This window comes from Pongo pygmaeus, chromosome 15 (assembly GCF_028885625.2).
Source record: "Pongo pygmaeus isolate AG05252 chromosome 15, NHGRI_mPonPyg2-v2.0_pri, whole genome shotgun sequence".
Taxonomy (NCBI): domain Eukaryota; kingdom Metazoa; phylum Chordata; class Mammalia; order Primates; family Hominidae; genus Pongo; species Pongo pygmaeus.
The window spans coordinates 89,569,626-90,613,257 of NC_072388.2; the positions used below are offsets into that span (position 1 = coordinate 89,569,626).

Genomic DNA, 1,043,632 nt, shown 5'->3' on the forward strand with positions numbered 1-1,043,632 from the left:
TTACCCATTCCATTGTATGTGGCATGACAATGTGAAACCACTTAAATCATTGACAATAAAGAAAGGGTTAAACAGTCTGCAGTGCATCCATGTGAGGGGAGGTTATGCTGTCTCTAAGTTACCTAGAAAGAGTTTTAATGACAAGAGAATATTAAGTGAAAAGATCCATACGGTGTTATAGATAGTATTATTTCACTTCATTAAATACCTATACTTGGCTGGGCGCTGTGGCTCATGCCTGTAATCCCAGCACTTTGGGAGGCCGAGGTGGGCGGATCACGAGATCAGCAGATCAAGACCATCCTGGCCAACACGGTGAAACCCCATCTCTACTAAAAATGCAAAAAATTAACCGGGCATGGCGGCACGTGCCTGCAATCCTAGCTACTCGGGAGGCTGGGGCAGGAGAATCACTTGAACCCAGGAGGCGGAGGTTACAGTGAGCCGAGATCGCACCACTGCACTCCAGCCTGGGCAACAGAGCGAGACTCAGTCTCAAAAAAAAAAAAAAAAAAAAAATCTATACTCATGGAAAAATGCTGCAAGGCAACAGGCCAAAATGCTGAGAACGTGAGCACTAAACAGTGGAATTTAATGATCTTAGTCTTCGTATGTCTGAAATTGTCCCCATGGTGACTATGGTAAGTGAAATGATGGTTCCCCAAAGATGTCTGCATCCTACTCTCTGGAACCTGTGAAGATGATCACTTACCTGGCAAAAGGGGCTGTGCAGACACCGTTTGATGAAGGATCTTCAGATGGGAAGAGTGTCTTGGATTATCCAGGTAAGACCAATGTAATCAGGAGGCTCTTACAAGGGAAAGAGGGAGACAGAAGGGTCAGAGGCAGAGAAGGAGGAGTCACAGAGATTGCTCTGCAGCAGAGGTCAGAGTGATGCCACTGCTGGCTGTGAACATGGCCATGAACCAAGCGCACCCTTGAGAAACTGGAAAGGGCAAAGTTTGATGTCTTTCCTAGTACTTCCAGAAGGAACAGCCCTGCTGTCACCTTGCCTTTTGCCCCACAAGGCCCGTTTTAGACTTCTGACCCCCAGAACTACATGTAAGACAGGAAATGTGTGTTGTTTTATTGGGTGCAGTGTATACTGCTCGGGCGATGGGTGCACCAAAATCTCACAAATCACCACTAAAGAACTTACTCATGTAACCACTGTGTTCCCCAATAACCTATGAAAATAAAAAATTAAAATTCTATAGAATTTGAAGAACAAAATGTAAATCTGCATAAATCTCTGTTAATAGATACAGGATATAAAATGATATAATTTTAATATTAATAGCTGAAAATGTAAAGAGTTTTGTATTCAGTTGAAGTTGTTATGAGATTAAAATATATTGTTATAACTTAAAAAAGAAAGAAAAAATTGTATGCTGGTTTAAGCCACTATATTTGTGGCAATTTGTTATAGCAGCAACAGGCAGCCGATACAGTGGGTGTAGGTTTTATGATCACAAAAGAAAAGAAAAAGCTGCTTGCTTAAAAAAACAAACAAACAAACAAAAAAACAGCCGGGCACAGTGGCTCACGCCTGTAATCCCAGCACTTTGGGAGGCTGAGGCGGGCAGATCACCTGAAGCAGGAGTTCGAGACCAGCCTGACCAACATGGTGAAACTCTGTCTCTACTAAACACAAAAAATCAAAAATACAAAAAAAAAAAAAAAAAAAATCAGCTGGATGTGATGGCGCATGCCTGTAATCCCAGCCACTCGGGAGGCTGAGTCAGGAGAATAGCTTGAACCCCGGAGACGGAGGTTGCAGTGAGTCGAGATTGTGCCATTGCACTCCAGCCTGGACAACAAGAGTGAAACTCCTTCTCAAAAAAAAAAAAAAGCCATGGGTGAACTGGCTTCATTTCTACACAAGAGCTCTGTCCATCTGCCAGTGTAGACAGGCACAGTCCAGATCCAAAGGACAAGCTGGCTCAAGATTTTGAAAGCAATGAAGTGAAATTTGAAGTTGAAGTTTTTGAAGTGAAAGTATAAAGTTGAAAGCCAGAGAATCTGAAAACACTGGACTGAAAAGTCTCATTGTGTCTGAGCTCTGCCCCTTTCTTATTTAATTTTGTAGTTTTTGAAACTGCTGCATAGGCCAGGCGCAGTGACTCACACCTGTTATCCCAGACCATTAAGAGGCTGAGGGGACCAGATCACTTGAGCCCAGGAGTTGGAGATCAGTCTGGGCAACATGGCGAAACTCTGTCTCTACAAAAAATTAGTGGGGCTTGGCATCGGTAGTCCCAGCTACTCAGGAGGCTGAGCTGGGAGGATCACTTGAACCTGAGAGGTGGAGGCTGCAGTGAACTGAGATCGTGCCACTGTACTCCAGCCTCAGTGACAGAGCAAGACCCCGTCTCAAGTAGAACAAAAACAAACAAAAACCAAAACTACATAAAACTATTTGTAAAACTATATAAAACTACATAAAAATATTTGAAAAAATTAACATAGTTACCTTTGGACAACATATTAAAGAAAGAAACTCTGGAGATAATTTAAAGTTGATCCCCTATTTGCAGATTACAGGATGATCTTCCCTCGTCACATGGTCTGGTCCTTGCTGCCAATGTGAGGATGGGCCAGCCCTTTTGTAAACTGGCTGGGCCTAGTCATCTAGTACAAAGTGGCAGAACCTGACACTTTTGGGCTTCTGCTCACGATCCTTCTTAAAGGTGGAGAAGCCCAGAGTCCTCCAGGGTGGGCACCTTCTTGTCACTCAATGTCACTGTCTTACAGAGGTGTCCCCGACCATCTGATCTAAAGTGACCCTCCCCCTGTCACTTAAAATTTGCTTTAATCATCTCTGCCAAGCTGGTAATTATCTTATTTGTTTACCCCTCTGTTTGGAGTCTGTCTTCCCAGTCCCCAATAAGACCACCAGCTCCCCAGGCCAGGTACCTGTGTCTGGCCAGGGGTCCTTGATACACTGTGGCTGAACACAGGCAGGAAGGCCTCACTGCCACCTGGGTGGGTGGAGGTTTAGGCTGGGCTGGGTGCCCAGGAAGCCTCCGTGGGCTTGGGGAGGTCACCTTCCTGGTAGCTGTGCCTTCCTGGGTACTGCTGAATGGCAGGCTAAGCTCAGGCTGGAAACCCTGACCTCCTGCCATGCCCGGGGGAGGAGCCATGCAGGTGTAGGGCCGGGCTCTGCTCGGCCATGTGCTTGTGTTTTACACACTCTGAATCTTTACAACCACCTTGTTCTCCCCATTTCACAGATGAGGAAACTGAGGCTCAGAGAGGACTAGTGACTCACCTAAGGCTCCTAGGAGAGTGGGTGGCCAGGTCCCGATGCAGACTCCAGCCCAGCAGGCCCACAGCCCGAGCCCTTGGGCCACAGGCACCGCCTCAGGCAGCGGCGGATGGGAGCCTCCTGTGCTGTGACCAAGTGGGACAGGGATGCATGACCCTCCTCAGGCCTTGGCTGGACCCAGGGCCCGAGGATGACCCTGTGGGGTCAAGGAGGCAAAGACAAGAGTGGTGGCGGTCACAGAGGCCCCTCACCTCCTCCTCCATGCAGAGCGGGACTCGGACTCTGCCTCAGCTGCAGCTAGCTCTGCCCTTCCTGCCCTGCTTCAGGGACCCCTCAGCACGTCCCAGCAGCCACTCACCCCTCACCTGAGGGTGGAAGAAAGAAGGAAAGCCTTTACGGTGCACCCTGGGGGCTCCATGCCCTGTCCAGGTTGACCTCTGTTAATAGCCCCAAAAGCCCGTAAGGGAAGTTACTCCCCCACCGTAGAGACGAGGAGACAGAGTGCTTCCCCATCAGAGGTGACACGGCCAGGCAGAATTGGGATTCCGGCCAGATCTGTGTGACCCACAGCCCAGTGGTCACCAGGAAACCCTATTGTCCTCAGGGGGTCAAGGGTCAAACAGCAGAAGATGAGGGAGACGAGGAGGGTGGTGGGGGCCATGGGTGGCCCGGATGGTCAGCAGGAGCTGCTGGCTCCAGGCAGACCGGCAGAAGGTCCCCCACCACCTTCCTGCCACCTCTCCATAGTCAGCCCCACTCAGGGCCTGAGTGTCCAGGAGTCCTGCCTACTGGCCTGGCCCTGAGGCCCTGTGTGGTGATCCTGAGGGGCGGTGGCCCTCGTGTCCCCTGCCTGGCACACACCACCTCTGACAGTTGCCTGCAGACTCACATCTCAGCCCAGAAGGCAGGCTGGGCAGGGGTGACTGTCCCCATCTGATTCTGAGTCCAGGGAGGGACAGTGGCACAGTGAGGATCACCCCCAACAGGTGCAGAGCTGGAGTGGGTCCCCCACAGCGTGACCTTGAGGGAGGGCCCCAGCCTGGCCCCCAAAAGACCTTCAGGAGGAGCACATGCCTGTCCGAAATGGTGCAGGATGTCCTTTTTCTGTTCCTATCCGGCTGCAGCGTGGGCAGGGACAGCAGGAAATGCGTGACCACAAGTGTGGGAGGAAGGTTAGTGGTGGGAACGGCCGCAGCCCTAAGGCTCAGCCCTGGGGCTCGGCCCATTTTCCTGTGTGGGGTCCTCAGGCCCAGTGCGGCTGCTACTGCTCGCCTCCCCCGGAGGACTCCGGCCAGGCCTCAAAGGTTTATGGTAAAGTGTGTGGCTGCTTCTGGAGTAGGCAGGATGGACGGGGCAGGCAGAGGCTAGGGGAGGGATGGGAGCAGCCACCTGGCACAGTGCCCAAGACGCTGTTTACAGAACTTCAATATGAGTGGTGTCCCCTCACTGGGCAATGCCCACCCTGTCGGCCTTGAGAGGTGGTGGGGGAGGAGCAGGAATGAGAAGGTGGAGATATGGAGAGAGGGGGCTGAGTGGCAGGGGCCGAGCGCTGGGAGGGTACGGGGGCATTGGAGGGAGACAGTGGCCAGAGTGGCTGACCCTGCCCTGAAATTCCTTCAGTGGGGCCAGGTCACCCATTCCAGCCTGGAGCCGGCTGTGCTGCAGCGACCTGGTCTGGGGCTGGGGCAGCAGGTGACAGGCTGGTGACAGCCCCAGCATGGACAGGGCAGAGGTGGAGAACTCCACGGAGGATGGGGAGGGTGCCTGCAAAGGGGGGACTTCCTGCAGGCAGACAGTCCGGGCCCGCAATGATGACCGTGTGGCTGCCGGGGAGATGTGTGGGACCATCTGGTGGAGTCTGGGGTTGCTCCATGTGATCACAGACATGCCCACCTGTGCATGGATCCCAAATGGGGCTGGGGATGGGAAGTGGCCTGCCCTGGCCACACCTGCCCAGGCCCCCAGCCTGGCTCTGTCCTGAGATCCTCTTGGCTGAGTGGGGTGGCTCCTTCACAGAAGGGCCTCCTCCCTTCTCTGCCTCCTCCTTCCTTTCCTGGTCCATTCGCCACCCCACCCTGCCCGAAGTTGGCTCCCTGCTCACTGAGGAGTGGGTGCCCCTTCCGCAGGGCTCCCTGGCTTGGGGGTACCCAGGCCTCTGCCTCCCTGCTGCTGCTGCTCTGGGGAACCACCAGGCCCCCAGCCAAGGCAGCCCCCCTCAGCTTTCCTCTCTCCTTCCTCACACCTGCCCCGCTGCAAACACAAGGTGCTTAGCGAGGCCCGCCCTCAACACTCAACGCGGCCCCTTCCCCACCGGCCTCCTACCCTGTGCTCTCAGCTCCCCTCTGCAGCTATGCTCTTGAAAGAGACTTCACCTTTTCCTCCCCCTTGAGCCCACTCCAACCTGGCTTGACCCCACCTTAGTCAGCTTGGGCTGGCGTAAGAAAACCGCCAGACAGGTGGCTTCAACAATGAAGTTAATTTCTCACAGTCCTGGAGGCTCAAAGAACAAAGCAAAGGTTCCAGCCCATCCGGGTTCCTACGGGGCTGCCTCCTGGCTTGCGGGTGGCCGCCTTCTCCATGTGTCCTGGCGTGGCTGAGCGTGAGCTCACTTGCACTTTAGAGTCTCTTCTGGTGAGGACGCCAATCCTACTGGGCCAGGGCCCCTCCCAATGACCTCACTTCACCCGAATTACTTCCTTAAGGGGCCTTTCTCCAAATACGGTCACACTGGGGCGGGGGCTCCACCCTATGAATCTGGGGGAGCAAGACTGCATCTCCAGCATGGCTCTGGTCAAGGTCACTGCCAACCTGCACACGGCCAGGCCCACGGTCAGCTCTCAGGCCACCCTGCTGGGGTCTCCAGGCATTGAGAGCGCCCACCCGCCTCCTCCAGGAAGCTCACCCTGCCTGCTCTCCGCCTCCCTCGCAGCTGCTCCTGCGCCTTCTTTTCTGATCTCTTCATTTCCCAGCCTGTAAACCCCACCAGCCCCGGAGCTCAGCCCTGACCTCTTCCTCTTTGTCTATGCTTGTCCCGAGGTGGCCCCGTCAGGCCCATGGCTCCCAGCCTCCCATGTGACACCTCCCACATTCTCGCCTCATCTCGGGCTCTCGCCTGGGCTTCTGCCCAGCCAGCTGGCCTCCCACTCAGAGGCTCCACAGGCATTTTGTATTCAACCTGCCTGAAAGCAGACTCCCGTCTTCCCCTCTCCTCCCCAACCTATTCTTCCTGTCTCCTGGCCGTCAGCGCCATCCTTCCCGTAGCTCAGGACAAGACCCTCACCCTCATCCCTGGCGTCTCCCCTCCCTCACACCCAGCTCCATGTGTGAGCAACCCTCTTGGCTCTGTCTTCAGAATCTTCACAGTCTAGTGCCTCTCGCCACTTCCTCCACGCCCCTTGGTCTAAGCACCATGGTCGCTGTGTGACAGCAGGAGCCTGACAGCCTCCCAGCTCCCACGCTGCTGCCTGCAGAATAACGTGCTCCCCCCGCCCCTCAAAGACGTCCACATCCTGAGCCTTGGAACCTGTGACTATGTTGCCTTCCGTGACAGATGGGGCCATGCAGATGTGATTGAACGAAGGCTCTCGAGGTGGGGCAATGGCCCTGGACTATCCAGGGGGCCAAGTGCAACCAGCAGAGTCCTTAGAGGGAGGCAGAAGGTCAAAGGCAGAAGGGTGACGCAGTGACAGAGCAGAGGAAACAAAGGCGACATGAGGCAGCCACGAACCAAGGCCGCAGGAAGCCTCTAGCCGCTGGAGAAGACAGGGACACCCGTCCTCCTCTAGAGCCTGGGGAAGGAGCACAGCCCCACTGAAACCTTGATTTGAGACTTCTGACCTCCGAAACAAAGAGAATAAATCTGTGTTAAGACACTAAATTTGCGGTCATTTAAATTTTTAAATTTATTTTATTTGTAGAGACAGGGTCTTGCTCTGTCATGCAGGCTGGACTGCAGTGGCGTGATCACTCACTGCGGCCTCAACCTCCTGGGCTCAAGCAATCAGCCCATCTCAGCCTCCCAAGCAGCTGGGACTACAGGTGCACGCCACCAAACCTGGCTATTTTTTTTTTTTTTTTGTGGAGATAGGGGTCTCACCATGTTGCCCAGGCTGGTCTTGAACTCCTGGCCTCAGCTGATTCTCCTGCCTCAGCCTCCCAAAGTGCTGGGATTACAGGCAGGAGACACCATGCCCAGCCAGTTTATGGTAATTTGCTGCAACCACAGGCAATTAATATACACTGTTAGCATGGTCCACGAGGCCCCACCTGTGTGGCCCCTGTTAAACTTCTGACCTCTTCTCGTCCTTCACCACCTGACCATCCCCCTCTCCTATGGGCCTTTGCACCTGCTGTTCTACTTCCTGAGATGTCCTCCTCCCAGGTTACCTGCCTTTCTTCAGCCAGATGTCACCTTCTTAGCGAGGCTTCCTTAGTCACCTTCTAAAGGGCAGCCCTGCCACTCCCTACACCCCTTCCCTGGCTTCATCTTTCTCCATGCGTCACCCCACCTGCCATATTCCTCATCTATCTGTTTCCTTCTACCAGAAGGTAGGTCCTAAGTGGATGTGGCATCTGTGCCATGCATTGCTGTGCCCTCAGTGCCTGGAATAAGCATCTGGCATGTTGTGAGCATTCAACATTCATCCAATATTTGTTGAATGAATGAGTGAATGAATGAATGAAATTTTACAGATGGGGAGACTAAGACCAGGGAACAGGAACGCCTTGCCTAAGTTAGGGTCAGCACTAGTCCTGGAATCAAACGCGGCATCTCCCGCGTCTCACTGTCCAAAAAATGCCTCCACTGGGCAGACCTGGGCACTTTTGAAAGGTTTATCCCTCAGGCCTGTCTCAATCTTAGTCCTACCAGGTAATTTCACAATGACCCCAGGCAGGTGTCCTGCCCTCTTAGTGTCTAGCGTCTGCGTCCTCATCTGTTAATAGATGGATGGATGGATGCATGGATGGATGGATGCATGGATGGACGGATGGATGGATGGATGAATGTCCTTAGTTGGGAAAGGCTCAGCAGGTCAGAAGACTAGGAAGGCCAGAGCCACGAGAGGGCTTGGGGAAGGAGAGGCAGCCAGGCACACAGGGGGCTGGGACACAGAGTCTGGTTCCAGGCAAGGGCTTGAGAAGCCATCAGGGGTTTATAGAGAGAACCGACTCAATCCTCCCTTCTAAGAGGACTGTGCAGACATTGGACTGTGTGGGGCTGGGGCCAAGGTGCTGGGGATGAAGGTGAATGGGAGATATGAGATGCAATTTGGGTAGAAAAGACAAGATTTACTGGAAAACAGAATATGAGGTGGGTGAGTGGGATTAAGGTGGGGACTGAGGAGTCTGGAAGAGTGCCCAAGTGGGGAGTGCCAAGGACAGCAGGACTTTCCTGCATTTCTTAGGCACCTTTTAGGTAGAAGTGACAGAAACCCCTGTGCTTGCTAAGCAAGATGGGAAACCGTATGGACTCCTATGACGGAAAAATCTCGGGCCGCAGTGCTGCAGCCGTGACCCGGGGCCCGGCTCTCTTTCCACCTCCTCATTCTCGTTCTCTGCGTTGGCATCATTCTCAGGCAGGCCACCCCATACAATGTCAAATGGCACCCACAGCCCCCCACTGGCATCCTATTAGGACATCAAACCCAGCAGAAAGAGGCTTTTTTTCTAATATTTTCATAACAAAAGTCCCAGGGGTGCTTCTCATTGGCCCAAACCCAAACCAGTCACTGACACTGGGGAGCTGGAGGGCTCTGGTTGTTAAGGCTGGGCCCATGTGTCCATCCTTGAGCCATATGGGTGGAGAGTGGGGGTGGTTACCCGACGGAGATGAAGACAATGGAGAGATGCTGGGCAGACACACAGGAGCCAGCCCCCGCGCCCTGCGGGGCTGATATGCACAGGAGTCTCTGAGGTGAGGGCCTGGCGGAGGTCTGGTACAGTGCCTGCACCATCCGCCTTGGTGGCCCAGCCTCCTCCCTTCCTGCTCCTGATCCAGTGGGCCTTGCCCCACGCTCCCACATGGGATGGCAGAGCCCAGCCCTGTGCCTCCAATCAGGGCAAGCTGCTGCCACACTGAGGACCTGCCCCGGGTCCTACATTGCAAATTCCATGACTTACGACCACTCAAAGCCACAAGTGCTGCCTGGCAGGGTCAGTGCTGAGGCTGGGGCTCCCACCTACTGTCCCCCGCTCCTTGGCTGCCCCCTAGCCCGCCTGCCTCAGTGAGCCAGGGAGGTTATGCCCAGTCAGAATGCAGTCCTCTAGGCTTCAGGGCACCTAAGATCAGAGCTCAGCCCTTCATATTTCCCTGGGTCCTGGAAAGGTGGGGCCACCCTACAGCTGTCCCTGAGGGACTGCAGATACCTGCTCAGTTTCTCTCCGGTTCCGGGTCTTGCTGTCTACTCTGTGGGATTCGGACTTTGGCTCGAACACCTCTACACCTTCTTCTCATGGCGGCAAGAGGGCTGCTGCAGTTCCAGCCTCACTTCTCCGCTTGAAAGGCAGCAGGAAAGAGCGACAGCCTTCCCTGGGGCTCCCGCTCTGACTGGACCGCTTTAGGTAACATGCTCACTCCTGACCCTCTGTGGCACATGAGTGCAGGAGGCTACTTGGGCAGGCCTGAATTGCATGCTCCAATTCCAAAGCCCCATCGGGGGAGAGCTAAGGCGAATTCCCAAACCAAAACCAGGGCTGTTGCTGCAAAAAGGAGGCCTGGGTGCTGAGGACTCAGGAAACACATCCCTACCCAGGGATCATCTTCAAATTATAAGTGAGGAGATGGCCGGGCATGGTGGCTCACACCAGCACTTTCGGAGGCTGAGGCGGGAGGACTGCTTGAGTCCAGGAGTTCAGGACCAGCCTGGGTAACATAGTGAGACCCCGTCTCTACAAAAACAAACAAAAAAAATTAGCCGGGCATGGTAGTGTGCGCCTGTGATCCCAGCAACTCAGGAGGCTGAGGTGGGAGGATCACCTGAACCTGGGAAGTCGAGGCTGCAGTGATCTGTGATCGCACCACTAAACTCCAGCCTGGGAAACAGAGTGAGACCCTGTCTCCAAAAAATAAAAATAAAATAATGGGGAAAGAGAGGCCGGGCTTTCTAGTGTCAAGGGCTGACATGTCCAGGGTGGGCCCCCAGGTACAGACAGCGCCCCACCCCAGGAACTAAGCCTTTCTCAGGTCTTTGAGCTTTTACGAATGACACAGGATATGAGTCCATTTAAAAATCATTTTATTATTAACATCATCTTCCCATGTAGCCAAGTGTCTGTCATGTATAAGGAATGTCGGTAAATATTCCATTTGAAGCTTCTTTGTACATATTTCCCTCGATAAATAAACTCTGAATTCACATAAAAAAGTTAAACTTAAATAACTCATATTTCCTTCTCTTGTAACAGGCATATATTGGTAAAATATAAATATTCTCGGACTCAGGCTTTGTTCTAAGTGAGGACGGTAATTGATCACATGGTACAATTATTGACAGTAAAACCAAGAAATTGTCAGCTGGTGTCCTGGCATGGACTAGTGCTGAGGTGGGAAACAGGAAGTTCACATTTGGTTTCTGGGCCAAGGTGGGGCAGGAGGGGTGGTGGGGAGAAGAGGACAGTTGTTTTCTTTACAGCTCTGATAAAAATAATCTGTGCTGCCACTGAATTTTAACTTTGAATATATTCTTCTACATTTGCTGATTACTGAAAACTCAGATGTCAACTAACAAAATATGGCACATGATCCATTTTGAACAATGTCAATAGGTTCAGAAACTATCATTGGGCTGGCAAAAAAACAAGAGAAACGCACATGGCGAGAGTGATGATTCAGGGTTGGTTTGGTTGGTTCACTGTGGCCCACTGAACACTCGTCCCTGGCCTCAGTGTGGCAGATTCATCCCCTTGGGGCGATGGGATAAGCCCTGGTGCCCGGCAGGGCCTCTGAGGCCTGAGCGGCAGGTGAGGCTGGCAGGCGCCTGCTCAGAGCACGCGGGGGATGATGGTGAAGGGCACAGCGGGGCTGCTGGCCTCCAGCTCCAAGGCTGTCAGGAAGCACTCTGTGGCTGCCGCGTCGTTGCCCTGAGCTTGGAGGACCTCGCCCAGCCCGTTCCAGACCTCGTGGGCTGTCGAGTTCACCTGCACCGCGTCTCGGAGGATCTTCTCCGCCAGACTGTAGCGGCCCAGCTGGTGAAGGATCAGGGCCTGGAGAGGTCAGAGAGAGACAGTCAGCCATGGAGGCTTCAGGAGCTCTGCATCCTACTTATCCTTGAGTTTCCAGTCAGTTCCTCGAAGCCAGGAATATATCGCCATTGGGCTGGGCCCATAGTAAGTTCTCCAGTATTTCCTGCGTTCAGGAGGAACAGTCAAAATAGTCGCCAAGCTGACTAATATGAAGTTGCCAATATTCAGCCATGTTTTGAATATAAAAATGGCAACTTCATATGGTTCATCTGAAAACTTAAGAACCATGAATGAACTAATTCGAAGTCTGCAGTCTGCACTGACCCAGCACGGTGTCAGCATGGGATGGGACTATCATCCTTTTTTGTTTGTTTGTTTTTTGTTTTTGAGATGCAGTCTCGCTCTGTCGCCCAGGCTGGAGTGCAGTGGCGCGATCTCGGCTCACTGCAAGCTCCGCCTCCTGGGTTATGCCATTCTCCTGCCTCAGCCTCCTGAGTAGCTGGGACTACAGGTGCCCACCACCAAGCCCGGCTAATTTTTTGTATTTTTAGTAGAGACAGGGTTTCACCATGTTAGCCAGGATGGTCTTGATCTCCTGACCTCGTGATCTGCCCACCTTGGCCTCCCAAAGTGCTGGGATTACAGGTGTGAGCCACCGGGCCTGGCCTGTCATCTTTTTTTTTTTTAACCTAAAAAGAAACATCATTGGTGGAATTATACTATCAGAATGATGATGACAGTTTTTAAATTGCTCACAGCCCCTTCCCCGACCAAGGCCCTGACCTCACTGTCCCTGCTTGCCCGAGGCTGTGCCCAGCAGTCATCTTTGTTTTTCTTGGTTGGGGTGTACCCATGGGTCCCACCTATTTCATCATCATCGCGTTTCCAAGCTGCGTACCTCTATAAGCGATGCGTGTACTCTCTCATCCAATGGACACTCTCACTTTCTCAACCTCTCCCTCGGGGCAGAAACATTTAGGTCACATCCAATCTCTTTGCTGTTCTGAATCGCACAGACATGAACATCTTTCCAGAAAGCACCTCTTTGTTCTTTAGATCAGTGGATTTCCGATCTTTTTTGTATCCCTGAAAACCTTTGGTTAAATGAAATCTTACAGAGAACACCCACACAGTCTATGTATAAAGAGACAAAAAGGAACAGCTCGGGGGGGTGGGGAGGGGAGTCCAGTGTCCCCCATGAGCTCCTTTTAGGGGCCCTGGGGGAGGCTCAGTGGAATGGGCTTGACAACTATTTGGACATCCTCCCCTTAGGGCAAATCTCCCCAAAGTAGGGTCTCTGGGTAAGAGGATATGACTCTCTTTAGCATTCCCCAAACATTTTGCAAATTTTATCCCCAAAGGTTGCCTCACTTTTTCAGCCATCAGCAGTTTCTGTGGTTGGTCACCTGCCCGCTTCGATCATGACTCTATTTCTGCTAATGTCATACGTGCAGAATGTCCCTCCTTGTTGAAATCTATATTTCTTTAATAACCATTGAGGTTAAATATTTCCCATGCTTTTGTTTAGGAGCCTTTCATAAGATTGCTATTCATCTGCTACCGTAATTTCCCAGCCTATTCTTTGACTTTTGAGATTCTTTTCTTTGAAAAGTTTTAAGTTGAAAAATTAAATTTGTTGATCTTTGATGATTTTTTTGCCACTTCAAAACTTAGAAAGTTATCCTTTCAAAGAGCTGACACATGTTCAATTCCATTTATCTTAATTTTCCCTCTTTTAAGTAGTTGACTACTTTATCTTGGCAGAGTGATGGATTCCTCCTACTTTGCTAGACACAAACTAGCTCATCCTCCCTCCCCTCACTCTATAAAGCACTGCCTCCATCCTAGAGTGAATTATTACATGAATCAGGGGCCTTCCACTATTTTCCAACAAGCCACAATATCAAACTTCTGCATCAGCACCACAGTTTTCATTTCTGTTACTCCCAAAATCATGTTTTAATAGGTAGAGTCAGAGCTTTCCCTCACTGCTCCTTGCTTTTAGTATGTTTCCTGACAATCTTACCCTGTACTATTTTCGATGAATTTCAAAATCAGTTTCTTCATTCCCTTTAGAAGTCAAATTGCATTTGCGTTACCTCTCTTGGAGAGTGTGGAGAAGCCTGACATCTTTACAATGTCTAGTCTTCCCACTGAGCAATGAGTTATGGCCCTCTGCTCTTTCAAATCTCACCTTAAATCTCCCAATAAAGCCTTGCCCTCGCTTCAGGCAGTGTGAGCATGTCACTCGCGAGGCAGCCCAGCCTGCTCACAGGCCCTGGCTTCATCAGCAGGCAAGAGGGCAGCAGGGTGGCTGTCAGGAGCAGAACCAGCCAGCGTGACGGCAGGAATGTGCCTGCCTTGAAGTAGCATCCAAGGGCCTGAGAGACAACCTGGCTTCCATAAGCCCCCAACAGGAGAGCTGGGGTGTCCACCCAGGAGGAGCACGTGGTTGGGATGACAGCCAAGGAGACCCATGGCCGAGGGTAGTGTGTGGGCCCTGTGGAGGCTCAGAGTGGAAGGTGGAGGAAGGAGACCCCCAGCTCTGGGAGGAGGAGGCAGTTTAGGGAGCTCTCCTGGGTGAGGAGGAGGCGGAGGCCACGCTGCCTCAGGTAGAGAGGGCTGCCCTCCCCTGGCTGGGAACAGCAGGCTTCCGGGTCAGCCCTACCTTCTCAAGAACACAACAGAAACACCCGATGTTTCTTTTCTTATGAATATCCAAACATGTGTCCGTGCTGGAGTTCCTGCATATGACCAGGTCCTTGATGGCATCTGCCAGAGAAGGTTCTGGGGTGGCCAAACAGCCGAGGGTAGCTGGCCACTGCAGAGCCACACCTCCTGACTCCTGGTGCCTGTCTGAAGGGCTTCTGGGTGTGGAGTCCAGCTGGGGGTGGCAAATAATCACATCCATCTCCCAGGATGGTGCTCTGGACCACCTTGGACCTCCTTAAGAGGGAATCTGACAACTCCACATCCTCACTTCCCAACCTCAAAGGCCAGCAGAACAAATGGTAGGCCACCCACCCAGGTTGCACTCAGTAGGACATGAGGCCGAATGAGATCCTGCCCCCTTTCTTTGAGGGGAGGTTATCACCTGTGCTCACCCTAGAACATTCCAACGTAACCATGAGGGAAGGGAGGTTTCTGGGTAGCGGCCGTGAGCAGCAGCCTGGAGAGATTATGGCAGAAGCTTGTCACACGCCTTCCTGGCATGGCTTTCTTGGTGCATCAAGATACTGAATACACACAACAGGTTTCTGAGTGGCTCTCCTGGCAGGGAGACACGTGCTGCATGCTTCTGGCAAATAGGTGATGAGCGGTAAGCCACTGTGCTTACTTGGTTGCAGGTGGAGAATATAATTCAGGTCCCACTAGGCTCTGCCACTGTAGCATCAGCCCCGTGCTGTTTTCTTCCTCCAAGTGGAGGGTTTTTCCCCACTGGGCACCACGCTAGCCCTGTAGCTAGGCACTGTAGCTAGCCCATCTCCTATTACTACTGCTTTAGATACAAGAAGACACGGTTCAGAAAGGCCACGTTCTCGCCCCAGGTCCCAGGGCCAATCAACATCGAGCTGCAGCCTTGCCCAGGTCTGCTTGGTCCTGAAGCAGCCCATACTTCCCACCTGGTCCACACTACCTCTGTCGCTTTAAGAGGCAAGCCCTGGGCCAGCAGAGGAGAGCTCAGTGGAGCTCTCTCAATGCAGGCCCCAGGACACTCAGGCAATAACCCAGTTACATCCAAGCAACAGGAAAGGGGCATCTGCCACGCTGTGTCTTCCCTTTCATTTCTCTGACCACTAACTGCTGATTTTATTGCTCCTTCCCATGTTATGATTGGGAAATTGCTCCTCTCCAAGGCACAGCTTCCCTCTGGCTCAGACCTGCATCTTAGAGGCATCCTGTATATCTGCTCATGGAACGGAGGGCTCCTTGCCTCAGGACAGCTGTGATCTTGAGGCTTGGGAAGGCTGCCACAGCCAAAGGACTGGGCCATTCTGTCCACCAGAAAGTGGATGGGTGAGATGTGGAGGCCAGGAGGACCAGGGCCTTGGCCCAGTGGGATGCAGAGGGCTCTGGTCTCAGCACCCTGCTGGAGTGGGGAGAACCCACCAGTCCCTTCCTGCTGGGATTTTTGTTTAGAAAGTGGCAGGCCACTGCATCTGGCCAACTGTGGGGGCTGCAGGGTATGGGACAGGGGCATGTCTAACCGCCCTCAAAAGTCCTGCAGAGAACCAACCCCGAGGGGCTAATCTGAGCCAGCACCCTCCGTGTTGGCCACTAAGAGCCTCTGCAGTACTCTGGTATTCTAGGGTTCTTGCTGGCTTGGAAATTTCCAGCCCATATACCTGGACTTGTAGTCCTAACGTAGGAACTGCCATTTTCAGATGACCTTGAAGCTTCCTGAGCAATCTGTTCAGTGGAATTAATTCCTAAAGCTGGAGCTGCTTAGGGAGACATCGCAGACTTGCCAGGGGCTGCCAGCTCAGGCTTGGCACAGGAATGAAAAATAGGCCTCTCCCCAGTGAGCCAGGAGCAGCTCAGAAATCAGCCCATGACGGGATCAACCAGAACAAGCTCCAGCTGCAGTCAGAGCCGCTGCCTGGAGCCAGCACAGCTAGAGGACTGGCCAGAGGTGGGCAGGGACCTGGCTGTGTCTGGCTGTCAGGAGTGACACACCGCCCAAGCTCCACAGTGCTGACCAGGGACCTTCCTTCCTTTCCCTTCCCTGGGCTCCATGTGCTCTTCTGCACCGCAGCCCTCATGTCCTTTCCAATTCTAGGGGCCCGGCTTGCTCTCTCCTCCAGAGATCAAAGGCCTAACTCCTGAGGCTGGCATGGAGCTGTTGTCAGCACCAGCTGGGTCCAACCTTCCCTGGGTTCAGCCAGGCTTGTCTGTCAGCCAACGTGTTTCTGCAGGAGGCAGCCCCAGCCCCCTCCTGCCTCCCAGCTGCTGTTGGTCAGCCTGGGGCCTTCCTGCTAGAGCCCTTGTCCATCTGCCTGAGGCCATAATGCACCCCATCCCTGCAGAGCCAGGCGGCCACACTGCCCCCAACCAGCAGCGCTGCCCAGCAGCATGCAGCTCCTGCTCCCAGCCATCAGCCTGCAGGAGGCAGATTCCAATGATGACATATTACCATATATTACCATATAACCTGCCACTCCCTGCCCCCATATCAAACCCAACAAAACCCACCGAGTGATTGCTTGGTGCTGGATAGAGTGGGTAAGCGCAGGCCTGCTCTCAAAGAGCTCGGAGTCCAGTGCAAATCACCAACAGCGCTAAGCATTAAGGTCTTGTTCCATCCTCTCTCACCTCCAGGAGCCAGCGCTGCTGGGGCTTGAGTTTCACAGACCAGATGACCTGCCTACAACCCTTGTACAGGTAGCTGGCAGCAGAGCTGAGGCCTGCAGCTGTGCTGCGTGTGCCCTTGATACTGGGCCCTCTCCCCTCCCCTGTGTGTGGAGAGGATGCGCACACAGACTTCCACCTTCCCCAGCACTGGTGTTCCTGCAGCCACTATGGGTTGGGAGCCGGCTGGGGCTGAGCTTCAGAGAGCTGGGAAATCACTGAGGAAGTAACTTATTAGTCCCTTTCTTCAGACACAGATGAAGGCTGCCTCCCAAGCTGGTAATTATCATAATCAGGTGTTTTGTACAAATAGGATCTTGATGATGCACCAAATTGGCAATAAGAGATTAAATTAAACCTGTTATTTCAAATGAGATGAAATGGACTTGGCCAGTTTCAGAGCAATTAGCATCTTCCTCTCTTTTGCCTTTAATTGCTGCCCAGGGGCTAAACACCTTGCCAGACCCCGAGGGCGCCTGTGCCAGAGCCCCTGGAAGGCTCCTGTGCGCAAGGTTTCCTGCTGCAGCCTTGGTGTAGGAGGCCCTCAGCAGGGCAGGCCTGCACTATCCTCTGAGGCAGAAGCCTGCAGGACAGAAGCCACTTTGGAGGCTGGACACCATGGCTCACGCCTGTAATCCCAGCACTTTTGGAGGCTGAGGCAGGTGGAACGCTTGAGCCTGGGAGTTCGAGACCAACCTGGGCAACATGGTGAAACTCCGTCGCCACTAAAAAAATACAAAAATTAGCTGGGTGTGCTGGTGCACATTGTGATCCCAGCTACTTGGGAGGCTGAGGTGGGAGGATTGCTTGAGCCTTGGAGGTGGAGGTTGCAGTGAGCTATCATTGTGCCACTGCACTCCAGCCTGGGTGACAGAGACAAAAAAAAAAAAGCTCCTCTGGGAGATTTTGGACATCCCCATGGCACTTTGCACAAAAGCAAAGTCAGCCCTTTGCTGGGTTCAAGAGCACATCACAGACCACTGCTTGTCCCTCTAAGGGTACAGGTACAGGGAGATAACGTCCCTGAAAGCATCCTTCCCAAGGAGAAGCCATTGCTGAAAAGAAGTCCCGTGGCCCAGCTCTGGGTGGGGGTCAGTCGGTCTACCTGGTTATTGCTTTTCCCCAGGCATAATGTTTTGGAAATCAAACACTCAGCAGCAGGGATGGAGGCGAACCACTCTGAGTGCTTTCCACGCCAGGGCGTGGCTGATGGGCAGGCTCCCCTGCCAGCAGTGCTCTCAGCTTCTCTGAGCAGCAGTGCAGTGTTAGTGCAGAGAGCAGCGAGCTGTCCCTCACCACATCACAGCCGGCCTGGATTCTGCAGAGCCTGCTGGGCCACACCAGGGCCACTGATGGGTAGAAAGTCTAGTGTCAGGGATGGTACTGGAGCACTTAAAGATCTTTGTGTTCTGCTCCTGGGTCAGAAACTCCACCATTACCCTTTGCAGGGGGTAGAAGTGGGCATGGGTGGCTTAAGGCAGTGTTGTCAGGTGGCTTCTCCAAAAACACAAGTAAACCTGGGAGGACAGATGCGTGGGTCACCAGGCTCTATTAACTGTGCATGTGCAAGCCAGTATGATCAATGCAGTGCATGTTTTGCTGACTGCAAAGTGCTTTTGACACCGTCTCGTGTGACGGGTGCCACATTAATTGAGGTGGCTTATCTCTAGCTCTGTTCCCCCACTAGGCTTTGCTGTGAGTGCCTGGAGGGCAGGGACTGGGTGAACCCTGGTCATCTCTGCACCACCAGGCCTGACACTGGGCAGGTGGCCAGCAACTTGGGGCAGAATGAATAAATGAGCAGACCCAGAAACTCGATGAGAGCAGCATACTGTTGAAAGCTACCATGGACTGAGCATGGGTCTGTCTGCCTGGTCCAGGGCCTGTGCTCTGACCCCCCACAGCTTGCCATGGAGAGGGTGAAAGATTTTCTCAGCATCGGCTGGGCGCGGTGGCTCACGCCTGTAATCCCAGCACTTTGGGAGGCCGAGGTGGGCGGATCACAAGGTCAGGAGATCGAGACCATCCTGGCTAACACGGTGAAACCCTGTCTCTACTAAAAAATACAAAAAATTAGCCGGGCGTGGTGGCAGGTGCCTGTAGTCCCACCTACTTGGCAGGCTGAGGCAGGAGAATGATGTGAACCCGGGAGGCGGAGCTTGCAGTGAGCAGAAATCGCACCACCACACTCCAGCCCGGGCGACAGAGCAAGACTCCGTCTCAAAAAAAAAAAAAAAAAAAAAAAAGATTTTCTCAGCATCCTGCAAGTCAGCTGCTCATGCAGCTGGTGGAGGTCAAACCTCACTGGTGGAGTGGGGCCCCTTCTCCTCCAGAGGGAGTGAGGCCCAAAGGCAAGGGTGGTGGGGGCTGAGGACCAGGATCAGCGGCTTTTCCCATGGCTCAGCGCCCACCTGAGCTGCTGGGGCCACTTGAGCCGAACGGGCACCACCATGACTTTTGAACAAAGTCACACGGCCTCCTCATGGTGAGGTGTCAGGGACTGTGGTGGCAGCTTCTGGGGTGGAAAGCCCATCTTCCCAGCTTTGTCTCCCTTTGGGAAGATGACAGTGCTGCTGAGCTGGCTGTGGCCGGAGCTGCAGTTGTGCTGGCCACAGATGGCACACTGGGGGCTCAGGGTGTAGGTGAGGGGCCTGAAAGGTGCTACAGGCCCTGGCTGCTGCTGGTGGCTTCTGCATGGAGGGACCTGGCTGGCCACAGGGAAAAGGCACGGTGCTCTCTGGGACAGCGGAGCGTGGAGGTTGGGGGTGTGAGTCCTAGGCTCACCCCAGCAGACTGGGCTTGAATCCTAGCTCCACCGTTTACTTGGACAACTTACTCTGAGTGTCAGATGCTTTATCTGCATAATGGGGAGAAATACTAACCAACGGGGGAGTTAGTTGGACTAACTCGTTTAGTAAGGACTAAATGAGGTCACGAGTTTGCAAGGCACTTAGCAGATCGCCCAGCACATTTGTACGCCTTCAGTGGGTGGCAGCTCTCAGCAATATTAGGATTATGGCTGTTCTCATTACCGTTGTTAAACTAGAGACCATAAGACTGATGGAACAGACTCGCTGTGCAATAAGATACCAAATCATAAACCAGAACTAAGACCACGCCAGGCAAGGGTTAAGTCACATATCCCTGAAAGAATACACTGCCTTCTAACTGCCACAAGGTTTTTGTTTTTCTCTAGCAGCTAAACAAGCACTGGCCTCGAGATAAGCAATATTGAAACAATTGCAGCTCACCTACCACCAGACCCTAACTGAGCTCCCATTCCGCAAGTTGCAACTGCAGCTTTGACTGAACAAGAGACCACCAACCACAGGCTGGTTCTGACTGGTTTAGTAAGAGGCTGAACACTGTGTGTCTTCCTGCCCCTGCCTCATCTGTTGATGTATAGGACCGAACTGTAATGCATCTAAATGTTATGTCTCCACCCTAAAGTGAACATGCAATGTGTGTAATTTGCATATTTGCTTATCACACACATGCACACATCCCCCTTTTGTGAATATTCATAGCTCCTCCTATAACCTGTTGAATATGTATACTTGGCCAACCAGTTCCACATAAATCCCTGTTCCACCCTCCCCTCTCTCAAAGTGCTTTTGCTTTTGGTCTCTGCCTGAGGCTACATTTCCCAGCCAGTCAAGATGGCCACCCTGCAGACTGCAATCCATTATAAGAAATGAAGTCTCTTCTGCAAATGTATGAACCTCCTGATTCCTCAGGTGACACTATTAGTGACTCCAAGAGGAGGGGGGGCCCTTCCGTGATGCCAGTAGTTGGCTGACTCTTCACCTCCATCTGTCTCCCTCTTTAAGAGCAAGGACCACCATGATTTGTCTTTGCATGTACGGCACCTGGAGCGGGCCTGGTACAGAAGAGGCTCTTGGGGAATGCTTGTTGGATAGATGGAGGGATGGAGTGGGATGCTGTGGGGTGGTAGGGAAGGAGAAGTCCCAAAGAAAGCTCTGGCCTCAGGTCACCCTTGTCTATGCTCCCAAGTCAGGCCAGCATACTCAGAGCCTCCTCTCCTTACAGAATCATTAGCATGACGGTCTCTGGGGGATGAGAGCAACCCCTGGGAGAAGATGCGCTGCTCCCAGCTGAGCCCAGTGGGCTGTATGGCTTCCCCTCAGGCTATTTGCTCGCACACCACAGATCAGACACTGCTCTCTAAGAAAATCCCAGAACCCACCCACAGAGCCAACACTCTTACAGAGGAGAAAACAGAGGGCCAGAGAGGAGAACAGCTTTGCTCAAGGCCTTGACCCTGCTGGACACAGAGTGGGGCTAGACGGCAGGCTCCTGAAGGGCTGGGTCTGGAAAGCCTGGTGCAGGGCCTGGCCCAGGGCCAGCCTCCAAGTTTTAGACTCCGATTACAGTGCTCTAACTCTGCCCTTGACTCTAGCTGCTTTCTGCTTGTCCTGTCAGGGGCTATGTTCATGGCAGACTAGGCTTTCTGGAAGCCCACCAGGCCCCTAAGAGTGGGTTCCCTGACTTGAGGAAAACGAGGACCCCACAAGAGCTCCAGCCCCTTCCCATAAGCTGCAGCACAGTTGGTCTGGCTGTCTGCATTCGCTGAAATATAGGCATGAAATGAGAAACACCAGCACACGTGAGTCACCACTTCTCAGGAATTTGAATTTTCCTTCTAGAGGATGCCATTGATCAGAGGAAAGCAGGGTGGCAGCGGTAGTGTTTTCAAAAATATTTTTCTTTTAAATCAGAATATAAATAGACTGCAAACCAGTACCACTCTGAGAAGCCCACAGGAGACTGGCTTTGAAAGGGTTTCCTTGGAGCAGCTCAGGAACACAGAGCTGAGGGCTGCCCCTGCCTCCTTTCCTCCCGGGCAGCCCTTTCTTCTCTGGCAAGTGTCAGAGGCACTGTCAGTTCTGAGTACAAGCATTTTGTGGGTGCAGCTGAGGGGGCAGCCCTGAGCCCCACCCCGCTTTCCAACAATGCCTTGAAAAGGAACTGAAAACATGCGTGGGTGGGGTGGGGGCTGTGCCAGCTTTTCCACCTGGATTCTAGAAGCTCTGGGCGAGGCCTGGTCTCTATGGGGCTCTGTTTTGTGTTTCATTTCTGTTTGTTCTGAGTGCTTAGAAATGGCACCAGTTTGCCAGGGGGCCAAGTGTGTGTGTCTTGCCTAATGACACCAGCCAGAAGGCTGGCCTCCCCAGGCCAGAAGCTCCGCAGGGTCCAGGTCCCGGTGTTCTGGCTGAGGGGAGGCATCCCCAGTCCCACAGCCCCACACCTCCTGCACACCTCTGCCCGTCAGAGCTCCACCGTGGGGTGGGACTCACATGCTGCCACTCACTCAGCCCCTCACCGGGCCAGTCAACAGCAAGTTGAAGGACCTTCTGGGCACCAGGCAGGCCCACCTTCCTCTCGGCAGGTCACAAGTTCTGGGCAGGGGCAGGTGTGGGGCTGATTTACTCATCTGGCCTATTTTACTCAGCACTGACCCAGTTTCCCTGAAGGCCAACCCTAGGTCTTCCTGACAGCCTGTGCCCATCTAAGCCTCATACACAGCAGGTGGCCAGGGCCTGCATACGGCCCTCTCCCCAGCGACATGATGGCTGCCGCTGTCACCGGGTGGCCTCCAATCCTGTCCATCCCCAGGCTCTCAGGTGGGGACAGAACATTCGTGTGGCCACTTCACCTCCAGATCCACAAAGGCCGCTGACGTGCTGGTCCAGGAACCCACGCAGAAGGGCAGTGCAGGAGGAGGGAAGGCACCTGCAGTGCAGCTCCTGGAGACACGCTGCCTTAAGAAGGGCGTCCTTCTGACAGAGGCCAGCTCAGATGAAGGGGGAGAGCTCCAGAGGACATAAGCGGGAGCCTGGCCCCCAGGCCGGACACCTTTTCCCTTGGGCCTGGGGTCGAACACGGAAGGCAAATCTCCTCCAGTCCCCGTGGCTCCCACCTTCCTGCTCAAATGTCAGAACCGAAATGGGGTAGCTGCTTCCTCACTCCCTTCAAGTTAGCCAAACAAATGCCCCCAGTTACTGGCAGCCAGTCCCAGTCAGACATAGGGGTGTGGAGCCCCAGAGAAAAGACTGAGGCCCAAAGAACCTCAGGAAGGGAAGTGATGCTTTTGTCTGGGGCAGGGACAGGGGCTGTGGTCTAGGCGCAGGCCAGACGCCCCCAGGAGGCTCTTCCTCAGGGAGTGTGCCGAGTATTCCAGGAGGGAGCAGGGGAGACCCACAGCACGCCCTCTCAGAGCACTGGGGGCACCATGGGCTGCAGCACAGCCAGAGGCAGCCCCAGGTGCAGCACCTCTGCTCACCTGGAACAGCTGATGGCAGCAGGGGCTGCGCTATCACGGGGCCCCTTTTCCAGGTCAGACATTTTATCTGGAGAAATGCGCCTTCTGGGGTTTAGGCCTTTCCAGCATTGAACTCAACTCAGAAGGAAACAATAGTCATTTTTTCAAAAAAACCTCTTATTTTTCTAAGCCAACAGCCAGCCAGCTATGGAAGCAGAACTCCTCAGGGTTTGGGGGGTGCCTGGGCCTCAGCTCTCCGATGCACAGCCCCTGCTGCTGTCTCTGATGGGCAGCGCCCCCTCCAGGGACCAGGAGCTTGTGATTTCCCGGGGCAGCCCACACCATGAGTGGACAGTCTGAACTGTTGGTTAAATGTGGAGCCCTCAGTGTCCTTTTCATCAAATCCCCACACTGTGAAGTCCTCTGAGTCCTCTGGAACCACGTGGAAAAGCCCCTTCTCTTTCCACCCAATGGGTTTTCAGGATAGGAAGAAAGCTTCCAGAACAGCGCACGCTCCCTCTCTGGGGCCTTGGAGGAATGGCGGATTCAGACCTCCCGCCCACTCTCCCCACCTCCCTGAATTCTGCTGCTTAACATAGCTCCTCGAAGAAGACCTGGCTGTGGGTCCAGATGAAGGCTCCGTTAAGCCCCAGGAAAATATGAGCATGGCTTTGACTTCTGTCTTCTTTTTAAAGCATCTGACTGGCAGAATCTCTTAAAGCTGCTTTCTTCCGGGATGATTTGGAATATTCTGGAGGAGCTTATTCTGCAATTAGCAGTGCAGAGTAATGGGCTGTCAGGCAGTAAACGCCAGCAGCTAGGGTGCCAGCAGCCTGGCCAGAAGCCAAAGGGCTTGATCAGCCTTGCGTGAATCTCACAGACTTGGCCCCCAATTTCCCCTTGGCCTAATTTCTTTGAAACTGTGTGCTTCAGCATTGGTGCTGACATATCCACAGACTGTGGTGGCTTTTAGAGAACAGTTGCTGGCAATCGGTGGGACATCCGGAGAGGGACCCGCAGCCCATCTGCCAGCAGCTTCTGAGCCCCAAAGCCCCGCAGTCCCCCACCCACTCTGCGGCAGGTGTCCAGAGGGTGGTCGGGGTTGCAGTGAGCAGGGCATTAGAGCATTCCCCAAAGGACCGGCCGTCCTATTTGATAGGAGGGCAAACAGAAGCCCGGAGAGGGTAAGTGTCCTGCCAAGAGCACGGACGGAGTAAGGAACAGCATCCGGGTGTTCGGGTTCCGGGGGTGGGGCTCTGTTCGCTCTGCTCCAACCAAAATCGTTTCTGGTTCTTTCCTCCCCTCTACAAACGCTCGTTGAGCGCCTGTGGGTGTTCTGGCACCAATGTCCCGGTGCTGTGCCAGGTGCGGGGAACTCAGTGGCACAGGCTGTCACTCGGGCCACGCTCTTGCCCTCGCTCAAGGCTCAGGACTGGAGGGGCTGGTTTGCTGTGGGTCCTGCCCCAGAGCCTCAGTCATTCATGTGTGTAGTCCCAGCATCTGCCACAGAGCAAGGCCTATTGGAAGGAGGATGAGGGAGGACATTCCAAAAGAGACAATATGATGCTCTCCCCACTTTAAACAAAGAAGAAGGCGGAAGCTCAGGGTCAGGGTGCTGGTTCATGGCCACACAGCTGAAGAGGAGGAGCTGAAACTTCAAATAGGATCTGATGTTTCTGCTCCAAAAGCTTCCTGTGAACAGAGGTCTGATTCTTCCTGGAGTGGATCGACTCTTAGTGATCACACCTGCATGATCTGGGGCAGGCTCCTAGCTCTCGGCAGCCCTGCCTGGGAGGTCTTAGTGGTGACAGGGTACCTCACTCCAGGTCAGGAGAAGGAGGGCAAGTACCTGGTTCAGTTACCAAGCCAGGTAGACGTCAGGTGTCAGAACCCAGGTTTTGTGAAGACCCGCTCAGGTCTCTCTGCTCCATGGCAGACTACTGAGATCTCTAGAGAGGGTAGCAGGCATTCAGGGACCAGGAAACACACTCCAAGAGTCCTTCCCTGATGGTCAGCTGACTCTGGACCCCACGGCTCAGCACTCCCTACGCCAGCCTGGGGGAGAAGCTCCGAGGACATGAGAGTGACGCAGCCGACTTCCCTGCTGTTCTCTGTCAGTCTGCCTGGCACTGCAGGCCCTTCCTCCACCTGGTGGCTGCCAGATTCCCGGTGAGCCAGAACACGGGCTCTTGGGACCCAGGTGACATAAGAGGACCTAGGGAAGGGGGGGTGTTTGATGGGGATGTCTCCCTCTGGGTGACGTGAAGAATGGCTGCCCTATCGCGTGCACACTGAGGGGTCCAGGAGGGTAATCTAAAAAGCAGCCCCTTCACAGTCTGGATTCTGCTGGGAGGACAGGATGGTGTGGGGACAGCACGGCTCCCTTCCCTGCAACCTGCACCAGCGCCATTCTGCCGACTGTGTCTCCAGCCCAGCTGCCTAACCCAGAGTCCTTTTCCTTGCCCTTGGGATTAATGGTGTGGTGATTTTGTGAGTCAGGAAAGAGACGGAGAAATGGCTGTGAGAACAGAAGGATGACTTGACCTCAACATCAGTCATCTCTCAGCTCCTCTCTGACTTCAGCTCTGGAGAGACCAAGGGAGGCATCTGCCTTCTCCTTGGAAAAGAGCACGAAGGCAAGCTGAGAGCTGCCTCTGCCTAGCCCTGGGAGTGGAATAACTTGGTCACCCTTGTGTCCGTGCACCTGGGTGCTGCTGCGGGCAGGGTCGCCGGGGACCCGTCAGGGGAGGGTGATGGGGAATCCCGGTGCCCCGGGGTCCATGTGAGCTCCCTGCCGGCTGCAGCCTAAGGCATAGATAGCACTCACAAATTCAGTGAACACACTCACAGGAGCGCCAGCACAAGCACCTCCAGCGTGCTGCGTGGTGCACTGACCTAATTGAAAGTGTCAGGCCAGCAAGTCCCATGTAACATCAAAGGACAGTCAGTGAGAAAGGAAGGCCAGGTCCACTGGCGGCAGCGCAGGCTGGGTAGGGGCCCTGTGGGAGTGGAGAGGAGACAGGAGGAAGCCTTGGGGTCTCCAGCAATATGTGGGGACACCAGGCATCCCCCCTATCCTGAAGCCTGGGCAGTCCTTGGTAACATTCCAGAGTCTCCAGCCTCCCCTCCCCCATCTGCCGTTTAAATCACGTGCTTTGAGGCAGTGAGTTTTAGCTCAGAGGCTGGCCGGAAAGTGGCGGTAGCTGTCAGCTCATAGGAGGGAGGAAACTTGGGTCCTGCTGCTGGGGGGCCTACTGCACGCCAGCCAGGGTCTTCTGTGGGTGCTAACACAGCCCCCCTCTTGCTGGTACTTTTCCACTGGTAATGGGCAAGAGACTCCTGTTCACTTATTTCTACATTTCCCTGGTTGACTTCTTTATTTTTACCTATCTTCCCCAACAAGTCAGGCAGAGACCAACAGCACAGAGCAGCCTGGAAGGCGGCACTCCCCCATGGCCCGGCTGATGCTCATGGTGGAAAGTTTAGTGCTAATCACCCCCTAAAGACCCCTCCTGCCCTCTGGGGAAGCCAGTGCCCCTGCACATTGGGGAAGGTGGCGCTGTGCCCCAGGCCATGTGCACCAGGCCAGGGAGATGCAGGCGTCAGGGACACTCTGAGGGAACTTGGCCCTGCTGCAGGCACAGGCTTCCCCTGGGGTCCTGGGACCACTGCCTCCACAGGGGAGAATAGCAGGCCCAGGCAGAGGCTGAGCTCCCCCAGAAGCCAGGGAAGGTGGGGACATGGGCAGGGCTATGACCCCAGGGCTCTGGCGGGGGAAGCGTCAGGCATGGAAGTGTTGGAGGGTCTCCAAGGTCAGAAAGCCATTCCCATGCGGCCACTGCAGTGCTGCACGGGGATGCTTCCTGGGAGTCCCACGGCCTGAGACAGGGAGTCCTAGAAACTCTGACCCCACTCTTTCCCAAAGACCCTGACAGAGCCTCATCTGCCCTCTGCTTCCACCTGTCCTCAGGTGGGGCGGGGCGGGGCGGGGCTCATCCCTTTGCGAGGGCCTCACTGTACTCAGGGCTGACCTTTTATCACTGAACACTGGCAGCAAAGGCCTGTCTCCAGTTATCTCAGCGAGAGGGCTAAAGGCATGCTCCCCCTTCAGGAGAGCAGGGCTGGGAGAAGTCACGCGGGGCAGAGGGCCACGCTCCCACACCTGCTGTGTGACCTCCACCAACTGCCACTTAGGCAGAGGCTTCTCTCTCAGCCTCAGTGTTCTAATCAAGAAAATGAAGCAGCAAATTCTAGGGTTTGATCTCCAGCTGAAAATTCTAGGGTTTGATGAAATCTTCCACCCAAGGAATATTTGTTGGAGCACCTACTATATCCTTAGTGTGTATCTGTTCTTCTAGGACTTGAGTGGCAGCGGCCAACGCAGCAGGGAGGGCTTCCTGGACGAGGGTCCTTGGCAACTCAGCCTGCAAGAGCAGAGGCCTGGCTGGTGTCCCCACCTGTAGCAGCAACACTGAGCTCAAACAAGATGGCAGCCCTGGAACCCCATTCCCTGCCTATGCTCGGGGGGAGAGGGGGAAGCGCCCCTGCTCTGGTGCTGCCTGGTGTGTGGGGACCACGGGCTCACTGAGCAGCGCAGCCCAACTTTCTCCCTGACTCTGTAAAGGCAGGCAGCGGAGTGGAGTGGTGACAGACGATGGGCTAGTGGGGAGTTCTGAAGGCGATTGGATTTACAGGAAACTCTGGAAAGCTAAAAAATACCAATGGTGCAGAGGAGAAGAGCTGCCAGGCTTCTGAAGACAGGGGCTCATTGCTGCATGTCCTGACACCTGTGTGGTCCTGAGGACCCAGTAGACACTCAATAAGTGCTCCTTGGCTAAAAGTCACTGCAGTCCCCGGCACATTCTTGGTATACTGTTGGCACTCGATAGATGACTATGGAAGGGGTATTATCTCCCAGCTGTGCTGCAGCCGCACCTGCCGTCCAGCCCAGGGTCCACTTGGGAAGGCCAGCCTCCGTGCCAGGGTGCCCCTCTGGCCTGGCATGGCTGCCTGGGTGGGGGATGGCAGCTGGTCCTCAGCAAGGCTGCCAGACCCTGGCCGTGAGTCCACCTGGGGAGGTAAGCCCCGTCTAGATCTCCATGGAGAGTGCCGGCTACACAAACAGCTGCCAGGACGACCCCAGGCCAAAGTCCCAGCTTCAACACACAGGGGGCTGAGGGGATGGGCTCTGCTTTAGGGCTGCCCCCGCCAAGCCCACCCCAGGCGCTGCTCTGCAGCAGCTGGAGAGGAACTGTTTTTTCCACACCCCTGTGTGACACAAAGGCCGGATGAGTCACTACCTGCCACGGCGAGTCCGGTCATTTTGGCGAGTGGCTTCCCCCATCACTGCCAGGGTTTCGCATTCACTATTTTTCCATTTTTAAATAGGAACAAACAGAAATGATAAGACACCTTCTGATGAAGGGAGGCCTGGAACTGATAGGCCTTGGAAAATTTTTTTCCACAAATAACAAAAGAATTCACAACCCCAAAGGGCGGGGGGCCTCCCCCGGCGGCCAGCCCTCCTCTGCCCTGCCAGCCTCCGTTCACACCGCGGGGTGATTCTAGTGCATTAGCGCCGACGAACACTGGTTAGCGAGGAAAACAGAAATGGGCAGCTTGCCAGAAATGGGGACCTTCCCTCCTGGAGTTTTTTACAAACTTTCTCCCCAGGGCCCCCAGGGCTTGGCCCCAAACTCAGGCCCAGGGCTGGAGCAGAGGCGACAGTGGACAGGCAGGGAACACTGTAGGGGAGCAACTGCCGCCTGGGAAACTGCATGGGGGCGCGGAAATGATGCTTGGGTGACGGCAGAGACCCAGCCCGGCACCTTCTTTCCTCACACAACTGAGCTCTTATCAGTTACCACGTCAATATGGAATAATTCAGTATCAAGAATAGAGCCATTTCCTCAAAACCTCCAGTCAGCTGTGACAGGCAGGGCACAGTGATGTGACTGCGTACCCAGGCCGGGCAAATGTGGAGCTTGGAGGATCCACCCGGCCACCTGCCACATATGGGTCAGTTAACAAGGAGCATCTCCAGCCTCCTCAGAGGCCAGAAGCCCCTGCAGGGGTTCACAAAACGGGTCTGGGGCAGGGGCTAAACAATGACTTCGAGGGAGACCAGGAAATTGCAAGAGTAAAAGCAACAGCACGTATTGCTTCTGCAGTGCTCACAGGAGTCTTTGCGAATGTAGTGGCAGTTCTGCGCCCAGGGGGCCACAGAGGTGGCTGCTTAGAGCCAGAGGGGACTGGCGGGGCAGCTCTGGCTTTTCAGGAGCTGAGGAGATCAGCCTCCCTGCAACTCATCTGGGCACCCCCTGGCTCTCAGATTGGGACACTAGGTGGAAAAGTAGGCCCTTTCCTTCTCTAAAGAACAGAGAAGAGGCAGATCTGTTACGAGGCCCTAAAGCCCACCCTGCATGGACTCGCAGCGGGAGCCTCTGTGCTATACACATGATTCTCACAACACACAGGATTCTCACAGACACTCTGTTTTGGGAGAAGGGAAGGCACAGAAGACTAACAGCTGCCGGGTACATCCTATATGCTGGGCAGGTGCTAAGAACCGTGTAGAACCCGTATGACAGTGCTGCTAGGGTGGAATTCACTTCTGTATTACAGAGGTTAAATCACACGGCCACACGGCCAAGGTCCTACAAACTGCCAGTGTATGGCAGAGCTAGAATTCAAACAAGGGGCTCTTTTGCTCCACAATGCATGCTCCCCCACCATGCTACCCTTCCTGCCACCATCCTGGGCAATTCCAGGGCTCGTTCCTTCCCCCTTGGCCCCTGTCCCTCTGGAATGGCAGAGAACCTCCATCAGATCTGTGCTGTGAGCTCCAGGAGCCCCGGGTCAGGGCCATTTGGCACCGTTCTTCTCTGCCAATGTCCAGTGCTCTCCCGACTCTGCTCCCGTCTCCTGTGCCTGCCTTCCCCCCATCACAGTTCAAACCATCTGAGTCCAGTGGTGTCAGCAAACTGCCTCTCTGAAAGAGAAAAAGGCCTTGATTTGTGGCACTTGCCAATTTCCATGGTGTAAACATTTCCACCATGGCTGATTCCAAGCTACTGATGTGATGTCATTGTGGGTGGAGCCAAGGAGAGGTGAGAGGAACGGACATACTGGCATCAGCTGCACTGCATGCATGCGTGAACCAGCAGGACCTGCAAGAGGCACTGGCACTAGAGCAGAGACCACACAGAAGACACAGGTGACACTGGATGACACGAAACACACTGATCCCATCATCCAAAGCACTCTGTCGTCTTGATGGTTGAGGGGAGCAACACAAAAATACTATCCTCTTCAGTGCTGAGGATTCGGAAAGGGAAAAGAGATACATTTTCTTCTATCACAGAACAACAGAATGAGGAGAGGCTCAAAGCATCATTGAAACATCCTCAGAACACTTCCCACATCTAGAAAAATGAGAAGGCTCTGTCTCCTCCCATTCAGGCTCCAAACGGTGGCTCAGCAACACAGCCTTCTGAGCTTGATTTCCCTACAGCCAATTTCCTTGTAAACTGGGCTGTGTCCATGTCATACTTGCTGGTGGGTGTGTAGGCGTCTGAGTGGCAGTAGGGCTAGCTGGTGGGGGCTGCTGGCGGCAAGGAAGGTGAGATTCTAGCTGGCTTTCTTTGATCATTGCAAAGGCAGAAGCAGATTTGTCACCTTTGTGTAATATATCAGACAGCAGGTAAAGAATTTAACAGCTTGTGGGAGTTCTAATTAGAGAGCCAATTATAACTCAATTGACCTGCCTTGCTTTGAAAGGCCTGGAAAAATGCATGTTGTCCTCAGGAAGAGGCAGATTTTGCTTCTAGTTTGTTCTGGGAGATCCCCGCAGGGATCTCTCACTTGTGCTTTGGTTCTGGCCCCATGCATCTGTGTGGTGCGGGGTGCCCTGATGTAGAGAATGAGAGAGAACCTGCAGGGACACCGATCCCTGAGGGGAGGGGCCGTTTCCTGCAGTGGGCCTGCTCTGCTCCTCTGTTTATGAAGAAAGACGCAGCATCACATCTCACTGGCTCCCCCGAGGGGCTGGGCCGGCAGCTTCTGCTTCACTCGGAAGGTCACTGGCCAGCATTCAACTGGATCTAATCAAGACTGAACTGGCAAGGGTGGACCCCAGGCATACTGTACATGTGTGCACGTGTGTGTGCATGTCGAAGGTTCCCTTCAGGAGCAGTCACTGTTGTTATGGGCTTGGGGTCACCCACCGTCCCTTGAGGGATGGACACCTGGCAAGAGAATCAGGTTTCAAACAGGCGTAAAGAGGGGACGCTTCACATTTCTCCTGAGAACCAAGGTGCGGCATTTGTTGTTAGACACCACTGAAGTCCCTCTGGCTCACACATGTGATCACATCTAATTTTCCCACAGCCCGATGGGATGAACACCATCGTCCCCACACACAGAAAGAAAAACTGAGGCCCAGAGAATTGACATGACTTGCCCAAGGGCCCCAGCTCCTCCCTGTGGATGCCGTCTCTAATTCAAGCCACTTCTGCTCCTGACACTTATCCAAGAGTGATTTTGCTGAGACCCTTCCTGTGCACGGTGGCTTGGTGGACATCACATAAACCATGGCAGGGAACAGGGCTGGCTGCAGCCCTAAGCTGAGAGCAGAGTGGGGCTGTGGAAACAGGAGGGTTGGTGAGTCTGGCAAAGCCAGCCCCAAAAGCTTGCCATAGCTGGGATTAGCAAGGTGGACTGAAAAAACGTATGAATATCAGAACCTACCCGTCCTCAGGAGCCTCATTTCCCTCCTGCTTCCAAAACGTGGGTGCTCCTTGGGTTCTGTCCTAGGCCCTTTCTCTTTCCTACTCTCTGGAATTTATATCTCAGGCAGTCTTGTCTCCTCCTATAGCTTCGGGTACCATGTACCAGCTGCTGCTGCCCCCAAAACCATTGCCCCAGCCCGGCCATGCCCCAACCTCCAGACCTCCCCAGCCACATGGCTGGAAGAGGCAACCCTTCCAGGAAAAATCCCGGTCAGCCCACCTCCACACAGCCAACCAGACTTGCCATCACCCTTCGTTCCGTACCTACCCCTCCCTCTGTGTCCCCTCATGTTGGTGAAGGCATCTTACCCATCCAGGCTCCTGAACCATGTGCCTGAGTCAGCCTCAAACCCTCTGGTTCCCTCACCAACCCTTGTGAAGTCTCCCTTTTCAATACTCCCACCTTGGACTGTCAACGTGTTATGATAAACTGAGTCCAGACCTTAGTGTCTCTTACTTTTCACCTAACCTGTCCTCCACAGCTTCCAGAGCAATCTGTCTAAAATGCAGACCTAATTATGTTCACTCACTTGTTTAAACTGTATCTTGAAAAAGTTCCAACCTGCAGAAAAGCAGCTAACATAATGGCTATCTCTAGACCTACCATCTGCATTTAACAACCATTTATCTTTTCTGTATCTGCTTCATCTGTTGGGGGCAAAGGCTAGTATTTTAAAGTAAATTGCAGGCACTGTGATATTTTACCCCTAAATACTTCAGGATGAATCTCTAAAAAATAAGGACATTTCCTTATATAACCATGTAACCATATCCCACCTAACAAAATGAACAGTACCTCCATTCCATCATCCACTAGCCTTTCCACACTCAAACTTGCCCGAATGTCCCATGCATCCCTCCAAAAGCTGGCATATTGCCTATGTCAACTCCACCTGTCTTCCCACTTGTGGGAGAGTCTGCGCCTCTACTCGGCTGCCAGCACTTGGCCCACAAATCACGAGCACAGACCCACACCTCCCCCTCCAACTCCCGCCGCACCATACCCTGCACATCTGTCTATCACAGTCTCCTTGACAACCCTTATACTCACTTGTATATGTTAACGTCTCTCCCTATAGACTTTCAGTACCAGAGGGGAGGGACTAGGATAGAGTCATGTTTACATCCTCAGGTCCTAGTCCAGTATTGGACTCAAACTACATTATCTTACATGTATCATCCCATTTAATCCCTCCAACAATCCTAGGAGGCTGCTATGCTGAATCAATAACTGGTGACTGAGTAAACGTGATGCTTAAAGGTAAAGCTCGAAGGACACAGGCATGCCTCGAAGCTACCACAGGTGCAGCTCCAGGCCACCGCAATCAATCAAATGTCACAATCAAGCAAGTCCCAGGAACTTTTCGGTGTCCCAGTGCATCTAAAAGGTGTGTTTACACTACAGTGTGTCTATTAGTGTGTAATAGCATTATACCTAAAAAAAGTACATAACTTAATTAGAAAACATCTTGTTGCTAAAAAATGCTAACAATCCTGTGACCCTCAGCAAGTGATACGCTTTTTGCTGGTGGATGGTCTGGCCTCCATGTTGATGGCTGCTGACTGATCAGGGTGGTGGATGCTGGAAGGTGAGGCGCTGGGGCAGTTTCCTACAATAAGACAACAGTGGGTACAATAAGACTCACTGATGGACCCTTTCTTGGACAAAAGAGCTCTCTGTAGGAAGTGATTCTGCTTAATAGCATTTTACCCACAGCAGAACTTCTTTCAAAGTTGGAGTCCATCCTCTCTAACCCTGCTGCTGCATTATCAATCAAGCTGATATAATATTCTAAATTCAACAATGTTCACAATGTCTTCACCAGGAGTAGAATCCATCTCACAAAAACACTTTCTTGGCTCATCCATAAGAAGCAATGCCTTATCCATTCAAGTTTTATGAGACTGCAGTAATTCAGTCACATCTCCAGGCTCCATTCTTGCTCTCTTGCTATTCCCACCACGTCTGCAGTTGCTTCCTCCAACAAAGTCTTGACCCCCTCAAAGTCATCCATGAGGGTCAGAATCAATTTCTTCCAAACTCCTGTTAATGTTGATATTTAGACTTCCTCCCATGAATCATGGATGATCTTAATGGCATCTAGAATGCTGTATCCTTTCTAGAAGGTTTTCAGTTTACTTTGCCCAGATCCATCAGAGGAATCACTATCTATGTCTAAATTGCTCCTTGATCCATGGGCTGTAAAGTGGATGCTGTGTTAGCAGGCATGAAGATAACAGTCATCTCCTTGTACAGCTCCGTCAGAGCTCTTGGGTGACCAAGTACATTGTCACTGAGCAATAATATTTTGAGAGGAATCTTTTCTTCTGAATAAGTGTCAAGAGTGGGCATAAAATAGTCATTGAACCATGCTTTAAACAGGTATGCCATCATCCAGGCTTTGTTGTTCCACTTACAGAGCACAGGCAGAGTCAATTTCGCATAATTCTTAAGGGCCCTAGGATTTTCAAAACGGTGAATGAGCACTGGCTTCAACTCAAAGTCACCAATTGCATCAGACCCTAACAAAAGAACCAGCATATCCGTTGAAGCTTTGTAGCCAGGCACTGACTTCTCCTCTGTAGCTATGAAAGTCCTAGATGGCATCTTTTTCCAATAGGAGGCTGTTTCATCTACATTAAAAAACTGCTGGGCTGGGCACAGTGGCTCAGGCCTGTAATTTCAACACTTTTGAGAGGCAGAGTTGGGAGGATTGCTTGAGGCCAGGAATTTGAGACCAGCATGGGAAACATAGTGAGATCCCCATCTCCACAAAAAACTTAAAAAATTAGCGGGGTTGTGGTGATATGTGCCTATAGCCCTAGCTACTTGGGAGGCAGGAGAATCACTTGAGCCCAGGAGTTCAAGGCTGCAGTGAGCTATGACTGCGCCGCTGCACTCCAGCTTGGGAGGCAGAGTGAGACCTCAAAAAATAAATAAATAAAAATAAATAAAAATCTGTTGTTGAGTATAGCCACCTTCTTAGCTGGATCTTCTGGATAACTTGCTGCAGCTTCTCTATCTGCACTTGTTGCTTCACTTTGCACTTTTATGTTATGAGACAGCTTCTTAAACCTCATGAACTAACCTCTGCTAGCTTCCAACTTTTCTTCTGCAGATTGCTCACCTCTCTCAGCCTTCAGAGAACTGAAGAGAGCTGGGAACTTGCTCTGGATTAGGCTTTGGCTTAAGGGAATATTGTGGCTGGTCTGATCTTCTATCCAGACCACTCAAACTTTCTCCCTATCAGCAATAAGGCTGTTTCGCTTTCTTATCATTCGAGTATTCACCGGAATAGCACTTTTAATTTCCTTGAACAACTTTTCCTTTGTATTCGCAACTTGGCTAACTGGTGCAAGAGGCCTCACTTCTGGCCTGTCTCAGCTTTTGACATGCCTTCCTCACTAAGCTTAATCCTTTCTAGCTTTTTTTTTTTTTTTTTTGAGACGGGGTCTTGCTCTGTTGCCAGGCTAGAGTGCTGTGATGCGATCTCGGCTCACTGCAACCTCCAACTCCCTGGTTCGAGGGATTCTCCTGCCTCTGCCTCCCGAGTAGCTGGGATTACAGGCATGCGCCACCATTCCTGGCTAATTTTTGTATTTTTAGTAGAGATGGGGTTTCACTATGTTGGCCAGGATGGTCTCGATCTCCTGACCTCGTGATCTGCCTGCCTTGGCCTCTCAATGTGCTGGGATTACAGGCGTGAGCCACCGCGCCCGGCCAATCCTTTCTAGCTTTTGATTTAAAGTGAGAAACATGCCACTCTTCCTTTCACTTGAACACTCACAGGCCATTGTAAGGTTATTAATTGTCCTCATTTCAATATTACTGTGTCTCAGGGAATAGGGAGGTCCAAGGAGAGGGAAAAAGATGGGGGAACAGCTGGTCAGTGTAGCAGTCAGGACCACATTTATTAAGTTTGCTGTCTTATATGGGTGTGGTTCATGGTGCCCCCAAACAATTACAATAGTAATATCAAAGATCACAACAGATGTAATAATAATAAAAGAATTTTAAAATATTGTGAGAATTTCCAAAGTGTGACACAGAGACACACAGTGAGCATGTGCTGCTGGAAAAATGACACTGATAGACCAGGCACGGTGGCTCACGCCTGTAATCCCAGTGCTTTGGGAGGCTGAGGTGAGTGGATCACCTGAGGTCAGGAGTTTGAGACCAGCCTGGCCAACACGTGGAAACCCTATCTCTACTAAAAATACAAAAACTAGCTGGGCATGGTGGCAGGCGCCCAGCTACTTGGGAGGCTGAGGCAGGAGAATCGCTTGAACCCGGGAGGCGGAGGTTGCAGTAAGCCAAGATCGTACCACTGTACTCCAGCCGGGGGAACAAAAGTGAAACTCCGTCTCCAGAAAAAAAAAAAAAAAAAAAGGAAAAAAAAAGGCACTGATAGATTTGCTCGATGCAAGGTTGCCACAAATCTTCAATTAGTAAAAGATGAGTATCTGCAAAGTGCAATAAGGCGAAGGGCAACAAGACAAGGTGTATCTGTGCCTGTACCCTCCTCCTTCGCAAGCCCTTGGGGTGACTGACCAGTTGATGTTCTGAAAGACTCAAAAAAAAAGAATCAAAACACTAACACCTGGAAAGGTATTTTAAGAGACAGTTGTTATATAAACACCACGCAGATGAGAAAAGGGAGGAAGCCAAATGGAGGAGGGAAGAGAGAGGTCACGTGTCGTTCATCAGTGAACGTGGTGGGCAGTGAAAGAAGCAAGGCCCAGGGGGTGGGGAATTTCCTACTGGGGCAAAGTGGTCTAGAGCCCAGGAACTCTGGCAGAGGCTCCCTTTAGCTAAGGAGTTCTCTAAGGGTTTTTCCAAAGCTCTCAGCGACTTGGAGTGTTCTGGACATTGGGGCCCTCAGACCTTGGTTGGTTTGTTCCATTCTCTCCTTTCCCCAGGAGATTGCTGAGGCCTCCGGGAGCCAGGTAACAGGCAAGGCCACCTCCTGACCCCAGACTGGGCTTGCACCAAACGCTCTGGGTGGAGCCTCACACAACTGCACTCTCATTCCTTGGTCAGCTGCACTCATCAATTTGAAAGGGGAGGGCGGGAGCCGAGGCGGGGGTGGTCTCCAGGGCCAGGGCCCAGAGCAGGCATCCGTGGATCTGTGCAGGGGAGAGAGGCCTGCCTTGGCTCCAGGTCAGCACCCCCCAAGAGCCTGAGGGTTTGAGACTTGGCGATTCTTGGTAGATCTGTCTTCCTTCCTCCTAAGCAACCCCACCTTGGCAACATGAGTGCCAAAGGCTAACCTGGAAACTTCTCTGTATCCAAATGAGCTCGTCTATCGAAGCTGAGGCTGGCAACTCAGGCACGTCCTGGGCTCAGGGAAGCTGTGAGTGCAGGCATGCCACACAGCAGGGAGAGACACATCTAGGTGGGTAAGGGGCAAGAGGAGACACAAAGACTTCTTTCTAGTGGAGAGTGAAAGAGAAAGGCACCAAGCTCAGTGGATGCTGCATGACCACGAGACCTAGAGCTGGGGCTGTCTGAGCCTCAGAGAACAGTGAGAAATTCCCCCCATGCATTAGAGTGCAGACAAAGTTCTCTAGGGCAGTGTCAGCCCTGGAGGAGTTCAGAGAGCTGATCTCTTTTACCTCCATCTCCACCCCCATCTCAAGAAGGCAGGTGCTAGTCTCCCATTTTACAGATAGGAAAAGTGGACACGAAACCTTCAAAAGCGATGGAGTCAGGATTCCTGGTGGGTTGGCCACTCACTGCTCTGGGCCCTTGGAGGAGTCCTTTCCCCTGTCTGGCCTCCACTTCCCCATCTGTAAAAGGGGGTGATTAGATTAGGGCATTTCAATGGGATTCTCAGTCTGCAATGCCTCTAACTCTCTGGTGAGTGTCAAGTCCAAAGATTTCCATCTGCAACCGGTCCGTTTTAGGGCCTCAGCCTTGATGTTGGGAGAGACTTCTTACAGGATATTCTCCCTAGACCTTTCGGCTCAGTGATTCAAACTCGGTCTGAAGGTCCAGATCACACGTGGGGTTGACACGGCCCAAAGAGAGCCCCCGAGCCCTCAATGGGGAGTCTCTGGGACCAGCACCAAATGGTGGGAAAGCAATTCAGGCCCAAGACGGCTTGGAAGCAGCAGTTGGCACAGAATGCCACTTTCGGAGTGACAGCCATCCCCTCTGGCTGAGTTCAGAGGCAGGCGGTGTGGGGGAGGGGGGTGGCTGAGGAATGAAAGGCAGCAGCAGGGCTAAAGTCCAGGGAGGTGGGAAGTAAGGAGCAGGAATTCGGGACCAGTATCTGAGAACACAGAACAATCCACAGAAGTGAAAACGACAGGCCTGATCCAAGCTGGGGAGCAAAGCAGGAAGGCGATGGAACCTCAATGTCAAATCACACTGAAATAACGGGGCAGAATTTCCAAGAATAAATGGTTTGGCTAGAGTATGTCAGATTTTAAATGATTTTAGATCATAATTACTAATGACAGACTGAACTGTACTGCCCGTAATTAGTCATCTAAGACTCCAAGACAGAAAACAGAAATAAACACAGCATTCATTTTTTCCTTAAGCTGAAGCAAAGGAATGCCTAGTGACAAAAGGCACCGCATGCTTGCATTTCAGAGCCTGCCCTGGGCCCATGAAGCTTCTGGGTCTGTGGCTTTAGTCCTCGGTGAGGACAGGGTGGCCTGGTGCCATGCCTCCCTGGCCAGCACTGAGAAAAATGCTGCAGTGGTAGGAGAAATCCAAGCACCAAGCAGAAAATGTCTGCAGAGACTATCCCTGTGCCAAATGATGTTGTTTTGAGCGGGAGGGTTGCTGGGGAGAGGTGGGCAAGTCACCAAACAGGAGTCATGTGGATGGACGGCAGAGATTCTTATTCCCAGGGACATTCCTTTTACTCCAAGGAGGACACAGATGCTCAACAAGGAGAAAATATTATAAGCTAAAAAAGTGCAGTTTCAAAAGGATGTGAGAAAATAGCTTACATCATAAGAAAACTTTCAATTACCTGGTTCTCACCTCAAACCTGTTCCACCAGTACCTCCCCCAACTCAATCCTCTCCACTGGGTTTGCCCCTCTGATGGGATTCGACAGCCTCATCTTTAATTGGTTATTGCCACCGCTATCACCTGCAGCCTCAAAGACAAGGTGGCAGGCACTGCAAATCCAGTGAGACCCGCATGGTCTCCATATCTCCTCCCCAGAGGAGCCCGCCCTCCTTCAGGCAGTGGTGAAAGCCATGAAAAGGCCTCCGTGCTGTGGAAAGCAGAGGAGGCTGCTTTCATCTAGGTTTGGGGTAAGGGTGGAGGCAACAGAAGAAGCTCCCTCTCCCTGGATCAGGACGGGAGGAAGATCCTGCCTTGCACGGACACCGTGATCTCAATCTACAGAGGGAACTGCCATATGCAGGGCTGAGGATGTGTCCGAAGTCACCATTCAGGGATGAGAGTGTGTCCCAACAGATGACTGGGGAGTGACTAATAGAAACTCCACTAGCTGAGAATTCATCTGACCTGAGGGAGGAGGAGCCTGATGTCTAGCCTAGAGGGCAAGCTCCTCTGTGGAGGAGGGCGAGAGAGAGCACAGGGGGTCTGGCCCAGGAAAAGTGCAAATCCTTATAAATCATCATTTTGGTTTCTGCTTGGGAACTCAGTCTGTCAAGAGCGTGATTAGTGTAAGTCTGTTTCTCAGAGAGGGATCTTGTCTGAGTGAACTGAGAGAACAGAAGGACCAGGCCTTGGACTCCTGTGAAGCCAACAGACACCTGAGCCTAGACACGCCTGCGCCTGGACACGCCTGCGCCTGGACATGCCTACACCGGGACATAACAGCCCTCAGGCAGGTGCCTGCCCCCTGAGCCTCTCTCAGCTGTGATTGCCCATGTGGACAGAGAGCAAGCAGCCAGGGACACACATGTGGCCAGGGGAGACTGCAGGCTCCAGCAGGGTACTGTTCCACATTAGTCTCTGTCAAAGGATAGTGACACCCATGCCTCCCAAATGGGATACAGAGTCTGACAAGGAAGAGTGTGCTTGGGGACAACAGGGCTGAGTGTATGAACTCAGGGGTGGTGGTGACTGCCTCCACCAAGGGCCCTCAAGCACAGGCGCTCCTCCAGCCTTTTCCCATGTTCAGGCCCGGAGTCAACACTGCAGATCAGCCTGGGAACCTGGCTGTACCCAGCTCACTGAGTGAGAGCCCCACTTACAGCCTAACGGCCTCCTGAGGTCCAGCTTGTAATACACTGACATCCCACTGTGCTGGAGGGTTCCATTAATCAGCCTGACCAAGCCTCATGGTCTCAGGTCAAATCACATGGCTGCATCATCCAATCCTGCCTCGAAGTCATTTCCCGCACTCATGGTCAGCAAAGGCTGTGCCAAGGCCAAGCCAGCAAACACTCAAAGCCTCTGCACCAAGGCAGGAGCCCTGGCTGGAGAGAAACAGCTGGTTCTGATAACCTCTGCTCAAAATCCATGTAAGGGAAACCACCTGGTGCTCTGGGGGCCTTATCTGGAAGACGGGATCGGGACACCTGACCAGTCCGCTTACAGGTGTTGCTCTCCTCTCTCCTGCCCCCCTGCCCCGCCGATTGCCCCACACTTGGTCAGCGCAGGCCACTGAGCTGTCTCAGGCATGGGGCCTCCCCTCGAGGAGCTTCCAGTCAAGGCAGATCTGCAACCAGACTTCCCTGTTGGTTCACCCAGGGCTTCAAGAGAGGAAAGTCAAGGGCTGAGGGCCCCTCTGTGGGGTGGTGGTGGTCAAGAAAGGCTTCTCAGAGGAGGAGACACTTCAGCCAGGCTGCCCTCCAGGCTGGGGACCCGCTCCCACCCTGGCCATGGGAAGGGACCATCTCTCCCGAGCAGGGAGGCCCAGTTCAAGGCCCTCTGAGACCCACGCAGAGTCAGCACTGCAGATCAGCCTGGGGACCTGGCCGTACCCAGCTCACTGAGTGAGAGCCCCACTTACAGCCTAACAGGGCCTCCTGAGGTCTGGCTTGTAATACACTGACATCCCACTGTGCTGGAGGGTTCCATTAATCAGCCTGACCAAGCCTCGTGGTCTCATGTCAAATCACATGACTACATCATCCAATCCTGCCTCGAAGTCATTTCCCACACTCATGGTCAGCAAAGGCTGTGCCAAGGCCAAGCCAGCAAACACTCAAAGCCTCTGCACCAAGGCAGGAGCCCTGGCTGGAGAGAAACAGCTGGTTCTGATGACCTTTGCTCAAAATCCAACACTTTCTATCTCCGCCTGGGAACAAATCACCCCAGGGGCCTCCACCAATGCACTCTCCCACCCTTTTCCACCTCAAAACCAGGGCCCTGGCTCCGCAGAAACAGGCAGCAAGTTACACTCAAAAGTGAAGCATCGTGCTTGCGGCCGACCACGCGCCAAGATATATTCTCATTTCGGCTCCTCCAACCAGTGAAAGTCAGTCACGCTGGTGCAGAAAGGGAAGCTCCACGGGGCCAGGAGATGACTCACTCACTGTCAAACAGACGCAAAGGAGCTCCCGGCCCAGGCACGACCTGGATTACAGAGAATGACAGCGACACTCAGAGCTGATATCTGCGGAGTGCGAGGCACCCTGCTAACTCATTTAACCCGCGCAGCAACACCACCGGGCACTGTTATCACTCCCATTTCGCTGTGGAGAAAAATGGAAGCACAGAGAGATGAAGGGACTTATCTCAGGGTACGCAGTTAGTAAGTGACACAGCCGGGACTGGAACCCAGGCAGCTGGCTCCAGCACCGTGCTCCTGATCTTTGCACCGCCTGTCACTGAAGCTCTGGGTTCCTAAGGGACCACACCAACATACGATTTCACGACTTTCTTGTTCTGCTTCTGCTCCTAACTTACAAGTGACCTGCGGCAGGTCACCAAGAGCAGGGTCCCCATCAGTAAATAAGAAAGTCCCCTCTCACTGTGTACTAGGAGAGCACACGCAGCAGACACGGCATATCAGGCTTCAAAGTTCTTTGTAGAGAAAGGTTATCCTTATGCCAAGTATCAATAATTGTTGAAAGGGCTTCACACAGCTATGAAGAGGCTAAAACTATCAAGCAGCTATCGAAGAGTGTGTGTCACCAGACAGAAGACAGAGCAAAGATCGAAGACGAAGTGTCCAGTAGGAGGCATCCAGTAGGAGGCACTATTTTGTCCTCGGCACTGTGAGTTGGAACTGCAGTTACAGCGAGTAAAGGGAAGAGAGAAATGAGGGCCTGTGCACTTTTCAGGGTCCTCTCAACAAGCACACGGACGCATCGGAAGATTGGGCACTAAATACTTCATAAGCCTTGCTCTAGAGGAAAAAAAATCATTCTCCTCAATTTGGAAAGCATTTTTTAATTATGAAAGAAAACAAAATACAATTAACAGATGAAAGGGCCTTCTCACTGGACTATCATGAAGTTTTGTTTCCTGCCAGTCATTCTTTCTATGTATGGAAAGAAAACTGATACTTCAGATGAAAGAGATCCACGTCTAAAGATGGCCATTTGAAAGGGGAAGGGTATTCCAAGCCTATTTCATCAGCTTAATTGTGGCCAGGCCTTATCCAGAGGAACAGAAGGGATCAAAAGATGTCTCTTGAAGACGTGTCTCCAAGGGAAAACTGCAGATGTGCCGATGTGTGAGCCTGTCCTGCCTGTCTGGATCCTGGGTGGCCCTCACTAGGCTGATGGATAAACTGGACAGACACACGGACACCGAGTGCCAGTTTCTGGAGGAGCCCCCTGGGAAGTTCATCATCTTCATGCTGAATCTCTCATCCCACAGGGTCACAAACTGGAAAACATGGTGCCAACTAAGAAAATAGGAGACAGCAATTTTCCCCAAATCTCAATGAACAGATGGACAATTTAAGAGATGGGAGAGAGAGAAAAACACCAGCGTTTTATAATCTAGCAATGCCAGGCAAGCCGAAGCTCGCCTCTTTCCCTCGATTCCAGCCCTCTCTGCCATACTTCCAGCTCATCACGCATAAGGGGATGAGATGTTTTCACACAGTAAACAAGCATGTAAGCTGGAAGACAGTTTAAAGAAAGCTCCGACTTCAGATCCCTCTTTGAACTTCAGAAGAGCCGCCTTCTCAGAGTGGTGTCGTTAGTCAGCAGTGTCGTTAGTCAGCCTTTGGAGCTGTTAAAACAACTGAAAATGTAGTCATAATCCATAAGACATATCCACTGCACCTCACATCGTGGGGCCGTCTCCCAAACCTACCATCAATCTGCTTCACCTTCGGGTATTTCATAAGAAAATGCATTTTTCAAGCAGCTCGGCCAATCTCTGCAAGTCTTCTGCTACTAATGTAGTCCCTTGAAATAGAACGGCAGCGCCACTCCTCAAGTTTTTATATTTGATGTTATTCCAGATTTCTGATGTTTCAGAAAACAGAAGATCATAGAGGAACTCCTCAAAGACAGCCTGTGTATGAAACCTTTAGCCTGCAGCCATCTTGATTGAACTAAGAGGTTTTCTTGTCTCACAATCCATCCACAGAAGACAAACGATGACCTTTGGGCCCACCATGCCCGGAACAAAAAGCTTATTCTATTATTAGGTTGACCCCTTATGGTAACCTGAAAAATGTGTTTTTCCACCAAGCAGCGCTCCTGATCCAAGCTCCCTGCCAAATGCTTCCCACGCTCCACTCCACTCCAACCCACCACCCCTAGGACCCCTCCAGATGAGGCACACGGCCCCCAGTGTACCCTTTGGGCCAACTGCCTCAGCCCAACCCCTAGCCACTGCCTGTCTCTCCTCCCCATCACTTTCCCCTTCTCCTTGGTGAGCTTCCCCAGTAGTCTTTTGTCACTACTTCCTTGGGGCGGGGCGGCGGGGGTGCGTGAAACACAGCCCCTCTGCCATCTTCTCAAAGGGCTGATGGCTTTCTGTCCCTTTCCAGGCCCTCAGCCTTGTCTTGGAAACTTCATTTAAGGGGATGGCCCCTTCGTGCTTTTAATCTAGATGTCGTCACTTCTCAGCATCGGCTGTGAAATATCATGGCCTCCGTCCTAGCCTTGGGGAATGCTCATCCTGCAGGTGGATGCAGCAGTTCTCCTCCTTCCCCGCTGCGGGGTGGGGGCTCCATCTCACTGCTGTCCCCTGATGCTCTTCCCATGGTTCTCAGTGCACGGTCCCTCTCCGGCTCACGGTCCCTCTCCGGCTCATGGTCCCTCTCAGCTCACGGTCCCTCTCTGGCACACGGTCCCTCTCCGGCTCACGGTCCCTCTAGGCTCACGGTCCCTCTAGGCTCACGGTCCCTCTCCGGCTCACGGTCCCTCTAGGCTCACGGTCCCTCTAGGCTCACGGTCCCTCTCCGGCTCACGGTCCCTCTAGACTCACGGTCCCTCTAGGCTCACGGTCCCTCTAGGCTCACGGTCCCTCCGGCTCACGGTCCCTCTCCGGCTCACGGTCCCTCTCATCTCACGGTCCCTCTCTGGCACACGGTCCCTCTCGGCTCACGGTCCCTCTCTGGCTCACGGTCCCTCTAGGCTCACGGTCCCTCTAGGCTCACGGTCCCTCTCTGGCTCACGGTCCCTCTAGGCTCACGGTCCCTCTCGGCTCACGGTCCCTCTCGGCTCACGGTCCCTCTCCGGCTCACGGTCCCTCTCGGCTCACGGTCCCTCTCGGCTCACGGTCCCTCTGGCTCACGGTCCCTCTAGGCTCACGGTCCCTCTGGCTCACGGTCCCTCTAGGCTCACGGTCCCTCTCCGGCTCACGGTCCCTCTGGCTCACGGTCCCTCTGGCTCACGGTCCCTCTAGGCTCACGGTCCCTCTCTGGCTCACGGTCCCTCTAGGCTCACGGTCCCTCTCCGGCTCACGGTCCCTCTCCGGCTCACGGTCCCTCTCCGGCTCACGGACCCTCTGGCTCACGGTCCCTCTAGGCTCACGGTCCCTCTCTGGCTCACGGTCCCTCTAGGCTCACGGTCCCTCTGGCTCACGGTCCCTCTGGCTCACGGTCCCTCTAGGCTCACGGTCCCTCTGGCTCACGGTCCCTCTAGGCTCACGGTCCCTCTAGGCTCACGGTCCCTCTGGCTCACGGTCCCTCTCCGGCTCACGGTCCCTCTAGGCTCACGGTCCCTCTAGGCTCACGGTCCCTCTGGCTCACGGTCCCTCTAGGCTCACGGTCCCTCTAGGCTCACGGTCCCTCTGGCTTACGGTCCCTCTAGGCTCACGGTCCCTCTAGGCTCACGGTCCCTCTCAGCTCACGGTCCCTCTGGCTCACGGTCCCTCTCGGCTCACGGTCCCTCTCGGCTCACGGTCCCTCTCGGCTCACGGTCCCTCTGGCTCACGGTCCCTCTAGGCTCACGGACCCTCTGGCTCACGGTCCCTCTAGGCTCACGGTCCCTCTCTGGCTCACGGTCCCTCTGGCTCACGGTCCCTCTGGCTCACGGTCCCTCTAGGCTCACGGTCCCTCTGGCTCACGGTCCCTCTAGGCTCACGGTCCCTCTAGGCTCACGGTCCCTCTGGCTCACGGTCCCTCTCCGGCTCACGGTCCCTCTAGGCTCACGGTCCCTCTAGGCTCACGGTCCCTCTGGCTCACGGTCCCTCTAGGCTCACGGTCCCTCTAGGCTCACGGTCCCTCTCAGCTCACGGTCCCTCTGGCTCACGGTCCCTCTCGGCTCACGGTCCCTCTCGGCTCACGGTCCCTCTAGGCTCACGGTCCCTCTGGCTCACGGTCCCTCTAGGCTCACGGTCCCTCTGGCTCACGGTCCCTCTAGGCTCACGGTCCCTCTGGCTCACGGTCCCTCTGGCTCACGGTCCCTCTCGGCTCACGGTCCCTCTGGCTCACGGTCCCTCTCGGCTCACGGTCCCTCTAGGCTCACGGTCCCTCTAGGCTCACGGTCCCTCTCCGGCTCACGGTCCCTCTCGGCTCACGGTCCCTCTCGGCTCACGGTCCCTCTGGCTCACGGTCCCTCTCTGGCTCACGGTCCCTCTCGGCTCACGGTCCCTCTGGCTCACGGTCCCTCTCAGCTCACGGTCCCTCTAGGCTCACGGTCCCTCTCGGCTCACGGTCCCTCTCGGCTCACGGTCCCTCTAGGCTCACGGTCCCTCTAGGCTCACGGTCCCTCTCAGCTCACGGTCCCTCTGGCTCACGGTCCCTCTCAGCTCACGGTCCCTCTAGGCTCACGGTCCCTCTCAGCTCACGGTCCCTCTAGGCTCACGGTCCCTCTAGGCTCACGGTCCCTCTGGCTCACGGTCCCTCTAGGCTCACGGTCCCTCTCGGCTCACGGTCCCTCTCGGCTCACGGTCCCTCTGGCTCACGGTCCCTCTCAGCTCACGGTCCCTCTAGGCTCACGGTCCCTCTGGCTCACGGTCCCTCTAGGCTCACGGTCCCTCTAGGCTCACGGTCCCTCTAGGCTCACGGTCCCTCTCCAGCTCACGGTCCCTCTCCGGCTCACGGTCCCTCTCTGGCTCACGGTCCCTCTGGCTCACGGTCCCTCTCAGCTCACGGTCCCTCTCTGGCTCACGGTCCCTCTCGGCTCACGGTCCCTCTCAGCTCACGGTCCCTCTCAGCTCACGGTCCCTCTAGGCTCACGGTCCCTCTGGCTCACGGTCCCTCTAGGCTCACGGTCCCTCTCGGCTCACAGGCCTCTTCAAAGTGGCCTCACCCCACTTCACTCCACTTGCTGTCCACTCCGCCAAGCCCTGGCTGACCCCCACCATCTGCTTCTGCTTCACACCTTTTCTCAACCTGTCAAAGGGACTGGAGGCGGACCCGAGCCTCCTGCTAATATTCTCCAGCACACATTTGTTCCCTAGCAATACTTCCCATCCCGGCCTTATCAGCTCCCCTCCACGCAACCTCCTTGGCTCCCTTCCATGTTCTTCTCTCTCCTGAAAGCCCTTGTTCCCTTCTTACTTTCCAATCTCACACTTGCCCTCAAAAGCCCAGGCTGACGTTATCAGAGGGCAACCAGATGTCCCTGTTTGCACAGCCTGTCCCTGTCCTGGTGATTTTGTCCTTGGCCTGGGAATGACTGTCCAGGGATGCTGGTTCTCTGCTCCTGCGTCCACCATGAGCCACGCTTCTCTCCTCTCCCCACCCCAGAACATGGAATAACTGCTTTGGAAAAAGTTGCTCTATGTTTCTTTAATTCATTTTGCATACTGAGAGCTAAAGGGTTTTTAACATAGCACACGAATAAATGTAAATTTATACACTTATGCAAAAATAATATAAAAATATGCCTTTAGATTTTCTGAAAAAGTCTGGTCAGTCTATGAATTCCTCCCCTTGTCAACAATATTACTTGGCAACTCCTTATCCCTCTAGCATGCTGCTCCCTTAATACCCGCCCATCCTCAGCAATCTCTGCCTCCCTTGTCTTGTGCTAACTCATTATCGCTAATAAACACATGATTTCTCTGCTCCCTTCTCACTACACATGAATTTAAACACATACATGAAGGCTAAAGCTATTAGAAGATCGTCCGTTTCCTCTGGGGGTGAATTTACATTTCTCTTGTCAAGTCTGACCTCTGATTTACTGTTCATGAATACTAAAGTCACTCTTGCTTTTTAACAATACTAAAAGGTTTGCATTTCCGCTTAAGCCGTAGCCCTCCTGCAAGCTGGTGATCTGGCACCTGCTCCCACTTACAACTCCTGGCATAACTGTTCTCTGCCGTCACATCAGCCACCTGACCACCACCTGTGACACAGACAACGAGGCTTCCTTCTCCCCAACAGCCCCCATTGACTGCTTGTCCCCGGGCTCCTTGCCTTCCTCTCCGAGCATCAGGGCTGCTGCAAGCACACTTTCCACCTCTCCCATCACCCACGACCTGTCTCCCAGTTGGCTCCTTCCCTTGGAGCCTCCGTAGTTGGCTCCTTCCCTTGGAGCCTCCGTAGTTGGCTCCTTCCCTTGGAGCCTCCGTAGTTGGCTCTTTGATGCTCCCTAGGGCTCTGTTCTTTAAACTCCTTCTAGTCTTGACCTTCTGACCCTGGCCTCCCTGGCCGCCCCCTCGCCGCTCTCCCTGCGTGCCAGGCAACTGTCAATGCTCAGCTCTGTTTCCGCCGCCCTCTGTCACACAGGTCAGGGGCCCTGCCTCCTCGCTGGGGCTTGACCTGGTAAGACAGCCTCTCATCTCCCTGCTGACACCTTCCTCTTAACTCAGGGGCTTGCAAACCAATCCACCTTCCGTGAGGGTAGAGACAGAACCTTTTGGGACTTAGCAAGAGATGTCAGTTCTTGGGTTTAATCTGTTTCTATGATGTATTGCTGTGGTTATCCCCATTTATATAGCTGAGGAAAATGAGGCACCAAGAGGGTGAATAACCTGTCCAAGGCCCCACAGCGAATGGGGCCAGAGCTGTGATTCTAACCCAGGCCAGCCTGGCTCCAGGGCCTCCTCCTGGGCCTCTAGGGTAACGTGAAGGCCCCTTCCTCCCTTCCTCCATCCAAGGCCACAGAAACACAGCTTCCCTGTGTAGCTTGTAGGGAAGAGGACAGAGAGGGAGTGTGATGTCTCACGGCTGAAAAGCCTGTGGGGTCCATGGGCTGCCCCTCCACAGGCACCAGAGTGTCCTGCAGCACCAGTGGGAGGGGGACCTGCCCTTGGCTGCATGGGGCTCCCCCTGGCTGTGGGCTGGGCTCTTGGGGACAGGCTGGGGGAGAACACAGGCCAGGTGCATCATTTAGAAAATCACCAAGAAGGCGTGCTCAAGCTACCTTCGGGAGCCACACTGATCATTCACTGGGCAAAGTTTCTGACTGCGAGACTCTAAACTCCTCAAATCTGTAGTCTGGCTCTTCTCAACCTGCCTCCAATCTGGATGGTTTGTCAATATCTCAGGATCCACAGAGAGAGGTTTTAATAGTTTATTATGATGACCCCTCTCTACTGGCAAGATCTCCAAAGCAGCTCATGTCTCTGAGCCTAGTAAGGCTCAGTCGTTGCCGATGGACCCGGCAGGCGGGGCTCACCATGGCCCCAGTCTCGCTCATCAGCTCCCTCGTGCTGGGTCAGCTGCTTGCTCCTTTCAGAAAGGAAAGCACCTGGCATGTGTCAGGCATCTCAGGTGTCTTGAAAAGCTCCAAAGGTGAAACAGAAAACTCTCCCGGTGCGATTTTCCTATTTGATCTTTTGTCTCATGTGTTCCCTTTGGGGATGAACAAGAAATACTTCCCTGAATAATTCATAGGCCCCGAGATGGAAACATGCAGCCTCTTTTTAATAAAAAGGCTGGGACATGGCAGGGATTGTATCTCTTCTAGATGCTCTCAGCAAAAGCACAGAGATCTGACAAGCTCTTCACAAATTCCTCTTCTAATCGTGAGACAAAAATTAAAAGCCATGTAGTATTTTTAATCAAACAGATTAACATTTGGATAATATGTAAAATTATTTATGAAACTGTATGGGGCTACAAAAAACTCACAAAGGGAAGTTGAAAAAAATTAAGTAGCTGTAATTATGGTAAGGTTTGATTTCTTTTTAAAACTGAAAATGACTGTCTTCAGTTTCCTATTTCATGAGCACCTACTAGGTGCCAGGAACTCTGCTAAGATTATTATGTAAATCATTTCATTCTTTCTCGCTACATCCCACTGGGGTAGGAGCCCAATTCACCGAAACACAACAAGGCACCTAAAGGTTAAGTGACAAGTCCGAGCTTCCCCAGGAGTCAGGACCAGGGCTTAGTTCGAGTGCAGATGTAACTCGTAAGCAGACACTCTTTCCACGGGGCCTAATTCCCGTGCGTCAGCATTCTTCTGCTGGAAACCAGCAGTTAGTGCCCAGCCCCTTCTACATTTTGCAACATTACTATGAGAAATGGCAAGATAATGAAGGCTTTGGGATGCTTCGGGGAACATTTTACTTATTAGTTACAAAACCACATCCTATTAGTCTTGGACAGACACAGCCTGTCTAGTCAAATGCCTTCAGTTTGCAGAAAGGACACGGAGGTGCTGAGAGCTTAGGGGCCTTTCCTGAGGTTAAGGAGCAAGCAGCTGATGTCGCTGGGACCAGAACTGTGTCCTCAGACTCCCTGTCCAGTGCTCACTCTTCCATATCACACACCACCACCTGGTTATGGGTGCTAAGCCTCCACGGATGCGGACACGAAGGGCCCTGAGCTTTATAATAAAAGGCTCTTCTTTCCTGCGGTTCATGACATCAGCGATGTCTACTGCTAAAAATGAAACAACAATTCAGAACCAAAGCCCAGCATGCAGGCCCAGAGAACGTGGCACGGCTTTTCACAAGCTCCTCAGACCCTGGTAACTTGTGAGTTTCAATTCAGACCCTCGCAGGAAGATGACAGAGGACTGGTGAGGCAGCTGCACTAACATACGTTCATAACGGACAGAACCCTCCTGAGCGAGCAGTGTCCCCACCTAACTGAAACCGACACGGCCAGTTGGCCGGCTCCAGGGTCTCTCAAGAATGATCCATGGCAAGGGGTGGGTGCAGCAGGGCAACCTCAGGCTTCTGGCCCAGGCTGTAGATGAAGGATGTGCAGTCGTGGAGCGCCGCCACACCCCTGCGCAGCGCGGACACTGGGGCGGCTCATCTGCCTCCCACCTCTCAGGGCAACATGGCCAGACACCCCCGCTGGTAGGATGCTCCCTCCCAGCCAATGGCCTCAGAGACATGCTGGAGTCTCAGGCTCCCTTAAGGGAAGAGAGCCTCCCAGTTTGTAAAGTGTTCTGATTCTCATCCTGAAGTCTCCCCGGGATGTGGAAACCCCCAAAGGTGGCTACTGTAAGCAGCGCAGAGGCTGAGATGACAGTGACAATGCCCCACGGCCACAAGAATGTCTTTATCAAACCCAGAGCCACAGGGTGGCGCTGGCCAGGAGACCACAGCACCTAACAGGATGTTGGATAGGGCTGCTGAGGCTATGCACAGCCAACTCTGGGGCGCCATTTGCATAAACTATGGTAGAAACGGTGCCCTCTGGCTTCAGGCCATGTGACAGCCTGGCAAGTTAACTGCATGGGGCCTTTGGAAGCAGAAGAGGGTGTGAGGGTCATGTGCTACCTGCCGCTTCCAAGAGCTGTCCCCATGCCAGAGTGGGGGCCGCCACCGGGCTCGCGGACTCACCAGTCGCTGCATGCTCTTCACGTGGGTGGGGCTGATGGCTAAGGCCTCTTCATACCACCGCCGTGCCTCGTCCATGCTTCCCCGGAGCTCGGCAATCTGGCCGCGCATGTAGAGGACGTTGTGGGACATTGGGAAGAGATTGGCAGCTTCTTGGGTACAGGCTGTGGCTTCTGCAGGCTTCCCGATGCCGATGTAGACTTCAGCTGTGAGGAGAGAGCAACGGCACATGCTTTCCTGGTGCCCCTCTGAGGCCCTGCGAGCAGCCACCACTCTGATGTTCATGTTCCCCGCACGGGAGTCTGGCGGGGCCCGGAGCCAGCTGATCCCTGCTCCGAGTAGAAAGGGCTGCCGCCGACAGTCCCTCCTGCCCACTCCTACACAGGGACTGGAGTCTCTCGTGTTGTGGGCCTTGCAGGGCAGGCATAGGTCACCACCAGGCAGGGGGCAGTGAGGCCTGCCTGGTCCCTGCCCCAACCTCTGAGGACACCCACCCTCAGGGCCCACCTGGGGCTCCTCAGTGTCTGGACAGAGGCTGGCCCGGTCCAACCCTCGGCTCTGACCCCCATAGAAAAAGGGCCAGAATGAACAAGGGGACAAGCAGACCAGAGGCACACAGACCCTCAGAGGGCAATGGCTCCACCCTCTGACCCACTCTCCTGACGCCAAGAAGTATGATGGGGCTGCAGGCTCCGGCTATCACGTTCACAGGCATGATGCAAGATGGCTGCCCCACCAGACCCGGCCCCTGAGCTCACCTCTGACCAGGGGAAGTTGATGCACCCTGTAAACTCTTATCTGTGTCACAATGACAAAGCCCTTTGACGAGCCAAGCTATCGCTTTTAAAACAAACAGGAAAATGACCCTCCTACCGATCCCAGGCCTCAACTCTCTCACCTCTACATGGAGCCAAACCCCTCTGCAGCCCTGGCCTCCCTGAAGAGCCCTTTTGAGTGTTTCCAAGGGTGGCCTCCCTGCCTCCCAGGTGCACACTTGTCGAATATCCAGGGGGAACGTGTCACCTGGCCCCGAGGGCCTCTTCTCCTGAGGCCTTGCCAACTGAGGCACCACCATCTTTCTAGTCAGCTGGGCCTGAGGCTTCAGGGACATCTGAATCACCCCCTATCCCTCTCCAGGGCCAGCAGGGCCACATGGTCAAGTCTGCAGCCCAGAGCCTCACGCAGGGGCCGCCTGCTGTGTCGGGGCTCAAAGACCCCTTCTCCCACCTGCAGGCCAGACCCTTCCTCAGCACTCTTGCCTTGACCACTGGCGTATCCTGCAGTAAAAGAGGTTTGCACCCCCATCTCCCAGTTATGTGTATGTTTGTATGAATTAATATCTTACATGTCATATGATCCACAACAGCACACAAAATAGAAATGTTAAAAGAACAAAAATAAAAAAAGAAAGTTTAGGCAGGGTGCGGTGGCTTGTGCCTGTAATCCTAGTACTTTGGGAGGCCAAGGCGGGCGGATAGCTTGAGGTCAGGAGTTCGAAACCAGCCTGGCCAACATGGGGAAACCCCGTCTCTACCAAAAACACAAAAAATTAGCCGGGCGTGGTGTTGCGCACCTGTAATACCAACTACTAGGGAGGCTGAGGCAAGAGAATCACTTGAACCTGGGAGGTGGAGGTTGCAGTGAGCCAAGATCATGCCAGCCTGGGTGACAGAGTAAGACTCCGTCTCAAAAACAAAACAAAACAAAACAAAAAACACCAAACAACAACAACAACCAAAAAAAAACAAGAAAGTTTTACTATTTTCTTTGTGCCCCTTACCGTGTCATCTCCTGGAGCCCACTTTGGAAACTGCCTCAATTATGCAGAGACTCCCCTCCCTGCCTCCTGCCCTGGCCATGAGCCTGTCCTCCACAGCTGCTGCCAGGTTAACCCTGAGACCAACCTCTGGGGCAGCAGCCACCTGCTCCGAAGCCCTCCTTCCCTGGGGCCTGTGGCTTCTGCGTCTGCCCAACAGGCAGCCAGGCCGAGGCCCTGTGCTCTGATTTTCTGGACCCACCGGAATATGGGCTGTAAGCGACAAGAGGGCAGGGATGGTGTCTGTGCTGCCCACTGCTGCGTCCCCAGGGACTAGAACAGTGCCTGGCACATAGTCAGAGCTCACTGAATCGCTGAATGGGTGAATGGTAACTAACAACAGCAGTAGCTAACACTTATTAAACATGTGCTTTGTACCTAGAGGCCTTCTCAGTTCTCATTTTATCTGCATGGTGATCCAGTAGGTACTACTATTTTATCCCCATTGTTCAGAGGAGGAAACTGAGGTACAGAAAGCGTGAACACCCTGCCCGAGTTCTCAGGGCAAACTGGAGGCAGAGCTGGAATTAGAACCCCGGCCACCTGGCTGGGAGCCTGTGCTTGCAGCCTCCACAGACAACAGCATCTCCTCTGGCCCAGGGTGACATCTGACTCCTCTGCAGGCCTTGGGAGCCGGGCGCACTGCCCTTATCTGCTTCCTACTGCTTCCCCGAGCCCCCGGGCTCTGGCCTTGCTAGTGCTGCTTCTGCACACACAGTGGGTGTCCCTGTCTCCACACTTGTGTTGATTCTGTGGCTTGTGCCTGTAAAGCCGTCACTCCAGCCTCCTTCAGGGCCCAGATTGATCCCGCCGTCCCAGGGAGCTCTCTGACCACCTGCCTCAGCTGAAAGGAAAGCCCAGCCTCTGCAGCTCCTGATAGCCGGGTCCCCGTAAGTATTTTTGTGAGGTCTCGGGTATGCCTGGGATAGTACGCTTCCAGGGCAGGCGCTGGGGCAGATCCACCTTTCTGGCTCCCAGCTTCAGGCCCGGGGGCGGGGAAATGGCTGGTGTGTATCTCATGGTTGTGGTTAGTGGCAGATGCTGCTGACCTTTGACCTCAGTCAGCCTGGCTGGCTGGTCCCTCCCTCGAGCACCTCACTTTCCTGGTGATGATATTTGTACCAACGACTGATTCCCCAGGCCTTCTCTCCCCAAGAGAAGGCTCTGGAAAAAGCGGGCCTCACCTGGCCCCGATGCACCCAGTACCTTCTATCTGTCCTTGTGCCTGCCAGTCCCTCCTCACCAGAGATGACGGGGCCCAGGGGCTTGTGGAGGGGCATACTGGGTGACTCCTGCAGACACAGAAACTCAGGCCATTCCAGCACCATGCATTGAGCCCTGAAGGTGACCGCCCAGCCACGCCTGCCTCCCAATCTCAGGAGACTCAACTCAGAAGGTACCTCCTGAACTTCTGTACACACAGGGGACTCTATAGGGACAAAGAAGACATTTCTCTGTCCTTTAGTTTGGACCAGGCAAAACCTCTCCCTTCTGGGAGAGAAACACCTCCTAATGACACCATCGGGCTGTCTGATGCCTTTCAGTAACACAATTCCCTCGACGCCCTCACCAAAGAGTCAAATGTGTGCCCACTGAGGTTTTGGTTCTCGAGTGCGGCAGCAACACAGGGGAGCGGGACAGAGCATCCCTCTCATTGCATGCCTGCCTCCTGCCTCACTGCCAAGCTGTGAGTGAGTTCACTTCCAAGATCCCAATCCTGGAGATGCTGTGGGCTGGTGAGGCCGCCCAGCCTCTCCCACTTAGAGCATTATGAACAAAGGCTGACATGGGAGAGCAGGGATGTACATGTCCAGAATAAGAATCAACGTGGGGAAAGCTGTAAATGCCAGTAAGACTGTGTGCATGTCATTCCTGCTCTCCAGGGGTCCTCCGTGAGACCGAATGTGATTCCAAGTATCTCACTGGTCGCCGAGCCTGCCTAAGCCTCAGGCCTGATGCTCTCGCTCCCTTCACGTGATGGGGAAACGGGAGACACAGATAGAACCAAGTCAGGATCATGATGGTGAGGGAAAGAATCCAGCCCCCTATGGCACTTTTCAGTGCTGTGGAAGTTGCTGGAGGAAACCTATGGCTCTGATAAGGCCTGTGACACTGACAGATGTGGCAGGAAAATGCACAGCCTAGGGTTGCTCCCAAATCCCTCCGTTTCCAGCTCAAAAGGAAGGACTGAAGGCACAACGTCCTGCAGCGATTTTCAAACCATTTTCACCAGTGAAGGCTGTTTCTTCCAAAGGGATCCTACCCCAGGATATAAAAGACTCCTAAGAGTGGGCAGTGTGGCTACCTCTTGTTTGCCCCCCTCCTCTGCCTCCGAGGCACCACTGGGAACACTAGGGTTTCCAATTTGCAAGCCACAGTGTCATGAGAACATGGAGGACTTGGTTCTTGGCCCTGGGCCTCGTGTGTGGCCTTGGGCAAGTCGATCACTTTCTCTGGGCCTGTCCACCTGTCAGGTGGGGGGCCTGCGCCTGGCCCACAGCTCTCCCAGGGCAGTGGCGGGCATCAGACATCACAGGAGTGGCAGGGATCAAGACAAGGCCGTGCCAAGGGATCAACCCTAGGCTGAGCATTTTCCTGCCACATCTGTCCAGGAGCACAGGCCTTATACCAGTGCCGTGGGTTTCCTCCAGCAACTTCCATTCACCAGGAAGTCTGAAGCCCAAAGCGAGTCACAAATGGTGAGGGTAACTCTTAGTCAAGCCTAAGCTCTCTTGGAGACCGCAGGGTGAGGAAGCTGAGGTGCAAAGAGATAACTGGACTCATTTGAGCCTCGCAGCTCTATTTCACCGGGTCAGAGTATTTGGTGGATCCAGGTCTAGCCTTTCCATTTCACCATGGCCCCTTAAGACAATGACTCCGAATAGGCATTCCCTCTCTAAGAGGAAATTACACTTGCATGAGGCACAATGTCTTAGGCTCCAGGAATGACGCTTTAGTGGTGGGGTTTCAGACACCAATCAGGTAGTTTGAGATGGAGTTGGAGAAGAAAAGGAAAGGATTTCTAAGGTTTCCCACCACCTCTGAGATCACCCCAGGATGTAGCTTTTGCCTAGGCATGTGGCTGGGCCTCTAGGACAGAACGAGGCCACAAGTATTGACTATGAACCTGCACTACTTGAAAAGCCTTCTTTCCTGGGAGTCCGCCGCCAAACAAGGACCACATATTTCCACCCAGCTTCCCCAGTAGCAGAGCTGTGGATTTGATCTCCATCTGCCTCCTTCATCTTCATTGGTTTGGAACTCAGGAAGAAAAGAATATCGTTTATACTTTCCCAAAGCCCCTCACGTAGAAACAGTATGGCTTTCTCACTAAACTATAGACAACTCCTAGTCACAGTCACCTCTGTATCCCTCAGCAGAGGATCTAGAGGCTGGTCCCCTTGGACACAACTTAGCAGGTGCTCAAGAAAAGTCTGCAGATTAATGAATGCTGGGTGTAGGTCAGAGCAGGGCAGCCATTTCTGTGGCACAGGTCAACAAAGACAGGTGAATGCCAGGGAAGCAACAGCAAATGAAATCTCCCTGTTCCTTTCACCAAGGAGTGAATTCAATTTAAAGAAAATAAAGGGCCTTGTGAGCTTATTAAGAGATACAAGAACTGGTACCAAAGGAACAGAATCACAGCGAAACAGGCTCTGGGAACTCAACGCCATCAGCTGCCAACAAGAACACACTTCAGCACAAGGTCAGTGCTCCAGCTGCAGGGTCTGGAAGGTCACTCTCTGAAGAGGTTCCAGGGACAGATATTCTGTCCTGGCTGCTGGTGGCTGACTGCCTCTCACCAAAGGTAAGGGGTGTGGATACTTCCTACCTTATTTTGGGAGCTCCATAAGTTCTGAATGTTCTCTTAGGAACCCTTGGTTTGTCCCTGCTATTGGGTTACTATGAAAAATGTTGTGGATAAAATCTCCCCACCGTGTACAAAGCTTATTTGGCATGAACATAACCCGTATGCTTTTGCTTGGCATTTAAAATTCAAAATTAGGGCCTGCCGCCTTTCCAACCTCCTTTTTTGCCCCAAATGCCTTTCAGCTTCCCTCTGCCCAGGACCTCCCAGAAACCCAGGGCAAGCACTTTTCACCCTCCCATTCTTCCTCTACCCTGTGTGTGCTCTGGGACACCCCTCGACCTCATCTGCCCTGTCACAGTGAGCCACAAGTGTGCCAACCCTCCCGCAGGGCTGGGTCAAGCCTGTTCCTTCCTCGCACCCTAACTCTGCCTTGCACACAGAGGGCTTCCTGGAACGGTTTGCTGAACCAGACTGGAGATGTGATCCCAAAAGGGCTGAGCTACCATGTGAAGGTTTCTCTCTCAAGGTGAAGTGGTGTTCCTGGCTGGGGGACCTGGTGCTAGATGCACCCAGAACCTCACGCGGGTCTAGTTTCCTCATTCATTCATTCATTTATTCATCAAATGCTTGTCAAGCCCCTGCTTCATGTCAGCTGCAAGGGGCTTGCCCTGGGCTTGGCTGTGCAGGGAGTGCACAGGCACTGGGCTGAGGGGGCTGACAACCAGCCTGGGCCCCACTGCAGGCTGTATGCCTGGACAGGGCTGCACCAGCCCGGAGGAATGCAAAGAAGCCCTTTGCTTCTCACAAAGGTGTCCTCCACTAGCCAAGGCTGCTCCCTCTGGAGGCTTAGTCTATTCAGAAGGGACATCTTTCGGAAACGCACACAAAGGAGCAGTCTAAGCTGGAGGCAGCCCTCAGAACGGCCCCGAGATCTTCTACCTCACCTGCACCTGGCAGAGAAACGTGATGGAAAGGATGCACAGCAGTAGGTACCTCCCGACCTTGAAGCTCAAGCCGGCAGGCTCCCTGACCCCTCCAAACCATGTCCTTTACCCCTGACCCTGCCTCCCTAAAGAGAGATGCTGTGGAGGGCAGAGGGGTCCCACCTGATTGCAGGGTGTCTGCTAGCACAGAGGGTGCTCCTGGAGCCCACCTTCTTTTTCACATAAAAATCAGCACAAGGGCCAAGCAGAAAGGGATCCTGTGTCCTGATGGGTCTCCTGTCACCCTTCCAAGCCCTCAAGGCCTAGAGAGGCCTTCAGCTCTGTCGGCTCTCACTGGACTTAGCCTTAATTCTTTTTTTGTCTGAGGAGGGTTAGCAAGTGGAAGGAGGCAGTGATTTTGTCTTCAGGTGCAGACCTACCCTGAGCTTCTCTGGGCCAGGCGCCGTGCTGGGACCTGAAGTTCCCAAATTGAGCACAGCCCAGGCTCTGGCCTCACTGAAGGCCCAGCCAAATGTCTTTGCCAGGGTCGGGACTAATGCAACTGCCATTAGTCTCTGAGTCTGCGTCTGGCTGTGTCAGTTTGTCAAGAGGGATCCCTTCTCCAGGGGCTCCGTGGCACAGCAAGACAAGCTCCTCCTCCCCTAGCTGCAGCAGTGACAGGCGCTAGCCCTTCCTGGCCTCAGCCCCACTGTTCTGACTCCTGACCCAACCCCTCGGCTGCCTTGACAAATCACTCAGAGAGAAGTCAGAAGCCAGACAAGTGGACCCCGAGCCTCTTCTGGCCACCAAACTGACAACTCATCTGTGTCCTCTGTTCCGTCCACTCTGTGTCTCTTCTGCCTTTGCTGCTGAGAGCCAACCCCTCTGCCTGTGCCCTGGACCCCACCACGCTCTTGCTGGAGGAATTCATTTCACCTCCACACATCCCCCCTCTCTTCTGGATGCCGAGGGCCTCATTTTTACCTGATCATCCCTGTTGGCAATCAACGTGCTCCAATGGGCTTCAGCCTCCTCGGTCCCCACGCAGCTCTGCACACCCAATCAACATGCTCCAACGGGTTTCAGCCCCCTTCAAGCCCCAGGCTCCCCGTCACATCCCTCATTTCTGCTCCAGAGGGATTCTTCTTGCAAGAACTGTGCACCTTCTGTGCCTCAACTTCCTCACTTGCCATTTGCTCTGCAACCCACACCAGATGGCATCCATCTCCACCATGCCACTAAATCCAGTCTCGTCACCATCACCAACACTCCCATACACCAGGTCCAGCAAATGCTTTTGTCTCTACATTCCCAACCTCTCAGCGGCACTGCCCACTGGCCACATCCTCCTTAAAAATCGTTATTTTAGTAGTTGTTATGTGTTTGCTATGTTATGTGGTTGTCCTAACTCTCTTCATTTAACAGAGGACACAGAGGCTCAGTGGGAGTGGGAATAGCTTGCCCAGGTATTACTGCTAGTGTGTGGTGGGGCCAGGGTCGTAACTGATGAGTCAGACCCAGGTTCTCGCCTTCACTGCATGGGTTCCTTCCTGCCCCCACGGCTGCCGCGATGCTGTCTGCGCTGCTTTCCTCCCGCCTTGCCGACCACTCCCCTTCAGTTGCTGTGGCTCTTCCTCTGCTCCTCAAGCTTTTTTTCTTTTTTCAAGATGGAGTTTCGCTCTTGTTGCTCAGGCTGGAGTGCAGTGGTGCGATCTTGGCTCACTGTGGCCTCCGCCTCCCAGGTTCAAGCGATTCTCCTGCCTCAGCCTCCCGAGTAGCTGGGATTACAGGTGCCTGCCACCACACCTGGCTACTTTTGTATTTTTAGTAGAGATGGGGTTTCACCATGTTGGCCAGGATGGTCTTGAACTCCTGACCTCAGGTGACTGACCCGCCTCAGCCTTCCAAACTGCTGGGATTACAGGCATGAGCCACTGCAGCCGGCTGCTCCCCAAGCGTTAAATGTGGAGGGGATCAGTCTCAGTCTGGCCCTTTTACTTCTCCACCTACATTCTCTTCTTAGGCCGTCTTAGCACCTATCTTAGGCCTTTAAAGGGGATTTTAAATCCCAACTCTTAAAGGTATGTTTCCAGCCCAGATCTGAAATGTAGACTGGAACATCCAGCCGCCTGCCTGGCATCCTGACTTCCTTGTCCTCAGGCACCTGATGCTTCCAAGCTCAAGTGGGACTCTGAAGTCTCTGCCTCCCTGACCCCGACTCATCAGTTCTTCCCCAGGCTTCCTCATTGCAGCAAATGGTGTCACCAGTCACCCACAGATTCAAGCCCCACACTCAGGTTTCCTTCCGTATTCCTCCTTTTCCTTCACCCCTCAACATCCAACCTACAACAAGTCCCATCAGTTCTGCCTCAGAAGGCATCTCAGGGTCCCCTCCTCTTCATCTCCATTGAGATCGCAGACCAAGCTGCTCTCCTCCACCACCTGACCAGTGCTCCCAGTTTCCTGCTCTGCTGGTGTCCACTTTGACTGCCTTCCATCCCATTCTCCACATTTAGCTGGAGTGATTTTTTTTTTCCAGAGAGGGGTCTTGCTATGTTGCCCAGGCCAGACTCAGGCAATCCTCCCACCTCAGCCTCTTAAGTAGTGCCCAGCTTGGAGTGATCTTTTGAAAGTGGTCCTTTCATGCTCCTGCTTCAAGTCCTTCAGTAGCTTTCCAATGATTTTAGGATTAAGTAAAAGATCTTAACATGGCTACCAGGGGTGCTGGCATGACTTGAGCCTGGGCCCTTCTCCTGGCTCCCCTTGGCTGCTTTACTGCTTACTCCTCAGGGTTCATGCCCCAGGGGCCAGCATTCCTCTAACACTCAGAGCTCAGGCTGCCCCCAGGACTTCCCACGTGCTGTTCTATGCCTCCATCGTCCCTGACCTGGTGCTAGTCACTGTTGAGGTCACTGCCCAAGTGTGTGCAGGCCCCCTCTGGCTCCCCTGGTTGGGGAAGGCCTTGTGTTATGAGGGGTCGCAGGGGCCTACAGTGCTTCCCCCAGCACTCGGCACAGGGAGTTAAGTGCTTCTGTCATTGTTCTGTTTCACATCTACAAACGCCATGAAGGCCAGGAGCTGTGTCTGCCTTCATAACCATAGGACTCCAGTGCCTCGCTCCACTGTGGCATGTGGAGATGCTGGACGATACTGTGTTGACAACTGAGTGCCTACTGTGGGTTGGAGCTAGGGTTCTGGGGCCACACTGGTTGGGTTTACATTCTGACTTTCTAACTCATTAGCCATGTAACCTTAGGCAAGTGATCTGATAGCTGTGTCTCAGTTTCTTCACCTATAGAATGGGGTGAATACGGGTATTTATACCTCATAAGGTTATTATGAGGACTGAACAAATTAAGACATATTAAAGTCCTTGGAATAGCATCTGACACATCCACAGTGTGTGGTAAACGTTAGCTGGACAGGCTTGACCCTCAGGGACGTCGTGTTCCCTCTCACAGGTGCTCCCTGTACAGTGACTGCACACACCACCTGTCTGGGAGCTGTCTTCATCTCATCACGAACGGGGCAAGGCTACGGGATTACCCCTTGACCCTGCTGATGCAACCTCTGGTGCCTGGGAGGAGTCTGGGCAAAGGGGCCAGGCCAGGCCAGGGCCAAGGAATTTGTGAGAGTATTACAGCCTTAAATTTCCAGCAGAAATCAGAAAGTCTGATCTTGCACATCTAAGAATAGCCACTGGTTTCAACCATGAGAGGTGCCAAAGTGAAAGCTATAATTATTAGTAAGTAACAAGCAGAAATTAACCACCTACCGCAAAGTCATTTTTAGCTGCCGTCCCAAGGTGGAAATTGAAAAATGGGCACCAAGAAGCTGTTTGGTTTGGAAAAGACCCTGGCTCACTGCTGAAGAGCTGTGGACATGCGAATTTCCAATGCCAGCAGTAAGGTGTGCACTCAAGGAAGATGAGGAATGGCTCCTAAGGAACCATGTCTTGAGGTGCCACATCCCATGCTTTAATGGCACTCTCCTGACTTCTGCACATCGAGACTGCAAAGGCGCTCACTTCTATCCAGCCTGGGCTCCCACATTACAAAAATGGAGAAAATAACCTTTCTCTGACTTTCTTTACAGAATAGTATATAGACAAATGGCACTGGAAGATACCCGGAACTTTTAGGAAAAGAAACCATAAACATGAGTTGTTGCTTTCCAAATATCATGGGAGGCACAGATGCCATTAGAAAAAATTGATAAACTTATTTTAAAAAATGGCAAAAAAGACAAACAAAAACTAAAAAAAAAAACAAAAAAAAAAACAACCCTTGGAAGAAGATGTTTACAGCACCTCTTTCAGAGACAAGGCAGATTTCTTTGACACACAATAAATGCTTGAAATAAAAAGGAAAAGCTCAGTATCTAAGGAGATAAATCGTCAAAAGCTATGGACAGAAAACTGAAATACCATTTTCTACTTGTCAGACTGGCAAAGATCAAGGATTTTGAGAATTCATTGTGTTGGCAAGGGTGTGAGAAAGTGGACATTAGCACATTGTTGACTGGAATGTAAACTGGTACAATTCTGTGGAAGGCAATGGACAAAACTTATCAAAATTAAAGAGTACACACCCTTTCATCCATCAGTTCCACTGTTTAGAGTTTATCTTACAGATAAAAAAAAAAGTACACAGTCGGCCCTCAGTATCCATGGGGAATTGGTTCTGGGACCTCCCTCGAATACCAAAATCCATGGATGTTCTAGTCCCTGATATGAAATGGTGCAGGATTTGCACATCCTCCTGTGTATTTTAAATTATCCTATGCACATCCTCCTGTGTATTTTAAGTCATCTCTAGATTACTTAAAATACCTAATACAATGTAAATGCTATTTAAATAGTTCTTATACTGTATTGTTTAGGGAATAATGACAAGAAGACAAAGTTTGTACTTGTTCAGTACAGACAGATTTTTTTCAGATATTTTTAATTCAAGGTTGGTTAAATCCATGGATGCAGAACCCGAGAATGTGAAGGGTAGACTGTGTATAGGGATACTTATTGAAGCATTATCTGTAATAGCAAAATACTAGAGCGGGGGAGCTCAAACCACATAAGGTAAAACCCGACAGTGCAGTGAAAGCTGTTTTCTTCTAAATTTACCTCTTAAAAGGCTATGTGAATGTATGATATGATTCTACATCTTGACTCAAGCAAAATCATTGCTTTGAGAGAGTCAATATGGCACAAATTGCCATAATAATCTAAATGTTATCAGCTGAATTTAAGATTCAAATCTAAATGTTAATCAGTAGAGTATCGGTTAAATGATGGTCTAACCATACAGTAGACATACTCTGTAGCCGTGACAAAGTATAAGTCACCTTACAGGTGCTGATGTGCACTGACCTACCAGGTAGCACATTCAGAGGGTGGTGGGGGACAAAGTACAGCGTGTGAGATTTCTGGAAGATGCACAGAACCGGTTGACAGTGGTTGCCTGTGGCGGGGGTGACTGAGGCTCAGGGATAAGAGGGAGCCTTTTCACTTTGTGGCTTTTCAATTGTGTGCCATGGACCTATGGAAGGGAGCACCTATCACACAGAAAGTGGGGACCTGCTGTGGGCAAGCATCCCTCATCTCCTGGGCCTGTCCCCTTACAAAGCAGCTGGTGGCACAGGTATCCTATTCACTATCTCCTTGCCATACACATGCACAGACAAGTGGCCTAGGGACTCTCTGCTACGATAGATTTCTCTGCTGGAAATCCAAGGTCATCTCCGAGTGACCTTTCCTGCAAGCCTCAAATCTGGGTCCACCTCCACTGTGGGCTCCCATCACGAGCTCCCACTGTACTCAGTTCACCAGAAAAAACCACCAGGAGAGAACAGGCCCACAAATGCCACCCAGACACCATGGCTTTGGGTGTCAGGCCTTGATCTAACTAATTTCTTCTAAAGCTTACAAAACTTATGGGCTCTGGCAGTATTGTGGGAGCTGATGATAGACACAGGAAACAGAGGTTACCTGGTTTCCAAGAACTGCCAAAAAATTGAGTCACATTTATTTTGCCTCTCAGAGCAGCAGAACTCAAATCACATAAGGTTAAAACCCGGCAGTGCAGTAGAAACTGTCTTCTAAATTTTCCTCTTGAAGGACTATGTGAATATATGATACGATTCTAAATCTTGACTCAAGCAAAGTCATTGCTTTGAAACAGTCAATATGGCACAAATTCCACAAAGATCCTAACTGACTCCATTCATTCGTCCTACACGTAATGCTCACCGTATGCATACAGCACAGTTTGCTCAGGGTCTACAGGGTTGACAGTCACTTTCCATAGCTCAATTCCACCACCTTCTAGAATAGTAAAGCCACACCCATTAGCTAGGAAGGAGAACTTGACTCTGTCCTACGGACCATGCAATGAGAAATGGATCTTGTGTGATTATATTAAAATTCAAGGACAGCTCCAAGAAGGCTGGGCATGGTGCCTCACACCTGTAATCCCAGCACCTTAGGAGGCTGAGGCAGGCAGATCACCTGAGGTCAGGAGTTCGAGACCAAGCCTGGCCAACATGGTGAAACCCTGTCTCTTCTAAAAATACAAAAATCAGTGGAGCATGGTGGCAGGCACCTGTAATCCCAGCTATTTGGGAGGCTGAGGCAAGAGAATTGCTTGAACCCAGCAGCAGACGTTGCAGTAAGCCGAGATCACACCATTGCACTCCAGCCTGGGCGAAAGAGTGAGACTCCAACCCCCCGAAAAAATAAAATGAAAGGATAGCTCCAAGCTGAATCTTAGCCATCAAGTTCTTCAATATTCTAATCATCAGCTACAAAATTTCCTCCCCAACAGTCACGGCAGGCCATGCAAAGTGGGGCAAAGTCTCTGGATAACTGAGTTGGGGGCAGCAAGACACCAGGTGGAGGTCTCCTGGAATATGTTGACTTTCAGATCATTACGTTTTCCGAGAAACAAGCAAGAGAAGCACCACCTTTGAGGTCAGTGGGCTAGTTCCGCCCTGGAGGGATGGCCTTCAGCCCTTCTGGTGTTTTAGACTTCAGCACTTCAGAAACCCAACTTTGAGACCAATTTGAAAGGCAACTCTGCCCCTACACCAGCCCCACAAGTTCAGGTTTACCTGGCCTGGACACTAAACCATACTCCTTCCCTTTCTGTTCTCTGTAGTCGTTGTTCATGGGGGTGACTGACTAGGACAGGCATCAGAGTTCTCAGCCAGGGACTGGACTTTTGCATAAGGGAGCTGTGGAGGAGGCATTACTGCTACTCCTTGGCCCTCAGAGCCAGAATGTCTGGGACCTCTCTAAGCAAGAGGCCAAATGCTGCAGGCGTCTGCAGCAGAGAAGAACAATTGCGAATTCATGAATCACCCCTCTTTTGTACTTCTGCTTAGAAGAATATAATTTGTTAATTTACGGTAGTCGTTATGGTGCAATTGAAGATGCCAACACAGAAAAGGCTGACTGAGCTGGGCTCTGTGGCACACCAAGGCCAGGTAAATCCAAACATGTTTTCCATGTGAAGGCCTGCCAGTGGTGTCAAACGGGGTGGAATATCACACGATTAGCCTTGGCAAAAAAGGAGTCAACAGAAGGACAATTGGTGGATAATAAGCACCCTTCTCAGCCAAATGTGGGCTTTCACCACGCACTGTAAGAGTCAAGCCTGAGAAGGCCCAGGTAGGGCTATACAGACCAAGTGATGAAACCTGAGGAGGGGAATTACCTTTTATGTCAAAATATAAATATGTAAGTAAATCCACAGCCATTATTTCTTGGAAGCGCAGCGTAGTGGGATTCTCGTTATTAAAATGCCTGCACAGGCCAGGCGCGGTGGCTCACGCCCGTAATCCCAGCACTTTGGGAGGCCAAGGTGGGCGGATAACCTGAGGTCAGGAGTTCGAGACCAGCCTGGCCAAGATGGTGAAACCTCATCTCTACTAAAAACACAAAAATTAGCCGGGCATGGTGGTGGGTGCCTGTAATTCCAGCTACTTGGGAGGCTGAGGCAGAAGAATCGCTTGAACCTGGGAGACAGAGGTTGCAGTGAGCCGAGATAGCAGTACTGCACTCCAGCCTGGGTGACAGAGCAAGACTCCGTCTCAAAAAAAAAAAAAAAAAAAGCCTGGACACTGCGTTTATTTTTGGGCTTTTTAGTGGTGCAGAAGCATCGCTAAGCCAGCAGAGTGCTCTGGGAACTGGGGAAGGGGCACACATGCCCCCATTCTGGACCAGTCTCCAGGTCAGAGGCTGCTGCTGTCTCTCTAGGAAATTACAGAGAGAGCCATCAGAGGGGCAGAGAAGCATAGGAACATAGGGGCACCAAACACACAGCCCCTTCCCTGGCTTTATAAAGACATCCACGTCTTTAACACTTCCTGGCCCTCTCTCAGGGGCTCTAAGAATTCACTGTCAAGATGTGCCAGGCATTGCATTCATCAACCCTGGGAGATGGGTGCTATTCCTAAGCCCATCAAACAGAATTGGAAACTGAGGCTGAGTTAAATACTTTAACTCAAATCTACCCAGTTGGTACAGCTATGACTCCAAGTCACTCACAAAGACAGTCTCTATAGCACAAACCCTGCACCCCACATGGCAAACTCCCCAAGAATCCTTAGAGTCAAATCCAGAAAACTTTCCTAGATGTCTGCTCTGTGCCAGGGCACCGAGGCAGGGGAGAGGGATCGGGGGATACAGAGTCACTCGTGGTTCCTGCAAAGAAGTAGTAACATTTTGGTGCATGACTGCGAAGCTTTGATCTCTCCTAATGAGGGGCGTGGGCTAAACAGGCAAGTGCCCAGGCTCTGGCACAGCAGTGGGTTGTAGGTATGGGCGGAGTGGTACCTGCATGGAGCCAGATCTGTGCCAGCGTCATCCAGGGGTGTAGCGGGCCCTGCTTAGGGGCACTGCTCTGCAGAGACGAAGCCACTTCTGACAGTGCCTGCTCCACTCTTGAGGCTGCTACTGATGTGGCATGGATGGAGCCTGTGAGAGGTTTTTGAGAAGACTCTATCAGGAGCGAAAGAACAGACCCAACCAATCAACCCTTTCCCACACAGACAAGTGCGGAACACACACACCCCTTCCCCCATGATGTTTCTAAGATTTACTGTCCACAAAGAAATGTGAGCAATCATGGCCTGGGGCCTTAGTTTCCATCCTTGGGCTTTAGCTAATCTTTCTGTCAACAAACAGAGCACATGCCCCCTCCAGGAGCTCAGCCTAGCAGTGTGAGTGCTGGGAGATGGGGGGCCAGATACACAGCTGTGATGATACTAGCATTTAAAAATCACATAAATGAAGTGCTGTAAGGGGACATTACAAAGCGCCCCTGTAAGGGGACATTACAAAGCGCCCCTGTAAGGGCCTAAACCTAGAAACTTAATCAGGGTGGGGGGAGGAATATACTTGCCTCCTGGGGTAGCATTTGGAGTAGAGGTACTGGCCATTCTCAAGACAAACCCAGCAACTTCCCGTTTCATTAGTACAAGCCTGGCCTTGGAGAGGTGGGCTACACCCTCGGTTTAGAACCATATTCTAAGGCATGACTTAAAAACTGCAGAAAAAAGCACACTTTTGCCCTGTGTATAAGTAGATGTCTATCCTTAAGGCTAGACTAGCAGGGGATGGGATGGAATGGGTTTGTAGCACAGACTCCTGGGGCTCAGAATATGCACCTGCCTAATTATTCTGTAAAACCTGCTGTCCTGAAAGGCTGAGAGGGGTCGACCGAGCATGTTCACTAGTCAAGGGTTGGGGGAGTGCACAAATCAAAATGCAAAACTCATTTCTCTTCACGTTGACCTCTTGGAGGATCGGAGACCACCTCCTTAAACAGAGGCTTGTTTCCCACCTCTTTCCAACATTCACTCTTGGAGATGTGGTTTTAGAATCGAGAGCAGGATTCTCAGTTGTTTCAAATTTGAAACTGTTAATATTTCTATTCACCTGCATCATTCTTAATTTGTACTTCATCAAAAAGTTTAGTATGGAGATAAACATCCCAACATTGAGAGTGGTAACTACCAACTCATCATAAAGTTTAAAATAGTAATAATCTATAAAGATAAATGCTGACTACAAAATAAATGGAGTTATATTCTTGAAAATACAAAATTGTGAGCATAAAAATAATTTCAGTTGTGCTTTGGAATGCACCCATCATCCATAAATTTAAAGAGTATTCACAGCAATAGATGCGCCATCCATATTGTTTTGATTGCTCCAATATAATGGTAACATGGATGCCTCTAAATGCACCTGAATCCTTTGGTGAGGCCTTGGTGGATGGAAATCAGAGTGGGCCAACAGTGCCCACAAGGATGACCAAGAGGAGAGCAGCCTCTGGAAAGGTCTAACAAGTCCTGCTGCACAATACAAAACTCAGAGGCTGAGTTAAAAGAGTCTAGTGGCTGGGCGCGGTGACTCACGCCTGTAATCCCAGCACTTTGGGAGGCCGAGGCGGGTGGATCATGAGGTCAGGAGATCGAGACCATCTTGGCTAACACGGTGAAACCCTGTCTCTACTAAAAACACAAAAAATTAGCCAGGTGCGGTGGCGGGTGCCTGTAATCCCAGCTACTCGGGAAGCTGAGGCAGGAGAATGGCGTGAACCCGGGAGGCGGAGCTTGCAGTGAGCAGAGATAGCGCCACTGCAGTCTGGCCTGGGTGAAAGAGCGAGACTCCGTCTCAAAATAAATAAATAAATAAATAAAATAAGTAATCCCAGCTACTCGGGGGGCTGAGGCAGGAGAATTGCTTGGAGGCAGGAGAATTGCTTGAACCCAGGAGGCAGAACTTGCAGTGAACTGAGATCGCTCCATTGCACTCCAGCCTGGATGACAGAGTGAGACTCTGTCTCAAAAAAAAAAAATAAATAAATAATAAAATAAATAAAAAATAAATAAATAATAAAAAAAGAGTCTAATTGATGGTATATGAAGGGGGAACCTAAGAAGTGTGCTAAGAATCTATCCTTGTTTAGACAAAGTATGTCTAACTACTATTTTTTAAAAATCTACATAGCAAAGTGATTAAACTGCTGTCAAAATTTCTTATTTGTCACCTTTTTATGGAAAGTAATATTTTTAACTTTGATAACAAGGACTTGATGTAGTTTCCCTGAGATTTTTAGTAGCAATGATAGTTAAATAAATGAGTAATCTAGAGGCTGTTGTTGCCCTATTCCGCCATTACCAAGTTGGCTACCTTCTCATTGGCTTGAACAGTGGTTCTCAACCTTAACTTCACATCAAAATCATTTGGGATTTAAAAAATCATGATGTTATAGCTACATCCCAGACCAACCACATCACTCAGTCTAGGGGTGAGGACTGGCATCTTTGTTAATCACCCCAACTGATTCCAATGTATAGCTAAGACTGAGAACCACTCGCTTGGAGAGACAGGAAGCAAATGTTACGAATATTTGGTCAAAAAAAGCCTGTACACGAGCCAGGCAGCCTGAGCTCTCCTGCTTCCCTGCAGCACAAGGGTCACCTGGGGAACAGAGTTCCAGGAAGATCTTGTTCTCTAGAACAGGGGTTCTTAGACTTTTTGGTCTCAGAATCTCTTCAGACTCTAAAAAATCATTGAAGACCCTAAAGAGATTGTTTATATGAGTTATGTCTATTGATATTCACATTAGAAGTAAAAACATGTTTTTTTTAACATGTTTTAACAGACATGTTTAAAATATTCACTTACTAATTCATTAAAAAATAACAACAATAAATTATTGCTCTGGAAACATTCCATACACTTTCTACCAGGTTCTGTGAATCTTTTGCTACAAGAGTTTGTGACTTTTGGAAGGGCTAATTTTGGTTTTTGGATTAACTGTTTTGTTTGGTCCACAAATAAATAATCAGAACTACTGCCAAAGTTTTTTCTCTTTGTGATATTTATACACAACTAAATCAATTAATTCCTAGCACAATATATTTTACTATGAATAAAGTCTGGCAGATGATGATGATGATGGCAACGATGATGACAGCAGTGGTGGTTGTCAGTTTTAGAGAACACACCATGTTTCAGGCACTGCAATTGGCACTTTATATGTACTAATCTTTAACCAGAACACAAACACTAGTCTGATTCCAAATCTGTCCTCTAAGTCCAGCTCTGACACCACCTCTTATAGGAAGGCTGCTGTGAGCCTTCCACTTCTCCCTACAATAAGTGAGACTCTCTGGTCCTTGGTGCTTCTATGTGGTTGTCACTAACAATGCACAGACCACATGTTTTAAAGTTAATATAACTGTCTCCCTTATTAGACCGTGTGGGTCTAGAAGATGGGAACTACGTCCTCAGTACAGGGATTTTCAGGGACTAACAATACCAGGCCCATACTAGGTATTAGGTAAATGAGTGTGCAGGGAATGAACGAGTGCTGGTAATAGACACGTCACTGTCTGAAATTCAGAAGAGGGTGGCCCCCTCTCTGGATGCACGTGTGCTCTACTCTTCACCCCTAACAGTGGCTCAGAGGCCAGAACCTTCACCCACTCAAAGGGCACTTCAGTGCAGTCCTCATCACTTCCAACAATCCACACTAAAAATGACAGTGGTGAATAGTTCCAATTAAATACGGACGTTTCCCCTAACATAAAATTAAAATATAGAGAAGCATAACAGGTTTATTAGAAATAATGTTTTTCTTCCTAGTCAATTTCTTGGTACACACATTTCATCAGGGCAGAGAGCCTTCATATTCTGAACCAGGGATAAATATTAGGGCAGTCACATAATAACAGCACATAACTAACAATAGTGAAATTATATAAGTTGGTATCTACTATTCTGAAAATAACACAACAAATAAAATTCTTCCATTGAATTAGCATTGGAAGGAGGGGGAAGGAAAAACATCACTTTAATCACAATGGATACAGCTGGTTAAAAAACAAACCAAGCAGGCAAGGTGCGGTGGCTCATGCCTGTAACCCCAGCACCACGGGAGGCCGAGGCAGGCGGATCACCTGAGGTCAGGAGTTCGAGACCAGCCTGGTCAACATAGTGAAACCCTGTCTCTATTAAAAATACAAAAAGTAGCGGGGTGTGGTGGTGCACACCTGTAATCCCAGCTACTCAGGAGGCTGAGGCAGGAGAACTGCTTGAACCCCAGAGGTGGAGGTTGCAGTGGGCTGAGACTGCGCCATTGCACTCCAGCCTGGGCAACAAGAGTGAGATTCCATCTAATAAAAAAACAAACAAAAAAAACCCTGTACTGTATTTTATTGTTTCATAGAACTGAAATGGTAAGTGACTATATAGACACTGGATTCTGACTTATACAGGTAAACAGCTGGAAACACTGGCTCTAACCAGCACATTTTTAAAGAACCCCTTTCTTTCTCACCACGGCAAACATGTTCCCACATCATACATCAGAATGAGAGCACTATTAACTTAAGGTGGAGATGGGCAAACTGAGGCTTGAAAAAGGAATCAGAAGTTAGAATATAGGACATATTTCCAATTTGAAATCCAAGGCTCTGCAGAAATAAGTTTCCAAATAATCAGGTTCAACAGGTAAGCCAGGGAGAGCACCTGGGCCACGGTGCATCTCTTATCTGCCACCCGGCTTCAAGAGGTCCCGCCACTGCCAGAGCCCACAGGACTGTGTGCTGCACAGCGGCTGCCATGTTCCATTAGGAGACAATGCGCCTCTCCCCTGCAGTCACAGGACACAGGGGCTCTGAAAAGCCACTGCAAGACCCACTGTACCAAGGGCTGACGTAGGCAGGTGAGAGCTCGCTCTGAAATCTAGCACAGGTCTGTCGTCAAATGGCCCGAATTGTGCAGGGGCATGTGACGTCCAGGAGCGGAGGCCATCTGCATTTCCACAAGCCAATGGCTTTCCTTGCCCTCCCACCTAGATCCTCAACCGAAAATGTTATCTTGGACACCTGATACAGAGGCAAAGTGCCACCTGAAGAACGTTCAGAGCCAGGGTTTCCTTCTAGGCTCCTCTCTCCATCACCGTGTGTGGGGGTAAGAAGAGGGGAAGGCAGCCGAGGACCTAGGAACTGTGATGGGAAGGCATTTCCTCATGGGCCAAGAGGACCAGGAACCAAGGTCACTGAACTCAGGGCACCATGAGTCCAAGCTCTGAACCCCTCCTGAGGTTTTCTGACCCACGCTCCTATCGTACACTGAGGGCTGTTGAGAAACCCTGCCTGCCATAAGTAGGACACTGGGACGGCTAGTTCAAATTGCCTTTGCAGGTGAAGCTTTTCCAAAAATCCTTTTTCCGATGCACATGACACCTGTGGTGAATTTCACATAGACCTCAGCTGTGGCAATCACATGTGAGCCCTATTCCACCAAAGTTCATCATCCAAAGGGATCCCAGCACCAATAATCCTGTGAAGAAAGGGCACAGGCTGGGAGTGGTGGCTCACACCTGTAATCCCAGCACTTTGGGAGGCTGAGGTGGGTGGATCACTTGAGGTTAGGAGTCTGAGACCACCCTGGCCAATATGGCCAAATCCTGTCTCTACTAAAAATACAAAAAAAATTAGCCGGGCCTGGTGGCGGGTGCCTGTAATCCCAGCTACTCAGGAGGCTGAGGCAGGAGAATCACTTGAACCCGGGAGGCAGAGGTTGCAGTGAGCTGAGATGGCACCACTGCTCTCCAGCCTGGGTGACAGAGCTAGATTCTGTCTCAAACAAAAAAAAAAAAAAGAAAGAAAAAGGAAAAAGCATAACTGATAAATTAAGTGGCTTAGTTATGCTTCATATCCCTATATTTGTCACACGCAAGTGTTGCCGAATAAATAGGATATATTATATTCCAGCTCTCCTTCTAACTATCTGGTGGCCTCAGTTAAGTGGCTGCAGTCTGAAGGACCCCTCGCCTTCCCTCTCCCCTCACAGCACGTAGAAGATGAGCTGGATCTCAGATGGAATCCTGCCCACCCGGTGACTTGGCGAGCATTCCAGTGCCAGGAACAATGGACAGCCACATTACATGATGTGTGAAAAACATCCTCTACCAAAAGATGTCAGCCGACCACCTCACATGAGGCTGGCGGGATTTGGGGCAGCTCCTTGCTTCCCAGCCCTGGAGAACTCACTCCATGCCTCATGAGTGTGAACGTGGGAGAACGACGGCACGTGGCCGCACCCCAAGCCCCATCTCTGTTTGGCACCCACATTCTTTCTGCCTAATGCTGCAGCGGCAGACACCTGCCCTCCCCACATTTTTCTGACAAGTAGCTGAGCCACTGCAGTCGTGGGCATGCAGAAATCACCTGCTGCTAATGAATTTCTGCTGTACCTGTTTTCCCTTGACCCTGAAATGATTCCAAATTCTCTGTCAACTTATTCACAATTAAAATAATAGGAAAAAGCAGCAGTTCCATCTCTTAAAGAACCTGAATATTAAGCAGCAATCTGAATGACTCAGCATTTTGTGAGCTAGCTTTGCTTTAGAATTTTCATTTCTCAACAGGAAAAAAAAAATTCTGTTTCTCAAGATAGGGCTTGGAAATAAATCAGTCCAACACTGCAGACTGCTGGCAGCTCTATGCCCTTCTGTCTCTGTGTGTCACCTGTGCTTGAAGAACCAGAATGTCCTGGGGGCTGAGGACGGGAGGAGGCGGAGGAGCTAGTGATGGCTGTCTCTTATTTCTTGAAGGGAGAGGAAGGGGCGTGAGTGTCCACTCTCACTGCGGCCCTCAAAGCAGGCATATTTCTCCATACCTTTTAAAAAACATAACTGCTGTCCCCTCATCTCCCTGGTGCACGGGAGTTAGGACAATTCCCATCTTTGCTGTAGGGTAGTCCTGCTTTCTGAGGAGGCGACTCCAGGTGGTGGCTCCTTGCACCGCGCTGTCACAGCTCTCCTCTCCATCTGCTGCTTCCCTGGGAGCTGCCCTCACGCCTTGTGTCCCCCAGTGTGACAGCAGGGGTGGGGCCGCTGCCCACCCAGTCCCACCAACCATGAGGGCTCCTGCTGTGGGTTCCTCTGATAAATAAATCACCTTAGTCACCATTCTAGTAGACACTTCCGTTTTTCACCAAGTGAAAAAAGGATTAAGACTCATAGCCCCAAGACGGGATCAGTTTCCCACTGTCTTTAACAGAATATCAAGCACCGTTTAAACCTGACAGCACGTGTTTTTTCCTGAGAGGGGGAAGCTCTTTCCAGGGAAGGACCCCAGTAAGGCAGGGAGGGCCGGGGACATGTCGTCACCGGTGGGCATGCGGGGCTAGCGCAGCATGCTGCTGGCGGGTGCTAGCAGGACCAGGTGGTCACACAGAAAGCATGGAGGGAAGCCGTTCACATGCATGCAGGAAGGCGCCAGCTGTCAGAGCGAGCCGCTGCCGGTGGCTCTGCGCTAGAGACAGTACCTTCTGGAGGACTACATTGGGCAGATGCTTCCATCTCCACCTGAATCCTCCCCGATGCATATTCATAAGGCTGTGTCTCGGGGTGGAAGTGCCTTCTGCCTGGGGAAGGCTCTCTGAGCCTCCAAGTGCCTGACTGCCGGCATCCTGGGGAAAGCCTCCTAGGTTGGGATGATATTCTAATGCTGGACACACTCCCCAACTTCTACCTGAGTGCCACTTACTGTTGGCTTGTCAGTTTCCTATCATTCCACTCAATCTTGTTTAAAGAAAGATACTACAGAACTAATTAAGGAGGATTATATTAAATTAATTTTAGTTTAATTAAAATAGCAAAAGAGGTTCTATATCAGAGCTGAATTTTAAAAATCACCACCCCTCAAAAATGGTACAGTCATCACAGAGTGATGTTCCCATATATACATAGATTTCTTTTAAAGCTACTTTATTCTATGAAGCAGGAACAGAGACTAAAACTGCCTAATTGACTAGTCACTTCCTGATCATGATATACATTCTTGAGTGTTAGAAAATGCAACTCAATAAAATGCTTGTCATGATGGAAAGAGAAAAACATCACTACTCTCTTGAATTCCTTTCTCACTCTTATTTTATTTTAGAGGTATGTTCTTCATTAACGTGTTTACTCTCTTCTTCTGGTGAATTACTGCTAAAAAGAGCAGCAACTTCACTAGAATCAGTGATAGGAAAAATGGAGCCAAGAACTCAAGTCGGTAATCTTGATTTTAGCACGTTCTTGGAGAGGGGAATAAAACATCAGCACAGATTTTTCTCCAAAAAAACAACTGCTAGGGCACCTGCAGGGGAGCACCCAGGGTCCTCTAAGAAGTGATGAGCAGCATGCAGAGAGCCCTGCTGGTTCGCTCCAGTCCTGCTCAGTCACCTCCACTCTTCTGGTCCTAGCTGCCCAGGGTGTAACTCAGGGGGAAGGCACCTGACTCGCCCTTAACCCAGGATCCATGGCTGCCAAATCATAAGGGCGGTGTACATAGAATAACTATGGAATTTACATTTTTACTGATGAGGAAATGAGGCCCAGGGCGATGCGGTGAGTTGCCGGGTGACTCCAGAGCTGGCCCTTGATGGTGAAAGGAACCTGGCAGGGCTTCTTTTATGAAGCACCTAATGTGTGATGACAACACCAACACACACCTCTTTTCTACTATGGACTGTTTTTAGTCCAGAAATAAAGGCACATCTAGGCTGAGCTGGATTTCAGAGGGTGGAATCAACTCTTAAGGGTGAGGGGCAGTATTTGCCATAAGCTAAAGGCTCAGGTCATTCACATGCACTGGATCCCCATATCCACCAGCATTTCCCCAAATGCAATCCATGAACACTGATTTCCTAGGGTGGAAAAAACGATTACATTAGTTTGGGAACACTGGGTCAAACTGCGGGACTTCTCAGAACGTTTAATGTGGTTAAGGTGAACTATGAAGCACTAGGCAGGAGATGGACTATCGTCCAAATATATTTGACCAAAGAGAATCAGTGGTCTAAGAAACATCCTTTGGCGGATTTGACAATTCACTAATGACTTAAACACCGCCAAAAGCACTGTTAGGCTGGGCGTGATGGCTCACGCCTGTAATCCCAGCATTCTGGGAGGCAAGGTGGGAGGATTGCTTGAGCCCAGGAGTTGGAAACCAGCCTGGGCAACACAGTGAGGCCTCCTCTCTGCTAAAAATTAAAAAATTAACTGGGTGTGATGGCGTGTGCCTGGTGTCCCAGCTGCTCAAGAGGCCAAGGTGGGAGGCTCGCTTGAGCCCTGGGGTTCCAGGCTTTAGTGAGCTGTAATCGTGTCATTGCACTCCAGCCTGATCTACTGAGTGAGACCTTGTCTCAAAGAGAAAAAAAAAAAAAAGCACTGATCCTACATCCAGGGAATTAAGCAATTCTTTTAAATTTTGGTAGATACAGTTTTAAGTTTTATGATGTCAGCTTATTTTTAGAAAAATTAACAGTTAGAATTGCTCTCCTATGCAACAATAATGGTTGGATTAATTACAGAAATTTCAAGATCCAACTGGCTCCCTCTACCTAAAACTTACTGGCCACCCGCCTTGGGAAGGCAGGGCATCTCATGCTTCCAATCAGTGCCAGGAGTGCTTCTCATCCACCCACTGCACACCCAGAGTTGGCCTTTTTCCCTGCAATGCCTTCTTTTGTAGTCCTTCTCAGATCAATACTGCCTCCTCATATATAAACCCAAGCTGCGTTGAATGCATTAGGATCTCAGGAGGGATGGGCTCCAGGTGGCAGAGTGGGCAGGCAGGTGGCAGAGGGATGTCCACGTCATCTCAGCATTCTCAGCACTCAACAACCACAATGCACATTCCATGGTGGGGGAGTGCGGTTCTGGAGGCCCTCGGAAGGATTAATAGATTGGTGAACTACTTACTAACTGAAAAAAGGGAAGGAAAACCATGAAAGTATGCTTCTGGAGAGTTGCCTTGGAACAACAGATCAAACCAAAAATTAAAACCAAGAAACAAAACATTTGAAAAATCAAAATTAAGGCTAAAAAAGCGAACAGAGTTCTAATAACCTTCCAACTGTAAGTCTGGCTGTCTAGAATCATATTTCCATTCAAGAGTGGCACACATTTTTCCACTAACAATTTTTTTTTTTTTTAAACCAAAGAAAGGCCAACTGGGCATTCCCCTATCCATTTAAATGTTCACCCAGCACATGAAAGCTGACCAATTCATGCAATGTATTTTGTTTCCAGAGCAGGAAATTCCAAAGCGAAGGGAAAAATAATCAAACAAGCAGGTTTTGGGTCTTTCCACACATTAACCCTAATCATGACTCCAATGGTTTATTGGGTTGGGCTAATTTTCTCTTCTATGAAGTCAAAGGGTTGGAGGGAGAAATTCATACAACTTCAGGTCTTGACTATCTGCTTGTCCTAATGGAAAAGTTGGGACTTAAAATCATTACAATTTTAATTAAGAAATTCTACATTTGTCAGTATGTTTTCCCCCTCTCTAACTAAATGCTGACTCTATGGGAGGGTGTAGATTCTCGAGAGCTTCAGTCTTAGTTGAAACACCTAGTTACTGGCTAGACAGTCCTTGAGGATGGAAAGATGACTTCAGCTTATTAAGAATAAACAACTGAGCACTGCCCAGGACATACTCCATTCAGCAGAAAGCCCAGTGGGTGCTCATCACCCCAGAAAGTCACTCATTAATCAGACATAAAGTGCCTCCCCTGAAGAGTCGGGACTGCAATCTTCAAAGCCTTTCAGGATCACAGGGCTCCCAAGATGCAACACGAAAAATACGGGCAGGTTGGTCTGTTGTGCAGAAAAGAGTGGACAGGGCAGTGGGAATATACCATGTTATTCTAGAATGGGAAGATCCCATTTTCAGACAATAAACTCATCAAAAGTCAATGTAAAGAATTTTTCTAGAAATATCAAAGTTGCCAATTGCCAGTAGGCATTGTATTAAGAGAAAATGTCTATTTTAAGAAATGCATTAAAAACAACATACACGGTGTTTAAACAGTATCTTCATCTTCCATTTCATAAAACTGGGATTGCCATGAAAGCAAAGTTCAGAACACTCAATATGCAGATAAGTACGGTCAGCGAGTTTTTTGGCGTGGATCGTTTATTTTGAATGGTAATCTAATTTCTGCCCTGGCTTTGTGTGTGTGAGAGCTGAACACAGCGGGTGAGCCATCAAAAGATGTGCACATTAGAGAAAGTGGTTCTTTCTGGCAGCAGTTCCCCTTAAGAGCTTTTGTTCAGCATATAACTGGGCATTTGGAACAAAGAGGAGCCCTTATAAATCACAGATATAGAGATTAAATTCTCTGGCAGTGCTGGCAGTGAACATTAAATAAATGAGCAAAAGAAAACAAGGATGGGCTCCCTGGGTCAGACTCATATTTAGGTCCTATTTAAGGGTTTTAGCAACCAGTGTTCATTTTCACACAGGGATATTTCTTGTTGCTGTTCATGGACAGGTTCTGGAACTCCCTAAAGCTGACTTTCAAAATTTCTGTGTTATTTAAAAGCAAGATTAGACTAAATAAAATACTATTCAATTTCTCTGCATAGTTTCATGACACAAACCCTACATTTTCCTTCACTGCCAATGGAAAACAGTTTACAGCACTGTTTCTCAAAATGTGGTCTAAAACCCACTGGCATTGGAATCGTAGGGGAGCAATTTATAAATCCAGATTCCCAGGCCCCACCTCAGGCCTAGTGAATATAAAGTTGGGGGGTGGGGACCAGGGGATCCGCTGCTTTAAAGGCTTTCTGTGTGGTTTTAATGCATGGTGAAGTTTGAGAACCACATGCTGAAAGGGCTGTGGCCCTGATCTGTAGAATACGGCCTTGATGATTATACACTGGTTGAATTCATTTCTAAATTGAAAACAGGAGTTTTTGCGCAAAATGTCATAATTTGCCTTTTAATAGGATTAATTTTTATGCATTTATATCAACTCCAGGAAAGCACGGAAGGACCCAAGGATTAGAGGCAATATTCTAGAAAAACTTCTATCCGTCCTGCCCAGAAGGTTTCCTTTACTTTGCAAAGAGGAGGCTGGAGCATGGGCTCTGATGCCTGCAATCTCAGGTTTCCTTCTGCCCCAAACAGCTTTTGGATTTTCAAATGAGCAAGATTTCTCTCTGACAAGTCTGATGAAGTTTCCACTCCAGCTTATCAGTTAGGAAGATTATCAGAAGGTAAAACACGCAAATGAAGTAGGTCTCACAAGAAAGGAAAAACCATGTTTACAGAGAGAGGGTTCCCGGCAGGGACCTGCGTCACTGAATGAATGAGCTGCAGGGGGCCACACAAAGGTATCGGGTTTGGGAGAATGAAGATGAGAAGACACAAACAGGTGGAGAGGAGATTCGGTTCTTGAAAGAGGAGAGGAGGAGGAGGAGGAATCTGACACTAAAAAAGTGAAAGAGAAAAAAAGGGTGAAGGCAAAAAAAAAAAACTTTAGAAACACAAAGAAAAAAATAAACTCGCTTTTAATATACTCACATAAGCTGCAAAGAAAATGAGGTCATGTAATACACAATCATTCCTCTACTTGACAATAGAATACAAGTGCTTTTCGAAGAAAACAAATTTGTTTTTCCACTGGTTATTTAGTTGGTCCACAACACCACCATGGAATAAAAATAACTCAAGATTTACCTGGGCACAGATTCAGCAGTGTGATCTGCTGAAAATAATACATCTTTAGCCTACAATATCCAGAACATTCTAGAGGAAACAATATGCTTTTCAACTGGAAAGGGTTAGGACTTGACTTTACATGGATTTGTTTTTTATGAGAAGCACTTATATACAGTTTACTTGAAAATAAGGTTTTCCAAGGTGCAGAGTACTGAAGTGCAGCACTATGTCATGGTCCCAGCATTATGACAAGGGGGTGCTAAGCTTTCTGGGGTGGTCTATGGTTTGGTGTGCAGGTTGGGCACTTTGGGAAAAAAGCCAGTATGGCTGCCTTCATGTCTTACAGCTGGAGGAACACGTGGCAATGGGGAGATCACCGCAGCTGCAATTAGAAATTTACCCAAACAAAGTGGATCAAACTTTCAAGTTAAAAGACTTATTTTGCGTTGTATAGGTATTTGTTGATATCTACCAATTATTAAAGATAAATTCGCTTACCCCACATCCTGTTTTAAAGGCAAAGGAATAAAATATTTTTTTTTCATTCTCTATTTAAGGAACTACCAACTTATTCCAAAGAAAAGACAATGACTCAGAGCTTCAAAGTAAAGACTGTCACTCTATTTGAGTCCTCTTTCACTGGCTGGGACCTATGAGATGGCAGAAGCGGAAGGAAGGGACGCCCAAGGTGATACCTAAGGGGAAGTCATGCTCTATAAGGGGGGCTATTTTAGTTTGACAAGTCTGTTTAATGAAACAAAATTCCACTCTATTAGCTACAGTGGACTTGGCCAGTTCAAAGCTTATAGACGTGGGTGACTCCTCATGTTATTCCACAGCTCTGCATATGGACAATTTCAGAGGTAGGAAACCGTATTCCAGTTAAACAACCACTTCCAAAATCATGAACACTGAGGCTGCACTGTATAAGGACCCAGGGTATATAATAATAGTATTGTAGTTATATATTTTTAAGCTCTTATCAGTTACACATATATCCTGAAATTTTAACAGGCAAAATAGGATATTAGGGACTTGCCTTAAAATACTCTAGGAAAAGCAAGTGTGGGATAGGAGACAGAGAGCAAATGAGAATGCTGACTGCTAAAACTCACTGGTGGGTAATGGGAATATTAGTATCTCTGTTCTGGCATATTAGAAATTTTTCCATAATAGAAATTAAAAAACAGAAAAAGAAAATAAATTTAGTTCTGGGGGAAAACAAAACAAAACAAAACAGATCGAAGAGGACTTGCGGCCTCACAAAGGAATCTGCCCGCACAGCGGGTGATCCTGGGCGTGTGCCCCAGGGTTGGCAGGATCTTGACAGTGGAAGTTCACTGTGGCTGTGGCTGTGCACCCTCATGGATGCTAACACTGCAGGGCTCTGCTTGTGTCGGACGCCTGTGCCCTTTAAAGGGGATTTAGAAAAGCAGTTAAGTGTCAGGCATGACGCTGATAAGCTGCCACCGGCCAGGGCTGGGTTCTCCCAGGCCACATTTGATCTCAGGGTCACTTCTGTTTCACTGGGAACCATTCTGACCTCGGATAAGTTCCTTTTCTCTTTGCCTCTATAGCCCAGTTGCTTTTCTAGATGAGCAGTGCCGCAGTGGCTATTCAAAATTAGCCAGGCTCTTTTAGCACATGAACTGAAAACTGTTCAAAGGCAAAGGGAGGAAAAATGACTGTGGTCATGCTGGATGGATAAGAATCCAGAATGTAAAATCCATGTGTCATGGAATACTATATGGCTGTAAAAAAGAATAAGGAAATTCTCCACAGATGGATATGGAGGCATCTTCAGATACGCTGTGAAGTGCAAAATGGCAGATGCTCAAAAGCATATATAGTGTGTGGTCGTCTATGTAAAGGGGCAGAAGAAATGATATATATGCTTGTTTGCATGAAAAAATACTGGAAGGGTAAACAAAAAGCTAATAAATACAGTTATTTTTAGGAACAAATAAGATGGATGGGCAGGGATGGAAGCCAAACTTCTCTACAGCACCTTGTGAATTAGTTTTTAGCTTTCGAATTATGTAAATGTATTTCCTCTTCAAATCAAATCAAGGTGAGGGAAATAATCTGTGGGTGGTTCGCAAGGCGGGCTCTCCACACAGGTGTGTGAATGACAGCGTCTGCCCCTTCTGTGACTGTACCACGAGCTGAACCATATGCAACTGGGCTTTATTAATCAAGGTGGAGGCATTTTTCTCCATTTTTAGGCAAGCCTTCCCAATGTGTAAGTTTCTTTGATTTACACTGTCATTTCAGAATGTTTTACCCTCGTTTACAAATATGACAAGGCCTCCTAAAATGGCCTTCCATTTTTCTGATTCCCTGGTCTCTTGGTTAAATTGTTGGCGTGCAAATCAGTATTTTGCAGCTGCCTGGTTGGGTCGGGGGTGGTGTAGGGCTGGTGGCAGGAGTCTCAGAGGGACTCTCGTGGATGACTCAACAATGAAACAGTCTGTGGCAGTGCCTGGGAGGCTGTGGCTTCCCCCCTGTTGTTGAGGAAGGGCACAGGAGCCGGCGGTCCTGACTCCAAACACCTAGGCTCTCCGGAAGTGAATGGTGGCCCACCCGAGAGACCGGCTGCATCAGTACCACTAAGCAGAGGGGGAGGAGGAAGACCTGGGGCCAGGCCCAACCCAGGGCAGTGACACCCCAGACTGTGTCACACAGGCACATCTTCCCTAAACACCATGGCATCTGAGAAAGCTGCATCTGAAGAGGGAGACTCTCGAGCACTCTAGGGAAAATGTCCCAACGGGCAACGGGAAGAATGAATAACAAGGACCTCATTTATTTTCTGACACTATCTGTTCTCAATGTGATGTGGCATTAAAGTCTTGGGACCTCCAGGGAAATTAAGGTCCAGGCCAGCTGGAAGGAAAGGGGGTCTGAATTTAGTGTGGCTGTTCTCACAGGATACTTAGGAGGGAGAAAAGCGGGGAGACGGTGCTGGGTAGCCACAGCAGCTGTTTTGAATCAGCCGAAATTGCTGCTGGTGCTATAGTGAGTTTCACTTCCTCCTCTTCCCAATGTCCGAGCCTCACCTTGCAGTGGCTAGTCCTGACAGCCTGACCTCTTTCCTACAATGACGGGGCCTAAACAAGTCCCTCGGCAGGAGCTGGGATGATGCAGAACTCTGCTGTGCTATTCCAGCCAGGGTCTCTGCCTGGTGTGCAGTCTAAGCCCACCAATGACTGCTGACCTGTCCGGAGAGTGGTCAGGCCACTCCAGGGGGTGAGTTTCTCCATGGCTCAGTCCACATCTTAAGCAGCAGCTGCAAGCCAGATTAAACTGCACCAATTTACGATTTGTGCCGCTTCCAGTGCCCAAAAATCTTTTGACCCAGGAGCCGCAGGACCTTTGGATCTGATTTCTCAAGCTGACTTTAAATTTGGTACAAGGGAGCCTAGGGCAGAAATGCAGTCTGCAAGGCAGCTGTTGGGGTGGGCCTGGCTTGAACATCACATCTGGCTCCCAAAGGCCCTATCCCTCTTAGCCCACCTGGATAGGTTTTTCCAGGGGACAAGCCCTGGCAGTGCAAGACTCAGAGCTGCTCTCGGGCTTTCTTTGGAAAGGTTCTGGCAGAGCTGGGATGTGGCACAAGGACAAGAAAATAACCTCGTGGTCCCTCTCATGCAGCCAGCCCATAAAAGACCAGGCATACCCAGATAGAGATTAAGCGGTACACGGTCCCCTGTGGGTGGGGGAGAAGGAACAGGAGCAGGTTCCAAATGATGCTCTAGAATGATGTTTGAGGCTCAAGGAAGAGCAAATTTATATGTTTTGTGGGTCTGTCGAGTCACCCAGATTACCACTGAATCGTTGGTACGGGTTGAGCATCCCTAATCTGAAAACCCAAAATCTGAAATGCTCTAAAATCGAGAAATTTCTGAGTGTTGATACAACACAAGTGGAAAATTCCACACCTGACTTCATGTGATGGGCCGCAGTCAAAATGCAGTCAAAACTTTTGTCTCATGAACAAAATTATTTAAAATATTGTATAAAATTGCCTAAATTTAGGCTCTGTGTATAGGTGTATATGAAACAGAAATGGACTTTATGTTTAGACTTGGGTCCAATCCCAGGATATCTCATTATGTTTATGCAAATATTCCCAAATCCAACATACTTCTGGTCCCGGGCATTTTGGGTAAGGGACACTTCACCTGTGTCACCGCTGTGGGGTCTACGCAGGTGGACTCACTCCCCTGTACTTAGGCAAATGTGGAACACACACACAATGAGGTGTGCAGATTTGCTTATAGGCAGAAAGTGCCTCGGGCCCCCGCATGGGGACAGTGGAACCCACCTGCCACCCTATGGGGCCTTGTGCTGGGTGTATGTGTGTTTATATGTGCAACTGATTAGAAAGTGAACTTTGCTTTCAGCAAGGTCTGAAACCCAAAGAGAGAGGGAGACACAGGGAAGCAGAGGGGAAACCTGATGGGGACAGAAACCACCTCATTTTAGTTTCAAATTTTAAGTTCCAAGAGCAAAGGGGGAAATAGATTTGTCCCCCCTGTGAAGAAACACTTGAGAAAGACATTGGAGCAATGCACCTCGGTTGAGTGTTTAAGCTATTTGTGCGAGAAATTTTTCCAACCCAAACCCGATCAGTCTCATCCCATGTCACTTGGTCCCAGGCCCCCACATTCTCCATGACACCATTTCGTCCCCTCTGGCTTTTTATTCTCACCTGTCTCGGGATCGCTGAAGTCTGGCAAAGTAATTGTATTAAGCTGTCGTCTGTCAGCAATGGTTCTATCTAAGAGGCTGCTCCCACGTCCAGAATCACTGCAAAACACAGCTACAAATGTCAGTCACCTGCAAGGTGGGAGGAGGGAAGGAAAGAGAGGCAACCAATACTGACTCCTGAAGGCCAATGAATACCTTCTGTGCATTTTTTACGTTCTTCAGCATCTTTCTTATGAAGGAGGCATCCTGCTTCCTGGCTCGGCCTGGGCTGGGATTCCTTTCAGTGTTCACTATCACAAACAGGGCATAAACCACACCCACAGACCCTGGCTAATTTTGGCCTCTTTTATGTCATTAGAAGACACAAAAATGAAAACTTCAAGCTTCGTTTTCCATCCACCTTACAAGGGGAAACTGATTGGCATTAGCAACCTTAGAAAGTGAAGTCTTAGCAAGTAAGTCCATGAATACGCCATCCATGAAGAATTGTCTTCATGAACCAATGCTCCACACCTGTGCTTCTAAAACCCAGGCTGCATGGGAAAATCACCCAGGACATCTCTAAACAACAGACGCCTAGGTCCCACTGTGGACCGAACAAATCAAAACTCCTGGGCTGATCGACATTTTTCACAGCTCCTCAGATGGTTCTAAGGTGCAGCTGCTGGATTCAAGAACCCCTGACCCCCTTTTCCGAGTGTGATTACAGTCATGCACTCATTCTGGGGTCCCCAGAATGTAGGGGGTCCCCAGAATGTAGGACTTTGTGCTACATCGTGTGGTTAACTTTCCTGCCGGTGTACGAGCCCTGTCTAGTGTTCCTAAGCTGGAGAAAGCTGGCTGATAGGGACACGCAGGGACTGGGAGAGAACATGGCAGGGTTTTGGTGGCAGCCTCCATACCACCACTCCTACAAGCTTCCTGCACTGCCAAGCCCATCTCTACTGAGTCCCCTCTCTAGCTTGTGCCTATAAAACAGGCTTGGCACTGTTCACCCGGTAATGCCACACGGGAAACCACAGTGGGCCTAACTGGGAGAGAAACAGTTAAGGGATCTCATCTAACATGGATTTCTTTTTTAAATTCTAGGAAGCTTGTAGGTAAACACTATTGCTTTTTTTCCTGTATCATGATATCCTATCAAAGCAGCTCCAAAAAGAATCACATCTGTCTCTTGAGGTTTGAATCTTCAATGGTTTTCTTTGAATCTATTTTCTTTTCCAATCTGGGGGCTTTAAGAGTGATGTTTTGTTGTGAAGAAGTTCAGATTCTACAATAAAGGGACACAATTTCCTTCCTTTATGCAGCTGTTGCTAAAGCAGTACAAACAAGATTTGGCATGAAACTTAATACAGTTTACAGGCTGCAATTTCCACGTCCAGCGATTTCTCTAACTACATTACAGAAATCCACAGGAAGCAGAAGAAAACTTCCTTCAGGACAGACTATTTGTCAGCCTATACTTATTACATCATCCCAGACATGTTTTTTGGAAACTGCTCTTTTAATTGTTTCCATAACTGAGACACAATACATGTCTGTGAACAGAAGACAACATAAAAGTACATGCAAATTTTCACTCATCACAACACTGACTGAATATTTCTGGCACGGGTCTGTCCAGGTAGCATTTTTCACATAAATACTACTAAGTACAAATTATCTGAATATTGCAATGGCTCTCCACTTAGGAGCTTTTCCAGAAGATTTATCTCAAAATACGGTGAAACAATGGCATATTATTCACCACCTTGGGGATTCCAAGACACATGATGAGGTATCAGCATTGCAAAGGAAGGATTTGCCTGGGTTTCTGGTGGTCCAAATCTGAGGTTTGTTTCAGACATTCTCATCTTCCAGGCTTCCCATCTCACCACGTTTTGATGATGTCACTAACGAGCCTCCCATCTCACCACGTTTTGGTGCTGTCACTAACGAGGAGGTCACTTTGGGCAAGGCAGCTTTCCCTGTGCCTCACTGACTTCCCTGATCAGGTGAAGATAAGGATTGTTGTCCTACACAGAACTGTGTGAGGATGACATAAGGTCACATAGATGGAGCATTCTGAAGACTTACAACTTCTAGGTACACGCCAGGTGTAATTAAAACCACATGCCTACAACACACATCTGAGGCTAATATGGCCAGCCAATCCCTGCAGCCACCTTATCCCTAGGCTTCCGGTGCAATTGCAGGAGGTATGGGGAAGCTGAGTTAAAATGTTAGAAACCCCAAACAAACCATCATCTGAATTTTGAACCTCACCCCCTGACAATGGCACAGGATCCACGTTCCCTCCACCAGCTGGGAAACAGTGTTCAGTTACATCCTTAGTGTGTCTGCCTTAGCTCCTTTTGAAAACAGTGTGTACGCAACAATCAACTATTCAACATAGAGATGCTTCTGTTTCCACATTCAATGTTTTCTCTCTAAAAATAATTAGGGCTGGGCACAATGGTTCATGCCTGTCATCTCAGCCCTTTGGGAGGCTGAGGCAGGAGGATAGCTTGATCTCAGGAGTTCAAGATCAGCCTGGGCAACATAGCAAGACTTCATCTTTATTAAAAATAAAAAAATAAGCCAGGCTTGGTGGCATGTACCTGTGACCCCAGCTATCTGAGAGGCAAGAGGATGGCTTGAGCCTGGGAGACAGACTGCAGTGAGCTATGATTATGCCACGGCACTCCAGCCTGGGCGACAGAGTGAGACTGTCTCAAAAAAAAAAAAAATTAAAAATAATTAGGTATTTGTGACCGATTGAGAATTTTACTGGATGCTTGAAGCAATTTTTAGTTCTTCATTTACATGGTATAGAGTCTTTACCAATCAAGGTTTACATTTGACTCCTAGAATACAGGACAAGGGGCAAGGAGAGGCCTTGAGCAACCCTGAGTCTCCCTAACTTGCTCACTCTGGCCAGTCTCTCAGGCAAGCTGGAAAGTCACCTTCCTCTCTCCCTCTCGGACACATCTGCTCAGGTTCTGTGAACCACCCATTTCCTCCTCATAGCCCAGTCACCTCACCTCTTCTCTGCCGGGCCCTTAGGCTGCCAGGAGCACTTCCCAAGGAGGGAGGCAGGAAGGGAGAGAAAACCATCCCTTGTGAGTGTTGTAGTAGAGGGATAGGAAACTGGAAGGACCCCAAATCCATGGTATGTAAGCGGGAGATGCCCACATGGGTAGATGCGCACATGCAGGGACTTCTATTCCCTATTATCACTGAATTGTCATGAGAGTTAAAGTTATACTGGCTATTAGAAGCCTCTCTTGGAAATCCTCTGTCTTCCACGGAGGTTAAACACAAGAGGCTTGGTGGCGGTGGGGTGGGCTTGGAGTCAGAACCCTGGAGCTCTTGTCTCAGCTGAGCCTCTTCCCAGCTCCTGGAATAGTGCCTGGCGCACAGTAAATATTGCACCTAAAAGAAGGGCCTCGGCTAGGAAACCAGAGCAGGGGCAGATGGGAGAGGAACTTCTGTTTTTCTTCAGGTCTCTTAGGCCTGGATGATAAGAGTCAAGGTAAGTTCCCAATATCCCGAAGCCTCAATTGTCTCATCAGTAAAATGGGTATGAGATCACATGACCTTGGCCCATTTTATGGAGCTGCTTCAAAGATGGAATGAGGACAAGCTTTATAAAAAGAAAAGCTCCACCCAAATGCTGGTGACTGTAAGGATGAAATGGGATCTCTGACTCCTAACTGAGGTTACAGCAAAAAAATGTGAATGTGGGTATGTGTGTGTTTAAATGCTGTTTGTTAGCAAGTAACTGAAACAGGACTTTGAATCACCTGGAGATGTCACCTCTTGGGTACATGATGGAGATGGGTCTAGTAGCAGTGACAAGAGGGGGAAAGAAGTGGTTAACAATAAAAAATGAAAAGAAACTGGTTGTCAGCTCAAGAGAAGCAGCATGCCTGTGTGGAGAGAGCTTTGATGTTAGGCCTGGGGCTGAATCACTGTTCTGCTACATATTCAATGGGAAAAACTCGGGCAAGTTATTTAGCCACTTTTAGCTTCAATTTTATTTTCTGTAAAATGGAAGTAATGGTAGCTATCTTGCAAGGCTAACGTAGGGATTGAAGATAACACATCAGTGGCTAGTACAGTGCTGGCATGGAGAAGTTTCAATAAACGTGGTTATTACCATCCCTGGCTGAAATGCTGTGAGATTCAGTTCAGGGAGCCTGCTGGGACCTTCTGGTGAGATTCTGGTCAGAATTCACACTGTCTTGAGTGGCTGGGTCAATATGCACAAGGACTGAGGGAGCCTTACACTTCACCCAGAGAGACGAGGCGAAGCATGAGACAGATTTCTATCCTAAATGCAAGCAAAACTGCAGACCGAGAGAAATAGAATCCAGGCTTCTGAAATGACAAACACCTCGCCAAATGTAAGAGAATGCCACCCACCATTTTGCTCACAGCAAGAGACGCATCTCCAACTGCAGGTGGAACACTATTTGCAAGTTTTCCAACGCTCAGTTTAGTGACTAGCTCAGTATAATTTTTTCCCCCTTTAAGCAAAAATCGAGAAGAGGGAACGGGTTGCTGAGAATATGAAGCTAGGGTCTATTCTCAATTTGGCCACTCACTCCCTGCTACTGCCCACGTCTTCCTCATCTCACTGCCCTGGAGGCCTGTGCAGAGCCTGGGGTGGATCTGGAAGGGGGTGGGAAGACTGGGAAACTGGCAGATAGAGCAGGGGGCCCATTACAACCCAGCATGCTCAGAAGCAAGGAAGCCGGGAAGTCAGCACAGACCAGCTCCGGGGAGAAGCCAAATGCTGCCTGCCAAAATGCTTTCTGTTCAGTTTTCATTTTATTTTAAAGAAGGCGTGATTCTTAGGCGCTTATTCATGTGGTTCCACCCTCCTCTAAAACACTGTATGCCCTGATCGCAGCCTCTAGGCTGCTGGAGCCGCTGCGGCCCCACTCCGGAGTGTTGCAAGGTGTGCTGTCCTCTGAAAGACACAGCCCTTCCTTCAGGCTTTATGCTGTTGCCAGGGTCACCTCTTACCGAGCAGGCTGGCCGGGATGACTACATTTACATAATGATAAGGGCTACAGGAGAAACATTTATTTCTATCCCAGAGAAAATCAAGTTAAAAAACCAGACAGGACACTCCTTAATAAGGGCTGCTCAATTCACCACCCCTCCCTCAAGGCTTTGCGGGGAGCTGGAGGGGGAATTCTGAGTGACCAGTGGGGCCTCTACCGCCCACCCCATCCGCCAGTCCCCACCAGACACTGCCTGGAGCCAGGGTCCTCCCCACTCTGGCCCTGAAGGAACCTTCAGGAAACAGAGGAAGTATGGACACAGCCCAGGCATTTGGTTAAGTATTTTTAAAAAGCTTTCCAATTCTGCTATTTTTTTCTCCTCACATTCAATATTCTTGGTTGCTAAGTGGGAGGGAATGTGGGGAGGTGGGAGAGGTGTGGGGAACTGAGGGGAAATTGGCAACACGAAGCTGATGGGTTTATTTTTTCATTTCTAAAGGGGGTACAGGCAAAGGAACGCGCTCCAGCGCCGAGGCAACCTGCCTGGGCAGCATCTCCTGCTAGCTGGTTCGGAGGCAGACTCCCCCAAATCCTGAAGATTTCATAGGCCAGGAGTGGGGGCTTTCGGGGGAGATAAATATGGACAGTTTCTATTTTTGCTTCCAGACTTAGAAATGTAGAATTTTAAAAAAATTAAAATGATCTTTATTTTGAGAACATATCCACAAAAGGGAAGAGGCCAGTCTCATGATTACCTTTCACCAAGTGAAGGGCGGGTGCGCCCAGCAGCACAGCGCCACGCCGCCGTTCCTGTGCTTGGGAAGGGGACTTCCAGCTGGGGGGGAGGTGGGGGCTGGGGCTGCCTGGGGGTGGGCGGGGCAGGAGCTGGACAGCACATGGCTTTCCAGGCAGAGCTCTCTTCCTTCCAGGTGCACTGCCCACAGGGCCTGGGGTCACAGGTCTGTCTATCAGTTTCCAGGGGGTCCATCCCCTTAACAGGGCCCTGACTTTGAACATTTTTTTTTTAAACTGCAGAAACATTTGTAAAACAAAATCTCACAGAGAACCCCATCTCTGTTCTGCTGCCTCCGTAGCCCTCCCTCCCTGCTGGTCTCTGCAGACCACGGCCACCAGCTCACTGCCCGCCTCACCCTTAGTACTCATTTACATTTTAGGTGACATATTTTTAGGCCCCGGACTCTTAAAAGCATGATATCAGCCGCCCAGACACCTTGCTAGGAAGGTAAAAAATACTCTGAGTATAGGAGCAGTTGTGTGAATTCACTTGAATCATTACATCCCTTCTCATCAAATGACTTCCTCCACTTAGTAATCTAGACACATGCAAGGGAAAACTGTGCAAGACTTGGAAATGGGCAAATAGGTGGGTGTCTGTCTGTGGAATGCTGGGGGTTGACCAGCAGACCTTCCCTGGGTTATCTGACTCTAAAGGGCAGGCACCGTTGACTCACTTCCCATTGACTAAGCTACTTTATAGCTCTGTAGGGGTAGAAATTAACCCGCAGAAAACTGATAATAAAGCAAGTGAATTTTGTTTGGGGGAGAGACAACTGATGTCACCCTGTAGTAAAGAACCCCAAACGATATCTTTCATCATCTTATAGGATGTTGTTTTTGTATCTACTTGCAAATCATTTCAGCATTCCTGCCTATGAGTATCTGTTCTTCAAACTCTTCTGTGAATAGGTCTTAACATTTTCCTGGTTCCTGCATTAGTTAATAAGATAAATAAAATCTTTGACATGTGTTTGATAGTTGTATGCATCATGATTTTAACTTTTTCACAGTGATATTTTATGCCAATAGCCACTTCTCTTCTTCGTAGCATGCGGCCTGTTGTCTGTGCAGGTCTTTTAAATATTACTGCAGAAACCCCATCTGGAACACATACGTGACTGGTCTATACATAAATTACCAGAAAGATAAGACTTGTCAAAGGAGTTAGGTAAACGGGTGTTAGAGAGAAACCGGATAGAGATCCATTGTGAACTGAGTCCAGTGGGTCACTACGAAAGCAAAAGAAACCCAGGATCTGGAGGCTTCATCAGCCACCGGGAAAACAGCCCCTTAAACATGGAGTGTGAAGCTCCACTGCTATCATCTGCCACTTGTGGGGGCCTGGAGGTGCACAGGGGTGACAGAGTTAATGCCTGCCTGCTAAATGCCAATCAGAGAAGGCACTAATAGGCAGGGGCCCATGCAAAAGCCACGCAAAACAGGCCCTGCTGGCCTCTTACCTGGGGTTGGTGAGGTTGTAGCAGGATTTCCATATCTGCAGCATGTGCTTACAAGTCAGCAGTGCCTCGTCCGGGCCTCGGCAGAGTGACTGCAACTTCACTTTGGAAAACAGTAGTCTGCAGTGGGGAGACAAAGGGAGAAAACACCACGGCTCAAGCCACAGAGTCCCCATCCCAACAAGACAAGTGGTGGGCTTAGACCCAGAAGCAACTGTACTCATTTCAGAAAGGGAACATCCACATGTGTGGTCCAAGGAAAGCGGGATTCCAGAACTCCTGGCTCAAGATGTTGCTTTGCATAAGTCTCACCACTAACGCAAATGCAAGCACAATGTGACTATTTGTGGTCAGGCTGAAAGCATTAGAGTGGCCAATTTTATTCAGAACACAGGTAATTTATTAAAAGCATGCTTTTTAGAACCAAACCAATTTATTTGTGAAACCTCAAAAACTCATTAAAAGCGAATCTTGGTTTATTTACAGAATTACACAGGAGATATGACTCAGTTGATATAAATATCTACAGATAACCCTCCACAATGATGCTCACCATCCTGTGAGCTTTGAAAGCCTGAACGGAAGTCCCATGAAGAAGGGCAGCCTCTGGCATAGGCCCTCAGCTCCTGTGTCTTCCTATTCCTGCTACTGAGGGCCTAGGGGTTGTTCCGCAATCACCTAGGTCTCTCTTCCGTATTTTTGTTACAATCAACTGCTCCACCCTCCATCTAGACCTTCTGGGCACTAAGCTCAGAATGTTCTCTCTTTCGTGGCCCCTCAGGGTAATGCCATTTCCAGATTCTACTTATGTTTCTCTGCCGACATCAGCCTAGGTGCCTGTAGACATCAGTTCTCCTGGCCCCTGGACTTGTCACCACTATCCTAGTAAAAGTCCCAGTATGAGCCTGGTGTTCTTCCTGTCCCCTGACTTACCCGCTCTCACACATCTTATTATAAAGATCTCCAAAAATCATTCTTTTCCCCAAGACGGAGTCTTGCTCTGTCACCCAGGCTAGAGTGCAGTGGCACGGTCTTGGCTCACTGCAACCTCTGCCTCCTAGGTTCAAGTGATTCTCCTGCCTCAGCCTCCTGAGTAGCTGGGATTACAGGCATCTGCCACCACATCCGGCTAATTTTTGTATTTTTAGTAGAGGTGGGGTTTCACCATGTTGGCCAGGCTGGTCTTGAGCTCCTGACCTCGTGATCCTCCCAAAGTGCTGGGATTATAGGCGTGAGCCACCGCTCCCAGCCCCCAAAAATCATTTTTGTTCCCACCTCAAGAAACTACAATTATCCCTTACTTATACTGTCTGTAATAATAAGTCAAAATTGTGTATCTCATCGTTTAAGGCACTCCACTAACTAGCCACTCTTCTTTCACCATCTCATCCAATTGGACCCTCTACTTCTGCCAATGTAATTCATAGGCCAAATGCTACCTTTCTGGCACAACTCTATGGCTATACAAGCCACGTCCCCAATTTTAGCTTCTACTCATGCACATCTTTCTTTAATTCTTCCCAAACCCAGCCAAAACCCCACTTAAATAAGTAAGTCTTCAAGTTTTACCCCCTTATCTTCTCTACTCAGTATGTGCCATATTAGCTGGCATTTGTTGTTAATAATAAAAAGAAGAAAAAGAGAGGGAGGAGCTCCTGCTGACTGAAGGCATCCTACATGCCAGGCCTTGTGTTTGGCACTTCACACGCTGTCAATGTCCTTAGAAGAAGCTGTCAAGGCAGGTGGTGTCTAACACTCTTCAACAGATATGGAAACTGAAGCTCAAACAACCTTTGGTTGTTTTCTGGATGTGATTTCCTTCCTGAGGACAAGAGCCCTGACATCTCTCTCTGCCTCTCTGTAGCCTCACCTCCAGTTCCAAGAATTGTGCTCTGAGTTTCATGGGCCTTAAATCAGCATTTACTCACCGACTACTTTTTCTATAAAGCAAGGCGTTTTAGAGATTTCAGTTAGAAATCCAGGAGAATTCCTTCACTCTGCATGATGTGATGTCCTCATTCAAAGGTACCTTAGAGGAGGAAAGTCTCTTTTTCATGTGTGAGAGGTGGAATGAAAGTGGTCCTAACCCATCACTGCCCAAGCTCAGGATGGGTTCACACCAAGCGCCCCCAGCAACTCCTCCAAATGGAACACAGGAAGTCCAGGGCGGTGTGGTGCTCCCAGTGGGGCCACGGCTGCGGCCTCCCCATGTCTGAGCTTGCAGAAGCCTGGAATGATGGCCAGGGCTGCGGCCTCCCCATGCCTGGGTTTGCAGAAGCCTGGAATGATGGGACGAGGGCCAGGTAAAGGGAGGGATGTAGTCCCTGATCTACAAGCAGGTGGGCATAAAGAGTGAGGCTAGATGTGAGAATAGGGCTCAGCTTCTGCTCAAAAACATCCCAAGAGGCGGAAATGCTTTGGAAGCCTTACCAAGACTGCCTAAATGGAATGGCAGCCGCTCAGGGTGCCTCTGTGGGGATTTAAAGACACCAGAAGCTGGCTCCTGCTGAAGCCTGCCTGAGTCCAGAACATGATGGGAGTACTTTTCCACCAGAATCTCCCACCAAACTGGGGTCAACTGGGAGAGTAGATTAAGGAAGGAGAAGCTGCCAAACAGGTCACCATTGGGTGGAGACGGTGGTAAGGCATGGTTGCCAAGCAACTGCAGCAAGGGGAGGCCCCATGGAGGACTATGGGGGGTCCAGGAAGCCATGCACGTGCTGCACAGGCTGGAGCTCTCTGGGGGCCACGCCAAGAACTCCCCTCCAATGGCGCCTGCCCCCCAGAGGAGGTGCCTGCCCCACAGCAGGCAGTGGGGTGCCTCTAACAGCAATGAACTGTGTGGTTCCTTTAACTGTACCCAAAGGACAGAATGCCAGAGTGCATCTCTAAGCCTCAGCTTAGGGGAACAGTTTTGAGCAAGCCTTCTTGGCTGGAAAAAGAACTTCTAATTAACATAAAATAACAGCTTTCAAACACTTGACTCAGGATATGGAGTTGAAAAGGTGTGGGCTTGGATTTCAGAGAACCAGACAGGAAGAACAATGGTAGAGTGGCTGAGCACAAACGATGGAAAAAAGCACTTGGAAGACCTCTCAAGAGGAACAGCATGAGAGAGGCTGGCAGAGAAAAGGAGCCAGGGACACAGCAGGGACAAAGAGGAAAGCCTGGCAGCTGCTGCCTAGGTACGGCCGGGATGATGAGGCAGAGGCCACATGGGTTTGGCCGGGATGATGGGCAGAGGCCACATGGGTTTGGCCGGGATGATGGGCAAAGGCCACGCGGATTCGGCTGGGACGATAGGCAGAGGCCACGTGGGTATGGTTTGGATGATGGGCAGAAGCCACGCAGGTAGGCCATGTGGGTACAGCTGGAATGTTGGAGAGAGGCCACGCGGGTACAGCCGAAATGATGGGCAGAGGCCATGCGGGTACAGCCGGAATGGTGGGCAGAGGCCACGCGGGTACAGCCGGGACAATGGGCAGAAGTCACGCAGGTTCGGCCGGGACAATGGGCAGAAGTCACGCAGGTACAGCCAGGACAATGGGCAGAAGCCACGTGGGTATGGCCGGGATGATGGGCAGAAGCCACGTGGGTACAGCCAGGACAATGGGCAGAAGCCACGTGGGTATGGCCAGGATGATGGGCAGAAGCCACGTGGGTGTGGCTGGGATGATGGGCAGAAGCCACGTGGGTACGGCCGGGACAAGTGGCAGAAGCCATGCGGGTATGGCTGGAATGATAGGCAGAAGCCACGCAGGTTCAGCTGGGACAATGGGCAGAAGCCACACAATTGTAGGCAGTACAATGGGCAGAAACACCTGCCCCGCCCGTTGCCAACACTCCCTGGGATGCCCAAGGGAAAGAAGGAACAGAGTGTGCCGCCTTTCCATCATTTCCCCAAACCTCAGCTTGTTTACAAGATACAAAACAATACTGAAAACAAGCAGTGATGCTCGTCATCCTATTTGCTGAACCTGCTTACACACTACAAGACTGTTCAAAAACATCTGGCTGGGTGTATGTTACGTTAGCACAGAAAGGAAGAGTACGCAAACAATGATCAGCATTCGTTTGCTACAGCTGATACCCAAAGATATAGATTCAATGTGCTGAGGAAACCCTGAGGCAAAAAGAAAGTTACAGAAAAACTTGGGAAAAGTTAACATTTAATCCATTTCAATATGTCTAACTGTCAACATGATGAAGAGGGCAGGGGAGACGCAGGTGAGACTGTGAGCTAGCCACACAAAGTTCACGATTCTAATTTTTTTTTTTTTTTTTTTTTTGAGACAGAGTCCCACTCTGTTGCCCAGGCTGGAGTGCAGTGGTGTGATCTTGGCCCACTGTTAACCTCTGCCTCCCGGGTTCAAGCAATTCTCCTGCCTCAGCCTCCCAAATAGCTGGGACCACAGGCACATGCCACCACACTTGGCCAATTTTTGTATTTTTAGTAAAGACAGGGTTTCACCATCTTGGGCAGGCTGGCCTTGAACTCCTGACCTCAAGTGATCCATCTGCCTCGGCCTCCCGAAGTGCTGGAATTACAGGCGTGAGCCACCGTGCCCAGCCATGAATCTAATTTAAAAAATTTATATATTAGCCGGGCATGGTGGCTTAAGCCTGTAATCCCAGCACTTTGGTTGCTGAGGCGGGTGGATCGCTCAAGCTCACAAGTTCAAGACCAGCCTGGGCAACATGGTGAAACCCTGTCTCTACAAAAAAATATAAAAATTAACCAGTCGTAGTAGCATGCACCTGTAATCCCAGCTACTCGGGAGGCTGAGGTGGAAGGATTGCTTGAGTCCTAGAGGTCAAGGCTGCAGTGAGCTGAGATCATGCCACTACACCACTCTAGCCTGGGTGAAAGAGTGAGACCCTGCCCCTACTTCCCCCCAAAAGAATTATTTTGTTCACAGACTCATTAAAAACTTACAGAAAATTAATGAAGAAAAGAAGAACCTTGCTAAAATACCAATCTGACTCCATTACTGATGACCCAAATCTAGCATTTCATACAATGCCTTTGTGGTCGGGCTCCTGTCCACCCACATGCTTAGCTACCAAAAGATTTGTCCATTGCCCATCACCTACGCCCCCACTCGAGCCGTGGTCAGCTTCCCCCACGTGTCACTCTCCTCCATGACCCTGGGTGTTTGCACATGCTGTTCCCTCTGTTTGGAATACTCTTTCCATCCATTTCTGCCTTTTAAGCATCTACTCCTCCTTCAAGATTCAGGTCAAATAGCAACCCCTCACTGAAGCCAGCCTTAAGTAATAGGAGTTAAACCTTCCAAATGGAAACATAATTATAAAAAACACGAGAGCTCACAACTGTGAAATCATAAGCTACAAGCCAGGAAACTTCTGCTTTGAAGACAAGCAAAATAATAACAATAATAACAGCAGCTGCCAGACACTTTAAATATTTAATTCCAGATTCTTAACGACAACCCTGCAAATGAGGCTGAGTTAAGTAATTTGCCCAAATTAACACCACTAGTGATTGGTAGGATGGAAATTTAAACCCAAATCCATGTGAATAAGAAACAGAGAAGGATGACTGAAAATCCCACCATACTACTGGCACTAATGAAGGTACAGGACATTTTCTCATCCATTGCCAAATATTTAAAACTCCAAAATGTGCAAAGCTCTGTGCTGGCTATGTTGAATACAAAGTGGTATAAAATATAGTCCCTTGCTTACAAAAAATTTACAATCCAATTGGAGAAAAAGATTTGACCACTACTATTGGGCAGGATTTCTAGTTTTGGGCCAGATGATGGCCCTGAAACTGGAGTAGGGCTACAGGTGAGCAGGCGTTTGGGTTACCAGGGTGTTGCTCCTGGGATCTTTCATACATAGTTCTTTAAAGAACAATCACATTTGCCTGGGCGCAGTGGCTCACGCCTGTCGTCCCAGCACCTTGGGAGGCCAAGGCAGGCAGATCACTTGAGGTCAGGCGTTTGAGACCATCCTGACCAACGTGGTGAAACCCCGTTTCTACTAAGAATACAAAAATTAGCCAGATGTAGTGGCACACATCTGTACTACCAGCTACTCAGGAGGCTGAGACAGGAGAATTGTTTGGAGCCAGGAGGTGGAGGTTGCAGTGAGCCAAGATGGCACCACTGCACTCCAGCCTGAGCGACAGAGACAGACTCTGTCTCAAACAACAAAACAAAAACAAAACAAAACAAAACCCATGAGTGTGCCTGTGTGCATGTGCGTGTGTGTGCGTGTGCATATGTGTGTGTGTGCGCGCGTGCGTGTGTGCGCGTGTGTGTGTTTTGTGACTTGTCTTTCATCTAAAAGTCTGGTGCATATAAAATCTAGTTTTTTGAAGGACCTCGTTAATCAAAGTTTTACTTTTCATTAAAACAAATAGAAATACTATTTTACTGTACTTCCGGAATATTTTAAGAATCTCAAGATAACTCTTGAAATAACAACTATGTTTGCCTAGAGCAGGGCTTAGAAAGAAGACACTCTGGGGCACGCGGCATCGTGACTTTCCATTGTTCACCTCAGGAAATGAGTCAAAGCGGCACTTGTCAGGGCCAGGCTCAGTGTCTCATGCCATTCCCCGGGAAGACCTCGCTGACTCCCTGGAAACTGCCCCCAACCACTGGACACGCACCTCTAGTAGCTCACACCCTAGTTTAGTTTTAGCCTTGGTCCCACCCCAATGAGTCCCAGACTTGGGCAGGGGCCAAAGATAAAGTGAAAAGGGCAGATATTTCTGAATTCTGAGCCATCCGAAGAACTCTCGATGAAAATCAATTAGAGAAGTTCAGAGAAATACTAAAGTAATAATTCCCTCCCATCTTCTGTGCCAGTATAAAAAATGCGCTGATTATATCAAGGAAGAAACACACATATTAGTACACAAAACCTTCACTAATTAGGTGATCCGTGAATGCTGCAGTCTCAGGAACTGCTTTAGAGGTAACATCACGGGAACCTTGAACATTTCGTTATCTTGTGCTGATCTGCGTTTGTGAGCTCCTGGGCTCTGCGTGCCAGGGACCTGCTCTTTCTTTGTTTATCTACTGAATGTAGGCAGGAATGCAAAATGGCTGTGCAGAAAAGCATGCGGGATCTGCCCAAGCAGGGCAGTGGCTGAGGGGGCCCTGGATACCTTCCCCATCTCTTGCTGCCTCCTGTCCAGATCGGGGGAGCTGGAGTGCGGCTGGCTGTCAAACATCCGAAGGAAAGTGAGCATCTGTCACCAGGTAAGAGAAATAATGGATCAGGCTGAAGGGGGCAGGGGGCAAGTATGTTGAAATTTTAACTTGAGAAGGCTGTTTGGCAACTGGCCAATCAGAATGGTAAGAGAAGTCAAAGGAGATGTGCCAGTAGCACATGGTGACCGGGAGAAGGCAGATGGGAATGTGAAACCAGAGAACTCGGCTGGGAACAGAGAGTCTGAGATCAGCCCAGTGCTGCCCAGGGAGAGGGATGTCATCGAATCCATTGACCCAGGCCCTCGGCAGGGAGGAGAGATTCCTTTCAGGTTCCCATGTGGCTGGAAGGAAACTGATCGCAATTCATTTTCACCACCATTTCTGAGGGCCCACCATATGCTGCTCTTGGAGCCACTGCTCTCCTGGCTGGGTTTCCAAAGCACCCCAATCTCAGAAGGTGTTATATTCCTGCAAACGGCAGCCTCTGGTTCCAGGCTGAGTCACTGTCACTGAAAATCAATACCGTCACTGGCCCGACCTCCGCCAGGTGAGCCTATGATGCTGGGATGACAGCTGTGCATGTCCTGGAGCTGGGAGGCCTCAAACCACCCCGAGGTTCCTCTGGCAACAGCTGGAAGGGATGAAAAAGGATGGAACAGTTCATGTGACCGTTCCCACTAGATACCAAATACTGCATGGGGCCTCCCAAAATGCACATCCTCAATAATGTCACGTGAATAATCGAATTCCTCAACGGTTACACAGGAAATAAACAATTCTTAGATCATCTGGCTTAACCAATTGCTGCATTGATGTGCTATTCATTGGGGTTCATTAGAAAACATATAGACGTTTCCAATTAACCCAAAGCGGGAAAAGGCCTTGAGGTCCGATAATACTTTGCTACTCAGAGCGTGTCCAGGGCAGGCAGCCTCAGAATCCCCTGGGAGCTTGCAAGAAATAGAAGAATCTCCAGGTTCTCCACTCACCTTAGACTCACTGAGTCAGAATCTGCATGTAACCAGATCACAAGGGGATTCATGCGCAAATTTAACGTCAAGAAGCACCGCTCTCATTCATAACTCTCCGTCCTAACCTGCCGTGGTCTGATTTTAAAAAGAAAAAAGACTTCCCAGGGAAGAGTTCTCACAGTCCCTGCACTTAGGAAATTCTGTGCTCATTTCATTCCAATAAGAACTGGGGGAGCATGTCTTGGAAGACATTTTTCAGGATGTATTTTGTTCTTAAATTCAGTGAGAATTCTGAACAACCATTTACATTAAGCCCCCAAAGGAAGGCCACGCCTGCCCATGTCTTGAACAGAATGCTTCCTTCCTTCTGGAGGGATCCCCTGGATCACATTCTGAAGGCGCTATAGCCCTGCCCAGGTCCTCCACATGTCTCTAGTGAAGGAGCTGGGGAGTCCACAATGTACCCACTGAGGGGGTACCATTCATACTGTCACCCCCATAAAGGGCACCTGCTTGAGTCTGCAGAGCACTGAGTAACTATCCCTCTCCCATTGTGGGTTCCCCAGGGGCTGAAAACTCAAATGTCTTCCAAAACAGGCAAGTGTGATGACCAGAAGTTCAGCAAATTCAAACTTTTTTGAAATGTGCACTGGCCTAACACAACGCTGCTAGCAGATGCCAGCTTATGGGCTGCCAGCTGGAAATTGTGTCTATATGCTTTTCATACATCAAACCTGAGTACCTGGTTTCTGTTACAAAACCCCAACCACATGCCAGCCCCAGTCAGTCCAGTCTGCCAACAGAACCAGTAACAGGGGGTTTAAAGAGCATGGATGACTCCTCTTCCTAAGTGCATCTTCTCTAGGAATGAAGCCCTGGCAAATCACTGGCCTGGGGAGCTTTTTGGCAAACTTCTGTCTGGGAGTTATTTAACCACCAAGGAAGTTCTAGAAACTTAACCACTTTTATTTATCTTGTTTTGTTTTGCTCGAGACAGGGTCTTGCTCTGTTGCCCAGGCTGAAGTGCAGTGGCTTGAGGGTCAAGACCCTCGACCTTCTGGGGCTTAAGAGATCCTCCCACCTCAGCCTCCTGAGTAGCAGGGACTACAGGCACGTGTCACCATGCCTGGCTAATTTAAAAAAATTTTTTAGTAGAGATGGGGGTCTCACTATGTTGCCCAGGCTATTCTTGAACTCCCGGGCTCAAGAGGTCCTCCTACCTCTGCCTCCCAAAGTGCTGGGATTACAGGTGTGAGCCACTGCACCTGGACCGTGTGACCACATTTAATGTCTCCAGCTGCTGGAGAAGGGGTCGCAGCCCACGAGGCTGGCACATCCGGGACACTCACACTGCGTTCCTACCACTCCAGTCTCACCCATCAGTGTGAGCACCGGGCTGCACCATCCTAACCTAGACTCCCAGATCCACTGTCCTGGAAAACTCCAGGCCACATCTATTTAGCAAAACAAAGTTTCTCAGGGCCAAAGTATAAGGAGGAGACACCTCGTTCTTCAGAACTTAGCAGCCCTTATCTTAGCTGGGAGGCTGTGGTGAGTGGCAGCACTGGGGCCGGGGCTGTGGCCGTCCCGGGTGGTTTGGCTGCTCCTCTTGGTGTCCTAATCCTCCCTCTTCTTTATGACAGGCAGGAGCTCCTGTTAGAGCTCATATCAGTTACATTTTGCTTCTCATTTCAGTCAAAGTGTCAACAATCTGGAATACTCCCCCATCCTTCTAGTGGTATTTTTAGCATGAACAAACAACTGACATAGTTAGCTGGAATAAATCACCTCAAGAAACCCCAGTTTGGCTCATTTTCTGCTCCCACGTCAGCTATTAATCTCCACTCAGATTGGCATCTAGGAGCCGGCACCTAAGCTGGAGATGACCTGGTCAGGTGCAACTGAAAACACCTCTTGCACCTTACTGCCTGTGTTCCAAAGACCTCTCCAGTCCCTGTGAGTGACATTTTCATGAAGGGAGCCATTTCATATAGTGCCATCCGTGAAGCCAGAGAATCTACACAGCCAGGGCTATTCCTGAGGGCTACCTGAGCGCATGGTGTTAGGGCTGGGGGCCTGCAAAGCAAGTGAGGGGCCCAAAACCCGACCCCAGATTTGGAAAATGAATTGAACAAGTGCCTTTGGAACAGGAAGTGTCAAATAGCCATCTGCTAAGTACATACGTGAACAGGGCATGTTTGAAAGCAAGTCTTCCTGTCAGACTACTCTGGCTCCTAAAAGAAATACACTGTTCTCTCTGAACCGTAAAGCTTTTTGGTAATTTCTGACATTTGGGAAGCAAGTCCCGGGCCTCTTCTGCTCTGCCACCCTTCCTCTCCTAGAGGACCTTCTCTCTGGAGGATTTCTCGGTCTTTATTTCTGGCTGAGCCCCCAAGGCCCTGATTTCCCCACATGCCCCAGTTTGAGGAGGGGAGCACAGTGAAGAAATGAGACATTGGGACCCAGTTCAGCAGACAATGGCAGATGCCAGAAGAATGGGAATCCCAGCACCTAGACCTAGAAGGGGAAGGGCCTGGGCCACGATGTGATATGGACTTGATCCATGAAGCTCTGTGATACAGAAATGGTGCCTTCTGCACAGTCAGGAGGGAACTAGGAAGGAAGGGGCCTGGCAGGGCACCAGGAAGCCCAAGTGGCTCTCCAGGACCAGAGGTGGATGATGTGTCTCTCTGGGCTCCGGGGCCACATGGGACCGCGCATCCTTGCATTATTAGCTGCTCCTGTGAATCCTGGCCTGTTTTACATTTCCTGCCTTCTCTGCCTTCATTTCCTGTGTGTTTCCATGAGGGGCTGTTTGGTTTTGCATGGCTTGATTCCACTGTGCCAAGGGACACTGAAGGCAGCACTTTTGTCCATGCCTGGCCTAGAGCTCGGAAACAGACAGCCCTCCTCCCAGAAGGTGAGCGATTCTTCGGAGGCATAGCACGCTCCAGTATGATTCTGCCTCCACATCTCACTGCGTGCTGTGTGAAGACTGGGATGGTGCCATCTCCCGCCTTGGCCCTCCTGAGCCTGGCACCATGCCTGGCTGAAAGCAGGCGCTCTCTACCCATGAACTGGGGGAGCTGTTCAAAGGACAGTGAATCTGATCATCTGAAGGTGGCTTATCAATACTCCCCAGTTGTTTTCAGCTCAGGATCCCCACAAGAATACTTATAGGATAAATTGGGAGATTCTCTTATTTCTCTTCCCTGTTCTCAGGTTCCTTTTTTTTTTTTCTTTTTTTTTTTTCTTTTTTTTTAAATAGTAAACTTTCCTTACTTTAAAATGCGACCATTACAAATGAACTAGAATTCAACTGTGTTTGGAATATCTGATGTTTTTTCACAGCTGGCTGGGTAACCAGCAGGCACCTTATACCGCCCATTTGCAGAAAGTATGGCCATCATTTTATCAGACAGTGAAACTCAGCAGAGTAGAAATCAAAATGCATAATAGATGAAACACAGGCAGACACAAGCTTAGCTATGAACGAAGAGCTACCAGGCTACTCTGCACGGACAAAGTTTCAAGCATGCATTGCACAGACAGGTATTAATGTTTGTAGCAGGCAGCCCGGGGCCAGGTGCTGGGGAGCCAGAGGTTTCCAGGAAACACCTGCAAGAAGTCGGAAGAGGACACTCCCATACTCTGAATTGTTGAATGAGATATGGGGAGAACCTGGAGATCTTGGAAAGAAAAGCACGAAAATAAATAAACCTTCTGGATGTTATGACCGGCGGGGAGTGGCTTTGGTGTGGGCCCCACCATGGTGCCCCTCCTGGCCCAGCCTCGCCTCTCCCAGCTGCTCGGCTTTCTGAGCCCCCGGCAGTCAGCCAGTGCTCTCTCCTGTGGCTGACAGGGAGGCTGGGATGCCCTGAAGGCTTGTTCTCCAGCATCTTCGGAAAAAAAACTAGAAAAGAGAACTTCTCTGGAAAGGAAGCAGAATATCCAGGATTTAAACTGGGGGACACCAGTCATATGCAAGCCTAGTACTGGTTGTGAAAATGGGGGGAGGGGTTTGGGCCAGCACCACTCCTAATCTCAGGACATGGCTATCTCCAACCCCGGAGAAAGGAGGATCCTCTCATAAACAAACGTGGCTTCAAATACATTTTCCTGCCATTTCCCCTCTTCCAGTTCTTCTACTTTTGCCTCTTAAACCAAATCTTCAGTTTCCAAACAATTTTTCATTGCATTTGGGGGATTTTGTCCCTCTTGACAAGCATCTATGTTTAGTAAAGGCAACAGCACAGAGCCAAAGCCTCACAGAAAGAGGACTTCCATGCGCCTGGAGTGCTGGGAGGCTGCTTCCGTGGCTCAGCAAGTCCATCCCAGAAGAACATTGGCTCCGTGATGCAGAGCCAGAGAATCTCAAGAGCAGAAGGGTCCCACGTCATCTACGAATGCTGGAAACCCTCCTGCAGCCACACATGTCAACAGAGGGAGCTCAGAAAGTTTCGTTTCTTTAAAATGTAGTAAAATATATGTAACATAAAATTTGCTAATGAGCCATTTTTAAGCGTACAGTTTAGTGGCATTGTGTACATTCACACTGTTGTGCAACCATCACCAGCCTCCATTTCAAGTACTCTGTTAGCGTTGCAAAACTGAAACCACACCCACTGAACAATAGCTTCCCATTCCCCCTCCCAGCCCTGGCAACCACCATTCTACTTTCTGTCTCTATGGGTTTGACTACGCCAGGTACCTCATATGAGTAGAGTCACACATTATTTGTCCTTTTGTGACTGGCTTATTGCATTTAGCATAATGTCCTCAATTTTCATCTATGTTGGTACATCCATCAGAATGTCCTTCCTTCTTGTTTTTTTTTTTTTTTTGAGACGGAGTCTCACTCTGTTGCCCATGCTGGAGTGCAGTGGCACGATCTCGGCTCACTGCAAGCTCTGCCTCCTGGCTTCACGCCATTCTCCTGCCTCAGCCTCCCGAGTAGCTGGAATTACAGGCGCCCGCCACCACGCCCAGCTAATTTTTTGTATTTTTAGTAGAGACGGGGTTTCACTGTGTTAACTAGGATGGTCTTGATCTCCTGACCTCGTGATCTGCCTGCCTTGGCCTCCCAAAGTGTTGGGATTACAGGCGTGAGCCACTGCGCCCAGCCATGTCCTTCCTTCTTAAGGCTGAATAAAATATTCCATTATATGTGTAAACTGCATTTTGTTTATCCATTCATTCATTGATAGGCACTTGGCTTGTTCCCATCTTTTGGCTATTGAGAATTATGCTGCTGTGAATGCGGGTGTATAGATCTGTTCAAGTCCCTGTTTTCAATTCTTTTGGGCGTCTTAGACACCCAGAAGTGGGACTGCTGGATCACATGATAATTCTATTTTTAATGTTTTGAGGAACTACCATACTGTTTTCCACAGAGTCTGCATCAATTTTTTTTTTTTTTTTGAGACAGAGTCTCGCTCTGTCACCCAGGCTGGAGTGCAATGGCATGGTCTCAGCTCACTGAAACCTCCGCCTCCCAGGTTCAAGTGATTCTTCTGCCTTAGCCACCCAAGAAGCTAAGACTACAGGTATGTGCTACCACACCCGGCTAATTTTTTATTTTTAGTAGAGATGGGGTTTCACTATGTTGGCCAAGCTGGTCTCAAACTCCTGACTTCGTGATCTGCCCACCTCAGCCTCCCAAAGTGCTGGGATTACAGGCATGAGCCACCCTGCCTGGCCTGAGTGCACCATTTTACATTCCCACTAGCAATGCACAAGGGTTCCTATTTCTCTACATCCTTGCCAACACTTGTGACTTTGTTTTTTTGATAAAATCCATCCTACTGAGTATGAAGTGGTATCTCATTGTGGTTTTGATTTGCATTTCCCTAATGGTTAGTGATGTAGAGACTCTTTTCATGTGCTTATTGGCTATTTGTATATCTTCTTTGGAGAAACATCTATGCAACTCCTTTCCTTTGCCCATTTCCTAAAGGGGATGGGGTTTTGTTTCGTTTTGTTTGGGTCGTGGAAAGTTGATTTTAAATAAGCTACTGCACCACTAAGTCCCACTCCATAGTGAGCCCTGTTGTCTTCCAGGCTGCCACCAACTCGCCTGTGTCCAAAGACCTCCCTCCCTACTGGTATCCCTGGGGTGGTTACTGTGTGCTCACTCCTTCCAGACATCCTTCAGGTATCAGTGGATCATTTCTCTAGTTTAATGAGATGAACAGCCTCTTTCCTTGTGGTCTAACTTCTTATCAAATGCTAATTTAGTGGGCATGTTCATTGCTTCATCACTCAGCTCAGGCAAAAAAATTGCCCACAACCCCTGCTCAATTTTAATCACTAAAATTGTTTTAATCACTAAATCAAAACATTATTCAATATGATGTTTCAACTTAAACTGAACTTCTCTGAGAGTATGTGTGTGTGTGCCCGAGTGAAAAAGAAACATTAGTCTCACTTGCCAAGTAATGATTTAAAAAAAAATTATATGTATACTCCACTCAAGTAAAGAATGATTATAACTATGTTTCCTAGTTTTTTCATTCCAGATTAACAGGGGAGATAGCATAAAACTCCTGCTCATCTGGGTTATAAGCTCTAATGGAGCAGAAACTGACTCGTTCACAGCAGTAATCCCCAACATCTAGCATGGCCCCTGCCATGTGGTAGAAACTCAATGCTTCAAAGTCAGTTCGTGGTTACAAGCACAGATGGCGAGGCCAGATTGCCTGTGTTGAAATCATGGCTCTGCCGTTTTCCAGGTGTATAATCTTGGACAAATTACTTAACTTCTCTGTGCCTCAGTTTCCTTATCTACAAAATGAAAATAATAACAAAACTACCCATTGTAGATAGTTCTTGCGAGGATTAGTTAAAAATGTGTAAAGTGCTATTAAGAGTGCCTGTCACAATGCAGGGTATAAACATTAGTGGTTACTAACGCTGAAAGAATGACTGATTAAATGAATGAATGTTATATATGTTCACTTCTTCCCATACAGTTAGTTTCCACTGATGTAAAAAGAAATGTGACTGTCTGATGAAATCTGTGTTGACATGTATAAGAGCTGAGGCCACGGACAGAAGTGTTCTAGAAGACCTCTGTGCCTCCAACTGAGGGTGTGTCTCAATATCATCTGATGTCTTATAGTTATGTGTCAGAGAAAACACTTCAAACACTTGTGCGTACAGCATCATGATCTCATATTTATATTAGTAATCTTGAGAGGTTTGCTTTGTGGTGACATCTGATGTTTTCTTAAGTGTGCTATTGATTTGATGACCTCTCTGGGAGCACATGAATAGGAGTGAGTATATGTTCTATTTAAATAGGAAACAATAAAAATTCAAATCAATTAAAAATCTATTGAAGAATTACATAACCCCAATTGTCTCAGGGCAAGAAAGTTAAATTCTGGCAGTGGCTTTCCTTAGCAGCCATTGTAAGGCTTGCTGAATGAGAACGCAACCTTTCAGTAACACTGAAGTTCTTAAATGCCACCATAAAAGTATGATACTATCTGATATATATTCCAAAGACAAAAAATAACAAACTATCAGTTCTTAACCTGATATTTTTTTCTAAAAATGAATTTCAATGGCAGAAACACAGTCTGAGGGCCTGATCAAAGCCCTCAACCAACAGTGCCCCATTGCCGTTGGGAGAGACAATTATGTACTCCAAATATCACCTGTTACCTTCTACCTTTTTAGGCCAATGAGGAAAATTACTAAGTAAAATGTATTAATGAAGGGAAGTTTTTACAAACTGTACTGCAAAAGATGAAAAATCAGGGCTCTTATGGCAAATATAATAGATAGTGAAACCATTGAATCCATTGGAATTCATGAACACCTTTCAGTATAAAAATGTGTACTTTGTTAATTTTTTTTTTTTTGGGGAGGGGGACGGAGTCTTGCTCTGTGACCCAGGCTGGAGTGCAGTGGTGCGGTCTCAGCTCATTGCAACCTCCGCCTCCCGGGTTCAAGTGATTCTCCTGCTTCAGCTACTCCCGAGTAGCTGGGATTACAGGCATACACCAACATGCCCGGATAATTTATGTATTTTTAGCAGACAAGGGGTTTTGCCATGTTGTTCAGGCTGGTCTTAAACTCCTGACCTCAGGTGACCCACCTGCCTCGGCCTCCCAAGGTGCTGGGACTATAGGCATGAGCCACCGCGCCCGGCCCATTGTTAATTTTTCCCAAACTTACAATGTGTCTGAGATAATTATTACATAATCAGTTAATATTAACTTTTCATCCTTTTGTTTAGATATTTAATAGTTCAGGGGTTTAAAAAATAATTTTTCAACAAAAAGAAGGCAGATTAAGAGGAGCAACAAAAAGACAAGACACATGAAAATGGCAGATGTGAATCCAGCCATAGCATTAATTATATTAAATGTAAATGGACCAAACACTTGAGACAGAAGGCAGAGGTTATCAGACTAAGTAAAAAAGAAAGGCCTATCTGCTATTTATTATATAAGAAGACAGGGAGGCCGGGTGGGGTGGGTCAGGCCTGTAACTCCAGTATTGTGGGAGGCCGTGGTGGGTGAATCACCTGAGGTCAGGAGTTCAGACCAGCCCGGCCAACATGGCAAAACCCCGTCTATACTAAAAATACAAAAATTAGCCAGGTGTGGTGGCATGTGCCTGTAGTCCCAGCTACTCGGGCGGTCAAGGCACGAGAATCGCTTGAACCCGAGAGGCAAATGTTGCAGTGAGCTGAGGTCATGCCACTGCACACCAGCCTGGGAGACAGAACAAGACTGTCTCAAAAAAACAAAACAAAACAAAAAAGAAGAGAAGTAATGTATGAAGAAAGAATGGCTGGGAACTTCTTGGAAACGATAAATAATACAAACAATACCAATACAGTTTTAAACAGCCCAATGAATACTGAACAGGATTCACCCTTAGATGTGTCATAGCGAAAGTGTACAATAGCAGTAACAACAGCAATTACAAGCAGCCAGAGAGAAAAGACAGATGACGTTAAAATGAACTACAAGTAAACAAATAGTTGACTTCTTAACAACTACAAAAGGAGCAAGATCACTTGTGCTCCTTTTGTCGTTGTGAGGAGTCAACTATTTGTGAGAAAATGTTTGAGCCTAGAATTGTACATCCAGTTTGAAAAACTTCTTTGGAGAGTAATGCCAAGTACACTTTTAGATACAGTCTAAGAAAGTCTGCCAGCAATAGACCCTCACTAAAATTTCTTGGGTAATCACTAAAGAAGAAGAACTAAAAGAGAATGTTTCTTTTCCATATTAGCAGAGAAAAAATGTATCATAAAAATATAATCGATCTAAAAGAAAGCAGAAAAGGAGAGGATATGATATGGAACAAAAGGCAAGTCAAATAGAAAGCATAACTAGCATGGTAGACACAAATATAAATATGTCAGTATTTACAATAAATAGAAATGAACTAAATATTCCAGATACCATAAGTCTGGGGTTTAAAAAATTATCAGTATATGTAGGCCAGGCGCAGTGGCTCACGCCTGTAATCCCAGTACTTTGGGAGGCCAAGGCAGGAGGATCACGATCAGGAGATCGAGACCATCCTGGGCTAACACAGTGAAACCCCATCTCTACTAAAAATACAAAAAATTAGCCAGGCATGGTGGCGGACGCCTGTAGTCCCAGCTACTTGGGAGGCTGAGGGAGGAGAATGGCATGAATCCAGGAGGCAGAGCTTGCAGTGAGCCGAGATTGCACCACTGCACTCCAGCCTGGGCGACAGAGTCAGACTCTGTCTCAAAAAAAAAAAAAAAAAATTATCTATATATAATAAGCAGAAGAGTACATCCAAAACATATTTTAAAAATTCAAAAAGAGGGCGAGTGCGGTGGCTCACGTCTGTAATCCCAGCACTTTGGGAGGCCAAGGCAGGCAGATCACTTGAGGTCAGAAGTTCGAGATCAGCCTGGCCAACATGGTGAAACCCCATCTCTACTAAAAAATACAAAAATTAGCTGGGTGTGGTGGTGCGCACCTGTAATCCCAAGTACTCAGGAGGCTGAGGCAGGAGAATCACTTGAACCCAGGAGGCAGAGGTTGCAGTGAGCTGAGATTGTGCCTCTGCACGACAGCCTGGGCAACAGAGTGAGACTCCATCTCAAAAAAAAAAAAAAAAAAAAGTTTAAAAAGAATGGAAAATGATAGTCCAAGTCTGTATATGTGTATATGTATACATGTGTGTATACTCACACATATGCACACACATATTTGTACAGATGTATAGCTACACATATATATGTATGTGGCTATATGTATATCATACAAAATAGACTTTGAAGCAAAATGCCTTATATCTTACAACATAATCATAAAAGGCTGAATGTACCATAATACATAGCAACTCTAAATTTATATGCAACTAATAGCACAGCTTTAAAAGATAGAAAGGAAAAACTGCTATAACAATGTGGTAAAAAAAAAAAAGCCAATCCGCCATCCCAGTGGTAGATTTCAACATACCTCCTCTCAACAAATGATAAAGTAGACAAAAAACATCTATAAAAACAAAAAAGCTCTGAGTAGCATAATTAACAACTTAAACTAATAAAATATATTAAAATTTCCTCAACAAATGCAGAAAACATTATTTTCAGGCACACATGGAATATTTACAAGAAGTAACCACTGGGCCACAAAATAAGTTCGACCAATTTCAAATGTGTATATAGTCTTTAAACATAATTTAATGAAGTTAAAAGCTCATAACAAAAGATAAGTTGAAAAAACTCATATTTGACAATTGTAAAACACAGTTCAAAGACAACTAATGGATCAAAAAGAAAATAACAGAAATTTCAAAATATTTAGAATTATACAATAATAAAAATTTCAAATATTGAAACTTGTAGTTTACAGCTGCAGCAGCATTTAGAGGAAAATTTTTAGTCTTAAATGCTTATGTCAGAAAATAAGGCAAAAAATGAATGAACACCCAACTAAGAGATTAAGAAAAAAAAAAAAAAACCCAAAATACAACAAGACAGAACTTAAAGAAAACAGAAGATAGAAAATAATGAAAATGAGAACAGAAATTCATGAAAGAGAAAGTAAACCTACAAGTGAGTTGACAAAAAAGTTACTGGTTGTTTGAAAGGATCAATGTAACAGACAAGTATCTGGCAAGACTATTCAAGAAAAGAAATAAGGTGCATTAAACAATATTAGAATTGAAAAAAACTTAACCAACAAATGCTATACGAAAAATAAACATTATGAATTATCTTATGCCAATAAAATTTAAAATTTAGATGAAATGGACAAATCCTTACATATAATATATAACAGCTTATATATTATACATAACTTAATAAAAAAAAGAAATAGAAGGACTGAATAGACTATAATCATTTTTAAAAAGCATCAGAAATCTTCCCACAGAGAAAAACCCAGCCCCACATGGTTTTACAGATGCATTCTACCAAAACTTATTATTCTCAGAACAAATAATTCCAAAACATGCAAAAAGAAAAAGTACTACTCCAACTCACTTTATGAGGCTGGGCTGACCTTGATGCCAAAATCTGGCAAGAACAGAAGGAGAAAGGAAAAGAATAGGCCTATTTTGCAAATGTACACAAACGCGAAGTTCTCTAAAAAATAAGTGAATCCATAAAAAAGCTAATGTATCACAATCATGTTGGGCTTATTCCAAGTATACAAGGTGAGGTTAACATTTAAAAATATAAATTAATATATAACATTCATAGATGAAAGGAATAAAGTCATATAATCATTTCAATAGATATAGAAAAGGCATTTGATAAAATCTGCTATCGATTCATCATTAACAAAACAACTCTTAACAAACCAGGAAGAAGGAAACTTCTTTAATCTCTTAAATAGTATCTACAAACAAACCTCTAATAAGCATAATTCTTTTTTTCTGAGGCAGGGCCTTGCTCTGTTGCCCAGGCTGGAGTGTAGTGGTGCAGCCTTGACTTCCTGGGCTCAACTGATCCTCCCACTTCAGCCTTCTGAGTGGCTGGGACCACAGGTACACACCATCACATCTGGCTACCCTTTTTTTTTTTTGTCTTAGAGATGGAGGTCTCACAATGTTGCCCAGGCTGGTCTTGAACTCCTGAGCTCAAGCGATCCTCCTGCCTTAGCCTCTCAAAGTGCTGGCATTACAGGCGTGGACCACTGCACCCAGCTAAATGTAATTCTTAATGGTAAAACATTGAAAGAATTTTCTCATTTAACTACTAGGCCCTAACTAGTACAGTAAGACAAGTTAAAAAAATGGAAAGATTAGAGAAAAAGAAACAATTTTAATCACCTCAGAAAAAAAGTCATTATCTATGTAGAAATTCCAAACTGAGTTATATATGTCATTAGACTTATTAAGAATTTAGCTGAGTCAAGAAGAATGTGCAAAAACCAGTTACCTTTCTATACCTTTGCAACAAGTACATAGTACATTTGATTACAAAAATATTCTGTATACATATAGTGCATATAAAAGCTTGAAAAACTTTTTCAGGTAACTAGAAATAAGTCTAGTAAAAAATGGGCAAAATATTTATTAAAAAATTATAAAAACATCCAAAAATACTTGTAAAGGCCTAAATAATTAGGGAGCTATAATGGCTATGGATTAGAAAACCTACTGTCATAAATATACAATTCTCCCCAAACTGAGCTATTAAATTAAACTAATTCCAAAATCTCCAGAAGTTTTCTGTGGAACTTGACAAGCTGATTTGAAAATTTATGTGAAAGTTTAAAGGCCCAAGACAAGCCATGGCAACCTAAAGAGCAGGATACAGAGAGGGACCCACCTTACATATAATGAAGCTATGACAATGACAAGACAGTGGCAATCACATGGGACTGGCACGATGGCCAATGGAACAAAACAGGAAACTTAGAAACAACTGCGGACATTTGGTTGATGACAAAAGTGGCACTGTGGAGCAACAGGGCAAAGAATCTTTTCAGCGTTTGATGCTAGGACAATTGAATATCCTATGGGGAAAATCACATTGGCTCCCTCATACCATACACACATAAAACAGTCCATTCTAGATGGGCCCTTAGGTTTCGGTGTGAAAGACAGCACAAGAGAGCTTTTAGAAGATGATTTAGGAGACTACCTTCATGATCTTGGAGAAGGAAAAAGTTTCTTAAACTAGACATAGGAAGTACTGTCCATAAAGGAAACGACTTCTACTTTCTATTACTTTAAAATTAAGAACTTCTGTTTATCAAAAGACATCATGAAGAGAAAGCAAAACAAAATCACAGCTTGGGAGAAGATTTCTGCAACACCTATAACCAAGAAAAAGACTTGTAACCAAAATACATAAAGAAATATTATTAAGAAAAAGACCATCCAATAAAAAAGAAGGAATTTCACATACACTTCACAAAAGAGAAAAGCTGAATGACCAATAGACAAATAAAAAGATGTCCAAACTCATTAGTAATGAGGGACACGCAACTTAAACTCACAAGGTGACATCATTAACCAGCAACCATTCTGCCAAAAATACGAAGTTGGGCAGCACTAAGTATTGGTGTACGGAACCACAGGGCTCTTCGGCGCTGCTGATGGGAGTGTAAACTAATACAACCCCTTTGAAAAACAGTTTGGAATTATTTGGTAAAGTTGAAGATACGCTCATCCTACGACCTAACTATTTCACTCATAGAGAAATCCTTGAACGTGTGCACCAGGAGCCCTGTAAAGAAGATTTACAAGCACTGTTCATAATAGCCAAAACCTGAAAACAACCCACGTATCTATTCACAGTACACTAAGTAAGGAAATCTTAGTGCATTTACACAATAAATACTATTCATTCATGCAAACCAACGAGTCACTGCTGTGTGCAACAAGGAGGAGCCTCAGGAACGGGATGTTAAGCAATGAATGCAAGCAGCATAAGGACATATTCAGTCTGATTCCATTTTCTACCAAAAGTTTAAAACAGGCAAAACACAATTTTTATTATTTAGGAGTACACGCTGGGTGCAGTGGCTCAGGCCTGTAATCCCAGCACTTTGGGAGGCCGAGGCGCATGGATCGCTTGAGCTCAGAAGTTTGAGCCCAACCTGGCCGACATGGTGAAACCCCATCACTACGAAAAATACAAAAATGAGCTGGGTATGGTGGCACACGCCTGTGCTCCCAGCTACTCGGGAGGCTGAGGTGGAAGGATCCATTGAACTGGGAGGTTGAGAATGCAGTGAGCTGTGATTGTACCACTGCACTTCAGCCTGGGTGACAGAGTGAGGCCCTGTCTCAAAAAAAAAAAAAAAAAAAAAAAGAGAGAGAGAAAGAAAAAGCATAATATCATAATATACATAGTATAGAAACATGAGAGAATGATTAACATAGAATTTAGAATGGTCATTAACCTGTCAGGTGACAGGCAAAAGGACAGGATACAGAGAAAAGTCATTGGCAATATTACACGGAAAATCCATATACCTAGGAAATACATATACATGTTTAAGATACGTGTAAGTATATATGTATCAATAAATCTACACAGGAAATTCACAGATAATATTAATGTTCTTGTTTGTAAACTACGAATAGGCAAACACATATGTTCATTGTATGATTTTAGATATATTTAATAAATATTCATTTGATTTTATTCAATATTTAAGAACAATTCCAAAGGATTCTAAAATACCATATTTGAACACACTTTAGTAGTATTGGTAGTAATAGTCATAGTAATATGAGTTTCTACCAATTATTATGTGATTACCAGGTACAATGCCTCAAATACACTAGCTAAATCAATTCTGACCACAACTGTCTGAGATGGATATTTTATTATTCACATTTTGTAGATGAGGAAATGAGATTCAGAGAGATTTAGTGACTTGCTCAAGGTCACACAACTTAAAAGTGAAGGATGTGGAGTCCTAAACTCGACTTGTCCGATTGTAAGACTGTGCTCTCAACCATTACAAAAAAAGCCTTCCTCGTTCCTTTCCTTCCATACTGGACTAACCCTATAACACTTCCAAAAATGCCTGCTTCTCCAGCGTAGTGAGCTTATTTTGCGGGTTCCCTGAAGAAAGAATTCCTGATTCTCACAAATCCGTACAGTTAGAAACATCTTCTCAATTGTTGATTCCACCGTTGTCTCAGCCCTGCTTGGAGTGACAAAGTGGCTGAGATGGTACCTCTCAGCTTAGAACTTTTTGGACCCTGTTAAGCTTATTCAAAGTACTTAAACAGCAAGTTTTATCATTTCATGGTGAGAAGAACGTAACGCTGGAGGGACCAGCTGCTCCTCCAAGGGCCTTCAGCTGTCTCCTCTACTAACTGCCCAACAGGTGGACGGAGCTGACCCTCACAGAGGGAAGGTTTCACCTCCATCGAGGCCTGACTACCCATCAGCTATGTCCTCCACTCCCAGGCTTCAGGGAGTCTACAGTTCTGCTGCAGACAAGCTTGTCACAAACAAACAGATAATACTGTGTGGCAGTTGCAACAAGTGCCCACTTAATCTTGTTTAGGTTGGTGTTGAAATGTTTTAGCCAGGTTGGGAAGAAACCATGGGATCCACTGATTACATCTGGCCCCAACTTTTAATAAAGTATTCTTGGCAAGAAGTTTCCCATCGCAAAGAAATACAAATATTTAAAAAGCAAACAAGTCACGGACTGCTCTCAGACCTGCTGCCATATGCTTTGCTTTTTTGAGCTTACGGCTTAACATTAAAATAACAGCCTTGCATTCCTCAAATATCTCTACTGCTGTTCCTTACTTCCACTACTTGAAAAGGCTGTCAGCTGCTGTCACTTGGAGGCATTACCATATTAGCCACCACTGTTTACTGCTTACCATGTGGTATGGCTATTAGTTTAATAAGCCTCCTCTTGGATGACACCCTAGGCTATGGAAGAAGGAACCATACCCTGGAGTCCAATGCCTAATGAAAGAGCGTGTGTGTGTGTGTGTGTGTGTGTGTGTGTGTGTGTGTGTTGGAGGGTGAGACACGGAATGACGCTTTATAAATATTGATGAGAGACACTGAATTCAATTGCATCAGGTTGTACTTTACCGATGGTTAAAGGATCGAATATTTTTTAAAGTGCTTTAACCATTTTAAGGTTCCATGGGATAAACAGCTTGGGGTAAAATCCAGAAATATAGTTGGTGTACAAAAGAGCAAGTTTGAGATCTGCAAGAAGTAAAACACTGCAGCAAAGCTCTTTAATTCACTCTGCATAAATAGCTGAGCCTACAAAAGAAATCTCTAGTCAGAGGTTTCCTGGATTATAACAAGAATTCTCTCGATGGGAAGAAGTGCCCTTTTCACTTGAAGACAAAGAAATGTTTGTAATGGAAATGTGTGAACCAATTTTCCAAGGAGAGCTGCTGAAAAGCACTGATTAAAAACACAGTGAGGTGATGAGGCAGTGAAATAAAGCCAGAGCTGACCCACTTAAAGTTTGTGGCTGCACTTCCTTCTGAAAGTGAAGAGAGCAACCCTGGGCCACCTTCTACATTCTTTCCCTTCTCCCCAACCCCAAGCAGTCCCTGCCCCATTACTGACCCTGCAACTCTGTAGACAATCAGAACCTTCCAGTGTGCAGGAACGTTTACTATTTCTGGCCATTGTGTACTGGTTACTAAGCTACTGCTGCTGAGGATGAAATGGTAACCCAGTAGCCCAAAAGACAAAGTCCTTCTCAACAAAGCCTAACCAGCAGGAAATGGATTACAGTGATTCAGAGGAAAGATAAGAAGGTAGGTAGATGATTCTAGCATATGACAGTTTACAGTGATAGTTCTTAGGTTATGTATAATATTGATTGTTTAAGAACTTCCATTTCCTAGAGAATAAAACTAAGACACAGAGAGGGAAGGTATCTTAATCAAAGTCGCCTAAAATAGGAGAATCACCGAGAGCTAGTGGAAGCCCTCAGTAACTCAGGACAAACAAGCTATAAAGCCCTGTTTCCCAGCTTTCACCCATTGGAGTTTAACATCACTTCTGCCATATCCAAGTATATCTGGCAGAAGTTACTTAATATTTTTCTTTAAATTGACTTGGAAAATTCTTAATAGTCCCCTGAGCAATAATTTTCATCAAATCACTACATTCTAATGTACATTTAAGAATGTGTAACTAGGCCAGGCACAGTGGCTCATGCCTGTAATCCCAGCACTTTGGGAGACCGAGGAGGGCAGATCGTAAGGTCAGGAGTTCAAGGCCAGCCTGACCAACATGGTGAAACCCCATCTCTACTAAAAATACAAAAATTTAGCTGGGTGTGGTGGCAGGCGCCTGTAGTCCCAGCTACTAGGGAAGCTGAGACAGGAGAATTGTTTAAACCCGGGAAGTGGGGGTTGCAGTGAGCCGAGACCATGCCACTGCACTACAGACTAGACAACAGAGTGATATTCCGTCTCAAAAAAAAAAGGAACGTATAACTATTAAAAATGTTCATCCACAGTCCATCTAAAATTGTCTCATGTGCTCCAATGGTACACATTGGGAAAGAGTGGATAAAGTATTTTAAATAAATAAGGATGACCTAACAGCCTAAGTTTTTGTTTGTTTGTTTGTTTTTTGAGACGGAATCTCGCTCTGTCGCCCAGGCTGGAATGCAGTGCAGGGGTACAATCTCAGCTGACTACAACCTCTGCCTCCCAGGTTCAAGCAATTCTCCTGCCTCAGCCTCCCAAGGAGCTAGGATTACAGGCGCCCGCCACCACACCCAGCTAAATTTTATATTTTCAGTAGAAACAGGGCTGCACCATATGGTCCAGGCTGGTCTCAAACTCCTGATCTCAGGTGATCCACCCACCTCGGCCTCCCAGAGTGCTGGGATTACAGATGTGAGCCACGGCGCCCAGCCCTAAGTTTGTTTTTAATATCAGGAAAAAATAACAGTAAAGGGGATTTTATATTATTGACTGCCAGGGTGCCCGTGAGGGACTTAGACAGATTGGAGAGAAGGCAGGGGAAGAAGTAAATTTAATAACTTCTGAGTAAGGGAAAAGCGAAGCCCAGGATCACTTACATGAAATTTTCTGGGTATTCGCTCAGGGCCATGTCGATGATGTTCAGAGCGTCATGGTAATGCTTCTGTGCTGACAGCAGGAGGGCAAGGAGGTGCAGGGAGTTGGCATCGTCACCTTGAAGCTGAAGAGCTTGGCGGACATACCCCAGAGCCTCTGGGATCTGGTTTAAAACAAAACCAAAAAAGGTTTTACACACACACACGCGCGCACACACACACACACACGCGAAAGAAGCCATCTTTTCAATGTCTGATTCTCTTCAAATATCGAGTTGTTTCACATTGTGCCTCATTCACATTTTAAGCCAAATCTTTATGGCAGCCCCAGGATATTAACCACAAACATGAAAGCAGAAGCCACCTTTAAGAGACATTCTGACTGATAGAGTGATACAGGAGACCCTGTTTCTCTACATAGCTGCCAATACTGCTCCAGGTCTTTCCCTTCTCCCTGAGTAAACACTTTCTCATTCTTTCCACAAAACTGATCTACTTTTGATTATGCCCAAGATGATTTTGCTCTAAGTGGAGACACATACAAAGTGTCAGTTTTTAGTGGAATTAAACTGCCTTAGCTGAACCGTTCTCATTTTTTTCAAGTATTACTGAAATTAAAGTGCTTAATAAGTTATAAAACCTTTAACAGAGCTTTCCGAGTGATCAGAGGCTTGTGATTCTTTTCAGGTTCCTTTGTCTTGGACCTCCATTAGACATCAAGGAAAAACACCAAAAAAGTAAACAACAAAGGCCCCACACCTTTCCAAACTACAACCCAAAATAAGTTGATCTGAGAAACAAATTGCAATGCCACATGCAAAGCAGATGTGTCCAAATTCATGTAGGACCAGACACATCCTGAACCTTTAAATGCAACAGCTGTTCAAGACTTTCTTCAAAATCATCCAAGCACAAGGGTTGATAAAATGCACACAAAATGGGTATTTGACACCCTGGATTCCATGCAGGTTTGGCAGTAACCAGGGAGAATTAGAACCCGAAGCTAGATTTCGAAATAGAGCTCTGGACTGAAGCATTCTTGCACAACCATCCCACAGACGCCTTCCGGTCTTGCTCCAACTCCAGTCCTCTGTGGGGCCTCTTCTCAGCTCTCCTGCTTTTTCCCAAACCCTCAATAACCTCCCTCCTTAGTAGAAGGCTATGACTTCTCTTTCCCAAACCAATTACTTTTCCTCAATGAACTTCTTTTCTTGATGGATTTAGGTTGTAACTGCTGGCTGTGGAGGCTTTCTGCTTTGGAACCATAGAATCACGGCTCTCACAGTTGGAAGGGAGACCATTCACCCCAATCCTCAGTTACAGGGAGGAAGCTGAAGTCCCGGGAGGTGAAAGGGCTTGGGCAAGGTCACCCTGCTATTGAGTGTCTGACAATAGAGTGATTCCTGTCCATCCTCTCCTCCTGGTCAAACCCCCTCCCCTGGGGAAGCAGGGAAACACTCCCTCAGAGCTCTGGTGTTCTGACACTACATGCCCACAAAGGCTGCTGCCACACCCACAAGGCTCCATTTACTCATCCTTCCCCAGGTGACAACCTACTATGTGAACAGCATTCAACCTGGTATTGGTGGGTGGGTCGAAAGGCACAGCACTGGCATGATGTTGATTTGCAGGGATGACCAGAGCAACCAGGGACAAACTGATACAGGGATCAAAATGATGTCTTTAAGGGATAGCTGCCTTGAAGGAATTCAAAGCTGGTTCCTTCATTTAGCGAGTATTCCTGAGTGCTGAACACATGTCAGGTGGCATTCCAAGTGCCAGGGTAAAGCAATGACAATGACGGGCACGGGTTCCTGGAACCTACAGTCCAGTGAGAAAGACACATACTGAACAAGAAAGCTGGGCAAAAGGAAGAAGTGCAGGCTGCTACAGGAGCAAGGCTTCACGGAGGAGGTGAGAGAAGCTGTCGGCATAGGGGAGAGATCAGATGGTCAATCAATGCCCACACCTGCTGCAGAAGCCCAGCTGTGAGCCACAGCCAGGTGACAGGACCTTTACAGGGGAGGTATCTTGGTTTCCTCAGTCCCTAGGTTGCCAACGGAAGCCACTTCTCAATGCCATTCCCAAGCAACCAGGAAGACAGGTGCATACCTCAGCCCAGGCCTGCCAGGGAAATGGCATGTCTGGAGAGCTGACCTTTGAATCACCCTCCCAGTCAGCACTCAGGAATGTGCTGGGGTTACCACCAGTGTCTTGCACCTGGTGGGTGGGCAGGCATGTGGCCAACATCCCCAGAACAGCTGGGAGGGGATAGGAGGGTTTTGGGAATGGCAGAGGCAGCATCTAAAAGCTGCCTTTGGGAAGATGAAGGCCGACAAAACTTGCCCCTCCCGCAAGGAGATAGTGTTAAGTCCCCTTTTTCGAGTAGCCACGGTGTGTAACTGTTCATGTTTTCCACATATTGTAAAGGACCTGGTTCTTTTGTCTCTGCCTGCTGGCATCTTCCTGCCAATCAATGACACCCTTATGACAACCAGACCCCAATCAGTGGCTAAATCTCCACCATGCAGCTCAGCACTGGGTTCTGCTACCTGGTTCCTGTTGGCAAGGGACAGAGGCTCTTTGATGACTCCTGGGATCAGGGTATATGCCATGTGCTGCTCCCCAGGTTGCCATCTGACCCTAGCTTGGGCCCTCCAGCTGTGTGGATTTAATGTCCAATAGCAGAGCCTGGAACTCCTGTGTCTTCACAGCTGATGCTCAAACCAACCAAAACACCAGGCTCTTTGCTGAAACCTCTGAAGGGTTCCTGGCTCCAGGTCAGCCTCAGTGGAATAAAGGAAGATCACCTACCACTTCAAACTGAAGAGCTGAAGGAGTTGTATCAAGATACAGAGTGCAGCAAGTATAGGAAACATTAGAGAAACTGACCTGTCTGGAGATGGCAAGCTGCAGAGCCAGGTAGAAAGCTGCTTGGTGATCTGTGGGTGACAGGCTGTGGGCCCTGAAAAAGTATTTATGGCTATTAGTACATGGGAGAGGAGGCCATTTTTACTTTCCCTATCAAACAAGTCTTCTCCACATTTGCATTCTTATACTAAGGCCCCATATTTATTTAACTATGTAATGCTTCATTTAAACTCTTCTTCTTTGTCCACCTACATATGTAAACAGTTTCCCTCTTACCACTTATAAAGGTACAGAACAGGAGTGCGTTTCTGTGTTTTGTCTACCATCTAAAATGGCAGCCGAAGCTTGGCGGCTTTGCGGAGGGCCTCGAGGTGAAGAATCCATAGGCCCTGAGGTCTGATCTCCCCAGCAGATGGGTCTCTGTGTCATGCTGGGACACAGCGAAGCCATGTGTGCACTTGGCAAGGCGATGGCTGCTTTGGTTAAGTTTGGCTTGGCCTTCCTTCATGCTACTTTATCCAAATTTCTAGATTTCAGAGAAACCATATGAAAATCAAAGACCCAGCTTTGCTTATAAAATGAGGTTTTGGTTTTTGGTGAAAAAAGGGAAGAGAAAGACACTCATTCAGTCTTTTGAAGCTTCTACAAAATTCCATGCCGTTCACTGATTTATTCCAGATAACTGTGATGTGTAAGAGTGTGGTGAGACACTAGGCTCAGTTTTAAGAACTGGCCTTTGACGTCAGATGGGAAGGGACCATACTGGCCTCCTAGCTGATTGCAAACGTGGTCTTCTCTGCTTCTATGTGGAAGTCATTTGTATTTCAGCATAAGCAACTCAAAATGTGACTACGTACAAGACATAATTCTGTGTTTAACAGTCTGCTGAGAAGAGAAAAACAAACTTCTACTTTCTTTAAAAGGCACCATGGAGCAGACTAATTAGGTGGGACCCAGATAGTAAACAAAACTTCATGCTGTTCTGTCAACATTCTGTGATTAAAGGAGGATCTTCTACCAGCAGAAAACAAATTCGAGATAAAAAAGAAAACCAAATCATTATGGATTCAACTGTGGCAAACAGGCCAAAGATGGCTTTCTACAATAATAAGGCCTTTTAATTGGATTGTCTGCTGCAGGGAAGGGAGCTAACAAGCCTCCCAGGTGTTTGCCATCCAGAAAATATGCTAAGTCCACTAATTTAGGGCATTGTTTATGCAAATGTAGTAGCTCCTGTGCAGGTCCAGGCTGAGGCAAAGCTAATCTCTGTCCTTATATTAATCTTAGGAGCAAAGCACCTAGACTTCCATTCCAGGGGACTCTTCACTTGGCCTCAAGACATAGCCTTAGGACTTAGCTTAGTTGAAGAGGCTGAAGCTGATATTGCCTGTGTTATCCTTTTACATGTCTTATTTCTTTTTTTCTTTTTTTTGAGACAGGATCTTACTCTATCACCTAGGCTGAAGTGCAGTGGCATGATCACTGCTCATTGCAGCCTCAATCTCCCAGGGCCCAAGCGATCCTCCCATCTCAGCCTCCCAAGGCGCTGGGACCACAGGCGTGCTCCCTATGCCCAGCTAATTTATAGAATTTTTTGTAGACCCGGGGTTTCAACTTGCTATCCAGGCTAGTCTGGAACTAGTAGGCTCAAGTGATCCTCCCACTTTGGCCTCCCAAAACGCTGGGATTACAGGCATAAGCCACCACGCCCAGCTACTAAATGTCTTATTTCTAAGGTCCACTTAGTATATAGCAGCTTTTATAATTTTACAAATATTGGCTTTCTATGAATTTGTACATCAAAGAATATTTTTCTTTGGTGTTTATAAAAGTGAGATTGAAAAATCATGGTTTCTCTCATAATTATTCAGGAAAAAGAATACACACTTATGAAGAAACTTTTAAGATTTATCTTCTTTCACAAATAATAAAGTTTACACAAACCTCAAAAAGAACTTCTTAGAGTTATAATTTTCTCAGTTCAAATCATATTCTTCACGAATAAATCAAGTCATGGTTGCCTCTATGCAATACCAACCAACTGAAGAGCTGGCAGTGATCTGTTGAGTTGAGGGTACGCATAAAGATAGTTCTGGCTAAAGGCCCCATGCTGGCCTCATCAAATGATTTTTCTCTGTTAACCACAGCACCGTGAAAGGAACAAACCAGAAGTGCTAGAGATCTTGGTATTTCTGGAGTACATTAGGGCAACATCTGAAGGATTTCCAACTTGGCTAATGATGCATATTCAACTGCCAAATTTCCAATGAGGCACAACTGAAACATACACATTTTAAAAACCTTATTTCTACAATTTGGCTAATGAATTCAACTGACCACTTTACCCTCTGAAGGAAAAAAGGAAATAAGGAAAATGCCAAACAAAACAAGAAAAAGCTCCCTGTGTTGATCTCAAGTAGATGCTAAAATACTTGCTTCCTGTGGAGCAACTTCAGCAGCTAAGCTTCCTGTGGGAAAGCCCCTTTGGTATGCCACAGGCAACCCGCTGGACAGAAATCCTCAGGCAAGGTAGATGAGAGAGAGGACATTAGCGATCAGAAAAACTGCAAGCCTTCTGAACTCTGTAAATGAATCTAAAGCAGCCTCATAAACTCCGTGCCCGTATACTGAACACCTGGCTAGACTGCTCAGAAATACCTAAAAGACCTAAAAATGTCACCACAGGGACGCTCACAAAATGCTTCCCTTATCAAAGCACCTCCACATAATTAATTCAGTTTCTCTCCCATGAAGAAGAGCCCACTCATCCTTTTATCCACTTACCCACGCATCCACACACCCACCCATCCACCTACCCATCCATCTATCCATCCATCCATCCACTTACCCACCCATCCACCCATCCAACCACCCACCCATCCATCTATCCATCCATCCACCATCCACCTACCCATCCATCCACCATCCATCCATCCATCCATCCACATTATGCAATATCTATAATGTGATGCCAGGCCCTATGCTAACTTCTGGGGAGCATGGAGATGAATCATGCTAGTGCCTTTCCTTGATGAGTTCCCACCCCTGCCCCAGAGGGAGAGACCCAGAATGACCATCATCACAGTGCAGTGGGAGCAGTGCCCAGAGATAGGCATGCTGGGCTGCTACTGGAAAGCATCGCATGGGCTTCCCAGATCACCTGGCTAGAACCCAAGGATGTTGTGACATCTACCCCAGGGCTCTCCTAGATTCCATTTCCAATATTCTCTAGAGCTGAACCAAGAATATAGAGAAGGCTAATCAATGTTGACCCTAGTCCATAAGGCACATATCTTGCAACAATAATAACTACAATTTGTGAAGTTATCAACTATTAAGCTTCTTGTCCAAGAACAGCCAGCAAATGAGAGAAAGCCAGAACCTTGCTGCCTTGTTTAGCCAATTCTCCTTGAATTTCCCTTCAGTCCTGATTACAGGGGCCATGGGATTCGTGCATTAAGTTTTTTAAAAAGTGCAAACCCTGGTTAAATCTATTGCTCAGGAATCTCTTGTTAGTTACACACACAGGGTGACCAACTTGTCCTGGTTTGTCCAGGATGTTCCTGATTTTAGCACTGAAAGTTCCATATTCTGGGAAACCACTCAGTCCTCAAGAGATTGGGATGGCTGATCACCCTATATGCAGACATCATACCACACTTAAACTCAAGCTAGGACAGAAAGGGGAAAACGAAGCAAGATTGTGTACCCTATGCCACAGTGAGTGATACACACAAACACTACCATGCCACCCCTGCCTCCTGGAGCACCAGGCTTTATGCATACTGTGGGCCATGCAATGAAAGGTGCTCTCAACTGTTTTCAGGATGGCTTTTCTCAGTAGGATGTGAGAGCTTGCAGAAGAAGCAACTCAGATCAATTCAGCATCTTCAGAAGCTTTGCAAACAATATTATGTTCTTCTTCACTATACTTTTGTACAGGGCAAATGAATTGGTTCAGCTGCTTGGGTTGAGCTTACGAGTGTAGGAACAGCTGAGGGTCTCACATTCAGATGCAGCCACCCAACCTGGATGTCCTCAAAAATCACCTCTTTGGATCCACTAGAGAACAAATATGTCTGAATTCTGGTTGCAGTCATAATTAAGAGTTAACTTTCTTGTGCTATATCTGCAACCCATCCCTTCTTGAATTGTGTTTTCTTTTTAAACAAAAAATGCAAAACATTAGTATAAACAGAATTGTGGGGAGAATATTTAAAATACGTAGTAGAGAAAGTACTTCTCATCAAAGTAGTTTTAAATTATCCATTTACATTTAAGGAGTAATACAAATCATTTTCACTTACTTAAAATCTTTCCCTTAAAGATTTTTGTTAGGATTGCAATTTACTAGAATAGTCCTAGTTAATGTGTACTTGAAATAAAATGAAAAACATTCTATATTTCACACAAATTCTAATTTAGGTTAGCCTTCTGCAATATCATCAGTTAGGTTAGTGGGATTTTATTACTCTTTATTCCCATATGAACTAATATTTTAAAAATCTCTTTGAATTTAAACTTAAGCAAAAGATGAACAAAAAAGAATTCAGGCCAATGGAGCAGCTGTTATATAACATGAAGTTATACTGGCAGCTCAAGGCAGACCACCACTGTGGCTGTTTTTAGAGAGCCAGTAAGATGTGCTGATTTAAGAAAAGTGAAACAGATGTAATGACCACTTTCTTAAGCATCCATGTGTGGGTTTTACAAACTAGGACTGGAGAATTTAAAACTCCAAATCATTTGAAATGGAAATGCTTTCCACACTCCGTGCTGAAGAACATCAACAAAAGCTTAGCACAGAGACAGGAGATCTGTTTGCAGATGTCAGTTGGTACTTTTTGTCAATACCCAGACTGGGGCTGGCAACCTGAAGTAGCTACCGGCAAGCCTGCTAGGAAACAGAAATGAGACGGAAGAGTTTCAGACTCACTGAAACCACTGATCATGATTTCATGAAAAAAGGCATACGGACACCATGATAAATCAGTAGGCAGCCCCAGTTCTAAGGAAAGAGTCTAACGAAGCTTGTCAGGTATTGGAAGGCCTCATGAAATATTCGTAACTAAGTTTCTAATACAGTTCCAAGAAATCAATGTAACTCAGATATATTTAAAGTGACAGGATCAATACCAATGCTAGATTTCACATCTTGGGGCTATACTTCCAGACGATTTCATTTTTGTGATTATACCTGTAATAAGAATCAAATGAGGGCAGTGTAGTATGGTGGGGCAGGAGAAACTGGGTTAGAGTCAGGAGACCCTGACCGCACAGACTTCAACAGCTGCGGGACTGGCAGCTCCTGTAACTCCTGCGCCTCAGTCCCTGACCTGCAAGGGACATACTGCCTGTCCGTCTTCCTCACTTGTGTGTGGTAAGCAACAAATCAAATAAGGGATGTGAAGGCACGCTGTGACGCTCGAGCATTTTATAATTGCAAGGCCTTCTCCTAATTTCCTGAGAGGCACAATGACAGAGAGAAGCACAAGGTGTTATGGAACAAGGTGGGGGCGGGGAGTTTGCGGCTGACTGTCTTCACTCAGTATTTCAGAGACTTCCTGAAATCGGCCTTCTCATTCCTTAATACAAAAACCTGCAGTTTGACATGTTTTTTTTTTTTTAAAAAAAAAAGCTAGAAAAGAATAATCTCTTCTCTAGATGATGACAAATGTCTTTAATAAAAGACTCATCTCCCTTGGCATACAAAGTATCTATCTTTTTCAAGCTGAAATCACTTTATTAGGAATGAATAAAATGTGCCCAAATGGATAAACAGATTAAGAGTGCAGATTGACACAGCAACAAGTGATGTAGCAGGGTTTGCATGCTGTGTGTTCGGTGCTCAGGACGAAAGACTCTCAGGGGTAAAACACTGTTTACATAATCTTTATAAATATCTCTTCTTTTTATACTCATCATACTTTGGTGTCATTATGTACAGCCGAGTGAAAAGATGAACTCCCACTCACCTCTGAAATGCAAGAAGCGCCTTTCTCTGTAGGACCTCCTGCATCCCTCGCAAAGAAGCTAAGAAAAGGGTTCAATTAGTCAGTGGCATGGGAGATCAGGGAGTTTTGACAAATACAAAACCCATCACAAAACCTGTACATTCAACTGGATTAAAAGCAGCAATGTCTGAGTGCCTATGTGCCCAGTCCTGCACCAGGCCCTGGAGAGGATAGGAAACAGAGCCCAGCCCTACCCCTGAGGTGCCTGCACTCATTGGGTGTGACTGTGGAACAATGCCAAGGGGACAGTGTGAGTTGGGTGGTCACTCTTGGTACTCCCAGGCATATGGGGGCCATTTGCAAAAGACCAGTTGGGAACTCCAGAAGAAGCATGACTGCCCTCTCAAGTGTAGGCATATAACTCAGGGGAACGACAAGCTCTATGAGGATGGGGTGGGAGGGATGCAAGCACCAGCAGTGTTGATTTTGACAGCCTTGCCTTCAGAGTTCCTTCTGCCACTGAGAAGCTGCAGTCCTGGGCCACCGACAGTAGCTTGCTGCCTTGAAAGGCCAGCTTGGTTCACACTGGGAAATGGCCAGGACCTTTAACACCTTCATGTGAACACAAGGGATGGAGTAGGCAAACCCAACACTGATCATGGAAAATTAGCTCAAAAGCGTGAGGCCACCTTGCTGTGAATCAACACTTCCCCTGTGCAGAGCATGTGAGAAATGGCCCCTTAAACCTGGCTAGGAATGAAAAAGGTACTTTTTACTAGGGCAAGAGAAAAAGTCCTGGAGGAAACTGTTTATGGCTGGAGCTGCAAGAGGCCGTTACCTAACGCCTCCAACATGGCACCTCCCAGCCTGGCATGAGACTGAGAGCAGTGAAAGGCTGCCAGGGGGTCAATGTGTCTGGAGACCATGGCTAACTTAGAACAGCAGTGACACAGCTAGAGAGAACCTCAGAAAGGACCCAACTGACCCAAGAATGAAAGAGGAAGCCCCACAGGGTCAAGCAACTCTCCCAAAGTTGCAGGAGTAATGAGGGGTAGAGTCTGAAGAATTTACATGGGTTAACATGTGGCGTTAAATTTGCCCCTCACTCAAAGTCTACTATATCAAAAGCTACGTGCTGGGTATTGCCAATGTATCATGTGTATATGGAAAATTAGCAAGTAATCCATATTGAACAGTAATTAATATGCACAACTTCCCCAGGACCTTTGATATTTTAGGGCAGAGAAAAGAATTTGGAGTAATTTGTAAAATAAGTTACAACAAAACCATAAAGAAAAAAAAGAAGTATTATAAAAGCCAGGATAGTATTTCCTCGTAAGGGAGAGAAGGGAGTTTGTGATTGGGAGGGGCACACGGAGGGCTCCCCAGGGGGCTGGCAAGGTTCTAGCTCCTCAGCAGGGTAATGGCTACAGGATATTTTGCCTTATACTAATTCAAATTCATTAAATTATCCATTTGTTTCTGAGATTTTTGTTTTGCATTTGTGTTATATTTAACAACATGATAAAAGAATAGTAACAGTTCAGGAAAAGTTTGTTAAACTTTCTGCAAATATCACTGAAAACTTAAGTATACAAGATTTTTTCTTAGCTAGAATCCCATCCATCAGAACTCTAAGCATGTCCAAAATCACTGTGCCCAAGACCCCTAGGTGTCTTGTGAGCTGCTGCACTGCACATGTACGTATCTACAAAATTAAAATGTGCAAATGGAGAAGGGGCATTTCCTGACCAGTCAAGGGAAGCTTCCTGGAAGTGTCTGGCCCTGACTCTTCCACATTCCTGTACCTAAGATCCAGCATCCCTTCACACAGGACAGCCCAGACCAAGTGGTGGGACAGGGGCAGGTGCAAGGCTAGGTGGATGAATCATCCCTCAAAGCCCAGTGAGGTACCCAGTGCGCTACCAGCATAATGTACCTGAAAATGAGGCCTGGGAGCCCTGGCACAGGGCCTTCCTCTCTGCCCTCCCATTCTCCCATCAGACCAAGCAAAGAGGACAGCAGCACCAGGGGCCCCACCGGACGGCACACCAGAATGCCCCAGCTTCTGTACCCTCCTGAGACAGAAGGGGACTGTGGGAATCCTGCAGTGTAGACTTAGGCAGTCCAGCCCTGCAGCTCAGCAGCTGTGGGGGTGGGACGTCTCTCACCGTCAGTGGCCTGCAGACTGTACGTGAGCCCCAGAGCTAAGTAGCCTTTGGCCTTGAACTCTGACGTTTTCTCTCCCACATCAACGACAGTTTTGGCAAACTTTTCAGCCTCTTCCAACTGAAAAATGAGACAAGTTAAAAACAACAACAACCTGCAGAATTTCTAACATGAGTTCCCATAAGCATCTGCTGCCAAAATTGGATTTCTGATGAGTCACTTTGAAAATGACTCTCAAATCTCCCAATCCCACTCTGGTGATTCTGTTTTCTTTCTTGAGCCTCTCTAACAGTTCGCAGGATTCCTGCCTTGCTTTTTCTCCTTAAAGTTTTCCTTACTGCTTATTTGCCTTCTTTTCCAAAGTTGCTTTCATATTTGGTGAGGGTCTATCTTTTTCATCTTTATTTTTTACTGACTGGTTCTATAATGAAGTTGTGTTAGGTATTCAGAAGTTGAACTGAATATATTTGTAAAGAATAAAGTTCTTGAAATGTTTTATGTTTGAGCCTTTCTTTTTTTTCCCCCCCAGGATATAAAGAATCCATTTAGGCTTGGATTCTCTTTGCCATGAGCTGTTATAAATTTCAAAACTCCATCCACTTATTTTACAAACCACAACACATGTACCTTGTGCCAGCAGATTCCAATGAGAAAATGTGCACCTGTAAACTACACCCACAATAAGACCTGGTGCACAATTCATTAGAGGCAAAAATAGTAAGATTTGTTCCATTGAAGTATGGCAAATGTTGATGATATTGAAGTTGGGTGATAAGACACTGGAGTTCATATACTCTTGAGTTTTGTGGTATTTGGAAATTTTAATAATAAAAATGCAGGAAAAAATATACAGAAAAGATTTGTTACTCCTATATATTTTTTTTTAAAAAAAGAGGTCTATTTAAGGCATTTCAAGATGTATATGTTACAGTAATAAATAAAGCCAGAGCTGGGAGGAGGGCAGTAGTCACTGCTGGGAACTGGCATGTTCCAAATGCAAAGGTTGTGTCCACTCCTCCGCCTGCCCACTCCTGGAGCCGCCTGCGCCATCCCCTTGCCTGCTCACAGCCCCAAACTGTCAAAACCCACATGACCACACTACACCTTCACAGCTGTGCGTTTCAGGTGAGAGCCTGTGCTTTCAAAACATCTTTTCTACATTTTCCCAAGCAAAATGGAACTAAAGTGGAACACTCTTCACTAGGCTTACTTTTCTCCTGCTGGGTGAGAATACGTGGAAAAAAACCAAAGAGCAAGGATATAAGGGTGAACAACCTGAGTTTGTAAGACGCTTCGGTCTTTTTTGAGAAAATCCTTTTTATTGCTAATGTTGACATGAAGTTAAAGAAAAGAAATTAGAACTCTATCGTATGTGGCAATTATCTATACCACCATCTCGGCAATTAGACTGAGTTTTCTATTTCTTACTCAAATGATGTATTTTTTGAGGTACTAGAATTGTTACAAATCAGGCTATTGCCAAATTCAAATTTGAACAAGAATATTTGAAGAAAAATGCGTATGTGAAGGAAGAGAAATGAAGACAGTTGAACATATGAGCTGAAATATAGGGTGACTCCTTGCTCTACAGAAAGTGCCAGGCTCCCAGCCTAGGCAACAGAGTGAGACCCTGTCTCTACAAAAAAATTAAAAAATTAGCCGGGTGCAGTGGAGCACACCTGTAGTCCCAGCTACTCAGAAGGCTGAGGTGAAAGGATGACTCGAGCCCAAAAGGTTGAGGCTGCAGTGAGCTATGATTGTGCACTCCAGCCTGGGTGACAGAGCAAGACCCTGTCTCAAAAACAAAAACAAAAGCAAAAACAAACCAGGCTCAGCCAGGGATGCTAATTCAGTGACGTGTCTCTTCTCAGTCCCACATTGCTTGAATAAAGCAAGATGTATGGGAGTATGAATTATAATTCTATCTTATTATCATTATTCCTGAAGCACAATCCCATAGGAAAAAACCCCTGGAGTACCCCAGAGTACTCCTCAGTCCTTGGGGGGAGTGGATGAGGCCTGAGGAGGCCAGGGGCCCAGGCCCAGGGTCCGTGGCTCTACACAGTCTTGTCTTTGTACAGCTGATGAATCACCCTCGCTTTCTCTCTGTGCCTCGACATGAAAAAAATGGGCAGTCCTGGCCCAGAGTCCTCTGCAGGAGCAGGGAGGGGGGCGCCGCTACTCACCCAGTGCAGGGAGCCCATGCAGAGCTTGGCAGCGAGGAGAGGGATGGTGGCGTCGTCCGGCTTCAGGCGGATACACTCTTTCAGCACCTTCACGGCACGGGCAGACTTGGCAAAAGAAGATTATTTCCGTGAAACTCAAAGTGTTTGACAGAACCGAATACTACAGCCTTCTCAGAGGGGTTTTTGGCCAGGGTGGCCTCCTCGTGGGCTTGTCCAACTTTAAGCCCAAGCAAGCAGGGTTCTGGGGTGCATGAAAACCAGAGCCTACGGCTTCTGAGTGACTGGGGAGTACACTGGGTTAAAAGCCAGCAGGAATGCTTCCCTGGCACTACCTGAATTTCATTCCATACTTGTGTAGCTATTGGAAAATTAAGAAAAACATAAAGATGGTGGAAGTTTGTTCTTATAAAAGGTAAATATCCAATTTAAGGCACAGAATACTGTATTTCTGAATTCACTTAGCTCAAATAATCTTCTATCTCAGGCTTCATTCGCTAAATGGCCCAAATTAGCAAGAAAAACAATAGCTACGACCTCTGTTGAGTGTATACACAGCAAGGAGCGTGCCTCTAAACACCTCTGGTGTAGCATCTCATTCTCCTGATAACACATCTATGGAGTGGGTGCTGTTCTTACTCCATTTTACCGAGGAAACTGAGCTACTCAGTAACTTGCCTGGGTCACTCAGCTGGGAGGGCAGCACCAAGCTTCCATCCTGCCATTGGACTCCCTCAGCCCACATTTTCATCCAGTATCATGCACTGCCTAATATAATACATTGCTCAAGATAACCAACAGGTTTCCCCTCCAGGAATCAGCTTAACTCTCAGATGAGTGGAGGTATCTGTGTAAAACATTAGCTGTAGTTTAAGCCATGTCCATGACACCTGATGAAGTCACAATGACTGGAAAAAGACAAATATTTCAGAATTTTTCTTCTCAGTGATAAGTCCATCTTGGCTCCCCAAACAATTAAATCTGATTGTTCACTGAGAACGGACCACGTTAGTTTCCCAGAGTGACTCGAAAGACTTCCACAAAGTCTATCATTCCGTGCAATTCCATGACATTCAACTCTTTGGCCTTAATAGGATAGGCATAAAAAACTGCCCATCACAAAGGGGACTCACTTTTCCAGCAGCCATCAGGGACAGAGCAAACTGGTACCACAGGTGGAACTCCTCAAAGGCAAACTTCATGGCTCTTTCTAGGCACTGGTTGGGAAAGAAAAACAAATGCAGACATCTGAGAATCACTGGTGCCACAACTGCACAAGTGTGAGCTTGTACCTATGCACACTAAGGTAAGTCCCATAAAATCTGCTTCCCTTGAATGCTTAAAACATAATCCGCCACCAAACGGCTCCTATGGAGTCCCCACACAGGACGATGCACCATGCCGGTGGCCAGGACAACCCACAATTGACCAAAGCTGTGACAATCCCTGCCCTCGAGTAGCTTTGTATCTGGCACAGGAAAAGAAGCAAATACACCAACAACACAAAGACAAAGACAAACTCAGGGGTGCCCCCAGGGTGAGAAACAGGACTGTGATGAAGTGATCCCAGGAATCAGGAATGGCATCAGGGAGAATGGAAACTGAGCTGGGCCTTCCCCAACCCAGCATCACTATGAGACACCATCAAAGGCAGAAACCACAACTTCTTTATCTTCTCAGTACCGGTGCATTGCCTGCCGTGGTGAGTAATCTACAAACGGACTTCCCTCTCAGTCAGTGAGGAGCCTCTGGTCCCTGCACAGAGTGACACGATGACGTTAGAGATTTAGGAAGACCGTGTGGGACTGGGGTGAGCGGGGTGAGGTGGAAGACCTTGATGGAGGCAGGCCAGGAACAAAGTGGATAGAATGGTCCAGGGGTTTCAGAATCGAGAAATATGTCCGAGGTCAAATCAGCAAGGATGGGTCACCTGTGGAAACATGCAGGGACTGGGGAGGCACAGGAGGTTCCCAAAGTTTCTGGTTTGCATACCTGGGGGAAAATCCATGCCACAGAAGGCCCTTGTGTATCCACGAGTGCGTGCGTGTGTGTGTGTGTGTGTGTGTGTGTGTGTGTGTGTTTGAGAGAGAGGGAGAGAAGGGGAGGTGTTTTTTTTTTTTTAAGGAGAAAGGAAGAATGGGGAAGGAAGCTGTCATGAACGAGTTTGACATGGGAAATACTGAGTTCGAGGCATCATGAGGTAATTTACCAAAGACATTCTGGGACCTCAAGAAAAAGATCTAACAGAAGACAAACATTTGAGAAAAGAGCTGAAGTTACTGGAAGAGATCAGATCAGTCCAGAAGAGTATTCAGAGAGAAGGCAGTGGGGCCAGACCGTGGAAAGGGAGAGAAAAGGGATCTGGAAAGGAGGGCAAAGAAGGGAACTGGGTGGGAGGGCATGCAGCAGTGTCACGACATGGAGAGGGACCCGGGAAGGGGCCAATGGGGCCAGCGGCAATGGAGGCCAAGAAGCCACCGCAATCGATCGGGTGACGAGCTCTGCAAGTATGGCTTTAGGGGACATGGGAGGAGAACACAGGCCATGGGGACCGATAAGCAAAGAAAAGATGGAGATGAGGCATGAAGGAAGGATGTGTGGGGTGAAGAAAGGCTTTTTATCTATGTGCTTAATTTTTCATAGGGGCAACTCAAGCCTCTCGCTAACATGAGCAGAACGAGCATGCAGAGTGAAGACTCTGGGGAGATAAATTAGGTCCCAGAAGACTAGAGAGAGCCAGGTTCCCGGAACAAATGTATCCCTGCTGAGAGGCCTTCTCTTACAGAGGTAAGATCCTCCAGATAAGGAGGAGAGAATGGCAGGTGCTGTCGGGCCCAGCCAGTTTTCTCTGTAAAGATGGAATGAGGTGGGTGCTGGGAGGAAAGGAAAAGAATAATGGCAGGAGGTTTTAAAAACAACAGAGGCGGCTGGGCGCAGTGGCTCACACCTGTAATCCCAGCACTAGGGAGGCTGAGGCAGGAGGATCACTTGAGGCCACGAGTTCGAGACCAGCTAAGGCAACATAGCGAGACCCCCCCGTCTCCACAAAAAAATTAGTAAAAATTAGCTGGGTATGGTAGTGCACACCTGTAGTCCCAGTTACTCAGGAGGCTGAGGAGGGAGAATAGCTTGAGCCCAGGAGGCCGAGGCTGCAGTGAGCTGTGATCGTACCACTACATTTCAGCCTGGGCAACAGAGCAAGACCACCCTGTCTCAAAAAAAAAAAAAAAAAAAGAAAAGAAAGAAAGAAAGAAAAGAAAGAAAAACAATGCAAAAAATAGAAAAGGTTTAAACAACAACAAAATCCCCCTCCAACAAAGGGGACAGAAGGTTCACAGCAGGGTCAGCTCAGAGACTGTTGCAACCACGCAGTGGAGCCTGCACCACTATGTTGCCACCTTCTCTCATGCTGCTAGGTGGCCAGTGCAGGAGCAGAGGAAAATGATGGGATGCTCAGGATTCACGGACAGTCAAGGAAGGAGGGCAAGGAGCTGGGGACCTGGAGACAAGGAGCTGCAGTGAAGGTGACAAATGGGTAAAGGTAAAGTGAGGTGGTGGGAGAGGAGAGAGAAGAATTCTAGAATTTTAAATGATATATACAGAGGTCACACAGTAAATATCATGCTAGTTGGTTTACTGTGAAAAGCTGTTCTGACAAAAACATATTCTATTTAAAAGCAAAGTAATAAGCATTAATAAGCACCTAGTGCTTGGCGACGGCACAGGGTGGGCATCCGAAGACCTTGAGCAAGGTGAACATGGGCAATGTGTTCAGCTCAGGGCTGGCTGAGGGCCTCATCCTACGCCATGGGACATCGGCAGGAGTGGCTGGGCAAGGCCTCCAGGAGAGTCCTTTAAAAGCAGGGCATTCTCTGCCAGCACACACTTTGCCCTCAGCCCTGCCCCTTCAAAGCCGCAAGTAGAGTGGCCAGGAACACTGAGCAGAAAGAGAAAGCGCATGGCCCTGATGCCATGAGGCGCTGTAGCTGCTGCACCAGCCTCTCACAGGCTTCTTGTAGGGGGAACCAAATAAATTCCTCTTTGGCTAAGCCACTGCATGCTGGTTTTGTTAATTATATCTGAATATACTCCTCACTAGTGCAGACACCAAGCAGCAGACCTGGAATCTGAACCTGAACCCAGGGCCCTCTTAGCTGCTTTGCTGTACTGAGGAAGGAGTCACTGTGCCTTTAAGGAGCACAGCGGGGAGGGAGAAATGAAAGCAGCGTGCTGAGATCAAGTAGGTAAGACAGGGTGGCGGGAGAGACCTGACCCAGGTCTGGAAGGCATGGGCTGGGACTAAGTTGGGGAGGACAAGTGTGATGGAGGATGCTAAGCAGTGAAAAGCCAGCAATGCCTAGAAACTGACTTGGGGATGGGGATGAGGGACGATGGAGGAGGAGGAGGAGATGAGAATGATCACTGTGGCTGAAATGAGACACGGGAGCCGATATGTGGAGAGATGGTAGATAATCAAAAATAAGGATTGTTCTAACAGCCCTACTCAACCAATACATTGCAATAACACCACCAAGTACTTCAGTATACTTAGTAAGTACTTAAACACTAAGTACTTAAACATTTATATGTTTAAATGGTTTTTTTGTCCTCCTTTTGCTAAGAGGAATGATAAATATCAACTGTTTTCCTGATCAACAAAAGGAGCTCTGCAGCTGAAACAGTCTGTTCTGAATCAAAAAGCTAGATGCTATAAATAAGTATGCACCCTTCTTTTCTTGCATGCCAAAGGCTAACAGCCTCATTAAACTCTGTGAAGCACATTCACTGGAGGTCTAATTGATATAGAGCTGCGTTCCAGGTGCTACAGGAAAGAAAAACAGCCCCAGTCCTCATCAGGAGTAGAATCACGGGATCCTGTGGCTGGCAGATCACTTGGGGAGCATCTAGTTGAAGCCCTCAAAGGAGAGGGCCCTTGTCATTCTGGCTGCCTGTTACCTCAAAACTCTTCTGATTTTGGCAGGGGGGACGAGCAGGCACTCCCAAGAAGAGAAGCGATAGGAATGTGGCACACGCGTGGCACACAGACAACCAATCACAGGCTCCTGCCAGCCTCTGAATCTGCAGGTAGGGAGGCAGGGAAGGGGCCTCTGGACCTCGTTCCAAGCAACCTGAGTGAGCTGGGACCTCCCAAATTGGGGCAGGGCCCTTGTCTCCCTGAATCTGTTCCAGTCTCTTCAGCCTCTGTTGGAACTGGTGAGCCTAGCAGTGCAGATGGATAAGTTCCTTTTCTGCTTAACAAGTCCAGTTCCGTCACCTACAGCCAAGCCCTGAAGGTACGCCCAATCAAACGCTTCAGGCTCCTCCTGTGACAACCCCTACCTTCCAGCCCCCAACAAGTTGTAGAGTTTCTGCCTGAGAACCCTTCAGAATAGGGAATACACAACCTGAATGGCAGCTAGAAATACAGTATCAAGGTGCACAACAGATTGGGTGTGTGAATTCAGGCAAGCAATTAACCACTGTGTGCCTAGATTCCTCACTGTAAAATGGGAACTATGACAGTAATTAATACAGAGAGTTACTAAGATTAAATTAGTTACTACATACAATGCCACAGGAAATAGCTCCTCAGAAACAGGCCAGTGAGTACTAAACAAAGGTTAGCTATTATTCCTTTTTAAAAATTTTAACATACTTATATTAGGAATGGAAACACAACAAATTGTATCATACCTATCACTACCCAGATTCAATGTACGAAAACTCAAATTTACAATGCATTATATCAGAAATAAATATCTTTACAAAATATTTACAAAACTTTATGAAATGTTTCCTCATTTTAGAAAAGGATTCAATCTGAGACCCTTGAGAATAGGGCACAACTTTACAGAACTGGACCAGAATGTATGCTTATTTCTTTATTACTTTAACAAGTGTGGTAACACTTACTCTGTAGCCAGGCACTATTTTAATTACTTTACAAGCATTGCCTTATTGGGTGACCCTAAGGACCCTGCAAAGTACAAGGCAGGTAGGTCCCTTTATCATCATCCATTTGCAGGTGAGGAAACTGAGACGCAGAGTTGTTAAGGGGGTACACGGGCCTCAGAGTTGGTGGTGGAGCCAGATGGGAGTGAAGCGGTCTGGTTCCAGAGATTGAGCTCTTCACCACAACACTACTGCCTTTGAAACTTTAATTATATCGTGCCACTCACACTTCATTTAGCAGGCCCACTCATGCTGCAGAAAGCAAAGGACAACTAAATAAAAGGCCCCTAAAAAGGCCACATGCTTCTTGAACTGTTTCAGAGACTCAGCAATATTTTTTTTGCTGCTAATGGGGACCCTTGCTTGAGGCTACTAAGGACTGAGACCTTTCCAGCTAGTAGAAGTGTCAATCAACTTTACTGATGCCATGATATCCACCAGCACCACGGCAGCCAGTGGTGCCACGTCTCCAGCCCATCGCAAAGTTCTCAATTGACAAAGATTACATGAGTCTTGTGTTTCCTCTACAGGCAGCATCTCTCCCAGTTCCCTCCTAGTTTGGACCTCTTTCTCATAATGATAACAACTCACCTCCCATAACAAGCCATGAGGGTGTCCTAAAAAGAGTTAGGAAATCTGGGTCAATTACAAATTAGCCCTCCACCCCAATTCAGAGGTGTGTGAGCTCTGGCATCACAGCCAATGTCGCTGCCTGCCAGTGGGCTCTTGGCATCTTATGAGATACAGTGACGGCACCCCGGCTTTGGAAAAGTGCCCAGACAGCTTCAGATGCTCCTGAAATGCTGATGCCAAGCATGCTGCCTGGATATATAACATGTCCTCCCCTATGTCCGTAAACATGAAGATTACATAAACCCCTAAGCAGCTCAGGTCAACCATACCTCAACTACAAAAGGAGACTCCCTGCCAAAAAAATGCACCCACAGTAAAAAGGAACGTGGGTTGTCACTACGGGCATTCGCTATCCACAACCCTCGCCCCTTAGGCTGTTTGCTCATCCCAGTTCTGTTTGCCTATCCCTTTTTAAGAACCCAATTGTATGTGTATGTGACAGAGTAAAAAACTGCAGTTTTAATGTTGTGGGGAGACGGAGAACATAAAATAAAAGCATTCACATTTTTAATTTTTTTAATATTTATTTATTTTGAGACAGGGTCTTGCTCTGTCACCGAGGCAGAGTGTAGTAGCACAATCTCAGCTCAGTGCAACCTCCGCCTCCTGGGTTCAAGCGATTCTCCTTCCTTAGCCACCCGAGTAGCTGGGATTACAGGCGCCCGCCACAATGCCCGGCTAATTTTTTGTATTTTTAGTAGAGACGGGGTTTCATCATGTTGGTCAGGCTGGTCTTGAACTCCTGACCTCAGGCAATCTGCCCGCCTCAGCCTCCCAAAGTGCTGGGATTACAGGCTTGAGCCACCATACCCAGCTGCATTCACATTTTAATAATGGTTCCAGTGAAAAAGACGCATTGATGAAAATGGACTTTTCAAAAGATGGCAGGTGTTCTGTGCATGGGGGACATATAAGAGAGTGCTTTAATCACTCAAGCCCAGCTCGCAGGGCGTGAGGACAAAAAGAGCAGTCACATGGTAAAGGCACTGGTTCGGGGGCCAGGCTGCCTAGGCTTAATCCAAGCTCCTCACTCCCAGCCACGGGGTTGTAATGGGGGTTAAATGCAGAAATACATGTGAAATGCTCAAAAGAGTGGCCCACAATGAAGGCTATCGATGGGTTGGCTTTTATGAAACAAAGCAAGAGTAGATCTTCAGGGTTCTGAAGGGCAGATGAAGGGGAGAATGAGAACCCCTGGGAATGAGGGTGGGCATGCCAGTGGATGGCAAAGGCAGTGTGAATAGGAGTCTTTGAGTGGCATGAGCTAGATTCTGGCCCCTTTTCCACTTCTGGAGTCCAGCGAAGGGATGGCAGTGTGGGCCTAGGAAGGGAAGTGGGGCCAGTCCAGAGCTGCAGATCCCTGAGTCACCCACACAAAACAGCAGGTGACATCTCCAAATCACCTCCCTCACAAGGAAAGAAGATGGATTTGGCAGTGGTATTATTTCTACCAGGAAAGATAGGTCCATTCGCTGTAATCACATGACTGCCACCTCTCTAATCCCAGATAACATTCATTTAATACCATGAATATTTGGTAGAACAATAATTAGACTCTAAATGGCATCCTAATCATTTAAGTGCGAGTCAAAATGTCACTTGCAAAAACGTTTCCTTTTGGTAGCAAGAGCTTATGCCTTTCCAGTCTCTTTTTCCGGCTTTTCATAAATCAGCCATCTTTGAGGGGGCTCCAGGAATGAGAAGCTTTTCTGGCATCAGAAAGGGATTTAGCAATTACCTCCCTAGTACACGAAGCCCAATTACACAAACTGGGTGCACGGCAGCGACAGCTGTACAGTACCACAAGCACAGCAAAGCCAAAGTCTATTTTTGGAATTCAAGAGTAAGATTCTGCATCCAAATCCTATTGGGGAGGGGGCAGAAATAAAATAATCAGACACCCCTCAAATTTAGCCTGAAGTCTACGTCCAAAATTCATCACTATTAAAAGACAACAAATAGCATAGTGAACTGTCATCATTATTTACCTCATAGACAGGTCAGCCATATCCTAAAAGTTCTTATGACATAGATCCTTCAGTTCATCAGGGAGCCTTTCTCTTCCATATCGTGTATACTTCACGAGTCAGTTAACCAAATTCCTTGCAGTTGTGTAACTGATTGTTTTTAAACATGATATACACAAAATATTTCACTTCCTTAACTGTTAGCAATAAAAAACTCTGTAAGCTATTCAAACATTTTGGGCCATCATCTTAGACCCACAGACTGACAGAATCACAGAGCAATTTGAGGCCTTTGAGATTATCTGATCCCATTCTTACTTCACGGATATTGAAACTAAGACCCAGAGAGGAGACAGGACCTCCCCCAGGGCTGCACACAGTGGCAGACCTGGAGTGAGAGCCAACATCTCATGATCCTCAGTTCAGAGCTCTTACTCCTAAATTTTTTATCGTTGTTGTTAGATAGAGTTTTGCTCTTGTTGCCTAGGCTGGAGTGCAATGGCGTGATCTTGACTCATTGCAACCTCCACCTCCTGGGTTCAAGTGATTCTCCTGCCTCAGCCTCCCAAATAGCTGGGATTACAGGCGTGCGCCACCATGCCTGGCTAATTTTGTATTTTTAGTAGGGACAGAATTTCGCTATGTTGACTGGGCTGGTCTCAACCTCCTGACCTCAGGTGATATGCCTGCCTTGGCCTCCCAAAGTGCTGGGATTACAGGTGTGAGCCACCATGCTCGGCACTCCTAAATTAATTAAAAATGAAAGTACAAATTAAAATGGAGTTTGAGAGGTCTATCCACAGGAGCTTGGGTCCAGGAAAAGCTTCTAAGAGGCATACTTATGGGACTCTCGGCTACAAATAAAAGTCCCCCTCCTCGCCCCAAGTTTGGAGAAAACATAGACATCAAAGCTTGCTCAAGTTTTCTCTCCTTATACTGGAAACAAAGCAAATGTATCCATGCCCTACCTCTTCCCATTTCTCTTTTTGCTTTAAAACAGCAATACTGCTCCAAGCAGGGATGTCTCAGAGTTTTATTGCTTTGGCAAACACTTAAAGGATATCATTGCCTCTGGCCACGGTGAGAGGAGTAGAGTGGGTTGTTTTCAAAGGTCACAGACTTTATTATAGAATTTGAATGCTGGATGCGGTTTTCTGGCATGCTCTCCTCTCAACTCTACAAATCAAGTAGACCAAGCTTGCACATTGAGTAAGGGGTCTCAGGGGTCCTACTCAAATACTACTCCATCCGCTGCTTTGCCAGTGTAGCTGTTCCTTGCAAAATGCAGTGAATTCAAAAAATGGGCATTCCATTCCTCCTGTCTCCTCAATTGCCTCTCACCTTTTGGTCTTTTCAGTCTCTCTTCCCTGGCTTGGAGCACTGGGTTTTAACCCTTCAACCATGGCTGCAACTTAGCCCATGCCAAGACTAAGGCAGGAAGTAAGGAGTTGAGAGTGCGGCAGCCTGGGACATACCATGTACAAAATAGTTGCACAGTAAATGCTTGAATGAAGGCTGGACAGAGAATTGGGATCCATTCTTTCGGAGATCCTTTAAGGAGGGCCACAGCAAACATGGAGGCAGGGAGGAGTACTGGAGTTGCCAAGACTGGAGATGATGACATACCAGAAAGGACTGAAGCAGGGTCGCTGAGCTATGGCCTGAGGGCCCAATGTGACCTACTGCTTGTTTTTAGAGCCCAAAAGTTAAGAATTGCATTTATAGCTGAACATTCACCATCAATTTGGTGAGGGGGGTATTAACTTTAAACCCAAATAAAGCAAAATGTTATCCCCTACCCCTGCAAACAACTCCATTCTTCTCATTCATGGATCTATGGTACAAAGGTTGTACTCATTATATTTTGAGTTTCATTGATTAAAATGTTGCGGAAATTTGTTTTATCTCTTGTTATACCTACATGCTATTCTTGGTTTTGTCTCTTAGCCTTTGAAGCCTAAAGTATTTAGCATCTGGCCCTTTAATTTGCTGACGCTTGTTCTAAAGGAACCGGGAGCACTTTAGGCTGAAGGAAAAAAGACAATATGACAACTGTCTTCAAAATTTGGTGGACTCAATAGGGAGAAGGAGCCATCCATTACCAGGGCATCTTTACTATGGAACATTCTCCCATCTGTGAAGAAAGAGGCTGATCTAGACACATGAATCTGGTACAATCTTCAGGACAGATCACCAGCTGGATAAAACATAGATTTTATGTCCTGTGGCATGCTAGTTTTGCATTGAAGGGGAACACACACATATGCATAGTGGCCTATGGATTCATAGTCAGTCTTTAGAAGAATACACAAGTAACTTCCTCTTCATGTTTCCCCTTGGCTCTGTTGTAATACTTCCCTTGTGCATATATTACCTGCTCAAAATAGATAATAAGACCAACCAAAAAAAAAAAAATTGGCAGACTGTCAGTGAGGTGAGGCTGGACTTGCCCTACTGCTCCAAAAAGACAGAATAGGTAGAAATTACAAGGAAACTCATTTTAGATCAATCCTTTCTAATAACCAAAGAGGAATTGAATGATATATATTACCCATCAATTGCTGTGCTAGCTACATTATAGCCATTATCTTATTGAGCTTCCTAACAGTCTCTGAGGTAGGAGCTCAGAGTAGCCACGTATCTTTCTCAAAGTCTCACAGCTAGGAGAGGGCGGAGCCAGAATTTGAACACAGATCTCCCTGACTCCAGGGCTGAATTTTTTTTACTATACAATGTGTACTTCCCTATATAAGGGTCAAGGATCATCTGCCAGAGTTATTATTTCATACAAAGGAGATTTTTACATTAGAAAGCAGATTATTAATACCACCAATAATAATAGTAACATGCACTTCTTGCAGTAACATACATTATCTCCTTAATCATCACAATAACATTCCAAGGTAGATCTTATTATTATCTATGTTTTCCATGTAAGGGGACAGGTTCAGAGAGGTAATGGAATCTGTTCAAGTTCATATTCAGCATGTAAAGTAGCAGAGCTGAGATTATAACACAGGTCTGATGTTAAACTATGAGGCATTGTTGAGACGGCAATGTCATCCAAAGTGATCTATAAATTCAATGCATCCGTATCAAAATTTCAACTTTTTTTTTTTTGCAGTAATGGAAAAGCCAATTCTCAAACTTATATGGAATTGTAAGGGATCCAGAAACAAACTGGAAAAAGAACAAAGTTAAAGGACTCATACTTTCCGATTTCAAAGCTTACTACTAAGCTACAGAAATTAAAATAGTACGGTATTACATAAAGATACATATACAGAGCAAAGGAACAGAATTAAGATTCCAGGAAAAAATTCATACATTTATGGCCAATTGATTTTTGATAAGGGTGCCAAGTCCATTGAATAGGGCAAAGAATAGTTTTTTCAACAAATGATGCTAGGACAACTGGATTTCCGCATGCAAAAGAATGGAGTTGGACTCCTACCTCACACCATATACCAAAAAAAACTATAAATGGACAAACAGCTCAAATATAAGAGCAAAACTGTAAAATCCTTAGAGGAAAACAAAGGAGTAAACCTTCATGACCTTGGATTTGGCAATGGATTCTTAGTTATGACACCAACGGCATAAGCAACAAAATAAAAAATAGATACACTGGACTTAAGATTTAAAACTTTTGCACGGCAAAAGACATTTCAAGAAAGTGAAGCGGGGCATGGTAGCTCATGCCTGTAATCCTAGCACTTTAGGAAACCAAGACAGGAGGATCACTTGAGGCCAAGAGTCTGAGACCAGCCCAAGCTGATTTCTACAGTCTCATCTCTACAACAAAAAAAAAAAGCAGGTGTGGTATCTCTAAAAATATAGCTGACCAGAGTTTATTATTTAGACTTTAAAATAGGCAAAAGACTTGAATAGTAGTTTCACCAAAGAAGATATACAAATGGCCAAAAAGCACATAAAAAGATGCTCAACATCATTAGTTATTAGGGAAAAGAAAATCAATCCCACAATGAGATATCACATCACACCTACCAGAATGTCTATATTAATAATAATTTTAAAATAACAAGTGCTGGTGAAGAAGTGGAGAAATTAGAACCCTGTGTATTGCTGGTAGGAATGTAAAATGGTACAGTCACTGTGAAAGACAGTCTGGCAGTTCCTTAAAAAGTTAAACATAGAATTATCATATGACCAAGCAATTCCACTCCTAGGTGCAAACCCAAAAGAACTGAAAAAAGGAACTCGGAAAACATGCTGTGTCCTTATGTGCAAGTGTTGATGTTGGCTGGGGACAGGAGAAGGAAGGAAAGTCCAACGACAGTATTCACTGCAGCATTATTCACAATAGCCAAAAGGTGGACACAACCCAGGTGTCCATTGACAGATGAAGGGATAAACAAAATGTAACATATACATACAATGGAATATTATTCAGTCATGAAAAGGAACGAAGTTCTGATTAATGCTATCAGATATATTGTTATAACATGGCTGAATCTTGAAAACATTAGGCTAAGTGAAGCAAGCCAGACATAAAAGGGCAAGTATTGCCTGATTCCTTTTATATGAGGTACCTAAAATAAGCAAATTCATAAAGACAAAAATTAGATTAGAGGTTACTAGGGTATCAGGAAGGAGAGAGTGAAAAGTTATTGCTTGATGGGTACAGAATTTCTATTTGGGATGATGGAAAAATGTGGAAATAGTGATGATGGTTGCACAACATCATGAATGTAATTAAATGCAACTGAATTTTACACTTTAAAAAGGTTAATATGGCATATTAAAAAAAAATTTTTAAACAAAGAACTAAAACAAAACCATGAGGTATATACCTAGATTCCTTGTTTCTCTGAACTATGCTACCCTAAGAGTTTAAACCCCTTCCATTCCTCCCAAGCGTACTGGCATTTTCATTGAGGACCACATTAAGAAAGCAATGCTTAATTCGAAAGAACATTTCCATAATGGTGAGAATGGAGATCCCAGGGGCCATGTCAGAGGCTGACATTCTTTGGGGCAAGGTGTCATGCAAAAATGGTGAAGATGGTTCCTATTGAGCCGACTCACAAAGCTGGACCAGAGCTGGGAACTGTCCAGGTGCTCTGCCCCAAGCCGGGCCCATCCCTTACTCTGCTGCCCATTTTCCACTCAATGACCTTTAACCTTTGGGCCTGCCTGGGGAAGATACACTCCTTGCACATCTAGGGACCTCTAAAACCAAAGAAAAGGGGGCAGGATGAGGGTGCATCCTGCATTTGAAGCACTGGTGCATTCAGCAAGTTATTATGGACCACCTAGCATTAGCCAAACACCCTGCCTTGATTTCTCAGAAGTCTATGGCTCCATTTGTGTCATGCCCACTGATACCTTCTAGAAAGCTTGGCACCTAGCTCAAGGCTGGGTTTCTGCAGTACAAGCGGGACTGCATGCAATGCTGAACTTTAAACAAATGGTGGGCCTGGCAAGCAGACGTTGTTAGATGTGCAATGCTTTTCACTGTGCTCCCTGATTAAATAAGCATTTAGGTTAGGGAGGTGTAAATGTCCTTTTGGTACAATCACTAGTCAGACAGTTCTACCCACAGAACTATGGTGTTGTTGAGATTTACCACAAACACATGAATATGAGTTCAACAGGAAAGATAAAAATACCATTTCTGTCTTTAAAGCTGCCTTGCCTATGGAGGGGGGACACATAAAACCTTCTAAAAGGACCCCATAATATCCTGTCGAAATGGAGCCATTAATAGTCAAATTCAAGAAACAAACCTCCTTAGCAGCTTGGGTTCATTCTGAAAAACAGAGGAAGCAGTGATTGCTGCTTTACTTTTAATAGCGCAGGTTGTCATGCCAACTAGTGCTGCTGTTTAAAATGAAGAGAAAAAAAAGAAGTGTTCCTTCCTACACAAACCTTTCAGCAGGGCTCACAATTAGTCTTTAAAAACACAAAAACTCACAGCACTGGAGATATGGTAAACATTGTGCTTCTATTTAAACCTGTCAGAATGAGGATGTGATAAACCTTTGGTCTGTGTCTCCTTTGTACAATGCTCTTTGGCCAGCATCTGGCTGAAAAGTCCATAAGGAAAGAAAGGCACGATGATGTGGTGCACACAGAGGCGGCCGGTCTTGAGATGGGAGAGCAGCCTTCCATCTTGAATAAGCACAAGAGAAAGGCCAGCTTCCTTGAGAAAGAGAGGCTCTGCTCCCACTTACCCCTGTGAGCACAGTTATTAAAAGGCTGGGTCTGCACAGTGCTGCACAACACACCCACTGCACAAGGGTGCCAAGGACAGGAGAGAGGAACACGTGCTGGCAGGGGCAGCAGAGGCACCCCCACCCTCTGTGATGCCCGTGGGCCCAGGTCAGCCAAGGAGAGGAGCCAAGAAGCAGGAAGACATGCTGTGCCCTGATGTGTAAGTGTTAATACTGGTTGGGGACAAGAGAAGGAAGGAAAGCACAAGGACAGGGTGAGAAGGAGGTAAGACCTCTTCTCTCTCTCACAACTGACTGATGGTTTTATGAACTTTTCTGTCCACAAAAGCTTCCACCCATGTAAAAGAAGATCTAGCAACGTTTCTGAGGCAAAGAGGACTTGCTCACACACGAGCCACAGGGTGATATGTCTAGATCGCATCTTCAAGGGGCACACGTAAAGTCTGCCAACAGGTTGTGGTGCTGACAATCAGGCCCCACACTTTCTTTCCAAGCTCCTCTCCTCCCACTTCTCCATGAGAGCAAGCCCTGGGTTCCTGTTCCCTCGGGTCCAGTGCCTTCACAGCTCCGCAAGCTTAAGGATGAAGAGGGTCTCTCTCCTCCTAGACCACTTAATGCCTATCAGGCCTTGAAGAGCCAATTCATATATCCATTGTTCATAATCTCTTACTGGCACTCCTAACCTATAAACTCTGCTGCAATTGGCCTATTCCATTCACCTGCCAATTAACATGCTTTGCACTATTATGTATTCTCTAATTTGATTATCTTTTTGTTTGTTTCTATGTGGTCTCCCTAACTAGAATGGACATTTCTTGAAGGCAAAAGATCTTTTTGTATCCTTTGTTGCTTCCCCTGTGCCTAGTAACTCCTGTGTATACAGTGGTAGTAACTGCAGCAGCATACAGTTGCCTCTTAATGAGCTCTAAGTGCTGGGCTCTGTTCTGAGTACTTTACATGGATTAATGAATATGCATCTCCCAACTGTCTGAGATATACAGACACACAATTATTACCCCTATTTAACAGGAAAAGAAACTGACGCATAGGAGGTTAATGATGTGCCTAGGCTCACACGACTGGTACATAGCAGACCCAGAGCTCAAACCAAAGCTCTCTGACTCTAGAGCCTGTGACACACTATATTGATGACCTGAGTTTGGGGTTGAGGAGGCAGAGGTGGGTGAGGTGCCAATGGAGGAGAGAAGAGAGATAGGGGATATCCACAATAAAATGTGCAAGATACTGTCCCATTCAACAAAACTTACATAATGCACACATTTATTCATAAAGACAGATGTAAAGATTGCCTCTAAAATGTCAGTCAACTATCTCAGGCGAGCTGGATTCTAAGGCACTTTTCTTTCCTTTTCTATATTTTGCATGTATCGTTTGATTCTCCAAGGAGCATGCAGGACTATTGCATATGGCGAAAAGATAAACAATGAAGTCAATTTCATTATGGGCGGAAAGGAAAACAAAACAAAAAGAGAAAAAAGAAGGAGCGAGGGTCTGTCGAATATTTCTGAACAGAAGGGTGGCATGTCTGTTCCTGCATCTCAGAAAGATCGCCCTGCTGACAGTGGAGGAAATGAAGACAGGGAAATATAACGTATCTGTAAGACAAATGATAATAACAATAATTGCTAACATTTATGGAGCTCAGAGAAAGGTAATATAGGAAGTTTAAAATCCAGTTATCCTCACAGCAACACTGTTCATAGTAGCCAAAAGGTAGAAACAGCCCACATTTCCATCAGCTAATGAATGGAAAAACAAATTGTGGTAGATCTGTACAATGGAATACTATTCAGCCATAAAAAGAAATATTGATCCATGTTATAATGTGGATAACCTTGAAAACATTATGCTATGTGAAAGAAGCCAGACACCAAAGCCCAAATATTGGCTATTAATATTTACATGAAATACCCCAAATCAGTATCCATAGGAAAAAAAAGCAGATTAGTAGTTGACAGGAACTTGGTGGGAGTGAGGAATGGGGAGTGGCTGCTTAATGGGTATAGGGTTTCTTAAAGGGTGAGGAAAAGGTTTTGCACTTAGAGGTGATGGTTGCACAGTGGTATGAACGTACTAAATGCCACTGAATTCTACACTTTAAAATGGTTAGGTTTGTTACGTGAATTGTACTTCGATTAAAAAAATTTTTTAAAAAATCCAGTTACCCTTTTAACTTAAAGTCCTGAAAAAATGGAAAGGCAGATGAGGAAGGAAAAAAAATGGATTCAGAAAAACCCCAGTAAATGAGGAAATAAGACAAGTGGAACACCCAGAGTAGGATGTGGCCTCGGACAGAGGGAGAGAGGGTCCACACTCAGCAAAGGGTGGACCTAACCCCTATCTTCAGTAACTAAGCTATCCAACCACGGGCCAGGCAGCCTTGAGATGCTGTGAGCTTTCATCTTTCTCCTACGACATCTACCGTTTTAGTCGGATGATCTGAGACAACACAGTTGGTGAATGCTCGCTCCAATTGCCTAAGTGGTAGGCACAGGCAAGGCTGAAGCCAAGTATCTGACCCCTAGATAAGGCATGCAGAGCTTGTGCTGGGCCCGCCCCCATCAGCACATGGGCCGCAGCTGCTTGTCACACCTGGCAGCTCCAGGCTGGGGGCAGCTTGTGAGCAGGGGCCACACCTTGCTCCTGGCTGTATCCCTGGCCTTAATCAGAGCCCCTGGCACAGAAGAGGTGACAGTACATACATGTGTGGAAGAAATAAACATCTTCCATTTCATATATTTTATCAGTTGGTTGAGATTTTTAGTAGAGAAAACACAGATAGGGTACAAAATTCAAAAGGCTCCGGGGGATATACAGTAATAAATTTGCCTTTCTTCTACCCTCCTATTCCAGCTTCTCCGAGGCAACCTTTGGCACCACACCACCTTTTGCAATGTGACTAGGGGAGTGAAGTTCTGACTTGCAAAGGTTCCCACAACCACACTACTCAGTCATCTGGGAGGCAGGTCACCACCACGAGATGGGGGCTACATATGGTATCAAGACAGAAGTCATCTGGGTGAAAACAAGGTCCTAGTATTCTGTGCCAGGAGCAGGCACAGGACCCGGAGCCGCAGCTTGCAGAGGAAACCACCAGGGTGATGACCACCCCCTAGAATGTTCATGGAACAATGGGAAGCCCGGGGGCAGAGACCACCCAGCCAGTCAACAGGGCCAGACACCTCAAGCTCCTCACTCCTGTTTTGGACCTAGGAGATTTCGAGCTGGGGAAAGGCAACATTGCTACCCAATAGGATGGAAGCAGATGTGTGAGTACCACTGTCATCCTTGGACCTAGAAAGGTGTTATGTGTTTTGTCTGGAGGAACAAATTCACCTTAAAGGAATTCAACTGTGAGCTGGGTGGCATGGTCCCCAGTGACAGGCTTTGTCGTGGACACAGCTGACAGGAACTTAGGTGGTGGGGAGAAGGGGGGTCCAGGAAATCAAGGTACTGGGAGAGGTTCGATCCATTTAGTGATGAGCAACCTAGGCCAATCCTAAGCCTGGACTGAGTCCCAGGGCTGAGCCGCGTGTGGTGGGGGCATCTGCACACACTGCTTTGTCAGGCCGGATTGTGAGGCTAAGTAACCACTGCCCTGTAGAGTCACCAAACCATGGACTAAAAAAAGATTCAAGCCACAGAGGCTCATCTGTTTCCCCAAGGTTCCTGCCTAATGTGGCGATGCACTGGCAGGCTAGAGGGTGAGTCGGACACTTATCTGATTTCAGCCAATCTGTTACTGTATTTCATTCCCTGTCCTCGTGCCCAGAGGCTGTTGCAATGGGTATAAATTTAGAAAGAGAAAGATAAATAACATGGAAAAGTTCCTTTTAAAAAATAGGGATTTTTTTCTCTCTATTTTGCTAAAGAAAAGATAAAATGATCTTCTTGTTATTTATTTGGCCTTACCATGGTAGAATTTGATATTTTGGGCAGGAACCTAATAATGCATAACCATAGCCCAAGATGAACCAGCTTCTCCTGAAACTGTGAAAGAGTCAAGCCTCCATCCTAAGCGTTTCTTAGAAACTGAGGGAGTGAGAAGATGACAGTACCTTGCACAAGATCTGAAATCCACGAGGGTCCCTGCTGAACAAGCAAAAGACTCTAAAAGAAGACTGTCTCCTTTATATGAAACGGTCTATACCAGCTAACATAACACGCTGTGCCTGAAATTGTCAGGCCACTGGCAACTTCACTGTACACATTGATACTTTAAATGAAACCTGTTCTATGAGGAAATTAATATCACAGATGGGAGATTTTCAGTTGGTGGAAACTAACTGAAAGAGAAACTGCTTGAGAAATGTTTGCCTTCCCTCACACACAAACTCACAGCCCGGTGGGTTATGGAACCCTCATGGTAAAAGACTAGATCAATTCCACCACCTAATCATTTAGCCCAAGGCCCATTCTACAGGGGAGAAAACCAAAGTTTAGTGACTGGCCCAAGATCACAGGGCTGCCACTAATAGATGGGGGCCCAGGACCAGGTCTCACAGCGCTTCCCTGGGGTCACCGTGCAACTGCCACCCACCACCTGGATGTCAACCAGACTCAGCAGCTGTACCTCTGACAGCATCTCATACTGGCCTCTTCTTCCAAGAGCAATGGTGAGTAAGTCATAGACCACAGACGCGCTCTGCAGACTGATGAGGCGGTCACTCTTGTGTTCAGGTATCCTGCTCAGCACAGCATCCCGGTTGGCCTGAAAAAACATGGAAGAGAGAAGCAGATGGAGAGTGAGCCTAGTGCTGCATGGTGGGGAGTCCACCCAGGCCCTCCTGCCCCTACCAGTTTGCCAAGGGAATAGAGACAAGGGTAGGAATGAGCAGAGGCCTCTCATCTTGGGTTATTTATTCAAAATCCCCTGGGCACCGCAGAACATGATATACGGGATGATCCAAACACTGAAGTCCTGGAAGTGTGAACCTAGAGGGCACCTGTACCTGTCGACAGGCATTTGGAGGAAGCCTTGGCAGCCGATACAGAGTTTTCCCTGGGCTCGGGTTCATAGCCAGCCTCATGGAAGACGCAGCTGCGCTCTAGAGCAGCCGAATCATCCATCAAGTGAGGCCCTGCTGCGCCTCACTCATGAATCCTGCTTCTGCTCTACATTAAAGAGTGGGAGAAAATTCCCAGCCCTGCATTTCCCAACACCCAGTTGTGTCATCAAGTTCCATGAGTCCTACAGAGATATATCTTACTTTTCCTCTATCACCAAGCAACATTCAAATCCCTATATGACATCCTCACTGCAACACAACACAAAGACGAATTCAATCTTGTTTAGGGAAGCACAATACAGATATATAAGAGAAAACAAGAAGAAAGCAGATTTTTACTTTAAAAGATATTAACACAGACGACTCAAGAGAACACCGTCAATTTCCTATGCTTAGCACAGAAACACATCAGACACATTCAAACTTATTAATCTCATCTATCCAGAAATCAAATGCTCTTTACAGCAACTTGTTTCCATTACTTCTAAAATTTAATTTCTCTACAGATTCCTCCAAATATATCACATGTCTGAGACTCAACAGCTAGCTCATTTTCCTTTTTTCCCTAATAGGAAGTTCAGAATCAGCAAAGTTAGATTTCGCCTGCTTTCTTCCCCCTGCTAATTAACAGAAGTCTGCAGATCCATCTGTCCGTAGGAGCAGAGAAAGGCCCCCCCAGTCTTTCCTGTGAAAGTGGTACATGAGGTTCCGGGGTCACTTGTCCCAGCAGGCTGACGTTGATCTTCCCCCTGACATTCAGAAAGGCCACACACACACCTTCCCTCTCACTAATGAGACAAAATGCATTTTCTTTGTGTGTGAGTCCAAGGCATTTACTTTTAGCCACCCATCAGTACTTACTCACTTTAAAACTCCTTGCTGTTAAATGTCAAAGACAAATAAGAATATATAAGGCAGGCCACTTCCTACAAAGTGAGTCATCTCTTACGGAAACAAGCCTGCTTTTGAAGATTTCATTCTAAGTTTTTCTGGTTAGGAGTCCCTCTTGAGCCCAAAAAAAGCAGCTCTGAAGGAAACAGGGCCTGTTGCAAATGGTCTCATTTTATTTATTTGCTATATATGTTCCATACTGAGACCAATGCCTGGAAGAGAACAAAACAAACATACTATTTATGAGAGATTTTCAAGTTATACCAAATGCACTTTTCATTTTTAGAGAAAGTATCAGTATCTTTTGATTAAAAAGGTACAATATAGAATCTCAAACAGACCCACAAATAATAAATATCCCAGAATATTGCCTCAGTGGTAGTTCTGCAAATCAAGTTCTTATAATCCCATTCTCCTAGGGGAAACTAATTTGATTTGTAGTTAGAAAATAGCACAATTCTAAATGATACCTTGTAGGTGGAGAAGCTATGGACAAATTCATGCTTCTGAATTAAAGTCAGAAGCAACAAAGAACACAATTTTCTGACATCCAAAACACACAGCAATTTTCATTTTGGTTTTGAAATTGAGCACATTCATTTTCTGTCTAAAAACTAAAAAATAGAGAAGTCAAAGGATATGGAAAAAAGGCTTCCAAAGGCAACTTCATTTAGATTTCTACCTACATTTTCTGAAATGATTTACAGGGAGAACATAATCATTTTGGTTAGAAACCTCGTCCTTCATATCCACTGATGACAGCACTGGATTCAACATCCCCTGAAGAGGTTTTTCTGGAAATTACGTACCACAGAGCCAAATCTGACTGTCTCAAAGGGATCTCAATGTTTGAGTATTATTAGTTTCTATCACTTCAATTAAGAAGCAGGAGAGTTGGAGACATCATTCCAAAGACATCTCCACTTAGTGCAAGCATTCTAGAGAGGTGGCCATGTTTTCCAAATTGCAGACTGGAACACATCACCTGACAATGGAACATAATGTTTTCAATTGGAATTGTCCAGGTAATCTAAAATGTACAGTCACCATGCTTTCAGAACTTTTACACCATAACCAAACAAGTTTGCCCAAAGGGAACTACCTGCCAAGGACCCAGCTTGGGATGAGGGAATGCTGAGCAGGAGGCCAAGATGAGCTGGCTCCACGGATGACCCAGTGGGGAAGCCTGGGGAGACTTGTTCACTTGAATGCCACTAAGTGCCAGCCTGCTCACCTATGTGCTTCCCTGACTGCACCAAGGCAAGTAGAGAATGTAAATGACACCATCCTAAGTTACCAGCTGACTATCGGGCAACCTGCTTCCTTGGGAGGAAGTAAGCCCAGTGACACCAAAGAGCCTCCAGATCAAAAGAGGTGGTAACTCAAGCAGACTTGCTCTTGTAAACATCCGTGGGCCATTCAAAGTTTTAATCAAAGGCAAGAGAGCTGCCCTCTCATGAGTTCTGGCCTCTTCTGAACCCTCCTTCTCTCCGCGCATGTACATTATTATGCTCAGACCCCATGTCTATACTCACCTGAGTCCATTTTATACCTCCCATTAAACAGTATGTGTGGGGAGGGCAAGAAGGGAAATGCCTTCTCTTGCTTTAGTTATGATTCCCTTTTCTCCCCTGGGCTGCCCCGGGGGTTGGAGGTAAGCGGTGACAACTATGGGGAGGGGGCAGTACAATCTCCTAGCAGGAGACCACTGCATGATGCACGCATTCTGCCTGCTCTGGGCCTCGGGTTCCTCATGTATAAAATAAGGGAAGGGGACGTGAGCCCTCAAGATCTTTTGATTCCAGGAGCCCACCCATTCTGCTCAGGTGCTCAGTACACATCACTTTTCTGCTGAGGAATTCACTATTACAACACACATGATCCTGAAGGTTTCAAGCCAGGGCCACAGAGCCTAGTGATAGATACACAGGGCAGAAACCCAATAAATGATGAGTGGTGAAAGAGACCTAAAATTCGATATTCTGGCCAAATACTAAGAAAATGTTTCAAAGGAATAAGAGGGTCTGACAAAAACTCCCTCACAATAGCAGTGACAGGGAATAGAAGTGAGCTCTCACGGCCTGGGACTTTACAGTGTCTGGCAAAGCCAGGAGCTGGAAGAGACAACAAGGGCAGGAGGATGAGAGTTTCATCAAGCTCCTGCTGTGAAGACCAGAGCTTTATAGATCCAACAAATGACTTATCCCAAAATTCTTGCCCACTCCAGGGCAAATTGAGAGGCTTATAAAGGTCACCCTTTGGGGGCCTCTTTCTCCTTTTAAGGTTCCTCCGGTGGTCATTTTAGCTGTGGTTTACCTAGATACAATTGCAATAATGTTCAGCCAATACTGGATGGATGAATGAATGAACTAAGAAACCTGCTTCAAGATAGAAGATAGAGAAGCTCTAAGCTCCAGGCTAACCAACGGACATTGCTAGCTGGTCCAGGAATTAAGAAACAACCCTCTTTTTAAACCTCTACTGGTTTTTCCTATCCAGGTATACCCTCTAGAAAGTATTTTCTCTTAAGAAAAAGAGTCATGATACTGGCAGAATGGCTATATCAAAAAAGGGTCTACAGGGCCAGGGGAAAGAACAATGTAAAAACACATTCCACTTACCATTGATTCACTAATCAGCAATAACAACAGGGCTTCTTCCGTATTTTCTTGAGGACAAAAAATGCTGCAGTAGAAAGAAAACCGACTTTGATATATGGCAGTTTCAAAATAACACAAAATATACAAATACAAGCAGAACTGAACACTAAAAGCTTCCAGAATTTTATATAATACCCATGAAAAATACTGTATAATTTGGACACTTGAATTAATTTGCCTATTTCTATGGTAATCTATGGAATTCATACATTTTAGCAATGCATTTTAGTGGTAGGCAGAAGGGTAAAGTAAAGCTGTAAAAACCAAGTTAAAAGCCCAAATAACATATGTACATATTACAGAGGCAGAATTTTAGATTTCAATAAATTGACATTATCTAAATAATACCAGCTTTCTCCTAAACCTATTACAGAGGTATAAATTGCAGGCATTTCACTAAACAGTACATCTTACCTGCTAAATGGCATATCTTATACTGTCGTTTAGATGAAATAAGAGATTAGAAGCAATTTTAGAGTTTGAATAATTTCTCTAATACTGTAAGAATTTAGTGAGCTATCTTATTTAGACACATAAGTTTTATTATGGGGTAGCATGCAAGAGCTCTTATTAATCTATTTTATGGAATTTGGCTGAACTCCTAAATCTTGGATTAAAAGAAACAGCTTTTTAAGCTCTATGTTGCTCAGGATTAGAGAATAATAAAAACTCAGCAGAACCCCAATCTGTATTCTCTACAGCCTATTTTCTGTGTTGTGAGCAATTGCAGCATTTTTTCTCCTCTTCTAAAGCTCTAGAATCCTTTGAGCAGAATTGTGAATGTTATCACCAATTGGGTCAAACTCAATATTTTTTCATGAAATGGACGAAGAGAGTGCAATACATAAAAATGAACTTGGTTTAAAAAAACTCCTAGATATCTTGAAGATGACTAAAAACAACTAAGTTTATGTCTTCCCAGGGATAATATTACAATCATGTAATTGAAGGGATTTCCCCCCACCCCCAATAAAAGGCAAAAAAAAAAAAAAGGATTTCCACATAATTATAAACATTTGTTTTCTTTGAAGTGCTGGCAATTTTTGTACTGCATCTTAGGATGATAAAGAGCAAGACAGAAGGAATACAGCGCCTGGTATTCTCGTTACAATGCTGACACTGCCGGAGGTAAGGAAGCCACCTGCAGGATGGTTTCTATCGTTCTTCTGAGGCTAAAATTTTATGAAAAGGCTGGCCTGAGAATGAGGAGCAAGATTCGGGGATGTGCAGTGACTTGCTTCAGAAGTCAGCTTGAGATGATCTGGGTTTTTCAGATGGGACACTTCTTTCCCCTTAGATTCTGGAATAGAGCCTAAAGGCTCTGAATTCAGTGTCTCCCAAACAACCACCTCAGTATGTTGTTGTTGTTGTTGTTGTGTGTGTGTGTGTGTGCGTGTGCATGTACATGCACACTTGTGCCCCACAATCATTTCCTGATATCCTGGCTTGTGGTTACATGCAATTGGGACCTTGCAAATAAAGCAGTAACATGAACCATTGTGTGTGTGTGCACGCGTACACCCATATGCGCACACCCATGCCCAGCAATCATTTCCTGATATCCTGGCTTGTAGTTACATGCAATTGGGACCTTGCAAATAAAGCAGTAACATGAACCATTGTGTGTGCGTGTGTGCGCACGCACACACCCATATGCGCACACCCATGCCCAGCAATCATTTCCTGATATCCTGGCTTGTGGTTACATGCAACTGGGTCCTTACAAATAAAGCAGTAACATGAATGATTTTTTTTTCATGGCTAGCCAGTTCTGCATTGTCCAGACCAATTGAAAAGAGAGACAGCCTATGCTAATTGTGACTTAACAGCAGTCAATTCAGTCCACGGCTAATCTCCAAATTCTGTTTGAGCCATCCAGCCTGCTTAAATGCTAGTTTGTGTTATTTTTACCATAGTTGCTAACAAGTGGCACATTAACCGAATCCAGCTCCGCTTCCTCTATCCTCCCTATTTGTGGCAGGCAAGGTGGGTACTCAGGAGCACTGCAAAGCTCCCAAGGCCAGCAGGAGTGGGGGGAGAAAAGGTAGTTTTAAGAGACCTACCTAAACAACTACACATTGGAAGGCTCCCTCTCAATCATTATGAATTCTCTAGACCCATTTCCAGCCAATTCCTTCCCTCTTGTTTGCTCAGGGAAGCATGGATGGAGCTCAGGGTGAATGGTCAAAACTGCTGGGGCCTTCCTTTTGTGGCCTTCTCTTTGGGGCCCATGAGCCTCAGGGGGAGATACTGGGGTACTCAGGCCTCAGCCTTGAAGGGTGGGAAAACTGGGGCCCTAGATCCAGAGGAAGTTGCGTGAAGGAGAAGGTGGGGGACAAAAGGGGACAAGAAGAAAACAGGGCTCAGCAGGCATGAGGACAAGCTCCCAAGAGCTGGCGGGCTGGCGAAGGAGGCAGCAGTGCGGGCAGCTGCTGCACTGAGAATGGGAGGGTGCGTTCTCGTCCCAGCTATGCCACCAACTCACTGGGTGACCTTTAGGCAAACTGCCCATTTTCTTACTTTGGATGAATTTACCAACTCGTTTTCTGATTCTACAGAAGACATAGGGAACAAGGGCGAGAATTCTCAGGTATAAGTAGTAATCATCATCTTGCCAGGGCTCCCACATAATAGCTTTTTCTTAAAAATTTCCTCCAAAAGGTAGAAACTTTACCTTAACGGTAGACACAATCATACAAAAGAAATTAATCCAACTTTACCCAACTGCATTTCATCTCTTCTGTCATCGTTAGCCATTATATAACTAATGACAAGTTGAGGTCTAAAGGTCACTGGCACCCCTAAAACTCTATATTTAGGTGCAGGGAGGGCCTTGAACACTGCCAACCCACGAGAAAGTTGATTTGTAAATAATGACATCAACTCTAAGGTCTAGTAATGGTTCCTTTATAATTTTAATATGTCTGGCTGAGATACTACTAGGAAATTCCTGGAGAAACACAGCCACTGAACCACAGCCAGCCAGATAAGAGCTGAGGCATGGAGGCCAAGAATGGCTGAAGTCCCACCCCGACCCCAAGTCACACTGTCTGCAAACATGCCAAGGCAGAATCTACTATCAATCCCAGGTTTATGTGGATAAATGGGTACCAAAAAAGGAATAGGACTTAAACTGAAAATTAAGAGTGCATCTTGATTATTAGGGATCAGCTAGTCTGATGTAAGGACTATCGAGGCCTCACCACGCTTCCATTTTGTGTCAATTCATATAGGTCAAAAATCTCCCCATGACAAAGAAAGAAGCGTTCCTCATGCAGCCCAGTGCAGGTCCACTGGGCTACACTCTGCTGAGTGGGTCAGGTGAATCCCACATAGAACATCACCTTGCACAAGTGCTTCCATGTTCCTGCTGAGAGGACAGGCCTCTCCACAACTCCAAGGTGGGCTGTGTACACCAGAGGCAAGGAGACGACAGGCAGCCAGCGGTGTAGCTGGTCGTTTACACAGCTTTGGTTTGGCCATCAAGAAGTCATCCTGACCCTTCAACATCCCTCTGCTTTCCATTTTATTTTATTTATTTATTTTTGCAAGCTCTTGAGGATTTATTGTGTCCAAGGAAGGGCCCAGCCAGTGCCTGGCTCGGGCTGTCCTGCCCTCCCCGGCCAAGACCCCTCCATTTTCCATTTTAAGCAGCATCCCCATCCTTACCAAAAACTCCTGGCAACCAGGAGGTTCAGATCTACACTCAGTATTCCATGATAATTACCTTTTCCGCCGAGACCTACAAAGGAGTTTAGACAATGCCTGGCACTCACTAGCATTCAGTGAATCTTTTCATCATCTGCTTCTTGGCAATATTATCCAATATTAACCAGTATCCACAATAGCTGTTTTTAATCTTCTGCTTTACTTTGTGTTAACTATCTAGTCTAATGTGCATTTAATTGTTGAAGCTACCTCAAATGCTTCTTACAAGAAGAAATACAATGAAAAAAAGTATACCTGACTGACTGAAACACACACACACACACACACATATATATATATACATTAAGAAACATGTAGATGCAGGGGGAAAAAAGAAACATGTACAAGACTCTTCTGTTCCTATTAGCCCCAAATGGGAAACAACTCAAACTCACAACACAAGCAGAATGGGTCAATATATTGGAGGACAGTCATAAAATGAAATACCTCGCAGCAATGAAAAACACTGCTATATGAAAAAATATGGGTGAATAGTTCAAATATAAAGTTAGATAAAAGAAGTTAAACATTAGAGAGTGCATATCATATGATTCCATGTATCATACGATAGGGGCTAGACTAATTATTGCAACAGAAGTCGGGAGAGTGCTGCCCTGGATGGGGGTGGTGACTGGGAGAGGCCATGGGAGGGCGTGTAGGGCTCCAGTAGTGTCCTTTCCTGACCAAATGCTACTTACATGGATATGTTGATGAACTTGATGGAAGTTCATCAAGTTTCATACTTTTGATTTATTTTTCTCTATGTATGGCGTGTATCCAAAAAAGCTTACTCTAAAAAATAATTAAACAAAAGCTGATACAATTCTTCACAGAAACCACCCAGAAGAAAAGAAAGCAAGGAAGCCTATGACAAGTGATCCCTCTTCTCATTCCATCCAGGATTTTCTATATTATATTTCCTTTCAAATTCAAGATGGGCAGAGTGAACACCCTGTATGCATTTCACGTTCAGGTCTCTTTGACCCGGGGTGCAGCTTCCTGGCAGGGCATGTTTTTCAGTTATGTTCCATTACGACCAACTCTTCTGAATGGTCCTTGTGGTTTTCTGGAGGTAAAAGGATCTCTGCCATCTAAATTTTGCTTGACACTTATTATACTTCTCATAAGAGACTGTGGGGAAGGAGACCGTTAGCCAAAACGAGGTTTGCGCATTATCTACGGATTCCCTTTCCCACCTCCAAACCGGCATAACTGAACGGTGAGAATGTGCCTTCTGCCAATGTGGATGGGTCAGAGTCCAGCCTTGGTAAGAAGGGAACGTCCAAACAAGAATAACTCCCACAGCTGTTCCTCTTTACTAATATTCTAAGAAGTAGAGCTCTGAACCCACAAAATTACAAAGCTAAAAACTGATGGTGATAAATGAAGGCATAGGATTCATGTGGAAATCAATGAAACAGAGAACAGAATCGCAATAGAAAAAAGTCAAAACCCAAAGTTGGTTCCTTAAAAAGATCAACAAAATTGACAAAACTTTTAGTTAGACTGACTCTAAAAAAGAGAAAAACGACTTAAATTACTAAAATGAGAAACGAGAGAACATGACAACCAACCCTGTAGAAATACAAAAAAATTATAAAGGAACGCTATGAACAACTGTACGGAAGCAACTTAGGTAATTTAGATGAAGCAGACACATATCTAGAAAGATGCAAACTATTCAAACTGATTCAAGAAGAAATAGAAAATACAAATAGACCTATAATAAGTAAAGAGATTGAATCAGTATATATTTAAAAAAAAAAAAAAAAAAAAAAACAACTTCCTACAAAGAAAGCAAGCCTAGGTCTAGGTGGCTTCACTGGTGAAGTCTACCAAATATTTAAAGGATTAATACCAATTGTCCACAAACTCTTTCAAAAAGAAGAGGAGGGAATAGTCTCCAACTCATTTTATGAGGCCAATTTACTCTAATACCAAAACCAGACAAAGATATCATAAGAAAACTGCAGAATAGTATCTTTTATAAATATAGATGTAAAAATCTTTAACAAAATATCAGCAAATAGAACCCAGCAATAATAAAAAGGAGTATACACCATGACTTGGACAGGGATGCAGGTTGGCTTAATGTGTGAAAATCAATTAATGTGATACACCACAGCATTAGAATAAAGGACAAAACCCACATTATCATTTCAATTGATGCAGAAAAAGCAGTTGACAAAATTCAACACCCATTAATAATAAAAATAACAAACTAGAAATAGGAAGCCCTTTTCTTAACCTGATGAAGGGCATCTATAAAAGCCCACAGCGAACACCATACTCTGTGAAAGACTAGATAATTTCCCCCGCCTGAGATCAGGAATGAGACAAGGATGTCCATGCTTGCCACTTCTGTTCAACATTGTACTGGAAGTTCTAGCCAGGACAATTAAGGAAGAAAATAAAATAAAATGCATCTAGGTTAGAAAGGAAAAAGTAAAACCATCTATATTAGTATTAATAGATGACACAATCTTGATATAGAAAATCCTGAAGAATCCAAAAAAACTATTAGGCCCAATAAACAAATTCAGCAAGGTTACAGTATACAAGATCAATTTACAAAATCTGTTGTATTTCCATATACTTGCAATAAGCAATCCAAAAATGAAATTAAGAAAACAACTCTATTTATAATAGCATCAAAAAGAATAATGCACATTTGCATGCATGCATGTGCACACACATGTGCACACACATTTAGGAATAAGCGTAACAAAAGAAATAGAAGCTTTATATCCTGAAAAATACAAACCATTGTTGAAATAAATTAAAGACAACCTAAATAGATGCAAAGATATCTCATGTTCATGGATCAGAAGACTTAATATTTTTAATATGGAAATATTCCTCAAATTGATCAACAAATTCAATGCAATTCCTATTAAAATCCCAGCTGCCTATTTTTTTTTTTTTTTTCAAAAATGGACAAGCTAAAATTCATATGGAAATTCAGGGGCTTGGGAGACAGGAAGGTGACAGCTAAGAGGTGCTGGGTTCATTTTGGGGGTAATAAAAATGTTCCAATCATGGCGATGGATGCACAACTATGCAAGTATACTAAAAGCCACTGAATTGCACACTTTCAATGGATGAATTGTATAATATGTGAATTATGTTTCAATAAAACAGTTTTTTTAAAAGCTGATCACGTGTATCCATGTGAACTGAAACTTGTGACTCAGTAGCCAGTGCTACTATGGGAATGCTCCCTTTAATAACTGCATTTTCTGGAGCTGCATTTTGCTTCTATAATTCTCCTTGTACACATGGGAAAGTTGACATTAGAAAAGTGACAAAATCTGAGTGGTTCAGGAAATGGAGAAATGGCCAGCACTGCCAGCACTGTGAGCTTCTCTGCCTTCAAGGGGTGAGGCCATACTGGATGGCACCCAAAGAGACACAGAGCTCTGGCCATTGTCAAAGTGGACTGGGGGAAGAGGGGGAGAGTGGAGTTCCTTAATGCACCTGGCACCTTGGTTATTAAGAAGCATCTAAAGCAGGGGAAAACTCTAGAGTCTATTTTTATGATACAAATATCACTTAAAAATGAACCCCAAACCTGCTTCATAATGAGGGGTCAGCATTTTAAAAATAAGAGCATTGAAAATTGCTAGAACAGATGTTCTATGAATCTAGATAAGGACTAAAGAGTAAACACAGATTGTGAATTAAACAAACTCATGGTTCAACAAGGCTGTAGAAAAGGGGGATAAAACTAAATTAAGATAAGCCGAGGGAAAAAGCTAAGAATATGCTAACTCATCTGAATCCATGTAAGAAACACAAACTTGAACAAGAAGGTGACAAGAGAGAGAAATGCAAGGGTCAACTTCAGAGGACTATTAAGAGGTGGCAACCTTGAAGAAATGTCGACTCCTCTGGAAGTACAACAATCATTTTCAGATGTTTGAAATCTTGATCTTCAGATGGAGAAAGCGTGTAGTCACGCCATCTCTATTAGTGCTTTCTCTGGGACTTCAGAAGCAGCCACCTCATCCTCTAAGCTGTTTTTCTAATTTGAAAACATGGAAAAGGTCTTCAATATTTATTCATGTGTGTTCCCCTTTCCTTCATACAGAGAGTCTGAAAAGCCATCATGTCTTGTCCTTATAAGAACAGGCAAAGGCCAGAGCGGTGGCTCATGCCTGTAATCCCAACACTTTGGGAGGCCAAAGTGGGCAGATCACCTGAGGTCAGGAGTTCAAGACCAGCCTGGCCAACATAGTGAAACCCTGTCTCTACTAAAAATACAAAAATTGTCCCAGAATGGTGGCTCACACCTGTAATCCCAGCACTTTGGGAGGACAAGGCAGGTGGATCACGAGGTCAGGAGATCGAAACCATACTGGCCAACATGGTAAAACCTCGTCTCTACTAAAATACAAAAAATTAGCCAGGCATGGTGGCACGCGCCTGTAGTCCCAGCTACTTGGGAGGCTGAGGCAGGGGAATCACTTGAACCCAGGAGGTGGAGTTGCAGTGAGCCGAGATCACGCCACTGCACTCCAGCCTGGTGACAGGGAGATGCTCTGTCTTAAAAAAAAAAAAAAAAAAAAAAATTAGCTAGGTGTGGTGGTATGTGTCTGTAATCTCAGCTACTTGGGAGGCTGAGGCAGGAGAATCACTTGAACCTGGAAGGCAGAGGTTGCAGATTGCGCCACTGCACTCCAGCATGGACAAAAGAGCCTGACTCCATCTCAAAAAAATAAAAAATAAAAAAAATTTTAAAATTTAAAAGAGCAGGCAAAGATGGGAATTCAAGACTTGAATGGGAGGCATTGAGAATGAGTCAACAACCATTCCAGCCTCGCAGCCCTTCTCCTTGTCTCTCCCTCCTGTGTCTGGCTTCCCCTGGCCTGAGGAAGGCTCATGCTAAGACTCTAGTGACTCTCTGACCCGTTATCCTCCAAGGTGATCAAGTCTCAAATTTAAAACTTAAAAAAGATAAAGAAATTCTAAAGAGACATCACTTTCCAATCACTTGCAAATATTAGATTCTCCTTCTTATATCTAGTTCCATTTAGAACAAGATTTTAAACAAAAGGATCAAGGAATTGCTGAAGAAAAGAAATGTTAGATGGGTGAGATCGATGTGAGATGTTAGATGGCTTACAGATAGCTTTATTTCTGATTGCTGTCTGATGCTGAGGTCTTATAATAAATGGAAAGAAAATTCCAAAAACCAATAGTGATGGCTGCAAATGGCACCCAAGCACTGAGATGAGAGCATTCTCCTACTTAAAATGTCCCTGCTAGTGCACAGATATTTGCTGAAGTTACAAAAAGTAATGAGGAATCTCTACTAAACTGGAAAATTAGACTTGTTCATTTGATTTTCTTTTAAGGAAAAAATCTACTCTTGTACTTCTCATCATCCTTGAATTTTCCCAAGTTTTCCTCCCATCCCATAACCTACAAGTGAGGACATCAATTTTCATACTTCTCTCCTGAGTAGACACGGGCTCTCCGAGTGAGAGTGTAGGTTTTTGTGTTTGCTCCTTTGCGGAGAGGATCGTCCAGAGGTGACTGGCATGGTGGATCCTCCAGAGGGTTCCAGTAGCTCTGCTCACACATACCCCGCAACAAGATCTCTGCCAGCTGCCTGGCTATTGTCTGGGAACATAAACGAGGAAAAGCATAGCCATGAATCTATTTTGTATTAGTCATTCAGTCAGTCAATAAATGTTTATATCATCGCATTGTGCTAAGCACTACTGCAAGGCTCATAATTAAAAATTTTTCTTTTACGATGGTAATTATACCAGTTTATGACAAGAAAGAAAAGAAAATATGATTCACCAAGATGTTTGAACACTTAAAAGGTTCATGTACTTCAAATGCCACCCCATCTGTCACACTCTGGAATACTAAATATGTTTTATACCTGAAACAACTGAAACTTTTGGCTAAGCCCTTTCCCAAGAGCTCTTATAAATAACAGGTGAGCTGCAGATATCAGCATCACTAATGATGTGTGCTAAACCTCAAGCCTGGCAAAATGCTCGTACTCAGCTTAGATAATGCTATCCCAGAAAAAATTATCCTCACTGACAATCCGATGTCCACTGTAGACATCTTCTTTCTTAAATGTACCAATGGCAGGGCCTATACATCCCACCCCCGAGGACTCAGCACCTGAGTGTCTATTCTCAGTGCATCCTGGGCTCCTGGCCCAGAGGTTCTCACTGGCCTTGTGCAATAGGGAAGGCAAAGTGGGAACATGATTCCCGATCAAGAAAGACCTTTCTTCAAAGCTGGATGGGTATCCCCTTCTTCACAGTGAAAACCCAGAAACAACTGGATCCTGTCCTCCAAGTTAGATGCAGATTAATATGCTTCCTGTCCTCCTCCTGGATCCTGTCCTCCAAGTTAGATGCAGATTAATATGCTTCCCAAACTTCTGTAACTCCATTGCCTAAAACAGTACGATGTATAATATAATGTATGGGGGGAAAGAATGTGTGGTATGTACTAAGAAGTGTTTTGTTGACTGATGCATGTCAGTTCACTTAGCTTGTAATCTTCCAGTAACAAACAAAAGGATAAGTAATTTAAAAAAAAATCCCTCTGAAAAGAGAAGCACTGCATCCCAGGGTAGTTCACTCTACCCATGATCAGCCAGAGGTGGCATCATAAACCAGCATGGTCTTCTACCAGGTTTTAGCATTCTTTGAAGATGCAGACAAAGACTGCTGATCTTCTGAGAAGGAGCCTTTTTAAAAAAAAATAAGTAAATGTTTCAGAAGAGGGCTTTGCTAAGCTTTCATCCATATGAAATCTCTTAAAACACCACAAGGAAAGTTAAATCCAACCAAATCACTAACAGAGTGGTTTCTGATAACCACTGGGTAAAGGCAAATTTTCTTGATTATTCCCAAGTAAGACCCATTGCCATTAAATGTCTATAAAAATGGGAAATTAAATGCACTCTGATCATCCCCAACTGAGCAATCTGTAAAGATCTCATAAGAACACAATTTTCAGGACCTAAACAGCTCCTGAACTGTTTTCTTAAACCTTCCATTATAGTTTCATTTTGATCTCATTGCAGTCATATAAGCTAATGACTTTTGCTGGAAACTTCAACTGGCAAAAATAACTTCCACTCACTATAGCTGAGAAATAAGCATTAAAGGGGAAAAAAATGAACAAGGAATTTCATTTTCTGAATATATTTGCCATGGAGGGATTTTAAAGTTGTAAAAATTTCTGCCCTAAACAGTTTGCTTGTTCACTACTAGATAGCTCATGCTAGGTCTCATTTTCCCTCAGCATATTAACCTTCCCGAGAGATTTTTAAAAAATGGGGTTTTGATGTGATTGCATATTTTAAAGACATCACTTCACCAGTGCTCTACCTATTAAGAAGGCCATTTGGTTATGTCCACTGAAAGCTCAAATGAAGTTCAGAAAAAAACAATAAATACGAAATTACCAGCAAGATCACCAATATCTAGCATACTTTTTACTTTTTACACTCAACCTACATTTAGCCTGTAGTTTAAATGCATCAAATTGTTGGTAACTATAAAATAAATTCAGAATCAAAGGAGACAAAGGTGGGAAGTGGGCCTGAAATAAGACCTGGATATTTACGTACAAATTTGGTCATTAAATGCCCTTTTTGTGTGTGTATGTGTTTTAAAGCTTGTGATGAAATTCACATAACATAAAAGCCACCATTTTAATTATTTAAAGTGTACAATCCAACAGCATTCAGGACACTCACAATGTTGTGCAACCATTAGCACTATCTAGTTCCAGAACATTTTCATCACCCCAGAAGAAAACCCTATATCCTTTAGGCAATCACTCCCCACTTCCCCTCCCTCTCAGACTCTGGGAACAATCAACATGCTTTCTGGCTCCATGGATTTGCCTATTTTGGACATTTTATATAAATTAAAGTATGTGATATGGGTCTTTTTGTGACCAGCTTCCGTTACTTAGCATAAAGTTTTCAAGGTTCATCCATATCGTTGTATATGTATCAGTACTTCATTCTTCTTTATGGCTGAATGATATTCCATTGCACGGATATACCACATGTTGCTTATCCATTCATCAGTTCTAGACATGTGTATTGCTTCCAGCTTTTGGCTATCATAAATAGTGCTGCTACAAACATCCATGTACAAGTTTTTGTTTGAACATCTGCGGGTTTTTTTGTTTGTTTTGAAACAGGGTCTCACTCTGTCACCCAGGCTGGAGTGCAGTGGTGCAATCACACATAGCTCACTGCAGAACACCTGTTTTTAATTATTTGGAGTATATACCTAAGAGTGGAACTGTTGAAAATATACTTTTAAATCCTTCTCTGCTACGATCTCACACCAGATAGAGTTTACAAAGCAACTTTTCCATCTCATAAGAATATTATAAAATTGTAATAATCAGCTAATCTAAAACAATCATAGTTATTAAGGCTGATGGAAACACTGCTTATGAATGTCATTAGATGGAGAAACTTTCCAACGTCCAATGTAAATCAAGATACCAGTGAGAGTCAACAATATGAACAAATGCTCCATATTTAAGCAATTTTGAAAGACTGACTTTTTAAAATGCGCTTTTAAAACAATTATGAAAACACTTGCCAATTCAGTCAGTTACTTTAATTGTGCTTCCAAATCTTGGAAGAAGCTGTTCATATTGACCAGTTGGGACGTTTTATGAAATACTGAGAAGAGGTAAATTTGAGAGAAAAAGACAGCTGGCAACAACTTTTATCCATATTCTTGTAGGTTCTTCTGCCTTGAAGAACGCTAAAAATGGAAATATTTTGTTTGAACTTCTTAAGGCACCTATAAATCACATCGATATATAAGTAAATTTTGAAGGCCAACTGAGCTCTTGGTGGTGGTGATGGCAGGGTGTGTATGAGTGTGTGTGTGTGTGTGTGTGTGTGAAGTTGTCCATCCGGTCTCACCCCCATAATTCTAGGAAAGCCCAGCTTGGCCATCTGGCCCCATGAGTTGTACATCCACCTCTTAAAACTCTGGAGACACCACAATGAAGTCATTTCCTATGACAAGAATCTCTTAGTCTTGCCCAACTGAATAATCTCCTATAGCATTTAAAGGATTCATGATAAAGAAAGGACAAAAGTATGGGCAACAAAAGATAAATTGCAATCTTACATGAGGTTGTTACATCAACTGTGACATGTGGCATTTGCTTAGCTTTTAATAAGCACCAGTCCTCCACTCAAGCACCCACTGGCTATGGCTGTGTAGGGCAAGTTATAGAGGTCTATCTAATGAACGTCCCTAGATAGGAAAGTGAAAGGATTAAAAAGGAATAGAAAGAATTCAAGTCAACAGGAGAGCCAAATTGCTAACCAACCAGTTAATTTAACTATGTTGTATATTTCTCTTCCAAGTTTTATAGTCAATATAATTAGCCAAACAACTAGCAGCCCTCGGGATCCAATCTGCCTTATTCTGTCTGAGTTTGGTATGAATCATAAGCATACACCAACCCCTCAACACCCTGGCAGCCATTAGGGCCTACATTCTACCTGCCTTAACAGGTGCAATTCTCAGGTTTCAGCAGAGAACGCTGCCAACAACACAGGAAAGGATGCTCAAAATCATTAGCCATCAGGGAAGTGCCAATCAAACCACAATGGAATATCACTGCACTCCCACCAGGATGGTTACACCTAAAAAGATAATAACAACTGTTGTTGAGGGTGTGGAGAAATTGGAACCCTCATAGCTGCTGATGGGAATGTAATATGGTACAGCTGCTTTGGAAAACAGTCTGGCAGCACCTCAAATTGTTAAACACAGTTACCATATGACCCAGAAATTCCACTTCTAAGTATACAGCCAAGAGAAAGAACACATATGTCCACATAAAAACTTGTACATGAATGTTTGTAGCAGCATTACTTGTAATTGCCCAAAAGTAGAAACAACCCAATGTCCATCAGCTGATGAACGGACAAATAAAATGTGATATATCCATACAATGGAATATTATCTGGCAATAAAAAGGAAAGAAATACTGATCATGCTGTGACCCAGAGGAACCTTGAAAGCATTATGCTAAGTGAAGAAAGTCAATCACAAAAAGACCACAAATTAGTCAGGTGTGGTGATGCGCGCCTGTAGTCCCAGCTACTCGGAGGCTGGGGCAGGATGCAATGAGCCAGGATTGTGCCATTGCACTCCAGCCTGGGCAACAGAGCGAGACTCTATCTCAAAACAAAAAAACAAAACCACAAATTGTATCATTCCAGTTACAGCAAATGCCCCAAATAGGCAAATCCACAGAAACAGAAAGTAAATTAGTGGTTGCCAGGGACTAGGGGAAGGGGAAAATGGGGATTGACTACTAACGAGTAAAGAGTTTCTTTTGGGGGTGATTAAGATGTCCTGAAATTAAATATTAGTGATAGCCGGACAATTCTGTGAATATGCTAAAAACTTTAAATGAGTAAACTGCTATTTATATATTATAAATATATGTCACATAAATATCCATCATGACACAGAAGTGAAAGGGCTTGCTCAAGTTCACAAGCCCAGTGACATATATATTTATATTTATAATAAATATATGTCACATATATTTATAATACATAAATGTAGAAACATATGAATGTAAATACCTTTGAGACAAGTGCCCTGCTGGCCTCAATCAAGTCACTGGTCACACTTACCATTCGCAGGTTTTGAGTCGTTCTCGTTTCAACTGCTCTGAGAAGCTCTCTAAATCTTCCGACTCCTCTTGTCAAGTTCCTGTGTGGACACAGAATTTGACGGTTTTCATCTGGCATGTATTAATATTAAATATTTTATATGCACGTTTCAATGCATTTTGTCTGCATAAAAGCTGTTGGCTAGATTTTAAGCAAACGATTACTCTGCACGTGTCTAGCCATCTTTGGTTAAATGAAACATTTGACCTAAGATTGATGGCCTTTTGTGTTTTCTAACCCCTAGCACATTTTCTCTAAAAAATAAAAATTTGAAAATCAGTTGAAGCCAACAAATTAAAAAGCAAGATACCTTAGAAGAGTCTGTGTTCAAACTCTCAATGGCTCTATAGAGTGGGACTGAAATCTACATTTTCATTTAAAAGGTGGGAGACAACACTGGGCAACAGGGCACAGGAATATGAGCAAGCACCGTATGCAACATGGGTAAGGATAAAATATGAAGATGGAAGGCACAAAAAAACAGGAACTCCACCAAGCAACCACTCTGCATTTTTGAGAACATAAACTTATCAAACCCAGTAAATTCATCAAACCAACCCCCCTCCAAACCCCACACTGAAAAAAAGAAGCAAAGGGTCAGAGGCCCCTTCTGAGAGTGAGCGTGTGAGCTCCCTGAGTGTGAGCAGAGCACACCTCATCTCGCTGCCACTCACACCCCACAGGGACACATTTGGTGACATGTTTCATTAAGAGACAAATAATTATTTTGTAACATCCTTGTCAATATTTTCAAGCCCCACTTCTCCTCTCTGAAAGCTGCATCCAGCCTGTTGAGCTGGGAACGCTCCCCAGCCGATCCCTTTACATTAAGCACTGCCACCACCTATGACATAACTTGGCGATATATATAACCTGCTCATTAGAACATATCTCATCTTTCCAAAAAGCCACAGCGTGGGTCAGCCAGTGCAAACGTGTCAGCCAGCCTCTGCAGGCCGTGGCAGATGCTCTAGGTATTTGGCTCTCTTCTTGGATGACATTTTGAATCGCGCAAAGGTACTAAACTGAATGTGGTTCTGTAAGTTACAAGCACTCATGAGGGTTATTAATTCGCATCTTATACCTACATGACATCCCAGGGCTCTCATGCACTAGAATGGCCCCAGAACTTTAAGATAATGATTTATTGGCATAGGTACATAAATACTCCCATAGTCCTCTCACCCACACATATCAGATGATATCAGATCAGAAGCTTGACGGTGGCATAAAAAGAGAAGCTGTGCTCAGGATGCCAAGCAGCACTAAAGGAAACCTAACAGAGACGTGAATAAAGATTAGGTAACAGGCCCTGGGACATGCAATCTACTCTGCTTTCTCCTTCATTTGTTTTTATGGGACCCATGTTCACAGGCAACAAAGTACATTTGCTTTGGACTGAAGCTCAGTTCTCTTAAGTAACATGGCAGGAAGGAAATAGCTACAGCTAAACAAAGGATGGGAATGGATATGGTAGTCTAACTTTGTTCCAGAATCACGGATTAAACTCCTACTGGGTACAGAAGGGATGGTACTTTGAATTGTATGAAATAAGCTGTGACTGAGGCAACATAAGTGGAGACCCTGGTTGAAGGGGCTGATTTACCAGGTAGAAATCAAGCCTGGAATAAGCAGTATCAAACCTAAATATTGTAACCCAGGGAAGCCTACAAATAGGAACTGGTCATTCAGAATGTTTCCAGTGTCCTAGGAAACAGAATGAGCTACTTAGACAGTTACAGAAGCACAGAATTTTCCAGCTATAAATGATCCAACAGAATCTGGTCCATTATGACACAGAAGTGAAGGGCTTGCTCAAGCTCACAGACCCAGTGAGAGAGTGAGCTGGGAGCTTTCTACCATACTCTGTTACCTTCCTGGGTACACATAAGCTCTAAAACAGAAGTGTAACTCTAGAGGAAGAAACAAAATATGAATCCAAGAGTTCAGGTCTATGTTTTGCATCATTAATATGCAAATTACTTCATATATTTATAACATAAATTCTGTGTGTCCCAGTGATGACAACTAATGAGATACTCATTACTGGTCCAAAGCTGGAAAGAAAATCCGTTGGCCCAGGTGAAGAAGTCCAGTGAATGCGGGTAATGCCCTGGGCTGCCGAAAGAGATCAATGATGGGTAGAGAAATTCAATTCCCCCGTTAAGGTGCAAGACGGTTTCTCCCGTGCAGGACCGAGGCCCTCTGGTGGAGGAACAGAGGAAGTCTCCGCCCCGAAGGAGGCCAAGCAGGATGAGGCAACACCAGTCACTGGGTGCGTATTCCCGATTAAGCCTTTGAAGCAAATACAAGTTTTTCTCAAACTGTTTCCAGTTTATTCCTGGAGAGAGTTTAAGATTCAGAAGCAAATTCTTCCTCAAGCTGGGAAGCATCTGCCTGTAAACAAAGAAGCCACAGTAACCACAGAGCTGAGAAGACCTGAAGCTACAGCCCACTGCAATGAATGCGGCACCCAGAAGGGTCCCTGCCCCACCACAGATCAATCGGACAGCAAGAAGAGGTGAAACAGGCACATCTCAAAGTGCCCAAATATAAAAGCACGATTCCCAGGAAATCCTGTCTTCCAAACATGTTTAAATCACATAATTTTATTCAACTAATCACTTCCACTATTGCCATGAGAGCAGAAAAAGAAAAATGTTCAAGTACACGGATAATCAGAACAAAAAAAAGAGGAAGTTAACTTGCAAGAATTCTATTCCAAATGCTATGAGATAACCCAATTTGAGAGAGGCAAACAAAACCCACACGATTGCCTTCATATCTCCAAACTGTTAGTTAATTCTTAAAATGTTGAGATCAATTAAGTATCTAAGAAGGAACTGTTGCTTAAAACTCCGCTCAAAATGAAGATAAGAGAGCCAAGGAATCTCCCAATCTCCCTGTTTTGAGGGTTTCCACAAATCCCTGACATTAGGTCATTTATTCCATTTCAGCACCCTTGCCTGAGAGAGTGCAATGATGTCAGAATTCATTATGGTAAACTATTCTCAAAACAAATGTTCCTGCCAGCATTCACGCAGCGGGCACTCTGGCAAGCTGTCAGAACTTGGGGTTCATCTCCTGCACTTTACTTCACAAGCTTCCTGAGCTGGGTGCATTTCCTTCCACTTGGAATGGTTCCCAACAGCTCGGCTGGGACCAAGGAGGAAAGGGCCTGCAGGTCCCCGGAGCGCCAGCTGCTCATTCCGCCTGACAGGCTCACCAACATCACTGTCCTCAGCCCATTATGGAGAGCTCAGGCCAGAGTCCCACAGCCTTGCTCTCATTCAAATCCTTGTTTTCCCAATGGCAGGAAAGCCTACCACTTTTCATGGGGACATAGTCTACTCTTCCCTTGACCTACTTCCATCTTTTCTTCTCTCCTATCTTTTCCATCTGGTTTTATCCTCCTCCTGCTGAACCTCCTTCCAGGGCTTGTCTGCTGACTCGCCAGCATTCGACCCTCCCTCTTGACCCTCTATCCTGGCGATAGGTTCCAGTTCCCCCTTGGGCCCCATGGCAGCACCTTTCCAGGCTCTGAAATGTACATTCTAATGTACAAGCTTACCGCACCTGGTTTCGTCCTGTTCTATGACTCTGAACCACATTCTCGGCTCTTTAATATTGCCATCTGTCCCTCTGTAATCAAACCAAGGAGGAAATGTAAATGGGAAGAAAGCCAGAGCTCCAAAATCAAAATGGAAAACCAAGGCTAGAGAAATTTGGGGACATGAGAATCATTTCAGCTTGTGATGAGTGCCTACTTCAATAACAAGCTCAATACATTTTTGTTGTGTTGTTATTTCTCCTTTTATTTCTTGGGAGTAGGGTGGGAAAAGACAATTCTTCCCTTTAACTTGTCCTTCCAAGTTATCTTCAGACCTCAAAATCTGACCCAGCCACCAATACACTTAAATTCAATATCACCTGTCATTGTCGTGGAAACTCAAAGTAGTAGTGTGAATAAAAGACTGGGTCAATTTCCTGGGTAATGAGGAAAAGGTGGCCTGCTAGAGTCTATTCAATATTTTTTTCTCTTATGTAGCTGAGAATTTTATAACGAAAGATCAAACACAATAAATCAACCCAGTAGATCTCTAAGAGCAAAGAAACCGTCTGTCTTTCTCCATGTTTTCTTCTCACCAACCAGCACTCCCGAAATGCTGAAGCAGTAGGTTACTTCCACAATGACTGAGCAATGTTTCTCAGCAGAGGCCAGGTTGGTCCCTGAGGACACACTGTTGAGCAGGGGACACCATCCCTGCCTCAGGGAGCTTAGATGGCTTCACATCCCCACAAAAATGTAAGTGCCTCCAAGACAGAGGCCTTGGCTTTATTCACTGATATAACCCAAGCCTCTGAAACAGAGCCTGGCATACAGGAAGCACCCAATTAATATTTGTTGAATGAAAAAGAACCATCATGAGCCGAATGAACCAAGACCACGAGGGGATACATTTCCTATCCGTTTCTTGTCTCCTTCTTTCTCACTGAACACAGTCCAGCAGGCAGCAAAGCACTGCACTCTCTTAACTAGAATAGCCTAGTATGCCCTCGGGGGCTTTCCTTGTAGCGTGGAGACCTGGGGGAGCAGTACTCCTACACCAGTGACATGCCCAGCCTAACAGTTTCTAGAGAGCTACGTGGATAATGGAGATTTTGAGGTTTTTAAAGAAAAGTTCCAGGCATTTCAGGGAAACCTTCCTGCCCTTGTGCCTTCACACATGCTCCTCTGTCTGCAGGGTCAAGACCCAGGGCTGAGGCCAGCCTAGATAGCACTTTCTACCTTTCCATACTGATTTTCATTTGAGTTTATATCTATTCACCAAACAAACTGCAATCATTGTGAAAGCAAAGGCCCCCTGTGTACCCACCACTCCTCGTCTCAACTGCCTCACAGGGCCAGCCAGTACCCGTGATGTTTAACAAGCTGGGCACCCCCAAAAGAAAGAAAAGAGTGAGCACCATCTTATATTCCCAGACCCCTTTCCCCATCTCCTTGCTGAAAAGAGTTATCTTAGTTACAAAGGGAACAACTAAAGCAGGTACTTGGTATACCATGAGATACATCCCATCATCATATACGTATACCCTTATGGTATGTGTCTGCTTTTCTGGAGTTATAAGTGTTGACAAAGACAATGTCATTCTGGATATTGTCAACACAACTCTGGAAAAGCAGATACATACCATGTATCTTCTAGATCCATCACTTTTAGTTCTCAGGCTTGAGAATTTATGTAACCCTTAGCATCATCTATCTTGAAAAAGTCTGAAATCAAAACCAGATACCCAGATCTGGAAAGTGGGAGAAGAACAGATACCCTTCACAGTCCAAAAGGACACCGTGGCCGGCTGTCAGGGAGCTGTTTTTCCCAGAATGGAGTCCAGCTTCCCCCTCTGTACACACTGTCCTCCTCATATCCAATGACACGCATTTGTGAAGACAGATGGCTTGCTGCAGTCAGGGGCCAGGGATCAAACCCACAACCTTGGCCTCGTTAGCGAAGGGCTCTCTCTTACCCACGGAGCAAGCCAGCTGCAGCCTGGATATAGCGACGGAGGGTGTGACAGCCATCCACGCCGGGATGAGAACAAGCAGGCGAGGCTTCCGGATGTCTCACCTCAAACCTAACGAGAGCTGTACTGGGCTTAACAACATTTTTTGGACTACTTCAGCAATTGAGGCTTCCTCGTGACAAAAGCAGTCAATTATACATTTGGTCAGCCGGCCAGGCGGCACACAGTACAGGGAGTAGGGATTACGGCCCAGGCAGTGTAGGTGGCACCAGACACATAGAGTCAAAGAAGTCACAGAGAGTGGCTTCTTGGAGTTCATACTTCATGGGCCAGGACAGGAACACATAAACAAGTCCTTCCAACAGGCGTGCACAAGGCCTATGAATGAAAGGTGGCCAGACTGCTCTGACAGCCCAGCCAGAAGAGCAACTCGCCTGCCCTTCACCTGTTCCCTCCACTCCCCTAAGCTCTGAGTCTCTGAGAAACACGAAGTGTTGAAAGGCTTGCCCCATCTCACATCCTTCCTTTCAACCTCTGGGAATGAGTCAAAGAATATCAGTACTCATTCCAAAAGAAAAATATATATATACACACACAAATATATATTTCTCTCTCCATATATATCTGTGTGTGTATATATATATATGTGTGTGTATATATGTATATGTATGTGTGTGTATATATATATATATATATATATATATATATGGAAAGACAGAGAGAGAACACCCATACCTGCTATGCACTAAAAAGTGAGGCACAGTGAACGCAATGGTAAGCCAGTCAGCAGACGTGAGTCCTCATGAACTTGTATTTTAATGATGTTCAGTTTAACTCTAACGGTATCCAAACACACTTGGACTCCTCAACCTAACAATACTTAAAACAAACCAATCAGAACTTATCTATCATATAAGGATTATCTTTCAAAGTGTTATCCTTCAATACTTGAAACAAACCAATCCGAACTTATCTATCATATACGGATTGTCCTTCACCCAGGAATCCATATGCTTATCTATATACCTGAACATAAAGAGACAAAATAGAGTCGTGGTTACAGACCCTGGAGCCAGACAGCATGAGTTCAAGTCCAAGCTTTGCCATTTATTAATTGTTGACCTTGGGCAAGCGCCTGTGCCACAGTTTCATTATAAAATGGAAATAACAACTGTACCCACCTCATTGAACCATACCTACCTCACTGTTGTAAGAATTAAACTAGTCAGTAACAACTGTACCCACCTCATTGGGTAACTGTACCCACCTCACTGTTGTAAGAATTAAACTAGTCAGTAACAACTGTACCCACCTCATTGAGTAACTGTACCCACCTCACTGTCGTAAGAATTAAATTAGTCAGTAAGAACTGTACCCACCTCATTGATTTGTTGTAAGAATTAAACTAGTCAATACATGTAGGAAGTGCTTTGTAAGTATTTGCCATTATTACTTCTGTTAGCCTCAAAACCCTACCATTGTTTAAAAAAAAAAACTTTTGGAATTCTGGAATCTATTTTCCAGTCAATTTATAGCATATGAAAACCTGCTTTACTTCTTTGAAGTCATTTAATTTTGAAGGAAAAAAAGGTATTCTCCAGTTTGATTCATTGATCCTCTTTACCATTTACTGAAAGTCTACCACGTCCCAGGAACTCCCTACGTAATTCCCAGGTCTGGCTCACAATGACAAAAGACAACAACCCATGTCAGGTAAGAACAGTAAAAAACTTTCTCTGGGGCCCTGTGGTCACCCTCCTGGGAAATGATGTGACATCTCCTAAGAGTGCTGGTGCCCCTGACGGGGGGAGGGGAACAGTCTCCAGCCATGGCTTTGGGGCGGGGCACGGACAGATGACTGCGTGTCTGGCAGGCGTGAATCCTGATTGCTCCATCACACTTTGCACAGTGAGCATGTGGAGACTGTTCTGAATTCATCAAGAAGGGCCAGATCACACTAAAAAATGTGAACTCAAAAGTGAACCACCAAAGCTTTATGAGCCCATAACACAAAGCTGGAGAGGAAAGCTTGCCACTTCCACTGGGGAAGTGTCTGCTCCAGACCTGGCCAGAGCTGGAAGACAAGTATGAGGGCGGGGTCCCCGTCAGCCTGCTTTATAAAACGGGGCTCAATTAGCTGCACAGAACACTGATGGGCACAGGCCAACAATATTCATTTTTAACAGTCCAGAAAGGTGCAGAAAAAAAAAATCTGGAAGGTAGAAATGTCCTGCTAACAAAATGACTTCATTCATCAATTCTGAGTGGCAAAGTCACATAGGAAAAGAACTTCTGGCCACCCTGTCCATCCACTCAACTGGGCTGTGGAGAGGAAAAAAAGGCAGAAAGGATGTCAAGGGGAGGAAAGTCCCTCCAAACGCACCACAAGCACTTGAGCTGGAAGTTTGAGTGTGAGGATAAGAGTGCAACGTTCACTTCCATTCAATTGACAGGAGAATTGCGTTTCCAACACAACTCTGGGGACCACATTTCAAAGCTAGGACAGTGAGAAAAAATCCAAGGGGATCATTTGAAAGAAAGGAAAAAAAAAAAAAAAAAACATTAAATGTGCAGGGGTCAGTAGTCCAAATGGCTCCAGAAGCCAAGCAGGTGGCAGAGGTGGGTGAAGACAGACTGTGGGACGACAGGCCTCGCAAGCCTACAGGCCTCCAATTCAAAACCATAACATAGAAACTCAACAGGGAAGGGAGGCTCTTTGCCATTAAATTGGTAAATAAAAGCCTCTAATATTTTTCTTGGGGAAACAAAGCAGTGCTGCTCGGTTTGAGACAGCACGGTGCCAATGGGATTGTCACACATTCTCAGGAGTGGGACCAGATAACCCGCTTGGGCCTGGGAAAGGCAAATCTGCTAGGGAGAGAAGACAAAAAGGGCAAAGGTTGAGGAGGCTCATGAGAAGAAGGACCGGAAGTGAGCATGGAATGTGAGCCATCTGGGAACATGGCAAGGGGAACAAGTACCAGATGCCAGGCATGCACTGAGATGGGGAAGGACTGGCCAATGGGCTTCATCTTGTCTCTTCCTCATCTGCAAAACAGGAGTAACACCTACTTGCCATACTGAATGAGATGGCACCTGGAAAGCTTCTGATTCCATGCTCAAAAACACGTGAATCCCCCGCCTTTCCCCAACCAGCTGCTACTTCCCACCATCTGGCCCTTCATTCCACATACAAACATTTACTGGCTAAAAGCCAAAAGCAACCACTGGTGTGATTGTGAACCTTTGGTTTAATAGAAAACAGTGCAGAATCAGAACTGGTTTCCATGATGTACTACACTAAACTCTTCTTCTCAATTGTAGCTTTATACATGAGGAAACACAGGTTTAGAAATAATAGGGAACATGCCCATAATCACACAGCCCACAGCAGAAGAGCTGGGATTTGAACTCAGGCCTTATCTGGTGCCAGTGCTAAGGAAAGGTGAAGATGATCCCTGTCATGTAGAAGCCTGCAGTCAAACTGGAAAATGTGACTACCTCCTATGACGCAAAACAAAGGCATCCCAGGGACAGGAGAGCAGCCCGGGAAGGCTCCCAGTGGCACAGGCCAGCTGAAGTCTCTGTACCTAGACACATCTGGCTGCAAAGAAGGGGATGGGATCCCACTGGGAGTGGGTGACAAAAGGGATAGCAGAGAATTTATGCTGAGGCGTTTGAGCTTCACAGCAGAAACAGGACTCAAAAGAAAGATGGTGTCGGGGAAAAAGACTAACATTGATAAGATGGTGACAACACAGAAGATGCTCTGACCACAAGTCAACCTTCTGAAGTCAATTCTTTCATCGCACAGCACCTCATTTATTTGGCTTTCCCAGTCAGAGTTCACACTCACTCACTCCGACGGGAAGCTCAGGTTTACCTTGGCTCTATCTACAGAAAAGAAAAAGCTTTGCTAAGCACATCAGCAGAGCAAACATGATCTGTGAGGAGAATATTTAATTTGCTCAGGGGAATAAGCTATTTTCAAGCCCCTCTAAGCCATCCAGAGGAGCTGCCATTTACTAATAAACCACTGACACGGTAATTAAAATTATTCCACTCTTTCATCAAGAAAGTCCCCACAAGAGACTGGGCTTCTTCAGGACAGAGACTGGGTCCCTCCCACTAGAATGGAGTATGATCCAGCTGCACACCTACTCATGTAGCTGTTGTGAGGATGAAAGGGCACAGTCACTGACCAGGAAAGGTCAGCCATCATCTTCTTCTGAGATACCACTAACTGGTTCCATGCCATTCCCCAACTCATTATTCCAGATGATCTGCCAACCAACCTAGTGACACAGGCAGGAATTTGTTACTCGCAACTGATAATGAGGGAAACTGAGTCCCAGAGAGAGAAGAAAAGAGTCTGGCCCAACAGTTCTAGGAGGGGCTGAGCCAGGACCTGACTCCTGGCCTCTGGGTTCCCAGGGCAAGGATTCCCTTCCCTGCCCTCTGCTGGGTAACTCTTCTAGCCCATATTTCATTGACCTCCTCAATTCTTTCTTAATATTTTATTCGATAAAATATAGATACAGAAAGCCATATAAAATAATTGTATGCATAGGGGACTATTAGAAGGCACACACCATGTAACCACCACCAAAAAAAAATAAAGACACTGCCATTCACCATATCCCAATGAACAGCCCCCTCCAACTAAAAGTAACAACTACCCTGACTTTTCTGGTTAATTGCTTTGTTACTCATGTAGGCATCCCTACACTATAGCCTTGTCCACTTTTTTCCACCTGATGATTCTTTAAAATCACTCTTACTTTACACCTTCCCCCCTACCTCTTTTTTTACAACTTATCTGCTAGAGAAAACCTGAACTGTTCAGCCTATAGAGTTTCCCACTGGCTAGAAAACTGCACATTCATGCTACAGTTCAATACGTGCCTCTGTTCTCTGTATTTCCTGCAATTTGGCAGCTGGATCCGGAGGCTTGATCAATTCAGGGTCGATCCCTTTGGCAAGACTTCAGCAGTGTTGTGCTCTTGTTCTGACATTAGCAGCCCTTGGTACTCAACACTTACAGCATCAATCTCCTGGGAGTTACTAAGTGGTGACATTCTAATTCTCCCACTGCATTTTCATTTATTAGCTGGAATAATTTTTTTTTTTTTTGAGATGGAGTCTCGCTCTGTCGCCCAGGCTGGAGTGCAGTGGCGCAATCTCGGCTCACTGCAAGCTCCACCTCCCGGGTTCACGCCACCTCCCGGGTTCACACCATTCTCCTGCCTTAGCCTCCTGAGTAGCTGGGACTACAGGCACCTGCCACCACGCCTGGCTAATTTTTTTGTATTTTTAGTAGAGATGGGGTTTCACTGTGTTAACCAGGATGGTCTCGATCTCCTGACCTCATGATCCACCCGCCTCGCCTCCCAAAGTGTTGGGATTACAGGGGTGAGCCACCGCACCCAGCCCTGGAATAATTTTTATAAGATGTTTCATCTAATATTTGGCTTTCCAGTGGCTTAGTACACATAGTAAAATGTTTTATGTTTTCCATTTATTTGCTTAGTTTTCAAAATACTGAATTAGAACTCATGAACTTAAGCTTATTTGATTAGTCTATTGCAATTTTTACCCTTCTTGAAATTCAAACTATCCTATATTTGACCCGAGTCCTTTTAAAATGACCTAGGAATCTTTGATACCTTCTTCGCTATATGGATGTAGGTAAAGGTGTTTCAGGCTCATCTTATTCATTTCCTGCCCCAGAACTGGCATGAGGTTTCTTTTATTGAAATCTGATACTTCAAGATCAAAATCTAGGAGCTAGGGATGTTCACTGCTAATAGTTCAGTCACCTTAGCGAGAACTTCTCTCTCTCTCACATATAAACACATACACACAAACATGCATATATGTGTGTACATGCACATGCATATACACACACACACATATATAGACACAAATACCTCAGATTTCATACTGATATTTCCAATTTGATTATTCAAATTCAGGACTACAGTTTTTCCTAGACTACTTCTATCTTAAATCTGCTTTTTCCTTTCTTCCATAGCAAGAATATTCATTCTCAAGGACACAGGGGATGATGGAATTAGAACATTCCATAACTATTCAGTTGCCTTATTCCGTGTTATATGAGAAGTTTCAGAATAATACTAATAATACCACCATCAATTATTTTCATCATCTGTTATCAGTGATCTTTGATAATACCATAATTGTTTGGGGGTGCCACGAACCATGCCCGCCTAAGATGGCAAACTTGATCAATAAATGTTGTATATGTGCCCCACTGAGCAGCCATTTCCCCATCTCTCTCCCTTTCCTTGGTTTTCCCTATTCCCTGAGACATAATATTGAAATGAGGCCAATTAATAACCCTACAATGGCCTTTAAAGTTCAAATGAAAGGAAGAGTTGCACATCTCTTACTTTAAATCAAAAGCTGGAAATAATTAAGATTAGTGAGGAAGGTCTGCCAAAAGCCAAGATGGGCTGAAAGTGGGGTCTTTTGTACCAAACACTTAGTCAAGTTGAAAATGCAAAGGAAGACTGCTTGAAGAAAATTAAAAGTGCCTACTCCAGTCAACACACAAATGATAAAAATAATTTTTTAAAAAAAGCAAAAGAGCCTTATTGCTGATAGGGAAAAAGTTTGCATGGTCTGGATAGAAGATTAAACCAGCCTCAACATTCCCTTAAACCAAAGCCCAATCTAGAGCAAGGCCCTAATTCTCTTCAATTCTTTGAAGGCTGAGAGAGGTGAAGAAGATGCAGAGGAAAAGTTTGAACCTGGCAGAGGCTGGTTTATGAGGTTTAAGGAAAGAAGCTGTTTCTAGAATACAAAAGTGCAAGGTGGCCAGGTGTGGTGGCTCACGCCTATAATCCCAGCACTTTGGGAGGCTGAGGCGGGCGGACCACGAGGTTAGGAGCTCGAGACCAGCCTGTCCAACATAGTGAAACCCCGTATCTACTAAAAATACAAAAAATTAGTCAGGCATGGTGGTGGGTGCCTGTAATCCCAGCTACTCCAGAGGTTGAGGCAGGAGAATAGCTAGAACCCGGGAGGTGGAGGTTGCAGTGAGCCAAGGTCACACTACTGCACTCCAGCCCAGGTGACAGTGCAAGACTCCGTCTCAAAAAAAAAAAAAAAAGTGCAAGGTGAAGCAGCAAGTGCTGATATAGAAGCTACAGAAAGTTATCCAGAAGTTCTAGCTGAGATCATTAATGAAGGCGCCTATAGTAAACAACAGATTTTCAATGTAGATGAAACAGCCTTCTATTGGAAGAAAATGTTATCTACGACTTTCATAGCTACCGAGAAGTCAACGCCTGGCTACAAAGCTTCAAAGGACAGGCTGACTCTCTTGTAGGAGCCAATGCAACTGGTGATTTTGAGTTGAAACCAATGCTCATTTACCATTTTGAAAATCCTAGGGCCATTAAGAATTATGCTAAATTGACTCTGCCTGTGCTCTGTAAATGGAACAATAAAGCCTGAATGAAAGCACATCTGTTTACAGCATGGTTCACTGAATATTTTAAGCCCACTGTTCAGATCCACTCAGAAGAAAGGATTCCTTTCCAGATATTACTGCTCACTGACAATGTACCTGGTCACCCAAGAGCTCTGATGGAGATGTATAAGGAGATAAAAGTTGTTTTCATGCCTGCTAACACAACATCCATTCTGTAGCCCAAGGGTCAAGGAGTAATTCTGACTTACTGTTTACCATAGATAGTGATTCCTCTGATGTATCTGGGTAAAGCAAATTGAAAACCTCTGGAAAGGAATCTACAATGAACTCAAACAAATTTACAAGAAAAAAACAAACAACCCCATCAAAAAGTGGGCGAAGGATATGAACAGACACTTCTCAAAAGAAGACATTTATGCAGCCAAAAAACATGAAAAAATGCTCATCATCACTGGCCATCAAAGAAATGCAAATCAAAACCACAATGAGATACCATCTCACACCAGTTAGAATGGCGATCATTAAAAAGTCAGGAAACAACAGGTGCTGGAGAGGATGTGGAGAAATAGGAACAATTTTACACTGTTGGTGGGACTGTAAACTAGTTCAACCATTGTGGAAGTCAGTGTGGCGATTCCTCAGGGATCTACAACTAGAAATACCATTTGACCTAGCCATCCCATTACTGGGTATATACCCAAAGGATTATAAATCATGCTGCTATAAAGACACATGCACACGTATGTTTATTGTGGCACTATTCACAATAGCAAAGACTTGGAACCAACCCAAATGTCCATCAATGATAGACTGGATTAAGAAAATGTGGCACATACACACCATGGAATACTATGCAGCCATAAAAAATGATGAGTTCATGTCCTTTGTAGGGACATGGATAAAGCCGGAAACCATCATTCTCAGCAAACTATCACAAGGACAAAAAACCAAACACCATACGTTCTCACTCATAGGTGGGAATTGAACAATGAGAACACATGGACACAGGAAGGGGAACATCACACACCGGGGACTGTTGTGGGGTGGGGGGAGGGGGGAGAGATAGCATTAGGAGATATACCTAATGCTAAATGACGAGTTAATGGGTGCAGCACACCAACATGGCACAAGTATACATATGTAACAAACCTGCACGTTGTGCACATGTACCCTAAAACATAAAATATAATAATAATAACAATAATAATAATTTCTCAACCTGAAAAAAAAAGAATGTTTATGAGCAATTACATAATTTATATCTTAAAGAGTGGTATTATTTAATAATGCTTTTGTCATGGCATAAGTCTAGCATAATATTAATTGACATCAACCCTTATTTATATACAGTTTATGTTTGAGGGCTCAAATCTAACCAGTGGCAAATCCAAGTTTATGTAAAAATTAAATCTCTTCTAATGAGTGTAATTTCATGTGCATTCTTATAGTTTCTCTTTTATTAAAAAAAACCTTATGCGCCAGAAAAAAAAGAAAAGAAAAGAAATTGTATTTTCAGGCTGCTAACTGTCAATATTTTGGATAAACTTTTCTACTTGAAAAAAAAAAAAAAAAAAGAAAACCTCTGGAAAGGATTCACCATTCTAGATACCACTAAGAACACTTGTGATTCATGGGAGGACGTCCAAATATCAAGAACCGGAGCTTGGAATAAATTGATTCTAGCTCTCATGAATGACTTTGAGGGGTTCAAATCTTCAGTGGAGGAAGTAACTGCAGGCATGGTGATAATAGCAAGAGAACTAGAATTAGAAGTAGGGCCTGAAGATGTGACTGAACTGTGGCGATCTCATGATGAAACTTGAATGGATGAGGAATTGCTCTTACAGATATACAAGGAAATAAGTTTCTTGAAATGGAATCTACTCCTGGTGAAGATTCTGTGAACACTGTTGAAATAACAACAAAGGATTCAGAATAGTATATCAACTTAGTTGATAAGACAGCAGTAGGGTTTGAGAGGATTGATTCCAATTTTGAAAAAGTTCTACTGTGGGTAAAATGCTATGAAACAGCATTGCATGCTACAGAGAAATCTTTTATGAAAGGAAGAGTCCATCAATGTGGTACACTTCACTGTTGTCTTATTTTAAGAAAATGCCACAGCCACCCCAAACTTCAGCAATCACCACCCCATCAGTCAGCAGCTATTAACATCAAGGCAAAACCCTCTACCAGCAAAAAGATATGACTTGCTGAATGCTCAGATGACTGTTAGCATTTTTTAGCAATAAAGTATTTTTTAACTAAGGTATGTACCCTTTTCTGGACAAAATGTTATTGCATACTTAACAGAATACAGTATAGTGTAAATATAACTTTTATATGTGCTGGGAAACCAAAAAATTCATGTGACTTGCTTTATTGACATTATTGTGTGGTCTGAAACCAAACCTACAATATCTCTGAGGTATGGCTGTATTCAAACTTCTGAAGAAAAAACAAAAACAACAACACCTTGTCAATCAAGAATTCTATATCCAGTAAAACTATCCTTCAAAAATGAGGAAAAAATAAAAACATTCCCACCTAAGCAAAAAGTGAGAGAATTCATTGTTAGTAGACCTGCCCAGTACAAAATTTTAGGGAAGCCTTCAGATGACAAGCAAATGATACCAGAGGGTCATAGGAATATATAGGAATAAACTAATAAAAGCACCAGAGATGTAAATATGTGGGTAAATATAAAAGACTGTATAAATATTGTTTTATCTTTTCTTCTTTTAATTTCTGTAAAAAATAACATTGTGTAAAGGGAAAATTAATATATTACATGGTTTTTATAACACAAAGAAGACGGGGGAAATGAAGCTATATTGGAACAAAGTTGCTAGTACTGAAATTAAGTCAATACTAACTTGAAGTTGACTGTGATAGTTTAAAGATATATATTATAATCCATAGAGAAAACAGAATTATTTTTTTTCCCGATGGAGTCTCGCTCTGTTGCCCAGGCTGGAGTGCAGTGGTGCGATATCAGCTCACTGCAACCTCTGCCTCTCTGGTTCAAGCAATTCTCATGCCTTAGCCCCCCAAGCAGCTGGGATTACAGATGCCCACCATCATGCCCAGCTAATTTTTGTATTCTTAGTGAAGACAGGGTTTTGCCATGTTGGCCAGGCTGGTCTCAAACTTCTGGCCTTAGGTGATCCACCCGCCTTTGCCCCCCAAAGTGCTGGGATTACAGGCGTGAGCCACTGTGCCCAGCGGAAAACAGAAAATTTTCTTCCAAAAAAATGCAGTTCAAAATCAACAGAGGAATTTAAATGGTATACTAAAAAAGTATTTTTTAACAACCATTAAAAAGGGTAGAAAGGAGGGATGAAGAATCAAAAAAGGCATGAGACATACAGAAACAAAGGGCAAAAATAGTAGGTGTAAATCCAATCATATCAATAGTTACATTAAATGTGTATGACTACACATTCCATTCAAAAGGCAAAAAGGTTTATACTAGATTAAAAAAACCAAGATCCACCCATATGCTATGTATAAGAGATAGAGACACTTTAATTCAAAGACACAAATAGGTTGAAAATAAAAGGACAAAAAAAATATTATGTAAACAGTAACCATAAGAGAAGTAGTGTGGCTATATTAATATCAGGTAAGACAGACTTTAAATCAAGGAATATTACTAGAGACAAGAGGCATCTATCAAAAACCTACAGCTAACATCATACTTAATGGTGAAAGACTGAATGCTTTCTAAGATCAGGAATACAATAAGGATGTCTGCTCTTGCCACTTTTATTTAACATTGTACTGGAGATTCTCGACAGTGCAATAAGGCAATAAATAGAAATAAAAGGGATCAAGACTGAACAGAAAGAAGTAAAATTGTTTATGATCCTATATGTAAAAATCCTAAGCAATCTATTACAAAATTATAAAAATTAATTCAAGAGATTAGTCAGTTTTCAGGATACAACATCCATATATAAAAATCAAAAGTTTTCAATAACAAAAAATAATTTGAAAATGAAATTAAGAAAGCAATTCACAATCACATGAAGTGAATGAAATACTTAGGAATGAATTTAACAGAAAATACAAAAGCTGAAAACTACAAAACATTTTTAAGAGAAATCAAAGAAGATCTAAATAAATGGAGAGGGGTTGGATTAGAAGATTTGCTGCTGTGAATCTGGCAATTCTACCCAAATTGATCTAAAGATTCAGTACCACCTTTATCAAAATCCTGGCAGGCTTTTTTTTTTTTTTTTTGACAGAAATTGGCAAGCTGATTCTAAATTTTATGGGGGAATGTAAAAGCCTGAAAATAGCCAAAATAATTTTTAAAAAGAACAAAGTTGGAGGACTTATACTACCTAATTTCAAAACTTACTATAAAGCTACTATATTCAAGACAGTATGGTATTGGCTTAAAGACAGACATACAGATCAATGAAACAAAATAGAGACTCCAGAAACAAACCTTTATGTTTATGTTAAATTAATTTATTTTTTTACTAACGTGTCAATGCAATCCAATGTGAAAAGAACAGACTTTTCAACAACTAAATAAGAAGACAACAATCCAATTGAAAACAGGGCAAAACTTTTGAACAGACATTTCACCACAGACGAATACTAAGAATACTTTTTTTTGAGATGGAGACTCATTCTGTCACCCAGGCTGGAGTACAGTAGAGCAATCTCGGCTCACTGCATCCTCCACCTCCCAGGTTCAAGCAATTCTTGTGCCTCAGCCTCCCGAGTAGCTGAGACTACAAGTGCACACCACCATGCCCCGCTAATTTTTGTATTTTTAGTAGAGACGGGGTTTCACCATTCTGGCCAGGCTGGTCTTGAACTCCTGACCTCAGGTGATCCGCTCACCTCAGCTTCCCAAAGTTCAGGGATTACAGGCATGAGCCACTGCACCCAGCAAGAATGCTCAGAAGCACGTGAAAATTTGCTGAACTCCGTTAATCATTAGAAAAATGTAAATTAATTAAAATCACAATGGGATACTACTGATACTACTACAAACTTACTAGAATGGCTCTAATTCAAAAAACTGACAATGCCAAGAGTTAAAGAGAAAAAAAGCTGGAGCTCTCATACGTTGCTGGCGGGAACGTAAAATGGTACCATTGGATGGTTTCCTAAAAAGTGAAACACAAACTTACCATATGACCCATTAATCCCACTCCTATGAATATACTCAAGGGAAAACACATGTTTACAAAAAGATCAGCCCATGAATGTTCACAGCAGCTTCATTCATAATAGTCAAAAAGCAAGAACAATCCAAATGTCCATCAGTTGGTAAATAAATAAACAAAAATGTAGTATATCCATACAATGTAATAATAATGACGACTCCACAATAAAAAGGAATGACCTGCTGATATATGCTATGATGGGAGTGAACCTCAACAACAGTATGCCAAGTGAAAGAAGTGAGACACAGGCCGGGCGCGGTGGCTCACGCCTGTAATCGCAGCATTTTGGGAGGTGGAGGCAGGCAGATCACCTGAGGTCGGGAGTTCAAGACCAGCCTGACTAACATGGAGAAACCTTGTCTCTACTAAAAACACAAAAAAATTAGCTGAGCATGGTGGCACTTGCCTATAATCCCAGCTACTTGGGAGGCTGAAGCAGGAGAATCGCTTGAATCCAGGAGGCGGAGTTTGCAGTGAGCCGAGATCATGCCATCACACTCCAGCCTGGTCAACAAGAGCGAAACTCTGTCTCAAAAAAAAAAAAAAAGTGAGACGCAATCGACTACGTATTCTATGATTACATTTATGCAAAATTTCTAGAAAAGGCAAATCTATAGACACAGAGCCACAGAGCAGATAAGTGGTTGCCTGGGGCAGGGGGTGGCAAAAGGAATTGACTAGAACAGGCACAAGGAACTTTTCGAGCTAAAGGGAATGTTCTGAAATTGAATTGTGAAGATGATTGCACAGCTGTATAAATTTTTTTTTTTAGAGACAGTCTCACTCTTGTCGCTCAGGCTGGAGTGCAATGGCGCAATCTTGGCTCACTGCAACCTCTACCTCCAGGGTTCAAGAGATTCTCCTGCCTCAGCCTCTCGAGTACTTGGGATTACAGGCGCCTGCCACCAAGCCTGGCTAATTTTTGTATTTTTAGTAGAGATGGGGTTTCACCATGCTGGCCAGGCTGGTCTTGAACTCCTGACATCAGGTGATTCACCCACCTCAGCCTCCCAAAGTGCTGAGATTATAGGCATGAGCCACCATGCCCTGCCTATATACATTTATTAAAAACAACCAAATTGTATAATTATTATAGGGTTTTTAAATATGTAAATTATACACAAAGCTGCTTTAAAAAATATAGCAGCTTCCTCTATGACAATTCCTGGCTATCTCCCCCTCCCCAATTTTCATCTCTATTTTCTCATTCTTTCATCTCTTACATCACTTCTTGATCAATTTTCACTCTGCTCTCAGCAGTTTCTCTTGTAGCAGGGCCCAGTCCCAGAACAGAGCCCTAGTGAGTCAGTTTCAAGTCATCAGAAGGGCCTGACTGCTCTGGCCCCTTAGACCTTGCTGGGCAAAAATCCTCTCATTTTCAGCTGCTAATCTCAAACTGGCCAGACAAGCTTCCCAGTAAATACTTCATGGCTATTTTAGGGTCTCCTGTTCCCAGACCCATCAGATGCCCTGTTGCACACAAATGCAAATAATATGCCAGCTGTGAAGCTGTTGGTAGTGTGTCCCCATCAGCTGGTACGTTGGGGCTCATGAGCATACTCTGCCACCTAGTCTAGCTCTAAATGTTGTTCCTGAGCTTTTGGGTCTGCTCTCTAATCGCTGTGTCTTTTTTTACGTGGATATAGGAGAAGACCCAAAACTACGCTGCCACTGGTGCTGCCACCTTCCCAGATTTCTTAGCTGCGAATTCTTGCCTTTCTCTCTATGGGAGCTGGAAACCCTCTACTCTGTAGGGTTTGATTTATTTATTTATCAAACCCTTATATAGTACTTGCTATGAGTAATGATAATGTGTTCAAAGCACATTAAAATTACTAACTCTCTAAATCAGCCTAATAATCCTATGAAGCAGGTCCTATTATTATCCCCAGTTACAGATGAAGAAACTGAAACAGAGAGAAAGTGAAGGGACTTGCCAAGGTCACACTGCTGGTCGACAGAAGACCAAGCATGTAAACCCAGGAGCAGGATCCAGAGTCAGTGCTGCACAACTCTGTCTCTCACGAGCACATAAAGTGTATCTGGTCTTGTAGATTCGGTATTCAACCATGGCCACCACCCCACCCACTTCTCCCAAGACCCCTGTCAGACGGTATGTTTCGTCCCTCCTTCAAAGAGCAAGTCCACATGTTAATTCTTCTAAGAAACCTAATGAATTCACCCAAGTAGTTAACTATAATACTTCCGCCTTCCTCCTCTCCTTTCTCCTTCTCCCCCAGTACGACCTTCATTATACTGCCTTTCACAGGGTGATATAATTATTTGCTGTGTTAAAGAAAAAATTATTCAATGACACTTGTTAAGGCAGAGTAAGGAGGACTTTGTTCAGGACCATCACGATAGGCAGAGGGACCACTGCAACTGGGTCTTGCAGTGGGAGGGAGGGAGTGGCTAGACTCCAAGTACAGCCTAAACAGGTAAAGATTTACAGCCAAGAAGGAGGGTGCGGGTCAGTGGGTGGAAAATCACTAAGAGGAAACATGAGGAGTAGGAAAGATTCTGGCTAAACCGATCTAACAGGATTCTTGCTGAAGACGGGCCAGGGTGATCAGATAGCACCTGGGGGATGGTAGTGGCTGAGGAACCCAATCAGACACTGAGGATGATCAGGTATTAGAGAATGGGGGATTCTGGCTAAAATGACTTCACAGGTTCTTTTGCTAAAACTGGATTTTACATGGAAGTGTACAGATGGGCCTAGCAGAAGATTTCGAAGCGTGACTAAAGTTTGGCCAAGCAAGGAATCTTTGTCCATTGACATCCTTCTCTTTCCCATAGCTCAGAGAATGCTTCTGTTCATCTTATATCCCCAGAGCTTACCCAGCAGGCTCTCAATAAACATTCATGGAATTGAGTAGGCAAGAGTTTTTTGTTTGTTTGTTTTTTTGTGTGTGTATGTGTGTTTAATTTACTAGCTCAAAATGTACTTGAAAGCAGTATAATTGCATCTTTTAAAAAGATCTGTAATTCAGGTTTTACTAAGCCTGGCTAATGAGTTTTTCTGGGTAGTCTTCAGAAAAAATATAGCTTTAGATTCTTCCTGGTATTTTAACTGCTTATTTCCAGGATGCAGGGATCACTGCTTCTGTTGCTAATTTGCCAGGGAGATTCAGAGGAGAACCAGCTACCGCAACCATCAGTCAGCCAGAACAGAGAGACAGAAGATGCAAATTATGCCAGGGGGACGCAGAAGGAGGAAGAGCTAGAAGAAAAAAAGATACAGCGTGTCCATGCCAAACCTGGAGAACCATCACCAGAAGGCATTCATAAATAAAAAGCAAAAATTCAAACCCAAAATACAGAGGAAGGTGGAAAAAACGAATGTCAATTAAGAAATAATCCAGCCGTGCGCGGTGACTCACGCCTGTAATCCAAGCACTTTGGGAGGCCGAGGCAAGCAGATCACGAGATCAGGAGATCGAGACCATCCTGGCTAACATGGTGAAACCCTGTCTCTACTAAAAATACAAAAAATTAGCCGGGCGTGGTGGCGGGCGCCTGTAGTTCCAGCTACTCAGGAGGCTGAGGCAGGAGAATGGCGTGAACCCGGGAGGCGGAGCTTGCAGTGAGCTGAGATCGTGCCACTGCACCCCAGCCTGGGCGACAGAGAGAGAGACTCCATCTCAAAAAAAAGAAAAGAAATAATCCGTGACTTTTCTAAACCCTGTAATTTAATGCAGGAATTTGCTATGAGAACATACAATCATATTATAGATTTCCTTATTGGTGGGCAGGTCTATGGCAGACATTGCCATACAAATATAAAGGTGGGTGCTTGTAGAAAAATTTATATCCCCTCTCATTTTCAATAGAAGGCTCTAGTGTATCCTAAGAAAAGTCATAAATTATCCCAAGATGTCTCAGTCATTTTCTGGGCTTTAGCTCAATCTCTCTGCAATTTTCTCTAACAGTTGACTAAAAATATCGCTGCAAAAAAAGAATGGAGAGGAAAAGGATGATTTTTTAAAAACAGGTAGGAAATATCCCTTGAAAAGAGCTGGGTCCCCACCCCCAGCCCACCTTTGTGTAAAATACTAATGCATTTGACACCTAAACCCGGGAAGGGAAAAGGCATTTGACACCTAAACCCGGGAAGGGTGATTGAGCTTTTGCTCTGGGCCAGAGCCAGAACAGGGATGCGTGCTTCCCCCTCCTCTCCTTCCCATCCACCCTGCTTCCCCAACAGATACATCTAGACCCCCTCTGTGATGCAGATGTCACTAAATTACCAAGACAGCTCCCCACAGTCTGACAGGCTCAGAGAGGGTGAAACTTGGCTTCCTTCTTGACCAGACAGGATATGAATTCCTTTTTCCCCACACTCATGTGTTATTTCAATGGTCTGCCCTTGAGGGGTGGCCTGCAGAGGCCACACTTAAACTCTCTTGTGGGCTTCTCTGTCCAGCTGCACCCCATGAGGTTTCAACTTGAAGAGCTACATATTTGAAGTCTTAAAAAAGTTCAAGTCTGGGAGGCTGTGGGAGCAAATGTTCTCAACAACTAAACCAGGGAAGATGATAGCTCCCTTTCCTGCTGCGGGAACTCTGGAATCCCATCCAGATGTGTGGGTTAGGCACCCTCCTCGGAAGGAGGCCTACAAGACTAAATTTCCACTGGGCTAGGATCTTCCCAGAAAAGACTCTTTCAGAGCCAGCTTGAGGAACTTAATAAAGCCACCATTATTGTATTTCCCTCCAACCACAAAGACAGGGTAGAAAGCAGAGGTCTCTGTGATCTTTCCAGAAAATGTGTTATTTCTTGCTAAGGTGAAGGAAATTGTTTGATGCCTGGCACTCACCATTTTCCTTTAACAGAATGAGATCATATCCAGGAAGACCTAGGTGGTCGTAGTGTATCTCCCGCTTTACCACAAAGAAACAAGAATAGGAGCTGTAAGTTCCATGAAGCTGGTCTGGGCTGTCCTATTTGGCCTTAGATCCCCAGCACCTAGCACAACGTGCACAGGTGTTACATCAACTACTTTTACAGACAATATGCAACTCTCAGATAGACATCTATGAGCCACAGCAGTCTCAGCTGAAAATAAAAAGTGCATCCATTTATTCATTCATTCATGGATGCACAACTATACACCAGACACTGGGGCTTACAGGTACAGATCTGTTCCCAAGCAAAATTGACCAAAATTCCTGCCCAAGTGGAACTTAGGTTCTACTGATGCTCGGAGACAAGTGTAAACAAATTAAATAAGACAAAATACAAATGGGGGAAAAGGGTTAAATTCCTTCTCTCTTCTTTTGAGAATTTAACCTCAGGTGTGCTGGACACAGTGGCTTGCACCTGTAATCCCAGCACTTTGGGAGGTGCAGGTGGGCAGATCACTTGAGCCCAGGAGTTCGAGACCAGCCTGGGCAACATGGTGAAACCCCGTCTCTAAAAAAATATATATATATACAAAAATTAGCTGGGCCTGGTGGCACGCACCTGTAGTCCCAGCTATTTGAGGCTGACATGGGAGGATTGCTTGGCCCTGGGAGGTCAAGGCTGCAGTGAGCTGTGACGGCACCACTGCACTCCAGCCTGGGTGACAAAGCAAGACCCCGCCTCAAAAAACAAACAAACAAAAACAACAAAAATAACCTTAGGTTAACTTTCTAGTTTTGTTTCCCTAGAAAGCTTAAAAAGATAAAATGTCAATTATGTTACTAGGCAACACTTTCTATGATAAAAATGGCCCCTGACTGATAACTTGCAGCCAAACTGGGAGGAACTGTAAATACCTGATAGGAACATTGTGTCTGTGGGCTTCCCTGAGTGTGCTGATTCTTACAACTGAGTGTATCCCTTGGAAGACCCTGAAGACATGGGGCCTGAGATGTTAAGCCAGGGCAGATGGCAAACCTACCCAATGTGAGTCTCATTCCCTAGCACCTGAGCTGTCACTTGAGGTGAAAAGGAACAAACAGAGCAGCTCCTGGGTGGCTGTAGGGACTGCTGGGAGAACTCACGTGGAAAGAAACCCCTGACCTTTCCCTGCTGGCAATTTTTGGTTCTGTTCTATATCTATCTAAGTAGATGGGTGTCAAGGGCAGCCTATGAAATTCTTGTGAGTTGGAATCTTTCACTAAACCTAAGAAGATCCCTGGTTTATAGTGTATTTTGATGCCAGTTAAATGCTAAGGAGTAAAATGAAGTAGAGAATAAAGGATGAGTTGGCTGGACAAGATGCCTTTGAGGATTCTTTTGGGTCTAAACCAAGCTGGTTCAACCTGCGGCCCACATGCGACCCAGGATGACTTTGAATGCTGCCCAACACAAATTCATAAACTTTCTTGAAACATTATGAGATTTATGCACAGACCTTTTTTTTTTTTTTTTTTAAGCTCATCAGCTTACATTCATGTTAGTGTATTTTATGTGTGGCCCAAGACAATTCTTCTTCCAATGTGGCCCAGAGAAGCCAAAAGATTGGACACCCCTGACTAAACAATAAGATCACCACTCCCTTTACCCTACCTCACCTTTGCCAGTTAGCTCCTACTTTCCAATTCATCTTCAGGTTTCTGCTCAGTCACTTCCTCAGGAAAACCCCCCATAACCACCAATTGTAGGTTAATTTCATTTTAAAATGGACTCTCAGAAATGGGTTCCTTTCCTCTTCAATGCTATAACTATCTTAGGCTATAGTTATACATCCAAGAGTATAACGATCTGATTTCTCTCTGACAGCAAAAGCCTGTCTGGCTGCTCACCATTTTATCCCCAGCACCCAAAGAATGCCTGGCTCAGAGTGGAAGCTGACAAACACTAGTAGAACAAGTGAATGCCGTAACACATCATCTGAAACCAACAGCGGAGGGCAGTATCCCTCAGACCACACGGCGTGTTCCTGCAGTGTGTTCATTCACGATACTCACATCCAGAACATGAGCAAGAGCTGCTCTGAAAATACTGCCGTCTGATAAGGTCTTATATCAGCAATTCCCAGGGAGTGAATCTCCAGTTATGTCAAGAGGTACTGGGAGATGCTACAAAAATTAACTCTGAATTTTAGACACAAAATTATATAACCATCTTTCTAAAAGAAAAGCCGCAGGTGAAAAGCTAAGGTAAGAAAAGAAAATAGTATTATCTTCCCCTTTCCTAAAGGCATAGCCCACTGGTAATTTACTTGTTTTTTCTTTTCCTGCTGGACTAGAAATTCCACAGGGACCATTTGCTGTCTCGACCCTAGCTCCTAACATGTAAATATTTGACAGATGAATAAATATGTGAATGGATAAACAAACAAGCAAGGAATCTATTCCTCCACTCCTGCTCCCATTAAAACTGAAAACCACTACCCAAGACAAATGCTAACCAGTTCATCTGTCAAGGAATTCCAGTTTCTTGGTGGTGATTAAAGGAACTGTAGCCTGCCTTCCAAGAGGCAGCATATCACCGGTAAACCATGCAGGGAGGGGCCTTTGGGAGATACAATTAAATGCCAATCACTAACCTCCTCCCCGACTTTGGAAGCTTAGAATGACCCACCCCATTCTTCTGCTGAAACCAAGGAGAGATCAACACAAATGCACCCATCTTGCTGAATGCTGAGGAGGCTTTCTGACGGCATCAGATCTCTAACCCTCACTAAGTGCTAGCACTCGTGAAGTACACTGAAAGTAACTACCTGTCTCCATAATTCATCACTGAAAAGAGGGGTTTCGGAATTTCATAATTAAAATCGTTAGAGATTCTTTTGTTTCCACACTAAGGTTTTGATGGCATTAAGGGATGAGCAAGACCTAGCCCACATTTAAACAGAACAGATAAGATCTGGCTGATGCTTTTTATTCATACATAATTACGTCTAGACTTGCTTTATTTTTATTTTTTAATTACATGAGACCAATTAGAAGATGATAGACTAGCTTTTTAAGGTCCTTAATTTTCAAGTGTAATATATTGCTATGCTGCTCATGACTCCATTTTCAAGAAGGTACTGACAGGGCATGGTCAGTATGGCCCAACTGATGAGAGGACTGAACTGGAAGCCAGGAGCAGGAGGACAGGTCCCAGCTCTGCCCTAGTCAGTTGTGTGACCCTGAAGAAAATCATATTACCTTGCTAATCGATGTTTCCCCATTGATACGTAAACTCCATAAAGCCAGCGACTGGGTCTGACTCATTCACTTAGAACAGTATTTGGCACTAGTAAGTAACCTAGTAAGGGTCTCCGTCAATGTTTGTTGAATAATTAGTGAACAGGATTTCTCTGAATCTCATGTATCAAGAGAAGTGATGGAAACAAATGCTCTCTAACAGCTGTCGGAGCTTCCAGATTTTCCGGATAGAAACTGCACCATCAGTTCAACTATTACGAAGATCTCCCTTCAAAGTGAAATGACTCATATGAAGAACGCGGAACAGCGATCTAAGTGAGTCAAGTCTTCCAGACATGTGAGTGCCCAGGCGACATGTGGCATCCCCAAGATGGCCTTAGCTGCCCAGGCTGCAGGAAGGCGCCCTATACCTCACACTACTCCATCAACTTCCATTCTGAAGCTGTTAAAGCAGCTCTCACACAGACTCCCTCTTGGCTCTGTCCCTCCCGGCTCTGTCCCTCCCTCCATCACCCCCACCTTCCTAGTATGGTTCCTGCTGAGGCTAAAATGTAGCCTGTGGCCAAAAACCAAGTAAAATGAACCTGATCCTACTGAAATGGGGGACGTGGCTCTGGTGGCACTAGATTCCTGGTGGCCAAATCAACTACCCTGTTCTTGGCCCTTCCCAAAACCCCACCTTCCAGATCCAATGGCTTCTCCACACCTAGAGAATGAATTCCCTATTCCTTAGCCTGCTGTTTAATCTTCCACCAACATTCTGCCATCCGTCCTTCCAGCATGAACTCCACCTTAGAAAAGAAAATGGAAGGGGAAGAACATTTCTGGGAAGTGGCCTGTATACAGAGCTGCAATTCATCCTGTAACATCTGCTCCTCAACTTCCCCTGTCCAGTTTCTGCTCTTACCACTCCACCAAGTCTGTTCAGGGTCACAGATGTCTTCCATGGTATCTGATCCAGGGGTCACAATTTGGTCTTCTTTATTAACATCTAAGCAGCATTCAGCACAGGTGACCACTTCCTCTTTCCTAGCACAGGTTCCGTTTTGGCTTCCACAAGGACACACCCTCACGATTTCCCTTCCACCTCTGGCAGTTCCTTCACAGGATCCTCCTCCTTTACTCAACTTCCAACTCTTGCAGGTCTTCAGGCCGAGTCCTGGGCTGTCTTCTCTCTTTACTCTCTGCCCCTTCACTGATCTCATCCAATCCTGTGGCCTTAAATATAATCAATATGCTGAAATTCCCCATTTATAACTCAAGTCAAACCCATCTTCTGGTCATGTTGACACTTCCACTTAGACATCTCACAGGCATCTTAAACCTAACAGGCCCAGAGGCAAATTCTTGATTTCTCCTTTTCCAGATCTGATCCTCTCCTTGTCTCCACCCATCTAACCAACTGTTCAAGGCTGAAACTGGGGAGTCATCTCTGGTTCCTCCATTTCCCTTACCCTCTGTCCCCCAAATCCAATCCACCAGCAGTCCTAACTCTAGTAGTTCTAACAGACATCTCAAATGCATCCAGTTCTCTTGGTCTCTATACCCTTTGTTATCTCTAAGATACACATCTAATGTCTTCACCACCTAGTATCACCTACCCTTTGTCCTGGTGACTTGGGGACTTTTCTTTGGACAACCATCACTCTCCCACTATATGCTGCACAGTGGACCTTCCTTCTTCTGGGTAAGCCAGACCGAGAGAGTCTGTGACCCTCCTCCTTCCAATGCTTCTACTACACTGGACTCCTTTCTGATTCTTGAACACACCAAGCTCTTTCCCGGGTCAAGACCTCTGTACATTCTGCACCCTCTCCTTGGAGCTCTCTTTCCCCTGTGCTTGACCTGGTTAGTTCCTTCTCACCCTTCAAGTCTTGGTCTCATCTCAATGTCACCTCCCCCGGAGACCTGGCCAGGCCACCCTATCTAAGCAGGGGCCTTCTGTTATTTGCTTTCACTGCACCCATTCACTTCCTAGCACCTATTCCAGTTTGTAATTATATACAACCAGTACTTACGTATTATCTGTCTCTCTCACTAGACTGTCTCCTCCCTGAGAGCCTGGACTATGTCTCTTATATTGGCCAACATATACTAGTACTGAGCACAGTACTTGGTACTTAGCAGAACTCAACAAATACTCGTTGAATAACTGACCAAACCCACTGCATGCCAGGTCCCATGCTGAAAGCTTTATAGGAACATCCCCAGATGTCTACAGAAACCATCACTCCGGCCAGACTGGTCTCATATCCTGTAGAATACACACAATACCGAGTGCAGTTCTAACTCCATACTCTACCAACCTGGAACGTCCCTCTGGCGCTTCCCCATCTGTAGGCATCTACACCATCTCAAGCCCACTTTTCCAAATCTTCACTCCCCTTTCCAAATCACATGGCCCTCCCAGCAGAGCAGCACTCCTGTTTGCTTCTATGGCAACCTGGACTTCCCCAGTGATAACACATACGACTATCCTGAAATGGCTTATTTTAATTCCTAATTCTCCATGAGATCTCAGTCCTCCATGAATTCTAGGAGGGCAGGGACTTTCACCACTCGTCCCCACAACCTAATGTAGGCCCTGTGATATAGTTTGGATGTGTGTCTCTACCCAAATCTCATCTTGAAATGTAATCCCCAATGTTGGAAATGGGGCCTAGTAGGGGATGACCGGACCGCAGGGGTGAATTTCTCATGAATGGTTTAGCACCATCACCCTTGGTACTCCTCATGATAACGAGTGAGTTCTCGTGAGCTCTGTTCGTTTAAAAGTATGTGGCGCCCTGCTTCGCCCTCGCTCTCTTGCTCCTGCTCTGGCCATGTGATGGCCCTGCTCCCCCTTTGCTTTCTATCATGATTGCAAATTTCTTGGGGCCTCCCCATAAGCCAAGCAGATGTCAGCATCATGCTTCCTGTAGAGCCTGTGGAACTGTAAGCCAATTAAACCTCTTTTCTTTATAAAATACCCAGTCTCAGGTATTTCTTTATAGCAATGAGAGAACGGGCTAACACAGCCCTGGCACGAATGGTACACAATGAATCCTCATTAACTGAATGAACGAATGATCCTACTTGAATGCATGAATAAACGGGCCTGGAAGCTTCAGCTCATTTAAAGTGATCAGGTGTTCTTTCATTGTTTATGCTTTTATAGAACCATGTCATAACCTTTAAAGTTACTAATGTTTATGTCTTCACCTTTTTTCTTTTCTCTACCATCTCCCAGATGACAAGGCCCATTTCCTTTTCATCTCTGTATCTCTTGAAGAGGGTTGCATACAAAAAAGTGGTGGTTATTAAATGCTTACAGGAAACGTGTGTGAATTCTCTTATGTTCACTGCAGTGGACTCGTACTGTCAAAAGTAGTGTGCAGTTTTAAAAGTGAACACTTGCTACCACTGCAAGAGGGAAGATGACCTCCAGAAGGCCAGAATGCAAAGGCTAAGTTGCTCAAGCACCAAGAGAGACAACTGCATCCAGCAAAGCACGCTTACGTCCTGGCGGGCGCCCTCGCCATGATCACCTCCCCACAATCACATGGGATGTGGGAGCCTGTCTGCTGCTGCTGCTGTTGTATCTGAGACATAAGCCCAGAAAGCACCCTCCTCAGCAGCCCATAGGATACAGAAGGGCCTCTTGGACTCCTTTTCCTGCCTTCTAAGTCTAGGTTACACTGAGCAGGGCTAAACAATTGCAAAGAGATCATATGGGAAGATTGAAAGCTTTTTAAAGTCGATGCATAGTGGTGATGAGTGATCTATTTCTTTGATTATAAAAACAGATGTCCAAAAGCCCTTCCATACCACTTTATTCCCTGGCTTGGCTGCAAGTACCTGAGGGGGATCCCAAGGTCTGAACCAGCCTTGCCTGACTTCCTGCTTTCTGAGTCAAGGCCTCCCATGCAGCACTCCGTGATGTAACCTAGAAAATGGTACAACCCCATGGGTGCATCTCCCAGCTGACAGTCATTTGCCTTTTGCATCAATTTATCTCCACTCCACCTGAATTAAAATCAATTCAAAGCCAGTGAAAACACACTACAATCTGTTTTGCTTACCCAGGACACCTGACACAGCTAACAAGAAGCAAGGTTACTTTAAATGTGCTTTGCTACCCTTTGTTTACAAAAGATGGGTAAATATTCCTAAAGCAACCTGCAGTAACTAATTGGCATCCCAGCTGGGCACGGCGGCACATGCCTATAATCCCAACACTTTGGGAGGCCAAGGCAGGAGGATCACTTGAGCCCAGGAGTTCGAGGCTGCAGTGAGCTAGGATCGTACCACTGCATTGCAGCCTGGGCTACAGAATAAGACCTTGACTCTATAAAGAAGTAAAAATCCAAAATTGATTGACATGCCCAAATCAAGCTTCTCTGGCAATTCTGGCGGCAATGACTCAAGTAGGGAGTAACATTATCTTCTCAGAAGGCTGAGGGGAACCCGAGGGTGAGGCCGTTTCTCTGCTGCTAGCTGGGCTGCGAAATGAATACCCAGTGCTACCGCAGTCAGACCAGTCAGTCCCACCTATTTTCTCTGAAAGTATTAGAATGTTATCTAAGCTCATGGTTATGCATTTTGAGCAGCACTACCTTAAGCCAGTGCCACTGTAAAGAAATGCCCTGCCTCCAAGCCCTGGTGATGTCCGGCTCAGTCATCTACTTCTCCACAAACTCCCACTTCAACCAGGATGTGACCTTAATCTGGTGCCACTTTCAGCTGGTAAGTCAGCCAGGCATCGTCACTATTGGAAGTCACAATTTACCTCCTGCTGTTTGCCTGCCACCCCACGAGGTGCTTCTATGTGCATATTTTTATTTGCTCCTCACTACTGCTCTACGAGGTGACTGATATTCACCTTATTACACAGATAAAGAACCTGAGACTCAGAGGAAGAAAGGGCTGGTTCCAAACCCAGCACCTGAGCTGCCCTCGCACAAGCGCTTGCTTTGGCGAGGCGACTTAGAGCCCTCAGAGGTGGCAATCCCAGCCCTCTGAGGCTACTGTTCTGCTTTCACCCTCTGCAGAGCCTCAACAAGATGTTTTTTCAGCCTTAACAGGCTTGTTGCTGCCACCCAGAGGGATAAGAGAAATAGATGTGAAATGGATCTGGGTACATGCCAAGTCGGACCACGCCCAGAGACTCGGGACTGGGAGGCGGAGGAAGTTACCGGCCTGGATGACAACTAGCTGTTCTCTCCTGCCTCATAAGGAAAGAGGGAGCCCAGGAAGAGAGGAACTAGGAAGGAGGGGAAGGAAAAGACATGAAGGAGAAGAAAAAGAGGGGTGGAAGAGGGAAGAGGAGGAGCCAGAAAAGGAGGCCGGGAGAGAAGGGAGAGGAGAAAGAGATCCTTTGTGACACGCTGTAGGTGCTTTGAGACACGAGGGAAAGCCTTAGGAGAAATCACCAAACCAACAGAGGCTGGGAACTGTCTGTGGGCGATGTCCTGTCCTGGGGGTCAAGGGCTCCCTCACAGAGGGAGGGTGATGGACAGTCAATCCCTCCCATCAACTCCCTCCACACCGAGCCGCAGCACTTCCCACATAGTGGCACAGTGGTGAAAGGACTGGAGCCCAAGGAACTGTGTGACCTGCAGCAAGGCACATCCCCTGTGAGTCTAAATTTTTCTAAGCAATAGGGGCAATACTGCTCACATTGTCCACGGCAGGGGCAATACTGCTCACACTGCCCACTGCACACGGTGGAGGGGCAACGCTGTGAGGACCAGTGACCATGAAGGACAAGTGTTTAAGCCAAACTTAAAAGCAGCCCTTGGATCTAACGCATCAGAAGGGGCCTAGGAACTGGTGCTGGCATCAGGTTTTCTGAAAGAGATGCCCAAGTCCACCAGTTCAGCAGTGACTTCTGGAAAAGATGGGAGAGTTCTAGAAGAATCAGATTCAAGACTATAATTCAGTGAGTCCTCAGGAACGACAACTAAAAAGCTAAGTATACATTTAAGTATATTTCCAAAGAAAAACATTGTGTTTCATCAATTCCATCTCTTATTGCCAAAATCTAGTGTATTTTCCTCCTACTGAAAATCAGTCAATCCTGTCCATTATATCCTTCCAGATACACAGAAGAAAACTGCAGAAGAGCCAAAGGAGTGAGACAGCTGGGATCAAGTACATCACAAGGAAGTGTGAGAAGCTGCTGGTGCTTAGGGACAGCAGTTACCTCCATTCTGTCCCCGCTTGCTGTAGGCATCCACTGACAAATGAGCCCTGGCTGTGGCCCTCGGGTCCTGCGTAGCCCACTGGTATGGGTCAAGCAGCCCTGACAGCACTTGGCATGTTCAAAACCTCCCATTGCTTTTTCTCCTTGGTCCACATTCTGCGGCCCCCAAACCAGCCCTCACCTCCACCTCCTAAAAGTAATTCCTCACTACTAGCCTTGAGCTAGTTGCACCAGCAGGGACTGCACCTAGCAGGGACCTTTGAGAGTACCTGGCCCAGGGCTGGGCGTGGTGGCTCACACCTGTAATCCCAACACTTTGGGAGGCCGAGGCAGGCAGATCCCTTGAGCTCAGGAGTTTAAGATCAGCCTGGGCAACATCGCAAGACCCCGTCTCAAAAAAAAAAAAAAAAAAAAGAGTGAGAGTACCTGGCCCAATCCCATCACTGGTCTTTAGAGCCCAGAGAGAAGAGCAAGAGGACAAGAAAAGAGAAAAAGCTTCAAAGTTAAGCAGTCCCTTAAGGCTACATCAATAGGCATTTCCTTGAACTCGAGAAAAGTAAAATAAAATGAGAAATGAGTCAGTAAGCAATCCATGGCATGTAATCCATCACCTAGTGCAAACCTCTACATTATTATTTTTTAGTTGGATTCCAGTGGGCAGCCAGTGTCTCAGGGCCCAGTAGTCTTCCTTTCTCCCCAAGGAACAGGCTTCAAAGATGAAAATAAACTATCCAACCCACTCTTATTAATCTCACACAAAACATTTTCAACTGAATGTATGGATATGGCACCCCTGGGACCCCCAGGGGGATTAATTCCCGGGTCTGGACCTCCATATTAACACATACAGACACAGGTTAGAGAGAAGGAGGGCAAGGGCCGGAAGCTCCTCTGTAATGACCACCATTTATCGTGAAAAGGGAAAAGAAACATCACTAGAAAAATATTCCATGTTCCCTCCCTTCTCCTTCTATTTATAACAGCAAAGAAAACAGAACTTCATCTTAGCTTAGGGGATGTGCGCCATTGCTCAAATGATCTCCATCAGTGGCAGATGAGATCGAATGCAAGAGCATCTTTGTGCCAAGGCCACTGAGCTGCTGCAAACCTTGGGGTGTGTGTCATGGCCTTTTGTGGGCCATGTGGAGCTCAGCCAGAGGCCTCTGGACCAAAGCAGGCCTTCTCTCACAAGCAGTTTAATAGGACTTGAAAAATAGGCATTTATTTTCAACTAATGGGAAATGGATGCATGCGGCTCTGGGCCACAGGCAGATGAAATCCCAATTTCATGAGCTACACCCCAAGGTTTGAAGCTCTTAAAAATGAAGAGGGAGCAACTCCATTGTTCATTTTTCCAGAGGCTGGGGCTTGGGTCCCCTCTGCCATTCAAAGCACTACTGGACTACTCTAGAGGAGGGGAACAGGCCTCTAGGGGCCTCCCATGCAAAGCCTACGGGGGTGCTACAGAGGAACCAGATACCTACGGTTGGTCTTCATGCACATCTGTCCTGCAGCACAATGTCAAAACAAGGGATAACTGAAGAGATTTGGAACAGAGTCGGCACATTTCTCACAAGAGCAACACAAAAAGGAAAACAAACATCAAATGCATTCGAGAGCTGTCCCTCCCATTCATGTCCTTCAACCTTTCTTAAAAGCCTTTTCAAAGCCACACTCACTTTCATAAAAACTGGCTGAGATTTGGCAAATCCAATTCCCTGAATGATCAGCCACTGAAAGGGTGATGCTCCTGTGTGCCAGGATTTCCAATTCATTAACTTTTTCCTTAACAAATGGGGAGGCTGGTGCAGAGCCATTCATGGAGGGAGGGCATGGGAAGGCGTGGCTCCCATCAGGCCCACCCCACTGGTCTTGAGGCTGTGTACTTGTGACTCGGGTTCCCTCCCTCCCTTCTCCCACCTTCACATCTCATGGGAAAGCAAGGGAGCCAGGTAGAGAAGAGACAAAAACAGCCAACGTTCATTCTTTAAAAAAAAAAAAAAAAAAAAAGTTCCAATGGTAGTTCATATTTAAAATTCCTTTATTATAACAACTAAACTGGAGACAGCATTGTTAAGGCTTTCTGCTTTCCTTCTTTAGGAAGTGGATTTAAAAAAATGAAGAAGGCTTACCCATTTTTGAAATAGAGGACATGGGCTCTCTGAAGTCCTGTTTCTAGGAAAAAACCTAGTTCTTGATCGTGGGGAGCAGGGCCAGGCTTAGGGCTTCTGTTTTGAATATTAGAAAGTATTACCTAGAAGGGGAGAAAATTGGAAAACTAATCAGATGCACATCCAAGCCTACTTCCTTCAAACCCTATCTCTAAATGTACTGCTCAACCTAAAAAACCAACTTCCTCAGGCAAATATCAGTGCAGAGGCACAGGTGTAGAAGTGCAAGCATTAGAAAAGCAGAGAGAATGGTTCTACTAGACAGGAAGCAACAAGCAATCCAGGGGCACACAGGGCCCTCCTGGTACTGAGAGCTGAGGAGTCGGGGGTGCTGATGAGCAGGTGGTGCCGTAAGAAGCACTAGAGGCGGAGAGGGCCTGCTGAATGCCAGGATACTGACAGGAAGGCTGAGGGACACAGAAGTGGGTCCTAGCAAAGGGCGGAAATACTTGTGATCCGCCAATGGCCGAGGTCACTCACAGGCAGACTGCAGCTGCAGCCCTGCATGTGCTTGATGAGCTCCAAGATGAGCTGATGAGTGCTGTGATCCGCACTAGCCCTGGAATCAACCAGAAAAAGGCAGACTCACCAGGCTCCAGAGCTGAGGGACATTGCAGCTTTGCAACCTGGTGAGGTTGGGCTGCGTGGCAGTCCTCTATTCTCAAGGGGAGAGCTGAGCAAAACACCCTCTCTCCCCAAACTTGACTTCTTAGCTTATCAACAGATAATGGGGTTTTTAAAGGTTTAATTTTTTAGCCCTGCACGAAAGACTGCCAACTAATCAGGAGGAAGACTTGCAAGTTGGGTTGGGTATACTAAAGCATAAACATGTAACTGCTACTCTTTTTTTTTTTTTTTTGAGACGGAGTCTTGCTCTGTCGCCCAGGCTGGAGTGCAGTGGCACAATCTCAGCTCACTGCAAGATCCGCCTCCCGGGTTCACGCCATTCTCCTGCCTCAGCCTCCCAAGTAGCTGGGACTACAGGTGCCCGCCACCACGCCCGGCTAATTTTTTTTTTTTGTATTTTTAGTACAGATGGGGTTTCACCTTGTTAGCCAGGATGGTCTCGATCTCCTCACCTCGTGATCTGCCTGCCTTGGCTTCCCAAAGTGCTGGGATTACAGGCATGAGCCACTGCACCCGGCCTGCTACTACTCTCTTTAAATTCACAAGTCAAAGCATTTCTCAGAGGAAAGCCTACTTGTGGCTCACATAAAAACCAATGTTCTCCAAACATGCTGTCCACATTTGCTGAAAGTCAGCAGCAATTCAAAAGACCCAGTTGTTTGCCAAACCCCAAACATCCTAGAGGTCTTGAAACCTTAGTCTCCAAACAGAGTGGAAGTAATTACTAGCTCCCTAACCTGCAAGCTTTGGGGAAAAGAAAGGTAGAAGGTACATGATAAACAAGACATTGAGGAATGAAACCCAGGTGGGCAACCCTTGCCTGTGAACTGGATCCCAGCATCTTATAGAAATTGCCCAGCTCCGTCCTGACTTAGCCCTCAGCTCTGCACCCCTGACTCTCCGGGAGTTCCTCCTCTCTGGGAACCTCATTTCCACCCACTACAGGCTCCTCCCCACTCATCCATCAGGTGCCAGAGATGCATGCGGCGCCATTGGAGCCACATTCCTTTCTCTCTTAGGTCTCTTGAGATGACCGCATCCATCCCCAAGAGCTTCAAAATCATCAGTATGCTGCCAACGCCCAGATTTATAGCTGTAGTCAAGATTTTCTCTGTGAATTTCCAACTCACATATCCAACTGCTGCACTTGAAGGTCCAGCATGGAAACTTTTAAAAATCATCCTTCATTTGCTTTTCAGCATAGTTTTAATTTTGACATGCCATGATTATTTTAAAGCAAAAAATTCAGTATAGCACAAAAAAGAAAATAAAAAAAAATCACCTCACAATTCCATCACACAAAAATAACCACAGTTAACATTTATTGAACGACAATCCAGATATCTTTGTGGACACATGTATCAAGCAGAGAAAGATAAAAATCATTTTACAAAAAAAAATGAGATCATGTTATATATGCTAGTTTTAAATTTAAATCATTATATTTAATTTAGTTAAATTTAACAGAAGGAACTAAAGTGTAACCAAAGTTACACTTTAGAAAGTTTGTCCCTCCTAATTATTTCTCAACTATGTCTGTGACTATCCATTTCTACTACCATTACCTCATCCGAGCTGCCAGGACTTCCTGTTAGATTTCTATAACAGCCTCCTGAATGGAGTCTCCATGTCCTCTCTTGCTTCCCTATTTACCTCACTCTCTATAAGCAGCCTGAATAATTTCTGTCACCCAAGCTGGAGGGCAGTGGCATGATCATGGCTCCCTGCAGCCTCAACCTCGCAGGTTCAAACGATCCTCCCACCTCAGCCTCCCAAGTAGTTGGGACTGCAGATGTGTGCCACCATACTCGGCTAATTTTTGTATTTTTTGTAGAGATGAGGTTTCACCATGCTGCCCAGGCTGGTCTTGAACTCCTGAGCTCAAGCAATCCAACTGCCTCGGCCTGCCAAACTGCTGGGATTACAGGCATCAGCCACTGCGCCTGGCTCCTGAAAAATTTTTTATAATCCCATCTGGATAATGTTGCTCTTAGGCTCTTTTTCCTCTTTCTCATCTCTCAGATATCAGCTTGCTTCTGCTTCTTGCTTCCTCCAAAGGGCCTTTTCTAACAACCAGCATAAAGGAAGTCTGCCCTATTCACCTGCCCACAGCATCCTTTCCTATTCCTTCATTGCATTTGCCATTGTTATTTCTTCACTTGATTTCTGGCTGTCTCTCTCCACTGTGCTACAAATTCCACAAAGCCAGAGGCCACGCCTATTTTACTTACCCAGTGTCTAGTGCAGGATAAGCATTCAATATACATAGTAAATGAATAAACTTTCAAGGCCAATCATAAATGCAGAGAAAAGGCAACAGCAAAGTAACCCACTGTGTCTTAGGCACCATGTGGGTACATGGCTATCTCATGTAATCCTCCACAAAAACCCACCGAGATACACACCATTATCCTCTCTTTACCAGAGGGGAAGCGGAGACTGCTCCACCGAGTGAGGTGCCCGAATCATGTGGCTTGAGAGCGGTGGAGCTGGTGCAGAAACCCAGGTCCCCCTGACTCCACAGCCCGGCTCCTTCCCCTTCATCCGTGTCTGCTTGCAGAGCAAAGTCCAAAACACAAGGGCAGCCAGGAGGTGGCTTAAGGTTATAAATGGGAGAATGGGAAAGACGCAAGAGAAGCCTCGGAGGGACTAGCATAGCTCAGGGCTTACCCTGAAGTCTAAGCATCTTGAACTTAATCCCTTCCTCACAAAGAGCCTCCAACACATGGGCCTGGGCAGAAGCATTGTTTGGCAGTGCTGAAGCCACCACTTGTTCTGTGGATAAACACTTCCAGTGAGGAGACTGCCAACAAGCGTCCTTAACAAGCGCAGCTGGCTCTGGCAGAAGCAAGTACCCAATGACCGAGGAAGCACGGGGGAAGGGGCCGAAGATTTTAGTCAAAAGACTGAGGCGCAAGGTCTGGTTCTGACACTGCTCACCCACCATTCGCAGACTTAGGACAACACCTCTGACCTCACAGACCTTCACTGCCCTCATCTATATAATGGGGATAATAATACCTACCTCACAAGGTTGGTTTGAATTGCAAATGAGAAACTTCATGAGCAAATATTATACATTATTATACAAATATTATAATCCTTAATGGAGCTACATTAACTGCAGGAACAAATATTATACATTATTGTACAAATAGTATAATCCTTAATGGAGCTATATTAAAGAGTTACCTTTAAGTAGAAACAAAATAAAAATCTTTATTTCTTAACATCGTTTTATAAATTATGGCAATAAGGCATGAGAGATATAAGATGGAAAATATTAGAAAGGAGGAAACAGGCCAGGCGTGGTGGCTCATGCTTGTAATCCCAGCACTATGGGAGGCTGAGGTGGGTGGATTGCTCGAGCTCAGGAGTTCAAGACCAGCCTGGCCAACATGGCAAAACCCCGTCTCTACTAAAAATACGAAAACTTAGCCAGGTGTGGTGGCATGTGCCTGTAGACCCAGCTACACAGTAGGCTGAGGCATGAGAATTGCTTGAACCTGGGAGGCAGAGAGTGCAGTGAGCCAAGATTGCGCCACTGCACACCAGCCTGAGTGACAGAGCGAGACTCTGTCTTCCCCCCCAAAAAAAAAGAAAGGAGGAAATGACAAAAATCATTCCACCGCATAGATCCATAGGCTGCAATGAGCTATGATCACTATCATTCTTTGAAAAACATCAACTCTGTTTCTACAGAACACTTCAATATTATGGACAATAACCACCATCCTTGCCATCCTTGACACTGCTATCCTTGTCAGCCTTCAAGATGCTGCTCAGGCGTCATCTCTTCCAGGAGACATCCCTGAACTCCCACACTGGCCCAAGGTCTTTTCTGGAGCTCTCAGAGTTCTCTAAGAATTCCCACCACAGCACTCCTCCTGGCTAAGGACCTGTGTCCTCATGAGCTTCTTTCTAAATCTTTATTTTATTATTTATTTATTTATTTATTTATTTATTTATTTATTTATTTTGGAGATGGAGTTTCTGTCGCCCAGGCTAGAGTACAGTGGCGCGATCTCGGCTCACTGCCAACTCTGCCTCCCAGGTTCAAGTGATTCTCCTGCCTCAGCCTCCCGAGTAGCGGGGATTACAGGCATGCGCCACCATGCCCAGCTAATTTTTATATTTTTAGTATAGACGAGATTTCACCATGTTGGCCAGGCTAGTCTTGAACTCCTGACCTCAGGTGATCCACCTGCCTCGGCCTCCCAAAGTGCTAGGATTACAGGCGTGAACCACTTAAGGGCAGGCTCTGTGACATACCCATTCTAGTGCCCCTGCAGTCAAACAGTATCCAGAACATGGAAGGCACTCAATACATGACTGTGCAAGTGAATTCAAACATCACAGGCATATTTATATGTTAAAATATAATTTCAAAAATGATCTAGGCCAGGCACAGTGGCTCACGCCTGTAATCCCAACACTTTGAGAGGCCAAGAAAGGTGGATTCCTTGAGACCAGGAGTTTGAGACCAGTCTGGGCAACATGGTGAGACCCTGGTCTCTACAAAAATGTTAAAAATTAGCCAGGTGTGGTGGTGTGTAGCTGTAGTCCATACTACTGGGGAGGCTGAGGCGGGAGGATTGCTTAAGTCCAAGAGCTTGAGGTTGCAGTGAGCTATGATCACACCACTGCACTCCAGCCTGGGTGACAGAGTGAGACCTTTTCTCAAAAAAAAAAAAAAAAAAAAAAAAAAAAAAAGATCCTATTCATAAAGCAATAAAAATAGAAAAGATCTGAGAATAAAACCACCTACTGGCCAGGTGCAGTGGCTCACGCCTGTAATCTCAGCACTTTGGAAGGCCAAGGTGGGTGGATCACTTGAGGTCAAGAGTTCGAGACCAGCCTGGGCAACACAGCGAAACCTCATCACTTTTTTAAAATATCTTTTTTTAAAAAACCTACTAAAGTCTATAGAACAAAAAATCTTGACAAAATAGGAAGACGGTCAGAGATGACAGGAGACTAAATATAATTCTCCAAATTAATGTATGGAATTAAAAATTCAACCAAATCCCAAAAGGATTTTTCTTGAACTCAACAAAATTATTCTAAAATTTATCTGAAAGTATTAGAATGAGATAAGAACAAAGGATAATCTGAAAAATAAAAGTAATGAGTAGTTACTAATCAGTTAAATGTTAAAACCTATCATAAAGAAGTGCCTATTAAACAGTGTCATGTTGGTACAACACAGATTAGTGCAACAAAATTAAAAAGCCAGAATTTTATTGAATGACTAAAAATATATGACAGAAAATATGAAAAGGAAAGATCATCTTAAAGTAGCACTGAAATTTGGGAATTTGGGAAATTTTAATTGGGAAAAATTAATTTACAGCTATATACCACAACGAACCCCAACTACATTTGGAAATTAAAAGTTTTTTGTATGTTTGTTTTTGTTTGTTTTTAAAGGTTTCTCTGTACATAGTGAAAAAATTTTTGTTTTCTGTTTTTTAAAAAAGGGGGAGGAGGCTGGGTGCAGTGCCTGTAATCACAGCACTTTGGGAGGCCAAGGCGGGTGAATCACGTGGTCAGGAGTTCGAGAGCAGCCTGGCCAACATGGTGAAACGCTGTCTCTACTAAAAATACAAAAAATTAACTGGGCGTAGTGGTGGGCACCTGTAATCCCAGCTACTTAGGAGGCTGAGGCAGGAGAATCACTTGAACCCAGGAGGCGGAGGTTGCCGTGAGCCGAGATCACTCCACTGCCCTCTAGCCCTGGCAACAGAGTGAGACTCCATCTCAGAAAAAAAAGGGGGCGTGGGTAGAAAATGGGGCCAGGCTTGGTGGCTCATGCATGTAATCACAGTACTTTAGGAGACTAAGGCAGGAGGATCACTTGAAGCCAGGAGTTCAAGACTAGCCTGGGCAACAAAGTGAGAACCTGTCTCTACAAAAAATTTAAAAATAGGCCGGGCACAGTGGCATGCAGCTGTAGTCCCAGCTAACTGGGAGGCTGGGGCAGGAGGGACAGGAGGAACTCTTGAGTCCAGGAGTTTGAGGGTGCAGCGAGCTATGATCACGCCACTACGCTCCGGCCTGAGCTGAGCAACAGAGCAAGACCGTGTCTCAAAGTATATATATATATACTTTGTTATATACATACACATACATATATATGGAAAATGGTTGAAAGTTATCAAATCCTAGGGAAGTTTATTCCAACATTCAAGCTTTAAAAACAGTAAAATAAAATATAATTAAAAAGATAATCAGATTCAACTATATACAGATTCAAAATTTACGAGCAACTTAAACATGGAAAATTACTGGTTAGGAAAATATTCAGAGCAAATACGATAAAGAGTTAACACACTTATGACATAGTTTATTCAAACTGTAAGAAAACAACACTTCCAAAAATTAGACAAAAAGGATAAGCAGACAAAAAAGGGTTAAACATAAAGTTACCACATGACCCAGAAATTCCACTGGTAAATATACTCAAGAAAACTGAAAACATGTCTACACAGGAACCTGCACACAAATATTTATAGCAGCATCATTCACAATAGCCAAAAAGTAAAAGCAACCCAAATGCATATCAATTGGTGAATGGATAAATACCATGTAGCACATATCCACACAATGGCACAATTATTTAACAATGTAAAGAAACAAAGTACTGATATATGCTACTACATGAATGAATTTTCAGAACATGATGTTATGCCAAAGAAGCCAGCCATAAAAGATCATATATTGTATGATTCTATTTCTTTTTTTCTTTTTTTTTTTTGAGATGGAGTCTCGCTCTGTCGCCCAGGCTGGAGTGCAGTGGCACAATCTCAGCTCACTGCAACCTCCACCTCCCGGTTCAAGCAATTTTCCTGCCTCAGCCTCAGCCTCCCAAGTAGCTGGGACTACAGGCGCACACCACCACGCCCGACTAATTTTTGTATTTTTAGTAGAGACGGGGTTTCACCATATTGGCCAGGCTGGTCTCGAACTCCTGACTTTGTGATCCACCCCCCTCGGCCTCCCAAAGTGCTGGGATTACAGGCGTGAGCCACTGCACCTGATGTATGATTCTATTTCTATGAAATGTCCAGAATATGCAAATCTACAGAGACAGACAGCAGATTAATAGTTGCCTAGGGCTGGGGAGGCTGGATGTAAAATGGGGATTGACTGCTGAGTGCAAGGTTTCTTTCTGAGATGATGAAAATCTAGAATTAAATATTGGTGATGGTTACTGAACTCTGGAAATATGTTAAAAAGCACTGTACAATTTAAATGGGTGAATTGTATGGTAACAGTAATGCTATTTTTGAGAAAAGAAAATAGAAATCTAACTAGTAATATAACTAGTATTAAAAAAATTTCAATCTCACTGGTAATCCAAAAAATGTGAACTAAACTTGCAAGGTACCATTTTCATCTAGCAATTTCGGCAAAATAACTTTTAAACAATAGCAGCCTGTCAAGGTTGCAGAGAAACCACTACTCTCCCATACAGCCATAGGTAGAAGAAGTTAGTAGAGGCCGGGCACGGTGGCTCATGCCTATAATTCCAGCACTTTCGGAGGCCAAGCTCTCGAATCACCTGAGGTCAGGAGTTCAAGACCAGCCTAGCCAACATGATGAAACCCTGTCTCTACTAAAAATACAAAAATTAGCCAGGCATGGTAGCAGGCACCTGTAATCCCAGCTACTCAGGAGGCTTAGGCAGGAGAATCGCTTGAACCCGGGAGGCGGAGGTTGCAGTGTGCCAAGACTGAGCCATTGCACTCAAGTCTGGGAGACAAGAGTGAAACTCTGGCTCAAAAAAAAAAGAGGTTAGTATAACTTGTAGAAAGCAACTGGACACAATACATAGTAACAAGAATAGTAAAAATATCCTCACTTCTGAGAATTTGTCCTTAGGAAATAATGTAAAGCAAGAGAAAAAGCAACCCAAAGGAAGTTGGTGTGGAAGCATTATTTACAACAGCTTATACACAACAATACATTCATCATATTGCAGAGGTCACACACGTGAGACCAGCCTGGGCAACACAGAGAGACCTTGTCTCTACAAAAATAAAAAAATTAGTTGGGCATGGTGGTGCGTGCCTGTGGTCCCAGCTACTTGGGAGGCTGAGGTAAGAGGATTGCTTCGGCCTGGGAGGTTGAAGCTGCAGTGAGCCAAGATTGCACCACTGCACTCCAGCCTGGGCGACAGAGCGAAACCCTGCCTCAAAACACAACAAAAAAACACAAACAAGAAATATACAAAAATTAAAATAAGCAACTGCTCTTGCCTGGTATCCAGACTCTCCCAACTCAGTTTTCACTATGTTGTAGCCTCCTACTCCAGGCTCCCAGATAAAGGGCTCAAAGTCAGAAGTGCCTAGAGCAGAAGCACCTGCCTAGCCAGTCAGTTTCTGGACATCTCTTTAAGGAAATATTACATCAAGCTATGAACTGTCCCCTTCTGGCTTTGGCCTGAGTGAAAAGGTAGGCCTGAAATGGGAAGGAAAGGAGGAATTGGCCTTTTCTTTATTGTCTCACATTTTAAAGTCAGAAGCACAATCACCTGGCCCTCTAGAGCCACAGCCCCACCTTTCTCAGCAGCAGCACTGAGTACTTTTCCTAGGACACCTGGTTCCAATTCAAGACCCGCAGTAACCTGCATCTAACCCAGTTCGGAATCCAACACCTCAGCGACATCACTGCAAATCCCTCCTGCCGGGAGAACATAATCCACTCAAGGCATGGCCAGGATGCCAGTGAACAGCACCTTCATGAACACGGGAAGTCTAGGTGGGGCACTGTAATATTTGGGGACCTGGTGTTTCTTCTAGAAACTTTAGCATTAAAACAGCTAATAAAATATCATGGGTACCCCATAACTTAGCATTAACTTCTTTTCTAAAATAGGGTGTAGAGAAATGAACTGTCAGCAGAAGGTCAAGTTCCACCCTGGCTCTACTCCTGCTCAAGAGAGCCATAACCAGCTGGTTGGCTGATGCATGCAAAGGACAGAGACAGGATTATTTCATCTGCCAACAGCAGGGCTCATATTATGATATCCAAGGGTGAAGTCATCTTTATTCCCATCACTGCACCACTAGAAGCTCCTTGCAGGGCAGATAACTTTATTTACTGTTGGCACAATGCCATCATCTGAAGATAAACTAATCAAGGCCATCCTATGCCATTTCTAATTCTATCTGCTCTAATGTAATTTATTTGGTTAAATTATTTTATATGCTCAATTTTAGGGGTAGTTTATCTGTAATTCCCCTTCAGGAAACAAACTATCAAAGACTATTTGTAGGTGTCTCTGTGACTCTGATATAACAAGGACAACATTAAACAAATATTTGATGCACATAGCTTTCATTTATTCCCATTTTCTTGGCCCCGCCTCTGCGTCTGGAACTAGAGGGCAGAGGAACACCTGGAAAGCTCCTAGGTACTGCCTGGCACATGCTGCTGCTCTCAGCAAGGGCCACTTCTCTCACCCCAGAAAACCAGGCAAGTCAGGCAGAATGAGCCCCACCCTGGAAGCACACAGAAACAAACCAAGGTCAAATGACCAGGAGTGAACAGAGAAGTCCAGACACGGGGATACCAGGCAAAACGTTGTTCCACTGGCTTCAGCACAAGAAAGGGAAAAGCAAATTCTCCTGAAAAAGTTACTGCATAAACATTCCCCTGAAATTCTTTGACCTTTTTTTTTTTTTTTTTTTTTTTTTTGAGATGGAGTCTCACTCTGTTGCCCAGGCTAGAGTGCAGTGGTGCAATCTCGGCTCTCTGCAACATCCACCTCCCGGGTTCATGTGATTCTCCTGCCTCAGTCTCCCGAGTAGCTGGTATTACAGGCTTCTGCCACCACACCTGGCTAATTTTTGTATTTTCAGTGGAGACAGGATTTCACCATGTTGGCCAGGCTGGTCTCGAACTCCTGACCTCAGGTGATCCGCCCACCTCATTCTCCCAAAGTGCTGGGATTACAGGTGTGAGCCACCACACCCAGCCTCTTTAACATTTTTAATGAAACGGTATGTTTATAATATTCCAGATTTTAACATAAATATCTGAAATTGTCCAAGGTTAGGAAAGATTCCACAGCCAGGTGACACAGGAACAGATAAGGGCAAGAGAGCTGACATTTACTGCACGCTGACAATGTGCTGGGAGGCACATGAGTTAACCCACCTCACCTCACAGCAGCCTCATGGCAACTACGACTGCGGTTTTACAGACGAGGATCCTGAGATACAGAGAGGCTGAGCAACCTGCCCAAAGTCCCACAGCTAAAGGCGGCAAGGCCAGGGTCCCAACACTGGTAGTCACTCCCCCGCAGTGCTCTGCAGCCTCCCACAGCTTCTGTCAGCTGCCTGGAGGGGAAGCCAGGTCAGTCCTCGTTCTGAAGTGTCACTGCCCTTCAGGAAACCAAGAACTCAGAACATCACTGAACATCCCGACTACTAGAGAAACTCAGAGAACGGCACTCCCTCAGAAGCACAATTATGAAAAGTCACTGGTCATGACACTCCCAACTGTCTCCAAAAATCCTCCCCAAATTTTACTCTTGCTAGTGAATAAAGTTAAATGCCAGCACTAATAAATAAAATGTCCACAGACACAACGAGCAGAAGTTTCTTCACTACAGAATGGCAGGGAAGTGACAGGGCACCATGGAGAGGCCGCCTCTGCCCAGCGGAGCAAACAGGAACAACGTGTGTGGTTTCCTACCTGGCAGGGCTGATCCCAAAACAAAGCCCTATTTGCCTTGGCTTGCTCAAGGCTTTGATCAGATTCCATCCCCTTTTCTGTTTTCAATTCAACATAATTCTTATTGAGTTCAAAATTAAGTCAGTTAAGTTCAACATTTAAAAAAGAAAAAGGCCAATCAAGTATCTCTTGCATGGCACACAACTATCTTGCCACATAAAAACCTGCAAACTTCCACCAAGCCCATTGGTCACCTAAGGAAGGTTATTCTCCCCGCTAGCCTTCTGCTTAATCAACAGTTAATTTCTCGAGTACTTACTACAGTCAAAACAGATGTTGGGTTCATTCAATCTCTCTCATTGCTAATGTCTCAGCTTGCTGAAATCTGGGGAGGTCCAAACTGGTTTTCCAAAAAAGAAAACGCATGCTGAAAAATCAGAGCCAGAAATTTGAAAATCGTGTACCTACACTGAGATTTAACCTTAGGCTAAAGAAGCTGCTTCCCAAATGCTACCAAAAGCTAAAGCTTACTTGGTCAAATAAAACATATTTATTGAGTTTTTTTTTTTAAGTGCAGTAGTACAATCATAGCTCTCTGCAACCTCAAACTTCTGGGCTCAAGCAATCCTCCCACCTCAGCCTCCCAAGTAGCTGGGACTACAGGCATGTGCCACCATGCCTAGCTGGTTTCATTTCATTTAGTTTCATTCGTTTCTTTCTTTCTTCCTTTCTTTCTTTCTTTTTTTCTTTTGTTTCTCTCTCTCTCCTTCCCTCCCTGCCTCCCTCCCTCCTTTCTCTTTCTCTTTCTCTCTTCCTTTCTTTCTTTTTTTGTAGAGACAAGGTCTCACTATGTTGACCAGGCTGATCTTAAACTTCTGGCCTCAGGTGATCCTCCTGTCTCGGCCTCTCAAAGTGCTGGGATTACAGGCATGAGCCATCACACCCAGCCTTATTGAGCACTTTCTCTAAGTAAGAGTGTGGAGAAATGTCATGCTTTTTCTTTGTTTGCAGCAGCCTGGGAGAATGAAGTGAGCCAGCACTAAGCTAGGTGTCATGTGAGTTGAGTTCTAAAACTAGTTTTGGCCTAACTTTCTGTGTGCCTGGGCTCTCCCTTTCTAGACCTCAAGTTTCTTCTCAAAATCCAACATCCTATGATCACCATTTCCCCAAAATCAAAGAAAAGGATTTCTTTTAAATCCTACGACTATACAAGCCTCCTTGATGGTCCTGCTGAAGAACCCAGCACTGAATGGGGTGTTGTGAGTGAACATAACAGAAGTGTATTCAGATCTACCAATTTCTACATCACTACAGACACATGTAACAGATGAGCCTCCTTTCTCCCAGCCGGGAGAAGACGGCTCCAAAGTGACAGGGCTGGACAACAGTGGAGAGTAAGCAGCAAGATAGGGCCCTAAGTGGCCAGGGCTGTGTAGTCAGCGGGAACAACTCAGATGGGATAAGCAGACTTCTCCACTGCCAAGCACGGTCCATCAATGAGGCAGACAGTGGAAATAATGGGGGTTTTTAAAGGAGCTGGATGATCATTCCTTTAAAGATCATATCGTAAATTCTGAATAACAACAACAAATTCTCTTCTCATAGCAACCTTCTGATAGAACATAATTCTGGCAAGACAGACATGTATCTTCCTGAATTCCCAGATATCTTAAACCATGGCTTATAATCCATTCTGGTTGAGGCTAGGTCAAATGTTATTCCCATCACTCTCTCCACCTCTCCTGCTGTGATTCTCACTCTAATCTCCCTGCCTCCTAAAAAGGCAATTCTGATGCACATCATATGCACCAACACACGACAACATGATTTATGAAAAAAAGTTACTTCCTATCTGTTCATTTATAAAGTAACAAAAGCTAGGGAGACTTTGGCAGTCTGTCTCTATTCTAATCCTTATAAAAACAAGGAGCCCAGAAAATTGCTGGAAAACAAGACCTCCGATCATTTTCAAAGTCTCACAGGATTTCTAATCATTTCAAACACTCATGTAGGGTACCATCTCTGGGTCTGAAGGGGTCAATAGCAATGTCCTTGGTGAGAACTCCAGGAAACACTGCCAGCAACAGCAACTGCTAGGAGCTATTGTTATTAATAAAAATAAGTGACATTTACCAAGAATCCAATATGTTCACGAATCTGGGCTAAGTGCCTTTATTCACAAGACCTTATGTAATACTCACAAAAGCTTCATGAAGTAGGAACTATGATTATGTTCTTTTTGTGGACGGAAAAATCGAGGCTGAGAGGTGAAAAAACTTAGTAAAGAGCAGAATCCAAAGATGAGAATCTGAAACAGGCATGTTGCCTCCACCTCCCTGGCCCCATCCAGCCTCCAGCCTCCAGCCTCCAACCTCCTCTGTCTGAGGCTGTGAGCTCAGAACCCCGAACTCACTCGTTCTCTGCTCAGAGGCCCTCTTGTCAGCTGCTCGTTTCCATCACCCACACCACAGGCAAAGCACTGACGGCTGAGAGCAGACCATCCCTGATGGTCTCCGGGGATACCGGATGTACTCAACTCGGTCCACTTCGGTCCACGTCCCCAGCAGACCTTTGCCATATCCGTCAAGGTAAGGCCTCCCAAACCCCAGATGAACAGGTCTTGGCACAGCATCAAGTACTTGAGTACAAATGAAGCTCAACCCATTTTATTAGGAAAACTGGGGTGGCTGGCCAGCTTCAGGGTGCTGAAGGTATGAACAGATGCACACTGTCATTTCTGCTCAGAGGATGCTAAAATGCTTCACAAACACTGAACCATCTATTTTTCTTTCTTCCTTGCTTGCTTTTTATTGTGAGACGGAGTTTTGCTCAATGGCCCAGGCTAGAGCGAAGTGGTGCAATCTTGGCTCACTGCAACCTCCATCTCCTGGGTTCAAGCAATTCTCCTGCCTCAACCTCCCAAGTAGCTGAGATTATAGATGCCCGCCACCACGCCCAGCTAATTTTTGTATTTTAAGTAGAGATGGGGTTTCACCATGTTGGCCAGGCTGGTCTCAAACTCCTGACCTCAGAAGATCCACCTGCCTCATCCTCCCAAAGTGCTAGGATTACAGGTGTGAGCCACCACGCTGGCCCAACCATCTATTTTTCATAAGGTACAGCAATCACTACCACCGTCTCCTTAGCTTTAAGGAGCACAAGTAAAGCTTTGCACACACAGACAGACAAGTTGAAAGCTTCCTAGAGATTAATCACAGTTGTCCGCTACCTGATTTGAGGGAAAAAGTTATCAGGAACAAACACGTGGTCCTCACTTACCCTTTCTATCTCTTGGAGATACAGGAGTGCGATGTCCCCTGCTTTCTCATAACAGGTGATGACATCCTGTTCCCGGTCCACATGGAGATTACTGGTAGAAGAAGAAATAGGCAGCTTCTCCAAACAAAGTCCTTAAAAAAAAAATCAGACACAAAAACTGAGTGAATTTTTTTTCAAAAGGCTTCATTTTTAAATATTGCTCTAGAGGGCCAGAAGATGGCTGTAGAATATCATGTTGTTTGCAAATAGACAGTTTACTTCTTCCTTTTCAATCTGGATGTTTTTTATTTCTATTCATTGCCTTATTGCACTGGCAGGAATCTCCAGTACTATGCTGAATAGAAGGGGTGACAGCCTTCTGTGGTGGCACCTACCTGTGATCCCAGCTACTTGGGAGGCTGAGGTGGGAGGATCACTTGAGCCCAGGAGTTTGAGACTGCAGTGAGAAATGACTGCACCACTGCACTCCAGCCTGGGCAACAGATGGAGACCCTGTCTCCCAAAAAAAAAAAAAAAAAAAAAAAAAAGTAGAAGAAGTGGTGAGAATAAATATCCCTATCTTATTCCTGATCTTAGGGAGAAAGCATTCAGTCAGAAAGCATTAAGTTTGAGATTAAAAGTTTTTCTTAGACGCCCTTTACCAGGTTGAAGAAGGTGCCTTCTACACCAGTTTTGCTGAGAGTTTCTATTAAGAATCAGTGTTGGATTTGCTCAAATCCTTTCTCCATGTTCATTGAGATAATCATATAGCTTTTTCACTTTTAGTTTTTAAACGTGGTAAGTTACATCGACTGATCGTCAAATGTTAAACCAACCTTCCTTTCCTGGCAAAAATACCACTTGGCCAGATGAATTATCCTTTTTTATATTTTTGGATTCGATTTGTTAAAATTTGCCTTCAATTTTTGTTTTTCTTTTTGGAGATGTAGTCTCGCTCTGTCACCCAGGCTGGAGTGCAGCAGCGCGACCTGGGCTCACTGCAACGTCCACCTCCTGAGTTCAAGCAATTCTCATGTCTCAGCCTCCCAAGTAGCTGGGACTACGGGCGCATTCCACCACACCTGGCCGATTTTTTTTTTTTTTTTTTTTTCAGTAGAGACGGGGTTTCACCATGTTGGCCAGTCTGGTCTCGAACTCCTGACCTCAGGTGATCTGCCCGACTCAGCCTCCCAAAGTGCTGGGATTACAGGTGTGAGCCACCGTGCCTGGCCTCAAATTTTGTCATTTATGTTTCTGAGGAATATTTGCTTAAAGTTTCCTTGAAATGCCTCCATATCTGGTTTTGATATTAGGTAAATACTAATCTCATAAAATGAGAAATATTCCCTCTCCTTCGATTTTCTGAGAGTGTTTGTGTAGAACTGATATTATTTTGTCCTTAAATGTTTGATAGAATTCACCATTAAAGCCATCTGGACCTGGAGTTTTCTTTATGAGCAGCTTTTCAATTACAAATTCTACTTCTTTGATACAGGGTCATTCAGATTATCTCTTTCTTCTTGAGTGAGCTTTAGTAGTTTATATATTCCAAATAGTTTGTCCATTTCTTTTGAGTTGTCAAATTTATTGGTATAGAGCTGTCCATGATATTCTATAATCCTTTAGTACCTGTAGAATCTTTAGTAGATGGCACCTCTCTCATTCCTGATAATTGGCAATTTCTATCTTTTCTTCCTGATATCAGAGGTTTATCAATTTTACTGAAATTCTCAGTAAAGATTTCTTGATTTCATTGATTTTGGTTTCATTGATTTTTCTCTATCCTTCTGTTTTCAATTTCATTTATTTCCGCTCTGATCTTTATTATGTCCTTTCTTCTGAATACATTGGGCTTTATTTGCACTTCCTATTCTAGTTTCTTGAGGTGGAAATTATTAATTTTGGACCTTTTTTATTTCCTAATATAGGTATTTAGTGTCAGCAATTTCTCCATAAGGACTGCTTTGGCAGCATCCTACAAATTTTGATATTCAGTTCACAATATTTTCTAATTTAACTTTTGCTTTCTTCTTTAGAAGTGTGTTATTTAGTTTCCAAATATTTGGGAGTTTTCCAAAGATCCTTCTTTTACTGATTTCCAAGTTAATTCCATCATGATCTGTGCAGTAAAGGGCTGACTTAGAGCCTTGGGATGTTCAAACCCTGTACATTCCAAAGGAAGGACTGGCCCTTACCAGTTCCTGGGAGAAAAACTCTTAAGCCCTCAGAATATCCTACCTGACAAGTGTCTTTGTTTATTTGGGGCCTTGAGCCATACCAGATAGTTTATGCTAACAATGTTATTTATGGCAGAGGACTAGGGCCATGCTATATCAGTCTGATCTCTGCAGGGGCTGGAGAATGACTAAGGCCAGTAACATGGGTGCTCCATGCCTATGTGACTGACCCCTAATAAAATCCCTAGGCACCAAGGTAGCTCAGGTGATCTTCCTTGATTGGCAATATTTCAAAAGTACTGTCACACTCTGTTGCAGGGAGAATTAAGCAATGTCCATAGGACTCGACTGGGAGAAGAAAACTGGAAGCTTGAGCCTGGTCTCTCCTGAATTCTGCCCTATGTGCCTTTTTGCTTTTACTGATTGTAATCTGTATCCATTTGCTGTAATAAACTGTAACCATGAGTATAACAGCTCTTCTAAGCTATGGGAGTCTTTCCAGTATATCAATGCCTGATGGTAGTCTTGAGGACCTCTGACACAGTCCAGAGAACACACTCAAAGTCTCCTAATTTTGTTAAAACTTGTTTCTGACCCTGTATATGGTCAATCTTGGTAAATGTTACATTTGAAAAGAATGTGACTCTGTTGTTGTTGGGTGGAATGTCATATAAATATCGATTAAGTCAAGTTGGTATACTGTGTTGTCCCAAGGCATCTATATCCTTACCAATCTTCTGTCCACTTGCTTTATCATTTATTGAAACATGGATATTGCAATCCCCAAGCATAACTGTGCATTTGCCTATTTCTCCTTGAAGTTCTATCAGTTTTTGTTTCATGTATTTTAGAACTCTGTTATTAAGATCATAAACCTTTGGAATTGTTATATTCTTTTGATGGATTGACATCTTTGCTCTAAAACCTGCTTTGTCTGATATTAATATAGATATTACAGCCTTCATTTGATTAGTGTTAGCATGGTAAATTTTTTCATCCCTTTACTTTTAATCTATTGTGTCTTGGTATTTAAAGTGTATTTCTTGTAGCCAACAGAGTTGAGTTTTGCTTATTTTCCAATCTGACAATCTCTACCTTTTAAATAGGATATTTAAATCATTTATACTTAATGTAATTTTTTAAACAGATAGGTTTAAATCTACCACTTTGCTATTTGTTTTTTATTTGTTCCATCTGTTCTATTTTTCCTTTTTCTCCTTTTTTTCTGTTGTCTATTTGAGTATTTTTACATTTTATTTTACTTATTGGCTTATTCACTAAAATTGATATTTTCCATGTCAGTGATTGCTTCAGGGTTTAATTTGGCATAGTCTACTTTGTTTTGTTTTGTTTGGGATGGAGTCTCACTCTGTCACCCAGGCTCAAGTACAGCGGCGTGATCTCGGCTCACTGCAACCTCCACCTCCTGGGTTCAAGCGATTCTCATGCCTCAGCCTCCCAGTAGCTGGGACTACAGGCGTGCACCACCACACCTGGCTAATTTTTTTTTTTTTTTTAGTAGAGACAGGGTTTCACAATGTTGGCCAGTCTGGTCTCGAACTCCTGACCTCAAGTGATCCGCCCGTGTCAGCCTCCCAAAGTGCTGGGGTTACAGGCTTGAGCCATCATGCCCAGCCCCTACTTTAAATGATATTATACTACTTCACATATAATATAAGACCTTTACAATTGCATACTTCCATTTCTCCCTCCCAGCCTTTATTATCTTATGTACATTTTACTTTTACACAGGTTAAAAACCTTACCCTATGTGGTTATTATTTTTGTTTAGTCAATTTTTTTAAACCTTTAGATCATAAGGAAAAATTCTTGTATATTCACCAAATTATAATTTCCAGTTCTCTTTGTTCTTTTGTGTGTAAATTCATATTTCCTCCTGGTATCAACATTTCTTGTGGGGTAGTTCTGCTCCTGCTGATTTCTTTCAGCTACTATCTGCCTTGAAAAAGCTTAATTTAGCTCTAATTTTAGACAGAGATTTCATGGAGTATGGAATTCAGGGTTGACAGTTTGCTTTTTTCCCCTTCCATTACTCTCAAAAGTGCTGCTCCACTGTATTCTCACTTGCATGGTTTCCGACAATAATTTTGCTGTCACCCTTATGTTTGTTCATTTGTATATAATATGTCTTTTTTTCTGGCTGATTTTAAGATTTTATCTTTATCACTGGTTGTCAGCAATTTAGATTATGAAGTGTTTGGGCTTTGTCGAGCTTCCTGGAACTGATGGTTTGTAGTTTCCATAAAATTTGAAAAATATCCAGCCATTTTTTCTTCAAAAATGTTTATGTCACCCTCCTCCTTCCTTAGGGGACTTTACGCACATATTAGGCCAAGTGGAGTTGTCCTACAAATCACTTAAGGTCTTTCCACTTAAAAAATAATAATAATTTTTCTTTCTTTTTTTTTTTTTTGAGATGGAGTCTCGCTCTTGTTGCCCAGGCTGGAGTGCAATGGTGCAATCTCGGCTCACTGCAACCTCCGCCTCCCGGGTTCAAGCAATTCTCCTGCTTCAGCCTCCCGAGTAGCTGGGATTGCAGGCATGCACCACCACGCCCAGCTAAGTTTGTATTTTTAGTAGAGATGGGGTTTCTCCATGTTGGTCGAACTCCTGACCTCAGGTGATCCGCCCGCCTTGGCCTCCCAAAGTGCTGGGATTAAAGACATGAGCCACCACACCTGGCCAATAATAATAATTTTTCTTTCTTTCATTTTGGATAATTTCTATTGCTATGTCTTCAAGTTCACTAATCTTTTCTTTTGCAATGTCTAATCTGCCACTAATCACATCCAGTGTAATTTTCATATCAGACATGGTAGTTTTCATCTCTAGAAATTTGATGTAGGTCTATTTTTATCCACATCTCTACTGAACTTTCTGAAATAAGGAATACGATTCTAATAACTTTCAATGGCCCTCCAGCCTAGGTGCTCAATATTCATTCTCTTTCCAGTTAGCACCAATGTCGTTTATGCAATTGAAAATAATCAATAAGTAGCCTCTCTCTAGTGTGAACTGTTATAACCTCTTGACATTTTCATTGGAAGAGAATATCAATAAAATGAACAAATCCACCATTTGCCAGAATAGTTCCGAAGCTACTCAAAACCAAATCGCAGATTTGGAAGCATTACCTTCCCAAATATGCTTTAAGTGCTCACTTGTGCAAAATTAAAACCACCAAAAATAACAAAAAGAGATAGATTGTTTCATAGTCTGCCTTCTGCTTATATGAAAAGCAAGAATATTGTGCAAGTTGATATCAGGGATTTAATATTTAAAAAACTAATTCCCCAGAGTACATCAAAAGGTCAGGAAAAACTGAGTGTACTTTTAGGCATTTTGTACTGCTTCAGGCTGGACTCTGACCACTAATGCTCATGAAAATGACCAAGGCTCTCAGAGACCTGCCAAGCCCAGTGAATCAAAGAAAGGCCAAATCCAGTTCAACATAATTTTACTATCATCTATATTTTATCGTGTTCTAAAATACTTGAAAACCAATCATCTATGGCAGCAATCCACAGTCATGTGTGGTCAGTAAGAAGATTCAAACCAGCTACACAACTTAATCCTCCACAGTGAGGAGAAACTAGTGTTTCCTGTGGGTTCATGTTCTAATTAGGCAGGTATGTGGACACCCAAAGTCTGAGCTGGCAAATTGATTCCTAGCAACAAGTCCATTCTTGAGCAGGAGGCCCTTTAAGGTATTACATTAATTAAGTATTGTTCCTTTCCCTCTTCCAAATGCTATGGCATTTATTCCATGTACCACTGGACACATCTCAGAGCAATGGCAGAGTCTTGATTTATCACAGTGAGTTTGTGCCTATGCAGGTCAGTTCCAGAAAATTTAGTTCTCTGTCAGAAGCTATTTACAGGCCCTCTGGACTGGTCTATAAATTTTCGAGTGTCCAGGATCATATCAACACTGTCTGAGAAGCAGAGTCCTGAGGTCATGGACAAAATTGGTCCCCATTAAAATGTCAGATGATGTACTGTCAATTTGGGAAGCTATCATCAATAATGTTTTTACTTATTTTCTTTTTTCCAGAGACATGAATGACAAAAATAAGTGAAAAGCAGACTTGAAAAATAGTGGTATGACAGCAATGCCTAGTAAACATCTCAATAAGATCTACATCTCCAAAGTAAAGCTATGTACAAAAAGGGTGGAAATTCCGTGTTTTCTCACCAACCATGATCAGCTCTAAAGCATGAGCGCTAAAAGTGGCTGACTGTGTGATTTAAAGAACAACGAATCGCCACACAACCCAAAATTTATCTCCCTGCCACACAAGAGCGTTCCCACAGATAAACTCACTTCTGAAATGCCCTTTCTAAGAAGCGTAACACATTTTACTTTATTTTTAAGAGATAGGGTTTTACTCTGTCTACCAGGCTGGAGTACCGTGGCATAATCACAGCTCACTGCAGCCTTGAACTCCTGGGCTCAAAGCAATCCTCCCGCCTCAGCCTCCTGAGTAGCTGGGACTACAGGTGCGTGCCACCACACCTTGCTAATTTCTTTTATTTATTTATTTTTTATTTTTTATTTTTTTTGTAGAGACAGTGTCTCACTATGTTGTCCAAGCTGGTCTCAAACTCCTGACCTCAAGAGATCCTCCTGCCTTGGCCTCCCGAAGTGTTGGGATTATAGACATGAGCCACTGGCCCCAGCCTAGGTAACACATTTTAAATAAATTAATGATGATAAAATTTTAATTACACTTGTTTTCAAACCCTTCCATGTGCCTGTTTGGTCCTGTTCAATAGGTACTATTCTCCTTTCTATCTCGTGGAAAAAGAATGAGAGTCTCAGAAAAGTTAAGTGACTTGCCCAAGGTCTATGCAGGAGTCAGAAGTGGAAGCCCCTTATAAGGGAGCCCATTAGCTGGGGCCAATGCATCCTGCTCTGGGTAATGTCCTAGAGGGGCAACAAGGACTGCTGAGTGCACAGGGTGGAGTGTGGAAAGCAAAGGTGCCAGACAGAAGCCAGTAGACCAATGGGACATCACACGGGGAGGGGTGCTGGGTAGCTAGCTGATAAGCAGGCTGAGGACCCTCTATAGGTTTAAAAGCTCAAACATGCCCAGCCTCTGAACTGTTCTATTTAGGTGTAACTAACAGAATATAGTATAACAAACCAGACTCTCCACCTTGCTTCCTTCCACATCAAGATTAAGGGCCAGGTGCAGTGGCTCATGCCTGTAATCTTAGCACTTTGGGAGGCCAAGGTGGGAGCACTGCTTGAGCCCAGGAGTTCGAGACCAGCCTGCATAACACAGTGAGACCCCATCTCTAAAAAAATTTAATTTAAAAAAAGAAAGATTCAGGCTCAATACCTCTGACAGGGAGCTATTTTCTCTCCCCAAGGCCTGTAGATTCTCTGGAAGTTTGGCTGAGGATGTGGAGAAAGCTACACATCTCATTGCCTGAAAATCCAGTGATCACTGAGGGGTTAGCACCCCAAATTCTTTCAGGTCTGTCTAAATTTGAGATGCCTCAGCTAGGAGCCTTATCTGGGTATGTAAGACTTCAGTTTCAATAATAATAAAGGTTGATTTATCAAAGCCCTACTCAGCACCCAGCACTATGCCTGGGATACGACAGGCACTATTTCTAATTCTCACAGCCACCCTGAGAGAAAGGTGTTAACACCACCTTATAGATAAGACTGAATTAAGGGCTCCACAGCTAGTAAATGATAAAGCCAGGTTCCGACCCCTGGTCTATCTGACTACAAAGTGCTGCTCACAATCTCCTGTCTCACTGAGCTGTTGACAGCAGCCTATTCAGTGTTCAATAACAGCAATGACAACAAAAATGAATTTCAAATTGAAAAGGCAAGAAATCAAAGTCTAGAACTTTAGGGTGCTGATTTTCTTTCCTACCAAGAGCTGCATCACCCTAGGCAATTCCCCATATCTCTGGGCCTCCTATTCCTTGTCTGTGTCACGAAGGGTTGAACTACTGAGATACTGCCTTGAGCTGTACAACTCTAAGAGACTAACAGCCAAAACAAATTTTTGATTTTTTTGAACTGCATTGAAATGGACAGGAAATTAATTCCTTATAAAGTTAAGTAATGCAAGAAAAGACTATAAAATATAATGACATGAACTATATACTACAACTCTAGGGACTGCTTCCTCATTTATCTTAACCACATCTCTGGAAGTCAGGCCTGGGACAGGTACACCCTGATGCTTTGCCGTAACATGACCCACAGGGGTGTTTATAACTGAAAGTACCAGAAAGCCTTTATATAATAGTAAGTTTCTGATAACCCAGCCCCATGGTATAGCCTTCAAAGGTGATAAGACAACGTCCAAGGGTCTCAATTTCCAAGGCTGAAAAGAGACTCAGGAAAAGAGGTTCAAGAGACACAAAGCAAAGCCTTGGCAAGGGCAGCCCCGATGGCTGGTCTTGTATTCTTGCCTCTATAAAGGCTGGGCTCTCACAGGTGTCAGATAGACTTAGCTCAATAGGAGGACAAGGCCCTGTGCAGGGGTGTAGAGGGGAGGAGAATATGCCAATGGAAACCACCAAATGCTGGGGGGAAGCAGAGGGACAGGGACGCCGGCCTGGATCCCCTGTGAGGTCCCTGTCAATCCAGAGCATCTATGATTTTTGGAAGTCTCTTGGCTGGGAGCCATAGTTGGTCCCTTCTGGGTGCTTTCCTGAATTGCTGTTTTCCTGCCACAGACAGCATATCCTTCTTAGGAGGTGTGCACACAGGTACACACACAAACACACACACATCCCTCATAAAAGAAGAGGATGCCAGCCTTGGATTAGACATTCCCCTGCTAGAGCAGATGGTCTTTCAGTGTCCCTTCCGGCTCCACAATTCTGTGAGCAAATGAGATGCTAGGTCAACCTGAATGCTCACTAACTGAGAGTCTGCAACTTGAATTTATGCTCTTTCAGTCTCTATTTAGTAACCCTATGATAGTAATAAAGATAACATGTATTGGGTGCTAGTTACATGCCAGATACTGTTCTCAGAGTTTGCGATAATTCATCTATAAACGCTATGAGGGAACCCTATGTGAAAACCCTACGAGGGGGGATTTACTATCATCTCCACATTGGAGATAAGGAAACTAGGGCTCTAGTCTGTCAAGTAACTCACCCAAGAGTGTACAACTGGTAAGTAAGTGGCAGAGCTAGGATTCCAACCCAGACAGCCTAACCCCTGAGTTCTCATTCTCAGCCTCTACCTCACACTGTCATCCCTATGATGTATCTGTCTTTATATGTAAAGCAGTACAGCGGAGTGGCTAAGACTGTGGGATCTGATGCCAGACTCCTTGCTTTCTAATCCACAGCTGATTTTATATGCAAAAATGCTAAGCGTTTAGAACAGTGCCTGGCATATAGCAGACACACAGAAAACAGTAACTCTGATTATTATTATTTATTACCTCACTATTAGATTTAGGCAACAGTAGGCTGGAAAGTCTCCAAGTAGAAGAATTGTATTTGTTTATTATTATTTTTGTATATATTAAATAACAGCTTGATTGAGATATTATTCACATACCATAAAATTCACCCATTAAAAGTGTACAGTTCGGTGGTTTTAGTATATTCACATAGTCGCCACTAGCTAATTCCAGAACATTTTCATCACCCCCTGAAAAGCCCCATCTCTATCAGCAGTTCCTCCCTATTCTACACTTCTCCCAGCCCCCGGGAACCGCCAATCTGCTCTCTGTCTCTATGTATTTGCCTCTTCTGGATGGTTCATATAAATGAAATCATACAGTATGGGATCTTTAGTATGTGGCTTCTTTGACTTAGCACAATGTTTTCAAGATTCATAGCTGTTATAACAAATATCAGAACTTCATTCTTTTTTTTCAATTGAGGTGAAATTCACATAACGTAAAATTAATCATTTTAAAATGATTACTTCAGTAGCATTTAGCACATTCACAATATTACACAGCCATGACCTCTATCTAATTCAAAAACTTCATTCCTTTTTATTGCCAAATAATATTCCATTATACAGATATACCACTTTTTATTTACGCATTCATCAGCTGATGAACAATTGGGTTGTCTCCACTTTGGGGATGTATGAAGAATGCTGCTATGAGCATTGAGGTATTGGCTCTTGTTTGGGCACACATTTCCAATTCTCTTAGATATATACCTAGGGATGGAATTAGACACACACCTAGGGTGGACCACGTGGTAACCTGTCTTGTTATATTATTTTTCATCTTTCTTCTAAAAATCACCTCTACTATGTAACTGCTGAACTGCGGGGTCAAATATTAAGAGTGAAAATCCAGAGCTGGGCACAGTGGCTCATGCCTGTAACCCTAGTGCTTTGGGAGGTCAAGGCAAGAGGATTACTTGGGGCCAGGAGTTTGAGACCAGCCTGGAAAACATAGTGAGACCTCATCTTTAAAAGAAATAATAATTTTTTTTTTTGTATTAGCTGTGTGTGGTAGTGCACACATGTAGTCCCAGCTACTTAAGAGGCTGAGATGGGAGGATCACTTGAGCCCAGGAGTTCAAGATTACAGTGAGCCATGATCATGCCACTGCACTCCAGCCTGGGCAAAAGAGCAAGACCCTGTCACTTAAAAAAAAAAAAACAAGAAAATGTCTGGCTTCTGACAGACCTGGATTCAAACCCTTGCTTCTCCATTTACCAGCTCTGTGATTTGCAGCAAGCTACTTAACATCACAGAGCCTCTGTTCCTCATCAAGCAAATGAGCAAAATAGCACTTGTTTCAACTGACTGTTAGAAGGCTCGGCCCAGTGCCTGGCATACAGTAAATACTCGATAAGTACTCTTATCAATATATGCCTTTCCTGGGACAATGATAATCCTCCTCAATTTGTTTTGAGGGGTAGCTGAAAAATGCAGAAAAGCATCAAGAAGACAATAACAACCACCCATATTCCCACCGTTCAAAATCAAACACAGTTCACATTTTGGCACAGACCCACAACCTTCCTAACACATGATGCCTTATAATTTTGGTCTTGGTTCTAGTTTCCTTCCTAAGAAGAGGGGACTCATCACACCAGTGATGAGTAAGTGTAGCCTCTGGGGTCCCCAACTATAGCAAGGAGTGAGAGCAGCCAGTGAACAGGAGTCCTGAGCTTGCTCCATTCCACAAATTCTCACTAGGCACCAACTGCGGGCAGCACTCTGGGCTAGGGGTGGGCTTCACAGAACAGGACTCTGCCCTTAAGAAATCTCTTTGTCCTTGAGAAATTTCACCTCTAGTAGAAGAGAAAGATGTTTTATTTTATTTTCTTCTTTTTTGTTTTTTTGTTTTTTTGAGACGGAGTTTCGGTCTTGTCACCTAGGCTGGAGTGCAACGGCGCGATCTCGGCTCACTGCAACCTCTGCCTTCTGGGTTCAAGTGATTCTCCTGCCTCAGCCTCCCAAGTAGCTGGGATTACAGGCGCGTGCCACCACGCCCAACTAATTTTTTGTATTTTTTAGTAGAAACAGGGTTTCACCATGTTAGTCAGGCTGGTCTCAAACTCCTCACCTCAGGTGATCTGCCTGCCTCGGCCTCCCAAAGTGCTGGGATTACAGGCATGAGCCACTGCTCCTGGCCGAGAAAGATGTTTTCAAAACCATGTTAAAAATGCAGTGACTGAGACAGACATGGTGTCACAGAAGAATTAAGAACAAGCACCTCAGCCAACCTGAACTAAAGCTCCAGCTCTCTGAGCTTCCTCTGGACTCTCTAAGTCCCTGCTTGCTTCCAAAAAGAGAACCAATGAGAATCTGACTAACACAAGCAACATTAAATATGAATATGGGTCAGTGGCAATAAAAGGGTTCTTACTCTTCTTACACTGTCTAAATATAAACAGGAAGCTTTGACCAGCAACCTGAGATGAGCGGCCACATGCAATACACCCATCTAGCCGCCCACCATGAGCAGAATCCAGAATGGGAAGAGGCTGAAGAGATCATGGAGTCAGAGATAAACAGTTAGCAGAAGGCTTAACGTGGTGGATCTCCACCAGGCATGGCCCCACAGCGCCCCCTCACAACCCCTACTCCCACATCTCTGGGTTTCCTACATAGGCAAAAGAAAGCACGCCAGAAAGCTCCCCTGAACCACGTCGTTCCCTCCACTCATGGACTTTTCTATAAAACTACTTGTTTCACTGCACCCTAAGTCATCTCAATGATTCCAAAAATGAAAAGCAGTCCTGGCGCGGTGGCTCACATCTGTATTCCCAGCACTTTGGGAGGACAAGGTGGGAGTATCATTTGAGCCCAGGAGTTTGGGGCTGCAGGGAGCTATGATCGCACTACTGCACTCCAGCCAGGGTGACAGGGCAGGACCCTGTCTCTAAAAAAAGAAAGAAAGAAAAGAAAAGCAGATTGTCAAGGAAAAAAGATCGAGCTCTATCTTCTCTCCTGTCCTCTCTTTGCAAATGAAGAGATTCAAGCTCAGAGATGATTTGCCCAAGGTCACATGGGCAAATCCTGATCCAATGAGCTTACTACCACAGCAGGTCCACAGCAGTTGCCACACAGCTCCCAATAGACTGGAGACTTTTTCTGCCGGGGAAAAGGCAATGTCAGTGGTCACTTGTCTGTCCTATGGCTCTAGGATGACACCTAGAAGATCATGGTCATTAGCAAATATCCAATTCAAAAAGGCTGGGATTAGATCTCACTTGAAGACATGAATCTCTCAAGGAACACTCCAGGAAAATCCTCTTTGGGCTTTTATAGTCCTTATGACCAGGAATTTTCGGTCCACGAAAAATATGACGTACTCCAATTCCTGCTAAAGCAGGAAACACACCTTTACATCCTTTCTCTTTGTAAATACCCACGCATTGAATGTTTAACGTATTAAATGCTGTCAGCTTCTAAGAGAGTCTCTATAGATATGGTCTCAGAAAACAATAAAGGGGCACATCGGTGAAGGCTCAGCTGCTGCCTGGGAACAGCCAGGGCCTGTGAGTGTGAACGCCTCCCAGAGAGCTCGGCTTGGTGAGTCCCTAAGGAGGCTCACTAACGCGAGGTTAATCAAGAGAGTTGGCAAGTTTGCCTTTCTTCTCCATCCCTGAACTCGAGTTGAATCGCGGAATCAACCCAAGTTCAGGGGCTTCAAATGGTCAGCCGGCCTTGGGGGACCACTGTCCCGGTGGCCGCAGCAGGAACCAGTCCTGCAGTCCTGCGGCGGCACCTGCGCGGGAGGCAGGGCAGGTGCTCCAGGACGGCGGGGCGGGGCGGGGCGGGGCGAGAGAGCGAGGAGGGGCGGGGCGAGACGGGGCAAGAGCGTGGGGCGGGGCGGGGCGGGGTCGGGGAGAGCAGTGGGCGGGGCGGGGCGAAACGCGAGGCGAGGGGAGGTGGGCGGGGCGGGGCGGGGCGGGCACGGTCCCAAGGCCGACCCGTCCGAGGAACCCCGGAGCAGTTCTGCGCATGCGCGACTGTGGCGCGCGACTGTGGCGCGCGACTGCGCTACAACGCGGCTCCCGCGACCCCTGGCGGCGGCTGCCGAGGGGCTGCGGGACGACCTTGGGCGGCAGCTAGCAGCGAGTCCTAGCTGATGTGGCCCTGAGTCAGCTTTTAGAGGTCCCAAGACTCGTTCACAGACCGCTAAACGCAAACTAAGGCACCTCCCAGCACACCAGGATCGACGTGTCCTCCTTCAGTCCGGACTTGGCGGAATCTGCACCTGGGAGCCCCTCCCGAAACGACCTGCCAGCCGCAGTCCAGAAAGCAGGCACCCCTCACTCCCCCTCTCAAATGGGGGCTCTATTCCTGTCTCTAGCCCTAGAGTTGTTGTGAGGATAAAGGAAGCTAAGGGACAAGTGCTTAGAACAGTGTCTAGAAGGAATTATTTTAATGCTGTAGTCATTATTAATAATGTATTATATTTTTACAATTCCAGAACCTGGCACACAGTAGGCACTCAACAAACCGTTCCTCTGTCTGTCTTGAGAGACTGCGGTGGGCCCTGCAGGGCAGCTGCCTGCCTCTGCCTGGTTCAGGGAAGGCCCAGCCAGGCCGGCCCCAGCTTCCTTCCTGCTCTTCTGCCCCACTCCGGCCCACTCCGGAGAGCCACGCTCTGAGCCGCACATGACTCTCTCCTTCTCCACAGAACAATCTGTGTTCTGCTCCCGCCCCCGAGAGAGTTCTGAGCTTTCCAAATATGGATGCTTTTTGCATTCCCAAAGCATCACGAACATTTGGGAGAAGAAAATGAACACCAGACATGGTTTGGAAACGATGGAAGCCAAGGGATGGGTGGTGACGGAACAAGCACCGTACTAGGAGTTTTAAAATATAAAACACGAGTCTGGCCTAGGTGATGTCTTACAACCTCACTAGCTTTGTAGCAGTCTAGGCCCCAAGGAGATCCTATAAGTAAGCACCCAAACCCTAAGAATAAAAACTACAGCGGCCACCACCACACATTGCAGAGGCGAAAACTGCATTAAGGAGGCCCAGAGAGTCACCTGCCGTCAGAGGAAATGAGCAGTGGGAGGCAGTCCCTTGAGAGCCAAACGGCTTGAAAGTTGACAAATTGAGATGAACCAGCTCGTCGGTGAGTGTAGGCAGAAGAGGCATTAGACACAAGAGTATTTGTTTTTATATCAGACCCAAACCAAAACCTATTTTCACCTGAAATGGAGTGGATCTCAGAATATACTGAGAAGGTTGCCCTTTTGCTTAGGCACCTTGTGTGTTATTCAGCTAGAGTTTATCTTCAATAGTGTGCCCCCGGATGCCAGGGCAAAATGTTAAAGAATGGCCCCGTCACAGGCACCCCTGTGCAGCAGGCACTGTTGTCCCTGGCACAAATGCAGGGAGATAAAGCAGGCAGCTTAGATATGACACAGCCTCAACACCCAACCCAGAATAAGCACTCACATATTTGCTGATTTAATGAATTAATTAATTATACAGTCTGGTTTGAGAGAGGCAAATGGCAGATGTGAAATAATTAAAATCTGAATGCCAAATTAGATGGTACTAGCTATAAATAGAGGTGGAATCAGAGGATGGAGAGACTGGTGTGGACAAACGGGGCTGGAGAGGTCTGTATGCAACAACGGGTGTCACCAAGGGCGGACTCAGCACAGGGAAGAGATGACTCCCAGATGGATGGAGAAGATAAACAGAGGTGGGGGGTTGGCCTGGCAGGGGTGATGGCAGGTGGGCAAGGAGGCAGGCAGCCTGCAGCAGAGGATGGGTGGGACACAGCAGGACATGCAGCCAGCCTGCCAAGACTAAGACATATCCTCCACAGTCTGCAGAAGTGCATGCCATACCTAGACCTGCCAGGGTTAGCAGGAGGACTTGAACTCGAGATTCAAGCAATAAGGGAGAGGATGACTCTTTTTTCCAGATAATTAGCTCCTGATTATCTCAACGTGGTACATTTAAACCTCACACTGGCTTGTCCTGACACTCAGGCTGCTGTTTACACTCTTCACCACATTTTAACATCACCTTAACTGAGAATGTAAATCCGGCACAAATGTCCAAATGCTCATGTATTTCAGGCATTGTAAACCCCAGGGGAAAGCTCTGTGTCATCGGCATCCCTCCACCCCTTCACTAGCCCAGAGCCCTGGGGGGTATTCTGCTTATAGGTGGAGCTGTCCTGTTACTTGCTGGGGCCTTGCAGGGCCCAGCTTCTAGCCATGCCCTCCAAATGAGCTTCAGCCACTCCTGGGTTTTAACCAAGTCCTGCACCTATATGCAGACCTATTCCTGAATCCTGACCAACAAGCCAATAGTCTGGAAACCTTTATGCTGAGCACTAGCCAAGAATTCCAATGTTTCCCCAGGATAGCACCCTCTTGTGGACAAAGGGATTTCACCATGTTCAACCAATCCAGTATCTTCCCTCTACCCTCCAAGGAAAATGGGCTCCTTCTCCTGAAATCGCCTTTGCAAAAATTGTAACAGTGAGAAAATTATGACAGTTAAAGAAATCTGATCTAACCAACCCCTATCTTGCCATTAACCCCCAAACTATGGTATTCCTGGGCTTAGGTCAAGCTAACTTTAGGAGATATTTAGTTTATAGTTTAAATGATAATAGCACTTCCCCAAAACTCAACTGCCTCTGTCAAGCTAATGAAAGACCACTAGGTTAGGAGGATGAGAGAAGCCTGAATTCTGCTAAGGCATAAGTGATTACCAGCCATTGTTCCAAAGGTCACAAGATTTGCAACTTCCCCAATTACTCCTGCAGATAACATCACTACTGTAGAACCTAAGACTGGCCTTTTGAGGTATCTCTTCAGGTTTTCGCATTTCTGACAACCAACAGCCCCACCAGATCCACCACAGGGCCATGCCTTGTGGCCCCACCCAGAAGCGGGCTCAGCACATGAAGACCATTTTCCACACCCCTATGATTGCATCCCCAACAAATCAGCAGCACCCATTCCCTTGCCTGCCAAACTATCCCTGAAAAACTCTAGCCTCCGAATTTTCAGAGATTGATTTGATTAATAACTCCATCACCCATGTGGCACAGCCAGCCTCATGTCAATTAAACTCTTGATTGGACTGCCGTGGGTCTCAGTGAGTTGGTTTTGTCTGTGCAGTGGGCAGGAAGAATGCAATGGGCGATTACACTCCTGCAGTCTTCACTTGGTTTGACAACATCATTACCTGCCCAGTGAGCTAAGCTAAAAATTTCACTGTCATCTGGATTCCTCCCTCAACCACCTTCCCATACCAACTCCCAACACACACAGCCTATCTCTCTGGCCTACTGCTTCTCTTTCAAATGACTCTGGATTCTGACTTGCCTGCCCCTGCCTTGCTTCTGCCCTTTGTACTTGGAATCCGGGCTTTTGCAATACCTCTGATATCTGTCAGGACCCAGTTAGGATAATGAAAACACTATAGTTCTTTCAAATAAAGGGAATTGAATGTATGGAATTGTCTGCATAGGAGATGAAAGAGATAAGAGGCCAAACAGGATGGTTTTGTACCCCCGAATTCTGAAATTGCAGGAAGCACTAACATCCCTAGGACTGGAAAGAACATGGGGAGGAGGTAGAGTCTTAAGAGCCCAGAAGCTGGGGCCGTAGAGAGCCAAAACCCAGAGGAAGCTCCCTAACAGGCACTAAAACTACAGAGAAAGGTTTCATCCAACAGGAGCTAGGACAACTGAAGAAACACCATTGCTGGCAAAGGTGCTGCCTGAAGCAGAGAGAAATACCCTGGCTTATCTCTCTCTTCCAATTTCCTCCCAATGCCTCTGCTTGACCAAACCCAGGCAGAAACCACTGACTTGGGCACCTGGGAAACAGCCTGCAGAATTCAGCCCACTGAAACACAGAACAGCGAAAGGGCCCAAAGCCAACTAACCCCCTTAACCAGTCTCCTTCGCTAGAATCTTTAATTCCTTCTCATCTATTCTCCACTCTGTGCCAGAAAGATCTTTCTTGCTTAAAAGCTTAATTAAGTCATTCCTCCTGCTTAAAACTTGGCAGGGGCTGGCAGTTTCCTGGCAGAAAAAATAGGACTTATCCATCAGGCTGATTTTGTCAATCAATTGCAAATATAGGAAGTGTTGCTTCCCTTCACTATGACATGTATCGGGTTTGCTCTATAACATGAGATGGGCTCCTATTCAAAGTATTGCTGTAGAACAGAATGGAGACTACTCCTCAAAGCCATCACCCCTGAAACTGGGAAATAACTAAAGATAACTACTTTTGGATCAGTGTTGTTTGCCATGATCAAGAGGCTAAGGGCTCCAATGAAAACATACCATACAAAAGAACAGGGAGAGCAAGTAAAGGCTATTAAAATCTATTAAAACAACAGAGTAACTAGAGATTGAATTGGCAATCAAACAACTTCTACAAAGAAAAGCCCAGGCTCAGATGGCTTCCTTGGTGAACTGTACCAAATACTTAAAGAACTACCACCAATTCTTCACAAACTCCTCCAAAAAGCAGAAAAGGAGGGAACACTTCACAACTCATCCTATGACACCAGTGTAACATTGACACCAAAACCAAAGGCATCACAAGAATACCACCAATATCTATTATGAATATAGGTATTAAAATCCCCCTACAAAATATTAGCACATGGAACCTAGCAATGTATTAAAAAATCATAGACCATGACCAAATGGGATTTAATTCAGGAATGCAAGATTGGTTTAATATATGAAAATCATTCAGTGTAAAACACCATATTTAAAAAATAAAGCATAAAAATTACATGAACAATGCAATAAAAAAATTAGACAGTGTCTAACACCCTATAATGATAAAAACACTCAACAAACTAAAAACAGACAAGAGCTTCTTCAAGTTGATAAAGGCTATCAATGAAAATGCCACTGCTAACATCTTAATGGTGAAAAACTGAAAGCTTTCCCCCTAAAATAAGGATGTCCACTCTGGTCATTTCTAATCAACATTCTACTGGAGATACTAGCCAGCACAATTAGGCAATACAAAGCAACAAAGTCATCCAGATTGGAAAGGAAAATGTAAAATTATCTTTATTTGCAAATGCCATGATCTTATATATTTTAAAGCCCTAAAGAATCCACAAAAACAACATAACAGCTAATAAATGAGTTCAGCAGGGTTAAAGGATACAAGATTAATAAACAAAAATGAGCTGTATTTCTATACCTTAGTAATGAGCAATCTGAAAGTGAAATTTAAAAAATAGTTTCACTTATAATAACATAAAAAAGAACACTTAGAATAAATTTAACAAAAGGAATGTAAGACTTGAATGCCAAAAAAATCTACAAAACATTTTTTAAAGAAATTAAAGAAGACATCCCATGTTCATGGATTGGAAGACCTGATATTGTTAAGACAGCAATACTTCCCAAATCGATCTACAGATTCAACACAATCCCTATCAAGTATTATTTCTTATGCTAATTTACAACCTGACCCCAAAATTTATATGAAATGTAAGCCAAAAAAATCTTGAAAAAGAAGAGCAAAGTTAGAAAACACACTTCCCAGACTCAAAACTTACTACAAAGCTACAGTAATAAAGACAGTGTGGTACTGGCATAAGGACAGACATACAGACCAGTGGAAAAGAACAGAGAGTCCAGAAATAAACACTTACATATATGCTCAACTAATTTTCAACAAGGATGCCAAGACAATTCAATGGAGAAAGAACAGTATTTTCAACAAATTGTGCTGCAACAACTGAAGATCCACATACAAAAAGAATGAAGTTGGATGCTGACCTCACAAAAATATACAAAAATTAACTCAAAATGGATCAGACACCTAAATTTAAGAGTAAAAACTATAAAACTCATAGAAGAAATCACAAGAGTAAATCTTCGTAAACTTGATTAGGCAATGGTTTCTTAGATACAAAACCAAAACGACAAAAATAATAAAAGAAAAAAATGAACTGGACTTAATCAAAATGAAAAATGTTTGCATTTCAAAGGACATCACTTAGAAAGTGAAAGACAGTCCACAAAATTGTAGAAAATATTTACAAACCATATATCTGTAAAAAAAATTATATTTAGGATGTATAAAGAACTACTACAACTCAATAATGGAAAGACAAATAACCGAATTAAAAATGGGCAAAGAATCTGAACAGATATTTCTCCAAAGAAGATATACAAATGGCCAATAAGCACATGAAAAATTGCTTAATACCACTTATCATTAGGGAAATGCAAATAAAAACCACAATGAGATACCATTTCATACACTCTAGGATGGCTATAATCAAAAAGACAGATAACAACAAGTGTTGATGAGGATGTGAAGAAATTAGAACCTTCACGCAGGTGAGCTGCTTTGGAAAACAGCTTGCAGTTCCTCAAAAACTTACACTCAGAGTTACCATGTAATCCAATAATCCCACCCCTAAGTATATATCCAAGATAAATGAAAACCCAAAATGTTTTGGATGGGATTATGTTCACTAAAAAACCTGTACACAAATGTTCATAGCAGCATTATTAATAATAGTCAAATAATAGAAACAACCTGCTGTCCACCAACTGCTGAATGGATTAACAAAATACGCAAAATGGTATATCCATACAATGTAATATTCAGCCACAAAAAGAAATGACACATGCAGCAACATATAAGGACCTTTAAAACATTATGCTAAATGAAAGAAGCCAGATACAAAAAGTGCATGATTTCATTTATACAAAATGTCTAGACTAGGCAAATCTATAGAAACGAGGTATAGATTAGTGGTTGACTAGGGCTATAGAGTTGGGGTGGGGGTTCAGGAAATGGGAAGTGACGGCTAATGGGTAAAGGTTTCTTTTTTGGAGTAATAAACATTTTCTGAAATTGATTGTGGTGATGGTTGCACAACTCTGAATATACTAAAAACCACCGAATTGTACACTTTAAAGGGTTGAATTGTATGGTATATGAGTTATATATCAATAAGTCTGTTATTTAAAAAGCTATAAACAGAATTCCGGGAAGATGGTGGACTATGAAGCACCAGGAATCTATCTTCCCACACAGACAACTATTGTACTGGCACAATCTGTTCAATATCACTATTTTGGAACTCCAGGGTCTCTTAAAAGCTTACAATTTCCAGGAGAAAGCTTGATGGTAAATTGCAGTTAATTTCAGCTCTTAGCATAGTAGAAGCTGTGAACACATTCCTAGAGAAGCAAATATGAAGCTTGCAGGAGCTAGGGTGGGCAAAGAGCACCCTGTCCTCCAAATATTGGGTATCTGTGTTCTGATCACTGACTGCTGCTTCTGATCACAGGGGTGCAGACAAGAGGCAGTAGCCATTGTTGCTGCACCTCCCTTCATTATTGCAAGCCACCCCACATACACCAACAGAGGTGACATCCAGAGGATTTAAAGGGCCAGTGCCCTTCCCCCCAGCCTCATTTTTCTCTTTCTCCCTTTTGAGAGCCAGACATTTGAGACTACAGCATTCAAAGGCAACTACATACATGGGGAAAATTAGATGGTTGACCATGCATGCCCATGGAAAGGCAAAGAGTCAGAGAAGACCTAAGAAGACCTCAAATATATACCCCAGGCTGATCCTTGGCACAAAGACAGCCTACAACATTTTTTTTTTAAATAAACAAAAACAGCAAACCCTGAGAATGGGGAGAATCCTATTTCCAGAGTTACCACATTATTAGATTCAAATGTCTATTTTTCAACAACATCAAAAAAAAAAAAAAATCAGAAGGCGCACACACACAAAAATGGAAAAAAGCAGCCCATTCAGAGGAAAAGTATATATCAACTGAAACTGTCCTTGAAAAAGACCTGATGGCAGATCTACCAGACAAAGAAACAACCATTTTAAAGATGCTCCAGGGACTAAAGGAAGATGTGGTGAAAGTCAAGAAAATATATATGAACAAAATTGAAATGTCAAAAAGGACATAGAAAACCTAAAAAGAAACCAATAAGAAATTCTGGACAGGAGGCCTACGCACCGCCTCTTGTGCTGCCGCCATGTCTCTAGTGATCCCTGAAAAGCTCCAGCATATTTTGCGAGTACTCAACACCAACATCGATGGGTGGTAGAAAACAGCCTTTCCCATCACTGCCATTAAGGGTGTGGGCCAAAGATATGTTCATGTGGTGTTGAGGAAAGCAGACATTGACTGCACCAAGAGGGAGGGAGAACTCACTGAGGATGAGGTGGAACGTGTGATCACCATTATGCAGAATCCACGCCAGTACAAGATCCCAGACTGGCTCTTGAACACACAGAAGGACGTAAAGGATGGAAAATATAGCCAGGTCCTAGCCAATGGTCTGGACAACAAGCTCCATGAAGACCTGCAGCGACTGAAGAAGATTCGGGCCCATAGACGGCTGCACCACTCCTGGGGCCTTCATGTCCAAATTCAGCACACCAAGACCACTGGCCACCGTGGCCACACTGTGGGTATGTCCAAAAAGAAATACGTCTGTAGGCCTTGTCTGTTAATAAATAGTTTATATACCAAAAAAAAAAAAAAAAAAAAAGAAAGAAAAGAAATTCTGGGCTGGGTGCAGTTAGCTCACACCTGTAATTGCAGCACTTTAGGAGGCTGAGGCAGGAGCATTGCTTGAGCCCAGGAGCTCAAGGTTACAGTGAGCTATGATAGTGCCACAGCGTTCAAGCCTGGGCGACAGAGCAAGACCGTGTCTCGATAAAAAACAGAAGTGAAATTCTAGAGCTGAAAAAGTACAATAAGTGAAATGAAAAATTCACTAGAGGGCTTCAAAGGCAAACTTGAGCAGGCAGTAAACTTTAAGACAGGACAATAGAAATTATTGAGAGTAAGTGCTATGGTTTGAATGTGTCCCATTAAAAGGATGTATTCAAGACTTAATCCCCATTGCAACAGTGTTGGGAGGTAGGGCCTAATGAGAGGTGACCATACCATGAAGACAGAGTGAGTGATTAATGCCATTATCTTGGGAGCGGATTCATTATAAGAGAGGAAGTCCAGCCCCCTTTTCCTTCTTTCTCTCACCCTCTCACCTTCCACCATGGGAAGCTAAGGCAAGAAGACCCTTGCCAGATGCTAGAACCTTCATATTGGACTTCCTAGCCTCCAGGAATGTGAGAAATAAATTCTTTTCTTTATAAGCTACCCAGTTTCTTGTGTTATGTGACAGCAGCACAAAAATAACTAAGACACTGAAGAACAAACAGAAAAAAGATTGAAGAAAAGTGAACAGAGCCTAAGAAACATGTGGAACACCATCAAGAGAACTAATATATGCACTGTGGGAATTATAGAAGGAAAAGGGGGAGAGAAAGGAGCAGAGAGGATAGTCAAAGAAATAATGACTGAAAACTTTTGAAATTTGGTGAAAGATATTAAGTGAAAAGTACAATTATCATTTATTGTACTTTTTCAGCTCCAGAATATAAACATTGAAGAAGCTCAACAAACTCCAAATAAAATGAACTGAGAAAGACCCATACAAAGGCACATTATAATAAAACTTTTGAAGGACAAAGGGAGAATCTTAAAAGCAACAAGAAGCAACTTGTCACATACAAGGGATCCTCAATAAAACTGTCAGCAGATTTCTCATCAGAAACATAGGAGGCCAGATTGCAACAGGCTGATATATTCAAAGTGCTGAAAGAAACAGACTCTTAACCAATGTATAAGTCCATTTTCACACTGCTATAAAGAACTTCCTTGAGCCTGTGTAATTTATAAAGGAAAGAGGATTAACTGACTCACAGTTCCACATAGCTGGGGAGGCCTCAGGAGACTTACAATCATGGTGGAAGGGGATGCAGCCACCTTCTTTACAAGGCAGTGGGAGAGAAAGAGTGAAGGAGAAACTTCCAAACACTTACAAAACCATCAGATCACATGATAACTCACTCACTTTCAGGAGAACAGCATGGGGAAAATGCACCCATGAACAAATCACCTTCCTCCCTTGATACGTGGGGAATACAGATCCCTCCCTCAACACATGGGTATTACAATTTAAAATGAGATCTGGATGGGGACACAGAGCAAACCATATCAACCAAGAATCCCATATCTGCCAAAGCTATCCTTCAAAAGTGAGAGATAAATTAAGAAATTCCCAAGTAAACACAAAAGCTGAGGAGTTTTTTTTTACCACTAGAACTGCCCTGCAAGAAATGCTCACAGAAGCCGTGCAAGGTGAAATGAAAGGACACTAAGCAATAACTCTAAGCTATATAAAGAACTAAGGATCTCAATAAAAGTGAATACATTAGCAATTATAAAACTAGTATTATTGTAACAATAGTTTGTAACTCCACTTTTTATTATCTGCATGACTTAAGAGACTAATATGTTTTTTAAATTATTACTCAAAAACTAGTATTATTATAACTTTGGCTTGTAATTCCATGTTTTGTTTCCTATATAATTTAAGAGACAATGCACGTAAAAGAATTATTAGCTTATGTTTTGGGGCACACAATGTATAAAGATATAATTTTGTGACATTGGTAACAGAAAGGGGTGGGGATAGAGCTTTACAGGAATGGAATCTTTGTATGTTAGTCAAGCTGGTATACATTTAAGTTAGAGTGTTAAACTTTAGGATATCAAATGGAATCTTCATGGTAACCACAAAGAAAATAGCTAGCAAATATACACAAAAGGAAATGAGAAAGAAATTTAAATAGTTCACTACAAAAAAACTAACAAAAAAAGACAACAATGCAGAAAGCAAGGGACGAAAAAGCTATAAGCCATGTAGAAAATATAGCAAATTACACAAGTAAGTCCCTCATCGGTACCTACTTTAAATGGAAATGGATTAAACTCTCCAACCAAAAGATGGAGATTGACAGAATGGATTAAAAAAACATGATCCAACTATATGCTTGTCTACCAGAGACTCTAGATCCACAGACACAAATACACTGAAAGTGAAAGAATGGAAAAAGATATTCCAACGGGACAAAGTGGCTCACATTTCTGATCCTAGCACTCAGGGAGGCTGAGGTGGGAGGATTGCTTAAGCCCAGGAATTCAAGACCAGCCTGAGCAACACAGTAAGACTTCATCTCTACAAAATAAAATTTAAAAATTAGCCAGACATGGTGGCATGAGCTTTTAGTCCCAGCTACTCGGGAGGCTGAGGCAAGAGGAACACTTGAACTCAGGAGGTTGAGGCTGCAGTGAGCTGTAATTACACCACTGTGCTGCAGCCTCAATGACAGAGCGAGACTCTGTCTACAAACAAACAAACAAAAAGATGTTCATGCAAATAGTAACCAAGAGAGCAGGGACAGCTATACTAATATCCAACAAAATAGACTTTAAATAAAAAAGGTGTTGAGTGTGGTGGCATGCTCCTGTAATCTCAGCTATCCAGGAGGCTGAGGCAGAAGAGTCATTTGATACAAGGAGTTTGAGACCATCCTGGGCAACACAGTGAGACCCTGTCTCTACAAAAAATAAAAAAATTAGCAGGGGTATGATGGTACACATCTGTAGTTCCAGCTACTCGGGAGGCTGAAGCAGGAGATCTCTTGAGCCCAGGAGTTCAAAGTTACAGTGAGCTATGATAGCACCACTGCACTCCAGCCTGGGCGACAGAATGAGACTCCATCTCTAAAAATAAATAAACAAATAAGAGACAAAGAAGGATGTTATATATTAATAAAGAATCAATACAGTAAGCAGATACAACAATTATAAATATTTGCACATGTAATTACAGACCGTCAAAATATATGAAGCAAAAACTTCACACATTGAATTGAAGGGAGAAAAGAGAATGCTATAATAGTAGTTGGAAACTTCAATAACCCTCTCTTAAGAATGAATAGAACAACCAGGCCAGGCACGGTGGCTCATGCCTGTAATCCCAGCACTTTAGGAAGCTGAGGCGGGCAGATCACCTGAGGTCGGGAGTTCAAGACCAGCCTGATCAACATGGAAAAACCCCGTCTCTACCAAAAATACAAAATTAGCTGGGTGTGGTGGCGCATGCCTGTAATCCCAGCTACTCGGGAGGCTGAGGCAGGGAATCGCTTGAACCCAGGAAGCAGAGGTTGCGGTAAGCCGAGATCATGCCATTGCACTCCAGCCTGGACAACAAGAGTGAAACTCCGTCTCAAAAAAAAAAAACAAAAAGAACAACCAGACAGAAGTAAGGACATAGAGGACTTAAATCACAATAAACTGACTAGACCTAAGAGACAAAAACAGTCACTCTACCCAATTTTCTTCTCAAGTATGCATGGGACATTTTCCAGGACAGACCATGTATTAGGTCACAAATTGAGTCAAAACGTGGTACGTGCACACAATAGAGTATTGTTTTGCATGCAGACGAAAGAAAATTCTGTCACATGTTACAACATGGATGAACATTGAGGACATTATGTTAAGTGAAATGTAAGCCAATCACAAAAAGGCAAATACCACATGACTCCACTTATATGAGCTACCTAGAGTAGGCAAAATCAGACAGACAGAAAGTAGAATGGTGTCTGCCAGTGGCTGGGGGTGGGAGGGGAATGAGGGGTTATTGTTTCATGAGTTTTTAAAAGGGAAAGAGTTCTGGAGACGGATGGTGGTGACAGTTGCACAGCAATGTGAAGAATACATTTAATCCCACTGAACTGTGCACTTAAAAATGATGAAGATGGGAAATTTTGTTATACGTGTTTTACCAAAATAAAATAAACTGGAGAAAAAAGCTGTAGAGTATATTTATAATATGAAAACTGAAATGACCTAGATGTGTTTCATGGGCAGCTATTTCAAAAATATTCATAGGCCCGGCACCGTGGCTCACGTCTGTAATCTCAGCACTTTGAGAGGTCAAGGCGGGAGGCTTGCTTAAGCCCAGGAGTTCGAGACCAGCCTGGGCAATGTGTCGAAACCCCATCTCTACAAAAAATACAAAAATTAGCCAGGTGTGGTGGCACATGCCTGTAGTCTCAGCTACTTGTGGGGGCTGAGGCAGGAGGATCTCTTGAGCCTGGTGCAGGGAATGGAGGTTGCAGTGAGCTGAGATTGCGCCACTGCACTCCAACCTGGGCGACAAAGCAAGACCCCGTCTCAAAAAAAGAAAAAATCCATAAGGCACACCATCATGCAGCCTTTACAAACTATGTTTTCAAAAATATTTAATGACGTGGAAAAATAATTGTACACACATACACACACAGAGTGAAAAAATAATATAAAATAGTATATAAAGCATAATGTCAATTGTATATAAAAATAGTAAATATATACAATGTGTGTGTGCGTGCGCGTGTGTAACAGTGGTTAACCAACTCAAGTAACAGCATGGTACCTGATTTTATTTATAAATATTTAAAAATAAATATTAAGTGTATATATATATTTTTTTCTTTATTTTCCAAACAGTCTACACTCAATACACAGCTAAAGAATAAATGCTCATTTTTAAATCAAAGGGAATGCATTCAGTGTTGGCTGGAATGGGAGGAGGCTGGTTCCTCACACTGCAGGAAGGAAAAGCATACAGGTACCGCCGTTCCGCAAGGCAATCTGGAAATACCTCTCTTCAACCCAGAAACTCCACTTCTGGAAACCTCTCCTAGGGAAATCATTAAGAACAGGCACAAAGACCAGGCTGACAGGGTACTCATCACAGCTTCGTGTATAACAGTGAAAAGCTGAAAACAACTTACATGTCCAAAAATAGAGGCTTTAGTTAAATAGATTATACTTCATCCATACTATGAAATGTTATACAGCTGCTTAAATGTTGCAGAAAGTTATCTACTGTCATGGAAAGTGTTTACGATCTATAGTGAAGTAGAAGAAGCAGGTCACAAAGCAGTATATGTGGTATAATCCCACTTTCATATAAAAAAATTCACACATATAGGAGGTGTAGAGAAGATCTGGAAGGAAATGAACTATAGTGTTAACAGCAACTGCCTTGAATAGATGGGTAATGGATATCTTTATGTTCTTTTGATTAGTCATCATTTCTGAATTTTATATAAAACACATGTATTTTGTCTATATTAAGAACAATAAGGCCAGGTGCAGTGGCTCATGCCTGTAATCCCAGCACTTTGGGAGGCCAAGGCAGGAGGATCGCTTGAGTTCAGGAGTTCGTGACCAGCCTGGGCAACATGGCAAAACCTCATCTCTAGAAAAAATACCAAAAATTAGCTAGACAGGATGGTGCATGCCTGTAGTCCCAGCTGAGGTGGGAGGATCGCTTGAGCCTGGGAGGCAGAGGTTGCAGTGAGCCGAGATCACACCAGCCTGGCAACGGAGCGAGACCCTGTTTCAAAAAAGTAAATAAATAATAAATTTTTAAAAAGAACAATAAAATAAAATTGTGGGGGATGAAACAAGAGATCAATACCAGGGACAGCTAGAAGTATTGCTGGCCAGCTCAGCTAAGGAGCGTGGCAGGCAGGGCCTTCACGGACAGGAGGGGCAAGGCCATCACAGCCACCTGCTGCTCCCAGCCTCAGCTGTCCATGAGATCTGACTATTCAAATCCCCCTCCACTGACCTTGGATTTATAAATTCAAAGCATCTTCCCATTTTGTCTTATTTAGTCTTCTCAGTACTCTTGTGAGAGTATTATTAGCTCTGTTTTGCAGATAAGAAAAGTCAGACTTAAATCACTCACAAATCACAGAACACAATCAAGGCTAAGCAGGTCATCTCACACCAGAATCACATCAACCATATCCTCACTCACAATGAGTGATTACGCTCCCACTGACAGGCAGCTCAGTAAAGTGGAAAGAGTATGGATGCTGGAGTCCACAGGCCTTGCTTTGAATCCCATCTCAACCATCTCAACTCTGAAAAGCAGCCTCTTAACCCCTCTGCAGGGAATGATAATACTAGGGTCCAGGATTGTTCTCAGGATAAGCACAATCACGCAGGTAAATCACCACGCACCATGCCAGACTCTCCATCAGCGCTCAATAAATGCTCAGGCACAGGGAACCCCTGCCTCTCAGTGCAGCTGAGCTCTCCGGCAGCTGTGAGGTTAGAAATCGGCTTCTGTAAATGGGACTAACACTGAACTTCACGCAGTTTCCAGTGCCCGGCTCTGGCCCTGTCCCTGAGGCCAAAACAGACTGAGTCTTTCTTCCTCCAAGAGCCCTCCACACAGGTAAGGCCTGCTCCTCCACCCATGGAGGCTGCTCTTCCCCCAAAAGCTCCATTCCTTCAGTGTTGATCGGCCTCATGCGGTCTGGTCCCAAGGTCATCTCTAGTCCACAGTGACCCTCTCACAGAGCAGTCACCTGGCTGCTCCCCGATTTTCCCTTCTCTTCTTCCCTGCAGGGGCCACCTCAAAGAAAAAAATAAAGAGCCCTGGGCCTATTTGATGAAAGGCTTCTATTCAGAGGAGCCACTGCTGTGGACATCTGTCATGGACACTGGACACTGCCCTTCCTCTGATCCCCCTAATGGGACCAGCCCCTCTTCACCATGGTAACTGGATCAAGGATGAGAATGTGATCCAGTTGGGGCCAATAAGACACAACAAGAACCCGGCCGAGATGTCTGAGGATCACACCCAGGAAAATGAGAGTCTGGAGCCGCTCTGCTCACCCTGGGGCCTGAGATGGAAAGCAACAAGAGGGGAGGGGAAACAGAGAGGAAGAATCCATGTCTTTGAGCCCTAAAGCCAGCTGCCACTGAAGTCAGTTTAAACTGGGTTTTCTTTCACCTACAGCTGAAAAGGCCCTAATGCACAGATTTTGGCAGAAACTAGAAAATGGATCTGCAGCATGGCTTGGGTGGTCAGCACTGCATACACCGTTTACCCCTCTGCATATGCCTAAGGCAGGAGCTTAGGCCCTGCCCTCAGAAAGCCCTGTGGGATGGAGTTGTCGAGGCTGACTTGGATTTGCACTGCCCCCTCCACGCCCTCTGAACAGAGCACACCTGCTCACTCCATCTGCCTGCCAAGCATCTGGCTGGGGCTGGGCAGAAGGGATGATGTGGGTAGCTTCTCCAGCTGTCCCTGACTTCTAGGTACTCCCCATCCTCCAACATCAGCAACAACTTTCCCTTCCCTAAGCTGCACTCCAGGCCTCTGATCTTCATATGAGCTTCCCCTAAAGATTCCCCCATTAGGCTGGGCGTGGTGGCCCACGCCTGTAATCCCAGCACTTTGGGAGGCTGAGGCAGGTGGATTATCTGAGGTCAGAAGTTTGAGACCAGCCTAGCCAAAATGGTGAAACCCTGTTTCTACTAAGAATATAAAAAAACTAGCCAGGCGTGGTTGCATGCACCTGTAATCCCAGCTGCTCGGGAGGCTGAGGCAGGAGAATCACTTGAACGCGGGAGGCAGAAGTTACAGTGAGTCGAGATTGCGCCACTGCACTCCAGCCTGGGCAACAAGAGTGAAACTCTGTCTCAAAAAAAAAAAAAAATTCTCCCCGTAAATGTAGGGATCCCAGGTCCCACTTCCTGATGGCCAAACCCTCTGCCTGACAAAGCAGATCCTCTAAGGCACCAATGTATTCATGGAAGAAAGCCGGCCTCTCCCCTCTCCCCATAACCAGATGTTGTTACCTGGGGCATCTGAAGAGGCCAATCATTTGTGGTCAAACCCAAGGGATTTGGGTTATCTCACACCAGAATCGCATCAACCATATCCTCACTCACAATGAGTGATTACGCTCACTCACAACCTGCTTAGCCTTGATTGTGTTCTGTGATTTGTGAGTGATTTAAGTCTGACTTTTCTTATCTGCAAAACAGAGCTAATAATACTCTCACAAGAGTACTGAGAAGACTAAATAAGACAAAATAAGAATAAAAATATCACATTTGTTGATCTGCCGGGCATTGTGCTAACTGCTTTACATGTATTCACCCATTCCCTGCACAACCCTGTAAGGCAGATATTATTATTATCTCCATTTACAGATGAGAAAACAGACCCAGTGGGGTGAAAATAATTTGCCCAAGACCCTTTAGCTAGTAAGTGACGAAGCCAGAGGTCAAATCTGGACAGCCTGACCCCAAAGCTTCATGCCCTTAACCACTGCATGGAAGAGCAATTTCCACCCCAGGAGCAGGGAGGAATGGAGAAGGTAAAGGAGCTCTGTAAAGCGCCCGACGTGGTGCGACCTCCTCCACCTGGGCACAGAGGTCACTCAGCTTGACAGAAAAATTTCCTACCAAGAAACATCCCCACATCTTGGTCCTGCCCTGGATTGTGTGACATAGGGCAAGTCCCTTCTCTCGGGCACAGTCTCCCCTACTGGGAAATAAAATGTCTGCATGGGAGATGACTGTGCTGGCCCCATCTACTCTTCGGAGCCAGTCCTCTGTTTCGGTGCCATGCAATCTGGAAAGGAAATTAATTCCCCTGCTGTTTCCAGGCCCCATTTTTAAAATTTTTAATTTAAAAATTTTAAATTTTAAAATTTCCAGTTTTAAAATTTTATTTTACTAAAAAGGGAACTGTTCTTTTTGTCTCTTTTATTAATTATGTTTCTGTTTATAAAGCAGAGAGAGGCGCTTACTTTCCTCTGTGTATGCAGAAAACAAGGCCACAGAAAATGCTGAGGAAGCCAAGTAGCCCTGTTGTAGTAGGCAGCTAGTCAGGCATGAGCAGGGCAGGAGAGGGTCCCCCGCGACATGCACACACACGCCAGGAATGTCAGGTGACCATCAGGTGATTGTCAGGCAGCTGTTAACTGTTTCTCTAAAATAATAATTGGTAGCTGCCTGCATCAGGAAAAAGCAGCCTCCCAGTAGATAGAAGAAACTCGAAATTGGTGATCAGCAGCTTCCCAACAAGTTCTCAGGAGTTGGGCGAGGGGCTCAAGCATGTGCACTAAGGGGCAAAATGGCGGAGTGTAACTGGTAGATGATCATCTTCTAGGAATGCTAGGTTGGCAAGGGAAGAACGCCTTAAGTGAGCATGCGTACAACTCCAGTCGTTTCTTACATAATTCTAATATACTGTGCTACGACAGCATCAAATATGATTGACTCTTCCCAGGGGGCTTCACAGAAGACAGCAATATGAGCTCGAAGGACAGAACTTACAGGAGGAAACCTGGCAAGGGTGAGGCATTAAGGTAGAGGAACCAAGGGCAGGAGTACAAATCTAGGGTATTCTCAAGTGACCTGAATGTTTTCTCCCTGAAGAAACCTTACCCGGCCCAAGTGAGTTCCAGTCCATGTGCCAATAGAGGAGAGCAATTAGGAACATGGGCGTCAGACTGAGACCCCATTCTGCCACTCAGAGGAGAACAAGGGCCCTAGAGCCAGTCTCTGAGGTCAAGTCCTGGCTCAACCACTTCCTAGCTGTAGGACCCTGGGCAGGTTTACCTAACCTCCCTGTGCCCAAGGTTTTTCTGTAAAATGGAAAGAATAATGGTGTTTACGTCATAGGTGGTGGCAAAGACTGAATGAAGGCTGGGCGTGGTGGCTCACGCCTTTAATCCCAACACTTTGGGAAGCCGAGGTGGGTGGATCACCTGAGATCAGGAGTTCAAGACCAGCCTGGCCAACATGGTGAAACATTGTCTCTACTAAAAAAAATACAAAAATTAGCCAGGTGTGACAGTGCATGCCTATAATCCCAACTACTTGTGAGGCTGAGGCAGGAGAATACTTGAACCCGGGAAGCGGAGGTTGCAGTGGGCCGAGATTGTGCCATTGCACTCCAGCCTGGGCGACAGAGTGAGACTCCATTTTTTTTTTTTTAAAAAAAAAGAGTGAATGAGATACTGGGATAAACGGCATCACACCTGGCGTGCAGGAATCTCTCAGTACACCATGGCCACTGCTACGCTTCTGCATAACCTCACCTCCTCTCATTTCTCTCTTCTGTAAATTTGCGGTTTGGAGAGTTAAAGAGACAGGAAATTCCCTAACATAGTGCTGGCCCATAGGAGGTTCTGGAGCTGAACGTGCAGACTTCCGATTCCCAATCAGCAAAGGCTAACGTTGGCTGACCAGGGGAAGGGACTCTATCTGAAAACCCTGGCCAACTCAGACCTCAGGTCACCAGGGAAAAGTTGAGGTGACAAAGAAAATGTGCAGGTCAATCGCGCTTCCTAGAGCAGCGTGCACATAGCATAGGGGAGGGACCAACATTCAGAGAACCCCCTGACAGCAGCCTCCCCTTAAAAGTCCTCAGGGACCTTGGTGAAGAAAGAAGAGCCAAGAATATTCCTACACAGAGCTAGGACCGAGGGCCTCTTGAACTCCTCAGGAAGCAGGCCTGTCTCTGGGCATCTCCATGAATTGGGCCCGCAATTGCCCTGTTAGTACAAGTCACTTCTAGTCCCTCAGGGCCCACCCAGCAGTCAGCTTCAGCTGACATTTACATTGCGCTCACTATGTGCCGGCACTGTAGAAGCATTTTATGTGTGCTATCTCATGCAGTCCCCGTGACAAGCCAATGAGAGCTTGATGGGCGGGGAAACGGGCAGAGAGAGGCTAAGGAACTTGCACAAGGCCCCAGAGCCAGCATGTGACACACAGAGTAGGACCCAGGCAGATGGTCAGGGCCGGTGCTCATAACCGTCCCTCTACACTGCCTCTCACCTGGCCCACCAGGCTCTCCAGGGCCTGGAGCCCCCAGGCTGCCGGCCACTTCCTCTAGGCAGAAGTGACCCTTCCCTCTCCCGGTACATATGTGATTCTACCTGCACTCACAGAAGTCAGAAACTAGCCAGAGCCAGGTCTCCCATGTGCCAGCAGTGTCCCAAGAGCCAATGCCACAACCTCATGGGTAGGGTGACCACATATCACCCAGGGACAGGCTCAGGGCCCAAGTCACCTGTCCTCCTTGCCCACCTTTCATGGCAGCCAAAAGACTGAGCTGGCAGTGCCACCTGTAGATAGCCTGCCTCCATTAAACTATCTCAGAACCAATCCTAGGACGTGGGCTTTGGGTACTGGGCAGGCCCCAAAGCCACCTCCCTCCCCCAAATAGGAAGCCAACTCCTGGTACAACCCACCAGCCCCAGGGCAGTTGGGCAGGTGGAAATTGCCAGATGATGCTTTGCTGTCCTTCCAGAATGCTATTGCTGGCCACACACACACACAGCTGCTGAGGCACGTGAGGTAGCTGGGTGAACACCAGGGAGAGAAGAGCGTGGCTGTGTGGCACAGACCCCAGCACTCCCCATAGCTCAGACAGATGCAAACAAAGCCAAATGCTGTCAGGACCCCAGAGGCAGCCTCAAAGGGGCGTGCCCATTAAACTGCCGGAGTGCCCTGTAGAGAGCAAGGGCATTTTTTCCTAGCCCATGGGGATGTTTAGAAGATTAATTAGAGGAGCCTGGCAGTACTCAAGGGTCCCCAGGGAACTGGGTGAATACATCATCCCCATCACAAAGCTCTTAACAAGTGTGCCCCGGGCTGGGTCTTTGTTCAACACTGCATAAGACAACTAAGTCAGACAGGCTGGACCACCTGTAGCCCCATCTCAGTCAGAAAGTGCTGGCAGCACTCAATGGCCAGCTCATGACTGTGCTGGAGGGACAAGCCACCCAGGGCCCTGGCCTCTCCAGCCACAGTCAGTCACAGTACATGGTTTGAACAGCAGATGGCCAGAAGGACAGGAGCCACTCCAGATAGTCCACTTCTTGCCACAGCCTTAAGAAGTCCCATTCAAAGTGTCCCTCTTCCTCTAGGAAGCCTTCGTGGCCCCGCTGGCCGGAAGTGACCTCTCCGTATTACCCATCCCTAGCTTTTACTATTTGCTGCCATGTTTGGGGTTGAGGTTTTATTTTTTATTTTTTATTTTTTTTATTTTTTCGAGATGGAGTCTCGCTCTTGTTGCCCAGGCTGGAGTGCAATGGCGTGATCTCAGCTCACCGCAACCTCTGCCTCCCGGGTTCAAGCAATTCTCCTGCCTCAGCCTCCTGAGTAGCTGGGATTACAGGCGCCTGCCACCACACCTGACTAATTTTTGTACTTTTAGTAGAGACAGGGTTTCGCCATGTTGGCCAGGCTGGTCTCGAACTCCTGACCTCAGGTGATTCACCCGCCTTGGCCTCCCAAAGTGCTGGGATTACGGGAGTGAGCTACCATGCCTGGTCGAGATTTTAAAATATCATTTATGCAGCATTTAGAATGTGCCAGGTACTACATTAACTGCTTTACATACATCATTTGACTTAATCCTCCTAATAGCCCCATGAAGTGGGTGTGATTATGCCCATTACAGATTGAGGAAGAGGCAGCTTGGAATGGTCCAATCGTCTGTGTGTCCTGTGCTTCCATACTTTTTCTTCCCATGAGATTGCATTATCGCACACTAGAGTGCAAACTGCTTCATGGCAGTGAGATATTTACATGTTCTTCTTGTCCCTGAATAGGTACACAGTTAACTAAGAGAGGACTGATTGCTAGTGATTGCTGTGTGTCAACTGATTAGCCTTAATTAACCCAGAGGTGGCATTAATGAATAAAAACATCATCAGCCATGTGGCCAACTGACTATATGATATGAATCCCTACATGCTGTGCAGGATTTTAATTACCAAGAAAGGCCCCCGCTGAAGTTGCATATTACTTATCAAGAAACCTTGCTGAAGCTGGGCGCGGTGGCTCACGCCTATAATCCCAGCACTTTGGGAGGCTGAGGTGGGCGGATCACCTGACGTCAGGAGTTCGAGACCAGCCTGACCAATATGGAGAAACCCCCTCTCTACTAAAAATACAAAATTAGCCAGGTGTGGTGGTGCATGCCTGTAATCCCAGCTACTCGGGAGGTTGAGGCAGGAGAATCGCTTAAACCTGGGAGGCGGAGGTTGCGGTAAGGCAAGATCACACCATTGCACTCCAGCCTGGGCAACAAGAGCAAAACTCCATCTCAAAAAAAAAAAAAAAGAAAGAAAGAAACTTCGCTGAAATGTTTTTCATTCATCCCCTTCAGTGACAGCTGATGGCCACTGGCTTGGAGGAACAAACCCCTGCTGGGCTTAGCATGACCCAGCACATGCTGCAGGGCAGCCCCAGCAGCCTTGCTGGGAACTGCCAGGTTCATCACCAGCCAAGGGCCAGGGGTCAAATAGGTGGCTCCCAAGAGGCGCTGCTGGCTCCAGGCCACGGGACCCTGTGTTAGAAGGCACGGGCCTCACCTTTGGTAGCGTAGGCTTCTGCGATCACCCGCAGCCTGTAGGGCGGGGCAGCTGTCAGCGGCAGGTCGTCCAGGCCCACCCGGGCATAAATGTTCAGAGCTTCTTTATAATCACCTTCCACATAATTCAACTTGGCCATGATCAGATTGGATTCTTGTAGGAATTCTGACTAGAAGGAAAAGGAGAGAAAGAAAAGCATTTTCCTACAATATCAGGCATGATGCTCCCTCGGAGCCTGGCCAGCTGCTGCCATAAAACCCCACAGCTCCCTGCATAAGAGCTTGGACGTGAATGTTCTGAGCAGTGTTATCCACAATAGCCAAATAGCGGAAATAACCCAAGTGTCCATCAAAATGTGGGCTAGCCATAAAATGGAATATTGCTCAGCTGTAGTAAAGAATGAAGTACTGTTATGCTACAACATAGACGAACCCTAAAAACATGATGCCAAGTGAAAAATCCAGTCACAAAAGGCCACATATTGTATGCTTCCATGTGTATGAAATGTCCAGGGTAGTCAAGTCTAGAGTTAGAAAACAGATTAGTCTTGGCTAGGAATGGGAGGTGGCTGCTGATGATGATGGGGTTTCTTTGGGAGGTGATGAAAATGTTCTAGAATTGATTGTGGTCATGGTTGCACAACTTCATGAATATACTAAAAATCACTGAAGTGGACACTCTGAATGGGTAAGTTGTATGATATGTGAATTACACTTCAATAAAGCTGTTGCAAAAACCAAACCAAAACAAAACCCTGCGGCTCCCCCTCATCAGGCCCGTGGCTGGGCTGGGCCGGCTGGGCCAAGGAAGGAGGGAATGCTTCATAAGTTAAACATACAAGCACCTGTCTCAGAAAAGGAAGCGGCCCAGACATCCTGGTGGGTCTGGCCATGGCACTGGAGATGTACCACAACCCTGTAACCCAAATAACCAAGGAGAGCCTTCCCAAATGGATGCAAAGATCAGGACTTGTTTGCTTTCCAGGGCGAAGTTTCTCACTGAGCCACTGAAGTTTCTAAACTGAGGTGACCTGGTACCCTCCCCAGAGGCTGAGGGCCAGAAGTTCTCTGTGGGCCCCCCTTCCTCCCAGTCAGCAAGGCTGGCCTGGCCAGTCCCCTTCTCCCCAAAGCCTCGTCATTGCCCTCCTCCCTGACCCGTCCCCCGGCACCTAGGGAGAGAACAGGCCACCCTGCCACCTATATAAGGAAACAGATTTATCTTCTGTGGCCAGACCTTCTCCTCAGAGCCCAAGCGGTTCAAAGCTGAGGTTTTTGCTTACAGAAGCACACCATGAAACCGCACTATTTATACTGTAACCTAGCGCTTTGATGAGTGGACAACACGGCCAGGTAGCCAGGTACAGCGTGTTACAGCAGCTATCTCAGCCAGCGTGGTCGGCTTCCAGGCATTTCTTGGAAGAGGGAGGGACATCAGGCAGCATTGGAAAGGATGGTGCAGTGGGCAAGGGGGACTGATGGGAGTAAAAATGTTTATGGGTGGCCCAAGGGAGAGGCACCAGAGGAATTAGAATTACATCTGGAGACAGAGAAATCAAAGCAGACTTAGAAAAGAGAAAAAAAGCACCCAGGCCGAGTGCTGTGGCTCACACCTATAATCCCAGCACTTTGGGAGGCCGAAGCAGGCAGATCACTTGACGCCAGAAGTTCGTGACCAGCCTGGCCAACATGGTGAAACCCCATCTCTACCAAAAATACAAAAATTAGTGGGGCATGGTGGTGCACACCTGTAATCCCAGCTACTCAGGAAGCTGAGGCACAAGAATCGCTTGAACCTGGGAGGCAGAGGTTGCAGTGAGCCGAGATCACGCTATTGCACTCCAGCCTGGATGACAGAGCGAGACTCTGTCTCAAAAAAAAGCATCCACCACAGGGGTTCTCCACCCAGGTGGAGGACAGGCCAGGCTTGGGTATTTTGAAAACATTTCCTAGGACATTCTGGGAAGTCTACCCTCCTTCCCCAAGCTTCTAGCCTCTGAGAACCGTTGGATTAAAGGCAAATTGAAAGAGGAGGGGGAAAGAGGAGTTAGCATTAATGGACACATCACAAGAGGTTCGGTCTGGGAAGATGCAAAGAGTCCTGGAGATGGAGGGTGGTGATGGCTGAGTGACAATGGTAATATACTTAATGCCACTACACTGTATACTTACAAAGAGCTATAACGTTAGGTTGTATGTTATGTATATTTTATCAAAAGGGAAAAAAAAAGGTTAACGAAAGCAAACTGGAGAGCCAGGTGGAGAAAAAGCTTGAAGAAAATTGCAAGCCTAGAGGCACAGCTTGGACACACTGGGAGAGCCTCCCTGGGCGAGTCCAGTCTCCGCCCAAGTACAGGAAACAGCTTGGCCAGGGCGCCTCGGCTGCCTGGGCAGTGGGAGAACAACCCCAACACGGTGTCAGGGGCCCCCTTCTCACAATAAGGACCATTTTCTTGCCTTGAATCAGAAGTCAGATGTCCTGACTCCTAGTCCAGGACTCTTTCCATCCCACTACATGCCTGGCTGGCTCTGGTCTTCCCAGCCTCAGTTCACTTAAGACAAGCTGGACTTAAGCTCTGGTCTTCCCAGCCTCGGTTCACTTAAGACAAGCTGGACTTAAGCTCTGGTCTTCCCAGCCTCGGTTCACTTAAGACAAGCTGGACTTAAGCTCTGGTCTTCCCAGCCTCGGTTCACTTAAGACAAGCTGGACTTAAGCTCTGGTCTTCCCAGCCTCGGTTCACTTAAGACAAGCTGGACTTAAGCTCTGGTCTTCCCAGCCTCGGTTCACTTAAGACAAGCTGGACTTAAGCTCTGGTCTTCCCAGCCTCGGTTCACTTAAGACAAGCTGGACTTAAGCTCTGGTCTTCCCAGCCTCGGTTCACTTAAGACAAGCTGGACTTAAGCTCTGGTCTTCCCAGCCTCGGTTCACTTAAGACAAGCTGGACTTAAGCTCTGGTCTTCCCAGCCTCGGTTCACTTAAGACAAGCTGGACTTAAGCTCTGGTCTTCCCAGCCTCGGTTCACTTAAGACAAGCTGGACTTAAGCTCTGGTCTTCCCAGCCTCGGTTCACTTAAGACAAGCTGGACTTAAGCTCTGGTCTTCCCAGCCTCGGTTCACTTAAGACAAGCTGGACTTAAGCTCTGGTCTTCCCAGCCTCGGTTCACTTAAGACAAGCTGGACTTAAGCTCTGGTCTTCCCAGCCTCGGTTCACTTAAGACAAGCTGGACTTAAGCTCAAGGAAAGAGAAAGTTTCACATTAGTCAGTGTGAGTAAGACAGCACATCCATGCAAAAGATGTACAGCTTTGGAACATTCTTCATAAGATGGAGGAAGGCGAAAAACAGCAATGGGAGAAAAAAACTCTCTAGGTAGAACTAATAACATAGCAAGAAATGATGTCTATCTAGTGCTATACAGCTTTGAAAGAATTTCTCCATTTGAGCCTCAAAACAATTCTGGGTTAAGCAGGCCTGCAGCTGAGAAACATGAAGCTCAGAGAGGTTAAGTAACTCCCAAGATCACACGGCTTATAAATCCAGAACTAGACTCAGACTCAAGCATTTTAACTTGAATTAAATTCAACAGCTGGGTGCAGTGGCTCAGACCTGTAATCCCAGCACTTTCGGAGGCTGACGCAGGCAGATCACCTGAGGTCAGCAGTTTGAGACCAGCCTGGCCAACATGGTAAAACCACATCTCTATTAAAAATACAAAAATTAGCCAGGTGTGGTGGCACACGGCTGTAGTCACAGCTACTCAGGAGACTGAGGCAGGAGAATTGCTTGAACCTGGGAGGTGGAGGTTGCAGTGAGCTGAGATGGTGTCTGGCCAACAGAACAACACTCTGTCTCAAAAAATAAAATAAAATAAATAATAAAATAAATTCAGTGTGCTTACTACCACACTGCATTGTAGAGGATGGAAAGCAAAACCTATCAGCACCTGGTGAAATGAAAAGTGAATTTTTCAAGATGAAGTTGGGGGTCCGGTAGACGGGGGAAAGAAACGAGCCAGATCTCTCCCCTCACACCTCCCAGCAGGACACTTGAGTCTGGCTGGCCATCACTGTGAGCTGTGGCCCATGTGCCTGCTGTCCCTTCACCCCCTCCTGCTGATCAAGACCTACCACCTGTGTCCCCAGATCAAGACCTACCCCTGTGTCCACCTGTGTCATCATGTCATCGGTTAAGAACATATGAGATGAGGCGGGGCGCGGTGGCCCACGCCTGTAATCCCAGCACTTTGGGAGGCTGAGGAGGGCGGATCACGAGGTCAGGAGATCAAGACCATCCTGGCTAACACGGTGAAACCCTGTCTCTACTAAAAACACAAAAAATTAGCCGGGCGTGGCAGCAGGCGCCTGTAGTCCCAACTACTCGGGAGGCTGAGGCAGGAGAATGGCATGAGCCCGGGAGGCAGAGCTTGCAGTGAGCCGAGATCACGCCACTGCACTCCAGCCTGGGCGACAGAGCAAGACTCCATCTCAAAAAAAAAAAAAGAACATATGAGATGGATGAGATGGAGATGGGGTTTCGCCATGTTGGCCAGGCTGGTATTGAACTCCTGGCCTCAAGTGATCTGCCACATACCAAACTGTGGCATGGCCCTTACAGAGAAACTGAACGGGGAAAGAGAAGACCTGGTTTTTGAAGCCCAAATGCAGCAGGGAGTCCTTAAGTACCTGGGATCCCTATGCTGAAGTGACCTCTCTGGCCACCCTCTAGGGGCCTGGGGCAGGATCCCTATGTTGAGATGACGCTCTCCAGCCACCTCCTAGCGGCCTGGAGCTGTGTCCCATGCAGACAAACATACACAAAGACAATTTTGAAAGCAGCTCTCTATCAGGGTTTCCAGAAGCCTGTTGCTACACAACTGACCAACACCAATACTAACTTACTCAAAGGTTGCCCAGGCCCTCCATTGCAGCAGGGCCAAGGAGGTGGCCAGATGACCAAGAGGAGGAACAGCTCAAATTGAAAGCTCACAGGCTTAGAACATGCAGGAGCCGGGAAGGTCCAAGCTCACCCCTTTAAGAGCCCACCCCATTCAAACCTAAAGAAACTGAGCTGCAGAGAGGCAAGTAACCTCCCCGGGGTCACGCAGCAAGTCGAGAGCAGGCTGGAGTTTGCAGTACAGATATGAAAGGTAAAGCCAAAGAAAGCATGGCTTCCCGGGGGGAAGTGTGCACATGCAAACAAGAATAAAGACCAAAAATGGAGCCTCAGAGGATTCCAAGACAGGAAGAGAAGAAGAATGAGAAAGAAGTCATCAAAGTTAAAAGGAAATGGAAGTCAGAGCTCCAGAAGTTCACCAAAGACTGTGCTCAGTGGGAAATACATCCTGGGGAAGACAGGCAGGATGGAGCGGGCCACAGACAGCCATCTGAACTAGGGGAAGTATCTAGAGCCAGGGGAGTGTGAGCCACCCGTGGGGGCAGAAGGGCAGGGCGGGAAGAGGAGATGACCCCCATGGAAAGCAAAAGGAACTGAATGAGGAGTCCAAGAAGAAAGGAAGGAAAGCCACGTGAGAGGGAATGGAAACCTGGGTGTAATGAGACCAGAAAACAGAATGGACAGATGGGGGCCGCACCTAAGATTCCCTGTGCGCGAGGGTGAGGGTCCTTGCTGAGACACGGGGAAGTTCCTGGCCCCCTCCCAACCGTGACGCCAGGCCTGCTGGCACCAGTATGGAACCTCCCACAGCTCTGGGCCACAGTGGCTTGTTACATTGATGAGCAGGAAGCTGTGCATTGAGCACCCTTCTGATTAACTTCTCTCTTTTCTAGAACTGCTTAACACGTCAGGTTAAGCTCTGGGTTATATCGGATAGCTTTAGTTCAAGCATCTGAGAGATAAGTGGCATTGTGCAGATGACGTGTCATTGAAGACTCTCATCAGAGACCCTATTGGCCCAGAAGCCCCTACAGTGGTCAGCCAGCCTACAGATTGGCACATCCACCCAACTGGGAGCTGGCCCGCTTCTAAGAAGACAAGCCATGGCGGTATGCAGGTGAGCTTCAAACGTCACCCAGCTCAACCCTGGGCACCCTTCTCAACCCCACACTGTCCAAAGGAAGTGTCGCCTCAGCCCAGAGGCCCATGGTACCTTAAGGTTCCCTCGGTCCAGGGCGGCGGTCAGATGCTTGCGGACCTCAGTCAGCTGTGGCTTGGGGCCTCGGGGACTGGCCCCCTGCCTCAGGGGGTGTTCCTTCAGGTACTGCTCCAGCTTTGACTCCCCGAGGAGAAGTTCTGCCATGTCATCTACAAAAACAAAGTGAGAAGCCAAACAAAGTGAGAACAAAGTGGGAGCAAGGAATGGCCTGCATGTAGGACCCCCCTCACTCAAGGGACCCCAGAACCACCACACTGCGAGGCTCCAGGCCCCCAGCAAGGCCCTTCTGGAACTTCATAGCCTTCATAGGGTCTAAGTGGGCACCACCTCATAGTGAATTCAGTTCATTTAAAGAATGTTCCAGTAGCATGTACTGAAATAGGTGTTGGCTCAAATACTCAGTCATTTCTTTGCCAGTAGATACTTTTTTTTTTTTGAGATGGAGTTTCGCTCTTGTTGCTCAGGAGTGCAATGGCATGATCTCGGCTCACCGCAACCTCCACCTCCCGGGTTCAAGTGATTCTCCTGCCTCAGCTTCCCAAGTAGCTGGGATTACAGGCATATGCAATCACGCCCGACTAATTTTTTGTGTTTTTAGTAGAAACAGGGTTTCACCATGTTAGCCAGGCTGGTCTCAAACTCCTGACCTCAGGTGATCCACCCACCTCAACCTCCAAAAGTGCTGGGATTACAGGCATGAGCCACTGCGCCTGGCTGCCGGTAGATACACATTAACATGGAGACAGTTCAAGTTCAGTAGGAAAAAAACAAAGGTGGCTTATGATGTATTCATTATGATCTTTATAAAACACACACAAACCCCAGTGTTATGTATTTTCAAGAGTGGCGCGATGAAATCCCCAGCTCTGGTGCAGTATTCTATGGAGCTGGTGGAATGTCTGTACAGCCAGATCTTAAAATGAGTCTGTGTCAAAATGACCTGAATGCAAGTCTGTATTCTTGCAGAGTAACAGAGTATTCATCTGTTTCTGTCTAAAAGTCATAACTACACAGATATCTGGGAATGCTTGCATGAAGCTTTTACTCCTGAGAGCATACTACTTACGGTTATAACTTGTTGATGTCTATATTGGCTTAATTCGAATGAAAAGTTCACTCCAGGAGCAGCTCTTTGGAATCCACACCGCCCCCCAGACTGTTCTGAATAAACCCAGAACAACTCGTATACCAGCCTAAGCATGGTCTATTTTTCTGGGATGGGACAGAACATAATTGTATTAAAATATAAAATCAGTTTTAAAAGGTCTGGAAGGACATATCTTAAGGTCATGATAGTAGTTACAGCTGGGGTGCTGGGGAGGGGACCTCAACTGGGGTTGGTGGCAAAAATGGACTTTAGCTTTGTCTTTAACATCCTGGTCCTAAAAAGAAGACTAGATTAACCTATTATATATGCAATCTAAAATTAATTCAAAAAGTCATCAGCGAGGACCCCCTAAGATTCTGGGTGGTAAGTCCACCAAAGGTCAAGAGCTAAAACAAAAGCCTTTTCCACATGTTCTGAGAAGTCGGCCCAAAACTGCTGAATCTATAGGTCTTAGCATGCTCTATCTATGTACTGGGAAGCCTAAAATAACCTTTTAGAGATGAGACCTAGAGTCCTGGGAGGAGCCAATTAACACAAAAACAGGGCTGAGTTCAGTTACTGAACTCAAGAACTCATTAGACATCCAAGAAGAAAAAGCAAATCTGGCCAGGCACGGTGGCTTATGCCTGTAATCCCAGCACTTTGGGAGGCTGAGGCAGGGGAATCACCTGAGGTCAGGAGTTTGAGACCAGCCTGGCCAATGTGGTGAAACCCTGTATCTACTAAAAATACAGAAAAACTAGCCAGGCATGGTGGTGTGCACCTGTAATCCCAGCTACTAGGGAGGCTGAGGCAAGAGAATCACTTGAACCCGGGAGTGGAAGTTGCAGTGAGCCAATATTGTGTCACTGCACCCCAGCCTGGGCGACAGAGTGGGACTCTGACTCAAAAAAAAAAGGAAATCAGGCAAGGCCACAGCAGCTTCCAATGCCAGAAGACAATGAAGTGGCGCATACAGAGTACACTGGGGTACCAAGTGTGACCCCAGTGCATGGGGCCGGTCCAGACACCAGCCAGGCACAAAGGCAACAAGCAGCCTCCTCCCAGACACACAAGCCCTTCTCAAGAAATGAAACCCAGTTCATAAAGAAACCCAGGACTCAGGAACAAAGGACATGTAGGCAAAGTCCTGAGTGTTTCTTACAGAATACTAAATGCCCACAAGAATTAGAGCCACAGAACAAATATGAATGTCAGAAAGCAATGCGTTGCAAAAACAATCATATATCTGAAATTGGGAGGAGCTTCAGAGTGTAATGCCTTTATCTTTCAAAACACTGTACCATGTGCTCTTAAAAAAAAAGTCAATCTAATCTTTCACTATTTTTCAAAAATTTGTTTAAATTTTAGTGAACTCTCAGGAAATAATGAAGAACCATTTATTTAGAGCTCAAAAATTCCTTTAAGCAGGGCGCGGTGGCTCACACCTGTAATCCCAGCACTTTGGGAGGCCAAGGTGGGCGGATCACGAGGTCAAGAGATTCAGATCATCCTGGCAAACATGGTGAAACTCTGTCTCTACTAAAAATACAAAAATTAGCTGTGCATGGTGGTGCGCACCTGTAATCCCAGCTACTTGGGAAGCTGAGGCAGGAGAATCGCTTGAACCCGGGAGGCAGAGGTTGCAATGAGCCAAGATCATGCCGCTGCACTCCAGCTTGGTGACAGAGCGAGACTCCATCTCAAAAAAAAAAAAAAAAAAAATCCTCTAAATTCATTTTCATTTTTTCCTTTTAATATTTATGAATAAACTTATTAATACTATAATAATAGACCAGTGCTGTTCAATAGAAATATATGCAAGCCACATATATAATTTAAAAATTTTGTTTTGTTTTGTTTTTCTTGAGACAGAGTTTCGCTCTTGTTGCCCAGGCTAGAGTGCAATGGCACGATCTCGGCTCACTGCAACCTTCGCCTGGGTTCAAGCAATTCTCCTGCCTCAGCCTCCAGAGTAGCTGGGATTACAGGCACCCACCACCATGCCCAGCTTATTTTGTATTTTTAGTAGAGACGGAGTTTCGCCATGTTGGCCAGGCTGGTCTTGAACTCCTGACCTCAGGTGATCCGCCCGCCTTGGCCTCCCCAAGTGCTGGGATTACAGGCATGAGCCACTATACCCAGCCTTAATTTATAAATTTTAATAGCCATATTAAAAAAGGAAAAGAAGGCAGGGCTCGGTGGCTCATGCCTATAATCTCAACACTTTAGGAGGCCTAGACAGGTGGATCACTTGAGCCCAAGAGTTTGAGACCAGCCTGGACAACATCGCAAGAAAAAAAAAAAAGTGGAATTAATTTAAATAACACATTTTATTTAACTAAATATAACCAAAATACTATCAGGTCAGCCGGGCGCAGTGGCTCACGGCTGTAATCCCAGCACTTTGGGAGGCCGGGGCAGGTGGATCATGAGGTCAGGAGATCGAGACCATCCTGGCTAACACGGTGAAACCCCATCTCTACTAAAAATACACAAAATTAGCCGGGCGTGGTGGCGGGTATGTATAGTCCCAGCTACTCGGGAGGCTGAGGCAGGAGAATGGCGTGAACCCGGGGGGTGGAGCTTGCAGTGAGCGGAGATCACGCCACTGCACTCCAGGCTGGGCGACAGAGCGAGACTCTGTCTCAAAAAAAAAAAAAAAAAAAAAAAAATACTATCAGGTCAATATGCAATCAATATTTTTAAAATATTAATGATATCTTACATTCTTTTTTCATATTAAGTTTTCCAAATCTTGTGTGTATTTTACACTCACAGCACATGTCAGCTCTAACCTGTACATTTCAAGTGGTCAATAGCTACATGTAGCTAGTGGCTATCATATTGGACAGCAATATGATCACTGTTTATAGAAGTATGTCTAAATATCTACCTTTATATCTGTCTATGTCCCTACAAAGATGTCTAAAATGATGATCACTTAGTGTAAACAATAGGAATTTCTGAATGATAGGATTTGGGATAATTTTTAAATTCTCATCTTTGTGGTTTAAATTATTTACATTGAGCAAAATCCTTTTATATCACTTTTAGAAAAAAAAAAAAAGCAACTCTTCTTTAAAAACTGGAAGTATACATGCCAGGATATTAGTAGTGGTTATTTCTGAGTGGTAAGACTATCCATCTATGTAGACCTTCTTTTCTGTATATTTTAAAATTCCAAAAAATAAAATAAAATAGAACTTGGGATTCAGAGTCCTAGATTTAAACCCAAATTTGTCACTTGGTGACTTTGGCCCAATGATTTAACTTCATTGATTCTGGGAAGCAATTCCAAGAAAGCACCTCTTTCGGCCTCAGCGGAGGATCCCTCTCTCCCCGCCCCTCCTCACGACCCCACCCCTCCTCGCCTCCCTGCCACAGGGACCCTGCATCTGAAAATGGCTCCTCTGGGCAGAATCTCCAAGCCAGGGAGCAGAAACAACGAGAGATCAGGACCCCTGCTACCTATTCTAGCCGTGGGGGCACATGACTTACCCTCTCAGAGCCGCAATTCCTTTACAGACTGTGGGCTAGAGCTACTGAGTTCTCAGAGGGAAAACTCTATGGCCCAGAGTGAACACACCTCTGAGGCCACAGCTGGGCCTCAGAGGATGAGTAGGACCTGGGCTAGCAAAGAGCAGAGGGAAGGGCAAACCAGGCTGAAGGAACAGCACAACCAAAGCCACAGCACAGAGCCCAGGAAAGCAGAGAGAACCAAGTGGCAGGGGAATAGGATGTGGGTAGAAAGCTGGAGAATCAAGCTGGGATCAGAATGCCCAGACGTCAATGCTTCCCCCTCCTGACCTCCCGACTCAGCACCCCCACCACAGGAAGACATCCAAAGCCCTCAGCAATGGAAAACAGGTCCTGGCTGAGTGTCACATATGCCACCCCTTTGGAATGCTCTGGCATCCTGAGGACACCATTCACCGCTACTTAGTGAACACCTACTAATATTCCAAGCACTGCGGACCTCTCCTCCAGGTGCCCCATCCCAAACCACCTCTAGCAGCCCCAGGAACCCTGAGCACCCTGGGTGTTTATCAACCTGTCTGCCCCTTCTAGACTGTAAGGAGGAGGCCTAAAGGAAGAACCTGTGTGTTGTGCACAATATCTGGCACAGAGTCCATGCTCAATAAATAGTGAATTAATTAGATGATGGGGAAGGCATCTGCATCCTCCCCAGGGTTAGGGTGGTCATTGCCTGTGGCAGAGTCTGCTTGTTGTCCCAGAATATTCACTCTCCCTTTCTTCCTTTAGTATTAAAATTCCCATGTTTTATCAGAGCACACGGCTGCCCAGTTAAAGACTACACTTCCCAGGCTCCCTGATGGCGACATGCTGCCCCGTGACAACGTTATGACGATGGGATGGGAGCAGAGGTGTTGCACGCAGCTTCTGGGCTTGGCCTTTAGAGGGAATGGGCTTGCCCGCCAGTCCCTATTCACCCTCCCCCACAGGCTGGACCTTAACAGTGCTGATGGAAAATGGCACGCCCATCTAAGACCACAAGCTGGAAGCCACCTATTGAGGATGAGCAGAGCAGAGCAGCACCACACAAGGAGGCTTGTTAGGTCCCCAACACCAGGAGCTGCCACCGAGCCCCCGACTGCTTACGTGAGGGTGAAACATGAACTTCTATCCTGTTCTACTTTCTCAGTCACTGTGATTCTGACCTTTGTTACAGGGGACAAACCGGAATCTTAACCAGATCTCCCAAACAAGAAACCAGCTTCAGGCTGAGAACTCCTATCTGGAAACACCCCACCAACCTCAAGTCCTCAAGTTTACTGGTCTCCAAACGGAATTCCTAGAACCCAACTGAGGGCCTTTGCAGAATCCGCAGACCCTGCACTTCTCCTGCTGCTTTGGTTTTACATCCCAGGCTTGCCAAATTTTTATTTAAACAATGGGTTTCATAGTTGCAGAGAGGTGTAAAAACTGCTACCCAAGTGCAATGCAGGATTCAGGGCCTTTGTGTTTCTCTGATCTCCTGATGCTGGGGGAATGTGTCAGAGTTGTGATGCCAAGATGTGGAGAGCGCTCAGTTCCATCAGCAGCAACTGGGGGCAGGGTGTGGTGGCTCATGCCTGTAATCTCAGCACTTTGGGAGGCCGAGGCAGGCGGATCGCTTGAGGTCAAGAATTCAAGACCAGCCTGGCCAATATGGAGAAACCCTGTCCCTTCTAAAAATAAAAAATTAGCTGGGCATGGTGGTGCACGCCTGTAATCCCAGCTACTCGGGAGGCTGAGGCAGGAGAATCATTTGAAACTGGGACGCAGAGGTTGCAGTGAGCCGAGATTGTGCCACTGCACTCCAGCCTGGGCGGCAGAGCAAGACTGTCTCAACAACAACAACAAAAGCAGCAACTGGGAGAGCACGGTGCAGGAAAATGATCGATGGAGAAAATAAGTTTTTCCTCAGAATTAGGAGACACAGTCCCTTCCCTCACGATGCCCCAGTCTCTCAAGACCGTTCAACACAATACAGGCTCTAATGAAGATGTGTACAGTATTGGATGGGGGTGGGAGAGGAGACAAAGCTTGCACCAAGAATGTAATGCTACACATTTGCAAGATGGAAAATGTGGGGAAAAGCATTGCAGACAGAAGGAATAGAATATGCAAAGGTATGGCATGCCCTACTCGTTTGGGGAATTACAAGTCGTTTGTTAGAACCAACCCATGAAGTGCTGGGAGAGTGATATGGTTTGGCTCTGTGTCCCCACCTAAATCTCATCTCAAATTGTAATCCCCACCTATCAAGGGATGGACCTGGTAGGAGGTGATTGGATCATGAGGCAGTTCCCCCATGCTGTTCTCATGAGACTGTGTTCTCATGAGACCTGATGGTTTTATAAGTGGCGATTTCCCCTGTGCTTTTTCTCTCTCTCTTGCTTGCCGCCTTCTGAAGAAAGTCCTTGCTTCCCATTTACCTTCCACCATGATTGTGAGTTTCCTGAGACCTCCCCAGCCATGTGGAACTGTGAGTCAATTAAACCTCTTTCCTGGCCAGGCACAGTGCCTCATGCCTGTAATCCCAGCATTTCGGGAGGCCAAGTTGGGCGGATCACCTGAGGTCAGGAGTTCGAGACCAGCTTGGCCAACTTGGCAAAACCCCGTCTTTACTAAAAATACAAAAATTAGCTGGGCGTGGTGGCGGGTCTCAAAAAAAAAAAAAAAAAACTCCTTCCTGTATAAATTACCCAGTCTCAGGTATTTCTTTTGTTTGTTTGTTTGTTTGTTTGTCTGGAAACAGTCTCATTCTATCACCCAGGCTGGAGTGCGGTGGCACCACCTCAGCTCACTACAACCTCCGCCTCCAAGGTTCAAGCAAGTCTCATGTCTCAGCCTCCTGAGTAGCTGGGATTACAGGCACGCGCCACCATACCTGGCTAGTTTTTGTATTTTTAGTAGAAACAGGGTTTCACCATGTTGGCCAGGCTGGTCTCAAACTCCTGGCCTCAAGTGATCCATCCACTTTGGCCTCCCAAAGTGCTGGGATTACAAGTGTGAGCCACTGCCCCTGGCTGGGTATTTCTTTTTTTTCTTTTTTTTTTTTTTTTTTTTGAGACGGAGTCTCACTCTGTCACCAGGCTGGAGTGCTGGAGTGCAGTGGCGCAATCTCGGCTCACTGCAACCTCCACCTCCCGGGTTCAAGTGATTCTCCTGCCTCAGCCTCCCGAGTAGCTGGGACTACAGGCACCTGCCACCAGGCCCGGCTAATTTTTTGTATTTTTAGTAGAGATGGGGTTTCACCATGTTGGCCAGAATGGTCTCGATCTCTTCACCTCGTGATCCACCCATCTCAGCCTCCCAAAGTGCTGGGATTATAGGCGTGAGCCACTGCACCCAGCCCTGGCTAGGTATTTCTTTATAGCAGTGTGAGAATGGACTAATACAGAGAGAAAGGGGGAACCGTCAGGGGAGTTTCCTGCTAGGCAGGTAGGTATCGGCTCCTCAGTTTCAAAAGGAGCTGCCTGCTCCAAGCAGAGAGGTTACAATCTCATTCGAAATTGCGCATGGTGGCTGCAAAACAATTTCTGAAATTTTTCAAATGTCCAGGCCCTAAGTTAATCTCCCAAACAAATTATGTTTTCTTTGCTCCCCTCAAAAAAGGTGAATTCCCTGCCACTCACTCTCCCAATCAGGAGGGCAGAGATATTAAAAACATCAAGAGTCAGGCCAAAGAAATCATCCAGAGGCTGCATAGTTCAGTCCTAAATGATAGAGGGGCACTGGGTGGTGTGACCAACACTCCATGAGCACTGCCTGCCCTTGTCAGGGACCTCGCAGGCTCCCAATTCAGAACCCACTAGCAAGAAAAGACGTCACCTAACCAGCATTTATTACCTAATAATGTGTCCAGCTGCAAGGTAGGACAGTGTGACAAGAGGGAAAAAAGGCACTCCAGGGCATACGAGAAAATTAATTCCAGATAGATTAAAGAATTAAATATAAAACAAGATCGCTCTCCCTCTCCCTCTCCCTCTCCCTCTCCCTCTCCCTCTCCCTCTCCCTCTCCCTCTCCCTCCTTTCTTCCGTCTCCCTCTCCTTCTTTTCTCGGTCTCCCGCTGTTGTCGAAGCTGGACTGTACTGCCGTGATCTCGGCTCGCTGCAACCTCCCTGCCTCGGGCTCCTGTGACTCTCCTGCCTAGGCCGGCCGAGTGCCTGGGATTGCAGGCGTGCGCCGCCACGCCTGAATGGTTTTTGTATTTTTGGTGGAGACGGGGTTTCGCCGTGTTGACCAGGCTGGTCTCCAGCTCCTGGCCTCGAGTGATCTGCCTGCCTCGGCCTCCCGAGGTGCTGGGATTGCAGACGGAGTATCGCTAACTCAATGCTCAATGGTGCTCCGGCTGGAGTGCAGTGGTGTGATCTCGGCTCGCTGCAACCTCCACCTACCAGCCTCCTGCCTTGGCCTCTTAAAGTGCTAAGATTACAGCCTCTGCCCCGCCGCCACCCCGTCTAGGAAGTGAGGAGCATCTCTGCCTGGCCGCCCATCGTCTGGGATGTGAGGAGCCCCTCTGCCCGGCCGCCCTATCTGGGAAGTGAGGAGCGCCTCTGCCCGGCTGCCCATCGTCTGGGATGTGAGGAGCGCCTCTGCCCGGCTGCCACCCCATCTGGGAAGAAGTGAGGAGCACCTCTGCCCGGCTGCCCCGTCTGGGAGATGAGGAGCACCTCTGCCCGGCCGCCCCGTCTGGGAGGTGAGGAGTGCCTCTGCCTGGCCGCCACCCCGTCTGGGAGGAAGTGAGGAGTGCCTCTGCCCGGCTGCCCCATCTGGGAAGTGAGGAGCGCCTCTGCCTGGCCGCCACCCCGTCTGGGAAGTGAGGAGCGCCTCTGCCCGGCCGCCCCGTCTGGGAAGTGAGGAGCGCCTCTGCCCGGCCGCCACCCCATATGGGAAGTGAGGAGCGCCTCTGCCCAGCCACCCCTTCTGGGAGGTGAGGAGCACCTCTGCCCAGCCACCCCGTCTGGGAGGTGAGGAGTGCCTCTGCCCGGCCGCCCCGTCTGGGAGGTGAGGAGCGCCTCTGTCCGGCCGCCACCCCGTCTGGGAGGAAGTGAGGAGCACCTCTGCCCAGCCGCCCCGTCTGGGAAGTGAGGAGCGCCTCTGCCTGGCCGCCACCCCATCTGGGAGGAAGTGAGGAGCGCCTCTGCCCGGCTGCCCCATCTGGGAAGTGAGGAGCGCCTCTGCCGGGCCGCCACCCCGTATGGGAAGTGAGGAGCGCCTCTGCTCGGCCGCCCCGTCTGGGAGGTGAGGAGTGCCTCTGCCTGGCCACCCCGTCTGGGAAGTGAGGAGCGCCTCTGCCCGGCCACCCCGTCTGGGAAGTGAGGAGCGCCTCTGCCTGGCCGCCACCCCGTCTGGGAGGAAGTGAGGAGCACCTCTGCCCGGCCGCCACCCCGTCTGGGAAGTGAGGAGCGCCTCTGCCCGGCCGCCCCGTCTGGGAGGTGAGGAGTGCCTCTGCCCGGCTGCCACCCCGTCTGGGAGGAAGTGAGGAGCACCTATGCCCGGCTGCCCCGTCTGGGAGATGAGGAGCACCTCTGCCTGGCCGCCCCGTCTGGGAGGTGAGGAGTGCCTCTGCCTGGCCGCCACCCTGTCTGGGAGGAAGTGAGGAGCGCCTCTGCCCGGCTGCCCCATCTGGGAAGTGAGGAGCGCCTCTGCCCGGCCGCCACCCCATATGGGAAGTGAGGAGCGCCTCTGCCCGACCACTCCGTCTGGGAGGTGAGGAGCGCCTCTGCCCGGCCGCCCCGTCTGGGAGGTGAGGAGTACCTCTGCCCGGCCGTCACCCCGTCTGGGAGGAAGTGAGGAGCACCTCTGCCCGGCTGCCCCGTCTGGGAGATGAGGAGCACCTCTGCCCGGCCGCCCCGTCTGGGAGATGAGGAGCACCTCTGCCCGGCCGCCCCGTCTGGGAGGTGAGGAGCGCCTCTGCCTGGCCGCCACCCCGTCTGGGAGGAAGTGAGGAGCGCCTCTGCCCGGCTGCCCCATCTGGGAAGTGAGGAGCGCCTCTGCCCGGCCGCCACCCCGTCTGGGAAGTGAGGAGCGCCTCTGCCTGGCCACTCCGTCTGGGAGGTGAGGAGCGCCTCTGCCCGGCCGCCCCGTCTGGGAGGTGAGGAGTGCCTCTGCCCGGCCGTCACCCCATCTGGGAGGAAGTGAGGAGCACCTCTGCCCGGCTGCCCCGTCTGGGAGATGAGGAGCACTTCTGCCCGGCCGCCCCGTCTGGGAGGTGAGGAGTGCCTCTGCCTGGCCGCCACCCCGTCTGGGAGGAAGTGAGGAGCACCTCTGCCCGGCTGCCCCATCTGGGAAGTGAGGAGCGCCTCTGCCCGGCTGCCACCCCATATGGGAAGTGAGGAGCGCCTCTGCCTGGCCACTCCGTCTGGGAAGGGAGGAGTGCCTCTGCCCAGCTGCCCCGTCTGGGAGGTGAGGAGCGCCTCTGCCCGGCCGCCCTATCTGGGAGGTGAGGAGCGCCTCTGCCCGGCCGCCCCGTCTGGGAGGAAGTGAGGAGCACCTCTGCCCGGCCGCCCCCTCTGGGAAGTGAGGGGCGCCTCTGCCTGGCTGCCACCCCGTCTGGGAGGAAGTGAGGAGCGCCTCTGCCTGGCTGCCCCATCTGGGAAGTGAGGAGCGCCTCTGCCCAGCCGCCACACCGTCTGGGAAGTGAGGAGCGCCTCTGCCTGGCCACCCCATCTAGGAGGTGAGGAGCGCCTCTGCCCGGCCGCCCAGTCTGGAAAGTGAGGAGCGCCTCTGCCCGGCCGGCCCGTCTGGGAGGTGAGGAGCGCCTCTGCCTGGCCGCCACCCCGTCTGGGAGGAAGTGAGGAGCGTCTCTGCCCAGCCGCCCCGTCTGGGAAGTGAGGAGCGCCTCTGCCCGGCCGCCCCCTCTGGGAAGTGAGGAGTGCCTCTGCCTGGCTGCCACCCGGTCTGGGAGGAAGTGAGGAGCACCTCTGCCCGGGCGGCCCCGTCTGGGAGGTGAGGAGTGCCTCTGCCCGGGCGGCCCCATCTGGGAGGTGAGGAGCGCCTCTGCCCGGGCGGCCCCGTCTGGGAAGTGAGGAGCGCCTCTGCCCGGCCGCCCTGTCTGGGAGGTGAGGAGCGCCTCTGCCCGGCTGCCCTGTCTGGGAGGTGAGGAGCGCCTCTGCCCGGCCACCCATCATCTGGGAGGTGAGGAGCGCCTCTGCCTGGCCACCCTGTCTAGGAGGTGTACCCAACAGCTCCGAAGAGACAGCGACCATCGGGAGCGGGCCATGAGGACGATGGCGGTTTTGTTGAAGAGAAGCGGGGGAAGTGTGGGGAAAGGAAGGAGAAATCAGATTGTTGCTGTGTCTGTGTAGAAAGAGGTGGGCATAGGAGACTCCAGTTTGTTCTGACTAGGAGAAATTCTTCTGCCTTGGGATGCTGTTGATCTATGGCCTTTCCCCCAGCCCCGTGCTCTCTGAAACATGTGCTGCGTCAACTCAGGGTTAAATGGATTAAGGGCGGTGCAAGATGTGCTTTGTTAAACAGATGCTTGAAGGCAGCATGCTCTTTAAGAGTCATCACCACTCCGTAATCCCAAGTACCCAGGGACACAAACACTGCAGAAGGCCGCAGGGACCTCTGCCTAGGAAAACCAGAGACCTTTGTTCATGTGTTTATCTCCTGACCTTCTCTCCACTATTATCCTATGACCCTGCCATATCCCCCTCTCCGAGAAACACCCAAGAATCATCAATAAATACTTCATAAAAAAAAAAAAAAAAAAAACAAGATCAAAACATTAAAGACAGACTTTTACTTCCAGCCAAGAAAATGTAATAGGGACCAAGTTTACTCTCCCATCTGAGACAACCACAAAAACAAGACAAAAAAAATGTTTTCAAGACATCGGGCATCAGGCAACAAAGAACAGTGACCCCTGAGAGCTGGGTAACAAATAAGGTGAGCCTACTACGGCCTTCAGAGCTTCCAGGTGCAACACAGAAGTGGGGACCTTACATCAGAATTGTGCGCAGGAAAGGCTTAAATCTCCCATGTGCCTACGCACTCACCAGGCAGAGCGTGGCACACAGCTGGTCGTGGAGCAGCCAGACTGCAAAGTGGGGCCAGAAGTGCAGTTTACAGAAAGGAGAGGCCACAGGTAGTGCAATGCAGGGGAAAGAGCTTTGACCTCCAGCAGCCCTGGGCTTCAATCCCACCTCCCTTTCTCGCTAGCTGTGCGGCACTGGGCAAGACAATTAACCTCTCTGAGCCTTAGTTTTCTCACTTGGGTGTCGTGAGGATTAGAGATAATATGTAATGCATATAGTCTGAAGTAAGTGGTGAATAAACATTAGCTACTGTTATTACCATCCACTTAGGATTGACTATTTCCCAGAATAGTTATGTTGGATCTTGTGGGGCCAGAAAGCTCTAGGAGACACAAGCTCTGTGTTCAACAGGCCTGCAACGTAGCAGGAGGATATGAATGCTGTGTGAGTCATTAATAGCCCAGCCACACTGAGCTCATACTAAGTGCCATGCAGTGTGATGAGCAGTTTACCCGATCCTGATAGTCCTGGAAACAATACTAGGATGCTATTATCATCTCCATCTCACAAACAGGGAACCAGGCAGGAGAGGGGAACAGCATCCCTAAGGCCACAGAGCTGGTTCATCCTGGAGCTGCGTTTGAACCCAGGCAGTCTCCCTACACTCTCTCCAGCACGCCATGCACAAACTACACCATCAGCCTCCGGAAGGGGCCCAGCTTCCCTCCCAACAAGCTGGGTGACCCCGGCCCACTTAACCTCTCTGAGGCAGAGGCTGGATGGACGGTTTTGAAGTCCCTCTCCTTCACTTGCTAGGATTCTCAGGGGACAGGGGTAAAGAGGGACTCAAGGGTACCCAGGGCTGGCTTCGCTTTTCTCTTGGGCATTATTTGGGGGTTAAGTGAGGGTGCAGTAACTAGCTCCCCAGTGGCTTATATAGGGATAAAGCCTGAAGCCGAAGACAGACCACTAGTGAGACCCTCATCAAGGAGATATGGGGAATGAGCCGCCCTGCAGGGCGTCCGCGCCCTGGCTCAGCACAACAGAGCCAGTCCCCTGAGCCCTGTGGCTGGCACAGTTCAATGCCCAGGGGCACTTGGCCTCCTTGATCCCCCCCACCGCCCCGGGGAAGGTGGGGCTGTGGCCTTTGCCTCTGGAAGGGACTGCCCTTCCTCCTAGTTCCTCCTTTGCAGGATAAGCAGCTGACATGCAGAGATTTGATCAGATGAGGAAGAAAAAAAGACTCTTCTCTATTCCTGGGAGTACTGACACCAACACAAAAAATTCTCAACAACTCGGTTTCTATGTCGATAGAGAAGCATTTAGATCTATTCAAACCATTCCTGCTGCAGCTGGGATCCAGGAGGAAGAAATACACCACTATTCAGGGAGGAGCTGGCTCCTCAGTGTCCCCTTTGTTGCCCCAAAACACAGCCAGGTTCTCCATTTCTTTTTCTTTTTTTTTTTTTTTTTTTGTTGAGACAGAGTCTCGCTCTGTCACCCAGGCTGGAATGCAGTGGCATAATCTCAGCCCATTGCAAACTCTGACTCCCAGGCTCAAGCAATTCTCCTGCCTCAGCCCCCCGAGTAGCTGGGATTACAGGCACGCACCACCACACCAGGCCAACTTTTGTATTTTAGTAGAGACAATGTTTTCCCATGTTGTCCAAGCTGGTCTGGAACTCCTGGTGTCAAGTGATCTGCCCGCCTTGGTCTCCCAAAGTGCTGGGATTACAGGAACAAGCCAACTTGCCTGGCCCAGGTTCTCCATTTCTTAAGCCTCAGAAGGCCAGGTGCAGTCGTTCACGCCTGTAATCCCAGCACTTTGGGGGGCCAAGGTGGGTGGATCATGAGGTCAGGAGTTTGAGACCAGCCTGGCCAATATGGTGAAACCCCATCTCTACTAAAAAAAAAAAATACAAAAATTATCTGGGCATGGTGGCACATGCCTGTTAATCCCAGCTACTCAGGAGGCTAAGGCAGGAGAATCACTTGAACCTGGGAGGTGGAGGTTGCAGTGAGCCATGATCGCTCCATTGTACTCCAGCCTGGGCAACAGAGTGAGACTTAGTCTAAAGAAAAAAAAAGCCTCAGAATGACCAGAGTGAACTCCAGCCCCTCATTTACTGGGCTTCCTGTAATCCCGGGTAACTCAGCATTTGCAGTACTTGTGATCCCCCTGCCTCCAGAGTGCTAACAGGAAAACAGACTCTGCTGTGTCATGCTGGTGGGGGTATAAATTAGCATGAGCATCTCCGGGGGGCAATGTAGCAATTTCCACAAAGCAACTAACACACTCCCATACCAGCTGACCCAGAAATTCCAGTTTTAGGTAGTTATCCCATAGATATATGCACTCTTCAGCACAAAGATGTACAGATAGGGATGTTTACTACATACAGCCCTACTGGTAATAGCAAAAGATACGAAACAACCTATAACGTCCTTGACAGGAGACCTGTTAACTGAGTTATGGTGCACCCCATGCAGCAGGACAGTGCCCCCATAAACACATTGAGCAGATCTCCATACGACTCCGTGGTGGCCTGGCTGTACAAAACGCCGTGTCTTCATGCTTCCTGAATCCCATGCTCTGTGGCCTCTTGCACTGACCCTGGGCTTGACCCCAGGGCTTGCTCTGACTGATGGAACAGTGGAAATGTTAATGCACGTAGAGGCTTAGAAAAGGGCTTACTCACTTTTTCCCTCTTGCTTCTCTGTGACTACCACGAGAACATGCCTAGGCCAGCCCGTACCTAGCCCAGGCCAACCTGCTGAACGATAAAAGGCCACGTGGCGTAGAGCTGAGCTGTCTAGGCAAGGCTCCGTAAAGCATAAGAGACCAGCCAACAGCAAAGTCACCGGGCTGACCCATAGCTGACCATATGCATGAGCGAGCCCTGGCAAGCCCAGAATCATGAGAAATAATAAAAGGTGATTGCTTTAAGGCACTAAGCTTTGGGATGGTTTGTTATGCAGCAATAGCTAACAATCACAAAGATAGAGAGTCGAAAAAAGCAAGATACAAAAGAGGGTGTATAGTCACTATTGTGTGTAAAAAACAACAATAGGCCCGAGGAGCTGGCTCACGCCTGTAATCCCAACACTCACCTGAGGTCAGGAGTTCGAGACCAGCCTGGCCAACATGGCAAAACCCCGTTTCTACTAAAAATACAAAAGTTAACTGGTATGGTCGCAGGCGCCTGTAATCCCAGCTACTGAGGAGGCTGAGGCAGGAGAATTGCTTGAACCTGGGAGGCAGAGGTTGCAGTGAGCCGAGATCGCGCCACTACACTCCAGTCTGGGTGACAGAGTGAGACTCCACCTCAAAAAAAAAAAAAAAAAAAAACCCAATAACATGTTTTCTTATAAATGTGCAGATATTCAGAATACTTCCTAAAGGACCCCCTGGGAAGTCTAAAGAGTGGCTGTTCCTATGGAAGGGAGCAAGAGGACATGGACACGATGTAGGAAGCTGTTTTTCACCATATACTCTATAATTAGATTTTTACTACCATGTACATTCATTACCTACAAAAAACATGAACCAGATAATTTAAAAAAAAGAAAGATGACCCATGTCACTGCGTGCTCTTGGTCTACAGTGGCTATTCTGGCTGCCCCAGAGGGGTTCTCCTGGCTCAGTCCATCATCTCAGAGCCAAGGAAGGAGTTCTACATCTGCGATCACTACCGAGAGCCCATCTCCCACTCTCCCTGGGCCTCCAGCCTCACGTACCTGTGCTCCAGGTCCTCAGCATCTTTCCAAGGCCATGGCCATCTGACTCACCCAAGGGTGCTTGGACATGTCATGCCTCCGTCCCTTCTCCTGCCAAAACCCCAGGCATCCTTTAAGACACATTTCAGGTCACCTTGGAGCAGCTTCCCTTGCTCCCTCGGCCTGGGCTATCAGGGTCCTGGTGGCACTTTGCACATCACCCCCATTCATTCAGCACCTGCCAGCACCAAGGACTTACAGCTATGAACAGGACCTAGTGGGTCTCTACCATCAAGGACCTTACACTCTAGACAGGGAAGACAAAGAGATAAACCAGAAAAGGGCCAGACAGTGGTAAGAGCTGTGCAGAGAATTAAAAGAGGGTGACTGGGGCTACTGTGGACTGGGTGGTCAGATCACGGAAAGACTCAAGGGCAGGGCATCCAAGACTTCAATGAGGAGATGGAGTCAGTCATGCCCAGATCTGAGGGAAGAGCATTCCAGGAGAGGGAGCAGCTCCTGGAAAGGCCCTGAGGTGGGAACAGAGCTGGTGTGTTCCAGGAACAGCAGGAAGGCCCCTGTGGCTGGGTGGAGGGAAGGGCGTTGGGATGGAGATAGGCAGAGGGGCAGGTAAGCGCAGACTGTGGCGAGGGGTCTGGCATTCATGTGAAGTGCAACTGGGAGTCTGAAGGGTTTTTTTGTTTTTTGTTTCTTTTTTTGAGACGGAGTCTTGCTCTGTCGCCCAGGCTGGAGTGCAGTGGCGCGATCTCGGCTCACTGCAAGCTCCGCCTCCCGGGTTCACGCCATTCTCCTGCCTCAGCCTCCCCAGTAGCTGGGACTACAGGCACCCACCACCGCTCCCAGCTAATTTTTTGTATTTTTAGTAGAGACGGGGTTTCGCCGTGGTCTCGATCTCCTGACCTCGTGATCCATCCGCCTTGGCCTCCCAAAGTGCTGGGATTACAGGCATGAGCCATCACGCCCAGCCAGGAGTCTGAAGGTTTTTAAGCAGGGAGATGAAATGCTCTGACTTAAGTTTTTAAAAGATGCCTCTGTCAGCCCTATGGAGAATGGACCCAGGGTGTAGGCAAGGCTATAAATGATTAGGAGGTTACTGTAGAAGTCAGGTGAGAGGTGATGGTGACTTGGGCAGGACGCGGTGAGAAATATGCAGAAAGAGAGAAATAGACTGAGTGGGGACATCATTTGAAGGTGAAAGTAAACAAGACTTACTAATGGATTAAACTGGAGGTGTGGCAGACAGAATAATGGCCCCCAGACATGTCCACATCCTCATCTCTGAAACCTGTGGATATGTTGTTTTACATGGCAGATGTAATTAAGGATCTTGAGATAGGAGAATTATCCTGGATTATTTGGGTGGGCTCACTGGGTCCTTAGAAGAGGGAAGTCAGAAGGTCAGAGTCCAAGGAGATGTTAGGACAGAAGTAGGGAGAAAAACTAGAGGACACTAAACCTCTGGCTTTAAAGAAGGAGGAAGGTGGCTGGGCACGATGGCTCATACCTATAATCCCAGAACTTTGGGAGGCTGAGGCAGGAGGATTGCTTGTGCCCAGGAGTTTGAGACCAGGCTATACGGTCCTTGACAGGAGACCTGTTAAATGAGTTATGATGCGCATATAGTGAGACCTTGTCTCTATAAAAATTTTTAAAATTAGCTAGGCTTCGTGGTGCATGCCTGTAGTCCAAGCTACAGGGGAGGCTGAGGCAGGAGGATTGCTTGAGCCTGGGAGGTCGAGGCTGCAGTAAGCCATGATCACACCACTGCACTCCAGCTTGGGAGACAGAGCAAGACTCTTATCAAAAAAAAAAAAAAAAAAAAAAAAGATGGCACTATGCAGTGCCAGCAGCCTCTAGAAGCTAGAAAAGGCACAAACACAGGTCCTCCCCAAGAGTCCCTGGAAGGAACACGAAACCACTGACACTTGAACTTAGCCCAGTGAGACCCATTTCTGACTCTGACCTTCAGAATGCTAAGAGAAGACATCTGCATTGTCTGAAGCCAGCAAATGAGCGATAATTTGTTACAGCAGCCACAGGAAATGAGCGCACAGGATGAGGAAAGGAGAGGGGTTGAAGATAAATCCTCAATTTGAGATAGCACAATGGAGCGGAGAGTGGAGCCATTTTACCATTTACTGAGATGAGGAGGAATAAAACCAAGAGCTCTGTTTGGGCCAAGTGAAGTGTGAGACAGCATTCAATATCCAAGTAGAGAAATTAAGTCCAGATCAAAGCTGGAGGACTGAGCGGGAAGGACCCAGGAAGAGAAACCACGACCATGTCTGCTACCGAAACCAAGATTAGGAAGGGTTTCTGGAAAGAGGGGTTTTCGAGTGCATTGAAAGCTGCTGGAGCGCCAGGTGTGGTGGCTCACGCCTGTAATCCCAGCACTTAGGGAGGCCGAGGCGGGTGGATCACCTGAGGTCAGGAGTTCGAGACCAGCCTGGCCAACATGGTGAAACCCCATCTCTACTAAAAATACAAAAATTAGCCAGGCATGGTGGCGGGCGCCTGTAATCCCAGCTACTCAGGAGGCTGAGGCAGGAGAATCGCTTGAACCCTGGAGGTGGAGGTTACAGTGAGCCAAGATCACGCCATTGCACTCTAGCCTGGACAACAAGAGCGAAAACTCCATCTCAGGAAGGAAAAAAAAAAAAAAAAAGAAAGCAGCTGGAACAAAAAAAAAAAGAAAGCTGGAACATCAGGTGTAAGATCACAGACTAGCCATTAGACCTGGCAGTACGCGGGCCACATCAGAGGGCAGCCTCGACGTGAGGCATCTCAGGGGACTGCGGGGTACGAGCCTAACTCACTGGACTGAGGGTCTGCTAGGGAAGGGTTGGCGGGGGGCTGGGCCAGTCCTTAGATAGCGATGGGGGTTCAGGGAGCCTTTAGCAGGGAACTCCAGGGTGCCTGTGCCTGCCAAAGGCAAGGGTCAGGAGAGAAGTGAAGGCTGTGGCAGCCCGGTCCTGAGATGGTGAGAACGGAAGGGATTCTGAGCACAGGTGAAGGAGCCGCTGGCCTCTGAAGGGAGTGAGGACTCCAAGCAGTGACAGAGGGGAAAGCTGGTCGAGTTAGTGGCATGAAACAAGGGAGTTTCCTAATTGCTTTTATTTCCTCAGTAAAGTATGAGGCAAGATCATGAGCTAGGCGTGAGAGGGTGGCTTTCAAAGGAAGGGAGGGAGGAGCGCATGGAAAAGACACTTTGGAGCATGGGAATCCGACGTACTGAAGAGCAGCGGTGCTCCTCCCGGTCTTTGGTCACCATTTGCAAGTGGTCAATAGGGTTGACGGGTACTCCCCAGGGACGCTGCTGTGCAGGTGCAGGCGTGGAGAGGCAGAGAGCTGGGTGTAACAGGGCAGGGACGCTGTCAAGCAGTGGGGTTAGAAGAGAAGGGCACACACCTCTCCTAGAAAACATGGATGAGGCCGGGTGTGGTGGCTCACACCTGTAATCCCAGGACTTTGGGAGGCCGAGGCGGGTGGATCACCTAAGGTCAGGAGTTCAAGACCAGCCTGGCCAACATGGTCAAACCCCGTCTCTGCTAAAAAAAAAAAATACAAAAAATTAGCTGGATGTGGTGGCACACACCTGTAATCCCAGCTACTGGGGAGGCTGAGGCAGGAGAATTGCTTGAAACCGGGAGGCAGAGGTTGCAGTGAGCTGAGATCATACCACTGTACTCCAGCCTGGGTGACAGAGTGAGACTGACTCAAAAAAAAGAAAATATGAATGAGTTGACCCCATGTAAGCCATACCAGGTCCCCCCTCCCCTCTAAACCCTCCAGTGGTTCCATTCTCCCCCAAAGTGAAGGCCAAAATCCTTGTAACTTACCACCTAGCCCCGACCTCCATCTATCCCCTCATACTTATGTTCTAGCAGCAGTGCTTGGGCCACAGCAGGGGCTCCGTAAATATTTCTGGAATCAACCAATCAATATATCTCCCCTTCACAGATGGAGCCCAACCAAGCGGGCTGGCCTCAGGCCCCTGGGGTGCCTGGGACACAGTCTGACCGTGACTGTGGGCCAGAATCCAGACCTTCCCATTCCCACTGTAGGACTCCCGCTGGTTCCTCCCGACTCCCATAACTCTCCTGGTTTAAACTGTGGCCCGGTTCAGAGGGCCTGGCTATTTGGAACTCTTGACTGAAAAGCAAAGATGGCAAAAGGCAAAGATGAAGGGGCCCAGAAGAAGTTGGCAGAAACAATATTCTGGGAAAATCTTGGTAGTCAGAGACCAGGCTTCATGCCAAGCCTCCCCCAACATCTACACACACAGCACAGAGGCTAGAAGAACAGGATGGGAGAGTAAAGTGTGGGAAGAGAAGACAATCCTTCCGCTACAGTGGCAGAAGAGATGAGTACGCTGGTCACACACACACACACACACACACACACAATTCCTAGAGAAGCCTGGTACAAGAAAAGGTAACCTGAAAGTCATTAGCGTAGAGCTGGTTTGGCTTGTCCCTGGAGCCCAGCAGCGCAGGAAGTGACTCTACCAGGCAGGGGGATGTTATCAGGCCGGCCCAGAGGACTTGGAAATGGCTTCTCAGGAAGCCAGCTCCACACAGGCGAGTTCAACACACTCGCAGAAAGCCAAAAGAAAGAGCTGTGGCCGGGCGTTGTGGCTCACGCCTGTAATCCCAGCACTTTGGAAGGCCGAAGCGGGCAGATCATGAGGTCAGGAGATTGAGACCATCCTGGCTAACACGGTGAAACCCCATCTCTACTAAAAGTACAAAAAATTAGCCGGGCGTGGTGGCAGGTATGTATAGTCCCAGCTACTCGGGAGGCTGAGGCAGGAGAATGGTGTGAACCCAGGAGGCGGAGCTAGCAGCGAGCCAAGATCACCACCACATTCCAGCCTGGGTGACAGAGGGAGACTCTGTCTCAAAAAAAAAAAAAAAAAAGAAAAGAAAAGAAAGAGCTGAAGCCTCAAGGCTGCAGGTCTGTGGGCGGACAAGTGGCACCGAGTCCTGGCCTGGTGGTGTGGAGAGGCCCCCGGCACGCTGAGAGGAGTGTCCAGGGCAAGTGAGATCTGGGCCGGGCCTGAGGGACTTCTCCAAGCGTGGCAGGAGTTTCCCAAGTGTGACTCCAGGCGGAAAGGAGGTTCAGCACGGTTGTGAGTGCGGTGGAGCAGAGGCTAGGAAGGGATGCCCCAGGCTGCAAGCCAGCTGCAAAGGGTCTCGGAGACCACCTCCCCAGGCCTCAGGGCCTGAGACTCAGTGGCGAGTCACCCCCCTTGGCCTGGTAGGCAGCATTTACTGCGGGTCCCAGGGCTTGGCACCTGGTCGACCGGACACTCGCTGGGGCTAGCTCACTTCAGAGAAAACACTGCTTCCTGTTAGGCTTCGGGCCTGCAAGGGCCAGGGGGGTAGCTCCTCAAGGGAACCAGGCCTCACAGCAAAAGGGCTGAGCCCATCTGCATTTGCAGAGAGATGAGGACCACAGAGGGGTGGTGGAGGGGACCTGAACCCCTCCCTGGGGAAGGCTGCTCAGCAAGTGTCCACCATGCAGGTCCACAAAAGCCACAGGAAGGGAAGGTCATGGGCATTCCCTCAGCCCCGCCAGCAAGCCAGGACTCATCCAGAGCCCCAGGCAGGCAGGGCCACACAGCCACCTGGAGATGATGACACCAACAGTCTTCGGTGTGGGACCAGGTCTCAGGTGGATGCCCACAGCCACTCCCAGTCCTGAGCACGTGCCCGGATCTGCTAAGAGTTACAGGTGCATCTTAGACTTGAGTTCAGGGCCTCAGGCCAGTGGCTGGCACACAGTAGGCGTTCAGTAAGAGTTCGATGAGTAATGAATCTAAACTCCTCAAGGGCAGAGGCCAAGGGGTTCATTTAATAATAATTTTCTTTGTGTTTTTTTTTTTTTTTTTTGGAGACAAAATCTTGTTCTGTCACCCAGGGTAGTGTGCAGTGGCGCGATCTCGGCTCACTGCAACCTCCACCTCCCGGGTTCAGGCAATTCTCCTGTTCTCCTGCCTCAGCCTCCCACGTAGCTGCGATTACAGGTGTGTACCACAACGCCCGGCTAATTTCTTTGTTTTTAGTAGAGACAGGGTTTCACCATGTTGGCCGGGCTGGTCTCGAAATCCTCACCTCAGGGGATCCACCCACCTTGGCCTCCCAAACTGCTGGCATGAGCCACCACACCCGGCCTAAGCCTCACCTCTATCTGCAAGGTTGGAACAGGGGTAAGGAGGGACTCAAGGGTGCCCAGAGCTGGCTTCACTTTTCCCTCGGGCATTATTTGGGGTTTAAGTGAGGCTGCAGTAACCAGCTCCCAACGACTTGTATAGAGATAAAGCCTGAAGCCGAATAGAGACCACCAGTGAGACTCTCATCAAAGAGATATGGGGAATTAGCCGCCCTGCAGGGCATCCAGGAGTGCGAGAATTCTACACACCCACCCAGAACACAACTCCAGTGAGTAGGCTGGAGCAAGTGCTGATGGGGAAGGCCTTGGGCCCCGACAGGGCTGCAGGAGGCAGCAGCCACGGCCGTAGCACCCAGCTGGATGTCCAGTGACAGGAGACCTCAGCACTGTCTAACCTGAGGCCCATACACGGGCATGTTATCTCATCAGGCTCACCCTCAGAAGCATCAGTTTCCTTCTCCTGCCCCGCAGTCACAGAACAGTGCTTTTGTTGCCCATGATCCACAACCCTCATCAGAGCCACTCCTGTGAGCCCTGCGGGGCCGCACAGCTCAATGCTCCAGGGCACTTGGCCTCCTTGATCCCCCCCCAACACCTGGAAGGTAGGGCTGTGGCCTTTGCCTCTGGAAGGGACTGCCCTTCCTCCTAGTTCCTCCTGCCCGCCCCCCGCCGCCCCCCGGGGAAGGTGGGGCTGTGGCCTTTGCCTCTGGAAGGGACTGCCCTTCCTCCTAGCTCCTCCCTTGCAGGATAAGCAGCTGACATGCAAAGATTTGATCAGATGAGAAAGAAAAAACTTAAGAGTTTCTTCTCTGTTCCTGGAAGTACTTGACAAGAACACAAAAAAAAGTCAACAATTCCATTTCATTGAATAATTAATTGAGCACCAACTGTATGCCAGACACTGTTACTGGTGGTTGGGATACAGCAATGAACAAAACCAGCAAAAAGCCCCACCCTCCCGGGGCTGAGAGTCTAGTGGTCACATTCCTGTCTGCATCCCCACTACACACACAGCACCCCCACATTCTGTGCTGGGCTCGCCAAAGCACTGAATGAACGGCTGGAGGAGGAGGACTGTGGAGTCTGGCAGCCGTGGGCTGAAGCCCGTGTTCTGCACTGCCTCGTTCTGTGACCCAGCCAATACCACGCTGCTTCAGCTTTGGGCCTGAGTCACAATCAGTACAACCAGAACCCCACCTCCCCGCTGCAGGGCTTGCTACATCCACTATCACTGCTGCTGTTAGCCCACCTGCCCCCTGCACCCTTTGCAAAGAAACTGAGCATCTGAACCTTTCCATCCTACTTGCACACACAAGACTCCTGACTCAGTTAGGCTGCTTTCAAATAATGCTGGTGCCGGAAACTGCACTGTCTCATTTACTCCACAAAACAACCTTGCAGATAAAGGTGAGGCTTAGGCCGGGCACAGTGACTCACACCTGTAATCCCAGCACTTTGGGAGGTCAAAGCGGGCAGATCACTTGAGCCCAGGAGTTCGAGACCAGCCTGGGTAACATGGTGAAACCTCATCTCTACAAAAAATACAAAAATCAGCTGGGCATAGTGGTGCATGCCTGTAATCCCAGCTACTCGGGAGGCTGGGGTGGGAGGATTGCTTGAGCCTGGGAGGTTGAGGCTGCACTGAGCCGTGATCACACCACTGCACTCCAGCCTGAGCGACAGTGACACCCTATCTCAAAAACAAAAAGAGTGAGGCTCGGAGAAGTTAAAAAGTTAAGTCACTCACTCACTCGAGGCCAGACAAACAGGAAGTGACAGAACCGAGATCTGAACCCAGGTCTAGCAGGGCAAAGCCCACTGCTTTCTCCTGCCCGGGGTTCCTTTCCCCTTTGCTAAAATACCTCTATCTACCTGAAAGGGTGAACTGCTGTTCCACTTGCCCAGGACTGAGGGAGTTTCTGGGACTCAGGACTTTGGATGCTAAAACCAGAAAAGTCTCAGGCCAACCAGGACGAGTTGGTCACCCTCACGCCACCACCCTGCCCAAGATCCTCCTCCTGGTGCCCTGCCAGGCCCTGCTTACCCACTCACTGCCACTGAGTCTGACCTCTCCAGGCTCCCAGCTGCACCCTCTGTGCCTTGTAAGCAATGCTGTCATTGCTGTCCTCAGGCTACAGGGTCACATTCTGTCTCCCACTCAGACAACCATGTCTAAAGTCTGGTTCTAGAACTCCAGGCACCATAATCACCTGGGGCCCTGGGATCCCGCTTCCTGAGTCCCCAAACCACTAAGACCTCCTGAAGGAGAAGCTGGGGCCCGGCCCGCCCATCCGAGTTGCTAACTAGCCCCCAGGGGACCCTGCTGCCCAGAGGTTGAGTGACAATCCTGAACTGTAAGTTTCCCTGCCTGGTGACCTGCTCACTCTATTTCTTCTGATGCCCCTCGGATAGCTGGTGCTGAGGTGCTCATTAAATGCTAACCATTGTGGTTCAGAGCAAAGGCTCCCACACTTGCCTACTCAAACTACCTGAGGCTGTTTAAAAATGTAGATTTCCAGCTTCTACCTTGGGCCGAGAGAATCACCACCCTTAGCCAAGATGTCTGGTAATCTATAAACTACACTTAGTTTAGTATTACTCAAAGCATGTCGCATACCTGCAGCACTGAGAGATTAAGAATGCAGAACCCCAGCTCCACCCCAGACCTACTATATCAGTATCTCTGGGAGTGGGGCTTTGCAATCTGGATTCTAACAAGCTGTCTAAGTGATTCTTTGGTCCAACCAGTTTAGAAAAACATTAGTGTAATAGAAGAACAGTGAAACTAGTTGGAAGTGGGCTAGAATCCAGTTCAATTAACAGCTCTAGCCTCAGTCTACTCAATCCCTGAATGAGAATTACCCCTGACCTCATTCGCTTGTTGTGATGATTAACTGAGATCTATGTAAAAGTTCATAGCCAGAATATGGCACACAAGAGAGACCCAAGAGGCTGGGCACAGTGGCTCACGCCTGTAATCCCAGCACTTTGGGAGGCCGAGGGAAGAAGATCACTTGAGCCCAGGAGTTCTACAAAAAAATGGAGAGAGAGAGAGAGAAAGACAGAGAGAGACCCAAGAAATGCAGTTCATTCTTCTTCCCTGCTAGCACTATTTTAACACTCATCAAGTCAGGACAGCTACAGTTTCAGATGATCAAGTGATGTGTACAAGGTGGCTTGGAGGGCAAATGCAGAAGATTCTGACTCCAGGCCTGGTGGCCTCTAAAAGGACCAGACCAGATCTGCTGTACATGGTTCTGGTGCTGCCACCACTAGCCACACTTGATGAGCAGGGACAGACAAATCCCATGGATGGAAGGGCTGCAGCCACTCCATTAGCTTTCCTGTGGCTGTGGCCGTCTTTCATATTTTACATGGCACCCATTTGACTTATCTCTGGGTCAGACATCTGCTCATCCTTGTCTTGGTGGCTGACGGGAATGCTTTTGAGGTCTCAGAAAACCTCATCCCTCTTCCTGGGCTTCCCGGGTGGGAGACACGGGCTTTCACGCATGTCAAAGGCCTGCAACCCGCCACCATCTACCAAGCATGAGATCACTCAGAGGGGCAGGAATCCACCCACGTGTGGCCGATGTGAATAAGGACCAAAGGCCATTCCTGCATGCCCAGGGCACAGCTGGCGGGGCAGCTGGGGTGCAGGGGTGCTCTGGGTAAGTAAGAGGTGTACCAGTTAGAACGCCTTCAGCAGCCAGTAATGACCAAACGCCTGACTCATGTGGCTTCAACAAGAAGGAATTTATTCTCTCACATAACAGGAAGTCCAGAGAAGGGCTGCTCCAGGCACAACTGCCATCAGCAGCCTGGTGATATAATCGAGTGAGATTCTTCTTGTCTCTCTGCACTGCCACCCTCCTTGGGTCTGCCTTATTCCTGGGTCAGGTGCCCTAATGGCCCTAAGATGGCCACAGCTCCAGGCCTCAAAGATATGAACGATTTCCAAGGGAAAAAGAGAGACTACTTCTTCCCTTTTAAGCATGGATGTCACCCTTAAGCACAAAGAAGTCTTTCCCAGAAGCCCCTCCACTGAGCAAATGTTCCCTGATGTCTCATTGGTCAGAACTAATTCATATGCTTGCACTTCAGCCAATCACAGGCAAGGAAATGTATCTACTGGGGCCAGGGACCCTACAGTGAAGCACACAGCACCACTGCTGAACAAAACTGGGCCCAATCAAGGAGGAAAATGGGTGGGAGTCCAGGCTGGGGGACAGCGGTGGAGAATGCTGGATTAACAACCAGGGAGCCTCTGGCTGGCCCTGACTCACAAGACCCCACCAACCCCAAGGGCGAACACTTGTCCTTGCAGGACGCCATTTCTCAGGGCCAGAGTCATCACGTAATATTCATGTAACTTGGCCCTCGCTTCCATTTTGGAAAACCCTCGGCCTGACTTTCTTACTTACGCCTGTTCCAACTGCTCATGAAAGCCGAGCCAATTCAACACGGCATGTGCTATGAGCCCAACTCCACGTTATGGGGCCGGAAAGGTAGAATTGGCCCTCTAGAAGCTGACCATTTGGTAAGAAGACAAGGCACATGCCAAAATCGGTGGAGTAGGGGGGGGAAACAGCCCTGAGCTGGGAGATGGGAGTGGATAACACCCACCACCACCAGCAACAGACAACAGCTGGTAGCTAGTGAAGGTTCACTCTATGCAGGCACTAAGAAGTACTTTTAGGTATTTTGGTTTCTTCTTCATTTGATCCTTACAACCTCCCTATAAGTTTGGCACTATTATTACAGGTTCATAATACCTTACCTACAGTTTCTGAAATCCAGGACTCTCTAAAAACCAAAAGTTGTTTTTTGTTGTTAATCATTTATGGGATGGCAGAAACCTCAACTGAACCCATGTGAGGCTATTTATAGTCTATTTCTCCCTTTTGCAGTGACTGCTCATATGCTTTGATGCAGAAATACTGACCCGTTTTATTACAAAATGCTGCCCCAGACCCCATTGGGAATGTCACATAATGTCCAGTATACATAACATGTTCCAAAAAATTCTGCATTCTGAAATACATCTGGCCCCAAGGGCTTCCGAAAAAGGGTTTTGGATGTTGTGTCACCAAAGGGGGCTTTGCAAGTTGAAGGTTACTCCCCATAGGAAGCAGGTGAGCCACGCTTTGAAATCAAGCAACCCAACTCCAAGCCAGGGCTCTTACCCACTCTGCTTGCTTCTGCCACTTGCTGGTTGGTGTCTTTAAGGAAGACATCTCCCTCTCTGGCACTGTTTTGTTATCTATAAGAGGTTGGACTACATCAATGGGTTTCAAAGTTCTTCGTTTTAAAAGTGTATTAGCCCTTCCTTCAAAGGAAACCTTAAGGAAAAGTGTAACTGCTCCAGCGAGTGAGGCCTGCTCACCCAACCACCAGAGCCCTAAAGCATGTTCCCAGAGGGGTTCCTTGACAGCACAGTTTGAAAACTGCTACACAGCATAATCTGTAAGGTCTTCTCTGATTCTAACATTGTATGATTGTCTTCTGTAAGGCAAACAGCCTTTTCTGTGATGAAAGGACAGCTGGGAGGAACTTGAACCAGACCTTGACAGATGGGTAGGCTTTTGATCTGCAGAGAGGATTCCAGAGTCAAGTAGTGTGAGCAAAGGTGCACAGACAATAAGCAAGGTGTGTGGGAGGGTCCAGGAGGCCAAAGTAGCCGAGGGAAGTCAGGGGAATGAAGGCAGTGCAGCAGGTGACATGAGGACATGCTGGAAAGGTTGGCCAGACCAAGCAGATGGATGAGGCTGAGGACGAGCTGCACAGCCCCAGCCCCACTGTGCACAGCCACAAGAAATCCAAGTCCTTCTGCCCTGACTACCGTGGCCACGAGCCCCAATCCTAGCTCAGTGCCATCAATCGGTCACTGTCAAATAAATGAGTCTTCTGAATCCAAAAATCAGGACATATGGTCTGCCACAAAGGTGTGGTCTTCTGAGGACAAGAGGACAGAGTGTTTGAAAGCAGGAAGACTGGCCCAGAAAGGCCAAAATAGTGGGTCATCGGAGGTCTCACTGGTGTCCTTCCCCACCTTCTGGGAGCAGTTGGGCTCCCAGGAGTCTGTGATGCCCCAGGTATGTCCTGGGTCATACCTGGTCTCACTGGTCCACCTCTAAACAACAGGGGCCGCCTCACCCCACAGCAGACACTCTCAGTTAAACCTCAGTCCTGTTTCCAGAGAAGACCCTCAGGCCAGCCAGGGAGAACCACAGTCCACCCCGACTCCTCTCCTTCACAGGAGGGTGTGCATGACCAGGTGGCGTCTAGGAGCCCAGCACCCTGCACCCTCCACCAAGGGGAAGCCACGTCGCTGTAGATGCCCACGCTTAAAACAACACAGATCTCCACATCCTCTTCATGGTCTGAATACATTTGCTTACCAAACTATGCCCCAGAAATACTCTTTGTTTCAGGCACCATTTCCCTACCTACCCGTCACCACGAGGTAATTAAAATGTCTCAAAATCTTACAGGATCCCACAGGCAATGATCTCCTAAGGGAGAAGCTACCATTTGGGGCCTAATCTTTCTAAGTGAACTCAGTCGCTGAGCTTGCCTAAGAAGATTAACAGGCTGGGGAAGAAGGGAAGCCACACTGCCTCAGAAAAGGGAGCGGCCGTCCGTCAGGACGGTCACAGACCTCCAATGTACCTGTTTGTGTCATTGCAATAGGCGGGAGTCTTGACCGGGCACTAGCTCAACTGTGTCATTTCTTGGTCCCCCGCTCTCTTTTTTCCCTGCCAGGCTGACAGCTGGGACCTGGCCTACCTTGCCCAGGGTCACATGGGGTCAGCTGCAGGGAACCAACCCCATTATGACCATGTGCCCTGGCTGACAGGTACCATCCCACTGAATCCTCACAGGGGCCCTGAGAGTGGGCACTCTCAGCTGGCTGAGCAGGGAGGAAAGGCAGGCTCCGAGAGGCTAAGAACCTGGCTGGAGATCACCTAGCCACTACAGGTAAGGTCCAAATTTTAGCCCCGGTGCCAGGTCACTGCACTTTCACACACAGTGGTGACCTCATCATTGGGAGGCTGGAGGGTGACATTCTGGAGGGAGAGGACAGCTGGGCCTGTCCTCCCAGAGACCAGGACTGACCTGTGAGCCCACATGAAGCCGGTGTGCAGCTCTGTCTTTATCCCTGAGCGCTCAGGCTGCTGCCTCAGCTCCAAGCCCGGGCACCTCAGGCTTCTCTGAGTCCCCCAAACCCCTGGACGCCTTGCTGAGATGTGGATTCTAACCCCACACATCTGAAGCCGGTCCAAGAATCCGCATTTCTCACAGGTTCCCGGTGGTGCCCCTGCCGCTCATCCCCGGACAACACTTCAGCCCACGAGGGCCTAAGCTTCCGGGGGACTGTCTCCTACCCCCACCCTTAACTTAGGTGACCATTCTCTCGCTGGGACTCACCCGGGCCTGGCGCACAGCTAGCTACCACCACATTTGGGTTTTTTGAGATGGTGCAATGAAAATGGTGACTACAGTAGGGTACGAGGAAGAAGACAGACTTCTGGGTTCACTTTTCAACTTGGCATTTGTCCTTTTCTTCCTTATCCACCTCTTGGCAAAATGTCTAAACCAATTCATCTCAAAGGAGCCAGGCTGGGGCAGTACAGTCTGAAAGTGTCCACTATTTAGAGTCCTTAACAGGGAGGGGCTGCCATGCTTCCTTCCCGTAAGGAGCTAATGCTGCTGGGTGGGGAAGCCCACTACAAGTGGGAGCTTCGGGAAGGAGGGATTCCTCTGCTCAGAACTCTCCCATGGCCCTGTCTGACAGGAAAGCCAAAGCCTTACCCTCGGCCTACCAGGCCCCACCACTTTCTACCCATGAAGTTCCCTCCCTAGAACATGCTTCTCCACCTCCTTAGGTCTCATCTCGGATGCTGCCTTCTTGGGGACACCTTTCAGGGCCACCCTATTTAAACTAGTAGTTCCTGCATCCCCCACTCCCAGCCCACTCCAAAGCACCTATTCCCCTTCCCCTTTTTCTCTTTGATAGCACTGACCACCATCTGACACCCTGTAAACTTTACCTAATGATTATATTGATTATCTGTCTCCCTGCCCCTTCCCTACTGGGATGTGAGTTTCATAAGGGCTGAGATTTTTGCCATTTTTGTCTGTTTTGTTTACTGGTGTATTTCCAGTGCCTAAAACAGTAGCTAGCACAGAGCAGGTACTCAATCTTTGTGGAAGGAAGGAAGGAATGAGTGGCTGGCCCTGAGAGACATTAGCTACTTTAACCCTCATAACAACCCCTGCAAGGTAAGTCATTTAAATCCCATTCTAAAATGAGAAAACTGAGGATCAGGGTGGTTAAGTGATTTGACCAATGTCACCAAGTCAAGAAGTGGCCAAGGTCACAAGAATCAGGCCCCTGTCTGGCTGGCTCCAAACACTGTACTCTTTTTTTCTTTTTTTTTTTTTCTTGCCTGTGGTTGTTTTCAAGGTAACTGTCTTAGTGTGACAAACGTGACATTCACTTGCTTTCCTTATTCTAAGCAGAAGATGCTTTAACTTCAGGATTTTGCAAAATCTGCCCAGAACTTGTGTTCATGCACCCGAGAATCTATGGGGGAGCCAGTGCCCCAAAAGCCAGGAAGAAGTCCCTCTACCAGCCCGAGAGTGGGAAAGCCTCACCAGTCAAAGGGAGGGAAGGCCCCTCTTGCAAACACCAAAGGAGAGCCACAATCATTCTACTTTGGTTTCATCTTTTTCTTGGCTTCATCGTTTTATTTTCCTGAGCACTCGTTCTGTCTGATCTTTTCAAGTCTGGGTAACTTTTTGCCATCAATGGCTACCACTCACCATGTGAGTCTCTAGGACAAAAATCTGTCTCCCGTGAGTTTCCCCAAACTAAACTTGCACACAGACCCATGGACCACAGTGCCCCCGCAAACCCCACTCCCCAAGCCCCACTCATGACTGCATCTTAGGCCATCAGGAGCAGCCGCTGGGAAGAGAGCTAAGCCTTTCGGGGGCCATGAAGGTGAATATGAAGGGCCCAGGCCACCAAACACTCATCTACCCTCTCATTCCAGGGACCACCATAGCTTGAGTCCCCCTTCACCTGCCTGTCATTCTCAATCGCATTAACTCATCTGTTTTGTTTCAATCACTTCTCACTATCTGAAGCTGTGCTGTTTATTTATTTCCATATTTGCTTATCACCTGCCTCCTGAGAGCAGGGTGAGGGCATGAGGGCAGGGGCTTGGTCAGTGCTGTTCACCACTGTTCTGTGACTGGCACAGGTGGGCACGCAAATATTGGGTGAATGAATAAGCAAAGACAGCAGGAAACAAGTGGATTCAGAAGAAAAAAGACCAGGAGGCTCACAAATAAACCCATTTAATCCTAACATCAACCTGCACAGAAGTTGTCATTATGCCTACACAGCTGGGAAGCCACAAAGTAGACCCAGGACTGTGCAACTCCGAGAGGAAAAGAGAAAATGCTGCAGGTAAGCGGAGAAGCAGGTGAGCCCGACACGAAGGGCAAGGGCAAGCTGCCTCTGGGGCCCAGGGCACTGAACACCATCTCCTCAAAGGCTAACATAACTGAGAAGAGTCCATATTTTCCACCAAGCAGAGCCCGGGTAGGGTCGGTGCTATCTCCATGCCCCTGACACACCATGGCACCTGCGTTCACCCAGAAGGTACCTGCCCACAGCATGCACCCATCATTGAGAGTGCTCCAAACCAAGTTCTAATTTCCAGGCACTAATACCATAGGACACAAACATAAACTACCCTCCAGGAGTACACGTGACATCCCTCTCCTTTCTGGGTAGTCTGAAGTGAGAAGGTTGAAAATAGTGCAGATGTCCTTTCTTAGAGCAGCGCGGCCATCCATTCATTCACTCTTTCATTCATTTGTTCAGCAAACGTGCTCACTCGGCCTGGGGAAGCCCAGGATGAAATGAGACAAACCCTCTACCCTCTGGCCACCGTGTGCTGGTGCGTGCGCTTTAGGCGGGTACTAAAAGACAAGCAAATATTAAAGATACTCGCTTCCAAAACAAATAAGGCCACGTGGAGCTGTGCACTGGAATGGGATTCTGGATGCAATTTTATTTGATTGGGTACAAGAACCAATCCAGTTAAAGGGGTCATGAACCAACTCCAGGCACCAGGCTCCTACTCAGAGGCTGCCTCAAACCCCCTTCTGGCCCAGGCACCAACCCCTCACCCACCCAACTCCATCTCCCGACATTCTTCAACCACATTCCCATCTCGCTCCACAATATTCTCCCTCCAGGTCCCCCTGACTCTATTTCTCCTCTGTTCCCAGCCCTGACCTCTCTAGGTCGGCAGCCTTGATGCTACTTCTCCAAACGCCAGGACGCACATCCCAGCCTGCTTTCTACCACCGCCCCACACACACACCTCGAGTCTGCGCTTCCACCCAGAACCCCTTAAACACCATATGTTTACAAACCAGATTCCCCAGGGGTCTATGTACAACACCCCATTCTCAAGACCCCATAAACACATCCTGATTCCCTGAGCACACCATACACACACTGTGGACTTCACCCATGTCCTGAGGGACCCCCCCTCACCCCATCACCTCCAACTTCTTAGAAGCCCCAGGCCGGCCCCCGACCTCCTGTGGTCCCGGTGGAGCAGCGGGCTCGCTGAGACCCCCGGACACCCCAGACTCCGCAGAAGCCCGCCCTGCACGCTTGAACCCCAGACGCCGGGACAGCCCCTGGCGCCCCCCGGGCCCCCACACCGCGTGACTCCGGGGCACCCGGGCTCCCCCAGGCCCCGGCCCCGCGCACATCCCCTGGGCCGCAGCTCCCTCGCGGCCCGGCCGCGCCCCTGCCCGCGCCCCGCGCCCGGCCGCGCCTCGGGGGCCGGTTCCCGCGGAGGCCTCGGCGCCCCCCGCAGCCCAGGCCGGCGCGCCCGGCGCGTACCGTTGGCGATGAGCTTGGCCGACAGCTGCTTGACGAGCTCAGGGATCCGCTCCCACTGGCATTCGGAGCGGCAGCGCTCGATCTCCGTTTCCAGCCGCGAGCCTGCCTTCTTGGTCGCCATCGCGGCCTGGCCGGGCCAGGCCGCCCGCCCCGCAGGCCCCACCGCCGCCGCCGCGGCGCCCCCTCGCCGCCTCCCGCCGCCGCCGCGGGCTCGGGCTCCGGCTCCCGGCTCCGCGGCGTAACGGGAGCGCCGGCTGGGGAAGGGGCGGGGAGGCGGGCGGCGGCGGCGGCGGGCGCGGCGGGGCCCCGGGCGCCGCGATGAGCGGCCCCTGCCGGCCAGGGCCGGAGCCGCAGCACTGGCCGGGGCCGGAGCCGGGACTGGGGCAGGGGCGGGGACTAGGGCGGGGGGCAGGGGCGGGGGCTAGGGCGGGAGACAGGGGCCCCAGGGAGGAAAGGCGGGGTGGGCATGGAGGACAGGGGGAGGGACTGGGGGTGTCTGGGGCGGGGTGGAGACCGAGGGGAAGTGGGGATGGGGGTGGGGGAGCGGGGTAGGAGAGAGATCTGACCAAGGGCGGGTGAGGGGTCTGGTGGGGTAGGGGTCTGGGAATGATGAAGGGGAGGAAGAGGATCGGGAGGGAGCCAGCGACAGCCTGGGAGCGGGTTGGACCCCCAGGAGTAGGGCCAAGAAAGGGCAGTGACCCTGGGGAAGGTCACCGCCTGGCGGGACCAGTGAGCCGGGTGTGAGGAGCCGGGGGAGGCCTGCCCGAGTTTGTCCTGCCATCTCACGTGGCCAGCGGTTCCCTGGGGCCCGGTTGGCCTGTGCCCCTTAGCAGGTGCCCCTCTGCCCCGCAGCCTTAGCTCCTACCCAGCCAGAGGTGGACAGACTCCTCCATCCCAGGCAAGGCACAGCACCTGCCAGGGGTGCCCTAGATGGCTGAGCGGAGCCAGGCAGGGGCTGCCACTCTCACACACCAGCTCTTGGACCCCGTGAGGGGAAGGCACAGTCACTGGTGGTGCCTCCTGTCTTGGCCACGTAGACTGAGAGCTAGGGAGGTGTCCCTCTGTGTTCTTTCAGTGAATCAACTGTCTAGTGATCACCTACTATGTGCTGGGTGCTGTTTTAGGTGCCAGAGATAGAATTGTGAACTAAAAAGACAAAATTCCTACCTTGAGAGAGCTTACATTCCAGTTTGGGGGAAAAATAAGCAAAATAAAGTAGTAAACTAGACTGTAAAAATCGCTATTTGAAGAAACAGAGAAGGGTCCAGTGAGGAACATAAAGAGTTGGGACAGGCAGGTGGCTCATGCCTATAATCCCAGCTACTCAGGAGGCTGAGGCAGGATGATTGCTTGAGCCCAGAAGGTGGAGGCTGCAGTGAGCAGTGAACGCACTTCAGCCTGAGCAAGTGTTGCCATTTAAAATGGGGCAGTCAGGGATGGCCTCACGGAGGTGGCACTGGACTTGAAGAAAGTAAGAGGAAGCCATGAGGATATCTCTGGGGGAGGGGTATCCCAGGCAGAGAACACCACAAGTGCGAAGTTTCTGGGGTTAGAGCACATTGGGTGGGATGGAGAAATGGCAGAGGCCAGAGGGGCTGGGTGGAGTGAGGGAGAGGGGCCGAGGCAGGAGATGAGCTCTGAGAGGTTGGGGGGAGTTCTGTGTAGTGCCTGGTGGGCCATTATAAGACTTTGGCTTTTGGCCAGGCGCGGTGGCTCACACCTGTAATCCCAGCACTTAGGGAAGCCAAGGCGAGTGGATCACGAGGTCAGGATATTGAGACCATCCTGGCTAACATGGTGAAACCCCATCTCTACTAAAAATATTTTTAAAAATTAGCCGGGCGTGGTGGCGGGTGCCTGTAGTCCCAGCTACTCGGGAGGCTGAGGCAGGAGAATGGCGTGAACCCGGGAGGCGGAGCTTACAGTGAGCTGAGATCGCGCCACTGCACTACAGCCTGGACAACAGAGCGAGACTCCGTCTCAAAAAAAAAAAGAAAGAAAGAAAAAGAAAAAAAAAGACTTTAGCTTTTACTCTGGTGACATGGAGCAGCCATGCAGGGCTTTTCACAGAAGAGTGGCATGATCAGACCTACACTTTGGACTATCACTGTGACTGCAGTGTTGAGAATACTGCCAGGGAAATAGCTGTGATGGTGGCGGTGTTGGATTCTGGGTCCTGCATTTGAGAGTGAAGCTGTCAGTCTGGAAGGGTCCATAGCCCACCCGCAGTCACAAGGAGGCACTGAGGAGTCATCGTCGTTCCTTCTGGGTGCCCTTACTCCAACTTTCCAAGAGTAGTCACACGCAGGTTCTCATCTCCACCACAGCCCGGAGTTGATGAAGAACACACATTGTGGACCTCAGTTTACCAATGAGGAGGCTGAATCACAGATATTTAAGAGAGGTGAGGAGGGAAGATCAGGAGGTGTTTTCTGATGTGACCAGTATCCCTTTCAAGCGCCTCAGGGACTGCCGAGGTGATGGAAGTTGAGCTGACAGGCCCTGGACACTGTGAACAGCCCAGGGAAAGGGGAACTAGAACGTTAGAGTTTCAACAGGGGACCCTTTAGTGCCCTGGCCCTTAGCTTCCGCCAAGAGGGAGCAGGAAGGGAAGGAGAAGAAATCTCCACAGGAGATGTTTCCTCTCTCCTGACACCCTCCTGTTCTCCCAACTCCAGTCTGTCTCTCCAGATTTGCTGGGAATGTTCTCCATCTGGTCCGGGAGAAAGATTCCTGTGCCTTCTTTCAGACACAGGCCAAAGGTCACTGGGCAGCCTTGATCAACATCGGACAGACCTTGTGTGACAGCACTTGCCACCTCCCTCTGGGAAGGGGCAGGGTCTCAATCATGACTAATGAGTACACTGCCTCAGTTGCCACACTGGAGGGTAAATGACGAGGGCCATCCGTCCGCCTCCCTACCTGATAAGGTGGCTTCATGAGGACGGGTGCTGCCCGAGCCATGGCATTTAACATCCCCAGGCCTCCATTCCTTGGCTGTGATACCTCCCCCTGGAGCTGGTTGAGGAGGAAATGAGGAAATACAGGTAGGGCACAGAGAACAGTGCCAGCGTGCCAGGCTCTGTGGCTCATGCCTGTAATCCCAGCACTTTGGGTGGATCACGAGGTCAGAAGATCGAGACCGTTCTGGCTAACATGGTGAAACCCTGTCTCTACTAAAAATACAAAAAAATTAGCCAGACATGGTGGTGGGCACCTGTAGTCCCAGCTACTCAGGAGGCTGAGGCAGGAGAATCGCTTGAACCCATGAGGTGGAGGTTGCACCTCCATCATGCCACCGCACTCCAGTCTGGGTGACAGAGCAAGACTCCATCTCAAAAAAAAAAAAAAAGAACAGTGCCAGTGTGCCAATGGAGTGCCATGTCGGCTGTCATTCTGCGTCTCTCTGCCCCTTGCAACCCACATAGGGCCTGGCACAGTGTGGGAGCTTAAATGAACGAGGCTGGAGTCCCCAAGGTCTAGAGCCGCCTGCGAGTGCATTTCCTTAGGATGAACATCCCAATAATGAATCCATGTCACTACGTTCTAGGCTTCCACCTTCATGGCAGGCCACCTACAGGGGCCCAACGCCAGAATATTCTTCAGAACACGTGCTTGGGTGCAGAGGTTGCTGGGTATAGGGTTTGGGAGCAGAGGCTGACAAACATTGTCAGCCTGAAGCAGGAGAGAGAAGGAACCCTCTGGGCTTCACCAGGCTTCACTGGGAGCCTGAGAGCTGGGCCCTGTGGCCTCTGGGCTCATTTCCGCATCTGCCGTCCATATCCTGGCCCTCATCCATGGCCTGGGCCACTCTGGCAGCTGCCACAGCAACCCTAGAGAGGTACAAGTGATCCTATGAGGACAAAGTCCCTGGATGGTTCTCCAGGTGACTTTACCTGCAGGCAGCACTCAGCTAAATTCAGGAGTAAGAAGGCATTCATGCTCATAATTGTAATTAAGGCAGTATCTTTTCCTCTAGGCATTCAGGTAGTACAGGTTTGACAAGGATGTGGAAAATCACAGCCTATAGGCCCAATCCCACCATGGGGCCTGGGGTGCCTGGCAGGAAAGAAGTGGAGGACGGCTGGGAAGGGAGTCTGACTTCTGGCCAATTCCTTGAGAACAGCTGGGGTGCCAGGAGCAATGGAGGCAGGCTGTAGGCTCATTCCAAAGGCCAGTGCAAATAGGGAGCTTGTGTGGTCTGGAGACCTCCCAGTCCTCATCTCCGAAAGCCTGGATTCCCTGTGCAATCAGAATAAGGGAAGAGGTGAGCAGCAAGGGAGCGGGCGTGAGAGAGAAAACAGAGAGAGAGAATGAGAGAGGGATTGTGGCCAGGTTAGGATGGAGAGAGCTTAGGGGAAGGAGACACTGGTGGGAGGAGGGGTCAGAACTTTGCCCTTTCTCCTCCCTCACGTGGCCTGGAAGCCTCTTCCCCAGAAACCCATGTGGTCTCTCCCTACCTTCCTTCTGAAGGCAGTGAGGGAGGTCACATCCTCACAGAGACCTTCCCCGACCACTCTGTCCAGCTTTGCTCCCCCTCATTCCCTTCACCCTTACCCCCTTATCCTGCTGTAGTTTTCTTCTTGTCCCACCTGATCTATGGTTATTAACTGAGTGTGTATTATCTGCCTCCCCTCACTAGAGCAAAAGCCCCAGGAGGGCAGGGATTTGTGTGTGGTTCTGTTCATAACGGCATTCCCGGCACTGAGAATGGTGCCTGATGCACGGTGAGTACTCAGTCAATACAGGTTGAATGAATGAATTAGTCGAAGGAAGGTGGAGGGGCTGGGATTGGGCAGGTGAGCATCTCGGTGAACAGCCCCACAGGGAAGTGGGGATCCACTGTCTGAAGCCAATGGGCAGGTTGAAGGGGGAGACAGAAACCCAGAAACGGGGATCCACAAGGGGCCTCAGTGTGCCAGCAGAAAGAATGATCACCTCTCACCTCTAACCTTTGGCCTCACCCTGCTGGGGCAACAGCCCTGTCATCTCGCTGCCAGAGCCAGGGACAGGCCTTGGAGCCCCGGGAGGTGTGAGCCATCAGCAGCTGGTGCTGTGGGCGGTCGCTGCGGCGATGCTCACGGGGAACCTGGAAACCACACCACAGCTTGCAGGCCCGGGGCGTGAGTAATGAGAGTGCAGTCATGATAGCTGGCTTCGGCTGGCTTTTAATTATGTAATATTTGATACATACAAAAATACCCAGAATCAAGGGGCACCTACATAATAAAATAATAAGATGAACACCAGGGAAACTATTGGCTATCCCAGAGTTAACTACATTGTGATTTTTGTGTTTGTTATACCCTTGCTTTGTTTTTTAGCTAGTTTTATCACTAAACTTGCTTTCTGCCACTTCTTATAATGTGAGTACAACATGTAACCCTATACACCAGAGGTCTCCAAGCTTTTTGGCACCAAGGACCAGTTTCATGGAAGACAATTTTTCCATGGGTAGGGGGAGATGGGGGGATGGTTTTGGGCTGATTCAAGCATATTACATTTATTGTGCACTTTATTTCTATTCTTATTGCCTTATAATATATAACGAAATAATTATAAAACTCACCATCATGTAGAATCAGTGGGAGCCCTGAGCTTGTTTTCCTGCAACTAGATGGCCCCATCTGGGGGTGATGAGAGACAGGCATTAGATTCTCATAAGGAGTATGCAACCTAGATCCCTCACATGCACAGTTCACAGTAGGGTTTGTGCTCCTATGAGACTGTAATGCTGCCGCTGATCTGACAGGAGGCAGAGCTCAGGCAGTAATGTGAGCCATAGGGAGCAGTTGTAAATACAGGTGAAGTTTCGCTTGCTCACCCACCACTCACCTCCTGCTGTGTGGCCTGGTTCCTAATGGGCCACTAGCCAGTACCAGTCTGTGGTCCAGGGGTTGGGGACCCCTGCTATACACGATATCGTTTGGTTTCACTTGTTTTGAGCTTTCTAAAAATGGCGTTGTGTCCTCTTTTCTCTGGTGTGTAATATTCCATGGCATGACTGTGCTACACTTGAATTATCCAACCTCCAGGTTTATCAGACCTCGAGCCTTCAGGTTTGCTTTAATGGACAAGGTTATTATTTATAAAATCTGCATTAGGCCACGCACAGTGGCTCACACCTGTAATTCCAGCACTTTGGGAGGTGAAGGAATTTGAGACCAGCCTGACCAACATGGAGAAACCCAGTCTACTAAAAATACAAAATTAGCCGGGCAAGGTGGCGCATGCCTGAAATCCCAGCTACTTGGGAAGCTGAGGCAGGAGAATCACTTGAACCCAGGAGGTGGAAGTTATGGTGAGCCAAGATTGCGCCATTGCATCCCAGCCTGGGCAACAAGAGCAAGACTCTGTCTTTAAAAAAAAAAAAAAAAAGCTGCATCAGTGCCATTGTCTTGAGCAGGGTTTCTGAGGATGGATTCAGGATGGCTCTGTGCCCTTCCTCCTTGGAGTTCCCTGAGGGCCCCCTAACTTTCTTCCAAAGGGCCACTTCCAACTGCCTGGAACCATGATTCCCATTGTAGGGACAAAGCAGTGGGAAACTTGCTGGGCAACTCCACTATAGGCACCAAAGCTGGTGCTTCTAATTTACCATTTGTTGCCATCTGAGAGGGACAGCCAGATGGAGGAGGCTGGTTGGCTGCTCAGGGAGGGCCCTGGGTAGCATGAGTCAGGTGTAGAAACCATGGTCTGAAGTTTCAGCTTTGCAAGTCTAGAAATATGTCAGTGTTCCAGGGTGCTCTGCCTAGTCCCACTAATGAAGCCCACCAGAGACCACTGTTTCAATCCCAGGCCAACTCTCATTTGCAGTAGAAGCCAACCCCCAGTATCTCATAATCAGGAGACCCCACTCCTAGTGTCAGGAAGCATGCAAAGCCGAAATCATCCTTAACTTACCTGGTGGGCACAAACTCAGAATCAGAGAGGGGAAGGTATCAAGAAGGTGGTCATCAGCCCTGGAAAAGCTCAGAAGGCCATCTCGGTCTGTTGTGGGAAGTTAGGGACCCCTAATGGAGGGACCGGCTGGAGCTGTGGCAGAGGAACATAAATTGTGATGATTTCATGGACATTTATCAGTTCCCAAAATTAATACTTTTATAATTTCTTATGCCTGTCTTTACTGCAATCTCTGACCATAAATTGTGAAGATTTCATGGACATTTATCAGTTCCCAAATAATACTCTTATAATTTCTTATGCCTGTCTTTAATCTCTTAATCCTGTTATCTTCGTAAGCTGAGAATGTACTTCACCTCAGGACCACTATTGTATAAATTGATTGTAAAACATGTGTGTTTGGACAATATGAAATCAGTGCACCTTGAAAAAGAACAGAATAACAGCGATTTTCAGGGAACAAGGGAAGATAACCATAAGGTCTGACTGCCTGCGGGGTCGGGCAGAATACAGCCATATTTTTCTTCTTGCAGAGAGCCTATAAACAGACGTACACATAGGCGAGATATCGCTGAATTCTTTTCCCAGCAAGGAATATTAATAATTAATACCCTTTGGAAGGAATGCATTCCTGGGGGGAGGTCTATAAATGGCCGCTCTGGGAGTGTCTGTTTTATGCAGTTGAGATAAGAACTGAAATACGCCCTGGTCTCCTGCAGTACCCTCAGGCTTATTAGGTTGAGGAAAAGATCCCGCCCTGGTAAATTTGAGGTCAGACCAGTTCTCTGCTCTCGAACACTGTTTTCTGTTGTTTAAGATGTTTATCAAGACAATATGTGCACAGCTGAACATAGACCCTCATCAGTAATTCTAATTTTGCCCTTTGCCTTGTGATCTTTGCTTTGCCCTTTGCCTTGTGATCTTTATTGCCCTTTAAAGCATGTGATCTTTGTGACCTACTCCCTGTTCATACACCCCCTTCCCTTTTAAAGTCCTTAATAAAAACCTGCTGGTTTTGAGGCTCAGGTGGACATCACAGACCTACTGATATGTGATGTCACCCCCGGAGGCCCAGCTGTAAAACTCCTCTCTTTGTACTCTTTATTTCTCAGACCGGCCGACACTTAGGGAAAATAGAAAGAACCTACGTTGAAATATTGGGGGCTGGTTCCCCTGATATCAGTCCCGCTGTTGAACCCACTTCTCCAGGGTTCAGAATATCCACATGTCCAAAGCCTATCTCCCCCTGCCCAGAATGAGGCTGGACCAGCTTTGTGAATTTTAACTTCTCATCTCCGTACATGCCAACCTTGCACAGGCTTTAGACACCATAACAATTAAGCTGATTTTGGTTTGAGCCTGTAAAATAGGAACCTTTGTGTAATAGGAAGGGGTTTTTTGTTGTTGTTGTTGTTATGTTTTTTACTTTAGAGACAGGGTCTCACTATGTTGGCCAGGGTGGTCTCAAACTCCTGACCTCAAGCGACCTCCCACCTCAGCCTTCCAGAGTGCTGGGATTACAGGCATGAGCCACCATGCCTAGCATTTTTTTTTTTTTTTTGACGGAGTCTTGCTCTGTTGCCAGGCTGGAGCGCAGTGACACAATCTCGGCTCACTGCAACAACCTCTGCCTCTGCAGTTCAAGCGATTCTCCTGCCTCAGCCTCCCAAGTAGCTGGGATTACAGGCACATGCCACCGCGCCTGGCTCATTTTTTGTTTTTTTGTTTTTGAGACGGAGTCTTGTTCTGTCACCCAGGCTGGCGTGCAGTGGCCCGATCTCGGCTCACTGCAAGCTCCGCCTCCCAGGTTCACACCATTCTCCCGCCTCAGCCTCCCGGGTAGCTGGGACTACAGGCGCCCGCCACCACGCCCAGCCAATTTTTTCTATTTTTAATACAGACGGGCTTTCACCGTGTTAGCCAGGATGATCTCAATCTCCTGACCTTGTGATCTGCCTGCCTCGGCCTCCCAAAGTGCTGGGATTACAGGCGTGAGCCACCACGCCTGGCCATTTTTTGTATTTTTAGTAGAGACAGGGCTTCACCATGTTGGCCAGGATGATCTTGAACTCCAGACCTCATGATCTGCCCGCCTCAGCCTCCCAAAGTGCTGGGATTATAGGCGTGAGCCACCGTGCCTGCCCGTTTTTTTTCTTTCTTTCTTTGTTTTTTTTAGAGACAGGGTCTTGCTTTGTGTCTCTTGGGCTGGCATGCAGTGGCACCATCATAGCTCACTGCAGCCTTGAACTCCTGGGCTCAACCAATGCTCCTGCTTAAACCTCCCAAGTAGCGCCACCATGTCCAGCTAACTTTTTTTAATTTTGTAGAGATGGGGGTCCCGCTTTGTTGCCTAGGCTGGTCTCAAGCTCCTAGGCTTGAGTGATCCACCCACTTTGGCCTCCCAAAGTGCTGGCAGTACAGGCATGAGCTGTCTTGCCCTGCCTTTAATAGGAATCTTCATGAGTGTTTTCCTCAAACTCAGAGTTCTGGGGACACTTCCCTGTTACCCTGTACCCCGCCTCTCCTATATTCTCCAAAAAAGGCATAGAGTGGGTTTGTGATAAAATGCCCACCTATATCTGTAAATGAACATCAAAGTAAAGATGGGAAACTATTCAGATACGGGGGAGAAAGGTGTATCTGCCAACAGGGAGGAGACTGACTGTTCCTCAGCATGAGGTTACACTGATTTCTGAGTTTCCTAGCAGACCAGGCACAGAAGAAAACACGTGGAATGGTTTTATTTATTTAATTTTTTTTTAGATGGAGTCTTGCTCTGTCACCCAGGTTGGAGTGCAGCGGCTTGATCTCAGCTCACTGCAACCTCCGCCTCTTGGGTTCCAGCAATTCTCTCTGCCTGCCTCAGCCTCCCAAGTAGCTGGGATTACAGGAATCTGCTACCATTCCCAGCTAATGTTTGTAGCTAATGCCCTGGCTAATGTTGGCCAGGCTGGTCTTGAACTCCTGACCTCAGGTGATCTGCCCACCTTGGCCTCCCAAAGTGCCGGGATTACAGGTGTGAGCCACCACGCCTGGCAAAATGGTTTGATTTAAATGATGTTGTTGATTCACATATCAGGAGTTAGTTTGTTTTGTTTTTTTGTGCTTTTTTTTTTTTTTTTTTTGAGATAAAGTCTTGCTCTGTCGCCCAGGCTGGAATGCAGTGGCACAATCTTGGCTCATTGCAACTTCTGCCTCCTGGGTTCAAGTGATCCTCCTGCCTCACCTTCCCAAGTAGCTGAGATTACTAGCATATGCCACCATGCCTGCCTAATTTTTGTATTTTTAGTAGAGATAGGATTTCACCATGTTGGCCAGTCTGGTCTCGAACTCCCGACCTCAAGTGATCTGCCCACCTCAGCCTCCCAAAGTGCTGGGATTACAGGTGTGAGCCACCACGCCCAGCTGACATCAGGAGTTTTAAAGAGAAATCACGAACTAGATGGCCACAAGGAACCTGGTTGTTCCTGGGGAGTTGTATCAGCAAACAGGTTTGAAGTTTGCACTTCAGACACGTTACTATGAAAAAAAGAAACTAATTCTCATTTTGTGTGAAGGAGCCTGATAGACACAGGATCTGCTTCAGTGAGGAATTGTGAGTGATCTTCCCCTGCACAAGGCCGATAGGGTGCAAGGTTTCCATAGTTCAATTCAACAAATGTTTATTGAGTACCTACTATATGCCAGACACAGTGTTAGGCCTTAGTGATACAATATTGTGTAGGGTATGGTCCCATCCCTCAAGGAACTCACAGTCTAGTGGGGGAAAGAAGTGAACAACAGCTCTGCAGCTGGACCCAGAGGAATGCCAGGAATTAACTGTGGTGGGTGCTCCAGTAAGTCTTCCTGGAGGATGTTACCCCCAAGCCAAGCCTTGAAAAAAGATCTCAGGTCCAGTCTGCTTGCCAACCCTCACCGTCTAACAAAGTGGTCCTGGGTTTTCAAAACTCTTGCACTCAAAATAGGGTCACAGTGTTCAGACATATGCAGTCCCAGATCACCCCCGACCATCAGATGAGAAAAACCCAACAATCTGGTCTGCTTTCCTGCAGCAAAGCACTTGGTGGTCAGAAGGGTTGGAGGTGAAGGCTTATGGGATCTGCTGGAAAGCTGGTGAGGCATACAGACACTTCTGATTGTTTCCTTTCTCCCAAATCCAATGCTAAAGGTACTAAAACCATGCTGACGGCATTAACTGTTCCTTGGGGACTGGTAGGGCATTCCATTCCTCCCCACATTTGGGAGTCCAAACTGGGGTGGAGGGGTAAGAAGTAAAAGGTCTGGGTCAAGTGCTGCCCATCAACTTGTTCATGATCAGGTACCCTTCAGTTTCCTTATTTGTAAGAGGAGAGTGCTAGTCGAGGAGGTCCTGGGCTCTGGTCGGTGATTCTGTCCTGTCAAAGTGAGAGTGGCTGGAATGGGATTGGTATATGGGTGCTCCCATCCAGCTGAGGTTCCTTTCTGAGCTCTCAGGCAGCAAATTAAAAAATAATAATAATAATTACCAGGTGAGATGGCTCACACCTGTAGTCCCAAGCACTTTGGGAGGCCGAGGCGGGCGGATCACCTGAGGTCAGGAGTTCGAGACCAGCCTGGCCAACATGATGAAACCCGTCTCTATTAAAAATACAAAAATTAGCCGGGCATGGTGGTGGGCACTTGTAATCCCAGCTACTCAGGAGGCTGAGGCAGAAGAATCGCTTAAACCCGGGAAGCAGAGATTGCAGTGAACCAAGATCACTCCACTGCACTCCACCCTGGGTGACAGAGTGAGACTCCGTCTCAAAAAAATAAAAAATGAAAAATAAAAATAAAACGAATAATAATAATAAGGCATCTGAAAAAACTCTTGAAGTTAGGAAACCTGGATTTGATTTTCATCTCTGTAACTGACCTGCCGTGTGACCTTGTGAAAGGTGCGTCCCCTCTCTGGGGGTGTCAGTGGACTAATTCCCGGGTTAGCGTGGGGGGAGATGATCACTGGCATTTAACAGTAAGGTGGGGCTTCAGAAGTCCATCTACTGCGAAGCAAGAGAAAACTCCACAGAATACATGACTGAAACGAGTGGGAAGCCAGATGTGTCAGGGACGTAGGGAGGGGAAGATGAAGGTCCCAGCAAAATCCCGGGAACATACCTGTCAAAGGGTCAGCGAGAAAACCAGTCCCTTGGCTTGTTGAAAGGAACACTTGATTCTTTGTCAGAAAGCAGCCTTGCGCTTCTAAGGGGTCTGCTGTCTGAGAGAAGCCTTCGAGGCTCGCAGACCTGGGGAAGAACTCAACCTGCCTTCAGCCCACGGGGACTGGGGCCGGCGCGGCTTTCTGGAGTCGAAAGGAACGAGCCGACCACGCGCGGCGGCAGCAGCCAATGAGGGAGCCTCCTGATGAGGTCATGCAGTTCCTGGGCGCTTCATTGGCGGATCCTTCGCGGGGCCGCGGCGGGGGCCGCAGGGCGGAGCGAGGCGGGGCGAGGCGGGGCGGAGGCGGTGCCTGCCAGAGCCCGGACCTAAGACCGCGGTTCGATTCCCCTTCCTTCCTCCCAGCGCTTATTTCCCCTGAGCGCGATGGGTCAGGCCCTTCTTAAGAGAGCAGTGAAAATACCCAGAAAAAAGAGCTCGTACTCACTCCAGAGACTGGGTTTACTTATTTTGGGGGAGCCCTCATTTTCTTTGGTAAAAGTGGAGGGTTTAGTTTTGTTTCAATCCAGGCCAAATGCACTATTAACTCTAACCATTTAGCAACACTGAGAGAATGTCCATTGGTAGCCTTTTATTTGCCCATTGTGGTCCTCTAAGCCACTGTGTGGGGAGTACCGAACACCAGCTTTGTCCACAGATGCGGAAACAGATCCAGGCGACTTACCCAGGGTTATGTGGCCATTCAGTGGGACAGTGGGGGAACAGAGAACTAAGCTCTTGGTCCCTGGCTGCATGCCCAGGGGACCCACTCTCATGACCCTGGGTCACAGCCCAAGGCTCCCCACAAGGAAAGGCAGTCAAGTCAACCTTGCTGCTTCCTGTTGCAAGCTTTTGATACATCAGTTTCATTTTCAAAATACTGCCCAGAGTAGTCTATGGTCAGCAGAAAGATGCTGACAGCACTGTCTATTCTAGGAAGTTATTTTCGAATGAACTACAGTGTGAGGGACAGTTGGAATGTCCCTGATGCTGAAGGAGCCTGGCAGCTATTACGCTCGTCCTCAGCCCACAGGACTTCCTTTTTAAGAGGTATCTAGGAACTTGTGTAACGCCTCTGTTTTGTTGCAGTCTAAGGGTGCTGATCCTTTGCTCAGAGGGAAACAGAGTTTTAAGTGATGTGTACAGAACACTCTTCTAAGGATGAGACCCTGGCACTTGGCCTGGGCCCTCAAATATGCATTGAATGACTGATACAGCCTGGATGCCTGTTATCAGACTCAGAGATTGTGTGGGCCAGGGAAGGCAGGCAGCAGAGAGAGTGCGGTGAGGCCAGGCACGGTGGCTCACACCTGTAATCCCAGTACTCTGGGAGGCCGAGGTGGGCAGATCACTTGAGCTCAGGAGTTCAAGACTAGCCTGGGCAACATGACAAAACCCTGTCTCTATTTTTATTTAGAAAGAAAGAAAGAGCGAGAGAAAGAGAGAAAGAAAGAGAGAGAGAGAGAAAGAAAGAAAAAGAAAGAAAGAAAGAAAGAGAGAGAGAAAGAAAGAAAGAGAAAGAAAGAAAGAAAAGAGCAGAGTTAGATGGCCTCACTCGTGGGAGGATGCCATCTGTCATCTGGGATCTTTATCTCCTTTCCTGTATTTGAGGAATCCCCCACCAGAGACACTGAAAATGCCAGGCACTCACTGTGCCAGACTCCCTTGTGGCTACAGTGAGGGATGGGGAACCTCAACCCTGCCAGGCAGATGCCACTCAGAAAGCAGGTGCAGGAGCGTGGGCAGCCTCAGCCTGATTCGGAGGCATCCCAGGTGGCAGCTGCTCTGGCAGGCCATGTGAGTGGGGCTGGGGTGCACTTGGGAATCTGTGCCAAGCAGTGGTGGCAACGCTTTTCCTCCCTGCCAGACCAGTCCTGAGGAGGATGTCCAGCCTCCCAGCCTGGGTCCCTTCCTCCCAGAATGTGTGCACCTGATGTGATGAATTCCACTTCTACCTAAATCAGCCAGAGCTGGTTTTTGTGGTTTGTAGCAGAGAACTGGACTGCTGGAGGAGGCTTCCTGTAGGAGGGACAGGCACTGGCTAGGCAAGAAAGGTTGGGTGCCCAGGTAGAGAAAATGGCACCAGGCTAAGGGTGGGGAGGAGATGGAGGATGGAGAGACATCGTGGTACCATTTTCCTTCAGACCAAGTCACAAGTTTCAGAGTTGTGTGGAAGGAAGCAAGTCACATTGCTGGGCCGGGTATCCTCCAGCCTCTCACAGGAGTTATAAAGGGTCCCAGGAGTCGTGATCGGGCTGGAGGGGTTTCCTGCAGGTCTGCTTTTTCCCCTTTGCTTCTTCCTTCCTTCCTTCTTTTTTTTCTTCAGACAGAGTCTTGCTCTTATCACCCAGGCTAGAGTGCAATGCCGGGATCTCAGCTCACTGCAACCTCAGCCTCCTAGGTTCAAGCGATTCTCCTGCCTCAGCTTCCTGAGTAGCTGGGATTACAGGTGCCTGCCACCACAACTGACTAATTTTTATATTTTTAGAAACAGAGTTTCACCATGTTGGGCAGGCTGGTCTCAAACTTGTGACCTCAGACAATCCACCCGCCTCGGCCTCCCAAAGTGCTGGGATCTGAGCCTTTTACTCAAGAAACTGGGGCTTTTCTTCTGCGGTGGGAAGAGAGGTTAGGTTTAAGAGAGGCGATCAGGCTCCTGGTAGCCTTTTACTAGGCGGGCTTCTCTGATTTTATTAGGAATCCTCAGGGTGCTCCCCAAAAGGTAAGTCCTTCACCTAAAGTACGATTTTAACTAGGGGTGAAGACTTTCTTTTTAGAATGAAAGATGAGGTTTAAAATGCCCCTTTCCCCAGCCCCAACGCAGCCCTTGCATTTCCTCCTTTGATGGGCGAACTCACTCCAGCGGGGCTGGCCCTTTGCCGCTCTGTGTTCGTTGACATGGGTGTTGGGAGGACGCCATTCCCTGAGCCACCCTTTCCCACGTGGGGAAACTCTGGTGGTGCTGGGGGCCTGGGGATGAGCTGCCTTCTTTGGAGCAGAGTTTGAGAGAGCAAGGAGGGCTCAAGAGCCTGGGGATGGAGGTAAGGTAGGGAAAGCCTCCAGAAGGCGGGCAGGGGCTGGCATCCCGGACCGGCGCTTCCCACCCCTCTTCTCAGGCCTCCTCCCCAGCAAAGGCTGTCGCCTTTCCCCCATGGGCAGTAGGAGCTCTCTAAACCTCAGACCTCCACAGACCTGCCTCAGATGGACCCCGAAGAAAGGAGGAAGCCAGCTCTCAGGGACTTAGCTGCGGGTCCACCGTCTCCTCCCTACCCCAGGCTCAAACCATGAATGCCGCACAGCGCTGTGTGCCTGTCCATGAGGACGCGCCCAGCAGGCATCTGCCGGCACAGCGGGCTTTCAGAGCACAGTCAGGACAGAAACTGGGGAGGACATAGCTCTCCGACAGCACTTGCCATTCTGGGTGAACAACCCAGCGCCCCGCCCCTGCTGCCTTTGCGGACCATTCACTCTGGGCGTCAGCTTCTCCCTGATCCCTTCCTGGTGGACTTAGAGTCCCAGGTGCCACGGTTTGTGCCTCGGCGCTCCTTGCATTCCCCCAGGACGCCCATCACCCGTGGGCTGAGCCTCAGCAGGCCCTCAACAGGCACCCGTCAGTTCACTCGTCCATTCAGTGACCCCCCAAAGGAGGGAGAAGGAACATCCCTGCCGAACGCCACCACCCTCTGCCCCAGGCTCACCTCCTCCGCAGGAGGAAGGACTGGTTGGGGTTTCCAGCTTTTCCTTTCATCATTTTGTCTTACACTTTGTGCCATTCCTGTCATGAGCACCCACAGTTCCTCTTCTGGCAGAGGTATTTGGGTATTCATTTGCTTCTCCAAACAGACTACGAGTCTCAGAAAGGCCAGGCCTGGGTCCTGGTCATGTCACCATCTCCCACATCATCCGGCGCGTCGTTGGCAGGTCACATGGTTTTTGAATGAAGGCGCAGTCATAGAGTGGAGCTGTCACGCTGAGAGGCCGCCCACCCTTACGACACTCGGGAAGTGTGTTGGAATGTGTGATTTTAAAAAAAGTTGTCTGAGAGATAGATCCCATAGAATGCGGTTCCCAATTTAAAGCATAGAATTCGGAAGTTAGTAGTATATTTACAGACATGTGCAACCATCACTACAATCCACTTAGGAGCACTTTTTTCTAAATGCTCCCCAAAAAGAGACTCCATGCCCATTAACAATCACTCCCTATTTCCCCTCATGATAATATATATATATATACACACACATTATACATATATATATATTCATCCACAGTTCCTGATTCATAACTCCCAAAGCCCTCCCCTGGTAAAGTAAACGGAATATCTCTTTGACCTTCTCCTACCCTCCTTTTACCTGCCACAGAGGGTCCTGCCTCACACCCTGGAGAAAAGAATGCTACACAGAGAGGGAAAAAAGAATCGGAACAGGTGGCCGGGCGCAGTGGCTCACACCTGCAATCCCAGCCACTTTGGGAGGCTAAGGCAGGCGGATCACGAGGTCAGGAGATCAAAACCAGCCTGGCTAACACGGTGAAACCCCGTCTCTACTAAAACATACAAAAAAAATTAGCCCGGCGTGGTGGTGGGCGCCTGTAGTCCCAGCTACTCGGGAGGCTGAGGCAGGAGAATGGCATGAACCCTGGAGGCAGAGCTTGCAGTGAGCCGAGATCGCACCACTGCACTCCAGCCTGGGCGACAGAGTGAGACTCCGTCTCAGAAGAAAAAAAAAAAAAAAAAAAACCCAAGAGGATTGGGCTGGAGCGCTCTAGACAGCTGACCACAAGGAGGTTTCCGGAGGCAGGTGCACCTGCGGGGGGCATGAAAGCTCCATACCCCTTCCCACGTGCCTCACCCTATGCATCTCTTCATCTGTATCTTTGCAATATCTTTTATAATAAACTGGTAAACCTAAGTTTTCCCTCGAGTTCGGTGAGCAGCTCTGGCAAATTAATTCAACCCAAAGAGGGGGTTGTGAGACCCCCCAGCTTAAAGCTGGTTGGTCAGAATTTCCAGAGGCCTGGACTTGTGACTGGTGTCTGCAGGAAGATGCAGTCTTAGGGACTGAGCCCTCTACCTGTGGGAACTGACCCTAGCTCCACACAGGTAGTATCAGACCCAGCTGGTGCCTATTGCTTGTTGGTAGGGAAACCGCCCCCCTTGGTCAGAGAAGTCTGTGTTGATTGTTGTGGCATGAAAACAAAACAAATACAGGTTTGAGTTTTTCCAAAACATCCCCTACCCGCCAGCCCTAGGATTTTCTGTCTCCATGGATTTACCTGTTCCCGCCATTTCACATACATGGAATCATACAACATGAGGTCTTTTATAACTGACTTCTTTGACTTAACACAATGTTTTCAAGGTTCCTCCATGTGGTAGCCTGTACCAGCACTTCATCCAACTTTATGGCCAATAATATTCCATTGCGTGGGTGCCACATCCACTCATCCACTCATCAGTAGATGGGCATCGGCCTGATTCCACTCTTTGGCTATTGGGAGTGATGCTGCTATGTGCATTTTTGTAGGAGTTTTTGTGTAGACGTACATTTCCATTTCACTTAGGTGTAGAAGTAGGAGCAGAATTACTAGGTCATACTGGTAACTCTATGTTTAACCTTTTGAAGAACTAGCAAACCGTTTTCTAAAACAGCTGCATCATTTTACATCTCACCACCAATGTATGAGGTTTCCATTTCTCCCCATCCTCCACATCTCCCTTTTGTTTCTTTTTCATATCTGTCATTTCGAGGTTAGCCATCCCAGTGTATGCGAAGCGGCATTTCACTGTGGTTTTGATTTGCATTTCTTTGATGACTAATGACGTTGAGCAACTTTTCAGGTGCTTATTGGCCATTTGTCCATCTTTGAAGAATTCTGATTCTTTGCTTATTTTTAAATTGGGTTACTTGGTTTTTTTTTTTTTTTCTTCTATTATTGAGTTGTAAGAATTATTTATGGCTGGGTGTGGTGGCTCACACCTGTAATCCCAGCACTTTGGGAGGCTGAGGTGGGCGGATCATCTGAGGTCAGGAGTTCAAGACCAGCCTGGCCAACATGGTGAAAACCCGTCTCTACTAAAAATACAAAAAATTAGCCAGGCGTGATGGCAGGCACCTGTAATCCCAGCTACATGGGAGGCTGAGGCAGGAGAATTGCTTGAACCCAGGAGGCAGAGGTTGCAGTGAGCCGAGATTGCACCACTGCACTCCAGCCTGGGTGTGACAGAGCAAGACTCCATCTCAAAAAAAAAAAAAAAGTTATTTATATATTCTAGATACATATATATTATCAGATATATAATTTGCAAGTATTTCTTCCATTCTATGCATTATCTTTTCACTGTATTGACAGTGTTCCTTGAGGGACAAATTTTTTTTCTTTTTTTTTTTTTTGAGATGGAATCTCGCCCTGTTGCCCAGGCTAAAGTGCCATGGCACGATTTTGACTCACTGCAGCCACCGCCTTCCTGGTTCAAGCAATTCTCCTGCCTCAGCCTCCTGAGTAGCTGGGATTACAGGCATCTGCCACCATGTCCAGCTAATTTTTGTATTATGAGTAGAGATGGGGTTTCACCATTTTGGCCAGGCTAGTCTTGAACTCCTGACCTCAAATGATCTGCCCGCTTCAGCCTCCCAAAGTGCTGGGATTACAGGCATGAGCTACTGTGCCTGGCTGCAAATGTTTTTGATGAAGTTCAATTTATCTAATTTGTTCTTTTGTCACCTGTGTTTTGGGTGGTGTACTTAAGAAACCATTGCCTAATCTGAGGTCGTGAAGATTTATAGCTATGTATTATTCTAATAATTTTGCAGCTCTAGCTCTTCGGATGAGGTCTGTGATCCATTTTGAATTAATTTTTTGTATATGGTATGAGGTGGGGGTTCAAATTTACTCTTTTTTTTGAGATGGCGTCTTGCTCTGTTGCCCAGGCTGGAGTGCAGTGGCACAGTCTCAGCTGACTGCAAGCTCCGCCTCCCAGGTTCATGCCATTCTCCTGCCTCAGCCTCCCCAGTAGCTGGGACTACAGGCACCCACCACCACACCCGGCTAATTTTTTAAATTTTTTTTAGTAGAGACAGGGATTCACCGTGTTAGCCAGGATGGTCTTGATCTCCTGACCTCGTGATCCACCCACCTCAGCCTCCCAAAGTGCTGGGATTACAGGCGTGAGCCACTGCACCTGGCCCAAATTTACTCTTTTACATGTGGATATCTGGTTGTTCCAGCACCATTTATTGAAAAGACGATTCTTTCCCTTATTGAATAATGTTGGCGCTCTTGTCAAAAACCAATTGACCATAACTGTATGAGTTTATTTCTGAACCTGAATTTTATTCTATTGACTTATATGACTACCCTTATGTCAGTATCACACTGTCTTGATTGTTGTAGTTTTGCAGTAACTTTTGGAATTGGAAAATGTGAGGTCTTAGTTTTGTTCTTCTTTTATAAGATTGTTTTGATTTGGGGGGCTCCCTTTTATTTCCATATTAAAATTCAGATCTGTCAATGTCTGCGAAAAGAGCAGGGATTTTGATTGGGCTTGTGTTTGAATCTGTAGATCCATTTGAGGACTACTGCCATTTTAAGACTATGAAGTCTTGGCCGGGTGCAGCGGCTCACACCTGTAATCCCAGCACTTTGGGAGGCCGAGGCAGGCGGATCATGAGGTCAGGAGATCAAGACCATCCTGGCTAACACGGTGAAACCCCGTCTCTACTAAGAAAAATACAAAAAAATTAGCCGGATGTGGTGGCGGGTGCCTGTAGTCCCAACTACTCAGGAGGCTGAGGCAGGAGAATGGGGTGAACCCAGGAGGCGGAGCTTGCAGTGAGCTGAGATTGCACCACTGCACTCCAGCCTGGGCGACAGAGCGAGACTCCTTCCTGAGGTGGAAAGTGGGGAGGGACGGGAAAGGCCCTGAGGCTTTATCCTCCCAGCACTGGGGCACCACACAGGGGGTTGCAGTGGGAATGATCAGATTGGAATTTTTATTTATTTTTCAGATTTAAATTTTTAGAGGGTCATTGAGGTGATCCAACCTCTAAAATCCCTGATCACGGTCTAACACAGAAGCCCCGGCCCCCACTCTGGGAATCCAGGCCCAGGAACGCCTTTGGGGTGGCTTGTTGTTCTCCTCTGCAGTCAGATCAGGGGCCCCAGTATAGAAACCACAGGCCAAGCTACTTCCATTTACTTAGCAGCAGGGGAGTTTCCTTGGCTCCCAGAGGCACCCTGGGCTGGCCCTTGGGCCTTCTCTGAGATGGAGACCCTGGATGCCAGGGCACACGGGGGCATTTCTGGGCTGACGGGCTCTGAACTTGTGCCTGGGAAGGGGAAGTTTTCCCACAAGCCTTCTCTCTTCCTCTCCAAAATCTCAGAAAGCTACAGAGCCACCTTCTGACAAGGAAGGAGAGCTTGGTCAGCAGGGCCCAGCTGCTAGGGCGAAGGCGTGCCCAGCTGTGAGGGCGGAGGGGTGCCCTGTGAGGGCGGAGGGGTGCCCAGCTATGAGGGTGGAGGGGTGCCCTGTGAGGGTGGAGGAGTGCCCAGCTGTGAGGGCAGAGGGGTGCCCAGCTGTGAGGGCGGAGGGGTGCCCACCTGTGAGGGCGGAGGGGTGCCCAGCTGTGAGGGCAGAGGGGTGCCCAGCGCAGGCAAGTTCACCTTCATGACTAGCATTTGCACAGTGTGAGGGGTGCTGCTGAGCAGACAGAATCAGCTGAGACACCTACCCCTCCGTCAAGAAGCTGGGTTCTAGATCACCATACTCCTCCTGTGGGGCCTGTTTATTTGGGGTGTCTGTGTGCAAGGCTAGGAATGACGTCTCTGTCTTTCTCTAAGAAAGATTTCTAAATTAAAAAAGAAAGCCAAATACCACAATATGTCCAGGGTTGAGCCATCTCTGAGGGTCTTTTCTGCAGAATACAAGTAAGTCACTCTACAGTTATGAGGCTCAGTTTTCTTGCTTGCAAAATATTTTTCAACCAGAAAGTATCTGTGTAAGAGTGCCTGGACACCCCATGTTCCCTGGCGGCACCCCATCTCCGGCAGCAGCCAACTGTGCAATGTCCCCAGGAAACATCCACCTTCTAAAGGGCAGTCATCAGGGAACAGAGTTTTGTGTGGTTGAAGTTGTTCTTCAAGTACCTTTGGAATGAAAACTATAAAATGGTATCACGATGCATGAGTTGGCCAGTTATTCTTCCCGACTCCTGAAAGTAGTTCAAGTGTGGTCTTTAGTTATTCAACACAGAAGCAGCATGATATGTTTATCTGTTCGAACAGAGGTTTTGATTTCACAGATGAAAGAGAAAGGCTTGTTACTTCACATGCGGACTGCGAGATGTAGACTGGCTTGCCCCGATGGAAGACTTCTCAGAGAACATATATGGCCCCTAATCATAGTGGGCACATCATCGCTTGAAAGTAAAGTGCGCTGGGCCGGTGGTAACCCCAGCACTTTGTGAGGCCGAGGTGGGCGGATCACCTGAGGTCAGCAGCTCGAGACCAGCCTGGCCAACATGGCAAAACCCCATCTCTACTAAAAATACAATAGCCAGGTGTCGTGGCGCATGCCTGTAATCCCAGCTACTCAGGAGGCTGAGGCAGGAGAACTGCTTCAACCCGGGAGGAAGAGGCTGCAGTGAGCTGAGATCGCACCACTGCACTCCAGCCTGGGTGCTGGGCGACAGAGCGAGACTCCGTCTCAAATAAATACATAAATAAATAAATAAATAGAAGGTAAGGTGCGCCATTGATTGGGAGACAATATGCAGGCTTTGACTGAGGCAGGGACTTGTGTTCTTTCTAGCTGTGAAGGGGACAGGCCGTGTGCTCCAGCATCAACAGACTAATGAAGTCAACACAAACTTACTGCAGTTTCCATGCCTTTCTTCCTCCAGGACGGAAATTAATACCCGGCCTCTACTGAGCCCCTTTTCAAACTTTATCTCAGAAGAAAACCTTCACTTTTAGATGTCACGCCTTAACAGAATATGGCCAATTATTCCTTTACCATGCATCACCACAGAGCAACACCCAGCCCAGCGCGGGTGAAGGAGGGGTCAGAAACACAAAGCCAGTCTGAAATATTTAACTCTTTCCACTTTACCCTAGGGCACCAAGATGTTCTGAATGCTTTCAGTATTTTGGAAAGCTCTGCGCTTCCATTTTTCTTCTCTTGGATTTGATCGAACTCAATTCCATAAGCCTTTATTATGCAGCTACCAAGTGTTTGGGATGGCGCTGACCTCCCCTGTCCGCCACCAAAGGAAACAAAAGTGGAGGAAAATGTCCCTGTCCTGGAGTTTGGGATCTGCTGGAAGACAAATGTCTTGTTAAAAAGCCAGACAAGGGGCCGGGCGCGGTGGCTCACACCTGTAATCCCAACACTTTGGGAGGCCGAGACGGGTGGATCACCTGAGGTCAGGAGTTTGAGATCAATTTGGCCAACATGGTGAAACCCCGTCTCTACTAAAAATAAAAATAAAATAAAAATAAAAATAAAAATTAGCCAGTCGTGGTGGCGGGTGCCTGTAATCCCAGCTACTTGGGAGCCTGAGGCACGAGAATCTCTTGAACCCGGGAGGCAGAGGTTGCAGTGAACCGAGAATATGCCATTGCACTCCAGCCTGGGTGACAAGAGTGAAACTCATCTCGAAAAAAAAAAAAAAAAAATGAGGCAGACAAGGAACAGGCTCTGGGGGAGCAGCCACTGATTTTGCTTCTGCCCAGCGTCCAGTCTCCTAGCCTCGGTTTCTGCTCCCACTTTGCTTTGGAGAAATGACCTCAAACTAGCACATGATAAGTACCCGTCAAGGAGGAGGATGCGCTGCCTTCCTCTAGCCAAGGCTGAGCATGTGACCCAGCCAGGCAGTTAGAACCCTTCCTCCCTGATATTTCAGTCTAGCCTGGAGAGACCTAGGGATGAAGGAAAAAGAAACTCAAACTTACACACACTCACTCACACGCTTCCCTGCCCACTCACGCTGGATTAGATGTATTCAGCACTGAGGACCAGATGAAACATCCATTTACTTTCCTTTCCCAGGCCCCAAGGGCAACCCAGGCCCTGCCCCTTCCGAGCCTGGGCTTTGTGCCTTCGGTCATTTTCCTCTCCCACTTCCTGTTGTCCATTCCCTTTTTGCTTAAGTTACTCAGTTAACTTTTTGCTTAAGTTACTTAAGTTAGTCTTTGTTGCTTTTGAACAAAGAACCTGAGGGAGACATCTGGTAAATGATTTTTATACCAATTGGACTTGGAAAAGATTTGGGAGACTAAGAGAACTGTCCAGAGCCCAGACCCAGGCGGAGAAATGCTGGCCCTGGGGCGGAGAGCACAGAGAACAGAAGCAGTACTGCTCCCAGTGTGTAGAGCACAGAAACCTATCTTTGTTGTCTTGGTTGGTTGAACAGAGATCTTAACATCTCCTTTTTTTTTTCTTTCCAGGGTCTTGCTTTCTTACTTAGGCAGGAGTGTGCAGTGGTGTGATCATGGCTCACTGCAGCCTCAACCTCCTGGGCTCAAGTTATCCTCCCACTTTAGCCTCCCAAGAAGCTGAGCCTGTAAGTGTGTGCCACCACACCTGGCTAATTTTTGTGTTTTTTGTAGAGACGGAGTTTCGCCGTGTCGCTCAGGCTTTAATATCTCTTTGAAATGGTTTGGGTGTTTGTCCCCTCCAAACCTCATGTTGAAATGTAATCCCCAGTGTGGGAGGTGGGGGACTAGAGGGAGATGTGTAGGTCATAGGGAGGATCCCTCATGAATAGCTTGGTGCCACCCCTTGGTGATGAGCGACTCTCACTGTTAGTTCATGTGACAGCTGGTTGTTTAAAAGAGCCTGGCGCCTCCTCTCCCTCTTTCTCCTCTGCCTCCCTCTCCATGTGACACACCTACTCCCCCTTCGTCTTCTGCTGCGAGTTTTTTTTTTTTTTGAGACAGAGTCTCACTGTGTCGCCCGGGCTGAAGAGCAATGGTGTGATCTCGGCTCACTGCAACCTCCACCTCCCGGGTTCAAGTGATTCTCGTGCCTCAGCCTCCCGAGTAGCTGGGATTACAGTCACCCACCACCATGCCGGGCTAATTTTTGTAATTTTAGTACAGTTGGAGTTTCACCATATTGCCCAGGCTGGTCTCAAACTCCTGACCTCAGGTTATCCACCCACCTCGGCCTCCCAAAGTGCTGGCATTACAGGCATGAGCCACAGCGCCCAGTGTCTGCTGTGATTATAAGTTTCCTGAGATCCTCATCAGAAGCTGAGCAGACTTCATGTACAGCTTGCACAACTATGAGCCAAATAAACCTCTTTTCTATATAAATTACCCAGCTTCAGTATTCCTTTACAGCAACACAAAATGGACTAACATACCCTTCCTTGCTCTTCACTGATGTTTAATAACTCACTGCTCAGGGTGGGCCTGTGGAAAAATTCAGTTTCACAGATCACTCATTCTGCCAGGCCCACGCGCCCCAAAGGCCTGATGGATGGCAGGAGTGAGCACACACAGCCCTTCAAACTGAACTTTGTACAACCTGCCCTCTCACCCTGCAGATCACCTGGGTTAAATTTTTTTTTTTTTTTTGAGACAGAGTCTTGCTCTGTCACCCAGGCTGGAGTGCAGTGGCTCGATCTCGGCTCACTGCAACCTCCACCTCCTGGGTTCAAGCAATTCTCTGCCTCTCTCTGTAATCCCTGAGTAACTGGGATTACAAGCACCTGCCACCATAGCTGGCTAATTTTTTTTGTATTTTTAGTAGAGACAGGATTTCACCATCTTGGCCAGGCTGGTCTTGAACTCCTGACCTCGTGATCCACTTGCCTCAGCCTCCCAAAGTGCTGGGATTACAGGTGTGAGCCACCGTGCCCGGCCATCTGGGTTAAAATTTTAATCCTTGGGCAGCCTCCTCTCACCCTTCAGTGTGCTTAGAGTGCACTGTCTCCTTTATGAGTTGTTTAGGGAATGTTTCCAGCCTGAGTGGAATCATGGCAGGCGAATCTGCGGCGTGAGGCTCTGACTGTGGCTCTGCTCCTCTCCTCCAGGTTATGCAACCAAGGATGGGCTGCTATTTGCTGGTGGGACTAGGCTTGTACTTAGGTTGTACTTTTTTTGAGAGACAGGGTCTCGCTCTGTCACCCAGGCTGGAGTGCTGTGGCGCGAACTTGGCTCACTGCAACCTCTGCCTCCCAGGTTCAAGCGATTCCCCTGCCTCAGCCTCCCGAGGATCTGGGATTGTAGCTGCGTGCCACCGTGCCAGGCTGATTTTTGTATTTTTAGTAGAGACGGGGTTTCACCATGTTGGCCAAGCTGCTCTCAAACTCCTGAGCTCAAGTGATCCACCCGCCTTGGCCTCCCAAAGTGCTGGGATTACAGGCATGAGCCACCACACCCAGCCTATGCTGTCCTTTAAAAAATCATTATGAAATATTTCATACATGCAAAAGGGCATAAGGATACTATCATGAACACCTGCATGCTACCTCTATGCTGAAGAAATCAAGCATTAGAAATGCAGTCGGCGGGCCGGGCGCGGGGGCTCACGCCTGTAATCCCAGCACTTTGGGAGGCCGAGGCGGGCGGATCACAAGGTCAGGAGTTCGAGACAAGCGTGGCCAACATGGTGAAACCCCATCTCTACTAAAAATAGAAAAATTAGCTGGGCGTGGTGGTGCACATCTGTAATCCCAGCTGCTCGGGAGGCTGAGGCAGGAGAATCGCTTCAACCCAGGAGGCGGAGGTTGCAGTCAGCTGAGATTGCGCCACTGCACTCCAGCCTGAGCGACAAAGTGAGACTGTTTCTCAAAAAAAAAAAAAAAGAAAGAAAAGAAAAGAAAAGAAATGCAGATGGCGCTCCTGTGTGAATCCCTGTTTAAAGAGCCTCACACTATTAACTGGAGCTTTGCAGAACTTGCTCATATGCTTAGGGTCAACAGCAATTCAAGGTGGGCCAAGATTAAACATGGCTTCCATGTCTGATCAGATAAGACACCGGAGAGTTGCTAGGTTTTTAAAATTGCTAGCAATTACTATCCCTATCACCATGCTTTTTTTTTTAATTAAATTAAATTAATTTATTTATTTTTTGAGACAGAGTCTTGCTCTGTCGCCCAGGCTGGAGAGCAGTGGCTCGATCTCGGCTCACTGCAAGCTCTGCCTCCTGGGTTCACACCATTCTCCTGCCTCAGCCTCCCGAGTAGCTGGGACTACAGGCGCCCGCCACCTATGCCCGGCTAATTTTTTTTGTATTTTTAGTAGAGACGGGGTTTCACCATGTTAGCCAGGATAGTCTCGATCTCCTGACCTCGTGATCCACCCATCTCAGCCCCGCAAAGTGCTGGGATTACAGGCGTGAGCCACCGCGCCCAGCATCACCATGCTTTTCTGCATCCAAAATAGGTCACCTGCAGCAACGTGGGAAGCCTTGTACATTGAGCTGAGGATTTTTTCAGTCTACTGCGCCTCCTTCTCATCCTAATAATAACCACACTGTAGAGGTTGGGGGAGCTCTTGAGGCCCAAATTGTGAAGTACTGCCCAGGCCTTCGCCTTCCCCTCTGCCCACATCTCATGCAGGGCCACCATGCCTGACGTCTGCAACTCATGCTGGTGCTTCCTGTTCTAGGCTGCCTTTCAAAGCTTTGTTGCGTACAACCGGCTTTACACCCTCCCTCAGTCTTGGCAGCCTATTAATAACTACTATGATTTTGGAGCATCCCAACTGTATAGACACTTTCTATAGACTCTACAGTATAAAGAATTACCCCAGAGAATGTTCCAGTCTTCTGCAGCCTTAGGAACTGTTATAGAGAAAAACTGACTGAAGGATAACATTAACCCTGTTTTACAGATAAGGACACTGAGGACCAGAGAGGTTTGATGCTCTAATGATTGGCACTCAGGGAGCACTGAGAGGTGGGAGCAGACCTGCTGAGCAGGTGGGACTTTGAGGCAGAGGCTTCCCCTGGGTCTTCCTTCCACCACAGGCTGCTTCTGGCTTCTGGCCAGGCTGGTCTATCTACTATTTTGGTTGTTTTTTAGCCAGTTGTGCTTGAACCAATGGAGGGACCCAGGGTGACCTTAATCTGTGTTTCCTGTGAGTTTTTAAATTTTATTTATTTATTTATTTTTTTAGATGGAGTCTTGATCTGTTACCCAGGTTGGAGTGCAGTGGCATGATCTCGGCTCACTGCAACCTCTGCCTCCCAGGTTCAAGTGAGTCTCCTGCCTCAGCCTTCCGAATAGCTGGGATTACAGGTGTCCACCACCACGCCCGGCTAATTTTTGTATTTTTAATAGAGACGGGGTTTCACCATGTTGGCCAGGCTGGTCTCGAACTCCTGACCTCAGGCGATCCGCTCGCCTCAGCCTCCTAAAGTGCTGGGATTACAGGTGTGAGCCACGGCGCCCGACCTTAATTTTTTTTTCTGAGACAGGGTCTCACTTTGTCGCCCAGGCTGGAGTGCAGTCACGTGATCTCGGCTCATTGCAATCTCCGCCTCCCGGGTTCAAGCGATTCTCCTGCCTTAGTCTCCTGAGCAGCTGGGATTACGGGTGCCCGCCACAACACCCAGCTAATTTTTGTATTTTTAGTACAGACAAGGTTTCACCATGTTGGTCAGGCTGGTCTCGAGCTCCTGACCTCAAGTGATCTGCCCATCTTGGCCTCCCAAAGTGCTGGGATTACAGGTGTGTGCCACCATACCCAGCCACTTGTGAGCTCTTGATGCACACCTCAGCACCAGTTAGAGCCTCAAACAGCCACAAAGACACAAACTGGGAAGGACTGACTGGTGGTTTGGCTCAGCTGTACCATCTGGGATGATAATACAAGTCTGATAGAATCAACACTGATATTTACTAAAACACCCAGGGGTGCTTTATATATATTATTTTTACAAAAATGAGATTCTTGACTCAATCTGACTATGTGGCTCACCATCCTTTGCCACACCCTGCAGAGAAAGTCCACACGCAGATGGGGCAGCAGCCAGCCAGAGCTATCCCTGTGGTGATCAGTGGTCCAAGGCTAGCCCCTTCCCTCACACCTCTACACGGCAGCTTAGTCCACTGCCTTTGATGGCCTCTGTTTACCCTGGGGATTACTTCTCTGTCTTATAAATAGCCAAACATTTGCCCTGGTTAGCTGGTAATCCGTGGGGCCAACTCTGAGATGTCAGCATTACACCCACCTGAGTTTAAGCTCAGCATAGGACACACACAGCATAGGTGACCAAAGTTAAAGAAACACAAAATGGGCCGGACGAAGTGGCTCACCTGTATTACCAGCAATTTGGGAGGCTGAGGCAGAAGGATCACTTGAGCCCAGGAGTTCGAGATCAGCCTGGAAAACATGATGAGACTTTGTCTCTACAAAAAAATAAAATATGAAAAATTAGCCAGGTGTGTTGGCACACACCTATGGTCCCAGTTACTCAGGAAGCTAAGGCAAGAGATCGCTTGAGCCCAGGAGTTCGAGGCTGCAGTGAGGTATGATTGTGCCACTGTACTCCAGCTTGGGTGACAAAATGAGACCCATGATCTCGGCTCATGGCAACCTCCGACTCTTGGGTTCAAGTGATTCTCCTGTCTCAGCCTCCCGAGTAGCTGGGATTACAGGCGTGCACCACCACGCCCAGCTAATTTTTGTATTTTTAGTAGAGATGGGGTTTCATCGTGTTGGCCAGGCTGGTCTCGAACTCCTGAGCTCAAGTTATCCACCTGCCTCAGCCTTCCAAAGTGCCAGGATTACAGGTGTGCGCCACCACGCCCGGCCTACTGTGTCATTTTATGTCAGGGACTTGAGCATCCTCGGATTTTGGTGTCCTCAGATCTTGGTGTGCTGGAGCCCATGGATCCTGAGAGACAACTGTATTTTCATCAGCTCCGGAAGAAACCCTGTGTCCTTTAGCTATCCTCCCATAGTCTCCCAAACTCCCCAGTCCTAGACAACCATGAATCTAGTTTCTGTCTTGGCCTGGGAACAACAGCATGTTTCCCTGAGTGACGCCCCAGCTTTAGGACTGAGTGCTTGGTGCAAGGGTCCACAGTAGCCTCTGGTCTCCCTGCTTTGCCTCTCCCAGCATGGAAACTCTGCCTCCGGAGCCAGGACAGGCCATCAGGGTGCCAGTATTCACATCCCAGATGGGGCCTGGGTAGAGCCTCTATCCCATGAGGGGGCAGGAGGATGAAGGGAGCCTCCAACTCTCACCTGTCCCTGCCCAGAACTTAGCCTCAGCAACAGGAACTGGGGGCAGGAGGAGAAACGCTGGCATGCTGCTTCTCTTGGGAAGGCAACCCTCCCACTGGGTGCTGGGGAAGACAGAGCCCTGTGCCCTTGGCTGCTCCGTTCTGGAGTGGAGTTTCTGTCTTGCTGTGCTGGAGGTCAGAAGTTCAAAAATCAGTCTCATTGGTCAAAGTCAAGGCGTCAGCAGGGCTGGCTCTTCTTGGAAGGGCTTGGGTAGAATCCATTTCCTTGTCCTTTCCAGCTTCCACAGACCAGCTATGTCCTAGATTCATGGCCCCTTCCTGCACCCTCATGGCCAGTGGTGTGCCATCTCCTCTCCTCTCTGAGCTCCTGCTTCCCTCTTAGAAAGACCTTTGTGATGACATTGGGGCCATCCAGATTGGCCAGGGTTGTCTCCCCATCTCCAGATCCTTACCTTAATCCCATCTGCAAGGTTCCTTTTGCCACGTAAGCTAACATAGCCACAGGTTCTGGGGATTAGGACATGGATGTCTTTGAGGGGGACCATTATTCTGGTGGAAAGTAGGAGAGAGACAAAGTGGTAGCCTCCAGCTGAGAGGCAGACGAGTCTAATTCCCATCTTGGCTCATCTGTGGACCCAGCCAGGAGCAGCACAGGATGTTTCCTGTCCTGTGGGACTGCCTCTCCCCAAACCCCCCTCACCATCCTGTTGGAGTTCCATCTTCACCCATGCTGTCAGCAGAGACTCTTGCTTTGGGTCTCCCCGAGCCTGGATAACAATAACTCCTATTTATGAACACCTGCTATGTGCCAGATATGGTTGGGCTAGAAGGTTTCCAACACTGTCTTGAAGCCACGTAAGTACTCTTAAAGAAGACAGTATTGTTCTCATTTTAGAGAAGAATCCAAGGCTTAGGGTGTGACTCGCCTACCTCATGTGGTCAGAAAAAATGGATGAGTAAGGATCTGTGCCGGTTTAAAAATATGTCCACAGATTTTTTGGTACTCCACCCTTCCACAGACCAAGCCTCATTCTCTTCCTCCCAAGGGTGGCTGTAACTGGTCGTTGGCTTCTAGAGAATGTAGAGATGAGTGCAGAATCTAGTAGAGATGACGGCCTGTGACGTCTGAGAGTAAGACATCAAAGAAACTGTAGCTCCCTCCTTGACTTCTCTCTCAGATCATCAGCATGGGGGAGCCAAGTGCCCTATTGCAAGGGCACTCACGCAGCCCAGTGGAGAAGCCCACCTTGCAAGCTTCCTGCCATGTGAGCCAAGTTGGAAGTGGATCTGCCAGCCCCAGTCAAGCCTTCCAATGATGGCAACCCTGGCCAACATCCTCACCTTGACTGCAACCCATGAGAGCCTCTGAGCCAGAACCATCCAGCTAGGCTGCTTCCGAGTTCATGACCTACCAGAACTGTGAAATACTGAATGGTTATTGTTTTAAGCCACTATTTTGGGGGTTATCTGTTGTGCAGCAATCAGTAGGTAATATAGCACCTGAGTCTGTGCTTATTCTGCCAACAGATGCCACCTCCAAAACGATCAAGTTAGGTCATGATGTCTTCGGAAGGCTGGGAGAAGCTGACGTGGAGGGATAGAAGGTGGGAGAGTTTCTGAGGATAAAAAGTGAAGGACAAGTGGCTCAGGGAGTGGGGGCAGGAGGGTGGGCTGAGGAATGACTGGGCCCCAGAAGACTAGGTGGGTGGCAGCCAAGGGGACTGAGGAATCAGCTACCAAGAACCGTGGGAATGGAGACCCAGGCGTGCCCTCCCTCAATCATCTGCTCCGGGGCTCATTTTCTGGAACCCTCGAAGGATGGGGGCTTGATGAAGGGAGGCATGAACGGGTCCTAGGGGAAAAGACCTTTCAGAACACTAAACGGGCGAGTGGCTTCCTTCTCCTTTTAAGCCGTCCTTCAGGGCAGTTCAGAAAACGCTGCATTCAGTTATCCACACACGGTTTTCATTCAAGCATAAGTTAATGTGAGTCTTCTAAGATGTAAATTCACTGATATAGATTGTTGTGCTTCTTTAACACTCTTATTTCCAAGATCCAACATACCTACCCCCACGCCCCAAAAAGCAAACAAACAAACAAACAAACAAACCACAAGTCCAAGTCAGATATCAGGCATTTGTACATTGACAGGTTTATTCTTAAAGCTTGAACAAATACATCTTTACACACACACAAGTTGGTAAAAAGTAAGCCCTTACTGCTTTGTTAAAAATAAAACCCATACATAAAGCTTTCCAGTCAAATTCCCGAAACATGAAAACATCACATTCTACAATACATCTGCTTTTTTGATTCATGTGTGTTTTCAACACAACTCAACAACTCATTCAGATCTACCCAAACAAAGAGAAAACTAACTTCAAGACCATGAAGGGAAAAAAAATACATGCCTCTTATAACTGTTAAAGACAAGTAGCTATAGAATTCTGAAAATTCTCAATAAATAGTTACTAGTATAAAAATGCTTAACTCCATATAGCTCACCTTTAATCAAAGGCAGTACCAGTTATCACTATAATAAAGCACTCAAAGAACATCGAAATAACTGCATATCTATAGCAACGAAGGGAACATGGAACATTTAGCCCTCCTAAACAATTCCAGAAGAGGTAAGTTCATTATAAATTAATACTTGGAAGATTCTAGCCCAGCTAGAATAGATTTTAAAAAACTACAATAAAGTATATAAATATGAAATTCAGAAAAGCAGATAAAGAAAAGCTGTCACTTAATAACAGGTGGCAGCAAGCAAAAATATCATTCCCTCTGGGGGGAATTAATGCTAGATTAACATGAATAAAATAATGGAAAATGACATAAAATGAAGATACAAAATAAAATTGATCCTTGATGTGAGAATAACTATATTCCTTGCATGTTCAGAATGTTCTTATGTTCTTCTAGAGAGACTTAGAAAAAAAAAGCCATGCAAATAAAATTCTCATTACATGCCAGTTGAGTGACTTGCAAAGGTTTGCCCCAGAAGGGCTTTTTAAAGAGGCTAAAGACATTCTAATTGCCATCCAAATTGATGTTTACACCAGAATAAGAAGAAATCATCTACTCCCAAAGCAAATCCTATCTATGGACTTCATAGAATCCCTTATACTTTGTAACATTTTCTGCTTCCTTCTTAAAAATCTAGGGGGAAGGTGAGCTCCTGGGACATAAGTACGCAGGGAAAGAACCTCATTAAGCCAGGCAGAGGATGGCAAAGATCAACAAAAGAAAAGAGTCCACTGCAGTCCAGCCTGGGCAACAGAGCAAGGCCCCATCTCTAAAAAAGTAATAATAAATAAAAGGAAAAAGATGCAAGCAAATTTCTGCAAATAGAAGCGTTCTCCCCACAGATGAGAAAAGAGGACTCAGTCGTAACCAGGACAGCCTGAGCAAGCACCTTGGTGGTCTGAATCTAATAGATGCCACTCTCAAATTCTGAGGAGGATGAATTAGCTACTGCTTATCAGGCAACTAACAGAGCCAGCAACAGAAAGGTTACAAGGCCACCTTCACAACCAGTCCTTTGAAACTGGAAACAGAGTTTTGGCCAGAGATGAACACGCACCCATATGTCTGAAGACAAAAATTTTTTAAGAGGACACGGACTCCAGATCTTTTATCTTATGAATAGATCCACTTTGGTTGGTAATTATTCTGCCTAACAGGCTGCCTTGGGCTACTACACAGCTGATGTGACTGGACAGCAAAAAGCTGTGTAAACCTGTCTAAAATAGTGCACTTGGTGGCTACATACAGCTAATCGCTGCTAGTGTTTAGAGTCTATGGCTGACTCATCTCAGTACAGTGACCTGGACTGCAGCAAGATCGGGCACAGCTTCCCTTAGGTGGGAGAAAGAAGGAATACCATGGAGGTGTGTGTGGATGTGTGCGCACACAGGAGAGAGTCGGGGGAGGGGCTGGTAGGGAGGCAGAGTGAGAGAGAAAGGAAAGGCCAAAAGGAAAGTTAAAGGGATTTATTTTATTGATGCTAATTTAGGGGTCAGCTAACAAGAACAAGCTACTACTATTATTTCCCAAAGATGGAACAAAGGGTGATGTTACCCGTTGATGCTAGATGATGTCCCCAAACCTGATGTACTAAAGGAAAATCAACACATTGTGTCACAGCTTTCTTACCTGGCAGCTGGCACCACATTAGAATCTCCATGGCCATGCATGGTGGCTCATGCCTGTAATCCCAGCACTTTGGGAGGCCCAGGTGGCAGGATCGCTTGAGCCCAGCCTGGGCAACACTGTGAGACCCCACCTATATTTAAAAAAAAGGAATCCCCAGTCTCTTTGAAGTATGTGCCCTAGAAGGAAAGTTTCAGGACACTCTGGCACTTTTTTTCTACTCTGGGAAGGGATCTGTGGGCTTTCTACAAGGGAGCGAACAACCTCAATTCTTTCCTCTGGGATCCCATCAGCTTCCCCTTCCCCAGAGGTCCTGACATTGCTTACCAGCCATTGACCTGAAATGAACTGCTTCAACGTGTTCTGAAGGACCTTTAAATAAGAGATGGTAATAAATCCAGTTGCTACAGAATGACAAGAAGAACAGTCATGATTGTAGTCAATTTTAAAAATAGACATCCTTTCCCTTCTTGCTCCCTTCCATAAATACTAAATGGAAGAAGACACAAATAGAAAGAGAAGAAAGTATTTTTAAACTATTAAGAAAACAAAGAAAACAACCTAATCAATGTGGGAAACGATACAAAAAAAAAAAAAAAACCCAGAAAATATTACATAACCAGGCCTTTTAAATAACGATGGAATTCAATAAAAAACTTAAAATGCTTACATCTTCTGAAATAACCCATGACTAGCTCCAAGTTTTAGAAAGTTCTTGAACAAAAGGTACACAAAGTAGTGAGGTAGGAGCCCCCACTTTCCCAAGAAGTTTTCAGGAAAAGGCTGCACAAGCACCTGTTGGTGAGGTCACCAGGAAGGAATCTGCTTCCGGCAGGAAATTGCACTGGGTGAGCTCTAAGGCTCCTAAACTCTAAGATTCTCTCGTATGTGCTGAAAACACTGCTATGACGACAGTTTGATCTGATCATCTATGCATTCCTCTGAAATAAATGAAGTCAATTCAAATAAGACATTCTACAAATTAGCCAGGCACAATGATATATTTTAAATCCACACTCAGACCGACAGTGTACACCATAAATTTTTACTAGAACAATAGCCATAAATATAAAAAATCTACTTAATTTTATATTTTGTTAGTTCCTACTTCAAAATGCTAGTCAATATTCACTACAGAGAAGTGGGTAAAGATACTTTTATTTTATTTTATTTTTTTTTGAGACAGAGTCTCACTCTGTCCCCCAGGCTGGAGTGCAGTGGCACGATCTCGACTCACTGCAAGCTCCGCCTCCCGGGTTCACGCCATTCTCCTGCCTCAGCCTCCTGAGTAGCTGGGACTACAGGCGCCAGCCACCATGCCCAGCTAATTTTTTTGTATTTTTTAGTAGAGATGGGGTTTCACCGTTTTAGCCAGGATGGTCTTGATTTCCTGACCTCGTGATCCACCCGCCTCGGCCTCCCAAAGTGCTGGGATTACAGGAGTGAGCCACCGCACCTGGCCCGGTAAAGATACTTTTAAAATTAAATTGCTATATAACAGAAAGTCTTCATTATTAAATATCATTCTACCCATCTTTGGAATCAATGCACCTTATGGATTCTTTTATCCTCTTTAATCGATCCCTCAGTATGCTGGTGAGACGGGGGCACAGGTTATCCCCATTTTACAGATGAAGAAATGGAGGCAAAGGGAGGCTGAGTGATTTGCTCAGGGTCACCAAGTCTGCAGCCAAGCTGGAAATAAAGTACCAAACTGCCTTTTCCACAAAATCTTCAGTAATACTCATAGAGAGTGTCATATCTAATACATTTTACTCTTCACTTAAAACCAAGGGTTCAGGGAAAAAGGAAGGAATTAAGTGAGCTCTTTGGGTAACCTTGTTTTCTTTTAGAGCATGAAGGTATTTCTCTTTAGATGCTGGTAGATATCATTAGTAAAAACTGAATGGTGAGAAATAAAGCTGGGCACAGGCCAAGGCAGACATGAATGACAGGCTTTATCTTTCATGGCTCGGTTCTCACAAGAAGCTCGCTGTACAAGGTCCAACTTTGCATCTAACTTCAACACACAGCCTTCCCAATCATCTAACAGCGTTTATTTGAACAAAAAAGACAGAATTTAATATATTTGTTGATCTAAAGAAATAAACAGTATTATTCAGTAATAGTCCTAGTATATAAAAACGTGGCATTCATCTACAGCAAAGACAAATTATCAGTATCTTTTCTTTAAGAAATCACTTCTTTTTTTTTTTTTTTTTAAGACGGAGTCTCGCTCTGTCGCCCAGGCTGGAGTGCAGTGGTGCGGTGCGATCTCGGCTCACTGCAAGTTCTGCCTCCCGGGTTCACACCATTCTCCTGCCTCAGCCTCCCAAGTACCTGGGACTACAGGTGCCCGCCACCATGCCCAGCTAATTTTTTGTATTTTTAGTAGAGACAGGGTTTCACCATGTTAGCCAGGATGGTCTTGACCTCGTGATCTGCCTGCCTCAGCCTCCCAACACTTCTTTTTTAAAAAAATTGAAATTTCTTCTAAAATGGTTTTTCAAAGCTATGGCTCATGAGGAAATAACTAATTTTCAATGTCTAAATACCTTAAAAAGAAGCATATATGTAAGTATTAGTCCAATCATGTGAAACCCAATAAAACAAGATCTGCTTTGAAAACATTTTCAATGAAAGGTGCAAAGGTTAAGGGAAAAACAGCATCTGCTACATGCATCCTATTGTAAATAATTGGTATTTAATGCTGCAATGGAGTACTAACCACTAATTTAGAGTTTGCCACATGAAAGGCATACTTACAACTTTTATTTTATCCACATTAAATATATTTGTCTTTAAACAAAAATAAATTCCAGTTAGCCTTTGCTGGGAGAAACATTTTTAAGTGTGCAAAGCAGTCACAATGAAAAAAAGCCCCGGATGTTAGCAAAAAGAGTGAATGTGTTTGCCATTCGATAAATAAAATGAGTTCACTATGAAAAAAAAAATTGTTATGATGCTTTACTTAATTTGCCCATTTCTCAACATAGGCTTTGAAAAATTCCTCTAAATGAAACAACTTTATAAGGGATGAAGATGTCATAATGATATTTTCCACTGTAGAAACTTCTTAGGTTATCACTCAAAAAACAAAACAAAAGCCAAAACCTAGCAGAAACAAATGACTAATCAAACTAAAATTTCAAAGAGTAGATTCACCAAACTAAGATCTCCCATTAAGACATCAACAATGAAGTGGCTAATAAAAAAGTAAGCATCACATTTATGATGTCTAGATAAAAGTCAACCAAATAAATAAGATGCATCCCTTAAGTAACAGCAATAAAAAAAAACAAAACCAAAAACAAAACAAAGCATCAATGGATGTTTTAAATATCTAAAATTTAGGTTGGGCGCAGTGGCTCACACCTGTAATCCCAGCACTTTGGGAGGCCGAGGCGGGCGGATCATCAGGTCAGGAGTTCAAGACCAGCCTGACCAACATGGTGAAACCCCGTCTCTACTAAAAATACAAAAAACAAAACAAAAAAACCCTAAAATTTAACACTCTGAAGTCTCTATATTAAATCAAAATCATAACCATCTTGAAAGCTAAATTAAAATAATCCTGGAGCTCTGGAATGTTATTCCCTCTTAAAGCTGTATTAGGTCTTTAGGAAATCAATGTCGTGTTACTAGTTTATGTGTATCCCATTATTCATTTAAAAATAAACTAACACAAATATTTCGCGCCCTTTTTCTTGAGTAATCATTTATACCAGAGAGAACTCTGTATATACCAGTACAGGTGGGGGATTACTGGCAGGACAGATAGTCGATTTAAGGGGAGGGGGGTGGTCTTATTAATTTGGTATCATAAGCCCCCAATACATGTGTGTATACACATGCATAAACACACACCTATGTAATTTTCACAAGACCAAACTATTAAAGTACCTAGAAAATAGAATATTTTTTCCTCTAAACTAAGATATCTGTTTATATAGACTATTGATGCAAACTGATTTTAAGTAATTATAATGCAAGGAGCCAGATGTATCAAGATTTGACATTATAATTTATAATTCCTAAATAATTATTAAATGAGTAATGTTTAATCATTAATCATTTAATAATAAATGGCTACCAGATTTAGAACAAAACTTACTGTAGCCATTATAATCTGCTAACATTTGAAAAACAACACGAAATCAGCACAGAAACTAAGTTTTTAGAAATAGCCTACATAATGAAGATTATGTATTATATAGTCACAAATTTTTATTTTAGATTTGACAATGTACACTTGTCTCAAGTAAGTCTATTTAGTTAGAATTTTTAAAGACTTGAGATTTTGCTAAATGTATCATCATTAGAAAAAGTTTTCTGGATGTGTATATGAGCAGGGTTTGATTATTCTGACATCAGAAAGCCAACACTAGACTCCACAGCAAGGATACTGAAATTTAAAAATCTGGAATACTTTAACAGTAGACTTAGTCAAATATCTAAAAGATATATCAGACTCACTCAGTAAAAAATATACTGTACTTACTACAAATACGTTATCTTCCAAGCCCATTCTTATTTTTAAAAATATGTACAACTAGACTAATGATGCCACATACTTACACAAGTTCATGCATTTTAGGTGTGCTTTATTCAAAATATATTATGAAAAAAATGTCAACACCTAGTTACTTCAAAAAATACCTTCAAAATGTTTACCATTCAAAACATATAAAAAGCACTGATTTTATTGTACTGCAATATAAATTCTTCACATAAAGATTTTATGTAAAACACTCTGCAGTTAGAAACAATCTTATTTACATTTGCTATAAAAGTATTTTGAAGTTTTAAAAGTCTCATCAATTTTTTTCAAGACATTTCATCTTTGCTTTGCCAGGAAGAAAGTTTCAAGTGATATCTCCATCAGCGAATAAAAAGATGTATAAGTTCACTCATATTGATAAAACTTTTGCATTCAAATGAATACAGATTATCTAGGATAAAGATATTTCAAATGTATATGATGGGGCTAAGGGAGACAATATAGCTTCTGACTACTTAGTAAAATGGCAAAATCATGAATGGCATTAATTTTCTGCTATTTTAAAGGTATTAGGTTTGATGAAAAGACAATTGCTATAAATGACTTTATGAATAAATATTTCAGCTAACTGCACAAATGAGCTTGCTTCTGAGACAAAGTTAACATAGGTAAGATAAGAGAGATTTTAGAAAAGCACTCACCAAAGAAAAACTGAACTCAAACAAAGGCCTGGTGCTTCCATTATTTTTTATTTTTTATTTTTTTGAGACGGAGTCTCACTCTGTCACTTAGGCTGGAGTGCAATGGCTTGATCTCGGCTCACTGCAACCTCCGCCTCCTGGGTTCAAGAGTCTCCTGCCTCAGCCTCCCAAGTAGCTGGGCCCACAGGCACCTGCCACCACGCCCAGCTAATTTTTGTATTTTGTTTTGTTTTGTTTTGTTTTTTTTTTTTTGAGACAGAGTCTTGCTCTGTCGCCCAGGCTGGAGTGCAGTGGCGCGATCTCGGCTCACTGCAAGCTCTGCCTCCTAGGTTCACGCCATTCTTCTGCCTCAGCCTCCCTAGCAGCTGGGACTACAGTCATCCGCCACCATGCCTGGCTAATTTTTTGTATTTTTAGTAGAGACGGGGTTTCACCGTGTTAGCCAAGATGGTCTTGATCTCCTGACCTCGTGATACGCCCGCCTCAGCCTCCCAAAGTGCTGGGATTACAGGCGTGAGTAGAGACAGCGTTTCACCATGTTGGCCAAGCTGCTCTCAAACTCCTGACCTCAGGTGATCCACCCGCCTTGGCCTCACAAAGGGCTGGTGCTCCCATTATTACAATGAGTCCCAAAGTAAGAAATTAAACTTTAGGGCAAAGATACAAGTAATGATAAGCTGGATATGATCACCATGGAAACATACAGCACTTTGACATCTGTCCGAGCACTACCCAATACTGGGAAAAGTATGATTTCCAAGGAGGTTCCCTTTCTCTGTTAAGCTGGAACTTTGGTGTTTCCTGTAAGAGACAAGTTTACTTTGTCCCCAAGAGCTTAATCTCTGGTTAGAAAAGATTTTCCAACCATAAAATAACTATGCTTCAGAGTTGATGCCAAAGAAAGGGGGGCAGGATGGCATTCTCTGAATAGCCAGGTGTTAGTACTGACTTCCTCAAACTGGCTACAGCCTTTCTAGCTATGCGTGATTTTTTTTTTTTTTTTTTTTTTTTTTTTTGAGACAGAGTTTCACTCTTGTTGCCCAGGCTGGAGTGCAATGGTGCGATCTAGGCTCACTGCAACCTCCACCTCCCGGGTTCAAGTGATTCTCCTGCCTCAGCCTGTCGAGTAGCTGGGATTACAGGCATGAGCTACCACGCCCGGCTAATTTTTGTATTTTATTAGAGATGGAGTTTCTCCATGTTGATCAGGCTGGTCTCCAACTCCTGACCTCAGGTGATCTACCCGTGTCGGCCTCCCAAAGTGCTGGGATCACAGGCGTGAGCCACTGTGCACGGCCTGTGTGTGATTTTTTAAAATATAAGATAAAATTCATTTTAAGTGTACCATTCATTGTTTTTTACTATATTTACAATGTCTTGCAACCATTACCACTACCTAATTCCAGAACATTTTCATCACCCCAAAACCCCGTCACCTGTATACATTGTCACTCCCTACTTCCCCCTCCCACCAGCCCCTGAAAAACACTAATCTTTCTGTCTCGATGGATTTGCCTATTCTGGACGTTTCATGTAAGTGGAATCACACACTACGTGGCCTTGTGTGTCTGGTTTCTTTACCTTTAACTGGTAGTTCTTCAGCCATTCCAAAGGGGTTACAATTTCGAGAACACCAAGCCACAGGTGCTCAAGATGGCGAATCTGTCCTCCCAGTGCAGCCTAGTTTCTATGGAGCTACCATATATGACAGTGTCCTATTATTGCTGCCTTTTGATCACATGAACATGGATCATAATCAGAAGTACAAACTGTTATCTCTGAATACGTCTTTGTAATAAAAAAAAATCCACTGGATAAAGTTTCACAAGTGGGAAAGAATAACAAAGACAGGAATAGAATTCTTGATCTGACTATAATATTTTAACAGTGACATGTGCCCAGATTATATTTTCATCTTGGTAACACTGAAATTTATGCTATTCTGGAAGACAAAGACCACCAAGCCATTTTTTGGTATTGCAAAGCATTTAATAAGTGCTTAGTTGCATCTGAAATGTTTTTCAAAAACAGAAGTTAAAATGGGAAACCACAGTAGGATGATTCTTCATCAGATTTCATGTCGATATTCATAAAGAGACATAATTTCAGAGCTAAGTTTGTTCTTCATAAATCAGTTCCTGGAGTTTCAACTCAAATTGTCAAATAATTGTGCTCCAGGTGAGATTTTTATGTAACACAGAAACTCATAGTTAGGGAATTGGGCTTGCAAAAGGTAGGCCAAATATTGATGTAGTGTGGGTGAACTGTGAACTGCATTAAGCTCTACAGAGTTTTTTCAAAAGGCTAAAAATATTTACATAAAGAAGATGTAATCATCCAAAAGATTCCAGTCTCTCTTTTTCTCACTCCCAACCCCCACACAAGAAAAATCTATTTTAATTACCACAAGTCCGACTCAGCAACCATTTAGTAGCCTTTCTATAAAAACAACAGGCTGCAAGTCCCAAAGTGACACAGATCTTATCTTAAATATTGTTATATTGCTTGTGTCTAGAGTAATACCTGTCCTGAAAGAGGTGCTCAAAAACTATTTAATGGACAAAGGAACAAATGAATAAACCGGGTGCCTTCATATATGACCATGTGACAACCAAGTTATCAATGCCAGAAGCCACTGCGGAGAAATCAACAATGGCGATCAAAAATGATTACCACCAGATTTTTGCTTTTGGCCACAATAGAGTAGCTTGTGATTGGACTAGCCCTCCTACTGAAAACAATGATGAAAGCTAAACTAACCCTTTTCCAGTTTAGAAAAAAAAGTACAGCTCGCTGCTAGCACTCATTTAATTTTATGTAAACACATTCTTTGAGGCTAAAGCAAATCTGACTGATTTTCGATATGAAAATAAAATATAAAAACGGTTCTTGATGTTATTTCTAAACAGAACTAGTATCAGAATCATCTGAATCATCAAAATCATCTATTTCAGAAAAATAGAATTCATTAAATAAATCTCTGGCCAAGAACTGTTCGAGAACGATGTTAACATCACGTGTAGGAATGCTACATTTTCTAGGATTCGACATTTTCAGCAATCAAGAATTATTATACTTTGTAAATGGAAATACCACTACTAAGAACAGAATGCTATAAAGAGAACGATGTCTTTTTTTTCTGAAGTCAATATACTAGAGCTATGCAAAAGTAATAATAAAAGCGAGAGCTCGTGGCAAAGTTATCTTGGGGTAAATACTGCAGCAGCAAGTGCTGCTGGCAAGTATTCTTGGGGCATACAGGAAAAGGGTTAAATAGAACATCTTTTATAGGCATCAGGGAGCAAACCAATGCAGGGAGAACTTGACGAGCTACAATAAAATAGCTGAAAGGAGGGAAAGAAGGGAAGCACACTTTGGTGAGCTCTGTGTTCATTTTGATTACTTCTTTAAGGCACTGCAAATTCACAACACAGGGAAATAAATATCTAGCAGCAAGCAGTAATCCCACTTGGTTGAAGAGACAAAAGTTGGAGCTTGGGAAAGTAGCTAGGACTTAAGGGGCAAAATCCCAGAGTGAAGAAACCTCAGGGAAGCGAGCCTGAAGTACTGGTACAGTATCTCCTTGAGGTGTCTGCCAATTCCAGACTCCTGTGCACAAGGTGAGACTTCAAGAAATCCAGCAAAAAGCAGCAGATGGGAGGCTAATGAGCTGGGCAGCTCTTAGTACTGAGGAGGGAAAGGTTGGAATTCAAGGTCACCGAGGTGAAGTGGCCCTGATAAACACCCTAGATTTTCAGATGAGAGCCCAAAGAGGCCATATGCTAGGAATAAGAGCAAAACTGAAATATACAAGCCCAACAAAGTCTAAAACCAACCTTCAATAGGATTACAGTGATCCGCCTGTATTTTATCAGACTGCAAGAAAACATAACCATCTTAGAGGAAGATAACATCATTCAAAGCCCTTACAGTATTTAACACACAATGTATGACATTTCACCAAACTTATAAAGCATGCTAAAAAACAGCACCAAATGACTGACAACAGACAATGGAAACAAACAATCAGCAGTAGTAATTCAGACATTGGATTTCTCAGACAAGAGTTTTAAAATTACTTTGATTAATATGTTCAAGAATATAGAGGAAAAGACAGAAGATCTGATCAGAGACCTGGCATCTACAAAAAAGTGTCAATGGATATTTTAGAACCCAAAATATAAGATATACAACTAAATTTAAAATTGATTAGGCTCAGCAGAACAGGATAAGTTAATTAGGTCAGTAAGAACTATACAGATTGAAGTACAGGGAGAAATTAAGATGGAAAACAAAGGACTGTAACAGACATATGGAACATAGTATAACACACAATCCTAGAAAAAGGGAGAGAGAAAACGGATTGGAAAAAACTATTTGAAGAATGACTGGTTAAGAATTCTAATAAGGAAGGACATCAACCAACAGATTCAGGAAGTTTACCAACCTTAGGATGGATGAAGCTGGAAACCATCATTCTCAGCAAACTATCAAAAGATCAGAAAACCAAACACGGCATGTTCTCACTCATAAGTGGGAGTTGAACAATGAGAACACATGGACACAGGGAGGGGAACATCACACACTGGGGCCTGTCGGGGGTTGGGGGGCTAGGGGAGGGATAACATTAGGAGAAATACCTAATTTGGTGATGGGTTGATGGGTGCAACAAACCACCAGGGCACGTGTATACCTATGTAACAAAACTGCACGTTCTGCACATGTAACCCAGAACTTAAAAGTATAATAAAAAATAAAAACAAAGACGAAGAGAAAATCTTAAAAGTGACCACAGAAAAAAGACACATTACCTTCAAAGGAAATATAACTAATGGCTTTTTCCACAAAACTTAAGGATTGGAATGATATCTTGAAAATGGTGAACCTAGGCTGGGCGCAGTAGCTCACATCTGTAATCCCAGCACTTTGGGAGGCTGAGGTGGGCAGATCACTTGAGGTCAGGAGTTTGAGACCAGCCTGCTAATGTGGTGAAACTCTGTCTCTACTAAAAATACAAAAATTAGCCGGGCGTGGCGGCGTGGTGGTGCATGCCTGTAATTACAGCTACCTGGGAGGCTGAGACACAAGAATCACTTGAACCTAGGAGGTGGAGGTTGCAGTGAGCCAGATTGTGCCACTGCACTCCAGCCTGGGCAACAGAGTGAGACTTGGTCTCAAAAAAAAAAAAAAAAAAAGAAAAAAAGAAAAGAAAAGAAGATGATGAACCTAGTATTTCATACAAGGCAAAAATATCCTTCAAAAATAAAGGTAACATTGAATTGTATCTTAATGTAATGGTTAGATGGGTATATTACATGATCCATGAATTTTATCTTAAGAAAATAAAAATACAGAAAAATAAAGGCAAAAGAAAGAAGGTTTCAAAAAACAAAAGCTGAGAGAATTCATTGTCAGAAGACTGGCACTAAAATAAATACTAAAGAGAATTCTCCAGATGAAGAAAAATAATCCCAGATGGAAGTAAAAAAGGCAGGATGGAAAGAAAAACACCAGAAAACATAAATATGTGAGCAAACAAACAATATTCTATTTTTTTTTTTTTTTTTTGAGATGGAGTTTCGCTCTTGTTACCCAAGCTGGAGTGCAATGGTGCTATCTTGGCTCACTGCAACCTCCCTCTTCCGGGTTCAAGTGATTCTCCTGCCTCAGCCTCCCAAGTAGCTAGGATTACAGGTACGCACCACCACGCCTGGCTCATTTTTTGTATTTTTAGTAGAAAAGGGGTTTCACCATGTTAGCCAGGCTGGTCTCAAACTCCTGACCTCAGGTGATCCACCCGCCTTGGCCTCGCAAAGTGCTAGGATTACAGGCGTGAGCCACCATGCCCAGCGAGAATCTTTAAAATATATAGTAGTAGTACTACTAATAAAAATAATGTCTTATGAAGTCTCAAACATATATAGAATATAGAGATAAAACATACATAGAATGTAGAAGTAAAATACATGACAACAATAACACAAAAGGAAGAAGGGGGAATGCCTGTAATCCCAGCACTTTAGGAGGCTGAGGTGGGCAGATCACGAGGTCGGGAGATCTGACCATCCTGGCCAACATGGGGAAACCCTGTCTCTACTAAAAATACAAAAATTAGCTGGGCGTGGTGGCATGTGTCTGTAATCTTAGCTACTTGGGAGGCTGAGGCAGGAGAATCGCTTGAACTGGGAGGCTGAAGCAGGAGAATCGCTTGAACCAGGGAGTCAGAGGTTGCAGTGAGCCAAGATCGTGCCACTGCACTGCAGCCTGGCGACAAAGACTCCATCTCAAAAAAAAAAAAAAAAAAAAAGAAAGGGGAAAACAGATTTAAACTGTCATAAAAACAGATTTAAACTGTCATAAAATTCCTGCATTGTTGGGAAGTGGTAATGTACCAATTTAAGGCAGTAAGTCAAAGATACACACTGTAATCTTTAAGGTACTAAATGAATTTCTAAAAATTACTAACAAACTAACATAGGAGGAAAAATGGACAAAATAAAAGATTTGGTTTATCAAAAGAAGACACAATACAGGAACCAAGAGGATATAGGACAAAAATGTAAAAGAAATTTTAAGATGGTAGACTTAAAACCAATAATAATTACATTAACTGTAAGTAGACAAGATGTATTCCAATTAATGACAATTTTCCCACAAAGAAAACTTCTCATTCAAGTGGCTTCAATGGTGAATTATTTTAAACAGGAGGAATAATATCAGGTGCAAACTCTTCCAGAGTGTAGAAAAAAAGGGAACACATCTCCAACATTTTTTTATGAGGCCAGAATAATCTTGATACCAAAACTTGACAAAAATATTAAAGACAGAAAAATTACAGGTCTGTCCTTCTTCTTCTCTCTCTCTCTTTTTTTTTTTTTTTTTCTTTTTTAAAGCTAGGCTCCTGCTCTGTTGCCCAGGTGTGAGTACAGTGGTACAATCTTGGTTCACTGCAACTTTTGCTTCCTGGACTCAACTGATTCTCCCACCTCAGCCTCCCAAGTATTTGGGACTACAGGTGTGCACCACCACCCTTGGCTAATTTTTTAATTTTTTGTAGAGATGAGGTCTCGCTATGTTGCCCAGGCTGGTCTCCAACTCCTGGGCTAAAGCAATCCTTCCTCCTTGGCCTCCCAAAGTGTTGGGATTACAGGTGTGAGATACTACACCCAGTCTAGGTCTATCCTTCTTATGACCCAAAAATCTTAGGCAAAATATTAGCAAACTATATCCATTGATATATGAAAAGAGCAATACATCATGAAAATGGAAATTATTCTATTTTCAGCATTTGAAAATTAGTGTAACTTATCATTGTAAGAGGATAAAGAAGAAAAAATACATGATTATCTCAACAGAGGCAGAAAAAGCGTTTAGTAAAAACTCTCTGAAAATTAGAAATAAAAAGAAACAATCTGCTATATGATATCCATAAAAAAATTAAATAAAACATAATATTGGGCTGGTGAGGTGGCTCATGCCTGTAATCTCAGCACTTTGGGAGGCTGAGGCAGGTGGATCACGAGGTCAGGAATTCGAGGACAGACTGGCCAACATGGTGAAACCCCATCTCTACTAATAATACAAAAACTAGCTGAGGGTGGTGATGCATGCCTGTGGTCCCAGCTACCTGGGAGACTGAGGCTGAAGAATCACTTGAACCTGGGAGGTGGAGGTTGCAGTGAGCTGAGATCGCACCACTGCACTCCAGCCTGGGTGGCAGAGCGCGACTCCGTCTCAAAAAAAAAAAAAAATAAATAAATAAATAAATAAAATAAAATAAAATAAAATACATATATGTAGAATAGAAAATATTGAATTCTTATTTTGAGTTGAAGAAGTTAAAGAAGTCCATTGTCATTACTTCATTTAGCATTTTATTGGAGGTCCTGGTCAGCTCAATAAGGCAAGAAAAATAAAAATTGAAAAGACAGAAATGAAACTGTCATTATTTACAGATGATATATCTGTAGACTTAAAGAAATCTAAAATAATATACAGAATTATTGAATTAAAAATTGAATTTAGCAAGATTTCTAAGTGAAAGGGTAATACACCAAAAAAACTGTATTTCTATAAACTAATTAAAAACAATTTGATATTAAAGTAAAACTGTCAAAAACCTAGATATAAATCTAACCTCTACATGTAAATCTATAAAACATTGGTGAGACAAATTAAATACCTAAGTAAACAGAGGGATATACCATGTCCATGGATTGGAAAACTCAAAATTGGTAAGATATAATTTCTCCTGAAATTGATGTATATATTCAATGCAATACCAATTAAATCCTAACATCCTCTGCCCCCAAAACTAACAAGGTGATTCTAAAATGTATATGGAAATGCAAAGGATTAAGAATAGCCAAAACTATTAGAACTATTAGCTAAAAGTTAGAGGTCTTACACTACCAGATATGAAGACTTCATAAAAATTACAACTCAGCTTTTCAATACATTGTGCTGGGTCAAGGTAATACTCATATGGAAATACATAAACTTTGGCTACTATTCCACATCATATACAAATATCAGCGTAGATGGACTGTAAACCTAATGTGGATGGTAAAACAGTAAAGCTTTTAGTTTTATTTTTTGAGACAGAGTCTCGCTCTGTTGCCTAGGCTGGAGTGTAGTGGCATGACCTTGGCTCACTGCAACCTCTGCCTCCTGGGTTCAAGCGATTCTCCTGCCTCAGCCTCCCATGTAGCTGGGATTACAGGCATGCACCACCATGCCGGGCTAATTGTTGTATTTTTAGTAGAGACAGGGTTTCACCATGTTGGCCAGGCTGGTCTCCCAACTCCTGACCTCCAGTGATCCACCCGGCTCGGCCTCCCAAAGCACTAGGATTACAGGCATGAGCCACCTCACCCGGCCAATAAAGCTTTTAGAAGAATATTAAGAATATCTTCATAACCTTGCTGTGAACATTTATTAAATACGATGCAAAATTATTAGCAATTAAATAAAAGATTGGTATACTGGACTTCATAAAATTTTTGGTCATCAAAGGAAAGCACTTAGAAAGTAGAAAAGCAAACTAAAGAGAAGACATTTATGATAATACACCAGACAAAAGCCCTCATATCCATAAAATATAAAAGACTCCTGCAAGTCAGTAAGAAAAAAGACAACCCAATAAATATGAATAAATGACTTGAACAGGCACTTAACAACTGAGGATAGCCAAATGACTAATAAAAATGTAAAAAGGTGTTCCACACATCACTACTTATCAGGAAAATACACCTTAAAACCTCAGTGAAATACAAAATCACCAGAATGGCTAAAACCACAATCAAATATACACATTTGTCAGAATGGCTAAACTACTAGGGCTGATGGTACCAAGTACTGATGAGGATGTGGAACAACTAGAACACTTATACATTATTGGTGGTATGTAAATTGGTACAACCATTGTTGAAAACTATTTGGTAATATCTTCCACAGCTAAATATATATTCATCTTATGACTCAGTAGTTTCACTCCTTTTTTTTGTCTGTTTTTTGAGACAGGGTCTCACTCTGTCACCCAGGATGGAATGCAGCGGTGCGATCACGGCTCACTGCAGCCAGCTGTTTCACTTTTAAGTGGACACACGAGAGAAATGAGTGTACATGTCCATTAAAAGATATGTACAAGAATGCTTATGGCTGCTTTAAACATAAAAGCTAAAAATTACAAACAACCAAAATGTCTATCAGTGGGAGAATGGATAAATCGTGATGTATTTATCTGATGGAATACTACAGAGCAATGAAAAAGAACAAGTTATTGTTATTGCTACATACAACAACATAGATGCATTTCACAGACATAATGCTGATCAAATTAACCAGACACAAAAACCTATAGACTGTATAATTCCATGTATAGGAATGTGAACAACAGTGACAGAGGTCAGAGTGGTGGTTATGTCTGAGGATTGACTGGGAGCCTCATCTTGATCTGAATGATGGTTATATGGGTGCATACATATGTAAACATTTATTGAGCTGTATTCTTAAGACCTGTGCACTTTACATACCATGTTGCAATAACATTGTTAACAATATGATCACTATCTACATGTAGTCTTAATGCTCCATTTGGACTGGACTCTGGCCACTGGATGTCAGTGTTTGGAGCAGTGGGCAGCAGGAAAAGCTGGGGAAGGAGTGGGAAAACAGAGAACAGAGCTATCACATGGGTTTCCTAGAGAAAAATAAGCACTTTATGAAGCTTATAAGTTCCTTTATGTATACAGTAGACAAAGCCTTTTAAAGAGATTTGTCCATATGGGCACTGAAATAACATTTTTGTAAAGTAGCCTTCTCTATGTTGATCGCAGATGTTTCTATCTCAGAATTGTAAGTCTACTTGCTTTCTCACACAGCATCATTATTTTCTTATTCCTAATAATTTTCACCACAAACATTTCCCAGCTCTGTCCCAATTAAATTCTTATTTCTCTGAATGGAATTACAATTTATAAATGTAGGTCCACATGCAGGCATCTTAATAAGTAGTGAGTGAAATACCAGTGTAGAAATACACAAATGAGTGTGGACACACCATAGAAAAACAAAAAAACAATACGAGAAAAAGTGCATGTACGGAGTATGGGATGAATTGATGCAGTTAAGGAAGACAACTCAAAAAGCAACTCATGGCTGGGCAAAGCTGGGAGGCTGAGGCGGGAGGATTGCTTGAGGCCAGGAGTTTGAGACTAGCCTGGGCACCATACTGAGACCTTGCAGCTATTAAAAAAAATTAGCTGGGCATGGTGGCTCATGCCTGTAGTCTACTTAGCCAGCTACTTAGGAGGCTGAGGTACAAGGATTGCTTGAGCCCAGGAGGTGGAGGTTGCAGTGAGCTGTGATTGTGCCACTGCACTCCAGCCCAGGTGACAGAGTGAGACCCTGTCTCACACAAAGGCAACTCATTTGAGCTGAGGCTTGGCTATACTTTTAATTGTCCACATAGAATAGAGGAAAAACAATGTTTTTCATCTTTTTAAATCTTCCATTTACCTTTTAGTAAGACAAATTATCTTTATGTAAAACTGTGGAAGAACAGTTACATAGATTGTTGCAGCTTAGATGATTTTCAAGAAGTTTAAATTCTACACATAAGGATACATACCATTTTTACCAGCTATACTTTAAAATGCCAGTCTTTAAAAATTCCTCTATGTGTATATGTGGTTTCTTCTTTTCAAAAATTCATGCCTGTGAAGTTTTTAGGAATATTTTTCAAAACTTTAGTACTGAGGCATTAACTTTTTATGTGATACACCACCTTTAAATTTCTGTTTTTATTCACCCAAAGAATGAGAATTATTGTACATTGCTAGTATTTATAATTTCAGCAAACAGGATAGCAGTATAGTAACTAAAATAAACTATTAGGAAGAAATGAATGCCTACCACAGCAACAGAGCTTTAATGAGGTTAATTGTCACATACATATCCATTCCAACATAGCAGTGCACATTTCACATGACCAGCCTCTTATGTAGTTAAAAATAAAATTGCAGTTTTAAAATGTCAAGCTCTTCAACCTTACTGGATTTTAAAACAAAGCAAACAAAAGAGACAAGCATTTTCTAATCTATCTACAAGCAGAAATGCCAGAAAATAATGCTACAGTATTCCATACAACTTAAATTTCCTTTTCTAAGTCAAGACATTTCTCTTTTCTTCTGTTTTATTTTTCTTCTAATATTAAGAAAATTTAAAACGTAAATGAAAAAACTGCTTAATGTGGCAAGGAACAAGAATGAAACTAGATTTTTTTTTAGTAAAGGGGCAAATTGTATACCACCATACAAATTAAAAATGTTATGCAATGAGAAACAATAATGGAAACAGCATAATGCCACATACTATCCCAGTTTCCTGTGCTCTGAAGAACAGCTGCTATACTAAATACTAACTTGACTTATCTGAAGTATTCAATACTTTCTGATAACCCAAGCAGCATTATATTAATAGTTAGAATAATACTACAAAATGTCCTTTTACCTGTCCCACAAGAAATACACCAGGAAACTTAAGCCTGATGAATAACTACTAAGAATCTTGTCTTTTAATACAAGTCTCCTTCTAGACACAAAATCCTAGCTTTTTGTAATGTGGTTAAAAGGAGTAATGGAAAGGAAATGACTGCCAATAAACATTTCTTATTTTGCACTAGGGTGAAGAAGCCAAGACACAAATATTTGGAAGCCACTTTAGTTTCTTACCCCTTTTCAGCCAAATAGTAGGAAAACATTAGGCACCTACTTAATTCAGAAATTCATGAAACAGGGTGGACAACAGCCTTGAGTAGGGGAAGCATTTGGAATGGTAATCAATTACTTAATTACATAATGGGGAGCTGGGCATACAAAGAAAAGGGCTCAGAAGAAATATCTTGAAAAGTAAGCAATATGGAAACTGAGGACAGAAGTGAGGCTAATCAAATGTTCTTAGGAAGATGTTGCCCCCCTGAAAATATGCTCCCCCAATAAAACACGTAAATAACTACTCTTAAGGAAAATATTTTCTCTAAAGAATGTCACAATTTGGAGTGAAGTTACTTAACAAAACAGGGAATAAAACCTTTATGTTGGCTGTAGCAGTTATTTTCTTTGGGTAGATTATACTTAAAATATTTCCTTCATACATACTTCTGTTAAAAATGTTTTTTTCCCATTCTTGAGTTTTACAATGTCTCCTATCCAAACTTCAAATTTCATTAGAGCCGGCTACATTTGTTTTAGTGCCAAATACAGGTATCAAGTGATGACAGACACTTATGTGAGGTACACAATCAATTAAAGGCTGGAAATTGGGGTATTATCATGTAAGACATTTGAGAGGCCAAAAGTCATATAATTTTAAGATACTTCATGATGTTACAGTAATAATTCATCTATGTAACAATTACTTTGACATAAGTGGCATATCAGAATTTAACTTATTTACTTAGATCTTAAGGAATATTAGATGTATTTTCACATGAACACTCAAATCATGCTATTATTATCAGTCACTGGGAGAACAGCCAAAGTAATCAGGCAGTCTAAGGCACATATAGACCCAATAATTTATAAATTTTCACCATTATGAGGTACCCTGTTTTTAATAAATATGACAATAACAGGCGCTTGAAATGGGGGCAAGGTGAATAAGTACCCAGTAAATTGTATACTTTTATAAAGTAGTGTATTTGAGAACATAAACTGAGATACAAAAGGAATTTCCTTACTTTAAAAAAAGTGATTTCTATGTTAGTAGATTTCTTTAAAATAACTTACCTTATATTTAAAAGTTAGTCATTTACATACTTAAGAAATCAGCAGCAATCTAAAAAAATTAAAAGGCAGTTTTCTTGGGTAATGAACCTGTGACTCCAAGACAGACAACAATGTGGAAATTAACTTAGGAGACTGACTTTCTATTCTAGTAATTCAGTGGTTTTTTACTTTATAAAGGTTTGGAAGAATTAATGAATTTCTTTTTTTCTTAAGACAGGGTCTCACTCTGTTGCCCAGGCTGGAGTGCAGTGGTGTGATCACAGCTCACTGCAGCCTCGAACTCCTGGGCGGAAGCAATCCTCCACATGTTGGCCTCCTGAGTAACTAGGGCTACAGGCATGAGCCACCATGCTTAGCTAATTTTTATTTTTATTTTTGGAGAGACAGTGTCTCACTATGTTGCCCAGGTTGGTCTCTAACTCCTGGTTTCAAGTGATTCTCCAGTCCTGTACTCCCAAAGCACAAGGATTACAGGCCCGAGCCACCACACTCAGCCAATCAATTTCAAAGTGCTAATTAACCTCTTTCAGACACAGGATGTGGCAGAGTAATTAGAAGAAACTGGCCTTTCTTAACATCTTTCCTCTATTATCTTCCTTTTCTTATTCTTGCCTCTTAATTTGTCATACACAGTTACAAAATATATGAATCAGGATTTATGTTGGCATGAAAATTATATGCAATACAATCAATAAGTGAAGAAGGGAGGGGGTGGTGTGGCTCTAGTCCCAAAGTTAATGTCATAAAGAGAAATAATGTAAGTATTTGTATTTCTTAGATCTTCTTCTATTTTACTCTTAATACCCAAAAAGAGTCCTATCACTTAACATTTTTATATATTTTGTAGTGTTTATTTTTGATGTGACCAAATGAAAGGTTTCTGAATTTTAAAGTGCAATTCACTGTATGTTAATACACAGCCTGCATATGACCTAACTGCTTCAAACTTGGCATCAAATGCTGTCTTTTTGGCACTTATAAGTAGGGTGTAGATAAAGATATTTGACAAGAGCACAACAGTGTTTGTTAAGGTCTTTTCAAAAGCCCATTTGAGATTATTCAGGCAGGCTCATCAGTTGACGGCTAGCCTATCTTTCCTTCTTCCTGTTAGTCTGACTGCCTTTTTACCCATTTCATTGCCTGTCAAATCCTCCTCAAGAAGAAGAGGCAAGGGAAATAAATGAAAATGAAACCCATTAATTTCCAATATTCACAATGAAATCAATCGTGTCATCAATCTGTATACTGTCTGACCATTTTTCTGGATCATTTTCTATTAGCAACGTAGTCCCTTTAGTTTGTACTTTACAACTAGTATTTTCTACCAGGATGCACAGTTTAAAAAATGGCTTGAAGAGCCAAGTATGTTCCAAATACGTCCAATATAATTATAAATATGGTCATTTTCTTGATTACTAGAGATCTGTGCCTGATGGAATCACATTTTGTGAATTAGCAATAGTTTGGTAATAATTCACACAAAATTCCCCATAATTACTAGGAATAACTGAAAGCTGGGAGTATAAAACTTTCATTAACTCAATATTATGTAGCCATTTGGGCCAGCAAAAAGTGTAAAATATTATTCCCAATAACCACTGTGGATAAAAATGTGAACAGAATAATATAATATTTTGAAAATATTTTAATATTTGCCATTTTTTGCCTGTGCTATTAATATATACATTGATTTAGTAATAAATATACTACTATTACAGAGTGCAATATTTTTAGTATTCATAACTGGTTGAAATTAATGCTGCTATAACCTCAAGAAAGGAATAAATAAATACCATGTCCAAATTCCAAACTAATGCTCAAAAGGTTAGCATTAACAAAAACTATAAAATAAACATGTTGGGCATTATCTCTTTAAGCATGATTCCTGTAAACAAAGCAAAAAAATCACTTTTCTCAGCCCTGACATTTCACATGATGGCTTTAAAAGAAAATATAACATACAAACCCTATCACTTCTTTTTTTTTTGCATAGGGAACGAATTAATTGTATTTTTAAATGCAGCAATCTTTTAATGAAATGTTTTCATCACATAGTACTTGTTTTCTGTATGAATTCAGAACTTTTGAGCAATAAAAGTGCTCTGCATAAGTTTATAAAATATGCTTTCTGGATTTAAAATTCAACAGAAAAATTTCCAAACCAGTCATAGGTATGATTCTAAAATATTATGTACATAATATATGACTACAGGAGGAAATTCCTCACTGTAGTACAACACAGTGTACAAATATGAAGCACAGTGTTTAGTTTAATTTCCCTTTAGGTTTTCCTCACATTGGTGCATAAGTGGCTGACTACATGACACAACATGCCCCATTCTACTTGTTGCATACAAAGTAGAAGAGGGATGTGAGGACAAATTTAAAGTAGAAAATGAAAATAAATGGCAAAAATACAGTGCAAATGCTTTAAACAGTGCACTTTATAAAATAGTTTGCTTTATTCATACTTTTTTATAAAGTGCAATATTACTTAAAACAGAGAGACATGTACCTTAATATTCTGCAATAACCATTAAAACAAATTGCCAGGAAAGAGCAGTGCAAAATTAAAAACATACACATAGCTTAGCATGCATCTCAGATGGATCCCGAATACAGAGTATGGGACCTTGAGTTCTTATATCTTTTTTTTTTTTCACTTTTTAGAAAAAGTTTAATAATAGCAGGTTATCATCATATGTAACAATAAAATAAAAACAATAAGTTAAAATCTTCTCTCAAGAAGTAAGTATATGCCACACATAAAATTCATTACAGAATCTTTTTTGAAAACAGACCCCTTTCTCTGATAAATCATAGTTTGAAGGGTGCAAATTTCAAAAACCCACATTGTCCACAAGGCAAAGCAAAAGGTATCATCACAGTATGAGTCATTTCTTGTTGGCAGACATCTGGAAAACCTGTGACTTACAAGCAGCTCAAATCTAGCCCTAATTAAATTTACAGGAATCTTTGCTCTTTCAAGAATAGTCTTGTTGGCATCATGCTAGGTTGCTAAAAAGAGTAATATGTGCTCTATTCACAGTAACATTCTCTGTCCAGTGCTTTTGGATGAGGATAACCAAACAGGTTTTCCTGAAAAAAATCATTAGGAGGCAGATTCCAATGAGACCAACGGGAAACATTTTTAAAAGCGTAAAAGATCGCCTCAGGCATATGCTGAGGGAATAAAGGTGCAATGGATCACTGATACACTCCTACCATGCCTAAGCTACTGAGTCCGAGAACTGGAAGAGGGTCTCCGGGTTATTGCTGTCGGCAGGATTGCTGGGCTGCAGTGTCTTGGTGGGTGTAGTTTTACCGTGAGAATGAGAGGAAGAAGAATGGGAACTCTCACTGGAACTGCTGCGCGTCTCGGTACTGGTGCTAGTCTTTTTCATTTTTCTTCTCTTAGCCAAAGGGGCCTTATCGACATTCTGAAGGCAAAACCCCTCTCTCTTGTATTTGTTAAAGGCCTAGGGGGGAAAAAAGGGAACCCCTGTGAAGGTAAAAGTACTGAAGCTTTCCTAGCAGTTATGACTTAACGGCAGAAGACAACTTTCCATTGGCAACTGCAGCCCCAAGTTGTTTTAAGGGAACAAAGCTCTTAAAACCTTTATATCTAAGCCTATTGGCAGGGTGGAGAAGTTCATGGGAAAAAAATTCTGAGGGCTCTGTTTAAATGAAACTAGCTAGGCGGTCTGAGAGTCACAATTCTAATAAATCTTTTGAAGACGTTAGTACTACATCCTAATATGAAACAATTGACTGGAAATTCCTGAAGACCATCAGTAATCTAAACTATCCCCATTGCTTTTACTGGTTCTGTGTCTAAGATTTAAAATTCTGAACACAAAGTCCCAATGCAAGCAGACTCGACACATTCTGAGTCTTTGCTCTTCACTCCCATTCAATGTCATTGGATATATACTGGACATTTACATGCACAGAGAAGCACAGCTCTACAGCCTTGCCCTGGCTTCCTCCTCCTGCAGCCTGTCTTCACTCTCCTTAGCCTAGGCTTGGACAACGCTGCAGTTACACCTTGTAGTTGTCACCTTGCAATCTATGTCACTGAGAAGATTTGGATCATCTGATAGAAATTCTTGCAGTTAATCTCTTTACCATCTCGACATTTCCTAGTTTATTACTTTTTAAATCCATTTCTGCTGCTGAAGAAGCACTATCCCTATACCTTCTCCTTTCTCGAAATAATCCCTTTGAAGGTGACTTTCTGTTTCCCTAACTCATCTTATACTATACTTCACATGAATTATCTTAATGTATTTGCATCTGCTTGGCACAAATGTGCATAATCCACAGTTTCTACCGGATAGTCTCAGTCTTTCAAACATACAATCTATACTTAATACCAATGAACTTACTTCATATCCCTCCCAGTTTTAAGAATGTGTGATGTACTAAATGGTTGTAAAATGAATGGACTTTCAAATGTGCCTTAGTTCCTAATGTTTATTATGGTTTTTAAAGAAAATTATTTAGTCTATTTGAGAGGAAAAAGTTCTATTATCTCATCTCATAAGGTCATTCTAAAAATTAAATATGTATTTTGTGGGTTAGCAGTGACTCCGGTCCCCTGTGCACTTTTTGTTATAAAGTGTTTATAACCATGAAGCAATTTATAAAAACATACCTAAAAGTAAAAGGACACATATTATTTTAAATGTGAAACAAAGAAAACGTATCTGAGGCTACAGAGTAAGAACATTTGATTATGATTCCTACTCAAACCGCCCAACATGTACAGAGCACAGGGCCTTACGTGGAAGGTTGCTTTCACACAGGTATGCACGGCAGCTCCGGAAGATCCTAGAATATCCGGAGTCATCAGAGGATTGGAGGACAGCTGACTGCCATCTTGAAGCCATTCATTGTACCTCAAGCCAGACATTTTAAGCCTTTTGTTTGGATCTACTGTGAGAAGTCCTGTGGGAATAGATATTTTTATTTTATGACTTGTCATTTTAAACATGGTTTAAAAACAAACTCGGAAATAAATCTCAGCTATGTTCACATGACATAATGGTTTCTATATAGTTTTAACCTCCTACAAAGATAATTAGATTTTCCTATTCATTTAAATTCTTTTGTGAATGCTGGATTCTAATGATAAAGTCACAGTAGCCTATTTCTAGGAAGCTCCAGGCGAAGTGGCTTTTCAATCAGGAGAAAATAAACATCCAAAACAAAGATTCCTACTGGTGACTTGGTAAGCTCCAAATGAGCAAAAAGCACACAGATCTACTTCATCCATGTACCAAACATTTACTGGCCGTCTTCTATAGGTCAGGGAGTGCAGTAAGGCACTAGAGATATGGAGATGGAGATGCAGAGAGGAGCTATTAATATTAGACGACACACAGGCAAAACCCCAGCTATTACAACAGCAGGGACAAGTGCGATAGCAAGATACACAGGCACAGTGTGTTAGCAGGCCCAAGGGAGAGTGTAGCCTAGGGAGTGAGGGCGTCCTGGAAGGCTTCTAGGAGATGAATCCTGTAGGATAAGGAGAAGTGGCTAGGGAAGAGGATTAAGAAGAGCGTGTAAAGACACGGAGGGATCTGAAAGCTCAGCATACCTGAGGAATTCAAATATCCTGCAACGGCAGAGCTGGGGTGAGGAGGAAGCAAAGGCAGACAGGACCAGGTCATGAGGGGCTTTGAATGTTAAATGCTAGGTTAAGGAGTCTGACCTGAAGCAAACAGAGAGTCTCCAAAGGATTTTTGGCAGAAAAGAGGCATAATCACATTTGGATTCTAGAAAAGTCCCTCTATTGACAGATGATGAACAGCTTAAGTCAGAGGAAGTGAGGCAAGGTGAAAGGATGTTGCAGGATTTCGGGAGAGAAATGGTGATGAGAACAAACGCAATGGCATGTGAATGGGAAGGAAGGGACCGGACTGCTAGAAGCGCTGCTGAATCTGTAGAACTCTGTGACTGGCTGTAGAAGGCAAGGCAGGTGCAGGTATCCAGGAGGACGCCTAGGTTTCTGTTTTGGTGATCTGGCTTCTTAGCAATGCCACTGTTGACAGGAGGAAAGACAGGAGGAGGAGTGTGTCTGAGGGAAAGGACAGTCAAAAAGTATTGGTTTGTTTTAGATGTGTTTGACTGAGATGCCAGTGGAAGTCAAGTGCTAGCTCATGTTAGAAATGTGGATACCATTACTAAAGAGAATGTTCTGATAAGAAGACAAGGCTGAAGAGAGTAGCCTGGAAGCCTTTTAGAATACACATGGATTCCTTGAGTAATTAACATGCAAATGTATGTGTAATGGGCATGATTCTACTTCAATCACTACACATCATATAAAATGTAAAATTTCATTAGATTCTTACCTTGGATCAAATCTTTAGCCTCTTGGGATACATTCTTCCAGGCTTCTCCTTCAAAGGAGAAATCTCCCTTTTTAATTTTCTTCATGATTTCCACTGCGCTGGTACACGTCAAACTTCGGTCATGAGATTGGAAGGGAACCTGTCCTGACAACATTGTGTACTATCAGGGGAAAAGTAACAAAACAGAATGACTACCCAGATCTGTTAAAGCCACTCTAATAATCCTAATAGTAACATAATTGGTGTAATTTACCAATTGCTACAACTAGCATGATTGAGTTTAAAAGATTACATGATTCCTCAGGGATCTAGAACTAGAAATACCATTTGACCCAGCCATCCCATCACTGGGTATATATCCAAAGGATTATAAATCATGCTGCTATAAAGACACATGCACATGTATGTTTATTGCGGCACTATTCACAATAGCAAAGACTTGGAACCAACCCAAATGTCCAACAACGACAGACTGGATTAAGAAAATGTGGCACATATACACCATGGAATACTATGCAGCCATAAAAAATGATGAGTTCATGTCCTTTGTAGAGACATGGATGAAGCTGGAAACCATCATTCTCAGCAAACTATCGCAAGGACAAAAAACCAAATACCACATGTTCTCACTCATAGGTGGGAATTGAGCAATGAGAACACATGGACACAGGAAGGGGAACATCACACACCGGGGACTGTTGTGGGGTAGGGGGAGTGGGGAGGGATAGCATTAGGAGATATACCTAATGCTAAATGACGAGTTAATGGGTGCAGCACACCAACATGGCACATGTATACACATGTAACAAACCTGCACGTTGTGCACATGTACCCTAAAACTTAAAGTATAAAAAAAAAAAAAGATTACGTGACTTCTATCACTGAGGCAGTGAATACATCTCAAAGACTTGTAAACCAGTGGCATGGCTTGTTATAATATAGATTTAAAATCACATTTATGACTATACTCAGAGCAATAAGAACAGAAAAGGATAATCCAACTGCTTCAGAAAAGATGGTACTGATGTTAACAGAAAATAGAGAGATAGCAGAACTCCTGAATAACTATGTTTTTCTATTCCATTTCCACCATCCTTTCCCCAGGACATGTAACTATGGTTAAGGACTTGAAAAACTTTATATAGGCCTTCCTATTTGATCTGTAATTACCCCTGTTTTTATTTTATTTTTCTCACTGTTGTCTTAAATACAGTGAATTATCTACAGCCACCTGTTTTCATTGTAGCCATATGTTTGAAATCTATGTTTAAGATTTTCCCCTTTATAAAGTTAACAGAATAACAAACAAGCCAAGGCTTATCTTTGTAGCAGAGATTGCATTTTAGAAAAGTGATCCTTTAAAATTCTTGGGAGGGTTTTTCTCTGCTCACTGATTTTCGGTCTTGCAGAGATGGCGGGTTGGTCATCAATGGTGGTGGCTTGGCTGGTGTTAAGTAGCTGTGTCTGGGTATGGACCAGAGAGGACCAAAAGGCGGCCCTACCGGATGGTGTGAGAAGGGAGCAGTGGTGTCGGCAGGAGCCTGGGCTGAGGGAAGCGTGCTCATCCTGGCACTTAGAAAGGGACACAGAGGGGAGGCTCAGTGTCAACCCCAGCCCTAATTAGGAGACATGGAAGCCACAGGATGCTCTGGTGATCTAGAAACAATATGCCATCTTTCTTTTCTGGTCACGTTTCTGACAAGTGGGCTCACCCTCACTATGGCAAGATGGTGAAACAGCTCTTACACACTGGCTCTTCAGAAAAGATGGAAACTCCTAGACAGGCTAATAAAAATAACATAAAAAGGACAACCAGGAGATCCAATAAGGTAAGGTAATAAACAAAACATGAGTAAGAAGGATGGAGAAGACAGGAATAAGACCCAGATGCAGCAGGAAGAGAAACTTGACACCTCCGAGGTTACAAGAGACTATAAGGCTTTGGACAAGTTTGGATTTTCTGTAATAGAAAATTGTGCCTGAGAAGAATAAAAACTATATGCATCAGAATGCGCAGAGTTTGAAAATTGAAGACATGGAGAAGGAACCTCAGTTTCTAATTTGGAGCAACCTAACGAGGAAGATTAATTGCTCTAAGAAGGGCAATGTCAGAACGTCTGTAGAAGGCAGACAAAACTCCCTAAATCCTTGATGTAGCTTGAAGGCAGGCTACGACTAGGTCTGAGTGAGCCAGTCCACAGGCTGGCAGTAACTGTCCAAGATTAACTGGAGTCTCACAACTGATACCGTGCCTCCACCTGCCCCTCACCTGACTTCTTCCCTCCTGTATCCTTCATGCAGACACCAGAGTAACAGTCATGCAACTTAAATCTTACAACATTCCCCTATCCAAATCCCTTCACTGGCTTCCTTCAGTCTCTGACTCTTGCCTCTCTTTTTCAGCCTCAGCTTCTGCAGTTCCCCATATTCCAATCCTGTGCTCCCAACAACAGTTCTCAGGGCTCTGGGACTTTCCACATGCTGTTTGGTCTCCTTAGAATGCCATTTTTTTTCTTCAGCTGGCAAAGTCCCATGCATCCTAGTGTAACCCAGTTACCCAGTTTGGGTAACTGGGAACTCTGCAGTCCTCTACTCCAGAGAGAAGACATGTGGCACAGAAGCAGAGGAAATGAGTATTAGGGTCACACCTGGCTGCAAACAACTGCTTTGTCAATAACTAGCTTCGGGATGGGCAAATACGTTAACTTCTCTTAGACCATTTCTTCATGGGTAAAAGTAACAAGTGATATTATAAGGTTATATGAAATCATACATTTAACATACCTAGTATTGTGCCTGGCACACAGTAGGTGCTCAGCAAATGGTTAATAAGTCTCTTAATGCTTCCCCTCTATGGAAAGAATTCTTTCTTCATGATCTTATCCTCCACTACCGTATCCACAGTGCTATCTACACAGCCGCTGAACTGGTGTGCACACCTGTAGATGCCCTATCACTTTGTGGGGTAACTCAATACAACTGTCCACATTGCTAAACTATGAGCTCTCTAGAAGCAGAACTATGTCTTATGTATCACTGTATCCCCTGAACCTTGCATAGTGCCAGAATTTGCTATCCCATGCTTATTTCCTGAATGAGTAAGAACCCTTTAAGAACACTTAAGACAGTGATATGATAGAGACTGTACTGTGGTCTTGATTAAACAGAGGGATGCCACCAAATGACAGCTCTGATGAGTCTGTGGAACTTGTGTCACATGTGTTCCAGATCCCCCCTCCCCTTCCTCGGATGCCAGGAATTCCGCTCCTTTTCCCTAAGTTTCTAGAATCCTATTTCCCTGACTCTTGCTATTGAATAGAATATAGTTTCCCCAGGTCTTGCCTTTCTAGCTGCAAGTTTACCTCCCCAAACATGGAACAAAAGCTCTTCTAATATCTACAGTGAAGGAAAGAAAGGAAAGCAGAGCAAAGTTAGTCCTGTTAATGTGATTAGGCACCATTATAGGGTATTTTCCTCATTCCCCAGAAGTGGAATGATATAATTCTCATTCTGCAGAGCAGAAAACTGGGGCTCCAGTGGTCAGGGGCATAATGAAACCTCCTCCTCTAAAAGACAACCTACTGTACCTTGTACCACTAAGAAACAGGAATAGAACTTAGTGGGCTTCTTTGCATTTTGGAGGTAGCATACATTGCACTTGAGAATACTGCTCTAAGAAATTTATCAAGTGACTCGGAAGGCTACCTGTTTCAAGTGGGGCCTAGCATAGGCTTTTGTTATAGGTCCAATCCTGCCAATTAGCAGGAAGCTACTTGGGCCATAGGATTCAGTTGCTCTGATTGTACTATAGGTATCTGTGAAAGATGAGACTCTCTCGCAGCCACAACAGGAGACTCTCAGAGCAGACCTGAAGTATTCTGGTGCAAGGTGGGGCCTTCTGTGGCAGATAACTATTTTCCAAATAACAGCTCCTGAGATGTTACCAGACCCTGGCAGGCTCTGAGTGCCTCAACATGCAATCCCAAGAGCAGTGCATCATCTGCTAAGATCAGCAGATGCCTTGATTCACCAAGTCAGGCAGGTACAGCAACAAACCAATGCACTATGGAAATGGCACACTCAGAATCTGCCCTGGGCAGTCCAGAAGGCACGAGTAAATGACGTGCTTACATGCATGTCACCTGTCTTGGATGCACTAACACTTCTTCCTTAACTCACACTATGGCCTCACTGGAGGAGGTTCCCTATGATCAACTGATGAGCCTGGTTGACAGATGGTTCACTTAAGTGCAGCTGGCCTGTAGAACATGACAGACTCAGCAAAGATACCAGCTGGCTCAGGATAATACCTTGTGGGGTCGGGGTGCTGTCTCTGAGAGCTGTGCTGAACCAACGGCTGATGGGTCCAGGTCCTCCGCATCTAGATTCTATGGGTGCATGACCCACTTACAGAACTCATGCTTCCTGGCTCTGCTCAGAGATCTGTTCCATGAGCTCAAGTGATCAGCTGCACTTGGTGATGGCACGCGGCCAGCCCAGTAGCACATGCTCTGCTCTCTTTTCCTCAGTCCTGCACTCTTGGGATTACGCTCTTTAATAACATAATATGACATAAGTATTAGCTTCAGGTTTCGCTTTCCGGGGAACACAGAATAGAATATCTTTCTCTCCACTCCTAATTTTTTTTTTTTTTTTTTGAGTTGGAGTCTCACTCTGTCGCCCAGGCTAGAGTGCAGTGGCACGATCTTCGGCTCACTGCAACCTCTGCCTCCCGAGTTCAAGCAATTCTCCTGCCTCACCCTCTCAAGTAGCTGGGATTACAGGCGCCTGCCACCATGCGCAGCTAACTTTTGTGTTTTTAGTAGAGATGGGGTTTCACCATATTGGTCAGGCTTGTCTCTTGGCCAGGCTGGTCTCGAACTCCCGACCTTGTGATCTGCCCGCCTCGGCCTCCCAAAGGGCTGGGATTACAAGCATGAGCCACTGCACCTGGCCACCACTCCTAATTTTTTATTGTGTTAAAATACATTTAACAAAATGTACTATGTTAACCATTTTTAAGTGTATAGTTCGATGGTATTAAATATCTTCATGGTATGCAACCATCATCACCATCCATCTCTAGAACTCTTTTCATCTTGTAAAACTAAAACTCTATACCCATTAAATAATAACTCCCCATTCTCCTTTCCCCCACAACCCCGGCAACCACCATTTTACTTTCTGTCTCTATGATTTTGAATACCCTAAGTATCTTTTTTGAACATACACTATTTGTCTGTTTGTAACTGGCTTCTTTAGCATAATATCCTCAATAATCATCTATGTTGTTGTACATGTGAGAATTTCCTCCATTTTCAAGGCTGAATAATATTCCAGTGTATGTATACAGCACATTTTGCTTGTCTATCATCTATCCATGGAAACTCAGATTGCATCCACATTTTAACTCTGTATGTGTCCATTAGATCTAGTTGGTTAATTCCTCTATTTCCTTCTTATCTTCTGGCCGGTTGTTTTATCCATTATTGAGAGTTGGGTATTGAAGTCTCCAATAATTATTACAGGACTATCTACTTCTCCCTTCAGTTCTGTCAGTTTTTGCTTCATTTACTTCACTGGTCTACATTAGGTGTACAAGTGTTTGTAATTATTATGTCTTCCTGTTGAATTGGATATTTTATTAATATATGAGGAACCTCTGACCTTCTTTGTCTTTTGTAAACTTTTTTTTTTTTTTGAGACAAGGTGTCGCTCTGTTGCCAAGGTCAGAGTGCAGTGGCATAATCACGACTCACTGCAGCCTTGACCTCCCCAGGCTCATGAGATCCTTCCACCTCAGCCTTCTGAGTATCTGAGGCTATAGGCACATGCTACTACATCTGGTTAATTTCTAAATTTTTTGTAGAAATGAGGTCTCACTATGTTGTCCAGGCTAGTCTCAAACTCCTGGGCTCAAGTGATCCTCCTGCCTCAGCCTCCAAAGTGCTGGGATTACAGCTGTGAGCCACCATGCCCAGCCTCTTATAAACTTTTTTGATTTAAAGTCTATTTTGTGGCCAGGAGTGGTGGCTCATGCCTGTAATCCCAGCACTTTGGGAGGCTGAGGCAGTCAGATTGCTTGAGTCCAGGAGTTTGAGACCAGTGTGGCCAATATGGCGAAACCCCATCTCTACTAAAAATACAAACATTAGCTGGGTGTCATGGTATGTGCCTGTAATCCCAGCTACTTGGGAGGCTGAGGCATGAGAATTGCCTGAACTCAGGAGGCAGAGGTTGCAGTGAGCTGAGATTGTGCCACTGCACTCCAGCCTGGGCAACACAGCAAGACTCTGTCTCAAAAAAAAAAAAAAAGTCTATTTTAGTGTAGCCACTCCTGATCTCTTTTTTGTTTGTTTGTTTCTGAGACAGAGTTTTGCTCTTGCCACCTAGGCCAGAGTGCAATGGCACAATGTTGGCTCACTGCAACCTCTGCCTCCTGGGTTCAAGTGAGTCTCCTGCCTTAGCCTCCTGAGTAGCTGGGATTACAGGCACACACCACCACGCCTGGATAACTTTTGTATTTTTAGTAGAGATGGGGTTTCACCATGTTGGCCAGGCTGGTCTTGAACTTCTGACCTCAAGCGACCTGCCCGCTTCGGCCTCCCAAAGTGCTGGGATTACAGGCATGAGCCACTGCACTCAGCCCTGATCTCTTTTGATTACTATTTGCATGGAATATCTTTTCCCATAGTTTCACTTTCAATCTATTTGTGTCTTTGGATTTAAAGTGATTCTTTTGCAGACAGCACATAGTTAATCATGTTTTTAAATCCATTATGCCAATCTCTGTCCTTTGATTAGAGTTTAATCCATTTGCATTTAAAGTAATTACTGATAAAAAGGAACTAACTTCTGTCATTTTGCTATTCGTTTTCTATATGCTTGATAGCTTTTTTGTCTTTCATATTCTGCATTACTGCCTTCTTTTAGGTTTAGTTTATTTTTTTGTAATAAAACATTTAAATTCCTTTCTTCTTTCTTTTTGTATATATTCTATAGCTATTTTCTTTGTGGTTCCCAAGGGATTACATTTACTATCCTAAAGTTATAACACTCTAACTTGAATTTATATCAGTTTAACTTTAATAATGTAGAAAAACCTTTGCTCCTCTAACAGTTCTACCCAACTTCTTTTGGTTGTTTATGTTACAAAACTACATCTTTATACATCGTGTGGCCCAAAACAAACTGATAATTCTTTTAAATGCATTCGTCTCTTATGTCACGCAGAAAACAAAAAGTGAAGTTATAAACTGTTGTCACAATAATGCTAGTTTTTTACAACTGGCCATGTATTTACCTTTACTGACATCTTTATTTCTTCATAAGGCTTTGAATTAACTGTCTAGTGTCCTTTCTTGTCAGCCTGCAGGACTCCCTTGAGCATTTCTTACGGAGCGGCGTTAGTGGTAATGAAGTAATGAACTCCCTCAGCTTCTTACGGATCTAGAAATATGTTAACTTCTCCCTCACCTTTGAAGGACAGCTTTGCCAGAGATAGGATTCTTGGTTGACAGTTTTTTTTTTTCCTTTTAGTGCTTTGAATGTATCACTCCACTGCCTTCTGAGCCACTTTCTGATGAGAAATCTGCTGATCTAACTGAAGATCACTTGTATGTGTGGAATCGCTCTTCTCTTGTTGCTTTCAAGATTCTATTTTTTTTTTTTTTTGAGACTGAGTCTCACTCTGTCACCATCTCAGCTCACTGCAACCTCCGCCCCCCAGGTTCAAACAATTCTCCTGCCTCAGCCTCCCGAGTAGCTGGGATTACAGGTGTGCGCCACCACGCCCGGCTAATTTGTGTATTTTTAGTAGAGATGGGGTTTCGCCATGTTGGCCAGGGTGGTCTTGAACTCCTCACCTCAAGTGATCAGCCCGCCTAGGCCTCCCAAAGTGCTGGGATTACAGGTGTTTCATTATAATGTGTTTCAGTGTGGGTCTCTTTCAGTTAGTCTTACTTGAATTTTGTTGAATTTCTTAGTTGTTTATATTGTCTTTCATCAAAATTGGAAAGTTTTCCACCAATCCAATAGAATATTTCTTCCAATATTCTCTCTGTCCCTTTCTCTTTCTTCTCCTTCTGAAACTCCGACAATGCATATGTTGGTCCTCTTGATGGCATCCTATGGTCCCTTAGGCTCTGTTTGCTTTTTTCATTTTTCTGTCTGTTCCTCACTCTCAATAATTTTAATTGTCCTAACTTCAATTTCACTGATTCCTTCTTCTGCCTGCCAAATCTGCCTCTGAAACCCTCTACTGAATTTTTCATTTTAGTTATTGTACTTTTCAGCTCCAGAATTCCTTTTCATTTTCTTTTCAGATTTTCTATCTCTTTACTGTTATTTCCATTTTGTTAATACATTTTGTCTTGATGTTCCCCACATACTCCTTTAGGTCTTTCAATGTCTTTAATATAGTTGTTTTAAGTCTTTGTCTAGGCAAATTTATCATGAGGCCTTTTTCAGAAACAGTTTCTGTTGATTTATTTTTTTCTTTGAGTGGGCCATACTTTCTTGTTTCTTTACATACCTTGTGATTCTTGTTGAAAATGGGAACTTGAACTTAATGATGTGATACCTCTGGGAATCCAAATTCTCCTCCTTCCCTAGGGTTTGCTTTTTTTGTTTTTGTTTATTGCTTTTTGTTTTTTGATTGTTATAGGCTGTCTCTGTGCTGAGGATCAGCATGGAGTACAAACTTAAGGTCTTCTCAGGTTTTTGATGAGCCTGTGGCTTTGCCTGGGCATGCTTGGTAGCTTTCTAATTTTCCCTGTATAAGCAGTTGCTTTGGAATGTATGAGAACTGAATGTCTGGCTCCCAAAGGGAAAAAGGGCGACTGGTCCTTTAAGTACTCCTGGAAATCACTTCATCCAGAGGAGGAGGAGGGGCTTGCAGTAATGGTGGCAGGCACAACAACGACCACTGCCCTCTTTGCACCTCTATAATGAGAAGCAGCAATTACAGCAATTCAGATCACAGATGCTCTATATTTGGAGGGCAAGGTCCTTTTTGCCCATCCTGGCTCCCACAAGCTGTGTGTAGGTTGTTTTAGGAATACGTGCATGGCTGTCTGCTACAGGGTTGAGGGTGAGGAATGGGTGGCTGCTGTAAGTTGAGCATCCCTAACTTGTAAATCCAAAATCCAAAATGCTCCCAAAACAAACTTTTTGAGTGCCAACATGCTCAATGGAAATGCTCACTGGAGCACTTTGCATTTTGAATTTTCAGATTAGGGATGCTCAACCAGTATGTATTCTACAAATATGCCGAAATCCAAAGAAATCCGAAATCCAAAATACTTCTGGTCCCAAGCATTTTGAATAAGGGATACTCGACCTATACTGTGCTAAGAGCTAAAATTGACCAAAATTAACTGCACTTTACTGTCCAAGCCTTTCCCTGGAAGTTGAAAACTTTCAGTGGACTTCAGAGTTCCAAAATAGTTACGTCAGAGAGATTCTGCCACTGCAGTTGGTGGTGAGATAGATTCCTGGTGCTTCCTGCTGCACTGTCTTCCCAGCATCCTCTCTTTAAAATATCCTTCTATTGTTGATGAATATTGGGTTGTTTCCAGTGTAGGGAATTTTGAATCATGCTGTTATATATCTTCTTATACATGTCTTTGTTACAGAAATATACATATTTCTGTTGGATATATTCCTGAATTGGAATTGCTGGGTTATTTGGTCTGCATATGTTCAGTAGATACTGCCAAACAGTTTTCTAAAGTCTGCTCTACTTCTTTGTCCTGCCCCACTTCTTAACAGGTATATTTGTGGCTAAATATAAGAAAGCAGGGCAGGGAACGGTGGCTCACACCTGCAATCCCAGAACTTTGGGAGGCTGAGATGGGTGGACTGCTTCAGCCCAGGAGTTTGAGACTAGCCTGGGCAACATACCAAAACCCCACCTCTACAAAAAATACAAAAATTAGCTGGGCATGGTGGTGTGTGCCTGTAATCCCAGCTACTTGGAAGACTGAAGCAAGAGGATCACCTCAGCCTGGGAGGTCGAGGCTGCAGTGAGCCACGAACATGCAACTGCACTTCAGCCTGGGCAACAGAGCAGGATCTTGTCTCAAAAAAAAAAAAAAAAAAAAAAAAAGGGCTGGGCACGGTGGCTCACGCCTGTAATCCCAGCACTTTGGGAGGCCGAGGTGGGCAGATCATGAGGTCAGGAGATCGAGACCATCCTGGCCAACATGGTGAAATCTCGTCTCTACTAGAAATACAAAAAAAAAAATTAGATGGGCGAGGTGGCGGGCGCCTGTAGTCCCAGCTACTCCGGAGACTGAGGCAGGAGAATGGCATGAACCTAGGAGGTGGAGCTTGCAGTGAGCGGAGATTGCGCCACTGCACTCCAGCCTGGGTGACAGAGCAAGACTCCATCTCAAAAAAAAAAAAAAAGAAAAAAGAAAAAAAAAGAAACCAATCTTTATAAATAAAGTTTTCTTGTTTTCTGGCATGTAATAATGCAATAGGTTGTTGGGTGAAAAAACTAACTTTCCAACTTTGGAAGTATTGGAGAGGATACTGGTGATAATATAAAAGATCCCTTTTCTGGAAGAGGTAGAATTAAACAAACTTTAGGATCCTCTCAGTTTCAAGCTCTTAAAATTTTAGTTGATTATCTAGAAATATCTGTTAAGGATAACTTTGTGTCTGCAAATTGTTTGCAAATACTGTAGCAAGGTATAGCTCTATCTCTACATAAAGATATATATGTATGTCTGTATATACGTATTATATATACTGACATATATACATATACTCATACATATAGAGAGAGCATGCACACTAGAAATAATTAGAAAGAAAAAGGAAATGCAGCAAAATGTCAGATGTTCATAGTAATATTCTCTCATATTTTCTTTAGCATTAAAATTTTCAAAATAAAATTGTGGGAAAAAAATTTAAAAATAAGGTCTTGAGAATAAAACACTTCAAACAAAATTTTATAACACTTCACAGGTATGTTATATATCTTATCCTACTTTCTCTAAATACTGTGTACTGTGGACTGAATGTCTGTATTCTCCTTGCGCCCCCTGGGGATTCACACATTGAAGCCCCAGCTCTCCATGTGACTGTATTTGGAGACAGTGCCTTTAGGGAGGTAACTAAGGTTAAATGACGTTATATGGGTAGGCCTCTGATCCAAGAGAATCAGTGTCCTTAAAGGGACAGACACTTTCTCTTTGTGAGTGTGCAGACCAAGGAAAGGCTATGTGCGGACACAGCAAGCAGGTGGCCATCTGTAACCCAAAGAGAGGGCCCTCACCAGACACCAATACTGCTGGCATCTGGTTCGTAAGACTACCCAGCATCAAGAACTGTGAGAAAATAAACTTCTGTTGTTTAAGCTGCCTAATTTGTGGTATTCTGTTAACAGCAGCCTAAGCAGATTAATATATTGTGTAAGCTCTATTTTTATTAAAGTCCTATACATTTCAGATAGGGATTGTATATCCATCAGGTATAATGGGTTGTAATCAAAACCTCATAATACTACACGATGTATCTTCCTGGAGTATTTATTTTATTCAATGAGGACAATATAACTTGTTTTCATATTAAAATATCCACATACATGTTTATTAGATGTAAAATACAAAACTTCCATTTATTTCTAAAACAAATCAGGAGACTTCAAATAAATTTTGTGCTTGTTATGGGATAATTCAGCCTTTGTATCTAGATATGCACTCATTTATATAGAAAAGTTAGCAAAGCGCTCTTTTTTTTGGATAGTTTAATGAAGGTATTATTTTTGTTCATTTTCATCTGTATTTTATCATGTACCTCTAAAAAGAAAGGACTTTTGTTTTTTGGAGACAGGGTCTTGCTCTGTCACCCACTGTGGAGTGTGGTAGTGTGATCACAGCTCACTGCAGTCTCAACCTCTGGGCTCAAGTGAGCCTCTCACCTCAGCCTCCCAAGTAGCTGGGACTACTGGCATGAGCCACCATGCCCAGCTAATTAAAATTTTTTTTTTTTCTTTTAGAGACTGGGTCCCACTGTGTTGCCCTGGCTGGTCTTGAGCTCCTGGGCTTAAACAATCTTCCTACCTTGGCCTCCCAAAGTGCTGGGATTACAGACTGTGTCTCTCCATAAAAGGCAAGCACCTTTAAAACCACAACCACAGTATCAGTATCACATCTAAAAAAAATTAGTAGTAATTCCTTTGTATCATTCAACATCTAATCAATATTCAAATTTCCCTAGCTGTGGTATATACATAGTATATAAATTAGATCTATATGAATTACATTTAATTTGAATTTAATAAATAGAATTTAAATTAAGCTGGGCACTGTGGCTCATGCCTGTAATCCCAGCATTTTGAGAAGCCAAGGCAGGAGGATCACTTGAAGCTAGGAATTTGAGACCAGCCTGGGCAACAAGCAAGACTTCGTTTCTATTTAAAAAAAAAAAAAAAAATTAGCTGGGGTATGGTGGCATGTGCCTGTGGTCCCAGCTACTCAGGAGGCTGAGGTAGGAGGATCACTTGAGGCTGCAGTGAGCTATGATGGTGCCACTGCACTCAAGCCTGGGCGACACAGGGAGGCTATCGCAGAAAAAAAAAAAAAAAGAATCTAAATTAGAAAGTGCTTGAATCAGGATTTCAGTAAGATGCAAATATTGTTTCTTATGTGTCTTTTCATCTGTAAGTTCTCAGTTTACCTTTTTTTTTTTTTTTTTTTTTTTTTTTACCATTTATTTGTTGAAGAAACTGGGTTGTTTGTTCAGTAGAACTTCCCACAGACTGGATATTGTGATTATCCTGTGATAACATTTAATCTGTTTTTTTGTCCTATTTCTCTTAAAAATTTGACAATTAGATTTAGAGAGAAGCATGGCTTCCATCCATGTCATTACACAAAGTTATTTCTATAGTTAAGGAATTCAGAGGCTCCAAAATACCCTGCTGCATGTTTAAGACTGCCTTTTAAAACCTTAAAGAGCTTGATGGACATAATTGGCCTTTAGCAAGAGAAAAGAAATTACTAAAAATGAAAGTCTCTTTTTTATTTAGATTAATCTTTAAGACATGCTACTAATAAAAATGCCTTCAATTTAAGTCCTTCAACGAAACTCAGATCTACAAGTCAGTTTATTTTTGTTTAAAATGTTATTCACAAATATGTAAGTTTAGTTTGAAAATTATAAATGATGACTGAAAACCGACGAGATAAAAACTATATAAAACTTAAGAACCATCCTGCAGGGACAACTGACTAGTCATTGGAGGATAACAACTGACACTAAAATAAATTCCAGACTGAAGTATAAGAATAAAATAATTCTAGAGAAAAATTTAGGACAATATTTTCATAAACTTGCGTCGGGCATAGGAATGGAGTGACAATCTGACATAAAAGTCAGATATCATAAAGAAAAAGACTGACATATCTTACTACATAGACATTTAAGAATCTTCTGTTTAAATCCTTCTAAAAACAAAATCAAAATCCCGTATTACCATAAACAAAGTTTTAAAACAAGTGACACACCAGAAAAAACATTTCCAATATTAATGTCAAAGAATGAAAGTCTTTAATAGAGCTTTAAAATGCAGTAAGAAAAATCTCCCCATAGGAAAATGGGCAAAGCTCATAAAGAGCAATTCATAAAAGAGGCTGGGCACAGTGGCTCTCGCCTGTAATCCCAGGCGGATCACCTGAGGTCAGGAGTTTGAGACCAGCCTGACCAACATGGTAAAACCTCGTCTCTACTAAAAATACAAAAATTAGCCAGGCATGTTGGTGTGCACTTGTAATCCCAGCTACTCAGGAGGCTGAGGCAGGAGAATCGCTTGAATCCGGGAGGCAGAGGTTGCAGTGAGCCAAGATTGTGCCATTGCACTCCAGCCTGGGAGACAGAGCAAGACTTTGTCTCCAAAAAAAAAAAAGAGAAAGAGAGTAATTCATAAAAGAGAAAATACTAATGTTCAAATGCATGAAAAGATGCTCAAACTAAATATTCATCAAAGAAACACATGCAAATTATCACAACGGGATATCATTTCAGATGAAAATTGATAGCCAATGTACTCCCATACAGTTGATGAGAACATAATCTGATAAATCTTTTAGAAGGAAATCCAGGCACACATGTTACAGGAAAGTTGTGCATACCCTTCTTCTGGGAATCTATCCTAAGGAAATGGTGAGACAAACACAAACACATATATATAAAAAAATTCATTTGTGTAGCTTATAATTAGTGAAAAAGTGAAAAAAAGCTAACTGCTTATTAGTAAATAAATGGTTAAATAAGTTTCAGAGACTCAAAATACAGGTATAATATAATCTTATTTGTTAAAAAATTCAAACATGTATACATGTATAGAAAACTTGTGGAAAGATGTAAAGCCTACGTATCTACAGGGGAGGAGGGGCTGAAGGGAGAGAGAGAGCTTGAGGTATATCACCTCTCAATGAGAAGATTATGAGTAATTTTCACCTTGTTCCTTCTTTCTGTACTGTCTGAAAATTTCCCAAGATCATGCGTTACAAATTATATGCAGAAAAAGTAATGATATTTGGAGAAAAAAAACACAAGATTTTTCTAGCTTAATGTTCTGTTTCTAATCACAGCAGCCAAGGACATTTTGTGAAAAACATGCTCACGTTACTTTAAGTTACGTAGTAGAAATACTTCTAATTTTATCTATTTATTTGTTAATTTAGCTTAAATGGTATTCTGTAATTACATTTTAGTCTGAAACTTCACAGAATAGCTTTTTAAAAATGTTTTTCTATTGATGAATCACTTTGCTATTTTCACATTACGTCCAATATAATATGTGTCTTTAAAAATATATACTATAGTTCCTTTAACTCTCACTGATATAAAACACAGCTAACTTAAATATTTCAAAATAAACCAAAATAGAAATTCCTACATTTTCTTTAATATGCATTTTAAGACAGGGAAATACTATTCGGTCAGGCCTCTAACTGGCTGTACAGAAAAGAAACCACTTTGCCGATTTTTTCATGAATGTAAGGAAACAGTGAAGAGCGAGATAAGGAGAGAAAACACCAAAGAAATAAGCAGGTTTAATGACTGTATTGAAAAGAACTTACCAAAATGACGCCCAAGCTCCACAGGTCACAGGACTCATCGTAGCCATTCTGATTCAAGAGCTCTGGGGCCGCATAATGAAGGGTGAAGCATGGAGTCTTCAGGGGCTGATTATCCGGTGGCTTTAGCCGTGCAAATCCAAAATCAATTATTTTAATTTCCAAATTGTCATTTTCATCGGTGAATAATAAATTCTGCAAGATATCAACGCTTACATTAGTTTCTCATTAGGCATGTCTCGGGAATTGCTGGTACTATTTATGTAACATTTTGTATATTGATAGTTGATTCATGTGCAGAGAGGTCTCATGGGGAGGCTTGAGGGCAGGACATCAATGCACTGCTGCTCTCTGCTTGATACTTTTTGGTATTATTTCAATTTTACCATGTCATGTGAAACATTTTTCAACTGCACCATGCCTCTTCTGATGTCAGACCCTTTTTCTAAGCTTTTGCCTCTGCTTGTGTTTGTCTTCTGCTTCCTCCACCAACCTACCTCCCCCCATCTACTCCTCATTTAGAGATACCATCCTAACTGTCCTACCACACTGAAGTTAAAACGTTTAATATTTTTTCCTAACACTATTTACCTTTCCTTTCTGGCACTTACCACCTCTGTATTGCTAGCTTAATGTCTTCATCCCCATTATGTCATAATTCCATAAGGACGGGGACTATGTGTCTACCTTATTTTTGACCCTACCCCAGGGCCTGGCACAGACATAGAGTAGGTGCTTTGGTAAACATGTGTTCATTGAACAAAGTCATAAATAAAATAGCTATATAATATCTAGTATTGCCTATTGAAGAAGACATGGTGGAGATATCCATTACATTTCAGAAATATTTTCTCCAACAGCTAATACTTAAACATATTTTGATACTTAGGGATATTATCCCTCAAATATTCAGAAAACATTATTATTTTGAATCATTCATCCACCAAGGCTTCTTGATCACTAAGACTCTGTAGTACTACTTTTTGTATTTATCACATGCTTAATACTTACTGATGCACAAATTATTTTAATAAGTACATTAAGCTAGTACTGAAAGTAAGTGAAATCTGATTATATCGTCTTTAGGCATCCTAACAAAATCCATTATGCCTTTATAATCATTAAATTATTCCCCGCTCTGGAATATCATTAGCTTTGTTAATACTATTCTAGCTGAAATAAAACACATTATAGAAGGTATCACTGATGCAAAGAAGAAAAATCTCCTAAGTCTTCCATCTGAAAGTCAATAAAGTGGGTGGAAAGAAAAACAAAAAAATTAACTAAAAATTGTCTTAAATTTTCTAGCATACAGTGTTTAATCTTGAATTTGTGACACTGAAGCCACAGCTGGGGTTGATGGATGTGTGCTTGGGAGAAGTCTTTCAGCAAGTAACACCTGAGCTCCTTTGCAGTGCAAGGCACTGTCCACACAGAACAGCTGAATGAACCACAGCTGGCCTCGTCTTCATTGAGCCTGCTAAGTCTTTGGAAATGACTATGTTTATTCTATACTAAGATTGGAAAAGGGCTTCCTTGATTTTAGTTCTTTTTTTTTTTTTGAGACAGACAGTCTTGCTCTGTGGCCCAGGCTGGCATACAGTGGTGCGATCTCGGCTCACTGCAACCTCCACCTCCTGGATTCAAGTTATTCTGGTGCCTCAGCCTCCCAAGTACCTGGGATTACAGGTGCCCGCCACCATGCCTGGCTAACTTTTTTTGTATTTTTAATAGAGATGGGGTTTTGCCATGTTGGCCAGACTGGTCTCAAACTCCTGTCCTCAAGTGATCAGCTTGCCTCAGCCTCCCAAAGTGCTGGGATTACAGGTGTGAGCCACTGCGCTCGGCCAATTTCAGTTCTTAAAGCAGAAGAAATGAGAGGATGTGGCAATCACTTTAATTTGGTGACTTTAATTCATTCCTCCTATTCCTGAATATGTAAAATTGAGAAACACTGCTCACTTGCCTACCTCTTCTCTCAAAGCTCAAAGTTAGAGACAGTTCTACATGGAGGAGGGTGTGCCTAGTCAGGAATGGTGGGAAGTAACCATTCAATCCCCTTTTATCCTCATCTCAAGTTCTGCCTGAAACAAATTGGATGTATGCAACTTTTCTTAATCTCAGAAGAGTATGGGACAAGTTTGAAAAATACAAGGCAGCTTACTAAGAATGTCAGCCAGCTTCTAAATTTATCTGACTCTTACCTAGACTTAGGATTCTGCCTATGCAGAAAATGAATCCACATAGCTACCTACCAAAAGATAGATAATCAGACCTTAAAGTGCCACATGGGAAAAATATTAAACTTTTAGTTTAGAAATAATATACACTGCCATTTAAAAGTCAAAGTGAAAGACATTTTATTATGAAAATGTTAGTTCAAAGGTCCATTTTCATTTCTCCAAAATCTAGTTTGATTTAGGACTATGATTGCAGTAGAATGTTCTAAATAATCTGATAGTTCTGCCCCATTTCAAGTGAGTATTTGAAAGAAAAGCCTTATAACAAATAAGAAGAATTAAGCTACATAAGTATCTTTTTATCAGGAAAGGAGGAATGCAAATCTAAATTCTGCAAGAGAGGACAGTTGCCTCATTTGAGACTCATGAGGTGACAGATGGCCAGTTATCAAAGAATAAAACATGTGAAAATGAATTCTATACAGTCATGGAACAGATCTTTTCAATTAAAAAAAACTACATGCTTGTTCCTTGTCTATCAAGAAAACATTTAAGTGGTGTGCTTTCACATTTAAAAATAGACAGCTAATCTCCCATGTACAGAGCACCATATTTTCAGTGGGCGTTATGTAGGAGAGTGAGAACTCTGATGAAGGAAGCAGGGGGAACTATCATAGTTGCAAGTTGGTAAAACAGATTTTACTTTTGATTAATTACTAGTAGTGAATAATGGTAATAGAAAATACATAGAAGTTTAAATACACGAAACGAACAAACCAAATATATTTTAATGCACAGAATTTCATTTTAAAAATTTTCTTTTCCATGTGAAGTAGAGAAGAAAAGAATTCCATTTTTAAAACATCCTCTTCTAATAATTCAAGATACTTAAGTAAAAGGCAAAAATAGTGCTTTTAGAGAAATAGTCTTTTGTGGCTTAATCACAAAAGGAACATCAAATAAGTTAGTATTTTATACATACTCGAGAACGTATTATAATCACATGATAATTAAACAAAGTTCTATTTTGGAGAGAATATGTATAATCTTGTATATGGTAAAGGATGAGTCATCATTATCTTTTTATATAGTATTGATTTTCGTTTTTCAATTTTCATTATTTTGTTGATTTTCTAAAAGGAGGGAATTTTCATATTTTTGATACTAAAAAGGGATCATTCTAAGAGTTAGAATGTTCTTTATTAAACTTGCATAAGAGGAGATACACAAATAGCTGTTACTTTTGCATTGCTACATATAGTTCTATAAATATTATAGCACGATCATAGAAAAGCACATAGAAAGATGGCATAACTAATTAAACCAAGACAATTCTTTAAGTATTCAGAATAGAATTATATACATTTTTATTCATGAGCTAACCAATTTGATTACAAATGTAAAAAATAAGTTTTCAAAATACATCATTTGGAAAAAAACCCCTCTAAAATTATATGTAAGAGCTATTATTTTCTGCTATAAAAATTTCCATTGCTATTTTTAGTCCACAACTGTTGCATAAAGTATTTTTTCCATAAAAGGTTCTCACACTTACAAATATAACCTCAAGATGATCAGCTGGCAAAAAATAAACAAAGACAAATTTATTTTAGACTGAAATATAAAAGAAAAAAAATCAAAGACACCTATTTTCAATTATCTATTTAACAGCCTTGAAAAGTAAAAGAATAAGGAAACCTCCCCAGAAACTTCCCCCATGTTTGCGAGATCTTTAGTATTTTATACATACATAATGGTGCTAGACTGAATTACGTAAGAGATCCAGTGATTTTATACCTCAGGTTTCAGATCCCTGTGCACCACTCCAACATCATGCATGTGGCTTACAGCTGAAACAAGCTTCCTCATGATGTAGCTGGCTTCCGTCTCACTGAAGTGCTTCTTTTTCTTAATGCGTTCAAACAGTTCTCCTCCATTCAGAAGTTCCATCACTAGAAATGTGTGAAGCTAGAAAAGAAAAAGAATAATGTGGAGGGCCTTCCTGAAGCACAGAAGTCTATTAACATATAAAACATTTATTGACTATCTACCACCAATACGTTTAAATAATCCCTTGTTAAAATAATCAGTGGCAATCCTCATATCTTAGAGAAAAGGGCTGAAAGATAATGCAGCTGTTTTATAATTCTATTTTGGTAATGGAAAATTTCAAGTACTGCAGTGAAATCTTTATACTGTATATCCTTTTTCCCTTCTGTGATGAATTCTTTCATTTGCAGTGTTTTGTTGTAAGAGATGAAGTCTCTAAAAAGAAATCTGCCCTTGAACTCTTGGGCTCAAGGGATTCTCTCATCTCAGGCCTCCCGATGAGCTGGGGCTATAGGTGTGCAATTGCATCCAGCTAATTCTTTCATTTGAATTCCACTCCAACCCTCTCCATCAAGTTTACACATCTTTCTTTTTAAACTGCTGACAATAATGTGACAATAATGTGAAGTCACTTGCTTTAAATAATACAGAATCTGAATACTGACAGAGTAGAATGGGCAACTGCCCACGTGAGGCCTGGCACACCCATCCAATGGCAAATTAATCTTTTTAAAAGGGTAATGAGGCTGGGCTCAGTGGCTCACACCTGTAATCCCAGCACTTTGGGAGGCTGAGGTGGGAGGACTGCTTGGAGTTCAAGACCAGCTTGGTCAACACAGTAAGACTCCGTCTCTACAAAAAAAATTAAAACACAAAAGTTTAAAAAGGTATTGTTTGATATTGTCATTTTGAACCTCCTGTTAGGACTCAACAGATTAGTTTCAGGGTTCCCATTGATATTCATTACAGATACCCATAACTCATTATGGGTTTTTGCTTTAATCCCAACAGTATTATCTTAATAGTTACTTTGTAAGTTATATTTTACCATCCTTTCTCTTCTTCTCCACCCCTGGCCCTTTTCTGCAGAATGCATAATTTCCAAAAAATAATATAGGAATTATCAAAAAGCAAAGGGCTATAAATCCCAGCACTTTTAGAGGCCAGGGTGAGAGGACTGCTTGAGCCCAGGAGCTCAAGACCAGCCTAGGCAACACAGTGAGACCTCATCTCTACAAAAAATAATAACAAAAATTAGCCAGACATGGTGGCGCACGCCTATAGTCCCAGCTACTCAGGAGGCTGAGGTGGGAGAATCACTTGAGCTCGGGAGGTCAAGGCTGCAGGGAGCCATCATTGTGTCACTGCACTCTAGCCTGGGTGACAGAGACCCTATCTCAAAAAAGAAAAAAAGCAAAGGACTTAATCAGCTCTCAAATGAACACAAATGGTTTAGAAAAAGATATCATGGCAATATACTGAATTCAGGTGCTATGCATTATATGGCCAACATCACTTCACAAACAAAATGTTTCTTTCTGTATTAGCAAAACTCAGAATAAACTGCTTCATAAAAAAGATAATTATAAGTACATTATCCTGAACACATTAGACAAATTGCAGAGTGAACAACCCTTCTAACAAGATAATTGCTCCCAGCCTACTAGACATCAAGCTAACTTGAGTTTCTACATCAGATAAAGTCGAGCTTGCAGGTCTGCTACAACTGTAGGCTGGTGAGCTTTAAAAAAGATGTAAGGCAATACTTGTAGTGGTGTACTAATAGATTTAGAGTTCAACCTGGATTTGAAGGTCAGTTCTGTTATTTATTTATGATCTTGGGATGCTACTTTATCTTATTAATTCTAGGATCCTTATCAATAATATGCAGATAGCAATGAGAAAATGTATGCACGGTAGAGCTTGAATGATGGCCCTCCAAAGATGTTCATGTCCTAATGCCCAGAACCTGTGGTCGTTACCTTAGAAGGATGGCAAAAGGGCCTTTTGAGATGTGATTACTAAATTAAGGAGCTTGAGATGTGAGATTATCCTGAATTATTCATCAGAGTTAGCAGTATGAGATGAGACCCTGGAGGCAAGATCTTAGAGTGATGCATGGAAGGCTCACAGCCAAGGAAATGTTGGGGGGTGTCTAGAAGCTACAAAAGGTAAGTAAATGGGTTGTCCCTTAGAGCCTCCAGAGCAGTGGTCCCCAACATTTTTTTTCTTTTTTCCTTTCTTATGTTTTTGAGACAGGGTCTCACTCTATCACCCACGCTGGAGGGCAGTGGTGCAGTCTTGGCTCACTGCAACCTCCGCCTCCCAGGTTCAACGGATTATCCCACCTCAGTTTCCAGAGCAGCTAGGACTACAGGCACACAACACCACGCCTGACTAATTTTTTGTATTTTTTCGTAGAGATAGGGTCTCACCATGTTGGCCAGACTGGTCTCAAACTCCTGACCTCAAGTGATCCACCTGCCTCGCCTTCCCAAAGTGCTGGAATTACAGGCATGAGCCAGGTCCGCAACTTTTTTGGCACCAGGAAATGGTTTCATGGAAGGCAATTTTTCCATGGACGAGGGGAGGCAGTAGCGGGGTGGGACAGGCATTAGATTCTCATAAGGAGTGCTGCAACTCTGATCCCTCGCCATGCGCAGTTCACAATAGGGTTCGTACTCCAGTGAGAATCTAAGGCTGTTGCTGATCTGCCAAGAGGTGGAGCTCAGGCGGTAATGCTGGCTCACCTGCCACTCACCTCCTGCTGTGCACCTGGTTCTGCTCAAGAGGGAACCAGCTCTGGTGACAGCTTGACTTTAAGCCAATGGGCCTGATTTTGGACTTCTGACCTCCAGACTGCAGGATAATATATTTGTATTGTTTTAAGTTTGTGGTGATTTGTTGCAGCAGCAATAGCAAACTCATGGAGTATGTGAAACGCATATCATGGCACACAAAATGAACTACGCTATTGCACAAAGGCTGAAGACCCACCATAACCAATTTCACCCATTAGTTGAAGAAACGACTGGATACAGGGATGATCTAGGCAACTGTGCCACCATTATGAGAAAACCCAAGATACAACTGCATATTAGATTGATAATGTATTTATACTAGTTTGTATAGGATTATATCGTGTGAGAATTTATATTTAGTAACTCCTGAATATATAAATAGCGAAACATCTACTTAATTTGTGACACAAATAAAAAATTAGAAATGTTGTTCGTGGGACCTGACATTAGTCTGAAGGTCAGAGATCAAATATCTTGTCTGGGATGTAGTTAGGGGCACAGCTGCAAACCCAGAGGAGAGCATCTAAGATCACCCGCTGATTCCTTGAATGATGTGAATTTCCTCTATGTCATCTTCAACAGGAGACTGTCTAGTGAGCCTCTTCTTAAGCACCTTCGTGGCCAGGGGACTCATTACCTCCTCTCGTGTCAAGTGGCTTGATGAGGCAAGAGGAGGGAGAGGATCAGGGAGAGCGGTTCCCCCTGAGTCCTTGCTTCAGTGGCATTTCTTTTCTGACTACAAGAACCAAAGAGTGAGTAGAGGATGATGCCATTTTGGGATGCTTACTGCCAGGTGTGATTCTGCCTTCCCTAAGGCAGTAGTTTAAAGTAAATAAAAGCTTGTTGGGCTCTGAAGTTGGACTGTGTAGATTCAGATCCCAGCCTTACCACACTTACCAACTGTTAAGACCTGTTACTTAACTTCTATGAGTGTCCATTTTCTCACCTCATGGACCTATGGTAAGGACTGAATAAGATAATACATGCAGAGTGCCTGGTACAGGACCTAGACCACACAAGATATGTGATAATAAATGGCAGCAGCTATTATGGTTATGGTGCTATTGCTGCTGCTGCCTGGTCTCACCATGATATATCATTCCTGGCAATAGCACTCGAGGATATTTCAATGTGGTAGAGAACTGGGCCCCATCGATCCTAGGTCACAGATATTACAACAGCACAACAAAGAGAGCCCAGAACTGGAGTACAGGTTCTCCTTATTAGATTCACATTGACACGCTATGTGACCTTGGACAAGTTTTATGACCATTCAAAATCTGTTTCTTTATTGGTAAAATTAGGGCAAAGCACATTCAGGATTGGTTCGTGCTCTTGTGCCTCCAAGTTGTCTTAAGTAGGACTGCATCACCTCACCTGGTCTCAGGGGCAGAGAAGTGTAATGGAGCAATTTCTGTCATGTGTGAGGTGAGCAGACATGAACTGGACACACTGGCATCCTCCCATAATTCCTGCTGCAAAGCAGGACTGAGAGCAGAAGAGGGGGCAGCATGATCTGGCCAGGGTTCTGAGCAGAATTTACCACCTGGACCTAGAAGATAAAAGGAGTATCTTTGCTTTCTGCTTCCTATTTGTCCTTTAGCTTGCATTAATTAGGCTCCAGGCTCTCTCAGTTTTACTCTAGAAGTGAAAGGGAAGTTGGAGGCTCAAAATTCCTGAGTCCTGAGAGGTATTCCAGGATTAAATGATGGTGGGTAGAAGCAGCATTGGCAACAAGCACACTGTAGCTAGTGACTGCACCACTGAGCTCCTGCCCCTCTGTCTTCCTGTCATAGGTGGTAACTGCTGAGTGAGAAAAGCATGAGAAGTGAAGGGATAACCTGATTTGGGGTTGGGAAACAGTGTGTGGTTGGGGAGGGGTTTGAGAGGGTTGTTTCTCTGCCCTTTCTGGTGGCTGGGTGATGTTCCACATCCCTAACTCTGACTCAGCAGCACCAACAAAACAGGTGAAAAGTACAACCCTGTAAGTGAATTAGTACACACGGAAAAAAAAAAAAGTAGGATACCTGATCATGAAAAACTTCATGCAACTTCACAATATTGGGGTGTCCTTCACAGAGTTTTAGAGCTGTTATTTCCTTCTGAGTATTGGCTTCCATCCTGCAAGATGAGACACTTAGCGTCCACATGTCTCTTCAAAAAAGTTTTTATATCAGTACTGCCCCAAGACTAATTTTGTTTTATTTACAGTGCATTCAGAATATACATGTTACAGTATACCGTAATGAGGTTTCCATGAAAGTAATGAATTATACCACACACTAGAAAAAGTAATATTCTGGAGAAAATTATTATTTCTGAGTCAGAAAAGTACAAATCATATGAGGAAATGAATGCTCTACTTTCCTGACAATTTAGTAATAAGAATACGCAATCTTAACAATAATCATCAGTTATCAAAACAACTAGATGGCTCTCAAAGCTATCAGTAGCTTGCTAAATAATTTTAGAGACAAATATTTCAAATACACAACTAGTAGAAATGGCAACGGCAGCCAAAATCACTAAGTGAGCCTGATTAAATATGTCACTGTCACGAAGACGTTTTCTCTAGATAAACTCAAAAGCAAATAAGACTATGATTTATGTCTAAAATGGATTACTTTATCAGAAAATATCACTTAGAGCTAAAAGTATAATGGACCAACTGATGAGCCAAGTGGTTAAACCTTTGGGTAAAAAAGCCTTACAATATAATACTGGTTTCATTTTAAATAAATATCTCTTAATTTACAGAATTCATGATTACCTAAGAAAGAATATTATATTAAAAATGGTCATACCTTTTGCTGATTATTTTGACTGCAAAAGCTTGGTTACTTTTTTTATGCACGCACTTTCGACAAATGGAAAAACTACCTTCTCCCAGGGGTTTGTCCTTCAGATCTAGGTCATAGTGTTGATAGAACGGAGAGTCCTGCCAAGAAATCAACATCATTTAACTTCAGAAAATGTCAGCAATACACCAAGGATCAATAAAATTGTAGAGTAAAATAAAATTATTAATATTAATAAACAGGAATAGAATACAATTATAATCTAAAATTCATCTTTATAGGTAATTTCTATTTTCATCTAAATAATTATTTAAGATACATAATTCTCTATAATTGTAAAAAGAAGTTCATTCAACTTGACGTTAATTCTCTAAGGAAAATATTGCTATATCCCACTTTTAAAATTGCACTTTAGTTGAATTACTAGACTTAAGAACATTAATTAGAGTGGGTATTTAAACACTCACAAAACCTACAAATATGTCATGTAAGTTACCACATCTATATACCTTCATCATTGCACTCCTGGCAACATTTGTCACTCCAGGACGTTCAACTTCCATGTGAAACTGAAGAGGGTCTATGACAGCTGCATTACGCTTGAACAGGATGGAAGGAGCAACAAAGGAATAGCCCTAAAAACAAGACAAAGAAAGATAAAGAAAAACAACTTGCAGTTTTCCAGTTTAACACAGATTAGATTGTAATGACTTTTTTTTTTCTTAGAAAAACACTCAAATATTTGTTGAGATGAGTCTAATTTTATTTTATTTGCAATCTAAAATGCAAGGTTATTTCAAATCATTTGAAAAATGCTGTTCAGAAGGATATAATGCCATCTTCTGGTAGAACTAAACCAATTCAAAAATAAAGGTAGAAAAAGACTTCTCTATTCCACCCCCAAAATCAGACTCATAGATGAAATACTCCTGGTTTGCTGATAAAAATTTGTTTATAAACATAAGTAACTTCTCAAAAAAGGATATAGTCAAGGTATTAAACAAAGTGGTCTTTTTTTTTGAGACTGGGTCTGGCTCTGTTGCCCAGGCTGGAGTGCAGTGGTGCCATCTTGGCTCACTGCAACTTCTGCCCCTTGCGTTCAAGCCATTCTCCTGACTCAGTCTCCCAAGTAGCTGGGATTATAGGCGCATGCCACCATGCCTGACGGGGTTTCACCATGTCTCGAACTGGTCTCGAATCCCTGACCTCAAGTGATCAACCCGCCTCGGCCTCCAAAAGTGCTGGGATTAAAGGCCTGAGCCACCAGACCCAGCCACAAAGTGGTCTTTAAATGCTATTGTTTTTCAAACTGGAAAAATGGCAAGTCTCATTAAAGTTAGTTTGTAATTTAGCAATTATTTGATTCTTATTAATATCTTCAGAATAATTAAATTTAAAATTGAGTTTTGGAAAGGAACAAAGTCTAATGGCAGAATGATGCTCTGAGCTAAGTGGTGCAAAGATGGATGATTAATCTGCTCAAGCTAGAACATTCACTAATCAACAAACATTTAAAAAAATGTTCAATAAGTGCCCAGTCACATACTAGACAGTGATAAGCAAAGAAGAAAACACATTGTCTGGATGGCCAGATTAAGCCATACTAAAGGTATACTTATAGAAGTCAAAGAAGCAAAGCTCTGATGCCATTTAATAGTTAGAATATTTTATCTTGTGTGACAAATGCCCTTTTCTAAATATAAAATCTAAATCGTTTTTAAGAGTTAGCAGTTAAGATTAGTTACTGAAGGTAAAGAATAAGGTAACATTGTAAACTAAAGAATGTTTTTATACGGGGGTTGGGGGGCACGGTGGCTCATGCCTAGAATCCCAGCACTTTGGGAGGCCAAGGCAGGAGGATCGCTTGAGGCCAGGGTTCAAGACCAGCTTAGGCAACAAAGTAAGACGATGTTTCTACAAATTTTGTTTTTAATTAGGTGGGTGTGGTGGCATGCACCTGTGGTCCCAGCTATTCAGGAGGCTGAGGCAAGAGGATCCCCTGAGCCAAGCAGTTAAAGGCTGCAGTGAACTATGATCGTGCCACTGCACTCCAGCCTGGGTGACAGAGTGAGACCTTCTTTCTTAAAAAAAAAATTTTTTTTGGCTGGACGTGGTGGCTCATGCCTGTAATCCCAGCACTTTGGGAGGCCAAGGCAGGAGGATCACTTGAGGCCAGGAGTTCAAGACCAGCTTAGGCAACATAGCAAGACCTATCTCTGCAAAAAATAGAAAAACTAGCTGGGTGTGCTGGTTTGCACCTGTGTTCTCAGCTATCCCAGAGGCTAAGGTGAGAGGATCACTTGAGCCCAGGAGTCTGAGGCTGCAGTGAGCTAGGACAGCACTGCTGCACTCCAGTCTGGGCATCAGAGTGAGACCCTATCTATATAAAGAAAAATTTTTAAATATGAATAGAGGTAAAATAAAAGATTATTGTATTTTCCATAAAAGAATCTGAACAAAAATAAAATTTCAGGTATAAAATTAAAACTTCCCTTATATAAAAAATAAACACATAAACAATATCTGCTATTGAGCAAACTATAAGCTTCGGTTAACAATCTGCAATATTTCTGCATTTAATAATTTAGAAGATATTAGAGAATCCCATTTTTATGATGCCAACAAAACTACTTTAATATGGGAAATTTAATCTTTTCTTTCAAAGGACATATGGCCAACGCACATGTGCACAGGATGGGAAATTACCTGAAACAGCTTCTCAGAGCTCTGGGGCAGGGCTGCGGGAGAATAAGTGGGATCCATTTCTGTGAACTCTTCTGCAAAGTTACTCACATCTAATTCATCTCGAATGACTGGCTTAAATGGTGCAGGCACTTTTTTGGCGGCTAAATCATCCCAATTTATTTTCTAAAACAAAGAAAGTCGGTACAAAGTAGAAATCAATAGTCAAGATGTATTTTCTAAGAATAACAAAGATAAATTAGGAGTCTGACTGGTAGGGAGAGAGGATAAAAATAAGGGAACATATTTCACATCAATAATAAAAAACATATTTTCTCCAAGCAAGATCGCAGCAGTTTATAGCTCCAACCAATGCTGTGCCTCAAAGATGAGACTATCGCTGTTGAATCTCAGAGTGTCCTCTGGGGGGCACCAAGACACCCTAGTTTACCTTTAAAGATAACAGAAAAATACTTTTGTCCTGAGCCTCTTCAGAAAGGTGTTAAGCCACAAAGAAAACAAACAAAAAACTCAAAACAAAATAAAAAACTGAAATAAAGGGTTTCCAAATGCTCTACGGATGTGGATATTAGCTCTGAAGGAATATTCCTATTTTCTAGAGGCAGTGTTACTTAGCTCTCTGCCTGCACTTGTTTTTCCTCCTGGGCATCCAGACATACTGGAAAATAAATCCACTGTAAATCACGCATGTGCTTATGTCTAGAAGTTCAAATGATACCATCATATGGATGTGATCACTCTTCTTATTCAACTGTGTTCAAGCATTTTAAACACTGCCTCTTATGTCCCCCATAGAATAATGCAAGCCCCTTTTCCCTCTAGGTCACTTACTGAGTTATATTACTGAAATTCAACCCTTTGCTCTGTTTCTTTGTGCTCCTTCTATCATTTAAAACAATCTCAGATAACACTTACTGAATTAAATCCTACAGGTCTCCTACTACCATATTTCTTCAAATCTAAGATGCCATTACTGATAGTAAGATACACAATTATTTTATGTATCATTAAGAAGAAAAAAGTATTAATCATAAGAATATAAGATGATGGCCACTGTAACATGCATACTGATTTCAGTGACAGTAAAATATGAAAATGTGAACTTCTTTGTTGATAAAATTTAGTAAGTTTAATCAACTACCATAAAATGTTTTTTTTTTTTTTTTGAGACGGAGTCTCGCTCTGTTGCCCAGGCTGGAGTGCAGTGGCGCGATCTCGGCTCACTGCAAGCTCCACCTCCCGGGTTCACGCCATTCTCCTGCCTCAGCCTCCCGAGTAGCTGGGACTACAGGTGCCCGCCACCACACCTGGCTAATTTTTTGTATTTTTAGTAGAGACGGGGTTTCACTGTGTTAGCCAGGATGGTCTCGATCTCCTGACCTAGTGATCCGCCCACCTCAGCCTCCCGAAGTGCTGGGATTACAGGCGTGAGCCACTGCACCCAGCCCATAAAATGTTTTTATTATGCTGTCTTGTAGATGCAATAGAAACAAAATAATTAAATCACAGATCTTCAAATTTCTCAGCTAAAATGGAATTGAGATCATTTAGTTCATCTCTTTTATTTGATCCAGTGAAACTGAGGCCAAGAAATAAGAAATAACCTTTTCACTCAAACACCAGTTGGTGGAAGAGTCAGGATTTGAACACAGTCTCTTGACTTTTTAGTGTTTTTTTCTCTCTGCAGCTGTAATGTTTTCCATTATAAGCACATAACTTGGGCTTGGCCATTGTACATATATTAAAATAAACTTCTAGAGGAAAGGGGTAATTTAAAGAAACATGTTGTTGGCAGGAGAATGTTTAATATGTAGAAAATGGAATGCTATTATGATCCTTTCCACCTCTGTTCCATTTACAGAGAAAAAGGCCATTTAGGCCTTTACAAGTAGAATTCTGGTCTTTCCAAGTGTCCCTATCATTTAAAAAGTCAAGGCAATTAAGTAATCTAAAATTACTACTCCAAGCTACTGAAAAGAGAAATTTCTCTAATATGAAAGACATACTGCAATATTCCCAAATAGAGGGAGCAATGGAGAAAAAGATCCTAGGAAAATATGATTGGGGGTACTTTGCTCGACTTCTTTCTTAAATTTTACTGTTAACTTTTGAGATAAACTTCTGAAGAAGATATTTGAAAGTCTGTTCAAAGAGTAATCCTTCCAAGCCATGTGAATCTATGAAATGCATGTAATGAGAAGTTTCTTTTATTCTAAATGTATTTATCATTATGTTACTGAACTTCTGTAAGATGTGCAGTAGTATTTTAAAAAATAATTATATTGAGAGAGTAAGAGAAATATGCCTTTTTTTGAGCACAGAAGTGCAGAGATAACTCTCACTTCTAATCAATATTTGTTTTTATATATTTAAAAAATAAATAACAACATGAAGCTTAATAGAAGAGTTTTTCTTCATTTTGCTATATTATTTTCATTTGTTTTGGTGATAATAATGTAAAAGCTTAATTTACAGAATAAAAAATAAAACATAGATGGTCCCTTTAGACCATAAATATTTAGGTCAGGCTTACTGATATGATGAAGTTATGTAAAAGTCATATCTCCAGAGTTTTAGAAATCAAAGCTGTGGCATCCCCAGTTTGACGACTGAGGCTGGAAATAACTAGCCAACTCAGTTAATTTAAATGTTTTTTTTTCAGTTGTTTAATATTTTGGTGTTTTTTTTGTACTAAACTGAGCAGATATGTTGGTCCTCGGTAGAATGGTCTCATTAGGCTTTTTCAGAATAAGAGAAGCACTGTCACAGGACAAAGGAAATAAATGAATAACTCTCTATGTGTCATGAATACGTAACTGAGAAATAGGTAAATTTAAAATTTTTAAAGATTACTTCTGGGAAAAGAGGAAGTGATGAAATTACTATCTAAAAGGTGAAACATAGTGGCAGTAACAGCTCATGAACTGAGACAGAAGTGAAAAGTACAGTAAAAGTCTCAGTCCATATGGCTAGATCTCAAGATCATAAATGGAAACCACCACCTAGAAACTCTAATGAATCAGTATGTAGAAAATTGAATGCTATTATGATCCTCCCCACTCCCACTCCATTGAGGGAGAAAAAGACCATTTATGTTTATACAAGTAGAATTTTGGCCCTACCTAAAGGGTCCCTATCATTAAAAACAAAACAAAAAAAAAGGTGCAATGTATGTGAAAATGCCAGTGGAAAATGATCCCAAAGGGGACTGTGTTCACTAATTTCACCAAGAACGCCAAGGACCCTGAAAACGCCAAGGAGTATGAAACCATTTATCTATTCAATAATTTCACCTGAAAGAAGAGATGTTCTTTGATTTCATCTGCATCACGTGGACCACATCCCAATCTCTTCTTGGGATCTTTCATCAAAAGATGCTGAATTAGGTCTTTAGCTAAAGCACTCATTTCTTGGGGATATGGAGGCTCACTTTTTAATATTCTCCTGTAGGCAGACAAAACTTGCTGTTAAAACAAACAGAGGATGACAAAAAAAAAAAAAGCATGGTGAAATACACTTTGAAACTGAATCACATGTGAAAGAGAGATATAAATACTTAACATGAATCAATAATACCTCAACACTGTTCAAAAAATATTTAGAATGAGATACCATAAAGTCAAATTTCTGAAACTCAAATGAGCAGTAACAAAAAATGTTGGCTCATTTTTCAGTATAAGTCAATCCTGGTGGGAGGCTAACATCCCAAATATTTCACTAGGGGGAAAAAAGGAAAAGCCTGGGGCTAGATTAGACCTCCCATATATAGACTAGACTCTATGATTAAAGACTTCACAACATAAAACACTCTTAACAAATTCAGGTAAGGGAATTGAGCACTCAGATTTAAAAGGACAAAAGAGAACAACCATCTTTACCTCACTCCTCTTCCCCCAAGTGCCAGCAAACCTAAGGGGCCCATAAGAATGCAGAGGGAAGTCCACCGAGACAAGTGGGGTCAGACCCACTTGGAGATGGTTCAACTCTTGATATCTGGAAATGGGCACTACAGCTGGGGATTTCCATGGGGTAAAAGTGCCTGCTTCAATGTTTGCTGCTATAAAACAGCCAGACAAGCCCTATGAGGCAGGTAGAGCTCAGAGATGGAGTAAAATCCACAATTTATAATGGAAAATAAAAACATAAGATGGTAATAAAGTTTCTTGATGAGAAAATTATTCTAAGGTTACAGAAGAAATCAATCCAATCCAAGTGTACCTTTCTCCCTCTTAACATCCAGATCAATAATTTAGTAAGAAATACTGAAAGGACTGACTGAAATTAAGAACCTTAACACAATATATATGAAGACAGTTACTCCATTAATTGGGTTTGCAAAAAGATTCCCTATTGTGCATTAAAATATTAATAACCATTATGGAACAAAAATAGATAATTAATATATAAGAGACAGTATAGTGTGGTGAGTTAGAATATAGACTTTGGAGCCAGAATGAGCCCAACGTTGGCTCTGCCTGGACCTTGTGTGACCTTGAGATAACTAACCTCTGTACCTCAGTTTTCTCACCTGTAAAATGGGCATAACATCAGTACCTACCTAAAAGAGGTATTATGATGCTTAAATAAGACCTGTAGAGTGCTTAACATAGTACCTAGCGCATAGCAAATGCTCAATCAATGTGAGCTACTGTTATACTCCCTCATTCCAAGGCAACCATATAGAAAATAGGCCTAGACGCTCTATCAAATAGCCACTGAGAATTAGTGAAATGATAATGAAACCGTAATTTTTTACAAAAGATTCCAGCAGCGTTGTTAATCTCAAAGTTAATTCTACCTCTAGCACTTAATTCTGGGAATCCAAGAAAATGTTGGTAAAACAAGGAAAGAAAGGAAACAAGCAACAACCTCTCTGCTTTTTGATTCTTTAATACGCTCCCATTGCTCACTGTTTGTCTGGATTTTCGGCATTAATAGACAATCCTCTTCTCAGATCAGACACAGGCATGTCTGAGAGAGAAACTGGGAATCCTGTTTCTTGGGGAAAAATAAGCATAGCTTTTCCCATTTTCTCCACCTCTACTGTACTTTTTGCAGGAAAAAAACTTTGCATAAAGGATGAGGGTCAAGATAAGCAAATTGTGACATTTACTTTTGTTGAATCAGGGTAGAAATATATGCACTTTAGCTGACAACATCTTAGCATACTGACTCTGCACCATCTTATTACTTCTTAAACCTTAAGAACATTTCAACTTGTATTGGAAATCTACTCAATATCAGGTACTGGGGAAAGAACAGTCAGTCCTGTGAAGGCAGAAAGGAGAAATGTCCACCATGGTGAGTTCATCCTCAAAAGGAGGAGTACCCAAAAACAGAAATGGCTCTGCTGAGATGCCAAGTCTGGAAAGAAGAACACAAGGAGACCACATGCAGGGAGCTAGAATTTTAAATTCAGATGAGGCAGGGACCACATTGGGAGAAATTGAGTACAAATCTGAAAGCATGTCGGTGGAAAACAGTGCTGATGTGGGAGCTTGGAGAACCACCAGTGATAGCCTAAACCCCTCCCATTCCTGAGTGAAAATCCTATGGCCAGAAGCAGCAGCAGGAGACCCTAGCAGATGATGAGGAATATCTTGCCCCACCCTGTGAAAACAGAAGATATGTGGAAGGAATATCACTTAGGCTCCCTGTTGTCTTGGTAAACAGAGTGCCACGGGCTTTCCTCAGTGATGTGAGGAGGTTCTAAAGCCTATTCCTGCTAGAAAACTGCAGTGACAGGAAGAGAACCAGACACTGGGAGTGGCGTGGTGAGGAGAAACGGCCTATAGTAGGTTACATCCTTTCTCCATAAGAAGGTGATCCCAGATGTAACTATTTCTTATACCATACCCTTGAAATGTACTGGGTTAAGATAACTGGCATGGCAGCTGGGTCAGGTGCTGTGAAAGCTCCTCCTGGAAGTGAGCTGCATCTGGACTGAGAGGTGTGAGCAGGCATGCAGGCCCCTGGAAGCCATGCTCACAGGCTGTTACAAGGGACAGTTGCTGCTCTGAGCTTCCCATGCTGGGGTGGTCCACAAGCTCCCCCTTATTCTCATCACCAATGGTTAAGTGTGTCTTCTGTGGGCTGGGAAGCCACGCATAGGTGGTGGGAAGGTCCCCGATGAAGATGTGTTTGATGCTGTAATGTCGATACACTGTTTCCTGTCCTGCATCCTTATATAAAGCTACATAAAACTGGTGCCAGATTCCAGTCTATTGTGACATGTGAGTGTGAACGTCGACCTGAACCCCAGCCCACTGCTGGCTATGCAGAATGGGCACTGCAGAAGTGGGGCTGAGGGCAGACGATTCTGTGGGACATTTAGTCATGACAATACTAGAAGATCCTGCAGGGAGACATTTCTTGGGTGTTGCTGTCACTTCTCCTCCTCCAATGTGCTTGATTTCTGAATTGGTAATATCCCAAAGTTATCTTTTTCTTGCTTAAAAATGGATCTGGGAAACTCCAGAAATGAATTACAATTAGGTAGAGCCCAAATAAATCTTAGAGCCTTCTGTAAAGTCAGAAAAAGCTCTGAGTTGATAAGCCATATTAAACACTTCACGTGTATGTTATTTAATCCATATAATAATCCTATCAAAAGACTGCTATTTTTATCCTTCTTTTACAGATACGGAAAGACTCCTTTCAAAAAAGCAAGAAATATGAATATTAATTAAACTTGCAACAAGGCCTCAGAACATGGGTGACTTTAATATTCATTTGCAAAATATACAGCACAAGTAAGAAAATTCTAAGAAAGAAAATTGGGTTGATTGCCTAGCCACATATTACAGTGTATCATGAAATGAAATTGTTACAGTGAGGTGCTAGCAAAATAAATTAATAGCCAAATCAAGTGAACGTGGATGACACATTGTGAAAAATAACCAAGCTTATATAAAAACTTGAATTATTATTATTATTTTTTTTTTGAGACAGATTCTCGCTCTGTCGCCAGGTTGCAGTGCAGTGGCACAATTCTCCTGCCTCAGGTTCAAGCAATTATCTTGCCTCAGCCTCCCGGGTAGCTGGGATTACAGGCACCCACCACCATGCCTGGCTAATTTTCGTATTTTCAGTAGAGATGGGGTTTTGCCATATTGGCCAGACTGGTCTTGAACTCCTGACCTCAGGTGATCTGCCTGCCTCGGCCTCCCAAAGTGTTGGGATTACAGGCGTAAGCCACCGTGCCCGGCCAAAAACTTGCATTATTTAAAAAAAAAATGACCAGATCACATAGCAAAAGGCACAAATGTTGGGGAAACCAGCTGTATAGGAAATAAACAAACAAAAGCAAGACCCTTGCCTTATATTACAACCCAAATGAATTCCAAATGGATTGAGGAACTGCATGTAAAAAACCAAATGAAATAAAATTAAAATACACACCAGTAATATAAAAATGAATATAAAATTTCTTCCTACTCATGAATTAAGTTTCTGGAAACCTCTGTGGCGAAAGGAAATCACAAGTGATTAGCTTCACAATGTACAGAATAAAGGGTAGACACCAAAATTAAAATTAAACCTATGATGGGAGAGGTACAGATACACAGGCAGACAGGAAATAAGCAAGGATGATAAAATATTCATGGTAGAATTTAGGTAGAGAGTGTGTGTGAGTGTCCACTGTAACAAATGTTTGAAAACTTTTATAATATGTTTTAGAAAAAGTAAACCTATGAAGCTTTGTACATGTGTTTTTGTGTGTTCACTAAAATATAACAAAGACCTGTCTCAAAAAAAAAAATAACTGACCTTTAAGCACAACAGTCTTAATAACAATGGGCAATGCTCACTTCTTTTATTATTATTATTATTATTATTATTATTATTTTTTTTTTTTTTTTTTTTTGAGACGGCGTCTCGCCCTGTCGACCAGGCTGGAGTGCAATGGCGCGATCTCAACTCACTGCAAGCTCCGCCTCCCAGGTTCACACCATTCTCCTGCCTCAGCCTCCCAAGTAGCTGGGACTACAGGCGCCCGCCACCTCACCTGGCTAATTTTTTGTATTTTTAGTAGAGACGGGGTTTCACCGTGTTAGCCAGGATGGTCTCGATCTCCTGACCTCGTGATCCACCCACCTTGGCCTCCCAAAGTGCTGGGATTACAGGCGTGAGCCACCGTGCCTGGGGATGCTCACTTCTTAAACCCACCGAAGTCTTTGTTCAAGTGTCAACTTTTCAGAGAAGCTTGCTCTAACCATCCTATCAAGAATAGCCGTTACCCCCATACTCCTTATCCCTTGAATCTGTTTTATTTTTCTTCATGCATACCATATGTTTATTTGTCTATTATTTATCTCTCTCAACTAAAACACAAGCTCTAATGGAGTAAGAATTCTCTTTGTTTTGTTCACTGCTTTATTCCCAGGGCCTAGAACATTGCTTAGCACATAGCAACTCCTCAACAAATATTTAGTGAATAAATAAATGTCAAATTGTTTTCTACTTACTGTATCTTGCCCACTCAGGACCTTTCTTCCTCACAGTTTCAATGAGATGCCTGCAATAACTCTTTTGCTTTTCTGCAGATGGCATGCATTCTCATGGGTTGTTTATTTATTTCTATTTGTCCTCCATTTAAAAGTTCACAATCTTTTCCATTTCATGACTTAACGTTCTTGACTTTTACTTCCTGGTTCCCATGTGGTCCCAGAATTATAAAATTATTTATGTGCCTGCCTGAGTTAGAAACAGCTCTCAGTAAACTTCACTTACTCTACATTTCTGTCCAACACTAGGGGAAAAGTTAAAACATTATGGTGTATCCACTCAATAGTACATTATGCAACCATTACAAAATTATGTTTACAGAGAGTTTGTAATTAGAGAACAAAATGTTTATGACATAAATTTCAGCAAAAACTGAAAAATATAAAATTTTATTTCTAGTATGAGTACAACATTATACAAATAAAAAAGAATAAAATAAAATATATCAAAACATTAATAGTATATGTCTCTGGGTGTTATTATTGACTCTTTACCCCACATGCATATCTTAAACTATAATGAACATGACATTTAGAGTGGGAACAATAAAATGAGTTTCACTTACAAGATCATGAACCCACTGGCAGGAGTACACAGAGTGGCAAGGAGGCAATAGAGTCCTGAACCTCCCGTGTGCCACTGTGGGTACTTCCCCATCATCTTTTCTCTTCTACCCCACCCAGTCCGCATCTCCATCATGAATGCTTCCCTGACAGCCCAGCCCCAGGGAACCAAACCTCCTTTGTCCTCCCCCAGCATTCTTCTTACCTAAAAGCACTCAGACATTTGTCAAAACTCCCTGATACTATGAATTTTCATGTATTTATTCCATATCCTCCCAAATGCTATATAAATGTTCTTAGGACAAGGACTTTTCCCTCTATTTCTCTTTCTCCTTAGGAGTAAAGAATTATTCAACAAATACTCCACTGATTAATGAAATCAATTCCCCGCAGTCCGTGGGCCAGTACTTCCCAGTCTTTTACCTGAAATAAGCACCTGCCAGACTCGGAAAGAAAACAGCAGCATGGAAACAAGTGTTACCCGTGAAGACAGCGTGGAGTAACTTTCCAGCAACTCTGTATTTGATCCCAGTCCAACCTCACAGTAGCATTGAGTCCCAAGCAAGTTACATCCTAGTTTCTTCATCTGTAAAACTGCATATGCTACCACTTATTTTTCAGGGTTCTGAGGATTCCAGAATACAATGTGGGTGACTTCTCAGCACAGAGGCTGGCACACAGCAGTCCCCAGGTGAACGGTGCTGTTGATGTCACTCTATAGTAGTCTGTCTTCCTTTAGCTATGAGACAGGCTGTCACTTCACTTTTGGTGTTACTGAATTCTTCCTTGATCCACTTAACCTGTGTTTCCCTAGGCCACATCAGCCAGGTCATTAATAATAATAAATTGAGATTATTTGGCTGGTATCCTTATCTGCTTCTGTGCAATCTGTGACTGCACTCAAAAGTCTCACCCACCCAGTAACTCTTGGAGTTGTCCCCAGGGCATGTCTTACGTAAGCTATAAATACTCTTCTTCACTGTCACATAAAGCATCTTTTTTTTTTTTTTTTTTTTTTTTTTTGGTGGAGTCTCCCTCTGTTGCCCAGGCTGTAGTACACTGGTGCAATCTTGGCTCACTGCAATCTCCGCCTCCTGATTTCAAGTGAGTCTCTTGCCTCAGCCTCCCAAGTAGCTGGGATTACAGGCACTCGCCACCACACCCAGCTAATTTTTGTATTTTTAGTAGAGACAAGGTTTCACCATGTTGGCCAGGCTGGTCTCGAACTCCTGACCTCAAGTGATCCACCCTCCTTAGTCTCCCAAAGTGCCAGGATTATAGGCGTGAGCCACTGCGGCTGGCCACATAAAGCATCTTATTTCCCTCTTCTGCCCAGTACACTAACCAGGTCTCCTACCACACTGCCTGGGAAGCCATCTGAGAGGTGCACACTCCGGCCATTGCTTCTGGGACTGAAGGAAAAAACTTGTTTCTTACAAAGTTAGGGGAACCAAAGATGAATGCATGATACTGCAAAGATTTTGCTGAAAAGAGCTTTCTTTTTAATTTATAGCATCTTCTATCTAAAAGTGATAGATATTACACCAAAAATTGCCCTTCCTCTCAATGGTTAAGGCTTCCTTAGTGAACCAAGCTGGTCTGCTGGGGGTCCTCACCACTCTTTTACAGTTAGATTGCTGGTGGGGCTACTAGACTGGCTTGTTAGACGTGCCTGGAAGTGTCTTAAATAAGATTTAGAAGTTACTTAGTATGACTTTTATTGCCAGACCTTTTCCTGTCTCTCTTCCTTTGTACACTTTTTTTTCTGTAGCCCACACAATGCTGTTAAACCTTTACTTCTCCATCATTCCATGATGGCCCTTAGACTACCTTTCCCTAACAGGGGGAGGATGATAGTGATGGAAGAAAGGGGTAAACTCAGACCTTGGGGGTTCCTTGGAGCCAGGTGGCTGCACGTGACAATAAAACTAAGACACTCAGAAGCAGACTTCAATGCAAGGAATTCCAAAGAGAAAGCTAAACTGAAAAGAGCTAGAGGCAGAGAGCAACAGCCAGACTATAGAGCCAAGATTATCACCCAAAATGATGAGACCTTCTTTGGGAGGCCATGGAGAACCATGAGTACATGAGAAACAGCAGGTGATCCAGAGATCAAAATGTGTGACAGTCGTGAATATAGAAAGATACCTTCTTCCTTTCACGGCCCTTTCCAGTATGTATGAGGCTGGCCTTTTAGACTCTGGGTTGACTGTAGCAGTAGAGAACTGGCTGGGGTGGTGCACAGAGGTGGCGGCAAAGAATCTACACTGCAGCATCATCAGGGAAACGACAGAGGGCCAGGTCTCCGAGGGTGAGAGACTAAGAAGGCCTGGGAAACAATAGGCAGACTGATGATGTTTCTGATGGACCCTTTCCACAGTTGGAAGAATGATCCCTAGGGTTTTTTTTTTTTTTTTTGAGATTTCACTCTTTCACCCAGGTTGGAGTGCAGTAGTGCAATCTCAGCTCACTGCAACCTCCGCCCCCAGGGTTCCAACGATTCTCCTGCCTCAGCCTCCCAAATAGCTGGAATTACAGGCACCCATCACCATGCCTAGCTAATTTTTTTATCTTTAGTAGAGATGGGGTTTTGCCATGTTGGCCAGGCTGGTCTCAAACTCTTGACTTCAGGTGATCCACCTGCCTCGGCCTCCCCAAGTGCTAGGATTACAAGAGTGAGCCACTGCACCCGTTCTATCCCTAGGTTTTATTCAGGATTCCAAATGCTCCACCCCACTAGAGAGTGCCTCAGAGCAATTAATAACGAAGTATGATTCACCCCAACAGGTTGTAGAGTGAAGCAGTGCAAAACAAATGAAGAAAGGAAAGAAGATGTAAAGCTGAGGAGTATGAGTGCCAAGGGAAGGGCCATTTGACCCTGTCCTCTCCTTGCCATCCCCTCCTGCTGCTGGACTCTAGTCCGGAGCTGCTGCAATTGCCTCATGTAGATGAATGTGTAGATGAGTAGCTACTGTGAGAAACTTTAAAAAGTTTTTGGTTAACTAGTCAAAATACCCTGGGAAACATAGATGCTCATATTGGGTACAGAAATACCTAAAATGAGGAAGAAAAGAATAAACCCTCAGCAAATTGAGAATCAAGGAGGCTTTATAAAATATGCCAATAAAGGATTTTATCATAAAGACCTAAGAAAGCCAAGAAAAATAATACATTTGATTTCTTCTTAAAACAGGGTAAAAAAAATGATACTTGTAGTTATTCTATACATGAGTCCAAAAGCAACATATCTCAAAATTAATTACCTAGACCAAGGGTTGGCAATCTTTTGTGTAAAGGGCTCATGGTAGGCAGACTTTGAAGATGGCCCCAGTGATCACTGTATATTTGCATTCACAGCCTCTTACCTGTGGGTTGGACCTAGTGCCTTCCTTATAACCAATACTGGGTACAGAAAGATGACAGGATGTCAACTGCATGATTAGGTTACAAGGCATCCCATCTTCCTAGTGGACTCTACTGCCTTTCCAGCTCACAGGCTCTGACAAAGAGAGTTGTCAGGTTAGAGTGGCCCACATTGCAAGGAACTGAGAGTGGCCACTGGCCTAAAAGATGTTCTATACAGAAAGGCAATAAGAGCTAATGGAAGCCAGGCACAGTGGCTCATCCTGTAATCCCAGCACTTTGGGAGGCTGAGGCAGGCGGATCACTTGAGGTCAGGAGTTTGAGACCAGCCTGGCCAACATGGTGAAACCCCATCTCTACTAAAAATACAAAAATTAGGTGGGCGTGGTGGCATGTGCCTGCAATCGAGCAACTGGGGAGGATGAGGCAGGAAAATCACTTTAACTTGGGAGGCGGAGGTTGCAGTTGGAGGTTGCACTTTAACTTGGGAGAACTCGGCTCTTGGGAACCGAGATCATGCCACTATATCCAGCTGTGGTGACAGAGTGAGACTCTGTCTCAACATTAAAAAAATAAAAAAATAAAATAAATTTATAAAATAAAAGCTAGTGTAAGAGACGTAAGAAAAGCACATGTACATATATTTAAAAAAATAAGAAACAGACTCACAGAAAAGCTAAAAACCAATCATTCCAATCAATAATACTGATAATTTAATATTTGTCCAAAATAGTATCAGGATATGAGAAATCTAGAAATGATTTCTAATGAATAGCTAAAAGATTTATCCTAGATAAAACTATCCTTAAAGAAATGTCTGGAAAGAAATAATAGAATTATTCCATGTTCTTGGGCAGGCAGGACCAAAATTAACATTCAGAAATGAGAAAATAATAATTTCAGTTTAAGGGGGGGAAAACTCTATACAACTAAGGTTGTCCATTAATGAACATGGCTTCCTTAAAAACACCTTACAGAAGCTCCATCCTTTCCATGACGGCACAACTATCAGGGATTCTTACAGACAAAGGGATTCTTATGTCAGGGGAAAAGCTGGACTCTTAAGTTTCTTCTCATTCTAAGTTCTTAGCATATCTTGAAATTTGATATACTAGAAAAACATTTTTATTCTAGGCTACCTGTAGACAAAAATGGCAAACAGATAACTTAGATAATACATTACTTTGAATAATTTCAAATAAAAAATACGGAAAGTATGCAGAGTTCAGGGAAGATCATAATAATTAATGAATGGAAAAATTCAATGACGATAAAAAGCCTGAGCTAATTAAGACACTGGGGACAGATAATGACACATTTATCTAAATGATACATGCAAGATTTACGCCAGGAAAGATACTCAGAATGATTATTTTGAAAGGAAAATTTAGTGTAGGATAATTTAGTTATCACATTGTTTGTAAATTTCTGTCACACACACACACACACACAAACCATGAAATTACAGGTTAACACCATGACAAAGTAGATAATTAATTGATTAAAGGGAAGGAATCCTATTTAAATTCTTGAAAAGTCTATTTGCTTTAGTTGTAAGGTTTTAGACAATCTGATTCAGGCTCTCTTTCTCTTTCTAAAACAAGAATGCCAATTGATTGATATAAAGGGAATAAAAGCAACTTAAATGTGAACATTACTTTGTTCAGAGTATTCTTGCCATCATAAGCAATATACCTCTCTCCACACTCAGACCTACAGTGGAAAGGAAAATTATTTTATAAAGATTGCCTGTATATGTGGAATCAGAAAGAGGGGAATTAGAGAAGCCACCACTTAATGTTGTCAGGTTAAGGCCACCCTTAGTACCTGTCACCATGACAGGTATGATCTTGCAACTGGACCCAAATTCTCAGGACGGTGGCCACGGTTTCCTGTAGTCTGAGGTATTTGCAAACTGCCAAAAAATCAATTTAAAATAAATAAAGTCATATTTATAATTTTTCATAAGAGGTGAGATTTTAACTCACCCTGATTTTAAAAAGAAGTACTGCTCACTTAACTTTGGCATTAAATAAATTGAAACAGTGAGAAATCATTTACTTCCTAGCCTGTCCTGGAAAAGGTACGCTTTAAATTTTTAACAGTTTTATTGAAGTACAATTGATGTACAATAAAATTCCCATATACAAAGTGCACAATTTTATGTTTTTTTAATTTCATGGAAGAAAATGTTCTAAGTTTGATAAGTTTTGACACATGTATACACCTGTGAAACCACTGCCACAATCGAGATAACAAACATACTCATCACCTTCCAAAGTTTTCCTACGTAATCTCTCCTGACTTCCCCCAATCCTAGTCCCCAGGCAACTGCTATTCTGCTTTTTGTCACAGTAGATTAGTTTGCATTTTCCAGAAATGGAATCATATGGTATATATTCTATATTTTCTCGCTTCTTTCACTCGGTGTAATTATTTTGAGATTCATCCATTTGCAAGTGTATAAACAAATCATTCCTTTTTTTAAAAGAGACAGGGTCTTGCTACATTGCCCAGGCTGACCTCAAACTCCTGGGCTTAAGCAATGCCCCCACCTCTCCCCCTTCAGCAACTGCGACTACAGGTGCACTACCACACGTCTTAGATAAATTCCTTTTCATTGCTAAGAAGTATTCCATTTGTATGAATAAACCACAATTTGTTTAACCACTTACTTGTTGACAGATACCTGGGTTATTTCCAGTTTTCAGTTATTACAAATGAAGTTGTCATTAACATTCATGTACAAGTTTTTATACAGACATATGTTTTCATTTCCCTTGGTAATTACCCAGGAGTGGAATGGACAGATTAGACAGTGAGTAACGTTTAACTTTTTAAGAAATTGCCTATTTTCCAAAGTTTTTGTACCACTTTACATTTCCCCTTGCAGTGTATGAAAGTTCCAGTTCCTCTAAGTCTTTATCAGCACTTGGTATTATCAGTCTCTTTATTTTTAGCCATACTAGTTGAGTATATAGTGGTATTTCATTGATGTTTTAATTCGCATTTCCCTAAAGACTAAAGGTGTTGATAGTCTTTTCATGTGCTAATTTGCCACCTACACATCTTCTCTGATGAACTGTCTGTTCAAATTTTTTGCCCATTTTTAAATGCAGTTGTTTGTTTTCTTGAGTTTTAAGAATTCTTTATACATCCTGGATACCAGTCCTTCAGCAGACATATGATTTAAGATTTTATCCTAGTCTGTGGCTTGGCTTTTCATTCTCTTAACAGTTTTGAAGAGCAGAAATACTTAATTTTGATGAAGTCCAATTTATTAATGTTTTATGGATTGCACTTTTTGTGTCATATCTAAGAAATCTTTACCTAAACCAAGCTCACAACGGTTTTCCTGTATGTTTCCTTCCAGAAGTTTTATAATTTTAGGTTTTACATTTAGGTCTATAATCCATTTTGAGTTAATTTTTCTATATGGTATGAAGTATTTCTTGAAGTTCACTTTTTTCCATCTGGATAGCCAGTGGTTCCAGCACCATTTGTTCAAACTATCTTTACAGAAGTGACTTTGCATCTTTGTCAAAAATCATTTGCCACTGATCATTTGTCTATCTTGACACCAATACCACAATGTCTTACTTACTTAAGTAAGTACAATATCTTACTTAAGTAAGACTTACAATGTCTTACTGTAACTTAGAACAAAGTTTATTTCAAGACTTATATTTCTTCAAAGATAATTTGGCTATTCTAGGTCCTCTGCATTTTCATAATGAATTTTAGACCCAGGTTGTCAATTTCAAGAAAAAAAATGCCTGCTGGAAATGTGACTGCATTGAATCTACAGTTCAATTTGGCAAGAAATAACATCTTCACTATATAGAATAGTTCCCTCACTGTGTGCTTACCAATACTCAACTGAATACCTCTGCAAACCTCTGGACTTCCCTCTGGGTGCCACTCTCCTCTCCCACACTCTGGCCTGCAAACTCTACCTGTCTTGATCTTCTTGGGACCCACCTCCTCAACTGCGTCTGGGTTTTGCGGCCTGGAAATGCTCTCAAGGCAGTAAGCTGGGGCAATCATAGGGCTCACCTCATTTATTTTTCCGCCTCTCAAAGATCACTGTCCTTCACTTCCAGATGTCCAATGTCTTCAAATATGTTGTTTCATATATTTTGCCCATTGTTAAAATTGTTTCAGGCAGGAAAGTAAATCTGGTCCCTGTTATTCCATCTTCTTTGGAAGTGGAATCTCAATTTTTAATTTTTAATGTCAAATCTGTTCTCAAAGTTATAAAATTCAAGTAAAAACAGGACAAAAACATAACTAGTAATTAGTATAATGTTGGTCACTATTCACTTATTTGTTCATTAACCCATTTTATCCCTCAAATATTTACGGAGTTCTATATAGCAAGTACTGAGAATCAAAGCCAGACATGTCTCTTACTCTCACAGAGCTTACAATCTAGTGTGACAGATAGACATTAATCAAATAATTATAAACAAAAATGTAACACTGCAACTGTGATAGCTGCTATGAAAGAAAAGAAGAGAATAATGCTCTGAGACCTACAAGAGGATAATTTTACGATATTTGTTTCTATTGAGCCTACATTCATGAGTTCAAAAATATCATTACTGTTTCTCCATGTTAAAGTCACAAAGAAATAAATTACATATACAGTGGAGGGAAAAGTATCCATTAAATAAACTTCTCAATATATGACGTATCTACTAAGCGTAAGACAATATGCTAAGTGCTCTGGGGCACACCAAAATCATGACACTATAGATCATAAGTTAAACTTCAGATTCAACTGGGCACATAAAATCAGTATAAAGAAATATAAAGGTAACATATCTATATGCTATATGATAGAAATGAAAATTTACCACATAGACATCACTTTGTCTATCCTCATTTAAAAAAATTATTGTTTACATCAGCCTAACCGCAGAAATGTGATCAGTTCCTTTGAGAAAACAATGCATTTATTTTATTTTGTCAAATCTTACCTAGATATCTCAGCTTGGGAATTTTTTTCTCCATCAACAGTGAAAGGAGATGCTCCAGTTAGTAATTCATACATTAGAACACCTAAACTCCACCAGTCAACTGCCTATAAAACAACAATAATTTCATTTTATAGAATTAGCAACTAAAATATTTTATAAGAAAGAAAAAAATGAATAAAAGAAAGCTATCTATTAGGAAAATGTTTTTAAAAATGATTTTGTACACCTCCTTCTATGTAAGGAGTATTAAATTAACACATGCAAGAAAGACATTTAGAGAACAAATATCCAAGTATCCTCAGCACAGAAAGCATGTTATTTCTTAAACTAGTAACCGTTTACCTTGGTAATTTAAAAAATTTAAACTTTATATAAATTTTTAAAATTTTAAGTAGGTGATATTTCTTTGGGTTTATGATCGGGAACTAAAGTATTCAGCTCCAGTGAGCCTTATGAAATGTCTAAAAATCAAAGAACAAAAAATGAAAAAAAAATACCACATCTAAGAGTATGTTATTTTTTCCTAACTGCCTAAATCAATTTTTCTTATAGAACTTATCACACATAAACCTCAGAGTCTTCACTGATGGGAAGATCTAAAATAATATAAAATAAAATGTGTTCTAATTTGGAAACCAATTTATACATGCAGTTACCTGAACTGAGAACATAGAAAATTATATATAATTTAAAGAATCTTTTATTTTATTTTGTTTGAGATGGGGTCTCACTATGTTGCTCAGGCTGGTCTCGAACTCTTGTGGTCAAGCAATCTGCCCACCTCAGCCTCCCAAATTGCTGGGCTTATAGGCGTGAGCCACCAAGCCTGGCCTAAAGAATCTTGATGTATTGAAAATTACTTCTTTTGTAATTAGGCAAATCAGAATTTTAATAACTGCTGAACAAATGAGTGTACACCAATGAGAAATATTAACCAGATGTTAAAATTTCAAACTATTTGCTTCCAATTTCCAGGGCCTAAGTTTCAGAGAGGTGACAAAATTTATGAGCCTAGAGCTATTAAGAAAATACAGAGTGCTGACATACAAAACACATCAGGCAGACTAAAATCGTGAGAGCAAAGGTATTTACTGAATATTTTCCTCATGCCAGGCTATGATGAGCATTTTGCATACATTATCTCATTTAATAATTGTCAGGTTGTTCCAGGTGTGGGAAAAAATATTTATTGACTAGGTATATTCTGCACCTTAGGTATGTAGAAATTCTAGGAGTAATATAAGATTTTCTTATGTGAAAACTGGTTCCATTAGGTCTCTGAAGATAATTTTCAAATTAACAGGTATAAATTCCTACCAAATTCCCCAACAGCTTCAAAGAATATCAAGAAGCAAACTAAGCCAGCAATTAAACTCTTCTATTTATACAAGCAGTTTGACTGCCATTTGAGTCAGAACCCTCAGAATGTTTTGCTGTTGGATTTGAAACCACGTTCTTCAACTGATGGAGATCAGTAATCAGATTTTTAGCCCTGGGTTCCAAAACCAGCAACACACAAACTTGAAGAACATGCTTCTAAATATATGATTAGTCATCAGGAAGGAGACCAAAGATTCTCCACAGCCAGATATCTGAACTGCATATGTGGGACTCTGAAAGGGAATGAAGAAGAAGGAAAGATGGGGAACAAAAAATAGAATACCTTATTTGGATAAAGCTATTAATAAAACAGAAGTGTTAAAAAATGAATAAATTTTGTACCCTTTAATACAGAAAAAAAACCATGACCTAGATTTTATAACATAATTACTTAGAAAGTTTCTTCTAGAATTTTCATTTTGCACATACAAAGGCAGGAGAGGAGGCCAAAAAAATTGAGCTTTTTAGAGGGCTTAGGAAAACAAACTTAAACTATCTAGAACTCAGGATTTTTTCTTTCTCCAAGGGTTGTTAAAATATTTATTTCTGTTGGGAAGATAATCAACAGTCTCCAGTGTCTCTGGAAAGTTAAAAGGCAGAAACTGGGAATAAGAAAATATCAGTGATTCCCTTTTCATTGACTTCTTAGTGACAGCTTCAAAAGCCAATATTAACTAAAGGTGATACACATGACTATATGTTTCCGAATGTTTTTCTAGCAGAAATTAAAAATGCCAAGAAATACTGTCCAAAACCATTCATCACGGCTCAAACAGGAACAATGTGCAGTTTTACACGCCGTGACACTTCTGTATTGCATTGTGGTTCACTTGTATCCTAAAAGGCCAGGGTCTCATGCAAAAATAAGTAAGTAATTTTTTTTCGAGTCGCTGTCTCACTCTTGTTGCCCAGGCTGGAGTGCAATGGTGCGATTTCTGCTCACTGCAACCTCTGCCTCCCGGGTTGAAACATTCTCCTGCCTCAGCCTTCCGAGTAGCTGAAATTACAGGTGCTTGCCACCACGCCCAGCTAATTTTTTGTATTTTTAGTAGAGATGGGGTTTCGCCATGTTGGCCAGGTTGGTCTCGAACTCCTGACCTCAGGTGATCCACCCACCTTGGCCTCTCAAAGTGCTGGGATTACAGGCCCTTAATTTTTTAAAAAAATGGAGTCATAGTTTGTACTCTAAGAAATAGGCTCTCTCAACAGAAATAAAATAAAAATTATTTGACTAGTTTTGAGGTCTCAACTTTAACAAGAGTGTTACTCTATAAAATAAAACACAATTCTCACCAATAAAACCTTTACAAAGGGAAATCTAGAATGTCCTAACCTTTGTATTATCTTTTTCCTCCAAAATACTAGATATCATAATGTGTTCAGGAATACAAAGCAAAAGAGAAAAAAAGGAAGGTAAGACAATCAACACCAGAAAGACGGCTCTGTTGAAGAGATGACCTAAGTTGTTAACTAGGATTCTTATAGTACATTTTATAGAAATACATAAAGAAGCATCAAAACTAGAACATACCTTGTCATGTCCTGAATCTCCCCCTCTGACAATATCTGGTGCCATGTATTCAATAGTTCCACAAAAGGAATATGCTCTTTCAGTCTTGAACAAACAAACAAAAAAGGGATTTGATTTCAAGCTAGTATGACAAGTGACAAAAGAAGAAAGTAATACATGTTAGTGGTTGAGATACACTATAGTGGCAAAGTAGTGGTAGAATCTACTTGACAGACCTACTCTTCACTGGAACAGACCACCGTCTACATAATATGAGTCCTGGGTATATGTCATCCCATCAGAAAGACTTCTCATGCATGAAATGGTACCATACCATCCATCCATCCATCCATCCATCCATCCATCCACCCACCCTTTCCATGAATCCATTTATTTATTCTTGTTCACTTTTTGTATGCATGTATATTTCAGTTGTTGATTTAACCCTTTTTTTTTTTTAAGAATGAAAATAGTCCTAGTAAGGCAACATGAACTGTCTAACACATTAGTATGAATGACTTTATTAGGCAAGATTGAGAAAACACTGGGTAACTTGAAGGGGGAGGAAAGACCAAATTCTAAGCGGGGGACTAATAAACCCAAAGATAAAAAAGAATAAAAATTTTTTTTTTCTGCCTTACCATCTTGTTAGGTTTGACAACGCTAATGTTATGTTTAACAATGGTAAACAAAACTGTCTTTAAAAAAGATTATTTCTTAAAGATAGATGTTTCCTTTTTATAGAATTTTAAAAATTCAAAAGGGCTAATATATCATGCCTGAAAGTTAACCTAAAAAATTATTTTTTAGATGATCAATTATGTAGCTCATTTATTATCTCAACTTAGAGGAAGCTCACAACCACCCCAAGTTAAGTGCTTAAAAGATTTTTCTTCTACCTTTTCCATGTAATTTTTGGCCTCTCTTATAATTCATTTTAGCTTATCTGGTGCTTTGGGGGAGAAGTTGATAGGGTATACATTAATAAATAATTATTTGATAGAAATTCCAGAATATAGAAAAATTAAAGCCTAAGCGTTGAGAAGTTCTAATCACTGAGAAGAGTAGTAAATAAAGACAAACATCTCTTAATTCTCTCAATTATTTTAAACCCTTGCCATCTTACCCAGTTCTAAATCTACATTTGCTTCCTCCTGTGTTATTCCCTCTGGGTTCTAACTTTTAGGTCTCTGCCTAAACTTCCTAAGAGTTTATCTTCTATTTGTAAAAATATCACCAATTGTAACTTTTGAATTTGTATTTATTTGCCTATGAAGATGCATAATGCCTTAAAATAATTCTACCAAGAAGACAAACTGATGAGATTTGACAGGGGAAGGATGCACCATAAAATATATTCCAGAGTCTCTGATAGGTGCAGGAAAGACTTCAAGGTAACAGTTCTACTATGATTATGGTTTATTTGTTCAAAATACAATAATTTTCTCAAGTAACAATTTTCTCAAGGAGACAACCTATTTGACATTTACGCCCATACTATAAGCAACATTAGTTATCACAGTTAAAAAAAATGTGAATGAAAATTTACTTGATTATGAACAAAAATAGCAGGAGTGGGATGTGTGCAACATACTAGCAGATAATATGGAATACTCATGTGTTTTAAGTGATTAGCCAATCAAGGAGGCTTCATTGCTCCTTAGAGAAAAGGATCAGATAACACTGGATAAAAAGCTGGTTTCCTTCTAGGGAGGAATCCCAATAGCAACTCAAATGCCAGACTTAAGTATTTCTCAATAAAGACTTTGATGAAATAATTCCTAGCTTTTATTTGCCAATGTTTTGTCCTAATCATATCTGCCTGTAACAGATAAATTCTGGTGTAAAATCATCAATGAAAACAGGTTTTTTTCTCATCCCATATTTAGAAAGACTCTTAATGTTAGCAAATCTCCACACAAATATCTAGAAATGTTTGATTCATTTTCAAAAAGGATTACATATTCCATTGGTAATTGCCAAAGACCGGGCTCACAAGAAAGAAAGGGGAATTCCTGGGTGCCAGCCAGGATGTGGGTACAGAAAACCAGAGAGGTAGGCATATGACCTAGTGCTGTGGCTGCACAAAGGAGGAAAGGTGAGTTGTTACAGGTCTCAGCAATCCAGAAACTTGAGTTTTAATACCCTGTGAGGATAAACGATGAGGCTGTCAGCTCAGATGAGATGGGCTAGAGTTACCACTCTTATATAAACCTTAAAACCAAAGAAAGCTAAACCTCAGTGAAAACAAACTACAGAAAAATAAATTCACCTGCTAGCACTCATTTGTTTCTGTCTAGGCCCTAGCTGAACAAAGTTCCTCCTGTGATCTTAAATGCCTAGGCTTATGCTTCTTAGATTTGAGATCTGAATTTACTCTTCTGCATGGTATGGAGAAGTAGGAAAATCTGGCTAAACATGGTGACACCCTGGGACACATGATAGAACCAGAGATATTCTCACAACTTAGCCTGCCCAGAATTCCTATAAAGCCCTGATGTCTTGATATTACTAAATAAGTGAACTAGACTCCACAGACACAACAAACCGAAGGATTACTTGAAACAGTAGAAAAATAATCTGTAAATGACCAGTATGTTGTAAAAGATAAAAGACATAAAATAAGACAGCTTGGGCAAGATGGTGAAACCCTGTCTCTACAAAAAAAAAAAAAAAAAAAAACCTAGCAGGGCATAGTGGCGCATGCCTGTAGTCCCAGCTACTTGGGAGACTGAGGCAAGAGGATCACCTGAGAGCAAGAGATCGAGGCTGCAGTGAGCCATGATCGCACCACTGCACTCCAGCCTGGGCAATAGAGTGAGACCCTGATACAAAAAAAAAAGGAAAAAGAAGAAAAAGAATCAAATAGAGCTGTGCAAATAAAGAAACGAGGCAATAAAAAAGGCAGACTAAACGTATTAGATACAGCTAAAGAAAGACAGTAAATTAGAGGATACTTTCGCAACATTCTGGATAATTTTCTCAAGACTTAGTAAAATTGCTGAGCATGGTGGCTCACACCTGTAATCCCAGCACTCTGGGAGGCTAAGGTGAGCAGATCACTTGAGGTCAGGAGTTCGAGAACAGCCTGGCCAACATAGCTCAAACCCTGTCTCTACTAAAAATGCATGGTGGCACATGCCTGTAGTCCCAGCTACTCCGGAGGCTGAGGCAGGAGAACTGCTTGAACCTGGGAGGTGGAGGTTGCAGTGAGCAGAGATCACACCATTAAACTCCAACGTGGGCCACAGAGTGAGACTCTGTCTCAAAAAAAAAAAAAAAGAAAAAAAAAGAAAAGCCTTAGTAAATTTGAGAAAATTATCCAGAATGTTGCAAAAGTCCTAAGCAGATTAAATAAAAATATATTCCTGAGTGGCCACATTCTATTTCTTCACTTGAGAGGTGGTTACAAGGGTGCTGTCTTATAATAATTCACTGCGCCATACATTTATTTTGTTTTTGAATCTGTTTTACTTTACAATAAAAAGAGAGACATATATATGTATGTGTATATATATATGTAAGTGTGTGTATGTGTGTGTGTATATATATACCTATATATCTATATATGTATATCTCACAGGTCCATTCCTAGATCTATTTATACCCAGCAGCTATCAGTTAATACGCAGGGCAAAATAAAGCATTTTAAGACAAAGACAGAATTTATTAATCATTGATCCTTGCTAAAAAGATATCTAAAGTATGTATTTCAGAAATTAATAAATTGAACTTGAAAGAAAAAACTCAGATGCAAGAAGCAAGAATAAGCAGAGAAAACAAATGTGTAAGTAAATATAAACAAGCATTGAATTTATAAAATAAAAGTAGTAACTGCACAGTAATGATTAATTTCTGGAAATTTAGCAGGTAGGACTAAAATACTAAATAATAATAACTGAAGTTGAAGATTCTAATGCTCTTGTAGTGGTCATGATCGTCTGAGAGATAATGGATAATTTCAGACTCTGTTAAGTCAGAGCACAAGTTTAAAATCAGGGTAATATTACAGAAATGCCTTGTGTATAAAAATAAATAAGTAAATAAAATCAGGGTAATAACTACTAAAAGAACAGAAATAGCATATATATAACTTCTAGACCATTAGGCGGACATGAAATAAAAAGATCTTAATCATTTAAATAGAAGACAGGAAAAAGGGAAAACAGAAGCAAAGAAAAACACAAGGCAAGATAAGAGAAATAAATAAAAGTATATCAGTAATCATAATATACAGGTATCATAACTCACCAGTTAAAAGACAGAAACTCTCGATCAAAAAATAAAATCCAGTTATATGTTATTTATAAAAGGCACACCTAAAACATAATGACAAAGAAAGATTGAAAGTAAAGAGATGAAAAAAGTTGTATCAGATAGCACTAACCAACAGAAAGCTGGAGTATCTTTATTAATAGGAGGAGAAATGAACTTTAAGGCAAAAGAATTATTAAAATTATGTACATTACAAAATAATAAAAGGAACATTTCACTAGGGAAATAACTCTATCCCAAGCTTGAATATCCTCAAAAATTTGTGAAAAGCCTTAAAAATATATAAAATAAAAATTGAGAGATCTTCAAGGAGAAATGGACAAATCCACAATCATCATGGGTATTTTAACATATGTTTCTTATAACTGACAGATCAAGAAGGAAAAATATTAGTAAAGATATTCAAGATTTGAATGATATTCATGAAAATATACAAAATCCTGTATCCATCAATTAGAGAATACACACATAGTCTTTCAGGCATATGTCTTTTTTTTTTCCTTTCTTTTTTTTTGGAGACAAGGTCTCATTCTGTCATCCAGGCTGGAGTGCAGTGGTATGATCACAGCTCACTGCAGTTTTGATCTCCCAGGCTCAAGTGATCCTCTTGCCTCAGCCTCCCAAGTAGCTGGGCTCTTGCTACCACACCTGGCTAATTTTTGTACCTGGCTAATTTTGTACATAGAGAGATGCAGTTTTGCTATGTTGTCCAGGCTGGTCTCAAGCTCCTGAGCTCAAGTGATCCACCCGCCTCAGACTCTTAAAGTGCTTGGATACAGGTATGAGCCACCACTCAAAGAAAAAGTGACAATAAATATTACAGTAATAATAAAAATACTATATATAAGAACTTGTGGGATGCAGCTAGAGCTATTTTTAAAAATTCACAGTTTTATTTTAAAAAGATTAAATATTAGTGAGCTAGATGTCCAAATTAAAAGCTTAGAAAAAGAATATGAAAGAAGCTTATAGAAAGTAAAATGCACAAAATAATAAACCTCATCAAAGACAGAGAAAAAAAAATGGAAGGCTTGACAAAAGCTCTTTCTTACAAAAGACTAATAAAATGGACACTTCTAACAAAGGATCAAGAAAAGTAACAAATGAATAATATCAGTAATTTAAAATAAAACATTATTATAGTTACAGAGATTTTTAAAAGTAAGGAAATTCTGAAGAAACTGATGTCAAAGAATTTAAAAAGATAATACCATTTTCTATAAAAATGTAACATTCAAAAAGAAATAAAAACTCTAAATATACTTGTAAATATTTTAAAAATTAAAACAGTATTTGAAAAGCTACTTGTACTCATTTAAAATGAAAAAAAAAAAAAGGAAAAAAACACACTCTGGCAGATTTTAAAGTGAATCCACACAAACCTTTAGAGGAAATGTATCTTTATCTTACATAAACCATTCTAAATCCATTTCATGGTGCTAGGACAACCTTGACACTAAAATGTGACAAATGCAATTTTATACAGGAAAATTATAGGTCAACTTAGAAAATAAAATCCTAAGTAAAATATTAGCAAATAAAATCTAGCAATGTATAAAAAATATATATCATGGAAAGTTAAGTTTGTCCCAGGAATTGAAAGATGGTCTAACACTGAAAAAGAAAACAAAAATCTATTCATATAATTCACATCATTATGTGGTTAAAGAGAAAAACCATAAGAATTTCCTTACAACAATAGAGATACTAAAAATATAATTTACCTACCAAAAACCTACAGCAAATACCATACTAAATGACTAAAATACATGTTCTTTAATGTAAAAAATACATATACAGATAAAATTTGGTAGACAAAGCAATAAAACCAAGCCAAACCCAAACAAAATAACCATCCCCAAACACACAGAAACTAAAAGGTATGAGAAATGAAAAGAAACAAAGCCATTATTACTTACAAATAATGGTTCTGACTTTTTTCTTTTTAATGTAGTCATCTATACAAAAATCCAAGTCAATCTATAAATTTGTGCACCTAGTAAGAATTCAATGTTTTATGTATAAGGTCAACAGCATTCCTATGCTCTGGCAAGAAAAACACAAATATTCCAGTTTTTAAAGGTAATTCTTACAATTGAAACAAAAAGTGTAAATAGAAATAAGTCTAATAATATATGTATAAAATATTACAGATAATAGTACAAAATATTTTTGAAAGACATAAAAAACTAAATAAATGGGAAGATCTGAACATTCACTGATGCAAATTCATTGATTGGAAGGGTCAATATCCAAAAATCGCAGTTCCCTCCAAATTAATTTATATATTCGATTCCACAATTCATGTGGAGGAACACAAAAAGCCAAGAATAGAGAAGACAGTGAAGAGGGAGGACGAAGGTCAGGGGAAAGGAGAGGGAGGTAGGGTGAGGGTGAAGAGGAAAAAGACCTCACCTTTTCAGAATCAAGACTTACTATAAAGTGATAGGCTTTTTTTTTTCTTTTCTTTTTTGAGATAAAGTCTTGCTCTGTTGTCTAGGCTGGAGTGCAGCGGCATGATCGCAGCTCACTGCAACCTCAAATTCCTGGGTTCAAGTGAACCTCCTGCCTCAGCTTCCCAAGTAGCTGGGACTAAAGGGATGCACCAACACACTCAACTAATTTTTTTAATGTTTTGTAGAGATGAATTCTTGCTATACTGCCCAGGCTGGTCTTGAACTCCTGGCCTCAAGCGATCTTCCTGCCTCAGCTTCCCACAGTGCTGAGATTACAGGCGTGAGCCACCACACCTGGCCAGCCAGATGCTTTAAGATATTTTGGTTCTGATACAGAACGAGGCAAACAGACAAATGGAATTCAATGAAGAGCCTAAAAACAGACTCGTAAGTATGCTTGGGAACTTAGTTATATGACAGAAGTTGCATTTCAAATAAGCAGAGAAAAGATTAACTGACTAGTCAACAAATACTTAAAAGGTAATTGGGTTATCTGTATTAAAAATATAAAATATTTCCACCTGATTTTATACCCTAAATGTAAGACCTAAAACTGTAAAACTCCTAGAAGAAAATACATGGGAAAAGCTTCATGACATTGGATCTGGCAATGATTTCTTAGATATGACACCAAAAGCACAGGCAACAAAAGCAAAAATAGACAAATGGGACTATATCAAATTTAAAAACTTCTGAAAATCAAAGGAAACAAACAGAATGAAAGGCAACCTACAGAATGGGAGAAAATATTTGCAAATCATATATCTGATAAGGAGTTAATATCTAGAATATATAAAGACACCTAAAAACAACAAAACCCACAAATAACCTGATTTTAAAATGAGCAAAGGACTCTAACAGACATTTCTCCAAAGATAACATACAAATGGTTAACAGCATATGAAAAGATGCTCAACATCACTAATGATTAGAGATAAACGCGAATCAGAATTACAATGAGATTTCACCTTACACTCATTAGGATAGCCACTATAATAACAAAAACACCAACATAACAAGCGTGGCAAAGACACGGAGAACCTGGAACTTTTTAGCGCTGCTGGTGAGAATGTAAAATGGTGCAGCTGCTATGGAAAATGGTATAAATGCTCCTCAAAAAATTAAAAGTAGAATTACCATATGATCCAGCAATCCCCCTTGTGGGTATATATCCAAAAGAATTGAAGGCAGGCCTCTTGAAGAAATATTTGCACAACCACATTCACTGTATTATTCACAATAGCCAAGAGGTGGGAGCAACCCAAATGTCCATCAACAGATAAATGAATAAACAAAATGTGGCATATAAATACCATGGAATATTATTCAGCCTTAATAAAGAAGGAAATCTTGTCACATGCTACAGCATGAATGAACATTGAGAACTATGCTAAGTGAAATAGTCACAAAAATAAAATAAATACTGTACAACTCCACTGACATGGGATATCATAAGTAGTCAAACTCACAGAAATAGAAAGTAGAACGGTGGCTGCCGGGGATTAGGGGACGGGGGAAAAGGTATAGAGTTTCAATTTTACAAGGTGAAAAAGTGCTAGAGATCTGTTACACAACAAAATGAGTATTATTAAAGCTGCTGAACCATATATTTACAAACAGTTAAGATGGAAATTTTTGTTTTGTGTTTTTTAAACCACAATTAAAATATTTTTTAATTAAAAAAAAAAAGCCTTAAAAGAAAAGATTAGTACATTGGATATTAAAATGTTAAATGGCAAAAAAGATCATTAAACAAAATTAAAAACAAGTTAAAATTTTAGAAAAGAAATTTACAAAACATATAGTTATAAAGGGTTGGTATCTATAATACTTAACGAACTCCAACAAATCAATAACATCAGGGGAAAAAATGCAACACTGTGATAGAGAAAACATAGAAACAACCTAAATGTACCTCAGTAGGAGAAAATGTAGACTGGATAACTAACATAAAGGATTATTATATAACAGTTAAAATAAATGAAACATCCCATTTATCAACTTGGATAAATTTCAAGAATAGGTCAAATAAAAAACAATCTGCAATAGAATATATCATATATGTACATTTAAAAAACATGGTAATAGTATATATTGTTTATGGATATACACACATGAAGTAAGGGTACTAAAACACAATTAAATTTAATCCACCACATACTCTTTACCTGCACCAGTGCAGCTACACGTTGTTGGAGAAAACCATATAATCAGGTTGGCCAATTTTATTCATTCAATCATTCATTCATTCATTCATTCATTCGAGACAGGGTCTCATTCTGTCATCCAGGCTGGAGTGCAGTGGCATGATCTTGGCTCACTGCACCCTCCACCTCCCAGATTCAAGCAATCCTCCCAGCTCAGCCTCCCAAGTAGCTAGGAATACAGGCGTGTGCCACCATGCTCGGCTCATTTTTTAATTTTTTTATAGGAATGAGGTCTCACTGTTGCCCAGACTAGTCTCAAACTCCTGGGCTCAAGTGATCCTCCTACCTCGGCCTCCCAAAGTGCTGGGATTACAGGCATGAGCCCAGCCAATTTCACTTTAAATTCATGATCAGGAATCTCACATGGGTCTTAACAGTGCCCAGCAAACACATTCATTTCCCTAATCCATTCATTCTCCCACATTGTTAGTTGGTTATTTTATATCATCTCCTTTCTCCTAAAACCTCGATGTGTCCACTCCCTTCCTCATACTCAGTGAGAAAACAAGACCTTCTATAAGCTGCCAGTACACACCACTTAACCTCCACCCACATGTGTGCCTAGTAACTCAACTTTCAGTTTCTAAGCATGAACTGACCATGCTACTCGTTAAGCACTAGTAGCACGCTCATGCACAAACTCACTTGTGTGTCTGACGTTATCCTTCTCAAGGACAGTGTTCCAGCAATTTCCCACCTTATCTGCTGTATTATTATAGGAGATAGATATCTGGGTTTGGGTAGTAAATATCAGTGTATCTACCCCACTTCCTTTTGAGGACTATTCTAACTAGTGTATGACATCTGTAATTTCTCCCATCTTAGGGAAAAAAACCCTCTTTTCATCCTCACTTCATCCTCTGCTGTGCTCTTCACAGAATTTCACTATTCCTTTTAACAGAAAACCCCAAGTTGTCTACATATGTCGATGACAATAAGGCTACTGCTATTCTCTTTCCTAAGGTTAAAACTGAGCCAATCAATGCTCAATCTTCAGTCCCCATCTTATTTAACCTAGCAATAGCATTTGACACAGTTAATCATTTTCATCCTTGAAATATTTTTTCGCTTGTCTTCTGAGACAATCCATCTTGTTTTCCAAATTCCAAATTCATAGATCCAGACCAGACTTCTCTCCCAAATTCCAGACTCATATAGCCCACTGCTTAACATCTCTGCTGTGTGTCTAATAAATGTCTCAAACTTAACCTGTCCAGCTGAACTTCTCCTCTCGTAACCCCAGATAGCTCCCCATCAGCAGCCTACCCCATATTAGTTGATGGAAATTTCATCCCTCCAGCTGTTCTGGCCAAAAACCTTGGGGCCACACTAGATTTCTTCTGAATTCTCATACCCCACATCTAACTTATCAAAAAATTCCATTAGATCTAATGTCAAAATAGTCCTAAAATCTGCTACTCCATAGTCTAGGCCAGTTCCATCTCTTGCTGGGATTACTTCAACAGTTTTCTATCTTGTCCCACTACAGGGACAAGATGCCACACTTGTCCCACTACAGGGACAAGTTTCCACACTTGTCCCACTACAGGATTATCACAGTTATCAACCAGAATTATTCTTCCAAAATAGGAGATCGCTACTCTTCTACTCAAAACTCCCCAATGGCTCCCCATTTTGTGCAGGGAAGAAGCCATAGTCCTTACAATGATCTTCAATGCCCTGAGTGATCTGTACAATCCTTCTTCCATATGATCACCTCCACGTCCTTCTTTCCTACTACTGTAACTCTCACTCATTCTGTATGCCCACAATGGCCTCTAACCCTCATTCATTCCATAACCCCACCTTAAAGGGCCTTAATATTGGCTGATCCCTCTACCTAGAAATCTCCTTCCTGAGATATCTACATGGCTCACTCTCTCACTTCCTTCATGTCTCTACTGCACTATCACCTTGGTGAGGCCTTTCCTGACCACCTGATTTCAAAGTGTAGCCACTTCTCACCCTATTCCCTATTCCTGTTCCCTACTATACTTGTCTTCTTGCAACTTATTGCTATCTAACATACTACAGAAATACTTATTTGTTATTGTCTGCCTCCCCGTGTAAAGGAAGAATTTGTGTCCATTTTGCTCATTCATTGCAAGATCTCAACACTGAGATAGAACAGTGCCTGGATCACAGGAGACATTCAATGAATATTCACTGAATTAATAGAAAAAATTATATAATTTTCATAACTGAAAACGTGAAAAGTGGGCACATAAACTCAGTTATATTATTTTCTATTTTTATTGTGTTTTACAGCATAAAAATTTAAAGAGAAATTTGGAAAATATAAACATTTATTATTCACATTTATGCATTCTTATTATTCTAGGATATCTTTTGCCCTTATGGGCTTTAAAGTCCCTGATACTCAGCATAGTTCTGAATCATCTTTCTTTCTTTCTTAGAAAATAGATAAAAATAAACTGTGACTGCTAAATATAGTTATCAAGTAAATTTAAAAATACATATTTAACATTATTTGAACAAATGAAATATATACTTGGAACTTTCTATGAAAATAATCTCATTTCAAAAGTTGTCCTGGCTTGTTCTTTGTTGTTACTCACATTGAATCTACCTTAAAAAAAAATCGTATTATGAATAAACTTTACTAGAGCCAAACATTTCTGCCATAAGAATAATTATAAAGGGATCTGTGAAGCAGACAGCTGGCAGGCAATCCCTGTTTACCCCCCATCCTTTGGAGGGGAATCAAAGGTCTGCTCAGATATCTGGGGGAAAAAAATCTCACTAATGAATGGCTCAAGCTAATGTGTTAGCATCTGAATATTGTGTAATAGTGTTTTAGGAAAGGAAGAACTGGGGCAACAGGGTAACACTTTGGTTTCTAGGTCTCCTATTTTCCCAACACCTCCAACTCAATGTTTACCTTAAAATAACTAAGTTATCCTAGAGTCACTGATTTTGGCAAATGACTGATAGAGCTTATTATCAGAGACCTAATAGATTTTCAGGACACATGCAAATAAAAAAAAAATCATGACTACATGTCAGTACAAATCAATTAGGAAGGGAGACAGAGGTAACTAAAAAGCTGCTTTAGGGTTAGGTTATCTGATTCTCAATGCAAACACGCTCTTTATGGAACCCGACCCTTACCTACACATCTTGAGATACGTACATTATAACAGCAGAAACTTGAAAGTGGCACTATTAGCTAGACATTTATTAGAGAAAGATGTAATTTAAAACTACAAATAAGAAAATAAAGAGAATAATTTTAAATTCTCAATGGTGTATTTTAATTTTGCTCACAGTAATCTGAAATGTAAACAGTACTTCTCAGAAATAGAACGGATATAGTGCTTTATACTTTAAAAAGTACTTTCACAAGCATTAATTCATTGCGACTGTATGACAATTCTATAAATTCAGTATGATAAATATTATTCTACAGATGACGAAATTAAGACTCAGAGAGGTTAATGACTAAGTGACTTGCCTCATGTCCCAAAGCTAGGAAATAGAGAACCAGAAAAAGATCCCCCTAACTGAAATGCCTCTTACATTGTTCAAAGAATTAATCAATAAATAACATCATCTGAATTGAGCAAGGTTAGATTTTTCTACTTCTGGAAAGACAAAAACAGTCATAAATCCATAGGCTTTTCTCTTTAAGTACAGAAACTCTGTACTGTTCAGTCAACATATTATTTTTCTTGACTGAACCTTAAAGTTGTATTTATCTACCTGGGGATTCGTGTTAATGATCTGTTTTGAAAATTTTCAAACACTCACTGTTAAATTATAAAAACAGAATGTATATACCATATTTAAGCATAAACATGAATGTGTCCTTTTTGACATTTGCTTATAAATATGAACAGACACAATTTTGAAGCTATCATCACTTTACCAACACTTTTTTTAAAACTGTCTTTAAAGTTGTCAACATTAAAATCAAATATCCAATAACTACCAGATTCTCTGACTTGAAGTAAGAACTCAACAAATTTTGTAAAACTGTACTACCAAAAAAATTCTATGGAAGATATATATTAGCCTGAAAATTAGAAATGTTTTGTTATTTTCAGAATCTCAAGAGCTTGATCGAATTTTCTGGTTGAGTACAGAACAGTAAAAGTAGCAAATATTTATTATCATAAAATATTTTTAAAGTTTCTAAAATAAATTTACTTTAACCTGTATGTAATCTAGGCTGCAAACCATCATCTAGAAATAATTACATGGGCTGGGCATGGTGGCTCATGCCTATAATCCCAGCACTTTGGGAAAGCAAGGCAGGCGGATTATTTGAGATCAGTCCAAGACCAACCTGGGCAACATGGTGAAACCTAGTCTCTGCAAAAAATACAAAAATTAGCTGGGCATAGTGGCATGCGCCTGGAGTCCCAGCTACTTGGGAGTCTGAGGTGGGAGGATGGCTTGACCCCAGGAGGCAGAAGTTGCAGTGAGCCGAGATCTTGCTACCCTGGGCGACAGAACAAGACCCCATCTTAAAAAAGAACAATACAAAAACAAAAAACCCAGAAATAATTATATGAATATTTGACAAATATCTCTAGAATACAGGCTCAGGAGGGTAAGGAATTTGTTATGTTCATCATTATATTTCTACGGTTTAGTGCAATACCTGGCAATGGTAAGTACGCCAAGATTTTTTGAAATACTAAATTAATATATATACAGAGATAAGTATAATATCATGAGCAGAAACATCAAACATACATAAAAAGTAAATTCCTGAAGATTAAATATATTTCCCAGACCAAATGAGGCCAGAATTTATAATATAAAATTGTGATATACTGATAAAGAAGCAGATTTTGGTGGAAGATTACTTACGTTTTGAAAATTTTCAGTTTGAGGAATCTGTGAAAGAGTCAAGTGGAGATACAACATTCACATATTTGGGTCTTGAGCCCAGAAAAGAAGGTTAGCCAAGAGAAGGCTGGGAATGAGCAGCATGTAAGACGAGTACAGCATAAAAAAAGAAGAGTACCTAGGACTGAGCTGAGGGGAACCCTCAGGTAGAAGAGGAAGAGCCTACAAAAGGCAGTGAGAGAGAGAAGGAAAGTCAGGTGGGTGTTGTGTCACAGAGCCAAGCTGAGAGGTGATTTCTAGTTCAATACTATCAGGCAGTCAAATAAGGTAACTAAAAAGTATTAATATGCACATCAATGGTATCACTGGCAAGAACAGCCTCAGTAGATGGTGGCGGGGTAGGGGGGCAAAGAGGTACAAGCAGAACTGGAATTGATAAGGGAGTAAGGGACATGTGAGTAAGTAGAGACAAATACTGACAAAGAGAACAATGAGACAATAGCTAGGTAGGAATATGGTATTCTGAGATTTTTTTTGCTTTTTATTTATCAGTCCATTCATCTCCCCATTTTTAAAATTTTAAGACGGAAAGACTATGTCTGCTTAAACAGTGACAGAAATGGTCAAAGAGGAAGAGGTTAAAGAGAAGAGAAGGCAGGCAGAGTGTATCAGTCCATTCTCACACTGCTGATAAATACATATCCGAGACTGGGAAATTCACAAAACAAAGAGGTTTAATGGGCTCACAGTTCCACGTGGCTGGGGAGGTCTTGCAATCATTGTGGAAGGAAAGGAGGAGCAAGTCACATCTTACATGGATGGAAGGAGATAAAGAGAGAGAGAACTTGTGCAGGAAAACTCCCGTTTTTTTAAACTGTCAGATCACTTAAGACTTATTCATTATCATGGGAACAGCATGGGAAAAACTTGCCCCCATGATTCAATTACCTCCCACCAGGTCCCTCCCACAACATGTGGGAATTCAAGATGAGATTTGGGTGGGGACACAGCCAAACCATATCATTCCACCTCTGGCATGTACTCACATTTCAAAGCCAATCATGCCTTCCCATCAGTCCCCCAAAGTCTTAACTCATTTCAGCATTAACTCTAAAGTCCATAGTCCAAAGTCTCATCTGAGACAATGCAAGTCCCTTCCACCTACGAGCCTCTAAAATCAAAAGCAAGTTAGTTACTTCTTAAATACAACAGGAGTACAGGCATTGGTTAAATACAGCCACTCCAAACGGGAGAAATTGGCCAAAACAAAGGGGCTACAGGCCCCATGCAAGTCCAAAATCCAGCAGGGCAGTCAAACCTTAAAGCTCCAAAATGATCTCCTTTGACTCCATGTCTCACACCCAGGTCACGCTGATGCAAGAGGTAGGCTCCCATGGCCTTGGGCAGCTCCACCCCTGTGGCTTTGCAGGGTACAGTCCCCCTCCTGGCTGCTTTCACAGGCTGGCGTTGAGTGTCTGTGGCTTTTCCAGGTGCACAGTGCAAGCTGTTGGTGGATCTACCATTTTGAGGTTTAAAGGACAGTGGCCCTCTTCTCATAGCTCCACCAGGCAGTGCCCCAGTAGGAACTCTGTGTAGGGGATCCGACTTCACATTTCCCTTCTGCACTGCCCTAGCAGAGGTTCTCCATGAGGGCCCCATTCCTGCAGCAAACTTCTGCCTGGGCATCCAGGTGTTTCCACACATCCTTTGAAATCTAGCTGGAGGTTCCCAAACCTTACTTCTTGACTTCTGTGCACCCACAGGCTCACTATCAAATGGAAGCTGCCAAGGCTTGAGGCTTCCATCCTCTGAAGCAACAGCCTGAGCTGTACCTTGGCTCCTTTTAGTCATGGCTGTAGCAGCTGGGAAGCAGGGCACCAAGTCCCTAGACTGCACACAGCAGAGGGGCCCTGTGCCTGGCCCACAAAACCATTTTTTCCTCCTAAACCTCCAGGCCTATGATGGGAGGGGCTGCCACAAAGGTCTCTGGCATGCCCTGGAGCCATTTTCCCCCCTTGTTATAGTGATTAACATCCAGCTCCTTCTTACTTATGCAAATTTCTGCAGCTGGCTTGAATTTCTCCTCAGAAAACAGGATTTTCTTTTCTATTGCATTGTCAGGCTGCAAATTTTCCAAACTTTTATGCTGTTTCCCTCTTAAAACTGAAAACCTTTAATAGCACCCAAGTCATCTCTTAAATGCTTTGCTGCTTAGTAATTTCTTCTGCCAGATACCCTAAATCACCTCTCTCAAGTTCAAAGTTCCACAAATCTCTAGGGCAGGGGCAAAATGCCACCAGTCTCTTTGCTAAAACATTACAAGAGTTACCTTTGTTCCACTTCCCAACAAGTTCCTCATCTCCATCTGATATCACCTCAGGCTGGATTTCATTGTCCATATCATTATCAGCATTTTAGTCAAAGCCATTCAACAAGTCTCTAGGAAGGTCCAAACCTTCCCACATTTTCCTGTCTTCTTCTGAGCCCTCCAAACTGTTCCAACCTCTGCCTGTTACCCAGTTCCAAAGTTGCTTTCACATTTTCAGCAGCACCCCAATCGTGGTAACAATTTACTGTATTAGTCCGTTTTCATACTGCTGATAAAGATATATCCAAGACTAGGCAATTTACAAAAGAAAGAGGTTTAATGGACTTACAGTTCCATGTGGATGGGGGAGGTCTCACAATCATGGTGGAAGGCAAGAAGGAGCAAGTCATGTCTTACATGGATAGCAGGAGACAAAGAGAGAGAGAACTTGTTGCAGGGAAACTCCTGTTTTTAAAACCATTAGATCTCGTGAGACTTATTCACTATCACAAGAATAGCATGGGAAAAACCTGCCCCCATGATTCAGTTACCTCCCACCAGGTTCTTCCCACAACATGTGGGAATTCAAGATGAGATCTGGGTGGGGACACAGCCAAACCATACCATAAAGATACACATTTGACCTGGAAACCAAGGAGGCAGATTAGCGATGGAGCAGAAAGAAGCTTGTTCCAAAAAATATGGTATTTTGATATGAGTTGGGGATGACATGTGAAACCAAAACTGGGGCTGACATGTGAAACCAAAAAGGAATGCAAGCTAATCAAAATAGAAATGGTTTCATGGGAATATTTTTAAGGTAAGAAAGGGTCTAGATAGAGAAATTTCCTAAATAGGTGCTGGGTGGAATCAGAGGAGCAAAGAACCATTAGATCAAGTTTCAGAGGACTCAGCAAAGGAAAATTCCTACCTGAGCCCTGAGAGTTAAACCTGAAGCCAAGCATAATAGTGTGTCCTCTAGGGCTAAGAGGAAGAATGAGCAGACAATCTAAGGATCAAAGAGATATGCAACCCTTAAAGCTTAATAGTAATGTTAAACTATTAACATAACCTAGAGTGAGGCTGTATTCAGTAAATAAGGGCGCCTACTAATTACTCCTCTACTTCAGCTTCAACTCTCCTATTTCATTTTTGCACCCAGACCACTAAATGCTCAAAGATGATGGTATTTGACTGGATCTCCATCATCCCCTTGAAGGGTGGCTGTTGACACGACTAGCAGAAAACTCTCCTCTTGTGAAGAGTGACCTGGCTGATTCAGTCACACAGCATTTCTGACTAATGCTTATTACTGTATTAAGACCTAGCAACTCTGGTCAACCTTGATTTTTATTTGTTTTAGTTTTGAGTCCTAACATTTTGCTGTTCCCCAGGGCCAAAGTCTGTTTCTATCTATTGCCAAATGATCTGCCACACATACCTATAAACAGAGGAATTATTAAGTGATTCTTTTCATGAGTGTACTACCAGAACCTAGCCTACCATCTAGCACATGGGCCCCTAACCCCCAGGCCATGGACAAGTACTGGTCCGTGGCCTGTTAGGAACCGGGGCACACAGCAGGAGGTGAGCAGGAGACAAGCATTGCCACCTGAGCTCTGCCTTCTGTCAGATCAGTGGTGGCATCAGATTCTTCTAGGAGTGCCAACCCTATTGTGAAGTGTGCATGCAAGGGATCTAGGTTGCACATTCCTTATAAGAATCTATGATAAATGTAATGTGCTTGAATCATCCCAAAACCATACCCCCACCCTGGTCTTTGGGAAAACTGTCTCTCAGGAAACCAGTCCCTGGTGCCAAGAAAGTTGGGGACTGCTGATCTAGCACATAGAAGGCCCTCAACAAATATCAATGGAATGAGCAAATAAAAGTGATCATCAAATCTCTCTATGCAGGGGGAGCTTTACACATTTACAAACCAAGGACCCCTTTGGCAGTCTGTTGAAGCCTGTGGACCCCTTCTCAAAATAATATTTTAAAATAGATAGCATTATAGAGGAAATTAATTATAGTGAAATACAGTTACGAAACTATTTTTTTTAAATGTGACATCATCACAAACATGCTTCTGTGGCACCAGGTGGGCTTGCCAAGCCCCAGGCTTCTCTGTAGAGAGATTTGGCTGGGCCAGTTCAGTGGCAAAATTACTGACAACATCTATAGAGATTTTGTTCTCGGTTTCTCAGAGAAAACTCCTCCAAACTCCTGCCTGGGAAGCCACTGTGCTCAGTGAAATGGTAGAAAGCCGCCGAAGGAGTCTGCACAGTTCTGTGTGTCCATTTTCACCATACCTGCCATTTTCTGTATGGTATCCTCATCCTTAGCTGTGCCCATTGTCCCTGAATGCACAGACTTTTCAGTCTTCCTTTAGGGTGAGGAAGGCACAGCTGCCTATGTGAACAGGGGCAGAGATAGGATCTGGGGGTTACCCGTTTCTTACACAGACTTTCAATCAATCCTCCTGGGTCCTGCATCAACTGCATTCCTACTTCGAGGGATACCTGCTGCCTCCAGTTATTGAAACTTTTTAGGGGATCAGAAGTACAGAGAGCCTGCTTTTAGGCTTCCCATGTTACTGTCATCCATCTTCTAAAATGTAGTTGCTATTTTCTCTTTTCCCTTTTGAGTGCATGTCTATCTTATCCCTTTCCTTTTATCCTTGTGGGATTTATTAAGGAGGCAATGGTAAACAGATTTAATCTGCTACAATTTGCTGAAGTCACCACTAAAATTTTTACAAAGGCATAAAAAGTTTTAAAAATCAAATTTAGAAGTAAACTCAAAATTCATCTATTTTATAACTATATTTGTATCAAAGATGATCAATTTACTGTAATAACTTCAGCTTCATGAAGGCAGAGATCATTTCCACTTTATTATTGTATTGTCCAGTACCCAGCATAGTAGAGGTGATCAATAAATATTTATTTTATAAGTAAACTGAACGAATATAGATGTGATTAAAAATTTAGGATCTTTAATTTTTATAATTTCAGCACTTATCTCACTCACCTAGGATTGCTTTAGCAATATTCCAAAAAGCAATCAGAAATAGATTTACCTAATTTGGAATCCAAGAATGATGTATTTTATAACAACAAAGTCTTTCACTACAAAAATTTTACTATGATTTCATATTCTATACCAACAATTTCCTAGATAGAAATGAAACTGACATTCAAATTTACTTAGTTATCTTGAATAACTAGTAGTGCAGAAATAAATGTAACTTCTATTACAACCATTACATAAACAGTATTTAATTACAACTAATAGATGTACAATTTTAAGTGTCATTAAATGCATTTGTAATATTAAACAAATTCTAATTAATACTGAAAATTAAAGTCCTCCAAATGTAAAATCTGCACATTAGCCACCATATTTTAATTCATGTTGAGCAAAAACAAGCAATATTATTTAAAAATTGGGTCTAGTAGATCTCTGTCATTTTTGTCAAGCGAATTCAAAGGGCCTTCATAGCATGTCCTACTTTGTTATCACAATGTAAACTGTATGTACTTTGCTTTATGATTCTTTATTGGCCACTATCAAAGCCAAAATTCTCCTGAACGGCCAAAAGAGTTATTTAATTTTTCAGTTATATTTTATATATTTTATGGGGAAAGTTAAATGCATAGTGTCTTTTTTCTTTTTTAAATAAATAGGAATTCTGATATACCCATCAAGGTTTACCGCAATTTTAACAGGACAGCTCCATACTAATTTTAAACTAAAAATCTCTACATTTCCCATGGACAAACCTGCACAAAAGTTCAGAATTCATAGGGCAGTTTTCTGCTAAATGTTTATTCTACAGCTAAGTTTTCACCCTTGTTTACATTCTGTTATTACTAACTTCAAATTAAAATATCATACTCACTTCATCAGCCACAAACTCCTTACTCAGACCAAAATCTGTCAGCATCACATGGCCATTAGAATCAAGTAGAATATTCTCAAGCTTAATATCACGATATATAATCCCCAACTGCAAAAACAAAGAAATATAAATTTTAAAATAATTTACAAAAAAATGAATTAGGGCAGTCTTTCTTGTCTACATTTTTTTTTTTTTTTTAAGGCATTCCCCTCCTCAGGATCCTGTAATGGCTCTTGGTGATTGGTCAGGGCACATGGAAATTCTTTTATCTGCTGCGTTCCCTGGACCTCTCCAACCATGTCTTTGTTCTCCTTGTGCACAGGGTCTACCTTGTTGGGTCAGCTTCTTTAAGGCCTCCCTCTTGACTCGTGCTTCTTCATGTCTCTATTCTTCCTAGTTCACTCTCACTCTAGATGACTTTCAGGTGCCTTTGTAGCCAGTTCTTGTCCATCACTTCCTAATGGCTTCAGAAGACTTTCCTGACTAACCAGATCCCCTGTCATTTCCTTGTTTTTCATCCTACAACACCTATGTTTACATTGTACGTATCTATACATGACTGATATTTTCTAGCTATTTCCTATTTGTCTTTATATACCTATACTCTAACTCTGTTTTTCACTTTTTATGTATTTATAGGTATTTGTGCAGCACACCATGTATAAAATAGGAAATTCATAAAGAATTGTTGATTAACAGGCTCTTGAACATAAAGATTGAAGATCACAGGTTAATTTTACTCAAACTTTAGTTGTTTTCTGTTGTTGTTGTTTTTGTTTTTTTGAGATAGGGTCTCACTCTGTCACTCAGGCTGGAGTGCAGTGGCGTCGTCCTAGCTCACTGCAACTTCAAACTTCTGGGCTAAAGCCATCCTCCCACTTCAGCCTCCAGAGTAGCTGGGATTACAGGTGTGAGCCACTGCACTAGGCTCAAACTTTAATTCTAAATAAGCAAAGAAAATCAATTAAGTAACATTTATAGATCCCAATGTTTTACTTTGCATTTATAAAACTTACTTTTTTGTAAGTTCTACAGCAAAACACTTCAGCTATATAACAAATAAATCTATCCAACTCATATAAGAGGTGCTTGATCTGCTGAATTCTGTTTCATGTTTTCAGTTATGTCAGCCTGAATTAAATGTTTCTAAACTTAGAAATATTGTTTTCCTCAATGCTAAGAATATGAGAAAGTTCTTAATAATCTCTTAAAATGGAAATCAAAATTGCATACAGAAAAACACTAGGGGCCAGGCACAGTGGCTCATGCCTGTAACCCTGGTACTTTGGAAGGCTGAGGCAGGAGGGTCACTTGAATCCAGGAGTTTAAGACCAGTCTGGGCAACACAGTGAGACCCATCTCTACAAAAAATTTTAAAAATTAGCTGGGCCAGGAATGGTGGCTTACGCCTGTAATCCCAACATTTTGGGAGGCCGAGGTGGGCAGATCACCTGAGGTCGAGAGTTCAAGACCAGCCTGACCAACATGGAGAAACCCCAACTCTACTAAAAATACAAAGTTAGCCAGGCGTGGTGGCGCATGCCTGTAATCCCAGCTACTTGTGAGGCTGAGGCAGGAGAATCACTTGAACCCGGGAGGTGGAGGTTATGGTGAGGTGAGATCGTGCCACTGCACTTCAGCCTGGGCAAAAAGAGCAAAACTCCATCTCAAAAAAAAAAAAAATTAGCTGGGTGTGGTGGCACACATGTAGTCCTAGAGCTACTTGGGAAGCTGAGGCAGGAGGATCACTTGAGCTCAGGGTGTTTGAGGCCACAGCGACCTATGATAGCATTCCAGCCTGGGCAACAGAGCGAGACCCTATGTCTATTTTTAGACCCTATGTCTCTATTTTTTTTTTTTTAAAGAACAGAACAAAAAAGGGACAAGTGTGGGTGGCCCATGCCTGTAATTCCAGCAGTTTGGGAAGCCAAGATGGGAGGATCACTTGAGCTCAGGAGTTTGAAACTAGCCTGGGCAACATGGCAAAACCCTGTCTCTACAAAAAATACAAAAATTAGCCAGGTGTGGTGGCGCATGCCTGTTGTTCCAGCTACTCAGGAGGCTGAGGTAGGAGGATCACCTCAGCCAAGCAGGTTGAGGCTGCAGTGAGCTGTGATCGTGCCACTGCACTCCAGCCTGGGCAACAGAGTAAGACCCTGTATCAACACAACACAACACAACAAAACACAAAAGTACTAGGCAATTTTCCTTTAAGAGCCCCAGTGTTCTACAAGACAGACAGGAAGGAAAATGTCTAGAGCTTATACTGAACAGACATTGACTTGGAGAATTATATGCATCTAACAACCAGGAGATGCTTTTTCCTAAAAAACAACCTCTTTGGAAAAGATTTTAGAAACAAATAATTTACTATCTGTGTCACCTCATCACTTGCAAGTAAACATCCATTTCTGCCTCTTCCTGTGAAACCCAATGTTAGTAGCTTTATCAAGATTAACATTGCTGGCTTTGCGTTATATTTATCTGTATCTTTTTAGGGTAGTAAGATTAAGAGAAGGTTAACCGAGATTTCATTTGCTATATTATTCTCATTCCATATCAATTACAGTTATATCCAATATTCATTGTTTTATTTACTTCTGTGTTTGACAATGAGCAAGTTTTACATAAATTAAAAACTGGATTTTTGGACAAGCACAGTGGCTCATGCCTGTAATTTGGGAGGCTGAGGCGGGCAGATTGCTTGAGTCTAGTTCAACACCAACCGAGGCAATATGGCAAAACCTCATCTCTATAAAAAATACAAAAATTAGCCGGGTGTGGTGGCACATGCCTGTGGTCCCAGCTACTCGGGAGGTTGACATGAGAGGATCACCTGAGCCTGGGACGGTGGAGGCTGCAGTGAGCCGAGATTGTACCACTACATTGGACTTTCTAGCTTACTCACTAGAGCTATTCATTTTGTTTCTTATTCATATTTATAATGATTTCTACCATCATTTTTATATTATAAACTAATTGCCCTAAATCATAAATTTCAAAGGTCTTTCTTTGCAGCATATTCCTGGGTCCAATAGTTTCTTGTATGAAAATGTCTTAACTATCTTACATCCCACAAAAATCATCTTAAAGCTTGTTACCATATCAGTAATTCTATCAAAAGAAGTCCAAGTGTCTGTTCTGCTACCTCAGTTTGAGTGCCTACTTGACTGCACCTCGTTCTCCTTCCTCTCCATTGTGCTGCAGCCCTGCTCCTCAACCCCCCATTGCCAAAGGTTTCTTTCCCTCCTTGTTCCCACACATTTTTCATTCAGTCTCCCTAAGATTCCTACCCTTGAACCAACTCCCTTCACCTGGCAGGTCTTGTTTCTGCTCTGGGCTGGATCTGCCCTTTTCCTGATCTCTTTTTTTCTTACATCTTACCATAACTTATTCTCACAGCCTCACCCATCTGTTACCTCCACCTTGCTGCCTGCCCCTTTAGAAATGTCATCCTTCGTCCTTCCTTTTCCCTTCAATTGTCTCCTTTCTTTTCTATGTTCCATAATCAGCACTTCAGTCTCTATCTTAAACTAGTATAGGACCTGAATACAACATGACAAGGAAGGGTGGCTTCATGATGTACCTGAATTGTCCTAATTTAAAAATTACTTGAGTACTTTCTGTCTCTGAGGAAAAACACAAGCCCAGTCTACATAATGACTGCTTCTATAATGTTTCCTCATTAAGTAAAACAAAAAACTGAGTCAAAATTTCTTGGCTCAAGATTAATGGTTATCTGCAATAACATTTCTTAAAGTTTAAACTGATTGTTACAGTTTGCATAGGGTCACAGACATGAATTCCATTTAAAGTTTTTTAGTAAGAGTTCATCCTACCTGGGGACAATGGAGGAGAGAGGGGGTGGGAGCAAGAGACGGTGTCAGGGACAAAACAAATGGAAAAGAAAGCCAGAGTGCGAGAGTGGGAAATAACTCTTATTCTCCAACCTCATCGGGACACACCCTGAAGAGGTACAGGCAGAGTCTGCAATGCAGTAAATTACAACGAAGGTAATACATATTATGACTGATGGTTTCATTTTATTGGTTATTTTAATAATTAAAAGCTTTTATTATAATGACAGTTTGTAACAAATAAGCATTAAGATTTTTCATGATAAAACCCAAAACCTGCTTAGGTTCTTTTTAATCTCTATCATAGCAAGTACAATTGGAAAGTATTGAAATTGAGAAAATTGGTAATGTTCTGTAAGTGTGCTTTCATAATCTCCACTAAGACAATAACATGTAAAAACATTAGCTCTTCTAGCTCCATTATTACCTTAGTTAACAGACTTCAGAAAAGAAACTTGAAAAATGAAGTGTCTTACCTTGTGGAGATGTTCAAGGGCAAGCACAATCTCTCCAACATAAATCTGCACCTCGTGCTCTGTGAAACGCTCTCTTTGAGAAAGATGAGTAAAAAGTTCACCACCGTTTATATAATCTAAAAATGAAATACATTTTTCTTTCTTAAACATGTATTCATAAATGAAAAGCAGTGTTTCCTTTTAATCACTTTGGATTCACCATAAGGCACTGATTTTAATATACTGCTATATACAATTTAGCATACAGTATCATGTAGACAGATTTCTAGATTCAGATAGCAATACAGTTTCACAAAATAATGATTACCTTAAATATAATCAAATGAGTTTGCAAAGAGTATAGCCATTAAAACTATTACTAAAATCTGCATATATTTAAATATGTTTTCTCAAATACAGCATATCAGAAACCTCTGCCATCACCATATAATGCATACTTAACCTACTCTGGAGTACCAAAACATCAGCCACCGCAATAACCAAAACCAAAACAAAACACAAAGTCCCATCCTTTCATTTGTAATAATTGCCAGTCACCTGTAAACAGATTCCCTATTTTCCAGAATTGTCTACATGCACTTCCAAAAATCTATATTAGGTAATAGATACCCTTTTATTTAGCCCAATAGTATAAGTATTACAACTTGGTCAAATCAAAGATTCTAAAAGTAGAAGATTCCCATTTCCCTTTCAATTTTCTCTATTTATCCCAAGGGGGATAATGAAATAGGTGACCAAAAGGCTACATTAAGACATAAATAGAGGAGCTGGTTAATTTTTTAAAAAACCAAAATAGTTATGTTGATACATGGCTCTAATAAGATATTTCTTCATAAACGAAGAACTTATTTATCATTCATTATTTTAGGTAACTATACAAATTAATATTAGAAACTGCTCAAAATCCTATAGAATAAACTTTTTACCAAATAAGTGTTGCAAAAAAGCTTTAAATTATAGTTTCATCAGAAACCACTGAGCTGGGCGCAGTGGCTCATGCCTGTAATCCCAGCACTTTGGGAGGCCGAGGCGGCCGATCACGAGGTCAGGAGATCGAGACCATCCTGGCTAACATGGTGAAACCCCATCTCTACTAAAAATACAAAAATTAATCGGGCGTGGTGGCGGTTGCCTGTAGTCCCAGCTACTCGGGAGGCTGAGGCAGGAGAATGGCGTGAACCTGGGAGGCGGAAGTTGCAGTGAGCCGAGATCATGCCACTGCACTCCAGCCTGGGCGAAAGAGTGAGACTCCGTCTCAAAAAAAAACAACAAAAAACACAACAACAAAAGAAACCACTGATACATTAACACACAGTATTTGTGCATGAGAAACCACTGACAACTAGAAAAGTCACAAATGCAATTTAAAGCTTTTTCTCCTGAAAAATTTGAAAAGCATATATCCCAAGTATATTCACTTGTTGAGTTTACCACAATTTGATAAAAGAATGAAATTCTTCATAAACTCACAAATTTTTCTTTTACTTTGTCCATTTAACTTTAAATTCCAAAAAGCAGATACAACAGAATTAAAGAACTCTAATAGCTAGTTGTTTTGCAATGCATTTACAAACCACATGACAGCAAAAAGCATTTCCCTTCTCAGGCTTCTGTATTTTGCGAAGGAGTTTTAATTATACCTGAACACAAAGCTAATTATTAAAAAGGTGTAAAGGAACACAGCATTCCTGCAAACTAATAATGAACTTTTTTCCTACCTTAGTTATTTACTTAAAAACTCAATACTCATGTTTATACATAAACACTTTCCATAGTTAGTCATGACACAGAAAGAAGCACGCACCTATCAATTGACAAACTCCTACATAGCCTTGAATGTCCAATTCAATCATCTCATTTTCTATGGCCGCTCCAGCAGAGCTGATTACTTTCTTCTATGTTACCATTGTACTTACTTAAGACTTCCAGCACTGCAGTTATCTTGCTATACTGCAATTGTTTATTTGCATACTTTCTCTGCTAAAGTAAGGATTAATATATTCATCACTATTTAGTCATCATAGTGCCTGCATGCAGTAAGCACAAAATAGATATTTATGGTATTAACATTTGCACACAAATTCTTAATACTGGAATATATTATAAACAGGGTCTCTGAACAAAACCACTCTGAAACTTAAGAGACCAGTCTACTATTTAAAAAATCTAATGTACTCCTGTTTCAAATGCAACATGGCATAGTCAAAAGAAACAGGGCTTTGTAACTGATGGACCTGAACTAGACAATGGCTCCACAGCTGTCTTTCCTTAAGCAAATTAAGCCTCTCTGAGTTTCAGTTCTTTATCTATAAAACAGGAATAATAACTACTTATGAATTATTGTTACTTGGGACAAAGTGCTTTATTTTCCATTTACTGGGAGATTGTGAAAAACTAACTATAAATCTAAGGAGACCTAAAATATCAAATGACCTAATTCCTACTTTTGGGATGGATTGACTTGACAGCCCAAGGTAAAGACTTGGCATCATAAAATAAGTTATTTAATTTTGAGGGGGCAGTTATGGGTTGTATACTTTGTAAGTTGAACAGCAAACTCTATGAACTTGGGAATACATGGGTGATGCAGTGGTGAGCATAGCTGCCTTGAATCCACGAACATGGGGGATATCTTTCCATTTATTTAGGTCTTCTTTCATTCTTTCAACAATGTTTTGTAGTTTTCAGAGTGTATGTTTTTGTACTTCTTTTGTTAAATTTATTCTCAAATATTTTATTCCTGTTGATCCTAAAGTAAATGGTTTTAACTTCATTTTCAGATTGTTTATTCCAAATGTATAGAAATATAATTGATTTTTGTATGTTGATCTTACATACTGCAATTCTGCTGAACTTATATATTAGTTCGAGTAGTTTCTGAGTAGATTCCTTAGGACTTTCTATTTATAAGATGTCATCTTTAGATAAGAATTTTTCTTCTTCCTTTCCAATCTGAAGGCCTTTTGTTCCTTTTCTTGCGTACAATGTTGAATAAAGTGGGAAAGTGGATATTCTGTCCATGTTCCTGATATTCGGGGGAAAGCATTCAGTCTTTAACCATTAAGCATTATGTTGGCTCTTGGTTTTTCCACAGATGCCTTTATCAGGTTAAGAAGTTCACATCCATTCCTATTTTGTTGAGCGTTATCATGAAGGAGTTGAATTTCAGCAAATACTGTTTTTCTACATCTATTGGGAGGATCATATGCTTTGTGTTCTTTATTCTGCTGATATGATATATTAAATTGATTGACTTTTGGTTGGTAAACCAATCTTGCACTACTGGGACAGATTCCACCTGGCCATGGCATATAATTATCTTTGTTACTGGATTTGGTTTGATAGAATGTCATTGAGAATTTTGCATTTATATTCATAAGAGATAATGATCTGGGCCTGCCATGGTGTCTCATGCCTGTAATCCCAGCACTTTGGGAGGCTGAGGCAGGCAGATCACTTGAGGGCAGGAGTTTGAGACTAGCCTGGCCAACATGGTGAAACCCTGTCTCTACTAAAAATACAAAATTAGCCAGGCGTGGTGGTGCACACTTGTAATCCCAGCTACTCAGGAGGCTGAGGCAGGAGAATTGCTTGAACCGGGAGGCAGAGGTTGCAGTTGGCCGAGATCACTCCACTGAACTCCAGGCTGGGCCACAGAGAGAGTCAGTCTCAAAAAAAAAAAAAAAAAAAAAAAGAAGGAGAGAGAATGGTCTGTAGTCGATACCCCATACTTTCAATATAAACTTGTAGGAAGGCTGGGCGCTGTGGCTCACACCTGTAATCCCAGCACTTTGCGAGGCCAAGGCAGGCGGGTCACGAGGTCAGGAGATCAAGACCATCCTGGCTAACATGGTGAAACCCCTTCTCTACTAAAAATACAAAACAAAATTAGCCAGGCATGGTGGCAAGCGCCTGTAGTCTCAGCCACTCGGGAGGCTGAGGCAGGAGAATGGTGTGAACCTGGGAGGCGGAGCTTGCAGTGAGCCAAGACTGTGCCACTGCACTCCAGCCTGGGCGACAGTGAGACTCCATATCTCAACAATAAAAAAAACAAAAAACAAAAAATCTGTAGGAAAACCATGTCCTAAAAATTTTGAGGGCCCATCTAAAACTTTAATTTGGGAAGACTGTGTTAACTCACATGCACTACTATTAAAAAATGACTCATATGGTTTAATGATAGACTGGGCACCAGAGGGCTATTTAAAAAACAACTGCTCCTCTGGCAGAAGGGAATGTCTGGAGGCTACTTATTTTATTTCTTACTGGGAGGAAGAGGATCATCATCCTATTTTGCACAGAAGGTTCCACTCATTCTTTCCCTTAAAATGGGAAGATAAGGGCATTACCCCCAGAGGCCTTCTATGATATTCCCCATTCTGAGCCCAGAACACCCAGACCTTTGGAAATTGGCTATTGCCATGTCTGGACTGTGAGTATGGGAAGAGGAAACTTTTCTGTCTGTTGTCCCCACTACTGCCCCTTGCATCCATGATTCTGACCACCAGGATAAATCCCCTTTGAAACCTTTTCCTCTTTTTGATGCTGATCCCCCATTACGGGACTTCAAATGGCATTATGATAATTCTTCTCAACCCAGGTATGCCCCTCTACCTCTTTGGCATTCCTGGGCACCTTGGATTGCTTCTTTACAGCGGAGAACATCGGGCATTGCCACCGCCGCTCGTCTCCTTCAGTATCAATGTACATTCAAACATTATGCTTTGTTTACCTCCAACCTGACTCTTCCTATACAGAGTTGTGTTAAGCCTCCTTACATGCTATTAGTGGGAAATATCAAAATTTGGACAAACAATCAAACTGTCCAATGCATTACCTGTCATTTATACACTTGTGTTAACTCCCATTTTGACTCCAGGAAAAGTAAAATGTTGGTTCGAGTTCAAGAAGGAATCTGGATGTCGGTAACTTTACCCAGACCTTGGGAATCTTCCCCCTCAGTACATTTAATTAATGAAGTGTTACAATGAATTCTCAAAAGATCTAAGAGATTTGTTTTCACTTTAATCACTGTGATCATGGGCCTAACTACAGTCATTGCACTGGCCACCACTGCTGGAATGGCATTACATCAATCTATTCAAATGGCTCATTTTGTTAATGATTGGCAAGCCAATTCCACCAAAATGTGGAATTCTCAACAAGGCATTGATCAAAAATTAGCTAATCAAATTAATGATTTAAGACAGTCTATTATTTGGCTTGGGGATCGGCTAATGAGTCTCAAACATCGCATGCAAATGCAGTGCGATTGGAATACTTCTGATTTCTGTATCACACCATATTCCTACAACAAGACTGATCATTCATGGGAAATGGTCAAAGGACACCTTGTGGGTAGGGAAGATAATTTATCCTTGGACATAACTAAATTAAAGAAACAAATTTTTGAAGCCTCTCAAGCTCATTTATCCATTGTGCCTGGAGCTGAGGCATTAGATCAGGTGGCACAAAGTCTTTCTGGAATAAACCCCACGACTTGGATTAAGTCTATCGGGAGCTCCACTGTAGTAAATTTTGGAATTATGTTTCTCTGTTTAATCAGCTTGTTTTTAGTGTGCCCGACCAGTCAAAGAATCCTGCGTCAAAACCAAGAAAACGAACAAGCCTTCAGCACCATGGCACATTTATATAAAAAGAAAGGGAGAGACGTCGTGAGAAGTCAGGGACCCCGAATGGAGGGACCAGCTGGAGCCGCGGCAGAGGAACATAAATTGTGAAGATTTCATTTTAATATGGACATATATCAGTTCCCAAATAATACTTTTATAATTTCTTATGCCTGTCTTTACTTCAATCTCTGAACATAAATTGTGAAGATTTCATGGACATTTACCAGTTCCCAAATAATACTCTTATAATTTCTTATGCCTGTCTTACTTTAATCTCTTAATCCTGTTATCTTTGTAAGCTGAGGATGTACATCACCTCAGGACTACTATGATATTTGTGTTAACTGCACAAATTGATTGTAAAACATGTGTGTTTGAACAATATGAAATCAGTGCACCTTGAAAAAGAACAGAATAACAGCGATTTTCAAGGAACAAGGGAAGACAACTATAAGGTCTGACTGCCTGCAGGGTCGGGCAAAATAGAGCCATATTTTCTTCTTGCAAAGAGCCTATAAACGGACGTGCAAGTAGGGAAGATATCGCTAAATTCTTTTCCTAGCAAGGAATATTAGTAATTAATACCCTGGGGAAGGAATGCATTCCTGGGATGAGGTCTATAAATGGCCACTCTGGGAGTGTCTGTCTTATGCGGTTGAGATAAGGACTGAAATACGCCCTGGTCTCCTGCAGTACCCTCAGGCATACTAGGATTGGGAAACTCCACCCTGGTAAATTTGTGGTCAGACCGGTTCTCTGCTCTCAAACCCTGTTTTCTTTTGTTTAAAATGTTTATCAAGACAATACGTGCACAGCTGAACATAGACCCTTATCAGTAGTTCTGATTTTGCCCTTGTCCTGTTTCCTCAAAAGCATGTGATCTTTGTTCTCCTTTTTGCCCTTTGAAGCATGTGATCTTTGTGACCTACTCTCTTTTCTTACACCCCCTCCCCTTTTGAAATCCTTAATAAAACTTGCTGGCTTTAAGGCTCAGGTGGGCATCACGGTCCTACCGATATGTGATGTCACCCCCGGAGGCCCAGCTGTAAAATTCCTCTCTTTGCACTCTTTCTCTTTATTTCTCAGCCAGTCAACACTTATGGAAAATAGAAAGAACCTACGTTGAAATATTGGGGACAGGTTCCCCTGATATTCTTGTGATGTTTTTATCTGGAGTTGGTATTGGCATAATACTGGCCTCATAAGATAAGTTAGTGTTTCTTTCTCTTCTATGTTTTGGAAGAGTTTGTGAAGAACTGGTAATTCTTCTTTAAATGTTTGGTAACATTTACTAGTGAAGCCATCTGGGGCTGGGCTTTTCTTTATGTGTAGTTTTGTTTGTTTTTTGTTTCATTTTGTTTTGTTTGAGAGAAAGTCTCCCTCTGTCACCCAGACTGGAGTGCAGTGGCATGATCTCGGCTCCCTGAAACCTCTGCCTCCCGGGTTCAAGTGATTCTCCTGCCTCAGCATCCCAAGTAGCTGGGCTTACAGGCACCCATCACCACGCCCAGTTAATTTTTGTATTTTTAGTAGAGAGGAGGTTTCACCATGTTAGCCAGGCTGGTCTTGAACTCCTGACCTCAAGTGATCCAGAGCCTCAGCCTCCCCAAGTGCTGGGATTGCAGGCATGAGCCACTGCACCTGGCCTGTGGGTAGTGGTGGTGGTGGTAACAGTAGCAATAGTTCAATTTCTTTACTTGTCTATTCAGAAGTTGTATTTCTTGAGTAAGTTCTAGTAGTTTGTGTCTTTCTTGGAATGTCTTTATTTCATATAAGTTATCCAACATGAAATAACATAAATAACAAAACTGTATGTTGGTATACAGTTGTTCATGATGATCCTTTCTAATTCTGTAAGGTCAATAGTAATGTCCTTTCTTTCATTCTTGATTTTACCAATTTGAGTCTTCTTTTTTCCTGGTCAGTCTACCCAAGGTTTGTCAATTTGTTGATCGTCTCAAAAGAATAATCTTTTGGTTTCATTGATTTTCTCTTGTTTTCATATTCCATATTTGACTAATTTCTAATCTTTGTATGTCCCTCCTTTCTGGTTGCTTTCGGTTTAGTTTGCTCTTCTTTTTATGTATCTTAAGGTGGAAGACTGGGTTACTGATTTCAAATGTTTCTTGCTGTTTTGATTTCAGCGATTACAGCTATAAATTTCCCACCAAGCACTGCTTTAGCTTCATTCTGTAAGTTTTAGTATGTAGTGTCTTGTCTCTTATGAAAAAAAAATTTTTTTTTAAACCTCAAGACAAGGTCTCACTCTGACACTCAGGCTGCAGTGCAGTGGTGTGATCATAGCTTACTGCAGCTTCTAACTTCTGAGCTCAAGAGATTTTCCTGAGTAGCTAGGATTACAGGTGTGTGCCACCATGCCTGGTTAAAATTATTTTTTTGTGGAGACGGGGGTCTCACTTTGTTGCCCAGGCTGTCAAAAAGTATTTTTTGATTCCTCCTATTTCATCTTTGACACATTGGATATTTAGGAGTACATTGTTTCATATGGTTGTGAATACCCCAAATTTCTTTTTGTTATTGATTTCTTTTCTCATTCCATTGTGGAGAGGAAACATAATTTTTATGATTTTAATGTTTTAAAATTAATCAAGTTCTTTAAAAATGGGCTGGCATGTGATCTACCCTAGAGAATGTTCCATCTGTATATGTATCCTGCAATTACTATTTAGAGTTCCATAGATGTCTATTATGTCTAGGTGGTTTATTGTGTTGTTTGGGTCTTCTATTTTCTTGCTAAATCTTTTTGCATTATTGAGAATGGGATATTATTGCTGAATTGTCTATTTCTTCCTCCATTTCTTTCAGTTTTTGCTTTATGTATTTTGGATCTATGTTGTTAGGTACATCCACGTTAGGCTCTATGTTGTTAGGCCCTTGATCTCTGTGGGTTCTGCATCCACAAATTCAACGAACCATGGGTCAAAAATATTCAGAAATACAACAATACAACAATAGAAAATAATGCAAAGAAGAAAACCGTTTAACAACTATTTATATTACCATTTACATTGTATTAAGTATCAGAAGTAATACAGAGATGACAAAGTATACAGGGGGATGTATATAAGTTATATGCAAATATTATCCCGTTTAATATAACAAACTTGAACATCCGAAGTTTTTTTTTATTCGTAGGGTGTCCTGGAACCAATTCCCTGCAGATAATGAGGGATAATGATATATATTTACAATTGTTATATCTTCATGGATTGGCCTTTTTTTTTATCATTATGAAGTGTCCTTTTAAATCTCTACTAGCATTTAAAAATATCTGTTTTGTCTGATATCAGCATAATCACTCCAGCTTTCTTGTGGTTGCTGTTTCCATAGTTTATCTTTTTAATCATTTTTCCCTTTAATCTATTTGTATCTTTGATAGTATATCTTTTGTAAACAGCACATAGTGAGATCTCCCCCAGTCTGACAATCTCTGCCTTTTGATTAAAATGTTTAATCCATTCACATTTATTGTTATTAACATAATATCTGCAATTTTACTTTTTTGTTTTCTATATATCTCATATCTTTTTTGTTCCTCTAGTCTAGTCTTTCTTTACTCCTTTTTTGTTAACTGAATATTTTCTAGTGTAACATTTTAATTCCTTTAATACTTTCTCACCTTACTTTTTTTTTTTTTTTACTTAATTTCTTAGTGGTTGCTCTGCAACTTGCCATACAATATTAACTTATCATAACAGCTTTGGATTTATACCAACTTCTGGTTATATATACAAACATTAATTCTATGTATCTATATTCTCTTCCTGTTTTGTGCTATTATTGTAATATACAGTACAAATACATACGTTGAAAACCTAATAATACATTTCTATAACTTTACATAATTTTGTCTTTCAAAGAAGCTGAGACAAGATAGAAGGGCAAATACATACTTGTAGTTTGTTATATTAGCCTTCCTACTTACCGTTTTTCTGTTTTCTTTTTTCCCATTGAATTCGAGTTATAATCTGATTCCAACCCCCTACTTCTGTCCCCATCCCTGGTGTTTTGTTTCAGTGTTTTTTTGTTTTGTTTTGTTTTTTTGAGACAGAGTCTCACTCTGTCACCCACACTGAAGTACAGTGGTACAAACTCGGCTCACTGCAACTTCCACCTCCTGGGTTCAAGCGATTCTTGTGCCTCAGCCTTCTCAGTAGCTGGAATTACAGGTGCGCACCACCACGCCTGGTTAACTTTTGTATTTTTAGTAGAGACAGGGTTTTGCCATGTTGGCCAGGCTGCTCTCAAACTGCTGGCCTCTAGTGATCTGCCTCCCACGGCCTCCCAAAGTGCTGGGATTACCAACATGAGCCACTGCACCCAGACTGTTTTTCTAGTTATTTTTTCTTTATTTAATAAATTGGCTTGACTATTTTAGTAAAGTATTTTATCTGCAGTGTGAAGCCTCCAATGTTGCTCCTCAGAGAGCAGAGCCTTGGGCATTCGAACAATGGTTCTAGCAGGGCTCTCTTTGTACTTTCTTTCCCCGATCTGTTAGGCTGTCTGCCTCTTGCTGGTATTACACCCAGCTGTTAGGACCCACTAATTGCTGGCTGGTCGCTCTATTGTTTTCAATAATGCTCTGGAGCATAAATTACTCCATGGTCTAGTCCAATAAATTCAGGCCCATTTGCAGGAGTAGCTTTTGAGGACAGTGTTTAAAGTTTGTTCTGACCTCAGGAGGGACCCTTCTTAGTTGTCCGCATAGGACAGAGCTAAGCTTGTTGCTCTAATGGAGCTACTGGCTTCCTCTTCAATTGCTTACCACCATAATTTCCTTTGTTTTTGTTTTCCTTTTTCCAAAAGCACCCTTAGTTTTAGGTCAGGTGTGGTGACTCATGCATGAAATCTCAGCACTTGGAAAGGCCGAGGTAGGAGGATAGCTTGAGGCCAGGAGTTCGAGACAAACCCAGGCAACATAGCTAGACCTCATCTCTAGAAAAAAAATACAAATAAAAAATAAAAATAGCCAGGCATGTAGTTCCAGTTACTCAGGAGGCTGAGCCAGGAGGATCGCTTGAGCCCAGGAGGTCAAGGCTGCAGTGAACCATGACTGTGCTACTGCACTCCAGCCTGGGCAACAGAGCAAAACCCTGTCTCAAGATAATAATAATAATAATGAATAAAGAACTAGATGGGGCTATTTGAGTTCCTTTATATTTGCATAGGAATTTTACAGTCAGTTTGCCAATCTCTACAAAAAAGTCTGCTTGGATTTTTATTTGGACAATTTTGCATCCATAGTTCAACTTAGGAGAACTGACATTTTTTAAATATTGCGTTTTCCAACCCATAAATATGGTGTATCTCCAATAATCACTTTTCTTTCATTTCTCTTAGCAACGCATTATAATCTACAGAATAAGACTCCTACTTCTGGACTACATTTTGATCTCTGATTTTGCATATCCTTAGAAATGAATATTTTTATCTTTAGAAAGGAAGACTGATGCAGTAGTTAAGCACATCTTTGGTGTCAGAAAGTCCAAAAATCTTAGCTATACCTTTTATCAACTATGTGACTTTGAGCAAGATGTTTAATCTCTCTGAATCTAAATCTGTGTTTTAGAAGAATATATCTTCCTAAGGTTTGTTCATTTTATTCAACAGATATCTGAGCTCTTATTATGTATCAGCCACTCTTCTAGGCACTGCACACACAGCACTGAACAAAACAGACAAAAATCTCCAACCTAGTGAAGCTTGCATTCCAGTGAGGATCCTAGTGAAGCTTGCATTCCATTCAGGAAAAAAAATAAGTAAATTAGATATTATTAATAAGTTGGAAGGTCATGATTACTATGGAAAAAGTAGCATAGATACAAAGGTCTAGGGCAGAGATGAGGATTGTGTTTAAATAAGGATGGCTAGTACAGGCCTCAGCGAGGTGACTTTTGAGCAATGACTTTAAAAGGGCAAGAACATGAGCTGAGCACATATTTGAGGAAAGACTGTTCCAAGCAGAAGTAACATCCAGTACAAAGATCCTGAGGCAGAGCAGGCCTGGTGTATTTGAAGGTCATAAAGCAGATCAAGTGGCTAGAACAGAGTGAATGAGGGAAAAGCAGTAGGAGAGTCAAGGTCACAGAAGTAACTGAATTAGGGGGGTGGGACAGACTGTACAGGGCTTATGGACCTTTACTGGAGCTGTTGTGTACATCATCTACTGCACAACATATTGTCATCTATGTGAACAGTTGCCCTTGCAGCTGTGCAGCGCAGAGGCCCTGGCCATCATCTTTTACTGTGAATGAAATGGGAAGACTCTGCAGAGTTCTGAGTAGGATAGTAGTGTGATATGACTTTCATTTTAATAGAAGCAATGACTCTGGCTACTGTATTGAGAATAGAAAGGGTAGAAGTAGGGAGATCACTTGCAATAATAAATAAGGTAATAAGGCAAGAGATGACTGGCTAGGAGGAAGGTGACAACAGTAGTAGTGATAAGGACTCAGCATAACTGAGCAACTAAAGAGATGGAGTGGGTGTTACCTGAGATGAGTAAGGATGGGGGAAGAACAGTTTGGAAGGGGCTATCCAGAGTTCATTTTGGATATGAAGAATGAAGAGTGCCTGACTAATAGTACAAGCTAAATAAATGGTAGTCATCACCACCACCATCTTGTGGCCAGTTGTAGAGCATTAAGAGTAGCTTCCATGAACCATCGTGAAAGTGCTTCATGCTAATTCCTTGAAATTATGTCAACTGTTTGGGTATATGTAGGCCTACACACATTCTTCTGAGAAGAGAGAATCCACAGCTTTTGTGAGATTTGCCAAGGAGTTGTTAGCCAAAAATTTAAGGAACATCACCTTAAAGACAGCATTATAAATCTGAATGGAAAGGTTCCTATCAAGTTTATTTACAAACAAACCAGCAAGTACTGACAGCACATGGGAAACCTCTGAGAACAGGTGCCATAGCTCTGCCCTGAGAGCCCACACCACCAACTTGATCACGCCCAGCATGCCCACCAGTGCCACACTCCCTCTCAGCGTTTGGATTAGTTCTCCCTGAATTTTACCCCTGCTTGGCATAACTATCCTAGAGATTCTTTGTATTCACATTTGGACCAGTGGGGTTCAGAGCTTAAGAAAAGTGAGACGGAGCAAGGGATTTTCATTTCAACAAGAGCTCTGACTACCGAGAATGTGCTAAAACTGCATTTCTGATGTCTTTACGCCTCTTTGTTTATCAAGAGATCTATCAACTCTGTTAGGATAGGGCTCAGGCTTGTCCCTGAAAGTAAAAACAACTTAGCCAGGCAGCGAAACGACAAAATATGTAAGACTATCAGGGATATCATTAAATTTGAGTTGAATTTTCAAATTGTTATTCTCTCAAAAGGAATGTGGCGGATTCTGGGCTAGAGTTAGCAGTGGCATCAAAGTGGTCAGTGATATCATGACCACCCAGATCCTCACTGACATCTGAAAGGAGGAGTCTTCTCAGCTTTATAGCCTAAGGAAAACCTCCAGACCTTTTAGATCCCCAGCCCCTTTTCAACTGGGCATAAATTACATTTCCTCATATAAAATACATATTAAACAGCTCGGGTAGAATAAAGCACTTGAAAACTGTCTACTGCTAGAATTTACGGTCCAATCTACCTGGTGGACTCTTGATCCATGCCAGCTTATCTACCCTGAATAACTTTTCTGCCAAAATTATGATCCATTAGATTTCTGAAAATTCCTTCTCAAGTCTCTGCCATTTCTTCCACAAAAAATTGTAAGCTTGAGCATTCTTGAATTTTTAAAGCCAATATTGTTTTTCTTCCCTTTATTATAAGAAAACTATCAGAAGATAAATTGAGATTGCTCAATTTTTATTGATACTCCTTCAGCTTTTTGCCTCTGTGGACAAACAATGAAAATGGGCTAAGTGGTACTATTCATATACACTCCTGGCTACTGACGTTTGCACGGAAGTAGCGTAATAACCACATAGGCAGGGGAAGTGGGAAAGGGCTCCCGACAGACAAGAATCCAGATGTAAAACAATGACTTGGGTGGCCCTTCTTAAAAATTTGTATCTGAACACAGCCCACTGCTTCTGAGACCAGACAAAGAATAACAATAGCAACTATAGATTTTAGGCCCTTCTTTCATGCCTGTTCTAGTTAGATATGATGAATCTGATCCCAATAAATAATGCCATGAAGTAGGTACTATTAAAATAATCATATAATCCCCAGAGAAAATAGGAATCTCCAGAGAAAAGTAAAACTGAGAGTGGTTAAGTAAATTTTCCAGAGTTGTACATCTTATGAAGGGGGAGAGTAAGGGTGATGAACGTGTCTGACTCTGAAGACAGTGGGTTTAGACGTTGTCTTAGAGCTGCTCTTTTCCCCTCTTCAACTTGGTTTTCCCACTGGTTATGAAGAGCAGCCTCATCAGGCAGTCGGACTTGATAATTTTTCTCAGAAATATTGCCTTAAGATCAACTATTCTTTGGAAGACAGCTTCCAAGTATTTAAATGACTTAGAACCAATAATTCTATATATCTTACCATATAATTTTGCTGTCTTACATGCTTTTTCCGGTTAAATTTTGGAGGGCTTGTCTGAATGTCACAATAATCAAAAGTAGACATTCTATGTCTACTGAGATTTTTTTTTAATGGCTACAGTAAACAATCAGTTTAAATCTTTTTTTAGACTGCCAAGCTAAAATTATCGCTCATAGATTTTATGGCACAGAACTTAAGTACAGCAATTTACATCTTGTAGTAGTGAACCCTGGGCTGTTTTCTCGAAAAAAGTACTGTACCTTGAATGGAGGAATATCTACAACCTTGCAAAAAGTTCCTTAATTTTTCCTAAGAGGTTATCACTTAACCCACCTGGCTGTTAAGGCAGAGGATCTGAATTTGGCAACATAGAAGAGCTACATTCATGGTTCTTGCCAGAGATTAGAACCTCAAAGTATCTGCAGACCAAATATCATTAAATGTTCAGTTGTTAGAAATAATACATACAAAGGACAATGCATATGATCAATACATCTCTCTTGATATGCTATATTATGACTTTGGACCAAGAGCAGCAGAAAGCTATAAACACAAATTACACTGTTTTGGAAAAATTATACTCTCCCCTTGTGTTCCACAGGCTTACATTATGAAGCCTGAAGAGTGGCATGAAACTTCTTATTATCGTTAGTCTAGGAAGAACATAGTGGTTCCTAAATGAAGCCCTATTAAAGAATTTTTTCCTAAGGGTTTTTTTTACAAAAAACTTATTTTGGCACAATTTTTTTTTGGAGACAGGGTCTCACTCTCTTGCCCAGGCTGGAGTGCAGTGGCACTATCACGGCTCACTGCAGCCTTGACTTCCTGGGCTCAAATGATCCTCCTGCCTCAGCCTCCCAAGTAGCTGGGACTATAGGTGCAAAATTTTGTACTTTTAGTAGAGACGGGTTTCACCATGTTAGCCTGGCTGGTCTCGAACTCCTGACCTCAGGTGATCTGCCCTCCTTGGCCTCCCAAAGTGCTGGGATTACAGGAGTGAGCCACCATGCCCGGCCTAGATTTTTTTTTGAGATAGGGTCTCGCTCTGTTGCCCAGGCTGGAGTGCAGTATGAACCCTGGGCGGTTTTCTCGAAAAAAGTACTATACCTTTAATGTAGTATAAATTTTTGGCACGATTCCAAAATTGTAAGAACAATACAAAGAATCCCTATATGCTCACTATGAAAATTCACTAATTGTTTACATTTTGTTTCATTTGCTTTAGCATTCTTTCTGTTTTCATATATGTGCATTTTTCCTGAACCAGTTGAGAATACATTGGAGATATCATGCTCCTCTATTCCTAAACATTTCAGTGTACATTTCCTAAGAACAAGGACATTCCTGCATATAACCACAGTATAATTGTAAATATCAGAGCCACTAACCACGATAAAAATACCATTTCCTAGTCTGAACTCCCTATTCAAATTTTGCCATTTACCCCAATAATGCTCTTTGTGGCTACTTTTTTCCGGTCCAGTTTCTAGTTCAAGTTCACACAATGCATTAGAAATCACATCTCTTTAGTCTGGAATCCATGGTCTGTCTTTCTTGATATCTTTGAAGAGGACAGACCTGATATTTTGTGGACTAACTGTGAATCTGGGTTTTATCTTTTGTTTTCTCATGATGCAGGTTATGCATTCTTGGAAGGAATAGCAATAAAATGATGTTACCCTCACTACGACATCTCAGGAAGCATGGATGTTAGTTTACCCAACATTGGTGTTAACTTTGATCACATCATTAATGTGGAGTCACTAAAGTGCAGTTTGCTACGTTTCTCCACTATGAAGTTACTATGTTTCCCTTTATAATTAACTGGTAAATTGTAGGGAGAGGAATTGAGACTATGTAAAAATCTCCTCCTCTTCATGTCACCCACTCATTTTAGCATCAAGTGATGATTTTCCAACTCCATCATTCCTCTATGTTAGTTGGCATTCTCCCATAAGGAAGAGCTTTCCCTTCGCCCCCAATGTATTGCACTTTCTTACTTTCTAGCATAACAAGATGTTCTAGTTTCATCTTGTACTTTTCAAGGCTTTATTTTAATATCACCACCACTCATGGATCACTATCTGCCAGGGGCGATATGACACACTTTACATAGATCATTCCATTTAAGCCAATCAACTCCAGGTAAATGGGATAGCAGAGTATCAGAGAGATTAGGCGACTTGCCTAGGATCCTGCAGCTAGGATATATTGAAATCCAGAAACCCAGAGTTGAGCCAAGTTAGTACTTAAGTAAAATAGAGAAAAATACATGTTCACCGAGGGGTAGGTTATTTGGCTTGGCTGGTGCACAGGTATCAGAGCACAGTAGTGGGAGACTGGGAGGGAAAGACAAGCTGAGGCTGGGGTCAGATTGTTCTGAGAGCCTTACAAGGGACTTTAGAATATATCCTCTTCAAGTAAATGGAAGTCACTGAGAGATGTCAAGCAGTGGAATGACCCAATCATGGCTATGTTGTAAGAAGACTAATTAAATATTAATGCAAAAAATGGACTGGAAAGGATTGAAAGGGGTCAAAAAATAGACATTAGCACTATTTCTAATTTTCTGATAACAAAAATAATGCTGCTTCTCCTGATAAAACAAAGAAGGCAACACATGTGGCTAAGCTGTGTACAGCAATCAAGTCGCATGGCTCCTCCACATACCGGCTATGAAGCCTTGGGCGCCTTTTTTTATTCCCTGGGCCTCAGATACCTCATCTATAAAACAAAGATGATAATCTATTTCTCCAAGGGTTGCTTTCAAAGACCGAAAAAAATAACATATAAAAAAATGCCAAGAGTAGTGTCTGATAACAAATAAGTACTACAAAACATAAATATTACAATAAAAATATTTGCCACCTTTATCTAAAATGCTTTTTGACTGTGAGCACAGAAGTGTAGGATTTTCTGGCCTACAGACAACCTTAGCTTGTACTGACATTCTCATTCTAATAATAGTGCCACAAGAAACAACCTTGTACATATTTTTTATCTACTTAGGCAGGCGTAAATTGGTAGGATGGATTCCTAAAATCTGATTGCTGAGGCTGCACGTGGTGGCTCACACCTGTAATCACAGCACTTTGGGAGACTGAGATGGGAGGATCACTTGAGCCCAGGAGTTCGCAACCAGCCTGGGCAACATAGTGAGGCTCTGACTCTGCAAAATACAAAAAAAACTAGCCAGGAGTGGTGGTGTGCACCTATAGTCCCAGCTACTTGGGAGGCTGAGGCAGGAAGATCATTTGAGCCCAGGAAGTCAAGGCTGCAGTGGGTCATGATAGTGCCACTGCACTCCAGCCTGGGCAAGAAAGTGAGACCCTGTCTCAAAAAAAAAAGACCCCCAAAAAACCACAACAAACAAACAAACAAACTTGGATTGGCAAGTCACAACAAACACACATATTAAATTTTGATAACTGTTGCCAATTTTTGGTAAGTACCTCCACAAAAAGGCTGAAGCCATTTATATCACCCACCAACAGTGAGTAAATACCTCTTAAAAAGTTCTCGTATCGGCCGGGCACTGTGGCTCACGCCTGTAATCCCAGCACTTTGTAAGGCGGGCAGATCACGAGGTCAGGTCGAGACCAGCCTGGCCAACATGGTGAAACCCAGTCTCTACTACAAACACAAAAATTAGCTGGGTGTGGTGACGGGCACCTGTAATCCCAGGTACTCGGGGGGCTGAGGCTTGAACCCGGGAGGCGGAGATTGCAGTGAGCCGAGATCACACCATGGCACTACAGCCTGAGCGACAGAGCGAGACTCTGTCTCAAAAAAAAAAAAAGAGTTCTCATATCAAATACCTTAAATTTTTGCCAATCTGATATGCATTTCCAAGATACAGAGGATTTTAAGGTGCAGAAGAAAGGAGAAAGGAAGAAAACTTGAGAGCTTGCAGCAACTGGACCTGATCATCTCAGACAGAGAGGAAGACAGTAATGGGACTGTGGGTTTGAGAAGTAATAAGAGGCTGGGAAAGTTCACATGCAGTTCACGAGAGAGGGGTAAAATGCTTGCTAACCTGTGAAGCTCTGCTGAGACTGACAGCATGAGTTTCATGCCAGACCCAGGTGACACATTTTGTTGACACACGAGGAAAGCTTAGCAATCTAGTATTGGGAAGACAAGTTCAGAGAGTAATCAAAGTGACTGCAATGTCAGGCAAGGAGGAAGGTGAAGAGGGCAAGCAATGCCAGTGTGCCAGCCAAGGCAGATTCCAGGTTAGTAAGGGCACAGATGGAACCCAAAGGAAGTAGGAGAATAGGAAAGGCTCAAAAGAAGGCAGGGCACAGAGGGGATTTAAAAAATGCTCAGGGAGTATGAGAAAGGAAAATGATGGAAGATTTGGTTAAAGACTTTGAGGTCTTAGAGGTGCAACTGGTTTGACTGATAAGGCCTAATGTGCAGCTATACTTGTAAATGAAGCAAAAGAAGTGAAAGAGGTTTGGCATGGTATTGAACTGGTTATCAATACTGGTACTAAATTTGTAGAAAGTGATGGGACGAAACTGGAGGAAAGGGAAACTAAGTCTGATGAATGTCACTGGAAACGCAGATATGTGTCCTGGGAGTCAATCAGCTACAGAACTGAGGGAAGTGGCTTAGAAAAGCTCTTTGAAAAACAAGACTCTGTTGAGAAATGATTTTTTAAAATGATGTTTAACTATCATCATGTTGTTGAGTACAGGAAGGTGGTCTTCTGTGACAGGGGCTGCTAGAGAAGCAACATCCTCCAAAAACAGAAGGTTTTACTTTAGGGGAAAGGATAAATAAAGCATTTCAGGAGTTTATGCACACAGTTACTCATAGAATACTAACCCTTTCTGTTAGTAGAGGAAGATGAAGAGATGTTTGAGTAGGGGGAAGAACACAAAATTCCTAAGACATAAAAAATATCTCCAAAGCTTCTAAAATAGTAGGCACATACAAAATTAAGCTTTAGAGAGTACAGTGTACCAACGGAGTCATACCTCTTTATTTACATATTGTACATTTTATTCTAAAAGCTAATTTACATGTATTCTGCCAGAAAGTCAAGTTGGGATCTGGCACCAAAGAGGTAGACTAAAGTCCAAGGACAATTTTCTCTCTGCCAGGCACAGGGTCTAGCCCTATCAAATACAAGGCACTAATACTAGTTGCAAGGAATAAATAAACATGAAATATTGCAGTAACTAACTGCCGTAGCCACATGAATATTAAGGTAGATTCTTCACCTCAAGTTTCAGCATTGATAAAGAGTAGAAAGAAACAGAAAAGGAGAGAAAGCAAAAGGGAACTGGTAATAATAGTAAGAACATCTTTCTTGATGGCCATGTCTCAAGTTCTGAGCTCTTCCAAGAGATAAATTCAGGATAAGTCTTCAGACTTATTCTGTTTACAACTGAAGAACAAAAGAAAACTATCAATAGTCCGTCTTTATGACAATAATTAAAAATAAATAGGTAGAGCTAACTTTAATAGATGTTCTCAGAAGCTGTCAGGCAAATTTCATTAATGTGACTCTTCCAAAAAACATTTATCATCCCATTGAAATTGACTTACAGTCCATACAATGGAATACCTTATATGATCCTTGTGCCAATGATTTGTTTCTTGATTAAAAGAAATTTGTCATGTAAATGATTATATCTTAATTCCTTTGTATTTCTTAAATGGTCTTCTTTATATGTAGGATGACTAATATTCTTTAACTGCAAAATATTATTATAAATAATTCTAACTTCCACATAAGATTGTCATGAGTATTAAATGAGCTACTGAGGATTATGAGCCACGCATACAGTAGGCATTTGTTAAATAATAACTAATAGCTCCTATTATTATTTACAGGCATCAATTACAATTTATAGACTTGAAAAATACTGTCAAGCTTAATTATAATGACTTAAATATAAAAATCAAATTTATTGTGTCCTGACTTACAAACTCAATGTGGTCATAATTTTAAGACTTATGAATGTTTAACATGTATTTCCATAAAGTACTACCAGGGTCTAATCACTTAGTATTAAGCTAAAGAGAGATTTTCTTATATAACTGATATTTCAGTGCAATCCTAAGTTTTAAAATTGCAGAGATATCTGGTTTTTATTCAAGTGCAATTAACTTGCTTTTAAAGATTTTTATGTTCTGGTATTTGGAATGCCAGATGAAGCACTCTGATACTGTGTCTCTAAGAAGCATAAAAATAACACAGAAATCACACAAATAATGTGAAAATTCAAAAACATAAAATTTCTCCCATTTTAAAACACACTACCATCCTCCCTAAATCCCACGTGTCCCATCTTGTCTTTCTTCTTTATTTTACTGCCAAACTTCTTTAAAGCGTGGTCTACATGGCTGATGCTCCTTACCCACTGTTCCCTTCACATTGCTGCTATAGGAAGTTACCACAGACTTAGTGGCATAAACACCATGAATTTATTATTTTATAATTTTGTACATTTGAAGTCTGACATGGACATCACTGGACTAAAATCAAGGTGTCAGCAGGACTGCGTTTCTTCTGGGGCTCCAGGGAAAAATCTGTTTCCTGGCCTTTTCTAGCTTCTAGATACAGGCCACCCACATTCCTTGGCTTCTGGCCCCTTCCCTCATCCTAAAAGGCAGCTATGGCAGCTGAGTCACTTCTCACATCACATCACCTGACCTTCTCTGTAGACACATCTCCCTCTCACCCTCCTCTCTCCTCCCTCCCTCCCTCCCTCTTCCTATTGTGTAAGGACCCTTGTGGTTACATTGGCCCCACCCAGATAATTCAGAATCCACCCAGATAATTCAGAATAATCTCTCGATTTTAGGGTCAGCTGATTAGTGGTCTTAATTTCATCTGTAATCTTAATTCTTCTTTACCATGTAGCTCAACAAACTGACAGGTCCTGGGGGATTAGAATGTGGGCATCTCTGGGAGGCCATTATTCTGTCTACTACAGCCTCTATTCATTCCTTAACATACTACAGTACAACTTCCACCTCCATGATAACACCATAACCTAAAGCTAAAAATAACCTCTTGTTACTAGAGTCAATGAATACTTTTCAGTCCTCATATTACTTAACTTTATGCCCTTTGCAAAGGGCAAAAAGGAAAAGAGTGTTTCAAAGGCAGCAAAGTAGCACAAAAACTGCCTCTATGGATCAGCCCAAATTGAGCCCCTCAAAAATGGTTATGTTAACCCACTGAATTTTGGGTTAGTTATGCAGAAAAAGACAACTGATATATTAGCAACTTGTAGATCATGCTTATAACTTAGTGTCTTGTTCAAGATCACACAGTTAATAACCAAAACAATCTTTTTATTTTAGCAGAATAATAGCCCTTTAATTTAGGTCACACATCTTTCATATTAGGAAAACAATTTATATTTCATTTCAATGACACATAATTTATGCAGATATTTAACAGTAGCAAGTAGATTTCACTTTGTTATTACGAAATAATATTTCCTTCTTGGATTCAGAATAGCAAGCCGTGTGTGTGTTATGTGTGTTTGTATGTATATGGAAAGGCAGGTAGAGAATGGAGGAGAGAAAAATAGCCTTTAAACCAGTAAATTTGTTTCTTAAAACAGTAAATTAATTCTGAGAATTTGAACTGAAGATCTCTACAAAATTTCCAACATTCTTAAGCAACTCATATCATTCTGACAATTAATACCTTATGGGATTAACGTTAGGGTAAAACAGCACGTGCTCTCAATCAAAATTCTGACTTTCTAAGTACATACTGTTGCACAGTTTCAGGCTGCTCGTCTTTGCACATCTGATTTGACTTAATGTTGAACCCAGAAATCTCTCCATTGTTCTGCAGTTCATACACTTTTATTAGCAGATGGAGAAAGTGAAATTCACAGAGACATTGGGTTACATAAGCTTTAAAGTATTACTAAAAACTACAGCCTAAATAGCCCATTTTCCATTTAAGATGCAAAAGGATAACCACAGAAAGGGCTAGCAGGCTTATTTTAAGGCTATGCCTTGCTCGTGCAATTGCATGGAAGTCAGCTTGTAGGAGGGGAAGTCGCAGAGTTAACAGAAATCCTACATCTCCTGCTTTCAAGGAAAGATTCTGTTCTGCTTTCACTCTCCAAACACCCAAACACCTACTTATTTCCAGTAATACTCTGGCTGACCTCTAGACATCTAAGCTTTCTATTTCAAATTCTCCTACTTAGAATTTCTCTCTCTCATATTTCTTCTTAAATGGTGGCACCTTCCATAGAGCTGTTATTAATTCCCACATGCCCCCTATGATTCAGACCACTTCTCTCTTTTTCTCTCTCTCTCTCTGCACTGTTACTTGGTCTTCTTTTTATTTTTTTCCTACAAATTTTCCTCTTCCTTCAGATATGCTTCACTTCCATGAACTCTCATACCTCCTGTTCTCATTTCTACCTACTCTTTCTCCTCTGGACCACCTAAATCTCTCTTGATAGTTCCCTTTTCTTATCTTCTATCTAAAAAATAGTCTTAACGTGACATGCCACACAAACCTGAAAGTCATTTCTTTTTAATGTCATGCCAAAACCATCTCAGTTTATTTTTGTTTGGTTTTAGCTCAACATTCTAATAGTACACTCTATAAATGCATTTCAGCTTATCAAAATCATTACAAAGTTCTGACTAAGAACATCTATCAATCTTGTGAATTAGTCATATTTACTTCAAAGCAAGGAAGTGTTTTCAGTTAGTCTATTTTGTCATACTGTAATATATCTGTAATATATCATGACTGATATATAATCAGTGACTGTAATTACAGTGACTGTAATATATCATGAACCATTTTGTTACCATCTCAGCAAGCATCCTCACCCTTACAATTATTGAGATGAAACCAATACTCAAAAGTGAAACTTTAATTTTTAAATACTTCTTAACTCCATTGAAAGAATGACTAATGATCACAGAACTGTCTACAAGGCTGGGATGGCATTCATTATTGGGAATGATCCTTGGCATTACCTTTACAAACACTTTAGTGATTTGCTTATTTAACATCTTGTGAATTCTACTGATTAATGTAACAATTTATTACAGTCATAGATCAGCTGGTGTTTTAACAAAATCACCACTAACAGAAACCAGAAAACATCAAAAGAAAAATTATTTTTACAGATTATTTTCCACATAGAATTCCCTCCCAGTGTTAGTTGAAATAAATAGGAGTTTTAAGAGAGAGAAAAGATAAAAATATTTTTATATCTCTTGTTGTAACCATGCACAGGTAGAGAAAAAGTTATAAAAGGAGACGTGATCTCCACGTTTCAAGATTTGGAAAAAGTAAAAGAAATATAAAGGGAAAAATCCATCAAATCCAATATCATTAGATATAAATCAGAGGCTTAAAAGATATTAATGTTGTAGAATTAAAAAAAAAAACAGAAATGTGACTTAACAATAGATGACTTTAAAGCAGGGGTCAACAAATTACAGACCAGAGGCCAAATCTAGTCCACCACCATTTTTATAAATAAAATTTTATTCGAAGTTGGCCAGACGTGGTGGCTCATGCCTGTAATCTCACCACTTTGGGAGGCCAGGGCGAGCAGATTACTGACGCCAGGAGTTCAAGACCAGCCTGGCCAGCATGGTGAAACCCTGTCCCTACTAAAAATACAGAAATTAGCCAGGTGAGGTGGCACATGCCTGTAAACCCAGCTACTCGGGAGGCTGAGGCAGGAGAATCGCTTGAACCTGGAAGGCAGAGGTTGCAATGAGCTGAGATCACACCACTGCACTCCAGCCTAGGCGACAGTGAACTGCATCTCAAAAAAAAAAAAAAAAAAAAAATTATTGGAACCCTGCCATGCCTATTTATTCACTACTGCCTATGGTCAAAGAGACCTTAAGGCTTGCAAAGCCTAAAATATTTACCATCTAGCCCTTCACTGGTCAAAGTCCTGATGCCTGATTTACAAGATGACAGATACAATATAAATAAACAGAAGGCAATTACCAGCAAATACAGCATATTGTAGGAAACAATCACACATACTCAGTTCAAGTAGAAATGCTAGTCTATTCCGTATCTGGTTACTAAAAGCAAAATGTCACAGGTAAGCAAATGGCAAGATAATACTAACATTGTAATAATCTTATCATTTGAAGAAGCCTGTGCAAACAAGGCAAATTTAATCCCAATGGAACAAGCCCCATCAAGTAGTCTACAGTGAGCCATAAATACTAGTAGGCACATGATGGCAGCCTAGACATGAATCTCCACATCTGCTCCTAAAACATCTTTAAAAACAGCAAGAAAAGCTGTAAACCTCCATGACCTACTCCTTCAGCAAAACTGAGAGAAACAAAACCCATATACACCGAACAACATGCTTCAGGGCAGGCTAAGAAGGAACTGGGCAAGACATGAGCAATGTGGGAAGGTAGGAAAATGTAGTAAGATAGCAGGATATAAAACTAATACATAAAAGTAATAGCTTTCAGCTAGAAGGTATGGTGGAAGAGAAGACCCCATTTACAAAAGCAACAGATGACAGAATATCTAAGATTCAGTTAAGAAACATGGCTAGGAGGAGTAAATGCTAAAACACATCTGAAGGTCTTAGAAGGATTTCAACATGAGCAAACATACCATGTTCTTGAATAGGAATAACCAATATCATAAAAATGTCAAGCTCCCTAAATTAATTTTTTAATTTACAGCAATTCCAATGAAAATACCTTAAGTTTTTATCCCCCAAAACCAGACAATGTGATTCTAAAGTTCATGCTGAAAAATAAACCAACAGGAAGAGTCCTCCAAAAAGCTCTGAAAAATAAAGGCAATGAAAGATCAGGGGCAGAGGGCAACTAACCTTACCAAGAATTAAAATACATTGTAAAACCTTGATAAATTAAAACAGTATAGTACTGGCACATGACTTAACAAACCAAACAGAAAAAAATCAGATAGACCCAAACATATATGAGAATTTCATAGAGGAAAAAGGAAGCACCTCAAGTCAATGTAAATGTGGACTTTTAACTAAACAGTGTTGGGAAAATTAGCTATTTGAAAAAGATAAGTTGGATCCTTATTTCATGTCATACACCATCCACATGGATCCAAGTTCTCTATGCAAAAAATAAAACCATGCAAGTACTGGAAGAAGACATCAGTTAATTCCTTTATAAACTCAGTAGAGGAGTAGAGGAGGTCTTCTGACTATGACTCAAAATCACAAGCCATAAAAATAATTTTAAAAATAAATTTTACTATACATAAATTTTTGCATGGTAAATGCATCATAACCAAACTCAAAAAAATACGTGGGAAACGGGAAAGTATTTACAATGCATACCAGAAATGATTAATTACTTTATGAGCTCCTATAAATTGAGGGGAAAAAAGAGGCAAAGGGTACAAATAGATAATTCTCGGAAAAAATACATATGGCTTTTTAAGCATGTGAACAGATGTTCGGCCTCATTCAGTAAAAAAAAAAAAAAGAAAAGTAACTCTACAATGAGACACTACTACTCACCTATGAGACAGGCAAATGCCCAGAAGTTTGAGAATACGTTCTGTGGAGAAACAGGCACTCTCAAACAATGCTGATGGGAATGTAAAATGGTACAACTTCTATGGAAGTGTATTTGGCAAAATTAGAGATGGCAAAAAAGGATGGGTGCGGTGGCCCACGCCTGTCATCCCAGCACTTTTGGAGGCCGAGGTGGGCAGATCACTTGAGGTCAGGAGTTGGAGACCAGCCTAGCCAACATGGTGAAACCCTGTCTCTACTGAAAAAATACAAAAATTAGCCAGGTGTGGTGGCATGCACCTGTAGTCCCAGCTACTCAGGAGGCTGAGTCAGGAGAATCACTTGAACCCAGGAGGTGGAGGTTGCGGTGAGCCGAGATCAATATCACTGCGCTCCAGCCTGGGCAACAGAGCGAGACGGTGAAAACACAGACCCAGCAATCTCCCTTCATCAAGCCTACAGGTATTTTCCCCCAAACAATTAAAAATGACATATGTGCAAGTTATCCCTGAAGCATCCTCGTAAGAAAAGAAAAGAAATAATAACCCAAGGATCCCTTCACAGGGAACCAGTTAGGTACACAATGGAATGGAACGAAGGATTGTGCAGGAATAAAAAAAAGAACAAGGAAGATCTTTATGAATTATATGATGTTCATATGTTACGTTACATTATAACCACATGTTATATTATGTTAAAACCAGTATCAGGGCGGGCGTGGTGGTTCACGCCTGTAATCCCAGCACTTTGGGAGGCCAAGGCGTGCGGATCACCTGAGGGTCAGGAGTTCAAGACCAGCCTGGCCAACACGGTGAAACCCTGTCTCTACTAAAAATACAAAAATTAGCCAGGCATGGTGGCAGGTGCCTATAATCCCAGCTACTCGGGAGGCTGAGGCATGAGAATCACTTGAACCCAGGAGGTGGAGGCTGCAGTTGGCCAAGATTGCACCACTGCACTACAGTCAAGGTGACAGAGTGAGACTCCATCTCAAAAAAAAAAAAAACCAAACAAACACAGGGTCCAAACACCAAACACCACACAGAATATTTTCACTTCTAGGAGAAAAAATATAACCTTATGATGAAGGGATCAGGCTGTCACTATGTAATCTAATCTTAGAATCACTAATTGGGAAAAATCGGATAATAGGTTTCTCCTAACGTGATATAACATGAAATATATAACAACATTTATCGTATATTCCAGCTCAAAACGTTTAAGTTTAACCTACTGAGCCTTTAGATCTAGCTTCCCAATTACTACTATAATTCAGCAGAGGCAGGAATAAGTTAAAAGATACTACAAGGACACAACCAAGTGAGCGTTCCTGGATTGGACAAACAGCTGTAAAGCATAATTATGTTACAATTAGTAAAATATGAAAATGGACTTGTGTGACAAATGGCCATGAATTCTTTCCAGTTCCCCTCTTCAAGAGGTGAAGTCTATTTCCGCATCCCGTGAATCCAGGCTGGTCTTGTGTTGAGAGTGAGGCTATGTGAGTTCCAGTGTCCAGGCTCAGGAGGCCCTGCAGCCTCCACTTTTGCCCTCTTGGCAGTAGTTGCTAGCTGCCCTGATACTACCATGCTATGAAAAAGCTGATGTACTGTACTGGAGGATGAGAGGCCATATGGAGGAGAAAAGAGGTGGCCCAGCCAACAGCTAGCACCAATTACCAGACATGAGAATGAAACCATCTTGGACCTCACAGCCCAGCCAACTCTCCATCTGAACACCAGGTGAGTGAGCCCAGGCTAACCATTAGAGAACTGCTCAGCCAACCCATCGGATCATGAGAAAATAAATCATTGTTTAAGCTATAAAATTTTAGGTGGTTTGTTATACAGCAATAAATAACTTGTACAACTGGGTTTTAAATGAAAATTTATTAGCTGGGAAAGGTAGATATCATTAATGGAAAGATCTGCTTACAAATCATATACGGGACAAACTCATTTTGATAAAACACACACATAGACATACAGACAAAAATACCCAGAAGAATATATACTGATAACAGAGGGGTATATAATAAGGTTCACGCTGGGTAGTGAAAATAAGTTTTTATTTTCTTATTTTTGCTGTCCTGTATCTTCTGTATGCATATATACTGCTTTTGCAGTAATAAAACTTTAAGAAAACATATATTTTTTTTAAAAAAAGGTTTATAGTATTTACTTAGTCATCACACAAACTGTTAGCAAGGTCCCTGAAGAGCTAGACATGTAAGTTCTTGCTAATACCTCACAAAAAGCTGGATAAAGTCAGTCAATCAATAAACCTTTTGGGACTGTTATAGGCTGAACTGTATCTTCCCAAAACTCATTATGTTGAAGTCCTAGCCTCCAATACCTTAGAATGTGACTGTAAATGGAGTTAAAATGAGGCCCCTAGGGTGGACCCCAAAGCAATCTGACTGGTGTCCTTACAGGAGGAAGAAATTTGAGCACAAAAAGAGATACCAGGGGCACACATGCATAGGGGGACAACATGTGAAAAGGTGATAAGACAGTGGCCACCTGCCAGCCAAGGAAAGAGGCCGTGGGAGAAACCAATCCTAGTGGCACACTGATCTTGGACTTCCAGCCTCCAGTACTGTGAGAAAATAAATGTCTATTGTTTAAGCCACCCAGCCCTAGCAAACTAATACAGGGACCAAGTGTATAGCACGATATTTGGGAAACTGACCTAGTGTGCATTAGGGCACTGCAAACAAATAACTGAACCATAAAAACAGTTTATGCTCCTCTTCTAAATTCCTGAAAAGTTTTCATCTTTAAAAGTCAACTGCTGAAACAGGCACAAAGAATAACTGTGTTAAATAAATTAATGTGAACAGAAGATAGAAGGGCATGATTTCTAAATGCAATGCCTCACTCACTGTGGAATGAATATGTTGTCTAGTTCACGTTCCATTCTTGACTTAGCATAAAAAAAAAGGGTTTTCTTGTTTTGTTTTGGATTTGTTTATTTAGGGCCAATGACAAAGACCAAAAGTAATGGAGAGCCAACAACGAAAAAGCAACATGATTAAGGACTACTGTTTTCTAGTCAAATACAAAATATTTCACTCATATCTATCTACTTCTAAATTTAAAATGTTTTATAAAAATTACAATTTTAAATAATTTTAAAAAGCATATTGAGCATAGTTAAGAGAACAGAAAAAAAAAAAAGAAGAAGAGAGGAGACAGAAAGGGCGGGGGCAGGCTAGAGCATAATGATGCAGAGTCCAGAAACCTGTTTTCTTACCAGCTTCTGACTCGGACAACCTTAGACACATGATTTAACTTTTATGAGTTTATTGTCAGGGAGAAACTTGAAAAGACAATCATTTATCAAACAGTCCTCATGGACTTCCTAAAGCTTTCCTGGAAATTCTTCTAGGGTAAAGAATAGAAATAAACTGGTAGGGCTTGGTACCCTTAGGCCCAGATACAAGCAGAGCTACTCCTTTCCATTTGTTTTCCATTTGAATTTCTGTGTGTTCATTTGAGGGAAGGGTCCTGCACTAAAAATGTTTGAAACCGCTGTATTAGAATGCTCTGTCACCTACAACAGTCTTATGTTCATGTGGGTAGACACTGAAGACATATATATCAAAAAAATCAATAACATAGCAGATACACACAGGAGGCAGAACGAAGGGCCAGATGATATTGACTCACTGGAACAATAGGCAAATGATAACATTAATGGGGACTGTAAGAGGAAAGAAGAAAGTGTGGCCTACATGAATAAAGATTTAGAATTGTTAATTGATGGTAAGCATTGCAAAATGAGCATGAAGTGTAACATCATGGCTCAAAAGGTGAATGCAATCTTAGGTATCATTAATAAAAATATAATTCCTAATATAAAAGCATTCAATAAAATGGCCAAATATATATTAAAAAACCACTTTGTATTACCAATAATCAAAGAATACAGGCAGCAATTTAGGGAAACAGAAGACAGACATTGGAACGAGTCAGACTTGAGCTCCAATCTTCAAGTATACACAAGATATGTAACTTCAGGACATACAGCTTCCAGAATGCTGACATCACTAATGAGGAGATCCTGCAGTGCCTTTGTGTGGGTCAGTGATATTATGGAATACACCTAGTATAATGGCTGGCATACTGTAGGCACTCAAGAAATAGCTAATGCTTGCAAAGCACTATGTGAAATTCTAGCTCATTTAATCCTTACCATAATTCTAGGAGAGAGTTATATCACATACATGCAAATTAAAACAAGCATGGGACCAAAATGGTAACAGATAAAATCTTCAACGACGGTAGAATACTAGAAGCACTGCCATTTCTCTAGTGGGAACAGAAGATGGTGGAACTTTTCTGCAAAGCAGTCTGGGAATGTGTGCTGAGGACTTTCCCAAAGATCATATATAAAGGTCCAGCTCTATTTGATAAAGGAATGGATTCAGAAAGTGCCTAGGGTGGAAATGGGAGTGTAAAGCGCTGACTGATTAGTAGCTAATCAAGTTTTTCACTAGGAATGCAAAGCATCTCTAAGAACAGAAGTCTTTTCTTTCTTTTTTGTTTTTCTCCATTACTGGTTTCCATGAACGTCCATCCCCTTGTCAGCCTAAACCTGTTCATTCTGAGAACTCCTAAAGCAGAAACTGGCCCACTTCACCAATCAGTTCCTCACATTTGAATGGAAGCATACTGCCCAGGGAGGTAGATACTGCTAACAATTCAAATGTTTCTTAACATTAATAAAGGAAGGGCTGGAAGTGACAGTTCACAGCTGTAATCCCAGCACTTTGGGAGGCCAAGGCGGGCAGATCACTTGAGGTCCGGAGTTCGAGAGCAGGCTGGCCAATATGGCAAAACCCCATCTCTACTTAAAATACAAAAATTAGCTGGGCATGGTGGTGCATGCTTGTAGTCCCAGCTACTCAGGAGGCTGAGGCAGGAGAATCACCTGAACCTGGGAGACGGCGGTTGCAATGAGCTGAGATTGCGCCACTGCACTCCAGCCTGGGTGACAGAGCCAGACTCTGTCTCAAAAAAAAAAGAAAAAGAAAAAAAGACTAAGAAAAGAGTGTGGAATAGAAGCAGGTAAATTCTTCCATAATGGGATGCCTCAAATCCAGAGCAATGCATGATATTCCAGGAGATGCCACCAGAAAGAATGAGAATCAAAATATTTCACTTCTTCTAAGTCCATAGTATCTTGCCCTTTAAGTACATTATAACTTAAGACCCAAAGAAAAGTGTTTCCATAAAAAGTCTGATAACAACTGACACTTACCTAAAATGAGATGAAGTTTGGTTTCTGTCTGGAAAGCATAATGTAATGTCACCAAAAATGGCGACTGCCTAATGTGCTCCAGGACTTGTCGTTCTGTCCTTGTATGCTCTGTGGTTTTGGCCTTTTGAACTATTGTTGCCTTTTTCAAAACTTTCATGGCATACAGCTTTCCAGTATCATGGCCACTTATTTTACGAACTAGAAATACTTTTCCATAAGCTGAAAATGAAAAGAAAAAATAAAAAGAATTAAAATGCTACACAGGCAAAATCGTAATTTAGTGGAACTAAATTTATTTAATGCACAAAAAATACACTCTTTAAAGGAAAAAGTACCCTTGGTACCAGTTCAAATAGTTCTTTGATAGATTTCTTCAATTTTATACCAAATATATTTCTAGGTCTAACCCTCAATGTTTACATATCTAGCCACTGCTGACAAAATTATGCTTTTACTCTTTTACTGTTATTCTCTCCTCAATATTTTTAGCTGTAGGAAACTAGCTGTTATTATGGTCAACTAACCACAATCTAATTCTGGAACAACCAGGACATTTTAGACATCAGATAAAACTTCTAGGTATATATATATTTGTTACTGATGTAGACAAATGAAGGCAGTTCTTAATAAGAATTTCATATATATATAAATCAAATGCCTCAATTATTCCTCTATACTTATTAAAAAAAAAAGCCTAAAGCAACATAAGCTGACATTATATTAACAAAAGAGATCTTCAGACTTAAAACATGAAAAGATCCTAAATTGCATACAATACGACAGAAGCCCTTTTGTATCTCTGGGCAATAATTTACAGCTTACTAGGTCAACCTTGCCACACTTTTCATAATAAGGACTCTGTTGGGCATGATCCTATGTGTGGTGCCCCTCCTCCAGGTGGAGGAATTGGGGCCATGTGGGCACTGTGCCTGTGGGCAGAGCAGGTTCTCTGCATTTATTTTCTTAGAGAAGTGGGCTAGGGCAGGAAGAGTGGAAGGAAGAGGGAGGAAGAAGGGAAGACAAAAAAACAAAAACACTTTGGGAATGAAAAGGTGAGTCCCCTACTTCATCCCTACAAGGTATCAATTCTCTACAGTTAATCTGTTTAAAAAGGCAAATGCTTTCTGGGATGTTTAAGTCCAGTCTCTCTGTTAAATGCTTTAATCAGACCATTATTGAGTTAGTTTGAATTCTGGCCGAGATCAATATTCACACTCTATGGCATTTACCACCTAATTCTATTGTAATCCACCCACTAGAAGAAGGGAGCTTTAAGGGAAGGGCTCTTGTACTCCGTATGTTATTCAGTTCAGTACTCTGGGAACTGGATTAATACCAACACACAATGTGCAAGAGATCAGTGAAAGACTAATAATCCTGAGAAAGAGCACCAACATTTATTAAGGACTTGCCGATGCCCGGTGCTGCACTAAACATATCGATTCACTTAATCCTCAAAAACAGCCAGTGAGGCTGGTGCTTTTAGCAATTCTATTTCACCCATGAGGAAATGTGTTCAGAATAGTTACAGAACTGGCCCAAAGACTGAGGCAAGAGGCAGTAGAACTGATTCAAATGCAAGGAGTGTGACTCCAGGGACCACACTCTGAACCATAAATGAACAAAAAAGTGATTCCTCACAAGTGCTAGTAATCAGACATTCTGGATCTTAATATAACCAGTACTGTAAACATACTGAACACATTCCAGGGCACAGAAAAAGTTCACAAAGGTTTGCGTATTAGCTCATCGGAAATCCAATAATTATAGGTTGAGAGCTTAGTAAGGCAGAAGTGAATCAACAAGATGAAATGACAACTTTTGGAACCTAACAAATTAGTGTATACAAATAAAAAAAGTTTATCTATTCAGAAGCAACAAAATGAAGCTAGAAAATACTATGCACTACACCTTCCAACAGGGTAAGCCACTATATAAACTCAGGAGAAGGTAAAGTCTTCCACAAGCAGCCCTGAAACTTCTGTGTTCCTTACATACACATGGCACTTACCCTAAATTCTTGTTATCCTAGGTTCCTAACTCCAGAGCATCATGGTTTTTAGAAATTAGGGAATCCATCTATGCTCTCAAAACCAGGAATTCTTTCCACAAGATCACCGAAACATGGCTGTTCAGCTTCTTCCTAGCACATCTGTCCGCAACGTAGGGGTTGACCATGTGACACACAGGCTGCTGGGTGTTCGAACCTAACATCTGAGTACTTGTCAGGCACTTATGATATATATAAACTCATTCGATTCTTACAACATTCCTATAAGTAGGTGAGAGCTATTATCTCCATTTTATAAATGAAGAAACTGAAGTATAGAAGAGTTGAGTCACTTGTCCAAGGTCACACTTGCCATTTAGTCTGACTCCTGGGCCCACAGTCTTACCTGTGGTCTACCTGCTTCACTTAAGTGAATGACCTCATAGGCAAATAAATAGGGAATCAGAGATTAAATAGAAGTCACAATGCAAGTTAGGTGTTTTAACAGTGAATGGACCCAGTGCTCCTTCTTCCAAGAGGAGGAAGTTTTGCAAAACGGCCCATTTTATTGATGGGAGGCTCTGTTTGAAAATCTTCCTTATGTTGCCAGGCGTGGTGGCTCACGCCTGTAATCTCAGCACTTTGGGAGGCTGAGGCGAGTGGATCACCTGAGGTTGGGAGTTTGAGAACAGCTTGATCAACATGGAGAAACCCTGTCTCTACTAAAAACACAAAATTAGCCGGGCATGGTGGCCCATGCCTGTAATCCCAGCTACTTGAGAGGCTGAGGCAGGAGAATCGCTTGAACCTGGGAGGTGGAGGTTGCAGTGAGCCGAGAGCGTGCCATTGCACTGCAGCCTGGGCAACAAGAGTGAAACTTAGTCTGAAAGAAAATCTTCTTTATATTGACTGGAAGCAGGCCATTTTATAATTTTCATTTGTCCTTCTATATCCTCTGGACTTAAAAAAGAGTATCACTCTTCTTCTATAAGATAATCTTTTAAATATTTAAAAGCACTATCATGTAATCTCCATACTCTTTCCTTCTTAAATCAATTTCAAAGTAAGATGACTCCGAGACCTCTCACCACTAGGAGGTTCCACTGATATGTTCTGTGGGGTTGTAAATATTTTTTTCTTTGATTTCTTTCCGTTACTTTAAAAACTATTGTATTTCACTCAAAATATGCATGAAGTAGCATAGGATGTCAATATATATGATCAAATAATATAAAATCATCCTGATTGCTATGTTACAATCTATATGGTCAAATAATACGAAATCATCCTTGCCATGTGATAACATCAAGAAGTTTCTCAATAATATGAATTAAAGACCACGTACTCTGCCAACGCAATTGTGTTCGTCTATCAGACAATGTCAGGGAAAAACTATAATGAAGCTCACAAATATTTTGTTTTTACTTTTATAATTGCCATGATTAACATTTAAGCTACAATGCTTCATCACATGGTAAGTGCCAGTGGGTGCTTATTATCAACAACATTCAAGGAGTGCCTTACAACATTCCAAACAATAAGTATTTCAGATAACGATCTTACTTCTAAGAAGGCTGTGTAACTAAAACATAGTTGCCTCCAAACAGTTTTGTTTTTGAAGCACCCATAAAGCTGTTTATCACATTGCCAAATGGGAAGAAAACACATTCCATACTGGAGAGATCTTGAAGCCACCTGACCTGGTTAAGCTGGTTTATAGCTCAGAGCAGAGAAAGAAAGTAAAGTAGTCCTTCTGTTGAATAATGCTATCTATTCCAGAACCACCTTTTTGTTCTCCAATATTTCAAGAGTGGCCATTGAAACTGGAATTGGTGGCAATATTCTTTTCTTTTAGTTTGGAACTGGATGAATGACTGCCTGCAAGTGCAGCCAACTCCGGCCTTTCATTCACTATGTGTGCCCTGACATTATTAGAGTAATCTTATTTTTAAAGTAATTTTAAGAAACTGCAAAGACTACCATAATGAAAATTCCTTTGGCAAAAAAAAAAAAAAAAAGATAAACAAAATAGGGACTGGGTTCAGTGGCTCATGCCTGTAATGCCAATACTTTGGGGATCTGAGATAGAAGGATCACTTGAGGCTAGAAGTTTGAGACAGCAGTGAGCCATGATTGCACCACTGCACTACAGCCTGTGTGACAGAGCATGATCCTGTCTCCAAAGGAAGAAAAAAAAGATAAAACAATAGTACTTCCTGCTTGGATGGAGCTGCTTAAAGAAACTACATTCATGCCTTAATAGGTATGACTCTCTTAATTTCTGCATCAACATGCTATGGCATCAAATGCTCAATTAGCAATCCTCACAGAAGTCGTGTCTACCGCTGTTAATCTTATCAACTACATCAGAGCTAAGGTCTTTTCGAGATATTCTGTTAAGAAATATAAGCAAGGGGACCAGGCACAGTGGCTCACGCCTGTAATCCCGGCACTTTAGGAGACTGGGGCGGGTGGATCACATGAGGTCAGGAGTTGGAGATCAGCCTCACCAACATGGTGAAACCCCGTCTCTATTAAAAATACAAAAGTTGGCCAGGCGCAGTGGCTTATGCCTGTAATCCCAGCACTTTGGGAGGCCGAGGCGGGCAGATCATGAGGTCAGGAGATGGAGACCATCCTGGCTAACACAGTGAAACCCCATCTCTACTAAAAATGCAAAAAATTAGCCAGGGGTCATGGTGGGCACCTGTGGTCCCAGCTGCTCGGGAGGCTGACACAGGAGGATGGTGTGAACCCAGGAGGTGGAGCTTGCAGTGAGCCGAGATCGTGCCACTGCACTCCAGCCTGGGCAACAGAGTGAGACTCCATCTCAAAAAAAAAAAAAAAAGAAAAAAAAAATTAGCCAGGCCTGGTGGCGGGTGCCTGTAATCCCAGCTACACGGGAGGCTAAGGCAGGAGAATCGCTTTAACCCAGGAGGCAAAGGTTGCAGTGAGCCAAGGTTGCGCCATTGCACTCCAGCCTGGGGGACAGAGCAAGACTCCGACTCAAAAAAAAAAAAAAAGAAAGAAATATGAGCAAAGTACTGGCACAGTGGCTCATGTGATAATCTCAGAACTTTGAGAAGCAGAGGCAGGCAAATCACTTGAGCCCAGGAGTTTAAGACGAACCTGGGCAACACAGGGAGAACCCGACTCTACAGAGAACACAAAAATTATGTGGGTGTGGTGGGGCATGCCTGTGGTCCCAGCTACTTAGAAGGCTTAAGTGGGAGAATTGCTGGAACCCACGAGGCAGAAGTTGCAGAGAGCTGAGATCGTGCCACTGCACTCCAGCCTGGGCAACAGGGCAAAACTCTGTCTCAGGAAAAAAAAAAAAAAAAAAAAGAAAAGAAGAAGAAAGAAGAGAGAGAGAAAGAAAGGGAGAAAGAAAAAGAAAAAGGAAGAAGGAAAGAAAAGGGAAGGGGAGGGGAGGGAAAAGGGGCATCGGGAAAGAGGAATGGGGAAATGAAGAGCAAAAGAGAACATGAAATTCTAAACACAATTTATTTATTTATTTATGACCAAGTCTTGCTCTGTTGCCCAGGTCGGAGTGCAGCGGCGTGATCTTGGCTCACTGCAACCTCTTCCTTCTGGGTTCAAGCGATTCTCCCGTCCCAGCCTCCCGATTAGCTGGGACTACAGGTGCCCACGACCACGCCCAGCTAATTTTTGTATTTTTAGTAGAGATGGGGTTTCACCATGTTGGCCAGGCTGGTCTCAAACTCCTGACCTCCGGTGATCCACCCGCCTTGGCTTCCCAAAGTGCTGGGATTACAGGCGTGAGCCACTGCACTCAGCCTGAGATCATGAAGTTCACTGGTATTCCAAAGGACTAGTCCTGCAGCGTTTGACTGAACTTGAGGTAGAGGTTCTACTTTTTGAGATTGAGGGAAAGTACATTCTAAGAACAAATGACAGGAAGGATTACTTACTGATTTAGCTTGGCTGATATTTGAGACCACATGAATGAGGTAAATCTTTCAATTCATGGCCCTACAGACACCATTTTGAATGCTGCTGAAAACCTACGTGCTCTTTTAGCTAAACAGCCATTTCAGAAGAGAGAACTGGATCAACTATGTAAATTTTTCCAAAGCTGGACACAGATTTCTATAGGTTGGAAGAACACTGCAGATATCTTATGAAGGTCACTTCTGTTCAAACTGAAATGTGGATTTATAATTCTATTCTACCTGATGTAGACAGCAAAACGTTGACAATCTTTGTTGATAATGATTTCAGTGGCTTGATGAGAAGAAATAATATATACTGAACCAATGGAGGTGTCATAGAAAAATTTCTGGTTCCTTGGAGTAGGTTTCTTTTCAGCTTGCTTTTCTAAATGTGTGGCTCTTATTCCATTTGCCACAATTATTGTGAACCAGGTTTTAAGCACTTATTGCTATAATAAAGAAAAGTTAAAAATGACTGACAGTTTTAAAACAAGAAGACATCCATGCTGCCATGTCAGAAACCACTGCACAGTTCCAACTTATTTTTTAAGCCAAGCCAAAGTAGTCTTCTTGAGCATAAACTTATCTTTTCACTTTATTTGCAAAATTTGAATTTATTAAATATGTTCATAAGTAGCCTTTAATCTTTTTCTTTTTTGAGACGGAGTTTTGCTCCTGTTGCCCAGGCTGGAGTGCAATGGCACGATCTTGGCTCACCACAACCTCCACCTTCTGGGTTCAAGCAATTCTCCTGCCTCAGCCTCCCAAGTAGCTGGGATTACAACGCATGCGCCACCACACCCAGCTAATTTTGTATTTTTAGTAGAAATGAGGTTTTTCCATGTTGGTCAGGCTGGTCTCGAACTACCTACCTCAGGTGATCTGCCCACCTCCGCCTCCCAAAGTGCTGGGATTACAGGTGTGAGCCACTGTGTCCGGCCACCTTTAATTTTTACATTAAAATGGTATGAGGTTAATTGGTTAAAAAATATTTTTTATTTGTAAAAACAATCAATTTAAAATGTAACAAATGCATGCAAAATTTTGTGTGTGTACACGTTTACATGCATTATTCTGAAGGAAGCAACCACGAGCCAGGAAGAAGAGCCATTGTTCAGGGGCCCCTGCTTTATGTCCTTCCTTATGGTGCTGAACTTGGACATGCTGTTCTCACTAGGACCTGAAAGGCTCAACCAAGGTGAGAGCAATGTTTTCTTTCACTCAAACTTTTGTTAATGCAGCTTAAAATTATACCTTGAATAGAATGTTTACTAGCCATGCTGTACTTTGGGTTCATAACAAACTTATTAACTATTGAACTTGAACTACCACTTAAAAAATACAGTAGAAATGCTCTTAAGTGACTCACACTTAGCCAGCTCCTAAGACCAACTTAGTCTTATACTCCCCTTTCCCTCTGAAAACACCCACTGCACACTGACAATCTACGACTAGTTTACATGTGCATTTCTGCACCCATGCAGTTCCATGCCAGTCACTGATACTTGTTGCTTTGCCTATTTCTACTTGTTGTATCTCTTATTCTTATTATGTAAATTCATTAAATATTACATGAACCACTGAAATGTGCATGCAAAAGAGAACAATGAGGATGAATGCTTTGAAAGGACTAGATAAAAGCAAAACACTTTAAAGAAAGGAACTGCTGAAAAATTAGGTGTGAGTGAAACAACTATAAAAGGCTAGGGGGAAACTGTGAAAATCTAAAAGGATTTTGTACTCAGACTACTTAAAATCTGTCTAGTTCTCACTCTAAAGAATCTGAAACTGTTATTTTTAGATGATGGATTCAACCGTGGTTTATGCAAAATAAACTGTTTATTAACCTATACTCAGAGTCCTGTGCTTACATCCAAAGATTCACAAGTGAAGTACTCTTATACATTTTAAGTAAAAAATGTTCAAAAAATATATAATGATTTTTAAATGATTCCCACTTGAACCAACTTTTTAAAATTACCTACACATACCAACTGTGTCATACGAGAGAATTTCTACTAACTGAAGAATCATATTAATCACTCCTAAAATTAATCTTTCCAGATTATTGCAATCTTGTGAAATGGTGACTTGGTCATCCACCACACTAGCTATGCCTCCTGGCATGCTTATTTCAATCTGGTAAACATGATTACCAGTGCATCTTACTAAAAAAAAAAATACGTTAAAATAAGTATCAAAAGAAGACTAAGAAGCATATTCATAAATGATTCTCTATTTATATCTCAAAAGACAAGTTGTTTGCCTAACTAAATAGTGATGTCTTAACTGCTGGAGTTAATGACCATCTGTAGTGGGTGCTGATGGTGTTCTGCCAGGTCCCCTTTACAGGCCGGTGCATCTGTTCTCCAGCTACTGTGAGTGTTGGCTGCTGGAGAAAGGCCTCAGGTAGACAGGGGCCGCCACACCCGGAAGGTTACATGCCATCATTCTCTACTCCACTGACTAACACAGGTATAAAAGGCCTGCCTCTTTGCTCTTGCTCCAAAACTTCCCATAAGTCCAGGCTGAATCCAGACCACTGCTTAGACCACATGCCTGTTTAGGCTCCTCCCCTGACCACCCTCGTTCGCTCGCTCTTGTTCTCCTGAGAGTGCTCCTGCAGTAAATCACATAAATCCAAGTCCATGTCCCGGGATCTGCTTCTAGCTAACATGACCTAACATAGTACCAATAATAAATAAAATTGTATTTACACTAGAGAGACAATGTCATGTGACACCTTCATATGGAGTCATCTTTTTATTATGGCATAAAACATCACAAACATTTAACCTCCAAAACTTACATAAACATTGTAGGCTTACACTGAAGCATAAGGTATAGTGGGTATACACATACACAAATGCAAAATTATAAATTTTTTGAATGACAATTTTGACAATTTAATGAATACATGCTTTTAAAGGTATTATTTTAATACGGATACTTTCCAAACACTTAAAAGAATAAAATGACAAATGATGACTAAGTCATCGTACTTTTTAAAACTGTCTTTTAAATGACTCAACCGAAGTATTTTTCCCTCTATCATGTCATCAAAAAGTAGCAATGTCTTTAAGTTGCCTAGTGCAATTTACAGCATCCTCTAGTAACAAATTACCCATGAGAAACAAGCATGTCTCATTTAATAAATGAAATGTGTTACTGTAAATCTGAAGTAAAAAAAGATTGGAGGGAAAAAAAGCTATCTTATCAGGAATATTCATAGAGTCTGGGACCAATGAGTAAAGAAATATCACAAATTACATTTCAAGATGGCACTGAAGGCTAGGGAAAGCAGCCCAAAGACCGCCTCAACTGGAAAAACAGTATTTCCACAGAGCAAACTTACAAGATCTACTGTTGATTAGATGACAGCAGCAGCAGCAACAACAACAACAAAGGATATCCACATAAGGAAAAAGTGAACTTCTTAAGAGGACACCAGGGACCAAGGTAGGCACAAATGGTTATTGCTCATTAGACGCTATCATAAGCAAGGCCCTCTGAACTCCATACTTTGCCAGCACTCACTCCAAGGTTTCATAAACTCACAAATAACTCTGCATTACATGAAGATCAGCTCCATACTATTCTATTTACAAGGTTTTATGTTGTATGGTGTGTGTGTGTGTGTATAATATATACATATTTAATACTCACTACTCTTATCTCCAGCACCCAGAACAGTGTCTGCCTCTTGGTAAATACAAATGAGTGAATGAATCCCAAGACCAACGGGAATGAACTGAGTTTTAAATTGAAAAGTGACATAATCAAATTTGCCCATCAGAAAAATCATTCTGGCTCTAGAATGGAAATAAATGCATCAGCAAGGCCTGAAACCAGGAAGACCTTTGGTGGTTGTTATTTCTCTATTTACTGCAGGACACATTTTAGGCTTTACAAAAACACTCATTAAGAAATGACATTCACTTATGTATAAAGCTAAGCTGAAAGCTTGGTAATGTATTACATTAGCTCTTTTAGAAGCTGAACTACATTCCCGTTCAGCTTCCCCAATAATAGCTAAAACTGAAAAACAAAACAGCTAAAACTTACATAGCATTTATTATGTGTCAGGCAATCAAAACATTTTATTACTCATATCATGTATATCTTAGGAGAGGAATGTTAACCTATACTACGCTAAGATGGTTCAGAATCCAAGATGTTTGAATACGTTTGTTTGATACAAATAAGAGGCTGGGCATGGTGGCTCACACCTGTAATCCCAGCACTTTGGGAGGCCGAGGCGGGTGCATCACCTGAGGTCAGATGTTTGAGACCAGCCTGGCCAACTTGGTGAAACGCCGTCTCTAATAAAAATACAAAAATTAGCCAGGCATGGTGGCAGGTGCCTGTAATCCTAGCTACTTAGGAGGCTGAGGCAGGAGAATTGCTTCAATCCAGAAGGCGGAGGTTGCAGTGAGCTGAGATCGTGCCACTGCACTCCAGTCTGGGCAACAGAGCAATACTCTGTCTCAAAAAAAAAAAAGAAAATAAATAACAAAGAAATATAATCTTTCCATTTGACATGTTATGCTTAAGGTAACATACAAATCAACTTCTTATAAATGCTAACAAAATTGCAATTAACAACATCTCATTTATGAGGTATTTTCTCACTTGTTAAATTTTTATTATTAAAAATATCACTTTAGTTGAAATTACTCCCAGAGATGCTAATAAAGTGACTATATAAAATAATAAATAAATAATCTCTTCTTATGAGTAAGTCCTAAATAATTTTGCTTTTTCAATTTAGGTTACAGCTTTACAATGGAGTTCCCTGTTCAATAAATAACCACAACCCATGGTTATCTAGTAATTGGCAATTCATATCCATCATTTCATTAATCTTATAACAACATTGTGAGATAGGTATTATTATAATAACTTATGCCAAAGGGACTTGGGCTCACAGAGTTCATATGATTAACTCAAGAAACTCAAGTAAGCAACAACAGTGTCAAGATGCAAACCTGAGTCTTCTACGTCATCCTTGATACTCAAGTACTCTACAACCGTGTGAAAGCACCAAAACCAGAAGAGTGAATCAACTCAGCTGCATCCTTTACTCTTACATGGCAAAATTTTTCTTTTTTCCTTTTTGTCATGGTAAGACAAGACTTCAGCTCTTCAGGCCAGGCGCAGTGGCTCACGCCTGTAATCCCGGCACTTTGGGAGGCCGAGGCGGGTGGATCACGAGGTCAGGAGATCAAGACCATCCTGGCTAACACGGTGAAACCCCGTCTCTACTAAAAATACAAAAAATTAGCCGGGCGTGGTGGCGGGTGCCTGTAGTCCCAGCTACTCGGGAGGCTGAGGCAGGAGAATGGCGTGAACCCGGGAGGCGGAGCTTGCAGTGAGCCCAGATCGCGCCACTGCACTCCAGCCTGGGTGACAGAGCAAGACTCCATCTCAAAAAAAAAAAAAAAAAAAAAAAAAAGACTTCAGCTCTTCAAAGTACATGACCATATATGATAAAAAAAAAAAATTCAGAGAATACTAAAGTCTTTAGCTGAGACCTTCATGCTGCACTTCATTATTAGAATTACTGATAATGCACACCCACAGGTACATTTAAACACTTGCTTCTCCCACACTTGGACAGATATCTCAAAAAAGGCAAAATGGTCAAAAGGAAGGCAGCAGAAGAGATTAAAAAAGAAATAAAAATATAATCATTATTCCCCAAAATAACCCAAAATTTCATCATCAAACAAATTCTAAAAGATGAGCCAAAGATATTTCCTAGGCTTTTGGGTATCAATCTGAAGAATAATGCTAGAGACAACAGCATAAATGACATACTTGATAGACTATTATTATACTTCACACAATGCTGGATTATGGGCAGGTAGGGGGACAGGGCAACAGGGTTGGAAAAATATACAGGGATGATCTTAAGAGCTTACAATCTAGAGGAAAGATTGCAGATGTGAAGGAAAATTCAGAGAACAAGTCAGCGCTATGCTCTCTATGGAGGGCTCTCAGTGCAACAATTCAGAGAATAAAGCAATTTGGGCAGGATTTGGACAGGTGGAAAAAAAGATGAGCACTACCAATGGGGGAACAAGATAAGGCAGGGCATCAGAGGGTGGAAAAGTACACATAATTGTAGGCAAGTGAAGGAAAATAAACTGGACTAGAAAGTAGGTGGACAAATCAACAAGCAAAAAACAAACGATGCCATTAAAAAATGGGCAAAGGATATGAATAGATCCTTCTCAAAAGAAAACATACACACGGCCAACAAGCATATGAAAAAATGTTCAACATCACTAATCATCAGAGAAACGCAAATAAAAACCACAATGAGATACCATCTCACACCAGTCAGAAGGGCTATTATTCAAAAGTCAAAAAATAACAGATACTGGTGAGGTTGTGGAGAAAACAGAACGTTTATACATTGCAAGTGGGAATGTAAATTACATCAGCCACTGTGGAAAGCAGTTGAAATTTCTCAAATAACTTAAAAAAGAAATACCACTCAACCCAGAAATCCCATTACTGGGTATATACACAAAGGAATATAAATCATTCTACCAAAAAGACACATGTACTCATATGTTCATTGCATGTTCACTGTGGCACTATTCAAAATAGCAAAGACATGGAATCAACCTAGATGCCCATCAATGGTGGACTGGATAAAGAAAATATGGTACATATACACCACAGAATACTATGCAGCCATTTTAAAAAATGAAATCATGTCCTTTGCAGCAACATGGATACAGCTGGAGGCCATTTTCCTAAGCAAACTGATGTAGGAAAAGAAAATGATCTCACTTATAAGTGGGAGCTAAATATTGAGTACACATGGAAATAAAAATGGAAAGAACAGGGCCTACTTGAGGGGAGAGGGTAGGAGGAGGGTGATGGTTGAAAAACTACATATAGGGTACTATGCTCACTACTTAGGTGACAAAATCATTTTTACACCAAACACCAGCAACAGGCAATTTACTCAGGTAACAAACCTGAACATGTACCCCCAAACCTAAAATAAATGTTGGGGAAAAAATAGAAAGTAGGCAGAATATCAGGGTAAGCTGGGCAAAAAAAGACAGGGGAAACTGAAAGCAAGGCAAGAATTTGGGCTTGAATAGTTAACTGGGAAAAAATGCAGTATATGTTCTTAAACAGGAAAACTGCACGAAAATGTTGTATTTTAGTAAGACTGTATATTACGTATAACAGCATATGATATTAAACTGCATAAATGGAAGAGAGAGCCTACAGAAAGGCAGACAGGTTAAGATACCCCTTGAAAGAATTCATACATAAGGTAAAATGAGTGATGGCACTTTCCCTTCTTAGGCCCAGAAAAGGTAAATCCAAGGATCACTTTAAAGGGAAAATTATAGCACTTTGTGAGAAAATAGAAGAGGCCGGGCTGGGCACAGCGGCTGATACCTGTAATCCTAGCACTTTGGAAGGCCAAGGCAGATGGGTCACTTGAGGTCAGGAGTTTGAGACCAGCCTGGCTAACATGGTGAAACCCCGTCTCTACTAAAAATACAAAAATTATCCGGGCACAGTGGTGCACATTTGTAATCCCAGCTACTCAGGAGGCTGAGGCAGGAGAACAGCTTGAACCTGGGAGGCAGAGGTTGCAGTAAGCTGAGATCACACCACTGTACTCCAGCCTGGGTGACAGAGTGAGACTCCATCTCAAAAAAAAAAAAAAAAAAAAAAAAAGAGAGAGAAAGAGGTCGAAATAGAGAAGAATCCAAAAAGAATCCAAAATTATTTAAAACTTTCTAGCTCAGAAAACTGATCAAGAAGATTAGTGATAGGCCAAAGGAAACTAGACAGTTCAAGAGAAGCAAGTCAATCTGAGTAAAAAAGAGTTTTATGCATATTACATGTATTTAAGTGTCAAAAAGTAAATCTTTGATATTCAAATATTCCACAAAGTCTTCAAGACATTTGATGAATAGCATTTTTTCTAGTTTAAATATATAGAAATTAATTCATCAGAAGAGTTTTCAGTTTCATTTCCAAAGAAAACCTTACATGACACATGAAGACATCTGATGAGGCTTTCCTATTATTCTAAGTAGTGCTGAAAAAAAATTATCTTAAAAAGGTAATGAAACTGAAAGATTAGTGGTAAAATTTTTGAATAAAAATTGAGATTTTATTATATTCACAATAAAAGCTTCCACCTACTCCATTTAGTCATCAAAACTGTGATTTTTTAAAGACAGATATACTTATAATGATATTTCTTAGTTATCCCATCTTCTCATAAGAGACTACACTGTCAGCTGGCAAAAAGGAAAAGTGTCTCCATGGCTGACAACTAATCCATTGTAAAACAGTGCAGATGCACGAAATGGAAATACAAAGGCAAAACATTACAGGTAAACTGTTTCCTTACCTTTGTAGAATTGTCTTCAAGGCCTGTAACCAAACTACTCAGTGCAGAGGTATAATAGATAATGAGTCAAAGTATTCAATGTGTTGAAAGAAAATACACACAAGGTTTGACTATACAAATTTGATATTAAAAATTTCACATATACAAAATGGGCTGATAATCTGCCTTCTTTATACTGTCCTAGTGTATTTTTTGGAATCAAGGTTATACTGGACTCATACAATGAGTTGGAGGAAATAATCCCCCTTTTCCTGTTCTCTGAAAGAGTTTGTGGAAGATCAGAATTATCTATGCCTTGAATATGTGGCAGAACTCATTCTTAAAACTGTACTGAGTGTCTTCCCAGTAGGAGGATTTTTGCTTACTGACCAATCTCTTTAACAGTTATAGGACTATGCAGGTTTCTCACACCTTTTTCAATCAGTTTGGTAATTTACACATTTCAAGATTACTGTGCATGTTAAACTTTGAGGAACATTACTTCAGGAAACTAACTCCTGTCACCTCCCAAATTAAATGCTATTTTGTCCAATTTTTCAGTTTTCTTTTTTCAACTCCACAAATGAGACATCGTGACCAGAGCTTTACACAGTCAGTATGCTTTAGACTGTTTGTTCAGTAATTCTTTTTGCGTCTCGGAAAATTCTCCAGGGATTATTTTCCTTCTTCCTAAAACTACTTCTTTTAAAATTCTCATAGGGGACCTATTGGTAGAAAACTCACTCAGCTTTTGTATGTTTGAAAATGTTGGCTGGGCGTGGTGGCTCATACCTGTAATCCCAGCACTTTGGGAGGCCGAGGCGGGCAGATCATGAGGTCAGGAGTTCGAGATCAGCCTGGCTAATATGGTGAAACCCCATCTTTACTAAAAATACAAAAATTAGCCAGCCGTGGTGGCATGAGCCTGTAGTCCCAGCTACTCAGGGAGCTGAGGCAGGAGAATCACTTGAACCCAGGAGGCGGAGGTTACAGTGAGCTAAGATTGTGCCACTGCACTCCAGCCTGGGTGACAGAGCAAGACTCCGTCTGAAAAAAAACAAGACAGAGCAAGACTCCATCTCAAAAACGACAACAACAGCAACAAAAAAACAAGTGTCTTTTTGCCCACACTTAGGGAAAACAGTTTTGCTGAGTATACAAGTGTAGATTAACAGTTATTTTCTCTGGGCATTTTGAAGATATTATTCCACTTTACACGGCTTCCAGGGTTGCTGTTGTAAAGTCCACTGTTAAACTAATTGTTGTTCCTTTATAAATAAGTCTTTTCTCTTTCACTGCTTTTCAGGTATTTCTCTGTCTCTTACGTTCATCAGTTTCTCTCTGACGTATCTACATAAGAATTTCTTAATACTTGTATGCAAGTACTTGTATTTGCTCTCTGCAAATTCACATTTAATCCTGTAAACTTCCAGCTATTACTTCTTTGAACAGTGCCTCTACTCATTCTATAAGCTCCTTCTGAAAGTCTGATTAGAAAAATGTATCTTCTCTATCTATTCTCTAATTTTTTTTCTTTTTGAGACAACCCAGGCTGGAGTGTAGTGATGTGATCATAACTCCCTGTGGCCTTGACCTCCCAGGCTCAGACAACCCTCTCACCTCAGCCTCCTGAATGGCTAGGACTACCGTCATGCATGCACCACCATGCCCAGCTAAGTTAGTTTGTTTTTCTAGAGGTAAGGTCTCACTATGTTGCCCAGACAGAAGGGGATCCTCCCACCTCAGCTTCCCAAAGTGCTGGGATTATAGTTGTGAGCCACCACACCTGGCCTATCCTCTATATCTTAATAGTCCTCTCATATGCTATCTCTTTTTTCTCCATTCTATATTCTGCATATTTTCTTCAAATCTATGTTCCAATCCACAATAATTTTCTCTTTAGCTATATCTCATCTACTAGTAAAGCATCCATTAAGTTTATACTTTGAATTGTTTTTTTCACTCCTAGAAGGACTACTGGTTCTTTCTCCGATCTGTCTGGTGATTTTTTAGCATGTATTATTCCGTAATATTATAATCAAATCTCTTTTTAATTAAAAAAATACACATTTATATTTTATATCTAATAATTCCAACAATCTCTTTAGGTCTAATTCTATTTGTTGTTTCCACTTCTTTCACTCATAGTGCTTTGCTTCTTGAATGTTTGTGATTTTTTTATTTTTATTTTTTTTGAGACTGAGTCTCGCTCTGTCACCCAGGCTGGAGTGCAGTGGTGTGATCTCGGCTCACTGCAAGCTCCACCTGCTGGGTTCATGCCATTCTCCTGTCTCAGCCTCCCAACTAGCTGGGACTACAGGTGCCTGCCACCACGCCCGGCTAATTTTTTTTAATTTTTAGTAGAGATGCGGTTTAACCGTGTTAGCCAAGATGGTCTCGATCTCCTGACCTCATGATCCGCCTGCCTCGGCCTCCCAAAGTGCTGGGATTACAGGCGTGAGCCACCGCGCCCAGCTGGTGTTTGTAATTTTTGACAGTAAAATCAAGTCTGTAAAACTTTCTTTGGTATTTCCTTAAGATCTAAGTAAATCCTCCAGAGAAGATTTACATTTGCTTTGCTAGTGCTGTTGGGAACACTACCAACTCATAAGTAGAATAAACTAAATTCATGCTTGTGTGTGGTTTTTTGTTTTGTTTTGTTTTTAATATAAGACGGAGTCTTGCTCTGTGCAGTGGCTCACTGCAACCTCCACCTCCCGGATTCAAGCAATTCTCCCTGCCTCGGCCTCCACAGTAGCTGGGATTACAGGCGCCCGCCACCATGCCTGGCTAATTTTTGTATTTTTAGTAGAGATGGGGTGTTCCCATGCTGGCCTCAGCCTCCCAAAGTGCTGTGATTACAGGCATGAGCCACCATGCCTGGCCAGGATTTTTTTTTTAAATCACATAAGTGGATAACAAACTGAAGTTGCAAACCTGTATGATGTTTGGTTTAAGGTTGTGACTCAGGGAAGGCTTTTACTGCTTATTTGTTTCCTTCACCCGAAGCCAATGCTAAGCCAGAAAAGTTTCCCCTCTATCTCCCTTTGCAGGCTAAATTTTTATTTTCTCATTTACTGTATTACTGAGCAGTAGCCTTCTCTACCTCTTGAGTGCCTTAGAGGCTGTCTCCTATATATGAAGCATGAAAATGGTAAACCCAAAGAACTAGCTCAGAATTCACTGGTGGATTTCTCCAGCGTAACTTCTGCCCTCAGGCAGCTTATTTGCTTCTCTAAATTCCTGCTCCCATTTTATTTTTTCAAGCTTAAGAATTTTCCTTACTCTTGCCAGGTAATCTAAGCAGTTGATAGAAAGACTACTCAACTGCTTAGATTACCTGGCAAGAGTAAGGAAAATTCCTTATCTAGCACTTTAGAGGTTTAATAATGATTGTGGCCACATGCAGTGACTCATGCCTGTAATCCCAGCACTTTGGGAAGCCAAGGCAGGAGGATTACTTGGGCCCAGGAGTTTGAAGCCAGCCTGGGCAACATAACAAGACCCTGTCTCTACTAAATAAATAAGCAAGCAAGCTGGGTGTGGTGGCACATTCTTGCAGTCCCAGCTACTCATGAGGTGGAAGTGAAAGGATTGCTTGAGCCCAGAAGTTCAAAACATAGTGAGACAGGGTGTCGCTCTATCTCCCAGGCTGGAGAGCAATGGCACAATCATGGCTCACTGTAGCCTCAACCTTCCAGACTCAAGAGATACTCCTGCCTCAGCATCCCTAGTAGCTGGGACTATAAGTGAATGTCACAACACCCCAGGCTAATTTTTTTTTTATTTTATTTTCAGTAGAGATGAAGTCTCACTATGTTGCCCAGGCTGGTCTTGAACTCCTGGGCTCAAGTGATCCTCCCACCTCAGCCTCTCAAAGTGCTGAGATTACAGGCATGAGCCACTGCACCAGGCCCTAAGATTGCCTTTTTCTTTCTGCTTCTGTATTTGAAATATACTGCATGCATTAAATTAACAGACCAATGAATAGGATTAGTCTCATGGTTCTTGTTATGTACTATAAAATTCAATGGTGAAATTAATCATTAATATTACATTTTAATAGTGTCCTTGAGAAGGTTCTGTAGATGCTATGTCTATTTTGCTATAGAGAAGTTATCTGTTATTACAGATTAAAGTTGTTTAGCTTTGACCATATCTAGAATAAAACATCATCTCAGTCTGAGATAACGTTTTCTTTTAAAAACTGCTATAAATCTATTTTTAAAATAAAATAAATAATTGGGTTAATCAAAAGTATATAAACAGTAGTTTCATTTGATCAATTATATTAATATTTTTACTAAGTTTTGCTTTTGATAAAAAACATAAAAACTGACATTTCTAAAACTTTAATATGAAAAAAGAATCTCTAAAACATGGAAAGTCAGGTAAACATTGCAAATAAGAATAGCAATTTGTTTTCAAATTTTCAAGGATCTTTACAGAGATCCCTTATTATATGGAATAAGTATACTCATCCATTCATTCAAAAATATTTGAGAAACTTCTATGCATAAGTTACCCACTAAGAAAATTTGTTTACCCAAATCCTATTTTTCTGGCAATTTTACATTACTGAATTATAGAGGAGTTAGATGGAATTCTGCCATCTAAATAAATGGCAGATGGCAGGAAACATGCCAAGACACTATGAACTCTTCAGGCAATATAGATTATGATTAAAGTATAAGCATATAATATTTTTCTATCACAGACTTCTGCCTGTTTTAAAATTGTTTAACCTAACCTGTAGTAAAAAAGGAAGAAGACCATTCACAGATTTCTTCCTGTTTTAAAATTATTTAACCTAACCTGTAGTAAAAAAGGAAGAAGATCATTCTCACATCAAGGATTACTTTAAACAGAACTTGAGAGAATTTACAGAACCTTGTATTCGAAATATTTAAAAGTGTGCATGACTTTTTATAAAGTACCTGAAAATGAAAAACAAAAACATATGTTCATACAAAAACTTATACATGAATGTTCATAGCAGCATTATATTCATGTATTTGTTTATTTTTCAGAGAGAGGGTCTTGCTCTGTTGCCTAGGGTGGAGTACAGTGGCACAATCATGGCCCACTGCAGCCTCAAACTCCTGTTCAAGCAATCCTCCCACCTCAGCCTCCCAAGTAGCTAGGAATACAGGCACATATCACACCATGTCCAACCAATTTTTTAATTTTGTCAAGATGGGGGGGTCTCACTATTTTGCTCAGGCTAGTCTCCAAAGCAGCATTATTTATAACAGCCAAAAGATGGAAACAACCCAAATGTCCATCCCCTGATGAACAGAGAAACAAAATGTGGTATATCTGTACAATGAAATAGTAAGTCATAAAAAGTATGAAGTACTGGCCGGGCAGGGTGGCTCACACCTGTTAATTCCAGCCCTTTGGGAGGCCAAGGCGGGCAGACTGCCTGAGGTTAGGAGTTTGAGACCAATCTGGCCAACATAGTGAAACTCCGTCTCTATTAAAAATACAAAAAAATTAGCCGAGCGTGGTGGTGTGTGCCTGTAATCTCAGCTACTCCGGAGGCTGAGGCAGGAGAATTACTTGAACCAGGGAGGTGGAGGCTGCAGTGAGATTGCGCCACTGCACTCCAACCTGGGCGGCACAGCGAGACTCCATCTCAAAGAAAAAAAAAAAAGTATGAAGTACTGATGTGTACTTCAACATGAATGAACGTAGAAAACATTATGTTAAGTGAAAGAAGCTGGTCACCAGGGACTATACACTTGTATGTTTACCTTTATATGAAATGCCCAGAAGAGGCAAATATATAGATACAAAAAGTCAGTTAGTGGTTGTTTAGGACTGGGGAGGATGGTGAGCTTGCTTGGGCATTAATAGCTAAATGGTTCAGGGTTTCTTTCCGAGGTAAGGAAAATGTTATAAAATTGACTGTTATAAAATTGCTGCACAACTTTGTAAATATACTAAAACCACTGAATTGCACACTTTAAATGATGGAACAATATGGTACGTGAGTTATATCTCAATAAAGTCGTTACCAAGAAAAAAAGCCACATACAAATAAAACAGATAAAAACATGAAGATAAAACAGATATTATAAAAACAATCTATAATATATATCAACCTTAAGAACTTTTGACCAGATGTCACAAAGCACTATTTTTAAGGGAACTGAGTCACCACAGAACTGTGACCCTCTTTCCCCTTTGAGTAGATATTGCCTTTGAAACAGGAAACAAAGGTAGGAATAAAGGGTATTATTTTGATATTTTGAAAGCATGATTTCTTAGGAATACGGTGGGGTAGAGCTTGGATTTTTAAAAAATACATCTGAACAAATTATCTGAAGGTGGAATGTACAATAACATCTCCAAGTTGACAGTTACACTAAATTTCCGACAACATGCTTAGTTGATGGGAATAAACTATTCATTTTGCTTATTCACTGGTAGCTGTGAAGATTGGGCCTATATGGCATGCTAAACTACTCAGGGAGGTTATAAAGACCTCATACAGCAGGGCCGTAGACATGAAGGCTCATTACTAAATGACCTAAAGACAGCTTACATGAGTGAACTTAAACAGACATGAGGCAGGCCGGGCGTGGTGGCTCACGTCTGTAATCCCAGCACTTCTGGGAGGCTGAGGCTGGCAGATCACGAGGTCAGGAGTTCGAGACCAGCCTAGTCAAAATGGTGAAACCCGAATTAGCTGGGCATGGTGGTGCATGCCTGTAATTCCAGCTACTCAGGAGGCTGAGGCAGAAGAATCGCTTGAACCCAGGAGGCAGAAGTTGCAGTGAGCCAAGATCGAGTCACTGCACTCCAGCCTGGGCGACACAGCTAGACTTCGTCTCAAAAAAAACCAAAAAAAAACAAAACAAAACAAAACAAAAAACAGACATGAGGCTAGAGAAGTGGCTGGTATTGATTACAGAGGCCCCAAGAGAAAGGCTTTTTTTCTTGCTATAATGTTTGACATTTTGGAAGGGATGGGCAGATACCCTTATATGGACAGGTGTAATCCATCCTGTCAGGGGCTAGAACACTGAGGTCCCTGAGAGTGTGAAGCTAAACTGCAGCGGGGAAGAAAAATGGTCTGTCCTCTGATGCTCTCCCTGGTCTTCCAGGAAAAGAGATCTAGGCCTGCTGAGAATGGGGAGAGGGAGGGGAAGAGTTAAAGGCCTCCTTTGTATCTTGACCTGATGGGAGAAAAATGACAGAAGCCAGTTCTCACAGCAGCGGTGGCTGCAGAGCAACACAATCCAGGACAGGGAGAGAACTAAATAGGAAACATACACATGACGAGAAGCTGCATAACTGGCAAGGCCTAGTGTAAAATGAAAATGCGGGTGCCTTGTTCATGAATTACTAATAATTTCAGAACAGTGACAGCAGAGCATTACACCAAACATGGGGCTCTTCTACATGCAGGGATCTCTACAACTGCACAGGTCACATCCCCCTTAAGTCAGCCCTGATTTCTAAGCAGCAAAAGCAGTGGTAGCAAAAATTCAGAAAGCAAAGGAAAGTTACAAAGCAGAAAACCAAGATCATGTAAAATCCCGCTACCACTAAGATTTTAGTCTATATAACCATGTACTTCCCAGAGAATTTTCTTTATTTTTTGTTGAGATGAGGTCTCATTATGTTTCCCAAGCTGGTCTTGAACTCCTGGCCTCAAGGGATTCTCCCATCTTGAGAATCCAAAGTACCTCCCAAAGTGCTGTGGTGGCATAAGCCACCACGCCCGGGCACCTAGAGATTTTTCTGCATACATATATACATGCAGATATTTTCCATATCCATATATACATGTAGATATTTATTCATAAAATGTTTTGTATATTGTACTTTCTCTTCTGTAGCTTTTTTAAAACTTATTTTGGAAAGCTTTCCAAAATATTAAATAAAAGTAGATCATTTTAATCTGTTATATACATTATAGAACATAGAGATCCATGTTCCATTTAACCAAAGCCCTATTGTTGGGTTTCTAAACAGTCTTAGGTTTTTCATTATTACAAATTACGTTCATTGAGTATCAACTGAGTTGAACGAAGATTGAATAAGTCAATCAATACAAAGCCCTCCACAGAGTACTTGGCATCTAACAAGCACTCTATCAATGTTAGTGATTTTTTAAAATATTGTGTCCTGGCCGGGCGCGGTGGCTCACGCCTATAATCCCAGCACTCTGGGAGGCCGAAGAGGGCAGATTTCTTGAGGTCAGGAGTTCGAGACCAGCCTGGCCAACATGGTGAAACCCCGTCTCTACTAAAAATGCAAAATTAGCCAGGCATGGTAGAAGGCGCCTGTAATCCCAGCTACTCAGGAGGCTGAGGCAGGAGAATCACTTGAACCCAGGAAGCAGAGGTTGCAGTGAGCCGAGATCACGCCACCACACCCCAGCCTGGGTGACAGAGCTAGACTCCGTCTCAAAAAAATAAAAATAAAATAAAATATTGTGTCCTGTGTAAAGGATGAACTAATTTACATTCCCAAGAGCAGGGTAAAAGGGATTGGTTTCCCTAAATCCTTGCCAATTCTTTTTATTTTTGCCTTTTGTGCTTCTATGAATGGTCCGTTCATGTTCTTTGACAGTTCTCCTAATGGATTCCTCATGCTTTTTAAATTTTAATTTCTGTATTGGGGATATCAATCCTTCATCATAGGAATAATAAGTACTTTTTTTTTCCTTAAATATAATTAAGACTTACCTCCAGTTCCTAGGACCTTCAGGAGCTCAAAATTTTCTATTCCCACCTTCTCAGCATGTCCTGTCAAATTAGCTAAAAGAAAAAAAGAGGGAAAAAAAAAAAAACAATTAAGAGGGTCAGCAATAGAAGGAGGCTCCTGGGGGCTTCTGGTGTGTACCAGCGGTGCTCTATTTCTTGACTTGAGTGATTAACCAGGGTTTGCTTTATAATTATTTGTTAAACGGTATAGCATATTTTGCATAAATTTCTGTATGTTATGCATTACAATAAAACTTTTTTTGGAATTTAGGAACTATATATATCATTTGTACCAAAGATTAACATAAATTAAAGTGTATATTAGACTCTCTACTGACCAATATACTCCAAAAATAAACAAAAATTCTAATATGTAGATAGATACATAGTGGGAAAAAACTGGATGGACTGAGAAGATGTATTAATGATTCAACAAACATTGATTGAGTATCTATTAAATGCCATCCCCAGGTTCTAGGGAAAGTTCTACTTCCATTTCTGCCGCTAAATACCTAGACACAATATAGTATGCATTCGTCACTTCAATACTCTATGTCTCCATTACTACATCTCTGAAATGAAAGTGTTGGTCTCAATGAACTCTAGGATCCCTGTCAGCTCTAAAATTCTAGGAATATGTTTAAAAATATAAACTCTTCAAAAATGTATTCTGTCTTGAATAAATAAAATTAGGATATCTTATAAATTAGCATTTTCCATAACATATTCCATTGAATTCTAGTCCTATCCTATAATAGGTGTTCTGTTTGGGGGAGATGTGGGGAGCAGAGTGCTTTGGTAGAATAAATGTGGAAACGGTTGGCTTAAACAAAGTTAAACGATTTCTTTACTGCTGAACCTTACAGATCCTGTATTATGAAAATATGCAGGTAGATCAAGACTAAGATACTACATTTGTGGATTTAACCACAAAATTACTTTTTAAGGTAGTATCTATTAATATTATGTGAACTAGTACTCTGTAGAAGTGGTTAAGAAAGGCTTGATCCAAATCCTAATTATGCCACTTAAAAGCTGTGTGACCTTGACAAATCACCTGTCTGTGTCTCAGTTCCCAATAATGTAAAATGGGCATAAAAACACCCATCCTCAAAGCACACTGATATCTGTGATTTACTTTGAAATGCATTTTTTAAAATAAGATAAATTTATAAATAAATATAGCTATGAACACATACGTCAAAAGCAAATACAGCAAAATATTAATTGTAGAATTTAGGTAGTGAGTATAAGGGTATTCAACATACAATTCTTTCAAATTCTCTGTAATTACAAAATGGCCATTATAAAATGACAGACAACAAAGTAATACCCACCACATAGAATTTAATGAGGATTAAATGAATTAAATTTATACGGTGCTTGCTGTGTGCCAATAAGCAGTATAAGTGTTTGTAAATAAATTAATACTTTGGGACTACAACTTTAAGAAAATAAAACTCAACTAAGAACTTTTAGAATTAAAAGCTTCGGGGCATAAATAATTTCAATGTCTTTCCAAAGTTTAACTAAACTCATAATTTAAAATTTTTAAAAATTGTGGTCAAAAATACATAACATAAAATTTACCATCTTAACCATTTTTAAATACACAGTATTGTTAACCATATGTACGTTGTTATGCAACGGATCTTTAGAATCTTTTCATCCTGCAAAATAAACTATATCCATTCAACAACAATTGCCCTCTTCCCTCTTCTCTGGTAGCCCTGGGAACTACCATTCTATTTTCTATTTTTAAGAGTTTTACTATCAATGTATAATTTTATCGTTAAGAACAAGTCAATGTACATGGCCCAGCCTAGAGTTCACATTGACATCAGTATAGATCTAAAATGAATATCAAAAACATAGGTAGTATTCTAAAATAAACAATGGCTTATCTTTAATATGTCAAGTAGATTTTATAAAAAGCCAAACTCATAAGAGACAACCACTTTTGAAATAATGATTTGGCTCTCTTCTAATGTTAAATTCTATTATTTTATTATGTAAAAAAGCTTAAGACATTATTAAAGAGTCATGTGTCAAAAATAATTACTCCTGGTTCTTACTATTAGGAATCCTTTTTTATTTACTGAGATATGTACAAGCCCAGCTTTCCAAAAGCATTGTTCATATACTAGATTATATCTATATTTATATTTGCTTTATATTTATATATTACTTATCTATATTTGCTGCTACACTAAGAAGATAAGGAATTATTTCTTGATACACAGAATTAACTTTCATAGGAAATTAAAAGAGGTTATAAATTAATTACACTTTCTTTTACAAAGTATAGTACCCAGGAAACCCTAGTCATTCACAAAGGTTGTTCAGATGATCTGTGAAGGGCTGTTTTTGTTCATAATCTATTACCTCTATTATTTTGTTTCTGACATAAATTAACACTTTGGCTGCTACAGGAGCTCAAGTCTTCTCCAACCTCCTACCCCCAAGGGCTCCAGATGAAGGGCGTCAGTGCCTTCTGTACTCAGGGTTGAAAGTTTCCAGGTGATGAGAAGCAGCTCAAGGTATGTTCTCTCTGGCTCCTCCTCTCATTAATTTAGCAGCTGAGAATTTCATTTACTCTTTGTACTGCTTTTCCACCAATACTGTTCCCAGGTGGCTGGCAGGTAAGGCAGAGCTCTTCTTTCTCCCATACCTGAAGTCCTAGGTCTTAGGAAAACTCAAGAATGCTGGTCCTGAAAAGAGCTTAGCCCTGGGCTTATGAAGAAAAACCACTCTCTTCCACCTCAAGTTGCTGCTAGAGTTTAGATTTCTTGGAATTTTCTTAAGAATGGCAAGATTCCAGTAAACAATCTTAAAGGGTATCTGCATAGGGCAAAGGGACAAGTCAGTCCTTAAGCAGGTCCATGTGATCCAGCCCAGCCCATCAAGGTCAAGGTTTCAGTTTGGGGTACAGAACCAAAGATCAAGCTTGCTATCATGTACTCCTTTATTTTGTCTTCATTTTCTTGTTCTTTGTTTTGTTTTTTGATTTTTTTGAGACGGAGTCTCGCTCTGTCGCCCAGGCTGGAGTGCAGTGGCGCGATCTCGGCTCACTGCAAGCTCCGCCTCCCGGGTTCACGCCATTCTCCTGCCTCAGCCTCCTGAGTAGCTGAGACTACAGGCGACCCGCCACCACGCCCGGCTAATTTTTTGTATTTTTAGTAGAGACAGGGTTTCACCGTGTTAGCCAGGATGGTCTCGATCTCCTGACCTCGTGATCCACCCGCCTCAGCCTCCCAAAGTGCTGGGATTACAGGCGTGAGCCACCGCGCCTTCACTTTCTTAATCTCACCTGGGAACCACGCAGTTGAAACTATGATAGGGTAAGATACAGAAATCTTAATCCTTACAATAGTCCTCAAAGCTATTGTCTGAGACTGTCAGATAACATTCCTTTGGTTCTTGTCTTTGCTCAAAGGAAAAATTAAAGACATTTGAGCACCAAAAATCTATAGTTAACATATTTTTAAGTTTTACTAAGGTACAACTTACATACAATAAAATTCACTTACTTAAATGAACAGTTTGATGAATTTTGGTAATTGTACATAGTCATGGAGCCACCACCACAAGCATGATATAAAACAGTTCCAGGCCGGGCGCGGTGGCTCACGCCTGTAATCCCAGCACTTTGGGAGGCCGAGGCAGGCGGATCACGAGGTCAGGAGATCCAGACCACCCTGGATAACACAGTGAAACCCCGTCTCTACTAAAAATACAAAAAAAATTAGCTGGGCGTGGTGGCGGTTGCCTGTAGTCCCAGCTCCTCGGGAGGCTGAGGCAAGAGAATGGCGTGAACCCGGGAGGCGGAGCTTGCAGTAAGCCGAGATCGTGCGCCACTGCACTCCAGCCTGGGCGACAGAGCAAGAATCCGTCTCAAAAAACAAAACAAAACAAAACAAAAAACAGTTCCATCACCCTGAAAAGTTTCTGGATGTCCTTTTGAAGGCAATCACTTCCCGGGTAACTAATAATCTAATTCCAGTCATTACAGTTTTAGCTTTCCTAGAATTTCATATAAATGAAATCATGCAACACATACTTTCTTGGCTTTCAACTTCATTTACTTAGCCTACAGTCTTTGAGTTTCATCCAGGTTTTTGACAGTCTACTATTTTTCCACCAGAATCTTCACAGTGTGGGCTGTACTTAGCCTTTACTTTACTTCAACTACTGCCATCATAAATTAAAAGAGTAAAATAAAAATTTAAAAGGTGATATGATATAGGCCCATCTCAGAGCTCTTGAACTTAGTAACCACATGTTTTTTGTTGTTGTTGTTGTTTTTTGCTCGTCTTCCTGACTCTGAGTCTTTTCCACTACATCTACTGGCAAAGTAAGTAAACACACGTATGAGAGCAAACAGTAGTAAGTAGCATCATATTTAGGCATGGGGGAGTATTTGTCCATTATAAAGACTTTTTTCACTGTGTTAATGACAAAACACATAAGAAGAAATGGTAAATATCATATTATATAGAATCCTAAGCAATAAAAAACACATATTTGAGCATGTGAGTCTAGGTGTCTAAATAGTTTTCATTCCTATGCTATTATTTTGTCATTGTGATTAAAGCTTTTGTGCATGAAAGTCTAAAAATAAATCACATTTCTCTTAATTGTTAACCTAAGAACAAGAGCTCAAACTTCTCTACAATAATATTAACAGTATTAGAACAAGACATAATATTTACACATTTATTTCACCCTACAGGTGAAATAAAACATCAACCAATTGCTGAAATCTGTATGTGTGAGTCATTCACATGCTTTAGTAAAGTCCAAAATATGCTGCTCAGATGATGTGGAGCTACCTGCATGTCTAGGACCAGACTGTACCAGAAACAGACCTGTTAGAATTGTACACTGTCTTTCTTCACACTCAGAAGGAGATGGTACTTTAGTCTAGTTGTAAGAAAAAAGGACTTTTGCTCCTTCTCCCATGCCAGGCATGCCTTTGCCCAACCCCCTTTCTAGTTCTCCCCAAAGGTAAGAAACGTGACTAATTCATTTATTCAAGAGTCCAAAACTCCAGATGGGCACAATTAATAGGTAGACTCACTGTGTTAAAAGATCAGCCTCCCCACAAGGTCTCTTTGGTTTTTTGCCTCAAATTTCTTCCATGGCCTGACAGATTGGCCATTCTCTTGCACTTCTCCCTTCAACATACACAGCAGTTAGCTAAGCAGATTCAGGGGTTCTCCTGGGACCTGGTTTTATGACCTGAATGTTTGTATTCTCCAAAATTCATATGTTAAAATCCTAATCTCCAATGTGATGATATTTAGAGATGGGGCCTTTGGGAGGTAATCAGGTCATTAGGGTGAAACTCTCATGATGGATTTAGTGCCCTACAAGAAGAGACAGGAGAGACTATGCTTCCTCTCTCTCTGCTTTCCCCATGCAAAGACACAAGAAGACTGCCATCTGCAAAACAGGAAATGGGCCCTCACCAGACACTGGAGCTGCCAGCACCTTAATCTTGGAATTCCCAGCCTCCAGAACTGTGAAAAATAAATGTTTGTTGTTTAAACCAGCTAGTATATGGTATCTTTGTTAAAGAAACCTGAAACTAAGACACCTGGTGTTTCTTCTCCATTCTAACCTTTTTTTTTTTTTTTTTTTTTAAGTAGAAACAGGGTTTCACCATGTTGGCCAGGCTGGTCTCGAACTCCTGACCTCAGGCAGTCCGCTTGCCTCAGCCTCCCAAAGTGCTGGGATTATGGGCATGAGCCATCGCATCCGGCCCATTCTAACCTTCTAAGTCACACACCTGAACATGCTGGTCTCAGATTATAATTAGATGTAGTTGTAAGGGAAGTAGGACGCCTCACTTAGGCCTTAAACCTAAACTATTGCACCAATGCAGCTTCTACAGAAGAGTTTTACATTGGTGTGTTGGATGTTTGCACAACTCTTATTAAATTTGTTACTCTGATTCCCACCAGCTACTTGTGCCTTGCAGATGGATCACTCATGACTCCTGAGAGAAAAGACGGGCCTGGGAGAGCAGAGTTTGGGCATTTGTGGATGTCTGACTATAACAGCATAGTGGCACCAAAACCTTACCTTCAGCCTCTAAATCCTAACTTAGAAAAATAGTAACTCCTTCCCATAGAAAGAATGCCTTATGAAAACTTTTGACAAATATACAAAACAACAAAGAGTATCAACAAACTAAAAACTTAGAATAGAGCTAATCAACTGGTACACAGGAGTACAACCATATCAGTTATTTGTTTCTGGTGTCAATTCTGATGACCACATGAGTTGTTAAATATTAGTAAATTTGGACTAAATCAATAAATATTTTAAATCTTTTCAAGGTCTACTTCAGGCTTATCTCTGTTGTGAATCAGCTTAAATCATGCTCCTCTCAAAAGCTCTTATAATTTTTTTATATTAATGGTTAAGTTTAATCATTTAGGGAAAAAGAGGTGTAAACAGTTTTAATGCTCTCACAAAACAATTTTAACCAATTTTTCCATGAATTTTGTGAAATCCCCTCACATGTACCTTTTCACATTCCCATCAACAGTGCAAGAGGGTTCTAATTTCTCCACATTCTGTCCAATACTTACTATTTTCTGTTTTTTTTTTTTTTTGATAGTAGCCATCCTAGTAGATATGAGGTGGTGATTGATGTAATTTTAAAAACAGTAAACTTAAGGATAAAAGGAAAATTGTCTTTTCCTTCAGATTTAAATAACTTTGTTGTTGTTTTCTTCATAAAATTATCCAGGTTCACTGTTTTTTGAAAAAATAGGCCTAAAGCAGACCTTAAAAATCTCCCATAATCCCAGCACTCAAAGGTAACTATTGTTAACCCTTGGCATAGTCTTCCAGGATTTCAGCCACAAACCTATGATTGATAAATGGCTTCTTAACTTTCTAAGCAATTCTATTGTAAGTATAATTTGTATAATAATTTTTTAAAGTTGTGAGATGTTTAACTTGGAACTTCCCACTCCTATGGAGGAAAATGATCAGTAAAAACGCATTTTTCACTCTGTTGCCATAGTTTCAGCTAAGCTGCACAAATGTAATTGCACAGAGCATGTGCTGAAATCATTTGATTAGATCCAATGATTCACTTATGTTAAAGGCTTAATTTAAAAGCACTTTTACAATTAAGGTAGAAATAAAGAGAACAATAATGCTTTTGAAACCATTTCAAATACATTTCACAGTATATGACTAAGGCACTCATATGCCAGATTTTATTCAATGAATTTATCATTTATTAAACTTGAAGTAAGATATGAGAAATGTAAGTTAATAAACAGGCCTGTGGAGTATGTGGACATGAAGGAGAATATCATGTGAAGCTGGTTAGAAAAGCTCATTGAGAATACAGGTCCCCATTTACTCAACAGTCAAGAGTGCCTACTAAAGGCCAATGTTCTGGGCTACCTGTTAGGTCTTTAGCTAAGAAGTACAGGATTTGTACTGGCAAAAAAATGAGAGGATGGCTGGGAAATTCTGGACTGGAAGAACAGCTGGGGCAAAGGTATAAGTAGAAATAACTATGTTCCTACGAGAGAATAATAAAAAGACTGTTCTAACTAGCTATAATGAATTTATGTGAGAAAAACATAACATAAAATAGGTACATGGAACTAGCTGGCTCAAAACCTGGAATGCCAGACTAACTAGTTTTAATTGAATCCATAAGCAATAATGGCTCTTCACTAGATAAAAGTAATGTTTTAGAAAAATTCTCCTAGCAGTAATGTACAATGTGCATAGAAGCAAGGAAAAATGATTGCTAAAAAACGATGAGGTATTGCAGTACAAAAGATGTGTACTAATGAGGGTCTGGTCTGAGTAAAAACTAGAGGAAAGAGTGAACCCAAGAATCACTGTAATGCTCAGTTTAAGAAACATCCATTGAATACCTGTTCTTGGGTGCTTAAACTACAAAAGGCACAGGACAGGGTCCTCACTTTCAAAGATAACTTAACTCAATTTCTGTTCCATTTTTTTCCCTATTGGCCCCTGCCATGGTCTGAATGTTTCTCTTCAAAATTGTATGTTGAAATCTAATCCCCAGTGTGTTGACATTAAGAGGTGGGGCCACTGGAAAGTGATTAGGTCACTAGGGCAGAGCCCTCATGGATGGGATTAGTGCTCTTATAAAAGAGGCTAGAGCGAGCCTGCTGGCCCCTTCCACCATGTGAGGACACAGCTAGAAAGCATCATCTATGAAGCAGAGAGCCCTCACCAGACACTGAACCTCCTGGTGCCTAGAACTGTGAAAAACAAATTTCTGTTGTTTATAAATTACCTAAGCCAGGGTTGCTGGGCTTTTTCTTTTAATAGAGACAGAGTCTCACTATGTTGCCCAAGCTGGTCTCAAACTCCTGGCTCATGCAACCCTCCCTCCTTGGCTTCCCAAAGTGCTGGAATTACAGGCATGATGCCTGGCCTTGTCTAAGGTATTTTAATTATTGTAGCCTGAACAGACTAAGACAGCCCTATATCTAAAGCATAAGAAATGCAAGTCTGGTGAATGATAGTGTTGCCAACAGAATAAGGAAGTCAAAAGGGGAAGTTTTTTGGTTTCAACACTAATTTTGAAGTAATGGCAGAAAAATCCCAAAAGAGCTTTCATGTAGGCAGCTCTAGACAAGGAACTAAAGTTCTGCAGAGACATCATGCACAGAGTTACTAGGAGAAAGGCAACGGCTAAAGCTTTAAGACGAATGCCCTTCAAGAGACCACACGAAAGGAAAGGCAAGTCTTGATGATTACCTAGAGTTATGAAGCAAGAAGAAAAAGAGCCAGAGAAGTGGTTCAACTAACCATGCATGAAATTCAAAGAAAGAACATCAAAAAAGAAGGATCAATGCAGCAAGAAGGTGGAAGTGCATGAAGACTGAAACACTCTAATCTGGTTAGGTCAACAGCGATTTTTTTTTTAAGAACCATTAATAGAGGAAGAATGAGAAAAAAAGCCAGATTTCAAAAAGCATAATGAAGGAAGTGAATTTTTACTACATTTTTTACTAAATCTTTGAAAGTTTACTAAACTTTACTAAATTTTTTAAAGTTTAAAAGGAGGTATTATTTTTAAAAATAAAACAGTCAAAGCAGAATGCAGATTATGACCTACCTTGACATACCATGACAGGACTGTTAAATAGGATAGTGACCACAGAAATGACCCCCTTTGAACTATAAAGTCAAACAGCACTGGCTGGACTCTAACCATTCAGGCCATAAGCTGAGGAGCTAGAAAATTCTTCCCAGAATAAAAACAAGCTAGCTCCAAGAACCATGGGTTTTACAAGGAGATTTCATAGAGCCATAATATCCTGGATCATCAAATTGTTCAATAACATTGCAAGTCACATCTAACCTTTTAAGGATGGTTTGAAACCCCTAATGTCAATGTCAAAATGGGCATCTAACAGCCCACAATAAAAATCCAAGCCTCAGCATAAAAGTATGTGAATAGAAAAGCTTGAGCCTAAAATTTACACAGGAAGTTTGTATTATAGGGGTGTGGATGGAAAAACAAAACAATAACAATTCTGTTCAAGGAATGAGGGTATAATGAAAAGGAATACAGAGGAAATGGGAAAGAATCATATGAAACTTTTTTCCAACTTAAGACAGATGACAGAGAAAACCCATGGAAAAACGGAATGTAGGAAAGGCTAGAAAAAGTAGAGATGGGAGGAGTGGTTCCTAAGGGAGCAGGTTCTTCAGGCAGTGATAAATAATGGGATCCGGGACAGAAGGGACTCAAGAATTCAAGAACAGACAGAAGGATATGTTAAGGTGTGAAGGGCAGGAAAAAAACAAAACATAGGCTTTCTCACCAACACAAACTGTCTCTGAAGGAAGTACCAGAGAAGCAGTATCCTGGAGCAACAATAGAATGCCTCAGCAGTCAGCTTGGCTAAAAACACACCTCAGAAGATGAAATGAGATCTATGCAAAGTCACCTTACAAAACACAAATCACTGTATGCAGATTAGAAGAACTTGAACTTTCCTAATCAAAAGAAAAAAAATGTATAAAAGAATGGACAACAAAAGATAGACTGGACAAAATGGAAACTAAAAAACAGGCCAGGTGGAGTGGCTCACGCCTGTAATCCAAGCACTTTGGGAGGCTGAGGCGGGTGGATCACGAGGTCAAGAGATCGAGACCATCCTGGCCAACATGGTGAAACCCCGTCTCTACTAAAAACACAAAAATTAGTCAGGTGTGGTGGCAGGCGCCTGTAGTCCCAGCTACTTAGGGGGCTGAGGCAGGAGAATCGCTTGAACCTGGGAGGCAGAGGTTGCACTGAGCTGAGATCGCGCCACTGCACTCCAGCTTGACGACAGAGTAAGACTCTGTCCCCCCCCCAAAAAAAAAAGAAAAAAAGAAAAGAAAACTAAAAAACAGAATTCCAAATTGAGCAATGTGTTTCTAGCACTATCCATGGGACAATCTAACCTGTCCATTCAAACATCAGGTTCCCGATCATGGAAATGGCTGCATCATGCTCTCAAGCCTTACTGTCTTATTAGACCACTTGACCAATTCCTTTTTTCTAATTCCATTCTCACCATGGAAAGGTATCATTTGAGTCCTTCCGTCCTTTGCTTATAACTATAGCTGTAAGCATGAAATCAAAATATGAAAAGACGAATAGCATAATGATTCAGTGTTGAATGAATCCTATTTGCCACTATCAAGGCACATTTAATTAGCAGCAATATATACATAATACTGCAGTAAGTAAACCATGACCTACTCAATTATTTTCTAATTTTTTTATTTCAGAAAAAAAGGAGAACAATTATAAAAAGTAACATTGTAAGATTTAGTAGTGAATGCAACAGAAAGGATAGAAACGTATAGTTTGTTGCAGCTAAACTTAAATAAGCCACAATTTATTATAAATGATCTACAGAACATCAATTTCTAAAACTTAAATTTTGTTCAAAACCTTATCCAATTTTCAGTTACTTGACAGATTTTTTTTTTCTTTGAGACATCAGTTCATCAATTAAAACAAAAAAAGAGGGAAACAAAGCCTAATATATTAATAAGAAAGTTCCTACTTTTGGCAAAGAAAGGAGTTTCAGTCCTAGCCCTTATTCCCTATTCTTCAATAAACAGTTTCACTTTTTCCGTTCCAACACTTTCGGTATTAATGAAATCTCAATCCTAACCTCTAATTTTCAAGTTCTGGTATGAATAAGATTATGACACTGTATTCCACATATTTTTGTCTTTTTAAAACTGTTTCTATGTTATGAACTATAACAAAGAAAGTCTCCAGGGGAAAAAAAACAACTATATATGGTAATCCTATCTTCCGAACACTAGCTACTCTCATTTTCATATGTTCAATTCCAGTCTTTTCTTGTTGTATGTGTACTCTAGTTGTTACATTGGGCTTACCAGCCCCTTATAATCTAGACTCAATACTCAAATCTGCAGTGCCAAGGCCTGTGCAAGTCCAAAGCCTCCCCTGTCTGCCAACGTTTCCCTCAATTACTGGGAGAGCTGACCTTCTCAGAACTCTTAGAGCTACTTGGTCACCAACGCTTTTATGCACTGCAATAATCCAGTGAGGACACAGCTCACCAACTTCTACACAAGATAAACGAAAACCAAACATGTTCAAAAAGCATTCCTTAGCATACCAGACTTCAGTGAAGATTTCTGAAGCTAGGCAAAAGAGTGGTACACCAGGCAACAGTTAAAACAACCCCCTCAAAAGGAGCTGGAGGAAGGAACCTTCTCAATCTGTCTTTCCATCATCCAACCGTGGGGAAGGGGATCTTTATCTCCCCTATCCCTGACCTTACATCACTTTTCTGACTTGTTTTCTCTCTCCTCTTCCCTATTAGGAATAAGACCAGCAATCCCATCCCCTTGTTTGCTCTACTTCTGACCTCTCAGACTCTGTGAACATCCATCCTCACAGGATTCCCTATCCTTAAGTGAGTTTGATGTCAAGGCAATGCCCCCAGTGTACCTTCCTTCATATAAGGAATTCTGGTGTCCACTGATGCCATAAGACATTTTTCTTCTCTTTCCCTATTTCATAGGTTTCATGTAGTCACCAGACTCTACATGTAAGCTATAGTATATTAATTGAACAAACATCTTGAATGCTTACTTATATCCAACATTGTGCAAAGCACTGACAAGACTGGAACAGACATACTCCCTGACCCCAAGCAGCTCAGGGTCCAGAGGGGACACTTAGGCAGGTGACCAAGTCCAAGGAACAAGCACTATTAAAGAGAAATGAGGTAAACAGTACCAGAAGAGCATAAGAGAGCATCTCAGCCCATCTGAAGGTTTGGAGAAGTTAGGCAGCTAAGGAACAGCAGGGTAGAAAAAAAAAGCTGCGAGTAGGAAGGAAAAGCATACAGAAAACCACCAAAACAACAGAGAACATGGCATATCTGAGAATCTGCAATTAGTACAGACAGGCAGATGCATGGGAAGGAAAGGGAAAAAAGGCACTGCAAGACACCAGGCAGGAGCCAGCTCACAAAAGAATCTGTGTTTGATAAGAAAAAGTAGTATTTTATTTCTTCCCATCTGAAGAAGACAAAGGAGAGGCAATAAAATATTTTAAGGAGAAGATTATCAGTTCTGCATCTTAGAAAGACCAGCAGCAGCAGCAGTGTGGAAAACAAACTAGAAAGGAATTGAGATGGAAAACAGCGAAGCCAATGCACAGGTTGAAACAACAGTCAAGGCCAAAATTCATAAAGGCTACACTAAGCCACTGAAGGTAGGGAAAGGGAGGAAAAAGTAAATTCCTTAATATGTATTCACTAATTCTACTCAGCACAAAGAGAAAACATTGGAAAGTACTAAAATTAATCTATTCTGAATAGTTGCAGTGCAATCATTAAAGTTCACAATGATAATCCTGGTGACCACGATGTCATAAAGTACTAGGGATAAAAAATAAGATCAACTTTCCAAATGCTGTGCATGAACTGTTAGCATCTGTTAAAACTCACAGAACCATATGCCAAAAAGAGTGAACTTTATTGCATGCAAATTATAACTCAAAAGAAAAAATTAGGGCTTTAAAGTAAAAAACATGAACATATTTTTAAAACATGAGTATTGTAAGGCCAGGGTGCGGTGGCTCATGCCTGTAATCCCAGCACTTTGGGAGGCCAAGGCGGGCGGATCACGAGGTCAAGAGGTCGAGACCACCCTAGCCAACACGGTGAAACCCTGGTCTCTATTTAAAATACAAAAATTAGCTGGGCATGGTGGCATGCGCCTGTAGTCCCAGCTACTCGGGAGGCTGAGGCAGGAGAGTCACTTGAACCTGGAAGGTAGAGGTTGCAGTGAGCCGAGATCATGCCACTGCACTCCAGCCTGGGGAACTGAGATAGACTCCATCTCAAAAAAAAAAAAACAAAAAACAAAAAAAATGAGTATTATAAAGAAATTTTCAGACTCAATCAGGATTTTCTTAATGTTTATTTGGTTATAATTTTGCAAGCATATTATTTACTTATCAAAGTTAATCCTTACTTATTAGAAAAACTGCTTATTTCTAAATAGCGATATAAAGTTCCTAAGGCTTATTTTTCTAAACGCACATATTTTTGATACATCTTATACTACATCCTCTAAAAAAATTCCTCATTTTTATAAAAAACATGTATTAATGCACTATTGTTAAATATTTCAAGTTTTTACATCTTTGCTTTAATAATGTGATTTAATAGCACATTACTTTTTCATGTGCAGCTTTATAGTTTATATTTGATGACCATAAACTTTATAAAATGTTTTAAAAGTATATGAAATATCTATGGGATTTCCAAATGAAGATGGCCAAGGAACACTAATTTATTGTAGTCAAATTATTTGAAAATTTACTATTATTATAAAACAAATAGTTTTAATTAAAAGAATGGTTAATTCAAATACTTCATTTCCTGACCATGTCATATGTCTGAAATTAATGTACACAAAAATGTGAAGAAAAAGATTTAGGGAGCAATAGAGTAAATCAAAAGGATTGCACAGAGGTTTTTAAGATTTACTTTCAAAAGCTAGTTCCCTCAGTGTTAGTTTATAAATCATTAACTATTTGACAGGTTGGAGACAATCACGCCTGGAACACGAATCTAGACATGTAAAGAACAGATACATTCTATCTACACTCAGCACAGCATTCCTTATCCTCAAATTAAGGTATACCTTCATCTACAATAGAAGTCTTGCTTCAGTATTTTTGCAAGCAAAAATTAGATAACTTGTGAATGATAAAAAAAAAAATTAAACCATTACAGCAAGGCAAACATTCCAGCTTCCAAAGTGCTACCAAATTTATTTTGTTTATTATGTTTTGAATTACACTTTTCATACAAGATATAGTTTCTTATAGTCCAAAGTACTATTTCCAAGGATAAGATTTCAATTTGATGTAAGAAAATATAGCAGCACTTTGTTCCTCCTAAGTCATAACCTCATTTTTCCACTGCAGTTCTATTGTCACTTCTACACTTAATTCTATTGTGAGAAAGTACTTTATCAACACCTTTTCCTTTTTCTGTTTTCCAGGCTACATGCTGCTAACAGTGCCAATTTGGTTTCTATTAGCACATAAATGTGGCAGCCTTACATCAAATAACAGTTTGTAATAACTTGTTCTTACAGCAGTAAACTTTCATAGTACTACAGCCAACTCATTTTTCAAGAATAATCCTACTTTTTAAAAAAATGTTAACTCAGTGAGCTATATAATCTAATGCTATGAAAACTGGTGACCAAAGAAACTAGATTCACCTTGTCTTGTCCCAGCCTTCAGCTTTCCTTTCTTACCTCATTCTAACTGTTTAATCAACCACAACTGTCCTCCAACCCCAATTCTGAATGTAGAAGAAAAAAGTCCAGGGGTGCTGTGGTGGGACTTAGAGGCACTAGAGAGCTAGAGCAGTGTGCAGCCCTGGTGTCCCCTCCTGCTCTCATTTCAAACATGAAGTGCATAACTCACTCCCCTGAAACCAAGTTAAGCAATTAATGCTTCTAATTTTATGGCAAGGGTATCAGCACAATTATGTTGTCATATAAAAGTCAGATATTTAGTGCCTATAAACACAATTACAGTGCTCACTGGTAAACTAATTTTTTTTTCTTTTCTTTAGAGACGGGGTCTTACTACATTGCCCACGCTGGCCTTGAACTCCTGGGCTCAAGAGATCCTCCTGCCTCAGCCTCCCAAGCGGTCAATTAATTTTTTAAATTTCATTTTTAAATGATTTAAAATCCAAAGTTGCCAAAATAAGACAACTGTCATATTCATAATCTTTTTGCTTATTCAAAATAACCCTTTGTTCATAATCACCAATTTTTAACATTCTGTCATATTTTTCTATCTTATTAATACACTCACACATACTACATACTACTTATTTTTTTGGTTCTAGGGTACCCAGATATTTAGTTATGTGTGTGTTGTGTGTTTCTGTGAGGCTTTTTGGATGAGATCAATATTGAAATCACTGGGCTTTAAGCAGACTCCCTCGATAAAGTGATGGAGACACAGCAGCATTCCACCATCAAATGAAAGTAGTATACACTCAGTTCTTTACTTTGCTTGAAGGAAAAATGACCAGACATCGGACTACACATAAACTTATGAACTATCACCAATAGTTTGGTTGGATGGTCAGGGACTTAGAAGGAACATGATTGGAAAATCGATGACAAGAAAGTGTAAGGAAGAGGTATTTGGCTAGAGCTCTCTAAACAGGCAAAAAAAAAAAAACAAAAAAACAAAAAAACAAAAACTGAAGGTATTTGTATTCTCCTATGTCAATGCCCACCAAAGGATGACCTCAGCAGAGAAGGATATTAATAATCAAGTAGATACGATGACCTGTTCTATGGATACCAGCCAGTCTCTTTCCCACCTGTCATCCTATCTACTGTCATCACCCAGTGGGCTCATGAACATAGTGGCCATGGTAGCAGAGATGGTGGTTATGCATAGGCTCAGCAACATGGGCTTCTACTCACCAAGGCTGATCTGGCTACAGCTGATGCTCAGTGCCAATCTGCCAGCAGCAGAGACCAATACTAGGTCTCGATATATGGCATCATTGCTGAGAATAGTAAGCCAAGCTACCAGGCCAGGTTGATAACGCTGAACTGCTTTTATCATGGAAGGGGCAGTGTTTTGTTCTTGCTGTAACAGACACTTACTCTGGATACAGATTTGCCTTCCCTGCACACAATATTTCTGCCACAACTACCATCCATGGTATTACAAAAAGCCTTATTCACAGTCATGGTATTCCACACAGCATTGCCTGTGATCAAGGAGCTAACTTCACAGCAAATGAAGTGTGGCAGTAGGCCCACATTCATGGAATTCACTGGTCTTACCATGTTCTCCACCATCCTAAAGCAGGTGGCTTGATGGAATGACCTCTGGAAGACTCAGGTACAGCACCAGGTGGATGCCAATTCCTTGCAGGGCTGGGGCAAGGTTCTCCAAGAAGCTGTACATGCTCTGAATCAGCATCCAATAAATAGTGCCACTTCTCCCATAGCCAGAGTTAATGGATTCAGGAAAAAAGGGGTGGAAATGTGAGTGGCACCACTCACTATTAACCCTAGTAGCCCACTAGCAAAATGTATGCTTCCTGTTCCCACAACTTTATACTCCGCTGGCTTAGGAGTCTTAGTTCCAAGGGCAAGATGTTTCCACCAGGAGACACAACAATGATTCCACTGAACTGGAAGTTAAGACTACCACATGGCCACTTTGGGCTCCTTATGCCTTTGAATCACCAGGCAAAGAAGGGAGTTACAGTGTTGGCTCAGGTGACTGATCCTGGACTGCTACTCCGAAATAAAGGTAAGGAAGAGTATGCTTAAAATACAGGCAATCTCTTTTGGATGTCTCTTGGTATTACCATGCCTTGTGATTAAAGTCAACGGAAAACTACAACAACCCAATTCAGGCAGCACTACTAATGGCCCAGAACCTTCAGAAATAAAGGTTTGGGTCACCTCCCAGGTAAAAAACCACAAACATCTCAGGTGCTGGCTGAAGGCAAAGGCATACAGAATGAGTAATGGAAGGAGATAGTTATAAATACCAGCTAGGACACAGAAATGGAGACTATGGTTGTTATGAGTATTTCCTTATTTTGTTTAAAAAATGTTTGTGTCTATATATTAATATATGTACTAATCAAGTCTTTGTTCTCTACTGTGACGGCTAATAGCAGGTGTCAACTTGATTGGATTGAAGGCTGCCTAGATAGCCGGTAACGTATTGTTTCTGGGTATGTCTGTGAGGGTGCTTCCTGAGAAGACCGACATTTGAGTCAGTGGACTGGGAGAGGAAGACCTACCCTCAATGTAGGTGGGCACCACCATCCAATTGGCTGCCAGCATGGCTAGAACAAAAGCAGGCTGAATTAGGTGGCATAAGCTGACTTGCTGAATCTTCTGGCTTTCACCTTTCTCCTGTGCTGGATTCTTCCTTCTGTTCCTCCTGCCTTTGGACATCAAGGCTCCAGGTTCTTTGGTCTTTGGACTCTTGGACTTACACCAGTGGTTTGCTGGGGGCTCTCAGGCCTTCAGCCACAGACTGAAGGCTGCACAGTCAGCTTCCCTGCTTTTGAGGCTTTTGGACTTGGACTGAACTACTACTGGCTTCTTTCTTCCCCAGCTTGCAAGATGGCCTATCGTGGGATTTCACCTTGTGATTGTGTGTGCCAATTCTCCCTAATGAACTCCCTATCATGTATACATATAGCCTATTAGTTCTGTTCCTCTGGAGAACCCTGACTTATAACACATCTACCCTCTCTTTTCCCCTTAACATGTAACATAAGATGTATTAACTGGATATCATAGCATACAAATTACAAGATATCAAGCAGAAGAATAAACATTATCCAAAGGTTTTGCACCCTCTTCTAGGGAAAATGTCAGTGCATTTTTGTACACAGGATAGCTGTATCGTGTTAGGCAGATTTATGTCTGTGTTGTCACTTTATTTGGAAATTAAGCAAGGCCTAAGGAGATGTGTAAGGGTACCGAGTTGAAAAGGGGTAGACTTGTGATAGTTAATTTTATGTGTCAATTTGACTAAGCCATGAGGTACCCAGATATTTGGTCAAACAAACGCTATCCTGGGTGTTTCTGTGGGGACATTGCTGGATGAGATTAACATTTAAATCAGTGGACTTTGAGTAAAGCAGATTGCCCTCTATAATGTGGGTGTCATCCAATCAGTTGAAGGCCTTAATAGAACAAAAAGACTGTCCTCTCCTGAGCAAGAAAGAGTTCTTCAGCACAGTCTTCAGACTTTATATGCAACACTGGCTCTTCCTGATTCTATGGTAGAAGGTCTCCAGACTCAAATGGGAACACTAACTTTCCTGGGTCTCCACCCTGCCTGGCCACCATGCAGAGTTTGGACCTGCCAGTCTCCATAATCACGGGAGCCAATTCCTTATAATAAATCTTTTTATATTTATACACACACACATAGTCCTTGACTTACAATGATTCTATTTACAGTTTTTTTACTTCATAACACTGCAAAAGTAATACACATACAGTAGAAACGGTACTTCTCTCACAATGCTTGGCAGTAGCGCTAAGCCACAGCTCCCACTCAGCCAGACATTTTCATCTTAGGATATTTTCAAATTATAATGGTGTTATTGGAACACAACCTCATTGTAAGTCAAGTAGCATCTGTACATACAGTCATGCATCACTTAACAATGGAGATATGGTCTAAGAAATGCGTCATTAAGCAACTTCGTCATTGTATGAACATCACAGAGTGTGCTTACACAAACCTAGATGGTACAGCCTACTATACACCTAGGCTAGATGATCTAGCCTATTGCTCCTGGGCTACAACCCTGTACAGCATATGACTGTAAGGAATACTGTAGGCAACTGGAGCACAATGGCAAGTATTTGTCTAATTAAATACATCTAAACATAGAAAAGGTACAATACCACCACCATATTATAATCTAATGGGACCACTGTTGTATAGCAGTCCATCACTGACTGAAATGTCATTGTGGCACATGACCGTTTGTGTTTATGTGGGGGTGTGTGTGTGTGTGCGCATGTACACGTGTGTGTGTATGGCCCTCCATGTCCATGGGTTTCAAATCTGTGGATTCAACCAATTGTGGATTTAAAATATTCAAAAAAAGTGATGAAACATAATGATACAACAATAAGAAATAATACAGTATAACAATAATTTACATACAATTTACATTGTATTAGGTATTTGAAGTAATGTAGAGATGATTTAAGGTATGTAGGAGGATGTGTAGATTATATGCAAATACTATGCCAATTTATATAAGGGACTTGAGCATCTGCAGATTTTGGTATCTATAGGGGGTCCTGAAACCAATCTCCTATGGATGCTAAGGAATGACTCTGTGTGTGTGTGTGTGTGTGTGTGTGTGTGTGTGTGTGTGTGTGTGTTTATATCTGTATGTGTATGTATATATCCTATTGGTTCTGGTCTCTGGAGAAGCCTAATACATTATTACAGCACTTTTTCCTTGAGTATAAAATCCAGTATATAATCAAATATTGCCTTTATTTTGTCATGTCTCTTAGGTCTCATTTCATCTGGAAGTGTCTCAATTTCTGTCTTTTAGGACTGACTTTGTTGAAGAATATTGTTTTTTATTTAAATATATTTTTTTGTTTCACTGGCACTTCTTCATCATTCAGGTTATGCATGTTCAATACTTAAGTGATGTGTGCTTTGCAGGTATCCAAACCCGAAGCATACGACATCAGTCTGTCCCTCATTAATATTAGATTTATCATCCAGTTAAGGTGATGTCCAGTTTATCCACTGTATAGGTACTAATTCTCCCTTTGCAATAAGCAATCCATAGGGACACATTTTAGGGCCATGAAAAATACCCTGTTCTTCATCAAAATGTCCTATTTAGGTTGAGCATTCACTGACAATTCTTGTCTGAACTAATCCTTACTATAATGGTTACAATGGAGTAACTTTCTGACTCTTCCACTTCTTCCGAGTTTATAAGTCAGCACTGCACCATAGAGAAGAGACCTCCCTTATTCCTGCTTAGATATCTACCTATTAGGCTACTCATAAATCACCATTTTTTTCAATGCTTTAATACTCATTCTTGGTCAGGCACAATGACTCACACCTGAAATCCCAGCACTTTGGGAGGCTGAAGCAGGAGGATTGCTTGAGCCCAGGAGTTCAAGACCAGGCTGGGCAACATAGTAAGATCCATCTCTATTTCAATTTAAAAAAATAAGCCAGGCATGGTGGCTCACGCAATTCTCCTGCCTCAGCCTCCTGAGTAGCTGGGATTACAGACACATGCCACCATGCCCGGTTAATTTTTGTATTTTTAGTACAGACAGGGTTTCATCATACTGGTCAGGCTGGTCTCGAACTCCCGACCTCAGGTGATCCGCCCACCTCAGCCTCCCAAAGTGCTGGGATTACAGGCATGAGCCACCACACCCGGACTTTCCCTAATCATTTTAATGCACAAGTTGTCCCAGATTTGGTCACTGGAAGCACTTTCAAAAGCCGGCTCTGTGTCCTGACATGCCCCCTTTCTTTTCTTTTTCTTTCTCTCTTTCTGTTTTTGAGAACTTCATTTATTCTCTTACAAGTAGCCTTGATTCCTTTTAATGAGAAATAATATTAGAAACCAAGATCTGGGCATCAGGTATGCTGCTTGCTACTGAGGTACCTTGCCTTCTAGGCTCTTTCATGAACAGAGCTAGGACATATATATTTAGATCATATATTTATGCATATTTAGGTCACTTTATACACATTTAAATCTGCTGCACACATATTTATGCTGTACATGAACTTGTATACATATGTGGTATGCGTGTTTCATAATATTGTAAGGAATGCCTTATTCAGTTGACTTGTAACCATTTGCTTTTAATTTCCTCATGTAGGAAACTATTTGAATGTGAAACTGACTTTAAACTTGTTTACTGATTGAAGTCATCCCAAATGAACCAATAAGCATATAGCCAACTTACTCAGAACAAGAATATGATGTACAAGAATAATGATCAAATTGAATGGTGAAACCCAAATATTATAATGGGGATCCAATGGAATGTAAAGTATATCAATAATGTCCATGTCTCTACCTAGTATAAAAGCCTGGCCTGCTACCCATCACTAAACTACTTATCAAACAACCTGTCTGCTCACTTCTCTGTGTCTTTCCAATAAATATCAGAGTGGCAGCAACTAGAGGATGGTTGGTGGCAGTTAAAGCAGAAAAAAAAGGTTGAGCATCTAAGAATTCAGGTCCTATATCAGCTTCCTACCACATTTTTAGACTGGAAATAAATGCCTGAATTTGAAAATGTTTACATGGTTTGCACGGTTTCTGATTCTGTTTCTGTGTGTTACATTTCAAGGAACTAGATGTTTGCTATGACTTCAAGTGAAATTGAAATTGAAACTAAAATCGGGAACAAGTATGCACATGTACTTATGCTCTTTGCATACTTATGTAATTACAAATATATATTCAATATAATTTAAGATTTGTGTACTACTGTCCGGGCGTGGTTGCTCACACATGTAATCCCAGCACTTTGGGAGGCTGAGGCAGGCAGATCACCAGTTCAGGAGTTCAAGACCAGCTTAGCCAGCATGGTGAAACCCCGTCTCTACTAAAAATGTAAAAATTAGCTGGGCATGGTGGCGCACGCCTGTAATCCCAGCTACTCAGGAGGCTGGGGCAGGAGAATCACCTGAACCCAGGAGGTGGAGGTTGCAGTGAGCTGAGATCATGCCACTGCACTCCAGCCTGGCAACAGAGTAAAACTCTATCTAAAAAAAAAAAAAAGATTTGTGTACTGCTCTTCTATCTATGGGCCCATCCTTGTTCGTTAGTCTCAGCTCTACAAATAAGTATATTAAGTGCTCACCATCAGATCGTTTCCTCAATCTGTTTGGATGAAATTCATTGTCTAGTAGATCCTCAGGGAGACTACCTGTGCAGGGTATTCTCTGAGCTCTTGAGTGCTCAAATTTTTTCTTTTTTTTTTTTGGAGACAGAGTCTCACTCTGTTGCCCAGGCTGGACTGCAATGGTGCGATCTCCTCACTGCAACCTCTGCCTCCTGGGTTCAAGCGATTCTCCTGCCTCAGCCTCCCAAGTGGCTAGGACTACAGGCGTGCACCACCACGCCTGGCTAATTTTTGTGTTTTTAGTAGAGACGGGGTTTCACCACATTGGTCAGGCTGGTCTTGAACTTCTGGCCTCATGATCCACCTGCCTCAGCCTCCCAAAGTGCTGGGATTACAGGCGTGAGCCACCGTGCCCAACCTCAAACTTTTTTTATAGCCTTAATCTTGAAGGCAGTTAGTTGGATATAACTCTTGCTTTGTACTTTCTTTCCCTAAGTTTCTTTAAAAAAAAAAACACCGCCACAAAGTTGCTCCAGTGCTGCCTTGCTTTGTATGTCACTTTTGAGAAGCTGGATGCCAACCTAACTATCCTTCCATTTATAATTTATTTTATCTTTTTGCCTGAAGCCCTGAGGATTTTTAAAAATATTAAAATCTAATAATATCACTCAATATTGAAGTCTAATAGTATTAATAGGATATATCTCAGAGCTGTTCATTATGAGAACTGATAATTGTATCATTATCAATTTTCCCCAGTACCTAGTAAGCCATTTCAATGTGTATACTCAAGTCTTCTTTTAATCTCAGAATTACATTTGCTGAATAATTTTTCTTCTTTAAGGACTCCAGTTCTACATATGTTACATCTTCTTTGCCTGTTCTCCATTTCTGCCACTTTTTCTCTGAAATTTTTTCTTTCCGTATTTAATTTTTTTAAGTGTTCCCCTGCTTTTCTTCAATGCCCTTATTAAATTTGTATTTAAATCTATTCTTCCTTGGAGAACTTGTAAATATATTCATCATTTCTGATACAATTCTGTCTTTTCCTTCTTTTTTTCCAGAATCAATTGTCATTGTCATTTTTTTTCCAGAATCCATTTCCTCCCTTTTCTTGTCGATTTCTTTCTTCATTTTTAATACCTGATTCCAGGTGTTATGTTTCTCTTTTTATATCATCTAATGCTTGTCTCAGGACATTTATTCAGTTTGCAGTACTATATTCCTGTTTTTTTTCTACATAATGGTTGGATTTGGAGGAATATTTTTATTTGCATTTTCTGTTTTCCTTTTACAGTAGTTTTGTAGTAATTTTTTTCTATTTCTAGGCATTTATTACACAGCATTCTAAGTATAGAAGGTCACTAACAGTTTAGTGAGGTTCACTTTGTTTAATGAATGATAGAGAAAAACCAGTAATTTTTCCTGTTTCTGCAAAAATATATAATTTTCTCTTTCTCTTCACTGGTCACATCTCCAAGGTGCCAACCCCTTTTCTATTTATCTGATTCCCCTCTAAATGCAAGGCTTCTCAGAGGCTGCCCCTTCTGGTTCTGCTCACTTTAACACCTTTTTCCTTAGCCACAGGTGTAAACTAACAAGTCCCAGACCAGGGTTCTGTATTTTGGCACATATTGTTGACATTTTCTCTTTCTGAGAATGATTTCTGCATGTGTTTTGTCTAAGGTTTGGGGGACTCTCTCTTTTTTTTCATAGAGCCAATTTTTAAAAAAAAAATTTTTGAGAACAAGTCTCGCTCTGTCACCCAGGCTGGAGTACAGTGGTGTTATCTCAGCTCACTGCAACCTCTGCCTCCTGGGTTCAAGTGATTCTCCTGCCTCGGCTTCCCAAGTAGCTGGGACTACAGATGCGCATCACCATGCCAGTCTAACTTTTTTTTTTTTTGAGATGGAGTCTCGTTCAGTCGCCCAGGCTGGAGTGCAGTGGTACGATCTCGGCTCACTGCAACCTCAGCCTCCAGGGTTCAAGCAATTCTCCTGTCTCAGCCTCCCAAGTAGCTGGGACTACAGGCGCCTGCCACCACGCTCGGCTAATTTTTGTACTTTTAGTAGAGACAGGGTTTTACCTTGTTGGTCAGGCTGGTCTTGAACTCCTGACCTCAGGTGATCTGCCCGCCTCAGCCTCCCAAAGTGCTGGGATTATAGGCGTGAGCCACCACGCCCAGTCTCCTTTTTTTCATTGAGTCTCTTAAGTTTCCCTTTCTCCACTATTCCATACCCAACAAGACTACTGCAGCAAGCGCCCTATGAAATTTGTTTTCCTTTCCTTAATTACATGTAATCTGAAGATTATCATACTCCCTATCTCTGAGCAATGCTGAAAACATGGGTCATGTGTGGTTTTCAGCTTGTTAATATTATTTTGTGGAGGAGGCAGGAAAGATGTACATGAAAATTTGGAATCAGGTGACTGACATTATCCTCCAGACCTACAATATCTGTCCTTGCTCACTGTTAAAGTATCATTTCTGAAGTTCTAAAAAAAAAAAAAAAAAGCAAAAAAATCGTCAAGGCAAACGGGAAGTTTCCAGGTTGGTCTGAGAGTCTCTCAGAGGTGTTCTAAAGATTTAAAACCTCCCAACTCCATCTCCATCTGCCCTCAGTGGAAAGCTAAATGCTAATATCCTTTTTCTCTTAAAAAAAAAAAAAAAGATGAATTTATATAATTTGAACTTTTATTTTAGATTCAGGGGGTACCTGTGTGGGTTCGTTATATGAGTTATACAGTGTAATGCTGAGATTTGGCGTACAAATGATTCCATCACCCAGGCAGTGACCATAGTACCCAATAGGTAGTTTTTCAGCCTTTTCCCTCTTCTTTCTCTCCACTATCTAGTAGTCCTCAGTATCTACTGTTCCCACCTTATGTCCCTGTGTACCAATGTTTAGCTCCCACTTACAAGTAAGAACTTCATATAGGTTTAGATGTTAATTCTGTTCCGGAATTAAATTCTCTTCTAGTATAATGGCATCCAGCTGCATCCATGTTGCTGCAAAGGACGTGACTTTGTTATTTTTTATAGTTGCATAATATTCCATGGTGTATACGTACCACATTTTTATTTTGTTCTCTGTTGCCCAGGATTGTTTGTTCTCACTCTGTGCCCATGTTGGAGTGCAGTGGCATGACCACAGCTCACTGCAGCCTCCATCTCCTGGGCTCAAGTGATCCTCTCACCTCAGCTACCCTAGCAGCTGAGACAATGCGTGTATACCACCATACCTAGCTAATTTTTTTTTTTCCAGTAGAGATGAGGTCTCACAACATTGCTTAGGCTAGAATCCAACTCCTGAGCTCAAACAATCTTTCCTCTTTAGCCTCCCAAATGCTGGGATTACAGGCATGAGCCACCATGCCCAACATACGTACCACATTTTCTTTATCTAATCCACCAATGATGGGCACCCACACTAATTCCATGTCTCTGCTATTGTGAATAGTACTGTGATGAACATACAAGTGCATGTGTCTATTGTGATATTCATTTAGGCATATACTCAGTAATGGGATTGCTGGATCAAATGGTAGTTCTAAGTTTTTTCAGCTTTCCACAGTGGCTGAACTAATTTACATTCTCATCAACTGTGTGTAAGTGTTCCCTTTTCTGTGCAGCCTCACCAGCATCTGCTATTTTTTTACTTTCTAATAAAAGCCATTCTGACTGGTGTGAGATGGTATCTGTGGTTTTGATTTGCCTTTCTCTGATGATTAGCGATGTTGAGCATTTTTTCATGTTTGTTGGCCACTTGTATGTCTTCCTTTGAGAAGCGTCTGTTCATGTCTTTTGCCCACTTTTTAATGGGGTTATTTGTTGTTTGCTTGTTGAATTGTTTAAGTTCTTTATAGATTCTGGATATTAGGCCTTTGTCAGATACATAGTTGCAAATATTTTCTCCCATTGAGTATGCTGTTTACTCTGCTGGTAGTTTCTTCTGCTGTGCAGAAATTCTGCAGTTTAATTAGATCCCATTTGTCAATTTTTGTTTTTCTTGCAATTGCTTTTTCAGGACTTAGGAATTCTTTCCAAAGGCCGAGGTATTTCCTGGGTTTTCTTCTAGGATTTTTATAGTTTGAGGTCTTACATTTAAATCTTTAATCCATCTTGAGTTAACTTTTATATATGGTGAAAGGTAGGGGTCCAGTTTCATGCTTCTGCATATGGCTAGCCAGTTATCCCAGCACCATTTCTTGAATAGGAAGACCTTTCCCCACTGCTTGGTTTTTTTTCCACTTTGCCAAAGATCAGATGGCTGTAGGTGAGAGGCTGTATTTCTGGGTTCTCCATGCTGTTCTATTGGTCTATGTGTCTGTTTTTGTAAAAATGGTAGATTATTTGCAGCTCCACAGTCTTAAAAAAAATTCTGAGAGGCTTCATACCAGACTTTGTACACAGGAGGTTTTATCACTCATAATTATCTGCATTATATTACAGTAACATATTACCCCAAAATTTCTGTGGCTTAATACAATAGTTCACTTCTCTCTCATTCTGCATGGCCAGTGTGGCTTGTCTAGGGTTCTGTTACATGTCTTCTTCACTACAGAACCTATGTTTAAAGAGAAGCTGACATCTAGAGTACCGCCAGTTGATGAAGTAGTGGAAATAAAGCTTTGAAAGGAGTTACACTGACAGTTAAATACACCAGCCCTGAAGTCTTACATGTAACCTCTGCTCAATTTCATTGGCAAGAACTGATCACCTAACCACAAATGGGCCTATCCTGTGTCAGATGGAGAGCCAGAATTTCCACCATAGAAGCTATATCTTAAACCTAAAATGTTCCTAAACATTTCTGTTAGCTGCAGTAATGTACTTAGCATATAAAAGCATATAAAAACTACAATGACTCAACATTAAAATCAAACATATCAAGTTCTAATGAAATTCAAATGACACGCAGTAAGACCTGTCAAATAAATGTAATATTTTATTTGGCCAAATGATGAAGACTAAAATGCTTTAATTAGAGTTCCCAGAAAACAAAGTTAGCTATTGCCAAAATGAGCTATTGCCAACTTTAAATTTTGAAAGATGACTGTATCCATAACACCCTTACAAAGAAAATTTGTGTGTTTTTTTTTTTTAGACAAGAGTCTTGCACTGGAGTGTAATGGCATAATCAGGGTTCACTGCCACCTCGACCTCCCAGGCTCAAGCAACCCTTTCACCTCAGCCTCCAGAGTAGCGGGGACTACAGGCTTGCGCCACCACACCTGGATAATTTTTTACTATTTGTAGAGGCAAGGTCTTCCTACATTGCCCAGGCTGGTCTCAAATCCTGGGCTCAAGCACTCCTCCCAAAGTGTTGGGATTACAGGCATGAGCCACCATGCCCAGCCTTAAATGATTTTTTCTTTTTTTTTTTTTGAGACAGAGTCTCACTCTGTCGCCCAGGCTGGAGTGCAGAGGTGTGATCTCAGCTCACTGCAAGCTCCGACTCCCGGGTTCACGCCATTCTCCTGTCTCAGCCTCCCGAGCAACTGGGACTACAGGTGCCCGCCACCGCGCCCTGCTAATTTTTTGTATTTTTAGTAGAGTCGGGGTTTCACCATGTTAACCAGCATGGTCTCAATCTCCTGACCTCATGATCTGCCCGCCTCTGCCTCCCAAAGTGCTGGGATTACAGATGCGAGCCACCACATCCGGCCTATTTTTAATAAAGAGAATCGCTAATATACACGCACATGGGTTTACTTTATATACATAGAGGTATTTATCTTCATATAGCCCTAGATGTCATTAATTACCTGTTTACTTAGCACAAATACATCTGAAGTAATATATCTGAAGCAGTAGTAAACACAAAGAAAAATATCTATTTAATTTTTTATTTATAGTAGTTATTACTTTGGGTCACATCTCTGGAAGTAAAAAGGCAAGTTTTAAAGTATCTATAATATCTGGATGATAGCATATTGATAAATATAAACATTAAAAAATTCAAGGACATCCATAGAGAAAGACAACGAACCACAAAAAATGACTTATTCTTTCTTTGTTGTGTGCCCATAAAAGGGAATTTTAAACTCACTAAAAATGACATAAAAATTCAATGTTACTTTCCCACTATTTGCTTTATTATTGTCTTCCATTTTCTAAAACTTTTTAAAAATGTGAGTGAAAACATACTACCTTTTAAAAAGCTTACACTTTACTAAACTGTCCCTATTTATGATATTAAAATTGACTGAAAATAATGAAAGAATAAAAAGCAAATAAGCAATAGCTAACCAAAGGACATATCTACAAAGATACCTTAATTAAAAAAATAAAACCCAGAGTATACTTTAAAATTTTCATTCTACAAATATTTAACAAGTTCACATTGCATGTAGGCACTGTGCAGAGAGCTATCTAAAACGGTAGTGGCTTAGAGTCTCATTGCATAGGACCCATTTACTAGCTACAACGTATACATTCTCAAGCAAGTTACTTAACCTCTGTGCCTCTCTGCACCCTCATCTGTAAAATAAGACTACTGATGGTACTGGCCTTATAGGATTTGTTGTGGAGATAAGAAGACTTAAAATACAATTTAAAAATCTTAGGAAAGTAAATGCCTGACACAAACCAGACATTGTAAGGATTAAATAAGATAATAAATGTACACCATTTAGAATGGTGCCAAGTATATAATAATTATACAACATATGTACATTATATTGCTATAATTCACTAAAAGGAAGTCACTTATTGACTTCCAATTTTAAAATGGTAAAAACATTTCCATACCCCCAAACATAAAGGTAAACAAGAAACAGAAACACATTCAATAACCCACAAAGACATTTATAACCCTAAGCTAAAATGCATGAGGATAGAAAACATTTGAAAGAAACGTAAATGACTCAGCAGAATGGGAAAAGGTCAAGTTAAAATGCCTGCAGAGGAAACTGTTCATGTGAGCAAGCTAAATCACCCCCAGAGAACCCCAAAAGGCTCCAAATTATAGAAGCACCGGTAACCACCAAAGGCTGAGGGCTGGGGAGGGCAAGATAAAGAATGCAAACAGGGGAAATGTCTGAAATGGATTTAAGGAGTTTTATTCCCCAAGTCCTCACACTCGTAACACTTAGGATTAATAATTTCCCGGGAGAAGAACCAGATTTGTGGTCACTGGGTATAGAGAGAAGCAAGGATGAGGTAAGAACGGAAAATGCAGAATAATATATAAGTCTACAAATGTGCCGTTGGTTTCAGAAAGCAGAGAGCCAGGCTAATGTTCCCCAAGAAGTCCAGAGGATCCTTTTATGGAAAAATGAACAAACTTGGGTAGAAGTTGTTGATATTGACATATGGAGCTCCCAGTGAAAAACTATATCATGTAAGCCTCCAACCAGCAAGACAGAGTTTCTAGCCAGCATTTTGGTGTCTTATTCACATTAACAGTCAAAGATCACCAGACAATTGAGAGAAATCCCTAACATGCAAGACACCAAAATAAACAGGAAAAAAGAAAAGGAAGTTCAGAAGAAAGAGAGGCAACCCAGGGTACTAGGAAAATAACTTCATAAAAAGTATAATTATCCTTAAGGAGGTATATAGTTCAACCATAAAATAGAAAAAGAGAGCAATTAAGAAGAAATAAAACAAAAAATCAAGCTCTTAGAAAATTTTTAAATCTGTACAGGGGGAGCCTATTAAAGGTCTAGATAATAAAGTTAAAGAAAGAGACCAAATGTAAAGTAAAGATGCAAGGAGATAAACAACAGGAGATTAAAAAAATTTAAAAACACAGAATAATCTTGGAAATCCAGTATCTAAGAGAATTTTAGAAAAAGGGGACAGAAGAACCCAGAGGAGGACTAATTCAAAAGATATTCCCAGAACTAAAGGAGTTTTAATGGGCACACTCAGTGCTTAGCAAATAAATTTTAAAATATAAATGTAAAATTCCAAAATTCCAAACCAGGGATAAAGAGAGGATCCTAAAATCTTCCAGAGATTTCAAAAAATAGGTCACATATAAACCACTGGAAATGAGAATGGCATCAAACTTCTCATCAGCATCATTAGAAGCTAGAAGACAATGGGATAATGCCTTCAAAATCCCAAGTAACAATTCAATCTGCAACTTTACACCAAGCAAACCTGTCACAAATATAAGAACATAATGAAGACATTTTAATATCTGAAAAAGCTTTTCCAAAAAAAATCTCCTATGCAAGCTTTCTCAGTAATCTACTGGAAGATGCGCCACAGATATAATACTAAAAAAGAGGACAGCCATTGGATCCAGGAAACAGGATTAAGCACATAATTCCCAGGATGATAGTGAAGGAAAATCCCATTATGACAGTTACGCAAAGTTGAGAAAGAAACCAATCCAGAATGGAAGAGACGGAACACAGTTCCAGAAAGGACTGTCTTTAAGAAAAAAAGAACTCATGGGTTATCTAACCTACAGAAAATCATAATGAAAAGTATTTTACAAAGCTGTTAAAACATGTAGAAACACTTAAGAGACTCAAAGAAAGCTAAGTGAATGAAAAGACTGGGGTAATTTAACTCTGGGAAAAACAACCAAAAAAAACTTCTTTAAGGAAGGAAAAAAAAACATAAAACACTTGGCCCTGCAATGAATATTTATATAGCCATTAAAAACTGAATGTAGATTCAACCAAAATTATAATATAACTTCATTAAGTAGACAGGCAGGGAAATAAAAGAGGTCTAAAATTGATGACTCAAGAGTTTTAAAATGCCACTTGAAATTGGTAGAAAATATTAGAAAAAAGTAGAAACTGGGAATAAAATCCCTCTTGTACTATTTGACTAAGTATTTATATGGATTGTTTTAATAAAAATTTTAAAATTAAACAAAGAATATTTATTGAGTACTCTTTGTGGGCGACATTATAGGCAGGTCCACTTAAACACCATTCTCACCTACCTTCTCCCCTTGGGAAGCTCATATCTGATTTCATAGCCTCCCTTGCAGAATGATGGCCATGTGATACCACATGACCAAAAATTCAACATACAGAAAAGTCTAGTGAAGAGGATTTCAAAACCGACATATAAAGAAAATGCTTCACAAATTGAAACTGTTTTCCTCTTCTCCAATATTCTTTTGTGAATGTGAATAATTAGCTTTTGAGGACAAAACCTAAAACACACTTAAGCCTGCCAGAGCAGAAAGAGTCTAGGTTCTTAGGGGCTTGGGCTTCCTGGCTCCAGACTCCCTGTTACGCAAGGTTTTTAAAAATCCTATCTAGTTAAGCCACCGTAGTTGAGTTTTCTCTTACTTGCAGCTAAATGCACACAGTTACTATGATAGACACTGGGAAACAAAGATGATGAAACAGTTCCTCCCCACAAAGCACACTATCTGCTAGAGTAAACAGAATCAATTAAAAAAAAAACTATAAAACCTAACTATGCACTACAGCCAAAATGTGGTGCTGCATGAATTCCAAAGAGGCAGGGGCAGCACATCTAGTTGAAACATCAGAGATAGCTTCATGCTTGATGGCTATGGGTCCTGAAGAACTGAGTGAGTTTTAACAGGAATACATATTCCACATCAAAGAAACAACATAAGCAAACATGCAGGGAAAAGACAGAACACTTTCAAGAAAAGCAAGTCTTCTGAGTCGACAAAGAACTGCTACACAGAATTCATAGAAAAAAAAAGAAAAATCATACAACAGAAAAATAGGAAAAAGACATAAGCACTTCACAAAAGAAATCTAAACAGCCAATAAACATATGAAAAATGTTCAACCTTGGCCGGGCGCGGTGGCTCACACCTGTAATGCCAGCACTTTGGGAGGCTGAGGTGGGCAGATCGAGGTCAGGAGATAGAGACCAGGAGATCGAGACCATCCTAGCTAACATGGTGAAACTCCGTCTCTACTAAAAATACAAAAACAATTAGCTGGACGTGGTGGTAGGCACCTGTAGACCCAGCTACTCGGGAGGCTGAGGCAGGAGAATGGTGTGAACCTGGGAGGTGGAGCTTGCAGTTAGCCGACATTGGGGCGCCACTGCACTCCAGCCTGGCAGACAGAGCGAGACTCTGTCTCAAAAAAAAAAAAAAAGAAAAAAAAGAAAAATGTTCAACCTCACTAATAATAAGGAAAATGTAAATTTAAAATCACAATAAGATGACAGTAAGATTCATCCCTACCAGATTGGCAAAGATTTTTTTTCAATGTGACAATAAGAACTATCGGGCCGGGCACTGTGGCTCACAGCTGGCTCAGGCCGAGGCGGGCAGATCACTTGAGGTCATGAGTTCAAGACCAGCCTGGCCAACATGGCAAAACCCTGTCTCTACTAAAAATACAAAAAGTTAGCTGGGTGTGGTGGTGCATGGCTTTAATCCCAGCTACTCGGGAGGCTGAGGCAGGAGAATCACTTGAAACCGGGAGGCAGAGTTTGCAATGAGCCGAGATCACGCCACTGCACTCCAGCCTGGGCAACAAAGCAAGACTGTCTCAAAAATAAAATAAAAATAAAAACTGTTGGAGAGAATGAAGAACAACCAGATTACTTACACAGTACTGTTAAGAGTATAAATTAATAAAACTATTTTGAGATAAAATCAGAATTATCTAGTACAGGTGAAGATGTGTATACCTCCATGACCACTAGAGTATTTGACTTGTAGGCATGTATCTGAAAGAAACTCTTATACATTTGTACCAGGAGAGATGAAACAAAAAATGTTTACAGCAATATTGTTTTTAATAGGGAAAAAGAAAAACAACTCAAATGTTCATTGACAGTAAAGTAGATCAATTATAGTCTTCATACACATAAGTTTAAATCTATGATAGTGAATACAATACACCTAACACACAACAATGTAGATAAATCCAAGAACATAAGGCTATGCTGTATGCAGCATAAAGAATTCTTTTTAGGCCAGGCGTAGTGGTTCATGCCTGTATTCTCAACACTTTGAGAGGCTGAGGCAGGCAGATCACCTGAGCCGAGGCGTTCGAGACCAGCCTGGGCAACATAGCAAAACCCTTACATAAAAATACAAAAAAATTTGCTGGGCACAGTGATATACATCTGTAGTCCCAGCTACTTGGGAGGCTGAGGCAAGAGAATAGCTTGAACCTGGGAGGCAGAGGTTGCAGTGAGCCAAGATCACACCATTGCACTCCAGCCCGGGAGACAGGAGTAAAAACCCTGTCTCAAAAAAAAAAAAAAAAAAAAAAAAGATAAATTTGATCCCAAAATATTCATATTATTCATAGCTGTCTGAGGTGATGAGAGGTGAAGCCAGCTGGACTTCCTGGGTCGAGTGGGGTCTAGCTAGAGGATTGTAAACGCACCAATCAGCGCTCTGTGTCTAGCTAAAGGATTGTAAACGCACCAATCAGCACTCTGTAAAATGGACCAATCAGTACTCTGTAAAATGGACCAATCAGTATGACATGGGCAGCGACAAATAAGGGAACAAAAGCCAGCCACCCCAGCCAGCAGTGGCAACCTGCTCGGGTCCCCTTTCATGCTGTGGAAGCTTTGTTCTTTCACTCTTCACAATAAATCTTGCTGCTGCGCACTCTTTGGGTACGCACCACCTTTAAGAGGTGTAACACTCACCACGAGGTCCGTGGCTTCATTTTTGAAGTCAGCGAGACCAAGAACCCACCAGCAGGAATAAATTTCGGACACAGTGACATTCATTAACTGTTCCTCTATTCTGCTTTAAGTCAATCCATTTAATGGGCACATAGTATGTACCACAAAAATGAAAAAAAAAAACAGTTTGCTGGTTTAGAGGTGTTCACAATTTGATGGGGGGAGGGGAGACAAATATATAATTACAATGCAATATAACAAATGTAATTAGGGAGAGGTAAGGTAGTTAGAACACAAGGAAACAACATCTGAGCGTGGAAACTGGAAAGCTATATGGAAAGACCTCAAAGGAAAGATGATAATTTGAGCTAAGCCTTTAAAAGTACACAGAAACTTCTGGATGTGGGCATCAATGAAGTCTGCCTTATTTCAAATCTCCCCACTCACCCTTAAAAAAAAAAAAAGACCATAAAACCAACAAATAAGACTGCATATGAACCACGCTATACTAGTACCAGGAGACAGAATATTACAATCTTCAAATTACCTGTCATAGAAAAATAGACCAAATTCCAACAGAGCTGCTGCTACGGCAAGTCTAAAGGTTTGGAGACAGGAAGGGAGGCTTATGGGACACTAAAAATGAGTAGAGGGGGCATGGACTTAGACAAAGCAAGACAAAATCATCCCCCAGAAAGAGTCCAGCCGCAAAAGCCAAAATATTATACATAGGTCAGGACGTGGGTGCTTTAAAGCACCAGCCAGGAAACAGGTGTGATAGTTAGCCTTGGAGAAGCACAGCTTGTGAGGGCAAACCAGATAGAGAAGGATAGGTACATTTGGAAACACTGCAGTAAAGGGAAAGAAAGAAACAGAGGAAAAACAGAAAGGATCCAACAGAAACGAAGGAGAAACAAGATATACCAAACCCATCTCCTCCCCCAACATCATCTATAAAAGCTACTGCACAGGAGGGGGCTATGGAATGTTTTAAGTAGAGAATGAAGAGATACACCCAAAAAAGCCAAACAGAGACATAGAAAACTGTTTAAAAAGAAAATCAGAAAATGCTAATCAAAGCATTTCAGCTGATGAAACCCTCACCCTCCAAAAAACAAAACAAAACAAAACCCCAAAGCTGAAGAATATGGTAATACAACACTCCAAATTGAATTAGGTATCTTCAAGCAAGCACTTAGGGTATGAAAAAAAAAAAAAAAAATCCTGAAGCAGAAATACAAAAACTAAGAACAGAAATGAGCAAACAAACAAAAAAGAAAGAAACGAAATAAGTTGACAGGACTCAAAAAAGAAACAGAAAAAAGTACACAGACATTTTCAAAATAGACTGTGCGGGGTGCAACTCCCCACAGTGAAGCACAGGAAAAGGAAAAGAATTTATTGACAAATGGATGGGCATGTGCATGGCCCAGTTTGTATACTGGTGAACTATAACCAACCTGTATGGACAGTTAAGAAGCTCCAGACCACTGAGGACTTGGAAAGACAAGCTAACTAAGGCCTACTGATTTCATCTTCAAAGGTCGGAAGACAGTATAATGAAGGAAGAAGAGAGTATGTTTTGGTTCAGTTGAACTCAGTTTAGAACTAAACTCTACCATTTACTAAAGCTGTGCTGATCAAGTATTTTTTACCACTCTAAGTCCTTTATTTGTACTCTGTAATGGGATGGATGGGTGGGTGGGTGGGTGGATGAATAGGAAGGCAGGTAGACAAACAGATCCATGCACACAAATAACAAATGTACTTGTATGAGCCTGGGTTCTTCCCCAAAGCAGCACATCAGAAAACGACATTTACATGCAGATAATTTAGCTGGAAGGTGAAGTAAAGGACCAAGGAACGTGAAACTGGAAAGGAGCACATGCCAATAAAAAGCTACCTTTATCGAGGTCACTGCTGTGGGTAACGGGAGCTCAATTTTGCCAGGATTCCCTAAGGAACCATTAGAGTGCTCTCAGAATTGTCAATTGTCTGTGCAAGGACAAGGAAAAGCATTTCCCTACTGGCTCCTGCCCCCTCTAGTTCAGGGTTGCTCAAGGGGAGCATTAACTTCCTAGCACTTCCAGGCTGCACATGCCTGTATGCTCTCTCACCTGTACCTTCTGCTGGGTGGACAATGGAGACGCCTTGGAGTAGAAAGGAAAAGATGCACAGTGAGCATGCTCAAGACAAAACACTGTTGGGATAACATGAGTCAAAGCTTGCATAAGGGAGTTTGAAGATGATGTCAAATGGTGCTTAAGAGAGAGCTAACAGAATACAGCTTGAATCCCCTCCTGCCTTTGGTCACTGAGTCTTCAAGGAGAAGCTACTACCTAATGGGGACAGGAAAGAACTTATCTTGAACTCAAGGGATATAGTGGAATCTTTTTTATTGCTTCCATGCCTGGTAAATAATTCTAAACAGGCACTGGAAACAACCACAGCCCAACAACAGCAAGGCAAGAGAAGATCCCCCAGAGATGAAGGTCTGAATCATACAAGTCAACTAACATCCTAGTTGGCTGTCATCTTTCTTGCACCATGACCTATCCTAGTCACTGCCCCAAATCTCTGTGGATAAAGACACCCTGAATGCCACTGTGGCCCATTATGGTAATTACATCCACCCTAGCCCTAATGGTATCACCATCTGGCCTCTGCCATTCCAAAATCCTATCATTGCTATGGATACTAGGGAACACAGCTCCATGGAAGCATCTCCTATCAACTCCAGCCTGTGTCCCCTCACCAGTGCATTCTTAATTACCTTGGTGAATGAAGTGTTTTCTTTGGACCTTCCTAAGAAGCATGGTCAGATAGTGTGTTCTCCAGTCTCATATAGTAAATCCATTCTAAAACTCTCTCTTCTCTGTGAGTTCTGATCTCAATATACTCTGCCAAAGCAGTTCTTGCATATTTATCTAATGTACTGTAGGTCATATTCATGTCCAAGCTTCAAGAAACCATCCCACCAGTGTATCCTAGGACCAAGTTATTAGGATGTCAAATCCTGAGTTACGAATAGCGTTCCCATGTTAATAAATTCTCCCTTATTCATCCTTATTATTCCGCCAGCCCACTCCAGGCAAGACCTGCAAGATCCACCTCCCTAAATGTTCCTTCTGTTCCTACTGGTACATATTAGCCAGGTCCTGGGATTAGTTGCTTGAGTATTTTCTCCCAGAATAAGAACAACATCCCTGATTAGGCTATACTGAGATTGTGTCTAGCTATTGTTCTGGAGGAAATAGGGGTGAGAGATGGGACAGAGCTTAAGGAGAACAAGTATCACCTTGTAAGAAATCCATCTCTATGTGATCTCTGCCTAGTTTCCAAACAAGGAAAAGTTATTCTCTCTAACAAGATGTTGATCCTGCCTATCCAGAGGACTCAGGAAAATTCAGGAGTTCAAGATTCTCAGGTCATCCACTTAGAAGTCTCCTTGTGAGATTTCATCAGGGTCCTACTCTTCCCATGTTAGGGTTGGACTTTGGCCCTGAACACCTGTCAAGGGTGTATGAGAGGTAGGACCACTATGAATTATATACAGTAAGAGACTTATATAGGAGTTTGGCCTCACACAGGTGTGGGAGTTGGTTAAAGAGTCTGTATAAGACTGCTTCCACATCTGGAATTGGAAAGGAAAGACTAATACAAAATAGGAAAGAGCAAGAATAGACTGGAATCCCAAAGAAAATCTGGAACCCATGAGGACAAACAAGAGTCCATGTCTGTCTCTCTCCACCTTCAGGCTTCCAACCTCAACGATTCAGATAATCTGCAGAAAAGCTGTACACACTGGCCCAGAATTGCCAGAAGCTGATGGCAGTGATGCAACAAGAGCTGAAGGAGCCGCAGACCTGGCTACTGCTCCAAACCAACAATATGACACAGCAGATTAGCAATCACGTGTGGGAGCTACAACAGTGCCTAGTACCAGCACCAATCTTTAGCCATAAAATATATCCAGCTGCTGCTGCTTCACTTCTGTCTTCCAAATCTCACTCAAAATGTCTCATGGCCAGTGCTAATCCAGAGCCTAGAAGGGAGTTCTGGGAAACATAATTCCAGTTTAGCCCAGTTGACACAGTACAAACCCACCACAGAAGGTATACAGCTCTTTCACCCTTATGATTAAATCTTCAGCCTGATTTTTAGCATAATCTGTCCTATAGTCACAAGCAATGGGGATCTTTCCAAATGCTGCCATAGGCCCTCTTTTCACAGTGTACCCTGCATTGATAACTGGCTGATCTCTTGTCCTCAAGGTTTCAAAAGCTAAAAGAGGTCCATTAACTCAAAGTCCTTATTAATTTCCACCATCCCCATACCATTCAAGTCCTAGAGCTATCAATTAACCCAACTCTTCGCCTTCCATTCAATTCTAGTCCCAATCCCCTGAAGGTAAGAGTCTTATTAACTGTGCTGCGATGCATGCAGGGGGCTATTAGTATCCACTACCACCAGCAATGGGGTCCTTGTTGCAGTCTCACCAGTGAGTCATCCACTCTGAGATCCCAGTGGATATCGTCAATTTCTGGAACCACGGTAGATACTAAATGTCTTAGCCTGGATTCATGAAAGCGATTTGGAAGGTAATCCCAATTAGAAGTGAGGAGGAATTGAGAGTGAAATCGAGAATAAAGAAAAACCAATACAAAAATGCATTACCAACTCAATCTGATCCAGATCCTTTGAGGAACATATAGAATGCCCCTCAGAATTTTCTACTCTCGGATCAATACAAATAAGCATTTATTTTCAGCTCTCATACTCCATTAGTTGAAGGTTGCCCCAGTGGGACATTAAGGTCCTTACGTTTCTGAGATGCACATTTATGCTTCCTGAGCCAGTTCCCACCAGAGAACTAAGCCTTGGAGGAGTCAAAAGCCTGGGATGGAAAGTAAACAATGTGCAGCAATATGTGCTTGAAACCAGGTGCCATCACCTTGCAGTGAGCTGAAGCCCAAACAGAACTGTTTGTCACAGCCCATAGCCACAGCTTGACTCCAGAGTAAGGCAGATAGAAGGATGAGGTTGTGCACCACAGGTGTCAAATACAATACCCATCACATAGGTGTGCTGTGAAAATTAAGTAAGATAGGCAAAATCTTGGAAGAGGCCTGACACATAAAGCTAAATAAATGATAGCTATTATCATTAGATTAGACACTGAACTTAGCCTATGGTAATGGCAATGATGAGCAAGAAACAAATAAAGGAGGTATTAATATTTCAGAGTTATAACTGACACAATTAGGAGAGTAAGTTGGTGGGTGGGGAGAATGTGAGAGAGAGGAAGAAGTCTGGATGTTTCTAACTAGAGTCTTGGCAGAATAGTGAATGGCATGCCACTAAATAAAACATGGGGCCGGGTGCGGTGGTGCACGCCTGTAATCCCAACACTTTGGGAGGCTGAGGCGGGCAGATCACTTGAGGTCAAGAGTTTGAGACCAGCCTGGAACCAATATGGAGAAACCCCATTTCTACTAAAAATGCAAAAATTAGTGGGTGTGGTGACGCATGCCTGTAATCCCAGCTACTTGGGAGGCTGAGGCCGGAGAATCGCTTGAACCCGAGAGGTGGAGGTTCCAGTGAGCCGACATCATGCCACTGCACTCCGGCCTGGGCAAGAAGAGCGAAAGTCCACCTCTAAAATTAAATTAAATTAAATTAAATTAAAAAATAAAACATGGAAAGCTGGAAGAAAAAGTATTATTAACCTCAGAGTCTAAGATGCCTGTGGACTATCCAAATGTTTTGTGTTTAGTGGGCTGCTAGAAGTGATAAGAAACTCAAGAAAGGGTCTTGAAAACCTGAAAGAGATGTAGGCTGAAAATAGGGCCTGGATACTAGTTCAAGCAATGATAACATTTGCTCTCCCAGGAAGAATGCATACAGTTACAAAAAAAACAGGGCTGACAATGGAGTACCAATATTTAAGGCGCAAGCAGAGATAGCAGCCAATGAAAGGAGATGAGGCAGTCACTGATTGAGAAGAACCAGGTAGAAGAGCGCAGTTTGTCACTGGGCAAGGGGAGGAAAGTACCAATATCCAAGCACTGAGTGCTCTACAGAAATTAGGTTAGATTCAAAATGAGACATTTCCACCAGATTAGGAACAGGGAGACATTAGTAACTTTAGTGAAAGCAGTGTCAGTGGAGTGCTTGAGATGGAAGCCTGATCTTCCAGCACATCCAGTGAATGGGGCATAAAGAAGTAGAAACAGCTGGTATCAACTGCTCTTGCAAAAACTAGTGGAAGGAGGGATAATAGAAATAACTAGAGGCGACAGAGAATTTTTTTTTCTTTTTTCTTTTTACAAAAAGACTCAAATGTGTTTGTGGGAAGGAGAACTTGAGGATCAGGAAAAGGGGAGAACAACATGGAGTAAAGTCTCTGAGGAAGCAGAAGATTTCAAAAACAGGTGCAAAGCACAATCTGACTCAATCATCCTTATTTAATAGGCTTGGATTTGCTTTTAATATGCCAACTAGGAAATACGTATTTAGTCTCTCGTTTACTGGGACAACCTCATAAAGTTGTGAAATAACTTTTTTTCATTTCCCTTGTCTTTTTTACTCAACATCACAAAACATAAGCTTCTTAGACTAATTTAGCTTCAGTCAAAAGGTGACAATTGTATGCAGAGAGAAAAAAATCTTTTTCTGCTATTTGAGATTTTTTTTTCTTTTTGTCAGGCGGAAACAAATTATTTATAAAGCAATTTACCAGATAAGCTCTAATTTAGGGGTTGCCCAGTATAGTATTGACAGCACATACATAACTCTGAAATCTAAAATCTTTAACTCCTGTCTACAGGGTCCAATTAGCCCAAGTCTAGGGCATACATAAGAACTTAAAAATAAGCTAAATAGCTAGCACATTCAAGTCCTTTTAACTGCCAGGTGCTAAACTATTCTGAAGCTGTTTAGATTTGTGGTTGGGCCTCAAACCATGTCTCTGGACAGCATTCTGCTGGAGGCAGAACAAAGTTATATTTAATATCTGTGTACTTTAAAACAATGCTGCCCACTTTTCTCTTATTGTCGGGTCACTTACCTTGAAGACTCACTGTACTTCTGGTGTATAAAACGGCAGTGTTTACATATCCAACTGATTTTGGAATTACATGATTGAGCCAGTATGAAAGCTGAGTCAATAAGAAAACAAATGCTTATAAAGCAGTAACAAACAGGCTTTTTTTTTCCCAATATGTGTACCAAATAAATTTAACTTAGAAGAACTAAACTAAATATAAAACACTTCAAAAAGGAGAAAGAGAACATTAAGCTTACTAAGAATTCTGGCATGATCCAGAGAACACATTCAGGGAAATGACCTCTGTGGAAAGCACAGAAGCATTTCAATGGTTATGCCTGAAAACCTCTTTCAGTAAGTTGTTCTATAACATTCTATAAACTTTCATCTTATAGCATATACATTTTGTGTCAACTTTCTGTGTTTTTCCATATCTAAGAATTTTTTTGGCTGGGCACAGTGGCTCACGCCTGTAATCCCAGCACTTTGGGAGGCCGAGGTGGGTGGATCACGAGGTCAGGAGTTCAAGACCAGCCTGGCCAAGATGCTGAAACCTGTTTTCTACTAAAAATACAAAAAAAAAATTAGCTGGGCGTGGTGGCACGCGCCTGTAATCCCAGCTATTCCGGAGGCTGAGGCAGAGAATTTCTTAAACCTGGGAGGCAGAGGTTGCAGTGAGCTGAGATTGCACCACCGCGCTCCAGCCTGGGCACACAGTGAGACTCCATCTAAAAAAAAAAAAAACAAAAGAATTGTTTTGAAGACCAGAATCACAATTTTTAAAAAACAATGATGCTATTTTTCTCTTTTTGGATAAAGAATTGCCTTTTCTTCATAATTTGAGAAGAAAAAGAATCATGCTCGAAACTCAAAACTCCCATATCTTCCTGCCACCAAATCTACAAATGCACCTGTATCCTCTCCCTCTTCCTTCCCATTAAATAATAAAAGCAAGTCTTTCATCGGACCTCCTAACCCCCCAGGTGCACAACATCCCATCCCCCTTCTCAGGGACCATGACACCATTGTCTATCCCATCTTGTATAGTTTTAATAGCTATGAAACTGTAGTACTAGGCTAGGTCCGACCTAGTAATACTTAAGCATGCTCTACCATCACTCATCTTAAAACAAGGACACAACAAACACTTCCTGAACCCCATATAGCTCTCTGGCTAAGTCCCTCTCTTTAATATCCTCCAGAACCAAGTCTCTCAAAAGTTATCTTTACTTGCATTCACTCCTCAATCCATTCCAATCTGGCTTCTCCCACCAAATCTCCACCAAAATTTTCTTGATGAGGTCATTAGGTGGTCAGTCAAACTGATCCCCTGCCACCCCCTAAAGCATCTTTTCTCCTTAGCTTCCAAACACCACAACTTTCCTAGGTTTTCTCCTAGTTTTTCTTCTGGCTGTTCCTCCTTTGTATCATTTCTTAGCAACTCTTTTTCTATCAATTCCTTAAATTTTGGGAGTTTTTCAGGACTCAATTCTGAGTCTTCTTCCTCTCCACTCTAAAACCTCTCCTAAGATGACCTAACCTACTACCTTGGCTTTAAATGTCATCTAATGGTCAATGATGCTAGGATTTTTATCTGCAACCCAGACCTCTTTACAAGCTCCTGACCCATATCCTAGTGATCCCACTAAGCACAAAGCTTTAGATGGGCCTTGTGGCCAAACTGCTTCAGTTTCACAACTGATTCTTCTACTTCCTTCTTGAGTAACCCTGAACAAGCTGGTGAGCACACTAAGACTCAGTTTTCCTATATGTAGATTGGAAGAATAATAATAATACTTCTCACTTCATTGGGTTGCTGTTTAGGTTAAATGAGTTGATGAAAGCACCTACTATCTAGCACATTATCTATGATTACTATTACCATAGATGTCCATCAGAATATGTCAAAGGCATCTCAAACTTACTTTCATAGGTACAAAACTGGATCCTATCTTTTCTGCCCACCCCGATATGCATTTCCCCTGGTTCACTATCTTCTGTGAATTCTAAGGAGGAATTCTTAGATGGCCCCAATGACCCTAGCCTTTGTATAATCTCCTCCCCTTGAGTAAGTGAATATTACGAAATCTCACACTTATGATAAAGGGATTTTGCAGATGTAATTATGGTCCTAAATCAACTGACCTTACGATAAGAAAATTACCCAAGTAGGCTGGGCGCAGTGGCTCACGCCTGTAATACCAGCACTTTCGGCGGCCAAAGAGGGTGGATCACCTGAGGTCAGAAGTTCAAGATCAGCCTGGCCAATATGGTGAAACCCTATCTCTACTAAAAATACAAAAATTAGCTGGGCATGGTGGTGGGCACTTGTAATCCCAGCTACTTGGGAAGCTCAGGCAGGAGAATCGCTTGAACCCGGGAGGTGGAGTCTGCAGTGACTCGAGATCGCGCCATTGCACTCTGGCCTGGGCGACAAGAGTAAAACGAAAGAGAGAAAGAGATGGTGGGAGAGAGGGGGAGAGACGGGGAGAGGGGGGAGAGAGGGGGAGAGAGGGGGAGAGAGGGGGAGAGAGAGGGAGAGGGAGGGAAGGAGGGGGAGGAAGAGGGAGGGAGGGAGGGGGAGGAAGAGGGACGGAGGGGGGGGAGGGAGAGGGAGGGAAGGAGGGGGAGAGAGGGAGAGGGAGGGAGGGAGGGGGAGAGAGGGAGAGGGAGGGAGGGAGGGGGAGAGAGGGAGAGAGAGAGGGAGAGAGAGAGAGGGAGAGAGAGGGGGAGAGAGGGAGAGAGAGAGGGAGAGAGAGAGAGAGGGAGAGAGAGGGAGAGAGAGAGAAAGAGAGACAGAGAGAAAGAAAAAAGAAAGAAAGAAAGAAAGAAAAGAAAGAAAGAATAAATTACCCAAGTAGGCCTAACCTAATTACATGAGTCCCTTTAAATCTGGACCCAGAGGTCAGACAGAAGGCAGTTTAGAAGTCAGAGAGTTAAAGTATGGAAGGATTTGACACACTTTTACTGGATTAAAGATGGAAGAGCCAGGCTGGGTGCAGTGGCTCACGCCTGTAATTCCAGCACTTCTGGAGGCCAAGGCGGGCGAATCATGAGGTCAGCAGTTCGAGACCAGCCTGGCCAAAATGGTGAAACCCCGTCTGTAGTAAAACTATATAAAAATTAGCCAGGTGTGGTGGCAGGCGCCTGTAATCCCAGCTACTCGGGAAGCTGAGGCAGGAGAATCGCTTGAACTCAGGAGGCAGAGGTTGCAGTGAGCCGAGACCGCACCATTGCACTCCAGCCTGGGCAACAGAGCGAGACTTCGTCTCAAAAAAAAAAAAAAAAATAGAAGAGCCAAATGAGAAGAATGAAGATAACCCCCGGCTAACAGCCAGCAAGGAAACTGGAACCTTGGGGAACAAATACAGGAACTGAATTCCACCAACAAAAATGAGTTTCGAAGTAGATTTTTACCCACAGCCTCCAGACAAGAACTCAGTCTGGCTAACACAATAATTTAGGCCTCATAAGGATTTATAATCCACTAAACTGATAGCTAATAAATGGATACTATTACAAGCCACTACATTTGTGGTAATTTGTTATGCAGCAATAGAAAATAATTACACCATCTCAATAAACAGCATCTTCAAACACACATTTGTTCCAGCCACAAAACCCCATGTCAATACAATACCAAGTTCTGCTGATTCTTTTTTTTTTTTTTTTTGAGATGGGGTCTTGCTCAGTCACCCAGGCTGCAGTGCAATCAATGGCGTGATCTTGGCTCACTGCAACCTCTGCGTCCCAGGTTCAAGCGATTCTCCCACTCAGCTTCCTGAGTAACTGGGATTACAGGCACCTGCCATCATGCCCGGCTAATTTTTGTATTTTTAGTAGAGATGGGGTTTCGCCATGTTGGCCAGGCTGGTCTCAAATCTCTGACCTCAGGTGATCTGCCTGCCTTGGCCTCCCAAAGTGCTGGGATTGCAGGCGTGAGCCACCGCACCTGGCCTTTGCTGATTCTTATTTCCTAAGTGAATCTCAAACACATTCACAATTGTTAATCTCAATTGTTACCTATTCTAAACCTTTATATTCCATTTGAACTTCCACAGTCGTTTCCTACCTGGTTTCCCTTCATATAATCTCTATACCCACTCTCCTCACAGAAATAGGAGTCATCTTGTTACAAAGCAAAACTAATCTCATCATTCTTCAACTGGAAATCTTTCAATGGCTTCACATCGCACTCAATGTCTAAACTCTAGAAACCCCTGCATGAAATGGCCCTGGCTCCCTTCTCAGCCCCATTTCCTGTGACTCTCCTGCTTGAATGTCACACTCAAGCCAGACACCTTCCTTCCAGTAACTCCAGTGTGCCAAGCCATTTCCCACTATGTTGGAAGACCATCTGTGTTGCTTCCTTTGACAGAAAGGCTTTGTCCCCCCGCTCTTCACCCCACAATAGCCAGGGCCTCAGCTTTAACACGACTGCTTCCCAGAAGCTTGTCATCATCCCTTTTGGGTTCTCTCACAGAACTCTGTACTTCTTAACTGAGTTCATCATAATCGCAATCATAGGGTTAGTTATTTAGTGATTATGTATTTAAGGTCTCTCTCTTAGGTATTATACAATAAGCGTGGCAGCCAGGTCTAATATGCTCCCTACTAAAACCCAGCATCTAGTGCAGTGCCAGACACACAGTAGGAATTCAATAAACCCTTATGGGTGAATAAAACTGACTGTTTTGCCCAACTTATACGAGACAAAATTGGGTCAAAGTTATGAGTTTGATATGCATATGGCCCCATTATGTTTGTTCTATTTTAGCCTTAATTATGATGCTTCAATACACACAAGTAACATTAGTATAAAGGTAAAAAACACAGGTAAAATCATGGGAGTGGGCTAGTGCAAACCTACCGCTAAGACTCTGTTCATGCTGTGTTCATGCAGCATCATATTTAGATAGAAAGTGTGACACTATCCTTATTACACATCTTAAATATTTCCTTTAGAAAAAACACATAATCTCACTTCAGATTATTATGATGTGATTAGAAGAGAGAGTGCTTCAGTTGACTGATTTTCCAGGTAATGATGGAGAATTCTACTTATATAGAAAACCGCATGGTACAAAGACAGACCTGTGTATGATTCTCCACCCTTTTACCGCTAGCATTCTTTTAAGTATGCCCCATTTTATTGTTTATCATTACGTATTTTTTAAAATTAGAAGTGCTTCTAATTAATCAGAGACCTTACTACTACTCTTTTTCAAAGAAATATAAAAATAGCATGAACACCATATGACAAAGATTTTATTTAAGAAGCAAAACAGGCCCGGCATGGTGGTTTATGCCTGTAATCACAGTACTTCTCTGGGAGGCCGAGGCAGGTGGATCACTTGAGCTCAGGAGGTTGAGGCTGTAGTGAGCTGTGATCACGTCACTGCACTACACTACAGCCTGGGCAACAGAACAAGACCCTGTCTCCAAAAAAAAAAAAAGAAGAAGCAAAACACTGGACATATGGACATAAAGTCAAATATCTTCCCATATTTTCCCTACTACTTATGTTTATATATAAATGTACTTATTTAATTATATATTTACCTAATCCTTGCCTTGGTCCAGAAAAGACGTAAGGCAAATTACCAGCATTAATTAAACCATAAGAAAATAAGAAGAAAGAACAAGGGCACAAAACACTGCCAGGATAAGATTCAATATGCATGCCAAACCATACTTCTAAGTGGTGTAGGCCTGAGATTTGACGCTTTCTAACCACCAACTTGGGAAGAGGTCTGCTCAGCCACCCACTTCAGAGCATGCCTATGAAAAACAGAACAGCTGGTCAAAAGCAGCACAGCTAGCTAGCCTTGGTGCTGAGATCAGAAAGGAATGTCTTCGTGGAGATTCATTAGAGAAGACACCATTCTACTTCTACAAAGAATGACACTTGTTACCATTTTCCGGCAAAATAGTTGTTTAAATAACTGGCTGCTTCACATTCTGTTATCATCCTTAGTCACCCATATCTTGGGGCAAAATTATCTCCTGGTTAATCCAATCTTAGTAAGTTGTATTCGTTTCCTGTAACTGCAGTAGAAAATTAACGTAAACCTGACGGCTAACTAACACCACAAATTCGTTTTCTTATAGTTCTGGAGATCAAAAGTCTGAAACTGGATCTCATGGAGCTAAAATCAAGGTGACAGCAGAGATGTGTTCCTTTTGGATATTCTAGGTGAAAATCTGTTCCCCTGCTTCTAGAGGCTGTCTGCATTCCTTAGCTCATGGCCTCCCTTCCAGCAATGGCATCACTCTGATCTGTTTCCTCATCATATCTCCTCCTCTTTTTCTCTGCTTCATCTTCACATCACCTTCTCTGACTCTGGTCCTCCTGTCTCCCTCTTATAAGGACTCTTGTGATTTCATTGAGCCCACATGGATTACCCAAAATAATCTCCCCATCTCAGGATACTTAATCACATCTGCAAGGTCTCTTTTGCCATGTAAGACAACATATTTGTGGGTTCCAGGGATTAGGATGTGGGTATCTTGGGGGAGTGGTCATTATTCAGCCTACCACACAAGACTTCATCACTTATTTGCTTGAAGCTACCTAAATTGTAAGAATAGTACTAGGAAAATCTGCATAACAGTAAGAGCCACAAGTGGAAAATTTAAAAAGTTTTTAAAATACAAGAATTAATGATATAATTATTTTAAGCACCAAATTCACTTTCTATATTCCAGAAAATAGGATATACAAAAATATTATTTACGCAGTTTTTGCCAAAAACACACTGACTATATAAAAAGAAGCACACTTACACAAAAACTTGAGTGTGAAATAAAATAACTGCAATACCCCAAGCACTATACTAAAAATCAGGAACTTTACTTCCTCATTCTCCCTGCAGTCACAGGGGAGGATGCCTACTGAATCCTTTTTTAAAAAAGAAAGAAAAAAGTGAGACAGCCAGCTCACTCACAACTTTAGGAGTATATAAAATAGAACTTGTGTGATTTTTGGAGGAATAGCTAGCTACACTTGAACTGAGAGGGACACTGCTAGAAACAAACATAATGAGGCCAAGGTTCTATTTTAGACCCTATTCATCTTCCCTGAAAAACAAGATGAATGTAGGAGTGATCATACCTTTGAGGTGCACAGAGAGATCTGTAAATCATGATGGGAGCTCAAAGGAGATAACTGTGACAACCCCTCCCTCCCACAGCACTTTAGGATTGACATCTCTCAACAGTGTATTTAATTGTGAAGCTTCAACTAACACATGATGTTATTATGTTAGATTTTCCCTAGAGCAGTTTTCACCAAGAATCAGCTTCTTTTTCACAGGGAAGAATTCAATCCTGTCCATCAAACCACTTGTGTCTCCCGGAAGCTGAGGCTTCAGAATATTTCCTTGCTTTGGAGCAGAGGTTAATGTTGGGTCTGATACAGTATTAGACTTAACATCTGAGGCTTTTCCCCGCTACAGACTACAAATACAAACTATACCTGAATCCCCTTTGACAGAAGGGATAAGATGTCACCTTCTTTGCCCCATTAGATCATTTTCTTAATCTCTAAAATTCATGGTAGAAAGTTAAGAAGGGATTTTCTTCTAAGGTCTAGGCACTAGGGAACCAAATTAGAGTACTGTTAATAATCTATTCATATTTTAACCATCCCAATGTATCCTATAAACAAAAGATAGAGCACAAGTTCTTCCTACTCTTCTCAAAGTGAGGAAAATGTGAAAAAAGAGACAAGTACTACAAAAAAAGTACAAACACACACACATATTCAGTTATGTGTTGCTTAACAATGAGAACATGTTCTGAGAAACATCATTAGGAGATTTCATGGTTGCACAAACACCATAGAGTTTACTTACACAAACCTAGACGGTATAGGTTACTACACACCTGCTATATGGTATATAGCCTGTTGTTCCAAGGCTATAAGCCTGTACAGCATGTTACTGTACTGAATACCATAGGCAACTGTAAAACAATTTTAAGTATTTGTGTATCCAACCAGAGAAAAAGTAGTAAAAATACAGTAACGCAATTTCATTGACCACAATCTATATGCAGTCTGCCAGTGACCAAAATGTCATTATGCAGCTCATGAATATATATATTTACACATGTATATTATAAAAAGGAGAGCTGCACTGTACTCATACATAACTACAACTGTCACTGAAATCTTTCAAAGTTTCTTACTGGGCTGCCTATAATCTCAGCACTTTGGGAGGCTGAGGCAGGAGGATCGCTTGAGGCCAGAAGTTCAAGGCCAGCCTGGGCAACATAGCAAGACCCTATCTCTACAAAAAAGAAAAAGAAAATTAGCCAGGCGTGGTGGTATGTGCCTACAGTCCTAGCTACTTGGGAGGCTGAGGCAGAAGGTTCACTTGAGCCCAAGAGTTTGAAGCTGTGGTGAACTATTATCACCACTGTATTCTAGCCTGGGCAACAGAGGAAGACCTTATCTTCAAAAATAACAAAAACAAAACAAAAAAACAAAAACAAAGCATCTTATTGGCTTGTTTTTTGTTTGTTTGTTTTTGGCGCAGTCTGACTCTGTCCCTCAGGCTGGAGTGTAGTGGCGCAATCTCGGCTCACTGCAACTTCCGCCTCCCAGGTTCAAGCAATCCTCTTGCCTGAGCCTCCCAAGTAGCTGGGATTATAGGCATCTGCCACCATGGCTGGCTAATTTTTGTATTTTTAGTAGAGACGGGGTTTCACCATGTTGGCCAGGCTGGTCTCGAACTCCTGACCCCAGGTGATACACCCGCCTCAGCCTCCCAAAGTGCTGGGATTACAGGCGTGAGCCACTGCACCCAGCCGGCTTGCTTTTGTAAGCTATGTTTGTTTAAAAAAATAAAAATTAAAAAAAAAGCAAGTATCTTATTGGAACTAATAGTTATGTTTCTTAAAAGCTAATTACAAATCAAATCATTATTAATGGAACCACATTCAAAAAACAGCAGGGAACTGTTGTTTTTCAACGGATCCAACATGAATCCTTTGGTAAAACAGGATGATCTTTTAAAGTAAATCATAGGGTCAGGTGGCTCATGTCTGTAATTCCAGCCATTTGGGAGGTCGAGGCAGGTGGAGCACGTGAGGTCAGGAGTTTGAGACCAGCCTGGCCAACATGGCGAAACCCCACCTCTACCAAAAAATACAAAAATAAGCTAAGCGTGGTGGTGTGTGGTGGCACGCACTTGCAGTCCCAGCTACTTGGGAGGCTGAGGTGGGAGGATCACTTGAACCCAGGAGGCAGCGGTTGCAGTGAGCTGAGATCACGCCATTGCACTCCAGCCTGAGCGACAGAGTGGGACCCTGTCTAAATAAATAAAAATAAATAAATAAATAAATAAAGTAAATCACTAGCCGGGCATGGTGGCTCATACCTGTAATCTCCACATGTTGGGAGGCAGAGATGGGAAGACTGCTTGAGCCCAAGACTTCAAGACCAGCCTGGGCAACATAGTGAGATCCTGTCTCAATAAAATGAAATTTTAAAATACAACAACAATAAAGTAAATCACCACTCTGGACTTTTTATCATGAAACATCCTTTTATTTTATTTTTTATTTTTTTGAGACAGAGTTTTGCTGTTGTTGCCCAGGCTGGAATGCAATGGTGCGATCGCAGCTCACTGCAACCTCCGCCTCCCGAGTTCAAGCAATTCTCCTGCCTCAGCTTCCAAGTAGCTGGGATTACAGGTGCCCGCCACTGTGCCCAGCCTAAGTTTTTGTATTTTTACTAAAGATGGGGTTTCACCATGTTGGCTAGGCTGGTCTCGAACTCCTGACCTCTGGTCTCGAACTCCTGACCTCAGGTGATCCACCTGCCTCGGCCTCCCAAAGTGCTGGGATTACAGGCGTGAGCCACCGTGTCTGGCCGAAACATCCTTTTATGATTTTTTTTAAAAAAAGCTCACCCAAACCAACTAGGAATAGAAGAGAACTTTGTCAACCTGAGAAAGAACATCTATGAAAAACTCACAGCTAACTTCATACTCAGTCGTAGAAGACTAAAGCCTTCCCCCTAGGATCAGGAAAAGACAAGGAACTAACTTTGTCTATACCAGAATTTCCAAGGAAATGCCACAGAAGAGCCTTAATGCTGGTAAATACTTTGATTATAACTCAGTCCACCACCTTTACTTTCACCTTTACTTTATGAATCAAAAAACTTGGGCTCAGAAAGGCAAAATGACTTATCCCAGGTCATATAGCAAATCAGGGGCTGACTTAGAACTACAGTCCACTCCCTACCTCTGTTAAATCTTTACTTAAGGCCAGATGCAGTGGCTCATGCCTATAATCCCAGCACTTTGGGAGGCCCAGGCAGGTGGATCATCTGAGGTAAGGAGTTCAAGACCAGCCTGGCCAACATGGCAAAACCCCATCTCTACAAAAAAAAAAAAAAAAAAAAAAAAAAAAAATTAGCTGGGTGTGGTAGTGGGTGCCTGTAATCCCAGCTACTTGGGAGACTGAGGCAGGAGAATCACTTGAACCCGGGAGGCGGAGGTTACAGTGAGCCGAGATCAGTACCACACTCCAGCCTGGGCAACAGAGGAGACTGTCTCTTAAAAAAAAAAAAAAAAAAAGATTTACTTAAAAGACTGTAAATATGGATACCAGTAACCAAATAGATAAGATCTTTAGGCCGGGTGCGGTGGCTCAAGCCTGTAATCCCAGCACTTTGGGAGGCCGAGGTGGATGGATCACGAGGTCAGGAGATTGAGACCATCCTCGCTAACATGATGAAACCCCGTCTCTACTAAAAGTACAAAAAAAAAATTAGCTGGGCGTGGTGGCAGGTGCCTGTAGTCCCAGCTACTCAGGAGGCTGAGGCAGGAGAATGGTGTGAACCCGGGAGGCGTAGCTGGCAGTGAGCAGAGTTCACGGCAGTGAGCTGAGTTCACGTCACTGTACTCCAGCCTGGGCGACAGAGCGAGACTCTGTCTCAAAAAAAAAAAAAAAAAGATCTTTAGTTCTTTAGTTGGTGGCAGAACTCAATCAAGAATATTTTGGGGAGACTAGACAGAGGTATCACCAAAAAAGAAAACTATAGACAAAGATTTCTTATGAATATAGACACAAATCCTTAATAAAATACAAGCAAACTGAATCCAGCAACAAAGAAAAAGGATTATATACCATGACAAACAAGATTTATCCCAGGAATACAAGGTTGGCTTAACATCCAAAAATTAATGTAATACACCATGTGAACAGAACAAAAAAAATGGTCACCTTAATAGATGCAGAAAAAAGCATCTGACAAAATCCAGCACTCTTTCATGATTTAAAAAAACACCCAAACTAGGAGCAGAAGTGAAATTCTTCAATTTGATAAAATACATCTATGAAAAACCCATAGCTAACCCCATCCTCAGTGGTAGAAGACTAAAGCTTTCACCCTAGGATCAGGAATAAGACAAGGATGTCTGCTCTTGCCAATTCTATTGAACCATAGTGAAGGTTCTGGCTAAGGCAATTAAGCAGGAAATTGAAACAAAAGACATCTGGATTGGAAAGAAAGAAGTAAAACTATCTCTATCCATGGCTAACACAATCTTATAAATAGAAAATCCTAAGGTGTCCACTAAACTATTAGAACCAGTAAACTAGTTCACCAAGGTTGCAGGACACAAGATAAAAACTGTACCTCTATACTCTTGGAATGAACAATCCAAAAATAAAAGTAAGAAATTAGTTCCTTTTACTATAGCATCAAAAAAAAAATTATAAAATACTTAGAAATAAATTTAACAAAAGTGCAAATTTATACTCTGAAAACGGAAAAACATTGTTGAAAGAAATTGAAGACAACCTAAATAAATGGAAAGACATCTCATGTTCACAGATCAGAGGACTTAACATTGCTAAGATGGCAACAGTCCCAAAGTTTAACTAAAAATTCAATGAGATCCCTATCAGAATGCCACTGAGTTGGCTTCTTTGCAGACACTAACAAGCTGATCCTAGAATCCATATGGAAATACAAGGAATCCAGAATAACCAAAACAATAAGAATAAGACTCACACTTCTCAATTTCAAAACTTACTAAAAAACTGTAGTAGTCAAGACAGCACGGTACTGCTATAAGGAGAGACATATAGATCAGTGGAAGAGAACTGAGAGCATAAAATAAATAAACCCATACATCTAACTGATTTTCAATAAGGGTGCCAAGACATTAAAATGGAGAAAGAATAGTCTTTTCAGCTAATGGTGCTGGAACAATTGGATATTTACATGCAGAAGAATGAGTCTGAATCACTACCTCACATGATATCCAGCAATTACCTTAAAATGGATCAATGATCTAAATGTAACAGCTAAAGCCATAAACTCTTAGAAGAAAACAGAGACATCAATCTTCATAGTCTTGAATTAGTCAATGATTTCTTAGACACAAGAATAAAATGAAAAAAAAAAAAAAAGGTTTCATCAACATTAACGACTTTTAGGGCCAGGAGCGGTGGCTCACGCCTGTAATCCCAACACTTTGGGAGGCCGAGGCAGGTGGATCTCTTGAGGACAGGAGTTCAAGATCAGCCTGGCCAACATGGTGAAACCCCGTCTCTATTGAAAATACAAAAATTAGCCAGGCATGGTGGCACTAGCCTGTAATCCTAGCTACTCAGGTGGCTGAAGCATGAGAATTGCTTGAACCCAGGAGGCAGAGGTTGCAGTGAGGCAAGATCATGCCACTGCATTCCGCCTGGGCAACAGAGCAAGATTCTGTCTCAAAAAAAAAAAAAAAATTAAAGACTTTTAGGCCAGGCACAGTGGCTCACACCTATAATCCCAACACTTTGGGAGGCCGAGGAGGGAGAATCACTTAAGCCCAGGAGTTCGAGACCAGCCTGGGCAACATAGCAGGAACCCATCTCTATTATTTAAAAAAAAAAAAAAAATTTTTAATTAAAGACTTTTGTGCTCCTAAGGAAACCATCAAAAAAGTAAAAGACAACTCATTTATGGAAGAAAATACATGCAAATCCATATTCCTGATAAGAGACATGTACCTAAAATACATAAAGAACTCTCATATCTCAATAATAAAAAAAGACAAACTAGCCCATTTTAAACTGGGCAAAAGATCTGAATCAAATTTCTCCAAAGGTATACAAATGGCCAATAAGCACATGAAAAGATGCTTGTCATTAGGCATTAGGGAAATGGAAAATCACTTCACACTCCCTATGATAAGCAAAAAGACAGACAATGTTGGCTAGGCTGTGAAGGAATTGGAGGCCTCATACATTGCTGATGGGAATATAAAATGGTACAGCCACTCTGGACAACAGTTTGGCAGTTTCTTACAAAGGTAAACCCAGACTTTGTTTAGCTTTGTTTTGACAAGTGATCCAGCAGTTTTACTGCTGTTATATACCCAAGAGAAATAAACATAGGTCCACACAAAAACTTGTCCACAAATGTGCAAAGCAGCATTATTTACAATAGCCAAAAGGTGGAAACAACCCAAATTTCAAACAACTGGTGAATGGATAAACAAAACTTGGTATATCTACACAACGGAACACACTTTATCAACAACAACAACAAAATGAAGTACTGATGCATGCTACAAATGGATTAATTTTGCCAGGCAGGTTGGCTCACGCCTGTAATCTCAGTACTTTGGGAGGCCCAGGTGGGATGATCTCTTGAGTCCAGGAGTTGGAGACCAGTGTGAGCATAATGAGATGCTGTCTCTACAAAAAAATAATAAATTAGCCAGGTGTGGTGGTGCATGCCTGTAGTCCCAGAGTTACTCAGGAGGCTGAGGCGGGAGGATCTCTTGAGCCTAGGAGTTTGAGATTATAGTGAGCCATGATCGCACCACTGCACTCCAGCCTGGATAGATTCCATCTCTAAAAAACAAAACAACAACAAAAGACATGGCATGGTAGGTTCCACCTTGCTCTCTCTCAGATCACTTGTTCTTGGGGAAACCAGCTGCCTGCCATGCGAACGCTCAAGCCACGCTATGGAGAGGTCCACATGGCAAGGAACCTGCCAACATGTGAGTGGGCCATCTCGGAAGGGGAATCACTAGACTCAGACAAGTCTTCAGGTGACTGCAGTCCTGGCCAACACCTTGACTTCAACTTCATGAGAGTCCCTGAGTTAGAATCAAGAAGCTTCCTGTGTTAATTCACTTAGGATTAAAAAAAAGAACCAACAAGCTAAGCCACTCCTAAATTCCTGACCCACACAAATCATGTTGTTTAAGCCACTAAGGTTTGGAGTAATTTGTTACACCACAATACATAAACTTCCTCGACCTTCTCCTCAATGTTAGGCTCTCTCTCCTAATAACAGGCATCTAAGTAAATGTCTTCCCAGCAACTCCTTCTCTTCTTAGATTTTAGTTTTATCCCTATCCATGTTACAGAAATTGCTGCCATGTTACAAAAACATGATCCCATCCCCTGGCCTTAGGTGAATGATCCAAAAGTGGATACCTCACCAAAGGCAGGCCAAAAAAGTCCTTCCCTGAGATCTTTATAACTGAAGCTGAGAAGAAGGCGGTGTCTTTTCAGTAGTGGAAGCGGTAGGATGTAAAACTTGCAGTCTATCAACAGCATGATCTTTCCCATGTGGGAAAAGTGGCACAGTAGTGGGGAAGAATGAAGCCATCACATACGGACAAGCAGAGATTCAAGGTGGACAAAATACAGACAATGCTAAGTTTCTGGTTCCAATGGTTCCTGATGCAACCCTGTTCTTCCAGTGGACAGACCATACATGTCCTGTCATCCAAGCATCTAAAATCGCACCCAGTATGTAAGAGCAAATGAAATACTTACTAAATAAGTGGGTAAGATAACCCAATCTCCTTCCAATAATATCCTTTTTGTTACTGTTGTTGAAGATTTGATTATTTGAAAGCTAAAAGTCCTAACCCATTCTTTGCTAACTTTATACTTGTATATCCCTTTACTATTATACTTAAGGCAGTATTATCTTTTTTTTTTTTTTTTTTGGAGAAGGAGTCTCGCTCTGTTGCCAGGCTGGAGTGCAATGGCGTGATCTCAGCTCACTGCAACCTCCGCCTCCTGGGTTCAAGAGAACCTTCTGCCTCAGCCTCCCGAGTAGCTGGGACTATAGGTACGTGCCACCAAGCCCAGCTAATTTTTTGTATTTTTAGTAGAGATGGGGTTTCACCACGTTGTCCAGGATGGTCTCCATCTCTTGACCTCGTGATCCACTCGCCTCAGCCTCCCAAGGCAGTATTATCTTAATTACTGGTTTATATGGCCTCCTCCCCTACTACTAGAGGGCAGGACATTTTCTTAGACATACATTCAAGAAATGTATGTTTAAGTGATCTGTTGAATCCTATACTCCGCATTCTTCAGCTTTTACAGTCACTGTCATCCACTTATCAACCACCTAACATCTGCAAGGCACTGGTAATACAATAAACTTACTAGACTTGCTCCTGGATTCTCATGCGTTCAATGAATCCATTCAACAAATATTAAGTACCTACTATATGCCAGGGGCTGCAAATAAACAAAGGACATGGTGCCTGCCTGCCTGCCCTCAGGGACCTTACAGTCTAATACAGACAAGTAAATGGACTATTATAGTACCACGTGTTAAATGTTACTGAAGAGATACACACAGGCTGCTAAGCAGCCGCAAAGATTATGGCGAATTTACACTCTACATGAGAAGACTGGACATATACAGAAAAAGATAACAGCCAGGCAATGTGACATAGGCTAAGCACTAAATGAGTGATTTGTTTCCCAAATTACACTGGATTAACTCACACACTTCCAGATAAGATACTATTATGGAATGATTTTTACATATACATTCAACTAACATTTCCTAAGGGCCTACTATATGCCAAGCAACCCGCTTAGCACTTTTCCAACAGTGTTTCATTCAATTCTCACATTTTGTAGATTAAAGATGTGAATCTGAAAGGGTGAAGTGACTTGCCCATGTCTGCATATTAAGCTGCAGAGATGGGATTTAGAATCATGTCTTCCAACTCCATGTCCTTTCATGGGACATTTTTTGCTTTTTCATTCATCCTACGGAATACAATAAAGTGTTCTGCACAAATGAGCAACCACCAACTGCCAGCCTGATATAACTAGATGCTTGTCCACATTCTGAGACGGGACCATATCAGATCAAATTACTCTGGTGCCTATTATAGCATCGTGCTGAAAGAAGTGCAGTTGGCTGAAGACGAGCAACTCTTTCAAGTTATATTTTAACAGTGTTTTTGACCACTATATCCGGTCAGTTGTTCCACTGTTCAGTAATAAATCAAAATGATTGTTCATTTCCTTTGACAGTTAACAGTACTAATGAATTCAGTATAATCCCACCATCAATCAGAAAAATTTCTAAAATGCGAACTTGAAGCTGATGATTCACACAGAAGAGAGGGGGAAATAAAGCAGTACTCATGGTTTTCTACAAAACTAGCACTGTTTGCAAAATTCAGAAACCGAGCAGTTGGTTAACTACTAATAACAAGCAGGTTGCTCCTTGGTCATTTTGCAAAAAGCTGCTTGTTGCACCACAGTCGATGGCTGAGAAGCATATGACTTCAAGTAGCTTTTGCTATACAGTAGGATTCCATACATATAAATCAGTGGATCGTTATGTAAGACAAGAAAAAAATTCAAAATCTTCACACCAGAAAGCACCTGACACTGAGCGTGGCACAAATCCGAATAAATGTATACTGAGTAAACCATATCAGAGTCTTTTGAAAATATCAGTTGTCTATGAAATTGAGAGAAGAAAAACCAAATCACCTGAATCCATACAGGTTATGTTAGGAACTCAAAAATATGGAACAGCTGGCTCAAGTGGTATAACAGATTTACAATGACCAAAAAAACAATGTTTACAAATGTTGAATTAAGAAGCATGAATTTGACATCTCTCTTGAATTAAGTCACCACACTGGCACCCAATGGAATGCTTATAGGCAATCTCAGTAGAAATAACAAAAACTGAAAGAACTGACAGACAGAGCTAACTTTCCAATCTGTTCAAAACAGAAACAACATGTACTAGTGAACACCTGAATCCTGCCGTTTAAGCTTTGTGCCTTCACAATTAAATAATATCCCGGCTGGGCGCGGTGGCTCACGCCTGTAATCCCAGCACTTTGGGAGGCCGAGGCGGGTGGATCACTTGAGGTCGGGAGTTCGCGACCAGCCTGACCAACATGGAGAGGACCGCCCTCCCCACCCCCACAAAAAATACAAAATTAGCCGGGCGTGGTGGCGCATGCCTGTAATCTCAGCTACTCGGGAGGCCTCAGCAGGAGAATCGCTTGAACCCGGGAGGCGGAGGCTGCGGTGAGCCGAGATCATGCCACTGCACTCCAGCCTGAGCAACAAGAGCGAAATTCCGTCTGAAGAAAAAAAATCCCAATATGCCAAAGCAGCTCTGTCAAAAACCTTCAATGCTCACAAACATATCTAGTAATAACGAACTACTCATTAAAATGTACTATCTGTTCAGAGAAAAAAAGTATTAATATATCTACAATATGAGACTGGGCTCCAAGAATATAAATCCAAATTGTACTGATTGGTCTGAATAAGCATTTTCCAAAATGAACAACCTGAACCTACACAACGAATACATTTAATTAGTTATAAAGCTTAGGACAACGCTAGTGATCTCAAACATTAGAACGTAAGCGCTAAAGCCTGCTCGTTAGTTCCTTTTACCTGGAGCTTTAAATTTCTAGAGCCATCATCTCCAGAGACCTCTGAAGGAAATTCAAGGCCAAGTATAGTATTTCATGATAAGTGAGAATAAAGGCACTCAATCCCTGGAGCCGGCGATTCCTGTTCCTGTCTCTAGACTGGACTCAGTAAAAGCTCGAGGCGAAACCTCCCGTTTATATCCTACGGGACCCCAGCACCTTAGGGGATGGCTCCACAGAGCCCCACCGGGACCCCCATCGCGGGGAGCAGAGGGGCGGAGCAGGGAGTTACTCTCCAAAACAAAGCGCCGCTCGCCCCACGCTGAGGCAGGCGCACCTTTCGCCCCGACAGGACGCAGAGACACATGTGTCACCTGTGCGGGAAGGGGGAGCAGCGACATCCTCGGAGGTGCGTGCCACGGGCAGCGGTCGGCGGCTGCGCTGGCCCCGATGCCTGGTGCCCGCCGCTCATTCCCGGGCTGGGGAAAACTTTCGGCCGCCTCCCCCCAGGCGCGCCCCCACCTCCCGGGACCCCCGGGGCACGCGCCCCGACCGCGACGCCCCGCCCCAGGCCCGCCCCTCCGCGCCCACGGCTGCGGCCCCGCGCCCCCAGCCCCGCGCGGGCACCCGCGTGCCCTCAGGCGCGCCCCCGCGCCGGGCCCGGCCGGCAGAGGGCGGGGTCGCTCACCAGTCCGCAGCTCGTGCTTGACAGTGAGGAGCTGCTCTCCTCCGTCGCCGCCGTCCGCGCTGGTCCCCGCGGCGCCACCGCTGCTGCCACCCTCCTCCTCCATCTTCTCCTTTTTTCCGATCCCGCGGGTCGCTACGAGGGGAACCCAGGAGACAGCGAACGCCCGTCCCCTCGCAGCCGCTGCCGCGGCCCCAGGAGCCGGGGTGCGGCGGCTCCAGAACTCGGACGCAAAGACGAGTCTCTTTCCCGCTCTGGCCGCACGGCTCGCTCCTCGCCTCCTCCCCCTTCGGCGGGCACCGCTAGTACCGCGCAACCAAACCGCCCCCTGCTCCACCGCCGCCTCCTCAGGCCGCTCCGCCCACAGCCAGCAAGGTAAGGGAGCCATTCGAGCCGCCTTCGCTGATTGGACACAGGGCGCGCGCGTCTGCCAGCGCCGGTTCCCGTTGGGCAGTACGCTGTGACGTTTCACGAGCCTCCCCGCCCCGCTCCTCGAACTGTTGTTGCTTGGCGGGGAGGCAGGAGAGGGAGGAGCGCCGCCACTCCGATTGGTGAGACCCAAAGCTCTGCCCCGCCCGTTTCCTCTGGTGCGCACTCGCAGTCAAGACCTTCCCTTCCCTGACCTCCCCAGAACGGTCACACCCCTTATTCCCCAGCTTCGATCTGTTAGTAAACAGTGTCTAGTAGTCAGGAGGCGCTCGGGGTCTCTGATTGGCTACTGCGGAAAGAGGCGGGGAGGGATGATTGGAACGTTTGGTCCGCCAATCACCGTGGACAGAGGAGGGGCCTGGAGGGTACTGCTTATCACCCACGTGTTTGCAGACAAACCTGAGGGTCCCGGCAGCGATCGATAGGTGTGTGATAACCTGCGAGACGGCGTGCCCTAAAAAGGTCTTACTCGCTCTAGTGAACCCTAAACAAGTTAAGCAGAGTGTTTGTTCTTAAATAACAGATAGTTCTTAAACGTTACAAAAATTCACAGTCCCAGCTCCCGATGAGGAATTTTGCGAAGGAGAGACATTTCTGTTTCGTACAAGACTCTTACTAGGCGCCGAAAGGATGCAGAGATTAACAAAATAGAGTACAATTCCTCCCCTAAGCAGCTTTCAATAGAACGTGAGAAACAATCTGTGTGTATACACAAAAGAACTATAAAGCAGAATTTGAAATAAAGCAGTCGTACAAAGCGTTAGAGAATCTCGCACGGATGGCAGTAATTATTCCCAGACGAGGAACTGGGATAAGCTTTTGGGCAAGGAGGCATTTGAGATAACCAACGTAAAGGATGGATAAGAGAGAAATACCAGCAATAGATATTTCACACAGAGACAGTAACTGTGAGCATTGGCCTACAGCAGAGAAGGCAAGGGTGGGTTAAGTGATTGATAAGGTTAGATGAAAGTATGATGTAAGAGATACAGCTGACAAGGTGAGGTGTGGTAAGATAATGGGGAACTAGGGATGCTGTGCTGAAGCGTGCAGATTTTTTTTAGTACACAGTGATGAACTGAAAAGAGGAGAGAGATAGCAGGGCAGGAATCCTGCTGCAAGGATAGAACTAAAGGGAAGCTGATTTCTAGTAGCAGACACGAGAATGGGAAAAAACAGAAACTTAAAGATGTACAGTTGGACGTAATTCAGATAGATGTGATCTTTTAAACTAAGCATGGATTGGATCAGTAGTCAGCACACTTTTTTCTATTAAGGGCCAGATAGTAAATATTTTAGGATTTGCAAGCTGTATGACCTTTTTCACAACTACTCAGCTCTGCCATTGTAGCGCAAAAGCAGTCATAGACAATAAATAAAAGACGTAGCTATGTTCCAATAGAATATTTTTTATGGACATTGAAATTTGAATTTCACATAGTTTTCATGTATCATAATATATTGTTCTTTTAATTATTTTTGAATCACTTAAAAATATAAAAACAGGCCGGGCGTGGTGGTTCGCACCTGTAAGTCCAGCACTGTGGGAGGCTGAGACAGATGGATCACCTGAGGTCAGGAGTTCAAGACCAGCCTGGCCAACATGGCAAAACCCTGAATCTACTAAAAATACAAAAAATTAGCCAGGCATGGTGGTGGGCGCCTGTAATCCCAGCTACTCAGGAAGCTGAGGCAGGAGAATTGCTTGAATCTGGCAGGCGGAGGTTGCAGTGAGCCGAGATCACACCATTGCACTTCAGCCTGGGCAACAGAGCGAGACTCTGTCTAAAAAATACATATATATATAAAACAATTCTTAGCTCGAGGGCCGTTAAAAAACAGGCAATGAGCCAGATTTGGCCTACAGGCCATAGTTTGCAGACTACTGGATTTGATTGCTGTGAAAGACAAAACACAGAAGCCTTGCAAGTTCCTTCAGGTTGCTTTCACAGCTCCCTGGGCTTACCTGCCTGGAACATTTATCATCACACTAAACCATGACTGCCTACTTACTTGTCTTTCTCCTGCAAAAGTCATGTGCTATTTGGAGCCAGGCAATGACTGTGTGCAAGTCTTCATTTGTTCACTCGAAAACTTTTATACCAGTTATATACCAAGTACTGTAATAGGTGCTAGAGACACAGTGGGAGCAAAACAGATGCAGTCCTTGCTCCTATAGAGCCTACAGTCTAGCAACAGATATAAATATTAATCACATAAAGAAATATAAACTTTCCATTGTGATCATGCTATAAAGGAAAATTACAGGGTGCTACAATAGAATGTATCAGGGATACCTAATTTAAGTTGGAGGAGCTGGAAGACCTTTGTAAGTAAGTATTATTTAAGCTGAGACTTTAAAAATGAGTAGGTTTTAACCAGGATGTGGCAAAAAGTAGCCTGATGTTCACCAATCTCATTTCCTCTTCCTGGACACACAAGAAGACTTTTTTTTTTTTTTCTCACCTCCTTTGCAGTTCGGTTAGGGTCATATGACTATGATCTGGCCAGTGGAGTATGGGCAGATCTTATTGGTATGATATATAACATTTTCAGGCCTGACCAGAAAACTCCTTGCATAATCACTCACATTCTCTTCTCTTTCAACTGATGTAACAAAGGCCACATTTTTAATATGGGTTTGCCACAGACTGGGAGGACTCTGAACCCCTGAGTTTCCACTTAATTCTTTAAGGAGCCACCTGACCTATATCAGACTGTGATGTGAGCAATACATACACCGTTTTAGACATAAGCTAGTTAGATGGGATTATTTGCTACCAAAGCATAATCTAGCCTTATACTATTTCATATGTGGAATATGGAGGGATCAAAATTTTTGGAAGATGTCCTGAGGCAGGCAAAGATCCTATTCTGTTGAGAGACTGAGAAAGTCAATGGAGCCTTAATGCAGTAAGCAAGGGATGAGGTTAGAGAGGTAGACAGAGGCCCAGTCATGAAGTATGTGGTTGCTGTTATTAATATTTTTGGACTTTATCCTGTGTGAAGTGGGAAGCAATAGAAGGAATTTAAACACAGGAATGATATAATCGTGGTAGTATTTTCAGAAGGTCACTGAAGTTAGTGTTTGGAGACTGCACTAGAGAAGGCAAAATGGGATACAAGGAGACCAGTTAGGAGACTATCACTGTAATCTGGGCAAAAGATGAGAGTGGGTGCAGTAGAGATGGAGAGAAATGGAACATTTCTATGTTTATATTTTGAACTTGAAGGATTAGATTTGGTTAGTGAGAAAAATGGAAATATCTGAAATGACATCAGCGTTTCTAGCATGAGCAGCTAGTGGATGGAAGAGGATGGCAGTACCATTTCATAATGAAAGGGGCAAATTAAAGGAAGAGCACATATGAGAGAGAACATCAAGAATTTAATTTTGAGACATCCAGGGCCAAAATTAAGTAGCTATGTGGATATATGAGTCTAGAGCTCTGAAGAGAGGTCTAGCATAGGGATGTAAGCTTAGGAATCACTGGCACATAGATGACATTTCAGGCCAGAGATATGAATAAGATTACCTAGGGAGAAGCCTGGGTATGGTGGTTCACGCCTGTAATCTCAGCACTTTGGGACGCCGAGATGGGCAGATCGCTTGAATTCAAGACCAGCCTGGTCAACAAGGTGAAACCCTATGTCTACTAAAAATACAAAAATTAGCCGGGCATGGTGGTGCATTCCTATAATCCAAGCTACTCGGGAGGCTGAGGCAGGAAAATCACTGGAACCCAGGAGGCAGAGGTTTCAGTGAGCTGAGATCCCATCACTGCACTCCAGCCTGGGTGACACAGTCAGACTCTGTCTCAAAAAAAAAAAAAAAAAAAAGAAAAGTTGGAATAAGAAGGTGGAGCTAGACGTAGAAGAGGAAAACCTGGAGAGTTTTGTATCTTGGAAGCCAAAGTATTTCCAGAAGAAGGGAATGGTCAGCTGTATCAGATACCCTAAGATGTCATATAACATGAGGTCGAGAAAGATCCAATGAATTTGTCAACTTGGGTGCCACTGATGACAATATCCAGAGCAGTTTTGGCAAGGCAAATGGAAAGTGAGGAAGTAGTAACCATGTGTGGGGACATATTTTTCTCCAAAGGAAAATAGAGAACAAAGGTCCTAGCTGGAGGGATCCAGGGAGTTTTTTGGTTTTTTGTTTTTTAATCTTATTCTCAAATAATTTTAAAATTGCAGAAGAGTTGTAAAACTTAGTAAACTTAGTAAAGCAGAAGCACGCCATATGATCACTTAGATGTGCACACATGTAGGAAGAGTTTCTTCCAGAGACTTAAGCACTGTGCTCAGTGATAGGAGGGAGGGGAGGGCATGGGTTAGGGATCTGAGGAGAGTGGAAACAGGTTGGAACAGCCACTATGAGAAATAGATCTATCCAGGCAGCTTGTATAAACGCTGACTAGCACAGGGCTCCAGTGGAGTTAGAAAGCCTGAATCAGGATAGTGAAGTGTCTTTCTTTAGCAACTTACATATCCCCTCTGGGTGGGAGATGAGCGGTTGGGCAACAACCTTGTTAAAATGAATGACCCTGGGGCCCAAGCTGGGGGAGAAGGCAATGAAGCCAGGATAAACTGCTAGCCTGGAAGAATAGGATGGAGTCCAAGGAGTTGGCGCTAGTATGGATGAGTTCTCAACCTTGGCTGAACATCGGGATCACCTGGGATACTTAAAAATAACAACAAAACAGAAAAAAAATCTCCACCACTCCTACCCCAAAAGAATGTGACTTAAATTGGTCTGGGGTTGGGCCTGGACTTTGGGATTTTTTTTAAAGCTCCCAACATCGTTAACCTAATGTTGTACAACCAAGTTTGTAATGCACAACTCTTGCACAACTATTAGAGCAGAGAGTGGTAAATAAGAGCAAATTGGAGTTTTGAAAAGAACAGCAACTTTTCAGAGGTAGTGATGACACTAGAGAGAATAGGAGGGAAAATTATAAATGAGTAGCTGAAAACACCAAATTAAATGGGTGGGGGGTTTGAGTGATTAGTGATGTGACCGGACAGCTTGGGGTCATTTGAGGAAAAGCTGTTGAACTGGGGTGAGATAATGGACTATGGCCTGGAGGATGCAGCAGCTGGAAGTGAGGAAAACGTCATTGCTCCCTCCTGCCCTGAGAGATGGAGAATTAGAGAGGGTGGGGTCCGTGAAAAGGCTGAGACAGAGAGATTGTCCAGCAAAAGGTCAGATTTCTGCTATGGCCAGAAGAGCATTCAAGAAAAGACCTTGAAAATATGTTTCTTCCTCTCAGAAACTGACTTTATCCATTGGGCACGGTGGCTCACGCCTGTAATCCCAGCACTTTGGGAGGCCAAGGCAGGAGGATCACCTGAGGTCAGGAGTTCGAGACCAGCCTGGCTAACATGGTGAAACCCTATTTCTACTAAAAATAGAAAAATTAGCCGGGCGTGGTGGCACGTGTCTGTAATCCCAGCCACCAGGGAGGCTGAAGCAGGAGAATCGCTTGAACCCTGGAGGCGGAGGTCGCAGTCAGCTGAGATTGCGCCATTGCACTCCAGGCTAGGTACCAGAGTGAAACCCCGTCTCAAAAAAAAAAAAAAAAAAAAAAAGGAAAGAAAAGAAACTGATCTTATCCAGGCTGGCTTGGTACCTGCTGCCAGAACGGGGTCCACGCTCACCCGCTTTTGTTGTAAGCCTGTGTCTGTGGCACCATTCTATGTGGTCTCACCTATCCTTAGCTTTATGTCTCTTCACTGAGAAGCGGAGAGGATCACTTGAGCCCAGGAGTTCTTGAATCCAGCCCGGGCACATAGCATGACCCCATCTCTAAACCAAAGGAAAAAAAAAAACCACTATCACTTGCCATAAATAGGAAGCAGGAAGTAAATATTAAAATAAATACAATGAAAACAAAATGATAGTAAGTTCTAGCTAGATACAGTTGTCTGCTGGTAGCTGAGTCTGAAGTCTATACTTTCCTTGTTAGAAAGAGTTATTTCGGCCCAGCGTGGTGGCTCACGCCTGTAATCCCAGCACTTTGGGAGGCCGAGGCGGGCGAATCACGAGGTCAGGAGATCGAGACTATCCTGGCTAACACGGTGAAACCCCGTCTCTACTAAAAAAATACAAAAAATCAGCCGGGCATGGTGGCGGGTGCCAGTAGTCCCAGCTACTTGGGAGGCTGAGACAGCAGAATGGTGTGAACCTGGGAGGTGGAGCTTGCAGTGAGCCGAGATTGCACCACTGCACTTCAGCCTCAGTGACAGAGCGAGACTCCATCTCAAAAAAAAAAAAAAGAAAGAAAGAAAGACTTATTTCATGTTGAGTAGATTGAGGAAGAACAAAAAAAAGAAGAGTGATTGGTAAAAATTAGAGAAAAGCTAAAGACTACTGGCACCAAACTTGCTTCTTGTTATAATCACAAATGAAAGGGAACCAAAAAAAAAAAAAAACACTTTTTCATTAGGAGAGATGAGAAGTTTAGGTGGTACATGGACAGTCATTTAGTTATATAAGTAAGCAAGGGGGGAGAGGGCCTCACTTGGCGTAAGCCACTAGGACTTGATTAATCTTATCATTTAGGCAATGTGAGCAGGAAGTTCCTCACCTTTGCATTTATAGGAAGTGGGAAACACCCAAGGCCCACCACATCATACTTTCCTTTAACTGGCTCTATCAAAACACTTCAATGTATACATAGATAAGAAAGAAAATCTTTCAAAAAGTCAAAAACTACATTACCAATATCTTTTTTGTGTGTGTGTTTTTTTTGAGACAAGTGTAATGGCACGATCTCGGCTCACTGCAACTTCTGCCTCCTGGGCTCAAACAATCCTCCTACCTCAGTCTCCCAAGTAGTTGGGACTACAGGCACATGCCACCAGGCCCGACTAATTTTTGTATTTTTTTGTAGAGATGGGGTTTCACCTTGTTGCCCAGGCTGGTCTCGAACTCCTGGGCCCAAGCAATCCACCCACCTCGGCCTCCCAAAGTGCTGGGATTACAGGCCTGAGCCACTGCACCTGGCCCATTATCAATATCTTAATACTATTTTTGACCCTGTCAGTACCTTTGCCATGTGATATAGAGCCAGTAAGTTGAAGAGACTCACTGCAAGATACAGAGACCAACAGAGTTAGGGGGTGGTGTGAAGTTCACACTTACTGAAGACACCCACCACTGCTGAAGTTGACATGTCACCACAGTTACAAAGTGAGAAGGTTGCGAATGTACTGGCACACACACACGCACGCACACACAAACACCTCTTGCATTCACAAACAGAGAGACAGTCTTGCGAAGGGGGCAGCAGCAAGTAAGCAATGTCCTTGCCTTACCTTTTGATGCACCAGATACTACCTTTCTAGCTTAGCAACTTTCCTAGCATTGCAGATGAGGAGCACTAGGACGAAAGGGAAGATTCAAGTTTAAGATGTGGCTCCATCCACCTCCGTTTGAACCTGTGCCAACCAGCACACAGCTGTGAGAGACTTCAGAGGGATGCACATCACATATATATCCAATTAAAAGATATAAAGGTATTTGGGGCCGGGCACGGTGGCTCATACCTATAATCCCAACACTTTGGGAGGCCGAGGAGGGTGGATCACCTGAGGTTGGGAGTTCGAGATCAGCCTGACCAACATGGAGAAACCCCGTCTGTACTAAAAGTACAAAATTAGCCAGGCGTGGTGGTGCATGCCTTGTGATCCCAGCTACTCAGGAGGCTGAGGCAGGAGAATCGCTTGAACCTGGGAGGTGGAGGTTACAGTGAGCCGAGATCGTGCCATTGCACTCCAGCCTGGGCAACAACAGCGAAACTCCGTCTCAAAAAAAAAAAATAAAACAAAATAAAGATATTTTGACTCCCTCTCTCCTCCCTTGGAATCTTCTGGAAGGAATACAAAAAGAAAGCAAAGCAAAAACAGAAAAGGACCCATTTTTAATGAAACAAGGAAACTCTCAGAACTTCAAACCACAAACCATGAGGTATGCCTGCCAAATACTCCAAAGTCTGTACTAAAACTGATGAAATGCTAAGAGTTGATGTACACTGCCTACATCCTTGAGCAGGAAATAAAGTTCCTTAGAGGCACCAAATCATTGATCCTTGGATTGGTGGGGTGTTTCCCAAAGGGGAAAGGAGACTTGTGCTATTAGGGAAGAATGAAATTAAGTTTAGGTGGTACATGAAGAGTCATTGAGTTATATTAAATAACCTAATGAAAAAGTGTTTCTTTTTTTTAGTTCCCTTTCATTTGTGATTATATCAAGAAGAAAGCTTTGGTTTGGTGCCAGTAGTCTTTAACTTTTCTCTAATTTGTCCTAATCACTCTTTCTAACAAGGAAAATGCAGACCTCAGACTCAGCTCCCAGCAGACAACTGTATCTAGCTAGAACTTACTAAAGTTTTGTTTTCGTTGCACTTATTTATTGTTTATTTTCCATTTTTGAGACAGAGTCTTGCTCTGTCACCCAGGCTGGAGTGCAGTGGCGTGATCTCAGCTCACTGCAACCTCCACCTTCCGGGTTCAAGTGATTCCCCTGCCTCAGCCTCCCAAGTAGCTGGGATTACAGGCGCCCACCACCATGCCCAGCTAATTTTTTTTTTGTATTTTTAGTAGAGACAGGTTTCACCATGTCGGCCAGGCTGGTCTTGAACTCCTGACCTCAGGTGATCCGCCCACCTCAGCCTCCCAAAGTGCTGGGATTACAGGCGTGAGCAACTGCACCCAGCCTCATTGCATTTATTTTAATATTTATTTTCTATTTATGGCAAGTGATACTTTCTTTACTTTTCCTTCTTTTTTTTTAAGAAATGTGCCCAGGCCGGATTACAGAACACATGGGCTGAAGCCATCCTCCCACCTCAGCCTTCCAAGTAGCTGGAACTACAGCTATTATGTAGTTCCATTGTGCCCAGCTTGATATCTTTCACTTATGATAATGATATGCCTCTTTTTTTTTTTGTTTTGTTTTTGTTTTTGTCTTTGTCACCCAGGCTGGAGTGCAGTGGTGCAATCTTGGCTCACTGCAACCTCCCCCTCCTGGGTTCAAGTGATTCTCCTGCCTCAGCCTCCCAAGTAGCTGGGATTACAGGCACCTGCCACCATGCCCAGCTAATTTTTGAATATACCTCCTTTCTAAATAAGAAGGCATTTAGTTGAAAAAACTGGGAATTAATTTAAAGAAAAAAATTGATTTTAGTATAGGTGATCTTTAATGCAAAAATTGTGGAAGTGGTACTCAAATGACTGAAATTTATATTTGAGTTACAAGACCCAGGAAAAACTGGTAGTGTTCCTTTGAAGAACCAGTGTAATAGTAGGGAGGGTCGAAATTAGGGAGAAGCTGGAGGATGGTTATTTATTTCTATTTTTTGTGACCTGGCCTCCAAGCCAAAAGAGTCTCTTGGAGATGAGAGGGTGAAGGGGGTAGAGAAATAATTTCTAGATTAGAACCCAGAGAGCCTAGAGTGACAGGGCTTTGCTGGGGGCCTTGGCACCTCCTGAGAGCCAAAACCTGAGAATCTCAGAAACATTCTCTCATGGAGAGGAAATACTGTCAACGGATTTGGAAACACACTAAAGGGAAGCAGCTGATTGCCTCAAAGTCCTTCTTCTTCCTCTACCCATGCTATTTAACAAATAATTCTCCATCACATCAGAGAAATTACAAAGTTCTCTCTTTTTAAAATAAAAAAAAAATACTCAAAGGTGAGGTTCAGAAGTAAAAGTAAGGAATTATAGAACAACAGAAGAGGAAAAAACTGAGTGGCAGATCTCAAGAAAAGAAAGACAGGAAAGCCACTTTGGAATCAACCAAAAGAGAATGAACAAAAGGGAAAACAACGGAACAATATGGAAAAGAACAAAGAAATAAACATAATCACAAACATTTGATAGTTATGGAAAATAAGCAATAGAGATCCAATAGATGCATAATTGGCGTTCCTGAAGACCAAGTCAGAACAAATGAAACAATAGAATAATGGAGGAAACTTAACCGAAATGAAGACTTGAGTCAGCAGGTAGAAAGCACACACTGTGTCAAGGTAAAATGGGTACAGAGTGATCAATAACAAAATACATCAGATTTTTAAAAATCAAGAGCAACACAATGTTAAAGGACAATGAAGCAAGGTTTATAAAACTTAAGGGCATGAAGATGTGACTCATGAATTTTATATTTTGCCAAATTGTCCCTTAAGAAGTCTAAAGGCTGACCGGGTGTGGTGGCTCATGCCTGTAATCCCAGTACTTTGGGAGGCTGAGGCTGGCAGATCACGAGGTCAGGAGATAAAGACCATCCTGGTGAACACGGTGAAACCCCGTCTCTACTAAAAATACAAAAAAAAAAAATCAGCGAGGTGTGGTGGCACGCGCCTGTATTCCCGGCTACTCAAGAGGCTGAGGCAGGAGAATGGTGTGAACTGAGGAGGCAGAGGTTGCAGTAAGCCAAGATTGCACCACTGCACTCCATCCTGGGCAACAGAGCGAGATTCCACCAAAAAAATAAAATAAAATAAAGAAATCTAAAGGCTGTTGGCAGTCATTCTTGAGCATGAATTAACTCAAGAGTTTCCACATTCTTGAAAAAAAAGTTTTTTACATTGAAATTATTCAACCAAGAGATGAATCAAAATAAAGGAATCAAGGAAAGAATTGAGGATTTAAAAAAATACTGAAGATGAGTTTTGAATTGTTTTAAATACAGAACCAGGAATAAATAGCTGTGGAATTTATGGTTAAAGAACAAAATGTAGGCTGGGCGTGGTGGCTCACGCCTGTAATCCCAGCACTTTGGGAGGCCAAGGCGGGTGGATCACGAGGTCAGGAGTTCGTAACCAGCCTGGCCAATATGGTGAAACCCTGTCTCTACTGAAAACACAAAAATTAGTTGGGCGTAGTGGTGGGTGCCTGTAGTCCCAGCTACTCAGGAGGCTGAGGCAGAACCCAGGAGGCAGAGGTTGCAGTCAGCCAAGATCGTGCCACTGCACTCCAGCCTGGTAACAGAGGGAGACTCCATCTCAAAAAAAAAAAAAAAAAAAAGAACAAAATGTAAACATTCCAAACTCTTATACTGTAAACATAATTATATACCTAACAAAAACGGGGAAGTGAGGGGAAAGGGCAGTTGGAAGATTTCTAAGCATGTAAATTTACTCATCTTTAATGGCTGGAAAATAATCCAGTCTAAAAAATGAACTCCAGCCAGGCGTGCAGGCTCATGCCTACAATCCCAGCACTTTAGGAGGCCCAGGCAGGAGGATCGCGTGAGCCCACGAGTTCAAAATCAGCCTGGGCAACCTGGGGAAACCCCTTATCTACTAAAAATACAAAAAACTAACCAGGCATAGTGGCATGCACCTGTAATCCCAGCTACTCGGGAGGCTGAGGCACGAGAATCTCTTGAATGTGGGAGTTGGAGGTTGCAGTGAGCTGAGATCACACCACTGCACTCCAGCGTGAGTGACAGAATGAGATTCTGTCTCAAAAAAAAAAAAAAAGAAGAAGAAGAACTCCATGAACTGCAGCTTTTTTAAACAAACACGATTCTAATTTCTTGATTTTTGTGTTCGTTTTTCTTATCTTTAAGGGGATTATTTTAGGAATTTTTGTGGTTTACAAACATTTAGCTGAAGTTCAGCAATTATTTCTATTTTACTTTGTTTTCTGTAAAATTAAACTTAATTTTACTTAAAAATAATTTGCAGAATAAAATTCCATTGTTATCTATTGATCTTTTATTGATCTTTTTGCTCTGCATGCCCAAATTCAGATGACATATACCAAATATCGATGGCTGTTTCCAGAAAGTGAGATTTGAGACACCAAAAAAAAACAACAACAACAAAAAACTTCCTCATGGTGCTTTTTAATGCTTTTTAGAAAAGCTCATTCTATATAAAACTAACAGTCATTGCTGGGTGCGGTGGCTCATGCTTGTAATCCCAGCACTTTGGGAGGCCGAGGCGGGCAGATCACAAGGTCAGGAGATCGAGACCATGGTGAAACCCTGTCTCTACTAAAAATACAAAAAATTAGCTGGGCACGGTGGCGGGCACCTGTAGTCCCAGCTACTCGGGAGGCTGAGGCATGAGAATGGCATGAACCCGGCAGGCGGAGCTTGCAGTGAGCCAAGATCACGCCACTGCACTCCAGCCTGGGTGACAGAGCAAAAAAAATAAAATAAATAAAAATAACAGTCATTTTTCTTGAGTAGTGTGGAATAGAAGGATAAGATGGCTCCCATGCCTTTTGTCACCAGGTGTTATACCCATGATTATGTGATTTATGTGGTGAAAAGGATTTTGCAGATGTCATAAAAGTCAATTACAGGCCAGGTGCAGTGGTTCATGCCTAGCACTTTGAGAGGCTGAGGCGGATGGATTGCCTGAGTTCAGGAGTTCGAGACCAGCCTGGGCAACATGGAGAAACCCCATCTCTACTAAAAGTTCAAAAATTAGCCAGGTGTGGTGGCACATGCCTGTAGTCCCAGCTACTCAGGAGGATGAGGCACGAGAATTGCTTAAACCTGGGAGGCACAGGTTGGAGTGAGCGAAGATCGTGCCACTGCACTCCAGCCTGGGCGACAGAGTGAGATTCCATCTCAAAAAAATTTTTAAAAAATTAACTCTGTCATCCAGGCTAATGTTTGTGTTTTTAGTAGAGATTTTTGTATTTTTAGTAGAGACAGGGTTTTGCCATATTGGCCAGGCTGGCCTCAAACTCCTGACCTCAAGTGATCCATCCCCGTCGGGATTACAGGTGTGAGCCACCGCTCCTGGCCGCATGAAAAATCTTTAATGCAAAAGGGTTATCTGGTTGCTGGCTTTGAAGATGGAGGGGACCAAGTGGAAAGGCCCTGAGGAGCAGCCTCTAGGAGTTAAGAGCCACTCCCTTGCCAACAACCAACAAGGAAACAAGGACCTCAGCCCTATACCGTCAAGAACCTGCAAGGCAGAAGGATCACTTGAACCCAGGAGTTCGAGGCTGCAGTGAGCTATGACCGTCTTACTGCACAAGATAAATTGAAGATAAATGAAGTTAGCAAGGCCAAGGTGGGAGAATCGTGTGAGGCCAGGAGTTTAAGACCAGCCCGGGCAATATAGCAAACCCCCATCTCTACAAAAAAATTTAAAAATTGCCTGGCACGGTGGCTCACACCTGTAATCCCAGCACCTTGGGAGGTTGAGGTGGGCAGATTGCTTGATCCCAGGAGTTTGAGACCAGGCTGGGCAACGTAGTGAGACCTCATCTCTACCAAAAAAAAAAAATATATATATATATATATATATAGTCAGCTACTTGGGAGGCTGAGGTGGGAAGATCACATGAGCCTAGGAGGCCAAGTCTGCAGTGAGCTGTGATTGTGCCATCCACTCCAGCCTGGGCAACAGAGTGACACCCTGTCTCAAAAAAAAAAAATATATATATATATATTATATATATATAAACCGAGTGTGATGGCATGCACCTGTAGTCCTAGCTACTTAGAAGGCTGAGGTGGGAGGATCACTTGAACCCAGGAGTTCGAGGCTGCAGTGAGCTATGATGGTCTCATTGGACTCTAGCCTGGGTGACAGATTGAGAACCTGACTCAAAAAAAAAAAAAAAAAGAATGAAGGTAACAGCATCTTTGTTCTTCAGACAGATTCTCTCTGACATCTACCTCCCAATTTCTGCCCCATATAATTTTATGGATAAAAAACATTTACCTTCTATTCTTAACCATAATTAAGTATTCCGCAGACTGACCCTAAAACATGAAAATCACTTAAACAGCATTTATTAGGTTGGTGCAAAAGTATTGTCGTTTTTGCCATTGAAAGTAATGGCAAAAACCATATTACAGTATTCTCTAATATTTTTCTCTGAAGACGCAAAATGTTTGTAAGAATTGCTCTTCTTGGCTGGGCATGGTGGCTCGTGCCTGTAATCCCAGCACTTTGGGAGGCTGAGGCTGGCGGATCACCTGAGTTCAGGAGTTCAAGACCAGCCCTGACCAACATGGAGAAACCCCATCTCTACTAAAAATACAAAATGAGCCAGTTGTGTTGGCGCATGCCTGTAATCCCAGCTATTCGGGAGGCTGAGGCAGGAGAATTACTTGAACCCAGGAGGCGGAAGTTGCAGTGAGCCAAGATCGTGCCATTGCACTCCAGTGCGGGCAATAAGAGAGAAACTCTGTCTCAAAAAAAAAAAAGAATTACTTTTCTTTTTATTGTACAAACTTCTTTCCCCTTGGATCTTCTATTTGCCTTTCTTGCATTTTTTCTTTATCATGGTTCATTTTACCCTAGTTTCTTTATCCAGTTAGGTATTTTGCTGAGTTTTTAAGGCCTCCTCTCTGAGGCTCATCATCCTCCTCCTACAGGGTTGTCACAGTAGCATTTACTTTCATGGCTTTCCAGGGCCAATTGTCTTTTGTATTTAGAGTAGAGACAAGGTTTCACCATGTTGGCCAGGCTGGTTTCGAACCCCTGACCTCAAGTGATCTGCCCACCTCAGCCTCCCAAAGTGCTGGGATGGCAGGCATGAGCCACCGCACCCTACCTAGGGTCATGTTTTTAATTAATAAGAGCCCTTGTTTGTCCTTTGTTGGGCATCCTATCTTTCTGAATATATTATATTGAAGGTTTTTAGTTTAGTTTGCTTTGATTTGGGTTCTTTTCCTCAAAATAAGTGCGCCCTCCAGGGTTGTTGTTTTATTTTCCTGCTTGCTTTAGTCTTTCTAACTGGCTGACTGTGAGAAAGGACAAGAGGAAATGGAGTAAGGGCTGCTCCTTCCTCTTGACCAAATGCGTCTTATAATACCTGAAGTCAATGTTTGCTGCCACCAAAGAAGCAATCAGCATTAGCCCAGGTGGTTCATTTCCTTATTTATTCAGCATCTTTACTGGACCCTTTCTGTGTGCCAGTGCTACAGAGGTTATAAAGATGGATAACAGGCCGGGCGCGATGGCTCACGCCTGTAATCCCAACACTTTGGAAGGCCCAGGTGGGCAGATCACCTGAGGTTGGGAGTTCAAGACCAGCCAGGCCAACATGGTGAAACCCCATCTCTACTACAAATACAAAAATTAGCTGGGCGTGGTGGTGGGTGCCTGTAATCCTAGCTACTTGGGAGACTGAGGCAAGAGAATTGCTTGAACCTGGGAGGTGGAGGCTGCAGTGAGCCAAGATTGTGCCACTGCACTCCAGCCTGGGTGACAGAGTGAGACTCTGTCTCAAAAAAAAAAAAAAATGGAAAACAGTGCCTGCCCTTAAGAAGCTCATAGCTGGGTAAGAGAAGACAGACATAGAAACAAATACAGTCTCCCTCTGTATCTGTGGGGGATTAATTCCAGGATCCCCAAGGATACTAATATCCATGGATACTCAAGTTTGTAGCATCTGTAGATGCTCATTTTACACTATGTATAAAATGTAGTATTTGCATGTAACCTGTGCACATCCTCTCATGTACTTTATAATCTCTAGGCTACTTATAATACCTAATACAGTGTAAATGCTAGGTAAGCAGTTGTTATACTGTATGGGTTTTTTATTTGTATTTTTTGTTGTTTTTTTCTTCCTGAATCTTTTCCATCCAAGGTTGGTTGAGTCTGCAGATGTAGAAGCCATAGACAGGAAGGGCCACTGTGTGTGCAGTAGTGTCTTGAGTGTTCCAATAGGAACCTGTTTAGGATCCGGTGGAGGTGGAAAAGCACAAGTGCTCAAAGCTACTGGGAAGGATCTGGGAAACTCCACAGGGATGGTGATACTTGGGTCAGGATTGAAAGAAGAGTGGACATGGGTGAGGGATGGAGTAGGAATCCAGGATTCCAGGCAGAGGGGGCAGTGAGAGCAAAAACAAAAAAGCAAGACACCATCCCAGGAGTGCTGGGGATTGCAAATTCCCAGAACCCCAGAGCAATGAGGCTGCATGAGGGAGGGAGTCATGGGCCAGACCATGGTGTCCTATGTTCCGGGTCACGGTGCCAGCATGACTCCTCAGGAATGGGAAGTACTAATAGCCTGGACACAGGGCAGTGCCATGATCAGGTTTTTGTTTCAGAAAGTTCCAATAGGCTAGCACAGTTGCTCATGCTTGTAATCCCAGGCCTCTGGGAGGCCAAGGTGGAAGGATCACCTGAGCCCAGGAGTAAGATCAACCTGAGCAACATCGTGAGAGCCTGTCTCTAAAAAAAGGAATAAAATTAGCCGGGAGTGGTGGTGTGTGTGCCTCTGGTCCCAGCTATTCAGGAGGCTGAGGTGTGAGGATCACTTGAGCCAAGGAGGTGGAGGTTGCAGTGAGCCATGATCGTGCCACTGCAGCCTGGGTGTCAGAGCAAGACAAGCAAGCAAGCAAGCAAAGAGTGGGGGAGAGAGAGAGAGAGAGAGAGAAACAGAGGAAGGAAGAAAGCGAGGGAGGAAGGAAGGAAGGAGAGAGACAGGCAGAGGAAAAAAAAAGGAGAAGGAAGGGAGGGAGGAAGGAAGGAAGAAAGGAAGGAAGGAAGGAAAGAAGGAAGGAGAGAAAGAAAAGAAAGAAAGAGAGGGAGGGAGGAAGGAAGGAAGAGAGAGAAAAAAAAGAAAAAGCAAAAAGAGGCTGGGCACGGTGGCTCACACCTGTAATCCCAGCACTTTGGGAGGTTGAGGTGGGAGGATCACAAAGTCAATAGATCGGGACCATCCTGGCCAACATGGTGAAACCCCGTCTCTATTAAAAATACAAAAATTAGCTGAGTGTAGTGGCATGCGCCTGTAGTCCCAGCTACTCAGTAGGCTGAGGCAGGCAAATCGCTTGAACCTGGGAGGTGGAGGTTGCAGCGAGCCAAGATCTTGCCACTGTACTCCAGCCTGGTGACAGAGCGAGACTCGGTCTCAAAAAAAAAAAAGAGAGAGAGAGAGAAAGAGAGAAAGAAAGAAAAAGAGAGAAAGAAAGAGAGGAAGGGAAGGAGGAAGGAAAGAAGAAAGGAGAGAGAGAAAAAAGAGGAAGGAAGGAAGAAAGAGAGGAATGAAGGAAGAAAGGAAGGAAGGGAAGGAAGGAAGGAAAGGAAGGAAGTTCCAATCATATTAACTAACTAAAATAACTTTCTTTTCATAGCAAACTGTCCCCACAAACAGACTCTGCTTGTAGTGTCTTTCTGGTGCAGTAAACATCAACAGGCCTTAAAATACTAAGCTATTTTGTTTTTATTATTATTATTATTTTTGAGACAGCTGCTCTGTCGCCCAGGCTGGAGTGCAGGGACTCAGTCTCAGCTCACTGCAACCTCCACCTCCAGGGTTCAAGTGATTCTCCTGCCTCAGCCTCCCGAGTAACTGGAATTACAGATGCCCACCACCACGCCTGGCTAATTTTTGTATGTTTAGTAGAGACGGGGTTTCGCCATGTTGGCCAGGCTGATCTTGAACTGTTTCCATTATTTTTAAAAGGCAGTATGAATCAGTGTTAATAAAAGCTACTTTGAATGGTACGCTAATGAGCAATTAGATTGAGTTTCCCTCAAAAACTGGATTTAATAACCTTGGCCTACATTTACTTTCAAGGAACTTGGTTGTCTGCCTTTATCCTGAAAATGAAAACTTGTGGTTTTAGAAGCTACTATTTGATGGGGAGGTTGCAGTGAGGAAGAATTTTCCCCCGCAGCGGGTCTCCTTTGAGTTCTTTCCTCCCTCCATCCCCCCACGCCTTCATTCACTGTCTTTCTGTGAACCAGCATGTGCCTCATTTTGAAAACACTAGCGTGACCTCAACAACTAAGATTAAAGTAGCAGTTGTTAGAAAACAGCGTAGTCTTGTACCCTAGAGGATGTGGTAGCCCTAAATAAGCAAGAACTGTGCCACATTGAAGTTTTGGGGTTTTGGTTTTTGGTCTTCAAAGTAATTCATTTTCTCTGAAGAAAGCTGGAGAGTCAGGAAACTAAGAAAGAAATGGAGCAAAATGATCTTTAACTGTCCAGGGACAACCTCTGGTAATACTTTGGAATATTTTCTTCCAATATTTCTATTTTGTGTCTATTTATTTATTTTTAATATTTATTTATTTATTTATTTATTTTTGAGACAGAATCTCACTCGGTCACCCAGGCAGGAGTGCAGTGGCACGATCTCAGCTCACTGCAACCTCCGCCTCCAGGATTCAAGCGATTCTCCTGCCTCAGCCTCCCAAGTAGCTGGAACTACAGGCACCCGCCACCGCGCCTGGCTAATTTTTGTATTTTTAGTGGAGACGGTGTTTCACCATATTGGCCAGGCTGGTCTCAAACTCCTGACCTCAAGTGATCTGCCTGCCTTGGCCTCCCAAAGCGCAGGGATTACAGGTGTGAGCCACCACGCCCAGCCTTATTTTGTGTTTTTTCAAAAATTTTTAACACTTGGGAATCATTCCAAGCACAGTATTATACCCTGCCCTTTTTGGCTTCACATGATATTATCAGCATTTCCCTACATCAGTAAAATATCTTCATAAACATGATTTCTTTCTTTTCTTTTTCTTTTCTTTTTTTTTTTTTAAGGCAGAGTCTCGCTCTGTTGCCAGGCTGGAGTGCAGTGGTGCAGTCTCTCTCACTGCAACCTCCACCTCCCAGGTTCAAGCAATTCTCCTGCCTCAGCCTCCCAAGTAGCTGGGACTACAGGCGCCTGCCACCACGCCCGGCTAGTTTTTGTATTTTTAGTAGAGACGGGGTTTCACCATATGGGCCGGGCTGGTCACGAACATAAACATGATTTCTAATGACTGCCTGATAGTCCATAATTTGGATTACACTAATTTCCTAACAAATCACCTACTAACAAACTTTTAAGTTCTGTAGAATATTTTATGATTATAAACAACACTGTGAGGAAGAGCTTTATGCAGAAAAAATATAGCTCTCCTGTCAGATTGTTGTACTAGAAAAGATTCAGAAAAAAAAGGTTCGAATGCTTTTATGGCTGTTAAAAAATTATGGTAAATATATATAACATGATATATATCATTTTAGCCATTTGCAAATGTACTATTCAGTAGCATTAAATACATTTGCAGTGTTATGTCACCATCACCCTATCTACACCCAAAACGTTCCGTCATCCTCCGGACCCATTAAACAATAACATCCCCATTTTTCCTTTCCCCGAGGTAACCTATATTCCACTTTCTGTCCCTATGAATTTGCCTATTATAGGGACTTCGTAGAAGTGGAATCATACAATATTCTTTCTTCTGTGTCTGGCTTATTTCCCTTGTCATCATGTTTTCAAGGTTCATCTGTGTTGTAGCATATATCAAATTTTCATTCTTTTTTATGGCTTGTGTATATATACCATACATTCTGCTTGTCTATTCATCTGTGGATGGACATTGTGATTGTTTCTACCTTTTGACTGTTGTAAATAATGTTGTGATGAACACTGGTGTACAAGTATCTGTTTGAGTCTCTGCTTTCAATTCTCGTGGATATACACCTAGAAGTAGGATTGCCGAATCATACAGTAAGTCTATGTTTAACTTTTTGCAGAAACTCACACCTTTTTTCTTTTTTTGTTTGAGACGGAGTCTCACTCTGTTGCCAGGCTAGAGTGCAATGGCGCAATCTCAGCGCACTGCAACCTCCACCTCCCAGGTTCAAGCGATTCTCCTACCTCAGCCTCTTGAGTAGCTGGGATTATAGGCACCTGCCACCACTCCCAGCCAATTTTTGTATTTTTAGAAGAGATGGGGTTTCACCATGTTGGTCAGGCTGTTCTCGAACTCCTGATCTTGCGATCCGCCCACCTTGGCTTCCCAAAGTGCTGGAATTACAGGCATGAGCCACCACACCCAGCCCCAGAACATATAATTTTTAATGGTTTCCCATTTTAACCAACCATCCCAAACTCATCATGTAAGAGAGCTTCAACTGTCCATGTGAAACCAGGGCAAAAGTGGAGTCCTAGTAAGAGTGCTTTAGACTTTAGGAAAATCTTCAACAAATATGAGTGCCTTCTGTGTGCATTGTGCAACATCCAGTCCTTTGAGAAAAAGCAAGGAAGTCTAGAAAAAGAGCTCCTTTTCATTCATTTATTCAAAAGCATGTATTGGCCAGGCACGGTGGCTCACACCTGTAATCCCAGCACTTTGGGAGGCCGAGGCCGGTGGTCACCTGAGGTCAGGAGTTCGAGACCACCTGGCCAACGTGACAAAACCCTGTCTCTACTAAAAATACAAAAAATTAGCCGGGCATGGCGGCATGCGCCTGTAGTCCCAGCTGCTGGGGAGGCTGAGGCAGGAGAATGGTGTGAACCCGGGAGGCGGAGCTTGCAGCGAGCCGAGATCGTGCCACTGCACTCCAGCCTGGGCGACAGAGCGAGACTCCGTCTCAAAAAAAAAAAAAAAAAAAAAAAAGCATGTATTAAGAGAATAATAATGAGTAAGCCCTATTCTGTGTTCTACAAGTACAAGTGCCATGTTAACTAAGCTGAGAGAAATGTTCAAGAAAAAACAGGAGGCACATCCCACAGCAATACGGTACTAAATTTCAAATGACTTCATCATAAGTAATAGGGATTCATAGACGGGAACAAACCTTGAGGGCCATAGGCCAGGGCCAGCATGACCTTTCCAAAGGGTGATATTTTAGCAGCTATATTAGTTTCCTACTGCTGTTGCAAATAAATTACTACAAGTGGCTTAAGACATCTTATAGTTCTGGAAGTCAGAAGTCCAAAATGGGTCTTATGGGCTAAGATCGAGGCATCAGTAGGGCTGTGTTCCTATTTGGAGGCTCTAGGGGAGACTGCTTCCTTGCCCTTTTCATATTCCAAAGGCTGTCTGCACTCCTTGCCTTGTGGCTCCTTCCTCTATCTTCAAAGGCCATCTCTCCAGCCTCTGTTTCTTTATTTTTATTTTATTTTATTTATTTATTATTATTTTTTTGAGACAGAGTCTCACTACATCACCCAGGCTGGAGAGCAGTGGCACCATCTCAGCCCATGCAACCTCCACCTCCCATGTTCAGGCGATTCTCCTGCCTTGGCCTCCCGAGTAGCTGGGATCACAGGTGCGTGCCACCACGCCTGGCCTCTCCAGCCTCTGTTTCTGTCGTCACATCTCCTCTCTCCTCTTTGACCCTCCTGTCATCCCACTCATAAGGACCTTCATGATTACATTGGGCCCACCCAGAAAATCGAAGATAATAAAGCCACCTCAAGGTCCTCAATTTCATCACGTAAAGTAACATATTCACAGGCTCTGGGGATTAGGATGTGGACATCTTTTGGAGTTGGAGGTGGGGGCATATTATTCAGCCCACTGTAGCTGGGTAACATTTGGAAAAGCAAAGAAGGAGGAAATTGTGATAGAGCATGTAGAGGGTATTTGTCAGTTTGACTGCATGCAACACCCTTTCTTATTTGGGAGGAATTCCAAGATAAAAAGTGAGCCACACCCCCCCCTTCCCATGAAAGAGGTACCTGACCCAAGTGTAGCCAGTATGATGTTCTGATCACCATTTTGACCAAATGTCTTCGCTTTTACTCTGTTGCTCTTGGGCTTGTGTTTGGAGGCCTTATCAGAAACAGCCACGTGAAGCTTATTATTGTGATTACTTCAGGAACATTGTTGAGAACAAAGTCCACCTCATCTCAATACCAGGAATACCAGCAATTCTTGAGTACATGGCTTGCTCTCGGCTTACAGAGGTGGTGATTCTTATAATTGGACATTTCCCAATCCTTACCATGTTCTGTAAGGTTGAAGCCAGCTGTTAGAAGTTTGAAGATGACAATTAATTGCAAGCCTCTTCCTTTCAGTGTTGGAAAATGATTAAAGGCAGGCTGAAGGATCTTCATGAAGTTCCTGTTGGTATCAGCTTCATTATCACAGGCCTTTGGTGAATGTGTTAGATATGTAGGTTGCACATCTTTTTTTTGTTTTGTTTTGTTTTTTGAGACAAGGTCTTGCTCTGTCACCCAGGTTGGAGTACAGTGGTGTGATCACAACTCACTGCAGCCTCGACCTCCTGGGCTCAAGAAATCCCCCTGCCTCAGCCTCCTGAGTAGCTGGGATTACAGTCATGCGCGACTATGCTTGGTTGATTTATAAATTTTTTTGGTAGAGATGGGGGTCTCACTATGTTGCCCAGGCAGGTCTCAAACTCCTGAGCTCAAGTGATCTTCCTGCCTTGGCCTCCAAAAAGGCTGAGGTTACCGGTATAAGCCATCATGCCCATCAGAGTTTACATCTGAGAAAGATCTACAGGCATTGCATGCCCTGCCCCAACTTGCAACAGTATGCCTACATGTTGGGAACAGTGCAGGGAAAAGAGCCACATTTGTGGCCTGCCCTAAGCACACTTATATCTCTATCACATCGGAGGTAGTGGTCTGCCTCCCACTTAAAGAACAAAGAGAGAAGGCCGGGCGCAGTGGCTCACGTCTGTAATCCCAGCACTTTGGGAGGCCAAGGCAAGTGGATCACCTGAGGTCAGGAGTTCGAGACCAGCCTGGCCAACATGGTGAAACACTATTTATACTAAAAATGCAAAAATTGGCTGAGCATGATGGTGCATGCCTGTAATCCCAGCTACTTGGGAGGCTGAGGTGGGAGAATTGCTGGAACCTGGGAGGCAGGGTTTGCAGTGAGCTGAGAACGTGCCACTCCACTCCAAGCCTGGGCGACAGAGAGAGATTCCTTCTCAAAAAAAAAAAAGAGAACGATCCGTAAAAGAGCGAGTCTCCACGCCTGACCCAGATGTCCTACTGTCAGCAAGCAAGAGAAGAAGCAGCAAGAGAATACATTCCTTGAGGTTCCTTCCTAGGGGATGCAGGCATTTGTTGCTTTTGTGTCAACTTGAGAGCAGAGATGCCAGCAATGTTTTTCTGTTTTTTTTAAATAATGTGTCAGAAATATGTGTTTCCACCTTGGGGCCTCTAGATCGTCCATGGCTCGTTGCTAAAGCACCATTCAGGGTTCAGCTTGGCTGTCACTTCTTGGAGTCACTTTCATGGCCACCAATCTAATGTAGCTTCCCTCTGTCCACCCCACCCCTATTACTCTTCGTCTCATCTCCCTTCTCTGCTTTAATGGCTTCGTAGCATAGACCACTATCCAAAATGATCTTGTTCATCTGTGTGTTCTCTTCTTTGCTGCTGGTGGTCTTCCTCCTTTGGGAAATAGGGAGTTTTTCTGTCCTGTTCTTGCTGTGTCCTCAGTGCTTAGCATAGTCTCTGGCACACAGTAGGGCTGGCAGTACATGTTGTTGAATGAATGAGGGGTGCTGCCTGGCCAAGGCCTGAGCTCCTGGATGCCCCCCATCTATTCGATTCCAAGCATTAGTAGTTCTCTCCACCATCATCTGTCTCTTTTTTTTTTTTTTTTTGAGATGGAGTCTTGCTCTGTCACCCGGGCTGGAGTACAGTGGCCCGATCTCGGCTCTCTGCAACCTCCACCTCCTGGGTTCAAGAGATTTTCGTGCCTCAGCCTCTCGAGTAGCTGGAACTACAGGCACCCACCACCATGCTCGGCTAATTTTTTATATTTTTGGTAGAGATGGGGTTTCACCATGTTGGTCAAGCTCGTCTTGAACTCCTGACCTCAAGTGACCCACCCGTCTTGGCCTCCCAAAGTGCTGGGATTACAGGGATGAGCCATCATGCCCAGCCCATCTGTCTCTTATGCATCTCTTCTTCTCCATCCCTCCCACCCCCTAGCACTAACGTTCAAGCCCTGAAGCAATTACAGTGGTGGTAACTGCTCAGTCTGTACCAATCTCTAGCCCATTCTGTCACCAAATGTTCCTCCTGAATCTCACCAGGGTGCTTTCCTCTCTGTAATTCTTAGCTTTGGTCTGCTCCACTCTAACCAGTGGACTGACTTCCAGCATGGAGAAGGAGAGAGGCACCTCTGGGGAGATACATTGGACTTGAAGTGGGTGTAAGGATGTGCAGATTGGAAGCAAAGCAATGCCTTCTCCTGCCTGCACTTTTGTTTTGTACTCACAATGTTTATTTTTGTGTGTCAAAATTGTTAAAGGAGAGCCTGAGATTTTGTGTTTATCAAGGGAGGGTGGTGGTGGTGTGATTTTTCAAAGTTAAGAGGGGCTTGGCATGGTGGCTCATGCCTGTAATCCCAGCACTTTGGAAGAGCAAAACAGTAGTATAGCCTGAGTCCAGGAGTTCAAGACCAGCCTGGGCAACAAGCAAGACCCCATCTCTACAAAAATGTTTAAAATTAGCTTAGCATGGTGGTGTGCACCTGTGGTTCCTGCTACTCCAGAGGCTGAGGTGGGAGGATTGCTTGAACCCAGGAGGTTGAGGCTTCAGTGAGCCATGTTCATACCACTGCATTCTGGCCTGGGTGACAGAGCAAAACCCTGTCTCAAAAAAAAAAAAAAAAAAAGTTAAGAGAGCTGTTAATTGCTCTCTCCACTAAACAAGTAAACCTCACCCCTTAGTGCCTTTGCCCATGTGGGTCCTCCCTCCTGATCTCTGCCTGGGAAACTCCTGCTCTCTTCAAGGGCCAACTCAAAGGCCGCTCCTGGGCTCTGCCACATTCTCCATACCCCCCACATCTTTTTCCCCTCCCCTAGGTCCCATAGCACTGTGTCAATAGCTCTCATGAGTCAGTACAGTTGTCCCTCAGTATCCATGGAAGATTGGTGCCAGGACCCCTTGCAGATACCAAAATCCATGAACGCTCAAGTTCCTTTGGTTTTTTTTTTTTAGTATGTGTGTGACGGTGTCTCACTCTATTCCCCAGGCTGGAGTGCAGTGGCACGATCTCGGCTCACTGCAACCTTCACCTCCCGGGTTGGGTTCAAGCGATTCTCCTGCCTCAGCCTCCCGAGTAGCTGGGATCACAGGCGTGCACCACCATACCTGGTTAATTTTGTATTTTTAGTAGAGATGGGGTTTCACCATGTTGCCCAGGCTGGTCTCGAACTCCTGACCTCAGGTGATCCACCTGCCTTGGCCTCCCAAAGTGCTGGGATTACAGGCATGAGCCACCGTGCCTGGCCCTGCTCAAGTCCCTTATAACAGGGGTTCCCAACCCCCAGGCCATGTACCGGTACTGGTACCAGTTTGTGGCCTGTTAGGAACGGGGCTGCACAACAGGAGGTGAGCAGCAAGCAATCTGTGTTTACAGTCACTCCCCATCGCCTGAGCTCTGCCTCCTGTCAGCCCCAGTAGTGGCATTAGATTCTCAGGGGAGCATGAACCCTATTATGAGCTGCGCATGTGAGGGATCTAGGTTTTGTGCTCCTTATGAGAATCTAATGCCTGATGATCTGTCACTTTCTTCCATCACCCCCAGATGGAACTGTCTAGTTGCAGGAAAACAAGGTCAGGGCTCCCACTGATTCTACATTATGGTGAGTATAATTATTTCATTATATATTACAATGTAATAATAATAGAAATAAAGTGCACAATAAATATAATGCACTTCAATTATCCCTAAACCATCCCCAACCCCCTGCCTGGTCCATGGAAAAATTGTCTTCCATGAAACTAGTCCCTGGTGCCAAAAAAATTGGGGACTGCTGCCTTACAAGATATGGTGTAGTATTTGTATGTGACCTATGCATATCCCCCTGTATACTTTAAGTCATTTCTAGATTACTTATAATATCGAATACAATGTAAATGCTATATAGACCGTTGTTACACTGTATTGTTTAGGGAATAATGACAAGAAAAAAAAAGCCTGTACATGTTCAGTACAGACACAACCTTTCATTTTTTTTTCCGAATAATTTTGCTCCATAGTTGGTTGAATCCACAGAGGTGGAACCCACAGATATAGAGGGCTGACTGTATTTTTTACCTGTTCAGATCCTCTATCAGATCAGGTGAGCTTTGAGGGCTAGACACTCAATAAACACTTTTTATGTTTCATTTTTTAACTTAATTAATTAATTAATTTTGAGACAGGGTTTCACTCTGTCATCCAGGCTAGAGTGCAGTGGCTCGATCTCAGCTCACTGCAGCCTCCACCTCCAAGGCTCAAGCCATTCTCCTGCCTCAACCTCCCAAGTTTGAAACCACAGGTGTGCACCACCACACCTGGCTAATTTTTTGTATTTTTGATAGAGATGGGGTTTCACCATGTTGCCCAGGCTGTAGACTTCCCTAAATTCCCCCAGGACAAGGACAGGACTGACCCCAGGGTCCAAATCAGGGCTGCATCTGCAGATGGCTGCAGTTCATGGGACCCACCTTTGAAAGCCAAAGGTGAGCGGAGTCTAAAAGTTTGCCACAAGATTGATGTCAGCTGGTCTTGTTCCCTGGTCTCCACAGACTAACAAATTCGAGCCCCCCAGAAGTTCAAAGGACTCAACCAATGTCTTATTCATCTTCTCTGTGCCTAGAATTAAATCAGACACTGCTTACAAAATCATCTTTGTCCATTCAAAAAATATTTATTGATCACCTATTGCGTGCCAGGAATTGTGTTGCCCTACAGAAGCCCCCTGTCTGATGGGTATATAAAGTAGAGTTTCCTCTTCAAAGACTTTCCTCCCCATCTAATTAGAAATAAATAGTAACTTCTCTTAGAAGCAAAATTTATTCAAAGACCTGTGCTAACATTCTTAAGTATCTGCTAGCCGTAATAAAGAAATCAATGTACTTTATGTTCTTAGCTCCCACAATTTAGCTTAAATATTTGCCCTGGCATGCTTATACTGGTCCAAGCAAGCATTAGGTCATAGCCTGTTCGTCTTCCTTATTTGAAGGTGTTTTTACCTTTCTCAACATTCCACAGGTTACTTCCTCCTTCCTTTGTTCTCCTCTGCCTTTGCCTCTTTTTTTTTTTGAGACGGAGTCTCGCTCTGTCGCCCAGGCTGGAGTGCAGTGGCGCGATCTCGGCTCACTGCAAGCTCCGCCTCCCGGGTTCACACCATTCTCCTGCCTCAGCCTTCTGAGTAACTGGGACTACAGGCACTCACCACCACGCCTGGCTAATTTTTTGTATTTTTAGTAGAGACGGGGTTTCACCGTGTTAGCCAGGATGGTCTCGATCTCCTGACCTCGTGGTCCACCCGCCTCGGCCTCCCAAAGTGCTGGGATTACAGGCGTGAGCCACCACGCCCAGCCCTTTGCCTCTTTTAAAAAGTTCTAAGTTGCCAGCCAATCGGGACAGATACAGAATGTGAGGTCTCATTCCAGCCAATGGAAACTGGGCACAGCAGTAGGGTGGACGAGTCAGGTTATAAATGACCCTGTCTCCTTTGTTCAGTGTACTCTCGTGACAAAACTACTGGCAAGTGTACCCTTTCTGCAGAAAGTAAAAATGGTCTTGCTAAGGAAATTAAATTTATGTTCAAGTGCTATTTCTTTACGGCACCGGGGAACAAGAAATGCTTTTCTAACATGGGGAAGACAGACCTATAGCCAGCTACAATGAGACAGCCCAGGGATGGAGCCTCTAACCCAGCAGTAGGTCAGAGGAGGCATCTTGGGGAGGTGAAAGCTGAGGGGAGTCTCCAAGGAGGAGGAGGAGCTGGGCAGACAAAGGGTCAGAGGAAGATGTTCCAGGCAGAGAAGGTGAGCTGGGAGCCAGGGAGAAGAGGACCCCATTGGAAATTGCAAGTAAATGTAGAGAAGTCAGTATAAGTGCAAAGTGCTTTGTCCAGTTTTGGAGCTCCAAGGAATTAGAAAACAGTGACCCTGACGTCAAGGAATTTACAGTAAAAGATATGTGAAAAGGGAAATAAATAATGATATAAAGCATCATGTTTTGCTTCACCTCCCTGGGGGTTACAGTTTGAATGTGATTTGGAGCTTCCACCCCACTATTATAAGAATACTTTTCTTTCCTTCTTGGAAAGAAGTCTTCCATGATAAGTTCCACAACCACAGGGTTGTACTCAGTCACTAGGACAGTCCTAGAGCTTCTACCTGTTAGAGAGAAAAAAATCAGAGAAGCCGATGAGTCCCCGTTAGTGTCTTGTTCTCTGCTGTTATTATTGCTGTTGCTGTCAGCAGTGCCTCTGGTGAGACCTCAGAGCCTGGGGCAGAGCTTGTCCAAGGAAGAAAGTGCTTTCAGGACAGAGATAGGGCTTGTGGTCAGGGAGAGAGGGGAGAAGAGGATCCTTTTCCATAGGGTCCCCCTAAGCAGGGGTTGCTGCAGGCCACGGTCACCTCAACTCCCAGTGCCTTGGCCTACTGGCCCCGAGCCATTTCAGATCCTGTGAACACAGACATGTGTACACACCCAGAGTCGCCCCCAGGGATGGGAGGCTGCCAACCTGAAGCCACTTGTATTCTGGGAAGCAGCATCTATCTTTCCTTGGGGACCCCACCCTCCCAAGCAAGGAAGTTCCTTTCTTCTGTTCCAAGGCCAGCTCTGTCCCCAGGATGAATGGCATCTCTCTGTGGAGACTAAAGGGGAATATGACTTCGCTCTGGTACACATTTAACAAGCAAATGGTTAGATCAATGCCACAGGGCCCGCTCAGTAAATACTTGATGCTGATTGTACCAGACACTGAAGGAATTGTCCATTCCGCAGCGGTTGCCCCTTCTAAAAACTGCCTCTTCCTCCATTCTCGTCATGCTTCCCTAGACAGCTGCAAGGTTCTAGAACCATCTTGCCCTCCTGCCCACCATGGGACAGTAAGTTTCTTCCTGGGTATTTTTGGGGGATTGCAACTGAGAAAGTCAGGGCTCTTTTGATGATGGAAACTGCCAAATGCCCAACTCAGGAGCCAGTGGCAGCTCTGTCAGGAAGAAAAGGGTGACTGTGCAGAGAGAAAAGGCAACTAGAGTCACAGGGCAGAAAGAAGCAGGAGAGATGGTGAGGGACCCCTCGGGGGAGTCTCTGGTTCTCATCGTGTCCGACTTTCCTGTAGTTCTGGCAATAAAACCCTCTCTTGGCTTAAGCAGCTTTGCATGCTTTATGTAAGTCTGTCGCCTTATAAACTAGGGTGACCAAGCAATTCATTGTCGAAACTAAGACATTTTAAGAATGAAAGGGGTGGCGGGGCACAGTAGCTCGCACCTGTAATCCCAGCACTTTGGGAGGCCGAGGCGAGCGGATCACCTGAGATCAGGAGTTCAAGACCAGCCTGGCCAACATGTGAAATCCCGTCTCTACTAAAAATACAAAAATTAACCAGGCATGGCGGCACACGCCTATAATCCCAGCTACTTGGGAGGCTGATGCAGGAGAATCACTTGAACCCTGGAGGCAGAGCTTGCAGTGAGCCGAGATCACGCCACTATACTCCAGCCTGGGCGACAGAGTGAGACTCTGTCTCAAAAAAGAAAAAAAAAAAAAAGCATGAAAAGGGTCATCTACTATGTACCCACAAAAATTAAAAATAAAATTTTTAAAAAGAAAAGAATGAAAAGGGACATTATTAGTAATTACTCTGTGACAACAGGTGTAACCTGGAATGATCTCATACAAGCCAAAACCTCTATGCACCCTACATACAACCCACTGATCCAATCATGGGACAGTCTGTCCACCTCTACTGAGGTGCACAAGTGGGGCCCTGACGAAGGAGGAAACATCTGACTGTGCGGGTATCTGGCTGGCGGCTGCAGAAACACGTGCCCTAAAACCCATTCCTCTCTCCTTGCTGGCTGAGCACGCTTTCATTGCACTGCCATAGGGAGGAAAACACCTTGTTCCAGACAGGTTCCAAAATTACATCAGGTTCTTATGGGGGAAAGCCCACAGATGAGGAAGTAAACTGGCTTCCATCCCAGTCATGGATCTCGGTGAGGACCACTTACTCTCCCTGGACCTCAGCCAAAAAAAGGAGTGGTGAGGGTACCTGTTGAATGACAGTGAATTTGCCTCCATATGCTCTGTTTTTTTTGTTTTAGATGCCACTGCCCCACAAGCTACATCCTCTGTGAGTTTTTTAAAACCTTCTCCCAGCCTCCTGCATGACTTTGGCCATAAGCATCCTTCCTCACCTGGGCTGAAAACAACAGGGAGTTCCTGAGGGTCGGGCAGCGTTTGGTCATGAAGGGCAGGGATGCTGTACCTCCTGCCATGGCTCTAGGGGAGCTCTGTCCTGGTTAGCAAACTAAGAGCCACTGGCAGGAGCTTGCTGATGTCAGGAAAGTCCACTGGTAGCCTTGGGGTACATGATCCAGCTCCCCTCTGACCCTATTTGGTCACAGGTAGGTTCTCCAAGACTGATGGGAAGGAGGAGACACTGAGGAAGATGCCTAAGACATCTGGTGGAGCCTTGGCTGTTCCGTCTCCACTGTCTCTGTCAGACTCCCAGCAAATGTGCACAGGGAGGGTGGGGATGGCTCCATCTTCCAGGGTGACTGGGGGTGAGCAGTCCTACAGCTCAGAGGCTGCATTCTGCAGGGCGAATCCACCCATTTCCCTGGCTTCTCCAAACACCTCAGCCTCTTGGTCTTCTACCCTTTGCTCTCTGCAAGAGAGGGAGGAAGGTGTGGTCAGCGTGGACTTTACCCCTGAAGGGCTATTGCTTTAAGGAGTGTTGAGGGTGGGAAGACATCTATTAAGCCAGCTTGGCAAATTCCCCGTCCAGTGTTACAACTCTTTTAGAATTTGTCTAGCAGGTTTTCTGGTCTTTACTGAAAAGCCCCAAATAAAAATACAATACAATACAATACCATACCACATATAATAAAATACATTCCTCTCCATAAATTCCTCTTCCAGAAAGCCCCCCCAAAAAAAAAAATTCCGGCCGGACGCAGTGGCTCACACCTGTAATCTCAGCACTTTGGGAGGCCGAGGTGGGCGGGTCAGTTGAGCTCCGGAGTTCAAGACAAGCCTGGGCAACATGGTAAAACCCCGTCTTTACTAAAAACTACAAAACTTAGCCAGGCGCGGGTGGCAGGTGCCTGTAATCCCAGCTACTTGGGAGGCTGAGGCAGGAGAATCACTTGAACCTGGGCGGCAGAGGTTGCAATGAGCCTAGGCCACGCCACTGCACTCCAGCCTGGGCGACAAAAATAAATAAATAAATAAAATAAAAATAAAATTAAAATTAAAAACTTCTGTCCATTTGTCTATTCTCAGAGGACATATGCCTTTTCCTGAACCTGGAAATAATGCAAAAAGTTCTGACAACTGGACAAAGGTCCATAGCCTGTCTGGACGATTCCCATGTGCATGTCTGGGGCGGAAGATAGTTGGTATAGAGGGCAAAGACACCCAGGTGCTGTCGTAAGAGATCAGTCTGAGCACAGAGACCCCTGTTCCATCCCTTATGGAGTCCCTTTAATGACTGTATCCGGGAATGAACGTACCCAAGTCCCCTGAACACAGACTCTCCTGCCACAGCCAGGCTGAGCATTTTGGGACACGGCCTTCCTTCAACCCTCCTCTGCTCTAAAATGTCAGTGGCTTTTGACTGCCCCTCAATCATCCTTGCATCTCTAGGGCTCTGTCCTCTGATGTCCTACTCATGGAAATTGACCATGTCTTCCAAATCAAACCCTTGACTCCAGGCAGGCCAATATCTATACTCTAAGATTCCTTGCTCATTCCTGTCTCCACCTACCTGGAGCTCCCTGCCCCTTTAAAAACATGCCTATGCTTCAAGCCAGACTCTTCCTTGGAGCCTTTCCTGATGACTTCAGCCCATGTTAATTTCATGTATTAACCATAGTACTAATTTAACGCTTGATCTTATGCTGACACATTCTTGACTACTGTACTGGCCTACGGCTGCTCTTCCCAATTACAGAGTGTGCAGGACAGAAACTATCTTCTGCATATTCATATCCACACTCACCCACCATGGTGCTTAGAATAGTACCAAACTTGTAGTAGGTGTTCAATAAACTCTTGTTAATCATTTGATTTCCATACTGAGTTGAATTGTTTCGGTTTCTTTTAGTGTTGCTGTATGCTAGTGGGTTCTAATCTTCTCAAATATGAAGATCTCCCTATGAGAAAAGTGGTATCTTGAGTATTGGTTAGATTGAGAAGACACTTGATGATAAAAGGCTTTTATATGACTTATCTTTTATTCATTCTCAACAGAGACTGCACACATTTGAGAAACAGTAGTGCCTGTATGTGTGGGAGAGAAAGGGTAGCCACTGAGTGCTAGAAAATGGTTGCTGGAGATGTGGTTCATGAACTCCTTGCTGTAACGGTATCATAGAGATCTCGTGGCTTCATGGCCCCAGATAGGGAACCAAAGGAGTATGCAATTCAACATAATCCTTGCAAGTACCTAATCCAGACATCTCTCTGCGGCTATCCAACCATGATTGCATTTAAGATATTTTCTGGGCCAAGTGCAGTGCTTCACGCCTGTAATCTCACCATTTTGGGAGGCTGAGGCAGGTGGATCACCTGAGGTCAGGAGTTCAAGACCAGCCTGGCCAACATGGTGAAACCCTGTCTCTACTAAAAATACAAAAATTAGCCGAGCACAGTGGCGGGCGCCTATGGTCCCAGCTACTCGGGAGGCTGAGGCAGGAGACTCGCTTGAATCCGGGAGACAAAGGTTGCAGTGAGCCAAGATCGCGCCACTGCACTCCAGCCTGGGCCACACAGTGAAACTCAGTCTCAAAAAAAAAAAAAAAGATAATTTGTGAAACAAATGAATAGATACAACAGAAAATAAGAGGTTGGAAGAATTTATATGATCATAATGATTGCATAATGACTATAATAATGATATAATTAATAATATATTATTGAGCACTAGTTGCTAGGTGCTTTTGGTTGCTTTACTTCTTGTGTATTATTTAACCCTTACAGGATGCGATAAAGTATGATTATCCCCATTAGGAAACTGTGAGCAGGGGTCGTTGTGGAAATGGAAATGCAAGTTTTGTATTTGGGTAGATGAGGTACAAAACAGCACCAGCAGAGAAACGAAATGTGGTAGATCCATGAAATGGAATATTATCTAGCTATAAAAAGGAATTGAAGACTGATGTATGCAACAATATGAATGAACCTCAAAACATTATGCTAGCTGGGCATGGTGATTCATGCCTGTAATCCCAGCGCTTTAGGAAGCCAAAGTGGGTAGATTGCTTGAGGCCAAGGTGGGTGGATTGCTTGAGACCAGGAGTTTGAGACCAGCCTGGCCAACATGGCAAAACCCTATCTCTACTAAAAATACAAAAATGAGCCAGTTGTGTTGGTGCATGCCTGTAATCCCAGCTTCTTGGGAGGCTGAGGCATGAGAATTGCTTGAACCCAGGAGATGGAGGTTACAGTGAGCTGAGACTGAGCCACTGCACTCCAGCCTGGGTGACAGAGCAACAAAACAAACAAACAAACAGAAAACCATTATGCTAAGTGAAAGAAGCCAGTCACAAAAAGTCACATCTTGTATCGTTCCATTTACATGAAATGTTCCAAGGAGGAGGCAGATCAGTGGTTGCAGGGACTGGATCTGGGGAATGAGATGTGACTGCTTAACAGGTATACGGTTTCCATGTGGGGTGATGAAAAGTTCTGGAACTAGATAGTGCTGATAGTTGCCCAACACTATGCAGATACTTAATACCACTAAATTGTACCCTTGAAAATGAGTGCATCTTATGTTATGTGCATTTTACCACAATTTACAATGAAAGTCAAAAAGAGCAACTACAGGCTGGGCATGGTGGCTCATGCCTGTAATCCCAGCACTTTGGGAGGCTGAGGTGGGTGAATCATGAGGTCAGGAGTTTGAGACCAGCCTGGCCAATATAGTGAAACCCTGTCTCTACTAAAAATACAAAAAATTAGTGGGCACGGTGGCAGGTGCCTGTAATCCCAGCTACTCAGGAGGCTGAGGCAGGAGAATCACTTGAACCTGGGAGGTGGAGGTTGCAGTGAGCCAAGATCACACCACTGCACTCTAGCCTGGGCGACCGAGTGAGACTCTCTCCCAAAAAAAGAAAAAAAAAAGCAACTACAGCCCATGTGGAAACAGGATCCCAGAGGCAGAGGTGACCATGCAGACAGAAGCTGGGAGCCTGTAGACACAGGTGGGAGTGCTTCAGAATGCCTTCAGGCCTGGGCCTGGTGTGATAGCTCACTCCTGTAATCCCAGCACTTTGGGAGGCTGAGGTCAGGAGTTCGAGACCACTCTGGCCAACATGGTGAAACCCCATCTCTACTAAAAATACAGAAATTAGCTGGGTATGGTGATGGGCGCCTGTAATCCCAGCTACTCGGGAGGCTGAGGCAGGAGAATCACTTGAACCCAGGAAGCAGAGGTTGCAGTGAGCCAAGATCTCGCCATTGCACCCTAGCCTGGGCGACAAGAGCAAAACTCTGTCTCAAAAAAAAAAAAAAAAGTCTTCAGGCCTGGAGTGAGAAATCAAGCCATGATCTCATGAGACAGGGCTGTCATCAGCCTGTGGACATCTATATTAAGGATATACCACTTTGTAAAAGGATCCAACACAAGCTGTGATGAATGGAACCTGCTCACTCTGGGTCCAGGCATGGGTGATCTAAAGCAGCAGCTGCCCTCCAGCAGCCGGTCACCTCTCCTAGCCACACAAAACTCTAGCCATCTCCTCTGGTCATGAGACAGCACCCATGAGAAAATCCCCCCCCCCCACCCGGCAGTTCATTTGCCCCTGAAAGCAGACCATGTGCCCACTTGCTTTTCTTCTCAGCGGCAACAAAGCAGGTGTCCTTTCTCGGCGGTCCTGCCTTCTAGAACTGCTTTCCTTCATATCACAAAAACAATGACTATTGCTGAGAAATTAGTCCACTGCTGAAGAACTTCCAGGAGTCATGGTTGGGATATGCTGATTCCTAGGGGCACCAGGAGGGAGGAGGAGGCTGGTTCTCAGGGTCGGCAGAGGCTGCCTATGCCCTGTCCTTGCCTGGCTCGCTTCCTGCCACAAGGCCAGTGGCTAAGAATAAGGGTGCTTGTCACCGCATCTTTACACGTGAAGGCAAGTGGCTATGACATGCACTCCATGTTCTTTCTTTGGTAAGGGAGCTTTTTTTCCTGGTAGAGTCAAGCCTCTTAAAAAGAATACACCATAGTTCAATCTGTTTCTTTTGTGGATTTCAAAAGAGATGCTTTATTCGGTTCAGAAATGTGGCAACAGCTGGAGAAGCTATTCCCAAGGCAAAGAACAAAGACTTGCAATTATTTATAGTGTGGGATGGGAAGAGAGAAAGATGGAGTGGAAGAAGACTCTGCAAATAGGGGGGAGAAAAATGGCAGCTCTCCTTTATACACCTCTTCAGTGGTACTCTCCGTTGGCCCACCCCTCCCTCCCCAGCTTTCCGTCTGGGCCCACCTTTCCCCAAAACACATCTTCTATATCTTTGTCATCTAGAACCATCACTGCCTCAATCCAAAGCTCACATCTTCAGTGTCCCACCGCACACAGAGTCCAGCCCCTGCTTTCCAAGGTAAAGTCTTGCTGACCTGAGCCAGGTGCTAGTGCCCTTCCACCCCCTTCCAATCCCCTATAACAAGAATTTCACTCATGGCCTCTGGGGATAATGGTATAACTCAAAGGAATGACAAGGATTTCAGATGCTAGCATTTGGTAGTGGGAATGTTTTGAGGTAGGTGGGGGTCTTTGTCATCTCCTCACTTTGTATTGCACAAGTGGCCAATTGAACCAGTAGGGAAGCTGGGCGTGGTGGCACTTTGGGAGGCTGAGGCGGGCAGATCACCTGAGGTCAGGAGTTCGAGACCAACCTGGCCAACATGGCAAAACCCCATTTCTACTAAAAATACAAAAATTAGCCAGGTGTGGTGATGCGCACCTGTAATCCCAGCTACTTGGGAGGCTGAGGCAGGAGAATCGCTTGGTTGCTTGAAGCTGGGAGGCGGAGGTTGCAGTGAGCCAAGATTGTGCCACTGCACTCCAGCCTGGGTGACAGAGCGAGACTCCATCTCAGGGCCAGGGGTGGGAAGGAAAAACCCGTAGGGAGATGCATTATTGAAAATTGGGGAGTGAGACCCTCTCACTGGTGACTCCTCCTGGGGCCAAGTCAGTGACGGATGGAGGAGTTTGTACAGCCATACAGGTTGTGACTTTTCTTGAAATTGCCTGGGGACTGACCACAGCACAGTTATCCAGAGAGGCTTGTCTGCCCTTAGAGTGTCGGGGTCCACACTTGCACTTAGGCCCATGTTCCGCTGAGCGCCTTCCCCAGCCCACCCCCCGGCTTGTTCCTCCGACTTCTGCACCTCCCAAGGTTTCAGTGTGTACATTCAGCCTGAGGCTGACCACTCAGCTCACCTGTAGGAACTTTTCTCCCTTGATCCTTCCCAGGGGAGGGAACAAGTTGTCCCACTGAGAGGGAGTGGGTCAGCTGTGGTCAAGAGGCAATTTTACTGAGCTGGCACTGGGAAAATTGGAGAAATTGCTGGGTTGGCACAGGGCATGCTGCCCATGAAACACTCTCCAAGATTAACTCATACAATTTCAGATTTCTGTGTCAGCTTAAAAAGCCTTAAATCTATAGAAGCAGAAAATAGATTGGTGGCGGTTGCCTTGGGCTGGAGAAAAGAGATTGGCGTAAATGGGGAGTGACTGCTAACAGGTCTGGGAGTTTCTTTTGGGGTGATGAAAAGTTTTAGGCTGGGGGCAGTGGCTCACGCCTGTAATCCCAGCACTTTAGGGGTTCAAAGCAGGAGGACTGCTTGAGTCCAAGAGTTCAAGACCAGCCTGGGCAATATGGTGAAACCCTGTCTCTACCGAAAAAATACAAAAATTAGCTGGGTGTGGCACGTGCCTGTGGTCCCAGCTACTTGGGAGGCTGAGGTGAGAGGGTTGCTTGAGGCCAGGAGGTGGAGGTTGCAGTGAACTGTGATTGCCTCACTGGACTCCAGCTTGGGTGACAGAGCGAGACACTGTCTCAAAAAAAAAACAAAAAAAAAGCAAAGAAAATGTTTTAAAATTGTGGTGAGGTTGCAAAGTTCCATGAATATGCGAAAAATTATTGAGTTATACACTTTAAATAGGTGAATATGTATGTTTGAGAATTAAATCTCAATAAAGCTATTTGTTAAGCCTCATGTTTCCCTCCAAAAACAATTCAACATAGACAGTCCCCACAAGGCAGGCTTGTAGACAGCTTGCCCACCCTCACCTTGACCCTGTCTCTCTCTACTTGGCGTTCAACGACCCCCTCCCCTCCCTTTTTTTTTTTTTTTTTTTTTTGAGACGGAGTTTCGCTCTTGTTGCCCAGGCTGGAGTGCAATGGCGTGATCTTGGCTCACTGCAACCTCCACCTCCTGGGTTCAAGCAATTCTCCTGCGTCAACCTCCCTGGTAGCTGAGATTACAGGCGTGTGCCACCACGCCCAGCTAATTTTGCCTCCTCCTCCGAATGTTAATTACTCATTTGACTCTTCCTACCTTGTATGATGTCACTTGTATCCAGTGGTGTTTTAGTAAATGTATAACAACCAGCTTTCTGGAAGAAAAAGAAAAAAAAATCCTAGTTTGTAGCATTTGCCAATGTTCGTAATATAAATATTCCCCACTACAGCCAATGTCAAGCTGTTAACCTGATGGCACTGAATGCAGAGCTAGGAAATGCCCCACAGGCCACCATTATGTAGCATTTCTACCATATAGGTGTGAAGGACCCCAAGAGCAGAGATGATAGTAAAACATCAGAAAATAATTAGGAAGTGGCTGGGCACCATAGTTCATGGCTCATACCTATAATCCCAGCACTTCAGCAGGCTGAGGCAGGAGGATCACTTGAGCCCAGGAGTTCGAGACCAGCCTGGGCAACATGGTGGGACCTCATCTCTAAAACAAAACCAAAAATTAGCCAGGCCTGGTGGTGCGCATCTGTAAGTCCCAGCTATTCAGGAGGCTGAGGCAGGATGATTGCTTGAGCTTGAGGTCAAGGCTGTAGTGAGCTGTGATGGCACCACTGCACTCCAGCCTAGGTGACAGAGTGAGACTCTGTCTCAAAAATAAAAAATAAAATAATTAGGAGGTGATGAGCTTTGAGTGTGTATTACCTTTGTTTTTTAATATAACTTATTAAATTATGTTTATATGATTTAACTTCTAATAATGGCTGTATTTAACAACTGGCTCACAAACTTCCCAAAAATTTAACACTCTGCTCCTACAAGCTTGTGTGAGCCACCTCCAGCCTCAGGATGAGTACCTGCCTCAACCTGACCACTGCTGCAGGTCTGTCCTCTTGCCAAAAAGATGTCATTTCTTAGAAGGCAGACTGCATACTCTATGAGGACAGGGATTGTGTTACCTTGTTGATCACTGAATAACCCATGTGGCCTATGGCACATCCTGGGTACACTCAGTACATATTTATGGAATGAGAGTAAGGGACTTTCTTTGTAAGCACAGCAACAGTTAATGAATGCTTAGCAAGTAACAAGCTCCTATAAATATTGTCTGATTGAATAGTGGAAAATAATGGAATAAAAGAAAATTTAATGCATGTAGGTCTTTAGCTTATTTATCTTTATGAGTTAAGTCAAGGTAAAAGATGTCTGTTCTGCTCTGGGCACAGAGCAAGCTCTCTCTGCATTTGGGGTACAGTGTAAGGAGAATGAGAGAAGATGAAGAGCAGAAGAAAGGAGGCTGCTTGATGCAGGAGGTAGCTTTAGAAGAATTAAAGCCAACAAATGGGACTACCTCCTAACCTACTGAAGAGAACAACAGTTTAAGAAAGGAGGTCACAGGGTTTAGGGTCAGAGTTTCCGAACACTTTTAAACAAGTACCCTTCACTGGCCAGGCACAGTGACTCAGGCCTGTAATCCCAGTACTTTGGGAGGCCGAGGCAGGCAGATCACTTGAGGTCAGGAGCTCGAGACCAGCCTGGCCAACATGGTGAAACCCCATCTCTAATAAAAATACAAAAATTAGCCGGGCTTGGGAGCATGCATGTGTAGTCCCAGCTACTGGAGAGGCCGAAGTGGGAGGACTGTTTGAGCCCAGGAGGTTGAGGCTGCAGTGAGCTGCGATCGCACCACTGTACTCCAGCCTAGGCAACAGAGACCCAATCTCAAAAAAAAAAAAAAAAAAAAAAAAAATGCCCTTTGCTGATAAGCATAAAAATCTCCCTTCTTTTCTTAGAGATTCTGATCTGTTCCCTTAGGCGAATATCACCATAGAATGAGAATTATTCCTACTCAGTTCTGGGTATCCCCACCAACCCAGGGGATCTGCAGTTTTATTTAGGAAAGCGTAGCATTTTGGGTCAGTTGGGCTGAGAATCAGGCTGTGAAAGTCTGAGCCAGGGCCAGCAGGCAGCACACATGGTTTCCAGGTCTGCCCTTGCCCTTGCACTTGCTGTGCCACCTTGGGCAAGTTGCTACCCCTCCCTAGGTCTCAGTTTCCTCACCTTCGACATCCTCACCTTTAACTAGAAAATTAGATGGTTTCTACAAAATTAGCTGAGCATGGTGGCACATGCCTGTAATCCCAGCTACTCAGGAAGCTGAGGCGGGAGAATCGCTTGAACCCGAGAGGCAGTAGGTTGCAGTGAGCCAAGATCGCGCCGTTATACTCCAGCCTGGGCAACAAGAGCAAAACTCCATCTCAAAAAAAAAAAAAAAAAAAAAAAGAAAAGAAAAGAAAATTAGATGGTTTCGAAGTTTCCTCTCAGCTCTAACATTTGATGAGCCCGAGTTCAATATTCATCCTGACCCAGATTTCAAAGATAATGTACTTAAAATATTACAAAATTTGAAAGTGATCAGTTATCTCCTCCGCTTAGAAATGTCATTGCTGGCAGTGCATTGGTGGGTGTTAGGGGCTATTTTGGTGCCTGGGTGTTCAGAAGAGGAGGAAGAGAGGGTGGAGAGATTACCAATTCAGTAACCTCCTCACGACTTTTGAGGCTAAGTCAATGCTTGTCTTGAATGCCTAATCCAAACAGCTGTGAGTTGTGGAGGTGTGTTAAAATGGTGACAAAAATAGCAACTGCTTTCTTTTACTGGGTGCATACTTAGGACATTGGACTTAACGTGACTTCTCTCTGATTTCCAAAACAACTTCTCAAGGTGAACCATACTCTGATTCCCATTTTACAGGTGAGCATTGACATCACTTGCTCAAGCTTGCAAAGCTGGATGAGGCTGGAATTCAAACTCCAACCTGACAGCATCCCATCTTCTTCCACTGTGGTAATAAGGTGTGGTCCCCAGACCAGCAGCACCAGCCTCCTGGGGAGCTGAGAAATGCTAATTTTGGGGCCTTACCCCCAGTATCTAGGAATCTGTGTTTTAACAAGCTCTCCAGTGAATGCTTTTTTTTACAAATTTCATTTTGGTCAGGCACAGTGGGTCACGCCTGTAATCCCAGCACTTTGGGAAGCCGAGGCAGGTGGATCACTTGAGCCCAGGAGTTCAAGACCAGCCTGGCCAACATGGTGAAACCCTGTCTCTACTAAAAATACAAAAATTAGCTGGGCATGGTGGTGCACACCTATAGTCCCAGCTGCTCAGGAGGCTGAAGCAGGATACTGTCTTGAACTCGTGAGGCAGAGGTTGCAGTGAGCCGAGATCATGCTGCTCCACCCAAGCCTGGGCAACAGAGCGAGACTCCATCTCCAAAAAAAAAAAAAAAAATTATTATATTGTGGTAAGAACATTTAACATGAGATCTATCCTCTTAACAAAGTTTTATGGGTGTCAATAAAGATATTTGATAGATCAGTGGGGTAACTATGTTAACATCATTGTTGGCTATAGGTACAACGCTGGGCAGAAGATTCTATAGCTTATTCATCTTGCTTAACTGAAACTTCATGCTCCTTGGTTAGGAGCCCACTCTTCACCCTTAGCCCCCTCCCCGACCCCTAGCAACCATCAATCTACTACTGAATTATCTAAATTTGACTCTTTTAGAAACCTTATGTAAGTGGAATCATGTGGTATTTGTCTTTTTCACTTCATTTGAGAGCCCCTGTGTGAGGTTAGGCCGCCTCTTGGCAATAGCCTGGCCAGCCGCCACACTGTGGAGATGCTCAGAAAGCAGGCATCCCTGATGCCCTTACAATGATATGACATTTCCACCAGGACATTGGAAGTCGTGCACTCCTTTGCTGCTGGGTCACACCCTAACACTTCAGGGATGTTCCAAATGCCACACAAATCATAAAATTGGCTTATGGATGCATTCTTGAGTCGAGTCAAAGTAAATCATCAGATATTTGATAGATCAATGGGGTAACTATATTAACATCAATCTATTGTACATTTCTTTCTGGGGAGGACAGGATCTTGCTCTGTTACCCAGGCTGGAATGCAGTGGCACGATCACAGTTCACTGCAGCTTCAAGCGATCCTCCCATTTCAGCCTCTCAAGTGTCTGGAACCACAGATGTGTGCCACCATGTCCAGCTAATTTTTTATTTTTTTAGAGATGGGGTCTTACTATGTTGCTCAGGCTGGTCTCAAACTCCTGGGCTCAAGCAGTCCTCCCACCTTGGCCTCCCAAAGTGTTGGAATTAGAGGTGTGAACCACTATGCCTGGCCTTATTGTATATCTCAAAAGAGCCAGAAGAGAATAATTCAAATGTTCCTAGCATAAAGAAGAGATAAATATTTAAGGTGATAGATATCCCAGTTACCTTGATCTGGTTATATGAATGTATCAAATTATCACATGTGCCTCGAAAATATGTATATCTATTATGTATCAATAAAGTAAAAACTATAAAAATATTAAATAAGTGAATATAGTTTTAAAAAATAAATCACCAGACGTTTTCTAATTTGACTTTCAGGCTCCAATGAAGTGATCAGTGTTCAAGGCTTCTGGAATGTCTTACTCTTAAGTTCTCTGTGAGGCGATGGATGAAGTCCAGTATTAGGGTGAATTTAAATCCTTCTCGAGAAAGTGTCCTTTTGTCTCATGTCCAATAGTGAACTTCCCTCGTTTTAAGACAAGCAGATCATAATGTCTAGAATTTTCCACGTTGATTTCCACCTGGTCTCATTGCTCATACCTGCTGTGCCCCCACCCTGCCCCGTCCCAGGACTGTCGATGGGAGCCAAAAGGAAAGTGTCATTGGGGATAGAGGCAGGTGTGAATGGCAGAGGAGCAGTGGTGTCCACGGAGAGACTGTGGAATGTCAGCAGACTTTGGTTTTCTTGTTGGTAGGGTAAAATAGGGGCTCCCAGGCTCTACAGGGCATGGATATGGGGAATTGCATGTGGCCTAGCAGATTTGTGCATCTGCTTCTGGGGATGGGAGGATGCTGCTGGGACCCCTTCCAGCGTGTGTGTGTGTGTGTGTGTGTGTGTGTGTGTGTGTGTGTGTTTTGAGACTGAGTCTCACTCTATCACCCAGCGGTGGCATGATCTCAGCTCACTGCAACCTCGGCCTCCCAGGTTCAAGCAATTCTCCTGCCTCAGCCTCCCAAGTAGCTGAGATTGCAGGTACCCCTCATCATGACTGGCTAATTTTTGTATTTTTAGTAGAGATGGGATTTCACCGTGTTGGCAAGGCTGATCTCGAACTCCTGACCTCAAATGATCCACCTGTCTCAGCCTCCCAACGTGCTGGGATTACAGGTGTGAGCCACCGTGCCTGGCACCCCCTCTGTTCTTGATCTTGAAAGTGCAAAGGTACCCCCATGTTTCTCTCAGGCCCAAAGGAGAGCAACTTAATGATTGGTCCTTAATGAGGACCCTGCTCCCGTAGGCTGCCTGGGGAGCTGCTGCCAGTCACCGAGGCTTCATCCACGCACTCCATGCTGCTCCCAGAGCAGATGAAGTTGCCAGAGAAAATTCTCACACCACATGGGCTGGCCTCATTTCAAATTCCTGGCCTCAGACTGCAAATGGGCTATCAACACGGCCTAGCAATCCTTCCCCCTTCTCCTTTTAGCCTGCTTTGCTGCACTCCAAGATAAGAATTCTGTGCCTTTTCCTCCCTCCTCCTCCGTCTCCATCCCAGCTCTGCCGATGACCCTGTCGCAGGCTTGGCTGGGAAAATAGAAGCCAACAGATGGGAGCTCCCTCCTCTCCCCATCACCAAATACACACGCCTTCCTACATCTACTTCTGCATAGGGCCTCTCTTCCTTCTCTTATACCAGAGCAAATGTCTCTACTCCTGCAAAGGCAAATCCCGCAACTTGTAGTCTGGATCCCATTTCTTGTTGCCTACCCCAGAAATTCACACCTGCTGTTTCTGTCTTTCTCTCTTTATATATCTCTCTCCTTCATCAGCAAATCAGCAAACGTTCACTCTCTCCTGTGTCATTGCCATCAACCTACAGTCCTTTTCTGCTATCTCTTATCATGTATATAAACACGCACACAAACACATATATGAAACACACACACACACATATATATACACACACATACATGAAAGTTTTAGAACAACATTCCCTTGTCCCCGCCCCCACCTCCAGCTCCCACTTCTGCGCATGTCTGTGGAAGCTTTCTCCTCTCCCTTGCCTCCCTTGCCTCCTCTGCCTACTCCAATTTGGCTTCCGCCCACCACTCTACAGAGCAGTAGTGCTCAACCTAGGATGATTTTGTACCTGGGGACATCTGGCAGTGTTTGAGAACCTGGGGACATTTGGCAGTGTTTGAGAACCTGGGGACATTTGGCAGTGTTTGAGAACATAATTTTTTTTTTTTTTTTTTCTTGGGACGGAGTCTCTCTCTGTCACCCAGGCTGGAGTGCAGTGGCGGGATCTCGGCTCACGGCAACCTCTGCCTCCCGGGTTCACGGCATTCTCCTGCCTCAGCCTCCCGAGTAGCTGGGACTACAGGCGCCCACCACCACGCCCGGCTAATTTTTTTGTATTTTTAGTACAGACAGTGTTTCACCGTGTTAGCCAGGATGGTCTTGATCTCCTGACCTCGTGATCCGCACGTCTCCGCCTCCCGAAGTGCTGGGATTACAGGCGTGAGCCACCGCGCCCGGCCGAGAACATTCTTTATTGTTGCGACTGGGGAAGGGTGTTGCTACCAGCATCAAGTGAGCAGAGGCCAGGGATACTGCTGAACATCTACAATGCATAGGACAGCCCCCCACAACATGGAATTATCTGGCCCCAAATGTCACTAGTGTTGCACTTGAGAAACCTGGATGTAGGGGCTGCTCTTGTCAAGGTTACCAAGAGCGTCCTTGACGCCAAGTCCGAGAAACGACTTTCCACACTCATCACACCTAGCTCATCTCTCTTGGTTTCCATGACACACTTCTCTCTTCTGGTTTTCCTCCTGTCCAGTGGCCATTCCTTTGCAGGTTCCTCCTCTGCCTGACTCTGTCCTGGGCTCTCAGATTTCTCTTTCCTTTGTCTTCCAAATTGGCCTGTCCAGTGGCTTCAGATCATTTCTAAGCTGGCTCTGGAGTCCGACTGCCTGGTTGGAGTCCCAGCTCTCAGCTTCCCCGCTGTTGTCTATAGCCACAATTTCTCTTCTGTGATCTGGCAGCCTCAGTTTTTTCTTTGGTGAAATGGAGGTATAACAGCACTTACTGCATAGAGTTGTGATAATTGAATGAGGAAATCCAAGTGCATCTTATGACACAGAGTTTAATTCATATTAGCTGTTATTTTTATTTATAACTTCTATTACATAAAAATTGCATTACTGGCTGGGCATGGTAGCTCACGCCTATAATCCCAGCACTTTAGGAAGCTGAGGTGGGAGGATCACTCGAGGTCAAGAGTTTGAGACCAGCCTGGCCAACATGTTGAAACCCTGTCTCTCCTAAAAATACAAAAATTAGCTGGACATGGTGGTGCATGCCTGTAATCCCCACTACTTAGGAGGCTGAGACAGGAGAATTGCTTGAACCTGGGAGGCGAAGGTTGCAGTGAGCCAAAATCGCACCACTGCACTCCAGCCTGAGCGACAGAGTGAGACTCCATCTCACACAAAAAAAGAAAAAAAACCGCATTATCATTTTACTTTTCACCAGACAACTCAAGAACAGGTGCTGAGGAGTCACCAGATCACATCGAGACAGGTGTTTAATTCTATTTCATTGAAATGACAGCAAGAACAAACCAGTGGCTGACCATGAGCCCTGTGCCAGGCCTGGTACTAAGTTTTTTTCCCAACATGCAAAGCAGGATTTCTGCTCCAGAGAGCTTGCCTATGGTGAATAAACAGGAGAGCAACATAGAGGAATACGTGGAAAAGTCAGGCAGCTATAATAGGTGCCCAATTATTAAGAGACCAGTAGTTGCCAAATAGCATTCTATGAAACTCATTCTTCAGAGACACTTCAAGGGGCGTTCTCAAACTCTTGAATTCCAATTTCTGTTTTAAAGTATGTTTTAAACTACAGTCAGACTCCTGACTTAACAATAGGGATAAGTTCTGAGAAAGGCATCATTAGGAAATTTCGTCATTGTGCAAACGTCATAGACTGTGCTTACACAAACCTGGGTGGCATAGGCTACTACACATCTAGGCTATATGATATGGTCTATTACTCCTGGGCCACAAACCTGTACAGCATGTGACTGTGTTACAGTTGCTACTGTAAGCAACTGTAACACAGTGATAAGCATTTGTGTACCTAAACATATCTAAACCTAGAAAAGTAAAAATACGGCATTATAACCTTATGGGGCCGGGTGCAATGGCTCATGCCTGTAATCCCAGCACTTTAGGAGGCTGAGGTGGATGGATCACCTGAGGTCAGGAGTTTGAGACCAGCCTGGCCAACATGGTGAAAGCCCGTTTCTACTAAAAATATAAAAATTAGCCTGGCGTGGTGACGTGCGCCTGTAATCCCAGCCGCTGGGGAGGCTGAGGCAGGAGAATCGCTTGAACCCGGGAGGTGGAGGTTGCAGTGAGCCGAGATCTGCCATTGCACTGCAGCCTGGGCAACAAGAGAGAAACTCCATTCCCTACCCCCAAAAAAACTTATGGACCACTGTTGTATATACAGTCTGTCATTAACTGAATTGTCATTATATGGCACATGACCGTATTTTAAAACTGTAGTTTAAAAAACTAACTTTGGCCAGGCACAGTAGCTCATGCCTATAATCTCAGCCTTTTGGGAGGCCGAGGTGGGCAGATCATCTGAGGTCAGAAGTTTGAGATCAGCCTGGCCAACATAATGAAACCCCATCTCTACTGAAAATACAAAAATTAGCCAGGCATGGTGATGTGCACCTGTAATCCCAGCTACGCGGGAGGCTGAGGCATGAGAATCCCTTGAACCCAGAAAGTGGAGGTTGCAGTGAGCCCAGATTGTGCCACTGCACTCCAGCCTGGGCAATAAAGCGAGACTCTGTCTCAAAAAAAAAACCTCACTTATGAATGTATTGAAGGCGAAATTTCAAAACAATGGAGATCATCAACACATTAAGTTCTGTTTCAGGTTAATAGATTTTTGTCCAGGCTGTAATGAAGCATCTGCTTCCCTCTCTGTTTAATAAAGGAAAATCTTGATTTACACAGATAAAAGTTGCAAGAGAAACTATTTTTTACAGCTTTATTGAGATATAATCCACATGCCATACAATTTACCCATTTAAAGTTTTGGTTTTTAAACACTTACAATTTGCAGTTGCTTATCTGAGTGAATCAAGATTCTCTTGAGTTTGTGCAAAGAAAAATGCAAATTTAGAGTGAAATGAGGATGCTAGGAGATGGTACCTGATGTCCACAAGTGTCCATAACATCAATTTTCAAATTTTTATGTACAAGCGAGCTAAAGCATTTCATTTGGCTGCCTTTCTAAGTAATCATATACATTTGAACATATAATGTTCTTATATGTTCTCATGTCTTATTTCATACTAACTAAAAACCCTTCATTTGGCTAGGTGTGGTGGCTCACACCTGTAATCCCGGCACTCTGGCAAGCTGAGGTGGGTGGATCATCTGAGGGCAGGAGTTCAAGACTAGCCTGGCCAACATGGTGAAACCCCGTCTCTACTAAAAATACAAAAATTAGCCGGGGTGGTGGCTCACACCTGTAATCCCAGCTACTTGGGAGGCTGAGGCAGGAGAATCGCTTGAACCCAGGAGGCAGAGGTTGCAGTGAGCTGAGATCGCGCCACTGCACTCCAGCCAGGGCAACAGAGCGAGGCTCCATCTCAAAAACAATAAAATAAAATAAAAACCCTTCATTTATCTGCTTGATATATTGAGATTGCAGCTAAGAGTGAGCGTGAAGAGATTCTGTTTGACACGTGTTTACTGACTCTATGCCATGTGTCAGGCTCTGTTGGAAGCTCTGGAACTCAGCCATGAACAGGCAGACATGAAGACCTGCTCTTGTGAAGCTTAGATTCCAGCGCAGGGAGACGGAGAATAGCTAGAGAGAAAACAATGGAATGGTATATCAGATGGCGATAAGTGCTGCGAAAACTAAAGCGGGTCCAGAGAGATGAGGAGCTGGCGGGGGTGGGAGACACGAGACAGGGAGCTACTTTATGGAGGGTGCCAGGCCAGGCCTCACTGAGGATGTGGACTTGGAGCAAAGAAGTGAAGGAGATCAGGGAGTGAGCTTTGTGCTTGCCGGGTGCTGCTGCCAAGGAAGCCTGAAGCCCTTGAAAGGCAATAAGAATGAGAGGAGCTCAGAGAAGCGAGAGCAAAGGGAAGGGTTTGTGACGCAGATGAGAGCAGGAAGAGAAAAAGGCTCTGGTGAGCAGAGGAGCGGGGTTGGTCTTCTGTGGGGTGCCGGGGGAGAAGGCAGTAGGAGCAAATGTGTGCAGGTCTTCTGTGGGGTGCCAGGGGAGAAGGCAGTAGGAGCAAATGTGTGCAGGTCTTCTGTGGGGTGCCAGGGGAGAAGGCAGTAGGAGCAAATGTGTGCAGGTGGAGTGTCTTCGTGGTTCTGGAACAAGGAGTCGATTGGCTGATTAGCTCAGTGAGGAAGCAATAGGGCCAGGTGGGAGTCGAGTGTACAAGTGTAGGGTCAGTCCCTGTCCTCGTTTAAAATTTTGGTATTGGGTTCATCGTGGAATTTTTGTGTTAACTTTGATTAAAAAAAAAATAGCACTCATATTGGTTACTGAGTTGTTTGGTGCTCCCTTAAACTTTGCACTAATTTCACCCTAGTTTCAGCCCTTGGAGCAGAGTCTGTGTCGATAAGTTCACAGTCCCTAGAGGAGGGCCGTCTAAGTCTTTAGACTTGACTCTGTGGTCACTGGAAAGGCCCTTGAAGAATTTTGTGTGTGTGTGTGTGTGTATGTGTGTGTGTGTGTGTGTGTGTGTGTGTATGTGACAGAGTTTTGCTCTGTCACCCAGGCTGGAGTACAATGGCATTATCTTGGCTCACTGCAACTTCACCTCTCAGGTTCAATGGATCCTCCTGCCTCAGCCTCCCTAGCAGTTGGGAATACAGGCGTGTGCCACCATGCCTGGCTAACTTTTGTATTTTCAGTAGAGATGAGGTTTCACCATGTTGGCCAGGCTGGTCTTGAACTCCTGACCTCAGGGGATCTACCCATCTGGGCTTCCCAAAGTGCTGGGATTACAGGCATGAGCCACCGTTCCCAGCCCCTTGAAGAATCTTGAGCAAATAAATGATGTAACCAAAATATTGGGGACAATTGGTCTAGAAGCAGTGTGGAGGATGAGGAAAGGGACCAGAGAGCAAGGACCTGTCAGGAAATGGATTGTGATGCCCCAGGCCCATGGTATAGGAACAGAGGTGTGGGAAGGAAAGCTGGCTGCTCCTTGACTTTCATGGGTCTTCGCCTGCCTCTAAACCACCCCCAGAATTCATCATTTCCCAAACAACTGAAAAGACACAATGAATGCGGGCCTCGTGCCTCTTTCTGTTTTTATTATGACTGATTTGTGCAAAACAGGAAGTGCTGCCGTGACAATGGTATTATTTGTGGCTGAGAAATATACTTTTGAAAACGCTGCAAACCCTGGAACCCCTGCATTGAAGCCTAGTTGGGCTTCTGGAGTCTCCCTGTTGGGTGGGCTTCATTCCAACAGGGGCCATGACTTTCCTCTGCTCCAACAGCAGCATGGACTCAGGAACCGCTGTGTTCCTAGGACTGGGGACAAGTTGCTTCACCTTTCAAGGAAGGTAGTGAGGGCCTGGCACTGTCGAGGAGAGTGGCTGGCTGGGTGCCACCAGGCACCGTGAAGGCAGCATGATTTATGAGGAGGTCACAGGAAACCCTCCTGCCCCAGGCTTTGAGATCAACATTTTCATCAGCGGTAGTTAGTGGCTACAGGCTGCAGGGAACACAGCTGTAATTCCCTAAGGCAGAAGTGGGTCAGAACATATATGGTGGTTGGGTTCTGATGAGGTTCCTCTTCCTGGCTCCCAGATGGCCACCTTATCACTGTGTGCTCACAGGGCAGAGAAAGAGAGAAAGGAAGCTCTCCGGGGTCTCTAAAGGTACTGATCCCATCAGACCAGGGCCTCACACTCATGAGCTCATGTAACCCTACCTCCCTCCCCAAAACCCATCTCTAGAACCCATCACATTGTGGGTTAGAGCTTCAACACAGGAATTTGGAGGGGATATAAACATTCAGTCCATAATATTCCCCATTGTCAGAGCCGACCATGTCTGGAGGCTTCATATCTAATTCAGGTTGAGGAACCTCTTTGGGAAAAACATCTTGAGTTCCTGTTTCTATCGGCTCACTGAATCCCTTCAATTGCCTTCTCTTTTTGAACTTTTAAATAGCTACGATTACTTGGCATACAATAGTTACCTAGGTTTAATTTCTTTTCCTTTTTTCCCCTGGAGGGGGCCTCATTTCAGCTAAGCAATTGCAAACAATAGCTTGATTATACTTCTACATTCTTTTGACACAAGCAATTGCTTCTCTTCCCAAGCACGCTGTGATACCAGCTGAATATTGTAATATTTCTCTTCCTGAGCAATTTTGCCTGGATCTCACCCACTGAAGAAACCAACTGTAAATATTAATATTTGGCATTCCTTGCACCTCTGGCCATACACACAGTTTAACCTTCTGAGGCTCTGCATCTCATCTTTAAGCCTTAAGAAAAAATGGGAAAGGAAAAGCTAGGGCATGTTGCAAGCCCTGCTTGGTTTCAAGGAATCCTCCAAGCTCTGCTTGGTTTCTTTTTCTTTCTTTCTTTTTTTTTTTTTTTTTTTTTTTTTTGGAGACAGTCTCGCTCTGTCACCCAGGCTTGAGTGCAGTGGTGCAATCTCAGTTCACTGCAACCTCCACCTCCAGGGTTCAAGAGATTCTCATGCCTCAGCCTCCCTGGTAGCTGGGACTACAGGCGCCTGCCACCATGCCCGGATAATTTTTGTATTTTTAGTAGAGACGAGTGTACTCCATGTTGGCCAGGCTGGTCTCGAACTCCTGATCTGACCTCAAGCGATCCGCCTGCCTCAACCTCCCAAAGTTTTGAGATTACAGGTGTGAGCCATTGTGCCCAGCCAATAGTTTGGGTTTCTAATCAAGTTTTTTCATTGCAGTAAAATATGCATAACATAAAATTGAATCATTTTTAAGTGTAAAATTTGGTGGCATTAAGTACATTCACAATGGTATGCCACCATCATCACTAACCATCTCTAGAATTTCTTCATTTCAGTAACTCCTCGTTCTCCTTCTGCCAGCCCTTGGTAACTTTTGTCTACTTTTTTTTGTTCTACTTTTGTCTCTATGAATTTGCCTAACTCCAGGTACTTCATATAAGTGAGATCGTACAATATTTTTTTGTGTGTCTGGCTGATTTCACTTGGCTTAACGTTTTTGTCTCAGTCTGTTAAGGCTGCTAGAACAAAATACCATTAATAGGGTGGCTTATAAACAACAGAAATTTATTTCTTACTGTTCTGGAGATTGAGAAGTCCAGGATCAAGGTGCCAGTAGATAATATGTTTGGCGAGGGCCCCTTTTCTTTTTATTTATATATATATATATGTGTGTGTGTGTGTGTATAAATATATATATATATATATATTTTTTTTTTTTTTTTTTTTTTTTTTTTTTGAGATGGAGTCTCACTCCGTGGCCAGGCTGGAGTGCAGTGGTACCATCTCGGCTCACTGCAACCTCTGCCTTACAGATTCAAGCGATTTTCCTGCCTCATCCTCCCAAGTAGCTGGGATTACAAGCGCACACTACCACACCCAGGTAATTTTTGTATTTTTAGTAGAGACGGGGTTTCACCATGTTGGCCAGGATGGTCTCAATCTCCTGACCTTGTGATCCACCCACCTTGGCCTCCCAAAGTGCTGGGATTACAGGCATGAGTCACTGTGCCCAGCCTTTATTTATATTTTTAAAAACTTACTAGGCTATCACTCTCAGATCTTAGCGAGGGCCTACTTTCTGATTCATAGATGGTGCCTTCTGGCTGTGTCCTCACAAGATGGAAGAAACAAGGCAGTTCTTTGGGGCCTCAATGCCATCATTAGGGCTCAACATATAAATGTCAATGTATGAATTTTGGAGGAATACAAACATTCAGACCATACAGCCTTCAAGTTTCATCCATGTTGTAGCATGTATAGGAATTTCATTCCTTTTTGTGGCTGAATTGTATTCCACTGTATGTATGTATCACTTGTTGTTTACCTACTCATCTGTTGATAGATACAAGTTGTTTCCACCTTTTGGCTCTTGTCTAATAAAGCTTAACATGGCCTGGCACGGTGGCTCACGCCTGTAATCCCAGCACTTTGGGAGGCTGAGGCAGGCGGATCACCTGAGGTCGGGAGTTCGAGACCAGCCTGACCAACATGGAGAAACCCCATCTCTACTAAAAAAAAAAAAAAAAAAAAAAAAATACAAAATTAGCTGAGTGTGGTGGCACATGCCTGTAATCTCAGCTACTCGGGAAGCTGAGGCAGGAGAATCAGTTGAACCCAGGAGGCAAAGGTTGCGGTGAGCCGACATCGCACCATTGCACTCCAGCCTGGGCAACAAGAGCGAAACTCTGTCTCAAAAAAAAAAAAAATAGTTTAACATAACAGATGGGATCTCTCTCCTTTGCGAGCCTGGCCTCAATTTAACAACTACCTTTTGATTAATTCTATTTCATTCTCTGGAAACATGACACCAAACAGAGCAACTTAGACAGCAGGGCTCTGCAGGAAAGCTGGGGCTGGAGAACACACATGATGGGTAGCTGTGGTCATTATGGACCTTCGCAGAGCGATGCCTGAGGGTCCAGCAGGTCAGAGATGGCACCCTGGGTGGGTGAGGCTGCATGACATGGGGTTTTTGATTCTATAATAAAAGAGATCTTTCACTTTTCACTTTAACCCGTTCATTTATTCATTCATTCACTCATTCATTCCAACATTATTGAACACTTCCAAAAAAAAAGAATAAGATGCATGATAAAAAGAGAAAAAGAAGCAAAAGCAAAAAACCAAAACCAAAATGAACAAATTTTAAAAAAATAGGCCGGGTGCGGTGACTCACGCCTATAATCCCAGCACTTTGGGAGGCCAAGGCGGGCAGATCACGAGGTCAGGAAATCGAGACCATCCTGGCTAACACGGTGAAACCCATTTCTACTAAAAATACAAAAAATTAGTCGGGCATGGTGGCACTCAGGAGGCTGAGGCAGGAGAATGGCGTGAACCCAGGAGGCGGAGATTGCAGTGAGCCAAGATCGCACCACTGCTCCCAGCCTGGGCAACAGAGTGAGACTCCATCTAAAAAAAAAAAAAAATAGGCCGGGTGCGATGGCTCATGCCTGTAATCCCAGCACTTTGGGAGGCTGAGGCAGGCGGATCACAAGGGCAGGGGTTCGAGATCAGCCCAGCCAGCATGGTGAAACCCCGTGTCTACTAAAAATACAAAAATTAGCTGGGCGTGGTGGCGCACACCTGTAGTCTCAGCTACTGGGGAGGCTGAGGCAGAAGAATCGCTTGAACCCAGGAGGCGGAGGTTGCAGTGAGCGGAGATCACGCCACTGCACTCCAGCCTGGGTGACAGAGCAAGACTCTGTCTCAAAATAACAACAGCAGAAGTTATACATGAATTTTCGGCTGCACGAGGTTCAGTGCTCCACCTTGTCCAAGGGTAAGTCCTGATGGCTTTGAAGCAGGAGAAAAACAGATCAGGAGAAAATCATGGTCATAGTCACTATCTTTTGAGCACTTTCTGAGTGCTGCTACTGTTCTAGTGCATAATGCTTATTATCTCAGTCAGTCGTCAGAGCAGCCAAGCAAGATAAGTGAGGAGGAAACAGGCCTAGAAACTTACCAAGACCTCTAAATGTGGGTGGCAGAATGCAGATCCAAGCTCAAAACATCACCCTTGCTATTCACAGTGTGGCCCACGGACCAGCAGCTGCATCTTGTGGGAGCTTTTTAGAAATGCAGAATCTCTGCCTGACCCCAGATTTTCTGGATCAAGCCTGCACTTTCACAGGATCCCCTAGTGATCCCAGTGCACACTGAAGTTTGAACAGCACAGGTGGCGATTCGCCAGATCGGCTGCACATTGGAATCACTTGAGGATTTCAAAAATCCTTAGTGCCCAGGCCATACACCGCTAGATCAATTACATCTGCATTTATGGGTCTGTCACCTAGGCATCAGGATTTTTCAAAATTACCCCTCTGTTGAGCCAGGGAGAGCAGGTTAACTCTTGCAGGGAGAACTAGGCTTGTAGGGTCCAGCCAGCTGCCAGCAGCTCTGCAGCTTTAAGAACTGGGGCGGGCTGGCTGCAGAGGAGACCACGCTGCTGCATGGGCCACGTGAGCTCAGGCTGTGGGAGCGGATGGAGCTGCCACAGTCAGCGCTTGGGGCTGGCCCCAGCTTGTAGACCCGAGCCCTGCAGAACAACCCCTCATGGCGCGGGCGAGCAGAAGAAAGGGGGCCTTTATGCCCTTTTGAGGGAAGCACACATTCTGCAAGGCCGTGGAAACAAAGGGAGGAACTGTTTGTAGCCCTCGTCCAGACGCCCCAAACAAACAGTAAGTCAGAAGGGAACAGAGCACAGCATAGTCCCTCCCTCTGCCCCAGGCAACATCCACCTTGCCCCGCCCCACCTAAGGAGCCCAAGGGTATTCTGGGAGCCCACCCCAGGACAATGGCAGGGCAAAACCAGTGAGCAAGGCAGAAAATTCCCTGAAATTCTCCACTGAGGCCCAACTGTTCCTCTCCTTGAAAAGTCAAGGCTTGGCTCAAGCCAGATAGCACCTGAGGACGGACATAACACATCAGGTATTGGTAGTGTTTCTCCTCTGTTCTCTCTCCTGCAAGTCCCTTTCAGTCCTTGTCACTGCCCTTGAGAACTCCCAGGTCACGTGAAAGCAAAGAAAGTAAAACTGAAACTGCCTTTGAGCCACAGGCTTGCTGGGGATGAGGTGACAAAGCTAATCGAGGTGGCAGTTGGGGGAAGGGGTTCTGGGCTGCCGCAAGCACACAGGCCAGAGCTTGGTGGATACCTGCAGGGCCCAAAGGTCCCTCCCTGTTTTGAGGAGTGAATGATGGCTGTGAGGTAGCGGCCAGGCTGATCACCCCCACGTTGGCTGGAGGCAGAATTCCGTAAATCCTCACAAAGTCTTTCTGCAGGCCACTGGTTAGCTCATCTCAGCCTCCTCTGGGAGCATCAACACCAACATGGCACAGGGGACTGCAGTGGTGTGCTTTGGACCTGTATACCCACCCAAGGCTAAACGCAGAGCCAGGTGACTTTGTGGGGGTCTCTTTTCTAGGATTATCTGTACTTCCCCTCTGTCCTCTTTTACTACGGGAGATCGAGCTAGCTATAACCCACCTTCCTTCATGAGAACCACTCTAAATTGCAAAAATTATCCCAGTGCTGGAGGAGGGCAGCAGGTTGAGATTATGTTGGCAGGAAGAATGTTGGCATTGATTGGCACGCAGGGGAGGAGAGCTGCTTTGTGCTTTAAAGGTAACTGAGTATGAGCTAAAAAGAAGGAAAGGAGAGGCCGAGAGTAGGAAGAAGAAGGAAAGCTGGCTTCGCTGGAGGGGTGGAGTGAAGCTGAGGAAGCAGGAAGGGGAAGGAGGGGATGGGTGGGAAGGGCAGGGCAGGGTGGAGTTAACTGAAAGAAGGCTAAACTGTGGCTTGTACATAATTATGAGGAAGCACCTTTTTTTTTCCCCCTTCATTTTGAGACGGCGTCTTGCTGTGTCGCCCAGGCTGGAGTGCAGTGGTGTGATCTCAGCTCACTGCAACCTCCATCTCCTGGGTTCAAGCTATTCTCCTGCCTCAGCCTCCCAAGTAGCAGGGACTACAGGCACGTGCCACCAGGTCTGGCTAATTTTTGTAGTTTTAGCAGAGACAGGGTTTTGCCATGTTAGCCAGGCTGAGCTCAAGCCATCCATCCAGCGTGGCCTACCAAAGTGCTGGGATTATAGGCGTGAGCCACCACACCTGGCCAGGAAGCATCTTAAAAGAGTCAGATGTCACTTCCAGCTGAGAGCTAGATCCCAGGAGGCCAATTGGTGGCCCCTGACATGTTTTATTTGTAGGAGTGAGGACTCTTGGAAATTTGGGAAATTTCACGCGTTGTGAAAGAAAGGGCTCACGTTTCTGCAGGGCGGCTGGCGCTGGAGCTGCTGGTTTGCCAAAGTCCCCACCTCTCCTGCACTATAAGCTTTGCATTCTTTGACCCACCCCAAAACTTCTGTACCTGCCTGGTTCCTGTGGGCAGTGCAGATTGCTGCTCCTCCTGGTTTGATAATAATGATTCTCGTCCAAGTGCACAGGTATATGCTCTTTCAATTAATTTCAATTAATATCTCCCTTTTTCAGTGGAGCATGATAGATACACAAAACCAACCCTCTCCTTGACAGATTTCTCAGCCTTTCCAGGCAATCTGCCAAGTTGCTAGAGGGTATTTGCATTAAAAAAAAAAAAAAAGTTTATTTTCTTATTTTTTGGGTTTAAGGATTTTCCAACCTGCCTTAAGGCAATATTTCATTTACGCCACATGTTACAGCTTTCAAAGCATTTCTTAAACAGACTTGAATTTGTTTTATACTTCCAGAAGCTCCATGAAGTCTGTAATTTGGATCTCCTCATGCTGTCTTGGAGGAAACAGAATTGTAGAGAAACTAAATGACTGCCCTTGGTCCTTCAGTAATGTTGAGGTTCACATTCAGGCACAGCTCTCCGGAAGACCAAGCTGTGTCTTTTTGACTGTGTGAAATTGTAAAAAGTTATGCTTTGAAAAGCATAGTGACTGAAAGTATGATCTCAATCCAGAATACTTGTGTTATCAGAAAGGGGCCCCAAACCAGACCCAGAGAGGGTTCTTGGACCTTGTGCAAGAAGAAACTGGGGGCAAGTTCATAGTAAAGTGGAAGTGAAAGCAAGTTTATTAAGAAAGTAAAGGAATAGGCCGGGCGTGGTGGCTCATGCCTGTAATCCCAGCACTTTGAGAGGCCAAGGCAGACAGATCACAAGGTTAGGAGATCAAGACCATCCTGGCCAACATAGTGAAACCCCGTCTCTACTAAAAATACAAAAATTAGCTGGGTGTGGTGGTATGTGCCTGTAATCCCAGCTACTTGGGAGGCTGAGGCAGGAGAATCGCTTGAACCTGGGAGGCGGAGGTCGCAGTGCGCCGAAATCGCCCCACTGCACTCCAGCCTGGCGACAGAGCGAGACTCTGTCTCAAAAAAAAAAGAACGGCTACTCCATAGGTAGAGCAGTGGCATGGGCTGCTCGACTGAGTATACTTACGGTTATTTATTGATTATATGCTAAACAAGGGATGGATTAATCATGAGTGTTCCAGGAAACGGTGGGCAATTCCTGGAACTGAGGGTTTCTCCCCTCTTTACTATAGGGTAATTTCCAGACGTTGCCATGGCATTTGTAAACTGTCATGGTGCTGGTGGGAGTGTCTTTTGCCTGCTAATGCATTATGGTTAGTGTATAATAAGCAGTGAGGACAACCAGAGGTCACTTTCATTGCTATCTTGGTTTTGGCTGGTTTCTTTACCCTAAAGTGTTTTATCAGCAAGGTCTTTGTGACCCGTATCTTGTGCCTACCTCCTATCTCATCCTGTGACTAGGAATGCCTAAGTTCCTGGGAATGCAGCCCAGTAAGTCTCAGCCTTATTTTACCCAACCCCCATTCAAGATGGAGTGGCTCTGGTTCAAAACCCTCTGACACTTGGGCTTGACTGCTGGTTTGGCCACTCAATACCTATGAGTCTTTAGGCAAAGTACTGAATCTTCCTGTGCTTCCTTTTCTGTAAAATAGGGATAACAGCCCTCATCTAGGGAGTGTTGTATGGATTAAATGACATAGTCCATGAAAAGTGTTTAGAACATTGCCTGGCACAGAATAAGCTTTTGTTGACACACACACACACACACACACACGCGCCAAACTCTGTAAAATATTTGAAGAGACTTATTCTGAGGCAAACATGAGGACCCGGAGGTCCTGAGAACATATGCCTAAGATGGTTGGGATACAGCTTGGTTTTATGCAGTTTAGGAAGACATAGACATCAATCAGTACATGTGAGGTACCTATTGGTTTGATTGATTCAGTCCAGAATTGAGGTGTTCAGGTCATATGTAGATTCAAAGATTTCCCAATTGGTAATTAGTTAAATGAGTTAAGCTTTGCCTAAAGTTGAAGTTAGCAGGAAGAAATGCTGGGATTCAAGATAAAAGGGGTTTTGGAAGCCAAGAGCCAAAGTTCTTGTTATGTAGATGAAGCTTCCAGGTAGCAGGCTTCAGAGAGAATGGATGGTAAATTCTCCGCACCACCTCCCCCGCCCCGCCTTTTTTTTTTTTTTTTTTAGATGGAGTCTCACTCCGTTGCCCAGGCTAGAGTACAGTGGGATGATATCGGCTCACTGCACCCTCCACCTCCTGGGTTCAAGCGATTCACCTCCTTCAGCCTCCTGAGTAGCTGGGATTACAGGCACTACCCTCCCTACCATGCTTGGCTAATTTTTGTATTTTTAGATTTTTAGTAGAAACAAGGTTTCACCATGTTGGCCACGCTGGTCTTGAACTCCTGACCTCAAGTGATCCATCTGCCTCGGCCTCCTGAAGTGCTGGGATTACAAGTAAATCTCTCTTATCAGGCCTTAAAAGGTGCCAGACTCTTCATTACTCTCTTCAGGGTGGGAGGACTTGGAAGGGGAAAGAGCTAGTTAATAGATTCTTTACAGATGCAAAAAGCAGTTTCAAAATATGGTGAAGAAACATATTTGGGGGTAAGATATTTTGATTTCCTTCTTTATCTGTGATTTGATAGAGTCAGGTTGGAATTTGGTATCTTGTGGCTACAAAGAGTCTCTTTTGTCTGTCCTAAGATCTCTGTTTTAATGTTAATGCTGGTCAGTTGTATCTAAACTCCCAAGTGGAGGGGGTATAATGAGGCATGTTCAGCCATTCCCCTCCCATCATGGCTTGGACTAGTTTTTCAGGTTTCTTTGGAATGCCCTTGGCTGAAAGGGGGTCCACTCAATTGGTTGAAGGGCTTAGAATTTTACCTTTGGTTTATACTTTCAAGAAATATTCCTATCAGTGGGGCCAGGCACGGTGGCTCATGCCTGTAATCCCAGCACTTTGTGAGGCCAAGGCAGGAGGATTGCTTGAGCTCAGGAGTTCGAAACCAGCCTGGGCAACATAGTGAGACCCTAAAAAGTCTACCTAAAAAGTTAAATTTTTTTAAAATTATACTACTACTACTAAAATTATTATTATCTGTACCTTTGGGAGATACTCTGTATTAGTTAGGGTACAGGCTAAATTGTAAAAAAGATCCCAAAATACATTTGCTCAAAAAAGGGTAGAAGATTTTTCCTTTTTCACATAATAGCTAAGAGGTAAATGGTCAGTCCAGGACAGGCAAACAACTCTGCTCCACAGGGTCATTCAGGAACCCAGCTTCCTCCATCTTGTTGCTCCCTTTTCTGCATAGTCAAAACTGACTCAACATCACCTTCACCTTCTGTTCCTGCCTGTAGTGGGAAGAGGGGAGGAATTAGAGGGCAAACAGCTCCCTTCTGAATGATATACCTCAGAGTTGTACATATCCTTTCACTCATATTCCCTGACCCACTCTGTTTCCCTGACCAAACTTCCCAGGCTTTTCTACCTTGATCTGACCTTGTCTTTCTGGACCTTTGGTACCGCTGTGCTCCCATACCTGAAGACTCTTTCTCACTGCAGTGCTACTCTTTCTAAGTTCCCACCCTACTTTGTTGGACATTTTTTTCCATTTCCTTCAAAGAGACCTCCTGTTCCACTCACTCCCTAAATATCCCCTGGGTCTCTGTGTTCCACCCATGGCCCTTCTTGCCTTCTGCCCTCTCTCTCGGTGTGATGGCTTAATGTTGAGTGTCAACTGGATTGGATTGAAGGATGTAAAGTCTTGTTCCTGTAAGGGTGTTGCCAAAAGGAGATTAACATTTGAGTCAGTGAACTGGGAGAGGCAGACCCGCCCTCAATCTGGGTGGGCACCACCTAATCAGCTGCCAGCTCATCTAGGATAAAAGCAGGCAGAGGAACATGGAAGGACTAGACTGGCCGAGTCTTTCAGTCTTCATCTTTCTCCCATGCTGGATGCTTCCTGCCCTCAAACATCCGACTCCAAGTTCTTCAGCTTTGGACTCTTGGACTTACACCAGTGGTTTGCTAGGGGCTCTTGGGGCTTTGGCCTGAGACTGAAGGCTGCATTGTTGGCTTCCCTGCTTTTGACATTTTGGGACTTGGACTGGCTTCCCTGCTCCTCGGCTTGCAGACGGCCTATTGTGGGACTTTACCTTGTGATGGTGTGAGTCAACACTCCTTAATAAACTCCCCTTCATATGTTGGTCCTGTCCCATCTAGAGAACCCTGACTAATACACTTAGTGTCCTCAGCCACACAGAAGCTGATGACTCGCAGCTCTCCCTCCTCCAGGCAGGTGTCCCTCCTGACTTCTGGTGTTGAATGTCCACCCTGTCATGGACCTCTGCCTGGGGCTGTCTCACAGGCTCCTCCTACTTAGCATTCTAAAACCAAATTCCTCGTCAGTCTCTTCTTGTATTTATTTTCATGAATGTCACAGTTAGCTAGTTGCCCATCCCAGGAAAAAGAAATCTGATAATTATTATTATTTTTTGAGATGGAGTTTCACTCTTGTCACCCAGGCTGGAGTGCAATGACGCCATCTCAGCTCACTGCAACCTGCAGCCTCCACCTCCTGGGTCCAAGCCATTCTCCTGCCTCGGACTCCTGAGTAGCAGGGATTACAGGCACCCACCACCGCGCCTGGCTAATTTTTGTATTTTTAGTAGAGACAGCGTTTCACCATGTTGGCCATGCTGTCTTGAACTCTGTCCTCAGGTGAGCCACCTGCCTCGGCCTCCCAAAGTGCTGGGATTACAAGCATGAGCCACCCCACCCAGCCCTGATAATTATTTGTGATTCATTTCTTTCGTTGCACCTTTTGCATACATTCAATCAGGTATCAGGTTCTGGCGAGTCTACCTCTTCCAGTTCCTCAAATCAGCCCTTCCTCTCATTCTCTTACTTTGGGGAAAGCCTTGATTGCTTCTCAAGTAGCTACGACAAAGGGTCTCTGAGGGATGTTCTTCTTCACATTCATCCTCCACCAAGTGCTGCCTGCTCAGGGGATCCTCACACCCTTAGTGCTCCTGGGGCTCTTGGATGAAGCTCATACTCCTTCATGTTATTCACATGCTCCTTCCCAAGCATCTCTTTGTCTGTCTTCCCAGCCCCTCTCCCTCTTTACCCCAGGTGTGCCAACCACTCACACTTTCACCTACAGAGACTTCTTCAACCTTTCTCCTAGTGCTGATTTCCAGCTATCTGTCAAAGCTCATGCAGTGCCTCCCAGACCATACCTGCCTGACGCTGTCAACACAGTTTTCCTTGCCTCTTCCTCATTAGCAGCTCCAGCGCTTAAGCACATTGCCCGATACACAGAAAGTGCTCTCTAAATGGCAAAAGAGTGAACTGTATGGCTCTTTCCATGTCCTACTCCACCTCCAATTGTGCCACCTGCTCTGTACCCAAGCTTCTGAGAAGACCCTTCTCTCCTGTGGGGATGTCTGTAACTCTTTCTTCAAGAAATAATATTTTTGGCTGGGCGCAGTGGCTCATGCCTGTAATCTCAGCACATTGGGAGGCTGAGGTGGGTGGATCACCTGAGGTCAGGAGTTTGAGACCAGCCTGGCCAACATGGCGAAACCCCATCTCTACTGAAAATACAAAAATTAGCCAGACGTGGTGGCGATCACGCCACTGCACTCCAGCCTGGGTGACAGAGTGAGACTCCATCTCAAAAATAATAGTAATAATAATAATAATAATTTCAAGAACAAACTCAACTAATGTCTTCAGTGAAGCTTTCTCCTACTTCCCCAGCCAGATTTTCATTATTTGTCTATTCATCAAGTATTTTTTAAATGCCTATAGTGTGCCAGGCACTGTTCAGTACACTGGGGATAGAGCAGGGGAAAAAAAAAAAAGACAAAAACCCCTACCCTTAAGAGGTTCGCAGGATAGCATGGGGAATTAGAAATAAGCATCTGTCTCTTCTCTGGTCTTTAAGCACCTCATAGGCACTGGCCATGTCTGCTCATCTGTTTATTCCCATCATCTAACAGAGTGCTCAACACATTTGCTTGATGAATACGTTTTGAACACTGGGAGATGATCACAGAAGAGCTAAGAAGTGATAGCAGTTGTATTTAGTGGAGAACAGTATTCACACCTTGTTGTCTAGATTGCCTTGAAATCAGGCTCTGTATTATATCTTTTGGTTTTTTTTTTTTAATTTCTTAGAAAAAACTGTTAACCTATTTAGAGTAATTTTATTAAGGAGCTTTTTTTTTTTTTTTTTTTTTTTTGAGACAGGGTCTCGCCCTGTTCCTCAGGCTGGAGTGCAGTGGTTCAACAACCACAGCTCACTTCAGCCTTGACCTCCTGGGCTCCCACCTCAGCCTCCTGAGTAGCTGGGAACGCAGGTGTGTGCCACCCTGCCCAGCTAATTTTTTATTTTTTGTGGAGATGGGGTTCCACTGTGTTGCACAGGCTGGTCTCAAACTTCTGGGCTCAGTCAATCCTCCCGCCTTGGCCTCCAAAAGTATTGGGATTACAGGCGTGAGCCATTGCACCTTTAAAAGAAAAAAAAGAAAGATTTTTTTTCTTTTAAATTAAAAAGTATGACATTGCATAACACTGTGAGTGTATTTAATGTTACTGAATTGTACACTTTAAAATGATTAAGATGGTCAATGTTACGTGTATTTTAACTATAATAAAACAAAAAAAGTTCTTTCTTTTTTTTTTTTTTTTTTTCTTTTTTTTTTTTGTTTTTCTGAGATGGAGTCTCACTCTGTCGCCCAGGCTGGAGTGCAGTGGCTCAATCTCGGCTTACTGCAACCTCTGCCTCCTGGGTTCAAGTGATTCTCCTGCCTCAGCCTCCCGAGTAGGAGTAGCTGGGACTATAGGCGCCTGCCACCACGTCCGGCTAATTTTTGTATTTTTAGTAGAGACGAAGTTTCACTATATTGGCCAGGCTGGTCTCGAACTCCTGACCTTGTGATCCGCCTGCCTCGGCCTCCCAAAGCGCTGGGATTACAGGCGTGAGCCACGGCGCTTGGCTAGTTCTTTCTTTTCTTAAGGCTGTATTTCATTCAACAAAGAGGCACTCACTGTGTAGCTGGCACTACTCTGGGTTTGTGGGCTATAAAGACAGATAAGACACAGTCCCTGTCCTTGGAGGACTTAGGCTTCGCAGGAGACAGGCACCTGAACCGCAGAGACCATCAAGAATTGCTCCCTGTGCTCGGGGAGAACTCTGTTTGGCCCACACCACCTTAGTTACTAGTGACGGCCACCAGACTTGAAGCATCACGAGTACCTGGATCATCACAGAGGAATCAATCCATTTTTATAGGTCTAACTTGGGTGTTTCCAAAAATGTCAAGTAACGAACACACAACAGAACATTTATAAGAGCGGGATTCCAAGGTATCAGTTTGACAGTAAACGGAGGGGCCCAGCCAAACATATTCCCATGCTGCAAAGCCACTTGATATTAGCGCACATCTTGAAGCAATAAACACTGCCCTGGCAGGCCCTGGCAAATGGCACTTGTGAATATTTAGAAACGGAGCAGCCCTGTTTGGGAAAACTGTCATACTGACACGCTAGGTTGGGAGAGATGAGGTAGAGACAGTTAAAAAAAAAAAAAAAGAATGAACTGTATGCCTCCAGAAACAAACCCTCACTCATGGAGCCTAGTGCATCAAGTTTAGGTCCATTGTAACAGCACTTCAGGTTGTTTCTGATTATTTTTTTCAAGACAGGGTCTCACTTTGTCCCTCAGGCTGGAGTGCATGGCACAGTCATGGCTCACTGCAACCTCAACCCCCTGAGTTTAGATGATCCTCTGACCTCAGCTTCCCAGGTAGCTGGGACTACAGGTGTGCACCACCACAGCCAGCTGATTTTTTGTAGAGACAGGGTTTCGCCATGTTGCTAGGCTAGTCTTGAACTTCTGGTCTCAAACAGTTCGCCTGCCTTGGCCTGCCAAAGTGCTGGGATTACACGCATGAGCCACTGCATCCAGCCTGTTTTTTCAATTTTTTAACAACGCATCATTTGGCTTTAATAATCAGGCTTTTTTTTTTTTTTTTTTTTTGAGTTGGAGTCTCACTCTGTCACCCACGCTGGAGTGCAGTGGAGCAATCTCGGCTTACTGCAAGCTCTGCCTCCCGGGTTCAAGCGATTTTCCTACCTCAACTTCCTGAGTAGCTGGGGCTACAGTCGCACGCCATCGTGCCTGGCTAATTTTTGTATTTTTAGTAGAGACGGGGTTTCACCACGTTGGCCAGGATGGTCTCGATCTCCTGACCTCGTGATCCACCCACCTTGGCCTCCCAAAGTGCTGGGATTACAGGCGTGAGCCACCACGCCCGGCCAATAGTCAGACTTGTAAAAGCAGCAGACCCAGCCAACTGGGAGTGAAGCAGCTGCTCCTTACTAATTTGCTGTCAAGGAGCTGAGCAAATGGAAGCACCATCCTCCCTCCTCCTGATGCCTCCTCTTCTCTCTGGGGTTTCCACATTTATCGTATTACTGCATTTGGTCTATGGGGCTGACAGTTCAGCAGGACTTCAGGCTGGAGGTAGGAAACAGGTCCACTGTGGGCATAGCTGCTTGTTAATTCATGGCAGATTAGGCTTTCTGTGAATGGCATGACTTTTTTCCACCACGAGTTCTCTGAGGCCTGAAGAAAGTGCTGGTGGAAGGCCATGTTGCCCGGGCCAAGGAAAATGTCCTGTTACACAGGGGTTGGTTGTAACTCACTCTGATTCTGTGGTTAATCAAGCAAATCGGCCTGTTTCATAGAAGCCTTTGTTGTTTATTCTGATGAGATTTTTACCTGCTGTACTTGAGACATCAGTAAAAAGTGAAGTAGAGGTTCCTCTTCAAAGACTTTCCTTCACATCTAATTAGGAATAAATAGTGACTTCTCTTAGAAGCAAAATTTATTCAAAGACCTGTGCTAACATTCTTAAATATCTGCTATCCGTAATAAAGAAATCAATGTACTTTAATGTTCTTAGCTCCCACAATTTAACCTGAATATTTGCTCTGGCATGCTTATACTGGTTCAAGCAAGTATTAGGTCATAGCCTGTTCCTCTTCCTTATTTGAAGGTGTTTTTACCTTTCTCAACATTCCACAAGTTACTTCCTCCTTCCTTTGTTCTCCTCTGCCTTTGCCTCTTTTAAAAGATTCTAAGTTGCCAGCCAATCGGGACAAATACAGAATCTGAGGTCCATTCCAGCCAATGGAAACTGTATACAGCAGTAGGGTGGACACGTCAGGTTATAAATGACCCTGTCTCCTTTGTTCGATATACTCATGGGGCAAAACTACTGGCGAGTGTACCCTTTCTGCAGAAAGTATAAAGATGGCCTTGCTGAGGAAATTAAATTTACGTTCAAGTACTATTTCTTTACGGCACCGGGGAAGAAGCATTTCAAACACATACTTGCTGCAGAATCTGCCCTCTGGAATGGCTGCGATTCTGTCTCAAATTGGTTTGAGCAGAAAAGGGGAAGTGACTGGCAGAAAAGCCCAGAGATAGATCTGTGTTTAGGTAAGGTTGTTTGTCCAGAGATAGAACTGTGTTTAGATAGGGTTGCTTGTAGGGCCAGGGATGACAGCATCAAGCCCTGCCTCTTTTTACTCTTGGCTCTCTGCTTTCTTCTCTGTTGGCTTCCTTCTCGAGCCAGCTCTCTCTGTGGGGTGACAAATGACCACTGGCAGACTATGCTCACCTTGTCCCTGTGTCTAGCAATTTCAGAGGTAAGAAATACTTCTTTCCCAACAGCTATATAAATACAAAAGGTAAGGCTGGGCGCTATGGCTCACTCCTGTAATCCCAGCACTTTGGGAGACCAAGGCAAGCGGATAACCTGAGGTCAGGAGTTCAAGATCAGCTTGGCCAACATGGTGAAATCCTGTCTCTACTAAAAATACAAAAATTAGCCGAGCCTGGGCTACTCAGGAGGCTGAGTCAGGAGAATTGCTTGAACCGAGGAGGTGGAGGCTGTAGTGAGCCGAGATCTTGCCACTGCACTGTAGCCTGGGTGACAGAGCAGGACACAGTCTCAAAAAAACAAAACAAAACAAAACAAATTCAAAGGATAACTCTGGTTGGCTAGCTGGGGTCGTGTGACCATCCTCAACCCAAACATTGTGCTAAGGAGAATGGGCTATTTTGATTGTCACCTAGGTCTGAGATAGTGACTGACAGCCCCACTGGGTACTGGGGGACACTTTTCCAATTTGCTGGGCACGTAATGGTTTCTTAGGGCTGCCACAACGAATCCCAACTTACTTGGTGGCTAAAAACAACAGAAATCTCTTATCTCACAGCTCTGGGGGGTAGGAGTTCTACATCAATGTATTAGGGGAATTATATTCCCTCTGATGCCTCTAGGGAATGATCCTTCCTTGCCTCTTGCAGCTTCTGTGGCCCCAGGAAATCCTTGGAGTTCCTTGGACTGTAGCTGCGTCACTCCAGTCTCTGCCTCCATCTTCACAGGATGGCCCCTTCTGTGTTTCTCCTGTCATGTCTGTGCCTTCTTTTCTTATAATTACATGTGTTGGGGTGTGCTCAGAGCAGGGGGCCCGAAGAATGCCTCCTCTGTTTACAACACACCCAATAGGAATCTGGGGTCATTGTGACAAGGGACACAGAGCTTGTGAACTCCCTACAAACAAATGCCCTACACATTAAAAAAAAAAACAAACTGTGTCAGACCAGGTGCGGTGGCTCAGGCCTGTAATCCCAGCACTTTGGGAGGCCAAGGTGGGAGAACTGCTTGAGCCCAGGAGTTTGAGACAAGCCTGGGCAATATAGCAAGACCCCATCTCCACCACACACAAAAAAATGTGTTACTGGTTTTAGAGTCCACTCAATTAATCCATAATAATCTCATCTCAAGATCTTTCACTTAATTGCATCTGCAAAGACCCGTTTTCCAAATAAAGTCATATTTGCAGGTATGGGGTGAGGGTTAGGATTTGGATTTATCTCTTTGGGGGCCACAATTCCACCCCCTGTAGGGCAGAAATAAATAGATAGCCACTGCACTCCACCCCTTGACTGCCTGGCGTCCACCCATGGCCTTTTCCACATAAACAGTTCCAGAAATGCACCACCCCAGTGTGGTACAGGCTGCCCACATCCAAGCAAAGCTGGCCGACCTACATTCTTCTCAGTCAGGCCTTGATGCTACTCTTTTTTTTTTTTTTTTTTTTGAGATAGAATTTCCCTCTGTCACCCAGGCTGAAGTGCAGTGGCACAAGTATGGCTCACTACAGCCTCTACCTCCCAATCTCAAGCCATCCTCCCACCTCAGCCTCCCAAGTAGCTAGAACCACAGGCATGTGCCACCATGCCTGGCTAATTTTTAAATATTTTGTAGAGACAGGATCTTGCTGTGTTGCCCAGGCTGGTCTTGAACTCCTGGCCTCAAGCAATCCTGCCTCAGCCTTCCAAAGTGCTGGGATTACAGGCGTAAGCCACCATGCCAGGACCTTAGTCCATTTTCTGATAACTCTGTGAGCTGCCAACTGGAGCTAGAAACTCAAGTCAAGTCATGCTGTAGAATCTGGACCTTGTCCTCGCTACACCTGCCCCCTCTACACCCTGTTCTCCCTGAGTCTTCCTTCAGGCTGCAGCCTTCTGGCCTCTGCCCCAACACACTGGGCCGGGGCCAGAGGGATGAGGCCGGGCTGTCTGGCCCTTGCCTTCAGGCTGTTTGCGGTTTGGCCAGGCAGGGAATGCAGGGCAGGAGCGGCTGGCAGGGAGCCAGGGGAAACTGCTTCTTCCGGTTTCTGTCCCCTCTCACACTATGTCGTCCTTCTCCCAGCCTTTACCTGTGCTCCTAGCCTGGGGCAAGGAATCTGACTTTTGCAATCCTGAAATATGATTTTCTGGTTCTCAGCTCAGTTGAATTACTTGCCCCAGCCAGAAAGAGAAACTCATGGCTTTCTTTTCTCCTTCCCTGCTTTCAGAAAGGTCAACTGGGACTAAAGTACATCTTTTTCTCACAGAGCTTACTGAAGGCTGAAGAAGGGGCAGCACACCCCAGGCATCTGGCTTTTTTTTTTTTTTTTTTTAACAAGTCCTACCAATTTCCAGCCTCATTGAGCATGTGATCTGACTCACTGGGCTCAACAGGAGAGGCTTTGGCTAGCTTGCACCACTTGATAGGTGTTGCTCACCCCTGAGTCAGGAAGGGGGACCCCACCTTATACCCACCTCAACACAGCAAATTCCAGATATTAGGGTCTATCATTTGCAAAACTCTGCTCCTGGTACAGATTTCTGAGTTACTTAGGACACTTGATTACAATTGATGTTAAGAAAGATCCAGGCCGGGTGCGGTGGCTCACACCTATAATCCCAGCACTTTGGGAGGCTGAGGCAGGTGGAGTGCTTGAGCCGAGGAGTTCAAGACCAGCTGGGGCAACATGGAGAAACACCGTCTCTACAAAAAAAAAAAAAAAAAAAACAACCCGCAAAAATATTAGCCAGGCATGGGGGTGGTGGCATGTGCCTGTAGTCTTAGCTACTGGAGAGGCTGAAGTGGGAGGATCACTTGAGCTCAGGCATGGAGGTCATAATGAGCCATGATCACACCACTGGACTCCCACCTGTGTGACAGAGCGAGACTCTGTCTCAAACCAAAAAAATAAAATAAAACAAAAAAGAAAGATCCAGAAAGGTGATTGTATTAGCCTATATAACTGGGAAGCAGGAAAGGCTGGATCCAGATACCTAAATGACAGGATAAGCATTTTGTCTGTTTCTCAACCCGCTTTGCCCCCTGTGACTCTCCAGCCCTTCTTTCTGCTTTCTGCTTGCCTTTCTACTGGTTTTAATGGGATTTCAGGCCGATTTTCATAGAGCTCTAGGCTCACAATGCATTTAGGTCTAGCAATCCTCTTAGATTCTGAGTTGTTCCAACAGAAGACACAGGAAGGGCTCTGAATGGACTTGCTTGGGACCTCTGCTCACCCCCTGTATTAAGTAACCACCGAGGCCAGATGAGTGGAAATACCCTGGTTAGTTGGCCTGAGTCACATGGCACTATTGATGGGACAGGTAAGGCCACATGATTGGCAGCCCTTCTGGGTTGGGGGAAAGACAGTTTCTGAAAGAAAAAAAAAATGCTAGGGAGACAAAATCAAATGTTAAGGGGCTGGGCTCTCAGCATGTTCTTGGTTTGCATTCTCCAGTGGGTCAGAAGCCTGACAGTCCACCTAGCCTCTGCCTTGAGCCTCAGGGGACCCAGTTCTATTCCTGCATCCTTAGCCATCATCTACATGCTTTTTATCTTTTCTTTTAAGTTTTTAAAAATTGTGAAATCTATATACATATAAGCCATATGTTCAACTTCAAAGAATAGTAAACAACTGTGTCCCTACGATCCAAGTTAAGAAATAGATCAGAGTCAGTTTCTTAGAAGCTTCTATATGTGCTTCTCCCCAGTCGTGTGCTCTCCTGTCTCTACCCTAGGGAAATTACAGATTTCATGCTTTTCTTTATAGTTTTCCTTTACACACATACCCTTAAGCCTGTAAGTAGTGTATGGTTTGGTTTTGCAAAGCCCAGAAGCCTATTTTAATGCTGTATATAAGAATATGCTAGCCGGGTATGGTGACTCACACCTGTAATCCCAGGACTTTGAGAGGCTGTGGCAGGAGGGTTGCTGAAGCCTAAGAATTCAAGACCAGCCTGGGCAATATAGGGAGACCCCTTCACTACAAAATAAAAAATTTTAAAAAAAAGAATATGCTATATTTCTGTGACTTTTATTCAACATGATTTTTTTTTTTTTTTTTTTTTTCTGAGACGAAGTTTCACTCTTGTTGCCCAGGCTGGAGTGCAATGGTGCGATCTCGGCTCACCGCAACCTCTGCCTCCCAGGTTCAAGCGATTCTCCTGCCTCAGCCTCCCTAGTAGCTGAGATTATAGGCATGTGCCACTACACCCAGCTAATTTTGTATTTTTAGTAGAGACGGGGGTTTCTCCATATTGGTCAGGCTGGTCTTGAACTCCCGACCTCAGGTGATCCGCCTGCCTTGGCCTCCCAAAGTGCTGGGATTAAAGGCATGAGCCACCGCGCCCGGCCTCAGCATGATGTTTTTGAGCTTCGTTTGTGTTGATGCAGGTAGCTATAGTTTATTTTTCACCACTGTATAGTATTACATTGTATGATCTTCCCACATTACATGTACTCTTTAGAGTGTATAACTAAGAATGGAATGGCTAGCTGGGTTTAAAGGTGCTTCCACTGTATGGGATAATGCGAATTTTTTTCCTCAAAGTGGTTTATAACAATCAACCCTTGCACTACAAGTCAGTAATAGTGTTTTGGTTGACCTCATTCTTGTCAATTTTAATTTTTGTCAGCCCCATGAGTGTGGCCTGTGTCTCATTATAGTTATAATTTGCATGTATTTAATTACTCTTGAAGTGAAGAATCTTTTCTTTCTTTTTTTTTTTTTTTCAGACAGAGTCTTGCTCTGTCGGGAGGCTGGAGTGCAGTGGCGTGATCTCAGCAAGCTGCAACCTCCGCCTCCTGGGTTCAAGCCATTCTCCTGCCTCAGCCTCCCAAGTAGCTGGGACTACAGGCACAAGCCACCATGCCCAGCTAATTTTTGTATTTTTAGTAGAGACGGGGTTTCACCATGTGGGCCAGGATGGTCTCGATCTCTTGACCTTGTGATTCGCCCTCCTTGGCCTCGCAAAGTGCTGGGATTATAGGTGTGAGCCACCGCGCCTGGCCAAGAATCTTTTCTTATTTATTTATTTTTATTTGAGACAGGGTCTCATTCTGTCACCCAGGCTAGAGTGCAGTCGTGCGGTCACAGCTCACGCAGCCTCAACCTCCTGGGCTCAAGCCATCTCACCACCTCAGCCTCTCAAGTAGCTGGGACCACAGATGTGCACCACCATGCCCAGCTAACAGTACATAATCTTTTCATAGTTATAAACCAACTTTTTTTTCTGTACTGTAAATGCCTGTTTATATCTTTCCCCCCATTTTTTTAATGAATGGGTAGTCTTTTTCTTATTGACGAATAAGAGTTCTGTATATGTTCTGTATGGTAATTATTCCATATCAGTTTTATGTTTTTTTGTTTTTGTGACAGGTCTCGCTTTGTTGCTCAGGCTGGAGTGCAGGGGCAAGAACATGACTTACTGCAGCCTCAACCTCCCTGGCTCAAGTGAGCCTCCTGCCTCACCCTCCCAAGTAGGTGGGATTACAGTCACGTACCACCACGCCCGGACAAGTTTGGTATTTTTAGTAGAGACGAGGTTTTACCATGTTGGCCAGGCTGGTCTGGAACTCCTGGCCTCAAGTGATCTTCCTGTCTTGGCCTTCCAAAATGCTAGGATTATAGACACAGAATATCATGCCTGTCCCAGTGTTATATGTTCATATATCTACTTGCAGTTTGAGAATGCTTTTGCATTTTATTTATGGTGACTTTTGAACAGAAGTTCTTAATTTGATGTCAAATTTATCTTCTCTAGGAAACCTTTCCCAACTTGAGATATTGTTTTTTTTTTTTGTCTTTTTATGGGCAATTTTATTCCATTTACATTCATTGTCATTACTGATATAGTTGGTTATAAGCCTAACATCTTTTTTTTTTCTCTTATACTTCAAGTTGTAGGGTACATGTGCACAATGTGCAGGTTTGTTACATATGTATACATGTGCCATGTTGGTGTGCTGCACCCATTAACTCATCATTTACATTAGGTATATCTCCTAATGCTATCCCTCCCCCCTTCCCTCACCCCACCACAGGCCCCGGTGTGTGATATTCCCCTTCCTGTGTCCACCAACTTGAGATATTCTTTTCTATTATCTTATAAAAGCTTCTAATTTCATCCTTCATATTTTGTACTTCGTATTTAAGTGTTTGATCTACCTGGATTTGATTTTTGTTACTGATAATTAGCTTCCGATTTTACTTTTATTTATTTATTTTTTTGAGACGGAGTTTTGCTCTTGTTGCCCAGGCTGGAGTGCAATGGCGCGATCTCAGCTCACTGCAACCTCTGCCTGGGTTCAAGTAATTCTCTTTCATCAGCCTCCCAAGTAGCTGGGATTACAAGGCTGTGCCACCACACCCAGCTAATTTTGTATTTTTAGTAGAGGCAGGGTTTCTCCATGTTGGTCAGGCTAATCTTGAACTCCTGACCTCAGGTGATCTGCCCACCTTGGCCTCCCAAAGTGCTGGGATTACAGACATGCACCACCACACCCGGCCCCAATTTCACTTTTGTACCCACTTGTCTGCAATTCCTTCTCTGTCAGAAATCACGTTTCCCGACATGACTATGGGTTTTATTTTGTCTTGTTTTCCCTGAGCTCTCAAATTTCCTGTGTTGAACTTCATTTTTTTCCAAAATTCATTGTAGACCAGTATTTCTCTAAGTACAATAAATATTAATTACTATGGGCAGGGTGTGGTACCTCACTCCTATAATTCCAGCACATTGGAAGGTAAAGGCGGGAGGATCACTTGAGCCTAGGAGTTCAAGACCAGGCAGGGCAACATAGTGAGATCCCATCTCTACAAAAAAATGAAACAATTAGCTTAGCATGGTGGTGCATGCCTGTAGTCCAAGATACTTGGGAGACCCATAACTTTTTCTTTTTTTTTTTTTTCTTGAGACAGAGTCTTGCTCTGTCACCCAGGCTGGAGTGCAGTGGCGCGATCTTGGCTCACCACAACCTCCGCCTCCTGAGTTCAAACGATTCTCTTGCCTCAGCCTCTCGAGTAGCTGGGATTACAGGCGCCCACCACTACGCCCGGCTAATTTTTGTATTTTAGTAGAGATGGGGTTTTGCCATGTTGGCCAGGGTAGTCTCGAACTCCTGACCTTAGGTGATCCGCCAGCCTCAGCCTCCCAAGGTGCTGGGATTACAGGCGTGAGCCACTGCGCCTAGCCAGAACTTTTTCATCTTCCCAAACTGCAACTCCTCAGTCATCCCTCCCTTCCCCCAGCCCCTGGCAACTACCATTTTACTGTCCATCTTTATGAATTTGACCATTCCAGGTCCCTCATATCAGTGGAATCATGTAATATTAGTCCTTTTGTGTCTAGTTTCTTTTACTTATAATGTCTTTCATGTCTCCAAGGTACACCCATGTTATGGCATATATCAGAATTTCATTCTTTTTTGGCTGGGTGCGGTAGCTCACGCGTGTAATCCCAGCACTTTGGAAGGCTGAGGTGGGTGGATCACCTGAGGTCAGGAGTTTGAGACCAGCCTGGCCAACATGGTGAAACCCCCGTCTCTACTAAAAATACAAAAATTAGCCGGGCGTGCTGGTGGGCATCTGTAATCCCAGCTACTTGGGGGGCTGAGGCAGGAGAATTGCTTGAACCCAGGTGGAGGTTGCAGTGAGCCAAGATCTTGCCACTGCACTCCAGCCTGGGCGACAATAGCAAGACTCCGTCTCAACAACAACAACAACAACAACAACAACAAAGAATTTCATTCTTTTTAAAGGCTGAATAACATTCCATTGTCTGTATATACCAAATTTGTTTATCTGTTTATCCATCAGTGGACATTTGCTTCCACCTTTTGGCTATTGTGGATAATACTGCTGTGAACATTGGTATACAAATATCTGTTCGAATCTCTGCTTCCCGTTCTTTTGGGTATATACCAGAAGTGGAATTACTGGATTACATGGTAGTTCAGTGTTTAATTTTTAAAAATTATATATATTTTTTCTAGAGATGGGGTCTTACTATGTTTCCTAGGATAGTCTTATACTCCTGGCCTCAAGCAATTCTCCCGTCTCAGCCTCCCAAAGTGCTGGGTTTACAGGCATGAGCCACTGCCTATAGCCTGATGTTAATTTTTTGAGGAACGGCCATACTGTTTTCACAGAGGGCTACATCATTTTACCATCACACCAGCAATGTACAAGGGTTCCAATTAATCCATGTCCTCACCGATACTTCTTTTCTAATTTTGCTTTTGTCTTTGATAATAGCCATCCTAATGTGTGTCAAGTGGTATCTCACTGTGGTTTTGATTTGCAGTTCTGTAATGAGGTTGAGCGTCTTTTCATGTGCTCAGTGGCCATTTGTATAGCTTCTTTGGAGAAAGGGCCATTCAAGTCCTTTGCCCATTTAATTGGAATATTCATTTGTTTTTTGGGTTGAATTGTGGGAGCTCTTTCACTCCGTCTTAATTACCATAGTTTTCTATGTCTTAATATCTGGTAGAGGACAAGCCCCCAACCCCGACACACACCTGTCTGTTGCTCTTGTTTAAAAGCGATTTGTTATTTTTTTGGCCCTTGACCCTTCCCTATAAGTTTTGGAATCAGCGTGTTCAGTTCCTTTTTAAAAACCTGTTAGGATTTTGATTGGAATTGCCTAGAATATACAATTTAGGGAGAACAGATATATTTACAACATTGCGTCTTTCTGTCGTGAACATGCTGTCTCTCCCTTTATTAGTTCTTCTTTAATGTCTTTAAGTAAAGTTTTACCGTATTTTCCATAAACGATTTCACATATTTTGTTAGATTTATTCCTGGGTAATTGATATTTATTCATGCTATTATAGATGGTATCATTCAAAATTACATTTCTTTTTTTTTTTTCTGGGATAGAGTCTCCATCTGTCACCCAGGCTGGAGTGCAGTGGCGCCCTCTCAGCTCACTGCAACATTGGCTTCCCGGGTTCAAGCGATTCTCCTGCCCCAGCCTCCTGAGTAGCTGGGACTACAGGCATGTGCCATCACGTTTGGCTAATTTTTGTATTTTTAGTAGAGACAGGGTTTCGCCATGTTGCCCAGGCTGCTCTCAAGCTCCTGACCTCAGATGATCCACCCGCCTTGGCCACCCAAAGTGCTGGGATTACAGGCATGAGCCACTGTGCCGGGCCTCACAATTACATTTCTGTTACTGGTGTATAGAAGTGCGGTTGACTTTTACATATTGATTTTATATACAGAAACCTTCCTGAACTCACTTACTAATTTTAATAATTTATTTGTAGATAATGTTGGGTTTTCCACGCAATCATAATATCTGCAAGTTTTTTCTTCCTTTCCAAGCCTTTACACGTTTTTTTTCTTTTTCTTTTTGTGACAAGATCTCACTCTGTAGCCCAGGCTGGAGTGCATTGGTGTGATCTCTGCTCATTGCAACCTCCCCCTCCCAGGCTCAAGCAATCCTCCCACTAGCCTCCCGAAGTAGCTGGGACTACAGCCGCACACCACCATGCCCAGCTAATTTTTAAATTTTTTGTAGAGACAGGGTTTCTCTATATTTCCTAGGCTGGTCTTGAGAACTCCTGAGATCAAGCAATCCTCCTGCCTCAGCCTCCCAAAGTGCTGGGATTACAGTCATGAGTCACCGTGCCCTGCCGCCTTACACATTTTTATTTGCTTTCTTATTCTTGTTCTACTACACAGGCTGGTATAATATGATGGTTTTGGGAGTTCTTAGGCCTTGCTCCTGATCTTCACGGGGATGCTTTCAACATTCACCATTAAGTATGGTATAGGCAGTCCAGGCACAGTGGCTCACGCCTGTAATCCCAGAACTTTGGGAGCCAAAGCGGGTGGATCACCTGAGGTCAGGAGTTTGAGGCCAGCCTGGCCAATATGGTGAAACCCCGTCTCTACTAAAAATACAAAAATTAGCCAAGCCTGATGGCGCATGCCTATAATCCCAGCTACTCGGGAGGCTGAGGCAAGAGAATCACTTGAACCCTGGAGGCAGAGGTTGCGGCGAGCCGAGATCGCGCCACTGCACTCCAGCCTGGGCAACAAGAATGAAACTCCACCTCGTTAAAAAAAAAAAAAACAAGTATGGTATAGGCTTTTGTTGTTTTTGTTTTTAACCTTACTAGATGTTCTTTATCAACTTCTAGTTCAAATTAGTTGAGTTTTTATTATTGACAGATATTAAATGCTACTAATATTTTTTTCTGCATTTATTGAGATAGTATCTTTTTGCCTTTAATATGGTAATATGATGAATTACGTGAATCACTTTTCTAATAGTAAACCAATCTTGGATTCTTGGGGTAATTCCAACTTGGCTAGGATACATTAGCTTTTTTTTTTTTTTTTTTTTTTTTTGAGATGGAGTCTGGCTCTGTCGCCCAGGCTGGAGTGCAGTGCTGCAATCCCGGCTCACTGCAAGGTCTGCCTCCCGGGTTCACGCCATTCTCCTGCCTCAGCCTCTCGAGTAGCTGGGACTACAGTCGCCCGCCACTACACCCGGCTAATTTTTGTATTTTTAGTAGAGACAGGGTTTCACCATGTTAGCCAGGATGGTCTCGATCTCCTGACCTCGTGATCCACCCACCTCGGACTCCCAAAGTGCTGGGATTACAGGGTTGAGCCACCGCGCCCGGCCACATTAGCATTTTTTATACTACAGGGGCAAAAGAAAAGGTGTGATACCTTTCCTTCCCATTAAAGCCAGTACTCCTAAAACAAAAGACAAGTTAACAAGAGAAAAGCATAACAGATTTTCTTAATGAAAGTTTTATGTGACACGAGAACCTTTAGAAATTCAGACCCAGGCCAGGCGCTATGGCTTACACCTGTAACCCCAGCACTTTGGGAGGCCAAGGCAGGCGGATCACTTGAGGTCAGGAGTTCAAGACCAGCCTGGCCAACATGGTGAAAACCCCTTGTCTACTAAAAATACAAAAATTAACCAGGGATGGTGGTAGGAGCTGTAATCCCAGCTACTCAGGAGGCTGAGGCAGGAGAATTGCTTGAATCTGGGACGAAGCGGTTGCAGTGAGCCGAGACGCGCCACTGCCCTACAGCCTGGGCGACAGAGCAAGACTGTGTCTCAAAAAAAAAAAGGGCACGGTGGCTCGCGCCTGTAATCCCAGCACTTTGGGAGGCTGAGGCAGGTGGATTACCTGAAGTCAGGAGTTTGAGACCAGCCTGGCCAACATGGAGAAACTCCATCTCTACTAAAAATACAAAATTAGCCAGGCGTGGTGGTGCATGCCTGTAATCCCAGCTACTGGGGAGGCTGAGGCAGGAGAATTGCTTGAACCCGGGAGGTGGAGGTTGCGGTTAGCCAATATTGTGCCATTACACTCTAGCCTGGGCAACAAAAGCGAAACTTTGTCTCAAAAAAAAAAAAAAAAAATGCAGACTCCCAAGCCTCGGGGAAAACTCTATTTTTATGCTTAGGTTCGCTGAAAAATGGCCAGCTGTGTAGAAATATGGTTGGACAAAAGAGAGTGATCTAATGCTCATAGACTGATGGGAGGAGAAGGCCCAGCAGAACGTGTCTGTTCAGGTTTTTTTTTTTTCTGTAGAGACATGGTCTCACTATGTTGTCCAGGCTGGTGTGCAACTCCTGGCCGCAAGGGGTCCTCCCACCCCCAGGTTCCCAAATTGCTAGGATTACAGGCATGAGCTACCATGCCCAGCCCTGTTCAGATTCTTCTTGGTCTCTCTGTGTCTCATTCTTTTACCTGGATGTGACCTCTTTTGGAAAAAGGGTCTTATGGCCTACTGTCAGAAAAGGTAGAGAATTTCTTTTTTTTTTTTTTGAGACGAAGTCTTTCTCTCTTGCCAGGCTGGAATGCAAGGGCGCGATCTCCGCTCACTGCAACCTCCACCTCCCAGGTTCAAGCGATTCCCCTGCCTCAGCCTCCTGAGTGGCTGGGACTACAGGCCACCATACCCGGCTAATTTTTTTTTTTTTTTTTGTATGTTAGTAGAGACAGGGTTTCACCATGTTGGCCAGGATGGTCTTGATCTCCTGACCTCATGATCTGCCTGCCTTAGCCTCCCAAAGTGCTGGGATCATAGGCGTGAGACACCGTACTTGGTCTGAGAATTTCTTTATGGCCAGCTCTTACACAGAAAGGCAAGGGAAGGTTAGAGTAATATTTCTAGGTTTTATGGCTGGCTTTGAGAGAGAGGAGTTCTAGTTTCTATCACCTGCCTTAGGGAAGAGGAATTCTAGTTTCTATGGCCTGCCTTGGGAGAGAGAGGAGCAGGAGAGATGGGGACAGGAAAAGGTCAGTAACATCTTGCTTCTGAGCCCCCCAATGTCCTTCAGTTCAAACTACTCAGCATGACAAAGCACCAAACTTTAGGATATCGTATTCTGAGCCCCAAAAAGACACTGCCTGATTCAGTTTGCTAATACTCTGTTTAGAGTTTTTACATCTATACTCATGAGTTACATTGACCTGACACTTTCCTCTTTGGTCCTGCCTTTGTCATCTTCTGGTCCTGAGGGTTTTTGTTGATCCAGATAAATGTTCTGGGCACTAAGGTAGTGTCCCCTGCCTATCTAGACCATGGGGTATCAGACCATTCTCACACTGCTATAAAGAAATATGCAGCTGGGCGCGGTGGCTCACACCTGTAATCCCAGCACTTTGGGAGGCGAAGGTGGGTGGATCACCTGAGGTCGGGAGTTCGAGACCAGCCTGACCAACATGGAGAAACCCCATCTCTACTAAAAATACAAAATTGGCCAGGTGCAGTGGCTCATGCCTGTAATCCCAGCTACTCAGGAAGCTGAGGCAGGAGAATCGCTTGAACCCAGGAGGCGAAGGTTGCGGTGGGCCGAGATTGTGCCGTTGCACTCCAGCCTGGGCAACAAGAGTGAAATTTTGTCTAAAAAAAAAAAAAGAAAAGAAAAAAGAAAAAGAAAAAAAGAAATATTTGAGACTGGGTAATTTATAAAGGAAAGAGGTTTAATCCCCAGTTCCACATGGCTGGGGAGGCCTCAGGAAACTTAAATTCATTGCAGAAGGCAAAGGAGACTTAAGCACCTCCACAAGGTGGCAGGAGAGAGTGAGCAAGAGGGAGGGGGGAAATGTCACACTTTTAAGCCATCAGATCTCATGAGAACTCACTCACTATCATGAGAACATGGGAACTACCCCCATGGCCCAATCATCTCACACATGGTCCCTTCCTCATCATGAGGATGATGATGATTACAATTCGAGATGAGATTTGGATGGGGACACAGAGCCAGACCATATCAGATGGGGCATGAATCTAAGTTATATTGGCCTTCAAGACCATGAGCTCAATCAAAAGTCAGCTCCTGAGCAGGAGCTCAACAAACTTTTAGGTAAAGAACCAGATATTTTAAATATTTTAGGCTTCTGCGACACATGCATCTCTGTTTCTATTAGTCATTGTTCTCCAGAGAAACAGAACCAATAGGAGATACAGATATAGACAAAGAGATTTAGTATAAAGAATTGGCTCACAGGATTATGGAGGCTGAGAAGTTCCACGATCTGCCATCTGCAAGCTGGAGATAAGGACTAAATTCCAGCCTGAGTCCAAAGGCCTGAGGACCAGGAGCGCTGATGGGGCAAATCCCAGTACAGGGACAGGAAAAGGCCCAGCTCAGTCAGCCAGGCAGAGAGCAAATGCTCCCTTCCTCCTCCTCCTTGTTCTCTTCAAGTCCTACGTAGACTGCATGATGACCACTGCCATTGGTAAGGATGGGATCCTCCTTACTCAGTCTACTGATTCAAATGCTAATTTCACCCCAAAACACCCTCACAGACATACCCAGAAATAACCAGACTGGACATGGTGGCCCATGCCTGTAATCTCAGCACTTTGGGAAGCCAAGGCAGGTGGATCACTTGAGTTCAGGAGTTCGAGACCTGCCTGGCCAACATGGTGAAACCCCGTCTCTACTAAAAATACAAAAATTAGCTGGATGTGGTGGCTCGTGCCTATAATCCCAGCTACTTAGGAGGCTGAGGCAGGAGAATAGCTTGAACTCTGGAAGCAGAGGTTGCAGTGCGCCGAGATCGTGCCACTGCACTCCAGCCTGGGCAACAGAGCGAGGCTTTGTCTAAAAAAAAAACAAAGTTTAACCAAATGTCTGTGCAACCTGTGATACAATCAAGGTGACACATAAAATTAACCATCACACTGTAAACCAAAAAGTACCTGAGACAGGTCTCAATCAATTTAGAAGTTTATTTTGCCAAGGTTAAGGGCAAGCCCAGGAGATGGGTCTGTGCCTTTCTCCAAAGATGATTTTGAGGACTTCAGGATTTAAAAGAGGGGAAAGCAGGTTGGAGGGGGAACAGGGAGGCTGTGGTCACATGACTGAATCCACACGTTGCAAGAGAAAGGGAGCAGGTAGGGGAATAGTAAGTCAGCACTCTCCGTAAGATAAGATGAACATAGAGTAGCTACCTGCAGAGATCTTTAACCTTTTATCTGTAGCTACCTGCTTAGGAACAAAAGGAAAGACAGATTCTTGCATGACTCAGCTTTCAGCTTCATTTTCTTCCTTCTGGCAGAGTGAACCTGGGTTCAAGTTTTTGTTTTTCCTTCACAATACTGTTGTTTCTCCTCTTCCTTTTCCTCCTCCTCCTCCTTCTCCTTCTTCACAACTCCTAAAAATGTAAAACCTATTCTTAGCTCACAAACCTTACAAAAAAGTTTGCCAGTTTGATTTAAACTGTCTCCCAGAATCTATGTCTCAATGACATTTTGTTGTTTCCTACAATATAGTGATGCTTGAGTGATTATCTAAAGAAAATAATTTATGGGTCGGGTGCAGCGGCTCAATCCTGTAATCCTAGCACTTTGGGAGGCTGAGGCTGGCAGATCATCTGAAGTCAGGAGTTCAAGAGCAGCCTGGCCAACGTGGTGAAACCCCGTCTCTACTAAAATACAAAAATTAGCCGGGCATGATGGCACATGCCTGTAATCCCAGCTACTGGAGAGGCTGAGGTGGGAGAATCTCTTGAATCTGGGAGGCGGAGGTTGGAGTGAGCCTAGATCGCGCCATTGCACTCCAGCATGGGCGACGGAGTGAGACCCCGTTTCCAAAACAAACAAACAAGAAAATAATTTATGAAAGTCAAGAGCCTGATAAACAATCACCAGGCATTCGTAATCTGTGCTGCCACACCTCTAGCCAGCAGATCTGCCATCTTTTGAAATGAGTATTAACCTGGACATTCCCAAGTAAAGTGCCCACAACACCTAGGGGTTGTGATTCGAACAGCAACAGTTAGACTCAGGCTCTCTCTTGCTGCCCTCTCCTGGCTGGTCTATTGTTGAGAATCAGATGTGAATCCTGTAGGATTTCATGAGACTCAGGAAACCTTCAGGTCTGATTGCTGACCTGTAGACTTGTCAAAATTTCTACCAGTGGATAGTTCTTAAGGCTGGTCATGATGGCCAAGTTTGTCTGTTATTTCTTGTAGGGTGCTCCGACTTTCTTGAGTGTAAGTGTTATAGAAAAAGAATAGTTATCAGGCTGGGCACAGTGGCTCACACCTGTAATCCCAGCACTTCGGGAGGCTGAGGCACGTGGATCACTTGAGGCCAGGAGTTCAAGACCAGCCTGGCCAACATGGTGAATCCCTGTCTCTACTAAAAATACAAAAATTAGCCGGGTGTGGTAGTTCCAGCTACTCAGGAGGCTAAGGCAGGAGAATCAGTTGAACCTGGGAGGCAGAGGTTGCGGTGAGCTGAGATTGCACCACTTCACTCCAGCCTGGGTGACAAAGCGAGATGCCATCTAAAAAAAAAAAAAGAAAAAAAGGAGTTATCGTATATTGAACATTTACTATGTGCCAAACACTGCTAAACAAATATTATTTCATTTCATCCTTAGAACAATCACATGAGCTCCATATCCCTTGACTGTTCAGCATTACCTTCACACAGGTGATACAATGGAGACTCAGAGAGGTTAATTTTTTTTTTTTTTTTTTGAGATGGAGTCTCACTCTGTCGCCAGGCTGGAGTGCAATGGCGCAATTTTGGCTCACTGCAACCTCCGCCTCCCGGGTTCAAGCGATTATCCTGCCTCAGCCTCACCAGTAGCTGGGATTACAGGCATGCACGACTGCACCCAGCTAACTTTGTATTTTTAGTAGAGACGGGCTTTCACCACGTTGGTCGGGCTGGTCTTGAACTCCTGACCTCAGGTGATCCACCCGCCTCAGCCTCCCAAAGTGCTGGGATTACAGGCGTGAGCCACTACTCCCGGCCTTTTTTTTTTGGACAGAGTCTTGCTCTGTCGCCTAGGCTGGAGTGCAGTGGTGTGATCTCGGCCCACTGCAACCTCTGCCTCCCAGGTTCAAGCGATTCTCCTGCCTCAGCCTCTTCAGTAGCTGGGACTAGAGGTATGCAGCATCACGCCTGGCTAATTTTTGTATTTTTAGTAGAGACAGGGTTTCACCATGTTGACCAGGCTGGTCTTGAACTCCTGACCTCAGGTGATCCATCTGCCTCTGCCTCCCAAAGTGCTGGGATTACAGGGGTGAGCCATCATGCCCGGCCAGAGAGGTTAATTAACCACTCAAGGATCACAGGTGGTAGAGCTGGAGCTTGGCATTCAGTCCATATTTATCTGACTCCAGAACTTGTGGTCTGAATTGCTACCCAAGGTTCACAATCATTTGTTCAGAGTCTAATTCATAGGAATAGTATGGTGCCAGAAATTTGCATTTTTGACAAGCACTCCAGGGTCCTGGAGAGCTACACTTTGAGAACACTGCCTGTCACAAGTAGAAACTGCATGGCTTCCAGTAGAAAGATGAAACTCTTGAGCAACAGAAGACTTATTCTGGGGTGGACCAAATGCTGGGCTTTCCCTCCTTCTTTGAGTAGAAGAGGAAGTTAGAAGAGGGTAATAAGATGCAAATATTTCTTATCTCTTACTGTCCCTCAGGCCTCCCTGCCCCCACCTAATCCCCAGAAAAGTGCACCTCAAATGAATTTGCCTAAAGAGTTATAACACTGCCCTTTGCTGACAAACCCCTGAGCAAACATGTACTGGTTATTTGGTAACACTCAAAAGTCTAATTGTAGCTGGGCACGGTGGCTTATGCCTGTAATCCCAGCACTTTGGGAGGCCGAGGCAGGCAGATCACCTGAAGTCAGGAGTTTGAGACCAGCCTGGGCAACATGGTGAAACCCCATCTCTACTAAAAACACACAGACACACACACACACACACACACAAATTAGCCGGTATGGTGGTGCACGCCTGTAGTCCCAACTACTCAGGAGGCTGAGGCAGGAGAATCACTTGAAATGGAGAGGCGGAAGTTGCAGTGAGCTGAGATCGCGCTACTGCACTCCAGCCTGGGTGACACAGCGAGACTCCCTCTCAAAAAAAAAAAAAAAAAAAAAAAAAAGGATCTAATGGCAGTTTTGGCAGTTCTGAGGAACAGTTTGCTCAGGCTGTCAGATCTGGAAGTGTTCATGGCTTGCTGAGCAGAGACAAGAGGACAAAGGCTTAGGTGTAATCTAAATACAATGGATTTGCAATGAAACAAGTGGCCTGGTCTACAACCGTTTCTCCACATGCTCTGCCTTTCTGACAGCAAATCTATGTTTGGCAAGGTATGGGATGGAGACGTCTTCCCACCTGGTGGCCAATGTTTTCTGGAGCCTCTATATCACCCTTCAGCTCCTGGGTAGGGTTGATGGTCATCCACAGAGAATGGGGCGACATACACCTGTGAGGGCCCAGCCACTGGTCAGTGTTCAGCAGAGGAGAAATATAGTAGAGAAAGAGCAAGACTATGCCAGACATCGTGCTGGGTATTTGACTAACATGATTTAATCTTCCAATAACCCACAGAGGTGTTGGGATTCCATCTTCCTTTGCCACATGAAAAAACGGAGACAAATATGCAAAGTAACTTGCCCAAGATCATCCACATAATAAGTAGAGTCAAGAATTAAACCTAACGGCCTTGCCCTTTCCATCCAGCTCTGTGCCACCATGAAGGGCCACCGCTCTCTGTGTTAGTACCTCTGTATAAGATCTCCTCTTCCAATCCAAACAGGCTCCACTCACAAGCCTTGGAAAAACGCCATCAGCCCTTGGGTCCAAGAATAACATAAATGCAATGAGCCATTTTCTGAAAATGAGATGACACATGTCAAGCATTCAGCCCAGAGCCTGGTACTTTTCAGACTGTTCAGCCAGGGTGGGAGGGTCCCTGGGACAGGGTGTTTCTGGTTTCAGGAGATTCTATTGGCCATTTGGTAACAAACATTTATCAAGTAACTATATAAATGGTCAAAACAGGAAGAGCAGGGCGGGGTGCAGTGGCTACCAGGACTTTGGGAGGCTGAGGCAGGTGGATCACCTTAAGTCAGGAGTTTGAGACCGGCCTGACCAATATGGTGAAACTTTGTCTCTACTAAACATACAAAAATTAGCCGGGCATGGTGGCGGGTGCCTGTAGTCCCAGCTACTCGGGAGGCTGAGACAAGAGAATTGCTTGAACCCGGGAGGCAGAGGTTGCAGTGAGCTGAGATGGCACTACCGCACTCCAGCCTTAGCAACAGAGCGAGACTGTGTATCAGAAAAAAGGAGTCATGGGAGTCATCCTGATTGGACCAGCTTAGATCTCAGGAATCCCTGCCTACCGGGGGGATGGAATGAGCTGACTGGCTTAGCTTAAGTGGCATGCTTTGTCCTTGGAGGCACATGGACCCTCAAATGAAAATTGGGAGCTCTCGTGGGAAGTGGGGTTTGTCAGGGAGACAGCCACAAAGATCACAACAGGAAAGTTGCTTTTGTGAAATAAAAAGGCAGGAAGGCACAAGCAGTATATGATTGTAGCCCACAGATTTGTTTGGCTAGAGCAGAGCGTTCTTTGTTCTTGAAAGTGAGTTGTGAGAAATGGAGCATTTGGGAGGGAGTTGGGGATGCTGGAAGGGGCCTTGTGGGGAGCCTGCGGGGCCTCAGGCTTTGTGTGCGTCTGGGAGTTTTAGTGCAGCATTTACTGGATTACTAGCAAATTCAGGAAATGAGCCTGTTTCCTCCTATTATAGAGCCTAATCCTTTATTCATTAAATGGAGTATTTACTCAGCCTTAAAATGTTCAGCGTGGGGGGTTAGAAAAGAAGGGAACTCACAGCTGCTGAGAGCCCACTATGTGCTGACTCTAGGCTGGAGGCTTTTCTACATTTTCTCTTTTAATGCTCCCAACCTCCCTCTTTGCCCCATTTCACAGATGGAGAAGGAAAGGCAAGTGACTTGTCCAGAGCCACTCTGTCAAAAGGGGACTTGAGTCCTCAGGGCTGTTGACTCCAAAGCTGACAAGCAGGTAACCACATTGGGGTTTTCTCCAGGACATGAGAATTCCTTTGTCCTGTGTATTGCATCGAGCACCTGGGCTGATGACCCTTCTGCATGGTGTACCCACCTCGCAGCCTGAGCTTATCCTCAGCTACATCCACTATGCCCAGAGACACGGATGAATGCATCTGGGAGTCTGGAGGGAGGGGTCCACTCGTGAGTTGAGGCCCTGTTTGTACCCGCCCCACCAGGACTGAGGACAGGAAGTCACGCCTAGGAGAACCAAGATGGGGTTGACACAAACGGTACCCACAGAGCATCCTTGTCCTGACTGTCACCACCATCCCCCTCCTCCTCCTCCTCACACCTGCATCTCCAGCAGTTATTGAGCACTTGCAACGTACCCAGTGCTCTCTCAGCACTTTACATACATCATCTCCTGGAACCATCCCAAAGCTTCTTTGAAGCAGGCGCCATTATCCTCCCCATTTTGTAGATGGGAAAGCCAAGGAATGACCGTGGAGGCCGAGGTCACAGCAAGGGGCTTGTCCCTGTAAGGTCTATACACTCATCCCCATTTCCTTTTCCCTCTTTAATTTTCTTTTTTATTTTTGGAGACAGGCTCTCACCCTGTTGCCCAGGCTAGAGTGTGGTGACGTGATCATGGCTCACAGCAGCCTTGACCTCTGAGGCTCAAGCAATCCTCCTGCATCAGTCTCCCGAGTAGCTGGGACCACAGCTCTGCACCACCATGCCTGGCTAATTTTTCTATTTTTTTGTAGAGACAGGGTCTCACCATGTTGCTCAGGCTTGTCTCGAACTCCTGAGCTCAAGCCATCCACCCTCCTCAGCCTCCCAAAGTGCTGGAATTAAGGCGTGTACCACCATGCCTGGCCCATGCCCCATTTTAAAAATGAGTAAATTTAACCTTCGAGAGGTTGCCCACTAATCTCACACGGCTGACAAGTGGCTGAGTTGGGATTTGAACTCAAGTTCTATCTGACTACCATGGCTGGGCTGAGCACTGCTGTGAAGGATAATTGTTGAGTTAAAGAAAACCTTTGGAGAAGTGATTTGGCCTTGTGGATCTTTCCCTGAGCACAATTTCCAGCATGTTCCTGAGAAAGCTTAGGATCCTCTTTGTTGGAATAAGTGCAGGTCCTTCCTCGGGGCACCTGTGTCCACTAACGTCACAGTCATCCTCCACTCCCACTTTTTCCCCTTTCCCGAAAACATCTGATATGGGGCTCCGAGCAAGCCCTGGGAGGAGCTGCTTCCTGGGTGAATGTGTCCCCCGGAGGAATGTACACCTGCAGCAAGACGAGTGGGACATTTTTGAAGCCTCAGGCCACACACATTGTCCCCAAGACAAGGCTGATGCGGATAGTAAGCCTCTTGTTTTTGAAGGTCACATACAACAAAAACATGGAAACTCAGAATGGAAGAGGCCCATGAGAGCAATCTTGAGGCATAACAACAGCTGCAGAAGGTGATTGCAGGGAAGCGGACTGTGCTCCTATTCTTTATGTTCTGTTTTTAGCTGTGTTTTTCAGAGCAAGTAGGTACCATGGTGATAGGTACCATAGAAATGGATGGAGCGCACCACCCAGCACGGGGCTGCCAACCCGTTCCCCTGGAAATGCACCGAGAGCTGCCAGGGAGAGCCCAGGGACTCTGCTTCCTGGGGCCTGTCAGCTGCACGGCCAGGGAAGAAGTCCCCTGTAGAATGGTCCCCAGAGGCTTCTCACTGTCATTGTCCAAGGTCCCTGATGGTGCATCCTCCCTTCTGGAGCACTTGTGGCCTTCCTCTCTGAGTCCTCCCAGGAAACTCACTTAAGGAGGTTTGCCTTTGCCTAGTGAAGCAATTATCTTGGCCAACAGTGACCTCAAAAGTAACACTGCCAGCATTCCTGTCTCCATAGTTAGGAGTGTATGGTCCTCATCCTGCCTGGATGTGGCACTGTCACTGGTTTTATGCAATGTCATAAAGAGTTTGTAGGGCAGGAGCTGAGTTCTGAGCATTTGGTAATCAGGAATACTCATAAAATGAAATTTCAGAGGATCTAACCCAGAAAGCCGAGCAAGGTAGGGCATAACCACGTCTGATATGGAGGTTTTCAGTTTGTGAAGCCGCAGGCAGTACAGAATAGGGCCCAGCCTCAACTATTTTTGGATGCAGCTTGAATGGACTGAAAGACCCTTTGAAACAAGTGCTGGAACCATCCCGTAGCACTTACATAACCATCTCTGCAAGGCTGTTGATAGATGAATGTAAATGAACCTAGGCAGAGCTTAGCTCATTTTTATTTAGATTTAGACCAATTTCCTGTATTCCGAAACGTAACCCATATATACACACAATAAATCTAACACTTTTATTTTAGGCCTAGCATGAGAGGATCAAGTTTAAAGGGCATCTGTTATTACATCTGTCCCACCATCTCTGCTTCTGTGATGACTTTATTATGTACGTTTCTTTCTATACATTTGTGCTTTCAGGTGGCATTCTTCTTCAGAGCAGGGCAAGTGTAATTCTGGATGAATGTGTGACTCTGAGACCGGTAATTCTAAGCACCAACCAACTGAAGATAATTTTATTCTCAATTAAAGAAACACAGATGGGGCGCAGTGGCTCACGTGAGCCTGTAGTCCCAGCACTTTGGGAGGCTGAGGCAGGTGGATCACTTAAGGTCAGGAGTTCGAGACCAGCCTGGCCAATATAGTGAAACCCCATTTCTACTAAAAATACAAAAATTAGCCAGGTGTGGTGGCATGCACCTGTAATCCCAGCTACTTGGGAGGGTGAGGCGGGAGAATCGTTTGAACCAAGGAGGTGGAGGTTACAGTGAGCCAATATCGCACTGCTGCACTCCAGCCTGGATGGCAGAGTAAATCTCTGTCTCAAAAAAGAAAGAAACATACATCTCTAACAAAGGATTTACTTTTTTTTCTTGAGACAGGGTCTGTCTCCGTCACCCAGGCTGGAGTGCAGTGGCTCCATCTCAGCTCACTGCAACCTCCACCCTGAAGGCTCAAGCGATACTCCTACCTCAGCCTCCCAAGTTGCTGGGACCACAGGGGTGTATCACCATGCCTGGCTATTTTTTTGTATTTTTAGTAAAGACAGGGTCTCACCATTTTGCTCAGGCTGGTCTCGAACTCCTAAGTTCAAGCGATCCACCCACCTTGGCCTCTCAAATTGCTGGGATTACAGGCATGAGCCACTGTGCCTGGCTAGGAATTTATTTTAAAAACCAAAAACTTAAAAATCAATAACATCATTAACTCATAAATTATTGTTTAGTTACAGATTACAAAGAAGGTGCTAACAAAATATCTGTCCTGCATGTGTGGCATTTGACATGAAGAAACAGGCCCTTGCTGGGCGCAGTGGCTCATGCCTGTAACCCCAGCACTTTGGGAGGCCAAGGCAGAAGGAACACTTGAGCTCAAGAGTTCAAGACCAGCCTTGGGCAAGATGGTGAAACCTTGTCTCTACCAAAAAATACAAAAGTTAGCCAGGCATGGTGCAGTGTACCTGTAGTAGCAGCTACTGAGGAAGCTGAGGTAGGAAGGATCGCTTGATCCCAGGAGGTCAAGGCTGTAGTAAGCCGTGATTGTGCCACTGCACCCCAGCCTGGGTGACAGAGTGAGACCCTGTCTCAAGAAAAGTAAAGGCCAGGCGCGGTGGCTCATACCTGTAATTTCAGCACTTTGGGAGGCTGAGGCGGGTGGATCACCTGAGGTGGGGAGTTTGAGATCAGCCTGACCAACGTGGAGAAACCCCGTCTCTACTAAAAATACAAAATTAGCCAGGTGTGGTGGGGCATGCCTATAATCCCAGCTACTCGGGAGGCTGAGGCAGGAGAATCGCTTGAACCCGTGAGGCGGAGGTTGCTGTGAGCCGAGATTGTGCCATTGCACCCCAGCCTGGGCAACAAGAGCAAAACTCCATCTCAAAAAAAAAAAAAAAAAAAGAAAAGGAAAGAAACTGAGGCCCAAAGAGTTGACATACTTTGCTATTAGTTCAGCATGTCTTCTGTGTATGCAGGTGGTGTCTCTAGGTCGTTATCACTCTGGCAAGTTCTTTCCCAGTGATGGAGATGTGTGGAGCCCCCAGTCTCTCCAACCAGGGAGTGGTGCTCATGGTGACCTTGAAGTAGGCTTGTGGGTCAGGCCGTTGGTTGAGCTGTGCAGTGCCAGAAGTAGCTAAACATCATTAAAGGAACTGCCTGGTTTATCGTTAGGACTAACCATGGAACCGATGACTCAGCGTTTACTGTTGGCAGTATCATACACTCAACCTGCATGTAGATTTCGTGCATCATATTTTGTGATTACAGGAATTTGGCCTGACGGACCCGTTGCAGAAACTCTGTACTAAATAAGCAAACACGTGTGCTCTAGTTTTACAGGCCAAGCAAACTGTGAAACAGAAGGGTTGGCCTTTCTTGCCCATAGCAGTCATACCTTGGACTTTTGCCACTTGGTTGGGTTGTTTTATTTGGCTAAGTAACTACAAGCAGATTTACTTTGAAGAATGAGGCTCTCAAATATTCTAGAATTCTCTAAGAATGGACATTCACAGTGATGCTGGGCAGACAGAGTTATTCCCAAATTTTCAGAGTCATAAAGCTTATGTTTGGGCTGGGTGCGGTGGCTCACACCCGTAATCCCAACACTTTGGATGGCCGAGGCGGGCATATCACAAGGTCAGGAGTTTGAGACCAGCCTGGCCAATATGGTGAAACCCTGCCTCTACTAAAAATACAAAAATTAGCCAGGCGTGGTGGTGGGCACCTATAGTCCCAGCTACTCAAGAGGCTGCAGCAGGAGAATTGCTTGAACCCCGTAGGTGGAGGTTGCAATGAGCGGAGATTGCGCCGCTGCACTCCAGCCTGGGCGACAGAGTGAGACTCCATCTCAAAAAAAAAAAAAAAAAAAAAAAAAAAATCCAGTTTAGCCTGTGTGAAGCACCCACACAAAACCTTCCTTTCCCAAGATAAGCGCCTTCCTGTGGAGCTGGAACAGGGGCCCTGGGGCTAGCATATTTGATATTCAAGACACACATTGAGTCTGGTGTGGTGCTTTTCAGCAACACATTGAAAAATTGTTGCTTTTCACACCAACAATTTGAAACTAAACATTTAATGTGAATGTTTCTTTTTTTTTGAGAGAATGTCTCACTGTCCCCAGGCTGGAGTACAGTGGTGCAATCGTGGCTCACAGCAGTCTGGACCTCCTGGGCTCAAGCAATCCTCCTGCCTCAGCCTCCTGAGTAGCTGGGATTACAGGCACGCACCACCATGCTGGCTAATTTTTTTTAGTTTTTATTTTTTGTAGAGATGGGGGTCTCGCACTCCTGGACTCAAGGGATCCTACCGCCTCAGCGTCCCAAAGTGCTGAGATTCCAGGCATGAGCCACCACACCTGGCCTTAATCTGAATGTTTTTTAACAATCACAACTTGATTTTTAACATTTTAATTTAAAATTTTTATTATGGTAAAAAATATATAACATACAGTTTACCATCTTAATCATTTTTAAGTGTACAGTTCTGTGGCATTAAGTACATTCACATTGTTGTGCAACCATCACCGCCTTCCATTTCTAGAACTCTCTTCATCTTCCCAAACTGAAACTCTCTGTCCATTACACCATAACTCACCATTCCCCACCCCATCTCCTGGACCCAGCCTGTGGTCACCACCATTCAGCTTTCCATCTCTGTTCATCTGTCCGTTGTGGGTGCCTCGTATAAATGGAATCATACAATATTTGTCACTTGTGTCTGACTTATTTCAGTTTGCATAACATGCTCAGGGTTCACCCATGTTGTAGCATGCATCAGAATTTCCTTCCTTTTTAAGGCTGAAGAATATTCTACTGTATGTATATACCACATTTTGTTTATCCATAATTTTTCTATAGTTTCTTATTTTTTTGTTGTTGTTGTTTTGTTTTTTTGAGATGGAGTCTCGCTCTGTCGCCCAGGCTGGGGTGCAGTGGCGTGATCTCGGCTCACTGCAAGCTCCGCCTCCCAGGTTCACACCATTCTTCTGCCTCAGCCTCCCGAGTAGCTGGGACTACAGGCGGCGCCCACCACCACACTTGGCTGATTTTTTTTTATTATTTAGTAGAGACAGGGTTTCACTGTGCTAGACAGGATGGTCTCGATCTCCTGACCTCATGATCCGCCTGCCTCGGCCTCCCAAAGTGCTGGGATTACAGGCGTGAGCCACCATGCCTGGCCTATTTTTTTTATTTTAAAATAATTGCAAAGTGACAAAACATTTCAAGAATGGTACTAAAGAAAATCTTTTTTATATCTCATTATTCATCTTTTTTATTTTGTCTTTTCTTTTTTTTTTTTTTTTTTTTTTTTGAGATGCAGTCTTGCTCTGTTGCCCAGACTGGAGTGCAGTGGTGCGATCTTGGCTCACTGCAACCTCTGCCTCCTGAGTTCAAGAGATTCTCCTGTCTCAGCCTCCTGAGTAGCTGGAGTTACAGGCATGCGCCTCCACACCTGGCTCATTTTTGTATTTTTAGTAGAGACGGGGTTTTGCCATGTTGGCCAGACTGGTCTTGAACTCCTGGCCTCAGCCTCCCAAAGTGCTGGGATTACAGGCATGAGCCACCCCACCCAGCCTCTCTTTTTTCTTTATAGACAGGGTCTCATGTCATAAGAGATGCTACCCGCCATTCCCCACCACGGAGTCCTACCTTACCCAGCTCCACCTTGTGGCTTTAGGACTGAATTGTTTAGAAAGGGGAGGAGAAGGGACCACCATCTGCTTTCATTGAAAATATTTGTTTTGGCCGGGTGTTGTGGCTCATGCCTGTAATCCCAACACTTTGGGAGTCCAAGGCAGGAGGATCGCTTGAGCCCAGGAATTCAGAAAATACAGCCTGGGTAGCATAGTGAGACCCCCATCTTTACAAAAAAAGAAAAGAAATTAGCTGGGCACGGTGGTGCATGCCTGTGGTGGTCCCAAGCTACTCAGGAGGCTTAGGCGGGAGGATGGCTTGAGCCTGAGAGGTTGAGGCTGCAGTGAGCCATCATTGCACTACCTGCACTCCAGTCTGATGACAGAGCAAGACCCTGTCTCAAGAAAAAAAAGAAAGAAAGAAAATACTTGTTTCATTAACAATTCTTTGCATGTGGGGAGCCCTTGTATTTAGCCTATTAAATAAACAAATCTTAATTATGACTACCAGCATTTCCCCAATCTTTTGTCTCTGCTATTATAATACCATTTTTTAAATAAAATATACAGTTAGGATGCCTTCTTCCTTGCAGCAACACTTATTTTGCAAATTTGCAGTTGTATTTAGGCTACCACCAGCAACTCTCTTGGCAAACATTGAGCAACTCCTACCACAAAAATTAATGAGTAGAGAGACAAGGTCTGCACACCTACTCATTTTGTTCTTCCATTATCAAGTTGTGGGACTCTGGGGAAGTGATCCAGGGGACATCTACAGAAACCAAAAATGGAGTTTTGTAACACTGTGAGTTGTTTATTCTTGTAAATAATAGGATCTTCTTGACTGGACTGGAGGCTTCAAGGAAACTGTGTCTTCTGTTTTTCGTGTGCATCCTTCGTGGTTCTAAATACGATGCTACATGAATATAAGGTGTTTCCTGTCCTTGTGGGCTGGCGGAGCTGTGAGGGCTTCAGTGGGATAAACTGGGAGAAGGAGCCTGGGTTATAAAGTTCAGTGGATGCTTCTTGAGTTTTATCTTCCTTGACCTCCCTGGACCGTAAATTCCTCCTTGAAATACTTGCTTCTGAATCACAAAGTTTCTCTCCTGCCTCCCTGGCTGCCTTTTCTCAGCTGCCTTTGTGTGAGCCACATGCTCTGCCCATCCCTCCTGACAGTGAGCTTTATGTATTTATTTATTAATTATAGACACAGTCTCGCTCTGTCGCCCAGGCTGGAGTGCAGTGGCGAAATCTCGGCTCACTGCAACCTCCACCTCCCTGGTTCAAGCGAGTCTCGTGCCTCAGCCTCCCCAGTAACTGGGATTATAGACATGCGCCACCACACCCGGCTAATTTTTGTATTTTTAGTAGAGACAGGGTTTCACCATGTTGGCCAGGCTGATCTCAAACTCCTGTCCTCAAGTGATCCGCCCATCTCGGCCTCTCAAAGTGCTGGGGATTACAGACGTGAGCCACCGCACCTGGCTGACAGTGAACATTTATTGGGCACCTTCCATGTGCCAGGCACTGTTGATGCTGCACATCCAGCAGTGAGTACAACAGATGGAAAGCCTTGTCTTCTCTGAACTGAAATGAAACGAGGAAAACCCCCTCCCTTGGGTGTGAGCCTGCTTCCTTGTTTCTGCGTCACAGGAACAACCTCAGCTGCTCCCCAGGGTGTGCTGAGCACTGCCTGCTCATGCAGGCCTTGCCGGGCCCATGAAGGATGAGGGCAGCCTCTCCCCTGCAAGGTTCTTTCCTGTGTGAACCCAAAAGTATCTAAGACAGAGCTCAATCAACTTAGAAAGTTTATTTTGCCAAAGTTAAGGACACAGCGTTAACATACAGCCTTAACACACAGCCTCAGGAGGTCCCGAGGACATGTACCCAAGGTGGTCGGGGTACAGGTTTTTATTATTTTTGTTTGTTTGTTTGTTTGTTTTTTGAGACAGGGTCTCACTCTGTCACCCAGGCTGGAGTGCAGTGGTGCGATCTCGACTCACTGCAGCCTCTGCCTCCCAGGTTCAAGCAGTTCTCCTGCCTCAGCCTCCCAAGTAGCTGGAATTACAGGTGTGCACCACCATGCCCAGCTAATTTTTGTATATTTAGTAAAGACGAGATTTTGCCATGTTGGCCAAGCTGGTCTTGAGGTCCTGACCTCAGGTGATCTGCCCAACTTGGCCTGCCAAAGTGCTGGGTTTACAGGCGTGAACCACCATGCCTGGCTACAGCTTGGTTTTATACATTTCAGGGAGACATGAGAAATCAATCTGTGCGTGAGATTGATCAGCCTTTCACTGAATACACAATTTCCATGTGAGAGGAGGGTAGAGGAATGCCACTTATGCCTTAGTCTGGCTCAGTGAATCTACATTTTTACATAAACAACAGGGCAGAGGAAGCAATCAGATATGCATTTGTCTCAGGTGAGCCTCAGAGGGATGACTTTGGGTTCTGTCTATCCTTTATCAGGCACCCATGAAAATAAGCTGTCAATTTACATTGCCAGAGTGAAATTCAATAGAACTGTTTTAGGGTAAGGATGTTGAAGCCCGCAAGGAATTCATCTTTTAGCGATCTTATTTAGGAACAAAATGGGAGGCAGGCATGCGCAGTTCCCAGCTTGACTTTTCCCTTTGGCTTAGTGATTTTGGGGTCTCAAGATTTATTTTCCTTTCACATCTGCGAGAGAGACTTTCTGATGCTCCTGTCTCTGCCCTGCGCTCCCATCTCATCTGCCAACTTTGCACTTTGGCTGCCCTGCCGTCCGTCCCCCACCTGCAGCCCTATTGGCTTCCTAAAAGGCAAGTTTCACAAATCACTCACTGCTCAGTACCTTCTGTGATTTCCTGAGGCTCCGGGATAAATCCAGATTTCTTCACATGACAGGTGGGTCCCCATGAGCCGGCCTCTGCTTTCCCTTCCAGCCACAGCTCCCGCCACCTCCTGCCCTGTGTCAGGCTCTGCAGCACAGACAGCTGGTCCCCCCCAATACCTCCCTGCCTTGCTCCTGCTGGCCCCTGGGCCTAGAGGGCCTTCTCCCTCCCCAGCCTGCTTCTAGTCTGACCCCTACTCTCCTTTTAGACTCAGCCCCTTCTCCTCCACCCAGAGTCCACAGGCCTGGAAGCGCTAAGCACATGGTGTTATAGTTAACTATTTACTTTTCTATCTTTTCCTGGAAGACAGACACCATGGTAGATGGTAATTATGCGTTTAATGTCTGTCTCCTGGGATGGTAAACCCCTGTGAGTGTGGGCTGTGACTGTCTTATTCACCACTGTGTTTTTGGCACGGGGCCCAGAGTAATAAACATGGGTAACACTTCCACAGCGCTGTGAACCGGCCAGAAGTGTCCTGAGAGCCTTACATGTGTTTACAGCTTTAACCCTTACCACCACTCAGTGAGGTACTGTGATATTATGAGATACGTATTTGGTCTTCCTCTGGTTTCCTGGCATACAACTTCTAAAATCCTTGGAATCTCCAAAGAGATAAACGTGTTTTTATAGGCTAGAGAGTTGACTGATGGCCAGGCGTGGTGGCTTTGGCCTTGCACGGCAGCTTACTCCTATAATCCCGGCACTTTGAGAGGCAAAGGCTGACCGATCATTTGAGCCCAAGAGTTTAAGACCGGCCCCGTCTCTACAAAAAGAAAAATTTTAAAATTAGCTGGGCATGGTGGTGCTCACCTGTAGTCCCAGCTACTCAGGAGACTGAGGTGGGAGGATTGCTTGAGCCCGGGAGGTTTGAGGCTGCAGTGAATTGTGATTGCACCACTGCACTCTAGCCTGGGCAACAGAACAAGACCCTGTTTCCAAAAAAAAAAAAAAAGTACAGAAAAGATAAAGAGCAGAAAGCCTCTCTTCCATCAGGGCCACCCCAAGGCACAACTCCAGAGGGCGCCATTCACATAAAATATAGTGCGACAGCCACTCCTGCTCAGGCCCTAGTCTCCCACTTTCCCCTCTGAGGGCACCACTGATACCAAGCTCTTCTCCATCCTTCCACAGATGTCTGTGTGAATGTGAACAGAACATGGGCATGTCAGTTGATAGAGAATTCTCCACCTTGCCTTGTTAATTTTGCATCATTGGGAGAGTGTTTCAGATAAGGTGTGTAGAGTAGCCTCATTCTTTTTTTTTTTTTTTTTTTGAGATGGAGTCTCGCTCTGTCGCCCAGACTGGAGTGCAGTGGCGTGATCTCGGCTCACTGCAACCTCCGCCTCCCAGGTTCAAGCGATTCTCCTGCCTCAGCCTCCCGGGTAGCTGGGATTACAGGCATGCACCACCACATCTGGCTAATTTTTGTATTTTTTGTAGAGACAGGGTTTTGCCATGTTGCCTAGGCTGGTCTCAAACTGCTGGGGTCCAGCGATCCTCCCATCTTGGCCTCCCAAAGTGCCGGGATTACAGCCATGAGCCACTGTCCCCGGCCTGTTTCTAAATCATTTCTATTACAAACAGTGCTGCTGTGTACTCAGTCATTTCATCACTGTTTGAGCACATCTGTAGGACACAGTCCTAGGATTGGATTGCTTGCGTAAACAGAGAAATTACTTTCTGAAGGTGGAATTTCAGAAATCTGTGACAAGCATACATGAGATATTTTTACACTGATGTTTGGGGCTTGTCAGATCCTGCTAGGGGTTGACTGTCTGTGGGGCTCCTCTCTGATATATTTGATGTTAGGGAATGATGTTTCTGGGTTTGATAGTTTGTTCTCTAAAGAGAAAAGAGAGAGCTCAGAGCAGAAAGGTAGCTTTTTGGATTCTGGCCAGGGCTCACTGATTGGATCCCATCTCACCTCACTTCTAAAAGAAGACCACTCGGGAAAACAAGATACCTGGACCATGCAGCAGTGGGTTCCCCAGTGCCCTGATAGAAAGTCTGAGAAGTTCAGGATTCAGTCCCTAAAAACATATGGGCTGAAGAGGCTCTGGCCCTGAAATCACCTTGTTGGGGATAGTGGGAAGGTCCCTGTTACTTTTAAAATATACTGAGGATGTGATTCCTAACACCACAAAATGGGTGGATGGGTGAATGGATGAATGGCTGGGTGAATGGATGGATGGATGGGTGAATGGATAGATGGATGAATGAATGGGTGGAGGGATGGATGGATGGATGAATGGGTAGATGGATGGATGGATGGATGGATGGATAGATGGATGGATGGATGGATGAATGGGTGGATGGATAGATGGATGGATGGGTGGATAGATGGATGGATGAATGAATGGGTGGATGGATGGATGAATGGATGGATGGGTGGATGGATGGATGGATGAATGGATGGATGGATGGATGAATGAATGAATGGGTGGATGGATGGATGGGTGGATGGATGGATGAATGGATGGGTGGATAGATGGATGGATGGATACATACATAGATTCATACATATAGAAAGGTAAATGGTGATCAAACAAACATGAACTTAGACCTGCTTTATTATTAGGTAACTTCTTTGAGCTCCTTGGACCTCAGCCTCTGTCTGTAATAGGATTAACAATGCCTTTTTTTTGTGTAGGACTATAGTGACAAACTAACAGATGATGTACGTAAAGGCCCTAGCATGGTCCTGGCACACTGTGGGTCCCCATATATGGTGGTAGTTGCTATCATTTACTGTGAGTGGGCATTCTCTGATTGGTGTATATTGAAGGCATTTTTTTTTCTTTTACTTTGCAGGAGCCAAGTTACACCCTGTTTAACCCTGCCTTCAAAGGGACGACTCTGTAAGGTAGAGGCTCTCAGCTTTCTTTCCCTCCCAGCATGCATGGTGGGTGACACTGTGGTGCCTGGCACACTCCCAGCATGCATTTCACAGGGCAGGATTTCTGGCAACACTCATTTCTCTCCAGGCCAGGAAAGCAACCTAGAATCAACTTACATTTACATTAAAACAATGCATAAATAAAGGAAAGAGAAGGCAATAACCCTCAGACTTTGGTCTCCTGGCTAAAATGTATTTGCAAAACAGCACACAGTTTGCACCTGCTGCCCTCTAGCATAATAATGAGGGTGGGTGGAGGCACCTGTGGGGTGGCCCATTCCAGTGGGTTTGGGCAAATGAGGACGGTTATCAGAGGGGTGGATGCTATTCCCCACAAGGTTATGGAAAGCTTCTCTCTTTGGCCTTTGCTGTGTGCCAGGCAGAGGTGCTAGGTCCTCTCTGCAGTGTGCAGTGACCCTGGGGAACCACAGACATTCAGGACCCTGGCTGGTAGCTCAGTTGCTTGGCTAAGGGGGTCAGGCTTGCCAGGCCCAGGCGTTAGGCAAGCCCAGGCCTGACCTGCCAAAACAGCTGCTTTAAGCCTCAGAATCTTCCACTGGGCAATGGAATCCTACCTCACCTGACTCCTCCCAGCACCCCCTCCCCGCAGCCCACGGGGACTAAGTGTTCTCTCCCCTGTGTCCCCACGGCACTTTGTTCCCACAGCTATTAAAGTACTCACTGTTGGCTCTAAGTACATCTCTCCTCCTTCCAAAGCAATATTCTTTTTGTTTTGTTTGCTGGAGATTTCATGCAATCTCAAATTCTTTGTTAAAATGGCCCTGGGGTTTACATTATTTTCTATCTAGGAGATTAGAGTTGAAAACATAAATTGGTGGTGTGGAATTCCACTGAGTTCTTCTCTTTAGATAGAATTGTGGAAAGTCAGGCTTGTCCAGAACCCTCACTATGGGCACTGTCCTTGAATCCTGCTCTCATTCATTCTGCAGTCAGCTAGTCATACAACAAACACTTACTGAACTCCCACCTTTGTGCCACTATGCTAGGCACTGAGTATATTTGGATGAAAAGGACCTTGGCTATGCTTTACAGACCAACACAATGTGGTTATCTAGCTCTAGATTTTGTTGACATACTAAAACCTATCTTTTTTTTTTTTTTTTTTTTTTGAGACAGGTCTTACTCTGTTGCCCAGGCTGGAGTGCAGTGGTGTGATCTTGACTCACTGCAGCCTTGACCTCCTGGGATCAAGTGGTCCTTCCACCTCAACCTCCCAAGTAGCTAGGACTACAGGTATGCAATACCGTGCCTGGCAATTTTTTTTTTTTTTTTTTTTTGGTAGACATGGGTTTTTGCCATGTTGCCCGGGCATGTCTTAAACTCCTGGCCTCAAGCAATCCTCCTGCCTCAGCCTCTCAAAGTGCTGGGATTACAGGCATGAGCCACCACACCTGGCTAAAACCTCTTTTTTTATAGCATAAGAAGTCAATTTAGGCCAGGTGTGGTGGCTCACGCCTATAATCCCAGCACTTTGAGAGGCCAAGGTGGGCTGATCACTTGAGGCCAAGAGTTTGAGACCAGCCTGGTCAACATGGTGAAACCTCTCCTCTACTAAAAATACAAAAACAAGCCAGGTGTCGTGGCACATACCTGTAATGCCAGATATTCAGGTGGCTGAGGCATGAGAATCTCCTGAAGCCAGGAGGTGGAAGTTGCACTGAGCTGAGATTGCGTCACTGTACTCCAGCCTGGGAGACAGAGTGGTGAGACTCTGCCTCAAGAAAAACAAACAAACAAAAAAGAAGTCAACTTATAGGATTCCCTTCTGAGCACAATTTCCTAGAGATTTGAGACCACCTCTATTTTTTAAAAATCATATTTTTTAACTTTTAATTGTGATTTAAAAAACACATTCTACTTTAAAAAATCTATAATATCTATTTACTCACCAAAGATTGTATAAGGCACTGTGCCTAGAGTGGGGTTAGGGGAAGCACAAAGAAAGCACAAAGTCCCTATACCTTCTAGAAACCTAAATCTAAATAACGGAAGTCACATGTCGGCAGAAACTCGGCGTCTTATTTCATTTGCGATTGCGGTGGTATTCATTCGTCTGTTCATTTGATTGTGTGTATTTTGGGCACGTGCTATGTGCATAGGCTGCGATAGGTGCTCTGGAGCCTGTGGAAGAAGTCTCACATGTGTCCCTGCCTTCCAGGCCCTAGGGAGAGAAGGGAGTTCAGAGTGAAGTAGAATAATAGGCCACGGTGCCTCCTGGCCAAGGAGCCCAGCACCAGCCTTTTGGAGAAGACTCTGCAGCTCCCGAGGAACAGAAAGCTGTTAGGGAAGGGAAGGACGACGTTCCAGGCCAAGGGAGGGGCACAGGGAAGTTTGCGTTAGGAATTTCTCATCAGAAACGGAGATGTGACGGGGGAGAATGGGTTCCAAACAATGCCCACTGCAAGGCAGGCCCAGGAACAGGGCCAGCAAAGGGTAGGGTATGATGTGGTATGTGAAGCTATGTGAGGCTGAATCTGCTGCCTTCAGGGGGTCACCCTTTCTAATTCCCTTTCCTCCCCTCACCCAGATTCCCTGCTACTTATTCAAGGTGACACGATGCCCTTCACACTCCACCTGAGGTCCCGCCTTCCCTCTGCCATAAGGAGTTTGATTCGACAAAAGAAACCAAACATCAGAAATACATCCAGCATGGCTGGAGGTAAGTGGCACCAGATAGTTAAAAAAAAAAAAAAGAAGAAAGTTCCTGGGAATTACCAGCTGTGTAGGGCCCGCAAACTCCTGAGACTTCTAGATTCTGCATAGGAAACAGAAAATAAGAGCAGAATGATATTAGCTCCGGTCACTACTTAACTTCCCAGAAGAAACTGGAACCTTGGATTAGACTCAAGGTGTGGAAACCCATCAGATGGGTCTAATGACACCCAGTTCTGCTTGGTCACCTCAGCCCCATATGGAGAACCACCAGTGGGCTCAGGTGATGAAAAGGGTTGTCCCTTCCGGGAAAAGTGCCCCCAGGTTACACTGCAGTTTAACCAGATTTTGATTCAGACCAATTCTTCCTACCCTTGACTGGTCTTATTCTCTGGGTGGCACCCATCTCCCTACTGTCTCCCAGGAGTGACACTGAAGGCTCTAAAAGGTCCTGCAAGAGAAAACAGATACCAAATTTGTCATTGACCTAAGTCCAGGCAAAATTTCACATTAAAAAAGACTCTTCTGGTTATGGTATAAGTGCCCAAGGAAAAACCATCAGCACTGTCTAAAGTACTAGAGCAAGACCATTTTCCTTTAGTTTATTAACATGCCTGGCCTCTGTTGCTCTATATGGGCTAACAGAGTTAACTGTTGTATAACAAAGCACTCTTTTTTGTTGTTGTTGTTGAGACAGAGTCTCGCTCTGTCGCCCAGGCTGGAGTGTAGTGACGCGATCTGGGCTCACTGCAAGCTCCGCCTCCCAGATTCGGGTTCATGCCATTCTCCTGCCTCAGCCTCCCAGTAGCTGGGACTACAGGTGCCCGCCACCACACCCAGCTAATTTTTTGTATTTTTAGTAGAGACGGGGTTTCACCGTGTTAGCCAGGATGGTCTCCATCTCCTGACTTCGTGATCCACCCGCCTCAGCCTCCCAAAGTGCTGGAATTACAGGTGTGAGCCACCGCGCCCAGCGCAACAAAGCACTCTTAAACTTAGTGGCTTAAAACCATTAATCTCACAATTCTGCAATCAAGGCTGGTCTTAGCAGGGCGCTGCTTCTGCTCCATGCGGTGTCTGTTGGGGATAGACCATCCAAGATGGCTTCTTCCTGACATGTCTGGTATTCAGTGGGATGGCTGGAACATCTGAGACTGGCTGAACATTTCTTCTCCATGAAGCCTCTTCAATAGTGGTCGCCAAACTTCTTTACATGGGACGCCATGAAACAGATTCCAAGAGAATAAGTCCTAATGCCCAAACTCATACCAAGCCTCTGCTTGCATCACACTTACTAATGTCCCATTGGCCAAAGCAAATCACACGGCCAAGGCCAGAGTCAATGGGGAAGGGGCTACAATGGGGTGTGAATACTGGGGAGCATAGTTTATATAAATTGGTGTAAAAGTAATTGCGATTTTTGCCATTTTTAAATAAAAGTAATGGCAAAAACTGCAATTACTTTTGCGCTACCTAATATATACAGAGAGAGCCACCAAGGTATTAGTCTATAGCAACCCATTATATACGAGCAGCGAACACCAGCTTAACCCCAAGTTGACGACTGCTTGCTAGGACCTTGGGGAGGCAACAGAGCGGAGCAGCCAGGGCCTTGGAGCCTGGAGGGAGACAGCCTGAGGGTGAGTCCCAGCTTCACTCCTTACTAGCAAACTGTGACCTTTCTAAGCCTCACCTACACAATGAAAGTAGCAGCAGAACCTTCCCAGTGGGACTGTCGGGAGGGGCACCTGAGCTGTTCCCCGCTGCCGTGAAATGCTCCTCAAGGAGAGAAGCTCATTTTACCAAACAGCTGGGAAACTCCAGCTTGGAGCTGTCTTCTGGGGGCTTTCAATCAGATTAGAAATGTTAAAGGGTGTTTTTTCCTGTCTCTTGTCATTAAGTTAAAAAAAATGATTTTGAGGTAAAAAGACTCAGACAGATCACTCAGTTTATCTACAAAGAAGTGTCACTGCCTTCCATGGAGCCCAAGGCAGCTGGGGGATGCACAAATCACATTAGACCATAAAGTATCCTCCAAAAAGGTGAGGCCTCCAGAGTCCACCATCCTCTCCAGAAAGAGACCATGAAGGCTTCTATTCTGTGTCCTGTTACTAATGGGGACAACTTGAGGACTTTTCTGTTCATCTCCAGCTGTGGAGATGAACAAAACCAAAACCAAACCAAAACAAAACCTGCAAAGTTCATTTAATTAAAAAGGAAACAAAGGGCCGGGTGCGGTGGTGCACGCCTGTAATCCCAGCACTTTGAGATGCCAAGGCAAGTGGATCACCTGAGGTCAGGCATTCAAGACCAGCCCGGCCAACATGGAGAAATCCCATCTCTACTAAAAATACAAAAATTAGCTGAGCGTGGTGGTGTGCACCTGTAGTCCCAGTTACTTGGGATGCTGAGGCAGGAGAAGCACTTGAACCCAGAAGGCGGAGCTTGCAGTGAGCCGAGATCGCACCATTGCACTCCAGCCTGGGCAACAAGAGTGAAACTCTGTCTCAAGAAAAAAAAAAAAAAGGAAACAAAGAAGCTTTGTACACATACCATCCTGATTTACTGTATTAAAAATACAATTTGTGCTGGGCATGGTGGCTCACACCTGTAATCACAGCACTTTGGGAGGCCGAGGACGGTGGACTGCCTGAGGTCAGGAGTTCAAGATCAGCCTGCCCAACATGGTGAAACCGTATCTCTACTAAAAATACAAAAAAATTAGCCAGGTGTGGTGGCATGCGCCTCTAATCCCAGCTACTCGGGAGGCTGAGGCAGGGGAATTGCTAGAACCCTGGAGGTGGAGCTTGCAGTGAACCGAGATCGTGCCACTGCACTCCAGCCTGAGCGACAGAGTGAGACACTCTCAAAAAAAAAAAAAAAAAAATCCAGTTTGTTCTCACAAGGGGCTTTGGCAGTAAGAAGAGGGTGAGTAGGGAGTGGGAGGCCTCTAAGCCAGCCAAATCCCCTCCCACCTCGCTCCAGATCACTTTCGGAGCCATGCTAGGCTTGCTTGAGACCGGCATCAGGTTCCTTGGGCTTTTGGCAGCTGGGGGTGTCTCACGTGTCCTCATTTGGAAAGTCTGCTTGTAGCATTGGCAGGCACTGTAGTGACTGTGATAATGAGCTCCGGGCACTGCAATTTGAGCAGGAGCCGGTCCTGGACATTCCCAGCAGATGGTTGCATCTGTTTCACTCCCCACTCCCCATGGAGGATGGCGCTCCCCTCCTAGGGAAACCCAGTACCTACAGCCCAGCGGAGGCCACTCCGTGATGAAGTGAAGCGAGCTCGTGGGCACCCCTCCCAGGTTTAAATGCTGGCTGTGCCGTGCAGCAGCTGTATGACCCTGGGAAAGTCATTTCATCTCTCTGAGCCTCGTTCCCCTCATATATAAAATATAATTACTTGTGCAAATGACTTGGCATGGGGAGCCCGGCACATAAAAAGCACTCAGTAAATAATAGCCAACAAGATTATTGTAGGAGAGAAAGGGACATGGGTTGATAGAGCAAATCTGACAGGGCAATTGTCTTCAAGGGTATTTCTCCAATAGAGCATAATAATTATTCTTTTTTGAGACAGATTCTTGCTCTGTCACCCAGGCTGGAGTGCAGTGGCGCAATCTTGGCTCACTGCAGCCTCCATCTCCCAGGTTCAAGTGATTCTCCTGTCTCAGCCTCCCGAGTAGTTGGGATTACAGGCGCGCGCCACCATGCCTGGCTAATTTTTGTATTTTTGGTAGAGATGGGGTTTCACCATGTTGGCCAGGCTGGTCTCGAACTTCTGACCTCAAGTGATCCGCCAACCTCGGCCTCCCAAAGTGCTGAGATTATAGATGTGAGCCACCACACCCGGCCCAATAGAACATAATTATGTTTTTCTTTGGGATGGTCTTAATTTTAGAATATTGAGAAAAGCACAGAGAAGCAAATGACAAGCATGCACAGCTCTGTCACCTGGCGACAAGCGTGATTAACTTGTAATGTCCTTCCTTCTAGTTCTAGTAGATGTTCTTTGGTGTCTCCGCATTCAAGGGTTAGGTATTTATTGTAGTCTTTGCTATCTGGGCTTATCTGTAGTCCTCTGTTTTGGGAAGGCTTTCCAGTTATTTGAAAGGATTTGGTTGTTGTGATCTAAGCTGTTTCTGCTTTAGGGGGCACCTCAAGCCCAGTAACGCTGTCATTCTTGCAGACTCAGTACAGGTACGGCTTTGATGGTCTTGGACAAGATCTAGGAGAATTCTCTGGTTTACCAGGCAGAGACTCTTGTTCTCTTCCCTTACTTTCTCCCGAAGAGTCTCTATCTCTCTGTTTTGAGCCACCTAAAGCTGGGGGTGGAATGACACAATCACCCCTGTAGCCACCACCACTGTGACTGTGCTGGGCCAGACGTGAAGCCAGCATAGCACTGGGTCTTGCCCAAGTCCTGCTATAACCACTCCCTGGTAACTGCCTATGTTCGCTCAAGGCCGTGGGGCTCTGCAATTAGCTGGTAGCAAAACCAGCCAGGCCTGTGTCCTTCCCTGCAGGGTGGTGAGTTTCCCCAGACCCTGGGTGAGTCCAGAAGAGCCTGGGAGTCAGGGATTACAGCCAAAAACCTTAGATGCCTATCTAGCGTTCTATTGTATTGCGGCTGAGCTGGCACTCAAATTACAAGACACAGTCCTTTCCACTCTTCCCTCCCCTTTCCTTCTAGTTCTTTCACTCACTGATTTTATAAAAAGGAGAATATGTCCAACACATTGTTTCATTACCTAGTATATTTCCTTTAATGACACATCACAAACATCTTTTAACATAATCATTGCGTATTTCTTCTGTAACCATAATTTTAAACATCTACACAGGATTTCATTGAACAATAACTTCAGTCCCTGCTTCCTGAACACCGAGGTGCTCAATAATTTACATACATTACCTCCCTCAGGTCTCTTGGAGGTAGGTATGGTTGCTGCCATCTTATAGATGGGGAAGCTGAGGCTGAGACATGCAAAGCTACAGCCTGGGGTCACACAGCTGGTCAGAGGCAGGATCAGGATTCAAGCCCAGGTGTGTTTACCACCAAAGCCAAAGGACTTCCATTGCGGAGGAAGGCTGACTGCCCCCAGAGGAGGCTACAGCGTGTAGTAGGAGGTCTTCTCCTGTAGCTCTGTGAACACTGTGAGCCTGCTCAGGCAAGAATCTGCCCCCAAAAAAGATACCCAAATGGCCAATAAGACATATGAAAAGGCAGTCAGCCACACTAGCAGTCTACACAACGCAAATAAACCACAAGGTGATGGATACCACTGCCCACCCACAAGAATGGCTAAAAGGAAAAAGACAGGTAATACGAAGTATTGGAGATGCTCACATACCACTGGTGTGTCAATTGGCACAACCACTTTGGAAAACTGCTTGGCAGTATCTGTTAAAGTTGCACATGTGTATACCTTACCGCCCCAGAAATGCACATTTATGTACTCCAAAATGCATGTTTGTGGCATTAAAATGTTCGTGGCAGCACCATTTGTAATAACCCCAAATTGGAAACTACTCAGATGTCCATCAGCAATGGGATTGGGTAAATACTCATTGCATGAATATACTAGGCAGCAGTGAGAATGAACTGTTGTTAAATGCAACGATATGAATGAATCTCAAAATATATTGTTGAGTGAGAGAAGCTAGACTTAAAAGACACATAGTGTATGATTCTATTATATGAAGTCTAAGAATAGGCAAAAGTCATATGTGGCGCTAGAAGTCAGGATGGTTGGCTCTTGTTCCTTGATCTGGATGCTGGTTACATGGGTGCATTCATTTCACGGCAATTCATCAAGCTATAGGTTTGTGTGTGTTTGATTGAAGCATTACCTACACTTTTTTGAGTGGGGCTCTGCAATTAGCAGGTAGCAAAACCAGCCAGGCCTGTGTCCTTCCCTGCAGAGTGGTGTACACTTTTTTGAGTGTAGGTAATGCTTCAATCAAAATTTACATTAGGCCAGTCGCGGTGGCTCATGCCTGTAAGCCCAGCACTTTGGGAGGCCAAGACAGGCAGATCACTTGAGCCCAGGTGTTTGAGACCAACCTGGCCACCATAGTGAAACCCCATCTCTACTAAAAATACAAAAATTAGCCGGGCGCAGTGGTGCACACCTATAGTCTCAGCTACTTGGGAGGCTGAGGCATGAGAATCACTTGAACCCAGGAGGCACAGGTTGCAGTGAGCCAAGATCAAGCCAGTGCACTCCAGCCTGGGTGACAAAGCGAGACTCTGTCTCAGAAAAAAAAAAAAAAAAATTACATTAGAAGTTGGGTATGGTAGTGTGCACCTGTAGTTGCAGCTACTTGGCAGGCTGAAGCTGGAGAGTCACTTGAGTCCAGGAATTCAAGGCCAGCCTTGAATAGCAAGACCTTGCCACTTTAAAAAAATCAGAAAGGGGCCGGGCGCAATGGCTCATGCCTGTAACCCAGCACTTTGGGAGGCCGAGGCAGGTGGATCACCTGAGGTCAGGAGTTCAAGACCCGCCTGTCCAACATGGACCAATTGGCCCAACATGGGCCAACAAATATCCCATGTATATTTTTAGTCTCTACTAAAAATACAAACAATTAGCCAGGCATGGTGGCAGACGCCTGTGATCCCAGCTACTCGGGGGGCTGAGGCAGGAGAATTGCTTGAACCCGGGAGGTGGAGGTTGCAGCAAGCCAAGATTGTGCCATTGCTCTCCAGCCTGGGCAACAAGAGTAAAACTCCACCTCAAAAAAAAAAAAAAGAAAATCAGAAAGTGTCTGCCAAGAATAGCTGACTATACATTTTTCCCTTCTCCCCACCATACCCAGAGCTCCGACCAGCCAGCCTGGTGGTCATGCCCAGGTCCCTTGCTCCAGCTTTTGAAAGATTCTGCCAGGCCAACACTGGTCCTCTGCCCCTGCTGGGCCAGAGTGAGCCAGAAAAGTGGATGCTGCCCGCTCAAGATGCTATCTCAGAGACCAGGTAAAAAGCTTGGGTTACTGTGGGTTAAAGCTTGGGAGTGTCCAGGTGCTGTAGCCAGGTGTCTCTGTCATCTGGGACCTCTCTGTCTAGCCTCAGGGACCTTCACAGTGCCTGGCACAGAACCTCACTCATGACTGTTACTCAGGAACGAGCTGCCCTCCCCACTGTTCTGACCCCTTTCCCTATCACCTGGCGCCTGTCCTGGCTAAGATCTTTGGGATCATGGAGAAAGTCCAGCCCTGGAGAAATCCCACTGGCTCTGCCATCTGTCCACTCCATCGCCCAAGCCAGAAACCCGCCTGCACAGGATTAAGAAGAAAATAAAAAACACTTGCATTACCAGCACCCAGAGACAGAGATATTGTGTCTGTTCTCCCAGGCTTTTAAACTAGAACCTATCTAGTAAATGGCCCCACTGATGCTGGGTCGGTGTACCTCTCCCGCGAGTCTACCTTTCCTATGGCACCAGCACAGACTGGCATCTTCCCTGGCCTAGCCCTAGTCTCATCCTTTCTTCCCCCACCCTGTCATCATCTGCTTTCCCAGCAGAGTGACTTTCTAATGCTAAACCCGATCATGTGGCTCTCCTTTTAAAACTCCTTCAGACTGGGTGCCGTGGTTCATGCCTGTAATCCCAGTACTTTGGGAGGCTGAGGCAGGAGGATGGCTTGAGCCCAGGAGTTTGAGACCAGCCTGGGCAACATAGGGAAGACCTGGTCTCTACAAAATTTTTTTAAAAAATTAACTGGGCATAGCGGTGCACACCTGTGGTCCCAGCTACTCGGGAGGCTGAGGAGGATTGCTTGAGACCAGGAGTTTGAGGCTGCAGTGAGCCGAGATCATGTCACTGCACTCCAGCCTAGGCAACAGGGCAAGACCCTGTCTCAAAAATATATATATAAAAAATAAAATAAAATTCTTCAGCGTCTTCTTATGGCTTGGACCTCAGCCTGATCTCAAGACCAATGGTGACCTGGCCCCAGCTCAGTTTCTCCCCTGACCCCTGACACTCCAGTCATCCCCAGCCAGCTCCCGAGACAGAAAACCCCACAGGAACATTCTGTCATGATCATTTTAGGACGGGAAGGTCCTTTGGAGACCCCATCTGGGCCCACGATTGTACCTTTACATTTTTCCCCAGGGCTGCCTGTGTTGCCAACTTGGAGACTCCTAGAGCCCATCCCCCAGTGAGCTTTCCACGTGCCACTTCCTCTGCCTGGGTATGCCTTCTTTCTTGCCCAACTGGCAAACTCCTATTCATGCCTCAAGACCCAGCACCAAACTCCTTTGTGGAAGAGAATTGATTTCTCCCTTCTCTGTGTCACTCTACCTAGACGGTTGACATTCACTGCTGTGTATTGCCAGTATCTGTTTTCAATGAAGTCTCACCTATCAATTAGGATTACGAGCTCTTTAAATGCTGGGATGGGATGGGCACAGTGGCTCACGCCTGTAATCCCAGCACTTTGGGAGGCCGAGGAGGGCAGATCACCTGAGATCAGGAGTTCGAGACCAGCCTGGCCAACATGGTGAAACCCTGTCTCTACTAAAAATACAAAAATTAGCCAGGCATGGTGGCCCGGGCCTATAATCTCAGCTATTTGGGAGGCTGAGGTGGGAGAATCACTTGAACCTGGGAGGCAGAGGTTGCAGTGAGCCGAGATCGCACCACTGCACTCCAGGCTGGGCGACAGAGCGAGACTCTGTCTCAAAAAATAAATAAATAAATAAAAAGTAAATAAATAAACATTAAAAAAAAGAAAAAAAGACTGGGACAGTGTCCTCTCCATTACTCTAGCCCCATCACCCAGCATGTGCCCGGCATGGAGGCATGGCTCAGTAAGAGTTTGGAGGGGGTAAAGAATAAGCTTGTAACCAAAGAAGCCTTTCAGCCCTACAGAAGAGTTTCCTCTAAGGGAAGAGAAAGGCCTCACCCACTACTGGCACTGAGAGGTTCCCCAAGACACATGTTCTCTGTCCCCTTTGGGCTACTGGCCCTACCTCCATAGCAGTTACTTTTCTTCTTCTTCTTTTTTTTTTTTTTTTTGAGGCAGTCTCACTCTTGCCCAGGCTGGAGTAGTGCAGTGGCGCGATCTCGGCTTGCTACAACCTCCACCTCCCAGGTTCAAGCGATTCTCCTGCTTCAGCCTCCTGAGTAGCTGAGATTACAACTGTGTGCCACCATGCTTGGCTAATTTTTGTATTTTTAGTATAGACGGGGTTTCACCTTGTTGCCCAGGCTTGTCTTGAACTCCGGAGTTCAAGTGACCCACCCGCCTCCGCCTCCCAAAGTGCTGGGATTACAGGCATGAGCCACCGTGCCCGGCCACCATTTACTTTTCTCGGTGGTTTGGCTTGTTTTGGATTGCGGGTATAGGAGACACACTGGGTGGGAGGTGGGGGTGCGTTCTATACATGCTGATTTAATTGCTTCCGATCTGGGGACATTTGAAGGATGCCAGCAAGGCCCCCTGCTGAAAACTATGCTCCCTACCCTGGTGCCAGGGCTGGAAATTTTAGCACTAGACATCCTCTTCTCTCTCCGCAGTCCTTTTGTAATGTATTATCAGGGGCCACAGTGAGAGCCTGGGGCCCTGCCAGCTTTCCCCTTATGTCCCCAGGATGGGCCATCCTCAGTTCTGGAAATACGAGTTCGGTGCCTGCACCGGCAGCCTGGCTTCGCTGGAGCAGTACTCGGAGCAGCTGAAGGACATGGTGGCCTTCCTCCTGGGCTGCAGCTTCTCCCTGGAGGAGGCCTTGGAGAAAGCGGGGCTCCCCAGAAGAGACCCAGCAGGTCACAGCCAGGCAGGTGCATACAAGGTAGGGACACAGCCTACAACCCACAAGGGCAGAACGGCCTGAAAATGCAGATCAACTTACATATTCCTGGGGCGGGGAGAACGTGGGCACGGGAGGTGGAAAACCTAAGCTCCAGCCCCAGCTCAGCCACTTTCTAGCTGTGCAGCCCAGGAGAAATGATCAATCTCTCTGAGCCAGCCTCGGTCCCACTCACCTCTGGGACCGCTGTGAGCACCCAGTGTGGCCCTTCTTCATGGGTCAGTGCGGTAAACCAAACCCGCTTGGGATTTCTCTGGCTCCTTTAACTTCAGGCACCTCAGCGAGATTTTTAAAAATCCTCCCTGGCTCGGGTGAGCCTCAGCCAGGGGGAATGAGCCTGGCTCTCTCAATACCCAGGGATTTGTGGCAGAGTCTCGGCCAGGCAGTAGCTCCTGGGTTAGGTCTCTGTCCAGAAAGCCGGGTCATGTTCTTGGCCAGAGGTGGCCTCTGGCAATCTCAAACACAGCACAGCTGGCGTCTCTGGGATGTGCCTGCTGTGCCTCTTCCAGCCCCTACTTGTCAAGGTGAGTGCACTCGATTCCCTGGTTCCACAGACCCTTCCTGGACATCTGTTGGTAAAGTCTGAGAGTTCACTCTGCTCCATCAGTGGTCAGCCAGCATAAACAGCCAGGCTCCAGATTTCTTTATTTATGGAGGACTTGGATCAGAGATTTTGTCTTGGACTCTGGGACATTTATTAAAATGTCTTGGTTTGGGGTCCTGCCAGAGAGGCCCCAGCTGCCTCTGATCAGAAACAAAGCTGCCCATAGTCTGTGCTGCCCTCATGGGTGAAGTGTGTGCCCGAGCGGTTCTCTTGAAGCTAGGGAAGGGTAGGAATGGGACCTCAGCCGCTGGCGGGCACCCACGGCAGGCTCTGGCTCTGGAACACACCACCTTTTGTAGGAGGTGGGAGCTGAGAGGGCCCCATGGCTCGTCACATGCAGATTCTCATTTTAGGTGAGGAAACCGAGGTCTAAGGAGAGAAAAGGACTTCCCAAGTCCCAAAGCCAGATGGGAACCCAGAACTCCTGGCTCCCATCTATCTGTCCAGTGTCAGTAGCAGAGATGTGACAATTAAACGATGCTTTCAGTCACAGGGTCTGCTGATATGGCAACTGTTTGTTGCCTACAAAGGTGCAAGTAAGTGCCCATCATAAGTGCTCAACATGGCTTCACTGACCCTGATGCTTATCAAATAGCTTTCAGTCTAATATCGACACCTCTGCCCCTGGGCTCCAGGGAGAGATGGCCAGACAGACATCTGGGATTCCATTGGCCACCCCAAGATGGGATGTGTCTCAGCCTTGGGGAGTGCTGCCTGGCTCTGCCAGTGGCTGCAGCACGTCCCCTCTCCTGGGTGCTGTTATGCAGACACTGCTGGCAGGCACACCGAGGTTCCATCCTGCTGCCGCCAGGGTGGTGATAGCAAGCTCTTTAGGTGGTGGCCAAGACTGTCACAGTGGATTACAGTCCTGGCCATGTCCTAAATCTTTCATAAGCTCTATTGCAGGCACCAGAAACCATTCAGGAGGTGGGGTGGGGGAGCGGAACACCAGTGAAAGTCACACAGATCAAACCGGGCAACATCTGTTAAGGCAGGAAGCACCAGGCCGTGCTCCATGGGGTCTGGGGACAGGCTTGTTGCTTGTGTGGATTCGGGAGGCAGAGTGAACACCAGCTCCTCCTGTGATATTCTCCCTTGCCTCCCTCTGCCCGTGATTCACCAGAGGCTGTTTACCTGTGGTCCATGGCCCTTGCAGTCCCTAGAGAAATTCAGAGGCTCCATGATATTGGATGGGGAAAAAAGGTACATTTTTCTTTTCCCTTCTTCCCTCCCTCCCTTCTTTATTTTATTTTATTTTATTTTATTTTTATTTTTGACAGTTCTTGCTCAGTTGCCCAGGCTGGACTGGTGCAGTGGCACAGTCACAGCTCACTGCAGCCTCAACCTCCTGGGTTCAAGAGATCCTCCCATCTCAGTCTCCCGAGTAGCTGGGACTATAGGCATGTGCCAGCACACCCAGCTAATTTATGTTTTGTTTTTGTTTTTGTTTTTTTTGGTAGAGACAGGGTTTCGCTGTATTGCCCAGGCTGGTCTTGAACTTCTGGGCTCAAGCGATCCAACCTTCTTGGCCTCCCAAAGTGCTGGTATTACAGGCACGAACCACTGTGCCCAGCCTCAATTTTATTTTCATAACCTCAACTCACATTTAGCATTTCCTTCAATTATGAATGTAGGCAGCAAACGGCTGTCATATCAGCAGACCCTGTGACTTCATGGCTGGCAACGGAAATCACAGATATCTTCATATCATGTTAGAGTTCTTCCTGATGTCTCAAAAATATCCTATATGCTGATCACTACTTCAAAGTTACAATGATGGTAGAACTCGCATCTTGTTTCTTAGGCTGCTACTGAGGAAGCATGCATACTGTCTCACATTTTTCCTTTTTTTTTTTTTCTTTGAGATGGAGTCTCGCTCTGTCACCCAGGCTGGAGTGCAATGGTGTGATTTAGGCTCACTGCAACCTCCGCCTCCTGGGTTCAAGCAGTTTTCCTGCCTCAGCCTCCCGAGTAGCTGGGGCTACAGGCGCGTGCCACCATGCCTGGCAAACTTTTGTATTTTTAATAGAGATGGGGTTTCACCATGCTGGCCAGGCTGGTCTCAAACTCCCGACTTCGTGATCCGCCCACCTCGGCCTCCCAAGTGCTGGGATTACAGGTGTGAGCCGCTGTACCTGGCCACATTTTTCTATTATTTGATAACTGTGCTTGCAGGATAATTGGTTTCCTTTGGAATCCTGTGCATGTTCTTGTATGCAGTTAAAAGCATTACTTTGACCAGGGGTCCACAGCTGTACTAGTCTACCAAAGGGGTCCGTGGCACACAAAAAGTTAAGATTCCCTATTTTAAACCAGTAATTAGCAGCAGACTCCCTCTCTCTATGTCACATAAAAATAGAAGCTAATTTCTATAACAGCTACTCCTCCTTCATTTAGCTGCCTTGAACTCTTGGTGCTCAGAGCTTGGATCTGTGCTAATTCCATTTTTTAACATTTTCACTTGATTTTTTTTTTTTTTTTTTTTGGTCAGACAACAGTGCCTTGTGCTACCCATGCTGGCTTCTGCTGCCCTCTGGTGGTCACGATGAGGCCCATTCCCAAGGACAAGCTGGAAAGGCTGGTGCGGGCCTGCTGCTCCCTTGGGGGTGAGCGGGGGCAACCTGTTCATATTGGCGACCCAGGTCAGTGTCTCTCGCTCCTGCCCATGATCCTGACAGCCTCTCTTGGAGTTGGGCCTGAGAAGCAGACAGGAGCTTGCCATGTTCCTAAGCTCCCACGGCTTGTCTTTGTTTTTACCAGGGGTCTCCAGGGGCAAAAGCCCTGAACAAGGCTCAAAGGCTCCGGCAGCTGTATCAGGGCTGGGCTTACAGATGCCCCTCAGGTTTAAAGGTGACACCCTTGGCAGAATAGCCAGTCTCACTGTGGTGTAAGTTTACATATATCATATCCTGTTGGGTTTTTACTGAGGCTTAATAATATATACATAGGAAAAATATATATATATATATATAATGAATATATATATTGGGTTTTGTCCACAATTCCTGGCTTATAACTCCTAAAATTCTTGGAACCTCCAAAATGCTGTATTTTGTCTGATAGGTTCAGGGTGGGGCTGGTCACCGGAAAGACTAAGCTAGGATTAGAGGGTTGGGACTTTCAGCTCCACCCCTCCCCCCAACCTCCAGGGAGGAAAGAGGGGCTAAAGGTCAAGGCTGATGGTTTAATCAATCATGCTCATGTAATGAAGCCTCCGTAAAACCCCAAGAGGATAGGCTTCAGTGAGCTTCTGCATAGCTGAACACATGTAGGTTCCTAGAGGGTGGTGCCTAGGGAGGGCATGGAAGCTCCGCACCCCTTCCCCCACACCTTGCCCTGGGCATCTCTTTATCTGTATCCTTTGCAATATCCTTTATTTTATTTTATTTAATTAATTAATTTATTTATTTTTGAGACACAGTTTCCCTCTGTCGCTCAGGCTGGAGTGCAGTGTTGCAATCTCAGCTCACTGCAACCTCCGTCTCCTGGGTTCAAGCGATTCTCCTGCCTCAGCCTCCCAAGTAGCTGGGATTACAGGTGCCCAACACCATGCCCAGCTAATTTTTGTATTTTTAGGAGAGATGGGGTTTTGCCATGTTGGCCAGGCTAGTCTTGAACTCCTGGCCTCAAGTGGTCTGCCCGTCTTGGCCTCCCAAAGTGCTGGGATTACAGGTATGAGCCATCGCACCTGGTCTGCAATATTTTTTGTAATAAACTGGTAAACATAAGTAAATGTTTCCTCAAGGTCTGTGAGCTGCTCCAGGAAATTAATCAAACTCAAAGAGTTTGGGTTTAATCAAACTCAAAGAGTTTGGGTTTAATCAAACCCAAAGAAGGTTAATCAAACTGGAGGCCAGTTGGTCAGAAGTTCTGGAGGCCCAGACTTGCAACTGGTGTCTGTAGGGGGGTGGCCTTGGGGACTGAGCCCTCAGCCTGTGGGTTCTGATGTGTCTCCAGGTGGAATGGAATTGGAGGGCACCCGGCTGGTGCCTCCTGCTTGATGGTGGGGAGAAACCCCTACAAATTTGGTCACAGGAGTCTTCTGTGTTGATGACTGTTACTGTGGTGTGAGAGCAGAGGAAACACACCATTTAGATAGAGTTTTTTTTCTCTACACGCTCACCCACTGGGGATCTTTGATAAATGTAAAGCTCCTATGAACTTCCAATGAATCTGGGGTTGGGGGAAGCCAAAGGTGGCAGCAGGGCTCTTTGTCCGGAGATTTGAGCTCGAAGCAACATCTAATCTGGGCTGCTATTCTTTGGTATATTTGGTTAGGAGATGGCTTTGTTCCATATGTTAATTTGAGCTGAAATCCATTGATCCCCAGTGTATTAACTCAATCTGAGAGTGAGTGAACAGATCCAAGATGAAGAGCCAATATCAAGAAGCTGTGCAGGCCTCTTAGAGGGCCTGATGAGAGTTTGAGACTGGGCCTTGGATGAGGGTCCAAATTTGGTATAACCTGAACTTGCTCAGCTGCATAACCAACAACATTAGGCAGAACCTAGCCTTTTGTGAAAATGCAATCAGCACTTGCTAGCTTCATCACATGAAGATGATTCAGGGCCACCCACCAGGATGGTGTCTGCTGAGGAGCTTTATCATTAGCGGGGTTGGATTGGGCCCAGCACATCCATCTTTGCTGTCTTCAGGATTAAGTTGCTGCTGGTAGTCAAGCAGCTGAGGTTAGGTGCATGAGGTGTGACCCAGCCTGGACCAAGGTCAACCCCCAAGGCTGGCTTTGGTAGCAATCTGCACGATGAGAGTACTAGGCTCAATGCACCCAAGGATCCTTCCAGAAATCACGCCACGCAGTTTGAGATTCTGTGTTCTGAAACGAGCACTCCACGTGGACTGTAAATTATGGAGTACCCTGAGCTGTCAAAGCCTCAATCCCTATTCTCCTTCACCTCTTCCTCAAATACCATTTACAATAATCCTGCGATTTGAGTTTCTCTTTTAGAGAAAGAACCATAAACCAATCAACCAGTTCTAATTGGATGCTCCCTGCTGAGGGAATTACATTTTCCTTTTCCATCTGCAGAACTGTTGGGAATCAAAGAGCTTTCCAAACCTGCCTACGGGGATGCCATGGTGTGTCCCCCAGGGGAGGTTCCAGTGTTCTGGCCTTCTCTGCTGACCAGTCTCGGAGCTGTCAGCAGCTGTGGTACGTTGGGGGATAATGGGGCAATCGATCTGCCCTAGGATGGAGCCCACTGGGGTCTAGTTCTTGAAAGCATATTCTCGTAGTATAATGATTTAAAAATAAAGCCATAAAACAAAACACAAAACAGAGGCCTACAGCTACAGTGAATCTCTCTCTGGTTTCCTTCTTTATTTATTTATTTTTCTGAGACAGAGTCTCACTCTGTCGCCAGGCTAGAGTGCTGTGGTGCGATCTCGGTTCACTGCAACCTCCAACTCCCTGGTTCAAGCGATTTTTCAGTCTCAGCCTCCTGAGTAGCTGGGATTACAGGCACATGCCACCACGCCCAGCTAATTTTTGTATTGTTAGTAGAGACAGGGTTTCACCATGTTGGCTAGGATGGTCTCGATCTCCTGACCTCGTGATCTGCCCACCTTGGCCTCCCACAGTGCTGGGATTACAGGTGTGAGTCATTCATCGCGCCTGGCCTGGTTTCCTTCTTTTAATCCCAGGGCTGGATCTCCTTACCACAGCACTTTGTCTTACAACTCAATTTTTTTGTCGTTGTTGGTTTTTTGGTTTTGTTGAGACACAGTCTCACTCTGTCGCCCAGGCTGGAGTGCAGTGGCATGATCTCAGCTCACTGCAAGCTCCGCCTCCTGGGCTCAAGCGAGGGAGGTGTGCCTCAGCCTCCCAAGTAGCTGGAATTACAGGTGCATGCCACCACACCTGGCTAATTTTTGTATTTTTAGTAGAGACGAGGTTTTGCCATGTTGGCCACGCTGGTCTTGAACTCCTGGCCTCAAGTGATCCTCCCACCTCAGCCTCCCAAAGTGCTTGGATTGCAGGCATGAGCCACCGTGTCCAGCCTCAAATATGTTTTGATTAAATATATTTCCTTCCTTCCTTCCTTTCCTTCTTCTTTCTTTCTTCTTTCTCTCTCTCTCCCTTCCTTCCTTTCTTGTCTTATCTTGTCTTTTCTTTCTTTCTTTCTTTCTTTCTCTCTCTTTCTTTCTTTCTCTTTCTCTTTCTTTCCTTCTTTCTTTCTTTCTTTCCTTTCTTTTTCTTTCTTTCTTTCTTTCTTTCTTTCTTTCTTTCTTTCTTTCTTTCTTTCTTTCTTCTTTCTTTCTTTCCTTTCTTTCTTTTTCTTTCTTTCTTTCTTTTCTTTCACCGCGTCTCACTCTGTTGGCCAGGCTTGAGTTCAGTGGCATCATCATAGCTCACTGCAGCCTCAAACCTCTGGGGTCAAGTGATCCTCCCATCTCAGCTTCCCAGGTACTGGGACTACAGGCCCTCTGGGGTCAAGTCATCCTCCCATCTCAGCTTCCCAGGTACTGGGACTACAGGCATACGCCACCATACCAAACCAATTTTTAGAAATTTTTTGTAGAGATGGGGTCTTGCTACAATGTCCAGGCTGGTCTCAAAGTTCTGGGCTCAAGTGATCCTCCTGCCCCAGCCTCCTGAGTCATAGGGATAACAGGCATGAGCCACGGCTTCAGCCATTTTAATTAAATATATATTTTTATCTGCTGAAGCATCCCAGCCCATTCTAGCAGGAGGACTAACCTTTAGCTTGGCTTTTTGAGACATTTTGGAGATTGATGGGGCCTTGAAAACAAAGGTGAAGCCAAGAAATATAACTAAACAAGTCATTTCCCGTGGTATTTGCAAGGTGATTATAAACAAGGCCAGCAGCAGTACATTTTTTCCAAGGCCTGGGTGATATTACAATGAAGAGACACACGAGGGCGCCCTCCCTAGCTCTCAGTAAGATAGGAAGGTGACAGAAACATGAAAAATAACAGCTATTGCAGACTATGGTCATGGACACTGGAAAATTCTGGCCAGGCCAGCCACACTTGCGCTGTAAGCACATAATCTAGTGTTACTTTAATTTATTTTGAAAGCATTCATGAGAGTTCAGCTATCAGAATGGCCTCATGCAAGGCAAAGATCATCCCTAATGTGGTGATGAGGCATGGCTGCCAAGATCCACAGGATTCCATTTGTTCATTTATTTAAGTACATGTGTTGAGAACCTGCTATGTGCCAGGCATGCACCCAGGCCTCAGGAGTACAGTGCTCCATGGGACAGGATGGAGTCCTCTGGGCGCTCATGGTCTTGTCTGAGTGTGTGTGTGGGTATGTGTGTAGACACACACATCCACGTGCAGTAAACGTCCCCCAGCCCAGTGGCCTCACCGCTTTCCCACCATGGGCCGTGGCAGGTGCCCTGCAGAGGAGATCTCACTGCTGTGGGCACCCCAGCATGGCATGTTCCAGCCCTTTAGTTCTGACAGTGATAGCACAGTTGATGGTAGATGAGAACAAATGACATCAGAGAGGGACAATCTTGAATCATTCTCAAATTCCCCCCCCCTTTTTTTTTTTTTTTTTTTTGAGATGAGGTCTCGCTCTGTCACCCAGGCTGAGTGCAGTGGCACGATCACAGCTCACTGTAGCCTTGACCTCCTAGGCTCAAGCAATCCTCCCACCTGAGCCTCTGGAGTAGCTGGACTACAGGTATGCACCATCATGTTCAGCTAATTTTTAAATTTTTGTGGAGGTGGGGTCTCACTATGTTGCCCAAGCTGGTTTTGAACTCCTGGGCTCAAGCAATCCTCCCACCTCAGCTTCCCAAAGTGCTGGGATTATACTCATGAGCCACCATGCCTACCTTGAACTTCAATATTTAAACTTCGATTAGCAATTGATTATTTGCCGCAGACCTCACAACTGATGGAGGCAAAACCCTGTGTCATGCTCTGAGCTGACTGTTCTGACGTCTGCCTGGCTTTGGAGTGACCAGTTTTAGGTGCCATCCAAAACACAGACAAACAATAATTACATTCATCATGAGATTCATGACTTCTTCCCCTTACACATCAAATCCAAAAGTTATGTATCTATTAGATTTTTATTGTGAAATGCTGGCTGACTCTGGCTTTCTATTAAATATGAAACTTTAAGCCAAGTGTGGTGGCTCAGGCCTGTAATCCCAGCACTTTGGAAGGCTGAGGTGGTCGGATCACTTGAGGTCAGGAGTTCAAGACCAGCTTGGCCAACATGGTAAAACCCCGTCTCTACTAAAAATACGAAAATTAGCCAGGCGTGATGGCACACACCAATAATCCCAGCTACCTGGGAGGCTGAGAATTGCTTGAACCCCGGAGGCGAAGGTTGCAGCGAGCTGAGATCACACCACTGCACTCCAGCCTGGGTGATAGAGCGAGACTCTGTCTCAAAAAAAAAAAAAAAAAGAAACTTTATTGTTTCTGTGAAATCCAAGATTTATTTACTCAATTCACATCTGCATTTGTTGAACACGTATTATGTGCAAGGCACTCTGTGGGATCCTGAGATGAATGAGCAAAGGTCGCTCTTCTCCAGGAGCATACAGCTGAGTAGAGATGAGTACTCAAGGATAATAATGACACTGAGGAAGGCAGAAGAGATAAATAGTATGGTATTAAGCACTTAATGAGCCAGGCATAAGAAACTAAGAAAGAGTAAGATACTACGTGGTTCAGGCCAGGCTCCGTGGCTCGTGCCTGTAATCCCAGCACTGTGGTAGGCTGAGGCAGGAGGCTTGCTTGAGCCCAGGAGTTTGAGGCCACAGTGAGCTGCGTTGCACCACTGTACTCCAGCCTGGGCAACAGAGCAAGGCCTTATCTCTTTAAAAATATATATATATGAGGCTGGGCGCGGTGGCTCACGCCTGTAATCCCAGCACTCTGGGAGGCTGAGACAGGAGGATCACCTGAGGTCAGGAGTTCGAGCCAGCCTACCCAACATGGCAAAACCCTGTCTCTACTAAAAATACAAAAATTAGCCAGGTGTAGTGGTGCACGCCTATAATCCCAGCTACTCAGAAGGCTGAGACAGGAGAATTGCTTGAACCCGGGAGGCAGACGTTGCAGTGAGCCGAGATCGCACTACTGCACTCCAACCTGGGCAACAGAGCAAGGTTCTGTCTCCAAAAAAAAATGTGCTTGTTCAATTATGCAAACCATGATTGAGGGCTTACTCTGAAACAAGCACTTTGCTGAACACTTTTAAAAATATTTATTTATTTTTTACATTTTTAAACCACATGAGTGTGCTAAACCCTTTTTTTTTTTGGAGATGAGGTCTTGCTCTCTTGCCTAGGCTGGAGTGCAGTGACGTGATCTTGACTCACTGCAGCCTCTGCCTCCCGGGTTCAAGCAATTCTCCCACCTCAGCCTCCCAAGTAGCTGAGATTATAGACGCACCGCCAAGCTGGGCTAATTTTTGTATTTTTAGTAGAGACATTTTGTATTTCACTATGTTGACCAGGCTGGTCTTGAACTCCTGACCTCAGGTGATCTACCCTCCTTGGCCTCCCAAAGAGTTGGGATTACAGCCGTGAGCCACTGCGCCCGGCCTGCTAAACACTTTTATGTACATTTTCCAGTTTCGTTCTGACAATAGCCGTATGAGGCATTATCATTACTTTACAGTCAAAGAAACAGGTTTAAAGAATAAAGTCGGGCCGGGCGCGGTGGCTTACACCTGTAATCCCAGCACTTTGGGGGTCAAGGTGGGCAGATCACCTGAGGTCAGGAGTTGGAGACAAGCCTGGATAACATGGTAAAACCCCATCTCTACTAAAAATACAAAAATTAGCCAGGCATGGTGGCGGGTGCCTGTAATCCCAGCTACTCAGGAGGCTGAGGCGGGAGAGTCGCTTGAACCCAGGAGGCGAAGGTTGCAGTGAGCCGAGATCATACCACTGCACTCCAGCCTGGGTGACACAGCAAGACTCCGTCTCAAAAAAAAAAAAGAATAGAGTCAATAAAGTCACATCTCAAATTCCAGTATATTCACAATGCTAAAACCAGTTCTTAATAACTATGCTGGAGTGTTTCACATTGCCTGAAATCTAACAAGGGAGAGTCTTTAAAGAATAAAATTAACATAAATCAAAGCAAAATGTAAGTGCCATAAGGAAAAATAGAAACGATGCCATAAGGAAAAATAGAAATGATGCTCACAGAGGGTTCCAAACCTAACATTTGCTGGAAAGCAAAGCAAGATGGCTTCATGAGTTTTAAGAATCCAGTAAACACTTCCTGATATCCACGGGTTAAATTGATGGAATCGCTTAGAGCTCTAGCTATAGCTGTGGCTGTATCTCACCTCTTTTCAACCCATATTCAACTCATCTTTACTTTCCTAGAGATGAGAGGCAACTGTTTAAATGGAATTTGATGTAGCCATAAACCAGTTTATTCTGACCTTGGTGCCAGCAGGTGGTATAGGGAGTGCTTAGGCTGAGTTGATGGCCAGGTGCTATCTTGCCTATCAACAGTGGGCTAGATGAGGGTAGGCTGGACTTGATGAAGTGGCTGGGCTCAGACCCTCCTGTTGTGTGTTTTAGAGACCCCACTGGCTTTTGCCAGCATCCCAGGCTGCACAGTTATGACTGACCTGAAGGATGCAAAGGCTCCAGCTGGTTGTCTCACCCCAGAGAGAATTCCAGAGGTCCATCACATTTCCCAAGATTCTCTGCACTACAGCATCGCATCAGTCTCTGCTTCTCAGAAGATCAGAGAGCTAGAGTCTATGATCAGCATAGACCCAGGTAAGAAGCAACACATTTGCACCTGGAGAAAATCACCACTGACATAATTTTCCATGAAAAAGGTGGGATGCAAAATGTATCCACAGATTATTTTTTAAATGTTGATACTGCATATAAATCTCAAAAAGACTAGAACAACACCAAAATACTGACATTGATGGTCTCTAGGTAGTGCTATTATGAGTGATTTTTGCTTACTTTCTTTTTCTTTCTTCTTTCTTTCTTTCTCTTTCTTTCTTTCTGTCTTTCTTTCTCTCTCTCTCTCTTTTCTTTTCTTTTTTATTTATTTTCTTTTTTTTTTTGAGACAGAGTCTTACTCTATTGCCCAGGCTGGAGCAATGGCATGATCTTGGCTCACTGCAACCTCTGCCTCCCGGGTTCAAGTGATTCTCCTGTCTCAGCCTCCTGAGTAGCTGGGATTACAGGCGCGCTCCACCACACCCGGCTAATTTTTGTATTTTTAGCAGAGACAGGATTTCACCATGTTGGCCAGGCTGGTCTTAAACTGCTGACCTCGTGATCTGCCCACCTTGGCCTCCCAAAGTGCTGGGTTTACAGGCGTGAGCCACCGTGCTCAGCCTTGCTTTCTTCTTTATGGCTTTTTCTTTCTTTCTTTCTTTCTTTTTTTTTTTTTTTTTTTTTGAGATGGGGTCTCGCTCTGTCGCCCAGGCTGGAGTGTGGTGGTGCAGTCTCAATTCACTGCAACCTCCATCTCCCAGGTTCAAGTGATTCTCCTGCCTCAGCCTCCTGAGTACCTAGGACTACAGGCACGTGCCACCCCACCCAGCTAATTTTTGTATTTTTAGTAGAGTCGAGGTTTCACCATGTTGGCCAGGCTGGTCTTGAACTCCTGACCTCAGGTAATCCACCCATCTCGGCCTCCCAAAGGGCTAGGATTGCAGGTGTAAGCCAACACGTCCAGTCGTTTTTGGCTTTTTCTTGTTCTAAACTTTAACACTAAACGTGAGGAAGTTCATTGAGTTTATTTGCTTGGCATGTTGCCAGCCAGAAGCAGATGGGGTTAGGTAGGTAAGAAAAAAAGAGAATGGTTTCTAGGTAGGCAACTGCCACCGTTTAAAAAAAGTTATTTATGTAGTTTATTATTATTATTTAGAGATGGGGGCGTGGTGGTTCACTATGTTGCCCAGGTTGGTCTTGAACTCCTGGGCTTGAGTGATTTTCCCGCCTTGGCCTCCCAAAGTGCTGGGACTACAGGCATGAGCCACCCAGCCTGTCCTCTATGGATTTAATGATGTCCCTAATCTCCCCCTTTTGTGCCATTGCCCTGGGGTTGGGCGTGGAATAGATTATTTGTATACTGGACAGCAGGGATAGTGGTGGGGGCGGGATTGCTTCTCTGGGGATCCCAGTGGGGCAGGACCCTATAGCCACAGCCTCACAACAGTTTGCAGTCAACTTGTATATTGTATAATGCATCTCAGGGGAAGGATAGCCCTTCTGTGGCTTTGGAGCCACTGGCCTTCTGTACATGGGAGGGATCCCCTAGGGGACCTGCTGATTCCAATTAGTTATCGCATTGCATCGCATCGCATCGCATCGCATCGCATCGCATCGCATCGATCTTTTGAGACAAGATCTCACTCTGTTGCCCAGGCTGGAGTGCAGTGATGCAATCTTGGCTCACTGTAACCTCCACCTCCTAGGCTCAAGCAGTCCTCCCACCTCAGCCTCCTGAGTAGCTAAGACTACAGGCTGGCACCACCATACCTGGCTAATTTGTTGTTGTATTTTTAGTAGAGACGGGATTTTGCCATGTTACCCAGTCTGGTCTCAAACTCCTGAGCTCAAGTGGTCTTCCCACCTCAGCCTCGCAAAGTGCTGGGATTACAGGCATGAGCCACCATGCCTGGCCCTGCTGATTCCAGTTAGAAAGAGGTTTGCTGAAAGCTGGTTGAGGGGCTTTTAACTTCCTGCTATGTCTTCATTTAAGGGCTGAATTTCTAATCCCAGGTGGCCAGCAGAGACTGCAGTTTCACCCGCCATTGTGTGTGGTAAATCCCTTTGTTGGCAAACACTCATGAGAGAATTACGGTGTAGACCATACCTCAGTTTCCTCATCAGCGTAACAGGAGTGATGACAATTATGCCTGCCTCTCTGGGTTGTGATGCATAATAAGGATAATGGTGTCACCTACCAAGTTGTACTGTGCCAGGCAACAGGCTGCAAGCATTTACGCGTTTCATCTTATTAAATTCTCCCAATGACTCTACGTTGATCAACTTCATTTAACAGGTGAGGAAACTGAGGCAGATAAGGTGCAAAGACTTGCCAAAGTCCACATACCTAGTAGGTGGTCAGGGAAGAACTTGAACCCATGTCTGCTGACTTCAAGCCCATGATTTATAAATGTCAGCTAAATTAGAATCTGAGTGTAAACGGTAAGTCACAGTCTTGCCTGGGCAGTTGAAAGAGTGCTCCAGCGACTCCTGGTTCACACGCCAGTCCCTCTTCTGGACCTTCTCATGGGCCGTGCTCCTAAACCTGGGGTACAAACCACCCTTGGCACCTGGAATGACTAGAGAGGAGAAGGCATATGGGGCCTCCCCACCGGCCCACCTGACTCTCATTCCCCAGAGTCAGGTGGGCCGGTGGGAAGATTCGGGTAGCTACCTGGATCAATGGTGGCCGACCTCCGTGGAGAGCTGAGGGGTGAGGCCAGCCTGCAAAGCAGCGGTCAGCTCTCTGGGCTGGACTCCCAGGGCCCAGACAGGACTGATTCCAGCGCCAGTTTAAAGCCTACGGCAGCTGGGCAGAGCCCCAGAACAGACAGGCTGGGACCTTCCCCTGCTGGCCAGCACTGTCACGAATCTGACAGTGCAGACCAGCCCTAGAAATACCTAATTCTTGGGAGACCGAGGTGGGAGGATCACTTGAGGTCAGGAGTTCAAGACCAGCCTGGGCAATGTAGAGAGATCCTATCTCTAGAAAAAACAATAATAATAAAAATTAGCTAGGTGTGGTGGTGTCACACGCCTGTGGTCCCAGCTACTGGGGAGGCTGAGGTGTGCAGATCGCTTGAGTTCAGGAAGTTAAAGCTGCAGTGAGCCATGATTGCAGCACTGCACTCCAGCCTGGGCCATAGAGCAATACCCTGTGAAAGAAAGAAAGAGAGAGAGAGAGAGAGAGAGAGGGAGGGAGGGAGGAAGGAAGGGAGGGAGGGAGGGACGGAGGGAGAGAGGGAGGGAGTCTGATTCTGGAAGGAAGGAAGGAAGGAAGGAAAGAAGGAAGGAGTCTGACTCTGGAAGGAAGGAAGGAAGGAAGGAAGGGAGGGAGGGAGGGAGAGAGGGAAGGGAGGGAGGGAGGGAGGGAGGCAGGGAGGGAAATGTCTGATTCTCTTCCCTGGGCATAGGAGCAAAAGTTGTCTTCCAATGACAGGGGCATCTGTAGTAACTACATTTCTTGCTGAACCACTGGACATAGCTCTTTGCCTGTTTGTCTTCTGTTAGGTTGTTCATGCATTAGTTCATTCTGTAGAGAATGTGGTTTCCTTTACATATAATCCTATAGTAAATTAAGGATATAAACCCACCACAGATACACCTCGTAGATTATGCTCATGACTGTGTATACATAAAGTATCTTACATAGGTGATCCCCTGGGTGGGTTTTTTTTTTTCTTTTGAGATGTAGTCTCGCTCTGTTGCCCAGGCTGGAGTGCAGTGGTGTGATCTTGGCTCATTGCAACCGCCACCTCCTGGGTTCAAGCAGTTCTCGTGCCTCAGCCTCTCAGCGTAGCTGGGATTACAGGCATGTGCCACCATGTCTGGCTAATTTTTGTAATTTTAGTAGAGCTGGGGTTTTGCCATGTTGGCCAGGCTTGTCTCAAACTCCTGGCCTCATGCAATCTGCCCACCTCAGCCTCCCGAAGTGCTGGGATTACAGGTGTGAGCCACTGTGCCCAGCCGGATTTTTTTTTTTTTTGAGACAGGTTCTTGTTCTGTCCTCCAGGCTGGAGTACAGTGGTACAATCACAGATCACTGCAGCCTCACTCTCCAGGGCTCAAGGTACCCTCCCACCTCAGCCTCCCAAGTACCTGGCACTACAGGTACACACCACCATGCTGGGCTAATTTTTAATTTTTTTTTGTAGAGATGGGGTCTCCCTGTGTTGCCCAGGCTGGTCTTGAACCCCTGGGTTCAAACAATCCTCCCTCCTCAGTCTCCCAAAGTGTTGAGATTACAGGCATGAGCCACTGCTCCTGGTGCTCTGGGTGGATATATCTTTAAAATTTCTGCCATACCTTCTCCTTCACAAACATTCTTACCCAAGCTGATGGCTCTCCATTTAGCACAGAGTCATGAGGGAAGATGAATTATTAACTCTACCATTAGCTCAGATTAAAAAAAAAAAAAGTAATTGGGAAGTAAATTTATTGCAGATGTGGTGCACCCATTGCTTAATAAAACAAGCTAAGAGGTCAGCCACAAACACCACCAATCAATGCTGTGCAGACTGCAAGACGAAGCTTGAAGGATGAGGCTGGGGGAGGCAGATTTACAACTGTTGGATGTGTTGATGTCATCTGTTAAGGACCATCTTTAATCCTCAAGAATAACAGATGCTTTTGATCCCCACTATATTAAATAAGCAGATAGAAGATTCATAACAGCATCTTGAGCATTACTCACTGGGCATAACAATAGACCCAGTCAGTCATTTTTGAGAGGATGTTGGCTTGCATTTGAGGTGCCTGGGGAATATGAAGGGATATAGGGTTTATAGTAATGATTTTTGCACTGATGATAAAATCATCATAAATGTATTTGCCAATTTACAGTTGACCAAGTTCTCACTCTCCTCTTCTCCCTTTGGCGCTCACCATGCCCTAAGAAGTAGGTTACATCCCAATTTTTTTATTTAAAAATATTGTTCTTCTTCTCCTCGCCCCCCGTTTTTTTGAGACAGAGTCTTGCTCTGTCACCCAGGCTGGAGTGCAGTGGTGCGATCTTGGCTCACTGCAACCTCTGCCTCCCGAGTTGAAGCAATTCTCCTGCCTCAGCTGGGATAACAGGTACCCGCCACCATGCCTGGCTAATTTTTGTATTTTTAGTAGAGACGGGGTTTCACTATGTTGGCCAGGCTGGTCTTGAACTCCTGACCTCGTGATCCGCCCACCTCGGCCTCCCAAAGTGCTGGGATTACAGGCATGAGCCACCCTGCCCAGCCAACCCCGTGTCTTTCACATTCTCCAGGCACCTCAACTATAAGCCAGCATCCTCTCACATCCCTTCAGTCCACTGCTGATTTCAGCCACGGCCAGAGTGGAAGTTCTGTGTCCCACACTCTGCCTTTGCATGCACTGTTTTGCTCTGAGGTGACCTGAATGTAGACAAAGGCACAGTGGGACCTCATGAGGGCAGCTGCCTGGCTTGGTGGCCACTGGTGGGCATCTGTAGCACACACCGCAGCTTCCCTACTCGTATCCTCTGGGCCGCCTGGGTTCATCTGCATGGAATTATGGGCGACTCCCAGCACGACAGCCTCTTACCATAGGCTCGGGTCTCTGCTCCATCTGAGGATGCCCTCGGTCCCTCCAGAGTCTTCCTCATCACAGCAGGCACAGCCTGGTAGTGCAGAGGACTCAACGCCCTAATGGGCAGGTGGGTAAATGCCCAGTCTCCCTGTCCTCCGAGGACCCCACAGTTTCTTAGAGAATCTCAAGCTGTGCTGAGCCCCAGTTGCCTTTGAAGTTAACTTGCTCGCTCACAATCCTTTACTGTTTTTTTTCCGCTTTCCCCTCTTCTCACTTGCCTTTCCTGGGATCACCTCCCACTGAAATACTCGTGCCCAGCTCCTTGTGTCACGGTCTTCTTTGAGGGAATCCCCAACTAATGGTACCGTCTGTACCATTTCCCTTCCCTCTTATATATTCCCTGTATTAGTTAGGGTTTGCTAGAGTGCCGTAACCTAGAAGCCCCGGGATGCTTTGCTCAAATACAACAGAAGTGTGTTCCTCTCTCACATAGCAGGCCAGGGTGGGTCTTCCAGGGTGAGTGTCCTGGGTCAGCAAGAAGGGGATCTGCTCCACTCAGTCACTCAGGGACCCTGCAGGTCTGCCATTACATCCTCTGACCCCCCCCAGGAGGTTCTGGCTGTCAGTACTCCAGGAGATTCTGGCTGTCAATACTCCAGCCGTGGGGAAAAGGGAACGAGCTTGGAGGTGCGTGTGGGAGGTGCATGCCAGGCCCAGAGGTGGCATGCGTCTCTTCCGTCACGATCCGGTAGAGAGAACCCAATCTCGCGGCCACACCTGACTGAAGGGAGGCTCCTGGGCCATTTACCCCTCTCTCCTTCACTGCTGCATTCAGGGGGTGGGGGCGGAATACACTGTGGTGAGCAATTTGCGGTCTCTGCCACAGCCCTCCAAAAAACAAAGCAAACAAACTAAAAACCCAAACTACTCTTACTATAAAGTTTCTACTTTAAAAATAATCACTTTTTGGCTGGGTGCGGTGGCTAATGCCTGTAATCCCAGCACTTTGGGAGGCCAAGGTGGGAAGATTGCTTGAGCCCGGGAGTTTGAGACCAGCCTGGGCAACATAGCAAGGTCCTGTCTTTTTTAAAAATGCCACAAAAACAATTAGCGGGGTGTGGTGGTGCATGCCTGTAGCCCAGCTATTCAGGAGGGTGAGGCGGGAGGATCACTTGAGCCCAGGAGTTTGAGGCTGCAGTGAGCTGTGATTGCACCACTGCATTCCAGCCTAAATGACAGAGCAGAACCCTATCATAAATACATACATACAGACAGACATACATACATACATACATACATACATACATACATAAAAACAATTTAAAAAATATAGTTACTTTTACATTGTATTTTATTTTTGTCATTTCAGGGAACCGGGGGATTGGGCACCTGCTCTGTAAAGATGAGCTGCTGAAGGCCTCTCTCTCACTGTCCCATGCCCGCTCAGTGCTCATCACCACTGGGTTCCCCACGCATTTCAATCATGAGCCTCCGGAAGAGACAGACGGCCCACCAGGAGCTGTTGCTCTGGCCACCTTCCTGCAGGCCTTGGAGAAGGAGGTCGCCATAATCGTTGACCAGAGAGCCTGGAACTTGCACCAGAAGATTGTCGAAGATGCTGTTGAGCAAGGTGAGCAGTGAGATGGGCTTGGTCCATTTTCCCCAAATGGGCTTTGTGGACGGAGGCTGGAGGGAATCAGCATCTGCAGTACAGAGCATTCTCCTTCCAGCTCAGAACAACTCCGTTGTAAGCTGCATAGCCTGATTTCATAGACGAAGAGACTGAGGCTCTGAGAGGTCCAGGGGATTTTCCCAGGTGGAAATGGTGAGCTGGAATTTGAACTTGGGTCCACCAGGCTCCAAAGCATGGGGTCCTTCCTGCACACCTGCTGCTCTCCCTGTGTGATGCGGGGAATGACCTGCCAAGTATTCTTAGCAACCCAGGGCAGCCCTGGACCACCAGAGCTGGGGAGGGTAGTGGAGTATGAAGTGGCTGAAAGGCTCAGACAGCAGTCCCACCTGGTCGTGATGGGCAGGGCTGCACCTGGAGCACCCAGGTGGGCGTTATTGCTGTAGGTGTTGGAGACGTGAGGCTGTAATTCCACTATCTGTGTAACCAGATCAGCCTCGGGCTCAATGTGAACAACCGCTGCTCACCTCACCTCCACCCTGCAGGAAGTGTTATCAGGCATGAGCTGGAAGCCTGGTGAATCTCACCTGCCTCCCGCTACTGATCGCACTGTGTCCCTCAAAATGCATTCTTCAGAGGTATGTTTTTTCCTTTTAGCATTCAAAAAGGGCTTTAAACCCAGTAAGGCATACCCTAAAGCACCCATTATGTCAGAAGTTTCCAAAAGCCTGTGTCTGTACGTGCAGAATCCATTTCATGCAACAAATGTGTGTTGAGCTCGAGTATGTGCCAGGCACTCTTAGGTTCTTGAGATCCACCCATGAGCAAAAGTGACAACAGTCCTGCCCCCACGGAGAGTATCTTCCAGCGTAGTGTGACAGACAAGAAACGACATGAAAGATGAATCAGTGTGTTCAAGTGATGATGCCGTGGGGAAAATGGACCAGGATGAGGAGACTGGAGAGTGAGGGGCTGGGCGGTGGCAGCAGTGGGGGGCAGCTGTCACTTTACACAGGATGGCCAGGAAGACCTCCTGGAGGAGGTGGCCTTTGAGTCCAGAATTCAGGTTGATGATGAGGGTGTGAGGCTTGGGCTGGCTGAGGGAAGGGCATCCTGTATTGTGGCAATGGCTGGGGCAGAGGCCATTAGGTGGAGTGGGGGCCCAGTGGGTTTAAGAAAGGATGACATGCTGGCTGACTGGCCTGGAATGAATGAGGAAAAGAGAAGTGGAACGAGGGACAGAGAGGTAACAGGGACCAGATGGGACAGGATCTCGCAGGACCCCGTGGGCAGCTGGGCTTTTGTTCTGGGTAAGATGGGGAGCCTGGGATTTCTCTGAGTCAGGGACAGCCATGTTCTGTGTGGGTTGTAAGCGATCACTGGGGTGCAGAGACAAGGGTGGAAACGGGCGACTGGTGAGTTATGGAAGGTGGGAGAGGAGGACGGTTTGGCATGGGGGTGCCTCATGGCACATCCCTTCAGCCCCACTTCTGATTTCAGCCGCCACTGCGGTGGATGTTCTGAGTCACATTGACCCGATTGGACCCTGCCACAAGCAAGGGCCCTGCAGGGCCTCTCCAAAGCCATGTGGAATCACTGGCTGATGATTCCAGGGCACCCTCAACCCCTGGGGGACAGGACCTGAGGTATAAGTGACACATGCTACAACATGGATGACCCTCGAGGACATCTTGAGAAGTGGATTAAGCCAGTCATATTGTATGACTCCACGCATATGACGTGCCTAGAGTAGGCAAACTCACAGGGCAGATAGAATGGTGGTTGCCAGTGGCTGGGAGGAGAGGGGAATGGGGAGTTGTTTATAGGTACAGGGGTTCAGTTTGGGATGATGAGAAAGTTCTGGAGATGAATGGGGGTGATGGTTGCACAACAATGTGAAATACTTTATGCTACTGAACTATACACCTGAAAATGGCTAAAACAGGCCGAGCACAGTGACTGTCTTTTGGACAGTCCCCTGTCTTTTGGAGACACACAGTTCCTGGTGGAACTGAGGCCCCACTCCCTAGAGCAGCAACCTTGAAGGTACACGTTCCCTCCTTCCCAGCCTCACTCTCCCTGTTCCCTCCCACCTGCTTCTTGGCACCATCTCCCAAGAGACCATCTGCACCCACGTCTCAAGTTCTGGTTTCAAAGAAACCCAAAGAGACAAAAAGTACAGATACAGAGGGCAGGGGGTATTGTGAGAAGTAGCCAGATGCTGTATCTATTTTGCAGGTACAGTCAACATGATTTCCAGATGGATTGGATGTGGGTGTGAGGAGAAGGATCAGGGCTTGCTCTAAGGTTTTCAGCCTGATAACTGGAAGGATGGAGTTTCTGTGAACTGAGATGGGGAAGACTAGCGGGTTTAGGGGTAAATCACGAGTCCAGGTTTGACATTTGCGCCCTGATGGAGGGATTGTAAAATGGTGCAGATGCTATGAAAAACAGATGGCAGTGGCTAAAACAATTAAAAATAGAAAATACCATATGGTCTAGTAATTCCACTTCCAGGCATATACCCCAGAAAAGGGAAAGCAGGGACTCGAGATATTTGTTCCCTAATGCTCATAGCACTTTATTTGCGACAGTCACGAGGCAGAACCAAACCAAGTGCCCATCGATGGATGAATAGATAAACAAAATGTGGTATATAATTATTACTCAGCCTTAAAAAGGCAGGAAATTCCAACACATGCTACAACATGGATGACCCTTGAGGACATCTTGAGAAGTGGATTAAGCCAGTCATATTATATGACTCCATGCATATGACGTGCCTAGAGTAGGCAAACTCACAGGGCAGAAAGTAGAATGGTGGTTGCCAGTGGCTGGGAGGAGAGGGGAATGAGCAGTTGTTTATAGGTACAGGGGTTCAGTTTGGAATGATGAGAAAGTTCTGGAGATGAATGGGGGTGATGGTTGCACAACAATGTGAAATACTTTATGCTACTGAACTATACACTTGAAAATGGCTAAAACAGGCTAGGCACAGTGACTCATGCCTGTAATCCCAGCGCTTTGGGAGACCGAGACAGGTGGATCGCTTGAGGTCAGGAGTTCAAGACCAGCCTGTCCAAAACCATGTTTCCACCAGGACCTGTGTGTCTCATAACAAAACCCCATTTCTTTTTTTTTTTTTTTTTTCTTTTTTTTGAGACAGAGTCTGGCTGTCGCCCAGGCTGGAGTGCAGTGGCGTGATCTCAGTTCACTGCAAGCTCCGCCTCCCGGGTTCACGCTATTCTCCTGCCTCCCGAGTAGCTGGGACTACAGATGCCCACCACCACACCCAGATAATTCTTTTGTATTTTTAGTAGAGACAGGGTTTCGCTGTGTTAGCCAGGATGGTCTCGATTTCCTGACCTCGTGATCCGCCTGCCTCGGCCTCCCAAAGTGCTGGGATTACAGGTGTGAGCCACCGTGCCCGGCCAACAAAACCCCATTTCTACTAAAAATACAAAAATTAGCCAGGCGTGGTGGCTGGTGCACGCCTGTAATCCCATCTACCTGGAAGGCTGAGACACAAGAATCGCTTGAACCCGGGAAGTGGAGGTTGCAGTTAGCTGAGATCGCACCAATGCACTCCAGCCTGGGTGACAGAGTAAAACTGTGTCTCAAAATAAATAAATAAAAAGGCTAAAATGGTAAATTTTATGTTGCACGTATTTTACCATGATTTTTAAAACAATGCAGGTTTGACCCTGTTAGGTATGAGGTGTGTCTATTAGACACACAGTGGAGAAGTCAAGGAGGCCGTTAGTGATATATAAAGAGTTCAGGAGAGCAGCGTGGGCAAGGAGAAATTGGGAGGCTGTTGGCGTGTTGGTGGGCTCTCAAGTCAAACTGCTGGGTGAGATCACTGTGGAAATAAATGGAGGCAGAGCAAAGGACCCAGGATTGCGTCCTGGGTCTCCCTGTGTTAAGAGGATGAGGAAAAGGGCAGAACAGCCAGCGAGGGAGACGGGAAGGAGCAGCGCTGAGGCCAGAGGAAAGGCAAGGGGCCATGTTTCCGTAGAGCAGAGAAAGGCCTCGGGAGGAAGGGCTGGCGACAGCGTAGAGCACCACTCACAGGCCAGCCTCATTTCCATCTGACAACGGTGTTGCTGGGTATTTTCAGCTGCCCCCTTCCCAGAAGTCACTCTGCCCTCTGTGCTCACCTGACAGCCTGGCTTGGAGACGCCCGCCAGACTCCACTCAGAGCTGGGTCTTGTCTCTTGTCCTCATGGGAGCTCAGAGGGTAGAACTTGCTATATTGGATTTTACAGAACTTACATTACATTTGGATGAAGAAAGTAAAAGCAATTTGGCCTTTTAATGAAAATTATTTCAGCTCCGTTTTTAATAACCAAAGCCTAGGAAAAGTTTTAAAGAGGCTAGGTGCAGTGGCTCACCCCTGTAATCCCAGCACTTTGGAAGGCCAAGGCAGGCAGATCACCTGAGCTCAGGAGTTTGAGACCAGCCTGGCCAACATGGTGAAACCCCGTCTCTACCAAAAAAATACAAAAATTAGCTGCGTGTGGTGGCACGCGCCTGTAGTCCTAGCTACTAGGGAGGCTGGGGCAGGAGAACCGCTTGAACCTGGGAAGTGGAGGTTGCAGTGAGCTGAAATTGTACCACTGCACTCCAGCCTGGGAGACAGAGTGATATTCCATCTTAGAAAAAAAAAAAAAGAGTTTTAAAGCTGACTAGGCATTGTCATTTCTTTCCTGTCTTGAGCATAGACGGACCATAGCTCTTTCTTCATAGCTCAGAAGTGGGAACCTCATCTTGCCTAGACCTTCCTTTTTGGGGATTCTTCTGTGTCCTTTCTCGTGTGTTCCCCACTTCGGGATACATTATGTTCCCTGCCCTCCTGGACTCCCTGGTACTTCTTACTAGTATCCTATATCCTTGATCCAATTTTGAGGCAATAAGAAAGAAACATCCTTTACTTAGCACTGACCGTGTGCACAACGGCCAGCCAGGTACATAGCACACAGCACGTCATTGCCCTGTCGCGGTAGTCCTGGGAGGTGGGTGTTACCCCATTTTGTAGAGGAGGTAACCAATGGCTTGCATAGCTTGCCCAAGGTCACATAGCAAGGGAATGGTGTGACGTTCCCACCGAGGGCTGTTTGGCTCTAAGTTCAGCCCCCTTTCCAGATTGGCAGGCTGCCCCTCACAGCACAGGGAAGGGCTGGGTCATTCCCCTTTGTTGTGACTGTCCCCCAACCCCAAATTGCCACCTTATGGCTTCACATGTAGAATGTGTTCCATGAGCATCATGATGACTAACAGCTACTTGCCTTCCCCACTTAGATGTGGGCTGAGGTTAGGGAGGGGGATGGGGAAGGAGCCACAGTGAGGGATCCTTTTTTTTTTTTGAGACAGAGTTTTGCCTTGTTGCCAGGCTGGAGTGCAGTGGCGCGATCTTGGCTCACTGCAACCTCTGACTTCCGAATTCAAGTGATTCTCCTGCCTCAGCCCCCCGAGTAGCTGGGATTACAGGCGCCCGCCACCACACCCAGCTAATTTTTGTATTTTTAGTAGAGACAGGGTTTCACCACGTTGGCCAGGATGATCTCAATCTCCTGACCTCGTGATCTGCCCGCCTCAGACTCCCAGAGTGCTGAGATTACAGGTGTGAGCCACCGTGCCTGGCCAGTGAGGGATTATTTAAGGATTCTGACAATGATTCTTGTTCCTCACCCCAACTTGCCCCATTGACCCACTGGGGTGGCAGTGGCAGCTCCCAAAGAGCTCAGGGGCAGCAGCATGGTGGAGTAGGTGGGGGTGGGAGCCACTGTCTGGAAGCTGCATTTGCAGTACAAGCATGCAGTTTTAACATGGGTGCGGTGCCTCCTTGGGCTGGCTCTACGTGAGGGGTGTGAGGGGCTGATGATAGAGATTGAGGAGCTGGCTGAAGCTCCTCCAAGGCTACTTTGGCAGCCATCCTGGGCTACAGAGCAGTATGGGAGCTCCTGCAGGACCAGCTAGACCATAACAGTGGGTCCAAGACACCCTGCTCCTGGCTCCTTGCCATCTTAAGCTCTGTGTGGAGACTTTGTCTTTGGCCAGTGACTATGCTGGGATTCTACCCCAACCTGTTGTGAGATAGATCGGTTAATGAAAACCAAGTTCATTTTATCTTATTTTGGGATTTTTGTGTATTTCCCACATATTCTACAACAATATGTGTTCTTTTGTCATTAGAAAAGGTCCTATTTTTAAGAGTCAAATTCACTTTGATTCACTTTTGGAAATCACTCCAATATAAGTAAGTATCCCAAGGCACAGACTCTGGGAATTTCCTTCAGTTGTTCTTGACCTTCCCTGAAGGTATGCACGGAGGTAGGGAGTGGGTGAGAATTTGGGGTGAGAATTGGAGCCATGAAACTGACATATATACATGGCCTTGCCCAAGTTGTTTGGCATCTCTGACCTTCAGTTTTCCTCATCTTTAAAATGGGGATAATGATGGTTTTTTTGGGTTTGTTTTTGGTTTTTGGTTTTTTTTGAGATGGAGTCTTACTGTGTTGCCCAGGCTGGAGTGCAGTGGTGTGATCTCGGCTCACTGCAACCTCTGCCTCCCAGGTTCAAGCGGTTCTCCTGCCTCAGCCTCCTGAGTAGCTGGGACTATAGGCGCGTGCCACCACGCCAGGCAAATTTTTTCTATTTTTAGTGGAGACAGGGTTTCACCATGTTAGCTGGGATGGTCTCAATCTCCTGACCTCATGATCTACCCACCTTGGCCTCCCAAAGTGCTGGAATTACAGGCATGAGGCACCCGTGCCCAGCCCATGATGGTTTTTATCACATGGAATTGTAAAAATTAAATCAAGAATGTTCACACTGAGTGCTTAGCAGAGGGCTGGCACACTGTCACCGAGGGCACATAAATGTATGCTCAGCCCTCGTGATAGCAGTGGGCCAGAACAGGCCGCTGTTCCCACAGTATTATGGGCATCTTACATGCAGCATATTTGTTAGGCTGTATTAGCCCGATTCTGCCCTCCACTCCCGTCAACCCTAGAGTTTACCCAGGACCAAAAGTAAACTTAAATATTCTCTGTGTCATGGCCTTGGCTTACCTGACATGTTCTATGGATAGATGTTGTTCAATAACAGTAATGATACCCTTCAAAGAAGCTTTTGAAAAGCCAACGTGAATTTCCAGAATCCAACACTAGAGCTGATGTGTGCCCCACTTGCCTTTATTTTCAAGGTGTTCTGAAGATGCAGATCCCAATATTAACTTACCAAGGTGGATCAGTGGAAGCTGCTCAGGCATTCCTGTGCAAAAATGGGGACCCGCAGACACCTAGGTACGTATGTCGCATCCCAGTTTAAGTGGCGGATGGTGGAAACGCCCATATGCTCTTCACTTAGCCAACAAAGTTGTCTGCATACCCAAGCCCTTCAGAGGGAGTGAAGCCATGAGCCAAGGAAGATGGGTTCTCATGAACCAGACTAACAAATGAGGCTGGGGGGTTTCAAGGTGTCCTGGGGCCTCACAGAGCATCTCTGGAAGTAACAGGTCCCTGGGCAGCAGAGAGAGACAGCGTATCTTCCTGATAGAGGGGAAACATAGCACTAAAAAAAAAAAAAGACTAGAAGTTTCTCAATCTCAAACTATGGGTCATGACATGTTAGAGAATAGTGAAATCATTTCAGTTAGGGTATCCAGCACCTTTGGAAAATGAAATAGAAATACAGCATCATTGTGTATCTTGTATAGTAATGGTGAGTACTCCCTCATAAGACTGTGTATGTGCAAGTGTGTGTATTTCTTACTGTGTGTTATGGTCAAACTTTTTTTTTTAGGGGGCGGGGATGGAGTCTTTATCTGTCACCCAGGCTGGGGTACAGTGGCATGATCTCTGCTCACTACAACCTCCGCCTCCCAGGTGCCAGTGATTCTCCTGCCTCAGCCTCCCAAGTAGCTGGGATTACAGGCACGCACCATCACACCCAGCTAATTTTTCTATTTTTTAGTAGAGACGGGGTTTCACCATGTTGGCCAGGCTGGTCTGGAACTCCTGGCCTGAGGTGATCCACCTGTCTCAGCCTCCCAAAGTGCTGGGATTACAGGTGTTAGCCACTGCACCTGGCCTTTCTGAACTATTTTTTAAGCTTACACCTCAATGGCGTAAAACTACACTCACATTGCTGTGCAGCCATCATCACCATCCATCTGCAGAACTCTTTTCATCTTGCTAAACTGAAAGTCTGTACTCCATTCAAAGATAATTCTCCATCTCCTCCTCAACCCAGCCTCTGGCAACCACAATTCTACTTACTGTCTTTGTGAGTCTGACTATTCGAGGCACCCTGTATAAGTGGAATCATCCAATATTTGTCCTTTTGTGACTGCTTATTTCACTTAGCATAATGTCCTCAATGTTCATTCATGTCACAGCATGTGCCAGAATGTCCTGCCTTTTTAAGGCTGAATAACATTCCCTTGTGTGTATGGACCACATTATGTTTTTGCATTCATCCGTCAGTGGGCACTGGGTTTGCTTCCTGCTCTTGGCTATGCTGAATACTGCTGCTATGAGCATGGGTGGACAAATATCTCCTTGAGTCTTTCACTTCTCCTGGACATACACATAGAAGTGAAATTGCTGGATCATATGGTATGTTCTATTTTTAATTTTTTGAGGAATGGCCATACTATTTTTTATAGCAGAGTTGAGATTTTTGAAGAACACTGTCTTGGAAGGATTGAGATGTAAAAGTACAATATGCATATTCTTTTTTTGAGACAGAATCTTGCTCTGTCGCCCAGTCTATAGTGCAGTGGCACAGTCTTGGCTCACTGCAGCCTCTGCCTCCCGGGTTCAAGTGATTCTCGTGCCTCAGCCTCCCAAGAAGCTGGGATTATAGGCACCCGCCACCATACCTGGCTAATTTTTTATATTTTTAGTAGAGACTGGGTTTCACCATGTTGACCAGGCTGGTCTCGAACTCCTGGCCTCAGGTGATCCACCTGCCTCGACCTCCTGAAGTGCTGAGATTGCAGGCATGAGCCACTGTGCCCAGCCTTTTTTTTTTTCCTTGAGACAGGGTCTCACTCTGTCACCCAGGCTGGAGTGCAGTGGTGTGATCTTGGCTCACTGCAACCTCTGCCACCTGGGTTCAGGCGATTCTCCCACCTCGGCCTGCCAAGGATAGCTGGGACTACAGGCACCTGCCACCACACCTGGCTAATTTCTGTATTTTTAGTAGAGACGAGGTTTCACCATGTTGCCCAGGCTGGTCTCAAACTCCTGGGCTCAAGTGATCTGCCTGCCTCGGCCTCCCAAAGAGCTAGGATTACAGGTATGAGCCACTGCGCCCAGGCTGCATGTTCTTAAATTGGATTGTCAAAACAGTAGTCCTGCTAATAATAATAGCAACAATAATCACTGTAACCAACACTGACTGAGCACTGAGTAGGTTCAGGGCTTCATGACAAGCGCCTCCTGTGCATTTCTCATTTTTCCCTTTGAACACTGTGTGAGGTACACACTGTGGTCGTGTCACCTTACAGATGCAGAAAATGAAGGTTAGGGAGGTTAAGCAATTTGCCCAACGCCCGTGGCAGGAGGACCTGGAATCAGAACCCAGATGATCTGCTGCCACAGCCCACATTCTGACCGCTATGCCATCTGTGCCCCTTATTTTTGTTTCTATCTAAAGAAGTTTATCTTTGTGTTAGACTCATTCCTTTTGTATTTTGAGCCCTTTTCCTTCTGTTTTGCGTCTGTAAACTGAACAAATCCTAGAAGGGGCCAGCAGCAGGCCGATAGCAGCCAATACTCTCAGCCTCTTGGCCTGGCTGTCCCTGCTGGACAAAGGGGATCTGGGTGGGCACCAGCAATGTTCCCATCCCCATAGCAACCCTGACCATTGGCCTCCTGCTTTTATAGCCTCTGACCCTACTAAAGAAATTGCTGAGGATTCCAATGCTGGATTTTTTTTTTTTTCAAGACAGAGTCTTACTCTGTCGCCCAGGCTGGAGTGCAGTGGTGCTATCTCAGCTCACTGCAACCTCCGCCTCCCGGGTTCAAGTGATTTTCCTGCATCAGCCTCCCGAGTAGCTGGGACTACAAGCACCCACCACCATGCCCAGCTAATTTTTTAGTAGAGATGAGGTTTCACCGTGTTGGCCAGGCTGTTCTCGAACTCCTGACCTCAAGTGATCCACCTGCTTCGGCCTCCCAAAGTGCTGGAATTATAGGCATGAACCACCATGCCCAGCCCCAATGCTGTATCTTAAACTGATTTAATAGACTAGCCTCCAGCACAGGTCCTGGCCCAGAGTAGATGTGCCACCAAGTTCTGCAGGAATGAAGGAATCAAAGAAAGAGAGAAGCGTCCTTCTCACAAACACAAGAAGGTATGACCCAGCAAAGCAGCCACCTCTCCATAAGGATCCTCTGACCTTTGCTTCCCGGCAGATTTGACCACCTGGTGGCCATAGAGCGTGCCGGAAGGGCTGCCGATGGCAATTACTACAACGCAAGGAAGATGAACATCAAGCACTTGGTTGACCCCATTGACGATCTTTTTCTTGCTGCGAAGAAGATTCCTGGAATCTCATCAACTGGTAAGTATGGAGTACTGGGGATGCACCAAGAACGTGGCCCCGTGAAGTGTCTTTTGTTGTTGTTGTTATAGAGTCTTGCTCTGTCACCCAGGCTGGAGTGCAGTGGCACGATCTTGGCTCACTGCAACCTCTGCCTCCTGGGTTCGAGCGATTCTCCTGCCTCAGCCTCCCAAGTAGCTGGAATTACAGGCATGCACCACCACGCCTGGCTAATTTTTGTATGTTTGGTAGAGACGAGGTTTCACCACGTTGGCCAGGCTGGTCTGGAACTCCTGACCTCAAGTGATCTACCCGCCTCAGCCTCCCAAAGTGCTGGGATTACAGGCGTGAGCCACCGTGCTCAGCCTAAGTGTCTTTTTATTGACTATTAAACACATGACCAGAAAGAGTTATGTGGGGACCATCATTTTCCACTGCAAAGACGGTCTTTGTTCATTACAGTTGGTATAGACACTAATGACACCGCCATTTAGAAATCCAACATCCCCACAAGCAAGGGAGGGAAAGCATATTCTATTTGCCTGACTCTAAAGTAATAAAACTAATATTAAAGTAATATCAATAGTAAAATTGAGGCATGGCATATTATTTTGGTCGTATAGGACAGAATGTACCATATATTATTTTATGAAGCATGTTAATTTAAAAATTATCTAATATATGATTAATATTTCAATTTTTTTTTTTTGAGACAGAGTCTCACTCTGTTGCCCAGGCTGGAGTGCAGTGGTACAATCTCAGCTCACTGCAACTTCCACCTCCTGGGCTCAAGCAATCCTCCCATCTCAGCCTCCCAAGTAGCTGGGACTACAGGGTGTGCTACCATGCTTGGGTAATGTCACGTGCATCTGTGTGAAGAGAGTCCACAAACAGGCTTTGTGTGAGCAACAAGGCTGTTTATTTCACCTGGGTGCAGGCAGGCTGAGTCCGAAAAAGGAGTCAGGGAAGGGTCATTAGTTCTTATAGGTTTGGGATAGGTGGTGGAGTTAGGAGCAATTTTTTTGCGGGCAGGGGGTGGATCTCACAAAGTACATTCTCAAGGGCAGGGAGAGTATTACACAGTACCTTCTTCAGGGCTGGGGAGGATATTACAAAGTACCTTCTCAAGGGTGGGGAGGGTGTATCGTACAAAGTACATTCACAAGGGCAGGGGAATATCACAAAGTACATTATCGCAAGGGCGGGGAGGGTGTATTGTCACAAAGTCAATTGATCAGTTAGGGTAGGGCAGGAACAAATCACAATGGTTGGAACATCATCAGTTAAGGCAGGAACTGACATTTTCACTTCTTTTGTGGATCTTCAGTTGCTTCAGGCCATCTGGATGTATACGTGCAGGTCACAGGGGATATGATGGCTTAGCTTGGGCTCAGAGGCCTGACAGGTAACTTGTTTTTTTTTTTTTTTTTGAGACGGAGTCCCGCTCTGTTGTCAGTCTCGAATGCAGTGGTGCAATCCCGGCTCACTGCAACCTCCGCCTCCCAGGTTTAAGCAATTCCCCTGCCTCAGCTTCCCGAGTAGCTAGGACTATAGGCGCATGCTACCACGCCCAGCTAATTTTTGTATTTTTAGTAGACATGGGGTTTCACCATGTTGGCCAAGATGGTCTCAATTTCTTGACCTCGTGATCCGCCTGCCTCGGCCTTCCAAAGTGCTGGGATTACAGGTGTGAGCCACCATGCCCGGCCGCTTGGCTAACTTTTAAACATTTTTTTGGTAGAGATGAGGTCTCACTATATTACTCAGCCTGGTCTCGAACTCCTGAGCTCAAGCTATCTTCCCACCTCAGCCTCCCAAAGTGTTTCAATTACAGGCGTGAGCCACTGAGCCTGGCCTTCAGTCGTTAATAATATAATAATATGGTCTGGGCGCGGTGGCTTACGCCTGTAATTCCAGCACTTTGGGAGGCCGAGGCAGGTGGATCACCTGAGCTCAGGAGTTCCAGACCAGCCTGGCCAACGTGGCAAAACCCCGTCTCTACTAAATATATAAAAAAATTAACCAGGCATGGTGGTGGGCACCTGTGATTCCAGCTCCTCAGGAGGCTGAGGCAAGAGAATTGCTTGAACCCAGGAGGTGGAAGTTACAGTGAGCCAAGATCGCACCACTGCACTCCAGCCTGGGCGACAAGAGCAAGACTCTGTCTCAAAAAAAAAAAAATAATAATAATAATAATAATAATAATGTGATAATTTGTGTTTGCACAAAACTTTGTACTTTTCCAAGAGGCTTCACATTCATTGTAGTGTTTAAGCCTCTGTGAAAACCCTGTGAGGCAGGTAAGGTGAGTCCCAGGAGGTTTTCCCAGATCGCCCAGCTAATTAGTGTTGCTGGTAGCATTAGGAGTAGACTGCAGACTCCTGGGGCCCCAGCCCTTTATCAGGGAATCATGCCTTTATGAAATGCGGAAAGGCTTAGTGTAAGCCCCGAGGAGAACCTTTCTTCCCTCTGGGTGGGTCTTAGGCCCTGGGGTAATGAAGGCTTGTTTGTCATTCCATGTTTCCCAGACTCATTAGTCTCCTTTGGCTTTTGAGGTTTTGATGAGACAGTGAGAGCCTTCTGGGCTGATTAGAATGTTTCTGCAAATCGCCCTGGCCTTTCCCAGAAGAGGCTGTGGGTGTGGTGCACACAGTGCGGGTGGCTTCCAGCTTCCTGTCCCTCCGGCTGGGCAGGCGGAGGACCTCAGCCTGTTGGGGAGGGGTTCTCAGAGTGGAGAAGAAAGAGATCTCTGTGGCTACAGGGGCAAACAGGGTCTGAGGGAGCTGCTAGAGCAATCCCATCCTCCCGCGCCCGCAGTGGGACCCCATCTGTGCTGTGACGACCCTGAGATCCCAGAGGAGGCAGGTGGAGCTGGCCGTTCATGGCTTTGAACCGCCCCCTTTGTAGACCCTTGGGCCCTTCTCACGGCCTCAGGAGCCCAGTATCCTCCTGTGGCCGCCCCCGGCCAGACCCTCCTGCCCAGCAAGGCTACCTCCTGAATTTTCCTTTTTCTCTTCTTCTCCCTCAAAACCCCTGTTCCTCAGGTTCCATGGGCAACTGCCATGTCATGGGCATAGTGCTCAATTGACAATCAAGTCACCTGGGTTTAAGTCTCCACCTTCCACTGACTGCCTAGGTACTGCCCCCATCAGGGACTGCCAGCTCTATACAGTGAGGATCACGATACCCATGACAGGATTGATGTGAAGCCCAAACGAGATGGAATTCATAAGATGCTAAAAAGAGACAGCTGTAGACCAGATACCAGTGTTACATGGTGGGTGTTATTCTCCTCATTCAGTGGGCTGTCATAGATTTAGAGAATTGTTCTGAGAAAAACCATCAGGATATAAATCTAAGGTGTTTGGTCCTTCACAATTGTGTCATTCTTTTGGCCAAATTCACTCCCTGATGTTTGAGATGGATCAGCTCTAGATCCCACAAAGAACACTAGCCTCTGACAGAATTCTTCCACATCTTCCAAGCCTTTATAGAAGCAGACACAAAAACAGTGATGTACCCGTTCCATAAGCTTGGAGAGTCCAGCCCTCTGGCCTTGAGAGACTCAGACAGATGCATTGCATGAAAGGTTATTGAGACAGCTGTAACCCTCTTCTAGAGGTGGATTCAGCTGAACATCTAGTTTACAGAATCCTCCATAAATACCTGGACACAGGAGCTGTGTCCCCCAGATCTATAGCACCACCTCAAAGGGTACATGCTTCAGGGCTTAATAGGTTTTTGTTGTTGTTGTTGTTGTTTTTTCGAGATGGAGTCTTGCTCTGTCGCCTAGGCTGGAGTGCAGTGGTGTGATCTCAGCTCCCTACAACCTCTGCCTCCCAGTTTCAAGTGATTCTCCTGGCTCAGCCTCCACAGTAGCTGGGACTACAGGCATGCAGCACCATGTCTGGGTAATTTTTGTATTTTTAGAAGAGGCAAGGTTTTGCCATATTGGCCAGTCTGGTCTCGAACTCCTGATCTCAAGTGATCTCCCTGCCTTGGCCTCCCAAAGTACTGGGATTACAGGCATGAGCCACTGCACCCAGACTAGATTTTTAAATCTTACCCATACAAGGGTAGAGGTACCTGCTGGTTATTTTTAGCCAATCCACCTATCTTGAACACCATTCATTTCACCAATGAATTAAATCATTTTTAATATGTATTTATTCTAGCATTCATTTATTATGCTAATTAACAAATTTTCTGATGCAGACTATCAGATGGGCCTCAAGACTATAGGCTCTTTCAAATGCTCACTAACCACACTTGGAGTGTGTATTCCTGATTAGGATATTTCAGATGTTAACCAGGTATCCCTCTTGTATAGATTAAAATGAACTAAAACACATACATTTCACATTCTTTCAGCAGAAGCCTTTAAAGTAAGTTCTAGAACTGACTTTGCACCAGATCCCCCAGGGGGTTCAGTGAGCGGGAGCCACTGGAAGGGAGGTCCTGAGTGTCACCATACCCACATCTTCCATGGGCCTGGCACCAAGAGCATAGAACGTGCTCCATCTTTGCTGGAGAATGTGACCCAAAAGGGGACATGCCCACACTGTAGTGTGTTCCAAACGTGGACTCATTTTTAACTAAAGAAGTTTCTAGAAGGCCTAAGGGGAAGTACCACAACTCCTGGTTGTCTGAAAATATATCCAGAGCCAGCCTCTTTGCCCTCCCAAAGGCAACAAGCACATGTAGGGCTGCCTTGCTTCAGGCCTCCCCCATTTTGCACTGGTCCCATGCACTGACTCAGCTCCCCTTCCCTTCAGGAGTCGGTGATGGAGGCAACGAGCTTGGGATGGGTAAAGTCAAGGAGGCTGTGAGGAGGCACATACGGCACGGGGATGTCATCGCATGCGACGTGGAGGCTGACTTTGCCGTCATTGCTGGTGAGCACTCAGATGGCCGCCCAGTCCGGCCGGCTACCCAGGGTGAGCGACCTGGCTTGGAGCCTGACCAGGCCAGAAGCTCTTCTTCTCTGCAGTTAATCCAGAGGGCACCAGGGCAGGGAGGGGAGGTGGTGCTCAGCCTCTGACCTTTCATTCAGTCATTCAACAAACATTTACGGTGTGCCAGGCAGTGTTCTGAGCACTGGGGTTATAGCTGCAATGACCCTGCTCCACAGAGCTCCCATTCTAGGACTGGGAGATAAGAGAATGAGCCCTGACAAATAAACACATCAGATGATTCTAAAGAGTAATAAGAGCTTTGGGGGCGATAGTACAGGTAGCTGAGAGAGGGTGATGGGAGGGCCACTTCAGATCAGTGGTCAGGAAGGGCTTTTCTGAAGAGAGTGTGTGCTTTTATCTGCATGGACAGTCAGAAAAACTATCTGGTAGGTGTTTGGAGGATGCAAGAAGCTTTCCACCTTTCCTTTCACCTACTTCTGCCTTGGGCTGCCCTGCGCCTCCCCACTGTTGCTCCTCTCCCGCAGGACCCACCTTTCCTGTGTCCAGGTCTGTCTAGGTGTGGCCTCCTCCTTTGACCTCACCACACATTTCAAGAAAATTGGCAGACCCCTGAAAAAGGCTCTCTCCCACTTCATGATCATAGCCTGGAGAGGAATGGAACCTCGTGGGAACCAGTGCCAGGGTGGGAAAACCTGACTCATAATTGAGAAATGGCTGGAGGCTCAGTATGGGCAAGTATGAGAGTTTAAAACTCCAGGGGACCCAGTGGTCTGGGGGCCCTCATGCTCTTGTGAGTTTTGCCTCCGGGCGCTCAACCAAGTTCTCACAATGAATATTAGAAAAAAATCCCCTCATGCTTGCATCGGGGGAGGGAAAAATGAGTCATTTTCAAGTAGGCCAGGGCATTCTGTTCTTCTTCTTTTTTTTTTTTTTTTTTTTTTTTTTTTGAGAGTGTTCTGTCGCCCAGGCTGGAGTGCAGTGGTGCCATCTTGGTCACTGCAACCTCCGCCTCCCGGGTTCAAGCGATTCTCCTGCCTCAGCCTCCCGAGTAGCTGGGATTACAGGTACATGCCACCACACCTGGATAATTTTTGTATTTTTAGTAGAAACAGGGTTTCACCATATTGGCCAGGCTGGTCTCAAACTCCTGCCTTCAAGTGATCTGCCCACCTCGGTCTCCCAAAGTGCTGGGATTACAGGCCTTAAATCTTCCTGGGGAAAGGGAAATGCCCAACCCTACCCTTCTTCAGCCTTCCACGTGGGAGAGGGACATACCCAATTCCAGCTCCCTCTAGCACTCTGTGCCACATGAGGGGGAGAGGACAAAACTGAGAAGCAATGGTGAAGTTCACAGTCCAGGGCACAGGCTTACTAAAAGGCAGAGACCTAATCATAGGACTGCAGAGCCCTTCCCCTCCCCGACACATCTTACCACCATCACTAAAGGTCCATTTGCTACAGTTCCTTTTTTTTTTCTTTTTTTGAGACAGAGTCTCACTCTATCACCCAGGCTGGAGTACAGTGGCACGATCTCAGCTCACTGCAACTTCTGCCTCCCGGGTTCAAGCAATTCTTACGCCTCAGCCTCCTGAGTAGCTGGAATTACAGGTGTGCACTACCACGCCTGGCTAATTTTAGTGTTTTTGGTAGAGACGGGGTTTTGCCATGTTGACCAGACTGGTCTCGAACTCCTGACCTCAGGTGATCCACCCACCACAGCCTCCCAAAGTGCTGGGATTACAGGCGTGAGTCACCGCGCCCGGCCCAGCTGCAGTTCCTTTTACCAAGTAAATTATGTCCACCTTTCAACAACAAAAAAAATTTAGAAGAAACACCGATAAGCAAAAACACAATTTGAAGAGAAGGAACAAACAGAGTCAGCCATGTCAGAAATGACGGGATTATCAGACTGGGAATTCTTTTAAAAGTATGATTAATATGATAAAGTCTTAACTGCAAAAAATAGGCAACATGCAAGAAGAGATGGATAATGCAAGCAGAGACATGGAAATTTTAAGAAAAAATAAATAAGAAGTGGTAGATCAGCCTGGGCAACATGGCAAGATACCGTCTCTATAAACAATTTAAAAATTAGCCAGGTGTGGTGGTGCATACCTGTAGGCCTGGCTACTTGGGGGGCTGAGGTGGGAGGATAACTTGAGCCCAGGAAGTTGAGGCTGCAGTGAGCTGTGATTGAGCCATCGTACTCCAGCCTGGATGACAGAGCAAGACATTGTCTCAGGAAAAAAAAAAAAAAAAAGAGGAAGTAGGTAGAGATCAATAACTCTGTAACAGAAATACAGAATGCCTTTGATGGGCTCATTAGTAGACCGGACATGGCTATGGAAAGAATCTCTGAGCTTCAAGATATCTCAACAAAAGCTGCCAAAACTGAAAAAAAAGCAAAGAGAAAAAGTGCTGGGGGAAAAAAAAAACCCATAACAGATCAGAAGATCCAGGAACTGTGGGACAACTACAAAAGGTATAACCTAGACTAATGGGAATACTAGAAGGAGAAGAAAGAGAGCAATAAATAGCAGCATTTGAAGCAATAGCAAATGAGAATTTGCCCCATATTAATGTCAGACACCAAACCATAGATCCGGGAAGCTGAGAGAACACTAAGGAGGATAAATGCCAAAAAGCTACATCTAGACATATCATATTCAAACTTCAGAAAACCAAAGATAGAGGAAGAATTCTGAAAGAAGCCAGAGGCAGATGGGGAAAACCCTTTACCTATACAGGAACATAGGTAAAAATTACATTCATTTGACTTCTCTACAGAAACCCTATAAGCATGAAGAGACTGAACTATTTTTATTCTTTTTTCTTTTTTTTTTTTTTTTTTTTTTTTGAGATGGAGTTTTGCTCTTGTTGCCGAGGCTGGAGTGCAATGGCGCAATCTCGGCTCACCGCAGCCTCCGCCTCCCGAGTTCAAGCCATTCTCCTGCCTCAGCCTCCCGAGTAGCTGGGATTACAGGCATGCGCTACCATGCCCTGCTAATTTTGTATTTTTTTAGTAGAGACGGAGTTTCTCCATGTTGGTCAGGCTGGTCTCAAACTCCCGACCTCAGGTGATTCGTCTGCCTTGGCCTCCCAAAGTGCTGGGATTACAGGAGAGAGCCACCACGCCCGGCCACCTTTAATCTTTACATTACTGAACTATTTAAAGTATTGAGAGGTAGCAACCAACGCAGAATTCTGTGCCCTGCAAAATTAGCTTCAAAAATAAAGGAGAAATAAAGACTATGAAACAAATAAAAATTGAGAGAATTTGTTGCCACAACTGCCTTGCAAGAAATGTTAGAAGAAATTCTTCAGAGAGAAGGAAAATTATATCTGTCAGAGACTTGAATCTACATAAAGAAAGGAAAAGTATCAGTGAATAAAATAAGTGAGGGTAAAATAAAAACTTTCATATTTATTTTTGACCTAACATATCAGTTAGTTCAAAATAATAATAACAGCACAAAATAATGATAACAGTGCATTCCATTATGTATGCTGTATGTATATATATGCTTATGTATGTTTGTGTATAAGTGACCCAAATGACAGGCCAGGCACAGTGGCTCACGCCTGTAATCATAGCACTTTGGGAGGCTGAGGGGGGCAGATCACTTGAGCCTAGGAATTTGATACCAGCCTGGGCAACATGGGGAAACCCCATCTCTACAAAAAATAGAAGAATTAGCTGAGCATGGTGGTGGACGCCTATAGTCCTGGCTACTTGGGAGGCTGAGATAGGCAGATCACCTGAGCCTGGGAGGTTGAGGCTGTGGTGAGCCATGATTGTGCCATTATACTACAGCCTGGGTGACAGAGTCAGACCCTGTCTCAAAAAAAAAAAAAAAAAATAGAATAAGTGACACAAATGACAGCAATGGTACATGGAGTGAGAGGGAAGAATTAGCAATATTTTGTTATAAGTTGCTTGTGCTACTCATGAAGTGGTATACTGTTATTTCAAAGCAGACTTTGTTGTAAATGTATGTTGCAAACTCTAGGGCATCCACTAAAAAACTAATTTTAAAAGTAGAATTTACATGCTAAGAAAGGAGAGAAAATAGAATCATATAAAATACTCAGTTAAAACCACAAAAGGCAGAAAAAGTGTAGAAGACAAAAATGGGGCCAGGCGCAATGGCTCACACCTGTAATCCCAGCACTTTGGGAGGCCGAGGTGGGTGGATCACCTGAGGTCAGGAGTTCGAGACCAGCCTTGCCAACATGGTGAACTCCCATCTCTACTAAAAATACAAAAGTTAGCAGGAGAATCACTTGAACCCGGGAGGCAGAGGTTGCAGTAAGCCGAGATAATGCCACTGCACTCCAACCTGGGGAACAGAGTGAGATTCGGTCTCAAAACAACAACAACAAAACAAAAGAACAAAACAAATGGAATAAAGAACAAAGACAATAAAGAAAACAGCAGCAAATATGGTAGCTATTAATCCAACTATATCAATAATTACCATAAATGTCAATGCCACAGTGAACTTAAAAAAACAAGATTGAGGCTGGGTGTGGTGGCTCACGCCTGTAATCCCAGCACTTTGGGAGGCCGAGGCTGGGTGGATCACGAGGTCAGGAGATCGAGACCATCCTGGCTAACACAGTGAAATCCCGTCTCTACTAAAAATCAAAAAATTAGCTGGGCGTGGTGGTGGGCACCTGTAGTCCCAGCTACTCAGCAGGCTGAGGCAGGATAATCGCTTTAACCTGGGAGGCGGAGCTTGCAGTGAGCCAAGATCGCACCACTGCACTCCAGCCTGGGTGAAAGAGCGAGACTCCATCTCAAAAAACAAAAAACAAAACAAAACAAGAAACAAAAAACAAACCAAGATTGAACTATATATTGTCTGCAAGAAATTCACTTTAACTGTAAAGACACTATATGTGTCTTTATATTTAAACAGATTAGCAATAAAGAGATAGAGAAAGATATGCCATGTTAACACTAATAAAAAGAAAGCAGAAGTAGCTACATTAATTTCAGACATAGCAGACTTCAGAACAGGGAAAGTTATCAGGATAAAGAGAGGGATTGCATAATGATAAAGGGGCCAATATTCAAATAAGACATAACACGCCACGCACAATGGTGCACGCCTGTAATCCCAGCACATGGAGAGGCTGAGGCAGGTGGATTGCTTCAGCCTAGAAGTTCAAGACCAGCCTGGACAACATGGTGAAACCCCATCTCTACAAAAACCCCATCTCTACAGGCACATGCCTGTAGTCCCAGCTGTTCAGGAGGCTGAGGTGGGAGGATCACTTGAAGAGGCAGAGGTTGCAGTGAGCCAAGATGGCCCCCAAAAAAGTTGATGGTGGGGAGCATAACTGATAAAACTGCAAGGAAAAATAGACAAATTCACTATTACAGTTGGAGACTTCAACACCCCTGTATCAGAAATGGGCAGATCAGCCTGGGCAACATAACAAGACCATATCTCTACAAAAAAAGCAAAAAATTAGCTGAGCATGGTGGTGTGCACTTGTAGTCCTAGCCTCTCAGGAGGCTGAGGCAGGAGGATTGCTTGAGTTTAGGAGTTGGAGGCTGCAGTCTGCTGTGGTTGTACCACTGCACTCCAGCCTTGGCAACAGAGTGAGACTCTGTCTCTCAAAAATAAAAATAAAATAATTTTTTAATTAAAAAATAAAAATCAAGTAATGTAATCCATTATGTCAATAGGCTAAGGAAGAAAAATCACATGTTCATGTCAATAGATACAGAAAAAGCATTTGACAAAAGCAACACCCATTCATGATAAAAACTTTCAGCAAACTAGAAATAGTGGGGAACTTCCTGAACTCGATAAAGAACATCTACAAAAAACCTACAGCTAACATCATAATTAATGGTGAGAAACTAGTTTTTCCACTAAGATTAGGAAAAAGGCAATGATGTTCCCTCTTACCACTATTTTCAACATTGTATTGGAAGTGCTGCCTAATGCAATAAGACAAGAAAAAGAAATATAATGTAAACAGATTGGGAAGGAATAAATAAAATTGTCTTTGTTTGCAGATGGCATGATTGTGTAGAAAATTCAAAAGAATCAACAAAATCTCCCAGAACTAACAAGTGATTATAGCATGGTTGCAAGATACAAAGTTAAATACTTTAATTGTGTATGCCAGCAATGAACAAGTGGAATTTAAAATTAAAAACACATTACCATTTACATTAATCCCCCAAAATGAAATACTTAGGAATAAATCTAAAAATATGAAGAAAAATACAAAACATTGATGAAAAGTATCAAAAAAGAACTATATCAATGGAGGTATATTCCATGTTCATGGATAAGAAGACTCGATATTGTCAAGATGTCAGTTCTCCCAACTTGATCGATAAATTTGATATAGTCCCAGTCAAAATCCCAGTAAGTTATTTTGTGGATATCAACAACCTGATTCTAAAGTTTATATAAAGAGGCAAAAGATACAGAATAACAAACTGAATATTGAAAAAGAAGAACAAGATCAGAGGACTGACACTACCTGACTTTAAGACTTACTATAAAGCTACAGTAATCAAGGCAGTATGGTATTGGTGAAAGAATAGATAAATAGATCAATGGAACAGAATAGACAGCCCATAAAGTAGACCCACACAAATAGGGCCACACAATGTTTGACAAAGGAGCAAAAGCAATGCAATGGAGCAAAGGTAGTCTTTTCAACAAATGGTGCTGGAACTGGAACTACTGCACATCCACATGAGAAAAAATCAATCTAGACATATAGACCTTACATCCTTCACAATAATAAACTCAAAATGGATTATGGACTTAAACATAAAACACAAAACTATAAAACTCCTATAAGGTAACATAGGAGAAAATTTGGATGAGCATGAGTATGATTATGACTTCTTTTTATTTTAATTTGATTGATTGATTGAGACTGTGTCTTGCCTTGTCACCCGGGCTGGAGTGCAGTGGCATGAACTCAGCTCACTGCAACCTTCACCTCCTGGGTTCAAGTGATTCTCCTGCCTCAGCCTCCTGAGTAGCTGGGATTACAGGCACGCGCCAACATGCCTGGCTAATTTTTGTATTTTTTTAGTAGAGACGGGGTTTCACCATGTTGGCCACACTGGTCTCGAACTCCTGACCTCGAGTGATCCACCTGCCTCAGCCTGCGAAAGTGCTGGGATTACAGGCATGAGCCACCACATCTGGCTGATTATGACTTTTTAGATAACAATACCAAAGGCATTATCCATGAAAGAAACAGTTGATAAGCTGGACTTCACTAAAGTTTCAAACTTCTGCCCTGCAAACGACAATGTTAAGAGAAGGAGAAGGCTGGGTGCAGTGGCTCATACCCATAACCCTAACACTTTGGGAGACCAAGGCAGAAGGACCATTTGACGCTAGGAGTTTGAGACCAGCCTGGGCAATGTAGCGAGAACTTGTCTCTACAAAAACATTTTAAAATATTAGCTGGGCTTAGTGGCATCTCTGTGGCTGTTTCCCAGTTTTCAAATGGAGATAATAATAGTACTTCCACCTCACAAGCCTGTTGTAAGGACTCCAGGAGCTAGTCTGTGTAAGGCATTTACAACAGTGCCACATGTTGTAAATATTCAATCGAAGAAGATACTGTATTCCATTGACTATAAGATGTCATTGATGGCCAGGCATAGTGGCTCATGCCTGTAATCCCAGCACTTTGGGAAGCCAAGGCAGGAGGATCACTTGAGTCCACGAGTTCCAGGTTATAGTGAGCTATGATTGTGCCACTGCACTCCAGCCTGGGTGACAGAGTGAGACCCTGTCTTTATTAAAAAACGAAAAAAAGGCCGGGCGCGGTGGCTCACGCCTGTAATCCCAGCACTTTGGGAGGCCGAGGCAGGCGGATCATGAGGTTAGGAGATCAAGACCATCCTGGCTAACATGGTGAAACCCCATCTCTACTAAAAATACAAAAATTAGCTGGGCATGGTGGCAGGTGCCTGTAGTCCCAGCTACTCAGGAGGCTGAGGCACGAGAATGGCGTGAACCCAGGAGGCAGAGCCTGCAGCGAGCCGGGATCGTGCCACTGCACTCCAGCCTGGGTGACAGAGCAAGACTCCATCTCTAAAAAAAAAAAAAAAAAAAAAAAATCCCAGCACTTTGGGAAGCCAAGGCAGGAGGATCACTTGAGTCCAAGAGTTCCAGGTTACAGTGAGCTATGATTGTGCCACTGCACTCCGGCCTAGGTGACAGAGTGAGACCCTGTCTTTATTAAAAAACGAAAAAAGCCAGGCACGGTGGCTCACACCTGTAATCCCAGCACTTTGGGAGGCCAAGACGGGTGGATCATTTGAGGCCAGGAGTTCAGGCCCAGCCTGGCCAATGCAGTAAAACTCCATCTCTACTAAAAATACAAAACTTAGCCAGGCGTGTTGGTGTGCACCTGTAGTCCCAGCTACTCGGGAGGCTGAGGGAGGAGAATCGCTTGAACCCAGGAAGCAGAGGTTGCAGTGAGATGAGATCATGCCACTGCACTCCAGCGTGGGCAACAGAGCAAGACTCAGTCTCAAAAAAAAAAAAAAAAAAGAGAATTGATGACAAGAATTAACAATAATTTACATACTGCTAAGAAAGGAAAATACAACCAATTATAACTGTAAGATACTATTGTAAGATACATCTCAATTTCAGAGATGTAAGTGTAACAAAAGTACATCTTAAAATCAGTAGAATACAGTATTATTTTTATCACATGGTCTTTACTTGCCACATTTTGATATATGCTTTGTATTTTCATGCCACATGCCTTTGTATTCACTAAAGATTGTTTGTTTGTTTGTTTGTTACAGAGTCTTGGTCTGTTGCCCAGACTGGAGTGCCATGGCATGATCTTGGCTCACTGCAACCTCCACCTCCCGGGTTCAAGTGGTTTTCCTGCCTCAGCCTCCTGAGTAGCCGGGATTACAGGCGCCCTCCACCACGCCCTGCTGATTTTTGTATTTTTAGTGGAGATGGGGTTTCACCATGTTGGCCAGGCTGGTCTCGAACTCCTAAACTCAGGTGATCTGCCCATTTCGACCTCCCAAAGTGCTGGGATTACAGGCGTGAGCCACCGTGCCCAGCCAAGGGGTTTTTTGTTTGTTATTTTTTTGTTGTTTTTCTTTTTTTTTTTAACTGGAATTGCTCCCATTCCTCCACCCCTCTTCTGGCAAAATTTTACTCAACCCACAAGGCCCATAATAAATGACCCCTTTTCTGTGAATCTTTCCTAAACCAGTCAGAATGAGTGCCCCCTCTTCATGCTCCCATAATCCTGTGTGAACATCTCAGTCACAGTGGCCCGTGGCTGGCCGTGTGCACAGTCCCTCCTCTCCTGGGCGGGACTGACCTCTCTTTCGTGGTGCTCTAGCACTTAGAGCTTAGCAGGCCCTTCATCAATTCTTCTTCAACTGCATGGAGAACTCAAGCAGGTTTCAGGGAAGAGCCAAGGAGATGGTCCCAAAACTGGGGAATAAGCCCTTTGGGCCTGTGGTGGAAAAGGAAAGGAAGTCTGAGGCTGATTTGGGAGTGATCTTTGAGCACATGAAGAGGCCATGTGATCCAGCGCGACAGGGCTGTTTCCTGCCCTCTGAGGGTGGACTTCCACGTGGCACGGGGGATTCAGCTCAGCCAGAGGGGAGAGTTTCTTCATGTTGAGTGTTTTGGAATGGGTTTCTACAGTTATTGCCTAAACCTTTTTTTCTGATGGTCATTAGCAGTGGATTAAGTAGTTTAGAGCAAGGGTTTTCAAACTTTGGCTTGAATCAGACTCACATAAAGGATTTATCAAAACTCAGTTAGCCAGGGTGCACCTATAATCCCACCTACTTGGGAGGCTGAGGCAGGAGGATCACTTGAGCCCGGGAGTTTGAGGCTCCACCCCAATGAGCTATGATCGTGCTAGCCTGGGGGACAGAGGGAGACCCCATCACTAAAAAAAATTAAAAATAAAAATAGGCCAGGTGTGGTGGCTCACGCGTGTAATCCCAGAACTTTGGGAGGCCAAGATGGGTGGATCACAAGATCAGGAGTTCAAGACCAACCTGGCCAATATGGTGAAACCCCATCCCTTCTAAAAATATAAAAATTAGCTGGGCGTGGTGGCACACACCTGTAGTCCCAGTTTCTCAGGAGGCTGAGGCAGGAGAATCTCTTGAACCCAGGAGGTGGAGGTTGCAGTGAGCCGAGATCGCACCACTACACTCCAGCCTGGGCAACAGAGCAAGACTTCATCTCAAAAAATAATAATAATAAATAAATAAATACAAATAAAGAAAATTCAGCTTGTTCCTTTCCTCTTCTCTCCTGCTGAGCTTTTTATTCAGTAGTTCTGGGCTGGGGCCAAAGAATTTTTGCTTCTAGCAAGTTCCCAGATGATACTGGTGCTACGGGACTGTGGACCAGTCCTGCAGATAGTTCTGCTTCCTACAGGCAGGCTGACAGACACATGACTTTTCCAACTCCATGATGGAATCTTGTTTTGCTGTTCTAGGTGTTTCTAACTGGGGAGGCTATGCCCTGGCCTGTGCGCTCTACATCCTGTACTCATGTGCTGTCCACAGTCAGTACCTGAGGAAAGCAGTCGGACCCTCCAGGGCACCTAGAGATCAGGCCTGGACGCAGGCCCTCCCGTCGGTCATTAAGGTAACAAACCCCAGCCAGCCACTCACCTGGAAGCAGCTTTTACCCTGGATGAGCAGCAGGCCTGAGGTCCCAAGCCGTAAGCTGAGGGCTGGCACCCTGCTGCCCCTCAAAAGCCAGAGGCAGAGCCAGCCTTGAAGCAAAGGTCTCCTAGATCGGGTGGTGCCCTTTAAGCTACTCGCGGTTCTGAATCGTGTGGCAGGCCTGATCCAAGTGACCATTTTCCTTCTAGTTTGACTTTGGGTGAGTTGCTTAGCTTCTCTGAGCCTCATTTTCTTCATCTGTAAAATGGGGGTGGTCAGCATTGTTGTTGGAGGAACCGAATGCCTCACCCATGGTGGGTACTTCATACTGTTAGTGGTGGGCAGGTGTCCTGTCAGCCCCCTCCAAGGAATTCACCACCCAGCGAGGCCACTAAAACCTCCAGAGTAAGTCCATCAGCCATACTAAGGAAAGTGCTAAAGGAGACAGAGAAGGTGGGAAGAGAATCCTGTGGGCTGGAAGCTGCAAGGAATAAACCGGGTAGAAGGAGAGGAATCCCAGCGGGAGGAATGCGGGGAGCAGGGGCTTGGGAGATGAGGACAGGCTTAGTGATGGCTTGTGGGAGACAGCTCTTGAGGTGGAGAGCAGGGGGTAGGGGGTGAGACAAAAGTAGAAGAGGGCTTCAGACCCCAGGGCCCACAAGGAGGAGGTCCATGAGCCCCTGAAGCTGTTTGCACAATTGTTCCTGTACATGTATTTTTCTGGGCAAGACTCTGTGGTTTCATCAGATTCTTCAAGTAGTCTGAGGCCATTAAGAATCCATGGTCCAGCTGAGTGTGGTGACTCATGCCTATAATCTCAGCACTTTGGGAGGCCAAGGCAGGAGGATCACCTGAGCCCAGAAGTTTGAGACCAGCCTGGACAACATGGTGAGACCTCATCTCTAGAAAAAAATTTTAAAAATTAGCTGGGCCTGGTGGCATGCACCTGTGGTCCCAGCTACCTGGGAGGCTGAAGTGGGAGAATTGCTTGAGCCCAGGAATCCAAGGCTGCAGTGAGCTATGTTTACTTCACTGCACTCCAGCCTTGAAGGCAGAAGGAGACCCTGTCTCAAAAAAAAAAAGAGTCCCTGGGAAAGGACAGATCATATTAGCTGGACCCAAGAACACTGTGACTTTCTCCTGAGGACTCTCCCTGAGAGGCAGCAGCAGGTGGCTTTTGTCTGAGCTCCTCCGACTGCAGAGCCCATGCTCTGAAGTGTTGTTTGCAGTTCTAGGTATGCTCTGTAGCCCAGTGCAGAGGAAGGGCATCAATGTGTGCCTGTCTAAGTTAATGTGAACTCACACATGCATATGGGGAAAATGCAAAAGAGAGGGGGCCAGCGCCCAGCGCCCAGCGCCCGAGCCTGAGCAGCGAGGTGGCGGCGGGACTGGCCCTTCCTTCCCTGGGCCTCAATTTCCATGGCCCTCTTAGAGCAAGCTCCGCCCCCAACACCAATTCCAGGCTCTTACCCGCCTCCTCTGGGGCTCCTCAAGGAGATGGGACCTGACCCTCCTGGAGGAGAAGCTGGTGGACCAGACTTGTCACCCAGGCTGGAGTACAGTGGCACGATCTTGGCTTGCTGCAACCTCCACCCCCCAAGTTCGAGCAACTCTCCTGCCTTAGCCTCTCGAGTAGCTGGGATTACAGGTGCCTGCCACCATGCCCAGCTAATTTTTTTTGTATTTTTAGCAGAGACAGGATTTCACCAAGTTGGCGAGGCTGGTCTTGAACTCCTGACCTCAGATGATCCACCTGCCTCAGCCTCCCAAAGGGCTGGGATTCCAGGCGTGAGCCACCACGCCCGGCCTCTTTTCCATCTTTCTTTTCTGTTGTCTTGCACCCTGTCTCTTCCCTTTTTCCTTCTGTCTGTTTCTCCCTCTCTGTTTCTCGGTGTCTTTCTCCTTCCTACCCCTGGCCTGTGTTTCTCTCCAGCACCTGCCTGGATTGGTGGTGTCATTCCCGTTTTACAGACGAGGGAGCTGGGGCTCTGAGAAGCCAGTGGCTTGCCTGAGATCACCCAGCTGAGAGGCAGCGCTGGGATCTGAGTCTAGGTCTCTGTGACTCCGTTCTCTGGGCTTTTCCCAATACCACTCACAAGTGTCCCAGTTCCTGGTAGTGCCAGGGAAGGGAGATGGGGGAGGGAGAGCTCAGGCAGCTGTGGTGACCATTTTCAGAGGGAAATGGTCTGCCCTAGAGGGGCCCAGAGGGCCTTTTGTGCTTTCTTTATACTTCCTGGATCTGAACTGGAAAAAAACACGCAAGGGCTGCTTCACACATGATTCCTGATTCACGTAGACACAAAAGAACGAACCCAGCCAAACAAATCCACACAGCCCAACACACAGATGGAAACTTTTCCTTCTGCATTTCTACCCAGTCCTTCATAAATCAATAATGGACCACCCTTATAAAGAACATAAAATGGGGATTTTTTTGTTTTGTTTTGTTTTTTGAGATGGAGTCTCGCTCTGTCGCCCAGGCTGGAGTGCAGAGGCGCAATCTCGGCTCACTGCAACCTCCACCTCCCAGGTTTGAGCGATTCTCCTGCTTCAGCCTCCCAAGTAGCTGGGATTACAGGCGCACACCACCACACCCGGCTAATTTTTGTATTTTTGGTGGTGACAGGGTTTCACCATGTTGGCCAGGCTGGTCTTGAACTCCTGACTTCAAGTGATCCACCTGCCTCAGCCTCCCAAAGTGCTAGGAATATAGGTGTGAGCCACCGCACCTGGCCTAAAATGGGGATTTTTTTCAAAGCAAAAGTACAAACCCATGTTTGTTGAGCCCCTCCCCTGGGCCAGGCCCAGGCTTGCTCTAGGGGACAATGAGGAGTCTGCCTGGGTGGGGGACTCAGGGTCCACTGGGGAAGCTACACAATTTCAGGAGCCAAGATGGAATGTGCACAGTAAGCTTTGGTGGGAGGCCAGGCGTGGTGGCTCTCACCTGTATTCCCAGAACTTTGGGAGGCTGAGGCAGGCAGATCACTTGAGGCCAGGAGTTTGAGACCAGCCTGGCCAATATGGTGAAATGCCATCTCTACTGAAAATACAAAAATTAGCCAGGCGTGGTGGCGGGCGCCTGTAGTCCCAGCTATTCGAGAGGCTGAGACATGAGAATCACTTGAACTCGGGAGGTGGAGGTTGCAGTGAGCCGAGATCATGCCACTGCACTCCAGCCTGGGTGACAGAGTGAGACTCTGTCTCAAAAAAAAAAAAAAAATTAAAAAATGCTTCTGTGGGAGCAGAGAAAGCAGTACTTAGCTCAGCGAGTTCAGCAAAGGCTGCCTGGAGGAGGTGGCACTGAGCTGTCTTGAGGAGTGAGTAGGATATAAGTAGCCAGGTAAGGAAGGGTGGAAAAGGCCTTCTAGGCAGCAGAACCCACATAAGCAAAGGTACAGGGACATGAAACCGTGCAGTGTGCAGGGGAAATAGCTAGAATCGACACACTAGAGTTCTGCGGGTCACTATGTGGGGGTCCTTGAGTCATCCAGAGATGCTGGGCAGAGCTGTGGCCTGAGCTAGTGGCAAAGCTTGATTGGTTGGGGCAGAGAAATGTCCCACAGCTCTGCTCAGTGAATTGCATTTGGGGACAGGGGTTCTTAAGGATCTCACTGTGAGTGTGGTAGAAGTGGGCACTATGCCAAGGAGGCCAGGTAAGGTGGACACCACCACCCGGGCACACCCTGCCCACTCTGGCCCTTGGCCCAGGGGCACCTTCAAGTGAGGGAGAGGCCCTTGGGTTGTACTTGAGGGTAAGCATTCCTCAGACGTCATCAAGGGCCAAGAGCCAATTGATGACACTTTACAGGGGTACCTGCAAGGTCTGATGAGGAGGGCTTGGAGCTAAGGAGCTGGAGAACTTGGTCTTTCTCAGCTTGGGGGCCAAGGTGCTGCAGTTTGGCAGGGTGACAGAGCTCTGGGCAGGGGGTGGGTCCCTGGGAGGGACTGAAGGCCTCCAAGGATGAAGCCTCGGGAAGCCCCCTCATGGGGCCATCTTCCCCTCAGCCCGATGGAGGCCTCAGACAGTAGCCAGCCAGGCCGACTCTGCCTGGATGCTGGTCTGGGTTAGGGCCACTCTCTTCTCTGTACTTCTGTAGTTTGTGGACTTCTCTGTTTCCTAGGACCAAGTCCTTTGTAAAAACGTCCAGCCTGCCTTGGGTGAGTGAAGTGGGTGGTTAGGAAGGTCACAGGCCCTGGCCGGCTGCCTTGTTCAAGTCCTGGCTCCACCCACTTCAGCCTTGAGCAGTCTCCAACCTCAGCATTCCTCAGTTTCCTCGAGTAGGGTCATAACAGATCTACTTTTTGGGTGATTGGAAGATGAAATGAGTCCCTTTGTGTAAAGCACCTGGCATAGTGTCTGGCATGGATTAATAGCAAGTGTCCAATAAATGCCAGCCATCATTATCATCATCATCATCATCCTTCTTATCATGACAAGGTCCTTTCTTTACTTTCAGTCAGGCTAGGGCAGGTGTCAGCGTGTCCCTGAGCCAGGCTTGATGATGGCAGCAGGTGGCCTATGCCAAGGAGAGCTCCCACAGCCAGCGCAGAAGGAGGTGAAGGCCAAGACAGAGCTGGGGCCTCCAGATGCCATGTGGTGTCATGTGGGACTGTCTGTCTTTCCCTGTGTGGCCGGGAGGCAGATGTAGCCATTTCTTCCGCTGCCACACTCCCCATCCCGGTCCAGGCAGCCAGCTCTCCCCTGCCTATTGCAAGATAAGACCGTGATTATACCAGCCCCATCTTGCTCCACGGGAAGCCTCAGCACCACGTTCCCGCCTGCCTCGTCATTGCCTGTGCCAGAGCCCAGGGCCAAGGGAGTGCCTTCCCTCACATCCCGGCCCATTTCATGCCAGCCCTTTACAAGAGATCACAAAGAAGAGGCACTCCCTGGGAGGGGCGAGCCAATGCCAGGAAGCTGATGCCTGGGCAGGAAAGAGGCTAAGGAGACGTGGGGCTCGTGGTATAAACAAACACCAGGAAAGGTTTCCTGGACTTCCCCCACCTCAACCCAGTACTTGGGGAAGAGGAACACAGCAGCTGGGCCTGTTTTGCATCACTGCCTTGAAGTGGAGGCTGGAGGGAGCTGCCTGAGGGCTCTGGCCAGCCTCCCAACCCCTCTCTGCTCCATCTCTGCTCCAGGGCAGGTACTGAGCACCCATGGTGAGCATGGATGTGCAATATTCCATCAGCACAGAGCATAGCAACCATGTGCGTTGGGGAAACAGAAGAGGACCCTATTATTTACATGCCCATTGGTAGGTAGGGAGTGAGGGGCCAAAGAGTGAGAGCTCTTGGAGGAACAAATGATGACTTATTTGTCCCTACTTCCAAGCCTGGCCCAGGGAAGGCACTCAGGAAATGTTGGATGGAGAGATGATGGATGCATGGATGGATGGATGGATGGATGGATGGATGAATGGATAATAGATGGATGGATACATGGATGGATGGATGGTGGATGTATGGGTGGATGGAGGGATGCATGGATAATAGATGGATGGATGCATGGATGGATGGATGATGGATGGATAGATGGTTGGGTAGGTGGGTGGATGGAGGGATGGAGGGATGGATGGATAATAGATGGATGCATGCATGGATGGATGGATAGATGGGTGAGCAGATGGAAGGATGAATGCTTTGGTGGATGGGTGATGCAGAGAGGCAGGAACAGCCTTGGGCCTCATTCTGGGCTCCCATTCTCTTTCAGCACTTTCATTCACCCTACTATTCTTTATAACTTATTTTTGTTAAAGTATAATTAACATACAATAAAGTATGTACACCTTAAGTGTACAGTTGGATGAATTTTTACATAAGTATACACCCTTGCATCCACCACCAAGATTAAGACACAAAACAGTTCTAACTTCCCAGAAGGCACCCTACTTTGAGCGGCATCATGACCTCCCATAAATATCCGCCTACCATGCTCCCAGTGTGACTTAATAGCAAGCACCCATACACTCAGCCTCTACACACTCAGCATCCACACACTCAGCCATCCTGGGGCCTCTGTCCCCATCCAAGCCCTGTCTACTCTACCTCACTTGGGTCCTCCATTCCTCCTCTCCTGCCCTGTTGTCTCAGCCTGGACTGGTGCAGTGGCCTTCAGGCGCCCTGCCCTCCAGCTGCTCCCTGGTAATTCTCTGCCACTGTTACCACCTCTGCCTCTTAGAAGATGGCATGGTCATTCCGTGATTCTTGGAAATTTGCAGGGAGTAGCTGTTGGTCCAGCTGGTCCCTGTGTCTCTTGGAGGCTGGGTGCCAGTCAGCTCCAAACCTGTTGGCTGATTGCATGCACCCTGAGGACCCCACAGCCCTTCCTGGGGCCCAGAAGGATGAGAATGGTGAGGGAAACAGTGTGCTATGAGGAAATGGCCCCAGGAGTCCCAGAAACATTCCCCCATAAAGAGAGGATATGACCAGTGGAGAAGAGAAGCGAGAGGAAGAAGCCCAAACAAAGGGCGGGAAATGCCATTCTGGGTGCGTAGCTCCTGAGAAGGAGCTGTTGGACAAAGGACACATGTGAAAGTGAAAATGATTTAGGGCCTCCCTCCTGCAGAGGAACATCCTTCTTGGCCCCCAGGGCAGAACAGAAATGCAGGTTCTCAGGCCAGCTGTGAAGAGACAGTTTGCAGTTGACATTTGCCAATGCTTTCTCTATTATTTAGAAAAAGTTATCAGTGAGTGACCCTCCAGGGCTCTCAGCTGGCTCATTTTTATTCTTTCATCACCTCTGATCCTAGTTGCCCCTTGTTGTAGCTCAAGCTGCTATTTAAAAACAAAAACAAACAAAAAAAACACTATAGACTAGGTGGCTTGAACAACAGAAATTTAGTTATCACAGTTCTAGAGGTTGGGAAGTCCAACATCAAGGTGCCAGTAGTTTTGATTCACTGGTGGGGACTCTCTTCCTGGCTTACAGATGGCCGCCTTCTTGCTGAGTCCGCATATGGTAGAGAGAGCGAGAGCTCTGGTTTCTCTTTTTTTTATAAGAGCAGTTATCACATCATGAGGCCTCACTCTCATGACCTCATCTCAATCTTATTACCTCCCAAAGACCCCACTTTCAAATTCCAACAATTGAGGATTAGGTTCAACATACAAAATTTGAGAGTACATATTGAGTCCATAACACCCCTCCTCCAGTAAATGTTCCCTGAGCCATGCCAGTAAGCTGGGTTGGGTGCCCCTGCTCTGTGCTATGACATCCTGTACTATGACTACCTGATTACTCATCTAGACTGTGAACCCCGTGGGGGCAGGAACCATATCACATTCACCACTGTATCCCTGGTTCAGGGCCTGACACATACACAGCAGGTGTTCAGTAAACCTTTGATCAATGGTGGGATGAATAAGCAAATGCCTGAGCAGGGAGAAAGCCTTCTTATAGCTGCCCTAATGTCCTATTCTAGATTCCTTAGGTCCCCTCCTCTCACCTCCTGCCTTTGTGGAGGAGGAAGAAGACAGGGAGAAGGAAGAGGAGGAGGAGGAAGAAGAAGAAGAGGGAAGGATGTGTTTGAGTTGCTTTATGCCTTCACTTAAGACTCACTGTCCTTAGGGGAACCTGAGCTGTTCACTAGGGACAGACACATTAGTGGCTTAGGCAAGTGGTTCTTTGGGATTTTATTTTTGGAAGGAAGGGGGATGGAGGAGGATCAAACCACTTTTTTTTTTTTTTTTTTTTTTAACCAGCAGGAGAGCAAAGGGAGAAAGCTCTAGGCTAAAGGCCAGAAGACCTAGCCCTGCCAATAAAATCAACCTCATTTTGTGAACACCTGTTGTGTGCCAAGGACCCTGCTAAGTGCTTTGCTTGTACTTAATCCTCAGAACAACCCTCTAAAGGAGGCGTGATGAGTACTTTTATCATCACCCTCCCCATTTTACAGATAAGCACACTGAGGCACAGAACAGTTAAAATTCCTGCCAGGAAAGTCTCAAGTCAGATCTGTCTGATCCCCAAACCACTCTGCCTGCTAGGCCCTGGGCTGCAGCTTCAGGATTGGGGCTTGTATTCTCTGTGGCTCTGCTACACCTAGATGCTCCCACTCCCACAGTCACCCTGGTCATTTCTAGAAGGCAACAGCAGCAGGATTTGGCACATGCCCCACATTAGGCTAACAGAGGTCTCAGGAGAAATGGGGCCTTTGGCACAAAGACTATTGGCAGATAATCAATCCACGGCTGGGAGGAACTGATTGGCAGGAAGTAGCCTGCACTGCACCTGCAGGAGGAGTGAATCTTCAGTGTTTGTTAAGGAAATGCAGGCTGGCCGGGCACAGTGATGTGCACCTATAGTCCCAGCTAGTCAGGAGGTTGAGACAGAAGAATCACTTGAGGCCAGGAGTTTGATACCAGTCTGGGCAACATAGCAAGACTCCATCTCTAAAAACGGACAATCAAACTAAGAAACTATGTTTCCATTAAAGCATATTATTTAGTTACATAACAGTAACTACCAAAAGAAGCAGCCCAAACTATTCCCGTGATTGTGTCTGGGGAGTAGATTTGGGGACCAATGAGCTGTGATGGAGGACAGTTATTTTTCATGACTTTTCCAATGGTATTAGTATTTTAAACCAAAATTTTACTTTTTTAAAAAGCAAGTATGTCAAGGCAAAGGATCCTTCTCACTTATAAATGTGTATAAAATAAATTTCTTTTTCCTCCCCCTCCACTCCTTCTATTTCTGCCCCTTTTTTTTTTCCAGGAAGAAAAAATGCTGGGCATCTTGGTGCAGCACAAAGTCCGGAGTGGTGTCTCGGGCATCGTGGGCATGGAGGTAGATGGATTGCCCTTCCACAACACCCACGCCGAGATGATTCAGAAGCTGGTGGACGTCACCATGGCGCAGGTGTAACCATCCATGTTCCGTGTGAGCAGAGTCCCTACCAATGGGCAGGTCTGCATCCGGGAAGAATGCAGCTGTTTGTGGAGACAATCCTGCTAGTAAACACTGGTCTTTGGTGAGCAACGAACACTCACCTGGCCTGGGAAACTGTATGCCCACTTTCTGGGAGGGGTTAGTGCAGGTGCCGTGGACAAAGGACAACATTTCTCTGGGGCTTTTTAACTTTTATTCCTAAGACTCTAAAGGCATTGATTTCAACCCTCCTTCACGCTGGCTTCTTCAGGCCACCCACGGTCTCCTGTGAGAATCTTCTCGACAGTTACTTATGGAGACACTTGTTAGCAATTAACTGCCAGGCAGAGCATGAGAACAAACATTCCCAGGCCATGTAGGATACTCCAGACTCCAATCATCCTTCCTCATCCGTGGTTTATGTTACTCATGGTCTCAGTTACTCATGGCCAACTGCAGACCGAAAATACTAAGTGAAAAATTTCGGAAATAAACAACTCCTAAGTTTTAAATTGTGTACTCTTCGGAATATCATGATGAAATCTCACACCATCCTGCTCCATCCTACCTAGGACGTGAATCCTCCCTTTGTCCAGGGTACCTGTGCTGTCTACACCACCCGTCTGCTAGTCACTCAGCAGGTGATCAGATCGACTGTCATGGTATTGCAGTGCTTATATTTAAGTCCCTCTTATTTGACTTAGTAATGTCCTTAAAGTGCAGGAGCAGGGATGCTGGCAATTTGGATATGCCAAAGAGAGGCCATAAAGGGCTTCCTTTAAGTGAAAAGGTGAAAGGTTTTTTTTGTTGTTGTTTGTTTTTGCATTTGCAAGATTTAATAGAGTGAAATAGAGTGAAAACAGAGCTTCCATACAAAGGAGGGGGACCCAAAGAGGGTAGCCATTGCTGGCTCAAATGCCTGGGTTTATATCCCAATCATTGTCCCTCCCGCTGTGCTCTCAGTCGATAGATGATTAGCTGTTTCTTTACCTCCTGTTTTTGCCTAATTAGCATTTTAGTGAGCTCTCTGATTGGTCGGGTGTGAGCTAAGTTGCAAGCCCCGTGTTTAAAGGTGGACATGGTCACCTTCCCAGCTAGGCTTAGGGATTCTTAGTCAGCCTAGGAAATCCAGCTAGTCCTGTCTCTCAGTCCCCCCTCTCAGCAGGAAAACCCAAGTGCTGTTGGGGAGGTTGGCTGACGACCACTCTAACTGCTTCCTGCTGAATTGGGGCACAGTAGGGGTTGTGCAGTTGAGATTTCCTCGGGAGGGGTGCCTTCAATGTCATCAACAAAGGAGCATGGGCTAACAGGCCGGTCCAGGGGTCCATGGTAGATCTTAGTCATGGACTGCATCTGGGGCTCCATTTGAAGAACCATTTGTAGTTTTACAGCTTGGATTCTGGAAGCGACAAACTTAACAAGGAGGTTAAAGATAAAGGGATTGAAATGTGTGGCCTGCAGTGCAGGGGATTATTTCTTTGGCACACTTCACAGGCCTTGACTATCTGCTTGGTAGTTTTGAAAAGGCCTGGTCTAGTAAATAATAATTTGGCCATCTGATGGGTGCTATTAATGCCTAAGAGAAAGATATAGTGAAAGGTTTTAAGTAATTTCCATTGGTTAGCTGCAGGCATAAGTATTTTTCCTTCTTCGGTGGCTAGCCATCCTGATGGGAGGAAACTATGTCCTCGTGAGGTTCCCCATTCCATTTCTTCTTCTGAGTACTGGGGCTTGGTTTCCCGGAGGGGATTACCCTATACTAGGGGTCCTTCTATAAGCATTTCTAATGGAGGGTCTTGCCTTGTGGCTCTTTTGGCTTCAATATCCACTTGGTGGTTCCTTTCTATTTCCCTTTCCTTTCCTTTCTGGTGACCCCGGCAGTGTAAGACTGCCACCTCTTTAGGTTTCTGTACAGCCAATAATAATCTCCTAATGGCTTCCTGATGTTTGATAGGTGTTCCCTCGGAAGTTAGGAATTCCCTTTCTCTCCATATTGCTGCATGGGCATGGAGGACTAGGTAAGCATACTGTATATATATTTACCCAAAAAGGTGAAAGTTCTTGACTTAATAAAGAACAAGTTCATATATTGAGGCTACTAAGATCTATGGTAAGAATGAATTTTCTATCCATGAAATTGAGAAGGAGTCTGGGCATGGTGGCTCATGCCTATAAGTATTCCCAGCACTTTGGGAGGCCGAGGAGGGCAGATCACTTGAGCTCAGGAGTTTTAAGACTGGCCTGGGCAACATGGTAAAACCCCATCTCTACCAAAAATAGAAAAAATTAGCCGGATGTGGTGGTGGGCGTCTATAATCCCAGCTACTCGGGACACTGAGGCGGGAGAATCACTTGAAACCTGGAAGTGGAGGTTGCACTAAGCCAAGATCGTGCTACTGCACTCCAGCCTGGGTGACAGAGCGAGACTGTCTAAAAAAAAAAAGGGCTGGGAGCGGTGGCTCACGCCTGTAATCCCAGCACTTCGGGAGGCCGAGGTGGGCAGATCACTTGAGCTCAGGAGTTTAAGACTGGCCTGGACAACATGGCAAAACCCCGTCTCTACCAAAAATAGAAAAAATTAGCTGGGCATGGTGGTGGGCGTCTATAATCCAGCTACTCAGGAGACTGAGGTGGGAGAATCGCTTGAAACTGGGAGATGGAGGTTGCAGTAAGCCGAGATTGCACCACTGCACTCCAGCCTGGGTGACAGAGCGAGTCTCTGTCTCAAAACAAAAAAGAAAAAAAAGAATTGAGAAGGAAAAAGAAATATGTGCTAGTTTTGTTGTCAAACCTCAAGCTGCAAAAATTCTGGCCACAATGTGTGGTAAGTGATTAGTTAAGATGGAAAAGACATTATATGTGTGGGTGGAAGACGTGGCCAGAAACATGTTCCAACTGACAGCAGTCGAGTTCAGTACTATCCACTGGGGATCTTGGAACATATTCCGTGAGGATGAGGGGGTACTATTATAATTAGGGCATAGTCAAGCAGCCGTGCATGGTGGCTCACACCTGTGATCTCAACACTTGGGAGGCCAAAGCGGGAGGATCCCTTGAGCCCAGAGGTTTGAGACCAGCTTGGACAACATAGTGAAATCCCATCTCTACAAAAAAAGTTTTTAAAATTTGCCAGGCATGGTGGTATGCGCCAGTAGTCCCAGCTGCTACTCATGGGGCTAAGGTGGGAGGATCACTGGAGCCCGGGAGTTCGAGGCTGCAGTGAGCTGTGATCACACCACTGCACTCCAGCGTGGGTGACAGAGCAAGACCTTGTCTCAAAAAAGGAAAAAAAGAAAATGGTAAAATGTACAAATGTGGAATATATATTTACAAAGTTCTTGGGTTTTACAGAAGATTTACTCCTACCACCACCAAAATATTTATACCTTTGAAATGCTTTTTTTTCCAAACAGCATTTTGTTTACTAAGGCAAAAGAACAGCATTTTGTTTACTAAGGCAAAAGAACAGCATTTTGTTTACTAAGGCAAAAGAACAGCATTTTGTTTACTAAGGCAAAAGGTCCTTTGAAGAGCCTAACATTTATCACCATTGCTGCCCCTCACCTCACCCCTAACACTATTCCACCTCCTCTGTGTCTGCTCCCCTGCACCCCCTGAGCCCGGACCCTTTAACCTCTTGCATAGGAGGGCAGCCTCACCCTGTGGGTGGGTCAGGCCCGTCCAGTGCTCAGGCGGCTCAGAGTCCTCCTGAACAACTCCAATCACTTGCCCTTATCTCTTTCACAAGCTCCCACTGCACAGTGCTGAACATTAGAAACTGAGTCACTGACTGTGTCCCATTACACTCTTACAATATCCTGTGCTGGTTGCACTGCTGAGTGATGGCTGACTCACTGGGATCAGGGGAATCCAGCTTCGCAGCCGTGGCCCCAAATGTTTGTTGAACCTGCTTAATTTTCATTCATTTCCTTAAACAGGTCTAGTTTCATTCTTTAAGGAGCAACAGTTGTGAGAATAGAACACAGAGCGTAGAAATGAACCCCACATTGTACACACAGCAGTTAAGCGTGAGGATGTAGCACAGTGGTTCTGGGACTGACTTCATTTCTCCCTATGCAGGGGCATGATGCAGCCCTGGGCGGAAGTTGCTGGGGCTGGGGCTCTCCAGGTCTCCCTTTGTCATTCTAGGGGAGTTCCCACCGGCAGGGGCTGTGCTCAGTGCTGGTGCGGCAGCAGGGCTGACACCTCCGACATCGTGAGAACTCAGCCAAATGGGGATCTGCAGCATCTCACGGCTCAGTGAAGCCATCTCAGCTCTGCAGCCTCCCTGGCCACATGTCCTCCAATTAGGATTTTTGTCCCTGATTTGGGACTGCAGAGTTCCATGTAGTGAGGGCCTCTGATTGAGAGTGTACCCCAATGTTTCTGCAATCTTGATGGCTAGAAGAGAGAAGCCCTCACTATGGTAAAGCTGCCAGCACGCTTCTGACTCATGTTTTGGGGGAAGACACAAATGGGCCTTTGGTTTTGCAGTAGTAACAGCAGGATTCTCTTCTGGCATGGAGGAGTCCGAGGCATAACCATGTAATGGGTTGTCTTCACTGTGGGCAGAAATTCATGGGGAGAGGATTTCAGTTGTTTGGGAAAGAGGCTGACACCAGGTTGAGCCCAGAGAAAGCTGAGAATAAGGGTCCTAGACTCAGTGACACATCCAAACCCCTGACCCCGCTACAGGGAGAGGCAGGCCTGTGGTCCCACATCAGGGGCTCTGATGTAAGGGAGAAGACCCCTTAGCAGGGCCCAGCCCAAGGACCACAGGAACTCTGCATTCCAGGATCCAGTTTTGATGCTTGTCCATTCCACTGTAGGATTTCTGCTCAGACCTTTCGTAAAGTTTTGCTCAGCTTTGCTCTTTTGTCCTAGCCTTGACTGTGCTTTGAGGAAGCACCTGTATCCGTGGGGTGGCCATGGTGAGTGTGGCTGCAGCCTGGAGAAGCTGGTTACAGGGGGATAGGGGATGACATGCAGGGAGTGATGGGGTGATTTAAGGCGAGATATGGGCCTGGTGCCGACCAGAATGGATTTGTGGGACATAGGAGCATCGCTGGGCATTTCCAAGAACATTGAGGGGAGGTAATCCCGGTGAACAGTGCATAGGATGCTCCATGGATAACAAGGGCAGGCTGGAGACCTTGGCACCTTGAGGGAAGAATGAGCCACACAGACCCTGCAGGAGGTGGATCAAAGACAAGTGAGCCAGCTAAGCAGGTCAGGACTCCTTAGTCCCCTGGAGGTCCTCTGGCCCCTCCATCACTCAGCAGGGAAAGGCATTCCTCTGAGGTTGTTCCTTGCGCCTCATTGCACGGGTTTTGCTGACCACCGGCCCCAACTTGGTCCAGCCCACTGCATTCTGCTACATCCTGCCCACTCCATGTGGCTTGCACTGGCTGCACAATGAGGTCTAACTCTTAGATTCAAAAAACCACTGCCTCTAGGCAAGGTGGAGAGGATGTGGCTTACCAGCAATTCACATAAACTCAATGTGTGTCAGCAATAAGATTTCTCACCAGAAGTAAAGAAGCAGAGAGGAAAATGGGCCTGTTCTCCATGGGGCAGGTCAGACAGACTTGGTCTCACTTCACATTCCAGGCGTCACATTTGAAGAAGTGGATTTTGTTTAGATGAAGGTACAGAGGGGTGGGTGCTTAAAACCTCTTAAGTTTAGGGCTGGATGTGGTGGCTTATGCCTTTAATCCTGGGGAGGCCAAGGCAGGTGGATCACTTGAGGCCAGGAGTTTGAGACCAGCCTGGCCAACATGGCGAAACCCTCTTCTCTACTAAAAATACAAAAATTAGCTGGCTGTGGTGGCACACACCTGTAATCCCAGCTACTTGGGAGGCTGAGGCAGGAGAATTGGTTGAACTTGAGAAGCAGAGGTTGCAATGAGCCAAGACTGTGCCACTGCACTCCAGCCTGGGTGACAGAGCAAGGCTCTGTCTCAAAACAAAACAAAAAACCTGTTAAGTTGAGGTGGCTTGAAGAGCTGCCTGTCAGAGACTGGCCAGATGCTCACCAATTCTGCCTCTTTTTCCTGCATCCATAGGAAAACTACCTTTCCCAGCCTCCCTTGCAGTTAGGTTGAGGCCACATGACTGGGATCTGACCAATGGAATGTAAGTAGCAGGGATATTTGCCATTTCCACACTTGGCCAAAAACCCCTGTGAGATTCTCTTTTTTCTGCATCCCCTTACCTGTGTGGGTGAAAAGGGAGACCCCAAGATGATGGACTCTGGTGATGGGAGGATCCTGAATCACTGCCATCACTTTGGGAAAGACTTGCCAGAAAGCAGCCTCTGGTTGGACTTTGCATGAAGTTTTCTGCCCAACCCTGAAATTACTCATCTTGGGTAGTGGTGAGTTGTCATTGGTGGTGTTTGTAGACAGACTGGACTGTCATTTTTGGGGAATGCAGAGGGGAGACTTCATGGAGAGGGAACTGAATATTATGACCTCTCTGGTATATGCCAGCACTAATATCTAACGTGTAATTTAGCAGTATTCTTCTGAAAGTTGTTGAATTAAAGCAAATGGGATTGAAATCCCATTTCCCCAGAGGAGTACTGGGCACCATTATAACCTCAGGATTAATGCCATCTGTCTTAGCCCATTTTCTATGGCTAAAACAGAATACCACGGACTAGGTTATTTATAAAGAACAGACATTTCTTTGGCTTATGGTTCTAGAGACTGGGAAGTCCAAGAGAATGGTGCCAGCATCTGACAGGGGTCATCTCCTGGCAGAAAGCAGAAAGGCAAGCGAGCTCTGAAGAGAGAAAAAAAGGGGGCTGAACTCCCCCAGTAACAAACTCTCTCCCACCATAACGGCATTAACCCATGACCTAATACCTCTTAAAGGTCCCACCTCTTTGCATAGTTACAATGGCAATGAAATTTCAGCATGAGTTTTGGAGGGGACATTCAAATCATAGTATCATCAGAGACCACTGTCTTGCCAGATGAATTCCAGGGATGGAGGCTTCAGGATCACCAGCTACAAGAAGTGGCTTTTTCAGAAAAGCAATGAGCCAAGAGGGTCAAAGTTTGGCTCTCTTTTGGTTGGACCAGCCAGAGGAAAGCAGCAGATAGGGATGTATTTCGTGCTGAAAATTTCTCCCACTCTTGTCTGGCCAACCCACAGACCAGTGTGTGTAACAGGAAGATGAGCCCTGTGTGTAAACAGGAAGATGAGCCCTCATCTGACTAAACAACTCTGGTGAATAAGAAATAAATCCTAATGGCTTCTGTCACCTTCCAAACCAGATGGACTTTTTCTTCCACCCATCCTCTCAGGAGAGAAAGGAGTCATAATCCCCAATATTGTCCTTACTTAATCTGTTTAGAAGAAGGATCTACTCTTCTGGAACACTCCAGGACTCTAGGAGCCTGACCTAGAGAGGGATTAAGTGACCAAGATCAAATTTACATTTTAATATGATGCAGTTAATCCTCAGTGATAAACATGGCATATGCCACCGTTGAGAAGATGCTCCAGCCTAAAGAGGCAGGTCAGCAAATGTGGGCCTCTCCAAACAAAGCCCCGTCACTGAGGACAGCCCCACAGAGATGAATGCAACAGGCCCTTCTTCTCTAGTGAGGAGGAGGTGGTCTGATGGAGCCCTCCCTCACTGTGGGGAGCAGCTACCCAGCAGGTACAAGGGGTCATGTGGCCAAGGACAGAGTGGGTGATATTCTCCAAACCACATGACTGGGCTCTGTCCTCAAAAGGGAGTTGGCCAAGTTAAACCACAGAGCGAATTTGCAACACCACACTGAAGAACTGGGTGGTACTTTATGAATCTCAAGTGGAGAGAGAGAAGGCTCTACTTCACTCGAGGGCTGTGTCCTTCTTGACCATTTGCTGGGTAATCAAGTGCAAATCCCCTAATCGCTCTGCTTGAGTTTGCCCTGAGAAGGTCAACCTCTGCCTTTTCCTGACTCCTTTGGTTCTTCAAGGGCCCTCTAGACCCCCCTGGTGTTGAAGACTCCCTACCCCATAAGGACTGCAGCATACTCCCAAGGTGTCCAGTTACTTTTATTTGCAGACTGAAGTTGGCTACATAAATCCACTGCACAGTCAACACACGTAGACTTGGCAAAAAGAGAGGACAATAGAAAAATACAACTCTTGATAGTAAATGAGACTGCCCTCAGCTCATCCCAGTCTGTATCAGTGGGAAGCTGGTGTTTAAGGTCAACATAGGAGGAAGTGCTGTGGAATGAGGAGGCATGGAGGCTTCCACCAATGTCATTGACCCAGTAAGATCCTGGACTGAGTTGCATGGGCTCTTCTTGGCTGTGTGGTCATTTCTGCCACCTTCAAACTTGGTCACTTCCTCCTCTAGGAAGGGGAAGAGAACCTCCCCAAGTCATCGGACACCCTCCATAAGGATCTGAGCAGGGGCTGTGCAGTGAAAGCCAAGTGTAGCCCTGGGACCGCTGTGAGCACCCTTCCCTGGGGCACCACGAGCCTGAGCTGTTGCATCTAGGCATCCCCAGTGAAAGGGCTAAGAGACACAGCACAAAGGATCAACCTCTTCGAGGCTGGGGGGAAGAGGGGGAGACTGAGGAAGGGGTTCTGCCTGGGCCTCCCTTTGGTAGATTCCAGAAATGTTTACTGATGCCAACTTCTGCTCCTAGCCCCTGGTCCCTTCTTGGAGGAAGCCCAGGTAGCCTCTTGGTTCTGAAGAACTCGAGTCCCAGGCCTTGGAGGGCATCCCTAGTCAGAGCTGGTCCCAGTCCACTGACCAGAAGGTCTGAAGGGCTAGCATTTCTGTGGAGGTGGGCAGGTCTTCTGGAGCAGCAGGTGGCTCTCCCAGTTCTTATGGCTGGAGCTAGGGTCCTCCTCTGCCTATAACTTCCTCAATTCCCCAAACCCAACACCCTCTACCTTCCTTCTCTCCTCCTCCTTTCCTTCCCCCTCTTTCTTTCCTTTCCTCTCTTCCCTTCCTTCCCCCTCCTGCCTGCCTTCCCCCTCCTGCCTGCCTTCCCCCTCCAGTCTTCCCTTCCCACCCTGTTGTGGGTGGGCTCCAGTGCTGATCCCACCGGGACATTTGGACAGGCATTGTCTGTGACAACGGTGGCATTGGAAGGCCCTGGCAGGTGAACACCCAGCCTCCCACCCTCCATGTCCTCCCACTCCCCATGCACAAACTCTGCAGGAAGCAGGCCAGGGAGCACAGTTCACTGTCTTCCCCCCACCAGCAGCCCCAGCCTGGCCACATCGCAGCCACGGCAGAGGACACCATGAGCCAACGGGGGCTTATTCCCACCCTCGGCGGTCCCAGCGGGCTCAGCAAGCCAGAGCAGGCTTCCAGAGTCACAGGGGCCTCGCTGCCTCCGCAGAAAGCGGCACCGGTGCTGGGGGAAGCAGGAGGCGGCCGGCCCTGAGGCCCATGGACTGAAGGTTCAGGCCTCACATGGCCCCACCCGCGGGGGTCCCAGGCTAGGCCAACCTGCCCGTGGGGGACCCGCCCGACCCTGGCGAGTTAGGGGTCTGGAAGGCCGGGTGGAGCTTGGTCAACAGCTCGGGCTCCTCGCCCTGGGCCCCGCTTTTCCCGGAGGCCTCGGGGGCACCCAGCGGGTAGGCCTCCCGGGCCCGGCCGGTCCTGGAGCAGGTGAGGAAGGCCAGGCAGGCCCCGCGGAGGCGGGCCAGGTCCCGGTGGGTGGTCTCGCTGACGAAGCAGTAGAGCACGGGGTCGGCGACGCAGTTGAAGCTGGTGAGCAAGAGGGAGAAGTGGTAGGCGTTGAAAACGCCCTTGGCGAAGTCGCAGCTGGCCTCCCAGACGCTGCGCACCAGCAGCAGCACGTGGTAGGGCAGGAAGCAGGCCAGGAAGATGACCACGGTGCTGAGCACCAGCCGCTGGATCTGGTCCTTGCGGCTCTTCTGGGTGCCGTGGCTCCGGCGCACGGCGCGCAGGATGCCCTGGTAGGACGCCAGCAGCAGGCAGATGGGGAAGAGGAAGCCCACCAGGAAGCGGTAGTAGTTGATGGCACGCTGCCATGCCTGGATGGGGTAGTGCTCAAAGCACACGCGGTGCTGGTTCTCGTCCTCGATGACCTCCTCGTGCATCAGGAAGTAGATGCTGGTCAGCAGCTCCTTGGCCCAGATGACCACGCTGACGCCGACGGCCGCCTTCAGGGTTCGGAACTGGTGGAAGCGGAAGGGATGGGCCACAGCCAGGTAGCGGTCCACGGAGATGCAGCAGAGGAAGCCCACGCTGATGTAGATGTTCTCGTAGAGGAGGATGCCGCACACCTGGCAGGACAGGTCGCCGTGAGACCAGTTGTCGTGCTGCAGCACGTACTGCAGCCAGAAGGGCAGCGAGCAGATGTAGAAGAGGTCGGCCACCGTCAGGTTGCACAGGTACACGCCCAGCTCGTTCCGGGCCTTGATCTGCAGGTAGCCGAAGTAGAGGGACAGGCAGTTGGCCGGGAAGCCCACCACCAGCACCGTAACATAGACCACCGGGGCTAGCGTCTGGTGGATGGTATGGTCGATGGTACAGCTCATCGAGGAGTTGTCTGCAGTGATGTTCCCCATCTTTGGGCCTGAAGGGGCCACACTCCTCATGGGTTCAGGGACTGGGCCTGTCTCTCCACCGCCATCCTGTTTATAGAAGGTGGTTCAAGCTCTACCAAGGGCTGGGCATCGCTGGTGGTGGGCAAGACCCTGAAAGTCAGAGGCAGGAAAGGCTTATAATAGTAGCTAACGTGTATGTGGCACCTACTGTGTGTCAGGAACCGTTCTAAATCCTTTACTCATTTAATTTAGAAGGTGTACTAGCCCACCAACTCCAATTCAACTAGAATATCTGAACGGCTGGCCATGATGGCTTACACCTGTAAGCCCAGCACTTTGGGAGGTGGAGATCGCTCAAGCTCAAGAGTTCAAGACCAGCCTGGGCAACATGGCAAGCCGTTGTCTCTGTAATTAACAAATAAATAAATAAATAAGAAGAATAGATCTGAATGGGAGCCCCAGGCAAGGTGGCTCACACCTGTATTCCCAACACTTTGGGAGGCCAAGGTGGGCAGATCACTTGAGGTCAGGAGTTCGAGACCGGCCTGGCCAACATGGCAAAACCCTGTCTCTACTAAAAATACAAAAATTAGCTGGGCATGTTGGCATGCATCTGTAATCCCAGCTACTCGGGAGGCTGAGGCAGGAGATTCGCTTGAACCTGGGAGGCGGAGGTTGCAGTGACCCAAGATTGTGCCACTCTACTCCAGCCTGAGTGACAGGGGGAGACTCTGTCTCAATAGAAAAAAAAAAAAAAAAAGAATATATCCGAATGGGTCACATACCAAGATGCTGCAGGGTAGCTTACGTCTCCCCTCCCCATTCCCTGGCTTTGCCTATGTATTCCCCATCCTTTATATATTTTCCTGCTCCCTTGGTGTAGCAAGTAAGGCTAGAGGTTCTTATGAGCATGTGCCCACCCTGAGCCTGCTCTCCCAGGGAGACTTGGGGCAAAGATCAGTTCTAACTCACACACGATAGCACCGGCCACCTTCATCCACAGCAATAGGCAGCGTTCACATTTGTCCTACTTGCTCATAGGAATGTACTACTTAGGTCCATTTACACTGAAGCCACTGCCCCTCATGGGGACCTCTCCAGATAGCATCAGAAGAGGCCCAACCTTGTCCACATTTTACCACGTTCTGGCAAGAAACAAAAACCCAGTTTCCCGCAAGCACAGCCTGGACTGTTGGGTATTCATCCAGCAAGAGCTACCTCTCCTCTCCTCCATGGAGCTCCGGGAAAGCTCTGGACCAAGGCCCCAGGACATGAGCGCCAGGCCAGGGCCAGCCACGTACAGACTGCAAGTCACTTACCTTGCCTCAGCCTAGGTTTCCTCACCTGACAAATGGAGATAAAAACACCTGCCCTTGGGGGTCAGTATCAGGGCCACATCAAATGATGGGTATGCAAACACAGGGCATTGTTTTTCCAGAAGCAAAGAGGAGTAGTAGGAGATTATAATCTTACTGGAATTCGTGAGAAGTTCCTATTTATTGGCTGGGTGCAGTGGCTCACACCCATAATCCCAGCATTTTGGGAGGCTGAGGTGGGCAGATCACTTAAGGTCAGGAGTTTGAGACCAGCCTGGCCAGTGTGGCAAAACTCTGTCTCTACTGAAAATTAGCCAGGCATGCTGGCGGGCTCCTGTAATCTCAGCTACTCGGGAGGCTAAGGCACGAGAATCCCTTGAACCTGGGAGGCAGAGCTTGCGGTAAGCCGAGATTGCACCACTGCCTGGGCGACAGAGTGAGACTCCATCTCAAAAAAAAGAAGTTCTTATTGAGAATTTAACAAAGAAGATTCCAGATATATGAATAAGTTTGAGCAAGATAGAATACAATGTTTTGGTTGGGCGCAGTGGCTCACACCTGTAATCCCAGCACTTTGGGAGGAAAAGGCAGGTGGATCACCTGAGGTCAGGAGTTCGAGACCAGCCTGGCCAACATGATGAAACCCCGTCTCTACTAAAAATTCAAAAAGTAGCCAGGTGTGATGGCGGGTACCTGTAGTCCCAGCTACTCAGGAGGCTGAGGCATGAAAATCACTTGAACCTGGGAGGCAGAGGTTGCAGTGAGCTGAGATCATGCCACTGTACCCCAGCCTGGGTAACAGAGCAAGAGTCCGTCTCAAAAACAAAAAAAAACTTCTTGGATGAATAGGTGAATGACACTTCCCATCTTCCAGGTGAGGAAACTGTGGTTCTAAAGGGCAAGTGACTTGCCTGAAGCCAGCCTGAGGAAGGAAGCTTTGCTGCTAGAATCCAGGTCTCCTTGCTCCACATCCCTGCCACGTACAGTCTCTGCCTGAGACTCAGCTCCCCCACCTCTCAGTTCCCAGAAAACAGGGACTCCCAGTCGCTGACTCACCTCTTCCATCCTCTTCAGGGCACTGGCCTAGAATTCCAGTGATGGTGGTGGGAGGGAGTTGCTTCTTGTTTTCATTGTGGTAAAACACACATAAAATAACATTTACCATTTTAGCCACTTTTTTTTTTTTTTTTTTTAGATGGAGTTTCACTCTTGTTACCCAGGCTAGAGTGCAATGGCGCAATCTCGGCTCACCGCAACCTCCGCCTCCCAAGTTCAAGCGATTCTCCTGCCTCAGCCTCCTGAGTAGTTGGGATTACAGGCATGCGCCACCATGCCCGGCTAATTTGGTATTTTTAGTAGAGATGGGGTTTCTCCATGTTGGTCAGGTTGGCCTCGAACTCCCCACCTCAGGTGATCCACTCACCTCAGCCTCCCAAGGTGCTGGGATTAGAGGCGTGCGCCACCGCACCCGGCCCATTTTAGCCACTTTCAAGTGGCATTAAGTATATCGACACTGTTGTGCAACCATCACCACCCTCCATCTCCAGAACTCTTTTCATCTTGCAAAATTAAAACTCTGTACCCATTAAATAATAACTTCCCAGCCCCTAGCAACCACCATTTCTGTCTCTGTGAACTTGACTGTTCTAGGGACCTCATATAAATGGAATCAGACAGTATTTGTCCTTTTGTGTCTGGCTTATTTAACTTAGTATAATGTCTTCAAGATTCATCCATCTTGTAGCACATGTCAGAATTTCCTGCCTTTTTAAGGCTGAATAATAGTCCATGGTATGCACAGCCCACATTTGGTTTATCCATGCATTGATGGACATTGGGATTGTTTTTACCATTTGGCTATTGTGAATAAAGCTGCTATGAACATGAGTGTACAAAGATCTGTTCAAGTTCCCACTTGCAGTTCTTTTGGGTATATACTCAGAATTGGAACTGCTGGATCATATGTTAGTTCTATTTTTAATTTTTTGAGGAACCGCCCTACCGTTTTCCATACTGGCTGCACCATCTTACATTTCCACCGGCAATACACAACAGTGGGTTTGGGGTTTGTTTGTTTGTTTGTTTTCATTTGTATGTTTTGGTGGTGAGAAAAAGGGGAGAAGGAACAGCTGAAGTCCGTGATCCCAAAACTCTGCCCACAGCCCAGTGAATCAGAATTCAGCCCTAGTCATCCTCCTCTTGCCAGCCCTCCTGTCCCTGAATTGCAAGCTCACACCTGTGGGGCCAAATGCTTTGCCAGGCTTACATATGAGGAAATCCACAGCAGCTCGTGTCCCCGAATGGTCCCCTATCCAGGGCCGTTCCTGTTTCCGAATTTACTTCAGGTTCTCCACAGTCCACATAAAATCTGCCCACAGGAAGATAAAATCCATTCATAAAAGCACAGGCCCCCAGGCTCCCCCCAAATGGCAAATGAAGTCCCCATGAAAACACAACCAGTCGTCTTGGAAATTCACTGAGCATCATCAGGCTATGGTTTACGAGTGGTGGGTGTATATACATGTAGGGTGGTGCTTCCTCTTCCCTAGGCCAACAATAAGCTAATTCTGGCAACCAAAGTCAGAAACATTCAAGCCTAAAGAACAAAGAAGAAACATTTACTCCGTTTAGATGAAAACATGTCCTACATTCATTTTGGAGAGAAAAGAGGGTTTTGATATTCTAATGCTGCAGTACTTGAACTTAGGTACTTTAGAATCCCCTGGGGAATTTGCTATGACAGATCGCTAAGCCTCACCTCCAGAGTTTCAGACTCAGTGAGTCTGGGCTGGGGCTCAGGAATTTTACATTTCAAACAAGTTGCCAGGTGATGCGGATGCTGCCAGCCCATGGACCACACTTTGAGTAGCAAGGTGCTAGGAGAGTCTGGAAGGTCCAGGGTTCAGCTCCTGAGTGCATGCCCTACAAGAGCTCCCAAGGCAGGGAAACAGAGGAAGCTGGCAGGGGAATGTGATCCAGCAGGACCTTGTGGGCACAACCAGGTCGCAGCCCTTGGGATGTCTCCCAGCTGATTCAAGGCCCCAAGAAAAGGCGATTAAACCTGAGCACTTACACCTTTTATTTGCAAAATACAGTTTACAGAGCTTTTCACTTCTGTTCTCTTGTCCAATTTTAAAAACAGCCATTTAGAGATGTGTCCATTCTAGAGATGAGAAAACCGAGGTCAGACAGATAAAGCAGCTTGAACTATCCAGTACCCTGGCTGTCACTGCACAAGTGTGTGTAGAGCATCTCCGATGTTCATAGCACCAAGCTAGACATGGAGGACCTAGAGGTCAACAAGAAATGGGCCAGGTGTGATGGCTCATGCCCGTAATCTCAGCACTAGCTGAGGTGAGAGCCCAGGGGTTCAAGTATCGGGGGAATCACCCCTGATAATTTAACGTACTTTCATGTAGGTTCTATTTCCCTAAGTGTCAGCCGGTCTGAGAAATAAAGGGAAAGAGTACAAAAGAGAGAAATTTTAAAGCTGGGTGTCCAGGGGAGACATCACATGTCGGCAGGTTCCATGATGCCCCTCAAGCCGCAAAACCAGCAAGTTTTTATTAGTGATTTTCAAAGGGGAGGGAGTGTACAAATAGGGTGTGGGTCACATGCTTCACAAGGTAATGAAATATCACAAGGCAAATGGAGGCAGGGTGAGATCACAGGACCAAGGCGAAATTAAAAATGCTAATGAAGTTTCATGTCCCACTGGGCACACATTGTCATTGATAACATCTTATCAGGAGACAGAGTTTGAGAGCAGACAACCAGTCTGATCAAAATTTATTAGGCGGGAATTTCCTCATCCTAATCAGCTTGGGAGCGCTACAGGAGACTGGGGCTTATTTCATCTCTTATCTGCAACCGTATAAGACAGACATTCCCAGAGCAGCCATTTTAGACACCTACCCCTGGGAATGCATTCTCTTTCTTAGGGCTGTTCCTTGCTGAGAAAAAGAATTCAGCGATATTTCTCCTATATGCTTTTGAAAGAAGAGAAATATGGCTCTGTTCTGCCCAGCTCTCAGGCAGCCAGACCTAATGGTTATCTCCCTTGTTCCCTGAACATTGCTGTTATCCTGTTCTTTCAAGCTGCCCAGATTTCATATTGTTTAAACACACATGCTTTACGAACAATTTGTGCAGTTAACACAATCATCACAGGGTCCTGAAGCAACATGCATCCTCAGCTTACGAAGATGATGGGATTAAGAGATTAAAGACAGGCATAGGAAATCATAAGAGTATTGATGAGGGAAGTGATAAATGTCCATGAAATCTTCACAATTTATGTTGAGATTGCAGTAAAGACAGGCATAAGAAATTATAAAAGTATTAATTTGGGGAACTAATAAATGTCCATGAAATCTTCACAATTTATCTTCTTCTGCCATGGCTTCAGCCAGTCCCTCCATTCAGGGTCCCTGACTTCCCACAACATTCAAGACCAGCCTGGGCAACACAGCAAGACTCTGTCTCTACATAAAATTTAAAAATTAGCCAGGCATGGTGGTGCACACCTATAGTCCCAGCTAATCAGAAGGCTGAAGTGGGAGGATTGCTTGAGCCCAGGAGGTCGAGGCCGCAGTGAGCCATGTTCGTGCCACTGTACTCCAGCCTGGGTGACAGAGTGAGATCCCCCATCTCAAAACAAAATGCAAGAAATGGCTCCCAGTCTCAAGGAACCTCCAAGCTCGAAAGACAGGAATGTCCCATGCACAAATCACTAGCATGCAAGGCAGTGTATGGTGGGTGCAGTGTGCCTCTCTCCCACACACATTAAACACTGGTTTGCCCTTTTTATTCCCTGTGCACTCCCTGTGGGATGGCTGCTTCTCCGTGGTTTCAACCCCATCTACACTCTGATGACTCCCAGGTCTTTCCCAGGATGAAGGCATAACTGGCTTCCTGCCACTCACAGGACACGCTCAGTGAGGCCCATGCTGGGTCCATCATTTTCTCTACTGGTCTGTTCTTGGAAGGGGCCTCCTCACCTGCCCAATCACTCATGTCAATGGCTGGCCTTCAGCTTTCACCCACATCTTCATCCACAGCATCCAGTTAATTTCCAAGTTCTACCATTTTCAACTCTAAGTATTTCCTATGTCCATCTCCTCCTCTTCAGCTCTCTTGCCAGCACCCTAGATGGGCTTGGTCAAAAGCTCCTTCCCAGAGTCAGTGCAACAGCCTCCTCTTGGGCTGCTTCCTGTCTCCATCTTACTATCCTCAAAGCCATCCTCTAAACAGAAATCTAACCCAGTCACACCCTGCTGCAAACGCTTCCATGGTTCTCCAATCATCCACCCATCCATCCATCTGTTCATCCATCCATTCACATATCTATCATCCATTCATCCATCCATCCACCCAAGTATTCATTCATACAACAAATACTCACCAAGTGTCTATTATACGGAAGGCACAACACTAGACACTGGCCCCTAGTAACAAGTGGCTTTTAGTCTTAAAGGGGAGGAGAGAAGATAAGTGAAACAAGCTCACAAAGAGAGTGCAGGATTTTGTGAGGGTTCATGGGTGGGGACCTCACCCTGTCAGGAAAGGCCTTCCTGAGCATCGGCAGTTACAGTAAGATCAGGAGAAAGAGGAAGTGCTGCCCAAGCAGAGGAGAGTTTCTACCTGTGGAAAATGTGTGGAAACAGACGAAATGCAAGAGGAAGAGAAGAGGCAGCTCTGCGGAACTGAAAGTAGGTTGGTGTGACTGGATCTAAATAAGAGGTAGGCAGGGCGAGAGAGGAAACAGTGTGAAGCTGTAGAACTGGCAAGTAATTATAAGGGAGGTGGGGAACAACCGGGGCAAATCGGAGATTTTTCTTGGTGCCTGGTCCTTATAGCCTCCACAAAATTATTTGTTGGATGGATGGTGGAGAGGTGGGAGGGTGAATGAGTAAATGGAGGGATAGGGGTAGCCAGATAGATGGATGACTGGATGGCTGGACAGATGGATATATGGGCAGCTGGAGAGGTGAGTGGATAGATGGGTGGGTGGATGGATAAGTGGATGGGTAAATGTGTAAATGGATGCACGGGTGAGGGGAAGATGGATAGATGGATGAGGGAATGGGTGGCAGATTGATTATGGGTGGGTGGGTAGGTAAGTAGGTGAGTAGGTGAGTGAGTGGATAGGTAAATGGTGGGGGGTTGAGGCTGGGTGCTGGGAGAGTGAGGATATCATTAATAGAAACAGGAAAGTGAGGAGGAGGAATCACTGTGGTCCTCTCTCTGCTTAGCCTGCCTGAGCTGGTCTGAGGGTCCTGATTTTTCACCCGTGCCTTCCCTTCTACTGTTCCCTGAGGACAGGCACCCCCAGATGGAAACTCTGACTTGTCTTCTACCTCATCTCCACAGGAACCTTGCTCCTCAAAAATCAAAGAACACAGTGGATGCAAAAATATTCTGTAAACGGAAAAATGTAGATGTAGAGAAGAACTAAGCCACATCTGTCGAGGGCCCTGCACTTGCCAGGCAAGTTTCTGAATGTCTGTTCTCTCTTTCAACACCACTCTCATCAGCTCCTACTTTACAGATAAAGAAACTGAGGCTCAGAGAGATGAACCAACCTGCTGAAGTCTCCGCAGTTGAGATGCGGCAGGCCAGGTCTGGAACTCTGACTGGTCCACACTTTCCTTCATGCTGTGCTGACTATCATGATCATCCCGGAACCACCACCCTCAAGCCCCCAGCTCGGCCAACCTCCAATCCTCACAGATGCTGCAGCAATGGCCACCAGGCTTGGTCCTGGGCTGGCCCCCTTCACCCGGACTATGCTTTAGCAGGTCAACCATGTTTTCAACGCCCACTGAGGAAAACCAGCCACGTGGCCAGTCCGTAGTTTGGGAAGGCATTAGAGAAAAGAATCAAAATAACACTTTATTACCCAGCTAAGAAATTGAGAAAAACTATAGAGTGACTCAATGCCTGAAAGCAAACCTTTAGCAAATGCAAATCAGCATAGAAGTCTCTGAGGACTTTAACGACCAAGAGAAATTAAGCTCCCAACAGGAAGGAAAGGCCTCTCTGACTAAGCTAGGAGTCTCTTGCATGTCCCAAGTCAGAAGGCGGAGGTGCCTCAATGCTGGATTCCAGCTGGCACATAAATAGTGATCTAACTCGCCCCGCTTTTGTGCGGCACACATTGGCACGCACACAGACAGTTACTCATGGTGCCAGGGCTGCTCACGGAACCCCAAACCCACAAGAGCTGGGGAGTTTCCCCAGGGCCCAGCTTCCTTTTCCTTCAGCCGGCCAAACCTCTGCATGCTTTAAGCAAGGCTGTTTCATTTTCTGAAAGTGTTAATTTTTCCCTCTGAGGAGAGGGGAAAAATCAGGATGCATTTTTCCTTAGTCCCCATTTTCCCCCCAGATCGCCTCACTCCAGCAACAACGTGGACCATAGCATCTCACTTCTAGAACCCTTGTCACTGTTTCAAAGGTCAGTCCCATCTGGGCTCACAAAGTCCCTGCAAGTCAGGTGGGCTGGCATTGCTGAGCCATTTCTCAGAACCTGAAGCCCAGAGAGGCTAACGCAGGGAGGCTCAAACTCACACGGTCAGTTGGGGTGGATCTGAATCCAGAACCCACGTGTCTAGGCACCAACTTGCTGCCTTTGAGCTTTTTGGATCACAAGCAATAGCAAGAAATACACCTGACATCACGACCCAGAACACACAGACACAGACACACATGCACACACACACACACACACTCACCTGTACAAAGCAACAAACTTCCCCAAAGCAATACTTACCCTACTTCTTGCCACGCACTCTGATCATTTCTATTCTATTTCAATCTTTTAAATGCAGGTCATGAGCTACAAAGTTGATTTACTGACCCATGAATGGGTCACAACCCGCAGTTTGGAAACAGCTGGATGGACCCCCACCTGTGCTTTCCAGTTTCTCCTAGAGCCTCAGGGCCCCAAGAAGGCAGTGTGGTCTCTGCAGCCAGGTGAGGAGCAGGCAGCTGCTGAAATCAGGACGGAGGGAGTCCTCTGAGAGGGGAGTCTGAAACGAGTCCTCTCTGACTCTGCCTGCCTCCGCTAGGCTCTCCCCTCAAACCTCAAACAGCTGGGCTTCCTGCAGAGGCTCTGCAGGAGCCTGGGCACCCTTGCAGCCACGATCCCAGCTCTCCCTCCAGCGACTTCCCGCAGCCTGAACCTCCCAGCTCCGGCTAGAAAATCCCCAGCTGGAGGCTGCCCATTCCCAAGCTGAGGCAGAATCATGTGAACTCCAATCTGGTGTCAGGCTGGGCGGTTGCCGAGGAACCACTCGCCAGCCAGAGGCTGAGGGCGGCGGAATGGCTCTCTCCACGCATCCTCCTCTGCTCTCCATGCAACCCAGAGTCAGTGAGCAGCCTCGCCGGGAATGTGAAAGCCTGAGCTAGGGGCGGGTGCCCTCAGGACTGTGGTGGGGCGATAAAGGAGGAGGGGGTGGGCTAATTCTAGCCACCTTTCAGCACCTACAGGATACCAAGATCCAGGCAAAGGCGGGGGAAGCTGCCAACATCTGGGTCACTGGGGTTCAACCCTGGCCACGTGCATAAGAACATACCTGGGAGCCTACAAAAAAAATATCAATGCCCGGGCCCCACCCAGGGCTGGTTAAATCATGCTTCCTGGAAGTGACATGCCAGCATCATCAATGGCTCTAAAGCTCCCTGGACTGCTCTAAAGTGCAGTGAAGGTGTGCAACCATGGATGTGGTGAAGCAGGTAGGATCCTGTTTGGCAGAGCAGCAGAGCAAAGGCAGTGGAGCTAAGGCTCTGGGCATGAGTAAGGATAGGGCAGGCATCAATGTTTTCAACTGTGTCAGTCCCCAGAGCAGGAACCAAGCCCAGGGCTCTGGCCCTGGGGGCCCTTCTGGCTCTCAGGAGCACTTACTAAACTCCCTCCCTTACACACATAACACAGAGGATGGAAAGGCCCAGCATTTTGGCATAACCACCTCCCTCCAAGACAGACTCCTTGGAAGCTGATTATAAGCTATGTTGCCAGAGCCAGGAAGCCAACAGACACGGTGCATGGGGCCACTGGGGGCACGAGTCCTTCCTTTTGGAAGCGGCCAGAGCCCTGTGCTTGGTCCCTGCTCTGGGGACCAACACAGTTTAAAACATTGATGCCCATCTTATTCATGCCAAGACCCTTGGCTCCATTGCCCTCACTCTGCTGGTAGGGGGTCTAAGGAAATCCCCTTCAGTGGGGCCTGGGCCCTCCAAGCAAATGCTACCACATAGCACACCTTTTAAAAACTATTTCCGGCCAGGTGCGGTGGCTCACGCCTGGAATCCTAGCACTTTGGGAAGCCGAAGCGGGTGGATCACCTGAGGTCAGGCGTTGGAGACCAGCCTGGTCAACATGGTGAAACCCCATCTCTATTAAAAATACAAAAATTTGCTGGGGGTGGTGGCGCATGCCTGTAATCCCAGCTACTCGGGAAGCTGAGGCAGGAGAATAACTTGAACCTGGGAGGTGGAGGTTGCAGTGAGCCAAGATCATGCCATTGCACTATTGCACTCCAGACTGGGTGACAAAAGCGAAACTCCGTCTCAAAAAAAAAAAAAAAAAAAAGTTTCCTATGTCAGTTGCTTCTTGCAGGCCTTATGTTACAAGCAAAGGCTTCAACTTGTTGTGGTGCAGTAGTGTTCATTTAGACACACGTGCTATTTCTGAGTTGCGGAAGTGTGGCTGGCTTTCCCTGATGTCATATAGGAGGACGCGGGGTTAGGAGCACAGAACTGACTTAGCAGTGACTGCCTGTCTTACCCCTAGGACACAACCTGCCAGAGAGAGAGCACCTCTGGCCTTCTACGGGGTGGCCTGGCCTAACAGGGTGTGCACACACGGGCCGTCTGCACCATCATCATCTATACCTGCAGGAGCCACTAATGGCATGGTGTCCCCTCCCGCCTCCAGCCCTGCCAGGGGCTGGCAAGCTGCCCCAGCCCCTCTGCTGGTGGCATGTGCCCTACTGCACCTGGAGTAAGGACCATGCCTTTGGGATGAAGAAGGAGGGGTGAAACTTTCTTTGGTTTTACTCAAATTGGCTGAGCCCAGGTCTTTGTGAAATGCTAGCTCAGTAAGAGAAAAAAGAGCCCATGCTCTCTCATGTGCTTGGCCCTCAAGGGGTTAGAAAATAGCCTGGAGTGGCTCAGTACCAACAGCTGCCTTTACCATTTCCTGAGCATTTGCTTTGCACCAGGTGCTGTGCTAAGCACCTTCCCCATCCTTTGTTTAATCCTTATATCAACTCTGTGTGGCAGGCATTATCCTGTTGCCCAGGCTGGAGTGCAGTGGTACCACCTCACCTCACTGCAACCTCCGCCTCCTGGGTTCAAGCAATTTTCCTGCCTCAGCCTCCCAAGTAGCTAGGATTACAGGCATGCGCCACCATACCAGGCTAATTTTTTTTTTTTTTTTTTTTGAGATTCGCTCTTGTTGCCCAGTCTGGAGTGCAATGGTGTGATCTCGGCTCATGGCAACCTCCACCTCCTGGATTCAAGCAATTCTCCTGCCTCAGCCTCCTGAGTAGCTGGGATTACAGGCATGTGTCACTATGCCTGGCTAATTTTGTATTTTTAGTAGAGATAGGGTTTCTCCATGTTGGTCAGGCTGGTCTTGAACTCCCAACCTCAGGTGATCCTCCTGCCTCAGCCTCCCAAAGTGCTGGGATTACAGGCGTGAGCCACCGCGCTTGGCTCTAATTTTTATATTTTTAGTAGTGATGGGGTTTTGCCATGTTGGCCAGGCTGGTCTCGAACTACTGGCCTCAAGTGATCCACCTGTCTTGGCTTCCCAAAGTGCTGAGATTACAGGCGTGAGCCACCATGCCTGACCGAAACAACATTGATTTCTTATCTTGCAGTTCTGGAGGTCAAAAGCATGACGTCGATCTTACTGGCTAAAATCAAAACTGCAGTCTGCAGGGCCACATTCTTTCTCGAGGCTCTAAAATCCATTTCCTTGTCTTTTTCAGCTTCTAGAGACTTCTAGCATACCTTGGCTTGTGACAACTTCCATCTTCAAAGCCTACAGCAGTCGACTGAGTCCTCACATCACATCTCCTCTTCTGACTCTCACGTTCCCTCTTCCACTTCGAAGGGTCCTTCCTTGTGACAATGCTGGACCATCTCCTTACTTTAAGGTCAGCTGATTAGGAGTCTTAATTCCACCTGCTGCCTTAATCCCCCTTTGCCATGTAAGGTAACGCAGTCGCAGGTTCTGGGGATTAGGAACTGGACCTCTTTAGGGAGGGCATTATTCTGCTTCCCACACTCACCATGTGATACTTACTTAAAATCCTGTGTAGTGCTGGCTGGGTGAGGTGACTCATGTCTATAATCCCAGTACTTTCAGAGGCTGAGACGGGCGGATTGCTTGAACTCAGGGGTTTGAGACCAACCTGGGCAACGTGGTGAAACCCCGTCTCTACAAAAAATACAAAAAATTGGTGGGTGCAGTGGCATGTGCCTGTAGTCCCAGCTACTCAGGAGGCTGAGGCTGGGGAATTGCTTGAGCCCAGAAGGCGGAGGTTGCAGTGAGCCGAGATCACATGGGCGGCTAGAGTGAAACCTGTCTCAAGCAAAACAAAACAAAACAAAAACCCTGTACAGCGCTGCTTCTCGAATGTTAGTGTGCATGTGTTATACATCTCCCAGGAATCTTGTTAGTGTAGCTTTTGGTTCAGTTCAGTAGGTCTGGGGTAAGGCCCGAGATTCTTCCCTTCTTTTTTTTTTTTGAGATGGAGTCTCGCTCTGTCGCCCAGGCTGGAATGCAGTGGCACGATTTCAGCTCACTGCAAGCTCCGTCTCCCGGGTTCACGCCATTCTCCTGCCTCAGCCTCCCGAGCAGCTGGGACTACAGGCGCCCGCCACCGCACCCAGCTAATTTTTTGTATTTTTAGTAGAGATGGGGTTTCACTGTGTTAGCCAGGATGGTCTTGATCTCCTGACCTCGTGATCTGCCCTCCTCGGCCTCCCAAAGAGCTGGGATTACAGGCATGAGCCACCGCGCCCTGCCTGATTCTGCCCTTCTAACATGAACTGAGGACCACCTTTATCTCTTGTACCCCCATGGCAATTGCTATAATGCTGCACAAGTGTTTGGACTAAATACATACTTGATAATGGAAAGGGCCGGGCATGGTGGCTCACACCTGTAATTCCAGCACTTTGGGAGGCCAAGGCAGCAGGATTGATTGCTTGAAGCCAGGAGTTTGAGACCAGCCTGGGCAAAAAAGTGAGACCCTGTCTGTTCAAAAATTTAAAATATTAGCTGGTTGTGGTGGCCTGCACCTGTAGTCCCAGTTAGTTGGGAGGCCAAGGAGGGAGGATCCCTTGAGCCTGAAAGTTTGAGGCTGTAGTGTCCAGCCTGGGTAACAGAGAAAAACCCAAAGGAAGGAAGGGAGGAAGGGAGGGAGGGGAGGGGAGGAAGGAAGAAAGGAAAGAAGGAAGAGAAAAGGAGGGAGGGAAGGAAGGAAGGAAAAATTGAGCTCTGAGTGTTTTTATCACTGTGGTACAAGGGAGCTGGGAAAAGGGCTCGTCACACACGCTTCACACAGAAAGAAGGTGGCCTGAGGTTCTAAATGACAAACGGGTGCTGAGCAAGGGGATGCAGGGTGGGTGCTCACCTGCTTTGAGCTCCCAGTATATGCAAGCCATTGAGCTTTCCATAGGCTGCCTTGATGCCTCACAGCAACCCGCCAGGTAAATATCATCCCAGCTTTATCACTGAAAGCTCAGGGCTATCCAAGACCAAGGGTCACACAGCTGGCAAGCAAGCAGCAGTGCTGAGATTCAATTCAAGGCCTGAATTCACTGTGTTTTCATTTTTAATTAATTAATTAATTTTTAGAGATGGGGTCCCTGTTCTATCACCCAGGCTGGAGTGTAATGGTGCGATCATAGCTCACTGCAGCCTCGAAAGTCTGGGTTCAAGCAATCCTCCCACCTCAGTCTCCCCAGTAGCTGGACTCAGGTATGGGCCATCACACCCAGCTCACTGTATTTTTAAAAAATTTTTTAGTCTATGCAAGGGATTGGTTCCATCATTGTATTTATTTATTTTTATTTATTTATTTTTTGAAACAAGTCTCCCTCTGTTGCCCAGGCTGGAGTGCAGTGGCACGATCTTGGCTCACTACAACCTCCACCTCCTGAGTTCAAGTGATTCTTGTGCTTCAGCCTCCCAAGTAGCTGGGATTACAGGCACATGCCACCATGCCCGGCTAATTTTTGTATTTTTAGTGGAGACAGGGTCTCACCATGTGGCTTATGCTGGTCTCAAATTTCTGAGCTCAAGCCATCTGCCCACCTTGGCCTCCCAAAGTGCTGGGATTATAGGCATGAGCCACCGCACCTGGTCCATCATTGTATTTTAATATTTACCAATGTAATGCATGGAAATATGTATGACTGTTGGTTAATGCCTATCTTCCCCTTTACACAGGAAGCTGCCTGGGGAAGGAGGAGCTGGGTCTATTTTGTTCTTTGCTAGGGACCGTGCACACCAAAAACATGCCGAATGTTTGGGTGAATAAATGAATCTAAATTCCACTTCTTCCTGTAGCCTGCTGGGAGGGCCAGCGTGGCTAAAATTGAAGTCAGAAACTAACAATCTGGGGGAAACAGTCAGGATATAGGATGAGGCAACAAGAAGAGGGTTGGTTTGGACTCTCAGGGTGTGAGTGGGTGGCCTTGCGTGGAAGTGCATTTCCTGGTGCTGAACCGGAGACTTCCAGCCAGGAGAGTCTGTGGTCTGAGAAGGTCTGAGCTGCCTGGGGCATCTCTCCTGTCTGCAGCCGCAGCACAGACCACAGACCTGAAGGTTGCCATGGCAACCCCTGGGGCCTACTGCCCCCACTGCCTGCAGAGTGCTCCAGCCCATCAATTAATAACCTAATAATGTATGACAACAGTCACTCCAAACACACAGGAAGCAGCCCTCTTGAAAAACAAACAGACTTCTCCAGCGACTTGAGAGCTTCAAACATGCTCATTACACTCAACCCCGGGCCACCTGCTCAAATCTATTTTCTTGAATCCAAATTGCTCTCTCGTTGGCTTCTCCCTCTTGTTTTGAAGGCCCAGGGTTGACAAAGCTGGGATTGAAGAGGTTCCAGGGAAAATGATGCTAGAGAGGCCACTGGGTAGGATGCTTGCTCCCTCAGCCCTGTGTCAGGCCCAGAGATACTGATTCTGACCAAAATGGACTGTGATAAGGCCCATGTCTCTGTCTCTGCAGGTCCTCTCCTGGGAGAAACACTTCAACTTTTGCAAAAGATTCATTAATTCATCACCATGGTGCCCAGAAAAAAAAACGCAAAAGAGAAGACTCAAGTTGTGGCCGACCCAAGGTGGCTGCAAACTGTTTGACATTTTCCTCGTTGAGAGGTGGGGGTCTAAGTCCCCTCCCTTGAAATTAGGCAGGCCCTCTGACTGCCTGACCAACAGAAATAGCGTGGAAGCGACACTGTACCAGTTTTTGAGGCTAAGTCTGAAGAGACTGGCAGTTCCCACTTCCTGTCTTCTGGGAATAATTGTTCTTGAAACCTAAGTGCTATGCTGTGAGGAAGCCAAGCAGCCTCGTTGACAGGCCCACATTGAGCGGAACCAAACCCTGGCCAGCAGCCCCTGCTGCACCCCTAGCTGACAGCCAGGTTCGACTTGTCTTGCATACCAGTATGTCATCTTGGAGGAGGATCCCCCAGCCCCAGTAGGGCCATCTCAGCTGATGCTCCAAGGAGCAGAGATGAGCCACCCCCACCAAGCCCTGCAAGAAAGACTGCCAACTAATCAGAAGGAAGACTTGCAAGTTGGGTTGGGTATATTGAAATGTAAACATGTAGCTACTACTCTTTTTTTTTTTTTTTTTTTTTTGAGACGGAGTCTCACTCTGTTGCCCAGGCTGGAGTGCAGTGGCGCGATCTCTGCTCACCGCAAGCTCCTCCTCCCGGGTTCACGCCATTCTCCTGCCTCAGCCTCCCGAGTAGCTGGGATTACAGGCGCCCGCCACCATACCCAGCTAATTTTTGTATTTTTAGTAGAGACGGGGTTTCATCGTGTTAGCCAGGATGGTCTCAATCTCCTGACCTCATGATCTGCCCGCCTCAGCCTCCCAAAGTGCTGGGATTATAGGCGTGAGCCACTGCGCCCGGTCTAAGTTAATATCTTTAAATGTGGTTTGTTATGCAGCGATAACAGGAACATAAATTATTTGTCCCCCCAAATCACTTTAGGGCCTATCATGTGCTGGATTCATTCGTATAATTATTTGATTTCAATTTTTATAACAATTCCTTGAGGTGTAGGTATTATCATCTCCACTTTCCCTATGAGATACTAAGACTCAGAAAGTTAAAATATCTTGTTTGAGGCCAACCAGCTAGGAAAGATGAAACAGGAATTCTGATGCTAAAGCTCATTCCTCTACCACTGTCATCATCATCCTCATCGTGGCTGGTGCCAAGTGCTCCTCCTTCCCTCCGGGGTCTTCAGTCACCAGTCGTGGCTCATGCCTGTAATCCCAGCACTTTGGGAGGCTGAGGCAGGCGGATCACTTGAGGTCAGAAGTTTGAGACCAGCCTGACCAACATGGTGAAACCCCGTCTCTACTAAAAATACAAAAATTAGCCAGGCATGGCGGTGGGCACCTGTAGTCCCAGTTACTTGGGAGGCTGAGTCAGGGGAATCGCTTGAACCCAGGAGGTCGAGGTTGCAGTGAGCCAAGATTCCACCACTACTCTCCAGCCTGGGCGACAAAGCAAGACTCCATCTCAAACAACAACAATAAAAAAGCGACTTGCCCAAGGTAATAGCTCTAAAATATGAAAGAGCTGGGACTGGACTTAGACTATCTGGTTCTGGAACTGGGCTGGCAAGTGAAAATACCCTAGTCATACAGTCCACAGCATCCTCCCTGTGCAGCCCCACTTCCACTGTTGAGCTCAGGAATTTGTTTCCCTCCCTCCTTTTGGAAGCGATCCTGTGTGTGGAGGTGGGGGCAGAGAGAGTAAAGCCAAACGTAACTACAGCATCTCAGATTTGCAGACTCTCAAACCAGCCTCACACCTCAGTGAGGTGACAATGGCTAATATTTTACAGAGGCCCAGCCACAGCAAGTGACCTGCGCAAAGCTACACAGCCTCTGGCTCCAAGGCAGGGCTCTTTCCCCTGCCTGTGCCCTCTCGCCACCGCAGCCCCTGTTCTCCAGCTGGAGGACCACCCAGAGGACCACCTGGACCCTGCTGCCTCCGTTGGGCCATTTGCTTGGCGGAGTAGTCGGGGGGTGGTGGGCCTGCAACCAGGGACCCCACCTGGCGCTGCCCCTGCCGACCAAGCAGTGAGCCAGCTCTCCCCTCCTCCGTGGCAGCGGGGGCTGTCCGGGTCTCAGGGCTGCCCTGAGGGGCCGCACAGATCGGGGGGATGTAAAGGCCCAAACGGACTCGGAATGGCCGGTGCGGCCGGGCTCTGGGAAATGAAGGGCTCGCGGTGTCTCGCACTTTTTGTGGGGGCGGGAGTAATTACCAGGTGGCCGCGGAGCCAGCCGAGGGGGTGGCTGCTAACCCGGGCGGCGACCGCAGGCGGAGACGCCCCGCCCGGGAGAGGGACCGGGCCGCGCCGGCGCTAGCGGACAGACACCCGCGGTCCCGGCCGCGGCCGCGTCTCTCGCCCCCGCCACGCCCCGGCGGCCTCGCTCGGGGCGCGCCCCCGCCTCGCACGCGCACGCGCACGCGCCTGCACCCGCGCCGGCCCGCCCGGTTCCCGCGCGCTCGCGGGGCCGCTCCGGGGGAGGTGCAGAGACCCGGCCTTGGCCCGCGCGCGGTTTCCGGGGGCCGGCGCGCCGGGGACCCACAGGCGAGGCGAGAGAAAGAGGTTGGCTCGCGGGGACACCTACCTGCGCGGCACGGGGCTGTGGCGCCGGCCACCATTACCCCGCGCCCCTCCTCTTGCCAGCGCGCATGCAGATGGCAGGGTGGCCTGGGGAGGTCTTCGGGTTCCTTCCTGGGAACGCAGGGCCAAGTTGTGCTCCGATTCCACGACCCCCCACCACGTCGGGCACACGCAGCCCTGAGTGAGGGTCCATGCCCTGCCTTTCACCCTGACCACAGCCCCTAGGCTCGGCGCCTGCCGGGAAGGGCCGCAATGGCTCAGAGACTCCTGCCCCCGCTACCATCCTGCCCTGGGGGACAGGTTCTAGAACACTGCGTGGGGCTCAGAGTGGGCCTGGCTGTAAAAGGACAAGGGTCCTTCTCCAGCCACGTCCACTCCCAGGTGCCCTGGCTGTCAGCAGCCTCTCACCACAACCCCAGGGTGACAAGCCCAGAGAACAGTCCAGGAGTAGCCTTTCTGTCCTTTTCCACGTCCGTGTGCCCAGCACGGGCACATCAGTAGCCACGCAATAAATGAAGTGCGGTGTTGCAGCTCTGGGCCTCTCTGCACCTGCCCTGACCTCAGCCTGTCCAGCCCAGCCTGGGGCTCTGCAGTTAGGTTTGCAGCCTCCTGGGTCCCTGCCCGGTGCTCCTCAGAGCCGGAGCCTGTCTGCCGCAGGGATGGCTTAGAGGACCTCCTACTGACCTTCTTGATAATTCAGGGAGGACTTAGTCCCCTCTGCCCCACATACTCACAGATAATAGTAATAATAGTCCCAGCCAACATCTATTGAGCACTGCTGTGTGCCGGGCACTGTTGTAAGTACTTAATTGCATTAACTCATTTGATGTTCAGGGCTCTGTGATGTAGATAGTATTGTTATTCCCATCTTATACATTGGGGAATGAGGCACAGAGAGGGCAAACAACTTGCCCAAGGTCACACAGGTGGTACGTAGAGGCCTCGGGATTCAAATCCAGGCAGTTGGGTACAGAAGCCCTCCTCCTACCCACATCCTGTCCCAAGCCACCCTTGGCTGTTTCCTTCTGCTCTTTCACAATTGCATACGTTGGCTCCTGTGGCCCTCCTCACTGCATAGACCTCCTGTTTCCCACCTCCTGGACTCCTGCCCCCATCTTAAGACCCCAAATCACTTCCCCTAGGGAGCATTCTTGGTTGCCCCAGGTAATGTGTGCTGAACCCTGCTGTGTGCCCTTAGCCCCTTTCCCAGCATTGCACTGCCGCTGGGGTCGCTGGCACACAGCTGTCTCTCTACGGGGCCCTTGCTCTCAGCCCAGTTATCCTGCTCAAAGCAGGGTGCCCCCATTCCTATTTGTGAAATGAATGTCTGGAACTGTCACTGCAAGAGTCTGCAGAAGGTTGGGCGGTTGTCAGGACAGATGGTTGCAGGTTAGGGACGAAGGGTGATTGGAACCTCAGGCAGGGGAGGTAGAAGGAGAAAGAGCAAACATCTCACCTTCTGCTAACCCCTCTGGGTGGCTCAGTGCTCCACACGGTGTGACTTAGCCCTCTAGGTGAGTCTCCGGAAGGATGGACAGTGGGTAAGAGGACAGAAGGTACCCTGGCAGCGGAAGGCTGGGGAGCAGGAGGAGGCAGAGAGAGGCACAGGGAGTGTGGAGGCGGGGGGATTTGCTTTTCTCACTGGACACTACCCCAGCAACATCCCAGCAGGCTAAGAGGCTGGATAAGCCTCCTCTGCTGGTCTTCATTTTGAAATTCCTCCTTAGAAAGTCCTCACAAATGGAATTTTCTGGGTTGACTATGCCATAAAAATTCACATCTGCTTTCTAAAAGTTGCCAAACCGAATGTAGTTGTGAAGAGTTTGGCGTTGAAAGCCAGTGTTGGCATTTGAATCCCAGTTGTACTACGCACTAGTAGGGTGACCCTGGACAAGTCTTTTAACCTCTCTGTGACCGTTTCCATCTGTGAAATGGAGACACATCTTCAAATGAGGGCTAAGATGATTACATGAGTTAAACCAAGTAAAGCCCTTAGCTCAATGCCCAGCACACATGAGGGTTCAATAGATGTTAGCTGTTATTATCACTGTCATTGGATATTCCAAATATCCTCTTATTTGCGGCTCTTATCATTTATTATTTATTTATTTATTTTTGAAACAGGGTCTCACTTTGTCGTCCCCCAGTGTACAGTGGAGTACAGTGGCTGGCGGCTCACTGCAGGCTCAATCGCTCTTATCTTGTAAATGCTTCCTGTGTACTTAGCGCCTGTGCACGATCTCTTTTCATCTCCAAAACAAGTAGTTTTATTCTCTCCATTTCACAGATCAGGAAACTGAGGTTTCATAAATTGCCTGAGGCCACTCAATTCCCAAGTGACTGAGCCAGGACTTGACAGGAGTTCTGACTCTGAAGCTGTTTCTTCCAGTGATTCTGTTCTGCCTCATCTTATCTCTCTAGGAAAGAGGTGGGCTGTTTTAAAGCTTATTGTCAGTTGCTAGATCGAGGACTCTGACTATCAGGAGTACAGAGCATGCCCTGTAGAAAATGTATTACAGAATGAATCCTGCCAGGGCTACCACACTGCACAACCTCAAGGGTGCCGCGCATGCTGTAACCCATCAGTTGGTGGTCCCTGGAGTTGGCACAGTGTGCCAGTACTTGGTGGCCCTGTGTCCTGCCTCTCCTTTTCTTTTCTTTTGTTGAGACAGAGTCTCCCTCTGTCACCCAGGCTGGAGTACAATGGCATGATCTCGGCTCACTGCAACCTCGGCCCCCTGGGTTCAAGCAATGTTCATGCCTCAGCCTCCTAAGTAGCTGGGATTACAGACATGTGCCACCACGCCCAGCTAATTTTTAGTATTTTTAGTAGAGATGGGGTTTTACCCTGTTGGCTAGGCTGGTCTCAAACTCCTGGCCTCAAGTGATCCGCCTGCTTCAGCCTCCCAAAGTACTGGGATTACAGGCGTGAGCCATCGCGCCCGGCTATGCCTCTCTTTTTTCACCCCACATTCTCCGTTTACAGGTGCCTAAACTTATCCAGTGCCTTTCACAGTCTCAATGCTGTTAAATTAAAACAAACTCATTTTTGATTCATGCTTCACTTTTTAGAGACAGACAGCATGGCTCTTATTATAGTTACTTAAAGATCTGGAACTGGCCAGTGGAGTGTGAGAAGCTTGGGCTGTTGCCAAAATACAGACTTGGGCATTTCTGGCCGTGCTTTCCCTAAGAAAATGATGGAGCTGGAGAACCATATAGAAATTCATCATACTGCTTGCAAAGTCACTTTTGACTGGATTTTGCTATGTTTCTTGGTGTCAAGATGTCCAGTCCTTGGCAAAGACAGCAGAATTTGTTGTTTTGTAAATAAAACCTGGCTTTACAAGCAACAAAACAGCTCACTAATGGTAAATTAAGCACATATTGTCTTCCAGAACCTTCCTGAGCCTAGAGAATGTAAATTATGACCTATGCTTTTGAAATGCTGATTGGAAATGCTGCACTAATAACTATCTGTCTCGCCCACAGAAATTATCTCCCACATTGGGCTGGGCTCCAGAGACATGGTCTGAAATTCACCACCCCCAGTGCCAGTGATGTTTGCATCCATTTCTTCTTTTCCAGTCACTTGTGGGTTTTTCTTTTTATCTTGGCATCTGTAAAGGCAGAATCTCTACACAGAGCCTGAGGACAGCTCATTCCCTGCATTTCCCCAATGTCAAACCCAGAGTGACACACTGCAGGTGTCCAGAAAATGGCAGCCAAAGGAGTGTGTGAAAGAGGCTCCCGCACCAGCAATGTGCTGCGTACTTTCTATCCACCTATCCAGATCCAGTCTCCATCCCCCTACTCTAAGGATGATGTCACCCGGCACCCTGCCTTCCAGCGTCTGTTAGATGTGGGTGATAGGAAGCACTAACTGGAGATCAGAGGATGGGAGGAGAGTGAAGACCCGGGGGTATTTATCCACTCTGCCAGGGTCACTTCAGGTTGGCTGCCTCCCTCGGCTGAAGATGTCAGCTCAGCTCCTGTTGGAGTCCCTTTCCTGCACTTCTCTCTCCCTTCCTCCTGGAAGCCTAGGGCTAGTAACAGCTCCTGAGGCATGCCAGTCCCACCGTGTGGCACCATCCCTTAGCCCTGTCCACACCTTTGTGTTAAACTCTTATCAGTTACCCTGCTTGAGGGTGCCATCTGCTTCCTGCTGAGTCTGACTGATACAGAAACGGATGCATCAGATACATCCTCACTGCAAACTCATACTAATGGAAAAATGTGCATATATTTCAGAATGTGCTCAGATGATCTACTTTTGAAAATTACTGTTTTTCCACTTCGTTCTTCCAATTAGCACAGCTGGCTAGCCTTAGCGGAAATCTCTCTTTATCCCCTAAACAACAGAATGAGTCCCTACTTCCTCCCTCGGTTCTAGCGCCAGCTCATCTCAGTCTCTGCTCAGGCCCAAAGCCTTCTCTTGCTGATCCACCCCTGTCCTGTGCTTCCCGTCACCATGAGCCTTCTAGAGCAGAGCACGTGGCTGCCGAATCAGGTCGGTAACTTTCCTTCTGGGAAATAATTGCCGATGCTGAGTCAAGCACCTCTCAGGACAGTTTCAGGCAGAAAGAGGCTGGTTTTCTTTCCTAAGAGTTATTGTTTCTGGCAACAACCACACTCCAGCAGGCTTGGGCCTGAGCTGATGAATGGGACAACCTGATGACCACCACAAAGTTGCGTCTGCTCCTATCCAGCTAATCCGAGGGCTCTCAGACAGACTGTGACTAATGGGGACATCTGAGGGCAGAACATTCGAAGGCCAGGGAGGAACAAGTCCAGACAAAGTGTGAGCACACACATCTGGAGGGCTGGGGAGCCCATGTCACATTCCTGGCTGGACTATGGACTCCAGGAGGAAGGCTTCAGGTTGGGCTTGCTCAGGCTGAGGCAGTTTGGGAGAGTGGGAGTGCAGGGGACTTGGGCATCTGAATACCCGGGTTTGAATTCCACATCTGTTGCTTTTTGGCTCTGAGAGCTCTGGCAAGTTATGTAGCCTCCCTGGGCCTTGGTTTCTGCTTCTTTAAAATGGGGTTAACAAAGAAGATTGGTGTAAGAATCACATATAAAGGTGCTGTCAAGAAATCTGGTTGAAGGCTGGGCGTGGTGGCTCAAGCCTGTAATCTCAGCACCTTGGGAGGCTGAGGTGGGAGGATCACTTGAGGCCAGGGCTTCAAGAAGAGCTTGGGCAAGACTGTAGCTATAGCCATAGCAAGAATCTGTCTCTATTTAAAAAAGAAGAAGAAGAAAAAAGGAATGGAAATAAATTAATTAAATGGAAGTGTGGTTGACATAGAAACCAGGATACCAGCCTTGCCGGGTCCAAAAACAACAGGTTATGCTGGGAAGGCACAAGAGGGGGCTTTGCTGACGGAAGTAGCATGGCCCAGGCTGGGGCTGTTCAGCTCTGGCCAGCCTCTGCCTTGGTTCCCTGCTTAGGGAGAATGGCCCCAATCCTGGCGCCTCCACTTATTGGTTATGTGACCATAAACAAGTGACGTTCTCTCCGTGCCTTAGTTTCCTGATATGTAAAATGGGAATAATAATAGTACTGAGCCAGGCACGGTGGCTCATGCTTGTAATCCCAGCACACTGGGAGGCTGAGGCGGGCATATCACTTGAGGCCAGGAGTTCAAGACCAGCCTGGCCAACATGGTGAAACCCTGTCTCTACTAAAAATACAAAACTTAGCCAGGCATGGTGGTGCCCGCTTGTAATCCCAGCTACTCGGGAGGCTGAGGCAGGACAATCGCTGAACCCAGGAGATGGAGGTTGCAGTGAGCCGAGATCGTGCCACTGCACTCCAGCCTAGGCAACACAGCAAGACTCCGTCTCAAAAACAAAAACAAAACAACAACAACAACAACAAACAGTACTGCACAGGGTTGTTGTATTAACTGAGTTAGTAAGTATAAAACTCTTAGAACTGTGCCTGACCCTAGTAATGCTCAATTAATAAATGTTAAGCCATCCCTTCTTCCCCCGATGCCCATGGAAGTCCTATGTGTTCCAATCTCATTTAAGGGTGTAGGCTTCTTTGTGGCAGTGAGCTGGCTAAATGGTGATTACTTTTCTTTGATTTGCTACGTAAGATTTGCCTCCTGTGGGGCTCACATGACTTCGTGTGTGGATGCTGGGGGAGGACAGGGATGGATGTGAGTGGTATTTGGCACACAGAAACTTTTCCAGCGTTAACTGCCTGGGACCCCTGAAGAAAACCATTGGCAGCTCTCCCTCCAGCCCTCTTGGATCACGGCTTAGGTGCCTATAATAGGGTGTGGATGGTGTGGGAGGGTGAGAAAGGGCTGAAATGAGAGCACTGGCAGAGAATCTGTAGCCTAGACAGGGGCCTTACCTAGAAAACCTTGGAGAAAATTCTTCTCCTGAGCTGGGCTTCAGATCTTCTTGGCCTGTTCCAGGCATCTTGAGGGCAATAATGGTGCCAGAGAGGCAGTGTAGCCAAGAGGCCAGGAAAGTGCGCCCTGGAGCCCCACTGCCTAGGTTCAAATCCCAGCTCTGCCACATGCCAAGTTATTTAACTTCTGTTCCTCACAATGATGGCACCTAACTCATGGAGTGTCATGTAATGTGCCTGGAGCAGTAAATATCAGCTACTAGGAATATTCCACAAGCCAGTGTGTCCTGTGACTACGACGGACGGCTACTACTGTGGTAGGCAGAACAACAGTCCTCAAAGATGACCGTGGCCTTGGCTGGACGCAGTGGCTCACACCTGTAATCCCAGCACTTTGGGAGGCCGAGATGCACGGATCACTTGGGGTGAGGAGTTCGAGACCAGCCTGGCCAACATGGCAAAATCCTGTCTGTACTAAAAAAAAAAAAAAAAAAATTAGCTGGGCATGGTGGTGCATGCCTGTAGTCCCAGCTACTTAGGAGGCTGAGGCATGAGAATCGCTTGAATCCGGGAGGCGGAGGTTGCAGTGAGCCGAGATTGTGCCACTGTACTCCAGTCTGGGCAACAGAGCAAGACTATGTTAAAAAAAAAAAAAAAAAAAAAAAAGATGACTGGATTCTAATCCCTGGTACCTGTGAACATGTTACCTTACACATTAAATGGACTTTGCAAATGTGATAGAGATTTTGAGATGGGGAGATGATCCTGGGTTATCAAAGTGGACCCAATGTCATCACAAGGGTGGAAAAAGGAGGCAGCAGAGAGAATTTGAGTGATGTAGAGAGGGGAGGGCTCCGCCATCCATTGTCAGCTTTAAAGATGGGAGGGGCCACAAGCCAAGAAATGCAGGCAGGCCTGAGACACCGAAAAAGGCAAGGAAATGGAGTCTCCCCTGGACCTCCATAAAGGACCTGGCTGGCCCTGCCAACACCTTAGTTTTAGCCCTGTGAGACTCTATTCTGTCCTCTAGAATTCTAAAATAATGAATGTGTGTTGTTTTAAGATACTAAGTTAGTTGGTGGTAATTTGTTCCACAGCAACAGGAAACTAATACAGCTGTTGAGACCCAACACAGCTCTGTACTTGGAGGCTGGACCATGCGGAGTCACTCCACAGTGTTTCCTGAGCACCTGTGGTTTAAATGTCACCCACAGCCCCTGCCCTCTGGAGGTGTGGGGAACACACCAGACCATGGAACTGAATGCGCCCTGGGTATGCGTATCGCCAGCGATGGAATATTCCGGGGCAAGAGGGCTTAGGGGGGATCCGTTGGTTTAAAAAGGCCTCTGGAGAAGCTGGACTCCTGGCAGGGCCTTGAAGGATGGAGGGTTTGGATAAGGACAGGGATGAGGGCAGGGAGAAGGAAAGAAAGACATAATTGGAAGTCAGGGAGGCTTACTCAGTTATTCATTCATTATTCGTTCATCAGCTCATTTAACACCTGTGCTCCAGGCTGTGGGGCCAGGGTGAAGCGGGTGCCAGGACAGTGAGGTGAACAAGATAGACCTAGTGGTTGTTCTTTTTTTTTTTTTTTTTTGAGGTGGAGTTTTGCTCTTGTTGCCCAGGCTGGAGTGCAATGGCATGATCTTGGCTCACCACAACCTCTGCCTCCCGGGTTCAATCAATTCTCTTGCCTCAGCCTCCCGAGTAGCTGGATTACAGGCATGTACCACCACGCCCAGCTAATTTTGTATTTTTAGTAAAGACAGGGTTTCACCATGTTGGTCAGGCTGGTCTCGAACTCCTGACCTCAAGTGATCCTCCTGCCTCGGCCTCCCAAAATGGGAGTAATCCCAAAACTGGGATTACAGGCGTGAGCCACCACACCTGGCCCCAATCCTTTCTTAATCTGTCTTATTACACTAAGGAGAAAGCCTCACGTGGGTGCTAGTATGCCTTTAACACCACTCTCATTCTTGCTCATCTCCTTTTTTAGCCTAGAGAGCAGGCCTCAGGTATGTTCACAGGTGCTAAAGTTTAATAACACTGCTGCCTAGTCCCTTGCTTTTATTTGTTTAATTACCTTCCTTTTGTGGCAAGAGGTACTGATTTTCTATTTCTGGAAGTAGATTATAATTTTTTTTAAAAAATAATATATTTGTGTAATAGAACCAAAAGTGGGATTTTCCCCCTTGCCTTGGAATTGACCACTGGGTCCAGATCCTCTTTAGTGGTGGGGCCTGACTCCACTCCCTAATCAGGACTTCCACCAACAGCAGCCCCCTCCACCTCGCAATCTCTACCCCCCAACACACACTGTCAGTAAGGGGCAGCGGGGAGGGGCGGGGTGGGGAGTAGGAACTGAGGTTAGAGGAAGAGCACTTGGAGGCTGAGAGTCTTCGAGAGCTGGAAGTGGGGCTACTTTCTTTAGAAGGTGGGTCTATCTGCTCTCTCTCCTCAGTCAGGAGCCCCAGGGGTCAATCAGAGGTAACAGAATTTGTACCACAGGGGCCTGGAAATGATGAACTCTGCCCAGGAAGTTGAGGAGCACAGATGGAATCTGAAAATAGTGGTGGTAAGACATAAGTTTCGTGTTTCCATTTTTTGAGTGGAGGTCCCACGGTAATCCAGCTCCCAAGGTAAAATATTCAAATAAAAACATTATGTATATACTAGACATGGAACTTGAGGGGGCTGAGATTTTTTGAAACTGGTTAGAAGGGAAAACCAGGATGAATACAGCAAGAACAACATTCTGATAACAGCTATGATTGGAGGATAATGGGCAGGGAGGAGCCACGCCTCAGGAGCCAAAGTAAAAAGCACCTGGTCTGGAGGGCGGGAAGTCAGGGAAGTCTTCCTGGAAGAGGTGATTCTGAACTGAAACGCAAAAGTGACTAAGAGGTATCCTAGGACTTCTCTCAGTGACTGGTGTGTATGATGCTGTGGATACAGAAGGGGCCCTTGAATGTTGATAGTGGGGGCTCATTGGTCCAGGGGTGTATTGCTGGGGGTCACTTAGTTTGATTTTGATCATCTTGGGCAAGAAGGAGAAGCAGTGCAAACCTCCCACCCGTCACTCTGAATTACAGTCTGTCTCCCATGTCGAGTGCGGTCACTCTGAATTATAGTCTGTCTTCCATGTAGAGTGTGAATTACATGGGCAGTGACCAGCTCCCTCCAGCTCAGGCCAAAGCCCAGCAGAGTGCCCGTTTTGCTGAATAAATGGATGAGGGAATAGATGGAAGGATAAAACGAGGCAGTTAAATAAAATAATGTGTGAGAAGTACCTGGCACCAGGCGGGCATTCAGTAAATATTAGTGTGCCTCTCCTTCCTCCTCTCCCCTCTCTCCTCTCTCTGGGCCGGGGTGGAATAGCATTTCCCCAGCTTTAAGAGATGCCACGGAGCCCAGACCTCCAGCTTGGGCCCGGGTCCTTGGACTCCTCCCGTAGTGTTCCTCTCGGTGCCTCAGCTGCAGCTGACCTATGAAAGGTCATGTCCTCAGCGGGTCTGGACAGTGCTGGACTTTTGAGATCTGCCCCCACTCCAGGAACCCTGGGCAAGAGAGCCCCTCTGGCCTCGCGTCCCCCCAGACACCACTCCATGACACCCTCAGGGTGGGAAGTCCCTGGGCCCCAAGAGCCCCATCCATTTGTATCCTATCCTAGCACAGAGACCTACCCCAGTCCTTCTCCTGCTCCACTTCCCCCGAAGGCCTTTATTCCACAGATGGGATTTGAATTTTCCGCCCCAGTAGCTGGCGGGGAGCCGGCCTCGCTGAAGGTCAGCCGTTCCCGGGTGCGTCCCCGCGCTGGCGCCGCCGTCAACCCTCGCCCCGGCCGCCCGGCGCACTCACCTCTGTCGGGTCCCGAGTGCAGGAAGCGCGGCCGCAGTTCGGCTGAGCCCGCGGGAGGGAGTGGCCGCGGGGACTGCGCCTGCGGGGCGTGGCGGGACCGGCGCGGAGCTCGCCGTGCGGGGTCCCCGGGCGGGAGGCGGAGGCTCCGCCGCCCACCCTGCCACGGGGACAGAGTCCAGGCCCCGCCGGACACCAGGGCACCTGCACCCCCCACCGGCCTGGGGAGGGTGCGGCTCCCAGGACAGCTCCTAGGGCACCTCCCTCCCCCCGGGGCTCGAGGGGCCCAGGTTTCCCTCCCTGCAGCCAGGCTGGCTGGATCCCTGCCCCTATCTATTTGTGGTCTCTTTGTGGGAGGGGAGATGGGGAGCAGGTAGCTGGTTCTGCCTCTGCTCTCAGATGGGACACGATGAACCCAACTTCGTGGGGCTGGGCCAAAAGGCCGGAGCTTGGAGAGGGGACATTGCTGCGCTTGACTTCGGGCTACGGACTCTGCCCGGTGGAGACCATTGTACCACATACGGATGGAGAGGTGACGGGCTTGCCCCCGGGCCTGGGGTCTGTCATTCCCCGGGTGGACTCTTTCTGCTGTCTCTGGAGAAGGGCAAGGAGGGAGGGTGGAAGGTGAGGGAGAAGCCGGGACAGAGTTTCCCAGCCTCCAGACAAGCCCGAGTGGCCATTCTCTGTGCCTTGCGCGGGAAGACCACGTCTCTCAAACCTAGGCTCTTCCAGGGCTGAGTTTGGGGGCAGCGGAGTCTGAGGCGGCTGGGTTATTCTGCTCTGCGCCTGCCACTGGGCCTGCCTCAGCAGACCTTTGGAATCGGATCCCTGTGACCATCCTGCACGCCTGGTACCCCTCTCTCTGAGGCCTTTCCTAGGGCTGGGAAGGCAGAAATGAGAGGGAAATGGCCTAGGAGACAGCCAGCCGCTGGCATAGCTGCGTGCACCTTAGGACGGTGAGCTCCGCAAAGCCCCCAGCTTTTCTTCTCTTCTCGTTCCTTCTTCACCTTTGGTTACTTCTGCTCAATTATTCAGACTCTTCTCCTGCAGCCCATCCCTAAGAGGTGGTGCTCCCTGTGCCGAGCGGACCTGTGCTGGCTTGTGAAAGCACATCTGTGAATTTCCAGGAATTGTGCAAGCCAGTTGTTCAGCACAGCCATCATTAACAATTAACTTATGTAAACCTACCATCAAGTAACTTACATGAAAAGCAAAGGTAACACTCAAGACTCCCCACTTCCTAATTATTTTACTTTTACCCATGCTTTCAGGTTACACCTATTGTATCTGTATGGTGGTGATATTATATCATGAGGTACATCTCTTTCTGGTGAAGGAAATCCCAAAATATTTCACCCCAAAATATGGCTCCCTGGTATAGTGAGTATTTTGAATTCAACACCCTTAGAGATCAATAAACTGGAAGAAACTTTCCCCCTATCTACAAAAAGAAAGGACTGAATCACCAAGGAGAACAGTTGTTCTTGTTCGCCCCCTGTTATCTCATTACCCTTTACAGCAAAGAAGACCCAGAATGTAACCACATCTGAACAGACCCTTTTTCGAGACAGTGACTGTTTCCAAGGATCATATACATTCCAAAGAATTTTACAAGTTACTTTCTGTTCCCCATCCAATCATTCTCCCTAGTAATCATTTATAATCCCTCAACAGAATTCTTCTCCCTCTCCCATAACCTGTTCTGACAGGACCCCAGCCCCCATTCTGTCTGTAACCTCGAGGTAGTATATAAGTTTCTGGACTTCACTGGAGGGGGTCTAGTCTTTATTCTGAAGGCTCTCATGTATACCTGTTAAGAATGATAGAGAAGATGTCTTGGGTGAATATTATGATATATAAATTATATCTCGATTTTTAAAAAATTGAGGCCAGGCGCAGTGGCTCACAACTGTACAGTCCTGGCACTTTGGGAGTCCGGGGCGGGTGGATCATGAGGTCAGGAGTTCAAGACCAGCCTAGTCAAGATGGTGAAACCCCATCTCTACTAAAAATAGAAAAATTAGCCTGGCGTGGTGGCGGGCACCTGTAATCCCAGCTACTCGGGAGGCTGAAGCAGAGAATTGCTTGAACCCAGGAGGCAGAGGTTGCAGTGAGCCGAGATCGTGCCACTGTACTCCAGCCTGGGCGACAGAGTGAGACTCCATCTCAAAAAATAAATAAATAAAAAAAATTGAGATTTTTTTAATCTCAAAGACTGAGATCAGTTCCGTGTTAAGTGATGTGTTCAGTGCTGGCAGCTTGACGCCGGCCATGCTGAGAGTACTTATACCACAGAAACTGGTAAATGTTATAAACTTGGGCTTGATTTATGTTTTTTTCATTGTCTAGTGTCTCTAGACTTAAGAATAATAGAGAAGATGTCTTGGGTCAATATTATGGTATGTAAATTATATCTCAATTTTTAAAAAAGTGTGTTGCATCTGTAGCCATTATAATAGGAATAGTACAAAAAATTGAGGAAGTATTTGTTCAGCATTCAGAAACTACCACTTGATTAAACAAAGTTACTCATGTTTTCAGTGAAGTTCTGACATAGATCTTTGACTTGTTTCCCTTTCATTTTACATGTTAACGTATAAGAAATTATCAACCATATTTGTGTTGGAGCTACGCTCATTTGTCAGTTGCAAGCCTCAGTTGGCTGTATACAAATACACCTGCAAAAAATCAATGAGCTTTCTGCAAGAATCAATTGGTTGTATGGATTTTACAATAATTGTTATTGCACGTTTTATTATTTATAAATTGTTACTGATAATAAAGAGTCAAACTCTGGCCAGGCGTGGTGGCTCACGCCTGTAATCCTGACACTTTGGGAGGCCAAGGTCGAGGGATCACTTGAGGTCAGGAGTTTGAGACCAGCCTGGGCAATGTAGCAAGACCCTGTCTCTACAAAAAATAAAAAATTAGCCAGGTATGGTGGCATGTGCCTGTAGTCCCAGCTACTCAGGAGGCTGAGGCAGGAGGATCACTTGAGGTTGCAGTGAGCCATAGTGATACTACTGTACTCCAGCCTGAGGGACAGCGTAAGACCCTGTCTCAGAAGGAAAAAAAAGAATATCCAGCTGCAACTTTGGTATTTCCCAGCCACCAGGTCACACACCACACCAACGCAGAGGGTGGGGCCCTGGAACTCAGGAGGGGGCGTGATCCAGGGTGCTCTCTTAGCCACAGGATCCCATGGTACTGCTAAAGGGGGCTGGGGCTTGGGATTGGTGTGGAGGTGAGCAGGGTCTTAGCATTGAAAGCAGCTGATGGAGTAACAGGACACGGGGGAGAATGAGGGGAAGGCCAGCATCCTCTGGATGGGGCAGGTTGGGAGGTGGGGTGGGAATACAAAGAGGCCTCGCTTTGGAGGGGGAGGATGGTGAGCTGTGTTGGGCATGTTGAATTTGAGGTGCGTTTGGGACATGCAAGTTGGAAATCCAGATCTGGAGTTTTGGAGGAGAGGTGGGGGCTGGAGATACAAGTTTGGGCCTTCTGGGAATAGGTGGTAATTAAAGTTGTGGGTATGCCTGGGCTTGATGAAGTATGGTCAGGGGGCTGGGTGTGCCTTGAGGGGAGCCTGTAGAGAGGACCTAGTCTGCAAAGGGCTGGGTGTGTGTATAGAGCACCTTCGACATAAGTAACTCCATCTTAGAAAAAGACTCCATCTTACATTTAATATGGCACTTCGCCAACAGGGACCGCATGTTTTACCTGATCAGTAAAGACTGCATCCAGCCAGATAAGGACATAACCAAGCACACTCTCCACTATCAGTCCTCACCAGAAGACTCTGTGACTATAAAAGAAGAAAGGCTTCAGCAGCTTGAAACGGCCGTCCCAACTGACACCATCTTGCTGTCACTCGTGATCAGCACCCAGCATCTCCCACCGAAGGCTCTGCCCACATCAGTGACTCTGCTATTTACAACAGCCAAGATGTGGAAGCAACCAAAGTGTCCATCAACAGATGAATGAAGAAAATGTGGCACATATACACAACGGAGTACTACTCAGCCATAAAAAAGAATGAGATGCTGTCATTTGCAACATGGATGGAACTGGAGCTCATTATGTTAAGTGAAATAAGCCGGGCACAGAAAGAGAAACTTCACGTGTCCTTACTTATTTGAGGGAGCTAACAATGAAAACAACTGAACTCATGGAGGTTGAGAGTAGAAGGATGGTTACCAGAGGCTCGGCAGGGTAATGGGGTGGGAGGGGAGTGAGGACGGTTAACGGGAACAAACATATAGTTAGATAGAATAAGACCTAGTATTTGATAGCACAAGAGGATGACTACAGTCAATTATTGTACATTTAAAAATAAAAGAGGCCAGGCGCGGTGGCTCACGTCTGTAATCCTAGCACTTTGGGAGGCCGAGGTGGGCAGATCACCTGAAGTCAGGAGATCGAGACCATCCTGGCCAAAATGGTGAAACCCCATCTCTACTAAAAATACAAAAATTAGCCAGGCATGGTGGTGGGCACCTGTAATCCCAGCTACTCAGGAGGCTGAGGCAGGAGAATTGCTTGAACCCGGGAGGTGGAGGATGCAGTGAGCTGAGACTGCGCCATTGCACTCCAGCCTGGGTAACAAAAGCGAAACTCTGTCTCAAAAAAAAAAAAAAAAAAAAAGAAAGAAAGAAAGAAAGAAAAGAAACAGCGTCAATAAAAGTCTGACCTTGTGGAAAGACACACAAGTGTGTGGACCTGGTTATGCCTGACCTTGCGCTGCTCACAAGTGTGGCCAATGTGGCGGGGAGTGTTCTAAATAGGAAGGTCCCCCGAGTCAGGGCACCTCCTGAGAAGTGACGAGGGCTGAGAAGTTGCCTCTGGATTAGCGACCTTGGCAGGAGCTCTCCCGCGGGACCAATGGGACCAAAAGCCAGCTGGAGTGGATGGAGGAGTAGGGGGAGAGCCTGAGGCAGCGGGACCAGTCGGCTGGAGGGTGTGACCTAGGGCAGAGACAGCCGGCAGAGGGGAGCAGCCCAGATTCCTGCCCCACCCTCAGGTCCAGGATGTGACCTGTGAAATGTGGGATGTGAGGAAAGGAGATTCGAGCCAGCTCGAATCTCAGGCTCCCGAGGCTGCAGAGATGGTCCTGGGAACAGGGGAGCTGGGTTGATGAGAGCAGCAGTCCCGGCCTGAAGGTCGGGAGATGCTGGGCTGGAGGTCACCTCCACAAGCGCTCCCTTTGTAGGGAGGGTAGGGTCAGGCCTGAAGGGGGAATGCATGACAGGAGAGTGGTGGAGGCAGAATCCAGGGCTCTGCCCGCAGCCCTGATGTCCTCGGGAGGGATGAATGAAGGGACGAAGGAGCAGGCAGCACAGAGCTGTCCCAGAGGGACAAAGAAGCGTGCAGCAGAGGCTAAGGGTGCCAAGAAGTGCCTGGTCAGCTGTCAAGTATTGCAAAGGCCACACAGGATGAAGACTGCGGGTGGCCACCGCTCAGTCTGGCTCAAAACAGCATGGATGGCAGTTTCTGCGGAGTGGCCAGATACAAGGACAGATTGCAGAGCCTCGGGGAGAACGGGCAAGGAGGCAAGAGGAGAGAGCCAAAAAATAGGCTTGGTGGGAAGGAAGGAGACACTGAGGTGGCAGCTGGACAGAAAAACATCAGAAGAACCTTGGTCAGGCGTGGCCATTTTCATGCCTCCTCCTTCCCTCTCTTCCTCCTCCCCACCATGCATCCGATTTCAGTATCTTCGGCCCCTAAGGTCCACATTCCAGATCCAGCATTTACTGGTTGAGTAGCCTTGGGAAAATCATAAGGAGCCCCTTCAGGCTGAGCTCCTGTCACGACATGAGACGAACGCCATAGCAAAATGGGATTCTTCAACTATTTTTGAGATGGGGTCTTGCTGTGTCACCCAGGCTGGAGTGCAGAGGCACAAGTCCTGGTTCACTGCAGCCTCGACTGCTGGGGCTCAAGTGATCCTCCCGCCTCAGCCTCCCTAGTGGCTGGTACTACAGGTGCACACCACCACACCCCGCTATTTTATTATTTTTTTTGAGACAGGGCCTCACTGTCTCCCAGGCTAGAGTGCAGTGGCACCATCACTGCTCACTGCAGCCTCAACATCCCTGGGCTTAAGGGATCCTCTGTCTTCAGCCTCCCAAGTAGCTGGGACTGCAGGTATACACCACCACACCTGGCTAGTTTTTCTCTCTTTTGTAGACAATGTCTTGCTATGTTGCCCAGACTGGTCTCCAGCCCATTGCATGCCCCCTGTGGTGGTGGTGATCCATTAGAAAAACAAATAAAATAGGATTCAATTGATGCCAACTTAAACACACCTGCGGAGGGGTGGAAAGCTGTCACCTTACAGGAAATCTTTGTCCTTCACATCTGTCTCTGGTTGCACGTGTTAACAGCTTCCCCCACCTAGTGGCAAGGAAAGTGGTGGATTCCAACTGTGGAGGAAGGGTCCCCGGGGTGCACGGGGAGGGGCGCGGGGGAAGGGCGCAGGGGGAGGGGCGCATGGGGAGGGGTGCAGAGGGAGGGGTGGAGGGGCACAGAGGGAGGGAGGGAGGGGTGGAGAGGCGTGGAGGGAGGGGTGGAGGGGCGCAGAGGGAGGGAGGGAGGGGTGGAGAGGCGTGGAGGGAGGGGTGGAGGGGCGCAGAGGAAGGGGTGCAGAGGGAGGGGCGCAGAGGGAGGGGCAGGGAGCCCCAAGTCCCCAGGGGCCCACCCAATGCTAAAAATGTGCAGTGAGGAAAGCCAGAACGCACTTCGGTTCCATTCCATTTTATTACAATCCTGTCCTTGAGTTCCAGAACGAATGGCTATTTTTTAATACACAACCCCAAACACTCCTAAAATGGATCTTGTTAACATTCAAAAGTCTCCCATTTCTTTCTCAGTATATTAAATCAAAAGGAAAAAAAAATCTTAAAAAAAAAATCAATAGGTTTAGTTCACCCCAGGAAAAGCACCTTTACAACAGGAAACTAAATTGTCAGGAATCTGACCAAAGACACAAAGCAGCAGATAAGATTCCCGACAGAAGAGAGTGACTCCCACTGGAACATAAATAGATCCCCCCAAAGTATACATATTTCACATGAGTGTGTACATATACATGTCATATATTAAAAAAAAATTGGTTTCTATACCCAAAAAGTTATTCAGAAATAAATCAACACCCCGAGACCGGGGATGTCGGGTGCCGCAGCCAGGTTACACATCGAGCTTGCACCTCGCTCTGTGCAGGTGCTCCTCAGTGCACTGTGCACACTGGCCTGGAGGGGGCTGGATGGGGGCCTCTGTCCTGCCCCCCAATCCCCAGGCCTGGCAGATCCAGTGTTTGCAGAAAAGTGAGCCAGGGAAATCTAGGAAGGCAGGTGCCTGTGTGGTCCCCAAACCCCCTGGTGCACAGCTCAGGAGCCAGCTGGAGGCTGGGGGCAAATGGCCAAGGCCACCGCCAGCTGCCCTGCAGGCTGCCGTGGGTCCTGGGGTAAAGGGAAGTGCTTGGAACCCCAGGAATGAACAGCAGCACTCTCACTTTTTCACAGCAGGCCTGACTCTGAGGTCTGCCAGGCCCTGGAGACCTTTGTAGTATCGCCAGTCTGGGCTTCTCCTGGGATCCAGTGGCCTTTGGGAGAGGGAGTGGGCTTTTCGACCCGCCAGGCCTGAGCCTCGTGAGCCTGTTGTGTGAGTGTGTGTGTGCTTAACGGAGCTCAACACATTGCAAATGAGTGTTCTACTGGGACATACTGGAGTAGTGTCTGCTTTGGGGGAAGTCAGTTTGTCATTGCATCCTAATTGGTCCCCATGCTGACGTGGATTTGTTCCAAAGATATCAGCTGCTGGAAGCGGCAGACACAGAAGACACGTTACACACCTGGAAGCGTAATCCTCTCGGGGCTTGGCACAGTGTTTCCATTCACAGAACAAACAGCAGAAATGCGTGGGAACCCCTTTCCTCATTCCAAACCCTTTCCTGGCACCGCAGGCAAGCAGGAGAAAAGGCCGTGAGTCGGAAGGCGCGTCAGTACTTTTCAGGTTTGCAAGCTCAACCACGAGACAGTCACACGCAGCCGTACTCATACCACACGGTCTGCGGGTCCCCGCCGGGCTCCGGGGAGGCTGGACTGCTCTTTGAGACGCTCCCTCGACTGCAGTCCTCGGGGCCCCGGCTGGGGTGGGGAGCCAAATCAGGAGACCGACCTGGGCTCTTGGCCGGGAGCCCCTCACTGCAGCCCTGCCCCGGGACCCCGTCTCCCTCTGAGAGGCTGAGCCCTGCCCGGACAGGGGCGATGGTGGCCACCTCCCCTGAGCGTGGGGGCGCCTTGGGCTTGGTCCTGGCAGCCGGGGCTGCAGCAGGTGAGAAGTGCGGGAGCTGGGAGTTGCTGCCACTGCCAGCAGCAGCAGCACCAGCACCTGCAGTGGCAATGGCGGGGGCTGTGGCAGACTGATGCAGGGGAGCCAGCCTCTCCTCCTTTGGAGGAGCCAGGGAGAAGCGCCTCGTGTCCAGCGGCCGGCTGCGGGGACCTGGGCCCTGACAGGAGCTGCCAGCCTTTCCCACAAGTGGGGTCCGCTCCCGGGCCAGGCTGTGGGAGCTTGGGGGTGCGGGGCTTTGCAAGGTGTGGCTGCCTGTCTCTCTGCCCCCTAAGGCCTCAGAAGCCCCCAGCTTCTGAGGGGACTCCTGTTTACAGGCCTCTGGCCCGCTGGCCCGGAGAAGGTCAGCTGAGGCCAGGCTGAAGGCCCGGCTCAAGGAGGCACTGCGGCTGGCAGGTGCATGGGAAGCGGGGGGCACCGGACCCTGCCGGGGTCTGCCCAGAGACAGGCTCTGGGGAGGCTGGGCCTGTCTCGGGGCCACGCTGGGTGGGGCCTCGGCCTCAGTCAGTCTGAAGTTTGGCTTTACGTACTGCCCGGGCTTCAGCAGCCTCCCCTCCGAGGTGGGGGCGGCCATTTTGACGGTGGGGGCCACAAAGTTGGTGAGCATCTTGGCCCCTTCTTTCTTGGCAGGTGGTCCTGGTTGGCCTCCGCTGGCTGGGGGATCGCTGGCCTTTCGGAAGTAGTCGCTCAGCAGGTCATCCCGGCAACTGGGAGTGTCCTACGGGGAAGAGAGTGAAGGTTGGAGGTGGGCATGAGGGTTGGGCGGGTCCTCGGAGCCTCCTCCTGCCCAGGACGCCCCCGAGCAGCCCACGGGGCTGGGACTGCAGTTCCTGCCTGCCTTTCCCGAGGCACCTGTGCTGCCCCTGCCACACACCAGCCCTGGGCAGGACAGTGAGGGTGGCTGAGGCAGCATGGGACCACCAGGAGAGAACCCCAGATTCCCCCCAGGCAGCCCCCTAACTTTACAGATAAGGAAACGGACCCAGAGAGGGAAATGACTTCCTACAAAGTGAGTAAGTTTCCCAGAAACCTCGACTACAGCCGACTGCTTCAGTCTGTCTGGTTTCCACCGAGCACAGCAGGAACTAGAACCCTGGCGGATGTGAGCAGGGCCTTCCTTCCCCGGTCACCCCGGGACATCATAAGGACTTCACCTTGCGCCACCGAGAGCAAGAGGAACAAGAGCAGCTCTTGAAACGCCGGAACCTTCACTGCCACTCAGACCTCTCTCTGGGCCCGAGAAAGAGAAGAGGCAGAATGGCCCGAGAAAGAGAGAGGGTGCGGGGGACAGAGAGGTACAAATGGGGTCCGCAAGGGTCCAGAAGGGGGAATGGTGGGGCTGCACAGGGAAATGAAGACACCGGGAAGGCCCAGCCACCACGCTGTCCCCGCTAAGCTGCCGCCTGGGCTGTGCTTCCCCTGCCCCGGGAGCAGGTGTCATTTGCCACCACCTTGGGAATAGGCAGAACCACGGAGGCAAGGGTCTATGGCCCCCTCAGGGAACTGCAGCCTTCTGCAAGCACAGCTTCTCCTGAGGCTGACATGGATGAAGAGGAAGAGAAGTCAGCTCATGGGGGATGAGAGGCCGGCAGGTGTCAGCCTGAAGGCGGGTTGGTAGCTCAGGAGCCATCTGCACCTGCCAGCAACTCCTGTCCCACACAAACATCTGGACATGGTGCCACTGGACAGAGATGCATCTGCTGTTTTATGTAGTTTGACACTACACATCTTGGGTGGGCGTCCAGTAAGACCCATGATATCCACAGGTACCTTTCATCACCTGTGGGGCCATGTGCTGTTCTGGGAACCACATGTATAATTGCAAAGAAACTCATTTAATTCTCAAAATGACCTTGCAAGGTTGTTGAAAGGCTGTGTCAAGGTAAAGAAACAGGTCACGGAGGTTTGGCAGGCCATGCGTCCAGAGAGAGGTAGACCCAGATGAAAGCCTGTGGCTGCCTTACTCCAGAGCTGCTTTCCATTCCACCAGACTCCTCCCTGCACACCTCAGAGCCTTTGATACCCACCCTTCCTGGCCACACAGGGAGCCCCATCTTGTGACACGCCCTCCCTGCATCATCGACGCCCAGAGAGTGGGGGCGCGGTGGGCATACGGTTGTCATTTCCCTGGAATGGGAAGCCCCTGTGTACATTAGGGGCCTTGTATGTCAGGGGTACCAGGAGGGAAGTCAGGTGTGTCAGGGGTAGGGGGTTAAATATCCCAGGCAGACAGAGGGGGCTGGCTCGCTGCATGCCAGCCATCAGCTTTCAACAGAAACTGCTACAGCCAGACTGTTTTGGTCTCATTTACGCTAAAAATGGAAAGGTAACAGTACAGGGCATAGGGAATGGGGACTGTGAGGACGAGTCTGAGCTGAGCAGGGAGGGGTCCCACTCCTTGCTCAGGACCTGCCTGCCAGATCTCCAAAGGGAAAGAAAAGCATCATAAGGGGCATATAACAAAAAAAGACTGAGAAGGAAAGCCTTCCAGCTGTAGGCCCCCCAGCCCCCCAATTTCTGGAGTGTTCTTCTTCAGTCCATTAGACCAGCAGTTCTTTTTTCTTTTTTTGGAGACAGAGTCTCACTGTGTTGCCCAGGCTGGAGTGCAGTGGCACAATCTCGGTTCACTGCAACCTGAGCCTCTCAGGTTCAACAGATTCTCCTGCCTCAACCTCCCGAGTAGCTGGGATCACAGGGATCTGCCACCATGACCCGGCTAATTTTTGTATCTTTAGTAGAGATGGGGTTTCACTATGTTGGCCAGGCTGGTCTCGAACGCCTGACCTCAAGTGATCCACCCACCTCAGCCTCCCAAAGTGCTGGGATGACAGGCCTAGACCAGTGGTTCTTAAACCATGGTGCCTACCCAGCCACAAGACCATTATCTGGAATTTATAAAGATGCAAATTCTCAGCGAGCCCAACCTCAGACCCATTGATTCAGAAACTCAGGGGATGGGTTCTGCAGTCTGGCAAGGCCCCCAGACGATTCAAACGCACGCCTGAGTTTGAGAACCACAACATTAGACCACTAACTTCTCGAGGGCAGGCCCTCCTTTGTTTTTCTCCAGCTTTGGCTTCTCCAGCTCCTTGCACAGAGTAAGTGCTTGGGAGAGAGAAATATTTAAATGAAGGAAGGCAGGGCCATGTTTTATATTTCTCTCGTGTCAACTGCAAGGCTGGGCACAGCACATGCAGGCAAAGAAAATCTGCTGCTGAACTGGTTTGCTTTGCTTTTCAAGAGCAGGCATCATGCATACTGCTTAACATAAGACAGTAGGTGCTCAATAAATATCTACCAAACACACACTTTCTTTTCTGTGTCACTGTGCCCTAGTAATGCAGGTCACAGGGTTTACCAGAGAGCTAGACAAAATCCAAATGTATTTCTTTAAGGGGAATGAGACGGAAAGACTGAAAAAGCCTGAAGTTTTAAGAATCCTCAAAAGGGCTCAATTGCGGACAATGAACTTCACTCAGTAACCCAACAGCTCACGTGACAAAATTCAGAGCACTTTAAAGATGTATGTGCAGCTTCAAAAAAGCTAAACGAAGACCTACAGAGGTGGCAGGAGGTTGTCAACAGGCAGTGTTTAGGGTGAGGAGCTGCAGAGCTGGGGCCAAATCCAGCTAGCCGCCTGTTTTTGTATATCCTGTAAGGTGAGAATAGTTGCTACATTTTTATTTTTATTTTATTTTTTCTTGAGACAGAGTCTCGCTCTGTCGCTCATGATGGAGTGCAGTGGTGCAATCTCAGCTCACTGCAACCTCTGCCTCCCGGTTTCAAATGATTCTCCTGCCTCAGCCTCCCGAGTAGTTGGGATTAAAGGCGCCTGCCACAATGCCCGGCTAATTTTTGTATTTTTTGTAGAGACGGATGTCTCTACAACTCTGCTTATCTTTTGTAGAGACGGGTGTATTTTTTGTAGAGATGGTGGCCAGGCTGGTCTCAAACTCCTGGACTCAGGTGATCTGCCCACATTGGCCTCCCAAAGGCTGGGATTACAGGCGTGAGCCACTGCACCCGGCCAATTGCTACATTTTTAATTGGTCAAAAAGAAATTTTGTAAAAATGTATTTCACAACATGCGAAAATCATATGAAATTCAAATGTCAGTGTCCATAAGTAAAGCTTTATTGGATGTCAGCCATGTCCATCTATTGACATAGGATCAAGTGTCTGCTTTCTCGAATGTGGCAGAATTGAGTAGCTACAACAGAGACTGTGAGGCCCAGAAAGCCTAAAATCATTCCTCTCTGGCCCTTTCAAGGTCCTTAAAAGTTTGCCAACCCCTGCTGGAGAAAATGCAGGGGAAGCGGGTACTCAGAGCTCTGCCATGAAACCCAGTGTGAGATCCTAGCCCTGTAAGTCAGGTGCTGGCCACGCGCCCTTGGTGCCGGCCACAAGCTCTGCCAGCTCACTTCCCAGACCCAGGGGAGAGCAGCCTCCAGGGTCAGGGGCTGGCGGCTGGCTTGCGGTGACTTGCCAGCTAGTGCTCTAGTCAGCCTCTCATGTCCAAGCCAGTCCTGTGCCTAGGCCACGCCACCCCTACCCCATCCCTTTCTGCAGCTATGATCCTGAGCTAGGAAGAGACAGAGAGGGAAGAGAGACAGGCCAAGTCTGCGTCCAGATCACTCACATGGGTGGGGGAGCTGCGGTTGCTCTCCTCCAGGAACTCCTCCAAGGTGACCATCTCACTGCTGGGGGAGGCCGAGCAGGGCCGCACTCCGACGTGCGGAGGGGCTGTGCCCCTCTTCTGGGCACCCTCCTGTGGGAGAGGCCCGTTCCAAGGCAAGGGGTACTCGTGGCGGCCGAGGGCGTTGCGTCCCGGTGTGCTGGCCTCCCGGGGCAGAGTGGCCAGGTCCCTGCTGGGGATCAGGTCTTCGCTGCTGAAGCTCTCGGACCGGCCATGGAGCTGCTCGGAGGAGCCTGGGTGTCAGGGCAGGAGACAGAGGACCCTCATCAGTCTTGGCAGCCCTCTGGTGGCTTCTAGAGGCTTCGTGCTGCCTTTGCCCACTTCAAACTATCAGAGTAAAACCCTTGCCCGAAAACCCAGGGCTTCCTCCCACCAGGCTGAAAGTCTGGACTCCTTTTGAATTTCACTTTCGCTTTAAAAACAAAATAGCTTGAGATAAAAGTGGAAAGCTTCTGCTGAAGTTTAAGTTATTACTGGCTGTAAGGCACTGCCCTTGTCAGCGCTCGCTCATTCACGTATTCAAAGCTTATTCAGCACCTGCTATGTGCTAGGGGCTAAATGCACAGGGAAGGTTCATGAAGAAAGACCACATTCTGTGCCTAACACAAACCATACATGTTCCAAGAATCAAACTCCTCCACATTTGTTCTGTGGCCACAGGAGAATGGAACTAGGGTTACTCTCCCCATTCTTCAGATGAAGTAAATGAGTCTCGGGACCTGTGCCATGCCTGCATTCTCAGTGCTGCTCGGGGGAGAAGGGAGCTGAACCTCAACCCATTCCAACTCCCAGCCTGTGCCTGAAACTGGACTGTGTGTCCTCTGAATGCGTCAGAATGCATTTGGAACCCCTAGTCATGTATTTCAAAATTTATAATAATATGAGCCCAGAGCGAACACCAAATACACTTTTTTTTTTCCCTGAGATAGGGTCTCATTTCTGTTTTCCAGACTGGAATGCAGTAGCATGATCACAGCCCACTACAACCTTCACCTCCCAGGCTCAAGCGAGCCTCCCACCTCAGCCTCCTGAGTAGCTGGGACCACAGGCATGTGCCACCATGCCTGGCTAGTTTTTTATTTTTTGTAAAGATGGAGTTTCGCCATGTTTCCCAGGCTGGTTTCTAACTCCTGGGCTCAAGCGATCCACCTGCTTGGGCCTCCCAAAGTGCTGATTATAGGCGTGAGCCACTGTGCCTGGCCCAAATCAATTTTTAAAAGTACACAGAAGCACAAGACTTACCTTTTAGGTTAAGAGGTGAGCTGTTGCTGGATGTGTTTCTACTGCTCTCTAAGCTACTTGGCCGCGACACTGAAAGGAAATGGCAGTGTTAAAATTAAAAAAACAATGACCAGGTATATCCCAGATTAGCCATCTGAGAAAAACTATGCACTAAAACAATCCTGTGCCAAAGCTAAGCCCAACGCTCTCAGGAAGGAGGAACTCTGGGACTCCCTCTGCACTCCAGTGAGGAAGCCTCGCTTCACCAACGGAGTGCTGGGCACAGCACAAGTAGCCATCAACAGATGATAACTCTGCTTATCTACATTTATGAGGCCTGGGGCTGTAGCTTCAAACAACTTCACAAAGGAAATCTCACACAGAACGCCAGTATAGAGGGCAGACAAAAAAAGGCTGCGCTGGGTGAACCAGAGGTTGAGGTTGCGGGAGGCCCTCCTCTATTACTGCAAAGAGCTTTCTGGAACACATGTGGACAGCCTCAGCCGAGGCCACGGGAAGAGAGATGAGGGCTGTTCAGGGCCATGTGTGCGCACATGTAAGTGCGTGCACCTGTAACCAGGGAGGTGTCACATCGGGGACCCACAGGGAGCAGGTGCCAGGGGCCTGGGAAGGAAAGGGGTGCTCCCTTCTCCTGGATATTTGCTGTTCTTCAGCTTCTTTTTGTCATTTGCCTCAAAATTTACATCTGCCCCAAAGGAAAAAAATCAAGGTTTATGGTGCTGAGGGCACCTGCCCACCTGGCCACAATAGGTGCTTGCCTGAGTGTGGCTCTGCCATGCCACCCCACTGCAGACTTTCAGGAAGGCTGGCACCATTCCCTACAGAGGGCAGGCCATCCCTTCCAGGGCCCACATGCCTCTCCTGAGCCGCTCCTCCAGCGGCCCTATCTCGAGAGCAAACGTGTCTATGCTGCTGTGCTATGAACCCCCGTGGCAGGGATGGCATTTCAGTTGTCCCTGCCACCCCCAGCATCCAGCAGGTGCTGAGCTGAGCCACCTCAGGAGCCTGCAGAAGAGACACCTGGGGTTCCTCTGCTCGCTGTGCCACAAAGGCAAGTTCACTCAGGTTTCCTGGGTCCACAGGGCACCTGGTTCCAAGGGCTGAGGTGCTCTGCAAACAGCAGATGTCCAGAAAACACCTGTTAGCAAACATGTTTGAAACTGAGCCAAAAACATACTTGGTGATAACGAATAGCCTAAAAACAGAATTGGTCCCCTCCCTGAGCAGTGAAAATGTGAAATAAACAAATGCACATCTCTCTTTAAAAAATAAGTAAATTTCAGTATAAGGACATCGTGATAGCAATCAACGGCCCGAAAGCACCATTGTTTATTTAAGTATTGCAACGCAAATCCTTTTCCCTTCTTTTTCCTAAAAGAAGCTAGAGAAAACAGAACATTTATGAAAAAAGCTCCTACGGTTAGCTGACTGATCGCAAACCTGGCTGCTCAGGGAGATGCACCCAGCACATAAGCCAGATTTCTTTTGTTGGATTAGCCTCCACTCAGCGTAAAGATGTAAGACTCCCGTTCATTCAATTGTTTCATTACAGTTCTTTACTCAAGTAGAAGACTGTAAGAATGTCAACATCATCAAGCTTTTTAGATCGTGGATAGCGGTAGGAGGTGATGCCAGCTCCTACACTTACCGAGCCTTTCAGAAGTAAACCGAAATCGATGTAAACTTTGAGGGGTCTTTTTAGGATTATTTTCTCACCCTTCTAGGGTTGCTTTTCAAAAATTAAACCAAGGCAGCTTTTGATTTTTGAGAAGGCAGGTACTGTTTACTGTCTCCCTTCTGCAGAAATTTATAACATGCCCGAATCAAATGACAAGTGCTTCTAACAATTTCCAAGACTAAATACGCCTCAGAGCTACTATGGGCAACTGCAGCCAAGTGAGGACAGTAAGGGACCTTCTTGAAATGAACACTCCCCACCTGGGCCACTGGAACTTCCTGGCCAGCCTGGAAGGGTGCTTGAAGGCATGAAAAGGAGAGGTCAGTGCTTCCAGAACTGTGATGCTTGGGAAGTAGCGAATTCCCCACCACTGGAGGTATATAAGTAGAAGCTACACACTCAGCCCCCTGGGGAGGGAAAGGAGAATGGGTCCCCGATTTCCACCTTCATTTGGTGTTGGACTCCCCTATAGGACTCAGCTTAAAGGAAAGGTACCGTGGATAAAAACCAGTCTGGAAACCCAGGCTGGAGGACACAGCACCCTCCCTACTCACCGTACTGCCTGTGGTTGGGGACCTCAAACTCCAGGGGTGGCTCACAGAGGTTGTCATCTGAGTTATAGCCTAAGGTGAAAATAAGGCTGGTGAGTCACGGTTACAGAACATGCCTTATCCACAGGGAACCCCGCCACCTCGCCTGGCATCCGGATCCCAGTAGCTCCAGCTCTTGGGGATGAGGGAGTGGAATGCAGATGCTGCCTTTGGGACCTGCCTCTCCTACCCCTCCACTATTTCTCCTGCTGGGACAACCCTGACACTCCCGATTCCCATCCCCTTTAAATCACACTTCCACCTCTGCTGTGGCTGGGACGTGTGGACCAAAGGCGTGTTCTGGCCTAAGGATGATATAAAAAGAGCTGAATATTGAGTATCCCGGGGAATCCTTTCCAGTCTCAGAGGCCAGCCCTGAGAGCAATTCGCTTTCAGCAATCAAGTTGTCTTCAGGTGGCAGGAGGAAGAAGGAAGAAAAAGAGGCAAAATCAGAATCTACTCCTTGAGGGGAGAGGCTGAATTCCTGGGGACTAACCCTTGCACTAACAGCTCCTGACCAGAAACAGACCTGGGATCCATCGGCCATCAAGCATTCGGCTTTTCCCTGAGGACTGGAAAATGCCCCACGCCTCAATCCTGCTAGTTTCTACCTGAGAGCAGACCCTGGATCCCCTCCAAAATGACAACAGGGTCTCCATTTTGGAGATGGTGACATGCCCACCTGCAACAGATATCTGGAGTGCGAGGGTCCCTTGAGGTCAGGACCCTGTCTCTGTTGCTTTGTTGTTCAGACTCAAGGTTCCGCATGCCCATGGCTTCAAGAGTCAGGTGGGTGGGTTTATTTATGCAAATTAACCCCTTCTTGCTCTGTCAGACTTCCAACACCCCAGAGGCAATCACTTTCAACTCCTTCAGCTGTTTCTTTGGATATTTTCCTATCTCTTAAATTATAAGGGGAATGCCCTTTTCAGTTTTAAGCATTATCTCTTCCTTTCTCTTTGCATATTTTAAATTTCCAAATGCTTCTCCCTTCCCTGTTGCTTTTTTATAGCATCCTGTTCTTGTTTCTTAGGTGCAATCATTTCTCTTATCTCTGATTTGAGTGTCACCTGGCAAGATCTGACTGAGCCATTCTGCTGGGACTCTCTCAAGCTAATGAGATTACTCAAAGAATATTTTAATCTCATGCCTAAAGATGTGAACTCCCGGCACCCTGGAGACAGGGAGTTCCTAAATCCTTCACTGAACCCGTTTGTTTTCAATACAGGACACCTGCCTCAACTGTGTCAGTGAACTTCCAGTTCAGAGACTCTATCCTTTCTTGGCCAGGTGTAGTGGCTCAACACCTGTAATCCCAGCACTTTAGAGGGCCAAGGCAAGAGCATTGCTTGAGGCCAGGAGGTTGAGACCAGCCTGGGCAACATGATGAGACCACATCTCTACAAAAAATTTAAAATACACATACACACATACACACACACACTAATTTAAAATATATAATTTATTTTCTCTCGAGAAAAAAACCCCAAACTTTTACCAAGGTAGGGCAATGGCAGTTGCCTGGTTTTAGCCCAAACTCTGGTTCTCAGCCCACCTTCACCTCCCTTCTGGAGCTATTTGGTGCCTTCACTTCCTGAATGCCGGTGGTGGCAATGGGTTCTGAGTCCCCATTGCAGTTGGGCCTCTGGAGGGTTTCCTGCCCAAAGTCCTTGGCTGGTAAGCACAGCTGCATCTGTGCCACCAAAACCTGTCAGCAGCCTCACCCCTCTGCTCACCACCTCTCAGACTGAGAGGGAGAGCGACCCCTCTGATTTCCGAGAGCCTGGGGTCTTCAGGAAGGACACTAGGCCCGATGCCCATGGCTCTGGAAGGGCCCGCGACTCACCTTTGGTGCGGCCTGGGTGCCGGGTGATGGGGGTGGAGCTGGAAGGGGCTGCAGTGGTGGCTGAAGTTGAGCAGGTCCGGGAGCCCAGCTCCGAGGGCCAGGACCTCATGGCCAGATCGGTGGAGGCATCTGTGCGGTCAAGGCTGCCTCTGTGTGGGGAGCCTCGCTTTGGTTTTAGATCCCCAGGGCCTGAGGCAGAAGAGGACATTGAGAAATGAGGCTGCCAAGTCCTATACCCAGGATGGGAAACCACACCATGGCCTAGAAGCAGGGCAGCAGGGCACGAGGACCACAGAGACAAAAGCGGGGCTGCCACAGCTCTCGGACTGCGACTTCAATGGGGCCTGGTGGGGCAGGTGGGGGCAAGAGGGCTTGGCTTCAGGCGGGTGTCGGAGGCCTCACGAGGATGGCTCTGGCTCTAATGCTGGGGTCATACTGCCAGCCCTGAGAGGCTGGGAGGAGACAAAGGGAGCCCCTGAGAGGATAAACTGTTGGTAAAAATCACACATATTCACTCTAGGACACATCTCCTGTGTAACACTGTCCGGAACTCCAATCCCTGACTTCCAAGGATCCAGGCCTGTAGCTGAGGATCCGAAGGTCCTGCTGACTGGACTCACTAAGGACTTCAAATAGAAGTTTATTGCTAACCTCACAATATTCTGTTTTTTTCAAAAAGGGAAGCCTTAATCTCTGCATGGTGAGACTAACTGCAAGAAAATTTTTACCTTGTATCTTGTGCTTTTCTGAAATCTCTAACTTTTCTACCATGAACATAAACTCTGGTCAAAATTAAATAACAACATATATAAAATCATAAAAGAAAAACAGCCCATAAAACCAACTACCCTACAGGAAGAGGACAGGCTCCCCCAACACAAGATAAAAATGAACATGGCTGTCATTCCTAAGAGCTGACAAAGCACTTTGCAGAGCGTCCCACTCTGTGTGCCCTGATGGCATGGACCCAGAGCCAGGACTTGCTGTTGTGGTTCGGCTTCTCCACCCATCAAGCTGTCTGCCCTCCCAGCCACTCAAAGTCTGGGCTCACTGTGCAGTTTTAAGTGCCCAGAGCTGATGATTTGAAATCAAAGGGAAATTTGGATTTTCAAAGATAACCCTGATGAGAAGCAAGATTCAAGTCTGCCTGAATTGGGACAGGTGGAATGAATCGGGACAGGTGGAATGAATTGGGACAGATCATCCTACAGGTGAAGCTAAAATTAGGATCCACAAGGGAGGCGGAGATGAGTGAACAGTTAGCATGAGCAGCGGACAGAGAAAGCACAATTCCAACAGCATGCGCGGAAGACAGGTCTGGAGGACCCGGTGCCATGGCAGCCCAGGGTTCCCAGAGTGAGGCTCATGAGATGAAGTCAGTGGCACATTAACCAACTCTCATATTTTAGTAGTTATGTGTTTATTCTTACGATTACCTTGTTTTTATGATGATACTTGTGTTTTCCACTTACAGGACTGATACTAATCTTTCCTTTTAATATATTTAACTCAAACTGTGAATCAATGTAAGGGAAAACATGTAGGTAATCATATTTTTGTAGGTAATCATAGACGGTATCAGGATATGACAAAAATAACGGAGATGGTACAGGGATGGCTAGAGACAGGAAATGCTCCATAGGTAATGGCCTAGCTGGCCGGCTGGCATTTTCCCTTGCTCGAGGCATGATTTGTGTGCTGATGTTCTTTCTGTCTCCTGCTGTTTTAACTTCAGCATCCAAGATGTCATAAAACCACAGCACAGTCATAAAACTTCACTCTGGGCTGAACTCTGTCTGGGCAAAATCAATCCAATTAGTCAAAATGCCTGAATGGAGCAATCAATCCTTCAAAACAGAACACATTTTATAAGGGCCTTACCGGAAAAGGCCCACAACTCAGTGCTCTGACAAAGGAAGAGGAGAAAAGGGCAGCAGTTTTAAATTTAGCTGCTTAAAAATGAGTCTTAAAAAAAACCCTCACTTGACAGAGGCTGTACATTTTAGGAAGTGCAGCAACCACCCGCCAGTGCTGCTTGACACACGGGCAAAACATAAGCTCGCAGGTGCAAGAGACGGGAGAGGGGCACGGCCACTCGACTTACTTAGTACGGACATCCTGGCCCAAGGACATGTGCACGTATATCCTGAGGCTCCCCCTAAAACTGTGTTGTGCTGAAGAAACAGTCCAGGGAGTGTGACAACTCATCTTCTATTTTGAAATCAGAATCCACGCTGGCTACTTTAAGCTTGAAATTGGGGGCAGGAGGAGGGGTCCGCTATCGGCCATCTGGCCTTTTAGACGCTGGCTTTTTTGTTTGTTTGAGTTTCGGAAATGAAGGAGGGTACACAATGCAGACACATGATAAAGGAAAGGGATTAGAAATCTCCAATGTCAGAGAAAGAGAGAGGCTCGTTAGGAGAGGATGGGATGTCGGAGGAAGACCAGAACCGCAGGCGTTTAGAGAGAGCTGGGTGGGTCGTTGGAGACTTGTCTTTGTCCTTGTTTTTGCTTTTCAAAAAGGGACTCTTTTTGCGCGGAGGTGCTAAATTGTTATCAATCGGATAACCCAAAGGAGGAAGGAAAAAGAAAACACAAATAAATGAAATGAACAATAATGACAAATGAATCGAAATTAGCTAAATGTACTTAAGAAATCAGAATCCCGTCTTGCCCAGGAAAGATGAAAACAGTACACAGTACTCAAGACCAGAATCAGGGCTCGGTAATCATCTGTGCTCTGACTCAATTAATTTAAAGGCACCTGAACGCCAACAATTTATTTCCTCAGCGTGTGAGGAGAATTACATACTGCCCAAGGAGCCAATGGTCTAGATGATTTTTCAGTTTCAGTGTGCCAAATTATTAAACACGAAAGCTTATTAATTTAGGGCTCAACTTCTCTTACTCATCCATTTTAATGACGGGGTCCCTAACAGCTCAGCTCACACAATCCTCCCGTTTCCACTCAAAGACCTTGGGAACACTCAATGATCCGTTTCAGGGCACTGTAATCAAATACTCTACCTGAAATATTCACTAATGATTTTGTATCTCTAAAATAATCTTTTGGCAGGATGAGTTTTAAAATAATTTAAATACCTCCTTTGCATACTAAAAAAAACCCTTCAACACCAAGAACCATGATTTCCTTTTAGATCTTCTATATACATCCTCCACTCCAATCCTCCACTCCTTAGCCTTTAGTGTCTTAACAAAGCAGACAATTGGGCTAACTTCCTAAACATGTCTTATAGTAACATTAATCGACCTAACCGATTTCTGATGTAAGATTAAAGTTGATACCAGGATTTCCATTATTTCTTCCTCCACAGCACCACCTGGTGGCCACAGTGGCTCACACCAGAGAATAAGGGACCAACTTCTTCAAGGTTGGTGTCCTTGTGGCCGTTTCAGGGCTAAGCTCTTGTTCGGCATCTTCAGGGACCCAAAGAGCTTTAACTGGAGACAGTCCGTGCAGTTAAGTGCATGCAGTTAAGAGCTCAGGTTTAACTTGCCCACTTTACTAACCTTTATATACTTAATTAATGTACAACATTAAAGTGAGAACTCAATGACAAAAAAAAAAAAAAGCTCAGGCTCCAGAGTGCGGTTGACCTGCGTTTGGGTCCCCCTTACCCAAAGCAAGTGTTTCCCACTGCTGAGCCTCACTTTCTCACCTCTACACAGGGTAGGCCACTTCCACCTGCCTCAACAGGGTCGTTAGGATTCAATGAGATGCATAAAGCACATAAAGTAGTTAAAGGGTGCTGGGCCCAGAGAGAGCACCCAAGACATGGTGGCTGCTAGTGATCGTGATCATGGTTATGGACCTGCTGGCTCACGGATCACTTTGGACCAGTCAAGCATTTTTTTCTCTGAAAGTTTTCCTAACTCAGACTGATTATAGTTAATTAATTCCACTTAAAGAGTAATACAAGTTCAGATGACAAATGTTCCAAAATTAAACAGGAGCCAATATAAAAACCTGAGGCAACAGAACCCCTCTAGATTAAAAAAAGTTAAGCTTCTCATTTACTTGCACGTGAGGCCTCTAATTTTTTTCTTTTTCTCACCCTGTCTTACGATGCTGACTCTATCTAATCTTATCCCCATAAAGAATGACAGTGTGTTAGTCCCTGAACAATGTGCATGAACATTATTTTTGTTAGAGATGGGGTGTCACTCTATCGCCCAGGCTGGAGTACAGTGATATGACCATAGCTCGCTGCAGCCGTGACCTCCTGGGCTCAAGTCTACTGAGCAGCTGAGACTACAGGTACGTGCCACAACACCTGGCTAAATAAAAAAAATATTTTTTTTTTTGGTAGAGATGGGGGTTTCCTTGTGTTGCCCAGGCTGGTCCCAAACTCCTGGCCTCAAGTGATCCTCCTGCCTTGGCCCCTCAAAGTGCTGGGATTATAGGCATGAGCCACTGCACCAGGTCTTTTTTTTGCATCTGAAGGGGACACAACAGGTACTTGTGAATGTGCCCCCTGAAAGGCTTGTGCACACACCACACTCAGAGGGTAGCCTGTCGCTGGTCTTCAGTGTTATATCCTCCGCCTCCAAGACCCCATGGGTCTCAGGCATAGGCTGGGTTTTCAGAAAGTCCTGGTGTCCTTTGTAAAAATTTAAATGACTCGGGGTGCAGGCCTGGGATAAATAATCTCCCCAAAATGATATTTAAAGGTAAAGCTGAAAATTTAACAATGTGTAAGGTAAATGCTGTGTCTAATCGATTCTAAGACACCTTTAACATCTTGGAAATTAGGAGGCAATTTCAATGATGTCTCAGTCACCACTGGCCAGGTGGCCACGGTGACAAAACTGACATGGTCATAACCAACTCATCTTGCTCCTATTTTCCTTTTACGTGTGTGTACAAAAATCAAATTCTTATTTAGAAAAGCTCTTTCAACAAGAGCGTAATAAAAATTCGAAGTGGTGGCCCTGTACTGTTTGATTGCCTCGTGGTATATAAAGTAACTGTGCAGCTTTCACGGCTCCTGAGAGTTGATGAAATACAGCATACACGACGAGAAATCCTGTTCTTGTCTCAGAACCTCTGCCAAACTCCAAAGGACAGCCCTGAGGGAAAAGGCACAGTGTGTCCTATGGCTGGTGGGACACAAGGCCAGATCAGGCTGAAGAAGTCCTAACCCACCTTTCAAAGTGGTAACAGATGAAACCACCCAAGGCTTTCGGGAGGTCTTTATATACATGGAGAACGTGTTGAGTGCACCTGGGATCTCCCTGCACAAAGCAGCTTACTACAAATCTTTGGCACATATTAGGGAGCCCAAAATAAGCTACCTCACTTGTCTCTATGGTACCTGCACGAATGTCAGCTTTGGATATTCCAGTATCTGCCCAGCTATGTGATGAATGATGCTTTTCGTTCTAAAATAACAAAAGTGGCTGGGCGTGGTGGCTCACGCCTGTAATCCCAACAGTTTGGGAGGCTGAGGCGGGTGGATCACTCGAGGTTAGGAGTTCGAGACCAGCCTGGCCAACGTGGTGAAACCCCGTCTCTACTAAAAATACAAAAAATTAGCCAGACATGGTGGTGGGCGCCTATAATCCCAGCTACGTAGGAGGCTGAGACAGGAGAATCACTTGAACCCGGGAGGCAGAGCTTGCAGTGAGCTGAGATCACGCCACTGCACTCCAGCCTGGGCAACAAGAGTGAAACTCCGTCTCAAAAAATATATATATATATATAAAATAAAATAACAAAAGCATTATGGGACAAAACGGTCACCACGCTGAATTTCTACTTGGCTCGTAACACACCTAAGCAGAAGGCACACGTGCAGTCACCCACCCCCGGCATGTTCCTGCACACGTGTGCACAGCCACCAGCGTGGGACCCTTCAGGACACCCCCTTCCTCACCCGCCCACGGCCAGGGCGGCCGCCCCTACCTTTCCCCGCAGACCCATTGTGGGCGTCGCGCTCTTCTGCACAGTTGGAGCCAAGTGCGGGGGTGTCGGGGTTCTCGGCCTGTGATCTGAGCGGCTGAGAGGCCGCTGGCGAGGCGGGGTCTGAAGACTCCAGCTGCCAGGGAGGGCTGTCCACGGTGGATTTTAAGCGTTCCCTCGAACCCTCTTTCTTTGGTTTGATGAGTTTGACTAAGGCTTTGGCTCCAATCCAGTGGTTCTTCCTGGTTAGAAGTAGATGTTTAGGACATAGCCAGCCCTCCCACACACCCCCAGGGAGTCCCTGGTTCCCTAACATGGGCTGGGATGTTCTTCCCCAGTCTGGGAAGCTCGGCCACTCACGTGGGGTTCAGGACAGTGACGCTCATGACCATGGTAATCATATTTGGGGCTCAGGAGCTAGAACCTAATTCTCAGTTTGGCACAGGGCTGGGGATGGTAGAAGCACGTGCATCGTGACAGAACTCGACTCTAGTCTCCCAGGATGAAGGAAGTGATGCCGTGCTTAATTTAGTTGGCAATTTTTCTGTCAAAAAGCCATTTCCATGAATCTCATTTTCTGCTAAAGTTAATAATCAGTGAAATAAGCTGGCATTCCCTTGACTCCTCCCTGGCACTGAGTAATCCGGGTGAGGTGGAGAGGGCAGAGGAGAGCAGGCTGTTTGATTAAAAATCAGTGCATTTAAAGAGTAAGCAATAACATCACAGCGAGCTGGACACCGAGGGCATCCTGGTGTGACATGAAGAGAACCCCGCCTGGGCTCTCACCCCGACTACAGCACCTATTTATATTATCACTCCAGTTTCTCATCTTGGCTTCAATTACTGTGTCAAACAGACGATTCAGACCGAGCTTCTGGGCCAGGCATGGTGGTTCACACCTGTAACCCCAGCACTTTGGGAGGCCGAGGTGGGTGGATCACTTGAGGTCAGGAGGTCGAGACCAGCCTGGCCAACATGGTGAAACCCCATCTCTACTAAAAATACGAAAATTAGCTGGGTGTGGTGGCGCATGCCTGTAATCCCAGCTACTTGGGAGGATGAGGCAGGAGGATGGCTTCAACCTGAGAAACGGAGGTTGCAGTGAACTGAGACTGTGCCATTGCACTCCAACCTGCATGTCACAGTGAGACTCCGTCTCAGAAAACAAAACAAAACAATAAGCACACACACAAAAACCAAAAACAGACTGAGGTTCGGAAATTCTGTGGTTCTGGATTCCCAGACACCTCAAGGGATTTGCAGTGATTCTGACTTCAAGGCTGGGCCAGGACAATCTGAAGGGACAATTCCTGGGGCTCAGGCCATGGACAAGGGGCAGCACTGCTAGGCTGGGCCAGCTCCACTCGGCGGGAGCTGCTGCTCTCTGGGAAGAGACATGTCCATGAAGCCACCCTGAGGTTCTGTGGATCCATAAAAATCTGCATAAGGTCAAAAGGTTCCCACATTTGAAGACCATGGGGGCTGGGTCAAGTGTGCTGCCCAAGCATCCTCTCCAAAACAGGAACATGGGTGTCCACGTCATGTTTAATCCTGAGACAAAAACCTGACAAGACAGCCCTGCCATCCTGCTTGAGTGACTCCAGGACCACGGATGCTCTGCCCCCTTAAAAAGGCTCACAGCTAAATGAAGCCTGTGTCTCACCGGGGTCACCAGACATTGGCCACCCCTCACAGGACAAGCTAGAGTACAGAGGCAGGCTGAAAGGATTCTAAACTCTCTCTGATGTGGGAGACATCTGTGCACAGGTGATCCGCCACACAGTGGATGGTGCAGGGCCTGCCCTAGATGACTGCTTTCACCCTGTGCACAGAAAAGGAAGCTTTTAAGTTCTGTCTTTATGTCACTACACTTAAATCAACTCACTTCTTTGGAGGAGGATCATAGAACTTGTATTGATCCATGATTTTTTCTTCCAGCTTTTCCTTGTGTCTTCGTAAGGCATTTAATTTGTCTCTGTGAATACAGGAGAAAGAAAACCTATCCATCCAGTTTTAAATCAAACAAGTGAATTTACTCATCGGCCCAGCCTGCAACCTTGTGTACCCGGGGCTGGTATTTTTCCAGGATTGAGATGAGGGTGCTCATCACTGTCATGGCCACTGAGTTTGGAACATGTGAATGGAGGCATGCGCCATGGGTTCGGGGAGCTCTATGACCCTGAGATTTACTGAAGCCCCTGGGACCCAGCCGTGAGCGAGCTCAAGGCAGCCAACTTCTAACAATCTGAAAACTCATGCTCGGAAGACGCAAGGATTCTCCTTCCAGGTTGTTCAAGACGTGGGATGCTCCCGGGGTCAGGGAGAACCTACCCCGCAGTGGTGAGGGGGCGGGGTTCGGGGGGTACATATTAACAACACCTGGGCAGTGAGGTTGAAAAAGTCAGCTCAGCAAAGTCAGATGCCTGACTCAGGCCCATTCCCACTCAGAAGCAAACTGAGAAGCTTTCAGGGGCCAGAAAGAGAAGTTAATGAGCACAGCAGGGCTGGAGAAACCAGGGGCCCTGGTGGGGACTGCAGTGAGCTCCTGTGCTGCCAACTCCGGCAGACCCCACTGCCACAGGGGACTGAACCAGGGCACGGCGGGGCGGACTTCCCAAGACACCAGATGCCCAGATGATGAAGCCAAATTTCCTGATTTCTAAATATTGGAAATTGGGCCACTTTTCAAAAACTCTGCCAGGGACCAAAGAGGTATCTCTTGAATCTTGGGCGGGCTCAGGCACCTCTGCTTACCGGGGAGACCTTGGCCTTCCTCATACAAACAGAAAGTTTCTGTTTGCACTTAGGGAGTCACGGGGCTGCATCCACAGTGCCTTCGGAGCCACGCTGCCCATGGTACTGAGTTCTGTTGCCCACTCATGCCTCAGCGCTGGGTGGTCTTGAGAGCCCAGACCCTTGGCTTCCTCGTCTGAAAACGAGGCCTTACATGAGAGGTAACAGCTCATTCTCGAAGCTGCCAAGGTCCTGCCCCAGATGAGGGCTATCCCAAGAGCTCACGATGAGGTGAGCCCCTGTAACAAGTGACCCCAGCCACGCTCCGCTCCCAGTCCCTTGACTCGACATCTGTGTGCTGGTGTTCTGTGCTCACGGCCGTGCTGCTGAGCCTTAAGCCTTGAGTACTTCATGGCTGGGGTTGGCCCCACAGACTCACACAAACTCCAGGGCCCGGAGCAGGCCCCGGGAAGCCTGCCAACCCGCTGGCCTGGAGTAGACACTGTCTAATGCAAAAACGTCATCAAATAATCCCCCTGAGTGCTCCTATACTTCTTCCAGTTAGCACCTGCCCAACCTCTGCTGGCGATTTTTATCACTGGGATTATAGAGGGCCAACTTCAGGGTCATTTCCACCCCACAATTACAGTGTGCTTTTACATACAAACCATCCTCCCCAAGGTGGCACGCCAGCCCTAGACACGTAGGTGAAGCCGACAGAATAACAAAGGAGCATCGTTACATCAGAGAGCTGGGACAGCACACCAGTGTTCACTGTGACCACGTCCCACCACAAGCACGTCCCTTCTTGCCTTCCCCACACTGAGGCCAGCACACCAATGCCTGCCCGGACGCCAATACCAGCCATTCCCGATCACGTGGAAGGACAGCCCAACCACCATGGCTAGGATCCAGAAACCACACTAGATTCTTGATTCCTCGACTTCTGAACCACGAGATTCCTGGCACCAAGGTTCGTCCTCTTGCCTTCTATTTCTGGAAGCTTCCCTGGCCCCGCCAGACTAGTATCCCTTCCAAAACAACTCCAGGAATCCAACATCTTTAGCTGGACATGGAAGCTACCACAGCTGAGCGCCCACCTCCTTTTCCAGCCTTCTCTCTGGATGCCCCCTGCACATTCCCCGCACTTAGACCACCTGCCACAGCTCACCTTCCCGTCCTCACCTGCCACGGCTCACCTTCCTGTCCCCTCACCTGCCACAGCCCACCTTCCCGTCCTCACCTGCCATGGTCCACCTTCCCATCCTCACCTGCCACGGCCAACCTTCCTGTCCCCTCACCTGCCACGGTCCACCTTCCCGTCCTCACCTGCCACAGCCCACCTTCCCGTCCCCTCGCCTGCCACAGCTCACCTTCCTGTCCCCTCACCTGCCACGGTCCACCTTCCTGTCCCCTCACCTGCCACGGTCCACCTTCCTGTCCCCTCACCTGCCACAGTCCACCTTCCCGTCCCCTCACCTGCCACGGCCCACCTTCCCGTCCTCACCTGCCACAGCCCACCTTCCCGTCCCCTCACCTGCCACAGCCCACCTTCCCGTCCCCTCACCTGCCACAGCCCACCTTTCCATCCCCTCACCTGCCACGGTCCACCTTCCTGTCCCCTCGCCTGCCACGGCCCACCTTCCTGCCCCCTCGCCTGCCACAGCCCACCTCCTGTGGGCCTCCCCCAGACCCCCCAAGGTAGCTGTGGACTTCAACTCCCTCTATGTTTTTTTCCATGCTTCATGTAACCCTTCACATCTGGCTGGTAATGGACAAAGCTCTGTTCACATCTTACCTCCCCCTACTGGTTCCTGGCTACCAGGGAACTGGTTCTGTGCACCTCACAGGGCCCACCAAGCCCACTTCCCTCCATCCAGGGGGACACAGGCTGGTGCACAGCACTCATTCCCAGCCTTCAGTTTGAATTCTCCCCCTTGAGATACTTCAGTGTTCTCATGATTTTTTCAAGTGAATTTAATTCTAGAAGCAGAGAAAAGAAGCTTCTGGTGGTGGAAAGCGCCTCTGAAAGAGCAAACAAAAGCCAACTGAGAATTCTAGAAACTGAGAACATTCCAGGAAACTAAGGGCAGTCCATGTTGGTGATCAGTCTGTGCCCTGCCCTCAGGATCCCAACAGGCACAGGGGCTCCTCTCTGCATGGGAAGCCAGGACCTCCAGAGACTGAGGACCTGCAGCTGTGGTGAGGGTGCGGAGAGGGGTTCAGGGACTCCCTGCTTACATGTACTGCTTCTGCTCCTCATGGTACTGCTCCTTGTTCTCCATGTTCTGCTCCAGAAGCATCTGGTTCTGCTGGCTCAACAGCTGGATCTGGCTCAGGAGGTGATGATTTTCTTCCTCCAAGTTCCCCTTGAGACGGGAGAGCAGCTAGAACACAGACCAACAGCGTCTCAGACACCACGTGACCCGGTGTTCCCACTGCTGGGAACCTAGCTCCCAAAGGAAGAAGGCCACTGCACAAAGATGTTCAACGCAGTATAATCTACGCCAGTGGAAATGTGGAAAGGGCCAAACGGCCAAAAACGTGGGAATGGCTGAGTTCCTTCTGCAGCTGCACTGTCCAATCCAGATGTTCCAGATGTCCCCGGCAACGTGGCTACTGAGCAGTAAAATGCAGCTAGTACCAATCATGATGCACAAGTGCAAAATACACAACAGATTTTGAAGGCTTAATACAAATAAAAAGAATATGAAAAATCTCATCAATAATGTTTTCTTCTGTTTGTTTTGAGACGGAGTTTTGCTCTTGTTGCCCAGGCTGGAGTGGAGCGGCATGATCTCGGCTCACTGCAACCTCCGCTTCCCGGGTTCAAGCAGTTCTCCTGCCTCAGCCTCCTGAGTCTCAGCTGGGATTACAGGCGCCTGCCACCACAGCCAGCTAATTTTTTGTATTTTTAGTAGAGACGGGGGTTTCATCACGTTGGCCAGGCTGGTCTCGAACTCCTGACCTCAGGTGATCCAATCACTTCGGCCTCCCAAAGTGCTGGGATTACAGGCGTGAGCCACTGCGCCTGGCCTGAAGTCTGCCAACTTCTGTTATAGAGTATGATTGGGGTACAATGGGAAAATCACAGGCTTTGGATTCCAATGCGCAACTATGAGAAAGGAGGATGGGCTCGTGGGGCCACCGTAAGGATTGAGTAACATAGAGGAGAACACAGCAAAATGCCTGGTACACCGGAGGTGGGAAACACAGGCTGTCTCCTCCTCTTCACCCCATTAGCAATTCTAACTTTGACTTCAACATTAAGAGAAAAACCAAAATTCTACCTGTTTTTAATATAATTATACATAATTTATGCATACAGTGAGAAGAACTGGAAGGGAAAAGGAGGTGAAGCTGTGGCATTTTTTCACTAAAAATACTTCTGTGATTGCCACCGCTATATTGTTTGGGCAACAATTAAAACAAATACCATAATAAAGCATTAGTCTCCCCAGTGTAGAGAACTGCACGAGGCTTGGGAGTCAGGCACGTCACAAACGTGGCAAGTCAGCGGTCTGCAGGGTGAAAGGCCATCCCTGGAAACTCAGCTTTGGCCCAATGGAAAGACCCTGTGTGGCCAGAGGAGGGGGTCCCAGGGAACCAAGCCGGCTAGGCCCCGCCCTTCAGCCCAAGTCCATGATCCTGAGGGCCAGTGCATCCCAGGAACGATGGGGGAGCTGCTCTTCCCCCTCATTAGATGCCAGGCAACAAACCAACCCAATGTAAGGCATATGGGCTCCTGGAGAGAGGTGGGGTGGGAGGGGCGGCGAGCACGGCTCCGAGCACAGCCACCCCCTCATCACTTCGCTCATGCTGCTTTGCTTCTGCCACAGGGTGAACCACGTCCCCAAAATTCATACAGTGAAGCCCTAAGCCCCAGTCCCTAGCATGGGACTGCATTTGGAGACAGGGTCCATAAAGAGGCCATTAAGTTAAAATGAAGCTGCCGTGAGGTGGGGCTCTGATCCAATCTGACTGATGTCCTTTGAAGAAAAGGAAATTTCGACACAGATACTGGGAATGAGCCCGCACAGAGAAAAGAGCACTGCCTGCGAGCCAGGGAGAGGCCTTAGGAGAAAACAGCCCAGCCGGTTCACGGATCATGGACATCCAGCCTCCCAACCGGGAGAAACCCACTTCTGCTGCTTAAGCCACCCGGCTTGAGGTCTTTTGCTCCTCCAGCCCAGGGAGACAAACGTGGCTTCCATGTGTGGCCTGTTTGGGGGGACTGGTTTGTGCTGGACCTGGAGTTCCGCTGAATCCCTCCCCAAAAGCCACCATCCCGGCCACAGCCCTTCCCTCGTCCCGTCTCATGACCTGTGTTCCACCCTGAGTGAATCATCAGCATCTTCCAAAAAGTACCCCCGTCCATTTCTGTGCAAATCAGTCCTTCCCATGCAAAGCCTACCACACATGTCCAGCTCTTGCCAGTCCTTCACTTCGTAAGTGTGACCTTTTCCACGGGGCCCGCGCTGCAGCCCCTGACCTGAAACCTCCTGGAAGATCCTGACGCACCTGCCTGTGACAGCACAGCCTCTGGGGGCGAGGATTCCACAGGCAGTGCCGTGGCCTTTGCCTCCATCCTGCCTCCACCCCTGGTGGGGCCCTCAGGGTCCCAGGGTCTCTCATTCTCAGGGGGCAGCACGAGATCTGGGTGGGTGGCCATGACAAGGCATCTTGGCACCCTGCACCTCAGTTTCCTCATTTGTGATGTCTCACAGGGCTACTGAGGGGTCTGGGCAAAAGGTGTCTGAGACTGTTTCTCAATAAAAGAGCAAACCTTGTCCTGAGGTGCCGGCTGTCCCTGGGGCTGTCTAGGAGGTGGAGTGAGTCCTACGTGCTCCTCCCTGCCACACCTGCCTCACCAGCCTTCCATGTGCTGGGGTCTGTTAAGATCTCATCTGGAGAGGGTCTTGCTGCTTGAGGCCATTTCCAACCTTGTGTACTAGAAGGGACGGCTCTGGAAGCCGGGGACTCCTGAGTGAGCTCCGTCCCAGAGGCAGCCACACCCCAAAATGGAGCAAATTCACACCACTTCTCTAGGACAGTGTGACTACCGAACTGAAGAGATGCAGGAAGACGGTATAGACACAGCTAAGAGGATCGAGATAAAACATCATCAACCGTCCCCACCGTGCCTCTCCTGACCCTGCAAATGGTGATGGTCAGACAGGGGTGTTTTCGTATACAGTCCCACCAGAAGCCACAATGACCCCCGTCAGCACCTCCAGCTTCACCGCAGCCTCTGTGCCACCTCAACACATTTGTGTCTTCGAGCACAAATGCCCATGGGGACCCCTCACAGCCTGGCTGAGCCCTGGGCTGTCCCCTTGGGGGACTCATCCCTGTCTCCCGAGGCTCCCCTGGCGCGGGCCTCACCTCGCAGTGGTTGTCCAGCTTGGTCAGCGAGATGTCCATGGTCTGGTGCTGCTCCTTCAGCTCGTCGAAGCGGGCCTGCCAGCGGTTGAGCTCCAGCTGCGCGTTGTTCAGTGAGGTTTTCAGCTCCTTGGTGTGGGCGTGCAGCTCCTCGTACTCCCCCTTCAGCTGGTGGTGCAGGAAATTGACCCTGGAGGGAGAAGAGTCACAGGGCAAAGGAGCTGAAGAGCCTGCCAAACAGGTAACGGCCCAGAGACCTGGGCTACGTCCCAGCTCTGACAGTGGCAGGCTGTGCAACCTTAGACAAAATCACAACCTCTCTGGGCTTTTTTTTTTCTTCCATGCATAAAATAAGGAGCTTGAACAAAACTGTCCATCAGCAAACTATGTTCTTTGGGGATGCATGAGGGCACCCCTGATGCCACCACACTGAGCCTCCAGGGAGACTGAGCGGCAAGCTCAGACACCTGTTTCAACACAGCATCACTGCTACGATCACTTCTATGCTACAGCTTTGGTATCTGTGTACACTTGAAAAACAGGATTCTGCTGTTTAAAAAAATGTTTAAACTACTAACTAGACCATTTTTGCTCTAAAATTCTATGTCTCTGCCCAGCTCTTCTTCCCAATTCCAAGCCCCTTTCTAATTTCAGCTCCTGAGATAAAGTGTGAGATGGTGTGTATTATGTAAATCTACTAAAATTGCTATCATCAAAACAACTATTATCCAACTGGGAGTCCTCTGGAGATTTGTATCAGAAAGCTCAAATTACCAGGGTCTTGTGGACTTGATTTGGACACAGACGTGTCTTATTTGGCCTGTACAATTTTACTTTTTAAAAACAAATTAGTTGACCAGGTATGGTGGCTCACGCCTGTAATCCCAGCACTCTGGGAGGCTGAGGAGGGAGGATCGCTTGAGGCCAGTTCTACACCAGCCTAGGCAACATAGTGAGACCCCCATCTCTGCAAAAAGTAGAAAAAAGTTGCCAGGCAGCCGGGAGGTGGAGCTTGCAGTGAGCCGAGATCATGCCACCGCACTCCAGCCTGGTGACAAAGCGAGACTCCGTCTCAAAAAAAAAAACAAAACCATTGCCGGGCATAGTGATGCCCACCTGTGCTCCCAGCTACTTGGGAGGCTGGGCTGGGAGGATCACTTAGGCCCAGGGAGTTGAGGCTGCAGTGAGCCATGATCATGCCACTCCAGCCTCAGTGGCTGAGCAAAATCCCATCTCAAAAAAAAAAAAAAAAAAATTTAGTTGCCAGCATTAAAAAATTTGAAGTTTACATCAATACCCAAACATTCAGGTTCTCTTAAAATATAAAAAACAAAAGGCTGCCCAGGCAGTCCCGGGCCTGCCTCCAGCTGGCGGCCTTTGCTGGAGCGGATTCTCTGCTGCCCTTTCAGACAATGTGCATTCTCCATTCTACGGTCTGTGGTCTATGTCTGGTACTGTTTTACCCACGTGCTTTATTTGCCTGGGGAGCCAAGGTATCTGAGTTTCTAACCCCCTGTATACACGAACTCGAGTATGTGGGAGGAAGAAGAATTTCATATGGTCAAGACTTTGCAATGAGACAGGACCTGGATTCCATCCTGACTCTGCTATTCACTAGAAACACTGACTTGGAACAAGTTATTTAATCTCTCGCAACCTGTTTCCTCATCTGTTTTTAAAAAAGCCGAAAAGATAATAATCGTATAATCGATTCTCATTACGTGTGGTAGTCACATTCTATAAAGTTGCTGTAAACACTGAATTAGTGAACAGCGAAGCATCCAGCCTAGGGAAAAAATACAGAATTAGGTTCCCGGGAGCCTCTGGTCACATTTTTGTTACTTGATCAATACATAACCTTGTTTTCTGTGGGTTTCTGTTTAAAGATACCTTATGTAACATATTCACAGCCAACAGCACTATAACTCATGGCTGAACAAAGCTTATCTAAGACTTTTTTCTCTGTAAGGCACATCACAGCCACCTTCTGCTTAGGGACATGAAACAGCACTTCAGTACTACAATTGTGGGTCATTTTAAACAGCAAAGTCACTTCCCGAAAGCACAAAATATGAAAACCGTGGTACTGAAGAGATTCTGAAAGGGACATTTGTTTGCAGTAGGAGCTGAAACAAGAAGGCAGTGTGTTGTCGTGTGTGCCCTCAGCTGGGAAGGTGCGCATCCAGCGACTCCCGCAATTCACCATTCTGTGCGTGTCCACAAAAGCCCCACGGAGACTGGTCTTGGGGCGGTAAATAAAACTTTAGCAAGTAGGTGGATTCACAAATAGGGGTTCTGTGAATCATGAGGAATGTGCAGTTTCTCCTTCATGAGCATGAGGCAGGCTTATGCCAGATGATGAATGCACCTGTGCCTGATGCAATCCTCACCACAAGGGAGGGAGGGGAGAACCACCTAACTCAGAAGACGCGCCATCCCCAGGTGTCAACTGAGTCCTCGCATGCCAGCAACCAGCTAGAGTTACCCTTTAGCTTATTTTACCCACCCAGCTGTTCGCATAGCAAGGGATAAAAATCCACGATTGCGGGGGACTCGACCTTTTTGGTGGTTGCTATGCAAGGAGGGTCTGAACAGAATCCGGGGTGCTGCTGTGTGCAGGGCTGGGTGCCGGCGCTCACCTGTCCAGCTCGCCCCGCAGCCTCTGGTTCTCACCCATGGCAAGGGCATTTGTCCTCTGCTCCTGCTGCAGCGCCTCTCGCTCAGTGGTCAAGACCTTCTCCCGCTCCTCCAGCTCCGCCTTGCGCTTCAGCATGTCACCGTGCCTGTTGGAGGGAAACACCTGCTGTGAGTCTGGCCAGGGCCTTCTTTTCCTACAGGTAACACACCCCAGAGGATCTGCGTGCCTCCTGTGAGAAAATGGGATTCCTCTGGAGAGTCTCTGCAGGAGTGAGGGGCGTGGGGAAGGGAGCAGGCGGGGAGCGTGGCCGCTGGGAGCCATGTCAAGGCCAGCACCAAGCCCCGGAGCCCAGAATCCTCTTCCTCCAGCCCGATCTGTCTCCATAGTCCCTCCATGCCCCGATAAAGCAGTCGCTCTTCCTTTAGCCACCTGACAATGCGATGACTACATTTTCTGAGCTCCATGCCCTTCTCTTTTAGGGAATTATAAATAAGCTACTACGTAGTTCACTAAGCACAAATAAATCTAAGAGAAACCACAAAACAAACAGTGGAATTCCACTGCAAATCACAGCTAATCCCACCCTCCAAGGGCTGGAGAAGCCTCTCCCTCTCCCCTTAGGAGCCCGCATCCACTTGTTCTTAGTCTGGCCTTCCCCAGGGGACAGAGGCTCACCCAGGAGCTGCCAGGGACTAGCTGTTGTCACATACACACAGCAGCTCTCCTCTGGCCCCTTAGCCACAGCCCTCACCGTCCCCACAACTTTCTCCTTACCCTCAAGGCTCTAATGTTTTCCAGGCTCTAATCTATCTTTGTCAGCTGCACTGGCCGTCTCTGGGGGGCAGAGTACAATGATGTAGCTCCATAGGCCCCGGCCCCTCCCCCTCCCAGCCTGTTTCAACCTCGTGTGTTCACGGGTGACCCAGGATCTCCTAGCAGACTGGAAGTGTTGAGAAGTCTGAGGCACAGTCTCCTGATCGTCCCCATTCAGGCAAATTCTTCTCTACAGACCCCTTTCTGAGTGTCTCACACCCAAAGACAATCTGACAGAGGCTAGCCAGTGTCCCTGGGGTTTCAGGCCTTTCTCTTCAGGACTCCAGTGCACCTTGTTGGAAAAGCACATTCATCAAGTATGTCTCTAACCATTAGCAATGACCCAACTATAGGGCGGAAACTTTATAACTCTTACTCACCACTGAATCCCCGTGTAAGGAATGACACGTAGTGAATGCTTGTTAGAGCAATAAGTGAGTGAGTGTCTCCGATTTAAGTGTCAAATGAGAAGAAGAGAAAACCATCATCCTTGTGTGCCATGTACCTACACTCCTAAACCTGTAGCCCTGCTGCAGACACAGCAAGGGAGCCTCTAGTCATCTGTCCAACCAGCAAAAAGCACTGAGTAACTACCACAAGCTGTACTGAGCAAGGACCTGCAGAGAAAACAACAGTCCAAACTCCACCTGCCAAAACCTTTGCCCTCTGAATGCACATTAAGAATACAATAAGGGGCCAGGTGCGGTGGCTCACGCCTATAATCCCAGCATTTTGGGAGGCTGAGACAGGTGGATCACTTGAGGTCGGGAGTTCAAAACCAGCCTGGTCAACATGGTGAAACCCCATCTCTACTAAAAAATACAAAAATTAGCCGGGTGTGGTGGTGCATGCCTGTAGTCTCAGCTACTTGGGAGGCTGAGGTAGGAGGATTGCTTGAACCCAGGAGGTGGAGGCTGCTGTGAGCCAAGATTGCTCCACTGCACTCCAGCCTGGGCGACAGAGTGAGACTCCATCTCAAAAGAAAGAAAGAAAGAAAGAATACAATACGGCATTATTTAATACGACATAACATAACACTAAGAATAAGGCACGCGAGTGCCTGGTGAGTGCTGGGCATCATGCTAGTATCAGACTTACACGAATGCTTCATTAGTTTGTCAGCTGGGTGCAACTCCTACCACGTCTAGACACAGCACCACGTACACAATAAATGTCACACAAATAACAAGATGGGTGGGGGAAGACGAGGGAGAGATCAAAGTGCCAAGAGGCAGAAGATGCTACTTTAGGCCAGAAGGAGTAGTTTTATAGTTTCATATGCCTCAACAGCCCCTGAAGGATGGAGATCTGGATGGATAAAAGGGGTGAAGAACTCCAGATAGAGACAAAAAGGAAGCACTTGGTAAGTGAATAAATGAATGTCATCACCACCTATGAACCCACAAGCATCATCAGCGCCCACACAAGGCTTTTGTGATTCAATGACATTTGTGGCTCGTGACCGTGGAGATATGCTCCCCACTCCCACCTTGAAGAACCAAGGATCGCTCAGCCATGTTGTTGAGGCTGCTCCAAAGGAAATACCATCAGCGGGGCCATTTCCCAGGCAAAGGAAGTAGATCTTGCTCCCTCTGTTGTACTCCAAGTATCTGAAAGCCTCTCTTTAGCCATGTCTCTCTCATGCATCAGATTCAGGTGCACATCACACCTGCCCCTCAGACTCTGGAGAGCAGCATCCTACCTCTCCTAGCCCTCCCTGGATCCTGCCATGCCCTGCGCAGGTGCCTGGTACCATCACTGATTAGCAGGAGACAGAATCCCAGCACAGATTGGCTGACTTAATGAATACAAAACCCAAGACCATGAACTGTCAAGAGTGCAAAGTTAAGATGTGTGCATTTCAATGTAAGTAAGTTTTACCTGTAAAAAATGGGGTGAGGGGGTGGAGAGTGGGAGGTGCACATGAAATGAGAACGGCAGGACATAAATGACTGTCGAGAGTGCATGACGCATACACAAGAGTTTCACTATATGATTCTGCTTACTTTCTATAAGATTCCATAATTAAAGGTTAAAAATGAAAGAAAGCAAGTGAGACTTTGATATGAAAGAGAAGAGCTGGGAGGCCAGAGAAGGCACACCCCTACAAACGGAGCCGTGGAGAATTCCCTCCTTATTTCTGCTTTGGGGAGAAGAGAGAGAAGAGAACCCCTAGGGATCAGGGCCCCAAAGGCCCACTGGAAGTAGCAAAGGCACCCCCTTCTCCACACAGGACCCCCTCTTGCTACTGTCTCCAGTTGCACGAATTCCAAATTGCTGAAGGTAATGTTTATTTCCTTCCCTTTGGGAAAGCTCAGGTGCCCCAACAATGGGAAGCAGCTGGCCAAGAGATTTCCTGCAGGGGAGGGCCGGGGAAGTCCCAGTCCTCCGCGCAGCCTGAAAAACTCCCCAGGCCTGGCCCCAGGCCCTGCTGCAGGCCTACCCAGGGGCCCCACCTCCACCCTCCTTCACCTCCCCTCCCCACACACCCTGCCTCTCCCCCGAGCCCTGCCCACTTCCCCAAAGCCCTGCCCACTTCCCCAAAGCCCTGCCCACTTCCCCAAAGCCCTGCCTCTCCTCCGGGCTCTACCCCTCTCCTGAGATCCCGCCTCTCCTCCAGGCTCCACCCCTCTCACGAGGGGTGTTCTCACGAGCCCCCCCCCCCACCCCCGCCTCTCATCCGGGCTCCACCCATCTCCCCCAGACCCTGCCTTTCCCACAGGTCCTACCCATCTCCCCCAGACCCCGCCTCTCTCCAGGCTCTACCTCTCCCCCCAGGCTCTGCCTCTCCTCCGGGCTCCACCCCTCTCCCCAGGCCCCACCTCTTTTCCATGCTCCACCCCTCTCATGAGGCCCCCGCCTCTCCTCCAGGCTCCACTCATCTCCCCCAGGCCCCGCCTTTCCCACAGGTCCCACCCATCTCCCCCAGACCCTGCCTCTCCTCCAGGCTCCACCCCTCTCCCCAGGTCCCACCTCTCCTCCAGGCTCCATCACTCTCCCCCAGGTCCCACCCATCTCCTCCAGGCCCCACCTTTCCTCCAGGCTCCACCCATCTTCCCCAGGCCCTGCCTCTCCCCCAGGTCCCACCCATCTACCCCAGGCCCCACCTTTCCCCCTGGGCCCAGCCTCTCCTCTGGACTCTACTCCTCCCCAGATCCCCTTCCTTCCCCAGGCCCCACCTCTCCCCGAGCTCCTTGTGCTCCAGCTCCAGGTTCCGATGCAGTGTCTTCAGGCAGCTGTGCTGGCGGATGAGGGCCTCGTACTCGGCCGATTGCCGCTCGTGCAGCGTGCCCAGGTGCTCGTGGTCCTGCAGCAGGGCCTCGTAGGCCGCTGTAAGCTGCTCCTGCTGCCTCTGCAGGCTTTCGTTCTCCGTCTCCTTGGCCGTGTGGTGGTTCTGCAGCAGCGTGTACTGCGCGGTGAGTGCGGCGCTCTGGGAGCTCAGTGTGGAGTTCTCCACCTGCCGAGAGGGAGAAGCGCGGCGTGGCGCAGGCCCCACAGTCAGCGAGGAGGGCTGGGGAGCAGGTCAAGTGCTCGAGCAGACACGAAAACAGCCGGGACCCTCAGGGCAGAAGACCCAGAGGGTACCCAGGATGGCTGTTCCAGAACTTAAGGAACTGCTGTGGGAAGGGGACTAAACCGCATAGACGGGCACTCAGAGGGTGCTTCAGTCCTGAGCCACTTGCCACAAATGTGAGCTGCTGGGGCAGATGATGTCCTTTCCCTGGATAACTCCCTTGTGTGCTGTGCCCTCTTTGACTACTTTTTAAAAACCTCTTTTCAGCTGACCGTGGTGTCTCAGACTTGTAATCTCAGGACTTCAGGAAGCAGAAGCAGGAGGGTCACTTGAGCCAAAGAATTCAAGACCAGCCTGAGCAACACAGTGAGACCCCATCTCTACAAAAAAAAAGTATTTTTAACTTAGCTGGGCATGGTGTTGTATGCCTATAGTCCCAGCTACTTGGGAGGCTGAGGCAGGAGGATTGCTTGAGCCCAGGAGTTGGAGGTTATAGTGAGCTATGATTGCAGCACTGCACTCCAGCCTGGGTGACAGAGTGAAACCCTGTCTCTTGCAATGAAAACAAAACCTATTTTCTAGAACAAGTAGACAGAATATCTGTAAATAAGGATATAGAATACCTGAACAATACTATCAACCTACTTAACATAATTGATATTTGTATACCTCTCCATCCAACAACATCCAAAATCATCAGAAAACTGAAGAGGAGGGAATACTTCCCAAATCATTTTATGAAGCCAGAATTACCCTGATATTAAAACCAGATTAAGACTGTAAGAAAAATTCAAAATAGTCAATATACTATTTTCTTGTTAGCAGAACAAATTCCAATTTCTTTGCCAAACAGTTTCCTGTTGATTGTCCTCACCCCATAAGTTACATATTTTCAAACTTTTCTCAGAAATTGCAATAAAAAGCCAGGTGTGGTGGCTCACACACCTGTAATCCCAGCACTTTGGGAGGTGAGGCGGGTGTGGATCATTTGAGGTCAGGAGTTCAAGACCAGCCTGGCTAACTTAGTGAAATCCTATCTCTACTAAAAATACAAAAATTAGCCAAGGCACAAGAATCACTTGAACCAGGGAGGTCGAGCTTGCAGTGAGCAGAGATCGCACCACTGCACTCCAGCCTGGGTGACAGAGTGAGACTCCATCTCAAAACAAACAAACAAAAACTGCAATAAATAATTTATTTCCCCACAGTCTATAGGCAATAAATGAAAACAAGCATCCGAAGTGGCACACAACCTAGTTCTGCTTGATGCTCTCAACAGTCTGGGAGCCACTTAATATCCTTCACTTCCCTCTTGGAGATTAAAAATTTACATTAGCTTAAAAAGAAAGAGTTCTGCCAGGTTCTACAGTAAAGAAACCTGGTTAACTTTGTTAAACCAAGCTTAATCCTGAAACTTCTTTTCCAAGTCAGTCCTAGTAACACCTCAAGGAAAAGACTGGAAAACACGGACAGGAATGCAAGTAAAAGGAGAGAAATAAAATGAAAATTGCCCATGCAGCCATTTTCTCAATCACTGAAAATGGCTTAAAAACTATCACCCCACTTCACTGATCACTGTTTACAGCGAGTCTATTAATAAAATCCCAAACTGCTTTGTGTTTTGATCTGCTGCTTTTGAGGAGTCCTAATGCCCCCAGTTGGTCCCCAGGAGCCACAGATAAACATCCCGCCGGGCTTGTGACCACTGGTGCTGGGAGCCCCGCTCACCTGCAGCTTGGCAGTCTGGGTCTGCAGCGTGGTGTTGTGCTCCTGCAGGAAGGCGCTCTGTTTCTGCAGAGTCAAGATCTGGCTGCTGAAGGTCACGTTCTGGGTCTCCAGGTGCTGCAGCTGTTCCTTGAGCAGCTGCTTCTCAGCCTGCAGAGCTGCGTTCTAGAAGATCGGGAGGTATGAGCGAATCAAACTCCAACTGGGTAAATGCTAACTGGCCACAGGTACTTGGGTTGTAATGAACCCTCAGAAGTTGATGTTTTGGGGGCCAAAGCGAGGGGTCCACTGGATGAGGGCAGTATATTTTCTCTCTTTGAAAAAGATAATCAGCAGGATTTTTTTAAAAGGCTACACATCATGGGGACACTGCCTGAGACCTGCATATGTGAGTGGGAGGTGAATGCATGCTGGAGTTAAAGCCGCTTCCTTTGTCTCTTTAATGCTTTCCTTTGTTTTCTGTTGAACACCCTAAGAGTGCATTTCTGTGAGCTGGTTCCATCTCCCATTGACTCCAGCCCTGAGTATCTCACAGGACAGGGAGTCAAAGCCTTAGGCTACAGCCTTACTCAGAGGTGACAGCAAGTAGAATAAGGCAATTTACATTACGTGAGACTAATAAAGACCATGTTAAAGTTTGCCACCAACTGGGCTAAGGGCCAGGACCCATAGTCTTTTACTATCCCTTATTAGCATGTGGCTTTGGGTCAAATCTCTGAAATTCTGTTTTAGCTTTATCATCGATCAAATAATGAAAATCACCACTCTGAACTTCATAAAGTCATTGTTGAGAATCAAAGTCAGAGGTACGGACATGCATCAGCAGACTTTTTCTAGAAAGGGCCAGATAGGAAATACTTTTGGGTTTGCCAGCCATGGGGTTTCCATCTCAACCTAAAGAATCACTGTCACTGTAGGGGAAGCAGCCCCAGACAACCTGTAAACAATGGGCATGACTGTCTGCTAATAAAACTTTATTTACAAAAGCAGGTGGGGGCTGGAGTTTGCCAATCCCTGGTACTGGGCACTGAAAGACACAACACTACAGGAAAAGGCTGAATTGCCATGAAGACTGTGTGTACCCCTGATGTGAGAATCACTGAAGGGACCTCGAATGAAGAGGGGCCCACGGGACCTGCAACTCAAGACGTGTCCAACTAGATCTGGCTAAATCTCCTGTGTTCTTTGTAGCAATAACAAGTCATCAATGGGACTACTGATAAGGCAGTCTCTCTCTCTGTCCCCGATGGACCATGCCCAGGCCAGCCCACTCACATTCCGCTCCAGCTCGATGGCCCGGTCCTTCACTCGGAGAAGCTCCATGGTGGCTTCCTTGTGGCCGGGCCCCCAGGCCTCCTTCCCCTGGTGACTGGTGGCTGTCTTCCCCGCAGGGTGCTTGAAAGAGTTCTGCAAGTGCTGTCCCTCTTCCTGGTTCTGCCTGAGGGTCTCACACTCCTTCTTCAGCTACAGGTGTGACAATGACCAAGGAGGCTTTAGGCAGAAGCAGCCTGGCCTGGAGCCCCAAGTGAGTGGCTGAGGGCAGCCTGCACCACACCCTCCACACTCCCCATACTCGCCAGCCCTGGTCCGTGTAAGCCAGACGCGCTCCTTCTCTTTGGAGGGGAAGGCACCAACCCTCTGCCCTACATTTTCCCTTCCCTTCCAGAGAGGACAGGGAGGCGGGGGCCTGCAACCCGTTCCTGCCTCAGTCCCTGCTTTAGCTATGTGGCTTCCTGCTTTCCTGAGCCTCAGTTATCCACTCCCTCAAACAGAGGTGAGGCTGAGGATACAGGAGGTGAACAGGGACGAGGTCTCAAAGCCCCTGCTGGCACTGGAGCAGCTTCATCCAGATTCCTATTCAATCCTGTAGCCAAGAAGCATGGCATGTGTTCAAAACTGAGGCTGGACGAGTGCATGTGTGGAAGGGGGGAGTGTGCACACCTGATCATCTGTGAGAGTGTGCACATTGAGAGCACGTGTTGGGTGTGTACACCTGTGTGTGAGGAGCATGTGTTTGTGTGTGGAGTGTGCACACACGTGGTGGGCACATGTATAATACGTGTGTAGAGAGCATGCATGTACGTGTAAGGAGCATGTACATATGTGTGTATGTGTGGAGAACACACATCTGTATGCGTGTGGAATGTGTGTTAACATGTGGCAAATACGTGTGCATGCATGCACCCAGAAGTAGACGTGTGCATGTCCTCACGAGTCCCTGTGCACCCATCTGTCTCACTGGAGGGTGCCCGTGAGACTCTGCAGGCCGTTGCTCAGTGCCCAACATGCAGTTTCATGGAGGGCTCTCAGGGGTGTTCCCATATCTTGCCTGGAGGACTTGGTGCTGCTCTAGGCCACTGCCCGCCTACCCGCAGGCCTGTGGCTCTTACTCTGGTTCTGTTTGGCCCCAGTGCATGTGATTCTGAGGGTGGCTCCCTCAGTCACTCTGTGGCGCATCTACACCTGCCCTAGAAAATGGGTATCCAGGCCACCCCACTGCTACACAGGTGAGGGGCTGGAAAGGGTGAGGCTGAGAATGGGCAGCTGGGCCCACAGTGCAACCTCTATGCTCACCATCTGCAGCTCACTCTCTAACTGGCGATTTCGGCTTGCTTTCTCTTCCATCTGTGCTTCCAAGAGCACGATCTTTTCTTCTTTCACGGCTAGTGTTGTTTTTAATGCTGATTCATTTCTGCCCTCCGAAATCTTGTATTTTCTGGAAAACACAAAGATACAATAGTATCGCTTATCTACTTCCTCTCCACAAGTTCCCAGTGTCCTTGCTGCCAACACACCACTCCTTCCATTAGGCTGGGTTACGGAGCTGCAGCTTTTGGTCCAGAAGAACTCACGAGCCAAAACTCATCTTCCCAGAACCCTTTGGGGGTTCCCTGGGTAGAAACACCTGTGACACCTTCAAAGGCAACACCACGGCTACAGTTTTACAGTCACTGTCTGAGGCAGGAATTATTATTGCTATTTTACCGAAGGGGTAACTGAGTCTCAGAAAGGTTAAGCAATTTGTCCAAGATCACAGTGCTAGGTTAAGTGGTAAGTCTAAGGCCTTTCCACCAGAGACGACTCCTACTATAAGACATGTGGATCTTCTCGGTTATAAGTCCAGGAAAAGTCCAAGATGTTCGATTTCCCAAAAAACAAGATCAGGCCGAGCACAGTGGCTCATGCCTGTAATCCCAGCACTTTGGGAGGCCAAGGCGGGAGGATCACTTGAGGTCAGGCGTTCGAGACCAGTCTGGCCAACATGGTGAAACCCCGTCTCTACTAAAAAAATACAAAAATTAGCTGGGCATGGTGGTGCATGTCTGTAATCTCAGCTACTCAGGAGGCTGAGGCGTGAGAATCACTTAAAACCAGGAAGCAGAGGTTGCACTGAGCCGGGATCGCACCACTGCACTCCTGCCTGGGTGACAGAGTGACACTTCGTCTCAAAACAACAAAACCCATTATAATTTAAGCAAGCATTGCAGGGAAAAACTGTAATAGTCCAATTTTTTAAAAAAATTGAGAAGCGTGGCTGGGAGCAGTGGCTCACACCTGTAATCCCAGCATTTTGGGAGGCTGAGGTGGGCAGATCGCTTTGAGCTCAGGAGTTCAAGACCAGCCTGGCTAATATGGCGAAACCCCCTCTCTACAAAAAATACAAAGATTAGCCAGGTGTGGCGGTGCATGCCTGTGGTCCCAGCTAGGTAGTGGTCTCCAGCTGGGGCTGGAGGATCGCTTGAACCTGGGAGGTGGACATAGAGGTAAGCCGAGATCATAACACTACACTCCAGCCTGGACAACAGAGCCAGACCGTCTCAAAAAAAAAAAAAAAAAAAAAAAAGAAGCTTTTTCATCGACAAAATCTCCTTCCACACCTATCTGAGAACCTCAAGGAACAAGAGCTGGAACAGAAACGACCAAGGAACACTGGGTTCAAGGAACCGCGTGAGGTCACAGGTCACAGCCCTCGGCAGTAGAGAGTTCATGGAGGTCTCAGGGGAGGGTGAGGAGCCTGCAGACTGAACAGCGGAGGAAGTGCTCCCACGATGGGGAGAGGGAGAGGAGGCCCTCACGTGTCACTGCCGCTGTCGTCCTCCTGCAGCAGCAGCTCCCTGTTGAGGCCGACCTTCTCCAGTTCCTGGCTCAGCTTGTCCAGCTCACTGCTGAGCTGCTGACTCTTCAGCTTCTCGAGCACCAGGTCCTGGAATGATGGGGAGAGAGCACGGGATAGGAGCTCAGCAAAACACGCAGGGAGGCCAGGTGCCAGTCCCGCCCGGGTGTGAGCAACTGTCCTCCCAGGCCACGGCTGCCTCTGTGTGGAGCGAGGGGACTCTGAACCCCAGGGATGCTCTTCCCAAGGAAAGCCAATGGATGCACTTGTCCAGCCCTCCTGGTGCTGAAAACAACCAGACCAGGTGGCTACATGTCAGGATGGATCTAATATGCTACTTCTCTAAGTCATGTATTTGAAATGCCACTTATGTTGACCTTTAAGTAGTACATTTGATTTCTGATAATATGGCTGCCTTTTCAACAAAGCAACAAGTAATTAAAGGGCCCTTGTAGACACTTTGAAACAGAAAATGTGTAAAGAGGGGAAAGATTTTATTTTAAACGCTGGATCTGGTTTACTTTCCATTTTTTAGAGACAGCGTCTTGCTTGGTTGCCCAGGCTGAAGTGCAGTGGTGTGATCACAGCTCACTGCAGCCTTGAACTCCTGGCTCAAGTGATCCTCCACCTCAGCTTCCTCAGTAGCTGGAATTACAGGTGTGCACTAGCACACCTGGCCAATTTTTAAATTTTTTGTAGAGATGGGGTCTTGCTATATTGCCAGGTTGGTCTTGAACTCCTGGCCTCAAGCAATCTTTCTACATTGGTCTTCCAAAGTGCTGGGATTACAGGCGTGAGCCACTGCACCCAGCCTTGGTCTACTTTTCAAAACATGGGTGTTGAATGCATGTCGGTGGTTCACTTCTTCCACCCCAGTTTACGTCAGCACCTCTTTGTAGCTCTCAAGGTAGTGACCGTTTTCTGCCTGGTGTCACAGTCATTCACATGCATGCTTAACCCTCCTACTGAATCCTCAGACCTGAAGGGCAGTGTGACAGAGACAGTGATGCTCACCACCTACTCCCCAAATTTCCCAGCCACCCTGTATCAGCTGAAGCCAAGTCACCAGCTCTGGCAAAGGCGCTGTAGGTGGGAGTGACGTGGGTGACTTCCTGACTGGAGCACAGAAGAGCCTATGTGTGACATTCAGCTGCTCTTTCGCCTGCCATGGCAACCGCCCAAGCCTGGTGTTGAGACGGTGGAGCCATAAGATCAAAACAGCCTGGACTGCTGGGTCAAGCAGAGGACAGACTCCCTGAAGGGTCTCCTGGACTCTGGTGAGCAAGAGGTAAGCCTTGGCTGTGATGAGCTGCAGGGATGCTGGGGTTGGCTATCGTAGCACAGCCTAACTAACCTACGCTAACAAGCCGGGGCTCTGCCTGTGTTCATATTTTGGATCTCTCCCCCACAGCACATGGAATTGCCTGCATGGATGGTCAGTCATCTCTTTCCAGTGTGGAGACTGCTCAGTGTTCACCAAACCCATTTCCTTCTCTTATGTGGCATGTGCACCCTGTGGGTGGGTGTGGCTGTGCTGCTGAGCCCCACCCATACAGCGTGATCTTCCTCACTCTCTCTTTTCCTCCTCTACCCACCACACGCCGAGGAACCAGAAGAGGACTCCACTGGGGGTGCCCAAGCCTCAAGATGGCAGAAGCCAGGCGCCTGAACTGGGCCTTAAGTGCAGTGACTCCAGCGCCTGGCTTCTCCCATGTGGGCAGGGCCCCCACACTAGACCCCTTCACGAGTGAGATAAACGGTGCTGGGCCGCTCAGCTGCTGTAGCCATTTCCCAGAGCAGCCATCTACTCACCCCAGCATACTAAACAAATGCCCAGGTGGCCCAACAACACTTACCAGGGTAAGGACAACATGGAATTCTGGAGGATTTTATATCCCTCAAGAGATTAACACATTCACACTCTTTGACCCTATAATTCCATTTCTGAGAATATATCCTAAAAAATAGTTTGATTCATGAAGGTCTGTGTATACAAGATGTCTAGTATTATTTAAAATAGTGGAAAATAGGATTCTAGGAAAAAAGGTAATAAAATTTAAAAAATAAATTAAAAAAAAAACTTCAGGAAAGGATTCTAGGAAAAAAAAGTAATAAAATTTAAAAAATAATAAATAAAAATAAAATAGTGGAAAACACTAAAACAATCTAAACATCTAAAAAATAATTACAGTAAACCTATAGGATTAAATATCTTGGCCAGGTGCAGTGGCCCATACCTGTAATCTCAGCACTTTGGGAGGCTGAGGCGGATGGATCCCCTGAGGTCAAGAGTTCAAGACCAGCCTGGCCAAGATGGCGAAACCCCGTCTCTACTAAAAATACAAAAATTAGCCAGGCGTGGTGGTGCGTGTCTGTAATCCCAGTACTCAGGAGGCTGAGGCAGGAGAATTGCTTGAACCCAGGAGGTGGAGCCTGCAGTGAGCTGGGATGACACCACTGCACTCCAGCCTGGGCGACAAAGCGAGATTCTGTCTCAAAAATAAGTAAGGGTCGGGTGTGGTGGCTCATGCCTGTAATCCCAGGACTTTGGGAGGCCGAGGCGGGTGGGTCACCTGAGGTCAGGCGTTCGAGACCAGCCTGGCCAACATGGTGAAAACCCATCTCTACTAAAAATACAAAAAGATTAGATGGGTGTGGTAGCGTGCATCTGTAGTCCCAGCTACATGGGATGCTGAGGCACGAGAATCACTTGAATCCGGGAGGCAGAGGTTGCAATGAGCCAAGATCACGCAACAACACTCCAGCCTGGGCGACAGTGAGACTCCGTCTCAAAAATAAATAAATAAATAAAACAAATAAATAAACAAATATCTTACAGCCATTGGGAATTTGTGGCTTTGAAATCTAAAATAACAAAAACCACAACATAATAAATAAAAACCACAACAGCTCACCTGCGTGTATGACATCAAGCACGTGTCTGTATACACAAGCGAAAATGATGAAACGAAACAACCCAAACTATGAGGAGCGTTATCTCTGGGTCGTAAGATTGTAATACGTGGTATTTACTGGGTTCTTAGACCTTAGGTATTGCTGTTTAGAATTAGATAAAGCATTTAAGGAGAACACAGAGTCTTACTTGTCTCCTGAAACCATGCACCACAGAACCCACCACCACCACCACCTGCCAATCCCCTTACAGGGGCCGCCTGTGTCCACTCACCTCCCTCAGAGTCGTCAGTGTCCTCGCATGCACGGTGACTTGCTTGGTGAGGTCCCGGTTGTCCTTCTCCAGCTCCTTCAGCTTGCCGGCCGCGTCCCGGCAGCGGGCCAGCTCCTTGTCCAGTGCGCGGCTCTCCTTCTCGACAGCGGACAGTTTGGCAGTGCTATCATCCAAGACCGCGTCCTTGAGCTCCACCTGCTGCCACAGCCGCTTGGTCTCCTTCTCCAGCAGCTTCTTATCCTTCTCGAGCTGGGCCACCTCCTGCTCCAGGGCCTTCCTGTCCTTCTCGGCCCCCTCCAGCTGTGCATTGGCCAGCCGGAGGGCCTCCAGGTCCCGCCGCAGCGCCTGGCGCTCGGCCTCCAGCTCGCCCAGCTCACTCTCCAGGGTCTGTGTCTTGTGGCTGCTGCTCTCCAGGCTCTGCTGCAGCCTGAGGTTCTCAGCGCTCACACTCTGGTAGCTAAGCTCCAGGCGCTCTGACTTCTTGCCCAGCGCCTTGAGCAGCTCCACGTTCTTCCTCAGCTCCTCCTTCTCACGCTCCAGCTGCTGGTTCTCCCTCTCCATCTGTGCCAGCTTGGTGCTGGTGAAGCGCATGGTCTCCACCAGCCTGCGCAGCTCCAGGTTCTCTGCGTCCAGCTGCTTGTTGTCACGCTCCAGGCCCTCAAGCTGCAGGGACACGTTCTGCAAGGTGTCCAGAGACTTCCTCAGCGTCCGGTTCTCCAGCTGCAGGCCCTGGCTCTCATGCTCCAGGGCCTCGACTTTCTCGGTGGCTGTCTCCAGGGAGGTCACCTTCCTGGCCAGCCTCCCATTCTCCTCCTGGAGTCGCTGCAGCTCCCTCTCCAGCTTCTCCGCCTGCTCCCCCTTCTCCTTGGCCTGCTCCAAGTCCCTGTGCAGCTGCCGCTTCTCAAACTCCAACTGGCTGAGCTTGCCATTGGCCTCCGTCACCGTCTGGTGGAGGGCTTTGTTCTCCTTCTCCACGTCTTTCATGCGGGCCTCGCTGCTGACCTGCGACCTCTCCCGCAGCGACCACATGGCTCGGTTGAGGTGGTCCTTTTCCTGCTCAAGGTCCTTGATCTACGGGAAAACACAACAGGCACAACCCAGGCTGCTGCAGGAACCTATTTCAGTGACGTGGGCTCACACTGGGGATGGGAGAGAGAAGGCCTTGAATGGCTGTCTGACCTGTGCTCAGATACTGCCTGTGTGTTCCCCAGAGGCCTGACAGACACGGATGAGTGGGCACGGACACCACCACTTAGATGGTTCAAGTCAGAATACACTGAGAGCAGCCACAATGATTTTAAAATGTAACTACATCTCTCTCCCTAAGTTTCAGTGGTTTCTCTTGGTCTCTGGTGGCCGGGCCCTGCCCACCTCTGCAGCCTCTGCTTACATTACTCTCCACCTCCTGCTCACTGCTCCTAGCCCAGCTGACTGTGAACACTTTGCATATGCTGATCCCTCTGCCTGGAGTACTTTCCTCTGGCTATCAGCCTCACTGGCTCCTTCCCATACTTGGGGTCAGCTCCCCAAAACATCCTGGCATGATGATTCTAAGGTGGCCGTGTATCCCAGTATTCTCTCCCTCAGCACCCTATTCTCTCAGTAGCACCCTCCTGAGATCATTTTGCCTGTCACCTGGAAGTGTGCCTTCCGGCTGTGAGCAACATCTGGGCAGGGCCCTGTCCGTCTGTTTACCATGCGCCATTCCAACCATCTTCTCCGGGCTTTTTATTCCTCTACCACAGATGCCAAAAAGCTAAAATACTTGGGGCCGGTAATGGTGGCTCATGCCTATAATCCCAACACCTTGGGAAGCTAAGACAGGAGGATCACTTGAGCCCAGGAGTTCGAGACCAGCCTGGGCAACATCGCAAGATCCCATCTCTATTAAATTAAACAAACAAAACAAAACAAAAACAAAAAACTAAAATACTTGGTACCCTGGCATTCTTTGCAGGCTGAGGTAGTCACAACGTTAGTTCTGGCCAACGTGACATCTACGGAGCGTCCTTGGGAGGGTTTCCCTGCACCGCTAAGCCCTCCACCTTTCTCCTGCTTGTACCTTAGGGATGTGCAGCAGCCACTGCTAAGGCTGTCGGAGCTATAGGCAAGAGGTCTGGTTTCTGATGGCATCCTTGAGCCACTACATCAGCCCTGGATTGCCTGCCCTGGGGCTGCCTGTAGTGTGAGGCAAATAAAACCACACGGGTTTGCCAGGGTTCTCAGCTGGGGCACTACAAACATTTGCAGATGGACTGTTCCTGCCCTGCGCACTGAAGAATGTGTAGCAACATCCTTGGCCTCCACCCACTCCATGCCAGGAGCACCACCCCCTCTCTTCCCCTGGGTCATGACAATCAAAAATGTCTTAAGACATTGCCAAATGTCCCTTGGGAGACAAAATTCACCCCACCTTTTCCCACTGCCAGTTGGGAAACTGAGAATTGCTGATTTAAGCTGCGGCTAAGCTAGGTAACGGATAATCCATGCATCCACAATACAGTACCAGGAATGGCTGTAATCCTGGCTCTCTGTCTTGCAGGCAGGGGTTCTGGGAGAGGAGTTAGTGGTGCAGGCACCTACCTGCCTGGCTTTGTCAGCCTTCAGGGTCTCCATGTCACTCTGCAGCTGCTCCTTCTCTCTGATCAGCTCCTCACTGAGGGTCTCCAGGTCTTGGCTGCTCTGCTTTTCTCTCTCCAGCTGGGTTTGTAACTTTTCAATCTGCAGAACCAAAAGACCCAGCCCAGTGCAGACGTCAGTCCTACGAAGTGAACCATGATTTAAAACAAAACAGAAACCGCCCCCACAGAATGCACTAATGGGTCTTTTCTCAAGGGAAGACCTCCTGGCATCATTCTGTAGCAACCTCCCCACTCCACAGCTGTCACTCTTAAGACAGAAAGTCACCAGGCAGCAACCCATCACCATCCCCCCAGCGTCCCTCTGCCCCATCCTTGCTGCCATGTGCTCCACTGCCTTGGGCCACCACCGCTGGGTGCCCTTGGGGGCTTCAAATGCACCCATCTTCCTGTCCTCCCAGAGACTTCCTGCCTCAGCTGGTGATGTCACCTGGCTGCTCAAGTGGCCCTCTGTTATATCTCTTCCTCTTTCACCTCCATGGACATTTGTCACCAAGCCCTGTCCTTCCTGCCCCTTCCACACTTCCACCATCTCCATCACAGGCCAGGCCACATTTTGTCTGACCTGGACAGCCACCCAGTGATCTCCTTGACATCAAGGTCTTATGCCAGAACCCACCTGTTCGCAGCCCTCCTAAACATGAACTACCTAAACAGAGGTCCTCATGCTCCCCGTTGCACACAAGTGCCCGACTTGCTGAAATGCAGATTCTGACTCAACCTTTTTTTTTTGAGATGGAGTTTGCTCTTGTCGCCCAGGATGGAGTACAATGGCAAGATCTCGGCTCATTGCAACCTCCACCTCCCAGATTCAGGCAATTTTCCTGCCTCAGCCTCCTGAGTAACTAGGACTACAGGATCCCGCCACCACGCCCAGCTAATTTTTATATTTTTAGTAGAGACGGGGTTTCACCGTGTTGGCCAGGCTGGTCTCAAACTCCTGACTTCAGGTGATCCACCTGCCTCGGCCTCCCAAAGTGCTGGGGTTACAGGCATGAGCTACTGCACCCAGCCAACCTTTGCATTTCTGATTGCTGTTGCTTCTGGTCTAAAGGTGTGATTGCCTGGGTCCTACCTACCCCTGCTGGACCCCTCTTCTTTCTCGTACTGTGGTTCTTTGTCCTATACTCCAGTCCATCCCCGAAGAACACCCATGCCCCTGATGGACCTGCTGGGCTGAGACATGGGATGGCTGCAGACTTTCTGGCCCCCAGAGGGTTTCCTGTCCTCCCTGCAGCTGCTGGCTTGGGCAACGGTCTCATGTGGTGCAGCATTAGGTTTTCCCAGGAGTTCTGGGTGCCAGGACCCCGCCCCTCAGCCCCCAGGCTGCATGTCTTCACATGAGCTGCTCCTGCCTCTCATGACAGGCCCCCAAAGGGCTGCCCCTCTTCCTCTAAAAATAAGGATTCTTTTTCCTTCTTGACTCAACGAATGAACTCTTATGACTTCAATACAAAGCTACAGACACAGACGAGGGAGGGGGCTTCTCTAGGACCCATGGAGGTGCCTTGAGTTAGAGAGAAAGATGTTTTAACTTCAGGGAACTATTGTTTCCAGAGGTCCCAGACCAAAGCAAGCATGCAGCCTGGGCTACATTCAGGGTGGGGTGAAGAGCCAGGTTGGCAGTACGGGTCCCCCCTGTGGGCCTCAGCAGGGCCAACAGACTTGCTTACTGACTAGGAAATGCCAGCTGGATGGCTGAGGTTGGAGAGAGAAATTCGGGATGAGCTGAGCTGGCTGAGGGTTGCCAGGCCCGAAGCACAGCCTACCTCCTGCTGGTGCTGAAGGGTTCACCTGTCAAACGCTGGCGGGCACCCCTTACGTGTCAGACTCCGGGCTGGGCACTGGGGCCAATAAAACAGTCAGTGAGACATGGACAGAGGGTGAAGGGAGAACCACCCTGCAGGGTCGGGCCAGATTCCAGCCAGGCTCAGGGCAGGCCAAGGACGAGAGGGAGGAGAGAGCTCCAGGCTTCAGACACAGGACAGCTCTGCCTGCAAACAGCAGCCCCTCCCTTCCGGCGCCCCCCGCGACCAGAGAGTGTGTGCCAAGACAGGGCCTCCCTAGGGCCATGGCAGGAGAGGCTGGCGTCGGGCCAGGGAGACAGTGGGTATAGGGCCCGAAAGATCAGCATAAGGAGTTGTGATGGGTGGGCGGCGCCCCCGCCAGGTCCTGTTTGTATAGACGAGGGGCCACAGCAGACAGGACAGGGCAGAGAGATGCCTGGGCACTACCCTGGTGACCTGCCAGGAGGGGCCCCAAAATATCACTAGACCAGCGAGATAATACTGCAGGCTTTCTGGGGCAGCATCGTGAGGACCTGCAGAGCTGGAGGTTTTCATCTTCCTAAAGGGCAATTTTTTTTTTTTATCATGGCCAAGGTGGGGCTGCCACTTATGAAGACATTTCCCGTGCTAGGCCCACATGAATCTAAGAAACCAAAACACTGAGCCAGCCGCGGTGGCTCACACCTGTGATCCTAGCACTTTGGGAGGCTGAGGCAGAAGGACTGCTTGAGCCCAGGAGTTTGAGACCAGCCTGGGCAACACAAAGAGACCCCAGTTCCAAAAAAAAAAAAAAAAAAAAAAAATAGCTGGGCATGGTGGTACGTGCCTGTGGTCCCAGCTATGCGGGAGGCTGATGTGGGAGGATTACTTGAGCTCTGGAGGTCGAGGCTGCAGTGAGCCATGGTCACACCACCGCACTCCTGCCTGCATGACAGAGCGAGACCCTATCTCAAAAGACCAAGTCACTTTCCCATGCTGCCCTGCACCGGAAGACGTGGCATGAGATGGGGGTGTTTTCTGTTGTCCTACAAAGAGAGGAAAAACCACCTGGCAGCTCAAATGCTGCAAGGCACACAAAGTTCAAAGGGACAAGAGTGAGGAGCCACGTAGGAGACGTCCCATGAGGGAACTCAAGGGACCAGTTCCCAGAAGTGGGGGACCTGTTCCCAGCCTCAGAGATCATGAACCTGCAGAGTGGCTGGGTGCAGTGGCTCACATTGGGAGGCTGAGGTGGGAGGATCACCTGAGGTCAGGAGACCAGCCTGGCCAACATGGCGAAACCTCATCTCCACTAAAAACACAAAAATTAGCTGGGCATGGTGGCACATACCTGTAATCCCAGCTACTTGGGAGGCTGAGACAGGAGCATCGCTTGAACCCAGGAGGTGGAGATAGCAAGGAAGCTGAGATTGCACCACTGCACTCCAGCCTGGACAACAGAGCGAGACTCCGTCCAAAAAAAAAAAAAAAGAACCTGCAGAGCCAGGGGACCCAGGTCTCCCGCCACAGTGATGCCTCAGTAAATGACACTGCCAGGACTCACAGCTGGATGGCTGAGGTTGGAGAGGGAAATTCAGGATGAGCTGAGCTGGCTGAGGGTTGCCCATCCCGCATGGCAGTCAGCCTGCAAGAACACTCTGGCCTCCTCCCTTGACTGGAATCTGACAGCTGGTGCATTCAGAGCCCCCAACACACCAGTGCCTCCACAGTCTGAGGCAGGTGGATGAGAGGTCCTCTGACCTGGAATGAGCAAGACCTGTCCTGCACCTGAGATGGAATCTGCCATGTGACAGGGATCCTTTTAACTGTAGAACAAGACTGGCTTGCAAACCCTCATCTGTTCACCCAGATGTTTGGCTTCTACTCTGCTCCCAGGAAGACCTAACAGCTGTCATTAAAACAGAACACAGTTCAGCTATGTCTTCTTCCCCATCCCATAAACCCAGAGGAGGGAGAAAGCACTGACCTGCTTGTTTTACCACAGCAAGACCCTAAGGTGTTCCATCAGTGGCCTCACACATACATACCTAGGCTTTGCAGCCCCAAGGATGTTCATTACCACTTTAGTCAACAACTCAACGTCTGGTATTCAGTACCTTACTGGTTCTTCTCCCTGGGTCCCGATTGCATGCTTTATAACAGTGCACTGCTCTCTTTTTATTGAGCACTATGTGGCAAATCTGTCACACACACTACCTCTTCTAATCCCCACAACAGCCAGCATAAGAAATGTGTGTTTGGGGCCGGGCATGGTGGCTCACACTTGTAATCCCAGCACTTTGGGAAGCCAAGGCAGGTGGGCCACCTGAGGTCGGGAGTTCGAGACCAGCCTGGCCAACATGGTGAAACCCTGTCTCTATTAAAAATACAAAATTAGCTGGGCGTGGTGGTAGGTGCCTGTAATCCCAGCTGCTCGGGAGGCTGAGGCAGGAGAATCACTTGAACCTGGGAGGCGGAGTTGCAGTGAGCCGAGATTGTGCCATTGCACTCCAGCCTGGGCAACAAGAACAAAACTCAGTCTCAAAAAAAAAAAGGAAAGAAATGTGTGTTTGGTTGCTGCTAAATTTCCTGGCACAAGTTTCAAAAACCCTTGGAATCTCCAAAGGGATAGCTGTCTTTCTTGTATGGTAAGATGAATGAGGACTGGGGGCTCCTGGAGAGCCTCAGGATGGGGGCTGGTTGCCAAGGGAACCAACCATGTTATTAGAGAGTTGAAACTTTCAGGCCTCCCCTACCTCCAGGGAGGAGACAGGGCCTGGAGGTTGAGCTAATCAAATGGCAAATGATGTAATCAATCATGCCTATATAATGAAACCTCCGTAAAAACCCAAAAGGACTCGGTCAAAAAGCGTCCAGGCTGGTGAACATGTGGAGGTACTGGAGGGGCACCCGCAGAGGGCAGGGTAGCGTGGCACCACTCTCCGCACCCACCGCCCTGTGCATCTGTTCCGCCTGTGCGTTGTATACTTCGTAATAAACAAGGAATACTAAGCCATCTAGGCAATAGCGGAGCCCACGAAGGGGGCGGTGGGAACCTCTCTGATCTGCAGCCAGTCGGTCAGAAGCACAGGTGACAATCCGGACTTGGATTGGCACCTGAAGTGGGAGGCAGTCTGGTGGGACCGAGCCCTTAGGCTGCGGGGTCTGTAGTGTCAGAATTGAGTTAAATTGTAGGATACCCAGCTGGTGTCCCCCGAGAACTTGAGAACTGCTTGATATAGGGAAAACCCCACACCCCTGGTATAAGCAGTGAGGTACTGGGAGCAGTGGCGTGGAAGAGAACGAGGGAGTCTTCTTTTTACAGGCAGGTACCCCATCAACCCCATTTCACAGATGAAGACAACGAGGCACAAGAAAGTCACATGTCCGGGTCATCCTCTAATGGCAGCGGAGCAGGGACAGGGCCACGCCCCCTCTGGCTCTCCCCAGTCCTCACTCCCGTTCCTATTATAATCAGTGGTGACTGTGCCTGGATTCTGCCCACTGCCTGACACCTGCATGCTCTACCTGGCCCCCTCCTTGTCTGTGCTCCAGACAAGCACTGGGGAGGATGGGAGGATGCCCGAGGGCTCTGTGCCTCCCCGGTGACCTAAGGAGGCTGAGGTACCTTCTTGCTGAGCTGGTGGTTCTCCTTCTCCAGCTCCCCGCACTTGAGGCCGCTCTCCTCCAACACCAGGGATGCGTCCCGCAGCCCCTGGATGGTGCTCTGGAGGCTCTGGTTCTCCTTCTCCAGCTTCAGGATGCGGCTGGACGCACATTCGTTCAGCTCAAACACAAACGACTTCCTGGAGGCTGAAGACAAAGTCCAGTCAGAGCCCAGTGTTCTGTGGACCTCCACTTCCACTCTGCCCCAAGCTCTGAGACGGTCATCAGTCTTGGAGTCCAGGGTCTAAGGGGCTGGGGAAGAACTCCCACAGGTCAGCTGGGGACCCTTCCTCCTGCCCCTCCACTCCCAGTGCCCGAGGGTTCCTCTGCAGGCTTTGCTGGGGTCTGTCAGGGCAGCAATCCAGGGCTCAAGAAGGCGGCAGGTTACAGTCCAGGAGCCAATGCAAGGGCTGTGTCACTTATGGGAACCATTTGGCTATCAGGCTGCTATTCTAACTGTCCAATCAAGGATTTTAGAGGCTAACAGATATGACACATAAGTGACATTTTCCATACTCCCCAGAGCAGAGTGGACATCTCAGCTGCTCAGCAGGCAGGGGCACGTAACTGACCACTCCCGTTGGCCACGGATGGCAGAATCCTACACCAGAACATGTGTCGGGCACTTGTCAGCCTGGATAAGACGCTATGCAGAGATTTCTTTCTGTAACTTCACAATTATGTTGAAGAAAACTGTGATAGTATACACAAATTGCTTTTAAAATTCTAAGTGAGATGAAAAATAAGCTAAAAATAGTAAAAGGCAGACTATCTACTCTGCTTGTAAACAGCTCAGATGCAAATGGAGAAGGGAACAGTCTTGAGTCAGGAATGGGAGTTCCTGGCCCCCTCCTGCCACAAGCAGGTGCATGATTTTAGGTAAGTCATGGGGTTGTTTTGGGAAGGGGAAAAAAAAAAAGGTATGCAAAAGCCCTCTTAAGAAGGGAGCCCGGTTCTTCCCCCTGTCATTTACCCAACCCAGTGCCACGTCCTCATCTCTTGGGGCCTTTCCACACTGTTGCTAATACAGCTATTCCTCCCCCCACCTCTTCACCCCAGGGGCTGTGGGTACAGGGGGGTGATGGCTTTCACAGCAAACACATAAATCTGCAAATGTGTGTGTTCAGATCCCTCGGGTGATCATAAAGACTGAACAGCATCTCGTTTCCCTCTGAGTCTTCATCCTCTACCAAGGATAACGACACGGACCACCGAACAGGCCAGAACACGCCCTAAAGACCCAAACCAACAACAGGCGAGAAGTGGAGGGGACAGTGTGTCCCTGGCCCCAGCCCAGCGCTGACACACACATAAACACACACGCACTCCACATACAAGGATGCTTGGAGGGCTCTGTCCTAACTAAGCTGTAAATGAAACTAACCTAACTTCAACACCAAGCCTCAAATAATGAGCCTCCATTATTTCACAACCTGCGGTCATCTGGACAGTGCCTCTGCAGAATTCATGGGGGGGATCCCATTTTTTAAATTACAGAAAAATATATTTTAAAAGTACCATTTTAGCCATTTTAAAGTGTTTGGATCTGTGGCATTAGGTACAGCACACTTTTCTGCAACCATCACCACCATCCCTTTTCACCTTCCCAAACTGACCACAGAGAATAATTTTTAAGGTTCTATGAGTTAAACAATGGAATCGATGTTTCATTTCCTCTTCCATTAAAGTCAGTGCCTTGAAGACTATTAAAACGACACAATGGTTTACTACTAAAATGCCAGTGTTTCTCTTTTTCTTTTTTTTGAGACAGAGTCTCAATCTCTCACCCAGGCTGGAGTGCAGTGGTGTGATCTTGGCTTGCTGCAACCTCCACCTCTCAGGTTCAAGCGATTCTCCTGCCTCAGCCTCCCGAGTAGCTGGGATTACAGGCACGCACCACCACGCCTGGCTAATTTTTGTACTTTTAGTAGAGGCGGGGTTTCTCCATGTTGGCCAGGCTGGTCTCGAACTCCTGACCTCAAGTGATCTGTCCGCCTTAATCTCCCAAAGTGCTGGGATTGCAGGCATGAGCCGCTGCGCCCGGCCCAGTGTCTCTTTACTAGTGCAAATCTCATCAGCACCCCTCAGCAACCAGAGTAACTGGGTATATCTTAGTAAGACAGACAAGAAGGACCGCGCTGTACAGAACACACGAAGGGCCAGAGCTGGGGTTCATGCTCCACTGTTTTCTCTCACCCATCCTCACAGTCATCTTGTGAGGCAGGTTCATTACCCCTATTTTGCAGGTAAGGAAACTAAAGTTTTAAGAGGTTAAGTACTTGCCCTAGGTCACCCAGCTAACCAGCGGAGGAGCCAAGGCTTTATGCCAGGTCTTTCTGGCTCTCGAAGCCACTGCCCCATACACTCAGGCTTTGCTTGCACGATGCCATCATTCTAGCAAACACTAGAATGATGTCAGCTCCTAGCTAGGCACTAGGAGTTGACAACACTAAGAATAAATCAAGGTATTAACTTTAAAGAGCTCACACATTATACAAAATGGTCTAAATCGGTGAGGCCTTCTCACCAGCCACCATGGTCTCTAACAAATATTTAGTTGATGGGAGACCATCCTAGCTGCTTGTACCACCTCTCTGCTCCACCAGGGGGCGCCCCAACCTGGACTTCCAGAGGCAAGGGATTTGGGGGATCCCCCTTGTGCAGCCCTCAGGCCCCAGAGCTACGCACAGATATCAAAGCACAGACAGCTAACTTCTCACACAGATTCACAGTGAAACTGGTTTTAGGTTCGGAACTGATAGGAACCCCCAAATACAAGAAATATTCACCTGTTTGCAATAACCTTTCCAGAATGCTTAGATGTCTATCAGAATTTTTTTAAAGCCACGCCCTAAACAAGCCAAAAGCCCCATCACACCCTGGAAAGTCTAAGTAACTATGAACTTGCACTATCACGTGCACGGGAACGGTGAGCGTGTGCTATTTTCAAACACAGGAACTGGCTCATTGTTTGCCGGGGCTGAGGCTTCCTGCGCAGGGGGGTTGAGTGCGGCCCCGCCCACGCTTCCCATGATCGACACCTCCTCTCGGGGCGCGGAGCAGTGGGCAGCAGAGCAAGCCCAGGAGGGAAGAGGGAAAGGGAGAGGCCCGGCAGAGGCGCTGTGAACCTGGGTCTCGGAGACAGCAGCCACTCAGCACCTTCCTCACCCAGGAGACAGAAAACAGGCTGCCTCCATCTTGCCCAATTATGCAAATGAATGGAGGAAATGACGCCCTGGGTACATTTATAGCAGGGATTCGTGGCCACTGGTGATGGCTCCTGCCATCCAGGGCTTTCAGCCATCCACAGATGGCCTAAGAGAGCCTCTGGGTGTCAGTGCACTATAATCTGGAAGCTCCTGGGAATGTCCATATGGGAATTCGGAAAACTGGCAACACTTAATTTGTGTTTTGCGTCCTGACGTCAAGGCTGCCAGACCCCTCGTGTCTTCCCTGGGGAGAACTGTAATGAAACAGTTCCAAGTGGAGCTTGAAGGAAATCATGTTTGCCTGGGATGAATGGATGGGCTAACATGGCAGATTCAGAGCCCAGGACTCAGCTCCCTGGAGGCAGCAGTGGCCACGGCCAGGTGGGCTCCCCGGCACCAGGCGCTACCTACCGTCTGACAAGTCTGCGTTCTTGGACAGCTGCTCCAGCTCCCAGCCAAGGTGGGCAGATTCGTTCATGCTCTGCTTCTGTGCAATCTCAAGGACCATGTTTTCTTCCAGCAGCTCCTCAATTCGTTTCTTATCTGTGTCCCGGTCCTGGGGCAAGCAAGAAGAGGCAAGAAGTGAGGCTGCACAGCTGGGGATCCCTCTGGACAAGCCTCAGCCCCTGTACAGCTACCGTCATGTGCTGTGGATGAAGATGTACTGGCTCACTTCCAAATAAACAGAGCTGCACAGAAACATCCCAACACAGGGCCCTGCTATGAGAGGTAAAGCCACTCAAAGGTACCCTGACCTGGCTACCTAGGTTATGAAGAGAGACCCGAGGTCCCTAACTGAATGCTGTCTGAACAAAGTGACATATTGCACAGGGCTTTAAAGCAAGTGTGCAGTGATGGGTAGCTTCGTGGCTCTAGTGAAGCCCTAACAGGCCTCTAAAGCTGTTAAGAGGCTAACAAATCACAGCTCACCCCACACCATCAACACCAGCAAAGACCCTTCTTGCAAAAGACACACACATACACTCATTCCTACAGAAAAGCAATACAGAAGTCAAGTGCTCTCTGTTTGTGGGTGTTAAGTGGCACCCACTCAAGCCTGCTGATTTTAGCAAGCTACTCCCCACAGTCAACAAGTCATTGGTGGTAGCAGTGGCAGCAGCAGCGGCAGTAGCAGCAACAAACTCAGTAGTTAAACTATCAGAGAAGGGCGCAGCATAAACCTGAACCTGCCCCAATCAGTTTTCTTTTCTTTTTTTTTTTTTTCTGAGACAGGGTCTTGCTCTATCACCCAGGATGGAATGCAATGGTGTGATCACGGCTCATTGCAGCCTCAACCTCCCAGGCTCAAGCAACCCTCCTGCCTCAGTCTCTCCCAAGTAGATGGAACTACAGGCTCACACCACCATGCCCAATTATTTAGTTTTTGTAGAGATGGGGCCTTGCTAGGTTGCCAGGGCTAGAACTCCTGGGCTCAAGGGATCCTCCCACCTTAGCCTCCCAAAGTGCTGGGATTACAGGCATGAGCCACTGTGCGCGAGCCCAATCTGTTTTCAATGTAGTAACAACACAGCCTGCAGTACCAATTCCAGGTCGTGAAGCTTGGATTTCAGCTGCAGGTTCTCCTTTTCCAGCTCATGGACTCTATCGCCCCGGGCCCGAGCAGCAGTCAGCTGTTCCTCCAGCATGGCCTTGGTTTCAATTAAAATGATATTATCTTCTCTCAGCTCCTGGTTAGCAAAAACATACATGAGAACCATCAGATAAAGGCACCTGGGTCATTAGGATGGAATTCTAAAACCAAAACTCTTTCAGGCATCTGGACCCAAGCAAACAATCTAGAGGGAAGTCCGAGGCAGGAAGTTTTTCCCTCTACTTTTTTTTTTTTTTTTTAATTATCTTCAGCTTTTTTTTTTGAGATGGAATGTCACTCTGTCGCCCAGGGTGGGGTGCAGTGGCGCGATCTCAGCTCACTGCAACCTCCACCTCCTGGGTTCAGCAATTCTCCTGCCTTAGCCTCCCAAGTAGCTGCGATTACAGGCGCCTGCTACTGTGCCCAGCTAATTTTTGTATCTTTTCATCATGTTATCCAGGCTGGTCTCGAATTCCTGACCTCAGGTGATCCACCTGCCTCGGCCTCCTAAAGTGCTGGGATTACAGGTGTGAGCCACTGTGCCCAGCCCATCTTCACCCTTTTTAATCGGGCAAGGTCAATGGACTTTCTCTGCTATAAGAAAAAAAAAAAAATCCATGAATCAAGATAGGCTGGGAATAGTGCCAAGGCTTTGACATGCCTAATCTCATCTGGATGGACAAGGGGACCCTGAGCCCATTTCCTTAACAAGGAAGAAGTGGGGTCGAGAGTCAATCCTGGGTTCCAGGTCTGAGTCTAGTAGACCTCTTAATTCAACATTCATTCTACAGATGTGGGGCCTGGAAAAAAGCAGCTATTCAGATAAACTTTCATTCAATACACTGCTCCTATCTGAGTATCTTACAAACACTCTTAGATAACAAAAGTTCTTGGCAGTTTCCTGGAAATGGGGGTCTTTAAGACAGTTAAGTTTCAGCACAGCAAACCACATAAATATGAGCTCCACAAATATATACAGTTGAGGGGTCCGCTGGATCTATTTTTGACACAGGCAGTGATGTGCACAAGGGAAGAAGTCGGTCCAGGGTGCACATCTCCACTGTTCCTTTGCTAAGGGCTTTCTTGGTTTCTCTTCTCCTGGGCCCTTCCAAGCACCGCTCGGTATCTGGCGGGGAACTGAGCTTCCCCCAAATGCCTTCAGAGGTTACAAACAGCACACGCCAGGAACCTGTATGCTTCTTTTGGTGGGCAGAGCTGTCTGAGGTTTGTCCCACTCACGAGTCACACTGGAAACCAGGCTGGGAGTTTCTGCTTATCCACCATGTGCTCATCTTGCTATGTGGGCCAGAATCCAAGACTCCTGGTGGAGGGGAAGCCACACACTTTCCGGCCAGCGGACACAGCTTTGATCAAAGCCTGGCAGGCAGTAAGGGGCTTGGCCATTAAGTCTCTGGATTCACCTGCGTGCCCTCTCTCGGCCTGTCCCCAGCAGAGACCACATCTACTATGTGGCTGGCCCTGCCCCAGGCAATCCATGTCCTGCCTTACTCACAGTGGCCCTCAGAGGGAGGCAGGGACAGTCCCTTCCTGCAGATGAAAGACCAACTCAGAAAAAATAAGAAATGAGCTCAAAGCCACGAACGTAGTGAGGTACAAAGCTGGGGCCTGACAGGCTGCAGACCCTGTGCTCTCCTCACTGCCCTCAGCTCCCTGAAGCCCACCCTCGAGGGGCTTGTGTGGGTGAGAGGCCCTTATTGTACTAATGACACGAGCCAGAGCACAATGACCGGCTTCAAAGCAGAATGAAGGCCCGGCCTTTTCTCTCTGGCTACTGCCCCCACTGTTCCGACAAGCGTTCCAGCAGGGTCCACCGCCAGCACTCCCCAGCATCATTACCCTCAGGCCCTGGGCAACCACCGCACAGGCTGCCCGCTGCTTCACCCTCACAACCAACTCCTATTCAGCCTTCAAGACCCAGCCTGAGTTGTCCCCTAGGAGAAGTGCTTGAGAATTCACTGTGTCCCACCCAAGTCAGGCTTCTGGGCTCCTAGTGTTCTGGGTCTGCTCTGAGGCCACAGCAGGCCGGCCTGTTCCTCCCCCAGACCAGGAACCCCAGGCAGGACTGTTGTGCTTTTGCTCTTGTGAGCCTCACATAAGTGTTCAATAACACCACTTGGCCAAATCATGCCACAAGGAGGGAGGAATCAAAGGCGGCATGTGAGGTGGACCTTAAAGAACTCAGAGACTTCCTGGAATGAATGGAGATGGCCAGGAGTGGGAAATGGCATGGAACAGAAGATTTCTAACTGCTACTCAAACATGCCGTGGTTTTCTCGCCATTTCAACCTCCACTATATATAAGGTAACAGAAACATCTCGAGTGCCCTGCACACCCCACCACCACCTCTGAAATGAGAAGCCAGATCCAGAAGCTGCGTCCAAGCTCCGAAAGCCAGCCCAGAGCTCCCCCGGGCACCTGGTGAGGAGTGGGAAGCCCGATTCCACACCTCTGGGTAGCTGTCCAAGGCCAGAACGCCCCACCATGGCCCTGACCACAAGTGACCTAGGAGGCTATTTAAAGGCCCGACCCAGCCCAGCAAACAGCTGAGGGGACCACACTCATGAAGTCACAGGCCAGGCCTGAGGGCTGGTCCAGGAGGCTCGAGAGCTCACTTCTAATCTGCCACTGCGACTTGGGGCAGTGATTAGGCATGGGAGCTAACGGGCCCCGATTCCCAGGGCTGCTACATACACTCTCAACCCGGAGTCCTCCTTTACACGATGGGCCTGAAGACAGGGTGACGCGGAGCTCGGATGACGCGTGTGAAATACTCCACGCGCAGTGCCTGAGACCTACAAACTCGCCAGCTGCCATCACCGCCAACTCACACCGACAGAGCACCCCCAACACTCCCCGCGGAGCACCTATCATGTTAACAGAAAAAACTGGCTTCTAGGGTGCCTCCTGACCCCTGAGGAGCACACAGCACCAGAGGGGGTGCGGAATCAAACAAACAGGCAGTCTTCCGCCAGGGAGCTCGGTAGCAACCACGATACCGTATGGTTCCCTAAGGGGGCCACAGCAGCAGGAGGCTGGCCCAGGGCATCCTCAGTGGGGAGGGTCTGGGTCAGCTGACTCAGGGCAGGCAGACCTCCTGCCCACCCAGGAAACATCACCCCCGCTCTGAACTCTACCTGCTCATCCAGCTTCATGGACATCCCTTGAACTTCACCGAAGACCTGCCTGTTTTTAAACTTCACCCACTTTGAGAAGCATGGGGGACTTAAACCTTAAACCAAACGTCAGGTCTGTCCTATTCAATGTCTTAGTGTGCTGAACCTCATCACAACTCCTCAGCAGTTATTAAGGAACAAGGGAGACACAAAGTCCCAGGTGGGAACAGAAGACTTCCCTGTGTTCAGGGTGTCCTTAGTAAGTGCCCTGAATCTTGACATTCCCTGATTAAGTATGACGTGACATGTCAGCTCTAACGTGAGCTGCTGGAGGCCAGGGCCCTTCCTCAGGCCTCCACGGCCTCTGAGACAGTGGCAGCCCCTCACCCCTCCTAGGAGTACCCCTCTTTCAGCACTTCCCACACCCCCTTTATTTCTTCCTTCCTGTGAAGGCTGAAGCTCATGTTCATTCACAGGCAAGCATCAAGGTCTGGAGGCAGACAGTCATTCCTATCCCAGGTCCCCCTGCTTAGCAACTGCCATGCTGGGCAAGTTATTAATTAATCAATTGTCAGTTTCCTCATCTGAAAAGAGGGGAGGAACTGACAGTGGCTGCTAAACTTGCAGGGCCACCATGAGGCTTTGGTGCATGGATGCAGTTAGGGCCTGACACCATTCCTAGCAGGCGGGGAAAGCTCCACAGATACACAAGGTCGTTACCACTCACTGAAAGACCTGATTGTGTACCTCATTTGGGCCAGACCCTGAGAATGTGAAGGCCCAGTCAGGCAATGTTTTCAGCTCTGCACGTTTTAAGTCTCTGTCACAACTACTCAACTCCACAGAGGGAGCACAAAAAGAGACAACAAATGGTTGTTAGCTGTGTTCCAACACAACTGTGTTCATAAAAACTCACGGGGGCCGGGTTTGCCCAGGGACTGCCATCTGCTGACCCCTGAGCCAGAAGGTCCATGGGGCACAGAGGACCAGGGGTCAGTAAGGCACAGACCCTGTGTTCAAAGAGCTCCCACTCTGGTTGGGAAACAGACAGGAAAGTGCCACGTGATGAGCACTGCCTGCAGTCAGGAGGGGTTTCAAGGAAGCCTGGAGCAGGAGGCTGGGAGACGCAGCCTGCACAGCTCAGCGCCCCACCCTTGACCTGGCCCCAGAGTCTGAGCAGTGAGCTGGGAGGAGAGAGCGGGGCTGGGCTGAGGAAGCACTTGTGCAAAAGCACCAGGAGTCCTGGGGGAGCCAAAGGGGGGAGTGGCAGACGAGGGTACAGTGTGGATTTTACCCAGGAGCCATGGAGAGTGACTGCAAAGGCCTCTGCAGCAGGACAGACAGAGGCAGACTGGCCAGTCCAGACCATTAGGGAGGCACTCCGCGGGCCGACTCTGGAGTGATATGAGCGAGGATGCCAGTGAGGCTGAGGCACACTCTTCAACACCCGCCTCCGGACAAGGACATGCTGGGAGGTGAGAAACAGGCTTACAAACAGGAGGGGCACCTGGACCTGGGACGGGGGAGATGGGGAGGAAGACAAAGAACCAAGGTGGCCCTGTGCTCTGGCTTGAGCACCCGAGTGGGTGTGACTCCAGACCAGAGACAGGACAGGCAGGTGTGGAGGGAAAGACAATGACTCTGAACACACTGGCCTTGAGATGTCTCTGGACAACCCGGGTACCCTGAAGCCTGGAGCACAAGACAGAGCCTCAGCCAAGGATTAAGATCTGGGACTCAAGGTTCTATGCATGTGGGCTAAGGGAAGGCGGCAGGGCAGGTGAGCCATCCCTGGAGAAAGCTCAGAGGAGGAGCAGAGGGCGAGGGGTGAATGAGGGCCCTGATACTGAGGGGTGGGCCTGCAACGGGAGGGTGAGTCCAGGAGTGGGGAGAGTGGAAGCTCAGGGAGGAAGTGGTAGGAGGAGCTGGGGCTGAGGAGTGCTTGCTGGATATGTCCATGTCAGGAGCGCCCTTCACTGGCAAGAGTGGCTTTGGTAAGTGGAGTGGGGGAGGGTACAGGCACGGCAGGTGGCCCCAGACTGGGGGAAATGGGCCCACAGCTGACACTGCTTTCACACAGGTCTGTCTTTGAGCCCAAGGAGAGGCAGCTGGAGAGAATCAGAGGAAAGTAGAAAGGTCTGTTTTAAGTTAAAGATGGGAGAGCCTCAGGGGCCCTAAGACACTGGACTGAAATCAACAAACATGTCCCAAGCACCTTTTCCTCCTGAAGATGACCGAGACCTCTGAGAGCTGCAGGAGACGCTGCCTGGGGCCCGAGGAGGGTGGAGGAGGGCAGAGGAGCTGGGGCCCTATCTCCAGGCCCCATGGCCAAGGCAGACCAGGCCACAGCAGAGCTCCCGCCCCACCCCGTTCCTAGTCACCATGGTGGGGTGGGGGGTGGGGGGTGGGGGGTGTGCATGTGAGAGAGGAGACAGAAAGACAAGACACACATTCTGAGAATGATCATTAGCCCAGTTCCTCACTGGCCGGTGCTGGCCAACAACCCTTTCTGTCCCTCTGGCTGACCCCTCACTGCAGAGATCTATTCCACGGTCCCCACCTCCTTGGGGCAGCTCCCTGTCGGGGAGGCTCCCCATGGACAGGTGCACCCCAGGATAAGCCCACTGCAAACATGCTCCTATATCACAGGATGCCAAGGTCTCAGACGTGCCCGAGAGCACCCCCTACTTTGACAGATGGGGACAAGACTTGCCCAACACCTGGCAAGCTGGGTATAGACTGTGCCCAGCTAGGTCTCTGCCCCTGGGTGTAGACTGTGCCCAGCTAGGTCTCTACCCTTGGGTGCAGACTCTGCCCAGCTAGGTCTCTGCCCCTGGGTGCAGACTCTGCCCAACTAGGTCTCTGCCCCTGGGTGTAGACTCTGCCCAGCTAGGTATCTGCCCCTCGGGCTCTTTGGGAGCCAGCGCTGCCTAGAGAGCCGTAAATCACACAGGAGCAGAGAGGCGCCACATCACTCCGCTCAGGATGCACACAGCATCTATGCATCTGCTCTTTGCCTGCAGTAGAAACTTTCAGCCAATTTTAAAATACGGGGAAAGAGAACCTTCCAGTTCTCTGCCTTCGTCCTCCTCTCTCGCAGCCCTGAGGGCAACCCCTGTGCCCTGGACAGCACTGAGCAGAACTACTGTTTACAGAGGGAAGTCAGGGACACCCCACGCCCGCCCGCATGCTTCCTTCTGGACCGAGGGACACCTACTCTGCTGTTCATTTTGTTTTTTCACCTCTTATGTAAGCTAGGCTAGGAGCAAAAATAGCTGCCAGACTTTTGAAAACAAACCATGTACATTTGTGTTCCATGTTTTTGTAACCAAAATTAATCTGCCCTTGCCCTGAAGCCTGGGTCCTTTATCTTGTCCTACCACACAGCAGGACGCGCTCTCCCTTCGGTGATGCACACCGATGTGCTTTCCGGGTTAGACGGGACAGCCTGTCTGGGCAGACCCGGCCACCAGTCTCTCCCACTGTACCTGCAAGTGCTGCACCAATTCGAGCTGGCACGAATGCAATAACCTCTCTGCTCTCCTGCCCATCTCACCTAACAGCCCTGTCTCCAATCCCACGGAGTCGAAAAACTCATGATTCCTCCCCTTCCCTCCTCCCCAGACTGCAAGCCTTTTAACTGCAGAGCAGAGTGGCGTGATTACCAAGTGCCTTGTGTGTGCCAGGCTCTGTGTACACGCAGTCAAGTAAGAGAGTCCCGCCTGCTGGGGCTCAAGGTCCACACAAAAAGCCTCTGGCCACACTCCACCCACAGACTGGCCCTTGGCTCTGCAAACCCTGCCTTTCCGGAGGGAATCCACGAGTGAAGAGCCTCGGGGGGAAAAAAAAGACTCTCTTCATCTGCAACCATATTCCTCCAGCTTGGGAGGAATCCAAGAAGTATAAAGAGAGAGACACACGCAGATGTGTTCCTATTTCCATTTGGATGACGGCCACTGACGTATGTGCATCTCTTTTGGCTGTACTATAGGAATACATTAAGTAATTCAATGGAACCTTCTTGCTAATATTTTAATGGTATAGATCTGCTAATGAATTCTCTTAGAAACATATACTTAGTGTACCCTGTTGCTTTATGTCTTATTTTAAACTGAGCCTTAAGGGAATATAGTATTTTAACATTAACTCTGCCAACAATTTTATCTAGAAGCCTGTTGCCATTTTTGCCGTCTGTGAAATTTATGTCCAAAGAAAGGCAAGATTACATTTTTTCCTAACAGATTGAGTTGGTGTAGTGTATTCTTGGTTATCAAAATACTCATACAGCTTTGGGATTTCGAATTGGTAAATATTCATGATGTGTGAAAAAGCATGACATATACTGCACGCTCTCAACCATGTAAAACGATGCTGTGTGCACACACAGGACACAGAAGGACACGGCAAACTGTAAACTGCTTGTGATTCTGGAGGACTTTGTTCTTTGCTTGTCTTTTTCAGTTTCCTATAACGCACATATTAATTTTTTAAAAGTAAAGGTTATTTTTTTAAGGGGGGCAAGATGGCCTGGGAGAGGGCCTGTAAAATGCAGATTTCTAGGGCCTGCCCTTACTCCCTAGGGTCTAGGGTGGGACCCAGAAATCTGCATTTTAAACACAAACCCTCGGCTGATCCTGATATAGGCAGACACAGACCACATCTTGAGAAACAGAAATGAAGAGCTGAGACTTATGGGAAACTGCTTCACAGCTTTAAACTGATCAATATTTTTAACTGTTTCACAATGGATATGATTGACCAGGTGTGAGCTGAGGCAAAGTGCCTGTTGTCCCACTGACCTTTTATTTGGAATACCTCTTCTAACACTAACATTTTCTCGTAAAAAATATAAAATTTCCTGAAAGGTCGAAATAATTGTATCACACACACCCATACACACACCACCTAGATTCTACAATTAGAATTTTTGCTATATGTGCTTTATCACATATCCACCCATCTATCCATCTCTCTAACCACTTCATTTTTATTTTCTGGGTAAACATACCTCGTACTTGGGTCTTTTCTAATCTAAGGCTTTACCACCTGCGGGTCAACCTCAATTCACAGATGCATTTCTTTTTTTTGAGAGAGAGGGTCTCACTCTGTCGCCCAGGCTGGAGTGCAGTGGCACAATCTCGGCTCACCACCACCTCAGCCTCCTCCAAGGTTCAAGCAATCCTCCCACTTCAGACTCCCGAGAGTTGGGACCACAGCTGCCTGCCACCAGAGCCAGCTAATATTTTTGGCATTTCCTTGTAGAGATGGGGTTTCACCATGTTGCCCAGGCTGGTCTTGAACTCCTGGGCTCAAGAGATCTGCCTGCCTTGTCCTCCCAAAGTGTTGAGATTATAGGCATAGGCCACCATGCCTGGGCCACAGATGCATTTCTTCATGGTGCTGTCTGCTTTTAATTGCACAGGAACTGTTCTTAAGGAATCTCAGGGCAAATTCCCTGGAAATGTGCATCGCTACACCCTGAAAACCCTGGATTTTCATATAAAGCTGGGCACACGCTTATTTATTAAAAGCAAACACGGGCCATCAAAGTCACCTGTGCATTAAGGTAGCGCTGGGCCTTGACATGAAGCCCACTCAGCACTGGAGGGAGTGACTGGCCCAGGCATCTGCCACCGGGGGCAAGGGTTCACCTCAACCCCAGCAGGGCTCAGATGGTACCTGGCTCCCATCTCAAAGCAGCTCAGCTCCAGGCTTCTGAGCTGCATTCCAAGTTAAGTCCAATACACACCTGAGTGCTCGGGTGGGAGGCCCGCCCCAATAGCCCTGTGCTCCCATACTCGGCTTCTGCAGGTATCTGAGAAGGTGGGGGCTCCAATGCAGCAGAGCAGCCACCAGCTCTGCAAATGCAGTACTGCCCAAAGCCAGCTCCAGATTCACTAAGCAAGCGTCTCTCCAACACCTCCCAGGGGCCAGAACTGCTCTACATGCTGAGAAAGTGCCCATGAAGACACAAACCAAACTCCTGGGCCAGGGTTCCTCGTCTGGTGGGACTCGGGGAAGCAGTGGTAGAAAGCAGGGCTCGTACATCAGGCAGACTTAGGGCCACGTAGCCTGAGTGCTTAAATGTTCTGAAACACCCCACACCACCCGCCTCGTGAAAATGCTTGATGGGCACGATGCACGCTGCACACCTTCCATGGCTGGGCCCTGAGAGCCCCTCCAGCCTCACCTCTCACCGTCCACCCGGACACACCAGGACCTTGTGGCCCTGACCTCAGGTGTCCCTCCTGCATGCTGCTTTCTCGGGCTTCCAGGCCTTTGCTCCTCCCGCTGCCTGGCTCTCCCTGCTTGGTTAACTCCTAGCTATTTCAGGCCTCACTTTCAACAGCACCCCCACCCCTGGCCCCAGCCATGTTTGGGTGAGGCGCCCTCCTCTGTGACCCCCAGCACAGCACTGATGGTGCTGCGTCCTAACAATGTGCTGCCCGCCTGCTTCCCTCCCCAGAGGCTAAGCCCTGTGGGTCCAGCTGTCTCTTCCATGACTATATCCATGCTGCTCAATTAACGTCACTGCATAAAGAAGGCAAAGTCACTCACAATTGGAAAGGTTTCAAGTCTGGAAGAGGGACAAGGGAGGGAATCCCAAATTGTTCTAAGCATGCTATGAGGACTGAAGACAGTTTGCTAGGCTGTTGTAACTATTCCAATCTGAGGACTGGCATCCTCCACCATTTATCTGAGTCCTGACACCATGGGCATCCGAAGGGAGTACAGCTCACTCCTCTCAACAGTGGCCTGGACTCAACTGACCATGCCCAGTTCATCACCTGTGTTGGCGGCTCAGTGGCTGCAAACCCACATTTGTGTCACTACCTATCCCTGAGTAAATGTCTCATGCAGATAGACACTATTTCTCTTTCTCTTGTGATTAATAAAATGAATACGAAATCTAAGGCATTATAAATCTCATGGTAATTTTCCACTATGAAAGTCGTTAATGTGAAAAATACTTCTGTCACTTCACAGAGGCATGACACTGGAGACTATGGAAATCTCTCTACAACTCCAAGAACTCCCTGATGCAGAGGGCACAGCTCGTGTGTTTCTAGATCCTCTGCTCCTGGTGCAGGGCTCAGCTACCATGCAGGCAGGTGCTGGGCAGACGCGTCTATGTGACTGAGCAAGGATGTTCCCACAAGGCCAGGAATGAACACGGAGACGGGATCCCCAAACCCACCCTCCTCCATAAATCAGGGTACGGGGTGAGATGTGGGAGTCACGTTCCATCCATAATCCCACGTGCAGGAGGAGCTGCTGAGGTGGTGGTTTGTGCTTGACAATCCCCAGCCCTCCCACCCGGGGCATTTCCAGTAAGCAGTGCAGCCATCAGAAGCTGCCCATGTCCCGGAATGCATCTGTGCCGGGGATTCGTGCCTCCCATAACCCAGAGCCAGTGGCCCATCTCCAGGACAAAGCTGAGAAATGGTCTACCCTCCCCACCCCTCACCCAGGCGCGGGCTGGCTTTGCACAGCCTCCAGGATGCCTCCTCAGCAGGAGGTAAGGAGCCTTAGCGTGTGGCTCACATTCCTCAGGGGACACTCCCTGAGTGGGTATGAGGAACAGACAGGCCCTCGCCATAGCCTAGCCAACCCACCTTGCCCAGTCCCAGGGCCTCCAGGGCCCGGCTGCAGCACAGAGCACATGGAGATCCTGGGCCCACAGCCTTCCCCAGCAAGCCCGACAGCTCCACGGCAGGGAGAGGGCAATACGGTGCTCTGCCCTCCGTGGCCTAAGAAGCCTTCTGGCTGGTAGGAGAGACGTTGGGATTATTTCTTAGCCTTGAACAAGTCCACTCAATGTGTGCCAGTATTCTGATTTCACTCAGCTCACGCTTTCTAACCACTTCCAGCCCCCGTTGGAATAGGCCATGAGAAAATTCCTAAATCCTCAGAAAAGAGGGTCCCGGAAGCTGCTACTGACATGAGGTTGTCAGGGTGAGTGGTCAAAGCATCAGAGACCTCACCTGGGTCTCGGTCTCCATGTAGCCTTGACCCTTTCACCTGCATTTTTCCCAGAACGTTGATAAGATTTAAAATGAAGATGGTTAGAGTAGCCTCCACTGGCTGATGGCTTACTATGGGGCTTGCCCAACACCAGTTACATCTTTGAAACCTTATAGAGCCATAATAGTAATTCCTATTTTATTTTTAGAGACAGGGTTCCTCTCTGCCACCTAGTCTGGAGTGCAGTAGTGCAATCATAGCTCATTGCAGCCTCAGCATCCCAGGTTCAAGCAATCCTCCTGCCTCAGCCTCCTGAGTAGCTGGGACTACAGGCATGTGGCACTATGCCTGGCTAAATTTATTTTTTGTAGAGACAGTCTTCCTATGTTGCCCAAGCTAATCTCGAACTCCTGGCCTCAAGCGATCCTCCCACCTTGGTCTCCCAAAGTGCTGGGAATATAGGCATGAGCCGATGCGCCCGGTTGCCCGTTATTCCCACAGATGAGGAAATAGTCCTAGCAAATTAGCCACAGAAACTGCAAGAAGTCTTTTAAAAGATGCACATGGATAGAAGGTGATCATAATGCCATGAGGTGGGGGCAAGAGAAACCCTAAAAGGAATCACTGCCTTACATCAATCAATGACACTCCTTCCCCTCCCCTACTGACTGGGGGATGATGAGGAGCAAGAGGGGGGCACCGGGAAGCCCAGGCTGAGGTGCCAGGGAAGCATCTGCTGAGACTGCTGTGGCTCCGCTCCCCCAAGCCCCCAAGGACAGGTCAGTCTGAATCTGCTTCTGAGGAATTTCCAGCAGCCCCATCCAGGGGCCTCACAGCAAGGCTGCCTACCTCCATGCGGGCCTTGTAGAAGTCCACATCGTGCAGCTTCTCCTTGCAGCGGGTCAGCTCTAGCTCCAGCCTCTCCACGCGGTTTGCCTTCTCACGCAGGGAATCCAGCTCGTCTCGATAGGCACGAGCAGACCGGGCGTCTGCCGCTAGCTGGATGTTCTGGAAGGTGGACAAAGGCAGGAGAACCTAGCTTAGGGCATCCTCTAGGAAGGGCAGAAAGGCCATTGCCCTCCTGCATGGTGTCTCCATGACAACTCAGGACAAGCCAGCTCCTGGTGGCTGGGGGCCTCCATGTGCCACCACCACACAGGATCTCCACCTGCTGTCACTAAGAAACAGGGTCATCCCCATAGCTGTGCTCAGGACAAGTGGCTCTTGTGTGGCTTAAAAGCGCTGCTGTTGCACTCCTGACCCTCCGGGCCCCATTACTGGACACTCCAGCCCTGCCACCCCCAGGACACACAGGCTCAGGCCCCCGACTCACCTCCTGCTTAACTTTCTGCAGTTCCAGCACCAGCTGGTCCACCTCATGTCTGGTATCTACAAGCTGCTCTGTCTTATCCTCCCTGCAGAGGCAGTAAGGAGAAAGAGTGTGGGAGGCAGCTTCCTCAACAAGCAGCCCTGGGAGCAGGCTGCCACTTCCTAAGACCAGTGGGAAAAGGAAAGGACCCGGGATTTGGGCGGTGGGGAGGCAATCTGCTTATGAGGCCTGCAAAAATGTTACCGACTCAAAATTCTTTTCTTTTCGTAAGTTTGCAACACCGGCCCTTAAACTATGTCCATCTGCCACCTTGGTCTCCCTTCAAGTGTGTGGGGCAGGTAAGGAGACCCCAGCGGCAGCTGTACCACCCCACAGCCAGGCTCCACAGGTGACATCCATCAGCTGCAGGAAACCTGGGAGAACAGGCCCACCAGATTGGAGGGAAGGAGGGGCACCTCCTCCCTCCAGCCAAGAAAACACATCAGGTGTGGTCGTCCTGGCCCCAAGCTGGAGCTGAGCGTGGACTGGAGGCTGCTTCTGTGGACAACTTGCACCGTCTGGACGGGAGGAAACCCTGAAGACCGGGAAGAACCCCCGCCCCCATCCCTGTGCAGGCCTCAGAAGGGGAGGCAGCTAGTCCGAGGTCAAAGAGTAAGCTCAGGGCAGACCCCAGCTGACTCCGGGGCACACGTCAGAGCTGTGCCATTGGCAGCACCACACATGTGAGTTGGCGCCACACCAGAAACATGTCTGCAACACACACAAAGGTAGGAGAAGCAGCCGGGGACTCACAGCTCCTGCCTGACGCGCCGCAGCCTGGCCTTGGTGTCGGCCAGCTCTACGGCCAGGTGCTGCTTGTCTTCGCTGGAGAGGCTGCTGGTGGGGCTGGGAGTGGAGTCAGCACTGGAGGACTTGACGGGGCTGGGTGGATGCTGTGCCTGCAGGTAGTCCCGTTCCTGAGTGAGGTCCACGATCAGCTGCAGCCGGGCAGAGAGGGGGATGGAGGAGAACAAATGGGGTTAACCAGCACAACACCTGAGCTTGAACACGGTGAAGAAACCACCAAAAGACAGATATTTCAGCGGAGACTAAGAAACGAGGAGGAAGGTGGGAGAAGGCTGGCGTAGGTTTTGAAAAGAGGTGAAATATTTAGTGAAACAAAAGGGAGTGTACAAAGGAGGAGGGCCCCAAGCTCCGCATCCTGATTCCCTGTATCCTCCCACAGGCCCGAGGTGAGAATGCACTGCAGGGGCCATAACCAGGGAAAGCACGCACGTCCCACCCCAACCAGAACCTCAGCAGCAGGACTGAGGCGTCTAGGCTGAAGATGAAGGGAGAGGAGATGAAGGGGCCTGAGCCCCTTCCCAGGCTGACCGGGCCGCCAACCCGCAGACGCACCTCGGTGCACTCGTCCCGCTGGTCGATGAGCCTCCGCAGGTGGAGCACCATGCTCCTCGACAGGGCCTCCAGCTCCTCCGGAGCCACGTCGGGCAGCTCCAGCCACTGCAGGTCAAACACGTTCTCTTGGTTGTGAGTCACCTGTGGGCACACATGGCAGGGCACTGCAGGGGCGGCAGAGACGGGCACCTACTTCCCTCACACTGCAAACAGCATCTCCTTCCAATCAACCTTACCAATCCCTCAGTGACAAATTTACTGTGGCCAGCAAAAGGGTGCCCTACGCAAGTGCGGCCAAACTCTTCTGCAGAGCCCTGTTCATACAAACCACTTCTGCTTTCAGAACTGGGTCAAAGAGGACGCTGATTTTCAAAGGGGACCAGAAAGCACGCCTTACAATTATTTCCCTGTAAGGTACTGGGATAAGATATCTTCATTGGAGATACATCAATGTAGAACACAAAGAAGGAAAGCTTCAGGGTGACAGAGTGAGGAAAGGGACTATATGTTACTTCTTAAAATCTATGCGAACAGAGCAAAAATATTAATCTTATGTCAGAATGTTGTGTACAAAGCAATCTTGGGTTGTTTTCTGGAACTATTCATAATCAAACAATTTTCAGGTAAGGGTGCATCTCATTCCCACAGGCCACAGAAGACAGCCTCTTTGTGCCCCTTTCCCTGGCCTGGGAGCGGAGATACACAGCTGTCTACGTGAAACAGCCTCTCGATGCACACCCCCAGATCTGCCACAGGAGACAGGATCTATTTCGAGCTCTTCTCTCAGTTTTGGAAGAAAGATACCATAGTGCTCAGGCCTCAAAAGAGGAAAACAAAACAATGAAATCAGGGGTATCTACTCTGAAACACACCCAAAGAAGTATTTATTCAATCAACAGAGGTAGAGAAAACAAAAAAACTAAGCTTGAGCAACATAGTAAGACCCCATCTCTACAAAAAATTTAAAAATTAGCCGGGCGAGGTGGCATGCACCTGTGGTCCCAGCTACTTGGGAGGCTGGGGCAAGAGGACCACTTGAGGCCAGGAGTTTGAGGTTGCAGTGAGCTATGATCAAACCACTGCACTCCAGCCTGGGTGACAGGGACAGACCCTGTCTCTAAAAAAAAAAGACAAACCCATAAAATAAAAAGCAGACAGAACCGTGTCAACAAAGGCCCTTCAATTTCTCAAAATTTGAAGAGACACCACCTTCTTACCTCTCCCCACCTTAAAAGGCCAAGTTTGGATACAGGTGATCTGAGAATTAGGAGAAATCGTATCCCATGATTCAGAGCACCCTAAGGGCACAGGATTGAGAGGCCAGTTCTAGGCCTGGTCCAGACCCAATGCTGGGGAAACTCCTTGGACATCTCGGGGCCTCTGTAAAGGGTGGTGTGGCTGGGCTTCAGGGGCTCAGCCTGGCTGCACCATGGCCACTTGCTGAGCTTTTATTGAAATGCTTATGCCCCCTCCTCCCCCGAGTCTGACTCAGTGGGTCTCTCATGGGGCCCAGCACCCAAATTTTAAAAAAGCACCCAGGGAATTCTGAAGCCCAGGCCCGACAGCCCCAGCCAGCTATGGAAGCTGGTAGGCCCAGCTACAGCTTCTCCCCAATATCAACCCAGGGAGTCCTGTGCTCAGCTGCCTCTGCCAATCACACACCAGCTCCTATGCATGCAAATCTTCATGCATTTATCTCATCTGTCCAATGACACTGACTGCTGAACCCATAACCCCTAAGGTAATTAAAGCACACAATGCTTATTTTAGAAGGAGTGTGGAAGTGGAGGGTCAGGAAAGTACATTTCCACCTGGATACTGCCCCCCAGGGTGGCCGCCTCCTTAGCTGATACCACCTCTGCCAACGTCAATGGCAAAGGGCCGGGAAGGTCAGGCCTCAAAGGCCAGGGGCTCCTCCTCCTCCACTCTGCTGACGCTCAGTGCAGAGCCCTCCCGACCCCTCACTGGGGGGCTTGAGTTGGGGCTGGGCCAAGTCTCCCAAGGCGGTCTTTGTGGGACTCGCTGGTTTTGATTCCCAAGTGGTGTCAGCTTGTCTCTGCCATGTCACTGACAGAAGCAGAGAATCTCTCTATTCTATAAAGATCAACCATTCAAAGCAGGGTGACATTTGCCAGAATACATTTTCAGGGCCTGTAAATCAAATTCTGGGCCTCAACCACTTGACAGCTCTTAAAAATAGTCTGAGTCCATATTAGGCAAAAAGAAGAAGACAAAAGATGACTTGATTGAGGTGTTTTTTTTTTTTTTTAATTTTTATTTTTACCCTCACTTTATTTTAGCTGGCTGATTGATGGCTATCTTTCCAAATAGAATCAATGTGTCTGTGGTGTCTGAAACCTAAGATTAGCAAAATCGTAATGGGTGATGTATTCTTTAAACGTTTCCACTCATAGAGAAGTTTTGCCTCCTGGCTACCACGGGAGCAGCAGTCCACGGCTGAGCCCTCCGCGAGGCCACGCACCTACCTCCTGGATATGGGCCACGATGCCAGCCTGGGTCTCAATGTCCAGCTGTTTGATTCTTTCAATGAACTCCTCTTTCCTCTCACACTGTGGAGGGTTACATGTGTTAATGGAAGCACTGTTCAAGTGAGGGCAAAGCTGAGTCCACCACGGCCACGGAACGAGTTTCAAAAGGAACCACCCACCCCGGGCTTCTCCTTCATAACTAAGAATGCTCTTGTCCTCCTACCAGCCTTACGCTGATGTGTCTCTAGTGGTTGCCAGAACCACCTACATCAGAATCACCTGGGGAGCTTGTTCTTAAAACTCCAATCCGTAAGCCCCCACCCAGATTGAAAAGACCAGGATGGAACACAGAACGCTTTATTTTAAACAAGCTCTCCAGGTGATTCTTAAATACGTAAAGATGGGGGACACCTGGTTTAGGCCGGGGGCGGCAAACTTCATGTGTAAAAAGCCAGATGGTAAATATTTTAGACTCTGTAGGCCATTTGGCCTCCGTCACAACTACTCAGCTCTGTCGTTGTAGTGGGAAACCAGCCACAGACAATATGTAAAGGCGGGCATGAGGCTGTGTTCCGATAAAACTTTGAGAGAGGGTCTCGCTGTCACCCAGGCTGGAGTGCAGTGGCATGATCGTGGCTCACTGCAGCCTCAAACTCCTGCACTCAAGTGATCCTCTCGCCTCAGCCTCCCAAGTAGCCAGGACCACAGGCATGCGCCACCACACCCAGCTAATGTTTTCTATTTTTTGTAAAGACGAGGTCTCATTATGTTGCCCAGGCTGGTCTTGAACTCCCGACCTCAAGCGATCCTCCCCCACCTCAGCCTCCCAAAGTGCTGAGATTACAGGCATGAGCCACTGCACTCGGCCCAATAAAACTTTATTTACAAATATAGGCAGCAAGTCAGATCTGGCCCACAAGCTGTAGTTTGCAGATCCTTGTTCTAGTGGTTCCTACACTGGGGACAATTTGCTAATGGTACCCTGGCCTGAGGGATCCCCATCTCGCCTCCTGCCCAAGGTGCCCTGGTACTAGAAACAGCTGCCACGTAGAACAATGGCCACTCTCTTCCAGGAACCCAGCGGCCTTCTGTCATATTGGACTGAAAGGAGCATCCTCCCACCTAAGCTAAGGGCTCGTTCGAGTCCCACAAACCCAATATGAGATGGCTGGGGTATGTCCCTCTGCTGCAGCCCTGCCCAATCCCTACCTGGACGGCACAGCCCAGCACCAGCAGCAGCACCTTCTTGATTTCCTCCATGCTCTTCCCTAGATCAAGAGAGCAACACATTTAACTCAGCTCAACTGCTGATATAATTTCAGTGACATGTTTACCGTAGGGAAACAAAATCAGATAAACAAAAAAATCATCTCTCCACGCTGTGACATTCACTTAGGTATACACACTCCATCGATCTTCCGTGGGTGGCTTTATTTACTTTTTATTTTATTTTGAGACAGGGTCTCCTTCTGTCACCCAGGCTGGAGTGCAGTGGCAGGCCCACAGCTCACTGCAGCCTTGACCTCCTAAGGCTCAAGTGATCCTCTCACCTCAGCCTCCCTAGTAGCTGGGACTATAGACACATACCACCATGCCCAGCTAATTTTTGTATTTTTTGAAGAGATGGGTTTTTGCCATGTTGCCCAGGCTGGTCTCAAACTCCTGGACTCAAGTGATCCACCCGCCTCAGCCTCCCAGAGTGCTGGAATTACAGGTGTGAGCCACCACACCCAGCCTTATTTACTTTTTAAACCAAATGAGAATTCTGTACATAACTATTTGAAGCCCCTTCCATTCAAATATGTCATAAATATCTCCCCATGAAAATTAACAAACCATAACATCAGCATCCCTTTTTAGCGCATCAGGTAAGCAAAGTACACAATGGGAGAGAACAACTCCCATAGGAAATACTGAGTTGACGCTAAAATAAGGCTGTATACAACCTTCCCCTTTTTATTATGCAAAATTCCAAACAGACACGGGAGGACGGTATAATGAACCTCCACAATACACTCAGCCTCACATTATCAACATTCTGCACCTCTCACTCTACCTGCCTCCTCCTTCCCCCTTTTAAGTTTGTTTGGCTGGAGTATTCTCAAGTAAATTCCATAAGAACATAAAGCCATCCTTTTTTTTTTTTTTGAGATGGAGTCTCGCTCTGTCGCCCAGGCTGGCATGCAGTGGCACAATCTGGGCTCACTGCAAGCTCCACCTCCCAGATTCACACCATTCTCCTGCCTCAGCCTCCCGAGTAGCTGGGACTACAGGGGCCCGCCACCGTGCCTGGCTAATTTTTTGTATTTTTAGTAGAGACGGGGTTTCACCGTGGTCTCAATCTCCTGACCTCGTGATCCGCCCGCCTCGGCCTCCCAAAGTGCTGGGATTACAGGCTTGAACCACTGCGCCCGGCCCCCCCCCTTTTTTTTTTGATACAGGTTCCCACTCTATTGCCCAGGTTGGGGTGTAGTGGTGCAATCATAGCTCACTGCAGCTTCTACCTCCTGGGTTCAAGTGATCCTTCCACCTCAGCCTCCCGAGTAGCTGAGACTACAGGTGCACACCACCACACCTGGCTAACTTTTGTATTTTTTGTAGACAGGGTCTCATAATATTGCCCAGGTTGGTCTTGAACTCCTGGGCTCAAGCGATCCTCTCGCCTCAGCCTCCCAAAGTGTTGGGATCACAGGTGTGAGCCACCGCACCTTTTTGATGGTTGCATACTTACTTTGTAAATCAAGGCCACTAACTTATTTAACCAATCCCCTTCCAGAGGTTCAATTTATATACATATATATATATATATTTTTTTTTTTTTTTTTTTTTTTTGAGACAGTCTCACTCCGTCACCCAGGCTGGAGTGCAGTGGCACAATTTTGGCTCACTTCCACCTCTGTCTCCTGGGTTCAAGCGATTATCCTGCCTCAGCCTCCCAAGGAGCTGGGATTACAGGCGCTCGCCACCACGCTCTGCTATTTTTGAATTTTTAGTAGGGATGGGGTTTCACCATGTTGGCCAGGCTGGTCTTGAACTCCTGACCTCGTGATCTGCTTGCCTCAGCCTCCCAAAGTGCTGGGATTACAGACGTGAGCCACTGTGCCCGGCCTTAAAATATTTCAATCTAAACAATGTTATAAAGAATATCATGGTAGCTAATTCTTTATGCATTCCCTTTTTAAGCTTTTCAAATTGACAAACTGCCCGGCAGACAGGCTCTGCCATTTCACCCTGGGAAATATGTGGTAATTCCCATTTTCCTACCCTTGACCAACATTTACCCCACCACTCTTTCCCAACTTTGTCAATCAGGCCAAAAATCCTATTTTGTCATTCTGAGCTGTGTCTCTTTGATTGTGCTTGTGGCTGAATGCATCTTCACCTGTTTATCTATCTCAAACACTTAAACAGCAGCAGAACACCTGGGCCTAGACGATGGGCTTGGTCACCCAGGAACTGTGTGTCCCAGACAAGCCATACTCTGTCCAAGCCTCAGTTTCCACATCTATAAAATGGCCTGGGTAATGTGCAGGGTTCCCTTTGAGGTTTAAAAAAAAAAAATCTATGTGTTCTGTCTTTTTCGTTATATTCTATTGTATTGAGGAAGAAAGGACATGCCAGAAATAGCTTTCTTCTCTTAAAAAACTTAACCAACTCACACACTGGGCTACAGTGGCCCAAAGTGTCAAAGACTGCTGGGATGAAAAAACCAAACCGCCGTCCTGAGAACCAATGCTGCGGTTCATTTCAGATCCCTGGGTATAAGTAGTGAATGAATATGCGACCTCCTCCTAAGACCCTTCAACTGAGAAATAGCTAAAATTGGCTTTCCTTGAGATAATGACATCACTGTCAAGCCTCAGAACTGGGACTGGGGGTTCACTGAACCAGAAACACACCCCGCCCCCCAGCCTGAAGCCAGGGCAGGGAGAGACTGGTGGGCTGGACCACAGGGTCTAAGGCCACTTTCCTGCTCTGGAGGACACACCTGAGAATAAGGCTCAGCGTTGCAAAGCAATCTTCTAAGGTTAAATCCTTCTTTTGCTAGTAAGTGTAGAAATTTGTCAATATTTGAAATGGAAAAATTCTCAAAATCTTAGGATTTTTTTTTTTTTTTACTTGAGATCTTTTATTTGGCCCAAGATACTCTAATCCATAGAATAAATATCACCACAGTGACTCACTTCCCTATTAACATGGAGCTACTCATCAGCCACTTAATTTTAGTTTCGATAAAGAGAAAAGGGGCTGGGCACGGTGGCTCATGCCTGTAATCCCAGCACTTTGGGAGGCCGAGCTGGGAGGTGAGGTCAGGGGTTCGAGACCAGCCTGGCCAACATGGTGAAACCTCGACTCTACTAAAGGTACAAAAATTAGCCGGGCGTGGTGGCATGCGTCTGTAATCCCAGCTACTTGGGAGGTTGAGGCAGGAGAATCACTTGAACCCAGGAAGCAGAGGTTGCAGTGAGCTGAAATCGCTCCACTGCACTCCAGCCTGGGCGACAAAGGAAGACTCTGTCTCAAAAAAAGAGAGAGAAAAGGGAATGCCCCACATGAGTGTTAACAAAGCCTCCAATCAGTCTTTCTGACAGTGCTTGCCGGCTCAGCCCAAGTCACCCACCTCCCCCTTTCCCTTTTGTCGGCCCACAGATCACTGGCAAGTGCTCATCGCATGCCCATGCTGGATATAAGAGGCACAGACCCTTCCCAGCCATCACTGGCTTGTCTTCCTACAATAAGACTCACTTTTTGAAAGGCCACTCACCTGGTACTGTACCCACCAGAGGAGCTGAAACACTAAGAAAGCACTTAAGGGCCTGAGATCAGCCCAAACAGAAGTCAGGGTTTGCACAGAAAATCTTTATGTACTCTATTCACAGCAAAGGCCCCAAAGGAACTAATTACATCACACTGTAGAATCATTTAGACAACTCTGGTGATCCATTTCCCCAGCCCAAAGCAGATTACAACAGCAAATTAAAAGGCAGGAAAGTGCTGGAGAGGCTCACTGATGGTGTTCTGAGAACAAGGAAGAGATCAGAAACCTTGCACACACACCAGAGGGCTCAAAACTACACTCTGAGTCCGGGTGAGTGGCCCACACCTGTAATCCCAGCACTGTGGGAGGCTGAGGCAGGAGGATCACTTACATTCAGGAGTTCAAGACCAGCCTGGGCAACATAGGGAGCCATCATCCTTGTTTTTTGTTTGTTTGTTTGTTTGTTTTTTGTTTTTGTTTTTTTTGAGATGGAGTCTTCGCTCTGTTGCCAGGCTGGAGTGCAATGGCTCACTCTTGGCTCACTGCAACCTCCGCCTCCCGGGTTCAAGCAATTCTCCTGCCTCAGCCTCCCGAGTAGCTGGGACTATAGGCATGCACCACCATGCCCAGCTACTTTTTGTATTTTTAGTAGACATGGGGTTTCACCATGTTGACCAGGATGGTCTTGATCTCTTGACCTCGTGATCTGCCCGTCTCAGCCTCCCAAAGTGCTGGGATTACGGGCGTAAAGCCACTTGTGCTGAGTCTTTTTTTTTTTTTTGAAATGGAGTCTCGCTCTGTCGCCCAGGCTAGAGTGCAATGGTGCAAGCTCAGCTCACTGCAACCTCTGCCTCCTGGGGTCAAGAGATTCTCCTGCCTCAGCCTCCTGAGTAGCTGGGATTACAGGCGCATGCCACCATGCCCAGCTAATTTTTGTATTTTCATTAGAGATGGGGTTTCGCCATGTTGACCAGGCTTGTTTTGAACTCCTGACCTCAAGTGATCTGCTTGCCTTGGCCTCCCAAAGTGCTGAGATTACAGGTGTGAGCCACTGTGCCCAGCCAAGACCCTATCTCTATTTAAAAAAAAAAAAAAAAAAATTAGCCTGGCCTGGTGGTGCACTATTTGTGAGGCTGAGGTAGGAGGATCGCCTGAGCCTGGGAGGGTGAAGCTGCAGTGAGCTTTGATTGTGCTACTGCACTCCAGCCTGAGTGACAGAGCAAGACCCTGTCTCCAAAACAAGCAAATAAACAAAAAACACCACAAAAACAAACAACACTCCGAGGCTGTTCGGTGACAGAGCAAAGGGTTCTACTCCCTCAGCACCCTGCAATCACACACAATGACAACCCTGAGTTCGTTCATTCCCTCATTCATCCCAACACCCATCAGATATCAAGAAAACACTCAATCTGACCCACAGCACAGGTTAGAAGAGTATGGATTCCTGTTTGCTAAGGTTTGTAACAGGAGGGAAAAAGGCTTTAAAGGTAGAGAATTACGTTTAGAAAAATATTCATGAAAAAAATAAACTCTTTGGTGATGAACAGGTTACTAAGAAATTCACCTCTGCCCTCATTCAAATGAAGCAGAGCGATGCTCGCTGTCACCAGGCTGAGTGAATAGAAACATTTGCTTATAACAAAAGCATGCTGTGATCCCCACCCCTACGGATTCCTACAAAATTTTTTTTTTTTAAAAAGCACCCAGGGCGGGAAGCAAAAGTTCCCTCATTTCTCATGAGAAGCCGATGCCCAATTTCTTTCAGGATTTCAGTCGTAAGAAAAACCGCTATTTCCATAAATCTACCAGATTGCGGGTTTTGAATAGTTTCAAAACACAGCAGAAGATTCCCTCCTGGGTCCTTGCCAGTACGACTGGTTCAGTGACATAGTCAAGCAGGCCAAGATCAAACAAACCTACAGACAGCTCCCTGCCAAGTACCTACTATGTGCTGGGAGCCAAACCAGCAATCTGAAAGCTGATAAATGCTACGGGAACCCGGGAAAGGAACTTCTAATTTGCAGCAAGGCCCAGGGCAAGGACTCTAAAGGGAATAACCTTTGAGCTGAGTTCCACAGATGAGGAGGAGACAGACTTATTGGGTAGGCAAGTGTGGGCTTTCTGGGCCCAGGGAACAGTACGTGTGAAGGCCAAGAGGTAAGAAAGCACGCTGCTTGTCAAAGTATAAGTGCTTTATGGTTACACTTACTTGAGCTGCTGTTCAGACGGAGAAACGGGGGCAGGTTATAAAACGACGTGGATTTCTACACCAAAAAACTCACAAGCAACCACTGGGGGTGGGGATCGAGAAACATCAGACCGGACACACTCTACACTTACCACAACTACACTCTGTCGAGAATAGGAGAACCCCCGGGGGAATCCCAGGACGGCCTGAGTCAATAGCTGAGTCTAAGAAAAACCTTACCTTACTACCTGCTTCCTGGAGTCTTGACACAAAGAAATTCACCCCAGCCTTTCTTAGCAGAAATGCAATGCAGGCAGGCCAACATAAGCTATATAGAAAGCTGCAGATGTTAACAGTCATAGCTTCCAAAACAGAAGGGAAACTGCCTGACAGCACATGTTTCTAAGGGCAGAGGTGAGGATAGAAAAGTAGTTGCACAATTAAAATACACCATCCTCTAAAATGTGCATTATATCAAGGTTTGAAAATTCCCCAACTTGCTAGCTCTGAGTCCATGGCAGACATGATTAGTCAATCACAGCACTTTCTGACTTAGGGTGGAACTAGGCCTCAGAATCCTTTTGAACACAGCACTCCACAGACTACCAGTTAATGGAAATTAACACATGGAACAAAACCTGTTTTCCTTCCATGACTGGTACATAATGTGTAGAGTCCTTTTTGACTCCACTCTTTGGTTCTTTAAGATGTAGTCGTGCACATGTTCAGAAGACACTTCCTTTTTTTTTTTTGAGACAGAGTCTCACTCTGTCACCCAGGTTGGAGTGCAGTGGTGCAATTTCGGCTCACTGCAAGCTCCGCCTCCCGGGTTCAAGCGATTCTTCTGCCTCAGCCTCCCAAGTAGCTGGGACTACAGGCACCCACCACCAGGCCTAGCTAATTTTTGTATTTTTTAGTAGAGACAGGGTTTCACCATGTTGGCCAGGCCGGTCTCGAGCTCCTGACCTCAAGTGATTCATCCGTCTTGGCCTCCCAAAGTGCTGGGATTACATGTATGAGCCACCACGCGCAGACAGAAGACACTTTCTGATTTCTGGATGCAGGAACTAAATCTTGTTGTGTATAAACAATGACTGAGGTGTGAAGCGGGGGATTTAAGCAATGGCAGGTAAGCATCCCTTTCCAAGAGGGAGCCCTTCCTGCCCCAAACTGCACACTCTCTGCCCTTGCTGGGGTCAAAGGCACAGTGATGCCTCTCCATAGATGAACAGGGGTCAGAGATAAAGCAGTGAAACTGATTCCTCTGTCTTGCTAACTCAGCTCCCCACAACCACAGAGGCACAGCACCTGCAAATGACCAGCCAGGCTCAGGGTTTAATCCTCACAACCTGGAAAGACTGACCATATTCCATAGAGTAATTCTGCCCTTCCCTCCTATAGACCACCATTACTGCACCTTAATACACGGCATGCTACCATGTGACTTAATTCCAAAAGCAATCCCCCGAAGATGGCATGATGACTCCATCTTAGAAATAGAAGGATGCAGCTCAGAAAGGCTGAGTCACAGAACTAAGATCTGTTCCCGGGTCCACCACCACCTACTACCAACTTATTTATGTTTCCTTCCAAAGCAGGGAGCTATGTGGTTTCGCTTCTGATGCCGGTGGTCCCATGCAGGTTGTTTAACCGTGTTTGCTGACTGAGTGAGGTTAACTGTTAGCATCAAGTACCTGGATTAGAACCGCAAAGAGAGCAGTTTCAGTTTCTCTCTTCTACGGCACATATGTGTGCTTACTCATTCTACATTCTCTTCTCTTCTGGCTTATATGCTGGTGTGAACCACTAACTGCTTTCCCTGGTTTTGTACTTAAAAACCAGTTATTTCATAAGGATGCTCACGAGGCTGTCACGTGATTTGAAAACAGCAGTGCACTGAACACGACCCTGTTGTCTCTCCTCAGTACACAGGCACATCCCAACACTCACTCACATGGGCACGGCTCTGAGGGCCCTCCTGAGGGCTCATCTTACAACGAGAAGAGCTGTTTATTATTATTTTAACAGTTGGGGTACTTCCCAGGCACTGCCGAGGAATACCCGAGGTGGAGAGTTCCCCGTGGGTGGGCACACGGGGATGCTCCATCATATGTGTCCCCACCCACAGGGAAGGAGACAGGCACCTCTATGCACGGGCTCACATTCTGGGGAACGGCCCCTGTGGAATCCTCATGTCACCACGTGCCCCTGCCCCCCAGCATTAACGTAACCAGGCACACACATTTATCAAACGTGGACTCTGGCAGGCACTAAGCTGCATGCCTGTGTGGAATGGTGCAGGAGCCTCCCGGGGGCACTCTGACTCGTGGCCCTTTACTCTAGTGTCTCTCTGCGGCCTGTGTCAAGTCGGTCCCACCCCCACAGATACCCCAGCACCACCACGCACAACAGACGACAGCTGCCCCCAGGTCATGTAGAACACTCTGAAATATCAGCCCCTCGGAGCACCCTCACCCCAAAAATGACCTCCTACCCCACCTGCCTGCCACGACTGCAGAAGCTGAGAGCAAATTCATTTCCCAGCACCAAACAACTGAAGACCAGAAAAGCAGAATCAGCCACAAGCCTGCAGCTTGAGACCCGAGTTTGCCCTGGGAGGGGGCAAGGAGCTAGGGCAGGCAGGGGACGCTCTGGGAAAGGGTCCCTCCCAACCACCAGGTGGAAAACTCAAACATAAAGACCTTTGACAAATAGCATCTCTTCCCTCCTCCGCAGACAGTGGCGGCCACAGAGAGTAGGGCTGCTGGAAGCCATGGTGTGGCTGTTGCAGCCAGCGGCGTGTTCTCTGTGTGCCCGGGCCATCGCTAGGAAGTTTACTAACAAAGTCTGGTCTCCAGGCAGATCCGCGGGTGCTCGGAGGCCGGCATGTGGGCCGCGCTGTGACGCTCGGCTGGGCTTGGTGTCAGCCAAACTCTGCACCTTCCTAGGAAAGGAAAGCCTCGGCTCCTGGCTCAAGTGCCCCAGCACTGCACATGGACTGGAGACCTCATTTCTGGATCCAACAAGCAGCACAGAAGCAAAGAAGAGGATAGAAACGGCGTAGTTTAAAAGAGCATTTGGTTGCTTTTCTGAACCTTCTCTCTCAAGGATGAAAGAGGAAATTTTAGAACAATCGAAATGCCTGCAAGATTAGCTTTTTCTTATTTCTTCCCTCCCATTCAAAGGCCCAAAACTTTTTGCAAATATGAAAATTATATATACACACACACACACACACACACACACACACACACACACACATTTATACACAGGATTAGAGAATTATGGCCAGGAGAAATAAAATAAAAACAACGGGGGTAGGGGAAAAGAACACAAGAATGGCTCATGAAGCCTGAGTGGCTGACCCTCAGCCTGCACACCACACGGTGAGCAGGCATGGAGCCAGGCGCAGGACTGGGAGGGCCGCAGGGCTGGGAAGACAGGGCTTTTGATTTTTAAAAGCACCATCTCTGCAGCAGGAGGACTGCTCCCCACAAGCCGGACTCTGAGCCTGTGCCTGGGTTGCCAGGGTGGAGGTCAGCAAGCCTCGGGCACACCCAGCCCTCACAAGTTCCCGGGAGCCCCCTGAAGGAAGGCAGGGCTGTGCCGTGTGGGCTATGAGAGAGAGGTTTCCATGGCATCTGAAAAGCACTCCAAGGACACACTGGCAGGAGAGCAAATCAATACTGAGAGGGTTAAATATTAAATTCCAAGGAGTTTCAGGAGGTCTATTTCCTCTGGCCCATGAAACCTAAACCTCAGCTGTCACAGAAGGCCTCCTCCTTGCCCCAGGCTTGCTGCCCCTCATGAGACTCCTAGCAGCTTGCACTCCCCTGAGCTCGTTCCACCTGAACACCTTTCCTCGCTTTCTCTGTCCGTGGCTTACCCAGATATTGCCTCCTCCAGGAAGCCTTCCTGGCCTGCCCAAGCAGAACTCATCAGCCCCCTTGCACTGGCTGTGAAGCACATTCTTGCACCATCTTCTGTCCTAGAATAAATGTTGCAGTGGACTCTGTATTCCCTTCCTGCCCAGACTGGGGGCTTCCTGAGCAGAGGCGGCCTGTTCATCTCACCAACAGAGGATCTAAAGAAGGGGCTTGGGCTGAGCTCCTTTTGTGAGCCTCTGGCTGAGGGGCAGCCAGCTTAGATGAGGAAGGATGAAAAGGTGCTCCAGTCTTTTATTTGGGGAGGTCAGAAGTCGGGCCTTCTGGCTTCCTCAGCTGGTGCAGTAGATAGAGCAGAGTCCTGCACTCAGCTGAGAAGGAAGGTCGGTCACAGCATTTTGTGTGCACAGAACCCTGTCTCTTCGGGGTGCTTCCTCTGCTGCTGGAATGCGCACCCTCTGTAACCATCATAAGAGAGAGAAAACATAGGACAGAGGGCCAGGCCACTGAACAGCAATTAATAAAACCCCAAGGCTCTTCTCAAAGGTTCCAGGGGTATTCAGACAGGACTCTGTAGGGTGTGCATATGGAGTCGCAGCTCCTCCAGGGCTCCCAGGAATCCTGCTTGGCATTTAGAATGTAAGAAACATCAGGGCAGACCGGTGACGGTAACCTTCTTGCTTGGAACCAGTGGCTGACTATCCACAAAAGTAACCATCTGTGCAATTTATGGTGAGAAATCTGTCTTGCACCTATGGAGACCTCCATGCTGTGTGCCTCTGAATGAGCTCCTCCGCTCTCTGGGCTGGGCTTCTGCACCTAAATGGCTCGTTCCCTTCCATTCTAAATGGCTTCGGTGGGATCAGCCATGTGTGAGTCTGGAAACCACTACTATACTTGGATACAAACCCTGGAAGAAAAAACAATGCTCTCTTCCAGCGCAACTGTCCTGTGATTCATCGCAGAAAGTAATTTGCTAACACCCTGGCTTCCCGTCAGACAAATCTAGTCTTTATTTGCGTGTGTGGCACAGTGACAGGCCTGGCTGCTGAGGAAGATGCGGAGAAGCCAGAGCTGGAGGGACCCCGGAGCTAGTCTAGCTCCATCCAGCATCCTCCCTCACTGCTCAGACAGCACAGACGTGAGCTCTTGCTTCTCACAGGCTTCTTGTAGAAAACACTCATCAGTAACCGCGGAAGATGTTTAATAGCTGTGCAGCTGGCAAGATGGTGAAGGCGGTTTTCAGGGAGTCATCTCAGGCCCAGGGGAGACAGACATGTGGTACTAGGCAGAGAATGAATCTCACTTGACCCTGACCACGGACAACTGGCCTTCTTATCTGTGAGAGCAAGTGGGTAACACCTGTCGTGGGCCCCAGCTTGACGGGAGAGCAAAGTGGAGAGAGGAAGAGAGAAAGGTGGGCCCCCTGCATGGATGCTGTATTTACTGAGCACCTACTACATGCCAGGCACTGATCTAGGCGTTCAAATACACTGACAACAACAACAAAAAAAACCCCAGGATTCCTGCTGTCATGAGAGCGTGCACCCTAGCGGGGGAAAAGTATGCAATGACACAGAGGGGAAAAAATCAATGAACAGTATAGTCTATTCACAGGTGCCAAAAGGTATGGAGAAGGGAAAGCAGAGCAGAACAAAGAAGACAGGGTGTGTGGCAGGAGAGACAGGTGGGGCCACACTGAACGGGGGCTCACAGGAGGTGTTTACACAGCTCGCTGGCAGAGGGACCGGCAGGTGCACAGGCTCTAGTGCCCAGAGCGGGCTGCAAAGTCACAGTCGGCTGACCTGAGGAGTGGGCTGCTCGGGCTGCCATGCTGGGAGCAGACTGCAGGGGGCAGAGGTGAGGACACTGCCCTGGGGAGCAGCCAGGCGGAAGCAGGGTAGCTGGTGGTGGTGAGGAGGGCTGCAGGGGAGAGCTCGGCTTCTGGGGGTGCACTGAGGGTAGACCCAGGACGCCAGGCGATGGTGCAGACATGGGTAAGAGGGAAGGATAAGGATGGCTGAGGGGAAACAAAGCAAAGGACGCTCTACGGCACTCAGGCCCCAGAAGCCTGCACACTGCCTCACTATGGGGGCCAGCTCTTATAAGAGCTGTCATATAAAAGTGAGGCGGGGTTCAAGCAGGGTCCAGCCAGAGCTCAGGCTGTGCTCGGAGATGCAGAGACTACAGCAGTGAGCACCAGACAGACCCTCCCCTCCCCAGGCACGTGAGTGCAGCTGAGAGTGAGCTGCAAAACCACAACACCATCAGAGCAGAAATCCAGAGACGGTCCTGGGGCGGACACAGTGTAAGGGAGTGAGGAGTTTGGGCCGGGACGGGCAGATGCTGAGGAGTGATTTCAAATGCAATTTTCAGTATACGAAGTACTGTTTCACAGTCACTGCACTGTCGTTGACTTCCACCCAGGATAGGAAGAGAGTGAACACCCTTCTGTCTGATGGGTGTGGGGGGTTAAGTGAGACATACAGAAAAACTGTAAGTTGTGGCACCTCCCTTTTTTAGGTCAGAGAAAGGGGACAAATGCGTAGACTCTCAGGGTCTTTTAGTATCATTGTGTTGGGGAACAGCGGGTGGACCAGATGTTCTGTTGGGATCTGGAATCTGGGAGCTTGTGATGCTATGTGCCCAAAACAGAAAAGTTACCCCAAACTATAAAATGTTATAAATAACAGTACAGTGTCAGCATCCATCAAAAAAAGGGTACAAAGCAAGCCCCTCACACATGAGGGGGATAGATTTAGTTAAAAAACACACACACGCCCCACCCCGGGCAACCATACAAATTAAAAAAACACCAACTTTGTTCTTTATTTAAAAAGAAACGAAAAAAGCTTCACACATCTATTTTTACAATTTAAAACTGAAAATGCTATTTTATAAATACATCTCTCTGCCCCCAGCACTGGTGTCTGCATCTTCCTGCTGGTGGATGTCCCCTGCCAGCCTCCTCTGCTCTCAGAGCACCCTGGGACCCCTGTCAAACCTACTCATCCGTGCACCCAGCTCCCGGTCCCCCAGCCCTGACACATTGCCCTCTGCGTGCAGCCTGCTGAGGCCACCATCTAGCATGTCAGTCAGCGAGGCCCGGGGCCCCCTGAGCCCTCGGTGGTGGGTAGGGTTATTCCCGTCCTTCACTTTCCCAGTGCTCACTGTCCAGTTTCTCCAACTCCACCTTCAGAGCTGGGACCAGCTGATCCATGTGGGCTGATTATATACCATGGGAGCCCCAGGGACATTCAATTCACCTGTCAACAGTCTAAAACCAGCTTCCCCTTAACATTCTAAAAACTGAATTGTGGTTAGGGTTGTACAACTTTGTATATTTATGAAAAAAAATCACTGAATATACACTTACAATGGGTGTATTTCATAGCATGCAAATGATACCTCAATAAAGCTGTTAAAAAAAAATCAGCATCCACATCTTTACAGATGTTTCTGTTTGGCAGCAGACCTGAGATGGGGACCTATGTTCTCTGCCCATGGACAATCTCTGTGGTGTTGGGAGGTGCCTGATGGCAGCGGGGCAGAGAGGGCAGGCTTCCAGATGGTAGTGGAAGGGGAGACACCTGCAGGGATGAGAAGAGGGGGAGCACCAGCAGGAACGTGGGCAAGCTACGCAGGTGACATCGGAGCTAAAGGGGAGGGGTGAGAAAAGGCGGGGAGAAGGATGTCTTTAATATTAGGTTCAACCATATGCCATTTTTATAGGTCAAAAAAGGCTAGATATTGGCAATCGCCTACAGTTAAACCTAACCCTTAGATGTCCATGTGTGACAGATGAAGAGGCTCAGGTTTGGGGGCGGACAGAGCAGCTTTCCAATCAGCCCCTCTGCTTACAGGCCAACTGGTCAAGGGCATGGCACCCAAGCCCTCGGAGCCTCAGTTCTCTCCCTATAAACAGAAATGGGCGCAGCCACACCACAGAAGCACGTTTTCATTCCTTTAAATACAAATTTTAATTAACTAATTAAAGATGGAGTCTTGCCTGTCATCCAGGCTGGAGTGCAGTGGCACAATCACAGCTCACTGCAGCCTCGACCTCCTGGGCTTAAGCAATCCTTCTGCCTCAGCCTCCTAAAGTAGCTAGGACTATGAGTGCGTGTCACCATGCCTGGCTAACTTTTTTATTTTTTGTAGAGCTAGTGTCTCGCCACCACGCTCGGTCTTTCATTCCATTTGTAATGCATGTTCAGTGCTATGCACAGGGTGGGCTTGCTAAGGAGTGGCTGTCCCCCTCTCTTGCTCCTCCGCTGTCTCCAGGGCAGACGGAACAACAGGACTAAGCTACCGCCAACCTCTACAGACATCACTCTCATCTCCTCCCGTAACCAGTCCCAAATAAACTAGCAAGGCGGCAGAGTTCTGCTCAGCAAAACAGGCTCCACTTCCCTGAAGTTACCAGAAATCATGAGAGTCCCCCTGTCCCCGGAGCCCAGGGCTGTGGCCAGCATGGACGGCATCTGGCGTCCCCGCCGTTCCCTGGGGGAGCCATAAAATAAAGCCGGAACACACATGACCCCATGGCAGAGCTGGCAAGGGAGCAGAACCAAAGGCTCCCTGCTACTAACACGTGAAGTAGGGGAGGGCGCTTGCTGCCAGGGGCCACCAGGAGGACCAGGGGTGGCCTCTGCAGGGTCTCCATGTAAAGCGGTGAGTGCCCACAGGCCAGAGCACTGAAGACTATCAGGGTTCCAGGGATGCTCTTCCTTCTGGCTCATGCAGAGAAAAGGCGGACACCTCAGCCAGCTGGAGCCCAGAAAGAGCATCCCCACAGAACAAGGAAGCCGCTGCTCATGTTCTCAGGGCGGTGGCACTAAAAGAAGACTGCTCTCCCACCAGCTTTGTCCTCGCCTGGTTACTCAGTGAACTCTTCTAAAGTCTCAAGGCCACTAGCTACTGTCATACGGACAGGAGAGGGGATGGCCAGGCTGCAGTGAGACCAGGCTGAGGAGACGCCAACAGAGGGAAGCCTGAGTCCCTTTTGGAAATGTCTCTAATGTTTAGGATTCACGGTCTATTACCATCCTACAGGTATGGATTTTCCTGTGTTCCTTGACCCCTCACCTACTCCAGGAGGCCCCAGACCTAAGGTTCCAAAATGATGACAAGGTTTCCATCAGAACAAGGGAAGTCCTAGCCAGCGAGTAAGTCTGTCCCTGGGGCCTGTGACTTCTGTCCACGAGCTATGGGTGCAGGTAAACACACACAGGTGAAAGGGACACAAAGCATCACTCCATTTAATGCACCCAGGAAGTTATCTGACAGGCAGAGATTAAGTTCTGACTTTCTGTAAGATGCCAGGAGGACATTTAATTTGGTCTTTTTCATTTTATAATTAGAGATGAGGTCTCACTATGTTGCCCAGGCTGGTCTTAAACTCTTGGGCTCAAGCAATCCTCCTGCCTCGGCCTCCCAAAGTTTTGGGGTTACAGGAATGAGCCACTGCGCTCGGCCTCATTGAGTCTTTCAAACTCACACTGAGCATCAGAGTCTGCGGGGACCTAGAATCCGTGCCTGCCAGGAGAGGTGAGTCCAGCAGGGAGACATAAGACAGATCAATAAGCTCCGTCACCGAGCATGAATGAAGCCTCACAGGACCCCCGTGAAGACAGATGTCAGTTCTCTAAAGAGATTCTTACTCTCTTGTCTAAGGTACCACACTCCCTGATGGTGTCAGCTGATTCCACACTTACTGAGGAGGTGAGTCCACCAGATGGTATGACTCACATACCTAAACCCAGACTCATCTTCCCAGGAGGAACAAGGCGGTGGCCTTGCCGGCCACTGCACACACATCTGAGCGGTTGGGAGGCTTCATTCTTTTTCTTTTTTTTTTTTTTGAGACAGAGTCTCGCTCTGTTACCCAGGCTGGAGTGCAGTGGCACAATCTCACCTCACTGCAAGCTCCGCCTCCCGAGTTCACACCATTCTCCTGCCTCAGCCTCCTGAGTAGCTGGGACTACAGGCGCCCGCCACCACACCCAGCTAATTTTTTGTATTTTTAGTAGAGATGGGGTTTCACCGTGTTAGCCAGAATGGTCTCGATCTCCTGACCTCATGAACCGCCCGCCTCGGCCTCCCAAAGTGCTGGGATTACAGGCGTGAGCCACCACGCCCGGCCTGGGAGGCTTCATTCTTAAGGAAGAAATGTGCCCTTGGCTGAATGCCTCAGGGTAATGAACCCACTCTTTAAAATCTCACCAAAACGATCACATGTTTTCACTGTGCTGGCCCAAGCTGGCAGCCAGAGCTTGATGGCCAGCAGCTGCCCAACGCCATGGCACTGGCTGGGCACTGCAGGGGAGAAGGGAGCGGCTTTCACTCACCAGACAGTGGATCTCTGCCAATCATCAAAACATTGGGCAAATTCATTACAATCAGCTGCTGGAGAACTTCCTGCAGAAACAAAGGGGGAAAAGATACCATTAAGAACCGGAAACAAAAATAAAGAGGGATTAAGTAAATTACAAGTAATGAAGCCCCCGGATGGGTGCACAGCCATCCCGTGGTGACTACGAAGGTGCTAACAATGACAGCAAGGAGCATGTAAGATGCAAACAAACATGAAAGCCAAAGCCTAACTGTATTTCTGTCTTGATGGTTAGCAAATAAAAAGTATGTCTACAAGAGATTTAATGGGGTTATGAAAAAAGAAAAAGCATATTTAAAAAATAAAATGAAAGCTAAAGTTATGTCTGCATAGGTAGAGAGGCCTTGGAAAAAAAGGCAATAGATGATATGCTAGGACAGCAGTATGATGTTCCTTTTTTAAAAGATACCCTTATTTTTATTGTATGGCTTGTGCAATTAAAAAATAAGGAGGCCAGGCACAGTGGTTAATGCCTGTAGTCTCAACGCTTTGGGTGGCTGAGGCAAGAGGATAGCTTGAGGCCAGGATTTTGAGACCAAGCCTGGCAACATAGCAAGACCCCATCTTCACACACACACACACACACTCTTAAATTAGCCAGGTATAGTGGTATGTGCCTGGGATCCCTGCTACTCGGGAGGCTGAGGTGGAACAATTGCTTGAACCTGGGTGGTCGAGGATACAGTGAGCTATCACACCACTGCACTCCAGCCTGGGGAACAGATGGAGATCCTGTCTCCAAAAAAGAAAATAATAATAAGAAGAAATAAAGATTAAAGAGATGCTACTGAGCCTTTCTAATCTGATGGTTCAGGATCCAGCACTAAGCAGGTCTTTGGTACAAGTTATAAATGAGGAGACTTCTCTCATTTATAGCATGGGCTTCCTAAGCGAGGGATACATCAGAGCTGCCCTGCCCAGCCAGAGGTGGGCCACAGGCGATGAGCTGCCTTCCTGCCCTCACACCAGCAGGCTTGGAGAGAAGGCCCAGGCATCAGCTATCAGTCATGCCCGCTCGTCTGGGTACAGGCTCTCCTCAGCGTGCCGGCTCACAGCCCAGCCTACCACTTACATCCCCCTAAATATTTCTCGGGGCAGATCAGTCTTCTGTGCCTAGATGCACCACGTCGTTCACAAATAAGGAGATTTTAAAATTCCAATTCTGGCGGGGCACGGTGGACACGCTTGTAATCCCAGCACTTTGAGAGGCTGAGGTGGGAGGCTTGAGCCTGGAGTTCAAGACAAGCCTGGGCAACACAGAAAAAACTCGGATCTACAAAAATTAAGAATCAGCTAGGTGTGGCACTGAGGCCTTGTGGTCCCAGCTACCTGGGGGGATTGCTTGAGCCCAGGAGTTCCAGGCTGCAGTGAGCTATGTTGCACAAGTGCACTCCAGCCTGGGTGACAGAGTAAAGCCCTGTCTATAAAAAAAAAAAAAAAATCCAATTTTATGGAAGACAAAAAAGAGGGTGGGTTTCATAACTACTCTAAAAGTGGCCACTATAGAAATTCTTCACCAAGAAAGCTCCTCTTAGGCCTTTAAAAATGTGTTTCTGTTGAGACACAACTAGTTTCGTAAGTCGCTCTATTGCATAACATGCGGAATCTCTATATCCAGTATGCCGCTAACTAGCACTCGAGAAGAAGAGGAGGATAATTACACAACCCACATGGCCTGGGTGCGTATCTCAGACCATCTCTGAGTCAGATTAGAACGGGGGCCGAGGCCGCATGCCGGGAGAGGCCAGCACCTGCAGAGAACATAGAAGATGGTTTTCTCGTCCCTCCTTATTGTCTTTCTATGCTCCTATCTACACTGCAGGAGGGGATGTTAAACCGTGAGGTGTACCCCACTCCTGAACACACCAGCCCCCCTCCACTCAGTGCTGGAAATCATATTTCTCCATTATCCAGGGTCACATGTCACCGTGTCAGCTAATGCTTTCTCAAACATGTCTCAGCTGGCAAATATCTGTACGTGTTGGACAATAGTGTGAGTTGTTTAACAGCCTCAGCCCTCCTTTAGGGCTTGGGAAAAGTCAATGTGAAAAAATTGTCTCTTCAATGCATGAGTTCGCCAAAGGGGTCCAACACCCTCGCCCTACCACCCCCGGCAAAATATACCAGTAAAATCAGTGAAATTTGCTTTCCAGCTAATTTACTCAGTGAAAGGAGAGTGCCCAACGACATGAGCCTGTCCATCACACAGCTCCCTCCCAGCCTCAAGACTACACTCCAGGCTGGGCGCAGAGGCTCACGCCTGTAATCCTAGCACTCTGGGAGGCCAAGGTGGGCGGATCACCTGAGGTCAGGGGTTCAACACCAGCCTGGCCAACATGGTGAAATCCCGTCTCTACTAAAAATACAAAAATTAGCCAGGCCTGGTGACGCATGCCTGTAATGTCAGCTATTTGGGAGGCTGAGGCAGGAGAATTGCTTGAACCCAGGAGGCAAAGGTCGCAGGGAGCCGAGATCACGCCACTGCACTCCAGCCTGGGCAACAGAGCAAGACTCCGTCTCAAAAAAAAGAAAAAAAGAAAAAAAAGACTACACTCCAGTGTTCCAGTCAACCCAAAAAACAAAGGTCATCACCAGCAAACCAGCCACAGTCCCCTTTCCAACTCTTGGCTAGCTTTCTTCTGCCATTTGTCCAAGCTCAGCCCTGTATCAGGGTGAATGTGTTTATAAGCGAGATGCAATATGTGAAATCATCTTGTTTTGTTGTTTTGTTTTTTGAAATAATCTGAAGGTCACTGCAAAAGATGCAAATTGTTATTTTTATGCGAATGTTAATCTAAGCAAAACACTGCTGGAAATATTGCTAGAAAATGTATGTGTTCTCCTTCCAAAACAGGATGTTTAATTTTGTCTAATCAGTACTTTCTAGTTTTCCCACAAGAAACGTGTCATTTCTGCAATTAAGAAATAACGTTTTGCCGGGCGCGGTGGCTCATGCCTGTAATCCCAGCACTTTGGGAGGCCGAGGCGGGCGGATCATGAGGTCAGGAGATCGAGACCATCCTGGCTAACACGGTGAAACCCCGCCTCTACTAAATATACAAAAAATAAGCTGGGCGTGGTGGCGGGTGCCTGTAGTCCCAGCTACTCAGGAGGCTGAGGCAGGAGAATGGCGTGAACCCGGGAGGTGGAGCTTGCAGTGAGCCGAGATTGTGCCACTGCACTCCAGCCTGGGTAACAGAGCGAGACTCCGTCTCAGAAAAAAAAAAAAAAAGAAATAATGTTTTAAGAATAGACAATATCTTTCTGAGTTGTTCCTTTCAAAACACCATGGTTCTCCTAAGATGTAATCCTATGGCCAAAGCTACTCTCAAGCCATTAACTGGTCCTCTTAAAGAACCATCAATCACATTTCCAGCAAAAACTGGCTCAGATGCTAGGGCTGTCCAGCAATATACATAATTGAGACACATTAATTTCAAATTTTCTATTAGCAATCTTTAAAAAAGTAAAAAGAAACAGGTGAAAATATTCAACTTTAATTAAGCCAATATAATCAAAATATAATCATTTCAGCCCATAATTGACATAAAAATGTATTGAGATATTTTACTTTTTTTTTTTTTTTTGTAGAGAGGGGGTTTCACCATGTTGCCCAGGCTAGTGTTGAACTCCTGGACTCAGGCAATCCCCCCACCTCGGCCTCCCAAAGTGCTAGGATCACAGGTGTGAGTCACCTCGCCTGGCCTTTGCATTCTTTTTCCATACAGTCTTTGAAATCAGTGTGTATGTTAGTTACACTTACAGCACATCCCAATTCAGATGCTAAATTTTCACTGGAAATACTTGACTGTTTCCAGATTTCACAAAATCTAGAGTTGAAAAAGTTCATTTGTTGGAGGTATAATATGCTGAGATTAAGAAAAAATAATAAAAAAAATTTTTAAGAAAGAAAAAATAGACTTGTATTCCCAGGTTGTTCCAAACACATTTAAAAGTTTTCCTACAACTGAACTGAGTACCAGTTTTTAAATTTAAATGAACTAAAACAAAAAATTCATTTCCACAGTCAGACTGAGGTATCTCCAGGCCCTGAAGGCCACATGTGACTGGTGGCTACCGGGCCCCAACACCAGACCTTTGCCCTCCCCTGCGGGGAATGTGGTGGGGTGAGGGGCCTCTGGGCTGGCCCTCAGTCTGACAGGGACGTGAGGAGGCTGCTGACGAGGGGACCCTCCCACGTGGCATCAGAACAGAAAGCCGCTCACTTGGAGGCTGCAGCTGATGCTGTCCTGCCAGGGCAACTGGTCACACCCCAGCCAGCCACCTGTGAGGCAGGACCACACCAGGCTGGAGAGTGCAAGCCCAGTGGTGCTCCGGACAGGCCCCCACATTTGCCAGCGAGTCCTCCTTGTGCCACTCTAGCCTTTGTAATGGCAGAAACAAGTGCCAAGGCAGGCTTGAGGGACAAACGACACACACCAGCCTCGCTGAGGCCTCTGTCTTGTCACCGGTCCTTGTGGTCAGATGGACAGGGAAGAAGAGGGTCAGGCTTGGCGCACAGCCCTCCAAGGGAACTCCCTTCCACAGAGCACATGGTGGGGGTGCGGCATCGCAATCCAGGGTAGATTGCACTCCTCCCCACTCCTCCCCACTTCTCCTTTAGGTTTGCTTTCGGATCCTAAAATAAGATTTTGCTTTTCATAAATGACTTGCTTTTCAACTGCATCCTGGAATGACTCCTCGGCCAATTAAATGCTTTAGACAAACAAAAAGAAAAGTCAATGAACAAAGGGTCAGAGGCAGGTGCATTTGTGTTTTGGATACTGCAGGGGCCACTGGAGTCCCTAGGGGTTGGGGGAGAGCAAGGCTGAAAAGCGTTTTGTAATCTCACAAGGGGAGAGGGCCCACCCACCTGACACTACCCTGGCCTCAAATCTAAAATCTAGGCTCTTATCAGTCACCCCATGGGGGAGGGTTGCGGTGGGCCAGGACCCCCTCAGGAAGCATCTGGCACCCTGGCAGGAAGGTGGCAGGGGCAGCAGTTGTGTCTGCACACAGTGTCAACAAGCCTCCATTCCCAGCTCCCGACCCAGATCACAGGAAGCAAACTGAGGGTGGCCCAGAGCATGCTGCATCTCAAGGCCTGTAGCGGTGGCTTTCCAAGGTCACAGGCATAGAGTTCTAAGAACAGAACCAAAGAGAAAGCTGATTCTATTAGAACCTGCTGGGGACAAACATGAATGTACCTGTTGAGAAACCGGGACTGTCCCCAAAGCACAGGACACAGGTGTCCCACTCCAGGCTCCACAGGCGATGAAGCTCTGACGTGGGAGGACAACATCAGATCATAGAGGCGCCTGGTTAGGGAGTGACATCCATGCTGGGTGGTGGGGCCACTGCAAACAAGACCAGCGTCCAGACCAATGGTCTGACGCTAAGCACTTGTCACTGCTGGCTCCAGGAGGCCACAGGCACCCTATGGTCCCCTCCAGCCTAAGTGCTCTCCTCCTCTCCTCCAACTCCCTCACCCCTCACCCCTCCCAGGCAGGGTTCACTTTGCTGGGGCTTCTGCCCTCCTGAGAGGCAGAAGGACAGAATGAGTGGCAGGCAGGTGTCTGGAGCCCGTGAAGCAGGTAGGGACCAGGACGGGAAGGGACTGGGATGGGAAGGACCCAAGGAAAGGGGCCTGAGCGCCTCCCTTCTCCACCTATGATGGCCCCTCACGCCCCACACGATCCTGTATGGCTTCTGGGGCTTGTAGATGAGGTTCATTTTCTGTTTTGTCCAGTTGAGGCCATTAAACTGTTAGGGGGACAGGCCGCCTCATTCCTTTTCAGCCAGTCTCTGTCTGGGACTTAGAAATAGTGCATCCACTCAGCCATGTTCCTCATGGGCTCAATGTCTTGGAGGCCCTGAACTGAGCCTGTGCTTTCTTTTGGGACCTCCTCCCTTAGTTTGGCAACAAGGTACTCAGCTCAAGTACCTTAAATGACATCCTTAGCCCCACTCTGAGAACAAGTATGTAGACCCCAACTCTGAGTCAACCATCTACTATGCAATCTGTCAACCACAGACTATTAAAGGCCCTAAACCTCCCCAAAACTTCAAACGGAAGCATGAAAGAGGTGTGAGATTAGAGAACAGTACTCTAACAGTCTTGCTGCAAACTAACGCAGGGGAACGGTTCAGGACGCTATGGCCACTCATCCCATTTAGGAAGGCAGCAAAGAGTGCTCAAAGATGTAAAAAGATACATAATTGTATGTACAGTAGGAAATGGATGTTGAAAAAAGAAAACAAAACCTCAAAGGAAATATATTACACTAAAATGACAGAATTTTCTTTATTAGAGTGATTAGGACAAGAGCAAGTTTCCCCAACATTTTCTAAATATTCTGTAAAGGTTCTCACAGAGACCGTATAGTCAGAGGCATCTATTTACTAGGTATTTCAGCTGTGAACATGACAGACCCACTTAAAAAATACACACACACACACACACACACACACACACACACACAGGGCTGGGCATGATGGCTCACGCCTGTAATCCCAGCACTTTGGGAGGCCGAGGCAGGTGGGTCACCTGAGGTCAGGAGTTCAAGACCAGCCTGGCCAACATGGCAAAGCCCCACCTCTACTAAAAATACAAAAACTAGCCAGGCACAGTGGCATGCGCCTGTAATCCCAGCTACTTGGGAGGCTGAGGCAGGAGAATTGCTTGAACCCGGGACGCAGAGATTGCAGCGAGCCGAGATTGCACCACTGCCCTCCAGCCTCGGCAACAGAGCGAGACGGTCTTAAAAAAAAATAAAAATAAAAAAAAAAAAACAAGAAACAAACAAAAAAAACATGTATCTGTATCTATATCTATATATCTATATCCACTCTTTCCTCTGAGACAATTCACCAACTATCCAAGATGAGGAATGAAAGTAGATTGCCATTTTAAATAACAGCCACGAAAAGCAAGCTGCACCTTCAAGCATCTTCTCATCAGGAGAAGCAAAGCCTCTTGATTGGGAAGAACGGATGGGAGCCAGGAGCACCCAAGGGGTCTGTAACCAGTGAAGGGGGACAGGGTCCTGGGCGAAAGGCTGACTCTCAGGGTACAAGCCCTGTGAAGACGGAGCCTCGGAGGTCCCAGAAAAGGCCCACTCAACACCTGAGGCAAAGTAAGGGCCTCCTGAAAAGACTTAACATCCTGCCAGGGCCATCTCAACCTCTGTGCCTGCTCCAACAAAAAGGTTATTTTCTCCGCAGGTGGGAGAAACATTACAGTCCTGGGAAAGATGCAGGTGGAAACACCGTTCTGTGCATGTGGCAGAGGTTAGCTTCAGTATCCACTGAAAACACTAGGACGGTTGGACCAAGAACAATGATTTCACGAAGAAATGGGAAGAATTATTTTTCTCCTTCTAAGTAAAACTGAATCTCGCAGCTTGATATTTTACCAAGAAGGAAGAATAAACACTGCCGAAAGCCAAGCGTTTAGGCCCAGGAGATGCCCCCCATGTGGCTATGAATGGGAGCTGCTAATGCAGAATAAAAGAGAGGGAAATCCCAGAAAAGTTAAGACGAACGCCCGGCACAGGCATCCAGGATGAAGGTGACGCTCACGGTTGCCAAGGAGACCAAAATGGTCCAAACAGCAAAGAGAGCCTTCCACACAGCCAAAGCAAAACCACAAAGAATGCCACTGTTGACCCACACACGCTAACAGTCAAGACTGAAACAGCGGAAGCATGAGTGACGTTGGCTTCGCAGGTGCACCCAGCACACCTCTAGACACCGTCTTCTCTGGTGCCCAAAGCCAGGGCATTTTCTACACCTTTAGGTCTGGTCTGGGGTTCAGATATTCAGAAGACACGCACTGTGTACACCTTGCAGCGAGCTGAGAACTCTCGGCCTGTCTGGGAGGGAGGTAGACAGTGGCAGCACAGCACAGGGAGTACTGCCAAACTGCCCAGGCAAGTCTGGGAAGGCTTCCCAGAGGAGGCAGCTTCTGAGCTGGGCTGTAGAGAATGCTTAAGAGTCTGACATGTGAGGGACAGAGCCAGGAAATGTATTAACTGCTAAGTGTCGGCAGCAAGTCAACCCTTCGGTTACCCTAAGCATCAAACTGAACTATCTACATTCTCTGCGCTTCCCACGAGGGTGCCCTTCCTCCCACAGCCCCATCACCACCAGATTACCACCTGCCAGACCCTACTTGCCCTCCAAAGCTCAGCTAAAACGCCCCCTCCTCTAGGCAGCCACCTGATGCCTGATGATTTTTTTCTCCCCCGAACTCCTAATGCTTCATCAGCCCCCTTCTGTAGCACTTTCTACACTGTGCCATGTCAATCAACTCCCCACTCCAAAGTGGCAAAAAGCTGCTAATAGTGACAGTTGGGAAAATTAAATCAGAAAATATTCCTCAAAATATATATTGAGTACCCAGTTTTTAAAAACCTCTTTTGTGGAGGAGGTGTCTTCTCTGTCTCTTCCATGTTGACAAGGGAACCAAGATCTGAAAACCGACTGTTCTGCTCTATCACTGCAATGAGGGTGGTTTCTCTGCTAATTCCCGTGCCTTGAAACCTGGAAAATCTGACACCATATTCCTTAAGATTCACAGCCTGTAGCTGTTAACAAAAGTTAAAAACATTTCAGAGTGGGAAAAAAAGCTTCGAATTTGTTTTAGAATTTTCCATTAGAACTTGTATAAGTGGAAGATTGAATATAGATTTTTAAAAACATTCCAAAGTGAACTGGTAATGCTGGCTTGAATAGACCATGCTTTCAAACTGTAAAATCCCAAATGCAATAGTTTTATGAGCAAACTAAGCAAAACTAAATTAATTTTAAATTCCTAAACTACAGAAGTGACTTCAGACAGGAAAGGCCCCGCACGTATTCCAGTGTTCCCAATGTCTAGTCCAGTGCTCTAGGAGGGGTGTCGAAACCCTGCATCGATTTAACACTTCCAGAAACGGCATGGTGCTGGCTGTGCTTCAGGCAGGCGGGATGCTTTTTGAGGGCCCCCAAGAGAACCCTGTAGTCAGGAGGGATATTCCACAGATCTCCTTTGCAGGTGTTGGAACGTCCACGCTCATGCCACTGATTAACTCTCCGCAGGACACATCTCACAACCTCTTCCTGGATTTGGCCAGAAGCAGCCCCTGAATGCATCGCAACAACTTGATGGCCAAAACAAAAGCCACCTGACGACCTGGCACTGGCAACCAGCCAACCTCAGGCTCTGTTAGCAGAAACACCAGACAGTGAAGAGGTTCCATCTCCTTTCTCCTCCTTCCTCCCTGACATTCATGAGAGGTGGCCAGGACAAGAATTATGAGCATTTCCAGTGGGAGGGAACAGCCGCAGCACAATGTCGCTGATTGTTTGCCAGCAGGGCCCGGAGCAAGACCAGGGTTGGAACCTCAGGCCTGGAGAGCTTCCCTCATAGACACCGTCTTCATCACCTGATGCCCGAAGCCAGGGCACTTTCTACAGCACAGGCCCGCCCCAAACCTTCAATAACAACTCACGACACAGCCTGTGGCCCAACCCCAGCCAATCACACCCGCCACGGTGTCACCCCATTGGAGGGCAACAGGGACTTGACCCCAAAACCAACACTGTCTGGGCTGGGCTGCTAACTACAGCTGGAGTACAATTTTCTTTTTCTTTTCTTTCTTATTTTTTGAGATGGAGTCTTGTTCTGTCACCCAGGCTAGAGTGCAATGGCGCAATCTCGGCTCACTGCAACCTCCACCTCCTGGGTTCAAGCAATTCTCCTGCCTCAGCTTCCCAAGTAGCTGGGATTACAGGCGCCTGCCGTCATGTCCGGCTGATTTTTGTATTTTTGTAGAGACGGGGTTTCATCATGTTGGCCAGGCTGGTCTTGAACTCCTGACCTCAGGTGATCCACCCGCCTCAGCCTCCCAAAGTGCTGGGATCACAGGTGTGAGCCACCGCGCCCGGCCAATTTTCTTATTTTTTATTCATTATTATTTTTCTTTTTTTTAACCTCTGGAACACAGCACATTTTCTAACATAGCCACTGAGAGGAAAACCCAAGCAGTGGTTTGTCCTCGCTGCCTGCACAAAGCCCGGGCCCACATGCTTGTAACTCCATCTGCACAAGAGGCTCTCCTCTCCAGGGCGGGGAGTCCTGGCAAAACGAGTGGCAATGAAGTGCTTTTATGTTACGAGGCTGTCATGTAAAGCTGCTGATAGATTCAATCCATCTGTTCCACCTCATTTCGATTAATCCTGGGATCCCTAGGGCCTGAAACCAACTGCAATCTGCACAAGCCCAGGAGCGCCGGCTCCCCTAACAAGGCCACCCGTGTCTCCATACCCAGCGACCAACTCGGCCCGGCCAAGGCCACCATGTCACCAGAAAACCCCCTCCCACGGAACACTTCCTAACTGCCTGTCCTCGTGGCCGCGTTCACAGAAACAAACAGAAGTCCGTTCTTTGTTCACAGAAAGGAAAACAAATATTTCCTTTGAGCTGACCCAGGAGGAGGAGAACCGCTGGGAAGGAGCACCTAGAAACTCAAACACTACCGTGTGAGGGCAGAGCCACTAACTCCTGCCTCTGCCTGTAACCTACTGTGTGGCCTCAGGCAAGTCACAGTCCCTCTCTGAGCCACACCCTCATCTGTACCAGGATCAGGACTCCACAGTCTCTAAAGGACTTCAGTCTCCTTCAGAAGGGGGAAGGGAGGGGCTGGAAAAAGAGACGCTGCTGGCAAGAGAGGCACAGCACATCTTTATGGCGTTAACTCGGCTGCCAGCTCTCACCAGCAGGCAAGTGCCCACGCGTCCAGAAGAACTCAGGGAACCCGGCAGGGAGGGAACCAGAGGATGTTTCAAGTACCCCCAGGAGCTCCTGCCACCTTCCCTTTAGGGCTGTGTGATGCCCTGGATTGCTCTGTGGGCCGACTTGTCTTATCTGATGCCAGGAAGGGCCTGTTCTGAGCCCGAGCCAAAGAAGGGGGCGGGGGGCAGCCCCAGAAACACGGGCAGAACACGGCATTCGACTCCTTGGAAGAGAACCTTTGCCCATAAACGGTAGTTCAGGAATCATTTTACAAGAGGAATGCAAGCCGGGTCTCTGCATCGGGCTTTAGGAATGACCTGCTGCAGTGATGCCTCAGCAACCACAGGTGTGGATGGTAGGGGAGGGGAAGGCGGGTCAGCAGGTGGACACATCCGTGCATACAGACCCCAACAGCAGAGGGATGCTGAGAATCTGCATTTTAAAACCAAAAGAACCATCAAGATTATCCATAGAGTCAGGAAACTGAGGCCCGGAGCAAAAAATGACAGAGGCGTAGCCCCACATTCGGGTCTGGAAACCCAGGTCTCCTTGGACTCTGCCCTAGGGCTCCTTATGCCACACCAGGAAGCTTGTATCCACTCAGTGGTGTCTGCTGAGTGCATGCCATGCCCTAAGGTGTGTGTTTGGGGTGAGGCAGAAGGACTTCAAGGATTAGGCTAGGGATGGAGAGCAGGGCCCTGTCCCCACAGGACAGCATCTGCAGCAGTTCTGGGCTGCCCTGTCCTCTGTCCCTAAGTCCACCCCTCCTGGCTAAAATGACAGCATCGGTGCTCCAGTGCTTGGAGTTGATATAAGGGCCCTGATTTTATGGCTGTGAGGGATCGTATGACTGTGACTTCGTGGTGGTAGAGTCCTTTTTTGTTTTAAGCTTCTTGGCAAAGTCAGTATTTTTGCTGATGGCTGGAAAAGTCAGTAGTTCTGCTGATGGATAAGTAAGAAAGGGGCAGAGAAAGTGTGGCCAGAGGCAACTACGGTATGCATGCAGGGTGGGCTGGGACAGGCATGACCCCCCCCAGCCAGAGTGAGTGTAGCCGTCCCATGGGAGGAGCTATGTGCTGTCCAGGCCCAGCCGGCCTCACCCCGCCGGTGGCAGAAGTACAGAGGCCGGCGGTGGCAGGAGTACAGCACAGACCAAGACCACAGTCTTGGTCCCGAGGAGCCTGTGGAGTCACAGACTGGGACCAAGACTGCCTCCCGCACCCTCCAGTCAGAGGTGGCTCTAGCTGATTTCCTGGGCGGGCACCTATCTGTCCTGGGCATACCCTCCCCAGCTCAGCAGAAGCAAGGCCTTCCTCGTCCCAGCAAGTAGCTGGGCTGGGGGAACGTGGCGCCTGCCCACACAGTGTCCCATGTCCCACTCCACCGCTCACCCACCCAGGCCCACAGGCACCTATGCCAGGGCAGGGCTGGGGCCACGCCACACCCTGGCAGCCCTCACCCGGTGGCCTGACAATGCCGCTGCACTCCTAGGCACAAGTTGGAGCGGGATGGTGGAGGGCACCTAGGAGCCTCCAGCAGTAGATGGCAGCCCAGACCACCCCAGCCTGCCGGGTGGGAAAGGCAGGCAGTGGGGGCAGCCAGCCCCCAACCCCATGCCCCAACCTGAGCCCAGGCCTCAGGGCACGAGCACCACAGCACAAGAGGCACCAGCATTCCCGAGTGACCAGGCCTCCTTGTCCAGTGTCCCAGGGCAGGCATCTGGAGGGCAGGGAGAGCTCCTTGAGGAAGGGCAGCCATTCCCTCTCTCATTTATGCCACATTTCCCGGGCACCTGCTGGGTGTCTGATGGCATGCCAGTTGGGAGGTGGAGGGTATGAAGCCAAGACTGCTGCCCTCAGAGCCAGGAAACAAAGACAAGGAGGACAAAGCCTGTGGGATGGCGGACAGTGAGGGGCCCAGGGTGTTTGCTACAGGGCCAGGTCCTGTCCTGGGGAGCTCACAGCCTGATCCCACCAGCAAATCCCACCAGCAAGTCTGGCACCCTAACAGAGGGATGGCAGGCACCTGAACTAGGGGACTGGGAGCAGAGGAGAGCGGGGAATCCAGAAAAGCTCCAAGGAGGAGGTGGCTGGAAGCTGAAATGGGAAAGAACGAGGAGCAGGTGCCATCCAGGTAGATGGCAGTGGTGGCGGGGGGCGTGTGTTAGTTCAAGGAGGGCTAGGAATAAAGGAAAAGGAAGACACAGAAGGTGCCCCCACCTTGTGTCTCCGGCTACAGTCCCACGATGAAGGACAATTGAGAACCAGATGTGCACGGAACCACCGTTCAGGGAGTCTAGACCCAGCCCCGTCTGCACGTATCTAAACAGTGACAGCAGCAGCTTTGGAGTCCCCTCTGCCAGCTCCACCACCACGTTACTGCTGGGCCTCAGCATCAACCCCTGCCAGGTGGCCAGGCAGGCAGGCATCACTTAACCTAGTGACAATCAAGCCTGTGCCTGGCATGAAATCAGGCCCCCAGAGGTGCTGGCTGAACCTGAGGCCTTTCCTACACCGTCAGGTTTTGCTGGGCACTATGCTCTCAACATGCTCAGGGGCGACACACCGTCCTCCCTCCTGCTTCAACACAGGGCAGCTCTGCAGGGGGCAAACACAGGAAGCCACAGTCACCACAGTGAGCCCATAAAGGAAGATGGTCCCAGCTACCTGTGTGTGTGAGGAGTGGGGTCCATTCTAGAGATCCCCAGGAACACACAAACCCTCCCCAGCCCCCGGGCTCAGGACCAAGGAGGAAGAACTGAGCCAGGACATCTGCTGGGGCCACCTTCTCTCTTCTCCCTCTGGCCTCAGGAGGGCCAAGAAAAACACACACAATACTGGTGGTCTATGGTGGTCTGGACTCACAAGCGCTGGCTTGGACGCTACGCTAAGAACATTAGGGGCAGGTCTGGCCCCGGGAGCAAGTGTGCCATGGTTCATCAGTGACATCTGCCTGGGGCCAAGCAGAACTTGTGCTGGGCAAATGGCAAAGGATGAAGAGAAGGAGAAATTCTACACACACGGGAACCAAGACTCTCCAGTGTGGATAATTAAGACTGTAATTACCCCTCCTTAGCCCCCATTCGCCCCTCCAAAAAAGCTTTCTGGAGGAAACAGACAGTAGAGCAGACATTTCATGCAAACTGGTCACTTTTCGTTACAGGAGTTTACAGTAAAAGATCAGACTTCATCTAGAGAGCAAGAAACTCTCTATTCTATCACCAAGAATGTATTCTATAGCAGGAAACTGGGGGAGGGCACATCGGGACACAGTTGAAAAGCCGGGGAGGGGGAAGGTTCAGAAACGACAAGTTTCTAATGACTAATATCTCGGCAGGAAGTGAAAATCTCAAAAGATGTTATCGACTTTGCAGCAGCTGTCCAAGTTCGGGGGTGGGCAGGGGTTGGAGGTGACCTGGCAGCCCAGCCGGTCCCCTGCCCACCCGCACTGACAAAATCCTCTCTGTCCAGCAACACTTGCCTCCAATGCCTTCCTCAAACCCCTCCGCCGGCAATGATCACTTCCTCAGCAATCAGTGCTCCCGGGCCCCTCTCTCGTGTCCCCGCCTGAGTCCCACACAGGGAACTGAGATCCTCAGGGTCCTCGGGGCAGATGCTGGAACATGCTCACCTCTGAATCCCCCCAGGGCTCTGCACAGTGTGGCCCACAGCAGATGCCTGCCAGCTGCTGGTAAATGGAACTGGCTGCGGGGAGGAAGGCCCTGGTGAGAACAGAGGCTTTGGGACCGCCAACTAAATGCACCCTCCCCCATCTACAGTGTAAAGAACACTTTATTTCGAACAGCAATAAATCAGCATGCTGCATAAACCAGGAGCTTGGCTAGACACACTGTGTCTATTACCTCTCATCCTAACCCTGGCAGGCAGTAGCAGGGCTAAGCCCACCAGGTATCTGCTAATGCAAGGTCCACTTGATCAACAGGTATTTTTGATTGCTTGGGATATTGGAGTAAATGAGAGGGCTAAAGAGGTAAATATATGTCACGTGTGTGTTAAGAAGCAAAATAAAGGAACATAGGAGGAAGTGACAGAAAACATAGCTCTTACAGACAGGTGGTCAAAGAGGGCCCTCGATGAATCGTCAGCTGAGCAAAACGCGAGTGTAGGGAGGGTGTGAGCCAGGCGGACAGGTGGAACTGGAGAATCCCAGGCAGAGGGAACAGCCAGAGGCAAGGGGTTGCAGCCAGGACAGGCTGTGCAGTCCTGCTGGGCACAGAGCCTGGGGTGGCCCAGCTGACCTTTGAGGCCATTCCAACAGTCTGGCAGTGTCTGCAGTGGTCTCTGCGGTCAGGCTCATTCCGAAGCCTCAGGAGGCACAAGGAGCTCTCACACAAGTAACTCACTGTGATCCCAGGGGTAGTTTAAGCATGGGTCCTAGGCACAGATGACTGGTAGTGGTTACCTAGAGTTCTGTGTTGAGAAGGATTCTGAGGGCAGATCTGGGCTCAGAGACAAAGAGGGCCAACATTGGTCAATGGTGCCTGTCAGAGCCAGCAATGAAGATGTGGTGACACTCCCTTATAGAGCCCAATGGGACAGGCGCTGTAACACGTATGTGGTATACAACATGCCGAGGGGATGTGGGCAAAACACCAGGAACTCTCTCCACTAGTTACGAAGCTACGGACTAAACGTCCTCTGCTAAACCAGCCTTACCCTTTGAGTCTCCTTCCTGGGCTGTGGGCTCCTGAGGGTGGCGATCTAGATGGTCTCGCTCCCCAGGGCTCTCCCAGGGCCTGGCACACAGCAGGGCTCAGCCATCATTTGCCAAACGAGCTAATGAAGGGCCACAGGCCCCAGGGTTAGCATGCGGGTGTGTGTGTGTGTGTGTGTGTGTGTGTGTGTGTGTGCGTGTGCGCGTGCATGTGGGAGAGAGAGAGACAGGCTGTGTGAACAGCCTGAATCTAAAGGACTGGTACAGAAACAATGCCCTTCAATTAGACCAACTGGACCCCTGCTGTGTGAGGCTCCGAACTGAGGACTCCAAAAAAAATCAAATCAAATCAAATGAAGCTTTTTCTAAACTTCCTTTTTCCTTTAAGTAGGGAAGCTTTTCTTCAGATGCGAGTGAGGTGGGGAAGAGGGGGGTGGGCAGTGGAATCAAAGAGCGTTCTCGGGGAAGTAGGGAAGGGCAGGCGCACAGACCCGCCCCGGCACCTGCTCACGAGGCAGACCAGCTGCTCTGGCTTCACCGCAGGGCCAGCCGAGAGCCCACACTTCAGGCAAATAAAAGCACCCTCACCAGCTGTTCCCATGCCCAAGCCAAGCAGGATGGAAGTCTGTGCCAGCGCTGCCTCGGCAGCAAGTGGACTCTTCCAGCCCAAGCCACGAGATGAGGGGAGACTCAACCCTGTCCGTGCCCGGAGCACCTTCCCTGTGCGAGGCTCCTCAGGACGAGTTGGGGGCAAATGTCTCCTTCTGATCTGACCCTTTCCAGCTGGCATGCAACTTCTTGCATTCAATGGGGCAGGTGCCGTAACTGTGCCCATTTTACAGAGGAATAAACTGAGATACAGAGAGTAAGGATGTGCCCTGGGGTCACATGACTAGAAGTGGCGAGGCTGGGGCTGGAAACGTAGACCTTCCAGCCCCGTGAGTTCACAGGAGAAGAGGCTTGAACCCAGTCAGCCAACAGCCAGCAGCCCAAACGTATCTGCAGAGGAGACCTGAGGAACTGGGAGGTGCAGAGCACCCTTTAGGCTGTGGCGGCCAGGAAAGGCCACACTTGTCACTCCCACTGCTGCCCCCAGGACAGGGTGACAATCACAGGCCAGGCTTCTCTCCTGTGAGCTCAGTGCCTCCTGAAACACCCAGCTGCTCCTCGCAGGGCGTATGCATGTCTGGCTGGTGGTGGGGGCGCTGTCCGCTCCTGCTCCCCGACCTTGGTCGCCATCTTCTGTGCTTTGCACACTCATGACTGCCTCGATTTTATATCCACTCATGTGTTCATTCACTCACCCAACAAGCGTTTACTGAGCCCCCATCCCCTCAAGGCATGTGCTAGGAGCCAGGGCGTGATGGTGAATGGAAGCAGATAGGACCCCCGCCCCCCCAGGGACCATAGTCAAGGTCAAGGTAGCGAGGGGCTTTTATCCACCGCTGTCTCTGGAGAGCCCGCAGGTGGGAACACAGCCCTGGTGCGGCACAGGGAGGCTCTAAACAAACATTTCCTGCATGAACGCAGAGGTGAGAAGGAATGCCGGGAAGCCTGCAGCTGGGCATCCTGAGACCCACCTGGCAGCAGAGGCAGAGAGCAGAGATGCGGAAGAGTGGCTGGTGCTGTCTGTGGGGAGGCCCAGGAGTCCCCTGGATGGTGCCCTCCCACAGGGGCCATGCACCCCCAGGTAAGCCCAGTGTTGGCTCAGTCCCCAGCTGGCTGCCCACGACACCCAGGCCTGCCGAGGTAGGAAAGGATGTCTGTCCCTCAGTCACACTGCCGAGCCCCTGAGGTTAATATCCCAAAGTGACTGCCACAGCCCCGGCCACCCAGACCTGGGAAAGCGGGGCTGGCCCCAGGACATCGTGAAGAACTGCTCCAGGTGGGCAGACTGGCCACTCCACACCCACCTGAGCAACGCTGCCCCCCCCTCCCGCCCACTATCACAAAGTGGCTCCCACCCTGAGTCCACTGAGACACTTGTCTTGAAGAAAGGAGAAAAAATAAAGAGAAACCGAAGCCATGAAAAAGCACCCTCACCTGAACAAACAAGCTCATCCCACCTCAGACTGTCTGCCCTGAGCTTTTCTCAGGAGGAGGGGGTGGCAGTGGCCACTGAGGGCTGGCAGCATCAGTTGCCAGGGACAGGGCATGGGTGTCACGGGAGCCCTTCAACCTATTCCTGTGTGGCAGGCTGAGAAATGAGCTTACTCTTCCATAGCGGAGCTCCCAGCCCGAGGCCTGCCGTGAAGATGACAGACAGTTCACGCGCATGAGAGCCGGAGTGATGGTGCTGAATGGCTGACGATCTATGCCACTTAGCTCTGATGTCGGCAAGCGTGGTTATTCACTCCCTTAACCAGCAAGCAAGTGGAGTTCAGGGGGTTAAGCGATGCACCCCGGTCACCCGAGCATGGGACGCATCGTGAGACTCATCATCAGTTCTTGAGAGTCCAGATCTCTTGCTAAATGCAGATGGTCCCCCTCAGTGCCACTTCAAGGTTCTGACTTTTTTAACCCACAGGATTCACAGTATAATCATTATGTACCCAGAAGTGCTAAGAACCGTGGTGGGGAGGGTTACAAGATGCACCCCTGAGAATTATGTTCATCTGTGAGTAACAAAGACCTTAAAAATTGTGACTTACACAAGATTGAAGTTTCTCAGGAGGCAGCCCAAAGCTGCTATACGAGCCCCCCAGTGCCGGGTGTCAGGGACCAGTCTCTGTCTGGTTGCCCCTCTGTGGGGACTGGACCTCCAGCCATTACACTGCAGTGCGTGCAGCAGGGAGGAGGAAGGGGGAAGGGAGGCGCGCTGCCTCCTCCTTCTAGGAAGGCTTCCCAGGAGCACGTGACGCTGCTCCATACATGCCATGCAGCCACATGGCCGTGCCTAGCTGAGGGGAGACTGGGGGTTCTTTAAGTAAGGAAGACGAGGAGAGTAGGTACAGAATTGGGCAGAAATCTGCCACATTAGAGGAGATAAAACATGACCTCTGGCCCTGTGGAGATTACCAGCTCATTAAAAGACACACGCATATGTGGAAATTATTAGTGGGTGAGGCCATCTATAACAAGGCACTAATTGTGTGACACAGATAGGAAACAGTAGTTGAGGAAGTGCAAAGCCACAAGCCGGCAGAGGTCACTACAGCCAGCAGGCATCCTGAAGTGGGGAGGCCTGAGCTAGAGGGACAGGGGGTGACAAGAGAAGCAGGGGAAAGAGTAACTAGAAAAGCAGACTCCACCCCCTCCCCCAGTGAACGCCAGGCCATCACAGCCTCAGCTAAACCAGCTCGGGGCCGGGGGAGCGCTGGGCCTGACACGCACGGAACTGGGTTAATTGTTCATGGCAGTCCTTGGCTCAGGACACTCATCTTTGGTTTGCACATGGCCCACTTCCACTTAGTCACTTTTCACAATGTAATAACCACCTGCACACCCACCAGCTGAAACAAAGGCTGGGGCCTTGACAATAACCTACAGCCAACCAGATGGCGCCCCCAGCACACCGCCACCTCCTCCCACCCAAGACACCAAAACCGAAATGAGAAGTACACATTCCCATGCTCTTTTTTACGCAGTTTTATTGCATCTGTAAATTTTCCTAGAGAGTACAGTCATTGTAGTTGCTTTTAACTTTATTTTTAAAAGGCACAGTGCTGTACGTCATCGTTGGGAACATGCTATTTTTACTAATATTTATGATATTGCCAGAATCCACCTACATCACTGAGTTATGCTGCAGTTAATTTGTTTGGACAGCTGTATAATATTCCATTGTGTGACTGTGTCTTCGTGTATTCATCCCTTCTCCCACTGATGGGCATCTGGGCAGCTTCCAGGTTTCTGTTATTGTGCGCAGAAGGGCTGTGAAGTCCTGGGCATCCATGTGCAGAAGTTACTCCAGGATACCCCTAGGAGAGAAATCAGCTGGGCCACAGTACGGTGTGTGGATGTGGAACTTTAGGCATTACTGCCAGAGAGTTTTTCCAAATTGAGCACAGCAATTTGCATTCCCACCAGCAGCTGATGAAAAGCAGAACAGCAAAAACTTGCGACACACTGGAGGCCCACGAGAGTTCTGATCCCTTCTCCGACCCCTCGTGTTACTGGTCCCTTGACAGGGAGCAAACAGACGCATTATGACCCGGCATCACAAACTAATGTGTGGAAGGGCTGGGTCTTGTCCCCGAGCCAACCTGACTCAAACCCCAAGCTCCTGGCACCAACGCCTCCCATGCCTCAGGGCAAGAAGCCACAGGGGGAGGCAGCTCTGAGAGGCAGAGGATGAGGTTGCAGTCAGAGGATCACATCAAGATGGACACCTCCAGAGGGTCAAGTTCACGGTCAAGGGCTGAAATGCAGATACTCCCAGACCAGTGTGTACAGGATGTGGCCTTGGCCACCCGGGGCAGCTAGGAACTAGGCCCACACATGTGCTGTTGCAAGGTCTTCTACTCCGGTGTTTCTCACTCCATGTTTACTGCCTGATTCACGTGCCTCCAGGGGATCACAAGAGCAGAAGCGGGACGCTGAGGGTGTCTCCTGGGGAAGGAACTCCGGCCTCGGGCTCGCCTCCTTCCCCTCCGCCCCAGCACCCATTCTCCTTGCTGGCTGCCAGTGCCACTCCCAGAATAGCCCACAGTGATGGCCTTCCATGGCCAGGCCTGGCAGCCACATCCTGTGCCCGGGCCTCCCGCGGGGGTGTCTTGTTCACTGTCCACTTCCACCGGGTTTGCTTGAAGCCAATGCGAAAAATCAAACGCTGTGTCTGCCCGCAAGAAGTTTAGTTACCGGAAAAAGGGTCTATCCTGAAAACAGGATGAGAAGATTTTACTAAAGGAAAAGGGGTTTGGGGGCTGAATACAGGCTCACTACGGGATATCAAAAGGGGTAAAACTGTTGGGAACTGGGCGAGCCCATCGTGAGAACCACCTCCACGCTGAAGGTCCTTTCTCCTTACAGGGGTCTCCCTTGCCAGCTTCCGGTGCAGGGTCCTGAGACAGTCAGGGTCCCTCCCCCACCTCATTCATTTCCTCATATTTGTTTTCACACATATATGCTCAATCAATATTTGTCTAGTAAAAACAAAACTCACATTACTATTTATGCAAGAGTACAAATAACCTTTGTAAAACTGTTAATAATAGGATTCAGCTATCTTGGGGCGGCTGGACATACTGCAGCTTTTCAGAAAACCTTACATAAAGCACACCAGTGTTCAGCTAGGAGGCGGCGGCAGCAAAGTCCCAAGAACAAAGTGCTGGTGTAGGAGTCAGGCCCGCATCTCTAAATAGGTAAATCAGTTTTTAAAAGAGTGCCAAAAATTACATGCAAGCCAAAAAGTTGTCATTAGAATTCTATACACTTTAAAAACATTTTTATTGTGAAAAGTCTCAAATGCAAATAAAAGCAGACAGTACAATAAGCCCCTGTATACCCTCCAATTCAACAACAAGCAAGATTGGCTCCATCTATCTTTTTTCCCTTTGCTGTAAAGGGAAAGAATTTTAAAGCAAACTCTAGCATCGTGTCATTCCACTTCTCCATCAGAATGCGCCTCTAAAGAATATTGGCATTTTCTTACATAACCACAATTACATGCTCTGAAGTTGTTTTTTTTTCCCTTATGTGCCTCTTAAAATGAAGGCCTCTGTATGTGTTTGGAGGCCAGCCCAGAAGTAGGGGACAGAGGGAAGGGGCGGGGGAGACCATGGAGAGAGAACTGTGTTGGTGGAAGCTGCAGCCCCCAGGGAGGGTTTGTGATTTGCACACCCCGTATCCTCCCTGTAGTCCTCCCTTCTGTGACTATAACCACTAACCACCAGCCAAGGAGAATGGGAACTTGGAAGGCTGACAACGTGGCCCACCAATCTGGTAAGGGTGTAATAGCATTGCTGGTGGAAAAATTTAAGTAACTCTTCTAAGTGCCAAACTGATGCCCCTTCCTGCAAGAAAAATGAGCTACACACAGGGCTGTGAAGTAGTGTGTGCCCTGGTCCACCCTCTGTTTAACCCACTGAAAGCCACTGGTCCCATCATGGGAAAGGTTACCTCCATCACTCAGGGGCTCCCAGAGAAGCACCTGTGGGTGGGCAGAATTGAAAGGTGTGGGGCTTTCCTGGTGCGGTCTGAGTCTTCTGTCCCCCAGCTTGTCCTCTGAAGGAGACTGTGACCCACCAGACTCTTCATGCCTCTGCGGGGGTGAAACTCCAAATCTTAAACAACCTGAGCACAGGGTACTGGGAACACAGATGTGACCAACCAGCCCACAAACTTGGGGAGGAATTTTTTGGGTTTAGGATGTGATCTTCTCTACATTCTCTATGCCCACGAAGTTGCATCCTCTTCCTGCTACTGAAGAAAAATGCTTTCAAACTTGACCCAAGAAGAGAGAGGGCAGCAACACTTTCTGCCCCAGGTGGCCCCTGCAGGGGACTGCAGACCTGTCTTCCATCCAAACCGGGCCTTTTGGCCGGGTGCGGTGGCTCATACCTGTAATCCCAGCACTTTGGGAGGCCAAGTTGGGTGGATCAACTGAGGTCAGGAGTTTGAGACCAGCCTGGCCAACTTGGTGAAACCCCGTCTCTACTAAAAATACAATTATCTGGGCATGGTGGCGCGTGCATGTAATTCCAGGTACTTGGGAGGCTGAGGCAGGAGAATCGCTTGAACCCAGGAGGCAGAGGTTGCAGTGAGCCAAGATCGTGCCAGCCAGGGCAACAGAGCAAGACTCTGTCTCAAAAAACAAAAACAACAACAACAAAAAACCGGCCCTTTCTTGCGAGACTCAGCTCACTCCTCTCTCCAGTCCGAGCCCACCTCCCTGCCTCCTTCCTGATGCCTTCCACCGTGTATTTTCTGAACAGCCCATTTTATCATGACATCTTGTCTTCATTGTTTCACACTTTGTCTCATCCTCTACTAGGATGGGTTCTGTAATGTCAGGGCAGTAGAAAGAACACTGGGTTGGATCTCAGCCTTAGGTTTTAGTTTCAGACCCGCCATTAAATACAGAGACAAGTCACAATTTCTCTGGGCCCTGGTTTTCTCATCTGTAAGATGAGAGATAGCAAACACTGTGTATGGAGCGTTACTGTCCACCTCCTGCCCCCACAGCAGACATCACTAATTGATGAAGCACTCTTTTCCACAAATCTCAAGGCGGAGGCCTCATAATCCTTCTCAACACAGCCCTCTGGGCAGCCACAACCAATCAACTCAAGATTAAACCTATCTGCCACTCCCTGGAGCAGATGGTTTCCAGGGACCCTTTCAACATGGCGGGCCCCATGACACAGCACCTTGGAGATTATGCAAAACATGAGAACACAATCTTTCCCCAGCTTATCTGGACTCTAAATTGGCCTTCTTTGTCAGGAATAACAGACCCTGAAAGGTTCTTCAAAGTCAGGTCCCTAACAAAGCTGTTCCATCTCCAGCTCAGCGTGTTTCCCTTTGTTCTATAGGACATGGGTCCTATAGACACCATCCAGCAGGTGAGGCAGAGATGACCCAGAGAAGAGGGAGAAATACACAACCACCAAAGCTGGAGATGAAATTAAATCTGACCTCAGCCCAAGAAGTAGGTACAGGCATGCATAGATGCTCCCAAGGACTACCTGGCCTCCTACAGAAAATTCAAGGGATGACCTTGTCTTCTTGGACTTTTGGCACAGACTCAAGCAAACACTCCAAACCCAGGCTTTAAAATTCTCTGCTTTATCTCCTGCAACATAAAGACTAGGGCCTCTCAGAGCCCAGGTGTCATCTGATTCTGACTCTTTAACAACCAGTGCCACAGGCCCCGGAAATCTGAAAAGCCCTGGGCTGTGACCCTCATCCTACTTACCCAGGAGGCCACAAAGCAGGGGCCTGTCAGTCACTATCCCTCCCTCCATCCTCCAAGGCTGGGGTTGCTCCTGCCTCCCTCAAAGCCTCATCTTAAAGCCGGATCCTACTGAAGGACCCCAGAGCTCCAGTGCACCCCTTCCCAGCACCTTCCAGCCCAGTGCCTTCCTGCATCACTGCAGCCTCCAGCTTTCTTATAGAGCCCTATTCTCACCATCTGCAGACTTGGAGCTGGGGAAGCTGCTTCTTAAAGGTAAGAGAGTCACCCCCTCGCACCCTGGCTCTGCCAGGCCTGGAGTGCCCAGGGAAATCCATTCCACAGAAAGGCTCATCTCCCAAGGAGACTGCCCAAAGCCCAGGCTGGCCATGCTGCAGTGGGGGGTCCAGCCAGGAATCTCAGGGGGCCATGAACGGACCCCCCAAGCAAGACTGTCTTTGCTTCCACCAAACACCACTACTTTGATCAAGGCCTCCTCCCCAGCACCAAGGAATGAGAAAACCCCTCCCTCTTTCTGCTTGGGCACTCAGGTGTCCGGGAGGCAGGAGAAGGGGGAGGAGAAAGCGGGGAGCCAGGGACACTCTGCCTCCTCGGAGGTCGCCAGGCACTTATTAAACCGTCTCATCCTTGCTGGCTGAGGATACTCCATAGAGGTATCGGTTTACTTTGCAAAACCAGTTCTTGCTGCTTAATAGTGTGGGGCCGGCTGAATGGCCAGTTGGAAACCAGACACCCCTGGGAACAGCCCCATTCCTGGGGAAAGGAAGCCCTGGGAAAAGACACAAGCGCTCCCGCAGGCCACAAACCATTTTATTACCCACATTGTGCTGTGATATGGAGAGGGTCTCCAACGAAGAGGACCTAGCACTGGAAGGTGATAGCCCCAGAAGAGAAGAGGCTTCTTTCTCACCGTGAGGCAGAAACAAATTTATCTGTATGTAAACTTTTCCAGTAATGGGTGATGCTGTGACACCTGCAGAAAGCAGCCTCCCTCTGTTTCTACTATAAAGGCCCATTCTGCAGGCAGTGTGAGGGCACTGCCTTCTGGAGTGCCACACCTGGGTACCACAGCACACTGGTGCATGCCGGGAAGATGTTCCTAGGGCACCACACCTGGATACCAAGAGGACTGGTGCATCCAATTAGACCGAGGTGCAAAAGCCAATGCATCAACATCCAAGCCATGAAGATTATCCAAAAACTCTCAGGTGCAGGCTAGGCGTGATGGCTCACACCTGTAATCCTAGCACTTTGGGAGGCTGAGGTGGGAGGATCGTTTGAGCCTAGGAGTTCGAGACCAGCCTGATCAACATAGCGAGACCCCCATCTCTCTCTCTTTTTTTGTGTGTGTATTTGAAATTTTTATTTTAGGCTGTAAAAACAAAAACAAGCAAACAAACAACAAATAACTTGAAAATAGGCTTGTCAAATGATGTAAATTCATCCTTTCCAGGGAAGCAGAAGGTAGAGCATCCTGCTTCACTGCTGCTTGCACTCTGCTGGGTTTTGATCCTTCTTTGGGTCACAGTCTGGATCATTTCCCTCATCTCCTTCTTCTTCCCCTTCGTCATCTGCTTCTTCACCTTCTTCATCATTAATCATCACCCCATCTCTTAGAAATAATAATAATAAACCAAAAATTCTCAGGTGGAAAGACTATGACCTTCACTATTGTGCTGCACACTACGCACTGGCACAGGAGGAAAGGGTGGCCGGCCTACCCTCAACTGCACAGCTGGGACGTCCATCAGCTGCTCTCTCCTACACTTGTGGCTGCTCCATGGTGCAGGGCCAGTTGGGGAACCAGGCTTGTCAACGTGCTGCGAACAAGCCCAGTGTGCTGCTGGACTCTGGATCCTGGGGTCCTCCCCCACTCCCTTCCTGGCCATAGACAGCCCTAAGGGTGGATGAGGCCCACTGGTGATGCCCCAAACCCTGACCCTCAAATCCACAGCTCGGGGGTGGTTCTTAGGGCACCATCCACCCAGCAGCAAAGGATACTACAGTTCCTATCCTCTAAAGATGACAAACTTTCTCCTTTCAAAGCACATTCTCCCCATGAAGAAATGCACTGTGATCCCTTAGATCCCTGGAAGCCTTTTCTAATGAGCCACATGGTGAGACCGGCACTACCAATCCTTTTCTAAGACAGACAAGGTCCACCAGGACACAGCACGCTCAGGTAGTTCTGCTTTGAGGTTTGGGTGTGCTGCTCTGCAAGACCCCAAAGCACATGGAGCCCACGTGGAAAGTGTCACCCACTGGCCAGGAGGTTTACCTAAGAAGTCTACCAATGAATGCCAGCCCACCACAGCCAGGGCCCCTTTCCATCTCTACCCCAGACTCAGGGTTCTCTCACCCCACAAGTAACTTTAGCACAAGAAATGCCCTCACGGCATGTACTCCCCACCACCCCCACCCCATCAGGCCTCGGTTCTGACAGACAGCAGCACCCTGACACATATTACGAACGTGGGAGCCTCCTACAGCCTCAGTGAGAAGGTTCCCAGGAGAAGGAGCTAACACAGTGCCAGATGTCTCACAGCTTGCCCAGCCCTGGGAGGTGAGGGTTTCCATGCCCACTTGGCCCACAGAAAACCTGTGTTTGGAGAAGGGCCTCAGGTCACAAGGTGGGCGGTAAGGCCAAACTCGGACACCAAAAGCTGGTTGCCCCTCTTTGGTAGTCCAGGGTGTGCTGAACAGGGGGCTAGATATTCCAGGGTTTTAAAAGCCTGCTTTTGACCAGGCGTGGTGGCTCACGCCTGTAATCCTAGCACTTTGGGAGGCCAAGGTGGGAGGACTGCTTGAAACTAGAAGATCGAGACCAGCCTGGGCAACATAGCAAGACCCTGCCTCTTTAAAAAAAAAAATTAATTAATTAAAACTAAAAGCCTGCTTTTGTCCTGGGTGGGGCACAGGGCTTGCTGCCTATGACACATCTCCACCTCCTAGGAGAATTGTCCACATGCATTTTTATATCAGAGGCCACACAGTACAGAGAAAAACATTGGGCCAGGAGCAGAAAGGCCTGTATTCCAATTTCAGGTCTGACACTCACTAGCCATGTGTGACCCTGAGCAAGCCAGTTAACATCCCAGGGCCTCATTACCTATCTGTAAAATGGGGACAATACTTCCTGAACCATCTACTTCATACTCTTTATAGATCCTGTGATGACTGAGCTCTTTCTATGATGAGTCAACAATTTAAGAAGTAGAGCAGGCCGGGCGCGGTGGCTCACGCTTATAATCCCAGCACTTTCGGAGGCCGAGGTGGGTGGATCACTTGAGGACAGGAGTTCGAGACCAGCCTGGCCAACATGGTGAAACCCTGTCTCTACTAAAAATACGAAAAAAAAAAAAAAAACCTAGCCAGGCATGGTGGTGGGTGCCTGTAATCCCAGCTACTCACGAGGCTGAGGCAGGAGAATCACTCAAACCCAGAAGGCAGAGGTTGCAGTAAGCCGAGATCACACCTTTGCAGTCCAGCCCAGGCAACAAGAGTGAAACTCCATCTCTAAATAAATAAACAAATAAATAGTAGAGCAGACCAATGGTAGAACCGACAGGGCCTGTGCACATCTGCGCATGCCACACACACACCTGCCACGGTGGCCATGGCTCATTTGCCACCCCGATGTGTGACCCTGCTCTGGAAGCTGACAGTCTCCATGCTCGGGCCAATCTGTGTGTTTTCTGCTCATGCAGCTTGCATGCCACCTTTTAGACTTTCCACCATGGCCAAGCCCAGTGTTGGACGTGATTGTTCAAATGGGAGGGAAGCCTTGTGGATTCCATCTTAGAGGCCAGCACACTTTCTCCTCATGCCCAGCGCCAAAACAACCCTGGGATCTGCGTTCACAGCCTATGACCCAGGCTAGCCCCACTTTAGGGGCTTGGGACCAACTAAGTCATCTCTGCCAGAGAAGGTAGCCAGGACCCACTACAATGAGGTAGTACTGGGCATCCTCTGTGATGAAATGCAAAAGTGGTGGTAATTGTTAATATTTGTGTACTAAGCGCCCAGCACCATTCTAAGTATTTTAAATATATTAACTTATTTATCCTCAGTCTAACCTAACCTTTTTGTGATTCCCACTTTATGAATGTGGAAAATGAGGCATAAAGACGCAGAGTGACTCGCTCAAAGTGGAATCAGCTTTTGGCGCAACTGTCCACATCCAAAATGCACAGCCTAACGCAAGGACTTGTTCTGGGAAAAGAAAATCAACCATGGGGCTCTAAACACACAATGTTTATGCAAAGATAATTTAACTCCTTTGTAGAACTGACAGTCAGTTTCAAGGGGCTGAGCTGTGTTACTGAACGTCTCAGCTCCGTTCCCACAACCACAGAACCTCTACGGGTTGTCATGGAGAGTGCCAACGTCCGGGCCATGGAGGTTTGGCGAATTGGCTCAGATGACAGTTACACTCCGCTGTGTCTTCTTCCAAAGGCCCAGTCAGGCCAAGCCACCTCCGCAGCATGTGTGGCGGGAACCACACACGATATAGACAAAACTGCTCCCAGGAAGGCAATGACAGTTGCCGCCTATAAGAGCTCTCTTTCTGTTGCCCCCAGATTTCCAAAGCCAGATGGAAACTGACAAACCTGAACTCTCTTGCCTGCTAGGTTAGGCCCTGGACAAAGGCACTAGGAGGCAGACTAGACAGGCCTCCTCCTGTTGCTCTGACCATAAGAAGTGCACGGGCCAGCTGTCGCCACTCCAGGGACTTTCCACAAGGCTTTATGCAGCCGCAGGAAGATTCCTGGCTGATGCCTGACAGGGAAACAAGGAAAGGAGGCAAGGCAGCACCCTGAGAGACAAGATCCAAGATGCTGATGGCATGGACAAAAACCACTTAATGGCCCATGTTTCAGTTTTCTTGTTGGCTAAACGAGGAGCAGCCTGGGCAGGATCAGCAGTGCCCAACCCTGGCTGCACATGGGAATCATCTAAGACAACGGCTTTTAAATAATACTGACAGCCAAGCCCACTTGGGCCAGTTAAATCAGAAACCCTCACTCTACAAGGGGTGGGGTCCGGACAATGCATTTTAAGGGCTCCCCATTGGTTCTGCCTTGCGGCTGGGGATTCAGGTCCCTGCAAGCTTGAACATTCCACTGCTGAGTGAAGCCACACACCATCAGGACTTGCTCTGAAACCACCTCCCTTAGAGTCACCATTAGCCTAAACACAGAGGAGCAGTTACCACGCCCCAGTGATATCCCCACTGTGCTGTGGCCAGCAAGTGGGAGACAGCCAGGGTGTGAAGGGCCCTAACCAATGTATGACCAGATTTCTGTCATCTGTCACACAGGAGTGAGCTCCAGCTCTGCTATTAACTCACCATGTGGCCTCAGCCACCCCCCCGACTCCACCTCCCATGTAAAATGAGGGGACTGGGCCTCCTGGCTCTAGGCTGCCTCAGCCCAGCTTCTCAACGTTCTTGACACTGATGCTACAGCCTCCAGGCCTCAGGCGCTCAAGGCCCAGGCAGGTACCAGGTAGCGCCTGTTCTGGAAATGTCCAGGGCTAAGGTGTCTGCCACAGCAACACTAGATCCCTCTTTTCCTGAGTGATCTGAACTATAGCAGCCTTGAGCAGACAGTGACCACGTCTGCTGCCCAGGGCTTAACTCAGACGCTCACAGTAAGCTCTCAAACTGATGTATAAACAAGAAACACACACAGCGAGCTGTCAGCCACTCGCAAAACACAGAGAATGACTTAAAAAGGATCGAAACACTCAAACACGTGACGTTTCAACCAAACACAGACTGAGATCCGCTCTAACTGTGGGCCATGATTCAAGCACACTTGCAGCGAGGGATGTGAACTTCTCCCTTTGGGGCTGGTGGAAAGGGCTTCCCTGGGTATTAATAGCCCTCAGCTGTCCCCACGAAAGCCACAGATTCCCTTCCCAGGGAAGGGCCACAGGCTCCGCAGGGAACCCTGAAGCACCTGAACGTGCTGAGGTAACAGGATGGTGCATGAGTCTCTGTCTTCTTCAGACCCCTATCATTCATGTGACAAAAACAAAAGACAGAAAATAAAGCACCGAGGGTCCTGATTCTGCTCAGCCTGTCAGAATATTAGTCTGCATGCCAGCCCAACACGAGGTTCAAGTGAAACTGAAGTACACAGAGACGCTCCTGTCCCCCCCCGAATGAGGAGCCAATTAGTTCATCTGAAGACCTGCCTGGCCCTTATGGCCTCAGCAGCTACTAGTCAAGTGGAGTGGGGGTAGTTTACAAATCAGGGAGGGACAGGTACAGTGAGGAGGGAAAATGGCTCCATCCAGGCTTCCTCCGAGTCCAAATGTTAAAAGAGAAGAGAGGGTCATGGGCTCTGACCTCTGCTCCATCCTCCTCCTGGCCTTCTCGGCTTCCCCAGGGGAAAGTCAACAACTGCTCTTGAAGATGTGATTCCAAGTTCAAAGTCAAGGTCACTGACCCCAAAGGCTTCAAGCAGAAAGGGATGCTTCCGTGTCTGACAGTTTAGTCCTGCTTGATTTAAGCATGAGCTTCTAAAAAGCCTTGCTATCCTAGGACTATCCATCATCAACAGGAGTACCTTGGCTGCTGGGGCTTAAGAGGAATTGCTTTGATGTGGAAAAACCCCTTCGCTGACTCCAAGTGAAAAAAGGTTTTTGGCCGAGCGTGGTGGCTCACACCTGTAATCCCAGCACTTTGAGAGGCTGAGGCAGGAGGATCACTTGAGCACAGGAGTTCGAGACTAGCCTAGGCAACACAGCAAGACCCTGGCTCTATTTAAAAAATAAAAATAAATAAAAAAAGAAAAAGAACGAAAGAAAGAAAAAAAAGAGAAAAGCTTTTTCTTGGCTGTAATCCCAGCACTTTGGGAAGCCGAGGCGGGTGGATCACAAGGTCAGGAGATCGAGACCATCCTGGCTAACACAGTGAAACCCCGTCTCTACTAAAAATACAAAAAATTAGCCGGGCGTGGTGGCAGGTGCCTGTAGTCCCAGCTACTCGGGAGGCTGAGGCAGGAGAATGGCATGAACCTGGGAGGCGGAGCTTGCAGTGAGCCGAGATTGTGCCACTGCACTCCAGCCTGGGCAACAGGGTGAGACTCTGTTTCAAAAAAAGGAAAAAGAAAAAGGATAAAAAGAAAGAGAAAACATAAGAAATGCTGACAAGTCCTGCTCAACTAGCCATGGTTACTTTGCCCCCTCAGTGGGGCAGCAAGTTGCTACTTTCAAGGCTGGGCTGGGGTTCCAAACCCCTTATGATGACTATCACACACATTCTTAGTAGATGCCCGATTCTGCTCCTTGACACAGATTTAAGCACGGCGTCTGGCACATAGCCATATGTTCCACAGAAACCCTCCATCCGCTTAATTTATGCTTTTGGCATCTCCACCTCGTTATCAGACTGGAGAGGGTGGGGACCCTTCTCACTCAGTGCAACACTGAAAGCATGCCCCGTGCTCTGTGCTAAATGAAGAAAAACCAAGCTGGCATCTCAGAGGCGCTCCTGTTCACTAAAGCCTCCCATCACAGAGAACACTGGGGCGGTGACGCACAGGCTGCCACAGGGCCCTCACCCATCCAGCCTCTGGGTTTTCTAACTAACTGTTCCAAGTCAGTGTTGTGGGTCACCAGGAGGCAAAGTCCATGGCCAGCCCACTGCACCCTCCCAGTGGCCGGTGGCCGTACCAAAGTCGCCTTCCAGGTATACATAAGAAAAGCCAGTGGCTGGTCCCATTCTATTACAGGATTCCCGGAGCCTAAGGGAGTTACAAAGAAAAAAAACCCAAACAACAGATTCCAAAGCCCAGAGAATGGGGTGGAAACATCCTACTTCCTTCTCCTGTTCTCCCATCACCTATCAGAACCAGAGAGCGCAGAGGACAGGGGTCTCCAGAAAGGAAGAACACGGATTCGGTCCTCAGGCTCACCACTTCCTTGTTTTAAGGTCTTGGGCTCTGGGACAAGGTTCCCAGGGTCCTTGGTTTCTCTGAACTTTCGTCTCCTCATCTTTGAGATGAGAATAAATGCCACCTAGTGAAGGTGAAGACTGAAATGGGAAGGAAGTAAGGATTCTTAGCAGCAGTCCCAACACCCACTGCCTTCAACACCAAGCGCTTAACACAATGGCAGCCACAAACCAGAATGTTCTAGAAGCCTGAGAAGCTTGCCCATTCACTGGCACCTGTGTGTTGAGCCTCATGCTGGACCCAGGGAATGCAGAACACAGTTCTTTTAGTTTACCATCATCCTCACAGTACAAACTCTCTTCCTGCAAAAAAAAAAAAAAAAAAAAAAAAAAACAAACAAACAAAAACCCACTGGGTGCCCGTTTTTAATTGTGGTAAAATATGCATAACCTAAAAAAAAAAGCTTAAAATGGTTCAGTTTTAAGTGTATAGTTCAGCGGCATTAAATACATTTATGCTGTCGTGCAACCATCCCCACCATCCATTTCTAGAATTCTTTTCATCTTGCAGAAATGAAATTCTGTACCCCTTACACAAATAACTCCCTGTGTTTCTTGCTTTTTAAAAGCCAGAAGTAGGCCGGGCACAGTGGCTCACACCTGTAATCCCAGCACTTTGGGAGGCCGAGGCGGGCAGATCACTTGAGGTCAGGAGTTTGAGACCAGCCTGGCCAACATGGTGAAACCCCGTCTCTACCAAAAATACAAAAATTATCCAGGCGTGGTGGCGTGTGCCTGTAATCCCAGCTACTTGGGAGGCTGAGGCAGGAGAATCGCTTGATCCCAGGAGGCTGAGGCTGCAGTGAGCTGAGATCATGCCACTGTACTCCAGCCTGGGTGACAGAGCAAGACTCTGTCTCAAAAAGAAAAAAAAAAACAAGGCAGCTTCCTAAAAGACCAGAAGTTACATGTTCCTGAGTGTACTATATTCCTTTTCCTTGTTTTTAAAATTTTTACTCTACTCTGGAGCTGAAAGTCTGCTTTCCAGCTAGTTTCTTTTTTTTTTTGGAGATGGAGTCTTGCTCTGTCACCCAGGCTGGAGTGCAGTGACACAATCCAGCTACTTTCTAAACTCTTTCCAACTAAATCTGAACATACACTTGGATCTCAAAGTTGCCTCATGAGTTCACTCCCAGGATCCATTTGGCTGTTCCTGACTCTCTGGTGCCTCTGGGGCCTCCAGGGTAGCAGCCCCCAGGCTCACCATGACAGCTGCTCCCACTGACCCTGTTCCCACAACACGGCCACCTCCAGTGGTTCCAGCTCTCCCTTCCTGAACCTGTACCTAGGAGGGGTTCAAACAGACCCAGAACTTAACATGCTCTATAAACTCTGGCTTCAGACCACCCTTTCCTACCACATGCCACCCCCAACTCTGCCAAAACAAAACAAAACAACAGCAACAACAAAAATCCCTATCCAGGAAACCTAGAGGTGGGAGTCGATGGACATGGAGCTCCGAGGGGCTGGCCTCAACCACCCAGAGCAGGGAAGGACACCTCAATTAGGACTAGAGGAGGAGAACCTTTTCAAGGGGAAAGAGAAAGGAGAGAGGCTTCAGCTGGTCACATTTCCAATTCCTTTCTGTTCAAAAGGAATGAGATCAAAAGGCTTGTCAAAGTGGCTTTGCCTTTAGAAATCAATTTACCTCATCTTTTAAACCCAGAGCCGATAATGACCCAGGGTTTCCACACCAGCAATGCATAAAAGGAGGAACACTTTAAAGCCCAGCCCAGCCAGAGGAGCTGGCCCTTTGGAGTTCTTGGAGGCAGCACCAGGGACCCCAGCAAGGGCGGCCCCTCACTGCAACCCCCTCACTCTCACCGTGCCCCTCACTCTCACTGCACCTCTCACTCTCACTGAGCCCCCTCACTGTGCTTCCCGGGAGAGGCAGAGGCTGCCGGAGTCCCCGCCCTGAGTGAGTCTGCAATGTGGGGTGGGACACAGAGAAAACAAGTCAGGGCCAGGGGTGTGATGATGGCGATAATGATGTTAAATTCCAGAGAGTCCTCAAGGCCTCACATAGGGAAAAAGGAAAGGTGCTGGGGCAGGAGAAACTGCAAGGACAGGACGTGTGAGGGAGCAGGAGAGGGACAGACAGTACCGGAGTCCGCTCCCAGAAACGGCCCATGGGCACCGGGCACTGGGCTGGGCATTTCCCAGGCACCAATCGCTCACTGGCTCTCTTGGAATCACTGCAACCCAGGGAGGGGAGTGCAGTCATCACCCCCATCTGACAAAAGAGGAACAGGCTAGGAGGGGCTGGGCCACTTGCCCCAGGTCACACCAGTGTCAGGGCGGCCCTGGAGGACAAGAGGAGCCGCCCCTGGGAGAGGCTGAGCTGGGAGATGACAGGTCCAGGTGCCAGCTGTTCTGTCTGCAAGTGGGATGGGAGTGCCCCCCCAACCCCTAACCCCCCAGCCCTGCAGGCAGAAGGGCAGATGAGGCAGAGGCAACCTGAGTGAATTCTACCTCCCGAAGGAAGAAACAAGGGTAAGGTAGGAGAAGGGGTACAGACAGAAGCGCCTTCCCAGATGGCCTCAGCCCCCATCTGGCTCCCTCCGAAGGTATGGACAACCTGTTTTGGATTAACTGCCCCAGGTGGTTATCAAAATAGCCCAGAGTTCTCAGAAACCACCAACACTTCTTTCTTCTGGCATCTAAGCTTGGGATACTCGCCTCTGCAACTTAGTCCATTTCCATCTGAAATATTCAACTTCCGAGCCTGACCAACATGGTGAAACCCCGTCTCTACTAAAAAATACAAAATTAGCCGGGCATGGTGGCCCATGCCTGTAATCCCAGCTACTCAGGAGGCTGAGGCAGGAGAATTGCTTGAACCTGGGAGACGGAGGTTGCAGTGAGCCGAGATCGCGCCACTGCACTCCAGCCTGGGTGACAGAGCGAAACTCCGTCTCAAAAAAAGAAAAGAAATCAACTTCATGAGTTCTACTCCATAAAATTTGAATGCCACAAATTCTCACCTAAAAACAGGGTGCTAGAAGACCAACTGAGCACAAAAAGTGCCAGCTGCTCCGGAGTTTCTGTCCTTTAAGTAGTCACAATTCCACACTTTAAAGGCACGTAAATCTGACTTGCTGGGCAGAAGGTGAGCCTGTCTGGTTATTAAGGTTTGGAAAGAAGGCAAAAATTTTAGTCTTAAAATTTTAAAGTCATTCAGCCTAAACATTAGAACGCTCAGGGGAGCCAAGCTGGCTAGACAAAGTTGAAAACAATCAATTTAATTTCCACCCCCCAGGGACTGAGCCTCGCGGTACCTGACATATGGCATTTCCATCAACAAAGCAAACACCACATGAAAAGCCTACAGGTCTGCGTGAAAACAGTAGGGGAGCCCTAAGCTCCAGCCCAGCCCCCTCACTGCATTGCACCTCCATACTGGTTTACCCCCTAAACAGTCAGGGCCTGGGTCCCTGCCATGTGTCAGGGACACAGAGGAACAAGGCAGGTCCCATCCTCTAATTACTCAACAGTCTAGAAAGGGCAGCAGGTCGGGGCCACTTTGCAGGGTCATTTTAACCTAGAGACAGGATTCCTGGCCCAGGCCTGGTGTGACACCGTGTTCACTGATTGTAATGACTTATTCTCTGAATTATTTACTCCACTGAATGGTGGCCTCTATCGTTATGTATCTTGTCATTAACACATGCTCACTGACGGCAGACACATTTCCATGCCGGTGCAGTGACAGACAAAAAGATTCAGTGCCTGCTTTTAAGGAATTCTATTGCTGGTGAGGGATAAAATCGTGAGGCTTCCTTTGATGAGATAATATGTGTAAGTCACTCAGCTTAAAATAAAACGATCACACAGGAGAAAAACACGCAGGGCTAGAGACAGGCACACGTGCACACGCGTGAGATTAATCCAAATGAATCAGAGTGCATTACTCCGGGAGGGGTCCTTGGATAATCCGCTCAGTAACAGATGAACACAGAGTGGCCAGGGGAGGGGGCTTGGGTGGGGGGCCTGCCTGCCACCCCTCTGCCAGATGGGTGGGCATCCTCCCCTCCCACTCACGTGTCCCCCAAGTACAAGGCCTTTGTAGAACCCCTCCTACAACCCTCCCAGGCTGGCACTATTAATATCTCCACTTTTCAAATAAGAAAGACTCTCAGAGATGAAGTAACTTACCCAAGGCCACAAATCTGAGGGGTGCACTCAAAGGAACCCACCATTCAACCTTGTGCCTCTGCAGATGGTGAGGCTCATGGTTGTTTTTCCATTTCTATTTGGATTTGTGTCTCCTGCCTCCCAAGACCCCTATCTGCAAGTAACTGCCCCCTCCACCTGCAGAATACAGGTGAACAAGTGCGTCCCCTGCAGAGTCAGCCTGGGACCCAGAGCTGTCGCTATTATTATTCACTGATTCAAGAAACGTTTTGTGATCTCATTTGAGCCTCACAACCACCTATAAGGTAATTTTTACCCCTGCTCTACAGGTGAGGTTGGACGATGCACCTTAAGTCACACTGCTGGGAACAGTGAACACAAGCTTCTGGACCAGGGAAAGCGTTCAGGGACCCAAGCTGACACAATGGCAGAGCTCTCGTCATTCCTGCCTTCCCACCTCCCATCCCACCTTGTTCTCTGGCTTCACTTTTCTGGCCTTCGGATAACCAAGTAAGTCACCACACAGAGCTGGCTCACCCACTTCCACCAGGCAGTGGCTAACCTCATCCCCCCACCGAGAAGGCAAACCTGCCTGCTCCCTCCCCAGGCCACCAGACCCCAAGCCAGGATTGCCCAGCTGCAGCTAAGGGAAGCAACAGGAGGCTTCTCCCTGGAGCTGCAGTGTGCCCCATCTCTTCCCCTACAGAATGCCCCTACATGTAGAATTACCACCCCTCAACACTTAGCCTCCCCAAAACCCAGTCCCAAACCAATAGAACCCTCGCAGTGGAACATGGCAGCCTTGACTCTTTATCTGAAATCTCTGCCCCCCCCCCAAATACCACCAACTCAGAACTGGGGGTACAGAGTGTGGCCCCTTCAACTTTTACAGTACTGGCTGAAACCACCAATTTAAGACCAGCACTTCCTCATCCTCCTTCCCTCGACATTCCTCTCATTACTAGAAAAATAAGACGACAATTATATGGCGAAGGATCGAGGGGCCCTGGATGCCAAGGCGAAGCAGCAGAGAATCTCTGCCGTTCCCAAAAGAAGAGCTGAATAACAAAAACTGCTATGAGCCCTGGAGGGGAGCCACGCAGCCGGCTTCATGGAGAGGCAGAGCCTGCCTGGGCAAGTTCTTCTTCAGAAACTCCTTTTGACAAACCAGTGAGAACATCAAACATGCTGATCCTGGCATTTAACACCAAACCCAAGGCAAAGGAGAAACCTCTGTTTTTTCTTTTTAACGACTTGAGAAATCCATTTCTCTCCTTTCTGTCACAAAAGGAACTGGTTCCTCCTGCCACTTCCTCCCACTCTGGCGTTTAGGGTATGTCCATAAAGTGAGCTGTGTTTCCAACCTTCATTCACGCCCGCATCACTCGATTCCCACAACACTCATCACCCACAAGCGCAGCTTTCAGTCGGAGCTGAACAAGACCTAACTAAGAATGAGCCCGACAAGCACCGGAACACCAAGCACGGCTCACTCGTGGCTTCTGCAAGCTTAACATTCATCGTTTCAGCCATAATTTTTCTGGAAGCACAAATTCAGACCCCTTGCCCTCCGATCAGGGGATCACTCAGCTTCCACTCCCAGAAGCTTTATTGCTTACTTTGTGCTCCCAAGATGGGCTCATAAACACACATCTCTGTAAATAAATGGCCATGAATTAAGAAACAACTTCAGGAGTTCGAGACCAGCCTGGGCAACACGGGAGACTCTGTCTCTACAAAAAATCAGAAACATAAATTAGCCAGAAGTGGTGGTGCATGCTTGTAGTCCCAGCTACTTGAGGGGCTGAGGCAGGAGGATTGCTTGAGCCTGGTAGATCAAGGTCGAGGCTGCAGTGAGCCGTGATCGCACCACTGCACTCCAGCCTGGGCTATACAGAGCAAGACCCTGTCACCAAAAAAAAAAAAAAAAAAAAAAAAGAAAGAAAGAAAGAAAGAAAAAAACTTGAGCAAACAGTGAAACAGTCAATACTTGACATGGTAAGATAACCTGTATCAGAAACATGATTCTGGAACAAACACCAATAGTGGAGGGAGAGGGGCCTGGGGGAAGTCCCGATGTGTCAATATCCAGAGGTGGGCAGGTCTCTGAGCAGACCCTGCGAGGCTGCACGTTCTGAGCATCTGGGCTTGGTGCTGTGCCCAACAGGCCCAGGCAAGGGGACAGCCACAGGGGCCTGGGTGGCATCCCCAACACCAAGAGCGAAAGCAAGACTCCTGAGCCAAACCTCCTTCCCGCAAAGGCTGAGGAAAGGATGGCCGCTCCTGAAATAGGAGAAAAGCCCCAGCAAATCAAGGTCTTGACTCAAGTCCTAGAGAAGGAACCCTCAGAGAATAGAAAGACTGTGTACACACACACACACTCTCTCACACACACACACTCTCACACTCATACTCAAACACACACACACATTCTCTCCATCTCCTTGCCCTGGCTGAACTCCAACTCTGCTAATTACATCAAACCCACCTTTCGCCCTCTGCAACCCCTGCAATTAGCCCTGAATCTCTGCTTCCTGCAGCTCTGGGGTGAGGGGTGAAGTCTGAGGCCAGCTGCTCCCTGTTCCACCCTCCGCCCAACCCCGGAAGTTTCAGAGGTGCCTGAAGCAACCCAGTCCCTTCCTCTGGGCTCCAGGCTGGTGTGAAGTCGGGTTATCATGGGAACCCACACTCCCAGCTGGGGGGCACACCACACGCAGCACCCCCACCCCACTGCGGGTGCAGATCCTGACTGGCCCTGCCAGGCTTTACAGGGCAGCAGGTCCACCTGCAGCAAGTTACCTCCCTACATGATTCTAGAAAGCCTGGCTTTTAGAAAGAAGCTTCTCCAAGCAGCTGATGATGAAGAAAACTTGCAGCTTTCTGGGGCTGTTTCCTGATCTTGCTCGATGAGCCTTGGTTTCCTAATCTGTAGGATGGAGACAGTAATTTCTTCTTTATAATACCGAAGTAACAGTGAAAAATGACGAGGCTCTAAAGCCCCCAGCACAGGCACTCAGTAAAGGTTAAGCTCCCTCCCATTCATCTCTCAGCCTTTTGATTTGGGCATAGATCTGAGTCCCACAGTTCCTCGCTGCTATCTGATATGCCTGGACAGCATTTCTTCTAACAACAAAAAGGAGAGAAAAGAAAGGAAAACAAGTCCAACTGGCACTCTAACAGCTTACAGAAACCAAACCTGCCTCCCAAGAGGTTTGGGCGTTCAGCACACCACCAGGTCCTCAGCCCGTTTGCTCCACCCCTGGCCAACAGCCGAACCACTGAGCTTGTAACACCAACACTGGCTGGCATGGTGGCTCACGCCTGTAACCCCAACCTTGGGAGGCCAACGCAGGAGCAACGCTTGAGCCCAGGAGTTTGAGTAGCCTGGCCAACACAGTGAGACCCCATCTCAACAAAAAATTCAAAAATAATTAGCTGGGCATGGTGGTGCGCACCTGTAGCCCTAGCTACTTGGTAGATTGAGGCCGGAGGATCGCTTCAGCCCAGGAGTTTGAGGTTACAATGAGCCATGATCGCACCACTGCACTCCAGCGTGGGTGACAGAGTGAGACTCTGTCTCAAAAATAAATAAAAAGGTAAAATAAATAATTGAAAGAAATACAAGCAGCAGGAGCCAGCAGGACAGGGAGCACCACAGGCTGGGAGTGCAGGCCTTTTGTTAAGTGTGGAAAAGGGGATTCTAGTGGCCCTGAGAGTTGCAGCCCTCTTGTCTGGCTGATCAGGAAGCTACCGCCACCAGCCTGTAGCCCTAGGGGCGCACAGGTCTGCTGCAGAGCACGTCTTTCCTGGGCCCAGACGGCCGTTCCTGCTCCTCTAGGGTGCTTGCTCCAGGTGGGCACTGAGCTGCCCACAGCTGAGTGGTCTGCTGGGCTGCAGGCAGCCCTGTGTGCTGGTGCCCTCTTTCCTCAGGGGTTCTCCTCTCTGCGGCCCGCTCTCCCTCTGGTCCTCCCACTTGAGGGACTCCTCACTGTCATCTTGGGGAGCCCCATGTGCTCTGCCCAGCCCTAACCCTGGGGCCTGCTCCCACCTCCTCGGCCGTGGGCAGTTCTCATCCCCCGCACCTGCTTGTGACTCTCGAGTCAACTTCCCCATGGCTCCCATCTGCATTCCCAGCCGGGAACGCTCAGATCCACCTGCCCGACACCGGTGACACCAAGCTGGCTTGCTCCCCACTAAGCCCACTTCTCCACACCCAGAGCCCCAGGTCCACCCAGAGAGCTGCACCAATGCCCCACCCCCCAAGTCACACCAGGAACCCAGGGACCCCTCACCCCTGGATTCCCACATCCGGGCTGGATCTCCATGGAGTCTCCTAGAGCTCATCCTTCTCTCTGCTGCTGTGGCCTCAGTCCAGGGCCCTGCGACCTGCCAACCCCTCCCAAAACCTGTGCATTCTCCAAATGTGAGCAGGAGTTTTCTTTCCTAAGGTCTCTCTTTTAGAAGTTCAGGTTCCTAGGCCAGGCTCAGTGGCTCACGCCTGTAATCCCAGCACTTTGGGAGGCCGAGGTGGGCGGATCACCTGAGGTCAGGAGTTCAAGACCAGCCTGGCCAACACGGTGAAACCCCATCTCTACTAAAAATACAAAATATTTGCCGGGCATGATGGCGGGTGCCTGTAATTCCAGCTACTCAGGAGGCTGAGGCAGGGGCATCACGTGAACCTGGGAGGCAGAGGTTGCAGCGAGCTGAGATCAGCCACTGCACTCCAGCCTGGGCGACAGAGTGAGACTCTGTCTCAAAAAAAAAAAAAGAAGTTCAGGTTCCTAAGCACCTAAGCACAGCCTGGAGCCTCACCCCCATACCCCCAAGAGACGCCCCAACCTTCAGGCTGCTTTATGTCTCCAAAGCTCTGCAGGTGCCGCTCTTCCCAGAGGACACTCCTTCCCTGCCAGTCAACCCCGCCAGCCACAGGCAGACATTTCCCCCGAGAAAGCTCTCCAGGATCCCTGCTCCCCGGGCCTGTGTCTGGCCATATCCCCATGTCCTGCGTACATAGGTGTTATTGCAGCTGATTTACCTGGCCACTCTCCCACCCCACAAAACGTGAGCATCTCGGGCATGGAGAGGACAAGAAAGAGAAACAGAAAGAGGAAGAGCTGGTAACCTGGCAAGTCCCACCCACCTCTGGGCCACCAGAGCTTCCACATCCTGCATTTCCTTCTTCCATTATACAAACTCTAGCTAGGGAATGGGGAACGGGAGGAGGACAGGGGACCCCCGCAGACCACTGCCCTCCTCAGGCACATCTCCCAGCAGTCTGGAAGGTTCGCTCTTGAATACTGAACGGACTGCAAACCTTCACACGGAAGCTGACTGTGACCTCTGGATGGTTGGGTCCACAAAAGCTCCCGCTGCCGACATGGGGACAGAGCCCAGGCCTGAGCTGGACTCCTGGCCACAGCCAGGCCCTGCCCCTAATGGCTGCCTTGTTCTCTAACCCCCTCTACGATTCCCTCAGGCAGTCCTGCTGGAGAGATCCCCAAAAGGCACTCAAGATCTTCCAACACAAACGAAGTCCACCCACCCAGACATCGCAAACACAACCTCAGGGCCTCGCCGCCTGGCAGGAACTCGAGAATCTTCAGCATGCAATAGCAATTTGTTAAAATAGCTGCATTTTAACCAACACAATCACAAAGGGTGAAGAAAACACACACGGGCAACTGACCAAAGAAAAAGGAAAAAACCTATAAATAAGGCTATTTTGGCAGTAAGTAGCAAAAATTCTCAAAGTATTCATGTCCTTTGACCTATGAACTCCCTGCTAAGGAAATAAGAACATTTGTTGAATGACTTATGTACCAAGTATGTTCACAGTGGTATGGTTTATAATTCTGAGACAATGATAGTAGTTACACCCACACGATAAAATGTTACACAGACACCAAAATTAATGGCGGGGAAAAGCTTGCTCACTGCATGGTAAATGAAAAAAAGGCAGGTTACAAACAGTATAATGATACGAGCCATACTTTAGAAACACACACACACACAAAGCAAGCACAAGTACCAAAATGCTGGCAGTGGTATACCTAGGTGTTGAGATAACAGGTGAACTTAAGTTTCTTTCTATTTCCTAATCCATAGTAAGAAATTTTTTTTTTTTTTTTTTTTTTTTGAGATGGAGTCTTACTCTGTCGCACAGGCTGGAGTGTAGTGGCGCAATCTCGGCTCACCGCAACCTCTGCCTCCCAGGATCACGCCATTCTCCTGCCTCAACCTCCTGAGTAGCTGGGACTACAGTCGCCCACCACCACACCACGCTAATTTTTTGTATTTTTAGTACAGACAGGGTTTCACCATGTTAGCCAGAATGGTCTCTATCTCCTGACCTTATGATCCGTCTGCCTTGGCCTCCCAAAGTGCTGGGATTACAGGCGTGAGCCACCACACCCGGCCAGAAAATATTTTTATAAACAAAAATGTTATTTTTAATTTCCTCACAATGTGGACATGAGCTACAAAATAAAAAATATGGCCCTTCTCTTTAACCTTTGAAGTCAAAAGTGGAGAAACTAATTTCTCCTCTGCAAATTCTGTACAACGTATTATTACTCCTAAAGCAAATGCCTCTTGTACCAGAAGCCATTGCCTGAGTGGACTCTAGGTTCCCTTGAATCCTGTCCCTGCCCATCAAAGCAGTTAAGTGGACTAAACCCTCTAGACCACACAAATGAGACAGAGCCACAAGTTTAATGTATTCTTTCCACCAACAATGTCAAATGGACATTTCCTTCTATTCCTGCTTTTGACAAAAGATTTTCCATGGTGGATCATGCCTGTAATCCCAGCACTTTGAGAGGCTGAGGCGGGAGGATTGCTTGAGCCCAGGAGTTTGAGACCAGCCTGGGCAACTTAGCGAGACCTTGCTTCTACTAAAAATCAAAAAAAGCAGCCAGACATGGTGGTGCACACCTGTGATCCCAGCTACTCAGGAGGCTGAGGTGGGAGAACTGCTTGAGCCTTTGAGGTTGAGGCTGCAGTGAGCTATGATCATACCACTGCACTTCGGCCTGGGAAACAGAGCAAGACTCTGTCTCAAACAGCAACAACAACAAAAAGCAAAAAAACACAAATTAAAAGATTTTCCTTCTTCAAACAAAATGTCCACATTTCTTAAAGATAATCCTAATTTTTAGTAAACAGACCATACTTATCTAATACAACTACCACAGAGGCTGACATCTCAGAAACAAGGCTGAGCAGAGGAAGAAGTTACAGGCAGTGTGCTGCCATTTATGGAAGTCTCGTCTAAAGATCACACAAAGCTCTGTGTGTGTGTACACAAGTGTGTATAGTGTGCACACACGCATATATATACAACACACACACATATACACAGCAAGAGGATAAAAGTGTTAAGTAGATACCACCCAATTAATGAGAGGTGTTAACCCCAGGAAGGGAGAGAAGGACAACAGGGCTTAGTAGTGGCTGCTGAGAACATCTATCTCAACAGAAAATTTTTATTTCTTAAAAAAAGGAAAAGTGAGTGTTCGTTATGACCACTTGTACTGTTTTATTTTTAATTCTTCAAAACAATAAAGGAAAAAGAAAAGGGCTGGGAGAAGCTAAGGCACCCGGGCTGTATTTATTCTGCTGTTTCACTCGAGATAAGGAAACTTCTGGCCTTGTGCCCATGCTAGAGGCCAGAAGTCAGAGAGCCGAGCTCAAGGAACCCAGAAATCTAAACTTCCTTGAGCGGATCGTAAACTCTAAATCGCCTCTAAATCTCGCAGTTTCTGGTCACCATGCAACTGTAGCATTTCAGGCCCACCGCCTTTGTTTGAAGGAGGGCACTCAGGAGGCTCAGAAGGAGAGCAGCCTACCCAGAGAGACGGCGGGACCCCAGCCTTGCTGCCTCTGCACCTGGCGAGGAGAGGCACGTGAAGAAACAGCAAATTCCTCATTTCAGAGTGAGTCCTATGGGTAAGTCCCCACATCCATCCAAGGGTCCCGATCTAACTGGGTGAGATATCCACATGTGGACTCGATGACAAAGACATACGTCTCCAACAACACACAGGGAATGTATCCAGGCCACCATCTGAAGTGCTTCCCGCCACACAAAGCCAAAGAAACCTCAGAAACTTCACATGACAATGAGGCCCTTTCCAGACAAGGCGCCGGACTGAAGGTGTCCAGGGCAGGGAATGGGGATGGGATGCCAGGCACAACCCCGGAGCACAGACAGGCCAGCCGCTGCTGCACAGGGCGGACTTCTGCTGGAACAGCCTCACTTTCAGCCTGACTCCACTATCTGCATTTAATGTAAATATTCAAGGTTCTTAATGAAAAAAATGAACCATTACATAAATCCAAAATTTAATTTTAACAAAAGACGGGCCAGACACCGTGAGTCTTACAGGCTCGTGCCTATAAGCCCAGCACTTTGGGAGGCCAAGGCAGGAGGACTGCTTGAGCTCCCAAGTTTGAGACCAGCCTGGCCAACATAGTGAAACCCTGTCTCTACTAAAAATACAAAAAGTAGCCAGGCGTGGTGGTGCCCACTGGTGGTCCCAGCTACTCAGGAGGCTGAGGTAGGAGGATCGCCTGAGCCCAGTGGAGGGGGAGGTTGCAGTGAGCTAAGACTACGCCACTGCACTCTAGCCTGGGCGACAGAGAGAGACCCTATCTCAAAAAATTAAATTAAATTTTTAAAAAGCCAGACGAAAAGGAGGTTGGCTGTTGAATGAGTAAAACAAGCATCGGAGGACACAGGGTAACCCTGCCTAGCCAGGCCGAGGCAGCTTCAGGCTGCTCAGCAGATGTCCCATTTGAGGGTGCTGTCCTAAAGCCGGTATCCCCACCTTGGACAGGCCAGCCTTTTCTTCTCCAAAATGCAGAGACTGACCCAGGTGCTCTCTGTCCAAGGCTTTGTCCTACTCTGGCTTTCTCTGCCCCTTCCCAGCTACTCCCTCAACACCGCCTGCTCCCTCTGGTAACCTCCTGGTCACCGCATCCTCTCCTTCCCCTCCTCCAGTCTGAGACCCTGCCTTTCTGTCCTGGGGCGATGAGACGTGCACCTGGTGTATGTGATGGAGAAAGGTCACCTGGTGAGGACTGAGCTCCTTCTGCCCAGGAGATCCAGCTCAACGTGACTCTTCTAGAAATCACCAGAAATGTTCTAACCCATTGGTTCCAGTGGTTCCCATGGGCATGTGCGTCAGAAGCACCTGGGGGCCTGTTAAAATACAGACTCCTGACTTACACGCAGGCCCAACAATCTGCATCTCTAACAAGCTCCCAGCGAGGCTGCAGATCTGGGGACCACACTTTTGAGAACCACCATTCTCACCCACTGATTCTCAATCCTGTTGGAATGGTGAGACTCAAGCAGTTGGGAAACTTTTGAAAATGCAGATTCCAGGGCCCAAATCCCAGAAGAATCCAATGCAGTAAGCCAGGAAGGTGGAGAATCTGCCTTAGATGCCGGTGGTGGGATGAGATCTCAGCCACATGCCTCCCCAGGTGTTCAGAGGTCAACTTGAGCGTCCTAGTGACACGGCCCATGCTCTTTAGGAAAGGCCTGGCCTTCCAGACTGTCACTGCTCCAGTGTGCCGCAGAGAAGAAGGGGACAGTTAGGGGCACAGAGCCATCTCCTGGCAAACAAAACCCAGAGCCGGAATGCGCGACCTTGATGTGTCTACCAAAAAGCCACAGGTGAGACGGAGGCCCACCCACGCAGCACCCCAGTCAGAGTAAGGAACGACGTTTGTCCCACTTCATTCCAAGCCCTCAGGACCTTCGGGGCTACTTTCCCAAGAAAAGGCCGGGCGGCTGCTTTACGGAAACGTTCTGGAATACTGCTTTACTATAATAACCGGTTGTGTTTGTGCTATAATGTTAGGTGGGAGGGAAAAAAGGCAGGATACGCAATTGTATATATGGCCACAACCACAATGGCATAAAACAAAAACTATTCACTCAAGAACTGAAAGGAAATACTACAAACGTTAACGGCGATTGTCGCTGGATGCTGGGCTGACGGGTGGGTCTTTTCTCTTGCTACTTGTCTGTTTTCTAAGCTGTTTACAAAGAGCACGTACAGTACAACCTGTATGACAAGAACTTTATTTTGTCATAAATCGGAAGAAAAAAAATACACAGCAGAACACTGTCCACACGGAATGCGCCAGCCCTGAACACAAGCGTCTTGTCAGCTTCCTTCAAGCGGGCAGGACTGAGAGGCAGTGACCACTCCCTGGTCAGCAGCAAGTGCTGTCAGCATACACTGACTGACCATTTGCTCTGAGCTGGGCCAAGACTGCCAGCACACACCAGCCCAGTCCTCCAGGAGCTCCCAGCACAAAAGGAGGGAGAGCAGGGATGCAGGGTCCTCTTTCCACCTGGAAGTCCTTCTGGACCCTGAGGGCGGGCTGGCCATCTTTTACTTTGTGTGGCCACTTCCCATCTTCTGGAACTCTGCACAGTACCCCAAGAACAGCAAACTGCTTCTCAAACCCACACAGTCTCAAGTGAGTGTTAAGTCCATTTTGCCCGGCCCAGAGCTGAATGGACCCTCAGAGTGGCTGGTCACCAACAGCAGAAGTCCTCCTGGACTGGCAGTGCCAGAGGATGGCATCTCTATGGCCTCACTGCCCCATGCTACTCACAAAGTCCTGCAGAAACCTCACCTCCATTTGAGACCTTCATCACATCCAAGCTGACCAAGAGCTCACAGTGCAGGAGGAGAGAGGACAGGGATGCAGACATCTGCCCAGTGCTATACCACTGGCTCTGGCCAGACCTGCCCATTCCCTCCCATGACCCTCCAAACTAGAAACTCAGTTGCCCATTGAAACTGAAACTCCACTCAGGTATCACCTCCTCCAAGAAGCCTTCCCCAGCTCCCCGCATGCAGGCTGGGTTAGGGGGTCTTGCCTCTTGAACTTTCAGCACTATGTGCTTCCCCTAGCACTTAGCACACAGTCCTGAAAGCACCTGCCTGTCACGAATGGCACCTTCAGACAAGGCCCATGCCCTGCATACCTGCTGAGCAGCCGGCACAGCCACCAGGCCCTCATCACAGATGTCCAGGTCATTGACAGCACCATTGCTTTTACCCCACTGCCCCGTGCATGGCTGTCGTGAGGGAGACGCCAGCAGAAATGCCCCTGCCTATAGCATACACCATGGTGAGTGTGGGTCCCCTTCAACTCCCCAGAGCCAACTCTCACAGGCTCCCACACCAGCCCTCCAGGCCTCTCCCTGACCCTCGGCCCCCTCCTCAGACATCTGGAACTAAAGGGATGGGACTGGTTCTAAGCTTCCCAGATGCAATGTCCAGAGAGCCCACGGTGCCCCTCTCCCAGTGGTCTCTGGACTGAGCACAGATGGCTCACTGAACTGGCCCACACAGGCAAACCACAACAGCCCCCCACCCAACGGGAGGAGGATGGAAACAACTATCTCAGAAAACCCAGGCCATTGTCCACTCCCTCCCTCTCACGTTCAGTTTCAAATTCATGTTGAAACAGAAGCAAGGGCTCCTGCAGCAACCACAGCTCTCGACAGGAACTGGGCCCAGCACAAAGCCCAATGCCACAGCACACATTCCGCCTGGCAGCCCACTCAGCAGGCCCTCAGCGGACCCCAGAACCAGCAACCACTGCACAAGGGCAGAAGGGGAGTCACGGCTGGCCAGACGGCTGGCTTCCTCATGTCAACAGAGGCCTCACAACATCCAAAGATGCTCCCGAATCCCAGAACCAAGACTAAGTTACAGCCCAGGAAGCCGAGTGCGAGGCACAGGTCTCAGGCGGAGTCTGGTCACATGTTTAGTGAAACGCTGGCGTGAATCTGGGAGGCAGTTGTTCTTGAGCAGTTCCCAATCTGTGTCCCCTGGAGTCCCAGGAACCCAGACAGATGCCCTGGAGGCCGAGGAGACGGCTGAGCACAGTGCACTGGGCTTCATCTGGGGTCTCGAGAAAAATCATATGGGGGGAAAGTTTCACTGCTAAGAAAAGGTTTGAAAACCAGGGCTCCAAGGTACACAGTTTCAGTCCATATCCATCCGTGTTGGCCATACAGATATCACTAACACCATCAAAGACTCAACTGGCCTTCCCAAGGCTGGTATGGGTTTTGGGTTTGGTTTTGTTTGTTTGTTTTTGAGACGGAGTCGTGCTCTGTCACCAGGCTGGAGTACAGTGGCATGACCTTGGCTCACTGCAACCTCCACCTTCCAGGTTCAAGCGATTCTCCTGCCTCAGCCTCCTGAGTAGCTGGGACTACAGGCGTGCACCACGCCCAGCTAATTTTTGTATTTTTAGTAGAGGTGGGGTTTCATCGCGTTGGCCAGGATGGTCTTGATCTCTTGACCTCGTGATCCGCCCACCTCGACCTCCCAAAGTGCTGGGATTACAGGCGTGAGTCACCACGCCCAGCCTGGGATATTAAAGAGCAAGTTCCCATCAGGCTGGCTTGACTGTCCCATTGACCACACATGGCAAATGCGGTAAACACTTGAAAGACAGACACTCCCTAAGCCCAGTGCTCCTGCTTGCAGCTAGAGGTGGGCTAATTACGTTCTTGGTCTCATCTTCATAACCCTCCAGTGGTTCCTCCTCTCCCTCAACCCTTGAATGGCTCCTGTATAAAGAGCCACTGAGCCAGGGACTGGGGACAACCACATCAGGGTCACTTTCGGGAAGCCCATTCCAGCCAGTCCCCACTCAACTGCATTCTCGGGGCAGAGGCTGCAAACTGAGGCTCCTCTCTGGGACCTTCACAGCATACAGCACAATGCTACACACAGCTCAAAGAACATTCACCGAACAAAGGAAATCAATGCACCATCTCATCCTCACACATGCCCCAACAAAGGGTTCACATGAAAGCAGACCAACTGTCAACAAGTAGAGGCCTAAACGTAAGCACCGTTTCCTCCCGGCCTCCTGTGGGAAAACCGTGACAGTGACGATACTGATGGACACACATCAGAATTCCCGACAGCAAAACCGCCCTTACCTGGTAGTAGGTCTTAATGTTTCTCACCAAGATGGTCAAATTCTGAATGCGAAGGTTCACATCATTGTTGACGTGCTTATTGATGCGTTGATTTGTGGGCCTGGGATCTCTAGGGGAAGAAACACGAGAATGGAAATTGCATCTCCCAGCAGCTGCCACACTTCCTTTCCCAGCCACGACCCAGCATCTTGTCCTCCAGTCCCTAGGTGACCATGAGGCTGTGCTGCAGCAATTGTGGTTCAAGTCAAATCCCAATCCTGCCACTGCTAAGCCAGGACCTCAGGTGGGCCACATCGCCTTTCTGCTCCTTGACCCGAGCACCTGGCTCACTGCAGGCCCTCAGTCAGTGCTGTTTCCATTCCCACCATTCCTAGCACCCACAAAAAACAACCACATATCAGTGCAGACCCCAAATGTTATATTGTATAAAACTAACCCAGCCAAATATATTTCAAGATTAGAAGAATTAAAAGCTGAACAAAGAAAAATATGTGAAATATCAAGAAAGAAGGAGAAAAATGGTAGTTTTTTTTTTTTTAAATAGAGACAGGTCTCACTCTGTCACCCAGTCTGGCGTGCAGTGGTACCATCACAGATCACTACAGCCTCGAACTCCTAAGCTCAAGGGATCTTCCTGTCTCAGCCTCCCAGGCAGCTAGGACTACAGGCCCAGCTAATTTTTTTTTATTTTTTATAGAGACAGGGTCTCACTATGTTGCCCAGGCTGGTCTCGAACTCCTCAAGCCATCCTCCTGCCTCAGACTCCCAAAACACTGGGATGACAGGTGTGAGCCACTGTGCCCAGCCTAAAATGGTATTTTTTGTTGTTGTTGTTTTTGAGACGGCGTCTTGCTCTTTCGCCCAGGCTGGAGTGCAGTGGCGCAATCTCAGCTCACTGCAACCTTCGCCTCCTGGGTTCAAGCGATTCTCCCACCTCAGCCTCCCAAGTAGCTGGGATTATAGGTGCGTGCCACCATGCCCGGCTAATTTTTGTATTTTTAGTAAAGACAGGGTTTCACCATGTTCGCCAGGCTGGTCTCGAACTCTTGACCTCAAGTGATCCACCCGCCTCGGCCTCCCAAAGTGCTGGGATTACAGGTGTGAGCCACTGTGCCAGGCCAAAATGGTACATTTTCTGACTTAATACGCCAATAAAATCATAATGTTCCATTAAACACAGGTCTCCCTCTGTCATGCGAATTGGTCTTGGGCTGGTCCTCCCTGTGATTTACAAATTCCAGGGACAAAAATCCTGAGAAACTGGCATAATCAATCTATGACACTCTATGGTGTACAATGCACCCTGTAAGAAATGCTAAGAGACACAATTAATTCATGTGGGAAATCCCCAAAGTGTCATTTATTTTCCAACCTCAGTCAAAAGTCAGGTCTGGTTGTGATGAAACTAGAAATCTACATCAAGTGATGTATCATGTCCCTCCCTCATCTATATACAGGACATTTCTCAAAATGCTCAGTGTCAGAAAACGTTCCCCATTAGACGAGAGCACTCAGCATTACTGAGTTCGCTTCCACACTTCCACAGACTGTGCGCTGCTTTTCATAACAAAGGCCTCCCTTCCATCTGACAGTCCCAAGACACCGCAAAGGATGGCTAATTCAAAGGAGGGCCTGTCTTCACAGTTTCTTCTGTCATCCAGACCCCGTGATGAAGGTGCTAAGCCTCTTGGGTGTTAGCGTGGGGAGTTAAGGAAATCAATCTCAATGCCATCTGGCTCATTCAAAGCCAATAATTAGTAGAAAATTGACAAAGAAAAAAAAAAACCCTACAAATCGAAATCGTTTCAAATGTTTCTGGAAGTACAGTGATGGAGTGTGGCCAAGTCATTTACATGTTACATGTTTCTCTTGGAGTCGTGCATAACTGAGAAAATAAAGGTTAAGAGTTCTGTGGAAATTAATTCAGGAAAAGAAGAGGCATTCAGAATTTAAACTGCAAAGGCATTTTTAGCTACAGAAGTGTTCCCGGCAGCATAAAGTAATTTAACTTAAAGGTACAATTCTCCTCCCTTTACTGCAGATACCTTAAAAGATGAAAATCAATTTCACAGTGACAAATGCACTTCTTAAAATAGCAGAACTCAGAGAACATGCAGCGCTTTTTCTGTTTTGTTTTTTGTTTCTTCTTTCTTTCGTCTTTGTCATTGTAGTCCCATCTTTCATTGAAGTCAGACGGGACCACCCCAGGAGTGGCCAGGAGCCGAAAGCCTCAGTATACATCGTGGACATCTCCAGCACGTGCAAAAGCACAGCACACACTCAGGGTCGGGAACCTGGGAGTCCCCTCACATCACAGCATAGAAGCCTCTGACCATCCCTGCTATTGTTCTCCCTAGTTCTTGCAAGAAATAGCTCACTGCAACAACACTCTAAAAGAACCCTGACATTTACTGTATGAGTAATTAAGCTACTTACCGTGATTATTAGGACTCCCTCCTTTAACTAAGCCTCTCTGGGTAGAGAGGCTATCAGGACACTAATCAAAACAAAGCCTCAACTACAGTTAAGGAAGGCACATCTCAATCTCCACTTTGCCCAGCACCCCTGTAACTCCGACCTTTCTATGCTGTAGGAAATGGGAGTCAGGAGACATGGGTTCTAGTCCAGGTCCCAAGCCTAGCCAAAGTTCACTAGGCTTCAGTGTGCTCATCTGCAAAATGGCTACAGGATCCTCCCAGCCTTCAAAGGCTATATGGTTCCATGAAGCCCACATCTGCGTTAGCAAACTTGGACTGTACTTGCTTCTGTACCACAGGAAGATGTTATTATAACTGTTAAACAACTGCACTTCCCCAAAAGTTGTCATTCAGAACAACAATCATCTTTACATGATAGTCTTAAAACATAAAAGGCCGACACTCTAGTATCAGGATCTCAGAGGACAGGACACAAACATGGTAGCTGGTCGGAACTTGGAGAGTTCCAAAAGTTCCAAGTCTAAGGTGTGGGCCCCCAGGGATTCCTTTTCATAAAAACTTCCAACTAGAAAAAAAGAAACTGGCCAAGCACAGTGGCTCATGCCTGTAACCCCAGCACTTTGGGAGGCCGAAGTGAGAGGATCACTTGAGGTCAGGAGTTCGAGACCAGCCTGGCCAACATGGTGAAACCCTGTCTCTACTAAAAATACAAAAATTAGCCAGACATGGTGGCATGAGCCTGTAATCCTAGCTAATCGGGAGGCTGAGGCAGGAGAATCACCTGAACCTGGGAGGCAGAGGTTGCAGTGAGCTGAGATCAAGCCACTACACTCCAGCCTGTGCAACAGAGTGAGACTCCGTCTCAAAAAAAAAAAAAAAAAGAAGAAGAAGAAAGGAAACCAATTCTTGCTAGAATTTTAAAGAGAGTTATAATTTAGGCTTACAGTAACCTTGCCCCCCTCCTTTGGGAAAGCCAGCCCCCAACTTTTGGTCATATTCCAAAAACTTCCTAAATTTAAAGCTAAATCAAGAAACTATGTATTGACACAGAGCGATGTCCCTCATTTATCACAGGTTAAAAAACATGTTAAATGTTTTTATACATGTTTAATGCATTTTTATACAAATATGGACCCATGCTAAAAAACAATAGCAAGAGTCCATATTTGTAAAAAAATATTAATACATTAAGGACACATATTAATATATATCACAGATAACATTCAGAAGGCACTAGAATATTGACATTGCTACCTCCACATGGTAAAATCCCAGGCAAGTTTTTATTTTGCTCATCTGTCTATGTTCCTATCCTCCTAGGATGAACATAAATTGTTTGCGTATTTTTTTTTTTTTTTTGAGATGGAGTCTTGCTCTGTCGCCCAGGCTGGAGTGCAGTGGCACAATCTTGGCTCACTGCAAGCTCCGCCTCCCGGGTTCACGCCATTCTCCTGCCTCAGCCTCCTCAGTAGCTGGGACTACAGGCGCCCGCCACCACGCCCGGCTAATTTTTTTGTATTTTTAGTAGAGACGGGGTTTCACCGCGTTAGCCAGGATGGTTTTGACCTCCTGATCTCGTGATCCGCCCACCTCGGCCTCCCAAAGTGCTGGGCTTACAGGCATGAGCCACCGCGCCCAGCCTGTTTGTGTAATTTTTAAGGACTCAAAGCCCCCATGTGTCATATACTGCAGCCAAAAGATGGAAATTACTGAAGTTCACAGGTAAAAATTGTTTTTTCCCAAGATTTTTGCGCCAATACAAATTCATTCAACCAACAAGTAAAAGTTCCCTTTTTATCCTAAGCTTCTACATCTGCAAAAGGGAAACATAAACTCTCCTTCAAGTGCACTGGGGGAAAAGTTATCCTTCAAATGCTTTTTGGGAGGTAAAGAAACTCTATTTCCCTGAGGATGTTTCTAACCTATGAATAATTAACACAGTATCCTGAATTTTGCAGCTAGCACCAGGGGTCACAAAGGAGCCTGAACAAATACGGTTGAACTTAAAGGGCACGAGCTCTCAGCCCTAGTACCAAGTTCCAACTTCAGCCACTGCGTCAAACCGGATGGTTTACTCTCACAAGTACAGATGTACAGCACTAAAGGCATGGGTACATGTACGTATGTACACACACAAACTCAGATCTGGGCCTCATCTGCACAATGATAGACGTATGTTAGGCTTTTTCTATATACAGTTTTATTTAAACCTCCCCCAAATTGGTAAAATACCATCCCCTTATTACAGATCAGGAAATCAAGGCTTAGAGAGTTTCAGTCATTTGCCCAACATAATAACACTAGGAAGTGGCAGAGTGGGGATTTGAACTTGTCTGTCTGATGCTAGGGTTAAGGCTCTTAAATAATTTTCCTACAAGAGAATGAAAAACGTGTCCAAAGTTAACCAGAGCAAACTTTGTTTTCTCTTGGGTGCTAGTAGGTACCCGAGACACCGTGTTGACAGAGGAGCTATTGAGCAGGCATTCCCAGGCCTCTCCATCCAGGCCACTCAAAGCCTCAGTTTCATTCATGAATTCTCCTAGCCCTGGGCCTCCCCAGAAAGCTGAACCTGTGGGGCTTCCCGGCTTCCAGGTGCTGATGTCACAAGGAGACCAGGGCCAAGAGACTACTAACAGCCTTCTCCGGTTGCCGGAGACAATGGCCAGGTGCAGTCACGTGACCCCCGGCCAACCTCCACAAGGCTCCCAGGTGTTAGGTAACAGCCTCTTATCTGAGCTCTGTTAGCAGTACTGCGCAACGCGATTTCCTCAGGTCCTACGAACTTGGGGTGAAGGAATCAAAACAGGCAAATAGCACAGTCTAGGAGCTACTGGCATGGGAGATGAGGCAGAACAGCCTTACCCCTTACCTGCGGGCTAGTGACATGTTGCCATTTGGTAGGAGTGAAAACAGAGGCTTACGTGCAGTACAGTCTAAATGGGGGGCTAGGACTTGGGTCCCAGGGTCCAATGTTGCCCTAGACCTCATTGGTAGAGGGCTAAGGGCTGAGAACTGTGGGGTAATCCAAGGATCGAAGAATGTGGGGGAAAAGGTAGCCCAGAAAAAAAAGAACTTTTACTTGGTGCCTCAAATCCTTTCTGGATTAAGATGGCACCTACATAGGCAAACAGCTAAATGTTAACACACAGTTTCATTCTGTCCTCACAACCATCTCTTAAGGAAGGTACTTTACGCCCCATTTTACAGATGAGGAACTAAGGCACGGAGCGACGTGCCCAGTGTCACACTGCTGGTAAGAGGGAGGCCACGGGTTTGAATCCCAGCTGGCTATGCAGGCTGTCCGATACGGGCCAGGGTTCATTGTTTAGTTGAGGTAATTCTACATAGCATGAAATGCATAAAGTTATAATTTGAGGAGTTTTGGAAAATGAAACATACTCCAGCCACTCTGCAGGACATTTCAACTACCCTGAAAAGGTCCCCCGGGTCCTTTCCAGTCAATCCTCACCACTTCCAGATGCAAAAATACTATTCTGACTTCTATCACCTGGAACTGGGTGATTCTGATCACCCATGCAGGAAATCATGCCCACCCACTCTCTCTTCTCTTTCCTCATTCTGGAAAGCCAGCCATTCAGCCTCCCCACACTCCCTTCCTCTGTGCCCAACCCATCCAGAGGGACCCAGAAGCACTTCTTGAAGTCTTAAGAACCACAATTTACCAGTTCCCACTTCTGGAATGATTACCTTGGCATACCACAGACAGAACATCTAAAATTGCCCAGGGAAGGGGAGAAGCCCTCCCACTCCCCACCACCCCAGCCGAATTTAGCCACGGGCCAAATGAGAACAAGTGATGAGCTGGCGTTTCTCAAAGGAACGGTCCAACAGGCTTTCCTGATTTACAAGCAAGTGGGAAACGCTTCAGGAATTCCAAAGGTCAGGGAAGAAAGAGAAACAGTCCCAGTGCTTTTGTTCCCCCCTCTGCCTGGGTGTAGGAGCTGAATGAAAAGGCTGGGGATACTGCTGGTTTTTTTAATTAAACAGTCTTGGGCTTGGGTAAGGACAGGTTGAAGTTTCACCGGTCATTGCGCCAATGGAATCCAGTAATTTTCAGGGTCTAACAGAATAAGGGGAGAGTGGCCAGAACTCGAATATGCCACCAGACAGCTCCCGGAAAACTCAGTTTCAACAAAGTTATCTAAGAAGTGCTGTCAAAGCTGGCAACAAATTTCTGTTTTTGAATCTAATCAGACACTGAAGATTGGTAAGATTGGTAGTGACTTTTTTCCCTACACCCACAGCTGTGAACCTTCAAAAAAAAAAAAAAGCAAAAACCATTAAACAGCATGACATCAAACGACTTATTAAAATAAAAGGAGGCCGGGCACCACAGTGGCTTATGCCTGTAATCCCAGCACTTTGGGAGGCCAAGGTGGGCGGATCACCTGAGGTTGGGAGTTCGAGACCAGCCTAACATGGAGAAACCCCATCTCTACTAAAAATACAAAATTAGCTGGGCGTGGTGGCACATGCCTGCAATCCCAGCTACTAGGGAGGCTGAGATAGGAGAATCGCTTGAACCCGGGAGGTGGAGGTTGTGGTGAGCTGAGATCACACCATTGCACTCCAGCCTGGGCAACAAGAGCGAAACTCCGTCTCCAAAAAAAAAAAAAAAAAGAGCAAGGTTCTTGAATTACTTTTTTCTAAACAGGCTGTTTAAGGCAATCTATATAAGCCACTTTCCGGATATGCCAAAGCAAACTGCTCCTCTGCCTTTGTGAGCCACAAACGAAGCTGATCTCTCATTAGCTAATAGATTTATGCTCCAGTATGACAACTTGCTCAGTCGTAGGTGAATAGGCGCGCACACGAGGCTGATCCACAGAGAACATTAGGATGTTTTATTTTGCTTCAAGTGCCTGTGAATCATCCCGACACTCAGTTCCAATGTTCCCTGCAGTTTCTGAGTTAAAAACAGAATGCAAAGGTAGAAGCCAACACCTACATTGTGGCAAGCTGTCAATCAGGCCGTGCAGAGCTCAGCAACAGGAAAGGATGTGGTCAGATGTACTCGCTGGCAAGAGTAACTTCTACCAAGACCCTGTTCAGGCTGCATGCTTCCAAACAAACAGCACCACGGCCTCTGACTCCCTGGGCCCCTCCTAACACTGTGACTTTAAACTCAGTCCATACAGTGGGACTTAATCAATTGCACTCGCTCTGGGGCAACTGAAAAAGAAGATGAAATGTAAAGGAGCTCAGAAACACAGGCAACCTCATCTAAAATGAAACTTTACAGTAACCCTCGGATGCCTGGGACCACCCCGACACTTCCTGTAACCAGACACTCTCCGTTACATGTTCCCTGCCCTCCAAAAGGGGACTTTTTCATTTCACTGCTCAAACCACAATTAAGTCCTTGAGTTTGAAGTCAATTGCACTATCTACACCACGTAAATGACAGTCATTCAATTCCAAATTTCCTTCATCAAACCAACTGCCCGACTCACTGTCCTGGAGTTCTTCAAACACCTACGAATGTCCAACAGGCATGTTAATACTGAGATACCAGCGTCTCCACCTTCAGAGAACTACCCCCCACCCCACACACACCCCGCCATGCAACCTTCCACTCCATTTCTACTCTCAAACTTTCTAACGCACCATTCTTTCCTTCCTCCGAGAAGAAGGTAACTTACATTTGCAGCATGATTTGGTTCAAAAAGATGCCGTCCACTAAATCCATGTACATAGTCAGGTTGTCCTGGTTGCCGCTTCCAAACGGGCCAAAAGTTTTCACCTGCGGGGAGGGGGACGAGGAGAGAAAGACAGGAAGTCACCTCATGCGCACAAACGGTCCAAAGCTCTCCCAGGCAGAGACTGGCCGGGTCAGTGTGAGCACAAGGGGGTCACCCACTCCCACACCACCCTTCAGCAGGCACCAAGCCCGGCCTTCTCCTAGGGCCTCTCTCCCCTCCCCGCGCCGGGCAACAGACACGAGACAGGAGGAAAAACTTCCTCGCCACTTTTCTCCCGCGTTCCAGAGCGGAAAAAATAAAAATAAAAAGGACTTTTCAATAAATGGCTCACGTCTCAAATACATTGTAAATCAGTGCGCCCACCCCAGTCTGTTCACGTTCCCATTCGGCGCCCCCCATTCCCCACCCGTCACTGCCATCCACCGGCTGGTCTCAGGGATTCAGAAAAACTACATGAAATACTTGGTTGGGAAGAATGGGGTCCTTTTCGGGAGTGGCTAAACCCCAGGGACAGGAGTGACCACTGGGACCCGGTCCGCCCCGAGGCCGCCAGCCTAGAGCCCCAGCGGGAACAGGTGTACCCGCCCGGCTCCTGGCCCGGCCGAAAGCGCGGCGGAGTCCCGCGCCGGACGCACAACGAGGGCGCCGGCTCCAGAGTTACAAAGCTCCGGACTCCAGGACGCGGCCCCAACCCCGGCCGGGAGCCACTTGCTGCGTCCCTCGCGCCCCGGAGCCACCCGGGGCCCCGGCTGGGTCGGGTCTGCGGCGTCCCCTCGCCGGGCTAGAGAAGAGCCGGTGCACCAACAAAGGGGCGGGGAGCCAGGCGCACTCACCCAGGTCACCAGCGGGCTCTGCAGGAAGAGCTCCAGGAGCTCCGAGACTGTCACGTCCATGCTGAGGCTGCGCCCGCCGGCTCCGCGCCCCCCGCCCCGCGTCCCGGTTCCCCCGCGCCGCGGCACAAAACGGCTCCGCAGCGAGCAGCGGGCGCGGGGCTGCGGCGGCTCGCGCCCGGGAGACAAAGGCGGGGCGCGCGAGCCCACGTTCCGCGGCTTCGGCGGCCCCGCGCCCCGCCCGGGTCTGGGGGAAGGGGAGGGCCCGCCGCTTGGGGAGGAACAATGCGGGCGGCCCCGCCCCTCGGCGGCCCTGGGCGACCGGCGCGCCGCCTCGCGGTGCCAGCCCGGGAGCCCGGGAGCCCGGGCGCGGGACGCGGCTACGCGGGGCGCTGGGAGGGGACTGGTGGCCCGCGGCGGGTGGGTCGCGGGGCCTGGCTCCCCGCCCGTGGGATCGCGCGCCCTCGCCGAGCGCAGCCTCCCCGCGTGTGGGGCCTCAGCACGTGGCGCATCCCTGCGCGCGTGCGCCTGCAGCCGGGGCCCGAGGGCCACGTGCGAGCTGGGGTGCGCGGGCACTGGTGCGTGCCGGGAGGTGGGACGCCCTGCTCTCCGAGGTTGCTCTGCCCTCCGAGGTCGCCCGCAGGCCGCCGCCCGCTCTGGGCTTGGGGAGCTCGGCCCTGCGCCTTTCCGGACTCCTGGCAGGTGCAGCCCCAGGTACAGTCAAGAGGCCCCGCAAACCCCCACTCCTCACGGTTGTGCCCGGCGCGATAAACGCGCCCCGACCCTGGGGCCGGGCTGGAGGGCAAAGAAGAAACTTTATGTTGAGTTTAGGCCTTAGGGGCGCGGCCCCTCGCGCCCTACCGTGCCCCACCGTGCCATGTTCCGGGCTGCCTGCCTTCTAAAAGTTCCTGCAGGAAGCAGGTGATGTGGCCTCCCCGACCCCGGCCCGCCCCCACCACTTTGCCGGAGGCGAGCTAAATTCCAGCCGGGGTTCCTAGCGGCAGCTTAGTGGCAGGCGACAGGAAAAAGGGCAAAGGCCCCAACTGGCTGGAAGGCAAGCCCGGGGGCAGGACCTCCGTGCGGGACGGCACGAGGCAGGAGTCGGCTCCAGGCTGGTCTCGGCCTGCTAATAATTTCACACCACCAGCCGGTCATTGTTCAAAGCACTGTAGACCATTTTACTAATTTAACCCTAACGATGGCCGCATTTCCCAGCTGGGCCAACTGGTACAGGGTTGACCCGAAGCGCCCTGCGTAGCGCTTGGCAAGTATACAGCAGGCACTAAATGGCTGCCGAGAGGCTCGGTGGTAATTTTGAAAGTTGGCTCTGTGCAGTGTTGGGGCTGCGGCATCTGCTGGTGGCGAGTGGTATTACAGCCCAGCGCTGGCGGACCCTGTTGGGCTGGGGAGGGTTGTGAGATTATGGCCTGAGAGCCAACGGGGGCGGTTAGGGGTCCCTAGAGACTGTGGAAGGCGGGGTAGCATAAAACACAATGGGGGACTGCAGAGGAACTAAAATTTCGAGACTACATGGTTTTGTTGTGCACCAGAAGTTCATTAGAAAAGTTCCTTAATTGCTTCTCCGCCCGCCGCGATGGCACTCGACCCTGCGGATTAATTTAACAACTCTGATGGTTGCTCTGTGAAATTTGAAGAACAGTGGTTTAAGCAAAGACCACAAGAAAGGAGACTTGAGATCCAAGAGGAGTGTGTGCCATCGCTGTGGAGGAGTTTCAGTTGTGAATCATGAAATGTCCTGTAAACCATTTCAAGGAGTTTGATTTTTATACCAAAAACAATGGGAAGACACTACAGGTTTTTGGAGCAGCATCTCAGACGTGTCGGAAAAGATGTTTTGATCCCTCAAATAATGAGAGAAAAGGCCAGAGAGAGGTCTTCTGACAAGTTCAAGATTTTACCAAATGTTGCAAGAACTCTGGAATCCTTATGATAGTAAAATGCTGGAAAGAAAATTCTGCGTTGAAAGAATGTCTAACAGCTCACTATAATGACCCAGCCTTTTATGAATAATGCAAAGTGGAATACCTGAAGGAAAAGGAAGAATTCAGAAAAACTGGAACTTCTACAAAGAAAAGAAGCTACCCACAAGTGTGTAGACAAATATTCAGATGACATTCAGGATCTCTAATATTCATGGAAGTCGTTTATAGAATAAACCTTAAATAATGGACTCAAGAATGTGTGTTAGCTAATTATGTGTGTACCCTAATTATGGAAATATTAATTTTATCTGAAATAAAAATCTTTTCTTTCTTCTTTTTTTTTTTTTTTGAGACAGAGCCTCGCTCTGTTGCCCAGGCTGGAGTGCAGTGGCGTGATCTCTGCTCGCTGCAAGCTCCGCCTCCCGGATTCGCGCCATTCTCCTGCCTCAGCCTCCAGAGTAGCTGGGACTACAGGCGCCCGCCACCACACCCGGCTAATTTTTTGTATTTTTTAGTAGAGACGGAGTTTCACCGTGTTAGCCAGGATGGTCTCCATCTCCTGACCTCGTGATCCGCCTGCCTCGGCCTACCAAAGTGCTGGGATTACAGGCGTGAGCCATCGCGCCCAGCTAAGAATTTTTTATTTAAAAAAAATTCCTTAATTGCTCATAATGTAAGTTAGTTCAAAAATAGGTATGTGTACACACACCGCTCTTCGCTTGGAAGCCTCTCCTCTGAAAAGTAAGGGATGCAGATGCGGCCAAATTTGTTTTTCTAATTTTTTTGGAAAGACAAGGATGGGGGATCTTTAAAGTTATTTATTGAGGCCAGGTGCAGTGCCTCACACCTGTAATCCCAGCACTTTGGGAGGCCTAAGTGGGTGGATCACTTCAGCCCAAGAGTTTAAGACCAGCCTGGCCAAAAAAAATAGAAAAATGAGCTGGGTGTGGTGGTGCACACCTGTGATCCCAGCTACTCTGGAAGCTGAGAATCACTCGAACCCAGGAGGTGAAGGTTTCAGGGAGCTGCTATTGCACCAATGTACTCCAGCCTGGGTGACAGAGCAAGACTCTGTATAAAAAAAAAAAAAAAAAAAAAAAACATTTATTGAGTAAGCTTATTCTCTCACACTAAGAAATACAGTGAACAAATGCCTTCTGACAGTTGTGAGACTTTTCCCATCCTGGCGAGGGAATTTTCCCCTGGGGACATTGACAAGGCCCTGGGCCACAGCCATGTCAGGAATGTTTGCTTTGGGGTCAGTTAGCTGCTGTGTCGGTTCATAATCATTGACGTATCTGCTACCATGCCTTGGCTTGACTACGCCACTGGGATTAAAAGGAACTAACTCAGCTCCCTTGTTCCCTAGGAGGCAATGGGGCAGGCAAACTGGATGGTGCCCCAGGTGTAGCAAGGTTGGAAGGCTTCAAAGGACCGGGTGGCCTGGACAAGTTTCCTCCTAGAAGTCACTTAATCTGCAAAATCAAGATAAGACCATTTTCCCCATGTGACTTGACAAGACAATATTAAAGCTCAAGGTGATGCATGTAAAAAGATTGTGGAAGCCATAAAGCTTTATAGAGATACATAATCACTCTCTTCCTCGTCTCCTGCCCCATTCTGCTACCCTTGCTTTAATAAAAATCGCTTCCCCGAAGTCTCCGTTGGGCTGGGACATAAGCTTCAAGGAGCAAACACACAGACCCTCCACTGACCACTACACAGAGAGTCCCAATGCCCTTCCTCCATCCTTCCAGAACACCTTTGGCTTTCACTCCATCCATCTGAGCCTTAACTCTTTATTTTTAAGTTTTTCCTTGTTAATCTCTGGATATAAATGTATTTATTGCTTAATACATTGCTTTCTGGATAGAAGCAGTATTTTGTGTTCTTCTGATAAAGGAATTTTCTACCCTCTCAGAAAATACTGACTCAGCAGTGTTAGCTAATGGCATTTCTACTTCACCTGATAGAAGCAGTAGCTTAAATTGTTCCTACAATTTGGGGTCGGGAGAGGGAATGGCTATTTTTTTTTCTTTTCGAGACTGAGTCTTGCTCTGTCACCCAGGTTGGAGTGCAGTGGCGCAATCTTGGCTCACTGCAACTTCTGTCTCCCAGGGGTCAAGCTACCTCAGCTCACTACCATGCTGAGCTAATTTTTGTATTGTTAGTAGAGACAAGGTTTCGCCATGTTGGCCAGGCTGTTCTCAAACTCCTGACCTCAGGTGATCTGCCCGCCTCGGCCTCCCAAAGCGCTGGGATTGCAGGTGTGAGCCACCATGGCTGGCCACAAAATACTATATTCTATGATAGTTTTATATTCTGTCACAGATCTGACATTTTGGAACATTCTTTTATTTACTTTATTTATTTATTTATTTATTTATTTATTTTTGAGACAGATTCTCGCTCTGTTGCCCAGGCTAGAAGTGTAATGGCTGAGCAATCATAGCTCACTGCAGCCTCAGTCTCCTGGGCTCAAGTGATCCTCCTGCCTCAGGCTTCTTAGTAGCTGGGACTACAGGTGAGCCCCACCATGCCCGGATAATTTTTTTTTAAATTTTTTAAATCTTAATAGAGATGAGGTTGCTATGTTGCCCAGGCTGGTCTCAAACTCCTGATCTGAAGTGATCCTCCTGCCTCGGCCTCCCAAAATGCTGGGATTACAGGCGTGAGCCACCATGCTGGGCTGGAACATTCTTAAAATATTGGAAATTAGACTGGGCGAGGTGGCTCACACCTGTAATCCAGCACTTTGAGAGGTCAAGGCGGGCAGACCACAAGGTCAGGAGTTCGAGACCAGCCTGACCAACATGATGAAACCTCATTTCTACTAAAAATACAAAACTTAGCCAGGTGTGGTGGTGTGTACCTGTAATCCCATCTACTCAGGAGGCTGAGGCAGGAGAATCGCTTGAACCCTGGGGGCGGAGGTTGTAGTGAACTGAGATTGCGCCACTGCACTCCAGCCTGGGTGACAGAGTGAGACTCCATCTAAAAAAAAAGAAAAAAAAATTGGGAATTAATATTATTGTCAAATTCAGGAAAAACATAAAGGATTTGGGGTCCTTTGGGATGCAAAGCGTAGGAGAGTATCTGTGTTTCAACCTGCTGCTTGTTAATGTGAGACTGATATTTTGGGAAAAATTTCAACCTATTTCAAAGATTTTTTTTTCAGAGAATAGGAAACAATACACTAAAACATGGAATGCAGCTGAGCGTGGTGGTCTCACGCCTGTAATCCCAACACTTTGGGAGACCAAGGCAGGCAGATCACGAGGCCAGGAGTTCAAGACCATCTTGGCTAACACGTTGAAACTCCGTTTCTAGTAAAAATACAAAAAAAATTAGCCAAGCGTGGTGGCACACACCTGTAGTCCCAGCTACTCGGGAGGCTGAGGCAGGAGAATTGTTTGAACCCAGGAGGCAGAGGTTGCAGTGAGCTGAGATCGCGCCATTGCACTCCAGCCTGGGCAACAGAGCGAGACCTCATCTCAAAAAAAAAAAAAAAAAAAAAACATGGAAATGCTAAAGTATACGTGTAATATTGGAAACCAGGATGCTCAAGTAAACATATTTTCAACTGATTTATTTTTCCTTTAACTTTTTCTTAAAGATATAGCTTAAATCTTATGAAATTGCTGATATTTGTCAAATTCGGGCCTACAGAAATGGCAATTTCATATGGTTGGAACTAAAGACTAACAATATTTAAAAATTAAAAAATAAACATTATAGAATTTCTGCTAAGTGCTAAACATTATGATAAGCACTTTAAACAAGACATGAACCTGCTCTCAAGAAATAGAGTGCCAGATGTGGTGTCTCATGCTTGTAATCCCAATACTTTGGGAGGCCAAGGCAGGAGATTGCTTGAGCCCAGTTCAAAACCAGACTGAGCAAATATAGTGAGACCCCATCTCTACAAAAAATCTAAAAATTAGCTGGGTGTGGTGGTGTGCACCTGTAGTCCCAGCTACTTGGGAGGCTGAGGTGGGAGGATCACTTGAGCTCAAGACGTCAAGGCTGCAGTGAGCCATGATCATGCCATTGCACTCCAGCCTGGGCAACACAGCAAGACACTGTCTCAAAAAAAAAAAAAAGGAGTAAGAAATAGTCACAGATAAATTTAAACCTTTTGCATTTTTAGAAGTTATGTGCAGACAAGTAAAAATAATAAAAGTTCAATCATTTATTATGATGCTAGATGCATCTGAAACTGGATAATACAATATAGTTTTTTGTTTTTTTTTTCTTAGGACAGAGTCTCGCTCTAGCGTGATCTCAGCTTGCTGCAACCTCAGACTCCAGGTTCAAGCAATTCTGCCTCAGCCGTCTGAGTAGCTGGGACTACAGGCATACACCACCACACCCGGCTAATTTTTGTATTTTTAGTAGAGACAGGGTTTCACCATGTTGGCCAGGCTGGTCTCGAACTCCTGACTTCAATTGACACACCTGCCTTGGCCTCCCAAAGTGCTGGGATTACAGGTGTGAGCCACCATGCCTGGCCATACAATATAGTTTTATGTCATAAGACAACCTTGCCTGAAACCTTTCTAGAAAATGCATAAATTTGGGGTCACCAGAGATATGGGTTTGAGTCCTGGCTGTGCCATCTACTAGCGGTGTGACTTGAAACAGATTCTTAATGTCTCTTAGCAAAGGTTTTCTTGTCTACACAGTGTGGCTCCTGCTACCTGCCTCCCAGGAATGCCGTCAGAATGAGGAACAATCTATGTAAAGCGCCTGGTATAGCCTAAGTGTTCAATGAAAAGTGGCTTTTTTGATCGTTGAAATTATTAAATTGTTACATTTATAGCACTTGATATTTTTCAAAGCATTTTCACTTATACTGTCATTTGTCATAAATCTCAATGGAAAAGAGAGTCTAATTAATGTGATCTGCCTAAATTGGCTGAGCAAATTTAGATTTGGGACTAAGAGCCAGGCATCCTGAATGGTTCCATGCTCTCTCTTCCTGATCACAGGCGCTGAAGACATAAGCTGTATTGTAAAGCTATGTGTCAGCTCAGAACTGTGTCTTCAGTGACAACATAATGAAGACTAGATGTGACCCTTGACTTTAAGAGCTTGATCGTGCATAGGAGGGACAGCATCTTGGAAAGCATGTATAAGGTACAGAAATAGTACAATGGAGAGTGTGTTTACACCTTAACTTCTTTTGGGGAATTGTGAAAGGCTTCGCTGAGGATGTGATATTTGGCCAGAGTACTTAAGGCTGAATAAAAGCTCGTCCTGCAGATAGCTGGGAAATGTTGCACGTGGCGATTTTCTGGGGCCGCTGTTATGAGGGTGATAACAAAATTTTACTAAGATAGTTGTAGGTAAGGAAAGGCAGATTTATTAGAGAAACTAGGAAAACCTGTTGCAAGGAAGCAATGGGCAGGTCAGCAAGAGAAGAGCTGACTGCAAAGAGACGAAGGCTTGCTGGGGATTTTACGGTATGCTGCTTGTACTGTGTGCTGAAGAGAGCTTTGTGCAGTGCTGGTAATGCCAAGGTTGCAGTGAGCTAACTTGCATTTTTCTATTAGCCGAGGGTCTGCTGATAAGTTGGGTGCAGGAAGATTATGAGTTATTCGTGAAGGAGGGCTGTGTGTCCTGGACCATAAACAAAGGCTGACTTACAGCTTATCTGCTTTCTCTTTTTGCTTTCCCCTGGTCCTGCCAAGCCTAGCTCCTTTTCCCTCACTAGGACTCACAGTAAGGACATCCTAGGCAGAGGGCACACCGTGTGGAAAGGCATATGGGAACCACAACATTGCCGAGACACAGAGGGAGGTGATGTTACCGGGATATGGGGGAGGTGGGCAGGGGCCAGCTTGTGAGAGGGCCAATGGGCCAGTCCAGGAGTTTGGACTTTATCTTAAGGAAAGGTGGGAGCCAGCAAAAGGGCTAAAGCTGGAATGGGCCTTGACTAGGTTTGCTTTTCTTTCTTTCTTTTCTTTTTCTTTTTTTTTGAGACAAAGACTGTCACCCAGGCTGGAGTGCAGTGGTGCAGTCTTGGCTCACTGCAACCTCCATGGTATGGTTTGGCTTTGTGTCCCCGCCCAAATGATCACCTTGAATTGTAATAATCCCCACATGTCAAGGGTGGGGCCAGGTGGAGATAGTTGAATCGTGGAGGCGGTTTCACCCATACAGTTCTCATGGTAGTGAAGAAGTCTCACGAGATCTGATGGTTTTATAAATGGGAGTTCCTGCACACAAGTTCTCTTGCCTCCTGCCATGTGAGATGTGGCTTTGTTCCTCACTTGCCTTCTGCCACGATTGTGCCACCTCCCAGCCATGTAGAACTGTGAGTCCATTAAACCTCTTTCCTTTATAAATTCCCCAGTCTCGGGTATGTCTTTATTAGCAGTGTGAGAACAGACTAATACAGTAAATTGGTACCAGGTAGTGGGGTGCTACAGTAAAGATACTCAAAAATTTGGAAGCAACTTTGGAACTGGGTAATAGATAGAGGTTGGAACAGTTTGGACATCTCAGAAGAAGACAGGAAAATATGGGAAAGTTTGGAACTTCCTGGAGAGTTGGAGGGCTCAGAAGACAGGAAGATGTGGGAAAGTTTGGAACTCCTAGAGAGTTGCTGAATGGCTTTGACCAAAATGCTGATAGTGATAAGGACAATAAGGTCCAGGCTGTGGTGGTCTCAGACGCAGATGAGGAACTTGTTGGGAACTGGAGTAAAGGTCACTCTTGTTACTTTAGCACTAAGAGACTGGCAGCATTTTGCTCCTGCCCTAGAGATCTGTGAAACTTTGAACTTGAGAGAGATGATTTAGGGTATCTGTTCAGAAGAAATTTCTAAGCAGCAAAGCATTCAAGAGGTGATTTAAGTGCCGTTAAAAGCATTCAGTCTTGGCTAGGTGTGGTGGCTCACACCTGTAATCTCAGCACTTTGGGAGGCCAAGTGATCAGTTGAGGTCAGGAATTCGAGACCAGCCTGGCCAACATAGCAAAATCCTGTCTCTATTAAAAATACAAAGATTAGCCAGGTGAGGTGGTGTGCACCTGTAATTCCAGCTACGTGGGAGGCTGAGGCACAAGAATTGCTTGAACCTGGGAGGCAGAGGTTGCAGTGAGCAGAGATTGTGCCACTCCAGCCTGGGTGAGACTCAGTCTCGGAAAAAAAAAAAAAAGTGAGATTTAAAAAAAGTGAGCATCTCAGAAAAAAAAAAATTCAGTTTTATGTATTCACAAAGACATGGTTTGGAATTGGAACTTCTGTTTAAAAGGGAAGCAGAGCATAAAAGTTAGGAAAATTTGCAGCCTGATGATGCCACAGAAAAGAAAAACCCATTTTCTGAGGGGAAAATTCAACCCACTGCAGAAATTTGCGTAAGTAACTAGGAGCCAAATGTTAATCATTAAGGCAATGGAGAAAATGTCTCCAGAACATGTCAGAGGTCTTCATGGCAGCCCCTCCCATCACAAGCCTGGAGGCCTAGGAGGAAAACATGGTTTCCTGGGCCAGATTCAGGGCCCCGTTGCTTTGTGTAATCTGGAGACTTAGTGCCCTGTATCCCAGCCGTGGCTAAAAGGGGCCAATGTAGAACTCAAGCCATTGCTTCAGAGGGTGAAGCCCCAAACCTTGGCAGCTTCAACCTGGTATTAGGCCTGTGGGTGCACAGGAGTCAATAATTGAGGTTTGGGAACCTCTGCTTAGATTTCAGAGGATGTATGGAAATGCCAGGATGTCCAGGTAGAGGTGTGCTGCAGAGGCGGTGCCTTCATGAAGAACCTCTGCTAGTGCAGTGTGGAAGGGAAACGTGGGGTCAGAGTCCCCACACAGAGTCCCCACTAGGGCACCACCTAGTGGAGCTGTGAGAAGAGGGCCACTGTCCTCCAGATCACAGAATGGTTGACCTACCAACAGCTTGGACTGTGGGCCTGGAAAAGCCACATATACTCAACACCAGCCAATGAAAGCAGCCAGGAGTGGGGCTGTACCCTGCAAAGCCACAGGGTGGAGCTGCCTAAGACCATAAAAACCCACCTCTTGTATCAGTGTGACCTGGATGTGAGACATGGAGTCAAAGGAGATCATTTTGGAGCTTTAAGATTTAATGACTGCCCTGCTGGAGTTTGGACTTGCATGGCGCCTTGATTTTGGCCAATTTCTCCCATTTGGAACAGGTGTATCTACCCAATGCCTGTACCCCCATCGTATCTAGGAAGTAACTAACTTGCTTTTGATTTTACAGGCTCATAGACAGAAGGAACTTGCCTTGTCTCAGATAAGACTTTGGACATGGACTTTTGGGTTAATGCTAAAATGAGTTAAGACTTTGGAGGACTGTTGGGAAGGCATGATTAATTTTGAAATATGAAGACATGAGATTTGGGAGGGGCCGGGGCAAAATGATATGGTTTGGCTCTGTGTCCCCACCCAAATCTCACCTTGAACTGTAATAATTCCCATGTTTGTCAAGGGCGGGACTAGGTGGAGATAATTGAATCATGGGGTTGGTTCCCCCGATACTCTTCTCACAGTAGTGAATAAATCTCATGAGATCTGATGGTTTTGTAAATGGGAGTTCCCCTGCACAAGCTCTCTTGCCTGCCACCATATAAGATGTGACTTTGTTCCTCATTCACCTTCCATGATTGTGAGGCCTCCCCAACCATGTGGAACTGTAAGTCAATTAAACCTCTTTTCTGTATAAATTACCCAGTCTTGGGTATGTCTTTATTAGCAGCGTGAGAACAGACTAATATACTCTACCTCCCAGGTTCAAGTGATTCTCGTGCCTCAGCCTCCCAAGTAGCTGGGATTACAGGTGTGTGTCACCATACCTGGCTAATTTTTGTATTTTTACTAGAAGGGGTTGTACCATGTTGGCCAGGCTGGTCTCGAACTCCTGGCCTCAGGTGATCCACCCACCTCAGCCTCCCAAAGTGCTGGGGTTACAGGCATGAGCCACCATGCCTGGCCAAGGTTTGCATCTTAGAAAGATCTCTGTGCAACCTCAAATACAGGATTAAAGAGGAAAAAAGGCAAGGAGATAAATCAGGAGAGTTTTGCAATAATTCCTGTGAGGGTGATCAGGGTCCAAACTAGAGCAGGGGAGGTGGAGAGGAGGGTTGGTGATTGAATGTGGAGGGTTTGGGGAATTTGGATGGGGTAGGAAGACTGAGTTGTGTCACCAACCTTGGGGAGCCTACCCAAGTTTCTTTCATGGCCCCTTGCTTGGCAAAGCCTAGTCAGTGGATCCGCCACAAGCTTGGTAAAAATGCAGTCTCAGAACCCTCCCAAGGCCTACTTGAATCAGAATCTGCATTTGAGGCTGGGCGCAGTGGCTCATGCCTGTAATCCCAGCACTTTGGGAGGCCAATGCAGGCAGATCATTTGAGGTCAGGGGTTTGAGACCAGTCTGGCCAACATGGTAAAACCCCATCTCTACAAATAAATAAATAAATAAATAAAATTAGCCAGGCTTGGTGGCAGGCATCCCAGCTACTTGGGAGGCTGAGGCACGAGAATTGCTTGAACTTGGGAGTGAGCCAAGATTGTGCCACTGCACTCCAGCCTGAGCAACAGAGCGAGAGTCCATCTCAAAAAGAAAAAAAAGAATCTGCATTTGAACAAGGTCCCTAGTTGATTCCTAGGCGCCTTTAAGTTGAAGAAGCAGAGCTCAAGAAAGCATTGCTTTCATTCACTCTTTCACAGCCAGCTGGCCTCCAGCAGGAGCCTCAATTTGGTAAAGATAGATTTACTGTAAAGGTGCAGGATTAAAGGACGTATCACAATATATCCGTGTTCAATAGCATCTGGCACCAGAAGTATCTGGGTAATGGAAGAGAAACAGGTTTGAAATGTACAGGACTAGCCAAGTGACACAGAGTGGATAGCTGGCAGGAGGAAGCAGAGGGAGATTTCTTTGAGCCCCAGACTCTGCTGGTTCGTTTCCAAATTCTAAACTTGTAGCATGTTTTCATGTGTAACAGTCAATAAGCAAGACTAATATTTATTGTTTAATACCTAAGAGTGAGCACATTTTCAACAATGGCTTACTTGTTTAAGGGTATTTTAAAAAAATCAACAGGGAAATGACTTTGAGACCTTGTCACTGAAAAGTTTCCTATAATCTTTGCTCATGTAACTGAGGCAGAACAGGACAAAGCATTTTTAGGACCCGATGCAGCCTTTGAACGGGTGTTGTAACTCTGGGGTTCTGAAAACACCTTTTTATGATTAAATGTTAAGACCAGGCCAGCCACAGTGGCTCACACCTGTAATCCCAGCACTTTGGGAGGCCAAGGCAGGTGGATGACTTGAGGTCAGGAGTTTGAGACCAGCCTGACCAATATAGTGAATACCCGTCTCTACTAAAAATACAAAAATGAGCCAGGCATGGTGGCCCACGCCTATAATCCCAGCTACTCAGGAGGCTGAGGCAGGAGAATCACTTGAACCCAGGAGGTGGAGGTTGCAGTGAGCCAAGATCGTGCTACTGCACTGCAGCCTGGGCAACAGAGTGACACTCTGTCTCAAAAAAAAAAGACCTAAGTGAACCACCAACAATATGTGAAAGTGCTTGTTTCTCTATCCCACCACTGTACCACCAGAGGGGACGGTCAAACTTTTGAATCTTTGCAATGTGATCAATTAGAAATGGAGTCTCATTGTAGTTTTAATTTGCCTTTTCTCTTATTGCAAGTGAACTTGAACATCATGTTTCTAGTACATCTTTTAATATCTCAGCCAGGTGTGGTGGCTCATGCCTGTAATCCCAGCACTTTGGGAGGCCAATGTGGGCAGATCATCTGAGGTAAGCAGTTTGAGAACAGCCTGGTCAACATGGCAAAACTGTGTCTCTACTAAAAACACAAAAATTAGTGGGATGTGGTGGCAGGCACCTGTAATCCCAGTACTCAGGAGGGTGAGGCAGGAGAATTGCTTGAACCTGGGAGGCGGAGGTTGCAGTGAGCTGAGATCATGCCACTACACTGCAGCCTGAGTGACAAATGAAACTCTGTCTCAAAAAAAAAAAAAAAATCTATTTGTGAACTGTCTGTTCAAATATCTTTTTTCCATTTATCTGTAGGATTTTTGGACATTGTCAACATTTTAAAGAGTTCTTCATATAAATTAGGATTTTTGTCCCTTGGTGATGTATGTCACACATATTTTCTGCCAGTTTATCATTTTTCTTTTGACTTTGTTTTTGCTACAAAAATGTATTGTTATATATTTATACCTGTCAATATGGTGGATTACACTGATTGACTTTTCAAAGGCTGAACCAGCCTTACATTCTTGGGATAAACCTTAGTTGGCCATGACGATTTATTCTTTTCATGTATAATTAGATTCAATTTTCTAGTAATTCGTTGAGAATTTTCACATCTATATTTATGAGGGATATTGGCCTCTAGTTTTCTTTTTCTGTAATGTTTTTGGTCTTGGTGTCAGGTAATGATGACCTTAGCAAATGAATTGGGAAGTGTTTCTTCTTCTTTATAGCCTAAAAGAGTTTGTGTAGACTTGATATTTTTCCTTAAATAATTGGTAGAATTTGCCAGTGAAGATATCTGCACCTGTAGTTTTTATTGCTAAAAGGTTTTAAATTATAAATTCAATTTCTATAATAGATACAAACTAACCAGGTTATTTCATCTTTCTTAAGCTGTATAATATGATTTGGCTCTGTGTCCCCACCCAAAACTCATGTTGAATTGTAATTCCCAGTGTTGGGGGAGGGGCCTAGTGGGAGGTAATTGGATCACAGGGGCAGACTTCCCCCTTGCTGTTCTCATGATAGTGAGTGAGTTCTCATAAGATCTTGTTGTTTAAAAGTGTGTGTCACCTTCCCCTTTGCTCTCTATCCTGCTCCGCCATATGAAGATGTGCCTGCCTCCGCTTCACATACCACCATGGTTGAAAGTTACTTGAGGCCTCCCCAGCCGTGCTTCTTATACAGCCTGTGGAAATGTGAGTCAATTAAACCTCTTTTCTTCATAAATTACCCAGTCAGGTAGTTATTTGTAGCAACGTGAGAACGAACTAATACAGAAAATTGGTACCAGAGGGCCGGGTGCGGTGGCTCATGCCTGTAATTCCAGCACTTTGGGAGGCCAAGGCAGGTGGATCATGAGGTCAGGAGATCGAGACCATCCTGGCTAACATGGTGAAACCCCGTCTCTACTAAAATACAAAAAAAAAAAAATAGCCAGGTGTGGTGGCAGGCACCTGTAGTCCCAGCTACTCGGGAGGCTAAGACAGGAGAATGGTGTGAACCCAGGAGGTGGAACTTGCAGTAAGCCAAGATCATGCCACTGCACTCCAGCCTGGGCAATGGAGCAAGACTCCTTCTCAGGAAAAAAAAAAAGAAAAAGAAAATTGGTACCAGAGAAGTGTGGGACATTGCTATAAAGATACCTGAAAATGTGGAAGAAGTTTTGAAGTTGGGTCATGAGCAGAGGTTGGAACACTTTTGAGGGCTCAGAAGAAAAGGGATGATGAGAGAAAGTTTGGAACCTCCTAGAGACTTATTAAATTGTTGTGACCAAAATGCCGATAGTGATATAGAAAATGAAGTCCAGGCTGAGGTGGTCTTAGATGGAGATGAGGAGCTTATTGGGAACTGGAGTAAAGGTCACTCTTGCTATGCTTTAGTAAATAGAATGGAGCATTGTGCCCCTGCTCTAGGTATCTGTGGAACTTTGAACTTGAGAAAGATGATTTAGGGTATCCGGCAGAAGAAACATCTAAGCAGCAAAGCTTTCAAGATGTGGCCTGCCTGCTTTTTTTTTTTTTTTTTTGAGACAGAGTCTCGCACTATTGCCCGGTCTGGAGTAAAATGGCATGATCTCGGCTCACTGCAAACTCTGCCTCACGGGTTCACATGATTCTCCTGCCATAACCTCCCAAGTAGTTGGGATTACGGGTGCACACTACCACACCTGGCTAATTTTTTTGTATTTTTAGTAGAGACAGGGTTTCACTATGTTGGCCAGACTGCTCTCGAACCCCTGATCTCATGATCTGCCTGCATTGGCCTCCCAAAGTGCTGGAATTACAGGCGTGAGCCACTGCACCTGGCCCTGCCTGGCTGCTTCTAACAGTGTATACTTATATTCATGAGCAAAGAGATGGTCTAAAACTGAAACTTATATTTAAAAGGGGAAGCAGAGCAGAAAAGTTTGAAAAATTTGCAGCCTGACCGTGTGATAGAAAAGAAAACTTATTTTCTGTGGAGGAATTCAAGCCAGCTGCAGAAATTCACATAAGAAAAGAAGAGCCAAATGTTAATAGCCAAGACAATAGGGAAAATGCCTCAAAGCCATTTCAGAGACCTTCATGGCAGCTCTTCCCATCACAGGCCTGGAGGCCTAGGAGGGAAGAATGGTTTCATGGGCCAGGCCGAGGGCCCTGCTGCTCTGTGCAGACTCAGGACGTGGTGCCCTGCATCCCAGCCACTCCAGCTTCAGCTGTGGCTAAAAGGGCCCCAGATATGGCTCAGGTCACTGCTCCAGAGAGTGCAAGCTGGAAACCACCAAGGTTTCCACATGGTGTTAAGCCTGAGGGTGCACAGAGGGCAAGAATTGAGGCTTGGGAGCCTCTGCCTAGGTTTCAGAGGTTGTATGGAAACACCTGGACGTCCAGGCAGAAGTCTGTTACAGGGGCAGAGCCCTCATGTAGAACCTTTACTAGGGCAGTGCAGAGGGGAAATGTGGAGTAGGAACCCACACACAGAGTCCCCACTGGGGCACTGTCTAGTGGAGCCGTGAGAAGAGGGCCACTGCCCTCCAGACCTCTGAATGGCAGATCCACTGACAGCTTGCACCATGCACCTTGAAAAGCTTCAGGCACTCAATGCCAGCCTGTGGAAGCAGATGCAGTAGCTGTACTCTGCACAGCCACTGGGGCAGAGCTGCCCAAGAGCTTAGGAGCCCACCCATTGCATCAGTGTGGCCTGGATGTGAGACATGGAGTCAAAGAAGATTATTTTGGAGCTTTAAGACCTAATGATTGCCCTGCTGTGTTTCAGACTTGCATGGGGCCTGTAGGCCCTTTGTTTTGGCCAATTTATCCCATTTGAAATGGAAGCATTTAGCCAATGTTGGTACACCCATTGTATCTTGGAAGTAACTTGTTTTTGATTTTATAGGCTCATAGGCAGAAGGGACTTGCCTTGTCTCAGATGAGACTATGGACTTGGACTTTTGAGTTACTGATGGAATGAGTTAAGACTGATGGACTGTTTGAAAGGCATGATTGTGTTTTGAAATGTGAGAAGGACATGAGATTTGGGAGGGCTCTGGGGTGGAATGACATGGTTTGGCTCTGTGTCCCTACTTAAATCTCATGTTGAATTGTAATCCTCAATGTTGGGGGAGGAATCCGGTAGGAAGCGTTTGCGTCACAGGGGCAGATTTCGCCCTTGCTGTTCTCATGATAGTGAGTGAGTTCTTGTGAAATCTGATTGTTTAAAAGTGTGTGGCACCTTCCCCTTTGCTCTCTCTCCTTCTCCACCATGTGAAGATGTGCCTAATTCCCCTTTGCCTTCTGCCACAATTTTAAGTTTCCTGAGGCTTCCCAGCCATGCTTCTTGTACAGCCTGCAGAACTGAGTCAATTAGACCTCTTTTCTTCATAAATTACCCAGTCTTGGGTAGTTCTTTATAGCAATGTGAGAACAGACTAAAACACTTTGGTAGCTTGTGTCTTTCCAGGAATTTCTCCCCTTTATCTAAATCCAAATTTATGGGCATAGAGTTGTTCCTACCATTGCCTTATTGTCCTTTTAATGTCTTTAGAGTGTGTATTGATGTTTCTATTAATTTTTCTGTTCTTAATTTCATTGATTTGTGCTCTTTATTTTCTTCTATCTGAGTTTGGTTTAATTTCTTCTTTTTCTAGTTTCTTTCTTTCTTACTTTTAAATTTATTTATTTTATTTTTTATTTTTTTAGACAGAGTCTCACTCTGTCACCTAGGCTGGAGTGCAGTGGTGCATTCATGGCTCACTACTGCCTCAATCTCCCAGGCTCAAGTGATCCTCCTGCCTCAGCCTCACAGATAGTTGGGACTACAGGTGCACACCACCACACCCAGCTAATTTTTAAAATTCTTTGTATTAGAGATGAGGTCTTACTATGTTGCCTAGGCTTCTAGTTTCTTAAAGTGGAAACTTATATAATTGTTTTGAGACCTTTCTTTTAGTTTTTTTTTAGACACCTTTTTTGAAATATAATTCAAGGCTGGGTGCAGTGGCTCATGCCTGTAATCCTAGCACTTTAGGAGGCCGAGGTGGGTGGATCACCTGAGGTCAGGGGTTTGAGAACAGCCTGGGCAACATGGAAAAACCCAGTCTCTACCAAAAATACACAAATTAGGTGTGGTGGTGTACCCCTGTAATCCTAGCTACTCAGGAGGCTGAGGCACGAGAATCACTGGAACCCAGGAGGCAGAGGCTGCAGTGAGCCAAGATAGCACCACTGCACTCCACCCTGGGAAACAGAGTGAGACTCTGTCTCAATCACATATTATACAGTTCACCCATTTAAAGTGTACACTTTGGCCAGGTGTGGTGGCTCACGCTTGTAATCCCAGCACTTTGGGAGGCTGAGGAGGGTGGATCACCTGAGGTCAGAAGTTCAAGACCAGCCTGGCCAACATGGTGAAACTCCATCTCTACTAAAAATACAAAATTAACCAGGTGTGGTGGCAGGCACCTGTAGTCGCAGCAGACTTTTCAGTGAAACCTTATAGGCCACTCTCTGACATATTTAAAGTGCTGAAGGAAAAAACCTTTTTTTTTTTTGAGACAGAGTCTTGCTCTGTCACCCAGGCTGGAGTGCAGTGGTGTGATCTTGGCTCACTGCAACCTCTGCCTCCTGGGTTCAAGTGATTCTCCTGCCTCAGCCTCTCGAGTAGCTGGGATTGCAGGCACCCGCCATCATGCCCAGCTAATTTTTGTATTTTTGTAGAGATGGGGTTTTACCATGTTGGCCAGGCTGGTCTTGAACTCCTGACCTCAGGTGATCCGCCCGCCTCAGCCTCCCAAATTTCTGGGATTACAGGCATGAGCCACCACTCCTGGCCGGAAAAAAACTTTTATCCTCGAATAGTATATCCAGTAAATATATCCTTCAAACGTAAAGGAGAAATAAAGACTTCCCCAGACAAACAAAAGCTAAGGGATTTCATCAACACCAGACCTGTCTCACAAGAAATGCTGAAGAGAGTTCACCAGTCTCAGAGAAAAGGACATTAATGAACAATAAGAAATCATCTGAAGGTACAAAACTCACTAGTATTAGTTAGTACACAGAAAAACACAGAATATTATAACACTGTTAATAATAGTAAGATGAAAAGATGAGCTAATCAAAAAATAATAACTAAACAACTTTTTGAGACATAGCTAGTACAATAATATATAAATAGAAACAACAAAAAGTTAGAAAACAAGAAGTCAGGTGCAGTGACTCACATCTATAATCTTAGCACTTTGGGAGGCCAAGGCAGGTGGATCACTTAAGCCTAGCAGTTTGAGACCAGCCCGGGCAGCATGGCAAAACCCTGTCTCTACAAAAAATACAAGAATTAGCCGGGCATGGTGGTGCACACCTGTGGTCCCAGCTACTTGGGAAGCTGAGGCAAGAGAATTACCTGAGCCCAGGAGTTTGAGACTGCAGTGAGCTGGGATTGCACCACTGCATTCCAGCCTGGGCAACACAGTGAGACCCTGTTTTAAAAAAAGTGTAGAGTTTTCATTACTTTTCTTTTTGCTTGTTTATGCAATTGGTGTTAACTTGTCATTAGTTTAAAATAATGGGTTATACTTGCAAGCCTCATGATAGCCTCAAATATAAAAACATACAATGATACACAAAAAATAAAAAGCAGAATATTAAAACATATTACCAGAGAAAATCACCTTCACTAAAAGCAAGACTGGAAGGAAGGAAAGAAGGAAGAGAAGATCACAAAACTATCAGAAAACAAATAACTAAATGGCAGGAGTTAAGTTGTTACTTATTGATAATAACATTGAATGTAAAAGGACTAAACTCTCCAATCAAAAGACATAGAGTGGCTAAAAGGATTTTAAAAAAAGACACAATATATTGCCTACAAGAAACACACTTCACCTCTAATACACACACAGACTGAAAATAAAGGGATGGAAAAATATATTCCATGAAAACAGAAGCAACAAAAAAAGCAGGAGTAGCTATACTTATATCAGGCAAAATAGAGTTCAAGACAGAAACTATAAAAAGAGACAAAGGAGGTCTATCCTTTATCTCCTTATCATTTTATATATATATATCATTATATAATGATAAAAGGATCAATTCAGCAAGAGGATATAACAATTTTAATTATATGCACCCAACACTGGAGCACCCAGATATGTAAAGCAAATGTTGTTAGAGCTAAAGAGAGAGATAGACCCCAATACAATAATAGCTGGAGACTTCAACGCTCCACCTTCACCATTGGATAAATCTGCCAGACACAATCAACAAAGAAACATCAAACTGAATCTGCACTGTAGAACAAATGGACCTAACAGACATTCAGAGAACATTTCATCCAATGGCTGCAGAACACATTCTTCTCAGCACATGGATCATTCTCAAGAGTATACCATATGTTAGGCCACAAAACAAGTCTTAAAACATTCAAGGCTGGGCGTGGTGGCTCATGACTGTAATCCCAGCACTTTGGGAGGCCGAGGTGAGTGGATAACGAGGTTAGGAATTTGAGACCAGCCTGGACAACATGGCGAAACCCCATCTCTACTAAAAATACAAAAATTAGCCAGGCGTGGTGGCAGGCGCCTGTAATCCCAGCTACTTGGGAGGCTGAGGCAGGAGAATCGCTTGAACCTGGGAGGTGGAGGTAGCAGTGAGCTGAGACCACGCCATTGCACTCCAGATAGTTCATATTCATAGATTGGAAGGATTAATATTGTTAAAATGTTCATGCTATCCAAAGCAACCTACATATTAAATGCAATCTCTATCAAAATACCAGAGCCTGGGCAGCAGAGCAAGACTCCGTCTCAAAAAACAACAATAACAACAACAAAAATTCAAAAAAATTGAAATGATATCAATTTTCTCTGACCACAATGGGATAAAAATAGAAATCAATGACAAGAAATTAAGGAAACTATACAAATACGTGGAAATAAAACAATATGTTCCTGAATGACCAATGGGTCAATGAAGAGATTAGGAAGGAAATTGAAAAATGTCTTGAAACAAATGATAATGGAAACACAACATACCAAAACCTATGCAATACAGCAAAAGCAGTGTTAAGAGAGAAGTTTATAGCTATGAGCGCCTACATCAAAAAAGAAGAAAAACTTCACAACCTAATGATGCATCTTAAAGAACTAGAAGAGCAAGAGCAAACCAAACCCAAAGTTGGGAGAAGGAAAGAAATAATAAAGATCAGAGCAGAAATAAATGGAATTGAAACAAAGAAAACAATACAAAAGATCAATGAAACAAAAAGTTGATTTTTTTGAAAAGATAAACTTGACAAACCTTTAACCAGACTAAGAAAAAAAGAGAGAAGATCCAAATAAATAAAATCAGAGATGAAAAAGGAGACATTACAACTAATACTGCAGAAATTCACAGGATTATTAGAGGCTACTATAATCGACTATATGCCAATAAATTGGAAAACCTAAAAGAAATGGATAAATTCCTAGATACATACAACCTACAAAGACTGAACCATGAAGACATCCAAAACGTGAACAGGTCACCAATAACAAGTAACAAGATCAAAGCTGCAGTAAAATCTCCCAGCAAAGAAAAGCCCAGAACCCAGTGGCTTCACGGTTAAATTTTACCAAACATTTGAAGAACTGATACCAACCACTCAAACTATTCTGAAAAATACAGGAGGAGGGAATACTTCCAAACTCATTCTAAGAGGCCAGTATTACCATGATACCAAAAGCAGACAAAGACTCATTTAAAAAAAAAAAAGAAAGGAAGAAAAAGGAAGGAAGGAAAAAAGAAGAAAGAAAGACAACTACAGGCCAATACCCCTGATGAACACTGATGCAAAAATCCTCAACAAAATACTAGGACTGAATTCAACAACAGATTAAAAAGATCATTCATCCTGACCAAATGGGATTTACCCCAGTGATGCGAAGATGGTTCAACATACGCAAATCAGTCAATACCATACAGCGTATCAACAGAATGAAGAACAAAAACCATAGGATCATTTTAATTGATGCTGAAAAAGCATTTGATAAAATTCAACATCCCTTCATGATTTAAAAAAACCCTCAAAAAACTGGGTATAGGAGGAACATACTTGAATATAATGAAGCCACACATGACTGACCCACAGCTAGTATCATACTGAATGGGGAAAAACTTAAAGCCTTTTCTCTAAGATATGGAACATGACAAGGATGACCACTGTCACCACTGCTATTCAACATAGTACTGGAAGTCCCAGCTAGAGCAATCAGACAAGAGAAAGAAATAATGAGCATGCAAATTGGAAAGGAAGAAGTCAAATTATCCTTGTTTGCAGATGATATGATCTTATATTTGGAAAAACCTAAAGACTCCACTAAAAAGCTATTAAAACTGATAAATAAAGCTACAGGATACAAAATCAATGTACAAAAATCAGTAGCATTTCTATATGCCAACAATAAACAATCAGAAATCAAGAAAGTAATTCCATTTACAATAGCTACAAATAAAATTAAACATCTAGAAATTAACCAAAGAAGTGAAAGATCTCTACAATGAAAACTATAAAACAGTGATGGAAGAAATTAAAGAGGATGCAAAAAAAAAGGAAAGATATTTCATATTCATAGATTGGAAGGATCAATATTGTTAAAATGTTCATACTATGCAAAGCAACCTACATATTAAATGCAATCTCTATCAAAATACCAACATTCTCTGCAGAAATAGAAAAAAAAATCCTAAAATCTATATGGAACTACAAAGACCCAGAATAGCCAAAGCTATCCTAAGCAAAAAGAACAAAACTGAAGGAATCACATTACCTGACTTCAAATTATACTACAGAGCTATAATAACCAAACAGCATGGTACTGGCATAAAAACAGACACATAGACCAATGGAACAGAATAGAGAACCCAGAAACAAATCCATAAATCTAAACTGAACTCATTTTTTACAAAGGTGCCAAGAACATACACTGGGGAAAAGAGAGTCTTCAATAAATGATGCTGGGAAAACTGGCTATCTATGTGCAGAAGAATGAAACTAGATCCCTATCTCTTGCCATGTACAAAAATCAAAATGGATTAAAGACTTAAATCTAAGGCCTCAAACTATGAAACTACTGCAAAACAAAATTGAGGAAACTCTCCAAAACATTGGACTGTGCAAAGATGTCTTGAATAATACCCACAAGTACAGGCAACCAAAGCAAAAATGGACAAATAGGATCACATCAAGTTAAAGAGCTTCTGCACAGCAAAAGAAACAACAAAGTGAAGAGACAACCCACAGAATGGGAGAAAACATTTGCAAACTAAACATCTGACAAGAGATTAATAACCAGAATATATAAGGAGCTCAAACAACTCCATAGGAAAAAAAATCCAATAATCCAATTTAAAAATAGGCAAAAGATTTGAATAGACGTATCTCAAAAGAAGACATACAAATGGTGAACAGTTATATGAAATGGTGCTTGGCAGGGCATGGTGGCTCATGCCTATAATACCAACACTTTGGGAGGCTGAGGCAGGAAGATCACTTGAGCCCAGGAGTTCAAGACCAGTCTGGGCAGACTCCCAACTCTACAAGAAAACAAAAAACATTAGTTGGGCATAGTGGTGCATGCCTGTAGTCCTAGGTGATCGCTTGAGCTGGGAGGCGGAGGCTGCAGTGACCCATGATCACACCACTGCACTCCAGCCTGGGTGACAGAGCCAGTCTCTTTCTCTGTCTCTCTCTATGTATATACATATGGTGTTCAACATCACTGATCATCAGAGAAATGCAAATTAAACTGCAGTGAGATATAATCTCACCCCAGTTAAAATGGCTTTTATCCAAAAGACAGGCAATAATGAATGCTGGCAAGGATGTGGAGAAATGGGAATCCTTGTACACTGTTGGTGGGATTGTAAATTCATGCAAACACTATGAAGGACAGTTTGGAGGTTTCTCAAAAAACTAAAAATAAGGCCAGGCGTGGTGGGTCCACCTGTAATCTAGCACTTTGGGAGGCCGAGGCGTGTGGATCACCTGACGTCAGGAGTTCAAGACCAGCCTGGCCAACATGGTGAAACCCCATCTCTACTAAAAATACAAAATTAGCTGGGCATGGTGGCACATACCTGTAATCCCAGCTACTCAGGAGGCTGAGGCAGGAGAATCACTTGAATCCAGGAGGCAGAAGTTGCAGTGAGCCGAGACGGCGCCACTGCACTCCAGCCTGGGCGACAAGAGTGAAACTCCGTCTCAAAACAAAACAAAACCTAAAACCAAAAAATAGAGCTAGCATATGATCCGGCAATCCCACTGCTGGGTATATACCCAAAAGAAAGGAAATTTGCATAATGAAGAGATCTCTGCACTCCCATGTTTGTTGCAGCTGTGTTCACAATAGCCAAGATTTGGAAGCAACCTAAGTGTCCATCAACAGACAAATGGATAAGCAAAGTGTGCTATACATATACACAATGGAGCACTCTTCAGTCGTAAAAAGGAATGAGATCCTGTCATTTGCAACAACATGGATGGAACTGGAGGTCATTAAGTGAAATAAGCCAGGCAGGGAAAGAGAAACTTCACGTGTTCTCGCTTATTTGTGGGAGCTAAGAATTAAAACATTTGAACATGGATAAGAGAGAAGAAGGATGGTTACCAGAGGCTGGGAAGGGTAGTAAGGGGGTCGGGGTGGGGAGGGTGGAGATGGTTAATGGGTACAAAAAATTAGGGGCTGGGTGCAGTGGCTCATGCCTGTAATCCTAGCACTTTGGGAGGCCAAGGTGGGAGAATCACTTGAGCCCAGGAGTTTAAGACCAGCCTGGGCAACACAGTGAGACTCCCTCTCTACAAAACATAAAATTAGTTGGGCACGGTGGCACACGCCTCTAGTCCCAGCCACTTGGGAGGTTGAGGTGGAAGGATCACTTAAGCCCGAGAAATTGAGGCTGCAGTGAACTGTGATCACGCCACTGTACTCCAGCCTGGGTGACAGAGCAAGACCCTGTCTCAAAAAAAAAAAATAAGATCTAAGATCTAGTATTTGATGGCACAACATTTGATGACGTACTCAATATGAATTTAATTGTACATTTAAAAATAACTAAAAGACTATAGTTTGTAACGCAAAGGATAAATGTTTGAAGTGATGATACCCCATTTACCCTGATGTGATTATTACATATTTTATGCCAGTGTCAAAATACCTGCATATACCCTATAAATATATATACCTACTATGTACCTATAACAATTAAAAATTTAAAAAAAGATTCTGTTCTCTAGATCTACTCTTGGTATTAAAATAGGTATTAGTGGCTGGGCGCGGTGGCTCACGCCTGTAATGCCAGCACTTTGGGAGGCCGAGGCGGGCGGATCACGAGGTCAGGAGATCGAGACCATCCTGGCTAACACGGTGAAACCCCGTCTCTACTAAAAATACGGAAAATTAGCCGGGCATGGTGGCGGGCGCCTGTAGTCCCAGCTCCTCGGGAGGCTGAGGCAGGAGAATGGCGTGAACCCGGGAGGCGGAGCTTACAGTGAGCCGAGATTGCGCCACTGCACTCCAGCTTGGGCGACAGAGTGAGACTCTGTCTCAAAAAAAAAAAAAAAAAAAAAAGGTATTAGTTTACTAGAGCTACCATAACAAAATACCACAGACTGGGTGGGTTAAACAACAGAAATGTATTTCTTCACAAATCTGGAGTCTGGAAGTCCAAGATCAAGGTGTTACCAGGATTGGTTTCTTCTGAGACTTTTCTCGTTGGCTTCTAGATGGTCGGCTTCTCCTCCCTATGTCTTCACATAATCTTCCTTCTGTGTCTGTCTGTGTCCTAATTTCCTCTTCTTAAAAGTATACCCCAATGACTCATTTTAACTTAGTTACCTTTTTTTTTTTTTTTTGAGACGGAGTCTTGCTCTTTCGCCAGGCTGGAGTGCAGTGGCGCAATCTTGGCTCACTGCAACCTCTGCCTCCTGGGTTCAAGCGATTCTCCTGCCTCAGCCTCCCGAGTAGCTGGGACTACAGGCACACGCCACTAGTTACCTCTTTAAAGACCCTGTCTCCAAATACCATCACATTCTGAGGGACTGGGGGTTAGGACTTCAACATACGAATTTTAGGTGTGCTCAATTCAGCTTGTAACAATATCCATGTTGCAAATCAGTTGACCATAGACACATGGTTTTATTTCTGAACTCTCTCTTCCATTTCAATTGATCTCTATTTTATATGCTAGTACGACACTGTCTTGGTTACTCTTGTTTTGTAGTAAATTTTGAAATTTGGAAGTGTGGGTCCTCCTACTTTTTTTTTTTTTTTTTTTTTTTTTTTACATTGTTTCAGCTATTTTGAGACCTTTTGCAGTTCCAGATGAATTCTAGAAGCAGCTTTTCAACATCTACAAATAAGTCAGCTAGTGATTCTGACGGGGATTGCATTCCGTCTGTGGATCAAGTTGTGGAATATTGACATTTTAACAAAATATTAATCTTTCAATCCATAAACATGGGATGCATTTCCATTTATTTAAATCTTTAATTTTGGCCAGGCCTGGTGGCTCATGCCTGTAATCCCAGCACTTTGGGAGGCTGAGGCAGGCGGATCACTTGAGGCTAGGAGTTTGAGACCAGCCTGGCTAACGTGGAGAAACCCCATTTCTACTAAAAATACAAAAAAACGGCTGGGCGTGGTGGAGTGCACCTGTAATCCCAGCTACTCCGGAGGCTGAGGCACGAGAATCGCTTGAACCCAAGAGGTGGAGGTTGCAGTGAGCTGAGATTGCGCCACTGCACTCCAGCCTGGGTGACAGAGCAAGACTCTGTCCCCAGACAAACAAACAAAACTTCAATTTCTTTCAACAATGTTTTTTTAGCTTTCAGGGTATAAACTTTGGACTTCTTTTGTTAAATATGTTTGTATCTTATTTTTCTTTATGCTATTGTAAATGGAATTGTCTTCTTAATTTTCAGATTATTCATTGCAAATGTATAGAAATACAACTTTTTTTTTTTTTTTGAGTCTCTTGTTGCCCAGGTTGGAGTGTAATGGCGCGATCTCGGCTCACCACAACCTCCGCCTCCCAGGTTCAAGCGATTCTCTTGCCTCAGCTTCCCAAGTAGCCAGGATTACAGGTATGCGCCATCATGCTCAGTTAACTTTGTATTTTTAGTAGAGATGGGGTTTCTCCATGTTGGTCAGGCTGGTCGTGAATCCCAACCTCAGGTGATCCGCCCACCTTGGCCTCCCAAAGTGCTGGGATTACAGGCATGAGCCACCACGCCCAGCCTTTTTTTTTGAGACGGAGTCTCGCTCTGTCGCCCAGGCTGGAGTGCAGTGGCGCGATCTCAGCTCACTACAAGCTCCACCTCCCGGGTTCACACCATTCTCCTGCCTCAGCCTCCCGAGTAGCTGGGACTACAGGCACCCACCACAACGCCCGGCTACTTTTTTGTATTTTTTAGTAGAGATAGGGTTTCACTGTGTTAGCCAGGATGGTCTCGATCTCCTGACCTCATGATCTGCCTGCCTTGGCCTCCCAAAAGTGCTGGGATTACAGACGTGAGCCACCGCGCCCGGCCCCAAAAATACAACTGATTTTTGTATGTTGATGTTACATCTGTAACTTTGCTGAACCTGCTTATAGTTCTAAGAGTTTTGTATGAATTCCCTAGGACTTTGCATGCAAGATCATGGCATCCACAAACATCTACAAACAGTTTTACTACTTCCGCTTTTTTTTTTTTTTTTGAGGCAGGGTCTTACTCTGTTGCCCAGGCTGGAGTATGGTGGTGTGATCTTGGCTCACTGCAATCTCCTCTGCCTCCTGGGCTCAAGTGATCCTCCCACCTCAGCCTTTTGAGTAGCTGAGACCAACAGGTGCATGCCACCATGTCCAGCTAATTTTTTTTTTTTTTTTGAGATGGAGTCTCACTCTGTTGCCCAGGCTGGAGTGCAATGGTGCAATCTCAGCTCACTGCAACCTCTGCCTCCTAGGTTCAAGTGATTCTCCTGCCTCAGCCTCCGGAGTAGCTGGGATTACAGGCATGCACCACTATGCTTGGCTACTAATTTTTTAAAATATTTTTTGTAGAGAAGGGGTTTCGCCATGTTGGCCAGGCTGGTCTAGAACTCCTGGGCTTAAGCCATCCACCCTCCTTGGACTCCCAAAGTGCTGGCATCACAGGGGTGAGCCACTGCACCCAGCTATTTTTTCCTTTCTAATTTGATGCTTTTCATTTAATTGTTTTACCTAAATTGGCTAATACCTGCAGTACAATGTTGAAGAGGCAAGGGACACTTCTTGTTTCTGATTTTAGGTGGAAAACATCTAGTCTTTCACCATTATCATGTTAACTCTAGATTTTTTTTAGATGCTCTTTATCTGGTTGAGTTTGTGTAGTGTTTTTATCATGAAATGGTGTTGAATTTTGTCAAATGCTTTTCTGCATTTATTGAGATAAACATGTGGTTTTGTATTTTAATCTTTTGATATGGCTTATTACATTAATTGATTTAAAGATGTTAAACCAACCATGCATTCCTAGGATAAATCCCACTTGGTCATGGTATATAATTCTTTGTTGCTGGATTCAGTGTCCTAGTATTTAGTTGAGAATTTTTGCAACCATATCCAGAGATATTTTATAGCTTCCTCTTCTTGTGATATCTTTGTCTGGATTTTGTTATTAGGGTAATACTGATCTCACAGAATGACTTGGGAAGTGATCCCTCCTCTTCTGGTTTTTGGAAGTTTGTGAAGAATTGGTAAAATTCAGTAATGAAGCCATCTGGACTCCAGGGTTTTCTTGTGTGTGGGGATAGTCTTTTGGATTACTAATTCAGTCTTTTCACTTGTTATAGATCTCTTCAAATAGTGTTTCTTCTTGAGTTAGTTTCAGAAGTTTGTCTCTAAGAATTGTCTATTTCATCTGAGTTATCTAATTTACTGGCATACAATTATTCATACTACCAACCTTCAAGGTTGGTAGTAATGTCCCAACCAAATGTCTTTTATTTCTGATGTTAATAATCTGAGTCTTCTTTTTTTTCTTGGTCAAGCTACTGCTTCTGTGAACAACCAGGGGGGTGTTTTTTCCCTCCACTCCAAATGAAGTCTATCCTGCTTAGTAGAACTACCTAGCTGGTTGAGCTGAGGGGTTCGAGTGGGGAAGTAAGGTGGCTTCGGGGGATGGGAGTAGCTTCAGGAGATGGGAGTAGCCCTGGGCCAAAATTCTAGATAGACTCCCACTGTTCTTACCCAAGATTATTATTTTTTGAGACAGGGTCTCACTCTGTCACCCATGTGGGAGTGCAGTGGCATGATTACAGCTTGTTGCAGCTTTGACTCCCTGGGCTGAGGTGATCCTCCTACCTCAACCTCCGGAGTATCTGGAACTACAGGGATGTGCCACCATGCCCAGCTAATTTTTGTATTTTTTGTAGAGGTGGGGTTTCACCATGTTGGCCAGGCTGGTCTCGAACTCCTGAGCTCAAGCGAGCTGCCTGCCTCGGCCTCCCCAAGTGCTGGGATTACAGGTGTGAGCCACTGCACCCGGACCACCAAGATTCTTAACTTTTCTTAATTTGTTATATGTCTTTGGTTGATTTCTACAGTCCTGAAATGGTTGGGGATTTTTGGCAATTTTGCTGTTTTGTTTTTTGAGACAGGGTCTCTGTCACCCAGGCTGGAGTGCAGTGGTGAGATCATGGCTGTCTGCAGCCTCAACCTCCCTCGCTCAAGTGATCCTCCCACCTCAGCCTCCAGAGTAGCTGGGACTATAGGCACACCATCATGCCCGGCTAATTTTTGTATTTTTTGTAGACAGGGTTTTGCCATGTTGCCCAGGCTTGTCTCAAACTCCTGGGCTCAAGCAATTCTCTTGCCTTAGCCTCCCAAAGTGTTGGGATTACAGGTGTGAGCCACTGTGCCCGGCCAATTTTGCTGTTTTAACATTGCTATTTGGGGAGAGATTTGCCAAGTTCCTCACTCAGCCATTTATGGATGTATAATCTTAATCAATATATTAATTCCCACTGCATAGACTATGAATGACTCCTTAAAGTAGATAATTTACAGACTTGTTTGGACTATATTAATATATATTAAATAGCTACTAGTTATTGAGTACCTACCATTGGGATAGCTGTTTTATGTATACATATATTCCACAGCCCTCATGTTGTTTTGTGGATATTATTCCTATCACAAATGAGAAAACCAAGGCTAAAGGAGCTTGCCTAAGATACTACTAGCAGAGTAAGAATTTAAACCCAGGCCTTTCTAATAGCTCTTGCTATTCCACTTTGTCCACTTTTCACTGCTGTCTTACCAGGAAAAACATTCTTAGAATCAATTTATCAATCAATATACAAGCATGGAACACATATTGTGGGATTTCCTGAGTGCTGATTTAGCCTCTTTTATTTTGCACCCCAACCCTCTATCCCATTCCAGTCTTCCAAAGTAGGCCCTTGAAGGGCTTGAATTGGGGGTTTTGGGTGAAAGGTTGTCACTAATTCCTCATTCTCTACCTTTGTTGAAAGCCACCCCAAGCATCCAAAGGCCAAATATTTCTGGGCTCTTAGTTTTGGAGAGATTTTTACCTCTCACAGTATAAGCCAATCAGAATTATCTTGGAGGTTGGTTAATAAAGTATTATTATTTCCTCACCTTCCTTTAGAGCAGTGGTCCCCAACCTTTTTGGCACCAGGGACTGGTTTCATAGAAGACAATTTTTCCACAGACCAGGGTGGGTGGGGGGATGGTTTTGGGATGATTCAAGTGCACTTACATTTATTGTGCACTTTATTTCTATTATTGCATTGTAATATATGAGATAATTATACAACTCACCATAATGTAGAATGAGTGGGAGCCCCAAGCTTATTTTCCTGCAACCCGACCATCCCATCTGGGGGTGATGGGAGACAGTGACAGATCCCTCGCATGTGCAGTTCACAATAGGGTTTGCGGTCCTGTAAGAATCTAATGCCACTGCTGATCTGACAGGTGGCACTCAGGTGGTAATGCAAGCAATAGGGAATGGCTGTAAATATAGATACAGCTTCGCTCGTTTGCCTGCTGCTCACATTTTGCGGTGTGGCCCAGTTCCTAACCATGGACTGCTACTGGCCTGTGGCCCGGGTATTGAGGAACCAACCAGCTCATACTAGGTCTGCTGATGAAAGTCCTACTTAGGGGTAAAGACCTATGACCAAAATGAACGCTGAGCTAAGGAGTTAGAGGTGCTGGGGCAGAGATGAATAAACCAGGAAAGCTTAAAGAAGTGGGATTGTAGGAATTGTTGATTCAACAAATGTTATGCCAAGGGGGTATTTTGGGCTTTTAGAATTACCCTAAGGTCTCTTTCTAGCTGCAGTTCATTAACAAAAGAAACAAGAATTACCCTAAGGCTCATGGGCACAAAGGATAGGAAATTTTGTGGTCAAGAATAAAACTCTTGACTGTTTTAAGAGCATCAGCTGCTTTCCTAGTCTGTATTCTCTGTGCACATTGTTCAGTCTTTCCTTCCTTTACTCAGATTACCCAAAATCGGCCTGTGGGTTCAGTATCATACTATATGCTAGGGATACAAAGTTGAAAAGGATATAGCCCCTTCCTTCAAGAAAGGAGTGGGGGTATCGGGATCACTTTTGAATGTTGAAAGAATTTAAGTTCATCAGCAGTCAAGGCAGAGAAAAGAGCACTCAAGAAAAGGGGCACAGTGCAGGTAAGGGCAGATCCTTTAGGGCACAGCATGATTGTGTCAAGGACCTAACAAGAAATGTGGTCTGGTCAGAGCTTGGGAAGTTGAGTGCACAAAGGTGGAACCCTAATGAATCCCAGCATTGAAGGAGTAGAGAATGGAGACATCAAATTTGAGACTGGCCTGGGCAACATGGTGAGGGCCCATCTCTTAAAACAAACAAAACCCATGGTGGCACACACCTGTAGTCCCAGCTACTAGAGAGTCCTGGCTATTCCAGAGGCTGAGGTAGGAGGATTGCTTGAGGCCAGTTCAAGGCTGTAATGAGTGATGATTGTGCCACCACACTCCAGCCCTGGCAACAGAGCGAGACCCTGTCTCTTAATCACCACCACTGTGGGCAACACAGTGAAACCCAGTCTCTACAAAAAAAATACAAAGATCAGCCAGGCGTGGTGTCACGTAACTAGTTCCAGCTACTCGGGAGGCTGAGACAAGAGGATTGCTTGAACCCAGGAGGTCAAGGCTGCAGTGAGCTGTGCTCGCCCCACTGCACTCCAGCCTGGGCATCAGAGTGAGGCCTCATCTCCAAAAAAAAGTTAAAACACATGTGTAGAAACCAAGACAAAGATATCAAAAAAAAAGTGGTTGGTAGCTAATGCTGCCTCAGTGTCAAATAATAGAGAACAAAAAAGGATCCAATAAACCTGCAGGTAGGATGTTACTTATACCAGAGCACTTTCTTTGAAATGGTAGGAGGCAGAGGAAATTAAATAAACAAAAGCCCTTCTGGCATCATGTTGAAGTAACCACTATTTCCTCTGAGTACATGGAAGAACCTGTTATCCAGGAGACTGAAAAGGGTCAAGGAACGTTGTGTCTCCAACACGAACTATTTGAAGAAACGAGACATTTGATTCCAGCGTTAACATACTCAGCTGAAAACAGGATCTCTAGTTTTCTTTCAGATTTATCGTTCTACAAAGCCAAAATACGATATTAAGGCTAAAGAAATAAAAACTGAATTAGCATTGGGAATCACAACATACTGATGACTCTCATTTCCTCATATGCTCTCAAAGCCCCAGTGTAATGGTAGATAATAGTCCATACATAAAAATGTCTATAATCTTTCTTGAAATAACATTGTCAGAAAAAGTTAATATAATCTGAATAAAAGAATTTTGAAGGCCTAAATTTTTCTCCAAAAAGAACTCTGACAACACTGTTTTAGCAGTTATTTTTGGTTAAATACCAGAAATCTGCTGACAACCTGAGAAAATTTCCACTTAAATCTTCCAGTTTAAACTTGTTGCCATTCTAATCTTGCAGCCTTTATAATGACCAATTGTTAATTAAGAAAAAATAGTAGGGAATGTTTTTCCCTGCTCCATGCCTGCCCTGCATTTCCAAATTCAAAAAGATTGACTTGCAAATTGGAGTTCTGGGAAAAATTAGATGTAAGATCTGAGTATACTTGGGCAGAAAAAAAGACACATCATTCTATTACAAAGATGTCAAGGTGTTTCCTGCAATAATTTTATAAATCTTTTTCAGAAACTGTTGAGTTCACTCTGGGAGGTGAAAATGTTTTCATTTTAAACACTGCAAAATGACCAAAAGAACCAATTGGTATCGTTAAGGTGCGAAATAATTTTTAACTACATCAGTTACCAAGATAGTACCTATGATTAAGGGTTTGGACTTTTGGTCAGGCATGATGGCTCACACCTGTAATCACAGCACTTTGGGAGGCCAAGGCAGGAGGACCACTTGAGACCAGGACAACATAGGGAGATCCCGTCTCTACAAAAAAATAACCAACTAGCTAGGCATGGTGGTGTCCCTTTGGTCCCAGCTACTTGGGAGGCTGAGGCAGGAGGATCAGTTGAGTCTGGGAGGTCAAGACTGCAGTGAGCCATGGTCATACCACTGCACTCCAGACTGGGTGGCAGAGTGAAACAAAAGTATGGACTTTTGAGTCATATGGAACTGTGTGTAGTGTTGTATTTCTAGCAATTTCTTTCTAACAGTATTCCTTCATAAGATGACAAGCTATTTCTAACCTCATTTCTCCTACTGTTTTAGGAACACTTGTGTCAGGTTTCTATTTCAGTAACCATAATCACTAATAAGTAAGGGAACACAAAAGTCCATCAATGAAAAGTCATCTCTTAACTGTGGAAGGCCAGCAGTTAATATAGTGGACCACAAAATGAAAGCAAGTGATGCAAGTTCTTCCCTCAATCTAAGAACCTGCAAAATACCAAGACAAGTGTTTCAAGAATCACCCAGAAAGGTCAGTTTTAAATTGTATGCTTAAGGCAGAAACATTACTTGACATGGGGCTTTCTAGGTAAAAAAGGAAGACATAATATAATTGGCTTAGATCCTAAGAGTTTTTCTTCTCTTTATTTGCAAGATAAGTTGATTAACTTCAATTATTAATAACCAAACCCTGTGCCTCCAAATTAGATCTATACTCTAGTGAGATATAATCTCATAATTAAGCACCCAAAGTTTTTGTTGTTAAAAAAAATTATCAGCCAATAATAAAACTTTTAATGACTGTAGCAAGTTGACACTTTCTGGTTTTCTATCCAACTATGCAGTATAGTCTTGTTTTTGGTACCACCATCGTAATTTACACTGAGGAATAAACAAGACAAGACAGAGAAGCACACAGCGCTTGCTAGATACTCAGTTAAAGTATATGATACTTAAAATAGCATCCTTTCCTGGATATGAAGTTTTATTCACATTTGAAAATATATTAAGTTCTAAACTCTTCACTTTAAAAAGTGAGGGTAAGTAGAATTATTTTCATTTTCCTTGAAATAATTTGATCACATCTAAGACAACAAAAAGAACCTATTTAAAAATACTGTTTTAATAAGGTGACAGGTGATGGTCCTCTGGCCAGGTATTTATTTAGAAACCACCACTTACAAGTCAAACTGGTATTCCAAAGGGAGTAGTTAAAAACAAAAACAAGAAACATACAACTAATACAATTTCTCTTACTCTTCACTTTTCTTTTTATTATTCAAAAGTCAAATGTTTTTAAATCATCCATCCTCAATTTTGATTTAATGTACCGTCGTTTCCCCAAGAAAAGAAATTTCAGAATCTCTTTGGAATACTAATTTCATGTTTCTAGATTTAACAAAACTGTTGAAGTTTTAAATTCCACTCTATTTCCCTGAATTCTCAAGACAGTTGCTGATGTAAATTTTAATATAAAATATTTAGTCACAAAATAGTATTGCTTTTGTATGCACATAGTTGTAAGATTACTTTGCTTTTGTCAATAAAAACTATACCATCTTTCATAAAACTCTAAACAAATTAAGAACTGTGATGTAGAACAAAAATTACACATGGTAAAACAGGTACCAGCACAACGTTAGGTTATATTACATCAAAAAAAGTTTTAATGGTCCCAAATATATATACTCAACAACTAAGCATACACTCAGGGGAGGAAAAAAAAAAATCAAAAACAAAGAAAAAAATTATGACACAAATGACCACATCTAGAATTCCACTCAATCTTTAATCAAGTAGGGAGAAGTCCCCACTTAAAAAAAAAAAAATCTGCAGTTTGAAGGGCCAAGGGAACAGATAAAAAAGAGGAAAACTTTATACTCGCCCCTCCCCCACAGAGGTTTTCCAAACCTGTTGTAGCTTGACTAAAATGTTCAGAATGTATGATTTTAAAGGCAGGTCTCTTTATACAAAGAAACTGCTGGCATTCTTGACTAGTGAAGAATTATGGCAGAAAGGCCCATTCTTCTGAGTCTCAAACATGGTCCAAGAAAGCATATTCTGATTGTAGCAACTGACCAGTCAATCCAGAGTTCCACTTACAAAACCCCTGCCCTGTTGGCTTTTTGTTTCCATTTCCTTCCCTGAGAAAAGGGCAATGTGTGGTCCAAGCTGGAGAGCTCAAAGGCTTAAGTCTTTCCCCTAAATGTATGATATCCCCTCCTCCTGCTCCATTGAATTGGCACTTGATGAGCAGAAGTCAAGTGTAAGAGGCTGATCTGTGTCAGTCATTCACAAGAGACCACTGCGCTTTGTTGTGGATTTTATATGGGGGAGGGGTGCAGAACCAGTTTTTTTCAACAGGTACTGATCCTAGGCCGTTGCCATTATTATGAATCAAATTTTGCTTTCTTTGACAATGGTAACGTATCTTCCTTATCTTCATCCTCATCATCATCTTCATCATCATCAGGATAATCTACCAGACCCACGAGGCCTCCCTGTTAAGAAATAAGGATTATTTAAAGAACAGAAAACAAAACATATAAAAACACTGGTGTTTTCTGGCTGGAGAAAGAAAATAGATCTACCAACATAGTAACGGTGATTATTTCTGGGTGGTGGGACTGTGTTAAATTTCAATTCATTATGTTTACATATTTTCTAAATTTCCAGTAATAAACATGCATACTTTTTTACAATAAGGGAAAACTTTGAGTTAATTAGAATTAAAGCAAAAAATTTTTTTTTCCCCAAGTCGGAGTCTCGCTATGTCACCCAGGCTGGAGTGCAGTGGTGCGATCAGGGCTCACTGCAACCTCCACCTCCTGGGTTCAAGCAATTCTCCCTGCCTCAGCCTCCCGAGTAGCTGGGATTACAGGCGCCCGCCACCATGCCTGGCTAATTTTTGTATTTTTACTAGAGACAGGGTTTTGTCATGTTGGCCAGCTTGGTCTTGAACTCCTGACCTCAGGCGATCCACCTACCTTGGACTCCCAAAGTGCTGGGATTACAGGCATGAGCCACTGCACCCAAACTAAAGCAAAAAAATTTAAGTAGTTTATAATCCTAGCAAATTACCCAGGAGTTAGAAAATGAATGAAAAATGTTTCAAGACTTAATAGCACATTAAAATTTTTTAAAACATAAAGTCGAAAATAGTATAAAAATGAGGCTGAGCATGGTGGCCCGTGCCTATAATTCCAGCACTTTGGGAGGCAGAGGGATCACATGAGGACAGGAGTTCGAGACCAGCCTGGCCTGTTAATTAACATGGTGAAACCCGTCTCTAATAAAATTACAAAAATTAGCCAGGCATGGTGGTGCACATCTGTAATCCTAGCTACTTGGGAGGCTGAGGCACAAGAATCGCTTTAATCTGGAAGGTGGAGATTGCAGTGAGCTAAGATCATGCCACTGCACTCCAGCCTGGGTGACAGACTGAGACTCTGTTAAAAAGAAAAAAAAAAATACCAAGAAGAAAACTGCAGCAGATAAAGAGACCACCAGAAATGAGGGTAGATAGGCTTTCTATTAGAGATTAGGAAAGCAGTTCTACCCTGACTCTTCCTCATCATTTCATCTGGGTTTCCTTTTAGCCCTGCTCCGTCACCAGAAACAACTGCTGCTTGCTTTATTTATTTATTTTTTGAGACTCGTCTCACTCTGTCACCCAGGCTGGAGTGTAGTGGTGCCATCTCAGCTCACTGCAAGCTCCACCTCCTGGGATCACACCATTCGCCTGCCTCAGCCTCCTGAGTAGCTGGGACTACAGGCGCCCGCCACCACGCCCAGCTAATTTTTGTATTTTTAGTAGAAACGGGGCTTTACCATGTTAGTCAGGATGGTCTCGATCTCCTGACCTCGTGACCCGCCCGCCTCAGCCTCCGAAAGTGCTGGGATTACAGGCGTGAGCCACCATACCCAGCCCTTGTTCCTTTCTTATATGAAATGTTAGTGACAGTAGATGTTTTCTTAAAAAAACAAACCTTAACTGGCAAAGTAAAGTTAGAAGTATCCAGATATTTAGATTATCATTCCCCACAAAGGCTTTATCTGGGTATTAGTTAGGAAAATTTATTCAAGAATAACTGAAAACCTTAAACATTTCTGTAAATGTTGACATACAAATTTGAAGTTTCAGTTCTAAAATGCAAAATACCCAAGTAAGAATTCACACTATATTCAGACTTGCATTGGTCATAAAAAAACTTTCAGAAATTTCTCAACCTTTATATAAGTTCAAGTGGTGGAGGGGACTCATCCTCTAGTTCATGAATGTTAAATCAGTTCTAGGTGGCAGTAACCAAAGGGAATCTTAGTCAAAATTATTGTTGAGAAAGCTTCAATTGCGAAAAAAGGGGGCAAAATGGGAGTCAAAAATGTACCTTTGTAGTAATAGCTGCCGTCTGAGATGTATTTTTAGGTACGGATCCAGGAGAGCCTGGAGATCCTGGGGATCCAGGTGATCCCGGAGAACCAGGCAGATTTGTTGTAGATGACTGGCTGGTGAGGTTAGTCTTCGTTCCACTGGACAGGGAAAGCTTGAAACTTGGGCTCTGCCGTCCAGAAAGATTTGTTTTCAGAAGCACTTCCTTTTCCTCACTTTCTTTTACTAAAAATGAGAATACTGTCAATAGTTGTCCCCCATACTCATTCTTTTTTAAATTTCCCCAAATGAGGTAACACTAAAACACATTTAACTAGCTTACTACGCTGGGTAGAAACATTGAAGTTCAATTTATAAACGAAGCTTACCAAAATACTAACCACAATTCCATTCATTGGATCTTACTCCAGAGAAGAAGTGAAACCTTCAGACTCATATTTAGTATCCCTACCCTTCCTGAAATAGTAAATTCCTTATTCAACTCAAATTAAGAAAACTTAGTCTATGCCTGCACAACACTGCTATTCAGTCACATCCCATAAAGCAATGGAGTCTTTAAACCCTATGCCATCACATATTCCAAGCAAATAATCATTTTGTCAAGAAATAAGATTAAATCTAGAGTAAGAAAGCCTTAATTTTCTCTTGCCCATTTTTTTTCAACATACATTTCTTCCTTTCCATGAATTTACTTATTGGATCCATAATATCATCATCATTTTTAGTTTTGTCAGATGGAGACACTACAGCTTCTCCATCTTCCATGTCATCTTCATCTGTGTTAAACCACATCTCTTCTTCATCTTCTAGTGTTCTGGCATCTCTTCGATATCTGTGATTCCTCAAGATGGAACGCATACTACGAGTAGAGAAGAAAGAGTAAATACAATCATATATGGACTTAATTGTACTGTTACAGATGACTTATTAAACTTGTCAACATAGGGAATTAACATGAAATTTACAAATATTAAAATATCAATGTAAATCCAGGTATTTAGATTAATGTACAAAATTTTAAAGAATAATTTGTAACCTTAGTAACTTGTAAATTCAAAGCAAGTAATATAATGCTCTGATTTTATTTTGAACACATGAAGCCTCACTTCCACTGTTTGGTCTTTTTTTTTTTTTCCCCATTATCTAGCCTGATAAATGCCTGAGGTATTATACTAATAACCAGCCTAATCCTCAGGGAAACGTTTATGTTGACCCTTACAGGAAGCTACAATTTCTATTTGTTATCTGCTGATTTCCCCGTTCCTTGTCAAGCCAAATAATATCAAATAAACAATAAAGCCACTACCATACAACTTGATGCTGAACAAATAGGTTTAAATATATGGTAATTTACCTGTCAAGTTTGGGATTATCTTGCCTTTCTCTTTGTTGTTCAAATCTCAGTTTTAATCCTTTAAATGTCTGTACATAATCTACATCTTCCAGTGCTTTCCAGTAATTTTCAATTACATGAGCAGTTAATGATTTTATATCTTCCTACAGAAAAGAATAGTAATGAAAAAATGATAGGAAAATGTCATTTTAGCAAGATGAGGCTTAATTTAATCAATTCATACCCACCAAAAATAGCTTAATTTCATAAAATTACATAATCTTAGAGATAACCAAACAATAAAAAATGGGAATAAAGTACATTGGCTACTATAGTAGTCCCCAATTTATCTATGGGTCTTTTTTTTTTGAGATGGAGTTTTGCTCTTATTGCCCAGGCTGGAGTGCCATGGCATGATCTTGGCTCACTGCAACCTCTGCCTCTTGGATTTAAGCGATTCTCCTGCCTCAGCCTTCCGAGTAGCTGGGATTACATGCATGCGCCACCACGCCTGGCTAATTTTGTATTTTTAGTAGAGATGGGGTTTCTCCACGTTGGTCAGGCTGGTCTCGAACTCCCAACCTCAGGTGATCCGCCCGCCTCGGCCTCCCAAAGTGCTGGGATTACAGGAGCGAGCCACTGTACCCAGCTATCTATGGGTCTTTACAAAGTAAATGCCCAGGTCTTGTCCTAGGTGATTCTAATTCTGATGTGCGGGCTGGGTATGTGTATTTTTTAGAGATGGGGTCTCGCTCTGGCACCCAGGTTGAGATAGAGTGATATGATCATAGCTTACCGCAGCCTTGAACTCCTGGGCTCAAGCAATCCTCCCACCTCAGCCTCCCGAGCAGCTAGGACTATCGGCATGCACCACCATACGGGGCTAAGTTTTAACAAAAAATTTTTGTAGAGATGGGGTCTTGATATGTTGCCCAAGCTAGTCTCTAACTCCTGGCCTAAAGCAATCTCCCACTTTGGCCTGCCAAAGTGCTGGGATTATAGGCATAAGCCACTATCCCTGGCCATGGACATATATGTTTTATTCATTAATTTTTATTTTAGGTTCAGGGGGTCCATGTGCGTATTTGTTATATGGGTAAACTGCGTGTCACAGGGGTTTGGCGTATAGCTTATTTCATCACCCAGGTAGTAAGCACAGTACCCAATAGGTAGTTTTTCAATCCCCACCTTCTCCTACTCTCTACCCTCAAGTGGCTCTGGTATCTGTTGTTGTTCCCTTCTTTATTTCCATGTGTACTCAAAGTTTAGTTCCCACTTACAAGAGAGAACACAGAACAGCCATGCGTATTTTAAAAGCATGTCACAGGCTAGGTGAAGAGGCTCATGCCTGTAATCCCAACAGTTTGGGAGGCCGAGGTGGGCAGATCACCTGAGGTCAGGAGGTTGAGACCAGCCTGGCCAACATAGTGAGACCCTATCTCTACTAAAAATACAAAAATTAGCTGGGTATGGTGGCGCATGTCTGTAATCCCAGCTACTAGGGAGGCTGAGGCAGAAGAATCGCATGAACCTGGGAGGTGGAAGGTGCAGTGAGTCGAGATCATGCCACTGCACTTCAGCCTGGGTGACAGAGTGAGACTCTGTCCCCACACCCCTCTCCCACCCCCCAAAAAAAGCATGTTACAGAAAAGTTCTGGAGATGAATAATGGTGATGGCTGCCAACAATGTGAATGTATACTTTAAAATGGTTAAAATAGCAAGTTTAATGTTTTATATTATTTTATCCCAGCTTTTAAAAAAGCATGACATCCAGGTACTGAGGTATGCACCTACAGTCTCAATTACTTATGAGGCTGAGGTGGGAGGATCGTTTGAGCCCAGCTGGGCAACATAGCAAAACCCTGTCTCTAAGAAGCAAACAAAACAAAAAGCCATGCCAGATAAATTTGCACAGCATCAATGAGAACCACTAGCTTATTACATTACTAGAGAATAAAGAGTATTACGAAATTGGTCTTTAGAAATGTGTAAGTTAAGAAAAACACATTCAAATGCTTATCTGTCAAGTGTAGTTTTGCTTTCTTAAAATGATTACTGCGACCATCCTACAAAGCAGCAGTCCCTAATCTTTTTGGTTTCATGAAAGACAATTTTTCCACCAACTGGGGTGGGAGTAGGGGGGCACGGTTTCAGGATGAAATTGTTCCACCTCACAGTTAACCAAAGGGTTCATGCTCCTAGGAGAATATAATGCTGCTGCTGATCTGATAGGAGGTAGAGCTCAGGCAGTAATGCCTGCTTGCCAGCAGCTTACCTCCTGCTGTGCAGCCTGGTTCCTAACAGGCTATGGACTGGTCCACGGCCAAGGGGTTGAGGACCCCTGCTATAATAAAAGATTTGTAGCTGCTGAGAGGTAAGATGTAGCTTGAATCAAATCTCTCACAGGCTTTTGGTACTTTCGTTTTTTTTTTTTTTTTTTAAATCTCTCCAAATATTATAATCTCAAGCCAAAATACTAGGTAATGCATATTCAATTTTTCTCAAACAATTAAAACGAAAATTCTAATTAAAAATACAGAACCTACCACTCTAATAAATTCAAACATCTCTATTATGGCAGAGTTCATCAGATTGTAGCGGGATCCATTGTTTAGAAATGCTTTGACTACTGGTTCAAACAAAAAACTTTTCATTATGTAGCGGTTGTAAAACTCATCTTTTAATCCAATAATCTTTCTCTTAAAACGAAGGGCACCTGAAACACAGAGGCATTGTTGTTTAAATCACATACCACTCTTCCATACTTTAGACTTACCAAACAAAAATAACCATCAAACCAAAAAAAAACTGTTTAACACATATCAATAATTATTTATGATGTTTGCACTTCCGGAACTGTGAACCTAAAGATAAGGATTATGAAAGTGTTATCAGAAAAATGTCTTCTAAAAGTAGTATATGTCATCATAGAACACAAGTCTTAGAAAGCCAGAAAAATCCTGAAAATAAACCAGTTACTAATGACCAAAATGTAATTTACATCTAAAATAAGAGCTAAGACAAACAAATGAACCTATCACACTACTTAAGATGAAAAAATTCAACAGGACCTTTTATATCCACCTTAATAGAAAAAAACCAGTGTTTTATTAGGGCAATCCACTGTATAATTTGATCTTCAATATTTTTGGACACTCTTATTATTTTGCATTGTAGTTCATGGAATTTTATTTATTTGTGGATGTGGCTGTAGAAAGGCCATAAACCCACAAAAATCTGCATGACCCAAAATTTGCCTTGCCATAGTTTAAAAATAAATTTAGAGGATGTTATTTAAAATGTGGTCCTCTATGCTTATTGTAGCGAGTATGCTTTTTAATTTTTTTCTAGTTTTCATTTTCATAATTAATTAGGCTTTAACTTACAGATTAAAAGGTATATTTACATCTTGAGGTATGGGGAGTTACTTAAGTCACCATTCATCAAGACACAAATATACTCAGACAGCTAGACTTCAACAAAGCCCTCTTTACCTAAATGGAATTATCAGTAAGTTAATGCCCCAGTTATTGTAAACAGTGCAAAAAAGCATACTCACTTCATGCAGTCACATCGTCTTCGGTTGGCAAGATTAAATATTGTGTTTGTATTTTGGTTTCTTTGGAGATCATGGAAGTGGCTCGTTAAATTGCCAATTTGCTATTAATCAAGTCCTTCATGAGCAGGTAGCCAGGCAACCATGCTGACACGGTTTCTGGGTGGGAAGGCAGAGGAGTAAAGCAGCTCAATTTTTCTTTAGTTGGCAGAAAAGAGGTCCACAAGTGAATGCCCAATTAGGTACAGTTGATTATTAACTGCCTTAACAATGCAACTTATTTAAGAGTGTATCTTTCTTAAGAAACACTCTGGGCAGGGAGTTTCTAAATAGTTTATAGAATAATAATTGCATTTTGTTTTTTAAACTACTGAATATTTTTAAAAACATACTCATGGTGAACTAAGACATTTTAAACACTAAGAGGCATCTTTCTGTGTGATAAGTCAAAGCCTAACAAGGGTTTATTTTCCCAAAACAATATTTTCAGTTTGTATTTTTAAGGTTATTTGACAAAGGAACTTACTGAGGCATTTCCATTTGTTAGGAATAAAAATCAGTACTTTAGAGCTAATATACCACCATTTTAAACTTGTAATAATTAAGGCAGGAGTATTACTATTTTAAGAATTCGTACTCCCAACTTTGCAGGCTTTCTGGAGACTTGTGTCCTACCATAACACACACACACACACACACTGACCCCTCTTGTCTGACTGTAGCTCCTAGGTGAGTGAAAAACTCCTTTCCTGAAATTCACTAAGACAAGGGAATGTAGATGGCACCACTGCACTTCTTCCAGAGCACTTCTATCCAGAAACTGCTGGGGTAGATAGAAGGAGGTTCTACTGGTCTTTTTGTTTTGGTCCTTATTTCCATTTGCTCTTACATTTTTATATCAAGAACTTTGTATTATTACCACTCAAATCCATCCCTTAAAAGAAACCTGCATCAAAAATATCCAACCACTATTCTTTGCTGTTGAGTAAAAAGCTGCTTTCAAAATTTTACCAGTAAGATCTAGGAAGTCAAGTCACTCAAAGTAGAGTGGAGAAAGCTTTTAGGATAGGCCAAGTTGGCATTGCCACTGGATTTTCAATGTAAAGCACATTCTGCTTCCACTCACATCTCTAACCTTCATTAACATTTCCAGGAACCTCTTGTGCTTAGTTTCAATCATCTCTAAAAAACATTATTTATCTGTACTTTATAAAACGTGAATTTCATGTAATAAATTTGTGACTTTTTACCTTGTAACTAATGATAATTGAATATATGCCTCTATAATAAAGCTTTATTTCATTCCTTTTTAAGATTTCCACGTTTTTAACAAGAACAACAAAACACCCTCAAACAACATAAAAGTATGAGCTAAAGGGCTACAATGTAAGATCCAAGGAACTTAATAAGGCCAAGGAAATTGATAGACGTGATATCTAGCCTCTAAAGACCGAGTTTAGAAACGATTGCTAGACACACCTACATACTTAACTAGTTGTCTTTAAAGATGACAAAGTATAATAATTAAGCAGCAGCAAATATAAAAAAATTAAAAGCTCCCTAAATCCCCAAACTGTTACATTTAACTGCTCATTACTGTCTGCATTTATATATGTGCACCTAAACTTAAATATCAATAAACCCTCCTTTAAAAAATACTATACCTAATACTTCAACATACTTTTTTCAGAAGAACCACAAGTAGCTTAAATTTCCTCAAATTTATTTTAGTTCTTAGATATCTTTGATAAAAACTCCTATTGCATACTACAAAGCCAGTTCTAAAAAGCTTGTTCCTAATGACAGGCATCTTTGTTAGGAAGATACTTATATATCCTCAACCCTGGGAAGAGAGGTACACCAAGAAGTCCTTTCAAAGAGTTAGGTTTAATGATAACCTGACTCAGTTTGGAAAATATCAACAATGAAACATAACTAAGATTTTGCTAACACACTTAGTTTCCAACAATAAACTTCCTTTACTTAAAAGATTCTCTCCAAAGTTCTCATTAGATTATGAGAAATTTTCTTTGCAATACTGCAAGCAAAATAATGAAATGACGAACTGAACTAAAGAAAAGTCCTTTCCTTTCAGCTGCATTGTCCTGACTCTCTTTAAAAATGACCAAGTAGGCTGGGCGCCGTGGCTCATGCCTGAATCCCAGCACTTTGGGAGGCTGAGGCAGGTGGATCACGAGGTCAGGAGTTTGAGACCAGCCTGACCAACATGGTGAAACCCCATCTCTACTAAAATACAAAAATTAGCTGGGTGTGGTGGTGCGCTCCTGTAATCCCAGCTACTCAGGAGGCTGAGGCACGAGAATCGCTTGAACCCAGGAGATGGAGGTGCAGTGAGCCGAGATCGTGTCACTGCACTCCAGGCAAGGCGACAGAGTGAGACTCCATCTCAAAAAAAAAAAAAAAAAGGGAAAAAAGAAAAAAAAGACGAAGTATACTTTGTCCACATGCCACTTTTTTTTTTTACCCAATTAACATGTTAACTGTGTATTCAACCAAGAATGCAATACTCTCCCATGACCAAGACGCAACTCAAGTTACCAATTGTGTGAAATTTTTCATCTGCCTCATTAAATTATAATGAATTATTTCCACTATGCATCCAAACACACCTCAATATAGTGCTTATTACTGTTGTATTTTGATTTTCACATGACTCCCTCCTCCTAATGAACTGATTCTGTTGATGGCCAAGTCCAGGTCATAACCATCTTCATTTTCCTCGTACACCAGATATAAGATAGTAATCAAATCTAAGATGCCACTGACTAAGCTACCAATTATAGTGACATGCCATTAACCCATTCATGCTAGAGGTTGCAAATTTTTTTCTGTAAAAAAAAAAAATCAGACCTTGGTGATGACCTTGAGCAGGATATAAATAACTCCCACAAGCTTAGCGTTCAAATAATGGAACACTAGGCATAAATGGGTTAATTTTAAGACTCATCTTGATTTCAGAGATAATGTGTAAAAGTGTACTTTTTTGAATCAATGAAATATAGTTGTGTTTAATATGTTTGGTAAAATAAAACTAAATTTATTCATTTATTCAGTTTTTCCATTCTGCTCTCAAATCCCTTTTCCACACTTGAACAAAACTCTATTGTCAACATAAAAGAACAAGTCAAAGAGCTATAAACTCCCCCTCTAAACTTGGCCTCAGTGTTCTCACTTTTTCTGTGATAGTATATGAGAAAAATGAATATAATGTTGCCCTGATAGGAAGTTTAATGAATTTTAAAAGAAAGCAATATTGCTTTTATAAAATATAAAATTTATTATTTTTCTTGGGTGGGGAGACAGTGTCTCTCTGTTGCCCAGACTAGAGTGCAATGGTGCAATTTCAGCTCACCGCGATATCTGCCTCCCAGGTTCAAGCGATCCTCCTGCCTCAGCCTCCCGAGTAGTTGGGACTACAGGCGTGCACCACCACACCCAGCTTTCTATTTTTAGTAGAGACAGGGTTTCACCATGTTACCCAGGCTGGCCTAGAACTCCTGACCTCAGGTGATCTGCCAGCCTCATCCTCCCAAAGTGCTGGGATTATAGACATGAGCCACTGCGCCTGGCCATTTATTTATTTATTTATAAATTTTAAATAAAATTTTAATTTATAATTATTTTAATAATATGTAATTACATGATTTAAGGATTTTTTAAACATCAAGCAAAACAATTAGAAATGAAGTAAAGAAGATTAGCAAAAACGGATATATATATTCAGGTCTCTAATTAGTGCATGACTATGACTGCTTCAAACAACAACAACAACAACAACAACAAAAAACACTCAAACTTACCTTTAAAAACCAAAGGGCAAAAATTAAATTACCACCAGAAATCTCTTACAGAACCTCTAGGGTGCCCCTAAATTTGGTCTAACAACTTACCAGTAAGGACCACTTACATATGGCAACTCATTACCTGAGATGTCTGGCTGCTGCTTGATAAAGAACATTCTGGATTAACCTATTTTCAATTCAGAAACATGGTTTTCTCTAACAAACTAGGGTCTTAAGAACACTGTGAAAGTCATTTTGAAAAACTTATGTCTAAGAACAATCTTGTTATTAGACTATATTGCTCTAAAAGAGTCTATAAACATTTTCATAAAGGTCCACCTAGTACATATTTTACGCTTTGTGGGCCACATATGGTCTCTGTACCATATTCATTTCTCTCTTCTCAGGCCACCTTTTAAAAATTTCAGCTTGTAGGCTGTACAATCACAGGCCGTGGGCCGGATCTGGCCTCAGCTGTAGTCTGTCACCCCTGCTATAAAATATCCAAGGTAAAATGAGCAAAGTGCTGTTTTAGTAATGGAATATAACACTGTAGATACATTCTACTCCCTTACTGTATATTAAGAAGAGAGTCAAGAAAAACACCTGCTCAACATGGCAAACCTGCATAATCAGTGACAGAGCTAGTATTATGACCTAGATCTCCTGATCTGTAATCAGTGGTCTTTTCATTTGGGCAATAAGATGTAAAAAATGCCAACATGCCAATAGACAAAGATGAGAAATAATTCTAACACTTACATAATGCCAAGAAAGCATGCTTGGAGGCCATAAGAACTAGCACTCTCCGGAGGATATCCTTATTAATAATGTAGTTCTTTATGTGGTAGGTATGGTGCTCCACACAAAATGTTAACAATTCCAATACAAGTGCCAATAGTTGGGCAGTCTGAAAATCATCTAAAAGAAACAAAACACAACTAATTATATTTAATGACTAACGTTTTCCCTTCTAAAATGTAAGAACTCAAATTCTAATCAAGTAAAATCTCTTCTATTAACCTAAATATGTTAACTTTAGGGAGGAGGAAATTAGCATTTACTGAATGCCTAACATGTGCCAGGAATGGTGCTTTACTTTTTTTTATTTAATTTTAACAACCCTATAGGAAACTGTTTCACATTATGAGCCTATTAACTAACTAGACCCAAGTTGGAAAAGTTAGTAAGGCAGAGTTAGGATACAAATCTAGAGTATCTGCCTTATTCCAAAATTCAAGGACCCTCTACCAGGTATCTTAGCATGTTCTCCAACAGATACAGCATATGAGGTTCTGCCAGACACCGTGTCATCTTTGGTGCAATTACTCTCTCTCCCTGTTCCCTTGATTCCAGTGTGTTTTGTGCCTCCTTTACTACTTGTAACGAGTCTATACTGAATTATAATCATTGACTTATCTTTACTCCTCACTAGGCAGCAAGCCTCTGAAAGGCTTTTGTTCATTCCCCCACATTTAGATTATAACACAGTCCTTCACAAAATCACAATGAGTTCTCATCTTAATAAAGGTTGGAGGAATAGAACATGTGGTTTGGAAAGAAGCCTCAAGCTTTACCTAATATGAATAAAGCAGGTAAGAAAAATGGACATTCACATTTCATGGACTTGATTCTGGAGTTACACAAAAAGTAAATTTAACTTGTATTTTATGTGAGTGCTATAATTATGCTATATTAAGAATTCAAGGCTGGGCGTGGTGGCTCACACCTATAATCCCAGCACTTTGGGAGGCCAAGGTGGGCAGATCACTTGAGGCCAGGAGTTTGAGACCAGCCTGGCCAACGTGTTGAAAACCCCACCTCTACTAAAAATATAAAAATTAGCCAGGCGTGGTGGCAGGCGCCTGTAATCCCAGCTACTCAGAAGGCTGGGGCAGGAGAATTGCTTGAACCTGGGAGGCAGAGGTTGCAGTGAGCTGAGATCCCGCCACCACACTCCGGCCTGGGCAACAGAGCAAGATTCTGTCTCCAAAAAAAAAAAAAAAAAAAAAAAAAATTCCAATAACAAAATAATATATTTACTCCTAAAGCTTAAATAAGCAATTTCTGAATGTAGACCTAAAACTACCTCCTAAATTAAACACACACACACGCACGCTAAAGCTCTAATGAATACAATGCAAAAATAACAAACCTTAACATATCTTCAATATAAATAAAAGTAGCTTAATATCGTGCAAAAATCCTAGCTCTGTCTATACATCTGGAGTACAAATAATTTAAAATGAATTTTTTCATAGCTACTGCCCTCTATATTTCACCAGTGTAGATGCAAACTGAATACAAATATTATTCAACAAAAAATTATCTTATTTCTTTTACATGTTTCTGTTATCTGATTACAGTACTTTTGGGGAATTTTTTTTTTTTTTCGAGTCGGAGTCTCACTCTGTCGCCCAGGCTGGATGGAGTGCAGTGGCGCGATCTCGGCTCACTGCAAGCTCCGCCTCCTGGGTTTACGCCATTCTCCTGCCTCAGCCTCCCCAGTAGCTGGGACTACAGGCGCCTGCCACCATGCCCAGCTAATTTTTTTTGTATTTTTTTAGTAGAGACGGGGTTTCACTGTGTTAGCCAGGATGGTCTCGATCTCCTGACCTCGTGATCCGCCCGCCTCGGCCTCCCAAAGTGCTGGATTACAGGCCTTTTAGGGAAATTTTTATCATGAACCTTTCTTTTCAAAATACATTATTAATACTCCAGGTTGCTTTTGATAAAAACAACCAACCAACCAACCAATTATTAAGACCTCTCCCTGATGGTTTGAACTTTTAAAGACTACTACTTTTTAAAAGGTGTGTCCTCCCAGCCTCTACCTCCCACTAACTGCCTCCTAAAAAGATTTACTTAACACCAACTTTGAATTCAGCATCCAAGAACAGAGAACTTAACTACCAACCTGAATTATCTTACCTTTACTAGGTTTGTCTTCTGTTGTATTTGCTAGTAAAGGAGCAGTGAGAACATGCATACAGTGCTTGTAGAAGAAACCCAGAAATTCAGTCTTTTCTGTTTTCTAAGGAATCAAGAACAATTCCATGAACTTTAACCGCACTGGTTCCTACCAGCAATACACAATATACTAGCTATGAAAAAGAGGGAAAATGCTCATGGCTTACATTGGCAGTGGCTAGCATGTTCTCTGGGTCAACTAAAGTTCGAAGCAGGCCCATAAGTTGGACTGCTCCTCCAAGTTCAGGATCTGTATCACAAATCATATGTTCTATAATGAGGTTGATGAGCAAAATATCCTGGAGAGAAAAATAGACATACTCAGGATCACTTATTATGAGAGAACGGAAAAAGCAAAAACTAAGACACATACCACAGCATTATACCTAGGCTCTAGCTGTTTTGTTAACTGCAAAGTGAAATGTTTAACTCAGTTATCTGACAGGACATATGACAGTGTTTCATTCCCCAAAGTGTGGTACAGGGACATAGCCCTAAATAGAAATTTCTTGTCTATTATTTTTAAATTCCTCTGAATAAAGCAAAAGCAAAGTTTTAGTTTGGTGATAATATATCTTTACAACTTTCTAATAATGTAATCTACCTTTTGAAGAAAGCCAGTGGGTTTTATGACCATAGCTTTAAGTGTAAGAATATTTAGGTAGGATTTAGAACATCATTTTACTTTCATTGCTTTTATTTTAATTTAATTTTATTTTTTTGAGATGGAGTTTGCCTCTTGTTGCCCAGGCTGGAGTGCAATGGCACGATCTCGGCTCACTACAACCTCCACCTCCCGGGTTCAAGCGATTCTCCTGCCTCAGCCTCCCTAGTAGCTGGGATTACAGGCATGTACCACCATGCCCGGCTAATTTTGTATTTCTAGTAGAGACAGGGTTTCTCAATGATCATCAGGCTAGTCTTGAACTCCCTACCTCAGGTGATCCGCCTGCCTCAGCCTCCCAAAGTGCTGGGATTACAGGCGTGAGCCACCGTGCCCCGTCTATTGCTTTTATTATTATAGAGTCCTTCTATTTATGGCCAATGATGTATGTTCTCCATTTGAAAAAGTGATATAAAATTTCCTTTTAAAATAAATTTAGGAAAAAATTATCTGAACGTCTGAAATTGGAGAAAATGAGACTATGGTATTTAGAGAGTGCAGAGAACAAATGGATTATACACGTTCTAAATATCAAAGAAAATAGATGGCAGGTTTTCCTGAGGTCCTATTATGACTGGTATTCCTCACCTAAGTAGTAAATAAGATTGAGAGGGATTCAGTGAGAAAATCCCTGCTCTTGCCTATGTGTATGCAAAGGCAGGATGGACAAGGGATAGAGAAAATGCAGACAGTAGATGGAAATGATGATCAAGAAGAGTGGGAATCAAGAGTCCTAGTGATTGAAATGTTATTCTGTTGCAAAACAGGAAAAAAAAAAAAAAAAGAGTCCTACTGTGTGTATTTTGAGGTATATCAATACATGTTCATATGTTCAGCTCATGGGTTAATGGGACCAACAATAGCCTTTATTTTCAATAATACAGATACTTTGGTTCTCAAAGAATTTTTTTTTTTTGAGATGGGGTCTGGCTTCGTCACCCAGACTGGAGTGCAGTGGAGCAATCATAGCTCACTGCAGAGTCAACTCCTGGTCTTAAGAGACCCTTCCTTCTCATCCTCCTGAGTATCTGGGACTATAGGTGCATGCCACCATACCTAAGTTTTAAAAATTATTTTTGTACTAAAGGAGGGTCTTGCTATGTTGCTGAGGCTGATGTTAATATTTTATGAAAGAAAAACATGACACAACAGTTCAAACTGGTGCTTTTTTGCACCTATCCTGCACTATACCTTAAAAATAAAAACTTCAACATAGCAGTTACATGGCATTCCATTTCCTTTTGACATCACAATACATTAAATAGGATCTTTTCAAAAAGTAAGACAGTCTATTTTCTTATTTCGTAAAAATACCACAGGCTGGAATTCTAAACAGATTTTTTTTTTCCTTAGGGGATCTTTATTCCCCTCCTCCCTTAAGAAGGACCTGAGAGCAGGTCTTTCTTACTCATTCTTACGTAAAAAGTTGCTTCCAAATTGTTATAGGGGAAGAAGGAAAAAATCAGAATCATTGGTTCGATTATTTTAAAATAAAGGAGAGCACACATATTTAGTGCTCTCACATGTCATGCACTATGTGATCCAGGCGCACCCTTCACATTGCCAGGATATATTCTCTATTGCTTTAAAATCTGGTATATCTCAGATGCTAACGTGTGAGTGTTTGTGAACAACATAACAGCTTGTTCTCTATGGCTAGGCAGTAAAGAAACAGCACCCTTCATATTTTAAGGGACTGTGCTGCATTTCTTCATTCTTGACGATTTTGAGAATCTACCCTAAAGTCAATGTTTTCCTAGGTAACTTACTCATAATTCCCCAGATACAAGAATTGATTGACTAAATGATTTAAAAAAGACAACATAGCAAGTTGACTTCAGAATTAAAAACAAAACAAAACAAAACAAACAAACAAAAAAACCTGACATGAACATTTTAAAAGGCAATTTAAATGAACATAAATAATTGCTGTAGGACAAAGTGATAAACTGAGACAGGAACCAATTTAGGGGAACAATAAGCCATCTGATATTTTGGCTACACTTTTCCCAAACAGCAACAATTAAATCTTAAAAGTGAATAATAAACACAGTTATAGCTTCCTACGTATAAATACTTACTATTAGTACAAATAATATTTACCTTGCTGGTTATTTTTTGCTCTGTTAACTTCTTACTTACATCATCATTCTGCTGTGCCTCCTGCATGACAAACTCTCGCACCATGGACGGATTATATTCAACCAAGTATGAGAATATATCAGTGGCAGCACTTCGCACCTGTGTGTCATCCATGCCCTGCAGACACAAAACATTTATTTTCTTGTAATTATAAAAATATGGAACCTATAGCTACGTAAATATCCAAACCTAACAAAACATGAAAAAACTGCAATGTAAAAGAAAGGTCAAAGAAATTCTTCTGCATATAAAACTCTTATTGTATGGATAAAATTATACTTTCTAAATCATTTATTTGTTTGCCTATTTTAACATTTCAGCTAATAAGCTGCAAAGCTGACAAATTATCATTAAATTATAGAAAATTCCTTTAACTGCATTCTTTCACTACTGTGTGAAAACTGTCTAGTATTGGAATTTTACAGCTTCTTTAACTTAATGAACTACACAGCTAATATTAAATATTGGCTATAATAGAATATTAGCATGTAGCATTAAAAATATTAATTTTGGCATTAAAAATGGTAATTTAAAATGAGGAGACACAAAACTTACAAGGATGACTTCTAAAGCTGGTAATATGCCCATGTTTGACAAAGTCTTGAAAAAAGCATCTCTGTTTTGAGGCTGTAGCGTTTGGGAAAACGCACAAAATTCTTTTAAAAAGTTAACCTGAAATTAGAAAAAAGGATAAGCGATATAAAAAGTTTTACTTATTTATTTATTTATTGAGACGGAATCTTGCTCTTGTCACCGACGCTGGAGTGCAATGGCACGATCTTGGCTCACTGCAACCTCCACCTCCCGAGTTCAAGCGATTCTCCTGCCTCAGCCTTCTGAGTAGCTAGGATTACAGGTGCCCGCCACCATGCTTGGCTAATTTTTGTACTTTTTAGTAGAGACGGGGTTTCACCACGCTCGCCAGGCTGGTCTCAAACTCCTGACCTTGTGATCCACCCACCTCAGCTTCCCAAAGTGCTGGGATTACAGGCATGAGCCACCAAGCCCGGCCAGTTGTTTTATTTTTATGCTTTTCATAGTATCTAATTTCTTACCAATTCCTGTCTTTTTTCCTCATCTGTTGCTTCATCTGTTAGTTGTGCAAACAAATCTGTCAGAAATTTTTCATCTTCCTGTGAAACAAAGGACAAATGCAATTATGTTAATGCTAAGATTGTCCTAAAATATAATTTCAGGATGCTTTAATATAAACAGCAATAACTAAAAAAAGGAAAGGTGGTATTGGCAATGCTGTCTTTTTTTTTTTTTTTTAACAGAAGGACAAACCACACTATTAAAGTATAAAATTTTGTCAAGGCTCTATTTTCTAAGCCTATATAATAAAGGCCAGGTAGTAAATATTTTGAGCTTTGCAGCCCATGTGATCTCTACTACGAGTACTCAACCCTGCTCCAGTAGTATGAAAGTAGTCACAGACAACTGGAAATGAATGGATATGGCTGTATTTCAATAAAATATTACTTACAAAAATAGCAGGATCAACACTTGCTGACCCCTCACTTCCATAGGTTTTATAACCTTAACTTTTAAAAGGTAGGTTCTACAACCTCTCAAATGAGAATGAAAATGAAGACAAAGCTACTTTAGTGTTTTAAAGATACAGAGAATGACTCAATTATTTAAAAAGCAAAATTTAGAACTTTTTGTTTTACTTCCTCATTTTATAATTCAGACTTGGATTTTAAAATTTACCCAAGCCCAATTAAGGTGGCAGAGCCTTCATGATTGCCCGGTCAATGTTTCTCATCGCTATTTTTTCATCAAGATCTTGGCTTTTGTTTTGTTTTGCTTTTTGAGACAGAGTCTTGCTCCGTCACCCAGGTAGAGCACAGTGGTGCCATCTCGGCTCACTGCAACCTCTGCCTCCCAGGTTTAAGCAATTCTCCTGTCTCAGTCTCCTTAGCAGCTGGGACTACAGGCACACACCACTACGCCCAGCTAATTTTTGTATTTGTAGCAGAGATGGGGTTTTGTCATGTTGGCCAGTCTGGTCTTGAACTCCTGGCCTCAAGCAATCCACTGGCCTGGGCCTCCTGAAGTGCTGGGATTACAGACATGAACCACCATGCTCGACCAAGATTTTAATTACATACTACCTCAGCTAGTGGAAGTAGATTCAATACCACTCCAGCCCTAGACATGCTTCACTCTAAATACATATACACATGGATGTGTATACAAGCTCCCAACTAGATTACTAGCTCCACATTCACTGTTGTGAGTGCTCCAGAAAAATCTTCTGTGGCACTAAGTTAGTTTGGTTATTCCCACCTTTACTTTTTCTAAAATGAACAAATAGGTTATACCTCATTAATATGATCTTGACCATATTTGTTACCCAAATGGCATCCAATTTCAAGACACATCCCCAAAACACTATATTCTACCAAATGGGTATCAAATGGTTAAAAAAGACATTCTCTGAACTGCTGCAGTTGGGGTACAGAAATAGAGAAAATAAGAATGTTTATGGTACTACAAAGGAAGCAGTCAATGTTAAGAGGGTGTGATATTTATTTTGTGTGCATGGGGCTATACAAAGTGGGCAGGAACCTGCATTAAACTGTACCTCAATCATTTCTTGCCAAAACATTTGTAAAATGCTACAGCCTTCACAGCAGCACTTTGAAGTGTCCAGCATTAAGAGAAACAGACGTATTGGCAGCCAGTATTTTACACAGCATATTGCAGGGAAGCAAAGATTTAACAACTTGAAATTATTCATACTTAATGAATAAAACTGGCATTTTACAGGTATGAAGACCAAGAAAACACAGAACTGACAAATCCCCACATAACAAAAACAGAACCATACAGAGCTAAAGAAAAGGATCAGGAGAACTCAGTATTTTAGTTCATAATTTTCCTTTTTTGCCTATCACTGGCTAATACTTTAGAAATACAAAATTTTCTAAACAGTAACAGACATGATTAAACATACTGCTTTATGTGTAATGTGTGCTACCAAGCAGCTCTTACTACATTTATTGTCTTCCTTTCTATACTTAACAAATTCAGGTTTCAAATAAATTTTACTTATACATCTGAGGTAGTCTTAAAAGATCTTCCAAGTCATATTACACTTATCTGCAGTGGTGCGACCTTGGCTCAATGCAAACTCTGCCTCCCAGGTGCAAATGATTCTCCTGTCTCAGCCTCTGGAGTAACTGGGATTACAGGCATGTGCCTCTGCATCCTGGATTCAAGCGATTCTCCTGCCTCATTCTCCTGAGCAGCTGGGATTAAAGGTGTCTGCCACCACGCCTGGCTAATTTTTGTATTTTTAGTAGAGACGAGGTTTTGCCTCGAGACGAGGCTGGTCTTGAACTCCCAACCTCAAGTGATCCACCCACCTCAGTCTTCCAAAGATCTATTATTCTTACAATATCATAGGCATCAAAGAATAAAAAACAACGTGTGTGTGTGTGTGTGTGTACGGGTGCAAGTAACAATTCTTTCTTTGTACTACACAAACTTATTTTTTTGTTGTTGAGATAGGGTCTCACTCTGTTGCCCAGGCTTGAGTGCGGTGGCATGATCATTGCTCACTGCAGACTCGAACTCCTGGGCTCAAGCGATTCTCCCAACTCAGCCTCCCACATGGCTGGAATTATAGGTATGCATCACCATATCTGGCTAATTAAAAAAAAAAAAAAAAAAAAATCTTTTTTGAGATGGAATTTCACTCCTGTTGCCCAGGCTAGAGTGCAATGGCACGATCTCAGCTCACTGCAACCTCCGCCTCCCAGATTCAAATGATTCTCCTGCCTCAGCCTCCCGAGTCTGGGATTACAGGTGCCCACCATCACGTCTAGCTAATTGTTGTATTTTTAGTAGAGATGGGGTTTTGCTATGTTGGCCAGGCTGGTCTTGAATTCTTGACCTCAGGTGATCCACCCACCTTGGCCTCCCAAAGTGCTGGGATTAAGGCGTGAGCTACCGCATCCAGCCCCAGGCTAGTCTTCAACTTCTGGGTTCAATCAATCCTCCTGCCTTGGCTTCCCAAAGTGGTGGGATTACAGGTATAAGCCACTAGGCCCAGCCTATGTAAACTTCTATTTCAGTTAGAATAGACCAATTCACACACTGGGATGACACAGTAAGAGCTTTTCTAACTTTGAGGGTGTTACAAACGCAAATTATTGTCTAGCTCTCAGAGACTTTGACTCTGTTTTGTGCAGAATTCATGATACTACACCCTAGGGGATTGTGACGCAAACACCCTAAAACACCAGATCAGAGAGATTGGGCATACTATAAGAAAAAAAATCTACATTTTAATAAGCAATTATCAGTAGATACTTAAAAAATTCCCATGAATATTACATCATATTAAACATTCTTTACATGCCTGACCTCGGTTAATTTTCAGACAACTTTACAGGGTAGGCATTAATGTCACCATCCTTCAGATGGGGAAACTGAAGCTTTAAGAAGTTAAGGCTGCCCAACTCACATAGCTACTGAGAGTTATTAAGTGACAGACGGAGCTGAAACTCAAATTCACATGGGTTTAACTCATCCACAGGCACACCCCTTAGCAAAACGTGGCTTTTGGTAGGGATACATGCAGTTATAATTTGCCTCCTCTGCTACATTCCCTAGACCCTGAAACTGGACTTTTACTGTATCATTATCTGGGAATTTTACAAATTCGTTTTAAATTTTATTTTTTTAGGTAGAGACAGGCCACAGCGCCTGGCCCACAATTCTCATTAGAATTTATATTCTGTATTTAGTGACATTTCTCTTGGCTTTGTGCTTCACTCTTTCCTCTTCCAATCTGTTCTTTTCTATGCATAATTCATACAGTAATAACCCCAACGTTCAGCATTCAACCATTTCATTAATATTATCCTCCTACAGTTAAGTATGGTGGCTCACAACTGTAATCCCAACACTTTGCGAGGCTAAGGTGGGAGAATTGCTTGAAGCCAGGGGTTTGAGACCAGCCTGGGCAACAAAGTGAGATCCATTCTTTACAAAAAAATTTTTAAAAGGTGCATATGGTGGCATGCATCTGTAGTCTTAGCTAATTGGAAGGCTGAGGTGGGAGGATGGCTCAAGCCCAGGAGTTCAAGGTTGCAATAAGCTATGCCTGTGCCACTGCACTCCTGCCTGGGCAACAGAGCAAGACCCCAACTTAAAAAAAAAATCAGGCTGGGCCCAGTGGCTTACACCTGTATGTAATCCCAGCATTTTGGGAGGCCAGGGCAGGCAGATTGCTTGAGCTCAGAAGTTTGAGGCCAGCCTGGGCAGTACGACAAACTCCATCTCTACAAAAAATACAAAAATTGCCTGGGGGGGGGGGGGGGGGTGCACACCTGTGGTCCCAGCTACTCAGGAGGCTGAGGTGGGAGGATTGTTTCAGCCAGGGAAGCGGAGGTGGAGGTTGCAGTTGCTGAGACTGCATTATTGCCCAAAAGCCTGGGTGACAGAGCAAGACCCTGTATCCAAAAAATCATCCCCTCATACCATTTCTTCAAACTACATTTGTCACACTTACGTCTCCTACCCCAGATAGAGTAACTTTCTGGTCTCGTATTATGATTGTATATTATAATCTCTTAAAATATCTCACAATACTTAACTTTATACATTAACAAAATTAAAACTCAATGTATGTATTTAAAAGGAGCAAATTGTTTTTGCTGCATCTCTTGAAGTATGAAAAAAGGAATGATCTAACTCACCTGCAACATGCCAACAATCTCTACCTTATTGAAAAAGATAAAAGAGTGAAGTGTTGATAACATGTTTTCTTCAAAGACCGAAGGAGTTGGTAGAACCATATCTTGTATATACTGAACTCTGTATGTCTGATGAATTTTTTGTTTCAGCTCAGGATCTGATATGGGAATCACTTCTTTAAACTTGGCTGTTTTTGTTAGAAATTCCCTGTGTTTTCGTGGTTGTGATAAAGCAGGATCATATTCTAAACATCCAATGACGTCCATTATACATTCTTCAGAGAACATAACTTCAAAAAGAGCAGTTCGGTTCAAGAGAAAGATGCCTTTGATAATTTCATACAAGTGGTGCAGTCCTTCAATATTTTCCAAATCTTCACACACATGAAAAAGCTCCAGGAGCTTTTTAATATAACCCTCATTTTCTAGTGCCAGTGCAAGTTTTTCACGACGAAGAGGTGAAGGTAAAGATGATGCCACAAGTTCTGCAACTTCTTCAAGGCGACTTAATTCACAAGATGGCAATTCTAAGCCTGGTGATGACATATCATCAAAACGCTCCTCTTCAGATTCATCCACAAGGTCCTGAGTGATGTCCACGGAAGGGTCCTTTCCTTGAACCTATGAAAAAAAATTTAATTGCTGACAAAATATATAACAGCTGACCAGCAAACCTAAATGCTACTCTAAGATGCATACTAGAAATGTTGTAAGAAACCTATATGATGATTTTCAAGACAAAACTGCCTACTTTTCTACATTACATTTCTCCAAATAACGTATACTTTCAATTTTAAGGAAGTTAGTCAAAGTTCAAAAACAGAATGAGCTTCCTTATAAAGTATGAGGTCTGCTGGCAAGAACAACTTTCTAGGACAGGCTAAACTAAGTGAGACTGTTACGAAACAGCCCTCTGCAGACCCACAACATAGAAGCCTGATGCTAAAACAGCCACTAACATCTCATATCCCTGGCCCTCTTTTCCAGCAGACCAAGGCAAGTCTCAGAAACAGTCCTAGGACTGTGCTAAAGGATAGCTGCCACCACCAAACTCTTCAATATTTAACTCTGAGGTGAAGATCAAATAAACACCAAATATCATAATGTTATGATCACAGAAAATATATATAATTATAAGCAAAAAGGAAAATATTTAACATCAATTGATTGTAGAAACCAAGGGCCAAAGAGCGTGAACAAACTGGCTTTGGACCAAAGTGAGTCACTGATTTGCTATAACTGACAGCCCAAAAACAGGATTTAAAAAACACTAGGCAGAATACAAGTGTACCTACATAAAAATGAAGCCACATATAAAGTAAATACAACCTGTATGTAGTAGAGTTATCCCCAGAAAAGGTCTGCTGAAGGTTAAGTAACCAACCACGAAAATATTTTCCTTTCTACACACCCTAACCTGTAGCCTTCATGATCCCTCTAGGAGCCTGAAAATCTGTCATAAAACCCAATTTTATGCCACTGGAGGGGCTCTCATTATAAAAAGGTAACTTACATTGACTACATTTTAAAGTAAGGCATTTTTTTTGGTAACAAAAGGTCAATGATAAACTTTGAAATGAAACAAATTTTGTTATCTTGGCCCTAGAATTTAGGACAGTGACCACTAAAGCAAGTAGAAGGCCAAGTAGAATGGTAAAGGGATGAAAAAAATTAGACCTTATATGAAAAAGCCAAGAAGCTTAAATTGCTTAGCGTAATGAACAGATGCACTGATAGATACTAGAAAAGATGATGACCTGGAATACTCTTCTTGTAAAGTGTTGCAAGGTGATATGGTCTTGACCTCAACCAAGTGGACAGCAGCACTGAAAGGAGGCAAGTCACATTCATGGCTTGTACCTGCATGGTCTCACACTGGCTCTGAATTTGTTAATTATGTAAGCTCTCATTATAGTTTTAAGTTCCTAACACCCAAACTATGACTTTACCCACAGAAAAATGTTAGATTTTGATTAGCAAACCAAATGAAAAGAGAGGAGTGCCCTTATTATATTAAGAATGCCATCTTTTTGAGTTGAGCAAATTGGTGAACATGGTTCAAGAAACAGAAAAACATTTAATATCTCAGAGAGCAAAATGTAACGACTTTCTTGGATCTAGAAAATGATTGAGAAGTTCAGACAGAACCCATAAAAAGAGTGACTGAGAAATGACACCTTGAACATAAACTATGTGAAAGTTGAAAGGGAATATTAGAAAAGAATATTAAAGCAGCTAGTGATAAAATTATTAAGATGATGGAAAACTTTATGACATTAAAGACCAAACAAAGGTAAAGATCCGACAATATTAAAGGAGAGCCAGGCATGACAATGACAGAGTGAGTTCAGGTTTGAGTTACACAGTGGCATAAAGGAAGACTGTATCCAGAGTGGAACTGTTTGATTCAGAAAGATGAAAGAGAGGAGAAAAAGATTTGTCTGAATAACAGATGGTATTAACATAGCCTGAACTCATTGATGTCACCTCTCTCTCTTTGGGATAACTCTACAAGACAAAATCTAGAGAAATATGCTATAAATATAATTGTTGGACAGAAAGCAAAGAAAAACTAAAAAGATGGATGGTATTCAGATATAAATGTTAGTCCTTTTATGTTTCAGAGAAGGAAAGGGACAGCTTAACAGACAGGTTAATTTATGAAAAGCACAGCTAAGTAGAATATATACTTCAAATAAATTCCATTAAGTTAAGGAAAAACGGTGCTAAGGACACTATATCTTCTATAAATGCTATGGCTGTCAAACTTTAGGGTGCATCAGAATCACCAAAAGCAGGCGGCGACAAACTGCAGCCAGATTTGGTCTGCCACCTGTTTTTGTAAATAAAAGTTTTACTAGAAGACAGCCCCTCCATTCATTTATGTGCTGTCTATGACTACTTCCGAACAGAATAGCAGAGTTGAGCTAGCTGTGACAGAGACTACATGGCCTGCAAAGCCTTAAATATTTACCATCTTGTTTTTTTACAGAGAAAAGTCTGGCCTATAGGGCTTGTGAAAACAGAATTCCTAAGAAAGGATTTTAAAAAACAATTATTGGACCCTACTTGTAGTTTTTGATCCAGTAGGTCCGGGGTCGGTGGGAGGGGTGCTAGTCTCAGAATTTGCATTTCTATCAGTTCCCAGGTCATGCTTGTGCTGCTGGTTTGAGGGCCACATTCAAAGGAATTAAGGAATCTGGTGAAGATTATTCTCTAGATAAAGTAAACATGGAGATGGAAAAACCTTCTCTACAAAGAAATGGCCTAAGAAGTGTATAACAAGAGCCAACAGCATTAGCTACTAGAGCACATACAAATGCAAATTCACAAAAGATTGTGATTATGTCACTAGGGAAAGTCCAGAATAAATTAAGAACATTCGAGCCTAGAGGCACCATAAGGCTGAACAGTCAGTCAACAGCCATACTGCTCACGACAAGTACACGGGTGGGTTTTCTTTCAAGAGCCACAAGAAGTTATGAACAAAGAGTGATGTAATCAGACTTGCATTTTTAAAAAGATCACCTAATCACTCTAGCTAAAATGTTGATTTAGGAAGATCAGTCAAGATAAAACCAATAAACCAGGCAAGAAATGATGGTGGCTTGGAAAAATACAAAAGTAAAAATGAAGATAAGCCAATGGATCTAGATTTATTATCGAGGGACTGAATGGATAAAAGCAATGATGGAAGGATAAACATGATCCACAAGTTTCTGATTTCAGCAACTGGATGGCACTTAGGAGGAGATGGGACAGATGTATGTGAGAAGATTATGTTTGGTTTTGGAGTACTAAATTTGAGATGCTAGTGAACACGAAAGGAGAAAGTTTCAAAAGGCAGGTGGATATAAAACACTAGAGTTCAGCAAAGGTATGAGCTAGGGAGTTTAGTGTCAATAAATTATACCTTCCTTTAAATCAAGTTCAAAGACAGCAGTGAATTTAAAAGATCAATTTGAAATTTATTTAAACTCTTGGGCATTAGTTGAAAGCATGGCAAAAAACTAAACACTTAAAGAAAGCATGTTGATTTTTTTATTTAAAATATTACCTGACATATTTTCTCCCAAATTTCATCACATCCAGCTTTTTCTTGAAAGCTAAGGGCCAAGTCATAATTTTCTGCTTCAGACCACACAATCAGAGTGTCCTTTGGAGACATAAAAGGAGTCTGAGTGATTAACATACACTATCACAAACAAAAATGAACAAACAAAAGGAAATAAAACTGTGCTCATTTTTACTTTTTGCAACACTAATACTGGCAATTATCAATGTCTTTCTTTTTCAAAACAATGACTTTTTACACTTCACTTTCCCCAATCTATAAAATAAAAATAATGTTTCCTTAAGGACAACTTAAACCAATATATGAAATATATTCTTTTCATGCATTGCAAAAGATAAAAACAAAACATTATACCAATTATACCAATGCTATCCGAAAAAACTGACTTACATTTTATGCTGTCATTAAAATGTCCAAAGAGGAAATCTAAGCATAAAATAGCTAGGGCATGTTAGGACGATAGGGTTAATAAAACTCCTTCTCTCTTCCCTCTATTGTCAGCAGGTATTTTTCACCAGGGGCTTCTGAGGTCCATGAAGCCCTTGAAATCATTGGCTAAATTTGTAGTACGTGAGCATTTACCTATACATAGGTTTGTTGTTGTTTTTTTTTTAAAAAACTTAGCAAAGTGCTATGGTTCAAGAAGCAGCAAACTCCTAGCACCTACCACCCTTTCATTCCTATTCAGAACTTCTTAGCTTTATTTTTTGTAGAGATGGGGGTCTTGTCATGTTGCCTAGGCTGGTCTTGAACTCCTGGCCTCGGGCCCTCCCGCCTTGGCCTCCCAAAGCACTGGGATTACAAGTATGAGCCACAGTGCCTGGCCATCTAGACAGAACTTTAATGAAAATTTAATGAACAGTTCAACAGTTTTTATTAAGATGTAATCTCAGCAAGACACTGCACATACAATACTGAGACCATTTTATATTCCTCATAGTACCAAGAGCATATATTCTACAATATGCATGGTATAATAAAAATATTTGGCTGGGTGTGGTGGCTCATGCCTGTAATCCTAGTACTTTGGGAGGCTGAGGTGGGTGGAGGTCAGAAGTTTGAGGCCAGCCTGGCTAACACGGTGAAACCCCATCTCTACTAAAAATACAAAAATTAGCCGGGCATGTGCCTGTAATCCCAGCCACTCGGGAGACTGAGGCAGGAGAATTGCTTGAACCCAGGAGGCGGAGGTTGCAGTGAGCTGAGACTGTGCCACTGCACTCCAGCCTGGGCAACAGAAACAAAACTCTGTCTCCAAAAAAAAAAAAAAAAAATAGAGTCAAAATATTTATAAGGCCTAATATATCCTTTTGGCAGGGTGCGGTGGCTCACGCCTCTAATCACAGCACTTTGGGAGGCCAAGGCAGGCGGATCACCTGAGGTCAGGAGTTCAAGACCAGCCTGGCCAACATGGTAAAGCCCCGTCTCTACTAAAAATACAAAAAACTTTTAGCCAGGCATGATGGCGGATGCCTGCAATCCCAGCTACACGGGAGGCTGACGTGGGAGTCACTTGAACCCAGGAGGCAGAGGTTGCAGTGAGCCGAGATCGTGCCACTGCACTCCAGCCTGGGTGACAGAGTGAGAGTCTGTCTCAAAAAAAAAAAAAAAAAAAAAAAATCCTTTCAAATCTTACTGGCAATAAATAAATATACATACTGTTTGATAGCAATCAACCATTTCAAAAAAGGACCCTCTCATTGAGAGCAACCTACAAATCATCTCATACAAGAAATACTGAATGGTACTAAGGAGGGTTACATTTAATGGCTAACTTCAAAATCTGAAGGGCTATGTCACTCGGTGTTTTTTCAAGCTGGTACAAAAAGAATTTAGAAGAGTAAAGTTAGATGGACTTGAGTATAAAGAAAAAAATAATTCAATCTGACTAGTAAGTAACCAAAAACAGCTATGCAAAGGCCGACGACTGGGTATCCATCAGGATGATAATGGTTCCTGTATTGAGAAGGAAAGATGACTAGCTTAAGGTACCTTTAAGGACCTATGATTCTATTGCAGCAGTTTCTGATCTTTCTCACTAGCAAGGACACTTCTGTTTTTTTTGTTTGTTTGTTTTTTGAGATAGTGTCTCTATCACTCAGGCTGCGGTGTAGTGGTGCCATCATGGCTCACTGCAGCCTCTACTTTCCTGGGCTCAGGTGGTCCTTCCACCTCAGCCTCCCAAGTAGCTGGAACTACAGGCATGTGCCACCATGCCCAATGTTTGTATTTTTTGTAGAGGCGGAGTTATGCCACGTTGCCCAGGCTGGTCTCAAACTCCTGGGCTCTAAAAGTGCTAGAATTACAGGCGTGAGCCACCACTCCCAGCCAAGAACCTTCTTAATCTAACACAAATGGATTCCATGTTTAAAAATGTGTCTAAGCAAGGCACAATGGTGTATCCCTATAGTCCCAGCTAGTTAGGGGGCTGAGGAGGGAGGACTGCTTGAGGCCAGGAGTTGGAAGCTGCAGTGCACTATGATCACACCTGTGAATAACAGCCACTGTACTCCAGCCTGAGCAACATATCAAGACCCCATCTCTAAAAAAGTAAAAATGAAAAATTTATCTGCCAAACTGCATATTAACTCTGTTCAGTCATTTATATAACTGTCAATCATGAGACCAGTAGTCTCACTGGACTAAAGTGCTGCCAGCCAGAAGTAAATAAATGAGAATCTGATTTGGTTGTGCAGTATTACTAAGTCTATAATTTTTATTCAGAATTTTGGAAAACACCTCAAACTCCACTTTTTATACTATGTTAAAGGACTTCCAGATATCACAGACACCAGGCAGGCAATCTGATCCAGACTGCGTAGCAGTTCAAGCTCAAAACTATTAACATTCTAAGATCAACATGCCAAAAATTAGTAAGGTTTCATTTTTAGTTTACCTTTATAGTTCACCAGAACAGAACAAATGGTAGAAGAATTTGCAGTTAATCTATAATTCTGGCAGCCTAAATACTTTACAAGGTTATCCGCTCAGTAAATACTGAGCACTTATTATAAGGCTCCAGGTAAGACAAAATTAAAGTTACGTTATTTTCCCTCAAGATAGCATGGAATGAAAATACTAAGAAATTTAGGAGGTAAAGAGGCCACAGTATAAATTCTAATACCACCATCTATGTGGCAGGTAATGCTTAGGAAGTGAGGTAACCTCTCTGAGCCTCAGTTTCCCCATCATTAGGATGGGAAAGATATATACTGTTATGAAAACTAGTCATAATACAGATACCACTTTTTTTTTTTTTTTTTTTGAGATGGAGTCTCGCTCTGTCGCCCAGGCTGGAGTGCAGTGGCGCAATCTCGGCTCACCGCAAGCTCCACCTCCCAGGTTCACGCCATTCTCCTGCCTCAACCTCCTGAATAGCTGGGACTACAGGTGCCTGCCACCATGCCCAGCTTATTTTTTGTATATTTAGTAGAGACGGGGTTTCACCGTGTTAGGATGGTCTCGATCTCCTGACCTCATGATCTGCCCGCCTCGGCCTCCCAAAGTGCTGGGATTACAGGCGTGAGCCACCGCGCCTGGCTGGTACTACTTCTTAGTGATGAAAACAAAGTTGGGAAAAAATAACAATCATCTTGGGAGTGAAGGGAACAACCTGCCCAAATTAGATGGCTCCTAAAATTCTGATAAATACGATTATCAGCCCAATAAAGGCTACTAGGATAAGTGTAAAGCCAATAACACATTCTGCTATAATGTATATTCAGAATCACTTGGAGGCTGATGCTTAAGTCAGGGTATAGCCAGACATATGCTCTTAATTACCCATTTGACAAATCTAGCAAGTTTATAAAATTTTAGAAACTGCTCTTCTGTGTTCCTTGAAGATTCCAAATATTACAGCAACTTTTCTCCAAATTATCTTGCTTATCACCCAAAAACCTATAGACTGAGACACATGAATCTGTTCATTCATTCTCAAAACAGTTTCCATCTTTCCTTTTTCTTAAGATGTGCTTTTACTCTTCAGCTGAATACAACTTCAAAACATGAATTTAATGTATTTAAGTATGGAAGACCAAAGCCAAATACTCCAGGCTCTAGATTTTTCCATTAAACTTAAGTTTTCTTAAGAACATTAAATGCAATACAGTATTATATCAGACTATCAAACTATCAAGAAAATATACTGTATGAATGTTTGGTGGATAAATAAATCACGACTAAATATATTTAGGAGTTGACACCAGCATTCCTAACCACTATTTGTGTGGTCAAACAAGTCACGACCTTTACGCATCACCTAATGGGAAAAATAAAAACAATACTAACTTCCTTCTAGTATTTTAAAGATCAATGATGAAGCAAAGAACTTTATGAACAAGCTGGTAATCTTCTTTCTTCTCAATTAACTATTTTGTATCTGCATCTTCCGGGCAATGAGGGAACTGATCTTGACTTCACTGGCTATATAGAGCACTCATCTTGTGTGTCTGTGTGGGTGTACGTGAAGCACACGTGCGTGTGTACTGAATGAATACCATTTAATAACAGCACTAGCTGATACTAAGTGAAAGATTTACTTTCTGATATTTCTTTGCATATTAGAAAGGTTTAAGAAAGTGTATTTTGAGTACACTGTACTGTGAAGTACAGTTATCTTCAAAACTGTAGTATCATAATAAGACCCTATTCAGGAATCTGTAAAAGAAATCGGATTCATATGACAGATTCCTATCTACACAGTACTGCTGTAGAGGGAGATATTAATGTTCCTTCTGCACTATCATCCACAACAGGAATTTTCACCATTTAACTGTGTTAGTAGCAGCTTATCACATCAATGGTCACCTTTTTTTTTAGGTAAAAACAAGGAAATTTTAGGGCTCAGTTGCTATAATAGGTGGAACACAAACTCCATTTTAACTTCTGGCAAGCTTTTTAAATTTAAAATTATTGTGTTAAACACTATAGGAATTGGCAGAAATCCTATTTTAGAATTTCACTGGCAAACTGTTGTAATCTGTTCTAAATTTTTCACTATAAGCAATCAGATAATAAACTTTCATTTATTCAAAAGGAAAATACGCATGATAAAACACATCTTCAAAATTTTACCTGTTGTTTCTGGTATGCGGTGTTAGGATTTATTTTGGACTCTAAAAGTAGAGAACCTAGGAAACAGAAAAAGACATTCCATTATGTTACTGTAAAACAGCAAAATTATATTCCCTTACGTACATACATATTTCCTTAAAAAAAATTTTTTTTTTATGAGACAGGGCCTCTCTCTGTCGCCCAGACTGGAGTGCAGTGGTGCGATCCTCAGCTCACTGCAACCTCCGCCTCCCAGGCTCAAGAGATTCTCCTGCCTCAGCCTCCTGAGCAGCTGGGATTACAGGTGTGCGCCACCACACCAGGCTAATGTTTTGTATTTTTAGTAGAGACGAGGTTTCACCATGTTGGTCAGGCTGGTCTCAAACTCCTGACCTCAGGTGATCCACCAGCCTCAGCCTCCCAAGGTGCTGGCATTACACCCGTGAGCCACTGTGCCTGGCCTCAAAAAATATTTTTAAATATTTTTTCACTTTTTGTAGAGATAGAGTCTCGCTATGTTGCCCAGGCTGGTCTGCAACTCCTGGGCTCAAGTGATCCTCCCACTGCCCCCTCCTCCCAAAGTGCTGGGATTGCAGGTGCAAGCCACTGTGCCCGGCCATATTTCCTTTTCTGAACATCTGATGCAAACTCAACTTCAGTTATAGAAAAATTATTATTATTTGGGACAGAGTCTCACTCTGTCGCCAGGCTGGAGTGCAGTGGCGCGATCTCGGCTCACTGCAACCTCCGCCTCCCGAGTTCAAGCGATTCTCCTGCCTCAGCCTCCTGAGAAGCTGGGACTACAGACATGCGCCACCACGCCCAGCTAATTTTGTATTTTTAGTAGAGATGGCGTTTCACCATGTTGGCCAGGATGGTCTCAATCTCTTGACCTCGTGATCCACCAGCCTCGGCCTCCCAAAGTGCTGGGATTACAGGCGTGAGCCACCGTGCCTGGCCTAGAAAAATTATTTTTAAAACAATGTAAGTTTAATTACAGTAACTTGTAACCCAAGAAATGTTTTTCTGAGACAGAGTCTCGGCTCTGTTGCAGTTGTGCGATCTCAGCTCACTGCAACCTCCACCTTCTGGGTAGTTGGGATAGGTGCCAGCTACCATGCTTGGTGAATTTTTTTATTTTTTGTACAGATGGGGTCTCCCTTTATTGCCCAGGCTGGTCTCTGGGCTCAAACAATCTACCCGTCTTGGCCTCCCAAAGTGCTGGGACTACAGGCACAAGCCACTGCACCCAGCCAATAAATGTTTTATATACGTGCTTACTTTTAACAGGAAAGACATGATAATCTGACGAGTAAGGACTGGATAACAATAGAAATCTACTAATTTATGGACAGCAGAAGGTAATTAAACAACACAATGTGAAGTCAGATGATCTGGGTTAAAATCTCTTATATATTGTATGACTTCCCATACCCCTCTCCTCTTATCAACCGGTTCTAGTTTATACCTGCAAGTACTACCTGAAGACAAACTCTGGCCCAAAATATTTGAGAAAAAGCAGTTTTCTCTGCAACTGTCTCTCATACGGAGCTTTCATTTCTTCTATTACACTTAACAATTGCTTTACCCATTCCAAATAGTGGTTAGATGGCTAAGAGTGCTCTTAACATTTCCAAATTTAGTTTGCTTTTATATCAAAATTCATTTGTTTTATGAATGCTGTCCAATATTAATGATTTAATGACCATTCACTACTGTGTGCTCAGAACAGTACCAAGTAATACCGAACGCAGTAAATTAACCAAGTTCTGAGAACTCAATTTGTGTATGTCTTATGCACATGAACAGCTTTCCACTTCACACCAACCCTCCCAACTATGTCTAGTACAGGTGACCTAATTAATCCAAAATCTCTTTCTTATCCTTTGAGTACTTAAGGTAACTAAACATTCACCATATTATTTTTTTCTACCTGTATTCCCCACAAACCCCATGTCTTTGGGCTTTTTTTCTTTACAAAAACTGGTTTTGGCTTAGGAGGCTCAGATAAGCATTCTCACATTTTGGAGAAAATGCTGTTTTAGTCTTCTTCCTCTTTATCCAACTTTTGCCAGATTAATCAAAACACATTTTCCAGTGCCCCTTCAATTCTCTTTATGCTCAATTTTCAGGATTTTATTTTGGTTATTAAGAGCTGTGCTAGTGATAAATTCACAACATGAAAAAGCAGCAGGTGGCCAGGTGTGGTGGCTCACACCTATAACCCAGCACTTTGGGAAGCTGAGGTGGGAGGATCACCTGAGGCCAGGAGTTTGAGAACGATTTGGCCAATAAAGTAGGACCTTGCCTCTGCAAAAATAAAATAACAATAAAATAAAATAAAAATAAGAAAAAGTAGGCTGGGCGTGGTGACTCACGCCTGTAATCCCAGCATTTTGGAAGGTTGAGGTGGGCAGATCGCTTGAGGTCAGGAGTTTGAGACCAGCCTGGCCAACATGATTAAACCCCATCTGTACTAAAAATACAAAAATTAGCCGGGCATGGTTGCAGTGAGCTGAGATCGCATCACTGCAATCCAGCCTCGTCAACAGAGACTCTGCCTCAAAAAATAAATAAATAAATAAATAAATAAATAAATAAATAAATAAGCTGGATGAGGTAGGGCATGCCTATAATTCTAGCCACTCAAGAGACAAGCAGGAGGATCTCCTGAGCCCAGGATCTCAAGACTACAGTGAGCCATGACTGTGCCACTACACTCTAGACTGGGTTCTAGACTGGGTGATAAGAGATCCTGTCTCAAAAAACAAAGGAAGGTGCAGTGGCTCATGCCTGTAATCCCAGCACTTTGGGAGGCCGAGATGGGAGGATTGCTTGAGGCTAGCCTGGTCTCATATATAGGATGGTGAGACCCCATACTATATATTTGTAATATAAAATTTAAAAAAAAGTATAAAAATCTCCAACTATCTTTGTAGTCTTTCATTATTTTAATTACCAGAATAAAAATTGCATTCTATTATTCTCCACAGAAATAATAAAGTATATAAAGTACATTATGGATCAATATTACTTTTTTTTTTTTTTTTGAGACGGAGTTTCGCTCTTGTTGCCCAGGCTGGAATGCAATTGTGCGATCCTGGCTCACCACAACCTCCACCTCCTGGGTTCAAGTGACTGTCCTGCCTCAGCCTCCTGAGTAGCTGGGCATGTGCCACCATGCTTGGCTAATTTTGTATTTTTAGTAGAGACAGGGTTTCTCTATGTTGGTCAGGCTCGTCTTGAATTCCCAACCTCAGATAATCTGCCCGCCTCAGCAGGCAGGTGGGTCACTTGAGGTCAGAGGTTCAAGACCAGCCTGGCCAACATGGTGAAACTCCGTCTCTACTAAAGACACACAAAAACCTACTTTGAAATACAACTCATATTCTCAGACACAATCTATCTCCAGAAAATTACAAAAGTAAAATAGAGTGAAAGAATTGGATTACTTTATCAAATTATATTTCAGAAGATGCAAGATCTCTAATGGCATAGGACCCAACTAGGAAACGCACAAAAGTACAACCTATATAAAAGAAAAAATTGGGCATCACAATTAAAAACTTGTTTGTGCTGCAAACAATACCATCAAGTAAAAAGAAAGCCCACAGAATGAGAGAAAAGATTTGGAAAGCATATATCTGGTAAAGGACTTGTATCCGGAATATATAAAGGATTCTTACAACTCAATATTAAAATGTGGGCAATGAATTTGAATAGAAATTTATCCAAAAAGGATATACAAAAAACTAGTAAGCATATGAAAAGATGCTCAGCATTAGTCATTAGGGAAATGCAAATCAAACCCACAAATAAAGGCCAGGCACGGTGGCTCATGCCTATAATACCAGCACTTTGGGAGGCTGAGGCAGGTGGATCACTTGAGGTCAGGAGTTCGAGACCAGCCTGGCCAAAATGGTGAAACCCCATCTCTATAAAAGACACACAAAAAATTAACTGGGCATGGTTGTGCATGTCTTTAAACCCAGCTACTCAGGAGGCTGAGGCAGGAGAATCACTTTAACCTGGGATGTGGAGGTTGCAGTGAGCCAGGATTGCACCACTGCACTCCAGCCTGGACGACAGAGACTCTGTCTCAAATGAAAACAAAAACCAAAACCACAAACGAGATACCATTTAGTACCCACTAGAATGTCTACAATCAAAGACAAGACAATAACAAGTGGTGACAAGGCTGTAGAGAAACGGGAAGCTTCATACACTGCTTCTGGGAATATAAAACGAGGCATCAATTTTGGAAAAGTTTCGCAGTTCTTCAAAAACCTAAGCAGTTACCTTGCAATTTCCCTTCTCGGTATATATCCAAGAGAAATGAATACATGCCCAGACAAAAACTTGTACATTTATATTCACAGCAAGGTTATTTACAACAGCAAAAAATGAACAGATAAATTCAATGTGGCATATACTCAGCTACACAGAGTAATGAAAACCTAACACATTACAATACGTATAAACCTTGAAAACATATGAAATTAAAGAAGCCCATCACAAAATACCACACGTCCAGATAGATAAAGTTATATGTGTGTGTGTGTGTGTGTGTGTGTGTATATGTTTTTTTTTTTTTTTTAGACAGTCTCTCTGTTGCCCAGGCTGGAGTGCAGTGGCGTGATCTGAGCTCACCGCAGCCTCTGCCTCCTGGGTTCAAACAATTCTCCTGCCTCAGCCACCTGAGTAGCTGGGACTACAGGCATGTACCACCATGCCCAACTAATTTTTGTATTTTTAGTAGAGACTGGGTTTTACCATGTTGACCAGGCTGGTCTCAAACTCCTGACCTCAAGTGATATGCCTGACTCGGCCTTCCAAAGTGCTGGGATTACAGGTGTGAGCCACCGTTCCCAGTCCAGACAGGTAAATTTAGAGACAGCAAACAGATTAGTGCTTGTTTAGGGCTGGGAGGAAGTGAAAGTGGGTAGTGATTGCTAACGGGCACATGATTTTTTTCAGAGGAGACAAAATGTTCTAACATTAGATTGTGGTGATGGTTGCAAACCTGTGATTATACTAAAAAACAATGAATTGTACATTTTGAATTGGTGAATTATATAGTATGTAAATACTGTTTAAAAAAAAAAACAAAAAACAGGTGAAGTGCAGCCTGGGCAATATAGTGAGACCTTGTCTCTACAAAAAAATTTAAAAAATTAGCCAAGTGTGGCAGCGCGCGCCTGTAATCCCAGCTGCTCAGGAGGCAGAGGTGGGAGGATTGCCTAAGCCTTGGAAATGCAGGTTGTAGTGAGCCAAGATCATGCCACTGCACTCCAGCCTAGGCAACAGAGCAAAACCCAGTCTCAAAAAAACAAAACAAAACAAACACACACAAAAAGGTAAACTCTAAAGTATAAATATTCATACAATGGATACCACGAACAATGTTAATATATGAATCAAAGAGTAAACACAACAGATATTTTACAAACCTGAACAAAAGACAGCTGAGACAAAGGTATAAACCATACAATTCCATTTACACAAAGCTCACAAAGTGGCAAAATTAACCTATCATTAGGCTAGCAGTTTTCTCTGGGTAGGATAGTGACTGGGGAGGAACATGAAGTAGGCTTCCAGAGTAGTGGTTATGATGTTTTTTCAAGGGTGTGCTCGTTATTTTTTGAAAATTCATCAAATTGAATACTTATGATTTGTGTACCTTTTTGATGTATTATACTGCAATTCAAAAGTTTAAGTTTAAGAAGTCAGAAACACATAGCACAGGGGATTGAGGTTGTTATTCAAGTTGTGCTTTCAAGAAACACATGCCTGATTTTTACAGTCACTAAAACAAAAAACACGGCAGTGCAGTGGTATGACATTGTCAGCCACCTAATCCCTAATAGCAATTATTTCTCAAGTACCAGTCTCTTTTACATTTTCTCCAAAACTCTCTTAGTAGTGTTTACAGGATCAGGATAATTAGAAAGGGGGGGGAAAGGTTTGACGTACTCCCTTCCAAAGTTCTGGCTAAAACAGGACATACTAGAAGCTTCTAGTATTGGGAAATGTTTTTCTGGACCATTCAGGATATTAGAGGGAAGTATCCCCTGAAACTCTCTTTTCAGCCATATCACACAGTTTTGGTCTAGGAAGTCCAGCTCTGATCCCCAATACCATATTCCCAAAGAGATAAGTAGGCTGTAGAGGCTAGAAAGTTCAAAGTCTTTCAACTTGAGGGCTCAGTAAGACAATAAATAAAAGACACAATACTAGGTTTATTCCTAGTCTATTAGGTTTCCCTCCATCACCTAATAGGTTTTATTGAGCCAAGTTATAAACACTAAACCAATCAACTATAAAAGATCCAGTTCAGTGTTAATATCAATTAACACAATCCTTCGCCCCAACAAGTTTGTATTTTGTTGCTACAGCTACAGTATTAGGCACAGTAATTCTATCCTACTAAGGTATGGGTATGGATGGGGATATAGAGCTCAACTTTAGGAGAGGTATTTATTAAATAACATGGTAGCAGAGATGACAGGCGAGAAATGATGATCCTTAGCAGGAGACCTCAGCAACATTAAGAGGGAGGCAGAGAAGGTTCTAACTAAGAGCAAAACATGTTTCTGAAAACAGTTATGTCTAGTTGAACTCAATAACTGAAGCACACACTCAAGACAGACCCCATTCACCCCAACTCATCTGAGAAACACATCTATCCTCTCCAATGAAACAGATGCCCTCATCTCCCAAGAGGAATCATTTACACACACACACACACACACACACACACACGAGATACCTTCTCCCACACATCTGAGAAAGACATTGTCACAAAGACCAGGGATAGGAAATCCTACACTCCAAAATTCAAGAAAACTCCAATATTGAGACTTGAGAAAGAATGAGAAAGGAAACACAGAGAAAAATGAAAATCAAGAGAGTGCTAAAGCTAAGCGGAATCCATCAGTACTTCTAATTAGATCTGCCACTGTGGAATCTATCATTCCTAACAAGTTCTAATGTCTACTAATTGATATGTGCACTTGGACTTTCTCAAAAACATAAGGCGTCCTTAATACTCATTTACCAGTACCAAGACTGAAAATTGAATCATCTTCACCTACCCAACTTTTAAACACATACTATTCTTTGGGCCAACCATTCTTCTAGGAAATTACCCTATACCCTCAGATAAGTGCCAAGGTATATGGATAAAGATTTCATCAGCTGAGTCTGTAATGGCAACAAACTAAAAACAATCTATACCAGCCGTTCTCAAAATGTGATCTGGGGACACCATGGGGCCTGCAAAGTCAAAATTATTTTCAAAATGATACTACAAGGTTACATGCCTTTTCCACCATTAATTCTCTCAGTCTACACTGATACTGCCAAAGACTGAATGCAGAAGCAGATGAGAATCTTTCTGGTTTTTTAAAAATTAGGCCAGATGCTGCAATTTGTAAAAATAGGCCAGGCATGGTGGCTCACACCTGTAATCACAGCACTTCAGGAGGCCGAGGCAGGCAAATCACTTGACATCAGGAATTCGAGACTAGCCTGGCCAACATGGTGAAACCCCGTCTCTACTAAAAATATAAAAATTAGCTGGGTGTGGTGGTGCATGCCTGTAATTCCAGCTACTAGGGAGGCTGAAGCAGGAGAATTGCTTGAACCTGGGAGGCAGAGGTTGCAGTAAGCCGAGATTGTGCCACCGCACTCCAGCCTAAGCGACAGTGAGACTCTGTCTCAAAAAAAAAAAAAAAAAAGACACTCTTCTCATTAAACTCTTATTTTAGAAAAGTTATTTTTTCTTAATGATATTTTGTTAACATGCTATGTTAAAACATTATTTTTAAGTGATTTTTTTCCTAAAGTCTGTTTTAATTTCTATTATGGTAAATACTGATAAATACAATCCAAATGAACATCTGGGGAATCCTCAATTTAAGAGTATAAAGGTATCCAGCTGGGCATGGTGGCACGCGCCAATGTCCCCAGGTACTTGGGAGTCTGCTATGGGAGGGTCACTTAAGCCTGGCTAATTTTTTTGGCCGGGTGTGGTGGCTCACGCCTGTACTCCCAGCACTTTGGGAGGCTGAGGCGGGTGGATCACGAGGTCAGGAGATGGAGACCATCCTGGCTAACATGGTGAAACCCCGTCTCTACTGAAAAAAACAAAAAATTAGCCGGGCGTGGTGGTGGGCGCCTGTAGTCCCAGCCACTCGGGAGGCTGAGGCAGGAGAATTGCATGAACCTGGGAGGCAGAGCTTGCAGTGAGCCGAGATTGCGCCACTGCACTCCATCCAGCCTGGGCGACAGAGTGATACTCCGACTCAAAAAAAAAAAAAAAGAAGCCTGGCTAATTTTTGTATTTTTTTTTAGTAGAGACGGGGTTTCACCATGTTGGCCAGGATGGTCTTGATCTCTTGACCTCATGATCTGCCCGCCTTGGCCTCCCAAAGTGCTGGGATTACAGGTGTGAGCCACCACGCCCAGCTGAGACCTCTATCTCTACAAAATAAAAATAAAAATTTGCCAGGCATGGTGGTACAGGCCCATAGTTCCAGCTGCTTGGGAGGCTGGGGTAGGAGGATTGCTTGAGGCCAGGAGGTTGAGGCTGCAGTGAGCTCTGATCACACCACTGCACTCCAGCCTGGGCAACAGAGCAAGACCCTGTCTGAAAAAAACAAAATAAAATATAAAAATGAAAACAAAAGAAACAAAAAAAAGAGTCTAAAGGTATGCTGAGAAAAAAAGTTTGAGGAATGCCACACTGTGCCACCAACAAGCTACTGTGTGAATAAGTACTGTGGAATACTACACTACTTTTAAATGAGATCTGTGTATCCTGACATTAATTGATGTCCCAAATATACTGATAAAAGAGGTGTTTACAATTAGGAAATGGGAAAACAATGTCAAAAGGAGAAATGCGGCTCAGAACATCACCAAGACAACTGCAGGTAGAAACGGTCACATTCCAATAGCAAGAAAAAATATAACAAAGGCCGAGGCAGGCGGATCACAAGGTCAGGAGTTCAAGACCAGCCTGGCCAACATGGTGAAACCTCATCTCTACTAAAAATACAAAAATTAGCTAGGCATGGTAGCGCATGCCTGTAAACCCAGCTACTCGGGAAGCTGAGGCAAGAGAATCGCTTGAACCTGGGAGGCAGAGGTTGTAGTGAACCGAGATCGTACCACTGCACTCCAACCTGGGTGACAGAACGAGACTCCGTCTCAAAAAAAAAAAAAAAACAAGTTCCCTCCCTGCTTCATATCTTGGTTCTTCCTATAAAATGAAATGTGAGGCCCTTTCTTGTAGGGTGCTGCCAACCCCCACCAAAACACAACACTACACCTCTGGGGGGATTGGAGATAAAGAAGGCTGGTAGTACAGAGTGAGGTATCCTTCTAACAAAGTCTACATTACAGAGAACTCAGCAAATATTTTTAAAAGGAATGGTTTTGCATAAAAATTATAGATTTCTTGCTGAGTGCAAGTTAATACAACAAGATTTATAGTTAAGAAAAAACTAATACCTACCTCACAGGGTTGCCATAAGCATTAACTGAAATTTTTTATTCAAGTGCCTGTCCCAATATGTAGTACATAACCAGCACTCAATAATTTTTTTTTGAGAGTTTCGCTCTTGTCAGGCTGGAGTGCGGTGGCACGACCTCGGCTCACTGCAACCTCCGCCTCCCGGGTTCAAGCGATTCTCCTGACTCAGCCTCCAGAAGTAGCTGGGACTACAGGTGTGCACCACCACACCCGGCTGATTTTTGTATTTTTAATAGAGACGGGGTTTCACCATATTGGACAAGATGTTCTAGATCTCCTGACCTTATGATCTGCCCGCCTTGGCTTCCCAAAGTGCTTGGGATTACAGGCTGAGCCACCGTGCCCGGCCTCAATACTTGTTTTTTTAAGGCATCATCATACAATCATTTCACTGGTAACACTGTACTGTTGTATAGCAGGAAAACGAGTACTAATAATGACCCATAAACACCAAGCATTAATAATGACCCATAAACACATTACAAATAAGAGGTTAACCAATATATTCATTTACTGTTTAGGAAAAACATTCCAGTACACATTTAGTCAACATTCCATAAAAAAATTACTGACTTTTAAAACTTATGGTAGGCCAGGCATGGTGGCTCATTACTGTAATCCCAGCACTTTGGAAAGCTGAGGCGGGTGGATCACTGGAGGCCAAAAATTGGAGACCAGCTCAAGACCAGCCTGGGCAACATGGCAAACCCTGTCTCTACAAAAAATGCAAAAATTAGCTGGACATGGTAGTATGTGCCTGTAGTACCAACTACTTGGGAAGCTGAGGCTGGACGACTGCTTGAACCCAGAATGTTGATGCTGCAAATGAGCTATGATCACGCCACTGCGCTCCAGCCTGGGTGAAAGACCAAGACCCTGTCTCTAAAATTTAAAAGCAAAAAACCCCAAAAAACACCTTCTGGTACACAGCTTTTATTCATCTGGAAAATTCACTTGTTTAGAAGATTTAACTTCCTCTCACTGAAGAAACGAGATAGTATAGAGAATTCCTGTAATTTTTATGGTTTTATCTTCACTATCAACCAATCAGACTCAGGTAGCAGGGAAGTAATATGGGAGTGGTTGGGTTTGGGTTTAAGTAACTTTGGTCTTCACCACAGCCCTGATTTGGAATACTGAAGGATTTCAGAATGAACAGCTATACCCTTGTCACTCCTAAGCAAGCAGCTCAACCCATCAGCTTCTACAGTATATTGTCCTTATCAATCTTCAAGGCTTAAGGCAGGGACTTATGTACTATGCTTCATTAGTAGAGAGAACGCACCATCAAAAATGAGTTAATGCCAGCCTGGGCAACATAAGGTGACCCCATCTCTACAAAAATAATAGAAAAAATTAGCCAGGTATGGTGGTGTACACCTGTGGTCCCAGCTACTTGGGACACTGAGGTGAGAGGATTACCTGAGTCTGGTGGTCAAGGCTGCAGTAAGCCCTGATCACTGCACTCCAGCCCGGGCAACAGGGTGAGATCCCGCCTCAAAAAAAGAAAAGTCAATGGGGCCCAAAATCTTATATAGGTGGGAGACTGAAGTGTGCTTTTTTTTTCTTTTTTGAGACGGAATCTCACTCTATCACCCAGGCTGGAGTGCAGTGGTGGCGCGATCTCAGCTCACTGCAAGCTCTGCCTCCCAGGTTCACGCCATTCTCCTGCCTCAGCCTCCTGAGTAGCTGGGACTACAGGCTCCCGCTACCACGCCCGGCTAATTTTTTTTGTATTTTTAGTAGAGATGGGGTTTCACCGTGTTAGCAAGGATGGTCTCCATCTCCTGACCTCGTGATCTGCCCGTCTCGGCCTCCCAAAGTGCTGGGACTACAGGCGTGAGCCACGCGTCCGGCCGAGACTAAAGTATGCTTTAAACCCATAACAGACAGGTATGTGCTCCAAGTCCTTCTTTCCTGATTTTTTGGAAAAAAATGTAAATGCCTCATTACATAGTGGCATTTAAAAACTAAAATGGGCCAGGTGTGGTAGCTCACAGCTATAATCCTGGCTACTCAGGAGGGCGAGGTAGGAGCATTGCTTGAGGCCGGAAATTCAAGACTAGTCTGGGCAACACAGTAAGATCCCACGTCCCCTAAAAAAATTTAAAAATAAATCAGCTGCACATGGTGGCATGTGCCTATAGTCCCAGCTACCTGGGAGGCTAAGGTAGGAAGATCACTTGAGCCTAAGAGTTTGAGGCTGCAGTGAGCGATGATCGTGGCACTGCACTCCAGCCTGGGTGACAGCAAGACCTTGTCTCTAAATAAACAAACAAACTTTTCAAAGTGAAATACTTCCCCTTGTTCCGACACTGAGCTCTTCTTGGTAAATATACAGAATGCTTGGCATATACAAGATTCTATACTACTGACTGATCTGTTCATTTCTCTCACAGCCCTTACCCCCAAAAGCTTTTCCACCCTAAGTGTTCTGACCTCCTTTTCTAATTATAGTAGGGGTAGAGGCAGACCCACCTACAACGAACATGGAGTTCTATCAAGAGGCAGAAACAGCACAGAATCCCAGTTTTACCATTCGCTAGCAGTGCTGCCTTGAACAAAAACATTTCTCCATGTATCATTTTCTTCATGCCTCAAGTAACAGTGAGAATTTAACCTGTTTAACTCTGTAAGATATGAGTCACAGAACAGATAAAACTATTTTGAAATGTAAAAAATACTTTATAAAATTAAAGGTAAAAACTCAATGTAAGCACACTATTCTGGATGCCGTGGCAAGTACTTTATAATAAGGAGCACAAATATGATTATGGCCAAAGATACTCTTCAGTGTGTGGAGGAATTCCAACTCCCTTACATTTCTTTTTTTAAATTTTTTGTTTTTAGAAATAGGGTCTCACTTTGTCACCCAGGCTGGAGTGCAGTAGCATGACCATAGTTCATGGCAGCCACAAAGTTCATGGCAGCCTCAAACTCCTGGGCTCAAGCAATTCTCTGACTTCAGCCTCCTGAGTAGCTAAGACTACAAGTATGTGCCACATGCCCAGCTAATTTTCTAACTTTTTATGGAGATAGGGTCTTGCTATGTTGCCCAGGCAGGTATCGAACTTCTGGCCTTGAGCAATCCTCCCCCACCTTGGCTTCCCAAAGTGCTGGGATTACAGATGTGGGCCACTGTGCCCGAGCTACATTTTTTTTTTCTGAGACAGGGTCTTGCTTCATCAGCCAGGCTGGAGTAGTGGTTCAGTCACAGCTCCCTGTAGCCTCGACCTCTGGGCTCAAGCAATCCTCCTGCCTCAGCCCCAAGCAGCCGGGACTACAGGTGTTTAACACCACACATGGCTAATTCAGAAATTTTTATTTTGTAGAGATGGGGGTCTCACTTTGTTCCCCAGCCTTACATTTATCAACTGTAAAACTGGCAGGTGGGTGGGTAAAAATCATAATGGTGAAAAGTAGTACAAAGGGGCAGAGGGAGAGAGAGTATCAGGAAGAATAGCTAATGAATGCTGGGCTTAATACCTAGGTGATGGGTTGATCTGTGCAGCAAACCACCATGGCACACATTTACCTATGTAACAAACCTGCAAGTGTACCCGGGAATTTAAAATAAAAGTTGAAGAAAAAACAAAAGAAAGAAAAGTAGTATAATGATTTGACCACAAAGGGAGAGCACAAGTAAGGTACGAAATTATTATCCTTACTTCAAGTTAACAGACACAGCATACACTGAAAGAATTAAAAATAAAAACAAAATAATCTTAAATGGAAGATTGAACTTTGCAGGTATATGGCTATCACAAAAACTGAGAGAAATAAGGTAATCTATCTTCATTAAAGAAAAGCATGGGCCAGGTGCGGTGTAATCCCAGCACTTTAGGCGGCCAAGTGGGAAAGATCACTTCAGATCTGGAGATTGAGACCATTCTGGGCAACACAGTGAGAACCTTTCAAAAAATTCAAAAATTGGGCCAGGCATGGTGGCTCATGCCTGAGCCCAGGAGTTCTAGACCAGCCTGGGAGACAAAGTAAGACCCACCCCCTTCCATCTCTTAAAAAAAAAAAAAAAAAAATTTTTTTTAAATTACCCAGGCGCAGTGGTGTGCACCTATAATCCCAGCTAGGCAGGAAGATCAACTGAGCCCAGGAGTTTGAGGTTACAATGAGCTATGATCCTGCCACTGCACTACAGCATGGGCAACAGAGCTCTTAAAAATTAAAAAAAAAAAAAAAAAAAAAAAGAAAAGAAAAGAAAAAGAGCAGGGCGCGGTGGCTCACCTGAGGTCAAGAGTTCAAGATCAGCCTGGCCAACATGGTGAAACCCTGTCTCTACTAAAAACACAGAAATTCACCAGGTGTGGCGGCAGGCACCTGTAATCCCAGCTACTCGTAAGGCTGAGGCAGGAGAATTGCTTGAACCCGGGAAGCAGAGGTTGCAGTGAGCCGAGATTGTGCCATTGTACTCCGGCCTGAGTGACAAGAGCGAAACACTGACTCAAAAAAAAAAAAGAAAAGAAAAAAAACAAAAGGGACGTGTTCTTACAACCTATTTTGCCAGCAGAAACCTACTGGATAAAGATGCAATCCAAGAAATGGGCCCAGAAGCTTAGTGGGACATCCCTTTTCCTCTAAAGCAAGGTAGGTTGAGTGCCAAGTTACTCAGTTTTGGAAGGGAAGGCATACAGTACTTACCAAGACTGATCTGCTCTGTAACATGAAGGCCACAAGTACTTCCATTTAGAAATTCCCTTCTGTGATTCTTAGACGAGCATATAAGCTCCCCTAACAAGAACTGAGCCTACAGTTGAGATAGCATTATTATAGCTTCCCCTTCCACAAATATAGACCCAATAATGAGAAAATTTTAAAACTACCCAGGCCTTTCTATACCTATGCTAAAACTATATATTATAAAATTCCCAAACGCTTTGTCTAATGACTGTCATTAGACTGTACTAAGTAGTGTGTACAGTTTAAAATGAATTGCCTGAATTTGAATCCCAACTCATACCATCTTAATAGATGAATGATTTTGGACATGTTGTCATCCTTTCTGAGAGAACTTATTAAAAAAAAAGAAATGCGGCCGGGTGTGGTGGCTCACGCCTGTAATCCCAGCACTTTGGGAGGCTGAGGAGGGCAGATCACCTGAGGTCAGCAGTTCAAGACCAGCCTGGCCAACATGGTGAAACCCTGTCCCTACTAAAAACACAAAAATTAGCCATGCATGATGGCGGACACCTGTAATCCCAGGCTTGAGGCTTGAAGCAGGAGAATCCCTTGAACCTGGAAGGTGGAGGTTGCAGTGAGCCGAGATCATGCTACTGCACTCCAGCCAGGATAACACAGATTCTGTCTAAAAAAAAAAACCACACACACCATTTATTTCACAGGTATGCAAAAGCCCCTATCACACTATCTCTAGCACTGACCGGTTTCTCACCAAATTAGCTGATAGCCTATTTCTAAGGTGGATGATTAACACATCACAAAAACTTAATTTTATAGACAATAAAATACTTCAAAAGTGTTATCAAATATTTATTTTGTTTTAAAGAAATAATCTGAAAATCAAAAGATTTTTTTGGGGAAAAGCTACAAGTAATTTAGAAAAGAAAAACTTCAACACAATAATGACTAGGTCTAGCTCAAGTATGGAAAAGTGCAATAATTTTAAGTTTCTATTGGACAAATGACTCAGTTTATGGAAAATCAGAAATACTTTCCATTTTGCTCATGACAACAAAAAGAAAATATCAATTATCCTATGATGGAGAATGGAGCAAGCACACAATAATGGCTGACCCCAACTAGCAGTCAACACAAAAACATTCAGGTAAAGCTTGTAGATAAACTACAATTGAAATTATTATTATTATTATTTTTTGAGACGGAGTCTCGCTTTGTCGCCCAAGCTGGAGTGCAGTGGCGCTGATCTCCGCTCACTGCAAGCTCCGCCTCCTGTGTTCACACCATTCTCCTGCCTCAGCCTCCTGAGCAGCTGGGACTACAGGCGCCCGCCACCACACCTGGCTACTTTTTTGTATGTTTTTAGTAGAGACGGGGTTTCACCATATTAGCCAGGATGGTCTCGGATCTCCTGACCCTGTGATCTGCCCGCCTCGGCCTCCCTAAATGTTGGGATTACAGGCGTGAGCCACCGTGCCCGGCCGCAAATATCTTTAGGCTAAAAGTAATTTTCATTTTCTTTGAAATAAACCTTCAGGCTAATAAAGCAGCAAATGCAAGTAGACAGTAACATGGGAGTTTAATATGGCTAATAGCACTAAATCAGAGCACTGTTGTGAGAATTATGTAAGTCAATATAAGTAAATTGCTTAAAGAGTTTGGCACATAGTAGGTACTCAGTAAATTTTGACTTATTATCCCTATTTAGATGTTAGAAGAAATGTTAATCATCGACTAAAGATCACTGACAGTATTTCACAAGTATCCTGGAATTTTTTCTAAGTCCATGGTGTGTGTGTATGTGTGTTTGTGTGTGACAGGGTCTCCCTCTGTCACCCAGTGCAGTGGCATGATCACAGCTCACTGCAGCCTCCACCTCCTAGGCTCAAGTGATCCTCCCACCTCAGTCTCCAGAGCAGATAGGACTACAGGCCCGTGCCACCGCACCAGCTAATGTTTGCATGTTTTGTAGAGATGGGGTTTTGCCATGTTGCCCAGGCTGGTCTCGAACTCCCAAGCCCACGCAATCCTTCGGCCTGGGCCTCCCAAAGTGCTGGGATTATAGGCGTGAGCCACCACACCCAGCCTAAGTCCATTCTTTGCATTCAGTTTTCCTTACAGCCTAAATTTACAAGGGCACATCAGTAATTCAGTTAAGCTCTCCCTGCTAGATAAAAATTAAAGTCATTTTGTTTTAGTCATTTAACCTCCAACCTGCAAAATGGAGGAAGAGAGATTTGTGGCTATTTCCAAAATGGTAAAAATATAAATGGAGGTTGGGCGCAGTGGCTCACGCCTGTAATCCTAGCACTTTGGGAGGCCGAGGCGAGTGGATCACCTGAGGTACAGAGTTCGAGACCGGACTGGCCAAAATGTTGAAACCCCGTCTCTACTAAAAATACAAAAAAATTAGCCAGGCATAGTGGCACATGCCTATAGTCCCAGCTACTAACGAGGCTAAGGTAGGAGAATTGCTTGAACTCAGGAGATGGAGGTTGCAGTGAGCCACGATTGTGCCATTGCACTCCAGCCCGGGAGACAAGAGCAAAACCCAATCTCAAAAAAAAAAAAAAAATCTATACATATTATATATACTATATATTATATATACTATAATAATATATACATGGAAAAAAATTTCTTATATTAATTATGTAGAAAAGCATACTTCTGATAGCACATTAAGCTTTTATACTTAAAAATATCTTAAAGGATTTTTTGTATAATGAATCAAATTAAACACATAATGTGAAGGTTATATTATTTTTAATATGGATATCAATAAATTGATCTCAAATCTACATATGCTTTCAGCTAGGATGGGGGTCATGCCTGTAATCCTAATACTCCAGGAGGCCGAGGCCGGTGGACTGCGTGAGGTCAGGAGTTCGAGACCAGCCTTGGCAACAGGGCAAAATCCTGTTTTTATTTTTTTGAAAGTAAAAAATTAAAAAGAAATCTACAGATACTTTCATCTCATAAGAAGCTGATACTAAAAGCCCATACCTTCCAACATACTATGTAAAGTTTTCCAAATGTGTGAAAGATCTAGAGTAGGTTATTATGAGTCACATACAAAATTACACTAACACTTGACATTCAAATTGTATTTTAAGAAGCCAATAACTCAGGCCCAGAAAAATATACCCAACATTCAAAAAATTTTAAATGCCACCAAAAGAAAATAATTTCTCTCCAGATTTAAGTTACTTTGGGTAACCTTATAACCTGTGGGCAATATACTCCAAATTACCACTTTCAATTTAAATAGAACATCAATGTTCCCAGAGTCTTCAATTACAGAAGGCCTAGTCTTGTTGGTTTTTCATGGAATTGGAGTTCTGGGTAGAGTCCAATTGAAGAAAATTCCTTGAAATTAGTTCGCAATAATTCAGATACAGAATCACTACAATCATAATAAACTGGCATCGTTAGTAAATGTAAAATATAAACTAATGTACCAAGAGAACTGGAAAATAACTTACTTTCACATTTGGAAGTAACAATTTGAGAACAGTTTTACCCCACTTGAGTATTTTAAGTGAAATTCACTGTATATCGCCAAAAACAGTGGCAATCCCTACAGAGAACAAGTCTTTTAAAATATGAAACACTCAGCACATGTGGAAAAAAGAAAAAACGCGAAACACTTATTTTCAAATAACTTAGTCTTTGAACCTTGAGGGCTGTTTCAAAATTTGTGAAGCATAAACACTAAGGAAGATCCGAAAGGTTTTAAAAATTATCTGCCAACTTCTCTGCACCTGTTAACCAAATTATGAACACCCATTTAAGCAATCAAAAAAAATCTCATATAAATGATTCCAAATTTGCAAGATGTTTATATAGTGAGCTACACACAAAATTCTGCATTACTATAAAAAAGACAACCAACACTGGTGAACAAAAATCTTCGCAAGGGAAAGCGTTTTCTCTTAGTGTAGAGTTGCCAGATACAGTGTTGCCAACCTTCAACACGATCAGAAACATGTAGCAAAAAGATGTTTAAAAAGAAAAACAAACACAGCAAAATGTTCTTCAAAGTGTGAAAAGTCCAAGAACTTTCTTAGCTCCAAGCAAAGTTTCATGCCTGCTTTACAGATGGGTGAACTAAGGCAAAAGATCGGATTAATCAGTGTCTTTCTCAAGGTCACTCGAGTGCAAAAGAACAGCACACTCCGGACTCCCTATCTCAGGTCCTCGACCTCTCCACACTCCAGGGCGGCACAGCGCAAACACGCTTAGCTCTCCTCGTACCCAAAATGCCACCAGGCACTCAGAGAAAGGAAACATTTCAAGCGCTCTTCGGGGAGCTCCCGCAGGACTGGGGTGACTGGGGTACCTGGGGCCCGCCCTCCCCCGAGGTGGCCGCCCTCCCCAGCCGTCCCTCCGTTCTCGTGGAGCGAGCGCCATGCCCCGCAAGAACCCGGGAGGCGGCCCAGGGCCGTGGGGGCTGCGAGGGTCACGCCGCGAGGGGCTTCACTTACCGTCGCTCTCAGCCCTGACAAGCAGAGACATGCCCTTCAGCCGCTCCACGTAGCCAGACGACACATGCCCGGTGCCCCGGTCGTCCCACTGCCGGTCCTCGTTGAGCGTGTACACCTTCACCCGCCGCCGGGTGTCGGTCATCGTGCCGCCCGGGAACCGGGGCGGGGGCCCCGCCAGTAAACGCCCAGGAAAGGGGCCCTGGAGAGGCGAGGGGCGAGGCGTGAGGGCGCCCGCGAGCGGAGGGCTCCCCGGCCTCACTGCCGCCGCTGGGCGCCGCGGGGCCGCGCCGCCACCTGCATGGCCCGCTCCAGGGACCGAGCTCTGGGCCGCCGCCTTTCCTCGCCTCCGGCTCCCCGGCGCTATTGTCCAGGCCTGGCGAGCCCGGCGCCCGGCAGCCCCGAGGGGGCCGCACAGCGCTTCGTAGCCTCCCGCCCCGCAGCGCTAGGAACTCGGGGCTCCCGTCACTGCCCTGCTCCCGCCTCCGCCATGATCTCCGCGAAGCAGCTTCCCGCGCCGCCGCCGCCTCCTCAGGCCGCCGCCGCCGCCGCCGCCATATTTTCCTTCCTTATACCTGGCCCTGCCACCGCGGCCAGTGGCTCCCTTCCGCTCCCCCTGCTTTAAACGTCAGAAGCCGACAGGCGCCTGATCCTGCTGCAACTGCTACCACTGCCCGGGAGACTCTGAGGGCACCCGGCCGCCCAAGCGACCCGGACTAGTGGAAATCGGTTTCCCTCTGCCGCCGTCTCTTCCGTCTTCCTCACACAGCCAAAACCGCCGCCATCTTGGTTCGCCCCTCAAAAGCGGCGCGCGGGGCCACCCAGGGAGCTGCTGCAGGGGCGGCTCGTAGCCCCACCATTTAAAGAGACAGCAGCGAGACCGGGAGCCTTACTGCGGCGGAGGCTTCCGACGGAGGCGGGAGGCGGGCGCGGAGTTGCCGAGGTGGCGGGAGCGCAGGGAGCGGAGGAGGCGGGACGCTGATTGCGCCGGTGACAGCCCGAGGCTCCCTCCCGCCTCCTTGCACGCACCGTCGTGCGAGCGTGGGGCGGTGTGTGCGTCCGTCGCGCCCTGTGTTCGTCATCAGCCCCACTCCAGGATGCACGAGGGGCGTGGATCCGTCTGCGGCCTCTGCGCGCGGGCCCTGGCGCCTCGGCCTCGCGTCCGCCCGCCGCCGCCACCTTCGCTTGTTCCTGCTCCGTCCCTGCCTCTGCCCCTGCCCCTGGCCTGCGGACGTCGGGCAGCGTGGGCCTGGGCCCCTACCCGCTTCCGAGAGCGTTTTCCCGGGGCCGCCTTTATGGCTGAGTTGGGCGCTCGGGACCCACCCGGCGCCTTGCGGACTTGAGGGAATGAAATGGAAACGCTTCCGGGGAAGGTCGCGGGTGTGGGCGGCTAGGTCGGCTCAGCCTTGGGAGCCGCCATGGGTCGCGGACTGGCGTGGCCAGTGTGGAAACTTCGGACTGTTTGCGTTTTCTGGGCGTGGGACCGAGTCCCAAGTGACAATTCTAAAACTTCACCTTACAGCCTAGGCAAGCCCCAATGCTCCATTCCTTCATCCCTATCAGAATTGTCTGCCAGCCTTTCTTGTCGGAAAAGGAACTTAAGGCGCTCACAAAAACAAATGCGACACTGTAATCGGGAGGAGTAATTCTCAGCATTAGGTAGTCCTGTGTTTTGAAGACCTACTTGATGTCAAGTATTGCTAATCTTCACAAAGGAAGATCATTCTCGTTCCTGTCATGCAGCTCATATGCCACCATTTTGGTGGCTTTTACCATTTGCCAGGCCTTGCCAGGTCGGGCTTGTCCGCTCGGAATATAATGCAGCCACACACATAACTTTAAATTTTGCAGTAGCCACAAAAAGTACGAAGAAACTGGTGAAATTAGTTTCAACGTTTTAGTGCGGTATTTTCAAAATGTTATTTCAATAATCAAATTACTGAGATATATGTTCCTTATTTACCGTACAATGTCTTAAAAATGTGATATATTTTGTCCTTCCAGCAAGTCTCTGTTGGGATACTAAATTTTCATCAGAAATATCTATGTTTAGATTTTATTGAAAAAAAAATTTTTTGGAGACAGGGTCTCTCTCTCTCACCCATCCTGAATTGCAGTGGCTCAGTCTCGGCTCACTGCAGCTTCAACCTCCTGGGCTGAAGCGATTCTCCCATCTCAGCCTCCCAAGTAGCTGGGACCACAGGTGCGTAGCACCACTGCCAGTTAATTAAATTTATTATTATTATTTTCTTGGTAGAGACGGGTTTCACTGTTGCCCGGGCTGGTAGAGTTTATTAAATTTACAGTTGAAAGTGTAGAGTCACATATTCTGTTATTCCAGTCATACTTAAAAGTTTTCCAAAAGCTGAATCAAGTATCAATTTTTAAATTTAGCTGGGCGCAGTGACTCACGTGGTCAAGGAGTTCAAGACCAGCCTGGCCAACATAGTGAAACCCTGTCTTCACCAAAAATACAAAAAAATTAGCTGGTCATGGTGGTGCACGCCTGTAGTCCCAGCTACTCGGGAAGCTGAGGCAGGAGAATCCTTGAACCCGGGGGGCGGAGGTTGCAGTAAGCTGAGATTGTGCCACTGCCCTCCAGCCTGGGCAACAAAGCGAGACTCTTGTCTCAAAATATAAAATGAAATAATTTAAATTTAAAAATTAAGTAAAATAAAAAATTCAGCTTGTGAGTTGCACTAGCCAAAATTTGAAGGCCTGGTAGCCACGTGTCTAGTGGCTAGTTTTGGAAGATTCGAGTGCTTGACATTGCCAGGAATCTTTTAAACCTGCAATGTGGCTGGGCGCAGTGGCTCACACCTGTGATCCCAGCACCTCGGGAGGCTGAGGCAGGCGGATTGCTTGAGGCCAGGAGTTGGAGACCAGCCTGGCCAACAGGGCAAAACCCTAACTCTACTAAAAATACAGAAATTAGCCAGGTATGGTAGTGTGCGCTTGTAGTCCCAGCTACTTGACTGTCTGAGGCACGAGAATCCGCTTGAACCTGTGGAGGCGGAGAGTGCAGTGAGCCGAGATTGTACCACTGCACTCCAACCTGGGTGTCACAGCAAGACTCTGTCTTAAAAATAAAGAAAAGAGAAGAAACCTGTAAAGTAACTGATGTTATATCCATCTATTAGGAAGGAAGCTAATAGCATCAACAGGGCTGAGGGGTTTCTGGGATACAGGACTTTCAGTTTTAAAATCCTTTAGAAGGGACCTTCCTCCCCAACAACTTAAAATATAAAGATATAAACAGGGCGCAGTGGCTCACGGCTGTAATCCCAGCACTTTGGGAAGCCGAGGCTGGGGGATCACGAGGTCAGGAGTTCGAGACCAGCCTGGCCAACATGGTGAAACCCCCGTCTGTACTAAAAATACAAAAATTAGTAGGGCGCGGTGGCCCATGCCTGTAATGTCAGCTACTCGGGACGCTGAGGCAGGAGAATTGCTTGAACCCGGGAGGCAGAGGTTGCAGTGAGCCGAAATTGCACCATTGCACTCCAGCCTGGGCAACAAGAGTGAAACTGTGTCTTAAAAAAACAAACAAACAAAAAAACGATAGAAACGAGTGCTTGCAAAGACCAGTCAGAAACTCATTATTCACAAACAAAACGAAAATTATGAAAACAAAGCAATCGTTTTTTCTTTAAAAAAAAAAAAGGCAACAATTTATTTATGTATTTTGAGGTGGAGTCTCCCTCTGTCACCCAGGCTGGAGTGCAGTGGCGTGATCTCGGCTCACTGCAACCTCTGCCTCCTGGGTTCAAGTGATTCTCCTGCCTCAGCCTCCCAAGCAGCTGGGATTACAGGCGCCTGCCACCATGTCCAGCTAATTTTTGGTATTTTTAGTGGAGACATGTTGGCCAGGCTGGTCTCGAACTCCTGACCTCCAGTGATCCATCTGCCTCAGCCTCCCAAAGTGCTGGGATTACAGGTGTAAGCCACCACGCCTGGCCAACAATTTCAAGTATTAGGGCATGAGAGCAATTTTGTCAATTTTTGATGCAATGAAGACATCAGTAAATTTATTCATATGCTAATACTTATTTGATCCCCAAACCAAACATGAAATACTTTGTAGAAAATAATAAAGTAAATTAAAAAGAAATTATTTAGTATATGGAATAAGGTTAAAAATTATAGTTTATGGAACATACCATAAAATATTAGATTTAAATGAAATTTAATACAATACAATCTTAACAGTTCTATCCGTCTAGATTCTACCAGAGAAACAACCAGTAGAATACATATACACAAAGATGGAGAGAGTTATCTCAAGAAATTTGTTTACATGATAGTGCAGTCTGGCTAGGCAAGTCTAAAATATGTAGGACAGGTCAGCAGCAGAGGGGAAACTCTGAGGCAGGAGCTGACACTGCACTCAACAAATTCTTCATCGGAGAAAAACATATTTGCTCCTTTTTTTTTTTTTTTTTTTGAGACAGAGTCTCACTCTGTCGTCTAGGCTGAAGTGCAGTAGCACAATTGCAGCTCACTGCAGCCTCCGCCTCCCCCAGGTTCAAGCAATTCTCGTGCCTCAGCCTCCCAAGCAGCTGGAACTATAGGTCTGTGCCACCATGCCCCGCTAATTTTTGTATTTTTAGTAGAGATGGGGTTTCACCAAGTTGGCCAAGCTGGTCTCGAACTCATGACCTCAAGTGATCTGCCTGCCTCAGATTCCCAAAGTGCTGGGATTACAGGCTTGAGCAACCACACCCAGTCCTGATTTGCTTTTAAGACCTTTAGCTGATTGGATGAGACCCATCCAGATAACTTGGGATAATTTTCCTTTAAAGTCAACCGGTTGTGGATGTTTAATCACATCTACAAGTACTCCCACAGCAATGCTTAGATTAGTGTTTGTTTGAATAACTGGGTAGTATAGCCTAGCCAAATTGCCAGAAGAGCTGGGTGTGGTTGTTCATACCCATAATCCTTGCATTTTGGGAGGCTAAGTGGGAGGATTGCTTGAGGCCAGGAGTTCGAGACCAGCCTGGGAAACCCTCTTTCTACAGAAAATACAAAAATTAGCTAGGTATGGTGGTGTGTGCCTGTAGTTCCAGCTAGTCAGGAGGCTGAGGCAGGAGGATCCCTTGAGTCCAGGGGGTAGAGGCTGCAGTGAGCCAAGATCACGCCACTGCACTCCAGCTTTGACAACAGAGTTAAACCCTGTCAGTAAGAAAAACAAACACATGCAAAAAAATAAATTGCCACAAAACTAACTTATAATAACTTAATCATATTCCATGCACAAATGGTGATATGGTTAAGAAAATTCCTAATGGAATTCAAAAAGGGAGATTGCAAATCACAAAAGGCTGAGATACGTTGTCTTAGTGGTCAAGCATGTGGAGGATGGATCACCCGTCCAGGTCCTGCCTCTTAGCAGTTGTGTGACATTTCCAAGCTTCTTCAGCTCTCTGTACCTCAGTTTCCTCATTTGTAAGATAGGAATAATGTTAACTTCTAGGGTTGTAAGAAATAAGAAACTGATTCTTCATTCTTCCTGTGCTCTAAACATAAAGCTTTCTCACCGAACCTTTGTACCTTCACCTGCATGCATAACGTAGATTTGTAAAGTATGTACTGGAAGGAGCCTGTTCATTACGTAGTATCTGTACCTGTTTATGTTACTTACCTTGATCCATGTTGCATTCATCATTTTATAATATTGCCTGCCTTAGGTTTAAAATCCTGGAAAGGACAGGGACAAGGCTGCTGGCTTGTACGCTGCCCATATCCAGAAGGTGCCACCAACGTAGATGACCTCTGTGTTTGCCAGTGAAGATAATGTTACCTGTATGGTGAAAAGGGCATACCACAGAAGTTAGAGGAGTTGAGTCCTCATTTTCGTTCAGCAACTAAGTCGGTGGTCTAGGATAAGACCTTAGCTTTTTTTGGCCTTAGTTTTCTAATCCTGATAAGATGACTTAAAATTTTTTAAAATTTATTTTTATTTTATAAATATATTTTTTATTGACACATAATATTTGTAAATATGAGGTACAGGTGATATTTTGTTACATGCATAGAATGTGTAATGAGCAAGTCAGGGTATTTAGAATATCTATCACCATGAGCATTTATCAATTCTGTGTGTGGAGGACATTTCAAGTCCTCACTTGTAGCTATTTTGAAATGTACAATACATTGTTGTTAGCTATAGTCACCCTACTGTGCTACAGAACATTGTAACTTATTCCTTCTGAAACGACCTTTGCAAAATTATGAGAGTAAAAGAAATCTGACATAGTCGACTCCATCTTGTGTCTGACCCCCAAGCTGTCCTTTGTCATTCCTGGGCATAGGCCAAGCTAGCTTTGGGAGGAATTCAGTTTATAACTTAACTTGAAAACAAGGATAATAACAATTCCTCCTTAAAACTAACCCCTTCCTTGCTCAGGGACAGAAAACTGCATTTTTAAGACTAATGAAAGGCCACAAGAATAGCATTATGGGAGGAGCATGAACTCTGCTAAAATGTAGGCATAATTTCTATCACCCATTACTGCGCAGGAGTCCTGTGGCCGGAGGTCACAAGACTTGTGACCTTCCCAATTGCTCCTATAGATAACAACAATATTGTTGAACCTAAGATTGTTTTTTCTGAGATGTTTTTCAGACTGACCCCACCCAGACTCATGACTCAACTGGTCCTGTGACCCCACCCAGAGGTGGACTCAGCACACACCTTTATGATTTAATCTTCAAGCAGTCAGCAGTACCCATTCCCTAGTCTCCTGCCCACCAAATTGTCCATAAAAACCCTAGCTTCTGAGCCTTCAGGGAAACTGATTTGCGTGATAACTCCAGTTCTCACAAGTGGATGGCCTCTAGTCAGTTACACTCTTTCTTACTGCAGTGCCGTGGTCTCAGTGGATTGATTTTGTCTGTGCAGCAGGCAGGAAGAATCCCTTGGGCAATTACATTTCTATTTATTATAACTGCATGTTTTCATGTTTGTACCCCCCCCCCTTTTTTTTAGGCAGAGTCTCACTCTGTCACCCAGGATGGAGCGCAGTGGTGCGATTTCAATCACTGCCTCAACCTCCTGAGTAGCTAGGAGCACAGGTGCTCACCACCATGCCCAGCTAATACTTGTAATTTTTTTTAGACACAGGGTTTCACCATGTTGCCCAGACTGATCTCAAACTCTTGAACTCAAGCGATCTACCCACCCTGGCCTCCCAAAATGCTGGGATTACAGGCGTGAGTCACTGTGCCTGGCTGTTTGTACCCATTAATTAGCTACTGTTTGTCCTAACCCTCAACATCCTTCCCAGACTCTGGTAACTATCATTCTACTCTGTACCTCTATGAGATCAGCTTTTTTAGCTTCCACACCAGTGAGTGCATGTGATACTTGTCTTTTTGTGTCTGGCTTATTTCACTTAATATAATGACCTCCAGTTCGGTCCATGAGGCTGCAAATGACATGATTTCATTCTTTTTTATGGCTGAAAAATATTCCATTGTGTAAATATGCCACATTTTCTTTATCCATTCTTCTGATGATGGACACTGTTGTGAATAATGCTGCAATAAACAGGGGGATGCATGTATCCCTTTGAAGTTGTGATCTCCTTTCCTTTGGTTATATGCCCAGTAGTGGGATTGCTGTATCGTTTGGTAGTTCTATTTTTAGTTTTTTGAGAAATCTCCATACTGTTCTCCATAGTGTCTGTACTAATTTACATTCCAACCGCAGTGTATGAGAGTTCCCTTTTCTCTGAATCCTTACCAGCATCTGTTATTTTTCTGAAATGATGATGATTTTTAAGGAAACTTCTAGCTTTCAGATTCTGTTAAGTGTGCAATGATGGTTGTAAGAACAATAAAAATCACTAAATTCTCCCCATAAAGGTGGATGTCGATATGACCACACATGAGCATTTTTATGACATTCATTAGAATCTTACTACAAAGCACCATGTTTTATATATGTATATATATATATGAAAATAATCACCAGAGAAAATACTCAACAAAATAGGTATTCCAACAGTCATCTCATCCATTTTTATCCTATTTTCTTTTTTTTCTTTGAGATGGAGTTTTACTCTTGTTGCCCAGGCTGGAGTGCAGTGGCCTGATCTTGGCTCACTGCAACCTCTGCCTCCTGGGTACAAGCGATTCTCCTGCCTCAGCCTCCCAAGTTGCTGGGATTACAGGTGCCCGCCACCACGTCCAGCTAATTTTTTGTATTTTTAGTAGAGACGGGATTTCACCATGTTGGCCAGGCTGGTCTTGAATTCCTGACCTCAGGTGATCCACCTGCCTCAGCCTCCCAAAGTGCTGGGATTACAGGCGTGAGCCACTGTGCCCGGCCTTTTGTCCTGTTTTCATAAGTTATGTACATACTTAATTTGCAATGTAATATTTGTGATAAAATTATTAAAGAAAAATTATTCATGATGCTGTTGAAGATGATAAGGCAGACTTTATTCAAAGGGAGCCACGGTGACAGGCATAGGGACCATTGCAATGGGGTCTCACAGTCGGGGAGAGAGATTGGACTCAACTCCGTCTCCAACAAGGATGAGTGAGGATTTATCACCAAGGAGCAAGCTGGGAGTGGGTGGAAAATTGCTAAGAAGAAACATGAAGGATAAGAGGTTTCTGGCTAAACCAACTTGTTAGGATTATTGCTAAAGGCAGATCAGCGTGATAAGATGTGGAGGCTGGACAGATATAAGCGTGGAAGACTTTTCACTAAACCAATTTGTCAGGATTCTTGCTCAAACTGGATTTAATAAGGACAGAGAGAGAAGCCCAAGGTCGAGCCTAGTGCAGGGAGGACTCAGAGGAGCCTGACTGAGGTTTTGGTCAAAGGAGAGTCTTTGTCAAATGTTGAAGTTTCCCTTATCCTACCCTAACATAATGACATTGGGGACAAATCAGAAAAGAAACATAATTTTAGATAAAAGCTGGAGCAGCCACAAACTAACAGCTTAGAACTCACTACCATTCACAATTCATTCCTTTATATGTAAAAACAACCTCACAACGTGCTGACAAGCAAGTCTTCCTAGTTAACAATAATCAAAACAAATGGGAAATATATTTGTAAAGAACAAAGCGAATCAAAGAAATTCCTTAAATCTGTCATTCAGCTAGCATGCTTGGGAATTATTCAAAATACTGTTAGGCTTGGTACAATGGTTCATGCCTATAATCCCAGCACTTTGGGAGGCCAAGGCAGGAGGATCACTGCTTTAGCCCAGGAGTTTGAGAGCAGTCTGGGCAACGAAGTAAGACTCTGTCTCTATTAAAGTAATAATAATAATAAATATATAAAATGCTCCTGGGGGGCTGGGCGTGGTGGCTCACGCCTATAATCCCAGCACTTTGGGAGGCCAAGGTGGGTGGATCACTTGAGGTTAGGAGTTTGAGACCAGCCTAGCCAACACAGTGAAACCCCATCTCTAGTAAAAATACAAAAATTAGCTGGGCATGGTGGCATGCGCCTGTAACCCCAGCTACTTGGGAAACTGAGGCAGGAGAATCGCTTGAACCCAGGAGGCAGAGGTTGCAGTGAGCTGGGATCGCGCCATTGTACTCCCACGCTCCAGCCTGGGTGACAGAGCAAGACTCCATCTCAAAAACCAATTTTTTTTTTTTTAAGAAATGGGGGTCTCACTTTGTTGCCCAAGCTGGTCTTGAACTCCTGGACTTAAGCAATCCTCTTGACTTATCTTCCCAAAGTGTTAGGATTACAGGCATGAACCACTGTGCCTAGCCTAAAATGGCAAATTTTATGATAAGTATATTTTACCATGATAAAAGAAGTCTACACTTTAGAAGCTGAATTCTGGTGGTGATATTGAAGACAGATTGAAGAAGGTTAAGACCGGAGTCCGGGAGGCCTGCTTGGACATGATGTCCTAGCCAGCAAGAGATTCTCAGGAGGGCCTGCCCCAGCACCAGGGCAGAGTTTTGGAAACAGAAGGATGATGACAGAGCTATTTTAGATATACAGTCAAGAAGAATAAGACACTCACTGACCATTGAGGTGGGAAGGAGTCATGGATTTCTAATATTTCCAAGTAACATGACAGAAAGAATATGGGAAAGGGAACACAAAAGAAAATTTGATGGAAATAAGTATAATTTACAAAATGAAAAATACAAAAGCGGTTTTAATTAAAGGATTGTGAAGCAATCATTGCCTCTTTATCTAGGTGCAGTGTAGTCAACTCTGTTCTGTATTATTTGCAGGACCAAAGTTCATTAGTGGGGCTAAGAGCAAAGTTCCAGATTCAGATTGTACTTTGCCATGCTTTATTCTTTTTTTTGGAGACAGGGTGTCACTCTTTCTCCCAGGCTGGAGTGCAGTGGTGCAATCTCAGCTCATTGCAACCTCCGCCTCCCTGGTTCAAGCAATTCTTGTGCCTCAGCCTCCCGAGTAGCTGGGATTATAGGTACCTGCCACCGCGCCTGTCTAATTTTTGCATTTTGAGTAGAGACGGGGTTTCACCATGTTGCCCAGGCTGGCCTCCAACTCCTGACCTCAGGTGATCCACCCGCCTCGGCCTCCCAAACTGCTGGGAGTATAGGCCTGAGCCACCATGCCTGGCCATAGTCTTTCTATCCCTAAATTTTCTTGACATCAAGGTATAAGAGATAAGCCTATCAGATGAGTTTAAAGTCTGTTTTAAGTTATGAAATGTATTATACACACACAAAAATATATAAACATATTGTACAATTTATTGAATAAGATGAACTGTGAATTGCCATCTAAAGTACATCTTTCTTGTTTTGTTTTTTGTTTGCTTGAGACAGAGTCTCATTCTGTTGCCCAGGCTGGAGTACAGTGGTGCAATCTTGGCTCACTGCAACCTCTGCCTCCCGGGTTCAAGCAATTCTCATGCCTCAGCCTTCTGAGTAGCTGGGATTACAGGTGTGCACCACTGTGCCAGGCTAATTTTTTATTTTTTGTAGAGAGGGGGCTTTACCATATTGGCTAGTCTGGTCTTAAACTCCTGGCCTGCCCCCCTTGGCTTCCCAAGTGCCAAGATTACAGGTGTGAACCCCCATGCCCAGCCTCAGATAGATCTTTACCAGTATCTTAGAAGTACCCCGTGACACCCCTCCTTTCCATCCTCCACCAGGAGAATCACTTGTTCCTTTGTTTTTCTTTTTAGTGTTAACTCCAACATACTAATTTCTGGTGACAGAAGTCCTCATCTGCACATATCTTCTCAATTAAACTGGCGATGAGCCCTTCCAGTACAAAAATGAAGTGGACCAGGCCTCTAGCCATGGAGCCTCTCCTAGCTCTTCATCCCACTTGAACACTTACCCCTCTCCCAACTGTCCCAGTTGTAACTCAAAGGGTGGCATATCAAGGTATTTAAATATATATATGAATTTCTAAACGATATGCTATTAACGTGTAAAGAACTGAAAAACAAGCACAAAATTAGCTGTGTAAAAAAAAAAGACTACTGCCACTGTTAGAAAAAGACTCAGTCCTTGCTATAGACTGAATGTTTTTGTCCCCCAGATTTCATATGTTGCAACCCTGACTCCAAAGCTGCTGGTATTTGGAGATGGGGCCTTGGGAGATCATTAGGTCATAAGGGTGGGGCCCTTGTGATGGGATGAGTGACCTTATAAGAAATGCGAGGGGTTTTCCTCTCTCTATTCTCCACCATTTGAGGATACAATGAGAAGACCATGCACAAACCAGGAAGTAGCCCTCACCAGACACCAGATCTGCTGCTTGATCTTGGACTTTCCAGCCTCCAGAACTGTGAGCCACTCAGTATATGGAGTTTTGTGACAGCAGCTTGAGCACACTAAGACAGTCATAGTCTGGGTAACTGCCTGGATTCAGCTTTCCTCAGAGTTCATAAATGCCCCTTCTGGAGAATTCAGTGGGCAAAGCTGTGAGTCCTGGGAAACAAAGACTTCCCCTTCTGGAACATGTGTAGGTTCCCCTTGTGAAGCATCTGCAGGTTCCCCTCCTGGAGCATCTGCAGGTTCCCCTCCTGGAGCATCTGCAGGTTCCCCTCCTGGAGCATCTGCAGGTTCCCCTCCTGGAGCATCTGCAGGTTCCCCTCCTGGAGCATCTGCAGGTTCCCCTCCTGGAGCATCTGCAGGTTCCCCTCCTGGAGCATCTGCAGGTTCCCCTCCTGGAGCATCTGCAGGTTCCCCTCCTGGAGCATCTGCAGGTTCCCCTCCTGGAGCATCTGCAGGTTCCCCTCCTGGAGCATCTGCAGGTTCCCCTCCTGGAGCATCTGCAGGTTCCCCTTCTGGAGCATCTGCAGGGCTGAGCATGGGGAGGGGAGAGGTCAGGGGAGTGACCACTTCCTATTTTCTACTTTCAGGAGATGTTCTCAACTCTTCTTTCCGACTCAACTATTAATGTCTTTTTCTTTTTTTTAGAAAGAGTCTCACTCTGTTGCCTAGGCTAGGGTTCAGTAGCATGATCATAACTCACTGTAACCTTGAACTCCTGGGCTCCAGTGATCCTCCTGCCTCAGCCTCCAGAGTAGCTAGGATCACAGGCCTGTACCACCACACCTGGCTAATTTTATTTTATTTTAAATTTTTGTAGAAATGAGGTCTTGCTATGTTGCCCAGGCTGGACTCAAACACCTGGTCTCAAGTGATCCTCCCACCTTGGCCTCCCACCTTGTATTGAACCACTACACCAAACTGAATTTTTCATTTTTTAAATTGTACTTTTATTTTCCAAGATCCCTCTTTTGTTCTCTGAATCAATCTTTCTTTCTTTCGTTTCTTTCTTTCTTTCTTTCCCTTTTTCCTTCCTTCCTTCCTTCCTTCTGTCTTTCTTGTCTTTCTGTCTTTCTTTCTCTTTCTTTTTTTTGAGACAGAGTCTCACTCTGTTGGCCAGGCTGGAGTGCAGTGGCACAATCTTGGCTCACTGCAACCTCTGCCACCCGAGTTCAAGCACTTCTCCTGCCTCAGCCTCCTGAGTAGCTGGGATTACAGGTGCCTGCCATTGCATCCGACTAATTTTTGTATTTTTAGTAAAGACAGGGTTTCCCCATCTTGGCCAGGCTGGTTTTGAACTCCTGATCTTTTGATCCACCTGCCTCAGCCTCCCAAAGTGCTGGGATTACAGGCGTAAGCCACCGCGTCCAGCCTGTTTCTTTCTTAAAGTATTTCATTTTTGTTTTATGGATACCACATCTTCTGTCTCTGAGGATACTGGCAGGTTTTTATAAATTTTCTTTTTTTTTTTTTTTTGAGACAGGATCTTGCTCTGTTGCCCAGGGTGGAGTGTAGTGGTTTGATCATAGTTCACTGCAGTCTCAAACTCCTGGGCTTAAGTGATCCTCCTACCTCAACCTTCTGAGTAGCTAGGACTACAGGCATGCACCACCACACCTTGCTAATTTTTAATTTTTTTTTTTTGTAGAGACAGGGTCTCACTTTTTTGCCTAGGCTGGTCTCAAACTCCTGGTCTCAAGCAATTCTCCTGCCTTGTCCTCCCAAAGTGCTTGAATTGCAGGTGTGAGCCACTATACCCAACCAAATTTTTCATTTTTTAAATTATGCCTTTTAATTTCTAAGATCTCTCTTCTGTTCTGTGAACATTTCTTTCTTAAAGCATTCCATTTTTGTTTTATGAGTACCACATCATCTGTCCCTGAGGATACTGATTTTTTGTTTAGAAATTTTCTTTTTTCTTTTTTTTTTTTTTTTGAGACAGGGTCCTGCTCTGTTGCCCAGGCTGGAGTGTAGTGGCACAATCATAGCTCACTGCAGCCTTGACCTATGGGCTCAAGTGATCCTCTCACCTCAGCCTTCTGAGTAGCTAGGACTACAGGTGTGTACCACCACACCCTGCTAATTTTTAATTTTTTTTTTTTTTTGAGACAGAGTCTCGCTCTTGTTGTCTAGTCTGGAGTGCAATGGTGTGATCTTGGGTCGCTGCAACCTCTGCCTCTGGGGTTCAAGTGATTCTCCTGCCTCAGCCTCCCAGGTAGCTGGGATTACAGGCACCTGCCACCACGCTTGGCTAATTTTGTATTTTTAGTAGAGACGGGGTTTCTCCGTGTTGGTCAGGCTGGTCTCGAACTCCTGACCTCAGGTGATCCGCCTGCCTCGGCCTCCCAAAATGCTGGGATTACAGGCATGAGCCACCGCACCCAGCCAATTTAAAAATTTTTTTTTTATAGAGACAGGGTCTTGCTTTGTTGTCCAGGCTGGTCTTGAACTCCTGGTCTCCAGCACTTCTCCCATCTTGGCCTCCAAAAGTGCTGGGATTACAGGTGGGAGCCACTACACTCAGCCAGAAATTTTTCCTAAGAATAGTCTCTGTTTCCTCCAAGTTACTTTTCTACTTTTTTGTTGTTTGGTATCTGTCTTTCATGTTATGGACTTTTCTCAAATATCTGATGATCCTTGGCTGCCTACTCATGTTTAAGAACAGGGCACTTAGAAGCTATTTGGAAGCTACATGAATAAGTTAGATTTATCAACTGTGGATGCATTGATCTGGCTGGACAATTTTGCTGAGAAACACAATGATTTAACATCTTTAAAACATTTTCCTCTATGATCAAATTCTGCAGAGAAGAGTATGCCAACTGCTTGCATAGGAGGGGCAAAAGGCTTCTCATCAGCCCCAAGATTTAATGGGAAAACTTTCACTTAATTACCTTTTAAAAAATTAGTCCTTCTTCATACTCTCAGGCTCACCTTACTCTTATTCTAGGCACCACTGCAGTGACCAGTGCTGTATGGGCACTCATCAGATTCACACAGATGCACCTTGACAGCCTCATCACAGTCCTGTGTCGCATGCTTCTCACCTCCCTCCCCAGGGCTCCTCTAATGCTGTAGGGGGCGATGCTGTGAGAACCTGCTCTTTGTCCATGAAAGCATAACCCATAAGTGCAGGAGAATTAACACTCCATCAGGTCAACTTTGGATTTAGGAACACTTGAACTAATGGACAGATGCTATCCCTTTCTCTCCACCAGACCAATGCTTCTGAGGGCTCAAGCAATCATCTACCCGTGGCAGTGACCGTCTTTGCTAACACCTCCCTCAACTGGCTTCTCCTCCTGGTCTGCATTGTATTCGTCTTTTTTTTTTTTTTTTGGGGGGACGGAGCCTCACTCTGTCACCCAGGGTTGGAGTGCAATGGTGTGATCTTAGTTGACTGCAACCTCCATCTCTTGGGTTCAAGCAATTCTTGTGTCTCAGCCTCCCGAGTAGCTGGGATTACAGGCATGCACCACCACACCCGGGTAATTTTTGTATTTTTAGTGGAGATGGGGTTTCACCATGTTGGCCAGGCTAATCTCGAACTTCTGACCTCAGGTGATCCCCCCACCTCAGCCTCCCAAAGTGTTGGGATTACAGGCGTGAGCCACGGCACCCAGCTCTTCCTTGCTTTTCTCCATAGGATCACACTCCCCAACAGAAAACTCATTCTCAAGACTTTGTCTCAGCCTCTGCTTTCTGGGATCCCTCAGGTAAGACACCCTAACATCAGCCATACTTGATGTCCTCCAGCCTATGGCTTCCATGTGTGTGCTTCTCAAGCAAACTCATCCAAATGGACTGCATCCAGGTGAAAGAGGCCTTCAGGATCACATCTGAGGCTGAGCCTTACACTAGGAACAGGCCTGTCTGCCAGAACCTCACTCAAATCTTAATGCTCAATAGAGGTTCTGGAAGACACGGACTGTCTCTTGTTCACTGTTGGATGCATAATGCCTCCTGATTCATTCAGATATCAGCTGAATGAATGAGTGAATCCACTTGCTAGGAAAAATGCTAGAAATGACCAAATGCTAATAATGACCAAACGCATTAGTCATTGTTCCTCCCCTAGTTTATCTTGAGAGTCTGAATATTTCTGCCCAGGTCAATACTCTACTTGTGCCATTATTTTCCTCATGGTAGACCAAAAAGGGCTACTGTGTTAGGCCGTTCTTGCATTGCTGTAAAGGAATACCTGAGAATGGGTGATTTATAAAGAAAAGAGGTTTAATTGGCTCACAGCTCTGCAGGCTGCACAAGCATGGTGCTGGCGTTTCTGCTTGACTTCTGGGGAGGCCTCAGGGAGCTTTTACTCATGGTAGATTTTACTCGTGGCAAAAGGTGAAGTGGGAAAAGACACATCACATGGCAAGAACCAGAGCAAGAGAGAGGGTGGGGGAGGTGCCACACACTTTTTTTTTTTTTTTTTCCAGGCAGGTTCTCACTCTGTCTTCCAGGCTGGAGTGCAGTGGTGAAATCTCAGCTCACTGCAACCTCCACCTCCTGGGCTCAAGCAATCCTCCAGCCTCCGCCTCCTGAGTAGCTGGGATTATAGGTGTGCACTACCATGCCCAGCTAATTTTTGTATTTTTTGTAGAGATGGGGTTTCACCATGTTGCCCAGGTTGGTCTCGAACTCCTGAGCTCAAAGCGATCTGCCTGCCTTGGCCTCCCAAAGTGCTGAGATTACAGGTGTGAGCCACCGCGCCTGGCTGCCACACAGTTTTAAACAATCAGATCTCATGTGAACTGAGTGAGCACTCACTCATCACCAAGGGAATGGTGCTGAGCCATTCATGAGGGATTCATCCCCATGATCCAAACACCTCCCACCAGACCCCATCTCTAACACTGGGGATTATATTTCAACAAGAGATTTGGATGGAACATCCAAACTATATTGCATAGCTCCCCCATGTCTGCTTGGATTTCTGGGGGCCAAAAAGAAGCCTATGCTTTTTTTCTTTTTTTAGCCATGTTGTCCTATGTGTACTAATAGCTGGGAAAACTAAAATGCCATTTAGTCTGTACAAAATTCCCATCAATACCAGGAGAGACTATAAAACTGATAGATTGGGAACAAGAGGGTTTACAACATGGATCTGGGATCCTATATCACACCTGGGATCATCTCATCATGATTAGATGATTAGCTCTCATCATGATTTTTTAACTTCCCACACTGCACCAACCTAAGGGGCTACCTTCTTTAAGACATGTTGGAGTAAGAGCTGGGACACTTAATATGTTGCAGTGGGCTCTAGGTGAGAAATGATCATGCGGAAAGCCTATTTAGTTTTCCTTTCTCTGGGTTGCCTGGGCTCCTTCCCTGGGCCTCCTCTCCTCGGCTTCTGCTCTTCACTATGACTTTTTGCACTCTCTTGCTCAGCTCTGGTGTTTTTTCATGGCCTCCCAGGATCAGTCTTGGCTGAGAATCTGCTTCTTGGACCTTGAATTCTCTCCTTTCCCATGCTAACCGTGTAAGCCTCTGCTCTCAGCTTTAATCGGTCAGTCGTAGCATAGGGCCTGGGAAAATAATGCTGACCTTTAACTGCTGCTCAGAGAAAGCACAGTGTTCCCATTTCAGTGGTTGAAGGAGGGTCCTGTTTTCATTCTTTATCATCATCTCTCCCTTCATATTTTTCTTTGATCCAACTTCAAATAGAAATTTTCAACCTGAGAAAGTTGATTGGAAAAAAAAAGAAATAATATCATAAGCACGAGTTAAACTAAACTAAACAAAAATTTCAAGGCCACCCATGTTAGGAAAAAAAAAATGATACCACTGATTTTTCGTACAACAAAATACATGTGCAGTCCCTGTAAGACTGTGTAATAAGATCTGATCTATACTTGACAAATCAAATCTTGGAACCAGAGTCAGACATTTAAGATCTAGACTGTGCTCAAAAATCCATTTCAGACCAGGTGTGGTGGCTCATGCCTGTAATCCCAGCACTTTGTGAGGGTGAGGTGGGAGAATCACTTGAGGTCATGAGTTTGAGATAAGCCTGGACAACAGAAGAAGACCCCGTCTCTACAAAAACTAAAAATAAAAATAAAAAATTAGTTGAGCATAATAGCACATGCCTGTAGTCCCAGCTACTCAGGAGACTGAGTTAGATGGATTGCTTGAGTCCAGGAGTTTGAGGCTGCAGTGAGCTATGATCATGTCAGTACACTCTGGCCTGGGTGACAGAGCAAGACCATGTCTCAAAAAATAAAAAATAAATACATTTCATATAGTCATTGTAGCTGTTAAGAAAAGAGTTTTATAATATGTAAGGAGCATATCAGCAGAAGTTTTTAAAAAACACATAGCATTTCTATCTCATCCATTCCATCCATGGAAAATGTGCCACTACTGCCATTACTTTGAGATTGGAATCAATTACCCAAGCAAAGATACATTCTAGTTACTATTACTCTGTAACAAATTCTCTCTAAACTTAGTGGTTTAAAGTAGGCATTTTATTTTGCTCCCAATTTTGTGAGTCAGGTATTGGGGAAGGGTTTTGCTGGGCATTTCTCATTTGAGGCCTCTCATGTAGTTGCAGTCAGATGTCAGCTGTGCTGCTGTCATCCGAAGGCTCAACTGGGCTGTGAATGTCTAAGATGAAGCACTCACATGGCTTGCAGGGGATACTGGCTGTTGGCTGGGAGCTCAGCCAGGCCTGTCTGCCAGAACGGCTATGCACGGCCTTTTTGAGAGGGGAGTTAGACTTCTTACATGGTGGCTGCTTTCCCTACAGAAAGCATTCCAAGAGAACCAGGCAGAAGTTGCATGGTCTTTTCTGACTTAGTCTCCAATGTCACACAGCATCATTTGTGCTTTATTTTATGGGTACAAACAAGTCACCAAAGCCAGCCCAGATTTAACAGGAGGGAATAGAGACTCCACTTTTGATGGGAGAAATGTGAAAGAACTTGATAACAAATTTAAAAATCACCTTAGATGATGTTAACCCATAGAGTCATAAGGAAAGAGATTGCATTTACAGTCAATAATACAAAATAAATTTCAGAGAGGTTGAGATAGGGTGTAGATTAAAAGAATCAGTTCATCTCAATTCTTTATTAAGTTTTTTTTTTTTAAATGTAGACATGTGGTCTCGCTCTGTTGCCCAGGGTAGAGTGCAGTGGCATGATCATAGCTCAGGAGTCTTGAACTCCTGGGCTAAAGTGACCCTCTTGCCTCAGCCTCTCAGGTCAGCCTCCTGAGCAATGGGTACCACAGGCATGCACCACTACACCCAGCTAATTTGTGTGTGTGTGTGTGTGTGTGTGTGTGTGTGTGTGTGTAGAGACAGGGTTTCACCCTGTTGGCCAGGCTGGTCTTGAACTCCTGGATTCAAGCAATCCTCCCACCTCAGCCTCCCAAAGTGTTGGGATTACAGGTGTGAGCCACCATGCCCAGCCCCTTATCTCACTTCCTAACAGACCCCAGAAAGATACTGGTCTGGTTTGGAGGATAACTGGGATCCCCACAGAATGTTCTGCTTTCTTCTCTCTGATGCAGACGTATTTGCCCACATTGGGAGTGGCAGTCGGGGGTCATGGTTATAGGCAGCTCTATACCTCACCCTTCTAAATTTGCTGTTCAGGAGTTAAAAGCATTTCTCACCCCGTGACAATATGAAAAATCCAAGCAGTGTATTTGAGTGGCCTGGCTTTTCTCTAAGTATTACCCTAACCACTGTAGCTAGGGGTAAGGTATAGAATGTTTGCATCATTTAAGGATAAGCGTATTCTTCTCAAACACAGAGTTAGAAAGATTATTTGAAATGACAAAAATTAAGTCACAATCATACATTCGATTTGATTTGATTTGATTTTTTTTTTTTTTTTTTGAGACGGAGTGGAGTCTTGCTCTGTTGCCCAGGCTGGAGTGCAGTGGCGCGATCTCGGCTCACTGGAAGCTCCGCCTCCCGGGTTCGCACCATTCTCCTGCCTCAGCCTCCTGAGTAGCTGGGACTAGAGGTGCCCACCACCACACCGGGCTAATTTTTTGTATTTTTTAGTAGAGACGGCGTTTCACCATGTTAGCCAGGATGGTCTCAATCTCCTGACCTTGTGATCCGCCTGCCTCGGCCTCCCAAAGTGCTGGGATTACAGGCATGAGCCACCGCACCTGGCCCATTTGATTTGATTTTAAAATAGCTAAATAAAAATTTTTAATATTTGTATATTAACACCATCATCCTTGGCTTCCTATTCTACCTGTATTGGTTTTCAAAAGATGGAAAAAGAAATTGAGAGTAATGAATGCATGAACACGTTTGTACATTCAGAAAATACTTATAATTTATTTCCTTTTTGCCAAAAGATAGATAGTCTGAAAAGATGATCTATCACAAAGAACACCCTGAAAATAAGAAGTCCTTTGTGATCTGGACTTCAACGACATTAATCTGGGTACATTTCAGGATTGGGGGGTCTGTAGGGTGCACACATAAAAGAAAATGCAGATTTAACATGAGAACCTAAAAGGGATCTCTTCTACTCAGATGAGAGCAGGGAAGACGCACATGAGCTTTTGCTCCTGACAGCCTTCTCAAAACTTAGGCAGATATGAATTTTATTTTGTTTTATTATTTTATTTTATTTTATTATTATTTTTTGACACAGTCTCACTCTGTTGCCCAGGCTGGAGTGCAGTGGTGCGATCTCGGCTCACTGCAACCTCTGCCTCTCGGGTTCAAGCGATTCTCCTGCCTCAGCCTCCCAAGTAGCTGGGATTACAGGTACACGTCATCACGCATGGCTAATTTTTGTATTTTTAGTAGAGACAGGGTTTCACCATGTTGGCCAGGCAGTCTGGTCTCGAACTCCTGACCTCAGGTAATCTGCCTGCCTCGGCTTCCCAAAGTGCTGGGATTACAGGTGTGAGCCATCACGCCTGGCCTTAATTTTAAAAGAGAAATCTCTATTTGTATTGCAAATTTTGATATTAGACACAACTCAGAATTCTTAAGAAAAAAATCTAAGTAAGAACAAAGTCAAAGCTATGTTAGAAATGTTATTTTTCTCATTTTATAGAAGAGTTTCAGCAAACATCCAAATCAAAAGACACTGAGGGGCTGGATGTGGTGGCTCATGCCTGTAATCCCAACACTTTGGGAGGCCAAGGTGGGATGACCACTTGAGCCCAGGAGTTTGAGACCAGACTAGGTAACAGAGAGAGAAATCATCTGTACAAAAAAAAATTTTTTTTTAAAAGACACCAAGAACATAAATGTCAACTCTCAGTGTCTAATTTGGCAGTCCTCAGCATAGCTTGTAAATGAATTTCAGTTTTCTCTTACTTATGGTTAATTTCTTATGAACTAAATCAATACTTACATATTTTATATTTAAAAGACTTATTGTGTCTAAGAGCTGAATTTAGCACTGTCTTGTTGGGTTGGCCTGGGCCCTCCAAAATGCAGACATCAAGATGGAATTAAACATGCAAGGATTTTATTAAGGGAAATGCTTGTGTGAAAGGAAATAGGGAGAGAGCCAGGATGGCTGGGAGAGGCATCAGTTGGTGATGCAAGTGTGACCCTGAGTGAAGGAAAGAGAGAGAGAAGGCTGAGCACAGTCATGCTAGAGAGCATTGCAAGGAAGATTTGGCAAAGTTTTTTTTCGAGATGGAATCTCGCTCTATCACCTATCAGGCGCGATCTTGGCTCACTGCAACCTCTGCCTCCTGGGTTCAAGAAATTCTCCTGCCTCAGCCTCTCAAGTAGCTAGGATTACAGGCGCAAGCCATCACGCCTGGCTAAGTTTTGTATTTTTAGTAGAGACGGGGTTTAGCCATGTTGCCCAGGCTGGTCTCGAACTCCTGGCCTCAAGTGATCTGCCCACCTCGGCCTCCCAAAGTGCTGGGATTACAGGTGTGAGCCACTGCGCTCGGCCTCGGCAAAGTTGATAAGGGAGTCCCTGAGCGAAAGTCAGCCTGCAAAGCAGGCCATGCCTTCTGGGACTGTGTCTGCCTTGGTGTCCTGCTACACCCAGTCCCTAGTGGGAGCAGCCTATGAGCAGTAGCACCGTGCCCAAGCATACTGATGAATTTCAGAGCACAGCAGCTGGGGCCTTTGGTCAATTATGTTCCAAAAAAGAAGTCTATGAGGCATGTTCTCATGGCCACCACGTTTGCTATCACTGGAGTAGTATGCAGCACTAGAGCTATTCAGACACCCAGAAACAGGAAGCAGGAAGCAGGAAGGGGGTGTCCAGTTGCAAGCACTCAGCCCTGAGGGAAATGTAGAAGACCGAAAAGGCATGTGTATGCTGCAATTCCCTGTGGATAATGCCAGTGCCCAATCTGTCCTTCTCTTCCCATCCTTTTCACATTGCATCTTGGGGCCCCTGAGGAGACTTCCCTTACCTAAGCAGGCAGCTGTCAGAACCTTCTCTGCAGAACTTTTTTTTTTTTTTTGAGAAAGAGCCTCACTCTGTGGCCCAGGCTGGAGTGCAGTGGTGGGATCTTGGCTCACTGCAACCTCCACCTCCTGGGTTCAAGCAATTCTCACATCTCAGCCTCCTGAGTAGCTGAAACTCCAGGTGCTCACCATCACACCTGGCTAATTTTTTTTGGTATTTTTAGTAGAGATAGGGTTTCGCTATGTTGGCCAGGCCAGTCTTGAACTCCTGACCTCAGGTGATCCACCCGCCTCGGCCTCCCAAATTGCTGGGATTACAGGTATGACCTATGGCACCCGACCCTCTGCAGAATCTGATCACGAAGGAAAAAAAGATTTAAAGACACTAAATCATTGAGTTTCTTAGCAAAATGGTCAAGGCAAATCAATACTCACACAGATTCCAATAGCTTTTCAGTGCCCCATTCCTAAACATGAGTAGACAGCCAAGGATCATCAGACATTTGAGAAAAGTCTATGGCATGGAAACTGATGGGAAACACCACATACGCAGGAAACGGCAACCTAGAGGAAATGGAGACTATCCTTAGAAAAGAAAACTGCTACAAACCTATCAATGTTCTCTGAGACAGAAGATGTGGCACCCATGAAACCAAATGGAGGGTTTTAAGAAAGGAACTTTCAGAGAACAAAAGAGAGGTCTTGGAAATTAGAAGTATAGTAACAAAAATGAAAAATTCAACAGATGGTACGAAACAGAAGCTGAGAATAGCTCCTGAAAGTAGAGCAAAAGGATGTATATAGGAGGAAAGTGATAAGAAAATCAGAGAAGCTTACAGGTAGAACAAAGCCAGAATATTAGGAGTTACAGGGAGAACAGAGACAATGGAAGGAAGACAATTATTAATCACATGATTCAAAAAGATTTCTCAGAATTGAGGGATGTGAACTTGTACACAGAAAGGTCCACCACGGTGTCCAGAGCCCGTGACATGGATACAGAACAAAAACAAAGCCCACCAGGCCAGATGTGGTGGCTCACGCTTGTAATCCCAGCACTTTGGGAGGCTGAGGCGGGTGGATCACTTGAGGTCAGGAGTTTGAGACCAGCCTGGCCAACATGGTGAAACCTTGTCTCTACCAAAAATAGAAAAAAATTAGCGGGCACAGTGGCATATGCCTGTAGTCCCAGCTCCTCTGGAGGCTGAGGCAGGAGAATCACTTGAACTCAGCAGGCAGAGAGGTTGCACTGAGCCAAGATCGCGCCACTGCACTCCAGCCTGGGTGACTGACTGGAGTGAGACTCCGTCTCCAAAAAAAAAAAAAAAAACAAACAACAAAACAAAACACGAACACAAAGCCCATCAGTATGAAATGTCATAACACTAGGGACAATGGAACGATATTTAAATCTTCCCTTACAAAAGAATCAGAGAAAATAATGGCATTGGGCTTCTCAATGGTAATACTGCAAGCTAAGGGACAAGGGAGCAATGCTTTTGAAATTTTGAGGAGAAGTGGTTTCAAGTAGAGAATTATATACGCAGCCAAACCATTAATCTAGTGGGAAGTAAATAAAGACATTTGCATACATGAACAATCTCAAAACACTGGCCACTCATCTATTTTTTCTCTGAAAGTTACTGGAGGAAGTGTTCCACTAAAATAAGGTATTATATTAATAAAGTAGAATATATGAGAGCCGGGAAACAGAAGATCCAGCAGAGGGAGACAAAATAGTGAACAGTGCATAGAAAACTAAGTGAAAACAAGGACATGTATTAACACCAAGAACAAGAAAAGGTTATCAGGGAAGAAAAAGAAATGTGGCTGTACTGTGAATGCGGCTAACATTTCCGTAATAACACCAACAGTGAATCTGACTCAACTATTCTATTTTATTTTTTGAGATGGAATCTCACTCTGTCACCCAGGCTGGAGTGCAGTGGCATGATCTCGACTCACTGTAACCTCCGCCTCCCGGGTTCAAACAATTCTCCTGCCTCAGTCTCCTGAGTAGCTGGTATTACAGGCAAGTGCCACCACGCCCGGCTAATTGTTTTTGCGTTTTTAGTAGAGACAGGGTTTCACCATGTTGCCCAGGCTGATCTCGAACTCCTGGGCTCAAGTGATCTGCCTGCCTCAGCCTCCCAAAGTGCTGGGATTACAGGGATAAGCCACCACGCCTGGCTTAAGCTATTTTATTTTACTTTATTTTAATTTTTAGAGACTGAGTCTCACTCTGTCACCCAGGCTGGAGTACAGTGGCATGATCATAGCTCACTGTAGTCTTGAACTCTTGGCTCAAACTCTTGCATGAGATCCTCCCACCTCAAGCCTCCCACCTCAAGCCTCCCACTGACTAAACTCTTCATAAAACTTTCATGTGGGAGGATGAGAAGAGTGAGTGTTTATGTATGGCGGTGATAGTAGGGCTTAGAAAAGACCTAAATCCTCGTCTTTCATAGTGGAATGTTAATCAATTATACTTTTTTTTTTTAACCTTTAAGTTCAGGGGACATGTGCAGGTTTGTTACACAGGTAAAGCTGGGGGTTTATTGTACAGATTGTTTCGTCACCCAGGTATTAAGCCTGGTACCCATTAGTTATCTTTTCTGATCCCCTCCCTCTTCCCATCCTCCATCCTCTGACAGGCCGTTTTTAACCTCTAGGCATCCATGTGTTCTCATCATTTGGCTCCCACTTATAAGTGAGACCATGAGGTATTTGGTTTTCTGTTCCTGCTTTAGTTTGCTAAGGATAATGGCCTCCAGCTCCATCCATGCTGCTGCAAAAGACATGATCTCATTCATTTTTATGGCTGCATAGTATTCCAGTGTATATGTACCACATTTTCTTTATCCAGTGTACCACTGATGGATATTTAGGTCGATTCCATGTCTTTGCTATTGTGAATAGTGCTGCAATCAACATACATATACATGTGTCTTTATGATAGAACGATTTACTTATAACTTAAAAAAAAAATGGCAGTGTAAGTCCAGGCACCGTGGCTCATGCCTGTAATCCCAGCACTTTGTGAAGCTGCGGTGGGTGGATCAATTGAGCCCAGGAGTTTGAGACCAGCCTAGGTAATGTGGCAAGACCCGGCTCTAAAAAAAAAAAAAAAAAAAAAAAAAAAAAAAATTAGCCAGGCATGGTGGCATGTGCCTGTAGTTCTAGCTACTTGGAAAGCCCAGGAGATTGAGGCTGCAGTGAGCCAAGATCACACCACTTCACTCCAGCCTGGGCGAGAGAGTGAGACCCTGTCTCAAAAAAAACCAGACAAAAAAAATAGCAGTGTAAGCAGGTTATTTAGAGATTCCGAGGCAAATGTCCAAATAAACAATTAAAACAATTTTATGTGGTTGCCTCTGAAGAAAGGGAAATGGAAGAGGGATATGTACAGGGAACTGTTAGATTTTATAATAATTTAGGATTATTTGACTTTCTGAAGTATGTGCAGGGATACATTTAATGAAAACGATAGCAAAATGAGAAACTTAAAAACAGAAAGCTAGGACTAGTTCAGGTTGATGAATGATTTTTAAAAACTTATAGATGTCTGGAATTTCCCATAAAGTTATTTACTAAATGTTTATTTGGTTGCTTGGTTATTCAATGGGCATTAGTGTAAGAAATCTTGCTTTCAAGTTTATTGACAGCATAAGTACTTAATCTTCACTTTTTAGTATTTACTTAGCAGTATCCAAAGCATATGGTGCAAGTTGCTCAACTTATGGATTCCAGCAGCTATTGTGCAACATATAACTACATCAATGGCAATGATATCTATTTGTTTAAAAACCCGTTGGGTAAGTACAAAAATGAGCTGGGCATAGTGGCGTTCACCTGTAGTCCCAGCTACTCGGGAAGCAAGGTGGGAGGATCACTTGAGCCCGGAAGGTTGAGGCTGCATTGAGCCAAGATTGCGCTACCGCACTCCAGCCTGGGTGACAGAGCAAGGTTCTGTCTTGTTTTTGTTTTTTGAGACGGAGGCTCACTCTGTTATCCAGGCTGGAGTGCAATGGCATGGTCTCAGCTCACTGCAACCTCTGCCTCCTGGGTTAAAGCAATCCTCCTGCCTCAGCCTCCTGAGTAGCTTGGACTACAGGCACGTACCACCATGTCCAGCTAATTTATGTATTTTTAGTTGAGATGGGGTTTCACTATGTTGGCCAGGCTGGTCTCGAACTCCTGACCTTGTGATCTGCCTGCCTCAGCCTCCCAAAGTTTTGGGATCTCAGGCTTGAGCCACTGTGCCCGGCCAAGGCTCTGTCTTAATAAAACAAACAAACAACCCCCTACCCCACCACCAATAAAAACCACTGGGTAGATTTAAACTACTCTGCTAAAGATGAACTTTTTCCCTGAAAATTATAAAAGAATTCACTATCCTAAAAAAATGGCTACGATAAATGGGATAAAAAGATGTTTTAATCAGTGAGAATAGTGGAGCATATATTTAACCATCTGTATCATACCAACCATATTTTGATTATGGGTAAAATTATCTAATTCCTTTTTGAGCTAGGAAGAATTTTGAAACATAGAAAGCAACGTAATGGTTCTATCCATGAAATGAAAATGGGATTTTATGTAACGCATTTAATATTATTTGAGCTGAGACCTGGGATGTTTGATGAACTCTGTCAGAACATGTAATAATCTTGGAGGATAAGAATGGCATTTGGGGCTAGGCGCGGTGGCTCACGCCTGTAATCCCAGCACTTTGGGAGGCTGAGGCAGGCGGATCACCTGAGGTCGGGAGTTTGAGACCAGCCTGACCAACATGGTGAAATCCCGTCTCTACTAAAAATACCAAAAATTAGCTGGGCGAAGCAGTGGGTGCCTGTAATCCCAGCTACTCAGGAGGCTGAGACAGGAGAATCACTTGAACCCAGGAGTCAGAGGTTGCAGTGAGCTGAGATTGCGCCATTACACTCCAGCCTGGGCAACAAGAGTGAAACTCTGTCAAAAAAAAAAGCATGGCATTTGGCAAGATGAGACTTTGGTTCCTAACTGCTCTAGGACCTAGGCTGGCTTGAGGTTCAGAGTGCCGGTTACTCTCCATTTGACTGTCCCCGCTTCCCCTGCAACATCCATTCTTTGCTCTTCTCTGCCCTACTCTGTGACCTGAAGTCTGATCCCCATGGAGTGTTTCATCCAGGCTCTCTTGCTCTCTGGCTTCTCACTTCTGGTTGAGCTCAGCCAGTAGGAGGAATGGCACAAGATGGGAAGGGAATATGGGCGGAGAAAGTAGTTGCAGTACAGTTGTTCTTGGTATCTGTGGGGGATTGGTTCCAGCACCCCCCAACCATGGATGCTCAAGTCCCTTATACAGTTAAGTCCTCCCCTAGCATCATCAATAAGTTCATGGAAACTGTGACTTTAAGTGAAAAGATGAATAAAGGAACTCATTTACCATAGGCTAATTGATAGAAACAAGAGCTAAGTTCCTATGGCATATTTCTGGTTATAAAAATATCACCAAACTTCTAAATAAAGACCCAAAACCTTTCTAATATTAAACACTGAAATAGACCAGGCACAGTGGCTCATGCCTGTAATCCCAGCACTTTGGGAGGCCAAGGTTGGAGGATTACTTGAGGCCAGGAGTTCGAGACCAGCCTGGTCAACATAGTGAGACCTTGTCTCTACCAAATATTCAATAAATAAAAAATTGAAATAAATGTGAGTGATACATACATTTAAGAAAAATTAATAAAATCAAGCAAGATAATTATTTACCCAATGATTCCATTTCAGGGTTGCAGGTGGCCAGAGCCTATCCTGGAAGCTCAGGGCACAGGTGAGAACTAACCCTAGGCAGGACAGAGTTCCATTGCAGGGCTCTCTCTGTCTCTCTCTATCTCTCTCTCTCTGTCTCTCTCACACACACACACACACACACACACACTCACACTAGGACAATGTATTTATTTGTTGTAGAGATAGGGTCTTGCTCTGTTGCTCAGGCTGGAGTTCAGTGGTGCAATCATGGCTGACTGCATCCTCAAACTCCTGGGTTCAAGCAATCCTCGTACCTCAGCCTCCTGAGTAGGTGGGACTATAGGTGTGTGCCATCATGCCCTGTTAATTTTTAATTTTTTTTTAGAGACAGGGTCTCACTTTGTTGCCCAGACTGGTCTTGAACCCCTGGACTCAAGTGATCCTCCTGCCTGGACCTCCCAAAGTTCTGGGATTACAAGTGTGAGCCACTGCACCTGGCAACACTGGGACAATTTGGACACACCAATTCCCCTAATGTGCACAGCTTTGGAATGTGGGAGAAAACTGGAGTCCCTGAGAAAACCCATGCAGGTGTAGGGAGAATGTGCTGACACCACACAGACTGCAGCTCTGGCCAGGAATCAATTTTTTCTCATCAATATTATAACAAAATGATGTCAAATGAAATGATGTTCTTCAAGGATCTGCTGTATAAAATCATTAGTATTTGCATATTACCTACACATATCTGCCCATATACTTTAAGTCATCTCTAGATTACCTGTAATTCCTAATACTATATAACTGCTATGTAAATAGTTATACTGTATTGTTTAGGGAATAATGACAGGAAAAAAAGTCTACATGTTTAGTAAAGATGCAGCCATCCATTTTTTTCTTCATCTTTTAAAAAATATCTTCAATCTGTGGTTAGTTGAATCCATGGATGCAAACCCCATAAATATGGAGGGTTGACTCTATTTTTTGTCTCTCTTTGTTTCCAGGCCTCAGTGCTGTCAGGGACTGTCTTCCAGGACAAGTGCTTTGATATAGCTGATCTACAGGGTTCCCTAGTTATATTTGTCTGTTCTCACATTGCTATAAAGGAATACCTGGGACTGGGTAATTTATAAAGAAAAGAGGTTTAATTGGCTCACAGTTCCACAGGCTATACAGGAAGCATGATGCTGGCATCTGCTTGGCTTCTGGGCAGGCCTTGAGAAATTTACAATCATGGCAGAAGTAAAGGAGGAGCAGGCACATCTTACACGGCAGAGCAGTAGCAAGACAGAGCGAGAGAGGAGGTGCCACAAAACCAGATCTTGGGAGAACTCACTATTGAGAGAACAGCACCAAGAGGATGGCGCTAAACCATCATGAAGAACCAGCTCCCATGATCCAATTGCCTCCTACCAGGCCCCACTTCCAACATTGGGGATTACAACTGGACATGGGATTTGGGTGGGGACACAGATCTAAACCATACCATTCTGCCCTCAGCCCTTCCCAAATCTCATGTCCTTCTCACATTGCAAAATACAATCATCCCTTCTCAACAGTCCCCCAGTCTTAACTCATTTAAGTTAAGTGTTAACTTAACTTTTCAGTGTTAACTCAAAAGTCCAAAGTCCAAAGTCTCATCTGAGACAAGGCTAGTCCCACTTATGAGCCTGTAAAATAAAAAAAGTTAGTTACTCTTAAGATACAATGGGGGTATTGGCATTGGGTAAATACTCCCATTCCAAAAGGAAGAAATTAGCCAAAAGAAAGAGGCTACAGACCCCACACAAGTTCGAAACCCAGAAGGGCAGTCATTACATCTTAAAGCTCCCAAATAATCTCCTTTGACTCCATGTCCCACATCCAGGCCACACTGATGCCTTTCTGCCTGTGTGACTTTGCAGTGTTCAGCCCCCAGTGACTGCTCTCACAGACTGGTGTTGAATGTCTGCAGCTTTTCCAGGCACATGGTGCAAACTGTTGGTGGATCTACTATTCTGGGGTCTGGAGGAGGGTGGCCCACTTCTCACAGCTCCACTAGGCAGTGCCCCAGTGAGGATTCTGTGTGGGAGCTCCAACCCCACATTTCACCTCTACACTGCCCTAGTAGAGGCTCCCCGTGAGGGCTCTGTCCCTGAAGCAGGCTTCTGCCTGGACATCTAGGCTTTTCCATACATCCTCTGAAATCTCGGCAGAGACTCCCAAGCCTCAACTCTTTGACTCTGTGCACCTGCAGGCCTAACACCATGTGGAGGCCACCAAGGATTATGGCTTGCACCATCTGAAGCAGAGGCCTGAGTTCTGGGCCCCTTTGAGCCATGGCTGGAACTGGGGTGGCCAGGATGCAGGGAGCAGTGTTCAGAGGGGCTGTGCAGGGCAGTGGAGCCCTGGGCCTGTCCCATAAAACCATTCTTCCCTTCTAGGACTCTGGGCCTGTAATAGGAGGGGCTGCTGTGAAGGTCTCTGAAATGCCTTGAAGGGCTTCTCTCCATTGTCTTGTTTATTAGCACTTGGCTCCTTTTTACTTATGCACACTTCTTCAGCCTGCTTGAATTTTTCCCTGGAAAAATGGGCCTTCTTTTCTACCACATGAGCAGGCTGCAAATGGTTCCAAACATTTACACTTTGCTTCCCTTTTAAATACAAGTTCCAACTATAGGCCATGTATATGTGATAGGTTGTTAGAAGCAGCCAGGCCACATCTTGACTATTTTGCTGCTTAGAAATTTCTTCTGCTAGATACCCTAAATCATCACTCTCATGTTCAAAGTTCCACAGATCCCTAGGGCAGGAGCACAAGGCAGCCAAGTTCTTTGCTAAGGCATAGCAAAAGTGATCTTTGCTCCAATTCCCAATAAGTTCCTCATTTCCATCTGAGATTTCCTCAGCCTGGCCTTCACTGTCCATATCACTATCAGTATTTTGGCCACAACCATTTAACCAGTCTGTAGGAAGTTCCAAACTTTCTCTCATCTTCCTATCTTCTTCTGAGCCCTCCAAACTATTCCAATCTCTGCCCATTACCCAGTTCCCCAGTCACTTTCACATTTTTAGGTATCAGTATAACAATGCCCCACACCCAGTACCAATTTTCTGTATTAGGCTGTTCTCACATTGCCATAAATAAATACCTCAGGCAGGGCACTATGGTTCATGCCTGTAATCCCAGCACTTTGGGAGGCTGAGGCAGGCAGATCATTTGAGGTCAGGAATTCGAGATCAGCTTGGCCAACATGGTGAAGACCTGTCTCTACTAAAAATACAAAAATAAAAATTAGCTGGGTGTGGGCACATGCATCTGTAATTTGAGCTACTCAGGAGGCTGAGGCACAAGAATCACTGAACCCAGGAGGTGGAGGTTGCAGTGAGCAACATTGCACCACTGCACTCCAGTCTGGGTGACAGAGTGAGACTCTGTCTCCAAAAAAAAAAAAAAAAAAAAAGAAATACCTCAGGCTGGGTAATTTATAAAGAAAAGAGGTTTAATTGGCTCATGATGCTGCAGGCTGTACAAGAAGCATGACACTGGCATCTGCTTGGCTTCTGGGGATGCCTCAGGAAATTTACAATCATGGCAGAAGGTGAAGAGGGAGCAGGCATGTCTTACATGGAAGAGCTGAAGAGAAGAAGCGAGGAGGTGCCACACATTTTCAAACAGCCAGCTCTCAGGAGAATTCACTCACTATCATGAGAATAGCACCAAGTGGATGGTGCTAAGCCATCAGGAGTAACCCACCCCCATGATCCAATCACCTCCCACCAGGCCCCACCTCCAGCAATGGGGATTACAACTGAACATGAGATTTGGGTGGGGACGCAGATCCAAACCACATCACTAGTGGAGTGAGATGTTGCTGGAAAAGTTGGCAGGGACCAAGTCCTGGAGGGTTCTCTTTGTTTTGGATTTTATTCTGGAGAGTGTAGGGATTCATGAAAGGATTTTAAGTAAGGGGATGTGATGACCGGGTTTATGTTTTGTAAAGATCACTCTGCAAGCATTGTGGAAGAAGGATGGGAGGAAGAAAATGTCAAAGTTGGGGAGTCCATTTACAAATTAACTGTCCCAGACCAGGCATGAAATGACAAATATTGAGTTAAATCAATTCCAGTGTATACAGAGAGAAAGGAATGGATTTCAAGCACCCCTGCCCTTCTCATACAGAAAGGTATCAGTGGAGGCCTAATGAGGTGCAGGAACTCTCACTCCCACACAGTAGAGATATGGAGCACCCCAGCTTGGTGTCAAAAGAGGCTGAGCGGGAATCTGGACCTTTATCCACATTTGGCAGTAACAAGGCAGTAGTGCTCCCTTCTCCTGCTGGAGTAGTGTCACACACATACAAGAAAACCAGCCAAAAAGAAGGTTAAGATCTAGAGTCTCATAACACAATACTCAAATATCTCAGATTCCATTGAAAATGAGTGCCATGTCAAGAGCTAGTAAATCTCAAACTGAATGAAAAAAAAAATACAATCAATAGATGCAAACACCAAGATGACAGAGATGTTAGAACTATTTGACAAAGATAAAAATGCTTCAGTGAAAAATTATGAACATGCTTGAAGTAAGTGAAAAAATTGAAAGTCTCAGCAAAGAAATAGAAGAATGAAATAGAAATTTTTAGAAATTAAAAATACAATAAGTAAAATAAAATATCCAGCAGATGAGCTCAATTTGCTGAGTTGACAGAGGAATGAATCAGATAATTTGAAGATAGAACAATAGAAATTGAACAATAGAGAAAAATAGACTTAAAAGGAATGAACAGAGCTTCAGGGACCTGTGGGTCTATAATGAAAGGTCTAACATTCATGTAATTGAAGATCCGAAGAAAAAGAGAAAGAAGGGACTTCCTTGTAAAAGTACTCAAATAATAATACCAGAAAAATTCCCAAATATGGTAAAATACATAAACCTACAGATTTAAGATGCTGAGTGTATTCCAAACAGGATAAACCCAGAGAAATCTACAACATTAACATAGTCAATCTTCTGAAAACAAAAGACAAAGAAAAAATATTAAAAGCAGAGCAAGAGAAACAACACCTTAAGTATAAGGGAAAAAAGCATAAATGTCAGCGAATTTCTCCTCAGAAACTACAAAGGCCAGAAGGAAATGGCCAAACGGTTTTCATGTGCTAGAAGACTGTCAACCCAGAATTTTATACCCAGAGAAAATATCCTTCATAAATAAAAAAGCCACAGCACTCTCAGATGAAGAAAACTATGAGAATTTGTTGGCAGACCACCCTAAGAGAATGACTAAGTGAAGTCCTCTAAGCAGAAAGGAAACAATAAAAGAAGGAATCTTGGAATATCAGAAAAGGAAAACATGGAAGTCAAAATACAGGTAAATACAGAACACCTTCCAAAACTCCTATTGAGTTTTCTAAATTATATTTAGTAGTTGAAGCAAAAATTATAACACTGTCTGGTATTGCTCTAAATGTATAAGGAGAAAGTAGTTAACATAAATAAATCTGGGAGGATAAAGGGAGGTAAAGAAAGGTAAAGCTTCTATACTTTACTTGAACTGGTAAAATGATGACACTTGTAACTATGATAAAATTTTGTATATGTGTGTGCTTGTATACACACATATAATTTTATATTATATATAACTGTATATTCTATATATAAATTCATATTTTATAAAATTATACAATAAAATATGTTATATTAGAAATCATTTATTATGTATCTAAATTATAACACATTATTTAAATAATAAAATGTTATATTTTATATTTATATAAAATGTAAAATTATATAAATATAAATTTATAATTATATAAAGTATATTTATATAATATATTATAGATTAAATATTTATAATTCAATATTTATAATTTAACTATACACTAAACATTTTATAATACATTATAGATTACATATTTTATGTTTCTAAAATAGTTTTTTTTGAGATAGGGTCTCATTCTGTTGCCCAGGCTGGAGTGCAGTGGTGCGATCTTGGCTCACTGCAACCTCCACCTCCCAGACTCAAGCGATTTTCCTATCTTAGCCTCCCAAATAGCTGATATAGTTTACCACAAGGTAAACTATAAGGTATTACCACAAGGATCCCTCCTCTTGCTCCTTTATGGCCGCACCCATTTCCCTCCAGCTGCACACCTCCCACCTCCTTAACCTGTGGTAACCACTAATCTGTTCTCCATTTTTAAACCTTCTTTTTGGCTGGCTTTGTGTGTGTGTATGTGTGTGTGTGTGTGACACTACCTCAGCAGTAGAAGGGGGCACTGCCTTGTGACTACCAGATGGGGTAAAGGTCAGCCTCCTCCGACACCAAGGTGGGGTGCTCTGTATCTCTACTGTGTGGGGGTGAGAGTTCCAGCACCTCACTAGGCCTCCACTGACACCACCACGCTCAGCTAAATTTTGAATTTTTTGTAGAAATGGGGTTTTGTCATGTTACCCAGGCTGGTCTCAAACTCCAGGGTTCAAGTGATCTACTCACCTTGGCATCCCATAGTGCTGGGACTATAGGCATGAACCACAGTATCAATATCCTGACTGTGATATTGTACTATATATAGTTTTACAATATAATATTGTATTATTATATTATATTGCATTATATTATAAAATGGTATTGTAATATATAATATAATATTCACGCCCAGCCGAGAACCTAGAAATATTTTTTAACTTCATTTACATATATGTACATTTTTTATAGAGGCAAGGTCTCACTATGTTGCCCAGACTGGTCATGAACTCGTGGGCTCAAGGTATCTTCTCGTCTCAGCCTGCCAAAGTGCTAGGATTACAAGTGTGAGCCATCACGTCTTGCTGAGAACCCAAAAATAGAGCCACACAAATATCCCCAACTCATATTTTACAAAAGTGCAAAAACAATTCAATGAAGGAAAGCTAGCCTTTTGAACAAATGGTCCTGGAATATTTGGACACCCATAGGCACAAACACTAACAATAACGAACTTGGACCTAAATCTCACACCTTATAAAGAATTAACCCGGCCTGGTGCAGTGGCTCACGCATGTAATCCCAGCACTTTGGGAGGCTGAGGCGGGTGGATCACCTGAGGTCAGGCGTTCAAGACCAGCCTGACCAATATGATGTAACCCTGTCTCTACTAAAAATACAAACATTAGCCAGGCGTGGTGGCATGTGCCTGTAATCCCAGCTACTTGGGAGGCTGAGACAGGAGAATCACTTGAACCCGGGAGGTGGAGGTTGCAGTGTGCCAAGATCGCACCATTGCTCTCCAGCCTGGGCAACAAGAGCGAAACTCCATCTCAAAAAAAAAGAAAGAAAGAAAATAAAAAAAAAGAAAGAAGGAAGGAAGGAAGGGAAGGAGGGGGAAAAAAAGAAAGAAAAAATAAAGATTAATCCAAATTGATAATGGACGTAAATGTAACACGTAAAACTATAAAAATTTTAGCAAGAATTCTAGCAGAAATTCATTCTTCGGGACCTAGGAGTAGGAAAAGAATCATTGGACTTGACATTAAATGCGCAATTCATAAAAGGAAAACCTGGCAAATTGGACTCTATCAAAATTAAAAACTTCCTCTGTGATAGACGCTGTTAATAGGATGAAAAGATGAGCTACATACTAGGTGAATATATTTGCAAACCATATACCTGATAAAGAATTTCTTTCTTTTTTTTTGATGCAGAGTCTCGCTCTGTTGCCCAGGTTGGAGTGCGGTGGCACCATCCAGGCTCCCTACACCCTCTGCCTCCTGGGTTCAAGGAATTCTCCAGCCTCCGCCTCCCCAGTAGCTGGGATTACAGGCACACACCACCACACTCATCTAATTTTTGTGGTTTTAGTAGAGACGGGGTTCACCGTGTTGGCCAGGCTGGTCTCGAACTCCTGGCCTCAAGCAATCTACCTCCCTTGGCCTCCCAAAGTGCTGGGATTACAGGTATAAGCCACTGTACCTGGCCAGTATTTCTTTTCCATTCCTTGCCTTTTCCTTCCTTCCTTCCTTCCTTCCTTCCTTCCTTCCTTCCTTTCTCCCGCCCTCCCTCCCTCCCTCCTTCCCTCCCTTCTTTCTCTCTTTTCTTTTCCATCCCTCGCTCTCTCCTTTCTTTTCTTTCTCTTTCTTTCTTTTCTTTCTTTCCTCTATTCCTTCTTTCCTTCCTTCCTTCCTTCCTCCCTCCCTCCTTCCCTCCCTTCTTTCTTTTTCTTTTCCATCTCTCACTCTCGCTTTTCTTTTCTCTCTTCTCTCCTCTCCTTCCTTTCTTTCTTTCTCTTTCTTTTTCTTCCTTCCTTCCTTCCTTCCTTTCTTTCTTTCTTTCTTTTTCTTTCTTTCTTTCTTTCTTTTCTTCTTTCTTTCCTCTATTCCTTTCTTCCTTCCTTCCTTCCCTCCTCTCTCTTTCTTTCTTTCAACAGAGTTTTGCTCTGTTACCCAGGCTGGAGTGCAGTGGTGCCATCACAGCTCACTGCAGCCTCGACCTCCTGGGCTCAGGTGATTCTCCCACCTCAGCTTCTGAGGTAGCTAGGACTACAGGCACGCATCACCGCAATCAGCTAACTAAAAAAATTTTTTTTTCTTTTTTTTTTTGGTAGCAACAGGGTCTCCCTGTGTTGCCCAGGCTGGTCTCCAACTCTTGGGCTCAAGTGATCCTCACACCTTGGTTCCCCAAAGTGCTGGAATTAGAGGCATGAGCCACTGCTCCCAGCCCTGGATTTTTTTCTTAAATATATAAAGCAGGCTCAAAAATCAATAGTAAAAAACCCACACACAATCCAATTAGAGAATGGCCAAAGACATGAACAGACATTTCACCAAAGAGGATATACAGATGGCAAATGCACAGATGAAAGGATAATCAGCATCATTAGCCATTAAGGAAATGCAAATTCAGTTCACAATGACATATCACTACACACCTAACAATGGCTAAAATAAAAAACGTTGACAACACCACATACTGTGGAGGATGCAGAGAAACACGTTTACTCATATATTACTGGGAGAAAACAGCTTGTCAGTTTCTTAAAAAAACTGAATCTGGATATGACCCAGCAATTTTACTCCTGGGCATTTATCCCAGATAAATAAAAAGTTAAATTCACAAAAAAACCTGTACATAAATGTTTATAACAGTTTCTTAGTAATAGCCAAAACCTGCAAACAACCCTGATGTTCTGTTATGGATGAATGGTTAAACAATGTATGTCCACACCATGGAATACGATCTGCTATGGCTTAAATGTTTGTGCCTCTCCAAAATTCATGTTGAAGCTTAATCCCCAATGCAATCGCTTTAAGAGGTGAAGCCTTTAGGAGGTGATTAGTCAAGAGGGCTTTGCCCTCATGAATAGGATTAGTGCCTTTATAAAAGGGATTGAGGGAGTCTGATCCTTTTTGGCTTTTGCCCTTCTGCCATGTGAGGACCCAAGCATTCAACCCTTCTGCCATGTGAAAATACAGCAGTGAGAAGGAGCCATGTTGGAAGCAGAGAGAAGCCCTTACCAGACCCAAATCTGCTAGTGCCTTAATTTTGGACTTCCCAGTCTCAAGAACTGTGAGCAATACATTTCTATTATTTATAAATTACCTAGGCTAAGGTATTTTGTTATAGCAGCAGGAATGGATGGAGACAGTATTTAACAATCAAAAGGAATAAACTGCTGATGAACACAGCAACCTGGATGGATATCCAGAAATTTATGCTGAGTGAAAAAAAGTCAATCCCAAAAGGTTGCATATTTTGTGATTTTATATAAAACATTCTTGAAATAATAAAATTATAAAAAGGAGCCCGGCTTGGTGGCTCACACCTATAATCCCAGCACTTTGGGAGGGCGAGGCAGGCAGATTGCTTGAGCCTAGGAGTTCAAGACCAGCCTGGGCAACATGGCAAAACCCCATCTCCACAAAATATGCTGGTGGCATGCCTGTAGTCCTAGCTACTTGGGGGGCTGAGGTGGGAGGATGGAGTGAGCCTGAGAGGTCAAGGCTGCAGTGAGCCAAGATTGCGCCACTGCACTCCAGCCTGGATGATAAAGACCCTCTCTCTCAAAAAAAAATTATAGAAATGGAGAACAGGTTACTGGTTACCAGAAGTTAAGGAGGTGAGAGTTATGGAGTGGCAGGGAAGTGGGTATGGCCATAAAGCAGCAAGAAGAGGGTAATGGAAATGCTCTGTATCTTGACTGTATCAGTGTCAATATCCTGACTGTGATATAGAACTGTATATAGTTTTACAATATAATACTGTATTATGATATAATACAGTATTATATTGTGTCATTATATTATATTGCATTATATTATAAAATTGTATTGTAATACAATGTTCCTTCCTTGGAGGAAACTGGGTAAAAAGTACATGGGATCTCTTTATATTATTTCTTACAACTGCATGTACATCTATAATTATTTCAAAATAAAATTTTGGCCAGGTGTGGTGGCTCATGTCTGTGGGAGGATCAGTTGAAGCCAGGAGTTCGAGACCAGCCTGGGCAATGTAGCAAGACCCCATCTCTAGAAAAATAAATGAATAAATAAAACAATTTTAATGAAAATATTATAAAGCAAACAACCGTGTAAACACCTGCCAATTAAGGAAAAAGAACTTGCCCAGGGCTGGTCGTGGTGGCTCATTCCTGTAATCCCAGCAGTTTGGGAGGCTGAGGCAGGAGAATTGCTTAAGCCTGGGAGTTTGAGACCAGCTTGGGCAACAGAGTAAGACCCTGTCTCTACATAAAATAAAATAAACGTAAAACAAAATAAAGTAAAATAGATAAATAAAGTAAAATAAAAATAAAATAAAATAAAATAATAGCTAGGCTAGGTTTATGTCTGTGGTCCCAGCTTCTCAGGAGGCTGAGGTGGGAGGACAGCTTGAGCCCAGGAAGTCGAGGCTGCAGTGAGCTATGATCACACCACTGCACCCCAGCTTGGGTGACAAAGCAAGACCCTGCCTCAAAAACAAAAACAAAACAAAACTTGGCCAGCACTTCAGAAACAAACAAACAAACAAACAAAAAACTTGGCCAGTACTTCAGAAGCTGCTACATGTCTCTTCCTATTCAAAATTACTTCCCCTAAATGTAACCACTATTCTGACTTTTTTTGTTTGTTTGTTTGAAACAGGGTTTTACTCTGTCACCCATGCTGGAGCCCAGTGGTGCAGTGGCGATTATGGCTTACTGCAGCCTCAACTTTCCAGGCTCAAGCAATCTTCCCACCTCAGCCTCCTGAGTAGCTGGGACTACAGGTGTGCACCACCACGCCTGGCTAATTTTCTTCTTTTTTAGAGATGCAGTCTCACCCTGTTACCCAGGCTGGTCTGGAACCCCTGGACTCCAGCGATCCACCTGCCTCAGACTCCCAAAGTGCTGGGATTATAGGCATGAACCGCTGTGCCTGGCCCTTTTCTGAATTTTTACGGCAATAACTTTCTTGCTTTTGTTTATAGTCTTACCACTATCTCAAAAAAAAAGAACCTCTGTTCTATACACTCTTTTGTTTGTTTGTTTTTGAGATGGAGTCTCGCTCTGTCACCCAGGCTGGAGTGCAGTGGTGTGATCTCAGCTTACTGCAAGCTCCGCCTCCTGGGTTCATGCCATTCTCCTGCCTCAGCCTCCCGAGTAACTGGGACTATAGGCACACGCCAAAGTGTCCGGCTAATTTTTTGTATTTTTAGTAGAGATGGGGTTTCACCGTGTTAGCCAGGATGGTCTCGATCTCCTGACCCTGTGATCCGCCCGCCTCGGCCTCACAAAGTGCTGGGATTACAGGCATGAGCCACTGTGCCTGGCCTGTTCTATACACTTTTAAGATGAAATGTTTTCCTCTAAAACTGCTTCAGTTACATCCCCAACCAGGTTTGATATGAAGTATTTTCCTTATCTTTCTGTTAACAATGTTCTATAAGATCACTATGATTTCATTTTTGACTCCCACACATAGGAAGTAGCTTTTATGTTGTTGTCTGTTTATTGATTTCTAGTTTAACTGCAGTGCAGTGAGGGAACATAATCTAAATCATCACCATTCTTTGAAATTTGTTGAGACTACTTCACCGGCAGTATATGGTCAATTTTTAAGGAGTTGTCAGTGTGAAAACTCAGTGGCAGTGTTTGTCATATTAAAAATATAGAAGCTACAGTTGTTCAGATGACTAAATTGGAACTTTTCTCCTGCATGTGTCTATATGTCAAATTGTCAGCATGACAAAAGTGACTGATGTGGCCAGGTGCCGGTGGCTCACACCTGTAATCCCAGCACTTTGGGAGGCCGAGGTGGGTGGATCACTTGAGGTCAGGAGATCAAGACCAGCCTGTCAACATGGCGAAACCCGATTTGTACTAAAAATACAAAAATTAGCCAGTCATGGTAGTGCAAGCCTGTAATCCCAGCTACTTGGGACGCTGAGGCGGCAGAATCATTTGAACCCAAGAGGCAGAGATTACAGTGAGCTGAGATCACGCCACTGTACTCCAGCCTGGGCAACAGAGCAAGACTCCATCTCAAAAAAAAGAAAAAAGGACCGACGTTATTTTTGTATTTTTAAAAACCAATTTGTCGTATATAAAATTTCACAGATTGTGCAGATCACTTTTAAACTCACATAGGTAGGTGTCTTTACAGTGGTAAACTATGAAATGTCAGCGTTCAGCCAGACGGTATGATGGAGCAGCAGAAGTCAGAATTCAGTGAGGGGACACTGAAGGAACAGATAATGCTCCTGCTTTGCCTCGGAAGTGTCATCAATTTGTAATTTCAGGGTTAACTGCAGAAGTGTCTGTAAGTACATTTTATATTAAAGACAGACCAAAAACCAACACATCAAAGCTTCAAAAACTTTGGGAAAGCGTGAGATTAAGAACAAGCACATTTGGCTTATAGTAAATGAACTGATTTTTATTAATTGCCTTTGTCCATATAAAAGCTGATATTTACTGGAAACCTAGCCACCTTCATAATTATGATAAAAGTGCCAGGTTATAATCCAGAAGATAATGTGCATGCAATAGCAGATATCTCTGACAAAGTGTGTCTCAAAAGTGATTTTATATATATATATATATACACATATATATTTTTATTTATTTATTTTTTGAGACAGGGTCTTGCTGTGTTGCCCAGGCTGGAGTGCAGTGCCATAATCTCAGCTCACTGCAACCTCCACCTTCTGGGTTCAAGCGATTCTCATGCCTCAGCCTCCCGAGTAGCTGGGATTACAGGCCTGCGCCACCATGCCCAGCTAACTTGTGTTTTTAGTAGAGACGGGGCTTCACCATGTTGTCCAGGCTGGTCTCGAACTCCTGACCTCAAGTGATCCACCTACCTCGGCCTCCCAAAGTGCTGAGATTACAGGCATGTGCCACCGTGCCTGGGTGCATTTATTTTTTAAACATTAGAGGCAGGGTCTTGCTATGTTGCCCAGGCTAATTTTGAACTCCTGGGCTCAAGCAATCCTCCTGTCTCAGGCTTCTAGGTAGCTGGGACTACAGTACAAATTTAATTAATTAATATTAATTAATTATTTGTATAGAGTCGAGGTCTCTCTATGTTGCCCAGGCTGGTCTTGAACTCCTGGGCTCAAGGGACCCTCCTGCCTTGGTCTCCAAAAGTGCTGGGATTGCAGGTGTGAGCCACTGTGCCCGGCCTACAGTACAGATTTTAAATGGTTGTATCTTCCTGGTTAATTGACCTTTTATTATTATAAAGTGACTATCATTATCTCTGGTATTGGTTTTTGCCCTAAAGTCAATTTTATCTGATATCATTATGGTCAAACCAACTATCCTATTGCTAATATTTGCTTAGTACTGTGTATCTACTTGGAACTCTACAGGACATTCTTTTTCTTGTTTAATACATTTGGAGTTACCCACTTATTGTTACCTATTTTACCCTTTATTTTTTCCTCCCAACTCAGACCTTTCATATGGGATCATTTTCCTTTTGCCAGAAATGCATCTTTTATAATTTCCTATAGTGGATTTTGATCCTGGCAAACTCTCTTAGCTTTTATTTGTCTAAAAATATTTCTATTTTTCTCTCATTCTTAATAGACATTTTTTAATTGACATAGAATTCTAGGTTGATGGTTATTTTTTAAAAAATACATTGTTCATGTCCTTTGTAGGGACATGGATGAAATTGGAAATCATCATTCTCAGTAAACTATCGCAAGAACAAAAAACCAAACACCGCATATTCTCACTCATAGGTGGGAATTGAACAATGAGAACACATGGACACAGGAAGGGGAACATCACACTCTGGGGACTGTTGTGGGGTGGGGGGAGGGGGGAGGGATAGCTTTAGGAGATATACCTAATGCTAAATGAAGAGTTAATGGGTGCAGCACACCAGCATGGCACATGTATACATATGTAACAAACCTGCACATTGTGCACATGTACGCTAAAACTTAAAGTATAATAATAATAATACTAATAAAAAAATTAAAAAAATACATTAACAGTATTTTTCCATTGTCTTCTGCCTTACATTGTTCTACTGAAGAAATCGACGTCAATGTAATGGTTGCTACTTTGAGGATAATATATTTTATTTAATCTGGCTTTTTAAAAACTGTTTTTATTTATATTTGTTTTTCTTTAGCTTCACTATTTCACTTTTTATTTATATTTCTTAGGTTTTCTTCTTTTTTCTTTTCTTTCTTTCTTTTTTTCTTGTTTGTTTAGAGACAAGGTCTCACTCTGTTGCTTAGGCTGGAGTGCAGTGGCTCAATCATAGCTCATTGCAGTCTTGAGTTTCTGGGCTCAGGCAATTCTCCTGCCTTAGCCTCCTGGGTAGCTAGGATGGGAGGTGTGTGCCATCATGCCTGGCTAATATTTAAAAATATTTTATGTAGAGATGGGGTCTCACTATGTTGCCCAGGCTGGTCTTGGACTTTTGTCCTCAACAGATCATCTTGCCTCAGCCTCCCAAAGTGTGATTACAGGCATGAGCCATCACACCCAGTCTACATAACTAATACACATTATTTACTTGAATCTTATTTCTTCCTAGTAGTGTTTTGATTATACTAAACCCATTGGAATCTTGGTGCACCCCACTATCCCTACAACTTAAGTTAATAGAACATCTGGGAATGAAATGCAAGGTTTTAATTTTGCTACAACTGCTTTTCATGTTTAAAACAATTGTTGATACAAAGCATTCAGGTGATGACATCCATGTAACCAAGGTGAGTGAAGCTGAACCCTGGGAAAGAGTCATAATTGAACTACATGTAATGGCAACTAAAGAGAAAGTTCAATACAAAAAAATTGACTCTAGGGATCTCTTTAGGTCTATATATAATGAAAAAGATAAAGTCCTTCTGTTTTTAGAAAAGAGGGCTACTTAACATTGGAGTGCTAAACTACTATGAGTCCAAATAGAATACTGATTAAATAGAATTTGAGTACTAATTATTGATTAACTTCTAAGATATAAAAGAATCCTGCTTTTATAAATATCATTTCATAAATACCATTTGTTAAACAATATCAACATGTCATTTAGCAGTCTTAATTTTATGGCAATATTATGTAAGCATTAATCCATTGATTGATTTAAATGAGAAACTCAATAAATGTACAGTGAACAAGTATTTTCAGTTGTCATCCTGTCCAGGCACAGTGGCTCACCCCTGTAATCTCAGCACTTTGGGAGGCCACAGCAGGAGGATCTCTTGAGCTCAAGAGTTCAAGACCAGCCTGGGCAACATAGGGAGACCTTGTCTCTACAAAAAAAATTTTTAAAAAGTTGTCATCCTTTTAGTAGCCTGTCTATGAATGATAAGAATTTATATTCAGTAACTGTTTCAATATGTGACACAGCAGGAAGGCTGCCATCTGCAAGCCAGGAAGAGAGAACTCACCAGAAATCAAATCAGCTGGCATCTTGATTTTGGACTTCCCTGCCTCCAGAACTGTTAGCAATAAATGTTGATTGTTTAAGCTACCCAGTGTATGGTATTTTGTTACGGCAGCCCAAGGAGACCAATATGTGTGAAATTTTTATATTTAACTGAAGATTTAACTGTTAACTTGAGAATATTTTACTTAAGGGAAAGAAAAAAGAAAAACAAAAAACAAAAAACAAACAAACAACTCCCCAGAGAGACTCTATGGAAATGTTGCAACTTCTAAAAAGGAGTTTAATTCACATGTACAGTGTATGGAATTCTTTATAAGATTATCATATTTCAATTTATCTGTGGATATGATGGCTCATAGGTTAGTCTGTGTTTAAAGAGTTTTTCGTAACAAAACATATTTTCATTTTTATACCAACAAGAATGAGCTGGAATATAATTTCACATCCTATAGGTCTCCGGTTAAAAAATGATTATTTTCTTATATTACAATTTTTATCAATGAGTCTAACAATATGTAGGAAGCACTCTAAGCATAAAAATAAACACAATCATAGATGGTTAGAGTGGAAGCAAACCCCAGAAGTCATGAAACCCAAGCCTCTAACTTTACTGATGAGGAAAATAAAGTTCAGAGAGGCTTAGGGCTTGCTTATGGTTCTCATAGCTGGCAAGAAAAAAGATGAAGCTTAAAAGTGGGGCTCTGGGCCCCTAGTTCAATGTCCTTTCTACCACACTAAGCTGCCTCATCAACAAGGTTTACAGCTTTTCCTCTTCAAATGACCAAGACAATACTTTAAAAGAAGCCATTTCATTAAGAGTACCTTATAGTATATACATATTATAATACCTTTAGGAGGGTTAAATATATTCTTTGTTAAGTTTTTAAAAGCCACATTTTGTTACTGATTGTTAATATGGTAAATTAATAGAGCAGATGTCAAATCTTTATTTTAAAAGTTTAAAAAACCACTTTTGTATCATCCACATGCAGTTTAGCAACAGATATACATTTTAAAGCAAATTTTAGATACAATATGACAATTTTACCATCGACCAAATGTTTGATATTGGGATTCTACTTGTACTAGATAAGTTAGAAACTTCAAAAATATCCCAGGATATACAATATGTAATTGAAAATAAACTTACAGGACTCCAAGCATGGAATAGTACTTGGGTAGCCTTTACTTTATCTTCTGTCTTTATAACAGAGATTGACAACTAACAGAATATGTGCTTAAAAGACTCACAAGCCAGGTGCAGTGGCTCATGTCTGTAATCCCAGCACTTTGGGAGGCTGACGCGGGTGGATCATGAGGTCAGGAGATCGAGACCATCCTGGCTAACACGGTGAAACCCTATCTTTACTAAAAATACAAAAACATTAGCCAGGCGTGGTGGCGGGCGCTGTAGTCCCAGCTAGTCGGGAGGCTGAGGCAGGAGAATGGCATGAACTCAGGAGGCGGAGCTTGCAGTGAGCCGAGATCGCACCACTGCACTCCAATCCAGGTGACAGAGCGAGACTCCGTCTCAAACAAACAAACAAACAACAACAACAACAACAACAACAAAACACAAGCTAACAATCTGCATGGCATGGCCAGGGCTGTTGCAGGCCTAATTGTCAAGTGTCCAAGTTATTCTTCATCCGTTTCAAAATTTCTCCATCTTCCTTCTCAGTCTCTTTCTTAAATCTTGTCATATATATCCTTCAGTCACATCCAATTACCAAACAAAGAGAGATTACATGTGCACTATGTCTCTCATATAAAAATAAGTAAGACTGCATGAAAATTGGGCATGTTATCTCTGAAATGTCAGCAACAATTTCTGTAGAGAGAATTGGGTAAACCATTCAGAATACATTGAGGACCCTTCTGTATTATATATAGATTGCCAGCTCAATGGAAATATCTCTGCCTATCCTCCCAACTTTTTGTGTGGGCAGTTAGTCAAAATGCATACCTGCTTTTGTCTCTCACTCCATCCAGAGCTCAGGGTTACGTCTTCACTGCCCTGTGTCCTCTGCTCCAGGAGGTCTAGGTGATTCTGCCACAGCCTCAGCTTCCACCGCTCTGTGAACTGCTGGTATTGGAAGATTCATAGCTAAGACTCCAGGGCACTCCTGAAGCCAAGAAATGGTGTCACTATCTCCAAGCCAGACATGATCACCTGTCTGTAGCAAGAGAAAGAGCCCTGCAATGTGAAGACATGTGAGACAGTAGCCAAATACCCAGCCAAGGACCAGGATGGCCGACTTGAAGCAGCTGCGGTTGGAGGCTCCCACTGAGATGAATGAAAAGAGTGAATGAATCCTACACTGGCAACTAAGGTATCCAGGATCTCTCATTGGGAATGACTAGGTGGTTGGCATGATCCACAGAAGGCGAGGAAAGGTAGGGTGGAGTGACAGCCCACCCGGCAGCCACATGGAGCAAGGGCAGCTCCCAACCCCAGCCAGGGGAGGTGGTGAGTGATTGTGCTACCCTGCCTGGGAAACCATGCTTTTCCCACAGATCTGTGCAACCCACAGATCAGGAGATCCCCTCGTGAGCCCACACCACCAGAGCCTTGGGTTGCAAGTACAGAGCTGCATAGGTTCTTGTCAGCTGCTAAGATTACCAAGTTCCCAGGGGAAGGGGCAGCTGGCATTACTGCAGCTCCAGTCTGCTGTTTTCCCCTGCTGGTGCCGGGGATACTGGGTGGTTTGGATCCAGGAGCAATTCCCCACAGCGCAGCACAGTGGCTGTGGAAGATGGTGGCCAGACTGCCTCTTTAGGCCAGACCTGGACCCATATCTTCTCACTGGGCAGGGCCTCCCTGTGGGAACTTCAGCAATTCCAGCCAGGGTTTTATGGACGGAACTTTGATCTCCCTGGGATGGAACCCCTGGGGGGAGGGGCAGCCACAGTCTCTGCAGATCAGCAGACTTAGTCTTTCCCCCTGCTGGCTCTGTGGAATCTGGGCAGTCTGGGGAGTGGGATTACCCCCAGCACTGTGCACCCTCTCTGCTAAGTGGCAGCTAGAGTGCTCGGTTAAGCAAGTCCCTGATCTCTTGCTTTCTGACTGGATGAGAACTGCTCCCCATCCCAGTAGGGGTCATCAGACATTATACAGGAGCATTTCTGCTAGCGTCAAGTGAGTGCCCCTCTGGGACAGAGATCCCAGAGGAAGGAACAGGCATCCATCTTTGCTGTTCTGCAGCTTCCACTGGTGACACCTCCAGGGGTGGGAAGAACCCAGAGGAATAAGGTCTAGAGCAGACCCCCAGCAAACTGCAGCAGCCCTGTGGAAGAGGGACCTGACTGTTAAAAGAAAAACGAACAAAGCAACAATAACAACAGCATCAACAAAAATATCCCCACAAAAACTCCATCCAAAGGTCAGCAGTGTCAAAGACCAAAGCTAGATAAAATCAGGAAGATGAGAAAGAATCAACACAAAAATGCTGAAAACTCAAAAAGCCAGAAAACCTCTTCTCCTCCAAATGATTGCAACACCTCTCCAGCAATGGCACAGAACTGGCCTGAGGCTGAGATGGATGAACTGACAGAAGTAGGCTTCAGAAGGTAGGTAATAGCAAACTTTGCTGAGCTAAAGAAGCATGTTCTAACCCAATGCAAAGAAGCTAAGAACTATGAGAAAACATTACACTGGCTGTTAACCAGAAGAATCAGTTTAGAGGGGAACATAATGGAGCTGAAAAACACAATACAAGAACTTCACAATGCAACCGCAAGTATCAATAGCCAAATAGACCAAGCAGAGGAAAGAATTTCAGAGCTTGAAGACTGTCTTGCTGAAATAAGACAAGCAGACAAGATTAGAGGGGAAAAAAAATGTAAAGGAATGACCAAAACCTCTGAGAACTATGAGATTATGTAGAAAGACTGAACCTATGACTGACTGGGGCACCCGAAAGAGATGGGGAGAATAGAACCAAGTTGGAAAACATACTTCAGGATATCATCCAGGAGCAACCTAACAAGGCAGGCCAACACTGAAATTCAGGAAATCCAGAGAACCCCAGTAAGATACTCCATGAGAAGATCAACCCAAGACACATAATTATCAGATTCTCCAAGGTCAAAATGAAAGAAGAAAGGTCAGGTCTCCTACAAAGGGAACCCCATCAGAATAACAGTGGACCTCTCAGCAGAAACCCTACAAGCCAGAAGAAATTGGGGGCCAATATTCAACACTCTTAAATAAAAAAATTTCCAATCCAGAATCTCATATCTGGCCAAACTAAACTTCATTAGTGAAGGAGAAATAAAATCCTTTTCAGAAGCAAATGCTGAGGAAAGTTGTCACTGCCAAGACTGCCTTGCCAGAGCTCCTGAAGGAAGCACTAAATATGGAAAGGGAAAAAATGTTACCAGCCACTACAAAAACACACTGAAGTACACAGACCAGTGACACTATGAAGCAACTACCTCAACAAGACTGGAAAATAACCAGCTAGCATCATGATGACAGGATCAAATTCACACATAACAATGTTAATCTTAAGTGGAAATTGGCTAAATGCCCCAATTAAAAGACACAGAATGGCAAGCTGGATAAAGAGTCAAACCCCATCAGTGTGCTGTATTCAAGAGACCCATCTTATGTGCAAAGACACACATAGGTTCAAAATAAAGTGATGGCGGAAAATCTACCAAGCAAATGGAAAGCAGAAAAAAGCAGGGGTTACAATCCTAGTTTCTGACAAAACCAACTTTAAACCAACAAAGATCAAAAAAGACAAAGAAGGGCATTACATAATGGTAAAGGGTTCAATTCAACAAGAAGACCTAACTATTCTAAATATATATGCACCCAGTACAAGAGCACCCAGATTCATAAAACAAGTTCTTAGAGACCTACAAAGAGACTTAGACTCCCAAACAATAATAGTGGGAGACTTTAACACCCAACTGTCAATATTAGACAGATCATCAAGACAGAAAATTAACAAGGATATTCAGGACTTGAACTCAGCTCTGGCTTAAGTGGACCTGATAGATAGCTACAAAACTGTCCACCCCAAAACAATGGAATATAAATTCTTCTTGATGCCCCATGGCAACTTACTCTAAAATCAATCAATCACATAATTGGAAGTAAAACACTCCTCAGCAAATGCAAAAGAACTGAAATCATAACAAAAAGTCTCTTAGACCACAGTGCCATCAAATTAGAACTCAAGACTGAGAAAGTCACTCAGAACCACATAACTACATGGAAATTGAACAACCTGCTCCTGAACGACTCCCAGGTAAATTATGAAATTAAGGCAGAAATCAAGAAGTTATTTGAAACCAACGAGAATGAAGAGAGAATGTACCAGAATTTCTCAGATGTAGCTAAAGCAGTGTTAGGAGGGAAATTTATAGCACTAAAGGCCCACATAAAAAAGCTGGAAAGATCTCAAATCAACATCTTAATGTCACAACTAAAAGACCTAGAGAACCAAGAGCAAACAAACCCCAAACCTAGCAGAAGACAAGCAATAACCAAGATCAGAGCAGAACTGAAGGAGATAGAGACAGAAAGAATCTTTTAAAAAAATCAACAACTCCAGGAGCTGGTTTTTTGAAAAAATTAATAAAATAGATAGACTGCCAGCTAGACTTATAAAGAATAAAAGAGAGAAGAATCAAATAGACACAATAAAAAATGATAAAGGGGATATCACCACTGACCTCACAGAAATACAAACAATACTATACGAATACAAAAATACTATAAACACCTCTACGCAAATAAACTAGAAAATCTAGAAGAAAAGGATAGATTCCTGAACACATACACCCTCCCAAGACTGAGCCAGGAAGAAGTTGAATCCCTGAATAGACGAATAACAAGTTCTGAGATTGAGGCAGTAATAAATAACCTACAGACCAAAAAAAGCCCAGGATCAGATAGATTTATAGCTGAATTCTACCAGAGATACAAAGAGGAGCTGGGACCATTTCTTCTGAAACTATTTCAAACAATTGAAAAGGAGGAACTCCTCCCTAATTCATTTTATTAGGCCAGCACCATCCTGATACCAAAACCTGGCAGAGATACAATAAAAAAAAGAAAACTTCAGGCCAATATCCATGATGAACATCAATGCAAAAACCCTCAATAAAATACTGGCAAACTAAATCCAGCAGCACACCAAAAAGCTTATCCACCACGATCAAGTTGGCTTCATCCCTGGGATGCAAGGCTGGTTCAACATATGCAAATCAATAAACATAATTCATCACATAAATAGAACTAAAGACAAAAACCACATGACTATCTCATTAGATAAAAAAAGGCCTTTGATAAAATTCAACATCCCTTCATGTAAAAAAGTCTCAATAAACTAGGTATTGATGGAATATACATAAAAATGAGAGCCATTTATGAAAAACCCATAGCCAATATCATACTGAATGGGCAAAAGTTGGTAGTATTCCCCTTGAAAACTGGCACAAGACAAGGATGCCCCGTCTTACCACTCCTATTCAAGATAGTATTGGAAGCTCTGGCCAGGGCAGTCAGGCAAGAGAAAGAAATAAAGGATATTAGAATAGAAAGAAAGGAAGTCAAACTGTCTCTGTTTGCAGATTTTATATCTAGAAAACCCCATTGTCTCAGCCCAAAAGCTTTTTTTTTTTTTTTTTTTTTTTTGGAGACAGAGTCTTGCCCTGTCACCCAGGCTGGAGTACAATGGCATGATCTTGGCTCACTGTAACCTCTGCCTCCTGGGTTCAAGCGATTCTTGTTCCTCAGCCTCCTGAGTAGCTGGGACTGGTGTGTGCCACCACACCCAGCTAATTTTTGTATTTTTAGTAGAGACAGGGTTTCGCCATGTTGGCCAGGCTGGTCTTGAACCCCTAACCTCAGGTGATCCGCCTGCCTCAGCCTCCCCAAATGCTGGGATTACAGGCATGGGCCACCGCACCTGGCCACAAGCTTCTTAAGCAACTTCAGCGAAGTCTCAGAATACAAAATCAATGTGCAAAATTCACAAGCATTCCTATACACCAACAACAGATAAGCAGAGAGCCAAATCATGAATGAACTCCCATTTACAATTGGTACAAAAAGAATAAAATACCTAGGAATACAGCTAACAAGGGAAGTGAAGGACCTCTTCAAGAAGAGTTACAAAACACTGCTCAAGGAAATCAGAGAGGACACAAACAAATGGAAAAACATTCCATGCTCAAGGATAGGAAGAATCAATATCATGAAAATAGCCTTACTGTCCATAGTAATTTATAGATTCAATGCTAGTCCCATTAAGCTACACTGACATTCTTCACAGAATTAGAAAAAGCTACTTTAAAATTCATATGGAACCAAACAAGAGCCCGTATAGCTAAGACAATCCTAAGCAAAAAGAACAAAGCTGGAAGCATCACACTAACAGACATCTAACCACACTACAAGGCTACAGTAACCAAAACAGCATGGTGCTGGTACAAAAACAGACACATAGACCAATGGAACAGAAGAGAGAACTCAGAAATAAGACTGCACATCTACAACCATCTGATCTTTGACAAATCTGACAAAAATAAGCAATGGGAAAAGGATTCTCTATTTAATGAACGGTGCTGGGAGAACTGGCTAGCCATATGCAGAAAATTGAAACTGGACCCCTTCCTTACATCTTATACAAAAATTAACTCAAGATGGATTGAAGACTTAAATGTAAAACCCAAAACTGTAAAAACCCTAGAAGAAAATCTTGGCAATACCATTCAGGACATAGGCCCAGTCAAAGATTTCATGATGAAAATGTCAAAAGCAATTGCAACAAAAGCAAAAATTGACAAATAGGATCTAATTAAATGAAAGAGCTTCTGCACAGCAAAAGAAACTATCATCAGAGTGAACAGACAGCCCACAGAATGGGAGAAAGTTTTTGCAATCTATCCATCTGACAAAGGTCTACTATCCAGAATCTACAAGGAACTTAAACAAATGTACAAGAACCAGAACAAACAACCCTATTAAAAAGTGGGCAAAGGATATGAACAGACACTTTTCAAAAGAAGACGTTCATGTGGCCAACAAACATATGAAGAAAGCTCAATATCACTGATCATTAGAGAAATGCAAATCAAAACTACAATGAATATCATCTCATGCCAGTCAGCATGGTGATTATTAAAAAGTCAAGAAACAACAGATGCTGGTGAGGCTGTGGAGAAATAGGAATGCTTTTACACTGTTGGTGGGAATGTAAGTTAGTTCAACCATTGTGGAAGACAGTGTGGTGATTCCTCAAACATCTAGAACCAGAAATACCAGTTGACCCAGCAATCCCATTACTGGGTATGTACCCAAAGGAATATAAATTATTCTATTATAAGGATACATATACACATATGTTTATTGCAGCACTATTCACAATAGCAAAGACATGGAATCAACCTAAATGCCCATCAGTGATAGACTGGATAAAGAAAATGTGGTACATATACACCATGAAATACTACACAGCCATAAAAAGGAACGAGATCATGTCCTTTGCAGGGACACAGATGGAGCTGGAAGCCATTATCCTCAGCAAACTAATGCAGGAACAGAAAACCAAACACCACATGTTCTCACTTATAAGTGGGAGCTGAACAATGTTGCCATTGCTTTTGGTGTTTCAGTCATGAAATCCTTGCCCATGTCTGTGTCCTGAATGGTATTGCCTAGGTTTTCTTCCACAGTTTTTATGGTTTTAGGTCTAACATTTAAGTCTTTAATCCATCTTGAATTAATTTTTGTATAAGGTGTACGAAAGGGATCCAGTTTCAGCTTTCTACATATGGCTAGCCAGTTTTCCCAGCACCATTTATTAAATAGGGAATCTTTTCCTCATTTCTTGTTTTTGTCAGGTTTGTCAAAGATCAGATGGTTGTATATGTGTGGTGTTATTTCTGAGACCTCTGTTCTGTTCCATTGGTCTATATATCTGTTTTGGTACCAGTACCATGGTGTTTTGGTTACTGTAGCTTTGTAGTATAGTTTGAAGTCAGGTAGTATGATGCCTCTAGCTTTGTTCTTTATGTTTAGGATTGTCTTGGCAATGTGGGCTCTTTTTTGGTTCCATATGAACGTTAGTTTTTTTCCAATTCCGTGAAGAAAGTCATTGGTAGCTTGATGGGGATGGCACTGAATCTATAAATTACCTTGGGCAGTATGGCCATTTTCACTATATTGATTCTTCCTATCCATCAGCATGGAATGTTCTTCCATTTGTTTGTGTCCTCTTTTATTTCGTTAAGCAGTGGTTTGTAGTTCTCCTTGAAGAGGCCCTTCACATCCCCTGTAAGTTGGATTCCTGGGTATTTTATTCTCTTTGTAGCAATTGTGAATGGGAGTTCACTTATGATTTGGCTCTCTGTTTCTCTGTTATTACTGTATAGGAATGCTTGTGATTTTTGCACATTGATTTTGTATCCTGAAACTTTGCTGAAGTTGCTTATCAGCTTAAGGAGCCTTTTTTTTTTTTTTTTTTTTTTGAGACAGAGTCTCAACTCTGTTGCCCAGACTGGAGTGCAGTGGTGCGATCTCAGCTCACTGCAAGCTCTGCCTCCCAGGTTCATGCCATTCTCCTGCCTCAGCCTCCCAAATAACTGGGACTACAGGCACCCGCCACCATGCCCAGCTAGTTTTTTTGTATTTTTAGTGGAGACGATGTTTCACCATGTTAGCTAGGACGGTCTTGATCTCCTGACCTCATGATCTGCCTCGGCCTTCCAAAGTGCTGGGATTACAGGCGTAAGCCACCTCGCCCGGCCAGCTTAAGGAGATTTTGAGCTGGGACGATGGGGTTTTCTAAATATACAATCATGTCATCTGCAAACAGGGACAGTTTGACTTCCTCTTTTCCTAATTGAATACGCTTTATTTCTTTCTCTTGCCTGATTGCTCTGGCCAGAACTTCCAACACTATGTTGAATAGGAGTGGTGAGAGAGGGCATCCTTATCTTGAGCTGGTTTTCAAAGGGAATGCTTCCAGTTTCTGCCCAGTATGATATTGGCTGTGGGTTTGTCATAAATAGCTCTTATTATTTTGAGATACGTTCCATCAATACCTAGTTTATTGAAAGTTTTTAGCATGAGGGCTGTTGAATTTTGTCGAAGGCCTTTTTTTTGTCTATTGAGAGAATCATGTGGTTCTGTTTATGTGATGGATTACATTTATTGATTTGTGTATGTTGAACCAGCCTTGTATCCCAGGGATGAAGCCAACTTGATCATGGTGGATAAGCTTTTTGATGTACTGCTGTATTCAGTTTGCCAGTATTTTATTGAGGATTTTCGCCTCAATTTTCATCAGGGATATTGGCCTGAAATTTTCTTTCTTTTTTTTTTTTCTTGAGAGGGAATCTTGCTCTGTCGCCTAGGCTGGAGTGCAGTGGCACCATCTCGGTTCACTGCAAGCTCTGCCTCCCGGGTTCACCCCATTCTCCTGCCTCAGCCTCCTGAGTAGCTGGGACTACAGGCACCTGCCACCATGCCTGGCTAATTTTTTTTTGTATTTTTAGTAGAGACGGGTTTTCACCGTGTTAGCCAGAATGGTCTCAATCTCCTGACCTCATGATCCGCCCGCCTTGGCCTCCCAGAGTGCTGGGATTACAGGTGTGAGCCACTGTACCCAGCTGAAATTTTCTTTTTTTGTTGGGTCTGCGCCAGGTTTTGGTATCAGGATGATGCTGGCCTCATAAAATGTGTTAGGGAGGATTCCCCCTTTTTCTATTGTTTCTACTGAGGGGCGGTTGCAGTGAACCGAGATCATACCACTGCACTCCAGCCTGGGTGACAGAGTGAGACTCTGTCTCAAAAAAACAAAACAAAACAAAAAACAAAACATGGCTGCCATCCATAATGAGAATTGACTGTATTTAGTGTACATTTTTTAAAAGATGAAATGAAGGGGAAATTATCATGTTTTCCACGTTGAAATACTTGAGTGCATTATTAGGAGCTATATATTTTTCTTATTCACAATAATCTTATGAATCTTAGTTTTCTTTTTATTTTTCTCCAGCTTTATTGAGTTGTAATTGACAAATAAAGTTGTGTAAATTTAAGGTGTACAATATGTTCACCTTATGATGACCATATTATGATGATCATAATCAAGTAAGTTAACATATCTATCACTTCATCTAGTTATGGGTATTCTGAGTTTTGGTTTTCACGGTGAGAACATTTAGCTGCTAAAATCTTAATTACGCCTTAATATATTATCAATACTTTCAAAATAATAGGGAAAAGGGGGCTCTTTGTAATATTTCTGACCTAAAAAGAATGCCTCGGGAGTGCAAGTTACAAACCCAAATGCCTGCAGGGCCAAGCAGGTATTTAGCACTGTCAAGTGTTTTGGAAACACCCCCTTGTGGAAGCTTCATTACCGGGCACTGCAATTTTCAGAGTTTGCAACTAAATTGGAATGATTTCTTACCATGTGTGGGCCAGATAGAGTAGTAGGGCTATCACTTTATGGCCTCTACTCTAGAATGTTGCCACTGCATATAACGTTGACTTTTTTCTTTTTTTTTGAGACGGAGTCTCACTCTGTTGCCCAAGCTGGAGTGCCGTGGTGCGATCTCGGCTCACTACAACCTCCGCCTCCTGGATTCAAGCAATTCTCGTGCCTCAGCCTCCCAAGTAGCTGGGAATACAGGCACACGCCACCACACCCAGCTAATTTTTGTATATTTTGTAGAGACAGGGTTTCGTCATGTTACCCAGGCTGGTCTCAAACTCCTGGGCTCAAGTGATCCTCCAGCCTCTGCCTCCTAAAGTGCTAGGATTACAGGTGTGAGCCACCACACCCAGCCTCATGTTGACTTTTTAACATCGTTTTCTTCTCATTATCTTTTCTTTCTTTTTTTTTTTTTTGAGACAGAGTCTCAATCTGTCATCCAGGCTGGAGTGCAGTGGCGTGATCTCAGCTCAGTGCATCCCCTGCCTCCCAGGCTCAAGCGATTCTCCTGCCTCAGCCTCCTGAGTAGCTGGGATTACAGGCATGTGCCACCATGACGCCTAGCAAATTTTTGTATTTTTAGTTGAGACGGGGTTTCACCATGTTAGCCAGGCTGGTCTCGAACTCCTGATCTCAGGTGATCTGCCCATCTTGATCTCCCAAAGTGCTGGGATTACAGGTGTGAGTCACTGCACCCGGCCAGTAGTCGTGTCTCATAAGGTCACTGCAATCACTGAATTTGCTCACAGGAGAAATACAGGGTTAGAATCCGAGAGCCTCTGTCCCAATATTTTTGTAAACTGATCAATACGTAGCCTTGTTTTATTTGTGGTTCTGTTTAAAGACACTTATTTAATATATATTGTTCATTCATTAACTCTTGTTTTACATGTAGTTCTGTTTAAAGACATCTTGGTTAATATATATTGTTCATTCATGAACTCCTGGCCAACAGCATTCTCACACCCGAATGAAGCTTATCTCACACACGTATTTTCTCTGTAAGGCACATTGCAACTTTCTTGTACTTGAAACACTAGATCGCCGTTCAAGCACCACGCTTGGGGGCCATTTCACAGGCAAAATCACCACCGAAACCCACATAATAGGCACAATGTGGCACTAAATAGATTTTGTAAAGAACATTTGATTGCAGTGGGAGAGCTGAAACAAGAAGGCAGCGTGTCACCTTGTTTCAACTCAGCTGGGAATGTACCAGGTGGGCAACTCAAATTTTTGCCACTCTGAGCGTATGTTTGTCCATGAATGACCAGGAAAGTGACACAAGTTTTGTTTTTGAGATAGGATCCTGCTGTGTTGCCCAGACTGGAGTGCTGCAGTGAGATCATGGCTCATGATAAAACTTGAACGGATAAGGAATTGCTTCCTATAGATGAGCAAAGAAAGTGGTTACTTTTTTCTTTTCTTTTCTTTTTTTTGAGCCAGGGTCTTACCTGTCACCCAGACCGGACTGCAGTGGAGCCATCATGGCTTACTGCAGCCCTGACCTCATGAGCTCAAGTGATCCTCCTGTGTCCTGAATTTATTCCTTCCAGTGGGTTCTTGGTCTTGCTGACTTCAAGAATGAAGCCGCAGACCGTTGCCGTGAGTGTTACAGCTCTTAAAGATGGTGTGTCGGCTGGGCATGGGGGCTTACGCTTGTAATCCCAGCACTTTGGGAGGCCAAGGTGGGCGGATCACGAGGTCAGGAGATCGAGACCATCCTGGCTAACATGGTGAAACCCTGTCTCTACTAAAAACACAAAAAATTAGCCAGGCGTGCTGGCGGGCGCCTGTAGTCCCAGCTACTCGGGAGGCTGAGGCAGGAGAATGGCATGAACCTGGGAGGCAGAGCTTCTTGCAGTGAGCCAAGATCGTGCCACTACACTCCAGTCTGGGTGACAGAGCAAGACTCCATCTCAAAAAAAAAAAAAAAATGCTGTGTCCAGAGTTTGTTCCTTCAGATGTTCAAATGTGTCCAGAGTTTCTTCCTTCCAGTGGGTTCGTGGTCTCGCTGACTTCAGGAGTGAAGCCACGGACCTTCGTGGAGAGTGTTATAGCTCTTAATGATGGTGCAGACCCAAAGAGTGAGCAGCAGCAAGAATTGTTGTGAAGAGCAAAAGAACAAAGCTTCCACAGCATGGAAAGGGACCCAAGCCGGTTGCCACTGCTGGCTCGGGTGGCCAGCTTTTATTCCCTTATTGGGCCCCGCCCACATCCTGCTGATTGGTCCATTTTACAGAGCTCTGATTGGTCCATTTTACAGAGTGCTGATTGTTCCATTTTACAGAGTGCTGATTGGTGCGTTTACAAACCTTTAGCTAGACACAGAGTGCTGGTTGGTGCATTTTTACAGAGTGCTGATTGGTGCGATTACAAACCTTTAGCTAGACACAGAGTGCTGATGGGTGCAGCATTTACAATCCTCTAGCTAGACAGAAAAGTTCTCCAAGTCCCCACTCGACTCAGGAAGTCCAGCTGGCTTCACCTCTCACTCCCACCTCAGCCTCTGGAGAAGCTGGGATTACAGGTGTGCATTACCATGCCTGGCTAATTTTTGTAGAGTTGGGGTTTTACAACGTTGGCGATATTATAGTTATGCTTTGATGTATTCACACAATAGAATGTCAAGGATAGTTTTAAGTCAACAGAATAATAAATTTTGTCATTCTGTCTGCTCAGGCATACATAGGCACAGCTTAGTTTAGTCTTTACATAGACAAGACCCCTGTATATGAAAAACTTAAAGACGGTGCCTTCCTCTGCTTGCTTTCTGAGGATGCCCTACTCTGTAAAGAAGTAGCTTTCAATAAAATATCTCCTTCTCACCTTTCCTGTGTGAGATCCAAGAACCCTCTCTGGGGGTCTGGATGGAGACCGCCTTTTCCAGTAATATTTTCACCTTCTCTTTAATAGAGCGACTGAACACAGGTGTTCTTCTAGGTAGAATCACCTTTCCAGGATGTCTTGGGCCCTTTACGTGTAACTCAACATAAAATCAGATCTACGGGTGCTCAGGGATATGGAGCCATGGAGGTGGCTGCTCACAGCTCCACTAACAGAGCCTGCAGGAGACCTGGGGTTGGCTGATGGCCACCCTCTGCACCCTGCAGCATTCATTGGAGACAATGCCCTCTGCAGGCCATTCCCAACCAAGGACTGAACCCTGCAAGGGACTTAGACCCTGGCCATTCCTGCTGGACAGGAGACTCCTCTAATGTCTACTCGTTGACAAGACTTTATTAGGAGTTTTTTAGGGTTCCTCTGCTGCTCTTGCTCCCTTTTGCCTCTATCCTTCCTCTTGTACATCTAATTCCATCTTGGCAGCTGCTTCTCAGATGACCCAGGCTACAACAGGACCCTAAATTCAGCTTTTAGATTTACAAGAAAATCTATAAATTCCTACAGTTAATTCCTTGGACCCCAGAACTTCAGGGCGATTAGCATAGAGGAGTGCATGAGCAGATAGGCTTGGATCGTCTGCTAACTGTGGGCTGTATGATTCAAGACTCATCAGAAGTTACCAACTGTCTAAACAGAACTTCTTCACTGATAATAATTTCTATATTATTAACATTTTCTCCTTTTGGTGTCTTCCTAAATCATTACCACAGAACCACTTACTTGTTTTTACAGTGGTCTACGGATCAAACATTTTCCCTTACAGGAATTTACAAAAACGTTCAACCTGTTCCTTCCTTCCTTCCTTTCTCTTCTTCCTCCTCCTCCTTTTCTTTCTCTTTTTTTCTTTCTTGCTCTCTCTTTCCTTCCTTTCTTTCTCTTTCCTCTTTCTTTTTTCTTCTCTTTCTCTCTCCCTTCTCTTTTCTTTTCTTTTTCCTTCTTTCTTTTCACCTTCCTTCCTTTTTCTTTCTTTCTTTCCCATAATACTTGCTGTCATTTAGAATCCCCAACCTGGCATTTTTAATTTCATGGTTGCATTAAAAAAAATTTTTTTTTAAATATTTTCATCTTTCTTTGGCTCCCTGGTCAGAGGAAAGAATGAACAAGGTTGAATTTTGGACATCAAATTCTGTTTTTTTTCTTGGTTGACTCTGTTGCAGATAAATAGATTTGAGATATCTGTTCCTCATTCATGCAACAGTTGCTTAATAACTACTATATGTAGGGAACTAGTTGCTGAAAGAAAGGACCAGATGAAAAAGAAATATATAGGAATTTCTGAGAAGGAAAGGGAGGATTATATTAAATACAATAGCTGTTAGTCTGTTCAAAATGCTCAAAATATCTTAGACTGGGTGGCTTATAAACAATAGGAACTTATTTCTCACAGTTCTGGAGGCTGGGAAGTCCAAGATCAAGTGGCCAGCAGATTTGGAATCTTGTGAGGGCCACTTCCTTCATTAAATGGATGTCTTGTCTTTGTAGCCTCATTTGGTGGAATGGGCAAACAAAAGGTTAGTGACCTTCCTCAGGCTCCCTTTATAAGAGCACTAATCCCATTCTGGAGGGTGGGGCCCTGTGACCTAATCACCTCCCAAAGGCTCCACCTCTTAATCCTATCACAGAGAATTAGGTTTTAACATATGAATGGTGCGGGGGGTGGGTGTGAGGGACATAGACATTCAGACCATAGCACTACTTCCCTTGGTTATATTTCAACTCCATATAAAAAACCAGACACTTCCAAAATTGAGGCTGTGGCATATAAAGGTGACAATTCCATCTTTGTAAACAAAAACAACTAACTTCTGAACCGGCTACTCATTTTAGATAGATCAATCTGTGTCAGTGGGGTAATATTTTTCTTTTAAATCCCAAAAGAAAAAACATGCCCTTTATCGTAATGTAATATAATTAAAGCAGAACAGAATTCACTAGAAGGAATCAGTATCATTAGATACTTCATTGTAACAGTAGCTTCTGAGATTTATGAATGGCATGATGATAAATCAGAAAGTGAGCGCTGGCTCCCTCTCTTTTTTAAGTACATTATTTTTATTTTTATTTATTTTTGAGACAGGATCTCACTCTGTCACGCAGGCTGGAGTGCAGTGGTGAGATTGTGGCTCACTGCAGTCTCGACCTCCCAGGCTCAAGCAATCCTCCTGCCCTAGTCTCCCAAGTAGCTGGGACTGCAAGTGCACATCACCATACTCGGCTAATTTTTTTTAATATTTTTGTAGAGATGGGATCTGGCTTTGTTGCCCGGGCTGTTCTTGAACTCCTGGCCTCAAATGCTCCTCTTGCCTGGGCCTCGCAAAGTACTGGGATTACAGGCTTGAGCCACTGCTAACTCTGGCTCTCTTTTATTCAATCCTAGGAAACTTTCATGAGATATAGCTAATTACAATCACCCAGAGACAGAATCTATCATAATAGATGCTTCTATAAATAGTTCTAAATTGAGGACCAATGAGGGGAAAGAGCATTAAAGAGAGAAGGACCAAACACAGTCTGACCCAAAAATATTTTTCCAAGAGAAGAACCTAAGCCATGGTCAGATAAGTTATCTGATTATTTTTCTCCATTGCAATACTTATAATATCATTTAAAATTATTATCAGTTTCTTTGCTACAAGCCTAACTGCAAAATTATTTAGAATAGTTGAGTGATAAGCACATAGTATAGGAAGGGCTTATTAAATGTTTGTGGTATCTTCTTTACCTTTAAAGATAAATGCTTGAATTAAAAGGATAAGCATGAATTTGGCCTTCTTTATTTTTATTGTAAATTTACAACATAGGAAAAGCATGTGAGTATGAATGATACTAAAGTATTTATAATAAAGCTTATTAATTTTCTGTTCTTTAATCTACATATGATCATGCATAATAATGAATTTCTTTAGGTGTGGAGGGCAGAGAATGGAAACCAACCTAGGAAATTTATAGAGGCTGTTGAAGAAGACATCGACACAATCAATGCATAGATAATATTATTCAAACACATCATCAAAGGAAACTTGTCTGAGTTTCAAAAAAAAAAATCGAAAGATACACAAAGTGCTCCCTGGATTCTAAGTGACACCTGCTAAAAATAATTTTAATTACAAGGGTAAAGGAAAAAAAAACTATCAGTATCTGGCAAAAACATGAGTTATTCTCAAAGGAAAGAAATGATTTCTTTCCTACTTTCTCACTTTTTCTAGGACAAGAAAAATATCTTTTTAAAGCCATATTCTTAACAAAGCAGTTCAGATGAAATATCTTTTTGTTTTTGGTGACCACTATGAAAACAAGCAAATGAAGAGAAAACCTGAACTTGCTAATGGTGTAAACCTTTAACATGTACGGACTCTGTGCAAAGATTATTTTAACTAAACAAAGAAATCAAAGGCCATTATTGCCAGCTAACATGTTCAGTAATTGCAAGCATCTTTAAGAAAATTCACACTGAACAAAACCAGGAGGGTTTTCTTTTGCTTTTTGCTTTTTTTTTTCTTTTTTTCCAAGACGGAGTCTCGCTGTGTCACCCAGGCTGGAGTGCAGTGGCGCGATCTCGGCTCACTGCAAGCTCCGCCTCCCGGGCTCACGCCATTCTCCTGCTTCAGCCTCCCGAGTAGCTGGGACTACAGGCACCGGCCACCACGCCCGGCTAATTTTTTGTATTTTTAGTAGAGACGGGGTTTGACCATGTTAGCCAGGATGGTCTTGATCTCCTGACCTCGTGATCCACCTGCCTCGGCCTCCCAAAGTGCTGGGATTACAGGCGTGAGCCACCACGCCCAGCTTTCTTTTTTTTTTTTTTTTAATTAGAAAAGACCCACATATGGCCAGGCATGGTGACTCATACCTGTAATCCCAGCACTTTGGGAGGCCAACGTGGGCAGATCACCTGAGGTGAGGAGTTCAAGACCAGCCTAACCAACATGATGAAACCCTGTCTCTACAAAAATACAAAAATTAGCTGGGCATGATTGTGGGTGCCTGTAATCCCAGCTATTTGGGAGGCTGAGGTGGGAGAATCGCCTGAACCTGGGAGGTGGAGGTTGCAGTGAGCCGAGATCGTGTCATTCCACTCCAACCTGGGCGACAGAGTGAGACTCCGTCTCAACAAAACAAAACAAAACAAACAACCTATATTCAAGTGCAAAGAGAAAGAGGGAAAGACTTTTAAAAAGAAAAAAAAAGACCTACATATAATAAATTACGAATGTCATATGGCAGCAAGCTCTTCATGTTACTTTCCATTTAGACCCAGTTAATGTATCTATATTACGTATGCTTAATGTGTATGTACACACACACACACACACACACACACCATAAAAGATTAAGAAATACGCCTAAATTTTAAGTGGTATGATTTAAATTTTTTTCATACTTTTATTTTCTAAATTTTCCAGTTATTGCTCTTAGAAAGTTAGAAAGTTAGAGACCAAAAAAACCCATTCCCTTATAATTTTATATATATAATGATTCCCCAAAGCCTCTTATTTTGAGTTCTTTCTTTGTATTCATTTTCAACCAATATTTATTGAGTGTCTAGTTTGTGCCTGAAATGTATTTTATATGAACTTCTCTTATAACAAGATGCTCTTATGTCTTATTTATATTCTCATAGTCTCCCCTGAACTTGATTTTAAACAGCATTTTTCTTTCTCTTGTTTTTTCTTTTTCAATCATTTGTTGAATATCAACCATGTGTTGGTCACTCTTTTAGGAAGGCATTAAAAAGAAATGTGACAGAAAATTAGCACTGTCCCTATTGCAGGGGAGAGATAAGCATGTAAACACCAAAACCGTGCCAAGAAGCTTGATATAGAACTGTGTACCATGCTACCCCACTCAAAGGAGACAAAGGACTAACTATCAGAGAGAGCTGGGGAGAAACTTTTCTACGGAGGTGACATTTCAACTAGGCCTTGAATGACAGGTCAAATTATCTTAGATGAAAAGGGAGGAGGGGGCTGGTGAGGAGGAAGAGGCTGGCAGGGGAGGAGGAGGCTGGCAGAAGAGGGGGAGACTGGCAGGGAAGAGGGAGGTGGCAGGACAGAAGGTTGGCAGGGAGGAGGACGCTGGCAGGGAGGAGGAGGCTGGCAGGGAGGAGGAGGCTGGCAGGGGAGGAGGAGGTTGGCAGGGAGCAAGAGGCTGGCAGGGGAGGAGGAGGAGGCTGGCGGGAGAGGAGAAGGTTAGCAGGGAGGAGGAGGCTGGCAGGAGAGGAGGCAGCCGGTGGGGGAGCAGGAGGCTGGCAGAGAGAAAGAGGCTGGGCAGGGAGGAGGAGGTTGGCAGGGAGGAGGAGGTTGGCAAGAGAGGAGGCGGCTTGCAGGGGAGGAGGCTGGCAGGCAAGCGCTGCGGGCCACCGTGGGTGGTGGGCGGGTTTTCCCCTCAGGCAGGTGCAGGTCCTAAGGGGGCGGGCCCCGTTGGGTGCTCATGACGCAGAGGTCCCTAGGATTTGCTCCTCACAGCGGGAGCGCCCTCGAGAGGAGCCGCGTCTGCGCCTCCCGAGACGGACCACTGGGGCGCCTCCGCCCCGCGCCCTGCCTGGTGGGCCGCCCCGCACGGTGAGCTCAGCGTGGAGGCGGCAGCGCGCTCGCCCTTCCGCGCCCTCCCAGCGCGGTCTCTCCTCGTCCGCGCTCCCCGCTCCCCAGGCGTTTCTGGGATGATGGTCGGCCGGGCACTTACGTGTTTCAAAGCGGGTGACAGCCGCCGCTCGGGTGTACTGTTCGCTCTCTCCCGCCGGGATCCGAGTTCTTGTTCCCCGACAACTCGTGGGAGTGCCCGCTCCAGCGTGGTTTCTCCTTCTCCAGGAACGGCCCCAGTGAGCAGAAGAGCTGGGTCTGGATTGCATGGCCCTGTCTCCCAGCCATGGTTGACTAATTTAGGGACACCCATGGCTCTGGACTCCTGCAGCCAGCCAGACGCCTGTCTTTGAATTTTTGACTTGGATGAGAGTCCTGTAGCTGCAGGTTGTGGTTGAGAGGGGAGTTTAGTCACACGATGGCAGTGCCTAGAGAGATCTGGGCAGGAGGTTCTGCTGCTGTGGCCCCGGAGGGCCTCCGTTGTGCTGTGCTCAGAGGCCCCTGAGCGTGATGTGAGATGGGGAGGGGGCTGAGGGATGTAGGTAGTCAGTGACTGCTGAAAGAAGAAGAATGTTAGCATTTTTGGGTTAGATGGTTGCTTCTGATGGCAGAGACAGGCAAATCCCCAAATTACTGATCTAGACAAAATAGTCTTGGACAGAACGATTTTGTGACTCTTCTGAATGAAGCTCTCATTGCCCGTGGCCAAACGCTGAGATGAAAATGCAGTTCAGAACCGATTTTGTGTATTTCTTAAGTCGAATACCAGTTGAGCTCACAGCTCAAGCAGATCTCTTTGATGAACATCAAAGTGGCAGATTGTGTTTCCAAAGATGACTACAACAATCCCCCCCAAACGACAGGATTTTTTGCAATGTCCCCTTGCCAGTCAAAAGAGGGGGAGTCTACTTCTCCTTCCTTTGAACCTGGGCTGTCCCTGCAAACACCTTGATAGTAGAATGAGGCAGAGGTGACATTCAGGGGGCAGCCAAAACCAGGCATTAACGAAACTCCAGCAGCTCCCGTTTTTGTGTTCTGGTGGAAGCCCATCGCCCTAGAAGAAGTCTCCCTACCGCTGAGGCAGAAGAATAGGTTCTGGAGGCAGGGAACTTAAGGCCAATTCATACCGACTTCCTAAAGCTGAATCAAGGGAAAACACCAAGGTCTGGGGGCAGGACTCTGAGGCCAATTCACGATAATTTCCCAAAGCTGGACCAAAAGGGGAACACCTGTGTCTGGGGCAGGGAACCAAAGGACAATTAATGCCAACTTCCTAAAGCTAAACCAAAAGGGAAAACCCCAGCTCCCCACGCCAAGTAACAAAGGATCAAAGGCCATTCTCCCTACAGCCCTCCTGCTTCCACCACCGGTCAGATGGAAAGGCAGAGTGCCCTGGATTGGCCACCGGCCGAGCAAGGGCCATGCCTTCATCTGCCTAGGGTGCTAATTCACCCCAGCCTGTAATTAGCCACAGACCAAATCCTTCATCCAGATCAGGGGTAACCGATAGGAATCTCCAAAGGAGGGCTTAAAACCCAGAAAACTTTGTAACTGGGCCCTTAAGCTGTGTGCTTGGGCCCACTCTTACCCTGTGGAGTGCTTTCTTGCTTTAGTAAATCTCTGCTTTCATTGCTTCCTTCCTGTATTTCATTCCTTTGTTACTTTGTGCGTTTTGTTCAAGCAATGCCTCACTCTGTCGCCCAGGCTGGAGTGCAGGGGCACGATCACAGCTTACTGCAGCCTCAACTTCCTGGGCTCCAGTGATCCTCCCACCCCAGCCTCCCAATTAGCTGGAAATATGGGTGTACACCACCACCCCTGGCTAATTTTTTTTTGTGTGTGTGGCTTATTATTATTATTATTTTTTGGTGGTTTATTTATTTTTTATTTTTTTGATGGTGGTGGCGGGGGGCAGGTCTCACTATGTTGCCCAGGCTGGTCTCGAACACCTGGCCTCAAGTGATCCTCCTGCCTTGGCCTCCCAAAGTTTTGGGATTACAGGTGTTTGCCACCAAGCCTGGCTGGCCACATGATTTTATTTGGGTGATAAACTATGAGCAGATGTGTTGTACAGCTGCCCAAGTGGCCCCTGTTCTTTGGTCTGTGTCCTAGAATGAGAGACATATGGAGCCACCACAGCTGATCGGCTGAACAGTGGGCAAGAAATGTTTATTGTTATAAGCAACTGAGAGTGAGATCTGAGGGTTGTTGCAAGAAATTGTTATAAGCAACTGAGAGTGAGATCTGAGGGTTGTTACTGCTATAAAAACTGAGTAATAAGCCTGGCCAAGCAAGTATCACCTGAATTCTTCCTACAGTGAAATCTTTGCCATTTCCTAATGTGCTTCCCTTGCAGCCGAAACCTCAAAATCCTTCCTGTGTTCACTGTTTGTCAAGTGGCAGATTCTAAATCAAAATAAACTGAAAGGTGTTAGGCATCAGAATAGAAAAGAGTTACATTGTAGAATTGCAGTTTATAGAAATGTGTTCACTGTATTGCCTAAAGTCTGGGGAAATTTTTACAGGCCAAGTTTGTAAGAATTCCTGGAGCCGAGGAAGTTGAGGCTGCAGTAAGCTGTGATCGTATCCCTGCACTCCAGCCTGGGCGACAGAGTGAGACATTGCATTGAACAAAACGCACAAAGTAACAAAGGAATGAAATACAGGAAGGAAGCAATGAAAGCAGAGATTTATTAAAGCAAGAAAGCACTCCACAGGGTAGGAGTGGGCCCAAGCACACAGTTTGTAACTGGCCCAAGCCTGGTTACAAAGTTTTCTGAGTTTTACACAGAAACTCTCTGCACTATCTTCACAACTTTTCTGTAAATCTTAAACTATTCTAATATTTTTAAAAGTTTATTAAGAGAAAAAACCCAGGCTTTAGATTCTGGAGCCTATACTTTTAACCACTGTGCTATACTCTATCTCTAGACCCCTGGTCCAAGGGAAGCTCGGAGGAGTTGACAAACACTCGTTTCCTAGGTCCCCAGAATGGTCCTCATTCCTGCCCATGACAAAAACTGATTGTTTAGACTTTGCTTTGTTTATCTGACGTTCTGTAGTGTTTGTTCAGTGCATCTCCCTTGTTATTTTAATTAGATAAAAATCTATTACTTATGACCTAAAAACAGCAGGGGCAGCAGCATCAATTACAGCCAACACTTAACACACTCACTGTAAATGGGTCCTGTTCTAAACATTTTACACGTATTCATTCATTTGATCCTCCTGAGAACCCTGTTAGTGATAGGGATAGGAGGCAGAGAAATTCTAGGCAGAAAAGGGCAGAGTCCCTGGAGAAGCCCCACCCTCAAACTTGGAACCATGGCCCAAAGTGAGATTCCTGTTTTCTCGCTCAAATATTGCCTTTTCCAAAACCACACATGGCCTGCCACACCCCCAATCCTGTACCCATTAAAAACCCCTTACCCTACTGGCAGAGAGCAAAGAAGGGGAGAAGAGGAGAAGCAGCTGGACGTTGGAGACTGGTCTGATGTCAGAGACAAGCAGCTTGACTTCAGAGGGGTGGTTTTGAGAGGTGACAACGTGCTGGTGGCCCTCACTCACTCTCAGCGCCTCCTCGGCCTTGGCATCTGCTCTGGCCATGCTTGAGGAGCCCTTCAGCCCGCCACTACACTGTGGGAGCCCCTCTCTGGGCTGGCCAAGGCTGGAGCCGGCTCCCTCTGCTTGAGGGGAGGTGTGGAGGGAGAGGCGCGGGCAGGAACCAGGGTTGGGCGGGAACCGGGGCTGTGCCAGGCGCTCATGGGCCAGCGCGAGTTCCAGGTGGGCGTGGGCTTAGCGGGCCCTGCACTCGGAGGGCTGGCCTGGGGCAGTGAGAGGCTTAGCACCCAGGCCAGCAGCTGCGGAGGGGGCGCTGGGTCCTCCAGCACTGCCAGCCCACCCGCGCCACGCTTGAATTCTCGCAGGGCCTCAGCCGCCTTCTGGCAGGGCAGGGCTCAGGACCTGCAGCCTGCCATGCCCAAGTGCCGCCCCCCCCCACCCATGGTGGGCTCCGGCACAGCCCAAGCCTCCCTGAGGGGTGCTGCCCCCGCTCCACGGCGCCTGGTCCCATGGACTCCCCAAGGGCTGAGGAGTGCAGGCCAGCAGAGCGGGACTGGTGGGCAGCTCCGCCCGCGGCCCTGGCATGGGATCCACTAGGCGAAGCCAGCTGGGCTCCAGTCAGGTGGGGACTTGGAGAACTTTTATGTCTAGCTGCAGGATTGTATATGCACCAATCAGCACTCTGTGTCTAGCTCGGGGTTCCTGGATGCACCAATCAGCACTCTGTATCTAGCTAATCTGGTGGGGACTTGGAAAACCTTTATGTCTAGCTAAAGGATTGTAAATACACCAATCAGCACTCTGTGTCTAGCTCAAGGTTTGTAAATGCAGCAATCAGCACCTGTGTCTAGCTCAAGGTTTGTAAACACACCAATCAGTGTTCTGTGTCTAGTTAATCTAGTGGGGACTTGGAGAACTTTTACATCTAGCTAGAGGACTGTAAATACACCAATCAGCACTCTGTGTCTAGCGCCGAGATTGTAAATGCACCAATCAGCACCCTGTCAAAACAGACCAATCAGCTCTCTGTAAAATGGACCAATCAGCTCTCTGTAAAATGGGCCAATCAGCAAGATGTGGGTGGGGTGAGATAAGGGAATAAAAGCAGGCTGCCTGAGCCAGCAGCGGCAAGCCGCTGGGGTCCCCTTCCACACTGTGGAA

General features: G+C 45.4%; 8 protein-coding genes, 1 long non-coding RNA gene, 2 other non-coding genes and 1 pseudogene across 61 annotated transcripts; 6 read left to right on the top strand and 6 right to left on the bottom strand.

Moving 5' to 3' along the window:
- Nucleotides 1–558: 558 nt before the first annotated feature.
- TTC7B (tetratricopeptide repeat domain 7B) lies at nucleotides 559–292,822 on the bottom strand. 10 transcript variants are annotated; one of them, XM_063651990.1, is made up of 22 exons: nucleotides 292,522–292,821; nucleotides 259,082–259,236; nucleotides 252,981–253,149; nucleotides 217,256–217,386; nucleotides 202,628–202,749; nucleotides 171,630–171,695; nucleotides 168,015–168,093; nucleotides 162,786–162,958; nucleotides 153,587–153,650; nucleotides 149,639–149,776; nucleotides 131,429–131,512; nucleotides 130,299–130,403; nucleotides 128,115–128,232; nucleotides 125,965–126,022; nucleotides 120,011–120,083; nucleotides 117,122–117,282; nucleotides 90,959–91,075; nucleotides 83,708–83,805; nucleotides 76,242–76,292; nucleotides 66,302–66,442; nucleotides 50,922–51,124; nucleotides 568–810 (listed from the first exon to the last, which is right to left on the bottom strand). In XM_063651990.1, the coding sequence occupies exons 1-22, from the start codon at nucleotides 292,640–292,642 to the stop codon at nucleotides 778–780; spliced, it is 2,460 nt and encodes an 819-aa protein (XP_063508060.1). In that variant the 5' UTR covers nucleotides 292,643–292,821; the 3' UTR covers nucleotides 568–777. The 10 variants fall into 10 exon arrangements, with proteins under 10 accessions (XP_063508064.1, XP_063508060.1, XP_063508063.1 ...); XM_054447527.2 differs by lacking the exons at nucleotides 568–810; nucleotides 171,630–171,695 and adding exons at nucleotides 10,487–11,470; nucleotides 78,601–78,762 and having other exon boundaries at nucleotides 292,522–292,819; XM_063651988.1 differs by lacking the exon at nucleotides 568–810 and adding an exon at nucleotides 10,487–11,470 and having other exon boundaries at nucleotides 292,522–292,819.
- On the top strand, nucleotides 115,709–120,289 carry LOC129012152 (uncharacterized). The gene is made up of 3 exons (XR_008493570.2): nucleotides 115,709–115,841; nucleotides 117,806–119,121; nucleotides 119,833–120,289. It is a non-coding gene; the product is annotated as an uncharacterized LOC129012152 (long non-coding RNA).
- LOC134738168 (small ribosomal subunit protein uS13-like) lies at nucleotides 238,867–239,503 on the top strand (annotated as a pseudogene).
- Nucleotides 292,823–295,804: 2,982 nt separating the features above from the next.
- On the bottom strand, nucleotides 295,805–320,931 carry LOC129012153 (uncharacterized). Of its 3 annotated transcripts, XM_063651995.1 has the most exons (5): nucleotides 304,558–304,743; nucleotides 299,422–299,553; nucleotides 298,091–298,148; nucleotides 297,486–297,610; nucleotides 296,470–296,763 (listed from the first exon to the last, which is right to left on the bottom strand). In XM_063651995.1, exons 3-5 carry the CDS (start codon nucleotides 298,094–298,096, stop codon nucleotides 296,505–296,507), a joined length of 390 nt encoding a protein of 129 aa, XP_063508065.1. In that variant the 5' UTR covers nucleotides 298,097–298,148; nucleotides 299,422–299,553; nucleotides 304,558–304,743; the 3' UTR covers nucleotides 296,470–296,504. The 3 variants fall into 3 exon arrangements, 1 of the variants encoding a protein (XP_063508065.1); XR_008493571.2 differs by lacking the exon at nucleotides 297,486–297,610 and having other exon boundaries at nucleotides 295,805–296,763; XR_010123782.1 differs by lacking the exons at nucleotides 297,486–297,610; nucleotides 304,558–304,743 and adding an exon at nucleotides 320,865–320,931.
- A 21,631-nt stretch (nucleotides 320,932–342,562) lies between these two features.
- On the bottom strand, nucleotides 342,563–541,745 carry RPS6KA5 (ribosomal protein S6 kinase A5). Of its 6 annotated transcripts, none has more exons than XM_054447530.2 (17): nucleotides 535,754–541,745; nucleotides 476,775–476,846; nucleotides 453,750–453,968; nucleotides 422,814–422,929; nucleotides 418,481–418,588; nucleotides 398,534–398,617; nucleotides 395,623–395,726; nucleotides 381,500–381,650; nucleotides 378,210–378,371; nucleotides 376,013–376,138; nucleotides 375,510–375,643; nucleotides 374,733–374,826; nucleotides 369,872–370,042; nucleotides 365,898–366,089; nucleotides 350,803–350,962; nucleotides 349,230–349,393; nucleotides 342,563–347,922 (listed from the first exon to the last, which is right to left on the bottom strand). In XM_054447530.2, the coding sequence occupies exons 1-17, from the start codon at nucleotides 536,136–536,138 to the stop codon at nucleotides 347,674–347,676; spliced, it is 2,691 nt and encodes an 896-aa protein (XP_054303505.1). In that variant the 5' UTR covers nucleotides 536,139–541,745; the 3' UTR covers nucleotides 342,563–347,673. The 6 variants fall into 6 exon arrangements, with proteins under 6 accessions (XP_054303505.1, XP_054303506.1, XP_054303509.1 ...); XM_054447531.2 differs by having other exon boundaries at nucleotides 350,803–350,941; nucleotides 535,754–536,207; XM_054447534.2 differs by lacking the exon at nucleotides 535,754–541,745 and adding an exon at nucleotides 517,391–517,425.
- On the top strand, nucleotides 535,683–699,530 carry DGLUCY (D-glutamate cyclase). 18 transcript variants are annotated; one of them, XM_054447548.2, is made up of 16 exons: nucleotides 589,656–589,876; nucleotides 620,479–620,571; nucleotides 632,942–632,993; nucleotides 634,164–634,280; nucleotides 635,575–635,706; nucleotides 642,525–642,678; nucleotides 645,300–645,498; nucleotides 648,612–648,762; nucleotides 651,168–651,290; nucleotides 656,674–656,877; nucleotides 663,743–664,003; nucleotides 671,211–671,310; nucleotides 674,431–674,579; nucleotides 679,334–679,453; nucleotides 689,975–690,126; nucleotides 698,866–699,530. In XM_054447548.2, the coding sequence occupies exons 5-16, from the start codon at nucleotides 635,604–635,606 to the stop codon at nucleotides 699,013–699,015; spliced, it is 1,866 nt and encodes a 621-aa protein (XP_054303523.2). In that variant the 5' UTR covers nucleotides 589,656–589,876; nucleotides 620,479–620,571; nucleotides 632,942–632,993; nucleotides 634,164–634,280; nucleotides 635,575–635,603; the 3' UTR covers nucleotides 699,016–699,530. The 18 variants fall into 18 exon arrangements, with proteins under 18 accessions (XP_054303514.2, XP_054303518.2, XP_054303516.2 ...); XM_054447543.2 differs by lacking the exons at nucleotides 589,656–589,876; nucleotides 620,479–620,571; nucleotides 634,164–634,280 and adding exons at nucleotides 535,705–536,125; nucleotides 606,608–606,708; XM_054447541.2 differs by lacking the exons at nucleotides 589,656–589,876; nucleotides 634,164–634,280 and adding an exon at nucleotides 535,705–536,125.
- LOC129013372 (U7 small nuclear RNA) lies at nucleotides 566,639–566,700 on the top strand. The gene has a single exon (XR_008493858.1). It is a non-coding gene; the product is annotated as a U7 small nuclear RNA (small nuclear RNA).
- On the top strand, nucleotides 602,046–602,174 carry LOC129013449 (small nucleolar RNA SNORA11). Its single transcript, XR_008493925.1, has one exon. It is a non-coding gene; the product is annotated as a small nucleolar RNA SNORA11 (small nucleolar RNA).
- A 7,532-nt stretch (nucleotides 699,531–707,062) lies between the features above and the next one.
- On the bottom strand, nucleotides 707,063–738,043 carry GPR68 (G protein-coupled receptor 68). 12 transcript variants are annotated; one of them, XM_054449249.2, is made up of 3 exons: nucleotides 727,422–727,580; nucleotides 722,191–722,325; nucleotides 707,063–709,710 (listed from the first exon to the last, which is right to left on the bottom strand). In XM_054449249.2, exon 3 carries the CDS (start codon nucleotides 709,609–709,611, stop codon nucleotides 708,484–708,486), a length of 1,128 nt encoding a protein of 375 aa, XP_054305224.1. In that variant the 5' UTR covers nucleotides 709,612–709,710; nucleotides 722,191–722,325; nucleotides 727,422–727,580; the 3' UTR covers nucleotides 707,063–708,483. The 12 variants fall into 12 exon arrangements, with proteins under 12 accessions (XP_054305224.1, XP_054305220.1, XP_054305221.1 ...); XM_054449245.2 differs by lacking the exon at nucleotides 722,191–722,325 and adding an exon at nucleotides 713,143–713,244 and having other exon boundaries at nucleotides 727,422–727,548; XM_054449246.2 differs by lacking the exons at nucleotides 722,191–722,325; nucleotides 727,422–727,580 and adding exons at nucleotides 713,143–713,244; nucleotides 718,786–718,894.
- Nucleotides 738,044–744,749: 6,706 nt separating this feature from the next.
- CCDC88C (coiled-coil domain containing 88C) lies at nucleotides 744,750–890,494 on the bottom strand. 3 transcript variants are annotated; one of them, XM_054448673.2, is made up of 30 exons: nucleotides 890,244–890,494; nucleotides 889,351–889,451; nucleotides 881,250–881,358; nucleotides 832,809–832,878; nucleotides 816,834–816,892; nucleotides 815,622–815,705; nucleotides 813,136–813,276; nucleotides 812,530–812,714; nucleotides 811,741–811,822; nucleotides 811,257–811,415; nucleotides 799,258–799,404; nucleotides 798,128–798,272; nucleotides 794,470–794,654; nucleotides 789,020–789,157; nucleotides 786,437–787,507; nucleotides 783,212–783,339; nucleotides 781,710–781,851; nucleotides 780,411–780,599; nucleotides 779,139–779,300; nucleotides 777,076–777,353; nucleotides 773,085–773,228; nucleotides 770,449–770,635; nucleotides 767,305–767,450; nucleotides 764,216–764,305; nucleotides 762,334–762,572; nucleotides 756,408–756,596; nucleotides 754,526–754,594; nucleotides 752,294–752,362; nucleotides 750,995–751,284; nucleotides 744,750–747,073 (listed from the first exon to the last, which is right to left on the bottom strand). In XM_054448673.2, exons 1-30 carry the CDS (start codon nucleotides 890,301–890,303, stop codon nucleotides 746,045–746,047), a joined length of 6,087 nt encoding a protein of 2,028 aa, XP_054304648.2. In that variant the 5' UTR covers nucleotides 890,304–890,494; the 3' UTR covers nucleotides 744,750–746,044. The 3 variants fall into 3 exon arrangements, with proteins under 3 accessions (XP_054304648.2, XP_054304649.2, XP_054304652.2); XM_054448674.2 differs by lacking the exon at nucleotides 890,244–890,494 and adding an exon at nucleotides 889,873–890,107; XM_054448677.2 differs by lacking the exons at nucleotides 744,750–747,073; nucleotides 750,995–751,284; nucleotides 752,294–752,362; nucleotides 754,526–754,594; nucleotides 756,408–756,596 and adding an exon at nucleotides 758,526–758,952 and having other exon boundaries at nucleotides 890,244–890,493.
- A 31-nt stretch (nucleotides 890,495–890,525) lies between these two features.
- LOC129012370 (uncharacterized) lies at nucleotides 890,526–894,007 on the top strand. The gene is made up of 2 exons (XM_054447993.1): nucleotides 890,526–890,954; nucleotides 893,553–894,007. Exons 1-2 carry the CDS (start codon nucleotides 890,526–890,528, stop codon nucleotides 893,592–893,594), a joined length of 471 nt encoding a protein of 156 aa, XP_054303968.1. The 3' UTR covers nucleotides 893,595–894,007.
- A 30,130-nt stretch (nucleotides 894,008–924,137) lies between these two features.
- Nucleotides 924,138–977,315, bottom strand: PPP4R3A (protein phosphatase 4 regulatory subunit 3A). 5 transcript variants are annotated; one of them, XM_063652018.1, is made up of 16 exons: nucleotides 976,289–977,315; nucleotides 975,263–975,461; nucleotides 956,606–956,661; nucleotides 951,512–951,610; nucleotides 947,458–948,075; nucleotides 942,799–942,876; nucleotides 942,299–942,415; nucleotides 941,744–941,860; nucleotides 939,105–939,236; nucleotides 938,899–939,001; nucleotides 936,730–936,888; nucleotides 931,155–931,324; nucleotides 928,629–928,771; nucleotides 927,943–928,133; nucleotides 927,273–927,499; nucleotides 924,138–925,385 (listed from the first exon to the last, which is right to left on the bottom strand). In XM_063652018.1, exons 2-16 carry the CDS (start codon nucleotides 975,402–975,404, stop codon nucleotides 925,275–925,277), a joined length of 2,463 nt encoding a protein of 820 aa, XP_063508088.1. In that variant the 5' UTR covers nucleotides 975,405–975,461; nucleotides 976,289–977,315; the 3' UTR covers nucleotides 924,138–925,274. The 5 variants fall into 5 exon arrangements, with proteins under 5 accessions (XP_063508088.1, XP_063508087.1, XP_054304666.1 ...); XM_063652017.1 differs by having other exon boundaries at nucleotides 941,705–941,860; XM_054448691.2 differs by having other exon boundaries at nucleotides 941,705–941,860; nucleotides 975,835–976,300.
- Nucleotides 977,316–1,043,632: the final 66,317 nt, after the last annotated feature.

What these genes read in the sequence shown, in the direction of transcription:
- TTC7B (XM_054447527.2), bottom strand. Translation starts at nt 292,642, where the DNA reads ATGGCGACCAAGAAGGCAGGCTCGCGGCTGGAAACGGAGATCGAGCGC. An exon ending in TGGACCGAGGGAACCTTAAG is followed by an intron (nt 253,150 to 259,081) that starts GTACCATGGGCC and finishes TTTTCCTTCTAG; the next exon opens with TCAGAATTCCTACAAGAATC. An exon ending in CGTGTCTACTCAGGAGAGAA is followed by an intron (nt 153,651 to 162,785) that starts GTATGAAAATTG and finishes TTTCTACTGCAG; the next exon opens with CATTTTTTGTCCTCAAGAAA.
- LOC129012153 (XM_063651995.1), bottom strand. An exon ending in AGGGCTGTTGCCCCAGCAGG is followed by an intron (nt 296,764 to 297,485) that starts GTGAGGCCAAAG and finishes CTGATTGCACAG; the next exon opens with GGAATCCAGGCTTTCGGAGA.
- RPS6KA5 (XM_054447530.2), bottom strand. Translation starts at nt 536,138, where the DNA reads ATGGCTCCCTTACCTTGCTGGCTGTGGGCGGAGCGGCCTGAGGAGGCG. An exon ending in CCCTTGAACATCTCCACAAG is followed by an intron (nt 418,589 to 422,813) that starts GTAAGACACTTC and finishes TTGTTTTTGCAG; the next exon opens with TTGGGGATTATATATCGTGA. An exon ending in GAGATTCAGGACATGACAAG is followed by an intron (nt 395,727 to 398,533) that starts GTATGTTCTAGT and finishes GTTGTTTTATAG; the next exon opens with GCAGTTGACTGGTGGAGTTT.
- DGLUCY (XM_054447539.2), top strand. Translation starts at nt 635,604, where the DNA reads ATGCCCTTCACACTCCACCTGAGGTCCCGCCTTCCCTCTGCCATAAGG. An exon ending in GATGCTATCTCAGAGACCAG is followed by an intron (nt 642,679 to 645,299) that starts GTAAAAAGCTTG and finishes TTATGTCCCCAG; the next exon opens with GATGGGCCATCCTCAGTTCT. An exon ending in GGGGACCCGCAGACACCTAG is followed by an intron (nt 671,311 to 674,430) that starts GTACGTATGTCG and finishes GCTTCCCGGCAG; the next exon opens with ATTTGACCACCTGGTGGCCA.
- GPR68 (XM_063652005.1), bottom strand. Translation starts at nt 709,611, where the DNA reads ATGAGGAGTGTGGCCCCTTCAGGCCCAAAGATGGGGAACATCACTGCA.
- CCDC88C (XM_054448673.2), bottom strand. Translation starts at nt 890,303, where the DNA reads ATGGACGTGACAGTCTCGGAGCTCCTGGAGCTCTTCCTGCAGAGCCCG. An exon ending in CTGCGGGGCGAGCTGGACAG is followed by an intron (nt 770,636 to 773,084) that starts GTGAGCGCCGGC and finishes TTCTCCCTCCAG; the next exon opens with GGTCAATTTCCTGCACCACC. An exon ending in CTCACCTCTTAACCTAAAAG is followed by an intron (nt 751,285 to 752,293) that starts GTAAGTCTTGTG and finishes CCTGACACCCAG; the next exon opens with GCTCCTCCGAGCAGCTCCAT.
- LOC129012370 (XM_054447993.1), top strand. Translation starts at nt 890,526, where the DNA reads ATGCGGGCGGCCCCGCCCCTCGGCGGCCCTGGGCGACCGGCGCGCCGC. An exon ending in CCTGGCAGGTGCAGCCCCAG is followed by an intron (nt 890,955 to 893,552) that starts GTACAGTCAAGA and finishes CTTGTTCCCTAG; the next exon opens with GAGGCAATGGGGCAGGCAAA.
- PPP4R3A (XM_063652017.1), bottom strand. Translation starts at nt 975,404, where the DNA reads ATGACCGACACCCGGCGGCGGGTGAAGGTGTACACGCTCAACGAGGAC. An exon ending in TGTCAGGGCTGAGAGCGACG is followed by an intron (nt 956,662 to 975,262) that starts GTAAGTGAAGCC and finishes TCTGTTTCCTAG; the next exon opens with GTTCTCTACTTTTAGAGTCC. An exon ending in CGGCAGCTATTACTACAAAG is followed by an intron (nt 925,386 to 927,272) that starts GTACATTTTTGA and finishes ATTTCTTAACAG; the next exon opens with GGAGGCCTCGTGGGTCTGGT.